This window comes from Homo sapiens, chromosome 10, assembly GCF_000001405.40.
Source record: "Homo sapiens chromosome 10, GRCh38.p14 Primary Assembly".
In the NCBI taxonomy this organism is placed as follows: domain Eukaryota; kingdom Metazoa; phylum Chordata; class Mammalia; order Primates; family Hominidae; genus Homo; species Homo sapiens.
The window spans coordinates 120408926-121457461 of record NC_000010.11 but is presented as its reverse complement, the minus strand read 5'-3'; the positions used below and the strand labels follow the sequence as shown (position 1 = coordinate 121457461).

At 42.2% G+C, this 1048536-nt stretch overlaps 2 protein-coding genes, 11 long non-coding RNA genes and 2 pseudogenes across 48 annotated transcripts, besides 31 other annotated features; 8 read left to right on the top strand and 7 right to left on the bottom strand.

The window, feature by feature from the left end:
• Positions 42320-42520: a silencer, noted in NCBI's record as "peak1118 fragment used in MPRA reporter construct". NCBI's record gives its function as "represses an SCP1 promoter by STARR-seq MPRAs in K562 erythroleukemia cells {active_cell/tissue: K562}" and the evidence as "EXISTENCE:reporter gene assay evidence [ECO:0000049][PMID:32103011]".
• On the bottom strand, positions 46262-46546 carry RN7SKP167 (RN7SK pseudogene 167; annotated as a pseudogene).
• Positions 74580-74780: a silencer, noted in NCBI's record as "peak1117 fragment used in MPRA reporter construct". NCBI's record gives its function as "represses an SCP1 promoter by STARR-seq MPRAs in K562 erythroleukemia cells {active_cell/tissue: K562}" and the evidence as "EXISTENCE:reporter gene assay evidence [ECO:0000049][PMID:32103011]".
• Positions 116956-117516: an enhancer, noted in NCBI's record as "NANOG-H3K27ac hESC enhancer chr10:123099460-123100020 (GRCh37/hg19 assembly coordinates)". NCBI's record gives its function as "activates a minimal SCP1, AML or CMV promoter by ChIP-STARR-seq in primed H9 embryonic stem cells {active_cell/tissue: H9 hESC(primed)}" and the evidence as "EXISTENCE:reporter gene assay evidence [ECO:0000049][PMID:30033119]".
• LOC105378523 (uncharacterized) lies at positions 134517-264103 on the top strand. Of its 3 annotated transcripts, XR_946380.3 has the most exons (3): positions 134517-134573; positions 144101-144246; positions 165771-169534. It is a non-coding gene; the product is annotated as an uncharacterized LOC105378523 (long non-coding RNA). The 3 variants fall into 3 exon arrangements; XR_007062321.1 differs by lacking the exons at positions 134517-134573; positions 165771-169534 and adding an exon at positions 263852-264103 and having other exon boundaries at positions 143732-144246; XR_007062320.1 differs by lacking the exon at positions 134517-134573 and having other exon boundaries at positions 143732-144246.
• Positions 153180-153380: a silencer, noted in NCBI's record as "peak1116 fragment used in MPRA reporter construct". NCBI's record gives its function as "represses an SCP1 promoter by STARR-seq MPRAs in K562 erythroleukemia cells {active_cell/tissue: K562}" and the evidence as "EXISTENCE:reporter gene assay evidence [ECO:0000049][PMID:32103011]".
• Positions 167310-168270: an enhancer, noted in NCBI's record as "OCT4-NANOG hESC enhancer chr10:123048706-123049666 (GRCh37/hg19 assembly coordinates)". NCBI's record gives its function as "activates a minimal SCP1, AML or CMV promoter by ChIP-STARR-seq in naive H9 embryonic stem cells {active_cell/tissue: H9 hESC(naive)}" and the evidence as "EXISTENCE:reporter gene assay evidence [ECO:0000049][PMID:30033119]".
• Positions 170019-170188: an enhancer, noted in NCBI's record as "experimental_10514 CRE fragment used in MPRA reporter constructs". NCBI's record gives its function as "activates a minimal promoter by MPRAs in K562 erythroleukemia cells, with activity observed for the introgressed 10:123046873 or rs10886894 variant allele {active_cell/tissue: K562}" and the evidence as "EXISTENCE:reporter gene assay evidence [ECO:0000049][PMID:34662402]".
• Position 170103: a transcriptional cis regulatory region, noted in NCBI's record as "Neanderthal adaptively introgressed variant 10:123046873 (GRCh37/hg19 assembly coordinates) or rs10886894 in the experimental_10514 CRE". NCBI's record gives its function as "modulates activity of the experimental_10514 enhancer by MPRAs in K562 erythroleukemia cells {active_cell/tissue: K562}" and the evidence as "EXISTENCE:reporter gene assay evidence [ECO:0000049][PMID:34662402]".
• Positions 264104-271495: 7392 nt separating the features above from the next.
• On the bottom strand, positions 271496-278925 carry LINC01153 (long intergenic non-protein coding RNA 1153). Its single transcript, XR_246197.3, has 2 exons — positions 278490-278925; positions 271496-274086 (listed from the first exon to the last, which is right to left on the bottom strand). It is a non-coding gene; the product is annotated as a long intergenic non-protein coding RNA 1153 (long non-coding RNA).
• On the top strand, positions 271918-338595 carry LOC124902515 (uncharacterized). 2 transcript variants are annotated; one of them, XR_007062318.1, is made up of 2 exons: positions 271918-272075; positions 338113-338595. It is a non-coding gene; the product is annotated as an uncharacterized LOC124902515 (long non-coding RNA). The 2 variants fall into 2 exon arrangements; XR_007062317.1 differs by having other exon boundaries at positions 271918-272084.
• Positions 297350-298549: an enhancer, noted in NCBI's record as "P300/CBP strongly-dependent group 1 enhancer chr10:122918427-122919626 (GRCh37/hg19 assembly coordinates)". NCBI's record gives its function as "activates an origin of replication core promoter dependent on BRD2, BRD4, P300/CBP, MED14 and CDK7 cofactors, with strong dependence on P300/CBP, by STARR-seq in HCT116 cells {active_cell/tissue: HCT116}" and the evidence as "EXISTENCE:reporter gene assay evidence [ECO:0000049][PMID:35650434]".
• LOC105378522 (uncharacterized) lies at positions 301566-327994 on the bottom strand. The gene is made up of 3 exons (XR_946379.3): positions 327639-327994; positions 305019-305414; positions 301566-301811 (listed from the first exon to the last, which is right to left on the bottom strand). It is a non-coding gene; the product is annotated as an uncharacterized LOC105378522 (long non-coding RNA).
• RPL19P16 (ribosomal protein L19 pseudogene 16) lies at positions 323708-324446 on the top strand (annotated as a pseudogene).
• Positions 343370-344569: an enhancer, noted in NCBI's record as "P300/CBP strongly-dependent group 1 enhancer chr10:122872407-122873606 (GRCh37/hg19 assembly coordinates)". NCBI's record gives its function as "activates an origin of replication core promoter dependent on BRD2, BRD4, P300/CBP, MED14 and CDK7 cofactors, with strong dependence on P300/CBP, by STARR-seq in HCT116 cells {active_cell/tissue: HCT116}" and the evidence as "EXISTENCE:reporter gene assay evidence [ECO:0000049][PMID:35650434]".
• On the top strand, positions 371655-373530 carry LOC124902516 (uncharacterized). The gene is made up of 2 exons (XR_007062319.1): positions 371655-371905; positions 372007-373530. It is a non-coding gene; the product is annotated as an uncharacterized LOC124902516 (long non-coding RNA).
• A 6455-nt stretch (positions 373531-379985) lies between these two features.
• On the top strand, positions 379986-458096 carry LOC105378521 (uncharacterized). 5 transcript variants are annotated; one of them, XR_001747611.2, is made up of 4 exons: positions 379986-380063; positions 381042-381156; positions 393294-393450; positions 457900-458096. It is a non-coding gene; the product is annotated as an uncharacterized LOC105378521 (long non-coding RNA). The 5 variants fall into 5 exon arrangements; XR_946376.3 differs by lacking the exon at positions 457900-458096 and adding an exon at positions 418503-418811; XR_946377.2 differs by lacking the exon at positions 457900-458096 and adding an exon at positions 394888-397089.
• Positions 431550-432050: an enhancer, noted in NCBI's record as "H3K27ac hESC enhancer chr10:122784925-122785425 (GRCh37/hg19 assembly coordinates)". NCBI's record gives its function as "activates a minimal SCP1, AML or CMV promoter by ChIP-STARR-seq in primed H9 embryonic stem cells {active_cell/tissue: H9 hESC(primed)}" and the evidence as "EXISTENCE:reporter gene assay evidence [ECO:0000049][PMID:30033119]".
• Positions 432051-432551: an enhancer, noted in NCBI's record as "H3K27ac hESC enhancer chr10:122784424-122784924 (GRCh37/hg19 assembly coordinates)". NCBI's record gives its function as "activates a minimal SCP1, AML or CMV promoter by ChIP-STARR-seq in primed H9 embryonic stem cells {active_cell/tissue: H9 hESC(primed)}" and the evidence as "EXISTENCE:reporter gene assay evidence [ECO:0000049][PMID:30033119]".
• A 1791-nt stretch (positions 458097-459887) lies between the features above and the next one.
• LOC105378520 (uncharacterized) lies at positions 459888-472500 on the top strand. 5 transcript variants are annotated; one of them, XR_007062316.1, is made up of 3 exons: positions 459888-460865; positions 465353-465504; positions 466636-467972. It is a non-coding gene; the product is annotated as an uncharacterized LOC105378520 (long non-coding RNA). The 5 variants fall into 5 exon arrangements; XR_946375.3 differs by adding an exon at positions 471887-472500 and having other exon boundaries at positions 459892-460865; positions 465353-466780; XR_946373.3 differs by adding an exon at positions 471838-472500 and having other exon boundaries at positions 459892-460865; positions 465353-466780.
• Positions 472501-475808: 3308 nt separating this feature from the next.
• Positions 475809-555612, top strand: LOC105378519 (uncharacterized). Of its 2 annotated transcripts, none has more exons than XR_001747609.2 (3): positions 475809-476243; positions 476706-476810; positions 555120-555612. It is a non-coding gene; the product is annotated as an uncharacterized LOC105378519 (long non-coding RNA). The 2 variants fall into 2 exon arrangements; XR_946372.3 differs by lacking the exon at positions 475809-476243 and adding an exon at positions 531022-531174 and having other exon boundaries at positions 476738-476810.
• Positions 492026-492195: an enhancer, noted in NCBI's record as "experimental_10489 CRE fragment used in MPRA reporter constructs". NCBI's record gives its function as "activates a minimal promoter by MPRAs in K562 erythroleukemia cells, with activity observed for both the introgressed and non-introgressed 10:122724865 or rs55853266 variant alleles {active_cell/tissue: K562}" and the evidence as "EXISTENCE:reporter gene assay evidence [ECO:0000049][PMID:34662402]".
• Position 492110: a transcriptional cis regulatory region, noted in NCBI's record as "Neanderthal adaptively introgressed variant 10:122724865 (GRCh37/hg19 assembly coordinates) or rs55853266 in the experimental_10489 CRE". NCBI's record gives its function as "modulates activity of the experimental_10489 enhancer by MPRAs in K562 erythroleukemia cells {active_cell/tissue: K562}" and the evidence as "EXISTENCE:reporter gene assay evidence [ECO:0000049][PMID:34662402]".
• Positions 514312-514606: an enhancer, noted in NCBI's record as "tiled region #5528; HepG2 Activating DNase unmatched - State 4:PromP, and K562 Activating DNase matched - State 12:CtcfO". NCBI's record gives its function as "activates a minimal TATA promoter and a strong SV40 promoter by Sharpr-MPRA in HepG2 and K562 cells {active_cell/tissue: HepG2 | K562}" and the evidence as "EXISTENCE:reporter gene assay evidence [ECO:0000049][PMID:27701403]".
• Positions 514338-514407: an enhancer, noted in NCBI's record as "active region_4139". NCBI's record gives its function as "activates an Ori minimal core promoter by ATAC-STARR-seq in GM12878 lymphoblastoid cells {active_cell/tissue: GM12878}" and the evidence as "EXISTENCE:reporter gene assay evidence [ECO:0000049][PMID:35858748]".
• Positions 545616-546170: an enhancer, noted in NCBI's record as "OCT4-H3K27ac-H3K4me1 hESC enhancer chr10:122670804-122671358 (GRCh37/hg19 assembly coordinates)". NCBI's record gives its function as "activates a minimal SCP1, AML or CMV promoter by ChIP-STARR-seq in naive H9 embryonic stem cells {active_cell/tissue: H9 hESC(naive)}" and the evidence as "EXISTENCE:reporter gene assay evidence [ECO:0000049][PMID:30033119]".
• Positions 545616-547307: a biological region, named in NCBI's record as "BRD4-independent group 4 enhancer GRCh37_chr10:122669667-122670866".
• Positions 546108-547307: an enhancer, noted in NCBI's record as "BRD4-independent group 4 enhancer chr10:122669667-122670866 (GRCh37/hg19 assembly coordinates)". NCBI's record gives its function as "activates an origin of replication core promoter dependent on BRD2, P300/CBP, MED14 and CDK7 cofactors, and independent of BRD4, by STARR-seq in HCT116 cells {active_cell/tissue: HCT116}" and the evidence as "EXISTENCE:reporter gene assay evidence [ECO:0000049][PMID:35650434]".
• On the bottom strand, positions 547938-606100 carry WDR11 (WD repeat domain 11). Of its 6 annotated transcripts, none has more exons than XM_005269963.3 (29): positions 605935-606100; positions 604827-604938; positions 598666-598819; positions 597180-597353; positions 594541-594727; positions 592250-592415; positions 591718-591832; positions 590698-590893; positions 590293-590396; positions 586116-586292; positions 583539-583623; positions 579003-579109; positions 576561-576636; positions 573574-573682; positions 571524-571648; positions 570626-570773; positions 568278-568384; positions 567453-567567; positions 566575-566746; positions 557325-557433; positions 556364-556426; positions 555140-555205; positions 554230-554407; positions 553320-553415; positions 552651-552816; positions 552046-552143; positions 551441-551586; positions 550607-550686; positions 547938-548906 (listed from the first exon to the last, which is right to left on the bottom strand). In XM_005269963.3, exons 6-29 carry the CDS (start codon positions 592349-592351, stop codon positions 548749-548751), a joined length of 2898 nt encoding a protein of 965 aa, XP_005270020.1. In that variant the 5' UTR covers positions 592352-592415; positions 594541-594727; positions 597180-597353; positions 598666-598819; positions 604827-604938; positions 605935-606100; the 3' UTR covers positions 547938-548748. The 6 variants fall into 6 exon arrangements, 4 of the variants coding, with proteins under 4 accessions (XP_005270020.1, NP_060587.8, XP_047281414.1 ...); NM_018117.12 differs by having other exon boundaries at positions 605956-606100; XM_047425458.1 differs by lacking the exon at positions 605935-606100 and adding an exon at positions 605461-605697.
• Positions 605370-605913: an enhancer, noted in NCBI's record as "H3K27ac hESC enhancer chr10:122611061-122611604 (GRCh37/hg19 assembly coordinates)". NCBI's record gives its function as "activates a minimal SCP1, AML or CMV promoter by ChIP-STARR-seq in primed H9 embryonic stem cells {active_cell/tissue: H9 hESC(primed)}" and the evidence as "EXISTENCE:reporter gene assay evidence [ECO:0000049][PMID:30033119]".
• Positions 605370-606458: a biological region, named in NCBI's record as "H3K27ac hESC enhancers GRCh37_chr10:122610516-122611060 and GRCh37_chr10:122611061-122611604".
• Positions 605616-605675: an enhancer, noted in NCBI's record as "active region_4138". NCBI's record gives its function as "activates an Ori minimal core promoter by ATAC-STARR-seq in GM12878 lymphoblastoid cells {active_cell/tissue: GM12878}" and the evidence as "EXISTENCE:reporter gene assay evidence [ECO:0000049][PMID:35858748]".
• Positions 605686-606155: an enhancer, noted in NCBI's record as "active region_4137". NCBI's record gives its function as "activates an Ori minimal core promoter by ATAC-STARR-seq in GM12878 lymphoblastoid cells {active_cell/tissue: GM12878}" and the evidence as "EXISTENCE:reporter gene assay evidence [ECO:0000049][PMID:35858748]".
• Positions 605914-606458: an enhancer, noted in NCBI's record as "H3K27ac hESC enhancer chr10:122610516-122611060 (GRCh37/hg19 assembly coordinates)". NCBI's record gives its function as "activates a minimal SCP1, AML or CMV promoter by ChIP-STARR-seq in primed H9 embryonic stem cells {active_cell/tissue: H9 hESC(primed)}" and the evidence as "EXISTENCE:reporter gene assay evidence [ECO:0000049][PMID:30033119]".
• Positions 606283-695650, top strand: WDR11-DT (WDR11 divergent transcript). Its single transcript, NR_033850.1, has 3 exons — positions 606283-606768; positions 680578-680727; positions 693787-695650. It is a non-coding gene; the product is annotated as a WDR11 divergent transcript (long non-coding RNA).
• Positions 606316-606435: an enhancer, noted in NCBI's record as "active region_4136". NCBI's record gives its function as "activates an Ori minimal core promoter by ATAC-STARR-seq in GM12878 lymphoblastoid cells {active_cell/tissue: GM12878}" and the evidence as "EXISTENCE:reporter gene assay evidence [ECO:0000049][PMID:35858748]".
• On the bottom strand, positions 632151-848880 carry LINC02930 (long intergenic non-protein coding RNA 2930). Of its 5 annotated transcripts, none has more exons than XR_002957103.2 (5): positions 848689-848880; positions 821313-821520; positions 645352-645431; positions 633022-633076; positions 632151-632697 (listed from the first exon to the last, which is right to left on the bottom strand). It is a non-coding gene; the product is annotated as a long intergenic non-protein coding RNA 2930 (long non-coding RNA). The 5 variants fall into 5 exon arrangements; XR_007062314.1 differs by lacking the exon at positions 848689-848880 and adding an exon at positions 821614-822515 and having other exon boundaries at positions 640060-645431; XR_946366.3 differs by lacking the exons at positions 645352-645431; positions 821313-821520; positions 848689-848880 and adding exons at positions 637634-638089; positions 638698-639637.
• Positions 658067-658735: an enhancer, noted in NCBI's record as "OCT4-NANOG-H3K27ac hESC enhancer chr10:122558239-122558907 (GRCh37/hg19 assembly coordinates)". NCBI's record gives its function as "activates a minimal SCP1, AML or CMV promoter by ChIP-STARR-seq in naive H9 embryonic stem cells {active_cell/tissue: H9 hESC(naive)}" and the evidence as "EXISTENCE:reporter gene assay evidence [ECO:0000049][PMID:30033119]".
• Positions 737876-738035: an enhancer, noted in NCBI's record as "active region_4135". NCBI's record gives its function as "activates an Ori minimal core promoter by ATAC-STARR-seq in GM12878 lymphoblastoid cells {active_cell/tissue: GM12878}" and the evidence as "EXISTENCE:reporter gene assay evidence [ECO:0000049][PMID:35858748]".
• Positions 811934-812727: an enhancer, noted in NCBI's record as "NANOG hESC enhancer chr10:122404247-122405040 (GRCh37/hg19 assembly coordinates)". NCBI's record gives its function as "activates a minimal SCP1, AML or CMV promoter by ChIP-STARR-seq in naive H9 embryonic stem cells {active_cell/tissue: H9 hESC(naive)}" and the evidence as "EXISTENCE:reporter gene assay evidence [ECO:0000049][PMID:30033119]".
• An 8458-nt stretch (positions 848881-857338) lies between the features above and the next one.
• Positions 857339-859513, bottom strand: LINC01561 (long intergenic non-protein coding RNA 1561). The gene has a single exon (NR_103717.1). It is a non-coding gene; the product is annotated as a long intergenic non-protein coding RNA 1561 (long non-coding RNA).
• Positions 859514-865396: 5883 nt separating this feature from the next.
• Positions 865397-1000508, bottom strand: PLPP4 (phospholipid phosphatase 4). Of its 15 annotated transcripts, XM_011539444.4 has the most exons (8): positions 1000101-1000235; positions 968311-968391; positions 953536-953644; positions 943461-943551; positions 938566-938629; positions 936367-936491; positions 882161-882331; positions 865397-868159 (listed from the first exon to the last, which is right to left on the bottom strand). In XM_011539444.4, exons 2-8 carry the CDS (start codon positions 968358-968360, stop codon positions 867960-867962), a joined length of 810 nt encoding a protein of 269 aa, XP_011537746.1. In that variant the 5' UTR covers positions 968361-968391; positions 1000101-1000235; the 3' UTR covers positions 865397-867959. The 15 variants fall into 15 exon arrangements, 14 of the variants coding, with proteins under 14 accessions (XP_011537746.1, NP_001025230.1, XP_047280665.1 ...); NM_001030059.3 differs by lacking the exon at positions 968311-968391; XM_047424709.1 differs by lacking the exon at positions 1000101-1000235 and having other exon boundaries at positions 968252-968328.
• Positions 881836-882335: an enhancer, noted in NCBI's record as "H3K4me1 hESC enhancer chr10:122334639-122335138 (GRCh37/hg19 assembly coordinates)". NCBI's record gives its function as "activates a minimal SCP1, AML or CMV promoter by ChIP-STARR-seq in naive H9 embryonic stem cells {active_cell/tissue: H9 hESC(naive)}" and the evidence as "EXISTENCE:reporter gene assay evidence [ECO:0000049][PMID:30033119]".
• Positions 900849-901583: an enhancer, noted in NCBI's record as "OCT4-NANOG hESC enhancer chr10:122315391-122316125 (GRCh37/hg19 assembly coordinates)". NCBI's record gives its function as "activates a minimal SCP1, AML or CMV promoter by ChIP-STARR-seq in primed H9 embryonic stem cells {active_cell/tissue: H9 hESC(primed)}" and the evidence as "EXISTENCE:reporter gene assay evidence [ECO:0000049][PMID:30033119]".
• Positions 952455-953654: an enhancer, noted in NCBI's record as "MED14-independent group 3 enhancer chr10:122263320-122264519 (GRCh37/hg19 assembly coordinates)". NCBI's record gives its function as "activates an origin of replication core promoter dependent on BRD2, BRD4, P300/CBP and CDK7 cofactors, and independent of MED14, by STARR-seq in HCT116 cells {active_cell/tissue: HCT116}" and the evidence as "EXISTENCE:reporter gene assay evidence [ECO:0000049][PMID:35650434]".
• Positions 952825-953054: an enhancer, noted in NCBI's record as "active region_4134". NCBI's record gives its function as "activates an Ori minimal core promoter by ATAC-STARR-seq in GM12878 lymphoblastoid cells {active_cell/tissue: GM12878}" and the evidence as "EXISTENCE:reporter gene assay evidence [ECO:0000049][PMID:35858748]".
• Positions 1000509-1048536: the final 48028 nt, after the last annotated feature.

The window sequence follows — 1048536 nt, the reverse complement described above, 5'->3', positions numbered from 1 at the left end:
GATGAGTGTCCACTCCAAACCTGATATTGAAATGTGATCCCCAGCATTGCAGGCGGGGCCTAATGGGAGGTGTTTGGGTCATGGGAACAGATCCCTCATGAATGGTGGCTTGGTGCCCTCCCTGTGGTTATGAGTTACCTTGAGATCTGGTTGTTAAAAAAAAGCCTGGCACCTCCTGATTCTCTCTCTCTCACTTTCTCTCTTGCCATGTGATGCGCCTACTCCCCCTTTGCCTTCTGCCATGATTGAAAGCTTCCTGAGGCCTTACAAGAAGCAGATGCTGGCACTGTGCTTCTTGTACAGCCTGTAGAACCATGAGCCAACATAAACCTTTCTTATCAATTACCCAGCCTCAGATATTCCTTAATAGCAACCCAAAAAGGCTAACCTAGGCAGCTCAGGTATTTGGCTTTGTATACAGTGAGGACCCAACAAGCTCTTGATAAAGGATGAATCTCCTCCCTCTCTCCACGGGAACTGTGGTGTTTGCCAACTTGTATTCTCTTTCTAGGATAACTCCCTGTCTTAGCCCATTTTCTGTTGCTATAACTGAATGTCTGAGACTGGGTAATTTGTAAAGAAACTTAGACATTTTCTAGAGGCTGGGAAGTCTAAGGTTTAGGGGCCACATTGGGTGAGAGCCTTCTTGCCACACATTACATGGCGGAAGGTATCACATGGTGAGACAGCAGGAGTGTGTGTATCAGCTCAGGTCCCTCTTCCTCTTCTCATAAAGCCATAGTCCCATGATGGGGGCTCTACCTTGATGAGCTTACCTAATCCCAAGTACCTCCCAGAGGTCCTACCTCCAATCAACATATGAATTTGGGAATTAAGTTTTCAACATGTAAAATCTGGGGGACACATTCAAACCAAAGCACCAAAACGGCAACTGTCCAGAAATGCTTTATACACTCGCTGAACAAGCATCTTGGCTCTATCCTAGAGTCATAAAATCATCAAAAATGGGAATTATGCTTCAGGCAAGTGGAATTTGGCAAGGACATAGCAGCAATAGCAACATGGTAGGTTTGAACTTGAAGTTCAGTCCTCAACTCTCCTATTTAAAGGCTGTGGGACATTGGACTAGCCACTGGACTTCTCTAAGCTTTAGTTGACTTGTCTGTAAAATGGATAGAACACTGATGCCTGCCTCTCCAGAAGGGGGTGAGAATCAAATCAAAGAGTGTATCTATAAAAGCACTGGCTGAGCCTCAAAGTAGTGGACAAATACTAGCTATTATGATTACATGGCCCCTTGATATGATCTATTTGCAAAAAATAGAATAATTCAGATCTTTATGCTTGGGCCTAATCTTTATGATAAAAAGAAAAAAAGGCCAGGCACGGTGGCTCACACTTATAATCCCAGCACTTTGGGAGGCTGAGGAGGGTGGATCAGCTAAGGTCAGGAGTTCGAGACCAGCCTGGCCAACATGGCGGAATCCCATCTCTACTAAAAATCTCTACAAAAAAATAGCCGGGTGGGGTGGCGGGTGCCTGTAATCTCAGCTACTCAGGAGGCTGAGGCAGGAGAATCACCTGAACCTGGGAGACGGAGGTTGCAGTGAACTGAGATGGCACCATTGCACTCTAGCCTGGGCAATGAGAGCAAAACTCCATCTCAAAAAAAAAAAAAAAAAAAAAAGAAAGGAAGAGAAATCTAGTAATCTGTAGTCCTGTGGTTTTCTCTTAAAAATGAGGTTCCAATTCAAGACGAAAGGCCTGGGGAACTTGAACTGATTAGATAATTCTCCTAGGGGATCTGCAGTCCCTTTCGAGGAGGGTTACTTATCGCAGGTCTCAAACAAAGCAAGTGTTGACCTTTCTAAGTGAGTGTTCCCCCACCCAGAGAAAAGCCTTTTTATGTCATAGCTGATGTGAGTGGTTGCTGGGCTGATGTTATCTTCAGAGTGTGCCTGCTGTTGGGGAGAGAAGCAGAGACACCATCCACATCCAGATCAGCAGAGGCAGAAACGGCTCAGGCAGACATGCGGAGGCTGGCCAGGATGTGCCAGGAACTTTGCCTGCCTCTAAAGAAACTTGCACATTCCAAGAGCAGGATGGGGCATTAAAAAAATTAGCCCTAGCCTGACTTTTCTACAGAGAATATGATAATGCTTTTCAAGTATGTGAAAGGGGAATGTCACAAAGAAAGGAACAGCCCAGTTCTCTATGGCCCAAGGACGGAGCAACCCTAGACCTGATGTGATGAGGTTGTGGTAGGCACAGCTGTCCTCAGGGAGAAAGGAGGTACCGACCCAGAGGCCACAAGGCCACCAGGAAGGAGAAGGGAGGATGGGAGCTGCAGAGAGTATTTCCCCATTAAATGAGAAGAAGGTGTGGGGTAGAAGGGCATTTAGACTTGGATTTTTCAGTGTCTTCAAGATTTGAGCTTTGGGGTTAAAATGCTAATAGCGCCTTATGCTCCACTGCCTTGTGGGACTTTGGATCTTAGTATCTCCATGTGCTCTGAGTTCCTCCCATACAGGTCTTGCACAATTATTAGTTGAAAGATCAATAAACGATTGGAGTCCGTCCCATGGTTATGCGTGTAAGATCTGTGGACAGAGAGCTTGGATTCAAATCATGGCCCTACCTCCTGCTACTTGTGTGACCTTGGGAAAATTATTAAATTAATTAAACTTCTCTGTGCCTTGTAGCTTTCATTTGTAAGGTGAGGATATAAATACACACTAAGTCATAGGTTGCTGTGGGGTTCAAATTAGGTGATACGTGCAAACTGCTTAGCGCAATGTCCCCTGTAGAGTAAGAACCCAAAGAAAGCAAGGAGATTGCGTCTTGGACTTTTGGCTAAGAGCAAGCAAAGGTTAGCATGGAGGCCATTAAGACATGGTACCTGGGACAACTGCACTTACCCACCCCTATGAAGTTCAGTAGGGCCTTATGACTTGCTCTCACCAATAAAATGTATGTAGCAGTCATATGTGGAGCTTTGTAGGTAAGAAGTTTGGCTTGCCTGTGTGTCCCCACCCTTCAGAGGTACCTGTGAAGGCACGGTTTGAGATGGCGCCTGGGTCCCTGAGTGACTATGAGCAGAGTCCCCTTGCACTGGAGATGTAATGGGAGCAAGAAATAAACTTCTTTGGAGGTTAGGCTCTAAAATGTTTGGTGTGTTTGTTACTGCATAATAGCCTAACTTCTCCTGGCTAATACAGGCACCCAAGGAGAATTCTTTTTATGCCAGACTCACATATCTTTTTTTTCTGGGAAGAGGCAGCATGATAAAATGGCCAAAGCCTAGGCTTTTGTACAATAGGCCTGGATTTGAATCCTGTCTGGCCACTTTACAGGCCACTTTACAGCTCAGCATTCATTATGGGTTTTTTTTGTTTGTTTTTGTTTTTGTTTTGTGGAGACAGCATCTCACTTTGCCACCCAGGCTAGAGTGCAGTGGTGTGATCTCAGCTCACTGCAACCTCCACCTCCTGGGTTTAAGCAATTCTCATGCCTCAGCCTCCCAAATAGCTGGGATTACAGGTGTGTACCACCATGCCCACTAATTTTTGTATTTTTAGTAGAGACGGGGTTTCTCCATGTTGGCCAGGCTGGTTTCAGACTCCTGACCTCAAGTGATCCTCCCATCTTGGCCTTCCAAAGTGCTGGGATTACAGGTGTCAGCCACCACACGTGGCCTTATCATTACCTGTTGACCAAAGGTCCCTGCTCCTCTCCAGTTGGCCCTACCACATGAGGCTCCTCTGAGGGCAGTAACTGCGCCCTCCTTCACTTCATCAGGCCTGGGGGTGGCAAAGGCTCTGCTGCTGTTAGCCCCGTGTTCCTGTACTGTCCTGCCTCACACTGCCCACAACCAACTTGGGTTATTCTATCTTCAATGTGCCATCTTGTTTCTGCTTGGGCCCAGTGACAATGCAGTCTTGCTTCCCTGGGCCATTAGCCTCCTCTGCTGATAGCAGAGTAGCTTGGTCACTTTTTCATGCCTCATCTTTCCAGTTGTGTTATAGGTAAGCTCTTAAAAGCAGGAACTCTCTGTTCTTTGCTGGGTGCCCAGAGTGGACTGGTGCGTTCTCCTCTGGTTGCACATCTGGAGCTGTTTACATTGCATACAGATGCCCAGGCTCTGATCTGTATCCAGATCTCTGGCTAGGGTGTAGGGTTGAGTGAGCAGAGAGGGTCGAAAAGCAGCAGAAAGATGGTTGGTAACAATGTGTTCATGAGGCTGTGAGGTACCACGGTCCTGTTAATTATATTATAATCACATGAGAAGCTTGATTTTGGATGTGATCACTTCCATGCATACATACTCAGTATGGACATGTGTGCATGACTGTGCACGTGTGTACAAGTGTTCACCTGAGCAGGCTGACTGGTCTGTTCCACAGAAAGACTCTGCTCCCTGCTTCTTCTGAGCCTTCATACTGATCTCTCAAACAGAAGAATAATACCCTCCCCTTCTGCCCTTGTAACTCTCCCCATCTCTCAGGGCTCACAATTTCAGCCCTAAACCATTGCGTGTAACACACAGAGAGGGATAAAGACACTTTGTTTCTTTTCTGTTGGTTCATGCACAACACTACAACCTTTTTCTCTAGATAGACATTTTGAGAGCTGGGACTACGTTTTAAGCTTCCTCTTTCTTCTTCTTTCTTCTCTTTTACTGTTTATCAATGGCTTCATCTAAACCAGGCATCTTGCAGGGTGCTTTTTTATATGTCAGGTCATTAATCTTTGCAACCACCCCATGAGATAAACAGTATTATCACCATTTTACAGATAAACAAGGCTCGGGGGAGGGAGGGTTAAACAACTAGTCCCAATGGTAGCCCTGGGTTTTCAAGGTAGGTCTGTCTAACTCCAAATCCTTTGCTATAAGTCGGTGATTTTCAAACTTTGGTGTCAGGACTCCTTTATACTCTTAAAAATTATTGGAGATTCCTAAAAGCTTTTGGAATGCGGGTTATATCTGTTAATATTTATTATATTGGGAATTAAAACTGAGGAAAACTTAAAAGTATTATTTCACATAAAATAGCAATAATGAGAACACATGGACACAGGGAGGGGAACATCACACACTGGGGCCTGTCGGTGGGTGGGGGTTAGGGGAGGGATAGCATTAAGAGAAACAGCTAATGTAGGTGACAGGTTGATGGGTGCAGCAAACCACCATGGCACATGTATACCTATGTAACAAAACTGCATGTTGTGCACACGTACCCCAGAACTTAAAGTATTATAAAAAATAGCAATAATCAACCCATAACATATTAACATATATAACTTTTAGAGTAAAAATTAAGTATATTTTCCCAAAGAAAAAAGTGGCATTTTTAATTTTTTTTACATATTGCAATATTCTTTATTGTCTGCCTTAATAGAAAACAGCTGGATTCTTATATCTGCTTATGCATTTGATCTCTTGTGGTACTACATATCATGTAGACTCTGGAAAACTCTACTGTACACTTTTGAGATAATGAGAGTTGAAAAAAGCGAAGAACTTAGTGTTGTTATAAAAATTGTTTTGTACTCATAAACTCCTGTAAAGGTTTCAGGGTCCTCCAGCTGTGCCCAGGCAATACTTTGGGAACCACTGCTGTATGTTTCTAAGCTCTGTCTTCTCTTTGCATTTTTCCCATTGTTTCCCAGTATTCTTTTTTTATTTATTTATTTTTATTTTTTGAGACAGAGCCTCGCTCTGTCACCCAGGCTGGAGTGCAGTGGCACGATAGTGGCTCACTGCAACCTCTGCCTCCTGGGTTCAAGTGATTCTCATGCCTCAGCCTCCTGAGTAGCTGGGGTTACAGGCATGCACAATCAGCCTGGCTAATTTTTTTTTTTTTTTTTTTTTTGTATTTTTAGTAGAGATGGAGTTTCATCATGTTGGTTAGGCTGGTCTCAAACTCCTGACCTCAAGTGATCTGCCCGTCTTGGCCTCCTAAAGTGCTGGGATTCCAGGCGTGAGCCACAGCACCCGTTTCCCAATATTCTTGTCTGTTCTCTTGGGTGCAGCCTGGACTTCATGTGTGCCTGTTCATTGGCTAATAGATGAGGATTCTATGGCTCTGCCACAGGATCCTGGAGGGAGGCTGCCTGATGTTCCAGTGAATATCCTATGTTTTCTATACTATTTAAGGGACATGGGTGTACTGGATGTTCCTAGCCTGGCCTCATGAGACTTTGCGAACTCAGCTTTGTGATGGACCAATGGTCCTAATAAGTCAACACCATTTATTTTTAGGGGAAAAAAGAGAAAACGATATAAATTTCTCTAGTAAATAGGAGATAAATACCCCTTCTGCTTTGGGGAGAGGGAGGGATGAGTAGGTGGAGCATGGGGGATTTTTAGGGCAGTGAAACTATTCGGTGTAATTCTGCAATGGCGGATACACATCATTAGATATTTGTTGAAACCCATAGAATGTGCCACATTCTATTAACATTTAGTTAATAGCAATGAAGCAATATTGGCATATCAGTTGTAAAAAATGTACCACACTAATGCAAGGTTTAATAATAGGGAGAAATGAGGGCGTGCAAGGGAGTGTATGGGAATTCTCTGTATTTTCCAATCATTTTTCTCCAAACCAAAGCAGCTCTTAAAAATCCCCAGAAATCACTGCGTCCAAAAAAAAAAAAAAAGTTCCCCTTGCCAATTTGGTCCTTAGCCAGAGACCTTTTGTGGTTTGGGCTGGTCCAGTGGAAACCTCTGAACTCTTATCCTACCTGAACAGCTCTACTGGGAGATCATATACACATGCACAGTCATTACCCCAGACAAGATGTTTTCTTGGGATTTTTCTCCCATCGACTTTAGCTCCCAAAAGTCTACAGCAGCACAAACTGGGATTTGGAGGGTGTAATTCTGTGGGGAGACTAGTAATTAGAGGATTGTTTAAAAGACTGCCAGCGTTGTTTAATGAGTTGAGAACTATCAGCCCATCATCACAGGGATAATGGGCCCTCTAACGCACAATGGAGCAGGAACAATGTGTGTCACTTTCTGCAGCTGGAGAATCTGCTGGAGTGAGAACTGGGAGGGGGCCCAGCCCTTCTGTCTAGACCACTGGGGACTTCCTTTGGCTGGGAACTCAAGAGGACAGTGTTTGGTGATGGTGGGTTGGGTGGGAAGATGTGGCAGGCTGCCGTATGTGGACTATTAGTTCATGGCCAACTCCCGCAGACAAGCTTCGGCTTGTGCTGTAATCCCTCCCCACCGACCAGTTGTATTTTAAATGCAGCCAAGCTAGAGGAATGGAACCTGTTATTGCTATGCTTGGGGAATTGTAAACCACAAGGCTGGGGCTAGGTGCAGCAAGAGAGGCACCTAGACCATCCATCTCAGGTACTTACACTCAGGCCCAGGCAAGTGCAGAATTTGCACCTGAGAATGGTAGCAGTTTGCAGTGGAGATGCCCCACTCCACCTAGCCATGGTCCTGTTGTCCAATATGCCTTACCTTAATACCTATTTTGTCACCCGTCTTCACCACACCTGGCTTATACACACTCTGAATAATTCCCAGCTTGGCTCCTGCATTTCTTTACCCAGTGCACAGCCTCTTCCTCAACCCCTTTGGGACTGGCAGGCTCAAGAAATGTGCTTGACTCTGGAAGGTTTCTCCACAGCCCAGTGAGCACACGGACTCTCAGATAAAAATGAGCTTAGGAGACAATAAGTAGTTGTTCTGAGACTGAAAGTGGAGACCCTAGTGACAAGGCGTGGGGGAGCTTTCCTTAGGTGCTTTCATGAGACTCCACATTCAGGTGGGGAGTGGCGGCAGTGCTATTTGTGAAGACAGGCATTGCGGTGACCCTCCTAAAGGATTTGTGTTTTTTTTACCCCCCTCTTTGCTCAAACTTAATTGGTAATATTATAACTTTCAATTTAATCATTGACCTAAATGAGTTGTATTTTTATCTCTGCAGGAGCCTGGCTGGGCTGCACAAAAGAGTGGTGGCAGCTGAGTGAGGGAGAAACTTACTAGAATATTTGGGCTGGCAAGTGACACCACTTCTGCTCCGAGATAAGATGGAGACTTTTTCAAGCTACGTTTTAAAATCGTAAAACCCAAGATCTCCTGCTGGAGATGAGCTGTAGGTGGGTCTGGAGCATCTGAGAGCTGTGAGGGAGGAGAGTCATACCAGAATTACTGAGATGATTGCTGAAACCAAGATTATAAGTCATTAAGGGTTTGAAAGTTTTCTGCAGGTGCACAATAGACTACTCAGTATCTTGGATTCTTGAGCTGGGGTCAGGTTAACTATTAAAAGAGGACAAAAGTCTTGCTAACAAAACCTGAAGTTTAAAACATACACTGTTCCCGCTGCCTTGGCCATTCTTGCTTAACTTAGCTCTCTTTTCCTAGCTTTCAGGATCCACTGTTGATTTACTTCCATGCCTAGATTAGTAGCAGTTTCCTTCATGGTGATATTAAATTAGCTGGCTCGTTTTCCACCATGAGAGTGGGTGTCCCTCACTGCAGTGTCCACTGTAATAAAAAAAAGACACAGCCATAGGATATGTGGGGGTGGACAATTGTTGCATTTCTTCTCCAGCTGGTGACTCCCTCTGCTAGAACTGAACGCCAGACTTGCACGGGAGATTCTTGCTCCCTTTCCTTCTCAGACAGAACAGGTTGCATTTTTCATTGTAGAACCACAGATGCCATAACCTTTATGTGCCTAAAATCTTCTTTATAAGCATCCAGTTTCAGTATCTTTGATCTGGAGGATGCAATCACATTTTCCTTGAAGATAGTAATCATCTAGAAAAACATAGAGGAGGAGAAAACACCCTTAAATAAATCCTCGAAACAAATTTAAAATCCACATTGGTTTGAATTATTCCATTATTCTCCCTCTCCTATCTTCCACTCTCATCTGGTCTTTGAATGGGAGGATTTGGAGCCATAAAGGGTCTTAGCATTATCTGGGCTGGCCACTCTGAGTCTCAGATGGGATACTTTCTTCGCAAAGGGAAACTTTCTTACAGTTAAATTGGTATGGGGTGACTTTTTCAGGATTAGAGGATTTAAATCTGCTTTTAGGTTTTGTTTGTTTTGCTTTTTTAAACCAGAAGAGACCAGGTGTGGTGGCTCATACCTGTAATCCCAGCACTTTGGGAGGCCAAGGTGGGTGGATCCTTGAGGTCAGGAGTTCAAGACCAGCCTGGTCAACATAGTGAAACCCTGACTCTACTCAAAATACAAAAATTAGCTGGGCGTGGTGGCGCATACCGGTAGTCCCAGCTGCTAGGGAGGCTGAGGCAAGAGAATAGCCTGAACCTGGGAGGCGGAGGTTGCAGTGAGCCGAGATCACACCACTGCACTTCAGACTGGGTGACAGAGTGAGACTCCGTCTTAAAAAAAAAAAAACAACCACAAGAAATCCTAGCAATCATTTAATCAAATTTCCACCATGGTAGTCAGGATTCCTTGTGTTGCAGGTGCCAGCAACTCTGCCCAAGAACAAGAGGGGCCTATGGAGGGGATGGAGGATGGGTCGGGGGTCCTGGGACTGAAGGGTGGACTCCTGGGGCCAAGCAGCTCCAGGATCATGGGAGCCTGTGCTGGAGCAGAGGCTCTGCTGACTCAAGCTGCCTATGGCCCCTCTTGGCAACCGTGGAAGCTTATCCACCTGGGATTGCCAGGGCTGCTGGTACCTTCAGGGTTACAACTTTGTAGCTAATAAAAAGAAAAGAAAAGAAAAGAAAAGAAATTTCTGGGGGAAGGATGTTGGTTTGCTCAATTTGGGTCATGGGCTCAACTCAGCACAGGACTGCTACTAGAGGAACTGGGGGGTGTCCTGCAAAACACCAGCCAGGGCACTCCCTTCTTCCGGATGAGAAACTGACATCCAAATTCATCTAAGTGATGATCCCTCAGGGGAGTGGCAGAGTCACCTTCATACCTCCCGATGCCCCAGGTGAGGGCATTTGCCCCATCATGCAGGGTTACTTCATCCTCTACGTGCCAAAATGCTCCCAGTCATTCTTTCTCTTAGAAGAAATGAGCTCAGACTCAAACAGTGAAGCCACGAGCAGCTGGGACCCTCAATTAACCAGAAATCTGTTTTTCATTCAACTTTGGAGGAAAATAGAAGAAAGTCTCCGGTTTATTCCATGGTCTTACTCTTAGGGTGTGTTTCAGGGGGCATATATAGATGGCTTAGTCTCCTGCTGTTTTCACATATCTTTTTTATGCTTTTAAAAATTGTGATAAAATACACACAATGTGAAATGTACCATTTTGACCATTTTAAAGCGTATGATTCAGTGACATTAGGTACATTCCCAACGTTGTATAACTTTCACCACGATTCATTTCCAGAACTTTTTCATCATCCGAAATAGAAACTCTACACCCATTGAATAATAATTTCCCATTCCCCCTCCCCCAGCCCCTAGTGACCACTATTTTTTTTTTTTTTTTTTTTTTTGAGACAGAGTCTTGCTCTGTCACCCAGGCTGGGGTGCAGTGGCATGGTCTCGGCTCACTGCAAGCTCCACCTCCCAGGTTCACGCGATTCTCCTGCCTCAGTCTCCCATGTAGCTGGGACTACAGGCGCCTGCCACCATGCCTGGCTAATTTTTTTTGTATTTTTAGTGGAGACGGGGTTTCACCGTGTTAGTCAGGATGGTCTCAATCTCCTGACCTGGTGATCTGCCTGCCTCGGCCTCCCAAAGTGCTGGGATTACAGGCGTGAGCCACCACACCCGGCCCACTATTCTTTCTATCTGTATGAATTTGCTTATTCTAGGTAGCTCCTATAAGTGGAATCATACAATATTTGTTCTTTTGTGTCTGGCTTATTTCACTTAGTATAATATTTTCCAGGTTCATCTATGTTGTAGCGTGCATCAGAATTTCATTCTTTTTTTCTGGGTGAATAATATTCCATTGTGTGGATATGCTACATTTTGTTTATCCATTTATCTGTTGACATGTACTTGAGTTATTTCCACATTTTGGCTCTTATAATAATGCAGCTATGAACATTGATGTGCACCAAATGTCTTTTGGCAGTGCTAAATATTCATCATCATAAAAATGATACTAAGGTTTCCCCATTGACCATACCAAAAAAAAATTAAGTTTCCCATCAAATGGAAGCTTTGTGGGATCATGGAGAAAGCATGGGCTCCAGAATTCTATAGCACATTCATTAATGCTGGGCATATCATGTCCTAGTTTGTGACATTGGGCAAATGAACCTCTCTGAGCTTTCATTTGCTCATCTCATCTAACAAATGGCTGACAAAAAAGGCTGAAGTTGATATTTCTGGGCTGCTTTGAAAATTTGGTGCTTCCCGGCTGGGCACAGTGGCTCATGCCTGTAATCCTAGCATTTTGGGAGGCCAAGGCAGGTGGATCACTTGAGGTCAAGAGTTCAAGACCAGCCTGGCCAATATGGTGAAACCCCATCTCTACTAAAAATACAAAAATTAGCCGGGCATGGTGGCAGGTGCCTGTAATCCCAGCTACTCGGGAGGCTGAGGCAGGAGAATTGCTTGAACCCAGGGGGTGGAGGTTGCAGCGAACCTAGATCGCTCCACTGAACTCCAGCCTGAACAACAGAGCGAGACTCTCTCAAAAAAAAAAAAAAAAGAAAAGAAAGAAAAAGAAAAAGAAATTGGTGCTTCCCAAATTCACTTAGTAATCAACAGTGCTTTGTGAGGCTTTAGGAAAACAGATTCCTGAGTCCCGCTCCACAACTCCTGATTTAGAATATATAGGAGTGAGGCCTGGAAATCTGCGTCTTTACCAAAACCTTCAGGAGATGCGGATGAAGCCAGTTTAAAACTCACTACTGAAATGAAACTTAAGAAGCCAAGTGCACACTCAGAACCTGCCTCACAGATGGAACTTGATGCTGGCTCTTCCCTCTTGCCCTTCTTCATGCTTTAGATATGAAGAAAGAGCAGAGGACAATTGCATTTTGAGGAAACACTTGCAGCAATGACCATGTCAGGTCACAGCAACAAAAATTCTAATAATGGATTGTTTTCCACTCTGAGCAACTAATCATTGGTAAATGATGTTGGCAGTTAAGGGTATAAAACCAGTCACTTTATTCATTTGCGGTTTTGATCATGCATTTGGCTATGATTGCACTGTGTGCAATACAAATCTGCCAATGAGGATGGTGGAGTAAAGGGGGGCTGGTGGAAGGCACCCTGTTATGTTATGTAGAAGAGAGAACTCCTTGGAGATAATCGTGCAAACCTGAGACTTCCATGCAGAGAAGGAATCAGTGAATTTATATCAAAGAAGCCAGATTGATATTCTTTTCTTCTTTTTTTTGGTTCCTTTCAAATTATAAAAGGAGTGGACAAAGGGAATGTTGTAGATGTAATTTGTTCCAGGCTCGAATAAAGCGTATTTGTGTCTTATGAAATTTTACGAGAAAAATGTAATTCAAATTGGCTTGGAGATGAGAGCTGTCAAATAGATTGAAAGCTGGATTATAAACCAAGACTAATGAGAGCCTGCAATGAGCACAAAGTTAGGGATGGAGTCCAAGAGAATCTCTGCAAGGTCTTACAGGGGAGGTAAACAGCCTATTAATTAAGGTAGCAGATGGTAGTAAATTGGGAGATGTTTTAGATTCCAAGGACAGAAAAAGAAATGAAAGCTTGGGATCTGTACTGGGTAGTTAGAAACCTCAGCACGAAGTCAATGACAGGAAAGTAATAAGAGCTGCAGGTAGTCTTGGAAGCCAGCAGGATTTGGAATACCAAGGGGTTAGAAAGAGACTAGAAATGTTAGTGGAATGGCTGAGAAGCTACTGGAGAAAGTGGTTCACGCTGCGAGGCAAAGTTTTAGGGACCCAGAGGGCCGGCTTGGGCATGTATGCTCAAGCTGAAAGAAACACATTTCTGGGTGGGTGTAGTCTTAAGATCTCCCCCAGCGGGTATTTGCAGATAAAGAAGCTGCTTGAGTAGAAGGGACTCAGTTGGATGTAAACTGAAGAAATAAATCAGCACAGGAGGGAAAAAGCAGGTGAGCTGAGATAATCAGTGTGATTTGGCTAGAGGTGGAAGACAGAGTGACGAGGTGGATAGAACGTGGGCTTTGGATCTCAGGTTTTTGGCCACCACTGCATCTTCCAGTTGACTGGGTGTTGACTATTAATATTTAGCCTTTCTGAGCCTCAGTTTCCCCACCTCCTATAAAATGAAGACACAATTTCTTACCTTTTATAAATATTATAAATTTGGATGAGATTTGCATATAGATTACTGGGACATGGTAAGTTTTCAACACGTGCTGACTTGTCCCGTGTACCTGTGTAACGAACGTGATCAGCACATACTTGCGGGAGGGGAAAGTGAGGGATGCTTGTGGGAACTTTGGGCAGCACCTACACAGCTATCCCCATTTCTTTTTGTTTGTTTTTGAGATGGAGTTTCACTCTTGTTCGATCTTGGCTCACTGCAACCTCTGCCTCCTGGGTTCAAGTGATCCTCCCGTCTCAGCCTCCTATGTAGTTGGGATTACAGGTGTCCACCACCAAGCCTGGCTAATTTTTTGTATTTTTAGTAGAGATGGGGTTTCACCATGTTGACCAGGCTGGTCTCAAACTCCTGACCTTAGGTGATCCGCCCGCCTCAGCCTCCCAAAGTGCTGGGATTACAGGCGTGAGCCACTGTGCCCCACCAACTGTCCATTTCTTGGTTCTCATTTCCTACACAAGGCAGTCAGCTATACCCTGTTTTTATTACAGTGGAGTCACATTTAACTCAGAGGCTAGAGTGTAAAGCCATCACATGAAGTGAGAGTCACATATGGTCAAAATTATCCTTAAAAATCCTTCAAAAATCACCCATAAAATACAGTACTATGTAGTCTCTCAAAAAGTTCTTTTCAGCCAGTTTTTCCTCTGGTGTTGGAACTGATCACAGTTTTATGTTTGTGTGTGTGTGTGTGTGTGTGTGTGTGTTGAGCACCAGGTGAAGTAGTTGGCTTAATTTATGGATCATGCTATATGAAAATGCTTATTATTATTATTATTATTATCATTTGAGACAGACTCTTGCTCTGTCACCCAGGCTGGAGTGCAGTGGCTTCATCTTGGTTCATTGCAACCTCCACCTCCTGGGTTCAAGCGATTCTTCTGCCTCAGCCTCCCGAGTAGCTGGGACTACAGGCATGAGCCACCAAGTCTGGCTAATTTTTGTATTTTTGGTAGAGACGGAGTGTCACCATATTGGTTAGGCTGGTCTCGAACTCCTAGACCTCGTGATCCGCCCACCTCAGCCTCCCAAAGTGCTGGGATTACAGGCGTGAGCCACTGCGCCTGGCCTATTACTATTATTTTTTTGAGACAGAGCCTTGCTGTGTTGCCTGGGCTGGAGTGCAGTGGTGCATCTCCACTCACTGCAACCTCCGCCTCCTGGGTTTAAGTGATTCTCATGCCCCAGCCTCCCGAGTAGCTGGGATTACAGGCCATCATCCCTGGCTAAGTTTTGTATTTTTAGTAGAGAAGGAGTTTCGCCGTGTTGGCCAGGCTGGTCTTAAACTCCTGGCCTCCCAAAGTGCTGGGATTACAGGTGTGAGTCACTGCACCTGGCCTGAAAATGCTTATTTTTTAACACTGAAATGGCAATTGGCATGGTGAGATGCTTACACCATAGGGGCATCCAGTTCAAGCTGACTCCATGCCTGTGCTGGGCAGGTAGAGCTGAGAATCTTTTTGTTATCTCTCTTCTTGGTCAGTTTGGGCTGCTATAACAAGATACCATAGATTGAGTGTCTTAAACGACAGAAATTTATTTTTCACTAGAGTCTAGAAGCCCATGATCAGGGTGCCAGCAGATTTGGTGTCTGTTGAGGGCTCTCTTCCTGGTTTGCAGACAGCTGCGTTCTGATTGTGTCCTCCTGCAAGAGAGAGCAAACTCTAGTCTCTTCCTTATCCCATTATTGGGGCTCCACCCTCATGACCTCATCTAAACCTAATTACCTCCCAAAGGCCCCACCTCCTAATATCACTGAGGGTTAGGGTTTCCCTATGTGAACTTCAGGGGATACTAACATGCCGTCCATAGCAGAATTGGATATGCAACTCCCTTGAACTGAAGCAACTGCCATGGATCAGACTGGCTGGCTGGGGGCCTGTGAGCTCAGCTTTGGTTGTGGGGAAAATGGACATAATAGGACTCCATACTGATCAGCTTCCCTGGGCCCCCTGCTCAGCTTGTTATGACAGGGCACAAAGGAGGTGGCTGTGCCAGAGGACGTGAGCCCTATCCAGAAGCTGCCTGCACTTGGCCCAGTATGAGCTGGGGTGAATGGGGGCAGCCTAACTGCTTTTGCACTCTGCATAAACAAGGCCTGATGGCAAGCACTTACTGAACAGCTACATGGCCTTCGGACAAGGGGGTGTTCATCCTCTGAGTCTAGAGATGACTTGGATATGATTTTGTTTCTCTGCTTTTCCTCCAGAGGGATACACTTTATTAAAACATGGTCAATTAATGCATTAAGAACTCTGTTGATGATAACATGTACACCCTTTGTTCTGTAGTGGTGTACTTGCTTTTTTTTTTTCTTAAAACTATATCCTGGGGATTATTCCTATTGGTACAGAGAACTTCCTGATCCTTTTTAAATTTAGGCAAAAGTTACTATAACATAAAATTCACAATTCTAACTATTTTAAAGTATACAATTCTGTGGCTTCCAGTACATTCAGTGTTGTGCAACCATTACCACTATCTAATTGCAGAACATTTCCATCATATCAAAAAGAAACTGTATCCACTAAGCAGTCAGTAGTTTTAATTTGCATTTCCCCAATGACTAATGATGTTGAGCATCTTTTCATATGTTTATTGGCTGTATCTTTTCTTTGGAGAAGTTGTCTATTCAGATTCTTTGCCCTTTTTTTAATTGAGTTTTTTGTTTTGTTTCTGTTGTTGTTGTTGAGTTGTAAGAGTTATTTACATATTGTAGATCCTAGACTATTATCAGATATATTATTTGCACATATTTTCCTCTCTTCTGTGGTCTGTCTTTTCACTTTCTTGACAGTATTCTTTGATGCACAAAAGTTTTTAATTTTGATGAAGTCCAATTGATCTTTTTTTAAAAATTTTGTTGCTTATGCTTTTGCTGTCATATCTAAGAATCCGTTGCCAAAACCAATATAATGCAAAATTACTCCTGTGTTTTCTTTTAAGAGATTTATATTTTTAGCTTTTAAATTCAGGCCTTTGATTCATTTTGAGATAATTTTTATATATAATATAAGGTAAGGGTCCAATTTAATTCTTTTGCACAAGTCATCTTTTTTTACATCCATGTAGCATTCTGTTCCATACTTTGTTTAACCAGCTTTTTGTTTTTGTTTTTTTGAGATGGAGTCTCACTCTGTTGCCCAGGCTGAAGTGCAGTGGTGTGATCTCAGCTCACTGCAACCTCTGCCTCCTGGGTTCAAGTGATTCTCCTGCCTTAGTCTCCCAAGTAGCTGGGACTACAGTCGTGTGCCACCATGCCTGACTAATTTATTTTGTATTTTAGTAGAGACGGGGTTTCACCATATTAGGCAGGATGGTCTCGATCTCCTGACCTCGTGATCCACCCACCTCGGCCTCTCAATGTGCTGGGATTACAGGTGTGAGCCACCGCGCCTGGCCCTAACCAGTTTTATACTCTATTCTATGACTTGGGTTACCACTAAACTTTCACTATTAAAACCAATGATACAATACATATTCTTGTATATAACCACTCCCTACATATCTGCACATATTTGTAGTCTGAATTCCTAAAAGTAGAATTGCATGATCAAATACTGATTGCCTAATTGCTGTCCCTGGAGGCTGAGTGGATGTGCATGACCTCCATCCACTGGTTGAGAATGTGTTTCCCCACACTCTTGCAGATCCTTGTAGGTTTTTGGCAACCAGATGGGGAGTTTTAATTTGGAACTTTCTTATTATGAGCAATGGTGTACACCTTTTAATATATTTTAAAAGACTGTCATAATTTCTTTGCTATGAGCTTTTCATAGCCTTCGCCTATATTTTCTGTTGGCCTTTGTTTTGTAGGAGATACTTATAAAGCAACTGATGTCTGTTTGTGATATGTTTATCATTTACCCGTTAGCTTTATTAATAGCATTGTTTTCCTTCCCAGGAAAAAAAAATAATGTGTTCAAGTGCTCCAGTTTTTCTTTCTAAGACTTTTAAGTTAAGTGATTACTTATAACAGTCTTCCCCATTCCAATATTATAATACTATTTTTCTTGTATTTTTATGATTTCAATGTATCATTTAATCTTTGATACAGATGGAATTTATTTGGCCATGTGGTGTGAGGTAGGGTTGCATTTTCTCCCCTAGATAATTGAGATATTAATAGTTACTTTTGAGGTCAGATATCCATTTCCCATAGAAAATAAAGCAATAAAAGTTCAATCCTAACATGAGGGAAGCCTAAACCCACTTCATTGCTTGGTCCAGGCTGGGAAGGCCATCTCTGCACTGGAACCAGAGGATGGCCTGTTCTTGGCCTTTCCCAGATGAGGAAGCGTAGAGCAGTGGTTAAGAGCAAGAGTCCAGAGGCAGGTGGACGGAGTGAAAGTGCTTCTCTCTCAATACCTAGTTGTATGACCCTGGTCAAATGTTCTCACCTCTTTAATGTGCTTTCTCCTCATCTGCAAAACAGGGATAATATCAGTACCTGCATCATAAAATGGTGGTGAGAAGTAAACAAAGTCCTGAATGTGAACTGCACTGCACAGTGCTTGGCAAGGGAACACAGGGGAGCTGCTGCCATTATCATTGTCACCATTACCCTCACCACCACTATTTGGACCCTTGGTGATGGCTCCAACCTCAGGCCTGCCATTTACTGATGTAGAAGTGACTGGAAAGTGCTGGCTTCCTTTCCTCTTTCCCAGGATAGAAAGCTGACCTGGGGCTCCTCCACCTGGCCTGGCTCCATCATTCAGACAGTCTTCTTCCAGGGCAGCAAATGACCTCAGATGTTTGCCCTGGGCCACCCAAGGGGAATTTTGGGCTTTCTTTGTGTTCCATCCATTTCTCAGTCTTTTCAATTAAGTGAAATCAAGTAAAAACACAAATCAAGTGATCCCTGAAGGGAGATGAGATCTCACCAGGGAGTACTAGAGAACTACAACCAAAGTAGCTTGGCATGTTGCAGGTGGTAAATGGAGGTTCAGAGTGTGAAAGTGAATATATAACCCCAAATTAATGATTTTATGGTAGACCAGGACCCCCTGGGCCCTGATTCTTTGAGCAGAGCTTCATCTTTGCAACCATGGCTCCCAGCCCCACTGTTTCTTCAGGTGGCAGTGTCAAGGGGAAAGGAGCCCTGGGTCCTTTTTTTTTATTTAAAAAAAATTTTTTTAGATGGCTCATAAAGCCACCTCCTTTTTTGAGGAAGGGGTATGAATCTCAGGGAGGGTTCCTGCTACAAGGCCACTTGGCATCACCCTTGGCTCTGCTTGGAGCAGCCTCCAGGCAGTGACATTTCAATTGCTGCAAGTCTGGAGCTGTATTATGCCATGTGTATCAGGAGAGTAATTGGATAAATTGGCCCTGGAGGGGTTTTGGTAACCATTACTTTCAGTTATTTTGTGATCCCCCCCACAGGGGAAGAGTGGGTCCTTTTCTTCAACTGCAGCATGAAGCAGGCTGTACGCAGCCCCATCACCTACCTCAGCTACAGAGCAGATCCGATGGCCTTAGGGGACCAAAAGCTGGGGAGCGGCTGGGTGTTGTACCTTTGCTTTCTCCTTTCTGCTGCAGGTGAACCCTGTACCACTTAAGCCTGATGTCCATGGCTGTTCTCAGCAACTTCCAAGCATTACTTTCAGTTATTTTGTGACCTTTGATGAGGCAGCTACTTCTTTCTCCTCCCAGCCTCAGATAAGGGATGACACAATTCAGAGAATGAGAGAGTCAAATTCTTGTGGTTTGGGCTTAAAAGGAGAACTAGATGAAGAGTTAGGTTATGGGGTCCCCATGCTCTCAGGACTGGGGAGATGCCCCAGAGAAGCAAGAGAGGTTGGGTTTAGCTGGGTCCTCCAGAGGGGACTGTGCATCCTGCCCAGGACCTGGGGAAATGGTGGTAAAACCAGAAACCCCAGGCAGGTGGCGGGGATCTGCGATCCAGGGCATCCACGCCTCCCATCGCCCGGGGTCTCTGGTTCTGGAGTAGAATGATCTGTCCAGTGATCTTAGGGAGGCTGACCTGAGGCTGCTTTACAGGAGGTCTCTGAATCCAGAGGTGAATTTAATTGTTAGATGACTTAAGGTTTAAACAATTTGAGACCCTCTTTAGAAAACAAAATTAGAAATGATAAATTTCAGATGAGATACAGGCAGTGTCTCTTTTGGGGGTGATGAAATGTTCTGGAATTTGTGTGATCATTGGACACGTCTGCAAATATACTACAAAACACCGAATTGTCCACTTTAAAAGGGTGAATTTTATGGCATGTGAATTAGTTATAATTAAAAAAATATATTGTTAAAAAAATCAAGTAAGGGTTCTAGAAGGGGCCCAACCTGAGAGGGCCTGCAGCAAAGCTTTGCCCACTTCACGGTGCAAACTCTGCAGTCCAGTATGGCTAAGAGTGGCGTGGGCAGAGGGCCAGAGGCAGGAGAGTCCTGCTAGTAGCTGCTGTGTGGACAGATGGCCCCCTTGAGGATCAGATCCTTCCCCTTCTCTGGCCTACCTCCCACAGCCAGGCCCGAGTGAGCCTCCAGGAACTTCCATGCAATCTTGGAGGAAACAGAGTGGGAATTAACGGGGATGAGGCTTCAGCTTTGTGGGATGGGACCAGGAAAACAAAGAAGCCACATGTCTTGTACTCCTGATTTTGACCCAGCCTGTGTATACAAGCTCTGGCTTTGAGGGGCTCAATGACCAGGCCTCTCTCCGGCCCTGCAGCCAGGAAGGCTGACCAGAGGAACCCTGCTTCTACCCCTGTGAGGTTTTTTTTTGTTTTGTTTTTTGGGTTTTTTTGGGGTTTTTTTTTTTTTTTTGGATGGAGAAAATGCCTGCAGTCTGGGCAAACAGACGAGGCTCTTTGGAGGCCAGGGATATGCCACTGTCATATTTATAATATAATGCTTGTTTATCTTGAATCGGACCCGGCTCTCTGCATAACTTCTGTTCCTCACATTTTGAAGATTTGGGCCCAAAACACATTTCAGGGAATAAGGAGAAAGCCCTTGTTTGAAAATGAACCAGCAAAATAAATCATTGTGTTTCTGAAACAATGCCCACTGCATACTTTTCAATTCTGAGCTTTGGCAGCAGCGTTTTTAAAAAGCACACACACAAAACCTATCACATAATTCTTTCTGAAAGGCTCATTCAGCAGGCCTGCCTTTCAGTTCCCAGCCCCCTCTTTCTTCTCTCTTTTTTTCATCTATTTTAAACCAGCCCTTCTGGTGAGAGGGCAAGTGTACATACAGCCTTCCATTGTGTTTGTAAAACAGAGCCATATCAGTTGAGAAGTAATGATAACATTTGTAGTTATGCAAGTGGAGATAACAGTAATCAGATCTCTGCTCTGGGCAAAAAATCCTAGTGGCCAGAACCTAACAATGGGTTAGGGTGTTATGTTGAAAGGTGAGGGAGTTGTGTTTGTGTGTTTTTGTTTTAGCAAAGCACCAAGCCCTTTGTTTTTCCTGCTGGAGGATCTCCTAGTTAAAGCCCTTCCGAAGCTGACCGGTTAAGGAGACCCTTTCCTAAATGGAGATCTGTGGTTCCTCTGCTCACTCGAGTTTTCCTGGCTATTTTTTCTGGCGTCAAGTGATTTAGGGTTTCCTCTGCTTTCCAGCAGGTAATGTGACCTCTCCAGATTAGAAGGAGCTGAGGCTAATGTATTCGCTCAAGCAGAGGCCAGTGGAATGATAGCATCAGTTTGCACTGCCATTTGGGTTTTTTAAAAAGAAAGGTGTTGTTCTGGAGTTGCCCTTATTCTTTCCAAATCTGATTCCCCTGTGGCGGTTTCTGTTGCATTTTTCCTCAAACAACATGCAAATATATTGATACCTGGGAGTTTAAACAACGGCAAGAACTGGAAGGTGCAATTTCCAAGAAATGCCAGGCCCAAAACAGCACCCAGCCGTGTCTGGATTTGACATAATGGAGACCAAGGTTCTCAAAATGTGAGCTGTATTTAGAGATCACGAAGTTAACTCCTGATTAGGTGTTGGATATCTGAGTTTCTCTGCTGGTTGGTTTCTCTGATTTCATTTTGGGGTTGCCATTTACTTATTTTGGTTGGGGGAAGTAGTAGCCTTGGGTTCTCCAGATGTAGCAAAGAATATCTTAGTGTAGACCAAGTGCCCCATCATAGAATGGCTGTCAAGAGACATATCCTGATTCTTATCCGACTTAGGCAGAACGTTGGATCCACAATAACCGTAATTCTCAATAAAATGGAGGCCCAGATATTTTTGTCTTCTGCTCTGAAGCGTTCCTAATTACATTAGAGATAAAATGCAGGTTTTTCTACTTTTCTTCTGGACACCTGAAGAAATGCTCCATTTTGCTCTCCTTTCCTACTCTTATTTACCCAGAAAAGAAACTGGAAAAAATATGAATGTAGACATGGAATTGCGAAAAGCAGCCACATAATCCATGAATTGCTTAGGGGTGGGGACTGGGGCGGCAGGAGGACTTGTATGAAGAAATCCAGTTCTGTTTTATTTTTCAAAGTTACATTTTCTTCCCTGTCTCCAGACATAAGTTTTTGAATTAAAAATTATACTTTGAATGATGTGCAGATGTTGGCATCTTAAAACCAAATACTGTTGTCCCGTGGGTTGCTAAGCAACCTGTGCAACCAAATCAGCTCGGGTTTGAAAATGGAAACAATTTCAAGAGATAAGAAAATGAAGCCCCATCCCTGAGTGTGAGGCGGAGGGCTGGGGTAGGATGGACTCTTCCCATTGCCTGCCCTGGTTAGAAGTGTGGCTCTTCTGGCTTTTGTGGCTTGAACATGCATTTTAATTTCATTGTGTCAATTCTCATTAACTGTCTATATGGAATCCCCTTTTTGGTTTTCAGAAATAATTAAGTAAAAAGCCCTTTCACTCACTGCATTTTTTGGCATTGATAAAGGCATTTGAGGCATTTCAGACAATGCGGGAGCGAGTATCAGAGCAAGTCTTTGAAGATGTTCTTTAAAGACGGCCCTGACAAACAGTGGCAAACAGACCAATTAACCCCAGAATCTAAGTCCTGGCTGCTTTAAACTCCCTTCAAAAGAAATTAGCTCTAATGTTAATAAAGTGGGTGTTAGACCATTTTGGAACATCAACTTCAACAGACTGAGTCAATTGGAATGGAATTATTACATCGTCTTGCCAAAAGAGGAGCCCAGGGCTGGTGTGAATTTTTGTTACAGTTACTGTCTGAAAATTAGAAAAAAATTCCAAACCTTAGTTGGAACAAAAACTCCCAAGTGGGATAACACAGGTTTATGTAATATTTTTTAAAATATTAGCTTTAAAAAACAAAAAGACTCAGGAAAGGTAGAAAAGAAAATGCCCAGAAGTGTGTCCTCGAATGTTGGGATTTGTGGTTAGAATGAGGATTGCATTCAGGCCCCGGCCCCGCAGTGACACGGCTCACTGCTACTTGGTCGCTTGCGCAGGAAGGCCTGGAGCTCAAGTTGTGACTCCTTGCTGATTTTTCAGATCCCAGGAGAGGAAGACCAAGAGCGGCAGGCTCCCCAGGCAGTGCCAACGAATGGCCGTGGCCTGGGTGCATATCGTCTTGCTTTGATGATTTCTTACAGAAGAAAAAGGAAACAAAAAAATTTTGCTGGGGGAATAGTTTTCATCCACTGGGACCCCATAGTTCGATTTTGCATCGTTTTGGTAAAATGTCCATTTCCAAGGGTTGTGTCTCACTCCTATAATCTCTTTCTTTGAGGAAAGACATAGATCTTTTAATCAATGCAATTGCTAAGAAAAGGTAAGATTTGTAGTGTTTGTCCTGCCAGCGTAACTGTTTGACAACAAAGGGTAGGAAGAAAAACGAGATCACGACTCTTGGGTGGCTGGGAAGTGTGGCAGAAGGGAATGGCATTCTGTGTGACAAGAAGCTCAGAGCACTGGCCTTATTGTCAGATGTGGGAGGAGGGATGTGTCTGGGACCACACAACAAACTCCTCTTCAGCTGTGGAGTGTGAGCCGCTGGGGCCTGGGTGTCAGAACTCAGCTTTAAGGAGCTACGTGGATAGTCTTCACTGATCCTTGTTGCTCTCTCACCACCTTCCCTAGCCAGAAGTGACCCAGGAGGGAAAACAAAGCTGGGAGGCGAAGTCACTTGCTGAGTCACGTGAATGATGTGTGCAGGATCCCAGTCCTCCTGCCTTAGCTGGTCCCATATTCTTCCTCCTGCACAGGGAGCGAGTGTCCCTGAGGTGTCGCCTGCTCAGGGCTTTGAAGCTGGCAATGGTGGGGTCAGGCTCTTGCATTTGTGAACAGGGCTTTTGCTCACCCTCTGCACAACACCCCGTTCTCAGGCTGGCTGTGGGTTAGAGGCTGGGGTCCCTCCTGGTTGGAGGCACTGGGTGGGAAGTAAGACTCTTGCCACTGTGGCTGAGGCCATCTTCCTCCATGCTCTCCACCTCTGCCTTGTCCAACCATGGTCTCTGACACCCAATAAATATGAAGCACTGACTTGGTAAGAAGAGGAAAAACCATCAATGCTAAAAGCATTGACTCTCCCTGTAGCTTTGAGAGGCTTTAAGGTAGTTTTTCTTTGTTTGGTTTTGTTTTTTGAGATGGAGTCTTGCTCTGTCACCAGGCTGGAGTGTAGTGGCGTGATCTCGGCTCACTGCAACCTCCGCCTCCTGGGTTCAAGCGATTACCTTACCTCAGCCTCCTGAGTCACTGGGACTACAGGCGCCTGCCATGACACCTGGCTAATTTTTTGTATTTTAATAGAGATGGGTTTCACCATGTTGGCCAGGATGGTCTTGATCTCCTGACCTCATGATCTGCCCACCTTGGCCTCCCAAAGTGCTGGGATTACAGGTGTGTGTCACCACGCCTGGCCCATTTTTCTTTTTTAATCTAGGAAAAATGAAGATCCTGGTTTGGATTCACTTGGGAGAACTGGGCCATCTTAGTCTCATTTTGGCATCCTTGCCCTTTCTTTGCCTGCTCTGTGGGGGATGCCCAGTCCTCTGTAGAGTGGTTCATCAATTCAGGTGTCCCAAAAGGTGGATTCCTTTATTTAGCTAAATTCTCAATTTAATGTCTATTTTGAACTTCAGGATGGCAGAAATCAATTCTTTGTCAATTGAGAGAAACGTTCCTCTGTTTCTGGGGTTGGGCCTGAAAATACAGGGGCTTATGAGGTCACGGGGCCAGGCCCTTAAGAGTGACCTATTCATGCTGATGTCTACTGAGTCGTCCATTGCCCCTTCTGGTCCATGAAGGTTGCAGCTCAGCTGGCCTCTTTCCCTTTCGTAAGTCTCCCCCAGGGGTAAAGGTTTTCTGTGCCATGTCATGGTGCCAAGGAAACATCTGCTGCCCTCACACCTATCTAAGGAGCCAGGGCTCTGTCTGCCTAGACAAAGTATAGTCATCTTTTTGAAGTTTGGCCACATTCTTGGGTGCTCCACCCAGGACACGGTGCATCGGTTCTTCCACCCAGGGTTCCAGTAATCATTCTTAGATTTTCTCATCTTTCCTCTACACTCATTTCTTAGAGTATGTGTGTATGGGAGTGTGGTTTGGGATTCCTCCTTAAGGACCCACAGTTGTCTCAGTTAACTTGCCTTCTAACTCCCTTTTGCCCAACGTGGGAATCCATCCAGTATCAAGGGCACTCAAACTCCTTGTTCATGCCCCAGTCTGGTCCTCTCAGATCTAAGCTTTTGAGGTTCCCTTTCCTTCTGCTTTCTGACCTAAAAAATTATTACACACACCAGATGCGGTGGCTCACGCCTGTAATCCCAGCACTTTGGGAGGCCGAGGCGGGTGGATCACCTGAGGTTAGGAGTTCGAGACCAGCCTGACCAACATGGTGAGAAACCCCATCTGTACTAAAAAATACAAAAATTAGCCGGGCATGGTGGCAGGTGCCTGTAATCCCAGGTACTTGGGAGGCTGAGGCAGGAGAATTGCTTGAATCCTGGAGGTGGAGGTTGCAGTGAGCCGAGATTGCGCCATTGCACTCCAGCCTGGGCAACAGAGCAAGACTCTGTCTCAGAGAAAAAGAAAAAAAATGGTCGTGTATGGTTGCTCACGCCTGTAATCCCAGCACTTTGGGAGGCCCAGGCCGGGGGATCATGAGGTCAGGAGATCGAGACCATCCTGGCTAACATGGTGAAACCCCCTCTTTACTAAAAGTACAAAAAAATCAGCCAGGCATGGTGGCGGGCACCATAGTCCCAGCTACTTGGGAGGCTGAGGCAGGAGAATGGCGTGAACCCGGGAGGTGGAGCTTGCAGTGAGCTGAGATCGCACCACTGCACTCCAGCCTGGGTGACAGAGCGAGTCTCCCAAGTGCCTCAAAAAAAAAAAAAGAAAAAAATTATACACACACACACTGTTACTAAGATATAGTTTACATATCAAATAATTCACCCATTGCAAATATACAGTTTGATGAGTATTCATAAATTTATAAGTTGTGCAGCCATTAGCACAATCCAGGTTTATAACATTCCCATAACCCTCAAAGTTTCCTGGGCCCATTCTCTGTCAATTCCACTCTCCTATGGCCCCAGGCAACCACTGATCTGCTTTTTGTTTCTATAATGTTGCCCTTTCTAGAAATTCCATGTAAATGGTATCATATATAATACGTAGTCTTAGGTATCAGGCTTCTTTCTCTTCTGCTTGGGAAACAAGAGTTCCCATTTAAGAAGTCTGGCTTGGCCGAGCGCAGTGGCTCATGCCTGTAATTCCAGCACTTTGGGAGGCCGAGGCGGGCGGATCACCTGAGGTCAGGAGTTTAAGACCAGCCTGACCAACATGGCAAAACCCTGTCTCTACTAAAAATACAAAAAAATTAGCTAGGCATGGTGGTGGGCACCTGTAATCCCAGCTACTTGGGAGGCTGAGGCAGGAGAATCGCTTGGACCCAGGAGGCAGAGGTTGCAGTGAGCCGAGATTGCGCCATTGCACTCCAGCCTGGGCGACAAGATCGAGACTCTGTCTTTAAAAAAAAAAAGAAGTCTGGCCATGAGGGAGGCTACAAATATGATGGTGGCTGGCAGTGGCAAGGGAGGGAGGGAAGAGTTTGTTTTAAGATATAAGATACTTGAGGGCTTAAATGCTGACAAAAAGAGTCATTAGAGAAAGGGAGGTTGAGTATCCAGGGTGAGGACGCAGATGCAGGTATAGGGTGATGAGCTGACAGCAAGGGGCTTCTAAGATGGGGAGGGGTTGGCTCTAGAACTTGGGTGAAGATGTTCCCCTTGGACAGGGGGACTGGGCCGTCTCTTTTGGTGGGAGGGAAGGGGTGAAGAATGGGCAGCTTTGGAGATGTGGTGGACATTTGGGACATTTCCCTCCAACAAAGGATACTCATTTCTCCGTTACCTGCTGAAAATGAGGAGGGTGGAGAGTAGGGAGGGTGTTTGAACACAATGCAAGTTAGAAATTATTATTATGGAGAATGGAAAGTTGAACTGACCAAGGAGATACATACAATTGGAGTGCCAGGCAGAATGAAAGGCCCAGATGGTGTTTGTGGATGTGACTGCAGGGTGACACTGATCTGTTTGAATGTGGTCTTTACTCAACAATACTGGGTGCACGTGGTGAAGATGAACCATTGAGTAGATGTGGTATTCAAGTTTCACCTAGTGACAGCCATGGAAGAATAATGGGCAAGGAATTTAGGATGTTGGTAGGAGAAAGTTTGAATAAACCCATGTTGAATATGGAAAGTAAAGATAGGGAGGGAGGGAGGGGGAGAGTGAACAGAAAACAGGACAAATAAGTGGAGTATTGGGAGTCACTGAAAGACCAAGCCAGAGGGAAGAGAGGCAGTGATCTGAAAGACAAATATCTGAATCTGTGATTTCAGAGGTGGGACACTCTGCAGTGAAGGCCACGGGATAGCTGAATGGGAGTGGAGAATCAGGTCAGTGGAAATGGGTGGTCAAGGATTGGAGCAAGCAGGTGTAGGAGTAGATGTTTGTCCCCTCCAAATCTCATCATGACATGTGATCCCCAATGTTGGAGGTGGGGCTTGGTGGGAGGTGCTTGGGTCATGGGGGTGGATCCCTCATGAATGGCTTGGTGCCATCCTTGTGGTAATGAGTGAGTTTATTAGTTCACATGAGAGCTGGTTGTTTAAAAGAGCCTGGCAGCTCTCTTGCTCCTCTCTCCATGTGATGTGCCTGCTCTCCCTTCCCCTTCTACCATGAGTAAAAAATTCCTGAGGCCTCATCAGAAGCTGAGCAGATGCTGGTACCATGCTTGTACAATTTGCAGAATTGTGAGCCCAATAAATATCTTTCCTTTGTAAGTTACCCAGCCTCAGGTATTCCTCTACAGCAACGCAAAACAGACTAACACAAGGAGGCTGGTCCCCATGCAGAGAAAGCTGCTTACAAGGTCATAGTGGGGCTGAGGGCAGACAGGAGGAGAGGTGGAATGACCTCATGGGCAGCTTGGGACAGAAAAAGGTGGGGTAAAGGGTGGAACAAACCCATTTACCCGACAGTGGGGGGGATGGTGGTCTGGAAATTTTGAGAGGGTCAAGATGTCCCTGAAAAAAGCTGCATAAGGTGCAGAAGGCACAGTTTTCATTTGACATGAAGCTATAATGAGGTTACAGGTGTCACTGGAGTCAGATTCCAGATAGGGCCAACAGATCAAAGCTGGGGATAAGTAGGAGCTTGCAGGCACCTCCTCCTGACTGGTTCAGGTAAACTGGGGTTGAAGAGCAAAAGTCAATCCCAGGTGTAAATTCCCTTCAAAAGGCTGGGCACGATATAATCCTAGCACTTTGGGAGGCCAGGGTGGATCGCCTGAGGTCAGGAGTTCGAGACCAGCCTGGCCAACATGGTGAAACCCCATCTCTACTAAAAGTACAAAAATTAGCTGAGCGTGGTGGTGGGCACCTGTAATCCCAGCTCTCGGGAGGCTGAGGCAGGAGAATCACTTGAACCCAGGAGGCAGAGGTTGCAGTGAGCTGAGATCACACCACTTCATTCCAGTCTGGGTGAAAAGAGTGAGACTCTGTATCAAAAAAAAAAAAAAAAAATCCCTTCAAAAACTTCTCTAAAATTGTCAGGTCAGCCACACTTTAGAGCCTGGGGGAGTTGCCTGGTTCTACAGCTGCTGTTCAGAAAAGAATCTTTGGTGTTGCTTTACTGCTCAGTTCTGCCTTCTGCTATTGAAACTTCTTCTTTGTTGCCCTGAATATCTGCAGTGGGTGCTGCTGCCTGGAGGACAGGCAGGTTTAGACAGGACTGCCTTCAGCCAGGCAAAATGGGCTTTTCATTGTCACAACTGTTTGTATAGAGTCATTGGCTGTGATGACTTGTTCTGACCGATGATACAAAATCACTATTGGAAATTCTTTATGAAAGACCAAACAATAAAAAAAACCTCTTTGTTTTGTGGAGGATAAATGCTCCATGGCATCCACCTAAATGATCTTTGCTTTTGAAGTTTTAGTGCTATTTAACACTTCTGTTTGTCCTTCTTACGTCAAAGAGCCTTAATCTTTTAAATATGTTTCATAACCTCCCAGCATCTGAAAACACCATATTATCTGCAACTTCTGGGCAAAGGAGAAAGGGCTATGTCTACCACCTTTTGTCCAATGGATCCATGTCCCAAAGTGACTTTGCAATGGAAGGTGAGAACCTGTTCGTCCCCACCTGGCTGCCATCCCTGCTCAGCTCTCTTAATGGGGCATCCCGTGCTGAGTGAGATGACAAGGCTTAGAGGTAGGTAGGTAGGTATTTGGACTAAATATGATGTTTATTTTATGCTCTGACTTTGAAACCCAAATATAATATGCAAATCCGTTCCAATTTTCCTGGAGTCACAGAGATTCCATTGAGTTCCTTCCCATTGTCTTATAGAGGTACACTAATGAGGCTGTTGTATGTTAAAGGAAAGAATATAGGACCCTTCATTGAGTCTCTACTCTGGGACCAAGGTGACATTGATGGGATTTTCTTCCTGATGTCCCTCTCCCTCATTATCCTGGGGACACCTCCCATCCCACATCGACATAGCTACTGCATGAGCTAACGTGTTCTTATGTAACCTGCACTGCTGGTCAGCTTGGTATTGGGTGGCCTCTGACCCAAGCTGGACCAATCAGTCCTTACCTTTGAATGTGAGAACACAGAAGGATGACCAACTTCTCCCAATTTGCGCACGACTGTCCCAATTTTAGCACTAAAAATTTCATGTCCTGGGAAACTCACCACTCCCTAGCAAAGGGAGGTCATTGGCTACTCTTGGCTGGAGAGAACATCAAAGCCAGTTTATTTCTGGTGATTGCAGCTCTGAGCTAGTTTGTAGTGAGGGAAAATGTGCTGATGTAGAAACCTTGGTAGAGACTGGAGACCAGGAGAGAGATTCTAGCTTCATCTCTGCACTTCCCGTGCTCCACGCATGACTCTTCAAAGTCCACCAATCAGTGCATTTCGCTTGTGGCCTGATTTACGTTAAATGGAGCTTCCTCACCTCAACCAAAAGAAGCCTGGTGACTGGAGCACTCTTCCTGGAGCTATGCTAAACCTTCCTTCTCATTTCATCTAACAGCCTGGGAGCTGGACAGCAGTGTGAAACTTTACAAAGAAATGAGGAATCAAATATTTTAAAGGACAGGGTCAAGGCCAGCATGCTACAAAGATAGAGAACTGGGAGTCACACCCAGGTCCAGAGACTCCATATGGTCTTATTGTCACACTGCAGCTGCCTCTGCAGTTGCTACCTGAATCTGTTAATATTGGCAAGGTATTGGTAAGTCTGGCATCTTATTCTAAAGACATCAGAAAAGGTCAGTAGACCACCTTATTGTCACTTCTTCAAGTCCTATTTCCTCCTTTTGCTGGGGGAAATTCTTAGCAAAAGCAAATGGTTCTCTCACATTTGCCATGGATCAGCGTCTTATGTATATGAACTTACTTAATCTTCACAGCAGTCCTACAGGGTATGGACTATTACAGCCTTACTTTACAGGCAAGAAAACCAAGGTCCAAAGAAGTTCAGCCATTTTCTAATAAGCAGCAGAGTTGGGGTTGTGAGTCCTGGCTCAGGTCCCTGCACTCCATCACTTCAGAACCTTTAATGATGTTCCCAGAACCAGGCTGGAAATCAAGATGCACCTCACTTTCTCCTGCACTAGCTACTGACTGCTGTGGGATTTCGGGAGGTTTTTCACCAATTTGACTTTCTCCTTTTTTCCCCCATCTGTGAGGATTAAACGAGAGTCATGTAGATTGCCAATTTGTGGTTCTGGCTCATGGTGAGTGCTCAATATATGGGGGTGGATCTAGTTCAGGCCTTCTCTAGATGTATCATTCAAGTTTCAGTTACAGAGAACAGAATCAACGCACATTGTTTAAGCAAGTAGGGTTTTATTTTGATTTTTTTTCCCCAAAGTGGCAAATGGCTTATAGAATTGTTTTGAGGCTAAAGAAAGAGACTCAGGCTGACCATTCAAGAAGAAATCTCAAATCTAGAGTGCAGAACTGACCACCCGGGAACATGCGGGCTCTTCTGCGACAAGGAAACCACTGGCTCCTGAAGTCCAGAAGGCACCCTGGGCAGGAGGCCACTGCTGCTTCCACCAGCTCCAGAACAAGCTCACATCCGCTATGATCCACACCAGCAAAATGGGTGCCCCTGCTCACTGACACTCACGAAGCCGGACACTAACACCTGCTGCCGAGAGGCTAAATGCTCCAAGCCAATTCTTATCAGTAGGGAGAGTCAACAGAATCATTACTTCAGCCTTACTTCCACTTTCCTCATCACACATGCTTGCATCTGATTGGCTGAGATGAAATCGCAGCCATACTGAGATGCAGGGGAGTCTGGGAAATGTAGTTTTTAGCTTTCTAGCCTCTGCAACTCACATAGGCATGCAAGAGACGGTAGAATTGTTGTTGGGTACCAACGGACATTGGGCACTAATCCATCAATCTAGGGTTGTCCCCTAGGACAGGCAATCTACAGGATGCTGAATGGTACTTCTGGATAGAACTGCTAATATTCCTGATGAGGCTATTGGGTGCTCGTGGGCATGGCAGGAAGCCAATCTCCATGATCCTCCTCTGCCTGCATGGAACTATGAGTATAGCTGCTGTGCAATGCACACCCCTGGGACACATCCTTCTCTGCACTTCACGTGACAGGTGGAGTGAGCAATATGTGTGGTGCGAGGTGCTCTGGACCAAGGTTTTGGTTGCCCTTGTTCACCAACAAGATGTGACATTGAGCATGCTTCCTCCTTTGTAAACCAGCGGGCTGGATGTGACTCCTCACCACACTTAGCAAGCTCTAAACTTATAAGAAACAGATTCATATGTGGTAACTTCATTCCAGAGGAACATTGAAGGAATAAGGTATTTCTTTTCAGTATCAACAATGTCAAAACCACAGTATCTGGGTCTGCGTGGTTTCTGGTAACACAGAGGCTGTTAAAACTCCGTCAGTGCAAATGTGGCCGTAAATAGATAATAAATCTTCATAGGTACATAGGACTGCTATATTTGGACTCAAACTTGTTAACCCTCACAAGATAAAATTCAGTTTGATGGCTCAGCTCTCCAAACTGGGCAAAGGTTCAGAAATGGAAGGTTTGTGGATTTCATTGCTAAGAAAACAGTAGAAGTAGCAATATAGAATGTCAATATTGAAGCTGAATTTTACTGCTGGAGCACAGGCCAAAGTTGGGCCCTTAGTTTTTGGCTCTGTGGAGATCAGACGTGAATTCCTGGATTCTGTTTGCCTGACATTTTAAGGGACTAGAGCCATTTCAAAATGCTGAATATGCGTGCAAAAACTGACATGTAAAAGCTAGCATTTAGACTCTGTTAAAAACTTCTAGGAGCCTGGGTGACCTTCCTAGGCAGAAGTCACCTGTGTAAGAAAGCCCAAATTCAGAAAAGCCTGATTGGTGGCCAATACAAGACTATTTCCCTGGCAAAATCCCAAGTATCTTAGCAGCTAGTTTCATCCTGAGTTTTACATAAATAAATCTCTTTTGGCTCTCTGGAAATTCATCCTTGATGGGGCGTGAAGCCCTCCATACCAGGGCAAAACTTTTCTCTAGGAATGTACATTTTCATGGTTGCCTGTGGCATTCATGGTTTTATTTTCTTAGGAGGGTTAAGAGGCCCTGAGGGCTAGAGAGACCTTTTAGTTCACTCAGCTTAGCTCCCCAGTTGCGGGGAGAGGTGAGGCATGAAGTCAGCGTGAGAAGGTCTAAGTCAGGGGGAGCGAGTCTCGACTGTCATCTCTCAGTCCTATTCGACCCCTCTCCTGTCCTCAGCTGACAGCGTGTCCAGCAGACATTGAGGTTCTGTGAGTCAGTCAACTTCTCCCAATTCCCATCTCACCCTCCATTTTTTTTCTTGCTTTCTTAAGCAATCTATGTTTTCTCATTTTTGTAGCTGGCAGAATTCTTTCAAGATTTACCCAGTGACAGTATCTTGGACATTTTACTCAATTGGCTTTGACATTGTCCAGCTTAGCTTCATTTCTGAGTCTGATCAGTTCCCAAATATTGATCCGTCAATGACCAAATCCCCTCCCCTCTTCCCTCTACCCTCCTTCCACACCAAATCACGAAAATGAATGACTCTTGGCTAGACTGGGGGGCCTGGGTTACTGTGAGTAGCTTCTCTCCAATAGCACCAAGTATGCCCATGGGAGCTAGTAGCGAGGGGGACAAAGCAGGAACCTGTAGATCCCCAAACCAAAGGAGCCGCCACCAGATATTTCAGGCAGGAGACTAGACAATGAGAATATAAGAGAGCAAACTTGAATGCATGAGTTAGGGGCTTGCCTACAACAGGATTGTTTTTTTGTGTTAACCAGAGTGAGTAATAGATGGTCAGCTTGGTTTACAGGCCAGCATCCACCATGATCTTAGCACTGTGTGTGTGTATGTATGTGCTTGTACAGTATGTGTGTGTATGTGTGTGCAGGAACCTATGAGCAATAGGAAGCATGAGATACAGTCCTTAGTGACGGTTTACAATCCATTTGAAAATATGCAACGGACCCATGCAACATAGCAGGCCATGGATTAACTGCTAAATAACAGTGGAAAGAGAACTAAACTGGTAATGAGGATGCCAATTCCAACCCTCTATCTGCTTTTTAAACTTGGCTGTGTGGGTCTCAGTTTGCCCTTTTGCAACGTGAACGTATCTTAGCTTGGGCTGCCGTAACAAAATACTACATACTGGGTGGCTTGGACAACAGAAATGTATTTTTTCACAGTTCTGTGGGCTGAAAAGTCCAAGATCAGGTCCAGCAAGATTTGGTTTCTGGTGAAGGCTCCTCTCTCTCTTCTTGGCTTGTAGACAGCTGCTTTGCCCTCACATAACATTTCCTTTGAGCATGCACACACCCAGAGAGAAAGCTCTCTGGCGTTTCTTCTTATAAGGGCACTAAGTCTGCAGGATCAGGGCTCTGCTCTCATTTAACCTTAATTACCTCCTAAATGCCTGCTGTGCTCCGAATGTTTGTGTCCCACCAAAATTCAAATGTTAAAACCAGATCCCCAATGCAATAGTATTCAAAAGTGGGGCCTTTAGAGAGGGCAGAGCCCTCATGAATTAGATTAGTGCCCTTATAAAAGAGGCCTAAGGGATCCTGTTTGTCTCTTCCACCCTGAGAGGATGCAGCCAGGTGCCATCTATGAAGCAGAGAGTAAGCCCTCCAGAGGCTGACTGCTGGTGCCTTGATCTTGAACTTCCCAGCCTCCAGAACCATGAGAAAATAAGTTTCTGTTGTTTATAAGTGACCTAGTATAAAGTATTTTGTTATAGGAGCCTGAATGGGCTAAAACAAAGCCCTATCTCTAAATACAATCACACTGGGCGTTAGGGCTTCAACTGATGCATTTTGGGGAGACACAATTCAATCCATAGCAGAAGGGATGGGACTAAACAATTCTTAAAAAAAAAAAAAACTTTAAAAAATAACATGGATACAGGAATGTGCACAGAGCATGCGATTCTCTACAAAGCAAACACTGGGGTCTGGGGTCTTTGGGTATCAATACCACCCACGTCGAGAAATAGAATGATGCCCGTACCCAGGAGCCCTTTGATTGCCCTCCTAATTGTCCTCCTTTTCTTTCCTGGGGACAACCAATGTGGTGTACATAGTTTTTGAAATCCCTTTCACATCTAGCATGGGTGACTCTAGACATAACCACCATGGACAGAAGATTCCCACAGCCCTGGGCCAGAGCTGTTAAAAAACTAAAACTCTATGTTATCTAAGCTCTGTAAATCATCTAACAACAGCAATGAGTACTTAGGGCCCAGATTGTTCTTTTGGCCTTCAGAACTCTAATATTTTTTAACAACTGAGGATGATCAACTGAGTTTCCATATCTTCTTTCTCTGCTGAGTACTTGGCATGGTGGTTCTGAGGTTGTTCTGTGGGTCAGAAAATTCCTGCTTTCATCCCAAAGCTCAGTGCCAAGCTACAGAGCTATTTTTTTCTGGTGGTGCAAAATTGAGCTGGGTGGGTACATCATGGTGCTAAGCTGTTTCTCAGGGCTGCCAAACTGGGACTTGGCTTGTGTACTTATGCCCCTAAAAGGTTGCCGCAAACATAGAAAAAGGCTAAGCATTGTGATTTCACACACACACACAGCACACACACACACACACACACACAGCACTGCCTCCAGACCCTGAACCACATAAGATGCACACGGTGCATCCATTCAAATGATGTTTGCAAAAGGAAATGGGTTTGAAAATTCTTTGAATGGAAAGAATGGGTCCTGGATACTGTTCAGAGACAAATGAGTACACGAGTTTTTACTAAAAAGCTGGTTTCCAGCAAGGCTTAGAATCATTTCGCTGTGGCTTTCACTGTATTAGAGGTTTCTAACCTTGTTCAGTTGGTGACGCAGTTGGAGGAACTTCTGGTGATTCACTGGGGGAGTGAATGACCTTTTCTTGTCTCTTTTCATCTGCCCATCAGCTCAGTCCTATTGGATCATGCCTGCCACATGCTCCCTGCCTAAGTGCCCAAGCACATTCACTCACGTATACACATGTGCATGCACGTACACACACTCCAGCTGCCCTTACCGTCTCTGCATCCCAGCTATTGCCCTTCTGCCTACCGGTTGGACATGAGGTCATAGCTGGCCTGATCCACAACTTGCAAGTTGGAAAAATGTTGAAGAAGATGGTCCTATGGATTTCCTCCTGACCCCTGAACCTGAAGGAATGGTGGCTCTGTTGAGCTAAGTGCCCACTCTGTTTCTTCCCCTCTAGGATTTAAATAATTCTCACCATGTGACATCTTCTGCTGGGCAGACCACACATGGAGCTGGAGCAGGTGTTCACTTAGGGTGCATGGGTTGAGGCATGGGGAAGTCCCCGGCTCCTCAATTTCCCTCTTTTTCTCCATTTCACCTGCCTGTCCAGTGACCAGAGTCCACCTGCTGAGACCCATTCCTGGGCTGTGGAGGCCTTTTGGTCATCAGGAGTTTCTCATTAAGAGGCATGAGCTCACGCCTTCATGGGCTAATACCTAGTAGAGATTAGATAACACCAGTGAGGAACATGTGGAGAGGGGTCACAGGGGGCAGAAAGCGGGAGAGGAGGGCCTTTGGGAGAGGGGCAGCAGAGAACCAAAGACCACTTTGCTTCTTAACAGCTATGGGGAAGACTAAACATCAGAACTTCAGCAGGCAAAAGGAGATATTCTGCTTTTAGATAAGCACTGGTCACATCAAAATGGCCCAACAGGCTGAGAGTTTGAGGATTCACTAGTAGAGAGGACTGAGGCCTCTGGTTACGTTAGGCACAAATGAAGTGTTAAGGACAATCAGGTTAGTAGCTAACTCAGCTCTGACCTCCTGCTTGTTAATTACTTGGTGCTTCTATTTCTTTGTGGTGAGAATGGACACCTGACATTCTGCATTGGCTTAGCCCCAGGTGTAGACTCCAAGTTTAGGAACACACGAAAGCTTGCTCAGTGCCCTTGATTTGCACAAAGGAGCATGCCTGCCTAATACCAAAACAGAGTCACAGAGGCCGGGAATTCATCACACAATGGAGCCTGATGTGCATGAGGCAAGCCCTTACAAAAACTTGGGACTGTTGTGGGGTGGGGGGAGGGGGGAGGGATAGCATTAGGAGATATACCTAATGCTAAATGACAAGTTAATGGGTGCGGCACATCAACATGGCACATGTATACATATGTAACAAACCTGCACGTTGTGCACATGTACCCTTAAAGTATAATAATAATAAAATTAAAAAAAAAACTTGGAGGTTTTTAAGAGACATAAAAGTAAAGTAGTTCTTGAATGTGAGTCAATGCAAGACTGCAAATGAAAACAGAGTGAAACTTGATCAAACCTGGTGTTCCCCTCACAGGCTACCTCTGGGCGAAGGAGATTGCTATAGACCGGAAAATGTAATTTCAAGGGGGCCTGGAGAGAGACAGCAATAAAGACCAGTTTTTTTTATTGCACATTTTGAGGCAAAAGGCTTAGGAAGTGCCTTAATGGATGAAATGAGAGATGGTTCTAGAAGACGGAGCTTGATAAAAGGTGGGTGGCCGAAACTCTCAACAGGAGAGATCATGCTTTTTTAATCTGTAGAAATTCATGGAAGTTTTACTGTACTTGCCACAAGGTAAAAATTATGGGCTGTTTGAGTTTCCATTTATCGTTGTTGATGAAGCAGAGGTGAAAAAAACCTGCAGCTAGTTGTTATCAAATAAACTGGTGTGCTGGTAAGTGCTAACAACAGGCTCTGGGGGTGGAGGAAGGGGTGGAGGTGGGGTAGGGTGGGAGAAATCCTGACCTGTTGTGCTTGCCGATTTCCATGGTGTAAATACTCCCACTGTGGCTAACTTCAAGCTATAAAAGAGATGTCAGTGAACACAGAGTTGGGAAGAAATCTGCACAGTGTGTGTTCTTGTGAGCTAGTGAGAGCCAGGTCCACACAGCCCTGCTTAAACAACCCAGCTAGTTGTTTCTTTGGCTTTGATGTGGGGAACAGTGGGAGGCGAGAGCAGCTGATCTGGTTGTCCTTCCTCAGATGAGACTTGACAGCCGGCTTCAGGATGGCAGGCCAAGCTGTTTTAGGTGGCACAAGACTGGGGCTGGGGGAGGAGAGCCAGATACAGGCCACTCTCTCCTGAAGCCGTTATTTGAAATTCTAATGTTTTAAAATTATTCCTGAGGAATCTGAAATGCTTCAGAGAAATTCCAGTAAGCCCAGAGGATTCTGAATAACATGATACTAATGGCAAAAGAATATTGGGTCTTTAGGGGAAAGTGCCCGTTATTTGAAACGGACTCTTTTTAATGATATGTGAGCTGACCTTGGGTAACAGGATCAACAGGGGTCGTGGGGTCATCCCTCTTGTAGCTGGTGAAGATTACTTAGAAGGGAATGGCTGCTACTTCCCTCGGAGCTCCTTACCCACGCTCCATGTGTTTAGCGTTTTTGAAAAGACCAGACCTGAATTAAAATATCACCTCTCAAAGTACAATCATATTTGCCAGACCAAGCGAACAATGCTTATTCCTGTAAGGATGGTCATCTCCCGAATGAGGCACCTTTTCTTTGAGTGTAGGGTTTCAATTCTTTGGCCTAAGAGTATTGAAGAGCAGTCCCTCTCCTCTTGCCAGAAGCCGCAGGGAAGGGGATGCCAAGGGAGTGTCCCTTGACCCCTCTGTAGAGCAGCCCTGCATTTTGGATGTCCGAGTTAGACTTTGACTGAAGAAAGGTTTCTGTAGCTAATGAACAAAACAAGTAGTTAAAAAACCAAAATGCAAATACCTACTCACCAAAACAAAACACAAAACTGTACAAGGAAAAATCTGCTGTTTAATGGCTTATTCCTGCTTGCTTTTTTTTTCTTTTTTTTTTTCCATTGAGCTTATCCCATGCTTACTAGATATTTATGTCTTTTACATTTAAAGACTGGAAAGCTAGGAAACCCATTATACAATTTGATCTATGAATATTTATTACTAAGTGCTAGAGAAATAAGTAAGACCTGGTTTCCCTCTACTCAAGACGCTTGTTATTTAATAAGGAACACAGTGACTTGTAGGAGTTAGAGCCTCATTTGGGAGGCTGTGGGAAGCCATGGTCAGCTTGTGACCAGGGCAGGATCCAGTCAGAGCTGTGTTTTTAGAAGGCAGTGTGGGAAAGGAGGGTTGGGAAGAGAGACCATGAGGAATGTACCATGGTCCATGCAGGTAGAGATAGTGGGAAGGGAAGAGGAGATGGGTGTGGGGTCACTAGTTTCAGGAAGAGAAGCACAAACATTAAGAGAAACTGTTATAAGGGCCAGACGGTGAGCCCATTTGAACTCTTAGGCTTGAGAGGAGACAGGAAGAAATTGATGTGTTCTCCATGGGTCACTGGTGTTGCTGCACATCTTGTGAGCAAAGGCACAGGTAGCCTTTGTTGTAGATTGCCTTTTCAAGGATGTTTGTCTAGTGAACACCCTTGGATGACAGTGTTTTTCCATGGGCTAGAAAGTAAGTTTGCATGTTGTCCCATAAAATAAATGTAATATCTCAAAGGTCACACAGGCTTATTTGGAGCCCACTATAAAAAGGAAGCTCATGCTGCCTGCTGTGCTGACAGCAATGAAATCTTTGGTCTCTGACCCATGAGTCTTGTGTCTTCTAACATTCATGAGACTGAGGTCAGGAATACAGGCCAGCAATGACAATGCCCTCATGTGAAAATGTATAGGAATTAACTTTTGGCTTTTGAGTAATAGTCAACGTGCACTGAGCTCTTACTGCTTGCCAGTGACTGTCCTAAGCATTGCATGTGTATTACCTCATATGAGGCTCCAATGACTCACCCAGGGGTAATCAGCTCATATTTGAAAGATTATTCCAAAGGGCACTCTTAAGAGGTAGCTACTGCAAGGCATTAACTATTTTTACAATCAAAACCAGAGATTTTTGCTAATAGCATAACAGATGGGAAAAATTTCTTTCTATTGATAAACTATATGTTTAATATGTGTGGGTTGGCCTGTGATATTATACAGGCATCTTTCTGCTGCATGAGCAGGTAGAAGAATCTATAGGGAGCCCAATAGTTCTACCCTTTGGAATGATGCCCCAGGCTTGATTCTGAACTGACTCAGTCTAGCTAATGTTTTGGAGGGTTCTTGCTGCCTGTGTCCAAAGCTTGAATATTTCGACATTGACCTTGAGTGAGTGACCTTTTCATGCAAGTGCAATTGAAGCATCTGAAAGGACAGCTAAGAGTTTGTCAAGTTTACAGAATAGGTTGTGTTTTTCTGCTAGCTTGTTAATAATGTGTATATCTGGGGTGGAATCTATCTAGAAGGGAGGTTTTGGGGAAGAGACTATAGCCCCATCTGCAACTAATTGTTGCAGACTACGAATATTTACTCAAAAGGACATACTAATTGAAAATAACCAAATTGACTTGTGTCAGGCTCCAACTGTCACATAGGTGAATATTATTAATATCTTCATATTACAGATGAGAAAACTGAGGCACAGGGAAGAAGACTGTCTCCCCAAGGCCACACAGCTAGGAAATGCTAGCTCCAAGATTCAAAATGTCACCTTTACTTGTTCTGCTAAAGCAAAATGTAGCTGTCATTCTTTCCTCATCATGAAAAATTAATTTGCAGCAAGGAAGAAGTGGAGATTATATATGTGAAGTTTGCTATTTAAAATAGATGACTGTCAGAGGTCTGTATTTTTAGAATTCATTGCCAGGGGCAGATAAAGTTGTGCATAGGCCAGGCCCAGCCTTCCAGCTTTTGCTTGTCTCTTCTAGCTCTAGGGGATCCAAATATAGTTTTTAACATGGGTGCCTTTCCCTCGGGCTCATTCTGATCTTATTTTAAGGGCAAAGAACGCTGAGCTTGGCTTGGGTAAAATTGGAATTCACCTGCCTGGTGCTTTTTCTTCTTATAAATGTCCTGCTTCCAAGAAGGTAGGTTAACAAGACTTCTGTGGGAGATGCCTTCCCAGAGCTATTCTCTCTTCTTCCTTGATAAGGTTTCAAACACTTAAGTTTGGTCTAAGCCAGCCATGGAAAGTCCATCCTTCTGTGCTGGTGAGTGGTTTATAAGGGACCCTATAACCCAGTCCTGGCCAATGATGGGGAGTAAGTGAGCAATTCTGGACATGACTTTCCTTCTGATAAAAGGTAGAGGGCATTATGAGGAGGAGCCCCTTTTGCTCCCACCCTCTTCCTTTCTGCTTGGGTGGGACACTGTCATGTGAGGACTCGATGTCCGGTGCTGCAGTAGTCATCTTGTGACCAAGAAGGGAGAGTCACCAACACATGACGGTGGCAGAGCAGAAGGACAAAAAGAGCCGAGGTCTTTGGTGGCATTGTTGAGCTGCCTACCAACCTCCAGATGGCCAACCTCCAGCTCAACTCTTATGGGAGACTAACAGTATAAGCTACCTTCAGTTGGGCATCCATTACTTGTAGCTGAAAGCATTCCTAACCAAATAAGTGTTAATTAGTAAATGGCTAACTCTCTGAAAAAAGAGTCCACTCTGATGTTCAAGAAACGTGTCCTGAGACCTTGATTAATCCCATAGTCATAAATCAATGATAAGCCCATAAAATGCAAGAAAGTGTTACTAAAAAAAAAAGGAAGAGACTTTTTGTTCTAATCAGGGACACTTTGGTTGTGAGTGAAAAATTAACAAAAGGAATGAAAGTATTAGCCTAGTAAGTGAAAGGTGGAAACATAAGCTTCAGATACAGCTTGATCCAGGACTCAAATTTTGTTATTAAGTCTTGATCCGTCTTGCATCACTTAGTTCTGATCTTCTTTGACTTGACTTCATGTTCCAGCTCTGAGTGGTAGCAAAAGGCTGCCATCAGCTTTGGGGCCACAGCCTTTATTGTCGAGTCCAGCAGTAAAAGAGCAAGTTCCCCTAAAGGTCCCAGCAAGACTCATTATTTCCATAGCTGTGCTTGGGCTCCATGTCCCCAGGGGAATGTGATGCTTTGATTCAGACCTTAGTCACCTGCCTTGCCTTGCCTTGGCACATGGTAGAGTCAACTTCACCTGAAAGTCCATAGACTGAGGACAGGGAAATAACTTCTTTTCTGGAAGAAATCAGGCACTGTTATTGGAAAGTGGATGAATGTTTGGTTGCAAAATTGGAGATGTTCACTCTGTTCCCTTAGAACAGACTTAAAAAGTCTGTTTTCTGCTTAAAAACCATCTCTTTATTCAAAATTCCTTTTTTTTTTTTTTTTTTTTTTTGATAGAGACAGGTTCTTGTTCTGTTGCCCAGGCTGGAGCACAGTGGCGTGATTATAGCTGACTACAGCCTCAAACTCCTGGGCTCAAGCGATCCTCCTGCCTCCAATCTGATGCCTTCCCACCTCTGCCATTACCACTTCCCACATCCCCTCCAGTGGCTGAGACTGTGGGCACACACCACCACACCGTGCTAACTTTTTGATTTTTAGTAGAGACAAGGTCTTACTGTGTTATCCAGGCTGGTCGCAAACTCCTGGGCTCAAGAGAACCTCCCATCTTGGCCTCCCAAAGCTCTGGGATTTCAAGCATGAGCCGCTGTGCCTGGCCTTTATTCAACATTCAACATCCATGCACACACCCATGTTTTTAACTTCCATCACAAGCATTAGCAATCAGCTGCCTTTTCAGAATCATTTTTCTAGGAGTTTTTACATACAATGCACAGAGAACACAAGCCACATAGTTATTAATGCAGAGATGTCTACCGAGACCCTTGCCAGACTTATAGTGTACATGATTTAAATTCATGCCTTGGAAACTTACAAATTGGTGCAGGGCATACAGCTTCTGGTTTTACTCTTGAGTGGCTGGAAGGACAAGTTGGTGACCTGGCAAAGAACTACAGTGATGAACATTTTATCAAGAGTGACAAAGGGCCTCAGCAGAGAAGAAAGCTGGTGGCCTGACCCCATTTGTGACTTCATTTGCCACTCATTCATTGCAGAAAACAAGGAATGCCTCTTTCCTTGACAGCTGTAACAAGGCATAGGGTGTGTCTGGGAGGGGCCACTCCCCATACACATTTGTCCTCAGGGAGTTGCCACTAAAGACCCTCCCACGAAGCACTGAAGGCAATGGTGTCATTACATACTGCAGTGTCTTCCAGAATGTGGGACTCACACCAGGGGAGAAATACTTTATGGCATTAGGGACAACACAGATAAGCACTTCTTCTCTTGAATAGCTATTCAAGAATTCCTTTGTTTAGATTTATAAGAACTCCACATGGCTAGCACCCTACACTCTGATTTTAGTGCTGTTGTTGCTGAAGGCAAGGCCAAAGCAAATAGCTTTCTGGTATCTGTCTTATGCAGACCTCATTAATCACTGGTGCAGTGCCCAGATAGAAGGTAGACACAGTGGAAGTTGCAAAGAAAGACTGCAAAAGGCAGAAGTTTGGGAAACATGACTCTTCAAAATGCTTTTACATTAAAAATGTTGTTTGCCTTTCTATTAGTTTTCTGCCACTGCATAACAAATGACTACAACTTTGGTAGCTTGAAACAATATACATTTGTTCTCTCACAGTTTTTCCATGGGTTAGGAACTAGACCTAGCTTTGCAAGTCCTCTGATCAGGCTCTCACAAGGCTGCAGTCCTGGTGCTGAGCAGCTGAGCAGGCTTATTTTCCTGAGCTCAGCATCCTCTTCCATGCTCATGTGGTTACTGGCAGAATTCAGCTCCTTGTGGTTGGAGGGCTGAGGTCACTGCTTTCTTGCTGGATGTCAGCTGGGGGCTAGTCCCAGATCCCAAAGGCCACCCACAGTGTTCGCCATGTGGCCCCTGCAGAGGTCCTCTTTCCAACATGGTGGCTAATTTCTTCAAGGCCAGCAAAGGAGTCTCCCTCCAGTCTGCTAAGATGAATCTTAAATAGACTAACATAATAGTAGGAGTGACTATCCCATCCTTTTTACTATGTAGTATAAGCTAATCAAGAGACTGACTCATCGCATTCACTGTTCTCACACTCAAGGGACAGGGCTATGCAGGGGATGTATGCCGGGGGTAGGAATCTGGGGCCATCTTGGAACTCTGTCTATCGCAGCATTTAATTTCTCCCTGTGATAGTTAATTTTATGTGCCAACTTGACTGGACCATGGGGTGCCCAGATATTTAGTTAAACATTACGTCTGAGAATGTTTGTGAAGCTGTCTCTGGATGAGATTAGCATTTGAATTGGTAGACTGAGTAAGCAGATTGCCCTCCTGAATGTATAGATGTGCCTCATCCTATCTGTTGAGAGCCTGAATCGAATAAAATGTTGAATAGGAAAGGATTCTTTCTGTCTGCCTGCCTGTCTTCAAGCTAAGGCATCGGCTTGAGTCTTTTCCTGTCTTTGGACTTGAACTGGGACTATACCATCAGCTCTCCTGGGTCTGGACTTGTCAGCCTCTGTAATCACATGAGTCAATTCCTTATAATAAATGGCTTTATATCTACCCACACACACACACATACACACACACACAGACAGGCCTGCACCATGCACACACGCCATGCATACACACACACTATGCACATACACACCATACACACACACACACACACACACACACACACACCACGCACACATCCTATTCTGTTTCTCTGGAGAACCCTAATACTCTCCTATTCCTTTTGTTCATTCACCAAATATCCCTTTAGTGTTGCATATGCCACACACCATGCTAGGTACTAGATATACAGTAGTGATAACAGAGACCTAGTTCCTACATTTATGAAGTTTACATTCAATCAGAAGATAGTCCCCAAGTGAGATTTGTATGCTGGGCCCTCCACACAGGGTCTGCAACAAAGAGGATGAGCCAACTCTCAGTGCTGACCCCCAAGCACCTTACTGTGTCTAACATGTAGGGTGGTAGTTGATGTGTGCTGTGGATGGGCTGTGTGTCCATCGTGTACGTGGAGAACTGGGTGCTGGAGGTAACTTTCTGTTGAGGTTATGGTGGGAAGGTTGGGGTTTGAGCTGGCAGACACGTCCAGTATGTCAATGCAGGAGGGCCTCAGGGTGGCAGTCTCAGTGAAAGGACCATGGGGACTAGTCTTGATGTATACCCAAAGCAATTTTATGTAGCACATGCATGAGAAGAGCATCGCTTGAGAAAAATGTCTGTTGTCTGTCTCAAAGCACGAGAGCTGAATGAGGAGAGGCTGGTCTGGGTACAGGTAGAGATGCTGGTGGGCAGGGGCCCCTGTGAGTGTCCTCATGGCCCTGCCATGGAGCTGGCTTTTAGAGGAGGTGGTAGTTTGATGGGGAGAGAGGTCAGGAGAGAGGCCTGAAGGAAAATGCAGTTCATCACTTTCCTAGTTTTCTACCTCTCCAAGTCATAATTTGTGTATTATAAAGTGAGACAAAGTCCATTTGGAGAATTTAAAATATACAAGTCATACATTGATGTCAGTTCAAATTTGAAAATGTTTATTCTTTGGAAAGGTATAAGGTTGTGACCAGAATGGTGGCATTGGTTTTGGGCCAAGGTAGGGAAAAAGAGGGGGCGGTAGAGGAGGGTGGCCCCCAGTCATCCTGGCTGGGAACGGTGGGGGTGAGTGGAGGGACGGACACAGCTTACTTCTCTCTGATCCCTGGAACCTGTCCTTCTTCCTGTGGTTCCTGCCTGGGCTGTCAGGGGCCTGCTGAGCCTGGGGGCCAGGCCCCTGATTATGTCCCTTCACCCCAGGCACCTTGCTGTCTCCTTCCCGGTGTTTGTCAGTAGAGTGCTCCAGCTCATTTCTTGATGACATTTAAAACCCAAGCAAGAGGGAGATGCACAGACCCTTCTTGTGTACTTGGCCCCAAAGGGAAGCCCGGCTGGGCAGTTGCCCCTCTGGGGGATTTGGAGCTTGAAGTTTGGGCACACCAGATAGCCAGTGGGGGTGACTGGAAGGAGAAAAGTTACTAGTGCCAGAGTGATCAGAATTCAAAATCCAGCTCTGTTACTTGCTAATGTCTTGGTAACCTTGGTAACCTTAGTTACCTGTGTTGAGCCTCTGAGTCTTCACCTGCCCAAAAGTGGTGGTTTTGAAGATTTGATGAGGCAGGGAACCCAATTGACCAGGGTATTGTCAGCTGCATTATATGTACTCGCTGAAAGTCAGTCCTCACTCCTTCTTCTCCACTGGGGTTAGGATATTTTAGATCTTCTAAGCAGTAGCATCCATACTGTACACTTAACTAACACCCTTCATGCAGCTACGAGTTATCATTTCATCTTAGGTTCAGAAAGTTCTTCAGCATCTTATAGTCTCTTTTGCTAGAGGTGGAGGCAGGAGGTCATTGGTGGGAGATGACGGGGAGTCCTGGCTAGTAGAACATAGAATACCTGAGAGCAGAGAGTCTGCAGTGCCTGGGACTTTGTGGCTTGAGTACATGTGGTTCTGTGGCTGTTTGTGACACATGTGCAAACCTGTGTGCAAGGCAAGTGATGTGGTCTGGCTGTGTCCCTCCCCCCCACATCTCACCTTGAATTGTAATAATCCCCATGTGTCAAGGGAAGGGCCAGGTGGAGATAATTGAATCATGGGGGTGAGTTTTTCCTGTGCTGTTCTCCTGATAGGGAATAAGTCTCAAGAGATCTGATGGTTCTTAAAGGGGAGTTCCCCTCCACATGCCCTCTTGCCCGCTGCCGTGTAAGACGTCTCTTTGCTCTTCCTTCGTCTTCCACCATGATTGTGAGACCTCCCCAGCCATGTGGAACTGTGAGTCCATTAAACCTCTTTCCTTTATAAATTATCCAGACTCGGGTCTGTCTTTATTAGCAGGGTGAGAACAGAAACAACAAGTGTTTCCCATTGGCGTGTGGGCTGTAGGCTGCCTCTCAATTGCTTAGCTCAGGACGGTTGGGGCAGAGCTGGTTTGAGGTCAGAGGTTTGCTCTGACTCTCTGTTGACTGTACCCATTTAATTTTACTCTTTATTTTACACCATAAAGTTTTTTCCTATTGCTTTCCTCTCCTGGTCCTTAAACATGAGATTTGGTTTTGCTTGTTTGCTGCCTCTGGGAGGTGGGGCTTCTGATTGAGCAGCAGCAGCTGGCAGGAAAAAGCTGTCTGGCCCTTGGCCTTTAGCCACTGGATTTATACCTGAGCCTTTTCTTGAGAGCTTGTTCGGAGGTTCTAGCAGGGGAGCATAGCTACTCCTATACCCTTGACTGAAGATTGGTCCTCCTCTATCAGGGATGGTCTTCCTCTTGGAGCACATAGCTTCGGGAGGGATGCACATAGAGCAGTGAGGGAGGAAGGGGACACCTGCCTATCCAGTTCGATTGGCTGAACCAACTCTGGAGATCAATGGGGTGACAGATGTTGCAGCCAGATCACTCTCACATTCCTTGAGCCTTTTCTTGAACTTGAAACTGTTGATCAAAATGTTTGGTCTCAAGAATAGCCCAGAGAATGTTGAAACAGGCAGGTCCAGAGATTTTTCTGTAAAAACTCTTGGGGTAGAAGCAGGAGATCAAATTATGCAGGTGTCAGGCAAATGGCACTTCATGCAGCACACTGGGCAGGATGGAAAGTGTAGAATCAGGCAGCTTCGCAGGCCTGTGACCTGTGCAGCTGCCTGGGGCCACAAGAAAAGTGAGGAAATGTGTAAAGTAGAATGAGTGTTTTTATCACCTGAAAGTTGAGCACCCGTCTATGATGGCAGAGACTCCTGGAGTGGTTTCGTGGGTTTGGGGTCTCATCATTGAGGTTTCCTGCCCAGGATTGCTAATTTTGGGTGAAGCAAAGGGAACTCACTATGTACCAAACGCTGTGCTGAGGATAAATAGATGAGTAGGACCAAGAAGTCCGTGGCCCAGTGGGGAATGCAGACTCCTAAAGAGAAGAGTATAATATAAAGCAATGTGTTGGGTCAGGCGCAGTGGCTCACACCTGTAATCCCAGCACTTTGGGAGTCTGAGGCAGGCGGATCACCTGAGGTCCGGAGTTTGAGACCAGCCTGACCAACATGGAGACAGCCTGTCTCTGCTAGAAATATAAAATTAGCCAGGCGTGGCGGTGCATGCCTGTAGTCCCAGCTACTGGGGAGGCTGAGGCAGGAGAACCCGGGAGGCGGAGGTTGCAGTGAGCCAAGATCGTGCCATTACACTCCAGCCTGGGCAACAAGAGCAAAACTCCATCCAAAAACAAAACAAAACAAAGCAATGTTTTGGGCACAGGAGTTATGGGGTAGCGCAGAGGTGATCTCCAACCTTCTAGGTAAGGGGGTGGAAGAGTAAAGTTACAGGGGACTTCTGGAGGAGTCGATGCCAGAACCAGGTCTTAAAGGACTGACAGAGGTTAGCCCAGCAAAGGGTAGTAATGTAGGTGACTCTGTGTGTGTGTGGGCGTGTGTGTTGGTGTGCATATGCTGTGGGTAGGGATAATATTCTAGGCAAATGTAACCATGTGAACAGAAGCATAGAGGTAAGAAAGCATGGTGCATGAGGGAATCTATAAGCGTTTTGTAACTGCTGTAGCAGAAAGAATTTGGTGGCAACTAATGCTGCTGGAAGGACTGATTATGGAGACCTTTGCAGCTCTGTTTTGTTGATTAGGGCATTGCTCTGTAGGTGGTAGGGAGTTGTCCACATTATATAGCAAGGGAGACTGACTCTCAGAGAGGTTTGCTGACCTGCCCAAGTATGCATAGCTAATTAGTAGTAGAATTGGAATGAAGTCCAGGCCTGGCTGCCTCCCAACCAGGGTTGCCAGATTTAGCAAATAAAAATACAGAATGCCAAGTTAAATTTGAATTTCAGACAAACAACAAATATATGTATTTTAAGCATAAGTATATGCCAAGCATTATTTGGGACATACTTATACTTTAGAAAATTATTTGTTGTAATCCCAGCTACTTAGGAGGCTGGATTGGAAGGATCACTTAAGGCCAGGAGTTCAAGGCTGCAGTGAGCTATGATCGTACCACTGCACTCCAGCCTGGGTGACAGACCCTATGTCTAAAAAGAAAATAAAGAAAATTATTTGTTGCATAGATAAAATTCAAATTTAACCGGGGACCCTGTGTGTTTGTTAAATCTGGCAACCCGTCTTCTAAATCCTTTTGCTCTTTCTTCTGTCCCACAATGGTCCTAATGCTCTCCATCCCAGGAAGGCTTCACAGAAAAGGTGAGGTTTGGCACAAACTGAGGGATGAAGGGGAAAGGAACGTCCAGAATATGCAGAGTTGCAATTTAAACAGATATTAAAAAATAAGTCTTTCATGGTTGCCTAAGTCAGTGAGATGGGATTTAATGTGACCAGTGCTATTGCTCCACTACCCATTGCCTCCCGAACACCAAGTGGAGGATTCTTCAATTTCACAAACAAATGAGGAGGCAAAGAAGTAGATTCTTTGACAACTGGGATTATTTTGTCTTTTCTCATTCATTATGTTTCAGGAGCTTTAAAATCTTTCAAGACAACTTTAGGGGCAAACGGGGATGTCACTTATACTTTTAAGTGTTTTCTATGGCGTGGGAGAAAAAGAGGAATTCCCAATATGGAAGAGTGTATTCTCCAGTGCTCTAGCCACTTTAAATACTCTTCAAAGATGTGCCAACAAGAACAAGAATGAATAGTTTTTAAGTCTCCCTCATTATGTTCTTGCCTTCTTAAGACCTTAACGTGCTTGTGTCGGATCCAAACAGCTTTTTACTATCATCTTGAAACAGAATCATGAGGCATTTACTCTAGAATGTGGACTCTTTTTTCTTTTTCTCTAAGTAGAAATAACACACTATGGTTAGCACATGTGTCTCTCCCTTTTATGTGCTCCTTTTGATTATGTGTCCTGTCTCTCCAGGTCTTTGCAGTTGAAAAGGTGAGGCTTTCCTTATAAACGCTGGAGTCCCGCAGAAATGGCTTGGAAGGCATTCCCCCAGAAGCGTGTCTGTGGCTCTGCCTGGCTTAGAGTGGTCAGTGCTGTGGCATCAGGGCAGGTGTCTCCAGCACTCTCACCTCCAGGCTGTGGCCCATCCATCCATCCCTGCTGTATTGCAGTGTGTCTTTTTCCTTTGTTTGGAATTGTTTTCTACTAGGGCCAGAAAGCAATGCCTCTGATTTTTGTTCCTGGTGGTGTCAACTTGAGTGACATTCTTGGCTATTTTCAGCCCACCTGTCCTCATCTGTAAGTCACGTGTATTACTACCTACCTCTCAGGGTGGTTGTGGGGCCTGAACTCCAAATGCATGTCCAGCTTGTATTCGTTTCCAGGGGCCTCCAGAACAGATTGCTACAAACTTGGCTTTGAACAACAAACATTTCTTCTCTCACAATTCCAGAGGCTAGAAGTCTAAAGTCAAGGTGTCGGCAGAGCCACGCTCCTCTGAATGCTCTAGGGAGGAATGCTTCCTTGCCTCTTTTAGCTTCTGCAAGCTCCAGGTGTTCCCTGGCTTGTGGCAGCCCCAGTTCCAGTGCCTCTGACTTTGCATGGCTTCTCTCTGTGTCTCTGGTGTCCTCTTTTGTCTCTTCTAAGGACAGACTCATTGGCTTTAGGAAGTACCCTAATCCAGTAGGATCTCATCTTGATCCTTAATTACCTCTGCAAAGACCCTACTTCCAAATAAGGCCACATTCTGAGTTTCTGGATGGACCACACAGGTCATAGTGCCGTGCTGGTCTTTCACATAATGAAGTTCCCTGTGCCACCTCCGCCATCCGGGTGCATGTTAACTTAGCCAGGATTTTATGTAACCGTCCCAATCCCCTCTAAAGAATAGGCTATTTACTCAAGGCCTCAGAAAATGTCTTGGAGACTCCCTTGCCAGGTGGTTCCTGCCAGGTGATCTGTGCCAGATGCTAGGAGCCAGGGGCTAGAAGACAGTAGTCCCAGCTCCGCAGGAGCCCATGGTCTAGTGGAGGAGAGTGACACGTAAACAAGTAATTACAATACCCCTATTTATTAGGCGGGTGTGCGCCCAGGACTCCATCCAGAACAGTGCTTCCAGCGTGGTTCAAGGAGCCAGTCCTGCCCTGGCAGTGGCTGCCTGCTTCTCGGGCCTCACCCTGCTGGCCTCGGCAGCCAGAGTTGGCAGGTAACTCACAGGTTAATCTCTATCATCACCCTCATCTCGATTCTTGTCTCCTCTGTTTCTGGCCTCTATCTTTATTGGAAGCATCTCAGCTGGCTAACTGCTACTTAACATTTTTTTCCCTGGTGATAGATTTCTACACCCCTTTTCAAAAGACAAAACAAATTGTTTGTTTAACCTCCCCAGGAATAAGTGGGGTAGAGGTGGCGTGGGAAGGGAAACACACTTATTATTCTTGTGGGCAGAACTTCCTGGGTATTTCCAAAGAGATTCCTGACTGACTCACCTTATTTTATTTCCCCCACGTATTGAAAAAGAACTTACCTCTCTAATTCTTCCTTATCCATCTCCCTTTCTTCTCTTTCTTATTTTCTGCATCCCCACACACTTTCATTATAGAATGCGGCCAACTTACGGATTTATATGGCTTATTTTTGTATTTTTAGAGAGATCGGTGCATGGGACACAGTAGGTGTGAAAGATGACATTTGTTGATCACTGAGTGAATGTCTTGTTGGTTGAATGGGTTCAAGGGCTATGTTAGAAGCTTGGGCCTGTTTGGCAAGGCTAGGAAGAACCAGTCTTAGAAACAAACTCCTAAGGTTTGCAAAACCAGTGAGTACCTTGGAATCACATGGGTGGAAGATACTTTCTAGAACTGGAAATGCTCAGTGCCTCCTGAAGCTTCTTATTCCTCAAGTCTTGGGGGAGGGCTCAGCAATGGTCCTTTTCAGAAGCTCCCCAAGTACCTGACACTTTAGCAGACTTGAAATTCTGATGCCCAGGCTATACCCCAGACCAATCCAATCAATCAATCAATTAAATCAGAATCTCTGGGGTGAGACACAGGTGTTATTGTTTGGGGTTTTAAATCTCTGCAGGCAAAACCAATGAGTAGTCAAGGGTGGGGAGACCACTGCCCATGTCCTGGCTCATCCCGACTCTGATTCAGCAGGTCTGCATTTGAGGTCTGAAAATGTACATTTCTAACAAGTGTCCAGATGCTGCTGCTGCTTGTCTGAGAGCACACTTTGGGATCCATGGCCTGTCAGCAGAGTGACTTTCCCCTAGGTAACTTGCGGCTCTCGTTTTCTCTGTCTACTCTTTCACTCTCACCACCCTCTCCCTTCACCTCAGTCCTTCCTCGTGAACCTGGGACCCTGGCATTTCTTCTCAGTCCCCTTGGCAAGAGTTTGTCCACTAGCCTTTCTGCCACCAGCTGGCATCTGAATCAAGGGGACGTGTAGCTGGATCTGCAGGGGAAGAGAGACCTGCGTTCACAGCTTGACTTGCGTTGGTTTTCTTTTTCTGACTATCACCCTGGGTACAGGTACGATGAGTTTCCATGGAGCCAAATCCCCCCTTCCCATGGACTCCTCCTTTCTCCTGGAGAAGGCTGGATGGGGCTGGCCTAAGCCCCTAGGCCCCAGTGAAGGTGCTGTTAGCACAGCTCAGAGGTCCAATGTGGACATGTGCCAGGAAGCACTCACTGAGCCTAGACAGCTGTGGAGTGCTGACTGCTGGGGAGCTGGGGTAGGTTGGCTCTGGGCTGCATATTCCACAAATCTGGGGCTTTAGGAAATCAGGAGCACAGGGGCCTACCACTTGTGGATGTTCTCCAGGTTTCAAGAGAGACATATGGTGATACAATCTGGAAAAGAGAAGGGGACATGGAGAAGGGCTCTCTGTCTCTCTTTTGTCTTTCTCCTCCCAGGGTTATGAGTTCACTCAGGGCAGACAATTTGCCATCCAAATCTGTGGCCCAGAAGCCACTTAGTTTAAAGGACGTGATCTTGTAGTAATCATAGAGGCTTCTTGTGTCCAACCCACTTTTAGCCTGTACAAAAGCAGTGAATGTCAAAGCCTGTGCTCCTGGTGGAGCATAAGGCCCTCTTTGTTAGGTGCCAGCTTATCTGGGAGCACTTTATAATCTGAGGCAACACGCCCACTGCTCCTGCCTGTTTTTCTTGGGCCAGGCAAGCCTCAGCCCTGGAACCCTCTGTTCAGGAGTTGGGCCCTGTTTGAGGGGACGCCAAGATGAGCTGCTCTCCCAAAGAGGTCAGAGAGGACACTTGGAATGTCTCAAGGCTCCCAGGCCATGGGATGTCTTGCTTAGGTATCTTTTCTTATGGGGTCTCGGTATCCCTTAAGGCCTCCACAACCAGCATATGGCACCCTTGTGTTGGCCTGCCCAGGGGATCTGGCTTTGCTGTAGCAGAGTCCATCTGTCCTGAAGAAGCAGTGAAGATAACTTTTCTGAAAACAGGCCTACCGTTTGTCCTCCAGGAGGGCTGGAACTCAGGCGAAATAGCTTCAAAGAGTGTACCATCTTTAAGAGAAGAGGGTTCTCCCCTCTTCAAAAACACTTCCCCAGCCAGTGAAGCAGACAAATGATTGAACTGCTGTGTGTTTCCTTCCAGTTACTCTGCAGATGCCCGCTGCAGAGCTGCTGTGCACTCAGTGTTGGGTTGCGTGCTGCTGATGCCAAGAAAGAAGAAAAGACAGGATCTCTATCCCCCAGGGCAGCAGTTCTCAAACTTTTTAGTTTGAAGACCCCTTTTTACTCTTAAAATTGAGGACTCCTAAGAGCTTTCATTTGAGGGTATTTATCAGTATTTATCACATTAGAAATAAAAACTGGGAAATGTTTACCACTATTTTTCTTTCTAAGCAGCTTTATTGTGTTATAATTGATATAACAAATTATCCACATTAAAAGTATATAATTTCACTTTGAGAGGCCAAGGCGGGCAGGTTGCCTGAGCTCAGGAGTTGAAGAGCAGCCTGGGCAACATGGTGAAACCCTGTCTCTACTAAAATAAAAAAAAATTAGCCGGGTATGGCGGCATGTGCCTGTAGTCCCAGCTACTCGGGAGGCTGAGGCAGGAGAATTGCTTGAAGCAGGGAGGTGGAGGTTGCAGTGAGCCAAGATTGCACCACTGCACTCCAGCCTGGGTGACAGAGTGAGACTCTGTCTCCAAAAAAATAAAAAATAAAAAAAGTATATACTTTGATGTCTAGTATGCATATATACCCTTAAAATCATCACAACAAATCCACTGCTTCAAGAAGTTTCCTAATGCCCCTTTGAACCCCTTCCTTCAGTCCCTCCATGCTCCCATACCACTACCAGTAACCATGGATCTACTTTCTGTTGCTATATTTGTATTTTATAAGGTTTTATATAAATGGAATCATGTAGCATGGTGACTTTTTGCTTCTTTCACTCAGTGTAATTATTTTAAGATTCACTAGTGTTTTTGTGTATATCAGTAATTAATTTGGTTCTATTGCTGAGTAGTCTTCCCTTCTATGGATGCACCAGAATTTGTTTATTCATTTATGTTCTGACAAACACTTAGGCTGTTCCCAATTTGGGGGTTTACAAACAAAGCTGTTGTAAATATTCATTACGAGTCTTCGTATAGACATAAACTTTTCTTTTTGGTAAAAATCTAGGAGCGGAATAGTTGATCACACAGTAGACATATGTTTAACTTTTTAGGAAACTGCCAAAATGTTTTCCAAAGTAGTTGTACCATTTTGCATTTCCATCCGTAGAATGTGTGAGTTCTAGTTCTTGCCTGTGCTTGCCAATACTTGGTATGGTCTGTGTTCGTATGTCCCAGCCATTCTAATAGGTAGTTGTTTCTTATTGTGGGTTTAAGTTGCAATTATCTAATAATATTGTGCATCTTTTATGTAGATTTCATGTATATCATCTTTAAAGTGTCTAAGTCTTTTGCTTTTTAAAAAAAATTTGGCTGCTTGTTTTCTTGAGTTTTGAGAGTTTGGGGGTTTTTAAGTATATATATATATATATATACACATATATATACACACACACATATTTTCTGGATACAAGTCCTTTATCACATATGTTTTGTACAGTTTTTCTCCCAGTTTGTGGCTTGCCTTTCATTCTATTAATAGTGTCTTGAAGCTGAAGTTTTATTTTTGACGAAGTCCAATATATATGTTTTGTTATTTTTTGGATTGTGCTTTTTGCTGTCCAAGTTTATAAATGTTTGCCTAATTCGAGGTGCAGTGGACTGAATGTTTGTTTATTCTGAGTTCACGTGTTGAAATCCTAACTGTTAAAGTGATGGTGTTAGGAGGGTGGGGCCTTTGGGAGGTGATTAGGTCATGGGGTGGAGCCCTCATAAATGGATTAATGCCCTCATAAAAGAAACCCCAGAGAGATCCCTCAGCCCTTCCTACTTGTGAGGTCACAGCGAGAAGATGGTTATTTAGGAAGAGGGTCCTCATCAGACATCGACTCTGCCAGTGCCTTGATCTAGGACTTTTCAGGCTCCAGAACTGTGAGAAATAAATTTCTGCTATTTATAAGTCACTCATTTTATGGTATTTTGTTATACTGAGTAGACTAAGAGACAAGATGACAAGATTTTCTTCTGTTTTATTTTGGAAGTTGTATTGTTTTAGGTTTTACATTTAGGCCTATGATCTATTTTTATTTAAGCTTTTAAGTTAAACTTTTTATTTTGAGATAATTGTAGGTTCATATACAATTGTAAGAAATAATGCAGAGAAATTCCTTATACCATTTACCCAATTTTCCTCAATGGTAACATCTTGCAAAACTAAGAATACCAGCTGAGTGTGGTGGCTAATACCTGTAATCCCAGCACTTTGGGAGGTTGAAGTGGGTGGATAACGAGATCAAGAGATCGAGACCATCTTGGCCAACATGGTGAAACCCTGTCTCTACTAAAAATACAAAAATTAGCTGGGTGTGATGGCACATGCCTGTAGTCACATCTACTCGGGAGGCTGAGCAGAAGAATCGCTTCAACTCAGGAGGCAGAGGTTGCAATGAGCCGAGATTGTGCCACTGCACTCCAACCTGGCAACAGAGTGAGACTCTGTCTCAAAATAAATAAACAAATAAATAAAAAATAATAATATCACATCAAAGATATTGACATTGATACAATCAAAATACATGTTAAAAGAAAAACTTTAGTTGAATTAAATTTAACAGAGTTTAACTGAGCAAAGAAAATTTGCAAATTGGGCAGCCTCCAGAGCCAGAGTAGACTCAGAGACTCCACTGAAGCCACGTGGTGCAAGAAGATTTATAATGAGAAAAAGGAAAGGTACAGAAAATGGCAATGAGGTACAGAAACAGCTGGATTGGTTACAGTTTGGCGTTTGCCTTATTTGAACATGGTTTGAACAGTTGGCCACCTTTGATTGGCCAAAACTTGGTAATTGGCACAAGAGTAGGCTACAGTCTGTTTACAACTCCATTTAGGTTATATTCACAATGTACAGAGAAACCTTTAGGCCGGACTTAAAATATGTAAGGAGGCTGCTTTAGGATAAACTTCATTCAACACACAGGACACTTCCATCACCACCAGGATCTGTCCTGTTCCCTTTTACAGCCACACCCATCTCCATCTCTCTGCCTCCCACCTTAAGACCACGAATGTGTTCTTCATTGGTATAATTTTGTCTTTGCAAGTATGTTACATAAATGGACTTATGCAGTATATAACCTTCAGGAACTGGGCTTTTCTTACATAGCATAATTCCCTAGAAATTCATTTAAGTCATTGTGTGGTGTATATCAATAGTTAGTCCCTTTTTCTTGCTGAGTAATATTCCATGGGATGGATGGATCACTATTCATCTGCTGAAGGATATCTGGGTCATTCCAGTTTATGTGAAAAAATGTTATAAATAATGCTGCTATGAACATTTATTTGGATGTAGGTTTTTATGTGAATGTGACTTTTTGTTTTTCTGGGATAGATGCCCAAGGGTGTAATTGCTAGGCCACATGGCAGTTGCATGTTTAGTTTTATAAAAACTGAAAACTGCTTTCCAGAGTGGCTCTACCCTTTTGTTTTCCTACCAGCAATGTATGTATGATCCAGTTTCTCCATGTCCTTTCCAGCATTTGGTGCTGTCACTATTTTAGCCATTCTGGTAGGTGTATACTGATATCTCATTCTATTTTAATTTGTCATAGATCCTAAAGATATTTTCCCTATGTTGTTTTCTAAAAGTTTTATAGTTTTGTTTTATCTTGAAGTTCATGTTCCATTTTGTGTTAATTTTTGGATGAGGTGTGAAGTTTAGGTTATTCACAGCTCATTTTTTTGGCCTATGTATGTCCAATTGCTCCAGCACCATTTGTTGTAAAGGTTATTCTTCCTCCATTGAATTACTTTTGACTTTGGTCAAAAATCAGGCAAACATGTCTCTATGGTTTATTTTTGGATTTTTCTATTCTGCTCCATTGATCTATATGTCTGTTGCCCACACTGTCTTGATTATTGTAGCTGTATAGTAGGATAAAGTGCTTCTTCCCACTTTCTTTTCTTTTTCAAGACTGTTTTTAGCAAATTTAGGATCTGTTACTCTTCATATAAATTTTAAAATAAGTTTGTCTGACAGACACATGAAAAAATGCTCATCATCACTGGTCATCAGAGAAATGGAAATCAAAACCACAATGCGATACCATCTCACACCGGTTAGAATGGCGATCATTAAAGTCAGGAATCAACAGGTGCTGGAGAGGATGTGGAGAAATAGGAACACTTTTACACTGTTGGTGGGACTGTAAACTAGTTCAACCATTGTGGAAGACAGTGTGGCGATTCCTCAGGGATCTAGAACTAGAAATACCATTTGACCCAGCCATCCCATTACTGGGTATATACCCAAAGGATTATAAATCATGCAGCTATAAAGACACATGCACACGTATGTTTATTGCGGCACTATTCACGATAGCAAAGACTTGGAACCAACCTAAACGTCCATCAATGACAGACTGGATTAAGAAAATGTGGCACATATACACCATGGAATGCTATGCAGCCATAAAAAAAGGGTGAGTTCGTGTCATTTGTAGGGACATGGATGAAGCTGGAAACCATCATTCTGAGCAAACTATCGCAAGAACAGAAAACCAAACACCGCATGTTCTCACTCATAGGTGGGAATTGAACAATGAGAACACTTGGACACAGGGTGGGGAACATCACACATCGGGACCTGTCGTGTGGTGGGGGGAGGGGGGAGGGATAGCATTAGGAGATATACCTAATGTAAATGAGGAGTTAATGGGTGCAGCACACCAACATGGCACATGTATACATATGTAACAAACCTGCACGTTTTGCACATGTACCCTAGAACTTAAAGTATAATAGAAAAAAAAAGTTTGTATCTACAAAAAACTTGCTAGGATTTTAATAGGAACCATACTAAACATATCAATCAACTTGGGGAAAATTGTCATCTTTACTATATTGAGTCTTCCAATCCATGAACACGTGGTATGTCTCTTCATGTGTTGATTTCTTTTGTCAGCATTTTAGACTTCCCTGCACACAGATCCTATACATGTTTTGTTAAGTTTATACTTAGTATTACATATTCTTTGGAGTTATTTTAAGTGGTATTGTTTTTAATTTTGGTGTCCACATGTTCATTGTTATATATAAAAATGCAGTTGATTTTTATGTGTTGATTTGTATCCTGCAATCTTGCTGAACTCTTGTATTAGTTCTAGTAGTCTTTTCTGTAGATTCTTTGGGATTATCTCCATAGATAATAACATCATGTGCAAAAGGACAGTTTTATTTCTTCCTTTCCAACCTGTATGCCTTTTATTTCCTTTTCTTGACTTACTGCTATGACTAGTAGTACTATGTTGAATAAATGTGGTAAGAGCCTACATCCTTGCATTGTTTCCAATTTTAGAGAGAAAGCACCTTTCACCATTAAGTATGATGTTAGCTGTAAGTTATTTTTGTAAATTCTCTTATGAAGTTGAGGGAGTTTCCCTCTATTTCTAGTTTGCTCAGAGTTTTTATCATAAATGGGTGTTGATTTTATCAAATTCTTTAATTGTATCAACAGATATAATCATATGGTTTTTCTTTTAGCCCACTGATAGGGTGAAATATATTGATTTTTTGTTTGAATGCTTAACTGGCCTTGCATACTTAAAATAAATCCCATTCAGTCCTAGTGTATAATTCTTTTTATACACTGCTAAATTTGATTTGTTAACATTTAGTTGATGATTTTTGCATCTAAGTTCATGAGAGAGATTAGTCTATAATTTTCTTTTTTTGTACTGTCTTTGTCTGGTTTTGGTATCAGGGTAATAATGAGGTCTCCTAAAATGAGGTATGTATTCCTTCCTCTTTTTCTTGGAAGAGTTAAATTGTATTAAATTGTTATTAATTTTAGAAAAATGCTTGGTACAATTATTCTCGAGTGAAATCATCTGGGCTTGTAGATTTCTTTTTTTGGAGCTTTGTTAAATTACAAATTCAATTTTAAAAATGGTTGTATGGGCCGGGCATGGTGGCTTACGCCTGTAATCCCAGCACTTTGGGAGGCAGAGGCGGGCAGATCCCGAGGTCAAGAGTTTGAGAGCAGTCTGGCCAACATAGTGAAAAGCCCCATCTCTACTAAAACTACAAAAAATTAGCTGGGTGCAGTGGTGTGTGCCTGTAATACCAGCTCCTTGGGAGGCTGAGGCAGGAGAATTGCATGAACCCGGGAGGTGGAGGTTGCAGTGAGCCGAGATAATGCCACTGCACTCCAGCCCGGGTGACAGTGCGACACTCCCTCTCAAAAAAAAAAAAAAAAAGAAAAAAAAAAGATTGTAGGACTATTCAGGTTGTCTATTTCATCCTGATTAACTTGTAGTTTGTGATTTTCAAGGAATTGCCCCATCTCTTCTAAGTTGTCAAATTTATAAAGTTTGTCTGTAGTTTTTCTTATTTTCCTTTTATTGAATCTGCAGTGATATCACCTGTTTTGTTTCAGATATGATCATTTGTATTTTCTGCCTTTTAATCTTTGTCAGTCTTGCTAGAGGTTAATCACTTTTTGTTGACTCTCTCTCTCTCTCTCTCTCTCTCTCTCTCTCTCTCTATTTTTTTAGACAGAGTCTCGCTCTGTCGCCCAGGCTGGAGTGTAGTGGTGCGATCTCGGCTCACTGCAAGCTCCACCTCCCAGTTTCACACCATTCTCCTGCCTCAGCCTCCCGAGTAGCTGGGACTACAGGCGCCTGCCACCACGCCCAGCTACTTTTTTGTATTTTTTAGTAGAGACGGGGTTTCACCGTGATAGCCAGGATGGTCTCGATCTCCTAACCTCGTGATCCACCTGCCTCGGCCTCCCAAAGCGCTGGGATTACAGGCGTGAGCTACCGCGCCCGGCCGACTATATTTTTAACAACTAGCTTTTTGTTCCATTGGCTTTCTATTTGGTTTTCTTATTTTCAATCTTATTGATTTCTGTACTTTGTTCTTTCCTTCCTAATGATTGCTTCGTGCTTGGTTTGCTCTTTTTCTTTCTAGTAAGAGTTATGAAAAGGATGTTTTACTTGTAAGAAAGAGGACCTGGGAGGAATGGGTATGTTCTATCTTGGTGGAACCAGAAGTCAGTTGTCTTTTAAAGGGATTTAAATAATAATAAAATCTTACATATTTATACATGTAATAACCATTTATGATCACCCAAATTCCTTCTGCCTAAAGACATCTTTTAGCTTATATTGTGGAGCTGTCAGTAATAAGTTCTTTCAGCTTTTGTAGATCTGACCATGTCTTTATTTTGCATTCATTTTATTTTTAATTTTAGAATAATTTTAGTCTTACAGGAAATGTGCAAAGAGTTATGGGGTTTTAGAGAGGAAAATCACACAGGTTAAGTGTCACTTTTATCACATTATATAAAAGTTTCTGATATGGTTTCACTCCATGTCCCCACCCAAATCGGGCTAAGTTTGAACTGTAATCTCCAGTGTTGAAGGCAGGGTCCGGTGGGAGGTATTTGGGTCATAGGGGTGGGTTTCTCATGAGTGGTTTAGCACCGTCTCCTTGGTGCTGTTTTTGTGATAGTGAGTGAGTTCTTGTGAGATCTGGTCATTTAAAAGTGTGTAGCACTTCTACCCGCCCCTTGTTCCTGCTCCTGCCATGTAAACCATGGCTGCCTCTCCTTTGTCTTCTGTGATGATTGCAAGCTTCCTGAGGCCTCCTCACCCATGCCTCCTGTACAGCCTGCAGGACCTTGAGCCAATTAAACCACTTTTCCTCATAAATTGCCCAGTCTCCGGCATTGCTTTACAGCAATGCAAGAACAGACTAACCGTTGCATACAATCCACATGACTTATTACTACTGATGCTGACCTTAATCACCTGCCTGAGGTAGTTTGTCAGGTTTCTCCATTGTAAAGTTGCTCCCCTCTTCCGTTTCCTTCCATACTGTGTCTTTGAAAGGAAATTTCTTTGTGAAGTTCACACGTAAGGGGTGGAGATTTATGTCTCATCTCCTCAAGGGAGCAGTCTTTACGTCTTTACACAAATTATTTGGAATTCTTCTGTTTGGGAGATTTGTCTATTATCCCTCATTTATTCAGTTATTTATACCAATATAGATTCATGGATTTTTTTATTTTTTATTTTTGAGATGGAGTCTTACTCTGTTACCCAGGCCGGAGTGCAATGGCGCAATCTTGGCTCACTGCAACCTCTGCCTCCCGGGTTCAAGCAATTCTCCTGCCTCAGCCTCCCGAGGAGCTGGAACTACAGGCGTGTGCCACCACACCTGACTAACTTTTTTGTATTTTTAGTAGAGACAGGGTTTCACCGTGTTAGCCAGGATGGTCTCGATCTCCTGACCTCATGATCCGCCCACCTTGGCCTCCCAAAGTGCTGGGGTTAAAGGCGTGAGCCACTGTACCCAGCTGGATATTTATTTTACGCTCTGATTTGTAGCCCAGTTCTATGTTATTTATTTTGTTGACACCTTCATTTTGAAAGACTTTTTGCCAAATATGGAATTCTGTATTGACATTTTCTTTTAGTACTTTAAGGATGTTGCTCTACCGTCTTCTGGCTTACACTGTTTCAAATGGTGAATCTTATGCCATTTTATTTTTTGTTCCTCTATACATAACATGTCTTTGTCTTTGGTTGTTTTTAAGCTTTTTCTCTTATTGGTTTTAATCAATTTGGTTGTGATACATGTTAGTGTAGTTTTCTTCATGTTTGAGATTTGTTGAGCTTCTTGGATTGTGGGTTCATAATGTTTATTAAGTTTGAAAAGTTTGTTATTCAAATATTTTTCTGTTACTCACTCTGTGTCGTCTCCTTTAGGGACTTATGTGGTATGAAATTGTCCCAGAGCATACTGATGTGCTTTGTAAAAAACAAACAAACAAACAAACAAAAAAATTCTTTTTTTTTTTTAACAACAGTGTTTCATTTTGGATGGTTTCTGTTGTTATACCTCCAAGTTTATTAATTTTTCATCTGCTGTGTCTAATCTACCATTAATCCCACTCAGTGTAATTTTCACCTTTTAAATGCTTAATTTGGGAACTTAAAAAATCTTGTATGTCTCCATTTTATTTCATATGCTTAAAAAGCTATAATAACTGATTTAATGTGCTTCTCTGATAATTCTAATATCGGTGTCAGTTTCAATTGATTGATTATTCTCTTCATTATGGATCATGTTTTCCTGCCTCTCTGCATGTGTGGTAATCTTTGGATGCTAGCCATTGTAAGTTTACCTTGTTGGGTGCTATTTTTGTGTTACTATAAATATTATTGAGTTTTGTTCTGGAATGCAGTTAACTTACTTAGAACATGTTTCATTTGTTTGAGTCCTATGTTTTTTATTTATTTATTTAATTTTTTTTGAGACAGAGTCTCACACTGTTGCCCAGGCTGGAATGCAGTGGCGCGATCTCGGCTCACTGTCAGCTCTGCCTCCTGGGTTCATGACATTCTCCTGCCTCAGCCTCCCGAGTATCTGGGACCACAGGTGCCCACTACCACGCCTGGCTAATTTTTTGCTTTTTTAGTAGAGATGGGGTTTCATCATGTTAGCCAGAATGGTCTCGATCTCCTGACCTTGTGATCAGCCTGCCTCGGCCTCCCAAAGTGCTGGGATTACTGGCGTGAGCCACTGCGCCTGGCCAAGTCTTATGTTTATGACTTGTTAGGTTGGTCCAGAGCTTGGCTCATTCCAGGGCTAATTATTCCTTACTACTGAGGCAAGACTTTCCAGAGTACTCTGCACAATGCCTCATGAATTGCGAGTTGTTTTCAATCTGACTGGAGGGAACTAGCACTATCCTTAGTCCTGTGTGAGTACCAGGCGTTGTTTTCTCTAATCCTTTTTATTGTGCTTTCCCTTGTCTTGCGTAGTTTTCTTACACCCATGCACTGATTAGTCCTCTGCTGAATCCTTGAGGACCCTCCACAGATCTCTGGGCTTTTCTTTCTATGCAGCTCACTTCTCTCTGTCCTGTGATCTCTAGCTGCCTTGGTCTTCCTGGGCTCTCAGCCTTGTATCCTCAGCTCAGGATTTCAACCTCATGATGGCTGACTAGGGATATCACATGTCAGTTCTCCTCAGAAGGAAGATCAAAGTTACTGATGAATGGCCAAATTTTGAGAGGAAAATGGAGGGAGGAGAGCCAGGACCTGTCACAGCATTCATGTGGAGAAGCTGGGGTACACAGAAAAACAAAGCAGGAAAAATCAGGCTGGGATTGACCATGAGGAGCTCAGAGCCCTGCAGAAAGGGCAGATGAGAGTGCTTCTCTGGGTCCTCACTCCTCTGGCAATCTGCTGAGTGTATCCTCAACTCAGGGAGTCTGTGAAGCTCTGCCTCAGTTTCCCTTCTTGGTGCCACATCCTGCGGATTCTCTCAAGGCAACTGCAGGGCTCTCCTTGTTTGTTTCCTGTCTCTCGGGGATCATGGGTTTCTATTGCCTCATGCCCGGTGTCATGAAAACTGTTATTTCCTGTATTTTTGCCTGGGTGTTTGTTTCAGATACGAGAGTAAATCCACTCCTGTTACTCTATCTTGATTGGAAAATCTGTAGAACTTTAATACACACACACACACACACACACACACACACACATGCATATATATGTATATGTATATATATGTGTGTGTGTATATATATACATATACACATATATATACATATATATACATATGTACACACATATACACATATATATACATATATACACACATATATACACATATATATACACACACACATATATACACACACACATATATACACACACACACATATATATATATACACATATATATATAGTCAGATCTCAGTCTTGGGGATTCTGAATCACTAGTAGCTCTGAGGTGAGTGGTGAATACACCCAAATTTCTGAGTTTAAAAAACAAAAAATCATAACAACAACAGTAACCAGCATTGGTGATTCTTATGCACTGGCCAGACTCCTCTGCCACAGCAACTGAGAACTCTGACTATAGCATGATAATAATTGTTATTACTTACTAGACATTTCCCATGCAGCACGCCCTGTGCTAGCTATTTTACATGATTTGTGTAATTTAATTTTTGTAACAAACCATTGGTCAAGCTATTCTTATCAGCGTATCGCAGAAGAGAAAACTGAGACAGAGGATACAGAAAACAACCAAAACAAAGATAGCCTTTAGTTACCTAGGGCCAGTTATTTTTAGTCTTGCTGAAGTGTCCAAAATATTACCCATCTGCAAAGCCCTCACTCTCTGATATTTGAACAAAGCAGGCAGCTGCTTTCAGAATTATTTTTATTCATTATAATAATTTACTGGGTTTTACTAACTCTGTCCTTGTGCAATTACTTTAGCATTTAGGGGTATCTTTGCCTTTCTTGATTATGATATTTTTGTTGTTTCAGTCCCTTTAAAGAAAAATTTAAAAATCAAATAGTAAACACAAAAGAACATTTGTTGCACGTGTAGGAAATAAAGACTGTCTGTGTAGGACACAGCGTAGGAAGTAAAGACTGTTGCACATGTAGGAAATAAAGACCCGCTAGCCAGCTTACAAAAGAGTTGAATGCCTTTTTACAGCCATTTCAGGTGAGACTGAGACTGAGGTACTTTGATTCAGTGCACAGACTTCAAACCACACCATCCCAGGCCTCCAGTTTTTCTCATCTTTATTCTGAGCAAGCTCTCCAAAATGTTTTATTTGATAAGGTTTGAAGATCAAGGCCCCTTGTGAACAGGGCATGCTACCTCACATATTCCAGGGACCAGATGCTCTCAGAGGAATCATTTAACTGTTTGCAAAAGAAGGGGGGCACTTCTGGCTGTCACATTGCAAGATGCATAGTTAATAAAAATGGAAGTATCTCTTCGGGAAGAATGGAGCATATGTTACAGTCTCATGGTAGGAATAACTCAGTTTCTAGACCAAAAATCAGAAACGGTTTTGGAATTGCATCAGGTACTTCGTTCCAGTGTTCTAGTCAAAAGCGAAACTGTCCTTGACCGCCACCTTGCTCACAGAAGGGAATGTGTGGCATGTTTTATTTTTCTCTCCAAAGAAAGTTACCTGCAGGCATCATAAGCAGAGCTACAGGTGTGTTAGGTTGAGGATGGCACCCTTTTCCCAAACTCAGCGGTGAATTTTCTACCTATGTGCAGTCACTGCACCATCCTAGAGATGGTGATGGAGAGTCTTGGGGTAAAAAGAATCTTTGAATTCATACACACACCAAACCCCTGCATACACAATACCACTAGTTGTTCACTATGTGTAGGTGCTTTCAGGATTGAAAGCGTGAATCAACACAGTTTCTGAATTAATAAGTATTATATATGTGTGTGTATGTGTGTATAATCTTTTTTTCAATTAAGAGATAAAATGCTATTATAGGCTGGGCGTGGTGGCTCATGCCTATAATCCCAGCACTTCAAGAGGCCAAGGCTGGCAGATCACTTGAGGTCAGGAGTTCAAGACCAGCCTGACCAACATGGTGAATCCCCGTCTCTACTAAAAATATAAAAATTAGCTGGGCATGGTGACGCACGCCTGTAATCCCAGCTACTCAGGAGGCTGAGGCAGGAGAATCACTTGAAGCCAGGAGGCAGAGGTTGCAGTGAGCTGAGATCGTGCCACTGCACTCCAGCCTGGGTGACAGAGCAAGACTCCATCTCAAAAAAAAAAAAAGAAAAAAAAAGCTACCATAAAGGGCGTTTGTGAGGTTTTCTGACATAACATGGTTCCTCCGCTTAGAGTTGAGAACCACTGACGATATCATCTAGTTTTGCTTCCTGCTTGAATTCTCATGATTCTGTGACTTTTGGGTAAGTCTACTGTATGTCCTGGGCTTTTCATGTTTTCAGTGCTAAGGAATCTATCTCGTGTAAAAATCTGTTGTTTTTTTATATTTTGAGAAGAGTATGTCCATGGATTGTAAGCAAAGGAGCTTTCTCGAAGCTCACAGTTGGTCTTTGTTGAAGCTCTCATGCCATTTTTGAACCCCCCTTGGGTATTTCTGTGCTCAATGCTCCACTCATTGCTTTCATAATCTCCTAATTCCCCGACTATAGGATTATATCCAGTCTGCTTCAGTTCATCCAATGATCTCTGAACCAAAATTATTACACTCATTTATTGTCTCATATTAAAACTCCTATGTCCTTAGTCCAAACAATTTCAATTAGCTAGGGCTTGGGGGAATGCAATCTGATTTAATTAAGTTATACAAATCCAGGAGTGACAGTGACATTTATGTTCTCCTCCCTTGGTTCACCCTCTCACCCCGACTCCCTCTCTTCTTGCGCTTCAAAACGCTGTAAGTTTTCACAGGTGCCAATATTTTTCACAGTGCGTAGTTTTCACAGTATGTAGCTCACAAATCAGGGAGCACAGAGGAAGAAGAGGAAAGCTGTAGGTTGTTGACACTAGCTGATTTTTTAATAAGATAATTTGCTTGTGAAAGTCTAGGATCCCTTATTGGGATGGGGAAGAATCACATTGATTATTTATAATCATATAAGTTAATATTGAAAGATGGCTATGGTTTATATTATTACATAATTGTGTTAATAATTATAATTGTATTAATTCAGGAGTTTTCTGGAGCTCTTTCCTACTCTATGAAAACAGTGAACCAGGTAGAATTGGTAACAGAGCCTGATTCCTAGATAGTGTTTATCTATCAGTTGGGGGGTTGCATGGCTAGAGTGGGAGGCAGTGGGGAGATGTGAGAGCTCCTCTGCAGCAGGGGGCCAATCAAGAGGCAGGGGTGCCCAACGTCTCAAATCCTTGCCTACAAAACAGGGTGCAGCTTCCACCTGAGGCATGAGGCCTGGATTCTAGTCCCTGGGCAGTGGATGGAGCATTGCAAGCTGATTCTTTGTATTAATAAAATATGGCTTAGAAAATTGGAGAAGCTTGGGCTAAGGAGCAAAGTCAAGGCTCTGTGATTAGGATGAAGCAGCTATGGAGGGGTTGGGGACAGGGACATTGGAAGCCCAAGCATTAGAACTGGAGTCCATATCCTGGGTCGGCCTAATGGGAAGCATGACCCCAATGCAAGCCCTTGTGCATGACTGGCTCGAAAACAAAGGTACGTTCTGTTGCAACTCAGGTGTGGTTTGATGAGACTCTTGGTCTCCTTGGAGCTTAGAAGTCTATTTGGGCAGCCAGCAGTGTAAACAGACATTCAGAATGCAACATGGTAAAAAGTGCTAGAGCGTCATTGCCAACTACATTTGGAAAGTGGTGGGAGACCAGGAAAGGATAAGGCTAACTCTGCCTAGAGGCTGTTGGGAGAGGTTTTCATGGGGAAAATACTCCAGGAATTGAAAGAACAAGAGAGCAGGTGAAGGAAAAGACATTTTAGATCAAGACAGGGGAAGAATGAGGAGCAAGTTTAGGAGCAGCCGGGTTTGACTATGGATGGGCTGAATTTCCTGGGGTGAAAAGTTATAGTTCTTTTATTGACTATATTGATTTAGGAATTTGTGTCCTACTCTATGGGAGACCATGAGGAGGATGAATTTAAGCAATAAAACATTGTTTGTACAGAAAACTCATGTTGGAAGCATCTTGACCAGCAAACAATATCAAAAAACTTTGATGTGAATAATTTTTAGTTATAAAAATTAAAGTGCAGGGTGTGCAGTGGTGCAAATGCAAACTCCTAGGCTCAAGCAATTCACCCGAGTAGCTGGAACTATGCCACCATGCGCCATTTGAGCTGCAATACCAAAATGCCTTAGACTGGGGAACTTATACACAATAGAAATTTATTTCTCACAGTTCTGGAGGCTGGGAAGTCCAAGATCAAGGCGCTGGCAGTGTCTGGCGAGGGCTCATTCCTCACAGATGGCACCTTTATACTGTTTGCTCCTATTGTGGAATGGGGTCATATAGTTCTCTGGGGTCTCTTTTATAAGGGCACTAATCCCTTTCATGAGGGAACAGACCTCATGACCTAATCACTTCCCCAAGGCCCCACCTTCTACTATCAGCTTGAGGATTAGGTTCCAATGTATGAATTTGGTGAGGGTTGGAGGGGGGCACAAACATTCAGATCATAGCATCTTATAAGTGGAATAATACAGTATTTATCCTTTTGTGACTGGCTTACTTTATTTAGCATAATGCCTTCAAATTCATCCGTGTAGCATGGGGCAGGATTTCCCTCTGCTTTAATCCTGAATTATATTCCATTTTCTGTATATACCACATTTTGTTTATCTATTCATCCACTGATGAAGACTTGGGTTGCTTCTACTTTTTGGCTATTGTGAATATACTGCCATGAACATGGGTGTACACATATCTGGTCAAGTCCCTGCTTTGGTTATATACTCAGAAGTGGAATTGCTGGATTATATGGTAATTCTATTTTTAGTTTTTTGAGGAACCACCATACCAAAAGCCCTATTCATTTTTAATGTAGGGTTTTGTTGTTGTTGTTGTTAAATTTTAAGATGTTGAACTAATTTTAGGCTTTCAGCAAAGTTGCAAAAATAGTACGGAGAGTTTTCATATACCTCTCACCCAGTTTTTCCTATTGTTAACATCTTACATAACCACAGTGCAATGAACGAAACCAGGAAATTAACATAAGAACAATGCAATAAACAGAACTGTAGACTTTATTGGAATTTTACATTTTTCCACTAATATCCTTTTCTGTTCCAGGATCCTATTCAGGATCTCACGTATTTATTTATTTTTTCTTCCAACTTTTATTTTAGGTTTAGGGAGTATATGTGCAGGTATGTTATATGGGTAAATTGTGTGTTGTGGGAATTTGGTGTACAAACGATTTTGTCACCCAGGTAGTGAGCATAGTACCCAATAGGTAGTTTTTCTGTCCTCATTTTCTGCCCACCTTCACGTAAGCCCCAGTGGCTATTGTTTCCCTCTTTGTGTCAGTGTGTACTCAATGTTTAGTTCCCGCTTCAAAGTGAGAACAGGTGGTATTTGGTTTTCTGTTCCTGCATTAATTCACTTAGGATAATGTTCTCTAGCTGCATTCATGTTGCTGCAAAGGACATGATTTCATTATTTTTTATACTTGCATAGTATTCCATGGACTATGTGTACCACATTTTATTATCCAGTCCACCATTGATGGGCATCTGGGTCGATTCCATGTCTTTTCTAATGTGAAAAGTGCTGCAATGAACATATATGTGCATGTATCTTTATGGTAGAATGATTTATATTTCTTTGAGTTTATACCCAGTAATGGGATTGCTGGGTTGAATGGTGGCAGTTCTGTTTTAAGTTCTTTGAGAAATTTCCCAAGCTGCTTTCCACAGAGGCCGAACTAATTTACATTCCCACCAGCAGCGTATAAGTGTTCCGTTTGCTCTGCAACCTTGGCAACATCTGTTATTTTTTTTACTTTTTAATAATAGCCATTCTGACTGGTATAAGATGGTATCTCATCGTGGTTTTGACATGCAATTCTCTAGTGATTAGTGATGTTGAGCATTTTTTCATATGCTTGTTGGCCACGTATTTGTCTTCTTTTGAGAAATGTCTATTTGTGTTATTTGCCCATTTTTTAAATGGAGTTGTTTGTGTTTTGCTTGTTGATTTGTTTTAGTTCTTCATAGATTCTGGATATTAGACTTTGGTTAAATGCATAGTTTGCAAATATTTTCTCCCATTCTGAAGGTTTACTCTGTTGATAGTTTCTTTTGCTGTGCAGAAGCTCTTTAATTAGGTCTCACTTGTCAATTTTTGTTGTTGTTGCAATTGCTTTTGAAATCTTTGCCAAGAGCCATGCCCATAATAGTATTTCCTAGGTTTTCTTCTATGGTGTTTATAGTTCCGGAGTTTGTTTAAATCTTTAATGCATCTTGAGTTGATATTTGTATATGGTAAAAGGAAAGGTTCCACTTTCAATCTTCATATGGCTAGCCAGTCATCCTAGCACTATTTATTGAATAAAGAATAGTTTTCCCATTGCTTGTTATTGTTGACTTTGTTGAAGATCAGATGGTTGTAGGCATGTGGCTTTATTTCTGAGTTCTCTAACCGGCTCCATTGGTCTATGTGTCTGTTTTGGTACCAGTAACATGTGTTTTGGCTATTGCAACCTTGTAGTATAGTTTGAAGTTGAGTAGTGTGATGCCTCTGGCTTTGTTCTTTTTGCTTAGGAATTCTTTGGCTATTCAGGCTCTTTTTGGTTCCATATGAATTTCAGAATAGTTTTTTTTTAATTCTGTGAAAAATGACATTAGTAGTTAGGAATAGCATTGAATTTATAAATCTCTTTGGGCAGTACAGCTATTTTAACAATATTGAGTCTTCCTATCCATGAGCATGGAATGTTTTTCCATTTGTTTGTGTCATCTTTGATTTCTTTCAGCAGTGTTTTGTAATTATAATTGTAGAGATCTTTAACCTCCCTAGTTAGCTGTATTCCTAGGGATTTTATTCTTTTTGTTGCAAATGGGATTGCATCCTTGATTTAGCTCTCATCTTGGACATTATTGATCCTACAAGTGTTATTGATTTTGTACATTGATTTTTGTATCCTGAAACTTTGCTAAAGTTGTTTATCAGATCAAGTCTCTGCTTTGGGGCAGAGACTATGGGGTTTTCTACACATAGAATTATATAATCTATGAAGAGAGTTAGTTTGACCTCCTCTCTTCCTATTTGAATGCTTTTACTTCTTCCTCTTGCCTGATTGCTCTGGCTAGATTTCCAGTAGTATGTTGAATAGGAGTGGTGAGAGTATGCACCCTTATATTGATTGTTCTCATTCTCAAGGGAGGATCGTATGTTTTATCCAGTTGTTATTTCTCTTAATCTCCAATCCATGACAGTGTCTCACTCTTTCCTTTCTGCCATGACCTTGATACTTTTGAAGAGTACTGGTCAGTTATTTTGTAGAAGGTGTCTTAATATGGGTTTGTCTGATATTTTGTAATAGTTACAAAGCTATGTATTTTTGGAGCACATACGACGGAGATGCTGCTGTGTCCTTCTAAGCACATCCTATCAACGCATCCTGAAATCAATATGTGTTGTTACTGGTCATACTAACTTTGATCACTTGGTGAAGGTGGTGTCTGCTAGGTTATTCCACTTTAAAGTTACCATCGTTTTTGTAGTTGGTAAGTATCTTGGAGTGATTCTTTGAGATGAGGCAAATATAGTTTTTCCTTAAACTTTCACTTCCTAATTTTAGCATTCATAAGTGCATCTTACCTGTCACAGTTTTTACTGTGATGTTTGTCTAATGGCAATTTTCTGTTTCCCTCTTTTCTTCTGTATTTATTAGAATTGTTCTGTAAGGAAGAGCTGTCCCTTCTCCTTCATTTATTTGATTACTAATATCACTATAGACACATGTATTATCTTATGGGTTAAAATCTAATACTGTGTTTTTTATTTTGCTCAAATTTTTCCAGCTTTGGCCATTAGGCCCTCTTTCAGGTTGTCTCTTGTTTTTTTTTTTTTTTTTTCTTGACAAGTCACTGTCTTTTTCTTTGAGTACATCCTTATTTTCTGATGTTCCAAGCTCATCTCATACATCACTTCCCTCAATCCTGGAATCAATTACTTCTCTAAGGAGCCCTGGTTTATTTCACTGGAAAATGATGTTTAGAAACCAATATCTGGGTGATAAGTGTGCTCATTGCTACTAAAGTGTCTTTGCTTCTGGCCTCTGAACAGAGCTGGGAAGTATATGTATGCTAACCTATGCATATACATGCATCTATTCTTCTGTATTTATCTGTGTCTTTGTATACATAAAATAGTCTCAGCTTACTAATACCTCTGATACCATTCTAACAACATGAGGTTTATTCTAACTTTTCATTTTTCCTTATTTGTAATTTTTTTCTCCAACAATGATAAACCTGCCTTTCATCTACTATATGCTTATTTGCTCAATTCTAACATACACATAAAACAATTTGAAATTGCTAACCCATGCCTCTCTGAGAAACACATTCACCAGCTAGACTGTAGTATTTCTGTACAGTTTTGTCTTTAGCCTTATAGTTTCTTTTTTTTTTTCCTTTTTTTTTTTTTTTTGATGGAGTCTCGCTCTGTCGCTCAGGCTGGAGTGCAGTGGTGCGATCTCGACTCACTGCAAGCTCTGCCTCCCAGGTTCACACCATTCTCCTTCCTCAGCCTCCCGAGTAGCTGGGACTACAGGCGCCTGCCACCATGCCCGGCTAATTTTTTGTATTTTTAGTAGAGATGGGGTTTCACTGTGTTAGCCAGGATGGTCTCAATCTCCTGACCTCATGATCCGCCCACCTCGGCCTCCCAAAGTGCTGGGATTACAGGCGTGAGCCACTGTGCCTGGCCTAGCCTTATAGTTTCTAATCAAGATACTGTTTTCCAAAGTTATTCAGGGTAATTTTCTTCTTGCCTAGCAGCATGGTTATGTAACACATATTTGTAATATAGCTAGGATCATTTGTTACTCTTTATATTCAGTTTTGGATTCCTTGTACATCTTGGCTGGTTTTAATTGTTTATTTTTTTCAGCAGGAGGAGGCCATTTGAAATAGTACTGTGGTTCTCAGATTAAGTGCTATATCAAAACAAAACAAAAACAAAATCCAGAAATTTCACTTCTTCCTCATTCCTGGCAAACCATCCCCTTGACCTCTTTTTTCCTACTCCTCTCTCATCGCTGGTTACCAGGCTCTTTGGCTTTTGGTTTCAACCCCTCTTGCTTACTATTACTTTTTTTTTTTTTTTTAAACAAATGAGCAGATAACATGAGCAGCTATTTTCTTACAGTCTCGTTTATGGGTTGAATTGTGTCTCCCTCCCCATTCATATTTTGAGCTCCTAGTCCCCAGTACCTTAGATTATGACCTTATTTGGAAATAGGGTCATTGCAGATGTAAGTAGTTAAGACACTAGAGTGGGCCTTAATCTAATATGACTAGTGTCCTCATAAAAAAAGGGGAAATTTGGGGCCGGGGTGTGGTGGCTCATGCCTGTAATCCCAGCACTTTGGGATGCTGAGGCGGGTGGATCACCTGAGGTCAAGAGTTCGAGACCAGCCTGACCAACATGGTGGAACCCCGTCTCTACTAAAAATACAAAAAATTAGCTGGGTGTGGTGGAGGACGCCTGTAATCCCAGCAACTCTGGAGGTTGGGGCAGGAGAATTGCTTGAACCTGGGAGGCAGAGGTTGCAGTGAGCTGAGATCACGCCATTGCATTTCAGCCTGGGTGACAAGAATAAGACTCCATCTCAAAAAAAAAGGTGGGGGGCGGGGAAATTTAGACACAGAGACATGCACACAGGAAGAACACCATGTGAAGATGAAGGCAAAATCCAGAAAGTTCACTTCTTCCTCATTCCTGGCAAACCATCCCCTCGACCTCTTTTCTCCTACCCCTCTCTCATCCCTGGTTACCCTGGTTTTGAGCTTGAAACTGACCCAATAGTCTTATAGACAGTACTTTGAGCTAAACATAGAAATTGACCCTTCTGTTTTTTTAAAGCTGGAAACTTACACTTGTTTTATTTGAGTTCCTTCCTTAGGAAAGGACCCTCAGGTCTCTCAAAAAGTATCGAAAAACTGAAACTCACCGGGTTACTGCATCCTGACTGTCAGACACCAGACTCCTCATTTTTGTCCTTTACCCCTCCCGAGTTCCTGTTTTCCCACACATTGTTGCATTTCTTCCCTGCTATAAACCCCTAATTTTAGCCTGTCAGGGAAATGGATTTGAGACAAATCTCCCATCTCTTTGGCTGCAGCACCTGATAAAGCCTTCTTCTTTGGCAAAAATCATTGTCTCGGTCATTGGCTTTCTGTGCAGTGAGCAGCAGGACCTAGACTGAACCCCTGAAACTTTGGTAACAAGATTAGAGTGACACCTCTGCAAGCCAAGGAATGCCACAGATTGCCAGTATGCCACCAGAAGTCAGGAGAAAGGCATGGAACAGGTTCTCTCTCACAGCCCTCAGAAGGAACCAACACCTTGATCTCTGACTACTGGCCTCCCAAACTGTGAGCCAGCAAAGCTTCATTTATATTTTACAGCCACTCCCCATCCCTCGCATTACTGCTTGAGCTCTGCTTCCTGTCAGATCAGTGGTGGCATTAGATTATTTATTTGTGATTTTGTTTGCAAATACAATTCTCACAGAAGCATTAGATACTCACAGGAGTGCAAACCCTATTGTGAATTTTGCCTGCAAGGGATCTAGGTTGTGTGCTCCTTAGGAGAATCTAATGCCTGATGATCTGTCACTGTCTCCCATGACCCCAGATGGGACTATGTAGTTGCAGGGAAATGATCTCAGGGCTCCCACTGATTCTACATTATGGTGAGTTGTATAATTATTTCATTATATATTGGAATGTAATAATAATAGAAATAAAATACACAATAAATGTAATGCGCTTGAATCATCCTGAAACCATCTTCCTTGCCCCCAGTCTGTGGAAAAGTGGTCTTCCACAAAACTGGTCCCTTGTGTCATAAAGGTTGGGGACTGCTGGTTTAAACCACCCAGTTTGCAATATTTTGTTATAGGAGTGTGTCCGGAATTGGTGGGTTCTTGGTCTCACTGACTTCAAGAATGAAGCCGTGGACCATCACAGTGAGTGTTAACAGTTCTTAAAGGTGGTGTGTCCGGAGTTTGTTCCTTCTGATGTTCAGATGTGTTCGGAGTTTCTTCCTTCTGGTGGGTTCGTGGTCTCGCCGGCTCAGGAGTGAAGCTGCGGACCTTCGCAGTGAGTGTTACAGCTCTTAAGGCGGCATGTCTGGAGTTGTTTGTTCCTCCCAGTGGGTTCGTGGTCTTGCTGGCTTCAGGAGTGAAGCTGCAGACCTTCGTGGTGAGTGTTACAGCTCATAAAGGCAATGTGGACCCAAAGAGTGGGCAGCAGCAAGATTTATTCCAAAGAGAGAAAGAACAAAGCTTCCACACCGTGGAAGGGGACCTGAGTGTTGCCACTGCTGGCTTGGGCAGCCTGCTTTTATTCTCTTATCTGGCCCCACCCACATCCTGCTGATTGGTAGAGCCCAGTGGTCTGTTTTGACAGGGCGCTGATTGGTGCGTTTACAATCCCTGAGCTAGACACAAAGGTTTTCAACCTCCCCACCAGATTAGCTAGATACAGGGTGTGGACACAAAGGTTCTCCAAGTTCCCTCCAGAGTAGCTAGATACAGAGTGTCAATTGGCGCATTCACAAACCCTGAGCTAGACACAGGGTGCTGATTGGTGTGTTTACAAACCTTGAGCTAGATACAGAGTGCCGATTGGTGTATTTACAATCCCTGAGCTAGACACAAAGGTTCTCCACCTCCCCACCAGACTCAGGAGCCCAGCTGGCCTCACCCAGTGGATCCCGCACTGGGGCTGCAGGTGGAGCTGCCTGCCAGTCCTGCGCTGTGCGCCCACACTCCTCAGCCCTTGGGTGGTCGATGGGACTGGGCACGGTGGAGCAGGGGGCGGTGTTCGTCTGGGAGGCTTCAGCCGCACAGGAGCCCACGGAGCCATGGGGACGCTCAGGCATGGCGGGCTGCAGGTCCCGAGCCCTGCCCCACGGGAAGGCAGCTAAGGCCCGGCGAGAAATTGAGCACAGCAGCTACTGGCCCAGGTGCTAAGCCCCTCACTGCCCGGGCCGGTGGGGCCTCCCCGCAGCTCCGAGTCCAGGGTCCGCTGAGCCCACACCCACCCGGAACTCGCGTTGGCCCGCAAGCACCGCGCACAGCCCCAGTTCCCGCCCACGCCTCTCCCTCCACACCTCCCCGCAAGCTGAGGGAGCCGGCTTTGGCCAGCCCAGAAAGGGGCTCCCACAGTGCAGCGGTGGGCTAAAGGGCTCTTCAAGTGCCGCCAAGTGGGAGCCCAGGCAGAGGAGGCGCCAGAGCGAACGAGGGCTGTGAGGACTGCCAGCAGGCTGTCACCTCTCAGTAGTTACAGCAAAAATTATACCTTCTCTCTCTCTCTCTTTTTTTTTGTATGATGGGTAACATGTTATGGGTACATTTTTGCTTTTTGCTTTTTTCTACTTGACAGTATGTCCTGGAAATCATTCTGTATATAGAGATCTTTAAAAAAAATAGCTGCATAGTACTCCACTGTATGGATGTACCGTGGTTTATCCAGCTACTCTTTTGTGTATAAACATTTAGGTTGTTCCCAATATTTTGTAATTACGAAACATGCTGCAATAAATGATCTCATGCATATGTACTTTCAGATTGTTGAAAGTATCTGTCTTTAAGGTAGCTTTCTAGAAGTGGGATTGCTGGGTAGAAAGGTAAATGTCTATGTTGCTTTAATAGGAATTGCCAAATTTCTCTCCAGGTGGGTTGTACGAATTTGTACTCCCACCAGAAATGTACAAGGAGGCCTCTTTCCCCACAGCCTGACCAAAAGGATATGTTGTCATAATTAGAAAGTTTTGTCAGTCTGATAAGTGAGAAATGGTGCCTAAGAATGTTTTAACTTGAATTTTTCTAATTATAGGTGAGTTTGAACATTTTAAAAATTTGTTCGAGGGTCAGTGTTAGAACTGTATGTGCCTGAATTGTCCATGGTTTTTCTTTCCCTTTTTTTTTTCCTATTGGATTCTAGACCTTTGCCCACAAATTCAAAGAGGTCTTCATATATGAGCAATATTAGTCCTTTGTCCATGGTATATTTTGTGAATATTTTCTCCCAGTTTGTCAGTTGACTTTACATAACAAACATACCCTAAACAATTTTTTAAACTTTTAGTATCCAACTCTGTGAAGCTTTTATTTTATTGCCTCTTGATTGGAAGCATAGGTAGAAAGCTTTTCCCCTTACCAAGATTAGCCCTGTTTAACCTCGGTTTAGATTTCCAGATAGGCCATCAACAGTCTGGATTAGGTCATTGACTAGGAAATGGATTGTACCTCTCACTGTTTCATGGGATTCATGCAGTGGTCTGGCCAGCCAGGTGAAGCACACACCCAGTTGTTTATAACCAAATTTTACGACAATCTCCTATTTGCATACCCAGTGCACAACTGCATATGATCCACAATTGCTCACTCAAGAGGCTCCAACACGTTGCATGACACCCCAAGGGAGCACAATTACTTGAATTAAAAGGCACCTTTGGATTTTGATGTTAGAACATGTTCCTAGAGAGTGGATAAATGTGTTCTCTTCCATGCAGATGAGAAACTGAGGCAAAGGGAAGATTAGTTGACTTGAAACGGAGAATACAAGGATTTTTTTTTTAAACTTTTAGTCTTTAAGTCTGGGTTCATAACTCTAAGAATATAGGTTGGGCTTTCCTTAATAAAAAAAAAAAAGGAATTTGATCTTGGCACTTGAAAGCCAGTGTTCTTTAAAGCCCGTTTCAATCCTCTAACCATTTTCTGCTTCCTCCTTCATCAAATTAGGGAACCCAGGCAGAGTTTCAGTGATTATATTGAGTGCATTAGGTCATTTGTGCAGTTCATTCAGCCATCCTTATCAGGACTCACTATCTTGCAGGCAATTTTGTTTTAAACTGATGCATGCGCCTCATTCTCATCCAGTAAAAATCTCTAGGGATGGAGCCCAGATATCAATATTAAACAACTGCCACCAAAACTTCCCAGATGATTCTCATGTTCCCAGATTCTAATATGCCTACAGATCACACAGGGATCCTGCCAACATGCAGATTAAACCTCGATAGGTCTAGGGAAAGACTTGAGATTCTGCTTGTCTAACAGGCTTTCAATGGAGGCAGGTGCTGCTGGTCCATATACTGCACTTTGAGCAGCAAGGCTAGACGTAGACCATACTGCAAAGCAAGTTCATGGATGTGTTTGTTGAATGGCTTCAGTTGTTAGGACTGACAGAGTGGTTGACTTGAGGTGAGAGGACCTGTTCCCTGGAGCCATGCCTTTTTCACTGTGTGTGTGTGTGTGTGTGTGTGTGTGTGTGTGTGTGTGTATGTGTTGAGACAGAGTCTCGCTTTGTTGCCCAGGCTGGAGTGCAATGGCGTGATTTCAGCTCACTGCAGCCTCTGCCTCCTGGGTTCAAGTGATTCTCTTGCCTCAGCCTCCTGAGTAGCTGGGATTACAGGTGTGCACCACCACACCTGGCTAATTTTTTTTGTATCTTTAATAGAGATGGGGTTTCACCATGTTGGCCAGGCTGATCTTGAACTCCTGACCTCATGATCTGCCCGCCTCGGCCTCCCAAAGTGCTTGGATTACAGGCATGAGCCACTGCGCCCAGCCTTTCACTGTGTTTTATTTTATTTTGTATTTCAAAAGCTGAGGAAGGCCTTGCCCATGAGGTCTGGTGCTATGGCACAAATCCTTGAAATCCAGCTCCATAGCAAGGTGTAGCTCAACTGTGTAATACACACTGGTGCTTCAGCATGTGCTTTTCAGGAATGATAGATACCCTGTTCCCTTTTGTCTCTCTCTGCAGAATGTGCCCTGTGATGAGCCATGTAATTGCAGTTGGAAGGTACCTTAAGTTATCCAGCCCACCGAACAGAGCACAAGCTTAGACCCTCTGCAACACCCTCCATCCCCCTCATCAGCAACAAAAACAATGGAGGTTTCAACATGAAACAAACCTGGGGCTGCCCTGTTTGATTTTTCAGGATAACCCAATGGCAGCCCCTTCAAACAGCCTGGGAGCTGTTCTGCTAGTTTTGATCCAAGGGGTGATTAGTGGTTAATGGGCCCTGAAAGACATCTTTCTTTATTACTGTTGCAGATCACTGTTGTCTTGATATTGATCTTTTCCAATTTTCTGTTTTATCCTTTGAAATGCTCAGAACACAGCCTGGCAACGCATCGCCTGCAGCATTCACTTTGTTTAAAACTCATTTCCTTTTGCAATTAATGCAGGGTATATTTCATTGTTGTTATTTCGTTTGCTTTTCTTTTAGGTCAGAGGCCTGAAATAAATGAGAACGTGTCATTTTAAAGGCAGGTGGCAGATAGATGAGAACTTAGTTTGAAAATAGGTTCAAAACTTCTTGATAAGATATCAGTACCAGGCTCAACCAGTATATTTACCAAGAAGTTGTCCTTCTTGATGTGGCAACACAGGAGAAAAAAAAAAGAAATGTCAGATTTGGGAGCTTTAGAAAGTTGATGTAACCAACCAGGTGAATGATAATTTTGTTGATGGGAATGTCTATAATCTAAAGTATATTTAGGAGGTCTGTATTTATGTTCAGACAGGATGAGGTAAGTAATGTCATAGTTTGTTCAATGGATAGTGTTCATACCTTTGATCGCTTTGCTTGCCTTGAGGCACCCACTGTTACTACTTATGCACTTTGAATGTGCTGGGAGCTGACAGAGGGGTGAATGAGAGGTCCCTGGGTTCTGGGGACGCAAGGTGTAGGGCAGGAGCCCCCTGGTTAAGAAAGGAAGCCACGTGTCAGAAGTGGGGGAGGTTCTGAGGTTAGATCACAGGCAGCTGCATAAAATCAAAACATGACAGAGCTCAATGTCTTTGCAACAGGACCTGCGCAGCCCATGATGACTCCGGCACCAGAATACATGGCCTGTCTTCCATTTATTTACACTCCAGCTAGAGAAGTTGTCTTGTGTTTGGGGCCATGCTGTTCCAAAGGTACATGTGTTGGAACTCTAGAATTATTCCCAGAGAGGGAAGGTGCCCACAGGACAAGGGTATGGGAGTGGCAGATGCGTGCGCGTCTCCCCTAATGCTCCCTCTGAGGCCTGTTTGCAGCAATTGAACTGGCAGGAGGAATTTCCTGCAATATTTCATTGTTCTTTTTCTCCTGAGTGAGTATACGTACATTTTGTTTGTTGCCCAGAGGGAGAGGTAAGTTATTTGACTTCTGTTGTGATTCTGCTGCAAAGCCAGGCAGGCTTTGTAGATACACAAAGAAAGGTGTACCCAAAGGGTTAGGAGAGTTTAGGGAAGGGGGAGGAGAGATTCAGCCCCACCAGAAGGGGTTGGGGCAAGTCTTTTTGAGACAGTGAGCATGGGGATTGGGCCTTGGAGGACAAGTATGGCTTGGACAGGTAGTGTGTGGGGAACTTGAGAACCAGGTGGAACAGCTTGAGAAGAGGCACCAAGGATGCTAAAGCTAGGCTCTGGGAAGTGGACACAGAAAGTATGGGTGCATGCAGAAGATGACACCGTGTGACTTTCCAAAGGCCTTTCTGCCATCTTGGGCAGTTTCCACTTTACTCCAGAGGCTGTATTAGAGTGAGGACACAGAATGATGGGATTCTGTTGGAGCGGGAGAGATGAGGTGGGCTGTGACTTGTGAGGCTGCCGTGGTGCACAATAGAATAGAATGGATACCGTGGGTGTTCAAAACAGTGTATTCAATATTATATCATTTGATATTTGAAAACCTCCCCCCAGAATAGATTATTTTAATTATATGAACAACAGGAAGTAAAATGCTTATGCCCTTTTGGGGCTGGGAGAGGGAAAGGGGGAGGAGCATGTCCTCCTGGCTGGGCAAAAAGGCTCTGCTGACGGAAGGGGGCTAAGTTTGAGATCAGAGAGAGGACCAGAGAGAAACACTGTGTGGCTGTACCAGAGACTCCAGTGGGGCTGAAGAAGAATGCAGAGAGATGGCCACTGCCTATGCAGCTGATGAGTTTGCACCCTAGTTCTGTTTGGTGGAGAGTTCTTAACCTGTATTTGTGTCATGGACCCCCTTAGCAGCCTCAGAATAATATTCTTAAGTGCATGAAATAAAGTGCATAAGGTGACATGAGAAACTGATTCTATCCAAACAAAATTACCGAAAAAAATTAAAAGCACAATATGTGGGGCCTGGCGCGGTGGCTCACGCCTGTAATCTCAGCACTTTGGGAGGCTGAGGTGGGCGGATTGCCTGAGGTCAGGAGTTCAAGACCAGCCTGGCCAACATGGTGAAACCCTGTCTCTGCTAAAAATATATAAAAAAATTAGCCGGGCGTGGTGGTACACGCCTGTAATCCCAGCTACTCGGGAGGCCGAGGCAGGAGAAATCACTTGAACCCGGGAAGCAGAGTTTGCAGTGAGCAGAGATCGGGCCACTCTGCATTCCAGCCTAGGCGGCAGAGTGAGACTTCATCTAAAAAAAACCAAACAAACCACAATATATGTCATTTTATTGAAGACATTAAATAAGAGCAACTCATTCATGTAATTTTGGAATAGTGATGAGTACAAATGAAATGTGGATATTTGCAACAACTATCATGTAATATGAAGTAATTTAGATAGCTAATCTTACTAATATTGTGGTTTGCTGCTTATTTTCATAATGCAGGAGATGCCAATTTTCTGTTAGGCATTAGGGAAGATACAGATGTAATATTTTTGTCATCCAAGTTCATGGACCCTCTGAATTCTGTGAACTCAGGTTAAGGTCCCCTGGAATCCCTTAGCCAATCCATGCCTTTTCCTAGACTTTGGAGGTTGGGAACAGGGACAGAAAAACAGAGTGGTCAGTCATCCCTGCTGACGGCATTACTCAGATAAATCAAGAACAGTACTCAGACTCTTCTGGTCCATTATAAATCATGGGAAGAAGGATTCAGCAGAAGTTTGTGTGGGAGTGAGGGGAGGACCTGAGGGAGAAAGCTCTAGGTGACAAAGGAACTAGAGTTTAGGTAACTCATGGCAACCCCGTAGACCCTAATGGCTGTGGGACAAGAAGATGAGTAGGTATGCCCTAATGCACGTAAAGCACGCTGTAAGGCATATGCATTTATTATAAAGCTTCTCATAACATTTGCTGTGGAGAAATAGTATTGGTGAAGCGTTGCATCTCTAGATTTTTGAGATGTCATTGAAATATCGTTCGATGACAATATTCTCATTTAGAACCTCACCCACAGTCTATTTTGGGTGAAAAAACATTGTCCACAGCTTGAATGTAGTTAAAGTTTCTCCCGCTTAATAACCTGGCACTTCATTAAGGATATGAGAATATGTCAAGAAGACACTAGTTTTAAAAGTGTTTAGACTATAAAACTGTAATCTCTGCTGTTATGACAGGCGACCGTGGTTACCAGAGCCCTTTTCTGTTGACACAGGATGGTCCTATGAGGCCTTATTCCAAGTGAGAATGATAATGGTCATTTCCTTGATAACCTGGGCACCAAACACAGTAGAGCCTGGGGCGACTTTAACTGTTTTCTTAGGAGAGAATTTCAAGTGGGCCACATGGTTGGGCCATGAAATCAGACTCATTTTACTTTGTTTTTTCTGACAGCTTGAAGCTCAGCACAAGGTAGTGACGTTTAAACGTGAATTTGCTGGAATTCAAAGGCTATCTGAAAGTATTGCGACTATGACTAAAGATGTCAGGATATAGTGTGAGGAAAATGTGTCACGGTGCTTACAAATAATTGTATTTACCCCCTTTTGGTCTGGAGAGGAGATGGCATGAAAGATCCATGTGCGTTGGTGCTGCATCTTAGCAGACAGCCTCATAAATCAGACTCTTCCTATGGCTGTTGTCTAGCCCTTGAAAACAGAGCCCCAAACGATACTAAATTGTAACTGTCTTGTGCAGAAATTGCAAGTTCTTTGTGAACCGCACCCTTTCTATTGTGTTCTCCCTCCTCTTTGAGAGTCTAAAGAGCAGAATTACTGGCATTCTTGTTAAGAACCAGCTGGGACCTAAATTGTTGAGCTGGATGCTGCTTTCAGTGGTTGTCTGCAGGATTTCGTGATGAAACTTTCAAAGTTCCTGCGCCCTGAGATAGTTGAGTATTTGCTTCCTGACGTGGCTGCAACAAATTTCCACAAACTTGGTGGCTTAACACAATATAATTTTATGTCTCACGGTTTTGGAAAAGACCAGAAGTCTGAAATTAGGGCGTTGGCAGGGTTGGTTCTTTCTGGAGGATCTGAGAGAGAATCCATTCCTGGCCTCCCTCGTGGGATTCTGGTGTTTTTTGGCTTGTGGCAACTTAACTCCAACCTCTGCGTCCACCATCATGTCATTCTTTACGTGGCCTTCTCCCCTGTGTCTGTGTGGGACAATCTCCCTCTCCTTTTACTTATAGGGACACTAGTGTCTGGATTTAGGACTCACCTAAATCTAGGATGATCTTATCTAGAGATCCTTAATTAGAGCTGTAAAGACTGATTTCCAAGTAATGTCATATTCATAGGTACCAGGGGTTACTAGGGGTTAGGTCTTGAACATATTTTGGTGTGGGGGGGATACCATTGAACCCACTTATAAGCATCCCACAAAGAAGAGGCAGTAAGGTATGGGGCAAGGAGCATGGATTTGGAATTAGAGCAACCGATTTGAATCCTAGCTCTGCCACTGTGAGGCTCTGTGAATTATTTACCCTTCCCAGCTACCGTGTTTTCATCTATGACTCTAAGATAGGAGGCTGAACCTATAGGTTTCTGTATGATTAAGGAAGAAGAGGTAAAGCATGCACCTAGTACAGAGCCTGGGACATAAGGGAGCCCAATAAATGGTAGCTAGTCTTACTGTTTTCAAGGCCAGATACAGTGTGGGGCAGCCAGGGTTTGGTCTTCTCTGTCCTCACGTGAAGGTTACTGTGTTTTGACTTGATATGGCTACGATTTGGGTGTGTCCAGTAGGTTATAAAATGGAACCACTTCGTGTCACCTGGATGAGGAGACTCCTCCCCTCTCTGTTATTGCTGTCCCTTCTGGTGCCTTAGGGGTGGAGTTGACCTCGATCCTGCTCTGTCCTCGGCCACAGCAGTGCCTGAGGCTTGTGCTGATCTAGACCTAAGTCTGGAGATGGTCAGACGCATGTGCGCGCGTGCACGCACACACACACACACACACACACACGCACGCAGAGAACATGTACTCTAAGTTACGGGCAGGAAGATACAGGTCAGTGTCAGTATGCTAAAACTCAAATCATCAGTTTTGGCCAACTTTCTATAGTACCCTCATGGTAAAATACTAAAGTTCCAGTCAACAGTTTAACCTATTTAATTATAGCTCAGGGTGGATGGAAGGGATGAGTGATTTTGTAGTTAACATCCTGAGAGGATCAATGAGATTTTGCCAGCATTACCAGCAGTGGCACCTGGACAAATGATTTAACTTCTCTATACCTCAGTTTCCCCATCCCTGATAGAGGGACAACCTTCCCCATCTGATATGTGGCTTACATGGTTAATGAAGGTAAAAAGCACTGGGTTAAGGCCTGGCACATAGCAAGGGCTCTCCATGTGCCAGTGAATGTTGTTAATGTTGCTGTTACCATGATTATTCTTCCGGGTGTCAGGACCATGGAGATCTTTGCATCTTTGGAGGGAGGATTTCTTTACTTTGGTTTTAAAAAGTGAAACCGAAAGGACATCTAGGTTTTGTGTTTTTTCAAATGCCTTTCCCATGAGCCACTTATTTTGTGGGCTGAGCATCTTCAGAATTGATGATGGGGCTTTCTAGATTAGATTCCAGGGAGAGGGGATAGACTGGGGTAAATAGGATAATTGTGAAATTTGGGGCTGAGGTGAGTAGGCAAGTAGAAATTATAATCAGTAGAGCTATTCCTTTTGCTTTAGAATGTAAGACAGCAGCATTTAACTTTTAAAACTGGGCTTTAGTTTAAGCTTTAAAACACACAAACTTTATTATTCTTTTCAACAGAAATAAGAGCACAGAAAACAACAAAACAGTCACCTACATACCAACATCAAAAGTAATCATGATCAACTTTGGGAGGCAGAGGCGGGTGGATCACCTGAGGTTAGGAGTTCGAGACCAGCCTGGCTAACATGACGAAACCCTGTCTCTACTAAAAATAAAAAAAATTAGCCGGGTGTGGTGGTGGGTGCCTGTAATCATAGCTACTTAGGGGGCTGAGGCAGGAGAATCACTTGAGCCCAGGAGGTGGAGGGTGCAGTGAGCCAAGATCACCAAGGTCACGCCACTGCACTCCAGCCTGGGCAACAAGAGTGAAACTCTATCTCAAAAAAGAAGAAAAAGGCCAGGCGTGGTGGCTCACACCCGTAATCCCAGCACTTTGGGAGGCCGAGGAAGGCGGATCATGAAATCAGGAGGTCGAGACCATCCAGGCTAAGACAGTGAAACCCCATCTCTACTAAAAATACAAAAAATTAGCCGGGTGTGGTGGCACGAGCCTGTAATCCCAGCTACTTGGGAGGCTGAGGCAGGAGAATCGCTTGAACCAGGGAGGCAGAGGTTGCAGTGAGCTGAGATTGTACCATTGCACTCCAGCCTGGGCGACAGAGCAAGATTCTGTCTCAAAAAAAAAAAAAAGAAAAAAAGTAATCATGATCAAATTAGTTTCTGATCCCATTAAAGGAAATAAACAACATACTACAGATATAGCTGAAGTTCAATCCTTTATCTACCCTTTCACAGTCAACATGCTATGTCAATACCAGGTAGTTCTTTAACTATTAATATTATCACTATTATTCACCTCCAGGCTACAGTTCTACCTCTTGGACTTGATATACATCATTCTTGTGTATGTTTCTAACTGTAAGTGTCTATGTATCCATAAGCAATAAGTATTCATGTGCTTTTCAACTTTACATGGATGATGTTGCTATATATAAGTCTAGTTCATTCATTTTACTTGCTAAATGGAATTCTATGATATGGCTAAAATATAGTGCATATTTACCCATATACCTCCTAAGCCCCGTAATCCAAAATCCAATTGGTATGACTTTTGAATGTTTTCTTATTTATTGCTAAGATGCTAAATACCCCCACATGCTTTGTTAAATTCTTCCAGTGTTTGAGGTACAGCTTGGTTTTGTTTTCCTTTGCTTAGAGCTGTGATGAGCAGCTTTGTACACTGCACGTGGTGGTGCATGTGTGTGAAAGTGTCTATAGAAGCGGGATACTTGGAGCGTGGGATGCACAAGGGAGAACATCTTCAACTTCATTAGGTGTTGACAAGTTGTCCTTTAAAGTAGTTTTGTCATGTTTCTGCCTTTAGACCAACAGTGTGGTGGCATTCAAAAACAACCTTACAACCTGGGCAATATAGTGAGACCCTGTCTCTAAAAAAATAAAAATTAAAAAAAAAAAAAATTAGCCAGGTTTAAGTAGTGCATGCCTGTAATGCCTGTAGTTCCAGCTGCTTGGGAGGCTGAGGCAGGAGAATCGCCTGAGCCTGGGAGGTAAAGGCTGCAGTGAACCATGATCGCACCACTGCACTCCAGCTTGGGTGACAGAGCGAGACCCTATGTCAAAAACCAAAAACAACCTTAAATATTTTTGTGAAATGAGTTGGTGAGACAAGCATTTAGCAAAATTTGAACAGAAACATTACAAATCTCACATTTTTGAATTTCAAATAACATCTGAACTTACTGCCAAATGTAATATATGCCCCTAGTTTTATACCATAGCTTTAATTTTGCTAGGCTTATAATAGAAACCTCCAAATTAGTATGAGTTTTTGAATGTGTTTTTCATTTCTTGCTAAAATGCTAAATACCCCACATACTTTATTAAATTCTTCCAGTGTTTGACTTCAAAGAGAGAAGTGCTTCGTATTAATAAAACAAATCCAGACTATTGCAAAGAGTTTAATCTTTTACAGCAAAGCTAGAGGAAGGGGAACAGTATATAGAGCCCAGCTAGGTGGAAGACATTTCAAAGATGGCCAGATATTGTTTCTCCTCTTCAGGAATTTATAATCTATTTGTGGGTAATAGACTATTTGACATAAAATGATTAAGCAACGGCTTCATAGCAATGTATTAACAAGTACATGGGGGGCATGTTTTCTATATTTTATGATGGAGGAAATAAGAAATAAGAAAGGTAGAGCAGAGTAGAGTTAGCTTGAAAGGATCTTGTGGGAAATTAATAGCCATAGAAGGAAACTCACATAGTGTAATAGGAAATGCCATTTATTATCTCCACCTGCATTGATTAATAGGTTCTGGTGATGTTGAATGATTCTAAACCTGTACATTCTTGAAGGAAGGAAATAGAGCATTGCTGGTGTTGACTACATTTCAGGGTGACTCTTACCTTCTTTCACTTAGTGGAACCAATGGGCTTTTTTTTTTTTTGAGACAGAGTCTAGCTCTGTCGCCCAGGCTGGAGTGCAGTGGTGTGGTCTCGGCTCACTGCAACCTCCGACTCCCAGGTTCAAGCGATTCTCCTGCCTCAGCCTCCCGAGTAGCTGGGATTACAGGTGTGTGCCACCACGTCCAGCTAATTTTTCTGTATTTTTAGTAGAGATGGGGTTTCACCATGTTAGCCAGGGTGGTCTTGATCTCCTGACCTCGTGATCTGCCTGCTTTGGCCTCCCAAAGTCCTGGGACTACAGGTGTGAGCCACTGTGCCTGGCCTATAGCCAGAACTTTTAACTCCCCTTTCCACCCTGGGGACCAAACTTCCTGCTAGTGAGTTACTGCTGGGGCATCTGAGCCCATCATCAAGCCCGTGTGCAAACCTGAAAGCGTATCCTGCGCTCATGTTTTCAACAGTCTTAGGCAGCCCATGGGGAGCTCAAATGTCACTTAGAATTGGGAAGCAAAGCCACCTTTGCCAGCGGAAGATGGCCAGTGGGCCAAGAAATAAAGTGAAGCCAAGTGGTCTATGGCTGTAGGAAGTTTGTGCTTTGGTGGTGCCTATACTCGGGGCATTTTGGAGGTGGAACTGTGGCCCTAAGATGTTTATAGGCTTTCTTCCAGAAGGAGAACAAGTGTTCTTGCCGGCAAGTTAATGTTTCAGGGTGATAAGTGATGAGTTTCACATCATATTTTGCTTTCCAGTATTTTTGCCACACCATGCCATTTCTGCAATTGAATCTCTTCATTGTTTTTCTAGTACTCGTAAAGCGTCAGCACTATTTGACATTTTCAGCCAGAGAATTCTTTGCCGGGGCGGGGGGCTATTCTGCACATTTTAGAATGTTTAGCAGTATCCCTGGTCTCTACCCAACTAGATGCCAGTGGCACCAACACCCCCCGATTATTATAACAGAAAATGTCTCCAGACATTGCCAAATGACTCCTGGGGGGCAAAATTGCTCCCTAGTGAGAACCACTGACTTAAGAGTAATTTCTGTAGTCCTTTCCACGGCCAGCAAAGCCTCTAGCTTCCTCTTTGACTTTTCTTCCAGCTGTCTCTCCTGGTTCATTACATCCCTCTGTTCTTTGAGCCAAGCTCATTCCCTTCTTAGTGTTTCTGCTCAAGGCAAACAGCTCAGCCTGGAAGGCACTTTGCTCAGATCTTTGCACGGCTGATGGTCTCCTCCTTATCCTTTAGGCTCATGCCAAAGACCTTCTCTGCTCTTGCTATTTAAAGCCACCTACCTTACTACTATAGTCTGTCTTTCTTTCTCTTTTCTTTTTTCTTTCTTTCTTTCTTTCTTTCTTTCTCTTTCTTTCTTTCTTTCTTTCTTTCTTTCTTTCTTTCTTTCTTTCTTTCTTTCTGGGTCCTCTTATTTATTTCCTTTATCATGCTTATTCTTACTGGAATTATCTAGTGTATTCCTTTGTTTTCTTGTTTATTTTCTGTCTCCTACTACAGTAAATTTAAGTAATTTCCCATATGGGAGTAAGCTTCTAAGAATAGAAACCATGTCTATTTTGCCTTTTACTATATCTGAAGTCTTACACCTTATTGGCACTCAATACATTTCAGTTGAATGGAATTATGAAAAAAAATGTTGGTTAAAGTAGACCACGTAACTACATCTTATACCAGGTTGAGACTTCACTGAAGGATGGTGCTGAAAATAGACCACTAATTGAATGGGGCAGACTCACCTGGATGATTTTTAGGTAGTGACTTGAAGATTTTACAAAGCCCTAAATTCCAGCATACCTTGTGTGTGTGTGTATGTGTGTTTGTGTGTAGTGCCATAGCTCATCAGTTTTTGTGACCATGCCAGCAGATCTCTAACATATTGTAGTCCTTCTGGGAGTCAGAGGTCACTCATGAAGCCCAACTCATAAACTCCACTGGTGAAAGATTTGCGTGGGGGGCAGGTTCCAATTCCTTCCCAAGCTCACCGTTCTCATTGATTCTTTTCTGCAGGTAATTCCCTAAATGAGCTTATAGCTTATAATGCAAAGAGCAACAGAGTTGTTGTTGTCTGCTGAGCTCTTAGCAGTTCCAACACAGTCAGCATTTAGAGGCTGTGGTGCAGGCTCTCATTGTCAGACAGAGAATGCTCATCAGTTTCAGGTTGAGGTGCAGAAGTGGGAAGGAGAGTCACATTAATAAAAGCAGCAAAAATGAAACTGCAGCATGGGGCGGTGAAAGAGTTGGATTTTATTTTGTTTTCACACATTAGGTTCTGCTTATAGCAGACAAGTACCAGTGAAAATGCTCTGAAAAGAGGCTTTGTGTAGGAGCTGGACGTTGCTCCATCAGATTTGTCATTTCAGGAATGTCGCCAGATGTATTGACTTACTAGCAATTGCTTTGGTGCCATCTGGCCTCAGGGAGGCTGTGTTCGCGATGGAAAAAGCTGAACAGAAGAAATGAAATTTGTTCATCATGCCATTACTCTTGCTGGTTGTTTAAAGAAGGGAAAAAATGTAACTTCTTGCTGGGGGGTTGGGATGCCATTTGAAAATATAAGGTTTTCAGGAGTAAGAGTTCCAGAACTCCGAAGTCAGTCGTGATGTTTACATAGAGACTTGAAGGCCAGCCCCCTGCTGTCATATTGTGTATATATATTTTGTTCAATGTAAAACTCTTTGAGACCCTACTGTTCTGCATGGAAAAAAGTTAACCCCTTGCGTCCTGGCCACTTGAATGACCTTCCTTTTAATGTCTCTTGGAATGTCACCAAACCCTAAGCTTATATTCCATGATAGGGATTTTTGCTTAACTCCAGCTTATAATAGTCCAGTTGTCACCTGGTACAAACTGTTTTCCTGCACAGAGGGGCATCTCCAGGAAAATCAGATTCAAATTGCTTTCTCTCCATGTCCTTAGGCCCTCCCCACTTCATGGTTATTTTTTCGTCTTTAAGCATTGCTTCAATCAGTTTACCCAATGTAGGGGGTGATGAGGCTGTATAAGTATCTCAAACATTTGAATTCATATGTTTTTCAGGCATAAGGGGAAAAAGCACTATCATATATTCAGAACCATCTACATAATTTGCAGAGCCTAGTATAAAATAAAAATGAAGGGCCTCTTGTTCAAAAAATATTAAGCATTTCAAGAAGGCGACAGCAGAAAATGAAGCCAAGCATGGTACCTTCTGAGCACAGAACTCTGTGTGACTGCATAGACCACACATTCATGAAGCCTGCCCTATGTATTTGTTCATTTTCCACCCTTACTCCTCTAGGAAGAAGCTTCCAGGACCCATCCCCGCTCCTATCCTTCTCAACCACCCTGCTGGTTGTGGCTCATTTAGCCTTCAGGACTCGGCCAAATTGCCCTTTTTCTCTGGATCCGTCACCCCCAGCCCTATGCTTCCCTCTTTCATTATACCTTTAATTGTCATTTTAAAAAATTACATTAATATAAAACTTTGCTACTATGTGCTGGGTACTGGGGGTTCAGAGGTGTTATTTTCTTCATTCATTTCCTCACTTATGCATTTTTCTCTTTCATTTCACTCCTGTCTTCCCAGTATCCCTCCTATACTGACTCAGCTAATGCTACCTGTCCAGGAGGGAGAACGTCTGAAAGCAGGGCCTGAGCCGAAATTACAAATAAATAGCTGAGAAAATAAAAGCAACTGTCAACATTCTGGAGTGATTTGTGTACGTACTGTTAGCTAACTAAGAACATAATCCGTTGAAGGGAATTGCAATGTATTCTAAATTTTGGATTTTCTAGTTCAATTGTTTTTTCTTCTTTCCTTCTTTCTTTCTTTTTTTTTTTTTGAGATGGAGTCTTGTTCTGTCGTCCAGGCTGGAGTGCAGTGGCTCAATCTTGGCTCACTGCAACCTCTGCTTCCCGGGTTCAAGCAATTCTCCTGCCTCAGCCTCCGGAGTAGATGGGATTACAGGTGCCCACCACCATGCTCAGCTAATATTTTTTGTATTTTTAGTAGAGATGGGATTTCACCATGTTGGCCAAGCTGGTTTCGAACACCTGACCTCATGTGATCTGCCCGCTTCAGCCCTCCAAAGTGCTGAGATTACAGATGTGAGCCACTGCGCCTGGCCTCAATTCTTAATAGTAATTATTATCATTTTATAAATGAGGGAACCAAATCTCAGAGAGGGAATTTGCTCTAGGTCATAGAACTACAAAATTCAGAGATAAGATTTGAATCCAGGTCAGATTGACTCTTAAACTCCTGCTCTGTTATCTGACCTAAATCCTACAATCTGAACATGTAAAAATGGATGGAGGGTGGAGGGTGTTCCAGGGGCAATTGTGTCCGGAACTGGTGGGTTCTTGGTCTCACTGACTTCAAGAATGAAGCCGTGGACCCTCACAGTGAGTGTTACAGTTCTTAAAGGCGGTGTGTCCGGAGTTTGTTCATTCTGATGTTCGGATGTGTTCGGAGTTTCTTCCTTCTGGTGGGTTCGTGGTCTCGCTGGCTTCAGGAGTGAAGGTGCAGACCTTTGCAGTGAGTGTTACAGCTCATAAAGGCACTGTGGACCCAAAGAGTGAGCAGCAGCAAGATTTGTTGCAAAGAGAGAAAGAACAAAGCTTCCACAGTGTGGAAGGGGACCCGACGGTTGCCACTGCTGGCTCGCGCAGCCTGCTTGTATTCTCTTATCTGGCCCCACCCACATCCTGCTGATTGGTAGAACCCAGTGGTCTGTTTTGACAGGGAGCTGATTGGTGCGTTTACAATCCCTGAGCTAGACACAATGGTTCTCCAGGTCCCCACCAAATTAGCTAGATACAGAGTGTTGATTGGTGCATTCACAAACCCTGAGCTAGACACAGGGTGCTGACTGGTGTGTTTACAAACCTTGAGCCAGATACAGAGTGCAGATTGGTGTATTTACAATCCCTGAGCTAGACATAAAAGTTCTCCACGTCCCCACCAGACTCAGAAGCCCAGCTGGCTTTACCCAGTGGATCCCGCACTGGGGCTGCAGGTGGAGCTGCCAGTCCCGCGCCATGCTCCCCAGTCCTCAGCCCTTGGGTCGTCGTTGGGACTGGGCGCCCTGGAGCAGAGGCGGCGCTCGTCGGGGAGGCTTGGGCCGCACAGGAGCCAAAGGAGCAGGGGGTGGGGAGGCTCAGGCACGGCGGGCTGCAGGTCCTGAGCCCTGCCTTGCGGGAAAGCAGCTAAGGCCCGGCGGGAAGTTGAGCACAGCAGCTGCTGGCCCAGGTGCTAAGCCCATCACTGCCGGGGCCGGCAGGCCCGCCGGCCGCTCCGAGCGTGGGGTCCCAGAGCCCACGCCCACCTGGAACTCGGGCTGGCCCACAAGCACCGCGCGCAGTCCCAGTTCCCACCCGCACCTCTCCCTCCACACCTCCCCGCAAGCTGAGGGAGCTGGCTGCGGCCTTGGCCAGCCCAGAAAGGGGCTCCCACAGTGCAGCGGTGGGCTGAAGGGCTCCTCAAGTGCCGCCAAAGTGGGAGCCCAGGCAGAGGAGGCGCCTAGAGCGAGCGAGGGCTGTGAGGACTGCCAGCACGCTGTCACCTCTCACAAGGACAGAGTGAGAAAAGCAGCTGGGGAGTCGGGTATAGGAAATGTTTCTTGCTTTGTACTTTATCTCACATTAAGTTATATTTATTATCTCTTGTTCTTTTTATCTCAATCCTTTGAGGTATGTAAGGAAGGCATAGTTTATTGTCTTATTCCTGCAGCATTAGTCCACATCCCAATTTATTTGGAAGAGTTCCAGTGTCAAATATTCTCCACTGCCTCCCCAGGCTCATCCATGCTTGCCAGACAGTGTGTCCCTGCTTTTGGTTCAGGAAATCGGTCATCCTAGGTACATAGGCAGGACATTTGGTGTCCGGGGCTCAGTCTCCTGTCCCTGTAAAATAAACCCTATGATCTCTCCTTTCAGCTCTCACATTCTAACCTTCTAGGGAATACAGGGATGGGCTATAGAAGTTAGAAATAAGAGAAGACAAGGAACTTTATCAAGTGTGTTGGTATTTTTATTTCTACAGGAGAAGAGAGTGAATGACTTGTGGTAGATAAGTGAGTGGTTTTCCTTCCTCCATAGTTTATTTGTAAAACTGTCCCTTGCATTTGATTTGAACCACAGATGTCTTCCAAACCTAGCTGGGCTGACTTCACCATGAAAGACAGGGACCAAGAGCCATCACTCTGGCAGAGGGGCTAGACTTCTTTATTTACTGCAGTGCCAACGGACAAAACCAGAACAAGCGGGTGGAAGCTACAGGGAGACGGTGTTCAACTTAATAAGGGATGAGAGGCCTCCCCACAGCAGCCTCTGATGGCGGAAGTCACCTTGTGTGAATGTATGTGGTGCTTCAAGCACCAGGTAAAGATCTGTTGTTAAGGATGTTAGAAGCTGTTTTTTTTTGTTTTGTTTTTTATTTTTGTTTTTTTTTTTTTTTGGAGAGGGAGCTTCAAGAAAGCTGTAGGGACAGGAAGATACCCCCTCACCCGTACTAGGAGTTCTAGAACTCTTCGTATGTTTAAAGGCTGACAAGTATTACAAACTTCTGTAACAAAGAGCCCTCAATAAGCCCCTGTATTAGTCTGTTTTCACACTGCTGATAAAGACATATCTGAGATTGGGTAATTTATAAAGAAAAAGAGGTTTAATGGACTCACAGTTCTACGTGGCTGGGGAGGCCTCACAATCATGGCGGAAGGCAAAAGACACACGTAGTAGCGGGCAAGAGAGAGTTGAGAATCAGTGAAAGGGATTTTCCCTTATAAAGTCATCGGATCTTGTGAGACTTATTCACTACCAGGAGAACAGTATGAGCGAAACTGCCCCCGTGATTCAACTATCTCCCACTGGGTTTCTCTCACAACACATGGTAATTATGGGAGCTACAATTCAAGATGAGATTTGGGTAAGGATTACAGCCCAACCATATCAGGCCCCCCACAACATGAACACCAACAAAAACAAATGCTGAAAAAGTCAGACGCTTGAAAATTTCGGATAAACTATAAAAACCTCCTTTCTGTTTAATTGTTCTAGATTTATGGTCCTGTCTCTCCCAATATCAGCCCCATTCCATCTTATGCTGTCTGGTCCATGGTGGGAACCATTTGGGAAGTGAAGAGAGAGGTTGTACTTCTTCCAAATCTTTTCCCACCCTACATCCTATTAGCTCCCGATATGTTTTTTGTCTCCTGATACTCTGTACCCATTTTAGGTTTCCTTTGGGAAGAAATTCATGCTCCTGGCTGGGATGTAGAGCCAGGTTTCCTTGGCTCTGCAGCCCAGTTCACAAAATGACAAGACATTGCACCCTTGATCATAGCAAAAAGCATGGTAGCTGAGACACTTGGGTCTCACATCTCAGGTTCAAAAAAACAGAAATCCTTTGTGTGTGTTTGTGTTCTGGATAATCACATTCAGATGCCTCTGCTGGCATATGCTGATGGTTAAAGTAAAAGTCCTTGTTTGGTGACAGAGGCCAGACCTCACTGGCTGATGTGTGAAGTCACGTGGACACGCCCAGTGCATTGTGAAGTGATCGCTGTGAAGGTCTTGGGGTAAGGGGGCGCTCAGTGATCTAGCCTTCTAGGGGTCAACCAGGAAGCCTTCAAAATTGTAATTCTTGTTGGAAAACTGTTCTACGATTGTCGAATCTTTCCTGATGGTACAGTGCTGCGTAATGAACATGATGAAACTTAAAAAATTGTGTTCCTCCTAGAACTTCTTGGGCATCAGTTTCTGTTGTCTTTAATGGTAAACAGTGCTCAGGATGTGAACTGAACAGACCTCGGCATGACTTTTTTGAATGAAACCTTGTCACCACTCCAGCATGGAGCTAAGTGGGCAATCTCTGGATAAATGGTTCTGAATCCTGGCTCCTCTACTAACACACTACATTTCTTTGGCAAATTACGTGTAAGCTCTTTCAGCTTCAGTTTCCTCATCTGTAAAATGGTACTAATAATTCTACCATCCTCACAGAGTGATGTGAGGACTTAATTGGGCACCTGGTACAGTGTTAGGTGAAGGTTCAGTGCTCAAAAGCCTTCATGATTTCATTATCGGCCTGTTGCTGTTGGTCACCCTCAATCGCCCCTGCCTTTTTAACATTTTTTTGAGATGGAATCTCACTCTATCACCAGGCTGGAGGGCAGTGGTGCAATCTCAGCTCACTGCAACCTCTGCCTCCCAGGTTCAAGCGATTCTCCTGACTCAGCCTCCTGAGTAGCTGGGATTACAGGTGCGTGTCACTGTACCTGGCTAATTTTTGTATTTTTAGTAGAGTTGAGGTTCCACCATGTTGGCCAGGATGGTCTCGAACTCCTGACCTCAAGTGATCCACCTGCCTCGGCCTCCCAAAGTGCTGGGATTACAGTCATGAGCCACCGCACCTGGCCAATCCCCTTTTAAATGAAGGCAGTGTACAGGTAAGAAATTATGTAAATCAAGAACTTGGGTTGTTGGGTTCTACGGAATCAACGTGGTGGTGAGGACCTTATTAAAGCCCTCTTGATGCCATTAGAAGAGAAGGGAGGAGAGAATTCAAGGCTGTGCCTGAAGAAGGCCTCTGGAGGTGGCACTGACAACCTCAGATAAATCTCCATTCTGCCAAACTGGGCTCCCAGGAGCGCCTCACACTTGAGCACATCACATGGCTTTTATCTAAACTCTTGGGTATGCAAATGGAGCTTTGATTTCACAAGAAGGCTTTCTGGAGCTTCCTGCTCCTGGTCTGGGCAGCAGCGTGAGAACAGGCCTCCCTGTGTATTTTGGCAGGGGTTGGCCGGAACAGGGAAACAGGGTGACATACAGAACTGAAGAATAATATCGAAAGAGTGAAGTGATACTTTCGGAATCTCAAATTTTTTTGTTTGGGTTCATTTCAAATTTTGGGCAAAGAAATGGTTATGCTTCTGCATGAAGGGAGAATTGTGGGGCATTATAGTTACACAACCCTCTCCTTCATGTGTTAGGTAAACTCTTCCATGCAATGGCTATTTCAAATTCGTTCTTTTTCTCAGTCTTTATCTGCACCCCCAAAATAAAATCCTGAGTACCAATTAGAGTTTCCTGTATATCCTAACCCTCTTAGGATTTCCAGTGAGGGTTTTCAAGGAGACCCATGTTTACTGAATGCAGATATAATTTTGGTCTTAGGAAGTGACTGACTCATATGATATACTTTCCCTTCATAGAGAGCCCAGCTGGGCTAGCATGAACTAGGGACAGGTGCTGACCTTTAGGATCAATACATTTGTGGTCTGGTGAGTTATTAATATTTTTAAATGAAATCAGCTGGATGAAACAAACTTTATTCCCTTTAGAGTGAAGCAAAGAGTGACTTTGTTCTTTGATTTCTCCCTGGAATGTTCTAACATTATTCCTGATAGGATGGCTATCCTCTGATACCTTTTGATTTTTTTTATTTTTGAGATGGAGTCTCGCACTGTCGCTCAGGCTGGAGTGCAGTGGTATGATCTCGGCTCACTGCAACCTCTGCCTCCCGGGTTCAAGTGACTCTCTTGCCTCAGCCTCCTGAGTAGCTGGAATTAACAGGCATCCACCACCATGGCTGGCTACTTTTTGTATTTTTAGAGACAGGGTTTCACCATGTTGGCCAGGCTGGTCTTGAGCTCCTAACCTCAAGTGATCCACCTGCCTCTGCCTTCCAAAGTGCTGGGATTACAGGCATGAGCCACCACACCCGGCCTGATACCCTTTTAAAAACAAAATTCCATCTACCAATTCTCCTAATCAAGTTTATCGGAAGGAAACTTTTTTTGGAAATCTAAAGATAATCATGTTTGGCCGGGCGCGGTGGCTCACGCCTGTAATCCCAGCACTTTGGGAGGCCGAGGCGGGCGGATCACGAGGTCAGGAGATCGAGACCATCCTGGCTAACACGGTGAAACCCCGTCTCTACTAAAAATAAAAAAAATTAGCCGGGCGTGGTAGCGGGCGCCTGTAGTCCCAGCTACTCGGGAGGCTGAGGCAGGAGAATGGCGTGAACCTGGGAGGCGGAGCTTGCAGTGAGCCGAGATCGCGCCACTGCAGTCCAGCCTGGGCGACAGAGCGAGACTCCGTCTCCAAAAAAAAAAAAAAAAAAAAAAAAGATAATCATGTTTTATCCTGGGGCCTTAGCTAAGTTTGTCAGATATAACAGTTGTGAAATGTTTTCTGGAGTCTGAAGACATGCTTTCACAGATATATTCAGCTTTAAAAAAGTATTTAATGAAACAATGAGAAAGTGGAGTCTAAATTAGGTTTCTTCTCCCTGTATATACCACTTTCAAAAGCTTTTTGGATAAAGTTTAAATGAATTCTTTTAAATATTGACTTATCCTTTTCAATGAATGTTCTATGTTCTGGATTTCCAAGGATTAGAATACTGGGGGCTTCTTTTGATGATAAGAGAAGAATGCGCCTTTTGATATTTACTGCACACGAGTGTGTTGAGCACCTACTGTGTACTAGGAAGAGTGCTTATTCTGTTTCCTCTATTGAGAATGTTTTCTTCCAACTTCTGCATTAAATGAATTTCTTTTTATCTTTTTTTTTTTTTTTTTTTTTTTTTTTTGAGACAGAGTCTCTGTCTGTTGCCCAGGCTGGAATGCAGTGGTGAGATCTCACTGCAACCTCTGCCTCCGGGTTCAAGTGATTCTCCTGCCTCAGCCTCCTGAGTAGCTGGGATTATAGGCATGCACAACCACGCTCAGCTAATTTTTGTATTTTCAGTAGAGATGGGGTTTTACCATGTTGGCCAGACTGGGCTCGACTTCCTGACCTCAAGTAATCCACCTGCCTCAGGCCTCTCAAAGTGCTGAGATTACAGGCGTGAGCCACCACACCTGGCCCGTTCTTCCTATCTCTTTAGAAGGGCACTTTCTCTGAGAAAGTGCCACACATCCCTTTCTTGCTTGTGTGTGTCTTTGAGACCCATTTGCACCTCAGGTTCTAGTGCCTGCAGGCTTCTTGTTAGTTTGGTGTTTCTGTTGTTCCCTAGGGCTGGGGACTTTTTAGAGCAGGAAGTTTATCTTTTCTCTGCTGCTGCTGCCGCCTATTTCTCTTCCTTGTTTTTTTCTTCTTGGTTCTCATGTTGTACTTCTTGGGTACTCAGAATATGTTTATTGAATGAATGTTGAATGATCTTCCAAACAGGCATTGAATAAATGGATTGTCACCTCTTAGGATGGAAGGATGCTCTTAACAGGTAAGAGGACGAAGGCTCACACTGGCCCAGGTGCTTTGGCTGCCTCTGGGGAGTGCCTGGGTCCACAGCCCTCCTGGGTCTGGCGAGGCGGCAGACCAGCAGCTCTGAGACTCGACACACACACTGCCTCTTGCAATGGAGGGTGGTCTGCCTACTGTTACTCTTGGTTTCATTCAGTGTGGCTGTGTGCTGAAAGAATTAGTAGTTGAGTTTATTTTCGTATTGGGTGGTCTGCAACATGGATCACCACAATCCATAAAGCCCCACCAATGAAATCAATGAACGCCCTGGCAGTGGTGTGAATTATGAACCTAGAAGCGATTCCTGCCTTGGCTTTGCATGTTCCCTTTCCAATGAAGGAGGCTCATGTTAATTTCAGTCCCATTTCTGTCTGAATTATCCTGGTTCTTAGTAAGCAGGATCTGAAGTAATGACATTTTACCATATGCAAAACAGATAAAATTGACAGTCAAGGGAGGAGGAAGAAAAAAAATGACCTTAAAAGGGAAAAAAACAGTTCCTCTTTTTTTTTTTTTGTATTTTAATTTTTAATTTATCAGGGCCTGTTGAGGGTGTGGGGAGAGGGAGGGCATCAGGATAAATAGCTAATGCGTCTAGGGCTTAATACATAAGTGATGGGTTGATAGGAGCAGCAAACCACCGTGGCACATGTTTATGTAACAAACCTGTGTGTTCTGCACATGTATCCTGGAACTTAAAATTAAAAAAAATTTTTTTAATTTAAAATTTTATTTGTATTTTTCTGTTTACATGACATTTACAAAAGGATGAGAAAAAAGGAATATATGGCTTCCTGAAGGTGCTGTGCTGTCTGCTTCTGAGATCAAAGTCCACTCCTCCCAACATCCCAGACCCATTTTTCGAAGCCTGCCAGGACATTCCTGAGACACCTACATGACCACTTGCCTGATCATGAAACTGTCCTGTCACTGTGGGTGACGGGCTGTTCCTAGATTCTACTCAGATGCCCACTGTGGTCAGTTGTGACCTCCATGGCGAGATTTTAGAAATGGGGGAAGTTCTCACCCTCCCAAGCAGCCATATTGGCCCATCAGCTTCCAGAACAGAAGCCACATCCTTCTTGTGGCATCTATGGGAAATCCAGAGCCATTCAAGGGCATCAGGCAAAGTGGTCATTCCCCTCGAAACATTCCTGAGCTGACCAGACCATTGCCCATGCACTGCGACCTGACTCCTGGCGTTGGCCCTGTGACCTCAAAGCTCTCAGGCTTGGTAGACAGTGGTCCAGGGTTTCCTCAGCCTCAGTCCAGAGCTGCCTGAGCAGTGACCATAACAGGAGGAGCTTTGCCTTCGTGTGACAAAGGAGAGTGAAGTCTCAGATGAAATGCTGTGTGTGTATTTATAATAGTTCTGATTTTAATCATTGTAAAGATCTTCGTTATATATGTATATATGCACACATTTTTAAAGTACAGATATATGGCTTCTGAGTGAGATTTTATTTAAAGAAAGACTTCCTCAGTTTTAACAAAGAAAAATTGAAAATCCCTGTTAATATTTAAAAGGGCTATTTATTAATCTATTTACTTTTTATTCATTCGTTTAACAAACAGTGGTAGCTGGGCTCTAAGGGTGTCACAAATATAAACTCATTTAATCTTCACAAACATCCCGAGAGGTGGGTACTCCTGTTATCTCCATTTTGCAAATGAGGAAACTGAGGCAAGAGAGGAAAATAGAGCTCTGGTTTGTGACTGAGCTGGCCCTCACCCTGTCTGGCTGAGACTGCACTTCCACCCCCCAGATGTCACAATGATTCCCCAGGTCAGACCTTCCTGGGCTGTCCTGGGACAAATGGCTTCATCCATCCTGTTTGCCACAGGAGTCGGCTCTACCCTGTGATCTCCAAGGTCCCAGTCAGCACTGATGTCTGTGACTCTTAATTCAAATGACTGGCTGCTTGACTTACTGTGCATTTGACACTGTGGCAGCCAGTGAGAAGGTCACGAGGGGAGAGATTCAAAGATTCAGAGAAGTGCAGCAGATGTGGGTGTCAGGCCTCAGGCTTGACTTGAGACAGCGCCTGACAAAGGCCAAGCGGCTATTAGATGGTAATGAACGTGGGCCACTGTGGACCACGAGCAACCTGAACCAGATGTGACACAGCTCTTAGAAACAGAACGTCTGCATTCCATTGCCTGTCAGCAGGGATGGGAGAGCCAGCAAGTTAGACTTTATCTGAACTGCAGCTTACCATGGTTATGCTTCCATTGGACTGTTACATTGAGCAACCCTTAGAAATAAGAAATGATTTACTAACTGCTAAGTAGTCAGTTGTAGTCATAAGCTGTCTGAGATTTTATTAAAAATTACAACAGATTTTATGAATATAATGAAATAGAGACTAAGTAGAGAATCAATAAATGTCTCAGCCATTTTTCCTGTGTAAGGGATCACTTACATTGTTACACTCAGGTGCCTTACTTATGGTTGGGGGGGAGGATTATCCTTTTAAGAGGCACAAAAAGCTTTCAAGTGACTATGTTTCTGAAGGCTATAATGAAAAGAAATATGTCTTAAAATGACTTCTACATATTCACATTTTTATGATGTTGCTTCAGTACAGAGTTACCCAGAGAATGGTTTTTAGTCTAGACAAGCATTGTACCATTTTCTGTGTGACTCCCAGAAAGTTTGAAGTTGAGCTCCAGCATAACTTGGGAAAGAGGGTTGCAGGGCTAGATATAAGGAAATTTGAGGAAAAGAGAAATTTAACATTTTCTCTTTAGGCTGAAATCTCTTCCATGGATGGCACTGTTGTCGTGCTGGGCCCGTTTTTACAGGAATCTGTCAGGTGGCACTTGTGATTTTACAGAGCCTCAGTGTGGCTCTAGGAGCCCAGGCTTGGAGCTAGCAGATGGGAAAGTGCCCTGCAGCAGCAGTCCCCAACCTTTTTGGCACCAGGGACCAGTTTCATGGAGGACAATTTTTTCACAGACCGGCAGTGGGGAGTGGGGGATGGTTTTGGGATGATTCAAGCGCATTACATTTAAGGTGTACTTTATTTCTATTATTATGACATTGTAATATATAATGAAATAATTCTACAACTCACCATCATGTAGAATCAGTGGGAGCCCTGAGCTTGTTTTCCTTCAACTAGATGGTCCCATCTAGGGATGATGGGAGACAGTGACAGATCACCAGGCATGAGATTCTCATAAGGAGCATGCAACCTAGATCCCTTGCATGTGCCTATCACAATAGGGTTTGCGATCTTATGAGAATTTAATGCTGCTGCTGATGTGTTGGGAGGCAGAGCTCAGGTGGTAATGTGAGCAGTAGGGAGTGGCTGTAAATACAGATGAAGTTTCCCTTGCTCACCCACACTCACCTCCTACTGTGCAGCCCCATTCCTAACAGGCCATGAACCAGGACCAGTCTGTGACCCAGGAGTTGGAGACCCCTGCTTTGCAGGGCTGACCTACACGAAACAGACTAGAGAGTTTGTGGATGGGCAGGGGATGGTGTGTGGACAAAGATTTCCATGTGGAGAGCAGGATTTGTGATGATATTACCGTCCAAAGGGGAGGTGCTCCACAGCCACTCAAGAGCTGAGCCTTGGGGCCAGATATTCAGTAAGGAGGCTAAAAATTAAAAAAAAAATAAAATGATTGTAGCAGAATATGAAAAGTGCCACACAGGAGTATAATGTGTGGAGGAGGGCCATGGCCAACCGGGATTTGGTGACCCAGGAAATTGTTCATAGGGCAAGGAACATTTGAGCTGGACATGAGGGGTGTGCAGTGGTTTGAAGCGTGACTGGGATAGTTAGTGAAAGGCATCCCACCTTCAAGTCTAAGCCCCAAGGATTTCTTTGTAAAGAAGTGAGGGAAAGGGCCATTTGATCCTTCAGGTAACTTCTGGGCATGGGAAATGGAGTCGGATGAAGGGAATTCCATGATTTCCCAATTATCCTCGTTCCTTCATCATTGTCTCTTTCCTCTCCTTTCTTATTTTTATTTTTATTTGTTTTTTGAGATGAGTTTTGCTCTTGTTGCCCAGGCTGGAGTGCAGTGGTGCAATCTCTGCTCACTGCAACCTCCATCTCCCAGGTTTAAGTGATTCATCCGCCTCAGCCTTCCGAGTAGCTGGGATTACAGATGCTTGCCACCACACTCTGCTAATTTTGCATTTTTAGTAGAGATGGGATATCATCATGTTGGCCAGTCTGGTATCAAACTTCTGACCTCAAGTGATCTGCCTGCCCCGGCCTCCCAAAGTGCTGGGATTACAGGCATGAGTCACTGCACGCAGTCTCTCCCCTCCTTTCTTACAAAAGTATTTATCGAGGGCTGCTGTGGACCACAGCTGTAGGCCAAATCCTCATCTCACGTGGTGGAGCAGTTGGCCCCCAATGCCCCTCCTCCTGTATTCACCACAACGTGTGGTCTCCTCTCACGCTGTACCAAGGCTGGTCTGTGGGACCAATACCACATGACAGAGGTGATAGAATGTCACTTCTGACATTAGGTTATAAAAAGACTGCAGTTCTGTCTTGGGTGTGCTCTTCCCCTCTCAAATCACTTGCTCTTGGGGGAGGCAGCTGCTGTGTCAAGAGAAGATTCAGGCAGTCTCTGCAATGGTCCACATGCAAGAAATGAAGATTTCCTGTCAAAATCTCGTGAGGAGCTGAGGCCTGCCCACAAGCCCATGAGTGATCCTGGAGGTGGAGTCTTCTTCCCTTCCCTTTTTGGGCCTTCAGTTGAGACTACAGCCCCGGCCATCGGCTTAACTGAAACCTCATGATAACTCTTGACCAGAATCACCCTGCTAAGCTGCTCCCAGATTCTTGACTGAGAGAAATCTGATATAATAAATGTTGATTGTTTTAATTTGATAAAATTTGGGATAATTTGCAATATAGCAATAGATAATGAATATAAAGTCTAACTTCTCTTATTGTCATTAACTTTCCTGTTCCTACTTTCTAAAGTCTACAGTGGCTAATCAGGTATTTGGTTGCTTAAAGTATTGGCCTTGAATTTGGGCAAGAGAAGTCTGGTCCCAGGCCCCAGGCCCCAGGCTTTTGTGAGCCTTACTCTGGCCTTTCTGCTGCCATGCCTCTTTCCAGGGACTGAGAATCTACAGGGCAAAGAGGACTGCAGCCTGTCCTGCCTGATGTATCCCATCTGCTAACCATTCAGGTACCTGGATTCTTTGCCCAAAGGCAGCCAAATCTGCTTCCTGGACCTGGTGGTGTCATCTCTTGGCTTGGCCTTCTGAGGATGAACTATGCTGCTGGTGGCAAACCCAGGTCTGTGGGTGGTAAAGGATGACTGTTACTGTAGATCTGGGCAGATCTGGGATGTGTGAGCTAGGGCATGCAGTGTGTGAGCACCATGGTGTGGACTGGTGATGCAGGGAGGAGAGAAGAGGGCAGGCTTCAGGTCTGGTTCCTCTTCTACATTCTGGCAAGAAGCTCAGAAATTTTTTTTTTTTTTAGACGGAGTCTTGCTCTGTTGCCAGACTGGAGTGTAGTAGCGCGATCTCGGCTCACTGCAAGCCCTGCCTCCCGGGTTCAAGCAATTCTCCTGCCTCAGCCTCCTGAGTAGCTGGGACTACAGGCTCACGCCACCATGCCCCAGCTAATTTTGTATTTTTAGTAGAGATGGGGTTTCAATATGTTGGCCAAGATGGTCTTGATCTCTTGACCTCGTGGTCCACGCGTCTCGGCCTCCCAAAGTGCTGGGATTACAAGTGAGCCACCCTGCCTGGCCAAAATTCAGAATCCTGAATTCAAACTGGGCCTTCTAATTCATTATGTAGGCATAGTTGTCAAGGGAGGAGAGAATGGATTTTATGTAACAATTTGTTACTATCGTTTATGACTTTTAAGTGTTTAGACTTCTGGAATTTGTACCTCCATTTTACTCTTGTTCTGAGCCCTATCACTGTTACAGTTGGTCATAGCCACTTGGTGTCAAAGGGGTTTGTAGAAAATAGTTCTTTGAAACTGGATCTAGTCAGTTTCCAGGTAAGAAACACATTTCTACTTCTCAGAATCTGAGAGAAAATGGAAATGAATCAAGCTTGCATTTTTGTCTTTAACTCTGTCTGCATCTGTCTACATAGCAGTTACTTCTCTATCTGTCCATTCCATCCACCTGTCTATTCATCCACCTACCTGCTTACCTACCTACCTATTTAAATGTACCTTTCTCTTTTAGGACAATTTTTTCTTCTAAGAAATTTTCTCTGCTGTGTACATACTTTTCATTTCCCTTATAGCCACCTCATCTATTTCCTTCAGGGCATTCTTCTTAGGGATTGCCTTTTAGTATTGGGCTGGCCAGCCAAAGCCGTTAGGCACATTGGTGACTATGTGGGATTATTGGATTTATGAACTCAGTATCTCTGCCATTTCCAATGAGAAGAAAACTTCTGACTTCTCCATCATTTTGTATGCTGGAAAAATGCTTCCTTCCTGACTTGATCATTTACTGTGTCCTGTTATATATAGACTCTATGTTCCTTCCATTCCAGGAGTTGACACATTTTAGTGGTCGAAGTGATGGGATCTATATTTCTGTTTATATTTTTTTTCACTTGTGAAGCTCTTTGTTTAAATTATTTGTATGTGGTATTCTAGCCACCAGGGAAAAGATAGAGGGAATTATTTTCCATTCCAACTGGAACTGGGATCTTAAACATAAACCATATTGCACTTAAAAATGGCCCCTCGAGCTTTATCATGCTCACAGGAATCTTATCGCATTCTTGTGTTCTAATGAAAGCCAAAAGACTGGCTGGCCATTAGTAAAATCAGTGACCATTAAACAATGCTCAGGTTACCCGACCCATATCTTTCCTTTCCTAAAGTATTTGATAGCACCATTTTAGTAAATATGATACAGGAGAGCAATTTTCAAGTTATTTCCTGATATCTAAAAGCATTTAATAATCTACAAGTTCAAGATTATTTTGTAGTTTTCTCAGTGTGTGTGTGTGTGTGTGTGTATGCATATACACACACAAATGTATTACTTTTCCTTTAAACTGATTTTTTTTTTCCTGAACTCGTCCCACATGCCTTCTGGCCAGGTCAGAATGGGCTTGTCTATGAGAAATGCTGGTTCTGCAGCAGTTGTGGCATCACAGTCAGCACAGAGGGAGTGTTCCAAGTTATCAGCATAACTCTAAAAGACACGTTTATTTAATCTTGACTCGTAGGACTTAGGCCATCAAGACCCTCCTTCTCCTTTGCCAGCAAAGTAATTGCTACCACATTTAACTCTAGGAACGTGGTACCATTTCCCTGCAATTGTGGTTAACTACGGAGAAATCCTGAGACACATAAACCTTGGTTTCTCTGAGACATATACGTATGTCATTGAAATATGAGCACTTGCCTTTACAATGGTATCCTTTTAGAGAGCCAGGATTGTCTGAGCCTCCTTGGAATGGTTCTTAAAAGACTTTGGCAGTGCTGCAAACTTTTTTTCTTTTTTTTTCCGGAGGAGTGGGGGTACAGATTAGGGAGGGAGAGAGGCGAACAGGTGGGGGTGGGGGGACGGGTTATTATTTTTTGTCAGGAATCTGGCATTATTCAGTGGAAACCATTTAGGCCCATTTTTAGGCAGGGGCCTTAGAGTCTGACCACAATTGAAACACTCACCCTGTACACGTTCCAATTTGTTGGATGGGTTTCCAGGGGGAATGTCTTCAAAGTGTGGCAACTGATGACAAATCACTGCATTGAGATCAAAGCTTCAATGCTCTATCTGTTGACACCTGAGAACATTATCAGAGGGAATATTGAACTGTCAGCAGCAGATGTAAAAGAATTATTTACTGGAGACCCAGTGAATTATAGGGAGCTAAAAATACAATCATCTGTAAAACCAGCTTCTAAACTTCTAATAGCTTCAGTCTGGCCTTCCTTGCAGCCACCATCTTGGATTTATAGTTACAATTAGGGCATTGATTTGTCTCTTTCGTGGCGCAGTTGCATGCGTTTCCTCTGGGGGATGCCAGTGGAGCCGCCATTTCCACATTCAATTCACTATTCATTTGAGTTTCCAAAAGAACCATAAAATTCAGGAAGTAAACAGACACTACGGAGAGTATTTCTGCTCCAACATACACATGTGTATGACACCACATCTGTCTGACCATATTTTTCTTTTGGAAATTTGGAAAGCACATTCATAATAACTCAGTTCTTCCGCATGTCTCAGAGTTTCCCGGTAAACAAGCACAAGTCTGTTCTGTGCCTACATAAGATGGGCTAAGTTTGTCCTCCTTTTAAATGTGCAGCGTAGGAAATTGAAATGGTCAGAAACTACCTGTTTGATAAAGTGGCAGAAGGTTAGAGCAAAGAGCAGGGTCTGAGTGCCTGAGTGCAGCTTTAGGAAGCTGTCATTGATTCTTCCATTCTACAAATGTTCATTGAGCACCTCTGTATTAGTCCATTTTTACACTGCTGCTAAAGACATACCTGAGACTAGGAAGAAAAAGAGGTTTAATGGACTTTACAGTTCCATGTGGCTAGCAAGGCCTCACAATCATCGTGGAAGGTAAAAGGCACGTCTCACATGGTGGCAGACAAGAGAAAGAGCTTGTGTGGGGAAACTCCCATTTTTAAAACCATCAGACCTCGTGAGACTTCTTCACTGTCATGAGAACAGCATGGGAAAAACCTGTCCCCATGATTCAGTAACCTCCCACGGGGTCCCTCCCACAACACATGGGAATTCAAGATGAGATTTTGATGGGGACACAGCTAAAGCATATCAACTTCCTATGCGCCAACTCCTGGGATGAACAAAATCAGCAGACTCCCAGATTTTGCAGACTTTACATTCTAGTAGGGGTGACAGACTTTAAATAAATAATCAGGCAAATGTGTAACTATAAACTGTGATAACTGCTATTAAAGTTAAGTACAGGATGCTCCATAAGAGCAAAACTGTGAAACCTTACTTAGATTCTCAGGATTTGGGTGAATTTAAGAACCACCCTTCCAAAAATGGCATTTAAATTGAGACCAGAATGTATAAGTGGCCAAGGAAGACAGGGAAGAACTTTCTAGGCCAAGGGAAGGGCATGTACACAGGCCATGTTGTAGGGATAAACTAGACCCGTCGAAGGTCTTAGCTGGATCCCAGAGTGAAAGATACAGAGAGTGAGGGGCTGGGCCAGGATAACAGGAGATTGGCTGTGAGCAACAAGTCTGTCCCAAGCAGAGACATTTCTCACCTGCTGCAAAGAAGAGGATGAGACCTCCTTTCAGTTTCTGTGAATCTTCTCACCCAGTTTTGGAAAATAAAATGCCCTTAACACAATTTAATACAAATATTTTTTTCTCTACTGAAACTGACTGGGAATACCCAACCCACTGCTGATAGAAACCACTTTGCAGTGTGTGTGTGGGGACTTCTGACTTATTGTTGCAGTTATTCTATGTCTGCTGTTGATTGTACTACAATAGTCCAAGAAGAAACAAGGCTCATGTTGGAGTTGATCTTCTGGGAAAATTTGCAACAGACCTCATTCAGTTTTGTTTAGATTTCTTCATGTCAATAAAATATAAAAATTCCTTCAGTTATTTTGAAATACACAGATTTCAGAAAAAAAAATGTTTTGCTCATATCCTAGGGGCCAATGCCATTCTCAAACTTTTCAGACAGAGGCTTTCACGGAGACCATTACCAAAGACATTCCAAGTAAGAAAATAGGAATAAAATGCAGCTCCACATATCTCTCTTCCACCATTGTGGTCAGTTCTCCAGGAGCTTGGCCAGATCACCTTGGAAGAAGAAATCACTGGGAGATTGTGAGTAAAGCAGCAATCTGACCTTGATTCTCTGAGTTGTCTACCATGTGAAGGGATAAAAGAAACTTTTACTCTGCCAAATGTCCTACCAAAATGCTGTTTAAAAGGGCACAACATTGGCCGTGAAGAACTCCTTTCTGTTTGTCTATTCAACAGGTATGTAGTGAAATTTGCCACGTGCCACATACACAGTTTTTAAGAAAAAATGAGTTCATAGTACGACAAAACTTTTATTTATTTATTTATTTATTTATTTATTTATTTATTTATTTATTCCCGAGACGGTGTCTTGCTCTGTTGCTCAGGCTAGAGTGCAGAGGCACTATCTCGGCTCACTGCAACCTCTGCGTCCTGGGTTCAAGCAATTCTCCTGCCTCAGCCTCCCAAGTAGCTGGGATTACAGGCATGCACCACCGCGCCTGGCTAGTTTTTGTATTACTAGAGGTGGGGTTTCACCATGTTGGCCAGGCTGGTCTCGAACTCTTGACCTCGTGATCCACCTGCCTCGGCCTCCCAAAGTGCTGGGATTACAGGCATGAGCCACCGCGCCTGGCCAAAGTACACGAAGTATTTCTGGCTTTTTTTTTTTTTTTTTTGTGAGACACAGTCTTGCTCTGTCGCCCAGGCTGGAGTGCAGTGGTGCGATTTTGGCTCACTGCAACCTCCACCTCTTGGGTTCAAGTGATTTCTCCTGCCTCAGCCTCCCTAATAGCTGGGATTGTATTTTTAGTAGAGACAGAGTTTCACCATATTACCCAGGGTGGTCTCGAACTCCTGAGCTCAGGCAGTCCACCGGCCTTGGCCTCCCAAAGTGCTAGAATTACTGACGTGAGCCCCCATGCCTGGCCAAAACTTTTTTATGTTTTATGTGTAGTTACATATTGTAAACACTGTTTCACAGCCTGAAATGGTCTCTGAGAATATCATTTTATTAGAGGCAGAGTGTTCTATTGAAAGGATGTGCCACAATGTCCTTTTCTAAGGGACCTCTCCTTCACTCCCCCAAGAAAAGATTCCACCCTGTGTCTACAGAGCTTACAATCAAATGAGGACATAAAACCCAGGTTCTTCCACCCAAAAGTTGGATGAGGTAAGCATCACATTGACAGTTCAGACAGAAAAGAACCAGAGTTCGCATATTCCCATATTGCATATGCATAACTTTTAGGATTAGGAAAAAGCCTGTAGAGGAGTGTAAAACCAACAAAGATACAACCCCTAAGGCACCCATCCCTCCTTCCCCATCCAGTCTGCGAGTTTCTCATCCACAACAGTCTGTTCATTGTATCTGTAGTAGTCAATCCCTCATTCTCAGAAAGTCATTTTCCAAATAAAATATGGGCTCAGATGTAGAGATGGGCGGTAGAGATGCAGTGGGCAAGGGGAAGAAAGGTGGGGCAAGGGGGAAGAGGGGAGAAAGGATCGGCCAGAAGGAATGTCAGGTGAGGGTTCATGGGCAGGCATGGAAGAGGGAGGAGAAGAAAGAGACCATGGTGGGGACAGGAACACAGCATGGTCAGGGGTCATGCGTCGGGAAAACCATGGTCTTATTTCATGAGGGTCATCTGAGCCCATATGTTATTTGGAAAACGACTTTTTGAGAATGAGGGATTGACTACTACAGATACAATGAACAGACTGTTGTAGATGAGAAACTTTCAGACTCTGGATGGGGAAGGAGAGATGGGTGCCTTAGGGATTGTGTCTTTGTTGATTTTTACACTAATCAGTGGGCTTTTTTCCTAATCCTAAAAGTCATGCATATGCAATATGGGAATAGAGAAAATACAGAAAATTATGAACAGGAAGAATAGCTCAAAATCCTGCTGTTATGGGATGACATCTGTGGACACTGCATTTGAGTATACTTATTGACACATGCATGTGGGTATTGACATATAGTCATGTACATCATTTTTAAGAAAAAATGAGTTCACAGTACTAAAACTTTTTGTTTTATGCTTAATTACATATCGTAAGCATTGTTTCATATTCTGAAATGGTCTCTGATAATATTTTAATAGCTGCGGAGTGTTCTATCAAAAGGACGTGCCACAATTTCTTTATTCATTCTCATTTTGTTAGGTATATATGTTTCCTTCAAACTTTTGCTAATATACATAACCATGAGATAAATACCCTGGAACATAATCCCTCACTGTTTCCTTAGAATGAATTTCTGGTTGTGTAATTACTAGCAGTATAAACATGTTCTAGGCTTTTGGTGCACTATATTAAATTGTTAGGGCCCGACTGTTGACCTGCTTGTTCTTGGATGGGAGTAAAAATTTCCTCATTTGGTAAGCTTATTTCTACCATAGGGATACTGTTTTTATGCTCTTCTCCCAATTTCCCAAACCAGGAATAAATTCCAATGCTCGAAAGTATGGTTGTCTTTGCACTTTTAACAGATCATATAGTAAATCTACCTGGCACGATGGATACACAAAATGTGGTACATCCACACAAGAGAATATTATTCATCCATAAAAAGGGATGAAGTTCTGATATGCTACTACGTGGATAAACTTGAAAACTTTATGCTAAGTGAAAGAAACTGGACACAAAGGTCATATATTATATGACTCTGTTTATATGAAATATCCAGAATAGGCAAATCTATAGAGACAGAAGGTAGATTAGTGGTTGCCAGGGGCTGCAGGGAGGACCTCCTGGGTAGAGGGAATGAGGAGTGACTGCTTGATGAGTATTGTGTTTCCTTTTGGGGTGAGGAAAATGTTTAGGGGCTAGGTAGGGGTGATGATGGCACAGCATTGGGAATGTGCTAAATGCCACCAAGTTCTGTGCTTTGAAATGGTTCTGATGGTAAATTTTATGTGATGTGAATTTTATCTCAGTGAAAAATCTGTTGTGTGTGTGATTGCTCAGGGAACCACAGCAGGGAACATACGAAGGATCGATCATAAAGGCCCTCTTTATCTGGCTACTACCATATCCAGTCCAGAGCCATGGAGAAGAAAAGTACATTCCTTTTGGAAACAGAAGAAACTAGATCAATACCTTTATTCCAGTAGAGGACAATTATTTTTCTAGTAATTCTCCAGGTAAATTTAAAGATAGCACATTTCTCATAGCATTTAATTTGTCTTCAAAGAGACTTTCTAATAGGACAAATCTAATTTTCTCAAAATGTTTTTTTTAAAGGCAGCCAGAAGGGCCAACATTTCAATATGGTGGTAGGATGCTGTTTATGTAAAGATTTCCCCAGAGTCCATGTTACTGACTTGCTTGTAGAAGTTCATCTTTGCAAAACCTCTCCCTGATCCTTTAATGGCCTATTTCATAAGGGAATGAGTTACTGACTATAAACTTGGCTAGAGAGAGTCTCTGGGAATTAAAACCTGAATGTAAATTAATAATTAGCTCACCTGGCCTCAATTTTCAGAAGCAAAATATGTTCGCACATCTCTGTAAGAGTTGCCAAATAGCTTGCTCATTGGAAATCTCCTAATTATAGGGAAATGGTATTAAATCTTTTTCTTTCACTATCTCTGAGATGTAAGGTTTTTTATGACAGTTTTGGCTTTGTTTATGCATTAGAATTAGTGTTTCTGAATGTTTAAAGTTGTTGACATAAAATAATAGTATTTTGTCTGAAAAAGTGAATAAAGAAAGAAAAATACCTCTAGAAAATTCCATTAGAAGGTAGTGATGGTGAAAACGAAATTTCCATTAGTCTTATTCACAAAACCTAGGGGACTTCTGAAAGGTGTTTTAATAGAAAAATCTAGCTCGAGAGACTTACAATTAAACCCTAAAGATGAAAAAAAATTAACTCCCTCATCTTTATAGTTACTAGATTTGTGATGAAGGAGAACCTGTGTGAAAGATGAGCCCTCCTCAAACAAGGACTGAGTCATTCGTTTGCACCTTCATTTATTCAATAAACATGTTCTGCACAGCATCCATCTGCCTTACATCATTCCAAGTTCCAATGATCCAAAGACTGAGAGAGAGTTTGATATCATGGTTCTTATTGAGAACTCAAGGGACATAGTAGTAGTGATACACAGCAGATAGAAATGTGCCCTATAATTAGCATAAGAAATCCTACATAAAGGGCAAATGTATTTACTGGTTGGGGAGATTGGAGAAGACTTCTTAGAGAAAATGACGATGGAGTTGTCCCTTGAAGGGTAGTTGGTCCTTTAGTAGGCAAAGATGAGGGAGAGTATTTTATGTGGGGAAAGTAGCAATGTATGCAAGTAATGACAGTAAGTGGCAGAGATTCTGGTCTGCTCGAGGCATGATGGCTACTGCCATCTGACTGACACGGAGCTCCTGGAAGGGCAGAGTGGAATATGAAACCAGATAGGTAGGGGGCAAAATGGGGCACAAAACGGAAAGCAGGGGTGGCTCTGGGTCATGAGGCAGAAATCAAGTTACGGGCATTGTTTTGGGAGGGGCTCATCAGATTGGCTTCTGGATGTTGCTTCTCCCGTGGGGCTGCTAAGGACACTCACTGTTCCCTTGGTCAAGCCACTTTGCTGTACTTGCTTCTCTTTCCCCTCTGACAAAAATCCCCTTACGTGGAGGAATAAATATGACATGTACGAAGAGCACTTGGAAGTCTTGAACTTAAAAGGCACTTCTTTTATTTAAAAATAAAACAAAGCACTTCTCATGTTATTTGGGGCTATGATTCTGTAGTGAGCTGAAAGAAGTAAACTATTCTCTGGCAGTGAATTCCCCTCCAGCATCTGATGATTTAAAGCCAAACAAGGGAGAGCTACATTGACACCGGGAAAATTTCATCCAAGCACCTTTATGTTTTTTGGAGCGGGGGTCATGTTATACATATTACTCAAACTGGACTGGGTGGTGAAGATGCACATTGGGTCTTAGAGAGGGTCCTGGCGTAAGAGGAAGAAGGCTTGAGCAAGGAGGGGCAGAGAGAAGCACCCGGAAGATATACCAAAGGCTAGTCAAGCCTGAGCAGGGAGGACGACTGGCCTCGGGGTGGCAGCAGGAAGAGCAGCAAAGCAGGTGCCACCAAGACTAGAGGACTTTCTTTACACTGTTGGTGGGACTGTAAACTAGTTCAACCATTGTGGAAGTCAGTGTGGCGTTTCCTCAGGGATCTAGAACTAGAAATACCATTTGACCCAGCCATCCCATTACTGGGTATATACCCAAAGGACTATAAATCATGCTGCTATAAAGACACATGCACACGTATGTTTATTGCGGCATTATTCACAATAGCAAAGACTTGGAACCAACCCAAATGTCCAACAATGACAGACTGGATTAAGAAAATGTGGCACATATACACCATGGAATACTATGCAGCCATAAAAAATGATGAGTTCATGTCCTTTATAGGGACATGGATGAAATTGGAAATCATCATTCTCAGTAAACTATCGCAAGAACAAAAAACCAAACACTGCATATTCTCACTTATAGGTGGGAATTGAACAATGAGATCACATGGACACAAGAAGGGGAATATCACACTCTGGGGACTGTGGTGGGGTGGGGGGAGGGGGGAGGGATAGCATTGGGAGATATACCTAATGCTAGATGACGAGTTAGTGGGTGCAGTGCACCAGCATGGCACATGTATACATATGTAACTAACCTGCACAATGTGCACATGTATCCTAAAACTTAAAGTATAAAAAAAATAAATAACATAATAAATTTATTGATTACTCTTCCAATATATATATAAAAAAAAAAGACTAGAGGACTTTCCTTTGTTTCCAGAAAGGCCTCTGTATGAACTAGGAGTCTTCAAAGATGGCAGTGTAAATTGTGTCAGTAATTGCCAATGAGTGGCTAGTGAAGATTCAGATTTGCAGTTTAGTTTTTCCTTGGTCCACATGGGATTACTGGTAGGTCTGTTTTTAACCACACTCAAAAATTCTCATTTGCCATCCACCTATCAATCCATTCATCTGTCTACCCATCCATCTCTGAACACTGTAGATAAAATGCTCTCTCCAAATGGAAGTGTCATTATATGCTTGCTTATTTATTGTCCTTACTCTCCCACGTGTGCCTTAGATGATAACTTCCATGAGAGTTCAGGCCCTATCTGTCGTATTCACTCCTGTGTCCTCAATACCGAGGAAACCACCTGGCACACAGTAGATGCTAAATAAATATTCCTCAAATAAAGGTACTATTAATAACTCATTATCATTTTGTAAGTCATTCACGAAACATTATATACCACTATGTCCTAGGCTTTGAGTTAAATTCTGGGCATGCAAAAATGAATGTGATGTCCTTTGCACTCAAGAAACTAACACAGTAACAAATATTTTCAATGGTAGTGATATAGATAGAAGGAAAGAAGAAATCACATTTATTAACTACCCCTATGCATTAGATACTGTGTTTGTTGTCTTCCATGTGGCGTATTCTTCTTGTACCACTTTTGTAAGGCATGAAAGGCATGATCCCCATTCTATAGGTGAGGAAACAGAGGCTCAGAGAGATAAAGTGACATCTCCATTGTTAACAAAAAGTGCTGTAAGAATACAGAAGATGATGTGGTTCATTATACTGGAGGAAGGGATATAGAACTAGTCAAGGAAAAACTTTCATAGGAGGTGACAATTGCACTGAGACTTGAAAGAGAAATAAGCAAGATGGCACCCAGAGGAGATGGAGGAGGAGATTCTCTGGCTCTTCATTCCAGCAGAAATACACAAAAGAGCAACACCAGTTTCAAAAAGGAAAATCGAGAGGGCCAGGTGGATAGATCACAAGGTCAGGAGATGAAGACCTGGCTAACACGATGAAACCCCATCTCTACTAAAAATACAAAAAATTAACCAGGCGTGGTGGCAGGTGCCTGTAGTCCCAGCTACTCGGGAGGCTGAGGCAGAATGGCATGAACCCAGGAGGCGGAGCTTGCAGTGAGCTGAGATCACACCACTGCACTCCAGCCTGGGTGACAGAGCGAGACTCTGTCTCAAAAAAAAAAAGGGAAAATCAGTGAAATATGTAGACCATCGGGAAGGAGGGGCCCTACCAGCTAGTGCACCTGAACATGAAAAACAAGATGCCTGTTCCCTACATATCTAACATTCTGTTTCCATGGTGGTGTCTTCCAAGAAATGACTTACTTTGCCACTGGACTTCTTTTTAAGGACAGTAGTGATCACGGGGAAGGGGAAGACCTGTTTGTCTTCCCAGAAATGGATTATGATCTTAAAATTAGCAGGCTGAGTCAACATTCTCAAGTGTTGATGCCTGCAATCAACAGATGAGATTTCCCTTAAAGAAATCATTATCTTTCAGAATAGAAGAAGGCACAAAACATTTTTAACTCATTAATTTCTGGTTGTTCCATTCTGCCTTGGACAGTAGTCTTTGTTGGGTATATAACCATAAAATATATATCCAAACAATCTCCCCCTCTTCCATCTCAAAATTATGTGGGTCATTGCCTTGCCCTTAACTCCAATTTGACAGCCCCACTTTGGTGTGAGAAGAAACTAACAGTATCAGGTTTCTTGGCCTTAAACAGTTAATTCATCTCACATGGTTGAGCTGCTCATTCCCAGGAAGTGCCTGCCCAGGCTCAGAACAGGGTCAGACCCAACTGTCACTGGGGGTGAGGGCTCTGGGCAGCAACAGATGCTCCCCCTTCCTGCCTCTTCCCCTCTAGAGAACACCAAATAGTCAGATAATTAAAAATGTTTCGTGTGTTCATCTTCCATAATCGAAATACCTGATATACCATAATGTTATTAATTTAAATATGTGGAGCTGATGTTAAGAATCTGGAGAAACTTCAAGAAGTCATATTTGGGGGATGATTTCCCCAGGTTTAAAAGAGATGAGTCAATCCAGAGGTTAAAAAACATGTATTGTCATTGGCAGATCGGAAACAGCTGGGCACGGCGGTTCACGCCTGTAATCCCAGCACTTTGGGAGGCCGAGGTGGGTGGATCCCGAGGTCAGGAGTTTGAGACCATCCTGACCAACATGGTGAAACCCTGTCTCTACTAAAAATACAAAAAATATCTGGGCATGGTGCCGTGTGCCTGCAATCCCAGCTACTCGGGAGGTTGAGGCAGGAGAATTGCTTGAACCTGGGAGGCGAAGGTTGTAGTAAGCTGAGATTGTGGCACTCCAGCCTAGGTGACAGAGTGAGACTCCGTCTCAAAAAAAACAAAAACAAAAACAAAAACAAAAACAAAAACAAAAAGCAAGCCCATCTTTACATCTCGCTCTTCAGATTCCAGCTCCAGGTATCAGTGTAGATCCTCACATATCTTTGTGTTCCCGGCAGTGGCTCAAATGTTACAATTGTTTTACTGAGGTGTCCATTGGTATTAAACCCTTCTGTATTTGATCGTTTTGATTGGCTTTCTCCTTCTGAACTGTGTTTCTGTAACCAATTTACAGGACTCCATATTCAATTGCAACTGCACCATGTTGTGGCCAGCAGAGCCCAGAGTTTGAGATCCGGTAGGGGCTTTCCCTTCACCATCAAGTTTGCTTTTGTGTCATCACCCTAGGAAGCCCCCTGGAGTCCACCTAGAGTCACTGTCTTGGGATCTGTCCCAAATAATGGGAAACAAGTTGGCAATACTTGAAGAATAGATCAGTCCTGCAATGAGCTCTCCCGTTGGCCTTCAATTTTCTGGGTAACCAGAAAAAGCAAATTGACTAGTTTTCTTTTAGTAGGAATTCTGTAACCTGTCAAAATGCACACATGTATGTATATACATGTATCTATGTGTACTATATGTATATATATCATTCGTCTAGGTATATATCTATATCTATTTTTTCCCTCTCTATTAAAGACATCTTTGCCAGAAGAGAAACTCTTGAGAAAATCAGTAATGCATTGATTCCTGGTTGACAATGGGGATTTAGAATGCTTTCAGAACCTATTGACTATTTCCAACTCTAAAATTTGTAAAAATCAACCCCACCAGCATCTGTCTTGAACCTAACATTAATCTTCAAAAAGCCTTTCCCAATAAGACCTCTAAAAGGGGTCATTTTATGACTTGCATCCTCAGCCTTCTGGCTTTGCAGTGATTTGTCTCCCTTTCCCATAGGCTGGTCTCACCCCATTCAAATTCTTCTCCCCCCACCTTTATAAACCCGCTGAATGACAATGGGAGACAAAGTGGACTTCTGCCCCCTCCTCCACTTGTCTTTTTCCACTCTCAGGATTTGTAACTCTGGGCAAGAGGGGAGGTAAAGTGCAGTAGCGTTTTGTGTCCCCTCCTCCCACCTCCAGGCTGCCGCCCAGGAGAGCATAATGCGGTAATAAAGACACCACTAAAGTTTAACCCGTTTGATTAAACAAGTGCAATGGGATGAAGACACCAGAGGACTTTATTTAAAAGTCTACCACTGGGACAGGGGCTTTGGGACAGGCTGGCCCTTTTCTTGTCTGATGCTCAGTCCTGGAGAGAGGGTGTTGAGCTGTTTGCAGCATTGTCTCAGTGAACCTAAATATTCCTCCTCCAGCATTATGTGAAGCGGATGCCTGAGCCTTTCAGAGACTGAGAGGCCACTGAGGGGGGTTGGGGGATTTGCCACTTCAGAGGAAGGGGAGGGAGTGAGCCGGCTCTGGGAACAATGGGGCTGGGGGCTTTGTAACTCAGAATCCTGTGCCCCTCTGAACTCTCCTCCTCTGACCTCCCCAAATTAGAGCAAACAATGGAATTGTGGGAATGCCAAAATCTAACAGCTTTGCCAGGGTTTTTGCATTTCTGCTTGAAGTCTTGTTTCCAGATGGAAGAAAGTCAATGAAAGGAGGGGGTCTTCGTGTAGGGTAATCCATGTTAGGCCACAAGAAATGGGGTGATGGCTCTGTCAGCAAGTGGTGGTCATGATCCTAAGAGTTTCTGATTTTCTTTTAGTCTTTTGAGATCACTGCCTATTCCTGATTCCACAACAGTCTAGGAAAGACATTGCTTTGAAGCAGAATTGAGTCTGCAGATCAAAAATGCTTTCAGTCATCATTCAATATTGGCAAAATTAAGGAGTGCTGGATAGCCCCTAAATCAGTCTTATTAAAGAGCTGACACTTAAACTTCTCCCAGCCAAAGTATTAGGGAGTGTGGGGGATGGGGGGATCCTACTTGGTTATCAGTGTTTGGATTTTCAGTGAGTTTAGCTTTACTCTCTTCACATCAATTTCTGATTGAAGAAATACAGAGAACTGAAGTTTCAGATTAACTCCTTTCATGCATTATAATGGTTAGTGGTGGAAGAGCTGCAGAAGTCTAGCTTTATTTGGAGAAGTAGACCCTGAGACTTTAAATGTTTCTGCCTGCATAAAAGTACCCAACCGCAGTGGAAATTGGGATGAAACCTATAGCTTTGCTTCTGATGTCTTTCCATAGCTGTGGGGTTTGAATTGAACAGAAAATCTAGAGCTGTCTTTTTAGAGGACATATACTTCCACTTTTCAGTTTTTTTCCAAGCTAGAGAAATGCCCACATTTTCCAACCTCAAAAGGATATTTTGATTCAGGTCTGCCCAAAGTTTGCTTGGGGATGATGAATTTCTTATCTTTGAGGGTTTTGCTACTTCTCGTGAATATACAAGTAGTTTATTGCAGAGCACTCCATGGTGATTATACTGATTGCGGGTGACTGATAGCAAACTGTTTAATCCCAGTTGACGTGGATTTTCTGCTTCTGGGCGGTATGTGTCTGTGAGTACATGCTCTGAGACTTGAGACAGAAATTTCTTTCTGATAGCCTAAACCAAGTGGGATTTAGAAGATAAGTCACGTTGAAAATAAACCACACAATACATTCTGTCCCCTCTGATCACTGATTTTTTTAAATCTATTTTTGATTTCTTTCTGTTCTAATTCTTCAGTTTTCTTAATTAAAATTTGATTTATAATTTCAGTTACACTTTCTGAAAAAGGTAGTTGTGTTTTGGGGGCAAGTTTGGAAACAAACCTAACTGGTTCTTTGGTTGAATATATTTGCTAAGGGTGAGGTGTAGTCACTGAAAACAACAAAAAAGAAAACTCCAAAAAGCCAGGAGAGGACTGGATCCTGGGGGGAGAGAATGTCTGCTCTGGGCTTGCCAGGCCCCATCTGGCTTAGCAGGTACCACGCTGGGAACTGCACTTAAAGAGGAGCTTTGCCAAGTCAGAGTTGGTGACAGAGAGGGGTTTCAGCCTCCTGGTGTTTTTGCTTGACCCGCAACAGGATTTACATATTGAATGTTTTTCACTGAGCTTGGACTCACAGAAGTCCACACTCCTCCCTGTTGCCTTACAGCCAGTGCTTGTCACTGATTGCTGTCACCTGCCTGACATCCAAAGGCATTTGAGATTCTGCTAGGCAGAGTTGCAGGCACTGGGGATATATAATTGTGGACAAGGCCCTTGGCCTTGAGGTGTTTGTTGCAGGATGCAAGACTGAAGCTGAACAACCGAGCAAATAGTTACCAGCATCACTTCTGATAGTGCTGTGTGCTCTCTAGAGACTAGTAGAGGGTGCCGTGGTAGAGGGTGATAGAGAAAGAACTTTGCGTGGCATGGTGAGGGAGGGTGACATTGAGCCAAGCCCCGTGACAGGGAATGGCAAGTGCAAAGTCAAGCAGCTGGAATGAGATTGCAGAAGTCCAGTGTGGCTGGAGCAGAGTGACAGGGAGAACAGAAGGGACGACAGTGACAGTGCAGCGGTGGTCCTTGAAGGCTGCAGTCAGGCTGTGGAAGCCGCAGGAGGAATCCTGAAGGGGGTTCTGGGCGTGGTACCCAAGGTTGGACCAGGTGCCTGTTGACATCCCTTCTAAATCTGATTCTGAAACTCTGACTGATGTTTGCGTGGCCCGTATGGAGACTGGTTGCCAAGCTTTCCATAAAACGAGAGCTTGAGTCTTGCAGAGTTCCTTGGAGAAACAATAATGATAATAGTAATAATGGTGGCAGGAGGAAACTTGAGAGGTGCTATGTTTATGGCCTTGATGGTGGTAATGGTTATCCCCAAACTCATCGAGCTACATAATTAAATATGCACAGCTTTTTACATGTCAGTTGTACCTCAACAAAATGGTTAAAATGAAAGAAGAAGAAGAAGTAATGTGGCTGCAAGCAAAAGCTCCAGCCCTGTTGTGCACACAGAGAACAAGTGTATGCAGAGGGTAAATGAATTGACTCAACTGGACAGTGGGCAGCACCTGAAATAAAGCCCCACTGTGCTGGCTCCTTGTGCTCCAAGTGCCGTACCACGTCTTCTCCCCTGTATTGCCTCATTATTATTCACTTAAGTGGGTGTGATCTGAAAGGGAGCATTGTTTCAGAATCAATAAGGGGCTGAATTCGTGTAGTACAGTGAATGTCTGCGCTTCAAGCACCTCCTTATCACCAGCACACAGTAGAGGACAGGTCCAAATAAAACACATTATCAGGCTTTGTTGACTTTCCAGGCCCAGCAGCTGTATTAATGGAGCTCTTTATATCCATTCTCTTTATGAACCGGGTTTTCTCACTTTCATTTCTCTGGGAACTTCTAAATAAAGCTCTTGCTGAAGAATGACAAGGGTGTTTGAGTGGAACAGTTGAACAGAAACCATTTGCTCGCTGGAGTTTTCATACTTGGAAAACGGGAAAAAAAATATATTACCAAAGACCACCCCCGTTCTAAGAAGGAAGGGAGGGGTTTAAATGTTTACTCTATGGCATTCTGTATCATGTTTAAATTGACCATGCTAGGCTGATGCACCGAACATTAACTTCATGAGAAGGTTTTCTCTAAATCTACATGTCTGAAATTAAAAACTTAAAAAAAAATTCACAGATGCTTTTGCACATGGAATTCTACTAATTGTCTATCAGATTTAGCCTGTGCATGGATATGGTGCTATAGTAATTTTGGAAAGAGGTAGATTATCAGCATGATGCTATTATGTAAAACTTTTAATGAAATTCTTACGCTTACCTACTTTCCGAGTAGGTTATTTTTATTACTGCCTGGTGGGTACTTTGAAGATGAATGTAGTTTCAAATAGTAACAATTCTATCAAATTCAAAATGAACCTGTTTAGAAACTTTTTTAAAATTCCGTTTTATGGACCCATAAGCCCGATCCTTGCCTTCTGTGTTTTGCTTGGCTTATATACCATTTAAATATTTTATGAGTCAGCTTAAAAAAGCAATTTTAAAAGTAAAAATCTGGGTTTCTAGCTTCCCTTGAAATATCAAAAGATCTAGCGACACTGGGTCTAGCCAGGCCCTGTGCTCTTTCTGAATCCACCATTTCCACCACTCCCTATTGTCTCCCTGACTCTGAGGCTGTCAGTTTGTAATTTATCATAACTCTTGTTTTTCTTAGAGAAATATTTCTCTTTCTTTACCAAAAGTGGAAATATAGAAAATTACCCAAATGAGCATATGCTTAACAAAATGTGGAGCGTGCTGTGTTTCATATGCCAATATCTGGTGGCCAGGTTCATTTGCAATGCTCCCTGGGTCCCTGAATTCATTTGTATTTGTCACCTTCATACCTGTGTCCCTCGTGCTTGAAGTACTTTCTCCTGCCTCTTCCTTGAGTTCTCGACTGAAATGTCATCTCCCACCCCCACCTTCCCTGATTCCTGTGAGAGATTAGTTGGCTCTGCACGTAGAGCCTACTACAAGGTGTTTGCCACGCCTTCTTGGAATTTCATGTTTACACGTCTGTCTTTGACTCTAAGTTCAGTGAAGTCAGGAACTTTCTTTTCGTTGTCATAACCGTGGTTCTAGGACATATTCGATATGCAATAAATACTTAAAAACAGCATTGAAAGATGTTACCCTAGTCTGGATTTTGAATAAAAATGTAATGTTATTTCATTTGAGTCCTTGTAACAACCTTTTAAATCAATTCATCATAATTTCAACACGAAGTGACTGCTTCTGGGAAGAAGACTTTTCCTTCTTTTAACTCGAGAGCAGAAATTGGTCTGAATAATTGTCGTAGGGATAATATCATTTGTGCAATAAATCAATGGGTGCTATTTACTTGCCAGGTGTTGATGTCAAGGCTACAGATTCTTGGTCTCATGAAACCTTTACTAGTGAGGTAGAAGGATGCAGACGACAGCATGTGAAAACAAACACGATGTGTTTAGGTATTGATAAACACTGAAATTTAAACAGGTAGGCAAACTAGAGAATGACTTGGGGCGTTGGCGGGGGAAGGTGGAGATGAGAGGCTTCTGTAGCTGATGCTGTCAAGGAGTGCCTTTTCCCTACTGCCTCCCACCCGCCTGCTATGAACTGAGATTCTAATGGTAAGAAAACACTGCTTGAGGAAGATCTGGGGGAAGCGTGGTCCAGGCTTAGCAAAGAACAAGTGCAAAGGCCCTGGGGTGGGAACACACTTTGTATATTTGAAGTAGCTTGAATTTAATGAACAAGGAACTTGGTGTGAGATGAGATTGGAGGAGGAGGTGGGGCTAAGGCAGGCAGGATCTTATGGGCCACATGGGAGCGTGGATTTTTTTTTTTTTTTTCCCTGTTCCAAGGGATGCTGGGCTTTTCCCAGACATGCAGGCTCCACATTCCTCTTGGAAGACCGAGTGGAGTCCCGGAGTTATTGTGGGCTTGAGAATTAAACAGACCTTGGCTTGAATCTCCTCTCCACCTTCTACCAAGCATGATCTTAAGCAAGTCTTTCATTTCTCTGAGCCTCAGATTCCAGCTGTAAAATAGGATTAATGCCTTCAATGGGATTTATTCATTCATCCCACAAATACTGATTGCATTTCTACTATGTATCCGGCCCTGGATATCTATCTGTGAACAGGACAGATGAGGCTTTCCCTGCATTTGTGGAGCTTACGGTCTACTTGGAAGTGATAGTCAGTTAATGAAAGCATTATGAATAAGATAACTTTAGGTAGTGATAAGTGCTATGGGGAAAAGACACAGAGCAATAGATAAATAGTGAGTGGGAAGGAGCTAGTTGACCTACTTAGTTGTCCCCATTTTACTTTTAAGGACACTAAGGATCAGAGAAGTTAAATGATTTGCTCAAGGTCACAGAGCACGTAAGAGGCAGAACTGGAAATCAAAACCTGTCTTCCTGGTTCCACAGTCCTTATTCTTTCCCAATATTACTTCATTGATGGTTTTACTCTCCATGAAGTAGAGTAATAAATTATCTACCTTGTTTGGATGACTTAGAGATTTGAGAATTAATGCCTAGACCATCCGGGGGGTATCTGCTTGATGCTGTATTCTACACTACATATGCTGACATAGGGCTTCAGTGTTTCTCTGGAATTATGTAGTCACTAACATGACTGGGACGGAGGAGTCAGTTTGCACTGATTTTCTGTTCCCAGCCTGAAGTCCAAGCATTGCCCTTGCCCCACAACTTGAAAACAATCACAGTGACTGACTTCTGTTGTAGCCTTCATGGTTTCCAGGGCACATTTATGACCAATACTCTGATACTCATGCCAACCCTCTGAAAAAACATTATTTATCCTGTTTTATAGACGGAGACCGTGCGGCTCTGAAGAGTAGTTAAATGACTGTTGGAGCTGCGTAGATATCAAGTGGCTAGGACAGGACTTGAATGTGGTCTTCATGGTCTAAATCCTGCTTATTCCACCCACTGTCTTTCTCTTAGTGTCCTTCCCACCTCCATCTACTCTTCTCCTTACACCCAGGCCCCTGGAAGAGTACTTTACAGTCCTTAATAACTGCAGTTTGATTTGATGGGTTTGTTAACTACAGGGTGGGATCTAATCTTGGAACTCGATGCCCCCCATGTGAGTTGAATCAATGCCTTACCTTTCTTGGGCATTGTGGACACTTTAAGCATCCTGTGGTAGGTGAGAAGGACTTTTTGATTCAGGGAACCTTTCCCTGAACTTCATCTAACAGCAGGTTGGTCCTGGTCTTAAGAAACTTGCCTCATTCAGAGCTGTTACTACTCTTGAAAGAGTTATTATTAGTAATTTTTTTTTCACAACATAAAACAAGTGAAGAGGATTCTCCAATGTGAAGGGTGGATTTGGGGATTGGGCTGGGTGCCCTTAGGATTCTAGGCTCAGACTCTCTCTGGGTTCCCTCCTTGCCATCTGCCTGGTCTCCCCTGGCTCTTGTGAGTTTAATCTACTCCCTGGCCAGGAGATGTCAAGTTTTGAAAGGCTGTGCCAGACTCTTTTTGTCTCCTTACTCCCTCTTCTTTCTTGTAGCATGTCATTCATAGCCACAGCTGCTGTTACCTCCTCTGAGCAGGGGAGTCACAAACTTAACTTCGTTCCATCAGAGTTTGCCCTTTGCCTGAATATCTGATCATCTACTTGATATTGTCTCTTTGATCTCTTGAAGGAAACTCACTCAACTTGTCCAAACAGATTTTTCACTCCCCAAACCTGTTATTCATCTAGTGTCTTCTATCTCAGTGAATATCACCACTATTCATCTCATTACATAAGCCAGGAGATGAGGAATTCACCGTTGACACCTTTCTCTTTTTTATCTATCCCTCATATTGAATCCAGCACCATTTTAGCTCCTAAAGAGCTCTGGCATGTGTGTGATTCTCTCTCTCTCTCTCCCCCACTACTACCCTGGTCCAAGCTGCTCTGGGAACAATCTTCCTTCTGTTCCCATCCACCACACAGCAGCCAGAGTGGTTCTTCCAGAGGATAGATTTGATCATGTGACTCCACGGCTTAAAACTCTCCAATTGTTTCTTATTTAGAACAAACATGGAATTTATTGACTTGGTCTACTGGGCCCTGTTGAGTCTGGCCACTTCTAGCCTCTGTAGCCTTGTCTTAAACCACTCTTCCCATGCCCTCTCAATTCTAGCCAAGCTGATCTTCTTTTCTACACCACAGGCTCCATGCACCCCGTTCCCCCTGTCTAGACTCCTCATTCGCTTGGGTGAGTCATACTCATCTTGTAGTTCTAATTCCTTATTACTGCCCAGGCATGCCTTTCCTGGCTGGGCTGAATCCTCTCTTACAGACTCTCATAACATTGCACTGCCACTTGGTAGTTCCTCTTAAAGTTACAACTGAGAAATTTTATGTATGTGATTATTAATCTCCCTCTTCCACTAGGCTGTGACCTCTGTGGGAACAAGAACCCTGCCTACTTTTGCCCCCACTGCCAGTATAGTAGTTGGCCTTGTAGATTGAGTAGAGGTCTCCTTATTGGGGGCAGTCAGGAGTTGCTAATTTCCTCTGCATGTTTTGGATGGTGTGGTAGACTCAATCCCAGATAACTCAGTAGGGGTAACTGGTCTGAACTACCACCACCATCATCACAACCATGGGCACCTTCACCAGTATCTCATCATCATAATCACTACCACTGACACCATCACTATCATCATCATCATCCTCCTCCTCCTTGTCATTACTACCACTGGCACTCCCACCACCACTATCATCATCATCCTCATCACCACCATCATCATATCATCATCATCATCATCATATCATCATCATCATCATCACCACTCCTTCATCATCACCACTCCTTCATCATCACCATCATGGTCATTTTAGCCCTTGTGTCACAGTAAGACAAGTTGGTATTTTTGCATTATGAAACGCAGCCAGTCATTTATTAATTTCTTGGGAATATCAGAGTTCTGATAAGGTTTATCTCAGATATTGATATTACAATATTTGTTGAATTTTTAACTAAAAAAAGTGCTTTTGTTTCCTGTCTCACAGAATTGGGTCTTCAGATTGGAAAACATACAAATCCTTCCATGATTAAGACTTGGGATCTCATTCATTCATTAAACAAACATTGACTGAATGTCTATTGTGAGCCAGGCACTGTTTTAGGTGCTGGGAATACAGTGCCCCCATGAAACTTATAGAAGGAAATGAGCAACAGACAAATCAGAAGACATGTTAGGCATGTAAATGTTACAATGAAAACAAAACAGAGTGATATAATAGAGCCTGAGGAGGGTTACTTACAATTGCATAGTATGTTAGCGTTTTTGCTATGTGACAAGTGACATTAAAAGCTCAGTGGCTTGTGGCAGCAAGGATTTTTTTGAGGGCTTCTTGTTTATTTATGGGCTCCTCATTCACCTTAGACAAATTGTGACTGGCAAGTATGTGAGCCTGTACTTCTCACTGTGGTTGTCAGCAGAGTAAGTGGTTGAGTAGAACCATTAACAGCTCTTAGGACCTCAGCTCAGACCTGAGCTGAGGCCCAGTGTCCCTTACGCCCATGTTCCTCTGGCCAAAGCAAATCACATGACTGACATTAACAGAGAGAAGAAGCTGCTCTGCTCAAGGGGACAGGCACTGCAAAGATATCTGGCAAGGATGTGGATGTCTTACTGGGGAACAAAGAATTGTGACCCATAATCTAGTGTATTTCAGAAGGCTTGGGAAGCCCTCAGAGTAGGTGGCATTCGAACTAACACCTGAACAAAGAGAAAGAATCAGCCCTGTGATGATCTTGAGGACTAGTTCCAAGCAGAGGACTCAGTTGGGAGAAGGTCCTATGGCAGGAACAGACTTGAAGGAGTGGATGAAACAAGAAGAATCAAGTATGACTGGATGGGACTGAGCAAGAGGAGGCTTGGAGAGGTAGGCAGGTGCCTGGTCATATGGTCACGGTGCTCAGGTCTTGTAGGTCACAATCTGGAGTTTGGGTTTTGCAATGGGAAGAATGGTGGTGGGGGGTGGGGTGACACATCTATTTGTATTTTCAAAACTCTGGCTGTGTTTGATGTCTGTTGCTAGCAGGTAAGGCAAACAGGGCAGGCCAGCTTTGAAAACCTACATGAAGAATGACCTTAAACCTCAACGGCTTGTCTTTCTGAAAGATTTAAAGATGATCTTAGTAAACTGCAAGACAGTCTAGCCCCGGCTTTAGTCCTTCTTCCTCTTGCTGAGTGTGGACTCTGTTTCTCAGGGCTGGCCCTCTCCATGGGCCACTTGACTTGTCCTGGAGAAAGAGTGAGTTCAGGGTGGGCCCCCGATATGCTGCACACCACTCTGACACGACCTCCTAATTCAGAGCAGAAGTCTCAATAAGGAATCACTTTAGAAGAAAGGCTGTGCTTTAATTTATTGTTTTTTCCCTAAAGTTTAAACATTCTCTGCACTTGAGTGGCTGTTGCTTATGCATCTGACTTATTTAGGCAATTTGCTATTGTGTGTGTGGTCCAGTCCAGCCTGTTTCAGTAAAGTGTATGTTAGATGCTTGGAAATTCTCCAGGGAGCATTTTTTGTGTGTGTATGTGTGTGTGTGTGTGTATGTGTGTGTGTGAGAGAGAGAAGAAGGAGGAGGAGGAGGAAGGGAGGGAGAGAAAATGGATGGAGGAAAAGAAAGAGGGTGAGAAGAAACAGGGAGAGGAAGTGAGGGGAGGGGGGAGAGGGAAAAGAGGGAGAGAGAAGGAGAGAGAAAGGGGGACAAGGAGGGAGAGAGAATTCTAACTAGCATCTCAAGCATGATGTTCACAGATGAATAGTACACATTTAATTTGAAGAAACGATTCCTTTTCTTACATTTTGGCTATTGTCAGTCATATTGCAAGCACACTGACATGGTTTAAATTAGCATTGTGGAAGCAATATACTGCAGAGGAGTGCGTGACTAAATTATTAAGAGCGATCTGTGAGGATCAAGCACGAAACCATCTCAGCAAATAGAAAAACTTTATATGGTGCTTTTTGCCAGCTGTGTCCCTGGTCATTGAGCACAACATGTAACAGTTTGCCCATGGACTATTTTGGGAAAAACAGTCGTTTCATCAAGGGTATGGCTTGGGTTTGAAATTTTGTTTGGATCACTTGCCAAGAAACTGGCTTCCAAAAATCAAATATGAAAAATGTTAAGAGAATTGGAAACTAAGGCAGGGAGCTCTGCTTGCCAAATTTTAACTATTACTAACCTGTTAGAAAATATGATCGCAGGCCAGGCGTAGTGGCTCACGCCTGTAACCCCAGCTACTCGGGAGGCTGAGACAGGAGAATCGCTTGAACCCAGGAGGCAGAGGTTGCAGTGAGCCGGGATTGCACCACTGTACTCCAGCCTGGGGGACAGAGCAAGACTCCATCTCAAAAAAAGAAAAAAAGAAAAAAAATACTATCACAGGTACAACATAATGTGTTCCTGGGCTACAATTTCTGTAATGCTCTTCTAGATGAGAAATATCAGAAGATTTAAAAGTAAAAGGGCTAAAATGAAGTCTTGGCTTTGTCACTTGTGAATGGTGTGGACTTGGGCAAGGCATCTCACCTCTTTATTCTTTAGTTTATTCTGTCAACTGAGAGTGGTAGTGTGTACTTCCCAGGTTTTTGAGGAAAATAAATGAGATCATCTTTGTGAAAGGCCTCCTTAAAGTTTCAGGTGTGTGCAGATATGTATGATAACTTTTCTTCATGATATCAGTGAGCAGAAGATCATCTCTGAGCACTGTAATTATAGAATTAGGAATTAGGAAATAAGAATTTCAACATTTTTGAAAATCCCTGGGATTATTTAATTGAATAATCAAAGAAAATAGCCAGGGCAAATGTGTCAACTCCAGCCCTTGGGGAGTGATGGGAAGATGATGGGAAACAGATTGTAACCAAAAAAAAAAAAAAAAAAAAAAAAAAAAGAGAATAAATCTGCATGAAGTTTAAATATGATGTTGTTTTCAGTCACGTAAACCAATAAAGCACTTTGAACCCTTATCTTATTTTCATTTCCACATATTATAGGTCCATCAGCTTGTGATGGAGAGCGAAACACCAGGTTAGGAGCAGCTACAGGTATGGGGCACTGGGAGGGTGCTTGCCACAGATGGGGGCGGACCTGAGGCAGGTGTGAGGCCTCAATGTCAGATATTCCCTGTATCTCAAACACGCAGGAGCCCGCCAAAGCTCCTGCCTCCCAGCACGACGTAATCACTCAGGATCTGTTTATTGCATTGATGAACAAATGAATTAATGGAGATGAAAGGAGGAATTGGGGATCTAGATCAAAATCTGCTCATCCCTCAAGTCCCAGTTGATGTCCCACCTCATTGGTGTGCCCATTCCACCTGGTTGGTGTCCTCTCCACCCTGATTCTCACAGCTTCTACCATTGGCAGAATCTCTTGGGCTATTCTTTACTTCATTCGGCTCATTTTTAAGAGAAGAGGTTTTGGGTATTTTTTCCCCTACGATGTCAGTTGCCCTTTGCACTGAAGACACAAAGGAGAAGGAGCGGCGTCCTCCACTGTCATTGAGCTCACAGCCTCGAGGGCACAGAGGGTATAAAGCTCAATAACCAACATGTTCCAGTGTTATACAAATGGCCAACAAGCCCATGAAAAGATGCTCAACATCTTTAGCCACTGACAAAAAGTAAATCAAAATCACAGTGAGGCCGGGCACGGTGGCTCACACCTGTAATCCCAGCACTTTGGGAGGCCGAGGTCAGGAGTTCGAAACCAACCTAGCCAACATAGTGAAACCCCATATTTACTAAAAACAAACAAACAAACAAACAAACATTAGCCGGCTGTGGTGGCATGCACCTGTAGTCCCAGCTACTCGGGAGGCTGGGGCAGGAGAATGGCTTGAACCTGGGAGGCAGAGGTTGCAGTGAGCCAAGATCGCACTACTGCACTCCAGCCTGGGCAACAGAGTTAGACTCTGTCTCAAAAATAAAACCACAATGAGGAACTACTTCATATCCACTAGGATGGCAATAATAATAATAATAATAATAATAATAATAATAATAAAAAAAGAAAAAAAGTGTTGGTGAGGATATGGAGAATTGGAACCCTCACACACTACTGCTGGGAATGTAAAATAGTGCAGCCACTATGGAGACAGTTTGGAGTTTCCTCAAACATTTAATCATAGAATTAGCCTATGATCCAGCAATTCTACTCCTAAGTATATACCCTAAAGAACTGAAAACAGCCATTAAAGAAATACATGAATGTTTACAGCAGACCTATTTACAATAGCCAAAAGATGTGGACATCTCAAATGTCTATCAACAAATGAATAAAAATGTGGCATAGCCATACAATGGAATAGTATTCAGCCATAAAAAGGAACAAAGTGCTGATACATGCTACGACATGGATGAACCTTGAAAATACTATGTTAGGTGAAAGAAGCCAGACACTAAGGGTTACATATTGAATGATTCAATTTACATGAAATATCAAAAATTGGTACATCCATAGAGACAGAAAGATTTGTGGTTGCCAGAACTGGGGGCAGGTGGGAATGGGGAGTGGCTGCTTAATGGCTACGGAATTTCCTTTCGAAGTGATGAAAATTCTTAGAATTAACGGTAATACATGCACAACATTGTGAATGTACTTAATGCCATTAAATTGTACTTTTTTTTTTTTTTTGAGATGGAGTCTCACTCTGTCACCCAGGCTGGAATGCAGTAGCGTGATCTCAGCTCACTGCAATCTCTGCTTCCTGGATTCAAGCGATTGTCCTGTCTCAGCCTCCTGAGTAGCTGGGACTACAGGCACGTGCCACCACATCCGGCTAATTTTTTGTATTTTTAATAGAGTTGGGGTTTCACCATGTCAGCCAGAGATGGTCTTGATCTCCTGACGTCGTCATCTGCCGGCCTCGGCCTCCCAAAGTGCTAGGATTACAGATGTGAGCCACCGCGCCCACCCTAAATTGTACATTTTAAGTGGTTTTATTTTATATCAATTTTACCCCAATATATTAGTGAAAAAAAATACGGACAACTACTTATGGTTTAATGAGGACTATATGAGAAGTGTGGTCCCAGCACTGTAGGGACATGGGCGGAGAGAGACTGCCCCTGTCTAGGGGTGTTGGAAAGGACAGGTTTGTGGAAGGAGATGACCTCATCTGTAAGGATCTTGAAAGAAGGGTGCTCCACGTAGAGGGAGGTATGAGTATGGAAATGTGAATAAGCATGATTTGCTTTTGAAACATGAGACCTCTTACCTCTTGCAAGGTTGGCAAGTAGAACAGGCTAAAAATGGCGTAATGAAATTAAAAGAGCAAACTAACATTTATTGGGCATCACTATGGGCCAGGCAGCATGTTAAGGACTTTGTGTCCATTAGGTTAATTCTCCCAACAATTCTAATTTCTTTTTTTCTTTTTGTTGAGACAGAGTCTTGTTCTGTTGCCCAACCTGGAGTGCAGTGGCATGATCTTGGCTCACTGCAACCTCCACCTCCCAGGTTCAAGTGATACACCTGCCTCAGCCTCCTGAGTAGCTGGGATTACAGGATGTGCCACCACACCTGGCTAACTTTTGTATTTTTTTTAGTAGAGACAGGGTTTCACCATGTTGGTCAGGCTGGTCTCAAAATCCTGACCTCGTGATCCGCCCTCCTTGGCCTCTCAAAATGCTGGGATTACAGACGTGAGCCACCGTGCCTGGCCAACTTTAATTTCTTTTTCCAGTTTTCATCACTGATGTAGCTGGTGTGAGAGAAGGCAATTTGTCCAACGTTGTGTGGAATCTTCATTTGCACAACTATATCTAAAGAGCACACACAGAGGTGGGTGTTTGTAAAAAGATGAGCATGAGGTGTCATCCCTCCTGCTTAATGCCCCTTTATAAATTCCAACCTGCATTCAGGGATGGCAGGAGAAGCTTAGTTCTTAGAACCAAATATAAATGTGTGTGTTATCGATCTCCTGTGTGTTAGGTTACAGGAGACAGTTGTGAGATGGTGCTACTTTTTATTACAGTAGTAAAAATAGTTAAAATATGTTTAAGCAGACCTAGACCAGACTTCGGTGGGTCACAGGTTCAACAGAACACAGTTTGGAAACCACTGCTCACATTGTTTTATCAGACACTATTCAGTCTTGTTCAATCATATCATGTAAGTTTGCGAGTAGATTACAATCTTACTGTGACTCACATATGAGTCATTTCTCAGCATGTTACCTGTAATATGTGTTCAAAAATTTATTGTTCAAACACAAGGTTATTCTTTTGTCCTCAGGACTCCTGAGAGTCAAACCTGATGAGTTGATCATTTCTCCAACTCATTGTATACTTCTGTAATGTCTCTTTATGAGCAATTTCCCTTTTGACCTTTGTAACTGCTGGAAGATTCTTTATAGTTCTCCTATATCCCTCATATCATCGTTAAAATATGTTTCATTTTAGAATGATTTTAGATTTACAAAAAAATTGCAAAGATAATAGAGTTCCTGTATACCTCACACCTAGTTTCCCCATTATTGACTTTTTTTTTTTGGTAGAGTCTTGCTCTGTCACCCAGGCTGGAGTGCAGTGGCATGACCTCAGCTCACTGCAATATCTGCCTCCCGGTATCAAGCAATTCTTCTGCCTCAGCCTCCAGAGTAGCTGGGATTACACACATGTGTCACCATGCCCAGCTAGTTTTTGTATTTTTAGTAGAGATGGGGTTTCACCATGTTGGCCGGGCTGGTCTCAAACTCCTGAACTCAAGTGATCTGCCTGCCTCAGCCTCCCAAAGTGCTGGAATTACAGGCATGAGCCACCATGCCTAGCCGACATGTTTTATTAGTGTGGTACATTTGTCATAACAAATGAATTAGTATTAGTATATTGTTATTATTAAGTGCATGTGCTATTCTGATTTCCGTAGCTTTCATCTAATCTCGTTTTTTGGTTTCAGGATCCTATCGAGGATCCCACCCAGGATCTCATATCATGTTTAGCTGTCATGTCTCCTAAGGTTCCCCTTGATAGTGACAGTTTCTCAGACTTCCCTTGTTTTCAATGACTTTCCTCATTTTGATCTGAAATACTGGTCAAGTATGTCATAAAATGTCCCTCAATTGGAATTTTTTTTTTCTGATTTTTTTTTTCATGCTCAGGGTAGGGTTATGGGTTTGGGGGAGGTAAGGTGCTATTCTCATCATACCGTGTCTAGGGTACATTCTATCAACATGACTCATGGCTGTTGATGTTGACATTAACTGCCTGCTGAGGAGTGTTTGCCAGGCCTCTCTGCTGCAAAGCAGGTTACTCCTTTCCCTGCTTACATACTGTGCTCCTGAGAAGGAAGCCACCGGGTAAGGTGCACACTGGAGTGGAATGTTATGTTCCACCTCCTTGAGCTTTAGACCAGGGGTCCCCCACCCCTGAGTCACAGACCAGTACTGGTCCGTGGTCTGTGAGGAACTGGGCGGCACAGCAGGAGGTGAATGGCAGGTAGGTGAGCATTACCACCTGAGCTCCGCCTCCTATCAGATCAGTGGCAGCATTAAATTCTCATAGGAGCGCGAGCCCTACTGTGAACTGTGCATGGGAGGGATCTAGGTTGCACACTCCTTATGAGAATTTAATACCTGTTGATCTAAGGTGGAACAGTTTCATCCTGAAACCATCTCCCCACCCTCCTGATCTGTGGAAAAATAGTCTTCCATGAAACCAGTCACTGGGGCCAAAAAGGTTGGGGACTTCCGCTTTAGACCATCAAAACATTTTCTCCTTTCTGTTCTCAATGAAGGAGGGCATTTGGCCAGTACAAAGGAGAAATGTCTACCTGGGAAGTGGGGGCTGCTGTTCACTGCATCACTGACCTCTATGTGCTACATACCATTAGTGCCCCCTGCCTTCAGATGGGACAAAAGTGCCCCAAGACGTTTCCAAATATCTCCTGGGGGGCAAGATTCTCCCATCTCTAGCCTCTGGTTGAGAACTACTGCCTTACAGTAAATCGTGGTACTGAGATGACACTGCAAAGAAAGATCTAAAAGTTACATGTATGTTAAAATAGAATATTTCTTCCCCAGGCACAAAACTGGGGAATGCCCCCATTCATGAGTTAAACTTGACAGAAAACTCAGGAAATATATATATTTATTTAGTTTCAAAGTACTGCCCAATTCCAGGGACATAGAACACAGAATGAATGGTTGTGTTTTCATGCATGCAATTCATAGGATACAGCATGAATGGTGCCACCTGAAATTGTGCAAGGCAATGGCCCTGAATTTTCAATCCTAAAGACATTTCTAGCATGCTTCTCCCTTTGTGTTAGTCAGGAGGGATAAGGTTATGCATGTTAACAAACATCCACCACATTTTAGTGACTTAAAATATCTAAGATTTCTCATTCAGGCTACATGTCCTATGAGGGTCACAGATGATTCTGCTCCTTACAGATATTCAGAAACCCAGGCTGTTGGAGGCTTTGTCTTTCATGTTATTCAACAATCTTTATAGCAGAGAAAAGTGAGTGCTGCAGTATCTTACACTCATGATTATATCTTTCTGGAAGGGACAGTCATCAGACTGCACACTTTTCATTGGTCAAACCAAGCCACAAGGCTATGCCTAACTTCAAGAGACCATGAAAAAACAATCTCACCATGTACCTGGAAGGAGGTGACTCAGGGTTCTTGTGAACAGCCCTAATAACCATCACAGCTTTGAAATTACAAAACATGGTACTATCATGACTAAGCTGTTATGGAAGAATCAATATATAAATAATTCATCGGATGCCATCCTGCCTTCATGACAAGACCTCAAAAATATTTGTGGAATAAAATGGGCATCTCAAAACATCCAGAATTTTTTCAGGGAGAGAAAAGTTACAAAAGGAGTCATCAGCATAGCAGATGTTTCAACCAAGTCTAAACCAAGATTTGGGGTTTGTTTGGGTTTACAACTGTGTCATGACTTAATATCCCATGGCTAAATATAATGTCTTAATATTTATCCCCATTGGAGAAAGTGGTGGAATCGGAGTTTGGTGTGAAGGTTTCTCTACGTGTGTCTTTGGGAGGAAGGTTGGAGATGGTAGTGACCCACCCCCTCCTTCCCAGCCTGCCTCCATGGACCATGAGGTCTGAGCCCTGGTGAGAGAGAAAGCTGCAAACGAAGAGCTGAAGGAGCTGTTTCAACAAAGCACTTGTAAGATTCTGAACATCAGTAGTGTGGCTTAGGTGCTTTGATGGTGATGGACCACTGTAGACTGCAGAAGAAGAGTCACCTCCTCCTCCCTCTGTAGATATGCAATTAGATCCCTCAGAGTGGGTGTGACATCACCCTGGCAGTGAAGGGGAAGGCATGACAGATGTGCCTTCCTTAGGGAGAAGTAGGAAGGCTGGAATGAGGAGGTAGGTGACATGCTCCTGTGGTCTCTTGGAAATAACTGCAGAAAACCAAGGCAGAGGGCTGATTTCTTGCAGAGAAGCAGGTGAAGTTTAAGAGTCAGCAGAATCTGGGCATTAATTTAATATAATCTCATTTATATCCAAAGACTTATGAAGCCTGGGGAAACTCCAGTTATGAGACAAAGACAGATTTTAAAGAGCACATGGAAGGAAGGGACCGGGCTAAAACGCTGGCTGATAGGAAGCTCTGTTAGTGGGAGCTCAGTAAAAGGGTTATTTAGGTGTTTTAGGTTTTGGTTCTCCTTGGGCTTAATAGCTTTTGCCTGCTATTGAATCCCAGTGCTTATGATAATATGGAACTTATGTTAAAAAAAAATGAGTCTAGGGGAGTTTAAGTACTGTATTGTCAAACTAAAGTATCGTTTAGAGACAGTATGTGTGTATATAAGTGTGTGTTTGTGTGTAGAAACACATATAACTACCACTGAGGTATGTTTGTACTGCAGTATATGTGTGTGAAATTATCACTATGGGCATGTCTTGGCTTATGCATATTTGCTTAATGTGTACCTTTCACTTACAACCCTTCATAAACATAGGTACCCTGCTGTTTAGAAGAGTGTGGTTTGGGACGTGGGGCAGCACCCTGGGCTATCATCCAGCAATGAAGTGAGATTGCTTGTCTCCTGGGAATGGTGAAACATTCCCTTCTCACCCACCAGGTTTCCAGGGCTAAAGTGTTGTTTGTGATGATTTGATGTTTATTCATGTGGTAAGGTTTATTTTTGTTAAGTGCCTGTGAGTCAACAGCTATACTATACTCTACCAGGAGAAAGCAGCCCACTCTCTAGCATACATCTTTCAAATTTACTTGGGTGAAGAAGGAAGACCCCAAAGAAATGTCTTTGAAGTCATCTGCCTCCAGAAGAAAGATTGATTGATGTTTGTCCTCAGAACTACCATTGTTGATGTGCACAACAACCCAAAATAAAATTTGCAACATAATGAACCTAGGTTGATGGGCTAGGAGAAGAAGGTGAGGATAGAGGCAGGTGGGGACAGGCACTTTTTTTGTTCAGTGAAAGATGTAAGTATTGTTAAGATGAAGAAATAGACGGGGAGAATGTAACTACGGATCTTAACAAGTTAGGAGCAACTACCAGAAAACAAAACTAGAATGTATAAGTTCCTCACAGGTGGAAAGTTTACCCAATGGAAAGCAAGAAACAAAAAGAAAAAAATACACAAAAGAAAGTGTAATAAATAGAGAAAAAAGTAAAATAAGATGGCAGAAGTAAATCCTAACATAACCATAATTGCAATACATATAAATTGACCCATCAAAAGACAGAAATACTCAGATTGGATACAATATTAAGATCCAGCAATATTTTGTCAGTAAGAGAGTAGTGATGGACGGCAATCTGGTTAGGGTAATAACAAAAGGATAAAAAAAATTACAGTTGACCCTTGAACAACATGGGTTCGAACTACATGGGTCCACTTATGCACTGAATTTTTAAAATAAAAGTTACACTGAATGTGCCTGCCTCTCCTGCCTCCCTTCCACCTTCTCCACCTCTTCTGCCCCGCTTCCACCTTCTCCACCTCTTCTGCCCCTTCTGCCCTTTCTGCCTCTGAGGGGCAGGACCAACCCCTCCACTACCTTCTTCTCCTCAGCCTATCTAACATAAAGATGATGAGGATGAAGACTTTTATGATGATCTACTTCCATTTAATGAATAGTAAATATATGTTCTCTTCATTTTCTTAATAACATTTTCTTTGTTCTAGCTTAAAGAATACAGTGTATAAAACATATACAAAATATACATATACAAAATATGTGTTAATAGCCTGTTTCTGTTATAGCTAAGGATTCCAGTCAACAGTAGGCTATTAGTAGTTAAGTTTTAGGGAAGTCAAAAGTTACATGTGGGTTTTTGACAGCGTAGGGGGTCAGTGCCCCTAATCCCTGGATAGTTAAAGGACCAACTGTAGTAGGGAAATGTGAACCACAAGAAAGCCATGATAGCAATATTTATATCTGATGAAATATGATTAAAAACAAAAATCATTTAAGGGCAAAGAAGGATGTGACATATTTATAAGTGTAGCAATAGAATAATATATAATCATAATGAACATAAATGTACCTGATAATATTGTCTTAAAAATATGTAAAATGTCAGTCAACTATGGGAAGAAACGGGTAAGTCAACAATTGTGGACAGAAATTTTAAAACAGCTTTCTCAAACTGATAGGTTAAGCAGACCAAAGACAAGCAAAGATATAAAAGATCCGAATAATACAATAAGTGGAGAAACCAGTAGATATGTATGGAATTCTATGCCCAACAAACAGTAAAGGTACATTTTATTTTGAGAATGGATTATTCATAAAACATTTACAATTTACTAGGCTACCAAGAAAAGTTCTATATTCCAAAAAGAATCCTGTTTAATATATCATATGTTCAATGATAAAGATGCAGTAAAATAAGGAATCAGTTGCAACAGAAAGCTAAAAAGTAACCCATGTACCTGAAACCCAAATAACTTGGTTAAACAATGATTAACAGAAATGATGAAATATTTAAAACTAAACACAATTTTTTTTTTTTTTTTTTTTTGAGATGGAGTCTCGCTCTGTCACCCAGGCTGGAGTGCAGTGGCGTGATCTTGGCTCACTGCAACCTCCATCTCCTGGTTTCAAGTGATTCTTCTGCCTCAACCTCCTGAGTAGCTGGGATTACAGGCACACGCCACTACGCCTGGCTAATTTTTGTATTTTTAGTAGAGACAGGGTTTCACCATGTTGGTCAGGCTGGTCTCAAACACTTGACCTCATGATCCTCCTGCCTTGGTCTCCCACAGTGCTGGGATTACAGGTATGAGCCACTGTGCCCGGCCCAGAAATGTTTTAAAAACTATCAAAATTTGTAAGACAGCTAAAATAGTAACCAGTGGAAAGATATAGCTTTAGACACATTTATTTGAAAGCAACAAAGACCAACAACAAATTATTTGTGTTCAAATGAAGAAGTTGGAAAAGGAACAAATTCCCCCCAAATTTTGTTCCCCAAAAAGAACAAAATTTATTATAGAGATATAATAAATTTATGATAAAATTTAAGGTACACTAAAAATAAGATTAATAAAACCAAAATCTAGTACTTTGAAAGCATCAATAAGAGAAGCACTTTCTGGCAGGACTGATCGAGAGAAAGAGAAAATAAGCAAAATTACAGAATGAAAAAGAGGGAAATAAAATAGACACAGCTGAGAAAAATATTATGGAAGAATATTATGAAAAACTATCCAATATATTTGAAATCTACATGAAATGGAAACTTTCAAGGAAAGTTTTCCATGAGAACTATATTTCTGGAAAAATACAAAATGCCAAAAATAGTGAAAAACTGGAAAAATTTAATAAACCAATAAACAATAATGAAATTAAAAATGGTGATAAAGCTCTTTATTCCACAAAAGCCCCAGATCCAGTGGTTTTATAAGTAAATTCCACCAGTGTTAGAAAATAAACAACTCTGGGAAATAGGAAAATGATGAAACATTAGAAATTATTTTATGAGATTATTGTATTTTTTATTGCAAATTCTGCCAAGGACAGTACAAAAGGCCAATGTGATTTTTGAACATATAGGTAAAAAATGCAAAATGAAATATTAGCTAATGAAATTTTAGAAAGTGAAAGTAACAAACAGATGATCATGGAGGGTTTAGCCAAGAAAAGCAAAGATGGTTCAACCTCAGAAAATGTATTGCTAAATTAATCCACAAAAGAAAAATATCTTGATCATCTTAATAGATACAGAAAAAGCATTTTTATAAAGTTGAACATACATTTATGTTAAAAGTCTCTTAGCACACCATGCCTAGAAAAGGACCTTTTTAATGTGGTAAAGATTTATGCCCCTAACCTACAGTAGACAACATACTTTAGACTTTGAAATCATCTCCTTTAAGATTAGAAACATATGCTGCTGCTACTTAATACAGTATCAAAAGCCCTGGACAATTCTAAGATAAAAACAAATAAAACAATGTCAGTCTAATGGTTGGGAGGAAGAGTATTAAATTGTCATTTGCTGATGATATCTCAATGGAAATCTGTCAAAATCAGGAAAATGATTAGGGAGCTCAGGAAATCTGCAAGACACAGATCAACTTGGAAGCATTAATTACATCTCTCCCTACCACCAGTAACCAGTAAATAAAAGACAAGATGCCTTCATAATGGCAACAAAAATTATAAAATATCTAGAAATTAACAAGGAATACATAGTATCTATGGACAATATTTTAAGAAAATGTGAATAAAAGGCAAACTGTACCATGTATATAAATGGGATGCTTTAAGATGATAAACATGCCAATTCTCTCTATACTAATGTACAGTTTCAGGGTGATCCAGAACAAAATTCCAGTGGATTTAGGAATGAATGTAAGAAAGCTATTCTGTATACAGAAGAGTATAGGTCCATGAATAGCTAAGTTACTTTGGAAAAGAAGCAAAAGAAGGCAAATTTCTGTGATCAGATATTAAGATAGAGTATGCAACTATAGAACTAAAAACTATGTGTTAGTGGTACAAGAACAGAGAAGTAGACCAATTGAACAGAAATAATTTATAACTGATACCTAGATACATGGCAGCTTGAGATGATAAAGGTCAATGGGCAACAGGACACATGATTTAATAGAAGGTGTTAAGAAAATTGGCTCACAATACAAAGAAAAACAAAGCTTAGAGCCCTACCTTACACCATATACAAAGTAGATTCTTGATGGATGGAAGACTTAAATGTGAAAAGTAAAACCAGAATGCTAATAGAAGAAAATATAGGACCTCCAGGAAAAGAAGAACTTTAACATGACCTGAATAGAACAAACCATTAGGTGAATAATTGATGATTCTGATTACACAAAGCGTAAAGACTTTTGTTTTAAAAAGACGATATAGAAAAAGCTAACAGACAGATGAGAGATTAGGAAAATGTATTTGCACTGCCCAGGACCAACGAGATAACAATATCTAGAATGTAAGGGACTCTGCTGATACACAAGAAAGAGAAAACTTTAAAAATTATGACCAAAGGATATGAACAACAGTTCCTAGAAAGGAAATGTGAATGGCTAAAAATATATATAAAGAGATGCTTAAACTCTCAGTAACACTCAGATAAATGCAAATTAAATTAAGAATGGGAAAACATATTCTACCTATTTTAATTGGTAAAAATTATATCCAATTTATATCCATGGGTTAGCAGTACATGGGATAAAAGAAACCTTTGTGTCCTACTGGTGGGAATGGGAACTGATCCGGTATCCTGGAGAGCAACTGAGGCAGGGCTTACTTAAATGGTTGTTTCTGCTAAGGACTCAGAATTCCACTTATGGGTAATCTCAGAAAAAAAAATCCTTGCATAAATCTAGAGGAAGACATGGATGCACATGTTTGCTGCTTACTGTTTGTGTCATAAAGGAAATAGAGTTAACCTGTGGTCCATTTGAAGGGAAATCATTCAGTAAAATGTAGTGGATGGGCGTCATGAAGTAAAACCCAGTAGATAATAGCAACAGGGACAGATCTCTCAAGCATACCACTGAATTTAAAAGGGGAAAAATGCGATCCTTAGTCCAATGCCATTTATATAAATTTAAAAATATATATACACACAAAACAATTCTACATTATATAGGGATACCTACAAATTTGAGGATACATATTAAATGCATTAGAACTGTTGCCTGTGTGGGGAGGAGATTGGGAGTAGTGGATTCGAAAAAAAAAAAAGTCAATACACAAGTAAAGTAAGAGAGCAAACTTCCCTGGACCAATGATGATACTAGGCCATAAACCCAGGCATAAGATAAACTCAGTCATCTGCATTTGACATCTAGAAAGCAATGACTCTACATTTGTACATTTCTGTCCATGTATATGTTCTTTCTTTTTTTTGCCACCAAACATGGACAACTTAAAATGAGAGGTTTTTAAACTTTGAAGTCATTATTGAAAGAACTAAATTTCTGGTGGTTGTAATTTGGAGGAAACTAGTGGTCTACATCCTTCATTTAGAGAGGTCAAGTCTAGTGCTCATCACCTGTTCCCAGCACCAGGTTTTACTTGGCCTCCCATTTTTCCTACAGAAAAATTCCGTGGAGACCTTCTGTTTTCAGAATCAAGGCTTTAGGGCCGGCACTCCCACCCCCACCTCACCTACACAGACTTTCTGACTTTGATTGATGCTTTTCCTCTCATCAAGCTGCATCAGTTATATTAGCAACTTTATGGGCTGATATCTGACCCCCTGGCAATCCCTCCCGACAAATGTATGTTGTCACAGGCAACCAGGTCCTCAGACAATGTCCAGGTTTCCCAGATAATAACTTCTGAAGATTTATTTTTTTTCATTAAGATTCTGTTAGTTTCCCTAAATTTTATTTGTAACATGGTAGAAAGCAGATTAATTGAAAGTCAGTGACTTTCTCTTCTGAGATGGCCTTTATCCCCTCCTAAAGTAAAAAAATAAGTACTTATGGGGCCTCTGATAGGCTAGCTCTTCTAACTCCTGCCTTAAGCTTAGGTTGCAATTATCCCAGTGTCCTATTTTCAGAAAACCCTTGGACCTAATATTTTCCCACCTCCATTTGGCCCCCTCATGAGGGTGCTTCCATTTTATAGTGACCCCACATCCTCTACCCTGCAGGTTTCAGCTTCGGTTATTATTTTGTTCTGTGAGGACACAGAGCATCTGGAAAAGCACCTTTGTTCAAACAAATGTTCATGGTCCTGAAGCCTACTAATAGTTCCCCAAGCAATCTTTATTTCTTTCCCTAATCAATTTCTGTTATATCAACTTTGCAAATCATGATACTACTGTGGAAGGTTGCAATTCTAGGTATTTAGCAGATTTCCTAATAACAACCCCATTCGTTACTGTGGGCACACATGGAGTTCGTCATCATATATACTGCATCTCAAGAACTCAATGTTTTTCTTATAGGTCTGGTGTTGACTTAGCCTCTGTCATTCAAGTAAGGTCAGTAGTAGGAGATGCTATTTCACAACAAATTGCCAATCTCCCGAGTAGTAGAAATGTGTCATTAAGGCAGAATACTCCATCTATTAAAGTATTAAACTTTGTTATTTCTCCCTATGTCAAGTTCAGGGGTTGTAGAGGTCAGAGCCTTTAGTGAACACACTTATGTCATATGGGCCTTGGGTAGAGTCATTGAGAATCTTGACAGTTTCCATTTCCATTTGTCATAAGCACATCTTTGTATCTAATTACATTTATAAAAATATATAGAGGAGAGGGTGTTTGAAAGGCACCCTCTCCTCTATTCAGTTGGGAGGCTTTGAATAAATTAATTCACCTCTCTAAAAAGACTTAGTTTCCTACCCTATGAGGTGAGGATTCCCTCATTCATTTAGCAAGCACTTATTAATAACTACTATGTGTGAGGCAGATGGTAGGTGCTTGGAATGGAATTGTTAACAAGAGAAGCAAGGTCACTTCTGTTGTGGAACTTATATTCTTGCTAAAATTTAAAGTAAAAACAAAACAGAAGGCTGGGCACGGTGGCTCACACCTGTAATCCCAGCACTTTGGGAGGCTGAGGCGGGCGGGTCATGAGGTCAGGAGATCGAGACCATCCTGGGTAACACGGTGAAACCCCGTCTCTACTAAAAAAATACAAAAAAATTAGGCAGGTGTGGTGGCAGGCGCCTGTAGTCCCAGCTACTCAGGAGGCTGAGGCAGGAGAATGGCGTGAACCTGGGAGGCGGAGCTTGCAGTGAGCCGAGAATGCACCATTGCACTCCACCTGGGCAACAGAGCAAGACTCTGTCTCAAAAAAAAAAAAAGTGATACAGTGCAAATATAATAATACTTATAGTGCAGTTATAAAACTTATCCAATGGAGATGTTGCAAGGGTCAGAGACATGCACCTCTGTAGTTCTTGGTACACAGTACGTGCTCAATAAATGGTAACTACTTGGGTTGAAAGAAGAACCATAGTTAAAGGCTGTCACTTTTTCCATCCTTGTTGAGATACCAGTGGGCATCACGGTGAGGATGCTGCCAACAACCTTAAAATGGTGCTGGCGTGCCCATTGAAACTTTTTCATGGTAAAGTGTTAGGAGAGAAGTTCTACTGCCCGTTGGCTTCCTAAGACAGAGTAAGAGTGAGTGGGGACAGGTATGGAGGTAGGTAAAACTCTACCAGTCTGTGTAGTAGATCCCACTTGGCACCTACCCTCTCACCCTACCTACTGCACTGTACCCAGAGGAGGCACTGGGATTATTTCCCAGCAAGTGTCAGAACAGTGCGTGGCCATGGTTTGAGGCTCGCTTATGATTAAATCGATGCATGCGTGCAGCAGGGTGGGCAGGAGGGAGAACAGGGAAGCATCCCCTGGGCCAGTGCCCTTCCTCTCAACTCGCTGAGAATCGTGGGCAATCCATTTCATCTGGCCCAGCCTCTGCTTCCTGGAGCTAATAGTAGGGAATCTTTTGGAACTCCTCCAGTTGAGACATTACAATTCTAAATTCAAGGAGATTCTCATCTTCATCCCTGTAGGACTCATGCTTTGGAAAGGAAAAAAGCTCCTCTGATGGTTGGGATTGAATGGGCCTCGCCATTCACCATGGCCTGGACCAGTCTGTCTAGAGCCTTGACTCTTCCTCTGTATTGTGCAGAAGCTTGGCTCAGGTTCTCTGCTTTATAAAACAACATCCTTTGTAGCCACTTGGTAGACTGAGTCTATCTCTGTTTGCCATGCTTTGTGGTCCTTTTGGAAGGGACTGTGAAATAGGATTGAAAGGCACGTAGAAGGAAGAAAAATAGAGGTGGTGTGGCTCCACAAGTCAGCAGAAATCAACTTTGAATTTCAGAACTACTCAGTGGAGCAAAAGCCAAGTAATTGGAAATAAATCAAGATGACTGAACACATTTCAATATTATCCTTATTTAAATATTTGTTACATTCATTACAGCACCGAGGCCTATTGACCTTTTCCTGGGGACGCTGATTCTTGGGTTGTTGGCTTTCGTTTCCCTAACATAACTAATCACTTGAACTCCCTGGCATTGCTCTTGGCCATAAAGCTCGCAGGGTAGATATGTGGGGGAGACTAATGCCTTCCCCGGCTGCTGATCTGTGCCTGAGCTGGCTAGGTCTGTGAGCCTCGAAGGTCCAGGAAGCCAACACAAACACGCTGATTCCCCTGAACTCATTAAAAAGAGTTTGGTTGGGTTAGAGAGAATTCCAATTATTGCTCCTGGAAAACACAGCCGGGTCTAACAGTTCAGATATGTGACAACAGACTGGAAGCGAGTGTTCCTTTTTCAGAGAAACAAAATGTTGACTCTTGTAGGAATCCTATGAGAGAGAGATTTTTAAATACTCAGCACAAAAGATCTTCAGGTTGGGTATTCTGACCGGTACCTGGGATGTGAAGAAGGTAAATTCATTAACCAGATTGTATTTCAGGCCAGAAGAGGAATGTCCTACGTGAACGTGATTTAACAGCTCCATCGCCTGGGGCCACGTGGAATTCTTGAAGCAGCTGTGTCAGACATCCGAGTCAAGTTGGGGCATGAGTGACCTCTCAACATCTAATGGAGCATTTACTCCTTGTAAGTTTATCCTCTAATTTTTAAAAAATAGTGTTTGCCGACATACAGCCTTCATTAAGCTGCCAGAGACTTAAGATAATCGCAGGAAGCTCTGCACAGATAAACCCAACATGGTAGTCAGGGAAGAATGGCACTTAGTCAATTAAATCATTAATGGATATTTGAAATGCCTTCATAATGGGGCGCCAATGCAGTCCACACATTAAAATAAAGGAGAAAACATCTTATCTCATTCCATGGTTCTTGTTGGGGCCAGAAGATTCTCCCTTGAACTTAACTCTGTTTATAGATGGCAAGGAGCGAGGTTTATTTGAACTGGTTTTGTTTTGAGTTTGTGTGGGTTTTTCCTCTCAGCTACAGAATGTGTTCTCTGAGTTTCTGCATCTCTGAGCCTGGTTTTTCCTTTCTGTAGCAGTGCCAGAGTTTATCACCGCTCACTTCTGGATCGTGTTAATGCTGCAGTCACTTCCTGTCTGCAAAACAATCATTACATTCACCAGAGTTCTGGGTGTTACAGGCCACGTGGGGGATTGTTACGCTGGGGGTTGTTACCTGAAATGGCTAAAAAAATGTTTGTAAAAACTTACAATAAGATGCTCACACTGTTTGGAGAGAAATATTGTTCTAAGTTAAAAACGTGCCCATCAAATAAATGGGAAGAATAAAGCAGACCTCTCAACACCAAATGGGGACGCTCGATTGTACCTAAGAGTGCAGTGTGGAGCCATCTCTCTCTGCCTCACTGCAGTGGGAATTAGCTTATAGATAGTGGGCGTGAAATAACAAAGTAAGTCAATTAACATAAAGCAATGGTTCTCATATTTTGGCAAACATCAGAATCACTGGGAGAATGTATTAAATCTTGCATTGAGCACCCAGTCTCCCCAGAGTTTCTGGTTCACTTGGGCATGGGTAGGATGGGCTCAGAGAATCTGCATGTCTAACAGCTTCCCAGGTGATGCTGCTGTCACTGCTGGTCCAGGGAGCACATTCTGAAAACCACTAATATTACATAAAAGGCACAAAGGGCCTTGTCAGTTGAGGTCAAAAGGGAAGGGGACTGAAATTCCATGCTGGACATAATCCTTCGATTCTCTTGTCCTGTTTGAAGGAGAAAATATCTTATGAAAGATAATTTTGTTGTTGTTTTAAACGTGAATGCAGACATTCCTGGCTTTGTGGAAGAGAACAAAGCGATCTCTATACAAATGAATCCTGTTTGCTTCCTGATCTTTGCTATACAGTCAGGGACGTATTCCCTTAAAGTGAAATTCCCTGGGAGAGCAAAACAGGAAAACTTAGGTAAGAAAGAGACTTAACGATGTTATGCTCATGGCAGTCTGGTGCAAGATCCCGGGGTTGGTGCATTATCTTCTTAATACTGTGACCTCTCCTTCCAGCCTCTTGATGCCTGTTTATTCTGCCTCAATGCTTGCCACTTCCCTTATCAATAGAAATTTCTCCTGTTTCTGTAGATTGATTCTTTATGACACATCATAGAATTTAACTCTTCACTTGTCTATGAGTTTGTGAATGCCTGACACTAGTAGACATTTAATGGATGACTTCATTTGTAGAAAGCAGCACCTCAGTCTTTTGCCACTCCTTGAGAATGCTTTAAATTTAAGTCCTCATATTATGTAAAGTAAATTAGTGCCCTGGGTTATCAATCCCCAAACATAAAATTGCCCAGAAAATGCATTTATGATCAAGGTGAAACTTGTGGCAATTTTCACTTGCCAGTGTTTTCAAGTAAGAACAAGTAAGAAAATCATGCAATGGTGAAACCAACAGATAATTGTACTGCTTAATTATCTTTTTTTTTTTGAGACGGAGTTTCGCTCTATCGCCCAGGCTGGAGTGCAGTGGCGTGATCTCAGCTCACCGCAACCTCTACCTCCCGGGTTCAAGTGATTCTCCTGCCTCAGCCTCCCGAGTAGCTGGGACTACAGGCGCGTGCCACCATGCCTGGCTAATTTTTTTTTTTTGTATTTTTAGTAGAGACGGGGTTTCGCCATGTTTGCCAGGATGGTCTCGATCTCCTGACCTCGTGATCTGCCCACCTCAACCTTCCAAAGTGCTGGGATTACAAGCATGAGCCACCACGCCTGGCCTTAATTATCTTTTTAAATTGATACTCAGGAGTTCTACTGGGAACAATTTGAAACAGGAGTTGTCTATGCTTCCAAAATTAAGTGGGGGGATGGGAGGGGAGGAGGGAGGGAGGGAGGGAGGGCACGCACTTATGAATTATTTCCTTGAAAAAGTTTGAAAGGAATTCGCAAAATATAAATGATTCATTATCTTAGTGATCCAAAACATGTCAGCAAGTGTGTCGGGAATACATATCATATTCTGAAGTTGTCATTAAATATTGGATTGAGCTATAGATAAAATCACGCGTCTCTGACTGAGGCTTAGCAATTGGAAAGGAGCAAGAGTCAGATATAGCTGAGGGTAACTTTTCCTGTGCAAGGCAGAAAAAAAAGGAAATTAAGTAAGGCTTTTCTGTCACTTCAGGGTTCCCTCTTTGGCCTGAAAGACTTATCAGCTGCTGGCACTTCTAAAGACTACAGCAATTGTCATTTTCCTCCCTCCGTTGTTATTTGCTTTTTTATCTCCTTTTCATCCCTGCCTCTTCTCTGCTCTGTCTCTTTTATAGAAGGGCTGCCATGAAGCTGGCCTCCTGGCTTTCCTCCCCTGTCCCTGCAGGGAGCCACATGTGACAATCCTCCCTCACTGCCCTATCCACCTGTTCTGAATAGTCTCACCCATAACGCCTTGGGCTCCCCGTGCTTCCTCGTAAATGTGCTCAAAAGGATAATTGTGGTTTCTCAGTTACAAGCTCGATATGAGGTGACAGTTTAGTGGTCAGTCCAGCTGTAATGGGAGTTAAAATTATCCACGCTTGTCTGCACTTGTGCTTACCCAACTGTACAGCTCTACCTTTTTCCGGCTGATTTAGCCTTCTGTCCCCTGTGGAGCGTACAGCCTGAATCCCTTGGCCTGCTCGGAAACTGGCTCCCTTTGCCTTTAGGAGTTTGTTAGGCCACAGGGATAATGAAGAGGTCTGGTGTGTTCAGATTTATGTCTTTGATGCATTGCAAGAAACCATTGTTTTTAATGTGACAAAATAACTACTTGTTCCCCTCGTAGGAGGAAAAGTATTTTTAAATTATATTCTCTTCTCTGAGTGAGTTCCTTCCCTATTTGACCTCCAAATTTTGCTCGAGGTAAAATTTCAATCTTTGAATAAACCTCGTTGTGTAATTATTATCTGGTTAAGAAGAACACAGGAAGAAATGGAAATATTATTAAGAGGTCTATGGATTCGTGAAGTTATTAGGAACTTTGTGGTTTCCAATACTGCCCTTCAGATTCCAAGAGTGATCATGCTTAGGCTCAAAGTACAGTACTGTCTCAAAGATTCTTCGAGGAGGAATATTTTCCTAAGTTAGAGAAGTGCAGACTTTAAGCAGCTTCAGTGTGTGCCGTCCAAATGGGTTCCCTTATCTTCCTCATTCATCTGTTCAACTGCACTTTTCTTCTGGAAATCCAATGTGAATTTTAATCAGGAAATGAGAAGCGGCACAGGGTGCAGTTTGTGGATTAAGCCACATTGACTCCCTGAGTAGGAGAAGCCTTAGTGATTTTGCAGAATGTATTTTCGCTATAGCTTTATTAGGGCTTTGTGTGTAATATCCTGGAATCTCTGGATGAACATAGCCCCGAATCCTTCCAAATGTTTTCCAAGGCAGCAATCCTCCAATATTTTCTCACTTTCTCAAGAAAAGAAGTCAAATTGCCTTGTGTGATATTCATTCAGTTAGTCATAAGACATACCATGTGTTCAACATTGTGCTAAGCAGTGAAGGTACAGGAATGAGTCAGACAGTTTCTACCTCCAAAAAATTTGCTTTCTAGTGTTCTGGGATGCAAGATGGAAGAGGATGTACAGGGAACGGTTGTCCCCTTCCAAAGAGGAAATGGACAAACCTAGTTTGAAATGGAAAAGTTGGGTTGGAAAATTTCCTAGAGAGGCTGATTATGTCATGAAAGATGAGACAAGGAGACAAGGAGTGGCTTGCCAGGTGAAGGGGCAGGATGAGCAAAAGCTTGGAGCCTGAAGTCACCTGGTGTGTGCAGGGAACAGCAGGGAACCTAAAATATTGGATCATGTGTCTATTTGGTGAAGGTGGCTGGAGAAGTAGTGGGGGGGTCAGAGAGTGGACAGCCTTGGATGCCATACTCATGAACATTTCTTACTCTGTAAGTTTGAGCTGCTGAAGTGGCAAACAATTATTTGTGCACTTAGTAGAAGAAGAAAGAAGATTTTCCTTTCAGTAGAGATCTTATATCCTCTTTCGCTCTAATGAAACACACAGTCTATTTTAGGTTAATCTATAAACTAGAGAAAACACAATCAAAGTCAGAATGCATTGCATCCCCCTCCTCCACACACACTGGAATTCCAAAAATAGAAGTTGCATTTCTGTCGGATTCTCTGTGCTTCCAACGCTGCCTGTGTCAGGAGTGAGAACTATGTAAAACTGAGAGCAGTGGCTGTAATTATAATGGAAGCTGATGCATCCTTCATGGGCTTGATCTCAACGTGCCTTGATGGGGCCGAAGCCAGTCTGTTTCTACGCATAGTTAGAGCCTGGCTCCAATTCTAGCAGATTTAATAGCTCTTCATTTATTTTTCCAGTCTTCAACAACATGCTTCTATATAATTGTCTTCACATCCCATTACCATTTTCTTGAATCTTCCCTGAAGAGGAAAACCAACACACCAACCCAACATTCTGGCTAAACATTGGCAGATGCCTTGTAAAGAAGTTTTATAAAACATACATTAAGCAATTCAGCTGAAAACCTGTTGTAACAAGCTATTTGATTTTAATGAACTATCCCCACTGAAGGGGTTTTGTCATATTTACACTAGGTCTTTCACTAACTAGTCTCTTTGTAAGTCCAAAAAAGAAAAAAAAAAGGCGAGTCACTGCCCAGGAGAAAGACAGAAACACAAAGGGCAACATTCCTTGCTTGAAGCTATGCACTGTATACACAGTAGATGAATGAAGAAAGGATATGTGAACCCTCAAGTCCAAACTCTCTGTCTGTCAAGAGTACTCTCATGTGGTTGAGGATTGGCCAGGCCATGGAACCCAACAAGAGATGCAACCACAAACAGCACTGATGCTTGCCTCATATTAGTGGTCTTTCGATATTGGTTTGATACTTTATCGTAATTCACTGTATATGAGAAAAATAGTCATTCAGAAGTTAAAAATCACGTTTTGAGTTTTTTCTTTGAGAAGGTAAGTGTCTCCCTGGAAGCAGTATTATTCCATCCATCACTCAGTTATTAGTCATTAGCAGCAGAATCAATGGTATAAACCTAGTGACTCAACACTCCTGGGGTTGAATTCAGCCCAGGGATGGGTTCATTACTTACATAAAAAGGCAATGGTTCTGGAATGGGCATTGGTCATGGTTCTTGTTATGTTTCCTATCAAGGTGTGTATCTTAGCAAGAGCTGACTCTCTTAGCAGGAGGCCATCAGTCTCTTTCTAGTTTATACAAGGAACAACATTCCAGGCACGCAGCCAGTTGAATAGGGGTCTGTGTTATACATGGTCTCAGCACCCAGGGAAGCATTTGTGTATGTAGATGTAAATTTCTGTACATATACACAAACTGTGCCTTGGCCTTAGTGCCCCTGAAAATAGACCCTTAGACAAAGATTTGTATGCAGATGGCTTATTGAAAAAGTGGTCCCAGGGAGCAGAAGGGAAGGATGGAGTGGAAAAGGGAAGGAGGGCAAGTCAGTAAAGAGATATATGTTACTGAGTTGATCACTGTGTAGTCAATGGTGACTGAGGCACCATCCTAAGGGGTTTCCTAAGGAGCCTTAGGAAGTGTGCTCAAAAATGTCTGCAGAAGCAATGTGGAGGGATGCATCGGCCTACCAGCTCCCCATCTGGCACTAGCCAAGGTGATCACATAGGCTGTAACTCACCTGCAGTTCCTGGATGTACATGCATGTGCTGGGTCCCACCCCAGGGCATCAGAGAAGGACCAAGGCAGAAAGAGGTATGAGGTTAGGGAATGATTAGGCACCATTAGGCTGCCCCTAAGTGCAAGTGGACTGCGCCTGCACTGAACTGATCATTGCAGAGGTACCTGGAGTAAGAGGTTGAACGAGAAGATTTCAAGAGGTTCGCACTCAGGAGGTGTCTGACACTTGCCGTAGTCTATCCAGTGCCTTCCAAGATGTGCAGTCACTGGGATTTGTGGTTGGTTAATGTCATCATTATATCCTGCCTTGGTCTAAGACTGCAAATTAATTGAAGAGAAACGCCCTGCCACCTCCCCTGGTCTGGGTGAGGCCTTTGTTTTCTGGCGAGATTCTGTTCTCTAAGGTTATAAGAGCTCTCTTAGAGATCTATCCGTAGTCTTGGCCTAAAATAGAAAAGATAATTTTTCCCCAATGCTTTTTAAAAATTGAAGTATAATTTACATTTAGTGAAATGCACAGATTCCAAGTATTTAGTTCTGTCCGTTTGGACAAATGCAGATACTCATGTAACCCACACCCCTGGTAAGATATAGAATATTTCCATCAGTCCAGGAAGTATCCCTGTACCTTTTCCCAGTCAACCCCACCACCCACTCTGGAAGCAGTCACTGCTTTGATTTCTATCATCATCTATTAATTTTCTCATGTGAAAAACTCCATATAGATGCAGCCATCTGGTATGGACTATTTTGTGTCTGGCTTCACTCAACATAATGTTTTCACTCAGTACTCAATATAATGTCTTGGGAATTCATCCATATTGCTGCATGTTTCTGCAATTTGAACCTTTTTATTGCCGTCTAGTATTCCATTGTATGAATCTACCACAATTTGTTTATCCTTTCTACTGTTAATTGACACTTGGGTGGCTTCCAGTTTGTAGCTGTATGAATAAAGTTGCTATGAACAAGTCTTTTTGTGGACGTGTGTTTTCATTTCTCTTGGATAAATACTTAGAAGACTTCTGGGTCATAGGATAGATGTCTATTTAACTATATAACAAAAGTGTTTGTAAGATTTGACACTCCTGCCAGCAACGAATGAGAGTTCTGATACCTCCCTATCTTTGCCAATATCTGGTATTACCAGTCTTTTCCATTTTAGCCATTACTGCTGATTGTGTAACAGTATGACATTGTCATTTTATTTTATATTTCCCTAATGACTAATGACAGTGAGTATTCCTTCATGTACTTATTGGCCATTTGAATATTTTCTTTGGTGAAAAACCTATTCAAATATTTTGCTTATTTTTTATCGGGCTGTTTGTCTTTTTATTACTGAGTTGTATGAATTCCTTACATATTCCAGAATCAAGTTCTTTATCAGATGTATATGTTGCAAATGTTCTCCTCCAGTCTGTGGCATGTCTATTCATTTTTTTAAAGCGGTGTTTATTGATAAGCAAAAATGTGAAATTTTGACTGTGTTCAATAATTGTGTTTTTCTCTGATGTGTATTGCTTTTCTGTGTCCTCTCTAAATGATATTTGCCTACTCCAGGGTCGTAAAGATGTATTCCTAATTTTTCTCGTAGGAGCTTTGTATTTTTATGAGGCATATGCTGGATTGTTTTAGATAGTCTATGCCAATTTATTTTATTTTATTTTTTTACCAAGAAAAGTTGGTAGTCACTACTTGTATTACTCATGAACACTGATGGAGACATTAACTCCCAGATTGATACATTATGGAGACCTCTGAAAATCCCAACTAAGTTCTTATATTTACATTAAGATCTGTCCCTGGATGGTGTATGAGTTGGCTTTAGGATGGGAGGGAAGGGATTCTGATATGTTCTTTGCATTTACATTTGGCGATGCTGTTTAATCCCAGTCCATATGTGCATGTCACCATATGTCGGGTCACTGTGCTGTGGAAACCTGACTTATGTTAAATGCCTGTGTTGACACTTCTTTTTCTAAATGAATGGGCTTTTTATTTAACTGGTGGTTGCTGACTTTGTGAGGGCTGCCAGGTCATTAAAATGATGTTTGTTTGAATTTGGCAGAATGAAAAATTGGAGTTATATTTACCTTTTTTGGTTCCCAAATCTGTTCTCACCACTCACCCTTAACAATACTCTTTTGATTTCATGAAGAAGCCTTTATACAAAAAAATGAAATGCAGCACAGGTTCGTGGTATGTTCTAGGCTTTGTTGGTGTGTTTGTCTCTCCATTCTCCAGCGCCTGCAAGTGAAGAAGGTAAAGAGGCCCTGGATTGAACAAAGAAATTAAGAACAAAAGTATGTTTTCTGGCATTGGGTATTAATTGTACAGATTGTCATTGAATACCAGCTGGTCATTAATTTATGCATGCAGGCAACAGCTTAACATTTGGGTCGTAAGGGAAAGATCACTTGAATCAAGAGGTTTGAGTTCTATTCTCAGTCCTGCCTCTTAATAGCACGATGATTTTTGGCACGTCATATGTCTTCTTTGAGTCTCAGTTTTCTTATCTGTGAGATGGAAACAATCATAGTAGTGTGATAGAGCAGGCTAAGCTATACCGCAGTAACCGATACAATTCCAGATCCTTGTGACTTAGTCACAAAGCGTCATCTTTTTTCCTTGAGAAAAATTTATTTATTTAATTCTTGAGCCACTCATGCTTGTGTTCTGCAAGATCCCTCTTCCATCTGGTGAGGACGATCAGAATCTAAGTCAGAGATCAAAGCTCTCTTTATCTTCTTGCCATCTCATCAAGGGGCTTCCAAAGTCACCCTAACAGAGAAACGGGAAGATAGAGGAAGTACGCTTCCAGTTATCTGCCTGGACTTGGAAGTGCCACTCACTATTGCTGTTCTTGTTCCGTATCCCGCAAGGGAGTCTGGGAAATGCAAGGGAGCCCGTGGGCTCTCTGGTGAGCACTTCCTGTCTCTGCCACGTGTGTCTCATGTATGTTCTGTGATACCCAAATGAGGTGACAGATTAGAGCACATTGTAAATAATTTATGAGAATTCTAACAGGATTATATTACTTTATATCCTATTCAAGATCTGAGCTCATTTAGATATGTTTGCTGGCATTTGTACACACTCACCATTTTTTATTGTTTCCCGGCTTTGAAGTAGAAGGAGCAACCTTTTTTTTCGGGGTCGGGGAGTACTGAGTCTTGCTCTGTCGCTCAGGCTGGAGTGCAGTGGCGCGATCTTGGCTCACTGCAACCTCCGCCTCCCGGGTTTACGCTATTCTCCCTCCTCAGCATCCCAAGTAACTGGGACTACAGGTGCCTGCCACCACGCCCGGCTAATTTTGTTTTTGTATTTTTAGTAGCGACGGGGTTTCACAGTGTTAGCCAGGATGGTCTCGATCTCCTGACCTTGTGATCCGCCAGCCTCGGCCTCCCAAAGTGCTGGGGAGCAGCCTTTTTTTAAGGCTCGGCAGATAGGTTCTTTACTCTTCATTCTTTTGCACCTAAACAGCATGTTAGACAACATTTGATTGGACCAACAGAGAACAAACAATTGGAACGAGTGGAAGATTTCAACACAAAAGAGTTTTAAAAGAAATGAAAGGGTCTATAGACATTTGAACTACTGCTAACAAGCCTTGCCAGTTCTGCTTTAAGGACGATTAAGATGCCTCCATAAGGAGCACTGTCGTTTGCATGTAAGCTGTGTGCTGAAGTCTCTCTTGAGTGGCTTAAGTGTGACTCCCAGCAATCTTGTTTGCATTATTGATTTGTTCAGTGAAACCACCACTCAAAGGGAGTACAAAGGTAGGCTTCAATGCAGCCCCAGCCAAATTATTATAATTCTGGAATGAATGGAATTTGAAATAATGAGGTTTAATTTTACTTTGCCCTGGAGGTTTCTATGTAGCATTGTGAGAGAAAAAAAAAATTTGTTTTATTTAAAAAACACACAACTTTCATTGTGTTCAAACGTGGAGTTCAAAAACAAGTCAATAAGACAGCCTCATGGTACAATGAGACTTGTTCTGTTGTTAATTTTACTGTTCAAGGCATTTAACGCAAAAGAGTTGGCTTTTTTTTCTCCCTCACTATTTGGCTCATTTAATTTTGAACTTGCTGCTTATAAACATAACCACAAAGTCACTGTCTTTGTTATTAATTTCTTGTTTGATTTTCTAAAGCTCTGAACCATGGAGTTTGTGTGCAGTGTGTATACTGGAAGTCTTTATGAGGCAGGGTGATTCATGTATTAGTGGGCATGAACATGTCCGTAACCCAGAGAAGCCTCCCTAGACCAGTTATAACTATTGCTCTTGTTTTCTTTTTACACCACATCTATACAAAACACGGCACACGGAACATGTGTTCCCAGATGTGGACAGTGAGGGGAATATGGGTGATCTTCCTGCCCCACTATCCATTTCTTCTTGGAGGTTAGGTGGCATCCTTCCTACCTTATGTATGGGCTTCGTGGGACTGTCAGTTGGGGGACCCTGCCCTCTCTTGGCCAAGATACGAGCACATAATAATTCTAACTCAGTCAGGATGATCTCTCCTGAGAATGTGCATATTGACTACAAGGTTGGAAGCTGTTTGAGTTGATTCTTTCTGACAGTTGCCCCCTAAAGAGGCAGTTGTTATTTTCTTCTACCTGGACTCCTGACGGTATTTTGATTCTTCCTTCTCGGATGCCTGGCATTTCACCCCTTTCTTCAATTCCATGTGTTCCCCCATATCTTCCCAATAACTTATCTTTTTGCTTAGATTACCTCTAGTTGGTCTCTATTACCTGTAAGCAAGAATCCTGTTTTAGTATATTTATTTGCATTTGCCTAAGAATTACAGAATTTCAGTTGGCTGGAAACTTAAACCCAAAATGCATTTGAAGTGAGATCTGACTGGTTGGTCAAGTTCTTTTACTGTATTATAATTTTGCATATTAAAAGTGGCCAAAAGAACCATTAACTGAAAATGGAAAATATTATCCCCCGGTTGTCATATTTAAAGTAGAAAGGATCCTCTTCATTGAAGATTTATGGACTCAACTACTTAATAGACATTGCCATGATCCTATCTCAGAGGCCTCAGACCCAAAATGCCCAAAACATGATTCTTAATTTTCCCCAAATTTGCTCCCTAGGGACTCAAACAGAGGCGAGTTCAGGGTAAGAAATAAGTCCTTGTTTTCAATCTGTTGCGACTTCTCACCTGGCATCCTTACAAGAAAGGTGACATCCAATAGAATAATTTAGGGCCATATTTTTTCTGAAAGCTTCTAAAAGTTTCTATCTATCAATAATTTTCTTCACTGTAATTGCATTATTAAATTTGGAAAAGAGGAAAAAATCATTCTTAATCCTAGCACCCAGAGATAGCTCCTGTTTTGGGGTGATTCCTTTCCATCCCAACTTTTCATTTTGCTTTTCACTTAACAGCGTAAACTAATCGGTCTCTGTTTGGCAATACAGTCTTCATAACCATCTTATAAAGAGCTGCATATTATTCTCTTAAGTGGCTGTTCTATATTTACTCAATCGTTTTTCTTCTGGACATTTAGACAGGTTTAGTAAATATAGAATACTCGGATTTTATACTTACACTTGCCCTGGTAGAAGAAAAATTTAGACAGAACTAAGACTTGCCATAGTGAGGGATTTACAAAGCATTTGCAGTTTGTTTTGGTTTTTTGGCTACTAGAGACAGGATTGCTCAGATACAAATGGTAATTACAAAATAAATATCTATACTCCCCAAATAGTGGGAAGCTTTTAAAATCCAAATTTGATGCTTACCCATGAACATTTGAAAAGATAATAGATTTCTTTGTGTGTGTTTCTCCTAGCCTCTAGGATTGGTAGGATTTTTATATCTTGTCTTTAATTTCTACCATTGGGTTTATTGGGTTTAAGTTTTGGATCTCAATCCCTTTGGATTTACTTCTGCTCCTTCCCCTCTATTTCAGCAGAAAGTGATTGTGTTTGGGTTTCCATTCTTGGAGGGCTATCCTTGGTCCGAACTGTTTTCATTTATTTTATTTAAAAATTACAAAGACATTTCTAGTTATATTTGGTTTTGCAATTCATTCCTCCCTCTGTTTTACAAAAACCATAAAACCCACATTGTCTAAAAATGCTGTGTTGAGCAAAATGGATTCAGTCGTCCTTGGAGAGCAGAAAAGGATGGAGCCAGTATGTGTTCTAAACATTTCCAGGGAGATTGTCTCTTTCCCAGAATTGGTTTTAGTCAAAGGCTGCTGACCAGTTGTGCGATTTCATTTGGGGTCGCTGACCCCGGGCCCTACTTGAACTTGACTCTGGATGTCATGCGGGCATCTGCCCTCCTCATGTCTGCACCCTCTCCCCTCTCAGCTCTGCACCCTCTACTCCTGCTGGTCTGGCCCCTGCTGTTATTTTTTAAGGACCCGAGCCATAAAAAAAACAACTCTTTGGATTTCTGAATGAACATTTTTAATGTTAAACTTGGTGGTTTCCTGTCACAAAAGCACAGACTCAGTGAATTCTGATTGCTCTGCAATGTGGATCTATCTTTTCCGGTTAGTTTAAACATCCTCATTCCCTTCTATTACAACATTTGATCTTCCATGTTCAGAATCTGCAAATTCTCCCAACAGTTTGTTTTCAGCAGATTATCACTGACTGGCCTTTTATTTTTCAATCTGAGGAAAACGAAGTGGAAAGTGTGGGTTTTCTGGGGGTTCCCCCCACGTCACCCATTTGCCTTCATATTTAATTGAGGACTGTTATAGACAGAGCTGAGTGAGACTTTCTCATGCAAGCTCTTGCTTCTGGTAGGCACTTGTGCTCTCAATGATGTTGGACAGAATCCTACTTTCACTGTGTTAAATTTACAGGTGTTACCATCTGGCCACAGGTCAATAGCAGTTGTAGTCCCAACCCAAGACTTAGGAGAGAATTTTTACAGAATTTGAGTCTTGCCCCCTCCACTTCACAATCCTCCTTGCTGTCTTCTACCTCACCTTCCCTGCCCAGAGTTAGGGATGGAGAAAGAGAAGGAGGAGAAACCTATAGGTGTATTGCTTACCACTGTGGTATTCATGGGTTGGAAACTATCCATGCCCAGCGGGCCCTTAGGTGACAATAGGGCATGCTACTCCTTTGGGAGACACTTTTGAAGACTGAGCACCAATTTTGTATCACCTGTAGTGCTTCTCACAGTGCTCTGGTGAATGTTTCCTAAGCCTGCCCTTTTCTGCTAACCCATGAACCAGTGGAGGATGGAGAGACATCTCTACCAGCAAATGTTTGCTGTGGGAATAAATATTTGTTGAGTCATCGCCGAGTATCTCCCACTCACCCTACACTAAAGAGGAAACGGGGCCTACCTGGTTTCCTTTGAGGAGCTTCCCGGACATTCCATGGGCCTTCCTTCCCAGCAGCCTCCAGTGTCATTTTCCTAGGGCGGCTGCAACACATCACACAAACTGGGTGGCTAAGACAATGGAAATTGATCCTTTCACAGTCCTGGAGGGCAGAAGTCTAACATGAAGGTGTTCTCAGGGCCACTCTCCTTGGGAAGGCTCTCAGGGAGTAGCCTCCCTTGCCTCTTTTGGCCTGTGGAGGCTCAAGTGTTCCTTGACTTGCACCTGCTTCACGCCAATCTCTGCCTCTGTCTTTACATGAACTTCTCCTCTTCTCTCCATTGTCTCCTCTTTTCTGTCTTATAAGGGCACCTGTCATTGGATTTAGGGCCCATCGGTATAATCCAGGATGATCTCATCTTGAAATTATTAACTTAATTATATCTGCAAAGACACTTTTCCCAATAGGGTCACATTTGCAGATTCTGGGGTTTGAGATGTGGATATATCTTTTTGGAGGCCACTATTCAGTCCTCTGCATCCCCCACGTGAGTTGTGCCGAGGGGCCTGAGTTTCAGAGGTTCACAGTCTCATCTGAAAGACCACACCCTTGGTTGGATTGGATTTGGGTTCCGCCAAGTAAACATTCAAGGACTAGGACTGTCTCATGATGCCTCCTCCAATTCCAACTACTCTTTCCTATTTGTGAAGAGGAGCTGTAAGACTTTGACTTTTCATCTGCCTTTGTTTCCAGTCAATGCCACTAGTTCTCATGTGGAGCCTCTTCCCCAAGAAACAGGGCCAACAAAGTCAAACATCTGAAGTAGCTGTTAATTACAAGTGAATATGCAACTGGAAAAAAATGCCTTCTTATTTAATAAGTCATTACTTAATAACGTGCTATTTATTTATGTATAGACGGTTTTGTAAAATCTCTTTTACTTTAGCCAGTATTTGAACTGGCCTAAACATTGATGCAAGAGTGTGATATCCTGCTCTTTTTCAAAGATAGTTTTTATATGTTTTATGTCAAATCAAGTCTCCTTCCGGAGTGAAATTCTAAATATACCACAGATACAAGGTGGGCAGTTTCTTTGGAGAAGCTATTATCTTTTGCTTATTTCCCTCATCACTTCAGTAATTTTTTTTGTTTGGCTTAAGTCAAGTCCCAGAAATACTGAATCAACCATTAAATGGGTTTTCAAGACTGGGTTCATGAAGAATTCCCTGGAGCTACCTGCTTCTTGCCCTAGAAATACATAAATTTGAGTCTACCATCTCATTCTCACTTAAAAATCTGGGCTTTTGTTCTTTAGACTGTAAAGGGAGAGGTGGAACTGATGAGAATTGTAGGATGGGGGTCCCAGCCTCTTTCCTCACTGACTAGTGACCTTAGATATGTCATTTCAACTGCTCTGGGCTTCAGCGTCCCCCTCTCGCATTGTTCTAAAACTGCCAACCTCCTCTAACTCTGAACAATCAAATGCTTCTTGTGACTCTAAGGTGCATTTCTAGCTCTAAAGCTGTTTCTATGATTGATATCTTGATCTCAACTGCTTACAAAACTAGTTTGGAGGTAGGAAATTGATAATCTGCAAAGTTACCCACCATTGTCCATGTATTCGGCCCTTCTCCAGAAGTGGAACTTGTTTTAGAGTGCAGTTTAGAGCTTCACGTGGCTTCAGTTGGGAAAAATCTTGGGTGTCCTTACCCAGATCTTAACTAATCTACTTCTTCATCTGGGTTTGTCATATATGAGATGGCTTCTCACAAACAGGAAGTTGTCTAAAACTTTAGTGGGAAGGCTGTATTAATCAGTATACTTCATGTTAGCTGCTTTGATAATAGTCCCCCAATTTAAGTGGTGTAACAATAACATTGTACAGCTTCCTCACACAAAGTCTAATGTAGATATTCCTGGTTGGTTGACTCTACTGGGGAGATTGCCTCTTTTCTGAGCTGTGCCCAGGCTTCCTCCATCCTTTGATTTCACCTCACAGCCCATGCCTATGGCCTGAAAGAGGGAAGTGGGGTGGGGAGTGAATAAAATGGCACTAAAATTCATGCGGTCTCAACCAAACTGCAAAGGATGTTGGGAATGCAGGCTTCCTGGGTGGCCAGGAAGAAGACGCAGGTTTGGTGAGCATGCCGTATTATCTCTGCCACAGAAACTCTGCCTCCTACTTTGAAGGCAGGAAGAGGTAGAGGCCAAATGATTATCTTTAGCCCTCGTGGTATAGCTGGATAGATTTCAGAATAAAATTTGTAATTTCCATAGTGCTCCTGAAGACATTGATCCAAGCTTGCCCTGTCATCATTCTATACCACAGTGACATTATTTAACCCAAGACTGTGGTTTTAGTCCTTAATTTGCATCAGGTGCTCCCAGTGCCTCATGGGAAATAAGTTGGGTGACTGACAGGCTCTGCTCACTGAGGGTTACACTTCCCTGTAAAGGGCAGCCAACCACATTGTAAGAGGACAGAAGGATAATAATTGTGAAAATGGTCAACAGCTATTAAGTGCCTACTATATACTTGGCACCACAGTAGGCATGCTTTAGACCAACCTTATTTAATCCTCTCATTTAGTCTTCAGGCTTCACTCTTACTGAGTAGCTTGGAAATGGACTATGCAGGCTGATTTCTAAGTGCTTTTGAGGAAAAGAGCAATTATAATTCCTTTAAATGCAATCTCTTTGAGAACAGCCATTATTTGGATGAATAAGTTCTGACAGGTTTGTGAAAACATTGCTCACATGATCATTGCATCCCATCTCAAGTGACTTGGTGGGGGCCGGGGGCTGGCCTGTCATCACTTCTGTGAGCAGATGGGACTGTCCATCTGCTCTACATTTTCATCGTTGCCTGCTCAGCTGGCAAGTTTGCAGGCAGAACATTGTGGGATGGCCCTGCCTACCTAAGTGGACAGAACTGCCTGTCAAAAATAGAGGATCTCAGGATTCTCTTGGGAGCTTCATATTTTAGGGAGCTGTGCTTTGGGGGACCCTGCAGTGGCTGGGAAGGGTGGTATTAATGGGCTGGATGCTTTCATAGATGAAATTAACACCTCTAAATACCTTTCCTTCTCCTAGAAGAAGGTCTGGCTGGGTCTGAAGCTTCTCCAACAACAATGTGGACTCCATGTTCATTTTATTCAGATTTATCCTACATAAATGTGTGTGGTTGGGAGAATGTCCTGAATCCTTCCTTCTGCCCTGCGCAGCTCTAGAAATGGCCCAGGGAATTTTGTGGGGCTGCAGTGGATTGGAGTTAGAGGGCATCAGCTGTTGGAATGGACACCTAGTCTTTAGATAATGGGCACCTCTAGTGCAAACAGTGTCCTTATTTGGGGTGAGCACTCAAAAATAATTTTAGAACAGCTCTCAACCAGAACTTTATGCCACCAAGATAAGGGGAGATATTTCCTCGTATCTGAGAGCCCTGCCTCCATGATAACAAAAGCCCTAGGATTTAGAGTTGAGGTCAGAATCTGGGCTAATAGCTTTATTAATTACAACTTCTCAGTAAGTCATTAGGATTTCAGATGAAAATGGGCTAAAGCAAAAAGTATTTAAGATGTACAGTCATGGCTTTTAGTTTCTGAAAAATAGATTAAAAATTTCTTGGTTCCATTCAGTTGTTCAAGGAGGGGAGGGGAAAGGCAGTATGGCAAATGCTTTCAGGTCTTTGTAGGAGGATACGCCAGATTTGAGCCCGTGCACCAGACTGCATGCGTACATATTCTCCCAGGGCTTTTTGCTCAGCTCCATGAATGTTACTACAGTGGCTTTATGGTTCAGCCTTGGAAATGGAGCTGCCAAAGGAGACAAACTCCATTTTCTATCCATTCACAAAGGAGCCAAGCTGCTGGGTTGGGTGTTTTGAGGAGCCAGTCAATCCCAACGAGACAAGATTAAAGAAACGCCATAGCAATTGACATTCACTCCTTCTTAAAGAAGGAAGTTGGTGGGCCACCGTTTTACTTTTTAGGGACATAAACTCTGTGAGAGTGACATAAACCCTTCTCTCTGTTTTCTGATCATCATCCAGGTTCTGTCCTTGGTCTTAGCCTCACATTCTTCTGCTCTGACACCACCAGGGCCAATTTCCCTGCCCCCAATATATGTTTTGGGCCTGATGTTTGTAGGATAATCAAATAGAGCCATGAAACAATAATAAAGCGTGTCAGTAAGGTTGTTTGACTTGAAAGTCTTTTGCTAAATAGCCATGGTAGCCATAAACTGCTGGAGGTAGGCTAATGAGGATCATAAAATTTATTATTGAAAGTATCTATTATCTTCCCAAGAAATGCCCTCTCTTTATCATGGTCGTGCTGATTACATTTCCATGGTTAAAATTTCATTATGGCCTGTGTTTTGCTCAAGGTCCCACAACTCGCCCAGAGCCGAAGCCTGTCAGCTGGGAGCTCCTTTAGGGAATTTGATTTTATTAATACTTTACGGGTAGTGGCCTTTAATTAATGTTAAATGAAAACGGGATTCTAAAAGCATCGCAGAGGACTTTTCACTTGGGTGTCAAAATAATTTACAGTGATTAACAAGCTTTAAATCACCATTACTAGAGATGGTTTGAATTCCATTTTGATCATGAGGCACTGACTACAATATGTTTACAATTTTTTAAGAAATGAGAAACGTAGCACTGTGCTGAACACCCTTGACTTAGAGACACTGTGAGGGGTGGCTGTTAGAACAAGAGCTGTGTTGGTGGCCGCGTCTGTGTCATTATGGGATGCCTGATTAGGCTTTATTTATCCATCCCTTTTTTCCTTCTATCCACCCTGTTCAACACACACACACACACACACACACACACACACACACACACACTACACACACCCCTACTCTGGAGAAAGGTGGAGTAGAAACAAACAAAAGCTATTTAGAGGCATCATCTCATCTAGTTCTCACAATAACTCTGTGATGTAGGTCTTATTATTCTCCTTTTATAGACAAGGAAAGTAAGGCTTACAGTGGTTAGTGACTTGCCCAAGATCCTCAGCTGGTAAGTGTCAGAGAGGAATTTAAACAGGGGCTTGCTAGTATCCAGACCCAGTGTCTTGTATTGTTTTTCATGGATTAGCAGATGAAATTTCAAAACCCTGCTTTCCTGATAACAAGGCTCACAGTGGCCTGAGATTCAAGGCAGGTCTCCACCTCCATGAGGAACTAGAGGCAGGTCAAGAGATTAGGGGAGACGTCCCGTGAAACGTATTGGGCAAGCCCAATGGAGAGAGAATCTACATCACCGTGGCCACTGTGGCACCCCAGCAGCCGGGCACCCCTCCCTCTCCAGTACCCACAGGCTATTGGCTCTAGGAGGCAATGCTAACTGTTGGTGGTGGACTTTTACAAATAAAGACAGAAGTCCTGATTCCACCAAGTCAGGACTGGATAATCTGTTGTAAAACGATGATTTCTTAACATTCTTCAGCATGGCCACTCTAATGTTCTCCTTTCTATATTGTCAGATAACACATTTTAAATTGCCCTAAAGTATCAGATAGAAGAGGAGACGCGAATCAGTTCTGGCTTATCCTTTCCTGGATGTGCCGTGCCAAATTTTCGCCCAGCCTGCTTGGCTCCTTGCCCTGACCCTCTCCCTGGGGTGTATGGTCCCCTCCAGCCTTCACTGCAATTCTTTTCTCTCTGAGGGATGTAGATCTCTTCACTGAAGACCTGAGCTCAAGCATAACTAGGACACTAAATAACAGGAAAGCAACACCAGCCACATTTTTTAGGCAGCTTCTAGGTGCCAGGCACACTGCTAAGTGCTGCAGGTTCATTACCTTACTTATTCTTCATGGTAGCCTGTTTCTCCTATGTCTGTTTCTCCTGCTAAAAGCATGCAAAGGCATCTATGGCTACAGCCCCCCTACCCTACTTAGGTGATCATGAGTTTTTAATGATCTTCGTTCCTTCTCTCCAAGATTCTAGAGCCTAGAGAGGTGGATGACAAGAACAATGAGGCTAACGTAACTGGGTTTCTCTGTGGGCCAGGTCTGTAGGTAGATGCGTCCTGTCCTTCCTACCTGGTCCCCAGCATCCCCACTGCTGCAGAAGACAGGGTGGTATACCAGAGAAATTGACATTGCCAGAGCAATTGATGGTGTTGCCCCATCTCACTCTGTGACGGAACTGGGGCTCTCATCACAGTTGTCATTTCACATCCCTTTGTGTGATTATTGGATGAATGTCTGCCTCCTCCCGCAACTGTGACTATAGGATCCAGAAGGACAGGGACCTTCCTCTTGGTTTGTGGATGTGCTCCCAGAGCCTGGGGACATCTGTGGCTTTTGGCTAGCCCTCAGGGGTAGCTTGCTGAGTGCATGCATGTGTGAGTGAAGGAGTGAACGATGGGGTGGTCCCTGGTGGTAGCTGTGGTTGGGCTCTGGGCGGATTCTTTCTGGGCACCTCTCGGGTGCTACATGAGGTCAGCTAATGTCATCTCATTCCCATGCCTGTTCTTTCTAAGACAACTCAGTTATCTGCAGAGAGTAATGCAAAGAGATTACGGGGCTTTGGGTTTGCGGCAGACTGACCACAACTTGCAGCCACAGCGTATCTCCCAGGACATAGGAGCTGCAGAACTCCAGAGCTGAGTAAAGTAAACGTCTCCATAGAAACTGTCTGCTTAATTGGTTGAACTTTATGATGGGTGCTCCTGGAGAGGCCTTGTGATCACAAACTGTATTCTCTCAGGTCCTGGGATCTGGGGGTCGGCCGTAATGGCTTGCTCTGTGATATTCCCAGCCCCTTGCCACGCAAAGCACACACCTCCCTCTGCCTGTTTGTGTGCAAGTGTGTGCATCAGTGGGCATGTGTGTGCATCTGTGTGTATGTCTGTGTGTGATTGAATATGAACCTGTGCCTATGTGTGTGAGCATGACTGGGGAAATGTATGTATCAGTGTGCACACAAGTGTCTGCGTGTGCATGTTTGGTGTGGCTATATGTGTCTTTATGGGTGGGTGAGTGTGTGTCTCTCTGCATGGGTGAATGTTTCTTTGTGGGTGTACACATAACTGTGCATGTGTATTTGTTGAAGTATATGTATCAGTGTGTGCACGTGTGTCTTTGTGTGCCTGTATATGTGTCTGGATGCGCATGGGTGAGTGTGTATGTTTGAGGGAGCCTGTACACGTGTGTGCCTGTGTATGTGAGCATGTGTGTTTGTGTGTGCTCGTGTGACCCTATCCCCTGCCCCCACCGCCGGGGAGGGGAGAGAGGCCAGTCTCTGCTCCCCATCTCTCCACATGTTGATATTATCGCCTCAGCTTCCCAAGTCTGGCAGGAGATGCAGAATTAAACACAGACGCTCTGGTGCCAAAACAAAATTGTGAAAGATTTGAAGCCCCCATTCCCTAAACTTGCAGCCTATCAAACTGGGAACAAGCCCGGCTTTGTTTTATTTCCTGCATGGAACGGGGGTAGCACAGTCTGGAGCCACATTGGTTCTGATAGAGGAGCTGACTCCAAGCCAGGGAATTTAAAATTGCTGAAACCCAAAGCAGAATGGAGACAGCAAGATGCGATGGACAGAGAAGAAAGCATCTGTGAGGGGGAGAAGAGACACCCGAGTTAGGAAGGAGGAGGAGGTGGCAGCCCAATTTCTGAGAAATAAAGGCGTACAAAGAAAACAAAAAAAAGGGGGTCCGAGGAAAGGAGCCAGGCAGAGGTGGACACTGACCCGAATGCAGAACCAGCTTGGTGGGTGGTGAGCACAAATGAACAGAGGTAGAGGAATGGGGTCGGATGAAAAGTGTTCTTATATCCAACCCTTAATTTCGTGGCTGGGGAAATGAAAACCAAGCCGGGAAGCCACTTCCCCAAATCACAGGGGGATCTGGGCCCAGCAGCCCCGTGCTTCAGTCTTGCACTGTCAGGCCAGTTCTCCCCTGCACATTGAAGCCACTTGCGGGAGGAGATGACTGGCTTCTCCTGGGTTTCCACGTGTGTCCTGGTGCCTTGCTGTCTCATTACTTCACCTTTTGCAAACAAGTTTTCCTCTTTTCTTTGGAGCCTCTGCTCTTGTATTGGCCTTCCCTGAGTTTTCTGGTTTCATTTTAATAGTAGTGTTGGGCATGGTGATGTCAACCAAGTTATGTATTCACTGATTTTGACTAGAGTTTCTTTTATTTTTTTCTCCCCGTTTGTCCACCCAGAGGCAGTTGATGACAATAGTTCTCCAAACCTGCTGATCCCAAGGTGGCAGGTTTCCCGGTCAGCTGTGGCTCTGAAGTAGGAGGGGTTTGCAGGAGTATCACACACAGCTGTAGAAGGAACAGAATCAGAGCTGGAGAGGGAGAATTGCTCCATGGCCATGAGTGGGTGTCCTCTCAAGCGGAGCCCCGAGTCCAGTAGAACTTGAGGCTTTTCGCCAACCCACGAAGTGCAGATGGTAACGCTTGCTGTTGTGTCCCTGAGACTATATAGGGCCTAGTGTCTGGTTTATGCCCTTGCACTGGGTCACTCTCACCCTGGAATCACCCGGCTGGGGACTGAACCTCTCCTGCCACCACTCCAACTCCTCCTGAGACACTCACCTCCTAAGACACTCACCTCCTGGAAAGGCCACATCTGTTTGCCAAGGACAGAGGCACCTTCTTTGGTCCAGAGAGCTGCAGGCTGTGGTTTATTTCGCTGGCGACCTCTTCATCACCAGGACTGTTCCATAGAGTGCTGTGGTACCCGTGAAAGCCAAACTTCTAAGCTTCTCAAGTTCAAATGATAACTTCTCTCTGTTACCTTTTGTCAAGAAAACTTTGGATTATGAATCTCCGTTATGGGGGCTCATAAAATGAATTGGGGTGCATTCATAGAGTTGGAACACTCTGGAGCCACTGAAAAGAATGCGGCAAAGCTGTAAAAAGGAAAGATGTCTGTGATATCATCTATATTCTTTTATGTTGTTAAGTGACAAAATCCAGCTGTAGAGGAGCATGAATTGTTTTATTCCATGTTTATTACATAATGAGTGTAGTGTCGGGAAAGCCATATACCAAATTGTTCACAATGGTTATCTTGGGGGAGTGGAGCTTGGGAACTTGTACTCTTTGCTTGATGCATCTCTGCTTTGTCTCTCTCTTGAATCAGCATGAATAATTTTTTAAAATTAGAAAACCTTCTTATTAATATGGAGGTAAATATTGGGGCAGTCCAAGATGGCAGCGGTCTCACGGTGAGGCCCTTGTTTTATGGGAAGAACATGAAGGTAGGAGTTTAAGAAACCCGATTTTTCTCTTAACCAGGGGTTTTTCCTAATTTTTTGTGCCATGATCCCTCAGGACAGTGTGATGAAGTTTTTGGCTCCCTTCTCAGAACAATGCCTTAGGGGCATAACGTGAAATACGTAGAATTACAAAAGAAGCCAAATATATTGAAATATAGTTATCAAAATACTTTTTAAAAATTTTATGATATAGTAATATATGTGTATTAAAATATAAGATCTGGCTGCAGGTCTAATAACGATTTAATTTAAAACTAGCCATGAGCATAAGTGATATTTTGAGAAATCTGCAACAGCTGAATATTGCATGAAAATGTCTGTGACTTCTGGTGACAAAGTCAGATGTGCTAGTGCTACTGTGGTTTGTCACCTTCTTCATAAATGAAGAAAATGCTAGATTGTAGTTAGAGGTAGTGAAAATAAAGACGTAATTTCCCATCCAATATCATAGATCCCTGTTTAAATTTCCCAGCCTAACATCTAATGTTCTTAACTGGCTGGGAAGTGTTGAATAATATTGTTCCCGCCCTCACAGTCTCAACTGTTTCATCAGTAAAATGAGGGGCTAAGTGATGGCAAATGTGTATGATCTTACATGTCAACTGTGATTGATTGGTAGTGACTTGGTGAGGCATTTTGAGATCACCTCTGAGTTCAATTGGAAAGGATGCCAATTGGAAAGGATGAATGATTGGTGATGTCTGCCATGGGTACTAGATGGGGGAGAGAGCAAAGCGTGCATGGCGTACATGTCCATTCCTTGACTAGATGAGCCTGTGGCCCCTTCCACCTCTGATATTCTACTATGTATGAAAGTAATTATTCTCTTCTGATTCTAATTTAACATATCTCCTGTCCAACAACAAGAGCAACAACACAAGCATTGGTTAGCCCTTCCTGGGGGCTTTGTGTGTGTGTGGCATTGGCACTACCAACTCTACCCCTGTGGACCAAGTCTTCTGATAGACTTTTTATTAAGTAAAATTGTAAGCATTACCTCCAGTTTCAATGATAGAATGGTTACTGGGAACAGATTGTCTAGGAAGAAAACACAAATTAGTAAACACAGTCTTACAAATGAGCCATCTGGAGATTTATTTACATAAGAAAAGAGGAAGGACTTGGTATTTTCATGCTGGGGTTTGTTTCTCTTGCAAGTAGCCACAGGGGTGTATTTATCACGAGCACACATTGAGCTTTTTAGTGAAGATCACTGAAAGCATGAAAAAAAAATGCGCATTTGGTTGGTTATTTGGGAAATGGGAAGGAAGAGAAGGGAGAGAGTAAGAGAGTCACACATACACATATGCACACAAAGTTTTTGAATGAATTTTAGCATATAAGATTTCAAAATAGTTACAATATTTCACACCGTGCTTTTGAAATTTTATATTATTCCCAAAGTGCTAAATGAGAAACATTTTTCTAAAACAATATCAAAGGTGGAGGCATTCAGCTATCACGCAAATATAGAGGGGCCACGAATAATGCTGAGGGGACCAAAACCTTGACACCAGTTGACCAGCAGTGGGAACAGTGATCCCTTGACCTCAGAGAGCTCCCTGGGTGTCAGACCAGCTCTGCAGAACCACTTAACCCCTCCTGCACCTTGTCCTTTTATCCACTAATACTAAATGCCAAAAACTAAAAAACCCAAATTTGTGATACAGTGATATATGTGCTCTTTCAATGCATTAAAATACAAGATCTAGCTGTAGGTCTGATAACTACTATCATTTAGAATTAGCAACGAGCCTAAGTGTTATTTTGAGAAATCTGCAACAACTGAATGTTACGTGAAAACATCTGTGGTTTCTACTGGTAATAGAGTCAGATATGCTACTGATGTGCACAGATATGCTATTGCACTGTGCACTTACTGTGGATCAGTGAAACAACATATCTGTAAGTGCACAGTGAAATAGTTCTCCCTTCTTAGGAATTTCGGCTACATAACCTCTCTGGCTTTACGCTCGTACCAAGCCACCAGGAGTATTCATCAGAGCAAAGAAAGGAAGATAGCACAGAGAAGATAAAAGAGGGACAAGGAGGATCCCATAGGTGAATGAACTCACCAAGCCCACTCTTTTCCCTCTACCCCTGCGTTAGATGAAACCACACAGGTTCAAGTTGCATTGCCTGCCGCACCTGCAAAGGGACAGCCTGGGTAAAAATAGCCCCACTATATCTGGGCAAGCACTCTTTGGCCAATAAAATACTAATAATAAGACAACAGTTGGACTGACTTTACAGAAAGATAGCTTTCTGCTTCTGGACTGGGCTGGGTTGTAAAGTATCTTACATGATTGCTCTGGAAATTGTATAGCTCAGGGCAGCAAATCTTTATAGGGGCAAGAAGAGGCAAGACAGAAAGGGCTGAGCAGGTCTACTGCCTCAGGGCTCCTGAAGTCAGAAACCGCTGCAAAGAGGACAGGAAGTGAAGTTGGAAGTTTGAAGAGTGAATGTAGCTGGAAGGCAGTCAGCAATTCAGAGCCATCAGCATGGAAGATAATTACCTGCTGACAGGTCTCTGATGTGTACCTGGATGGGTGTGTGTGTGTATGTGTGTGTGTGTGCATGCACACATGTGCAAGCTCTGGTTAACTGTGTCTCTGCAGGCAACTTAAGAGCATATTCCACACCCTGTATCTGGGCAAGAGGCAGGAGGGCTCATAAATAAAGATCCAGAACCCTAAATCATTGTATTGTGAACAAATCTTCAAAACTTGAAAATGTGGAAGAGTAAAAAAAAAAGGTGAAATATGGGAAATGTTTGGAACAGATAGAACCGGAGAAGTGCTCTGTGTCAGTGCCTGGTTTGGAGAGGTTTCTGAAATGGTCTCTGCAAGAGTGCATGATGAACAGATCAAATGATGAAAGGGAATTATATGAGAGGGAAAACAGGCAGTATAGATGGCAAATACTTGACCAGGCTCTGAGGCTTAGGCCCTCCATGGCTCTTTCACTGTAGAAACTCAATGGGGATCCATTTTTCAGGTAAGCAACCGGAGGCTGAGAGCAGGTCAATTGCCTAAGGCTGCACAGCTAGTGAGAGATAGACCTGGGATTTAAACCTACAGAGCGGGGCTCCAAGGTCTGCCTTCTTAGCTGTTACTTAAGCCAAGGTCATCTTGATCTTATGGAAATGACAAAGAAATGTGTGATAAAGTAGAAAGGGAACTGGAGGAGGAGAAGACCTCAGCTCTTGAACCTAAGGATCTCCATAGCATTGGGAAAGTCGTTATTTCTGTATGCTGTTCCTGACATTATCATCATTATGGTAATTGTCACCAAGCAATGGGTTCCCTGCTCAATGCACATAGAATCCAACACTATGGCACTGGCTTTTGACAAAAGAGAAAGCTTTCTTGCAAGGTTGACTATCAAGGAGACAGGAGGAAACCTCAAATCTGTCTCCCGGAGCTGGGGTCTGGGGACAGGTTTTATAGGCTGAGAGTAATTATAAGGGAGCTAAGGAAATGCAAGGAGGCATGACCTGATTTGGGCTATGCAGAGAGGTGGTGCTGGGTCCTTGACTTTTAAGTTCATACTGCAACAAAAGGGGGCACCCCTCACTTCTTAATTTGGTCCCCATTTCTGGGTTCGGTACTTACATTTCACATGTGCTTGAATTTTTCTTTCCAGCCTGCTCCAGGGTCACTAATCAGGCATGCTGGGTTCATCTGCACATGCTCAGGTTACTGTGACTTGTAACCTGGGGGGTCTGTTGCACTTACATCATTAGGAGGTATCAATACCAATATGTGGAACAAGAATAAGAAAACTGTGGCATTTTGTTTCTCAAACTCTCTAGAGGATATTTCTGGAGCCCTGAAAGTGACTTCAGACAATAATGAAATTTGATGGCCTCCTAGCTCGGTGAGTCCAAACATGGAGGAACTACTCATAATGTCACAAAGTTGTCCAGATGCTCATGGCCTGTGGTTGTATGTTCAGTATCCAATGTTGATGAAACCTATAATGTCAAAAAGCTACTCTAAATGAGGAAATGCTTTTAAATGAATTTGTCTGTTACTGTTAGGACGTCATCTATACATATTTGAACACAGTCATGTACACATGGAAGTGATGACATGATTTTTCAGATCATGGTCTCCTGCTTCCTGGGCAAGTGAACCCTAGAGGTTAGTAACCACCCTTCCAGGTATATTTCAATCTTAAAACAAGAGAGGAATGGATGCTTTTAAAGTAGGACAGGTGCTTGTCTCTTTAGCCTCAAAAGCACCTATTGACTTTCTGTATAATCCAACCTTTGACCATGCAACCAGTATGACTTGTTCAGGAATAAAAGTTGAGCCAGAGGAAATGGTGGTCTAATTTAACTATTAAGGATGTCAGGCCAAGAGTCTGGCTCTCAGGGGAGGTAACAGATACTACTTGTACCATTAAAGTCATTGCAGAAGACATGGTTTCTGAGTCAGGCAAGTGAAGACATCAGTTTGGGACCTCATTTTCCACTCGCAGTTCCTATTACTGAAAGCCTTCATTGGTTCTTTTATGATGGTAGTTAGGAGAAAAGTGATCTTTGGCAAAATGAAGTCTGCTGCTCTACGGAGGAGAGTTACATAAATGCATTCTTCCCCACCCTTCCACCTCCAAAAGCACGATTAGCTCTGCTTAATTCACCCTGCTCTTTCAGTCCTGATGCCAGGAGCAGCAAATTCCACAGGCACTTGGTAGGGTTTTATCTGATTGTCTCTCTTAGGGACTGACATAGTGTAACTCATTGCTGATGGAAATGAAAGGTAATGTAATACCGATATTATGCTACTTTTCCATGGGGGTCCATAAGCAAGAATCATGCTTATTATCCATTCATCTTTTTCTGAAATTTGCAAAATTTAACCAGCCAGAACACATTTGTGTACCCTGTCATCATTTTAGAACTGGCACTGGAATTTTCCAACATTCCTGGTATTTTCCATTTCAGTGCCAAATGTATTTCTTTTTCCTTAGAAATGAATTAGCTCTTCAATTTGCAGATATAAAGGCAGGCAATATTATGTCTTCCTATGTCTTGACATATGGAGCCTACCCATGGAAGGCAGGGATGTGGGTGGTTTTCTCTCACTTCTGCTATTATGTGAACTTGAATGAGACTATATTAAGAGTGGCAATTCTGTCCTCCTTCATAAGGACACTATTGTGCATTTTGCTAAGCTTTCAGAGACAGTGCAAGAGACGGATTCAACAATACTTGTGAGTAGAATCTAGTAGGTTTACAGTTCCAACTTGTTTTGGGGCTCAACTGCTGGAAGACAGCCTACAAAAATAGCAATTTACAGGAAAAAAAAGTGGGTCCTGAGGCATTTGGTCGGGGCAGACATTAGTTTCATTTAGGGCTTAAACCAGCCCACAGTTAATTGTAGGTCTCTTGCATTAGCTTGTAGGAGCAGTAAAAGCATGTAATTCGAGCTAATCTGATGGGCAAATGAACTAGGTGCTTGGTGCCAAGTGAGACCGTGAAACAAAAGGACACATGTGTTTTCAGGGGAAAAAAAAAAACAACCCAACACAACATAGTTTCAACTGTTGCACATGTGAAACTCTGGAAAATTCTTTGGGAGGTTTGTCGTTTTAGAAAAGTATCTTGAGAGAGCAGTGGCTGAACCTCTGGAGCCCAGACCCTCTCATTACCTGAGCAGTGAAGCATGTGGCCTGGAATAATTGGTGGGGGAGCTTTCAGAGGAGAAGGTTTATTTCATCTGATTCTAAAGGTCTGCTTTAGAAAGCCCGTCTGTCATGTGGGTCTTAGCATTTATTTTGCCTGATTCATTAGAATCAGCCCAGGTTCCATTCCTGTCAATTCTGATTTAACTGGTCTAGGGTGGGGCTCAGGAATAGTGCTTTGGGAAAGTCTCCCCAGATGATTGCAATTTGATGATGGTCGTTAGGATTAAGAAACCTCAATCTAGTAGCAGATATGGCTTAAGGAAGTGAGCTGATGGTTGATGTTAACAGACTTGATTAAAGTTACCTGAGAGGGAAATGGTGCAAGGACAACTGCAGGGATGTAAGTGGATATTTGGCACTTTGAAATGATGCCACCTTTGTGGGCCACATAGGATTTGCTTTCCTGGGGAATTAGTATACTGGTGGTTTTTCCAACGTCATTCGTGCATAGACTGACTTCCTCAAAGCATACATGTAACGTGACCTTCAACAAGACTGGCTCTCATTTATTCCATGCTGGAGCAAGTCCCTCAAAGGAGACTGACCCTTGACTCTTTTTTAAAGGTTGAATCTCAGAATAGTCTTCATTGAAGGGAAAGCAGGATGAAAAATGCAAAGAATGCAAATATTTTTTATTTCTCATTTTCTATGAAAATACTTAGACCCTGAGCCCTAGGTGGGGTCCTGTTGTCCTTTTCCTGGCGTGGCTTTCCTCCTGGGTGGCAAGGTGTGTGTTCCTGTTAGTAAACTGGTTTTAGGATAGTAAAACAACCAGGCAGTTTAATCATGTAAGTAAGAAATTATCCATTTCAGTAATATGTTAAATCAGTAAGTCAGTGTGCTTTGAATACACCTTGCTAATTTAAACCAGTTACGTAAAAGGTAGTGTTAAAATCAGACCTTTTGTTATTACCATTAAAAGAAAAACTTTATAAGGGCATTAAACAACTACCAAAAATGTGTAGCTTGGACTAAACTTTGGGATTAGAATCCTCAAAAATCAGGGGCAGAAAATTAAATAGTAACTCAATCATAAGCTGTTATACATTCTGAAATGTGAGAAGTCTTTAACGTATTACTGATTAATAGGGTACATCACAAAGGACTCTGAAAAGAGGGAGGTCTTGTCTATTGCAGACAAAATATTAATCCCATGTTAGAGAAACAATGAGTATATTGTCTTTATACTGTCGACATTATATGGAAGGTGGAAATTGGCGAACAGGACTAAGTCATAATTACTGTGACTTCATATTGAATTAGCAAGTCATTTGTAAATGTAAAAACTGATTCCACTGGAGACCATAACCAATGGCTTCAGTAGGGTTCTCAGGTGTGTGGTTAGGGATCTCAGATTCAGGTGAGCCAGGTATAGGAAATACAATGGTAAACGTGATTTCTTAACAAACGTTGAAAATATTAGCAAAGACACGCAGAGGCAGGCACGCAGAGGCAGGAGCTCTGTGAGTTATAACTTTAATAATTTTTTGCCAGTGTTTTAATTTACATGAGTTTCTCAGAGGGATATGGGCAACTGGCCTGAGAGCGCCCCCATTCCAGGACGCAAGAGCAGCTCTCTCCTCCCTTCCTCATTCAACAGATGTCCTCAGAACACCTCTGCACCAGGTGACAGCACAGGCAACAATTATGGAAGCAGAGCTCTATACTGGTCAGGGTTCTTCAGAGAAACTGCACTGATAGGCTGTGTTGCGTGTGTGTGTAGTATCATATATCTACGTACTATAGGTATATACGTACTCCATATATGTACTATATGTATATAGTTTCAAGTATGTGTGTGTGTGTGTATATATATATATGTATATATAGTCATGCATCAGTTAACAAAAGGGATATACTCTGAGAAATGCATCGTTAGTTGATTTTATTGTTGTGCAAACATCATAGAGTGTACTTACACAAACCTGCTACACACCTAGTCTATATCATATGACTTATTGCTCCCAGGCTATAAACCTATACAGCATGTTATGTACTAAATACCATAAAAATTATAACACAATGGTAAGTATTTGTGTATCTAAACATAGAGAAGGTACGGTAAAAATACAATGTAAGTGATTAAAAAAATGGTATACCTGGCCAGGTGCGGTGGCTCACGCCTGGTATCCCAGCACTTTGGGAGGCCGAGGTGGGCGGATCATGAGGTCAGGAGTTTGAGAGCAGCCTGGCCAACATGGTGAAACTGTCTCTACTAAAAATACAAAAATTAGCTGGGCGTGCCTGTAATCCCAGCTATTCCAGAGGCTGAGGCAGGAGAATTGCTTGAACCCGGGAGGTGGAGGTTGCAGTGAGCCAAGATGGCACAACTGCACTCCAGCCTGGGCGACAGAGTGAGATTCCATCTCAGAAAATAATAAAATAAAATAAAAATGGTGTACCTGCAGAGGGTGCTTACCATGAAGGGAACTTGCAGTACTAGAAACTGCTTGAGGTGAGTTGATGAGTGACTGATGAGTAAATGTGAACGCCTACAGCATTACTGTGTACTACTGTAGACTTTATAAACACTGTACACTTAGGCTACACTAAACTTATCAAAACATTTGTATTTCTTACAATAAGCTAAAGTTAATTTTTTACTTTTTAAACTTAATTTTTTTAAATTTTTTACTTTTTTGTTATGACACTTAGCTTAAAATATATGCATTGTGCCGCTGTACCAACATATACAGTATTCTTTATATTCTTATCCTATAAGGTTTTTTCTATTAATTTTTTTCACCTTTTGAACTTTTTTCTTAAAAACAAAGATACAAATGTACACCTTAGCTTAGGCCTACATAGGGTCAGGATCATCAGTATCACTCTCTTCCACCTCCATATCTCGTCCCATTGGAAAGCCTTCAGGTGGAGTAACACGCATGGAACTGTCGTCTCCTGTGATAACAATGCCTTTTCTCAAATACCTCCTGAAGGACCTGCCTGAGGCTGCTTTATAGGTAATTTTTTTTAAATGAGTAGAAAACCTATTCTAAAAAAGTATAGTAAATATATAAACCAGTAACATAGTTGTTCATTATCACTATCAGGTATTATGTACTGTATATAATCGTGTGTGCTATACTTTTATATGACTGGCAGTGCAGTCATATAATATGATGATGATTGCACCATCATCACCACAAATATGCAAGTAATGCCTTGTGTTATGACCTTGCAACAGCTATTATGTCACTAGGGACAGGAGTTTTTCAGCTCGATTATAATCTTAGGAGGCCACCATTGTATATGCAGTGTGTCATTGACTGAAATATCATGTAGCACATGACTTTCTCTCTATATATATTTATATGTATACAGTCTCTTTCTCTTCCTAGAGAGAGAGATTTAGTGTAAGGAATTGGCTCACACAATTGTGCAGGCTGGCAAGTCCAAAATCTGTGGGGTGGACCAGCAGGCTGGAGACCTAGGGGAGAGCCAAGTTTCAGTTCAAGTCAGAGAAGGCTGTAGGCTGGGAGAATCCTCTCTTGCTCAGGAAGGTCTGTCTTTTTTCCATTAAGGTCTTCAACTCTTTGGATGAGTCCTACCCACTGTAAAGCAGATTAAAGGATGATCTCCTTTACCTGAAGCTACTGATTTAAGTGTTAATCTCATGTAAAAAATACCTTCACAGAAACATCTAGAACAATGTCTGACCAGCTATCTGGGTACCATAACCCAGCCAAGTTAATACATGAAATTAACCCTCACAGACTTCTTGTTGCCTCCCGGGCAGAGTGCTGAGCCCCCTGGCCCACCTTGCCAGTCCATGCTTACCCCTCTTGCACACTGTTCCCAGGGAATGTTTGCTGAAGCTCCTTCAGGGCTGGTCAGACTAGTGAGTTACCAGGTGAGTCTCAGCAGACAAAAGAAGGGGCTTCTGATCTTTCACATGCAATTTCCTCCCAAGAGATGTAACGGAAATTTAAAAAGAAAAATCAGCAGTACGTATGTGGAGTTCGGAAAACAGAGCCTCTTCTGTTACTTCTATTGTCCAGAAAATTCTTCTCATGGCCAAGTCTGTCACAGAACCACAGCTTGACCCTCAGCTAAAGATCCATATTTCCTGTCCCTGTTTCTTGACTGGGGGTCTCTGATGGCCATTATTTTGACACAAATAGCACAAGTAAAGTATGGTTGGTAGTAAGCGTGCCACTTGATTAATGAAATAGTTTCTCATAAAATGTGTACGGTTGGCTTAATTTTTAAAAAGACTGTGGTAATATTTTAGCAATTTGAGAAAATGGAGAAAAAAATGAGTAGGCCCACCATGCTAGCACAATGATTTATACTTTTATATAGTCTCTTCTAATCCTTTTTCCATATAAATACATTTGCTTGCATAATTATTATAGTGTACATTTTTATATATTTATTATGACTATATTTTTATTCTTTCCCTATTAACCTTATATCATAAGTACATTTCCATGTCTTTTATACTTAGTCTTTTTGGAGACATAACATTTCATCAAAAGGATGTACCATAATTTAATTAACCAATTACTGTTGTTGCATGTTGATGCTGTTTCCAGTTGTTTTTTGTTTTTTTTTTCTATTATAAATCATGTCACAGTGGTTTGCTTTTCTTTAGGATAAATTCCTAAAAACAGGGATGACTGAGCCAAAGAACATGAACATTTTTTATGGCTCTTTTGGTGCATACTATTTTTATTGGATTTGATTGGATTGTGTGCATTTCAATAAGGGTTGTTGTTGTTGTTGTAGCTTTCTTTTTTGTTTCTTTGGTAAGGGTCTTGCATTCTCACCTCTCATTTCCAACACTGACCTCTGCAGCCAAGGCAACACATAGATGATGATTACAGCTCCCTGACTGCTTCCGTCATATCTTTCTGACAAAAATATTCTTCAAGGCTAAAAATGTTCATGCCCAGTCCTAGCTTGAGAGAGATTTATAGCATGGAAAATCTGAGTATAATTTCTGCAGCCATTTTTCAACCGAGAGTGGAAAAAAACCACATTTCACACTTAAAAGGCAATTTGGGATTTATTTTTGATTCTTTGATAACTCAGGGAGACTTTGAAATGCTTAATATCTCATTGTTTCTCAACATAATCGAAGAAGAGTCCCAAGTTGAGAAGTTTAAGAAATGGTAGTTAGAACAAACATTTAGAAGACAGAGGCTAACGGTACTATTATCTCTTTAAAAAGAGTTGATTTGTATTTTTGGTTGCAATATTTGGAATTTCCTATTGGATATCAATGTGGCATAGTGGTCTTTTGTTTGGTGGATTCTGTTAAATATGTTTTCAATTGTCATTTTGATACAAGCAAGTAATATATTTTAAGAAGTAAATTTAAAAATCGATGTTAGGTGTGGTTTTAATTAAACTTCAGTATAAGGTAGAGGAGTGAATTATATTTTAGGAAAATTATTTATACTTGAACCCATGTCTTTCTGGACAGCTCGTATAAATGGGACCATATAGTAGATGGCCTTTCTTAACTGACTTCTTTCACTTAATATTATGTCTTAGGGGTTCATCCATGGCCATAGCATGTATTAGGTCTTTGTTCCTTTTCATAGCTAACTAATATTCCATTGCACAGATGGAATATTAGCTATAGCACTGACTAATATGCCACATTGCATTTATTCATCAGTTGATGGACATTTGGACTTGCTTTCACGTATTGGCTGTTAGGAATAATGCCTCTGTGAACATTCATGTATAACTCTTGGATGGATATATGTTTTTATTTCTGTCGGATACATACCTAGGGGTAAAATTACTGGGTCATGTGGTAACCCTATGTTTAGCTTTCTAAAAAACTGCCCATATGCTTTTGCGGTTCACACATGGAGATGGATGAGAGACGATGCTTAGGGTCAGTGGGCAAAGGGAATAATCCAAGGTGGGGATAAGAAAGTCGGGTGGCAGAGGAGTTCTTCAGTCCAGAGAAGTTTTAATGTGGATGGGTTTTTTGGTTTTTTTCGTTTTTTAATTTTTTAAAACTTTAAGTTCTGGGACACATGAGCTGAATGTGCAGGTTTGTTACATGGGTATACATGTGCCATGGTGGTTTGCTGCACCTATCAACCCGTCATCTAGGTTTTAAGCCCTGCATGCATTAGGTATTTGTCCTAATGCTCTTTCTCTCCTTCCCCCCACCCCCTGACAGGCCCCGGTGTGTGTTGTTCCCCTATCTGTGTCCATGTGTTCTCACTGTTTAACTCCCACTTATGAGTGAGAACATGTGGTGTTTGGTTTTCTGTTCCTGTGTTACTTTGCTGAGGATGATGGTTTCCAGCTTCATCCATGTCCCTGCAAAGGACATGGACTCATTATTTTTCATGGCTGCATAGTATTCCATGGTGTATACATGAATGTGGATGGTTCTTTATAATAAACTGTTCACTGCAGTACTCTTCAGTTTTTAAGAGTATCTGTGAAATGTTAGAAGGGTGCTAATGTTCTGAAAGATTCGGCATGATCCGCATATGAATCTTCCTGTAATTCTAAGTGCCTAACTTGCTTGTTAGGAATTAGTTTTTGCAATGGACAGCAAATACCACAACCTCCCAAACTTTTTTTTTTTTTTTTTTGAGACGGAGTCTTGCTCCATCGCCCAGGCTGGAATGCAGTGGCGAAATCCCGGCTCACTGCAAGCTCCGCCTCCCAGGTTCACGCCATCCTCCTGCCTCAGCCTCTCCGAGTAGCTGGGACTACAGGCACCCACCACCACGCCCCGCTAATTTTTTGTATTTTTAGTAGAGACGGGGTTTCACCGTGGTCTCAATCTCCTGACCTCGTGATCCGCCCGCCTCGGCCTCCCAAAGTGCTGGGATTACAAGTGTGAGCCACCGCGCCCAGCCCGAAACTTTCTTAATAAGTACCCTCTTGAGCCTTCTAATAAAAACAATTTCTGTGCTTGCCTTTAGTTAAATATGTTATACTAATGTTGGTGTCTTGAGACCCAATAAGGAGCACCAGTGCTTCATCGAATGTTTGAACTCTCCCTAAATTCTGCTGCTGTGTGTGAGGGTCATAATACAATTGGTTTATTTTAAGCAAAATCCTTTTAATTATGTGGGAGGGAGTGTTTTGAGAACACTTCTGAAATGGACATTTAATAAACTGGATAAGATATACTATAAGCATGTTAATGTTACTATCAGATGAATAATTTTTTAATTTTAAACTTTTCAATAAGAATACCTTAGGAATTTGATTGTAGTCTTAGTATTAAACCTAAGATGGTTAATTCAAATGAATATTGCCCATGAGAATCTCTTTTCCTCTCCTCCAGTAGAAAGATGATATTAGCTTGTGTAATTATATCCCTAGGTGGCATTAACCACAGAATTGAAGGTTTGGTTTCCTTCTGGCAAACAAGCCTTGGTTTTTGACTTGATGCGTGTACAGCTCTGTTGTATAATCATGCTACATGTGAAGGGTGGAAATTAGAGTGTAGGATTGCTGATTTATATTCCATGAACTGAGTTTTCCTGTGCCAGCCCAGAAAAATCTAACCATTGCTGAAGTATTCAGTTTTTTCGTGGCTTCAACAGACCTTGTAAGTGATCCAGGAGGCAGATTTTGGTACATTCCAGCACAAGGTCTAATTATGGATGTAATGATTGGTGAACATTTAAAGCGAAAGCCTAAATACTAAACCTGGAACTTCTTTTTTTAAATTAAAAGGTCAGTAACCTGGTGTCAACATTTTTAGACAGTTTGGGTTATATCTCTAAGAAATAATCAAAGTCGGCCAGAAAAAAACAAATCCAGACCATTTCATTGCTTATAAGTGGAGAAATCCAGTTGTCTTACATGTTGTAACTGACACGACTTGACATGCTCATTTTTTTTAAGTCTTTGGGTTTTGAATAATTGCTTCTTGCAGAAAGCCTGTATTTTCTGTACTCTGTGGTTACCAAGCTGTACTTGACTTTTAAGAGAGTCAAAGGAACGTATCCTTGTGAGAAATTGCTGCTTTGTGGAGTACAAATGAGAGGTTTCATGATCTTTGAAGCTGGGAAGGCCAAATCTGGCTTAGAAAACCCATCGCCAGGCTGTGTTTTATATTCTTCATTGCTTTCCTAAATTGAACTGTCCTTGTGTTGGAGCTGAAAAAAGAAGATATAGGGGAGAGGCAGGGTTTGGTTAAGTGATTTTTCCCATCTGGTTCAGAAAGCAGATAATTTGCCTTGCATTTCGGTCTAGCTGGAGGGCAAAATGGCAGGCTGCCCCAGCATGCCCTAGACCAGGACTTCTCACCGGGGACAACTTTGCCCCCCTTGGGACACTGGACAATATCTGGAGATATTTTTGGTGTCACAACTGAAGGTGGGGGTGCTACTAGCATTTGCTAGGTGGAGGCCAGTGATGCTGCTGAACACCCTACAGGGCAGAGGACAGCCTCTCACAATAAATAGTGCTGAGGTCAGATGCCGACCTGAAGGCATTGCTTCTTAACACCAGGTGTGATGTTTCCTGCTCTGCTGTTCACAGAGGGACAGACAGCAGAAAGTGTCTTTCTTCCGACAAAATGCTCTTTATTTGGCACCTCATTTCTTGGCACCACTCTTAAACAGCCCATTGGAATAATAAGACACACGAAGCAAGCTCCTTACCTGCAGGAGAGGTGCAGAGCCCATGGAAAACACATGCACGCACGGACATGCACACGCACACACATGTGCACATGGACACAGGCACATGCATGCACACATGCACATGTGCACACGTGCACACCTGCACGCATGTGGCTGGTAGCTCATGACTTTATCTTCTTCCCTCACTGCTAAGCATGCTGCTGGCAAGATTCTTCAGGCCTGGATTTATTTTCTTCCTTTCTTTGTCTAATGTTTCATAAAATGTGTTTGATTTTCTTCCTCTTCTCCAGGTTCTTTCTTCTTCTTGGTTGTTAAAAAATATGTTTTTGGTGAGGAATTCTTCTTTAAGCCTTCACCTTTCTTGGAAGGAAAACACTTTGACAAACAGATTAGAAAGTTGTCCGAAGTCATCATAACCTCTAGTCTGTTTGGTACCTTGTGACGTGTGAGTATTTCGGTTTTCCTTAGCCGTGTCTGTGGGGAAATAGAATGACCCTCATCAGTTTTTTAGAGTCAATATGTCCATGCCTTCCGGGGGGTCAACTGTTATCCGTGAAGAAGTGTATAACCCAGACTGGTCATTCCCCTGCTTCTGAGCCCCTACTTGGCCAAATGAGCATCATTGATTCCTGGGGTTACTCTAGACAAGAACAAGGTGAATAAATGACATTCATACTAACAAGCTCTTGGCTCCAGCTGTTCTTCCTCTTCCACTTTTTAAATAAAAGCCCCAGAGAGAATGATACAGGCTAAAAGGATGATTGTCCACTGAGTTGTGTCAGGAACTGGTGGCTGATGGGGCAAGGAGAAGTTTTGGGACCTGAAAGTCTTCTTCATCCCCTTAATGAATTGGGCCAACCCTGTTCGTACTGTCATAATCAGCAATATCTATTGCCTACCCATCCTAATCACTATGAAGAATAGGAAAGTGAAGTAAGCATGTTTTCTGCCCTGTGCTTTGTACCAATTATCTTATTTAATTTTAAAATAACAACCCTATCAATGGAGAACGGTTATTATCATCTTGGTTTTGCATATGAGGAAACAGACTTAAGAAATCGAATCATCCATCAGATGTTATAGAACTACTAAGTAACTATGTGAAGATTTGAACTTGGGCAGACACTTCTATAGTTTCTGGATTCTGCCATACAGTAGGAGCTCAATGAATGTCCTCTGAGCTGAAATTTCATCCATGCACAAAGTGAAGGCATATTTATATGTACATTTAACTTACGATTTCATAGGCACACACTGGGCAAACTCCCAACTAAGTTTCAGGGATGTACGTCATGTGTGAAGTGGCTGAGGAGGCCCTACCCTTCCCCAGCGTGTTCAGTGGTGCCTCTAGGAAGTGACCGTGTTTTGCTCAATGAGCAACTCTGATACTTAAAGATAATTTTCCTTCTTGGGCCCTAAAGGTGAACCATCTGCTTCACTGTGGTGCTCAACTGAAGAAATGCACAACGGCTTCAACACTGGAGGAAATCTAGTTAGGTTGCCTTCATGGAGACCTGGCCTGCCACTCCCCTAGACACAAGAATGGTTTGGAGCCGCAGCATCCGGCGGCTACTGGGTGCTCAAAATGTGGCTAGTTAAGATGTGCAGTGTAAAATACACATTGGGTTTTGAAGACTTCATCAAAGAAAGGTGAAATATCTCATTAGTAATTTTTTATGTTGATTGCATGTTGAAATATTTTGGATATACTGGGTTTACATAAAATATATTATAAAAATTAATTTCACCTGTTTCTTATATTTCTAATGCATCAAGCAGAAAACTTAAAATTACATATGTGGCTCTCATTATGTTTCTATTGGACAGTGGTTGGCCATTTAGTGCATTTTCAAGGAAAATATGAGTATATACGTTAACTTTACAACCTAATTCCCCCACCCCAGCTGAAAATGCAACTCCATTATAAGGGTCAAAATAATTCCAGGGAGCAAGTGCTCATTTCTATTTACACAAATGAGAAGTATACTGTTTTAGTGAGATTCAATTATTATTATTATTATTATTATTTTTTGTGATGGAGTTTCACTCTTGTTGCCCAGGCTGGAGTACAATGGTGTAATCTCTGCTCACCGTAACCTCCGCCTCCTGGGTTCAAGCAATTCTCCTGCCTCAGCCTCCCGAGTAGCTGGGATTATAGGCATGCGCCACCATGCCCAGCTAATTTTGTATTTTTTAAGTAGAGACGGGGTTTCTCCATGTTGGTCAGGATGGTCTCGAACTCCCAACCTCAGGTGATCTGCCCGTCTCAGCCTCCCAAAGTGCTGGGGTTACAGGCATGAGCCATCACACCTGGCCATGAGATTCAATTATTAAGGTGAGTTCTTGTAACCAGCGATGATCAGACTGGGAATTGCATTCAGGTTTATCTGAATTCAACTCTGGGCTCGTTCCCTTGTGGTTAATGAGAAGGAAACCCAAAGAAATGTGGCCGCCCTTTTGGCTAAGTACACATCGAAGCCACAAGCCCACCAGATGAGAGTTTTCTTATCATTAATGTTTATTTAAACAACAGAGGTTGCAAAAATTCCAATGGAGTGAGGGTTCTGATTAGTTGGTTGTTATTTAATCCATGTTTCATGGAGTATATTAATTTTTAATTACTCGATTTTTAAATTACTTGTAAGGATTAGGGAACATAAGAGAAATAGCTATTTTAAAAAGGACAACTTTTTAAAACATTGTTGAATGAGCTTATGTTTGTAGTTTATCACCCTAGCATGGATTGTATTCTTTAGTCACCATCAGAGGGGACAATGTTTTGGGGGCGGTATGTCATTTTGGTTTTGTTCCATGGAAGGACAGAAGTTAAGAGGGTTTTCTTAGGTTAAGAGGGCTTTTTTAGCTGGCTTCTTTCCAGTCCCCCACTACAACCTGCCTAAGGTGTATGTCCACACAGCACGAAGTGTAGTTGACATTTGGCAGCTATTCACTGGCTATGCTATCCACCAAGTGGGTGGCCGTCGTTATTGTTTGTTTGCTTGTGTTTAATATCCAGCCAAATGTGAATAGAAAACAGCATGTGCTCCATAACATTTTGAACTGGGATCCTGACTACCACCCAGGGGATACTCAGCCACCAGGCTGCCGCCAATGCTCAATCTATTTTATTATCTCCTGCTCCGGCAGAGAATCCTGTATCTTATCTGAGTTATGCAAAGCACCAGGGCAAAAGAGCCAGAGGCCTTTTCCTTCTTCTTTCAGGATATTAATGGTTTTGATTTTGGAACAATCAAAAAGGCTGGAGAAGCCATTTGAACACGAAAAGCTCAAGTCTCAGTGTAACAGATCAGAGAAGGCCATAGAAGTAGCTGGTGGCAGACAGAATTAGAATCCAGGTTTTCCTACTCTCTACATTGCCAATGTCCATCCCATCTCCAGAGTGGTTGGTGCTGGGCTGGCTGGCACCCATGTCCAAAGTAGTGGCAGGGAAGTCATGCTGGACCCTTCTACACATGTCTCTTAGCAGCAAGTTATTAACTATCATTTGAAAAAGTGAAAATAAAATATCTGTATCTCCAGTCCTGCCTGACCTCCCCAGCCCCAGATGGACAGCTTCAGCCAACTGACTCCCATCTGATGGTGTGGTAACAAGAATAGCAGTGCCTGACCCAGCACTTAATACATGCCAGATATTGCTCTAAGTACCTCATGTGTATGAACTCATTTAATTCTTATATCAGCCCCATGAAACAGTCACTATCATTATTCCCATTTGACAGATAGGGAAACTGAGGCATGCAGGCCAAAGCGATAGAGCTAGGGAAAGATCAAAACAAGAATCATGAATGCAGGCAGAGGGCAGCTTTGGAGTCTTCTTTTAGCCACTAGGCTGTGCTGCCCACTCCAGGAAGCCCTCAAATGGATTGGGTCCAAAACCGAGCACCTGTCTTTGTCCTCAGCCAGCTCCTCCTCTTACAGCCCCATTTCTCTAAGTTGCCACTCTCTTTGTCTGGAGTGGAGGGTGGGGTAAAACCTCCTGTCACCTACAGATATTCAAAATGTTGCCAAGTTTCACAGATGCTCCCCAACCAGAACTTTCCAATTCTTCTTGCTCCTTTCCACCACCAGAAAACTCAGGTGCGGGTTACAGCTTTGGATAAGAGTATAGTGAGGGCATTCAGGTTGCCCTCAACCCCAGAGACAGCCTCCTGTCCGGCCTCCCGGCTGCCTGTCTCTCTCCATCCCACTCCTTCCTATTCCAGTCAGAGAACTGACCGCCTGAGAAGCAGCCCATAGCACTTCGGTAAATACACACTGTGGGTCCCACACCAGCTGTGCATAAGCAAAACCCTGCCATAACGAGGCTGTGAATCTCTATTTTTAACAAATTCGCCAGGTGTTCTGATGGGCAGCCCAGTTTGGGGGTCACTTCTCGTTTACGCTTCCTCAGTGTAGCTCCCGCAGGCCCTGTCTGTCCTGCAGGATGTGCGCAGTAGCTCTCTGCTCTGGAGTGATTAACATGCTCCTTTACTTGCCTGTCCTAAGCGCTCCACCTCATGACCAGGAAACTTTTCCAATGCTGTTTCTAGTGGTTCTTCTACTTGTACCTTGTACTCCAGCCACTCGAAATGGCACATTTGGGGTGGGGGGCGGTGGCGGGGAGCTGTACAAAAAACAAGAAGAGCTGTCATAGTCCGCATGGTTCAGCCACCGACTAGGGGTCTTCCCTGAGTACAGGAATTTCCACGCAGAGACCTCGTGAGGGAGTGTGGGGCTGCCTCCCTGGTGAGAATAAATGATGTCTGGGAGCTCTCTAGGACCTGGGAATGCTTGTGCCGAGTAGAACTCTTTCTCAAGTGGTGTTTAGACATTGGTGTTGATGACTTTCTATGTTGTTTTTGCTCAGGGCCCAACTCTAAGGGGGAATAAAAGTTTGTTTTAAATTATGTTATTGCAAGATTAAGGAGTGTTACGTTCCTAGGCTCAGGATCTCCAAGGGGCAGAATTCCCCTCTGTTAGGTCCTATTTCACACTCCTCCCGCTCTGGACTCACGTCTGCCTGCGACAGTTGCTGCCCCTGGTGATCTCCCTGTCCCCAAGGATGCAGGGGAGGCTCTGGTTCTTTGCTACTCCCCACAGCCCATTCTTCTGCCTCTGTTGTCATTTGTCAAGACATGGGCTCCATGGCACAGCTCTAAGACACCATCTGCAGCTGGGGAACGCACTGTCTCTCTACCTGATTTTTGGTCAGTCTATGAAGCAAGCTGTGACTGGCTTGTCGGAGGTGACACCTCCTCTCCCGTCTTCTTACCTGTTGCACTGTCAGAGGCAAACTCAGTCATAGAATCCCATCTCCCAGGTGCCCCTTTCTCTCTGCCTGGATACCTGAGCGCACAGGACATCAGCGCTCTGAGCGCCGCATTTACTTACCCATTTGTTCATTCATTCATTCATTCATTCACTCATTCATTCACTCATTGTGTACTGAATGCCCAGCTCTTCCTGCAGGCACAGTAATGACTTTCTTTCTGCCTCAAAGAGTTCCTGAGTGCAATAATTCCTCTGCCTTTTAAAATCCATGCCTACTTCATGCAGTAGAAACGCATGTCCTCTTTTATCATTGGTCAAAACAAAAAAACAAAACAAAACAAAAAAACAAAAAAAAACCAGCAAAAAACTATTGTGACTAAAAGCAAAGCAATGATAATTTTAGGCTGTGTTTCCAGCTTATGAGTTGCTTTCTGTTCCCCCTCTGACCTCCTCCACAGACTCTTCCAAATTCAAGAGCCTTCAGAGTATGACAACCTGGATTTGTTTCCTCTTCTCCAAAACATCTAGAACTAACTAGGAAATGTCAGGGCCAAGGTGACCCAGCACATGGCAGGCACTGGTTAGTGGCTGAGTAAGGACCACTTCATTTTCTAGCCTACCTGAGAAAATGAAGCCCAGTTCATTTTCTTTTTCTACCCAGATAGATACTGGATTGATAACAAGTACTTGGAATGCCTACGCCATGTCTATCCCCTCAGTATTTTTGGGTCTTTGTTAAACTCTTTTTGTGTGTTTCTTCCATCTCCTAACTAGATGAGAAGTCTCTTGAGTACAGGGCATGCCCTTTTTTTTCTCTCTGTCTTTTCCATGGAGCCTAGCACCATACCTTGCACTTACTAGATGCCCAATCCATATGCCATGATGATTAGGAAAATAAACACCCAAAAAATTGATGTTAAAATGCCTCAAAGATCCTCCCTTTGAAACAACAACAGAAAGCATACTATTTATTTTTCCCCCTGATATTCCTATTTTCTTAACTAGGAAAGGGTGCACAATGTCTTTGATGAGACAGGTTTGGCCCTGTGATGCCCGTGGATGTCTGCTCTCTTGCTGCTGTGATTTTGAAACTGGAGCCAAGGCTATTTCATTGGTCTTGGGGGGCTTGGCTGCTGGAAGCCTCCCCAGCTCCTTCAAAGGGAGCAGCATACTCCCTGGGATGTGGACAGTAGGCTTCCTCAGGTCCATCTGGGAGAAGAGCTTTGGCTGCAGAAGGAAGCAGGGTTGACCTCATCTCCTCCGGCAGCACTCAGCACATCCCTGTGGAGAGGCCAGCCTGTGACCTTGACCGTGACACCTGGCAAGACATCCTATCCTGTGCTTTTCATGACCCATCCATGCTCCAGGTGGCTTCCCAGGTGTGAGAGAGGGAGACAGGAGGATCCAGCCAGGGCTCTGGTAACTCATACAGGTTTTCCTTAGCTGCTATCCCCTGTCAGGTTTTATGGCAATAGAATGTCCCTCCTGGTCCATCTCATTTTTCTTTTATTGTCTCAGAGCCCTATACTGAATACTGTCTTTGGAACTTCAGGAAAACCTCACCAGCACCCAGGAACTAGACTGAGGATACTTATCTTAGCATCTGAGACTAATAATAGCTCACATTCATCGTAAGGAAAACATTCAGCCTGGGCTAGGCACCCATTGCTATATTATTTAATTTATTTTCAATAATCTTTTGGGACAGATAGGATTATACCCATTTTATCACGTAAGATATTTCTGATGACTCAAAAATTGAGCCATCCTCCCTGAGTCACATCGCTGGTGAGCAGCTAGGCTAGGATTTGAACCTATGTCAGTCTGACTCTACAGCTCTTGCTTTTTTCTGGATACTTGACTAAAAAGCAAATTAATACCGTAAATAATATTGCAAGGAGATTGCTTCATCTACTAAAGAAAGCAAATGCTTCCACAGCATAGAAACAAAATTTATTGCTAGCCAATTGATATATTAGTCACAAATCAGATTACATTTTTCCATAAAGCATTTACTAAAGGAGCTCTATGTGGCAGTGATGTTAGCAAAGTATGAATTATTTTACTACTTGAGAGTTATTAAACTACTTGTCGTTAAAAATAATTACTTATTCAGACTTTCTTCTCATTCAGACTGGCACTTTCCTGGAAGTACTTGGAGTTAACACTTACTATCATTTGCTAATTCATTGGGCCACAAAACAATCACTTTGGCTTGACAATATGCTAAGTTGGCCCTAGCTCTGTTTATAAAAAATTCTGATGGGTTTAGCTCCCCTGCCTGAGGATTAATCTCGACCCCTTCCAGCTTTATCTCATCCATTGGTTTGCTAAGCTTTTCTTCCAGGTTGTGTCTGGCACAGAATATGTGCTCAATGAACATTTGTTGAATAAATGAAGCAATGTCTTCATTTGTAACACTAATCAAAATGTTGAACAGGATAGGGCTGAGAATGCGCAGCTCAACCTCTTTGGTCTCTACCACCGCCCGGACACTAGCCTAAGACAGTCACTCGTGACTGCTGGACCCAAGCCAATGTCCTTGTTCAATTTTCTTGTTTCTCTTTCTGTTTACCTCCACACTTCTTCCTTGGTTAAGTTCCAGGACAACATTGTCACCTTTTATTTTTTTTAAACCACCCTTTCTCCTCTCGCAATCTTTTTTGCTCTCCTTCTCCTCTGATTAATCCATAAATACTGGGGTTCTTACTAGCTCTTCTCCTGGCCCCTTTATCTTGTATGTTCTGTCCCCGGGATGGGGTCTCGTCCACTTACATGAGTTTTGGGACCGCACCTAGGGTGATGGTTCCCCTCTATCTCTCTTGCAAGTTTCAGAAAAACATTTTCAGCTACTTACTATCTTCTAATTGCAAAGCCCTGGAAAAAAAAAAAAACAGTTTCCCAAACCAACTTGCCATTTCTGTCTCGTCACAAACTGGAGCTGCCTTTTGTATTTTCTAGCTTGGCCAGTGGCATCAGTAAATCTCCTAATCTAAAAACATAATTGGGTAGAATGCCTTTCTTTCCTTCTCTGCTCTCTGGTTACCATCTAGTTAGTCACGAACTCTTATTGATTTTTTCCAGAAATGTCCCACAAAGCCAGCCCTTCATCATCCTGCTTCTAGCAGTGGCTGCTCAAAGCGGTCCGTCTGTCTCAATTCTCTTTTCCATCAAGTTCATCCCCCACTGGCTGCCAGAAAAGAGGATCATGTGACAGTGCATGGGCCAATAGCAGTTGCCAGTCTCAGACTCCTCCCGACTGAAGGCAGCCAATGGTTGACTTTGTATCTCCTCTAGACTTGTTAGTGACCAATGAGGAAGTGACCTGGGACAGGCTTCCGGTATGGCAGACACCATAAAAGGAAGACACAGAAACAGGTTTGCATCCCTGGGCTGATCTCTCACCTGCCTTCCATGGTGTGGTCCTCAGGTCAGCATCCGACAAGCCGTGAAGACAGAGCAGGATGCTCAGGGGGGCTTGCAACCTGCTTCCTCGACCCGACTCCTTACTGACTGGTGCAAATGGTCTTCCAGATGGAACATTTGTTTTTCTTGGTTAAAGGAACTATATTGCCGCTGTGTGCATGTGTGTATAAATTAGTGTGTGAATGTGTGTGTATGTGAGCATGTGTGTGTGCATGTGAGTGTGTGTGTGAGAGTGTGCATGTGTGTGAGTGTGAAAGCATGTGTTTTAATCAGCAAATTCAGAATGAGGAAAACCCAACCCCCGTGGCCTAGAATAGACTAGGTCAAAGTGAGACCAAGATTTAATCCACGGGAAAAACCTAAGAGAGAATAGAGTGCTTCTAAATAGGAACCACTGGAAAGAGTCACTCCTCTACTTAAAAACCTTGGTTCTCTCCTTGTTGTCTATAGGATTGAGTCTGATCCTTTGTCCTGGGGTCAACGCCTCTAACACTGGACCTTGGCCCTTTCTCCAGCCTGACCTCTATCTATTCCACCCCCTGCAGCAACACCTGCTCTTTGGATTTTGTTTTGTGGCACGTCGCATGGTTTCCTTTAAACACTTTGCCCTCCTTTTCCACCAAGTACACACCCTCTTCTTGTTGAACTCAAATATCAGTCCTCTGTGAACTTGACAGAATATGTAAGGATGTCCAGTTAAATTCCAGTTTCAGATAAACAACAAATACTTTATTTAGTATATGTCCCAAATAAGTTATTCATTGTTTATCCAAAATTCAGAATTAACTGGGAGTGTCCTGTGTTTTTATTTGCTTTTTCTGACACCTTTACTTCTGACATTCCTTCTGCCTCAATGTTCCTAGGACACAGGGTGCACAAACTCCCCATAGCTCCTCTTCCATTGCGGTGGTTTATTATTTTGTCAACTGTCTTTCCTACCAGAATTCATATTCCTGAGGCAAGAATGCTGCCCAGTCACTCACCCACTCAACATTTCTCAATCAGGTGCTATCTGCCAAGTGCTGTGCTAGGTGTGAGGTACCAAGACAAATACGATCAGGTCCCTGATCTATAGCAGGGGTTGGCAACTTATGACCCTTGCCCAGATCCAGTCCACTGCATGGTTTGTGCTGGCCGGGGACACTGCCACGTTCATTGCTTTGCATACTGTGTGTGCTTGCTTCCATGCTACGGTAGCAGAGTATGTGGTCTCTTGGCCCACAAAGCCTAATATGTTTACTATCTGGCTCTTTATAGAAAATATTTGCCAACTCCTGGTCTAGAGAATCTTACAGTCTAGTGAAGGAAGGCAGACATAAACAAATAAAACTAAATTCATCTTTCATCTCCGAAGCCTCACATATATCAACGTGTCGTCTAGCGACCACCTATATGAGAACCACCTGGAGCCTCACCCAGCCAACTCTGATTTCTGAGCCTGGAGAATCTGCCCTTTTAACAAATCTTACAGGTGATTCTTCATGCTAAAGTCTGAGCTTTGCTGACTTCAGTGCCTACCACGTTGTCTGGTGTGTGGTCAGCCCTGATAAATGTTTGAATGAATGAATGGGCAGAAAGTGTCTATTAATTGATAGTATTTCAATTCTGTATAGAAACAACAGAACCACTGGCATTGTTCCATAAAGTTAGGATTTCAGCCTGTAATGTTGTAAGTGGACTTAGCAAAATTTACCACCAATCCAGGCATGATGCTGCTGAGCCTCCTGCGGAGAAAATGCACACAAGGCCATTCTCCCCAGTTGTCCTGTGCAATATCATCATCCTGACGGAGCAGGTGAGTGGCTGCCTCTGATTCTTGAGTGGCTGAGTAGAGCCATCCTTTAGTATGGACATCCAGCTCCTACCTCTGGGTCCATTTCCCAGAGCTGTCCTGCACTGCATCACTCACAGTCACATAATCAAAATAAGCGAACTGGTTCCTTCATGTCCCCAAGCTCAGAAAATGTTCTGTCTCCTTGTGGTGCAATGTGATGGGCCGACAGAAAATAAATAAAAACGTATTCAACCCATTAGTATTTGGAAGGCAAACATTTCCTAGTGAAAATAAAGTCTGCGACTACATGTTGAGACAGATGTTCACACTTGCTACTCTTGTTAGAGCACTTAAGAAAATAAATTCAAGATAAGAGAGGCATGGGCATTCCTGGGGCCTGTGTGTTCTCAGCTCTTCAAGTCCTTGCAAACAGTCTTCAGGGTACAAAGGGGATAAAATATAGAAATAATTTTCCCAACAATCCCACCTAAATTTTCTCAATTGAGCCAATAATTGGGGCAAATGGGATTTTAAAAAATTACATAATCTATATATAATTAATTACTTTAATGGCCTTCTTTGTTTTGCATACAAAGATTTAATGTTCTGCCAATGTGCTGGCATAGAAAGACGTGTTTGGAATACACCTTATATGGACAGCAATGAACTCAGCCAGTTTGCACTTGTTTCTCCCGTCTGGGTTTAGGCGCAGCCACACAAAGAAATTTAACTACAATCATCCCAAGATCATTGAAATATCTGGGCTTCATAACTGCTTGAAATTTTCCTGTGATAGAAATGAACTTTCCCAGTCCATTGTTTTCATTTGATGAATTTAGTGGTTGTGGATGTGTTTATTCAAGTATCATTGACATATTTTAAATAAAATGACATTTCATGAGTGATTCAGCTTGAAGTGTATTTAAGTAAATGAGAACTGCTTTCTCTCTGACAGGATTTAGAGAAAAAAATAAACTCCCAAATATTACTATATTTATAATCTTTGATTTTCTTTTATTTTTTCTTTTCTTTTCTTTATTTTTATTTTTATTTTTTATTTTTTTGAGACAGAGTCTCCCTCTGTCACCCAGGCTGGAGTACAGTGGCGCGATCTCGGCTCACTGCAAGCTCCGTCTCCCGGGTTCACGCTATTCTCCTGCCTCAGCCTCCCAAGTAGCTGGGACTACAGGCATCCACCACCATGCCCGGCTAATTTTTTGTATTTTTAGTAGAGATGTGGTTTCACCATGTTAGCCAGGATGGTCTCAATCTCCTGACCTCGTGATCTGCCCGCCTTGGCCTCCCAAAGTGCTTGGATTATAGGAGTGAGCCACTGTGCCCAGCTGTCTTTGATTTTCTTTTAAATCCCAAAAGCCTGTGCTTTATAACTTCTTTGATTCATATATTCCGTGTTTGTTGGATGTATTATATTCCAAGCAGTATATACTGCACCTTCCCATGCTTGATCTTATTTCATGTGAAAACTCTCCTCTGCCTACTTATTGTATTTTCATATTCATGAGCTCAACATAATTTTTTCTTTTAAATATATTTGTAATGAGTTCATGTTTCTATTTTTGTACTGCTGTCAATTATCAAAACACACCAAGGAGGGAAACCTGAATTAGGAATTGTCTTCTCACATTTATTTTAGAAAAGAGTCTTAGAATTGGTGACTAATTGTACCAGCATGGGGCTTATTAGCAGGTTAAAGCCCTGTGTAGGTGAATCTTTAAAGAAGGCCAAATGAATTTCTTGTGCAAATTTAAGGTTTACCAAGAAAAAAATAAACCCTTCTGTAATCATGCTGAGAAGAGATCAGGTGGTGGTGTACATGTAGGACACAAAATAAATACAAAAGGCAGGACCCCCTTTCCATTCAGCTGTGTTTTATTAATAAACCTCTAACCATCATAAGTTGCTGGGAAAGCTGTCCAGATGTTTGCAGCTCACCCCTCTTGTCGCCTGGGTCACTCCTGCAAGAGTTGCAATTTAGCTGATTTCAACACTACAGTAGCTTGATATAATTAAAGACTCAGTAGGGTGTGTTTTTAACACTATTAAGTCATGAAGGACTTTTCAGGAACCAGGAATGTTCCTTCATCGCAGTAAAGAGGGCAACATTGTCATAACACGAAGAAACCAGGGAGCTGCTTTTTAAAAAGAGTTAATGTACTCGGTGACGAATGCAATTCTGACATCAATTATGGAATCAATAAAAAAGACTGCCAGGTCCACGGAGCTTTCTTTGCCCTTTCTTGATAGAAGGTAAGACTGCAGCAGGGTCAACAAGACTGTGCTTGCTTAACCAAAGCAATAAATTGTCTCTGTCAGAATTGGATTTTAAAAGATGTTCTAAACAATCTTTTTTGGTGCTGAAATCTGTTTCTGAGCTCAATTTACCTAATTCCTGAGAACAACAAAGGCTCAAACGAGGATTTTTGTTCCACCTAAACTGCTTTTAAAATAACATATAGATATTGCTCCACAAATCTTTCAACAGCTCAGTCCTGTGAGTAAAATATGAGGCAATGGAGGAAGGCTGGGGCTGAAAGAGAATCTAGGAGCAACCGAGTTGCTGAGACAAAAATGAAGAACAGTATAGCGGCACCAGAAGGCATTTAAATAGATTGAATGGCTCAGAAGACGTTCTGAAGCTACTTTCCTGAGGCTAGGCCATGTTCAAGGTCCGTGTTCAAAACAAACCCGTGTCAAGGATGTGTTCTACCCTAGGGAGCTGGCCTGCTGTCATCCTGCAGACCTTCCCACCCAGCACCTTGAGTGGGCCTGGGCTCTCTTTAAGCTTTCAACAACCCCTCTGGGAGCACCAGGGGAGGGTGTGTGTGAAGACCTTCCACATGCTCTGTGATCGTTTATTTAAGCTTGGTTTTACTATCTAAGTACTACAGCAGTTAACGATCAGACTCAGAGACAAGTCTCATAAATCAAGACAGTGGCCTTTAAACTCCCCACTCCTTCTGTTCCGGTAACCAGGAGGGAATAGCATACCATAAGAATGGGTCGAGTGCCTCTCATGGAGCTGTGTGGGGAACCCCAAAGTTGCCATCGACATGTTACAGTGAAATGTTCACAGGAGGTGATGGGGGGTGTGTGGTCAGAAAGAATCAGGAGCCTTCTGTGTTGTGGTCACATGATGCCCACCTCGGGAGACCTAAACCGCTGTTTGCCCAGATCTGGAATGTTTCAGGCATTTTGAGGTAGCCCAGGGGGTGAAAAGGACCCAAAAGAGAGTCACAAAACTATGATTGAAGGTTTCAGGAGCAAGAGTAGTGTGCAAGTTCTAGGTCAAGGATGTGAAGTGTGGCCTGGTCAAAGGCTGACTTGTGATTATTGTCAGCAGAGAAATATTTGAAGGGCCCAGACAGCCAGGTGAGGACAACGTTGTTTTGTTTCTGCACTGCCTGGGAGGGGTGCAGACCATGAATTATGTCCATTAGGCCAGGGAGTGTTCAGTATGGCAATCCAGGCATGTGTCTGAATGAAAATCCAACTGGATCCTGGACTGGCTTTGGCAAATTAAGGACTTGTTTTCCCCTGGATGCCTGGCCTAAGACTAAATTCACCCCATGGGAATGCCTGTTTCGGGCTGTCATGAAGAGGAGCGCCCTGATCTAATTGAAACCTTGGTTCCTGACTCGATCCAATTAGCATGCCTGGTTAGTTGAGTTCCTTTGGGGACTAGAGGATTCAAGTGACCAGAGGCAATGGAAAGTTCCCATTTTGAGCTGGAAGTAAACCAGATGTTGAGAATGCGACTGGCTGTCAGTGTTGATCCTGGTTCACATGAGATGGCTCCTTGCAGATGCATGGGCTAATCAAAGCCAACTGGCTGTCTGGTTTTATATAGACCTGGTCCTCTTGTCTAATCGCCGCCCCTTACCAATAATGACTCAGCCTTTAAACAAGCTTAATTGTAATTCAGCTTGAGGATTCACTAATCTTTTACTGAGCACCTACTATGTGTCAGGCACCACGCATGAGACATTTGGGGTATGCATGAGATGCTCTCCATAGCAAGATCTTTAAGGCCACACACATGACCTGGCCTTGACCTAGCTCTTCAGCCACATCTTGTGCCACCTGATGCCTTTGGTGCTGCAATCACACTGGTCTCAGGGCCTTTGCATGTACTGCCTCTCTACTTGGAATGCACTTGCTCTTCCCACAGCTGCATGCATCCCATCTTTCAGGACACAAGTGCCTTCCCTGAAATACCCCTTCTAGAGTAGATTCCCCACCCAAGCGTCCAAGAGACAACAATAGTAATAGTAACTATTACATCCTAACCCTACTTATCCTATTTTCCCTTTGTATCCCTTATGATAATTTGCAATTCTTTTACGTTTCTTTGCCCAGTAAAGCATATTGGCTTAGAGTGTGAACTGTGGGGTCAGATTGCCTTGACTCAAATCTTGACTGCAATTCCCTGGCTCTGTGTCTGTCATTAAGAACCTCAGTGCCTCATTTCCTCATTTGTAAAACAGTATTGATAACAATAGTTTCCTTTTCATGTCACTTAAATCCATTAGTTTCTGTCTTATAGTCTAGATCATCTGCTTACCACAACATTAATTTATCTATGAATAGACAGAAAGTAACTCACAAGACAATCTCAAAAACTTGTATTCTTAAACTATGATTATTAAAATAACTATCTTTATCAAGTGGAGCAATTTACAACTACAAAATTGTTGTAAATTGTGCCACTATAAAATTGTGGTAAATTGCTCCACTTGAGATTTTGCTTGCCTGTAAAATATATAAAAATAATCCAAGAATTGGGAAAAGATGGTTAATTTCCAAGCTCACTAAGCACAGCCTGAGGTTATGCTTGGCCCATGGGTACAGATGCACAAAACATCTGAATTCAAATGTTTCAGCTTAATCCCGGAAAAAATCGGCCATTTTCTAGGATGTAATAATTTACTAGTTCAAGATAATTAGAAGAGACACGGTAGTTAACACTTCTAAAACATAACAGGTGTTAACAACACTAATGAACCATATCTTACTCTCATTATTAAAAACTGTAATGGGTAGTATGATGAGTAGCTTAAAACAGGAGTCAGTAATTTTAAAAAATTAGGGAGTGTTGCAAGAGAAGTATAAAAAGTTGCAGGCAATAGGTAATTGTTTTACAAGGGAAGGTATATATGTAGAATAGTTTTGAAAGGCAAATCTTGTGGTGAAAAGTGTTCATTTAGTTAAGAACTGAGGATTGATGTGGTTAGCATGTGATCATATGGTGGCTGTGGTCATGGGAATGACGTGACATATTTCTAATACTTTCACAAGCAATCTAGAACTTCCTTTATTCCTTAATGTAAACATCTTAAGTAATCTGTGTTGTGACTCAGATGATGCATATATCAACACAATATCAGATAATGGAGACTCTAGCTTTCTCTCTCTGCCATTAACCCTCAGGTAGCCAATGTGGTTGGCAGTTGGTGTTCTGCTGAATTAAAGAGTTCAGTTAATTAAGTTTCCATATGTGCCCTGTACAGATTCTGAATATGCAGGGTCTGCACTCAATAAAATTCACGGAACATTAATGTTCTGCCGAACAGAATTCCATTCTTAAATCGGGAATTGTTTTAGGTGCTTGTAATTTTTTACATTCATCATTGTGAGCACAAGCAATCATTCTGATATGGAACTGGTTAGTAGATATTTCGACTTGATATATTGGACAAACCTATTGTTGCTGAGATTGGATATAGGGTAAACGGTGATAGAATAGTTAATGCTTAGTGAGGTAAGAACTAGTATTAGTCTCAATACGCACATGAAGTAACAAGACCCAGAGTGGAGAAGTAACTTGCGCAATGACAATCTTTTTAAGTGGTAGTGCTGTGATTTGAACCCGGGCAATCCGGCTCCAGAATTCCCATCTTTAAACCACTGCACTATGCTGACTTTTGGTTTGGGTGGTCATTTTTGTGGTGGGTATATATGTAAGGGAATTGGATAAAAAATTACTTGAGTTAGCAAAATGTGATAATGATGTGTGTTGTCTATTTTTACATGATGTATACATGTATGTGTGTATATGTTTGTATGGGCCAGACTTTCACCTTCTCAAATGGGTGAGATTATATTTCTTATCTTCTGACTGGAAATCCACTATTAATTATTAAATATTTTGGAAAGGCTGGTTTGCAAATGTATGAGAAATTATTGAGGTAGAAGGCAGGGAAGAGGTGAAAGCACCTTTCCATAAGACACGCCTACTATTGTGCCGTGTCATTTTATCATTGCCATGGCAACACTTGGAAATCACTTCCTTTTCCAAGACAATAACCTGATGACCTGGAAGTTACTGTCCTTTTTCTAAAGATTTCTACATGCTCTGTCTCTTAATTTACATGTAATTAAAAATGGATATAAGTATGACTGCAGAACTGCTCCTGAGCTGCTACTCTGGGCATGCTGTCTATGGGGCAGCCCTGCTCCACAAGAAGCAATACCTCTGTTGCTATAACACTGCTGCTTCAATAAAAGTGCTGTCTAACGCCACCAGCTTGCCTTTGAATTCTTTCCTGGGCAAAGCTAAGAACCCTCCCAGGCTAAGCCCTAGTTTTGGAGCTCACCTGTCCAGCATTATTATGATGCATGCCAGTTGTCGTTACAGATTACAAGTTTTGTAAATTCGTAGAATGATGGCTACCTTCTTTATATTTCTTTGAGTGTTTTAAAGTAAACTTTAATTGAAGTGGAACATATATATAGAAAAGTGGACAAATCATAAGTGCATAGTTTGATCAACTTTTACAAAATGAGGACACTCATGCAATCAGAACAGCTGTAACCAGTACCCAGATCAAGAAAGAATATTAATGACCCTCTGGATAACCCCCTCTTCCCAGGCCGACTCTCCAAAGGTCAGTTACCCTGACTGGTATTGCCAACAATTAATTCGCTTGCTTTTGAACTTTCTATAATTGGATTCATACAGGATGTATTCTTTGTTGTATGCCTCATTCTGGTGGTGAAATTCATTCATGCAATTGTGTGTGGCAGTAACTTTTCACTGTAGTACAGGGTTGCATTTTGGAGTTTGGTGTTCTATTTATGTCAATTGATACATAGGTATTCTCCAGATCTCTATATCTATAGTCAAGTTAGTTAATTATTTTGTTAATATCTATGCCCTTACCCTTTTTTTTGGTGGGGGGTCTGGTTGTTCTATTACTGAGAAAGGTGTAATAACATCTCAATTATGGTCTCTTTTATAGTCTACTATGAGTATGAATTTGATATTCTCTTAATATCTTAGAAATGTCTGTTTTACATTCAGTTTTTTCATTCTTAATCTTTTTTATTGAGGTATAGATTACATACAATAAAGTGCACACATCTTAAGTTTATAGCTTTATTCATTTTTATATATGCACACACCTGTTTAATCAGATCAAAATATAGAACATTTCTAGCCTCCCAGCAGACTTTTCTGATGCTCCTCCAAGTCAATAACTACTTCCCCAGAGGTAACCAGACAGCCTGACCTCTAGATTGGTAGGTCAGACTAGTTTTACCTATTTAGAATTTTGTCATACAAATGGAGTCACACATTAGGTACTCTTGTTTGTCTCTTCTTTTGCTTAGCATTTAGTCTGTAAGCTTCATCTATGTTGTTGTATATAGCAGTATTTTCTATTTTTATTGCTTTATAGTATTCCATGGTCTGATACTACCATAATGCATCTGTTCCACTGTGGATGGTCACTTGGGTTGTTTATAGTTTTGGGGTATTGTGTATGGTACTTCTGTCAATATTTTCACTTATGTTTTTGGAGGACATAGTGTAATTCTTTTTTTTTTTTTTTTTGAGATGGAGTCTCACTCTGTCACCCTGGCTGGAGTGCAGTGGCACGATCTCGGCTCACTACAAGCTCCGCCTACTGGGTTCACGCCATTCTCCTGCCTCAGCCTCCCAAGTAGCTGGGACTACAGGCGTCCACCACCACGCCTGGCTAATATTTTGTATTTTTAGTAGAGACGGGGTTTCACCGTGTTAGCCAGGATGGTCTTGATCTCCTGACCTCGTGATCCACCTGCCTGGGCCTCCCAAAGTGCTGGGATTACAGGCGTGAGCCACTGCACCCGGCCAACATCGTGTATATGCCTGTAAATAAAATTGCTGAGTCATCAGGTAAATGTATCTTTGGCTTTAGTAGATACTGTGGGGAGTTTCCTTTACGGTAATACCATTTTATACTCACCAGCAGTGCCCCATATCTTCATAAGCACTTGGAATCGTTAGTCCATTACATTTCCCCATTCTGGTGGGTGTGTACTTTATTTCATTGTGGTTTTAACTTGGGTTTCTTCAAATTATGACCAATAATCTTAAGCAAATTTGCATATGCTTATCTTTTGTGAGTGCCTGTTGTATCCTTTGCCTGTTTAAGAAATTGGTTTGTAAGTCTGTCTTCTTGTTGCTTTCTTGGAGTTCTTCACATATTCTGGATACAGGTCCTTGTCAGATGTTTATATTGCAGATATCTTCTTCCAATATGTTGCCTTGGATATCTTCTTCCAATATGTTGCCTTTTTACTCTCTTCATATTTTATTTTGTTTGTTTTTTTGAGAAAGTTCTTGCTATATTGTCCAGGCTGGTCTTATCTCCTGGTCTCAAGCAATCCTCCTGCCTTAGCCTCCTCAGTACCTAGGATTACAGGTGTGAGCCACTACACCCAGACTTAATGTTGTATTTTGATGAAAGAAAGCGATTTATTTTAATGAAGTTCAATTAATGTTTCCTTCTATGGTAGTGCTTTTTATATCCTGTTTAAGAGATGTTTGCTTACCCCCAAATCATAAGATATTATACTATGTTTTCTTCCAGAAGCTTTGCTGTTTTATATTTCACATTAGATACAGGGCCTATCCTAAATTAATTTTTATATAGGATATGAAGTTAATTTTTCCAAATGAATATCCAAATTACTTAGAACAGTTTACTGAAAGCAATGCCCTTTTTCCATTGTACTTCAGTAGCCCTCCCATAAATCAAGTGATCATCTATGTGAGTGTCTGGTATGGTGCCTTATTCGATTCTGTTGTTTTATTTGGCTACTCTTGTACCAATATATCCTATCTTAAATACAGTAGCTTTATAATAAAACTTGATGTCTTCTAATGTAAGTTCTTCAATTCTATTCATCAAGATTGTCTCTAAGGCCTCAATTTATGTTGATTTTCATTTCAATATAAATTTAGAATCAGTTTATTAACTTCCACAAAAATACTTGCTGGGATTTATTTAGGATTGCATTAAATCTATTCGTTATTTTGGAGAGAACTTACATGTTAACTATATAAAAGTTTTCTAATTTAAGGACATGCAATCTATTTACTGAGGTTTTCTTTATTTTCCTTAGCAATGTTTTGTAGTTTTCACTGTAGAGTGCTTGGATAACTACTTGATTTATACCTAAGCATTTACTGTTTTTAGATGCTGTTGAAATGGTATAAAAATACTTTAATTTTTATTTTCTAATTGTTTAGCCTTTACTTTTGAAGGACTTTTTTCTTTTTTTTTTTTGTGCTGCATAAGAAATTCTAGTTTGACAATATTTTTTCCAAGATGTGGAAGATTTCATTTCATTTCATCTGGCTTCCTTTATTTGTCCTAGAAAGTCAGCTGTCTGTCTTATTGGTTTTTCTTTTTATTCCTTCAAAGATAATGTGTCTCCCTGCCACATCTTCATTATTTTTGATTTGTCATTTGTTTCAACTGATTTACTGTCATGGACCCAGATGTGATTATTTTCTTCTTTGCATCTATCCTCCTTCAAGCACTTCTTAGATTTATGGCTTGATGTTATTTTTGTTTGGAAAACTCTCAGCTGTTATCTCTTTACATATTACTTCTGACCCATTTCCCTTCTCCTCCCCTGCTGAAACATGAATTGCATGTATTTTTAGTCCTTTTCATCATGTCCTATATGCCTTTCACATTCTTTTCTTTTCTTTCTTTCTTTTTTTGAAATGGAGTCTTGCTCTGTTGCCCAGGCTGAAGTGCAGTGGTGTGATCTCAGCTCACTGCAACCTCTGCCTCCTGGGTTCAAGCAATCCTCCCACCTCAGCCTCCCAAGTAGCTGGGACTACAGGTACACACAACCATACCTGGCTAATTTTTGTATTTTTACTAGAGACTGGGTTTCACCATGTTTGCCAGGCTGGTCTTGAACTTCTGACCTCAAGTGATCTACCTGCCTTGGCCTCCCGAAGTGCTGGGATTACAGGTGTGACCCTTTCACAGTATTTTCTGTACTTTCCAACACCTTTCCCCACATTCTTTAGTTTTGACTGTTTTCATTTTTATCTCCAAGTAGTCTAATTCTCTCATCAGCTGTGTCTACTCTTCTGTTAGAGCTCTCTTTTGAGTTCTTAGTTTCAGTTGTTTTTCTAGAATTTCTATTTATTTCTGCTATAGAATTCCTACTTTTAAAACATTTTTTATTCTCTTAAACATATTAATTACAACTATTTTACAGTCTGTGACTAATAATTCTTATATCTGGGTAAGCTATAGTTCTGCTTTTATTGTGAATTTTTTGTCTTGATTGTTTCTTGGTATAATTAGGTAATGTTTAATTATATGCCAGGAATAATATTTCTGTATGAATTTTGCTGAAACTTTGCATAGTGTTATTTTCCTCCAGGGAGAGTACACCCTGTTCTTGGGCAAGCAGCAGAGGGGCAGATTACTTGTCTATTCAGGGACTAATCCTCCCCTGGTTTTTCCCATTTCTAGATTACCAGCCTCTGGAGTTCTCAAATAATGCCTGAGGTGTTTCCTAGAGCCCCCACTCTTTGTGGGTCTAAAATTCAATATCACTTTGATATAGTTCAAAATTCTACTCTGTTCTTAAGCTCCTCTCTGCCTGGCTTCCTAGCGTCTTTTTAGGTGCAACTTAACCAGAAGTTGCCTCTAGGGGAAATCACCAAGTTTGGGGCTTACTTCTCTATACCTTGCTTCTCTCTGGGATCTTGCTTCCCAAACTGGCTGCCTTGACAACCCTGAACTCCAAGTTCTGTCTTCTCAGTGTGGGATTGCCTCAACTCTGCAGTCTTCTGTACCTCTCAGTAGCCTGTTGCCTCTTTGCTTCTCAGCTTCTTGTCCCATGCCAAAAATTGGCCAGTGCTCCGAGGAGAAAGGAGGTGGGAAGAAATGTGGGGTCACATTAGTGCACGTCCCTTTTCTCTGGGGCATACCTTCTCAGATCCTGATTTTGGCAGTTCTCTGATTCCTTTAAATGTATCTTTTTTTTCTTTTTTCCTTTTTTTTTGTATCTTATCTAACCTTCTAGGGAGCACTCCTGCTAAGATCTACTACAGGTGATTCCATCAGAACCAGAAGCTTTTGCCATTATTATACTTTAATAAAAACATACCAAAGTCTGCAACCCAAAGTAAAAGAAAGCAACATTTAATAAAATAGAACAATATATGACTACCTTTATGTTTTTTTCCTCTATGTGTTGGGGTGCATAATAGGGTGCATAATGGGGATATTCTGGAATATCCTAATATAAAACCACCAATAGTGCAGATTTTTGTCTTGCTTATGTTAAGATAGAAAAAAGATTAAAATATTACTTAACTATTTGGATAAAAACCCCTTGGTATCTGGAAATGCTGACATTACTACAATGAGGTCACCAGTTGCTGGAAGGGATGGCACTGTAGACTGCCTCCGTTGCTTGGAGTAAGCATCATCCTTCTTTCTTTCTCTCTCTTTTTTTTTTTTTTTTTTTTTTTTTTGAGATGGAGTCTTGCTCTGTTGCCAGGCTGGAGTGCAGTGGCGCAATCTCGGCTCACTGCAACCTCTGCCTCCCAAGTTCAAGTGATTCTCCTGCCTCAGCCTCCTGAGTAGCTGGGACTACAGGCACACACCACCACGCCCAGCTAATATTTGTATTTTTAGTAAAGATGGGGTTTCACCATGTTGGCCAGGATGATCTTGATCCCTTGACCTTGTGATCCACCTGCCTCGGCCTCCCAAAGTGCTGGGATTACAAGCCTGAGACACTGTGCCCGACCCACGTCATCCTTCTTTCTGCAACAGAACATCTCAGTGGCTCAAGGGGTTCACAGCTGTCAATCACTTCTGCAGTCATCAGAAAGAAAAGCTCCATTTAAAATTGATGGCATTTTAAAAGCAGTCAACTAAAAGCCAGAAGGGTAGGAGGTGTGTCTGTCTTGTGCAGAGGGCACACCACCTTTAGAAAATGCCCACTTTGGATTTATCAAAGGAAGAAAGTGGCCATTTTCCCACTTTTCATTCTTTTGATAAATATTATGTAGTTAAACTATATGTGCTCAGGTGCTCTCAGTTATATAAGGAATCAAAACATTATCCATAGCAGCACTAGCAACTTAACACTCTAGGCAGTAGCTGAGACTTAGCTCACTGGTCAAAGCAGTTTGCTGTTAAGGGTGAAAATAATTATTGCAGGAGATAAATGCTAAGGGAGGTTTGCCAAGGGGGAGATCTGTGAGATGTGGAGGGATCTGAGAGGGCTTCCTGGGGGAAGCAGGTCTTGTATTGATGCCAGCTCTTAGCACTCATAGCCACTGCTTCCAGGGTTGAAATGGGGCCTCCTTCTGCTTCATATTTTCCATCGACTCTTTCTTCCTCCTTTGATTCTGTGGTCTGAACATTTGACAGCAAGTGCCACTTTAGCATTCTGTGGTTTATTCCTAGGCAAATCCATCTTCACTGCCAATGAGTGTTATGGGATGTCTCCCAAGCTTTCTTTTTCCTTAGATCAAGTATTTTTTCTCTCCAGAATGAGCATTCACCTGCACATATGCCCCTGTATCACACCTCCCTCCTCCATGGGAGTCAGCAATTACCAGAGGATGAATGAAAGGCAGGGGCAATCAGCGAGAGAATAGGGGTCCAAGCTGTTCAGGCGCCACTGCTTGGAGCTTTGAAGGGATTTCAATAAATTAGTGTTGTTGACAGAGATGTCTTTATAATCATTTCCTCCTTTTTTCTTGTTGGCTCCATGAATTTTTTCCAGAAGGCAATGGCTAAGATTTTATGGAAACCAAATGATCTGTTACATGAGAGAAATAAAAGATAATTGATTCAGAATATTAATTCATCTCCTCTCTATAGTTTAGTAGAGAGGTTTCCTCCTCTTGCCCTTGGGAGCCAAAGGGGGTTTGTTATTTAAGGCTGATGTTATTTTTCTTTTTCAAGCCATTTAGCCTCAGAAATAGTTCATCTAATAGGTTAAGATTCCAGCAAGGAGACAGCCTGTGTTTAACGGGACAGTGACAAGATGGGCATGAGGGAGGCAGAATTGTGGGCCTTCATGGAAGGCAGAGAACAGAAGGACTGCTTATTGTAGAGCCCGTTCTCCAAGGTCTAGCCTATTACTGAGTACGCAGCAAATGCTCACGTTATTCCATTGAACTGACTACAGGAACTTGCATTCTTGCACATGATGGTCCTGTACTGTTGCTTAAGTACTTCACCTGCCTGAGAGTGAATGTCTCCTGGACCTATTCCCTGCATTGGAGAGCAGATAGAATGAGGGCTGCAATACTCAGGAACCCATCATCCTCTCTACCTCCTGGGTTTCAACAACCTCTCGAGAAGTCTTTGGGGACATGATGGAGAAATGGGAGCTAAGAGTTGGGGACTACCCCAAGAGTTGGTCTTAGTGAGTTGAATCCAACTGGAAGAGGTCTCCAGAGTGTGCACACAGCTCAGACTTCAGCCCTTGCCCTCACTCTATTCAACATTTTAACTGATTGTTTAGAGGAGGCCATTATCTACTCATTTTGTGTGCAGGCTTATTCTCTGAAGGGCCACACAGTAAATATTTTAGGTTTTGCAAGCTGTATGATCTCTGTTACAACTGCTTTATTCTGCTACTATAGTTTGGAAGAGCCAATGGTTATACATAAACAAGTGTGGTTGTATTCCAATACAACCTTATTTTTGAAAACTAAAATTTGTCTATCATCTCATTTTTACTGATCATGAAAAGTGATTCTTCATTGGAGTTTCTCCTCCTGTGATTTAAAAATGTAAAAGTCTGCTGGGTCCAGTGGTTCACACCAGTAATCCCACCACTTTGGGAGGCTGGAGATGAGTGGACCGCTTGAGCCCAAGAGTTTGAGCTAGCTTGGGCAACATAGCGAGATCCTACCTCTACAAAAAATACAAATATTAGCGGAGTGTGGTGGCATATGACTATAGTCCTAGTTACTCAGGACACTGAGGTGGGGGGATTGCTTGAGCCCAGGAGGCGGAAGTTGCAGTGTGCAGAGATTGCATCACTGCACTTCAGCCTGGGTGACAGAGCAAGACTCTGTCTCAATCAATCAATTAAAAATAAAAATGTAAAAGTCATTCTTAGCTTGCAGGCTGTACAAAAGAAGGTGACAGTGTGGACCTGGCCTGCAGGGTTGGTGTGCAGACCCCTGGTGTAGACAGTAGGATGAGTTGCAAGATTCCTGTTACAGTTGACGATAGGCTCAAGATCCCCAAGAATCCTAAGCAACTTAAATAATGGACCAAATCTAATAAAATAAAGTGTGATGGGGCTCACTCATTCATTTAGAAAATATTCACTGAGCGTCTGCTGTGTAACATGCCCCATTCTCCAGTGCTGGCAACACAGTAGAAAACCATCTTGCCAAGGTCCTGCTCCCAGGAGCTTATGTTGCTGTGTACTCTTGAAGACAACTAGTCATCACAGCTCAGGCTGGGCCCCTAAGAGAGAAACACATTTTGCCTTTGGAGATGTAGATAAAATTCTGCTCTTAGGTTCAGAACTGAACCCACAAATATAGGATGAGGGTTGTCTTGTTTGGGGTCTCAGTGGACTCAGTATGAGTCAGGGGTGTGTTGTAGCTGAATTAAGGGTAACATGATCTGAAGCAGTGTTAATAGAAATCTAGAGTTTAAAACCAAGGTCATGATCTTCCATTTTTTTTCTTTGGGCTTATCAGAGCCTACCTTGAATGTTGATCTAGAAATGGCATGTTCCGTCTTTCAACAGCTGTTTATTGGGGGCTTACTTTGTGCCAGCTATGAGACTGGGCAACAATTTCTCAGGAATACTGTAGCAACTGGGGCTGGGTTATTGTCAAAGGCCTTCGTTTTATTTATGATGTGATGGTACATGTAGGAGAAAAAAGTGAATTCATAGGAGTCTGGAAAATTATGTGGGTTACAAAATCACAAATAGTTACCGAGAGTATCTAAGGCATGCTTCTGTGAAATGAAAGAGGTTGATACAAGGGCACAGCTGTGTCCTTCCACCATGAGTATCTCAGGGCTACCATGGTAACAGATTGTAGAGCTGGACAGGTCCTGGGTCAACCAATTTTGGCAATTCCTATTTTCCAATAACAACGTTTTAGAAGTAGAGAAGGCCCTAAAGTATTAGCTATTGGGATTATTTGTTATTTGAGACTTTCTCATTACCATTGCACAGTGGACAATAATGTTTACAGTTACAACCTTGAGATACTAAATATATCATTAAAGAGTCAATAGTGTTTAATATCATGTTGATATTAAACCAAAATGTTTAATTACCAAGTATTCGTTTAGTCGCCAACCAACTCAGGTCACAGATTGCTACTTTGCTTTTGCATGGCTGTAGAAAGGAGTTACTGGTAAGTAAGTAAGTAAATAAGCCTTCTCTTGCTCGGAAAGATCTGAAATACAACATTTTCAACCCAGGTATCTTCTGAAAGGACTGGTGAAGTGTGAGTGACTCTGAATATCAGTCATTTGAAAACCTAACATATTTCACCAATTCTGATATATGTATTTTTTCCACCTCAATATTCTTGAAATCATGATGCTTCTTATAGTCAGTGGTGTCTTAACCATTCATAATCTTCCTTCTTTCCTTTCTTCCTTCCCTCCTTCCTTCCTTCCCTCCTTTCTTCCTTTCTTCCTTCCTCTCTTTCTCTTTCTCTTTCTTTCTTTCTCTTTCTTTCTTCTTCTCTTTAACATAAAAATACATCTTTGAATTAATAGCATTTTATGTTTGATGAAATATGGTATTTTAAAATAAACTATTCTGCTCTTAAGGTGGTAACTTGGGGTAGCTTTGCAGGGGGGATTGATGGCCATATTCTCTATTACCCCTTCCCAAAGCTATCCCCAAGTAAAAATAAGAGTATTCCTTAACATGGAAAACTGATATTTTCTCTATTTTATGTAAAACATGAATAAAGCCATCTCTATTTTTACTTGCTAGTAACAAAATCTCTAACTTAAAAAGAACAGTATGTTTGCTGTGCAGATGCAACTTCAAGAAAAGTTTCCATGTCTTTGCTATCGTGAATAGTGCCGCAATAAACATACGTGTGCCTGTGTCTTTATAGCAGCATGATTTATAATCCTTTGGGTATATACCCAGTAATGGGATGGCTGGGTCAAATGGTATTTCTAGTTCTAGATCCCTGAGGAATCGCCACACTGACTTCCACAATGGTTGAACTAGTTTACAGTCCCACCAACAGTGTAAAAGTGTTCCTATTTCTCCACATCCTCTCCAGCACCTGTTGTTTCCTGACTTTTTAATGATCGCCATTCTAATGGGTGTGAGATGGTATCTCATTGTGGTTTTGATTTGCATTTCTCTGATGACCAGTGATGATGAGCATTTTTTCATGTGTTTTTTGGCTGCATAAATGTCTTCTAGCAAGGACAAAAAACCAAACACCGCATGTTCTCACTCATAGGTGGGAATTGAACAATGAGAACACATGGACACAGGAAGGGAACATCACACACCGGGGACTGTTTTGGGGTCGGGGGAGGGGGGAGGGATAGCATTAGGAGATATACCTAATGCTAAATGACGAGTTAATGGGTGCAGCACACCAACATGGCACATGTATACATATGTAACAAACCTGCACGTTGTGCACATGTACCCTAAAACTTAAAATATAATAATAATAAAATTTTTTAAAAAAAAAGAAAGAAAAGTTTCTGTCCTCATTTAAGACAGGCTGCTGACCCTATGGTTCTCCTATATTGGAAAATCCATGGTGCCACTCCAAAAGAGATGCAATTTCAGTTTGAGTATATCTTTGCATTTTTGAATGGAACAGCCTCTAAATCCCCTTTTCACCATCAGCATACTTCCTTGCAATGTATGAAAAAGGCTACATGCAAGTAATATTGTCATTTTTGATCAAGGCTGACTTCTCGTTCACCTGTTAACTCACAGACTTACTGGATGTGAGTTTCTAGCTAAGCTTTTCATCTAAATCAGGACAAGCAGGCTTACTGACTAATTGGCACAAGGAGTATTCTGCGCTTGGTCTAGAGGTAGGGAGACTCCATTCTCCTAGTTAGATGTTAGATCTCTAGACGTGAGCAGCGCGGTCATTGTGCCTGGGATTTAACTGCTTTCGACACATTTTCCTTCTGCTTTTCATTGTGGGTAGTTCCTTTCAAAGACTGTCTTTCAGGGCTGTAGAAACTGGGTGATATATGACTGTCTCTAAGTTTGCCCTACTTTCTGCTTTTAATAGTAATCAAACCTCATTCCTCAATTAATTTGGCTAAAGAGGGCTTGGATTCCCACTCTAAGCGATTTCTTGTGATGTCAGGGAACTGTAATGCTGTGTTTCTTTGCCTCCACGATGGAGGGAAGAAAGAAAGTTGACAGGCTTTTATAGAATAGATTGTTTTCTTTGTCTTTCGCTTTTGTTTTCTTTATATTTGAAGTTATTTTGTACAATTTAATAATTATCTGCTTTCTTTTCTGCATCTTTGGTCAAGAGCTTTGTGTAGGAATAAATGGAAAGTAAAAGACCCATGGAAGGGTCTGCTTAACCACATATTCTGCAACCTTCTATTACTTTGCCGTATAGCATTTCAATGTCTCGTCTGGAAAGAAAACCCAGCAAAATCTATAATTTGAACACTTCAGTCTGTCAGTTCTTTTAGCTGCAATTTGCTATTAGGCAGCTCTGCACAATTATGAATACAGCAAAAAGTATGCACTTAATTCAAATTAAGACACTAGCATTGTTTTTGGTATTGTAAGTGATACTAAACATTCCAGGTCATGGTTTTTCTCATGAGTGTTTAGTCAATATTTCTAAGGAGTTTTGGGGGATGTCTGTTTTGTTGTTGTTGTTGTTGTTGCTGTTGCTGTTTTTGTTTGTTTGTTTGAAAACCCAGAGAGGGACCACTCTGAACCCTTCCCAGAAGTATTCATGGTTACCTCAGTCTGTGAATATCTCCAGCCAGAGAAGCAGTTAGTAATCAGCTCAGGAAGCTTTGCTTTCATCATTGAAGGCCTTGCTTGCGTACATGGAAGCTATTCCTTCTTACAACTTTTTGCCTAGGAAAACATTTCTCTTTACTGGAAACTTTTTTTCTTTTTTTTTTTTTTTTTTTAATAGAGAATCATGTCACCTTTGCCTACTCTCTGCCACTCACTTTTTCTTTCTTCCTTTCTTTCATCTGGCACCAGGAGCATAGCAAAAAGATCATTTTTCCCAAGAACAGTTTCTCCAACCCTAATATATAGTTTATAAACTCCTTTTTTTTTAAATTTTTTTAAATTTTTTGAGACGGAGTCTTGCTCTGTCGCCCAGGCTGGAGTGCAGTGGCGCAATCTCGGCTCACTGCAACCTCTGCCTCTCGGGTTCAAGTGATTCTCCTGCCTCAGCCTCCCAAGTAGCTGGGACCACAGGCACCTGCCACCACGCCTGGCTAATTTTTGTATTTTAAGTAGAGACGGGGTTTCACCATGTTGGCCAGGATGGTCTCAATCTCCTGACTGGAAGTGATCTACCCACCTCAGCCTCCCAAAGTTGAATTCTTTTTTTAAATTCTTATTCTCAAAATAATCATTTTCTTCTCATAAAAGTAACATTTGTTGTAGAAATGGCTAAAAATCTTCCCCCAAAAGCACAATGAGAAAAATAAATATCACCCAAATTCCCACTTCTCAATTGCTAAAGCTAAATGGTATATACCATTTCCATTTGGTACCTTTTCCTTTGAAAAAAAGATTTTTGTTCAGTTGAAATTGATTGGTAATGTATTTTGTATTCTTCATTTTTCTCTTAAATAAATTTTGTCCTTCGCTATGCTATTAAAAGCATTCATGAATGTGACTTTCGACGGCTGCATACTATTCTACCATTTGTTAACCACATTTCCCCAGCCATTCCCCTACTGTTGGCTGTTTAGGATGAACCCAATTTTTACTTCAGTTTGTGAGTAAATATGTAATGACTACCCTGAGACTAAATGATTGTCAGCATTTTATCTCTTTATCTCTCCCTAGTGCAGGAGCCCACAAACGTTTTGGTAAAAGGTCCAGGTAGTAACCATTTCAGGCTGCATGGTCTCTTACAGCTACTTACCTGTTCCTTTGCAGAGTCAAAACAGCTGTAGACAATATGTAGATGAATGGACATAACTGGGTTTCAGTAAAGCTTTATTTACTCAGACAGAATTTGGTCTACAGCCATAGTGTGTCAACTCCTGTTTTAGTGTATTCAATTTGATGCTTATAGGTTTCAAAACTTTTTTGGAATTAGGAAGGTAATTAATGAGAAATCAATTGCAGTATTCTCTCCAAATGAGTCCTTTATAGGTAATAGGTCCAAACAGCCTCACTGGCAGCAGTTGCCAGCCAGCCTGGAGAACAGAGGATGGTTCCAAGCCTGTGGCTCTCTTGGTAGGGTCAGACAGGCCATCTCCCAGGCTGTAAAGCCCCAGGGAAACCATCACCTGGCCCTGAGCAAGTGCAACTGTGACATTATTTACCCACATGTCAGCTCTGTTTACCAAGAATAATTATAAAGAGCCTCACCCATGTTTGTACCTGTGTATGCCAGACCATCACTAGTTCTAGCCTCCAGCCAGCCAGGTAACAAGCCAGAAAAGCAGAGCAAGGGAAAAAATGTGGTGAAACGAGTCCAGCTGTCTTCACAGAGCTCAATCCTCCAGTTCTTAGTGGCTGGGTTCCACCTCCTCAAACCCAGTTCCTTTGAAAGTTTGAAGTAAAACAAGCTGATGATGAGAATCACTGAACCTCTGATTTTTTGATCATTTCAAACCCCTTTGTAGCTGTTGCGTGTGTACCTCAAAGGGAGAGGATGTTTGCGTGTTTCTAAGTAGTGCCAAAAATTCATGTTTGTGCATGTATATGCACACAGAATTGTGGGTGAATTCCCTCACTCTAGGAATAATCAAAAGGTAGCTTAGAAGTAAGGGTGTTCATATATTTTCATGGGTGTAAGAAGTGCAAATAGTTGGCATTAAAGCCCCCATCAGCCTGCCTCTTTCCAGGGCAGGGAGAACATTTTCAGATGGCCATGCTCTGAATTAGAGTAGCGTGAAATGTTTCCTAAAACACTAGGAGGTAGTTTCTGAACATGTACCGCCATTATGACAACTATAATATTGAGTAAAAAGCCAGACAGGCCTTTTATATTGTAACCTGAGATGTGATTTTTTTTTTTTTAAGGCTGTATCAGGGTTGTCTCAAGTTCTCTGGCTGTGAACTTCAACTTATTTATAATTTATTGCTCATGAGGAAGAGCTAATTTGGGGTTATTATATTTTGTCTTGAAGCTGATATTTGAGTGAGTAGCAGACTCATGGCCCACCCACTCTAGGGTTTGCCAACGATAGATTTGCTTCTTTATCCTTAAAGTCAGTTGAGGAATTTTAGAGGGGAGAAGACAAATGTTGGTAGAAAAATGTTAACTTAATAATATGGGCAAAGATCAGATTTCCCTCTTTCTGGCTGCCTCCTGCTTGGAATCCTTTTGTTGACTTCTTGAAACTTCCTGTGATTTATAGAACCCCTTTCCTGTAGGCCGAATGCCTTTTGATTAAGAAGCGAACCACAGCTCCGAAACCACAGAGACAGCTGGTGTTTGAATTACCCGGAACACTTACTGCTATTTTCCGCTTTGTTGTGCGAAGACACGTCATTTTCATGCCACAAGTTGCCCCAAACACAAGCTGGCACACCACTGCCCAAGACAACTGCTGCTCCATCTTCTGTGTGCCTTTGACCCTCAGAGTTCTTAAAGAAGACAGTCTTTGGACTTCTTAAATGGGTGGGTGGGTGGGAGAGTGTATTCTGGATTCTTTCCCACTCTAAAATTCAGTGATTATTTAAGACACTGGGATCCTGCCAATATCAACTATTTAGAATAGGGATTCCAAGGGAGCGTGGGGGGATCTGTGTCCCTAGAGGACCAAATCAGGGTGTGGGGTGGTTGGGGTTGGTGGTGGTGGTGGGAAATGGGGTGTGTGTGTTTAAAACAAATCAGGGATTACCCCTATTGGTCAGATTTTTGATGTAGTTTTTATTTCAAAGAACAGTAAAAGAGAACATGCTGTTTTCATTGGTCAAAGGGGAGCGTAGGTAAAGAAAGGTTGAGAAGCACTCATGTGGAATGACTAGACCAAGCTTACAAATGGGAAAACACATATTAATATATATTGGATGATCTCTGCTCTCAGGCCCTTCTAGGCCTCTGATGTGTCTAGAATCACCAGTATTGGAGCCCTTCCTGTGAGACAGATTGACCATCAGGACTCAGTAAATGTGTCTGTGGCACCTGGGAGGGAAAGCAGATTGAGGCATCATCACTCAGGAAGGTAAAAAGGGCCTCGTGTTATCACTGGGCTTGGAAAGCAGATCCCTATCAGCCTGGGACATGGGCAGGTGGGTTTTTGATACAGAGGGAGGTAATAGTCTAATGTAGGGGTTGGCAGACTACAGCCTATGGGCCAATCTGGCCCACTGCCAGCTTTTGTAAATAAAGTTTTATTGGAACACAGCCATGCCCATTTGTTTACATATTGTCTCTGGCTGCTTTTGCACTACAATGGCAGAGCTCAGTTGTTGAGACAGACTGTGTGACCTCCAAAATGAAAATACTTTCTGTCTAGTGTATTATAGAAAAAGTTTGTCAACCCCTGCTCCAGTGTATGGGTCAGAGGAGAATATTCTGGATGGTTGTCAAGAGGGAAGATGATGCATAGTGAGAGAGCACGTGAATGCACTATGCTGGGGTGAGGTAGGACAGGACAGGGGAAAGAAGAAGAGTATTACATGTGCCTGTTGCTCTTTATTCCTTGGAGTTTTTTCACTTGAGCTTTGATAGTTGTGTTTTGTCATGGCTTAGTGGTAAAGGGAAGTTGCCAGGGTGACTGTAAACAAATTCATCCCTCATTTATTTGCTGCTACCCACACATGTTTGGTCAAATGAAGAGGGAATCTAGTCTGGAACTTGTGCAGAACCCTGTGAGTAAAGTGACTGTAGTGAGGTGTACAGACATTTTCTCCAGTGATTCCTGTGCTGAGGTCATCATTTTACTTGAAAGCAAACAGAATGGAAGGCACACCTGAGCAGGGCTGTCCCCCACAGCTACTATCTGAGTGTCCCGGTCATCAGCCATGCACACGCTCTCAGCTGCTCGGCCTCTGCGACCCAGTGGGAACAGGTCAGTGCAAGGCGTGGAAATGTATTGCTCATCAGCCCTAGCCCAGGCTGTTCTGAGGCAGGTCCGACAGAGGAGCCTGTGGCCTGGAAGGGCATCACTCTGGCTGAAGGGAACATGTCCGTGAGTGTTCCCGGGTAACACCAGGCAGGGATCCCCATGTGCAGAGACTCATGTGTAGAGTCCTCAATGACTCCCTCCAATGACCCCAACAAGTGTGACCAGCTCTGAAGAGGCTCACTCCTGGGCTGAGCGGGTGCAGGGAGACTGTACAACCATCAGAAGCATGTTTTCCAGGCCCACAGCTTTTGTGTTGCCTCCCAGTTCCATCTCCTGAAACGTGGCAAAGTGCCATGAGAAGGAGGCAATCACCCCTTTCTGCTCCAGCAGTGGAAGTGGAGTTTCTTGGTTCTGCTGCGCCCACTGGGATGAGGCACAGGAAGCCTTGCAGTAGGTTCCTCCTTCCTGACTAAAAGGCTTGATGACCTGAGGGGTAGGGTGGGGATGTCATCCTGGCGTGATTCTTCTGTTTGCTGTTTTTGAATTATTTTTAGTTACATTTTAGAGCACTAGCCAGGGTAGAGCTAGCCAAAGGTTATTTTTTAGCCCAATAAAGGATTGTTGCAGAACTTCCAGACCTCAGTCTTTTAGTACTATCTACATAATCAGGGAAAAGTGATGGAAGTTGAGGGGTGGTATTTAAAGCTGAACAGTTTTGTCCATGGCCAGCCACCCTCAAGTCTACTGTGTGTAACTTGCTTTTTTCAGTAAAACAGAAGCTGGGGCCGGGCGTGGTGGCTCATGCCTGTAATCCCAGCACTTTGGGAGGCCGAGGTGGGCGGATCACAAGGTCAGGAGTTCGAGACTAGCCTGGACAACACAGTGAAATCTCGTCTTTACTAAAAATGCAAAAAAAAATTAGCTGCGCATGGTGGCGGGCACCTGTAATCCTAGCTACTCAGGAAGCTAAGGCAGGAGAATTGCTTGAATCCGGGAGGCAGAGGTTACAGTCAGCTGAGATCGTGCCATTGCACTCCAGCCCAGGTGACAGTGCAAGACTCTGTCTCAAAAACAAACAAACAAAAAACAGAAACTGGGCCCGGCGTGATGGCTCATGCCTGTAATCCCAGTACTTTGTTTGGGTGCCTGAGATAGGAGGATTGCTTGAGGCCAGGAATTTGAGATCAGCCTGGGCAACATGGGGAGACCCTGTTTCTACAAAAAAAAAAAAAAAAAAAAAGCTGGGTATGGTGGCACATGGCTGTGGTCCAGCTCCTCAGGAGGTTGAGGTGGGAGGATCGCTTGTGCCTTGGAGGTTGAGACTGCAGAGAGCTGTGATCGTACCACTGCACTCCAGCCTGAGTGACAGAGCAAGACCCTGTCTCCAAAGAAAACAAAACAAAAATCCAGAAGCTGTATACCCATCCATAGCATGCAGTTCATTGAAGTCACGTTGGAAAGTTTAGCAGCTATACCATCATCTTTCAGTATCATCTTGCCTGCTTCCTTTCTGGCAAATTCTCTTTTTGGGGGATGGGTAGTCCTGGGCCATTTTTTTTTTCCTGTTGGAGTTAGTGCTGTATCTAAGTTATCTATCTCACTTGGCCACAGTACAATTTTGGAGTAACTATATGCACCTGGGAATAGATCTCAGCCTGGTCCCTGGGCCATACTGGGAACATATCACCTAAAAATCAAATTCTGCCTGGTCCCGGCACATCTGACTTGATGCAGATCCTGGCAAGCCCTGCCTGCTGCTCCTTCTTCAGATGCTTCTATTGTGACAGACCCATTCACAGGTCCCTTGTGGTAGAATGCAGGTCTTCTGTCCCAATAGCTTTCAAGCCACGGCAGGTACCCACAAGTCCTCCCATGGGTCTGGCCTCTAGGCCAGTGTGGTAGAAGGGGAAATTCCTTTGTCTAAAGAATAACAACTACTGGCCAGGTGCGGTGGCTCACGCCTGTAATTCCAGCACTTTGGGAGACCGAGGTGGGCATATCACGAGGTCAAGAGATCGAGACCATCCTGGCCAACATGGTGGAACTTTGTCTCTACTAAAAATAAAAATAAAAATAAAAAAAGTAGCTGGGCGTGGTGGCACATGCCTGTAGTCCCAGCTACCCAGGAGGCTGAGGCAGGAGAATTGCTTGAACCCAGGAGGCGGAGGTTGCAGTGAGGCAAGATCATGCCATTGTACTCCCGCCCGGCAACAGAGCTAGACCCCGTCTCAAAAAAAAAAAAACAAACAAACAAACAAAAAAAAAAAACTACTTCCTGACATCCTTGTCTGCCCTTTATAATTTAAAATGAGTTGTGCTTTTCTTGTCTGCAAAATGGAGATTTGGATTCCTACACAGCTTTTTCCACAAGACTTTTGAGGCATTTACCTTCCTTATAAAGTGCATTGGTGAAGGAGAAAAATGAAGGGGAACACAGAAGGATGTGTAGAGAGCTTCCTGGTATTGATAAAGGAAGCTGGTAGGTGGCAAGCAACAGAAAAGGATCCATAAAGGCAGATAAGCGCCAAGGGCCAGATGCTGTCATATCTGGACAAGATGATCATTCCTTGAATGTGTGGGCAATATAGTTAAGCATGGTTGGGCAGGAAAGGTAACAGGTGCTCTTTGGTGCTTTTATTGTTTTGTTATGTGTGTCATACTCTTCAGCCAGAGCAAAACAAATACATATCCTGGTTATTTAATAACAAGGAAAAGGCCACACAGCAAATCAGGGTGAAAAGACAAACAGGAGAATAAATGCTGTCTTTTGACACGTGGCAGGTACCAGGAGGGGCAGGGTCTAGGAGGGGATTAAGGTGAGGGGTTTAGTTGCAATAAGGAACTTTCCAAAATTGAGGTCTAAATCCAAGGGTGTTGCTGGGTGCTGAACCCCTCCTACTTCCCATCTCGGTAGTGGTGGTTGGGGGCGAATGGGAGAAAGTCTACCTACAGGAAAGGGTATCCAGGATGACAGGCCTGACCGTGATTTGGGAAGAGTGGAGGTCCGGTCTCCTGAGCAGGGAGAGGTTCCAATGAGCTGCAGAATAAGAGGGGGTCAGAGGGCACCTCCCAGTCATGGGGTTCTGAGTTATGGAGGAGAGCTCTTTGCTCTAGGGAGTTGGGGTGAGTCAGAAGACACTGGGGTGGAGCTGGGAGAGAAGGCAGCCACAAAGAAGCCCGGCTGCCGCCTTGAGCCTCTGCCAGAGTTGTGACTTCCTTCTACAGGCCAGCTGGCCATGGGGCAAGGGTCACTAGGTAGAGTGTCAGGGGCTAGGGCCAGCAGACCCTGTATACTGAGAGCCCCTGCCTGAGGGTCAGTGACCACTGGCCCAAAAAGAAACTGCCTTCTCTGGGGAACTGTTTTTTTTTTTTTTCTTTCAAGTGGTTTGGTTAGGTTTTTTTTTTTTTTTCTTGTTCTGTGATTTGGATGAATTTGAAAATAGAAGAGTTATACTTCAACTGCCCCAAACTCCTACTAGTGGAGGATGGAGGAGACCCCAAGGATGTCTTCTTCCTTGTGCACTTATTTGTTAAGGACTTGATAAAATGATTTCCATTCATAGGCACAGCTCTTACTTTCATCTGGGCTTTATGCTTCTCTCACACAAATCTCCTTCAGAATGTCTTGCATTTGCTGTTTGAATCATTGTAGAACTGTCCTGGGAGGAATACAAGCTACTTTAGAAGTTTGCCTTGAAAGTTTGTCTTCAAAGCTAACCAGAAATGGTTTCCATGAGTAGAAAGACAGACATACAGAGAGAAAGGACAGGAGGGTGGTTCTGTGCCATTTCACGAATATATGGTGCCTCTTCCCAGGCCACAGGAGCATCTAGGAAACATTGAAACTGGTTCTGACCATGTGAGGCTCTTGCTTTTCCCACTGCACAGGAATAGTGGAAAAGTGAACCTGGTAAGAGAAAGAGCTGCCCCTGGTGACTACTCACAGACCAAGAAGGGCAGAGCCTTGGTGGCTGTAGGAACCCAATATTTATTGGCTTGAGTTTCACAGAAGATGAAAATGGAAGCAACCCAGAACCTCTGCATGATTTTATTACTAACAAAACCATTTCCAGTTGTTTTTCATTCTTCAGAGGACAGGCTCTGAGGGATCAGGTGATTTGGATTAGTTCTAATCATGCCTGGGCATAAAATCAGGGTCAGATTAAGCAGTCACTAAATTCATAGTTACAATGGGCAACAGTTAAGGATTAGTAAGATATTTACCAACTTGTACTCAAGGATCAGTCTTTCTTTAAAGATTCTTGCAGAATCACCTAGTGTGTTTGCTAAAATAGTTTAAATTCCAGATTCCATTTCAGACCTAGGGAATCAGTCTCCAGGGAGCACCCTAGAATTGGTACCTTCCTGAAAGCTTGAGATACAGTACTTTAACCTATACGTATATTCTTTAAAAATTGAAAATGTTCTTCTGTGTTGCATGCTTGATTCTTTGTGGCTATCATCAGGGATAGGGACACTTTAGTGTCCTCTCTCACCCTTGTCTATCTCTGCTTACCCTCTTGTAACTGAGTAGATACGCAGATTGTTTTCTTTCAACTTCATGTGGGCAGCTGGGCAGAGAATCTCTACCAATATCTCATCTCTAGATTTATTCTCTTCCTCCTTACTTTCTTCCATGTGGTTGGAAGAAGCTAACATCCTGGGGGTGAGAGACTGGGGAATAGGAATCTCATCTGGACTTCACCCTCAGCTGCCTGTTCCAGAGTTTCTTGTTCAGATTCTGCAAGGGGACTTTGCTGTGCCTGAGAGGTTCTGGGTCCTCATTCTGATATTGCTTCTTTTGCATATAGGATGCTCAGTGATCCTGCAAAAAGGGAGGTTGATGAGGAAGGAGAAGCATAAAGGAGATGGAGGAAGGGCGGCCGGACAGAAAGTAGGGCTGATGGTGTTGGGGAAGATTATAAGGGGAGACAGGTTGGCATTGGGATGGGGGCTGGTGAGGAAGGGAATGGATGAAGAGGAGGCCTCAGTAGGGGAGGAGGGCTCATGATGGTGGAGAAAGATAGGAAAGAAGGTGGGGGGATACTGGAGAGGAGGCCGATGAGCAGGGAGTCCGATGGGGGAGGGGGTGCAGTGGGTGTGGTGGGAGGGCCTTTGGGAGAGGATGGCTATGGAGAAATCAGGAGTGGGGCCAACAAGAGAGTGTAGGGGAGAGGGGACCCATGGGAAGGGGGATAACAAGATGGGGACAAGTGGGGAGGAAGGGTTATTGGAAGGGCAGGATCTAGTTATTTCCAGAACCCTAAACATAATAGCATCAAATTCTGTCAAAACCTTCCCCTTAGCCACGAGCTTATCTTTACATAAAAGATGATGTGAGTAATAAAATATTTCAATCTCCAAGAAGGCACATAAGTACCCTGTGTCCCTCCCACATAGCCTGTCTAAACTACGACCACCACACTGACACCTGATGGAGCTTGCTGTAATTACAGGCAAAGAACCCAAAGGAAACAAGTTCTTTGAAGACTGAAGTTTTAAAAACTGAAATACAAAGTAACAGCAGTGTGACACACTTGTGGAAAATGTATAAATTTTGAGCATAATACTAGATAAGAAAACTCTCAATTTTTCTCAACTACACATATTTTGAAATGTTTGCTTCTTTTTGTAAGAGTTTATAAAGAGTAGCAAGCAAGTCAGAATACTTTCTGATGCTATTTCTCATTTCTACTTTTTGGAAGTAGATTTCCGCCTGGAGTTTAACTTCCTGAAGCTCAAAGACACTGTAAACATGTTCTTTTATACTTTGAATAACTAAAGGAAGCTAATAGCTCATTAAAGATATTGAATTATTCTTTCTTAAGCACAAATGACAATAAAAATGAGAGCTTATAGATGAATATTCATTTATACAAAATATCTTCTGAAGTTAGTGAAAGAAGTTGGCAAATATATTTTTGGTCATAGAAATGAGTGATAATTTTATTTGTTAGTATTAGGTTGTTAACTGTCAATGGATTTTCTGGTTTGATGTAAGTTTTTGCATGGAGAATGTTTTCTGGAATTGTAATATTATGCCATCATTTTGGAGAAGCTCACATGTTTCCACCATGGAGAGATGCTTTGATTCCCATCCCCTGAGAACTGAGTTCGGGAAACTGGTCTTTTGAGTAAGTGCATGGTAGGAATCAAGGGAAGCTCTGGTCAGTTCTTCCTGATGTTGCATAATGCACAAGCAGAATCCATCCCCCAACCCCTCTCCCCAACCCCCACTTCCTCCTACATCCACAGTCCTCCCACTGCTCTGTGGTGGCCCAGACTCAAGGCCTGGCCTATTCCTCTGCTCTAGTACCCCCTTCTACCCACCCCTCCTGAGTATGAGAGCTTTCCTCTCCCAGGCCTTATGTTTTGGTTTTTATCACATCCCTGGCTTCCCACCCTTGCATGCCTTTTCTTTCTGCCATCTGCAGGTTCAGTGTCCTGCCAGGTTTTGAAAATCCTCCCCGCCGAGACGATCTTAATTGCCAGTATGACTAATATGAATTGTGGTTTTATCTAAAGAATTCCCTGTTCCCTAATCACCCCCTTGTGCCTCAGTTGGAATGGGCTTTGATCTTGTCTTCCCCTGTGAGGCATGGAGGACCGTGGAGAGAGTGGTTCAGGCTGGAGATTATGTGCCATGCTGAGGAGCCTGGAGTTGGCTTTCTGAAGGCACAGCAGTTGAGCTGCTCTGAGCAGAGGAGTGCCATAATAGAAGTGGTTGACCTGAGGAACTAAGGGCCAGTCCCTCAGGTGTTTCCATTTCCTTCCTGAGCTTTCTGTCCCTGCTACTGTCCAGCCCTCATGGCTGGTAGCCATTGACCTTGACCAGCAGATTCAGCGCAACACCAAGCCCTCAGAGCCAGTCCTTGCCCTGTATTTTGGTGAATGGGTGGATGTGGAGACAGGAGACCCATGCTCCTGTCTCACTTGGGATCTAGTTCTCCAGGAAGATATTTTCTCATTAGTTCCCAGTCTCATGGTAAGAACCTCCTATCTTTAAATTGAAATATTCTCAGGAAAAATTTCCCTGCCTGCTTTCACACCTGCTTGAACTACTGAGCCCCATGGACAGACCCTCTGAGGCAGAGTGTGGATGTGGGCTAGTAGTGTACTTCTGTCTGGTTCTTCTTATTTTTTCCTATATGGGTAGGTGAAGGCCTGGTGGGGAGTTCTGCCCTAGGGGCTGCTCCAGTATCCTAGGGAAAAGGCTGGACCAGGACAGACCATAACCAAGGGTGGCTGGACCCTGACTCTGAGGAGGGGACCCAAGGATGGTGGTGGAGGAAAGATATTTGACATTGGGCCAAGGGGAAAGTGTGAGGCTCAAGGCTGGAGCTGCAGTCAGAATTTAGGCACATGGGAAGCTGGGGGAGGGTAGTGTGAGGTGAAATGGCTTGGACTGTGGGCTGCAAAGAGAGGAATAAAGAGGATATGTGTTTATTGGGTGTTAACCGTAGGATGAAGGAGTGGCTGTTCATTTTAAAGGTGTGGTGCTGCGCTGCCTGGTTGATAATCATGTTTATCATTTTCTTCCTTGTAGATACATTTCTAAATTGACTTACCCTTTGACCCACAGCTAGTGCCCAGCATAGAGTCTAACACATAGATGGTATTTAGTATACTTCTAAGGATGTGAGATGAAGACTTTGGGAGCTTAGCCTCATAATATTGGACTCTGTCCTTCCCAGTGGTCTTCAAATGGGGAGGTGCTCCCAAATCAGGGGGTGGTTCTGTTTGTCACAGTGATGTGGGGGCACCACTGGCATTTTCTGGTGTTACTGGGGGCCTTAGTGATGTTAGGTGATCCTGATATCGATGGCCATCTAACCATGGAAAATTGGCCCACAACTTGCTGAACATCCACAGAGGTGAAAAACTTAGAAGTGGACTCTGTTTTCATGCACACGTATGTTTATTGTGGCACTATTCACAATAGCAAAGACTTAGAACCAACCCAAATGTCCAACAATGATAGACTGGATTAAGAAAATGTGGCACATATACACCATGGAATACTATGCAGCCATAAAAAAGGATGAGTTCATGTCCTTTGTAGGGACATGGATGAAGCTGGAAACCATCATTCTCAGCAAATTATCAAAAGGACAAAAAACCAAACACCGCATGTTCTCACTCATAGGTGGGAATTGAACAATGAGAACATCTGGACGCAGGAAGGGGAACATTACACACTGGGGCCTGTCGTGGGGTGGGGGGAGGGGGGAGGGATAGCATTGGGAGATATACCTAATGTAAATGATGAATTAATGGGTGCAGCACACCAACATGGCACATGTATACATATGTAACAAACCTGCACATTGTGGACATCTACCCTAGAACTTAAAGTATAATTTAAAAAAAATAAAAAAAAGAAGTGCACTCTGTATTTTACATATAGATACAAAGTATTTTGTGCGTTATTTTAATATATACCAAGATTTCAAGGAATGGAAGTAACCAAGTAAAATAAGGGACAATGGTACTTTGTTTTGTCCAGAACTCTCCCAAGAGTTGTTCAGCCTCTCTGAAAATCATGTCACCCATGGTTCTACTGTGTATGGCATTTGAGTCTCCAAAATAACAGCCTGCATAATTTTACATTTATAGCTGTTGCATTCACGCGATTCAATGTATACTTATAAATACACTTGAGCTCTTATTTTAAAATGTTGAATATAAAGGAAAAGTACCTACAATTACTGCTCTTACATCCCAGTGTATTTATAATGGATAGGTATCAACCTCTGGTTACTCATTACATCTTGAGAATAGATGTACCCAGCACTTACATATTGAAATATAGACTATTTTGTTATAAATTATTTAACTTTTAATTTATATTATAGTTAGAGCATTACAATGATTTGGCTTTTTGAAATTATGTGGTGGTTATGTTATATAAGCCAACCCTGGGTTGCAGACGAGTACCGGTCCGTGGCTTGTTAGGAACCGGGCTGCACAGCCTGAGGTGAGTGGGCGAGCGAGCATTATTGCCTGAGCTGATCAGCAGTGGCATTAGATTCTCATAGAAGCACAAACCCTATTGTGAACTGCGCGTGCAAAGGATCTAGATTGTGTGCTTCTTATGAGAATCTAACTAATGGCTGATGATCTGAGATGGGACAGTGTCATCCCAAAACCATCCCACTATGCACCCCTGCCCCCAACCTGATCCATGGAAGAATTGTCTTCCACAAAACCTGTCCCTGGTGCCCAAAACGCTGGGGACTGTTGATACAAGCTATGAAATTCATTTTATATTAATAAGTGGGGCATCATATTTATTTTTAAAGAGAGTGTTGGGTCCAAATTGGATTGGGGACCATTCTGTTCATAACCGTCATCTTTGCCTGGCCTTCCTCTGTTCCGTCTGCACATAGTAGGTGCGCAGCGCCCTTACCTGTAGCAACTGACATCTGACTGTTTTACCTCTCCAGTGATTCATGGTCTTAACTGAGAACTCATGGAGAAAATTGATGTAGAAAGTACAATTTTCTTCTGTTTTGTTTTTTTTTTTTAAATAAATCTTTTTCAAAAGCATGCATTCCTCTGCATATCACGAGTGTGAATTCTTTACTGAGCTACATGTTGACTCTTGACTTTTTACCATCCTGGAATAAGAAGCAATTTCTCCCAGACTGGTGTTTGCTGATAGCCCGGGAGCAGGGACTCCCTGAGGTCCCTTCTGTGGCCTGCTGGGCTAAGAGATTTCCCTTCAGGTTTTAAGCTGAGGAGCTCAAGTTCATCTGCCCTGCTCCTCGCCAGACTTGGACATTTTCTTAGGGTAGCACTGTGGGAACCAGGAGAAATCTCAGCTCCTCTGACACTGGGGAAAATAATGGAGCCCTTGATCATTGGGAAAATTCTGCAGATTTTCTCTTGCCAAAATCACTTCATGAAAGGCAACCCTTCCCCTGAAATATGTTGTTCCTCAGACCTGGGGCCCTCGTAACACTGCCTCCTTGCCCTTTGACCTCACAGTCCTGTGGCAGAGGCCACTGCTGGTACTTTTTTACCCCTGACCCTGAGTGATCATCTTTTCTTTTGCATCTTTAAAAAGCAGACCAATAAATAAGCAATTAAAATTATAGCAAATGATATGAGGGAAAATATAGGAAGCTGTGAAAAAGTGACAGGAAGTCTTCTTTAGACTGCACGGTCTGGACAGGCATCTGGGAAAATGCGACACTTAAACTGAGATCTAGTGATTAAGCATCCCTACAGGTGGGGGATTTGGGAGAACATTGCAGAGGAAACAATACGTGCAAAAGGCTTGAGGTGGACAGATGCCCGATGCGGCTGAACAGGAGGAGCGCCACTGGGTCTCCTGTTCAGCCTACTTTCTTAAGCTCTCCAACACTACCTTTATCCAAGAGAAAAGTGGTGTCCGGGAGCTTAGGAAGGTAGCCTGGGGTCAGGTCCTGTAAAGCCTGTGTGGTAATTTTTTATGTGTCCAGAAATTCTTTGGTACTCACCGCTTCAAAAAGCAAACTCTAATTCCCCTCCCCTTAAGTGTAGTTGGCACTTAATGACTAGAATGTGGTGGAAGTGACAGTGTGTGATGTTTGAAATTAGGACAAGACATGTACGGCAACCTTCTCCTCGCCCCCTGTCTGCTCTCGTGCTCTGGCGGCAGCCGGCCACCCTGGGGTGGGGATACTCAAGCAGCTCTGTGAAGAGGGCCATGTGGCTGAGGCTTCCCGCCAACAGCCAGGTGAGCAAGCCATTTTGGAAGCAGATCCTCCAGCATGTCATATCTCAGAACATCCTGACTGCAACCTCATGAGAGACCCTGGGCCAAAACCATCCGGCGATCCAGTCCTAAATTCGTGACCCACAGAAACTGTGAGATAATAAATGATAGTTGTTCGAAACTGCCAAGTTTTTCGAGTAATTTGCGATGCAGCAATAGATAACTGATACAGAGGCCACGTTGAAGAACTTCAAATTTTGTAAGTAACAAGGGAAATCACTGAAGAATTTTGAGCAGAGAGATTACATTATCAGATTTATTCCTTTGGAAGAATCACTCCGGTTGCTGCATGAAGAATGGTTTGGAGATGGCAGAAAGAAGAGATGAACACTTCTGAGGTTGAGTCAATCAAAATGCATTTGGCTGCAAGTGTCTGAAACATTTATTAACTCACCTTTTCTTTCTTTCTTTTTTATTTTTTGAGACGTAGTCTCACTCTGTCACCAGGCTGGAGGGCAGTGGCATGATCTTGGCTCACTGCAACCTCTGCCTCCCGAGTTCAAGCGATTCTCCTGCCTCAGCCTCCCGAGTAGCTGGGACTACAGGCACGTGCCACCACGCCCAGCTAATTTTTGTATTTTTAGTAGAGACGGGGTTTCACTGTGTTGGCCAGGATGGCCTCGATCTCCTGACCTCATGATCTGCCCGCCTCAGCCTCTCAAAGTGCTGGGATTACAGGTGTGAGTCACCACGCCCAGACTTTTAACTCACCTTTTAAGAAGCTCACGTGTAAAGTGGCTTTCAGGGTACTATAGTGCCCCCTTATGCATGGGGGATACATTCCAAGATCCCCAGTGGATGCCTGAAATCTTGGATAGTACCAAATCTTATAAATACTATGTTTTTTCCTATATATACATACTTATGATAAAGTCTAATTTATAAATCAGGCATAGTAAGAGATTAACAGCAATCACCATAATAGAAATATTAAATAAGTATATTATAATTAAAGTTACATGATGTGGCCTCTCTCTCTCTCTCAAAATGTGTTATTGTGCTGTGTGTGGATAACCAAAACTGCAGAAAGCAAAATCACTGATAAGGGTGGACTACTGTAATTAATTAAGTGATTTATCAACATCATTAGGACCCTAGCTTTTTTTTTTTTTTTTTTTGCTCCTGTTCTGCCCGTCTTGGAGTGTTGGCTTTGTCCCCGGACTAACTTCTCTCATGGGGACAAGATGGCTGTCATGATTCCAGATGTCACATCCAGAAATGACCAAGTCCAATTAAAGCAAAGGCCATCTCTCCCCAAGTTTCTTTTCTTAGGAGTGTGGGAGCCTCTCCCAGAAGCTCTCAGCAGGTTTCCTCTCACACATCATTGATCTGAATTGCATCACACACTCATGGCTAATCCATCTCTGGCAAAGGGAAAGGACCATCATGTTTGGCTCAGGCTAGACATGGTGGTGATCTGGAGTAGGACGGTATCAGTAAGAAGGAAAGAAATAGATGAATTTGAGATGTTTTGTAAAAACCAAGAGAAATGAAAGAACCGCGTATGGCTTTTAGATTTGTGGCATGAGCAAACAGAAGTTGTTATAATTTGGATGTGTCCCCAAAGTTCATGGGTTGGAAACTTGATCCCCAATGAGGCAGTGTTGGGAGGGAGGCCCCAATGGGAGGTATTTAGGTCATGAGACTCCGCCTTTGTGAATGGATCAATGCCTTTTTCATGTGGGTGGGTTCATTATTGCAGGAATGGGTTCCTTATAAAAGGACAAGTTCAACCTCCTCTCTCTCACTTTCTCTTTCTCTCTCTGTCTCTCCCTTCACCTGTCTTTTCCCTGTTCCATGGGATGACACAGCAAAAAGACCCCTGCCAGATGTTAGCCCCTTGATTTTGGACCTCTCAGCCTTCAGAACTGTGAGCCAGTGCATTTCTGTTTATTATAAATTGTCTAGTCTGTGGTATTCTATTATAGCATCACAAAATGGACTAAGATAGGGGTATAAAAGTATCATTCTTTAAGATGAAAAACCTGGGGGAGGCAGCTTTGTGCAATGGAGGAAATAAAGATATTGCTATTTCTATGGACAGGGCTTATCTGGTCTAATTAGCTAATTATCACCATACTCCTGAAGGATACAGCACCTTGGCTTCAAAGATGGAAGCACTGTGATACATGTCTAACACCATAGCAAACTGGCTAGAGGAGTATATTTAGTGAGGGAGACCTTTCTAACTCAATCACAAAGGCTGTAGCAGTGTTTTTTTACTAGTAAGGCTTGCTTTAATAATCATTGTTGGGGACATTAATTGACACTGTAAATTGTAACATGGATTTCGGTGGATGTCTTTGGACCATTTCATCTGAAGTGAACACTTTCATTAACTCTCTGGCATTCAGATGCATTGCCTTACAACTTCCATGAATAATAATGACAGGAACATTTACCTAGAGGTTATACTCTCTATTTTTAAAGCTCTTTGCCACATTAATGCATTGATCATAAATGTATGATAGCTACAGCCATGGTTTGAATGTCCCCTTCAAAATTCATGTGGAAATTTAATTGCCATTGTGATAGTATTAAGAAATGGGACCTTTAAGAGGTATTAGGTCCTAAGAGTTTTGCCCTCATGAATGGATTAATGCTGTCTTGTGGGAGTGGGTTGGTTATCTTAGGATTGGGCTCCTTATAAAAGGATTTTCTCTGTCTTGTGCATGCACTTCGTCACCCCATGATGTCTGCCCATCATGTTATAATGCAACAAGAAGGCCCTCATCAGATATCAGGACCATGCTCTTGGACCAACCTCCAGAACTGTGAACCAAGTAAACTTCTCTTCTTTATAATTTACCCAGTCTGTGATATTCTTTCACAGTTGCAGAAAACAGACTAAGAGAGAAAATTTATACTGAGAAATGGGCCTGTTGCTGTAACAAATACCTGAAAATGTGGAAGTGGCTTTAGAACCGGGCAATGTGTAGAGGCTAGAAGAATTTAGAGGAGCAAAACTAGAAAAAGAATAGATTGCCATAAATGGAACATTGGGGGCAATTTGGGTGAGGGATAAAAAGCAGACAAGAAAAGTAGGAAAAGTTTGGGATTTCTTGGAGTACTTAAGTGGTCATAATCAGAAAGTTGGTAGAAATCTGAATGGTAAAGGCCATACTGATGAAGTCTCAGACGGAAATGAGGAACAAGGTATTGTAAACTGGAGTAAAGGCCATCCTTGTTATAAAAGAGCAAAGACCTTGGCTGAATTGTGTCCATGTGTTAAGACTTTATAGAACACAGAACTTAAGCGTGATGAGCTAGGATGTCTGGCAGAAAAAATATCTTAGCAGCAAAACACTCAGGATGCTGCATGGCTACTTTTAACCGCACGCAGTGAAATGTGAGAAGAAAGAAATGACTTAAAGACATAAGGTATAATTAAAAGGGGAGAAGAATGAAAAATTTTGGAAAAATTTGCAGCCTGGCCATGTAAAGAGTAAAAAGATATCTTTAAGAAAGCAAACCAAGGATATGGCCAAGTGACCATTTGCCAAAGAGATGACCATGATAGGAGGGAATCAGGAGATATTCAAAAAGATTATAGGAGAAAGATCCTAAAGGCATTTCAAAGATCCTTGAGGCTGCACCTCCCATTACAGACACAGAGCTCCAGGAGGGAAGAATTGTTTTAGGGGATGGCCCTAAGGCACCCCTCATGGGATTGCTGCCCAGAGCCTCTTTGGGTCTTTGATCCTTGCATTCTGGCATAATGCTCCTTGGCAACCCCAGCCAAGTGGGCTCAGGTGTGGCTCACCGATGGCTCCAGAAAGATGAGTTGTAAACCTTGGTGCATCCATGTAGTGCTAATTCTGCAAGAACACAGAATCTAAGAGCTGTGGAGGAATGATCTCCTTCACCTAGATTTCAAGAGATGTTGCAGACATCTTGGGGGCCCAGGCAGAAACCTTCCACAGATGTGGAGCCTCCACAGAAAGTCCCCACTGGGGCAACGTGTAGTAGAGTCATGGAAGCGGGGCCACCCCCAAGTCCACAGAACTGCAGGGCCACCAGTGTGCAACTTTAACTTGGGAGAGCTGCAGGCACAAGACTCCAAACTGTGAGAGCTGCTGCATGGGCTGAGCCCAGCGAAGTTATGGGGTCAGGGCTGTCTGAGGCACTGGGGACCCAACTCTTATTACTCCTGTGTGCCCAAGATGTGGACATGCAGTCAAAGGAGATTATTCTCCAGCTTTAAGATTTAATGATGTCCACCCTGTTGGGCTTTCAACATACTTGGGACAAGTTACTCTTTTCTTCCTGCCTATTTCTTTCTTTTAGAATGGGAATGTCTATCCTATGCCTGGCCCACCATTGTATTTTGGAAGTAGATAACTTATTTAATTTCACAGATTCACAGCTGGAGTAAATTTGTCTCAGGATGAATCATGTCTTGAATCTCACCCATATCTGATTTAAATGAAACTCTGGACTTTGGATTTTTGAGTTGATGCTGGAACAAATTAAGAGTTTTGGGACTATTGAGATTCAATGAATATTTTTTGTATGTAAGAAGGACATGCACTTTTGGGGTGAGGGCAGGGTAGAATGGTATTGAAGATCCCCTCTGAAACTGACGTTGAAATTTACTTGTCATTGTGAGTGTATTGAGGTAGAACCTTAAGGATGTGATTAGGTCATGAGGGTTCTACTTTCATGAATGGATTAATGTCATTATCACATGAGTGGATTAGTTATTGTACAAGTGGGCTCCTGATAAATAGACATTTGGTCCCCATTTTCATTCTGCCTCCCTTGCACATATCCTCCCCATATGATGCCCTTCTGCCATATTGAGATGCTGCAAGAAGGCACCCGCCAGATACCAGCATCATGCTCTTGGACTTCCCACCCTTCAGAATTGTGAGCCAAATAAACGTTTTTCTTTATAAATTACCCACTCTGTAGTGTTCCATTATAGCAGCAGAAAACGGATTAAGACAGCTACCTAAAAGAAACAACCTCATCACGTTTTCCTACCCTATATTGTTTTAAATGAAGTTAAGACCAAAGCTCCATATGACAGGCTGGTTTGACAAACATATTGAATACCTACTCTGTGTCAGGGACTGTCCTAGGTGCTGAGAGTTTATTATGATAGTAAGTGCACAATCAGTATTGTTGACTATTGAGTGAATGAGCTTCAACTTATTTCACCAACAAGTTCATAAGAAAGGCTCACAATCCATGAAAAAGTGTTGGTTTCCCTCTTTGGCAGTTTCCTTTTTCCAGAATGGGCAAGGACTTCATGTCTAAAACACCAAAAGTAATGGCAACAAAAGCCAGAATTGACAATTGGGATCTAATTAAACTAAAGAGCTTCTGCACAGCAAAAGAAACTATCATCAGAGTGAACAGGCAACCTACAGAATGGGAGAAAATTTTTGCAATCTACCCATTTGACAAAGGGCTAATATCCAGAATCTACAAAGAACTTAAACAAATTTACAGGAAAAAAATCAAACAACCCCATCAAAAAGTGGGCCAAGCATATGAACAGACACTTCTCAAAAGAAGACGTTTATGCAGCCAACAGACACATGAAAAAATGCCCATCATCACTGGCCATCAGAGAAATGCAAGTCAAAACCACAATGAGATACCATCTCACACCAGTTAGAATGGCGATCATTAAAAAGTCAGGAAACAACAGGTGCTGGAGAGGATGTGGAGAAATAGGAACACTTTTACACTTTTGGTGGGACTGTAAACTAGTTCAACCATTGTGGAAGACAGTGTGGCGATTCCTCAAGGATCTAGAACTAGAAATACCATTTGACCCAGCCATCCCATTACTGGGTATATACCCAAAGGATTATAAATCATGCAGCTATAAAGACACATGCACACGTATGTTTATTGCGGCACTATTCACAATAGCAAAGACTTGGAACCAACCCAAATGTCCATCAATGATAGACTGGATTAAGAAAATGTGGCACATATACACCATGGAACACTATGCAGCCATAAAAAGGATGAGTTCATGTCCTTTGTAGGGACATGGATGAAACTGGAAGCCATCATTCTAGCAAACTGTTGCAAGGACAGAAAACCAAATACCACATGTTCTCACTCATAGGTGGGAATTGAACAATGAGAACACTTGGACACAGGATGGGGAACATCACACACTGGGGCCTGTTGTGGGGTGGGGGGAGGGGGTAGGGATAGCATTAGGAGATATACCTAATGTAAATGACGAATTAATGGGTGCAGCACACCAACATGGCATATGTATACATATGTAACAAACCTGCACGTTGTGGACATCTACCCTAGAACTTAAAGTATAATAATAAAATAAATAAATAAATAAATAGATTACGTTGGCTGTTGAGTCCTGAAATTTTATAAGAAAACTGACAGAGCTGAGACCTGATTGGATCTTACTGGGTGTGAGTTTTGCTTCTATGTAGGGTGAAATACAGTTTCTACAATGATGGAGAACTTTTAAGTCAATTCGAAATTTAAGGTCCTAAGAAGTAGTTCCAAAAGCTTGAACATAAATTGCAGCAATATTGGATTTGCTTCACTGGAATGACATGCGTAAGTCTGCAGATCAGCTGAATACACTTCACCAATCTTAATTTTTTAAATTTTACTTTAATTTTTCTTAATATATTTTTTCTATATGAAATAAACTTGATTATTTGTTTTGTTTTCATTATTTGTTTCCTAACACTTAGAGCACTTAGAGCAGTGCCTGGCACAGAGAATGAACATAACAAATATTTGTTGTCTAAATTGATGAAATCTCTCTTCCTGCTTAAAGGTTTTCTGCCTGTTTAGCTCTTCTTGCCCCAGATTCCATTTGCCCTAAATATGATATAATAAATTATTTGGTACTTAATTATTTAAAATTGAGTATTTAAATTCATCCCAGACTGTAATATCCTGGAGGCCAGGGACTAAATCTTGTACTTCTCTTAAAGCCAGCCTCCGTGCTTGGATAAAAGGAGTCTATTAGATACAGACTGGTCAAGATGTAAGGCAGGCAAATATTCAGGGAGGGTCATTCCTTTACTCATCAAGTCCCCAGGAATAGCAGAGGCCTGTGGTTTATGAGGAGAAATATAAGTCTAGTGTCCAAAATAAAACTCACTAGCTGCAGGAGTTTGATTCATTTATAGGCAGTGGCATTCAGCTTTGCAGCTATGTGGCTTTGTATGTGATTGAGTAGTGTCATAAAATTGTCAGTTTTGTTGTGTATGTGGCTTGGAACTGAAGTTTGCTGTCAGTTTACACTCTTGGGAAATGCACAATGGAGTTATATTTACGTGTTTTTAAGAAAAACCAGCTGGGTGTGGTAGCTCACACCTGCAATCCCAGAATTTTGGGAGGTTGAGGTGGGAGTGTTGCTTGAAGCCAGGGGTTTGAGACCAGCCTGGGCAACAAAGTAAGACCCCCCCCCCCATCTCTACAAAAAAAAAAAAAGAAAGAAAAGAATCAGCCAAGCATGGTGGCACATGGCTATGGTCCCTGCTACTCAGGAAACTGATGCAAGAGGATTCCTTGAGCCCGAGAGTTGGAGGCTGCAGTGAGCTATGGTCATGTCACTGCACTCCAGCCTAAGTGACAGAATGAGACATTGTCTCCAAAAAACAAAAAGAAAGAAACACCAACAGTCAAAAAAGATGCAGAAAATTTAAGTAATAACATGTACTCTCCACCCACTAAAGATGAGAACAGATACTGATGGCAAATAAGTTTCTGGGTGGACACAGTTGGAGGCAGGAGCTAAGGACAGAGTTTATTGCCACAGAATTCTGGTTGCTTTGCTCTTGAAGTTGTGTGAAATGAATCAGGATAAATGTGATCAAAATTAAGACACATTTGTTATTAAACATCTTTGGGACGGTTTGGCTCATTGTTTCTGTATTCAGTGTGAGAGAGTGCTTACATTGTCCTCAAAGAAGAATTAAGTTCATACAGGATTTGCAATTGATGGGTTGTCCAGAATACAGGACAGTTTCCAATAGCTGGATTGTCAGTGAACTGGCAGGGTCAAAATGTGGTTTTGGGGTCCCGTGGCTCTCACTCTCTAAAGAGCCACCCTTTGGAGAAAGAGCCACCCTTTGGAGCAAGAGCCAGGAGGGAGAATTACAGTTACTCTGGCTAGCTCAGTCAAGTTAACTTACTTTTTGAGGCACTCAGAAAACTGTCAAAATGGCTTCTGATAGGTTTAAAATTTTTTTGAACTAATTTAGGACTTTCATAAACGTTGCAAAGAGGGTGCAGAGTTTTAGTATATCCCTCATCCGGTTTCTCCTAAAGGTAGCATATTTTATAACTATAGTATAATTATTGGAACAAGGAAATTAGCACTGATTCTAGCCTATTAGTGAAACCAAAAACCTTATTTTAATTTAACTAGTTTTCCCACTGATGCCCCAGATCCCACTTTACATTTAGTTGTTGTTTCTTCTCTGTCTCCTCCAAGCTGTAATGGTTTTTTAGTCTTTTCTTCATGACCTTGACAGTTTTGAAGGTCACTGATCAACTATTTTGTAGATTACCCTCAGTTTGGGTTTATCTGATGTTTTCTCATGATTTCAATGAGGTTATGCATATTTGTCAAGAATACCCCATAAATGATGTTGTGTCCTCAGCGCTTTATACTGTAGGGTTCCTCATGTTGATATGTCTTCTAACTGATGATGTTGACCTTGATCATGTAGCTAAGGTGGTGTCTGCCAGTTTTCTTAACTGTAAAGTTATTATTTCCTTTATAGTTAATATCTTGGGGGAAACATTTTAGTGCTAAGAAAGTTCTGTTTCTCTTCTATCTTTCACCCACTAATCTTTGCATTATTAGGTGTCTTAGATCTGCAAAAGTTACTACTGCCGAGTTTGCCGATTATTACCATAAAGTTTCCTAGATCCCTCTTTCCTTCTCCATTTATTAGTTGGAATTCTACTCCAAGGAAAAGCAGTCTTTTCTTCACCATTATTGTTATATGTATTAATACAAAGAAGTCAGTATGGACTGAAGGATAGTCATTATTTGTTTTGTGGCTCAAATTGTTCCAGCTTGGGCCATTAGGAGCTCCTTCAGCCTGGTTCTTATGCTCTTTCAACAAGTCCTTATCATTTTCTGGGCACTCCCTGGTTTTCTGGCACCAAGAGATGTTCTCAGTTCATCTTGTACTCTCCCTGCCCCAGCCATGGAATCCCTGAGTAGCTTTCAAATGGGAATAACTATGGAGCACCAAGTCATCATTTTAGCCTTAGATTTCAGATACAGTTTATTTAGAAATTGATGAACCCATTGGAGACTAGACGACCTATCATATGGCACCTGAAATCTATCAAGGTGTTTCAAAAGATAATAATGTACGTGAAAACTTGAACTGAGTTACAAAGGCTGGAGATGTATTTCACAACAAAGATGACGGAGAGAGCTTGTAGCATAGAAAGACAGGAACAGAACATGAAGATGTGATTTGGGTCATATCTAGCACCTATTATCCTAGTGTCCTCACACAAGTCACATTGCAACTCCACATAGGGAACAAGTTTGACTGAGTATATGACTCACAGAGTGACTGTGGGGATCAAATGAGCTTTGCATGAAAAGGCTTTACAAATGGTAGAATGTTCTAGAAAGGTGAGGTGTTAGTTTTATGACTTCTGTAAGTACTTATTCCTCATAATCACGATGGAGTTAGAGCTCATCCCATTTAACAACTGTGTTTTATGGGAAGAGAAGCCATGTTAAATTATGTGCCCAAGTCTCTAGGGTGGTAAACTGACCAAAACCAGGGTCTAGTCTCTAGTCAGGTGTTCTCTGTATTACAGCATTCACTATTTAAGCAATTTTTTTCATCACCAAGCCTGGGAAGAGCCACCAGGATTTTAAAAAATACCTACTTCTGAAATGAAACTCAGGTAGGCAAGGAAAACCAAATGTCAGTTTTACCTTCAGAAATATTACATTTTTCCTGTGTTCATTTTCATTCTTACACTTAGCTCTCATATTGGGATAGGGCTAACTTGTTTCTTCAAGAAACAGCACCTGATAAGGTACTTCTGTTCTCAGAAAATTACAATCTGAACCTGGTTCTGAGGAGCAATTTTGTTTTGGCTGCTGAAGGAGGCTCCTGTATGCCGTGGCTTGAAGTTATGCTGGATGCCGGACATCTGGATATTTGGAAATATTTAGATCAGTGGTCCCCAACCTTTTTGGCACCTGTTTCATGGAAGACAATTTTTCCACGGATGTGGAGTGGGGGATGGTTTCGGGATGAAGCACATTACATTTGTCATTAGATTCTCATAAGAAGCATACGGCCTAGATCCCTTGCATGCACAGTTCACAATAGGGTTTATGCTCCTGTAAGAATCTAATGCCGCCACTGATCTGACAGGAGGGGGAGCTCAGCTTTGCTTGCTCACCCGCTGCTCACCTCCTGCTGTGCGGCCCGGTTCCTAACAGGCCATGGAAGAGAACTGGAGAAAGAATATTTTAAAATCATTGTATTTTCGTAGTATCCTAGATCAGGGCTTCCTTTGCCCCTCCCCCACTGGAATATTTGTTGGGAAGGGATGAGGAACTTCAGGAATACATGTTTCATAGGGTCCTGATTCTCAGATATTGGCCACCTATTGTAATTTGGTGTTCAGTACCACTCTTTCCATCAGGCAATTGCTTTCTCATCCCCTGTTGATCCCGGCAGTTGTCAGTTGTGATGCCCTGCCCACCCTCTGGTAGCAGATATGAATATATGACCACCAGATCTTGCTAATCTTTGAATCCCATCTCCATCATTGGTAATTGTACAGGACTGATCATAATATTTGTGTTTCTGGATCTAGCTATACCTGAGCTGGACCCTAGAACTTCATAATCAAGTGAAATGATAATTCCTCATTTGCTTAATTGAGTTTGGTTTCTTTCTCTTGTAACCACAAAAGTCCTGACTAATAATACCAGGGCCCTGTCTCAGGGGCTGTCCCACTTACCTGACTAAGGTGCACTGCTAGGCAATGAATGAATGCATATTGAAAGAATGAGTACATTGCGGGTAAATATAGTATGCGTTTTTTCAGTCCAACTATATGAGTCTGTAGTTTCAACTTTTTCTTTCAATGGTCATTTATCAAGGTACAAGAGACAAATAGGGGATAGAATGATTTATTTTTAATTATCAGTGAGCAGTGACATAACTCAAAGGATGAAAAGAAAGACAAGCAAAGTATCTGAATAATTCACAAACTGGATAATTAGCCGGAATGGTTAGCAATACTAGAAATTCCACTGTTCAGGATTCCTTTGTTCAGCCAATAGCTACAATCTGTCTCATTTCATTACATCAGATTGTTAATGAGAAGGGAAGGAGGGAAAAAAAGACACGCATTTGTTAGACTTCTACTGTGTGCCAGACTTTAGGTTGGGCAGCAGGGTGGCTTCATGAGTATGACCTGTGAAGTCCCACAGGGCCCCATGCTTAGAAGGGCCCTGCACTTCTAAGTTTAATGCTTTACTGTCACCGACTTGACATTCTTAGTGATTTTTGAACTAGGATCCTACATTTTCAGTTTTCACTGGGCCTTGCAAATTCTGTAACCAGTCCTGCTAAACGGTTTTTATGTTTTCTCTCTGTTAATCTTCTTTTCTGCCCAAGGACATTGTGGCATTACTCCATCTTTCCAGAAGGAGGACCTGGATGCATGACGATCCCAAGGAGATGTTGTAAAGTCAGGATTTGGGCTCAGGTCTGTCTGGCTTGAGAGCCTCTGGGCTTTGCTCTGCCTCCTCTGCTCACACACAGGTAATAAGAGCAAGTCTTGCATTTGTGGCCTATGTCTGATCCTAGGGAGATCAACACGGAAAGCAGGAGACACAGTGAATTTGAAGATTCTCTAAACACCAGATTTGTAACTGGACTAGAAACCTCTCAAGTGCTTTTTATTCATTCATCTGGCTGATATTTTTTGAGGGCCTAGTATCTTGTAAGTACTTTACATGCATGTATTCATTGAAGAATAGATATTCATTGAGCTCCTGCTCTGTCCGAAGCCTTGCTTGAGGCTCCAATAATATGGTAATAAGGTAGGCAAGATCTCAGTTTTCAGAGAGGTCACTGTCATGTACCTGCCTGTGTATGAGAGAGAGAGAGCTGGAGGGGAGGGGGAATTGACAATCCACAAGTTAACAGCAAACTGGATACTTTAGGATGTGATGATTGTCATGAAAAACATAACAGTTTTGGACAATGCGAGTTTCAGCAGCACAGGTCCACTTTTATGTAGATTTTTTTTTTCAACGAAATGCCAATTGAAAATACAGTATTCTCATCTCAGGATGCAAAACTTGGTATAAGGAGGGATAAGTTTTCATATACCTTGGTTCTGCAGGGCTGACTGTGGGACTTGAGTATGCAGGGATGTTGGAGTACTCAGGGATGCTGGAACCACTGCCTTCTGTATACCTAGGGACAACTGTATACATGTTTGATTGAGGTAGGGTGTACGGGAAATCCCTCATCCAAGGAGTGGATGTTGAAGAATCAGCTATTGGGAAAGGCAGCTGAAGTACCTTTTAGCCAGAAGCAAGGGTGAGTGCAAAAGTCTTCGGGGGCTGCAAATAACTGAGCACGTTGCACTGACCCTTACCATAGCTGTTTGAGACAGGTGTTGTATTGTCTCCATTTTGCAGATGAGGAAACTGAGACATGGGGAGGAAAAGCAATTTACCAGTGTCACAGTTACCAGGAGACTAAGAATTAAATTCTGTTTCCAGAGCTGGTGCAATTGATTGCTTCACTCTGCTCTCTCTGGAACAATAAGCTGATGAAGGAGTTTGTTCTAGATGGTGACAACCTTGGGAGGGACAGACACATAGACCTGAATTGAGACATCTCTGGCCACATAAATATTTATCACAAATTTGAATCACATTTTCCAGGGTACTGCTTTTTTTCTAGCGTAATTTGCAAGCCAGGGACCCCATGCATCCTAGTAGAAGGTGGCATTTGACTTGTGGGTGGGGTCAGGTATGAGATCAAGCATGTATCAAGCAGACTATTTTTCTGCCTCACCTGAGTTTACTTGCTCTTTTCTTTAAATTTGAGAGTTCCAGCACCCTGGGAGATGACGCTCTCAGCTCCAACAGGACAGCCATTGTCAGCCTGGAACCACATGCATCCAGTGGGATGCTTGTAGCACCCAGCACCGATGCAGGGGGTAGACCCACTGTCACCTCAGATTTAAACCAGGTCCTTAGAAAGCCCTTTCCCAGAAAGTAAGTGGATTAGGAAGTTCAGCTAGGCTGCTGATAGGTGTGACCTTGTTTTTACCTTTAACCAAAAACAAACAAAAGCAAACCAAAAAAATCAAACTGCTACCAGAATTCTAACTTGCTCTAAGTCTTGTAGAAGAATTGTAGAAGGAAGAAACCTTTGCATGCATTGCCTTGCCTGAAATTACTTTGGCTGGATTTTAAATTGAGTAATAATAATAATGAGTATTTAAATATAAGACATATTCACTTAAATGGTGAATATTAACAAGCATCACATGAGATATTAAGATGATTTAGACCTTCAAGCTATACTTGTGACATAGCTAAATGCACCAAAATTTGTATTGCTGCTTGTTTCAAACCAGGAATTTCAGTGCCTTATAGTTAATTATTGGGTCAGATCATTGCTTTATTGCTTTTTTCTGTAAGATTTACTAAAGAAAGCATGCATAAAATGTGATTTTTAAAGTAAGTTATAAAAATCCACATATTGTAAAGCTAGAGTGGATTTCAGTATGTAAAAATAGCTATTTTTGATAGTTTCAGGAAAGTCATCATATTTGGTATTTTAAATAATAATGCTGAGCTAATGACAATGGCCCAAAGAGCAGTCGCCTTTTGATGTAGTGCAAGGAAAGGAAGAAGCTCTAAAAGTTGTATACAAGACTGTGTCTAGTAGGAAGCAGTTTATCTTTTCTGGTATTTTTCTTGGGTGGGTATTAATTAAAATAGCCTTTAAAAAATGTCAAATACATGTGGTCCAGTTTGGATTTTCTGAAGGCAGAGAGGTATTTGTGTCTAGATAGATTTCCAGTTTGATTATGTTTTACTGGGGTTGAATCAATGATGTCTCTTTAGGAGTAAACTTTTCTTGAAGTTGTATTTTGGATGGGATCCTTTTAACATTTATAACTCTACTGTTGGGGTAGGTGGATGTCAAAAAGTATTTTTTACTAATGTGCTTCCTTTTATAATCTCCCCAACCCATCCACCAAGTACATCATCATCATCATTATTACTGTTATTAGAAGGTTTGCTTTGTGTGTGTGTGCCTGGTCAATGCTGAAGGGAGATTCTGCAAAATGCATCCCTCAGTGAAGGTATCTGGGCCCCTGCTATCAGTGTGATGCTGGCCAATTTAGGAGACATGCCTCCAGGCAGATGGCAAACTTGTTATTCCCCCCACCCCTCTCCGGTTTCCCTATCTCATTTGGTTTCTTCTCTAGCCCTAACAACTTTCTCTTCACCGTGTCCTATGTATTGAGGTGCAATCCTGCTCTTATTTTGCTGTGTGTTGATAATGACGCAGTGACCTTGCAAATTACCACCACCCACTTGAACTGAGTTTTGAGGAATTGGCTCTGATTACAAGCTCACATCAGACTTAACACATGCACAAGAGGTCTGAAACTGCTCAGATTCATGAGAAATGTCTAGTGGCTGTTTTTCACATGTGAGCTAAGGCTCACCCCCAGCCCCGACCCCAGCACACACCCCGATCTGATAAACAAAAGGAAATCTGAGAAAAGTGTCACCATCTCATCCCTCAGCAGAGGGAGTCTACAGAGGTGCTCCGAAACTGGCACCCTTGCAGAAACTGGAAAGTTCTGCTGAGCTTGCCTAATTAACCACTTTGGAAAGTAAGTTGGCAACGACAACAAATTGGGTCAAAAACAATTTTCCTGCATATTCCTTGAGTTGCTTTGTTTTGTTTCTCAGAGAAATGAGGGAAAACTTGCAATAAAAATGAGGGCTCTTCTTTTCATGAGCACTTAAAACACACCTGCTCTCTAATTGCACAGGCTGTGAAAACGCTGTGCTAGGCAAACTCGGTCACAATTCAGAAATACCTACGGGCTTCATGCCTTTCTAGACTGTCCCAATTCATTCTCTTCAGAGGATCACGAACTGAGTCTGAATTATGCCCAGAGTGATTCTTTCCCACGGATTCTGCTGTTTTTAGGAGAGCCCTGGCCCAGCCACGCAGCATCAGATAAAGGTCATCTTCTGTTGTTGGTATCCACATGTTGATAGTACTCACATGCTTTCTGCTCCAAAGACAATCGTTTTCTCTGATTAAATCATGTTTCTTTTGCTTTGCAAGTTAATGTTCAGGCCAGGACCTGGCAGGAGAAGCACCCTCCACTCCAGGAAATGTAGGGGTTTGTGTTTCTGGGTCAGCAGATGATGTCTTCCCTTTGCCATGCCTGGCACACAGCCTTTGGTGGAGGCTGTGTGAGCACTAACATGTTTAGTAACTTGAGGAAGAGATGGAGCAATCAGTTATCTGCTCCGATATCGCTTAGTAAACGGTGTGCCCAGAGTGGCCATCTTGAATTGATTGCCCCAGCGACACACATCAGCAGCGAGCTCCGTGCCAATCCTGCATGCCAGCAGATGGCTCCAAATGAGGTCATTGTTTTGACAGTTTCACAAAAGAACTCTAAACAGCCTGAACAAACCCTCACGCATGTTGGATCACCCAGAACAGTTATGAGATGAACAGTGAACTCAGACCAAAACTTTGGGAAACGTGAAACACCACTGAGGATTTCTCTCTGATGCCTCACATCCATGGGAATCCTGAGTGAGGCCACAGAGACTGGCCTGATGCCCCTCCCAGCCCCTCTTCTGCCCTGGGTGTTGGAACTGCTTGGGTGGCAGTGATTATCTGATTAGGGGGAAGACAATTATTTCAAACCTCAGTGATTGCAAGCTCCATTTAGAATCCTCTTGGCAGTCTGGATGCTGATATTTCTGGAACACTCTGTGTTTTTCACCAATTCCAAGAGTGTGTGTGTAGCAAGTCACGTGACCCCAAAGTAACACTGGAAATTCATAGAATTAGACTGTCCACTGAGACTACTTATCATTTGGGTTGGGAAATTGGACAGGCATATGTCTTTCTGGGCTCCTTGTGAGGATGACCACTGTGTCTTGGCTTCCAGAGTGTACACTGCTACACAACAGTCCCTCAATGGAAACACTCACGTCTTGAATATACTAATTTATCTTAACTGAGCCCTTTGAACTTGTACCCTGATGAAGGGATGTTTCCCTGATTTAGATTCTTGTGCTCCTCAGAACTGAGGTCAAAAGTGGTCACATTTTCTGCCTTCTTCCTGAAGTGGCAGAAATAGCCCTGGGTTAGAAGAATGTTTCCTACACTTAGGTTCTAATTCTGGAAACTCATGGAGGCAGAAAACCAGACTTGGGATTTATATTAGGAGTACCACAAACTGGGTGGCTTAAAACAACAGAAATGTATTCTGTCATAGTGCAGGAGGATAGAAGGCCAAGATCAAGGTGTAAGCCCAGTTGGTTCTTTCTTCAGGGCTCACGGGGAGGTCTGTTTCATGCCTACCTCTTTGCTTCAGTTTGTTGCCAGCAAGCCTTAGTGTTGCTTGGCCTATGGCGGCCTAACTCCAGTCTCTGTCTCTGTTTTCATATGACATTTTCCCTACATGTCTCTGTGTTCAAATTCCTCCCCTTTTACAAGGACGCTAGTCACTGGATTAGGGGCCACCCTACTCTACTATGACCTCATCTTAATTGATTATATCTGCAAAGACGCTATTTTCAAATAAGGTCCCATTCACAGGAACTGGGAATTAGGACTTGAACATATCTTCTTGGGAGATGTAATTCAACCCAGTCTCAAGTCCATCCTCAGCATCAGCCATCACTTGCTGTCTGTGGGCCGTTGGCAGATGGTGAAATTTCTAGACCTGATTTCCTCATGCATGGAATGAGAACACTGACTTAGAAGATCTCAGATATCATGCTCTTTGATTGGATGATCCTGTTCGGTGGTGTTTAAGGGTACATTCCTAGTGCACCTTTTTGGGTGTAGGGATGAAAATCAATACAGGAGGGCCTCGAATTTTAAAAATGGATTTCAAGTTCTTTCAACAGTTCACTTTCCAAACTCAACAATGCTGGTGAAGTGAGTCTTACACTGAAAACCATCAAAATAACCAGGTCCTCGGACCCATGTGCGAACTTTTACTGTAGGCATTCATAACCTAACTTTTTATGAGCTGGCACACAAGCGTTTTTCATTTCTCTCCTTAGAGCCTAGGACTTAAAGAAAAACTCCATGGTTTTAGAGAGACGTGCTAGGGTGAAAAATCACTCAGAGACATCTGGGCACAGGACTTGGCCTTATTGGCGATGCCCAGGGAGGAACTCAGAACTAAAAGTTACTGACTAAGGCTGATGAAAGCCCATGACACCATCGGTCTGGGTTCACCCAGGTGATTCTCTGCATTTTTGCCCTGTAGGGACATTGCTTGTATCAAGTTAGCTTTTCTCTTGTCTCCTTTCACAGCCCAGGGATTGTGAAGCCCCACCTGAAATGTCTTAAAATGACATCATGTCATGTAATCAGTTTCCACCCCTGCTCCTCTCACCAGCACATGACTTACCATGGTGCTTCATTATTCTAAGAACTATGACCCAGGTGTATATCAGCCAGGTCTGCAATTGTCAGGTGCCAGCCACACACAGATGGTGACCACATAGACCCTCTCCTCAAGGAGCTGCAAAGGTGTGACATCACTGCTCGATACTCCGCTTACAAGGATAGAGTCATGCCTAGGCAATTATGGGAGCACAGAAGACCAGGACACAGCCTAGCCTGTGCATCCAGGAAGCCTTCCAGGAGGAGGTGACAGATGATTTTAGGGGAAGGAGGAGTTGTCAATGGGTTGAGTAGACCCAGGAGGCATTCCATCTAGAGGAGAAATGAGAAAAAGCAAGGGCAGGAAGAGCAAGCTGAGTGTGTGTGTGGCTCGGAGTTGCTGGAGGTTAACTACTGTACTTTCATTCATGATTACTGAAAGCAGCGACAGCAGGCAAAATGTGCCTTCTTTGCATAGCACTTCCAAGAGATTAGACTTTGTGTTTTAGAGCTGATTGCAAAGGAGAGGCTAGGCTAGCACCCAGTCCTGCTGTGATTTACTCATAATCTCTCCAAAGCTTGGGTATAGCATGGAAGAGGTTAAAATATGTACAGCTCTCCATCTTTCTTGGTTTCAAGACACTTAAGGAAGAGTGTGGGTTTGGACATTACTTGGGAGAGATTGGTGGGGCAGGCCAAACCCAGGCCTGTGGAGCCTGCCACCCTGGTGGGTGTAATGACTACAAATAGGGACAGCCTGCAGTGGGGGTCTGGCAGCTCCATGTCACTGAATCTTGGGCAGACTGGGGACAGCCACATCCAGCTGAGGGTGTTTTGACATCCCTTGTGTACGGCTCTGGGGAGAGGTCTCCTTGAAGGGAGCCTGCTGGGGTGGGCCATGCCTGTGTCGCCTCTGGGCTTTGTCTGTAATATCGGCACGGGCAAAGCTGCACCAGGGAGAAGGGGAAACCTTGTAACCCTCAACTAATTAAAACTGCTGGCGGGCTTTGTCTGCTTGATCCAGCCAGGGGATCCCCAGCGGATGGGGATCATGTCTGTCCTTGACCCCCTCTCCCAGGCAGGTCATCCTGTCTTTCCAGAAGCCTCCTCGTCCATTGAAGAAATCTTAGCTGTTCTCCAAGGCCCTATCCCACCTATGCATCCTCGCTGAATTCCTCTACAATTCTTGGAGAAATTAATGGGCACACTCCATGTTTGGTATTCCCCCTAGTATTTTGTTAATAGTAATAATAATAAACACCTTATCATTGACAAGGTTGGTCAAACCTCGTGCTTGATATAACTGCTGAGTTTGCACATTTTCTCATAAAATCCACCTGTACTGGCTATGAATGTGAACCCCTAAGCTCTCCTTCTGCAAGGAGCGTAATTGTTGATGGCTTTAGCTGCTGTGCTCTGAATCTATCACCACACTGATGTGGCTGCTCCCAGCCAGAGAGTGAGTTTGGCAGGGATGTTAAGGCTGAGAAATGTGGGATGCCTCTGGTGGGCAGCTCTGACTCCAGGGTGCCCTATGGGCTTCCCAATACTTTCTTAGAACTGAGAAGCAGGCTAAGACTCCTGCAACCCAAACTGCCTTCCTTTTTCATTTCCTCCACAGGGAAAACCTGTATGGTATTAGAGGTCTTGTGGCCCCAGCACTGCTGCTTCTACCCAGCCATGCAGGCTCATCCCTCCGTTGGTACCTGTTCCTTGAGAGTTATTCCTGTGCCCGTCTGTTCTTACAGCAGACTCAGGGCCTTGTATGGTCTTTATCATCTTTGGAAACCCAGTTCTAGCTCAGTGTCCTACATAGAAGGTGCTAGATAATTGCTCTCCAAAGGAATGCATCCAAATACCTATTCACCAAGGTCTTTTTGGGCTCCAACTCCTTAAGAACGCCTTGTTTTCCACCCCCACCAGCTCACAGTGATTGCTCCATCTCTGACTATTGCACCTGCAATCCTCCTCTAATGGAGGACTTCATTGTTCGCTAACCAGCCTATGTGGTCTCTGCTTAGGTCTCCAAACGGAGTTGATTCGCTCTGTTCCAAAGTTAGGGATGGAGTCTATGTTCTTTGTAGTATTCACACACACCCAATGGAGTTGGGATGTCTAGTTGGCATTTGACCTTATGAATGATTGCAATTAATTCATTTTTAAACTTTGTTTGTCTCATGCTCCCTCTGTCTCCATCCATCTCAATTGGGCTTCATGGGACTTTCAGCTTCTGGGGTTTGTTCTGTTCTGGTGTATCTTTATGCTGCAGGACATGCATTTGCATTGGCGGCAATATTGCTCCAAAGGGGGAAACATTAGTTCTTAGAGGATGAAAAAAGTCTTTTTTTTTTTTTTTTTTGAGACACAGTCTTGCTCTGTCGCCCAGGCTGGAGTGCATTGGCGTGATCTCTGTTCACTGCAGACTCTGCCTCCCAGGTTCAAGCGATTCTCATGCCTCAGCCTCCCGAGTAGCTGGGATTACAGATGCGTGCAACCACACCTGGCTAATTTTTGTATTTTTGGTAAAGGCGGGGTTTCACCATGTTGGCCAGGCTGGTCTTGAACTCCCGACCTCAAGAGATCCACCCGCCTTGGCTTCCCAAAGTGCTGGGATTACAGGCATGAACCACCATGCTCGGCCTAAAGTCTTATTCTTTTAATGTGTAAATCACAGATATACATTCAAAACTTAAGCAGATATATAGTATATCTATGATATATACAATATATGCAGTATATACAGGTATGCAGTACATCATGGGTTAAGAAAAAAGATTCTTAAAAAGCTCTTTGTTGGGGGTAATAACGAAAAGAAGAGGCTGAAAACACAGCTCTAGGAGTGTGCCTGTGCCATGGAATGGGCACTGTGTCTCTCTTGTTCACTGGTGTGTCCCCTGCATGACCCAGGATACATTATGGCAAAGAGTCAATCAACAATCTTTATTAATTACTCTTTATTAGGTAACTAATTTACCAATTAATCTCTGTGGAGTACGCAAATGATTGTCAGAGCTGGGGAGGATTTTAAAAACTTGCTATAAACCACCATGGCACATATTTACCTTTGTAACAAACCCGCACGTCCTGCACATGTCCTAGAACTTAAAAGTTGAAGAAAGATAAATAAATAAAATAAAACAACAATAACAAAAAATTTGCTTTAAATAAATCGGCTACTGTAGTACCCAATCCTGAGCAAAATGCCCACTCAACATTTTTTTTTTCTCAGTGCCTATATTCATTTGATACCTAGTCATTCTCATGTTTGTCTCCTGGAATGGTTCAAATGGAAACATTAACCCAGATATTTAAAATCATTAACCTGCTGATTTTATTCAGAGGAAAGCATCAGAGTAGAGTTGTGGTAAAACATTGTCATGAAAAGAAATATTTTAGAGAGATGACTTGGATCACAAACGGATTTTCTTTTGGGAACTGGCAGCTTATAAAGGAGGGGCTGAGGGGTAGCATTCTGCTAGGAAGGGGCTAGGAGTTTCTAATTTTATTTCAACATCAAATTGTACCATTGAATTGGTTTCAACAGCAAGCTCATAGCTTTTACTTAGATTGTGCTTTTGGGTTGGAGGGTATAGCTTGTTAGGGAACAGTGAAGTCCCATCCCATCTTTCTATGCCTTGGAGCCATCACTGCTCATGGGAAGTTCCCTTACGGGTAAAGATAATTGTACCTACTTCATTTGTAATACTATCATCACAGATGAAAACTGAGGCTTACACATTTAAATGCAGGGGAGACATCTAGTAAATATCAAAGCTAGGATATTAACCTAGGCCTGTCTAACTGCAAAGTCCGAGCTCCTCTCACCATATGTTGCAAAATATGAATATTGATGGAATTTAAAGACAGCAGGGTTGTCACCTTATTAATTTCTTTAGAATTTCCTGCCTCCGCACCAAGTTATTTTCAGGCGGCAGCATTTTAGCGAAGAGGCCTGGAACATCACGGCTGAGACTCCAGTTAACTGAAGAGATGAATGATGAAGCCCCACCAGAAGAGCCCTGCTTTATGTTTTTCTTTATTCATCCTCACTTGGCACTTAAGCATGGGTAATAGTTTAAAGTTAATAAACATAAGCAATGACAAGTGTCTTAATTACTGTTAATTATTTCTGTCCACACTTGGAGTTCTATAGGCTATCTTAGCTCTTGGGTAGATGCTTTGAGTTAAATAAATTCAGCTTAAAAGACAAAAACTTTGCAGGAGACTTATCTTTTCCCATGTATGTGGGTGGTGGGAAATCCCACTACTGTTGGGGCGTGGAGCGGACCCAGTTCTTACTGATCCTGAATATGGCAACATCATTTGTAACTTAAAAAGTCAGCTTTCTAAATGAAGGCATTTATTGATGACTCGTCCAAGTTCAATAGGATGGAATGGAAAAAGTGGGCAAAATAAAAGTACATTTGTGAGTTTAAATTTTAGCCAGGACAACCACACACATTTGCTGGGTATTTACAGACTTCAGATCCTGATCTCTGGGCAGAATCCTTTTTACATGGGAATTCTGGATCAGTCTGGGTTTGGTCAAGACAATGGAGTCAATCTAAGTATTCTGGAAATGAAGGGGTTGTGTCTAGGACTTAAGGTTCATATGAGTATTGTAGGAGTTGGAGTTGTAGAGGCCAGGGGAGTCACTGCAGAAAACCAGGAACCTGCAACCAGAAAGTTATGGAAGTGGACGCTGAAGACCTCACACTTCTCAAAAAAGCTTCCAAGGAAACTGCTGTAGTTCTCACAAATTTCTGAACAAACTCCCTCCAACCAGTTTAGTCTGCAGTAGCAAAATGAGTGATCCCCAAGCACTGGCTGAGAAGCCGCCGTGGACTTCACATGTGCCCACCTTACAGATCTCATTGGCAAACTCTGACGTGGAACCACACAGGGAAAAAGATTCTGGGAATTGTAGTTTTCCAAACCTTAGAAAGTGTAGAGAATGATGGCCCAGCGCGGTGGCTCACGCCTGTAATCCCAGCACTTTGGGAGGCCGAGGCGCGTGGATCACAAGGCCAGGAAATCAAGACCATCCTGGCCAGCATGGTAAAACCCCGTCTCTACTAAAATACAAAAAATTAGCCTTGTGTGGTGGCAGGTACCTGTAGTCCCAGCTCCTCAGGAGGCTGAGGCAGGGGAATTGCTTGAACCCGGGAGGCAGAGGTTGTAGTGAGGTGAGATTGCGCCACTGCACTCCAGCATAGCGATAGAGCAAGACTCCATCTAAAAAAAAAAACAAAAAAAGAAATTGTAGAGTGTGATACCACGTTGACAAAAGACCATTCAGCAGTTGTCCCTCAAGTGTCTCCAGGGCGGTCCTCAGGTTGGCTTTTTATGCCATTACTCTTCTTAGTGTGACGAGTTCAGGCAAGCTTGATTGACAGGTCTAGGAGCATCTCTTTTACATCTTACTTTCCTGCCTCCAGCGCTGTGGTCTCTCCTGAAAACTCTCCTTGCCTCTTTTCCTTCTTAATCCTGCCCCCGGGAGGTCTGTATCTACTTGCCTTGGTTTTCACTTATCTCTTAGCTGTGGGCTGATTTGTTAAGTGTTACCCATAGGGTAGGGTCTCAGGGATCATTCTTTTCTTCTTAGAGGATGACCAATGCATTGTAGAGCACCACACTGGTCACATAGTAGGTCTTCAGTAAAGGTAAGTTCCTTTCATCCCTATGGCAGATGTTTGGTGTTTTTGTTCATCCATTATCCACTCACCCTCTACAAGTTATAGCAGCTCCCTGCACTTTGGGGGCCATCCCTCTCCCATTCCATATCCATCTGTCGGTAGTTTGGATCGGGTCTCTGCTGTTTTGCTCCCTTCCTACTCACCCCTTCCACCTGCTTCAGGGGTGGTCAAGAGACCTGGGCTTGTTTCCCATCCACTGGTCCTAGGGATTGGCTGAGAGATGAGCACATGGCTCAGATTTGTCCAATGAGAGTCACATCTGGAAGTTGTATGGTAACTGCGGGAAAGAGGAGCCCTTTTTTGGCTGGGATGATTAAGGTGCTGGAATATAAGCCCAGGGATACTGGAGGTCTCTTTGTCTCCAAGAGTCAAGAGCCTGCCTGAAATGAAAGCATTCCAGAGAAAGCAGAGTCCAGGAATGAAGAAAGAGTGCTGACAACTTTTTTTTTTGGGGGGGGGTCCCTCAATTCAGCGGAGTCTAAGGCTTCCAGACATTCATGCCCCAGGTAAAATCTCATTCTTGACTCTCAACTCACAGAGATTCTGGAAACAAAAACAAGACATTCTGAGAAGGCAAAAGAGAGGAGTTCCAATCAAGAGTAATGTAACCACCTGCTGCCTGAGGAAAAAGAGCAGGGGCATGTTTAGAAGTTGCTTTAGATCCAACTCACTAGCATCATGGGTCTCCCCTGCTCTCAAACCTTCCCAGAATCCTCCCAGGCTCTGTACCTAGAATCTGTAACCACCTCTTGCTCCTGTGTTAATAAGACTTGCTTTTTTTTTTTTTGACGGAGTTTCACTCTTGTTGCCCAGGCTGGAGTGCAATGGTGTGATCTCAGCTCACCTCAACCTCTTCCTCCTGGGTTTAAGCAATTATCCTGCCTCAGCCTCCTGGGTAGCTTGGATTACAGGCATGTGCCACCACACCTGGCTAAATTTGTATTTTTAGTAGAGATGGGATTTCTCCATGTTGGTCAGGCTGGTCTTGAACTCCCAACCTCAAGGACTTGCTTTTAAAATCATATTTTATTCAGTATTTTTGCTCTGATAATTAACAGTATAAGACCATGCCAGGAAATGACTCTACATTTGGTAAGACAGTGTTGAGTATTCTTTGTGTTTAAATGGCTTTTAGTTGCTTAAAACTATGAGTCCTTGCTAATGTTTTATATATTATTTCAAACAAAATGCATTTCAATTATGGGAGGGCTACAGTAGGTTTGATTAGACCCATGAGCAGCATCATTTATTGTTATGTTTCCATTAAACTTTTGATTTCAAATAACTGGCCTACAAATGAATTTTTAGAATACAGGCTTCTGGAATTTGGGCATTTCTTGCTTCTCTAGTTTAGCATTTGTTATCACAAAAGACTTGATCTATGTATGCTATGTACTAAAGAATTCAAGTTCACTGTTTAAATATAATGTGTATAAAAGCCAAAGTGAGCATGCTTTTGAGATGCAATCATAGAAATCCAGTGTCTGGCTCAAGAGAGGTGACCCTTTTGTGCTGGTCAGACCACACATCAGCACAGGGTGTGGTCAGTTGCATGCACAAACCACAGTGAGGGGCTCTGCTATGGAGCCAAACTCTAAGGACATTGATAAAGTAGAGCAGCCTAGAGAAGAGTAGTAGGATTTTGGGAAACTATGAATGATCATTGACGGACCCAGAAATATTTAGTCTGGAACCCAGAGGGCCAGAGGAGAACACATGGTCACGCAAGGGATGATGAGTCCCCTAAGTTTGTGTGGTTCTGAGGACAAGACAAAGCTGGAAGGGAAAGATGAATGGGGACAGAGTGTTGGAGCCCAGGGTGGTTGCAGTCGGAGGGGCCTGCCTGCCTTGGCCTCCAGGAGACTCAAGTGGCAGCACAGTTAAGAGGTCCAGCTCTAGGGTTAGTTACCTTGGTTAGGATCCTGCTTTGTAGTTGTGTGACCTTGGACAGATTCCTCATTTGTTAATTGGGATGGTGATAGTACCTACCACATAGGGATGGTTACAGGAATTAAATGAATGCAAAAGTTTCCAAGAGTATGGCATAAAATATGCACAGGGATCACACCTAACACAGTGCCAGGCATAGTAGGTATAGGTGCTCAGCTGTTTGTTGACTGACTGACTGAATGAATCAATGAATAAAAGAAATGAGTGGATCATCCCTAAGATCTTGTCCATCTTTGTAATTGATGTCTCATCAAAAATAGCAGTACTTGCTTTCTCTTTGATATACATCAACTCTATTTCTATGGGTTTTAAGAGTAGTGTGTGTGTATGTGTGTGTATATATATATATATATCTATCTTAAATATACTATTTAATATTTATACCGCTACATAAATATTAAAAAGTTGTAAAGTAAAGAAAATTAAGCAGCAGGAAAGAAAAAAACACACAGTTATCTCAACCACTAGAAATAACCACTACTAATGTTTCTTTCAAGCTCTTTCTCCATATATGGTTGACCCTTGAACAACACAGGTTTGAACTGTGCTGGTCTACTTACATATGGATTTTTTTCAATAAAAGTTATACCAAGCATGCCTGCCTTTTCTGCCTCCCCCCCAACCTCCCCCTCATCCACCTCTGAGACAGCAAAGACCAACCTCTCCTCTTCTTCCTCCTTCTCAGCCTATATGATGTGAAGACACAAGGATGAAGACCTTTATGATGACCCACTTCTGCTTAGTGAATAGTAAATTTATTTTCTCTTCCTTATGATTTTCTAATAACATTTTATTTTCTGTAGCTTATTTGTTGTAAGAATACAGTATATAATACATATACAAAACATATTAATTGACTATGTTATCAGTAAGCTTCCATTCAACAGTAGGCTATTAGTAGTTAAGTTTTGGGGGAGTCAAAAGTCATACACAGATGTTTGACTGCATGGGGGTCGGCACCTCTAACCCCTATGTTGTTCAGGGGTCAACTGTGTTTGTTTATATAGCTGGATCACACTGGGTACAGATTTTGTATCCCAAGTAAGTTTTGTTTTTTGGCTCAGCATTACATGATAATTGAGTTGTTTTTTTGAATTGCTTTTTAGCATTTACTTATTCCTTTTCTACTTCAGTCTCGAGCATCCGTTGAACATCTACACTGTGTTAAGGTCTAGAAACAGAGAGATGAATGAGAGGTTGTTCTTGTCCTCTATTTGTGAACACAGACGGTAGAGGCTGGGTTCCTAACGATGAGTAACTGGATGTTAAACAATTAAACACCCCTGTCTTTACCATCTTCTTTGAAACCCTGGCCCCAGACATGTATTATCAATAGTTAAAATGTGTCTCTTTTTACATATGGACTAGAAATCTTCCCCCAAAGAACCAGTTCCTCTGCCTCTGATGCTTGCCTCTCCCCCTGCAGCCACCCAGCTTGCTAGGAGCTGCCAGGGCACACACTGAGCTACTAGACATGTTCCCAGATGAGGGTTAATTAAATCCTTTAATTATTAACCACTCACCACATTTGCATCATTCCCTAGCACTTAGCCCCAGAATCACTTAGGGGAAGAAGCCAGCCTCCTATCTGCCCAAATTACTGCCTCAATTAGAGTTTTATCAGATTCAAAAAAGCTGGAATTCGGAAAACATTTTTTGAACTCACTAGCGCTAAGCTTTGTGTTAGACAAGTCTTTAAGCCTTGAAAATGCCCTTTTGTCCAAACTGACAAATTAAGCCTGGATGTCAGGTGGAATCCAAATATAGGATTAGCTTAATCAAACTCATTGATGAGAGTAGCATTATCAAAGGTAATTGGGAAGCATTGTTTTTATCACTTTATTTACAGACCCAAACTCTGTGGCACCACGAAACCCCATGCATATCTTCATGCTTGCATGGGACAGGGTGATTCAAGCAGAAAAGGCAGTTATGGAGGGAAAGGAGAATTGAAACACCTAGAACTGAATTTCTGCTTGGTCACAGGTTAGCCAATAACCTCCGTATTCCCCTTGTCTGGACTCAGCTTTTTCATCTCTAGAATTGACCTGCTTCCCTGGGGTGGTATGAGGACTAAATGGGGCGATAGAAGGGAAGGCACCAGTTAAGGTGTAAGAGCAATGGAAATGTGAGGACTGAACTGGCAAAAAGTGTGGAGGCCAGCAGGGGGACAAGAAACCCCCGTGTCTTGTGAAAGAGGAGACCACATTGGGTCTTATTTTTTAACCTATCTTTGAAATATACTTTATCTTTGGCAGACAGAGGTGGAGGTGGCAGGCAGGGATGATGTTGAAATTTTTTTTTTTTTCCTTTGAGATACAATCTCGCTCTGTCGCCAGGCTGGAGTGCAGTGGTGTGATCTCGGCTCACTGCAACCTCCACTTCCTGGGTTCAAGCGATTCTCCTGCCTCAGCCTCCCAAGTAGCTGGGATCACAGGCATATACTACCACGCCCAACTAATTTTTGTATTTTTAGTAGGGACAGGGTTTCACTATTTTGGTCAGGCTGGTCTTGAACTCCTGACATCAAGTGACCTGCCTCGGCCTCCCAAAGTGCTGGGATTACAGGCATGAGCCCCCGTGCCTGGCCTGAAATCTTTATTTCACAAACAAGGACACAACCTCAGAGTGCCCAAAGGGCCGTCACTGCTCCACCTCTCCCCGCCTGCCCCAGTAAAATGTTTCAAAACATAAAACAAGTGGGATCTGTCAGTCCCAGGGGTCCTGTCCTCTTTCTTCCCATAAGAAACCAGGAGACTGAGGCCTAGAGCCGGGGCTGCCTTACAGCCCTCCCTCCCCCTGGTTGGCTTCCTTAGCATCCTCTGGGGTCACACGATGGTTGCCTGTCTGACACCTCAGGGTGTGGCATTATGGGTGAAATAAAAGCTATTTCATGGGAGCAGAGAAAATATTTGGCAATGCCAAGCACATATACAGTGCTCAGAAATAGTTTTAAAATAATACATTTCATCCCATATTTGCCTCATTGGTGTTCTGGTCTTGGAAGCCTTCCCTGGCCATTGTGTCTAAAATGGCAAACTCCCTCCCTCCCCTAACCAATGTCTTGGCATGCTCCAGTCCCCCTGTCTGACTGAATTTTTTTCTCGTTGGTACCTGTTCCCCTCTTATATCTGAGAAGATTTTTGGTCTCTTTGCTTCATGTGTAACTCCTTCACCAGCCTTCTCCAGAACAGAAACTCAACAAGGCTGGCCGTGCCTGTGTCCTCTGCTGTTTCTCAGCTCTAACACAGCACCTGGGGCACAGTAGGTGCTCTGTAAGTATTTGTGGAATAAATAAATAAGTGTGAGAAACTTCTAGAATCTTCCAAAGTGTGTAGGTGATAGCGTCTGCCTTAAAGACCTTTATTTATATAAAAAACACTTGATTGGGGATAATTATTCTCTGGATATGATAATGAGAGGGCATTTGCCCAAGCTTGTTCTAAACTCTACTTAGAAAGATGGTTCGTTTAATTCTACAGACATTTTATGAGTGTTGTTTCTGTGTCAGGTATTGTGCTCGGTGGGCACTTGGAATTTAAAAACAAAGTAAATGGGATGTGCCTCTGCTCCCAGACTAATGGGTGGGACAGACATGTAAGTAGATCATTAGAGTAGAATGTGCGATGATTGAGGTTGTTCAGACAGCTGAGGGGGCCTGGAAAGGGAAGCAAATAACTTGATCTGGAGGCAGTGGGAGAGGGTTTTAGAGATGGGACAAAGAGGAGAACGGAAGACATATCAGGTAAAGGGAAGAATGTACAAAGGCAAGACATCGCTAAAGGGCAGGTGTGCTATGCATGGCCATGTAGGTTGTGCACTGCACAAGTTTAGGTATGTGTATGTATGTGGCAGGCGATTCACATGATAGTCTATATGTGGTGGCCCTGTGAGAGAACAAGGCAAGTTCAGAGAATAGAGAGAATTGCAGAGGGGCTGGAAGGGAGGGTGAATTTAGTGAAGCTGAGGGAACTGGCCAGAGCAGGTATGATGCAGGTGGGGATGTCAGAATAAGAAGAGTTTCATCAGCAAGGTAAGGAGTTTGAAGTTTACTCCTTCGGCCCCTGAAGTCTAATGAGACAAAAAGCAGAGACAAGGAGCCTCAAGGTAGACAAGGAGGGGGCTAAAGCCTGGGGAATTTTCCCAAGCTGAAGGAGCTTTTGTAGGGAAGTGGCAGCTTCAGACACAGGCGAGGGACACCTTTCAGGCACTTCAGAGCTGTACGTAGAGAAGATCGAGGTCAGGGCCTGTCGAAGCAAGGACTTCTAGGCAAGGAATAAGAGGAATCAAGACTCAGGATGGAGGCAGAATAAGAATTAGTGCAGAACAGTGCCCTCAAAGCAGTGTGAAGAGAGTTTCAGAAAGGCACTTTGCAGTCACAAAGTCCTGCAGAAAGATGAACCAGAATAAGGCCCGAGAATAGACCTTGGAATTGTCCATCTGGAAATTTCCTGGCTTACGCCTGTAATCACAGCACTTTGGGAGGTCAAGGAAGGTGGATCACCTGAGGTCAGGAGTTCGAGACCAGCCTGACCAACATGGTGAAACCCTGTCTCTACTAAAAATAAAAAAAATTAGCTGAGCGTGGCAGCATGTGCCTGTAATCCCAGCTACTCGAGAGGCTGAGGCAGGAGCATTGCTCGAACCCAGGAGGCGGAGGCTGCAGTGAGCTGAGATTGAGCCATTGCACTCCAGCCTGGACAACAAGAGCAAAACTCCATCTCCAAAAAAAAAAAAATTTCCTGGGGCCCCTCTGGGGAGCGGTGGGTAGCAGTCAGATTGGGAGGAGCTGAGCATTGAGGGGAGTTGAAGATACAGAGCAGAAGCAGGGGGGCATCTGAAAACTCAGGGTCTTCCTAGCCCAGCTGGGAAGGACACCTTGCTAGCTGGGGGCCAAGGGTCCCGACCTTCACTTCTCATCTCTCTTTGAGCTTTGAGATTTCTATGTGTGTGACTATATCAGCCATCGTTCATTTAACCACACATTCATCCACTCGCAAAATACATCACTGTTTCATGTCTGCCAGGCTATTCAAGGAAGAGACTGGACAATGAATCACTATTACTGGCACAGTCTCCCAAAGCTCATCCAAGGGTGATGAAAAGCTGAGGTGGGAGGATTGCTTGAGGCCAGGAGTTTGAGACCAACCTGGACAACATAAGGAGACCCTGTCTAAAACTATTTTTTTAAAAAATTGCCCAGCCGTGGTGGTGCACACGGGTACTTTCAGCTATTCAAGAGGCGGAGGCAGGAGGATCCCTTGAGTCCAGGAGTTTGAGGCTGCAGTGAGCTATCATTGCGCCATTGCACAGCCTGGGCTGAGTGAGACCCTCTCTCTAAAAACGACAACAAAAAAGAATAAATAAAAAATCATTCACTTAAACCTTTTGGATAGTGATGAGGGCTATGGAGACTATACAACAGGGTCATGGAGGCAAGAGTGACAGCTGTGACATGGGACAGAGAGTGACAGGTGTATGTCCAGGTAGGCAGCTCTGGGAAGGCCCCTGGTGGAGGTGGTATTTGCACTGAGACCTGAATGATGAGCAGGAGTCCGCCATGCAAAGGTCGAGGGAAGAATATTTCAGGTAGAAGAGACCGGACAAGTCCTAAAGGCAGAAACAAGCAACAGAAAGAAGGCCCGTGGCTACAGCTCAGCCAGAAAGGGGGACTGTGGGATAAGGTGATGATGGAGAGTTGGGACAAGGGCCTGGCAGATTATGTTAAGGGGGCTGGATTTATTTTTATTTTATTTATTTTATTTTGGTGGGGGGCTGGATTTATTTAAGTGCAATGGGAAGCAGTCGGAGAACTTAAAGTGGGAGTGGAAATTCTGCCTTGGAGTTAGTACCTTTCTTTGCCATTTTCACAAATGTCTTCGAATTATAACAGATTTGTTGAATTATCAGGATTGCTCTAAATGTTCTCTTCATGCTAGCCAAGAGATGTCTTCTTCCTTTTCCTCTTTGAAACAACCCATTTGGCCTTCACTGGGAGCTAGCTCCATGCCGTGTTATGTTGTGGGTGTGATAACAGGGTGGGATACAGGAATGACAAAGACTAAGTCTTGTTCTCAAGGTGTTTATGTGATCTCCTTGTGGAGACAGGACCTGTTTCCCCATCACAAGTGATTTTGAGATGAAGAAAAGCTACAGAGGTGTAGCTCTAGAGCTGAGGAGTTAGAAGTAGAGAAGGAAGCAGGAAGCTCAGTCCTACGGTGGCTCAGGCTATGGAGGATCTTCTTTCTCCCAGCCAATGAGGCCCCTGGAAGGGCAATGCTGGAGTGGTCCACAGGATACACAGTCATTCATGGTCCATGCCGTCAACCACGGAAGTCCACGGCCTGAGGTCAGGAGCCCCTTGGCCTGTGGGTCACGAAAGCAGACTCCTTGCTGGAAGCTGGACTAGCCCATCTTTGGGGTCTTCAGCTGCCCTGGGGATAAACTGAAACCTGAAAGCTGGAGGCAGAACCTCTGAGACCCTTGGGGACTGGTCAGCAGATTTCAGTATTGCAGCAGATTTCCCTGTCGCTTTTTTTTTATCATTGCCTTCTCGTCTTCTTCTCCCCCTGCCTTTTCTCCTCTCTGTTTTATCTCCTCCTCTTCCCTTTCCTTCCTCTCCCTTGATTTCTTTGCCTTTTCTTCCTCATCAGTATGTCACTGCATAGAATTGCAAAAGAATTGCATTTCTTTGATGTCTGCTATTCCTTGAAATCCCAGGCTCTCTTCTTACTTTCTTGGACCTTTAGCTCCTGGTTTCCTTCTCCCAAGTGGGGCTTCCATGTCTCTGGAACCTTCGCATGCCTAAGTGAATGGCCATCAGACCCCTTGGTCCAGAGGCTCTTGACTCCTCTCTAGGGACCTTTTCTCTCCTTCACTTCAAGAACCCTTTGCCAAGGACCTCATCTTTGCTTTGACCACTACTCCCATGGAAACGTTCAACTCAGGAGAACCACAACATTTTTATATGTAGGAAAAGATAACCCTAAGCTCTTATCTGGTTGTAAGGGATTTATTTTAAGATACAGGTCGAGAATCCTGAATCTGAAAATCCAAAATGCTCCAAACTGAAACTTTTTGAGCACCAACATCATGGTTAAAATAAATGCTCATTGGAGCACTTCGGATTTTGAGTTTTTGGATTTGGGATGCTCAATTGCTAAGCAGAATGCAATATTCTAAAATCTGAAAAAACCCAAAACCCAAAACACTTTTGGTGCCAGGCATTTCAGATAAGGGATAGTCAACCTGTAGTATTCACATAGCAAATGCAAATATGATAATTTTTTAAACCAAAAGTATAGTTTGTGTATATCTCAATAAATACTAATTTTTATGTATGTTAATTGTTGATTTGGTGAGGGAAATGATGGAGATTATAGGGCTGAAGCCCGTCTCTCCATGCCTTGGTTACCCTGTTGACTTAAACTCATTTATCTGACCTTCTGATCATGTCCTTAACTATCTAGATCTTACAGTCCTATTCTCATAATTCTTGTTCTTTTATTTTACCAAAACCTCTACTTCTTTCAACTTCCAATTTTATCAGTCTCACATCTCCATTCTGCCTTCTTTTCTTCCTTTAATTTTGGTATTCCATTCTTGATGTTCATCTCTTCTCATTTTCTTTCTTTTCCTGCCTGATCTCACCCCCTCCCACATGTTGTTCCTATATGAATGACTGCTACCATCCAGAGTGACACTGTCTCTGAGTTTCAGAGATATATATATCTCTGGGATTACAGACATGAACCACCATGCCTCGCCTCTACTCATTTTTGTAGGGCATATTTTTGGCAGTCCATTCAATCAAAATTAGATGAATAGATGTGTCATTTTCTTGTTTGAAAGCCAGATTTGTAGATTTAACTTGGGCAGATGATGCCCTGTCTCCCAACACCAGACTCCTTATGGAAATTGATTGAATTCAATAATCTTTCTCCTCTCTTCCAGCACTTGCTGTGTAGAAACTGATTCAATAGAGTTCTGTGTCAAGATAAAGAAATATTTGGCTTGCATGCTGCTTTTTTTCTTTTAAAGGCTTGGAATCTTCAGCTTGAGCTCTAATTTATATGTACTTAAACACCATGGCAGCTGGTAGTAAAAGGCAAAACCTTGATGAGGCAATGACTTGTTTTTTAATTAAAGTGTATCACATGACTCCATTCTTTCTAGTCCTTTATTCTCAAATCATCATTTATTAAGAGTTCTTGAAAATGGATATAGTTTTCTCTTGAAAGAAGAGGTGAGGGGGGAATGAGCAAATGAAAATGAATGACAGGTCCAGATCAGGCAGTCAGCCTTGACTGTATTTTTGAAGGTCACCTTGGCACCTTGGATTACTATTCCCCTTCCTCACCCTGGCCATAAGCTGGCAAAAATGAGGGCAGGGGTGGGGAGTGGTGTTGGGGCATGACCCCAGTGGCTGGCCAACATGGCACCTATGAAGGTTAACATCACACTAACCTTCCAAAGTGCCACCTGCTGCAACCCACAGCTGCAAGGGCCTGGCAAAGCTGATTCTCACCCTCCCTTTGCAGCAGCGTCATTCTCGTTCTTATTTCACAGGTGGGAGAAGAATGATGAGTACCAGGAGTACTCCTGGCAGTGATGGATGGTGTGTGGAGTTGTTTGTTACGCTGCAAGTGCCTTGAAGCATCTTAAAATGATTAACTTGAGAAGAAGTTTGACACCATTCTGAAAAGTTCCAAATAATGAACATTACTACTGTTCTCTTCCCAGCTCTCCTCCCAGACACATTCTGTGTTCTCAGTTCAGGTCTAGCCTCACAGTTTATTGCACCTTACTTATAGAATTTGTCTTTTCCTTCCTGACATGTTATCATGTTATGTACATTGGAGCCGCTGACATTAGCTTCTCATCACCCCGGGGTCCTGAAATCTAGAACTGGCTTCAGAAGCAGGGATGGTAAGTCACATGGTCATGCACCCTAGACTTTAAAGGCAGACAGCCCCCAAATTCATGAATTGCTTATTCCACAGAAAGCACCAGTCTGTGATAGTTGGGGACCATAATTCTCTTCCCACTGAAATAATTCATGTCTTTTTTTTTTTTTTTAGATGGAGTCTTGCTCTGTCGCCAGGCTGGAGTGCAATGGTGCAATCTTGGCTCACTGCAACCTCCGCCTCCCCAGTTCAAGCAATTCTTCTGCCTCAGCCTCCCGAGTAGCTGAGACTACAGGTGCGCGCCACCACACCCAGCTAATATTTGTATTTTTAGTAGAGATGGGGTTTCACCATGTTGGCCAGGATGGTCTCTATCTCCTGTCCTCGTGATCCACCCACCTCGGCCTACCAAAGTGCTGGGATTACAGATGTGAGCCACTGCACCTGGCCCATTTCCTCTTTATAACAAGTGAACAATTTGAAAAAAAAAATCTTTACTTGTACATGGTAGCATTGTATTCTTCAAAGATCATAAAAAATAATCATTTATTGAATATTTACAAGGTACAACCATGGGGGTTTCCGGAATTGAATTACAGTGGCTTTTTCCTTCCTGTTTTGTGGACTTCAGTAACAGCTGGATTGGGGCTGTTGTCTTGATGGACACACCATGCACTGGAGGAGGCAGGTGTTTGCAGATCCTCATTATCTGAGGATATTTGGTTCTAGAAAGGGTAAAACATCTTAACATCAAGACCAGAATTGCTGTTTTACATAGTGAAAAACCAATAAAAATGACGAAAGCAGGTTTATTTCAGAATAAGCAGAATATAGGTTATAGCGCAACAGTGTGCTGATGTTTTAGTCTGAACAGAGAATGAATCAAGTGTTGGGGCATTTGAGGCATCCTTTTTTTCTGACAGAATTGTTTTGTAGGGCCATTATCTTTCCCTTCATGTATGACTTTCAGAGCAATAGGTAATGAAGATCATTTTGGCAAAAATATCTGAGGCCATTTTCACTTCCTCCTGGGACCCTCTCATCCTTTGCTGCGGTCATCTCTGTTTCCAGCAAGCCTGTGTGTCAACCTTCTTGGTGCTTATTTCTTCCTTTCTTTAATTGCTAACTGGTCCTATTCTACCATTTTCTCACTTATCAGTGACTATGGCTCTGATTTGAACCGTTCTAATTGAATAATAATGTCATCATTATATATAAACGATAATGCAGTGATATATGTTTTCTAATTGTGTAGTCCATTTTGTGTGCTCATTTGTGAATATTTTTGTGTCCTGATAATTCTTCCTTACCCATAAAACCTCATAATAGAGAGAAACCAAATACCAAATATTCTCCCCCAAGAAGGAATGTAAATGCCAGTGTAAGTGGTTGGGCTCATCATGAAGTGGTACAGACGTTTGTCTCCTGGGTCTGAAGGAGAAGATGTGGTTGTTTGCATCTGTGTCACACTAGAGTCTCCAGAGCACTGTGATATTCCTTTTTCTTTCTTGGCCTCATAATTCCTTGCAAGGCCAGAGCTGATGGACCCATCTTATAGATGAGCCTCAGAGGGTGAAAGCAACTCCTCCAAAGGCATGTGCTGGCCAGTGCCACGGCTGGGATTCCAAGGTTTCCAATTTTTTTTTTTTTTTTTTTTTTTTTTGAGACCGAGTCTCGCATTGTTGCCCAGGCTGGAGTGCAGTGGTGTGATCTTGGCTCCCTGCAACCTCTGCCTCCTGGGTTCAAGCAATTCTCCTGCCTCAGCCTCCCGAGTATCTGGGATTACAGGCGTGTGCCACCACGCCTGTCTAATTTTTGTATTTTTAGTAGACAGGGTTTTACCATATTGGTCAGGGTGGTCTCGAACTCCTGACCTCGTGATCCACCTGCCTCAGCCTCCCAAAGTACTAGGATTACAGGTGTGAACCACAGCACTCAGCCAGGTCTCCTAATTTTTAAGAGTGTTGAGGGAACCTAGAAAGATGGAGGAAGCTTGGGTGAACAGAGAAAAGGGAGGAATCCTAGAAGAGTGCCTAAGGTGGATATGAACTTGGGATAAATTGAATAATGAGAAATTTAAACAAAATAATAGATGCAGAATATGTAAAAGAAATTCTGAACTTACGTCAGATGATTGGGCTTTTAGTATTTCCAAGAATCTGGGCAAACTGCTGAAACCCTTTGCTTTTATCTTGACTCCCTCAACCCTGGCTAGTTCTATTGTCCTTCAGCCTTTATCTCCTGCAACATAGGCTGGACCAACTCTTGAAGTTAAATGGAAAATAGTCTTTTTATCCTGCAGCAACCAGTCTGCCAGATAGCATCTAGATAAGGCGCCCTGCACCTTTCACAGTACTTTGCACACAGCAAATGGTTTTTGGCAATAAAAACCTTCAATGTAGAAAGAACTTAGAAAAAAATCTTTTGAATTGTTATTTTTCCCCAGGGTCTTAAACGAAGAAAGGAAGTTTACTTAAAGGGGAACACTTTTCCATAGACTCTAGGAGCGAGTAATTTGGCTTGTAAAACCATATTCCAATGACAACCTGCCCCAAACGTCTTGAAAATCACTTTTGACTGGGGAAACTGGCTCCAGGAAGCCACTGTTGATATATTTAAATGACTCCGGCTGGATTACTCTGATGTATTGATCTAGGGGATGTGGCCAGGAGTCCAGGGACAATACCTGAAGTCAATCCAACACATTGTAAGAGTTTATTTTATTGCCACTTTGGTGAAAAGCCCTAAGCCCAAGCCGCTGCGTGGGAGCACATAGATGCCTGGGCCAGGAGTCCTACTCCTCCTCACGCACTCCCAGGTGCCTGCTGCTCCTGCACGCTTCCCTTTCCACGACCTGGTCATAGCTCAAGCTCGTAATCATTTCCGATAACATCCTTACAAGTTTCTGGGTCTTGGAGAGCCCAGTGAAAGCCCACAGATGTCTCCTTTCTGCTTCCCCCAGAAGGCCAGACAGGACCACATCTCCTCCGTGGGCTGGTCTTACCTTCTGCCAACAGCCATCTCTCCCCTGGCCTCCCTCAACTGCCTGGGCTCAGCCCCAAGGCAGGCCTGTGCATGCTGGCGAGGCTTCCTGCAGGCGGCTGAATCTGATGCCCAGGGTGGGCAGCCTCTGTCTACCTGCCTGGGGCAGACAGCATGCCTGAGCCCAGTCCCATCCTCGTGGGCCGAATGGATTCTTGGGGGCCAGGGCTTCTCTGCTCTGTGGAGCAGTGTCACCAGCCTCCCTAGCAGTGTGCTATCAGGAATGATGGGGAGTCCAAAGGGCAAAACTTGTCTTCTCAATACGCCAAAAACCTCCCAATCAAACAAACAAAAAGGCCAAAACCAAAAACCCAGCCCACTTGAGACAGACCACAGAGGTGTGATGAATGTGAGGTTCTGCTGCCCAGGAGCCAAGAATGCGGGGAGGGAGAGTAGAACCACAAGTGAGGCAGGTAACTGACAAAGACAAAAGTGGTCTTTGTGTAGCCCTGTGGAAGCCAAGCTGGGAAACTGTTCCCGAGGCAATGCCCAGAGCAGGAGCACTGCCCAGACCCATTTGTCCAAACCCTACATTCTAGACTAATCCTTAGCAAAGGAAAGAGGCCACTGGGGCCCAGGAGGATTTTTTTAGGCATGGTCCCTTAAAGAAGCATGGAAGCCCACAGTTTCATGTCTTCTGACATCTGGGCTCTAATTCCAAGTGCTCTGTTATGAAAAGCCCAGTGTCACGCAGGGAAAATGGAGGAAGCTACCTTTAAAAATGACTGTTGTGGCCGGGCATGGTGGCTCATGCCTGTAATCCCAGCACTTTGGATGGCCAAGGCAGGAGGATCGCTTGAGGCCAGGAGTTCAAGATCAGCCTGTACAATATAGCGAGACTTTGTCTCTACAAAAACATAAAAAAATTAGCCGGGCATGGTGGCATGTACCTGTAGCTTTAACAACTCAGGAGGCTGAGGTGCGAGGATCGCTTGAACCCAGGAGGTTGAGGCTGCAGTGAGTCATGATTGTGCTACTGCACTCTAGCCTGAGCAACAAAGTGAGACCTTGTCCCCCCCATGCCCCAACTCCCCGTAAAAAAAAAAAAAAAAGCCTGTTGCAGCCCTTAAAAGCCCCCATCAAAACACAATGGAGCATAGAATATTACACTCCAGCCTTGACTTGGCCAGGCAAGTAAATCACACAGCCATTCAAGTAAGACTCAGGTGACAATTCTGTGATTGAGTTTGGTTAGACCTATTTTTATTGATGTGAACTTGATTTACAGAGATGTAGTAAACATAAGATCTATCCTGTTCTCTCAACCATTCATCATTGAATTTGGTGGCTGAAAAGAAATTTTAAGAGGTTATGTTGTCCACAGTCTTTTAGTCTAGACAGAAATTATTACTTTTTGGAAAAACATTTATTGTAGCTCAACCATGTGCCAAGAATTGTGCTAGATGCTGAAATGTTTGCTTTTTTCTTAGGACTACATGGTCTATTGAGGAAGACAGACGCATATACAAATAATTACTATGTTTTAAAATAAATGCTGTCATAGATCCACGGCCAGTCCAAGCAGATACCTGTCTCCTTATTTTTCACATTTTCTGGCCAATGAGATTACTATTATCTTCTTAGGAAAGCATGCAATCACAGTAGTAGGCCCAGTGGGCTTCATGTATACTGGACTCATTCCTAGGTCTCCTGTTTATGGCTGATGGGTTACTGGGTTGAAGCAGACTCCTTGCAAGGCCAACACGTATTCCAGGTCTCTTGTGAATTTATTTGTTACAGTGGACCAGAGGAGAAGATATGGATGAACTCCTTGGACCCACCCTGTTCCCAGCTCATCTGGGAGAATGAAGCTAATTGGTAAATCCACTGTTTGATGCTTGTAATGAAGACTCAAGGAGTTCTGTCTCTACCAAGTTCCTTGCCCTTAATGACTCAAGAATTAATTTTATCTTTTCCTCTCAAAACCTTGAAAGAAATGCTTGAGTCCTTGTAACCTGTAAAATAAATGTTGTTACTGAAGGGAAAAGCAAATTCCCTGGTTGCATTGACTGCATGGAATATTATGGTAAGATTTGCTACAATGCATTTCTCTCCTCTTTCTGCCATTTTGAAAGCAGCCCAACGTGAAAACTTGCTGAGATGCTAACCAATGTCTCTACCCTTGGCTGCAACAAGAAGATCACTGGCCAGGCACAGCCCCCTCTAGGAGATGGATCTTAGGCAAAACCGTGAATGGTGCTATCACAAAGCACAGCCCATCCTGATTCCTGTCTGCCTCTTCATGGCCATTTGTTGACATCTCCATAGTTGTGCTGGATTGGACCTGGAGTGATTCATCACCCTTTCTCTTCCCAAATTACCAAAGGTATTTATGATATTGCAGTAGAAGGAGGGAGAAATCGCATTTAACATTCCACAGAAAATCTTTTTTTTTTTTCCTGAGACAGAGTCTCGCTCTGTCGCCCACGCTGGAGTGCAGTGGCGCCATCTTGGCTCACTGCAACCTCCACCTCCTGGGTTCAAGCGATTCTCCTGCCTCAGCCTCTCGAGCAGCTGAGATTACAGGTGCGCACCAACACGCCCAGCTAATTTTTGAATTTTTAGTAGAGACGGGGTTTCACCATGTTGGTCAGGCTGTTCTGAAACTCCTGACCTTGTGATGCACCCGCCTCAGCCTCCCAAAGTGTTGGGATTACAGGTGTGAGCCACCGAGCCCGGCCCAGAAAACCTTTTAAAAATAAAGTCCAGAGCTTTGGTTTGTTCACTGAATTCCCAGAGGGTGCATCTTCAGTCATCTCCTAGTTAATCACGAACAATTCTAGATTGTACAGGTTACTAGTGAGGTCTTCAGATCCCTAATTTCCATTGAACCTCTTGGTTATCACTAAGGAGCTCCTCTTGGCCATCCCTTTCAGTGACCTGGTTATAACTCAAGCTTGTAATCATTTCCAAAGACATCCCTTACAGGCATGTTTTCCCCTAGAAACAATTTTGTCAGGGCTTTATTTGATTGTTTCCCTAACAAAAATCCTAAATGTTATTTCTGAAGAGAGTATGATATTATTGTGATTTCCCTGTGGCAATCTGAGAAGCCTGCCTTAATTGACACCAGCAAAATACTTGGCACAAGGGATTTGCAGCTTCAACTAGGAGCAAATGAAAGGCTCATCTCTGTTGTAAAAATTTCATTTTTGGTGAACGGTCCAATTCATAGGCAGAGCCAGAAGCTAGAATTCCAGGGGAATGGTTCCATCTTGGGTTTTAATTGATTGTCCTCTTTTTTTCTGCCTAAAAACGATTGATTCCCTGACCTCATGATCCACCTGCCGTCTCTACTAAAAATACAAAAATTAGCTGGGTGTGGTGGTGCGTGCCTGTAATCCCAGCTACTCAGGAGTCCGAGGCATGAGAATCATTTGAACCCAGGAGGCAGAGGTTGCAGTGAGCTGAGATCATGCCACTGCACTCCAGCCTGGTGACAGAGCACGACTCCATCTCAAAACAAACAAACAAAAAAAAACACTTTAAACTGTGAAACTTTATATGAGGGAAATAACACAGTGAGTTTTTCTAAATCAGTTTTTCTAAGGGGAAGTTTAAAGCTCCATGCAAGCATTTAAATGCTATAGCACTTTACGAGGTAGAACACTTTAGACCACTAATTATTACCAAGGCTAATGAGATATCATTGGGTCAACTATCAAGCAAGTTCAGAGGCTATCTTATTTACCAGGGAAACAAATCTTTGGCAAAATAAAGTGGTTTAAGTGGTTTGAAACAACGATTTGAAGGATATGTGTGGCCCCTATCCCTGACCAAAGCCAACTGGATCAAGCAATTTCACTTTTGTATGTGATCAATACTGGGGCTCCTCTAAGACTTAATTTTTTTTTTTTTTTTTTGAGATGGAGTCTCTCTTTCGCCAGGCTGGAGTGCAGTGGCATGATCCTGGCTCAAGGCAACCTCTGACTCCCTGGCTCAAGTGATTCTCCTGCCTCAGCCTCCCGAGTAGCTAGGATTACAGGCGCGTGCCATCATGCTCAGCTAATTTTTGTATTTTTAGTAGAAATGGGGTTTCACCATGTTGGCCAGGATAGTCTCCATCTCCTGACCTCGTGATCCACCCACCTCGGCCTCCCAAAGTGCTGAGATTACAGGCGTGAGCCACCGCACCCAGCAAGACTTAATTTTTAAAAAGGCTTCTGCTTAAAAATTTTTAGTAAACAATTCTCTTTACAATATTGTCTTCCTCCTTGTAAAATTTTTGTATTGCTTGGTTTTTCTTCTCAACCACATATATCAACTTTCAAAATATTCAATTGAATACACCCCCCACACATTCTTACACTTTCTGTAATACCCAGCCCTTTACCCAGGTCACATGGCTTGGGAAACATGGCCTGTTTTGGGCTGTGGATGGATGAAGCATGTAGACTGTGTAACTTGGTCAGCAAGAAGGCGGGATGCATGTTTGCTCTGTGTGTACGGACCATACTTTGCTAACAACAGTGCCATGAGTCAGGAAAAGAAAGAGGGAGAGTTTCCCTTTACAAAGAGAATACCATCACCTGATAGTTTTATTCATTGGTAAATTAGTGAGATATGACTCTAAAAGTATAAACCAAAGAATTTTGACCTCCTCCAAATTGTAACCTGTGACAAAGCCTCACTTATTCTATAGATGTAGCCCTTTCTTTTTGAGAATTATCCTCAGAATCTATGATGTTAAAACCAACCTTATTGGGAACACAGCACAGCTCTGTGATGGCGCATTGGATTTTGGGTGACCTACCAGAAATCACAAGGAACAAAACTGGGTGAATGAGGTGGTCATCAGCTTGGGTAATGAAGTTTTAAGTAAAAATAGATGGTGGCCAATTTTTTTCTCTGGGCCTCATGAACTGATTCTAAAGAGCTTATATTGAAAAAAATGAATTCATTCTTTCAATCACTGCTTGTTGAACTTCTTCCCCAGGTAGGCAGATTTTTTTCTTCATTTACTATCTCTTACTGTTCTTTAATTAAAAACATCTTGCCTTTTAGCCAATATTATCCATTGCTTTAGAATAGTTACTTCACGTCATTCATTCAAATGAAAATCCAATTGTTGCTTGAAGGGTCTCAAATACTTCTTTAAGCTGCCATCTTTAAAATTCAGGCTCTAGAAATTCTACTTGCATTCCATAATATTTGGGAGGTTGACCACAGTCTGCAGTTATTCCAAACTATTTTTAGAGTGTAAGTTATGCCAGTTCATTATTTACATTGGTCAAATTAGCTGGCTAATTGCCAGGTGGCCTCTTTGCTTTCGGATATGTTGACATCGCCTTCATTTTGTTGCTTCTAAAGAGGCATAGGCTTCTTGGGGCACACATGGTGTATAATTGCAAAAGAACAATAACTATTGGCGAGGCGCAGTGGCTCACGCCTGTAATCCCAGCACTTTGGGAGACCGAGGCAGGTGGATCACGAGGTCAGGAAATCAAGACCATCCTGCCTAACACGGTGAAACCCCGTCTCTACTAAAAAATACACAAAATTAGCCGGGCGTGGTGGCAGGTGCCTGTAGTTCTGGCTACTCGGGAGGCTGAGACAGGAGAATGGCATGAACCTGGGAGGCAGAGCTTGCAGTGAGCTGAGATTGCACCCAGAGTGAGACTCTGTCTCAAAAAAAAAAAAAAAAAAAAAAAAAAAAGAACAATAGCTATCTCAAGCATCTGCTTATGTAATCCATTCTTTTTTCTCAAAAAGAGCCCCAAATACAAACTGAATTTTTTAAATCCTTTTTTTATTCATGATATTAACCATGCTGCCAGACTCCTGGGGCGCCAAGCATATTCAGCTAACCAAAACACAGAACAAATTCTGGGAGACCAGTAAGGATGTCAAACACAGCACCATTCTCTTTGTTTCATAGAACTATGTTCTCATTGATGGTTTGCTTTAATTTTCTTTTTTGTAAAATAAGCTGGCAAGACAGGGGGCTGTTTGAAACCTAGGGAGGGAGGCAAGATTTCCAAACTCGTGGAATGAAATGAGATGGGAGATTGTGAAAGTGCAATGCACGGAGCGGTGAAATGGCTCTGTAGTGTGTTCTCGCTGACCAAGTGTTTTAAATATTAAACCGGGAATGTTATCCAAAGTTTCAACACATTTCAGTGTATTATATACTACATGCCATATTCGTCATTTCAGAACAGCTTGAAAAATTGCACAAAGTCCAGTGGGTGACCCAGTCACTTTAGAGTAATAATATAGCTTTAACAGTTCCTCCACGCCTCCCTCTTTCATGTGAGAACCTGATTTTACTTTGTAAATTTGACTTTGTTAATCCTCACAGCTTCACTGCCTGGTTGACACGTTTTCCAGTGTTTCAGATCTCTCTGTCTCTCTCTTTTTTTAAATTAGCTAAGTGTACAATATCAAGGCCTACATTTCAGATAATGGACGCAGTCTTTGACTTTTGTCCATTCTAATATGATCATTAAGTAACCCCGGAGGAAAATGGAAAACTTTGAACAGGCGATGTGAAGCAGATGCAGCTTCAGAAGTAACATTTTTAAAACGTGCATTGGATATGACATCTTTTCACATTTCAGAAATCGCCAGTACGGTGGATTGTTTAAAATATATGAAGTGAGATTTAGCAGCTGGGGAACACTCGTTTATCTGCTTCATAGCGTTAAATCCCCATAAATGTTTTGAACAATGAACTGGTATGTAACATTACCAAATAACTCTTCCTATTAAATGAAACCCGTTAGATCTCATGGCACAATCAAGTTTTGTAATATCAAAAGATTATGGGCCATATGTTAATTCGAGGTAACGTAATAATCACATAATTGTTATAGCTGTATTTCAGAAGTTGTTAACTTCAGTATGCAACTTTATTTTATACATTATGGTAAGACATACCCTAAGCCTGGAAGCAGGGCCCATCAGAGAGCCCCAGGTTATTGGTTAGAACTATGTGGTTTGATCAAATACATCAGTTGAGGGGAAAGAACCAGAAAGCCTAGTTGTTGTTTTGTAATCAGAATTACCTCTTTGGTTGACCAGATACTCATTCTTTATCTTGCTGGGAGGGCTTGTTAGGAGCTAGGCTTAGCGTAGTTATCTTGGATCTTAGTTCTACGAGAGACCATAAAAGGACTCAGTGGCTGCTGAGCTGATTTATTGCAGTTCAGCTGTGAGGCCCTCATGTGGCAGGAACAATTCCTCTTGTCCATTTTGTTTTCTCTGACTCTTCCACGACGATTATGTAAATCTCCTCTCTTGAGGCCTATTGCACAATGGAGGCATCATAACCCGAAAATTGTTGAGGAAAAAAAACAACCATAACACTGATAGCTCGAGCCTCAGGTATGAGGCTCAGGTCACAACACTGAGTGTGAGAGATACAGCTTCTTTACTTTTCCCTGTTCAGGTTCATCTAATTTACCCTGGAATTTGTCTAAGGAGCTGATGAGGGAGCACTAGCCCAGGGGGTGTAGGTGGGCATGTTCATTCCTTGATGCCATCTCTCCACACTAGTACCCGCTAATTCCTTCCTCATTTGGGCTGGCTCTTGGTCAACAGTCGTTGTAGCCTTAGCTCCTTTACCTGAATTCTCATCTGCAAGGCTACCTCAGGTCCAGGGGCTCTCTGCTGCTTTCATACTGCAAAGGGATCATTTTGTGGCTTGTAAGGCATTTGAAGAATAGAAAACTTATGAGGCTAAGTCCCTATCTACCTAGAAATTCCACACTTTTTTTTTTTCCTTTTGGAGCTAGTCCTAGAAAATGAGTCACAGGTGTCCCCTGCTGTTGGATCCCACAAGCTTAACTGGGAATTGATTCCTTCTTAGGACTTGATCAGGAGTCTAGGTTGGGGACTTTATCCTTGCATCCTGCTGACTTTTACCTGCTTATCTGGCCCCCCCTGGTCCTCAGGAGGTCCTATTCTATTCTTGAGGGAACATAATTCTATTCTATTCATGATATGTCCTCCTTAATCTTCTATCTGTATCATTATCCCCTTTCCTTCCTCAAATTATGTACGCTTTTGCAGGAAAGGCAAAGATTGAGGATAGGAGAAGGAAATTCTGGGAGAAAACATTGGTAACTTTCTAAACATTAAGTTATCACACATTTACAGATCACTTAAAGCCAGACAGTATGTTCACCAATATTATGTCTCATTTTTGTCTCATAAAGTGGAGATCTTTAGCTTTTTTTTTTCCTTTTAAATAAGGGGAAACCTAAGCTCAGAGGGGTTAAGTAACTTGTCTGAAAAACAGTAAGCAGGAAAATTAAGATAGGAACCAGACTTTTCTGACTCCAGAGCCCAGAACCTGTTCCCTAGGACAATGGAATCCCCAGAGATTTAGATGTGACTGGCCTGGATACGGCCTGGGCACTGGGATATTTTTTTCAGTTCCCCAGATGATTCTGCCACAGCCCAAAACTGTGCTGCCCACAAAACAAGCACTGTTGCGAGGCTTCTTGCCCGATGCCATCCATTGCAGATGGATCTTTGGTTTTCATTCCTTTTCTCTGAAAGGTAACTGAGCTTCTGAGAAGAAACTGTGGCTGGAGGAAGCATGTATGTTGTTAGGATTTTGAGTCACAGAATATACTGTTTACCCCATAGCTTTTTGTGTGCCGAACAACTCCCAGATGTTCACAGGTTAGGATGAACTTCTAGTCGTCTTGGAATCCAATGGGGGAAGAAAACCTTCAGAGAGTACACGTTCAGATTTTGATATAAGTTCCTTAAACAGAGAAGATGAGGAGCAGTGCTCAGTGCTGTTGCTTGGGAAATTTATTTGAAAAAACTTTCTTTAGAATGTTTTTTGAGGGAGTTGAGGAGTAAAGGAGCTTTTTTTTTTTTTTTTTTTTCCGCTTCCAATGAAACTCATAAATGATCTTCTTCCAAAAAGACTAATTTCATAGTAGGCTGGAGAAGTCAGTAAAGGCCTTAAATAGTTTGAACTTCTTTAGTTTTCACTTAAAGGCCACACTCAATTGTAGCCCTTGTTGAAAGTTAAGCCGGGAAATGTCTCTGAGGAGAAATTCAAGCTTTCCTTCCAGCTTGGACAGGTCATGAATGGTGATTATCTGACTGTAATTCAAATCATATGTATGGCCGTTGTTTTTTGTCCTACTCAAGATTATTTTTCCCCTTTTAAATCGAGCAAAATAGTCATTGGCTTAAAGACAGACCTGTTCACATAAAGACACGGTGCTGGAAACGCAATGGTGTTCCAAGACCTCAAACTACAAACCAGATTTCTAAATCTCCAGCAAAGATAAGGCTCAGTCCAAATGCATTCATAATGCATTCATAATCTCCAATTCAGCCTTCCCCCGCTGACCCAAGAATGAATACATTTCAAAACACAAAACTAACATTGTCAGAAAAATACAAATGTGGACAAAAGACAGTGAAGCCCTTTATTTGTGTCCTGTGTCAGGGACTCACTTTATTTACAGATGGGCCTAATTATGCCTTTGTCTCTAAACTGCTGAATGAAGAATGGACAACCTATGTGTGTCTAGGAATATTTCCTGGCCTCTCGACTCTGGATGTCATTTTGGACAATGCAAGTGGATATTTGGTTTTACTCGTGTGAGTGTTTTCCATACTGGCAACAGAGCTTTACACCACATGAGGTGGTATGGCCAGGTAGGGAGGGCTTGTCACTGAGAGTCACCAAGTGGGGTGGAGCTTCTGCTGTGTCCCTTACTGGTAGTGAGCTTAGGATACCTACCAGTAAGGTATCACTTACTGGTAGGTATCCAGGGGACACTTGAGTACCACTTGGGTCTCAGTTTCCTTCTCTGTAAAATGGGAGACAATAATCCTTACCTCACAGGGTCATTGTGAGGCTCAGATGAGGTCACGTGTGGAATTAGCAGAGCATCAGAGAAACGCTGGCCATTGCTGTTATCAGGGGTCATTCGGAGGGTGCCGAGGACTGCAAAGGAAATAAAACATGCCTGGAAAAGCACTGAGTGAGGTGAGTGAGGTGAGTAAGTGCTCCGCAGGTGCGCGGCCACCAGGAAACCTGTCAATTACTTGCCCCTTCCACCCTTTCCTTTACATTGGACTTTAGCATTTTCCTCGGTTTTCAAAATTATTTTCACTGATACAGACCAGATTTCCTTAGAATCCTTAATGTCCTAACACTTTTAAGACCCTGTTCTAAAAATATATTTTGTATCCTGTGTTGCTACAGGCAATTATTTCTTTTCACTGGCTTGCTCATGTAGTATCAACTGGACTTTCTAGAACTTGTCTGTAGTTTGTCTGTAGTGGTATTTTGCATGCTCTAACTGCTGGTTCAGCCCAAGGCCCCACATAGCTTCTGCGCCATGTCTCTGTTTAGCGTGTTCATGTGAGATATGTCTATTTGGATGTGTGCTCATGCTCCTCACAGGTTTATATGGTTACATCAACAAGGCAGGAGCTGTAGCATGTCTTTTGGAGAGGGCCTTATGCCGCTGTATTTTATAATGAAATATAATGGTCCAGGGTCACTTTTTAAATTCACCTACATAGCAAAGTATTCTTCTGACAAACAAAATGACAACAGCAACAACTAAAGTATCATGAGGCACAATTCAAGAATGTTAGAGCTGCCTGATTTCTGAATTTTTAGGTTTATCGGTTAAAGAATCAGGCCAAATTTGGTTATGGTTATGGTTTTTGGAAATAGGAGGGAAGGGAATTGATGGAGGGGAAGATAAAGGGAAGCAAAGGAGTAGGTTTTAGAGGGCAGCCTTAGAAATTATAAAGAGCCCTGGATGAAACCCTGTGCTTTGGGAGGTCTGCCCTCCCTACCTCTTGGAGAGGGGGTCCCAAGCCTAGAGTCAGGTCACAGGCCAAGGCTCCTGTGGACAGAGCTGGGGCTCCCTGCAAGCCTGTCTGTCCGGGAGAGGGGTGACAGCTTTTGAACATGAGCTCTTCCTGATCTCGGTAGGTTCAGTTAAGGTTTTATACTCAGAGATTTCCCCGAGGTAAGCATCAAGTTTCTCCTCCCCTTTGGAATCTTGATGGAACCAGGAAGTCAGAGTCAGCAACAATGGGGTAGAAGAAATCTCTCTAGTCCTTCCTGGGACACTTTCCATTAATGTTTTGACAGTGTTAATGCAATGTCAATTTGGGCTAGAACCTTGGGCATGCTGCTTCTTGTGCAGTTTTGAGAATGAGAAGAGGCACAGGGGTTAAAGAACCAGATTTTACAGAAAAGTGCTTCCTTGGGAGGTGTTTTACCTATTTTGGGTCACTGGGACACCTTATAAGATATGTTTTGTTTTTTTTTTCAAGTGTGTTAAGACAGAAGCCTGGGTGTTTCCTAAATTCTTTAACTTATCCCTGGAAGAAAGCCTGTGTGTAATCTCTAGGATTTTCCAAAATGAATCCCAGTGCCCTTTGGATAAGCAGAGAACCAGGGAGTCAGCAGAATACATTTAGCCTTTAATTCCCCTGTTGTAGAGTCAGCAATAGCCATGCACAACCTTGGGGCCAGTTGTGAGGGTATTCAAAAAATCTAATTTAGCACCATGGATACATTCCAAAGAAAGAGTGAACATGCCTGGGTCGTGTTTGTTTTTACAAAGAGAGCCCTGATTTTGTTAAAGAATGACAACTGAGGCATCTGCAACCTCCAAGGAATATTTTTGTGCCTTGTTCCAAGCAAAAATTTCCAGCAAATTTTAATATAATTTGCCCCCCTCCCATCCCAAATGAGAAAAACCTGCTTCCAGGATGAGAAGTCAAGTTTCAGCAAAGAATAATCTCTTTTTGCAACTCAATTATGAGTAATTGAGAAGTGGTTTTTGCATTGCCAATGCTCAGTGCGCTGCCATGTAGGGAACATTAGGCTTGGGAGGGGGAGTGTGGTCCTCAAGTACCTGCAGCTGCATCCTCTTCTGGAGACAGCTCCACAGGCAACGTCTCTGCATGCAAATGTCGGCTGGCATTCTGGTGTGGCTTCTCATGCATGTAGGTATCAGGATCCCAGCCATCTGCCAGGAAGAGAAAGCTTTCAGTCTCTTGGAACAGATGGATGGAGTACTGTAATGCATCATTGCCATTTGCAACTGGGCTTTTGCACACACACTTAGGTAAACTCATATCTTCTCAATTGAAAACACTATCGATTGTGACCATGGAGGAAAATGGAGAGGAGAGTTTACTCATCTCTTCAAAGCTTGAAATGAGACTAGATAATGCTTTAAGTTGGGGTAAAGATGGGCCCCATTTTCTCTTACAATAAAGAGCACTTTTGACAGAGTTCTGAAAGCTATATTATACTAAGGATAGTTAATGCTGGCTACTGTTCTGAGCACTTGTGTGCCTAATATTCTTTACTCCTTTTAATTTTATTATCTTGATTGAGTCTCAGATAGGCTCAAGTTTCTGCAGCTAGTAAACTGAGTCAGGGTTTCAATCTGGGTCTCCACTAAAAGCATTTTGCTAAGTCTGAATATACATTGGTGAGATGAGTACTAAGCACCCCCAGACCATCAGTGGACCTTTGACACATCTGCTGATCTCTGAGTCCTTCTGTTTTATGAGGAGGATTGCTCAGGGTCAAACCTAGGAGTCCGTCTATTGGTAAGATGCATATCCACAGAGGAGGCTTCCGAGACTTCTCGTTTCCATTTGGACCTTTAAGTGAGTCTGGATTTTCTTGGCTTCACTTGACACAGGTCCATTATCCAAACCCAGCACACCAGATTAGCCCAGTAGAACCAGGGCAGGTTACGCTTAACCAAGGCTGTGTTGGTTGACATGGGCTTCTCCAGTAGAAAAGTCACAACCTGGAAAATATGCTCCTTTGTGCCATGTTTTCTTTTCCCCATTTCCAACGTTTGAATCATTTATTAAAGAAAGGAGCTGTTCTTTCCCTTGTTTTCCTAGGACATTATGTTCTTAAAAAATACAAAACAATGCAAAAGCCAAGATACTGGGCCCAGACCTGGTCACCCACAGGCTAGCCCAGATAGAAGCCTGTGGTTCCCTCTTCACCAGATGCCAAGTGTCCCAAATGTCATATGCATAGAGTACACGAGAAAGAAATTTCCCACCTGAATTAACTGAGATGCAGTAACTTGGATTAATGAATGACATGAAATTTGTTGAGTGACTATGTAAACAATCCATGCATGTAACACACATTCAAAACATTTAAAAGAGCACTGAGTGAAAAGAGTCCCTCAAAGTCTAGTAAACTGCCTCATTGGAGGCACACCAATGTGAAGGGTATTATTTTTCTATTTTTAAAAAATTCTTAAGTATTATTAATCAGTCTTGTTTTCAGTTATACTGAAGTAATTGGGATTAAACTCTTTGTAGAATCATCATCTAGGATTAACATTTGCTGTGGGATGTTGAGATGGTATGCTAACCTCCAGCCAAAGATCTCCAGGCACTTCACGTCTATTGACATTTTTTGAACACCTACTATGTTCCAGGCTCTGTGACCAAGCAGCCAACTTGGGTCGTCAATGAAGTCGAACAGGTGTCAATTCGTTTTTGGAAAATTGAGCAATTGGCAAAAATTCCACTTGGAAGGCAGACAAATTTGTTTGGAAGAATGGATGAATAAAAAGCCAAGAAAACTCTGAAAAGAAAGTGCAATAAGAAAAAAAAGTCCCACCAGACATCCAAACATACTGGAAAACCTCTGTTATCAAAACAGGTTATACTGGCATGTGAATAGGCAGACTGACAAAGCAAAGTAGAAGACCCAGAAATAGCCCCACTTGCACGTGGAGACTTGTAGATGAGAAAGGTGGCATCGCAAATTGGTGGGAGAATGAACTTCTCTGCAAGGGGTGTTGGGATAAGTAGATAGCAACTGGAAAAAAAACAAAATCGGACCTGTTTCTCCATATACTGGGTTAAATTCCAAGTAGACAAGAGATTTAAATATAAAAACTGAAACTGTAAAAATAAGAAAATATTGGCAAATGGCTTTCTATCCTTGGAGATTGTGAAGCTTTCTGAATTACGGCTCAAATCCAGACATGGTAAGGGAAAAGATTGAAAAATTTGGTTGTATTGAAATAAAAAAAACTTCGTGTGACAAAAAAATCAACAACAACAAAAAAATAAAAACCACCATGAGTAAGATAAGACAAATGACAAACTAGGAAAAATAATATTCACAGCTTATATTAGAGACAAATTATTAATAGCCCTAATGTATTTGAAAAAGCTCCTTAAAATGGAGGAGAAAAACTACAACAATTCTGTAGAAAAATATACTAAGGATAGTATATTTATTGATGTTCAAATATTTGCCCCCTTAGGGCAAATCTTTCTGTAGAAAAATGGGTTAGAAATATAAGCAAATAATTGACAGAAAAAGAAATCCAAATATCTCTCTGTCGCTCTCTTTTTTTTTTTTTTTTTTTTTTTTTTTGAGATGGAGTCTCACTCTGTCACCCAGCCTAGAGTGCAATGGTGCGATCTTGGCTCACTGCAACCTCCACCTCCCAGGTTCAAGCAATTCTCCTGCCTCAGCCTCCCGAGTAGCTGGGCTTACAGGCACCCACCACCATGCCCAGCTAATTTTTGTATTTTTAGTAGAGATGGGCTTTCACCATGTTGGTCAGGCTGGTCTCGAATTCCTGACCTCAAGTGATTTGCCTGCCTCGGCCTCCCAAGGTGCTGGGATTACAGGTGTGAGCCACCATGCCCGGCCATCTCTCTTAACAGTATGAAAAGATAATCAACTTCATTAATAATAAGATAAATGTAAAATAAAAACTATACCAACGTACCATTTCTCACCTATCGGATGTCAAAACCCCAAAGGTTGACAACATGCTGTATTGGCAGACCTATGGGGAAACAGGCCCTCTCATTCAATTCTGGGAGGAATATGAAATGGGACAATCCCAGGGAGGAGACTGGCACTATCTAGCAAAACCACATGGGCATTTAGCCTATGACCCAGCAATGCCACTTCTAGGAATCGCCAAGATACCTTGGCAAAAATATGAAAAGACAGATACACAGGCTATTCATCACAGCACTTTTTATAAGAGCAGATGACTGAAAACAACCCAAATGTCCACCAGTAAGGAACAGGTTAAATAAACTATAGGACAGCTACATGATTGAGTATGTACTATGCAGCTATGAAAAGAAATGAGGATGAACCCTGTGATAGCTGTGGAGTGACTTCCAAGGCATGTTAAGTGAATCCAAGGCAGAAAAAAGAATAGTCTGCTGTTATTTATCAAAGAAAGGGAATATATATGTGTGTGTATCTGTGTGTATGATTATATATACATACATATAGGCACACATATATAATCATGTATATAATCACATATATGATATATATATTATGTACACACATAAATATATAATCACATATATGATTTGCTTGTATTAAAAAGGAAGAATAAAATGTATTTTTAAAATAAGTTATTTTTGAGGAAAAAAGGAATAGTGTGGAGAGTTCAGAGATGAAAGCTAGCCTTGTTACTTACATTTTGAGTTTCAAATTTGGTTTTGGAATCATACAAATGTTTTACATAATTGTGAAACCAAATTATAACACTAAAATTTAAAAAGCTAGTCTCTAAAAGCTGATGATAAAATGAAACAAATGAACCTAACTCTGGATTGAGCTGATGGCATAAGCAGAGACAGGAACTGCTCCAAGTGACTTTTAAATAAGATAACTTGACAGCATGTCCCTGGTGAGTATATACCCTAAGGATAAAAAGAACTTAAAAAAAAATTAAACTATTTTTAGTAATCATATTTTGGTGCTAATGCTTATATTATTATTCTGCTATTGTTCTAAGTATGGTGTGGGATAAAGCAAATGAATAATTATATTGGTGTCACTGAAAAATGGGATTTTTGTGGATGCAGATTAAGATCAAGGAATTTAGGTAAAATCTTACAGTCTTGATTTTGAATGAGGAGTATCAGTATGAACTTGATAGATTTTTCTCAAGGTCTGTCCGCTTAAAAGGCCTGGAAAGAATGACCAAACCAGTAGCAATGGGAACACCTATCACCCAGATTGTGGTTCTATTGGACAGAACCAAAGCTTCTTGGCAAGATGGAGGATTCCAGGTCTGGGAGGAAATAAACAAGGTGAGCCTGGAGCAATTGTCATAACTGAAAGCCAAAAAACTATCAAAGACTAGAAGAAACATGTCAAAAAGACTCAGGAGACAACTTGCAAAACCTCCCTCAGGGCAAATATTTCAACATCAATAAAGATAAAAACTAAGAGGGATTGAAACACATCGAATATGTTTTAATCCATGAGTTCCAAATGGTGCTAGGAAAATCATGGGTCACTCTTGCAGAATGCTAGGGTACAACTCATTAGTTTGAAAATTGGTAAATGAAAGAAAGAGGAAAGCTTATCTTGTTTCTATAAGAACCCTACCTTAGGAAACAAAGGAGCTGGTGAGAGGAGTTTCTCTTCAGAAATGTGTAATAGGTCACGAAGAGGAATGATGACAATAATGAAGCCAGCAAGAATACGTCCTCAGCTTCAGAGGTTCCTACCTGGGAGACAGAGTGGAGAAGAGAGGGTCCTTTTGCAGACCTTAATGAATTAATGGATCTAGGCAGTGATCATCAATGGCTGCAAACATCACAAACAGAGAAGCAACCTGACTGATGGAAGAACACAGCTCTACTCATGAGGTGGTCTTACAAAGCAATCAGACTTGAATCTGATCCAGAGCCTAGATCCAACTGCCAACTACGGGAAGTACAGGGTCCAGAGGAACAGGTTAATTCCTCAGGGATGGAATCAGCGAAGTGCAGACTATGGGAAATTCTACACGATAAGTGACCCAGTTTCTTCAACAAAAAAAGTTACGAAGATATAAAAAAGAGAGATAAGGAGGAGCATATATATTTTAAAAAGCCTTTACAGACTACCGACCAATTTAGTCTCATTGTATGGACCTAATTTGAAACCACCTTTGAACAAACAATTTAAAAATGTTTGAGATAATCAAGGAAATGTGAACACTGGAATATGGTCTAGATACTTGGCAATATTAAGATACTAATGAATTGTTAATTCTTAACCATATAAGAATTAGGTGTGGTAGTATTATTGAGGTATTTTTTAGTATCCTTATATTGTAGATATACATATTGGGATATTTATAGATAAATTGCTATATCTATATTTATAGATCTATAATTATATCTATAGATATATAAAAATATATATATTTATAAATTTATATCTATATTTATCTATAAATATCTATAAATATCTATATTTATCTATAATATCTATATATAAATATATATGAATATATAGATATTATCGATAATATCTATATATAAATATATAGATATTATCGATAATATCTATATATAAATATATAGATATTATCTATAAATCTATATAAAATATATATAAATATATAGATATTATCTATAAATCTATATAAAATATATATAAATATATAGATATTATCGATAATATCTATATATAAATATATATAAATATATAGATATTATCGATAATATCTATATAAAAATATATATAGAGAGATATTATCGATAATATCTATATATAAATATATATAAATATATAGATATTATCGATATCTATATATAAATATGTAGATATTATCTATATATAAATATGTAGATATTATCGATAATATCTACATATAAATATATAGATATTTATAGATAAATTGTTGTGCAGAATCCTTTTGCTGTTGTTGTTTTAGAGATAGAGTTTGCCCTTCAGGATGGAGTTCAGTGGTGTGATCATAGCTCACTGCATTCTTGACCTCCTGGGCTCAAGCGATCCTCCTGCTTCAGCCTCCTGGGTGGCTGGGACTACAGGCACATGCCACCATGCCCAGCTAATTTTTTAAAATTTTATTTTATTTATTTATTAGAGACAGGGTCTTACTATGTTGCCCAAACTGGTCTCAAACTCCTGGCCTGAAGTGATCCTTCTACCTCAGCCTACCAAGTAGCTGAGATTAGAGGCTTGAGCCACTGCACCTGGCTTATAGATGAATTGATATAATATCTGTGATTTACTTCAAAATATGAGTAGGGGAGAGAGCTATGTGGAGTATAGGTAAACAGGATTGGCTGTAAATTGATAATTTCTGAAGCTTGATACAGTACCTCCACGTTCACTAAGCTACTCTTCCTATTTTTGTAGACATTTAAATCTTCCATAATAAAAAGTTAAAAGTAGAGGGTAGGTTTTATCCAAGTATAATTCATCATCATCAAAAATACATTTGGACTTTCAAATTTCCTTGAAGGATAGCTGAACTTTGACTTAAAAAATATATATTCAAGGCTGGGTGCTGTGGCTCACATGTGCAATCCCAGCACTTTGGGAGGCTGAGGAGGATGGATCACTTTAGGTCAGGAGTTCAAGACCAGCCTGGACAACATGGCGAAACCTCGTCTCTACTAGAAATACAAAAATTAGCTGGGCGTGGTGGCAGGCACCTGTAATCCCAGCTACTTGGGAGGCTGAGGCAGGAGAATCACTTGAACACAGTAAGTGGAGGTTGCAGGGAACCGAGATTGCACCACTGCACTCCAGCCTGGGTGACAGAGCAAGACTCCGTCTCAAAAAAAAAAAAAAAAAAAAAGTTGTGTGTGTAAGTGTGTATATATATATATATTCAGGTATCTATAGTACAGCTCACCTTATTATCATCATAATTGTTTAAAAAAGTGAAATAAACACAACTTATCTGGGAGTTGATCCTGAAAGGGTGATTCTAGCAGATTTTGAAATTTACTTTTCATAAAAACTTCGAGTTGTCACTGATGAAAAGAGGCATCTAATCAACCATCTAAAAGATCCAGCTGTGACCATTAGAACCTCTCCCTTTTTCCTCCCCTTACCCCATCTGTTTTAGTTTTTGTGGGGAAGTATTATTCTTTTTATTTACAAATGGCCATAGATAAGATTGTAATAATTGTCAGTATCACAGTCTTGGGGGATGCACAGAATAATAATTTTAGCGATAGAATGCATCTTAGTGATTCCTAGGTTGAACTCATTTTAAAATTGAGGTTTAGGCTGGGTGCGGTGGCTCACACCTATAATCCCAGCTCTTTGGGAGGCCAAGGCAGGTGGATCACTTGAGGTCAAGAGTTCAAGACCAGTCTGGCCAATACGGCAAAACCCTGTCTTTACTAAAAATACAAAAATTAGCCGGGTATGGTGGTGCATGCCTGTCATTCCAGCTATTCTGGTGGATGAGGATTGAGAATCGCTTGAACCTGAGAAGTGGAGGATGCAGTAAGCCGAGATCATGCCACTGCACTCCAGTCTGGATGACAGAGTGAGACTTTGTCTCAGAAAAAAAAAAAAAAGATAAAATAAAATGGAGATTTACACATCAATTTCATCATCCTATACATAGAAGTGTGCATTATTTGTGGTAAACGGCCTAGAATTGTGACTTTTTAAAGCTGGTTGTTGTGGGGTTTGAATAGCCAAGTCCTGCCTGGCTTTCTTGGCAACTCCAAAGGCCAAGGTTGCCATGGGAGGTGGGAAGTGACAGTTTTCCCATGGAGGGGCTCCAATTATGGCCCCACCTGCAGTGTCTGATGCTGTCCTCATTGGCCTGGACCCTCAGATGGACTGTTGGGCGGGAGAGCTGACTCATATCATAAACTCCGTCAGGAAGGTGTTATGATGACAAGCTCAAGAGTGGAACATAAACTTTCAAATTCGCCTGCACAGTCTGAGGCTTTTACATAACATGGTTATTTAATTTTCATCAGTGATTTCCTGACCTACTTTACACTTTAAAGATAATAGTTTCAGAAACTACGGTGGTGGACGCCTATAATCCCAGCTACTCTGGAGGCTGAGGCAGGAGAATTGCTTGAACCCAGGAGACGGAGATTGCAGTGAGCTGACACGGTGCCACTGTACTCCAGCCTTAGCGACAGAGTGAGACTCTGTCTCAAAAAAAAAAATAAAAAAAAAGAAACTACATAAACCACCTGGGCTGTTACCAGCGATGGAAGGTTATTTGATGCTAAGGTGTTTTTCTGTTCATTTGCCAAACAAAGATTGATCAGCTGTTTACAAAACAATGAACTAAGTGCTGTGGGAAATGTATAAAAATAAAGTCTGTGATCTTAATGTGGTCGGCATTTAGTAGGAGGACTAAAGCAAGACAGCACTTTTAAATTTGTTTTCTAACTAAGTGTGGTTCAGAGAAAAGGATATGATATGTCAGATGAATTGATTTTCACAATTTCTGGTCTCAGTTGGGACAGATCGAGGGAGGATTCTAAGAAATGTGTTGGTAGGCAATTTGTGTGACCATCATAGAGTGTGCTTACACAAACTTAGATGGCATAGCCTACTATACACCTGGGCTACGTGGTAGAGCCTGTTACTCCTAGACTAGAAACCTGTACAGCATGTTACTGTACTAAATACTGTAGGCAATTGTAACACAATGGTGAGTATTTCTGTATCTAAACAGATCTAAACTTAGAAAAAGCACAGTAAAAATAACCATATTGTCATCTTAGGGGACCACCATTGTATAAATATATTTTGGTCCATTGTTGACCAAAATACAGTTGTGTGATCCGTGACTGTGTTTGAGATGGGCTTTGAAAGTCGGCAGGATTTGGGTGACTGAGTCGGAGTGTGTGTGTGTGTGTATGTTGGAGTGTGTGTGTCTGTGTATGTGCACACTCATGCGTGGGTACCTGCTTACGTGCAGTCGTCTGGGTGAGAGAGGGATGGGTCTGGGAGCGGTGTTTCTGGTGAGAACCAGCGTAAACAGAGGCCGGAAGTGGGAAACTGGGGCCAGTGTCTAGAGAAGAGAGAAAAGTTTGTTTGCACCTGGCTGTATCCATCCTTTGGATTTTTGAAACATTGTACCTGTCTACCAGGCCTGCACCATTTTTTCAAAAGAACTCACTAATTATTCATACCATAATGGAAAGTTTCCTTCAGGGTGTTCATGAGAATAACTTCTTCCAATTCTATAGTGATAGATAGTGAAATAATTAGATTGCAAGTGGGCGTGAAATATAATTTGTTTTTTTGAGTGTCTTGGCTGTTGGCTTCATTTTAGTGGTTATTATCAATTATAAATAATAATAATAATTATAATTATTATTTGAGACAGAGTCGTGCTCCGTCGCCCAGGCTGGAGTGCAGTGGCATGATCTCAGCTCACTGCAACTTCTGCCTCCTGGGTTCAAGCAATTCTCCTGCCTCAGCCTCCCAAGTAGTTGGGATTACAGGTGCCCGCCACCACACTTAACTAATTCTTGTGTGTGTGTGTGTGTGTGTGTGTGTGTGTGTGTGTGTGGTTAGTAGAGATGGGGTTTCACCATGTTGGCTGGCCTAAGGTGACCTAAGGTGATCCACCTGCCTTGGTCTCCCAAAGTGTTGGGATTACAGGTGTGAGTCACCATGCCCGGCCTAGGGGTGATTATTTTTTTTTAAAAAAAATTTATTTTAGGAGCTTAGAAAATGAATCTGTATTGAACTGATTTAATTACAAAGTATTTATTTACTTTACAAAAGAGATGCCTAAAGAAGATTCCTATAAATAGCCAGTTTCCCTCATTGTGTTTACAATATAGTTTCTTTTGCTAAAATTTGGTTTACACTAAATTTTCAGGTCCAAGTGCATGGAGTAAGGCACACTGTATGAGCAGCATGGAAATTAACAATACATTTTTTGTCTCCATTAATTTTTATGTTATACATTAACATGAGAGGGTCATTGTTCATGGTTGGGGAGCACATGCCAATCCCTTGGGAAAGGAAATGGTACAACTTCTATTTGCATTTGTTTTTATGAGAAAAAATAATCTTACTGATATTTAACATATGGGTTGATGGTAGTACATGTATATAATTTTAAAGTAAATATACATGTATCGGGGTTGTGTGTTCATAAGGTTGTTTTTGGCTGGCTTGTGTTTTGACTGATAAGCACCTGGGGAGTTATATTAATATATTTTGAACATCAGCCTCGGGTGTGGGCCAGCTTCAGCTTCTCGTCTTTAGATGAAGAGTTATGGGAGCCATTTAAGGATTTTAAGCAGCAGAGTGCTTGATCAGAGGTGCATTTTATTTTTATTTTTACGTTTTAAAATTTCAGATTCAGGGAGTACCTATGCAGGTTTGTTACATGGGTATTACATGATGCTGAGGTTTGGGCTTCTAATGACCCCATCACCCAGGTAGTGAACATAGCACCCAATAGGTAGTTTTTCAACCCTTGTCCCCTCCCTCCTTCCACCTTTTGGAATCCCCAGTGTTTATTGTTCCTGTCAGAGGTGGCATTTTAAAAAGATTACTTAGGTTACTGTGTGCAAGAAAGGAAGGCCAGTTAGGAGATGAGACCAGTACTCCAGGGACTCTACAATCATGAGAGAAAGTTGGGGCCACAGGTGGCAGAAGCTATGTTGACCTACTGGTGCTATCAGCTTGAGATCACATTTGGTACAATTGTTTTTCTTAACTATTTTCTGTGTTACATTTGCCCTGGGGCTTTATGGCATGTATCTGATTATCCAGCACTGTAAAGGGATGAGTGTTGAGATTAATGAAGACTTGCCTTAAATCAGTTTCTTTTCTGAGAATTCGAGTAGAGAGAAATCCGTCTAACAGTGAAATTTTACTTGTTTGCTGAAAGCAGAGGCTTGTGGAGCCCTTGTACGATGACTCCAGCTGAGACTCTGGCAAGTGTTGATTGAGCAGAGAACTTCCCTGACCACCCCACGAGAAAAAGCTCCCACCCTCCACACAGACATACAGGCTTTTGCTCTTACATCATCGCACTTGTCGCTGTCTGAAATGACTACGGATTTGTTTTCTTGCTTACCATGGGTCTTTCTTGCTTGGATGTAAGGGCAGAGACCATCAATCTCCAGCCCTGGAATAGAATCTGACATGTAGGAGGTACTCCATTTTTTTAAATGCTCGAATCTGGACTTGCCCACGAACAAACATCAATTATCCTCATATGGAGCATTGTGAGGGGACCTGCTGGTTAGATGGCAGAGTTTAGCATTCATGCCCCAGGCCCTGGAAAGTTTTGTGGAGCTTCTCATTTGCCAAAAAACTGTCATTTTTACAAATATTTTTCTGATCACGGAAGAAGAACAAAAGAGGAAATGAGAAATAGATGTGTGGTGCCCAGATGGCCACTGCTCTGAGCACAAGCAAGAGGCTGTCATGGCCCCTAGACAGGCTCAGTAAGGGCTGGAGGGGCAGCCTGTTAGTCAGGAAAGCTACAAGGAGGAAAGAGGTGGTTCTGGTTTTTTGATCATGCACCAATTATGCTTTTTGCTTCTAGTTGGTTTTTATTTAATTTTTTTTCTTTAGGGATAATTTGAGGACCAAGCACATAGCCTTTTTCTGTCCCTTCCCCATCTCCCTTCCCTTCCCCTCCCCTCCCTTCCCCTCCCTTCCCCTCCCTTCCCCTCCCTTCCCCTCCCTTCCCCTCCCTTCCCCTCCCTTCCCCTCCCTTCCCCTTCCCTTCCCTTTCCCCTTCCCCTTCTCCCTTCCCTTCCCCTTCTCCCTTCCCTTCCCCTTCTCCCTTCCCTTCCCCTTCTGCCTTCCCTTCCCCTTCTTCCTTCCCCTCCCTTCCCCCTAGTTCTATTCCCTCCTTCCTTTCCTTCCTCTTTCTTTCTCTTTTTTCCTTCTTTAGATAGAATGTTTTATTAATTTAGGTGGATTTTGGGTTAATAATTAAAATAATAAAATGTCTAAGATTTGTTGAGCTCTTAACACGAGCCAGGTGTTATTGTGCTACACACTTTAAAGAGGCTCAGCTCATTGAAAGCTAACAATAACTCCCTGTGTATTGCTACCATTAGCTCCATCTTACAGATGAGGAAACAGAGATTTTTAGAAGGTTCAAGTAAATGTGCTCAGTTGCACACAGCTGAGAAATCATAGGTCTGAGAATTAAACTCCGGTGAGCTCTCTCTAGAGTTCACAGACAAAACTAATACACTACACTACTTCCTCCTGTAATGTTATTTAACTTTCTCTTTCCTAGAGAAAGACATTGCTGCAGCACACTAAAACAAAATTTTAACATAGTCATCACACTATTCAGTGTACTAGCTACTGGCAGCTTCACGAGGACTCTGAGTTCTTGGAGAAAAGGGATTGTGCTGTGTCCATTGTTATGTCCTTAGTGACTCCAATATGATATGTACTTAATAAATATCTACTCAATGAAAAGTGAATGACCTCGTTTTTCTTTTCTCCCAGTCCTCATATCATAGGCAGTAGTAGCAGAAAGGATTTGAAATTTATTTTGGCTTTTAGGCAATGTCAAAGCTCCAAAGTGCATGGCAATATGTCTGCACTGTCTCCAAAAGCTACTTCAGGATCCTGCTGCATCTTTGGGTGCGTCTTAATAAAACGTTTTCAGAAGAGTAGTTCAAAAGGCACTTGCCAACAGGACCAAATTCTACTCTATGGTTAAAAGCATGAAAAGCAAGCCCCAATGAAACAACAAAGATTTTACTCGTTTTCATTGCAAGTGGCTTTTCCTGCTTGTTCTTCTTTCACCATCCCACCATTTGACCTCAAACTGGGGCATAAAAGCTGGTGGACATGGGCCATGGGGCATACATCCATAGCTGAGACTTGGCTCAGCTGACAGGTTCTAGTCAGCCATTGCTGCTGGATTTACCCTATAGGACAGAACAGTAGGGGTATCTACAGACCTCCTGCATCAAGATTGGTGGTGATACCTGCTTTTTAGTCTGAGCTCTTTATCTGGGATCCTACAAGCAGTGATTGGGCCCTGATGTGTCTGCTCATTAATTCTTTAATTTCTTAACTCATTCAATAGCTATTTTTACAGAGTGGTTGGATGGGTTAAAAACTATGTTAAGGAACTAATTGTGACATAGGACTTCTCCTAGGCCTCACTGCAACATGCAGCCAGTGTATTCCACCAGGATCCGATCTTTGGGACATCCATGTGGCAGAGAGCATTGGGCAAGAGAGATCCTGTTACAGCCCAAGAAATCTCGAGGGATAAAGATCCTAACATGGTGACAAAGGGTGCAAGCAATTGGATCCAAGGCACAATTTACATTGCATTATCAAGGGGAAGGGTTACATATTGGTTAAAAAAGAAAACCACTCCTCAATTACTTTTGGAACTGCTGCAGCATAGAGTGAAGAATAGTTGCTGGAGCAAGAATTAGAAAACTAGTCTTGACTCTGCCACTGACTTACGTTTTATGCCTTGTGCCTAGTAGACACTCAATAGACATTTGTTGAGTATTAAGGAAAAGCTTGGGCAAGGTACTTAACTTCTCTGGCTCTCATTTTCTGTAAAGAGTAAATGATTTTTAAATCGCATGATTTCAAAAGTCCATTGCAACATTAACAGTCTGTGACTGATTATAGGAAGACACATGGAGGAGAGAAGTATCATAGATGATATCTGGCAACAAAGGCATTCTTTTAATCAACAACTTTATAAGTGGTTGGATTAAAGGTGACTGAGGACTTTCAGAAACACCAAAATTCCCAGCAAAGATTCAAGGGTTGCCATGGCCAGAAGTTGGCTGTATTAATTTAGCCCAGTATGAGAAGCAGAAGTTCATAGCTCAGAGTGAGGATTAGACTCTGAGTTTAAATCCTGCCCTGCCACTTATTACTATGCCCTTGGGTAAGTGTCTTCCCGTAAGCCTCAGTTTATGTGACGTGGTGATAGCAACACACCTTTCCTCATACCGTCACTGGAAGTGTTGAGTGAAAATGGTGAAAAACACTTGGCACAGTGCCAAGCATGGAGTGGAGGCCAAGCACATGTTTGGGGGAACAGACAAAAACATATTTACTCTGTACCCAAAGTTTTCCAGAAGGCTTAGCCAAACAATTCAAGCCATAGTGCTCTAGAGTTCTCCAGCTATTCAAGAATGGGGAAGAATGCCTCAAAGTATCTTTTGTGAGGAATATGCATTAAGAATACCTGCATTCATTTGTTCTGACTCCACAGTTATCAAATTATAGTGTGGATTTTCTTGTTTCCGTGAGGGAATGCACTGACCTGCTGATGTGGCCATTCCAGTCTGCTAAGAGTTTGCCATTTCTCATTACAAACCCATGGATTGGCATCCTGGTTATTTATCAGTCTTTTGGGAGTTTAGCAAGAAAGAGCTTATTACACAGGATTTGCCTTACTCTGGGAAGGAACCAGACCTGCTGAAATGAAGTTCCTGGAGCAGCAAAGTAGGTGGGGGCACATTGTGGACTGAGGTCCTAACCCCGTTGGGATTGCCTGAAGGATACTCGTCTCTACTGGAAGACACTTGGACTAGGTGTGAGCCCTTTCACCCTCTACCTGCCTTTCCTAAAGCGAAGGGTGCCCCACTGAGGCCGCTTGAGTTATAAAGGCCCTAATAAACACAGCCTAGGTGTTGGGTCTTGTCACCACTGGCTCCAGCCTTCCAAATGCAAACTTAAGAATGTCCCATAAATGGAGCAGGAACTCTTATCTTGGACCATAGTTATAATCTCCTTGTATCAACTCTGTCAACTGGTTCTAAGCCAAAATAATTGCATTTTACTATAATTATGTAATGAATACAGAAAACACATGAAATATTAAGCAAGATTGTAAACTTAGGAAGGATTGCAAATTCTGGGGCAATGATTTGGAAGGCACTACTTGAAGTTCTCGCTCACATCCCTCATTTTATTTAATCCTCACAAGTCTGCCAGGAGGATTTTAAAGGAAAATATCCTCATTTTATAAACAAGGGATCTGAAGCTCAAAAAGGTTGGGAAATGCTCCCAAACTCTTTTTCTTATTAAAGGGCAGAACTGAAGGTCAGTCTCAGGTCTTCAACGTCAAGCTTGGCTCTCTTTGTCTTTGCACTATACTGTTGAGGCTCTCCTGTACAAGTGTGTTTTGAAATATGCTGGAGGCATGTTTGTGAGTTTTATGAAAGTGTCAGAGAAAGAATTAAGAAGATCCTTTTTGCTTCCATAAAAAGAGAGTGGAAGTAGAGTAGGCTGTAGTGGGGTAGTCAGGAAAAGGCACAATATGTCTTTTAGCATGTCCTCAGCAAGGTTGAGTTTATTGTAGTACCCAATATTGTGAGATGCCTTAAGGTTCATAAATGTCCTTCTCGTTTTGCTTAGTTCTTCAGGAAAAATTCATTCAGAAGGCAAATTAAAGAAGGCTTAACACATTCTTGCACATTGATTTTTATTACTTTTATGGGTTAGTATGAAACAGCAAATTGCCACTGTAGCTCCTCTTACACACCCTTCTCAATTAGCAGGTGACAACCCTATTCCAAGACAAGTTTCCAATTTCACCCACAAGAATCCTGCAAGCACACATTCTACAATAGCATGGTTTCATGTTTCATAAAACCAGTGATACACTCATGGTAGAACTGGTATGGGTTTACACACTAATTTCCCCTCCCACCCCTACTAATTGTGAAAATATGAATACATTTCAAATCGGGTGCTACCTCTACCAATGCAGACATGCACACCTGTGACCAGTACCGGTTCAAGGCTGGGCTATTCAAGCCCCATGTTTATCATTCCAGTCCCACAGATCGAGTGGATGGCAGGTGAGAGGAAGACGCGTCACACACGCTGGGAGAAGCCCGATAAGGACACCGCAACTGCCAGCCCCTGTGTGTATTCAGCACTGTCCATTGTAATTATGGGAGCGGATTCCAAATGCAAGCTTGGATCCAACAAACTGTGTAGGTGCAATTAAGGAAGTGTTAGCTCTCCAAACTCTGGTGTTGGCCTCTGGAGCCCTTGCTTGCCAGGATGGAATTTACAAAAAAATAGAGCACCTGCATATAATATAGCACAGTACAGCCTTTGCTCTGGGTTAGAAAAACCCCAGTAGGGAGTTGAATATTCTAGATTTGCTGGTGAGCAATGCATGTGGTCAGTGCTCTGGAAAACAGGCAGTTTTTTATGAGCGATCATTTTTTCCTCAGAAAAATTCCTGGAGGAGTGTTCTGCACCCGCAGGTCCCTCTGTGCCACTGCAAGGGTGTTTCACTGCTGTTGTGCGTAGAAGCCATGTATAGCTCGTCTTCTGGCTGGATCCTCGGGTGTCTCTATGTACTCCCCCTGATTCAAGTCAAGACTGTGCTTCTGTGGCAGACTGATCAATATTTAATGCATATTGAAGACTTGAAGGGAAGGTTTCTTGTCCTGTGGGCACAGAGCTGAATAATCTTCACTAACCATGATTTTTTTTTTTTTTTTTTTTGAGACAGAGTGTCACCCTGTCACCCAGGCTGGAGTGCAGTGCGATCTTGGTTCACTGTAACCTCCACCTCTTGGGTTCAGGCGATTCTCCTGCCTCAGCCTCCCTAGTAGCTGGGGTTACAGGTGCCTGCCACCACACCTGGCTAATTTTTGCATTTTTAGTAGAGACAGGATTTCGCCATGTTGGCCAGGCTGGTCCCAAACTCCTGACCTCAAGTGATCCGCCTGCCTTGGCCTCCCAAAGTGCTGGGATTACAGACATGAGCCACTGCGCCTGGCCCCATGTTTTCTTTTTGGTACTTCATCTGCATTTGTTTATTGAACCAATCAATATTTACTGAGCACTTGCTGTATGCAACAAGAAAAATAATAACAATAACAATAATCACAATAGTACAAAACTGTCCTGATCTTTAAATGCTTCCAATATTTCTGGAAGAGTGCTAAGTGCTGGACACACATTATGTCATTTAATTCATGTAGCAAAATGCTAATCTCCATTTCATAGACAAGGAAAGTGATGGTGAAGTGCAACCTTGGATGATATAGGAGCTACGCAACCAATTTAGACACAGATGTTGCCTTCAGGGAGACTCTTATTCCTCAAGTCTTTATTGAGCACCTATTATGTTCCAAGTGCTTGTCCAGTTACTGGAGGTACAGGGACTCCTATGAGACAACAAAGTCCCTGACCTCAAGGAATTTCCCTTTTAAGAGAATATGAAATGTGCAAAAGCAATCTGTTTCAGTCAGCTCAGGCTGCTATAACAAAATACTATTGGCTTGGGGCTTACACAAGGAAGATTTATTTCTCATAGTTCTGGAAGCTGGGAAATCCCACCATCTGGTTGTCAGTTGATTCAGTGCCTGGTAAGGGCTCTCTCCCTGGCTTGCAGATGGCTGCCTCCTTGCTGCATCCTCACATGGTGGAGAGAAAGAGCTCTGGTCCCTTCCTCTTCCTGTAAGGATACTAATCCCATCATGGGGTTCCTACCCTCATGACCTCATCTAAACCGACAGTAGGGAAGGCCAAATTTGACCTCTTTCCTCTTAGCATTTTTGGCTGGTCCTGAGAATTAAATTGAGAAAAATACAATTAACAGGAAAAAAGCATATATATTTATTTAAGTTTTATGTGACTCAGCCCTCATAAGGAACTGACAACCCAAAGAAGCAGTTAGAATTAAATACTTACATACTGAACTGGACAAAGAGTAGCAAATTATGGAAACATTACAGGACCAAGAGGCTTGGGCTAGGGCAGTTAATGGTGGAAAATTAACTCGGAGGGGTTATTTGCATAAGATTTGTACAGATTTCCTTCTGGTATAGGGAGGACATTTTTTCCCATGAGAGTTTTATCTTCTACTTTTAGGTAGAAAAAGGGGGAGGCCAGAGTGCCACGCTTCTTGCGTCTGCTGTTTTCTTAAGTGAATTTAGCTCAAAATAATCCTTTTACCAAGTGGCAGCATATTCTTGCACCCTTCACTGCTTATCTCCCAAAGTTCCCACCTCCTAATGCCATCATGCTGGGATTGGGCTTCAACATTTCAATTTTGAGCAGGACTCAGATATTCAATCCGTAAAACAATTCTGTTAAATGACTCTAAACCTAGTCATCTTGCATGCAAACCACATCTCAAACCGCATTTGTCAAAAATGGTATGCGTAATTCAGATGCCTGACTGTCTCCTGAGAGTAGTTTGGTAACTCTCCAGACCCTTCCCTCCTGCCCCTGTCTGTTGACTTTCTGTCCAGCCACTTTGAGATCCTAAATTTAGATCATTGTTACTTTCTTTCATTAATGCATTTTAAATTTTAGAGTATAACACTTACACATCTTTCGGTAAAGGTATTCCTAAGTATTTTATTCTTTCAGATGCTATTATAAGTGGAATTGTTTTCTTAATTTTATTTTCAGATTGTTCATTACCAGTGTATAGGACTACTTTTGTTTTTGTAGATTGGTCTTGTACAGAAAATCCTGGCCAGGCATGGGGGCTCACACCTGTAATCCCGCACTTTGGGAAGCTGAGGCAGGAGGATCACTTGAGTCCAGGAGTTCGAGACCAACCTGGGCAACATAGCAAGACCTCATCTCTACAAAAAATTTTAAAATTAGCTGGGCATGGTGGCACATGCCTGTAGTCCCAGCTCCTTGGGAGGCTGAGGTGGGAGGATTGCTTGAAACTGGGAGGTTGAGGCTTCAGTGAGCCATGATTGTGCCACACTGTACTCATCCCAGGCAACAGAGCAAGACCCTGTCTTCAAAAGAAAAGAAAAATATTCTATAAACTCAATGAAAACATTTATTAGTTTTAATAGATTTCAGTGGATTCCTTAGGATTTCCTATATACAGAGTCAGGTAATCTATGAATAAATATAGTTTTATTTCTTTCCAATATTGGTGCCTTTTATCATTTTATTGCCTAATATCTCTGGCTTGAATCTCCAATACAATGTTGAATTTAAGTGGTGGGAATAGACATCCTTGTCCAGTTCCTGACTTTAAAGGAAAAGCATCCAGTCTTGCACTATTAAGTATGATGTTAGCTGTGGACTTTTCATAGATGCCCTTTATCTGGATAAGGAAATCCCTTCCTATTCCAAGTTGCTCAAGTGTTTCTCCCATAAAAAGTACTGAATCTTGTCAAATTCTTTTTCTGTGTATATTGAGCTGGTCATGTGGTTTTGTTTTTTATTCTATTGATACAGTGCATTACATTCGTTCATTTTTGGATATTAAACCAACCTTGTATTCCCAGACTAAATTCCACTAGGTTATGGTGCATAACTCTTTTTTATGTGTTGCCAGATGCGGTTTACTATTATTTTGTTGAGGATTTTTGCATCCATATTCATAAGAGATATTCGTCTGTAGTTTTTTGTTTGTTTTTCTTGTGATGTCTTTGACTGATTTTGGTATCAGGATAATACTGGCCTCTTTACGGGATTATTGGCCTTCCTCCTTTATTTCTCTCCTTTCTAGCTTCCCTAGGTCTCCAGGAAACCTTAAATCCTTATTTGTGAATATCTGTGGGTGGTGTCTGATGCAAACATCACCCTTTGCAGGAGACCCATGTGTCAGTGCCCTAAAAGACAACCTGAAGTTGCTCTGTAGCCACTCTTGTAGCACTTTGTAGATTGATCTCAATAGAGGATGAGCTTTTGCTGATTTTCTCCTTCAAAGGGATATTTGGTCTTAAAACTAATCTGTGCATGAGAATTTCCTGGGAAGCTTTTAAAAAATAAAACACTTTTTCTGGACCTTCAGAATCTTTGGAAGTGGTGCTCAGGAATCTGTATTTTAAAAAATCTCCCCAGGTGATTCTGATGATTGTCTAGGTTTGCACTCACTGTTGTTGAACATGGAGTCAAAATCAGCACAGGTCTTCTCTGCTGGGCTCTGAACACAATGCATTATCAGTCACTGCCCTCATCTTCCTTGATCTGTGATTTACAAACTTTTTAAAACTTGATTCATAGTATGAGGTGCATTTTACATCCTGACTCAGGACACAATATGTATGTTTGTGTGTGTGTGTGTGTGTGTGTGTGTGTGTGTAAACTGAAACAAAAGTTTTATGCAGTAACACCTACCCTTATAGAAAATGCATTCAGATTTTTTCTTTGCTATTCTGTTCTATTCTCATTTGTTCATTAAAAAAATTGACCAAACCTACAAACTAATTTCACAACCCACTAATAGATGTTGACCCACAGTTTGAAAAGCGGTATCCTAGAATGCATCCCAGATGCCTTGGCATTTCCTTTAGTCACCTTGGTTCTGAAAGCCTCAGTTACCTCTTCTGTAAAATGAGGTGGTTATTAGGTCAGATGATCTCTAAGCTCTTGGATTCTGTACATTTGTTGAGTAGTAAGTGTCTCTTTAGTTGTTTCTTGCTGTTGTCTATTCTCTTACACTGGATTAATACGTTGTACTTTCCAGTATATCATTGGTTTAATCTCTGTACTCACTCCAAGTACCCTGTATCCCTCTTAAACTAGAAAGGCCAGAACTGGCTCCAATAGATGTAGCATGTAGCATGTACCAAATATAATTCAATAAAATCCATCATCATTTTTATCTGCTGTTTGCTGTGTTTGAAGCATTAATAACAAAAAAAGGGAAAGAAACAACTTATTAGTAATGTTCTCTTTATTCGATCATTCAGTAATTATGTATTGGGTCCCTGCTATATGTGTATGATCTATGTGTGTTGGGCAAATAGAGAAGTCTTGAATAATTCCTTTTATTGGTTAAGACTTTTTAAAAAATTCACACATAGAGATGGAAGAAAGAATGAAGGCAGGTAGAGGTTATCACATTGTGATTTCATTGTGTAATGAACTTTCAATCTTTGTGCCAAAATGGATGGTGGGGTGGGGATGAGGCTGTAAATTGTATAGTCTATCAGTGAGAAGGGGCCATCTCAAATTTTAGCTTGTCTCCCAGTAAAGACAGTCTCACAAACGTTCTTAGGCTCTAGTGTCGGGATTCTTTTAACTGCAAGTGGCTGAAATCTCAACTCGAACTGGCTTAAGCCATATATGGAGTTTTTTGATTCACATCCCAGAAAAGTTCAGGGTACCAGCTAAATTCAGGGTATGGTTGATGCTACAAGGACTTGGTGTCCTCCCATTTCTTTGTTCTGTCTTCCATGGAATTGACTTCATTCAATCTGGTTGTCCCCAGCAGCTACATGTTCTCAAGATGACAACTCTAGACCTAACAAGCTCTTGGCACTGAGGTGAAAAGTACGTGCTGCTCCCCTTGCATTTTCACTTAGAAGTGACACTGAATGTTGTTGATTGGTTCCTTTGCCTGTTCCTGAACCAATTATAATGGCCTGGAAAATGCAATGTGCTGATGGGCGTGCGCCTGGATCATGTATCACATCCAAAAGTAGATGTGGGATTCCCTCCAGACCACATGGCCTGATTGAATGGGCAATGGATGCCCAGTGAAAACTGGGAACTATTGCTGAAGAAGAAGATATGACTGCCAGGAAGGACAGATCCATCAAATCAGAGACATAGTGCTTTGGGACAAGAAGAAGCCTAGTGTAGTGCTCTCAATTTACAACACGGAAAACAGGACTTTAAAAGGAGAAGTGACTTACATAAGACCCTTCCCCTAATGATCTGCATGACTTTGACTTTGGGCCATTCATTCATTCATTTATTCGTTAAGAATATATTAAGTGCCAGATATTGTCCTAGGTGCTTGGGATCAATCAGTAATAAACACAAAGATTCTTGCCCTTGTGGTGCTCCCATTCTGGCTTAGGTAAGGAAGCTAGGGGGTGCTCAAGGAGATACAATTTTACATAGGGTGGTCTAGACAAGACTTGAGAAAATGATAGTTCAGCGAATACTTGAAAAAGAGAAGGGAAGTTGGCCAGGTAGGTACCTTGGGGAAGAGCATGGCAGGGACAGAAAATCACCATTCAAAGACCCAAAGGTGGGAGTGTGCCTGACTTAGTTGAGGAAAAGCAAATAAGCCAATGTGACTAGAGTGGAATGAGGAAGGGGGAAAGAGACAGAATATGGATGATGGAGAGGTAAGGGAGAGGGAAGATCATATAGGACTTTGAGTACTTTAGCTTTTACTCTGATAGAATTAGGGAACCATAGTAGGGTTTGAGTGGATGAGTGCCATCATCTGACATTTAACAACGCTGTTTGTTTTGATGAGAACTTGAGAGCAAATGTAGAAGTAGAGGGATGATATAGGGGTTATCACAATAATCAAGGCAAGAATCAAGGTTGGCTGAGACCAGCTTTAGTGCAGGCAGTGAGAAGTGGTCAGGTTCTGGATGTGCTTTTGAAGGGTGAGCCAAAAGGGAGGTTTCAGGACAGATTGGATGTAGAGTAGGAGAGGAAGGGAAGAGTCAAGGATGACATCAAAGCTTTGGGCCTGATCAAGTAGAAGGATGGAGTTGCCATCAACTGAAATGGGGAAGGTTGTGTGTGTGGGGCTGGTTTGGCAGAGATATCAAGGATTCGGTTTTGCACATGTTATGTTTGAGATGTTTATCAGACATCCAAGTGGAAGCATAAGAGGCAGTTGGAAAATGAAGTCTGGAGATTGGAAGATGAGTCTTGAGGAATATTATTGAATTTGTCCATAATATGTTCACGAAACTATCATTTAGTTTAGAACACCTGTCTAAAGTCCTGTCTTGACTACCCTATATAAAATTGTATCGCCTTAAGTATCTTCAAAACTCCAGACTTCATTTTCATGATTCTAAACGTCACATATGAAAGATATGAAAACATCATTCGTATGTGATATTTAGAACCATGAGGCTAGATGAGATTGCTGATACAGTCATAGGTAGAGCAGAAAAGCAGGCTAAAGACTGAGTCCATGGGCACACTAACATGAAAACAAAGGAGAAAAGGAAGAATCAGAAAAAGAGGCTGAGACGGGGAACAATGGGTCAGAAGAAAAACCAAGGCTTTATGGGGCCTGGATGCCAAGTGTGTCATGGAAGAAGGAGTGATCAGCTGGTTCAAATGATTTTTATAGGTCAAATAAAATGGGGACTGAGAATGGAACCATTGATTTAGCAATATATAGATGACCTTGGCAAGAGCATTTTGGTGGAGAGGTGGGGCAACATGATTGGAGAATTTAAGAAAGAATAGAAGGTTTGGAGATAACAAATTGGCTAAAATATTAATCATTTATTTGCTTATGGGCTTGCAGTTTGGCCAGAGCTCAGCAGGAACTACTGTTCTTGGTCCTTTGCAGAAAAAGTTAATGAACTCTTGCACTTTGAGTGTCTCATCATAGAAATTTGACTAAATAATATCACTCACCTACTCCCAATTAATTAGCAATTTGTTTTAATAAAGTGGAGATGGTTTCAGTGAATCCATTGTTGGTTGATGCCACTGAGCACTGCCAGGGAATTCTATGTCTCCATCCTGGATGAGGCTACCATCTTGGACCTTGATCTTCTGGGATACCGATGAGCTTTGAGCAGACCAAAGTGTCTGACTAAAGTGACAGATTAAGATATGTGAATGACCACCTTCTCCTAAAATGCACTGAATTTTAAAAAATTAGTTGTAAGTCTTTCTCCCTAAAATTTCTGTTAAGCCCCTGACACTTGGTATCTACTACTTGCCAGGGCATGTTCAGAGGACCAGGTAGCAGCAAACGAAGGCAGAGCTCTGGGGAGTGGCCCCTTCTGAGATGCCTGGGGCTTTGTGGTTGTGTTGCTCATGGTGGTTTTCATGATACCCACACAGTGGTATCATGGTTTCGGCTAGTCATTTTGCCCATGCCGTGTAAGTCGGGCTCTGCTCTGATCGATGTTTCTGAAACCCTGTCATGTGTTAGGTTTGAGCTTCACTGATGGCAAGATACAGAGAAAAAGAGTACAAATTTGAGGGTCAGAGAGACAGTTGTTCAAGCCCCCAGCTCACTCACTCACTAGACAATTGTGTTTCACAAGTTCTATAATCTTTCTGAGCCTTGGTGTCTGCATCTATAAAACAGGGTTAATAATACTACTTACCTCCAGATTGTCTTGTCAACCTTCTAAACTATCAAGCACTTGCCTGTGTTAACTGTTACTGTAGTATCCAATATAGGTGTGTCTCCTATTTCTATGGACTGTTTGAAAATATGCATGTGTGTGGGCACATGCACACCCACACACACACCCACACACACATACACACACATTCTGTCAATACTGGGAATGAACCAAAATAATTTTAGCTTTGAACTATTTCCTTCTCAGTTGAATGAGTCATTGCCCATTATCTTTATGATACAATAATGCAAAATGCCAGTGAAAGGAGCCGGTGTTTGTTTCAATGGACGATTAACCCTTCAGGTATGATTTTCCTTGTGTTGCTATTGAATTTTACATTAATTTTAAATTAAGGAAATACTTAAAAGGTAATAGCCAAGAGAACAAAAATGCTCTGTTAGTCCCATGGCAGTCATGAGAACTCCTGGCAGACCTGAATGGGATGACTGTGTAGTTACAAGCTGTGGGTTGCTGTTTGTGCAAGCACTTACCAGGTGCCTGTTTACATCTGACTGTGATGAAGGCCTGGCCCCTTCCCCAGAGGGTCATGGCCTGCAGGAGGAAGTCACACTGACATGGTTGCAGAGCTGAGTCCAGGTACAGAGTTCTGGATGCTGATTTTAAATACACCCTCTTTGTGTTTTCTTTCTTTTCTTCTTGGATTTCCTCTGTAGGGTTTTGATCACACCTTCTAGACATCATTAAAGGCAGTTCTTTTTCTCTCTACCTGAGATGCTTCCCCAGGCATATCATTAATGAGTGAGTTTAGTTTTAACTCCCATCTTTGAATCCACACAGCTTCAAGAGGGAATTTTCTAAAAAGACAAATCTGGTCATGGCTCTTGCCTGTTTAATATTTCTCCTGGCTACGGCAGTTTTATTTTGTAATTTAATTGTTATTTTAATTAAAGTTATACATTAACATAGGTTTTCTTTTTAAAAGGCAGAGTAGTACTAGTTTATAAAGAAAACAGCTGGCTCTTCCCTGTTCTTCCCAAACCCCAGGAGGAGCTATTTTTCACTTTTTCACAGTTTCTTCTCACACTTCCCAATATACACTTACACTCTGTGGTTGGCAGAATAGTTGTCCTTCCTAACCCAAAGGTGTCCATGTCCTAATTCCCACAACCTGTGAATATGTTAGTTTATATGGCAAAGGGGAATTAAGGCCACCAGTGGAATCACGGCTGCTAATCAGTTGACTTTAAAATAGGAAGATTATCCAGGATTCTCTGGATGGAGCCAATGTAATCATAAGGGACCTTAAAAGTGGAAGAAGAAAGCAGAAGTTAGAACTCAGACTTGATACATCATCACTGGCTCTTTGCCATGAGCCAAGTGATGTAAGCAGTCTCCAACAGTTCAAAGAGCAAAGAAACGGTTTCTCCTCAGAGTCTCCAGAAAGAAACAGAGCCCGGCTGACCCCTTGATTTTGCCTGGATGGTCACTCTAGTGAGACCTGTTTTAGACTTCTTCTTCTTCTTTTTTTTTTTTTGAGACGGAGTTTCCTTCTTGTTGCCCAGGCTAGAGTGCAATGGTGCGATCTCAGCTCACTGCAACCTCCACGTCCCGGGTTCAAGTGATTCTTCTGCCTCAGCCTCCTGAGTAGCTGGGATTACAGGTGCCCGCCACCACACCTGGCTAATTTTTGTATTTTTAGTAGAGACAGGGTTTCACCACATTGGCCAAGCTGGTCTCGAACTCCTGGCCTTAGGTGATCCACCCGCCTCGGCCTCCCAAAGTGCTGGGATTACCAGCGTGAGCCACTGCACCCGGCCTAGACTTCTAAACTGAAGAACACTAAGACAAATTTGTGTTGTTGTAAGCTACTAAATTATTGGTAATTTGTTATGGCAGTGATAGAAAGTTAACATACACTTCAATTCCATGATTTTTTCTTTTGAGTTCTAGAGATTGTCTGTTGACCTGTTGTTGAAGGCAAAGATGTAACTTACACATGCCCTCTTTCCACCCTTCCTCCATTTCTCTTCTTCCACCCTCCCTGGTAGTTATATTATATTTTAGAATATTTAATGTGTAATACTTTCTTTATGGTAGTACATATTTTGAGCTGAGTCACGTAGTGTACTATGATTATGTTTCTTTTCTTGTGCAGCTTTTTCTTTTCCCTGGAGCTAATAATTATCTTCTTTGTTTTCTTCATTTTCTAGTGCTTACCACTAGTATATGCTCAAACATTTCACTAGAAGTGTAAATATCCTCTCAATATATTAAAACTCATCAGCTAATCTCTCAGTTGTATCCTTTTTTTGTGGAGACATTTTTTTGTTGCTCTCCATTCTTAAATTCCAACCCTGAATGTCTGCTCTCTAGGTTTGCTATGTGGTGGCTAACCTGTATCTCCTTAATCAGCCATGCCAGGGATTCTCCTTCTTCTGTGTTAGGGCCCCTGCTTCTTGTATCCCATTTTTTTTCCTACTCCGTAACTGTATTGATTTTTTTCTTTTCTTTTTTTTTAATGGAGCACATGCTCTAAAGCTTCCTAAAGAAAAGGATTCAGGAGAGGTCTGTTTTAGGAATGAATGTTCTCAAAATATCTGTATTTTACCCTCAAACTTAGTTGATGGTCAAGCTGGAAATGGAATTCTAGGTTGGAAATCATCTTTCCTCAGAATTTTGAAAGTTTTGCCCCCATCCAGTAGTTTGAGAAGTCTGAGGCTTGAGTTTTTTAAAATAATTTTCTCTTTTCAGTCCTCTCTTCTGGAACACACCTATTTTCTAGGATGTTGGATCACCTAGTGTTATGCTGTCATTTTATTTCCTACCTTGCTAGTTCTTTCTTCTTCTTCTTAACTTTGTCTTCCAAAATTGTTATTCAATCTTTTATGTCTACTCTGCTTTTTAAGATATTTTAATTATTCTTGTTTTATGTCAACTCCTTTTATATAACTCTGATTCTTATTTCATGGGTAAAATAATTTCTCTTGCCTTTCTGAGGATAGCAATTGCAGTGTTCTTTTATTTAAAAACATTACTTTGATTTTTCACACGTTTATTTTTAAATTTTGTTTGCTTTGATTTCCTTAAGATATTCCTTAAATTTATTGTGCTCCTCGATTGTTTATATTTAAGATGGGTGTGTGTGTGTGTGTGTGTGAGTGTGTGTGTTGTCTATTTGTACATTCACTATAGGTTGATTCAGCTTCATCCTTTGGGAACCCTAAACCTTCAGCACTTCTGGATTTTTCTGTCAGAACGGCTGCTTTTCCAGAGAGGTGGCCTCCCATCTTCTACCTGGGAGGCAGGCACATTGCTGTCAGATGTTCTCATTGCTGAGTGAGGGAATGCAGCTGCAGTTCTCGCTGCTCACTATGTAACTGCCAGTTATTTTTTTTTTATAGCCAATGTGTGACTGCTCCATAAAGATCCCCCTTGGATCTTTTTTTTAACCATTTCTGTGCATCCCTTTCCAGGTATCAGATGCTTTTGCCTTCAGTGTGGGAACCTGTGTCCTTTTTTAATTTTAATTTTTTTAAATTTTTATTTAGAACTTCCCTTAGGATACCAGAGCACTTGCTGATATGTGCAGAGTTGCAATTCCTGGGAGTTTACATTGGCCCTCGCCCAACACCAGGCAGCCCTTGACCAACGACTCTCAGGGTGAGAATATGAAAGTCCAACAGCCTTCACTAGGGATGGGACAGCTCCGAAGCTTTGCTTAGCTCTAGGGTTTGGTGAGGCTTTGCCTGAAGTTGCCCCCTTGTTTGTCTTCCTCCTGTTTCCCTTCTCCTGCTTCCTGTACTTCATTACTTGTCTTCCCAGAAACCTTGATATATTCTTGTCTTTATCTCAGGCACTTTTCTGGAAAGCCAATCTGAGACATTCCATTTTCAGTATAGTACCCATCCTTGAAGTCACTATTCAGGAAGAAGTCTGATTCTTAATATCTGACAGCCTGTCAAGGGGAAGAAAAGTTACACTTAGAATATGTAGCTCCTGTAGATAGATCTTAGATCTTAGATAGAACTTACCAGGAGGCAGATTTCAGTCCATTAGAGGACCCCCATTGTAAGTAGTAAGTTCACAGTCCTTGGAGGAACACCAGCAGAAGCTATATGCTTGCTTGATAAGATGTTTGAAGATAGGGATTTGAACAATTCATGGGGAGGCTGACGTCAGATTTCATGGCATTTGTATCTTAACACAGGACCTCCTTAATGAAATCATAGTTATGTAGCAACAGAAAACCCTAATTGAGGGAGCAAAGTTTTAATTCTGAAGTTTTGTTTCAGTACCACGTGGTACTTTTGAGACTGTGAGCACAATTAGAGCCTGTAAGATTTTTAGAGAGGTGCCCATGTGTTAATTTCCAGCACCAATTATGGCTTGATTAAAAGAGTGCCTAAACAATTGCAGTACAAATGCACTGACAGCAAATGCTTTGTGTGTTCTTGGCATTTCTGTGCCTCACTTTCATTACCAAGAGTGCAAGTCAGAATTACACATTCACACGCCTCCAGAATCACGTGCCTGTTGCTCATTGTTCCTGGGATCTTTTTGTCAGCTCTCCACTGTCAGTGTACACACACCGAACACAGTTTGCTGATTCAGCCCCACTGTTCCATTTGTAGCTCTCTAACCCAACAATGGGCCGTTGTTTTCAACTATGAAGATGGCCAGGCTGGGCTGAAAGGCAGAGTGCTGGTGATTTTATTTTGTACAGTTGTGAAGACTAACGGCTTGCCTCTCTGTCAATAAAGATTGAGACTTGAAATTCAAGGTCAGGGGCAGGGATACTATTGTCTCCCTTACCCCAAGTTGTCCCCATGGGTGTTGAGACATTTAAGCAGGAGAAGTAATTCTGTCAGCACATGGAGGTATTTGGGCACTTGTTACTCAGGTTTTTGAAAACCCAGGCCAAGGAAACACAAATAACACAGCTCTTTTAACCTTTACATGAGAAGAGAGTTCTCTTTCAGAAAATAAATATTACTATCTCCGCCTCCCTTCTTTTTTTCCACTGCAAAACAGCATGGCAAAACCTCTAAATAAACAAGCAAGTAAACAGAGAGTGGAGAAGCTAAGGCTTCATCTGTATCGGCTGACTCAGGAGGCACCAGTGCCAGGAGCATTTGCCCCAGTCCCTGCACTAGATTCTGGCTCTGGACACCCACACTAAGGAAGTGTCTGTGATGGATAGATTCTAAGGTGATCTTAGTGATGCTACCTCCTGGTGTTCATTCCTTTGATATAATGCTTTCCTCTTGAGTGTGAGCAGCACCTTTGACTTGCTTGGATATGGCAAAGGTGACTGTGTGTCACTCCTGTGGGTGAGTTACATTGTGCAAAATTTGGGCACATGAGAGCTAGAGACTCCTGCTAGAGACAGAGGAATACCAAAAAGGCCATTGTAGCTGGGATAAGGCAAGCAAGGGGGGCGGGGAATGGTGAGGGATGAAGGCAGGTGGGACCTGATGCTAACAACTTTGGATTCAGGGAAGCCTATATCTCAAATGGTGGTGGCCCTGATGAAGTAAGTGACCTTGCTGAGGAGGCCCATTGGTAAGGGACTGCAGGCAGCCTCTAGGACCTGAGGATGGCTTCTAGCTAACATCCAGCAAAAAGTCAGGACACTCAGCCATAAGGAAATGAATTCTTCCAGCAACCTGAATAAACTGGGAAGCAGATTCTTCCCCAGGTGAGCTTTCAGATGAGAATATATCTCAGTCAACACCTCAATTGCAGCCTAATGAGACCCTGAGCAGAGAAGCTATGCCCAGACTCCTAACCCACAGAAACTGAGATAATAAATGAATATAAGATTATGGTAGTTTGTTATGCAGCAATAGAAAATGAATATGCCACCTTTGATTCTTCTGTCATTTGTGAAATGGTTTGTTTCCACATTTACCACTCTCTCTTCCTGCTCCCTCTTCATACTATTTCTTAGCAGAGGGATGTTGAGATCAGAGGAACGTGAGATCTGCTGGGAACTCCATTCACTTGTTTCCCAATAACCTCCAAATGTATTTGTGTGTCCTCCCATTCTTCTCATGTTTTCTCCAACCCTGGGCCAGCTCCTCCATGCCTTACTGGGCTCTACCCTCCAAGGCCACAGGACCTTGATATACCCTGGGGTCCTCGTATAGTCGGTTGCTACCTCTCTGCTTCTTTCCTCAGCCTCTCTAGAAAGCTCATTCCCCCTTCTCTTAAAATAATCAAATAACAAACCCATATGACAATTGATGAACAAAACAACTTCTCTTGACCTTGCCGTGCTGTCAAAGGGTAGTTTTTTTCTCATTCTCTTCACTACAAAGTTCTCTAAAAAGTAGATGCCATGTGTCAATTCTCCAACCTCATTTGTTTCATCTCTCCTGTGCTGTGACCTCCTTTTGTCTGTATTGCTTTGCAGAATGCTCTCAGTAAGGGCAAGCATAGGCCTCTAGTTGCTTAATTCTCATTTCAATCCTCACCTTGGGTGAGGGGTCTGAGTCATTGGAAGCTGCTTTCTTGAACACTCACTCCCCTAGCTCATGGGAAAGCCCTCTCAGGGGTGGCCCCTGTGTAAAATAAAAGTTTCTTTGTAATTAATTAAAGAACTCACACTCCTAAATTGTATCTACTGCATTTCTCTGGTATAGTTAATCCCTATGGAAGTTTTTATAGGCAATTCATTAATTCTTAATTATCTACTCTAAACTTTGTGCTGTTAATACGAGATTTTCCCCTAATATAGTGTCTATTTCATATCTCCTGCTATTAGGAAACTCTGTTAATTAAAAATTTTAAAAATTATGAAGGATTCTTCATAGTTTTCTGGTTCACAAGGGGAGAAGGAGTAATTCGCTGGGGAAGAGGAGGAGAAGGACAATGTATGAAAATAGACCAGAAAAGAAAGGATTACACTGACATTCAATTGTTGACAGATTGCTTATGTTTAATAGTGTCATTTTTTACAACTATCCTCTTGGTATAAAATTTTATTCTATAGTTTCAGGGTTATTTTGCTTAATTTTTTTATTTGTTTTTTCAATTTTCCTTTTTTTGTCATTTTGCTTAATATTTTAATATTTTGATATTTAAGAATTTATTTCAAGAGTTTAGGCCTATATATTTTTTTCAATATAAATTTATTAATAAGCAAATACTTATCACTTACTATATATGTGACATTCTGTACATCTTGTGGGTAGGTGTCATTAGTTCCAAGTTTTGAATGAAGAAAAAGATCCAAAGAGCTCCAAGCTAGCAGACAGAGGCAGAATTCCAATCCAGATGTAACTCTTGTGGCAGAGTCAAAGCTGCTGTGTGTTTGCTATAGGCTTTACTTTCCCCAGGTACAGTGGAAGCCTACATTTCCCAGCATTCCTGGCAGTGAGCTTCTATCTCTGTGACTGTGTTCAAAGAAATGTAGGTGAAGTGATGTAAGGCACTTTCAGGGGTGGTCTTTAGAAACATCCCGTGCAATCTCCCAGACTCTTCCCCTGCCCGCTTTTGAAGTGACATTGAGTGATGCAAATCCAGGATGGGACAGCTTGGATCCCTGAGTCACCACCTGGAGGAGATATGAACAGAAAAGCTTTCCAAATCTCACTGAATTTTGCATAAATGAGAAATAAACTCTTATCACGTTTTACTGCTAAACAAATAACATCATCCCAATTCTAGTACCAATTTCTTAACTAAAGTAAGCACTTCTAGATGTTATTTATTACATTAGTTGACTACAATTTCTGTCGCAGCATCTAGAATTAAGGAAACTGATACTATTCTCTTTGATGAGGTGACATTTGAGCAGAGACTTGAGTGAAGTGAGAATGTGAGCCATGCATGTATCATGGGGAGAAGTGTTCCCCGCAGAGGGGACAGGAAATGGGAGTGTGCTTCTAGTGACAGGAATAACAAGGAGGCAATTTTGGCTGGAACAGAGTAAACAAGGGGAGAATGGGGAGGGATGAAAGCAGTAGGACCTGATCCTTTGAGACCTTTCAGGCCCTGCTAACAACTTGGGATTTAAGGAAGGCTACATCTCTAATGGCTTGAGAAGAATCAAAGTGTCTGAATAGAAAAGATCAATAAAATTAGGAATTGGATTTTTAAGATAGACAAAATTGACAAAACTTTACCTAGTCTAATGAAGACAAAAGAAGACTCATAAATTGTAAGTGGAAGAGAGAGCATAATAACTGATATCACAGAAATACAAAGGATCATGAACAATTATATGCCAACAAATTGGATAACCTAGAAGAAGTGGGTAAATTCTTAGAAACACACAGCCTACCAAGACTAAATCATGAAGAAATAGAAAATTGAAACAGATCAATAGTGGATAAGGATTGACTCAGTAATAAAATATCTCCTAACAAAAAGCTCAGGCCCTGGTGGCTTCACTGGTGAATTCTACAACATTTGAGGAAGAATTAATGATAGTCCTTCTCAAACTCTTAAACAACAACAACAACAACAAAAAAAAAAAAAAAAAAAAAAAAAGAGAGAGAAAAAAAGAAAAGAAGGGAAAGAACACATTCAAACTTATTTTACAAAGTCAACATTATCTAGATACTACAGCCAGACAAGGACACTACAAAAGAAAAAAATCACAGGCCAATATCCTTGATGAACATAGATGCAATCATCCTCAACAAAATACTAGCAATTCAGTGGCATGTTAAAAGGATCATACACAATAATGAAGTGGGATTTATCCTTGGGATACAAGGATGGTTCAAGATATATGTCTTATTCTATTTTCTATTGTTTGCAATAGAAATCCTGAAACTGGGTAATTTATAAAGAAAATGAATTTATTTCTTACAGTTATGGAGGCTGAAAAGTCTAAGGTCAAGGAGCCACACCTGGTGAGGGCCTTCTTGCTGTTGGGGACTCACTGCAGAGTCTCAAGGAAGCATATGGTATCACATGGTGAGGAAGCTGAGCATGCTCATTCAGCTATCTTCCTCTTGTTATAAAGCCACCAGTCCCACTCCCATGACTCCCAGTAATCTATTAACTCTTTGATCCATTAATTCATGAATGAATTAATCCATTTATAAGGGCAGAACCATCATTCCCCAATCACCTATTAAAGGCTCCACCTCTCAATACAGCCACAATGGGGATTAAGTTCCAATATGAGTTTTGGAGGGATCAAATATTCAAACCATAGAAATACGGAAATCAACACATTTGATATACTGTACTAACAGAATAAAGATTATAAAAATCATGTGATCACTTCATTAGATGCAGAAAACCCATTTGACAAAATCTAGCAGATTTTTATGATATAAACTATCAACTAATTAGGTGTAGGATACATGTACCTCAACATAATAAAGGACATATAAAACAAGCCCACAGCTTATATTACATCAGCAGTAAAAAGCTGAAGGCTTGCCTCTAAGATCAGGAACAAGACAAGGATGTTCACTGTCACAATTGCTGTTCAACATAGTACTAGAAGTCCTGATCATAGCAATTAGACAATAGAAAGAAAAGGCATTTAAATTGGAAAAAAAGAAGTGAAATTGTTTCTGTTTGAAGATGACATGATCTTATATATAGAAAACCCTAAAAACTCCACCAAAAAGCTTTGAGAAGCAATAAGCAAATTCAGTAAAGTTGTAGGATATAAAATCAACATGCAAAAACCAGTAGCATTTCTATACCCTAGCAACAAAGTATCTGAAAAAGAAATCAAGAAAATTTCAACTTGAGGTTTGGAGAGGCAAACATCTAAACTATAGCAAGCATCAAAAAATAAAATATTTAGGAATAAATTTAACCAAGAAGGTGAAAGGTTTGTACACTGAAAACCGTAACACATTCATGAAAGAAACTGAAGAGGGTATACATAAATGGAAAGACACCCTGTGTTCATGCTTGTTCTTTTTTTCAGATGGGCATTTTCAACCAGTGGCCATCACTGTTTTGGTTTGTCCATAATAGCCACAGTAGTTATTGTTCATTGAGCACCTACTCTGTGCAGGATTTGGAGCCTCCTTCTAGAGCCTGTGTTCTTAACCATTGTGCTTACTGCCCTTGCCCCTGTCTGGCAGAGGTACTCAACAAATGATGGCTTGTAGTTTTGAGGTTCTATGGAATGGAAAATTATTTGGGGCCACCAAACAAGTGTGTGGGGTGAAATTTAAAGTCAATTATTTATTCTTGGAAGTTAAGCCTCCTGGAAGCAGATGGAGACACAGTTCCCATTGGCACCTACACAAGCCACGCTGTCCTCTCGGCTTCATCATGGCCAGGAGGGAGCTGGCCATTCTCAGCAATGCTGTGTTGTCTCCGATGATATCAACTGACCGCCCCAGGAACCCCACAGCCTCCCCGACTCCAACCTTATCTTTGAACAAAATACCTTCCTCTGCACATCATCGAGCTGCTTGTGAGGCTTGCTTTGCTCCTCAATCAGGCTCTATTCATCTGTGACCCTAGACGTGAGCAGAGGAGCACGGGGCAGGCCCTTCTTTCCACCTGAGTGGCTGCGATATGAAGACTTGCTTTGGAACACTGAGGTGCCCTGAGCATCTCTGTGCTCCCTGGGCCCTGCACCGCTGCATGAAAGACCCTTCTTGTTCTGTGAGCGGCCGACTGTGAGATAACCGCCAAGGTGCTTTTCATGTGGCCACATCCAGGCACTCCCGTCTGCCTTGTAATCGCCAAGTTAAAGGTAACTCGATAGGCAGATAGGGAAGGAGCCTGGAACTTGGGTCTATAGCCCTTTATCCCTACTTTTAAAAAATTAAGATGGAAATAGTTTTAATTGTTAAATTCCCCCTGCTTTCTTAAATATCTCAGTATGCAATTTGGCAAGCAGCTAAGTTCATTTCTTAGTTGGAGAGAAACTAAAGCCCCTGAAATTTTAGTCATTTGCTTATGTCCTATTATTCCAGAATCATTTGGTCGTACTCATGGCTTCACAGTTGATCCAATAAGGCATGGGGTGAAGATCACAGGATGCCTTGTTATTATCTCCTGTGCAGTTCCTGCCTTCTGCCATGCTCTATTCACTCCTAGAAACAGCCAGGAGCCAGTCAGAGATAAGTGGAGTGCATGAATTCCTGAAGAGACTGAAGGATATAGTAACATATACATTGCTTTTTACTTTACTTTGGATGTTGATGTTGCCAGCAGGAAATGGCTGTCATGGAAAAACTTTACTGGGTGAACAGGGAAGAGTCGTATGCCTCTCTAAGAGTCCATCCTCCAATCTGCAATGGTAAGGGTGTGATCAGAGATTCTCTACCACACTGAGAATGGAAAATTATCTGAGACCTATTTTCAATAGTCCTGCAGGACAGCTTCCGGAAAAGAACATGCATCCTTCAAAGGTCACATTGACACCTAGATTTGCTGATCATCCTGGCCTGCCTGGGAATGAAGGAATTCCTGGGATGCTAACCTCAAGACAGTCTTGGAAAAATCTAGAAACAAGAATTTTAATTATTATAAGCAATTTTACCCTACCTTTCTGAATACATTTATTAGTAAAAACTGCAGGATTTGTGTAACATGCAAACACCTGTGCTTTGTTAGTGGTTAGCATGTGTCTCTTTCAGACTGTGGGGCATTTTCAACAGAGATCAGAGTGGCTCCATTGTAAGATGCTAGAACTGTGGTTCTCACAGGGACTAGGAGTGAGTCAAGCATTACTATTTGGGGTCTAGGATGTCAAGTTCCTAAAATAAGAATTTCATCCAAAACACTGGTAGCAACCCTGCTGAGGAACACTGGCTCTAGCCATGTTTCTTCCCCTGCCCCTGGTCTTGATCCTAGATTAGTTGGTGGTCCAGCCCATTGAGCGAACATAACAATTGGTGGTGTAGGGGTGTGGAGGGGGTGGAAGCTGCTCTGTAAAGAGAGGTGGCACTTCTACATTTACTTGTTCATTTATTTTAGGAAATATGTATTGAGCACTTACTATGTACTCTGGGAATAAAGGGCAAATAAGGCATGGTTTCTTCCCCATGGAGCTTATACTCTAGCAAGAAATGCAGCAAAAAAAAAAAAAAAATTGCTGATGACTGCTAAGAAAGAAGAAATCAAGGATGATGAGGAGCCCAAAGCAGGGTAACTGACTGGGTGAGACCCTTCAACAGGGGTCACCAGAAACCTTTTACAGGGGCATTACTGCTGGCATCAGGTCGGTGCCCCTCTGGGACAGATCCCAGAGGAAGGAGCTGGCAGCTATCTTTGCTGTTTTGCTGCCTCCACTGGTGACACCTCCAGGTGTGGGAGGGACCCAGGGGCATAGGGTCTGGAGTGGACCCACAGCAAACAGCAGCAGCCCTATGAAATAGGGGCCTGACTATTAAAAGAAAAACAAACAGAAAGCAACAACAACAACAGCATCAACAAAAAATTGTCCCCCAAAATACCCCATCCAAAGGTCAGCAGCCTCAAAGATCGAAGCTAGATAAACTCACAACCATGAGAAAGAATCAATGAAAAAATGCTGAAAACTCAAAAAACCAGAGGGCATCTTGTCCTCCAAATGATTGCAACACTTTTCCAGCAAGGGCACAGAACTGGACAGAGGCTAAGATGGATGAATTGACAGAAGTAGGCTTCAGAAGGTGGGTAATAACAAACTTGGCTGAGCTAAAGGAGCATGTTCTAACCCAATGCAAAGAAGCTAAGAACCATGACAAAACATTACAGGAGCTGTTAACCAGAATAACAAGTTTACAGAGGAACATAAATGACCTGAGGGAGCTGAAAAACATAACACGAGAACTTCACAATGCAACCACAAGTATCAATAACTGAATAGAATAAGCAGAGGAAAGAATTTTAGAGCTTGAAGCCTATCTTTCTGAAATAAGACAGGCAGACAGCATTAGAGAAAAAAGAAATAAAGGAACAAACAAAACCTCTGAGAGCTGTGGGATTATGTAAAAAGACTGAACCTACAACTGATTGGGGTACCTGAAAAAGGTGGGGAGAATGGAACGAAGTTGGAAAATATACCTAAAGATATCATCCTGAAGAACTTCCCCAACCTAACAAGTCAGGCCAACATTCAAATTCAGGAAATTGAAAGAACCCCAGTAAGATACTCCATGAGAAGATCAACCCCAAGACACATAATCATCAGATGCTCCAAGTTGAAAATGAAGGAAAAAATATTTAGGGTAGCCAGAGAGAAAGACCAGGTCACCTACAAAGGGAAGCCCAACAGAGTAACAGTGGACCTCTCAGCAGAAACCCCACAAGCCAGAAGAGATTCAGGGCCAATATTCAATATTCTTAAAGCAAAGAATTTTCAACCCAGAATTTCATATGTGGTCATACATAAGTGAAGGAGAAATAAAATCCTTTTCAGACAAGCAAATGCTGAGGGAATTAGTCACTACCAGCCCTGCCTTGCAAGAGCTCCTGAAGGAAGCACTAAATGTGGAAATGAAAAACCGTTACCAGCCATTGCAAAAACACACTGAGGTACAAAGACCAATGACACTACGAAGCAACTACCTCAACAAGTCTGCAAAATAACCAGCTAGTATCAGAATGACAGGATCAAATTAACACATGACAATATTAGCCTTAAATGTAAATGGGCTAAATGCCCTAATTAAAAGACACAGAATGGCAAACTGGATAAAGAGTCAAGACCTATCAGTGTGCTGTATTCAAGAGACTCATCTCATGTGCAAAGACACACATAGGCTCAAAATAAAGGGATGTAGGAAAATTTATCAAGCAAATGGAAAGCAGAAAAAAGCAGGGATTACAATCCTAGTTTCTGACAAAACAGACTTTAAACCAACAAAAATTTTAAAGACAAGGGCATTACATAATGGCAAAGGGATCAATTCAACAAGAAGAGCTAACTATTCTAAATATATTTGCACCCAATACAGGAGCACCCAGGTTCACAAAACAAGTTCTTAGAAACATGCAAAGAGACTTAGACTCCTACACAATAATAGTGGGAGACTTTAATGCTCCACTGTCAGTATTAGATAATCAAGACAGAAAATTAAAAAGGATATTCAGGACTTGAACTCAGCTCTGGATCAAGTGGACCTGATAGATATCTACAGAACCCTCCACCCCCAAAACAACAGCATACACATTCTATTCAGTGCCACATGACACTTTCTCTAAAATGGATCACATAATTGGAAGTAAAACACTCCTCCCTTGGCAAATACAGAAGAAATGAAATCATAACAGTCTTTCAGACCACAGCACAATCAAATTAGAACTTGAGATGAAGAAACTCACTCAAAACCACAACTACATGGAAATTGAACAACCTGTCCTTGAATGGATCCTGGATAACTGATGAAGTTAATGCAGAAATCAAGAAGTTCTTTGAAACCAATGAAAACAAAGAGACAATGTACCTGATATGGTTTGGCTCTGTGTCCCTACTCAAATCTCACCTTGAATTGTAATAATCTCCACATGTCACAGGAGGGACCAGGTGGAGATAACTGAATCATGGCGGTGATTTCCCCCATACTGTTCTCTTGGTAGTGAATAAGTCTCATGAGATCTGACAGTTTTATAAATGGGAGTTCCCCTGCACAAGCCCTCTTGCTTGCCATCATGTAAGATGTGCCTTTACTTCTCCTTTGTCTTCCACCATGGTTGTGAGGCCTCCCCAGCCATGTGGAACTGTGAGTCCATTAAACTTCTTTCCTTTATACATTACCCAGTCCTGGGCATATCTTTATTAGCAGCATGAGACCAGACTAATACAGTAAATTGATACTGGTAGAGTTGGGAGCTGCTGTAAAGATACCAAAAAATGTGAAAGTGACTTTGGAACTGGGTAACAGGCAGAGGTTGGAACAGTTTGGAGGACTCAGAAGAAGACAGGAAGATGTGGGAAAGTTTGGAACTTCCTAGAGACTTGTTGAATGGCTTTGGCCAAAATGCTGATAGTGATATGAACAATGAAGTCCAGGTTGAGGTGGTCTCAAATGGAGATGAGGAACTTGTTGGGAACTGGAGCAAAAGTGACTCTTGTTATGCTTTAGCAAAGAGACTGGTGGCATTTTGCCCCCTGCCCTGGAGATTTGTGGAACTTTGAAGATGATTTATGGCATCTGGGGGAAGAAATTTCTAAGCAGCAAAGCATTTAAGAGATAACTTGAGTGCTATTAAAGGCATTCAGTTTTATGTATTCACAAAGATATGGTTTGGAATTGGAACTTATGTTTAAAAGGGAAGCAGAGCATAAAAGTTTGGAAAATTTGCAGACTGACAATACAATAGAAAAACCCATTTTCTGGGGAGAAATTCATGCCTGCTGCAGGCATTTATATAAGTAACGAGGAGCCAGGTGTTAATTTCCAAGACAATGGGGAAATGTCTCCAGGGCATGTCAGAGATTTTTGTGGCAGTCACTCCCATTACAGGTCGAGAGGCATAGGAGAAAAATAATGATTTCATGGGCCAGGCCCAGGGCCCTCCTGCTCTGTGCAACCTAGGGACTTGGTGCCCTGTGTCCCTAGCCTCTCTAGCCATGACTAAAAGGGGCCAAGGTACAGCTTGGGCCATGGCTTCAAAGGGTACAAGCCCCAAGCCTTGGCAGCTTTCACATGATGTTGAGCCTGTGGGTGCACAGAAGTCAAGAACTGAGGTTTGGGAACCTCCACCTAGATTTCAGAGGATGTATGGAAATGGCTGGATGTCCAGGCAGAAGTTTGCTAAAGGGGTGGGGCCCTCATGGCGAACCTCTGTTAGGGCAGTGCAGAAACGAAATGTTGGGTTGGAGCCCCCACACAGAGTCTCCAGTGAGGCACTGCCTAGTGGAGCTGTGAGAAGACAGTTACCATCCTTCAGACCCCAGAATGGCAGATCCACCAACAGCTTGTACCATGTACCTGGAAAAGCTGCAGACACTCAAGGCCAGTCTGCAAAAGTAGCTGGGAGGGAGGCTGTACCCTGCAAAGCCACAGAGGCGGAGCTTCCCAAGACCATGGGAACCCATCTCTTGCATCAGCATGACCTGGATGTGAGAAATGGAGTCAAAGGAGATCATTTTGGAGCTTTAGATTTGGCTGCCCTGCTGGATTTTGGACTTGCATGGGGCCTGTAGCCCCTTTGTTTTGGCTGATTTCTAAAATTTGGAATGGCTGTATTTACCACTCTCTGTGCCCCCATTGTATCTACGAAGTAACTAATTTGCTTTTGATTTTACAGGCTCATAAGCAGAAGGGACTTCCCTTTTCTCAGATGTCACTTTGGACTGTCATCTTTTGAGTTAATGCTGAAATGAATTAAGACTTTGGGGGACTGTTGGGAAGGCATGATTGGTTTGAAATGTGAGTACGTGAGATTTGGGAGGGGCCAGAGGTGGAATAATATGGTCTGGCTCTTTGTCCCTTCCCAAACTTCACCTTGAATTGTAATAATCCCCATGTAAAAAGTAAAAATGTCCACATCAAAAAGCTAGAAATATCATGAATTGACACCCTAACATCACAACTAAAAGAACTAGAGAACCAAGAGCAAGCAAACTCCAAAGCTAACAGAAGACAACATCAGAGCAGAACTAAAGGAGATAGAGACATGAAAAACCCTTCAAAAAATCAATGAATCCAGGAGCTGGTTTTTAGAAAAAATTAACAAATATACTGCTAGCTAGACTAATAAAGAAGAAAAGAGAGAAGAATCAAATAGACACAATAAAAAATGATAAAGGGGATATCACCACTGACCCACAGCAATACCAATTGCCATAAGAGAATAACATAAACACCTCTATTCAAATAAGCTAGAAAATCACACTGAATATGGCACTTTACCTTGAAAAAGACAAAGTTTTCCGGTGGAAGTGGGTATTGAAAGAAGCAAACAGGGTTAGCTTGTGAGTTATTGTGAAGTGGTAGAAGCCAGGTTATCTAAAATGGAAAATCCTAAAACCACTATAGATGGGTGTGGCTCATAGGTTTGAGCTGCTAGTGATGGCAGGAGTAGGTTTTGAATTCCAGCTGTATGTTAGAGTCTTTGTGCTCAACTTCCAGGGCCTTCTGCCACTCCTTTGCCCAGTGGCCTCTGGAGGCTTCTCCTTGCCCTCAAAACACAACACCCAAGTCCTCACCATGTCTTCAAAGGCCCTACTTTGAAGGGTTCCCCATCAGCTCTCTGACCTCATCCCCTCCTTCTCTTCTCCTTACCTCCTCTGTGCTCTACACTGATCCTCAATGTTTCTCCAATTCCCAAGTACACTTCTACCTCAGGACCTTTGTTAATGTGATTGCCTAGAATTCTTCCCCCAGATATTTGCTAGGCTCACATTCCCACTTCTTTTGGGTTTTTTCTAATCTCTGCTGAGCAGAGAAGCCTTCCCCAAGTGCCTTAAATAAAAAGATACCCTTCTCACTATCTCTGTTCTCAGTGTTTAATTTTTCTTTGCGTCACTTACTGACACATAGAGTATTTATCTTTTGTCTTTTTTTCATATACCATCCTTACACCTCTTATAGAATGTGAGCTCCATGTGAAATGGAGATTACCCTGTTTACTAGAGCAGACCATGGAATGTAGCAGGTGCTCAGTTGGCATCTGTTGAAGGAGTTAAATGGAAAGACAGGAGAGGAGGAGTTGTTCTAGGCAGTGAGAAGAGCACACCTGAACCCACATGTGCCTATACTTTGTGCATCTGAGAACTTCTGCCTTTGAGGACTCCAAGATCAACTCCTCAAATTGGGACTGGCCAGAAGCTTATAGACACCAACTGGCAGGTCATAGAGCTTGGATAGCAGAAACAAAGTCAGAGATGAGAAAAATACAAAGATGATACAAACCTTTCATCCCTTTCTTCCAGGAGCCCCAGAATTTTCAGCAAGGAGAACTTCCCAATTCAAGTTATGTATGTTAAAACCAGATGGTGCAGAAAGATTTCTGCATCAGGGCCAGGGGCTTTTGTGTACTTGACTCTGACTAGATGGGTTTGCAGTTGACTTCTTTATAAACTGATTTCTCAGAGAATTATCCCAAATGGGAAAATATTGTTTGCCATGATAAAAGTAATGATTTGTGCATGCATGATGCATGAATAGTCATCATGGACCAGAAATTGAGTTAAGTGTGTTACCTGGGTTTTCTTTTCAAATACCCAAAGTAGGATTAAAATAGCAGAGGCGGGTACCACAATTCTCATTGTTTTACAAGTGAAGAGAAAGAGTTACAGACCAGTTAACTACCGAAGCCAAGATCATGCAGTAGAGCAAGTATGTGAGCTTGGATGGTATAACTTCAAAGGCCACACGCTACATTGTCACATTGTCTAGAATGGACTTCTTGCAGACAGTGGAACACAACTTTAGAGCATGGAGATTTCAGAATCATCTGGATCATTAACTGTTGAAGAGAACGGGAGTGGCTTCCCCATGTCCACACCGCTATCGAAAGGCAATGTTTCTACGTCCAGACCCAGCATTTGAGGCCCTTCCCACTGTACTTGTAACCTGTGACTGCTGGGTAACCCTTAAATGGGCAACCATCTAAGATAAGTTAAGACAATCCTTTTATCTTCAAAGACTTTAAAATATGGGTCACTTTTTCAACAAGGAGAATGTTTCTTAGCATCCAACACATGTGGTAGCAATAATCTTGACTATCTGAACAAACTTGAAATTGTACAGATCTCTAGGTAATTACCCCATCATTTGGTAAACCAGTATTACCAACCAGTCTCTGAGGAGTACCTCAATGCCCATTGCTTGTCATAGCTCTGAAACTGCCCCCAGCTAAGCCAGGGGACAGGCCTGGCAGGGCACCTGCATCTGCCAACATCCTGCCTCACACAAGGCAGCCACAGCAGGGAATATGAATAAACCAACGTGTATGTCAGGGGAAGAGTGTTTCACTCAGTGGGTCATTGCCAGAAGGACTTGGCTTTGCAGATGGTCATTCCCTCCATGGAGAGCAGAGCACCTTCAGCAGTGGCACCTGCCTGACTGTACCCAGCTCATCTCCCACTGCCGTGGACAGTGATGGGAATGGCACGGGGAACATGCTTTGGGCTCCTGGAGCCAGTGGAACATGGCCGGAAGGGGTGGGTGTTGGAGTCAAATGGTGCCTAGCTCCCATCAGAGAGATTTTAGGCATATCCTTGTCCTTCTTTGAGTTCTGGTCTTCTTATCTGAATACAGGAAACAAATACAACCTCAGAAGTTATTGCAATAATTAATTGAGGCTATGTGGAGCAGGGGTTGGCAAATATTTTCTATGAAAGGCCAGATAGGCCTTGCAATCTGTCTGGTTTCTGTCACAACTACTCAATTCTATTGTTGCCAAAAGAAGTCATAGACAATATGTAAATAAATGGGCATGGTTGTGTTTCAAAAAAACTTTATTTATAAAATAGGTAGCAGGCTGGATTCGGTTTATGGGTTGTACTCCTGATGTAGAGCATCTGGATCAAAATCTGGCACATGCTAGGTACTAAGTAGAAGCCACTGTTATCATCATTATTATAATTAGTGCTTCTACTGTTACTACTCTGCTGATTCTACCATTTATGGCTGGGTGATTGTAAGCAACCACGATTGATTAATGGTGTAAAAATAATCAAAAGTAATAGAGTTATTCTTATTCTGACCAACACTTAGAGAAGGCTTACCATGTGCCAGTCTTCTAAGCACATTATACACATTAACTCTTTAGCCTTTTAAGCACATTACACATATTAACTGTTGAACCTCAGGTAGATTTTATTGTTATCCCCCTTCTGCAGGTGAGAAAACTGAAACAGAAAGATCTTAATAACTTGTCAAAGCATATAGCTAGGATTCAAACCTAGGCAACATGGCCTCAGAGCCCATAACTCATTTCTTTGCTTCCTCTTCAAGAGTGAGGCCTTCCTCAAGATTTGGGGACTGTGGCATTGCTCAGCCTGTTGAAGGGTTGGACCACGGGCCTGGTCATGTCCTCAGCTTGGGAAGATTCTTCTCCAATGGCGCATAGCTCCCTGTCCTTGACTGTAGTTGCTGGCCAATGTAGGAAATGTTTTGGGCACAGCTAATTACATCTGAGCACCTGGGCAGCTCTCATTTACTGGTGCTAATTAAATGACTTCAGTGCTAGTGGTACCCATTACCTAGCTGATTGCTTTTTCTCTGCTATTAACAGTGAAATTACTGAGCCTGGAAAAGGTCTGTTGGGAAAGAAATAACTCTTATTTGGGTGGGATGATTATTTCATTTTTACTATGTATTATGTCCTTTAAAACAAACAACCTTTAGACAGCATTTCATTTTGGAAACCTCTTTACCAATCCCCAAATCCAAAATTTGGCAGAATTTGGTGATGATAAAATTTCCACTTCAAGTAAAATTTTAATTTCTTATGGATTTATTGCCATTTTCCGTGGCTGGGCGTCGTATTTCCCTTTGAATTTAGAGCACTTCTCCTTCGAATGTCTCTCCAGAGCCCAGGATGTATGTGGATCTGAGAGGCCAGGGAATTGGCTTTGCTCTCTCCCCAGTGACCTCACAATGGCCAATTAAACCAGCAAAGTAAAACAATCAGTTCCTTGCTGGAGACATTGTAACATCAGCCCTGGGAAAGGAGAAACAGCCATGCCCTCCTGTTGGCAGCAAGTTGAGCAACATGATCTCATGGGTCTTTTCCATGTATGACATGTGATGCATACATATATATGAGTGCAGTTCTCAGTGAGCCAGGCCAATGGGGGAGAATAAACCTTGCTTTCTTTCCATTTGACTCCCATATTTATAGGCAGGCGTCTTTGGGCTCTCTACATTCTTTTCTTGAACACATTTGGAGAGATTATTTTTTCTGTGCATGGTGGGTATTCTCTTTGTGGTCACGCAGTCTGCTGTTTCAAAAACCAACCCTGGGCGATCTTCCTCTGCTGGGTTTATTTGGAAATATCTGCATCCTCAGTGCCACTCACCCTTCAAAGCTGGAGAAAGCTGCTAGCCAAAAGCCAGATGGCATTTCTCCCTGCACCAGGTGGCGGGGAGAAAGATGGAGGCAAGGTTTATGGAGGAGATCAACCCAGACAGGAGAAAAGGGAGTGCTCTGGATAAAAATAGCTCATGTATGAACTCTCGTCCCCCACTCCTTAATGATTTCTCTGCTGATGGTGTTTGGCTCTCAGAGGAGGAGTGGGCGCCGAGGATGGTTACTCAACTGGAGAGAAGCGGAGGGAACCCGCCTGCCAGGTGGGTTTTCCAAGCCTGTACGGCTCTAAACTTCTCCACATGTGAACAAGTGTTTACAGTTTTAAAGATGTGTTGAGTAATTGCACATGCGAGATAGCTCCCCTTTAATGCGCCCAGCATGTTCCAAGGCTTTCTACGAGAACACCCTGGTTGACAATGAAATTGTTTGCCTTCTCTGTGTTGAAACTTAAGGAGGTACTGGTTTGTGTTGAGATATAATTGGTAGCACTTGTGCCTTTGTAGTTTTTTTTTTAGCTACTGAAAATTACTGCCTTAATCCACTCTTTGCTTACCCGGATTACCATAGAAGCCCCACAGAGCCCCCTTCACATCAGAGAATAGAGAGGCAGTTCTTAAAACTTATTTTGATGCTCACATAACATTTCAAGATGCTGGGTAGAAAACAAAAGCAACAGCATTAATTCTCTTTTAATTTCTCTCAATTTTCAAAAAATTTGAATCACTGCAAAATCATATAATTGTTCTTTTGCTATTTAAAAGTCATCAAAAACCCTCCTGTGTTTACAGATGGGTTTCTCTTGTTCCCTCCCCCACCTTCACCCCTTCTCTTAATTATTCCTTGCTCTCTTTATTTTCATGGGAAAATAGCTGGTGTCACCTCAGGGAGACAGGCAGGGCATTCTGCTTTGCTTGTTATTTTTTATAGAGTTCTTTGTCTTCTCTCTGGCTTCCAGCAAAACACAGCCAAAATAGTTTGGCAGATCACTTTGCGTTAGTAAAACTCTGTGTCAGCCATAACCAAGGCCTGGAGTAAAGAACTAATGTCAACTTGCAAATATGTTGGAGAAATGTCTTGAGATCCACAAACATCTTCCCCTCAGCTCTCAGATGAGATTCCATGATCAAGCAAGACTGGTGGGTGGCTGAGATGTCACCTGCTTGCCAGTCCTTCACCTGCCCCAGGATCTCCCCATCTCAGTGGCAAATGATGGAACTTCACAACCTGGCTGCTTCCTATCAATTAATTCCAGGGCTGCATATTTCCAACTCGAAAATCTTTTTACTACTGTTTTGCAGTTTTCCCAACTGAGCACTTTGGCATCTGAGAAAGAGACTCTGAGAGGCATGGCCCCGTGAGAACTGAGCCCTCCCTCTTAGTTGGCCAGCTCTGCCCCTGCTCCAGACTCACTGTGGACACCACCTTCATTCCTCCTGCAGGCCTTCTGCAGGAAGTTAGACAGGGATATCCTCACCGGAGAGATGTGTGCTTATGTGGAGAAGACCTTACGATTTCCAAAGTCTTTTCAACATTTGAGTCTGAGCTTCTGTCTGGCTGGAATCAGACATTAATTACATTTAAATGAGAAGTAAAATCTTATTAACATTTCTTGCTTTCACCTAAACCTTTTCCATGAGGCTACACTGCCTCCCCTCCTCTTAAGCCAGGGTTAGGGCAGCCTATAGATGAGTTTTTCTGTTACTAGGATGGTCTGGTGGCAGCGACAACTGGAGAAGCCCCTGTCTTTTCCTCCCACTGCATCCCACTCTCATAGCTGTAGCAGTGGAATTGGGATGCTTATTATTCCAGGATAATTATTTGTTCCTTTGCAATTTTGTGGGATTCTTGAGGATAGTTTCTGTGGTTGCTCACTTTTGTGCAACTCTGATTTTTGTGTAGAGTAAGTGCTCAATAAATATTATTTGGCTAAATTCTATATTCTCTCTGAAGTGGTGCTTATTTCTGATTGGCATTAATCCTAGAACTGGCACTAAAGATAAAATTCCTGCAGCATGGCATAGAGGTGCAAGAGCTATGTTGGAAACAAGAAGTGTAGACATGGCCTTGGAGGGTCTGTAGTCAGTCGGCAGAGTAGTCGGCACCAGGGTGCTCCCACACGGAGGATGGCAGTGATGCATGGGCAAGCCTGGAAGGTCTAGAAAGGATATAGAAGAATGCAGGCATCCATTTATTCATCAGCGGGTGTAGGGTGTCTGGGGGAGGGGAGCAGATACTGGCTGGGGTCCTGCAGTCCCAACAGTGAACAGGAGAAAAGCAAACACTCTCCTTCTGTTGTGTACCGCTTACTAAGGGAGGCAGATGATAACATGTGTAATTAACAATTCCAAGAAGCGCTGCAAAAGAAAGGTGCTGCCTCCCCAGCAGGGGCTCAAGAGTAGTAGACCTGAATCCAGGGATCCTTGGACAAGAGAAAAGAAGGCGCAGATGATGAACACAGGGCCTTGGGCCCAGAGCATCAGAGCAGGTACTCAGGATCATGACAGGGGCCCAAGGCAGGGATGCAGTTGCAGCAAGGGAGGCTAGATACTAGATTCCAGAAATCCAGGTTGGAACCCCTTAAATCTCTCTTGCCTCAGGTAAGGGTTGGTCCTGAAGGAGACAGGGCTGAGCTTAAAGTTCCGAGCCAATTTCACTGCAGTCATTCATTCACGGAGCAGCCACCACATGACTGCTAATGTCATGGGCAAATAGCAAAATCAGTACAGTTCCTGTTCTTACAGAGTTTTCACTCCAATGGGAAAAATGATCAAGTAGTAATTACACAAATATATCTAATTACAGACTGCTGAAAGTGCTACGAGGGAAAGAAACAGGAGCCATAGTAACCAGAGGGTCTAATTTAAAGTAGATTTTTACTGAGGTCTCTCTGAGGACCCAAAGTTTGGCCTAAAGGAGTTAGGCTGATGAGAAGTGGGTGGAAGAGCACTTTAGGTAAAGCAAACAACATGTGCAAAGGGCCTGTGGTCTGCAGAAAAATGCCCCTCCCCCACCCCACACTCCGCCCACAGATGTTCACACCTGAATCCCTGGAGCCTGTGAATATCTTACCCAACATAGCAAAAGGAACTTTGCAGATTATGGTTATGGTCCTCGAGATGGGTTGATAGCCTGGATTATCAGGGGGCCCCAATCTAGTCACACGAAACATTAAAAGGAGAGAAGCTTTCCCAACTGCAGCCAGAGAATGATATACCAACAGAAGGGTCAGAAAGATGCCACATTTAAAGATGGGCTGTACACTGGAATGTAGGCAGCTTCTAGAAGTTTGGAAGGCAAGGAAACACATTCTCTCCCACAGCCTCCAGAAAGGAATGCATCCCAGCAGACACTGAGGCTTTAGCCCTGTGAGACCCATGTGGGCTTCCGACCTAGAGAACTGTAAGATAGGAAATGAATACAGTCTCGGTACATGCCAAACAGCTTGGTACATTCCAGAGACCAAAAGGTGGTGGCTGGTATGGCCACAGCATTGTATATAAGACAAACACACAAACCATTTAAGTGACTGAAACAGGGAAGGGACAGACATGATGATCTGATTTCTATTTTGCAATTCCACTTTAGATGTTAGGTGGAGAAAGGACTGGGCGGTAAGTGTAGAATGGAGAGACCAGTTAGGAGTCTATTTTAGGAGCCCTCACAAAAGGTGGTAGGAGCTCTGATGTGGGTGGTGTCAGAGAAGAGAGAGTAGTGTATGCAGTTGAGAGCTGTCTGGTGGTGGAATTAATCAGATGTGATGATTGACTGGATTCAGGGAGCAAAGGAACAGAGGAATCCAGGATGCCCCCTCTCCTCCCCAGGCTTTTGACTTGATCAGAGGGTGAGAGCAAAAGTCTAGAAAGCTGGGCAGAGGCAGGTTCACAACACCCAACCACTGCACAGATGGCTCCACCTGCCACCAGCAAAGCTAATCACTGAGAAGCATCTGTCATCTCAGAAATCCTCCAGAAAGCCAGGGAAATGCCTACTGCAAGATCCACTGGTTGGGACTCTTTTTGAAGGTACGAGTGATAGAAAAACCAATGTATCTTAAGCCCGAAGATAATTTATGCTTATTTTTAAGCTGGAAGTCCAGAGGTTACATCTGGCTTAGCCTGAGCTTGATTCAGGGTTCGGATGAAGTCACAGGGCTCATCCCTTGGCCCCACTTCCTTTAAGGGGCTTCGTTCTCCATCCCTGTGTGCTGACAGCCCCAAGTCCAGCAAAAGAGAGTGTCTTTATCCCAGAATACCCAGTAAAATTACTGAGATTCATTTTGATTGGACTAGCCTTTATCCATTCCCACCACCACCACTAAGGACACCTCAGGACGGGGAAGGGAAGGTGCTGGATGGTTTTGCCTGGGTTGGGAGTTCCACTCCTTAAGCTGTGGACAGAGAGAGAGAGGAAGGGGTGGAGGCCCAAAGAGAAGTCAGAAATGCTCCCTGCAGGAAACAGGCTGGATAGGCACAGAACAGCCAGCTCCTCAGTCCCCCACGCAAACATCCACAATCCCTGGCTACTTTACTGATTCATAGCAAAAGTGTGTGCAGACCCAAACATATGGCTTTTTGACTGAGAACCGCGTGTAAAACTAAAGCGAGCTGAGCTCATCGTCAGGGCTGTCGCTTCCATTGGCTGTTGTTTTTCACAGTCACAGTGTGAGCAGAACACAAGTGCCAGGTTGGAGGGGATGGGAAGGGTAGATCATGTGAAATGGCAGGTGGTGTCAGGGAAGAGGCTGGCTTGGGAACTACAGACGAAGGCAGTGGTCTGGGGCAACAGAACATTCTGGGGCATCGCTGGGCTGTCCATCTTAAGTGTTGGGCACATCTCTGAGGAAGGGTCTTTGTTTTGGTGGCCCCTTCCCATGGGAAAAGCAATGTCCCAATGGCCAAGGGTCCCCCCTGCCCAGGCATCTTGTCCCTTGCTCTTGTCCTGGCTCTTTCCTTTCGCTGCTGCAGCCACAACCATGAGTATGCTCAGTCTTCAGAAGAGGCTTGCCTCTAGTGTCCTCCGCTGTGGCAAGAAGAAGGTCTGGTTGGACCCCAAGGAGACCAGTGAAATCGCCAATGCCAACTCCCATCAGTGGATCCGAAAGCTGATCAAAGATGGGCTGATCATCCACAAGCCTGTGACTGTCCATTCCTGGCTTGATACCGGAAAACACCTTGGCCTGCCAGAAGGGCAGGCACATGGGCGTAGTTAAGTGAAAGGCTACAGCCAATGCCCGAATGCCAGAGAAGATCATGTGGATGAGGGGATGAGGATTCTATGCCAGCTTCTCAGAAGATACTGTGATTCTAAGAAGATTGATCACCACATGTATCACAGAAGATACCATGAATCTAAGAAGGTTGATCGCCACATGTATCACAGCCTGTACCTGAAGGTGAAGGGGAATGTGTTCAAAAACAAGCGGATCCTCATGGAACACATCCACAACCTGAAGGCAGACAAGGCCTGCAAGAAGCTCCTGGCTGACCAGGCTGAGACCCGCAGGTCTAAGACCAAGGAAGCACGCAAGCACCGTGAAGAGCACCTCCAGGCCAAGAAGGAGGAGATCATCAAGACTTTGGTCTAAGGAGGAAGAGACCAAGAAATAAAAGCTCCCCCTTTGTCTGTACATACTGGCCTCTGTGATTACACAGATCAGCCATTCAAATAAAACAAGCCTTAAAAAAATAAATAAATGGCATATAATTTCCGACTCTTCCCCGATTCAGGGAGGCCATGGGAGTTTCAATTAGCCTCAGGGGGCTGTGTGTCTTCAGCAGACATTATTTGAGGGACTAGGCAGGGCCTGGGGTCATAGGATCCACCTCTTGTCCCTACTGCCTTTGGGTGAGCTCAGTAACTGAGTAATTGAGAAAGGCATGGGTAATATTCTGAAGGCTCTCTAGAAGGCAGTGATGTGTGTGTCACATCTCAGAAAAGGTCCTAGAAAAAATAATGCTAAGACCTGGGCACATAGGCAAGGGACATTTTATTTGATATGGCCTGTGTGCAGTTCAGACCAGAGTAGATACTGTCAGGGCCCTGGCTATAGTACCCCAGCTCTCCTCATTGCTTTCTATGCTCATAGATTGCTATTGCAAGCAGCTAAGGCTCCCCCGCTGATGGCATTCTGTGGCTTTGAATGTGCTTGTCCCCATTCTAGGGCAGGCTGGATTGCTGGGTAGGTAACACCACCAGGAGCAGCTCTCACCAGTGGCTGATGGGGGCTGAGGATTGAATACTCAGGCTCCCCCAGTGCCATGTACTCTTAGGAAGACAATATCCTCTCTCAGAAACCCCAGTGAGCAGAGATGAGCAGGCAAACAAGCTCTTTGGTAGGAGAGAAAGTAGAATAAGGGTCTCAGTGATCCACCAAATCCCTCACTGCCAGCTAGGAGGGGTATTGCTATGTGTGACCCTCTCTGATTATACAGGCAGCCTTGCCCTTCACTACAGGGTTGTGGGTGCACCAGGGAGCAGCACCCCTCAGACCCTGACTCAGGAAGCCTGCCCACCTGCCATGGCAGCCCTGGCCTGCCGGAGAGGCTATTACAGCTGAGCTATGTCTTCCTGATCTCCAGGATGGTTAGGCTTCTGTCCAACCAGCTCGAGCTATCTCCGGCAGGCCCTTTTCTATTTGGCCCCAGCGCTGCAAGTCACGCTCTGAGACCCTTGGGTGATGGACTGAACAGATGGAGCAAATGGTTCTGAGTTCTCTTCTCCACTTTACCTTCCCCAGGGCATCTCACTTCTGGGCTGCCTTTATCTTCACACCAGAAGCGTGCTCTCTATGCTTTACTGTCAATAGGATTTTTAAAAATAGAGTTTCTATGGTGAAACAATGTCCCTTGTTTGGAAATACACAGAGCTTTATAAAATATGTTCCTGTGTTTTCCTGGATCAGGGCATATTGTAGAGTCTAGGGATTTATTTACAATGAAGAAATTGTTTTTGCAAATTGTGGTTAAACAAAGGGATTGTTTTTGGAGAGCTGAGTAAAGGAGACATTGTTTATAAGTTATTTGGGACACAAGCTGCAAAGGGATGATTTACAGGGAATCGGGGGGGAGGCAGTCAATAAGCACAGTTGTCCATTTCTTTGCAACAGGCAAACTGGGACTAAAACACTGTCACCTCTATCATTCTTCCCTTCTTTCTTCAAGCTTATTTCATCTTTTCTGCTTCAGTCCTTGCAAATGAGCATATATCAGCAGTTCTCCCAGCATGGTCCCCTTTACTCGGGGTTTGATCGCACTGGCTCCTCCAAAGCTCAGAAGTAGGAGATTTGCTGCAGGACCTCCCTTATCACACCACGAGTCTTTGCTTCCAAAGAGCTCTCAATGCTCTGGAGATAGAAAATCTTTTTTGCCTGCACAAAGTCCCCAAGCAGGGGGAAAATGGAGCGTGTCAGAGTTCATAAGATGAAAATACAGCCAAATCCAAACTCTTTACATTGTCACAGTCACATCTTAGGAGCTTTCCCAAGTGGCAAAACTAGGGCACAGAAGCGATAAGCCCTATTAACAAGACCTGCTTCTCTGGAGGATCCAGCGAGTGGCATATCTGCCATTGGGAAGATATGTCCTGACTTATTTAAGGCAAGTTGTCTTCTTCCAGGCCTGAGCTTTATGTATTTAGAATTTTACTTTTGGGGGAGCAGAACGAACTTCAGTGACTGGGCATGAGGTTGTGGGTGTGTGAGATGGGGCTTCTTTGCCTAAAATATTCACTCCACAAGTGACATTTTAGCACTGAAAGAGATATTGAAGAATGTACTTTCCTTCTGGATCCCTATTGGAGAGAAAATATCCCTAGAAGTGTGGGCTTCTGAGTGATGAACACCTGAACGGTCTGCAGCATCTGTGGTGGCGGGCTGACTGCTGTTGGGAAGTATGCAGGTGTGTGGATGGGAAGAGATAAGAGGGCTCACTGATGGAAACAGTATGTGGGCCCCACTCCACTTACCTGGCAATTTTTTCAAGGGCAGTGGACATCTTATTTAGTATCACTCATGGGTAGTTCAGACCCATAGCCCCTCAGCAATCCCCATTCCCTTACAAGCTAATGGGTTTCTGTGGCAAGCCACTGAGGCTTCCTTCCCCCGAGGGCATTCTGCGGCTGGGAGTATATGCATCCTCTTTTAGGGTGGCTGGAATCCTGAGTAGGTGACACCACAAGGAGTGGCTCTTACCAGTGACTGATGCGTGTTGGGGGAGAAATGCGCCAGCTCCCCAGTGCCCTGTGCTCTCAGGAGGATGACTCTGAGGACAGCATCATCTCTGAGGCCCTCGGCAGGTAGCAGGTACAGGTAAATGGGCTTTTGGGAGAGGATGGGCCCAGGTAAAGCCCCCATTTGTAGCATTTGCCAATTTCTGTGGTGTAAATACTCCCACTCTCACTGTAGATGAATTTAGGTTACCAACAGATGTCCCTGAACTTGGAGTGGGGGAATGATACACACCACTGGCCCTTGCAAGTCAGTTCCCACGGCTCTCACACGTCCCTGCCAGAGGGACTGAGGCCCTGTGGCCCCTGGTGGTAATATGCCGGTGCTGGCATCTTTCCTTTCCCCGTCTCCATGCCCCACTACCACATCAATGCTCCCTAGATCCCCTCCAAAATAAACAACTTGTACCCAAATACTCATTGCAGGATCTGCTTCTGGTGGCCTGCAAACTAGACCCCAATATGCTCAGAATCTGTTGTTCTTTGAACAAAGTGGGCAGAATGCTCCACTGAGTAAAGAAATGTGTGTCCTGCATGGGCCCCAGCCTCTCTTTCAGCCTCGCTCACACCCACAACCTAACAGCTTTCTCTGATGTCCTCCCCACACCACCGAGGTCTTGCTCCCCAGGGGTTCTACCCCCGGCCTCACCTCCAGTTGTGCCTCTCAGTCTTCCGCCACTTCTTCAGGCCAGATTCTCGTCCAGCCTCCACTCAAAGATCGCTCCTGGTCTGTCTGGGCAGAATGAACTACTTCCTTCCTGTTTCATTGAATTGTTTGAACCTTGATTACAGCATTTATCCACACTCGGCTTCTATTAGCTTTGCTTGGGTTTGTGACTCTCCCTCCTGGCTCCGGGAACCTGGAGGGCAAGGACCGTCTGAGCAGCATCCACCCAGGAGCTGGCTGGGTGGTTGTCAATAAATATTTGCTGAAATAAATGGACCTGACACTGGCCAGAGTTGTTCACCTCCCAACTCCTGCTTCAGTTTTCTCCAGCTCACCACTGAGAGCACTCCCGTCCTCAGAGCAGCCTGGTGCGGTCATGGCTCCATGCCCTAGGAGGGCAGTTCTAAGTGGGTGCTCATTGCTTCCATCCTAAAGGGGAAAGGATACCAGGCTCCAAGGAAAATTTTCCAGTTATACCGGGGATGTGTTCAATATAACAAGGAGAGGTGAGATAGAATCTAGTTTCCAAAATTTCCCTCTAATGAGAAAATAAGGTCGCCTGGCAGTCACCACAGTCTAGTGAACACTCTGATTGGCAAGATTGTCAGGGGGCACATTACTTTGTTCTTTCATCCATTTGTTTATCAAATATGTATCAAGAGCCTGGGAGTATTCAGGAATTAAGAGGCTTTGTCTGAATAGCCTGGCCCCAGACTTGGTACCCTCTCTGTCACAGGCTGGGAAACTTTGGAAAGTCATTTAACACCCTAGAGCTCAATCTCCACTTCTATAAAATGGGGATAATCCAGTACCTACCTCTTAAGAGTTTGGGGAATGTTTGAACGAGATGCTGAATATGAAATGTTTTGTGTTTACTACCTGGTACAGGTAAGCGTTCGATATATATAAGCTATTGTTAAAATAAAAATGTGGGTCAGGCTCTGTGCGAAGCTCAAGGAGTAATCATTTGAATAAGGTGCGGCCCCTGTCCTTGGGAAGTCCACAGTCCTGGGAGAGAAACAGACAACAGACCCAAGATCTCAGGGCAGGATGCAAGAGGTCTGAAAACAAGGTTTGCAGGGGTCTCGGGAGGGCTGGGGAGATTACATAGCAGTGCCCCTTCCCCCAGCCAGGAGCTATTTTGTAATTCCTCTGACTTCTGATAAAAATGCTCAGTTTAGCTAAAACTCTCACCTTTATATTTCTACTCTGACATAATGGAGGAGGCTAGCTGGGATAGAGCTGATATTGACGGAGCAAACAGGACAGCAGGGAAATTCCGGGGCCTCCCTTGCCATCTTCCACCATCACGACGTCCTCCTCCCATAAGACGGGAAGATGGAGGGAATGGGTCTCAGAGTCCCCCTGGCTGCTGATGTCTTCAATCCCCTGCAATTTCAAGGAGTAACTGCTGGCTCTTCCTCAGGAACACTTCTCGTTCAAATGAACTCTTGGGCTTTTTTCCAGCTACTTAAACTCTTTGATTTGTTTAATCCAGGAAATGAATTGTAAAATGGGAACTCTCTTACTCAACTTCTATTATCTCTTGGCTCTAAAAAAATTAGAAGTCATATTCCATATCACCCTTTTAGGTCTAAGGAAGCAGCGGTCTGCGAACGGGGGTGATTTGACTCTCGAGGGGGGCATCTGGCAACATCTGAAGATATTTTTGGTTGTCATGGCTTGGGGAGGGGGTGGTGGTGCCACTGGCATCTAGTGGGTTGAGGTCAGGGATGCTGCTCAGCAGCCTACAATGCACAGAACAGCCCCCACCGCAAAGAATTATCCAGTCTAAGATGCCAGTAACGCTGAGGTTGAGAAAGTCTGGTCTAAGAGAATGAAAATTAGGTGGTGTGTGTGTGTGTGTTTGTACATGTGTCTGTGTGCATGAAAGAGCAAGACCCATGGATTGCTGTGAAGGGGGATGCACTATTTTTCCAAGGTCATAGAAGGTCATGGAGCGGGATGCCACTTTAGACTTCACTATATCAGAATCAGATTTACTGGTCAATTCAACTCCCCAATACAAAGTCATGTTCAGTTTCTAATGAGAGTGGATGGGAAACAGACCTGTGAAATGAAGCCAGAAGTTGACTGAGTAGACGACATTTATGAGGCATCTGAAGCTCACACTTGTGTCCAGTGACGTAACTCTGATGATAGCTAGAGAAATCCAGACTTCCAAATTCCAAACAAAATAGGGAGTTGTGGCCGGGGTCAAGGGGGTGAAACGGAAAAGAGCCTGGTCATTATAATGTATCTCCTACCGTGAAACCAGCAATGAGCAAGCAGCGTTAAAAAATAAACAGGACGTTCTCCTTCCAGGAGTCACGATCAACACTAATTGGTTTGGCGATACCTTAGTGACCATCTGGGAGGGAGGCCCCTCGCCTGGCTCTGGATGTCAGGCAATCGAGGCTCTGCGGTGACTGTGGTAAAACATCTGCTTCTTGGACTTCATGGTCCCGGGCAGTCTGGGCCACTGCTTCCCCTGCAGCACTTGCAAAGCAAGTGGCCTGAAGGCCTTTGCCCCTTTTGCAGATATCTGGCAATTACTCTCCTTTTGAAGTGGCTGAGCATTCCAGGGTGTTGGATGCCGTGCAGACTTCTTGTCACAAAGGGTCTTGCTGGAGTCACTATTTATTTTAACCTCTCCTACTTGCGGACTCTGAATTTCAGTCTCCAGCTGTAGGGCATTTCCAGCATGGATTGTCCAGGCAGAATGCAGCCAGAGAGCCGATAACCCTTAATGTAGAACACGCTTCCAGAGTACTAAAGAGGCCGTAAAGTTGCTTAAGGAACCCAGCTCCAGACAAAGACACCATGGCACCCATGTATTTTGGAAGAGCCTAGGAAGAAAGCACAGGGCTCTATGGGACAGCCTCCATCTATATCCAGTCTGATCATTTACATGAGTGGAATTATCGCCATTTTTTGCATGATTGAATTAGTCATTGGAACATTTCTTGAGTGTCTGCCATGTTTTTGACAATGTCCTAGATACTGGAGACTCTTGGGAAGGTAGACATTGGGCAAAGGAGGGAGGATAGAAAGAGACTCACTAACCTCAAGGAGCCCAAGGGCTGAGTGTAGGACTAAGGCCCTGCTCTTTTGTGAAATGAAGTCTCTAGGGCGATGGAGGTGGGTGTAAGTAACTTGCCGGCAGTGAGGGGAGATGCCCAACCAGAGTTGGGCTCTGTGCTAATTTTCTTGGATTCCAACACACTGTGTGCAATTCAGGAGAAAATGGATGTGGAATCAGCAGTCCATGTAGAGAGGCCATAGGTAAGGCTTTTGATCCATTGGTAAAACTGGCTGGGGATATCCCCAAAGACTTGCCCAGTGGAGCCAGTTCAAGGCTTGTGTCCCAGGGAAGCTGTCAGGTCAGTTTCTTCTTGCAGGACCTTCCTAGGCCATTGGAACATCATTGAAAGAAAAGCTTTCAAGAAGTATCTAGACATGGCAGGGAAGTGTTCTGATTGATTATTGCTGTGTGCCGAAGTCCCAAGAGGGAGGAGGGTGAGAGCGTGCCGCATGCCTTCTCTTGGTAAAACTGCAACACTTCAAAGCAGCCCCTGGGTGCCTGCGTCTATTCTGTGGCCTGCTGAAGAGCTCTGGTGAGGTTTGTGCCCTCTTAAAATGACTCTTGCACACGAATCCACCACCACCAAGAAGGCTGTGGTGAAGCTCATGGCACGGAAGAGCTTGATTTTGGGAAAAGAGCTGCCGTTGTCACCACAAATACAGCACGTTGACTCTAAACCCAGGGCTGCTGTTACTTATTTCCTGCTTCATGGTAAGTGGTGCTATGGTTATTCCAGAACTCTGCAGACACTTTGCAGAGCTACTGAGACCACTCAACTCTTTAAAAAGTCCCCCAAGACTCTGATTTATACTTTACTGTTTGTCTGTCTTTTGTCTTATTCATTTTTCATATATAAATGGTGGCTGGAATAAGCCTATTTGATGTATCTAGAGGATCTAAAATAGCTTCCAGTGCTTTTGAAATGTGGTTAGAGAAATCTTACCTTGAGGAGGATTTTTAAACGGATTTATGAAAGGTTTCCGAATAACCTGCTGCAGAGTAATTTGTCACTCTCCGTGACTCCAGACCGATTCTCCCCTTTGTTTTAAAAGGCAATGGCTCTTATTTATTTTTCTAAATGTAAAAGCAAAATAATATGCATTATAAAACATTTGGAAAATATAAAAGAAATATACATAAAAAAACAAAAATCGACCGGGCGTGGTGGCTCACACCTGTAATCCCAGCACTTTGGGAGGCCAAGGCAGGCCGATCATGAGGTCAAGAGATCGAGACCATCCTGGCCAATGTGGTGAAACCCCATCTCTACTAAAAATACAAAAATTAGCTGGGCATGGTGGTGGGCGCCTGTAGTCCTAGCTATTTGGAGGCTGAGACAGGAGAATGGCTTGAACCTGGGAGGTGGAGGTTGCAGTGAGCCAAGATCGCCTCACTGCACTCCAGCCTGGCAACAGAGCAAGACTCGGTCTCAAAAAAAAAAAAAAAAAAAAAAAAATCACCCTTATTTCCTCCACTAGGGCAATAATCACTGTTGGCGTTTGGGTGTTTTTTTGTTTTTTGTTTTTTGTTTTTCCAGTGTTTATCTGTGCATGTATAATTGATATACATTAGGAAACAAAATATACACTGTATTTAATTTTATGTCATATTTTCCATATTGTATTGTAACAATTTTCCCCTCTAAAATCACTGGCCCACAAAATCAGGAGCAAAATAAAATGGCTTTTCTAAGCCATCAGATTTTGGGGTAATTTGTAACACAGTGATACTGACTGGAGCACATTCATATATTAATGCACATTTCTTTGATTAATGGTGAGGAACGTTTTTACGTTTAGTGGACATTTGAGATGCCTTTCTTTGATGGTCTATTTATATCACTTGCCAATCTTTAAATTTAGGGATCAGTGTTTTCCTTAGTGATTAAAGAAATATTTTTGGTTCATTAAAACTAATGAATCTACAATTCTGGTTGCAAATAGTTTTTTGAGTTGTGATTTGCCTTCGTTTTCTTCAAAATGCTATTTTGGAATTAGACAGTTTCTATGTTGTAGAATCTGTTAAGTGTTCTATTTGTCATCTCATTAATCATTTCTAAGTTAGAAAGTTCTCCTTCCAGAGCTCAGTGGTTCACCTGCATTTCTGGTTTTTTACTGTTATCTATTTAACATTTAACACATATCAGTCTGTAGCTATTTTGCGGTTTGATAATAATTTGGATTGACAGCTAAATTTCCCAATATTATTTCCTGAATAAACTATTTCTTCCTAATTATGTTATGCAGCTTATTTTATCATAAACATATATGAATATGTATTTGTATATACTAATAAATAATATATGTATAAATATATTAATAAATGGATTCATGCATTTATGTATATTATATATTTATAACATACACATTTATGTATATTATATATATAAATTTTCACACACACATACATATACATATGTTCTAAGTTCATTTTAGGGCTATCTGCTCTATTTCATTTGCTGTTGGTTCTTGTTCCAGTAAAAGATAGTTTTAAATTCTGATAGGGCAAGATCTGTATAGCTTATTTAAATTTTAAAATAATCTAAGCTATTCTTTTTTATTCTTCTAGAAAATCTTTAAAATTATCTTTTCATCTAAGTTCAGCATATACATTATTGGGAAAGAACTGATACCTTTATAGTACTTTGGTTTTCTGTCTTGAAACGAGATACCTTTCTCTGTTTACTCAGACCTTCTTTTTGTGTCTCCCACAAAGTTTTGTCGTTTTCATATAATTTTCTTATGGCATTATTCCTGTGTATTGTTATTATGAATTGGTTCTTCTATTATCTTTTTAATTAATTAGTTCTTGTATTTTAAAGAAATTATTATTTTTGTATGTTTATTTTATATCTGGCCACTTTAATGACACTTCTGTTATGAATGGATCTCTTGATTTTTCTAGATATATAATAATATTGTTTACTTAGGGAGTAATTTTACATCCTCCTTTCTAGTAGTTTAGTGTTCATTCCTTTTTCTTATGTTATTGCATTGCCTAGATCAGGGCCTAGCGAATTGCCTGGCACATAGTAGATGATCAATAAAACTGTTGTTGAGTAGGTCAATTGGTGGATTCTTACTGAAAGTATTTAATTTGTTATTAGATGGCCTATTTTAATCTTTAGTTAAATATGAGGTTCCAGTAGTCTCACCTAGTGCAACATGGATAAAGTTAAACAGGTTTAAAGATAAAGTACAGCATGTCTCTCCCATTCTTGCCCATGTCCTCTCCCCCACCTCTTCTCCATTGCTCTGGCAAGTGAATTTGTTGTTCCCCAATTATGGATGCCATTTCATTCAGCTGCTGTGTTGCCACTTCAGCTGGGTCCTGCCGCTCCCTTGGGGAACCTTAGCTGTCCCCTGCACCTTCACTGAGCAGCACCACAGCCCTGGCACCACGGCCCATCACAAGCTCTGCTGAGTAAAGCCGCATTTTCTGGGGCAGCTGCTGCCTCCTCCACTGAGTACCACTGGCCTGCCGGCCACTGTGGCCACTCCTTGACACCATGATTATTGATGTGGCCTTCACACCTTCCAGAAAGCAAGGACTTTATCTCCGAACTCTCTTGTGGTTACTAGAGTCTCTGTTGTATTCCATTTTTATAGTAACCTATATGTAGTGGTCAAGAGCAAGGTCTTCAGTATCCCATGCACCAAGGCTTGAGCTCTGTTTGCTAAGTATCAGGTAGAGAATCTTGAACAAATCACAACCTTTCTGGACCCCCATATTCTTCATGTGTAAAATGGAATAAAACTCCAAATATCATCATTATAATTATTTTTAAATGGTGATGAAGAGCTGAGTCCATGTTGTCAGTTATACCCATTATCTCTCACCCCTTCCTACCTTGTACTTCACACTCCAGCTATGCAAATACCTGCTTTTCCGTGCTGTTGCACACACCTGTGCTGTTGCTAATTCTCTCCCTTTTGGCCAGAAGTGCCTCCCATCACCTTTCTCTGGCCACACTCCTACAGATCCTCTAAGACCCAGCTCAGTTGCCACCTCCTCAGGAAGCTCTCCCTTATTGGCCTGCCTTCCTGCAGCACCCACAGCCCCTGAAGGTTGGGATAGGTACCTGATTGGTAAGTGCTCAAAAGGCACAGGGCAGACCTCATGCACTGATCACTTTGTTGTTGGGTTGTCTGTCGTCTCTGTTAGCTGATGAGCATCTCGGAGGCAGGTTCTATGTCTTATTCTCTTATATTCCTGGTACCAGCATCACACAGGGCCCTTAGAAAGCTCAGTTGCCATTTGCTGCACTTCAGTGACTTGTATGGCTTGGATTGAACAGTATTTCTCTCTTAGGGGATGGGGTCCTCTTTGAGTAGGGCACTAATGGGTTGGGATGAGAGAAGGGGAATAATGACCCTATCAGGCCAACCAGCGGAATCAACCCTAATGGATAAAGAGAAGACAGACGTGCTGGCCAGATGGCCTACACCTTTAAACTAGGGCCGCTGGCTTGGGGGCTTCTGAGCAGCTTTACTTTAAAATGGAAAAGGCTCAATGTTTCAGTATGGCCCTTACCTAAGAGCTGGCCCTGTCTCTTTCCTCTTGATGAGGACAGCCAAGTACAACATGCAGGAGGGATGGATGCAGAGACATGTGTCACCCAGCAGCTAAATGCTTTTTGCTCAAAATAAGGCCCAATGGAAGGGATCAAAGGCTGCACGTAGCCAGGCAGTGACAAATTTATGAAGTCCAGTCATCCTCATGAAAACATTGTGTATTTTAATCTGCCCAGTGGAAATAATTCAATCTTGAGTTTCTGTAGAAGGAATTGCGAGTCAGCTACACTTCTCCTTAAAGACGTAAGAGATCTGTTTAAAGTGACTTTTCCATCTTTCAAAGAATCAAGGTTTTCTTAGCAATAGAGGCACCTAAATGCACCTTTGTATTTCCTCGTGCTGAACATCTAGAGTTCCATGAGTACACAAGCTTTGTTATTACACTTAGATTTACAAACAAAATTGTTGGCACGGAAAAGTCCGTGGTAGGTGGAAGAGACCACCCATACGTGTGCAGATGAAAGCCCAGTTGGAAAATCTCCTTATGTCAGCCAAAAGTGTGACTGCGTTTCTAAAAACTTGGCTGTTCTCTTGGTGGTCGAAACAGTGAACCTTTTTGTTCATTGAATGCTGAAAAAACAAGTATGCCAAAGAGTGCCTTTTCCTAAAGGGTTTCAAAACTCTTAGCTATTTTTGACTCCTTTCTCTCAGGGCTTAAGAATATTCAACAAACGTGAATCAGAGATGTTTGATTGTTTCGTGTGTACATCGGAGATTTCAGGCCATGGCCAACAAGTGTTGGCCCATTTGCCTGCCTTGGGGCTTACAGTGAGGGCTCTTTATGCCCAGCTCCTCTGGCTGAAGTCAGAGATTGATGCTGAAAGTGTTCACTCGGTGGGGATGTGGGAGAGATGTTTGGGCATTGGATGACAGGGGAAAAAAACGTGATCTTTCTTCTTGGAAAGTCCACTGTGTAGGTGGCTGACCTAGGCTCCAAGCATAGTCTGTGGTTATGGAAGGGAGAGGCCGAGTCTCAAAACTGGGAGAGAACCAGTGACTGGAATTTCATGAGCTTTCAACTTTTAACCAGCTGGGCCAACAAATTATCCAACTGGTGTGTGTGTGTGTGTGTTTGTGTATACAAATATATATGTAATTGTATATGTGTATGTACATACACATACACATATATACGTAATGTAGTAGACATATATATATATGCAACATTGTGTAATGCTGTATATGTATGTGGGTATGTGATACACTATATAATAAAGTTGATGCAATTTCTCTGCAGTATTTTTATGTTTTTGTCATGACCTCTCATAAACCGAAAAAACTTTTTGAACTAGTTTTTTTAAAATAAAAAAGTAATATATGTACAAAGCAAAAAATTCAAAGAACACAATAAGCTCCTCAATTAAAAAAACTCTCCCTTTTATTCTGGGTCCCCAGGTCCCCTACCATGGCAACCAGTGTTAACAGTTGTTTTTAAAGCAATCCTTCCAGAGATGTTCTAAACTTGCATTTGCACAAACACATATACACCTTCTAACCACATAGTCAAACCAGATGGGAGCATATTATGTAGTTCTCTACATTTTCTTCCTAGTGATTTGTTCTGGAGATCCTGTTCTAACATGTTCATCTACCTTATTCTTTTTAGGGCTGGTGTAGTGTCCCATTTACTTAGATGTAGCCCAATTTAGCACACCATCCTTCACCAAAGGGCATGCAGGTCATTCCTAGCTTCCTGTTACAATAAACAGCACCGTAGTTAATCTTCCATGTGCAAACATAGCTCTAGGAGAACCTCCCAGAAATGAGTTATCAGTGTAAATGGGTATATGCGCTGCAAATTATGATTGTCATTGTTATTATATTTTTATAGATATCCACAGAGGTTGAGCCAATTTATTCACCCACCAGTAAGGCCAAGAGCATCTGTTTTGTTATCTCCTCATTAGCCCCATGTGTTTCAATCTTTGCCAATCTGATGATGAAAAATGCCACAATAAATGTGAAGGTTTATAAAAGCAGAGTTTAATTGCTTTCTTATAGATATTACAACATCACAATGCTTAAACATCCCTTAGCAAGCATTCCATCCAAATCCCTCACTTTACAGATGAGGAAGAAAGCTCAGGGCAGAAACAGCCCTGTAAAATCCATGCAGTATGCCCCCCTGCCTCCCTTCTTAGGTGCAGAGCCGCTGTTTCTTGCTAGCAATGTTGTATCAATTACTTGACTTCATCAATGGGCTAAAGTTGCAGTATAATAGTACTCCATCATCTACCATTTTTGGACATGTAGATCACATATAGGGAGAGTTGGTAGCAGAACATCCTTCTTGATCACTGGAGAAGATTTTTTAAAAGTTTTTCTCCTGGGGGAGGTGATGCAACACTTCATTGTCTGCAAGTGTGTGATTGTAAAGTAGGAATGATTGACAGCAGATCTTTCACAAGGGGAAGAGCTTTTGTTTGTGGGGTGAGAGGGAAGAAGGGCAGGTAGGGGAGGGTAAGAAGGGAAGGAGCCAGAGTCAGACTGGGTTCTAGTTCTGGTCCTCTCCTTTCTAGAGCTGTTACTTTGGGCAGGCTACCTCCAAGCATCAGTTTCCTCGTCTGTAAAATGGGGATAATTATAACATCTATCTCTTATGGTTTCCATCAGGATTAATAATATAATACCTGAAAAGCATTTGGCACGGTACCCAGCAGATTAAGCCCCAGTCTATACAATGTGTTAGCATCAATGTCATCTTTCATAGCTTTCATGAATTCATTTCTTCTAGCCTTCATCCCAGTGGCCTCTGCTCTTCACTTCCTTAACTTGCTTATCCATTTTTTTTCTTCAGATGATCATGTGAAATAAGAACATTATCAGAGACAGTGAATTTCTCATGGAAGAAACAATCAGCACTCCACAGGAAGGCAAATGCAGGGTCTTCCCCAGAAAGCCCAAGCCCTGTCTCAGTTGTGGCCAACTCTCAGAGATGTAGGTGGTGCAGGTGCTATTCGTAACCTCAGCCCATCCAAGAGCATCTGGAGAAGGGCTTCAGGGTTGATCTTGACTTCTGCAGAGTCAACCACCAGAGTCCTTCAGATCCATGCCTGGCACAGCATTCCTCTGACCCTGACTGACATTCCCCACTCATCTCTGATTTCAGAAGCCGGACACCCTTGGAGATAAAGACTCCATGGCAATGCAAAATGATCACCTGAAGGCCAATCAGGGTCAACACAGCTTTTCTAGACTGCAGAAATGCCAAATATCAACTGTTCTCCTCCAGTATTTTAAATTTAAAATAAAAATGTCAGTCAGCCCTTTTCCTCTTTCATCTAGGACTTGTGCAGTCTGTGATCTAACTCCTAAGTTTCTAAGGCTAGTGGTTGGTTGTATTTCTGGGCTTTAGGGTACAAAGACCCTGTGTGTTTGTTTCTTCTTCTTAGCATCCTTTTTACACCAGTAGGAGAACTAGTTTCTAGGGTATCTACTAGTTTCTAGGTCTGTAGAGGACATATTCTGTGTGACCAGGCTGCAGGTTAGTATCTCTATAACTGTGTATTGTTTGGCCTCCTCACAGAAATGTCAGGTCTTTTTGATAGAGCTGAAAAACGCTACATCCGCTCCTTTGCTAGAAAAGATTCAATGTAAAGATTAGTTATAGGAACAATAGCCCCTTTTTAACCTCATTTTTATGTTACACATTCCTCTGATTTTGCTAGCCCTGCCTCTCTCCAAACAATCAGGGCTCTGTCAGAAAGCTTTCAACCATGTTTCGAGCACCTTTGAAAAACAACACACACATGTGCATGCACACACACACACAAAGCACAATGTGTGCACTTCATAGTTAGCTTCATCCATAGGAAATATGTAGAAAAAATGGAATTAACTCTAAAGCATGAAGTTGGTGGGTAAGGGATCAGGGCTCTAGAGCTAGCAATGCCCCTGCCTCACTGCAGTGCCCTGTGACAGGTTGTTAGCCCTCTGGCCCTATTGACTCATCTGCATTACAGGACATTGGATTTGTTGATCTAGGTGGGAATGGAGCCCCTCCCTCTACAGTATATCTGTATCTCAACTTCAGGCTGGGATTTACTGATTCTTTGTGTTTCCCTCTTGTTTTCTTTTTTCTTTTTTCATTTTTAGAGATTTATAGAACAAAATTTAAAAAGAAAGTAACCTTTTATTTCTACTACCTCAAATTAGTAGATTGATATATAGTCCTCCCTTGCTATTAGTAGGGGATTGATTTCAGGACTCCGAGAGATACCAAACTCTGAGGATGCTCAAGTCCCTGATATAAAATGGCATAGTATTTGCATATAACTTACACATATCCTCCCATATACTTTAAATAATCTCTAGATTACTTATAATACCTAATACAATGTAAATGCTGTATAAATAATTGTTACACTGTATTTTTTCTTATCTGTACTGTTATTTTTCTGTGTTCCTTTCCTTCAATATTTTCAATCCATGGTGGGTTGAATCTGCAGATGCGGAAACCATGGATAAGGAGGGGTGACTGTATATACATCCAGAATCTCTTTCTCTTCTCTTGACCTCTTTTTTTTTAAATTGGAAACTTTTATTTTAGCTTCAGGGGTACATTTGTAGTTTGTTATATAGGTAAATTGCATATCACAGGGGCTTGGTGTACAGATTACTTCATCGCCCAGGTAACAAGCATAGTACCCAACAGGTAGTTTTTCAATCATCGCCCTTCTACCCTCTATCCTTAAGTAAGCCCCAGTGTCTGTTGTTCTCTTCTTTGCATCCACGTGTACTCAATGTTTAGCTCTCACTTATAAGTGAGAATATGCGGTGTTTGGTTTTCTGTTCCTGCATTAGTTTGCTTAGGATAATGGCTTCCAGCTCCCCACATGTTGCTGCAAAGGATATGATCTTGTTCTTTTTTATGACTGTGTAGTATTCCATGGTATATATGTACATTTATTTTATCCAGTCTACCACTGAAGGACATTTAGGTTGATTCCAAATCTTTGTTATTGTGAATAGTGCTGCAATGAACATATGTGTGCATGTGTCTTTATGGCAGAATGATTTATATTCCTTTGGGTATATACCAATTGTGGGATTGCTGGGTCAAACAGTAGTTCTGTTTTAATTTCTTTGAGAAACTGCCAAACTCCTTTCCACAATGGACGAACTAATTTACATTCCTACCAGCAGTGTATAAGCATTCCCTTTTCTCTGAGGCCTCGCCAGCATCTGTTATTTTTTGAATTTTTAGTAATAGGCATTCTGACTAGTGTGAGATGGTCTCACTGTAGTTTTGATTTGCATTTCACCAATGATTAGTGATGTTAAGCATTTTTTCATATGCTTGTTGGCCACGTGTATACTTTCTTTTGAAAAGTGTCTGTTCATATCCTTTGCCCACTTTTTAATTGAGTTGTTCATTTTTTTCCTTGTTAGTTTGTTTAAATTCCTTATAGATTCTGGATATTAGACTTTTAGGTCGGATGCATAGTTTGCAAATCTTTTCTCCCATTCTGCAGGTTGTCTGTTTACTCTGCTGATAGTTTCTTTTGCTGTGCAGAAGCTCTTTAGTTAAATTAGTTCCCATTTGTCAATTTTTGTTTTATTAAAATCTTTGTCTACTAATTCCAACATTTGTGTCATCTCGGTATCAGTTTCAATAACTACTTTCATCTTTGGATATGGGTCACATTTGCTTCTTTCTTTTCATATTTTGTTTTTAAATTGTCTCCCCTACATTGTGTAATATATGTTACAGATTCTCTGGATTCTGTTATTTTCCTTTGAAGAGTGTGAATTTTTTTTTCTAGCCAGGAGTTAAATTACTATCTAATCATCTTGAACCTGTGGAGGCTTGAGTTTATACTTTGTTAGGATGGGTTCATTTTGTTTTTTCCCTTTGTCTAAGGGCAAATTCTTAGTTCTAGGATATAGTCTTTATTTATCAGAATGACCCTTCTGAAATTTCAATGAAAAACCTCAGCTATTTATCAAGCACCTATAATCTGGCAGGATTCAGACTCAACACTAGTTTCCCTGCTAAGGCCAGCAGCTGAAATCTCTGCTCAGCCTTTTAATCCTTCTAGCTGTATCTTTCTGCTACAATCTCAGGAGTTCCCCTAACTATGCACAGATCAGAGATCAGCCAGGGACTTAAATAAAAGACATATGCATACTTGGGGGCTCTCAATGTCAACTTTCTGTGATTTCCTCCCTCATTTTTCACATGCTTCGGCTGTCCAAAACTTAATTTTCTAGTATCTCAAACCAACTACTCTGTGGTTTACTGCTTCAGTTTGAGCCACCCAACACTTTGTAGACTAAGGGGTTGCCCTCAAGGAAAAATCGTATAAACATAGATCTCACCCAATGTAACTGTAACTCCCATCTGCCAAGGGTTGAATCTCTTCCAGTACTGCCTGACTTTGATTGCTCTCTAGCATATTTAAATAGTTGTTTTAAAAAATATTTTGTCCAGAGTTAGCCCAATAGTAGCTGCTTCACCCTTATTGGAATTGAAACCCCATAGTAATTTGATTTTTAATAGTATGTATTCCGTACCATTATGTACAATAATAATGAGTTGTTGTTATCCTCATTTTGTTTCCTTAGACCTGGGTCTCCATTTTTATCTCACTTTGTTGATTTAACATCTTATCTTAGTGTTATTGCTTTAAAAAAAATAGAATTTTCATTTATTCAGTAGCACTGTGCACTGTCCAAAAGAGGATATGCCATGTTAAGATGTTGTTGATGGGAGAATAAGTCCTACCTGGCAATGTCATTGATTCATTTTCAGCTTTGTATTCACAATGTCATCTTGCTCAAAATTGTGTTGTCAGCAGTTCATATGTTTACATACAATTTTATGAATTAGGACTCCTTTTGTTGCAAATGACACAAATTCTGTCTCAAATTGGCTTAAGCATGAAAGAAAACTTATTAACATAAGTACAGGGATTTGTCATTTTGCATGCTTCTTGATCCAGGGGCTGAAATGATGTTCCTCGGTCTCAGTCTCCATCTCTCCACCTCTCTCCTACACCCTTTGTGGAGCATGAGCTCCATTCTCAGCCGACTCATCTCATGATGGCAAAATGGCCACTCAAGCTCACTCTGGGCCAGGTTCAAGTCCAATAGGAATAATCTCGTTCAGCAAGAGTCATTGATTCTCATTGGCTCTGACTGCAACATCACCTATCCCTGAACCAATCAGTGTGGAGGGAGAATGTGATCCTCTGATTGGCAGGCCTGAGTCAGTGGCCTCTTCCCAACACAGAGCTGGAGCCAGCTCCACTAAAGTGCAAGGGTTGATGGTAGAGGAAAAAGTAGTTTTCCAAAGAAATACTGTAGCAGGTTCAATAGAAGAAAAATCATAGGACTCTGGAAGGCCATGGAACAACACATTTGCTATAACAGAGTAGTGTATTGGTTGTGGGTTTGGTCCAGGTGTTATTTTAAAGCTGAATGGCTTGAGGAGTTTAAACTTTCTGCTCATCACTTAACCTTTGGGGTATGTTTCAGAGCCTATAGGAACTGCCCTGGAGGAATCCATGTGTATTTCTTAAGCAAATACTCTGAGATACTCTCAAGAAGCAGGGAGGTTCCTGTGGCCCAACTACCATTTATCAAACCACTCCAGGAATATTGGAGATAACATAAGTGTTTGAATTTTATAAAATTAAATAGAAAATTATTTCTTTAGGGTATTATTATCAAACATCCATTTACAAATATTTAATATTCTTAGCAAAAAATCCAATGATAGGGTCTGTAGAGGATACTAAAGGTTTGCTCAGATCTTGCCTTCTTATTTATCCCTGCTTAAAAAAAAAGTGAGACTCTATTCTGGGTACAGTCTGGTTTTGCAAAGCTTTAAATCTTCAGAGGAATATGTAGAAGAAAAGATCTGAGAACCCTATACGGAATTTGTTTTGAGTAAACCAGACAAAACTAGGAAGAACTAGATTGAGCTCTTTTGCTATGTAGCATGAAAAAGAATTATTCTGTGGGACAGACTAAAGCCACTTTGGGTGTATTTTTTCTCTAGGGCACTTAACTTTATTTATGGTCTCTGTTTCTTGTCACTTCTCAGGTTATCTGGGAACTTTCAAGGCATTTGCTGGCTGGTTAGTTTCTATTAATCAATGTAAGCATCGTCGCATCCTAAGCCTGGATTTTGCTGTCCTGGTAGATAAAGAGGTTATCATCATGTTATTCTCACATCTAACCTTTAGAAGTTAAAAAAATTAAAATTCCACTTCTGAGGATTTTCACAGATCTCTTATTCCAGTTTGATGTATGGAGGCGAGTGCTCAACTTGATACTCTTAGGATTAAGAGCAGGTTTGGGGCCCTTAGGGTTTTTATTTCTTAAATGTCTAACCCATTTCTGGGATATTTCCATAATATTCTTAACTAGCACAATATCCTCTACCCCAGAGGCTAAGAAGAAAACCAATGACTATTTCTTGCATTTGCAAGCCTTTGGGGCAAAGAGTCTTGTACTGTGGGTCTCTCAGAGCAGAGGGAGGCACAGATATTTTCAAGTACTGGTTGTATTCCATTTGATTAAAAGGTAAATACCTAGCATTTTTAAGAGATAAGTAAGTTGGAACTTAAAACACTTAAAAACAACCTATTGCAAGCTGCCCAGTATCTGATGACTCACAAGCCTTTCCAGGTGACCAGGGTTTGACTGAATGCCTGACTTGGCTGGGGATCCCAGGTGGCTGCTTGAACCTCTTGAGATGGTCTCTGACTAAGGACTGTGCCATTTGGGGGACATCTTTTCATATGATCCACTTGCTTCCTAGAATACGAGTGACGCCTCTCAGAGAGGGGCGAGGAGGCTGGCACGGAGGGACTTCGAGGAGATTGTAACTGGCAAATCTGCTTTGCCAAGGACCCTTCCAGCCTCCAGCCTGTGCCACCCCACTCTGATCAAACCTCTGAATCACAATTCATGTGATTTTGAAAAAGCACAACCCTGACCTTGTCACTACCCTGATGAAAACGCAAATGTCACCTTGTCACTGCAAGGTTACAACACTTTGGCGACCTCCTGCCACCCCCACTCCTTTCAGGATGAAGCCCAGATTCCTGTGTGTGCCCTGCAAAGCCCTGAAGGTCTGGCCCTGCTGCCCTCCAGCCTCAGCTTTGCTGCGCCCCCGCACTGGGAGCTGCAGACCTGGGAAAATGTTGCTTTCTCCCAGCCCTCTCCACTCTGCTGACTTCTCTGCCTGGCACCTTCACCTCCCTCTCTTTTTCTCAGCCTCTAGCTCAGATATCAACTTCCCCAGGGGGTCTCCCTAACACTCCCCTCCCTGAAATCTGAGCCACAGAGCCTCCACCTGCTCCCTCCTCTGGACTCTGGAACAAATCCATCCTCAGCATTGTGTCCTTGGGGCCCCAGCATGTGCCTGGCACGTTATGGATGTCCAGTAAATATTTGTTGAATTAATTTAAGCATAGTTTACAATTTTTTCCCTAGGTGGGGCTATGGGGCAGAAAAAAAAATGGTGGAGAGCCATTTGTTTTGCTTCCTCTTAATTTTTTTTTGAAAGTTATATCATTTGAGAATGTGTGTGTGTGTGTGTGTGTGTCTGTGTGTGTCTGCGTTTTAGTATCCTTCAGTATCTGCCATTTTGCAAAGGGCCTTTCTTGATCTATGGCTATCAGGACTGAATATCAGATAACCAAGAGCCTGGGGAGTGGTTTACTTGGATTTGGAGAGGTGAAACTGATGAATGGAGCCATTCCTTCATGATCTGAACTATACTTGTTTATAAATAATGAATAGTGATGAAGTATTTCCTCCTAGCTTTGTTTTGTTTTGTTTTGTTTTCCTTAAGACATCTTGCCTTGGGAAAGTGGGAGGAGAACTTGGAAAACTGTCCCTTGAAACATTCATTAACTGAAAAATGGGGAAAATATATGTCTCATGGAAATGCAGCTTAGCTATCATACATATGGAATGCATTTTATTCGAGTCAAAAAGTTTCTGAAGAAAAGAATCCCATAAATATACAAACTGCTTTATTTTGTTATTCAACTCAATTCAAAAAATGCTACAGGGAATTTAATATGAGAAACGTTGGCTTTTGAAGACCACACCTAAAATTTTATTATTGTTGGCATATTTATTGAAACATGTAGCATACATGATTGATTTATTTCCATGCTGTTTTGCTGAGCTCATGTTTATGTCTTGATTTCGGTTCAAGGCTGAGTTGTGTCTTTGGAATCTTATTTGAAAGGTTTTTTACAATGCGAGAATAGGTTCATTTTGATTTTTATTTCTGCAAGTAGCAGAACTGCTCTTGGAACTTCCTTTTTATGGAAAAAGTGTTAAATTAGATAGTGCTGATTAGGAGATTTTCTGGGAGACTTTCTCTCAGAAGTGTCTTCCAGATGCGTTCTCCTCACTGGCTCAGACCTTCATAGCAGGACTACCTGGGTCAGGGTTGAGAATGCACATCACTTTTTGATATGGCGTGCTGCTTATCCCAAACAGACAAATAGATCTTGTAGGATCTCAGTTTGGGTTGAGAATCATAGGCTTGTCTGAAATGTGCATGCAGCTTATGCTTTCTCCTGTTTCTTTGACAACACTGAAGTAAAATACATTTAAAGAGAAGATAAGACCCTGGCCAGTTGAATGGAAAATAATAAAATAAGTATCCTACCACTAAACACAGATTTCTTTTCACCAGCTCTGAGCCACCTCTGACATGATCAAGGGTCTTTGGGGAGATGCCCTGGACTTGCATCAAGTGAAGAAAATATTCCAGCAAAGTTCGATTATGAGAATTTCTCTTATTGAAAGATGCCCTTTGTGGAAATGAGGAGGGAAGAGTGAGGGGGACTTGGAGCTTGGCTGACAGACTGGAGAGGGCTGCCCCTCTCTTAGAAAACAATCCACCTGGGCTCCAGTATCCTGAGACCACTGCAATCCCAGCTCTTCTTGTTATAGATCCTCAAGAGTGGATCCTAAGTGCTGCATCTTCTGTTGAGTAATAAATGAAGTGTCAACTTGCCTTTAGGGGCCAAGTTAGAAAAAAATTCATACTAATTAAGAGAGTTGTTCACCCTGTGAAACCTTCAATAAGGAGGTAGGGAGGGGTGGGAAGGGAGGTATACCAGAGGGAAGACCAGATGGATACTCATCTCCCAGTTCACATTTACTCAGGCACTTGGTAATCAAAAAAGAATTGCCTTTACTATTTAAATTGTTATTCTTCCTTTCCCTTCCCTAACCCACCCAGCTTCACCCACACCCCTTTCATGCTTGCCAATAATTAAATGTGTATGTGATGTTATCCCATTATAAACCAACTAAGAGACTTCATGATGGTAGGGAGCCTGTCAGTTTCAATCATTCCTGTATTGCTGGTGCCTACAGTGTCTGCTGTTTTCTGTAAATGTTTGTTAAATGAAGTGAATTATTTAGGAAGGGAGGACAGGAGAAAAAGAAAACAATAGTAGATGTTCCAAGAGGTATGAAATGGGTGATATCAATTTTGAATCACAGCAGTAACTCCATCAGGTGAAACTGATCAAGGGCAGCTTCCTGAAGAGTTTGGGATTTGAGGTGGTCTCTGACAATGGAGTTCAATTAAATAGGAAGATGGCATCTGAAAGATACAAACACTGAATAAGGGGAGGCAGGAAGTTATAAGCTGTGATCCCAGAATTCTGGGTAGACCAGTTAGCTGAGCAGGTTAGTAGGACAAAAATAGAAAATGTGCATAATTAATCCAGAAGTTGGACTGATCTGAATTAGTAATTAAGTAAAATTTTATATTTCTAGAATTGTAAATTTTATATTTCTGCCTTTTCTCCCATCCATCCTCTCTGACTTCTCAATTTCCCAGTAGGCTTCTCTTTCCGGAACTTCCCTTGGATTGGAAGTCTATTGGTTAAATGTCCCTGAGTAGGACCTGAGGAGGTGCTCAGGTGTTACAATTCCTGAAATTGGGGTTCTCAGTGACTAACATGGACAAGTCCATAATCTCCATGAAATGTGATACAAATGGGTAAAATAAAAGTGCTTCAAAATATATGGTGCAAAATCAAGGTGAATGTGATTTCTATACATTTTTTTCAAATATGTATTTATAGGGAAAAAGGAAGTTTTTTAAGAAGGGAAATATACTGAATGACGGTTGTGGATTTGGGTAGATAGAATAATTCATACACTGAAGATGGCTTAGTTATCTAAAAAGTGTTAACCAGTGGGGAATGCAGACAAGTTCCAAACATTTCTCAGCGCTCTAATGATAGAGCAAATGCAATAATCAGCAGCACATTTCCTGCATTACTATGCAAATCATGCTACCACTAAATTAATAGTTGTCATTTGTTGTGTTTCCTGGTTTCTCTTATCCCTTTCATTTTGGTATCAGAGATTAAGATAAAAGGCATACTTCTATTATCAGTCAACTTTTGACTGCATGTATTTTTCACTCTTTTTGGCCAAGCTCTAGTTCACTGACACAGACTTAATGGAAAGAAATGATAGTACTATTAAAAAATAATTATGGACTTAAAATAGCAGGCACATTTTTAACCACCATGGTTATAACAGAGATGGGTTATGATTAGAACCTTAAGCATAACTGTGAATTATCTTCCTTCTGCTGTTGGGAGCACAGGGGGAGGGGTAAACATTGATTCTGAATGACATTTTTCCTTTTAGAAATTATTTGGATAGAGACATCATCTAGGGATAATTTTGCTGCAGCATGCTCCAATAAGCCAGTTTAATGGTGTATCAGTGATTCCCAAGGTGGGTGGGGAGGGTGAGCTGTGTATCAGCACCAGCAGGTGCATCTTCAATGTATGCCCTTCCTCTGGAGATTCTGACATGTAACTTAAGGGAGACCATTCTCCTTACTCCGTGCCACTATGAACAACTTCCATTTATGAGTTACAGAATGTTCTTTAGCTATATGCGGATAAAGAAGGGTTGAGAACCACTGGTCTGAATGCATTTTATCACTACGAGAATTAGGCCACTGTTGCTTAACTCTCATATATTATAGGATAAGGTTAGCTACCAATTCCTGAGTTACATGCTAGGTCTTTGCTACGTGCTTACATACATATGTCCAATCTAAATATTATTCTCACTTAGAGGTGAAGAAGTGAAGGCTTGGTATATGGATAGTCCAATAAAATGGATTGTCCAAGACTACCTGCTAGGTGGCATTGCAGGGATTTACATCCTAGCTTTTCTGGCTAAATTAACAAAGCCCCTATTGATTCAAATAACTGGGGCATGACCCTGTAAAGAACGTCTGTTTTTACCTGTCACCATCTCTTTCTGTCTTAGGGTAGCAGCACCCTGACTTTCTTTTAGGGATCATTCCTTGCTCACTCTTAGTTCACGTGGCTCTAGTACAGTCAATTCCCCCACTGACTCCTGGGATGGGCACTTTCCCTGGCATAGCCAGTCAATCAGCACATCCTGTAACTCCAGCCCCAGTGATTGGTCCAGGGATGGGCACATGACCCAAGCAGGGAAACCAGAACCGATTCTAGGATTTAGGCTGAAATTTGAGAAAGAATCCACCAGGATTGCTAAGACAGAGCATAAGCCTGGAGCTGCTTGAAGGTTCTGCCTGAATGTAGCCAACACTTTTTTATGAATCGGGCTTCTCCAGAAAAACCAAACCAATAGGCTGCATATATATATATATATATATATATATATATATATATATATATATATATATATATGTACACACACACACACACACACATACATACACAAGAGTCATGTGCTGCATAACAACATTTCTGTCAGTAATAGCCCATAAGATTATAATCCATAGTTTTACCATATCTTTATATGTTTAGATACACAAATGCTTACCATTGTGTTACAGCTGCCTACAGTGTTCAGTACACTAACATGCTACAGCATGTTACAGCTGCCTACGGTGTTCGGTACACTAACAGGTTTGCAGGCTAGGAGCAAAAGGCTTTACTATACAGCCTATGCATATAGTGGGCTATACCATCTAGGTTTGCATAAGTATGCTCTATGATGTTCACACAACACTGAAGGCTGAGAAGTGCCGAGATCTACAGTTGGTAAGCTGAAGACCCAGGAGAGCCAATGGTATAAGTTGCAGATTGAAAGGCAGGCAGTCTCAAGACCCAAGAAGAAAGGATGTTTTGGTTCCAGTCTGAAGATTGGAAAAGACATGTCTTCGATCAAGTCAGTCAGACAGAAGGAGTTTCCTCTTACTGAAGGGTCATCTTTTTGTTCTGTTCAGGTCTTCAAGGAATTAGATAAGGCCCATTTTCATGAGAAAGGGAAATTTGCTCTACTCAGTCTACCAATGCAAATGTTAATCTCATCCAAAAACACCTTCACAGACACACCCAGAATAATGTTTGACCAAGTATCTGGGCACCCCAAGACCTAGTCAAGTTGATGCATAAAATGAACCATTACAGCCTCGAAGAGCAGAGACGACTGATATAAGACTGTTGATTCACGTCCTTGGTGACCATGTCTCATTCTCTACCTCTTGTATTTTCAGTTACATGAGCCAATAAGCCCCCAGCTTTCTGCCCCCTTTTTCAGGGAAGCAGGGAAGTGTTCTTACTAATGCGAACCCCTTGCCACCCAGAATCTTCAATCTTCACACAGCCTTAATGAAACTGCTGTAAGTGGGAGAGCTGAGCACATGCCTACTGCACTCAAATGTATTGACAACATGTGACGGTGCAATTGCTGATGACTATGTGGCATGTTCCTGCTGAGGCTGGGATTGATGGCATGGCCCCCAAGGCAAACACCTTGTTTATGGGCTTCTCACACAACAGCACTAATGTGTATTGTGAAAGTGAAATGTTTTTGATAGATTTGCAATCTTTCAGTAATTTTAAATTTCTACATAGGTCTTATTTTTTAAATTTTTGTTTATTTTGATTTTTAGAAATTTCAAATAAAAGTACTTGATGAAGCAAAGTAGCCCTGTGATCTTGTGCACACCATTTAAAAGTTAGCTTGGTTTTTCTGCTGAGCTGTTTGGAATAAATTCTCAACAGCAAAAGTTAGGTCTTGAATGCTTCCTTATTTCTGGGGTCTTTTTTCTGGCTATTTCTACGTTCGTGAATCTATCTACGATCCTTGCACATGTAGTCTTTTGTGATATAGAGATGGGACTAAAAAAACATAAATTCTAATTACTTCCCAAAGTGCTTTGTGCTCTTTTAGATATGTCCATGAGTGCTGGTTCTGGATTCATGCAAAAATGCTTATTGCTTAAAAAAAAAAATAGGGAGCGGGGATATTCCCCAGGCAATTACTGCAGAAGCTGATCTCACAGTACAATAATACACGTGGTTTCTGGCCAAAGGCCTCTCTTTGTGCTACACAAAGCTGAGACTGCATTACTGCTTGTTCAGTAAGAACCGTGCTTGCTTAAACCAGTGTGTCCCTGTCACACCTGCCCTGCTGTTTATGCCTCTTTAGAACATAGAAACAATTTATCATTCATAAAACGGGACAGTTGATATTTTCTTGGTCTACTTCTTAGGGCAATTTTGAGAATAAACTAAAGTAAGGGTTATGAAAAAGTACACTAAAATACTCCCGGCCTGGTGCGGTGGTTCACGCCTGTAATCCTGGCACTTTGGGAGCCTGAGGCAGGCGGATCACGAGGTCAGGAGATCGAGACCATCCTGGCTAACACGGTGAAACCCCATCTCTACTAAAAATACAAAAAATTAGCCCGGCGTGGTGGCACATACCTGTAATCTCAGCTACTCGGGAAGTTGAAGCAGGAGAATTGCTTAAACCCAGGAGGTGGAGGTTGCAGTGAGCCAAGATTGTGCCACTGCACTCCAGCCTAGGCGACAAGAGCAAGACTCTGTCCAAAAAAAAAAAAAAAAAAAAAAAAACTCCCAAAAGTAGTTGCTACATATTATTCTTTGTAACATGGGATTGGGGGAGTTCTAATGGGGCTGAGTGATGAGTAGCTTTTTAAACTAAAACCATTTTAGGAAGTTGATAATCTGAAGTCTTCTAAAGGTGCTAGTGGAGGTCAGGGGTTGCCAGTCTTCCCCTGTCCCAGCATAGATCTCAATCACAATCCATGGGGAACACAGATTCCAAAAAACTCTGCACCGCAAATTTTCTGGGAAGTAGAGCCCTCCATGAATGTGTTGCCAAAGCTAGGATAGTACATGAACAATGGAGGCTCCCTCTGACCTGGGGTGTCTAGGACCGAAAAGGATGGAGAGGGTGATGGACCGCCCATCTCTACCTCCTTCTCCCTCAGAATAGCAGATGGGAAGACAAATGAGTGAAAACAGGTCATTAGCGGCCAGCCTGAAATCTGCTATAATTTTCTTTTGTCTTTTAAACTTTAATATCCTAGCTACTTAAAGTCTCACTAGCAAAAATTACTTGAACTGCAACTCACAAATGAAGCTGACCCACCAGTGGGTCATGATGCTATGGATGAGAATTGTTGGTATAGGGTGATAAGTAGAGCTATTTGGAAAGAAAGATTTTAGACATGGTCCACTAAGTCTAAAAAACACCTGGGAAACTACTCCTTTAAAAGAGCAAAGTATCCCTGGAATTTCAGAGTGAACTTCCATTTCTTTCCAGAAGACAGGCATAATATTAGTATTGGAGATAATATATGGGATCACATAGCTGCAGTTTCTCAATATATGTGAAAGCTTGTCCTACTTTCTGGTGCTATGCGCCTTCCCAGGGTGTTGTGCGGCAGGTGCAGATGAATTGGACATAATATGTGCTCTCCTGGAGCTCCCCACTCACAAGGAAGGCACACACATGCCTAAGCAATTCCACTGTGGCTGAATGTGGATAAAACCTATATGGAAGAGGCAGAGGGAGTTCTATGGGGGTGGAATTAGCAGGGTAGGGTAGTATGTGTTTGTACTGAGCCAGTGGATAATGTGCTTTGGAGCCCCCCTAAAAATAGGGCCTGCAATTTTACCTTAACACATTTTTACTGTGCAGAAAAAATCTTTTTTTCTTAAGTTTTTGTTTGTTTTATTTTGTTTTGTTTTGTTTTGTTTGTAAATCAGGTTAGTCTGATGGGAACACAAAACCATTGCTTGGTGCCTTCCAAGGGAGCACAAAGAAAATTACAAAGGTGTAAAATGCAGTGATTACAAAGGAGTTGAGACATGAGCTTCTATCAAATGCATGTGTTCCCTGGCTAGGTATAATCTGTTTCAGCCTTTATTATACAAATAAACACTACCAGGTGGTGGCCAGGTAGACAGAAGGGGCTTGCTAGTAGAAGCAGTGGGAGGGCTGCTAAGAGCACTCAGCTCTTTTCTTCCTTTGACAATTTTTGCCCTAAAGAAAATAACTAAATGCTTTCCTTCCTTATGACTGTAACAATGAAGTGAGTGACTAAAGGCCCCACCTCCTGGGTGTTGCCTGCCCACTGGAGGGTGGCATCATCTCACCTCTATTGTCTGGCTGGGCTTGGCCTGTGACCTGGGAGCCCAAGAGCTGGCCTGGAGCTCCAGCTAGTTGAGCAGCTGCTTCATGTGCGGGCTGAGTTCAGACTGAATCCAGCCTTTTGTCTTTCCCTGAAACTGCACAGTGTAGCCTCCTAGGCTGGAGAAGACCTTACTCCATCCAAGGCTTGCCCAGAGGAAAAAGCTGGAACAATGGCTTGCTTGGAACAATGATCTGTGGAGTGGTTGCCAGTGCCTGGTCTGGAGGTAATGAAAGTCATGACAGTGCGAGCCCTTCACTCAGGAGCTGCATGATTAATGCACCAATGCGAACACAATTGGACAGTCTCGGTTCTGAAACTGGGTCAGGGCAGGGCAGTCCCAAAGGTAGACAGGCATTGTTACAATATAGAGGCAAATAAAATCTCAGGCTTTTTAACAGTTCTGTGCCCTTCTTGGTGAAACACTACAGGAAAGGGGCTGGCGTTTGAGCTCTGAGTTTGATGGCAATATGCTAGTTGCTTTCTATAAGTTATCTGATCTGGACCCATAACAGTGTACAAAGTGGGAATATTATTTTAATTTTGCAGATGAAATGGACACTCAGAAATTAGGAAAGTTGCTTGAGACATTTGCATGAATAAGCCCAGTAGAAGAACCAGGCCCCAAATCCAGTCATGGCAGACTAACACCATTCTCTATGCTTCCTTCTACCATGACCCTCTGTGAGGGCAGAGACCAGGTCTGTTTCTGTTTTTTCTTCCATGCTTAGCCCAATATCAATTCTCCATATTTGTGGATGACCAAAGAGCTATGCTTGTGGGCATGATCTTGTGCCAAGCATAGTACAAACAGAGTATAAAATCCTATGGAGTGGAGATGCTAGAATCCAGTAGATGGGCTGTCCACAAACATGCATTGATTTTCTGCTGTCGGCAGGTACTATGCTGGGAGCCACAGTGCAAGATAGTCAGGGTCCCTCACTGCACAACCCAGGAGGCACTGCTCACAATGGAAGTGTGCAGAAAGGAGCTGGGAGAAGAGGAGTCCTCAGGTGTGGGTCTCTGAACTCCCTACTCTGTGACAGTCAGAGCATTGCTGCATTAAGCAATTTTCTCTGTTTCAGCTCCCAGTAAGATATCTTTTGAAGAGTAGATGCTGTGATTTCAAATATAATCAGCTTTCTTTTTTGTTTTGTTTTTTTGGTTTTTTTTGAGATGGAGTCTCGCTCTGTTGCCAGGCTGGAGTGCAGTGGCACGATCTTGACTCACCGCAACCTCCAACTCCCTGGTTCAAGCAATTCTCCTGCCACAGCCTCCCGAGTAGCTGGGATTACAGGAATGCACCACCATGCCTGGCTAATTTTTGTATTTTTAGTAGAGGCAGGGTTTCACCATGTGTGCCAGGATGGTCTCTATCTCCTGACCTTGTGATCCGCCCACCTCGGCCTCCCAAAGTGCTGGGATTACAGGTGTGAGCCACCACGCCTGGCCAGTCTTCTTGTTTTTTAATGCTGCTGGTTTTTTTTTTTTTTCTTTGGATGCAATTTAGATTTCTTGTTTCTTAGAAGCTGCGGTCCAGCTGATTTGCAGTGACCCATTCAAGATCACCCAGTGGTTTCTGGCAGATCTAGATCTACCCCTAGATGGTGGGGCAAAAGTCCAGGGTCTCCTGCATTCCGTCTTTTCCTTCCAAACACTGAATTGCAAGGTCTTCTCTTGGCAGGGCATGGTTACTGAAAGACCCTTTTGAGGCATCACGATGTTTGGTCTGTCTCATGAGAAAACCCAAGCTCGCTTGACAACAGTGGCAGTTTGCCAGTCCATTGAGGACTTACTATATGCCAGGACTGTTTAAGGTGCCTTCCAAGACTTATCTCATTCAGTTCCGGCAGAAACCCTATAGGAAAAGCAATATTCTTATCACCATTTTGCAAAAGAGGAAAATGAATGCTCAGTGACTTGCCCACAGTTGACCCAACTGAGACCCTGGGCAGTGAGACACTGGATCTCCCCAAGAGCTGTTTCTCCCTAAACATTGCACTAAATGCAACAATCATGCTGCCATCTTTTCTGTATACTATGTGTTTCTTCTGGGTACAGTATATATTTTTTAATCTAATGAGGCATGCTTGAAAAAGGATAGGCCTAGAGATCCTGTTTATTATTTAGGCAACAGTTTCAGTGATGACTTTCATATGAACCTTATCAGTGTCAAACCAGAGTTTACTAACACTTTGCTAACTTATAAACAGGCTCCCACACACTACTTTCATGCTTATACAAAGCAATACATGTAAACATTTCAAAACTTTTCTGGTGGGCAATTAATTTCGTTCCTTTGGGAAAATATTCGATTGATGATAATGATGCAATGCATATTTTGGAGATAAATAATATCAAAATGATAAATAATATTAAATTGCTGTATTTTAGGAATTTGTGGGTGCTTAGAAATTGACATTAAATTTTTGTTGACTTAGAGATCCATTTCTCAGCATGCTCCAAGGAGGGTTCTCAAGAATTTGAGATGGAAGAAGGGGGACCAGGCATGAGGCTTTTGGATTACTTTGAAATTCTGTGTCTTCAGGAGAACTAAAGACTTTTTTTCCAAATGTTCTTTGTTTGTTTCTAGAGTACTGTGCCACACTTTCAAGAACCCACTCTGCAGTTACTTCCAGATTTCTTTTTGGGGTTTCTATTTTCTTTTTCTTTTTTCCTCTCTATCTCTTTTACGAGCAGAAAAGATAGACTGGTAGAGGGATATGGGGAGTACATTTATCATGGCTTTACGACCCCAGTGCTTCCAAAAAAATAAGCATTCCCCTCTGAGCATCTTCCCTGGGTCTGCTGTCTGTCTGTGAAATCTTCAAAGATGCCTCTTCCAGGCATTATGACATTTTTTTTTCAGCTACATTAAGATAACGCCATTCCTCAGTTGAATACCAGACAACATTTTTGGCTAAGTTCTTCAAGGAATACACTAACAAAATTCACATCTGTGACCACTGACTTCAATGGAGCACACTGATTATCAATATCTCCCTGGATTCATGAGAGGGACTCTGGGAAAGCCATTAAGACATTTACTAATTCTTCTTTTTTCCCCCTTCCTGGTACATAGTAGAGTGGCACTTCTCTCCCGCCTTTGAAGTTAAGCGTGATCATGTGACTTGATTTGGCCCTTGAAATGTGAATGGCAGAGCCAAGAGCTAGAGCATAATTTACCACATTCTCTTTCCCTGTGCCATGGCAACCAGCAATATTTTAGAAGGTGAAGACTCCATTGGCTGGTGACGCCCTGATGATCCATGATGGATATTGATATTCACCATGGTATAAGTACTGGATGAGTGGGAGTCTAGGTCTGGATGTCTTTCCATGGGGAATTTCCCGACTTGAAGAGAGTTGGCATCTGAGGTTCCTTTCTAGTCTAAATTACCAATTACTATAAAATGTTAGTTGGAAGTTGACATTGGGGTCTTGCTGCATGGTGCCTCCTTAGTATGTTTTCTGTCTTATATTCAAAGATCTAGGTACAGATTTTGTCACTGCCTCTTATTAGCTAAGCAACCTTTATTAGCCAAACATGTAAACCCACGATTCTTGAACCCCAGTTCTGAAAATCTAAAAGGGAGGTGGCAATAAGCACAACCTATTTCATGGCAGTTTTGTGAAATCTTCAAGTCAAAGCAAGATGGTGCTTGTGGAAGTGCAGTCTAGCCCACTAGATGTGGAAAGCAGTCATTACTGTGGCATCATGCCTAGCTACAAGGGTACACATATGCCTACCAAGTCTTGGTTGCTGGGATGAACGTTAGTGTAGATGGTGCCCACGTTCTGTTTGGGTCAGAGTTTATAGTGCCTGACTGGATGGAAGAAACTTTTTCTGAACTTCGGGATTGGAGGATCCATGTCTATTCTGAATGGTGCTACTTGTAGTTGAGCTCTCTTTTCCAAACACAAGTTATGCATCTTGGCTCACCCATTTGTAAAGCACCCCAAATCTCTCCCTTCTCTGGCTGAAGCTTTATAAAGTGACGCCTTAAAATACACTGTAAGGGCAGAAGGGTTATACAAAGACTCCTGACAGTGGCACTGATCCTTTCTCCATCTGAGAGTGCTCAAGATCCCCTTCAGTCATTTGGTCCCATTATTTCCTGTCTGCGTGGTTTCCAATCCCAGGAATCAATCATTTCGGTGATTTCCAATCAGTGAGAGGCAAGGCAGAATTTACCAACTTCTGAGCTGTCTTTCTAGCAGAAAGATTCCATTTCTTGGACGAACCTCCACCAATTTCTATAAATTGATCTTTTGCTATGGAGAAATAAAAAAGCTATATGCATATATAGCTATATGCATACTGTAATAAATAGATATATATGCTTGCAATATATATATATTATAAATATATATATATATATATTGCTAAGTGGTACGATTCTATTTTCATAAACTTGGAATTGCACAGAGATCCCGAACAACTCAATTCTTCAAATCTTTCTTTCTTCTCTCCTTCTCTCCCTCCCACCCACACTTCCTTTCCTGAGACATTTTGATCAGTTATCTGCTGATCCTGGCTTTCTTTGGAGAAATAATCCACTGGACATCTTCCAAAGCAGCTCCTGAGAAGGGAATGGTGGTAACTCCCGTAGATATAATGGTCTTCTCTTCAAGACTCTTCCTTCCAACAAGCCCCCTTAGGACAGGTTGCCTTGCCATTCCGGAGTATGGTTAGAGCCTGGGCAGGGATGTCAGGCAGTAACTGAGTCATTCATAAGTCTGGCCACAGCACAAAAAGAGAAATCCTTTCTCTGCTCTGGACCCCCACCCCAGCCAAACAGTTACAGCTTATCTTTAAGAAGATTAGAGAACCTCTGGCTCAAGGCTGGCTTTCTTTCTATGCCAAAAGGCCTGGCAGATCAAAGTCAACATTACTTCACATAGCTGGTGGCTTATCTCCTGCCTGTCCTAAGACCACTGACCTCTCAATTAAGGCTTTAACAACAATTTCTCTTTGGAGAGGAAACCCTCATAGGCTGGAGGACAGTTTACACTACCAGACCTCTGGCTCTGACCCCACTGGCTGTGCAGTCTGTCATGACTGCTCACAATGCAATTAGGAGGTGGTTTTCAGTTCCCTTATAAAGAAAAAAATGTTATTTTTACTGAAAATATCTCCAAGTGTCCTAAAGCATTCTATTTTTCATATCTAATGAGGTGACAGTGGAATTTGTGAGATGACTATAACTTTATCAAGCTTTAATGCTAACACTCCTCTCAAATCCAGAGCTCTGTGGCGCGTTGAAGGAGACATTGATCATCCGAAGCACTGTATGATTAATTGATGCGTCTTTGCATATTCTTTTGCTTTCTCCAAGAAGTCTGCTCCTCACCTCCTGTATTGTTTCAGCCTCACTGGAGTTTCATTCCAAACATGGCTTGCTAGTTTGTGAGTTTTTAGCTGATTAAATTTAAATTGAACGCTAAAGAAAATTATTTTGTGCTCTGGCACTGAAAAACTCCCTGAAAGATGGGGACTTTTCAGACAGATATTCTAAGCCTCAGTGAATTATGAATATACAATTTTTTTTAAACTAGCAGATAAATTCCTTGTATTGAACGTCTGTACCAGTTACCCTGGAAGATACCATAGAAGAATATAGCATGTCTCTCCTCTTGAGAAGCTTACACTGTAATTAGGGAGATAGCAACACAAGGAGGGTGGTTGATTAAGTGTGAGACTATTGCAATAGATTAGAGCTCAGGGTCTGAGTCAGACAGATCTGGGTTTGAGTCTCAGCATTGCTCGTTATAATCTGTGCAGCCTTGGGAAAATTATTAAATGTTGTGAGCCTCAATTTCTTTGTCTATAAAACTTGGAAAAGCATCTGCAAACTATCTCACAGAGTTGTTGTAAGGATAAAATGACATAAAGCATGAAAGTATGTAGCCTAGTACATGGCATATGGTAAATAATAAGTGGTAACTGCTATTGTTTTACTATTATTTCCAGTAAATACTGGTAAATTCTGTAAAGTTGCTTATAAAAAATTTTACCGAGAGACTGGCAGATAGGAAGCCCTTTCCAGGGCACAGGCAGACAGGAACACCAGCTGAACATTGAGAGGACAACTGGTAAGCCCTCAGGAACCACTCGTTGGCAATTGATTTTATACACATTTTCCTAGTCATTCATATCTTATCTGCCTGCACTACTTGCTCAGAATTACTGAGGGAGCCACAAAGTTAGTTTGCTGTATTTGTTACAGATGAGGGTCAGTTGTCATTTCCATCATAAAATCCATGCTTCATGGATCTAAAGCTTGGAATTTAAAATGACACGGGGCTTAAACTCTACTTAACGCTTTTGATTTAAAACCTACTCAGAGAACAAGAGTTCTTAAGTCCACATGGCAGATAATACCACTGCTGCCTCTTTGGTATAAGTTACCTTTGAAAATGAATTCTATATCTGGCCTTGCACAGCCTTTTCAATGATAAATAGCTTTAAACAAAGAGTCATAAAAAATCAACACTTTCATAAAGCAAATAATCAACCACATTGGCTTTCTCTACGGGAGAATTAATGGTGTCTTGGGAAGGTTCCATTTTCATGCATTTTGATGATGACTTTTTAAAATGGCTACTTTAGAAAAGAATGCTTTAAGCAGAGGAAGGAGAAATATTTTTTACTATTTCCTTAGCCTCTAGAGGTATATATTTAATACATTTATATTTTTATATGAAATTTTATTTAAAGGTAAAAATGCATTACATGTTATATCAGTAAACATTTTTTCTTTTGGCTTATGAATCAAAGACATACTACAACTAAATGTACATCTGTTAGCAGACTGATCCTAAAGCATTTGACTTATAAATAATGAGATCAGTATTCCACAGGAAGTATCTGATAGCCCACATCAGCAAGGAATTTTAATTTTTTTGTTAAAAAAAAATTGCTCTGATTTCAACTTTGGAGATAAGAAAATGCTCAGAGAATTTCCCAAAGAAAGCTTGAGAAAGTTTGAAACACTTCCAGGAAATGCTCATGATCTAGTTGAAAATGTTAAGGCTCTATAGTGTCTAGTATCACCCTGTGACCCCTTATTTGTGGCATCCAGGTAAAGGGAACAGGATGGGGAAAGCTAACAGGGCTGCATCTTCATTTTCTTGTAAACACGGGTGTCTCCCATAGGCTTTTAGTTTCTACTTTCCAGGGCCCAGTGAACATATCTTCTTACCTCGGGCTGCCTTCAGAATTAGACCAAGATTCTAAGAAAAGCTATCAAAAGGCTTAGGCAAGGCTGATAAGAGAGCTTAGTTTCATAATTCAGCTAGTGAATTGGCTTTGACTGACTCATGCTGGTAGCAAGGGGCTGAAACTGCTCATGGAGTCTTGTGGATTTCTACGGAGATATGAAAGCTAAGGCATTCCAGTTTATTTCTGGGGGTAGATTGAAAAATAATGACGATGATATTGAGCAACTCCCTGTAGACTCGAGAGGTGGAGTCTACTGCCCACCCCTTGAACCTGGTCTGGCTTTGTGGCTTGTTTTGACCAGCAGAATGCAGCATAAGTTGTGTAAGTTCTGGAGCCTAGGCCTCAAGGGGCATGTAGGTTCTGCCTTTGTCCTCGTGGAATGTTTCAGCTACCATGTAAGGAAACCTAGGCAAGCTTACTGAATCATGAGAGACCACATGGAGAGATAAACCAAGCCGGCAGCCAGCATGAAGGCCCCAGGCATGTGTGTGATGTCACCTTCGACCCGCCAGCCCCAGCTGAGCTACCAGCTGACTGCAGCTGCCTGCAATAGTGAGCCTGACAAGACCAGCAGAATTTCCCAGTCAACCCACAGAGTCATGAGAAATAATAAACTATGGTTTTAAATCAGGGGTCTATGGGCCAAATCTGATCTGGCACATGTTTTGTAAATAAAGTTTTATTGGAACACCACCACCACACTTATCCACTGACATACTGTCTATGGCTACTCTTGTGGAGCTGCAACAGAGTTGAGAGTTGCCAAAGAGACCACATGGCCCACCAAGTCTAAAACATCACTCTTGCCCTTTACAAAAGTTTGTCTGCCCGTATTTTAAGCCACTAGGTTTTGGGGATGTTTTTGATATACAACAGTAAATAATATATAGAAGTTGGGTTATTAGTGATGGTCCTCCAGAGAAACAGAACCAATAGGATATATATTTATTTATGAAAAGATTTATTATATAGAATTCACTTACGTGATTATGGGGGCTCAGAATTCACAAGATCTGCAGTTGGCAGGCTGAAGACCCAGAAAAGCTGAGGGTGTAGTTTCAGTCTGAGTCCAAAAAGCCTGAGAATCATGAGAGTCGATGGTAGAGATTCTAAGCCAAAAGCAGGCAGGTTTGAGATCCAGGAAGAGCCAGTGATTCAGTTTGAGTCCAGAGGCAGGTAAAGTCCAATGTTTCAGCTGAAGGCAGTCAAGCAGAAGGAGTCAGGCAGGTGGAGTCAGCCCTTTTGCTCCATTCAGGCCTTAAAACTGGAGGAGACCTCAGTTTGAAGGAGGCCCACCCACACTGAGAGAGCCATCTGCTTCACTCAGTCTACTATTTCAAATATCAATGTCATCCAGAAATGCCCTCACAGACAAAGCCAGAATAATGTTTGCTCAAATATCTGGGCACCTCATAGCCCAGTCAGATTGACACATAAAATTAACCATTACATTTTGTATCTAAAAGTGAGGTGTTGCTTCACAGTCCCTTTCAGTATCTTCAGTGCTACTGCTACCTGACTCTGTCACATCCCTTCCTTGCCTGTGTGGTCCTGGCACCTTCACTTCTTGCTCAGAATGTCATCAGAGCCTCCCAATGCTTCCCCTACTTCTGCGTCTGCTCTTTCTAATAGCAACATAGCATGGGGAGGGAGCCTGTGAAATGTGAGTCAGCTCATACCACTTCTCTTGAATACCATGCTTCACATGGAAGGAGGCATCACTTCATAGCTCTATTGACCCCAGTGGTGGACATCTTAGAATAATGTAGTAGCTCTTAGTATTTCCCAGTGAATATTTGTTAATGGAATGAATAAATGAAAAAAATCGGAAACAAAGGGGCAAGACTGGTGACACCAGTCAAATAAAGCATGATGAGGAGTTCCATGTTACACGTACTTAGCACGATAATGTTGGATGTTGTAAGGACGATTGGCAGTGTAATGATAAATGAATTGTAAATATGAACATTTAAAACAACCGAAGCGGTAAGTACATAAATCATTAAAGCAAAGATAATTAAAATTGTAAAAAAAAAAAAAAGAGATAAAAGTGAGGCATTACAGGAACAAAAACACAAAATTGGTGGCATTGGCTCTGGACTAGAATGTGCACAGAAGGTGGGATGGACGCCATGGGTGGGGGCTGGAAAAAGGTGAGGAAACTGCTATTGAAGGTGGAGAAAAGTCAGCTAGGTTATGAAGTGGTGGATGATAGTCCAAACTATCATTCATGGTAACTTGGAACACAGAAAATTACCTACTGAATTCATAGATATGGCTAAGGAAGTCTCTAGACAGAATATTGTAAGTGCCACTTAGCTTCTTCTAACTGTGTATGATATGTACTGGGAGAGATGAGCTTTAGGCAGAGCTATTTAGTTTACAAGCAGAATTTAGAAAAAAATATAAAAGATCCAGGACATGGTTGATTAGAAAATAAGATGCTCTCATTTCCAACACACACACACTTCCCACCCCTGCCAGTAGAAAATTTTCAAGTGAAACAAAGTCTGAGGTTAAAAGTCCATCAAGTTTGTGGCTGCAAGATCCTTTATTAAGACCTCAGAAAACCTTAAGCTGGTGCCCAACATGCCTCTGAGCCAGACAAACAGGCTTTAAGAATCTTAAAGGAGTATCCCACAGCAGATTCACACTCAGCTCAAAATAGAGAGAGATCTGCCTCAAAATAGAATAAGGGATAGAATTTTGCAGGCATAGACTCAACCCCAATCAGAGTCAAGGGAAACATACAAAGTGTTAAAGATATTGCATTGTTAGGACTTGGAACCAATCCAAATGCCCATCAGTGATAGACTGGATAAAGAAAATGTGGCACATATATACCATGGACTGCTATGCAGCCGTAAAACCTAGATGACAGGTTGATAGGTGTAGCAAACCACCATGGCACATGTATACCTGTGTAACAAGCCTGCACATTCTGCACATGTATCCCAGAACTTAAAGTAAAATTTAAAAAATATATATTCAGGATCAAAAAAAAACAAAACAAAACAAAACCGCTATTGCATTGTTGAAATTACCCCCAACTTGGACAAAGACAGTTCAAAATGAAAAGAGTTTCTGGACCCTCAACTTTCTATAGGCAGAAGCAGGCAGAGAAAACAACTCAATTGCAAACACGTGCCATCTCTTATAGGAAAGGAAGGACAACTCAGGGGGCAGAGCCAAGATCCCTGAGAGTGGAGCCAAGAGCCAAGAACAATGGCTTATGGAACCACTCCAAAGGAGTAGAAGTGGATCCTAATCAAGGAGCATTCCATACTCCTAGAGTTGGGAAAGTGGCAATTGATGCCTGGCTGGATTTCAAAGTGCTATGGACCCGTAACCGCCATGTGCCTCCCCTTCCTCCTCTTTTTGAATGGAATTGTTTATGGTGATTATCCTGTCCCTGTTTCACCAGGTATGTTGCAAAGTAGGGGGCAGGTACCACGTCTCTTTAGTTTATAGGCCTCTGCTTCAAGGGGAGATGTGGCCATAGTGCTGCACCTGTAGAAAAGCAGCCAAGGCACCTCATCTGTATCTGCATTTAGAGGATTGAGATCCTTGACTTTGAGACCAAGACTGACACCATAATGGGATACAACCTTTGGGCAAGCAGTGAATATATTTTGTATGTGAAAACAAAGAAAATAGTTTTTGCAGCCCTTTCTATTAGAATATGGAATCTATTTCATCATGCCTTTATGCCTAGACTGGCCTCATGATTTCCTTTGGTCAATAGAATGTGGCAGAGGTGACATTAAGGAGCTCCAGAGTTTGGGCATAATGAAGCCCTGATACTGTTGCCACCATGTAAGAAAACCCGAGCTACTGAATGTTGAGGTATCACATGAAGAGAGAGGCCTGGCCAAGTACCATGGCGCCAGACAGGTAGGTAAATTAGGTCATTTTAGACCCCCCAGACCCGGCTGAGGGGCCAGCTGAATGAGGCCACACAAATGAGCCTCAGTTGAGCCTTTCAGTTGAGACTAGAAAAACAACCACCCCATCAACCCACAGAGCCATGAGAAGCAATACATGGTGGTTTTAAGCGACTATATTTTGGGTGGTTTTTCACACAGCAATAAATATCAATAAATAACTGATACACTTTCCAACTGATTATTTTTACGTTCACACCCAAGTGAAGGAAATTCAGGAAGAAAAGCATGTTCTTGCCACCTATGGGAAAGGAATTATTGCATACAGATTATAATGTAACTCCTTTCTCTCTGTTAAAGTCTACCATAGTCACAGGCACTATACCAATCTGAATGTAAATCCAGGATCATAAAAACCTATTTGGATCCAACAGCTGAACAGAAGAGTTCTAAACCCACAGATGATGTCATTTGTTTATTTTCTTTAATTAATATACACTTGTATATTTATTATTTTAAAATGAACCCAGGGACCTTTCTTCCAAATCAGGGGTAAGAGTTTCCTTCCCAGAACCTACCTGGGGAAACCTGGAGAGATGTATTTAACTCAGAAAATATTGGTTAGCCATGCCAACTGAGAAAAAAACATTAGTCAGCTGTAACAACATTGTCACTGCAATGAAGGCAAAGAGGAATTTGAGGTCATTGTTTAAGAGTGTGGCTGACTGCAATACTTGCTACTAGAAAATTAAAATACAGCTTGACGCTTGAATAAAAGTCTCCATGAGTGAACAGAGCTTTCTTCTTTTCATTGAAAAAACATATAATTCATATAAGCAGTGATGAATTTCCTGGTCACTACATTTTAACAGAATGAGGGCACATCGAAGCTATAGGAATGTTCAGCCAGCCGCTGGGGGTTTCATGTGTTTACTGGCTTCCTGCCCACAGCTGGAACTTAGGCAAGTCCTTTTGGTTTGTGCCTCTGTTTCTGTTTGTAAGAAGACACAACTTGTCCCCCAGGGCTTGGCCCATTTGAACCTGGATGTTCTTAGCATGGAAGAGCTTAACTGGTAACTCTAGGATTAAATGCCATTTCAAAGATTCCCTTGGCATTACTCATTCTTCCTTACTAGAGTTCAAGGTGCAACTCTGCCACTTGCTGTGAGACCTTGAGCAAGTTATATAACCTCTGAATCTCAGTGTCTTGTCAATGAAGAAAAATGATTCCTGTCCCCTTACCGGATGGATTGGAAGAATAGAGATAATATGGGTACAACCCCTTAAATGGTTCCTGGCATGTAATAGTACTTCTCTTATAGGGTTTTTATGAGAACTCAATAAGTTAATATTTGTAAAGCACTTAGAATACTGGCTTGCATATGGAAGAGTTTGTTAAATAAAATAAATAAAAATCTAGACTCTGTTGCAATCAATGGAGCCAGCCCTCAGGAGTTTGGCTTCCGTTGTCAAAATGAAGCACAGAGTCAAAAGCCTGATTACTTCAGATCAAGACCAGAAGTCAGAATACAAGTATTCCCAGGTATTCCATATAACCCATGCACATGGATGCCTGCTGTATGCACCAGCTGGGCACTCCAGGTTGCATCGGGGAGGATAGTAGCAGTTAAGACGAAGGAGAGATTAACAAACTGCTACTTGGGTGGCCTAAGATGGCCTCTGTTGTGGTCATTGGTGTTGCTGGCAGCACCCATTCCCCTTTCTTCCACTTACTTTAGGGAGCTACCCAGTTCCAAGGGACCCAGTGTTGGCAGAACTGCCCATCAAGGTGTGTCATCCTTTATCTGACCAAGAGCGAGCATGTGACCCACCTGGATCAATCAGAAGCTGTCTCTCCCTGGGCTCAGAATCTCCAGCTAGTGGTACTGAGACTCCTGGACACTGTGGTTCTGGCCACTCTCTGAAGCCGTTTAAAACCTCAGGGGATGGGACTTGAAAATTTGCACCTTTATCAAGGGCCCTGATGATTCTTAAGCTATGAGTTGGAAGACTGGCTTCTGGTAGCCACTGATAAAGTCCACGACCAGACTGAAGAATTACCAGAAAGTCACACCTTAAATCAACACTTTTTAAACTGCCAGCTGGTTAGTGAAATTGATCACTGGGTGGTATCCAGCACTTTTAAAATGAAACGAGTGGAATGGACTGCGGTAAAACGGGTGCAGATAATAAGATTTCATGAAACATTCACTTTTAAAAATGAAATAAGTATAATAGAGTGGAATGGACTGTGGCAAAATGGAGTACAGATAATAAGGTTCCATGAAACATTCTTTTTTTTGAGATGGAATTTCACTGTCACCCAGGTGGTAGTGCAGGGGCTCCATCTCAGCTCACTGCAACCTCCGCCTCTCAGGTTCAAGTGATTCTCCTGCCTCAGCCTCCTGAGTAGCTGGGACTACAGGCGTGCACCACCACACCCAGCTAATTTTTGTATTTTTAGTAGAGACAGGATTTCACCATGTGATCCACCCATCTCGGCCTCCCAAAGTGCTGGGATTACAGGCATGAGCCACCGTGCCCAGCCCCATGAAACATTCTTAATCAGCCAGCTATATGAGTACATCTTGATTTGCAACATAAAGTGTATTTATTAATGTATTTCTCATCTTGAGTCTTGACAACAAAAAAAAAATAGTGTGGAGGCCATGCCCTGAATTATATTTCCCAAATTTGCTTTAGGATAAGAATCCCCTAGGGAGCTTGTTAGGAATATAGATTTCTAGGCCCTCCCTCAGGCCATTCAGATTGGGTCTGTTTGGAGTGGGGTGGGATTTGCTCCTTTCTCCTCCTCTTTTTCTTTCTTTAAATAATAGGGACCCCCTGGTGATTCTTACCATTATCAAGTGGTATGTGGGGGTAGGGTGGCTGCCCTAAAAGCAGCTAGATCTACTTTTTTTCTTTCTCTTTCTTTTTTTTTTTTTTTTTTTTTTTTGAGACAGAGTCTCACTCTGTGGCCAGGCCGGACTGCAGTGGCCCGATCTCGGCTCACTGCAACCTCCGCCTCCCAGGTTCAAACAATTCTCCTGCCTCAGCCTCCCGAGTAGCTGGGACTACAGGTGTGTGCCACCATGCCCGGCTAATTTTTGTATTTTTAGAAGAGATGGGGTTTCATCATGTTGGCCAGGATGCTCTCAATCTCTTGACCTTGTGATCTCCCTGCCTCGGCCTCCCAAAGTGCTGGGATTACAGGTGTGAGCCACCATGCCCAGCCAGCTAGCTCTACTTCTGAGGGAAAAGGAAGCCATCAAGGAAGGCTGAATGCTCATTTAATTAGCAGTCGAAGTGGGAAAGCTGCAAAATCGAGATGCAGTAAAAACCAAGCCACAGAGGAGCGAGGAGTTGGAGAGCCTGTTAACCGTGACTATGACCTGAGATGACAGATCATTTCTGTCCCTTTCCTAGGAAAAAGGTACTCATTCCATCTTTCAACTCATATCTCCTCAAACTACCAAAGTGCCCTTTACGACCTACCTGTCTTAATTCCTACAAGCTCTTTAAGTACAGCTATGGAAACTGAGTCTTGCCTGGCTGGTGGAGGTTGAGGTGGGATTTGAACTGCACCAGTTTCCTGCGGTTATCATTTTTCCTCCTCTGGGATGCTGGCTGTCCCAGCAGACTTGCTCTGCTTTGTCTCCTCAGCTAGCAGCCTGGGTGTCCTTTCTACCTTTTCCAGCCTCTATCATTCTCCATGGTGACAGAGAATACTCCAGTGTGCCACCCCTCAGATAGCGGGAGAGAAGGAAGCCCATCTCTGGTCTTGGTAACCTGCTAGGAGATGGGCCTGTGGCCTGGCATGAGAGAGGCTGCTGGGGAGAGACACAGTTCCTCATCTCTGTTCAAGCTTTTATCAAAACACTGGGGAGGCAACCCAAGTCTACCAGGCCACGGTGCTTTGCCTTTGGGGCACAGCTGTTCCTCATCACCAGGGAGAACTAAGCCATGGCTTGACACAGCCCAGAAACCTGTCCAGTCTTCCTCTCCTGAAGGAGAAATCTTTGTCCCAACCCCATGGAGGCTCGAGTGGGAGGCAGGTGGCCTGGTCCTTGCTCTGCATCCTACCCAGAGGATCCAGATGCCCTTAGGGGGTAGGAGAGAGGGGAGGATTTAAGGAGTCCCCAGGCCCCCACCACATGCCCTGGCTCAGAGTTTGTCCCCTGGGACCTGACAGAAAGGATATTTGCTTCACTGTGGAAACAGCCACAGACCAGAGCCACCAAGGAGATGCCCCCTGGGTCGGGTGGGGACGGCTCAGGGCCCAGGCCAACCCTCTATAGTAAAGGAGTCTTCTTCTTTCCATCTGCCTGTTTGAAGCCTTTACATGAGACTACGTCTTGACTGAGTAGAAAGATAAATAGTATGTTTGGGGAAAATGTTAGATTAATGTTAAATTAAATATTAAAATTAAAAAATATTAAATTGAACCACTAACATGCACTGTGTGTGGGTGTGTGTTGTGAGAGAAAGGGGGAGATTGTTCTAGAAAAAGCAGCATGAAGAGACAGAAGGCGCTTTGATCTGAGAGGCAGAAGATGCCAGCCTGAGTCCTGGCTTTACTATTCCCATCCACCCTCTGCATCTCAATTTTCTTCTTATCTAAAGTGGGGGAAATAATAAAAGGCTATCTTGCATTCAACAATGGCTGGATAAATACCTACCATGTGCCAGACAACATGTGGGCACTTCGCACATACGTGAACTCAGTGCATCCTCACATACAGTTCTGTTGGGTGGAGATGATGCCCGTTTTACAGGTAAGTGTATGGAAGTTAGTTCTAGGGATTTTTGTGGAGTGTTGTAAGTAAGTAGCAGACTGGAACTCCTGGCTCATACCTCGCTGCTGCACCACGGTGGCCGAGTTTTGTACTGAAGATTGAGAAGGAAGGTTATTCACCATCTATTCATCCATTCCCTCACTGATTCAAGAGACACTTGCTGAGTGCTTACAACATTCCAGGCACTGTTCTAAGCTGGGCATATGTCAGTGAATGAAATAAATAAGCTCCTTGCTGTTGTCAAATTCCTCCCTTGTCTGGAGAAGGAGGCAGATGACAGACAATGAGGTATATAAGGTAATAAGTGCTGTGAATGAACTAAAACTGGGCAAAATGATGGGAGTAATTCAGGACCATTACTTTGCTGGGGCATGACCACTTTCAGAACAACACTGTCAAGACACAGACTGGATCCCACTGACGTAAGGAAGATGTATACTTTGCCAAGCACCTGAGTCCTCGGATGCAAAGTGTCCTGTGACTTGGGAAGTTTATCTCTATAAACACTCCAAGCTATTTGGTGCCTATCCTAGGGGTTTTTGTTTATGGTGATGAATGTGTGCCTTAATCTTCAAAAGAAGATCAGGTCATGAGATTAAGAGGGGCCAACGGACAGCACAAAATACATGGTCTTATGCCAATTTGAACTCAATTTAGAAAGTTATGCAAAGCACCATCTAAATAAACCATGCTTTTCCTCAAACAAATAGCTGTGTGTGGTGTGTATGTGCTGTGTGTGTGTGCGTGTGTGTGTGCACACATGTGTATGTATGTGCAGGGGTGTGTGTGTGCATGTGTGTATATGTGTATGCATAGGTGTGTGTATGTGTGTGCATACATGTATGTGTGTATGTGTGTGGTGTGCGGTATGTGTGTGGTGTCTGTATGTGTGTGCACACGTGTGCATGTGTGTGCACATGCATGTGTGCATGTGTGTATGTGTGTATCTATATGTGTGTATGTATGTGTGTTTGCGCATGTGTATGTGTGTATATGTATGTGTGTATATGTATGTGTGTATGTGTGTGCATGTGTGTGTGCACATGTTTGTATATATGCATATGTGTGTGGTATGTGTGTATGTGTAGGTATGTGTGTGTGTATGTGTGTTTGTGTGTGTGTGTGTGTGTGTGTGTGTGTGCTTTGTGTGCAGGTGAGTAGTCTTTCTTCCGGTTGGCAGAAGTTGCTTTGTGGCCAGAAGGCATCACTAAGCTTTGGATGTCACCCACGTTCCCACAGTGTCATGCCTACTGTCATTGAGATGTAGAAAGAACCACTCAAGAGCTGAAGATGGGGGACATTAGGATCTTGGGGAGCAGGGCTCAACTGGACTCTGGTGTCCACCAGCCCCAGCAGCAGGGCTGGCCTCCCCCCGCCTCACAGACCCTCGCCACAGTCGTCGGGCCTTGTCTGTATCACAGGAGCAGAGAACTCTTGGTTACATGCCAAACCCAGGTCTCATCATTCATTGTCTTTGGCCTTATTTATGGTTTCCTGTTATCTCTGTGGCCCTGGAAAATACCAAAGAAGAGTACGGGCAGCGTGGTTCTCATTTTCACTCAGCAGTTCGCATTTTCAGCGTCCACTGCTGATTATGCAAAAAGGGTTTTCACGCTAGGCAGGACCTGAGAAATCAGGTTGTTCAGCAGTTTTATTTAATTGATTTATGCATTTAACTATTTAATTACTTAATGTGTTTTTGGCCGCCAACCCGTTTGTTAAAGCAAAATTTCATGCAGAGCTCTAAGATATAAAACAGATACAAGTGGATCAGGGATCCATCCGGAGTCCCTCCTTATGCCCTTGACCCTCTAGGGGCAACCTCTAGGGAGGCCCTTGAAGTGCCCCAGCTCATCCCAGCCCGGTTTGGAATGTGCCCAACTCATTCAAACCCCCTCCTGTACAACAGGGCTGGCCTTGTTCACGTGGCAAGTTGGTAGAACAATTTCGTGCAAAAAATAAAACACAGGAAAGTAGTAGTAAAACTTGGAAATGGCTACCGAGGTGGTGGGGGGTCATGGCAGGACCCAGAGGTTGGCCTGGGAAATGTGATCACCTGGGTGAGAGGGAAGCAGCCGTCCCAACTGCCAAGGAGCTCCATGTGCACAGCACACGAGCTCCTGGAACTCTTGGAGTGAGAGCGTGATGACAGCTCAGTACTGCATTTATCCCCAGGTGCTCTTATGAATGTGATAGGTTTTGATACTTTTATTTAACTGGAAGCAGTCAGTCTGGTGCACATGAAGCAAGGATGATGGGTCAGCTGTCAGACCCCCAGGGCCACATCTCCTTTTCCCACCAAGAGCGCTCCTGGCCTCCCCAAGGTGTGGGGGCAGAGTGCCAGCCTCACTCTCAGGGCCCATCTCGAGATGCTCTGGGAGTCATCTGAGAGTAACAACTTTTTGGAAAGGTTTTAGTCACCCCAAAAGGCCAACTGGGAGAACGTGCTCTGGGCTGGGAGGCTGGGGGCAGAGAGGTGACAAACTGGGGTAGAACAGCTGTGTGCCCAGGGTCAGTTGCTTAACCTCTCTGGGTCTTAGTTTTCTCATTTGTAAAATGAAGTTGGCAGCAATAGGGTCTACCTTTCAGGGTCAATGTGAGGAATAGATGAGGCAAATCCTATAAAGTGCTTACGATAGTGGCCAGCCTGTGCATAGTAAGTCCCTACGTGCCAGTGGCTGTTACTGTCCCTGCCCTGTAGGCATCGTAACCCCAGACCTGGAGAGGCTCCTCCCCAACATCTCACTAAAGGAAGCCACATTGCACTAGCTGCATGGAGAGCATCTTCTGAAGACTTTCCACTAAGAAGCCTTGAATTCTTCCTAAGTGCCAGGCACTTTCTGCTGAACCTGCTGTCTGCATCTGTCACTGAATCTCACACAGTCTTGTGAGATGGGCACTGTTTTTGCCCTGTTGTTGATGAGAAACCCAAAGCTTGGGCAATTTTAGGAACTTGCCCAAGGCCACACAGCCAGTAAACAGGGGAGCCAGGACTAAAACCCCGGGATCTGATTCCTCTCTATTTTTGTTTGCTTGTTGTATTTGTTTTCTTTTGCTTCATTTTTTCAGATCCAGGACACAGGCACCAGTAGAGAACAGCGGATGCTGCTCAACATGAGATGCCAAAATGCAACATGGGGACAACCTGGCAGCCACAGAGGGGCATGCAATTCAGATGGGCAGAAGCCTGCATACACCCCCCAGGGGTACCAGGAACCACTCCAGTAGGCCTGAGTCCAGTGGCCGGAAGAAGGCCACAGCCACAATGGGCGGGGCTGGGGAACTTCTTTTTTCGGTGCAATTTACCAAACTCTTCCTCCTACAGATTCTGGCGTGGACACCCTGCTTCCTTGTGAACCAACAGCCCTCTTAACCTCTCTGCAATTTAGAATCGTCCTCTACAAAATGGGAATGCTACTTCCTGGCATACGGTTTTATGCCATCCAGAATTTAATGAGATGCCGAATGTCTGCTGCATGTTTTTGTAATGTACATGTAGTATACGTTCCGTGTGCCATACAGCACTATAAGGACTGCAAATACAATGACAGGGGAAGGCTACATTCTTACCATCTTAGCTGAACAGAGTTTTTGCTGTGTCGCCAGAGGAACTTGAGAAAAGATAGAAAACTCTCATTTGTTTTTTAGTAGAAATAATGATTGTGCTGAATGCTGATTCATAATGACCCTTTGGACAGAAGAGAGGGAAGCTCAGAGAGGTTAGGTGTCGTGCTGAGGGTCACTGGCTCTGCTTGTAAGTGACAGAGCTCAGATTTAGCCCAGATCTGCAGAGGAGCCTCCAGAAGACTCCACTACACCCCATGATCCCACGGAGCTCTGGATATTTACAAAAAGAAATAGCAAAGGTGATTGGATGGCTTGGTGCTTGTCCATCCTTTTCACCCTTGGATTGCCTTGGCTTATCAAGGTGCTTGGTGCGCAGTAGCCATGAAGAGGATCTGTTAACTGGTACCGAAGCATGAGACACCTCGGCCTGCCCATTGTTCTGTGCCCTCTGCCCTCCAACCAGGACTCACACCTCCGGAGTGGTTCCTGGGACTCCCCGAGGAGACAGTTGTCAGGTTCCTTCTGCTCAGCTGAACTGCATACCCATCTTTAGCAGCCAAGATGATGGTGACCTGGGAATCCTCCTGCTTACAGCGGCAGTGCCTGTGGAAAGTACTACAGAAAGGCATCTCTCTCCCTGGCTTAGCCCTGTGGATGGGCTCATTTTCCAGCTCTCTCTGCCAACGGGCTGACTCTATGGTTGATTAGGGTAATGAGGCTTATGCAGGCTTCCTCTGTCCCTCCCCATGTCCTTGGCTCTGAAAGTTAGCCCTCTGTCTATCAATACTGTCTGGCACCAGAAGAAAGCCCCTCTCCCTTCCTGTACCCAGCATCTGGTTGCCTGGAAACCAGGACAGAAGCCTAGAGCATCTTGGTTTTCTTTTTTATTTCCCTGCCAGGTCCCAAAAGCAAGCAGTATTTGTTTTAAGCAGAACCTTTGCACCACGGAGGCTTGACTTAACCTTGCCCAGAATGATTTCATCAACCTGCGTAAATGTGATGCGGAGAGACAAGGGACAGCCACTCCAGGCTCAGTGTCATTTGGTTATCAGTATGCAAAGTCGTAATTAACAGCAAAGGCTGAAGATGGATTGTTTCAGAGGGAGCCAGGACTAGAATCAACTTGTGTGTGCGTGAGTGTGCGTGTGTATGCATGTGTGTGTGCCCATGCACATGTGTTAAAATTGGCAGCTTTGTAAATTGAAGCTTGCTGTAGCCACATGCAGAAAGGACGAGAGATTTTTCTTTTTCCAAAAGAATAAAAGCCTGTCTTGAAAATAAATGTCCTTCTGACTTTGCTTGACAAAAGCCACACAATTCAGGGTAAAAGTGCTAAGACTCCGCTTGGCTTATTCCCTACTGTGCCTCAACAGGAAGGGTGATCATCTTCAGACAGACCCATAGAAGAAGCAAGGATTTTAAAAGTCACAGATAGGGAGGGAACTCCTCACCCCCGCCCGCATCCTTTGGCCTAACACTGAGAGGGTCAGCCAGATTTAGACCCAAACCACGCACCTGTTGCCTCCAATGTGTCCTTGCTCATGCCACTTGGCTGTTGTATGTTCCCAGACTGAAAGGCATTACATTTGTGGTGCATGGATTGGATTTTCTCTCTTTTCAAGATTCCCCAAATATAAAATCTTCTGAGAAGCTGTCAAATCAGGCCTCATAGAGAAAGCCACTTCCTAGGGTTTATGAGCTACACATCCAGCCCTTCACTGCACCTTGGTACCATAAGTGATCCCCCATTGTAAGGATGAGAATAGAGAGGCGCTGAGTGGCTGAGCATGTTGCCTGAGGCTGCACAGCTAGTGAACAGTGGAGCTAAAAACCTTAATTACATAGCTTACTCAGAAATCATTCTAAAAAATACTTTATCTGACTTCCCGCACCTAAAGATCTTTCCAGGAGATACTGACTTTTAGAGCTAACAGTCTGTTGGAAAATTCTTATCCCTCAGTGAATAGATTGCAATGGAGCTAATAATAGAGTGGTATGCAGCATATCTGAAAAGATCTGTTTGCTATGTCTTCTTGGTAGAGTTTTCTAAGAAGTACTTTGATGCACTTCTTATCAAGAAGCTGAAGTGCGGAATATTTTCTATATGGCCGAATCCTTGTTCCACATTCCATTACTTCCCTGGACCTCCTTTGCCTCTCTTTGTGCTTCTGGGAGTCTTGTGTGTTTAGTGGTATTTTCTTCAACAGTGGTTTTTCTCCTTGCCTGAAGGATACTTTAGAGAAAAAGCAACTTGAAGAGAAGGATTTGTATGTTTTCCTCTCATCAATGGAGGCAGAGTGGTTAAGCAGCAAGCAGCTAATATTCAGCCTTAGAACTCACACGCACACTGAGTTCAAATCCTGGCTCCGCCAATTTCTTGCCTATATGACTTGGAGCATATTAATCACCCATATGAGCCTCAGTTTTGAATCTGTGAAATGGGGATGAAAATGGTCTGGAGTTACTGTACAGAATAAAAGAATCAACATGTAAAGTGACGAGCACAGTGCTAATGAATAAGGGCTCAGAAAGGTGCAGCCATTATTAGGATTTTATTACCAATTTGGAGGTTCTAGGGTAGACTAAGGTTGTGGGATAGATCAAAACTAGGAATCAGAAATTCCCGAACCTGAGAGAGGTGCTAAGAAGAGGCTTTCCTAGTATAAAGATGACTTTTTTTCACTAGTCTTTGTCCCAAGCACCCTAAGTTTAAAAAAATTAAATCTTTAAAATAGCACTAGCCTGTAGGGAAATATTGATATACCCACATTAGTCATATAGGAAGACATTGTACACATAAAGTGATTCTTATTCTTTGCTTCAAGGCATGCTATTCTAGATTTCAGTGAAAGAACTGCAAGCTATGGTCTTAAAATAGAAATTCTGCCAGGACTTTTCTGCTATCCTACTTGTTCAAGACAGCAAGTAAAGAAGTGATTTTGTTAAGAACAGGGATGCCGTAACTGCTAAGGGAGACATACTTCTACTGTGTACAAAACAAACCTTTAACGTCCTTGACCATCTTTTTCATCTCTGTAGCTTTGACCATTCCCTGTGTGACCATTCACTGGGCCCCAGTGTGTTTAAGTCAGGGTGTGAAGCATCAAGGGACACAATGTGTGTAAGAAACAGACCCTTTTTCCCAAGTGTTAGTTTCTGGGTCTCATCACCCACGTGTGCATCTCCAAGAATTCTTCTAAGCCTCATCTGGACGAGTTCTCCGTAATCCCCCAGCCTGACACAGCAGAGACTGGAGTAGAATTTACACTTATGTGCTTTTGGCCAGGACAGGATCCTAAGGCTATGAAAAAAACCAGTTTTTCTGCCCCTTGCCTCTCTCCTCCAGTGTCCCCAGTCACCTTGTGAGACCCCACTATACCTATTGTTCATAGCCTTGGTTCATCACTGGGCTCAGTAGAAAAATAACTTTCTTTCTTCAGAGATATAACTCTTACCGCTGTCCTTTCAAATTCTCCCCTTTCTCACCCCAAATCAACCCAGCTCAGCAATTTGCTAAGTGGATAACTTAATGTGTTTCCTTTCTCAGGAAACTGATTTGCATTTTAATGCAAGCTTCCTGGCACCTTGAAGACCATTAGAGACACCTAAAGGATTGAATCTAATGGTGTGAACCCTAGGTGCCAAGACCTAACATCTGGGTTCATAATTTCAAACATATGGTCCATTTCAGATCATGCCATCCACCAGCTGGCTGGGTGGTTCCTGCCAGCCTTTAGGGCAGCCACACACTTAGCATCTTCATTGCATCAACTTATTATTCTTCAAACTAAAAGCAGTTGTCCTCACTGCCGAGTGGGGGAAGGAGCTTTAGATTAGCTGCTAATGGTAACAGCTGTGATTTTCCGAGTGTCACGTGCTGCCATGAGCATGTCATCATTTTGCCACCTCTGTTCCTCACAGCAAACCTGTTTACGGTGGCAGAGTTACTCCCATTTTACAGATGAGAGCAACGAAAGCTCAGAAGGATTATATACCGTGTCCGGAGTCACAAAACTAGAGGTGAAGCGAAATCCAAACTCAGTTTCCCAAGATTTTATCCATCACACTATATCCCCGACCTGGGCAGAAGGAGACTCTGAGATCTACTTCCAATGACTCAAAGTCATGACGATAAGTTCCAACCAACAATATTTACTAAGCAGTTACTATGAACCAGGCAATAGGCTTTTCATGCATTTGATCTCCCCAAGAACCTAACATGGAAGGTCCTAACCTTACGCTCATTATATGATGAAGAGACTGAGAACTATGTAACTTGCCCAAGCTCCAGAGCAATAGAGCTGGAGCTCAAGCCCAGCTGTGGTCTCAGCCACCACTTTTTATTGCATTGCGATTGATTCACTATGTGACTTTTGGCAAGTCCCTTAACCCCTAGGAGGGGGAGGGGGATTTTCTCATCTGACAAATGAAGTTGTTGGCCTGGAAAATCGCTAAGGTGCCTCCCAGGGTTTCCACACGGACTGCCCCCCGTGATGAGATCAAAAAGTGGAGCCAGCCTGGCTGGCCTCCCATCTGTAGTCCCAGGGTTTATTTACCCTTGGTGTCTCTGGCGATGCAACAGCTCAACCATATGGGCTGCCCCACCCTGGGACAGGCTCAGTGACAGGCTGGGGAGCCAAGGTTCTGGTGTCTCTGAAGGAGGGAATTAGCCCTGGGCCACCGAGGCCTGGCTGTTTGGTCCTCTGCCTTGCTAGTCTGCTGGAGGCCTGCAGTCCTTGGATGGACTCTGAGCAGGCACCCACAAGCAGCTGCTCTCACACAGACAACCCTGTGGAGCAGAGCCCTTACTGGCTGCCTCTGCTGCTTTTATTGCTTCATTATCTCTCAAGTCAGAAAACGTGAGGGCTGCAGCTTTGGCTGCAATCTGTTAGTTCCCCAGCTCTCAGGGGCCCAGCTCCTGCTGAATCCAGCATATTCTGCTGTTCCTTGCCTTTTTTTATCATCATCGTTTTGCACACACCCTGAGCTCCCCGATTACAGATGCCCTTCTCTTCTTTGTCCCCAGTTTCACAGTAGCACTGCTCTGTGGCATTGAGGTGGAAAGTTAGAAAAGAGTTTACAAACTTGAATGTGCTGTGCTCAGATTCATTGCTTTTTTCTTTCTGTTGTTGATCCTCAGGAGGAGATGCCCTCCTGGGTACCCCAAAGCTGGAAGCTTGCAACTTTAATCTGCAGTCCCCTTTCAGTCATACTTAACAGATTGCTTTTAGGCATGTGTTAGCTATCCCAGATCCCAAGTGAGAGGAAGTGGCCCTACTTTCTCAGTACTGTACATAGATAGAGCTGGTTTTTCTGTTGCAGCAAGTTCTGAGGGCATGATCATTTATAGGATGATGAAGCTTGCCTATTTTCCTGCACTGGGTTAAAGGGCTACTTCTTTATTTCCAAATCTTCCAGCAATACCTGGAAAAACTACTGGAAATTTGTTTCAAAGACTTGTGATTGTACCAATCCTTCTATTCTTTAAAAAACTGAAGATACTAGGAGAATTGTTATTTCTTTATGCAGAGGAGGCATTCCATCTTGTAATGATGATATCGAAAGACAGACAAGAAAGCGATATCCTTTCAAAGGTATCTGGTCTGAAGAGGTACCTAAACTAGACATTATCTGGGCCCTATTTCTCTCTCAGGGGAGAGGTGGCTCTCCTGCTCCCACAGGGTATGTGGCTTACCCCCAAGAGGCGCTGAGCAGCTGCGCCCAGGGCTCTTTCTGGACTTTATCAAGTACAAGGGGCAAAGTATGTAAACAGCACATGTAATTGCAACTGCGGTTATTACCCCAAGTCAACCTGATCTTGCAGCAACCTGATCACTGGAGCCTTCCTTCACACAATCCAGAGACTCGGTCACCCCATGTCACCTCAGGCTGTGGGCCTAGGCTTGATGATGATGATGAGATTAACGCCATTTGCTTAGTTTAACGTAGGATTTGTGCTGGCTCTTATTAGATCAGCACCACTTGATGGTTACAAGGCTTTTTTCCAATGATGATTCTTGGAAATCACTTGAAACGGCTGACTCCGAGGCTGTATGAGGCTGTATGAGGCTGGACCTGAGAGGGCAGTGAGGAGGAGAGAAGCAGGCAGCATCCTTCAAAGCAGCTGAACTAGCCTGCTCCCTGGGCAGGGTGTGAGGGGCCACGCCTAGACGGGACGGGGTGAATCAGCTTGCTGCTTCTCAAGCCTCAGAGGTCCTGGAGCAGGGCCAGCAAAAGGAATGAAAATGATGGAGAGGTTGTCAAGGTGTGGGGTGAGCACTGGCAGGCAAGACAGATCAGGTCTTTGCGTCTGGAATGATGAAGACCCAGGGAATGTGGATCTAAGCCCAGGAATGTGCGAAGGGGGCAGGTATGGCCCTGCTCAAATGCCAGAAAACTACTAGGAAGAAGGAGCAGCCTGTGAAACTGGAAAGAGTAAACTGTGAGATAGTTAACTCACATAGCTGCCTTCATGCCGGGCATGTGTCACATCTGGGAAATACCCGAAAGAAAGGCCGAGGTCCTCAATGCTGAGAGCCCTGAGCCCAAGACAAGGTGTGGTGCGTAAGATCCTACATAAGCAAAGAAGCTCATGAGTGACAGCTTCCTTCTTCCAGCATCTACGGAGCGCTCCTCCCACCTAGGTGCTGTGATCAGTGCTGGGGACAGACAGGTGAAAGGATTCAGTGCTATGATCAGTGCTGGGGACAGACAGGTGAAAGGATTCAGTCCACACCATCAAAGAGCTGGCAGATGATCAAAAAACATTATTATCCTTGCTACTGTGGAGTTGTGTATAAGATATAGTGGGAGTATAGGAGAATGAGCGTCTGAATGAATCCAGGGTAGAGAGAATCACAGGGGGTGCAGGAAAGCACCCGATTGAGATTTGCTAGATGGAGATTTGCCAGGTGAGTTTGGCTTATTCAGTAAACCAACATCATTTGCATTCCGTTCTCTGGCCCTGCTCCAGGACCTTTGAAGCTTCCCTGAGGAACATCAAGCTGATTCACCCCCTCCCCTCTAGGCATGGCCCCTCACACCCTGCCCGGGGAGCAGGCTGGTTCAGCTGCTTTGAAGGATGCTACCCGCTTCTCTCCTTCTCCTCGCCTCCCTCTCAGGTCCAGCCTCACACAGAACCTCAGATTTGGCCGTTTCAAGTGATTTCCAAGACGGCATCCTAAACTTATTCAATAATGGGAATAACTCTCATTTTTCTGTGTACTTACTAAGTGCCAGGCACAGTGCTGGGTAGTATAACAAAGGATAGAATAGAATGCTAATAGATAGTATAATAGGGGTGTAGTGTGGTGGATAGTATTAGATAGTACAATAGAGAGTGGTGTAGTGTAGCATAGCGTAGTGTAGTGTTGTGTCATATAGTATGCTATAGTATAATAGGAGGTTGGAGACAAGATTTGAGCCAGGACTTATCTGTTCTCAAAGCCTGACCCTTCACCACGATAGCACATGCCTTTTCTATGTATAGCATTAGTCCCAAAGACAGCAACAGGAGTTGAGCACGTGCTGGGACATTAGCAATGATTTCAGGACATCTGAGCGTTTTTCCCAGGGTTTGGGGCTGGCATCCTAAACTACAGCTGCGTCCTCCAATGAACTGTCTTCACTGCCATGGGTAAGAAAACCCAGCAGGGGTGTCTAGGCCCTGGCTACGCAGACCTCACATTCCAAACTTTACGAAACCTCCCCAGGCAGTTGGGCTTGTGCAATCCCCTTCTTCACATGCAATCAGCGTTGCTGAAAGCAGCTGTCCAGGTCTCTTGTCGCTTAAATTCCACTTCTCCTTGGAGCGGGGTGAGCAATTTTCTCCTTTCTCATCCTTAAACCCAAGTAGTGAATGGTGGGGTGGAGTTGGAGGTGGGGAGGGGTCCACCTCCACATCTTGCTTTCCTCCAATATCGAGACTTGGCCATTGAAACATTTTTGCTACTGGCTCCTCCAGGGATTTAGAAACTGGAGAAGATGAGGCTGTTAGAAAATGAAAAATGATGAGCAGAAGCAATTTTCCTCATGGGCTCTGGCCCCAAAAGGAGCATCAGTCTGTGCTTTGGATGCAGATCCTTGTCTGTTCTGTTCTTGATTTATTCCTGCAAATCTGCCCAAGTGCAGTTAAAGTTAATGAAAAAGAGGAGAGCAGAGAGCAGGGATCCACAGGGCTGAGACACTGACAGTGCGAGGCACTCAGGCTGGAGCTCCTGGGCAGCCTGGGCTGGAGGTCACAGTCTGCATAGAACATGCCATTCTTATTGGGAATACCATGTCTGTGCCAAGGCCCGTCACAAGGACCTGTCGGGTAAATAAAGCTGCACCTGCCCAGGCCTCAGGGAAAACTCTGTGAACTCTCTCTCCCTGACTTTATCATGGGTCATTCAAAATGGGAAGAGGATTTTGGAAACTGTGTCCAAGGTTGAAGGGGGAGGAGCAGCAGACAGCGATGTTCGTGTCTGCTGGAGAGGCAATCATGCCTCTCCAGTTATGTCCATCTTTGAACAGATTTGGATTTTCCCTTGAAGCTGGGCTGGATCCTGACTTCCTCATATTGCCAGAGTTAGACAAATAATGAGTGTGATTAGAGAAGACTGGAAGATTAGAGCTCGCACACCTGGGCTCTGACTGCAGGCCCTTTGCATCTCTCACCTGGTCTCCTTACTGCATCTCGGCCCCCCAGCTGCCTTCACTTGGGCTCCCTCAAAGCCACCACCTGAAGGCAGTAGCCAATGCAAGTACCCACGTGACTGTGTGGCTCAAAATCCTGTGCTCCTCATGCCACAGGATGAAGTCTGAGATCTCGAATGTGGCCTCTGAGGCCCCATAAGATCAGGCCCTGCTTTGTGTCCTGATGCCAAGGTCCTCAATGCTGAGAGCCCTGAGCCCAAGACAAGGTGTGGTGAGTAAGATCCTACATAAGCAAAGAAGCTCATGAGTGATGGCTTCCTTCTTCCAGCATCTACGGAGCGCTCCTCCCAGCTAGGTGTTGTGATCAGTGTGGGGGACAGTTGAGGCCTCTCTGTCACCTCCCTCCCACCTGGTCCTCCCTCCAGCCTAGCCCAAATGTTGGAGCTTCCTGCCTCTTCCCTCTGGCCATGTCTCTGGCTTCAGCCCATGCCTTCCCCTACACCTGAAGTGCTTCTTATACCTCTGCTCCTGCCCAGCCCTTCTTCATCCTTGCATATCTGGCTCCCAATGACTCTTCCCCTAAGAAGCCCTCTGAGTCTCTGCCCAGGCCTTCATCCTTGCATATCTGGCTCCCAATGACTCTTTCCCTAAGAAGCCCTCTGAGTCTCTGCCCAGGCCCCTCTTCTGTTCCCACAGGGCTCCTTCGTCTGTGCCTCCATAACGTGCTGTGCACAACTTTATAACAACTCAGCACAGTGAATTCAAACATCCCTTGATTACCTGCCCAGAACTGGCACTCTGCAAATGTTTATGAAAGGACTAAGGGAAGGAAGGGAGAGAAGGAAGGAGAGAAGAAGGGAGGAAGAGAGGGAGTAAAGGGGAGAGAGAAGGGAGAAAGGGAGAGAGGAACAGAGGCGGGAAGGAGAGGAAAAAGAGAGCGCCGTCTCTTCACTCTACCGTAACCTTATTTAAGACAGGGATTATTGCCATCCGTTTCTATATTCCCACAGTGGCCAGAGCAATCCTAATAAAACACGAGTCAAACCGGGTTGCTCAGAGTGAAGGGTCCTGGTGATAAGCTACAAGGCCCTGACTGGGCTGGGCTGGCCCTGGCCCTGGGATGTTTCTCCTCTGCAGCTCTGGCCTCCCTGCTTCAGCCTCACTGGCCTCCTGCTGAGCAGAAGTTCTGCCTTCTCAGTGGAGACCATGCCACTCCCAAGGGTACACAAGTTGGCTCTTGAGGGCAAAAAGTATCTTACTTTTTAACATTTATAAAGCACAGATATACACACAGTAAATGAACGGATATATGATGTATCTACGGCTTTAAAATGTCATGAGGGGGCAATTAGCGAAAATAAAAACGTGTAAAAGAACTCCATAAGAGGGCAATAAGAAAAAGATTGAGAAACATTGCTTAGGAATGCCGGAAACCAACTGACCTCAGGGTCTTTGCACTCGCGGCATCCTTGCTTAGATGTCTCTTTCTTCGAATCCTTGCCTGGCTCACTCTCTCACCTCCTTCACTCCCATTTACAAATAGGATTCTTGGCTGGGCGTGATGGCTCATGCCTGTAATTCCAGCACTTTGGGAGGCCAAGACGGGCGGATCACCTGAGGTCAGGAGTTCGAGACCAGCCTGGCCAACATGGCAAAAACCCCATCTCTACTAAAAATACAAAAATTAGCCAGATGTCATGGCGCATGCCTGTAATCCCAGCTACTTCGGAAGCTGAGGCAGGAGAATCACTTGAACCTGGGAAGTGGAGGTTGCAGCAACCCAAGATCGTGCCACTGCACTCCAGCCTGGGAGACAGAGCATGACTCCATCTCAAACCAAACAAAAAACCCAAATAGCATTCTTTGGCAAGGCCTTCCCTGGTCACTGTGTCTGAATAGCAACCTTTCAGATTTCTTGCCCCTATTGTCTCTACTTCATTTTCATTCTTAGCTCTAAACCATCTGGCATACTATATGCTTTATGTATTTTTCTTGTTTATTGTCTTCTTACTGTTTATTTTCTGGAAGGAAAACTTTGTTTTGTTCACTGCTATATCTTTAGTACCTAGAATAGGCTCCAGTGCAGAGCAGGTGCTCAATAAATACCGGTTAGATGCATGCTGAGGATGAAGCCAACACGTAAGAGGTTCTTAGTGTGCCAGGGACCAGAAAGCCCCGGACAGTGATCATCTCCCATTCTTGGCAGGAGCTTCAACTTTCTCCTCAGCCATGATGTGCGGAAATGCTAGGAGCCATCTCAGCTAACCAAAGATCGGGGAGAGGAAGGCAATCAGTGCCTGAAATCATAACTGGACTACACAGCCCTGGACAACTGAGAATTAACTGAGTGTGTTCTGTAGGATGTGTGTGCTGTTCTAAATGCCCCGTGCCATGGGTCTGTTTTGGAAAAGGCAAGAAGGGGTCAGAGAGGGAAGGAGTTCTGGGGACCCCCCCTGCCCGAACTGTGCCCTCCTCTGCCATCCTCTTCCCCAAAGCCCCAGCAAAAGCTGCAGAACCAGGGACTAGGACAATAGGCAGGTGACACCACCATCCTGATGACAGAGGCCACACTGGCCAGTGTCCCCAAGAAACACATTGCTTTAAGCTTCATTTGCTTGTAGGCCAGTAGCTGTCACCAGGAGCTGCATGTTTTTCTTTTCACGTTGAACACAGACAGTAATTTCTGAGTGGCCTGGAAAACTTCATGGGGAGAGTTTTATCCAACTTTGTCATCACATTTTAGTGAGCAGCAGTCCCCTAGGCAGACCCTTTTTAGCTAATAAATTGTGAAACTCGATACCGGGTTCTTAATTGATTGAACGGCTACCTTATGACCATTCAGTAAAATTATATAAATTCATTTCTACAGTATTATAAATTACTTATTATCCTCACAACCTAAAAAGTCAAGATTCATTATTATGTTAGTCTTTTGTTATGTATTTTTTTTTTTTCATATTTTATAAGCACTTTTTTTTTTATTATACTTTAAGTTTTAGGGTACATGTGCACATTGTGCAGGTTAGTTACATATGTATACATGTGCCGTGCTGGTGCGCTGCACCCACATGCACACGTATGTTTATGTTAGTCTTATAAAGGAAGGAAGCCACACTCTCCAAAGAAAATTTTGGCCTGAGGTTGTCCAGTCAATGTATATGTGCCAACAACTTATTTAAAAATTACTTAGACCTTCTAAATCTTTATTTTGTTTCCTTTTCTTCTTTTGTAACAGAATTTTTTTAACCCTAAATGAACTTTCTAAAACTGCTCTTAAATCTCATGGGCCCAGGTTACTTTTCTTTTCTGTTTCTTTCTCTCCCTTTTCTTTTCTGTTTGCACTTTACCTTCTCTTCCCCTCCCTGTCTCTCCCATTCTTTCCTTCCTCCTTTCCTTTTGCCTCTTTGTTACATTTACTATTATTAATATAAAAATTAGGCTGGGCACAGTGGCTCATAACTGTAATCCCAGTGCTTTGAGAGGATGAGGCTAGAGGATCTCTCGAGTCCAGGAGTTCAAGACCAGCCTGGGCAACATAGTGAGACCCTATTGCTAAAATTTTTTTTTTTACAAAAATTAGCCCGGTGTAGTGGTGAGTCCCTATAATCCCAGCTACTCAGGAGATTGAAGCAAGAGGATCACTTGAGCCCAGGAAGTCAAAGCTGCACTGAACCAAGACTATGCCACTGCATTCCAGCCTGGGTGATAGAGTGAAACTCTGTCTCAAAATAAATAAATAAGGAAATAAAATAAAAATTTTATATTACAAGTTGACGGGTGTTCATCGTAAGAAATTTGAAAAGTAATGTCAAAAATTTTATCACTTAGTGAAAAAACTATATATATTTTAAGAAACATTTTAATTATAGACTTCTCAGTCCCTCCCTCATTTCTTTTTCTTTTAATTTTTAAAAAATGAGAAAATGAGACTGACATCAGACTGATTTTTTATAACCTCTTTTTTCTTCCACTTAATATATTGTGGACATTTTTCTGTATCTTTGAATATTTTTTCAAAACATGTTTTGAATGGATGCTTAGTGTTCCCTTATAGCAATGAGCTATAATTTATTAAACCAATTCTGCATCATTGAGTCTTAAGGCAATCCTCCCAGCTCTTTTTATTGCTATAAAGAGCTTAAGGGACATTCTCAAACAAAATAAATCTTTGTGCAAACTCTGGCTTTTTCTCAACAAATTCCTAGAGGTGGGGTTGCTGGGTCAGAAGGTAAGAATGCTTCTCACTCTTCTTAGATTTGTCTGTTCGTGGGAGTCAGATGTACCCCCGACCAACCCCCATGTAGTCAAGAGAAGTTTTCCATGTCTCTTCTTAGCTTTCACATTTGCTACTAACCTTGGCCCTCAAGATCCCCTCTCCTACTTCCTTGGGGAAGCCATGCCAGGGAGCAGCTGTATATCTGTAAATCCACGTTCCTGCTCATTGTGACCTAGGGGTAGCAGGCTCCACAATCCACCAGAAAACCCTAGCAAGGCCAAGTCCTGGCTGGAGTTGTCATGGTGACAGACAAGGACAGCAACACTTTATCCACATCCCACCCAAAATCTTCAGAATTCAGAAGACACTGGGGAAAATGCCTGCTTTATAAGCTGGGACAGTTTAATCCTATCCTAAGCAGTGGGGATCCTATATGAGCAAAGGTGACAGCCAGCAAAATGTCACATAGATCTTATAAAAATACCACTTCCATGTTTTCCTTTTCACTGCTTTGTCTTTTTTTTTTCTTCCCTCTCTTCTGCTTTCAATAAATACCAAATAATCTTAGATTTCCAAAAGTCAATCTAAGCATGCACCCAGGGGACTTACGACACAAGGGTATTAACAATGAGAACACACAACAAATGCAAAAGACCCTTTGAGACAATCAGGGAAATCTGATAATGGGTTAGGTACTGGAGGTTGGAGGATGCCCAAAACAAAAACAAACAGAACATACCCAACTCATTAAGGTATGATACTGGCTTTATGGTTATATGAGAATATGTCCATAATTTTCATGGATTATACCAAGGTATGTGCAGATGAAATGACATGATGCCTTGGATTTGCTTCCAAATAGTTTAACCAAGAAAAAGAGCAAAAAGATCAACAAGGCAGATGTGGCAGAATTTTAATAATATTGTACCCAGATGAGAGGTTCAAAAATCCTACTCTTCTGAGTGTGTTTAAAAGTTTTCGTAACAAAAAAATTTAATGAGAACAATGTCATGTGCTTTACGTACATACTTTCTAACAAAGCATTGAAATGGGTGTTATAGAAAAACATCAGAGCTCTTACATTTATTTCGTGACTTAACATTTTCTTCTGAGTTACATGTGGGGTTGCACCAGCATTGTTTCAGGGCTAAGGGTCCCTAAAGGGATTAACTGAGGCCTGGTGCCCTGTGTTCCATTCCTGAAGCTACAGCGGAGACTCCCCCTCCCTCAATACCAGTCAGCAGGGACAAAGACCAAGGAGACCCCTGCCCCTCCCATTCAGGGTGGGGCCAGCTCTCTCTGTTGGGTCTCAGCCTTAGCATTCCTTACACCTTCTATAATTTAACGCTCAAAAATATATTATTCACACAGAGAAGACTTTTACTGCAGTTTATACACAAGGGCCTGCGAAAGTCAACCTTCTTCCTCCAGCCCTCCCTTGTTCTTGGTTGCTAGGCATTCTGTTGCTTATGAGTACAATATTTACTTTTATTTATTTTATTTGCCTTTGTATTTGAAGAGGTTGGGCAGCACCCAGGATGCTGGGGTTGGGGATTTTCTAGGGGATAAAATGCTCTGTGAAGCAGTTTGTCTCTGTCTGCATCTTGGTGATAGATTATTCCCACACAAGGTCAAGACCCTGAGGTGGTGCTTGGGTCTCTGCTTGAAGCCGTAACTATGGGTTTCCCACAGGAGAGACAGGAGCAAGAGGCTTTAGAACACTGCACGGAAGAGCTGGCCGATCCACCACTCCTCAGTTATTCACACTAAGGGTTTGCTTTGCAAGATAGAGATTTGTAAAATAAATGCTCATACAAGACTCGAATGATAGCATAGATGTAAAATGCAGAAGTCCTGCTTATTGCCCATACCCAGAGCCCTCTAGTGGTAACTACCATGTGCAGTCTGGCATGTTTGACAGTCCCTGCCCTTGTAGAGCTACAGGTCCTCAGCTGTTATTCTATGGACCTGTGGGTGGGGGGCAGTGCATATACAAGATAGAGAAGCCCTGATTCCTACCCTTAGGCATCAAAAAGATCTCTAAGAAGTCTCTAAGGAAAGTGCTAAGGGATTGGTTAGATGCAAAGTTATAGGTTATCATCCTAGCAGTTTAAGAAGTAAATGGTCAGTGAGAACTGAAGTCTTGGGAAACTCCAGGTAACATTTGAGAAATACTCTGAATGACCCAGGAGGTTTACATGATAGAGAAGGAAAGCTTGCCTGCTCAGGGGAGGGGAAAGGAGAGCAGGACCGCAATTGCCATGGTTATAGATGTGCAGAAGACCTGAGACTTTAGGAATCTTCTGAATGCCAATGATACTAATCCACATTGACTCAGGCAAAAGGAGGATTTATTCATGTAATTGAAAAGTTCAAGGGATAAATTGAGTTCAGGCATGGTTTGATCCAGGAGCTCCTAGAATGTCAATAACTTTATCCCTCAGCACCTTCATTCTCCTTCGTGTTGACTTCATTCTTGGACCACATATGGCAGATCAAGATGTGGCCAGCAGCTCCAGGGTCCAACGCTCTTCAGGATAGAGGCTGTGGAAAAAAGAATACATCTCCTTCTGTCAGCTTATAAATAAGTCCCAGGATTTATTCTAGTAGGACAAACTTGGGTTATGTGCCAATCCCTGAAGCAATAACTGTCACCAGAGATTGGAATTATGTCAATTGGCCGGCCTGAGTCAGCTCAGAGAGAAGGGGAGTAGTTGTTATTCAAAGGAGCTTGGAGTTCTGTTCCCAGAAGAGGATGCGCTGGTGTCCCAAGGCCGCCTGCAGAGCATGGCCTCATGGGGACTCTAAACATAATGCGATCTTGCATGCTCTACTTGTAAGAGCCTGTTCAGAAAGGAGCAAAAGCCTACAATAAAGAGGTTCAGTTGAGCAAAGGCTCTTCAACAAACCCGGAGGAGCCTATTGTGCTCCAAGAGTTCCAGGCCAGGATGGTGACTTAGGAGGGCCACACCTACTTCAGCCAGTGCTCCCAGAGCCTGCCGAGGAGAAGCTGGTTGCCTTGTGCACAAATTCAAGCCTGGGGCTTGAGATGACTCAATTGTTCATGCTCTGGAGATGATTAGTCATCCAGAGACACAGGATGTAGAAACCCAGAAAAGTGGTTATTAGAGTTTCTGCCTGGTGTCTGGGTGGGCCGGGAAGTGAAACTGGGGTCCTTGCCATTTGCCATGGCTGAGGCAGCCACAATCTGAGCAGTGGAGGACACAGAGAAAGAAGATGACATGCCTTGGAGGTCCCGAGACCCAAGGCCCAGCAAAGAGGCTGAGGCCCAGCAAAGAAGGAGGCAGCGCCTTCAGGGGCCGCTATGGGGCACATCCAGGAGTGGTCTGGGGGCCACAAGTCCTAGTCCTGGGTGATCCTGTCAGCTGCCAGCCTCCCTCATGGGAACTCCTTTAGTCCAGCAGGGACACGGGAGGAGAAGGGGATCAGGGAGGCTCATCCTCACTGCAGCTTCAATCTCCTGAAACACTGAAATCTCCTGAAACATCTTCAAATCTCCTGAAACACTGAAGCATTTTCATTCCTTTCGTTTTTCTGCTCTTCCCCATGGGCCAATTCCTGTATTCCACTGGAATTGAACAATGTGGAAATAAGAAGATAATGGAGGGAGACTTGCAATTAGTGGGGATAAAGGAAGAAGAACTAAAGGACTTGGAAGATAACCAGTTGCAGGCTTGAGAGGGACCTGTTTCCTCATCGGGTGATAAAAGGAATGTGTTGATTTTAACTGACATGGAGAAGGAAACAGAGCAAGCAGCGCAGGACTTCACTGGGGAACCGGGTGGGCAGGGGAGTTCACCTTTTGAGCAGTAATACTCTTCACTTTATTTAAACCACTTTTTTTTTTTTTTTTTTTTTTTTTTTTTGAGACGGAGTCCCGCTCTTTAGCCCAGGCCGGATTGCAGTGGCACAATCTCGGCTCACTGCAAGCTCCGCCTCCCAGGTTCACGCCATTCTCCTGCCTCAACCTCCTGAGTAGCTGGGACTACAGGCACCCGCCACCGCGCCCGGCTAATTTTTTGTATTTTTAGTAGAGACGGGGTTTCACCGTGTTAGCCAAGATGGTCTCAATCTCCTGACCTTGTGATCCGCCCGCCTCGGCCTCCCAAAGTGCTGGGATTACAGGCGTGAGCCACCGCGCCCAGCCTTAAACCACTTTTTAAACTTTTACTAGTTATTATAAGTAATATTTAAACCACTTTGGACAGAAATATTTCAAAGTGTTTTATATAGTGCTGTGCCTCCTGAAACTTGGGATATCACAGAATTTTTAGTCTTTGAGTTGTCACTGTGAGCATCAGATATGACAATACCTTCTTGAATGTACAAAACGAGACATTCAGACAGCTCTAAGCTGGAATTGAATGATATGGAAATAAGATAATGGAGGGGGACATAATTATGCCCTAAGCTGGGCATAATTTTTGTTTTTTAAAGAAACAGGGAACACTCAGAAAGTAGGAATAGGAGGGAACTTCCTCAACCTGAGAAAGGGTGCTGTGGTCTGAATGTGTCCCCCCGAAATTCATATGTTGAAATCCTAACCTGCAAGGGGATGGTGTTAGAAGGTGGACATTTGGGGGATGATTAGGCTGTGAGGGTGAAGCCCTCATGAATGGGATTAGTGCCCTTATGGAAGAGGCTCGAGAGATCTCCCTTACTCATTTCACCATGTGAGGACACAGAGAAAAGATCAATCAGAAGGTTGGCCCTCACCAGACACTGAATCCGCCAGCACCTTGATCTTGGACCTCCCAGTTTCCAGAATTGTGAAAAATACATGTCTATTGTTCATAAGCCACCCCGTTTATTATATTTTGTTACAGCAGCCTGAATGAACTAACACAAAGGGTATCTATAATAAGCCCATAGCCAAAAAGAGGTAAAAGACTGAATGCTTTCCCCCTAAAAATCAGGTACAAGAAAAAAATGTTCATTTTTGGCACTTCTAATCAATATTGCACTGGAGGTTTTAGCCAGGAAAATTAGCCAGGAAAAAGAAATAAAAATCATCCTGACTAGAAATGAAGACACAAAACTACTTCCATTTGCAGATGACATAATATTGTAGACTGTATAATCTTGTAGAAAATCCTAAGGAATCCACTAAAATATATTAGAACTACTAAATCAGTTCAGCAAGGTTGCAGAACACAAGATAAGTATATAAAATCAATTATATTTCTATACAATAGCAAAGAATGATCTGAAAATGAAATTGAGAAAACAATTCCATTTACAATAGTATAAAAAAGAATAAAATGCTTGGGAATCGATTTAAACAAAGTCGTATAAGATATACACACTGAAAACTATAAAACATTGTTGAAGAATTTCAAAAGATTAAATATAAAGAATTTATGAATTGGAAGACTTAATAGTGTTAAGATGGCAATACTTCCCCAAATGGTCTATGAATTCAATATTCAATACAAGTTCTATCAAAACTCCAGCTGCCTTTGTATATGTATGTGCATGTGTAAATTGACAAGTGATTCCAAAGTATTTATGGAAATTCAAAGGACCCAGAATAGCCAAAACAATCTTGAAAAATAAAAAGAATAAAGTTGGAGGATTCATGCAAAGATTTCAAAAACTACTATAAAACTACAGTAACCAAGACTGTGTGGTACTGGCATAAAGATAGACATATAGATTAATGGAACAGAATTGTGAGTCCAATAATACACCCATATATCTGTAGTCAATTGATTTTCAAGAAAAGTGCCAAGACCATTCAATGGGGGAAAGAACAGTCTTTTCAACAAATTATACTGAAACAACTATATATTCACATGCAAACAAATGAAGTTGGATCCCTGCCCCACACAGTATACAAAAATTAATTTAAAATAGATCATAGACCTAAATATAGAACTAAAACAACAAATCTTTTAGAAGGAAATATGTGTAAATCTTGATGACTTTAGGTTAGGCAATGACTTCTTAGATATGACACCTAAAGCACAAGGAACAAAAAATATCCAGATAATCAAATTTAATCAAAATTTAAAACGTTTGTGCTTCAAAGTATGCTATTACGAAAGTAAAAAGACAACCCACCCAATGGGAGAAAATATTTGCCAATCATATATCTGATAAGGAAATTATATCCAGAATATATAAAGAACTCTTACAACTCAACAACAAAAAGACAGACAAACCAATTTAAAAATAGGCAAACGGTCTGAATAGACATTTCTCTGATGAAGATATTCAAATAAATGATTAACACATGAAAGGATATTCAACATCATTGGTCATTAGGGAAGTGCAAGTCAAAACCACAATGAAATATCACTTCACACCCATTAGAATAGCTATAATCAAAAAGGCAGACAGTAACAAGTATTGACAAAGATGTGGAGGAACTGGACAACTCATAGATTGCTGGTGGGAATGTAATAGGGTGTCATGATCTTGGAAAGTTGTCTGGCAATTCCTTAAAAAGTTAAACATAGAGTTACCATATGATCCAGCAATTTTATGCCAGGTACAGTATGCCCATGATAGTTGAAAATATATGTCCATATGAAAATTCATACATGTCAATATTATATATAATAGCCCAAAAGTCTATCAGCTGATGAATGGATAAAGCATGGTATATCCATACAATGGAATAGTAGCCTTAACAAGGAATGAAGTACTGATACTGATAAACATGGATGAACCTTAAAAACTTTATGCTAACTGAAAGAAGCCAGACCCAAAGGCCACATATTGTATGATTCCATTTACATAAAATGTCTAGAATGGGTTAGTCTATAGAGACAGGAAGTAGATTAATGATTGCCTAGGGATGAGGGCTGTGGTAACATGGGGAGTGACTACCAATGCACATGAGCTTTCTTTTTAGGGTGATGAAAATGTTCTGGAGTTAGATAATGGGGATGGTTGCAAAATTTTGTAAATATACTGAACACTACTGCATTGTATACTTTAAAGTATGTGAATTATAAGGTATGTGAAATAGATCTCAATCAAGCCATTGAAGAAAAAGGTGGAAAAAATTAACTGAGGAAGTTGAAAATGTGGGCCACCAAGAGATATGGAGGCCAGTCAGAATTTTTCTGTTGTTCCTTTTTTCTCGATACAAAATGATATTACATTAAAAATGGTATTATACACTGGGTGCAGTGCCTCATGCCTGTAATTCCAGCACTTTGGGAGTCTGAGGCGGGCAGATCACCTGAGGTCAGGAGTTCGAGACCCGTCTGGCCAACAGGATGAAACCCTGTCTCTATTAGAAATACAAAAATTAACTGGGCATGGTAGCGCTTGCCTGTAATCCCAACTACTCAGGAGGCTGAGGCAGGGGAATCACTTGAACTCGGGAGGTGGAGGTTGCAATGAGCCAAGATCATGCCACTGCACTCCAGCCTGGGCAACAGAGTGACTTTGTCTTAAAAAAAAAAAAAAACAGATATTATACATTCTCTAAATGTTGCTACACTAGCTTTAGCCCTCTAACTGATAAGTGTATGGTGATCAGTTTCTGAATGGATCATGAATTATTTTTTCACATGTCTGACCAACACTGAACACTTCCCTCTACCCTTTCAATGTTTGGTTGGTTACTTCAGGAGGCTCCCAGGGAGAACTGTTTCTTGCCTTTTTCAGCTTCTAGCAGCCACCTGTATTCCTTGGCACATGACTCCTTCCTCCATCTTCAAAGCCAGTAGAAAAGCATCTTCCAACCTCCCACCATCTGTCCCAGAATTCTGCCACCATATTGCCTTTTCTTCTTCTATAGTCATCTCTCTTCCCCCTCCTCATATTTATAAGTATCTTATAAGGATCCTTGTGATTACATTTAGAGCCCACCTAGATAATCCAAGATAATCTCCCCATCTCAAAATCCTTACCTTAATCACATCTGCAAAACCCGTTTTGTAATGTAAGGTATTAATAACAACTACAAGTTGTTCCAGAGTATAACCCTGAAAATCTATGAGAGTCATTATTCAGGCACCCGCAGAGGTGATGACATCCAGTTGTAAGTCCAAAACCCCACTGGAGCCCTGTGGAATGAGTGAGTCCCTCTCTGAACTTTAGTTGCAATGCTACAACCAGCTGGCATTACCTCTGGACAAAAGTTTTCCTAGGAATTTTGCTTGCACTATTGTTCTGTTTGTTGCAATCACATGAAATTCATTTTTGTGTGGCAGGTGCACACAGACCTTGCCTGGATCTTTTCGAAACCAGTGGTGGATGGCCAAGATTCATTTCCACTTATTTCCCATGCAAAAGGCAAAGTTGTCAGCTGTTTGGTGAATATGTCAGAGCTCTGGCCTAGAAGAATCTCCTGGAACCCTGGCTGCCTGGGTAAGCCACAGTTGCGCTGCTTCTCCACCCAGTGACTCCAGCTGCTGCCCTTTGATCTCTGATGTTTACCCTGTGCTGATTTTCTCTTGCCTCACTCGCTTTCTGCTGTCCACACATCTCGATGAGCCGGCTGCGCCTGCCTCTGTGAGGTCCCCACGTTCCTCAGGTTTGCACCTTTTATTGTGCTTGTCAGGACAGGGAAGCAGCTTGTACCGCTGTGGGGAAAATAGAAACAGATAAGCCTTACTGAGGGCTCAGGGAAAGGGCCTCTCCTCTTCTCTCCTTGCATATTGTGAGTATACTTTGATATTTCTCTTTTGACACCTGAGATGTTTTGCAGACTTACTTCCACATTTTCTATAACATCCCGGATACACGAGGTTACCAGATTGCTGGATTCTGAATAACTGAAGCATCTCAGCATCAATCATCCTCTAAGTGAACCCAATGCCCCGAGGCCTGCTTCTGTTTTCAGCTTGTTCTGGCTACAGAGGTAGTAAGTCTCCTACTGCCTCTTCATTGTCAAGATCATTCTGAGCCAGGAAAAGAGAGACAAGAAGGGAATGGGAACAGTTCTGTAGAATTTGATCCTCACTTTTCTTGAGCTCTTTGCTCTGAACAAAACTAAAGCAGATGTTTTGCCATCTCTGTCATCTGTTGTGGCTCCAGGTGACACATCTCAGAGGTTCCTGTGACATTTTCATGTTTGCGGAGCTCCTGCCTCCCATTGCCTGTCAAGGTCCTTCCACAGCAACACCCCTGGGCAGCAGCACACACTTCTGCAACCACCATCCAAATTGGTGTGTCCAAGACTTCATGGTCGGAACGCATTGCTGCAAATTTCCAAACCCTTTTCACAGTAACTCTCATCATAACAGCTGCCATCTCTGTAGTGCCCAGCATTGGGCTGAGGGTTAACCACTTATTGTCTCTTCTACATGTGAAAATAACCTTATGAAGATGTTAGTAATATTCCCATTTTAAAGATCAAAAAACTGAGGCTCAGAGAGGTTACCTTGTCAAGAATCCTAGTTACTGAGTGGCAGAACTGGGATGTGAATACACCTCTGTCTGGTTTCAAAGCTCATGCTCTAATATAAGCTGTATATTTGGGTGAGACTGCTTCTTGGGACCAAGGGTAACTCTGGAGAGGCGTTCAGCAGAGGCTACAGTATTTACCTCTTGTAGCAGTTAGGGGAAGCAGCTATTACCTACTATTTCATGCCCAGCAGGTGTAATCCTGCCATTTGTATGGTGAGGTTTGCCATCCTAAATCTAGAACCCATGATTGCCTTCATTAGACTGCCTTTGCCAGCCCGGTATACCTACTCAGAAGACATATCTGAGCTGACTGTGAACTGAATTTTGTTCAGGACTTTATTTATTATCTGGGTCTTATGTTCACCCCCTCTAATGGAGTGTTCATTCTTGTTTCAGGTCCCCAGGTATCAATGTCAACAACAATCCGTGTCCAACATCTTCAAAATGTTTGGGCATTTACCCTCCCCAGAGTCCAGTTACCCAAGGAAATGGCTGCAGGTCCCTTTGGAGGAAGGTCTGGGAGATTAGCTTCTTCTTCAGTCCGTCTTGCCCTCAGCTTCCTGATGAGCCATCCTTGGTTTATTTTAGTTGTAGAGGTTGAGCAATAATACTTTGTTGGCTGCCTGTTTTTCCCCTCGAATGCAAATTTCTTTTTACCATTTCCGTAGCTCTTTGTGGGTTAGATCCCACTAGCTGTCACACCCACTTTGCTGCCCCTTATGATAATTACATTATGATGACTACAAACACCTTGCATTGGACAGTAAGTGCTACCTCTATCAGTCCCATTGTTACTAGGGAGCCCAGGCCTATATCATCTACCTTTGGATATCCTGTAATAGTCTTGACCTTCAGAGAAGAGCACCCACTGAGCTTCTTCATGACACTTGCCCTCTCACCGGCGTATTCTTCTTGCTTTGGCAAATACAGCATTCTTCTAGGCCCTCTTGTGAAAAAAAAACCTATCAGCTGTTCGGTTCTCTGGCCTTGTATGGTATATCCACTCTAGCTTGCCTATTTTCTGAGCCTTTCATCCCTTCCTTCCCCATCCTCCATGATCTGACATCTCCATTTGACTTGGCATCACATTTTCTAAGCGTCCAACTCCTGGGGTCCTTACCAGGATGTTAAATGTTGCATCAAAGGAGAGTGCTTCCATAGCAATACATTTTCCCCATCCAGCTTTGCATTTCATCCCACTTTGTCCAGCAGTCTCTCTATTCCCTCCTGCACATGTGCTTGTGGCACTTGTAGGACATATTGGCTGGGTCCCACAGCTCTCTGGGCTATAGTTCGTTTCTTCCCTTAGCACGTTTACACTTTTCTGGCTAGAATATGTTGTGGCTTGACCTTACCTATGGGTCTGGTGGCCAAGAGTAGATTTTTGAGGGGAGAAGGAGGGAGTTGTCATGCATTGTCTTGCAAAGCAGAACCTCATCATCATCTTCATGCAAAAGCAGGCATTAGCCTTTAAGGAGAAGAGTAGGATACTATTCCAGGCCTAGAGAATTCCAGAGGATCTGGGAACTTGAGAACTTGAGATGTTTTAATATATGAACCCAAATGTCCCCATCCCACTCTTTCCTAATCATAGAACTGACTTTGGCCTAGCCGACCTGCCAGGACTAAACTTCAGTGTTGCTTTCAGTATTTCTACTCTTATAATTAAACCTGGGGCCTGCTTCTCAGCTGTATCTGCCCTGCAGTTGCAGAGGATAATAGTCTTTTCATAGGCTTCATATAAAAGCCAAGAGGTCCTCTGGTATGTGTACCTTGCCTTATATTGGTGTTTAATCACTTAGTCTTTTATTAAATTTCTCCAATGAATTAACAGCTTCTAGCAACAACCATCTGATTCCATAGTTCTTATAATTACTATTTCCCCCAAAACTCTTAAACACCTGAGATCTCGCATCTGCCAGAGCAGTTTCTTCCCAAGTATCATGTCCTAGTTCACCACCAGTGAAAATTTTAACAAGTGAATCATAACTGCAAGTGCCTACCACCAGTGATGAGGTCTTCACTGAAGCAGCTAGCAGATGACAGCTCCAACATGCTGCTGGGACCAACGTTCATAGGTCAAGTTCCCCAGAAAACAGACTGTGTGCAGGAGGTTTCCTATGAGTGGTCTCAGGACCAGCCCCTGCGAGGGGTGAGGGAAGCAGAAGTGGGCAGGGGGAATAAACTATGATCCAGTTGCAACAGCAGACTCAGCCAATCCTGTGGGGAGCTCTGGAACTGGACTCTTTCCAGTTGAGGCAAGACGGCTGGAACCCTGTGCCCCTTCATCAGTGAGTAATAGGATGCAGGCTGCCTCCAGGTAAGGGATGTATCTTTGGGTGAGACTGCTTCTTAGGACCAATGGTAATTCTGGAGAGGGGCTCAGCAAGAGGCTACAATATCTACATCTTGCAGCAGCTAGGGGAAGTAGTGCTCCCATCCTGATGGCACATCTGGGCAGCATGTCCCTTCACTTTTTCTCTCCAATGAGAGAGAAGAAAAGAGATTAAAAATAAAATAGCCCCTTTGTTTTATATTTGAAATGATTGCTCTTGTGATTATAATTTGCAACCTTAATATAAAATGCACTGAATTAACCTTCTACCACGTCAGATACGAGGTTTGTTGTTGTTGTTGTTGTTGATGATGATGTTGTTTTTGAGACGGAGTCTCGCTCTGTCACCCAGGCTGCGGTGCAGTGGCATGATCTTGGCTCACTGCAAGCTCTGCCTCCTGGGTTCATGCCATTCACCTGCCTCAGCCTCCCGAGTAGCTGGGAATACAGGCATCTACCACCGCGCCCAGCTAATTTTTTTTTTTTTTTATTTTTAGTAGAGATGGGGTTTCACCGTGTTAGCCAGGATGGTCTCAATCTCCTGACCTCATGATCCACCCACCTTGGCCTCCCAAAATGCTGGGATTACAGGCATGAGCCACTGCATCTGGCCCAGATACAAGGTTTTAATGGTATATTCACATTTACCTGCTTCTCCATCTTTGGTGCTATGATGCCATATATTTTACTTCTACATATGTTATAAACCCCATAAATCCCATAGCATATTGCTATTATTTGTGCCTTGAACAATTACCTTTTAAAGCAATGATGAAAAGCAGCCTTTCATAGTGACTCGCATATTTGCCCTTTTGGGTGCTCTGCATTTCAGTATCAGTGGAGATACCTTGCTGATCTTGTCAGTATTTCAGGTAAGAAGGGGTTAAGCTGCGATTCCAGATGCCCTTGGTTCCTCGTGAGGTAAACTCTGGGCTTCTGAATCCAAGCACCACGGGGCATGTTTTCCAGTTTCTCTTCCACTGCCACCTCCTCAACAAAATTTGGGACTGGGTGTGGTCTAGGCAGGCTGAATTACTGGGCTGAGTGCTTTGTTTGGGGCTCCTCCAGATGCCATCCACCCTGCCAGCTGGCACAGTCAGGCTCAGCTGAGTTCTCCCCATCCCTGCAGAGTCTCCCTGGCTCCAGCAGGACCCTCCTCCATCTTGTAATTCAGGGATCTGACTCCCTCCCGCAGGTGTGGAAGCTGCTCACCATAAAGGTCTCACTTCTCTCTGGAGTTCAGGTCATCCAAGATTTCTTGCATCCCACTGCTCTTAACTAGCCTGGTAGAGAAGCACACTTTTTATTTTGTCCCAGCTTTTCTTGTAGTTCTCTCAGAAACAAAGGTCTTTCCCGTTCTCTTACGTTCTAACCAGAAGCAGAGGTCCTCTGCCTGCTTGCCTGGCCTTTGCTCTCTTTCCTCCTGCATCAGTGGATTGCTGTGAGGAGCTGATGTGGATCATATTATATTATGAGCCAGGAAGATCACAGGGCTCTGGTTTACCCAAAGCCAGTAGCTGGGCTGCTCGATGGGTCACTCCCACTTGGAATGATCACTGCATCTCCCTTTATCTCAAGGAAACACTAGTGGAATCACCAGAGCACATACAGCATTGCAGGTGAGGACAGCTGGGTCTTACCTGTATGTGTTGCTGTCAAACCACTGCAAGGTCTAGAGCTCATCACAGACTCTTTAGACTTCCATGTTCTCATTTGCAAAGTGAGGAGTTCTGCCTTGCTACCTTAGGAAAGAATTCAGCTGGAGAACTTTAGGATTCCAGTTCAGCTTTTGCATGAAAAAAAATGAAAAGGGGCCGGGCACAGTGGCTCACGCCTGTAATCTCAGCACTTTGGGAGGCCAAGGCAGACAGATCACTTGAGGTCAGGAGTTTGAGACCAGCCTGGCCAACATGGCGAAACCCTGTCTCTACTAAAAATACAAAAATTAGCTGGGGGTAGTGGTGCAAGCCTGTAGTCCCAGCTACTCAGGAGGCTGAGGCAGGAGAACCACTTGAACCCAGGAGGCAGAGGTTGCAATGAGCTGAGATCATGTCACTGTTCTCCAGCCTGGATGACAGAGAAATACTCTGTCTCAAAAAAAAAAAAAAAAAAAAAAAAGAAAAGAAAAAGAAAAAGAAAAAAGAAAAGGGCATTTGGTGATATCTGAATTCCGGTAACGTGAGCAGTTTCAGTCATGCTACGTCCCTCATTAACTTGTGATGAAAATGTACACACAAGGCACTAATTCTTTATTTTCACAAAATAAGATGGTGGCTAATTTGATTTGAATGCTCCAGTCTGTGAGAGCGCTTAGTGATTTTTAATCCAATTAGTGTTGGAGATACTTCTGATTCTAAGGGTATCCGGTTTCTGCTTATGGTATAAGTTCTATTTCCCAATGACTCATGTTTCAAGAAGGGAGAAGTTGGGGCCTCTAGTCAATAAAAGGGGTCTGTTTATGTGATTGCTTTGTTTTCTGTTATTAAACCCGAGTGGCAGAAATCATAGGTTTTGCTTTTAGTTCAGATTTCAATAAGCAGCAGAAAACCCACAGACAATTTCGACTTGAAAGTTTGCCATACAAATTAGCATCATTTCTCAACCGGCTCTCAAAACATCCTGCTTGAAGGTAAACAAAAACTGCCACCATGACCACCATGCTGGGGAACATTCTGGAAGTCTCAGTCCAGAGGTCAGCGGTCAATAAGCAGTGGGCCAGCTCTTGATTTGATCTGAGTTGTACAGCCAGATAAACTTCAGGGCCTGATTCACCCCATCCTTGCAGCTTTTCTCCTTCTGTTAGACTTCAAAGTTGGCCTGGACCACTCTCCAAATAAGTAATATTTTCACTGAGAAAATCATGCCCCAAATCAAATAGTCAGCTCTGTTTTAGTTGGCACTACGTCCATTTAATACTCTGAAACTTCTGAAAAGAAAATGTGTTTGTAGTAACATCGTGGTACAATTTTCACACTTAAATTTTTGTAATCAATAAAACTCTTCATCACTTTCAGGGTAATTTAGTAACAAGAAACTTTCTTCTGTCCTTGGCTGTTGTTGATAAAAGTCGCACGAAACCATCTTAGACATAACACAAGTTGTGCCCTATTGCCCCTGAGATAAATCAGCCTATGATCCAATTTTTATGTGACAGGAAAGTGAAAAGAAAACAGAGAAAAGTGAAAATGATCTATAGGAAAACACTTTGCAAGAGCCCATCTGTTTGAGGACATGTTTTTTTGAGCTGTGATCTGGCTCATATGATTGGGGAATAAAGTTTGTCATGAAGTGCAGTCTCGTTGAGCATTGTTCAGGGGAGGATGTCGCTAAATGCTTTTGGTGTTATGTCACAAGATGGAATTTAATATCTCTGCTGCGTAGGCTCTCAGGTGATCAGGAAAAAATTGGGAAGATGAATCTTTCATATTTCCAGCAGGAAAAAAATTCCTGGGATGTCTTTACTCACATTGCTCTCTATAATGAATCTGGCTATGTATGTTCAATTAATTATGAAACACACAAGAACCAATCATAATACTATACAGAAATTAAAAACAAATACTGTCCTATCAGTGAAGAGTTGTTGTGGAGCATGGACAACATACCTCTGTTAAGAATGTGGAAAACGGTGACAGGGAGTGGCCTTGAAATAATTTTTATTTTGGAAGGCTCTAGGAAAATAAAAAGAATATTGAACATTGGATCTGGGCTCATGACAAGGGGGTGCTGACAAGATTATGTCTTTTTGGTGCTTCCAGGAAAGGGAGTTAATTGGATCTGTGGTTTTTAGATTTAGTTGGTGCTTCTGGCATGGCTGCTGGATGGAGCGGGTTCTTGGGTTCATTTTCTTGCTGGGTCCTATGCCCGGTTCCACAGTATGAGAGGAAAAGATTCTGCAGTTCATCAGTGCCCAGCATGTTTTGACAGCCTGATGCAGTGAGACACACATTTATTTCAGCAACACAGAAAATGTAGATGCCACCAGGCACCAGGGGAAAGGTCCTTTGTGAAAACCCAGATTATCTATGCTATTATCTCAAGTCCAAAAGGCAAAGTGAGGAGGAGAGAAGATATGGTTAGAAAATGAAGAATACAGGCCGGGCACAGTGGCTCACGCCTGTAATCCCAGCACTGTGGGAGGCCGAGGTGGGCGGATTACCTGAGGTCAGGAGTTCAAGACCAGTCTGGCCAACAGGGTGAAACCCTGTCTCTACTAAAAATACAAAAATTAGCCGGGCGTGGTGGCACACACCTATAATCCCAGCTACTTGGGAGGCTGAGGCAGGAGAATTGCTTGAGTCCGGGAAGTGGAGGTTGCAGTGAGCTGAGATCGTGCCACTGCACTCCAGCCTGGCCCACAGAGTGAGACACTGTCTCAAAAAAAGAAAAAAAAAAGAAGAAGAAGAATATAAACTCCAACCACATAAGTCAGGTGATCCGGACTGGATCTTCATTTCCTTACTAATAAAGGGATCATCTCATCAGCTACAACAGATCATCTCAAAAATTACAATCTCCCCCTTCTACAAATCTCCTAGTCTAGAAATTGATGAAAAAAAAATTTTATTACAAAGTTAAAGTCCATGTTTATAAAATACCCTAATGTGCTAGCACACCTGTATTTATAAATTGTAGACTTTAATTTCCCTTTATAGGGCTAATGCAAAATTCATTATTCCAAAAAAAAATTTATAATCCATTGAAAATATAAATGCCTAATGGGCATCCTGATTGCATCCAAATTCTTGGGTTAGTCGGAGAAATGAGAAAATTCTATTCGTATTGCTAGTTTACAATTTGCACCATTAGTACACTCTCTCCTAGGTGTGAGTGACTAAGTTATCCAAACAGTTCAACCCTCTAAATTTCCAACACAAACCAAAGCAACCAAATATAAGAAAAGAAACAAACAAAAACAAGAAAGCAAAACAAGAGGGAAATAGAACTGAAATTCTTGCTTCTTACATCATCCTTAAACAAGAGTATGCCTTCAGCTGTTTCCTTTAAAAAACCAGACATTCCTAGTGTTTTGCATTTGATCACTCCAGACATTGGGGAAGAATGAGAATGGGAAAAATGGTTTCCCTCCAACTTACCTCTTTCAAGGGAGATTCCAGCAGGGCACCTAGTGGAGTTTCAGCAAGAAGCTGGCTTTCCATGACTCTTTCCCCTTTTTTTCCCTCCCATATCCTTGGCTTTACTGCAGAAAATATAGAGTATAGCATGATTTCTCTTTGAGGCAGCCATGAAGAAAATTTGGAGAAAATTGTAAGACTTCTGATCTAATTCCTGTAAGTTTGGAGTAGTCTTTGGTATATCTCTTCCCCTCATAAATAAAAATCTTTAGAGATAATTATGATTTGAAATAAATTGAGCTAGTTTAGAGTTAATTAAGAAAAAAACATATCGGCACTAAATATTTGCTAATTCCAAGATGACTGAGGTTTTAAATATTTAACTTGTAAATATAGTGATGCAGACAAACATAACTTTATTAACAAGGAAGTTTAGGAGATTAAAATCCAGGAACACCATGCTGCAGTTGGGTCACGTTATGCATTGTGCAACCTCGTGAACTCATATTCATTGTTTGGGACAAAAGATTCCAGTTAAGAATGCACGGCTTTGGATTGTGGTAGCCTGTTTCTTCAGATTGCCCTTCATTATTTTTCCTTCCTTTGCACTTTGAAAATTCTATACCTATCTTTGGAGAAGCTTCCCCAAATATCAACAAGTCCCTTGGTACCGCTTTCAACAGGATTTGGAATATTGATACAGATTCTTTAGTTACCTGAGTACCATGAGACTCACACATTAAGTACAACTGTGTGTCATCCTGTGCCAGTTATTCATGCCTCTCAGCTCCAGATTCACCCTTCGTTGCCTGCCCTTGGAGAATGGAGAGAGCCCTTTAAATATGTTGCCCTTTCCAGCTGGTATAATACCAGGCTGTGTTAGTGGAAGGTGCTGGAGAGATGCTGCAGGAGGAGGGGGTTTTTCTTACCGGTTCTGGGAGCTCACTTGTCTTGTGCACCTGGCAGGGCTTCTTTAGCACCAGGTTTCTGGTGGCCCCAAGGGCTTCAGCAGTGTCCAGCACCTGCAGTAATGGTGACTTTCCCAGCCCCAATCCCCTCAGGGTACATGGTCAGCAGTACCCAGTGGCCAGGAGCTTTGCCTTGTCTCCCCACAGGGCAATCTCATAGTCTAGTGCCTTGTGTCATAGAGACAACGCTCTGTGAACAGCTTTCCCTGGCACTCTCAAGGGCAGGTTTCCAGCAGGTTCTTCTTGTACAGCACCACAGCAGCTTCCCTGCCATCCAGTGAGCCATGGCCATGCCTTCTCCAACAAGGTCTGGAATTCAGCCCCGAGACTGAGGTGGATGGGGCGGAGGCTCTACCTCAGGCTCTCTCCATAAGCCTTAGGTGTGGTAACTGCTCCTTACACCTGCCATTCCTATATTTCTTAGAGTTCTGTTTATCCAGTAGTAGCCCATCCCCCATGACCCTAATCTGATTTTATAGTTAATAAATCTCTATGTTAAACTTTTCCTATTTAAATTACTGTGTGGTTTCTGTTTCCTGATTGGACCCTGACCAATAAACATCCCAAGGTGAAAATTGACTTGTATTTATGGGAAGATTGAAAGAGAGAAATATTTTAAATCATAACAAATATAGTTAAATTAATTGTTCATTTTTTAATGTTGGGTGGTTAGTTTTGGTGTAAGCTCTCTTCATCTTGTATTACTGTCAGTTAGTTTTCTAGGGCTGCCATAACAATAGACCACAGGCTGAAGGGCGGGAGTAGGGGGTGAGTAGGGGGACTTAAACAACAGAAATTTATTCTCTCACAGTTCTGGAAGCTAGAAGTCCAAGGTTAAGGTGTCAGGACGTTGAGTGTCTCCTGAGGCCCCTTTCCTTGGCTTGCAGATGTCTGCCTTCTTGATGTGTCCTCACATGACCTTCTCTGTGTGCACACATCCCTGGTGTCTTTCTGTGTATTCAAGTTTTCTTTTATAAGGACACCAATCAGATTGAGGGCGACTGTTTCAGCCTCATTTTAACTTAATCACATCTTTAAGGGCCCTGTCCAAATACAGTCATATTCTAAAGTACTAGGGGATTAGAGCTTCAACACACAAATGTTGGAGGGACACAATTCAGCCCATATTATACTTTTTTTTTTCTTTTCTAACTTCGGTATTAGATATCAATCATGTAGAAGTAACTCTGCAGTACTGAGAAGATCGTCAGACTTGGCCTTGGAAGACCTGATTTTGGGCCAAAGTTCCACTACACACCAGCTGGGCAAGTGGTTGAATCTCTTGAATCTCTGTTTTCTCATCAGTTAAAGAGGCTTAAAGGGGCATAACAGGGATTCAATGAGGTCATGCCAGTGAAAGTGTTTTAGAACCTACAGAGGACTTTATAAAATGCGAGGCATTCCTTGGTAGGTGTATGAAATCACACATTTTCTAAAAACTCTCCCATTACATTTCATACTTGATACTTATTAAAAGGCATCGCCAACCTATTAAACAAGTGTTAAGTATAAATGATTTGTATAGCCAAAACCTCTTTGGTTTAATGACCATAGGAAAAATTTCTTTGGTCTCACAGTTGTCTCTGTACATTCCAGGTCATCTTAATCAAACCCAAATTTTGAGTTAGTTATTGCATTATCTCTTGTTTTCTCATCTTTTGCAGAAGTAATAAGTAATACTTTTAAAGCCTCATGAACTTATTTAATAGACTTAGCCTTAGTTTTTGGAAAAGATAGAAACTACATGGTCTTTAGAATGACAGCCAGCAAAATTTTTGGCAATTACAATATTCACTATAAGCTGGTGCTCATTTTACCAAATATCATGGCATCCCCCTCACCAAGTAATTCAGTGCCTGCAGTCAGTCATCTTGCACAGCGAGAAACTGAGGCACCAAGTGTCATTGTCTTGTTCAGGTCCCAAAGAGAAGGAAAACTCTTATTTGTTGAGGAGTTTTATGTGCAAGGCACATTGCACAAATATATAATTTAATCCTTACAACAGCCCTAGGAAGCAAGTAGTAGTATTAAACCCATCTTACAGATAAGGAAACTGAGCTTCATAGAGAGTAAACAGTTTGTCCAGAGTCACATGGCTGATAAGTAATAAATCAGAGATTAGAGCTCAGACCTGCCTGACTCTGCTCTATTACTGCGGGTCTTATCTCTTCCTTCTTCCTTTGGTAGCCAGAAGTTATTTACAATGGTCTCAATTTAATAATATTATTAACGGTATAATTGTCACTGGATTCAAAGCAATTAGCAATTTTATCTAATTGAGTTTGAATTATACAATTCTCCAGTGATTAGCTTCATAAGCGTTCTCAGGCTACATCACAAATATTAAAAGTTAAGTGCTGAATCAAAAAAATTTTTGCAAATATTCAATCATGTGCTATAATAGCACTAATTGGCCATTTTCGTCTTGTACATACACAATCATTATCTACAGTGATATTTTTTCTGTTGCCTTTCCAGTTTTCCCTCTGCCATCTGTGTATGTGTTAACTTCATCTGTAGAGCAAGTTGTGTTCATATATTTACCTAGTAAAGGAAAAGGCACTTATGATAACTATTTGTTTTCCTTTTCAACTTTTACATCAGACTCAGCAGCTGAGAAATAGCATACTTTTGAAAAATTTAGTCTCTTTCAAGTTTGTGCTAGATCTTTAAAAGGCTTGACATTTAACCCTCCATAGCTTTACTTTGAAATCTTGTTGGAACAATCTGGAAGAGTGATCTAATTTCAAAAGGAAAACAGGAAAATAAAAGTCAAGTCAAACTTTACTGAAATTGCAGAGACAAGTCATGAGGCTCAAAGAGAAACTGAATGAGATTGTCGTTGCTTTAATAATGAGAGGGAGGAAATGATGTCAATTTAGTAGGACCATTCATGGGGAACCATTCTCCTTTGAGGTGTCTCTCTTGGAGTTCTTCCCTTACAGGGCTTTGCAGTTCAGTTATTTCAACCTTAACTTCACTCCCTGATAGATAGGTTCCTTAAGATCAGGAATTGTTTAACTCAACCGTATCTCCTATTCGTTATCTTGTCTCAATTGCCTTAATATGGGTAATCACTACCTCTAACTGGACTATTACAGTGGCTTCTAGAGGAGCTTCCTGCCTCCAGTCTCTTCAGCATGACCTCTTGTCAACACTGCAATATGATCCAGTCCTAAAACTGCCCCAGCTGATGCCAGATTTCTCCCCATATACCATCTGAACTCCATCACTGACGCTGAAGGCCTTATGAAATTTGGCCCAAACCAAATACTTTGTTAACCATGTTTCCCACCATTTCTACTCTTTTCCTGGTGCTGCCCCCTGCAACATGAGAAGTAAACAAACAAGAGGATGTGATATTGAGGAACATCCAATGGCCTGGTGGGAACTTCTCTGGGCTGAGTGCTCAGAAGAGACCTCTTTGAGGAGGTAGCATTTGTATTGAGATGTTTGGGAGCTAACAACATGCAGAAGTGGGTAAAGAACATAAATAGGCAGATGGAAGCTCAAATGCAGAGGCCATGTGAGAAGACAGAGTCTGGTCTTTTTATATGGACATGATGGAGACCAGTGCTCCTGGAGTATATTAAGAATAGGAGCTGCAGATTAGGCAGGAGGCAGGTTCTGGAGGAGATTTTTAGCCTTAAGGAAAGGACAATGGTGAGCCCTTGAAAGTGGGACAGTGAGATGACACAATCCACATTTAGAAAAGACCATCTTGGCTGCTGGGCAGAGTGAAACAGAGGGGACTCCAGTTCCAAACAACTATTTTCCCAAGTCACCTTCCTGAACATGATCGGTGTATACATGAGGGATTATTTCTTGTTAGTAAATTGTGAGGAGGATCACAATATCTTTCTTTGGGTCTGCATTTTGAAATTTCCATGGAGTAGGCAGGTGTCAAGGTACTTCTTCGAAACATTGTAGTTTTGCTAACATTTTACTTAATAAAGTCATAAAGCCATTTCTAGCACTTGCAATCCAGAATGAAACATGCAGTAAGTACCTACTGTGGACCAGACGTGGTGCTTGGAGGAGAGACAAAGAAAGACAGAGACAAAGAAAGGTGATTCTTATCCTAGAGAGTCTTAGAGTATAGTAGGTTAGCATTGTTCCCAGAGGTCCATGTTAAAAGTTCTGTTGATACCTCATCTTAAGACTCTTAATGAACCATGTATTTTAGCACTTTATAACATTATGACATTGTATTATTTATATCAGCTTATAATATACTATGACTACCAGGTGATATTTTCACAGCACAGTCACATATTTTTCTATATTTTCCAATCCAGTCTATGCAGTTGGTTTTTCCTTTCCCATACTTGGCCTCAATGACTCATTCTTCTTGGTTTTGGTGACATTTCTAAGGATATTCATAAAATTGAATCTTAGCTGAAAACAGCCTAGGATCACTTTAGAGAAGTCTTTCCCCACATAACAAAAAATGGTGTTGATTAAGTAGTTCCAGGAGTGGGGTTGACTGTGGTGTCTCCATAGTAGTATGATAGGTTTCTTCTCAGTCTTTGCAGAAACTATAGTTAGAAAGTGATCAACTTGAGTCTATTTCTTTGAAGTGGGACTGTAGTTGGGTTTGAGAACAGACTCGAGATTTGCAAGGACTTTGGAAATTCTGAGTTATGTGCCCCACAGTTAAAAAACCATACCTTAGATGAATCTTAAATTCAGCTGATTAAAGAAAAATAAATAAATAAAATTATACCTCAGACAAGTAGCCTATTTTTAAGGAGAACACTTAGCCTTCTATTCATAACCACATTTGTTGCATTTGGCTCTAGTAGGAAAAATTAAAATCTTGTGTTTGTCAGCAATGAGGCCAGGATGCCTATACCCCGAGTTTAAATATCCAGGAATCATCCAGTGGTTTGCTTTTATTGTTCATAAAGTCAGCAGAGACAAACCACCTGAGTAGTTCCAGATGTTGAATCAACAAGGCCCTACTTCACAGACCTACATGTAAAAAGTACATTTATAGGCCCAAGAAAAGGCTGGGAGGACTGTGCTGTTTAAGAATAGACAGACGCTTTCATTCTTAAAACAGATTAAATGGGGGATGTCTAGCCTTGCAGATGGCAGGGGTAGGTGACATTTACCTTTCTTTGGTCACTTGAGGCTTCATGTTGTAATCCACTCTCCTCTGCTCTGTTTGTTAAGGAGAAAGCCCAGCAATTGGTGGGTCAACTCCAGAGGACAGGGCTGTTTTAAGATAGCAAGGCTCTCTCAGATTTTAACAAGATTACTTGAGGGTAACAGGGCAAAGGGAAATATCTCCACATTGGCTCAAATGCTGGAGAATATAGAGACATAAATGTGGCTTACAGTTATTAAGGTCTTTTCCATTTCACTGATATTTTGGCATTGAAGCTAACATCATTCCAGGCACCTTGCTTTGTGAGTTGGCTACCGAGGGTAACATTATATAGAGGTAAGAAACATAGCTTGCATGGGCCTGGGGCCAGGAGGTTAGAATTTGATGCCATAAATCTTAAAACCACTGAAGGTATCTTAAATTTAGGTTTACCTGGCACAGCCAAAAAGTGAAAGTTCTGATATCCAGAGTTCCTACATGGCTATAACACATAACCTTACTGAGTGGCAAAGAATTTTTATGGCCACTGGCAAGAATCCAAACAAAGATTCAACTATCTCCCCACAAGATATTTCAGCGGAGTGACCTAAGTTAGTCAAGTAAGGTTCTGGCTCATAAATCTGAGGTTGGAATAATAACATTATTCTATGCCCTAAATATTACGTTACAATTAGCAGAAGATGGAAGCATCTATATTATTTGTACACAGTGTTACTCCATTGTCAATCGATGAGTTATCATGATGATCAGGTAATCTCATGTACTGTGCAGTAGCTAAAATCTAACGTTTCTTGAGAGGTGATTATGCATCAAGCATGGTGGTGAGTGAGCTTTAAACATTATCTTGTTTAAGCCTCCCAAGTCATATTATGAAGTAGGTGCTCTTGACAAATGAGGAACCTAAGGCATAGGCCAGTTTTAAGCAATTGCCCAGGGTAACAATGTGATGGAGTTCTCATTCAGGCCAGCCCCATGTTCTCAACCCACACACTGTATTCCACACTCAAGGCCTCTGTCAACAATGATAGCAATTAAAAAAAAACTTGAGCATTTAGAAATATTAAAGACATTTAAAGAATCTATCAAGAATAATGGAAGGCATCTCACATAGCCACCCTCCAAGGTTAAGAAATAAATATTGCCAGCACAGTTAAATCCATCATGTATACCTTCCTCAATCTCCTTCCCTGCCCTCCCCCTTTTCCAGAGGTAACTCTTAACCTGAACTGGATTCTTATCATTCTCATGCATTGCTTTCTACTTTCACTACATCAATGTATATCCTTACGCTATACATATAGTATGGTTTTATATGTTTGTATGAATGGTATATCATACCTTATGTGTTCTTTTACAACTTTTTTTGCCCAACGTTGTATGTGATAGTTAATTTTATGTGTCAACTTGACTGGATGAAGGATGCCCAGATGGCTGGTTAAACATTATTTCTGAGTGTGTCTGTGAGGATGTTTCCAGATGAGATGAGCATTTACATTGGGGGACTCAGTAAAACAGACTGCCCTCCCCAGAGCTGGTGGTCATCATCTAATCTGTTGAGAGCCTGGATAGAACAAAAGAAGGAGGAAAGAGAAATTTGCTCCTCCTTTTTTCCCCTGCCTCACTGCTTAAGCTAGGACATCTCATCTCATCTTCTGCTCTGGGAGTGGGGTTTACACCATCAGCTCCCCCAGTTCTCAGGCCTTCAGATTCAGACTGATATTATACCACTCTTTTTTTTTCCCCTGGGTCTCCAGCTTGCAGATGGTAGCTGTATTAGTCTGTTCTCATGCTGCTGATGAAGACATACCCAAGACTGGGTATTTATAAAGAAAAACGAGTTTACTGGACTCACAGTTCCACCTGGCTGGGGAGGCCTCACAATCATGACAGAAGGCAAAAGTCACATCTTACATGGTGGCAGGCAAGAGAGAATGAGAGCCAAGTGAAAGGGGAAACGCCTTATAAAACCATCAGATCTCATGAGACTTATTCACTACTATGAGAACAGTATTGGTGAAACCACCCCCATGATTCAGTTATCTCCCACTGGGTCTCACCCACAGCACATGGGAATTATGGTAGCTACAATTCAAGATGAGATTTGGGTGAGGACACAGCCAAACATATCAGTGGTTCATGGGACTTCTCAGCCTCCATAATTGTGTGAGTCAATTTCTCATAATACATTTTATACACACACACACAGACACACACATACACACACACACACTATATGAATATACATATGTAATACATGTATATTATATGTATGTGTGTATATGCTATGTAATATATATGTATGTAATGCATATATGTATTATGTAGGTATGTAATTATACATGTATATATTATATAATTATGTAATTATATATTACATAGCATATATATAATACAATATATGTATTAATAAAGAGAACAATATGTTATATATATGTAATATTACATATATAATACACATATGTAATATTACATACATATATATTATATACATATATGTAATATTACATCCATATATTATATATGTATATAACATATTGGTTCTCTTTCCTTGTTTCCATGGAGAAATCTGATTAATACATTGTATTATTTGTATTTGCAGGGTTTCTTCATGTTGATGTGTGTGGCTGTAGCTCTATTTACTTTCACTATATGAGGACACCCTATTTTTTTCATTTCTCCTATTATAAAAGACACCTTCCAATGAAGCAGGTCAGCGACCGTCACACCACCTTCTGTATTTACCGGGATTGATACCAGTGTCACTGTTTTATTGATAGAGAAACCAAGCTTAGTTCAGTGCCTTCTCCAAGGCTTCATAGCCAGAAAGTGGCAGGACCAACCCTTGAACTCAGTTCTCCATGGTCTGAGGCTTTCTCTTCCACTGAATGCCGACCTTCTCAGATGGTGCTCTAAAAGTCCACGCTAAAGCCCCTCTGCTAGGGCTTTTTCTGGCTGTCTTTGAGTGTATTTTTCTTTCTGAGGTTAGAACAACATAAGGAATCCCACTTGGGGCCCAGGTCCTCACAATGCCTCCTCTCCTATGCTCTTGAAGGATGCTGAAGGTAGAAGCAGCATGTATCTTATCCCGATCATTACACCTGAAGGTCTTAATAGCTGTGCGGCAGTAAAGACAACACCTTCCCACCTTCCCTCGGGTGGGTCTGCAGCAGGGCACTCCATTTGTATTTGTAAAAGATTCCCTTAAAAACATCCAAAAACTATATATATAGTTTATATATATATATATTTTTTTGTGTGTGTATATATATATATACAGTTTTTGTATATATATGTGTGTGTGTATATATATAGTTTTTGTATATATATGTATATATATACACACACATACACATATGGCTAGGACATCTCATTTATCTTCTGCTCTTGGTACTATAATACAATAGTACTAGTCTGAATCTGAAGGCCTGAAAAACAGGGGCACCGACGGTGTAAACCCAGTAAACACACACACACACACACATATATATATATATTGGCAGGGAAGTTCTGCAGAGTGCTTCCAGGAGGCTGTAGTGTCGGGGTGAGGGGTGTGGGGGTGAAGGTTGAGAAATTTGTTACCTTTGGTCCTAATGTTCAATACTTGAGCCTTTGAAGGACATGTAAACCGATCAAAACAACAACAACAACAAGAAGGCACTGACAGCCAGAAAATATCATGGGAGTCTTTGTTTTGAAGAGGGTAGAGACTGATTAATAAAACTACAAGCCAATTATTTCCACCGGTCACTTTCTTTTCTCGCAACGGGTAGCACCTTGGCAATGAGGATCATTTAGAAGCAGAAAGATCATCATTGTTTTGTTTTTCATGGTAAGCATTTCTACAAGAATAAAGTTGAATATTTTGGGAGAAATAAAATTTAAAATGTTTTATTATTTAAAACTTGAGCAAAGTAGTAAAGTCCAAATCAGATTGTAGTTTAATAGTATCATACCAATATCAGTTTTCTGGTTTTGATATTATACTATAGTTATGTAAGATGCTGTCACTGGGGGAAAGCAGGGTGAAGGTACTGTCTACTATGTTAGAAACTACATGTTTAGTTTAACATCATTTCAAAGTAAAAAAGAAAAGTTTTTTATTTTTCTCTTTTAAAAAGAGAAAACTTGAGCAGCCCTGTTTAGATTTTGGGCCAGGCAAGCCTCATCAATAAGGCATTTTATAGCAATGTGCTTAGGATAAATGGAGAGTCAGAATTTTGAAACAATGTTTAGCAGCCAGTAAATTGACTAGAAGGCAAGGTTAGTGTTTGCATAGCACCTTAAAAAGTTTACAGTCATCCAGCCTGTTAGAACATATGCTGTCCCAACCCCTCCTCCCAAATGTACTGTACCTTAGGGTTTCTGAAGCATGGTACTGTTGGCATTTTGGAATGAGCAATTCTTTGTTGAGGGGGGCTGTCCTGTGTATGGAAGGATACATACATAGATATTGGCATCATGATTTCTACCCTCTAGATGCCAATAGTACCCTGCTTCTCCAGTTGTAACAACCAAAAAATATCTCTAGGCATTGCTAAGTGTCCCCTGGGGGGCAAAATTGTCTCAGTTGAGAATCTCTGCTATACTCATAAAACAAATCTTTTATCTGCACTTTTAAAAGTAAATGAAGGCCGGGCATGATGGCTCACACCTGTAATCCCAGCACTTTGGGAGGCCGAGGCGGGTGGATCAAGAGGTCAGGAGTTTGAGACCAGCCTGACCAACATGGTGAAACCCTGTCTCTACTAAAAGTACAAAAATTAGCGGGGCATGGTGGCACATGCCTATAATCCCAGCTATTCAGGAGGCTGAGGTGGGAGAATCGCTTGAACCCGGGAAGCCGAGGTTGCAGTGAGCAGTGAGCTGAGATTGTGCCACTGCACTCCAGCCTGGGCGACAGAGAGACTCTGTCTCAAAAAAAAGAAAAGAAAAGAAAATGAAAACTTGGTGATTTTATAGGAGATTACAATGACAGCACCCTCCCACCCATCCTTCTGTTGGCCTTAAAGCACAAACTCCTTGAGTAGAGATTCTGAATATTTTGTTTTGTTTTGTTTTCCGAGATGTAGTCTTGCTCTGTCACTCAGGCTGGAGTGCATGGCACGATCTCGGCTCACTGCAATCTCGGCCTCCCGAGTTCAAGCAATTCTCCTGCCTCAGCCTCCCAAGTAGCTGGGATTATAGGCACCCATCACCATGCCCAGCTAATTTTGGTATTTTTAGTAGAGACGAGGTTTCACCATGTTGGCCAGGCTGGTCTCGAACTCCTGACCTTGTGATGCGCCCACCTCAGCCTCCCAAAGTGCTGGGATTATAGGCATGAGCCATAGCACCCGGCGGAGACTCTGAATTTCTTTAAATATACAATCTCACTCATTCTTTAGTGTCATGAACATGTATGGTGGTATTGAAATAGAAATATTTTCCGTTCTTAAAAAACTGAAACAGATATGTCAGGATAAATGTACATAAGATCCCAAAAGAACAGAGTGTGTACAATGTTGGCCTTATTGAGTATCATGTAGACTCGTAATTTCACATGTGAAGGTAACTTGTTACATTAAAACCTTCACAGGCTTTAGTTTATTTAAGCCTCTGGGGCTAACACAGCACATTTCTAAATATTATGAGTTTTGTAAAGGTGCATGGCGAACAAGCAGCCTGCCGGTGCACTGGAAAAGTGATAAAAATCTGCGCGGAGCTTAATCACAGCTTTCTCGGGAGTGTATATTTATGTGGTGATGTCAGCATGGTATCCTATAACTGGCTGAAGGTCATGTTCTGTGTTCATCTGCACGGGATTTAGAAACTCTCAAACAGACTTGCTGGAGAAAAATGGCCAGCTGAGTTGGAGCATGGCGGCCCCTTCCCAGTTTGTGTTCTCCTCGAGCAAAGGAAGTGAACAAAGAAATCCATCTTTAAATGAATTCAAAACCACAGAGGCTCCATCTTTTGCCACATGAATTATTTGAGTTATTGAGGCTGGCTCCAGTGTCAAGCCGTGTATGTTGCCTTAATGTATTTATTTAACCCAGGACTGCCGCGGAGAAGGCAGACCCACCTCAGCACGTGAAGGTCTGCGACAAAGGAAACATTCAGACCAGATCCTGTGTAACAAACACATCAGGAACTCTGGACGGGGAAAGATGTTGCAAGCCCAGCACAATGCTGGGCTTTATTCCCCTTGTGGAGTCAGGCTGTAGTCAGCCAAACTGTAAACTGCTGTTGACTGAGCCGACCCAGCCGGATGGCCGACCTGGAGGGAGAGGGGGCTCCAGCTCGGCTGCTCAGAGCCCTGATGGTGGTGCGGACAAGTCTGGGGCTGTCAGCGGCTTTGTATTTCCTGTCAGGGCTCCGTATTGGCTGCAGGCAGGGAGGTGGAGTCTGCACCGAAAGAATCTAGAAGCCCATTATCATCACACTCTGTTCCATAAACCCACACAGCAATCTGGCCCACTCGGCCAGGTCCTGGACTCAGGCAAACCTCGCTCTATATCTGGAAGGGGAGCACTAAGGTCCCCGAAGATTGCTGGCATGTACCACGTTCTGTGGTTATGGTGACTCTATAAATGACACACTCACCAGGCCAGTCACAGATTAGGGTAATTCCCGTGGAAGGTATTGGGTTTATTGTTTCTTGGTTGGTAGATTTGGCAATTGGGATGCAGTTCAGTGCCTTTGGGTGAAAGTAGGAGCCCAGCTCCCATGAGAGACAGCTTTGTCTTTCCATCAAATCCACCTGAGATGCCACCCACGAAATCCAATCTATTGACAGGGACACAATTCAAACTAATGTCAGCAAAAAATAATTACCACACATTTATTAATATATGCCAGGCACTGTTCTAAGTCCTTCCCAATATGAATATATTCGATCTTCACAACAGCTCTGAGAGGTAAGATTATCATTATCCCCATCTTATAGATGAAAAAACTGAGGCACAAAGAAATGAGGCAACTTGCCTCCAAGCCACACAGTTATTCAGCCACAGCTGGAATTTGTACCCAGGTAGACTGGCTGCAGCATTCACTCTTGAGTACCGCCTGATATAGCAAACAGGAAAAAGTACTAGCTCAGGGGCTGGTTTGGGTACTGGAGTGACCTGCAGACACACTGGAAGAGCTTCAGGGACTTTATAGCACCGGGCTCTTTCTTTCTGCATGTGTCTGATCCACCCCTCTCCTCTTCTTTTTGAATACCCATTCCCTCCTGCAGCAAGTAGTGAAAAACATGGCTCCCCGAAGTCTCAGTTGGGCAACCCAGTGGAAAGTGCACTTCCTCCCCACTTTCTAAGCCTAGATCACTGTCCCCTGTGATGAGTTGTGGCACTCACACTTCCCTTACCCACAGCCTTTTCCATGTGATTTTGCAATCCTCCCACAAATTCACCTCTCCACCTTTTCATTCTGAGTGTGGCTATGTGATTCATCTGGTCCATCAGACATTAATAGATATGACACAAACCGAGGTTGAAAAAGGCATCTTCATACCTCTGCTTCTACTCCCGGAGCTGTGCCATACCATGACAACATGCCAGGCCAGCATACTAAAGGCTGAGGGACCTGTGGGACAGGACCAAGATACCCAAATGCCCCTGCAATGGCCAGACAGCCCCTGGATTGGGAGAGAACCCAGCCAAGAATAGAACTGTGAGGCCAAGCTCAGACAGAATGATCTACCTGTAGATGCACGAGCTAAAGGACTGCCCTGTAGCCTCTGCATTTTGGTGTGGTTTGTTGTACAGCAGTATTCAAGGTGGAAGGAATAGGGCATGGTCATTGATATCCCTACCAGGACTATGAAGAGTCAGAGAGTTGGTCCTCGGAGGAAAAGGGGAGCTCTTACCAGACAAAGGGCCCTAGGAAAGCATTCTACATAGACGGCGTCAGAGCTTTGTTCTCCAAAACCCCTACTTTTTCTTTCATTTTAGGAATCTTGTTGAGATACTATCTGGAGTCCCTTCTGCAATAAACCTTATGAATTTCCCTTAGATTTAAAAGCCAAAAATCTTTTGATTTTCTTTTCTTTAACAATGTACATTTTAAAATTGATTACATTTTCCTTTTTGCTTTGACCTCTAAGAAGCTTAAGGCCAAAACAGTGGACCAAAATTAGTAGATTTTTGGACCTGAAGATATGCATTTTGTTTCACTAAACTTCCCTCTTACTTCATTTTACCATTTTGCCTCTACTTTCTGTTGTCTTGATTTTAAAAATGTTGTTTCTATCTCTCTCATTGTTTTGTGTGTTTATTAAGTTATCTCAAGTTCACTTTGAGATTGGCAGTGATATAAAAATGTAACTAATAACACTGTTATTTTTAACTTCTGGTGAACAGTAGTTCAGATAAACTCAAAATTTATGATCGCAGTTCCTTTGACATGACAGGAATTATGGTTTCTTAACATTAAACTGGACTATTAAGAAGTAAATAAGATCTCATAATAAGATAAAGGAACATGAAAATTGCAATGAGATTAGCATAGATCAAAAAAATTTGGTAAGTCAGTCGTCTTGACCATAGGAGAAAATTTCTGTCATGCATTGCTATAGGAGTGCAAATTAGCACAACTGCTGTGTAGAGCAATTAGGCTATGTCATTTACGTTAAATGCATCTTATTTATCTTAAAATGCATATATCCTTTGGCCAGCACTTCTGGGAATGTATTCAATTTTATTTATTATAATAATACATTTTAAATTTAAATTTTAAAAGTGAAATAAATTTATTTACATTTTGCATCTGGGAATTTATCTCACAGCTGTTAGAGTGCAAAATGATATATGGATAAGGAAATTTACTGTGGCTTTGTTAGTAATAAAACAAACATTTGGAAACAACCTGAATGTACCTTAATGAAGGAATGGATAAGATGGTACGATCCGTATAACAGTCATTTAAAAATGAGAATAATATCTATGTCATAACATGAAAAGGTCTTTAGGGCACAGCATTAAATGAACAAAGCAAAGTCTAGAACATTGTGCGAAGTATACCACCTTGTGTGGGGGGCAGTGTGTGCAGACATGCATAGAAGTACACATATTTATTCTTGTGTGCCTACAGAAGATCTCTGGAATAATATTCAAGAAATCTGGTAATAGCCGTGCATTCTAAGGATGAAAGCTGGGTGCCTAGGGCCAGAAGTGGGAGACTTATTTTTAATGTTATATCCTTTTGTAAGTTTTTAAAACTTTCTACCATATTTGTGTGTAATCCAGTTTAAAAAATTTTTTTAAATTAAATTAGTTCTTACTGGTTTATTACATAAGGAATTACTACAATTGCTTCTTAGTGTGAGGAAAGAAAATAAATCTAGCTCCTCTAGCAATTTTCTATATTAAGGCAGTTGTGTCATTTATTGAACGACAGCTCAATGATCTGAAAAAAATAATTAATATGCATGTCCCCAAAAGAATGCCTGTGGCTCATGGAACATAGCTTTATATATAACACTCATCATTACATTAGACACCATATCAATCCAATACAGCCAACACTTACTGAGGGCCTCTCATCAGCCAGGTCTTCTGTTGGGAGCTGGAAACAACCACAAAAATCATACAACTCTCTCTGTCCTTAAGGTAGTCACATAGGCGACTAATATACTGTGATGAATTCTAGTGTCCTTGAAGGCAGGAGCCGTTGGACTCATTTTTGTATCTCTAGCATCTAGCATATGGTAGATACTTCCAGAAAATTTGTGGAATGAATGAATGAATGAATGAATGAATGAATAGGTGCTGCATTGAATAGGCTGAAGGAGACAAACTCTAGAGAGGGAGGCAACTCAGAAGTAGCAAGTTGGGTCATGAAGAGTTGCCCAAGTCCACAGCTTCGTTATGCAGCACCAAGACCATTGCAGTTAAGTGTCCATGTAAAGGGTTAATCTTTATTGACATAATGAACTATATTTAGTGAGTTGGCAGGTGGATGACTTCATGGTTTTCTGGAAAAAGCATGAGCTTTGGGGCCAGAAAGACCTTTGTTAGGAACCAAACTACCATTTATCAGCTAAATGACTATGATAATCTTTCTGAGCCTTAGCCTTCTCATTTATAAATTGGAAATAATCATACCTAACTTCCAGGTTCATTGTGAGTGTTGGGAATCATTTCTTTATTGAAGAACTTCGCTTTAGTGAAGAACTTGTGTGTGCCCGACACCGTGCTAGCCACTGAGTAATGAACAAAATTGAACCCTGTGGTTAGCACCTAGCAGGTATTCATGCATGGAACCCCTTAAGATTACTAATTTTGTTTGGTGTGTGATTGGACAACGCTTCTTCCCTCCAATCAGGGAGAATTAAGAAAGAATGACTGGACACTTCCATTAGGGTGGCATGAATGGAAGGGGGCTTCACAAAGAAGATGAAGATGAGTAGAGGGATAAATCCATGTCTGGACCAATAAGTTCAGAATTACTCGGAGAGATTGTGACTCTCAAAGGATTCAACAGGGCTTCTTGGCAGAGATCTCATGCTCCTGGCGTAAGTTGTGTGTTTTTTTATTTTCCAGAGATAGTAAGAGGCACCAAAGGAAAAATCAGGAAAAGCACAACCAGGAGTAAATGATCATCTTCACCAGCCACACACAGCTTCCTGACCCAAAGCTCTCCCTTCCTTCACCTGGCTGAGGAGGGAAGGGCTTTCTTCACTCAACACTGATCCAGGGAGGCTGTGAGTGCCAAAAGGACAAGCCACTTGCTGACTTTTGCCTGAGGGTGAGAGTAGCCAGAATAAGAAGGGATGTGGGGACATTGTTAGAGGAAAAGAGTTAAACAGGCAGAAGTTCTGGAGGGGAGAAAGTGTAGAGAGGTGTTGGGGCGGGGGGTTCCCTACCAGTAGAGGGAAGGCCTCTGAGATGACATCTTGAAGGCTGGTTGATGATACCTTTCTCTGTGCTATAAATGGAGATAAGACAGACCAAACACCCAACCAGTAGTGTAGGTTTGGATGAATGACTGTAGTCATTAAATAACAATCTGTTTGAAATTTCTGTGTGGAAGCCTGCATGTGTGTGCATGTGCTTTGGAAAGTGTGAAACAGACAGTCATAACATGCAGGGGAAGAGTGTCCACATCCATAGAGACATCTTCAGAGAGTCTACAGCTATGAGGAGACACATGCACAGATGCCTCCCAGTGCTGAGATGCTCCCATGGACCAAAGGTGTGGGACTTATCACAGGGATAACACTATCATAAACCAGCATCGTGCCCTGGCCCCCACAGCCCCTGCAATACATCTCCTATCTCCTGTCTCACTCCTCCACCTTTGTACAGGCTGCTTCTTCTGTCTTAAACGTTTTGCTAACCCCATCGTGTCCTTCAAAGCTCAGATTGGGGTTTCTTCTTACAGGAAGCCATCTTTGGTCATCACTTCCTTCCCTACCCCCAGGCCTATCCCCCAGTGTCCTGAGCATAGCTGACCACATGGACTTCAAGTTATCTATTTCTCTTCCTCTTCTGCTAGACTGTCGACTTGAGTACAGGTATAGTAGTCCCTCTATCTGTGGTTTTGCTTTCCATGGTTTCAGTTACCTGCAGTCAACCATGGTCTGAAAATACTAAGTGGAAAATTCCAGAAATAAGCAATTCATAAGCTTTAAAGTGCATGCTGTTCTGACTCGGCTCACTGCAACCTCCACCTCCTGGGTTCCAGTGATTCTTCTGTCTCAGCATCCCAAGTAGCTGCAATTACAGGCACCAGCCACCACGCTTGGCTAATTTTTCTATTTTCAGAAGAGATGGGGTTTCACCATGTTGGCCAGGCTGGTCTCAAACTCCTGATCTCAGGTGATCCACCCACCTCGGCCTCCCAAAGTGCTGGGATTACAGGCATGAGCCACCACGCCCAGCCCTATCACTTTATCTTATCATGTAGGCTTTTTATCATCTCACAAGAGCAGTAGGTACATTACAATAAGATACTCTGAGAGGGAGAGAGACTACATTCACAGAGCATTTATTAAAGTGTACTTACAATTATTCTTATTATTGTTGCCAGTTTCTTACTTTGCCTAATTTATAAATTAAGCTATCATGAGTATGAATGTAGAGGAAGAATGTGGTGTATATATAAGATTCGGTGCTGTCTGTGATTTCAGGCATCCACCGGGGGTCTTGGCATGTATTCCTGAGGATGAGGGGGATGATTGTAATGGATCTTATATCTTCAACTCCTCACCCTACAGCAGCATTTGGCATATAGTAGGGACTCAAAAAATGGTTGATTAAATGAATAAACTAGCTATTGAATGAATTTAGAAAACTCAATTACTGTGGGAATGTTGACAATTTTAATAGGTTTTCTTTCTCTTTTTTTTTTTTTTCAAGTTTAAAATGTTCCAGTGAGGTGACAGTGTATCATCTATGCTTAACCTCTAGCAGGGTATAAACGAGGGCACAAAGGGATCCCTCCTGCTTTTCTGAGGAGCTCAGGGGTGTGAGAATGTACCTATCATCTAAAGCAAGGACAGAGCCAAAAGGAGTCCACGGAGTAATTGGTGGTTTTATGAATTGTTCCCTAGAGGTGATATTTTCATATGCCAGTTCCAGATTCTGGTATATCCTCTTTGGAATGCTTCTTGAAAAGCTTTCGTTCAATAAAAAAGAAGTTACCCCACTTAGAAACACAGGACTTCACTGACAGGAAGCGTTTTGTTCTTTTCTTCTCCACATTTAAAGAATAGAAAATTCAACTCCATTCATCTTGAAGATTTAAAAACAGATGTGGCTCTCATGGCTCATCCACAGCCGCTGAGCAAGAGCCAGCTTCTGAGTGGTTCACAAGGAGCAGCTTGTCTATCGGGAACCTACCCCCAGCCCCTCCTAGGGCAAGAGCCCAACCAGTTTTCCTACATGAGGTCATCACTTTACAATGGGGTTTAAAGCTATTTGTTTTTTTAAACAGCTGGTTCAAACCTTTCACTTGCATCAAAATGTAAAATTGCAAAGCAAGTACTAGCATTTCACATCGGATAAGTACAAACAATGGGGTCAGGCCACAGGCTCAGACATAGATTTGACTTGCCCTGGTCATCATCACTGCTGAACTGAGGGGTCAGACAAATACGGGGCAGAGAAGCTCTGATGGAGATTGGGGGGTTTGTTCTTGGAGTGGTTTTGCCCAGACCTCAAGAAAAGGATTCCCATGGATGGGTCTGGAAGGCTGCTGTAGAGTGATTATGCATGGAGAAGGCTGGATTCCTTCTGGTGACCAGTCACCTCAAGGATTCGGCTTGTAATGCCACTGAGGCTGCTTAATTTAGGAATAACAGATAAAAATAAAATCAGGCTAAATTTTTTCAAGATCAGGTTGACAAAATTACATTTTAGTCAGCTATTGATAATGAGGAGAAGAAACAAAGTATTTGGCATTGTCAGGCTTAGTTTCCAAACTCCAGTTCTATCACATAGAACTGTATGAACTGGGTAAATTACCTAACAAGACATAGCCTTAGTTTCCTCCCATTTAAAATGGTGACTATGAGACCTACCTTGGAGAGTTATTGTGAGGAGTCAAGATAATGTCCACAATGTACAGCAAGGATGGGGCTGTGCTATTACTGAGAGGTGACAGCGTGCTGGCAGTCCTCAGAGCCCTCGCTTGCTCTCGGCACCTCCCCTGCCTGGGCTCCCACTTTGGTGGCATTTGAGGAGCCCTTCAGCCCCCCCCCCACTGCACTGTGGGAGCCTTTTTCTGGGCTGGCCAAGGCTGGAGCCCACTCCCTCAGCTTGCAGGGAGGTGTGGAGGGAGAGGCGTGAGCGGGAACGGGGGCTGCCTGCGGCACTTGCGGGCCAGCTGGAGTTCCGGGTGCGCGTGGGCTTGGCAGGCCCCGCACTCGGAGCAGCCGGCCAGCCCTGCTGGCCCCGGGCAATGAGGGACTTAGCACCCGGGCCAGCGGCTGCGGAGGGTGTACTGGGTCCCCCAGCAGTGCCAGCCCATCGGCGCTGAGCTCGATTTCTCACCGAGCCTTAGCTGCCTTCCCGCGGGGCAGGGCTCGGGACCTGCAGCCCGCCATGCCTGAGTCTCCCACCCCCTCCATGGGCTCCTGTGCAGCCCGAGCCTCCCCAACGAGCACCACCCCCTGCTCCATGGTGCCCAGTCCCATCGATCACCCAAGGGCTGAGGAATGCGAGTGCACGGCACAGGACTGGCAGGCAGCTCTACCTGCAGCCCCAGTGTGGGATCCACTAGGTGAAGCCAGCTGGGCTCCTGAGTCTGGTGGGGACGTGGAGAGTCTTTATATCTAGCTCAGGGATTGTAAATACACCAATCAGCACCCTGTGTTTAGCTCAAGGTTTGTGAATGCACCAATCCACACTCTGTATCTAGCTGCTCTGGTGGGGATGTGGAGAACCTTTATGTCTAGCTCAGGGATTGTAAATACACCAATCGGCACTCTGTATCTAGCTCAAGGTTTGTAAACACACCAATCAGCACCCTGTGTTTAGCTCAAGGTTTGTGAGTGCACCAATCGACACTGTATCTAGCTGCTCTGGTGGGGCCTTGGAAAACCTTTATGTCTAGCTCAGGGATTGTAAATACACCAATCAGCACCCTGTGTTTAGCTCAAGGTTTGTGAGTGCACCAATCGACACTCTGTATCTAGCTGCTCTGGTGGGGACGTGGAGAACCTTTATGTCTAGCTCAGGGATTGTAAATACACCAATCGGCACTCTGTATCTAGCTCAAGGTTTGTAAACACACCAATCAGCACCCTGTGTTTAGCTCAAGGTTTGTGAATGCACCAATCGACACTCTGTATCTAGCTGCTCTGGTGGGGCCTTGGAGAACCTGTGTGTCAAAACTCTGTATCTAACTAATCTGATGGGGACTTGGAGAACCTTTGTATCTAGCTCAGGGATTGTAAACGCACCAGTCAGCGCCCTGACAAAACAGGCCACTGGGCTCTACCAATCAGCAGGATGTGGGTGGGGCCAGATAAGAGAATAAAAGCAGGCTGCCCAGGTCAGCATTGGCAATCAGCTCGGGTCCCCTTGCACACAGTGGAGGCTTTGTTCTTTCGCTCTTTGCAATAAATCTTGCTACTGCTCACTCTTTGGGTCCACGCTGCTTTTGTGAACTATAACACTCACTGCAAAGATCTGCAGCTTCACTCCTGAGCCCAGAGAGACCACGAGCCCACTGGGAGGAACGAACAACTCCAGATGCGCTGCCTTAAGAGCTGTAACACTCACTGCGAAGGTCTGCAGTTTCATTCCTGAGCCCAGCGAGACCACGAACCCACCAGAAGGAAGAAACTCCGAACACATCTGAACATCAGAAGGGACAGACTCAAGACGTGCCACCTTAAGAGCTGTAACAGTCACGGCGAGGGTCCGCGGCTTCATTCTTGAAGTCAGTGAGACCAAGAACCCACCAATTCCGGACACATTACTATTACTAATAGTGATATTAGTAATAGTAATGCAGTATTTTGCTTTGAAAAACAGTCTCTTTTCAGGTAACCCAGCAACCCCCTCCAAGTGTAAAGAGGCAGAGGCAAGATAAAAATACTGACAGGGCCGAGGTAATGAAATCCCATTTTATTAAAGAAATGACAAGGTGCAGATGGCCTGGTCTAGTGCCTTCTTCTATATGGGTTCCTGCCAGGATTATATACTTTTTCATGTGTTGGCTAAGGTGGGGCTAAAGGTCTGTCCATATTCATAGCCCAAGAAAACTGGATCATTTCACTGTCAGATGGAAGGACAGCCTACACAGAAGGGAGGTTTATTTGATCTATACTCCCTGAAGCTTCAACCTCCCAAGGGAATTCAATTCTATTCCCTTCGTCCCAGAGCATGGAGCTTGGTCCACACAATCAGTCTATCTTTTGGCACCTGAGAGATGCCTGAGCGGCAGGTGTATCTGCTTAGTATCCAACCTGTTTTTATTGCCAATCCCAATGACACAAGGGAGTTCAACTGGCCATGACTTTAGAGGAGTCAGAGGTTGTCATTGTTCCAAGAATACAGTTTCACAACAGCCATAAAATGAGGACTCTGTTTAGCCCAAGGATAATGAAATGGGCTGAGGATCTCCAGCTGTGAAACTAAAAACGATAAACTTTCCAGCAAATTGGCAAGAGTATTGTTATACTCATCTTTTGTCTTTGGGGAGGTCATAAAAGACATCACTGCACTTCAGTTACACAGAAAAGAAGATCTCCCATCCCCTAACCCCTGCCTCAGGGATGCCGTCTCTGTGCCTCCCAATACTCAGACTAATAGTCTCAGAAAGTTTAAAAAGGGCATTTTATAAAATCCTTTTGATGTGAAATGCTGAAAGCACAAACTGAAAGATGTTAACAGTAAGCCTGTGGTCCCAGTGTCCTGAGGACCAGTCATTTGCTGCCTGGTCAGGTCTTGGTTCAGCACAAACCAATACAGCCACCTCTACTGTGGGCGTGAAAACAAATACCCCTAAAACTACTTCAGGAGTGACATGGGTGCTGCAGAGATTCACCCAAAACGTCTGGCAGAGCTGTGGAGCCACCTCCCTTCAGGGACAAAGAGCATCTTTTGTTAATTGCCACCCAGTAGTTCCCATTAGGGAATCACTCTTTTACTTAATGTCACTCCACGTGGTTCTGGGGAAGCTGATTTCATCCTTGATTCTGAAGGTTGAGGGATCCAGGCTTAAACCACTCAACAAGTTGCATTTTCTCTGGCCACTTTGATTGGTTGAGACATGAGCATGTGACTCAACTAGAACCAATGAGATGAGATGAAATTTTCACTGGGGGGAATTCTGGCAAACTCTCACAGCTTGTGAAGCGGGAAGGACGTGAGTGAGGCCTGGGCTACTGCAGGGGGAAATCCAGATAGTGATCTGAGAGACAGAGGGAATGGGGCATGAGGCTCACCATTGGAGCCCTGCCCCAAGCTGAGCCTCGGGCCAGCCCTCTAGTAGTTTTGGCTGTGCAAGTCAATGACTTCTCTTTTCTCTTCCAGTCACTTTGGGTAGGAAATGTTGCCATTTAAACTCCTTTATTGCCCCATTGTGTCTTCTTTTGCTTCTCTGTCACTTCCTCTTTTACTATTTGTAGTTTTTTTATTAGTTTTTTTCTCATTCTAAAAACAATCCATCCTTAGTTTAGAAAATTTCATAAAGACAAAAAAGAAAGCAATGTGATTTTCCCAAGATCAAGCAGTTCTCAGGTGGCTGATGCCAGAGGCAGTGTTCCTGACCCTACAAGCTACTTTTAGCTTCTCACAGACCTTTTCAGCATTCTGATGTAAAGCTTTCAGTCTTTTCCCCCTGTGGCGTTTTTGTTTGTTTATTTGTTTTTTGATTTTTTTTTTTTTTTTTTTTTTAGATGGAGGCTTGCTCTGTTGTGCAGGCTGCAGTGAGTGGCACAGTCTCGGCTCACTGCAACGTCTGCCTCCTGGGTTCAAGCAATTCTCCTGTCTCAGCCTCCCAAGCAGCTGGGACTGCAGGCGCCCACCACCACGCCCGGCTAATTTTTGTATTTTTAGTAGAGACTGAATTTCACCACGTTGGCCAGGCTGGTCTCAAACTCCTGCCCGCCTTGGCCTCCCAAACTGTTGGGATTACAGGTGTGAGGCACGTGCTCGGCCCCTTTGAGTATTTTTTATGAACATATATTATTATTTAAATAATAATAGGCTGGGCGCGGTGTCTCACGCTGGTAATCCCAGCACTTTGGGAGTCCGAGGCGGGCGATCACAAGGTCAGGAGATCGAAACCATCCTGGCTAACACGGTGAAACCCCGTCTCTACTAAAAGTACAAAAAATTAGCCGGGTGTCAAGGCGGGTGCCTGTAGTCCCAGCTACTCGGGAGGCTGAGGTAGGAGAATGGCATGAACCCGGGAGGCGGAGCTTGCAGTGAGCCGAGATCGCGCCACTGCACTCCAGCCTGGGTGACAGAGTGAGACTCTATCTCAAAAATAAATAAATAAAATAAAATAAAATAAATAAATAATAATAAAGCTCAGATGATATTACAAATACAGTTTGTATTCTTTTTTTAAACTTAGTAATATATCATTGACATTTCCCCCAAGTCAATTAAATATTTTGCAGGAACATGATTTTTAATGGTTGCATAATATTTTAGTTGAATTAAATATATCATAGTTTATGTAAACATGCTCATATTGTTGGAACTTTCTATTTTTTTCTATTTAAAAAGACAAATAGTTGGAGCACAAGGGATTTTTAGGACACTATTCTGAATGATGCTGTCATGGTCTGTACATGTCACAGATTTGGGAAAACCCATAGAATGTACAACATAAACAGCGGGTCCTAATATAAACTATGGACTTTAGTTACTAATAATGTATTAAGATTGGGTCGTCAATTGTTACAAATATACCATACTAATACAAGATGTTAGTAATAAGGCAAATGTTGGGGAGGGAGGAGCATATGGGAACACTTTATTTTCTGCTCAATTTTTCCATAAACCGAAAGCTTTTCCAAAAATGTCTATTCATTAAAAACAAATAACAGAGTAAACAAAAAACAATGTAAGTATAATTTTTAAACCAATTCTGATTATTTCCTTAGAATGAATGTCTACAGGTGGAATTATTGAAGCAGAGGCAAAGATATTTTAGACGTATTGCCATAAGTTCTTTTCAGGAAAAAATGTATCACTTTACATTCTCACCACCACTGTATGAGAGTGTCTTGTTCGTTGTATTTTTGCCAACACTGAAAATTATTGAGTTTTTAAATCTTTGCAAATTTAATAGGAAAAACATAATACCGAATTCCAATTTGCCTGCCTTTGATTATTAACTATAAAAATTAAAACAGTGTGACACAGATTAATGGTACAGAATGAATAGTTTATAAAGAGAATTAAGTTATTGAAAAGGGGAGCATCACAAACAAGTGGGACGGGGGAGAGTAATTTTTCAGAACAAAGGAAGACAAAATGAGATCCACATCCCATGCCTTCTCCTAGTGTACTTGAATGTGAGTGTGCATTCTAATCACCCAGAGAGCTTCTGAAAACACAGACTGCTAGTGCCGGCCCCAGTTTCTAATTCACAGGACTGGGGTAGGGCCCAAGATTTTGCATTTCTAAGGAGGTGATGCTGTTGCTTGCTGGTCCAGGGACCACACTTTGAGAACCATTCCCTTGTACAACAAACTAGATCAATGAAAGGGGCAAGTGAGAAAAAGAAGCAAATTTGAACCTCTCTCAGTCCTTGACAGATGCTATATATGCATATTACATGTTACATTATCACATTAGAGAATGTATGTTCTTTTCAAGTACTTATGAAACAATTACAGATCTTAACTGTGTACTCAGCATAAAATCCATATCATTCCATGAAGGCAACCTCAACATAGCTTAAAATGTAGGAAGAGGAAAGATCACGTTTTCTGACCAAAATGCAATACAGCTAGAAATTAAGTAGAAACAAGCAAACGGTAACTTGCCAACCATTTGGGAAATATACCAGTCTCTTTAAAATACCTGTTTTGCTAAAACAACAATAACAAGACTACTGTACACTAAAATGTATGTGTTGAAGCTAAACTTGTCCTTAGGCAAAAACTTACATCTGTAAGTTCTGTCATTACTCAACAAAGAGTGAAATAGAATAAACACAAAACTCAATAATGTAGGAAAAGATTATCTAACCTAAAGCAAAAGGAAAGAATAAATATGAAATGTGAAATTGAGTTTAAACTGGAAAAGCCAAAAGCAATAGAATTGTTTAATTAATTCAAGATATTTAAAAAAATAAAATAAGAAAATAAATCATAACCTACCTTAGTCAAAAAAAGGAAAAAGGTGGGAAAATACAAATACCCAAAACTAGTCAAAAGAAAAGATAGATAACCACAGATGCAGGGAAAAGTTTTTAAAGTATTAAAGAAAACTTTGTAAAGCTGGGTATATACCCAAAGGATTATAAATCATGCTGCTATAAAGACACATGCACACGTATGTTTATTGAGGCACTATTCACAATAGCAAAGACTTGGAACCAAACCAAATGTCCAACAATGATAGACTGGATCAAGGAAATGTGGCACATATACACCATGAAATACTAGGCAGCCATAAAAAATGATGAGTTCATGTCCTTTGTAGGGACATGGATGAAGCTGGAAACCATCATTCTCAGCAAACTATCGCAAGGACAAAAAACCAAACACCGCGTGTTCTCACTCATAGGCGGGAATTGAACAATGAGAACACATGGACACTGGAAGGGAAACATCACACACCGGGGCCTGTTGTGGGGTGGGGGGAGGGGGGAGGGATAGCATTAGGAGATATACCTAATGTTAAATGACGAGTTAATGGGTGCAGCACACCAACATGGCACATGTATACATATGTAACTAACCTGCACATTGTTCACATGTACCCTAAAACTTAAAGTATATAAAGAAAAACTGTGCAAATAAATTTTAAAACTTGGGTGATATAGATAATTATTTTAGAAAAATAAGTTCTCTATATGAAGTAGAAATAGGAAACCTAAAATAGGCTATAAGATGATTGTGAAGAACCTTATCCTAAAAGTGGCCAGGCCCATATAGTCCACACAGATCAAACCATCAACGAATAGGTAACACAAGAATTATTTAAATTATTTTAGAACTCAGAGAAAAAAGAGCTACTCCTTTTTGCTTTTCTTGTTTTTATAAAGCCAGCAAAGTATTATAACAAAATCTATCAAAATTATACTAAAAAGAAAACTACAGCCATTTCATTTATAAACCCTAAACAAAATATTAGCAAATAGAACCAGCACTATCAGTGATCATTATAATCACGGTTACATAATGTCTGTCCAAGCCAGCACAATAAACCAAAATAAGTGGTGTAAATACTGGAAATGAGCAAACAAAATTGTCATTATTTGCAGATAAAATGATTATATGCCAGAGAAAATCCAAGACAATAAAACTGAGAAAGCTATTAGAAACTATATGAAACAGTGGTAATATGACTCTAGTTTCAAAATAAATGTACAAAGAAGCAATAACTTTCTTTCATACTAACAATAACCAGTAAGAAAATATAGTGAATAAAAATTCTACTCATAATAACAATTTATATATAGTAACCATAAGACGTGCTATATAGAGAAAACAACAAAATTCTATTCATGGGCAGAAAAAGAGTTTTGAGAAAATGGAGAGCTGTACCTTTTAGATATGCTCTCTTTACGAAGTGCAGGAAAATCATTGTTAGTTTTTGAACTACATTCTTTTATATTCTTCTATAGTCTAAAGGGAAGATAAGCTCTTTTTTTTTGCAGCCTGAGCTGGTTTTGTTTAGCCAAACAAATGATGAGCTGGTTAAGTATTGGAAAGATAAGTCCTCATGCCTTGGAAACTATAATGGACTAATTAAGAGAGTGAGATTTGACTAGAGTTGAAAAACAGGGAGGAGAAGGGACGAGATCAAAGTTAGGGGCCCAGCTGGGGCTTAAAGAGAGAGAGGGAACCTTCCTTTTGTAATAAGACAAGTAGAAGGAGTTTTAAGAATACACTTCCAATATTCAGTTTATAGTCATTTGTTGTGCTGTGTTTTTATGTAACCCATTTCCATAGCCTCCAAACCTTCGATGATAATTATAACAGCTCATATTTATTGAGCACCTACTTGCCAGACACTGCCCTGAGCACTTTAACTCTTTAACACTTTAACTTTCTACATTTAATTATCACAAAAATCCTATTTTCCTACCTTACAGATGAGGAATTAAGGCAGAGAGACATTAAGTAACTTGATCAAGTGCATAGCTTACAAGTGTGAAGTCAAGCTGTTGACCCAGACATTCTGACTCCAGGGCTCAGATTTGTAACACTACCCTGATGTTGCCTATCTACCATGCACATGGCCTTGAGTTAGTGCCAGTGAAAAGATCAGATGGTTTCCAGTGGAGTGTTGTGGACTGGAGAAAGGACAGATGTGCGGGGGTCAGAGCCAGACTGGAGATCAAGAATTCCATGGAAGCAGGAATATGGAACTGACTCCGGGAAAAATAAACACCAACCCCTTTGACTGCCGTGACACCCCAGAGAGCCTGGAAAGCGTGCTGAGACTTCTATCAGGTGTGACTTGGGATGTTGAAACAATTTTATTACATCTTAAAGTAAATGATTACTTCAACTGACTAGATAACTTAGATCCATCCCAGTAGTTGAAATATGGCTTTTAATGCATTAAAATGCTAATGCTCCCTAAATGAATAGAAAAGTAATGCAGGCATACCCAAATTCAAGTGAGATTTTTTTTGATTTGGCCAAACTTCAAAATTTTATTTAATGGAAAAAATTATACCAAGAAATAATTTTAAAAGACTTAAGAAGAACTTAACCTATGAAACAATAAAACCTATTATAAAGCTATACAAATTAACAAAGTGTGTATTTCAAATCAGAAAATTAGTCAATAGCTAATGTTTGAACAAAAAGCTAAACATTTGAAAAGAAATCTAAATTCCGGTATACAACTAACATCATATGGAATTTTAAATGAACCAAAGATGTAAATATTTTAAAAACCCACAAAAGTACTAGAAGAAAATATGGGTGAATAATCTTGGTGTGGCAAAGACCTTTCTAAGTTTTCCATAAACTCCACCTTGCCCTAACCACCAAAAAGGTGGAGGCTTAAATAGTTTAAACTTCAGAACTGGAGGAGAAGGCTGACTAAGCACTTGCAACTATCCCCAGTTCCACCAGAAATCTCATGAAATGTAGGAAAAAATATTTTAATAATAAAACTATAACTGGTATGAATAACAATGAGAAAAAGTGCCATCAGAGGACAAGAATTTTTTTTTAACTCCTGAAAGAATCGAAATGGATCAGATCAACACAGGGAAAAGAAAAAGCTTGCAGAAAACCCATGCCTCAGACATACGCAGGAGGAACATCTGTGGAAGGGGAAAGATTGGAAGATGCTGGGAGCCCAGAGGTCACAGATGTGAGAAGGGAAAGGGGAACCCCAGCTACTGCTTATGTGTGGTTAATTGAGGACTTAGTTTCAAGTATTTACATTCAGACAAAAGCAGTGAGTGGACAAGCGGTCCAGAGGAGCAGGGCAGTGTCCAGATGGCTATGGAACCTACCCAAAGGAGAGGGAGCGACTTCTCAGTAAAGATGGCAGATCAAACACCCACAGTTTCTTACTCTCCCTCCAAAACCCTTCTAAATGAACTGTAAAGAGATTTAATTTTTCTTAACACATAAACCCACAGGGACAAACAGACTGGGGAAAGGGCAACTGTAACAAAATTCTGGATTCTGGAAACAGATGGACCAATGGCAACTGACCCAAGAAAACTGACTCCTAAAGACGAAATGGGAAAAGGCAGGAAACAACCTGACTTACAGGGAAAAATGTGCCAGGCTTGGCAGTGTCAGGTACCTCTGGAAGGAGGGATGAAGGCAGCACAAAACACTGAGTATTTAAGAAGTGATTAGTTTCCTAGAGCCACTGCCACCATCGCTACGGCCATAGCAGAAATCTTGAGCTGTAGCTAGGATGGAATGTGGGGGAACACCAGAGAGAGTTGAGGGTTGGAGTGGCATTCCAGGAAGTTAAATAAACATTTACCTAAATGAATGAAAAATTGTAATCAGTCTCTAGAACTCTGGCGGGCAGAACTATTACCTCCAGGCAGAAGATGGAAGATCCTTCTCTAGAGAGTGTGAGTGGCCCAAGAGAAAAGACCTGAGCACCTTGCAAGAAACCTGTCACTTTCACACCTCATTCCCAGGCTCAGAGCTTCCAATCAACATCTTTTTCCTATTCCCAGAATAGTGCTCTATCTCTCCACTCCCTTCCTCCCCGGCAGCTCCCGGATGCCCCATCAGCTCCCTCCTTTGGAATCACGGACACTGGCCCAGGGGAACTGGCTTTTGGACCCCGAGAGCCTCCCTGCTCCCCTCCTTACACCCACTACCAGCTTGGCAGCAGGTAGCTGTGGGATTTACAGCTGTCTTTCCAGCCTTGGCTTCCGCCCTTGAAGGTGGGGGATGAGTCTGGCCCTGCTGCTGGCCAGTGCTGCTCCATGGGGAGTTCCCGCTGCCTCCCACTCTGCTGCTGAGCCACTTCCTAAAAACCCACAGAAGCTGAGGAGCTGCCAAGTCCTCCAGGAAAGGCTGAGGTACCTGGGCAGGCAGGGTGGCATGGTAGTTGTACACACACGCTTTCGGAGTCCTGGATCCAAATGTCAACATTGCCCTTCCAAGTCTCAGAACCTTGGACAAGTCACTCAGCGTCTCAGAGCCTCCGTTTCCCAGCTGTGAAACTGGGAAAATACTAGCACTGTCTCCCTGGGCTGATGACTGTGGAATGACATGATATTTGTCTGCAGCGCAGTGACTGGCCTATGTCAAGGCACTATAAATGTCTTCTTAAAATGATCAAAACCAAAATCTTAAGGCACACAATTAGACCAAAGCCACTGTTTAAATGGTATTGTGTGTGTGACTGTGGTTTTCAGTTGCTTTTCTCCAGTGACTAATGATCTCAGGGGCTTCCAGGGCCTTCTACTGAGTTTATGGGCTCTTTGTATATCTTCTTTTGAGCAGAGTCTGTTCAGGCCGTTGCTCAATTTTTTTTTCAAATTACTTACATTTCTCTTCATTAAGCATCTATGTCTCAAGTAGAATGTCATTGAGTAATGGTAGAATATATGAAATAAATAAAGTTGCTCAATTTCCATGCTACTGGGTTTCTGGACATCCAGAAAGTGTTATGAAAAAAGCAGAAGCAGTGGCAAGAACACATTATTCCATTTTTTAATTAGATTATTTGTCTTTTTATTACTGACTTGTAAGAATTCTTTATGTATTCTGGATCTAAATCCTTTGTCAGATATATTTATTGTGAATATTTTCTTCTAGTGTATATTTGCATTTTACTTATTAATGATGTTTTTCAAGGAGCTGAAGTTTTTTATTTTGAGGAAATTGATTTATTAACTTATTATGGTTTATGATTTTGGTGTCCTATTTAAGAAGTTTTTCCAAGATCAAAAAGATTTCCTTCTATGATTATAGCAGTTTTATTAAATAATTTTAGATTTTATTATTACATCGATGATCCACTTAAAGTTAGTTTTTGCATATGTGGGCAAGTAAAGGCTGAGGTTCATTCTGTTTTTCTGTATGGATATGTAGTTATTCCAGCATCTTTTTTTGCATAGACTATGCTTTCCCCCTTTGAATTACCTTGGCATTTTGTCAAAAATTAATTGACCCTGTATGTGTGGCTCAATTTCTGTATTAACTTTTTCATTTGTCAGTGTGTCTAACTAATACCACACTGTCTTAATTGCTGTGGCTTTATAGGAAGTTTTGAAATCAGGCTGTGTAGTCCTTCCAATTTGTTGCTCCGTTTCAAAGTTATGTTTTCCAATCAACTTTTTTTTTTTTTTTTTTTTTTGAGACAAAGTTTTGCTCTCATTGCCCAGGCTGGAGTGCAATGGCACAATCTCGGCTCACCGCAACCTCCGCCTCCCAGGTTCAAGCGATTCTCCTTCCTCAGCCTCCCAAGTAGCTGGGATTACAGGTGCATTCTACCACACCCAGCTAATTTTTGTATTTTTAGTAGAGACAGGGTTTTGCCATGTTGGCCAGGCTGGTCTCGAACTGCCGACCTCAGGTTATCCACCCACCTTTGCCTCCCAAAGCCAATCAACTTTTTTATGCCCCACTCTTAGTTATGGGAGGAAAACCAGGATCATCAGACATATAAGGAAAACCTGTAATGAAAAAGAAGTTGATCTCAAGAAGTAGAGAATAAAATGGTGGTTGTCAAAGGCTGGGGAAGGGAGGTAAGGGAGAATAAGGATGGGGAGAGGTTGGTAAACAGGTACAAAGTTACAGTCAGATAGCAGGAATAAGTTCTGGTGTTCTAGTGCAGTAGGGTGACTATGGTTAACAATATTGTACTGTATATTTCACAATAGCTAGAAGAGAGGATTTTGAATGTTCTCATCCCAAATAAATGATAAATCTATGAGGTGATGGATATGCTAAATATCCTGATTTGATTTTTACACAAGGTATACATGTATCAAAACATCACACTATATACTGCAAATATGTACAATTGTTATGTGCCAGTTTTCAAGTCAAAATAAAAAACAACAAAACAAATGAGAGGAAATAGAAAAAATTCAGGTAGAAGACTTCAAAAGTAACATTAATATCCCCAGAGACATGAGAAGATATTGAATCCATGAATGAAAAACAGGAAGAAATTTAAAAAGAATGTTCAGAAAATTAAAAGAGCTCTTGAATATTTACACACACACACACACACACACACACACAAATACACACACAAGGTTTCTGAAACCCAATAGAAAGGTTGGAAAATAAACTTGAGGAAATCTTCCAGAATGTAGAGCAAAAGGCAGGAGTATAGAAAATAGAAAAGAGATTAGAAAATTAAAGACTGGTTCAAAGAATTCATCATCCAAGTTTCAAAAACAGAAAATAAAAGCAAAGAAATTAAATATAAAATAATTCAAGGACATTCCTTATAATAAGGAATATAAATTTCTACATTGTCATGATTTCACAAGTCTCCAACACAATGGTTTAAAATAAGCCCAGACTGATTATTGTGAAATATCAGAACACAAAAAAAATATTCTCTAAGCTTTCAGAAGGGCAAGGAGAATGTTCCTGATAAAGGATCAGGAATCAGAATGGCTTCAGTCTTCCAAATAGCAACATTGGAAACAAGAAGGCAATGTAGCAACACCTTTAAAATCTTGAAGAAAAGCTATGTGCATCCTAAAATCCCATATTCAACCAAAATATCAAACAGATGTGATAATAGAATAAAGAGACTTTTGAGATCTCTGAGATTCCCCAACTATTGACCTGCCATGCATCCTTTCTCAGATACTTACTGGAAGATGTGCTTCACTAAAATGGAGAAGTAAACCAAAAAAAGAGGAATTTATGGGATACAGACAGTGGAATCCAACACAAGAAAGCAGCAAAGGGGATTTCGAGATACAGTTAGAGGGAGGTCCCAGTATGGCAACTGTGTACCGGACTGAAATGCAGCCAGTCCAGATTGGTATAGGTCAGGAGCTCTAGAGGAAATTTCTTCAAGATGAAATTGGTAAAATACCTGATGCATCCATTCATACTGAGGAGATCTTTAGATGGTAGGAAGTCTGGGGTCTGAATAATGATAACTTCTTAGAAGAGCAAACAGAGTATAAAAGAAAAAATTAACAGTAGTGGAAACAAAAGCCACAAAAGATAACAGCAATCATAGTGTACTACTGTTTATGGCTCAGTTGTGCATGGTATTTACACGGTCATAACAATGACAGCACCATATATTTAGCTAAGTAAAATGTAATGAAACCACATTTCAAACAGTGGGGAACAGAGAGGATGTGAGTATATTTGTTGTGTGCATTGTGTTGTGTGTAAATTATGGGACTATAGGTAGGGTGGGTTGAAAGAGAGATTAAGCCCTCATATTTTATAGTGTGAATTCTATAGGTACTGTAATGCCTGAAATTGTGGAGAAAATCAAGAAGTACCAATATAAGCAAGTTACGTAGAGATAAGGTGATAAATGCCGAAAGAATCATCTTAAAATAGTTGCCTCCTACTGGTCAAGAAGTCAAAGGGTGGGACACTGGGCACTGCTCTTTTTGTGACATGGCTTCTAGTCTTATTTGAGTCTTCAAACTATTATATAGATGTAATTTTGATAAAAGTTTAAACTCAAAAAGAACAGAGAACTTGTAAATTGAGATGAAAAGCTACTGGCAGCACATGTCCCTTAATACAATTTGCTCTTCAGTTGACCTGGCCTCCATCACCAGAGGCATGGTGCAGTTCGCAGAAAGAGCATGGAGAGACAGGGGCCTAGTGGATCACAGATACAAAACTTAAATTGCAACCAAGGAACCCATTGAAGAAAACCAATACCATGAAAGAGAAACCACAAACTCAATAACAAAAACGCTAAAAACTAAATAAATTGAGCTAATAGAACAAACAGAAGAAGACTTTTAAAAAATATGTAATATTCAGAGGAGTAAGAGAGGATATTACATCTCTAAAACAAGAACACACTATAGAATAAAACAATTGGAGCTCTTGGGAGTTAAACTATGATGATCATAATTAAAAGGTTTAACTGACATTTTAATCTTAAATAGTAAGCTGGAGGATCAAATGGAAGGACTTTTTTTTTTCAGAACACAGTTCAAAAGGACAAAGAGACAGAAGGCATGAGAAAGGAAAGAGTCTTTGAGGATAGATTCTTAAATCTCCAAAGGAGGTCCACTCTTTCTAATAAGAGACCCACAAAAGAGAGGACAAACTGAAAGGAGGAAATATTTTTATATTTCCCAGAGCTAGAGAAAGACATTAGTCTTCAGACTGAAAGGGCCCATTGATTTCTACTCATGCTATGGTTTCTCTAAAGATTTACATGGCACCTTAAACTCTTTGAAAGAATTGGCCCTATACCTACCCTATTTCTCCATATGTTTAAGTTGTAATTACTAAAATCTTTTATGAGTTCTCTTGTACATCTTCTGTCTCCTGGCCATCCTACTGTCCTCTCTTGTCTTGCTTCCTGACTTCATGTGTATAACTCTGAATTGCTGTGATTTGCCCCTTTGGCTTTGCCTTTCCAGTTACCACTACAGATTGAACAGCTGCAATTTCATGTCTTTGCATTTTAGTCTGTGCAAGGCACACTGATATGAGTTTGAGGAGAGACACATAACCAACAGGATGCTCTATCTAACTGTGTGCCTTTGCACTGGAATGTTCTTCTCGGATCTTAGAGTATCCATTACATGGATCATTTCTGCCAGTCTCTGATGTGCCTCATAGGAAATTATCATTGCCATCTCATGACTGTTGATTTGGCACATAGCAGGTAGGAGTTCATGTGAGTACATATGTACACACGCACCTCTGAAAAACAAGATGGTGTGAGTTGCATCTGCACAGTATACTCATTTCCAAATTCAAACCATACATTCAACTTCTTGCAGGATAGATTTGCTGTATGGGTTCAATACAGGTCCCAGAAGTGTGTTTGTTTGTTTGTTTGTTTATTTTTTTGGCCACCATAGCATTTTAAAAGGGTTTTAATTGGTTGTGGAAAACCAAGGCCAATTGCCTGTAAGACAATAGTAATGACTATTCCCTTTGATAGGGTATATGCTTATCCTAACCTTCATGCACCAACAGAAGTGGGAGCAAAGCAGTTCCAACTACATTTTCTTTATTGAGAATAGCAGCAAACTACCCCACACTCATCTACTCAAGATATTTATTAAGCATCTGCTATGCGTCAAGCACAATGCTTCTCAAAAGAGATGCAAAGATGGATAAGACCACAGGATATTTGAGCAGGAAGGAACTTAAGAGATCACCTTCATCTATTTCCTGATAGAGAAATCAAGGCTCAGAGCTGTCAAAAGCCCTACCCATGGTCAAATATCAAATTATGTTAATGCCAGAACGGAAAGCCAGTGCCCTTAACAGACTCAAATGTTGTTAAATGTGGTGTATTTCTTTGCACTTATTCTAGTCTTGTCTTTAAAAAGCACAGTGGGAAAAAAAGGCGAGCTGATATTATAAAGATAATGTAAAAAGTAAAAGTAAAAAGGTGGGGGCAATTTTTTAATAAATAGTACTTTGTATTACCTCAGTTCCTTGTAAAATGTCTTGTGGAGATTACTATTCTACTGCTGAAAAAGATATTCTATGTACATAGAGACTTGAGTATTTATTTCTTTCAAATTATAACTTTTTTAAAGGACAGGTGAAACTTTACAAACATCAAGGAACTCAATATCGAGGAAAAATTTGAATTCTTTATGGCCCCTTCTCACCACTTGGAAATAGAATACTCCTTCCAGTCCGAGGTTCCCTGGCTCAAGACACCTAGGGCCTCTGCCATGTGTCAAGTCCTTGATTCCTGAGCTCTCTCTTGAGTTACAGAAAACGAAGGAGTTTGTGGAGGTGGCAGCCACTCAAGGATCTAGGAGGTAAGGCTTCAGATTGTGGTAGAGCCCAGTCTACTAACTGGGTATTTGTGTTTCACAGGATAAAGAATTAATGTTAGTTTTCCTTATTCCTTTAACCATAACCTTTTCTTGCAGCCAGACCACTTTGCTCCTGTCCTTCAGAAACATCTTGTAAATCCTCACCTCCACCCCCAATCTTATTTCGCTGCTTCCCTTATTTCAGCCTCACTGGGTATTCATAGTTTCCTAAAGCCATCATGCACACTCATACCTTTCAGCCATTATGCATACTTATCCTTGCTAGTCTTCTTTGTTTGGTGTGGTGTCCCCTGACCCTCTACCTACAGGAAGACTTGATCTTTCCTCACTTTGTGCTTCCACAATGCAAGCTTCCTTCCAGATTACTTATAACACAGCATTCTGGAGTCTGCTGGTCTGTAACTATGCTGGTCTATAACTATAGACCAGAGTAGGAGCTTCTTGAAGCCAGGGACTATTTTATCAATTCTTTTGAATCTTCAGTACTGGCATATATAAAGTCTCATTTTTAAATAAATAAGAATATGATTAGCAAGAAATGAAAATATAGTCTAGAAGTTGTTCATAGGAATTTCCAGTTGACTTGTCTTCCAGTTGACTTCTTTTCTGAAAACTTTTCTGATTTCTAGGGGTCAATCATTAAATTTAAGAGGTATTTCTTACCCCAAATCATTGTCAATTTTCACAATTTCACTAATTTCCCATCATCAGAGCAAAAAGAGGAATTTACAGTTTTACTATCTAGCATCTGCCTCTCACTGGATTTTTTTTTGTTATGGCCTTTTAATTTTTATTCAACAACATTACTCAAGCAGTAGTAGGCAGAACATTGGAGAATATAAAACTAGCTTGAGAGAATGTTCAATTATGTTTTCATCTTGATTTTATTTCACATATGAATGTCTTTCAATATTGCTACTGGTCTCTGATTTAGGATTTCTGGTGGAATTCTAATGCATTCACTTTTAAAAAATACTGGTACATAGAATCACACAGTTTAAGACTTAGTGGGATATTTGAGTTTATCTAGTTCACAATCTTTATTTTGAAAGGAAACTGAGATGGAATGAGGTTAAGATTTGTCCAAAGTTATCTAGATAGTGAAATAACTAAATATAGAATCTGAACTTTGCAAATCACTATCCAGTTTCCTCCCTTTGGTTTTGGTCTTCTCTAGCTATTCTTTAATCAATGACATTTATTTTTAAGAGTAGTGTAAGTCCATAGCAAAACTGGGCAGAAAGTACAGAAGTTCCTATATATTCATTTCCCCCACACATGCATAACCTTCTCAGTATCAACATCCATACCACAGTGGTACATTTATACAATCAGTGAACCTACATTGACATGTCATTATCATCCAAAGTACATAGTTTATATTAGGGTTCACACTTAGTTTTGTACATTCTATGGGTTTTGACAAATGAATGGCATGTGTCCACCACTGTAGTGTCACACATATTAGTTTAACTGACCTAAAAACCTCTGTGCTCTGCCTATTCATCTTCCCTAACCACTGGCAACCACTCATCTTTTCACTGTCTCAATAGGTTTATCTGTTCTGTAATATCATATGGTTGGAATCATAGAGTATGTAGGCTTTCAGATTGGCTTCTTTCATTAGCAATATGCAATAATTATTACTTTGCATTATTGATTAAGTTTTCTCCATGTCTTTACATGGCTTGTTAGCTCATTCCTTTTTAGTGCAAAATAATATTTCATTGTTTAGATGTACCACAATTTACCCATTCACTTACTGAGGAACATTTTGGTTTTGACAGTTATGAATAAAGCTGCTATAAATATCCATGTGCAGGTTTTTGTGTGGGCATATGTTTTAAATTTACTTGGGAAAATACAAGGGAGTACAATCACTGGATTGTATGGTAAGAGTATTTTTAGTTTTCTTAGCAATTGCCAAGCTGTCTTCCAAAATGGCTATACCATTTATACATTCCAACCAACAGTGCATGAGAGTTCCTGTTGCTCCACATCCTCATCACATTTGGTGATGTCAATGTTCTGGATTTTGGCCATTCTAATCAATATGTAGTGGTATATCATTGTTGCTTTAATTTGCAATTCCCTGATGACATATGATGCTGAACAGCTTTTCATAAATTTACTTCCCATCTGAGTATCTTCTTTGGTAAGGTGTCTGTTCAGGTCTTTTGCCTATCATTTAATTGGTTTGTTCATTTTCTTCTTGGTAAGTTTTAGTTGTTCTTTGAATATTTTGGGTAGTATGCCTTTAACACATGTATCCTTTGCAAATATTTTGACCCTGTGGCTTGTCTTCTCATTCTCTTGACATTGTCTTTCACAGAAGTTTTTAATTTTAGTGAAGTCCAGCTTACCATGTATTTCTTTCAAGGATTGTGCCTTTGGTGTTGTGTCTAAAAAGTCATTGTCACACCCAAGGTCATCTAGATTTTCATCTATGTTATGTTTTAGGAGTTTCATAGTTTTGTTTTTAAATTTAGGCGTATATTTTATTTTGAGTTAATTTTTATAAGGGTGTAAGTTCTGTGTCTAGATTCATTATTTTTACATGTGGATATCCAATTGTTCTATCACGATTTGTTGAAAATTCTATCTTTGATCCATTGGTTTTCCTTTGCTTTTGGTCAACTGTATTTATATGGGCCTATTTCTGGATCATTTTTTTCTGCTTCATTGATTGTTTTGACTGTATTTATGTGGATCTATTTCCGGATCTTTTTTTATGTTTCATTGACTGGTTTACCTATTCTTTCACCAATAACACCCTGCCTTGACTACTAGTTTTACAAAAAGTCTTGAAGCCATGTAGTGTCAAAGCCATCTTTGTTCTCTTTCAATATTAAGTTGGCTATTCTGGGTCTTTTGCCTCTTCATATAAACTTTAGCACCAGTTTGTCAATATCCACAAAATAACTAGCTGCAATTTCAATTAGTATTGTGTTGAATCCACAGATAAAACTGGGAAGAACCAACATATCAAAAATATTAAGACTTCCTTTTCATGAACTGAACATCTCCCATTTATTTAATTCTTTGATATCTTTCATCAGAGTTTTGTGGTTTTCTTAATGTAGATCTTATACATATTTTGTTATATTTATACTTAAGTACTTTGCGGGATTGCTAATGTAAACAGTAATGTGTTTTTAATTTCAACTTCTACTTGTTCATTGCTGCTATATAGAAAAGTAATTGACTTTTGTACATTATCTTTGTACCCTGCAACCTTGCTATAACTACTTATTAGTTCCAGGAGTTTTTTTGTCCGTTCTTTTAAATTTTCTGCATAGATGATGATGTCATCTGCAAACAAAAATAGTTTTCTTTCTTCTTTCCTAATCTTTATACCTATTTCCTTTTCTTACCTTATTGCATTAGCTAGAATTTCCAGTATGATGTTGAAAAGCAGGGAAGAGGCAATATCCTTTTCTTGTTCCCGATCTTAGAGGGAAGTTTCTTGTCAGTGTTATTTATTAAGTTAAGGAAGGTTCCCTCTTCCTAGTTTGCTGAGGTTTTGTTTGTTTGTTTGTTTTGTTTTGTTTTGTTTTGTTTTGAGATGGAGTCTCGCTCTGGAGTCACTCCACCCAGGCTGGAGTGCAGTGGCGCAATCTCAACTCACTGCAAGCTCCACCTCCTGGGTTCACGCCATTCTCCTGCCTCAGCCTCCCAAGTAGCTGGGACTACAGGTGCCTGCCACCATGCCCGGCTAATTTTTTTGTATTTTTAGTAGAGACAGGGTTTCACTGTGTTAGCCAGGATGGTCTCTATCTCCTGACCTCATGATCTGCCCGCCTCGGCCTCCCAAAGTGCTGGGATTACAGGTGTGAGCCACCACACCCGGCCATGCTGAGTTTTTATTATAAATGGGTGTCAGGTTTTGTCAAATGCTTTTTCTGTATCTGTTGATATGATTGTGTGATTTTTTTCTTCTTCAGGATGTTCTGTGGTGAATTATGTTAATTGATTTTCAAATGTTGCACCAGCCTTGCATCTCTGAAATAAATCCCACTTGGTCATGGTGCACAATTCTTCGTATAAATATTTGGATTTGATTTTCTAATATTTTGTTAAAGGTTTTGCATCTGTGTTTTAGAGAGATACTGGTATGCAGTTTTCTTTTCTTGTAATGTCTTTGTCTGGTTTTGATATTAAGGTAATGCTGGGCTCACAGAATGAGTTAGGAAGTATTCTCTCTGCTTCCATCCTCTGAAAAATAATGTAGAGAATTAGTATAATTTCTTTCTTAAGTGTTTGGTAAAATTTACCAGTAACCCATCTGGGCCTGGTGCTTTATGTTTTAAAATGTTATTAATTATTGATTTAATTTATGTAACAGTAGCTCTAATCAGATTGTCTATTTTTCTTGTGTGAATTTTGTCAGATTTTGTCTTTCAAGGAATGCTGTGGTTTAGATTTTTGTACCCTTGTACTGTTGTATGAAATTTGATCTCCAGTATTGGAGGTAGGGCCTCATGGGAGGTGTTTGGATCATGGGGTTAGGTCCTTCATAAATAGATAAATGCCTTCCTTCAGGGGTGAGTGAGTTCTCCCTCTATTATTTCCTGTCAGATGGTTGTTAAAAAGAGCCTGGCAACTTTCCCCTCTCTCTTGCTTCCTCTTTCATCATGTGATCTCTGCATATGATCAATCTTGAACTTTCCAGCCATCAGAATGATAAGCCAAATAAATCTTTTCTTTTCTTTTTTTTAACAAATTACCAGTCTCTAGTATTCTGCTATAGCAACACAAAATAGACTGAGACAAAGGAATTACTTCATTTTACATAGGTTATCAAATTTGTGGATATAAAATTATTCATAATATTCCTTTATTATCCTATTAAGATCTATGAGATCTAAGGTGATGTCCCCTCTTTAATTTCTTTTGTATTTTATTATTATTTTTAAATTGTTATTTTATTTAAAGTTCCAGGATACATGTGAAGAATGTGCAGGTTTGTTACATAGGTAATGTTTATTATTATTATTATTTTTTTAGAGACAGGGTCTCACTCTGTTGCCAAGGCTGGAGTTCAATGGCATGATCATAGCTTACTGAAACTTGGAACTCCTGGGCTCAAGTGATCCTCCTGCCTCAGCCTCCCAAGTAGCTGGGACTACAGGCATGTGCCAGCATGCCCAACTTAATTTCTAATATGATTAATTTCTGTCTTCTTTATTTTATTCTTAGTTAGCTTAGCTAGAAATTTATTGATTTTATTGATCTTTTCAAAGAATGAGTTTTGGGTTTTGTTAACTTTCTCTGTTGATTTATTGTTTTCAATTTCATTGATTTCTGCTCTAGTTTTTAGTATTTCTTTTCTTCTGCTTATTGTGGATTTAATTTGTTCTTCATTTCATTTCCTAAGATGGAAGGTTAAATTATTATTAATCTCAGATTTTTCTTCTTTTCTGATATATACATTTAATGGCATTAATTTTCCTCTAAATGCTGCTTGTGGTACATCCCACAAGTTTTGCTAAGTTGTATTTTCTTTTTACTTACTTCAAAATGTTTTTTTAAATTTCTCATGCCATTTCTTCTTTGATCCATGTGTTATTTGAAAGTCTTGCTTCATCTCCAAGTATTTTGGGATTTTTTTAACTTTCCGTTATTGACTTGTAGTTTAATTCCACTGTTGACTGAAAGCAGAGATTGTATGATTTTTATTGCTTTATATACGTTAAGATGGGTTTTATGGCCCCAGAATGTGGTCTATCTCAGTGAAGGCCCCATGTGAGCTTAAGAAAATATATAATTTGCTGGTTTTAGATGAAGTAGTCTATAGCTTTCCATTATATCCAGTGTTTTGATGGTGGTATTATGTTTAGCTATGTCCTTACTGATTTTCTGCCTGCTGTATCTGTCCATTTCTGGTAGAGGAGTGTAGAAGTATGCAACTATAGTAATGGATTCATCTATTTCTCTTTATAGTTCAGTCATTTTTTGCCTCATGGAGTTTGACACTCTTTTTGTTAGGTACATACACATTAAAGATTGTTATGTCTTCCTGGAATATTGACCTTTTATCCCTATGTAATGCTCCTCTTTTTCCTGCTTGATTACTTTTCTTGTTCTAAAGTTGGGTCTGTCTGAAATTAATAAGCTGTTCTTACTTTCTTTTGATTAGTGTTAACATGGTATATCTTTTTCCATTCCTTTACTTTTAATATATATGTGTCTTCATAGCTAAAGTGGGTTTCTTGTAGACATGATATAGTTGAGTTTTGTTTTGGATTCACTCTGACAATCTCTGTCTTTTAATTGCTGTATTAGACACTGATATTTGAAATGATTATTGATATAGTTGAATTATCATCTACCATCTTTATTACTGTTTTCTATTTAGTGCCCTTTTTCTTCACTCCTTTTTTTGTCTTCTACACTTTTTTCTGCCTTTTGTAATTCTAATTGAACATTCCATATGATCCCATTTTCTTTCTTTTCTTAGTATGTCAGTTATGCTTCTTTTTTTTTTTTTTTATGGTTGCCCTAGAGTTTGCCCTATCCCTTTACAGCTAATCCAGGTCGACTTTCGAATAACACTATACCACTTCATAGGTAGTGTAAGTATCTTATAATAACAAAATATTCCTAATTCTTGCTTTCCATCTCTTGTATCATTGCTGTCATTCTTCTCACTTATACATAAGCATACATAGGAATATATATATTACATAACGTAAGCATACATAGGAATACATATTTATATAATGTAAGCATACATTATCGAGTAGATTGGTGATATTATTTTGAATAAACTGTTATCTGTTAGATCAATTAAGAATTAGAGGCTGAGATGGGAGGATCACCTGAGCTCAGGAGTTGGAGACCAGCCTGACCAATATGGAGAAACCCCATCTCTACTAAAAATACAAAATTAGCCAGGCATGGTGGCACATGCCTGTAATCCCAGCTACTTGGGAGGCTAAGGCAGGAGAATCACTTGAACCTGGGAGGCAGAGGTTGTGGTGAGCTGAGATTGCACCATTGCACTCCAGCCTGAGCAACAAGAGCAAAACTCCATCTCAAAAAAAAAAAAAAGAATTAGAAAAACAAAAGTTTTCATTTTACCTTCACTTAATTATTTTCTGATGCCCTTCCTTTATTCAGATCCCTGTTTCTGACTTATATCATTTCCCTTCTCTCTGAAGAATTCCTTTTAACATTTCCTGCAAGGCAGGTCTACTGGCAACAAATTCCCTCAATTTTTGTTTATCTAAGAAAGTCCTTATTTCTCCTTTACTATTGAATAATAATTTTGCAGGATGTAGAATTCTTAGTTGGTGAGTTTTTTCCTTCAACACTTTCAGTTACAATTAGGTTTTCCTATCCTTGCACTTGTTCACAGAGAAGTTTCTGCTTGTGGGTTTCTACTCTGATAAGTTGTGATTCTCTGTATCCACCTGCCTGTCTCTCCAATTTGGGCGACAGCTTTTTGCCCTGTGCACTTACTTTTCTGACAGATCTAAGATTCATTGACTTTTCTAGTTGTTTAGCTTTTTTACGTGTTAGTATCAGGTGGTTTATTCCAATCTCCTTACATGTTAGACTAGAAACCAGAAGTCTTTCATTGCATTTTCAGAGTAATAACTTTATTTAATTTAACCTTAATGACAATGGATTAAACGTGCAAATAGAAGAATACATGGAGTCTCTTATTTATCCTATGAGAAAGAGTGGTCATAATAATTCTCTTATTGTTACTGGGATCTGATTTTCTTTGCCATTTGGGCTACTAAGAACTTGTAAAGTAACAGAACTAAATATTGCTTCACTGAACTAGCTGGTTCAGTGAAGTACGCCAGGTTGTATAATCTATTTGTACTATTGCACAAAATCAGGCAATAATGAGGATATAATTTAGAACACAGCAAACCTCAGGCCAAAGTTATTAAGGTGAAGAGAGGCTATTCAGACTTTCCTCCCCACCACCATTCCTTTGCCCAACCAAGATAGTCCTATAATTGCCACCTCAGTGCAGGGCTGGTGTGAAGAAAAGCACAGAAGACCTATGGAGAGAGAGACGCTCCAGAAACCTAGCAGGTGGGTGGGTGCAGGGAGCTGGTGAGAGAAGAAATTGTTGCTGTAGACTGAATTTGGATCCCTGTCCCAGTTTTGAGGAGGCCTGGTAGGGTTTGGAATTCCTTTTTAATTACTTTTTTGGCCACAAGACTATGGCTTCTTGAATGCAATGCTGCCCTGACATTTAACTATGTGGGTCCTGGGATTTAGAAGGCTTGCAGAAACAACTCTGTTCTATAGCTGGGTTGGCTTGCACGGCTTATCTGCCTCAACATGCCTACTGAACGCTGTGCTAACATTTTCTTAAAGGAAGATAATTACTACAGGAATAAAAAAGAAAGTAGAAAATGACCTGTAATCTATAAAATAGTTTCTGAGGAGAAATATATTCCTGCCTGGCACAAATAAAAGGATTTTTATATTGTCGTGACTAGAAGAGAGTCAAGGCTACTTTTCAAAACTGTGAAAACCTCAAAGTTTTGCCTGGAGAAATTTCCTTTTGCAGGAGGATTTTGAAAACTTTGACTTTGATCTACTTTGTTTGATCCATGGGAAGTAATATTGGTAATATCTCAGGGTTCAGCAAAGTAACCCCATTAACTTGCCATGATCATGAAATGATTACTTCTGCTTAACAGAGGCATATTAAAAATAAGACAGAGCCTCCAGCTAAAGGCATTTCATGTGTCGTAAGTAGCCCCGTATGATGGACACATAACCATTCTCAATAAACCAAATAATCCGGCTTGTCTTTAGAAGTTCAAGCTGATAATAGTATGAGATGAGTCTTATACCATGCTTGGCAGGACTCTGGTGAGGGGTGCAGGCTCTAGGCCACCTCTACCCCCTCTTCCTCAACTGTACTTGCTCATTGCAGAACCTGTTTTATATCTTAGGTTAACATATAAGATGTCATTTGAACAAAGGATTCTGTGCACCCCCTGACCCTGCTGCAAGTGTTTGAAGGCCATGGAGTATTCATAGCTACAAATGGGCTTTGTTTTCAAACAACGTATAAGTCAGTTACTTGGAACTCAGAACACACTTCTACTCCAGTACAAATAATATTAAAGATTATAGGTAGGATCCTAAACTGGTCCACAGATGCCTGATTTGTAACCCAGTGTGTCCTGGAAAAGCAGGACAGCTACTGGAACTTCTACAGCGGGTGGGTATTTTAGAAGCAGGAGGTTCAGTATTGTTCTAATAAAGGTCAGAAAATATTAGTAATAACAAGGAAAATTACTTATTGAACACACCGTATGTGGCAGTCTCTCTTCTTTGTGGTTTATGAGTGCCATCTCATGTAGGATTAATTAAAGTTGACCCTACAGAACTGTGTGTCAGGCACTCTGCAGATTTTCTCGCTTAGACTTCTTAACAACCTATTTTACAAACAGAAAAACTAAGTCAGAGAAAATGATTAAGTTGCTTTCATTTGCTCACATTTTGATCAGATTTTCTGATATCTGGCAGAGTGATTTCTTTCAAGTCATTGGTCCCATCTGGTCCTGATACCTACAGAAGTGCACTTGTGGCCACAGTGGGAGAGGTCATAGGCCAGAGGGTGTGACAAACTGGGCAGCAAGTCAGCAGGACCAGGGGAGAGAACAAGTTTGTAACCTGAGTCTCCACTCATCACCTGTGGGACTCCAGCACATTGAGTTAACTCTCTCAGCCCTGTTGTCCTCATCTGTTTACAGGCATAGTCATAGGATCCACTTCATGGGGTTTCAGTAAGGATTAAGTGGGAACCCATTAAATGTCTGAGCAAAGTGTCAGGTGCCCAGTAGCTGTAACTCATATCTGTTCCATGTTCCCCTGAGTCACTGAACTAAAAGCCAAATGTCTTACTTCTGACTACCATGGACTCCTGACCCACATAAGACTTCAGGTATTTCTGGCAATGTCTAGGGAGACCCAATTATATAATCAAACATTACAATGAGAGAATCCTGTGGTACCCGGGATAATAAAAATGGTAGGTGGCAGACATCTTACCTCAGATTCAGCTCCGTGATAGTATTATTAGCCCTGTACACCTTGAACCTTCTCAGTCTTTTCTAGAAAGGTCTAGAAACTTCTGAAAGAAGTGAGCTGGACCTTGAAGCAAACAATACAGGAGAGGGACAGCCCCTCAGGCTTTCCCAGTGAAAAGTCTGAAAGAAGATGGCAGATGCAGAGGCCCAGGTATGGTGTCTGGGTCACAGTGCCAGTACTCCAGAATTCCCAGCCAATGTACTTCAGAGCCAGGGAAAAATGCTGGCCATGAAGGGCCTGCAGCCACGATGCTTCAGATTTGCTCTTGGCCATGGGGCTTCCCCATTATTTACCTATATTTTCCTTTATTTAAATGTTGTGAGTTTTAAATATTTTAAAAGTGGAGGAGAGGGAAGGCTTACCTTTAAAATGAAAACTGGTTTGTGAACCCATGAAGGAAAATGTTAGAAATGGATAGAGACCTGCCTGGGCAGAGAAGTAGCTCCTCAACATAATTGGGTGGAATTCTCCAAACACTTCAGGCTACAGGAGAGAAAACAGGGCAGAAGGGCTAAGGACAACCCAGTTTTTGAAAAAAGAAAGTATATGTACATATGAACATAAGTTTATCATAAATTGAACTGACATAAAGAATTACAGGCCAGGTGCCGTGGCTCACACCTGTAATCCCAGCACTTTGGGAGGCCGAGGTGGGTGGATCACTTGAGGCCAGGAGTTTGAGACCAGCCTTACCATCATGGCAAAACCCCATCTCTACTAAAAATACAAAAATTAGCTGGGCAGGAAAATCACTTGAACCTGGGAGGTGGAGGTTGCAGTGAGCCAAGATCATGCCACTGTACTCCAGCCTGGGTGAAAGAGCCAGACTCTGTCTCACAAAAAAAAAAAAAAAAAAAAAGAATTGCAGCACAGAATTTATAAACAATAAAAATATCCAATAATCTTAATTGAAAATTCTATATACCTATATAAAGTCATATCTTCAGTGTGACTTCCTATTTCATGGAAAATTTATGGTTTTTATAATTTGCAACTCCATACTGTGACAAAATCAGACTATGAATAAATGCCTGATGACTATTTTAATGAGCAAAATCAGTCACATCATTGAAAAATTCCAATGAATGTACAACTAATGAATGTTGATTGGTTGGTATTTTCATGAGACAAAAATGAAATAGTTAAGATATATGTTGAAACTTCACTCAGTGATGTGAGCAACTTCTTTGCTGAATCCGATAATAGTTGTCTAATGCTAGAAAACTGCTATATAGGACACACTTTTAAGTTTAATTATATAATTTAATTATATTATTAGATTTTTCTCAACACTTTGTTAAATTCAGACAATAAACAAAACAACTTACACCAATTCCTGTGGTATAAATACTCCCATCATGGCCATTTGTAACTATTAAGTTCATGTCACTGAATGCAGAATTGGGAAGAGATGCACAGTACCACTGTTACATATACCACTGTACATATACCATTGTTAAATACTATACAGATACAATAGATGTAAATTTCCTCCAGAACATAAATAATAGGAGTAAAATACTTAGGAAGTAATGAGTTTTGAGTATTTATGACCTTTGACTTTAATAAAATATAGTATGATTTATTTAATTGTATGTCTAACTTAATTTTTAATATAGCTTTGTTTAGCCAGCTCACAAAATCCTTGAAAGCTTAGCAATCAGTGACAAGGTAGTGGACCATGTTCCTGCTTGCTCAGGCTGTGGATCTGGGGTAGCCTCCTTACCCCCACCATGGAGACCTTGGTGCATTTCACCGGGAGCTCCCCCACCACCCCCATCAGGGCTAGTGCTTTTGCTCACCATTGGAGTATCCAAGTGGTAGGCTTGGCAGTCCAGCTCCACTCAGCTTTATTCCCCTCTCCCTGCATCTGGGGCTGAGCAGGCAATTCAGGCCACTTTACATTCCACAGATCAGCCCATTGCCTGAGGCAACAGAGAGACTTTCCCAGTAAACAAAATCAAGCATATACCATCTGCTTCTCTTGAAGCCAGCTCTTACCCACAAAATCTTACCACACACAGAAGCTGCTGACACGTGTGCACTGGAGAACAGGTATACTTCCTGAGACCTCTGCCACCCTGGCTCTGCAGGAGGCTGTGAGCCTGCTTACATGTCCAGTATATTACTACTACAACCAGAATATGAGAAAGCCACCACACAATGGCTATCTATAACCAAGGAACTCATATAGAGTCATGGCCAATGAAAGCACTCAGAACCAAAGCCAAACGACCCTACACAACATCAAGGAGGGAAAAATCCTATCCAGATGAAAGTAAATTAAAAAATAATAAAAAGAGATAGTTTATTCAGATGAGAAGGGCAGAGAAACAATTGTGAAAGTATGAAAAAACTGTTACAACACCCACAAAGGAACACACTGAGTCTTTAGCAATGGATCCTAACCAAAATGAAATATTTGAAATACCAAGTAAATAATTTAAAATACTGATTTTAAAGAAGCTCAGTGAGATCCAAGAGAAAGTTGAAAACAATATAAAGAAATCAGAAAAACAATTCAGAATATAAATGAAAAATTAACCAAAGTCATAGATATTTTAAAAGACAAAAACAAATAGAACTTCTGGAAATGAAAAATTCATTGAAGAAACTACAAAATACAGTTGAAAGCTTTAATAATAGACTAGACCAAGCAGAAAAAAGAATCTCCAAGCTTGAAAACAAGTCTTTTGAATTAACCCAGTCAGACAAAAATAAAAAGTTTTTTTAAAATGAACAAAGCCTTCAAGAAGTATGGGATTATGTAAAACGTCCAAACCTACAAGTCATAGGTATACTTGAGTCAGAAGAAAAAATGTTGGAAAAACCTATTCGAGGAAATAACTGAGGAACATTTCCCTAGTCTTGTTAGAGATTTAGTATCCTGATACAAGAGGCTCAGAAAACTCCAATAAAATACATTGCAAGATATACTTCACCAAGACATATAGTCATCACACTATCTGAAGCCAAAGTAAGGGAAAAATTCTAAAGTCACCAAGAGGAAAGTGTCTAATCACCTATAAAGGAAACTCCATGAGACAGCAGATTTCTCAGCAGAACCCTTACAAACCAGGGGAAATTGGGGTTCAATTTTCAGACTTAAAGGAAAAACTCTCAACCGTGAATTTTGTATTCTGCTAAATTAAGCTTCATAAATGAAGAAGAAATAAAGTATCTCCCAGACAAGCAAACACTAAGAGAATTTGTTATCACTAGACCAGTCCTTCAAGAAATGCTCAAGGAAGTTCTAAACATGTAAACAAAAGGTTGATACTTAACATTACAAAAACACATAAAAGTATAAAAATCACAGGTCTTATAAAACAATTACACAAATGAGACTACAACGCAGTTAGGTGACAACATTATGACGAGCAAATACTCATACATCAGTATTAACTTTGATTGTGAGTGGATCAAATGCACTTAAAATATATAGATTGTTGGAATTGATTTAAAAATATATCTAAACATATGCTGCTTACAAGAGACCCACATAACTGGTAAAGGCATATAGACTCAAAGTAAAGGGGTAGAAAAAGATATTCCATGCAAACAGAAACCAAAATCAATCAGGAGAAGCTATACTTACATCAGATAAAATAAAAATAAACCTTAAATCAACAACAGTAAGAAAAAAAAAAGACAGTCATTATATAATGATAAAAGAATGTATTCACCAGGAAGTTATAACAATCATAGATATATGTGAACCCAACACCAATGCAGCCAGATTCATAAAACAAATACTATTAAATATTAAACCTAAGAAAAGAGACAGACAGAAATACAATAATAGTGGGGCACTTCAACACCCCACTGACAACACTAGACAGATCAATGAGATAGAAATTCAACAAAGAAACACTGGACTTAATTAGGCATCTAGACCAAATAGACCTAGCAGACATTTACAGAACATTTTACCCAATGACTGCAGAATATACAGTGCATAGAACTGTATAGATAGAGCATATGTTAGGCCACAAAACAAGTCTCAATAAATTTCAAAAAATTGAAATCTTATCAAGTATCTTCTCAGACCACAGTGGAATAAAACTAGAAATCAATTCCCAGAGAAACTATGAAAACAATAAAAATACATGGAAATTAAACAACCTGCTCCTGAATGATCTTTGTGTTAACAATGAAATTAAGATGAAAATTTAAAAATTTTTGAAACAAATGGAAATGGAGACACGACATATCACAACCTCTGGGATACAACAAAGGCAGTGCTTAGGGGAAAGTTTATAGCGGTAAATGCCTACAGAACAAAAATAAAAAGAACACAAATTAACAGCCTAATGTCACACCACAAGGAACAAAAACAAACAAACAAACAAACCAAACACAATGCTAGCAGAAGGAAAGGAATTACAAAGAGAAGAAATAAATGAAATTGAGACAAAAAATACAAAGGATCAATGAAACAAAAAGTTGGTTATTTGAAAAAATAAACAAAATTGATAGACCACTAGCTAGACTAATCAGGAGGAGAGAAGATTCAAATAAGTAAAATCAGAGATGAAAAGGAGACATTACAACTGATACCACAGGAATACAAAAGAGCATCAGGGACTGTTACGAGCATCTCTATCTTCACAAACTGGAAAACTAGGGGAAATGGATAAACATCTACAAACACACAACCTCACAAGAACGAATCAGGAAGAAATAGAGAGCAAATAACAGGCCGATAACAAGTAGTCAGATTGAATCAGTAATAATAATAAAAAAATCCCTCAACCAAAAAAAAAAAAAAGGCCGAGGGCCAGATGGATTCACAGCTGAATTCTACCATGTATACAAAGAACTGATACCAATGCTACTGAAACTGTCCCAAAAAAATCAAGGAGGAGGGAATTATCTTTAACTCATTCTATGAAGCCAGTATCACCATGATACCTAAATGAGGCAAGGACACAACAAAAAAAGAAAACTACAGACCAATATCCCTGATTAACACAGATCCTCAAAAATACTCAACAAAACAACAACAACAACAAAAAACTAACAAACTGAATCCAACAGCACATCAAAAAGATAATAAGCCACAATCAAGTGGGTTTTATTTCAGGGATGCAAGGATGGTTCAACATACACAAATCAATACATGTGATTCATCACATAAACAGAATAAGAGGAAAAACCATATGATCATCTCAAAACATATGGAAAAAGCATTTGATGCAATTCTGCATCCCTTCATTATAAAAACTCAACAAAGTAGGCATCAAAGGAACATAACCTAAAATAAGCAAAGTCATATACAACAAACCCGTAGCCAACATCATACACACACACGCCACAAAATACTATGCAGCTATAAAAAGAATGAAATCATGTCTTTTGCAGCAATGTGGATGGAACTGGAGTCCATTATCTTAAGTGAAATAACTAAGAAACAGAAAGTAAAATACTGCATGTTCTCACCTATAAGTGGGAGCTAAACTGTGTACACATGGACATATAAAGTGGAATAATACACATTGGAAACTCAGAAAGGTGGGAGGTGGTGGGGAATGAGAAACTACCTAATAGCTACAATGTACACTATTTGGGTGATGGTTACACTAATAGCCCACACTTCATTCACTACACACTATCTCCATGTAACAAAACTGCACGTGTACTTTCGAACTCTATAAAAATAATTTTCACAAAAAAGAAAAAAAAGTTTAGAAATCAACTGCCTAGGCCGCTACAAGGGGGCTTCGGCAGACACTGGCTGAAGGCAGCTGGGAGAGGCAGCAGGAGGCCTGAGTGAAAAGTGCAGGGCTTGGCCATTATTGCTGGAGGAAAAACCCTGGTAATGCAGGAGAGTAGAAGCAGAGAGAAAGCAAAGCTTGACCATGGGTAATCGCCTGTGGAAAGCCATTTTGAGCAGGGGCAAGAAACACAAAAGCAAGCACCTTTTTGCTCTGGGATAGTTGTGATGTGAAGAGCGGTAGGTGGCTCCCCTAGCTTCAAGAACTGGCTAGCTCCTCATTGCTCAGCTCCCAGCCTACAGGGTGTGTCCTCAGGAAGGTTTGCTGTGACTGCCTGGCCTCATACTTCTTCCTTTCTGTATCACTCATCCCATTCGTAATTATTTCTTCAACACCCACTTTCCTTCCCCAGTAGATTGTAAGACATTCAAGGGCAGGGACTGCCTGGTTTCCTGCGTTATCCTTGGGGCCTGGCACAGAGCTTGGCACTTAGGAGGTGCTCAATAGATTACTTATGGCAACAAACTAATTCCAGCCTTGTAATGATTCCAGGCGTTGCCTTCCTCGATCTTATCTCAGCCTTGGCTTCCTGTTTGGATTCAGGTTGCTGATAACAGGTGCAGGTGAGCTGCATGGCCTTATCAACGGGGCAAATTTAGTGGAGTCACCTTTCAGATTAAAGAAACAGTGGGAGAGGAAGTTTGAGCATGAGGTCACAGAGGGAACCTCTTGGGCTACTTTCCATGATCTCAAAGCAGTTTTATTATTTCATTTTCTCATTCATTCACTCGTTCTTCATTCATCTAGCAGGTATGTTTTGAAAGCTGACTCTGTGCCCAGCCCTGTATAAAAGCATCCGGTAGCTGGTACCTTCTGAGTCATCAGTGGGGCAAGGCAGGTTGTGAAAGCTTCTGGAATCAGGCAGATGTAGCTTCAAATTCCAGGTCTTTACTGACAGTCCATGAAAACTTGGGTATGTCTCTTAACCTCCTTGGACTTTTGCTTCCTTCTTTTGTGAAAAGGGCAAATAAGGTGTCTGTTGCAAGGCTGTTGTAGGGCCCAAAGGTGATGAGATATCAAAAGTAACCAGCTCCTAGCCGGAGCTCCATGTATGTTAATTCCCGGCACCCTCCCACCCCCAGCATCCCTTCCCACCGCCACCACCTCTCTAAGTATATTTTCCACCTCCTTTTTCACTTAAAAAGTTTGCATTCATTCTGCAATGGTTTCATTCAGAGCTTCTCCAAGTGCAATGCCCAGACCACCAGCATCAGAATTCCCTGGGGAGCCTGTTAAGATGCAAATTCCTGGGCCCTGATATAGTTCCCAAGAATCACAACCTCTGGGGTTAGAGCTCAGCAGACATGATTGCAGACATGTTCCTGAGGCAAAGACATCACACTTGGTGCTTCCAGTCTCTGAGAAGCCCCCTGGCAGCAACGATTGGTGCCAGAGCCCTAAATTTGGCTTGAAGACAACCAGAATTGAGAGAGTATCTAGAAACATGTGTGTAATTAGCAAGGAGAACAGAAGGGAGGGAGGATATATGTGAATGATGTTGGCAGTAATGAGTGGGGGTGAGATGGGAATGAAGGAGATGTCAGCTAGCAATGTCCTGGCTGGGCAAAAGCTAGGAGATGCCACCTGAGCCTGATGGAGGAAATCTGCCCCACCCTGTAGATGGCTCGAGGTGCTGGCTGCTCCAGAAGTCACAGGGAGGTTCAGGACCTCCACCAATCCCTACAGGTGGCCTCCTGACACTGAAATTCTCCAGGTCAGTCCTGGTTTCAAATATTTTGTCGCCTTACTAGATTTTGTGTCCTGATGACATTAATAGCTGCTAGCATTGCAGACAGCTTCCTGTCAAATGCTTGGGAAAGAGAAGCAGTGTTAGGGTCAAAACTACTCAAATCCTGCCTCTGTCCCTGGTAAGGAGGATGGCATTGGGAAAGTCATGTGACTTCTTGGAGCATCTGCTTGTTCATCTGTAAAGTGGGGATAACAGAGTCTGCCTTTCAGGATGGTGGTGAGGGATCAACGACATAGATGATGTGTTTAAAGCTCGGAATGAAAAGGCACAGAATACACACTCATTCCCTTTTCCCCACCCATTGTCCCAGAGCAGGAGCCCAGGAGGGAGCCTGCTCCTCACCCGAGTGGAGGTTCACAGTCTCCACTGACTCAGGCAGCTCTGGCAGCCACACAGTTCTGAAGCCACCCACTGCGGTGATTCTTTTGTCTGTGAGTTGCACTTTGATTGACAGGCCTTTGCTCTACACAGAAGGTTTGCATTTTCCATGGAATGGGAAGAAGAGACAGGAAGTAGAGAGGCTTGGGAGGCGAATGATCTAGAGCTGATGGCCAGGAGGCCAGCCCAGAAATGTTCAAGCAGGGAGTCAGAAAACCCGAGTTGGAAGTGCAAGTTGCCAGTGAAGGACAAGGGGAACTTGTTTAAGACCAGCTCCTTGGCATTTCTCTTGGAACTAGCTAAACCTTCAGTCATTGCAAGCTATAAAAAGGGTTGTGTGGATGGGAAGGACCCTAGTGGGTTAAGCAGTGATATGTGAGTCCATGTAATTCCACACTCAGAGGAGGGTCTGCTACTCACAGAGTGGGGGCACATTACAGATTCCTGAAAGGGGCCAGCCTGAAGGCTGTGGGCTCTTCTCTAAGTGGATTCAGTGGCTCTATGGACAGCACTCCTTGTTGTCCCTGTCTCTGAACTCACTCCCCTTTCATCCCCTTTCCCTGCCTTTATCATCATCTTTGACACGAACAGCAGCAGAAGGCAGTGCAGGGGGAGTACAGGAGCTCTCCCCCATTCCGCTGGGCTTCCTAGAGGTGCTGGTGGGAACTGAAAGCTAACAAGGTTCAGCTTTCTGTGGGTCTTGCAGGGACTTGCTGTGGCCTCCAGTGGCAGGGAGGTGTGTGCTCTGCTGACAGTGAACACAAAGCCACTGGAGGGGAGACTGACTGGACCCCCAAAGGCACCGAGGGCATTTGGCCAGCGTCCTTCTCCTCTATGTTTCTGCTTTGGGTGATCAGAATCTGGGCCAAATTGGAACTCCAGAGTGGTAGAATGAAAGTCTATGGTGAAAATCTGTTTCTCCAATTTGTTTTAGAATTGCAGTAGCTTCAAGCACACGTTCCTTATGATGACCACTCCATGTCTCCATCCCTGCAGCCCCACTCCCTCCTGGATGATGGCACTACCCCGTTAATGAATGGACACGTGCTCTGACTTCCCGCTGTATCTCCTGTCTGCATGAACTGGCTCTTCTCTGTTGGCTTTAGGGTCTGGAAGATTCTCCTATCTCCTCTCTGGTGGGCCATGCCCCACTCTCCAAGTCCCCTCCCTGTTTCAGCTAACCCATGGCAGTGGCCTCCAAACTTGTCTCCTGGTCTCCAGTCTCTCCCCTGCTCTGTGCCAGGTTACACTTTGCATGACATAACTCTTCCCGTGCCTAGAAATTGCTGTTGCCTTCTCCCCCACCACCTCAGCCCAAATGTCAAATGCTTTCAGCAACGCATGTCTAGGCCTTTCTCTGAAGCCCTTTTGTCCTCTTTGCCCCCTAGTGGCATGTCAAGTATACCATAGAGAATAGGTACACCAGGCCCCTTTCTTCCAGAAGCTTCTATTCTAGAGAACAAAGGAGCAAATTGATACGTAATTACAAATGGTAATTTGCACCGTGGAAGAAACAGAGAGCACAGGTCATAGAGAAACCTGGCGCGGGGAGGCTTCTATAAGGAGGCAGCATTCAGTAGTGACTCAAAGAGTAAGGAGGCCATAGCCCTCTCAATCTTGGAGCCTCACAACTCCCGGACGTCCTGTTGGCCTCCTGTGCCAGCAGCACACTTTCTGTCACTCAGAATCATGTCTGTGGTGGAAGCAAATTGGCCAAGACCTGGGATGTGAAACCCCTGCAGCCTTCACCAGCTGTTCTCCCGCTCCATGATCACGGGATCCAGAGGGAGTTGTGCAGGGGGTCCCTCCCAGGGGCTTCATCCTAAGACCCTTGGGTGGTCCCTAAGAACCGAGGCTTCCTTTCTACCCTCGTTCTTTCTTGACCTTCAGGTTCCAGTCGAGAAGGCCAGTGTCTACTCACCACAAAAAATCACAGGAAAGAGGAAAAGAGCATCTCCCCCGGTGTGAAAGCCCAAACAGAGGAGTTGCCTTGTGGAGGGAAGCAGTTCTAATCACTCCGGTGCTCCAGAAAACACTTCATGCCCAGCAAGGCAGCCCCTGGGTTCCCCCCGCCATTTCAGCCATGTTTCCTCCCTTTACCCCCTGGAGTCCAACCGAATGGCAGCTCCAGCCACAGTGCACTCAATACCAATCTGGCTTCTGGCAAGTTGTTCCTAGGCACTCCACAGGCCAGCTGAGCCCCCAGCTACATCACTCAGATAAGAAGGTGCCATCGGGCCACCCTCAGCGCCCCTTTGCTCTGCACCGCTGCAGGGCTGAGCATCAGGGATCCCCCCACCCAAGGGAAACCCACTGCCAGGGCCTTTCTCTGTGCTGAGTGCACAGACTCCCTCTGCAGGGCCCGCCCAGGAGTGGGTATTTCCCCTCCTCCCCTCCCTGGGTCCTTTGGGACCTGCACCCTACATTTGCACCCCTTGCTCCTCCTGCAGGCCCAGGTAGCATCTCCTCCGGTCTGTTTACTGTCTCTCACCTTCCTGGGTCCCCAAGTCAAGCTGTAAAGGCGGCCACTTGTGATTCAGGAGATGCCCATTTTGTGCACTGTTTGCTTCTGGAACTTGATTGGCAGCTTTAGGCTAATAGCACATTCTTTTTTAAGAAGACATCTATTGTTCCTTGACATAGGCACTAGGCTGAGGGCAAATATCATGTAATTCCACAATCATCAGCCCAAAGGGAGAGCACTGGTATTTTCCCATTTTTATAGCTGGGAAACAGCGGCTCTGAGTGACTGAGTGACTTGTCCAAGGTTCTGGGACTTGGAAGGGCAATGCTGAAATTTGGATCCAAGACTCCAAAAGCACGTGTGTACAGCCACCATGCCACCCTGCCTGCCCAGGTACCACTTGCCTCAGCCTTTCCTGGAGGACTTGGCAGCTCCTCAGCCTCTGTGGGTTTTAGGAAGTGGCTCAGCAGCAAAGTGGGAGGCAGCAGGAACTCCCCATGGAGCAGCGCTGGCCAGCAGCAGGGCCAGGCTCATCCCCCACCTTCAAGGGCAGAGGCCAAGGCTGGACAGACAGTTGTAAATTCTACAGCTGCCTGCTGCCAAGCTGGGAGTCAGTGTGTGGAGGGGGCCAGAGAGGCTCTCGGGGCACAGAGGCCAGTCCCCCTGGGCCAGTGTCCACGACTCCAAAGCAGGGAACTGATGGGAGATCTGGGAGCTATGGTCAGTCGTTGGGGGAGGAGGGCAGTGGGGAGTTAGATCGTTGTTCTGGGAAAGTTCCAAGAGCCTTAGTCGGCCACTTCACAGGAGACCCGGGTCCTCCTAGGCACCAACCTGAGGTTGCATAGCCAGGGCAGGACTCACCCCCAAGACCTGGCCTTTAAATGGGAGCTTTTATTCACTGTGCCCTGGGGCCTCCAGAATGCCAGCCAGGGCATTGGCACAGTGGCTGTGGGAGCTTTAGAATACCACCAAGAATAATAATAGCTACCATTTATTTAACACTTTCTGTGTGCCAGGCACTTGCTGAATGCTCTGCACGTATGCATCACTTGACATAGTCACCACAAGAACCCTGGAGGCTGATGCCATGATTAGCTACATCTCACGGTTGAAGAAGCACAGCTGGGAAGGGGCAGAGCCTGCGCTGGACCCCAGGCTTGGGATGAAGCATGAGGCTTCAATGGCTGTGCTGGAGATGTTGTCATTGATATTTGCTCAACAAGCTTTAATGGAGAGTGTTCTGGGGACAGCACAGAGGGTAGAAGGAGAGTATAAATCTCTCCCTCTCTCTTCACACAAACACACACACACACACGCACACACACACACACAGTCTGGTCATGCCAAGCAGCCAGATGAACACACTGCTACACAGAGCAGCATACACCAGGGGCCACACCAGTGGGTGGTACAGAGAAATTTGTGTTGAGATTGGAGGTGAGAAGGTGCAGGGAAGAAGGATCTCCTCAAGGTGGTGTTGCATCCATCCCCTCTGCTGACAATGCCCTCAAGTTCCTCTGCTTGGCCAACTCTCCACTCTGCTCAGGTCTCTCCTCCTTCAGGAAACCTTCCCTGATTGCCTCCCTACTCTCCAGGCTGTTTATCAGGCTGTGTCCCATTGTTTGGGCTCTTAGTGCCTTGAATCATATTAGTCTGTATAAGTCCCTGACTTCTCCCTTGGAATGTGAGGTCTGGGGGTGCTGGCACTCCGTCTTCCTTATCTCAGGGTCCCCATTGCCCAGCATTGGACCAGGAAGACCACAGTGTCAGGGGGCCAGCAGGGGTTGTGGAACTGCACAGACAGGAAGGGGTCAGCAGAGCCAAAGGAAAGGGAGAAGGTCAGGCTTGTGGGTGGTGACAGGTGCCTGTCTGCTTGGAGGTTTGCTTTTAAACAGGTTTGCTTGGAGCTGAGGGTCCCTACAGGAGCAAGGTGGCAGGTGGCTCTGGAGAGGTGGCTTGTCCCCATCCCAGTCCTCACAGCCATGAATGCTGTGTTTGCAGGAACTCTGGGGAGAGTGCCGTGGCTTCTCCCACATTTCTTCAAATAAAATCTGGGCCCAAATGCCCCTAGGCAGCTCTTCTCTGCAGAATTGCCCTGTGTGTTTGTTTTGCCACCGTGGGCTGAGCTGACTGCAAGGGCTCAGAACACAGCCCAGGCAGACGCTGGGTGTGCAAGGGCAGGGCATGTTTGTGTATGGTTAGGGGACAAACACAACCTGATATCACGGTCAGAGCTGAGCTGTTGGCTTTAATTCTGCATTTCTTGCTCCTGAGGCTTTGAAAAACAAAGCACGCTTGGGGCGGGCTCACTTGGGGAAAAGACGGGAGCTCTGGTCTTATCCTGAAGCATCACAGTCTGCTCAGAGGAGAGTTATGGACTCTTCCAATGCTGGTGAGTTCTGGAGTTCGTGCTATCCTCCAAGCCTGGGAGGTGGCAGTGTTGTGGTCCTTAGCTTCTTAGCTCAGCTAGGTCCGAGGTCTTGTCTTAAAACCAGGAAGAATTAGGTGTGTGGACACCAGAGATTAAGTGGAGTAGAATTTATTAAGCAAAATGAAAGCTTTGAGCAAAGAAGGGATGGTGGGGCGGGGGTGGTTCCCCTACCTGAAGGTGGGAAAGTCCCCACCAAGTGGCTGGGTCTTGGGCCTTTTATGGACTCAGAATGGAGACTGCATGCTGATTGGTTTGTGAGTATGCAGAAAAGGTTAAAGTGAAGACACCACTCAAAGCTGGGTATGGCAGTGTAGAAAACCAGTTAGGAAAGAGCAGGTATACGTAAAATAGGTGAAGGGTGGGGATCAATCAGAGGAAAGCATGCCAAACAGGAAGACAAGTTCTCAATCTGATCTGAGGGGTTGACTTGTAGCTTGGCTTTCAGGCTTTAAACTGTCTTTGGCTTGGAGGTGGGGATTCACGGGGACCTGCACCTGTCGGCCTAGGCATTTGGCTGCCTCCTGCCACTCTTATGTCCCCCCTCTGAAGAGGTATATCTCACTGCCATTAGCATAGGGATGAAGACCAATCTTAACTGCTTCCTGCTGACAGGGGGCGATGTTTTGGGAAAACAGCAGTCAGATCTCCCTCAGAGGCTTATCTAAAGGAACTTGGTGAATGGGAGCCATTATCCAAGGCTCCAATTGCATGACCTTTTGGAGTCTGACAGCCTGAAGTCAAGAAGAGACAAACCGGGTTATTAGAAGAGATGTATCAAAATGAAACAAGGGGGTAAGGACAGCTTAAAAATCCTGAGGCTGCTGGAATGCCCAGATAACTGGTGGCTATAGTTTTGCTTGCTAAGAGTTGGGTTCATGGGGCTTGGCTTTGGTTAGCTCCACTGGCCTTATTTTCCCAAACAAAGAAACCTCCAGGTAATAGGCACCCTATTTACTCCTATCACCTGGCAGGATTTGCAGGATAATTGCTCAGAACTAGAATGTTGATCTAGATTTTTACATTACCCATCCCTTCTGTTTCTTCTAAGCTGCACCCAGAGACCACTGGTTAGTTCACAGGAATAAGCAGTCTTAGTCTAAAATGTAAGCAAAAACTTAAAAACAACTGAGATTAGAATTCAATGACAAATATAAGTTTTGAAACATAATTTTTTTTCTCTCCAATCCACATTTTTGTCAAAACAAATCATGATAGGACTGAGTTGTTTTCAAAATAAACTTTAGTCTTGGCTTGATCATTTGCATAAAGTGTAACAAGAATAATTATCTTTCATGTAGGCTTTTTAAATTGGCTTTGATGGAACTCCATTCCACAAGGAATCTCAGATAAGACCTTTTAAAGCCGAGCCTAGCCATGGGTTTGTACCCTCAAATACCTATGAGTTGGATAAATCCCTCTCTTCTTCAAGTCCCAAGACAACATGGGGCTCCTGGGCCTGTTAGAAATGACACTGTTTACTCACCACAGGTTAGGAACCCTGTATAGGAACTGTTTTGACAAGGTATGAGGCCAGTTTTCCCAAGGGGATTTTATTGGCTTTGCAAGTCAAGCTCAATTCCTTAAAGGGAAGCACACATTTCCAGTCAAAGACTTGGTAAAACAACCTGTTTCTCCAATTGCATCCTGTTGCAAAAGAAAATGGATTCTTATTGCATTGATCCAAATAACTGTATTCCCATAACTTAAGAATACTCACAGTTTCCAAATCTAGAGAAACCAAGCAGAGAGAAAAAAATATGCTCCAAATTTTGTTTATAAGAGTATACCTTACTCATGTTAGAAGCTGTAGATGCTCAAAAAAGTTTCCTTGGCTCTGAAAAAATAAAGGTCTGCAGTGTTTTCAGAAAAAGTTTAAAAAATTACTTCAATTTTCTGATACTTCAGTGTCTTCAGTTAACTCTTATTCTGCTTGATATTCATAAGCATTTCAGTTCTTCATGAGTCCTGTATGTTCCCCTCTATTCCAATGTCACAATCTCCAAAGCTATCAGAAACCTGCATTTGACAGCACCTGTCAAAGTCCTATAGCTTTTGCAAAGGATCAAAGCATGACAACAATCATCTGTGAATGACAAAATGTCCAGGGTAGTTACAGTCAAAAACATGATTGACAAAGAAATTTGGTTATTTCTATGGTTTAAAATAGCTTAACATAATAACCTTAATTATGATCAATGGCGTATACTCAGACATTAGATTTTTAGAAATCCCATACAATTTTGGAACATATATTAACATTATTCACTAAAATATAACCTGAAGAAGGTTAAACATTATTTTTATTTTGGCAATCCCACGTGACTAAACATGTCAAATAATCTTGTTTACCTCTCCTTCAGACGCTCCAGGGGCCCTCTGTAGCATCCAAAAGTTAGGGGTCAGGAAAGACAACCTTGAAACTCAAGTTTGATTTTGGGAAGACTGTTAAATATGTTAGAGGTTCAAAGCACTTGATATTGTGAAGTAGAATTCCAGATTACTGTAAGTCATTTTATTTAGTCAAAATGATGACTCAATAATTTTTTAAAAGACAAAAACCATTCATTATTGTTTACTATTTTTCTTAAAGAGCAAGTCAGTGCCTTAATAAAACCTTGTTGTGCTTTTATTTCAATGCTCAATTTATGGAAAATCCATATGATACCTTTTTGAGGTTAGTCAATATGTTCACACACAGAGTTTCTTTTTGCAAGATTTCCACCTTTTTTTAAACCTTCAGCATTATCTTTTTTTTTTTTTTTTTTTTTTTGAGATGGAGTCTCGCTCTGTCACCCAGGCTGGAGTGCAGTGGCGGGATCTCGGCTCACTGCAAGCTCCGCCTCCCGGGTTCACGCCATTCTCCTGCCTCAGCCTCCCAAGTAGCTGGGACTACAGGCGCCCGCCACTACGCCCGGCTAATTTTTTGTATTTTTAGTAGAGACGGGGTTTCACCGTTTTAGCCAGGATGGTCTCGATCTCCTGACCTCGTGATCCGCCCGCCTCGGCCTCCCAAAGTGCTGGGATTACAGGCGTGAGCCACAGCATTATCTTATCTAATTCAAAACAATCCTTTAACCCTCTAAACTAGGCAAAACTTTACACTCCCATGTCTTCTTATAATCTTTTACTCAAAACACATGTTACTTTCCTTGCACATTTTGCATGTAAATCTCTTTTCAGTAGTTTCAATTGCATGTTATAATGGCAACTCTTAGCAATTTTAAATTTTAATTTAAAACCTGGTGAGTTATTTTAATCATGTACTCAGTGCACATAAAATCTGACTCTTTCCAGCATAGTTAAGGGCGTGGTTAATTTCATATGTCCCCAAGCCTTACCAAATTATAAAACAGGCAAGTCAAACAGTTCTCAAAAGCCAAAGAAGAGGTTATAAGCTTAAAATACTTAGCAAACCTAGTATCTTATCCGCATAATTTAGGCCACATATTTACATTTTGAAGACATTTGTATTTTACCAATTATCTTTAAAACTGTTTTTATTTCTCAAAGATTAAAGTCTCATGAACTAAAAGGCATTACAGCTTTTATTTTTCCTTCAAAAAATATTTGATCTAAGCACTTCATTTTATTTAAGCCAATTTACTAGACCTCTTTTTAATATAACCATCACACACATAACACATACATGGTTACACAGATGGACAGAAGAAGATCCAGTAGTTGTAAGATTTTTCATTTGCCAATATCCTAATTGGATTACTGGCCTCAGGGTGGAGCCCTTCAAGAAACAGGGCTAGGAAAATATGCAGTTTCTAGGGCCTAATAACAAGCATAGCTGAAAGACAAAACCAGTTTTAAGAGGGATCTAGCTGCTTTTTAATTCCTGGGGTTCCAGAAGGAAAACAAAGGTTTTTTTCCCCAAAAAATGGGGTCTGTGGCAGCTTCTCTGTTTTTGCAAAGGAGTCCCATGCTCTCAGAAGTTATCTTAGGGCCTCTCACGCGTGTACTGAGAGTGGCAAGACAAAATGGAGAAAAGTAATTCAGTCGACTGAGAAAAAAAATCTTTTTCCAGAAAAACAAGATCCATGAAGAGAAAAACACAAAGGCCTTTTCAATATACCTACAGCTCAGATAGCCACTTTTAATTAAGCTGACTTTTAACGATAGTGCTCTTTAAGAAAATCCTTTTAAATTATTTGTTACCAGACTTTAGCCACACCAAGTGGCCAATATTTCTAGCCTTTGAACTTTACCAAAAGTACCTTCACAGTTGAAACCAAGAAGCCTCAACTAAGGTTATGACTTAACCATGAATGTACAAGGTATTTTTTATAAGGTAGTAAGTAGTTTTTACAAAATCTGGAATCTTTAAAGTAGCTCAGAGAAACCTCCGCCTCCCGAGTTCAAGCAATTCTCCTGCCTCAGCCTCCCGGGTAGCTGGGACTACAGGCGTGCACGACCACACCTGGCTATTTTTTATATTATAGGCTGGTCTTGAACTCCTGACCTCATGATCTGCCTGCCTCGACCTCCCAAAGTGCTGGGATTACAGGTGTTAGTCACCATGCCTGGCCGAGAAAAGAAGATTTAAGAAAGGAAGCTAGAAGTTGTTCATCGAAGGGAAGAGAATCAGGAAATGGTAAAAGTCACAGATATTAAGCAGAAAGTACTCATTCCCTAAAGCCAGGATTGAACCCTGGCCACCACTGTAAAATGGTGGAGACCAAAAGAAAGGACTGCCACGTGGTTACAAGGTCAAGCTGCCAAGGACATAAGACAAGATGGAGACCTGCAGCACAGTTCGTTACTGACCAGTTTGCGGGGCTGGCTTGAACAGTGGGCTCATGGGGTACTAGGCCATGCTCTATCCTCAGGTATTCCTCCTTATGACAGAACCATGCAGAAAGACACACAAAGTACACCAGATTGGCTGCAGCTTAAGATTAGCCTCACAAATCCTTTTTTTCCATGCATCAAAATCTTACAGAGGATATAAACAGTGATTTTCTCATTCATTCAACTGGTTTGCACAGGGAGAGGGAGACCAGAAGTCTGACTGGTAAGAAATCTTTACCCTTTTGCTGGCATTTCAGGCTTCTGAGTTCCCTTCACCCAAGCTCAATTTTAAGCCAAGCATTTTAAGGGTTGGGGAAATTAACTCTTCCCAGTTTGGGGGACACATCCAAGGGGAATGTCCTATGTTAGGTACAGGGACACAATTACCCATCCCCAAAGAGAGGACAGAGGAGGAAAAAGCAGAAAGAAGGCATTTTTTTTTTCCAAAAGAATCACAGTGATTCAGGAGGCATTTCAGAGAAGTACAGACTGAAGAAGATTGGTTACCCATCTCGAAAGAGGGGAAGAAAGTGTCCCTAGTTACTTTCTCTTCCCAGTGAATACTCAGGGTATGTGAGGGAGAGAAAGAAGAGGCATCTCCATTTGTTTTTTGGGTCCTTACATCCCTGAGTCCCAGTGACCTTGGCAGGGTGCTGCCCATGGGTGCCAATGAGGCTTTCACCCATGTTAACAGGGGGTGCCTAGGGGATGGGAATTATCTGCATTTGCCCACATGCTGCCTGTCCCCCATGCTATCAGTAACCTTTGGGTTCCCCAGACCTCATTTATGGCATGGATACTAGCATGACCTCTATCCTTGAAATAAGGGGGACTTAATCAGCAGGAATTAGTCAGTCACGCTCACCTGTGCTGTGCCCCTTGACTTCCATTGTCATCTGCCTCTGGATCCCTCAGATCCCGTTTTCCTTACTAGGGCTTCAGTCTGAAGCTTGGAATTGAGTTTGAGACAAAAAGCTGCCTCAGGAGGGTTTATGGACTCATCAAGTCCCAGGTGGTCCTCACCAGACTGCAGCCAGCAGCCAACAGCCAACAGGGTCGCTCCTCTGCTGCTTCCTTATGTAAGTCAAATGCTAAAGTAAAGCTGTAGAGCTGGGTCATCCTCAAACAAGGGAGAGAAAAGGGAGTTCTGTGATTTTGGGTCCTGGCCTAGTAAAATGCCTTTCAAAAGGAAAAAAAAAAAAAAAAAAAAAAAACCTCACATAGAAAAGCTTCCTGTATTCGCAGGGCTGTGTTAACTACCGACATGTTGGAGAAAAGAAAAAAAAAAAAACAGCTTAAGTGCAGGGCAGGGAAGGTGCCTGGGGGGAAAAAACTTCTTGCTCTATGCAAATGGGTTCCTCCAAAGGGGAGAGATTCTTAGTCACTGGACCCTCCTTCTCGTTCAGACTGAGCCATGAGAGGAAAGATTCAATGGGTGTGTGGTGGGAGGGGGCGGTGGGCAGAAAATGCTGACCAGCTGGCTGTGCAGGGCCCCTGGCACCTAAGATTTCCCTGGGTCCCAGGCAGCAGACACGGCTCACTCCTGCCCTGCGTGGCTGTTGGATGCAGCACAGGCATGCGTTGGACACAGCCACATGCCCCAGCCAGGAGGGGAGGGGGGAGCGGGTAGCTGCGGTGCACCCATTTGTCCACCATGTGTGCTTGTGGCTGTTGGGATGGGGGTAGGGGACGTGCCTCTAAGAACAGATGAAAATCACATTGTTCTGAATTGCATATCTGATGGCTAGGCCAAATGCTCATTCTACCTGGTAATATTTCTGCAGTTTGCAACAACACACTTAATGCTGTAAAAGAAGAGATAGGAGCCACTTCAAACCATGAAAGAAGAAAAGAAAAATACCATAGAAAAGTCTGCGGGTCTTGGCTGATGCCATAATGGGGTGGTCAGGGGTGGAGCCAAGTCTAGGGGCCTCCTGGCAATTAAGTCCTCGGCCAGATGCCTTCAGTTGCCCCAGGACCTTATTCTGGTTCCACGTGATGGCTAGACCTCCATGAAGGGAAACAAAGCCAACATCTCTTTGACCTGAAAGAGAGAGAGAGGTGGCAGGGTTGTATCCTGTCCTCTGTAACTGCGTCATTCATTCTTAATTGGCTCACCAGAGGTTTGGTGCTTCATCTGCCTTCAGAAAAAAGTCTGAGGATGAGAAGCCTCAGAAACAAAGGTGAAAGAGGGTTTGGGACCACATTTACTCACCCTCCAGGTATCCCCATATGAGCCACCAAAATGTTGCAGTCTTTCTGCTCCTCAGCTCAGCTAGGCCTGAGTTTTTGTCTCACAACCAGGAAGAATTAGGTGTGCAGCTACTGGAGAGTGAGTGGAGTGAATTCATTAAGCAAAAGGAAAGCTGTCAGCAAAGAGTGGACCCAGGGGTGGTTCCCCTATCCGAAGGTGGGAAAGGCCCCCCATGTGATTGGGTCTGGGGTCTTTTATGGACTCAGAATGGGAAGTGCATGCTGATTGGTTTGTGAGTAGGCAAAAAAGGTCAAAGTGAAGACACCACTCAAAGGTGGGCATGGCAGTGTAGAAAACCAATTAGGAAAGGGTAGGTCTATGTAAAATAGGTGAAGGGTGGGGATCAATCAGAGGAAAGTGCAACAAATGGGAAGACAAGTTTGCAAACTGGTCCGAGGATTTGACTTGTAGCTTTAGGCTTTAAACTGTCTTCGGCTTGAAGATGGGGTTTCACCAGTGACCTGCCCCTGTCTGCCTAGGCATTTGGCTGCCTTCTGCTGCTCTCAGCAGCAACCATGTGGGGATAGAGAGAGAGCCTTCCTTCTGTATGTGCAGGTCCCTGAGTGCAGAGACAGTGATGACTCCACACAGGCAAAGGCAGGAGATGCTGGCCTGGAAGTATCTGCAGAAGGCTCTCCCCTTGGCATCAGGGGGTGCAGAGACGTTGGCTGAACCAAGAGCTTGCTGAAGGAAGTTTTTTCTATATTCCAGACATCTGAGGGTTCATCACCAAGAGAGGAGGCCTTGTGAGCAGTGCTGATCTGGGAAGAAGGAAATATGGGCAGAGACAGAGAGGTCAGGGTGACAGCAGGAGCCCAGGGGACTGAGGGAAAAAAATCACATTATTTAGGAGAAGGCAGAGGAGTTGAAGAGATAGGTTTGGAGCTGACAACTTGGGTTGAATGCTGCAAGAAAGAGGACTGTTCATGTAATTCAGAGTCAAATACTTAGAGAGGACAGTGGACCAGCATGAAGGCAGTGGGCTCCCCGGGAGAGGTGTTCCTGCCTGGATTTAGAGCTTGTGGCTAAATGAATATGGTAGGCAAAATAAGGCCCCCAAAGATAGCCACATGCTAATTCCTCAAACCTGTGATCACGTAACCCTATGTGGCAAAGGGGATTTGGCATATGTGGTTCAATGAAGGACCTTGAGATGGGGAGATTATCCTAAAGTGTCCAGATGGGCCCAATCTAATCACATGAATTGTTTAAATCAGAGAAACTTTCCCAACTGTGGTCAGAGGGAGACGTGATCACACACACAAAAAAAGTCAGAGAGATGCTGGCTTTGAAGACGGAGGAAGGGGCCACAGGGAATGGAGTGTGGGCAGCCTCTAGAAGCTGAAAAAAAATCATGAGGAAATGGATTTTTCCCGAGAGCCTTCAGAAAGGGGTGCAGCCTGTGACACTTTGACTTTAGTCCAGTCAGACCTGGCTAAAACTCTGACCTACAGCACTGCAAGGAGTTGGTGGGGTTGGTTTTTTGTTGTTGTTGTTTGTTTTTTTCGTTTTTGTTTTTGAGACAGAGTCTCGCTCTGACACCCAAGCTGGAGTGCAGTGGTGCGATCTTGGCTCACTGCAACCTCTGCTTCCTGGGTTCAAGCAATTCTCCTGCCTCAGCCTCCTGAGCAGCCTCCTGAGCAGATTACAGGCATGTGCCACCGTGCCCAGCTAATTTTTTAGATACCCAGCTAACTTTAATAGATACCAGGTTTCACCATGTTGGCCAGGCTGTCCTTGAACTCCTGACCTCAAATGATTTGCCCACCTTGGCCTCCCAAATGATCTGCCCACCTTGGCCTCCCAAAGTGCTGAGATTACAGGCATGAGCCATTGTGCCTGGCCTGTGTTATTTTTAAGTCACCATCTTTGTAGTGATTCGTAACAGCAGCAACAGGAAACTCTTCTCTCCACCCACACCCTGCCCTGGCCACCAGCTCCGCCTCCCCAGTGTCTCTGTCCCCACTGCTTCTACCCAGACCAGCTCCTCCCTTCCTCTTTTCTGAACCACTGGCATACCTACAGCTGGGCCACCTGCTTAGTGCTGCTCCCCTTTAGTCCACTCTGCTAGGTGCTTGAGTTATCTTCCAAAAACCCAACTTAGATGAGGACAATTTCTACTGAATACTGGTTTTAGTTTCTGTTACTTAAGGAGGTGTGTCCAGATGTCCCAACTTGGCATTCAAGCCACAGCTTCCTTCTTGGTCTTCTCTGCCGCTCTCCTTCTTGCCATGTGCCAGGCAAACATGTCTCCACACCAGTTCTCTGTGTCCTCCCTCTCCTTCACCACCTCTCCAGCGTTTCCCATGTCGCCTGGACTGCCTTTCATCCTCCCTAGTCTAGACATGCTCAAGGGATATTGCTGCTCTTAAGTCACCCCTGCTGGGTAATAAGATCTAAAATTACCCTCTATAAGACTGCTCACAGCGTCAAGTGGCATTTTCTGGGGTGAGAAGACCTCATTCTATCTTGTTTGCTGACTGCTTTACCATCTGGCCTCCCCCAGTCCATGCTAACTCTTCAGGACAGGAATGGGTCTTGCTTTTCTACATATTTCCTTGAGAAATGCCAGTGGAGAGTGTGCCTTAGTCTGTTCCAGCTGCTGTAACAAATTGTGATAGACTGGGTGGCTTAAACAACACAAATGTATTTATCACATACTGAAGGCTAGAAGTCTGTGATCAGGGTGCCAGCATGGTCAGGTTCTGGTGAGATCCCTCTTCCTGGTTTGCAGATGGCTGTTTTCTTGCAGTGTTCTCACATGGGGGAGAGCAGAGACAGGAAGCTCTTGTATCTCTCTCTCTTTTATTTTTTTTCACCGAATCTCACTCAGTCACCCATGCTGGAGTGCAGTGGTGCGATCTCAGCCCAATGCAACCTCTGCCTCCTGGGTTCAAGTGATTCTCATGCCTCAGCCTCATGAGTAGCTGGGACTACAAGCATACACCACTGCATCCAACTAATTTTTGTATTTTTCCTAGAGACGGGGTTTCACCATGTTGGCCAGGCTTGTCTCGAACTCCTGACCTCAAGTGATCCACCTGCCTCAGCCTCCTAAAGTGCTGGGAATACAGGCATGAGCCACCGTGCCTAGCCTCTTGTATCTCTTCTAAGAGCACTAATCCCATTCATGAGGGCTTCACCTTCATGACCTAATTCACCTCCTAAAGACTTCACCTCGGCCGGGCACAGTGGCTCATGCCTGTAATCCCAGCACTTTGGGGGGCTGAAGTGGGTGGATCACGATGTCAGGAGTTCAAGACCAGCCTGGCCAACATGGCGAAACCCCGTCTCTACTAAAAATACACTAATTAGCCAGGCCACGCTACTTGGGAAGCTGAGGCAGGAGAATTGCTTGAAACCAGAAGGCAGAGGTTGCAGTGAGCCGAGATCACGCCACTGTGCTCCAGCCTAGGCAACAAGAGCAAAACTCCATCTCAAAAAAAAAAAAAAAAAAAAACTTCACCTCTTAACACCATCACATCAGGGGTTAGGATCTCAACATAAATTTGAGGGGAACAAACATTCATTCAGTAGGTAACAGAGGGTGAGCTTAAGTAGCTCATAGAAAGAGGCAGAGTGGTGGAGACATCTAAGACCTTTGGAAAATAATCCCAATGGCTACTTTCTACTGCACTTGACAGTTGTCTAATCATGTACAAATCTATGAGCACATTTGTGTCTCTCAAGCTGGTTTTACCAAGAATCTTTAAATCCAACTGCTGACATTTACTAAGCACTTGGACTTTAAAACAAACCCCAGGAGGCAGGGAAAATGCCAAAAGTTTCCCTACAGCTCACTAAAGGGAAGCAAAAATAAATTAGAAAAAAAAAATTAAAAAGGAAGTTGTCATTCAAAGTTGTCATTCTCACAAATGTCAGCTGGTGGAACTGCTACACACAAATTACACTGTTAACTCCTCACCGTCAGCCTCCGAGACCATGATCATTCTCCCTCCTGAAACAATGAAAGCATGGCTTTGAGAAGAGGCGTACCACCTGAGGTTCTGTGGCCAGGACATGGCAGACTGGGACTAGAGCTGGACATTTTGCCCCAAGGTGATGGATCCCATCCTGAGCCTTATACACTTGAGGAATTTTCTCTACCTTCCTCACACAGAAGCCACTTGCTCACTTGTGTTCCATCTTGTGTGCTTGAGCTGACATGTGCATACACCACCTGTTATGGGCTGAAGTGTGTCCCTGCCCCAAATTTAGATGTTGAAGTCCTCACTCTCAGCACCTTAGAACCTAACCATGTTTGAAGAAAAAATCTTCTGAGAGGTAATTAAGCTACAATGAAGGCTTCAGGGTGGGCCTTAATCCAATGTGACTGGTGTGCTTATAAGAAGAGGAAATTTGGACCCATGGAAAGACAACAGAAGCATACACAGACAGAGGGACACCGCGTGAAGACACTGTGAAAAGGTGGCCATCTGCAAGCCATGGGGAGAAGCCTTGAGAGAAACTAGCCCTGCCAATGCCTTGATTTTGGACTGCTAGCCTCTATAACTGTGAGAAAATAAATCTCTGTTGTTTAAGCCACTCTATCTGTGGTACTTCCTAATGACAGCTTGGTATAGTTTGGATTTGTGTCCCTGCCCAAATCTCATGTTGAATTGGAGGAGGGGCCAAGGGGGAGGTGATTGGATCATGGGGGCGGGTTTTTCTCATGCTATTCTCGTGATAGTGAATAAGTCTCACGAGATTTGATGGTTTTATAAAGGGGAGTTCCCCTGCACATGCCTTTTGCCTGCCACCATGTAAGACATGACTTTGCTCCTCATTCACCTTCCACCATGATTGTGAGGCCTCCCAAGCCATGTGGAACTGTGAGTTGATTACACCTTTTTCCTTTATAAATTACCCAGTCTCAGGTATGTCCTTATTAGCACTGTGAGAACAGACTAGTACAGAAACATAGAAACTGGGGGCTGGGGAGTTGCTCCCTGGGGTACCCTCCAATTGGTGGTCCCATGAGGCAGGGGCTGTGTCAGGGCTGCTGAGCACACAACAGTGCTCGGAGGTCATCGGCAGGTGCAGAGCTGAACAGTATGACTGGCTTGGACTCTTATGGACTTGGGCAGAAGAGGAGCCTGCAGCCCATAGGAATGGGTGGTTTTGCACAAAGGACACTTGTTAGCAGCCCTCAGCCTCAGCCCAGCATGGCCCAGCCTGGTGATGCCACACACGGTGCCACCATGGCCACAGAGCAGCAGAACGGGGTTGGATTTCATTAGCTGTGACCCCTGTGACCAGAGCTGCCCTCTGTCCCTCAGACACAAGTATTTTAAAAGGAAAGTTTTATTATTAATCAGGTACAGTGAGGCCAACAGATCAGGAGATGGATGCCATTGAAAAGGAATAGTGCTACACTCACAAATCCCAGGAGAAGGGGCAGGACACACTATGGGGCAGGGGGTATGGGGAGTGGGGGTGGGCACTCGGGGAAGCACCAGGGCCTGGCAGGAGGGGGAGGGGGAGGGGGAAATGGGCAGGAAACTTTATTGTGGTTTCCAAGGGAGCAAACAGGTAAGTCAGGCCCAGCAGGCGGAGGGCTGGCTGGTGTGCCTCATTCCAGTGGGCTCTGGGGTTGTAGGGCTGTCCCTAGTTGTCTGGTTCCTGGCCCTAAGGTAGCTAGGGCAAGAGAACAGTGGCCCAGAGTGTGAGAGCCCCATAGAGGAGGGGGTTGTGGGTGTGTGGTTGGGATTGGTTGGTTTGCTTGTGTGAGTTCTTGTGGGAAACTTGTTTGCTGTTTGGGGGAACTGGCTAACCCTGAGAGGGACTCAACCAGCAAAACCAGTAAGTACTCACTGTTCATCAAAAAAAAATGCTTCATCTCTTTGAGCTTCAGATGCCTCATTAAAACTAGGGAAATAATGCTGACAGCTGACTTCTCAAAAAGAACCTCAGGAAAGTATACTAGAAGGTAGGGTGCCCACTACCTGCACAGTCTCAGAAGGTAGGAGTAGAAAGAAGGGTATTGACAGGGCTTTCTCTTCTGAGCTGTGTGATTTTAAGGCAGCTCTTGAAAGACTGGACCTTTTGATCAGTGTGCACTGTCAGGCTAGGGTCTTAGAGTGAGTAATGATTAGCAAGCTTTTGGTCTTGATAAGAAAACAGGGCAGCAGCTTTGTTTTCCAGCAGGAAGTATTTCCTAGAGCAAGCAACTAAATTATTTTTCCTAGTTTCAGTATTGTTTAGCACAGAAACAGGAAGTATGCTAGTTTCAATAATAATAATAATAATAATAATAATAATAATATTTACTCATAGGATTATTAGGAAAGTCAGGTGAAATTATGTAGGAAATGTGCTTAGCAGAGTCTCTGCTTAATAAACGTAGCTATTAATTAGGGTGAGGCAGCAAATAACCAGAGCAGAATGTGATGAAGCCATTTGGGTAGGGTGATCCATTATCCTGGTTTATCTGAGATTGGAGGTGTTTTGGGATGGGGAATTTCAGTGCTAAAACCAGGAAAATCCCAGGCAAATGATGTCAAGTTGGTTAATCTCGGTTCAAGACAGGAAAACCCAATTGTTGCACATAAATTTTTTGGAATTTAACTTGGATTTTTTCTTTTAAGCATCAGAAATGTCTAATAATGTTTGTGAGTCCCAGAATAGAACATGTGGTCCTTAGGGAGTAGGGAGTAAGGTTTCCCAAGTAGCAGAGGCCCTATCCTGCGGCAGGTGTTTGCTAGAATCCTGCACTGGGGCCTTTGCTGAGGGTGCTGAGATATCCCTTTGGAAGCATCTCGAAGGCTGCATTGGAAATAAATAAGCCCCGGGAGGATCACACTGCAGGTGAAACCTGAGACCCTAAGCCAGCCAGAATCACCTTGGTATGACAAGCAGAGCTCTGCCTCTTTCTCTCATTTCTCTCTTCTGTTCAAAGAAAAAACTGAACTGGAATGAAGAAGCACCCAAAACTGGGGTTAAAAACTAGATATTTTGGGTTCAAAGTGAGGTTTTTCTGTCCCTCTTTTTGCACATATGGAGCCCAACACTGCTTAGTGAGCTGCTTCTTGCCAAATGCTTGGACAGCACCAGCCCATTTAGTTCTCACCAGTGCCCTGCAAGAAGTGTACTATTACCTTCACATTACACACCAGGAAATTAAGGTTGGGAGAGGTTAAGGGACTTGCAAAAGGTCACGGAGCTATGAAGGGATGGGGAGCTGGGATTCAAATTTGGGTTTGTAAGGAGAGAAGAGACGTCTTTCTTCTCAGCCTAGTAAGTGTGGGAGATCAACCGCAGGGTGATCGGATCTCCAAGATGAATGAGTCAACAGGACTTTCAAAGCACTATCTGAAGGTAAACAAGTCAGTATCATCTCTCCTTAGGGTCTGTGAGTTACTTTTGCTCTCTTGAGGGAGAAACTGAAATCTACACCGAATTGAGCGAATTGAGCCCAAAGCAGGGGCTCAAGTTTCTCTCAGCCTTCCTTTGCTTACAGCCCTGAGGGGATCCTGGCTGGGTGCTATTTCCAGGAGGGTCTCTCCCTCAGCAGGGAAAGGAGAGCAGGATTTGCAGAAGCTCCAGTTGGAGACAGAGCCCTGGGGGCGGGGGTTGGTGGATAGGGGTAGGCACTTGGCTTAAGCCAGATCTGAACTGTTTCCTTCTATCCTGCTCCTGGGGCAGGAGGCCCCCTGCAAGGCCCTAACTATACTGATCTTATCTCCTCCTGGGGAATTTTCCCACAGGGAGGCAGGAAAGGTCAGCAGTGTGTCCTGAGAGCCCTAAGGCAGGCCCACCCACTTCTACCACATGAGTGCTTTGGGAGAGGTACTGGAGGCCACACCTGTAAACCCAATAGGTCCTTTTAATACATACCAGGGAGCTGCAACTGGGGGATGCCACCGTGGTGCTGGGCCTGCAAGGGAGCCCCCAGGAGACTCTATTAAGCTCCCATTTGACAAGTTTTAAAACTGGCCCAACCCAGGCATGTGCACAGGATCAGAAGCCCCATCTCTCTAAATTACTAGGTTGAAATGCCACATCTTAACGACTCATGCACCGTCCACACTACTGCTGCGGTATCTGTGTCCCACCAGGGCTGTGTTTGATTTTTTAAATGAACTCGATTTGTTTTATTGTTTTGTAATTTGAACATGTAGAGATGGAGGTAAATAGAAAACCGGCATCTGTGTATTACACATAGAAAGTCACCATAAAAATAAACACAATGAATACTCTTCAGCAAAGGGAATGAAAAATCTACAACTACATACCACTGAACACAAATGGAAATCACCAACAGGTTGAGGGAGAGAAGCTGAGCCCAGGTGAGTCCATTTAAATGACTGATGGAAAACTAAACGCAGGCAAAATTATCTTCTGTTGGGAGTTAGGAGAGTGGCTGCCCTTCTGGAAGGAGGGATAGAGAGTGGAAAGGGATGGGGGAGGGGCTTCCCGGAGCCCAGAAAAATTCTGTTTTGTGAATTCAAAATTAGCAAATTCTGTTTCTCCATCTGGGTGCTGGTTTCACAGGTTGTTCAGTTTGTGATGATTCACTCCGTTTTACATCCAGTTAACATCACGGATGGTGCTAAACTTCAAAATAAAAAAAAATTAAAAGTTAAGTAGAAGGGAGTTAACACACTACGGTGCGTATTAAATTCTGGCCAGAAACCAGGGTCAGTTTAGGGCCTGAGGTCTGCTCTCCTCTTTTAAGAAAAGGCTGAACAGGTGCGCAGCAGGGGTCAAAGCCTGTGCTGGCCACGTTTTCTGCTCCTCCTCCTCCTCAGGTTTGGAGGGGCATTGGAAAGGAAATGACTTTCTCACTGTGCAATGCCAGGCTTTGTTCAAGCATTTGGGAAAACAATGAGGAGGCAGCTTATTCCCAGCTCCAGGTAAGTGATTAAAATGTGATAAGGGTGGGGAGCTGGGGCAGACAGAGGGGTGAGAGGTGGGCACCTGAGGGTGGGGGGCGTCAGCATATGTCAGAGTCTGGGGATGCCTCAGTGCTGGGGTTGAGTGGGGTGGGGAGGGGCGCTCCAAAGAGCCTGGGGATGCCCATGTCACAACCCTGGCAGAAGGAGGAAGCACTGCGGAGGCCCCACATTCGCAGGGGACCACAGGCCAGGTGCGCGTGGATTTGCGTGGTTTACTCGGATTTCAGGTCGGGCCTAGAAAGTAAACTAATGCTTTCACCTTCCCAGGGCAAGGGGAGCCTGTGGAAAGCACTCAGTTCCCCAGTTGGTGCCTCCTCGGTGACCACTCCCTCCTTTCTCACGCTCCCACCCTGAGCTTCAGCAGAAACCCCCTTCTGCAAGGATGGCCCGGAGCCCCAACTCCATAGCAACCCACGACAGCCCTGAACCCGTCCGACCCCCATAGGGCCCCTCAGCCCCCAAGGGCTGAGCCAGGGCCTCCCGGCGACCCTCTGCACCCCCCTCAGGCGGGCCTCCTCTGGGCGGGTTTAGTATTAAGCGTTAATGATTAAATGGGGGTTCTCCATTAACCCCGCAGCGGGCCTTTGTCTGTGGACTGCCTAGGCCTCCTCCTTTGAAATGCCACATAAAAATGATAGATGTCCTTCTCTCCCTCCCGGGATCAGCGGGCCCTGTTTCCCTTTAAAGTTGCAGTGGGCAACACAAGGGCGAGGCTTGTTTAAACACAGAAGCGCGAGGCCGACCCAGGGCTGCGCAGGAACGGCCGGGCGGGGCGGGGCGGGCGGGCAGGCAGAGTTAAGCGCGCGGCGGCAGCAGGGACGCGGGGAGCGGCTCGCGGTAGGGACACGTGGGACCGCGCCGGCTGCACCCGGGTGCGGGGCTGCGCGCTTAGGGCCTGAGAACATTCGGAGACCGGTAAGACCCGTCTCTTTGCCGAGGTTCGCGTCGATGGCGAATAATGACATCGACTCCGAGAGTGCTGAACCTGTCCACGCGGCGGAAGGAGTTGCAATGAGAAGTGAACGAGAAAGCGTGTAGAAAGGGTGTGGGCGTGGCTTGTGCGTTAGGCGAGCTGTTCACCTGCACTGCTCAACGCGCGGTCCAGGCGCCGGCAGCATCCGCACCTCCTGGCAGGCTGCTGCAAAGGCGGGTCTCAGGCGGCTGCATCAGGGCTGCACGTTAATTCGGTCCCTAGGCGACTTGTGTGCGCAGTAGTTTGAGAAGCCCGGTCTATGTAACCAGTGGCTCTAGTAACAATAGGAATAATACTGGCTAATATGTATCGAGTGCCTAGCGTGAGTCCAGCACTGTTTTAAGCACCTTACAAAACTGTCCTGTTTAATCCTTATGACATGACAGGTGCAGCATGTTGCTGACGAGAAGGTTGAGGTCCGCAGAGGTTTGGTGCTTTGTCAGAGATTACACAGCTGATGATTAGAAGCCCAGGCTACCATAGGCTCGCATACGAGCACGAGTGCAGAAGCCCCTTCTAGGTTAGCCCTGGTGTGTGTGTCACTTCAAGTTGGAAACTGTCCTTTGAAATAATCAGGGGCCAAATCTTGTCTGCTTAACGTGCACCCAGCTGAGATGGATCAGTAGGAAGCTCACTTGGCTCAAGAAGACGCACTCCTCCTGCCTCCCACCTCAGTCTGCTGGAGATAAACATGTGGCATGTCTCCTCTCCACCGTGCAGTGTTTAGAAAGGAACATCAGTGCTGATGGAACCCACCCCCACCGCACACATACCCTCAGGTCCGCCGTGGCCCCATGAAAGGGTTAACTTAGGGCTCCCTCACTACATAAATCTGTGTTTATCTGCTGCAAAGTAAGCTATTTAGGTTTCTGATTTACAATCCTTGGTTTTCATAAAAGTCAGTCATTCCCAGTAAAAGAATGTGGGTTAGATTTATAGGATCTGCGTTAATCTTTAAAGCCCAAAGCCGGTCTATGACTCACCCTCTGTAATGTTCTTGCTCTAGTCCGGAGATATTCATGTGTAAAGAGAAAGAGTCGGATCTCTGCCCTGAAAAATAAGACTTTTGGGGGGAACTAATTATAATGGCGTCAATTGTACTACGCTTGTAAATTTGCCGTCAGCGGGCCCCCCGGAGCCTGTATTCCAGGGGTTTTATTCCTCAGTAAAATGTGCTCTGGTTTGCAGTTTGGCATATAAGACCTCCACTGGTATGAGCCAATGTTTTTTTCTACCAAATTATTAGAAATAAACAGCCCACCAGTGGAAAGGCAGCAAAATTATAAGCAAGGAAAATAAATCTTGGAATGTTTGCATTTGGCGATTTTAATAAAGTCAGTCACTTAGCCCAGCAGCCCAACTGGCTAAATGGAGCTGTCCTGGTATTTTTACTTTAATTTGAGTTTGTGTTTTGCCAGTGTGAAATGGGGTCAAGGCAAGACACCATGGAAAAAGGCTTTGATGTCTCCTTGAAAAATATCTTGCACTGTGACTTCATGATACTTAGTGTCCTCTCCCCTTCCCCACCCTCAGCCTCCAGCTTGAAGAGCTGAACGTCTAACCCATGACCATCACACGTAATAAAATATCGCCGTCATCAACAATCCTCTTTCCAACTCCCTCCCCTTCCCCAGTGAAGTCAGAATTCAGGCCAGAATCTTACAATGTGAAATACAAATGCTGATCAAGATAACATAATATTATTAAAGGGGACGGAGGAGACCGGCCTTTTAAACTTTCTCCAAAGTAAAGCCAAGGTGAGAGGCCCAAGTGCGAGAGGAGAGAAGGGAAGGAAGGTTGTATGGATTGGGCTGATGGCCAGTCCAAATAGAACTGGTTTAGGAGGTGAAGATTTAGCGGTGGGTGGACAAATGGAGAGCAATGGATTGGGAAGGATGGCAGAGAGCAATGATCCCAGAATAAAAGCCAGTGCTCCCTCACCAAATGTATGAAAGAGAAAGATGTGATTATATTTGCAAGAGCCTTAATTTAGTCTTAACAAGGGTAATGTGAAAGACTTTGACATTTTCGCTCTTGGTTGGGGGTCAGGAAATGTTTACTACAGATCTACAAGGTGTAGCTCAAGGCCCCAGGACACATAGACTAACGTGACATACCTTAACTTTTTCCCAGACCAATGAGAAAGCAGATGAGTGGACAGAGGATTTTAGTACAAGTACGCAGTGCATACAGAATGCTTCAAATCTACCATGTGTAACCCATTAATATTTCAATGTAAACAATGAAATCCTGTTGGGCCTTTTTTTTTTTTTTTTTTTGAGACGGAGTCTTGCTGTGTTGCCAGGCTGGAGTGCAGTGGCACGATCTCGGCTCACTGCAACCTCCGCCTCCTTGGTTCAAGCAATTCTCCTGCTTCAGCCTCCCGAGTAGCTGGGACTACAGGGGTGCACCACCATGCCCAGCTAATTTTTGTATTTTTAGTAGAGACAGGGTTTCACCATGTTGGCCAGGATGGTCTCAATCCCTTGACCTCGTGATCCACCCACCTCGGCCTCCCAAAGTGCTGGGATTACAGGCGTAAGCCACTGTGCCTGGCCCTGTTGGGCTTTTAACTCACCTCCTCCTTCACCTCAGTGCAGGGCATTGTGGTAGGTAGGCCCTTTGGGAGCCCTCAAAGATGAGCAATGTGTGCCTGCCCTGACTGAGTTCAGTGGGACAAGGAAGATACATGCAATATACCATGTAGAAAATGATAAGGGCAATGCACGGAGAAATTATGTGTGAGTCTGGAGACCAGGGAAGGCTTCAGGGAAGAGGTAGTGTTTCTATGGCTCTCAAAGGCTCAGTAGGAGTTTGACATGTAAAGGTAAGGAGCAAGAATAACCCAGAGAAAGAAGAATGAATAACAACAGTTAGGAGTAGGAGGGTGCTGGCTTGTTTGGAAAGAGGCAGGAGGACCTCTTTGTGGGTGCTTCATGGACATGTGAGGAGTCTAGAGGCCAGATAAGGGAATCTAGGCCAGGTGTGGGTATGCTCGCACCCTTGCTGAGGAATCTAGACTTGATCTTGAGGGTACCTGGGGCTTTCCCTGACCTACTGAGTCTGGGGTTGGTACCTTATTTGTGGTCCCAGAGGATACTCACTTCCTCACTCTCTATTGCAGCCCTTTTCACCCTATAGTCCGAGGTCACACTTACTTTACCTATTGGATCGTGAGCCCCCTGAGAGTCTTGCTCACTCTTTTGATACCAGTCCCTAACACCATGCCCAGCACAAAATAGATATGCAAGAAACTTCTGATACAGAATGAGGGAAATGGAGTTTTCAACATTTCTATGATAATGAATTGAAGGCTTATAGCAGGGGACAGGTAGCTTGGAGCCAGGCCTTCAGAGAACTTGGACATTGGGTCCAATGGTAGACTGCCCCTTAGGGAGAGCCAGGAAGCAGAGATTCAATGGCTTTGGCAGGCAATACGGGTTGGGTATATGGTGTCAGATGCCTCACTTCCAATTTGCTAGGAAATGTGAAGGCTGAGTGTGACAGTCCTTGTGAAATGCTGAGCACAGTGCAGCTGTGAGGCTGTGGTCCCAGGAAACGGAAGGGATGTGGATGCCAGAGACTAGGAGGTTCAGAGCCAGGGTGAGGGGAAGTGGCAGTGCCAGCATGACAGATAGGGAGGCCAGGGTGCTGAGTAGTTTGGAGATGATGGTGACAAGAGGAGCACAGTGAATGAAGGAAGGAAAGAGGAGTTCAATTTGGAATATGCTGCCTTGGAGGTGTGCTATGACTCCCAGCAGAGGGTTTGTAGCTGGCAGATAGAAATATTTAGCACAGAAATGTCTAACAGTGAGTTCCAAAAGAGACAAGGCAAAGAGAAAGCCAAGGACAGAGCCTGGGAGGTTGCCTATTTTTAGGAGGTGGAGCATCAGACACTAAATCTGAATTTTCCTTTTTTATCATCTCCATCTTCTCTGTCTGTTTTAGTTGAAGTCACTTGGACTCACAGTGGGTCAGCCAATTTTCCTCTGACCTTGTTTTCTTCTTAAAGCCCCATAAATCAGGGGCCTCTCTAGGCATGTGAAGGGCAACCTCCACCCCCTCCAGCATACTGAGAAATAACCCAGCTGGCAGAAACCCTGAACTTTGTGTTACGCTGTGATTAGCACTCCTGGACAATGGTCAGCCCTCCCCTCCATAGGCTCCATGCATTGGCTTTTTGCAATGACACCCATTGTCTCCTGTGAGGGTCTAAAAGCAAATGTTTTCTGCTCATAAGTTGAGCTGACTGGGAGGATCCATGGGTGATGGAATGGAACATTCATGTACAAGTTTTTATTTGAACACCTGTTTTCAATTATTTGGGGTATATACCTAGGAGCGGAATTGCTGGATCACATGGTAATTCTACATTTAATTTACTGAGGAACTGCCAAACTGTTTTCCACAGCAGCCACACCATTCTACCTTCCCACCCGCAGTGTATGAAGGTTCCACTCTCCACATCCTCACCAACCCACTTGTTGTTTTGTTTTGATTATGGCCATCCTACAATGTGTGACGTAGTATCTCACTGTGTTTGGATTTGTATCTCCCTAATGACTAATGTTGGGAATATCTTTTCATGTGCTTGTTGGCCATGTGTCTCTCTTCTTTGGAGAAATGCCTATCCAAGGTCTTTGCTCATTTGTGAATTGGATTGTCTGTCTTTTTCTGTTGATTGGTAAGAGTTCTTTATATTCTAGATACTAGACCCTTGTCAGATCTGTCATTCTGTGGGTTGTCTTTTTCACTTTCTTGCTAGTGTTCTTTTATGAAAAAGTTTTTAATTTTGATGGAATTCAGTGTATCTATTTTTTCTTTTGTTGACTGGGGTTTTTTTGATCATATCTAAGAATCCATTGTTAAACCCGAATACTTATTGCTATGTTGTATTCTAAGTGTTTTATAGTTTTAGCTGTTACATTTATGCCAAACAGGGACTTTTACAGAGATGTGTACAGGGTTAAAGGAAACCAACAAGGAATGTTGCATTACCTTGGAGCTAGCCAGGCAGGGAAGCGGCTACCATCCCTAGGCCTGAGGGGCAAGAAATGGAAATAGAACAAGTGGAGCTGGAGCTGTGTGGAAAGGGTTGGCCACCAGGAGTGTGTCCTTTGATAGAGGGATGCATTCAATCCTCAGGCAGAGAATCAGGGACTCCTCTGTTCTCTGATCTTCACTGGTGCCCCCCGTTGGCTAAATCCTACCAGAAGCAAGAGGGCAAGAGAGCTGGTAAATGCAGTTCATTCAGCAGTCTCTTAGGGCACTGAACAGCAGGGAGGAAGTAAGGAGAATGGATCTAGAGATGCGGTCAGCTCAATAATGGCCACAAAGATGTGCAAGTCCTAATCTTCAAAATCTGTGAATATGCCACACTATAGAAAAGGGCACTTTGCAGATACAGACTTTGCAGATGGGGAAATTATCCTGTATTATCCAAGTGAGGCCAGAATAATCACAAGACTCCTTATAGAGGGGACCTGAGGGTCATTGTAAGAGAGTGAGAGATTTGAAGATGCTTATCTACTCGTTTTGATGATGGAGGAAGAGGCCACAAGCCAAAGAATGCAGGAAGCCTCTGGATGCTGGAAAAGACAAGGGAATGACTTCTTCCCTAGAGCCTACAGAAGGAATGTGGCCTTGACGACACCTTGATTTTGGCCCATGAGACCTATTTTGGATTAACAACCTGTAGAACTGACAGGTAATAAATTTGTGTTGTTTTAAGCCCCTAGGTTAGTGGTCATTTGTTATAGCAGTCATAGGAAACTTACACAGGAGGGTTTAGTGGAGGTTCACCTCTGCCTGGGGAGACCTGAGGTTACTGGTATGGGAAGAACTCCAGGTCACCATGCGTTTACTTTTGCTGGGGAGACCAACTTTCATCCCAGCCCCTGGTTTCTCTAGCTGGGGAGATGCCACAGCTGCCCTTGGTGATTGCATCTCACAGGTTCAATCAGAGAATCAGAATCACTCTGAATGATAGAGAATCAGACATTTCTCATAGGAATTGGGCTATACACAGTACAAAAAGCTGGTGGAAAAATCTATGCAAGGTGGTTGCCTCTGGTGTTAAGCCTGAAGTCGTTATAGGTCAGCTAGACCCAGCAGAGAGGAAAAAAAATTTGGATGTGAATAGAAGGGAGCATGGATAAGCTGGAATCCATAAGGACTAACTGGAACCCAAGCTTGTCTCCCATGTACCTTTAATAACACAGATGATCTGCTGAAGAAACTGTGCCCTTTGCCATGGAAGTGCACAGACACCTGGCCCAGGACTTACAGAAGTTGAAGGACCAGATCCAGTGGGAGCTGACAGAGCTGCAGGGGCACCTGCTGCCTCATGGCAACAAAGTGAGACAGCAGAGCAGCAGCAGCATGCACGAGCTGCCATGGTGCACTGTGCCAACCTTCAGAGCATGAAGTGGCTCCTGAGCCACCTGTGTCTTCCAGAGTTCCCACTAATATCTCCCCTGGCCAATCCTAACCCAGAGCCTTACGGGAAAGGGAATCTGGTTATCATGGCTCCAGACTGTCTACGTTGACATGTTTCAAATATCAGTGGTGTGGAAGGTTAACCTTCCTTAAGTGCCTACTGTGTGTCAGGTACTCCAACTTCATTGCCTCATTTAGTTTAATCACCTTGTCAATTACTCCAATTTATAGGCAAGGAAACTGAAGCTCAGAGGTGTTAAATGCCTTCCTAAATTAGGTACTCCAAAGAAGATATACAAAAGGCCAATCATTATAGGAGATGCTCAACATTATTATTTATTAGGGAAATGCAAATATAAGTCACAGTGAAATGCCTCTTTGCACTCAGTAGGGTGGCTATAATTTTAAAAAAAGATAGAAAATAAATGTGTTGGCAATGATATGGAGATACTGCAGCCTTTATAGACTGCTGGTAACAATGTAAAATTGTGCAGTCACTTTGCAAAACAACCTGGCAGTTCCTCAAAATGTTATATATAAAGTTACCATAAGACCTAGCAATTCCATGCCTAGCTCACACAAGAGAAATGAAAGCATGCCTCCATGCCAAAAGCTTGTACACAAATGTTCATAGCAACCTTATTTCCAATAGCCTCAAACTGGAAACAGCTCAAATGCCCATCAGTAGATGAATGGATAAATAAAAGCTGGCATATCCATGCAGTAGAATATTACTCAGCCACGAAAAGGAATAAGTACTGATTCATGGTACAACACGGATGAACTTTGAAAACATTATGCTAAATGGAAGAAGCCAGATACAAATAACCACATTTTGTAGGATTCCATTGATATGAAGTGTCTAGGATAGGCAAATCCATAGAGACAGAAATAAGATTAATGGTTGCTTAGGGCTGGGAGCCTAAGGGTAAATGGGGAGTGACTGCTAATAGACACAGGGTTTCTTTTGGGGGTGATAAAATTGTTCTACAATAGATTGTAGAGATGGTTGCACACCTCTGTGAATGTACTAGAAACCACTGATTCGTGCATGAGTGAATTTCATGGTATGTGTATTCTATCTTAATAAAGCTGTTTTTAAAATCATGCCACTAGCAAAGAGCGAAGCACAGAACCCAGCAAGGGTTTCTCTGACTCCAAAGCCAATATCCTCCCTCAGTACAGCAGATCCCCAACTTCCTTGGGCCAAAAATCACCTGGGGAGCTTGCTTAATATGCAGATTTCCTGGCTTACTTCCAGAGTCTAATTCAGTAGGGATGGATAGGGTTCGGGGAAGTTAGCTGCTTACCAAGGTCCCCGGGGGAGTTGAGAACAGGTGGTCTGAGACCACACCCAGGCACACACTGTCACCACTCTGGAGAGGACTTCTACATCTCAGAGCCAAAAATGGCATCTGGGAAGTCAATGAGACTGGAGAAAGTAGAGATTTTGGAGGCCAATTTTTCTATACAGGATGATTTTATTTTTCAGAGGAGGATGGAGAGAAAGAAAGAATTGAGAGAGAGAGAGAGAGAATGGAAGGCCATGAACTGTGAGTTGTATTGGACAGAGGTATGGGGGAGGCCAGGCGAGAGACCAGTTTGATGGAAGGTGCATTGAAGATAAGAGGAATGTAAAAAGTTTGTGGAAACCACTCAGAGAAAGCAAATTGTTCACTAGCCGAGTTCATTGCCTGCCTAGGGTTTCCAGGATGACTTGCTTCATAGTCAAGTGTAATCCTTGAGAGAAAGAGAATTTCAGTGAACTTGAGGTAACATCAGTTCTCTGGGGCTTTTTTTTTTGACGAACTAATCTGAACAAGCTTGGAAAGCACCCAGCGGTGGAGGTTAAATTTCAATCTTTTTGTGCTGTTACATCTTTGTTCCCTTTACCTTCTCCTTGAAATGGAAATGATTGATGCTTAAGTAACTCCAGCTATTGAGTAATGTTTATTCAGACTGCAGGGGAACAAGATAGGGCTTAAAAATAAGGTGGAAATTTTTCCTTTGAAAGGTACAAGTTGAGCCTTTGAGAGTCAAGTGTATTCCCAACTGCACAGTATAATAAAGATAAAGGAGCCAGCAGGCAAAAGGGCTCCCACAGATGATCAATGTACAGTAGTTAAGTGGAGCTCAAATAGTCTCATGAAGCCACCTGAGCTAAAGCCCTGGGTTATAAATATTGACTGGATCTTGGATTGTTTTGAGAACATCTTACGTCTTTCTGCAAGCCCTTTCAACCCAGGACCAGGAGGGCTTTGTAAATAAGCTTCTAAGGCTCTGAAGAAGTAGACAAATCATGTTCCCATATCCCAAGGTCTCTCGGGATAACACCAGCCAAACCCTCGGAGGTAAGTGGGGACTGGTGAGGAAAAGCAGACACTCCCCCACCCCACTGGTGATGACGGTCTCTGGAGGGGCCCCAAGGTGCTACCCGTCCACTCTCTTGTATGTGGGAGAGTTGTCCTATCAGCTCAAGTTGGTCATGTAATAGTGGCCAATAGGACTCCAACCAATCCAAAACACATGCAAAACTAAAATCATCCAAGCGAAAAACAGAGAAATTATTTCTATTTTGCTAGGATACTCTAACAATTGAGTTGGTGATCTTTGAAACTATAGATTGAAGATGGGAGTGAGGGGCTGAGAGTCTTCTGTGAAGCAAGAAGAAGTTATGATTTTCTGGGTGCTTTGCAGTGGGTCCATCGACAAGTGTTGGTGGAGCGCTGTAAGGAAATGACCCTTCCTTCTCTTGTAGGGGGAAGAATGGGGAATGGAAGGAATAACTGAGAGTCTTCATAAATGCCCCCCTCCCCCACTCACCAGTGCCTTGGTCCCTGGGTCTGTGGGGGAAGAAAATGGTGTTCTATATGGAGAGGACCACCAACCCATTGCCATCCATTTCCACTACACCATGACCAGTGAGGGCTCAGGCCCAGCATGAACGGGAAGGGAGAACGGAGGAAATTGTCCAGAGCTTCCACATGGGACTCCAGGGCCGGTTCCCCTAGACAGGGCTGAGGGGGTGGGAAGGACACAAGACCCAGAGTTGGCCTGAGCTTGTGGCTACTTCAGTGTACAGAATATGATCTCCAAAACACTTCCATCTTTTATGTGTTTATATTTTTATTCCCTATGTGTTTAATTTTTTTTTTTTGAGATAGGGTCTTGCTCTGTTGTCCAGGCTGGAATGCAGTGGCATGATCTTGGCTCACTACAACCTCCACCTCCTGGGTTCAAGTGATTCTCCTGCCTCAGCCTCCCAAGTAGCTGGGATTATAGGCATGCACCACCAGGCCCGGCTAATTTTTGTATTTTTAGTAGAGATGGGGTTTTGCCATGTTGGCCAGGCTGGTCTTGAAACCCTGACCTCAGGTGGTCCACCCGCCTCGGCTTCCCAAAGAGCTAGGATTACAGACATGAGCCATCGCACCCAGCCTCTTTTAAAATTTTTAATAAAATGGTCTTTGAAAACTCCTAACCATTTCCTCTGAGCAAAGCAACAAGAGACCTTTCCCCTTGCTGGAGCACGCGGCATCAAAAGAAAAGAAGAGAGATTTAGGAGGAGAACAAAGCAAGATAACACTGACAAGGCTGAGAAGAAGGGCTGGCGTGGCAATGCTCCTCCACCTGAGCCAGCAGCCCCTGGGACTCATCCCTCTGCGTCCTTCTGAGGTTGTTGGGTTTTTTTCAATATTAAGATATGATTCACACGCCACATGTTCCATACTTTTAAAGTACATGATTAAAAAAACGAAAGTGTACAATTGAGTGGTTTTTAGTATATTTACAAAGTTGTGCAATCATCACCACTATTTGACCACAAAACAGTTTCATTACCTCAGAAAGAAACCTCATACCCATTAGCCACCAACCCTCCCGCTCCCACTCAACTCCTCCATACTCTGCTGCCTCCCAGTAAATTAGATAACCACAGATCTACTTTCTATCCCCCTGGGCTTACCTATTCTGGGCATTTAATGTAAATAGGATCATACAGTGTTTGGCCACTTGTGACTGACTTCTTTCCTCTAGCATAATCTTTTCAAGGTTCATCTATGTTGTGGCATAAATCAGTACTTTATTCCTTTTTATGGCTAAATAATATTCCTTTCTGTTGTTTTTACTTTGGGGCTATTAGAAGTAATGCTGCTGTGAACATCTGTGTACATTTCTGTGCATTTTTTTTCCAGGAATTTTCACCCCCTCCCTCAAAGCACCCAAGTTTAGGGCATGCAAGATGCTAAAAAAGTACACTTGAAAAGATGAATCTGATCAAGTAGCTAAGGGAAAGGGGAGGACACCTAAATTTATTGAGTACATATTGTGAGCTAGGTGACATACCTCCACATTGTGTGATAACTGTCCCTTTTACAAATAAGACTTTTAGAAACAAAAAGAGAGATAAAAAAGTTTGCCCAAGAATACATAACTGTCATACTAAAAATTTGGGGCAACTTCCCTGGCACCATATACCATCTGCAGATAATTCATTAAGGACAGAAGTCAAGTGTCGAATAATAGGCTAGATCTCCAGAATCGCTGATTCTGAAGCCAGAAGAAGCTTTTATCTATTGGTATAAAAATCTGAAGCCAAAGATGTGAAGTGACTTTCTCAAAATCACACAGGTTGCAAGTGGTAGAGCCAGGGCTGTAACCTGGGTCACCACTGGGGAGGAAGGAAAGCTGGATATGCCCTGAGCTGTCCAGTGATGACTTCTGTATTTGTCAGAATTTGCTAAGTTATGCTGCAATAACGAAAACCTGCAAATCTTATTGGCTTACAGCAACAACAGCTTCAATCTCAGGCATATTGAGAGCTGCAAGGTGAACATGGTGGCTCCATTCCTTAATGTCTTCTCATTCTGGGACACATGCCAGAAAAGTATCTTATAGTTTGGATATTGTATTCTCTTGGGAAAGGGAAAAGAACAAGAGGCAGAGCAAAGCCATGGAACTGCTCTAAGAGCTGCGCAGACATGGCTTCTGTTATATTCACATTCACATTCCATTAGCCAAAGCAAGTCACATGACCAAGCCTGGCAGTGGGGCAGGAAGCAGCCCCCACAGTCACAGGCCAATGAATGGGACGCGTAATCTTCCTACAGGGAAGTGAGTAGATGGGAACACTAAAGCAATCAGCCACAGCTTCTACAAGGCAAAGGAGTAGTTGCTTGTCATCTGTAAGGCTTCGACTGCTGACAAACATTCATTCGTTTAACACATTTTTATTAAACATTCACATGTGCTCTACAAGGTGCTGGAGTGCAAAAGCAAGTATGTATTCTGTCCTCATGGAGTTTACCGTTGAAAGGGAAAGGCTGAGATTAATGACAGAGGTACATAAACAGTGGTAGAATCCTGACAAATGCCATGGAGGAGAGGCGTGTGGTAATCATTTGTGTGTAAAGGTGCATAGACCTAGTCGAGGAGATCAGAGTTGTCCAGAACCATGGGCACCAACCCAGAGAGAGAAACTGGCTTCCTGGGCCCATGGCGATGCACACCCAACCTGATGGCAGTAATTTTGTATCAGTAACTGGGTGCCCACGAACCTGTCCAACAAAAGTGTGTGGAAATAACCACCTCCACAGGAGGGCAGGGCAACAACTAGGTGGAGGATAACAAGCATATAGTTTCACCTTTGCTCTCTAAAACCTAGGTCTCTGGCTACATGTCAGTTTTGTCATTTGCCAAATGGGTATAATAACGCACAGCTGACTCACGTGGCTGTTGTCAGGGCATGGAGATGGAGTCATGGCTCCCCCAAAGAGGTCTATATCCTAATCCCCAGAACATGTGAATGTGACCTTCCATGGCAAAAGGGACTTTGTAGATATGACTAAGGGAAGGATCCTCAGATGGGAAGATTATCCTGGTGGGCATGATGTAAACACAAGGGTCCTTGGAAGACAGAGACAGGAGGGTCAGAGAAGGAGATGTGAGACAGAGTAGAGGTCAGAGTGATTTGAGGAAGGCAATCACCAGCAGAGGAACACAACAGCCTCTAGAAGACAGAGAAGTGAAGGAACCCAATTCTCCCCAAAAAGCTCCAGGAGGAATGCAACCTGCCGACACCTTGATTTTAGTGCCCTGGAACTATAAGGCAATTAAGTCTGTTGTCTCAAGCCATGACTTTTGCAGTAACTTGTTACATCAGCAATAGAAAACTAATACACAAGATAAAATAAGATCATTGGTGTACACGTTCTCTGAAAAATGAAAAGCGCACGCATCTTGGTGGAGATTTTAAGTGTCCATAGCAAGTATTCAGAGGCTAGCAGAGACAGGGGCAGCTGCTGCAGAATTGACTCCACAGCCCTGCAGACAGATTGGTCACACTCGCCGTCCCTATACACAGTTTGGTAAAATTCCCAAGGAGTTGAATGCTAGAAATCACCCCTCCTGCACCCACTGAGGCCTGTATGCCTGCCTAGTAGAGGGGAAGACCCACCCAGGAGCAGAAACATTAAGGGCCCACCTGCTGTCCTCGAGCCTGGAGCCTTTGGCCTCAGCCTATGATTCTTCATCCTGACATCACATTAAAATCACCAGGAGAGCTTTAAAAATCATTCAGTTACTGGGCTCCAACCCCAGTGGTTCAGATTTACTGTGTCTATGGTGTGGCCCAGTCATCAGCATTTTTTAAACGCTCTCCTAGGAGCATCCAATGTGCAACCAGAGCTGGGAGCGGCTGGCCGAGAGGGCCCACCACGCAGGTCTATGGGAGAGTCATCCCTCCTCACAGCCTTGCTGGTGTCCAATTTCTTCCAGCCCCTGCAGCCTGGCTGGCGTCAGCCTTGCCCACTAAGCCAGCTCCTCCCAGACAGGCAGACTCAACCATAAATTTTAATTCAAACTATTCCTTTTTATTATTTTCAAATGCTCAAGGCCCTAAACATGATGAGAAAGTTGTTCTCACGCTGTGACCCACAGATCGGCAAGGTAGAGAGCTTCTCTGCAAGTTCCCTTTAGGGTACATCATATCTCAGCAGCCCTGAGGTCTGACCCGCATGTCTCCTACACACACACACACACACACACACACACACACACACACACACACACACACACAGTTAGACTGGTTATTCTTTACATCTGTGGATACTGCTCTATCCAGGAGTAAGGCCAGTGACTTCGTTCTGCTGAACTCTTTGTGTGGCAGCTCCTTCTCTGGGGCCAAATGAAAAGAAAATCCGGATAATCATGGATAATGTAAGTGCTGACAGGCACGGGTGCGTGACTCCACCTGTACAGGCCTCCTCCTCTATAAAACACATGTAACTTGTTGCAGCATGAATTACTGCTGCTTGGCGGCATGAGCTCACCTGCATTCCTGGGTTGTTTTGCTTCTTGACGGTGTGTCTGATGCCCGTGTGCCTGAGACTGACTGAGCCCTTTCTGGCTGGCCTCCCACCTAGAATATCAAAAAACTGAAGCTGAAGCCTTGCTTAGAACCTGGAGGGAATTTCTGGTTTTGCTCCTGCCCTGTCCTCTGTGGCCTGAGCCTGGGAGCGGAAGGGTCCATCCTTCAGGTCACATTGCTCCAGGGAGTGGCCACTTTTGGTCCAGGAATGCTTAGGAAGTCACACATGGCTCTGGAGAGCTAGGGAAATCTGATGCAGTGGGTCTGGGTGGGGCCTGAGACTCTGCATTTCTCACAAGCTCCCAGGTGATGCTGATGATGTTGCTGTCCCCAGGCCACACTGTGAGGAGCAAGGCCTGGGGTTTCCAACTGGCCCTGGATCTAGATCCAAACCCATCTCTGGCCTTCATGAAAACACTGCTGGTTTTTAGATACAAAAGCTATAAAGAAAGCCAGGCGTACGTTGGAAGGGTGAAACAGCGGTGTGACCCCGTCATGGCTGTGACTGGTGCATAGCGATGATGTTGCTAAAAAGCAGTCAGTAGATGAGGCCTCTGTTTTCCTTCCTGTCCCTTCCATTTTCTACTCTGCAGCCTAGAAACACACAGATGTCTCCTAGTTGGGCTTTTTCAGTAGCTCCCATAGACTAGGAGGTGCTCTCCCAATTGCTCAGGGCAGTATGAGGGGTCTCTCCCTTGAATTACAATCCACTTCTCCAGCCTGGGTCCTGCCTAGCACCTCAGTCCCTCCCCACTAAGTCCACACCGTCTTTCAGGCCTGGCCCCAGGGACACCCTTGCCATCATCGGAGACGTGGCTTGGTGGTGGCCTGCTCTGTGAGGCCTCCCTACCTTCAGCTAGAATTAATCCTTCATTCTCCAGGCCTCTCCACACTCGGTGCCTTCCCCTGCTCTGGGGAATTTTGTACTGCCAGAATTATCTCCCTGCCAGCCTCTGAGCACCTCAAAAATAGCACCTGCTAGGCACATGGTAGGCATTCAGTCAATGCCTGTTTAAGATACAAATGTGGAAAGCGTCTTGTCTCTCTCGCTTCACCGTGTGCACGGAAGCCATGGTTTTCTAACAATATAACCACAATGCAGCACGGTTCAGAGCTCAGGGAAGCAGACAGGGCACTTCTCAGTAAAGGAGTGCAAGCAGAACAGAGAATTCTTGATCCAGGATAGGAGAAGATAGATGGAGTTCTCCTTCTCTCCCTCGAATGCTCCCACTTAATCATCCTTCCCAAAGAAGGAAAGCCAAAATCTGTGGCACCGGCCTCTCTGTGCATGGACCACATGGCTTCCTCGCCAGGTTCTGACCATGAACCTAGCAGGTGAGTGCAGTTTTGAGGGTGGGAGTGCTGAGGATCTCTTTGACAGAGAAGTTTTTTCCTGGAGCCATGTGGCTGGCCCCAGACCGGAGCTGTGGTCCCTGAGATGCCTCGGTGCTTTTGTGACTGAACAGATTCATGTTCCTTCCGTCTCTTTGCAGGTTTCTTTTGGGAGGGGTAGGTCTATGTGAAGAGGTTTACAGGCCTCAGGCACTTGCTTTTGGGGGAATGACTCCCTGTTATATGAAACAGATTAAAGTACATCCCTGGCTAACATTAGAACACAGTTTTATGTAATGATTGAAGTAGAGTGACCTCAACTTTCAGAGGTAATACTATGTTTTGGAGACATTCACTTTAACATTATTGCAGTTTTGTTTTTTCACTTCCTGTCTCTGAGGAAGGCTTAAACCCTTCTGTAGGGTCTTGGGTTCAATAAGCCTAGGCAGACCCCCCCGGCAGCCAGGTGACGTGAGGGTGGATCCTGCTTGGGAGCAGGCGGCCCTGCTATTTCCTCCCTTTGTCTTCTTGGACAGGTGTTATTTCCCAGCTAATGACCTTTCTTTTTGCCCTCAAGATTCTTCCTCTAAGCTTCCTCCTGTCCAGGAGAGAGAGAGTTTCCTCTAGGGTAGAGTCACACACTGCAAGCTGGAAACTCATTGACAGCCCAAGCCTTAAGCCACCAGGGAGTCATGAGGACCGAGAAATCAGCTTACAGGTTTGCGCTTTTCCTTGAGAGGAACCCTCAAGGTACAATTGTAGTTTCTTCCTTTTAATGTTGCACAAGCCCAAAGCCCTTTCTAGGGCCATGGCTGTGCTTAGAGGGAAGCTCCTGCTGCACAGGGTGACTTCTGCCCAGGGGCCATCCCAGCCCTTACCTCTCCCAATCCCCTCTCCCCCACCAGCTGGTATCAGACAGCACCCTTTAACTCCAGGTGCCTTCAATGACCGGTCCCTGCCCTGTCAGGTGCCCCTGGAAACACACCTGCAGCCCGCAGCCTTCTGACCTGGGCTGGGCCGAGCAGGTGCAAGTGGCTGCAGCCGCCGCCACTCCACATTCCATGGTGTACCTCACCCCCGGGCCGGTCCAGACAAGCACCAACCCCCAACCAGCTCCGGAGGCACATACAGAGGCAGCGAGAGCTGCTCAGGACTCTCTGTCGCCTCACCTGGGCCTAATTGCAGCCTAGATGTGAGTGTCAGGAGGAACCGAGGAGAGCATGTTAACAAGCCAAGAGGCTCCTGCTCTGAATTCTTTGGCAGTCAGGACTGAGCTGAGCGCTGAGCGGAGCGTGAGGCGAGCCATGGAGACAGTGCAGGGATGGGAGCTAATTAAGCTGTAAGCCATCCCCAGAGCCCCGGTTCATTTGTAATTATGCTCTCTGATCTCAGAATCGCCTCGGGCTCTCGGGAGAACTGGGCAGAAAAGGGGGAGCAGGTGATTGAAAAGTTGATCGGGGCTTTTAGAATGGATTTTCATGAAACTGACATTTACACCACTCTTAGAGAATTTGGCTGCTTGAAAAGAACCACAAACCATGGCTAATTCTGCCACGTGATCCCAGGAGCTCCAATCGGCCAGCCCCAGGGGGTAATGCCTTGTTCTGTGTAGGTCAGGAGACCCCTTGTGTGGTGTGATTTTTGGAAGGTCCCCCTGCTCCTGCCCACAGCAATGCCGCCCAGCTAAGCTCATTGATGCTGAAATTGAGTAGCCCATTTTGTTCTCTGATTGTACTTCAACATCACAAAATCCAAACACTGGGTTTTGCCATGACAGACACATGCCTCCGCAGGCAGGAGTATGATCCAATCTCCAGGATGGGACCTCATTGCTGTATGCCCAACCTGCATTTTTTTAAGTCGACAAATCAAAACATGACCTAATTTTTCGAACTGATTTTCCAAATGGGTAACCCAACGGCCAGAAAGGATGAGTGGCTTAGTCAAGGTCACACAGGCAGATGAGGCAGACTGGCACCTGCATCGAAGTCCTCTGGCCTCAAATCTAGTAGACTCTGCAGTTTTTAAGTAATGGAGTAAAACGAAAAAGCTGGAAAGTCGGGGATTCGTCAAATATCACACTAGAGAGACTGGTACTAGGGAAGGTGCCATGTGGAAAGGGTGGGAGCCCAAACTCGGTCCCCATTATCACCTTTGGTCATTTTTTGATTTGTTGACTGTTAGAAAAATATAAGTTGGGGATAGAGCAATGCTCCAAAGGATAAATTACAAGCAGAAACTCTCACGCTGATGGGCTGACATCTGTTAAGCTCATCTTCGTGCAGTAATGGGCCCTGCTGACAATTGAGTTGTTTCTGGGCAGAGTACCTTCTCTCCCAGAAACCCCGTTCCCCAGACAGTCCCACATAACTGGATAGCGGCAGCTCGTCTTTGCTCAGGCTTTGAAGAAAACCAGATAATACAAGGCTCAACCCAGTTTAGGCAGGGGCTATTTCTTTTAAAAATAGAGGAGACAGACAAAATTCCTGCCTGAATCTGTTAGTCCTGTCCCTGTGGCCAAGCCCCAGGAATTCTGCCCTGGCTGGAAAGACTCAGACCTCAGCACTTTTCTGAGCAGTGGGGACTTGGGCCAGAGTCTCCACCTCTGATTCCGGTTCCCAGAATGGCAGCAAGATGTGTCGGGGGGAGCTGGCCTTCGAGGGCCTTCCAAATCTGAGGAATGAGGCTAGGGAATCTTGAGGTTTTTTCTATTTTTATTATAAATAGTGAAATATAAATGATTGTTTCATACAATTTTAATAAAAATTCAAGAGTTAAGGAACTTAGCCCTATGCCTGGCAGAGAGTAAGAACCTTAAAAATCTTCATTGTGAAACAATACATTTCTAATTATAGAAGCAGTTCTTTCACTGTAAACAAATTTAGAAAACACGGAAAAGTACAAAGAACAAAACTAAATTGTTCTATAATCCCAACTCCCAGACATGGTACCTTAGTAATATATATAATTTCAGAATTTTTTCTACTCAGAAATTGAAAATATCTGGATTATAAACTAAATATATCTGTTTTAGACATCGTAAATAAAATATATTAATCACAAAAATGGGCCTATGATGTGTATATTGTTTGACTGTATTTTCATTTTGCATTTCATAAATTTTTCATGTTAATAAATATTCATCAATGCATTTTCATGATTGCATAGTGTTTCATTAAATTATAAATGAACATCCTTGTACACAATCATTCACTCATTTGCCTGATAATTTTCTCCAGATAAGTTTCCAAAGTTGGACTCCCAGCATCAAAGATTTTAGGTGCACACAACCGAACTCCCCTCCCAAACAAGTGTACGGGGTTCCATCGTGAGCTCTTCTCTGACACCAAAAATATATATAATTGATCCTCATTGTTCATAAATTCCATGTTGGCAAATTCTTCTACTTGATAAAATTAACTTGTAACCCCCAAATCAAGACTTGCAGCATGTTCACGGTCATTCACAGACAAGCGCAGAGTGATGAACACGTATGTGCATGTTCAGCTCTCACACTATGAGCAAATGTCCTTTCATGCTCTGTTTAGTGCAACATTTTTCTCATTTTTGTGCTTTTTTCTTGATGATTTCGCTGTTTAAAATGGCCCCTAGGCACAGTGCTGAAGTGCCGTCTGGTGTTCCTAAGCGCAAGAAGGGTCTTTCCTGCCTTATAGAGAGAGTTTATGCGTTAGATAAGCTTGTTCATGCATAAGTGATAGTGCCATGGGCACTGAGTTCAATATCAGTGAGTCAACAGTATACATTAAATAAGGGGTCTTTAAACAGAAACACACATAAAACACGGTTATGCATTGATCTGTTGACAAAAACAGTATGATCAGAGGCTCACAGGGACCAAACCTTGTATTTCCCCTGGGAGCAGTGGGTCAGGACGTGCTAATTCGGTGTTCAGAGTGCCTGTATTGAACATAACCACCACAGATGATGAGAATGACTGTATGTATCTTAGGTGTATGAATCTTTCAGACTGCAGAGGTCTTGCCTGTGGATTACAGACCTCCTCTATTCGTGGACATCCTTTCCCAAAAGCTTTCCAGAAAGTCTCTTTGGCAAATAGAATTCAAATTTTATCTTTTAACTCTTAATGCCTGGTACATAGTAAGCGCATAAATACAGTGTGTGTTGAATGAGTGGGAAAATAAATGTTAGAGGTTGTTATACACTTTGGATCCCAGTTCAGCATAATGAATTTCTCGGTTTCTTCTTTCATTAGCCCTGCCTTTGGCTGGGTTCCTCGTAGACATCTCTGAGGCATAAGCACCCAGCTCACATGTGCCTTCCCAGAGAAGCAAACTTCTGATGACTCCCTTGACCTTCACCACCCACTTAATCTAAAGGCCATTGATAGCATTGAGAAAAGCAGTGACGTGGCATGGATAATCACATTTCCCATGTCAAAAAGTAGAAAACAAGGATGTTATCTGATTTATAAATGTATTTATGTGGAAGAAGAAGAAGATTTGCAGAAGAATAACATTTTATGAAATTATGCAAAGTGAAAGTTATACAAAGTTCAAATTTCAGTGTTCATAAATAATTTTATTGGAACATGGCCACACCCACTTATTAGCGATCATCTGTGTCTGATTTGTCGATACTACAGTAGGGCTGAGTGGTCCCTACAGAGACTAGACAGCCCCAAAAAGCCTGAAACATTTGCTCTCTGGTCCTTTACAGAAAAAGTTTGCTACTCCTTGGTCTAGCGGTATGAGAAGATATTTGGTCACAATATACTTTTAAGTGTACATACGTGTGCATGCGCAGTAATGTGTACCTGCACACTAATGTGTATGAAAATTCTTTTGCTTAGAATAGTGGTTCTAAAACTATTTGGTCTCAGAGCCCCTTTTGAATCCTGAAGATCGCAGAGAACCCAAAAGAGCTTTTTTAAAATGGGGATTTTGTTTATTGCCATTTGCCATATTTAGAAATTAAAACTATGAACATTTTAAGTATTTACTTGAGGTTGAGCATGGTGGCTCACGCCTGTAATCCCAGTACTTTGGGAGGCCGAGGCGGGCGGATCACCTGAGGTCAGGAGTTCGAGACCAGCCTGACCAACATGGAGAAACCCCGTGTCTACTAAAAATACAAAATTAGCCAGGCATGGTGGTGCGTGCCTGTAATCCCAGCTACTTGGGAGGCTGAGGCAGGAGAATTGCTTGAACCCAGGAGGTGGAGGTTGCGGTGAGCCGAGATGGTGCCAATGCACTCCAGCCTGGGCAACAAGAGCAAAACTCTGTCTCAAAAAAAAAAAATTGATGGATCATTGGATGAGGGTCTAAAAAGTAAAATATTAATTTATTTACAATAACATAATAAACCTGTTATATGTTAATATAAATAATACATTTTTGTGAAAAACAACGATATTTTTCAAAACAAAAATATCAGCTGAGAAGAGTGGGATTGATTTATATATTTGCAAATTTCCTTAAAGTCTGGGTGAACAGAAGACAGGTGGATGTTCACTCTGTTGTGACATTACGTACACACAGCCACTACCGTACACTTAATGAGGAAATGAGGGTGAAAAAGACAAATAACATCTTAGTAATAATATGAAAATAGTTTTGATCTAGTAAACCCTCTGGAAGTTTCTTGGAGAACCCTAGAGTGTCCAGAGCCACACTTTGAGAACCACTGGTTTAGAAACACAGGATCCAAAACATTCATAGGGCTGGGCATGGTGGCTCATGCCTGTAATCCCAGCACTTTGGGAGGCCGAGGCAGGCGAATCACCTGAGTCAGGAGTTCAAGACCAGCCTGGCCAACATGGTGAGACCCTGTCTCTACTAAAAATGCAAAAATTAGCTGGGCGTGGTGGCAGGCACCTGTAATCCCAGCTACTTGGGAAGCTGAGGCAGGAGAATCACTTGAACCCGGGAGGTGGAGGTTGCAGTGAGCCAAGATCATGCCACTGCATTCCAGCCTGGGTGACAAGAGTGAAACTCTGTCTCAAAAAATAAATAAAAATAATAAATAAATAAAAATAAAACATTCATAGGGTGAAGCCTCTAAGAGATAGCTGACTAACCTGGGGCAAAGATGGCCTCTCCTGCCTCTGCTTCCAGGAAGATAACCAGAGAGTCAGAGATGGAAGAGGTTAGAACACCACAAGCCATTCCCTTATTTGTTGCGCAAACCTAGGGTAGGGCCAGTGGCTCCCCTGCAGTCTTGGCAACCAAAGGCTTTGGGGACAAGGTTAGGGAGTGGCAGTTTTTCCCAGATCCAAGGCTTTCTCCAAGTCTCATTTGTCTTCTATTTCCTCTTCTTCCCTCCGCCCTTGCCCATGAGCTTGGGAAGAGAAGCTACCATTGACATGTCACCTTATATGTCCTTGAGAAGAATCAGAGCAGTTCTCATTGGCATTGCATGTGGCCACATCTGTCTGAAACCCTCCCACTAGCTGGAGGAGCATGTCCCCTGTACCAACTGCTCCCCCAGGGCTCCCCTTGCAGCACAGTGTACCAATGCCCTTAGCATCATTCAGGTGCAGGTATGTTCTCTCCCAGGGAACCTAAGATTCAGTCTAACTATTCCTATGCCAGCTTTAGCTCTTTTTATGTTTTAATTGTTGTAGCTACTCCGTTAAAGCAGAAGGGCAGTCTGTTTACTCATCCTGAGCATGAAACTCAGCCAAAAAAGTGCTCTGAGCACGGTGATGAGGCCTATGACGTGCTTGAAGCATGACTAGCTCCATCCAATATGGCAGACTTCTGATAAGAGTTAATAGTTTATGTTCATTGTCTGCTCACTGAGTACCAGGCACTGTTTCAAGCAGACTACAAATTATATACTTTGATACCTGCTTTCCTGCTTTTCTTTAACTAAAGAACCCAAGGTTTTAAGCTAGGCATGTGGCTTCCCTGTATAGAGACCACATTTACAAGCCTACAAGCCTCTCTCATTTAGGGGCAGCCATGGGACCAAGTTCCAGTCAAGGAGACATACAGAATGAGCCCTTTGCCTTGTATTTCTCTCTTATTCCTTTGTGCTGGCTGGAGTGAAGATCTGATGGCTGGAACTCCAGTTGCCATCTTAGATCATTAAGTGGAAGAGACGTGTTGAAGATGGTGGAGCAGCAACAACTTAGAAGGAGCCTGGGTCTCTGACACCGTGGACCACATACTATTGCCTAGCTTTGGTCTTTCTTTGGGCGTAAGAGAAATAAATCTTTCTTTTTTTAAGCCACTGTATTATAGACTGAATGATTATGTCTCCCAAAATTCATATGTTAAAACCCTAAACCCCAACATGATGGTATTTGGAGGTGAGCTTTTGGAAGGTCATTGGGTTTGGATAAGGTCATAGAGTGGAGACCCCATCATGGGATTACTGTCCTCATAAGAAGAGGAAGAAAAATTAGAGTACTCTCTTTCCACCATGTGAGAAGTTTGCAAGCCAGGAAGAGGGTCCTCACCAGGAACTAAATCTGCTAGAAACTTGATCTTGTACTTCCCAGCCTCCAGAACTGTGAGAAATAAATATCGGTTGTTTAAACCACCCAGTCTATGATATTTTGTTATAGAAGCCCATGGTGACTCAGATACATTGTTATTTGAGGTATGCTATTACAACAGCCAAACGTAATCCTAATGCAGTTACTGCTTTTAATCGCCATAACAATAATATGACATCAATATTTTTCAAATGAGGAAACTGAGGCACATAGAGATTATATAACTAACCCAAGGTCATACATCTGAAGAGGGGTGCAACCAAGATTCTAACTCAGGCAGAGTTCAAAGAATATACTTTTTTTTTTTTTTTTTTGAACAGAGTCTCATTCCATCACCCAGGCTGAAGTGCAGTGGCATGATCCTGGCTCACTGCAACCTCTGCCTCCTGGGTTCAAGGAATTCTCATGTCTCAGCCTCCCAAGTAGCTGGGATGACAAGCATAAACCACCAAGCCTGGCTAATTTTTGTATTTTTTAGTAGAGATGGAGTTTCACCATGTTGGCCAGGCTGGTCTCGAACTCCTGACCTCAAGTGATCTGCTCACCTTGGCCCCCTAAAGTGCTGGGATTATAGGCATGAGCCACCGCACCTGGCCAAAATGCACTTTTAACAACTATATTTCACGGCCTAATATTTTAGTATATAACTGGCCTTCCTTTGGGGGCTGATTTTCTGGCCTCTGACTTAGTTTATGATAATCTCCTATTATTTGATATCAGCTTCTAGTGTAGAGCCATTGGGTTGCCAGCTACAAAATATGCAGATTAAAAACTCCCATTTATTATATTCTCAACTCATCTGAACTTTATAGATACGTGGACACACACACACACACACACACACACACACACACAAGTGATGTTTACATATTCTCAGAATGCCAAATGTTCACCTAGCTCATCAGACATTGGCTTTTAGACTCTCTACACATGGTCATAATCCTGAACCCACAAATATATCCCATAATAACAATAATGTCAAATGTCAAATATTTATTGTGTCCAAAGGAAATGTCCTTTATTGGCCATTGAGAGTCTCATTTTAAGTTTTCCTAAAACAAAAGTTAGGTGGAATTTTTCCCACTAGCCAAGTAGCTTCTCACACCTGGACCAGCTGAGTGGTGTGCTTTGTATATAGGACCACTCAGCTAGCCTCTCATGAGACCCTTGCCAACTCCTGCTCCTGCTCTTTAGTTGTGGACCATGTGTATTAGTCAGGCTAGCTGAGGCTATACTGCAAGAACTACTTACCCCTAAAACTTTAGTGTCTTAATGTAACCCAGTATGGGTTGGCCAGGGGCTGCGGGATATTCAAGGGAGCTAGTGCTCTACATAGCCACTTAAAGAGCCAGACTAATGGTGATTCCTGCATCTTGTGGCTACATTCTTGGGAACATATGACCTCTATGATTATCATGGAAGAAGAGAACCCTTGGATATCCCAACCCAACCTGGAATCATGCATCAACCTGGAAGTTTCTTGGAGAACCCTAGAGGTTCCATGTATCATTTTCTTTCTCAGCTCATTGGCCAGAACTAGTCACACAGCCCCACCTATCTGCAAGGAGGCTGGCGAATATGCTCGGGAAAGGGGATATGGTATTTGGTGAGCAGGAAACGTCTCCACCATCCCATCTAACCATCAATAAGTCTACAATCATGAGTCTTACTAAAAGATTGTTTTAGTTTTGGGGACACGGAGGGGAAATTCTGAGCTTTAATTAATGAGAAAGTACAGATACATAAGGACTTTTATGTGTATCTCTATCCTAGTGGCAGAATAGGTTAGGACCTTGGTAAATATTTGATGGTTGATTCATAATTGGTCAAGTGGGGTCTAAGAACTAAAAGAAGACGCTTAGTGGCTTGAGCAGAAATAAGCCAGTTAAGGTTTATCTGGGTCTACCTCAAGGCCATGAAGAAACCTGGAGTAGCATCCATTGTTCCCACCCCTCCCCTCTATGAGCCCTGTCAACAAGGATGGCAGGAAATAGATTTACGAAGTTTAGAAAGAGATAAACTAAGAAGTGTGTATCAAGAGAAATGTACATTTGTATTCATATCCCGAGTCCCCCAGTTTAAACACATTAGAATTTCTATAAGTGGTTTTGATGAGAAAGGGTCACCTTCTCTTTTGATAGTTGGCCAAGTCCAACTAATGCCTAAGGACCTAGTTGAACCAGGGACTGGCTTAGCTATATCAATCAGTCACTCAGATATTTACTTTGTTTCCATCATGTGCCTGATACAATGCAAAATATTTTGATGGTTACCAAAGAAAAGTGCAATGTGGCTACAAGGCAATGAGACAGGTTTCATAGTAAAACATGGCACTTTTGTAATATGTAGTCCAGAACACCTTGTCTTTCACAGTAGTCCCTTAGAAGGCTGTGCATTTATTTCTGAGATGTAGCTGAGAAGGGCTCCTCCATCCTCTTGGAAATGTCTCCGGGCCCCTGGTCAGGTCTCAGCTGGCTGTTACCATTGTAACATTTCCTATTCCGGATCCATTGTCATCCTGCAGAGTTATCTGCATTGTTTGCTGGAGTCGGCTTTCAATATCTTTTGTCTGTTCTCACAAATCAAATATATGCCCAACAGTGGAAAGGTAGCCACACCCACCAAATAGCTAGAAAAATGTCCAGTAGCCTTGAAAGGCAAATCCCAAAGTATACTTTTAAACTCTCTGGCAGATTATATTTTCCAAAACAATACTTCTCATCCTACATGCTTTTTGAGAAACTTACCATTCACCCATTGAGAGGTGGAGTGTAATTCCTCTCCCCTTAAAACAGGATGGGCTTCTGACTCACATGTACTCAATAGAATGCAGTGGAAGTAATGTTGTCAGACTTCAGTAGCCAGATCATAAAGCAATTCAGCTCTGCCATGGCAACAGAAAACTAACTGGAGCCCTGAGAATCACTCTGACTGTTCTGACTGCCATGTTGTGAGGAAGCCCAAGCTATCCTACATGCAGAAACCACGTGACAACAAAGGGTGAGAGATTCCCAGTCAACCCCCAGCTGCTCACCCTCCCCCTCTCCCAGCCCCAGCCACACTGTCTGACTGTAACTGCATAAGAGACCCAGGACCATTTAATCAAGCCCCTCTCAATTTCCTGTCCCACAGAAACTGGGAGAGACAATAAAATGTTGTTTTAAGCATAGCCATTGGTATGCTGTAGATTTTTCTCCATAAAAAAAAAAAAAAGCCACCCTGATTTGTAGCGTTCGGCTATTTCTGTGGTGTAAAACTCCTACAATGGCCAATCTTAAGCTACTAATGTGATAAACAACAGTTGGGAAGAGATGCACACAATTGGTTCTCACAAGTAGCATGCGCGGACTCCTGCACACCCCTGTATACAGCACTAGAGTAAATCTTTAAAAGGGACGGCTCTGAAGGCCAATTGTGCTCCTGAGCGTGTTTTAAAGTTCTTTTTCCAGTTTATGCGACAGAGTCCAGAGCTAGGAAGCATTGGGATTGGTGGAGTCTATCTGCGCCTATCTTTGGCCAAGACACAGAATCATGGTAGACAGAGCACAGAAACATCTACCCAACCCTAAGCCACCCCTAATTTGACAGTATCTTCCACAATACACAAAAAGGTAGGGGAGCAAGACCCGCACCTGCGGAGAGGTAGATACACAGATGGCTGTGGGCAAGAGAGGCCACAGCTCCTTGAGGGTTTTGAAAACTCTTCTTCCCTGACTGGGCTGCTCTGAGGGATTGGATGAGTGCAGAACAAACATTCAAGAAGCTCATGGGGTACCAGGCCCACTTCGTGAGAACGCAGCCATGTCTCCTGCTAAGCATATTTTCACCACCGCCTGGGAAAAACATCTGCCCCCACCAGCTGCCAACAGAGTCTGTGTGGGGAGATCAGACAGAGATGGTCAGGCTATTTTCAATAACTTGTTTTCTATCATAAATTTATATATTTTATTGTGGAAAAAATGAGCACATAAAAAGAGATAATTAAAATTATACACAATTCTCACTAACCCCACTGAAAACTTTTGGATTTTTTCTTTTAGTGTTTTGCTATATTCAATATGTACCTTTTGACATCCAAAGTCTTGCACTTAGCATGACATCGTGATCATGCCCCCACATCCTTAAATATTTAAAAAGTTAATGGCTGCGTATTATTCTAGCATTTGGATGATAGCCATTCTTGTTACTGGTTATATAGCTTATTTCTCAAAATGTTTAACTAATGCCCAAAGTGGACATCCCTGAAAATAAGTCTTTGTACTTTTATCTGATTGTAGAGCATTTGTAGAAATAGGAAAAAATTACAAAAGGATATGGCCACTTTTAAGGCCCTCAATCAATTACAGAAAGTTTCTGTCAGTGGAAAGTCACACCTGCAATGTGTAACGGTGCATGTCGTATAGGAATTTGACGGGCAAAATGAATTTTTATTTTGTTTTTGATATTTGAATATCTTGTTTATTGAATATTTGTATTTTTATTATTTACTTGTGTTCTTTGTCCAACTTAACTGTATTAGGATAGCACTTTTCTCATTGTTTTGCAATAAACTTTCACATAAAAATAAGATTCTTTCTGATATTTATCCAAACATCTTTCCAGTGTTACCGATATCTAGAAGTTTTAATGTTTCTGTCATCAAACTCAATAATCTTTTACTTTTTAACCTATTCCTAAGCTTTTATATCAACAAAGTCCTGCTCTCAAGATCTGAAGTTTACCTGTCTTTTATTTTTATGTTATTTTTGCATATAACTGTTAAATGCATGTGGAATTTATTTTGGTATAGGGATTACCTTTAATTTTTTCCATATGATTGGTCTTGACATCATTTATTGACTAATCTCTCTTTCCTCACAGATCTTTACCACATACTAATTTTTTTGTCTATATTACCTCTATTAAGGCCTGTGGTTGAGACATTCTGTTACATCGATTCTTCTGTTCACAGTTTAATTTGGCTATTGAAGCTTTAAAATACCATCCCCCCACCCTTTTCTCCCCATTGTGATAGAATACTTTTAATATACTTCTTTCTCAAAATATTCTGGGCTGAATTGTGCTACCAAAAATGTCTTAAAAGGCACAGTCCAGGCTACTGCAGACCTGGTGTGTATATAACTCTTGTTGACCTGAACAGCCAACATTGTCTCCCTCTATGAGGTCAAGTTTACAACTTTCTTCCAAAAAACTGATCTTTTGATTTTTCCCGGCTCACAGTGGCCTTTTGCTTTGGAATGGAGAAGCAAGAAGGACAGAGTGAAGGAACAGCTTGGGCCTTGCTGGGTCACGTTGACAGGAAATTAACATGTGTGGTCACCCTCTTTTTATTAAGAGGATCATGTGCTATTGGCCAGAAAGCAATAACTTGCACTTAGCTCTCTTCACCGCACCCTGGCAGAGGGGCACCCATAAATGAGACTGGTAGCTGCCAATTAAGGAACACTCAGCAAAGGGTAAAGTCTCTATCTGCAACCTTATCAACGAATTATCTTGGGTATGCTGCTATCACATGGCGGAATTCCACCATACCACCTGTGACATCCTTCCAGCTCTACGGTAGGGCCACTGGTTACAGGCAGCCCTATCCAAATCTTGCAATGAAATCCTCAAAGTGTCTGCCTTTGTTTCCTGAAACCAGCATTTGTCAGAACTCTTCAACAGCGCTGAATTTAGACATCTTTTTGTTTTCCTGAGCCTTCTTGCTTTGTGAATGATCCTTTCAAGATCCCAGGGATAAAAGTGTCCCCGAAGCATGAAACAGATAAAAAGCAATCGCTTTTATACGAGAAGAAGAAAGTTGAGTTTTCTTCCCTTCCTCTCATTAGTTTAAATTCTGACTGATTTAGACATTTGTTACACTTTCCCTGGAAATGTAAAAGTTTAATTTGGAATGCAGTCACGGAGCAAAAATTCTGCTGAGTATATAATGCAAAAATATGGTTGCTAATGAGTGGCACTGATTTAACAGGAAATAAGGAAGAAAAATACAAATTTTGGAAGAAAATAAGCAATTTTATAATGTTTCCACTTGTTCCAAATCCAACTTCATTGCTTCAAGGGGTAGCTTGGAAATTTTTCTCAAGAAAGCACAGTAAATATTCCTGAAGGCGATCTATTTTCTGGCCTGGAAGAAATGGGTAGAAATGACAAATTTCCTACAACAACCTCTGAGAAATTTGTGCTGATGACACCTCTGATGCTAAATTCTTCTTTCCACTAGCTATATACATATATATAGTGAAGAACAAAGAAGAGGGCAGCAAATTCCTGCTTTTTTTTTATTTAAAAAGAAAATCCTTTAAGTCCTTGTGGCTGCATTGTTTGTGTGTGAATGTTTGTGTGTGTGTTTTAAAGACATTTTGAGATAGTTTAGGGAGATGTCACAAAAACATCTTCCTCCCATTAGAAATTCTGATTTTACACCGTTAATTGGCATTTTCAAAACACCAAGCGCCCAGTTTGAAGTCTACAAATAAAACACAAACCCAGATGTTGCAGTTTACACTTGCATGCATTTAACACTTCATAAGTAGTTCATTAAACTGATAACACTTTAAACACTAACACTGGCTCTTTCAGACTCCCTCGGCTTGTAATTGTCCTGAGGCACCGAGTGAACCCTTCCTAGTCTGGGAACCACAGGAATTTACATTCTTGACGTGTGTCTCTTAATTATCGACACTCCGGGGTCCCTGGCTGACTCAGGGAGGGCCGGCTCGGGTCTGCACGCCCCAGTGACCGCGCAGAGGGACAAGCCGGAGGGCCGGTGGGCCAGGGACACCGAGCAGGGACACAGCCTTGGGACGCACGCAGGGCAGACGTCAGACACGGAACGGAGCGAGCTGGAGCCTCCCCACGTCCTCAAGCACCGCGGCTGGGTTTCCGCTGAGCCTCTTGGGTTTACTAAGCAGCTTCTTTCTGACTAGAACAGTTTTCCAGCAGTGCCTCTCCCCATGTTTAACGGCCTTGGAATGAATGTTCACCTCCCTCTTGCCTTTCCTTCCAAGGATGGCATTCCCGGCTGCCCAAGTTCTCTCTAGAAAATGGGAGACCTTGGCTTGGCGTGGGTCCCATCTCCAGGGAATAAGCCTCTAGGCCCTGGGGTGACTAGTATCGGACAGGCAGCGGAGGCCCTGGGTGTCCTCCTGTCCACTCACAGGACAGGCGCAGAACAAGGGAAGGGAAGGGTTGCTAACGGTGTGCCAGGCACCGTGCGCAGCTCCGCAAGCGTTTCGGTCAGTTCCACCACACGCAGATGCCGCAAGTACAGGGCGGACCTCGTCCCTGCTGCGGAGATGAGTCCAGGTCGCCTTGCCCGAGCTCACGCGGCTGCAGACGATGCGTCCCGCGGTGCCGACTGGGCGCGGGGCACTGTGCTTAGGAGCCCTGTGCTGCCCCATCTCCGTCAATCCTACCAACTGGTCGGGACCTTTATCATCCCCATTTTGCAAAAGAGAGAATGATGGTAGAAAGGAAGGAGGAATTGGGACTCAAGTCCGCCTGGCTGCCTTCTGACAGCGGGCTTGGCCTCTGAACTACAGCCTCCTCTGCAGACACAGGGTGTGCAAGGCGAGTTAGAGGGTCTCAAAGCCTGGGCCCAGAGATTTCACCCCAGGGGATGGAGAACCCGCTCTGTTCGCCCCTGTAGCCGGATCCGGACCCGGGGCGCCCTGCGCTCCCACGCCTCCCGCCCTAGGCATGATCCCCAGCCCCACGCAACTGATGCGGAAGGGATGGGTGACTGAGCGGCTGCTGATTGATTAACCTAGCTGGGCTGCAGCGAGGCCCGAGGAGGCCCGCAAGCTTCCTTCCCAGGCAGAGAGCCCCGCGGTCCCTCGGAGCCGGGAACCGTAGCCCGAACCCCTGCTCCGAGCCTGGAGTCCGGAGCTCGAGCCGAGAGCGCGAGCGGGAGCCGGACGTGCAGGGGCTCCGCGGCCGGGTGCACAGCGCCATCGCGTGGCCAGCTCGGGGCCGCGGCTCCCTCCCTGTAGAGGCGGCGATGGGCGGGACCACTGCGTCCCTTTAGGATCATCCCCTTATCTAATTAAACTAAAGAGCTGCACAGCAAAAGAAACTACCATCAGAGTGAACAGTCAACCTACAGAATGGGAGAAAATTTTTGCAACCTACTCATCTGACAAAGGGCTAATATCCAGAATCTACAATGAACAACAAATTTACAAGAAAAAAACAACCCCATCAAAAAGTGGGCGAAGGATATGAACAGACACTTCTCAAAAGAAGACATTTTTGCAGCCAGAAAACACATGAAAAAATGCTCATCATCACTGGTCATCAGAGAAATGCAAATCAAAACCACAGTGAGATACCATCTCACACCGGTTAGAATGGCGATCATTAAAAAGTCAGGAAACAACAGGTGCTGGAGAGGATGTGGAAAAATAGGAACACTTTTACACTGTTGGTGGGACTGTAAACTAGTTCAACCATTGTGGAAGTCAGTGTGGCGATTCCTCAGGGATCTAGAACTAGAAATACCATTTGACCCAGCCATCCCATTACTGGGTATATACCCAAAGGATTATAAATCATGCAGCTATAAAGACACATGCACACGTATATTTATAGCGGCACTATTCACAATAGCAAAGACTTGGAACCAACCTAAATGTCCAACAACGATAGGCTGGATTAAGAAAATGTGGCACATATACACCATGGAATACTATGCAGTCATAAAAAATGATGAGTTCATGTCCTTTGTAGGGACATGGATGAAACTGGAAACCATCATTCTCAGCAAAATATCACAAGGACGAAAAAACCAAACACCGCATGTTCTCACTCATAGGTGGGAATTGAACAATGAGAACACACGGACACAGGAAGGGGAACATTACACACTGGGGACTGTTGTGGGGTGGGGGGAGGGGGGAGGGATAGCATTAGGAGATATACCTAATGCTAAATGATGAGTTAATGGGTGCAGCACACCAACATGGCACATGTATACATATGTAACAAACCTGCACGTTGTGCACATGTACCCTAAAACTTCAAGTATAATATAAAAAAAAAAAAAGGATCATCCCCTTATCTCCAGCTCTGGTCTCCGGAGGCCCGTGTGGCTGGAGCAAAAAAGGCAATGGGCCGGTGGAGTCTTGTTTAGTGGGGACGCCGTGGTCAGCTCTGAGCTGTTCCTACTGTTCTTAGTGGAGGTAGCAAGACCCCCGTCTCTCCTGGTGGGTAGTGTGGATGTCGCACAGACAGAAGCTCAGGTGGCAAAGGGTCGTGGAAACTTCTGCACCTTCCAGAATACGTGGGTCCATGGACGTGGACCCACGGCCACGTTAAGGCTCATGTTCATTTGTTCAGTTCACTTATTTAATTCATTTGTTCAGTGGTTCCTTCATTAATTCAGTCAATAATATTGTCTTGAGCACTTACTGTGTGCCAGAACCCAAGGTCGGGGCTAAGGATAGAAAAGAGAACTCGGGAGGCTGAAGCAGGAGAATCGCTTGAACCCGGGAGGCGGAGGTTGCAGTGAGCCGAGATCACCACTGCACTCCAGCCTGGGTGACAGAGTGAGAGTCTCCGTCTCAAAAATAGAAAAAAAAAAGAAAGAAAGAAAGAAAGAAAAAGTAACAGAAAAGATGGCTTACAGTCTTTCTTGCCAGTCTCATGAGGCCAGAATATTTGAAAAAAGCATAAATTAAGATACACAGGATTATGAAACAAACCGATTATACTGTCATGCAGTTATCAAAATATTTTTAAGTGGTGCTATACTCGTATATGTTCTTCGTTGATAGAGGATGTAACAGGATCTACAGACCAATCTATTAACTACAGTCATTTCAAAATAGTGATTAGCCCAGCTGATATTTTGAGATAACTGCATCAACTACGACGTGATAGAAAAACAGCTGTGATTTCTGTTGGAGACAAAGTCACAGACACTGCTAATACACTGTGGCTTGTTGCCGATTTTCATAATTGAGTAAATTGTTAAATCTCAGACAGTGAAAATAATGATATAAATATTTTCCTGTCCAAGTTCATAGACCCCCCTCCTCCAGATTTTATTCACAGACTCCTCGATTAAAAAGCCAGATCGGTGAGCAGAAATAAACAGGGTGAGTGTGGACAGTGATGAGCACTTGGAGGAAATCAACAGGGAGAGAGACTAACGATAAAATCAGAAGGGAGGCCCTGTGTGGGATGCAATGGTCGGGAAACGCCTGGATGAGACCACAGTTCACTCTAAAAGCCCCATACAGAGGTCGGAAACAGCTACCAGGGACTCTGATTTAGCCTGTAAATCTGCACAGTCTTCTTGAACATTTAGATCTGGTGTTCAGGACTGGACTCGGCTTTTGACCACAAGGCCTCCCAATCCGGGAAGTCCAGGTCAGCCTCGTGGACATCCAGAGATTTCATCCCAGGGCACTGAAAGTGAAATCTCTGCCTGGGCCCTGAAGCCACTTGATTTTGCAACTTTACCACCTAAACTTTCCTGGGTCACTCTTGGGGCAACCCATCCAGGGCAAGGGTAGTTTGCATGGCAAATGGAACTTTCCAAAGTTTAACTTGAAAAAGATGGTCGGCATCGGTGTCCTATTTAGAAACCAGGCTCCTTCCAGCCTGGGGATCCCCTGAACCTTCCAGATCTTTATCCAACTTTCATTCAAGCTGTGATTCCCCGGTGCCCCTTCTAAGCCAGCAGCTGTGTGACATCTCTGTTCTCATCCACCCATTTCCAGGCAGCAGCGTGTTGGGGGTGGTTAGGGAGTGTAGTGCTGGGTCACAGGCAGCCTTTGTAACTGCATATGAACCAGTGTGGCAAGCTTGCAGGATGATGTCAGAGCTGGCACCGGCAAAGAACAACTTTGTTGACAAGAAGATTAATTAGACAAATGTAGTGCCCATCAGTTATTGCCACCGCCTCCTCGGGGGTCAGCTCTAGTCAGGCCTTTGCTAGAGATTTTTTTTTTCATCTTTTTAGAGAAAGCTTAATCTCCTAACAAGGCAGCCAAGAAACAGTTCATGGCGTGCCAGAAGAGCAAGTGCATACAAGCATGTTCTGAAGTGAGGGTGCCTGCACACCGCCAGGCTGCAGGGCTGGGGCTGGCCCAGGCTTGGAGCCAACTGGGCCTCTTCCTTCTACCTGTACAGACCCAGCCCCAGGAAGCGTGTTGAGCCCCGAATCCTTCCTCACAAGAGAAGACACCCATTTGTGAGCTCTCTTGGCCTCTCTTCCTCTCTTTCCTGGGAGAGCTGCCCCTTTCATGGAGGGGCGGGCAGACAGCCATGCAGGGTCTTCAGAGCTCGGAGGCTTCCGCCACCTACACCTTCCCTCTTTATCCAAAAGGCACCTGCCCCATTGTCCCATTGTGGGAAGAGGCAATGAATGAATTGCTGAGTGGTAGCGGCCTTATTCATCATTCATCAAATACTCAGTAGGTTTATGGGCATATTATATCCCAGCAACACTGCAGTAAAGGAATGATTCCCATGTATCAGGCCCTGGCCCTGGGGAAGGGGTTATATTCTAGAGGGGGAGGCATGGCAATGAGTAAAATAAATACTCCAAGAAGCTCATCTGCACCAGTGGTAAAGGCCAAGAAGGAGCTAGGAGAGGGGATGTGGTGTTGAGGGCCGGGAGATGGCAGCCATTTTGGAAAAGGTGCCCCTGAGGAGGTGAAATTGAATTGAAACTTGAGGAGGGAGAGAATCTGTGGGGAAGAGCTGACTTCCTGTTGGCTGCAGGGGACAGGAAACTGAGAGTGCCAAGGGAGGGGATGTTCTGTGGATATCTGTTGACTGCATGAATAAAACAAAATGTTTCCAAGCTGTGCTTCTCACACTTTAGTGTTGTGTTAGAATCCTTGGGAAGGAGGGTCTTGTTAAAACATAGATGTCCAGCTCCACTGATTCAGAAGGGCTGGTGCAGGGCCCAGAGAGCTGCATTTTAACAGCCCCCGCCTCCAGGCAGCCCTCCCAGTCCCTCCTGGAGCCCCATCTCCAGGCAGGCGCTCAGCCCTGGATTGCAGCCCTGTCTGTCTGTCAGGCCTACCTGAGGTTTCAGAAAGGCCTCACAGTCAGGCTCCCAGGGGCCCAAAGCCAGTGTGGCTTCAGTGGGACCAACCTGACAGCTCCTTATAACTCTAAGGCCTCCACCTCCCACTGGCCAGCAAGGAGCCCTGGTGGGCAGGGGTGGGGCCTGCTCTGTCTCATCAGGCTATGCCCTATCTAGGGCAAGGGGTCCCTGGGGCTGGGGATGGGCTTCCCCTGGATCCTGTACCCTGCCTTTTAGAGTCACGGATACCTGGAACCCTGAGCCAACCTCCAGGTTTGTGTGGGCCTCTCTCCCTGGGTCCATCATTCTTCTGTGGGTGATGGCTCAGCTGGAACTGGGTGGGGGCGTGGATATGTGGGGCTAGTGGGTATACACACCTGTACACACACACACACGTGTGTGCACTAAAAAGCCAAGTGGGGTGAGGCGTGAAGGGGGTAGGCTGCAGCCTGGCTCTCTGTGCTGCCTTTTTTCGAAAGTCAACTCCTCAGAATTCTAAATTCAAACCTTGCCTTCATGATGATGAAGATGTATTTACCAAGGTAGAAAAATTATGGGTTTTATCTTCTAACAACTGATTGGATTGGTAACCTTTTTTTTTTTTGAGACGGAGCCTTACTCTGTCACCCAAGCTGGAGTGCAATGGCGTGACCTTGGCTCACTGCAACCTCCACCTCCTGGGTTCAAGCGATTCTCCTGCCTCGGCCTCCCAAGTAGCAGGGATTACAGGTGCACGGCGCCGTGCACGGCGCCATGCCCGGCTAATTTTTTTTGTATTTTACTAGAGACGGGGTTTCACTGTGTTGCCCAGGCTGGTCTCGAACTCCTGAACTCAGGCAGTCCACCCGCCTCGGCCTCCCAAAGTGCTAGGATTACAGGCATGAGCCACTATGCCCGGCCCCGGATTGATAACTTTTTAATAATTGACACATGGTATGGGAACTTCGCTTTTATTCTCATCTTGGGCCCCCAGAATGTTAGGATGATTGGAGAGAGTTGCAGGGAAGGTACCAGAACCAAGGAATTTTCCCCGTGGATGAGAAGTATGATTCCAAGAACGGAGACTGTGAATTCCCAGTGTTGCCTGCCACCTATCTCTTCATCTTCACCACCCAGGCTTAACCTCCAGGCCAGAGATTGTCCAGGTCTGGTTGGGCAAACCACCCTCAGCGTCTGTTTAGCACGTGGATTCCAGGACCGCACCCAAACCTGATGAATGGGGTCCCTGGAGGTGGGGCTTGGGAGGCAGAATTTTCTGCCCCCTCCTGGTGACTTAGAGGCACCAGGAAATGTGAAATCCACGGTGGGGGAGAGGTGTGGGCCCTTCATTCTGATGGATCCACACTTGGAAACGAGGAGGGGGTTCTGAGCTTGAAGACCAGCTGGAGAGGTGCAGTCTGGGATTTATCTGCTGTCTCTGAATAGATGTTTGGGGACTCCAGGGTCACACATTTAAACGGAACTCCCTTTTCCAGCTCCATGTAGAGGGGGCTCTAAATGCAAGGGGCCCTACTTGGGAAACCTCTCATGTCCTTCCCACATCCATGAGTCCCTGGGGTTCCTCCTGCCCCCCAGCACCATGGAAGAAAGCTACCCTCATGTCCACTCGCCAATTCTCGTCTAGGAGGGAATGTAAAACTCAGCTTGGGACGGAGCGGAAAGGCCCATGCGTGTTCCTGAACTTACCACCAGCAGGAGGCCGCGGGCTTTTCCTCCCCTCTCTGGGCTGCAGTTTTCCTGGATGTAGAGGGGCTTTCAAGATGATACAAGTATCCAACTTTTAAGAAATACATTTCAGTGTAAGGCATCACTTCACTTTTCTTAGTCATTGGAGAGCAAAGGGATGAGGAAATGTCTTTCTTCTTTGGCTAATGGTTTCGGAGTGCTGAGCGACAGTTGAGAGAACTCATTTCAGCAGTGGGAGAAGCCGCCTGCCGGGACGCCATTTCCTGATCTCTGCTGCCCTCTGCTGCCCGGTGCCGGCTGAGACATGCCGATGCGACGCACAGGCCACAGCATCACAGAGCCGCGTCCTAAGACGCTGTTTACCAACAAGGAATCCGAGGCTCAGAATGGGCAGTGACTTCCTCCAGGCCACACAGCAGGTCACCAGAGCTCCTGCCTCCCTAGCAAGTCGGGGCAGAGTCCTCTGGCTCACGGAGTCTCCAAGCGTGGTCGCCAGACCAGCAGCATCAACCTCACCTGAGAATTTGTCTTTTGGGGTCCCACCTCAGACCTCCCGAATAATAAACTATGTGGGTGAGGAGCGCTCAGCATCCTAGTAAACTCTCCAAGTAACCTGAGAACCTTTGCTATCTCTTTGGAAATAGAAATCCAGAAGAGAAACAGACTTTCTTATCATATTGTCCATCTTTAAAACTGAAATAAGACATGGAAAAATGCAGGAGTCTGACTATTCGTTTTCATTTTCATGTTTAAAAAGGTCAGTGCTGTGTGAACATTCAGATGTCCACAGCTCACAGGTATCTTTTTTTTTTCTTTTTTCTTTTATTTATTTATTTATTTATTTATTTGAGATGGAGTCTCGCTCTGTCGCCCAGGCTGGAGTGCAGTGGCGCAATCTCGACTCACCGCAAGCTCTGCCTCCCGGGTTCACGCCATTCTCCTGCCTCAGCCTCCCGAGTAGCTGGGGCTACAGGCGCCGCCACCATGCCCGGCTAATTTTTTTGTATTTTTGGTAGAGACAGGGTTTCACCATGTTAGCCAGGATGGTCTCGATCTCCTGACCTCGTGATCCGCCCTCCTCGGCTTGCCAAAGTGCTGGGATTACAGGCGTGAGCCACCGCGCCCTGCCGCTCACAGGTATCTTAATCGGAACTTTGCAGCGGAGACTTCTCAGGAACAAATACTTAGAAAGTCTCCGTGGTCAGGTGATGTCTATGGAACTCCAGTGAGTGGTAACATGCCTCTGCTCTCGAGTAGGATTTCTGCATTTCGGGGACGCACATCTGATGGCAGACACAATCAAGGGCAGGGATTTCAACTTCGGAGACAATCCTGTTTTGCATTCATTCATTCATTTGTTCATTTAGCAACTGTTGATCGAGCATTAACTATGAATTATAAAGACTACGCTAGCAATTAGGGTAGATGATCCCTTGTTGAAATTACAGCCCGGGGAAGACAGCAGGCCAGAAATTGCACATAAAATGGATTAGCTCAAATTAATTAGTCACAATCATTAATGAGTGAAGGCTATGAAGAAGACATTCTGGGTGCTCCCATAGGCAGGAGGGCGCAGGGAGACGGAGGATTATGAAATGGTGATGACTCATCTTATGAAGGAGGCAGTCCCAGGTGCTATGGGACAGAGAAGGATGCCTCAAGCTTCACCTTCTCAGGTGTGTGGTGCAGATGGAGCTTAGAGGAAACACTTCACAGAGGCTGGGGATTTGTGGGCAGAGTCTTTTTACAATGAGAATTAAGCAAAATTTTTATTTTTTATTGCGGAATAATTGCTATTGTTACCATTTTTGAAAAATTGATTCAGTCTGGGCACTGTGACTCATACCTGTAATCCCAACACTTTGAGAGCTGAGGCGGGAGAATTGCTTGAGGCCAGGAGTTTGAGACTGGCCCGGGCAATATTGCAAGACCTCTGTCTCTACAAATAAATAAATACAATAAAAATAAAAATGTATTTAAAATCTGGAAAATATAGATAATACAGAGAAGGTGAACATTTGAAACCATCTATAATCCCACCATGTATACTTAACCACTGACAAGAGTTTGTGGAAGAGTCTTCTGGATTTTTTAATATTAATCCTTGTACTCTTGTATTATATTGGATTATACTATGCTATGTTATATATGCCATCATACTATTTTGTAGTTTGCTTTTTAAATTACAATGTAGCAGGGGCATTCTTACATGTTTATCGAGCACCTCCTCTGTGTGAGGCGTACAGAGTGTTCAGTGCTGGATGTACTCTGTCAACAAAGCCCATCAGGATGCTGTCCTTACAGATTTACTGGGTGTAATAAATGGAAAAGGGAAAACAGAAAGAACAAGGTACAGTGAGGAATAATAGCAGCAACCCCATTTGAACAGAAGGGTTAAGGGAAGCCTCTCTGAGAAATGAAGGATGTAGAGAAGTTACCCCGAGTGCCAGGAAGGGGAAGCCGACTGATGCAGGGACAGCATATCCAAAGTCCAGAGATGGGGCAGAGCTAGGCTTATCCCGAGGCGCTGATAGAAGGTGGGTGTGGCGGGAGGGAGGCACTGTTTGACAAGGGTGTGACAAGCTCAGGGCCCAGGCTGAGGCCGGTGTCCTCCTGTGGGACCCCCCAGGTAGACAAGCGCCTGGTTACAGAGCACGCAGGGCCTTGATGGTGCACAGCTTGGGGAGGGAATTCACATGCTCATCTCATTACAATGGAAATGCCTTATGGGGCTTTAAGCTGCCCGATGGCATGATTCAGGCTTTTAGTTCTCACCCAATACCAGGTGCAAATGATTTGGAAAGGAGCAAAGAGGGACACCTAGAGGCCTGTTAGGAGGCTTTGAGGAAGTCCAGGGCAGACGTGACGGTTCGAAAAACAAAATTTACATGTGCCTTAATGTTTTTAACGCCTAGGATTCCACTGTATAGATGCACTAGGATTGCTTTAAGCAACACTGGGGTGTTTCAAATTGCTACAAGTACATCTTTGCAGCTGAATTTTTGTGCCCATTCATGTTTGCCGGGCAAAATGTCTACAAGTGGAATTTCATAGCCACTTTAAAGACTTTATTTGTCTCACCAAATGATGCTATAAAAAATCTGTGTCAAATTGTACCCCCAGTAGGCGAGGGTCAAGGGCTTCCCTCACTGCTCAGGCCTCCTCTGGAAGAATGAGGAGTTCCTGGACCACCCAAGGTGCAGAGGGGCATCTGAGCAGCAGAAGCTGCTACCTGGGATGAATGGGGCCTGGAGTGGGGTGGGGTGGGGCTGGGAGGCTGAGCCCCGGGAAGCGTCTGGTGGGAGGGAGTGCCAGGCAAAGATGGGGGCATCATACTGAAGATGGCAGGGAGGCTTCGAAGGGCTGGGGCAGCAGATGGGGCAAGCTCTTATCTGTGATCAAGAGATACCCCCTGCCCACGCTGGAAGTGTGGAGGATGACTTCCAGGCACCTGGATTGGCTGGGTGGTGGGTGGAGTCATTAATTAGTCAGGGAAAGGGACAAGTAGGGAAAGGGGAGCTATAAAGGGATGTGCATCCAGAGCCCACGTTATTCTCATCCCCTCGGGGATGGTCCTCGGCCCCCAAGTGTACCCTGCACCATGTCCGATCACTGGGAGGGCCTTCTCTTCCTGAAAATATGGCTACTTAAGAAGACAGTGGCAGCGTTCTAGGGCTTCCTGTGTGAAAAAAAAAAAAAATCATGACAGAATGCAGAGATACTGATGGCCCAACAGCCAGGAGAGCATGCTATTGGAATCTGAGAGCTCAGGGAAGGAGGAAGGGAGGGGGGCAGTGAGTCTCTGCTCAGACGGAGCCTTAGAGGGGAGGCGCAGAGACAGGGTGGGGGCACGTGGGGCAAGCCAGAGTGGGCTGGAGCCTGGGAGGAGAGCAGAGGGGCAGAACTGAGGTGCTCATGGCCGACTCGCCTCTCTGAAGGGGCTGACGTCAGTAACAAGGGCCAAGGTCTCCTTTCCACAGTTGGAGCCGATAAGCATGGGAAGCCACGTTCCAGCCCTGTGTCCTGGACCAGGCATGGCCCCAGAGCTCAACCTCTGGGGGTGATAGGGCCCTTTGCAAAGGTTCTGGTGACACTGAGGCAGGAGGGCCTCCCTGAGGACAGTGGGTCCCATGGCAGGACCTGTGTGAAGCAGTGTGGGAGTGTTTCCTGGGAAAGCAGAGGAGGGGCCGAGGCTGGACACACACCAAGGTCTGGGGGTAGGGGACCTGAGAAAACTAGCACCCATGTGTGCACCGCACTCCACAGCTTGCTAGCTGCTCGCAGAATCTTCCATCTCACCAGCACCAGCATTACCATCTTGTTAAAAGTAGAAAAAATGGAGGTCAAATAGGCAAGTGCCCAATCCAGCCAGGAAGTGACAGAGGACACCACTCCAGGTATTTTGTTGCTAGATTTCATGCCCTTTCTCCTGTCCTGTGACAGGTCCGGAAAACGGGCCCAGATGTGTGTAGACATGTTGCTCGGAAATCGTCCTTTCTAAGCTATTGGGGACTTTGGCAAACGGGGTGGCCATCAGGGGCTTAGTCCCATCTTGGTCACCATCCCTCCACCAGGAGGACAGGGGAGTGCAGAGCGAAATGAACTCAGCTCTGGCTGTACATTAAATCACTTGGGCTGCTGTTCAAACCTCAGATGCTCAGGCCCCAGCTTTCAGAACTCCACCTGAATAAGGTGGTGTGGTCATACTGCTTTAAACAAAATTCGCACATACAACTCAGGTGATCGGGAATGAGGCAGAAACATCTGGGCCACTACTCAAGAAGCCCCAAGTGTGTCCAGGATGGGCCCTAAGTAGTACAGCAAGACCAAGATGCCCTAAAGTGTTGCTCATATGTCAATTTTCTTGGTGTCTTAAGATAGTGAATAAAAGATGCACCACAGGCCGGGTGCGGTGGTTCACGCCTGCAATCCCAGCACTTTGGGAGGCCAAGGTGGGGGTGGATCACAAGGTCAGGAGATCGAGACCATCCTGGCTAACACGGTGAAACCCCGTCTCTACTAAAAATACAAAAAAATTAGCTGGGTGTGGTGGCGGGCACCTGTAGTCCCAGCTACTCGGGAGGCTGAGGCAGGAGAATGGAGTGAACCCGGGAGGCGGAGGTTGCGGTGAGTCGAGATGGCGCCACTGCACTCCAGCCTGGGCGACAGAGCAAGACTCTGTCTCAAAAAAAAAAAAAAAAGAAAGGTGCACCACAATGCTATGCTTATTTTTATTATATCAAAGTCACAAACTGTCAATACAAGGGCTGATGTTGGTCCAGAGATATATTTTGTTTGGCTTACACTGGATTTTTTTTTTTAGTCAAGCCAAAAACTGGCTATTTCACCTAGTTATTTGAATTTCTGGCTTCTTTTGAAAGATCAAGGGATCTGACACTCTGGATCCCAATTTTTCTGTGCCAAGAGTCAGCTGGAGCTTCATGGCTGATCCTGGTCTTTGAGAACCTGCAGCCCTGGAACCCCCTCACACAGGGTGGGCATAAGTGCTACACTTTGACCATCCCCTCACACTCTGGTTGCTCCACCCCTACCAGCACTTGATTTTCTGACTTGCTCTAGATCCCGTGGATCACAGTCATCCATAAAAGAAAGAAGTTTGGGTTCATCTCAACCTAGCCCGTACTCCAATCCAGCTGCACAAATCAAGGAGCCCATTGGCTCTGTTTGTGTGACACCAGAAATGTGTAAACATTTCATTCAACCCCACAAACCAGCCAAATGACGCCAGCCAAGTAGCCAAAAAGACAGCAGCACTGCGTGTTTTTATTTTCTTAAATATTAGAACCACAAACACATCCAGAAAAAAAATAGCCCTTGACCTCAACATTACTGGTCACCTCCACACTTGCTGTTATGCACTGTGTTTCATCCTTTTGCTCATTAGCGGAAGATAAACATCATGAAAACCTGTGGAAGATTTGACAGAGACTTGCTTTCCTTTGGTGAGCTGGGGAGAGCATACCTTACTTGGCCATTATAGCAGGGCATGGTGCAGCCTGTAGGCCACATAGATAGGGCAACGGGGCCTCTGGAATCTTACCTCCATCTTCAAGAAGTGGCCAAAATGTTTTTTCCTGGGTTTACAAGAGGTGACTGAGAAGCTGAGAATCTAAGTGGAGCTTTTAGTAGACACAAGGAGTTTGGAGGGCTCTGTAAGGCTACACTCTAAAAAGTGCACCAGAAATAGGCCAAACCTCACAAAGGTCAATGCCTAGTTCTGAATCATCTCAGGTCCTATTGGATTTAAGTAACCTGGGGTTTCTAATGTTTAGCTGCCTGCAAAAAGCAAAAGTAAATCCTCTCTGGAGGAAGACAACATCATCCAAATTCTCAAATTAAATATAATTTTTAAAATGTTAGTATTTTAAAATACCTGGTGCAGTGGCTCATACCTGTAATTCTAGCACTTTGGGAGGCCCAGGTGGGCAGATCATGAGATCAGGAGTTTGAGGCCAGCCTGGCCAGCATGGTGAAACCCCCGTCTCTATTAAAATATATATATAAAAATCAGCCAGGCATGGTGGCACACACCTGTAGTCCCAGCTACTTGGGAGGTTGAGGCAGGATAATTGCTTGAACCTGGGAGGTGGAGGTTGCAGTGACCCAAGATTGCACCATTGCACTCCAGCCTGGGCAACAGAGCGAGACTCTGCCTCTCTCTCTCTATAGATAGATTAGATAGATAGATAGATAGATAGATAGATAGATAGATAGATAGATAGATGATAGATAGTGTCTGACAATCAAAAATGATCAGGCATACCCAAAGGAATGTCACTAAAACTGACAACTGACATTTCTATAGAAATAGCAGAAGCTAGAAGACAATGGAATAGCTCCAAAGTGTTGAGAGAAAATAATTCCCAACCCAGACTAGCCAGTGAAAACAGCCGTAAAGCAGGGGGGTGACAGATTGTTGTTTAAACTGCGTGATGTGTCCATAGAGGTATATTACATTATCTTCTCCATTTCTGTATGCTTGAGATTTTCCATAAAGGAAATGAAAGCAAAATGAAGCAAAATGAAGACAGCTAAGGCAAGCAAAAGCTGCAAGAATTTATTAACAGTACCAAAGGAAATACAGAAAAGTGTTCTTCAGGCAGAAGGGCACTAAGCTTCCAAATGGCAGCTGAGAGATGCAGGAAGGTCTGAGGAGAGATAATGTGGGCGAGCCTAAAGGGGTATTCACCAAATAGAATCATAATTATTATGTCTTGAGGGAGTTTTGGATGCATAAAGAATTAAAATACACAATAACAATTGCACCTAAACCAGAAGAGGGATAAACAAAACTAGAATGTTCTAAGGTCCTTTTCACTTGTCTGGAAAGTGGAAATACAGATTTACATTAGGCTTTAATAATAAGTCAAGGACAAATGATGTAATCCAACACATAATCACTAAGTATATAGAAAAGAATCTATAAGCAACAAGATAATAGAGTGGAAAATGGAATAATAAAAAAAAATACTAATCCAAAAGAAGACAGAAGGGAAAAGGAACATCAAACAGGTGAGAAAAATTGAAAGTAAATAATAAGATGATGGATTTAAACGGAACCACATTAGTAATACCATTGTATGTAAATTGTCTGATCTCCAGTTGGAAGACAGAGCAAATAAAAAACCAAGAACCCAGTTACTTGGTACTTAGAAGGGACACATTGTTAAGGATAGAGGAGGCTGAACATAAAACAATATAAGCACATGGGAAAAGAAAAATAAGTGTGGTTGTGCTAATGTCAAACAAAGTAGACATGAAGGCAAGGAGCAAAGACTGTAAATATGGGTGACTTACAGACCTGATGGTCTTGTCCTTACCCTCCAGTAAAAACATGGCTGGTGGGCTGGGCACAGTGGCTCACGCCTGTAATCCCAGGACTTTGGGAGGCCGAGGCAGGCAGATCACCCTAGGCCAGGAGTTTTGAGACCAGCCTGGCCAAAATGGTGAAACCCCATCTCTACTAAAAATATAAAAATTAACCTGGCGTGGTGGCATGCGCCTGTAATCTCAGGAGGCTGAGGCAGGAGAATCACTGGAACCCAGGAGGCAGAGGCTGCAGTGAGCTGAGATCGTGCCACTGCACTCCAGCCTGGGCGACACAGCAAGACTGTCTCAAAACAAACAAACAAACAACAACAAAAAACAAACAACAACAACAACAAAAACATGGCCAGTGAATGTCCAGGACCCCAATTTGTCAAATCACGAAGCAGGTGCATGGAGACCTGGAGTGTTCAACACTGTAGAAAATGCTGGAGATGGTGTGGTGGGCAAGACTTGTCCATAACTTACCATCCAGGTCATCACAGACAGGCCAATGAGTGGTACATTATCGTGATGGTAAATGTTAGGTGTCAAATGGATTGGACTGAGGGAGGCCTCGATGGCTGTGAAGCATTGTTCCTGGGTGTCTATGTGGGGGTTTACATAAGATTGTGATATGATTCAGTGGACTGAGGGAGGAAGACCTGCCTTCGATGTGGGGCCACCATGCAATCAGCTGGGGCCTGGCTGGGACAAAGCAGGCAGAGGGAGGGGGGTACCCAGCTGGCTCTCGTTCTTCTCTCTCTTTCTCTTCTAGAGTGGGATGCCATTTTCTCCTCTTGCTCTTGGACATCACTCTAGATCGTTCGGCCTTTGCTGGGCTTGCACTAGCAGTCTTCCGGGGCTCTCAGGCCTTCAGCCTCAGACTGGGGCTGCACTATCAGCTTCCCTTGCTCTGAGGCTTTTGGGCTTAGACTGAGCTGTGCTAACAGCTTCTCTGGTTTTCCAGCTTGCAGACTATAGTGAGACTTCACCTTGTGATCATGTGAGCCAGTTCCCCAGAATAAATCCCCTTTCATTCATATATACATACTATTGGTTCTGTCCCCCTGGAGAAATCTGGCTAATACAATTATTATGTAGAGAAGCAGATCTTGTGGTAAGCTCAGGGGTGTGGGGCTCAGAGGTGGGCTCCTGATCCAGATAAGGGGAGGCATTGGGGGGTGGGCACAAAGCCTCAAGGATGTGTCCTTGTTTGTCAGACAGATGAGCCAGGCAGCTGGTGTTTCAGACAGCAAGAGCAACACTGTGATTGTGCTGTGGGTTCAGAACCACGTGGGTTTCAGGCCCATTTCGAGGGGTACAGATGGTAGACACTGAGCAGGACAGGTTGCCTGGCTCTGGATTTTGGGCGGATCTTTTATGCCATTCAAAAGTGAATTCTGGCCATGGGGGCTCGAGACCTAGTGAAAAGTTCTGGACCAGGAAGCTGCATAGTTACATGGATTTATGGGAGAAACTGGAAGGGTAGAGTGGCTTCCTTAAAGCATGGAAGAGAAGCAAGGGAGGGATTTCTTCATTGCTGAAGTTCATAAAAGCACAGTCAGGCAGAGGCAGGCAGAACACAGAGGAAAACCTATGATTAACAGGCTTGAGAATCCCCAAATACCACATCCTTTACTTGGAGGGGTACAACTTGTATTTGGCATATTAAAGGCTCTGAGAAGTTCTGCAGTAAGAAAGCCATTTAATTATATTTATGTTGGCAGTTCCCAGACATATTTGATCATGATGCTTTAAAAATGTTTATTAATATTTTGCAGGGCATTACAGTTCCAAGGAGCACAGATTGGAATGTATTGGCAAAAGGGATTCTGGGCTCCAGAAAGTTAGAACGCTAAAGCCAAAGAGATTCCCTGACTCTGGAACCTTCCCCAAGCCACCATCATGGGTCCAATGTCTTTGACAAGCTGGACGTTCCCCAGGCTATGAGTTTGGGACTTGCTGGGTGTTCATAGTTCCCTCTGATCAGCAGCAGACAACAGAAAGAAATGCCACCAAGCCTGGGAGGGCTGCTGAACATGGTGATGGAGGCCGAAGGTACTGAGCCTGTGGTGTAAATCTGGCTGCAAATGGAATTTCTAAGTCCAAAGGTGCAACTGAAGGACATCCTTTTCTTTTTAGAAAGTGGGTCCTTACCTGACAAGGACTCCAAGTAAAACAAACACAAGCAAAAGGCCTCCTCCTAGCCACCCTCAGCCAGAAAGAAGGACAGGAGGGTAGAGTTAGAATTCTTAGTCTTTTGGGCAAAATGCAGGGGGATTATCTCTACAACTTGAAGAGGACCCAGAAGAATTCTGGGTCCTCATTTTTGTTCATTGGAGGTGGTTAGCTTCCTAGAGCTGCCGTAACAAATGACCACAAATGTGCTAGCTTAAAACAATAGAAAACTGTTCTCTAGCAGTTCTGGAGACCAGGTGTCTGAAATCAGGGTTGGTAGGACCAGGCTCTCTCTGCAGGTTCTAGTGGGGGGACCCTCCTTGCCTCTTCTTAGCCTCTGGAGGTGACTGGCAAAACTTGGGATTTCTTGGCTTATGGCAGCACAACTCCAATCTCTGTCCCACATTATCAAATGTCCTTCTTCCCTCTGTGTGAGTCTCTGTGTCCTCTTCTCTTCTTGTGAAGATAGGAGTCATTGCATTTCATCTCAAGATCTTTAACTAATTACATCTGCAGTGACCCTATTTTCATGTAAGGTCGCATTCTGAGGTTCCAGATGGAGGTGAATTTGGAAGGGATACTATTCACTCCACTACAGGAGAGTCAGGTGTTCCAGAGTCCTGATTGTCAGCTCAGGTGGACGCTCATGTCTGTGGCTCAGGGTGTGGGAGGATGGCCCTGGGAAGGTCCATCAGAGGCCGGGCCTGAGGCTCACCAAGCATCGCGATGACTTTATGAAAAGCCACTAGCCGCTCAGTTCTCAAACACAGCATTTCCATTCATAATCCCACTCATGTATACGAGTTAAGCTGCCTCAACCACTGATGGCTTAAAGCCTACTGACTCTAATGAACATAAGGGTCAATCTGATGACCGAAGGCCAAAAGTGCCATTTGCTTGACAGGCCCAGGCCACAAAGGGAGGTTTTCCCAGGAGTATATTCCATGTCATTGGTTCTCCAAGGCACAAGTGCCTCCCTGTGTGTTCAGATGGGAGCTGGGTCTTCACGAACTTTCAGATGAGCCTTTGCCCTCATTCTGGCAGCTGGACAGTGAGGTCAGGCCACTCTGTGTTAGTCGGGACTTGCTTCTCCACTTAACATTCTAATGACCTCAAGTGGTTTCACGTGGTCTAATTCACACCCAGCAAGACTCTCAGCCAGCCTCACTAGGAGTGGCCAACATCCAAGTTGGTCAGGGTAGGAAAGGAAAATGGGAAGGAGGAGATGAGAGTAGGGGTGGGCCAGGAAGCAAATGCAAGGAAACGGAGCAACCTCTCTGGAGCTTTCTTAAATTCTCATCCCCCTGCAAGTGCAGGCAACATCCTGACTGTTTATGGTATCTTAACAGTCACAATGCTTCCGCCTGCAAGCAGTGTTACAGCTTTATTTAAACCTCATTGGTGGTTTATTTAGTTTATTTATTGAATCTGATCTCACCAGGATTCCTGAGTAGATCAAACAGTGGAAGGTGGCCCTGAGCATGACAATCTCTGAGACCAGCGTTGGAATGAGTAGTGGCCACTGTGACCCTGTCCTCATGAAGAATGACCCTGGTGCCATTGTCAGGAGCGAGCACTGTCATTTGCTGGCCTTGTAATTAAAAACAGAGCCACCCCCAAGGTAGCAGGAAAAGAATCCTGGTTCTAAAGCCCAGATGCTGTAGACTGATGTTTTGGTTTTCAGCCAACATGTTCAGTTTCATTTCCCCTAAAGCATCTGCTATTCGTTCAAGAGAAAAATAAGGACAGAAGAAGCAGCAATGGCTTTCTTTGGTAGTTTTTGTATGAAAGGAAAGCACCCCAAACCAAAATGGTATAACTTGGTCCAGTGTTGCAAATAGATTTACTTGGAATGTCCAAAGTCCACGGCGCAAAAAAGTTTAAAAATGTTTTGAAAACTGCATTCTTTCCAACAGAGCATGGCTAAGAAGACAATCCTTTAATTCTGGCCCCTGCTGGTTTCTGGGCCTTCCTGTCTCATTTGCTGACCGAACTCAGCTTCCCCCTCCTGCAGGAAGAGAGCACTTGTGATTCCAGCATCACTGGGGATCAGATCCTTCTAAATTCTCCCTCCTCTGGAAAGCTGGTTAGAGTGGAAGTGGCTCAGACCAGGATGTCAGGCAGGGCTTTGACTTGCATCCCAAATTTGTCACTTAATTGCAGCACAACCAACTGTCCCAGTTTGCCAAGGACTGTCCTAGTTGAAAGTCTGGTGTCCTAGGAAACTCCTCCTTTTGGGGCAATCCAGAATGGTTGGTCATCCTGGTTTTCTCAACCTCTCTGAGCCTAGTTCACTCCTCTGTGAAGTGGGGTGATCGTGGCTACCCTGAAGCTCTGAGGATCATATGGCGCATGGTTTGGCAAGGGTGACTCAATGGAAGCTTCACTCCCTGAGAGTCTGAGGTTAGGGGGATGCCCAGCAGGACACCCACTCATGGGTGCTCTCCCATCCGGGTCACTTGGATGTTTTCCATCTGTGATGTATTTTGACCTGGCCCAATATCCTTTCCATCCCCCTGTCCCTCACCTACTCTCTAGCTGCTTCCAGTGGGGCACCTGTGTACATCCCCAGGAGAGAGACAGGCAGGGCACTGCCAGGAAACTGGGTCTGTGGACTGGGGGATGAAGCATCTCTGGGGACTAGGAGTGCCTCCAGATGTCCTCAGGGCCATCTCCAGCAAGAGGCAACAGGTTCCTGGTCCCAGGGTCCTGGGGAGTTCCACCTGGGACACTGCTTCTTTACCAGGTCCCAAGGCTTGAAAGCAGATGGTGAGTGAAGTTAAGAGACACCCCTTCATTATTGGCAGCCACATAGGTTCCAGCAGAAGGAGAAGAGGGTGATGAGCTACACAACCATTCACGTCCAAAGTCTCAGTGAATGAACCTCAGTGAATCAGAAAATGAGGCCAGGAGGCCATAATCTAAAGGGAGGATAGTTTGGATTGAGGACCTGAGCTTTCAGCACAAGAACTTACCACAGTGGATGGGCAGAGTAGCTCCCAGTGTCCTGGTCGTTCCCTGGCCTTTTCCTCCTGGTGCCATGGCTGTGCCTTTGGGACATGGCTGCCTGGTATAAGTCCAAAGGGCTGATGTCCAGGCTGGGTGCGCAGACCTGTATGTGCTTGATGGAGAATCTAGAAAAGACTGCGCTGCTGAATGTCCCAAGTCATCACAATTTAGAAAAGAATAGCATCAAACCCTTGCATAGCACTATGCGCCACACACTGATATGAGTGTTATCACTCAGCAACCCTATGGGATAAGTACAGTGTATGATCCCCCATTTTGCAGGTGAGTAAACTGAGGCACAGAGGAATGTGGCATGTTGCCTACTTGTACATAGCTCATAAATGGTGGAGCTGGGGTTCTAATCCAGGAGGCCTAATTCAGAATCCAGAGTTTCAATGCCTACACTAGACAACCAGTCTGATGTGGGGGATCTCTGGAGTCATCTTACTGTTACCTAAAGCACATTCTGGTGATGGAAGTTAAGAGTAATACAAGGGACAGCCTGGGAGGTAGTGAGCAGCCCATCATTGGAGGTGTGTAAGCAGAGACAGGATGCCACTTGGAAGGGACCATGGCAAAGCTGAGTCCTCTTACCCTGGGAATCCTAAGAAACAAAAAAGAAGGAAAGTTGTGGTTGCACGAATTATTCAGAAGCTTTTAAAGGCTCAGAAATCTCATTAGTGTGTTTCTGTTCTCAGGGTTGCTTTTGTTTTGGTTTGGTTTGATTTGGCTTACGTGTTTTTGTTGTTTTCTTCCCCATGAAACTTCTAGGCTTGGAAAAAAATTGTCTGATGGTCTCTCAGCTTCGTATATAGAAAAGATTTAGTTTCACTCTGGGAAAAGACATTAAATCCTTTAGCGTCAGCCAAGGTCAGATCAGTTGAAAGGGAGCCCTGAGGCTGTGCTCTGGAAAGAAACCATCTGTCTCCATGGTTGAGGTACTAGCCTCCTACAAGGCTTAGACCCCTGGATCCTCCCTGGTACTGCAGTGCTGGGCCTTCCAGAAATCCTATTGAGAGAGTGGCATCGTTGCTCTGTTGCCTGCTTAGAAAGGCTTTCTAGGCCGGGTGCGGTGGCTCACGACTGTAATCCCAGCACTTTGGGAGGCCGAGGTGGGCGGATGACGAAGTCAGGAGATCGAGACCATCCTGGTTAACACGATGAAAACCCGTCTCTACTAAAAATACAAAAAATTAGCTGGGTGTGGTGGCGGGCACCTGTAGTCCCAACTACTCGGGAGGCTGAGGCAGGAGAATGGAGTGAACCCAGGAGGCGGAGCTTGCAGTGAGCGGAGATCGCGCCACTGCACTCCAGCCTGGGTGACAGAGTGAGACTCCGTCTCAAAAAAAAAAAAAAAAAAAAAAAAAAAAAAAAAAAAAAAGAGAGAAAACAAAGGCTTTCTGTAGCACACCCAGCAAGTTCCTGTGCTTCTCGAGCAACTGTGCCCACTCCTAATCCAGCATGGATTCCATGGGGCATTCACAGCATGAACGGAAGGGAGGGAGAGAGGGAGGGAGAAGGGAAGGGAGGGAGGGAAAGCAAAGAGGGGAGAAGGAAATTCCTCAGCAAATGAGTTTAGCTAGTATTGGCTGAAACACATTTAAGCAGGTGTCTTTATGGTAGGACTTCTCAGAGCCTTTGAAGTGCAAGCGTGCACTGGGAATCTCTGAGGGGAGACATTGAATGCCCTGTTTTCCCAGCTCATTTGGTTCCTATCCCATTTGTTTTTTCTCAGGAATATCTTGTGGGACTAGTGTTTCACGGCATTTTCTTTTGAAATGCTGGGAAAATAATATGTTAACCTTAAACTGTCACCTCTGGATTCTGATCTTCCTTCTGCACAGATACTCACTCCCACAAACACTGAGCCCTTATTGTGAGCCTACCAGGGGCTGAATAGGGATCTAGGGAGATCTCAGAAGGGACCTGTTTCTCCCATTGGTTTACTGAGCTCCATTCGGCCAAGAGGTAGGGCTTTTACAGCACAAATAGTGACAGGCAACATTTTTCTGCCAAGCTGTATTCTAAGAGCTTTATGACTGCAAGAGGGAAGCACTGTCATTAAGCCAATTTTGCAGATGGGGAAACTGAGGCATGGCAATGGCAGAGCTGGGAATCACCTCTGGGGGTCTGGCTCCAGGGCCTAGCTCTTCACTGCCTGGGGAGCCACAGCTCAGGCACTCACAGGGCTGCCGAGGGGACACGCGTGGGCAGAGTGAGCAGACCAGGTAGTGGGTGAAGGACTCAGTTCATCCCTCTATTCTATACCCCACCCCAAACACACATACGTTCTAGAAACAGAAATACCAGCTTTTCAAGACAGAGATTGCTGCTCGGTTTCATACCTGCCTACAGATTTGAGAAAAGAAAACACAAAACAATGACACATCATTTTTCTTCCTTGAAAGTACTTTTTTCTGTATTCATCGCTTCAATAAATGTTGTCAGACTAATTAAACACTGCAGTTATTAAGTTTTCTGAGAATTGCACTTAAATCGAACACCGTGTGCGTTTGCTAAAGGAAATGGAATCTGATGAGAAGAGGGGAGAGGACTAGTCCTGTTATATGTGCCGGGAAAAAAAAAAACTTTTTTGAAATGTAATTAGCCTACACCTGTTGGTCACCTTTCTAGAACACCGCAGACAGTCAGGGCACTTGTCATGGCAGAGTCAGGTGGGAAGGCCTCTGGTGCCCGGGGGCTGAGGACTCAGGCTGGTGCTGGCTGGTCTCACCTGGTTCCGCTGAGCCCTCCAGAGGCCCCAGCTCTCAGCACAGATGCAGACAGACCCTTCCTGGGCCAGACCAGTGTGACCCTATCAGTGACCCTTTTGGGGACCTAAATGTGTGGCTGCTCACATCATCATGTGGGCTGAGGCTGTTTCAATCTTGATTCAACATTCAGTTCCCCTCTCTGGCTTTTCCCCCAAACCGAATCACATTAAGCATTTGGTGGATTTCAGAATTTCACTAAGGCTTTGTAAAGTCCCGAGGAGAGGCCTATGTCACAGTTTATGGCATTCCTGAGAAAGGTCCCCATTACCTGTGCATCTCCTTCCAAGGCAGCTCAGTGTCATCACAGCAACCGTGCTGATTGCCGACAGAGCAGGGCAAGCACCAAGCTCTGACAACACCCTGGAGGCTGTGGGCAGCTCCTCTCCAGTCTCCCACCCCAGCAGGCTGAGACGGTTCTAAACGAGCCCTGCAATCTGGAAACGGTGCTGCAGAACCACTTCCCTGCTGTAGCTGCTGCAGGACTCCCCTCAGTTCCGATCTTTTCTTTCCCCTCCCTGAGTTTCCCTCTGCCTGCCATGGCTTTGCCACCTTCTTGAGCTCCTGGGGCTCTTCGGACCACACTGAGGCTGGTTCCTCTGCAGGAGGGACCCTGGCTGGATCCCCTCGCTGAGCTCACACCGGGCCCTCAAGTGGCATGTGCCCTCCCGCCTGCTCACTTCTGCCCCACTGTCCATACTGCCTGCAGGGGTCTCCTCTCCTGCTGCCAGCCTCTGGCCGGCCCCCTACCTGCAGGGCTGCTCCCTGGCCCCCTTCACTTACCTACATCTCCTCCCACCTCCCCAGAACTGCTGCCCTCCCCACTCAGTTTCCATCCAAGCCCCAACTCTGGTATTCCCAATGACCCCAGCTGGCTGCTCTCCACTGCAACCCTGCATCCCCCGACAGGGGTGGTGAGTCCCTGGAAGAAGGTGGTGGCTCAATAAGTACTTGGAGCTTGGTGGTTCCCATGGATGGGATGGGGCTGGGGGTCCGGTCCGGGGGTGCAGGGATCAGGGGCATAAGGCAGCAAAAGGACTGGAGAGACTTTGTTTCCCAGGCAGGAGGAGACCTGCAGAGGGTGAGATTCTCAGGGGAGGAACTGCCAGAAGCCTAAGAGCCTTTTTCCAGAGCTGCCTCCAGGAGAGAAGGTGATCTACCTGGCTCCGGATCAAGTCCTTTCTGCTCAGAACAAGCTTTCTGCACTTGTAGGGTGGGTGATTTTAGAGATTTGGAGAGTCAATCTTTGCTTCTTTCCTTTTTTCTCTCTCTCCTTCCCAGTCCCACCCACTCTAATCCCAGCTCCTGTTTGTCCAAGCCCCTCAAGCAAGACTCTCTTTAGTGAGTGAAAGCTGACAATGTGAGTCTCAGCCTCCTTCCCAGGAGCAGCTAAGCTGACAGATCCTTGATCTTGAGAAGCCCTCGCAGCTCCCTTCTCTGACTCTCAGCCACCCCTGGAGGGAGACCCTATTATCGGGAGACCCTATTATCACCATTTTACAAGTGAGGCTCAGGTGATAACTTGTCCAAGGCCAGGCAGCCAGATTGCCGGGAAGCAGGTGTTCCCAGCGCCGCTGCTTTCACCCTGTTCCACATCTCTGGTCCTTGTGTTTAGAACCATTCTTGAGTGGGTTTGCCAAAGGCAAAAAGCAAAACCAAGGCTTGGCTGACAGTTACTGAGGCCCTCTGAAATGTGCATTGGCAATTCCAGAAACACAAGCTCAGATCAGATCCTTAGCATTTAAATGAACTTATGTCAGGTTTGCTACAATATGATCTGCTGGAACAGCTTTCTAACTCCTTAACGGGATGAGGTATATTTTCCTTGGCCTATTCTAGGCAAAGATCAGCAACTTCAAACAAGGAGCTGTTCTTCAAATAAATTCCTCATTGATACACATTTTTGAAGAACACTGGGAAGTAAAAACCTGGAGGACTGAATTGTGTTGTTGGGCAGATAGTTCTTAAGAAAATGATCTGCATCATGTCTGCACAAATCAGCCTTAAGAAATCTCTTGTTTCTTAGGATTCCCTCCTTTCCTTCCATAACGTACCTGTGCAAACATAGTGGTTTGCCAATTTCCTCCTTGAATTGTCTCCATTGGATTATATTGCAGACTTGTCCATTTTTCACTTCTAATTATTGTTCTACTTCCTGGCTCAGCTCTGTGGGATTATTTGAAGCCCCAGTCATTGGGCCCTGTAGGAGTCCCTGACCTGAGATGCACTTCCCAAGAGGGAGGTACGTGGGTCCCTGCACCCCATGGATTCTCTTCTACGACAGTAGTGCATGCCACTTATTTGGGACATAAATATTTTTTCATCTTCTAGCCTGCCTGAAGTATTTTGGCTTAAAAATGATGGTAGAATGCAAAAGATTGGAATAAAGTGAAGATCTCATAGCAGAACGTGTTCAGAAGTATCTGGAGTAAAATGGAGATTTGCTTAAAAATATTTGATAATGAAACGGCACTTGGAGTTAAACTTTTCAATCATCTGTTGATGCCTTTGACCTCAGATTTATCAACAATAATGTGTCCGGAATTGGTGGGTTCTTGGTCTCACTGACTTGAAGAATGAAGCTGCGGACCCTCGCCGTGAGTGTTACAGCTCTTAAGTTGGCGCGTCTGCAGTTTGTTCCTTCTGATGTTTGGATGTGTTCAGAGTTTCTTCCTTCTGGTGGGTTCGTGGTCTCCCTGGCTCAGGAGTGAAGCTGCAGACCTTCGCGGTGTGTGTTACAGCTCATAAAAGCAGAGTGGACCCAAAGAGTGAGCAGTAACAAGATTTATTGCAAAGAGCAAAAGAACAAAGCTTCCACAGTGTGGAAGGGGACCCCAGCGGGTTGCCACTGCTGGCTCGGGCAGCCTGCTTTTTATTCTCTTATCTGGCCCCACCCACATTTTGCTGATTGGTAGAGCCGAGTGGTCTATTTTGACTTGGCGCCGACTGGTGCGTTTACAATCCCTGAGCTAGACACAAAGGTTCTTCACGACCCCACTAGATTAACTAGATACAGAGTGTGGACACAAAGGTTGTCCAAGTCCCCACCAGAGTAGCTAGATACAGAGTGTCGATTGGTGCATTCACAAACCTGAGCTAGACACAGGGTGCTGATTGGTGTGTTTACAAACCTTGAGCTAGATAGAGTGCCTGCTGGTGTATTTACAATCCCTGGGCTAGACATAAAGGTTCTCCACGTCCCCACCAGACTCAGGAGCGCAGCTGGCTTCACCCAGTGGATCCCGCAAAGGGGCTGCAGGTGGAGCTGCCTGCCAGTCCCGTGCCGTGCGCCCGCACTCCTCAGCCCTTGGGTGGTCGATGGGACTGGGCGCCTTGGAGCAGGGGGCGGCGCTCATCTGGGAGGCTCCGGCCGCATAGGAGCCCATGGAGGGGGTGGGAGACTCAGGCATGGCCGGCTGCAGGTCCCGAGCCCTGCCCCGTGGGAAGGCAGCTAAGGCCTGGCGAGAAATCGAGCTCAGCGCCGATGGGCTGGCACTGCTGGGGGACCCAGTACACCCTCCGCAGCCGCTGGCCCGGGTGCTAAGCCCCTCATTGCCCGGGGCCGGCAGGGCCGGCCGGCTGCTCCAAGTGCGGGGCCCGCCAAGCCCACGCCCACCCGGAACTTCAGCTGGCCCGCAAGCGCCGCGCGCAGCCTCGGTTCCCGCTCGCGCCTCTCCCTCCACACCTCCCTGCAAGCTGAGGGAGCCGGCTCCGGCCTTGGCCAGCCAAGAAAGGGGCTCCCACAGTGCAGCGGTGGGCTGAAGGGCTCCTCAAGTGCCGCCAAAGTGGGAGCCCAGGCAGAGGAGGCGCCGAGAGCGAGCGAGGGCTCTGAGGACTGCCAGCACGATGTCACCTCTCAATAAGACTAAGGTCAGCCTGGCGGATAAACCTTGGAGTCTCCTGGGCCCATTCCCATGGCAACATGGGCCTATGAAGAAGCCAGATGGGACGGAGCTTATAACAACAACCTTCTAAGGAGGTAGGTTCTAATGCACCTAGCTGCAGAAAAATTACAAAGGACCTCATACCAGTCTGTAAACAATACGGCAGTTAGACAGCTGAGATTTCATCACCAGGAAGCATTTCGACCCTAGAGAAGGAGTTATTGAACTATTTTTCTGTAAAGGCCCAGAGAGTAAGTATTTTAGGCTTTTCAGGCCACTTGATTCCCTTCTAGCTTTTCAACCCTATCATTGAAAACAGTCAGACAATGAACAGGTGGGCACAGTTTTGTTGCAGTAACACCATATTTCTAGAAAGAGGCAGGGATTCGGGCTGCCGGCTGTGGTTTGCTGACCCTAAACCTGCAACATCACTGACCAGGAACAGGAACAGGAACAGCAGAGGCCGCATCGTGTGTAGCTTTTCTCGCTCTGCTTTCACGTCGGCTGCCTTGCTTCAAGTGGTGGCTCACGCCTGTAATCCCAGCGCTTTGGGAGGCCAAGGCGGGCAGATCACGAGGTCAAGAGATCGAGACCATCCTGGCCAACATGGTGAAACCCTGTCTCTACTGAAAATACAAAAAAATTAGCTGGGCATGGTGGCATGCCCCTGTAGTCCCAGCTACTCGGGAGGCTGAGGCAGGAGAATCTCTTGAACCTGGGAGGCAGAGGTTGCAGTGAGCCAAATAGCGCCACCGCACTCCAGCCTGGCTACAGAGCGAGAGCTCCGTCTGAAAACAAAAACAAAAACAAAACAAAACAAAAAATACCCTAACTGCAAAGCGAAAATTGACCCCTCTGGTTACATTTTGTTTTGGTTTTGGTTTTTGAGACAGAGTCTCGCTATGAGCCAGGCTGGACTGCAGTGGTACGATCTAGGCTCACTGCAACCTCTGCCTCCTGGGTTCAAGCGATTTTCCTGCCTCAGCCTCCCGAGTAGCTGGGACTGTAGGCACATGCCACCACACCCAGCGAAGTTTTTCTATTTTCAGTAGAGACAGGGTTTCACCATGTTGGCCAGGATGGTCTCGATCTCTTGACCTTGTGATCTGCCCGCCTCAGCCTCCCAAAATCTGGTTACATTTTTAAGGCAGTGATTACTGAGGATTGTCTTTTTATCTGTTCTTAAATTCTCAACGATTTGTTCAAATCCTGTCTTTCTGAAGCAGCCCATCAGAGCCTCTTTTTTTTTTTTAATTATACTTTAAGTTTTAGGGTACATGTGCAGATTGTGCAGGTTAGTTACATATGTATACATGTGCCATGCTGGTGCGCTGCACCCACTAACTCGTCATCTAGCATTAGGTATATCTCCCAATGCTATCCCTCCCCCCTCCCCCCACCCCACCACAGTCCCCAGAGTGTGATATTCCCCTTCTTGTGTCCATGTGATCTCATTGTTCAATTCCCACCTATGAGTGAGAATATGCGGTGTTTGGTTTTTTGTTCTTGCGATAGTTTACTGAGAATGATGATTTCCAATTTCATCCATGTCCCTACAAAGGACATGAACTCATCATTTTTTATGGCTGCATAGTATTGCATGGTGTATATGTGCCACATTTTCTTAATCCAGTCTATCATTGTTGGACATTTGGGTTGGTTCCAAGTCTTTGCTATTGTGAATAATGCCACAATAAACGTACGTGTGCATGTGTCTTTATAGCAGCATGATTTATAGTCCTTTGGGTATATACCCAGTAATGGGATGGCTGGGTCAAATGGTATTTCTAGTTCTAGATCCCTGAGGAATTGCCACACTGACTTCCACAATGGTTGAACTAGTTTACAGTCCCACCAACAGTGTAAAAGTGTTCCTATTTCTCCACATCCTCTCCAGCACCTGTTGTTTCCTGACTTTTTAATGATTGCCATTCTAACTGGTGTGAGATGGTATCTCATTGTGGTTTTGATTTGCATTTCTCTGATGGCCAGTGATGATGAGCATTTTTTCATGTGTTTTTTGGCTGCATAAATATCTTCTTTTGAGAAGTGTCTGTTCATGTCCTTCACCCACTTTTTGATGGGGTTGTTTGTTTTTTTCTTGTAAATTTGTTTGAGTTCATTGTAGATTCTGGATATTAGCCCTTTGTCAGATGAGTAGGTTGCAAAAATTTTCTCCCATTTTGTAGGTTGCCTGTTCACTCTGATGGTAGTTTCTTTTGCTGTGCAGAAGCTCTTTAGTTTAATTAGATCCCATTTGTCAATTTTGTCTTTTGTTGCCATTGCTTTTGGTGTTTTAGACATGAAGTCCTTGCCCATGCCTATGTCCTGAATGGTAATGCCTAGGTTTTCTTCTAGGGTTTTTATGGTTTTAGGTCTAACGTTTAAGTCTTTAATCCATCTTGAATTGATTTTTGTATAAGGTGTAAGGAAGGGATCCAGTTTCAGCTTTCTACATATGGCTAGCCAGTTTTCCCAGCACCATTTATTAAATAGGGAATCCTTTCCCCATTGCTTGTTTTTCTCAGGTTTGTCAAAGATCAGATAGTTGTAGATATGCGGCGTTATTTCTGAGGGCTCTGTTCTGTTCCATTGATCTATATCTCTGTTTTGGTACCAGTACCATGCTGTTTTGGTTACTGTAGCCTTGTAGTATAGTTTGAAGTCAGGTAGTGTGATGCCTCCAGCTTTGTTCTTTTGGCTTAGGATTGCCTTGGCGATGCAGGCTCTTTTTTGGTTCCATATGAACTTTAAAGTAGTTTTTTCCAATTCTGTGAAGAAAGGCATTGGTAGCTTGATGGGGATGGCATTGAATCTGTAAATTACCTTGGGCAGTATGGCCATTTTCAAGATATTGATTCTTCCTACCCATGAGCATGGAATGTTCTTCCATTTGTTTGTATCCTCTTTTATTTCCTTGAGCAGCGGTTTGTAGTTCTCCTTGAAGAGGTCCTTCACATCCCTTGTAAGTTGGATTCCTAGGTATTTTATTCTCTTTGACGCAATTGTGAATGGGAGTTCACTCATGATTTGGCTCTCTGTTTGTCTGTTGTTGGTGTATAGGAATGCTTGTGATTTTTGCACATTGATTTTGTATCCTGAGACTTTGCTGAAGTTGCTTATCAGCTTAAGGAGATTTTGGGCTGAGACAATGGGGTTTTCTAGATATACAATCATGTCGTCTGCAAACAGGGACAATTTGACTTCCTCTTTTCCTAATTGAATACCCTTTATTTCCTTCTCCTGCCTAATTGCCCTGGCCAGAACTTCCAACACTATGTTGAATAGGAGTGGTGAGAGAGGGCATCCCTGTCTTGTGCCAGTTTTCAAAGGGAATGCTTCCAGTTTTTGCCCATTCAGTATGATATTGGCTGTGGGTTTGTCATAGATAGCTCTTATTATTTTGAAATACATCCCATCAATACCTAATTTATTGAGAGTTTTTAGCATGAAGGGTTGTTGAATTTTGTGAAAGGCTTTTTCTGCATCTATTGAGATAATCATGTGGTTTTTGTTTTGGCTCTTGTTTATATGCTGGATTACATTTATTGATTTGCGTATATTGAACCAGCCTTGCATCCCAGGGATGAAGCCCACTTGATCATGGTGGATAAGCTTTTTGATGTGCTGCTGGATTCGTTTTGCCAGTATTTTATTGAGGATTTTTGCATCAATGTTCATCAAGGATATTGGTCTAAAATTCTCTTTTTTTGTTGTGTCTCTGCCTGGCTTTGGTATCAGAATGATGCTGGCCTCATAAAATGAGTTAGGGAGGATTCCCTCTTTTTCTGTTGATTGGAATAGTTTCAGAAGGAATGGTACCAGTTCCTCCTTGTACCTCTGATAGAATTCGGCTGTGAATCCATCTGGTCCTGGACTCTTTTTGGTTGGTAAACTATTGATTATTGCCACAATTTCAGCTCCTGTTATTGGTCTATTCAGAGATTCAACTTCTTCCTGGTTTAGTCTTGGGAAAGTGTATGTGTCAAGGAATTTATCCATTTCTTCTAGATTTTCTAGTTTATTTGCGTAGAGGTGTTTGTAGTATTCTCTGATGGTAGTTTGTATTTCTGTGGGATCGGTGGTGATATCCCCTTTATCATTTTTTATTGCGTCTATTTGATTCTTCTCTCTTTTTTTCTTTATTAGTCTTGCTAGCAGTCTATCAATTTTGTTGATCCTTTCAAAAAACCAGCTCCTGGATTCATTAATTTTTTGAAGTGATTTTGTGTCTCTATTGCCTCTTTTTTTTTTTTTCTTGAGATGGAGTTTTGCTCTTGTTGCCCAGGCTGGAGTGCAGTGGTGCAATCTCAGCTCACTGCAACCTCCTTTTCCCAGGTTCAAGAGATTCTGCCTCAGCTCACTGCAACCTCCTTTTCCCAGGTTCAAGCGGTTCTCTTGCCTCAGCCTCCCAAGCAGCTGGGAATACAAGTGCCCGCCACCACACCCGGCTAATTTGAGCATCTTTCTTTTTTCTTTTTTTTAAAGAGATGGAGTCTCGCTGTCGCCCAGGCTGGAGTGCAGTGGTCCCATCTCAGCTCACCTCAACCTCTGCCTTCCAGGTTCAAGCAATTCTCCTGCCTCAGCCTCCTGAGTAGCTGGGACTACAGGTGCACACCACCACACTCAGCTATTTTTTTTTTTTTTTTTTTTTGTATTTTAGTAGAGATGGGGTTTCACCATGTTGCTGAGGCTGGTCTCGAACTCCTGAGCTCTGGTAAGCTGCCTGCCTCGGCCTCCCAAAGTGCTAGGATTACAGGCGTGAGCCACTGCACCCGGCAATTTGAGCATCTTTAATTGTCCTTGGCTTTGCTCACTTTAAATATGGAAGACGGGAAAGCTAAAAATCATGCCAGGTCACCTGTGGAACCCAAAATGTCCTTCTTTCTCTTATACTTAGGACATATTTTATCTTAAGTCATATTTCTCAATGTTCTTGAAAAAAATAAGGTGAGGGTGGTTTTTATTTGGCATTTTTAGGCATGATGCCAAACACCAAAGAGAAAGGCCTGAAATTGTCCACAGGGACTCCTGTGAGAGCCTCAGTCGCTCATCATCTCTCAGCGGGAGAAAAGCGGGGCTTTCCCGGGTTATTTTGAATGTGTGCTGCGTGCTGACCAAACAGGCATGGAAGGAAAGAAAACATGCAGGACCCTTGCAGGAAAGGCAAGGCGAGGTGGCGGCTGTCTGCCCTTCTGATTTCCTCTTAGACCTGACATCTCATTGGATTCCAGCAGTTTTCAGAAGTGCCTTCCAAAAGCGCAGCTCCTCCTTCCTTCTTTTAAAGTGGCAGCAACATGTCCTTGATTAAAACTGCCATTACGTTTTAATTAAAAGGGTTCTTTCATTCACAAGTCATTTTGAGTCAGTCAAAATAATCTCATGCAGGCTCCCAGAGAAACGGCCCCGTTGCCTGGAACATTCTCCCTTGGGTGCCTTCCCTGCGTGGCCCTCTTTTATTTCAGCAGCACAGTTACAAGTTTGTGCCTGAATGCTTTACTTCAATCACATCCTGTTGCTGAGAATGGAATATCCTGGGTAGTCACAGAGCTCAGGATTCACTGAAACCTAACACCATCCTGAGGCAAGAGGAAGCCTCAGGAAACAAATAGATGAGAGAGAAATTGTTTTCTTATTTCATTGTGTCTACATGTTGAGACTTTCTGATCGGGTACCTGTGTGAGAGGGACATGAGGCTTGTATGAATCTGCTCTGTTATCTCTTTTGAAAGAACAAAATGTCCTGCTACTACGTCCAAAGCAATGATTAAACCTAGAGCAAGACCGTGGTGGGGCAGCCAGCCACATTTGGCAGAGCATTTCGTTAGCAACAGAGGAGGAAAAAGGTAACGGTGAGCAGTAGGAAATGGCTCAGAGACCAGTCAAGGGGAAGCACCTACCACCCACCACCTGGCCTTCTTCCTGAAGAAGCCCCACCTCCAGAGTGGCTCCTCCACCCCCACCCAGGCTTTGTGGCAAAGGGAAGGGCCCAGGCCTTGCCCAGCAGCTTCTGTGGGGGCTGGCACTGGGGCCAGGGTCTGCTGTCCTGAAGTAATTCTCAGTCTTATTCCCAATTTCAGCTGCTTGTTTCAGCTCGTGAAGCCACCTCATTAGTGTGTTGACAACACGTATTCTTAATGATCTTTCGTGAAAAGATATTCAGAAAGGCTAAATGTGAAAAACAATTCATACTTGTTCAGCTCTTGATTTCCAATGCTTGATGGAGGTGAGTATGGCAGTTTTCAGCAGTGTGGCTGTGAATATCACCAGAGATCACCTGTTCTGTTTGGAAGGGGATTTTCAGTGGTGTCTCGACCAGGCTTGGTCTCTGTGTCCCCGTGGGAGTCCTAACTGCTACACTAGCCAGCTGGACTGACACAAACCCAGGCTCTGGGCCTTGTCTGCTCACTGTGTTTATACCGAGCTGCCGTGCCTGGCCCTGCTTCACTCTCACCATCAGGCAATGCCTTAGTACCTATTTGTTGGCCTTAATCCAAAGCATTTTCATTTTTCAGAAAGCACGACTCTGGTATAAAGTTTCTTCTTTCTCTCTGCTTCGCAAGTCTCGTAATTCACATGTTGAAGCCTTACCGTCCAGTGTGATAGTATTTGAGGGTTCAGCCTTTTTTTTTCCTTATTTATTTATTATTATACTTTAAGTTTTAGGGTACATGTGCACATTGTGCAGGTTAGTTACATATGTATACATGTGCCATGCTGGTGTGCTGCACCCACTAACTCGTCATCTAGCATTAGGTATATCTCCCAATGCTATCCCTCCCCCCTCCCCCCACCCCACAACAGTCCCCAGAGTGTGATGTTCCCCTTCCTGTGTCCATGTGATCTCATTGTTCAATTCCCACCTATGAGTGAGAATATGCGGTGTTTGGTTTTTTGTTCTTGCGATAGTTTACTGAGAATGATGGTTTCCAATTTCATCCATGTCCCTACAAAGGGCATGAACTCATCATTTTTTATGGCTGCATAGTATTGCATGGTGTATATGTGCCACATTTTCTTAATCCAGTCTATCACTGTTGGACATTTGGGTTGGTTCCAAGTCTTTGCTATTGTGAATAATGCCGCAATAAACATACGTGTGCATGTGTCTTTATAGCAGCATGATTTATAGTCCTTTGGGTATATACCCAGTAATGGGATGGCTGGGTCAAATGGTATTTCTAGTTCTAGATCCCTGAGGAATCGCCACACTGACTTCCACAATGGTTGAACTAGTTTACAGTCCCACCAACAGTGTAAAAGTGTTCCTATTTCTCCACATCCTCTCCAGCACCTGTTGTTTCCTGACTTTTTAATGATCACCATTCTAACCGGTGTGAGATGGTATCTCATTGTGGTTTTGATTTGCATTTCTCTGATGGCCAGTGATGGTGAGCATTTTTTCATGTGTTTTTTGGCTGCATAAATGTCTTCTTTTGAGAAGTGTCTGTTCATGTCCTTCACCCACTTTTTGATGGGGTTGTTTGTTTTTTTCTTGTAAATTTGTTTGAGTTCATTGTAGATTCTGGATATTAGCCCTTTGTCAGATGAGTAGGTTGCAAAAATTTTCTCCCATTTTGTAGGTTGCCTGTTCACTCTGATAGTAGTTTCTTTTGCTGTGCAGAAGCTCTTTAGTTTAATTAGATCCCATTTGTCAATTTTGTCTTTTGTTGCTATTGCTTTTGGTGTTTTAGACATGAAGTCCTTGCCCATGCCTATGTCCTGAATGGTAATGCCTAGGTTTTCTTCTAGGGTTTTTATGGTTTTAGGTCTAACATTTAAGTATTTAATCCATCTTGAATTGATTTTTGTATAAGGTGTAAGGAAGGGATCCAGTTTCAGCTTTCTACATATGGCTAGCCAGTTTTCCCAGCACCATTTATTAAATAGGGAATCCTTTCCCCATTGCTTGTTTTTCTCAGGTTTGTCAAAGATCAGATAGTTGTAGATATGCGGCGTTATTTCTGAGGGCTCTGTTCTGTTCCATTGATCTATATCTCTGTTTTGGTACCAGTACCATGCTGTTTTGGTTACTGTAGCCTTGTAATATAGTTTGAAGTCAGGTAGTGTGATGCCTCCAGCTTTGTTCTTTTGGCTTAGGATTGCCTTGGCGATGCAGGCTCTTTTTTGGTTCCATATGAACTTTAAAGTAGTTTTTTCCAATTCTGTGAAGAAAGGCATTGGTAGCTTGATGGGGATGGCATTGAATCTGTAAATTACCTTGGGCAGTATGGCCATTTTCACAATATTGATTCTTCCTACCCATGAGCATGGAATGTTCTTCCATTTGTTTGTATCCTCTTTTATTTCCTTGAGCAGCGGTTTGTAGTTCTTGAAGAGGTCCTTCACATCCCTTGTAAGTTGGATTCCTAGGTATTTTATTCTCTTTGAAGCAATTGTGAATGGGAGTTCACTCATGATTTGGCTCTCTGTTTGTCTGTTGTTGGTGTATAGGAATGCTTGTGATTTTTGCACATTGATTTTGTATCCTGAGACTTTGCTGAAGTTGCTTATCAGCTTAAGGAGATTTTGGGCTGAGACAATGGGGTTTTCTAGATATACAATCATGTCGTCTGCAAACAGGGACAATTTGACTTCCTCTTTTCCTAATTGAATACCCTTTATTTCCTTCTCCTGCCTAATTGCCCTGGCCAGAACTTCCAACACTATGTTGAATAGGAGTGGTGAGAGAGGGCATCCCTGTCTTGTGCCAGTTTTCAAAGGGAATGCTTCCAGTTTTTGCCCATTCAGTATGATATTAGCTGTGGGTCTGTCATAGATAGCTCTTATTATTTTGAAATATGTCCCATCAATACCTAATTTATTGAGAGTTTTTAGCATGAAAGGTTGTTGAATTTTGTCAAAGGCCTTTTCTGCATCTATTGAGATAATCATGTGGTTTTTGTCTTTGGCTCTGTTTATATGCTGGATTACATTTATTGATTTGCGTATATTGAACCAGCCTTGCATCCCAGGGATGAAGCCCACTTGATCATGGTGGATAAGCTTTTTGATGTGCTGCTGGATTTGGTTTGCCAGTATTTTATTGAGGATTTTTGCATCAATGTTCATCAAGGATATTGGTCTAAAATTCTCTTTTTTGGTTGTGTCTCTGCCCGACTTTGGTATCAGAATGATGCTGGCCTCATAAAATGAGTTAGGGAGGATTCCCTCTTTTTCTGTTGATTGGAATAGTTTCAGAAGGAATGGTACCAGTTCCTTCTTGTACCTCTGGTAGAATTTGGCTGTGAATCCATCTGGTCCTGGACTCTTTTTGGTTGGTAAGCTATTGATTATTGCCACAATTTCAGCTCCTGTTATTGGTGTATTCAGAGATTCAACTTCTTCCTGGTTTAGTCTTGGGAGAGTTTATGTGTCAAGGAATTTATCCATTTCTTCTAGATTTTCTAGTTTATTTGCGTAGAGGTGTTTGTAGTATTCTCTGATGGTAGTTTGTATTTCTGTGGGATCGGTGGTGATATCCCCTTTATCATTTTTTATTGCGTCTATTTGATTCTTCTCTCTTTTTTTCTTTATTAGTCTTGCTAGCGGTCTATCAATTTTGTTGATCCTTTCAAAAAACCAGCTCCTGGATTCATTAATTTTTTGAAGGGTTTTTTGTGTCTCTATTTCCTTCAGTTCTGCTCTGATTTTAGTTATTTCTTGCCTTCTGCTAGCTTTTGAATGTGTTTGCTCTTGCTTTTCTAGTTCTTTTAATTGTGATGTTAGGGTGTCAATTTTGGATCTTTCCTGCTTTCTCTTGTGGGCATTTAGTGCTATAAATTTCCCTCTACACACTGCTTTGAATGCGTCCCAGAGATTCTGGTATGTTGTGTCTTTATTCTCGTTGGTTTCAAAGAACATCTTCATTTCTGCCTTCATTTCGTTATGTACCCAGTAGTCATTCAGGAGCAGGTTGTTCAGTTTCCATGTAGTTGAGCAGTTTTGAGTGAGATTCTTAATCCTGAGTTCTAGTTTGATTGCACTGTGGTCTGAGAGATAGTTTGTTATAATTTCTGTTCTTTTACATTTGCTGAGGAGAGCTTTACTTCCAAGTATGTGGTCAATTTTGGAATAGGTGTGGTGTAGTGCTGAAAAAAATGTATATTCTGTTGATTTGGGGTGGAGAGTTCTGTAGATGTCTATTAGGTCCACTTGGTGCAGAGCTGAGTTCAATTCCTGGGTATCCTTGTTGACTTTCTGTCTCGTTGATCTGTCTAATGTTGACAGTGGGATGTTAAAGTCTCCCATTATTAATGTGTGGGAGTCTAAGTCTCTTTGTAGGTCACTCAGGACTTGCTTTATGAATCTGGGTGCTCCTGTATTGGGTGCATATATATTTAGGATAGTTAGCTCTTCTTGTTGAATTGATCCCTTTACCATTATGTAATGCTTTGTCTCTTTTGATCTTTGTTGGTTTAAAGTCTGTTTTATCAGAGACTAGGATTGCAACCCCTGCCTTTTTTTGTTTTCCATTTGCTTGGTAGATCTTCCTCCATCCTTTTATTTTGAGCCTATGTGTGTCTCTGCACGTGAGATGGGATTCCTGAATACAGCACACTGATGGGTCTTGACTCTTTATCCAATTTGCCAGTCTGTGTCTTTTAATTGGAGCATTTAGTCCATTTACATTTAAAGTTAATAGTGTTATGTGTGAATTTGACCCTGTCATTATGATGTTAGCTGGTTATTTTGCTCGTTAGTTGATGCAGTTTCTTCCTAGTCCCGATGGTCTTTACATTTTGGCATGATTTTGCAGCGGTTGGTACCAGTTGTTCCTTTCCATGTTTAGCGCTTCCTTCAGGAGCTCTTTTAGGGCAGGCCTGGTGTGACAAAATCTCTCAGCATTTGCTTGTCTGTAAAGTATTTTATTTCTCCTTCACTTATGAAGCTTAGTTTGGCTGGATATGAAATTCTGGGTTGAAAATTCTTTTCTTTAAGAATGTTGAATATTGGCCCCCACTCTCTTCTGGCTTGTAGGGTTTCTGCCGAGAGATCCGCTGTTAGTCTGATGGGCTTCCCTTTGAGGGTAACCCGACCTTTCTCTCTGCCTGCCCTTAACATTTTTTCCTTCATTTCAACTTCGGTGAATCTGACAATTATGTGTCTTGGAGTTGCTCTTCTCGAGGAGTATCTTTGTGGCGTTCTCTGTATTTCCTGAATCTGAACGTTGGCCTCCCTTGCTAGATTGGGGAAATTCTCCTGGATAATATCCTGCAGAGTGTTTTCCAACTTGGTTCCACTCTCCCCATCACTTTCAGGTACACCAATCAGACGTAGATTTGGTCTTTTCACATAGTCCCATATTTCTTGGAGGCTTTGCTCATTTCTTTTTATTCTTTTTTCTCTAAACTTTCCTTCTCACTTCATTTCATTCATTTCATCTTCCATTGCTGATACCCTTTCTTCCAGTTGATCGCATCGGCTCCTGAGGCTTCTGCATTCTTCACGTAGTTCTCGAGCCTTGGTTTTCAGCTCCATCAGCTCCTTTAAGCACTTCTCTGTATTGGTTATTCTAGTTATACATTCTTCTAAATTTTTTTTCAAAGTTTTCAACTTCTTTGCCTTTGGTTTGAGTGTCCTCCCGTAGCTCAGAGTAATTTGATCGTCTGAAGCCTTCTTCTCTCAGCTCGTCAAAGTCATTCTCCGTCCACCTTTGTTCCGTTGCTGGTGAGGAGCTGCGTTCCTTTGGAGGAGGAGAGGTGCTCTGATTTTTAGAGTTTCCAGTTTTTCTGTTCTGTTTTTTCCCCATCTTTGTGGTTTTATCTACTTTTGGTCTTTGATGATGGTGATGTACAGATGGGTTTTTGGTGTGGATGTCCTTTCTGTTTGTTAGTTTTCCTTCTAACAGACAGGACCCTCAGCTGCAGGTCTGTTGGAGTACCCTGCAGTGTGAGGTGTCAGTGTGCCCCTGCTGGAGGGTGCCTCCCAGTTAGGCTGCTCGGGGGTCAGGGGTCAGGGACCCACTTGAGGAGGCAGTCTGCCTGTTCTCAGATCTCCAGCTGCGTACTGGGAGAACCACTGCTCTCTTCAAAGCTGTCAGACAGGGACATTTAAGTCTGCAGAGGTTACTGCTGTCTTTTAGTTTGTCTGTGCCCTGCCCCCAGAGGTGGAGCCTACAGAGGCAGGCAGGCCTCCTTGAGCTGTGGTGGGCTCCACCCAGTTCGAGCTTCCCGGCTGCTTTGTTTACCTAAGCAAGCCTGGGCAATGGCGGGCGCCCCTCCCCCAGCCTCGCTGCCGCCTTGCAGTTTGATCTCAGACTGCTGTGCTAGCAATCAGGGAGACTCCGTGGGGTAGGACCCTCCGAGCCAGGTGCGGGATATAATCTCGTGGTGCGCCATTTTTTAAGCCCGTCGGAAAAGCGCAGTATTCGGGTGGGAGTGACCCGATTTTCCAGGTGCTGTCCGTCACCCCTTTCTTTGACTCAGAAAGGGAACTCCCTGACCCCTTGCGCTTCCCAGGTGAGGCAATGCCTCGCCCTGCTTCGGCTCGCGCACGGTGCACGCACCCACTGACCTGCGCCGACTGTCTGGCACTCCCTAGTGAGATGAACCTGGTACCTCAGATGGAAATGCAGAAATCACCCGTCTTCTGCGTCACTCAGGCTGGGAGCTGTAGACCGGAGCTGTTCCTATTCCGCCATCTTGGCTCCTCCCTCGAGGGTTCAGCCTTTTGGAGGTAATTAGGCTGAGGTTGACCCCATGATGGGATTAGGGCCTATATAAGGGGAAGACAGACAGCCTGCTTGCTTCACGTGCATACACAGAGGAAAGGCCACATGAGTACGTAGCGAGAAGGCGGCGCTCTACAAGCCAGGAAGTTCCTCACCAGGAACAAATCTGCTGGCATCTTGGTCTCGGACCGCCAGCCTCTAGAATTATGAGAGATAAATGTCTGTTGTTTAAGCTACTCAATCTCTGTATTTGGTTATAGCAGCCAAAGCTAAGAGAATGGTTGAATAAAGAAATCTGGACAAATAATAAACAATGTAAAGAAAGTGGCGTTTGCATGTGGCCTTTAGAAAGTCTACTGCTGTGTGTCTAGGCAAAGAAAGGACAGGAAACACGAGCCAGGTATGGGACCAATAATGGATCCTGAATTTCTTCTAGAACTGAGAGGTGAAGCCAGCTGGACTTCCTGGGTTGAGTGGGGACTTGGAGAACGTTTCTGTCTAGCTAAAGGATTGTAAATGCACCAATCAGCATTCTGTGTCCAGCTAAAGGATTGTAAATGCACCAATCAGCACTCCGTAAAAATGCACCAGTCAGTGCTCTGTGTCTAGCCAAAGGATTGTAAATGCACCAATCAGCACTCCGTAAAAAAACACACCAATCAGTGCTCTGTGTCTAGCTAAAGGATTGTGAACGCACCAATCAGCACTCTGTAAAATGGACCAATCAGCAGGATGTGGTCAGGGGCAAATAAGGGAATAAAAGCTGGCCATCCCAGCCAGCAGTGGCAACCTGCTTGGGTCCCCTTCCATGCTGTGGAAGCTTTGTTCTTTCGCTCTTCACAATAAATCTTGCTGCTGCTCACTCTTTGGGTCCGTGCCACCTTTAAGAGCTGTAACACTCACCGTGAAGGTCTGTGGCTTCATTCTTGAAGTCAGCGAGACCAAGAACCCACCGGAAGGAACCAACTCCAGACACAGAACTGCTCGCCAAAGCACCGAGCTACGGACAAATATTCCTGGGACAGGCCTTCCTTTCCATGGAGCTCAGTTCCTTGGCAGAGGGTGTCAGACTGGTTGGTCTAACGGTAGAAAGAGGCTATGCTTCTCTTTAAAAATTGTACCTCTTAGTGGGTATGATGTGTCACCCAGCAGGCTCAGGAGGGAAAAGATGGAAGTGCTCACCCCCTCATCTCCAAAAGCTGTGCACTAAGCCACATTCCCACTCGGGAACTCAGAGGTAGACTTGCCCGGGGTGTGGGTGTCATTCCTGCCCTGTACCGCACCCATGGGATTCCCACATACAGGTTTCTCTGGATACAGCAGGAGCAGCCAGGCTTTAGAGGCTGGGCGACCAGATGACTCCTAAGGAGCCACCTCATGACCTGGCCTCATGCACAGCAATGCAGAGAACACAAAGGCCTGGATGGAATTTTTAATTTATTTATCATGTTTGTAAGTTACAGACATTTATGTTTTCAGCAACAGTTTATAATAGTTACATCTCATACTTCAACTATTAGAACAGAGAGAACATTAAAGTACAAAGAAAGACTTCAAAAATGAGGTTACTGTGATGTATCATAAAAGGAGTTAAAATTCAAAATATCAAAGACCTCACCTATCGGACTAAACATAAATCTTAAAACCTCCTATGGTCCTCTGAGCCTAAAATTACAAAACTTAGCAACTGCTTAAACCAAGGAATTAACGGTTCTGTGTTTTCAAGGTAAGAAAACAAAAAATGCTTTGGTAAACTACCTTTAATACTAGTTTAAATGTTTCTGCCTTGTTTGTATCTCTCTTGAAAGACTGTATATAAGTACAGGCACAGCATATATTTGAGAAAACATCTCACAAATTTCATTTACTATAGGTTTCTCAATAATCTTTACATTTAATCAATGAGAAAAGTGATTCAGTCTCTTGAATTTTAAGTTAAAAAAATTAAAAAGTATTTCCAGGGACTCTTAAAGCTCTCTCCCAAAGTATAAAATATTATGTACTTTCAAAATCTTAAGCATTCACGTTCTTTCTGAGACCAACGCAGGATACAAACTTACTCTCAACATAGATGCTTATGTGCTTTTGGGCACACATAGTCTTAGAACAGTGGTCAAACAGCTCACAGGACCCTGTACTCCTCTTCATCCTGGACTGTGACGGTGGCCACAGCCAGACCAGCCCCCTCCCATCTGCCTTCCAGGTCAGATTCCCTGGCATTTATTAAGCTGTCACTCTTCAATGGGTTCTTCCTTGGGGGACTCAAGCTCATTCAATAAGTCTTTGCCAGCTGCTCCGGCTTTTGAAGCAAAGAGAACTGCTCCCTGCTTAAAACCGAGGTTCTTCAAACTCCGGGCATAATCTGCATATATAGCAGTGATGAGTTTCTGTAAACCATAGTTAAGGAAAAGAAGAGTAAAAAGGGCTGTGATGAGACTCTTCACAGGCTCCCAGAAGCAGGAAGGGTGAGTCGCGTCTGCTCTGCTGGCTGCTCGGAAGGGACCTGGTGTCCACAGCGGGCAGCACAGGATGAACACAGGAGACTTTTCGCGGGCAGAGGGTGATTCCCGGCCATAGTAGGCCATGTCTCAGTCTGTACCATCATTACCTTTCGTACCAGCTGAGTCCAAAGCTTCTCCTTCCAGAAGACCCAACCAACATCCTCCCATAACCTACACTCAACTGAAGATTGGAAGATGAATGATAAGAGAGGAGAAACTTAACCTGCATATCCTCATTCCATTTGAAAGTCTGAGAGGCTGGCAGTTTGGGGGCAGATATTTATTTCTGAATGTTCCCTATATCTGGTTGTTGGGTTTTTAGAAAGCCCTGTCCTATTGGTTTTTTTTTATTTATTTTTATTTTTTTAAACAGCCTATTGGGTACTCTGTGCTGATGCTTTGATCCTCAAAATGCATACACTGAACCAGTCACCTTCCCAGTGACTAGGTACATGATCTTGAGTAGGCTCAGCCTTCAGTTTAATTTTAAAAAACTTTCAGTGCAGGGCTGGGTGGCTCATGCCTGTAATCTCAGCACTTTGGGAGGCCAAGGTGAGAGGACTGCTTGAACTAGGAGTTCAAGACCAGCCTGGGCAACATAGTGAGACCCGGGTTACTACCAAAAAAAAAAAAAAGCCAGGCACAATGGTGTGGACCTATGGTCCCAGCTACTGGGGAGGATGAGGTGGGAGGACTGCTTGAGCCCAGGAAGTCAAGGCTGTAGTGAGCCATGATCGTGCCACTCACTCCAGTCTGGGCAGAAGAGTGAGACCTTACCTCAAAAAAAGGAAAAAAAAAATTTTTAGTTTAGTTTTAATTCTCTGTTAAAAAAAAAAAAAAATTATAAACACACACAGAGAAAGAGGGAGAAAGAGAGAGAGAACCAAGTACCTGCCATGTAGAAATGAGAGCAAATGTAAGAATTTGAAGCAAAGTGCAGTGAGCAGCAGCAGGACCATGCAAGCACTGGCCCAGTTTCATTCTTTTCTGGTCCTGGGAGTTGCATTCTCAAGTTCATTCTTTTCAAAGAAACCAATGTTGCTCAAGTGCCATTTAGAAGAAATAAAATGTTCTGGCTGATGGGTGGATTATAGTGGCTGGCCTGAGCAACACCTCTCTTTAAGTGCTGTATTTTGTCCCATATCATATTGTCACTAGAGGTGATCGTGAGACTTTTTTAGTTATTCCAGTATATTTTTTCTAGATAAATATATAAAATTTATTCCATGGAATGTCTGGTCTTGAAAAAGTACTATTTCAAAGTACCAGGTCCTTCTACCTGTTTCCCAAATCATTCCTTCATCTTCTTTTTAAGTTCAGACAAGACTTGGGGGCCCTGTCCTCTATAGTCCTTCCTGCCTCCCTCCATCCTAGTCAAAGCTGACACCCATGGTGCAGCCACCTTCTTATCTGATTCTTTGTCCTCTAATTTCTCCCTCTTTCCTGGCTTTGGTGAATCAGAAAATCAGAACATGGATCTTTCACAATATAATATAGTTCCTGTCCAGGCAGCACAACTAAGGGAAATTCCAAAACCCATGCATGTCACTTTCTTCCTCGTCACTACAAACAACCTTGCAAAGGATATCTGTGTCCTCAGTGACTTCAAATGCTCCATACTTGAGGCAAGCTTCCACAAATAAGGCTGCTCTATCAAAGTATCTCATGCTGCTCAACAGAACAAAACAAGAGTTATGCTTTGTGATTTACATCACTGGTGGGCAGCAGCATCGAAGGGTATAAAGACATTTACACATTTTCCCTGGAAACCTGCATACTGCATTAAGATACAAGCACTTTTCTAAGCCCTAGTTTGTTGAAAAAAGGAGGGAAGAATACTCACATCTCCAAACACAAGCTTTTTAAAATTAATACTTTAAAAAATTGTGAAATAGTTTAAATACACAAAAATCTACAGAGATATGACAAGTGCCCATGTACCCCTGTCCAGAGTTGACAAGTAATCTTTTGTCATATTTCCGTAATCTACCTCCCTTAGTTTTGAATAAATGAAATGCTCCACAATTAGTGATGGTTGTTCCTCTTCCAGATTTTCAGACGGGATGTCTCCACCTCACCATGCCTTCTGTCGCCTCTCCCCCTGCTCTCTGGGCCTCCTCTCAGTTGCTCTAGTCAAAGCTGAATGGACCCCAATTCTCTGAAGACTTTTAAATTCCCTTTTACTAGGTGCCTGTTAAGTCTGATCAGCATATTAGTAGGAAACTAGCATAGCTCCTAGACCGAATGAAGATGTAATGAATACGGACAGTTCCATTCTCCTTTGGGTTTTTTGACAAACCTGAAATGTATACTTCTCCTTTCACTTTACACATCGAGTACCATGACCTGCTAGAACCGCGAGAGAACATGAAGTGACTGCTCACGGGCAGGCCTGAGCAGCCCATGTGAACTCTCGGTTTACCTGTGAAGCGTCTCTGCCACGCTAAAAAAGCAGCCCAGAGAGAGGAGAACCAGGAGAGCCTTTGATTTCTGATTGACTTGTGGAGAACAAAGGTGGTCAACCCACCGCCTTAAAACATCGGCACACTCCTCAGGATTCAAACGGACCTGAGAAAGACGCCTGTGTTAACAACAAAAACATCCTGCACTCTATAAAGAAAAAATAATAATTCAGTTAAAGTGAGATCTGTTTCTATGAAATACAGGCTATGCTCTGCTTGACTAGCACACTGCCCTGAAGCTGCTGCATACTCTGAATAATGATAACGGTCTGTGCCTACGGGACCCAGGGCCTGGCTATACCTCTGGACTGTAGTTTCGGCTCAGACTCTGGGAGAAAGAGGAGGCAGCTGCTTTTACTTAATTGCTACCAATGCAAGATCCATTTTTAAATAAGTAATGCAATTTACACTCATAAAGAATAGGAAAAGGATAAAGGTTCCAAGACAGTATTTGCAAAGCAGCTTTGCAGGCCAAAAAATGTTTCTAAGTCATAAGTCCAAAGTTCAGGACTGAGCTTTCTATCCCGAATGTTGAGGGCACCTATTGAAACTTGGAACCACCTACTTTTGCCAGCCATGCAGCCCGATTCCACTCGCCGTATGTCTGCAGGTAGCGGCAGGCGTCTGCAGCCTTATCTATCAGGCAGAGCAACTGAACGCCCTCTGAAAGACAAAAGCGCATCCCCTTAAGTGACACTGCAGCTCCTTCTTTGAGAAGTCATTAAAAAGTTAAATCCCCATTTGACCTTATCTAGTCGTGCCCATTTTATACCTACTGAAGACATTCTTGATTTAAATTCTGAAACATAATATTAAGAGTTTTACTGTTATTACTCAAGTAACCAGGGTAGGAAGCACAATACAGTCTGGAGAATAAGTAGGGAGAGCATAGTTCTCTCACAGGTTTTATTGTTCTGATTTGCCTAGGATTGTTGGATTTATGCCTATTATCTCAGCAATTATTAACAGTGCCCCCTTTCACTCTGAAAAGTGTAAACAATTAATTCTGGTTTAGACAATTATATTCATCTGATTTATAGGTAGCAATAATTTTTCTATTTTTCTTCAGCATATGTAAAAGAGAAAGAAATGTCCCTACTAATCAGATACTTTGCTGGGAACAAGGTCTCATTTTTCAGAGAGATGACAAACATATCAAGTGTGCCTTACCTGCCAATTTGCCATTGGCAATCATATTCGTTGCCACCAACTTAATGGTGCTCTGAGAGGGGCCTGACGAGGTGACAGTAGTGACTAAACAGGCTTTCAGTGAATCACAGTAATAATGCTGGTTATCTGCACTTGTTTCCAACAGCAACTGCACAGCTCTGTCTGTCTAGTAAGAGAAACGGTTTTTCTAATTATGAGAACATTTTCCTCCAACATAACTTTTTAAAATTCATAAGGTAGAAAACTAAAGGAAAACACTCATTTTCAAAAAATGCAATTGAATATTTTGTTTACAAATACAAACATTAAACAGAGGTGCTACACTACTTTTTTGAGACAAACATAAAGCCAGAGGCTGGTGTATCTAGGTGCTCGAGTAATTGCCTATTTTAGCTTTGTACCAGTCAATTCAGACACAAAAACAAAACAAAACAAATAGCTGGGCTCCACTGGGCATTATGGAAGTCTAAATTACAAGCTGGTTAACCATATGTTTTTTCTCATGAGGTTTATTGGTATTATTTTGAAAGAAAGCCTAAACTGTCTACAGGGAAGGAGGTACATACAAGGGGAAAATATTATGAAATATATACATACAGATATATTGCTCTGAAATACGAATTAACTAGCAATTTAATGAAGCATGTAGAGTTATAAAAACTGACATACTTGACCCAAGAGCAGTAGCTGGTCTGTACATTTCCTTGTATGATCATAAGTTGACCGTTTCACTTCCTGCAGATTAACCCTTTCTAGCTGAAATTTCTAGAATTGGAAAAAAAAGAAAAATTAAGCCTGGATTATAAGAGTTTGGAATTATTTAAATTTTACTGTACTTAATAAGATCATTTTAATAAACTACTTTGACTTTTCAGGTTACTAGATAATCAACTTTACAGCACCCCAAACATTTAATAAGAATTTGAACAGCAAAAATGTTGATAGATATTATCACTTGGATGCATACCTGCCTGCCTACAGAAACTGACACTTAAGTAGAGCCGGATGAAAAACCTATGTGCACTGAAGGATTCTGCAGGAGGTTAAAGAAATTATCATGTGAACAGCAAATTCAAACCAAGTGTATAAAGTATTTGTTATTTATAGGAAATTAATGACAGAATTAAAATGAAGCCAAGTTAAAAATGTAAGACAAATTAAACAAGCCTGTTTAATAATAAAATTTTAATGTTTAGTAAACAACGCAGTAACTGTCTATGAGCTTTTCAAATCTTGATCAGGCTTTTTTTTTAATGCAAATGTACCGAGGGCTTCTTTCTTTTCTTTCTTTTTTTTTTTTTGGAGACAGAGTCTTGCTCTGTTGCCCAGGCTGGAATGCAGTGGCGTGATCTCAGCTCACTGCAACCTCCGCCTCCTGGGTTCAAGTGATTCTCCTCCCTCAGCCTCCTGAGTAGCTGGGACTACAGGCACGTGCCACCACACCCAGCTAATTTTCAAGGGCTTATTTCTATTACTGAACAGTAACTTAGTTTGAAAGTTTCCCAAGTTTAAGATATTGACAAAGATATAAGTAATCAAGATGACAGCTCTAAAGGTTTTGCTGTGTGAAGCAGACTACCTGAAAGTAGGCATTTTCACAGAGCACGTCATAGCATATATCCAGTGGGTTGCTCAGTTTGTCTCGAGGAGCAGCTTCTTTAGGAGCTGTTGTGCTGGCTGACTTTTCCTGGGATAAGCTGTGCAGGTAGTGGGCAGCGACAGTCCAGAAGTGCAGCTCCGATTCATCACCATAGAGCCTGGCAAGGATGAAGCAAAGTTTTGACTGCACTCAGCACACCTGGCCTGGATGGCTTCCTAGAGTAGACTGAGGGACTGGAAGGGAGTGTTGTCACATATCCACTGGGATACTGGCATGGGGCCTGACAGGGTGAAAGGGGGAGGCAGCAAGTTCTCCTGCCCTGCTACTGGGCCTTCAACAATACGGGGGCCTGACTGCACAGGACCCCTTCAGACTCCAGCATCTTTCTGTTCTGTGTTAAGAACAATTATTTACCTGGTTTGCCATTAGCACACCTTTCAATGTGGGCCATTGATTCACATTAGGAAGAAGTTCCTCTGGGATAACTGGCTAGATAAGGTATGAAAGTAATGTGCTATTTATTCTGTGGGGAGAGGAGTCTTTTTTATAAGTGACAAACTCTACTGTAAGTCAGGATATAGAGGTTATCGCTTCTAAATATAATTTATTGGTATATTTAAATATACCTGTATCTGATATTTTAAAACACATATTTTAAAAAGCTGTAGGAGGAAGTGCTTTCCAGAGAGAAGGCCTAGATCTCACATTTAAAATGCAATTTGATTTTTCCCTATTTGTTATTACTACTGTCAAAATTATTTTAAGTTAAATCTAAAGGATGAACTGATACATTTTTCTAAAATCTAAGTGTTTCTAACTAAAAACCCTTAAAAGAAATGAGTTAACTTGAAATCCTGTCTCTTATACAGAATACATCAAACAATATTACCTTGAAACAAGCAGGCACCTCTGCAAGAGAGTGAATTCTGGATCAAGCAACAGTTTCTTTATGTCACTGTGGAAGAAATCCGGACAAAAGTGAGACAAAAGTTTTCAATCAAACAATAAAGCATGGGGGTTGATCAATATACTCTTGAAATGAAAAATTCCAGTCAAATAACATGTTTAGAATTTACACAAGACAAGGTACTTTACCATGACCCTGAAATTATAAAAGTTGAAGGGGGCTGAGAGTGTTCTCAAGGCTTGGAGAAGCAGCAGCTTTCAGCCACCACAGGGAGCTGCAGCGCTCTCATTTCTGGTTTATAGGCTTACAACAGTTTTTGAAAGTATTAGCTGCCTAACTACTGGAACAAGAATGCCATTGTTGAAAAAATCATCAAGAACAGTAAATACTTTAAAGAAGATGACATTCGTAATTTATTCTGAAACTATTCCAAAAATAAAGTATCTAAGGAAGAATGGCTTGTGCTTTTATAAGTTCGTATTTCTAAAATAGTAAAATACTGAATATTCACAAATCAGAAAGGAAGACATTCTTTAAATCTATAGTTTCCCATTTAAACATAAATGTTAATCTTTGCATAGAAAAAACTAATTATTTTGAATTTTCCGTCAATAAAATATCATGCTTAATTTGTTAAATACTATAATTATATGTAACAGATTCTAGATTGCAAAAATGTGTTACGCTTTCCCCAAGAACTCCTTGTAGACCCATATTTTTTCCTTTCTTATTCCCAGTACATTCTGTTAAATGCCCTTGGCTCTAGGGAGCACATTAATTTCTTAGCCAGACCTGTGCACACCAGCACCTGACACAGAGAACTCATTTTAGAAGCGGGAAGCAGACCCAGAATCACCCTGCGATTCGTCTCCCGCTGTGAGGCTTCATGGAGGTTTGTAGTAGAGGCAAGCTGAGCTACAAGGATGCTCCCACTATGCATCTAGTCCTGCCTTGATGTGAGATCAGAGCAGCTGGTGCTCATGAACTTGGTGAAGACAGATGCTCTGTCACTGTAACTACTGAATAAGTACTTTTTCTGCAAAACACAGACTCTAACGGGAAGCAAACCTCTAAACAGAATGGTCTCTTCTTGGGCCACTAATATTTTCTAAAACGTAACTTATTTTAATTTTGAATTGCATTTAAAGTTGAATTGCATTTTTCTTTCTCATATTCCTATCTTCTAATGAAACATGGAGTGCTTACTTAGACAATGAATTCAACTGTTCTTGGAGGAGATTCTTTATTTCTTCATTTTCTGGATAGTCACTGTAAAGAAAAAATTTTGAATGAGTTCATTATCTCTTCACTTAAAACCACGTATTTCTTCACCTGAAAAAAGTTGTGTTAATATAGAGATAACCTTCTTCGTAGTTCTTGGTTAGAAACCTGGTTATAGACCAAAATAACAACAATCTACTCAGGACCCCACCAATCAACTTTAATATCTGCTTTTATCTTATTGAGTCAAAAACAAGAAAATGAGTAAAGAAAGTCTCCTTGGCTTTCAAGAAACCAGGAAATTTATAAGCAGGCTTTAAAATCTATCAGGTTTAGATTCCTTTTAATGAAGAACTTAACAATGTTACTAAAGGAATCTGCTCATTTAGAGCTCTGCAGAATGAATATTCTGAGGAGACAGTGCTTGGAGAACAGACACTTCCTGGCATTATTTTTAAATCCTCCATCCGTGCTGCACATGGCAGGAGTTCAGTAATATTTGTGAATTTAATTAATAAACACTAATAGTTTCTGTGAATATTTTTTTGCAATGAGGCAAATATTGAGATTTTTAAGACACAGTATATCCCTGAAGCTAATGATGCTGCTTTTAAAAAGAACGTGCCCGGCTCCAAATTCTCCTGCCTTCCATTGCCCTCTTCACACGCATCCTTTTCATCATCACGACACATCCATGTTCAGACCATAAGACAAGCACACAGCCACCTGAGAGCAATACACGCCCTCACAGCTCCTCACTGACCCACACTTCCACAAAGGCCCGAGAACCCAGAGGCAGCCTGGCAATTCTGTAGTGTCTCTGCCTTCTCTCGGCTTTAAAGGCTCCATTCCCTTTAAATGCTGGAGTACAGGCCATGGCTGACTTTCATGGGTGTCTTTCAACCCCAAGTAAATTATGAAAGAAAAAGAAAAGTGAAAAACTTACACATGAGAAATGTCCAAAGAATACTGTCCATTCCAAGGCTGGTGTAATAAGAAGGCTTTCAAGGCAAGAGAGGCCCTTGGAACAAGGAGATAGGGGCACCACACAGGCTCTAGACAACAAAGAAAGGTTTTTAAAAATAAAATGAAGTTTTATACTACAGTGAAGCTTCAGCTATAAACCATTTACAGAGCAGTCAGCAGAGAGCAACAGGTAAATCTGGAACAACTGAGAGTATATTCAATGTAGTCACCGCTTAGGAAACACAAGCCAAGAGCAGAGAGAGTCTCTGCATTCAAATCTGATTAACATATTTTTCTTTTCCCCCTTTTTTGATTTTTTATTTTATTTTTTTTTTGAGACAAAGCCTCGCTCTGTCACCTAGGCTGGAGTGCGGTGGTGCGATCTCGGCTCACAGCAACCTCCGCCTCCCGGGTTCAAGCGATTCTCCTGCCTCAGCCTCCGAAGTAACTGGGATTACAAGCACCTGCCACCATGCCTGGCTAATTTTTGCATTTTTAGTAGAGATGGGGTTTCACCATGTTGGCCAGACTGGTCTCAAACTCCTGACCTCAGGTGATCTGCCCACCTTGGCCTCCCAAAGTCCTGGGATTATAGGCATGAGCTACCACACCCGGCCTTCTTTTCCCCTTTAAAATTTAAGTATCCTGTGTGGTATACAACTCTGGTACTACTTGAATAAAGGATTCAATGCAATGATTCAACAAATAGCAACAAAGTTCATTATTTTTAAATATTAAAAATAAATATATTTACCTGTATGTACTTTTGTTTTTCCGAGACTATTCAACTAACATGGCCTATCAACCTTGAGTATGTCACTGAAGGGATCATGCCACCTGTGATCACTAGCATTCCCAGGTCTCACTTATAAAGGTAGCTGTTGAACACAGGGGCTATCTTCTTAGACTCTAGGCCCTAGCATCCCCCACATCCAGCAGCTGGCTTACTTAGAACACTAACAAGCAAGATTTGCCTAGTTGTCAACATGTTTCAGTGCAAAGAAGCAGAAGACCTAAAGGCTGCAATGCCCAGCAGCTCTGCTCTGACCACCCTACACTCTATCGGACTCGACCTTAGCTCCAAATTTCTAGGGGTGCCCTGGCTTTTACAACTTGGCCTTACTACCAACTCCCCTCCAGAATCCTGAAGAGGCTTTATCCATGGATCCCTTGAATAGACACAATTATGTAAAATGACACAAACTTATACATGGTGTTGGCTTATTTAAGTGACTGTATTTGTCTGTTTTCATGCTGCTGTAAAGAACTACCTGAGACAGGGTAATTTATAAAGAGAAGAGGTTTAATTGACTCAACAGTTCCGTATGGCTGGGGAGGCAAACTTACAATCATGGCAGAAGGTGAAGGGGAAGCAAGGCACATCTTACATGGCAGCAGGAGAGAGCCAGCGAGGGGGCAAGTGCCACACTTTTAAGCCATCAGATCTCCTAAGAACTCACTTACTATCGTGAGAACAGTAAGGGGGAAATCTGCCCCCATGATCCAATCACCCCCTACCAGCTGCCTCCCCTGACCTGTGGAGATTACAATTTGACATGAGATTTGGGTGGAGACACAGAGCCAAATCGTATCAGTGATCCACATCAACTCTGGACTGTGCAATTATCCAGTATGATATCCAATATGATAGTCACTTAACATATGGCTAGTATAATGAAGGAAATGAATGTTTGTCTAATTTAAACTTAAAAAGTGATTATTGATTCAGTCATTGGATAACTTTTAAATATGTTTGAAACAACTTGAATACATGCCTACTTTTTCAACTGAAAATTTTATAAAATCTAAATAGAGCTTAACTGTTTGTGCTGAAAATTTGTCCTATAAATTTTGAGGGCAATTCATTTTACAATAAATGTAAAATACTGACAGAATTTTGAAGAATGAATAATTTTAAAAAAGTAAAATGTCTCACTAGTAACTTTTAATACTGATTATATGTTGAAATAAAACTTTGGATATATTGGCTTAAATAAAATTTTAATTAAAATCAATTTCATCTCTTTTTACTTTTTAAAATGTGGATACTAGAATTTAAGCTTACCTATGTGGCTCACATTATGTTTCTATTGGAAAACTCTGCTTTAGAAAACTTTATTCTATGTAGTTAAATAAAAATTAAATTATACACAAAATATTTTATGTGGATTTTTCAATTTAAAAGCCAGAAAGTGATTGGAAATATTTTTAATAATACTTTTTTTTTACACCCAAGAATTTTAATATTGATTCAGTAAAATCACTTAAAATGCAGTCCAAATTCAAAAGTCCCTTGTTATTCCCCAAATGTCCTGGCAGCTGTATTATTTTTAAAAATCGGGTCCAGTCAAGGCTGGTACACTGCATTGTCATGTCTCTTTAGTCTATTCCAATCTAGAATGGTCCTCTTCCTTTTTGGTTTTGGCCTTATGTGACCTTTTCATTTTTGAAGAGTCCTGGTCAGCTGCTGTGGAGAATGCCCTACGTTCTAACTTGTCTGTTTTCTGATTATCAGATTCGGGTTAAACATTTTTGACAGAGTCTGAACAAAGGATGCTGTGTACTTTTCACTGCATTGCATCAGAAGGAACATGTTAGCTGTCTGGTTACAGGAAACACTAAATCTGATCATCTAGATAAGGGGTATTCACCAGAGCTCTTATCAGGGCACCTTCTCCACTGTATAATTAATTAGTAAGTAATATGTGGAGGAAATATTGTCAGATTGAATTTCCTATTCTCAAACATCCTTTTACTCAGTGATTTGACATCCACAAGTGATCCTTGCTTGTGTATACAATTAATTATTGTATCGGGGCTGCAAAGTGGTGATTTTCTAATCTTATTCTTTCCGCATTTGTCAGCTGGCATTCTTCTGTCCACCTGAGCTTTTGCTTCTTGCCCACTTCCCGTTTCCTTACTGTGACTATTACTATGGAGTGAGGGTTTCTTTGGTATTCTGCACTTACATCAATACCACCATTAGTTTTCGTGATGCTCAGACTACCCCCAGTTTGACAGGAGAAGCCTCTTATGTCAGGTCCTCCTTGGTTTTTCAATTCCTTACTTGAATTCTGGCACCACAAGATGCCCCAGACCCATCTTGCACCTTTTGTGCCTCTGTCCTGAAATAAACTTTTTGTCCAAAGAGCTCTGGCTCCTTTTAGCCTGGAAATGGAACTTGCAAAGTAAAATCTGGGTGCTATGTGCGCTCACTGCCATTGAGTGTCATTGCAAGAAAACTCTCTGTGAGCAGAGCCAGGGAACATACATGTTCAAGAAGTCATGATTTTTTACCAACCCAAATCCACCCCTGGAATGTTTCTTCCCACCACCGCCATTTCCCATCCATATCTCCCTTTCTATCAGCACAGATCTTGGCTCCCCAAAACTGCAATTTGGTTACTAATGTGTTCCAGACTACAACATGCACAAAACAGCTTCAGAATTACTAGTGTCACCATCAACTACCCCGGTAAAGTTCAACATTCCTTAGCAATTCTGTCCTTAGAATATAAACCACTAAAGGTGTGCAGTGAATGGGAAGTTCTGTGTTTTAGTTATTTGAACTGTTTTTGTGTGTGTGTGTGGTTATGTTACCAATATTGTTGTTACACAGTTTGGTTCAACTGTGTCTTGCATTCAATTTTAGGGTTTGCTTTTTCTTCACTCTTGTTTTCACTGTGTATTTTTAATATATAAAATATATAAATGGTTCAAAACTTGAAACTGTATAACAAAGATAGAGAAGTTTCACTGCTATCCCCATACTCTCCATTTTTCCATCTACATCTTCTAACTATTCTCATTGGTTTCTGGATTATTCTGTGTATGTGTGGTGTGTGTTTTAGTAAGCAAACGTGTGCATGAACCTATGTATAAAATCCGCCTTTGTACACAAGCAGGCTATACGTGCTCTTTTACACTTGCATTTTTCACTTACACATATCCTGGATATCACTCTACATCAGGTCACAGAGCTATTCCTCACTATTTTACAGCTGCATAGATTACTCCATTCTGCAGATGTCCCCAGATTTATTCAACCAATCTCCTACGGCTAAGCAGTTCGGCTTTTTTCAAAATTTTGCTATGAATAACTTTGTGTGCATTTTGGTCACAGGGTATGAATGTACATCTTAAGATAAATTCTTAGCGCTGGGATTGCTGGGTAAAAAGGTAAATGTGCATGTAGCTCTGTTAGATATTGCCAAATTCCTTCCTATAGGGATCTTACTGTTAGCAATGGATGAGAGTGCTTGTTTCCTCATAGCCTTGCCAACAGAGTATATTTTCAAGCTTTTGAATCTGATAGGTAAGAAACAATTTTAATTTGTATTTTTCTCTTTTTAAAAATTTACTTTTTAAAATTATTTTCTTCTTTTATCCTTACCAGTAGGAGGTCAAATATTTTTCTTATTATAAATAAAGTTGAGTATCATTTCATATGTTGAAGCATCATTTGTTTATCTGTTTTGCCCCTCTGTAGACAGTCTGTGACTTGTGAATTACTTTCCTCCAGGTAATCATTTGTATTTGGCTTTGCTTATTGAACACTTTCGTTTATTCTTATTAAAGATTTTCTTTTGCTTTGAATTTTTTTTTTTAATTTCCACTTAGTCATCTTTTCTTTTACATCTGGGCTATAAAGGAAGGATTGCATCTTGGAAAAATGAGGCTTATCTAACTACCTACAGAAGCACTGAACACTTAACACTGAAAGGGATGCAGGTGGCTAGCTTACTTAACTTTCTTTCTATTCATCCTTCATAGACGACAATCTATATAATTCTCAAGTCAGCCCCATTCATATTTTAGATAGCATATGTATATGTTTTAGGTAGATTCATGTAGATAGTTGTTGGTATTATATCACAGTATGTTTGGAAATGGTAAATGTCAGGGAAAAAAATTAACTATACATAATAATCTTGGAATGGTTCAGGGAAAGTTCTCATGCTGTGTGGTAATTTCTTAATCAATGAACAAACGAAAAGATACAAGAGAATCCACGTAGAAGGCAGCATCGAGTGTTTACATCATGCAAGCAAGACAACATTTACCAAGTCTGAATAAAAGGAGGGAAATACCTTATTTTTTAAAACAAATATGTTATTTCTCCAAAAGCAAAATATTGTTGACAGCATCCCAATGAGCATGAACAAACTGAAAGTGACCCTTAACTACTTCCCTCCCTCAAATGAATTGAAATCTTTCTTCTGAAAGGTAAAGATCAGCCATGAAAAAGTAATAGGAGATCATCTCACATCTGGAGAAACTCACATGCAAGAGCTCATTCACCTCTGAAAATTACACAATTAGAATGCAAAAGCAGTTAGCATCATTGCTGTTTGTCACGGATTCTGCTCCATCTGGGCTAAAGTTATGTGAGGTATGAATCATAACACCCAGGTTTTTAGCTACCTACATGACAGGAATGCAGAAAATCAGTAAGCAAAGAGCCAAGAAGAAAATCAGTAGAAAAAAGTTATTCCTCCACCACTTGGAAATGGCAACATTAAGGTGAGCTGGAAGTCTGGGAAGGAAAGGACCATATTTTGTGATTTTGTTCAGTGTGATTCAATGAACGGTGAAAAAGAGAGCTAAGGAACACTACTGGCGTTTGGGGCAGGACAATTCTTCATTGCGCCAGATCGTTCCAGGTTGTTTAGCATCCCCAGACCTCCCCACATCGGCAAGTCATTGTGAGACATTTCTGAATGCCCCAAGATTACCGAAAATGACTGTGGAAAGCTGTGGCAGATGAAGAGGAAAGGTTTGTGCAGAAATCTGATTTCAGAAAGCTTCTTTCTATATATGCTTACTTAGGAAAAATGTGCTTAGCAGTGGCCTTTAACACTGGGGAGGGGAAAACTGGCTAGCCATATGTAGAAAGCTGAAACTGGATCCCTTCCTTACACCTTATACAAAAATTCATTCAAGATGGATTAAAGACTTACATGTTAGACCTAAAACCATAAAAACCCTAGAAGAAAACCTAGGCAATACCATTCAGGACATAGGCATGGGCAAGGACTTCATGTCTAAAACACCAAAAGCAATGGCAACAAAAGCCAAAATTGACAAATGGGATCTAATTAAACTAAAGAGCTTCTGCACAGCAAAAGAAACTACCATCAGAGTGAACAGGCAACCTACAGAATGGGAGAAAAATTTTGCAACCTACTCATCTGACGAAGGGCTAATATCCAGAATCTACAATGAACTCAAACAAATTTACAAGAAAAAAACAAACAACCCCATCAAAAAGTGGGCGAAGGATATGAACAGACACTTCTCAAAAGAAGACATTTATGCAGCCAAAAAACACATGAAAAAATGCTCATCATCACTGGCCATCAGAGAAATGCAACTCAAAACCACAGTGAGATACCATCTCACACCAGTTAGAATGGCAATCATTAAAAAGTCAGGAAACAACAGGTGCTGGAGAGGATGTGGAGAAATAGGAACACTTTTACACTGTTGGTGGGACTGTAAACTAGTTCAACCATTGTGGAAGTCAGTGTGGCGATTCCTCAGGGATCTAGAACTAGAAATACCATTTGACCCAGCCATCCCATTACTGGGTATATACCCAAAGGATTATAAATCATGCTACTATAAAGACACATGCACATGTATGTTTATTACGGCACTATTCACAATAGCAAAGACTTGGAACCAACCTAAATGTCCAACAATCATAGACTGGATTAAGAAAATGTGGCACATATACACCATGGAATACTATGCAGCCATAAAGAATGATGAGTTCATGTCATTTGTAGGGACATGGATGAAGCTGGAAATCATCATTCTCAGCAAACTATCAAAAGGACAAAAAACCAAACACCGCATGTTCTCACTCACAGATGGGAATTGAACAATGAGAACACATGGACACAGGAAGGGGAACATCACACACCTGGGACTGTTGTGGGGTGGAGGGAGGGGGGAGGGATAGCATTAGGAGATATACCTAATGCTAAATGATGAGTTAATGGGTGCAGCACACCAACATGGCACATGTATACATATGTAACAAACCTGCACGTTGTGCACATGTACCCTAAAACTTAAAGTATAATAATAATAAAATTAAAAAAAAAAAACACTGGGGAGGAAATTAGGTTGAACAGTCCCTGATATCAAGTCAATACTATTTAAAGGGTGTGGAAACTGCATGATACCAGAATGCTATTAAACAGTCTCATATTCTTGCATTCCTTTTAGATGCTGCTAAAAAGACTATTAAGATTTATTTTGATGGCTCTTTGTGTCCCTGACATATTAGGCAGCCGATAAGAAAGGTTCTCCAACTCAAAAACAGGAATTCTAATCTTCTAATTTGTCTGACTGCCCCCTCTTTATTGGAGGAAGAAGTGGCCTATCTAAGCTGCTCTAAGAAAATGTACAGATGTGAATCAATATTTTACGTTCTCTACTTGTTTTCAAGGAGAATTGAAGAAAACATAGGAAACACCAATGTTAGGACCTATTTTATTTTTATCCCATGTCAGTAAGCCCCAAATATACTTCTAATTCCTCAGAATAGAAATATACTACCTCAAACTTTTTTTCCTCAAGACCAAATCGGCCATGAATCTGGAGGTGAACACACAGATGTCTTTTTCCTCACTCCACATTTACACTACCATAGTTTTCATTCTTTAACATTTATTAAGGGTTGTTCTGAATTTGAAGTTCAATTTGTGGAATGAATACACAATTGCATGACCTTTCCCAATTGCTATTTAGTTTTCTCTTTCTGGCTGAGGCTGTAACATTAGAGATTGAAAAGAATATAAAAAAAAATCAGAAAAATTTTAAAAGAAACATGTGATCTAAAATCTGGCCACAGGCCAGATGTTCAAGTATGGTATTGAACATGGGTTAATACAATGGACTCCATTTCTGTAGTCAGTTTAATTTAAGAACAAGCTACACCTTGACTTTGGAGCTTTTTAGATTCAAATTTTATATTAAAAGTGAAGGAAAAGCTCTTCAAACATTTAGATAGCAGTTCCACACTTCTTTATCTAGAATTAGTAACCAATTTTTTCAAAAACCACCCTTGAAGTTCCTTCAATGTCCTCAATACCTTTAGGTTTAAAATGAATACCAATGCTTGCCCTTTCCTAGGAGGCCATCCTGGTGCTTCCCCAGAGCTGGCAAACGACACAAGGACAGACATGGGAATGTAGGTCTTGAATTCTGGCTTCACCTGATGGCAGTCAGTTACATAGTAAGAAGTGGTGGTGCCCAAATGCAGTGGGCAGGGGTGGGCAGTGACAAAAACCAAAGCATACCTAACTAAGTTAAAGGCAGCCCTGCTAACATTAGCAGCAACTCAGTAGTGCCTCAAGCATGAACACAAAGTGAAAAACCAGGTTTTTAAAACCTTACTGTGTCTGAAGTGCCAAATATTGACTCTACAAAGGTTCAGAAAAGTCTCATGAAATTTTCTACATATCAGCCTAGAGTGTGCACCAAAGTTTTGCTGGGAGAATACTCAGGCAAGAAGTTCCCTCCTCCACTCCAAGTAGGATCAAGTATCTTCCAAGGATGAACACTGTATTGCATCAGCCAAAAGCTGCCTTTTAAACTGATAAATGGATGCATTCACAATTGTCCCATTCTTTTTTTTTTTAGAAGTCATATATGGAGTATATTCTACTAAAATGCTTTTTATTCTGGTAAAAAGCAATGTCAAAACAACCATACAAAACAGAGCAAGATACTGCAATCTGCTAATTTGCTTGACTGGTCATTTTACTAGTCACAGATTGGCATCAAAATTCATAATACTCAGAACACTTTCTAAAGTGACTTTTCAATGATATATGGTTGCAAAAGACATAAGGCCATTATTAAAAAGCCAGCAGCCTTATCACTAGATTTATGTCCTCTGATGAGTTTGCCTAAATTCTGAGTAAGCCATTTTTATAAACATAAACATCTTTTATCTTGTTAACAAACCAAAGAAAAGAGTCAAAAGGGGCACTTAAAAAACCTGAATTGAGAATGATTGACATCTATAGTTACAAAGATTGCAGCATCTCAGCAGTAAAAACACTCAAGCTTCAAGTTAATATATTTTCTTAAACTCAGATTCTAAGAAAATAAGACTGAAATGAAACAGAAGCAGCAGCTCTCTCCCCAAAATACAAGAGCTTGTGGCAAAGTAAAGACAGGTTTCAAAGCCCCCTATCATTAGGATTCCATACCGGTTAACTCTTGTTCATCCATTCTAAAGCACGCAGACTTCATAGACATCTCTAGGACTCTGATGCACCCATCATCTGAGGCCAAGATCACTTTATCTGACGTACACCAGTCCACATCCAATATACGAAAGGTCACATTTCTGCCACTTCTTAAACTGCTCACCATCTGAACCTTCAAGAGTGAATTTGGGCATCACTTCCAGACAGAAAAGGAAGATCTTTATTATTCTAGATTAAATGGTCAAGGAAGACAGTCTGTGGCAAAGGCCCAGTTCAAGTTTAGAACTGAACAGCCTCTGGCAATCTATCTTCCACAAATAGGCAGCATTTTAAAGGTCTCAGAGACAGTGATAATATTAAAAAATAAATAAATCGGCTGGGCGCGGTGGCTGACGCCTATAATCCCAGGACTTTAGGAGGCTGAGGCGGGCAGATCACCTCAGGTCAGGAGTTTGAGACCAGCCTGCCCAACATGGCGAAACCCTGTCTCTACTAAAAATACAAAACATTAGCCGGGCGTGGTGGCACATGCCTATAATCCCAGCTACTAGGGAGGCTGAGGCAGGAGAGTCACTTGAACCCAGGAGGTGGAGGCTGCAATAAGTCGAGATCGCGCCATTGCACTCCAGCCTGGGCGACAAGAGTGAAACTCCATATCAAAATAAAAAATAAAAATAAATAAATAAATAAATAAATAAATCTTGAGTTGTTACCTTTAGAACACAAATACTGTAAAGTAAAGAAAATAATTTGTTATGGGAAACTTGACGAACTCATTAAGTACTTTTCATTTCTAAATCAGAAAGAAGTTTTTTAACAAAGCACAGTTCCTATGGCTAACAATTTATTTACGTTTTATCCTCATGGAGAGGGCCTACCTCTTTAGTATCCCACACTTCAGCTCCATCATTGTACATTGCTATTAATTTTTGATTTCCTTTACCAGGAGCAAAACGAATCTTCCTCACCCAACTTCGGTGTGTGGGTATTCCTCTGAAGACAAAGAAACAAAAACATCAATACAATGTAGAGTGAGATCTGGTCACCAGAAGCTATGTCTAACATCTCTCACTATTTCCATTTCTAACAGGTCTGATGATGGGAGAACCCTTTACTTGCTGGGACTGGGGGCCACATCTGACAGAAAGGGCCTGCCCTTTAAGGTCAGCTAAGACTTCTGCAGGGGCCACTTGCAGATAACTATCTCCTAAGAATGCTTGGCTCAAGGCCCATCCTCCCAAGTTTAGGTGAAGGGACCCAAGGGTCCAAGCTACACCTCCACGAGTTTACTGATCCTTCTTGCCAAGTCACAAGCCTCTAATGGAACCATATCAAGATGTCATTTTTTGGCCGGGTGTGCTGGCTCCTGCCTGTAATCCCAGCACTTTGGGAGGCCGAGGTGGGCGGATCACGAGGTCAGGAGATCGAGACCATCCTGGCTAACATGGTGAAATCCCGTCTCTACTAAAAAAATACAAAAAAATTAGCCGGGCGTGGTGGTGGGTGCCTGTAGTCCCAGCTACTCGGGTGGCTGAGGCAGGAGAATGGCATGAACCCGGGAGTCAGAGCTTGCAGTGAGCCGAGATTGCACCACTGCACTCCAGCCTGGGCGACAGAGCAAGACACCATCTCAACAAAACAAAACAAAAAGATTTCATTTCTTTTTTTTAATGAAATAACAAGATTTCATTCTTGGCTTATACCTGGATACTCTGCCTTTCAAGTCCCAGAAATTTAAATTTCCATCCATATCTCCAAGCACTAATGTATCACCTTTCCAAGCGATGCAGGTAATACTACCCATACTTCCCTAGAAAACAACAGCAACAAACAAATATAAATTTCACTATGCTGTATAAGACATTATAATAAATATTTTAATAAAACTTAATTTAAAGGGCTGTGCTTTAGTATGCTTTTAGTCATCAAATCCTAAAACAGACTTTAGACACTAACAAAGAGCTACATTGCCTATCAATTTCAACTATGAAGAAATAGGAGATTTCAACTTCATAGACATTAAGTAGTTACTGGAACTAGATTTAAAGAGAGGGGATGTCTTTTGAGGAACAAATACCTCAAAAAAAAAAGGGGGAAATTAAAGTAAGAAAAACAGAGAAGTAAAGGGAAGGTTTTCCAGAGAGCCAACTCAAACTTATCTCTCACTGCAAAAGGATAACTAAATCCATTCCAAGGGAAACTTAAAGCTCTTTTATAACTAATTGTGCCGTGATTTTTCTATTGAAAAAAGGATCCAGAGCTTCACTGACACGTTTTGGAACATTGTGGAATCATGAAGGTGAAGAGATGCTGTTTACTAAAGGCATATGCAGTTTAAATTCACAGAAAGCTTTGCTCAGAAGTTACATATAGAAGCACAACATAAGAATGAAATGCTGCTGTAGTCAATCTAACTTGGAGGAAGAAAGGAACTTGCAGTTCTAATAGATGCTCAGAGGTGGTATCATGGAGGGCTCAGCAGCCTGGGCTCTGCAGTCACACTGCCTGGGCTTGAATCCCAGCTTGAAACTGGTATGTGATTTGAGGCATGTTTACTTAACCTTTCTGTCTTGGATTTATTGTCCATAAAGTAGGGTAAGTTCATGAAACTTGAGTTGTTGCTAGTATTAATAAATTTATAAAGGCAAAGGCCTTAAAGCAATGCCTGCCATGCAGTAAATAGTCAATACATGTTAGCTATTAAATAATATTACTGCTCAATTACTTCTCTATTTATTAAAAGAAATTTTATTTTTGCATTTATTGTACAACATAAAAATTCAAATGGTATCCATGGTAAAAAGTAAGAAAACTCTAGTGGTTTGAATAATTGACCATTAGTGGACTAGCACACACACTGAATACCGTAAAAACTCTGGTAATAGTCAAGAAACAAAACAAAAACTGGATTTAAAAATCAATATTATAATAAAGTCCATTAATAAAAAAAAATATTAAAGAAATGAAATTCTGTATATAATATGAAGCAACATTTTAAGATATCTACTTTCCTAGCCATAAAATAGAATGTTTAATTAAGAAGTTGCCTTTGAAGAGACTTCTGAAACCAGGTCATAATAGACTCTGCAACTTCCTTCTTGCTTTATCAGATCACTTACTCTAGGGGAGGCCAGTTGTCATGTCGTGAGGACACTCAAGCAGCCTTATGGAAAGATCGACATGAAGAACTAAGGTCCCTCGTCAACAGCCAGCATTAATGTGCAATAGCCTGTGAGGCAGCCAACTTGGAAATAGATCCTTCTGTCCCATTACACTTCAAAAGACTGTAGCCACAGCCAACATCTAGATTGTAACTTTATGAGACCCCAAAGCCACCTATAAAATTATGGGGGTTGGCATTCTACTAGAGCATTCCATTTTTAGATAGCAATTTAAAATAAATATACCTATTTTAAAAAATCCCCTCATGCCTTCATTTAACCATTATAATAGCCTGCATTAATTAACATAAACATTTTCATGATCCATCTATTAAAAACTATCTATGAGATGCATGCTGACACAAATGATTAATGGCAAAACTTTAGTTACAGATTCCACAAGGCCATAAGAATATATGTAAGTTAGTAAATGTTAATAATACTATTACACTTACAACCTGATTACTATTATCCAAAAATAATACTAGATTGTAAGTCAAATCCTTCAGGGTAATGCCTGAAATGGAAAGAAGACAGATACTGAAGTCAGACAGGCCTGAGTTTAAAACACTGCTCTGCCATATGAGTAAGCTGGATAACTTTGGGAAAGTTACTTATTCTCCCACAGTTTTGTTATGGGTAAAATGGAGATAACTCCTCATGGATTATTACAGGGATAAAAATGAGTAGCACACAGTAAACATTTAATCAAAATAGTTACAGCGTTATTCTCTAGCAGTATGGAACAAGTTTAATCGATAATATCTCCTTAAATAAAGTTTATTTACATTAGGCTTTTCTGAAGTTTCCAACTTAACTATGCCTTCACTGGATATGGAACCAACAAAACAAAATCTTCTTGATGAAGATTTAATCAAGGTTGTACTCACATCTGGTGGAATCCGAGCACTGTCTTTTACTGAGTTTCCTTCAACAGTGAGATGATACACTTGGCCATCAATATCGGTAAATACAAAATGTTCCCGGGCAGAGATGTTCTGACTAAGTTCAGATTTACTTTCTGCCTCCTGCAGCAAGCTTTGGGATAGTGAAACATATGATAAAGATGTTTTTTTTTCCCCTAGAGTGATACTCATAATTAATTAACTTGCCCAAAGTACAGACGCATTAAGAGGAGGTCCAAAACTATTTTTTTAAAAGTCTGAAACTAATATTTGCCCAGCTAATTATGGGTAAACATGAATCACTCCTTAACAGCCACAACATCAGAGGAAGTTTACCCTGCACAGAGAGAAATGGTGATCTAAACTTAACACAAGAAAAATAAAATTCATAGAGATTTTGGCTATAGAACTGTGCTCAACAGAAGGGAGGCTGTACAGTGACCCAACATTATCTCTGAAGCCTTTTATCTGTAAGATTGGTATGGATGGGGATGATACACAAATTTAGGATTCCCAACACATTTTCTTTGGTGTGTATAAATGATAATATGATCTATCTGTATGTCTATGCTATGTTCATTTGAATTTCAGAAGCTGAAGTGTATGGAGTAGAAGGGCACTCGGAATGAGCACATTTACTACTAGATGCTGATGGGTGAATATTACTGCATATGTTATTAGTTATAACAAACAGTATAGTACAATACTAAAAATGATAAAATTATCTTTTTAGTAATCTGGGTATGTACTGAAAGATGAAACTAAGTATGTTCAAAAGCAGAGTCCAACTTGCTACCATAGACACCTTCCGATGATACTTGTCAACTTCCCAGACATGATGCTAATGGCACAAATGACAGTGTCAAGAAACACTGTACTGTACCTGATCACAGATGATTCAACAATACTCAGCTCTGTGTCTGAGACTACGGTCTGGCGGGCCATGGCCTCTCGAGTTGCAAGTTGCTTCTTTCTCAGGCTCTTCAAGTTGTGAGATGGTGACCACTCCTGTAAAGCAAATGCAGACAAACCTAGAAGTGCTAGGTTTCCTTCTGTCAAAGAATCGTCCAGAAGAGCTGGGCACACACACCACTGCCCAGTATCATTTATTATTACTACACATGAATCCACATTTGTTCTTTAGATTTTACCTACTTAGAGAAAGGCTAAATGAATGCATTTTAATTGGAGCTTTTATGGCAAACTTCCAAAAGGTCTGACCTTTTGATGTTTTTATAAAATACTTACAAAATGAAAATAATGAATTCAATGATAGTATTGCCTATTCCTCGTCTCCTCCCCCATCTCTTATGTGCACACGATAAGACAATCACAGTTCTCGAACCAGGGTCCTTTATCATCCATAGATTCCTCCAAAATCACTTGTTTTATTTATATATTCTTTTATATTCCACCTATTGTAAAGCCTTTTAGTCCAATATCCTCGCATATGTATAAGTTCTTAACATGTAGTTATTATCTAATTTACCTAAATAGTATTGTGTTTATATGTGTGTGTGTGTGTGTGTGTGTGTATATATATATATATACTTCATCCTGTTTCTTACTCTTTCCACTGTATTTAAGTCCTCTTCCTCCTGTTTCTGCATGCTACGTAATACTCCATGGGTGCATCAGCCAATTGTTAATCTGTCTCCTCTCTCAGTAAAAACACACAGATGGTCTCCAAACTCACATCATGACAAAACACACCAGTCAATATCCTTGCAAAAGTTCATTTACGACCAAGAGCTCAGCGGACACAGAAGATGTCTGTGTTTGCCCAAGTGCTGCCAGCGTGCTTTACAGAATGGCTGCATTGGTCTACATTCCTACCAGCAATGCACAAGGATTCCCATACCCTATGTTCCACCCGTACTTAACACTATATGGCTGTCCAGTTTTTGTTAGTCTAAACGGTAGATCCATATCATGGTTTGAACATCTCTGAAAACTGATGAGTTTGAACATTCCTTTATATGGCTTGTTGGCCTTTTAGGTTTCTCTGCCTCTCATTAGCTCTTCACAGACTTTGTTCATTTTCTCACTAGGGTTCCCGCTTTTTTTCACTGTTGACTTGCAGGAGTTTCTAGTTAAATTTAGACACTGGAAAATTTGTTTTCCCAAAATGTCTTCTGTATTTAACTTTGACATCTTCATCAAACAAAAAGCATTAATCTTGATTAATTAAATGCATTGTTTCTTTTTTTTTTTTGCCTTTTGGTTTGAGCTTCTGATGTCTCCTCCTGCCTCTAGGTCACAGCAATATTTTGTATTTTGTTATATTCAATTTTATAGCTTTACATTTTTACATTTAGGTCTTTAGTCCTGTGACACTCACTTCTCTATACGGTATTAAGTAGAGATCAAGTATTTTTCTCCATAAAGTGAGACAGTTTTCCCAACACCGTCTACTACACAGTCTGTCCATCCTCTTTGATTTGTGCTACTTTACTGTATATTAAGTCCCCAAATATTCATGGGTCTGTTCCTGAGCTCTTTATTAGGTTGACTCACTTTCTATTCTTGTGCCAATACAATACTGATTTTATTTCCATGGTTTTGTAAGATGTACTAATATCAGGTAGGAAGGGCCAACCCCACCCACACCTCCCACATTTACTCCTCTTTATTCAAGGATGACTTAGCTATTTAGGACCTTTATTCTTTCATAAACATTTTTGAATATGTTTACCATATTCCTCAAAATATCCAAATGAAACTTGAATTGGAATTGCACTAATATGATATTAGGTTGATTTATCCAAGAAAATAAGAATTATCTCCATTTATTTAGATCATCTTCTCTGAACACACATTTTTAACCAAAAAAATGACATTGGCAGTAATGATTTTGATTCAAGCTTAAGCAAAACATTCACCACATACATATATACCTAAATAAGCTATTAAATTCTTAAATTGTAACTTACCAAAGCAGTTATTGTAGGGAAGTTTTTGGACATCTCTCTAAGAAGGGTACAAGTCCTAACATCCCATAGCTCCAGGGGTTTATCTCTGAATACGACTGCCAAATACTGCCTAAAATAAACAAAATTACTAAATAAGCCCCTTTTTGCAAAAATTTCACCATGAATTAGAGCAAATAAAAAGTTCAGTAAATTGAAAAACTCAGCTGACGCATTCTAAATATAGACAATTTAAACTACCATTTAGCACCATGATTAACAGTCATAAGAAGGTAAAGCTCTAAGTGACCTGTAAGAGAACATACAGTCTCACACAATTAGGCAAGGAGTCCAACTTGGAAGAAAGAGTGGCATAGATTCAAACCCTGATGCCACAACTTATGTTAACCCTCCTGAGGCTCAACTTCTCACACATGACAGGAGAATCTCATCATGTACCTCAATTAATTGATATACAGATTATGGTAAACATTCAATGAAAAAGTATGTAAAGTTTCTATCATTCTACTACAGTTGGTATTCAACAAATGCCACTTTATTCACTTTCTGTTAAGCCTGAAAGAAGTACTGAATGACATCAACGAGTGCAATTCAACAAATATAATTTGAGCACTGATTACTCAATAAGCATTATGAGGAACTAAAATATTATCAGCAAATGATGGCTGACATAGAGGAAATGTGACAGAGTAGGAAGATCCCTGTACTCCCTGTATCAAAGGACTGAGATTCTTCCACTCAGGACCATGTGTGACCCCAACAGAAAGTAGAAATTTACAGAAAGATACCTGGCAAAACACCCAAATAGTTTGAAGTTAAAAAATATACCTCTGAATAACACCCCATGGAAATTTTTAAAGATTATAATGTGAATTAAAATGAAAACATATAACCATAACAAAAATTGTAGGATACAGGAAAACTGGTGCTCATATAGCATTAACTGTTTACATTACATTTTAGAGAATCAACTTAATTCAATTATCTAAGTTTCTATTTTAGAAAACTATGTAAAAAAAGGAGAGCATATTTAAAAAGTAAGCAGAAGAACAAAAGATAAGCATGACAGACAATGAAATTGAAAATGGAAAAATCATAGAGAAGAATCAAATGAATCAAAAGTAGTTTCTTGGAAAAGATCAATAAATAAAATTGGTTGATATAATTTACTGATATTAGGAGTGGGAAAGATAATCACTGATCATAGATCCATGATGAACAAGCTTATTTCAATAAATTAATAAACTCAGCAACTTCAACAAAATGGACAGATTACTTGGAAGACACCAATTACCAAAGCTCAAAAAAAGAGAATCTAAATAGTCCTATATTTATGAAAAAAAAAAACAAAACTGAATTTGTATTTAAAAACTTTGCCACAAAGAAAATTTTAGGTTCAGATGGGTTTCCTAATAAATTTTTCCCATTTAGTAAGAATAATATCAATTCTACACAAACTCATTCAAAAAAAAAGGAGAGAGAATACTTTACAACACGTTCTGCAAGGTCAGTATTACCCTGATACCAAAACAAAGGATATTACATAAAAACGACACCAATATCCTTCATGAACATAGATATAAAAACTCTTAATAATATATCATAAAACTCTTAATAATATATCAATAAATCAAATCCAGCAATATGTCAAAACAGTAATACATCACGACCAACTAGAGTTTATTCCGGGAATGTCATGTTGGCTTAACATCTGAAAATCAATCAATGTAATTCACCATATTAGTGAACTTCAAAAAGAAAAACAAAATAACACACACACACCATATGATGATATCAATGAATACAGAAAAAGCATTTGATAAATTCAACACCTACTCATAATACAAAGGCTCAGCAAACTAGGAATAAAACTTTTTCAACTTGATAAAGGAAATATACAAAAAATCTACAGCTAGTATCATACTTAATGTTGAAAGACTGAATGCTTTCTCCATAAGGTCCAGGATCAGAGCAAAGATGTCAGCTCGTAGCTGACATCTCAGTTCTAATCAACACTATACAGGAGGTCCTAATTAGTGCAAGCAAAAAGAAGGCCTATAGATCGAAAAGATGTAAAGATGTCTTTACTAGCAAACGAGACTGTCTCTATAGAAAATCCTAAAGAATTAACAAAAGCACCTATACTAGAAGTAATAACTAAGCTTAGCATGGTCACAAGGCACAAGGTCAATATCAGAAAATTAACTGTATTTTAATATACAAATAATAAATAATTGAAATTTAAAAATGTCATTTATAAAAGCATCAAAGAAAACACAAAATAAACAAATAATATGTAAGACTTACACACTGAAAACTACAAAATATTGCTGAAATTTTAAAAGACCTAAATAAGTGGAGAGACATACCATGTTCATGAGTTACAAAACTTGTTAAGATACCAATTCTTCCCCTCACTGATTGATGGGTTCAATGCAATCCCAATCAAAATCTCAGGAAGATTTTTTGATAAAACTGATAGTCTGATTCTAAAATTTATATGGAAATGCAAAGATCTTAGAAAAGCCAAAACAAGTTTGAAAACTACTTTAGAAAGCTTACTCTTTCTTTGTAATTTTGATTGATTTTCATTCAGTTTCTATTTTTAATAATACTGCTTTACATGTTATTTTCCCCTGAAACAAAAAAACTCAATTTCTGGAAGCAAAATGAGTTTAAATTATACATAAAGAAAATGAGTTCTTTCACTCAGTAACTCCATGCTTAGATAGAAGTACATAAGAACTTTATCCGAAAGTAAATAACGATTCATGCAAAAGTTACTTCATCTTTTTAGAAGTAGAGAATTAAAAGTGATAGCAACTTAATTTTGTAATCAAAATATTTTCTTTGGGCTGCATATCACCATTTGCTATCACTAAAAAGATTCCATATGCATTCCAGCACATTCCCATTTTCTTAAAGATTAAAAAAATCCACGAGATTTCATTGTGATAACACCATAGATTTTTTTTTAGGTTGACACTTACTTCAAATGAGATACTTTAATCATTTCGATGGCAGATTCATCATTGCCTCTTTCACCACGAAAAGCAATGCTCCTACCTTTAATTGCAAATATTTAAAAAAGTGAGAACAGTGCATAAAACATGTATGAAAAACAAGAAGCCACGCCAATGTAATTTGATCAGTCCTACCCATCCTACCCTCTGTTCTCCTATTCATTCTTCCATTTGCTTCTAATCTGTTTCTGTTTTTTCGGGTTTTTTTTTTTGAGATGGTCTCACTTTGTTACCCAGGCTGGAGTGCAATGGCGCAATCTTGGCTCACTGCAACCTCCGCCTCCCAGGTTCAAGTGATTTTCTTGCCTTAGCATCCCGAGTAGCTGGGATTACAGGCGCTCGCCACCACGCCAGCTCATTTTTGTACTCCTAGTAGAGATGGGGTTTCACCATGTTGGCCAGGCTGGTCTCGATCTCCTAACCTCTAGTGATCCATCTGCCTCAGCCTCCCAAAGCACTGGGATTACAGGTGTGAGCCACGGCGCCCAGTTCCTTCTAAGCTGTTTCTAATAATGTAAGTTCAAAGAATATTCTTAAAAGTGTTACAAACTAATGATCAATAATATATCACATATTCAGATATTTATTTTGTAAAAAGGCATTTTCATTTGTCACACAGTTTCTTGAATTCTATAATTCAATTTTAGAAATTTAAAAAAACAATGTTAAGTTTTAAGATATTTATGGTACAGCAATTGTCTGGTGCGAAAACTACTTATTTAAAGTAATATTTAATACAAACATTCCCATGTTTCCAAATACTAACTAGTGGGGGAAAAACTCTTGAAACATGTATTTAAGATCTTCTTGTCCCATGTGCAAAATACTAGTTAAATATTTTGAACATGTTCCTCTCAAAACATCTTTATAAACTGGAAACTAGGGAATAACTACGGTGTTCATGTATGCTGTGAAAGAATGAGTTACCCGCAAAGGAAGTTACATGATTTTCTGTGAATAAAAAAAGTATAAATTCTACCTTGTATGTTTTAGTATCTTGTGTTAGATTTTTATCTACATTAAACAAAAGAGAGAACATACTCAATTCAAGGACAACTGAAGGCCTAAACGCCTTCCTACTCTTTGTTGAGATTCCATCATGTGGAATCTCACTATACTCACTATTATTATACCCCAAACAGCCCATGTCCTGTCCTGACTGCACTAGTCTGCTGCCCTCCTTAGAAGCCCAGGCTATAAAAGTCTACCATCTATGAACTCAAATATCCCACTTAAGGAAATCTGTAACTGTTACTGTAGATGTTTGTTCCTTAAAAATACATCTGTGCAAAGCAGATTTTAAGTTATCTAACAGTCCTGAACTTGAGCTGACCAAAACAAATAAAACAGGGATTTTTTTTCTTTTTTTTAAGTCAATGATACTAGACAACAGCATTTTATCCCTGGGATCACTAGACACAGGGCCAGTACCATTCTGCTGGCAAATTAGGAACTTGGGGATGAGAGTCAGTGGACAGGTCACTTCCAATGAGACTAGAGCAGCAACACTGGACTAAAGACGGGAATGATTCCTGGAAGTTCAGCAACATACCCTGAGAAGTAAGAACAACTGGATCTTTGAGAGCTTGAAAATACATATGGAGAACATAAAAAAGCAACCATGTACTTCATTTATTTACAACTTACTTGATTTACAACCATTTATTTGATTTAATTCATTTTACACATACATACACATGCTCTCATTGGTTAAGATCATCTACATATGATTCGTGTTGCTATACCATTTTAAAGAAACTCATCACAATTTTATTTTTAAAAAAACCTCTTTGAAACTACTGCATACACCAGAAAATAATTTGAAACTCTTTCCTTATTATATTTTCAAATTCTTTATTTTGAAATTCACTGGGTTTAGGCTTTCAATTCTGAAAAAGTTACCTTATTGGGACGTTTCCTACTGTAGAATCTTCAAAATCCCAAATTAAGTTTCTCTATTCATTCAGCCAGAGACTATTACAAGTTTTAAATTTGAGCATTTAAAAACAATCCTTAACCTATAAATTTTCTAAGTGTTTCCTATAAAAGCCAAAATTTCCAGCACAGACTCTAATAAAGTCCATTGACAGAGTTATTTTTAAATCGATCTTTTAAAGTTGGTTACATATAACAATGCACTTAAAAGTAGAACCGGTATCCTATTTTTTAATGAATCTGTCTGTTCAGGCTAATGGTCCTCCATTTTACCATGTATTTGTGCCAACAACATTTCCATGTAAACAATGATGAGGCCTTTCTAGGGCAATTATTAGAGAATAAAAGAATAAATATATAAGCATGAAATATAAAAAAAAATTCCAAGGTGAAAGAAGTACTTTCAAACATGTTTTATAAATGGCAACATGTTTATTCAATATGACAAACCTATTTGGATCTTTAAAAACAAACCTGTTGGAAGATCAACCAGTTGAAGTTCATTTCTCACTAATCCCATATTGTTTGGTGTTGAGGTAGCAAAAGAAAGAAAACTAGTCAAACTTGTCCATTCAATACCCCTATAATAGGAAATGAGATAAAGGTTAAACTAATTCTCTTTTTTATTTGAAAGGTTCATTTATTTGAAAAATAAGTTTTCCAAAGACCTAAATTTTATTACACAAATTAATTAAAAAGTAAGCATGACCTTTTATCTTAACATGACCTTTTATTTGAGACTGTATTACCATACCTAACACATACAAAATCATTTCTAACCAAAACTTTATCTACAAATGTAATGACAAGATAGTTTAATTATCAGGATTCACATCAGTATTAGTATGACTATTAAAATCTGGCCAGGGAGAGAGTCATATGACAGTAGTTTCAGCCTACCAGACAAAGACACAAACTAATGACCTAAGAAAATCTACATATACCTCTCTATTTTGTTTACTTCTAAGTATCTTCCATTGCATTATAAGCTTCAAAGGCTTTCTCTGTTTATAAGCATAGAGAAGATATTCAACAGATATTCATAAAGCATCACAAGTTAAAACATCATGGTTTTAAAAACACACACACTTTGTGCTATCTGCTGTCATGAGTCCCCGGCACAGTATATACAACCTTCAAGTGCTTTAGATTATGATTTTTTAAAAACACACTTAATAAAAGGTAGAAAAACAACTTTCTAAAAGTTAACCTTATTTGGACATGAAAATCTAAAATGTTTTGAGTTTACTGCTAATAAATTCAGACATTTTTATAATACATCGTGAAAGTTTTGTTTTGTTTTGTTTTGTGTTTTTTGAGACAGGGTCTCACTGTCACCCAAGCTGGAGTGCAGTGACACAATCTCAACTTACTGCAACCTCTGCCTCCCAGGTTCAAGAGATCCTCCCACCTCAGGCTCCCAAATGGCTGAGCCTACAGGTGTATGCTACCACGCCCAGCTAATTTTTGTATTTCTGTGAAATTTTCTTAATGGCTTTTGATTATAATACTAAAATTGCATTAACTGAAACACAAAGCAGGATTTTAGTGTTCTCTTGGGCAGTATCTCTGAATATAAAATACAAATTATTTTCAAAATGGCAATGAAGAGGAAAAATTCATATAAAAATGGAGTATCTTTGTATGATCATTCACATTTATCTGATAAGTAGTATATCCCTCAGAGTTAGTATCCCAAGTAACACTTATAATCAATTTCAATGTTACTCAACCATAAATATTATCTTAACATGTATAAGTCAAGTATTTAGTGACATCTATAACCTGACTAATCCAGGATAATAAACCTTACTTAAAATTAATACCTCTCTGATTAATTAGCTATTAAAACTTTCTGTGTTTGAAAAGACAACATGTTTGATTTTTCAGAAGCATGTGTGAAATTCTTAGCACAAATCTTGGCTCAGCCAACATTTTAATTTTACTGCCAACATGATTCCTACTAACCTATGTGCGTATTTTAGCAGGAGATGCAGCACATGCACTGTAAGTATAAGTGAAGAGTTCAGGTTCTGAGGCTTCAAAGGCCCAGAGTGAATTCCATCTAGCTCCTTCACAGATTACTCTGTAATTTTCAGTTTCTTACTCTGTAGACTGGAAATACAATACCTGCCCCATACGATTGTAGTGGGGATTCAATGAAATGATACGTGTGAAGTATTAATAGTTAACATAATCCCTAGAATAAGTAGTGATTAAATGGAGAGTTTCGATTGGTTAGTGCTGACCATAAAAGGAAACACCAGACACACAAGGCAGGGTGAAAGGAAATGTCGAGAGAAGAGGAGATGGGAAAGAGAGAGAGAGAAGATTCAGCAGTGTAAGCAGAGACTACTAGAAGTGCCAGAATGGCAAGCTACAGACACTGCAACAGAAGAGAAGAGATGAATAACAGCCTGAAAGAGTCCAAACAGATACCTGTGTCACTGCACCTCAAAAGCCCAAAGCTTTTAAAGACATTATTATTCCACGTAAATGTATCTGGGGAGATGCTGTATAGGAACAGCGTAAGGTGGCAATAAACAGTCACCTGGGCTGCACCACACAACAATGCACTTGAAACAGTAAGACAATGCAAACTTTTCAGAGATTTCCATCACAATCAGAAGCTGTGATACTTAAAAGGTTAACCTGGCCTGGCGCGGTGGCTCACGCCTGTAATCCCAGCACTTTGGGAGGCAGAGGCAGGTAGATCATCTGAGGTCAGGAATTCAAGACCGGCCTGACCAACATGGTGAAATCTTGTCTCTACTAAAAAATACAAAAATTAGCTGGGCGTGGTGGCATACACCTGTAATCCCAGCTACTTGGGAGGATGAGGCAGGAGAATTGCTTGAACCCGGGAGACAGAGGTTGCAGTGAGCTAAGATAGCGCCATTCCACTCTAGCCTGGGCAACAAGAGCGAAACTCCAACTCAAAAAAAAAAAAAAAAAGAAAAAAAAGGTTAACCCTTCTCCATTAAGAAAATGCATGTACTCAGGATAATGTGTTTGCTAAGGGTTCACTGAGAATTTTTATACACAAGACCTACAATTATTTAATGTACAGAAAACAGAAAATGACTTCTTATGCTTTCACTGAAAGATCATAAAAAAAAACTGGAAACTGGCTGGGGGTGGTGGCTCATGCCTGTAATCCCAGCACTTTGGGAGGCTGAGGTGGATGGATCACTTGAGGTGAGGAGTTCAACATCAGCCTGGCCAACATGGTGAAACCCCGTCTCTACTAAAAATACAAAATTTAGCTGGGCATGGTGGCACGTGCCTGTAGTCCTAGCTACTCAAGAGGCTGAGGCATAAGAATCACCTGAAACCAGGAGGCGGAGATTGTAGTGAGCTGAGATCGCGCCATTGCACTCTAGCCTGGGTGACAGAGTAAGACTGTATCAAAAAACAAACAAAAAAGTGGAAATTCATATTTTATATATGTAACTCTACGATCTATCACTGATAGGACACAAAAGGAAAATAGCCTTGCATTCAGCGAAATAATGCTATGGACAGCACAGGTAGGCATTTTGGAACAGAAAGCAAGAAGCACTTTTCCGTCAATTTAGCTTTCCCTCGGACAGCTCTGCATACACAGAACTCATAAGCAGATCATGTCCTAAAAATCAAATAAATGCTATGCAGCGTTCTGATGATGTTTAAACAAAGAATAAATAAGACAAATTAACAATTAAAATGACTTTATTTGAATTTGTCATAAGCAGTCCTACTGATGGATCGTTATAGAAATGAAAAATACGCAGCCATAAAAAAGAATGAGTTCATGTCCTTTGCAGGGACATGGATGAAACTGGAAGCCATCATTCTCAGCAGACTAACAGAGGAACAGAAAACCAAACACTGCATGTTCTCACTCATAAGTGGGAGTTGAACGATGAGAACACATAGACACAGCGAGAGGAACATCACACACTGGGGCCTATCGGGGATTGAGGGGCAAGGGGAGGGAGAGCATTAGGAGAAATACCTAATGCATGTGGGGCTTAAAACCTAGATGACGGGTTGACAGGTGCAGCAAACCACCAAGGCACATGTATATCTATGTAACAAACCTGCACATTCTGCACATGTATCCCAGAACTTAAAGTAAAATTAAAGAAAAAAAAAGAAAGAGGAAATGTGGTACATACACACCATGGAATACTATGCAGTCATAAAAAGGGAGATCATGTCCTTTGCAGGGATATGGATGGAGCTGGAAGCCATCATCCTCAGCAAACTAACACAGGAACAGAAAAACCAAACACTGTATGTTCTCACTCATAAGTGGGAGTTGAACAATGAGAACACATGGACACAGGGAGGGGAACAACACACACTAGGGCCTGTTGGCGGGGGCATGTGAGGGGAGGGAGAGCATCAGGACAAATAGCTAATGCATGTGGAGCTTAAAACCTAGGTGATGGGTTGACAGGTGCAGCAAACCACCAAGGCACATGTATAACTATGTAACAAATGCACGCATTCTGCACATGTATCCAGGAACTTAAAGTAAAAAAAATTTTAAAATAATAAAAAATAATAATTTTGAGCAAAATAAATAAATAAAATAAACCTGAACAAGGCAACGTAAGGATATCCAGTGAGAAAACAGCCTGGCCCTTAGGAGAAATAAATGAGGTGCAACAATATTAGTTGGTACAAAAATAGCTGTGTTTTTTGCCATTTAAAAAAAACAAAACAAAACAAAACAAACAACAACAACAACAACAAAAAAAAAAAAAAAACTGCAAAAACCGCAATTACTTTTGCACCAACCTAATAAAAGAGAAAACATTCTCTACTGCTTATGTTCTTTACACAGCAAAGAATTAGTTATCATCCTTGATTAACATAGCCATTAGTTGGACATGAATATTATTCAAACTTTTCAAATAATCACCACTGCAGATATTACAGAGTACTCAATGTAGAAAAGTCTATGAGAATTTTTTTTCTGATATGATGTTTGTGATGTCATCATCACAATGACATACTTACTTGACTTCACATGAGTGGATGCTTAACTCTTTGTGTAGCAGACCACTGGTGAGATGGTACACCAGGACAGAACCATTACTTGTACCTTTCAAAATGACATCATGGAAGAGCATTAATTCAGTGGGAGTTCCAGCACTTTGCAAGAAAAGTCTTTTCTCAAGACTTTAATCACTTAACACATTTATCTTTTATAAAAGAAACCCAAACTATGTGTTTAAACAAACACACAAAGAAGAATGAATTTCTCTGGTCCACTTCCTTATAAAAAAAATGGGCCTAACCTCACGTGCTCAAAAGCCTTGCCTAATTCCAGGAATAGATTTTTCACAGAAAGACCTTAAAACTTACATTAATACACATACAATTTGAAGAAACACTTTCCTAAGCTTTTATACACATGGGAATTTATACTTTTTGAGACTCAGAAGGTTTATTATAGCTGGTCCTCAAATAAGCAATCTAGCAGAGCTCACTAACCAGGGTTATCCATTTTTCTTTCCAAAGTTTTCTTTTTGTTTTGTCTCTTTTATTAAATAAATCCTGACAAGAGAGTAAAGTATAATGGTTAACTGTGGTTTCTGCAATTAAAGAAACCTGGGCTTAAGCCCTGGCTCTTCCTTATACTCTTGGATGAATTACTTGCCCACACTAAATCTGTGTTTTCATCTCTTTAAAATGGGAAGAGTAGAAAATCTAGTTGTTGGAGATTAAATGGGGAAACATAAAGCACTAAGCACAGTAATTGGCACAAAGTAAGCACTTGGTTAACTATTAGTATTCTGTCATCACTATAATTAATAGTTTACAGGTATTATTCTAAAGCTTTTCATGGTCTCAGGTAGTATGTCTAAAGTTTAAATGTAAAGGACACGGACATACATGAGAAAGTAAAGCTTCAGTCTCTATAGTGTTTTTATAAGTTAAGCAAGAAAAGTGAACAGTCTATATGGACAATCACTTTTGCACTGCACATGATTTAAAGATTAATGAATTCATGCAAAGCAACAGAGTGGAAGTAAAAATGCTGGGCAAATTCCAATATTATCTTATTTGCTGAATAAAACTCCAGAAATCTTTTGCAAAACTATTCTAGAAAAACACATTGTACAGTTGTTTACATTTATCATCTATTTCATAATAATACCTTTTGGCACTGAGAAAATAACTAAATTACTAAAATTTTTCAATTAACAGAACTTCATAATAATCCAATGATTTCTGCAATCTGAAAGTTTTAACAATGCTGAACCTATGATCTAATGCACTAGGGGCACCACAAGGAGAATTAATTCCATAGCTGAACTCTTATTTATCTTTCTTAGTGACACCTCTAGACAAACTTTTAGGTACTTATATTTTTACTTTGTTATACTAAATTCAGTAAATGATATTCACTACATACCAATACAGCTTATTCTACAATGGAAAGCTCAGACCTTGCCATAGCTCTTATTACATAGCTATCCCAAGAAGTAGTTTTCCCCAAGAAATTGACAAAATCCTAACTGACAAATCAGGAACACTGACATAATACATACATGCACATATGAAGCACACTGATGAATCCTAATTAAAATCTATTAGTGGTGAAATATTAATCAACAGTTTCTAAAGCAAAAATTAAACATTTATCTGCATTATATAAATCGGGACACATATATAGACAATTGAATCATAAAAATCAAATCGCTTTCAAAAGATAGGCACAGAAAAAAACAGAAGGGTACTACCAAACAGTAATACCCAAATGAGTCTTTAACACTGAGAAGTCAGCCATGTTGGCCACAGAATAAATATGGTGAGGTTTTCACCACAAATCACATGTTAATAGACTGGGGGAGAAAGCCAGAAGCCAGCCGATAGCATCTTAAGAAGAAATGTTGAGTTTCAAACAAATACACTGTTTTTCAGAAGTTTTGGAGAAATGTATTTTAATAATGTGTACTTAATAGCAAACTAAATTTTGTTTTTTTCTCTATGCTGTAAAGAAAATTAGGTTCATCACATTACTATGAAATCAATGTGACAGCAAGTTGGAACCCAGATAAATTTTTCTACCTATAACATACAAATACACAATTTCACACCAAAAGGCAAATCTTAATTTATAGGGACCATAGCCACTTTAAATAATATTTAATATATAACTCTTGGCAAAAGAAGAACCCTGCTATTATTAAGCTATTAACCCTGACTATATTTTTAGTCAATAAAGACCCAACGAAAACTGACATGACATAAAGACTGGGGTGGTCCAATTACAGACAAGGAGCCTGGGATTCAGCACTGCAGGGATGAGCCTCCTGGTATTTCCGAGATGAATGGACAGCGTCAGAGACTCGACTGTCCAGTCTCAGGTGGATGAAGACTCAGCATTCCAATTCAATATAAGACAGTTGGAATAAAAGGACAGAAATTTTTTTTTTTTTAAGTTCCAGGATGAGTATTTACAGTTTCACTTAGTCTCTATCTCCTTTTAAAGCATCCTCAAAAAGAATAAAGGATCTTCTAGAAACTAGAAAACCTAAACATCTTATAAAGTGAGTTAAAAAAAAAAAGACCAGGTCAAATACTCACCAACAGCCAGCAGTGGCTGATACATCTTGATGTTTTTTGTGGTCAACGGTGGACACATACGAATAGCAAACTGTGGTGCGGGCAGTCCTGAAAGCAGTCCCGTCAGCAGGAACTTGAGGTGCACTTCCCGCAGAATTGAACCTCTGGGATGTTCTTCCCCAGCAATTGCACTTTGCCCTGATTTGTAATAAAAATAACAAATATATTAACTACAGTGTATGCTGATCTTAAAAAGCTAAAGAAAATTTTCAGTAGAAATGCTCTTCAGGTCTAAAAGTATAATGTAGTTAATGTAGTACTTTAGTGGCTGTAGTTATTAAGGACACAATGACTCTGTACCTGGCTATAGGACTTAAATTGCATCAACTAACACCTCAAAGGATAGATTACTCCCGAGTCCTGCTATCCAGAATGCAGGGACCTATGTCTTCTAAGAAACACTGTTTCAGTCAATGTTCCTGGTATTAAAGCACTACACAGGCTTCAGAACAAAGCAAGAGAACTTGCATTAGAGAACAGTTTCTGCAGAGTGAACTACTGTACCACATTTTTCTCATTTTACTGCCTTTTGAAAGGGTTACTTTTCAATCTGATGTACTCTGTAAAGTACATACAAAATTGGTATTCATGAAAAACAGATTTAAATAACTTATTCATAATTTCTAATAAGAAACCTTAATGTGTCAGTGTAATTACAAAATGTTTTATAAGTAAATATAAAACAAATACAAATATATATATTCATAAATCACGTGTATAATATATACACCATCACTGTCAATAGTTAAGACTTCAATGGCATTATTTTCACATATACCATTCGTACTTAGGTTAGCAAGTCTCAAACTAAAAAGATGACTCCAATAAAAATCATTCTAACAAAAGCTAAATCTAAACAGTACAATGAAATCAAGACTGTTCATTAAAAAGGTATACAAATTTCCTTCCTATAAACCACTACAGAATATTGGGATTAACTTGCCAAAAATAGAAAGAATATGCATGAGTATATACATACATGTCTACACACACATAAACACAAACATGTATATAGTGTGAAAGGAAAAGTATAAATAATTACTAAGAGTGGGTGATAAATACAACCTTTTGAAGCTGTAAAGTTGTTTTAATAATGTTATTTTAAAATCCACAAAATATATAGAAAAAATAGCATTTTAATCCTATTAAAATGATCCCTTAGGATTAGCCACATACTCAATATCAATCTCTCTACATAACTTTGGTTAAAAAAAGATGGAGGCCGAGTGTGGTGGCTCACGCCTGTAATCCCAGAACTTTGGGAGGCCGAGGCAACCGGATCACGAGGTCAGAAGATTGAGACCATCCTGGTCAACATGGTGAAACCCTGTCTCTACTAAAAATACAAAAATTAGCTGGGTGTGGTGGCGCACACCTGTAATCCCAGCTACTCATGGGGCTGAGGCAGGAGAATCGCTTGAACTCGGGAGGTGGAGGTTGCAATGAGCCGAGATTGCGCCACCGCACTCCAGCCTGGTGACAGAGCGAGACTCCATCTCAAAAAAAATAAAATAAAATAAAAAAGATGAAATATGAAGGAATGGGAAGCTTAACATGTAAGTGCCACACATACATATGTTGGCTTTGAGTTGACATCCAGGGAATGCCACATTTTTCTTCAAGTATTTTTCATAAGAGGCAATTCACAATGTAGGGCAAATTAGGCCTTAATAAGTATCAGCATTTATCCAGTGAATATAAATCAGCCTCTTTATTTACCTGAATTGCTTTGAATTTTCACTAAGAACACAGTGAATTTCAAATTAAAAGTTTAATTAAAAGTTTAAATTAAAATGTTTTCAAGTACGAAGCTTTATTTAACACTTTAAAATCAACTACATTGTCAAGAACTGCTATACAATCCGTATCCATTTGTCTCTTAAAAACTGTAATTTGGCCGGGCGCGGTGGCTCACGCCTGTAATCCCAGCACTTTGGGAGGCCGAGGCGGGCGGATCACGAGGTCAGGAGATCGAGACCATCCTGGCTAACACAGTGAAACCCCGTCTCTACTAAAAAAACACAAAAAAATTAGCCGGGCGTGGTGGCGGGCGCCTGTAGTCCCAGCTACGCGGGAGGCTGAGGCAGGAGAATGGCGTGAACCCGGGAGGCGGAGCTTGCAGTGAGCCGAGATCGCGCCACTGCATTCCAGCCTGGGCGACAGAGCAAGACTCCGTCTCAAAAAAAAAAAAAAAAAAAAAACCTGTAATTTATATCACTTAGATACCTAAACAGCATAAAATTTCAAACTCCTATGGGCTCCATATAACTGATTAGTGCTGTTCTTGTGTGTGTTTATAATTCTTTTCACTTTAAGTTTTCATATTAAGAGTAGACAAGGTGAATTAACTCAAAAAATTGTGTTACTGATAAAATAAATTTTGCAAAACATGTGTCCAGGCTTCCTCATATGGATTTATGTCTGGTAGAATAGATAGTGGAGAGAAATAATTTTAGATATAATAGTAAGTATCACTGAACAAAAGGATTTCATAACTGGCAGAAATCGTGAAAAAACTGAGGCCTAGAGATGAATGATGGTCTTACCCAAGATGACAGTGGAGCTGTCAGGACTGGAGGCCATTGCTAAGGAGCAGGCTCTGGAGCCAGGATTACCCGGGTCACACTTGGGCTCTTCCATTGTGTGACTGTGTGACTGTGTGGTTTAAAGTTTTAATCTCTCTGGGCCTCAGTTCTCATATGTATCAAATGGAGATAATATTACTTACATTGCAAAGCTGTACCAAGGTAATATGTAGAATATTTAGCACAGCACTTAACACAGTATGAAGTACCCAATAAATGTGATCTAATTAATGTAATTAATAATGTAATGCTTTTTTTTTGTTTTTGAGATCGAGTCTCGCTCTGTTGCCCAGGTTGGAGTGCAGTGGTGCAATCTCGGCTCACTGCAACCTCCACCGCCTCCCAGGTTCAAGCGATTCTCCTGCCTCAGCCCCCTAAGTAGCTGGGACCACAAGCACATGCCACTGCACCTGGCTAATTCTTATATTTTTAGTAGAGACAGGGTTTCACTATGTTGGCCAGGCTGGTCTCGAACTCCTGACCTCAAGTGATCCTCCCGCCTCGGCCTCCAAAAGTGTTGGGATTACAGGCGTGAGTCACTGCGCCTGGCCAATGCTCTTTCTAGTGCATCACTTATTTAGCGTTTCAACAACAACAAAAAAACCCTCCTAAATAATATCGTTTTCAATTATATTATGGTAGAATAAATAATAAAACAGAAAATCCTTTATAAACCATAGCCACAACTGTAAAAAAATTAGATGTCCAAATTGCTTGGCATATTTACAAAGCCTTATAATTTCAAGTAGCATAAAATTTGAAATCACAAACTCTCATTCTTCCTTTAATACATACTGGCCTCATAATTAAATAACTTTGAACACTTTATCTCCAAAAATGATTTTTTGAAAGAATCCCCAACATAAAAATAATTCATGTCAAAAAGTTAAAATAATCTTTTCTAATACTGCTCAGTTACTTTATTCCTTCAGTAAATATTTACTACAAAACAGGCATGCACAAGGTACTGTGCTGAGTGCTGGGAAAGACAAAATAGAATCAAACACTGTACCACCCTTGTGATGCTTACAATTGATGAGATGAAACAGAAGAAAAAAACCCACAATTAAAATATGCTGATAACTGTTAGGAAAAACAAAAGAAGAGCATTTAAATTAGACTTGGGAGATTAAAGAAAACAACATCTGAGTTGAATTTTGAATTAGGAGTAGCAGACAGAAAGGAAGCATGTACTTCATTCCAAGCTGAGGAACCAGCAAACAGCAAGGCCCTGAGTTGGCATGGCATAGCTCAGCATCGGCTCTAGGTCCAAAATCCAGATGCCTAATGTCATTGCTTTCATTTACATCAGTCTCTCACGAATGAACGTTTTCTATTTCTAACAACTATAATGCAAACCCGTGCTACTTCAGGCACTTTTCTACCTAAGTATTTTAAACCCCTCTGATTTATTTAGGAAAGAATGATTCCATGTTCTAGTTTTCTCAAGTATTAACTTTTTTGACTTTAAAATAATTACAAGTGAGTGATTCTATTAATTTTGCCCTTCAGAAAGAATACTTAACATGGAGTTAGAGGGGAAAAAAGCTTACCAATCATGTTATCTAAGGAAAGGTCTGGGAGTTTATTCTGTAGCACTCCTACAGGAATTCCACAGAAAGACACTGGTGAATATAAAGGTGACACACCAGAACTACTGCAAAGACATAATAATTAGAAGGTTTTACATACTTAAAATCTGCATTACGTATTAGGAATTCAAAGTATTAAGTCCAGATTATGGCATTCTATCTATTTTTATATTATTCATTCATCTTACCCATAGGTGAAATAGCTCTAGCAGATTTACATAATTCCCTAATAATCTAAAGCCTTAATTATTACCTTAAAAATATTTTTATAGAAAACCAGCCCTCCTATTTTTATGATTATGGAAATTTTTTATAAAAGGAAACAGGAAACAAAAAACAAAACCATGATCCTGTTGATTCATTTACCTGTTCCGTGAATTTCGATTACAAACTGCAGACTTGAGTTCCCATATCATGACCCTGCCATCACTCACTACGAGGGCGGCTGCATTCTCATTGACAGGACAGCACACCATACTGAAGGGACGGACGGTTTTTGTCACCCTGATTGCATCACACTGGCTTCGTAAATCATAGGTAAGCTCCTGAACTGGATCTGGATCTTCACATAAAATTGTTTTAAATATCAGAAAGCAGCCATATCGATACCACTACTGTTTGTTTCAATTTAAATAAAACCTCAACTAAATTTGGGCATCACTCCTTCATGAATGCAATGTCAAGCATGGCTTCACTTTTTACAATTACTACTAAATTTTTTCCAAATATAATTTACTTAATGACTGTACTAAGTTTAATTTCCAAAATAACAACTATAATCAAGATATCTTTTTTCAATATTTTAAAATAAAGACGATACTTTGAAAAAGGATCAACAGTGATATATAATTAATGAATAAATTTCCATCATAATTTGTAGTAGTCTATAAGCCTGAAAATAACTGTACTTTCCAAAAGATGTGAAAATCACTTTGATCTTTACACAGTATATAATTTCACAAAAACATTATTTCCATTCTCCAAGATAAGACTGACTTGACAACTGAGACTTAATAACCTCTGTCACTTTACAATGGAAGTTCTTACAGCCAACAAGTCAAGGGGGTATAATAATAAAGGCACACAAGGTTGGACTTGTACTGAAAAAAAAAAAAAATTCCAAAAAATAATATCTACTTGGCTCATGGATATGATCAAGAAACACAAAATTTTACTCTCTTTGATGTATACAGGAGGTGCACTGTTTTAACATCAAGAGATTAATCTTGGGCTTATACTTTTTATGCCTCTTATTATAACCATATTTTAAACTTCCTCAAAGCAAGGAGTATCATTAACTATATACCTTGGCTGGTATTTGCCACATCAAGCTTTATAAAATAATTTTGAAGAAAAATATAACATTATTGTGAGACAGAAACTCACCTGGTTCCTCATTTGAAGTGGTAAAAATGTTATTATAAGATCTTCGAACACGTAAAGTTATACAACCATTTTCATGTAGACAAAATAAACCATCACGCTGAAAGCAGGGTATTACCTTTAAATAGATGATATATTTATTTTTTAAAACACAATAGATTAATAAAGTATATACTGTGAAACTCAAACTCATATTTAGATAATATGGGCAAAAGAAAAAAAAATAGACAAATCCCAAACTTTAAAACTAAATGTACATTTAAAATATCCATTTATAATCCTAAAATAATTTGTCTTTACCCATGTGACTTAAATAGTTCAATAAATATCTCAGGATCAGTCACAATTTCTAGGGTAAATCAAACCAATCAAAAGTGCAGACAAAAAAAACAATCTAAAATAGTGTTGCTAGTCTTTTGATAAATTGAAAAGAGAAAGTGGAGAACTGAAGACAAGACTTATGCAAGATTATGGCCTTCTTTTAATATAACATTCTTAATAATTTTGGGGAATATAATTTATGAATTGTAGATACCTGTAAAAATGGAACTCCTGTGCGTTCTATTGCAATCACACCCACCGTCTGATTCACCTCAAGGTCAAGGATTAAAATCTCTCGAGGATAGAGCAACAACATGTGATTCCTTTTTGAAGGCAGGTATGCCAACTGAAGGCAATCATTGAGAGTTATGAATTCAGCACTGAAAAAAGTAAACATTCACTTGGGTCAAAGACTTCATTTATATCAGACCTAATAAAAGATTTAATTTTGTACTTTACACATAAAAATTGACAATAAAAATGTACAACTATTCCCTGAAGTGACCAACATGGGTTGGCATCCAAAACTTAGATCTCTACTATGTACCAAAATCCAAATGCTAATAATATTGTATAGGATGGGTAGAAATGTCAGTGTTTCTAAGTTTTTGAAATATTAAGTAGTAGAATATTAAGTTATTAATATTACACAAGACATGGTAAATGATAATATAATAATAGCTGGCATGCATAAGACAGTTTTATTTTACTTTTACTTTGTCATTAAAAGTACTAGGCAAACTGTTAAAATCAAGACTCAGGATGAAAAACATCAACATTTAGGGTAATTAGGGCCCCTGGACCAGGAGTTACTGGACTATCTGTATGGCTTTGGGCAAGTAACTTCCCCTTGGCTGCCTTCATTCACTTTTAAGCTGTCTTAAATCTTTTTTGAAACAAAGTTTCACTTATATTGCAGCATTTTCTTGTGTGTAAATAAAACAGGTGAAACTATAAGGATTTTAAGAGATTGTTAGGGTCTGAAAAATCATTTTAATAATTTGTGATTGTTGCATACATTCAATGACCTTTTCTATATTAAATATATTTCAATAGGAATAGACATACAATTATGTACTATTTTCATTTTACATTTCATTTTACAAACATAATTTTATTAAAAGGCTTTGAAATTTAAAATAAAGTTAGTTCACAAGACTAGAAAGAGGAATTTTTATTGCATTAAAATCCCGACTGCCATGTCCTAGTTGGGTGAGCTTGAGTAACTTTATTTAAATTGGTGTGGGACTCAGTTTTCCTTATTTGTAAAATGGGAATATTACTACTGCCAGAATTGTAGTAAGAGTCCAGGAATTAATAGATGTGAAAGCACCCAGAGCGGTTCTACTTGAAGAAATAATGTATTTCCCCAATACTCAAGATATACATATAATTCATATGAGAGAAAACTTAAGAAATATAAAACATAACTTATAAAACTATTCAGACTGCCAAATAATTTCTTGTTTATGAGAGGGAATACATAAAAAATAGAAAGTTCTCTTAAGATACTTAAGAAGTAATCTTAAGTCATTTTGGCACAGGGTGAGAGATAAATTAACTAGTGAACTTAACCAGCCTATGGCTTAATATATAGAAGTGATACTTACACACAAGTGCAAAATGTATTTGTAGAGCAATTTATATTTTTACCACATATTTTTCAAGTAGTTACTCACCAAGCCTAGAGAGAGTAATCTTGGCATATTAAAAATAAAGGCTATCTGAAAATGAATGCCAAAACAAACAAAAAAGCCTGCCAAAGCAATAATATACAGATTATTGCTATAGGAAAAAGAAAGAAACCTATTTTGAATACATCAAATTACTTAAAATAAACTTTTATTCAGTTGTAATTTCTTAATAACAGCCGACATCTTCTAAATAAATTACTATGTATCAATGACATTACATGCTTTACTTACATTATTGGATCTATTGATCTTTAAAACAACCCTATGAAATACTTTAAAGCCTTATTTTAGAGACTGGGAGAGAGAAATTTGAGTAAGATTAAAGAAGTTTCTCAGTCTCATAGCTAAAGCTTCCCCCGGAGCCTTGGCTCTTAACCAGGATGGGAGACATCTTCACCTGCATAAGAAAAACACTCCGATTTTACTGCTGAATGAGAATGCACAGCACCTAAGTCAGGAAAATGTATTTAAAATGAGTATCCAGCTTTTGTGCCCAAATTTTTAATGCATTCAATTGCCTGAACTTTAGGATCATTGCGATTTTCACAAGTAAAAATCAGAATTCAAAAATTTTAATCTATAAAAGTCAGTGGGGAAGTTTAGCACAGCTAGTGGAAACAAAGGCAATGTTAAATGCTGAATCTCCTCTTAGGGCAGGGGACAAAAATAAATATTTTTTTCCTCTAATAAATTCAAAATTAGAAATGAGAAAAAGTGAGATGAAGAAAAACATCAGTCTTTGTACATCTCCAAAAATGATGCTTTCATACCAGATAAGTAGATGAATGTTAATTTTACACTTGTAACTTACCTAGGTTTCTCTTGAGTGATTAAAATTTTTACTTTATTTAGAGCTTTCTTGGCACCTGTGGCTGTGGCCAGCTTGTTATGAGCTGGGCTAGAGTGTGGGCTGGATATGTAAACTTTTTTCCCAGGGCCTGAGGGAGGCTTGGATGGGGAGAAGTCTGAGATGAAAACAATACCCTCGCTGGTAAGCACTATATTGAGAAAAGCAAAACTCTGATTAAAGTTTAATGAAGTTTAGCATACAGTTTTATTCCAATACAATTTTGAGAGCAATATAGTGATAATTTTAATAATATATAACTGGCAATGTTATGCATTCATAACATAATGGGAATGTTCTCTAAGTTGAAGAGAAACAGGTGGTCCATTACAATTCATCAGAGGCCTCCAAGCTTGGCATTCTATATTATGTCTTATATTAAAAAGATAACATAAGGTTATTGGCAGAAAGAACAAGTGTTTGTTCTTCTAAATAAATTCAGGGCACGGACTTTCATTAAAAATCTTTCCTTATTATCCCAGCACTTTGGGAGGCAGAGGCAGGCAGATCATGAAGTCAGGAGTTCGAGACCAGCCTGATCAACATGGTGAAACCCCGTCTCTACCAAAAATACAAAAATTAGCCAGGCGTGGTGGCACACACCTGTAATCCCAGCAACTCAGGAGAGTGAGGCAGGAGAATCGCTTGAACTGGGAGGTGGAGGTTGCAGTGAGCCGAGATAGTGCCACTGCACTCCAACCCGGGTGACAGAGCAAGATTCCATCTCAAAAAAAAAAAACAAAAACAAAAACAAAAAACAAACAAACAAAAAAACTTTAACATATCCCATAACTTAAAAAAACAAAAAACCATACTTAAGAGGCTCTGCATATCACAATTAGCTAAGTTCATATATTTTATTTGATGATACCAAATTTTTATCCTGAGCTACTCAGTCTAAATATATTCCCTTTTTCTTCTCAAGCATCAGATCGAACCTTAAGATGATTAAGGAATATTCTTTTCCCTTAATATTTAGAAAACAGTAGTGGGCCCACAGTGACTTACTAAGTGTACATGAAACAAAAATAGTCAAGGAGGGAGCACCATATTTAGCAATACAAATTATGCCTTTTTATGACTGAAAAAATAATCTCCCTCAACAATGGGCCTAATACTGGAAGACATGAGCAGAAAAACCTTACTACCCTGGGTCCCAGCCCTTAGCAAGGCTGCTCTAAACACAGGGAAAAAGGATGCATTCAAGAGTTATGACAACCCTAGCACATTCAATATGAGTAAATCAAAGATGTTAGGTCAACTGACACTCTGGAACACACAATGCTTTCATCAACCAAATTACAGAGATGTAAAGAGCTGATGCAATCAAGTTAGCTGAAAGCCTTGTTGCCTTTTCAGGTTCCAGAACTCATCCTTCAAGGTCCCCTTTGCTTCCTTCTTTTGTGATGCCCTCCTTCCCTGACTCTGCCAACTGGGCCAGCCCTCCTAGGTGTTTCCCCAGCACTGCACCTATGTGAGTAAGTAAACTGGTGACCAAGTGAGTGTATGTATGCACACGTCCATATACAAACATTTACATACATAAAAGCCTAAGCACCCTGTAGTGTATTTACACAGCCACATTTCCCATGTTATTATAATTTCAATTTTGTCTGCCTTTCTCTTCCTCCTTTAACACGTGCAGACACACACACACCCCTCAATAAAAGTTGATGGGTAAAACAATTTTGAGTCATTCAAATCCAGGAAAAACATTCCTTACCATAGCTAATTCCCTTACCTCCTTCACATTTCTGATCATTATCAAAGTGAAGCCTACTTTGACCACTTTATCTCATACAACTTGCATGCCCTCATCCCCCATTCTTCTGCATCCCCTTTATCCTGCCTTTATATCACCTGTCACCTCTTACTACACTAGAATTTATTAATTCATTGTGGTCACAGTTTATGATATGACTTCTTCTCACTAGAATGCAAACTCTGTGAAGGCTCCTGCCTTTTGGGTTCTGAGACATCTTGGTTCCCAGAAGAGTAGCAATAGCTCAAGAAATATCTGTTGGATGATTAAATAGTTTCTAAACAATTTAGCCACAAAAATACCTAAAGCACATCTCATTTTTAGATCATTAGCTCAGGAAAACATTAAAAGCATATTAGCAAAAACTATCTCTGCAAGAAAAAACTTGCTTAGGCTTATTTCTTCTTTACATGCATCTGTTTATGGCACTCAAAATGAATGGCGTGAATTAGGACAATTTATTAAAAAGCAAGAACTTAACTTGGCCACAGACTGAATGAAACCCTTGATTCAAGTTATTTAAATGTTCTTAGAAGAACTAATTAAGTCTGGAGTGTCAAAGTAACTCTCTGTCCCTGGCTAGTCTAATACTATTCACAAATTCAACACAGTGAAGGTGTAGCTTGCTGATTTAATTTTTTATCATATTTGCAATGATATGAACTTATGATTGAGTATGTGTATTAGGAGCTGCAGATATATGGACTAGACATGCTTCTCCACTTCGCTCAGTCATTTTAACATTATAGATGTATAATGTGTGTGTATATCTCATGCACATAGCATTACTATATTATAAATATCTCACTTAACTCATTTTCCACAAGCAACTGTTACTCACAAGTTAAATGTGAGGGATCAAAAGGGTCAAAAGAAAAAGAAAGAATGTTATCTGCATAGCTCTTCTTCCATAGTTTGGTGCCAGTGTCGGCATTCCAGAGCACAATGTAATTTGGCGGGTGGATAGCAAGCAGTAAATCGCGGGAAGCATCTTGATTCCACAACCACTGAACATCTGGAAAGACCCGATAAAGAAAGGCAAAATTCAGAAACCACACTCTCCAAAGTCCTTGGCTAACTTGTCCTTGATATTTAGTTTTTAAAATATAATCTTTAAAAACTTAACCACCAGCCCCAAATGTGACGTGTGTGTGTGTGTGTGTGTGTGTATCAATATTCCAGAGAAAAAACTAATTCTATATAAAAATAAGTTGTCTGGTTAAACTCTCAAGGTAAAAATTTTGAAGTAATCTGAAATATTACTTCAAAGAAAATAAAAGGCAATTTGCCCTAATCATTACTTAAAACTATAAAATCAATATGAAACTCTCTTAGCCACAACCAAGATGTCAGACTTTCCTAATGTTTCTGTGGAATTACTTAATGGAACTTTACAGTTCTTCATGGTTTTTCAAAAAATAAACAGAATATGCAAAGATCTAGTTCAGTACCTAGTACACAGTAAGTATTTAATAAATATTTTTTAAATAGTCATTTAAAAAATTCATTCAGTCAAGAGAGCCACTGGAGGACTTAAGTCTAAAGAATACTGTACTGGGCAGGGCGCAGTGGTTCACGCCTGTAATCCCAGCACTTTGGGAGGACGAGGCAGGTGGATCACGAAGTCAGGAGATCGAGACCATCCTGGCTAACATGGTAAAACCCCGTCTCTACTAAAAATACAAAAAATTAGCTGGGTGTGGTGGTGTGTGCCTGTGGTCCCAGCTACTCGGGAGGCTGAGGCAGGAGAATGGCGTGAACCCAGGAGGCAGAGTTTGCAGTGAGCCGAGATAGCGCCACTGTACTCCAGCCTGGGCAACAGAGCGACACTCCATCTCAAAAAAAAAAAAAGAAAAAAAAAAAGAATACCGTACTGGTTTTAGGTCAGTAACATGAAACGAACAAACAAGCAATCTATATGAAAATGAGAATAAAATTTTGTTCATCTCTGATAATGAACAAATTACTTAATGTAGAGTAAGCACTGATGGCTAGTTCCTAACAGCAGTGGCCAATTTTCCTTATATTGTAGCTTAGATTACAAGATTGTACCACTTACTTTTTCTTATCATGCTTGAATGAGGCTGATATTGCAATTAATGAGTTTTACCAAAGCACAAATCAGTTGAGATTTGAAGAAATATGCCTAGAAGTGTATTAGTAAGGACAGAAAGCCAGATTTAGATCAGCAGAATAGGCAAAACACAATCAAGAGCTAACTTGGAATTGATAAAATTAAATGAATGGGGGAAAACCCCCAAAACCAAAAAACCACTCCAAGAGTAAGTGTATCAATATACACACTTAGCTGAGCAGACTTTCCTCACCCTGGATAGGCTTGGCATGCTCTTGGATCTCACACTGAGCTACTCCTGCTGCTACATCCCAGACGATGATCTTCCCATTGACATCAGCAGAAGCTAACCGTAAGCAATATGGTGAGCCAATGTTATGGTGATAGTTTTCCCTGGCCCATTTAACCTGTATCAAGAAGAAATCAGATCAAGTAAATACTTGCGCTGGATGAAACAGAACATAATTTTCACAAAACATCAACCAGAACCCATACTACATTTATATTACATAAACATTTAGCAAGAATAAACAGAAAACTGGTTTTCATTTTGAAGGCAGCATTTGTGTTACTTTGGTAGATATCTTTAACTGCAGTTACAAAATTGTTTTCTTTGACACATCACAAAGATCCTGTGATGAAAAATGATTCACAGCCTTAATATTTTGGGAAATTTAGGTTAAAACCCCAGGATGCCTTGAAAATCAGTTTTCCTAAGATCTAATTTATGACAAAATACCTAAAATCATATTTAGCAGAATGTTTTTCTGTATTCTAGTCTCCTAACTAAAAGAAGACAACTTAGAAACACAAAAACCTTGCAGAGGGAAAGTCAGGAGAAGGCAAAGTCAAACAAAAAACTCTAGCTGTCTCTCTCTTTCACAAAACATTAAGTTTTTCTCTAAAAAAAAAAAAATGCTTCATGCCTATAGCAACATGATTAACAATAGAATTTTTAAAATAAAAAACACATGAACTCCAGGGCAAATCTGATTAAATTCTTGAACAATGAATACTGACAGAATAAGGGAAAAATTTCATAGTCCTCACTAGGAGTCAGGCCTTCCCTGGTCACTACCACCCCTCTCTTCTCAGTATCCTGCTTATTTTCTTCAAAGCATTTACTACTACACAATTTGTACTTATTTTATTTACATTCTTTTTGCCTATTCATGAGTCCATCAACTGTAAGTTCCATAGGGCACACCATGTGGTCTTTGTTTGCATTTCTATTCTCAGACTTAGTACAGTGTCCAAGGTCTGTTTAATAAGTAGATTTAAATACCACAAATCTATAAATACATATAAATGTATATACCTATATATGTGTACAGATATAAATACACTCATATATAATGCTAAGGTAGGAAAGTAAGCCAACCAATTGCAGTAGTATTCATGAAAAAGATGGAAACAACGTTTTCTGAAAATGAGCGTGAACAGGCCTTAAGGTTTTCCTGTAATAGATCTTTTGCTCAGGCAAAAATTTTTAAATGAGGTATGTGTATATATGCATATGTATGTGTGTATGCATATTTGTATGTGTATATGTTTAAGTTCATAGGTATAGAATGTGTATGAATAGAATATGTATAGTGTATATATGTGTACACAGTCCATTCTAGTTATTTATAGATTCTGTATTTGTCAATTTACCTACTCACTATAATTTGCAACCTCAAAATCAATACTTGCAGTGCTTTTGTGGACAAGTGCAGAATGGTGAAAAAAATGTCACCGAACATACATGTGTGTTCCCAGCTGAAGTCAAACAAGAATTCTTGCTTTAGCTTTTCCAATGGCAAAACAAGTGTTCATCTCATGATTTATTTAGTACCACATTTTTCACATTTTTGTTCCTTTTGCTGGTGACTTCACTGTTTAAATAGGTCCCCAAGCATACTGCCTACCGTTTCTAAGTATGAGAAGTTGTGATGTGTCTTGCAAAAAATACATACATATATATATATGTGATAATCTTTGCTCAGGCATGTGTTGTTGGCTATGAGTTCAATGTTAATAGATCAACTGACATATTAATATGTCTTTAAACGGAAACACATATAAAGCAAGGTTATCTATTGATCAGTTGATGAAAATGTTGTGACCAGAGCCTCACAAGAACCTAACCCCTAGGAGCAAACAAAGTTTCAGTATTCACTAATTCAGTGTATACAACAACTTTACAGAATATAGCTACCACAAATAACAAGAATTGACTGTCTCTATGTGTATATATATGTTTGTATATGTGTATATATTTGTATATGTATATGTTGAATTCCATTTAGGTAAACTCCAAGCCATATATATATATATTTTAATAATCAAACTATTGAAAACCAAGGTTAAGGAAATCTTGAAGATAATCGGAGGAAAAAAGATATAATGCAGAGAAACAAAAACAAAAATTTTTCATCAGAAACTATGTAAGCTTGAAGATAGTGGAGGGATTTTTTTTTTTTTTTTTTTTTGGAGACAGAGTCTTATTCTGTTGCCGAGGCTGGAGTGCAGTGGCACTATCTCAGCTCACTGCAACCTCCACCTCCCAGGTTTAAGCTGTTCTCCTGCCTCAGCCTCCCAAGTAGCTGGGATTACAGGTGTGTACCACCACGCCTGGCTAATTTTTGTATTTTTAGTAGAGATGAGGTTTTGCCTTGTTGGCCAGGCTAGTCTCAAACTCCTGACCCCAGGTGATCCATCCACCTCGGCCTCCCAGAGTGTTGGGATTACAGGTGTGAGCCACCATGCCTGGCCAATGGAATGATATTTGTAAAGTACTACTAGAAAAAAAAATTATAAACCCAGAATTCTATATCCTTTGAAAATTATCTTTCGAAAACAAAGGTGAAATACTTTCTCAGAGAAATAAAAGCTAAGAGAATCAACCAATATTAGACAGGCACTTTAAGAACTTACAGTAAATTCTTCAGTCGATGGGAATATAATACCAGACTGAAACTTGGACCTACATAAAGAAATAAAAGCTCCAGAAATGCCAAGGGGCAGTGTAGGGGAAAGGAAACAGAGAGGGAAAGAGAAGGTAAATATATTTTTCCCAAAACACCCTATACCTTACATCAGACTTGATGAAAGACTGAATACTTTCCCCCTAAGCTCAGGAACAGGACAAGAGTATCCTCTCACTACTCTCCCATTCATTGTAGTAGAGGTCCTAGCCAATGCAACATGGCAAGAAAAATAGAAGACACACAGATTATCAATGAAAACATTAAACTGCAGTCACTTGCAGTGACATGACTGTCTACTTAAAAAAAATTTACCCAAAATTACTATTAAATAGATCTACTAAGTGAAGTTAGCTAGATTACAGGATATGATCAATAAACAAAAATTAATAGTATTTTTCCCTATTTCACATCATATATAAAAATTAACTCAAAATGGATTAAAAGCTAAAGCTCTAAAATTCTAAGAAAAAAACAAAGGTATATATCTTCTTGATATTGGAGAAAGCAATGGTTTCTTGGATATGGCACAAAAAGTACAAGCAACAACAATACAAAATAATAAATTGGACTACATCAAAATGAAAAAGTTTTGTTCTTCAAAAGACACCACCAAGAAAGTAAAAAGACAACCCACAAATTGAGAGAAAATATTTGCAAATCATGTATCAATCCAAACATATGACACAAAAAAGTCTAAAAATAAACAATTCATAAATTATGCGCTTTTCTGAATAGCATGATGAAATCTCCCACTGTCCTGTTCCATCCTGCCTTAATCATAAATCATCCCTTTGTCCAGAACATCCATGCTGTATACACCACCTGCCCTCAGTAGCCATACTGATTATCAGATCAACTGTTGTGATATCTCAGTGCTATGTTCAAGTAACCCTTATTTTACTTTATAATGCCCCCAAAGTGCAAGAGTAGTAATGCTGATGTATTGTTATAATTGTTCTCCTTTATTATTATTAGTTATTGTTGTTAATCTCTTATTATGCCTAATTTATAAACTTGATCATAGGTAAGTATGTATGAGACAAAACAGTATATACAGGGTTTGGTTTATAAACTTTATCATAAGTAAGTATGTATGAGAAAAAGCACAATATATATAGGGTTCAGTACTATCCAGGGTTTCAGGCTTCCACTGGGGTCTTGGAACATTTCCCTTCTGGATAAGGGAGGACTACTGTATACAAAGAAATCTTACGACTCAATTATAAAAAGATAAATAATACAATTTTAAAATGGGCAAAGGACCTGCATAGACATTTCTCCAAAGAAGATATACAAATGGCCAATAAGCACATGAAAAGATACTCCACACCTTTAGCCATCAGGGAAATGCAAACCAAAGCCACAATGAGAATCAATTCATACCCATTAGGATGGTTATAATCAAAAGAACAGAGAACAGCAAGCGTTGGTGAGGATTTGGACAAATTAGACTCCTCATACACTACTAATGAGAATGTTAATTTGGAAAACAGTCCAGCAGTTCCTCAAAAAGTTAAACAGAGTTACCATATGAGTCAGTAATTCCACCCCTAGAAACATACTCAAGGGAAATGAAAACACAGGTTCACACAAAACTTGCACATGAATGTGCAAAGCAGCATTATTCGTAACAGGCAAAAAGTACAAAATATCCAAATGTCCATCAATAAAATAAATGTGATACATCCTTACAGTGGAATATTATTCATCAGTAACAGAGTATTGATATATGCTACAACGCAGATGAACCATGAAAACATTATCCTAAGTGAAAGAAGTCATGCACAAAAGACCACAAATTATATGATTCAATTTATATAAAATCCCCAGAATGGGCCAGTCTACAGACACAGAAAGTAGGTCAGTGGTTGCCAAAGGATGAGGGAAATGGGGGAAATGGAATATGACTGCTAGTGGATATAGGGTTTCTTTTTGAGGTAAAAAAGTTCATTGTAATTGTGGCTGCATTAACTGTGGATATACTAAAAGCCACAGAATTGTGCATTTTAAGTCAGTACATTTTATGGTATGAGTATCTCAATAAAGCTATTATTTAAAAAAGAAAAAGACTCCAAATCTCTATCTCTAATCCTGACCTATCTCCTAAAGCCCGGATCACTATAATGCAATATATTACAGGCATCTCAGATTTTGCATGTTGAAAACTTAAAAATTCACTGACTTCACAGATGCTTACCTCTGATAACTGGAAACACTGTCATTCAATTACACCAAAAGAAACCTTGGAGTCACTCTATTCTCTTACTCTCCTTTATACTGATCACTATAAAGGCTATCAGGTTTACCTCTTTGCTGCTCTTAAACATGACTTCTCCATGCCCCAGCTTTATTTTAGGCCCTTAGAATTTCCCACCAAAATTACTGCAGAAATCTCCTAAATGATCTTACTGCCTCCAGTCTTGCATTTCTTCAGCAGATCCTCCACTGCTGCCAGAGTTTTTCTAAGACGCGAATATGGTCACATCAATCTCCTACTCAAAAATCCAAATTCCTGCTGGGCGCGGTGACTCACACCTGTAATCCCAGCACTTTGGGAGGCCAAGGCGGGTGGATCACGAGGTCAGGAGCTCGAGACCATCCTGGCTAACATGGTGAAACCCGGTCTCTACTAAAAATACAAAAAATTAGCTGGGCATGGTGGTGGGTGCCTGTAGTCCCAGCTACTCAGGAGGCTGAGGCAGGAGAATGGCGTGAACCCAGGATGTGGAGCTTACAGTGAGCCGAGATCATGCCACTGCACTCCAGCCTGGGCGACAGAGTGAGATTCTGTCTAAAAAAAAAAAAAATCCAAACTCCTTCGTAATCTTACAAAACTTCAGGACAGACAGCTGAATCTCTCTGGCTGCCTCTTATTTCATCACTCCTACAAGTGTCCCATCTTTAGCCATCTTTATGGCACGCTACTTACTTCTGTGTATATTCTTGCTTTTCCCTGCAATGCTCCTTGTCAATTTTTTACTTGGCTAACTACTGTCTACTAGTCTTGAAACTGTAGACTTCTGTGACTCTCCTCACAACCAGGCAATATGCAGCTCCTCTGTTTTCTCACAGCGTGTTACGCAAGTCTCACTTATCACACTATCACGCTGTGAGTCTTCCTTATAAGATGGAGAATTATCTGAGGGCTTTCATCTCCATATCCATAGCATATGGTAAGTGCTCAAAACTAAGGAATGACTGAGTGGTCTTGTAAATGGTAGAACTTTCATCTGCCTTAAAATGATCTAACAACTAGCATTTAATAACTCACCCTGTATTGACATTAAGTCATATATATGAAAATTCTAGGCTACCCCAAATAGGTTGTTATATTTAAAAGCTATTCAACACTTACACGTAAGACTTAATGAGAGCTTAGTGATACACAGTATTAAACTTTAGACTAGACAACATGTTAGCGTCAAAGTGGGATTTTACTTACCTTTACAACATCAGCTTTATGCTTTTCTAAAACTTGAAGAGTTTGGGCAGTAATGGAATCAATCACTACCACAAGTGAATGACATCCATAAGCAATTAAACCTTGCCAGCCCCTAGCAAAACAGTAATGTTAAAGTTTAAGTACAGAACAAAGCAGGACGACTTCTTTCTTGCCAAGCCTAAATAAATGATAAGTCTAATTCATATGTACCACCATTAATAAAATCATTTAAACCCAAAGGCCAGTATTTATCATTATCCCACTTAAATAAAAGATCTGGCTAAGCTTAAAATGCTTGTTGAAATTCACTTTTCATTCGGATAAAAAAAGTTCTAAAAGATATGAAAATAGAGACCCGAGGACATAAAAAGGAACTTGTGCCCTCTGACTGTTCTTGTAGGCATACGTCTTTCGCTTATCCGATTTCTAATCCTTAGTATCCACAATGTGCCTGGGGATACTGCGACTAATCCTAGTCCTTCCAACTAAATAAAACGACAAACACTGCACAAGACGTTTCAGTCCTCCTAACAACATCCCACAGCCACAGAATTTTGCTTTACATTTGTCTAATGAGTAGTTTTCAGAGCTGCAGTAGTAATTTATAGTGAAAGGAGAGAGTAATAAAGACGACCTGTTGAAGGCAGGAATGTTCTACACAGGAGGAGCCCGAAAAGAGGTGAAAAGGACAGGTGAAAGAACAGGCGCCTAGCACAGGGTCTGGCACATTGTTGAAAGACAACAGGAATACAAGACAACGAAAAAGAAAAGACAGGATGGGAAAGAGAAAGTGCACAGGGAATTAATGGTGGAGAGAGAGAAGCCTGGAAGCTGGAGGAGAGGAAAAGAGAGAGGAATGGAACGGCAAAAGGGCGAGGTGCAGAGAAAACAGCAGAGAAATACGCGAGAAAGAGGGGAAATGTATTTGCATGGGGGAATTTCCCACACGGGGCTATTATCACTTTTGTAACAACAAAAATCCACCAACTGAAAGCAAGCTCATTGCGTGAGGGCGGCTCCCTGCCTTAGCGAGGCCAAACTAACCAGGGGGTGAAACCTCTTGTCCTTCCCCCTTCCCCCTCACACATTCCTGGCCGATCCTGGCGACCTGGAAGCTCGGCGTCCTCACCAGTCCACCGCCGCCTTGTTGTGGGCGTTGAGGGCCCCCGTGAGGGTGCGCGCCGACACCTTGAAGTTCACTGTGTAGGGCAACATCCCGGCGGCCAGCCCAGGACCTGGGCGCTGACCCGCAACCAGGAAGCGGCGGACACTGTGCTTCCGTTCCAAACAGAGTCCGGGTGGCCCCCTCGGCGCCGCTGTCAGGTTCCTCTAGATTCAAGTTCTACAGGCTCCGGGTTCCACCGCTCCCGGATTCCATCGCCCCCAGGTTCCGTTGCCTTCAGTTTCCTAGGATCCTAGGTTCCGCACTCTCCAGAGTTCCGCCGCTTAGGCGGTTGTGCTAATCTGCGTCAGCTGGGGCTGTATTTGGAAGAAGAGGCGCTGCCTCCAGTCAAGTCTGTTTTTTTCAGGTGGGGACTGTAGGCCTTTGTGCCCTGCTGGAAATCGTGAAAAGCAAGAGAGAAGAGTCCCAGTTATTCTTGCTGCCTTTGATAAGTGAATTTAGGGCAACTACTAGTGCCAGTAGGCATGGGGGATCTACCGATGAAGAAGACACAAAGTCTCCGCTCTCGTGGAGTTTACAGAGAATAATGAATGAGATTAATTAAGAAATGAATGAGATTAATTGAATGAAATTGCCAGACTGAATGAAGTGAATGGCCTGAATATAAACAATTTCCAAATACAGATAACACTGCATATCTGGTGTTTGCAATACTCCCTTCGCACTTGAGGAAGAAGCACTATGTCTGGGGCCAAGTGTGACCCTTTGTCTGTTGCTGGGTACCTTTCATTTCGCACTTTCTCCTCTGCTGCTCTCCAGGTCAGACCCAGTCCTTCCCTCCTTTGTGTTCAGTGTTGGGTTTATACGCTTTAACTATAGCACTTAATGCAATGATTTCTTTTCAGCAATGATATTTGCAGATGTGTGTTTCTCTCCCCAATACATTGTTAGTTTCATGCGCGTCCGTGTGAAGAGACCACCAAACAGGCTTTATGTGAGCAATAAAGCTGTTTATTTCACATGGGTGCAGGTGGGCTAAGTCCGAAAAGAGTCAGCGAAGGGAGATAGGGGTGGGGCTGTTTTATAGGATTTGGGAAGGTAATGGAAAATTAGTCAAAGGGGGTTGTTCTCTGGTGGGCAGGGGTGGATCTCACAAAGTACATTCTCAAGGGTGGGGAGAATTACAAAGAACCTTCTTAAGGGTGGGGGAGATTACAAAGTACATTGATCAGTTAGGGTGGGGCAGGAACAAATCACAGTGGTTGAATGTCATCAGTTAAGGCTGTTTGTACTTCTTTTGTGGATCTTCAGTTACTTTAGGCCATCTGGATGTATACATGCAAGTCACGGGATGCGATGGCCTGGCCTGGGCTCAGAGGCGTGACATTCCTGCCTTCTTATATTAATAAGACAAAACAAAATAGTGTTGAAGTGTTGAGGCGGCGAAAATTTTTGGGGGGTGGTATGGAGAGAGAATGGGTGATGTTTCTCAGGGCTGCTTCAAGTGGGATTAGGGGTGGCGTGGGAACCTACAGTGGGAGAGATTAAGCTGAAGGGAGGTCTTGTGGTAAGGGGTGATATTGTGGGGATGTAAGAAGAAACATTTGTCGTATAGAATGATTGGTGACGGCCTGGATACGGTTTTGGATGAATTGAGAAACTAAATGGAATAAGAGAAGGAGAAAAACAGGTATAAAAGGTCTAAGAATTGGGAGGACATAGGACATCTGATTAGAGAGTGCCTAAGGAGATTCAGCATAGTCCTGCCAGCAAAGATTATTTATTTACTTCAAGAGTTTAGAGTGGCAGTTTGGGGATAGCACCAGGAGATATCAGCTGTGATGGCTTGGAGAAACAGTGTAAACCGGCAGTGTAAACAAGAGCAGGGCATGTATGAGTAGTTGAGAATGGTGAATAGGAGTATGACTACAAAAGATAGGGATGACAAGTTTTTTGGGGCACAGTCTAAGTTGGTCTGGTGTCAAATGAGACTGGGGCCTAATAAAAAGGAGCGTCTATACAGGAGCTTAAATGGGATGTACCTTGTAGCATTCTGAGGACAGGCCTGAATTCTGAGAAGCGAAAGTGGTAAAAGTATTGTCCAGTCCTTTTTAAGTTGGTGGCTGAGCTTGGTGAGCTGTCTTTTTAAAAGACCTTTAGTCCGTTCTACTTTTCTTGAAGACGGAGGCCTGTAAGGGATATAAAGGTTTCACTGACACCTACTAAGAGCCTGAAAAACTGCTTGGCTGATTTGACTAATAAAGGCTGGTCTGTTATCAGACTGTATAGAGGTGGAAGGCTAAACTGAGGAATTATGTCTGACAGAAGGAAAGAAATGACTGTGGTGGCCTTCTCAGACGCTGTAGGAAAGGCCTTTACTTATTCAGTGGAAGTGTCTATTTGGACTAAGAGGTATTTTAGTTTCCTGACTCGGGCATGTTGAGTAAAGCTAATTTGCCAGTCCTGGGTGGGGGCAAATCCTCGAGCTTGATGTGTAGGGAAGGGAGGGGGCCTGAATAATCCTTGAGGAGTAGTAGAATAGCAGATGGAACACTGAGAAGTTATTTCCTTGAGGACAGATTTCCACGATGGAAAGGAAATGAGAGGTTCTGAGAGGCGGGCTAGTGGCTTGTACTATAGCATAGCCTGCCTTTGCTGGTATGTGGCGATTAGGCCTGGTGGAACTGCCATCAATAAATCAAGCGTGATCAGGGTGAGGAACAGTAAAGAAGGAAATATGGGGAAATGGGGTGAATATCAGGTAGATCAGAGAGATACAGTCATGGGGGTCAGGTGCGGTATCAGGAATAATGTGGGAGGCCAGATTGAAGTCCGGGCCAGGAACAATGGTAATTGTGGGACTTAAAGAGTGAGTACAGCTGAAGGAGCCGGGGAGCAGAAAGTATATGTGTCAGGTATGAGGAAGAAAATAGATTTTGGAAGTTATGAGAAATGTAGAGAGTGAGTTGAGCATAGTTTGTGATTTTTAGGGCCTCTAAAAGTATTAAAGCAGCGGCAGCCGCTGCACGCAGACATGAGGGCTAGGCTAAAACAGTAAGGTCAAGTTGTTTGGACAGAAAGGCTACAGGGTGCGGTCCTGGCTGTTGTGTAAGAATTCTGACCGCACTAACCATGCCTAGGAAGGAAAGGAGTTGTTGTTTTGTAAGGGATTGAGGTTTGGGAGATTAATCGGACACGATCAGCAGGGAAAGCACGTGTGTTTTTATGAGAATTATGCCGAGATAGGTAACAGATGAGGATGAAATTTGGGCTTGACTGAAGTAATGGGGGCTGTCTGTGAAGCCTTGTGGCAGTACAGCCCAGGTAATTTGCTGAGCCTAATGGGTGTCAGGGTCAGTCTAAGTGAAAGCAAAGAGAGGCTGGGATGACGGGTGCAAAGGAATAGTAAAGAAAGCATGTTTGAGATCTAGAACAGAATAACGGGTAGTAGAGGGAGGTATTGAGGATAGGAGAGTATATGGGTTTGGCACCATGGGGTGGATAGGCAAAACAATTTGGTTGATAAGGCGCAGATCCTGAACTAACCTGTAAGTCTTGTCTGGTTTTAGGACAGGTAAAATGGGGGAATGGTAAGGAGAGTTTATAGGCTTTGAAAGACCATGCTGTAGCAGGCGAGTGATAACAGGCTTTAATCCTTTTAAAGCGTGCTGTGCGATGGGATCTTGACATTGAGCGGGGTAAGGGTGATTAGGTTTTAATGAGATGGAAAGGGGTGCATGATCGGTCGCCAAGGAGGGAGTAGAGGTATCTTATACTTGTGGGTTAAGGTGGGGGGATATAAGAGGAGGACGCAAAGGAGGCTTTGGATTGGGAAGAAGGGCGGCAATGAGATGTAGCTGTAGTCCAGGAATAGTCAGGGAAGCAGATAATTTAGTTAAAGTGTCTCAGCCTAATAAGGGAACTGGGCAGGTGGGGATAACTAAAAAGGAGTGCTTAAAGGAGTATTGTCTAAGTTGGCACCAGAGTTGGGGAGTTTTAAGAGGTTTAGAAGCCTGGCTGTCAATACCCCCAACAGTTATGGAGGCAAGGGAAACAGGCCCTTGAATAGAAGGTAATGTGGAGTGGGTAGCCTCCATATTGATTAAGAAGGGGACGGACTTACCTTCCACTGTGAGAGTTACCCAAACCTCGGCGTCCGTGATGGTCTACGGGGCTTCCGAGGCGATCGGGCAGCATCAGTCTTCAGCCGCTAAGCCGAGAAGGAGTCAGTCAGAGAGCCTTGGGCCAGAGTTCCAGGGGCTCTGGGAGTGGCTGCCAGGTGAGTTGAACAGTCCAATTTCCAGTGGGGTCCCGCACAGATGGGACACGGCTTAGGAGGAATCCTGGGCTGCAGGCATTCCTTGGCCTGGTGGTCAGATTTCTGGCACTTGTAGCAAGCTCCTGGGGGAGGAGGTTCTGGAGGAATGCCTGGCCACTGCAGTTCAGGCGTTTGGAAGTTCTGTGTGCTGGAGATGCGGCTGGGGTTTGTCTCACAGTGGAGGCAAGGAATTGCAACTTTTTTCTATTATTGTACACCTTGAAGCCGAGGTTAATTAAATCCTGTTGTGGGGTTTGAGGGCCGGAATTTAATTTTTGGAGTTTTATTTAATGTCGGGAGCAGATTGGGTAATAAAATGTATATTGAGAATAAGATGGCCTTTTGACCTTTTAGGGTCTAGGGCTGTAAAGCGTCTCAGGGTTGCTGCTGAACGAGCCATGAACTGGGCTGGGTTTTTATATTTGATGAAAAAGCCTAAACGCTGTCTGATTTGGGATAAAGAAAAAGGAGCATTAACCTTGACTATGCCTTTAGCTCCAGCCACGTTTTTAAGAATAAATTGCTGGGCAGGTGGGGGAGGGCTAGTCACAGAATGAAACTGTAAGCCGGACCAGGTGTGAGGAGGGGAGGCGATAAAAAGATTACAGGGTGGAGGAGTGGAGGCTGAGGAAGAATTGGGACCTAGCTTGGGCTGGCGAGGAGGGGAGAGGTCAGATGGGTCTGTAGAAAAGGAGGATTAGAAAGACTCAGCGACGCTTGGGGTTGGGACTGAGGGGACAGGCTGGAGGGAAAGAAGGAAGATTTGGGACGAGTTGCACTGGGCACAGAGACTAGGAAGGGACTGATGTGTAAAAGAATGCCTGGACGTCAGGCACCTCAGACCATTTGCCCATTTTACGACAAGAATTATTTAGATCTTGTAGGATGGAAAAATTGAAAGTGCCATTTTCCGGCTATTTGGAACTACTGTCGAGTTTGTATTGGGGTCAAGCGGCATTGTAGAAGAAAATAAAGCATTTAGGTTTTAGGTCAGGTGTGAGTTGAAGAGGTTTTAAGTTTTTGAGAACACAGGCTAAGGGACAAGAAGGAGGAATGGAAGGTGGAAGCTTACCCATAGTGAAGGAGGCAAGCCCAGAAAAAAGAGTAGAGACACGGAGAAGGGGTGGGGAGTTCTTGCCCTCCAGAAAAGCAGAGAAGGGGTTGGGGCACAGAAATAAGAGGTCAGGGTGCGGAAATAAGGGATTGGGGCGCAGAGATAAGAGGTTGGGGTGCAGAAATAAGCAATTGGGGGGTTCTTGCCCCCTAGGAAAGCGGGACTTGCCGCTAAGGGTGAAGGAGAAGGGGTTGAGGGGTACTTGCCCCTGCCCCAGGAAAGCGGGACTTGCCGCTAAGGGTGAAGGACCAAGGCAGGCGTCCCTGCATTGTCTGACACCCTTGAAACGTGGGTATGTAATCAGAGAGGCGTCCCTGCAATGATTAAACACCAAGGGAAGGCTGCCTTCCCAGTCTGTGACTGGCGCCGGAGTTTTGGGTCCACGGATAAAACGTGTCTCTTTTGTCTCTATCAGAAAATGAATTGAAATTAAGAGAAGGGAGAGATTGAAGTGTAGCGCCAAGATTGAAAGGAGAAAGCGGTTGAGGGATAGTGAGGGAGGTTGGAGAAGAGAGTAAAAAGATGCTGCTTACTGGATTTGAAATTGGTGAGATGTTTCTTGGGCTGGTCGGTCTGAGGACCTGAGGTTGTAGGTGGATCTTTCTCACGGAGCAAAGAGCAGGAGGACGGGATTGATCTCCCAAGGGAGGTCCCCCGATCCGAGTCATGGCACCAAATTCCATGTGCGTCGGTGTGAAGAGACCACCAAACAGGCTTTGTGTGAGCAATAAAGCTGTTTATTTCACATGGGTGCAGGTGGGCTAAGTCCGAAAAGAGAGTCAGCGAAGGGAGATAGGGGTGGGGCCGTTTTATAGGATTTGGGAAGGTAATGGAAAATTACAGTCAAAGGGGGTTGTTCTCTGGTGGGTAGGGGTGGATCTCACAAAGTACATTCTCAAGGGTGGGGAGAATTACAAAGAACCTTCTTAAGGGTGGGGGAGACTACAAAGTACCTTCTTAAGGGTGGGGGAGATTACAAAGTACATTGATCAGTTAGAGTGGGGCAGGAACAAATCACAATGGTGGAATGTCATCAGTTAAGGCTGTTTTTACTTCTTTTGTGGATCTTCAGTTACTTTAGGCCATCTGGATGTATACGTGCAAGTCACAGGGGATGCGATGGCCTGGCCTGGGCTCAGAGGCCTGACAGTTAGCTCCTTGATCAACAAAAGGGACAACATATTGGTGATTTTTCATCACAGGTTTTTGTGTCTAGCTTACCATTCTTGTAAAACAGCTTTCTCAAAGGTCACCTCATATCCTCTTAGTTGTTCAAACCAATGATCATGTTTTGGCTTTTAGTTGATCATGTTTTGCTGCAGCTTCCCTCCCCTTCCCTTGTTGTCTTACCTTTCCTTACCCCACACCCTAACCTACTGATGCTTTGGGGGCCACCAGATGTGCCCAAAACCACACATCTAAATTTATCACTCTCTTATTAAAAATCTTTGATGCCTCCCATGAGAAGATTGCTAATTGACTCCCCAAATTCATTCTCTCCTTTTTTTCTTAGGGATAGAACTTGAGTTTATATCTAGGCACCTTGTCCCTCCATTAAATGAGTACATTCCCCCAACTCCCTTTACAACTAGACCCAGCCATGAGACTAAATTTCTGGCCAATAAATGAAAATGGAAGTGTTGCATAGTGACCTCTGAGAAGTCACTTTGCTGTTCTGAGCAATTTCAATAGTTACACCTTACATTATTATTATCTTCAGATATATCTGTCTCAAAGGGGAGGCCAACACATTTTTAAGTAATCATAATATAGGAAAAATTATATATACCATAGTAGACTTAGAGTTCCTCTCATAAAGGAACAAAATCCTAGTCTTCCTTTTGCCCCAATGTCTGGCACCTTTCCTGGCATACAGTTGGTCTTCAACAAATGATTGATGGTGCAGGAGTTCCAAATGCCCACTGAGCATAAGGTCAAACAGGCACAAGGTGACAATCAGGCATCAGCGCAGTAGCTCACAGATGGGGGCAGGCAGCAGGTAACCAGCCCTCTCATCCCCCTGGTAAGAAAAAGCCTCTTGGAGAAAAAGAGATTAATTAGTTTAAATCTGTAAGCTACCTTGAAGATAATGGATGTTGGATATTTAGGCAAGGACAGGCTGGGTTTGGGACAGTAATGTATCTCCCATAATACAAGAGTGTGTAATTAAGTATGTTAATGGATTTTATGTCCTTCTCTGAAGCATCTGTCTTGGCCAGAGTGGAAGACAGAATATTGGACACACTGGACAATTGATCTCTTTAATAGGACAGAACTTATGCTCCTCTTTTATGCCTCAAAAGCTACCATTTCGCCCCATGCCTGATGACATAAACTCCAAAGCCTGGTAATGCGCACTCAGGGCATCCTGCCACTGCTAAATCATTTGCATCCCTAAACTAGGACAACTTTTTTACCCTCTTCTTTTGAAGTCAGTAGAGATAAATGCATGCGAACTTCTGATTCCTATTTTGATTTGGTGGTGGAAACACAAGAAATGGAAGAAGACAGAAATAATATGTAACAGAATAAATGACTTACTTCATAAGTAAACTTTCCAAGTTCACGTAGGTGATGAAGTCAGTAGCTTCCTTTTAAGCACTTGCAAGTTGAATACTGTGATAAACCTTTTACCTGCATCATCTCATTTCATCTGCACAAAGTCACAAAGACTATATTATGACAAATATTTTCACAAGTTCACAGAGTTGCCCAAGTTTATACAGACAATAAAAGGCAGAGCCAGCGTTGGAACCCAGGGGAGTCTGATTCTGAAACGCATGCCTTTAACCACATTGCCTTCCATGTCATGTACTCCACAGCCCAGTTAGAAGAAACTCCAGCTGCCTGGGAAGCGTGAGATTTAAAAAAAAACAACAGCTTCACTAAGACATAATTCACATACCATACAATTCATCCATCTAATATGTATAATTTGCTGTGTTTTGGTATATTCACAGAGTTTAGCAACCATCACCATAATCAATTTCAGGACATTTTATCACTTCTAAAAGAAACCCTGTACCCATTAGCAGTTGCTCACCATTTCCCCTACTTGCCATCCCTCAACTCTAGCAACTGCTCATCTACTTTCTGTCCATATACATTTGCCTGTTCTGGACAGTTCATATGAAGGGAACCATAAAGCATGTAGTATTTTATGCCTGGCTTCTTCCGCTTACCATAACATTTTCAAAATTTGTCCATGTTGTATCATCTATCAGTACTTTATTCCTTTTCACTGCTGAGTAATATTTCATTATATGGATATACCATCTTTTATTTATTCAGTCATCAGCTGATAGGCATTTGGTTTGTTTCTGCTTTCTAGCTATTTCAAATGTGTTGCTATGGACATTCCTGTACATATTTTTTGTGTGAATATATGTTTTCAATTCTCTTGGGTATATACCTAGTAGTACAATTGCTGGCTCATATAAAAACTCTATATTTAACTTTTTGAGGAAACTGCCAGACTGTTTTCCAGAGACTGCACCGTATTGCATTTCTGTTAGCAGTGTGTAAGTATTCCAATCTCTCCAAATCCTGGCCAACACTCATTATTATCTGTCTTCTTTATAATAGCCATCCTGGTGGGTGTGAAGTAGTTCTCGTTGTAGTTTTGATATGCATTCTTCTGATGGCTAATGATGCTGAGCATCTTTTCAAGTGCTTATTGGCCATTTATATCTTCTTTGAATAAATATTCAGATCCTTTGCTTATTTTTATATTGAGGTATCTGTCTTTTCACTATTGAGTTATAAGAGTTCTTCATATATTCTAGAAACAGTCTCTTTTTTTCTTTTTCTTTCTTTTTTTTTTTTTTTAAGACAAGGTCTCACTGTCACCCAGGCTGGAGTGCAGTGGTGTGATCATAGCTCACTGTAGCCTCACACTCCTGGGCTCAAAGGATCCTTCTGCCTCAGCATCCTGAGTAGCTGGGATTACAGGCAGGAGCCATAGTGCCTGTTTGAGTCTCTTGTCAGATATATAATTTGCCAAAATGTTCTCACATTCTGTAGGTGGCAGCATGGACTTTGAGCCACTTAGCTGAGCAACACATTCCCAGTGAGGCAAAGGGCTGTGGTCAAGGTCTTATTTCCAAAACCAAGCACTGGCCTGGATGTGGTCTGATTGTGGTCTGATTGTGGAAAGCAAAGGGAAAACAACTCTGACAATGAGAATTGTGTATCTAAGCACAAGGTGCATTACTCCCAGGAAAAATTGGATGAGTCAAAGGGAAAATTTTCTTTTATATATGTTTCATTATTTGTGTAGCTTTTATTTGCATTTCTGTTTTATTTTATGTGAAATGGCAAGATAATGAGCAACTTGAGGCACACTGGTGACAGTCCTACATGGTATCTTCTAGCACCACGGGCTTCTCTGTGCACAAGTCCATAAAATCCATGCATTCTGTGTGTTTCTTTAAAGGCTTTCAAATGCCCTTCTATTGCTAATGCCAGATATCATTTGTTGAGCATTTAACCATGTGCTAGGAGATGAGCTAAGGACTTTCTATGTGAGCTAAGCCTGTTTCACTTCTTAACCCCTCACACTGGATTTTATTCTAGCGCTGGAGAGTCATGGAAGGTTAGCATTAGTAACAGGAGGGTGTTTGTTGGGACTTTGGGCAGATTACTTGACCTCATTAAGCCTCCTTTTCTCCTTCTGTTATTTGTGGGGAGGAGAGTAACTATTCCTGGATGATGAAAAACACTAAATTAGATAACATATTAAAAGAGCTCAAAACAGCACCTAGCTTCCTATAGTACCTTATTATTTGCTGACAGTGCTGGAGCATGAATCTAGCCTCCTATTTTCTTTCTTTCTTTTTTGAGACAGGGTCTCACTCTGTCACCCAGGCTGGAGTGCATTGGCATGGTCTTGGCTCACTACAACCTCTGCCTCCTGGGTTCAAGTGATTCTCGTGTCTCAGCCTCCTGAGTAGCTGGGATTACAGGCATGAGCCACGAAGCCTATTTTTTCGTATTTTTGGTAGAGACAGGTTTCACCATGTTGGCCAGGCCAGTCTCAATCTCCTGGCCTCAAGTGATCAGCCCGCCTCGGCCTCTCAAAGTGCTAGAATTACAGGTGTGAGCCACTCTGCCCGGCTGAGGCCTCCTATTTTCAATAACAACACTAACCCATCTAAGCTATACCATCTTGAATCTGAAGAGCGATATTTATATTTTCTCTTTAAGGAGTGGCTTGCAGGAGAAGAAATAATAAGGATTTGGGTAAAGATGGAGTTGAATTTGCTGCATGAGTCACCAGGACACCACAACTGCAGCCAGTTTTCTCTTTTTAAAAAAAGTTGCTGTATTATTCTTTATGTTTCCAAAGAGTAGGATGAGATTGTCCTGAGGCACTTTCAGGATAGGTGAGGGCTCTATGAACCCCTGCTTTGGCTGTTGCTGGTACCCAGGCCTCTCAATTCAGTCGGTCCACACTCAAGGCTGTTTTAGGGCAGACTTTGTTTTTTTTTGTTGTTGTTGTTGTTTTTCTGAGATGGAGTCTCGCTCTGTCGCCCAGGCTGGAGTGTGGTGGCGTGAACTCTGCTCACTGCAAGCTCCACCTCCCGGGTTCGCGCCATTCTCCTGCCTCAGCCTCCCGAGTAGCTGGGACTACAGGTGCCCACCACCACGCCCGGCTAATTTTTTGTATTTTTAGTAGAGACTGGGTTTCACCGTGTTAGTTAGGATGGTCTCCATCTCCTGACCTCGTGATCCGCCCGCCTTGGCCTCCCAAAGTGCTGGGATTACAGATGTGAGCCACCGCGCCCGAGGGCAGACTTTGATTTACAGGTTGGTCTTACTCTAAGTGAAAATGCAAGTATGACACACAGAGATTCAAAAAACCAGTGGTAAATAGTCTTAGACTAGCTCTAGAACTAAAACAAGAGCTTTAGGGGGTCATAACATGAATGCATCATGCAGCATTTGGAAAATTACTGCTGAGATTGACCTAGAGGAGGGGTTAACTCCACTCTTTTTAAAGGATCAGGCTGTCTTCACACTCAGTGAAAGACTCAGCTGTTTGAGCTGCCAGGCGTGCCCCACCCAGTGCTCTCCAAGAGCTGTGGGCCAGGACGACCACTCTGCAAGTCACAGACGCTTACTTAGGCAGATGCTGCTCAGGGCTTGCCTCTGGTGACTGCAGGAGTTAAGTTTTAAAGGAGGGGGGCTACAACTTGTGTACCTTTCAGTATGATGTTGCCTCCAGTTTCCTCCTGGTTTGACCTGCACCGAGCCTCCCTTTCCAGTCCTGGTCTCGACTCAGAACTCTTTCCTAGTGCTTGGCTGTTCCAACTCCCACCAACTCTAGCATCAAAATGTGCCAAGACCTTTACTGCATTTGTTAGATTATTTTCCTTATAACATTGGTACTTTAAATCAGCTAATCCTGTATTATTTAACCCAAAGCATTTGAATTTCCAGCGAACCTTATTTTGTCAGCCTTATTTTGGGTATCACCAACCCCATTTTGTAAATGAAGGAACTCAGCCTTAGAAAGATTAAGTGACTTGCTCACGATCACATAGCTAGCTGAGGACAGAAACGAACCTTGGCCAGGTTTTCTCACTTCCAAGCCAGGGCTCTGTCCAGGATATAAAGCTGCTTCATGTGAGATTTAGGAGTGTTTGTGACGTTCTCATGGGGGTTGAATAGGGACCAGGAGTGCATACTTTGCACAGCAAGACATTTTAAAGAAACATCACCCAGTAACATGGAAGACAAAGTCACCAGCAGAGTGGGTGACTGGCTGAGTAGGGAGAGCACTAAACTGACAGCTCAGATCCGGCATCGACTTTTCTCCTTAAACACGTTCCACTCACTCCTTACTTTGTTGTGGATAATCATCAGTCCTATGTATTATTTGACTACCTTCATTATTAATCTCTTTTTATGTCTCTACATATTATGGGTGATAATCACAGTACAATGGATTAGTCACTGCACTTTATGACATGGTGATTAAGGTTTTTTAGACTGTAGCATGTTTCTGAGAAGAGCAGTCATGATAAAATGCATTTATCCTGAGCAGGCTGTGTTGGGGATATGCTCTTCTAACACCCTTGGTACAAGGAGAGGCAGCTGGGTATTGCTGGAAACAGTGAGGGCTTTGCAGTTTTAGGCAGATAGACAGACAGGAGTCCTACCCTATCTCTGCCACCTCCTAGCTCTGTAACTTTAGGAAAGTTTAGAGGATAAAAATAATACATAATGGTACTTCATAATCATTAAATGAAGTCATATAGGTAAGGTACCAAGATTAAGTCACTAATTGTTACATTGTAGTTAATATAATGTAGAGGGAGAAACACCAGGTGAGGCGCTAGGTGATTTGGGTGCCAGACCCAGGGGGTCCATCACTTGCTGTGTGCTCTTAGAAAAGCAACCTTGCCTTGCTGAGCTTCAATTTCCTCACCTGAACAATGGAGCTAATAGTAACCCACCTGGGAAAGTTGTTGTGATGATTAAATGAGGTCACATATGTAACAGAGGCAGGGGGCAGGCGCTCAGTCAGTGCTTTTACTGTGGTCATGAGGACAGAGCCCAGCCCTGAACTCCAGGTCATTTTGCTAAACCTCTGGCCTGCTCTCTGTATGAGGCCTGAGCCCTGCTCCCTCAGCCATGAGTGGATCCCAGCATGTCTCATTCCTGGGACTACATAGATTCTGTCAATGTGTGTTTTTCCAGTGATTGGCTGTTTTTAAAGAAAAAATGAGCTACAGGACTTTCTTATTTGATTTCTTCATCAGAGTTTTGTTAGTCCAAATAAACAATGTCTGAACATTGTGCTCATGGAAGAGCATTTCATACATTACATTAAACTAACAAGGTTGTGTCTGGTGTGTGATCATGATTTCTGGAGGAAAAAATAATTCTATTGATTTATCATTCTTAACAAGCTGAACCTTGGTGGAAATAGTTTGTGAGATGCTTTAACAAGTTTAAGGATTTCATAATTTTAGCTGGTCTTTCTCAGAATCCTCCAATTGTTGCAATTAAAAATAAATGCCAGTTTACCACTGTTTCTTTGGATCTCTGAGTATCATACTTGTGTTTCTACTCAGGATAATATTAACTTGTAAATCAGAGTCTTCTCTAAAACAGCCTTGAGTGTTGATGTGGTTTGGGTGTTTGTCCCCTCCAAATCTCTTGTTGAAATGTGATCCTCAGTGTTGGGGGAGAGGCCAGGTGGGAAGTGTTTGGATCGTGGGGGTGGATCCTTTGTGAATGGCTTGGTGCTCTCCCGGTGGTCATGAGTTCTCCTTCTATTAGTTCAGGGGAGAGCTGGTTGTTTAAAAATCCTGCCACCTCCTCCCTTTTGTCTCTTACTCCCCTTCTCTTACTCCCCCTCTCGCCATGTGACACACTGCTCTCCTTCACCTTCTGCCATGATTGTAAGTTCCTGAGGCTCTCACCAAAAGCCAAGCAGACATTGGTGCCATGCTTGTATATGGCACTGCAGAACTACGAGCCAAAAGACACCTCTTTGTAAATTACCCAGTCTCAGGTATTCCTTTGTGGCAACACAAATGGACTGATACAAGTGTGGACAGACTGAACTGAGAAGCCTGGATGCCAGCACTGGACAGAGCAAGGGCTCATGGCATTCTAACCTATAATGGAAGTGCCTCAGGACAATCTCATCCTACTCTTTTGAAACATAAACAATAATATAATAACTTTTTTTAAAAAAAGAGAAAAATGCATCCATAATCTTCATTTGCTAATGTGATTATTTTTATATTTACACATTTCCCCCTAGTTCTTGTCCAAATGATAAATTTTACATATTTACATAATATGCACATATCTTGTTAATTTTTTTCTTCGAACAGTCTATCATAATCATATTTATAATCTTTATGTAATCATCATAATTACCATTTGAATGATTTTATCATATTTGTTAGAGTGCATATACAATACTCATTTAGGTCTTCCACTATGACCTAACATTTAAGTTACTTCCAATTTTATAATAATAAAGTTAGAGTAGGCATCTGTATACTTCTGGTTGGTTTAATTATTTCCTCAAGATAATTCGCAGAAGTAAGTAGAACTATTTTTTTACTTTTAAAAATGTCTATATTTAAGAATAAATACTTGTTGAAAATACAGGTCTCAGAAATGCATAAACACAAAAATTAATTATATTATCACTAGCAAGAATGTCTTCTTTTGACCGTCTTCCTTTAAAATGTATGTATGTATTATTTTTATGAAATTGAGGTCATTATATAAAGTACTATTTTTACTCTTCTCTTTCCATTCAATAATTGGATACAAGCATTTGCAATATTTTCCTAATTTATCATGTCTTTTATTTTCTGAATTTTTTGACATACAGAAATTTAACATTTTTAATGGAATTAAGTATACTGACCTTTCATTTAGCGTGTCCTTCATTGCCTGAATGCCAGACTGTCCTTTAACAATATAGTGTTCTATATTTGCAATAACACGTCTGACTATAGGCCAAAATAAATAAATAAATAAACTTTATCTGAAGTTTCAGGTGTTTCCAAATCTGGAGCCAGGTTTGGAAGGTGCTGAAGGCATTATCCCTCTTTCCCCCTCACCCTGCTCCACTCTCTGGCCTGCAGGGAGCCTGGGCTTCCCAGCCTTACCTTGCCTTCACTGGTCCCTGGGTACCATGACGTAGCTCAGCAGGTGGGAGGCTGGGTGCAGGTGGCTGGAGACAGCGACCAGACCCACATATCTTTCTCAAGATAAACATAGCTGGGTGGTTGCAGAACAAGCCAATTACTGAGAATTTGGCTCCTACCTTTGAAGGATGGTCTTTTGAGGAGGACCTGTAATACCCAGGGGTTTCCAGTCAAATTAATTAGATAAGTCATAGCTGGCTTTGCTTTGTGCCAAGTTCCTCACATTTTTTTTTCATTTGCATGGATAGTTTCAATAGAAAGTAGAGAAGGAAAACAGTAATTAACCCTCCTCATGGCAGAATATAGTGGTTATAAAAATTAATTCTCTGTAGGAATCAGGCTTAAATTTCACTTACATTTTTAAAAGGGAAAAACCACTAGAATTCTTGCATAATTGTAGAAAGGGACATCCTATTCTTCTAAAACACAGAGCTGGGTGCAGTAAAATTTTCTTTCATTTCTAAAAGTCACAAGGGCTCCCAATGGCCTCGTGGGAAATGGTGCTCTACCCCTACCCCATCCATCTTCATTCAAGTTTGCACATATTCATGGGGCATCTGTTAAGTCTAGCACTGCAGGCCCAACTGTAGTACATGTACTAATCAACAGTTGGCGGGGATATGGCAGTGCAGTCAGCACATGTGGAGACAGGCTTCAGGGGGCTCACATTCAACCAGCACAATGCTGCTTTTCTCCCATTGCTGGGTCCCTGTTGATACTGCTTCTTTTGCCTGGAACATCCTTTTGTCTTTCTTTGACACTTTTCCTCCATGAAAACCCAGAGGTCTTTCTAGAATCTCCAGATTTTGAGGCTTAATACCACTAGTTTTAATGCTGTCATATTCTTTCTTTTAAAAAAGTACATTTTCCTTATTTTTCTGACTTTAGTATGTATTCATGAATGAAATGTTGGTAAATTTTCAAAAATGTATCATGGAGCAGGATGCAGTGGCTCACGCCTGTAATCCCAACAATTTGGGAGGATGAGGTTGGGAGGATTGCTTGAGCTCAGTAGTTTGAGACGAGCCTAGGCAACATAGCAAGACTTAATCTCTACTAAAAAGAAAAAAAAAAAAAACATTGCCAGGCATGGTGGTAAGCACCTGTAGTCCTAGCTACTCAGGAGGCTGAGGCGGGAGGATCACCTGAGCTCAGGAGTTCGAGGACTGCAGTGAGCTATGATTGTGCCACTGCACTCCAGCCTGTGTGACAAAGGGAACTCTATCTCAAAAAAAAAGAAAAAGTACCATTGAAATATTAGTAACAACAAAAATGTATAGAAGAAAAAAATAACTATTAATCTTATCTAAAGGTAACTATTATATTTCTATCATTTTAAATGTATCTTTTCATCTGCCTGTTCCCTTCTTTAGACCTCCTGGGGACACATATTCATGTCTTATTTATCTTGTGCCCTCTGGCTCTGTGACTGTCTTACATAGTAGGCACACTATACATGTTTGTTGAACTGAACCAGATTAATTAACTTAAATGCTTTTATTGCTACAAAAGAAGAAAGAGAAAAAAATCACCATATTAATAATTTTAGTGGGATGTTAGAAAAGAAACAAATTTCTCCTGCCAAGTAGAGGGATGTAATGAAGGCAAAAGAAGTTGAGTATAAAAAGAAAGTATAGTTAATAAATCAAATCACTCTGTTGAAAACTGCTACAATAAATTGATTACCCTTTGGCAAATCTTTTTAAAAAACAGTTAAATAAATGAACATTATTAGAAATATGAAGATGTTACAGCAATGAAAACACAAAATTTTTAAAGTACCATGCATACTTGTATATTATAAATTTGAAAGTCTAAATAAAATGAGTGATTTTTCCAACAAATACAAATTGCTATCACAATAATTTTTTTAAAAACATATGAAAAAACCAATAACTAAAGAGGAGTGAATAAAAGGAATACACCTGCCCTCCTCCTCGTTGCCCACTGTTTACTTGGTTTACTTTACAGGTGCATTCTTTTACTGTCAAGAAACTGATTAGGGCCAGGTGCGGTGGCTCGCGCCTATAATCTCAGCACTTTGGGAGGCCAAAGCGGGTGGATCACTTGAGGTCAGAAGTTCGAGACCAGCCTGGCCAACATGGCAAAACACCGTCTCTACTAATAATACAAAAATTAGCCGGGCACAGTGGTACACACCTATAATCCCAGCTAATCGGGAGGCTGAGGCAGGAGAATCGCTTGAACCCAGGAGGCAGATGTTGCAGTGAGCCAACATTGCACCACTGCACTCCAGCCTGGGTGAGAAGGCAAGATTCTGTCTAAAAAAAAGAAAAAAGAAAAGAAAAAAAATCTGATTAAATACCATTATCTAGAAAGCAGTGTAAAACCTCTGGCCAAAAGATAGTGTATTTATAAATGTTTTGAGTTACAAACAACAGAAACTACTCTGGTTAATATAACCAGAAAAAAAGATTCATTGTAAGAGGGTTTAGAAGCTAGTACACTCAATGGGAAGACTGGAAAACTAGGTTTGAGCAGGAGTGAAAAGGAGGTGAGGCATGACCGATTGAAACTGCACTGGGAATATGCTCAAGATCCCACTGCTCCCAGCTGGACACTCACTGCTGCTGGCCTTGCTGCCCCTGAACATCCTGCTCCTCCCTCCTGTAAGACTCACCCCTGCATCACTGAACTCTTTAATCCACAGCAGCCAACACACACACACACACACACACACACACACACGCACGCACACGCCTCTGACTGCCTCACTCCTTTGAGTTCAAAGTCCCAGACAGAAGCATCTGCTTGGCTGTGCTAGGTCATGAGCTTGACATTCTCACAACATAGAAAATATGTCTGGATTCTCTGTGTGAAAAATGAGAAATATCTACCATGGTCTGTTCATTTGGGGGCTCATGTATGCTTCTTCCTATATTTATGCTTCTAAATATCACTCCTGCCTAGCAGTTTTATTACCTCTCATGACTCAAGATGCAGTAGTCTGCTCTCCTAGGAGAGCCTCACCGAAACCCCACTAGTTATTGGATTGAGTCATATGAAATTGTCATTTTTATAGGTCAGAAAATGGTTGAATATCATCATTTTCATATGGTTCAACCTAACAGTACACCTTGCTCCAATTTATTTAATCTAGCAAAACGCAAGGTTGTGGATGGGATAATGGGGCTCCTTAGCCCAGTGCCTCCTAGGGACACTTTTTTCACAATGAAGGAAGTTTCTAGAACAGAAGGGATGCTGTGTGGGCTACCATGATGTATCCAGTAAGTCATGGAGGATGGTGCTGGCAAAAGCGTCATGGGCAGAAGCAACACATCTAAGTCCAGGTAAGAGGGCCTATTCCAGTGAGGGAAAAGCTCTGCCCTTCCATGGTGAAAAGCACCTGGTATGACCAAGCTACTGCCAGATTATTACACCATATTGGGGTTTTAGGTTTGGTTGTCGCTGCCATCAAATTGTACAGTCCCATGGCACTGCCAAGGCGATCTTTAGAGAGAAGTCCATGTTGTGGAGCCCACGCACAGCCTCTGCTTCATGAGCAAGCTCTGCGCTGGCCAAGGAAGAGGGCTGACTGACATCTGCACAGTGGCTACCTTTTGAGGGGAAATCTCATGAGTCACAAATATTCTCAAAGTCTGAGTCCAGGCACAGAGATCTATCCATGTATCTCTCCCCTGAGCCTCCTTGTGATACCATCTCAATATCCATTAACAGAATGAGTAAACTACATTTTCTCCTGTACGCTAGCAAGAAACAGCCTTCAACACAGAACAAGGGAGCCCCAGATGAAAGTGGAATTGAACTTTTATTAACTAGCACATGCTATGTCTCCTTCTCTCATTCTTCTGCCTAATTCTCCTATCAGTCTTTCAGAACTTGCCTGAAGAAACATTTCCTCCAGGAAGTTTTCTTTGATGCCTGTTGTAGGTTGTGTTTCTCTGAGGCAGGTGCTAAGATGGGGTTTGGTATGCCAAGTACCAAAAGGCTGGTCTCACTCCCACTGTGCCCCTGCAACAGCACCGAGTTTATTTCCGGGCAGCCAGTGAACAGGGCTGAAAACTTGCCGCGGGCTATAAGCCTCCCAGCTGAGACGGCAAGCCCACTCACAGTTCCTCAGCTGTCCCGTGGAGCCTGCAGCAGCATTCCACCTCCCTCAAAGCATTTGTGGATTCTCTCAGCTTTCCTGGTATGTTCCTGCGGTAGTTCTTGGAGCAAAAGTTCACGATGTGAGTCTCCACATGCTGCTCTGTCCGTCTCAGTGAGAGCTGCAAGTTAGTCCTGCCTCCTATCTGCCATTTTGACCCCCCCCCAGTTGACTTTTATCTATAGGCTTTGACAACATTAAGGACACACTTGCTCAAAGAGGTCTCCCATCGTTTGGAAGTCAAGCCCCCTCACCTGCCATTTTCTCTCCGTAACTCATCACTACTGGCACTTTAGTGTAAGTTTGTTTATCTCTTCATCATGCACCTCTTTGCTGAGTGTCTCTCCACTTCAATTATAAGAGAACCTGTCTCTTGTATTCATGGATATTCTCCAGGGACTAGGTCAGTGATAGGCACATTATAGGTGTTCAACAAATGTTTGTTAAATGGATGAATAAATGAAATTCTAAGCTCCTTGCAAACAGAAACCTGTCTCAGGCATCTTTGTATCTCTAATCTCCAGTAGGCAACCATGATTTTGTTGAATTCATTATATGAGCATTTGTCTCTACTATTATGTTACCCTTGAAATTCAGCTTCTGTTGCAACAAGCTCTTACCTCAGGGAAAAACAGGGAGTTCCTAAGTGCTACTGTCCATATATACATTTTTTTCAAATATTCATTTAATTTTTTTTGTTTCTGAGATGGAGTCTCACTCTGTCTCCTAGGCTGGAGGCAGTGGCATAATCTAGGCTCACTGCAGGCTCTGCCTCCCGGGTTCAAGTGATTCTCCTACCTCAGCCTCCCGAGTAGCTGGGATTACAGGCAAACACCACCATGCCCAGCTAATTTTGGTATTTTTATTAGAGACAGGTTTCACCATGTTGGCCAGGCTAGCCTCAAACTCCTGACCTCAAGTGATCTGCCCTCCTCAGCCTCCCAAAGTGCTGGGATTACAGGCATGAGCCACCGTGCCTGACCATATTCGTGTAATTTTATTAAACTATGAGGAGACCACATAGCTGATTTGAAGTACTATGAGTCAGTGTTGAACATGGTATCCTGCTCCTGAGTCTGGCCTGCATGTAGTGTGACAATCTGCATCCTTTGTATGTTGTGTGGTTTCATGGTCCACTGTGGAGCTCAGAGTATAGAGTTCTTCAGTATATCTCTTAAAATCTATCGTTTGAATAACACTTTGTTGAGATATAATTCACATATAAAATTTTTGAAGTGATTGAATATACTTACAATATGAGGAGCAGACAATGTAGGTGTCCTGCCCATACCTCCTATCCGACACCTTTACCATTTTTGTGGACAATGGCTCCTGATAAAGGCTTTCTACTCCCAGCTGCTAGAACCCTGCAGTGATTAACCAATGACTGAAGTTTACAGGGTGAGGTGGAGTATAACTATTCCAGCTCCCTTCTCTGCTGACTGGAACAACACTGTCCTCCACTGTTTCCAGAGCTTCTCTGTGGAACCAAGCCATAGGTTCACCTCCATGGGACTTCACTAATATTGCAGCCTGACTTGTCTTCCTTCCCTTTCCGGTCCCATTTTCCATTTCCTAACTGTTTTTCCGGAACACTTTCTAGTTAATCACTGTCATGAAAGACCCTTGTCTCTGGGCATGCTTGTGGGGAGTCCAACCTACTACGACACATGGCTCATGGCCATTGTTTCTCTGTGTGATCCAAAGAAAACCCGCATCCCAATCTCACGCTGGATTTGTTCAATACGGATTCCTGAGTCTCATCCAAACCCAATGAGTCAGAATGTCTAGGATTGGGGCACAGAGATCTGCATTTTGAACAAAGCTGATCCCCCATCCCAAGATTCTTCTGCACCCTGGAGTGTGGGAACTGTGGTTCTAGTCAGTACACTTGATGTCAAGATGTTGCAAATGCCCTTGTCTAGATGAAGACTTTACCGTACTACATTAAGGGTCTGCAAGAGAAAACCCAGCCAAGGATTCTCAGAACAACCCGAGCAACTTTCCTATCCTGTCTCTCCTGATGAAGGCTCCTGCTGCTTCTTATGAGGTGAGGAATATGGAGGTGGGAGTTGAAGAACTGTATTGCAAAGTGTATTTGTGTAGAAGCTGCAACCTAAATAGGTAAGTGGGCTATTCAGACTTTAAGCTAGTTAGTATGATTGGATGCCTGTCTAGCCATGTATTTCCCATCTCGTGTCTAATAGAAACCAGACTTGATTCTGCTATCTACCCTTTCCCAAATAATCCACATACCTCCCTTGGCTCCCTAGAGCCTGACTGATTATTCCTGATGGGTCCAAGGGGTATTCCTCCTTCTTTATCAGGGGTTGGTTCAGGAATTGGCATGTGATATGCAGCTCGTTGATGAGACATGAGAAGCATTTTGCTGGAAATTTCTGGAAACATACTTATTTGCCTCCCTGAAAGTTTTCCATAAGAAACTCACCCTTTCTCCTATTGGATGTGAACAAGGGAATAGGCCTGGTTGCTGCTAGAAGCCACTCTATGACCAAGAGGATGCTTTAGGATGCAGTTGAGGCTGGATAGCAGAGGAGAGTCCTGGAAAGAACCTCGGTCTTGATTATATCATGAGCCTGATTCTGCCAATTAAACCAAAGCTAACCCTATCTTTTGATGTCCTCTTTGTTAAGCAATGGATCCCCAAATTGTTTAATCAATTTGAGTTGGTTTTCTGTTACTGCAGCTTAAAGCATCCAGATTGACCTACTTTGACACTGAAAACAATACACCCTTCAAAAGTTGAACTGTGGTGTAAAATATTGGTATAAGCAGTGTCTGAGGCATTCTTTAATAAGAGCCAGTGAACAGTCCACACTCCTTGTCAGTGGATGGCATCAGATGCAAAAGGCACATCTGCCTCCTATCAGGATGCATCGGGCTCCTCTGAAAGCAGGAAGCATCCAGCTCCTGCGAAGTCAGGAGGCATTGCCTGTGAAGGCAAGCTCCCATGTGTTCCTGCAGCATCAGAGCTTGGCAGGCCCTGTTTTTGACCAGCATTGCAGCCGCCCAGCTATAGTCTGGACACTCAGCCTTGAGTTGCTCCACTGCTTTTCTTAGGACCTCACTCTGTTCTTGATTTCTCCATTGCTATCCCAACAGGCAGGGCAGGGCCGCAGTCACCGACTTGAGTAGTGCTTTTATTTATACTCATGATTAATTTGTGGAGGCCCAGGGGGAAGACAGCAAGTGAAAAGCTGTTGCCTGGGAAATAAGATTCTTTTCAGAACTTTCTGAGAAACATTGAGTTTTTGATGTTTCACACAAAAAAACAGAGCTTCATGTAAGAGCTGAGCCACCAGGGAAACCCTCCTGTGTCAGGCTAGAATGCAGGACTTCAGAGCCTAAAGTCTTTTTTGACTTTTTACTCTGCCTAAATGTTTTAAAACTGGCTTGAGAGAAAATTTGCACTCTCCTCTGAAAGTTAGATCCACTCTTAATAAACTCCACACTGACAGAAAATTCTAACAGCAGCAGATTCAGGGGGACCCCAGCCAGCTCTGCCTCTCCATCCTCCCTGGCTGGTGTTGGCTTACTCTGTGGCATGTTCCTCTTTTTTGGGCCCTCACAGAGAGGATATCTGTGGGACCTGGAGAGGACAGGATTATATACCATGGAGGAACTCCCTGTTTTCCCTTGCGATAAAAGCTTGTTGCAACAGAAGCTGAATTTCAAGGGTAGCATAACAGTAGGTTTAATAAAATATTAAAAACCATGCCATCTTAGATGAGTATAGGGATGCTTAGATCACATAAAAAGATGCTCCAAATCAGAATTTTTGGTTGCAGGGGACAGAGAACGAACTCAAAGTAGCTTTAACAAAAAGAGAATTCTTTGGCTCACAGAATCCAAGAAAGGAAAACTTCAGAAAGGAGAGGGGCACAGGTGAGACAATCAGAACTAGGGAGTCAAGTACAGACTAGACTCTCCCTGCATCTCTCCTTTCTGCTTCTCTCTCAGTGTTGGCTTTTTTCTCTCTTGCTGCAGACTATTTTTCACCAGATGGCTGGCAAGGTGACTGTCAGCAGGTTTTCAGCTATATCTCATTGCTTCCTATAGCTCTTTCTCAATTCCAGAACAACTCATGAAGAAGAACTTGAACTCACTCATTTGGATCAGATACTTGGAAGAACCCTGTTTGGCCAGGGAAAGCCAGAGATCTCATATAGCCATGTGGATGGGGAAATGTTTCTGGAGGAAGGAAAGGGTTCACAGACAATCCCTGAAAGGCTCACTCTACAGAGCCTTGACTATGTAGGAGAATCAGTCAGCAAACATCACAGCTAGAATTCACTGTGAAGATCACCTTGTCCAGGTAACCAGGAATCAGACTGATCAAGGGAATATCAATGGTCACACAACACATTACAGGGAGAGGAGAGACTACTACCGAGGTCTCTTGGAGTTGTATTTTTTGCTTTTCTCTATATATACTAGAAATACAGTAAAAAAAATTGAGTGTGTTTGTCCTCGAAAGAAATGTACTTCTCAATTTCTTATGAATCCCGTGACATACAGAAATTTGTAGACTGTGGTGGCCTGTTATTGTTATTGCTGTTGAAAGAGGAATTGAGAATCTCTACCTTCTCCTATGTTAGAAAGGAGGAGGGGTAAGGGACACTCCCATAAGCCAGGTGCTGTGCTCAGGGCTTCACATTTGTCATCCCATTTAATTCTCACAGCCCACTATGCGCAGGAATCCGCATTTTACAGATGAGGAAACTGAGACTTGGTAAAATAAGGTAACTTGCCTAACATCTCCTAGTGAGTAATGCTAGGGCTTGCTGGCAGGCAGCAGGTTAGAGATCCTCTCCATGGACCCCCCATGTGTGTGGGGTGGGGGTGCAGGTAGTTGGCTGAGAATCTGCTCAGTTCTGATGGACTCTGCCATCCCTGCTATAGACTCCTAATGAATCTCTGAGGGATGTTTACTATTAAGAGTTGCCTGTCCTCTATTCTCCCTGTCCCAGCAGGAAAGACAGCAGCCCTGGGAAGAGACAGATACCTGAGTCCAGGTAACTAGAAGCCACCTTCAGTCTAGGCTCTAAATCGGCCTGAGGAGACCCTTACCACACCCACCTCATTGCCTGGGCCTTGAGCTCAGCAGCACCGATACAAACCATTGTTTGGAATGTTATCTATATCTTCTCTCTAAACAAGGAGTAGGCCAAACCTTTTTTTTTCTTCTTCTTCAAAATTCAGATATTTGACTTTCAAATATCTTTCATAAGCACATCATAATGAAAGTGGTGGGTTATCCAGATGGGGCCTTTTTGCAGTTTTGCCAATTAGATTACAATATGTATTTATTCCCTTAATGGTCTACAAAGAGGCTAAATTCTTTCATAATGTCACCTTGTGACAAAGCTGACAATGCTAATGAAGTAACTCCTCTCCCTATTGCCCCCTCCCTCAGAGCAGTCATATCTTACCATTTCATCTCAGAAACTCTTCACACAAAATCACTTGAAGTGCTTTGGGGGACTGTATTGTAAGGATGAATTTGTGCCATGAGTGTGAAATTCAATTTATATATTTTCACCTGGTTGTCCAAGTATAAGAAGGCTTTTCCAGTGCTTAATGGAGCTGTTTATCTGTAAATATAAGCACTAATGCAATGTGATTTGCATGGATCTGGAAGCTGCCTTTTTTCTCTGGCATGAGTACCCAGTAAACAAATAAAAGGGCTCTGGAATCAGGCAGAATTGCAAATGGCCTCTTTTCTCATGGAGAGGGTGAATCTCCAAGGAACCATAGAAATGAGCCAGACTGTACAATCTCATTGTCAAGGCACTTTGATTCCTAATCTAGAACATTCTCTTCTGAATTTTGATTCAGTGCTTCTGAATTCTGGTAATAGAAGCCCTTTAAGATCAAGAATGTCTGGAATTTAGACATAGAAGCAAGCCTGGCCACGATGATAGCTCTATCTCAGTAATCCTATAGAAATTACTGCTGCTGCTGTTATTATTGCATCAATTTCTTATGTAGAAATTTGCAAACTGTTTTAGAATCATTTCTTGCAAAAAAACAAGTGCTGACTATTGTTAAAGAGGGTTCAAAAATTGCTGACAACTAAAGAAAGACTCTGATGAGGAAGTAAATAACCGAAATAATAACCAAGGCTAATTATAGAAATCTGAGAAGAGATGATGTTGCATATAATAATGACGGTAGTAGCTCACACTACATAGTGTATGCTGTGTACTAAGTGGTTTACATCATTGAACTGATTTAAGTGTTAACCACCTGAAGAGGCAGGTATTACTGTTATTTTATAGATGAGGAAACTGAGGTTCAAAAAAATCAAGTAACTTGCACAAGCTTATACAGTTACAAAGTGACAGGGCCACATTCAAACCTAAACCTGTCTGACTCTAAATCTTGAGCTCATCACCACCAGCTCATTCTTTCAAATGCTAAAGGTAAGCGTTTCTCACTCCCTGATTTTGGGTGCTATTCCAGGTACCATCACTGTCCGAGGTAGAATCGACTCAGGTTTGTACACTGAATCCTACTTGTACAAAGCACTAAAATGGTGGTTCTCATACAGGGATGGTTTTGCCTCCTAAAGACATTTGACAATGTCTGGAAACGTATTTGGTTGTCACAAATTGGGAGAGAGTGGGGAGGTGTTGCTGGCATCTAGCAAGTGGAGGCCAGAGGTGCTGCTAAACATCTTGCAAAGCACAGGACTCCCGCCCTCGCCCCTCCCCCACAACCACCAAAGAATTATCCAGCTCCAACGTCAATAGTGCTGAGGTTGAGAACCCCTGTATTCCATAAATTACCACTTGGATTCTAAGTAAAAATAGAGCAATCATACTCTTTTGCCCCCTTTTGATGTAGTGTGGCATTTGCCAAGGAAGCAAATTACAGTCTTGGAACCAGCCACAGATGCTGACTCTAAAATGAATGGATTCTCAAAGATCCCACTGGGTGGGTGGACCAGATATTTTATTCTACAAACCAGGACACTGTGAACGGAGACATGAATTATAATTACTCCATGACAACAGGCATGAACCTGGAAGAATGCTCTCCCCGCAACCTGAGTTTCACTGGTGAAAGCATGTTAATTGCAGAAGCCAGTGCGGCAGAAAAGATCAAATGCTGCAGCACGTGTCTTGGCAACGTCTTCAAACTCCCCCAACTTAAAGGTGCATTTTCCCACCAAGAACTCAAAACCAGATTAGATTTCCAAAGGCCCTTCCGAGGTCCCTCTGCTCTCCACAAGGGTGACACTTAGCGCCATCTGTTGGTGTTGTGCAGAGCTGAAAAGCTTTTGCTCTGCAGCCAGTTTCGCTATTTTTGAAAGTTCATCATTTGAACGTTGGCAAGTCAAGGATCTTCTATAGTTCAGTTTGTCTTGGCCAACACCCCGCCAGAGAAGTCATGTGTCATGGTTGTTTTGGATAGTAAAGCAAGTGGGCAGGTCTGGAATCTGAGTCTCTAGGTGCATTACTGAGCCCAGTTATTCTTTCTGTCAAAAGAAGAGGCAAGTGGTATCACGTGTTAAATACATCCCCATGGGTATAACTAGATTTCAAGAAAAGCTTGAAATTTTTTTATTACAGCCATATTTAACAACCATAATTTGGTAGTTAGGTGACTGAGGTGTGTGCCAACTGTACTCCATCCCCTTCTTCCACTCAAGAGGGCATATCCAAATGGAAATGAGTAGATGTAATTTTATTATAAGGATACTCTTGGATACTCCCTACTTTATTATAAAGAGATTTATTCACAGATTTTAATTCACGATAGCAATTGTCTGTGACCTGCCTCATAATCTGCCAAGACTCACCAGTGTATTGGACACCATGCTTGGGAATGGGGCTCCCTTCCGTAGTGCTCTGTCTCTGGGGAAATAAACACAAACAGCAAGAAGTAAAATAGAGCACTCCCTGTACTTCTGGTCTTCTAATTGTTTTACTTATTTTGAATTCAAAGTCCAATTTCCTGGTTAAAGCTCATGAGTTTTAGGAAGATAACAGTAGATACATTGGGCAGTAGGGAGGTCTGAAGTGGCCGTGTGCAAACCAATCATGGAAAGACGGACTAGTGGACAGGACACACACGTGAAGGATAAAGAGGCCACAACGGGGTGAAGTTTTTTGATAAGGAGCGGGTTGGGCCAGGTGCGGTGGCTCACGTATGTAACCCCAGCACTTTGGGAGGCCAAGGCAGGTGGATCACCTGAGGTCAGGAGTTCGAGACCAGCCTGATCAACATGGAGAAACCCCATTTCTAATAAAAATACAAAATTAGCTGGGTGTGGTGGTGCATGCATGTAATCCCAGCTACTCGGGAGGCTGAGGCAGGAGAATCACTTGAACTCGGGAGGCGGAGGTTGCAGTGAGCCGAGCTCGCACCATTGCACTCTAGCCTGGGCAACAAGACCGAAACTCTGTCTCAAAAAAAAAGAAAAAAGAAAAAAAAGAAGAGAAGAAAAGAAAAAAGAAAAGAAAAGGATTGGGCTCCCACTCCCATCTCCCATCTAGAGGACAGGATACTGATAAAGTAAAAGGTTAGGTTGAGAGGTTGACGCAGGGCTTTATCAACGATCTGTCTGATTCTACAACTAGCAGAGGCAAATAAGCATGCTGTGTTTCTTTCCTTTAGAGAGATGGTGGCAGCTGTAGGCAGAGAGTGGCCCACTGACAACCAGAAGAGGAAGACGAATGATCCTGGCTCCTCAGAGAATTTCTAATGGAGTTTTCTCCTCTACTGCATTCCATTTTTCCTTGCCACAAATCCTGAGTTCCCTCTCTTGCTGGCTGAAATACATTCCTTTCTGTTGGCAGACACAAATTTGACAGTGCAGCAAGCTGTGGGCTATGATTCAAACTAATACACACCCAGGGTTCTAAATGAAAGCCAGGAATCGCTGGGGCAGGAATGCAAACCATGGAGCTGAGGGGGCCTCCTGGAGTTCTAGAGGGGCCCAGAGGCCTCTGCAGGGCTGGACTGTACATTGTCTGTCTTCCTCTTGTCTCCCATCCATTTGGGCTTCTCTGTTTTCTTTTCATCCCATTCCCATCCCTGCTTCACCTCTCCCCAACCATTCACAGCACAGAAGGTTTCTCTGTTTCCTTTTTATCCCACTCCCATCTCTGCCTAATCTCCCGCCACCCTTCACAGCACGGCTATAGCACTTCAGGAATCTCCTCAATTGACTTTCTGATTGGGGTTGGGGAAGACGTGTCTCTCTCTGTAGCAACTGCTGCTCAGCTAAGGCAGGGAAGCTTGGACAAGAAATGAGCCTAGAGACATCAGCCTGTTGGACCTCAGCTTGCAGAGTTAAAAGCATATCTTGTCTGAATCAATGAATGGGTAGTGGGTATGAGTCTTACCCTACATCTGTGCACATGAAAAATGTCAGAGTGTTTTTATTTTTCTAAATCAACTTTAATCTGTTCTGAGCTCCCACCAACCAGACTCACTGGAAACTTCGTCTTGGTCATAAGCTAGGGGTTTTCCTTCTCTGCTTCTGAGTTGTATGCAAGCCTAGAAAATATGGCAGAGTCGGCCGGGTGCGGTGGCTCACGCCTGTAATTCCAGCACTTTGGGAGGCCGGGGCGGGTGGATCACAAGGTCAGGAGATCGAGACCATCCTGGCTAACACGGTGAAACCCCGTCTTTACTAAAAAATACAAAAAATTAGCCGGGCGTGGTGGCGGGTGCCTGTAGTCCCAGCTACTAGGGAGGCTGAGGCAGGAGAATGGCATGAACCCAGGAGGCGGAGCTTGCAGTGAGCCGAGATTGGGCCACTGCACTCCAGCCTGGGTGACAGAGCGAGACTCTGTCTCAAAAAAAAAAAAAACAAAAAGAAAAGAAAGAAAAGAAAATATGGCAGAGTCCAGGACATTTACAGAAGGCTCCTCTAGTCTGTGGCTCATATTCTTTATTTAAGAAGTACAGCTCAGTGCCCTGAGGGCGGATAGTGGCAGGGACTCCTTGGCAGGCTTCATGTGGGGTCTTTTCTGGGCCTAGGAGGCTTACTCCTAACTCATTTCATAGGAAGTCCTACCAAGGTCCCATCCACAGTCCCAATCCCAGTGTGCTTCCTGGGAATGAGACATGGGTTCCTACTATCCATGCAAGGCCTCTTGAAGCCTGGGAAAGCTTTAAGTGACCTCGTTCCCTCTCCGTGGTTTCAGCATCACCTTACTCCTCAAATTTTACCCGAACCCTTCCCATATCTGTGACCTTCCAACATAATTGTTATATGAGTCCAGATTTTTGCTAAAGACCAAGCTGTCAGCAAAGTTAGTTCCTTCTGAGGGCTGTGAGGGAGAATCTGCCCATGCTTGTCCCCGGGCCTCTGGTGGTCTGCCAGCAATCGCTGGTGCTCCTTAACTGGTGCTGCATAACCCTGACCTCCGCCTTCATCTTCATGTAGCCTTCTCCCCATGTGCTTGTCTGCATCCAAATCTCACCTTTTTATAAGGACACCAGTCATCTTGGATGAGGGGCCCACCCTACTCTAGTATGACCCCATCTTAACAAATTACATCTGCAGTGACCCTATTTCCAAATAAAGTCTTAGGTATTGGGAGTTGGGGCTTCAGCATATGAATTTTGAGGTGGGGGTGGACACAGAATTGAATCCGCAACAGTGATCAATTTTCCCCAATTTGCCTGAGACTGTCTTGGTTTTCAAGCTGAAAGTCCCATGTCCCTGGAAACTTCCTCAGTCCCAAGCTGACCAGGACAACTTAGTTGGAGACAATGCCAAAATAGTAACCCAAAAATGTCTAATTCTTGGTGACTTTCTGCTGTATGGGTTTCTCAGGAACTTCAAAGGAAAGGCTGGCCAGGGACACATAAATTTGGCTGTTCCTGGGTTCTTAGATGAATGTCACTTTTTAAACTTCTGACACCCTGCAGATGTTCACTAAGCATTGATGGAAATGGAGAGAAGTTTCAAAGAGAAGAGAGCTCAGATTTGGGCTATGGGACAAATGTGGAAGGAGGAAGAAGGAAATGAAAGGTGGAGTGTGGACAGAGTGGTGACTCTTGGAAAGGAAGACCTGAGGGAGGTAAGGTGAGGTGTCTACCTGAGATATCAGAGTGCAGAGGGGATGGCCTGTGGGGCACTTGTACCTGAGGCCCCCTTCTCCATGGGTGGCAAATCCTCACCTATCGAGTGAGCCATCATGCCCTGGAAGTCCAGCATCCAGTGGTTCCAATCTCTCTGCCATAACTACTGCCAAAACTAAAAAACTACTATGTTTTTTAGTTGCTACCACTTCAAAAGAGTGAAGAGTCATTTCAACTCTTTAATTCTCCCATAAATTAAAGATAATGACCATAGTGTGCTTGGAAAACTATGTTTAGGCCGGGTGCAGTGGCTCACGTCTGTAGTCCCAGCACTTTGGGAGGCTGAAGTGGGAGGATCGCTTGAGCCCAGGAGTTCAAGACCAGCCTGGTCAACATAGCAAGACCCTTCATCTACAAAAAAATAAAAAAATTAGCCAGGCTTGGTGGCATGTGCCTGTGGTCCCAGCTACTCAGAAGGCTAAGGTGGGAAGATTGCTTGAGCCCAGGAGGTCAAGGCTGCCGTGAGCTGTGATCATGCCACTGCGCTCCAGCCTGGGAAACAGAGCGAGACTCTGTCTCTAAAAAAAGAAAAGAAAAGTTATGTTTAAATCATGCTTAAAACACACATATATTGCAGTTTTGGTATAAGTCTCCAACCAGGACTGATTAATTATGGTCCGAACTTTGAGTAGGAAACCTATTTTAGAAGTACAAAACCTTATCATAAGAGAATGGTCCCGCCACATCCACTGTGTTTGACTGTTGCTGCTGTTTAAAAGTTAGGTTTTAGAAAGCTTATGTAGATGACTCCCAAGGGGTCCCTGTGTGATATGACATGATCTGGAAACAATTCCCTCAAAGCAAGTTTTCTGATTACTGATCCAGCTAATAGAATAATCAAAATAAACTCTTTCACAAAAGTCACTACCATTTGTGAGCAGGGGAATAATTTCAGAAAAAGGTATGATTTTGAAAAATTACAGCAGCTGCTCTTATTAAATAAACATTCTCTTTTCATAAGGCCAAAGATGTATCACAGCTCAGATGAGACACAGTTGATTAAAAAGCATATTGTTTGCGGTCTATTGGTAATACTATTTCTCAAGCAACAATTGTATATAGAGTAAGATTTATAGGAACTCCAAATACTTGAACTAGAATAGATTTTCTCTCCATTACCCAGAAATTTGTGCTCCTTTCCGTATTGCTAGCAGCCCAATCCTAAAAGACAGTTTTCCTAGTTTTAATTAAAACATCAGAAAAGTTGGTGTATGGCAACCAAGATACCTATTCTACAGACAGAAAAATGGAGATGCTTAGTGCCTTGTAGAAATGTGATTAAGGAGTTGGACAGAAGCAGAGTCATCTCTGACCTCAGCTTCAGAGTTCCAGGGAGTCCAGCTGCACCTTCCCATCAGTGCTTCAAGAGGTATCTGACTTGATATTTTCTGTGGGTCCTGGACATTCACCCCTGCAGCCAAGGGCTTTCATTTTCAGGAGTGTTCAACGTGTGCCATCTGTTCTCCTTGATGAGTGATTATTAGTGAATATTTGGCTTTGCACTCCTTAGTTTTGAAGTCATTACAGTGTTCGCTCTTTCCTAATGAGTAACCACCACCTGCGGTTGGAAGTCAACCCAAAGGATCTGGCTGGGTTTTATCACCGCTCTATGTTCTGTTTCATGCAATGAAGCAGAAACACCTTCATCATGTAAAGAGCTCTCAACTTGACACATTCATCTGTCTTTCATTTTCACTTGTCTCTCCTCCATGCAGGGATAGAGTCACAGGGAATCAACTGAGAGAGGCAGGAAGCGAGGTGGCCAAGAGCTGCGTGGTGAGAAGGAGCACATTAGGCTTGGAGGGCGCTGGCTGCTCTTTGGTTCTGCTGCATTGAATGAAAGCCACTCAAGGAGTGGGCTTTTATCTATCTATCTACTTATTTTATTTGTATTGAAATATAATTCACATACCTTAAAAGTCACCCCTTCAAAATGTACAATTTAGTGGGTTTTTAGTATTTTCACAGAGTTGTGCAACCATCACTGTTTAATTCTGGAACATGTTCACAGCCCCCAAAAGAAACCCTCTACCTCTTAGCAGTCACTCCTCATTTTCCCCCGGCTCCCTTCCAGCCCGTCCCTGGCAATCACCAACCTACTTTCTGTCTCTATGGATTTGGGCATTTTGGCTTAAAGCTCCACTCATGGGGTCCATTGCCATCTGTTTATGAATAGCCAAGAAAGAGGGAGAAATTACAGCCCAGGGAAAAGGAGGGAAAATCAATCTCTTGACACTCCCCATTGCCTTCTGTGAAGTGACAATGCCCCAATCTCTCTTCTGTAACTGTACTTCATGTCTTTCTTTTATATACAATGTGCATCCCTGCTTGAGTAATCCGTTCATGGCTCCTGGAACTCTTCCCCTTCCCCACTCACTCTTATGGCTTTAGCTCTCCTGGCAGTGGCCACACGACTCCTGGGCCTGCACCCTCCTTTGAAGCTTTGGTTATATCAGATACAGTGCTTGGTGCTCAAATTAGTTTCCTGTTGCTGCTGGAACAAATGACCACAAACTTTAAGGTTTAAAATAGCACAATATATTCTCTTATAGTTCTGGAGGTCCGAAGTCTGAAATGGTGCATCCGGGCTGAACCTACGGTGCTGGCAGGGCTGCGCTCCCTCCAGAGGCTCTAGGGGAGAACTGTGGCCTTTCCAGCTGCTAGAGCTGCATTCCTTGGATTCTCTGGCTCTGGCCCCTTTCAAAGCCAGCAAAGTAGCATCTTCAAACCCCTCTTGGCTTGTTGTCATATTGTCTTCCTTGACTCTGACACCTTCTGAGTCCCTCTTTATCATATCTGCAAAGTAAGTGCCCTTTGCCATGTAAGGTAACATATTCACAGGTTCCAGGTATTACAACATGGACCTTTGGTGGGGGGGGCACTATTTAGTCTACTATAGTATTCAAAATACTATGTTCATTGAGAGGAAGAAAGGAAGGGAGAGAGGGAGGGAGGGAGAAAGAAAGAAAAAAGAAAGAATGAAAGAGAGAGAGAGAAGAGAAGAAGAAGGAAGGAAGGAAGGAAGGAAGGAAGGAAGGAAGGAAGGAAAGAAAGAAGGGGCCAGGTGCTGTGGCTCATGCCTGTAATCCCAGCACTTTGCAAGGTGGAGACAGGCAGATCACTTGTGGTCAGTAGTTCAAGACCAGCCTGGCCAACATCTACTGTCTCTACTAAAAATACAAAAATTAGCTGGGCATGGTGGTGCACACTCGTAATTCCAGCTATGCGGGAGGCTGAGGCAGGAGAATCGCTTGAAACCAGGAGGCAGAGGCTGCAATAGCCAAGATCGTGCCACTGCACTCCAGCCTGGGTGACAGGGCGAGACTCTGTCTTAAAAAAAAAAAAAAAAAAAGAAGAAGAAGAAAGGGAGAAAAGAAAGGGAAGGGAAAAGAAAGGGGAGAGGAGGGGACGGAAAGAAAGGGAAGGGATGGGAGGGAGGAAGGTGAGGAGGGAGGGAAGAGGGAAAGAGGAAGAAAAAGTATATCATTATGCTTCCAAGATCTCTGTTCTGCTGATTGTTCTGATGGACAAGGAGAGAGGACTCTGGGAAAGGCAGGCTGTTTGGAAGTGCCCTCAGTCCTACGGACTGAAGATGCCAGGGAGGTGGAAGTAGGGCATCTCTATGCTTCTTTTGACCACCTCAACTCTCCTTTCACCTGCTTCCAGCTTTGGCCAGGCTTAGGGTGCAGGACCTGAGGCAGAGAGAGAATGCTGGACAATGATAGTAAGTCGCACACACCTAGGGGCCCCATGGAGCTGTGAACCACTGCCCCAGCAGGACAACTCTGTTCTCCCCGCTGTTTAACTACAACTGGAAGGGCAGGAAAAGAAAGCAATTGGAAGAGAATTAATAAAAACAGTGCATAGTAAGGCTTTCTTCTCTGCTTGCTCAATAGTCCCTAAAGTAAGAATATCTGAAATGTGAAGGTTGTGTATGGTCCAACAGTAGAAGCCACCCCAAACATTTGACAATTTAGCACATTATTTTCACGTGAGTTTCTGCAGATGCAGCAATCATGACTAATGCATAAGTGAATAAATAAGCTAAAAAGTTCCCCCCACATCAAAGCTTGAAGTCAGATTTGGGCTTGCATATATGTAGCTATATTTAAATAGCTTTTTGTTATTTTTACAAATTATTTTTAAAAATTACTGCTTAAAGCAAAAATAATAATATATTGTGTGGTTTATAACATAGGTGGAAGTATAACATACGATTACAATCGCTTGAAGGCTGGAAGGTAAGAAGTAGTATTAGGCTTGAAGATAGGTGGGATGAGTTTAATATGTCACTCAACAGACAGACTCCATTTCATTTTGTTCTGGAGAATATGATACTTTTCATACAAAAATATGTTACTTAACATGGATTGAGTTTATTATTGTTGTATTAAAATGAATCAATATTTTACAATATCAGCTTTAATTTGTAACATGATAAACATTGATAGATACATAATCCACAAGAACAAAAGCTCTTTGTAATCTTCAATCTTAAGACTGTAAGAAGTGCTGACACCAACAAGTGTGAGAACTGCATGCCCTTGAAAAGAATCTGTCAGGAACACATATACACTGTTGGTGTGAGTGTAAATTAGTTTAACCATAGTGGAAAACCGTGTGGCACTTCCTCAAAGACCTAATGTCAGCAATAACATTTGACCCAGCAATCCCATTGCTGGGTATATACCCCAAAGAATGTAAATTGTTCTATCATAAAGACACATGCATGTGTATGTTCATTGCAGCACTATTCATAACAACAAAGTCATGAAATCAACCTAAATGCCCATCAATGACAGAATGGATAAAGGAAATGTGGTACATATACATCATGGAATACTATGAAGCCATAAAAAATGAGATCATGTCCTTTGCAGGAACATAGGTGGAGCTGGAGGCCATTATCCTTAGCAAACTAATATAGGAACAGAAAACCAAACACTGCATGTTCTCACTTACAAGTGGGAACCAAATGATGAGAACTCATGTACACATAGAGGGGAACAACACACACTGGGGCTTGTTGGAGGGTAGAGGATGGGAGGAGGGAGAGGATGAGGAAAAACAATGAGTACCAGGCTTAATACCTGGGTGACAAAATAATCTGTACAACAAACCCCCATGACACAACTTTACCTATGTAAAAAACCTGCACTTGTACCCCTGAGCTTAAAATAAAAGTTAAAAGAAGAAAAAAGAAAATAACATGTCATCCACTGTTCATTAAGGTCCAGGCATTGACTCCAGAGTTTATTCTCTAAGGACGCTACTGCTCTGCATCTCAAATGTAAAAGGAAAAAAAAAAAGTTGTTTTTTTCCCCAAAATTCAACATCCATTCATTAAAAGAACAGCAATCTAAAAATAGAAAAGAACAGCATTACCTGATGAAGAGTCTCTGCTAAAATGTACAGAAATATCATACCTGAAGAGTGCAACATTGCATATATTCCCTCTGAAGTTAGGAATAAAATTTTCCTTGCTTTCATCACTGCTTCTATTCAACATTGAAAAAAAAAGATTTTAAATCAGTGCAGTAAAATAAGAAAAATAAATAAAATGTATAAGACTTAAAAAGACAGAAACAAAATTGCTGTTATTTTATTTTGCTGTTATTATAGACAAAATTTTGTTGACACAAAAATTTCCAGTGGAGCTACAGAAAAGCTACTGAGAAATAGGACAGTTCTAATGGTGACTGCATAGATCAATATAAAAATGAATACTGTTCTTATTTCCTAGGAACTATTAATTATAAAATGTAATTTTAAAAAACACTAAACTTGATATTTGTAACAGACATTTGCAGATACAACAAAATTTAAAAAAAAAAACTTTACTGAAATATTTAGAAAGATATATAAAAACCAGTTCATTGGCAGGAAGATTTAATATTATAAAGAAGACATATCACTTCTGCACTTTCATTGTTAGTCTAATAAAAGTCCTAACAAGACTTTTTTCAGAATTGGACAAGCTGATCCTAAAGCCATATGTAAGAGTAAAGAGTGAAAAAATTCCCAGACAAATTTAAAGGAAGTGGCCATATGTGTGGTAAGGGAGAAAGCTGGGATGGGGAACAAAATTTTTCTTATTAGATAGCAAAGCTTACTGTGTTAGTTCATTTTCACACTGGTATAAAGACTGCCAGAGACTGGGTAATTTATAAAGGAAAATGGTTTAATTAACTCACAGTTCAGCATGTCTGAGGAAGCCTCAGGAAACTTACAATCATGGCAGAGGGTGAAGGGGAAGCAAGGCACCTTCTTCACAAGACAGCAGGAAGGAGAATGAATGCAGGAGGAACTACCAAACACTTACAAAAACCATCAGATTTCATGAGAACTCATTGAATATCATGACAACAGCTTGGGAGAAACTGCCCCCATGAGCCAATTACCTCCATCTTGTCTCTCCCTTGACACATGGGGATTATGGGGATTATAATTCAAGATGAGATTTGGGTGGTGACACATAGCCTAACCATATCACTTACCATGGAGCTGTAGAGAGTAAATCAGTGCAGCATTGTCCTGGGATGTCAGGCAGCCTGGACACTGAGCCACATATAGATGCAAGCTTGGTATATGACAGAGGCAGCTTTAAAATTAGCAGAAGGTAATAGACCAAACAAGTAATTCTAGCACATTTTCAGAAGAAGATAACATTTGATCATTATCTGCCATCATATTAAAAATAATTCTATAATGTAAAAATATGAATGTCAAAAACAAAACTATAGAACTGTTAGAAGAAAACATGGGCAAATATCTTTATGAGAACAGAATAGGAACCGATTTGAAGAAAACCTTTTTTCATGATAGGAAAAGTACAAGTCACAAATAAAAAGTGTGATAAAGTTTTCTAATTAACAGTATAAACTCACTTGCCAAGAAGCAGGAAAAAACATGAAAAGATAAGAACAGATTTTACAATCCATGTAATTAACAAAATATCAGTAACCAGAATGTAAAAAGAATCCCTATTTAAAAGACAAACTCAATAGAAAGATGGGGAAAATAATATAAATAGGAAATTCCTTGAGGGGGAATATTTCATGATCCGTCAACATGAAAATATTCTCAACCTCTCACACAAATAAGCACATTTCAAAATGAAACAGCAGTGACATACACACACATCACTTACGTCAGCTTAGGACCATTAATAAGCATGCTCATACCTAGTGTTGGTGAGGACGTAGAGGAATGGGCACGCTGTACCATCACTGGAGATGCTAATTGGTCCAAGTGGCCACTTCAGAGAGTGATGTAGCATCTCTCAGTACATTCTCCTTTAGAGAAATCCACATTTGCACAAAAGGGACATATCCACGGGTGTCAGTGCAGCTCTGTTATTTCATAGCATGTAAGTGGAAACTACCCATCAGTAGAAAAATAGATAAATAATCTGAGGTCTCTGAATAAAGTGGAGGCTGGAAGTAGATCAGTATGGTACCAACGTAGGTACATTTCCAAAACATAAAAGCAAACAGCAAAAGAAATGAACAGTATTTCACCATTTATCTAAATTTAAAAAACACACAATAGTGTATATACTATTGTTGTAGTATCAGGGCCAAGGGAAAATTCTCCTTTACCTTCTAAAGGTTTACTGAAAATCACTGACAAGAGGGAGATTAATAAGAGAATGGACATACATATTTATTTAGTGTATTATTTAGTGTATACACGGGAGCCTTCAGAACAGAGACTCAAAGCTACAGGGGAAATTGTCCATTTTTATGCTTAAGTTCAACAACCATGTAGAAATATGATTGGACAGAAAAGGTATGATCTAATGCTAATAGCTGACTGAGTGAGGAAATCCAGCAAGGCCCGTCTGTCTAGATTCTTCTCAGCCTCTCAGAGCATGCACTCCTTCCTTCTGGGCGTGGGGCAGAACCCTCTCTCGAATGGGGCTCTTAAGACCTACAGTCAAATAACGTAGGTCAGATAATTTCTTCATGGTCCGTTTTTACACAGACAGGTGGAGGAAAAGTTAAAGTAACATTTTTAAGTTTTATGGCTGGCTTTGGGAAGAGGGGTTCTGGTTTCTATGACCTGCCTTGGGGAAGAGAGATTCTAATTTCTCTGCCTAGCCTCAGGGGAGAATGGAACTGAGAGACAGGAGAGCAGGAGAAGGTCGGAGAAAAACTTTTGCCTCTGAAGCTGCTTCTGAGGTCTGCATTTCAGGGTATTGTTTTCTGAGTCCTAGCAGTAGAAATGGTAAAAATACATTCATCACAATAATTCCCATTAGCCTTAATAGTGGATACTGTTGAGGAAAGGTAAGAAGGAAGGAAATGAGAAATGAGTTGGGGATTTAGCTGTATTTGCAACGTTTTATTTCCAAAAGTTGTGAGCCAAACATATATGACAAATGTTAGCTGTTTGCTTTTGGTGAAAGACATCATTTTTTGTACTTCCTCTGTATGTTGTAAACATTTGCATAATTAATCAAATCTTTTTTTAAAGATTATGTAAATGGCAAAAAGTTTTTACCTGTAGAATAATCTGCCTCCCCCAAAGTTATCCGTGCCCTAATCCCCAAAACCTATCAATATATATTTCTTTTCATGGCAAAAGAGACTTTGCAGATGTCATTGAATTAAGGATCTTGAGATGAGGAGATTTTCCTAGATTATCTGAGTAGGCTCAACATAATTACGAGGAATTACAGGAATACAGGCAGCCTCTCGGAGCTGGAAAAGGCAAGGAAACAGAGTCTCCTCCAGAGCCTCCAGGACAAAATGAAGCCAGATGAGACCCTGATTTTAGCCTCGTTTGACCCATATCAAACTCTGATCTCCAGAACTGTAAGATAATAAATTCGGGTTGTTTTAAGCTATCAAAGTTATGGTAATTTGTTAGAGCAGTCAGAGGAAATTAATATATTAGCTCATCCTAATTTCTGTTTTTAAAATTAAAATGAGGTCTGTAATCTGCCAGGTCTCTTAGTTCATTTGTGCTGCTACAACAGCATTCCATGGACTGAGTAATTTATAAACAATAGAAATGTATTTCTCACCGTTCTGGAAGCTAGGAAGTCCAAGATGACGGCATCCGCATTCAGCATCTGGCGAGGGCCTTTGCCGCATCCTTACATGTCTGGAGGCAGAAAGGCAAAAAGGACCTAGATGGTTCCCTGGGGCCCTTTTATAAGGTACTGGTCTCATTCATGAGGGATGGCTTCATTGCCTTCTAAAGGCCCCACTTCTTAATACTCACACATTGGGTCTTAGATTCCAACATATGAATTTTAGGGTGACATACATTCGAACCATAATACCAGGGAAATGTTCTAAGGTTTATTCACTCAACAAGTACTTATTGAACATGAGTGCTGCTATGCCCCAGACACTCTGCTGTGGACTTAAGATAGAAAAGTGAGATAAATTTGACAAAAGTGCCTGCTCTTTGGGGAAAGAGTGGGTGGAGACAAGAAATAAGAAAAAAATAAAGTTAGAATATAAATAGAATATTAGTACAGTGGTGAATGCTACAGAGACAAGAAACATAACAGGTATGGGGCTTGGGAGTATGGAGGGTGTGCTTGGGTGAGAAGTGATTACAATTTTCAGAACGGTGCCCCAGTCAGGAAGGCGACACATGAGCCAACTCTTGGAAGAGATAAAGGGAATCTGGTCATATGGATGTGCAAAGGAAGAGTGTTCTAGCAGAGGGAACAGTCACTGCAAAGCCCTAGGCTCAAGTATGCTCAGTGCATTTGTGGGACACAAAGAGGCCAATGGGGCTGGCACAGAGAGAGCAAAGGGGAGGGTTACAAGAGCTACCCCAGAGAGGAAGGAGAGAGGTGGGTTGTCAAGATGTTCCCGAAGTTAGTGGCTGCGTTTGATGTAAATATAATCCTAAAAAGCCACCATGAGTCTAAGACTGCTTTTCCATGCTAGGAATATTTATACAGTGGCAGCCATGAATGCTACGGCCTGTCACCCTGTTACTCTGCATAGCAGTGTGTGGGCAGCCCAGGCATCGGCTTGGTGTGAGGGAATCTATTTCCGATAGGGGACCCAGGGCGTTTGGGGCTGGGGCAGTGGCTATCAGCTTGCCCAGAATTATCCAGTGGCCTGAGGCAATGCTCCAGGAGTGCTTAAAGCAACTGGCCTCCTTGGCTCCCACTAAGTAATGCTGAGGTCTGTCAGTGGAATTCATTTTTCTAGCATTCGCACCAAAAGTGTCCAGGCAGCCTACAGTAAGCAACACATCACTGGTGGGGTGCCCCAGGCAGATTGGAGAAGCTGTGGCCACATAGAGTGGGGGAAAGAGCAGGGGACCTCCCTGAGCCTCAGTTTTCTCCTCTGTAAGTGGAGTGTGCTGACTCCCCAGGATTATGCAAGAGTTGGAAGAGCAAGGATGTTGGGGAAATGCTGGGCAAGCAAGCAGCAAGTGCTCAAAGGATGCTGAAGCCAGGGCTTCCCTCCCTTCTTTCCTTCTTCCTCTCCTGCTTAGCATGGTGTTGGGTCCAGGAACAAAATAATCTAGAATACAAAAAGTGTGATAGGTGAGCTGTTGGGAAGGGCTGCAGGATGGGCTGCTGGCAGCCTTCCAGCTGGGGAAGTCAGGGAGGCTTCCTGGAGGGGTGGCGGCTGAGCTGGCTAGGATCCAAATGTGAGTATTCCTCCTGGGGAAAAGCAGCAGCAAAAGCAGCCTTGGAAAGAGGAAAGCAGGGGATCCAGGGCCCTAATTCAGGGAGGGAGTTGTGCATAATAGCAGGTGTGACAGCCAACAGAGGGAATGGGAGGGAAACTGGCAGGAGGAGGGTCTGAACTTACACTCTTTACAGAGCCTCAGCTGGCTTTTGAGTTTGCACGGAGTGTAGGAAGTGAGCAAATCAATGTATGCTTTGAGAAAATTAATTTGGTATAAGTTCCTCCTGAATTTCATTGTGTTTGATATGAAAATTTAGCCTTGGGCCAGCACTGCATGGAATTTTTAAAGTGCATCACTTCACAGATTAAAAGGGGGCCCTCTGCTCCTGATACCCTTATATAGAGAGTTCTACTTAATTTTACAGAAGGGTACAGTTTAACCTGCTCTTGTTCCATGCAACTCGGAAAAATAAATTATTTAACCAAGGATATGCTTTAGGGCATTATGTTTGCCTTTTTTATTTTAAAAATTGTTTGTCCTTCTATTTTCACGCCTTTAGTTATTCAATACAGCCTTCCTTTTACTAAAATCATGTGCCTGTCCTCTTGAAACTGAAAAACTTGTCTAATGTCATAAAACCATAAGGGAAGAGTGTTCTCTGCCCCAGATTTTGGCCTATATGCCTCTTTTTTCTGTTTAGTCTTAATTGAAAGATTGTTTTATACATTGTTCTTTTTCCCCATATCTATTTTTGTTTTTTCTAGTCTCATTTCAGAACTCACTCAACCATTTCTGCTTCTCAAAGAGATGCTATTCTGTTGATAATAGAGAAATCTCCAGGTGCACTGCCATTATCTAATTCTGGGATATTATTAAGAGCATTTAATTCAAACAATCATGTTTTATTAGAAAAGAATGACTAAGTCTTTGATTGAATTGACTAGGGCATAACTATTTTAGGGTTTGTTATTAGAATTTAGAATTATCAGGCAATTTCTATGGCTGTTTGAGGTGTCTGTTTTTACTTGTAATAACGATTCTTCTAATAAAACCTTCTGTAGGATAGTGTTTTCTTCTTATTAAGGGGCTGATATGCTTTATTTAATATAATCATCTTAATGCCTCAGGAAGTTTTCTATTACTTTCATTATAAGATTAGGGAAACCCAGGCATGGGACTTATATGACTTACCCAAGCAGGTGACACCTTCACTTGAACCTTCGTTTGCATTCAGGTTTTTTTTTGTTTTTGTTTTTTTTTTTTTGAGACGGAGTCTCATTCTGTCACCCAGGCTGGAGTGCAGTAGTGCGATCTCAGCTCACTGCAGCCAGCCTCCGTCTCCTGGGTTCCAGCAATTCTCCTGCCTCAGCCTCCTGGGTAGCTGGGATTACAGGTATGCGCCACCACGCTGGGTAATTTTTGTATTTTTAGAAGAGACAAGGTTTCACCATATTAGCCAGGCTGGTCTTGAACTCCTGATCTCAGGTGATCTGCTTGCCTTGTCCTCCCAAAGTGCTAGGATCACAGGTGTGAGCCACCGTGCTGAGCCTGTCTTCAGGTTTATAAGCCAATTCTCCTTCTGTAGTTATGTTAATGCTAAGCCCATGTGTTACATGTTATCCCTGAATTTGTGAATCCCAGAAAAACTGGCTGTTGTGGAACAATTTCTACAGAAAAAGAGGGCTAGAAATGTTTTCATTGGATACTGATAACTCTGCTTCAGTGTGACCTTTAACTAAATTATAACCATTATCATTCATTTTAATAGAGTTGATGTGATGGTGGGGACCAATGTCAATCTATTATTATGAATCATTTTCTGTATCGTGAAATCAATACCTTTTCTCTCATTACTATTTGTATTATTTTGGTATTGTTATAGATAAGTGTTCCTCAGCCTCCACTCTATTAACATTTTGAGCCAGATAATTCTTTCTGTGGGGAGCTGTCCTGAGCACTGTAAATGTTTAGGAGAAGCTGTGGCCTCTACTCAGTAGATGCCAGTAGCACCTCTCACCCCAGTTGTGACAACCAAAAAGTCTCTAGGTGTTGCCAAATATCCCCTGGGGGACAAAGTCGTCCTTTGTTGCAAATAACTGCTGTTGATGATATAGGAATTAAAATATTTTATTCTCTTAAGCTATTGAATTCTCTAACCTAAACATGCATTATTAATTACTTTGAAGCACACTTACCCATTGATCCTCCTATCATCAATAAGAATCCGTTGAGAACATCTTCCAGTACAGAGAGGAACCAACATCTGGTTAATTCAAACACAACCCCTGGGATCAGGTAATTAAACATGTTCTTAACTAGCTGTCTTACCAAAATCAACACAAACTGCAGTTTCATCCATCTTAACTACAGAGCATGTGTTTTTCTAGTAATGTTCCTTGTCAAGCTTTTAGAGCTGAGAATTGAGAAAACAAGCCAGAATCGGCATCTTTGGTTGCATAATAAATGTGTTTGACACACATCAACCTGAGTACTCTGCAAATTTGATAATCATTTCACCAATTTTTGTGTTAGATCATTTCAAATGAAGCAACCATTTATGATGGGGTAGGAGGAAAGGAGGTAAGGGTCTAGGGAAAGAGACATACACGAGAAAGGGAGGACAAAGAATTCTGGAGGGTGCCTACATGAGGCATGTATTTCTGGATTCCAGGTTGATAGACAAGAATCAATAGGCTGTGGTTGTTAAATATACAGTCCGTAGACTAGACCATCCAGTTCACATCTCAGTCCTTCTACTTATTAACGATGAACTTGAGCAAGACATTTACATTTTCCCTGCCTCACATCTTATGGTGTTGCTATCAGGATTAGTGAGTTGAAAGAAATAAGGCACATAGAAGAGGAGCCAGCAGATAGTTGCTTAATGTTACTTGTTATCCTTAAAACAATATAGATAGCTTTGCATATAGAACTACCCGTCGACACAGAGCTGGAGAGAGGCAGTGTGTGGTCTGGTGGCTTGGGTTTGGAGCTGAGCCCTGCCATTCATTGCTGGGTGACGTCTGGACCTTGGTTTTGTCGGCATAAGTTGGTTGTAAAGATTAAATGAGAAAAGGCAGGTAAAGCCCCTGGCGAGGGGTCTGGTACAAAAAGCAATAAATGCCAGTTTCTTTCCCCAGGCTTGAAGACTGATGCCTAATTCTGGCTGGTTATGAGACCCAGGAAGATTACTTAAAATCTCAGATCCTCAGTTTTCACATCCATGGACTTACCAGATCGATCTTTCCATCTGTCCATTCAATAAATTTCATTCAATCATCACTAAGTTGGCCCAGACTAAGTCCTGGAAATCTTTAAATCCCTCATTTAAAAAATATGGAGAATTTCAAATGTCTGAAAAACAGATTATGCATAACCAACCCCCATTTACCCACCACTCAATTCGAGTAAGCCACCTTTCAGCTTTAGACTTCAGAGGGCCCTTGAGTTAGGATGGCATGGAGGGTGGAATAAAAATATCAGGGGGTTTCTGTTAACTCCAAGTTTAATACGAGTTACCAGTATAATGTGGCTATAGCCCAAACTAATAACTCCCCTTAGCCTACGTTAAAACAAGCATCACATTTAGAATAAAGGCGATGATGCTCTTCTCTTACAAGCTGCTCAGGCCTGTCCTGGAGTTTTCCGTTCTGTTTCCTCATCACATTCAAGAGGCCCCTACATCAATAAGAAAAGGTCAAGAGGAGAAACAGCAGGATTGTTACACAGCTGGAAGCCATGAGTACTGATTATCATTGTCACTTATTAAGCTCCTGCTGTTTGCAAGCTGTATGGCAAGTGCTTTCTATAAATTATTGAATTCTCATAAACACAAAAAAGTAGATGTTATTGCTTTCACACCATTTTATGGATGAGACAGAGTATAAGATGAAACTGAGTAAAAGAAAATTTGAAATTCATCTCGTTCACCCAGTAGGTCACTGAGCAGAGACTTGAACCCCAGCAGTCTGGTTCCAGGACCCACATCCTGAGCCCTACACCCCAGCCCCAGGAGGCTTAACCTAGAGAAGAGAAATTGAGCTCCACAATCTTTCTTCAAATTCCTTGGAAGGCTGTCTTGTGGAAGCCCTCTTTGATGGACTTTGTGTGGCTCCAAAGGGCAGATGCAGGTTCTAGGTGTAGCAGTAACAGGCAGTGGGTTTCATTTCAACACAAAGTGCTTTTTATTCCTTAGCGCTATTCAGCACACATGTGGCTTGGGAGGCAGTGAGTTCCCTGTCACTGGAGATGTGCAAACAGTGGGGTAGTGTGGGAAGCAGGAAGAGAACAATCAGGCAGATCTGATTTGCAACCTGATTCTGTCACTTACTAGCTTGGCGGCTTGGACATAATACTACTTCTCTGAACCTCAGTTTCCTATCTGTAAAATGAAAATACTTAACTTAAAAGGTTGTTTTGAGAATTAGAGATGCTATTTACAGAGGTCCTGGCTCATGATAAATACCTAATAAATGGCAGCCTTGTTTCAAATTTCTGCATAAACTCATGCATCTGCTGGGGGGTTGGACTGCTTCCCCTCTAGGTTCTGTGCATCGCTCCATCCTGACTGACACCCAGGAGTCTTGGCTTTTTAGGATTGACTCCAAAATGGCTTTATCCATCACTGCAAAGTGAACATTTTGCAATCCTCATTAGATGCATATTCTTATTAACTTTTCTCTGAAATCATCCTTTACTGTGTCATGAACTGAGAAAAAGAAGGAGCAAAAAGAATAATGGTTAAGGTCTCCATCTGCTGCATCTTGGTTTACAGCAAAAAAGGCCGTGCATTACCCAACCTTGGGAGTATCTATTTTTAAGCAAGCTAAATTTGCTTACATTATGCAGGATTGCATGGAAATGTGGACTTGAATGTCTGAAGTTTGAATGTTGAAGTATCTGGGGGCTGTGCTACGCTGGCTTGGCTTCCCCAGGCACTTGATGTTGGGTGGAGGAGTGTGCAGAACTGCAGGAGAGGAGCAAGCATCATCTGTAACAGTACAGTGTTGGCCAACCCAGCTTTTACTTCGTCATTCATCAAAACGTTCGCTGTTTCAAACTATTTGAGTCCCAAAGAGAATACGTCATCAGCATTGCCCTCTAGCATGCTACAGCAGGTCATAGGCCAGTGGGTTTCCTTATTTTTAAGGCTGTAGAGCCCTTTTCTTCTGTAGAGCTCTTTTCTTTCATGGATTGTCCCAAGGGACACTGGTAGGTAAGACAGGTGAAAGGGATACCCTTTGGGTTGAAGTTGGGGTGGGGAACTGGAGGTTGCAGTCTGTTGGCCCCTTGACCACCCTCAACAGCTCCTCCTAGTGGTCTGGAGGCATCACCTTGAACCTCTAGGGCCCCTGGAATCCAGATTGACAACCAGTTGGACACAGCCATTTCAAATCCCTTTCTTGTTTTAAGAGGCTTCTTTGACTGCCACCTTTTACACACAGCAGGTTTGCAAGCCCTTCTAGCACCCACAGATGGTAAGAAATTGGAGGGACTTCCCTGCTGACTTGGTCGTCAGAGTCAGCTGAGTATAACACAGACCCTATTTTGAACCCAGTCTTTTAATGTTGTTTAATGAAACAGAATAATTTTACTTTGTTTTGCTTTCTAAGCTTTTTACTGAATTGCCATTATTTTCAAAATGGATGTTAGTGGAGGAGGTGGTAATACAATAGCTACCAGCATTTATTGAAGGAAAATAAGGAAATAATTGTTCACTTGACATTGCCATGATTTTAACGGTTTGGGGAAAGGCCACCAGAAACAGAGTTTTGAGTGTGCTAATGATTCTGCCATGCCTGGGAAGCTGGAGGAAGCTCTTATGGACACTTGAATGATCCTGCTTAGACCCCAAAGCATCTAGACCAGGGCCTGGCATACAGTGGGTGCTCAATATGCATTGACTGGATGAGAATGAACCCAGGGTACCAGACACATTGTAGCTTCATGGCGCTGTCCCGCACATTGCAAAAATGTAACTCCAGTTTGTGCCTCTTAGGATTTCACTGATCAGTTATTTCCCCCTCTCTTCTGGCAGAAAAGGAAGAGGCAATATAAGATAGGATACATTTACATTTTTAATTTTCTTTTAGTAAAACAGCTTCTTTTAAGCAAAGACAGTTTGGTGGTAGCACAAGTAGATGCTGCAACCAATTAGTGAGATGACATGAAGTAAGATAGAAAAAATGTAGATTTAATTGAAGAAAGTTGCAATATAAAATCAAGCTGCCAGCCTTTAAAATTGTAATTAATTTTAGGGGAAGAAAAAGCTCATCGAATCGCTCTCACTGCTTTCTCACTCAAGTGTTTGCGCAACCGACTGTCTCATTTAACTCTTCCTTCCTGCAAGCTGCTCTTCCAGACAGCTTCTGATCCATGAGAAATACTCCTCTCTAGGAGACGGTTTTATGACTCAGTGGATTCACAGAAGCTCTTTCCTCTGAAGATGTTTTTAGTGACCTCCAAAGGATGCTACATCATAAATTCTGACAGAAGACATGAAATGTGACAGTGGACATGATCAGGCTGGTAACTAGCATCCCAGGTCTATCTGGGGTCATAAACAATGGCGCTGTTGGAAATGATGAAAAAGGAAACTGTCGGCTAATGAGATCAAACATCCAGTCAAGGCAGGCATTAACCCACCTGCTTATGAGGTAGTTGGCACTTTCTAGATTTCCACGAAACAATGAAGGAAGCAGAGAGAGGGAGAAAGGATTCAAGCAGAGTCTAAAAATTCCTCCCATAGTAGCCAAATCTCTTCTAACTCAGCCTCACCAGTGCTTGATATCCCACCATTATAAATCCATATTGTAGTTGATTTCTCCAGGTATCTTTTTGTATTTTTATTTTTTGAGACAGAGTCTTGCTCTGTCGCCCAGGCTAGAGTGCAGTGGCACGATCTTGGCTCACTGCAACCTCTACCTCCCAGGTTCAAACGATTCTCCTGCCTCAGCCTCCCAAGTAGCTGGGATTACAGATGCCTGCCACTGTGCCTGGCTAATTTTTGTATTTTTAGTAGAGACCGCGTTTCACCATGTTGGCCAGGCTGGTCTTGAACTCCTGACCTCATGATCCACCCACCTTGGCCTCACAAAGTGCTGGGATTACAGGCATGAACCACCATGCTCGGCTCCAGATATCTTTTTAGAAATACTCTGATCTGAAAAGGCACCTCTGTATGCTAGTGTGAGTTAATTGATCAGATACATTTCCTCATTGGCAATAGAGATAGAGGCAAAGGGGAGCTTTGAGTAACAGGACCTCGATCAAACCTCTGTGTGCCCACCTTGTGATTGTCTTCCAGTGTGTGCTGAGTTGTATGACAAATAATGAGACAATGGGAAAGCTACTCTAGAAGGCTCTGTTCTCTTTGTATGGGCAAATAAAGCAGAAACCTAACTCACAGGCTCCTTTCTCATGATCACTATTTGCACAACGCTCTGCATAGTGAGGGATGTTATGTCCTTTAATCCTGACTACAAAAGGCAAAGAATCTGTATTGTAAGGAAACAAGGGAGCTGGAGCATGTGCAAAGAATGTTCACTTCCGGCAATAAGTGGGTCTTAAGATTGTGTTTAATTCTGCTTGAAAGTATTGTGGGCATATAATTTTCATTTCTGAAATGTTGTCCTCATTTCTCACCAATCTTTAATGCGCAGAGGCTAATGATTTTAAATTTCACCGTTCTTGCCCTTGAGCTTGTCAGTGAAATAACCTACCATGAAACTTGTCCATGTTCTGCTGCCTGAAGAATCCTTTAGCAAAGTACATCCTAATACTCTAATTGATCGATTGTTTAAATTTTTGCTTTAATACATAGGCATATTTAACTCAGCAAGGAAACAAGAAGGATAGGTAATTGGATGTCTTTTTCTTTTTTAATGTAAACTTTCTTTCTCCCAGGAGCACACACAACCAGGAAATTCTGAAGGTGAGCAATGAATGAGCCAGGGCTTGTTTTTCATAAATGTTTATAAAATCTATAGTGATATCACCTCTTTCAATCCTGATTTTGGTAATTTGTATTTTCTTTGTTTTCTCAATCAGTGTGGATAGGTATTGTGTCAACATGCTAAAGCAAAAACTACCTTTCTCAGAATTCCCTTCTCTGTTTGGTTCTGAGTCAGGGTTGTCCCCAAGAGAAATTTATGTGAGATGTGCAAGACAGTGTGAAAGGAAAATATCTTGGGGCCCCCAAATCACTAAGTTGAAGGGAAAAATCAAGCTGAGAACTGCTTAGGGCAATCCTGCCTCCCATTCTATTCAAAGTCACCCCTCTGCTCACTGAGATAAATATGTATCTGATTGCCTCCTTTGGAGAGGCTAATCAGAAACTCAAAAGATTGCAACCATTTCTTTCTTATTGACCTATGGCCTAGAAACCCCCTCTCCACTTGGACTTGTCCCACCTTTCCAGACAGAACCAATGTTCATCTTACATATGTTGATTGATGTCTCATGTCTCCCTAAAATGTATAAAACCAAACTGTGCTCTGACCACCTTGGGCACATGTTGTCAGGACCTCCTGAGGCTGTGTCATGGGCATGTGTCCTCAACCTTGGCAAAATAAACTTTCAAAATTAACTGAGACCTCTTTCAGATATTTGGGGTTCACAGTAGAATAAAGTGGCAGCCAGTGGATGTATGGGAAGGCGTGGCTGAGCTCCTGCACATTGCTGGTTCTTTGGTGGTTCATCATATATGTGGGGGCAAGAGCCAGGTCTACAGCTCCCCTCATTTCTGGGCTTCTGCCTCCAGCTTTTCTCAACCCTGGTTGAGCCACCTATGCAGCTGTACAACAAGAGCACCAGCAGCTCACTTGAGACATTGAAGTTGGACGCTCAGAGGCAGTGAAAGGCCTATGCACGTTCCAGCTTGTGCCCCTGAATCCTAGTGGGTCCTCCGAGGCTCCAGTTTATCCTGGATTTCTCCCACTTCTAGTCCAGGTTTTGTTCCTGACTGGTGGCTCTATAGGCTTTGGACACCAAAGCACTTGTTTCACATAGACTGTTTAACCAGTTACCCCTGTCAACGTAGGAGTCAAATGCTATAAACTATTTAAGGAGGTTTATTCTGAGCCAAATATGAGTGACCAAGGCTTGTGACACAGCCCCAGGAGGTCCTGAAAACATGTCCCCAAAGTGGTTGTTTTACAGTTTGATTTTAAACATTTTAGAGGGACAGAAGTTACAGACAGACATCAATCAATACATATAAGGTGTTCATTAGTTTGGAAAGGCAGGCAACTCAAAGTGGGAGGGCTTTCGGGTCATAGGTGGATTCAAAGATTTTCTGATTGGCAATTGGTTATCTGAAGACCTGGAATCAATAGAAAGGAGTGTTTGGGTTAAGATAAAGGACTGTGGAAAACAGGGTTCTTATGTAGATGAAGTCTCCTAGGTGGCCGCCCTTAGAGGCAATAGATGGCAAGTGTTTTCTATTCAGACCCTCAAAAGGTGCTAGACTCTCAGCCAACCTCTTCAGGATCAGAAAAAGACCTGGAAAGAACAGGGGATTCTCTATAGAATGTAAATTTCCCCCACAAGAGACAGCTTTGCAAGACCATTTCAAAATATATCAAATAAGTATATTTTGGGACAAAAGACTGATTTCTTTCAGGGCCTGCTACTTGTCATGCAATACTATACTAGAGTCAGGTTGGAATTTGGTATCTTATTGCTACAAACAGTTTGTTCTCTCAGTCTTAGAATCTCTGTTTTAATGTTAATGCTGATCAGTTGTGCCTGAATTCCACAGGGAAGAGGTTACAATGAGGCATGTCTGACCCCCACTCCTTTCCATCCTTGCATTAAATAGTTTTTCGGGTTTGCTTTGGAATGCCCTTGGCCAAGAGGAACATCCATCAGTTGGCTGAGAGGCTTAGAGTTTTATTTCTGGTTTACAGCACAATTGCATGAGGTCAGATTCCTACCATATTCTGTATCACTCATATTGGCTCAGATTCTCTGATCAACCCTCAGGTGAAGTCTTGTTGTGGGGTTATCAATGTTACCATTTTATTCACAAAAGTAACTATTGTCCTTGCTAATTTTCTCTTATTTATCTGTTTTCTACTTCTTTGATTTCTGCTGATCTTTCTTTCTTCCCTTAAACTTATTTTGAGTTTAATTCACCCATGTTTTCTTAGTTTCATAATGTGAAAACATATTTTAAAAGAAGAAATATTTCAAGTCAGTGATTTCAGATTTAAATCTGTAACTGCCCGATGGGTTCTTCTTGCACAAACAAAATCAGTTCACGGAGACTCAAGGCATTGCCATAAAAAAAGAGTTTAATTAACATGAGACTAGCCACACCAGGTGAGAGACGAAGTTATTACTCAAATCAATCTCACTGAAGGCTTGGAGGTTAGGGGTTCTTCAAAGATAGTTTGGTGGGCAGGGGGCTAGGCTATAGGTGCTGCTAATTGGTTGGGGATGCAATGATGGTGGTATGAAATATGGTCCTCATGAGCTGAGTTGGCTTCTAGGTGGGGCCACAGAACTGGTTAAGTCACAGGTCCAAATGGGGCCATCTGGTTGTTAGAAGTGCAAAACCCTGAAAAGACACTTCAAAAAGCCAAACTTGGGTTCTACAATAGTAATGTTATCTGCAGGAGTAATTGGGGAAGTTGCAAATCTTGTGACCTCCGGGAAAATGGCTGTAATTGTTTACCTACTTTACATTGTAGCAGAATTCCAGCCCCTCTCATTCTCCTAACCTGATGACCTTTCATTAGTTTTACAAGGTCAGTTTAGTTTTAGGGAAGGGCTATTGTTATTTAAAATATAAACCAAATTTCTCCCAAAGTTAGCTTGGCCCATGCCCAGGAATTAGCAAAAACAGCTAGCCTGTGAGGTTAGAAGTGAGATGGAATCAGCCATGTCAGATTTTTCTTTCTATCATAATTTTGCAAAGGTGGTTTCGAAGCTATACATCTCTCTTAAGTCAGTGCTTTAGCAGAATCTCTGAATTTTTGATATGTGTTTTAAAATCACTTTTCTGTATAAAATATTTTCTTAATGCTTATAATTTCCTCTTTGACCTGTGCATTTTTTACAAGGGGGTAGTTTAATTTTTAAGCCTTTGGAGACTTCCTAGATACTTTATTGTTATTGATTTCTAATTTAATTTTATGGTTCTAAATAAGCTTTTAAAGATTTCAATATTTTGAAATTATTTTTATTTTTATTTTTTTATTTTTTTAGTATTTATTGATCATTCTTGGGTGTTTCTCAGAGAGGGGGATTTGGCAGGGTCATAGGACAATAGTGGAGGGAAGGTCAGCAGATAAACATGTGAACAAAGGTCTCTGGTTTTCCTAGGCAGAGGGCCCTGCTGCCTTCCGCAGTGTTTGTGTCCCTGGGTCCTTGAGATTAGGGAGTGGTGATGACTCTTAACGAGCAAGCTGCCTTCAAGCATCTGTTTAACAAAGCACATCTTGCACCGCCCTTAATCCATTTAACCCTTAGTGGACACAGCACATGTTTCAGAGAGCACGGGGTTGGGGGTAAGGTTATAGATTAACAGCATCCCAAGGCAGAAGAATTTTTCTTAGTACAGAACAAAATGGAGTCTCCTATGTCTACTTCTTTCTACACAGACATAGTAACAATCCTGATCTCTCTTTCTTTTCCCCACATTTCCCCCTTTTCTATTCGACAAAACCACCATCGTCATGTCATCATGGCCCGTTCTCAATGAGCTATTGGGTACACCTCCCAGACGGGGTGGCCGGGCAGAGGCGCCCCCCAACCTCCCAGACGGGGCGGCTGGCCGGGCGGGGGCTGCCCCCCCCACCTCCCGGACGGGGCGGCTGCCGGGCGGAGGGGCTCCTCACTTCTCAGACGGGGCGGCTGGTCACAGACGCTCCTCACCTCCCAGACGGCGTGGCGGCGGGGCAGAGACACTCCTCAGTTCTCAGACGGGGTCGCGGCTGGACAGAGGCGCTCTTCACATCTCAGACGGGGCGGCGGGGCAGAGGCGCTCCCCACATCCCAGACGATGGGCTGCCGGGCAGAGACGCTCCTCACTTCCTAGACGGGATGACGGCCAGGAAGAGGCGCTCCTCACTTCCCAGACTGGGCGGCCGGGCAGAGGGGCTCCTCACATCCCAGACAATGGGCAGCCAGGCAGAGACGCTCCTCACTTCCTAGATGGGGTGGTGGCCGGGCAGAGGCTGCCATCTCGGCGCTTTGGGAGGCCAAGGCAGGCGGCTGGGAGGTGGAGGTTGTAGCGAGCCGAGATCACGCCACTGCACTCCAGCCTGGGCACCACTGAGCACTGAGTGAGTGAGACTCCGTCTGCAATCCCAGCACCTCAGGAGGCCAAGGCTGGCAGATCACTCGCGGTCAGGAGCTGGAGACCAGCCGGGCCAGCACTGCGAAACCCCGTCTCCACCAAAAAAATACGAAAACCAGTCAGGCGTGGCGGTGCGCGCTTGCAATCCCAGGCACTCGGCAGGCTGAGGCAGGAGAATCAGGCAGGGGGGGTTGCAGTGAGTCCAGATGGCGGCAGTACAGTCCAGCCTCGGCTGGGCATCAGAGGGAAACCATGCAAAGAGGGGGAGGGGGAGAGGGAGCCAATATTTTGAAATTTATTGAGACATTTTAGAACCTAGTATATAGCCTCTTGGTGAATGTTCTGTGTGTTCTTAAAAAGTGAATGTGTATTCTACCACTGTTCAGTAAATGCCAATTGGGTCAAGTTTGTTGATAGTCAAATCTATATCCTTACCCATCTTTTTGTCCCATTTTTTCTGTCAGTTATTGAACAAGAGGTGTTAAAATCTCCAATTACTTCTATTTCTCTAACACTGCCATTTTTTTCTTTGTGGATTTTGAATTTCTCTATATATTTTGTATATTTTGAAGGTCACATACATCTTTTGTCGTCATGTATTCTGATGAATTGACCCTTTTGTCATTATTAAATGTGCTTTATCTCTATTCATAGTCCTTGCCTTGAAATTTATTTTGACTGGTATTAATATAGCCACACCACATCGTGTTTATTAAGCTCACATTTTGCATGGTATATGTTTTTCTATACTTTTCCTTTCAGTCTATATCTTTATATTTAAAGTGCATTTGTCTTAGACATCCTTTTTTTTGGCCACAGGATAAGAAGAAAACCATAAAAATTACTAGATGCCCTATGATGAAAGAAAAGGTTTCTAAATGGCGTTATATCTGGATAACTATAAACCACATTCCATGACTTTAGGCAAGTGATTGATTAAAAATATAATTTTCCTGTAATTTGTCAGTTGCTTAGCTCACACAGATCCTTTTGACAGCTGTTTCTTAAACAAGAAAAATATGAGACTGTCAGAGACAGTTTAGGTTGCTGGTGTTACATCTTGCAATAAAAACATCATTTGAATGAAATGAGATTATAAGAGTTTGCTGCTAACTCTGAACAAACACCATCTTCTTGCAGCATAGCAGTGGATCTGGCAATGGCAGTTTGATGACTCTAATCAAAGCACTTATCATATGAATTGAAGTGAAAAGAACGAGAAAAGAGAACAAAGAAATTATTTTACTCTAAACAACAGGTGCCTTGAAATTAAACCATCTTTAGTGGTTAAATGACCTTATACTCACTCTCTTTTCCTATCTATCCATCGCCAACTCATATATTCTAATCTTTCTTTCAAATTGCTAGACTGAATTAAAAATAATTGTTTTCTATACAGGGTCAGGAAAATATGAAAATATAGCCATGTTATAATTATTATAATCCATATTTATCATTATCTATATTTTACACCTAACATTTACACTTGTTTTGCACAGGAATATTTGGACCAATTTCTAGAAATATTTGGACCAAATCTAGAAATGTTTTTGAAAGACTTATTTCTTACTTTTATGCTAAAGTCTCATAAACAATATTTAAAAGCAGCTAGCAAATATGTGCTGAGTGAGACCAGGAACACTTTGTAATATTCTTGCTGAAAGTGCAAAACCTGATTCTGATCCTAAAGGAATCCAGATAAACTATACTAAAGAACATTCTACAAAATAATGGGTTGCATTCTTTAAAAATATCAGAGTCAAGCAGCACACCAAGCTGAGGAACTGTTCTAGATTAAAGGAGATTAAGGAGACGTGACAACTAAATCTAATGCATTATCCTGGACTGGACTCTGAACCAATGGGGGAAAGTAGCTGAAAAGGACATTACTGGGACAACTGATGAAATCTGAATATGGACTATCATTGGGAAATGGTATTATATCACTGTTAAAATTCCTAATTTTGAACATTGGATTGTGACTAAATAAGAGAATGTCTTTGTTCTAAGGAAGCACACACACATCAGTACTTGGAGTATATGGACCTGATGTCTGCAACTTACTCCCAAATGGTTTGAGGGGAAAAATCCTCTTTTTCTCTCTCTCTATCCCTAGCCTATAGACAGATGGTGAGTCTGGACCATGTACATGTGAGTTCCTTGTACTATTCTTACAATTTTTCTCTAAATTTGAAATCCTATCAAAATATACAGTTACCAAAACAAACAGACTGCTAACAAATTGTCTTTCCCATTAACCTATATGTCTATTAGAGATTAGGAAATCCTTCATTTGCTTTAGCAAAAAGCATCACAGCACAGACTTTTGAGCCAAAGACTGATTTGAATTAAGACTCCTTGTGTGAACATGGATAAGTTACTTAACTTCTCTGACCTTCAGTTTTCTCCTTTATAACACAGGGATAACGAGTCCTATCAAAAAGTTGAAAGGATTAAATAAAATTATATACATAAATAGTTTCATTTGGTGTTGGACACATAGTAAAACCTAATAAATGTAGCTCCTGTTGTTTAAATTGATTAAGAGGTGTCCAATAGTATCTAGTATTGTGCTATCCAATAGAAACAGAATGTAAGTCACACATGCAATTTAAAATGTAAATTTTAAAATTTAAAAAGTAAAAAGCAAGTGAAATTAAATGATTTAGTTTTATTTTATCCAAAATAGCAAAAATATATTTCAAAATGTAATCATTATAAAACTTACTGAGATATTTTACATTTTTTTAATTTACTAAACAAACACTCGAGATGCGGTGTGTATATTATAGCACCTCTCAATGTGTTCTAGTCACATTTCGGTTGTTTAACAGCCACATGTGAGTGGCTGCCATACTGGACTGTACAGGTGTAGACATTAAGAATCAGACTTTTTCCAATTTCAACACTTGTCATTTTCTATTCCTATGAACTATTATCATAGGATTGTGAACTATTATACAATATTCTTTATTTAATGCCGATCTATCATTTCCCTTATTATATTTCCAAAGAAGCTCCAAGAGGGTTGTATTTCAGCTATGACCAAACACTTCATCAATCCACATTCCTCCACTGGTAGGGTAGTCAGGGACTTGCAGTGAGTAGAAGGGCTTTTTACGTGACCCTACATGATGAGGAAGCATTAGAGTAACCAAAGGCTAGTTGCCCAGGAATGCTCTGGTTTTGCTGCCTAATTCAAAGAGGTGACTGGTGCTTGTAATCCCAGCACTTTGGGAGGCCGAGGTGGGGGATCACCTGAGGTCAGGAGTTCAAGACCAGCCTGGCCAACGTGGTGAAACCCCGTCTCTAATAAAAATACAAAAAATTAGCTGGGCATGGTTGTGGGTGCCTGTAATCCTAGCTACCTGGGAGGCTGAGGCAGGAGAATCACTTGAACCTGGGAGGTGGAGGTTGCAGTGAGCCGAGATCATGCCATTGCACTCCAGCCTGGGCAACAAGAGCGAAATTCCGTCTCAAAAAAAAAAAAAAGTGACTGGTATTTTGGAACAAGATCGGGGAGGGAAACACACATTGGGCAGATGCTAGGTGCCTTATTGCTGGAAACTGACCCCCTCTGAGAGTCTCCAGCTGCTTCCCAGAGGTCCCTAGGGAGCTGCTTTCTCATCCATGTGCAGGAAGCTGAGTTCCAGCCCAGTGGTGTCCTGGAACTGGTTGTACCAACCCCATGGTGTATATTTCTCCCAAGTCTGTGTTCAGCGTCACCTAGTTTGTAGCTTGAAATTGGCCACAATGAGAGTATTTATACCATGGAAATTAGCAAATGCTGCAAAGCAGGGCTTTTCCCCTCCCCAGAGGACTGGCTTATTCACACACCACTTGTTCCAGCCTCTATTTTGCTCCCACACAAAACACTTTCTGCTGCCCATAACTGCTCTGGGGCCTTGGCTCTGCTGTCTCAGCTGCTTCCATGAAGGGCAGCCTCACTGGCATTGCACAGACCCAGCAGAGGAGAGGGACCTGCTCTCCCCACACCTCCTCCACTCTTTCATCTGCCTACCACAAAACAACCTCGGTTGTAACGTTAGCCAATAAAATAGTGGTGTGAAGATCCAGAGTTTTTCCTAATAAAGGTTTCAAAGTGGCCCAAGATCTAAGTTTGAAACAAACAACTCAAATATCCATCAATTAATGAATGAGTAAATAAATTGTGGTCTCTCCACACAAGGGAATATTATTTAGCCATAAAAAGGAATGAAGTACTCATACATGCTCCAATGTGGATGAACCTCAAGTATATTAACCTAAGTGAAACACGCCGGACACCAAAGGCCACTTATCCTAGGATTCCATTAGTATGAAATGTCCAGAATAGGCAAACCCTTAGAGACAGAAAGTAGGTTAGTGATTGCCAAGGCCTGGAGAGATCAGGAGATGGGAAGCGAGTGTTAATGGCTTTGGGGTTTCTTTCTGGGGTGATGAAAATGTTCTGAAATCAGATGGTTGTGATGGTTGCACGACCTTGTGAATGTCCTAAAACCCACTGAACTGTACACTTAAAAATCATGGATCTTATGGAACGTGAATTATACCTCAATAGAAAAATAACCAACAGCAAAATTAGTGAGCTGTGGGCAGTTCAGCTCCCTTTGGAGCTTATGGGGAGGTGGCTTTTCAGTAGCATGCCCTCTGTCTCCAAGGATGCCTGGAGCAAGGGGGTGCAGCTTCCTCTGCTTTGTGGAGAGGATAAGGAGGGCCTCGCTTGGCTTCCTGCTGCTCCCCTGATTAGAAGCCCTTCTAAGGGGATCAAGGCTGTGACTGGCTATGAGAAGAGAAAACTAATGCTCCATTTCCCACTCAGTCCCTGGGCTGCTGAACTCTTCCCCACCACTTGAGGAGGAGCTACGCTGGGAAGAGATGAGCTGATGCCCAGCTCAGTATGTGTGGGGGAGGGGGGTGAGCTGATGTCCAGCCCAGTGTGTGTGTGGGGGGGAGGGGGATGAGCTGATGTCCAGCCCAGTGTGTGTGGGGGCAGGGCAATGAGCTGATGTCCATTCCAGTGTGTGTGTTGTGGGAGGGGGGTGAGCTGATGTCCAGTCCAGTGTGTGTTGTGTGAGGGAGGGGGGTGAGCTGATGTCCAGTCCAGTGTGTGTGGAGGGAGGGGATGAGCCGATGTCCAGCCCAGTGTGTTAGGGAGGGGGGTGATCTGATGTCCAGTCCAGTGTGTGTGGGGGGAGGGGGTGAGCTGATGCCCAGCCCAGTGTGTGTGGGGGGAGGGGGTGAGCTGATGTCCAGCCCAGTGTGTGTGTTGTGGGAGGGGGGTGAGCTGATGTCCAGCCCAGTGTGTGTGTGGGGGGGGGGGGGATGAACTGATGTCCAGACCAGTATGTGTGTGTCGGGGGGATGAGCTGATGCACAGTCCAGTGTGTGTGTGTGGGGTGGGGGATGAGCCGATGTCCAGCCCTGTGTGTTGGGGAGGGATATGAGCTGATGTCCAGCCCAGTGTTGGGGGGAGGGGGGTAAACTGATGTTCGGCCCAGTATAGGGGGCAGGGGCTGCCCCATTGAAGTGCGAGTTTCTGAGAGATGGGCATGACTGGTCACTGCTGACTTGCAGGAGACCCCACTCCAACATCAGAGGAGAGTGGGTGTGCGGCCACCAGCAGCTGGGCGAAGATGAGGCCAAGTCACATAGGAAGGACCCAGGTCTGGGAGAGCAACTAGAAACTGAGACCCTCTAGTGGGGCCTAGAAAATAAGCTAAACCACCAGAGATGCCTCCCAGGAGAGAGCAGCCACAGCAGGGCAGTCACCAGAGACAAGTCTGTTCTCCAGCCCCTCACCCAGCTCTCCTACCCAACCAACCCTAGGGCCAGGAGGAGGGGCCCATGCATAAAGAAGTAATCTGTGGCTCCTCCCCTCCTCCCAGACCTGGCTGGACTTGGGGCAGTTTTCACTTAAGTCTGAGCCTGACCTTCAAAAATGGGCAGGACCACATCTTATTACCCAGATGAAGTGACTTCAAGGAAAGTGTCTGACATTTAGGAGGTCTCTACAAAGCCAGGAAGGAGGGCTCTATGAGGCATAGCAGGAATAGTCATCGGGGAAAATTGTTTCCTGTTGTCCCTCACAGTTACACTCCTCAGTTAAACCAGGCAAGAGACATCACTGAAGGATTTGAGAAAAGAAAGGGAATTAGAGCAACCCAGCCTGCCTCTCCAGGGAATTCCCTGGTGCCCCGGCCACCTGGAAGTTCCTGGATATGTGCAAGAGACCTTGGGTTGATGGAGAGGGTGAAGGTGGTGGTTTTCATTTCCTTCTTTTCATCCCCATCAAAGGCTGCTCTTCTGAGTCTTCAATTTCCAGACCAACCTCCCTTAAGGTGACTGACAGTGGGGACCTCAACCTCACCTACAGGGATGTGGACTGATCCCATGGTCTCAGTGAGAGACCCAGGCAATATTTCTACATGAAGCATGTTGGATTTCTGAATTATCCAGCCTCAAATGACACCGGGATGGGACAGTGTTAACCCAGGTGAGGTGAGACTAAGCCAAGTTCAGTCCAGCTTCTTTTCAGGCTGTTCCCATAAAGCTTTAAATACTTTATTCTTTATTCTCTCCGATGTCACCTTGTTTCAGTGGACACTGTCATGCCCATTTTACAGATAAGAAAACTGAGGCTCTGAGAAGTTGAGGGACTTGGTCAAGGCCACATGTCAGTGAGTGCCAGAAGTTTCTGCTACTCCTACAAAATCAGAAGTTCCCCAAATCCAAACCATCTCGACCTACCCCTGTGACCCGCCAAAAGAAGCTGGCCTTCCCCATCCTCCTGTCTCCGCAGTGCCATTTGCCTTTCAGTCTCCTAAAAAGAAGCACTTACTCTCTTCCCCAAATCGCAGAGGGAAGCTTCAAATACACTTCTAATCATCCTCAGTACCCAGCAGTATATGTAAGTTATATTTAATAGCATTAACCTAATTTATAAAGACTTTTTGGAAGTCAGGAACATATCCATAAAGACTAATTCCTTTCTAACAGATTTTGAAGAAAACACCACTAAATAGAAGACAATACTTCAAAAGCAGTTTAGACAATGCAGAAAAATAAATGTCTCCCAGATGAAGTGGGGGTGGGAACGGGAGAGAAAAAGATTAGAAGTGTTTGCTGTGCATAATTCTTGGTAATACACATTGCAACTATGTCATAAAACATACCTCAAAGCAAAATAGCCATATCAACACAGCTGTGTCAAAATGTCCTGCTTTGGATCAGGGATTCTTCAGAAAGTGGAGGGTGAGAGGGCCCAAGAGGATTGAGTTGGGATAGAAAGGGAGGTGATGCTCTGGGCTTGTTCTAATTGAGTGCTAGCTCATCCTCAGCCTGGGGCTACTGGCTGGGCACGTGGCTAGTGGGTCAGAACAACGTGCCTATCTTTCTTCCATGTTGTTCATAGTACTGAGTGCAGGACACGTAGCAGGTTCACAGTAAATGCTAATCACTTGATTGGATTTTAGTCATCTAATAGGTAGGCAGAAGGATGTTTATGTCAATTACAACAGCAACTAAAATCTCCACCCTCGAATTCCTGGTCTAAGCTAAGATCAATAGGAGTATTAATAGCCAGTAATAAGCACAGAGAGTATATAAACATGAACATGATGGGTTAGGGATACATTAGATTTAATTTTCTTTAATTATATATGCTTATGGGATATGTAATTCATTTCTTTAGAGGGAGGGAAGGAGAGGAAGAAGGAGAATATGAATTATTAGGGTTGGCCTGTCTTGCAATTCCCCACAACATTTTTCAGCAAGGAGGAGATGGGCAGAAGCACTGCAAAGCAGCAGGAGTGGGGATATAAGGGGCTGACAGTCTTGTCTCTACTCTGAGGAAGGTCTCAAACCATCTCATCAGCTCCAAGGAAGATACAACTACCAGCCCTGAGGGTGGGAAAAGATTAGGCCCTATTCCATCCCCTCAGGGCTGAAAGCAGGTCCAGCACACAGAGGTGGTACCCAAGGCCAAACATAATCAATGATGGATGCCTTCTCGCTCCAGAGTGGGAGTCCTGAGTGCAGGAACCAAGTGCTGCTCATTAATCTATCTTCACACCTTGCACAGTGCCTGACACAAGAAGCCCATGAGCATTTGTTGAACGAATAGGCGAGTGAGTGAATGAATGAACTGTTTCTTCTATTTATGTCTGTGGCTGGAAGAAATTCCCCTTTTTACTTTTGAAATACTTCTCTTTTTGTTTCTTTGAATCATTTCCTCTGTTTTGTGACAATGCAATGCACCACTTCCCTCGCATCCTATATTCCAACTCAGCTTGGAACCCTTGTGCTGTGCACAAACACAGAAACATTTTAAGAAACGCACCAACCCTAGACCAACCTAAGTTCATCCATCTTAGTATGGCTGGAATGTATCTGAAAGGGGACCAATGTTCATTTATGTGCACACAATGTAATATATCAAAGCTTGTTTATCCTCAAGAGTTCCTGGCTAAACTCTGTCTTTCAAGATATTCTCAGCCACAGAAATTTCCTCTTAACATGTGAGGCAGCTTGCTCTCTGCATCACAAGACACCATTAACCCCAAGCAAGAGTTTTGAAGCCCTGCCCTAACAAGCTTTAAGGATTTAACAACCTTATAGTCAGAGCATAGAAAGCATTTCTGCAGTACAGCCAGTAAGGCATAGCAGGTCTGGATCACTCTAATATGCAGAGAAAGCCAGTGATGAAGCCAACCAGAGGGTGTGCTGTGGCTGAATAATGACCTTTGGGGCCAGAAGGCCAGGAACGGGCCAGCCTCAGCCCTACTGAACAGCATAACAAGAGGAATAAGACTTGAATTTTTCTAGCCCTCTCTTTCTATTGCTATATAATAATTGTACACATTTATGGGGTACATGTGATATTTTAAAACATGCATACAATGTGTAATGATGAACTCAGGGTAATCGTGAGATCCATCACCTCAAACATGTATTATTTTTGTGTGTGTTGGGAACATTCCAAATCTTCTAGGTATTTTGAAATATACAATAAACTATTGTTAACCGTAGTCGCCCTATTGTGCTGTCAAACACCAGCACTTAATCCTTCTATCTAACGGTATTTTTGCACCCATTGGAGAGTGATGATAGGAGCCACCAGTTTATTCACTATGAAGGCAACATAAAGGGTCTGCTGGCCAGATTTTACTTGTTAAATCCATTAGCCTCATCTCCCGGAACACTGACCACATGCCAGAAGCTGTTCTAAATGCTTTGCATGGATGAACACACTAGCTCATTTAATCCTCAGGATCCCATGGGCTCATTCCCATCATCATTCTCATGTTACCAAGGAAGACAACTGAGACCCAGAGCAGTCTATGGCTTGTAGGTAGCAGGGCCAGAAGGGGAACAGTCGGTGGGATGGCAAGGTCATAGTGCCTCTCGTCATCGTGCTGGCAGTGTTGTCTTTCAGTTATGGCTTTTGGGCATGAGATTTCACCTATCTGATATGCGTTACTTCTGCTAAGTGGGGTATAATTGTGTAGTAATATCCACTTCATTAGGGTGTGCTGAAGATGAAAATTAATAGCATCTAGTGATGTGTTTGGCCCATAGTATCTGTTCGATAAATGGAGTAATTTCCATTATACTTAAGGTTGGAAATGGGAAAACATGAATCCAACTTATATTAAGTTCAATTTCCTTTGTATAGAAATCTAGGTTGGGCTAATTAATAATAGAAATCTGCCTATGTTGATTTAACTTTAAGAAATAATTTTTATAATGTAAATGTCACAGGGCTACTTCCTGTGATGCATAGTTCCTGGGACAGCTTTGGGTTCCAGTAACTATTAATTCAGTGTATTAATACATCTATCCCACAGGCGTGGAAGGTTGGTGCTAAACTTGGTAGTCAGGTCTCTTTCTTTGCTTTACATTGAAAAAAAAAATTACATTTTTTTTTCCTTCCTCCATCCCAGCAAGAGAATCTTCATTCATTGATTATCTAACCTGTCCCAGGCCAGCTCTGCATCCATAGCATTTCATGTGGTCCCATCCCAGCTTTGCAAAGACGGAGCCTGAGTTTCCATGAAGTTCTGCCACCTGCTTAAGGTCCCACAGCCATAACGATAGTGTGGGGGCCCAGCTCCCTCTAGCTCCCCAACCTGTGCTCACTCAGATGCACTTCTTGTAGCAGGCCGGCCTTAGAAATCTTCAGGCTTCAAAAAAATTGCAAAGACTTTAGCATTAAAACCATTTTTTGGGGTGAGAGATTAGGAAAATTAAGAATCACCCATTTTTGAGGGGAACAACACACATGGGACCTGTTGTGGGGTGTGGGGGGGATGGGGAGGGAGCCTAGATGATGGGTTAATAGGTGCAGAAAACCACCATGGCACACGTATACCTATGTAACAAACCTGCACATTCTGCACATGTATCCCAGAACTTAAAGTAAAATAAGATAAAATAAAATAAAAAGAATTACCCATTTTCTTATCCCCTAATAGTAAATGGGATGAACACTAACAATCTCTTCACTGACCAACCTCATCATTAAGAACTTTCATTGACCAGGTGTGGTGGCTCACGCCTGTAATCCCAGCACTTTGGGAGGCTGAGGTGGGCAGATCATGAAGTCAGGAGATCGAGACCATCCTGGCCAACATGGTGAAACCCCGTCTCTACTAAAATACAAAAAATTAGCCAGACATGGTGGTGCACGCCTGTAGTCCCAGCTACTTGGGAGGCTGAGGCAGGGGAATTGCTTGAACCTGGGAGGTGGATATTGCAGTGAGCTGAGATCGCACCACGGCACTCCAGCCTGGTGACAGAGAGAGACTCCTTCAAAAAAAGAAAAAAAAAAAACCTTCATCACCTCATCATATTTCACCATGTGGAGTTGGGGAAACACCTTCTACATACAAATCCTCCATTACTATGGTTTGTTTTTGTCTTAATATTTACCAATTTTCTTCTCTGAATTATTATGAAGTAAATTACAGACAACATATCATCCCTAAAATTTCAGTATGTACCTCTAAAAAATAAGGACATTTTTCTATCTAATCAATGCCACCGTGATCACACCTGAATGAATATCATCTAATTGTCCATATATATATTCGAGTTTCCCCAATTGCCCAGAAGTGTCCTTTATAGCTGCCAAAATTGTCTTTTGAAATTTTTACCTATGGCTGAAAATAGCTGAAAATGTCTGTAAAACGGCACTTGAAGGTATGTCCCCATGCAGGGCATCAGAGGAGTCTTGGGTGACTCTAATATAAATTCATTGCCAAAACACAACAAAACAAAACCATATATGTGACACTTCTATAATCAGGCAGTAGCTTTCGCAGATAGGAGTTACAAGTCAAATTTAATATTGAGGTCTGGGTGGCAGGTTTTCCCCTGGTTGTTTTTTTGTTTTTTTTGTTTTTTTTGTTTTTTTTACCTATCTCATCTGGTGCTAACATGCCTAACTCCTCTTACTGCTGGAGACATATCTTATCTTCCCCTTGGGTGGATGTCCTAGGTCACAGTGAAGTGGCAGCTAGGAATGTGGACAGCCCTCACCCCAGGTGAGTTTGAGGGTCTCCCAGTTTTGAATCTCAGTGATTTAGGTGGGAGGCAGAGATGCTGTAGGAACCTCACTTCTTCTTCCAGTAGGATGACCAACCACTCTGATTTGCCTGGGACTTTCAGTTTTAAAATCAGGGTAAGTTGGTCACTCTACTCCCCCAGGGTGTTCGGCTTGCCCATCGTGGCAAAGCTCTGCTCTTATTTGAGCTGACATGTCCATTAACCCGCAGTATTTACTCAGTTTCTATTATGTGCCTAGTAGATAACTAGGGGGGCTACAAAAGAAGGGGGATAGGAACTGATATTGATGACCTACTGTGTGGCTCTCACTTCACAGAACCAACCAATTCACTCCCCAGGTGTAATCACCATGAGGGCTGGGATTCTCTCCAGCTCTCTCCCTGTCTGTATGTTAGAACCACCTGGGCAGCTCCTCCAGGAGTTTCTAGTTCAATCAGTCTGGGCTGGGGGGGCCTAAGCACTCTTATTTTTAAAAAGTGCTTCTCAGTGATTCTGGATAACCCTTTTCCTGCATCTCAGACTGTAAGTTTCTCAATGCAAACCTCTATGTGACTGATCATAGTTGGCATGTGAGAGAAAACTGATTTGTTCATCTGACACTAACGGTGGGTCCCTCCATATACAGCAAGAGTGACAGCAGCTTTGCCCTTGAGGGACATGCTCACCCACTCGGGCCCTGGCAGTCTGGGTTTAGAGGCTGGCTGTTTACAGGCTGTTCAACCTCCTATGCTCTATTGGGGAAGAGGGGAGCCCCTGGTCATCCAGATCCTTGTCCAGGTAACCTCAGGTGATCTCCTATTGGGATCAATTGAACCAGCTTATCTCCACACACTGACCTCTACAAAGCAACCTCCTTCTAACAAATGAAAGCCACAGAAGGTGACCTCCCAGAATATCTGTCACATAATACTGACATCCATTTATTGAATAGAAGTTGGTAAGACATGACAAATGTGCATGAGAACATAAGGTCAGTTTATACCAAGTACCAAATGAAGAATTTCATCAATAAGCAATGTAGGAGTGAAGGAGCCCTTTGGATGGTGTGCTAGTATATTTTCATGCTCCCTGAGACTGGGCAATTTACAAAAGAAAGGGGTTTAATGGACTTACAGTTCCACATGGCTGGGGAGGCCTCATAATCATGGTGGAAGGCAAGAAGAGCAAGTCACATCTTAGGTGGATGGCGGCAGGCAAAGAGAGAGCTTGTGCAGGGAAACTCCCATTTTTAAAACCATCAGATCTTGTGAGACTTACTATCATGAGAACAGCACAGGAAAGACCTACTCCCATGATTCAATTACATCCCACCATGTTCTTCACACAACACTTGGGAATTGTGGGAGTTACAATTCAAGATGAGATTTTGGTGGGGACACAGCCAAACCACATCAGATAGGGTAGGGCCAGAAGGCTTCCTGCAGGAGGTGGATAAACTCTGGAAGGTGGGCAAGATAGAAGAGTAGAGAGAAAGCAGACCCTGCTCACAAAAGAATGTGGTCCCCTATCATCATAGTCACTTGTTTGGAGGAAAAAATAAGGCTATCACTTCATTTTCAAATGCTTGCATTGTAAGGCCACTAACATCACCAGTGAATATAGCTTAGAGGTTAAAACCATAAGCTCCAGACACGAGTTACCTGGGTCCAAGTTGGGCTTCCTAGTTATGTAACCATGGGCAAGATAGAATCCTTTTTCTGTAAAGCTGGATTAACAATGATATCAGCCTAATATGATTGCAAGGATGATGACCAGATAACACACATAGAATGTGCAGTACAGAGCCTGGCACATCATAAGCATCCAATAAATGCTGGTGATGATTGTTGCTAGCATTATTAACTGAAGACTTGGTCATTTACTATAATCACATGGGTCAGACATCTCTCAAAATTTTAAGTTCTTGGTGAAATCGTTACTCACAGAAGATGGCTCTCCTTTACTGGAATGGGAGCAAAGCTGACATTAAACCTCCAAGGCTTGCCATGTTTTGAGAATCATCAGCATAATGCTAGATCTATCTTTGCCCAATGAATAAGCAAGCAGATGTCTTACTTTGCTAGGGTAGCCATAAAGTGCCACAGACTGGGTGACTTGAACAACAAAAATTAACTTTCTCATCACTCTGGAGGCTAGAAGTCCAAGATCAAGGTGTTGGCAGGGTTGGTTTCCTCCGAGGCCCCTCTCCGTGGCTTGTAGACAGCCGCCTTTTTGCTGTGTCCTCACATGGTTGTTGCCCTGTGTACACAAATCCTTCATACCTCCTTTTGTGTCCAAATTTCATCTTCTCATAAGGACACAAGTCTGAGTGGATCAGAGCTCACCCTAAAGTCCTCATTTTAACTTAATCGCCTCTTTAAAGACACTATCACCAAATACAGTTACATTTCAAGGTCCTGGGCATTAGGGCTCCCACATATGAATTCTTGGGGGACACAGTTTGACCCGTAACAGCTGGGTTCTGCTTTCCACTATACTTCTGTTGATACAGAGGAGAGGGAAGTTCCCATGGCTGTTGTTGTCTGCATAGGGAGGAAACCTGGAGTGTTTCAAGTGTGCATAGCACGTGGTTCCTGTGCTCGCTCAGCCTGGCGAAGCTGCCTGAAGCAGTCACAGGAGGTGCAAACCATCCACAGTGCTCAGCATGAACAAAACACTTACTTCCAAAGTGCTTCTGAGAAGTGAAAATGAGATTTTAAATATAAATCATTCGTCCAACACAACCACTAATATGTGCGGCCAATATTTCTCACTAATGGATGGGTTAGAAAATAAATGTATAGCCAATCTCTCATAATGAAATATGTGTACTCTTTATAATTGCTAATGATTTAGAGTACATCGCTCTCTCGCTTAGTAAATGGAGTTTTCACATCTTTTGTCTTAGTTAAGTAAAATGCGGTCATGTTGATGTTGTTTAATCAGAAGGAAAGACAGAATAAGGTGGCTGTTTTTAAAGGTTTTAAGTGCTCATGTGTGTTTTGTGACATGCTTTCTCAACTTTTATACTGAGGACCACCTAGAAAGTTTTATGATAAATAATTGGCTTGTGGTGCTCAAATGCAGAAGGAATAGGAATTCCTAGTCAAACTATTGAGTTACAAAAGGTTCGGTCTCATAGGCTCCTTTAAAGTTGTTTTATTGTATTTTTCTAAGTAAGCACTTGGATCCTCAAAATGTTTCATTTACATGGGTCTTTTCTGTAAGGCAGCGCACAAAAGAAAATTAAATTTATTTGAAAATTGTCTCTGCACTAACAGCCTGGAGTATCCTCTTTACTGTCCCCAACACACACACACATACACACACACACACAGGCACACTCACGCAGGCACACACAGGCGCACACACACAGGCACACACATGTAGGCACACACAGGCACATACACACAGGCACACACACTCGTGCACACAGCCCTCCCCTTAAAAGTAGTTCAAACCTATAAAGTTCAGTTTGATTCCAGGGTTATTTCTAAAATTCTCACATGTTCTTTTGCAAGCTTAGAACGCTGCCCTAACAAACACTAAGGTAGTACATATTAGGCCTTCAGGTGTCTTGTTTTACTTATTAAAAGTATTCACAATTGATTTTTCAATTCTTGAATCAAATTTCCCTTTCTGGGAAGGTCTATGACTTGAGTTTTAACTGTCCTCTTAGCCAGAATCCAATTCTATAGTCTATGGCCAGCCATGAAGGTTGGTATCAGGAAAAAAAGCCTTGTGATGTAGGCTTAATTCACATGGCTTTATTGACTTAGAAGCTATAGATTAACCCTTAAGCATAATTCTTGCCAGTGATGGGATGCCATAAGGAATCGCTGTGTTCAGAAGAGTAGTGATGTTCCCTTTCATTTATATGATGCAAATCATTTATGCTATAATACCACAGAATACGCACACATTCTCTCTAACTACACTCACACACCCTATAACACACATACACACACACACACACTCTAAGTAAAGTGTTGTTGGGATATTAATTAGGAATGTCCCTGTTTTATTGGGCAAGTGTAATGCCAGTCTGCTGTATACCATAGAAACAGGAGGGCAGAGCCAGCAGCAGTGTGAGCTTGGCCCTGGACCCACTTCACTGCTAGACAGATGCTCTCATGCTGCACCATTGCAAGTCATCGTTGAGTCACCCTGGCTTCCATGAACTTGCTGACCTTTAATGGGTCTGCAACTGCCCTTTCAAATCACCTGAAAAATAACGGAGCCTATTAATTAGCCACCTTCCTAAAAGCAACATGTCAGGGGAAAGACACTGTGAGGATGAGTGGAGCGCAAGGTGGAGCTTCCCAGGGCCAGTTCAGAGGACATGGGACAGCACCGTGGTCTAAAGCCCAGGTCCTGGACTCCACCAGACACATATTTGAGTCCTGGCTCTGTTACTTATCAGCTTCAAGGGAATAAGTAACTTGCCAATGCTACACAGAAAGTAAATTCCTGGCCAGGCACGGTGGCTCATGCCTGTAATCCCAGCACTCTGGGAGGCTGAGGTGGGTGGATCACTTCAGGTCAGGAGTTCGAAACCAGCCTGGCCAACATGATGAAACCCCGTCTCTACTAAAAATACAAAAAAATTAGCCAGGCACGGTCGTGGGCACCTGTAATCCCAGCTACTCTGGAGGCTGAGGCAGGATAATTGCTTGAACTTGGGAGGCGGAGGTTGAAGTGAGCTAAGATCGTGCCACCGCACTCCAGCCTGGGCAACAGAGCGAGACTCTGTCTCAAAAAAAAAAAAAAAAGGAAATTCTTATTGCATAGGGTCATGAGGATTAAACGGCGACAAGCACATGAGCCTGGTGTCTGGCACATCCCATCATATTTGCTGTTATGATTATTACTGCAATGCTTACATGGGCACAGCTCTGGGGAAACTTAGCCATGGTTTGATATTAGTGACGTCAATAGACAAGTTAGTGATATCAGCTGGTTGTCACCAACTCGACCATCTCTTGCTACATTTCCACTTCATTTTGTGCTGTGTCAGTACACTTGAGCACAAAGAATTGGAGAAACTGGAATTTATTGAAGGCTTGTGAGCCATTCCAAGCTTTTCAGAAAACTCGAGATTGCCAATGTTTATAAACAAAGCATCCTGCTCTGCTGCCCAAAGTTTGAAGAGCTTCATGTCTTAGTGAAAGTAGCCAGTCTGTGATTTACCTGCATGGGACTTGCCTGCTGATCTCTGCAGGCATAAGCATCTTTGCCCAGGTGGCATCTACTGCTTGCCATCTGAAGGTGGGACTAGAACTTTAGGTCCTTCACAGTTGGATCAACTCTAGATTTGCGGGCTTCACTCTCTAGAGACAGTCTCCTGGTGAGGGGAAGCTATTTTCCGTCTACAGTGAGGGGTGAATATAACAGAGAAATATGTTCCTTCTCTACTGCACAGATGTCAAGGGTGAATCACGAGAGGAGGATGCAGAGAGCTGGGGACATTTGAGCAGCAAGGTGCCTCAGCTGGCAACTCAGCAGTTCCTTAGTAGCCCAGTCCTTCGTAGAACCCTTGCCAGTGTTTCCACAGTGCCCTACAGAGCATCATTAATCAAGGCAGAGGCTGTAGAATTGCTTCTCCCTGCTGCAGGGACTCCCTGAAACTTCCGCCATCTCTCTGCAGCCCTGTGGATGGCAATTGCCAATGGCATTTCTCTCAGCCACCATCTCTTAGGATTCAGACAATTGGACAACTCAGCCTTAGCCTGTAAAGGTCACCTCTGGAACTAGAGGGGCTGCAGCTCACAGCCCGTGGTTCCTGCTGGGGTCAGGGGCAGCTCATGTGCCCTGCGGCTCCTCCAGGGCATGTGATAGCTGCCTAGGCCACTTCAGTGTCACCAACCCACCTGTGCCTGCCCCTCCTTCCCGCTCTGCCCTTTTCAGTCCCTTTCCCTGAGGCTCCTAAGGGAATTTGATTTCAGGGTCTCACGTCTCTCATCAGGACATGTGGGAGCAGTGCATTCAAAGGGATTGAGAAAAGGCCAACTTTGTGTCATTTTTTTTCTGGCAGTATGCTTGGGTGTGCCAGAGATCACACCAGGATAAAAGCAAGAGGTAGGCAGGCTCAGAGCCAGAGTGGAACAGTGGGAGAGGCAGTCGGAGGGATGTTTTCAACTGCAAGGAGTAGAGTACCCAAAAGCAGGCTAAAAGCAGTTTAAGCAATAAGGACTATTTTTCCTTCCAAATAATAAGTTCAGAAGCAGTTGATTATTGGGGTTGGTTCAGTAACTCAGTTATGTCTGGATACCAGGTTATTGCCTCTGCTATTTTCTGAGTTTTCCAAAGGTCCAAAAGCAAGATGGGGTAGAGCTCTAGCCCATATCTCTCCAGGAGGAAAATCTTTCCAAGAAGATCCCCCAAGGTATTTCCACCAATGTCTCTGGATAAAACTAGGTGTCATGGCTGCCAGTGGCTCAAGAGCAACTGGAAAGTGAGTTTCTAACCTTTTGAGCTTCTGTTTGTCATTGATCCAGGTTCCCCCAGCAGGGGAGTATAGGCGGGGGACAGCTGCTGGAGAGGCAACAAGCAGTGATGGCGACAGATGCTATCATTTATGAAGATCTGAGTGCTAGCACTGCATTTTTACTGTAGAATTTTACAAATATATCTTTTGTTTTTCCTATCCCCACAATAAAACAATATGTATTAAATTATGCCGCATAGTCTCGCATGTGCATCTATAAAATTCCAGTCTCAAAAGTGGGTTATTGGCCGGGCACAGTGTCTCACACCTGTAATCCCGGCACTTTGGGAGGCTGAGGCAGGTGGATCACTTGAGGTCAGGGGTTCGTGACCAGCCTGGCCAACATGGTGAAACCCCATCTCTACTAAAAATACAAAAATTAGTCAGGCGTGATGGTGTGCACCTGTAATCCCAGCTACTGGGGAGGCTGAGGCAGAAGAATCGCTTCAACCCGGGAGGCGGAGGTTGCAGTGAGCCAAGATTGTACCACTGCACTCCAGCCTGGGTGACAAAGCAAGACTCATCAAAAAATAAAAATTAAAAAAGTAGATTATTTATGCACATAAGAAATAGCTTCATTTTCAAGAAGCAACAAGACAACAGCATACATAGCTGGTGGTACAATAGACATGCCTTTATCCCTTTATGGAACTGGAGGATTAGGACCTGGGATCTGCTATTAATTTAATGCTTTAGCAAATTAGTAATCACAATGATAAGAAACTGTAGCCTTTCTTCCCAATTCCTTTCATCAATAGGCAAGGAGGGCACAGTGAGATGGAGATGTATTGCTATCACACGTACCAAGAAACTTTGAAAGGAAATGTGGATCTGTATAAAATATTTCCAACATTTTATAAACTATACCACAGAATTAAAGATAACTCAGGTTATCCAAGGAAGGAGAAAGGAACCTACCACATGCCCATGCTACCAATGAAGTGACTGAAACTCAGAGGTGCTAAATACTTAGCATCAAACCTAGAAAGTTAGTCTGTCTGGCACCAAATATTGGATTTTTATCACTGTGTCACCCAGCAAAAATCCAACATTTTAAATACTCGTATAGATTTTTCTTAAAATTCTTCCTTTCCAATGTGTAGTTAATACTCTATTTTATTTAAATTATACTTTAAAATTAGACCCAGTAGTGTTTGCATTCATGAATTTCTTTTAATTTTATATTTTGCATATGAGATGTAGCTTGATTTTAAGGAGGATGCAAATTTCAAAGGCACTGCTATGCATATCCACCACATTCTTGTCTACCTAATGGCTTATCGGGCTGGGCAGTCAACTCAGGCAATGGTAGCTGCCCTGGGTCAGGTGAGCACTCAGGTTGTGTATGCTGCGAATGGCGGTGAAGCTTATGCACTACAAAAGGGATGGACTCAAAGGGCACTAACTCGTCTGAGACTTGCCAGTTTTCACTGGGTAAACCAGGTGTAAATGTGATGTATAACACCCATCCTCTCATGGCCAAAGTCACAGTGTCATAGCCCTTGTATTATATTAGTCAAAGATTTCCGAAATGCAAAATGTCTATCATTCTTGTATTATTTGCTCTTGTATTAGTGAAAAATTTCTGAGACGTAAAACGTCTGTCATTCTTGTATTTATTGTTTCTGAGGCAAGATGCATATAATCGTTAACAAAAGATGTGTTTTTCCTACGGAAAAATAATCTACTGTGAAGCTGAAAGATTTTTGAATGGGGTGACATCTATTGCATGTAAGTGAAATTTTCACACAATAGAGTTGTTATAAGAAAGGTCCTTATGTAGCATCTATTTGAATCCCCTTGCTGTGAAGATGAAGAAACTGAAGTAGTGAAAGGTGAAATAATTAACCTAAGAACATACATAAAGCTACCCGTTAAATTGTGCTTAGTATTATTATAACACGATTGTTATTTTTAAGGTATTATAGCATTATTGTAGAGAATTTTCAACACGGAAGAAAAATAAGCTGTCCTGAATTCCTCCACTCTTATTTTGGAATATTTTTCTTTCAATTTTTTTTCTACTTTAGTGTCAGATTTTCTAAGACTCCCATTTCCTATGATATATTCTTATTCAGATACCAAGCTCATTAAATGAAAGGATATTTGAAATAGCTACTAAAAAGTTCTACGAATGAAATAATTTTGATTGGAAAAGTGTTGGTTTTCCAAGGTTCTCTATCCACCTGGTGTAGATAGTCTTTTGAACATGCTTTCTCATTGTTAATTGAGCACAGCTGGGTATTAGCATGTCACCAGAGCTTTAAAACCAAAACTCCAGTAGATCACTTATTTTATGGATGTTTCCACACTGGACCTCACTAAACTGACCAGATATTTGGTCAACATGTAGACTCAATCCAGGCCACTGAGTCAGGAGGCCGTACTCACGATGATTAGAATCTGCATTGTTCTTTCTGGAGCATATCTGCATCCATTCTGTTCTTTATTCCCCTCATTGACATTCTAGAAAGGGACTGTTGTGACTCTTTTCCAGGTGACAGACCTAACACTCAGGGAACAGGAGTTTAACCATTGTAAATGTCTGGAAACCACACCTACACTGCCTCTACATTGGACCTGAAATTCATATTATTGGAATCCTTTAACCAGAGACGAGGCAAGGGAGCACTAGGAAGTTTCCTGAATTAGATATGAGGCTAGAGTCGATTATCTCTAATGTGACTTCATCCTTTGAAAGCCTGTAATTCTACATTGTTGCCCCTTCACATTAGTCCTGGTGCTTGGATGGTAGATGGGCACAGAGTGGCCAAGAAACAAAATATCCTGCCCGTAAAGCTAAGACCCAGTGGGCCAGTTTCAGAAGAGTATCACATTTGAAGAACTGCAACCCATGAAGGGGATTTAATTTTACTTAGGTCTTTCTCAAAAATTCATGGGGGATCCAAGAGCAAAATCTACACCAAATCTTTATAACTTCTCTTGTTCTGTTCTCTGCCACCCCCAATTAGTCAGAGATTTCTCACTCCTACGCCATGAGTATACTCTCTCTCATCCAGATGGTCCTGTCCCTGCCACCTGAGTGTCTTGTTTTCCTATCATGACCCATTTGACCAGTTTCATCCTCCTGCTCCCCATGAAGCTGCCTGGGAAATACATTCTTCTCTCCCATCTCTTTTCTCATCAGGCTTTGCATAAGCTTTTGCCCTTTCTGCCCTCAAAAATAAGGAAAAGAGGGGGAAGTACAGGAAAAGCAAAGCTGGCAATTCTGAAATTGTTATATGCAGGCAGTGGATAAAGTCTGAACTCTTTACACATTAAAAATATTGTTTCTTCTCATACAGAGGAAGTTATTGTCCCAAAGTTGTGTGTCATGCCCGAAGTGTCTGGGATCCCCGAGTGCCTGTGGTGCCCAAGAGCTATGAATCTGCTATCATCAACACAGAGGGTACCTTCTGAATGGGCTATGTCTACAGTGATGCTGCAAATGGAAGGTAATGGGGGAGAGAAATCCATCTGGATGAAATGGAAGCTGCTTTGTACCCTTAGGCTGGCATATGCAGCCCAACTTAGGGTTAGCACTGGTGAGATTTTGATGTGTGGAAGACAACCCATGTGCAGTGCAGCTGCATCTGTACCCACAGGGTGGAGGATGCAATCTAACTTCTCAGCTACTGTAGCCATGTGAATGGGCTCTGAAAATTTTCATTAACTGATGCATTAAGATAATGGAAAAATAATGATACACACAGGACAATTGCTTTCATTATAATGTAGGAATTAAATCGGAACATCTTTTCTTCCACTCCCCTCTGTGTAGTTCAGAAAAGACTCTTAGGGGTTTTAAGCTCTCTCTCAGGTGGAAGAATATTTAAATAAATTATATAACTTTAGTTCGTTATCTCCTGACGCTTAGAGCTTTATACTTGTGATGAGATGGGTTTGTTTTCCGTTTTTTCTCCCTTTCCCCCTACCTCCATCACTCCAGGCAGAGCTCCTGGGAATGTTTGGCAAGGTTAATAAAAAGATGGAAAAAAAAATCTTTGGTAGGTTGGCATAAAAGCATATGAGTTAAAGCTGGCAAATTTAGCTAGAGGAGGGGCTGTTTGTCCTCTTAAAGCTCAAGTCTGAAAAATCCGAAGGAAGTGAGGCTTTCTTCAGCTAAGTGCCTGCCACTTCCTCTCCAGAACTGAGCCTACAGTGATGCTCAGAACCTGAAGATGCCACACACACTTCTGGGATGCAGCCAGGAGCCCTAGGGTGAAAAAAGAGCTCAAATAATCATGATTGTGAGGTCAGGGAAGGTGACTGGAAAGAAAGGGAATGCCCATGTGTGTGCCCAGGTTGGAGTCTCTATGGAAGGATCAGGAAACTGGAACACATTTGCGCTATCCTTTGGACTCTATAACGTAAGGCCTCTTTTCATATGACGCACCATACCTAGTGCCCCAAATGGCATTACAACTAAATATAAGGCATTTACAAGTGCTCAGTTGCAGAAGCCTGTACTACATCAAAATGTTAAACTAGAGGTACAATTGTTTTCCTTAAAAGTGTCAGGGGGCCGGGAGCAGTGGCTCATGCCTGTAATCGCAGCACTTTGGGAGGTTGAGGCCGGTGGACCATGAGGTCAGGAGTTCAAGACCAGCCTGGCCAACATGTTGAAACCCCGTCTCTCCTAAAAATACAAAAATTAGCTGGACGTGGTGGTGTGTGCCTGTAGTCCCAGCTACTAGGGAGGCTGAGGCAGGAGAATTGCTTGAATCCAGGAGGCAGAGGTTGTACTGAGCTGAGACAGTGCCACTGCACTCCAGCCTGGGTGACAGAGTGAGATTCTATCTCAAAAAAAAAAAAGGGGGCAGTTGGATTAACATTTTAGAAGTCAGTGTTGGTGGTCACACCACCTGTGACACACACACCTGTGATGTGGAGGCAACTGCGAGCGCTCTCAAATGGCTGTGCCACTCTGACACCTGTGAATGACAGAAGGACAGAAGAGGGGTTGGGCAGGAGTCTCAGGCTGCACTGCAGTTCCAAGCAAGTTTTAGGAAGACCAAGAGGGAGACCTTGAGCAAAAGACTTGCATAAGAGGGTTCTTGTGTCTTGGAGGAATGGCTGTCACCAAAAAAATGCAGTCCTAAGGGAGGCCTGGCAGTTTCCCCATCTACAGGTAAATCTGAAGAAATTTGCACTGAAGAATGACAGTTTCACCTCTCCCTCCCTCATTAGAGATTCAGGTGGAAATAAATTTGGTGGTTGGACTCTACACTGCTGTGCTTAGAATAAACTCAGCAGTTTTGCTGATTTTCTTTCTTTGATGAACATTTAAAAAGAAGATCCCAACTGAGTTGCTTCCTTTTTTCTTTCTGATAATAGGCTTGAACAGTGGGAAGGAAAAGGCTGCAGATGCCTGCGTGGAGAACTAATTGAAAGTAGCCACTGAAACTAATGGTACTAATGGGGATGGAATACAAAACTCAGAATTCTAAGGAGTTTGGCCAAACTTTTGAAACGAGTAGTGCCACCTGCATCTGCTTTCTTCCACCCACCCACTTGCCCGCTCCTTGTAGTCTGTTTTGATCTCTGTCCCTCTGCTGAAATTAGTCCCTGGGAGGTCACCGAAGCCATCCTGCACACTATGTTCACCAGCCTTTCCTTGTCCATCCTGGGTCTCCACCTCTCTGCCAGGTGCCACTGCAGATGGTCACCTCCCTCCCTTCCACTGCTGTCTCCATGGATGTGATTTTCTGTTTGTTTGCTACTCTTCATAGCTCCTTTGTCTCCACTCACTTCTGATCTTCCTCTTATTCCCAAATAGATTCTCCATGCTCTGCCCTCAGCCTTGAGTGCTTCACAAGTGGTAGCTATTATAATTATTCTTTAAAATTCAAAAGCTTAGATTTTCTTAAAACCAGTCCTAGTACATCCTAGTACATGGGATAAGTACTTGGCCACAACTGGTTGGGTCTATGAGTAGGTACAGCCCCTTTAGAGCATGACATCTCCATTTTGCCATGGATTCTACCACCTACTTTACTCACTTGTGTGGCTGCCTGGTCCATTGAGCCATGGAATTTCTAACCACAGCCTTATAATCATTTTCTATTTGTTTCTCTGTCTGTCTATTTGTCTCTCTCTCTCTCTCTCATGCCTCATCTCCCCTTGATAACCAAAATATCCTTCTCTGACCTGAGCACATCTTTCTGTGGGAGAGAAGGTAGGGGCTGGCAGCTCCTCTCTGCAGGTTCCTTCCAGTTCTGTGCCTTTGTCCTAAAGGCATCATCAGCAGTCTCTTCCTTTTTGATTAGGGGTGTCAGAGGCATTTGAACCAGAGTGACTCCATCTTGAATGAGGGCTAGGAAAATGAGGCTGGGATTTGCTGGGCTGCCTTCTCAGAAACTGAGGTATTTCTAGCCTCTAGATGTTTACGGTTAGGGGAATAGATTGACAATGTTTGCTAAACACACCCAGACTTGGAAGTGTCCTGATATCCCAATATCTTGAGAACAAACGCATTTCTAGTTTTGCTTTAAAGATAGTATTGATTCTTGCGAAATACAGTAATTAAGAAAATTAGTCCTTTATCACAAACCCTTATAACAGAGCAGATCTCCCTATTATTATTATTATTATTATTATTATTATTATTATTTGAGATGAAGTCTCGCTCTGTCACACAGGCTGGAGTGCAGTGGCGCCATCTCGGCTCACTGCAGCCTCTGCCTCCTGGGTTCAAGCAATTCTCCTGCCTCAGCCTCCCAAGTAGCTGGGGCCATAGGTGCCTACCACCATGCCTGGCTAATATTTTGTATTTTTAGTAGAGACAAGGTTTCACCATGATGGCCAGAATGGTCTTGATCTCCTGACCTCATGATCCACCAGCCCCGGCCTCCCAAAGTGCTGAGATTACAGGCGTGAGCCACTGCACCCGGCCCAATCTTTTTTATCCTGTATATAAACAAGCACTGTAACTAGGGTGGACACATTCCCCCTCTTACTTTAGGGAACACCCTGCTTTGTCCATCGAGTAGCTGTCCTTTCACCACTTTACTTTCTTAATAAACTTGCTTTCGCTTTGCACTGTGGACTCTCCGTAAATTCTTAGGCAAGATCCAAGAACCCTCTCTTGGGGTCTGGATTGGGACCCCTTTCCTGTAACAGGGGCAGACTTTCCTTTTTTCTCTTCTGATGTTTTATAGCTCAATGTTAGAATTGCTGCCCCAGCTGTGAAGGACACTGAGCATTAAATAATGCAGGGACTCCCATCCTTCACATAAAAAGATGAAAAGAAGTATCAAGGAAGAAGAGAAGGAATAGATTCTGGAGCTAATGCAGGAGATCAAATTCAAATGAGAGTTTACGATTCAGTGCATAGATTCTGGATTGAAGAACCCAGGCTCCTGCTAAAGCTGTAATTCCTCCTCGAACTTCCAGAGAGCCAGTCTCTGGGAGCCAATGCCAGACACAGAAAGCATCATGCAGTGAGGGAACGCAGGGCTTCTGTGTATTGCACAGGTTTTGCACTCTTAGGTGGATGGTTCATTTGCACATAGGTGCATTCAGCTCCAAACTCTCTGGGATGACTGAAAGAGCTAGCTGATGTGCTGCTGGATTCGGTTTGCCAGTATTTTATTGAGGATTTTTCGCATTGATGGTCATCAGGGATATTGGTCTAAAATTCTTTTTGTTGTGTGTCTGCCAGGCTTTGGTATCAGGATGATGCTGGCCTCATAAAATGAGTTAGGGAGGATTCCCTCTTTTTCTATTGATTGGAATAGTTTCAGAAGAAATGGTACCAGCTCATCTTTGTACCTCTGATAGAATTCACCTGTGAATATGTAAATGACGAGTTAATGGGTGCAGCAAACCAACACGGCACATGTACACATATGTAACTAACCTGCACATTGTGCACATGTACCCTAGAACTTAAAGTATAATTTAAAAGAAAGAGATTTTTCTTTTTTTTAAAAGAAAAGAGAAAGAGCTGGCTGAGTCAGACTACAGTTTTCATTCTAGTCCTAGTTTTGTGATCTTGGGACATCCTTCAACTTTTCCAACTCATTATTTCTTTAGTGACAAGTGGGGATAATCCCACCTCCCAGGGCTTTTAGGAGTGCAATTTGATGTGATAATAGGAAGATCTAGCACAGTACTATAAACATAGTGTTACTGGCAGCAAATCTGTATGGGTCTGCAGCAACCTGTTCTTCCCTCTTCAGAAGAAAGAATTCAGCTGAAGGGGCATGAGGCAGAGTGAGAGAACGAGGCAAGTTTTACAGCAGGAGTGAAAGTTTATTAAAAAGCTTTAGAGCAGGAATGAAAGGAAGGAAAATACACTTGCAAGAGGGCCAAGCAGCCAACTTGAGAGATCAAGTGTCCAGTTTGACCTTTGACTCAGGGTTTTATAATATTGGCATACTTCTTGGAGCTTGCCTCTCTTCTCCCCTGATTTTTCCCTTGATGTGGGATACCTGCATGCACAGTGGCCTGCTAGCACTTGGGAGGAGCCGCTACAACCATTTCCTGGAGTTGTGTGATGCTCACCTGAGGCATTCCTCCCTCACCAGATGAATGCTCTGAGAAGGTCATATACCAGTTAAACTCCGCCATTTTGCCTCTTAGTGTACATGCTTGAGCCCACTCACCCAACTCCTGAGATCTTATCGGGAAACTGCTGATCACCAGTTTCAGGTTTTTTTCTGTCTATTGGGAGACTGCCTTTCCCTAGTGCTGGCTGCGACCAATTACCATTTTAGAGAAACAGTGTAACAACCGCCTGACCATATTGCCTGATGGTCGCCTGACCTTCCTGATGCAGTGGGAGGGAACCCCATCCTGCCCTTTTCATGCAAAACTAGCTACCTGCTATAACAACAGGAGGCAAACAACAGCCAGGATCATCCTGTACAGCTGCATAGGTTGTGCACTGTGCAATGCCAAGGGTGTCATTCACATAGTCTCTCCATAATCATATGCAGCAGCCCCACCTGCAAATGTCGGTTCCCTTCATCTCCTTTCCCCAATGAGAGTAGTGAAAAGATTAGAGAGAACAGCAAGGGGCATTTGATAACTACACGACTGACACAGATATATTAACATAATGTGACCAACTTCTGCTTCCTCTACTTGACAAAAGGGGACCCCTCAACATGTAATGAACGCTAATGTACTAGGCACTCTAGGCCCTCAGTAGGCATTTCTGTCCCATTTCTGTAGAGCACAGTTCTTTATAGCCCGTGGTCCAGTTGTCTTCGCCCCTGAGTGAAAGTAAAAAGCTGTTTCCATCCAAGAGCATATTACTGGCTTCAAGCCACCTCTTCTTAAACTCTTAGCCCGTGCCTTTTCCCCACATCTCACACCAAGCCCAGCATCACTGTAAAGTCAAACTAAGATCTGGTCTGAGAAAGCCTCTGTACTCTCATACTTGAGTTCTTATGGAGGAACTGTAACCTAACATAGTAGGCAGGCAAACCGAAAACTAACGCAGGAGTATGCTTCTGTAAGCTAGCAGAGTCTCAGCCAATCCCAGCAGCCATGCTTGAGCCACTCACAGGCAGCCAACTGTTCAAACCATGTGCAAAGGAGGCTAACGCAGAGCCATAACCAATCCAGCTGTTTCTGGACCTCACTGTTGTTTTCTGCAGGCTCCTTTTTTTCCCCTCTGTCCATAAATTTGCTCTGACCATGTGGCAAGTGCTAGAATCTCTCTGAATCTGCTGTGATTCTGATGGCTGCCTGATTCGTGAATCTTTTTCTTTTTCTTGCTCAGTTAAACTCTGTTATATTTAATTTATTTAAAGTTTTTATTTTAACACTGTGTATCTGGTCCATCAGTCCTCAGGGGACAGTCCTTTGGTATTTAGTGATAAGAGAGTTTTAGGGGTCATGAGGGTAGCCCCAGCTATGGAATCTCAGCATCAGGGCGGCCTTCAGAACTCAGCACTGCCTCCTCACCTGTCCACCCCTCTCATGAGCCTCACCCTCTGCACTTTGCTCACATTTCCCCCTAAAGTTTTCCTTGTGGCAGGAGATGCTTGACGTCAAGACCTTCCTTCTGAACATCAGTCAGTAGTGTGAAAACTGAAAATAGATAATATATTTTAGAAGAAGACTTCTGATCTCTGAGAGACAAATTATGAAAATTCTAACTAGCCCTATCTTTAAGGCATAGAAAAATTATGTTGTCAATATATTGCCTTCTGTTTGGTGCATGTTCTTCAAAATCAAAGACTGTTAACGTGCTATTGCTTTTCATCTTTGCCTCAATTGAATGCATTTATAAGGCCACTAATTCTTACCATTAATATCAGACCTTCAGTTTTCATTTTTACTGATTTTTATATAACAATTTTAAAATGCAATAAACTGCATAAGTACACACTGATGTTGAAAGACAGCACCCGAATCCAACTGGTAGCTGGCAGGTAGTGCCACCATCCAATTACCCAAAATGTTTCCTAGCCAGCTGATGTACAAGAGTCCCAACTGGGGTTTGAATGTCAAATATCTAAAAGATAAGGGCTGAGCACACTGATAACTAAATATCAAACTGGAAAAGTGACAGGGTCAACAGCTGTCTCGAACTCCAAGTCCATTAGATGGGGTGAGCCGCAGACACTAAGGGCCTTGTCGGGGGAAAGCAAATAACTGCTTTGGTCTATTCCATGCATCTATGTTCTCTGGGTTGACCCTGCAGAAATCTATAAGGCTGAGGTCCTGCCGTCAAGGTAGGACCAGTACTCTGGGCCTGGCCCCGCTGGGTTTTGTCATCCACTTCTAGACAACTCTGCAGGGCAAGGCTGTTTTCTGCCAGGTACCATTACTGGAGGGCTCTAGACCTCGAGAAATGTGTAATTAAGAAGCTCATCCTACCTCTCATAATCATCCTACCCCTTCCTTGCTGCTCTCACCCCCAAAGATTCCTGCTGAGGGGTCAGTAGGTCACTCAGAAGACAATGGAGAGCCACTGACAGGGTTTAAGGCAGGGAACCACAAGCCTAGACTTGCATTTTGAAAAGATAATTCAGGGAACATCATACATCTATGCGGTCCTTGGGGGCAAATGCTAGAGCTGAGAATGGATTCCATATTAGATCAGCACAATGTTTCCTCTCATCCTGCCAAGAACTGAACTTTGTCTCTCCATGCATCAAACTCTTCGATAGGATGCCCCAGTGGTGGACACACACAGCATATTTGCTGTTGTTGAGTTAGCCACTTAGAGGATTGAATCAGTAACATCATTTTCTCTTTTTAGCAACTCGTTTTCATTGATGTTACCTTGCACTCTATTCCTCCCTAACCCATGTAGCTCTGTCCACCCTAATTTTCCCCAAGATGTCCTGACCAAGTGGGAACAAAAGAGATCAACAGTAGCGCTTTAATTATATCCTCTCACAAAAGTCTGCACCTGCAGTCACTTTCAATCTCTCTTGGATGAGAGAGAGTAGAAGGTAGTAGAGTGGAGTGGGAAGAACTCTGAACATGAAGTCCAAATACCTGAGTTTTCCCCTGTTCTGCCCCTTACTTTTCATGTGACCTGGGGTCATGCCTCCACTCGCTTACCTGTAAAGGAGGACCAGGTCACCTTGCACATCCTAAAGCACGGAGTCTATGATTCTGCAGTTGGTTCACTGTGCTACTTGGAGGGATATGGCAGGAACAAGAATGATAATCCTTGCTTTCATGCTGAGCTGGCTTCTTCTGAATTGATTTGACTTGGTTATTCAAATGAGTTTCAGCTGCCTCTGCAAGAAAACAAGCATCTTCCCAAAATGTATTGGCCCTTCTCCAGAAGTTATGCAAATGGCAGAGATGCTGGTTTATTAGAAGCAAAGAAAGAGGCTCTCTTCCCTGAGCAGCCTTCGATGGTGGGAATCCCCAGTGCCTCTGCTAGCTGGGCATTCTGCTACTGTAAAGGAGCCCATGAATGCAGAGAACTCGGTCACAGGGTTTGAACCAAGGTAAAAATACTCACTGTGGCACATCAGGGGTGACCTGGGGTAGGGCAGGAAGCTTTGCCCTCACTGAGCTCTAGCAAGGAAGGGTGGGGCCTAAACCATGGCTCTGCTTAGCCTCCTACCTGGTAATTTATCAAGCAGCAGATGATGCAATATTATATAGCTATTAAAAATAATAAAGAGATGTGCATCTATTTATATAGAAAAATCTTCACAATATGCCAGTAAATAAAAAGTGAACCATAGGCCGGGCGCGGTGGCTCACATCTGTAATCCCAGCACTTTGGGAGGCCGAGACAGGCGGATCACAAGGTCAGTAGATTGAGACCATCCTGGCTAACACGGTGAAACCCCGTCTCTACTAAAAATACCAAAAAATTAGTCGGGTGTGTCGGGTGTGGTGGTGGGTGCCTGTAGTCCCAGCTACTCGGGAGGCTGAGGCAGGAGAATGGTGTGAACCCCGGAGGCGGAGCTTGCAGTGAGCAAAGATTGTGCCACTGCACTCCAGCCTGGGCGACAGAGTGAGACTCGTCTCAAAAAAAAAAAAAAAAAAAAAGTGAACTATAAAAACAGAACATACAATAAAATCCCATTTTCATTATACACTGTCTATATAAGATATATAAAATAGCTAATATTTATTGAAGACTTACCAAATACCAGCCATTGATTTAAGACTTTACACATACTATCTCATTTGATCATCCCAAAATGCTGTACAGAAGGTACAATTTAAAATCCCAATTGTACAGATAAGAAAATGGAATCAAACGAAGTTCAAGTGAATTTTCAAGATCAGAGTCAATAAGTGATAAAACTAGGCTATAAATCCAGTCACTCGGACTCTGGCCCCTAGGCTTTTGGCTATCTGGCTGTACTATACAGGCCTCTGGAAAGTTTAGAGCAAAGAATTGATATTGGTTATTTCTTGAAATGGGTCATTTTCTTCTTTTAGCTTATCTGTAATACAAGTATTATGAAGATAATATGCATATATTTATGCAGTAGATATCTTACATTGGAAAAAACAATCTCAATTAGAAAAACCACAATTAAAAAGGTAATTAGAAAGAACACAATAGGAAAAAGGACTTCTGTAAATCTTTATTTCTGTCTATGGAGTTCTTGAATGTATTTCACAGGCCAGTTTGCAGTACTATTTGTCTGCCTGTAATCTTTTTAAATACTCCAAGGTCTAATTGTCTAGTTGCTTAATAAAACTGATTCCCTTTGAGGTTCCCTAACAAGCTAAATAATGCCTTTCAAAAAAGAGCTGAGTAACCAGTTAAATGGAATTACATAGGCACGACTATTTGCTGCTTAAGTCAACTGTGATATTCTCAGACTTCATAATTGGTTATGTATTTGCTAACTCTGCGGCAAATGAACATCTCATACTTCCTAGTTTGCCAGTATAAAAGAAAATCATTTAAAACTTTACTTTCTGATATGTATTTTATGGTAAGATGTTGAAAAAATATACATTTTCAAATGCTGAACACACTTCTATAAAAGGTCATGCTGACCATTGGAAAATTAGCTGGTATATATAACTTCATCATTTTAGCAGTTCAATTAATCTCAGTTTCACAGCATAGAGTGGGGTGGAGAGGAGGAAAATCAAAACGATGCCTAGGGCACAGTCTCTGAATTTGAAGCAGCATGGACTTCCTCCAGATCAGAGGTAGATGCCTAGTGAATGCATCAGTGCTATGACTCCCCAGAACGTTATCATTTGGGGAGTTTCTGTTCAGCCCTCCAGATCTCCAGGGCCATTAACCAACAGCTGTTTGCCTGTGTTCAGGCCTATGGCTTAGATCTAAGGGTAACAGCGTCATCCTTGGGCGTGTACAGTCAAAGATGGAGAGTTTTTATTCCTTGGTGGCTCTGGCTCATTTATCTTTAGAGTTTATTGCCAGTGATAAAGAACTCTTATACATCCTTAAATATGATGTTGTAACATGAAAACATGAGATTCTCAATATTAATGGTCTCTGGCACAGCAATTGCCTTATTAATGCTGGTGGAGATCTGGTTTCCCCAAGGGAGAAGATGGCCCAATAATGATACAGTCATCCCCAATACTCATGGGGGATTGGTTTCAGGACTCCCCACCATCAGACACCAAAATCCATGGATGCTCAAGTCTCTGATACAAAGTGGCATAGTATTTAGATAGAATCTACACACTTCCTTCTGTATACTTTAAATCATCTCTAGATTACTTACAATACCTAAATACTACGTAAATAGTTGTTATACTGGGTTTTCTTATATGTATTTTTGTTGTATTGCTACTTTTATTTTTTTCTAATATTTTTGATCTGTAGTTGGTTGAATCCACATGTGTGGGACCCAGGGATATGGGTGTGGGCTATAGTTACAATCACAGCTTCATTGTAGCAGGCATCACAGCCTACCTCACATTAGCCATTAGCCGGGTGTACATGTGGGCCACAGCTTTGATAACAGTCATAGAGCAACAGTAATGAATTCCTGCTGTGGCCACACACTCATAAGCTCTTGACATGCACTATTTCACTAAATCCATCCCTATCATCCTAGGAGGCAGATCCTCTTATCCCCATTTACACATGAGGAAATGGAGGCTCTGAGAGGCAAAGTCACTTGCTCAACATTACAAAAGCTGCTGTAGAGGGGCAGTGCTGAGGCTTATAGCTATGCCTGCCTAACCCCAAAACCCCTGTGGGTTGAATCTCTGTGCCATGTTATCTCAACACAGCACAATTTTCAATGTGGAAGATACCCAGATAGGGAGTCCTGCATCCTGGCTGATGAGGGGGTGGGGGAAGGAGGCCTCAGTCAGAGCAGCAAACCGGGGAAGTTTATTTCTCTTGTATTGCACCCCACCCCCACCAGCCAGTACAGTGCTGGGGAGAAGCCATGTGCAGACTGTCACCCTTGACTTTGAAAGGCCCAGCTGCCATCTATAGAAGAGGAACTCCAAGCAAAATGACAACTGTCTTTCCAATTCTACCACAGATGCCATTTCACTCTTGCAGAAAACTGTGTTTATTTTCAGAGATACCTTTGAAACTTCAAATAGACAATGACGCTTGCTCAGTCAACCTGTGGCTGCCTCTTCATCTCCTAATGGTGAATTCCAAAAGCAGCCGACAACCCCAGGTCTGGTTAGAGGAGAATGAGACCAGCGGGAGAGCTCGGCCAGGCTGAAAGGATAAAGTGATTGGAACTAAAAGGGCTAAAGACAGGCCAGGGGGAGGAGGGACTCCAGAGAGAAGGGAGAAGCTAGGGAACATCAGGATGAACCCCAAACCTGCTAATGCCCCTTCTATGCTCAAATCCTCTCTCCTCAAACACAACCTTCCAATAGCACAGCTAGTCCCCAGCTCTACCAGCGCTGGGCCCTGCCCCTTCAAGACCAGACTGTACAAGGCCCAGGATTCAGGCCGAATTAGCTCTGACTCTGATAGTGCCCCATCCCTCATGTACCTTGACTGTCACTTGCTCTGGCACCCACCATTAGATCTGATTATCCAAGACTGTGGATTCAGTTCCTCTTGATGCCCCCTTGCTGCAATTCATTTGATGTGACTCTCCAGACATTTTATTCTAACTTGCTATGAGCTAGGCTTTGTGCTGCATCCTGCAAAGGATCAAAGGAGTTGAATCTTGGCTCTGCTACTGGAGAGCCCTGAGCAAGTTCCCTAACAACTCCCCTCCTTTTCTGTAAAATGAGTATACTATACCCACCCTGCTGGCTCTTGGGATGTCATCATCATTAAATATATTAAGGCACCAAGCTCAGCTTGGAGGTAGCTGGGACTTTGCTAGGTGGTATGAGATGGAGGCAAACGGCCCCAGTTAAAAGCTCACCTGCAACCAAGGCACAGCTGCAGGTGTGTGGGGTGTATGTCTGGAGAATGTGCAGCAGCAGGCAATAGTGTGTGGGCAGAGGTTGGAGGAAATGTGAGAGAATAGGATAAAAAGGTAAGTGTGGGGCAATGGCTCCACCATGGTGCCCTGGTGACTTGCACCTAACCAGAGAAGCTACCTCTTGAATGGCTTGGCACAATGCCTGTGCTCCTCCAAGGACATGAGGCTTGTAGGAGCTGCTGTGAAGCCATCTCCCACTCATCTCCCTCTCTCCTTGAGAGGTTGTCATGAATCAGTTTCTCAAGGTCTCCAGGGTGCTGACAAGGTTTGGCGCTTTCTGCCCTGTTTCCCCCACTCCAAAAGTAGAGCTGCAGAACACGAAACTGTTCAGCCAAAATCTGCAAGTGCCCCAGCTCATGGTGTAGTCATCTGATCCCTTCCATTTCAGGGTTGCTCAGTTTGGTGTTTGGGAAAGATCATGGGGAACTGGCCCCCCTCTTCACTGTCTATATAAAAATAATAACTGTCTAAACCTATAAGTGGTTCACTGTCTATTACCAGCTGAATTAGCCAGGCTTTGGCCTTGGCTTTGTTTTGTCTCATGTGCATGCACTTGGCAACAACTAAACGTGAAATTGTAGAGGTGGAATATTAGGGTGAGAACGTATTTGTGAGGTTTTTGAGCTATATCATCCTTTTGGATTTCTGACCTTTTGCCTTCTATTTTCACAGCTAACCCTAGGATGACTGGCCTCTGACACTTGAGCCATCCCATCATCTGTCATGGGTTGACCCATCCATCCCCTCAATGAGCCTGACCTTCAGGACCACTGACAGAGGAGCAGTCAATAGAAATTAATTGTTAAATACCCAGAAAATCTGAAATGGTATTTAATATGCAGTTCATCAAGAGCAAAAGTTCCTTAAATCTTCATCTAGAAAAGTTATTTATAAGGGATGAATATGTTGTATGAATATGTTGTATGCAAATATTATATTCAAGGGCAAGACCATGAAAACAGTTTAAGAATCCGACAGGGAATTAGATAAAGACATCGGAGTGCACTTGTCAAAATACAGCTATCAAGAATGATGATGTTGAAAAATAGTTTAGCAATATAATTGTCTAGAACCACAGGGAGTCTGAGATTTTACCCAACTTGTGAGTTAACAACTCTGCTATAGCTTCATGAAAGAAGACACAAGACTCCTGGGTCAGGAACAAAGGTCTCTAATACTCACAGCAATATCAGGAGCCAGAATTTCAGGATCCTTTTTCCTGCCAGTTTCTCAAGTCCTAATTACCACCGAGTTACAGGAAAGGGCCAGGTAACACTAGCACTGCCATCAGTGGCTGTATTACAGAACAGGAACTCCAAGCTTAGGAAACCCAAATCTTTTATAGTTAACAATGAACACATCTGCCATTGTTCTGAAGGGAGACGCTACCCCAATCTTCCACACCTGTTCACTATATAAATATCTGTGAAAAGATAGACAGAAAAATAGGTGGAGAATGCCTCTGCTCACAAGATGTGCAGAAACGTGAGAGGCTCATGGAGAACTGTTTCCCTACAATGACAAAATGCTGACGATATATTGTTATGTAAAATAAAGCAGGCATTTTTCACCTCATTTTCATGAAATATAGTGTGTTTATATAGATATTTAGAAAAGTATGAAAGGACATTCATCCAGATATCAATAGAAGAGTTTATTATTTTTGCTAGTTGTAAGTTCAAACTTTTCTAGTAAAAATAGATTACTTGTGAAATTATTTTTAATCTTTTTTTTTTTTTGAGATGGAGTCTTGCTCTGTCGCCCAGGCTCGAGTGCAGTGGCATGATCTCAGCTCACTGCAACATCCACCTCCTGGGTTCAAGCAATTCTCCTGCCTCAGCCTCCTGAGTAGCTGGGATTATAGGTGCATGCCACCATGCCCAGCTAATTTTTGTATTTTTAGTAGAGACGGGATTTCACCATGTTGGTCAGGCTGGTCTCGAACTCCTGACCTCGTGATCTGCCCACCTCGGCCTCCCAAAGTGCTAGAATTACAGGTGTGAGCCACTGCACCCCTCCTAAATGTCAATTTAATAACTGAGGGAGCCCTTAAAATACCCCGCTGACTTCCACACGGGTGTGTAAAATAGAATCTGCTCACGTCTTAGAGGAGATAAGTACATGCTTAATGTTCTTAGGAGAGACCTGCCTTTTGACATGGAAGCTGTGGTATTGTTGACAAGAGCATACCTCCTTAAACCATGCAAACCACGTTCACATCAAAGCTGCCTACGAATGATTATTTTCCATGATGCTATGCTCCCTCCTGCCTGCCTCAGTGGCAAGTGTGACTCAGCAAGTGTATCCAGGGCATCCCTCACTCTTACTTATTTTTGCCAAATGCAGTGGAAATGTATAGACTTTTTTTCATATTTATGTTGGCTGCAGAGCATAAATCTGAATAGGTTCTCCAAAGTAAGCTTTTTCTGCATGCATTTGCTCCCAATGATGATAGGTATTATGAATTGCTTTATAGTAATCATTATCCTTTTCCATATGTTTTACGGTTAGTCTGTGCTATAAACTTGTTTGATTTAATGATTTGGGTTCTCTCTCTCTCTCTCTTCTCTCCTCTTCTCTCTCTCTCTCTCTCTCTCTCTCTCACACACACACACACACTATACAACATACAGTTTCTTGTCTTTAAACAGGGATAGTGATTACCTTATAGATTGTGATTAGGATCAGATAAACTATAAGTAAAGCCCTGTGGTATAATGTGTGGGACAAAACTAACACAATTTCAAATTTTCTGCAACAAGTAAACAGTATTTTATAATTGACAAAACTAAAAACGAACTTTAAACTTAAAATTTCATATTACACAATTGACAATTCAATTAACTTTCCAATATTAGTGTCTCTGCGTATATATGTGTACAGAGACATATGTAACTTATTTAACTTTAAAGTATATTTTCTAATAGCTATTTAAGAGCCATCAAACTTTCCAAAAAAAGAGATAGCTTTTAAAAATAAGTGTTTCAACTTGTGATAGTTACTTGCATAAATTGATAATTTAACCAGCTAATTATTAAATCTATAATAGACAGGATGAAGCAGCATTAGGAGAGGGTATTTATCAGTTGCCTGGGGGCTGTCTCATAGCTTAGTTGAAATTCTTTTGGTTGCAAATGTCACAAACCCACTTCAAATTAGCTTAAGCTCAGGCAAAATTTGCTGGAAGGATCCTGAGGCAGTAGCTCCAAAAGTCAAAGAAAAAGCCAAATAACCCAGTGATCAGGAAAAAGGAAGAATGAAGTAGGAACCTCTAGGGCCCAAGGTTGTGGATTTTTCTTCTAGAGACTTGACATCCACATTACTCAGCAATATTTTCCCATTTGCTTTTTCTCTTGACTTTAATTCTGGAGAGAGAGGAATTGAGTGGTGCAGCTTGGGTCAGGTGTCCACATGTCCACACCTGTTGTAAGCACCTATGGCTGAGAGGTCAGGGTCACATAACAGAAGTATGGCTGCTGGGGCCCAAGCCCATGCGTGTGCATGTGTTGTGTATATGCATTTCTGTGTGTGTGGCAGGGAGTGCAAAGGTGGAGGGGGTGACACTCAGGGATCTGTGGCTGGACTGGCATCCCTGAAGTTCTTCTCCACACATGTTTTTGCTTCAGAGGGATAGAAATTTCCATTCCTCTTACATTTTTATAACATTGTTAGATGACTTCCTCACTCTGGATTTTGGTGTTCTAACCAGAAGTTCATAGGCAATACCTAAATGCTCTTTGAGCTTCCGCAGTGCACATTAATACTTCATCCAGCAACTTGGAGAGTCCATCTCAGTAGAAAATTCAGCTGGTTTCACGTGGAAACACCCACTGCCCTTAGTAATGGAGCTGCCAAGAATGAATCATGCTCAAATTTGTCCTTTTAGCAGAATAATGCTGCCCTCTGACAGCAACTGAATAGGCTTTTATCTTTTGGGGAAGTAAATTTTCTTCCTCCATACAGTTTCATTAATATTTGTGAACTGAGCCACCATGCTTGCCTGCATGCCTGTGCCAGGCCCTCTTGCGGCAGCCCACTCCCACTCCCCTTAATTCACTAATCATCTGCACACAACGGGCTGGAGGAAGATGGAACTTAGCCCTGGCTGGGGGCAGGGACCTGGTTGTGAACCCTTGGCCTAATGGAGACTTGGTCAAGCAGTATCAACTGTCAGGACTTTTATTTCCTGATCTGTAAACTGGGATCAGAATCTCCCCCTTTTTTTTTTTTTTTTTCATGATGGAATCTCGCTCTGTCGCCCAGGCTGGAGTGCAGTGGCACGATCTCGGCTCACTGCAAGCTCTGCCTCCCAGGTTCACGCCATTCTCCTGCCTCAGCCTCCCAAGTAGCTGGGACTACAGGTACCAGCCACCACGCCAGCTAATTTCTTTTTGCATTTTCAGTAGAGATGGGGTTTCACTGTGTTAGCCAGGATGGTCTCGATCTCCTGACCTTGTGATCTTCCTGTCTCGGCCTTCCAAAGTACTGGGATTACAGGCATGAGCCACCGTGCCCGGCCCAGAATCCCCATTTTATCCAAAGAGCTGAAAGAAGGCAGTGGGGATAATAAGTGTGAATGTAGTTTGGATGCTGTAAATTTCTATGTAAATGTTAAGTATATTCTCCATTAAAAAATTCACCAACCTCATTCTCTTGGGTGTGTTAAATCACATGCATTCATGTTTCCAGTCAACCAGAGACCCCACTTTTTCCAAACTATGTGGCAGAGGAATAACATCTGTAACTATTTTGTTTGAGCTACTTCTTTCATTTTAGAAACTGTGAAATCATCAGAGAAAATAAATACTCTGTGATATTCACACATACTTCTACGAGAGTAATTAGGAGACTCTTTGGCAAAGTTACATATAAAATATCCCCGGGAGATTCATTTTCTACCAAACCATTCAATAAAAATGAAAAACACTCCTCCCAACTCTACTCCCACCTAATTCCCTCAAGACCCCATATCCTTGTAGTTTCATCAGGGTTACTTATATTTTGTTGCAAATACAATTATTACCTTGTTACCTAGACCCTCAAGATGTAAGAGTTTTATGCACATAGGGTCACCACACATGATTCTGCATTATTCAGAAGAGGTAAATCATTTGTTCTCCTGCAAAAATAGCCCTGTATCTATAAAATATCCTTCCCATCCTGAAGATAATTTATGCCTCCTGACCCTCAAAGAAAATGAGAATTTCTGGCCACGGGCTTGGGGTGCATCCATTAGTGGCTCACCCATGTGTTCACAACTGCATTATCTAACAGCACATCTGACTGACCGCACAAATTTGCATAGTAAGCCACGTTGGCCAGCAGGTGAAATTCAAAGGCAGGATTATCAATAGCATCAACAGCTACAGAGGGGTCAAGGAAAAGAATTATAAAGGTCATTTGTTCAGAGAGAAGGTGGCCACTGGTGACTTTGGAGAGGTCACTCTAACAATGGCAGAATGGCAGAATGAAGAAGTCAGAATGCAAAGATATAAGGCAGGTTTTGATGCTGAGAAAATAGGAACATAGGTAGTTATTTGCTTGACAAGTAAACTAACAACTAAAAGGAGGGATAGAACTATGCCTCAAGAGAGGCAATTCATTTATTTTCTTAGTTGAATAGCCAAAACATGTTCATGTTTGAAGGCCAAGGGGAAGGAGCTAATGAAATCTACTGGTTATAAGCTGTGCAACCTTTGACAAGTTACTTGATTTCTCTAAACCTTAAAAGCATCTCTTGTAAAACAGGGGTAGTAATACTATATATTTCATTGGGATATTGTGACCTTTAAGTGAGGTAATTTATGAAATACTTAGCTTCACACAGTGCTAAGTACCCATTAAGTGATCAATAGATAAAATACTGATTTACAAAGAGAAATAGGAGGAGGAAAAGTAAGAAAGAGGCATCCAAGGCAGCAACAGAAGAGAGAAGAAGAGGAGGAGATGGCAATGAAGGAGCTAGAAAGGAACCCCTGCAGCTGTAGGGAGAAAGGATGGTTGAATGTGCAGAGAAGAATTTTCCATCGTAAAGAGGAGGATAAGATAAAGCTTCTGGTGGACATTTCCAAATTTCTCAACAAAGGCGACAGTTTTGTTGAGACAATAGCAGGAAGGGGGTGGTTAGAAGACAGGGAAAAGAGCCCAGGATTGCCATTGTGAAATACACATTAAGACTTCACAGAGGTGAACATGGAGATTATAGAGTAGCCACAAGAGCCCATTTGAAATAAAAAGAGAAGTCCAGGGCCAGGCACCCAGGGGCAGAACAGCAGGTTAGGACAGAGCAGAAACTCAAGGGAAAGAAGACAACTGAGAAGAGGTGAGGGCAGGCTGTCTTCCTTTTGTGTGTTTTTCCTTCCCTTTCTTTCCTTCTCTCTGATTTCCTTTCCTTTTCTCCTTCTCTCTTTTCCTTTCTGATTTCTTCTTTAAGAAGTAATAAATAGTAGAAAGAGTGGTTAATCATTCGTTCTTCAGTGTTTTCCACCTTCTCATGAGACTCAAAGAATTGATGTCTGTTCTGTAGGCTCTTGTAAAACATATTCAGTTCGTCTGAAGAAGGAGCTGTATAGATGAAAATAACAGCACTAATAAATGCTGAAAGTCTCACAGTATTAACATGATTATATGCAGCCTGAAAATGGATTTCAAAGCCAGAGAAGCTTAGGTATCAGAAAGAAAAATGTCAATGTAATTGGAAATCTATCCTAGCCTTGTATCTGCCTGCACTATTTACTCTGTTTTGGGGCTTTCTTTGTGATTAAGCTATTAAAATGCAATCACTCTCCCTTTTTAGGCCAGCCAAAACAATGTAATTTTTTTCAAGCAAAGTATAACTATAAAAAGTTAAAATACAGAACATGACATTACATATCATCTAAAATATCTTTGAATAAATTTACCAGTTTATTGAAGCAGTGTTTAGTGAGAACCTACTATGTGCTAGGCATTGTGCATTTAATGGGGCTATAGGCCTCATGGTTCCCATAATCATCAACACTCACAATCTTTAGAAAAAATTTCAATTCTGGACAACATGGAAAATTAACATAAGCCATTGCCTCCCTTCCTCAAATCCAACTTAGGAGATTTTAGGGAAAGAAACAGAAGACATGTGGATGGATCCCCGCACTTAACACCAAAACCATGAAAAACCCATGGGAAGATGAAAGATAGTTAAATTCCTGTGTGATAGGAAGATGATAGCCTATATCAGGAGAAGCCCAGGGCCATAGATGGGATACGTGCTTGGAATGCTGGCTGAGTGTACCTTTTATCTCTCTTACCCTGACCTCAGTGGGCTATTGATCTCCTATTGTTTGAGTGGCAAAGCACCTCCCCAAATCAGAATGTATCAGAGCAGTTAGCCAACATCGGCACAGAGCTGGAGACCCTCTGGAGTGAGAATAAGTGTGGGGAAGCTGGCCAGCCCCTGAAAATTTCCTCCTTACCTCTCCAACCCCAAAGCAGAGAGGAGCAGTTGGAAGAGAGAAGTTACCGGGGCTCTCTGAGGGTGAGGTCTCAGGAGGTACAGGGTAGGGAGAGGTAGGAGAAAGCAAACTGGAAGTGGTTGATTCCTGATAGAAACATCTGAAGCTGTGCAGCTTAAAGCATACTCCCCACCCCTAAACTCACAGTCTAAGATTTTGATTCTCCTTCAGGTATACATTACTCTCCGTGTCAACTGAAATTCCCAAGGGACATGCAAGGTTTGGGGGTGCGGATTTAGGAGTTGTTTAATAAGACTTCTTTGGAGCACACACACCCTGAAAGGCAGTATATCAAGAAATATCTACTAGAGACACTTAAAATAAGCCTAGTAAATATCTTTTAAAAGGGAAGGAGTGATATTTGAACACGAAGTAAGAACAAGTAGTTACAGATAAGAAACAATGGGAGATCCTGGGCATGAAAAATATAAGTATAGAAATGAAAAACTCAGTAGATGTGTTGAAAAACTGAATGGATACTTCCAAAGACTAAACTAGTAACCTGGAATTTCAAGTTGAGGAATTGTCCCAGAGAGTACCAGGAAGGGTTAATGAGATGAAGAGAATAAAATTAACATTGAGAGACATGGAAGACAGAAAAGTATCAGCATTGATTCAATGCATGTTCCAGGAAGAAATAGAACAGTAATGCTTTATGCAAGAAGACAGTGAAATAATATTTTTTCAATGCTGAACATAGACATTTTTGAACCTAGAACTTTGTAACCAGTTAAGTTTTTATTTAAATATGATTGTGAGATAAAGATATTTTCAGGTTGACAGGGCCTAAAAATTGTTTCCTACTTCAAGAACATATTTGAAAGAAATACTCTAGCAAAGAGAAGAGATTAATTCAGGAGAGAAAAATGAGGTATAGGAAGTATGGGTGAGTAGATAAGTTTTATTGTTGCTTAGATGTGCAATGACCTCCTGTACTTCCTTCTTACAAAAACCAAAGCATAGCCATGACAATACAAAGTAAACACTCTCAATGAGTATAAATTTAGTTATTATAAAAATTACAAATTAATGTTACAACTTAATGGGAATTTTATAAGGAGAAACCATTAAATGAATAGAAATAAGAAGTTAACTGTTCAAGAAGAACACATGATTTATTCAGTGGGAGACAAGAAAGAGGGAAAAGGAACTGCTTAAGTGCTGTTGGATTTTAAAAAGTGAGATTTAAAAATATGTTGCTCCCAGGAGATATATATAACAAAAATACAGAAAAATTGAAAGTATAGCTTGTACAGATATTAACAACAAACTCTTGTATAACAATGTTCACATTAGACAAAATTAAATTAAAAGGGGAAAACATCACGTGAGTTAAAGAGGAAAGTTATACATTGTGAAAGGAGCTAGGAGAGATTATAATTGTGAATCAAAATGCACCTTAAAATATGCAACTGAATAAAGCAACAGAGAGCATGTATAGATCAGCAACTAGAGCTGGAGATTATAAGACAACATTTTTAATAAGTGACAGATCATGCAGAAAATATAAACAAAGAGATAAATCTGAATTAATATGATAAATAATCTGGACTGTGTATAAAAAGCTATATTCTTAGCATTCTTGGAAAAATAACAAATAGTATCATGTAAAACACAAAAGAAGCCTTAATAAGTTCCAAAGAATCAAAAACCAATATTATATTTTCTTATAATGCAACAAAATTAGAAATGAATAACTTGTATAACTAAAAAATTTGTCCTATGTTGAGGGAAGGGGTGAGATAAGCATTCATTGGTTAAGGAAGAAATCATCAGACAAATTGCATTCACTTAAAGGTGAGTGATAATGAAGGTGCCACATTTTAAATTTGTGAGATGCAGCTAAAGCGATATTTAGAGGGAAATTTAAACCTTTCATTACATATAACAGAGAGCAACAACAAAAAGGTTACTACAAAAAAGTTTAGCATTCAACTCTAAAGGGTAGATAAAAAGCAGCAAAGTCAATAAAAAGAAACAAGAAGGAATGTAACAATAAGGATAAGGACAGAAATTAATGAGAACAGAAAGAAGCAATTTAGGTAATTAATAAAGTTGGTTCTTTGAAGACTAATAAGACAAATTTCTGGCTATATTAATCAAGGAAAAAGGGGAGAAGATGCAAAGTAAGCATCCAACAGAATTTGAAGGTGAAAATATCTACCAATATAACTGTAAGATTTGAACAAAAACACAGCACTCAAAATATAAAATAAATAAACACCAGTCCATATTGATATAAATAAGTGGAGGAGAATAGACAAATCTCCCATGCAGAAGAATTCCAAATAATGTATGTAGATACTCTGTCCTTGAGGTGGAATACTCCTCACTTCCAAAAAGTGCACACTATGGAAAGGGGGATAAAAAGCATCACTTCACAGTAGAGACAGCTGGGCAACCCACCCTCAGTCAGTGATCAAGGTCAACCTCAACAGTGATGAGTGATGTTGGTATTGTGTACACTTTATATGATATGATGAAAATGGCACTTTATCTGTGCATTTGTGAGATGCAGCTTTCCCCAAATACATAATTCCTGTCTAATGATGAGAAAAACATCAGACAGATCCAACTGAATGACATTCTATAAAAACTTAACAAGCAGGGAGAATCACTTGAATCCGTGAGGCAGAGGTTGCAGTGAGCCGAGATCGCACCATTGCACTCCAGCCTGGGCGACAGGGTGAGATTCTGTCTCAGAAAAAAAACAAACAACAACAACAACAAAAAAAACCCCAAAAAACTGTCTAAGTCATCCAAAACAAGGCAAATATGAGAACCTGTCCCTGCTAAGAAGAGCCTAAGAAGACATAACTAAATGTACTATGGGATCATGGGATCCTAGAACAGAAAAAAGTGTATTAGATGAAAACCAAGAAAGTCAGAATAAACTGTAGACTCTAAAATAATGTATTAACATTGGTTCATTAATGTAGCAAATGTACCACACTAATGGAAGATTTACTACTAGGGGAAACTGGGAATGGGCTTTATGGGAGCTCTCTGTACTATCTTTGTAAATTTTTGTAATTTCGAAACTGTCCTAAAAGAAATATTTGATTTCAAAAAAATACTATGAACAAAAGCAGTGATAAATTTGAAAATCTAGAAGGCATAGGCCGGGTGCAGTGGCTCACGCCTGTAATCCCAGCACTTTGGGAGGCCGAGGCGGGCAGATCACGAGGTCAGGAGATCGAGACCATGGTGAAACCCCATCTCTATTAAAAGTACAAAAAATTAGCCGGGCGCAGTGGCAGGCGCCTGTAGTCCCAGCTACTCGGAAGGCTGAGGCAGGAGAATGGCGTGAACCCAGGAGGCAGAGCCTGCAGTGAGCCGAGATTGTGCCACTGCACTCCAGCCTGGGCGACAGAGCGAGACTCCATCTCAAAAAAAAAAAAAAAAAAAAAAAAAAGAAAATCTAGAAGGCATGGACACGTTTCTGAAAACAGGGGAAAAAAAATCCAACAAAGATCAGAGTTTGGTGCGTGGTGAGGGTTTGGTCTCTACTTCCAAGATGGCACTGTGGAGGCTTTGTCCTCACATGCTTGGAGGTCAAAGGCAGAAAGGGGCCAAATGCTGTGTCTGGCCTCTTTTATAAGATACTAAATCTCATTCACAAGGGAAGAGCCCTCATGACCTAGTCACCTCCTAAAGGCCTCTCCTCTTAATACTTTGCATTAGAGATTATGTTTCAACATGAATTTTGAAGGGGCATAAATGTTCCCATCATAGCAGAGGTATAACGATCAGAAGGTGTGCAGGTGTTAAGGGGATAATAAATAACACCATCTTTATACCACATCAAGTCAGAAAAAAACAGACAAAGACATGTGAGTAAGGTAGATGGAAATAAAACATTACCTTATAACTGATGAAGCTGATATTGAAGAATGGGCTTGGATCAGCCAGTCTGGTGGATTTGCAGTCATTTTACCTCTGAATTTTAGAGATTTACCCTGCTGTTGGCACAGACAGACAATTAGGCTGACCTCACTGCATAGCTGATGGTGTGAAGGAGTTCTTGGGCAGGTGAGCTCCCAAATGGGATACACAGAAAGGACTGAGCTACATATGCCTAGTTTCTTCTAAACTCATCAGTTAAATCATTTTTACAAAATGAAGAGTAAATAAGGATATAGAATTAGACCAGAAGTGAGGAAAAGAGGAAAACTTTAAAGGTCACTAATTTTTGACTTTTAAAAAAATAATAGATGCTGGCGAGGTTGTGGAGAAAAAGGAACACTTACACACTAATGGTGAGAGTGTAAATTAGTTCGACCATTGTGGAAGACAACATGGAGATTCTTCAAAGACCTAAAGTCAGAAATACCATTTGACCCAGTAATCCTACTACGGGGGACATACCATACCCAAAGGAATATAAATCATTCTGTTATAAAGACACATGCATGTGTATGTTCATTGCAGCGCTATTCACAATAGCAAAGACATGGAATCAACCTAAAAGCCCACCAATGATAGACTGGATAAAGAAAAAGATAGGGCGTACATATATACCATGGAATTCTATGCAGTCACAAAAAATAATGAGGTCATGTCCTTTGCAGGAGTGTGGATGGAGCTGGAGGCCATTATCCTTAGCAAAACAACACAGGACCAGAAAACCAAATACCACATGTTTTTACTTATAAGTGGGAGCTAAATGATGAGAACACATGGACACATAGAAGGAAACAACACACGCTGGTGCCTTTCAATGGGTGGAGGCTGGGAGGAGGGAGAAGATCAGGAAAAATAACTGTGTACTCGGCTTAATACCCGAGTGATGAAATAATCTGCACAACAAACCCCCATGACACAACTTTACCTATGTAACAAACCTGCATTTGTACCCCTGAACTTAAAATAAAAGTTAGAAGAAAATAAAAAACAAAAGTCATTATTTATAGATGACTTGCTCATCCATAAAGCTTATTCACATTTGAGTCCTATCCAAATCAATAGAATAAACTGGTAATTAGTAAGAGTTTAGTGAAGTTTCCAATTAAAAAATATCAACATACATAAATCAATAACATTTGTTTAAATAGTCATCAATTAGAAAATATAATAGAAAATAAGACATCACCTATAATAGCTCCAATGCTAAAGTATCCAGTAATTAATAAATAATATACAAGGTCCTTCATGAGAAAAATATCAGAACTCTATTAAGGTATATTAAAGGAGAGCTAAATAAGTGGGAATATATACTATGATCACGAATTGCATAACCTATCAAAAGTATCAGTTCTTTCCGAGTTAATCTGTGAATTCAGTACAATTCCAAGCAAAATCCTGGTGGTCATTTGATAGAACTTGACAAACTGACGCCAACATTTAAATTGAGGAATAAAACCTCACAAATGGACAAGATCATTTTGAAACAGAAAAACAAAGTGGAAGAAATTACCTTACCAACTATCACACATATTGCAATGCTACAGTAATAAAGAATGAATACTAAAGCACAGTAATAGACAACAGAATAGCCTTGAGAGAAATCCATGAATCCATGCAGACTTGCTATGTAATGAAAACGATTCCACGCATGTATGGGGAAAGAATGGATTATGTAGCTAATGATGTTGAGAAATCTGGTTCATTTTATGGAGATTTGTGTGTGTGTGTGTGTGTGTGTGTGTATGTATATATATAAAATATATATTTTTATATACATATATACACACAATATATACATTTATATGTATATATACAACTATATAAAATATAAAACTATATTATATATAATATATAAATATATAAATATAAAATATAAAAAATTACAAATGGATGAAAATATAAGTATAAAAGGTAAGTGTTTAAAGCTGACAAGAGAAAAGGTAAGAAGTATTTTTGTAACCTTGTTCTGAAGCAAGATCATAAAACAAGGCTGTAATGAGAATGATGGACTGCACATCAAAATGAAAGTCTTCTGCTTAAGGGACATCATAGCAAAGCTAAGAGGTGGTGAGAGATAACACGTTTTCAATGCCTAAAATGCTTAAGAGGTTACAATCGAGAACATACTAGATATTCATGCAATTCAGCAAATAAAAGGCCATATGATAGAACTTGAAGCAGCAATCAGAAGTAATGAACTAAATTTACATAACTACAAGACTAAATCTCAACAACACATTGTGGAATGAAAAAAAGCAAGAAACAAAATTTATAGCACCATATATTTATGTAAATTGCAGCATATAAAAATCTATCCAATATGCTTTTTAATAATATACATACACATAGAGATTGAGTAGACTGAGCACCTATTCAGTAAAGGAGAGGGAGTGTGTGGTTTAAAGGAGTCAACTCAGAGAAAATGTTACAAGAAATAAAGGCTCCGCATCACTTGACGATGATCATATGCTGGAAACTAAGAAGCATGTTGAATTCTTTCGTGTGGATTTATTACGGTTGAAGGAAGAAAGAGGAAGTGAGGAGGCAGGGGAGAAGGGGGAAGAGTGTAACAGAGAAAGGGTCAATCGGAAAAATAGAGAAGCAGAGATGTCCTAAGTGGTTTTCATTGCCCACTTCCTAATGCCTCATGGCTGTAGTTCTCTTTTGGTCTTACTGGCGCATAGGGAGAGTAGGTTCAGAAGGATAGCGTGTATTTTGACAAGAGGAAAGGGGTTGTATTATCTGTTTTCATACAGCTATATAGAACTTCCTAAGAGTGAATGATTTATAAAGGAAAGAGGTTTAATTGACTCACAGTTCAGCATGGCTGGGGAAGGCTCTGGGAAATTTACAATCATGGCAGAAGGCAAATGGGAAGCAACGTGCTTTCTTCACAAGGTGGCAGGAAGAAGAAGTGCTGAGCAGAGCTGGGGAAGAGCCCCTTATAAAACCATCAGATCTCGTGAGAGCTCACTATCACGAGAACAGCATGGGAGAAACTGCCCCCATGATTCAATTACCTCCACCTGGTCTCTCCCATGACATGTGGGGATTATGGGGACTACATTTCAAGATGAGATTCGGGTGGGGGCACAAAGCCTAGCCATATCAGGGGTTATAAGAATAAGCTGGGAGGAGGGTGTTGCCTTACTTGTCTTTGAAATAAAAAGTGTATTCTCAAATACGTATAGGAAGTGTAATCACTTAGATTATATCCCTTTGGATCAAATAAGCCCCCTCTGGGACTGAAATCTATCTTCAATTTAAAGTCTTGTTTCCAATGGCTCCCAAAGAAAATCTAACTATTCTATACTCAACTCACACTTAAGGGGTTGCTGAGGAGAAAATATAAAGACATTATTGGGATATGGCTTCCACTACTTTTTTTCCCCCCTGAGCATTAGATTTCAGATTACTGTCAAAAGACAAAAAATTACAACTTTAAAGATCTTAGTTGGCTTTTATTCATGATTCAAGAATTGGGCAGCCCTCAGAACTACAGCAGGTTCAAAAAACTCCAGCCAGCAAAGTGATTAGACAGTATTTACTGACAGAAAATGGAAGTGAGATATAGAGACAGCTTAATTGGTTACAGCTCGGCATCTTGCCTTATTTGAATCAGCTGGCTGCCTGCAATTGACTGACTGAAGCTCAGCTGCTGTAACCAACTAAAGCCCAGCTGTTTACCCAAGTGCACTCCTAAGTTAATTAGTTTCATTTAGCATGAGTGACTCCATATTGGTTTGGTCTGTTGGGCCCAGTGCAGCAGCCTAGTCCAAATCAATAGGCGCCTACAAATTTTATTATTTAACATTTTAAATGAAATGGAATAATATTTAAATAAAATGTTCCCACTACTTATTTTTCTCTTCTGGATGTTAGATTTTGGATTACAAACCCATCTCAGGGAAGTTTCCACGCCTCTGGTGTTTGAGCCTGGATCACTGAATAAGTGGATGATTTGTTAACCAGAATGGTATAACTTCCACTCTCCACTGTCATTTCCTTCCATCTATCCAGTTGCCTGCCCTTTTCTCTAAATGGCTTTTATTTGCAGCATTTCATCTGAATTAAATTCATTGGTCTTCCTCTAATTAGCCAAAAGTATCTCATTATCAGCCCATGACTGGTTAATTATATGATTACCTGCAGTATCAATCAACAAGTCATCTCCTCTGATTTAATTTGTAAGCTCACAGCACTGAGACGTCATGAGTTCCTTTCCTGTCAGACATTTATTAAGGGGAGAGGATTTATTGCCCTCCCAGCAGATATTTCTTTCATTGTTGTCAGCTTCTCATTACAGTTGGTTAAGCCTCCATTGTGATACCCCCTCTAGTCTGGACTTAAACTTCAAAAGCTGTTTTGTACTCTGGGGGGACTCAGTAGTATCATGAGCTTCCAAACAATAACTTTCGGAATCACACAGAAAAGCTCTTACTAGAACATATTGGGAAAAGGCAGTGGGAGGCTTTGAATCTCGTTTATGCCTTTGCTTAACAGAATTTAATAACTGATATTTCAAAGGGCCATCATTAGGTCTTGAATTAATGTTTCTTTACAAAAATAACCTGGCCTGATTTCTTGAGACCTACAACATTTTTTTTTCATGTGAGGCGGTAATTGGATGGGATTGAGTCTTAGAGGACAAGATTTTTAACAAAATATGTTTCTTGATTTTGGTAAAGTTTCCTCATCTCAAGTGTACAAGAACTCCATCTATTCAAATGTTTTTGAGCTCCTGTTATTGTCAAGGCTTATGCTAGGTATTGGGGACACTGAGGTGAAGGTGAGACAATTAGTAGATAAGTACTGCTTTGTTTGTAAGGCTGAAAAAAGTAATGAAATGAAAACTCTTCTAACGTGTAAGACCTTTGGTTCTGATGATGTTTTGTAAAAAGGGTCAAAACAAAGCTATTCCTTCTCTTGGAAAAATTCCCTGAATAGACTAATGCTGAATTTCTTAGGATATACTCTTTTGTTTTTTTTTTGTTTTTTTTGTTTTTTGCTTATGTTACCCTATTACAACTAGAGAACACCAACAGATGTTTAATTCAGACCCTGAATAGCATATATTGTTTAAAACCTTTGTTTTTCAGCAGACGTATATGGAGCAAATCAATTGAGCTCAAAAGAGAAGCTACGGTATTATTTTAGGCATTCAATTTTCTATTGACCTTCTTGTTACAAATATACTTCTGTATGTACAACTTTAGAAGGAAAAGCATCTATATGTTATTAAATTGCCCTCTGCCTTTCCAGGTTAGCTGAGTGATACTTTGACTAACAAATAATATGTGATGTTCTTCCATCCTCGGAGAGGGAAACGGTTAAAATCTAAAAGCAAGAGACAAAATGCCACGTTTCATGTATGAGGCAAGCTCCAAGGACTTGCATGAGCTCCCTGTTTGAGGCAAGCTCCAAGGACTTGCAGGAGCTCCCTGTTTGCAGCCAGTGCGAGTTACCTTGGGATCCTGCAGTTAGAATTGTAGGGTGCCTTTATATGTCTGCAAACTCCTAATGGTGGGACTATGATTAGGTATGTCCAATTTGGAAAAGAATTTGGCATTTCTATTCAATTTGAGGATATGCAGACCTTACCTATTGACTCAGGACCTCTATCTCCAGACAAATACCTTACCACAGAAACTTATACATAAATATACCAGGATAATGATTCCAGAGCAAAATGCAAACAACTTGAATGTCCATCAACCCGTAGAGGGTAGAATGGATAAGCGGTCATATTTACATAGTGTAACAGTACAGCAATCAGAAGAGTACACTACAATTATACACAGCTACATGAATGAATTTCACAAAGATGATGTCAAGTGGAAGACATGTCAAAAAATGATAATGGTAGGACTCCATATCAAGTTCTAAAACAACCAAATTAGCAAATTTGTTTAGAGATGCATGGGAAGGTGTTAAAATTATAAAGAAGGCCAATAAAATGGTTACCATGATAATCAACAAATTGGATACGACTAGGAAATAGCACACAAATGTTGAGGGGACGGCAGGCAATACTGTTTTGCAGGGGGCATTGCAGAAAATATCTCTGTAGTTGCAAATATTGTTTTGCAGGGGGCATTGCAGAAAATATTATCTCTGTAGTTGCAAAGTGTAGTTGCAAAGGCATTTTATTTGTGACGAGTGAACTGTGCATATGTTTCTAGGCACTGTTCTGCATGTCTATTACATTTCAAATAAAAAAAAAGTCTCCCTTTCTTGGAAATACGATCTAGTGCTTTTGACTCAAGCCTGTCAGGAACACTCTAGACAGGCTTCCCTCTACTCTAGATGCTTGGGGCTCATTCACGCTGTCATTCCGGATCTGCTCCTGCATTTCTCCATGCCCCAGAGGGTAGAAGCAATTAGCTGATGATGCCCTCCCTGCAGAGCACAGTCTTTCCCAGCGTCAGCCCCTGCCAGCTGTATCTACACAATCTGCATCTCTTTGGGGGATCACTCTGTAAGCACAGACTGCAGCCCACTGACAGCTTCCAGGGGATTGCTGACAACAGCTACAGCAGGGCTCAGAGCTGCACTTCTGGGTCAACATGAGTTGGAAACTGTGGCAAGATTCTCATTTAACTGTGGACTCTGATTTCAAACCTTTGGAGGGTAGACACTGGGTAGGGAGGATTAGGGTTTGATTGAAAGAGAAGAGAGACTAGGGGAGGAAGCTGCTGATGCCAGAGGAGACACACTTCCTCTGATGAAGCCTTTTCTGCATATGTATGATCCTTGTATTACCAAATACTCCAGGGTGAGGAAACACATAGGAACTGACATGTTGGTGTGGTTAAGTGAATTTATTCATTCATTCAACAAGCATGGCTGACTAACTTCTGGGGCTCAGATAAGATGGGACCTACAGTGAAGAAATTTTAAAACACAGATCATACCCTTGGGAAGCTCAAAGACAAAATACATGACAGGTATGTAGGTAACTGCAGGTACATCTTCTGATGTGTATAATGGGAGATACAAGCATAGGTGCACAGAGGAGGGGTGTACCTAACATAAGGGAGGGGAAGGGGGAAGGGGCATAGCTACTTGGTTGGTATTCACTGAAGTCACTGTGACCGAACCTAAAATCACCATCTTCTTCCCCAAACCCTTTCCTCCCCCTGTATCTCCAATCCAGAGTAATGACTTCCCATCTTTCCCCAGGAAAACTGAGGAGAGGGAAAAACCCAAACAGCAAGAAATGGGGAGTCATATTTAGGTCTGGTCTCTCATTGACCACCTCTTTTATTCATTGCTAGTTCTGGGTTCTTCAAGGACTGCCACCCAATGGCACTCTTCCAGATCACAGGTCGGAGAAAATTGAGAAAGAAACAAAAAGCAGGAGATGACATCAAAATGTTACCTTTTCTCCCTAGAGAGGCTCAGTAGAAGACATGGCTTTAGATCTGTGGACCAAGAAGGCTTGCAAATACTGAGCCTCAAAATTTGTTAGGGTCATCCATGCAATCGCAGCAGCACGACAGGGCATCCCAAGTGGATTGGCTGTCCAGGTAAGATTTAGGGCATGAAGAAATGGAGTACTTGTATTCTTGTAGACAGGCTCGCTCCCAAGGGAAAATGGCTAAGCTGAGCTGAACTGAGCATGCCCAGTTATTCTTTCCAAATTCACCAATTCAATGTCACTCCACCTCCCTCAAGAAGGAAGAGAATGCAAACGGTGTAAGAGTCCAGGTGTGTGCTTAAGAAAAAATCCTTCCTTATGGAAACCCAGAGTGTACAAAAGCCTAGGCCTATTTGGTAAATAGCTCATGATTTTGTCTGCTCATCTCCAAACCCATTGTTATAACTACCGTCTTTGTCCAGACCTTCTCCAGTTAATTGCCTAAATTGCTCCTTCCTACCCAAGTTGACTCCCGAATCTATGTCTCAGGCTGAATAACCTTTGTATAAACCAACACAGTCTCATATTTTTCACCTTAAAATACTTCCTTGGCTCACCTTTGTTTCCATGATCAAGCTCCGAGTCATTTGCTTAAGACACAAGATCTTTAATCGACTGTATTTTGCCAACCTGTCTTGATTTATTATTTGGACACTTTGTCATGTTTACCTCATTCCAGCTAGTCCAAATTACTGGCAGTTCCTTTAACAAACCAAGATTTTTTATACCTTCCTCACTCCTCCATCCTTCTGCCTGAAATGTCTTCTTTTCTTTCTCTGCCCGGGCAACTCTTACTCGGTCTTCAAAACAGTCCCATTCCCACTGACTTTCCATCCAGAAACCCCCTACCCATCTGACTTAAACATCCCTTTTCTCTGCTCTACAGCATCTCATGTATGGCTCTGTCATAGTAGATGCCCCACTGTCTTCCATTTTTTTGCTCGTTATCTCCTAGAAAACTGAATTCCTTGAGGGCAATGACACTTATTTCTTGTCTAACCAGTGCTGAGTCCTAAGTCTGACACAGAATGGATGCGCAGAAATTGTGTGTTGAACAGATGAATGATCAGACAATCTCTACGGGTCATTCTTGTTTTGATATGCCATTATTTAATGGACCTAACGCATCACAGTAAAAGGAATAGAAGCAGCTGGGGAAAACATAAAAATTGACATCTGGACACCCCTTCATAGTTTACAGAGCCTTTTTATTTACTCATCTGCCTGTTCCCACCGGGCATTCCTGACCTTGACTCTGGAGCCTACGCATTGCTGACAAAGCCACCAATAGACTGAGCTCGCTATTTTCTGGCGAGAGCTCCTTCCATGCATGAGGGCAACTAACAGGACAGGTGGGGCAAGGTGGTTTTGTGAATGTTATCTACACTGCACATAATACAACAGCAGGAGAAAGAACCTTGCCCTAGACAGTCTTAGGGTGGCCCTTCTGTTAACTGTAAAATACCCTTTCCCATGTGATCCCAGCCAAGGACCTCTCCTCAAATCCCTCCCAATTTTCATTCATCTTTTTCTCAACATGGAGCTCTCACACCACGTGTGGGATGCTCGGACCCTGATTACTATGTACCTCATTTTGTGTGTGTGTGTGTGTGTGTGTGTGTGTGTGTGTGTGTGTGTTTCTCATAATGACATTAGAAGCGGATCGCCATAACAGGGGTAACCAGGAGTGGTAGCTGAGAAGTCTAGTTTTAGTAGAACCTTCTGATCCTCATGGTTGGCTTCCACCATCTTGTGCCCACCCCCCAGCCTCTGCCTCCTTATCATGTCTGTGTCTCCCAATGTCATGGTGGATGTGATATGCTCCTTTACACATCTTATTTCTACCAGTGGAAGATAAAGTACAAAATGCTCTCAATACATCTACCTCTAGAAGATCTCTAACCAAATGCATTATATACACTTAATTCTTAACCTATAAATTCCCATAATTTACTACAACAAATACTCTTCTCACCAATATTATGTATAATTTTTGTACACACTATTTTATCTAATTTTCCTAAAAATCCAACTTTGTTGGTCTAACTATTCTCCTCATTTATAAATTTTAAAAGCTCAGGCTCTGAGAGAGAAATGGATTTATTTAAAGACTCCATGCTGATAAGGGATCAAAATAAAATGAAAACAGCAACAACCCAAACAACTATGTACTGAATACCTTCTACGAGCCAGGCATTCTTCTAGGTACTTGAGATATGAACAAAACAGATAGTGCATCTTATTGATGAGAGGAGAACTTATCGTATCAAAATATTAAAATTTATAGATTAAGAACTAAGTATATATATTGCTTTTGGTAAGAGATTTTATAGATCCCATTCTAGAGAGGGCGATAGACAACACAGAGAAATAAATTGCAGAGAGATTTTGAAGATAATAAGTAGAACGTGATACGAGGTCCGAATATGGAAGGTAGAGGCAGAGAAATACTTTAATCAGGGTGGTCAGGGAGCTCTCATTGAGAAGGTGACGTTGGAGCAAAACATCAGGTATCTGAAGGAAGGGTATTCTAGACCAGTGGTCCCCAACCTTTTTGGCACCAGGGACTGGTTTCATGGAAGACAACTTTTCCATGGACCGGGGTTGACAGAGGGCATGGTTTTGGGATGATTCAAGTGCACTATATTTATTGTGTACTTTATTTCTATTATTATTACATTGTAATATATAATGAAGTAATTATACAACTCACTATAATGCAGAATCAGTGGGAGCTCTGAGCTTGTTTTCCTGCAACTAGACGGTCCCATCTGGGGGTGATGGGAGACAGCGACAGATCACCAGGCATTAGATTCTCAAAAGGAGCATGCAACCTAGATCTCTTGCATGTGCAGTTCACATTAGGGTGCTACTCCTATGAGAATCTAATGCTGCCACTAATCTGACAGGAGGCAGAGTTCAGGTGGTAATGCAAGTGATAGGGAGTGGCTGGAAATGTAGACGAAGCTTCCCTTGCTCTCTTGTTGCTCACCTCCTGGTGCAGCCTGGTTCCTAACAGGCCACGGACTGGTACTGGTCCATGGCCTGGGGGTTGGGGACCCCTGTTCTAGGTAGGGGGGCCAGTGTGGAGGGAGGAGACCCAGGGGCTGGTGCAGGGTGTGTGGAGACAGAGTTGCAGGAGGTGATGTTGCAGAGGTAAGATGGGGGTGATAGTCACACGAGGACTTATACCCAGGCCTTCTGACTCCATGTCCAGAATTATTTTTACTGTGTAGCCCAGAAGAAACCATAAGGAATGCTATGCAGCAAGAAATAGTTATTAGAGCTAAAAATAGACTAAGTCAAAGGTATACCCTGGGCCATCTATTCATCAACATGAGAAAGTTGTGATGCTATTTCAATTGTCATGATTTTCACATCCCATCAGGTTAAAGAGATCTGTGCACTGTGGACAAGACACAGATTGCTCTGGGTAACTTTTCATGAGCATAACCTGGACTCAGCATGTATATTCCCCTGTAGTGAAAAATCAGGTTCAATCTTAAGAGAAACGTTGGAAATATTTTGAAATTTCCCCATCAGTCATTTGAATACCATTATTGAGACCTTCCATTTCTACCCTGTGCATTACTGCTCTGAACGAATTCTTCTCTACTGCGGAAGACAGAGGGAACCATAGTTTAATGAGAGCCCCAAATTTTGATATCAGTAACCCTTCTTTGAGTCTCATTTCCCTTAGGGAAAGAGTCTGAAGGTACAGAACTTGCTTTTTGATAATGATAACAAGTTGGGAGGAAGATTCTAGCTCAAAATGACAGGATGATGTGCATGTTTGCTGGAGAGAAATGCCTTTATGCACAGCCCCTGAAGGGAGGGACAGACAGGCAGGCTCACTCAGGAGCTGATACCTGGTGTGATCACTGCCTCCGTGCTGATTCCCCCTGCTGCCTGAGCAGGCTGGGTCCTGCCACCGCACAGCATGTCTTTAAACAAACATTTGCACACGGCGCCATTGCCCTCAGAATCGACTTGGAAATTCATGAGAGTCCTAAGTGCCAACTGTGGCACACAAACTCCAAGCTGCTTTGTTGGAAAGGGAAGTTCATAGAACAAGATAAAAACAGAATGGGGATAATTTTTAAACTTCTTTCTCATCTACAGAAAACTTACAACCTTCACAATGATGTAAAAGTGTAATTTTTTCTTTGGGAGACATGGACTTTGAACATGGGTTTGAATCCTGGCTCTTCCTTTATTAGCTTATGACCTTGGACACATTTCTAACTTCTCTGTGGGTCTGTTTCCTCATCTTTACCTTGTAGGACTTTTGTGAAAATTAAATGGGATAAAGTTCACAATATGCCTAGCCAGGAGTCTGGCACAGAGAAGGTGATCAATGACCATTATTACTATAGGCCCTTAAAAATCAGTTATATTAAAATGAATAACTTGAATAACTTCTTGGCCCATAAGTGCTAACTATAAAAATGGTAATTTTTCCCCTTAAGCTTTCGTTTCTACCTGCCAGAATCTAGACCAGAGCATCAGGAAGAGGTAGTGGCTATGACGTAAAGTAAGTGTCTTATATTATGTTGAAATACTAATATAAACCATGTGCCCTTACTTTCCCACAAAAGGGCAAACTTCTCATTTATAGTCCAACAAGATAATTTAGTATCTGGCAGCAAGAGGCACATTCCACCCCTGAACATGATGGTTTGCCTTTACAAACATGATCTGATTTCCAAATTGGGGCAGAGGGAGCAAGACATGATAGCAGCTTTCAATTTTAAATAATACTTCTTTCTCTAAAAAATTTTTTTGTAAAGTTGGTTCTATGTTTCCCAGGTTGATCTCAAATTCTCAGCATCAAGCTATCCTCCTATCTCAGCCTCCCAAAGTTCTGGGATTACAGGCATGAGCCACCATGTATGGCCTTAAATAATATTTCCTAGCTAATAGGAAATTTTTTAGTGTATATAAAAGTTCCTAGGAATCATAAAAAAAGGACAAAACACCAAATTTAAAAATGGGCCAAAGACTTTCACAAGTATCTCATGAAAGAAGATATCAGATGGCTAAAAAGCATATAAACATGCTCAATAGCATTACTTAATAGGAAAAATAAATTAAAATCTCAACCAGATAGAACTACACACCCACCAGAATGGTTAAGCTTACAAAGACAATATCAGATGCTGACAAGGATGTGGACCAACTGGAACATTTGCACACATTGCTGACGGGAGTGTAATTTGGTCTGATCACTGTAGAAAATTGTTTGACGTTTGACACTAAAGCTAAACATTACTTATTACTCAGCTATCCCATTCCTAAGTATAGGCCTACGAGAAGTGAATGTATATGATGACAAACATCAGTTCACGGAATCATGCACATGCTAAAAGTCATTGAGTTGTACACTTAAGAAAGCACGATGGCTCACATCTGTAATCCTAGCACTTTGGGAGGCTGAGGCGGGCGGATCACTTGAGGTCAGGAATTTGAAACCAGCCTGGCCAACAAACCCTGTCTCTACGAAAAATACAAAAAGTTAGCCAGGCATGGTGGGAGGTGCCTGTAATCCCAGCTACTTGGGAGGCTAAGGCAGGAGAATTGCTTGAACCCAGCAGGCAGAGGTTGCAGTGAGCCAAGATTGCACCACTGCACTCCAGCCTGGGCTACAGAGCGAGACTCTGTCTCAAAACAAACAAACAAACAAACAAACAAAACAAACAAAAAGAATGGTATAACTTACTTCATGTAGGTTATACCCTGCCTGATTAAAATAAAAAGAGGTGAAGGGAGGTGTCTTTCCATGAGGAAAGACGGAATGACATGGAAAATGTTCAGGCAGAGTATGGGTAACTATCAGGAATGGTTCACAGAAGACTGCATTAGGATGAAAGGATCCACATTGGGCTCCTCACCTTGGTAAAATCTGTAGAGATCATTTAGATTAGAAATGTGCTTCCATGCTGGGCAGTTTGTAATACAGAACTCTAGAGAGAGGAAAATGGAGTCAGAGATTTCTGTCTTGTAATGGTCTAAAACAGGACTTTTTAACAAGGCACTAGATTTTAAATCTGTTTTCACACTCATTGCTTTTACCTCAGTGGAAGGTGCTTATATGAGGGGACCCCTTTGGCACCTGTCATGATCCCATGAGTCCTGCCTACAGGGATGTTATTTCTGCATCCCAGTTGAGACTGTCCAACCTCTCCAAATAAGGAGCAGGACAGTATGGTGGTTACGAGCAGGGCGGGTTGTGATCTTGAACAGAAGCATAGTTGTTAAGAGGGCAGAGCTGACATTGACTCCCTGGGTTGAAATCCTCTTTGTCCTAGAACAAGTTATTCAACCCTTCTAAGTTTTATATGTCAAATGGGAATAGTGGATTACATGAAATAATACACACCAGGGCCAGGCATACAGTAAGTACCTAGGGGCAACATCACTCCCCCAGGGGATAAAAATTGTTTCTTGGGGGTGAAAATCTTAGAGATTACAATAGTTTGTGGCCCTCTAAAAGGCCACAGCACATAGAGAGCTCTATGGTGTATCTGTGGTATCACAAGGAGGGGTGGTTAGATAAACAATGTCTTAAGAGACTCCATAGGGAGGTGATAATGGAATAAGGGTTGGTCATCACTGGATCGGAGCCTCCCGACTAAGGTGTAGCTTCATTCCCTGTCTGACTCAGAGCCCTCGTCCTGCTCCCATTCCTCCTGCAGGCAAGGCTATAGGCAGCTTGATGGCTAATGAGTTTGCTGGGTCAGTCTCCAGGTTTTACATCTCTCTTTGTTTCTTCTTTCATGAGCCAGTGATCCATGAGCCACTAGAAAATGCACTTACTTCAAACCTGATGAATTGTAGCTTTCCTAGGATTTATTTCTAGTCCTTCCCCCACATCCTTCACTTTCTCTTGTATTAAGTTCTTTAGCTTGTACCTTTTCAATTTGTTTTTTCCCCTCTCCAGAACCTTCTGTTTGATTGTTCTTAAAATTGGCCTTAACAACAAAACAAATGGAGAGAGGCCCCCAGACCAGAGCTCTGTGAAGTCTAGGAAGTTCTTCAACTCTTACTTCTCCAGGATGCTACAGGAATCAGCAAGAGGAGATCAAGTGAATTTAGAGATACAAGCTTTTCCCAAAGCATGGCCCCCGGGAAGACCACCTTGAGTCAGAAAAATGGAAATCAAACAGTACCTGGAAGTCCTGAAGGGTAGAGATCTTACTGGACAAAACCCTCTGCCCTTTCTTAGGTAGGAAAACATAGGTTTTGTATAGAGTTACAAACCTGCTATCCACCAGAGCACTCAGGACTGTGGCTCGCAATTTACGTGCTGGCTTGCAGCTTCATTGCCCTATGTGTTGCCTTCTGTAATGTATTTTTCCTGGTTACCTAATAACTCACATTTATCTAAACACCATAGCATCTCTGAGGCTCTGACTCATCTCCTTATTTGGAAGATGCTAGCTATCTCCCCATACTGGTATTTTAAAATCCAGCATTAATTACAGTAATTCCTTCTACTCATCCATACAGGCACATGCAGAAAGAAGTGAAAAGTTATTTGTTTCTTTTTTCCTTCATAAAGAGCCTAAAGAAATGTGTTAATTAACTACAAAGTTAGCCAAGATTGGATTTCATTTTTTTGATTTTATAGATGGCCTCAGTGCAAAAATATCCGGCTACCGAGAATAGTGAATAAATAAAACGAAATGTGGCATGCCTAAATATTCAGAGTGGGAGAGTTCTCCTTCTCATTGTGTGTGTGTGTGAGTCAAAAACCCAAAAAAGGTGGGAGAAGTGGCAGAACTAGAACCATCATCCATTAGTTCTTAGTCTCAAAGATTCAAGTGGCAGGGCAACAGCTAAATTCTGGAATGATGCAGTGAGTTCTTTGTAGGCCATATATGAAGTGTGCACAGAAATACTCATTTCTGCAGAAAGTAATAGCTACCATCAACTTAGCACCAGCAATGCGCTAGGCTCGTGGCCAGGCACTTTGTATGAACTACCCCACCGAATTGCAACTACATTGCATGGGGGATAGGTTATGTTCTGATCCCTGCTTCTCAGGTGAGGAAACTGAGGCTGAGAGAGGTTAAGGATGGCCCCACGGGCAGCAGAGGTGGGATGGGTCTTAACCACAAAGCTACCAAGCCTCACGGAGCTAGACTGCAGTTAACAGTTGATGATCCAAGGACAGGGCTGATGGACATGACAGTATTGTCTTCTCCCTCTCTGGCCTTGCACAAACTTTATCCTGTCCCTCTGCTCTGGCACAGGGAGAATGGCACAACCTTGCTGAATAGATGCCCACATCGCTGGTGGTTTTTAGCCCAAGCAGTGCTTCAGTACAATTTGAGATACTTTTGATTTTCTTCTTATTCCCTTCCTTTCTGTCTCCAAGCCCCTGACGGTGTGCCACTCCACTCCTCCTGGGCAGATCCTTTTCTCATTAAGAAAACAGAGCTAGCCAGGCATGGTGGCTCACACCTGTAATCCCAGCACTTTGGGAGGCTGAGGCTGGTGGATCATTTGAGGTCAGGAGTTCGAGACCAGTATGGCCAACATGGTGAAACCCTGTCTCTACTAAAAATACAAAAAAAATTATCTGGGCATGGTGGTGGGCACCTGTACTCCCAGCTTCTCGGGAGGCTGAGACAGGAGAATCACGACCTGGGAGGTAGAGGTTGCAGTGAGCTGAGATTGCACCACTGCACTCCAGCCTGGGCAACAGGGTGAGACTCCAAAAAAAAAAGAAAGAAAGAAGGAAGGAATGAAAGAAAGAAAGGAAGGAAGGAAGGGAGGAAGAAAGGAAGGGAGGGAGGAAGGAAGGGAGGGAGGTAGGGAGGAAAGGAGGGAGGGAGGAGCTGATCAGGCAGGGGCTCAGGGGCTCTCCCTCCTGGCTGCTCCACACCTGCCATGTGCCGGGTGTCAGGATGCAGTGGTGCCAGACTGGCCTGCAGACTGCCTGTAGCCATGTCCCACTTCCCACGGGTCATGTTGCTGCATCCCCCAGCCCTCCCCATCACCAACTCTGTGTCTGATTCAGGCCATGTCTGTGTCTTGGCTGGGCCACCGTCACACCCATCATCCAGGTGTCCTGCCTCTGGCCTCACATTGCTCGACACCAAGCTACCTTTTTGCATCTCAGCCCTGACCCATCACTTTACTGCTGACATTCCAGTGTCCCCTAAATGCCAAACCTCAAACATTTTAGCTGTGACAACGACAAGTGTCACAATCTGGCCAAGCCACCTTTTCTGTCCCTTTGCCCACACCTGTCCTTTTGCCCACACCTGTTGGTATGTTCTGGCTCCTCCCCTGAGACCCAGTTTAAATTGTCTTTAGCAAATAGAGAGTATCTTATTTTATAGAAGAGGATGAGATGGAAACTAGCTTTACACAGACGAAAGGATTTCAAAAAAGCTTCAGACTTACATTACCAAAAATGATGAATTATTTCCCTGGAGGAAGAAACATAGTGGATACTTACCGTGAAATAATCAGTACTCAGAATATTGCAAGTGTCTCTGAGTACTAGAGCGACTTTAATAATCTGAAAATGCTCCTTCTGACCACTAGATGGCACATCTAAAATACCAGGCAAATGGCACACCTCCTTAATTCAAAGCAGGTATTATTACTACAATTACTACCACAGTTTATTTATAATGGTTGTAGTATTTGTCCACACACCACTTACTATAATGCAAACACTACTCATGGTTATGAATATTCAGAGGATGAAGTTTGTTATGCAATCGGATGTCAGGTATCCCCAGGCATCTGCAGTGGTCCCAAAACGCTTTGGGATCAGTTTCATGGAAGATAATTTTTCCATGGATGACGGGGAATGCTTTTGGGATGAAACTGTTCCACCTCCGATCATCAGGCATTAGATTATCATAAGAAGCGTGCAACTTAGATCCCTAGCATGTGCAGTTCACAATAGGGTTCCCGCTCTTAGGAGAATCTAATGCTGCTGCTGATTGACAGGAGGCAGAGCTCAGGCAGTAATGCTCACTGGCCTACTGCTGACCTTCTGCTGTGTGGCCAGGTCCCTAGCAGGCCACGGACTGGTATGGGTCCTTGGCCTGGTGTTGGGGACCCCTGATCTATAGGATCAATATTAAGCTCTGAGCCCAAAGTACATCCACCCTCTCCACTGAACCCATCCCAATACCTTTGGTCCTGAAAGATACTTTTTTCTAGTTCACATAAACAAATAGCTCTCAACCTGCAAATGCCCAGAGTTTAACCAACTTTTCTAACTAGGCCCAAACAAGCAACTTGGAACCAAAAATGTCTCTGTTTCCTACCACTTAGGAGCAAATGACTGATTTTGACATTCCTTGGGTCTCTTCTCTGACCCTGTTCTCCTCCCGCCTCTGTCCCAATTAGTACCTCAAGGCCTTTGCTTTTAGGGAAGCCAATAAACACTCAAACTGGTGCATGCAAAATTATTTTTACTGCATGTTAAAGAGTAATTATGAAACAATACGCACATGATGTTCCCACATAAAAATCTTTTAAAGCGATAATGAGACTATTTCTTTGTAGGTGGAGATGTATATTTGACTCACTTCCATGAATTCTGGTCTAATCGTATCTTATTTCCTTCATTTTGTTTTAGTGCTTGGAAGAGCTCCATCGAAATTCACTCTTATCTTCAGCCTCAGCACTGAGCTGCATTACATAAACATGAGTTGCTTCTTTATGACCATTTGAGAAGAGTAAAGAATCATTTCCTTTTTTAAGGCAAACACGGTCCATTGTAGAAACTTCATACATTAAATAAGCCAGGTTTGCAAACATCTGCCCAAAGACACCCAATAGAGAAGCCCTATGCATATAGCAGATTATTGAAGGACATTCTCAGCCAAGTCATCAAGTTTCTTCAGTCATTTCAGACCTGAAATTCACAGTGAAGTCCATCCATCACCACCAAGTCTTGCCATCTGCCCTTGGAGGGTCACAAAGGAGATCCATGTATTTAGCTGCTAATAACTTATTTTTTTTCTTCAAGACTCAATTTAGATGTCACTTCTTCCGGGAAGTCTTCTATGAATTTCCTTCCCAGATCAATTACCTAGCACTACGTTTAACGCAATGGATTATAATGATGTGTTTATGAGGCTGCTTAACCTACTAAGGGCAAGGATTGTACGTTATTCATTCTATTACCCATCATAATGCCTGGCACATAGAAAAAAGAAAAGTGAATGAATGAATGAATGGATGAATGAATCAATCAAAGTATGAATCAAAGCATGAATGTAAACTGTACATTTCCTGGGAGAAAGAGAGAAAGGGTCTCCATTTTTATGAGTTAGGACATTTCCCAACGTTGTATTGGTCAGGGTTCTCTAAGGGGACAGAACAGAACTAATAGGATATCTATCTATCTATCTATTTATCTATCTATCTGAAGGAGAGTAGTAGTATATTATATATATATATATTTATATATATTTATATACATATTTATATATTTATATATATTTTTATATATATTTATATATTTATATATATTTATATATATATTTATATATTTATATATATATTTATATATTTATATATATTTATATATATATTTATATATTTATATATATTTATATATATATTTATATATTTATATATATTTATATATATATTTATATATTTATATATATTTATATATATATTTATATATTTATATATATTTATATATATATTTATATATTTATATTTATATATATTTATATATTTATATATATTTATATATATTTATATATTTATATATATTTATATATATTTATATATTTATATATATTTATATATATTTATATATTTATATATATTTATATATATTTATATATTTATATATATTTATATATATTTATATATATTTATATATATTTATATATTTTTATATATTTATATATATTTATATATATATTTATATATTTATATATATTTATATATATTTATATATATATTTATATATTTTTATATTTATATATGTATAATTTATATATATTTTTATATATTTATATATTTATATATATTTATATATATTTATATATTTATATATTGGTATATATATTTATATATATTTATATATTTATATATTTATATATATTTATATATTTATATATATTTATATATATTTATATATATATTTATATATACTTATATATATTTATATATATTTATATATATTTATATATATTTATATATATTTATACATATTTATATATATTTATATATATTTTTATATATATTTATATATATGAAGGGAAGTAATAGAATATATATATATATATATACACACATACACACACACACACACACACATATATATATAAAGGGTAGTTTATTAGGAGAGTTGACTCACATGATCACAAGGTGAGATCCCACAATAGGGCATCTGCAAGCTGAGGAGCAAGGAATCCAGACTGAGTCTCAAAACCTCTAACATAGGGAAGCTGATGGTGCAGCCTTCAGTCTGGCTGAAAGCCCGAGAGCCCCTAGCAAATCACTGGTGTAAGTCCAAGAATCCAAAAGCTGAAGAACTTAAGAGTATCCAACATGGAGGAAAGATGAAGGGCAGAAGACACGGCAAATCTCTCTCCTTCCACTTTCTTCTGCCTACTTTATTTTAGCCACGCTGGCAGCTGATTAGATGGTGCCCACTCAGCTTGGGGGTGGGTCTGCCTCTCCCAGTCCACTGACTCAAATGTTAATCTCCTTTGTCAGCACCCTCACAGACACACCCAGGAACAAATACTTTGCATCCTTCAATCCAATCAAGTTGACACTCAATATTAATCATCGTGCTTGTTTTCAAGGCTGATTCATGTACTTGTAGGTTAAAAAAACTGTTGGATTCCACATATATTACAAGCAATAACCAAGTGATTTGGTCATTTTAATTAACAACTGTGTAAAACAAGTAAAAATCATTTTGTAAAATATCAAACATTAATAAATGGCACAATTTATGGCAGTTTGATTTACAAAATTCTCTCAAATATGATATTTCTTTGCTTCTCTGAACACCCATCTTGAATGGGTTAGATTGGGAATCATTTTATAGATGAAATAATAGAAACTTGGAGAAGTCAACTGACTTGAGTTAGTGAAGGCTGATTCAGGACAAGATTTTCTGATTCCAAAGCCACTGTCCATCCTATAACACCATCAAGCTCATTCCCCTCACCTCTATATCATAAACCTGCTGGCTGTTTGACTAGTTTGGCCAGTGGATTGGATGATTTAATCAATTAACGTGTTAGTCATAGACAAAGAAACCTGTTCCTCTCCAAGCTCAGCCATTTACTAGCTGTTTGACATCTGACTTTGAATGAGTCATGGAAATATTGTCCAAGCCTTCAGTTTCCTGAAGTTGGGGTTAAAGAATAAAGTCAATAAAAGAAAATATACTTTTTAACTCTCAGTTGGTTAGAGTTCAGCATCCTCCTCCTTATCATTATTATAACAACAATAACTACCCTTTCTTCTGTTCTGATTGCATACCTATACTGTTCTTAGTACTGGACATTAAGAACTCATTCACTTCCGTAACACCTAAAGTAGGTACTCTCCTTATTCTCATTTTACAGATGCAGAAACTGAGGCATAACAAAGTTAAGCAACTCAATATGGTTAAATATCTAGTCAGTAGATGGGGAAGGATTCAAATTAAGGTAGTTTTGCATCAGAGTCCGTGCATTATTACATAGAAAGCACCTAGCCCAGTGCTTGGCACAGCAAAGCTCAGTAAACATAGTTTTTATTGTTAAATATTGCTAAATGCAAATCCTACCAGTTTATTGGGGGAGGGCCTATACCATTCTCATACTCAATGCAAAGGAGGCATCAAGTTCATCTATCTGGAAAGATGAGAACTGTGGGGATCTCCTGGTGGCTGAGCCCTCATCCAAGTATGCCCAAGCCAAAAGCCACAGTGTACATTTAATGTAATAATTCCTGCCACCATGTGCAAAGCCTTGAAAGCAATTAGTTCATACCCAGCTATTATTAAGAAGTTATTTTTGTAATAAAAATATGTCTTCCTTTAATTTCTACATAAATGCAAGGGTGCCAATACAAGTATAGTTTATTTAAAGATGTTCTTGCAGGAATTTAATTTATCCTTTTGAAGAAGCTGCAGAGGAAAGGTACAGAGATGAGCAAGACAATTTGGAAGTGTCCTGAGCTACAGATAAAGAAAGGGTAGCTTCTTTCTCACTGGAACTCAATATCAAACTCTCAGCTTGATCAAGGACAGAGTACATAAGTCTTTGGCGACCAGTGGCCCTTGGAGGTAATATCCCAGCTACTAGTTTGTATGAGTTAGAGTTATCATAGAGTAAATCTCAGCACACAATAGAATGGGTTACTTTGAAACAGTACAACAGGGACTGCAAACACAGTGCATGCCAGGGTTTTAGAGTGCTTTCGAGTGGGGCTTGTTAAAACTACAGGGTAAAAAACAAATACCCAAGCACAATATTTTCAGAAGCAACAAAGTATAGAAGAAAGAACATGTCAGGAGATCGAGACCATCCTGGCTAACACGGTGAAACCCCGTCTCTACTAAAAATACAAAAATTAGCCGGGCGTGGTGGCGCGCGCCTGTAGTCCCAGCTACACGGGAGGCTGAGGCAGGAGAATGGCGTGAACCCGGGAGGCGGAGCTTGCAGTGAGTCGAGATCGCGCCACTGCACTCCAGCCTGGGCGACAGAGCGAGACTCCCTCTCAAAAAAAAAAAAAAAAAAAAAAAAAAAAAGAAGAAAGAACATTGCACTTGGCACAAAACCTAAGCCTGAGCCCAGCTCTGTCCTTATAGATTGTATCCCATAGACAAGTCACTAACTGGCTTGATCCTCAGATTCTTCTAGACAATGGAAATAACATAAACTATTTCCTACAGTTCCTATTCATTTTGAAAAATCTTGAAACAAAGAACATGAAAGCACTTGGAAAACTATCAAATTTGAACTGCAAGCCATTTTAAATTCATTATTAATAACAAAAAAAGAGAGCCACCTAATATGAATGTCAAAATACATGGAAGAATCAGTACATTAGCAATTATATGAATCGTGCTGTCCTTTAGGCAGGTATAATCTAATTCTCATTATATTTATTGTACCAAATTATTTGAAATTACATTCAAGTTATGCCATGCAAATTATAGTCAGTGATGAATATGTTGAGCAGAAAACTATGTGATTTAATATTTACCATGTAACAGATCTAAATTGGCAAATACCTTAAGGCAGTGATTTAGGCTATTATTAAATAATGATGAAAAATCATTTACTCCCAATGTAGTTCTAGAATAAAAAGACAAACTTCTGAGGTTGGGGGGAATATTGGAGTTTCATAATGGCTTTGGATTAAGGCCTCGTCACTATTGACTGACTTGGTTGAAAACTGCTGGCTTCTTAAAGGTCAAGCATTATTATTCACCAACTTTTATAGTCATTTGTAATATGGGATGATATGCAGAATCAGGATCTCCCTGGATTCTCTTCTGAATACCTAAGGAGTCAGAGTTTATCAAGAGCAGGCGGGTACAGTATATTATTGATTCCTTCTTATGAACTTGCAGAGTTTTTGTAGAAGATCAGCTGCACCCTAGCTGAAATACACATGGATTCTGAAAATAAACATACATATGGGAAAACATAATCCACTGCGGATGAAAGATTTATCAGCCTGCCTCTTGTGACCCATATGGCAGCAAAATTAATGGCTGTTTGGAAGCTATAAATTTAGAAAAACCCTTTGTACATGGGAACTCATGTTTACCCATGCTGTATGTTAAGTAGCCTATGAAACAGCTGAACCATTGAGAAGCATCCTTCCTGAACTCTAATTTGTACACAATGGCCCTATTTACTTGGAAAGCCTCTTTATTTTCTAAGGAACAGAGCATCCAGTGCAAAAACTCTAATAAACAAACAAACAAAAAATAATACTAAGGCCCTACAGGATAAACCAAATTCCACAAGCCAGTTTCTGAGAAAAGTTATAAGGAAAGGGATTTGTATGCCGTGTTGTGGAACTGAAAAGACAGTTTTGTCAAACTTATCTCCCTTTTCAAATAAATTTGATGCAATGGATTTTTTTAATCTTAGGTAAATAATAAGAATCTTAGGTACTATTACGGGAACGATTTTGGAAAAGACCAGTGAGAGCATTTTTTAGATTTGCCCCTCTGCAATAGGGCAAGAGGGTGACAACAGTTAATCTCAGAGGTTCTTCCCTTCTCTGACATCCTATGATCTTATGATTTCCTAATATTTAGGTCTACCTGTCAGGTATACAGCCTCCTAAGCCTATGGGATTTAGGACAAGGATCACAAACTTAAATATCTTAGTGGGCCAGGAATGAATACTCTATCAAATGGCAATTGTGGGGAATGAGGGAATGCATGTCCCTTCTAAAAGGGGTGTTAAGGATTGAATTGTGTCAATTCAAATTTATATGTTGAAGTTCTCATTCCCAATACCTAAGAATGTGGCTTTATTTGAAAATAGGGTTGTTGCACCCCATCAAAAAGTGGGCAAAGGATATGAACAGACACTTCTCAAAAGAAGACATTTATGCAGCCAAAAAAACACATGAAAAAATGCTCCTCATCACTGGCCATCAGAGAAATGCAAATCAAAACCACAGTGAGATACCATCTCACACCAGTTAGAATGGCGATCATTAAAAAGTCAGGAAACAACAGGTGCTAGAGAGGATGTGGAGAAATAGGAACACTTTTACACTGTTGGTGGGACTGTAAACTAGTTCAACCATTGTGGAAATCAGTGTGGCGATTCCTCAGGGATCTAGAACTAGAAATACCATTTGACCCAGCCATCCCATTACTGGGTATATACCCAAAGGATTATAAATCATGCTGCTGTAAAGACACATGCACACGTATGTTTATTGCGGCACTATTCACAATAGCAAAGACTTGCAACCAACCCAAATGTCCAACAACGATAGACTGGATTAAGAAAATGTGGCACATATACACCATGGAATACTATGCAGCCATAAAAAATGAAGAGTTCATGTCCTTTGCAGGGACATGGATGAAACTGGAAACCATCATTCTCAGCAAACTATCGCAAGGACAAAAAACCAAACACCGCATGTTCTCACTCATAGGTGGGAATTGAACAATGAGAAGATATGGACACAGGAAGGGGAACATCACACACCGGGGACTGTTGTGGGGTGGGGGGAGGGGGGAGGGATAGCATTAGGAGATATACCTAATGCTAAATGACGAGTTAATGGGTGCAGCACACCAACATGGCACATGTATACATATGTAACAAACTTGCACATTGTGCACATGTACCCTAAAACTTAAAGTATAATAATAAAAAATAAAAATAAAAAATAAAAAAATAAAAAAAAAGAAAATAGGGTTGTTGCAAATGTAATTACTTATGATGAGGTCATGGTAGAGGGGGGTGGACTCCTTAGCCAATATGACTGGTGTCCTTATAAAAAGGGGAAATGTAGGCCAGGCAAGGTGGTTCACGCCTCTAATTCCCGCACTTTGGGAGGCCAAAGCAGGCAGATCACTTGAAGTCAGGAGTCCGAGACCAGCCTGGCCAACATGGGGAAACCCTGTCTCTACTAAGAATACAAAAATTAGCCAGGCATGGTGGCACATGCCTACAATCCCACCTACTCAGGAGGTTGAGGCAGAAGAATCACTTGAACCCAGGAGGTGGAGGGTGCAGTGAGCCGAGACTGCACCGATGCACTCCAGCCTGGACAACAGAGTGAGACTCCATCTCAAAAATAAATAAAAAATAAAATAAAAGGGGGAAATGTGGACACAGGCATGCACACAGGGATAATGCCAGGTGAACCATGAATGCAAAGGTTGACGGGATGCAACTACAAGCCAAGGAATTCCAAGGATTGCCAGGAAAGCATCAGAAGCTAGGAGAGAGGCATAGACCAGATTCTCCCTCACAGCCAGCGGGAGGAACCAGCTCTGCCAACATGTTGATCTGGGACTTCTAGCCTCCAGAGCTGAGATGATACATTTCTGTTATTTAAACCACCCAGTTTGTGGTACTTTGCTATGGCAGCCCTAAGACCCAATACAGAGGACAACATCTACTAAGCTTCAACCCAGTATTGCTATGTGAGATATGCTGGCTCACTTCTGCCCGTGTTCTAAGAGAAGGCAGAAATGTAGATTTTGTTCCATATAAAACATCCCAATTTAAACATGCTGGCAACAAACACAGGAAGACTTAACACAATGTAAAGGCAAAGTGTATCTGACCCACAAGTTACTCTGCTTTAAGGATTGCTGAATACACCCCAAATTATCTTGAAATTCGTATCCATGTTTGTTTTGGGTTAAGGCCCAGGAAGGCTTACAATACAGTGTTCATGGGTTATTTGGAGTGCTAACATATGAAATCAACATCATTTTTTTTCTTTAGCTCAAGTTAGTTGGTTAGATTCATCTATTCATTTGCATACTTTTGAGCATGTAAATCCTATTTTCAAAATTAATCTCCTGAAACTCAAAAACTAAAGTGGAGTTTTTTGGCACATGTTTATGTATTAAAGTAACATAATTAGTATGCAATATTTAATGTATAATGTATAATGCATAACATCATTTATTATAAGGGTGATCAATGGAACAAAAAAGATCATTTGATTAATAGAAATATCTGAAATTAGGATTTGTACAAGCCTATCAGAATTTTTATAATTTCTATTCAATTATTTTCTATATTGTGCTTTAGTTTCCTGTTCTGGAAAATCTTTGATATATACAGATTATGCAGTTGTAAAAGACAACAAAAGTTCTAATAAAACTTTACTTATAAGCAATGACGTTTGAATTTAATTAAATTTTCAGATGCCATGAGATATTCTTATAGGCCATACAAGAACAGGTGATGGGCTGAATTTGTCCCACGGTCTGTAATTCTAGGATATACATTAAAAGAATTGTTTAAAGGTGTGTAATATGGAAGCTAAAAAGGGGGAAGATGGAATAATAAAAATTCCCAATTAATCTAAAAGAAAGTGAGAAAGGAGAGAAAAGAGAACATAAAACAGACAGGACAAATAGCATTGAATAAGATGGTAGGGTTAAACCTAAATATATTTTATATAAATGGGTAAATGACCCGATTAAAAGAAAAATACTGTCAGAATAGGAAAGGAGAAAAGCTCAGTAATGGGTAAGCAAATGAAATATAAAAATGTGTGAACAAATAAAATATAAGTTGACGAAAAGAATGAAAATAAAAGATATGCAATTCAAACACTATAAAAAGAAAACTATATTCATATCAGATAAGGCAAACTTTAAGACCAAAAAGCATTACAAATGACAAAAAAGACATTTTGTAATATTATGCTTCAATTCATCAGGAAGCTATAACTATTCACAATTTGCATATACCTAATAGCACAGTCTCACAAAATATAATGCAAAACTTGACAGAGCCACAGAGAAAAAGACAAGCCCACCCTTACAAGAGAGAAATTAATATAACTGTTGATAACAAATAGAACAAGCAGATAAAAATTCAGTAAGAATTTAGAATATTTCAATAACATCTTTGGAAAACAAGATTAATATGCACACATAGAACACTGCATTGAAGAACCACAGAATGCATATTTGTTTTCAAGCACACACAAAATGTTTACCAAAATTGACAATAAGTTGTATCATAAAGCAAATATCTAACAATTTCAAATGATTGCAATCATTGAGTATGTTCTCTGAGTATAATACAATTTAATACAATTAAGCTATAAAACTATAAATTAATTATAAAATACATAACTATAAAAGCTGCATACATTAGAAAATTGAAAAATGTAATTCTAAATAGCCCATGGGTCACAGAAGAAATCACAATAAAAATTATAAAGTATTTTGTATGGTATAGTAATTAAACATGCATATAAAATGTGTAGGATACAGCTAATGGTATGCTTAGAGATTTCATAACCCTTAATACAGACATTAAAAAGATAAAGTTTTAAAATCAAGAATTTAAACATCCATTTCAGCAAGTTATTTTTTAAAACCAAACAATTAAAACTAAAGAAGCATTACATAGAAATATTATAGATACTATATGTATATACTCATGGGTTACATACATGTAGATGTTTCCCTGCTCTGTTAGCTGACAGAGTCTAGAAGCAATGATACCTCAGTAGCAACAAGCATGTTGTATTAGTCCGTTCTCACGTTGCTAATAAAAACACACCAAGACTGGGTAATTTATAAAGGAAAGAGGTTTAATTGACTCCCAGTTCCACATGGCTGGGGAGGCCTCACAATCATGGTGGAAGGTGAATAGGAGCAAGTTACATCTTACAGGGCAGAAAGCAAGAGAGAGCTTGTGCAGGAGACCTCCCCTTTATCAAACCATCAGATCTTGTGAGACTTATTCACTATCACAAGACAGCACGGGAAAAACTGGCCCCATGATTCAGTTACCTCCCACCAGGTCCCTCCCATGACACGTGGGGATTATCACAATTGAAGGTGAGATTTGGGTGGGGATACAGAGCCAAACCCCATATCACATACCTAACTCCAGATCTTGGATTCTTTTTTTTTTTTTTGAAACGAAATCTCGCTCTGTCGCCCAGGCTGGAGTGCAGTGGCGCGATCTCGGCTCACTGCAAGCTCCACCTCCCGGGTTCACGCCATTCTCCTGCCTCAGCCTCCGGAGTAGCTGGGACTACAGGCGCCCGCCATCACGCCCGGCTAATTTTTTGTATTTTTAGTAGAAACGGGGTTTCACCGTGTTAGCCAGGATGGTCTCGATCTCCTGACCTTGTGATCTGCCGGCCTCGACCTCCCAAAGTGCTGAGATTTACAGGCATGAGCCACCGCGCCTGGCCAGATCTTGGATTCTAAAACTATTCTTCAATTAAAGGAACCAGGGCTCCATGGAGAAATGCTGATGGTAGGACTGAGGCAGTAAATAGACGAGATGAGCCTGGAACATCTCTTATCATGCCAAAATGTAGGGAAAAGCTCAAAAACAAACAAAACACCCCACAATTAAGGGGTATGTCAAAGGGACACAGAAGCCAACTGAAAGAGCTCTCAATGGCTAAAGCTAAGAATTTTAGCAAAACTAGCTACATAAATAAGACAGTATTAGATTATAGCCCAAAGTATTACATAAATATTCACAAGTCTATACTGACACAAATAAATGATCGAATTAATAAATAATTGAGGGAGAAGAGAGAAATTTCCCATGAAGAAGAACTCCAAGTAATTTATGTGGTTGCTCCACCTTTGAGAAATAAAACTGCTCAGTCCTTAATTGTGGACGGAATCTAGTGATTTCCTTTCAAAGCACAGAACATGGAAAGGGAGGGAGAAAAACAGTAACCTAAGTAACTCAACTGTTGAGGAACCTGATAAACATTTCTCAGCCAGGCAAACCACATCAACATCTACAGTGAGAAGTCATGTTGATAGATTGAACCCTAATGGCACTTTATCTCTGTGGTCTTCACTTACGCAGAACTTCCAGAGCACCTCAGGAAGAGAGGGCACGGAGACTCATGCTCTTCAATGCCTCAGATCGGAAGTAACACCTGCCATTTCCTGTGAGAGCCCATTGGCTGACACTGGTTCCAAGGTCCCAAACTAACTACATGGGAAGCAGGAAGCACCAAGAAGCTGATGGAGAATCGGGTTTTGGAAGCAATAGTGAATTTTGTGTGACCATTTTGTAAAACCAGCACATTTGAGCCAAATACGAGAAGCTTAAATAGTTAGGGCTTCTGATCTCTCTTGAGCACAGCATTACGTCAGCCTGATAGATTTCTTTAATCCACTGGGCTGCAAAATATTTGCCTTTTCTTCACTTCATAATCTCCTGTCAGTGATGTATGTCTTGCCACCAATTAATGGTGGCCTGCAGGGTTACACTACTAATGATGTCATTTAGAGCTCAAATTTGTATTCAGATTCTTACATATCTAGGCTCTGGTATTTTTTGGACAGGTCATGATAATTTTGAAACAGGATTTATTTTCTCTAAAACAAAACTCCAGCTTTAAAACTGACTGCTCTGCCCTAAAATAAATAATGTATAATGTCAATCAGCAGATAGCAAGCACCACTGTCATATTTCTTAACTTAAAAATGTTCGGGAGCCACAGATAGCTGAATTTTTGGCTGACTGATTGGCTTTCTTGCCTCTCTCCCTCCCTCCCTCCCTCCCTTCATTCTTTCCTTCCAGAATAATTCAGTCCAAAAGGGAATGAGGTTGGGAGCCCACATAAGGAAAACATCCCTGGAAATAACTACTATTTTACTAATTTCCAGTGGGGCGGGGGGTGGGGGGACCATGTGACAAAGGTGAGCTGAGCGAAGGTGGGAGTTCCTTGGAGGGAGGGAGGTTGTCCAAGGCCGAGAACCCCAGCCCTGTCCTCACCGGCTGCATGGCCATGGATGAGAAACTTTGTCTGAGTTTCAGCTTCCCTGCCAAAATGAGTGACTGGCCTAGAGCAGCAATGGTCACACTATGGTGGCCCCTTGGGAGCCATGGAGGGTGTGAGAGGCAAGATGAGGACTATTCCCACCCTTCAACCCTGTCCCAATTTTCTCTATTGTAATGGGCCCCTGATGCAATGGGCCCCTCCTCTCTCCAAATACCTGCAAACTCTCAGAGACTTGTGCCTCATAGGCAAAGAGGTGATACTGTCTTCTGTTCTGTGATCCTGACAGGCCCCAACAGATGAATTTGTTTGTCTGAAGGTTCCTGTACTAAAAAATAAATTACATTAAATTAAACTGGAAAACCTACATTTTAAAAACTAGTTGGCCTGGTCATTTTATCTCTTTTGCTTAAAAGAGGCTTTTGCTCTGACATTTCACTGAAATATGTGTAGACACTTTGTGGACAATGTTGGGATGTAAATAAGAAAAATAGAAGCTTCTCACACACTAAGCACACTGGGAAAATCATAGAGAACTTCACTATAGATCCACATTAATAGTGGATATGGTTATGTAACACACCCATATCTATTCATCACCATAAGCAAAGGAGCCAGAAGAAAGCAAATCAACTTAGCTGAAGGCTTTGGCTGGAAGAAGGAAAATCAAATGCACCGTTCAGAACACCATAGACACTTCCGGCCTCCTAAGGCCATCACATACACACATAGGCAAAGACACACACACACACACACACACACACACACACACACACACACACACACTCATGCACACACCACCACACAGAGAACAGTTAAACAGCAGCAGAACTTATTGATATGACTCTAGGTGAAAGATTCGGACCAAAACTGCTGTTAGAGTTCAGGGTATTACTGGTCAGAAAACTCCAGTCAATCCCAACGTTACAGCTGTCAGAACTGAAAGAAAAGACTCAAGATTTTCTTTAAGGTATTATTACTGCTGAGGTCCCGGATGCCTTGGGACTTGCCCACAGCCACACAGTTTCTTGTAATTGGTGGATGTGGGAACACAGACCAGGTGTCCTGCCTTCCAGCTCCATGCTCTCTTGACTTTGCCACCGCTAACCTCAGGGGGCTCTTGGATTAGGATCAAAGGCTCATTTCAGGAACCCAGGGGGAGAAAGATTGCACTGACTTAACTAACTCAAAATCATTAGGGAAACAATGACCCATGCACAAGTTTCCCTTTATTTCTCTTGCTGTGAAAAAAAAAAAATCCGGATCTGTATAAGGAGAAACTTTATTGGAAGGATTACAGCAAAGGGCATAACAGGAGGATCAGGGGACCATTGCAATAGAGAAAATGCTCTGACCACGACATCTACAAGCATCTCCAAGGTCAGCCAGTAAAGGGCTTTCCTTTCCTAGGGAGGAGTAAGCAAATCTGGAAAGAGCCAAGTGTGGGAAGGGGGATGTAAGGCTGACATAATTGGTCAGTGGATCACAGAATGTCTTACCCAGAGGTCAGTCTATTCCTTGGGAGAGTCCATTAGTGGGGAGATGTGTGCTGGCTCAGGCTAAGAGGAGGTCAAAATTCAGGGATCTGGGGCAAGGAGAGAATCTTCACCAAAGATTGGTTTGCAAAGATTTTGTCTGGATTGATCACAGACAGTTCAGCTAATCATTTACGGGGCCAAAGAATGAAAATCTGCAGGGTGTCTGCCTGGCTTTGCCATGGGTGAACAAGGGGGTCATCCATGATTTTTGCCTAAGTCATATGGGGAAGGATGGTTCCCTGCAGTAGGCCAGTTCCAGAGCATAAGGGAATTGGGCAGGGGGAGTAGCTTTCTTAATTGTCACCATTTTCCAGGATAACAAGCTCAGTTGAAGTTCAACATCGCCAGAGTAAAATGAGGCCTTTAGTGTTATCATTTCGACAATCAACCCCTCATTTCCCTACCCCACAACCTTCTCTGTGAAAAGTGCTTTATTTTAAGAAGGAAAATTAATTTTGTAAGATTTCTTGGATTGAACCAAGTCTAAAAATTGGCTAGGTGACTGCAATATCCCTTCTGATAATTGAGATGGGATATTGATTTTGAAATATTTTGTAATATTGAGACTCAAGCTACACTGTCCACTACAAAGTCCATTCTTTCAAATGACTACTTAAAGTCCATGTTTTCATGCTACCTCTTTTCTGACTTACAGATAAAAGACTCTAAACTGTGATGAAGCTAGAGGCAGAATTGCCTATATTCTGCCACACAGAGGGCCATTTCTGTGGGATCTTAGCAGATATTACCTAGATACCGCAGATGCTTTCCTCCTTCTCAGATATTTCTTTTACTTATTAAAGGTTTAAGCCTTCAATATCACAAATCACATGAGCCCTAATACCTCCTCTCTCTCAATTTCTGCAAACTCTCAGGGACTTTTGCCTCATAGACATTTGTTCCTCTCTACACCAATCTGGTCTCAAAACTCTGTGCTTTCAAGCTTTCCATGTGACTCACTAGCAAAAGGTGTGTGTCAGTCTAGTAATTTTTAGGAAGATTGAAGGGCACAGCAGAGATCACACAGCTGTCTCCCCACCTGCTGTTTCTCACCCAGGGAAAACAGTTTGGCTCACACTCAGATTTATCTTTATTTCTTACTTTTCACCCATAAGCATTTTAAATTGTTTTCCAAACACCCTGTGGCCATACCAGCTCTACTGGGAGTTATGTTAAGCAAAGCCAACTAATTGTATACCTTTCCACATAGACAACTAAATCTTTGCTACTCGGTATGGTCCAGACCAGAAGCACTGGCATCCTGAGAACCTGTAGAAGTGCAGATTGTCAGCTACCTCCCAGAGCTGCTGAATCCCCAGATGATCACATGCACCTTCAAATTTGAGACCCCTGGAGTGTAATGTAGTTTGGATCAATTCCTTTCACCTTGGAGTTAATTGGTATGGTGGATTGAATAATATCCCCTCAACCATCCAAATTCATGGAATTTCGAATTATGATCTTATTCTGAAAAAGGGTCTTTGCAGATATAATTAAAATAAGGATCTCAAAATGAGATCATCTTAGATTTCGGGTGGGCCTTGAACCCAATGCCTGGCATCCTTATAAGAGATGGGAGAGGAATATTTGCAATACAGAGGGACAGAGAAGAGGACCATATGAAGATAAAGGCAGAGATTAGGGAGGTACATTTGTAAAGGAAAGAACGCCAAAGATTGCTGACAGCCTTCAGACGTTAGGAGAGAGGTATGGAATGGATTCCACCTCCAAATGGAACCAAGGTTACCAATACATTGATTTGGGACTTCTGGCCTCCAGAACTAGGACAGAATATATTTCTGTTGTCTTAAACCAGTTTGTGGTCATTTGTTACAATAGTCACAGGAAGCCAATATACCTGGTGACACTTGGGTTTAGGTGTCAGTCTGGGTTTTTTTTCCACTGGGTCATACCACTCCTTTATTTTCCTCATCAATCCTGAGCTGGTGAAGGCTTTGAAGTTTCTTGTAAATGTGGTCAGACTGTGGTCTCATGCTCCCTGCCTAACTTTGACCATGACTAGCCTTTTCTCTCTTAGAACCTCTTTCACCTTCTGACACTTTCACTTTCTCTGCTTTCTCCTTAGCTCTAAGGTTCCATCTCTCTCTTCTGCTTCTGCATTCTCTGTCCTGAGCTCTCACTTGTCCTGCCTGTGTGGGTCTATTAGAATCTCCTCCTGGGCTGCATTCTTTTCTACCTTAGCTACTCTGGGTTTTGTTGTTGTTCTAGAAAACTTCATTAACTTTCTTTTTTTGAGAAAAATGTCTATTAATCCTCCATAAAATCATATAAATTAGGCTGGAAAATATCAGATTTGAGCAATCCCCTAAGTGCATTCTGCTTATTCTCATCTTCCATGTTTGGATTAGGGAGAGGGAATTCTTTCTCTCTGATATTTTCTGCCTCTTTAAGTATCTCTAGACTGCAGGGAGAACCCATCTCCTCTACCACACACAGAGACTAAATCAAAGTCTTCCTTCTGAGATGAGCAATAGTTCATTCATTTCAATTATTTACTTCTCTATGTAAACCAAAAAGTGTCTGAGACAGATCTCAATCAATTTAGAAGTTTATTTTGCCAAGGTTATGGATCACAACCTGTAACACAGCCTCAGCCTCAGGAGGTCCTGAGAACATGTGCCAAAGGCAATTGTGTTATAGCCTTATTTTATATATTTTAGAGAAACCTAAGACATCAATCAATACAAATGAGGTGGGACAACTCAAAGCGGGGGTTGGGGGGAGGTTACAGGTCATAGGCAGATTCAAAGATTTTCTGATTGGCAATTGGTCAAAAGAGTTATTATCTAAAGACCTGGAATCAATAGAAAGAAGTGTCTGGGTTAAAATAAGGAGTTGTGGAGATCAGGGTTCTTATTATGTAGATGAATTCTCAAAGGTGGCCACGCCCAGAGGCAATAGATAGCAAGTGTTTCCTATTCAGACCTTTAAAAAGTGCTAGGCTCTCAGCTAATCTCCTCAGGATTAGAAAAGGGCCTGGTAAGGAACGGGGATTCTCTACAGAATGTAAATTTCCTCCACAAGAAACAGCTTGGCAGGGCCATTTCAAAATATGTCAAAGAAATATATTTTGGAGTAAAATACTTTGGTTTCTTTCAAGGTCCCACTATCATGTGATGCTATACTAGAGTCAGGTTGGAATTTGGTATCTTATTGTTACAAAAAGTCTGTTCTGTCAGTTTTAGGACCTGTGTTTTAATGTTAATGCTGGTCAGTTGTGTGTCTTAACCACAAGGGAAGAGAGTAATTGAGGTATGTCTGACCACTCTTCTTCCTGGCATGATCTGAACTAGTTTTCCAGGTTTAGTTGGGTCCTCTGGCTAAAAGGGGGGGGTCCACTCAGTTGGTCGTGGGACTTAAAATTTTATTTTTGGTTTATATCTATCATAGGGGTCACATTCAGAGTGAAATGAACTAAAAAACATTCTTTGCTTATTTATACTCTTTTGTTGAAAGAATTCCTTGTTACCAAGACAATATGTCGTCTAGTCATATAAGAATTACAGACAGTGCAAATTCACTTTCAAGATTAAGCAATTGAATATATATTCGTTCTAATGCATTGTGCTTAAAAATGCTGTTTGCTTTGGAATTCACTGAAGAGTTCCCACTCAGTCATCTTGCTTCAGTGAGAGCTTTCATTTGATCTTGAAGAGTTGATTCTCTTAGCAGTAAGAAATGTTCTTCTTTATGTCTGCCAATACTGTTTTTTTAAAGTCTACTTTATATGATATTAATATAGCCACACCAGCTTTCTAATGCTTAGTGTTTGCGTAACATATTTTCAAACTTAGACGTAATTGAAATATGTTTCTTGTCATCAACATGTAATTTATTTTTTTAAATCCACTTGATGATCTCTGCTTTTTAACTAGAATGCTTAGCCATTTGCATTTAATATAATTTTTGATATGACTGTCTTTAAGTCTTCTATCTTGGTATTTGTTTTAATATTTATATAATTTGTAGATGGAATTTAAAACATATTCGCTTTCATTAAACATCACTGTAAACTTCACATTAATTATCAGGCCTTGAACAACCATAAAATCCCAGAGTTATAAGGAACCTTAAAGGCCTTCTAGTGTTACTCCGGTTGGGAGAAGAGTCTTACAGAGACATATTAAAATCTACAATTGAAATAAATCATTATCTGACCAACTGTCATTAGAAATCATGACACATCACTCAATCCTTCTTTAGACACTTCCTAGAGACTTGAAGTTTTCCACATATAACACGTTATCTCATGGCTTTTCACTATGTACCTAGTATGGATAACAGACAACTATTTTCTCTACAGGCTTTCATCCCTTTCCCCAGACATTTCCTATTATTAAAACCGAACCAAACCACACCAAACCACACCAAACCAAACTAAACCAAACCAAACCAAACCAAACAAAAAAACCCCTCAATGCATTCTGCATCTTCTATGTGCAGACACTATGATGGAGCAAAGGGGAGGAGGTTCAAGGGTGTTAAGGCCCTGACCCAGGCCTTTGGAAATCCCAGCCTAAAGAAGCTTTGAATTTTTATCTCTTGTATCAGGCACTTGATAAAATCAGAGCTGACTTCCTTCCCGGAGGTGAGTTTACTTTTTTTCTTTTCTTTTTAAACATGCAAGGAGAAGGAAGTTCCATGGCACTAGGAAACCTAGAGAACTGGCAAAGGATTATTCTGCTGCTCTTTGTTTTTTAAATAAACACTATATAATTGAACTTCTAGAGACAGTTGCAAAGGTTCCAGCCCTTTGCTAGTCAGGTCAATTTTTTTACATGGCCCAGAAGAATTGGGCTGATTCACCTTTTTAGAGAATGGACAAAGGGTTATGGTGCTCCTGGCCAGCATGACGTAAAGACAACTTCATTACTTCATTGAAGGCACTTAAAAGAAAAGTCCTGCTCTATTTTTCCTGGCAAACAACTGGCTCAATTTAGGGGCAAAGATTTCTCATAGAAACGTCACAAGTCTTTGGTAGAATAATGAGAAATTTATACTTCAGAGAAAGGTATTCACAGGTCCTGGCGAGACTTACTTAAGATCTAGACAATGGTCACAATTTACTATTTCAATTTGTCTCTCATAGAAGGGAAAACTCACCAATCTTGTGATGAGTGCTAAGAGGCCTATCAAGGGGATTGACTGCAGGTCTCCTGGACCACCTGTGATTCACCTTGTTTTAACAAAAACAGGAGCTCCCAACGTCGTTCACTCATTTCTGATGCTAAATTCCCATTATCTTTTTCACTGACATTGGCTTTCAGGCTCTAGGAATAGTTGGAAGAGTACACAGACCTTACAGCTCAGAGGGCAAAAGCCAAAGTTAAAAGAATAAATAAGTCCTTTCCATCTTGACAGGTGATTACAGTTTCAGACCAACCATCCGATTCTGTGTGGTGATTGCACAGACCTTTTGCTACATAAGGGAACATTTCACTGAGGGCTGCTGGGTGCAGTACCTTGAATGTCTGAGCTCTTAACAATGGGATCTGTCTGCACATCACTTTGCACATCACTCTTGCAACAATAACAGCCTATTCTTTGCTTTCTGTTGGTCGACATTCGTTATTTCACTCTCTATTACTATTGGATTTGGATTGCCATTTCTTCCCCTTTTTGCAAGTTCTAGATTTCCAATTTCTTAAGGACTAAACATCTGAACTAATGAATTCCAAATTGCCTAGAGTGTTTTACCATAGAATCATAAGGGAGTTTTACTTCCCCAGGGACTTTTAGGAGCTGGGATCTTTAAGATCATGTAGATTTAAGCCCGGTAAGTGCAGAGAGAGGGTCTAACTTGTTTATGCATCCTTCATAACCTCCTTTGTATAAGGTCGATGCTCACAACAGGTTTTCTGAATCAAATCGTCCAACACTCTCCACCTTATAAATGAGGATATTGAGGCTCAGGAGATGGATAAACGTTATTTATCAAATGAGTGACTGAAGATCACATTCAACATTCTCCTTTGTAAAACTTACTATTATTTCAAGATTCAGCTGAGATTCCACAGCTGCTGAGGTATCTCTACAGTACTTCATGCCTACAACTTCCCCCTTTGATGAACTTTGCAGCTTCTCCTAGAAGAAATATTTTTAGCCCTAAAATGCAGAACTTGCTACGCTGACTGTAACTTCTTTCTTTTGAAATAGTCTCCTCTTCTTCCTGCGAATGCATCAGATACTCTATTAAAAGGGAATATCCACTCTCTGCCCCCATTTTGGCTTTTTGACATCTCACCCCCTTCCACTTTGTGCCACATGCCAATGATTGTTCCCCCAGCTCAGGGAATGCTGTGCCCTCCGGCTCAGAGGGCCTTCTTGGCCACAATAAGCTCCCTGTGCACATCTATTCCTCTGAAGCTGGCATCTCTCTTAAGTAATGTTGGTGCCTTCTCACTCCCTGCTGGCTGGCTTGGCTTGTCACACCTGTCAGCTGAAGGGCTCTTATTGATCTTCGTGTTTGTTTTTCCCCACAACATTGTTCTTGGCTCTTACTCTGTCACAGCACAGTGAACCAGGCTGCTCTCAGGTGAGGTTTGATCCTCCTGTGCTCTGCTTCTTTGTGAGGCCGGTGACTGGAATAAAAAACTTCATGTTTTAAGATAGGGTTTCTTCATCTTGGCACTATTGACACTTTGGACTGGATAACTCCATGTTGTGGGGGTGCCCTTTGCAAAGTAGGTTGTTTAGCAGCACCCCTAGCCTCTGCCCACTCCATGCCAGTAGCACCCCCACCCCCAAGCTGTGGCCATGAAAGATGTCTCCAGATCTTGCTGTGTCCCCGTGGACAAATTTGTTCCTGGTTGAAAACCGCTGCTATACGCGGACACAGTCACCTGCTCATGAAACCCAAAGACGGAGGCCAGTGCTCTGTGATTTTCTACCCGTGTGGGAGTGACTTGGAATTAACCACTAGAGTCATGTCAGAGTGAAGTTCTGTGTTCAGGAAACAAACACACAAATATAAACTGCCTGTGCAGAAACGCCAGTGTACTTTCTTGAAAAACATAAAAACCTTTTGCTTGTTTCTTAGTATACACCGAAGCACGTTGAAGAAGAAGGCATGCCTCTGGCTTAGTAAGATGCCTTCACATTCTAATGGTGTTTTAGAGTTTAATAAAGCATTCTGCATGTATTAGCTCATTTAGGTCCTCAAGGTACTAAGTGGACTATTATTATTATTATTGTTGTTGCTTTGTTAAAATCACCCTCTGGAAACTGATTTCAGAAAGTTTAAAAAATTTCTGTACTGGATTTATTTTCTTGCTAGACACATTAAGGACATATATATTTTTTCCTTTGGTCATAAACTGCAAAATAGAAACAATTTTATGAAAAAAGTCAAATAGGTTCTATCTGATTGTTTCTCATTCTCTCTCCTTTGTCCTACCCCAAATGGAAACATTAATTCAATTGCCTCTAATAGGCGAAAAAAAAATCCCCTTAGTGGTATATGACCAGGAAGGGGCTTTTGCTATTTCAGAAGTTGCTTGGTAGGCATTCTGCATCACTAATGCCTCTGAGTAATCAGTTTGCAAAACAGCAAGTGTCCCCAGCCAGCCCATCATTGCCAGCACTCCCTTCTCATTGTCCTAGGTTTCTTGACCTTTACAAGCTCATCACTGAATGCCTGTTTTAATGTGTTCTCTTCCCCACTGCTTTGTCCTGCCTTCATCAGACTAAGTGATAGGTTTGATTTGAGGCTTGTCACCCACGAGAGGATGTTTACCACAAATGTCACTAAAATGATCTTATCTGTGGCTCAGTAGAGTGATCTGCTACCAACAGCCCATAATATTAAGATGATGGCTAAGCCCTTCCCAGGCAGCTGTGTGCCACCATTCCCTCTGATTGTACAAGGAGTGCTTTGGTGAAAATGACTTGATCTGTAATATGAGTTGGTGTAGCCACAAGCAGAATCATAATGGGCTCTGGCAGGCCCAAAGCTATGTTAGAAAATAAGCTGTTTTAAATTTACCACGTGATTTTCAATGGGCACAGGTTGAGCACCTGAAATTTGGAACTTAACAAATCAAGTTCCAAGAAAAGATGCTAAATGTATGGTGGGACGTATGAAGAATGTGAGAGCCTGGAATTTGCCCAAGATGGGGGCCCTTGTTCTGAACACATGAAGACACCTGAATGCTTTCTTTACCTATATAGCCAGACCTAGTGTGACTGCAGTAAAAATGTAGTCTGGTGATGCTCAGTTTATTCTCACAGATTCTAGCTGCTCCAGGGAGTCCTGTCAAAAACTGGTGGGGCAGAAGATCGTATCTGGACCATCTCATACACAGAACTGTAGACACCATGCTTACTTACCCAGGGTGAACTCAGAGTGATGTATAAAGTGGAGCCCATGATATAACTATCAGAACTTCCTTTGAAAATCTGCAGAAATTCTCAATCTTAAACATTCCAGAAGTAATTGTTAAATTCCCGGCTGACTGAGGAATCCATTATGAATCCACTTCTTTCTTTTTAACAACTGAATTTGCTGAGACCAGCTGCCCTACTATGGAGTTAATTTTCATTTCCGTTTTTGCATTCTTAACAAAGACCTTAAAGCTACAATGATTCCTAGACTCTAACCCATGGTTATTATACAGTGGGCAACCATATCACACACTGTGCAGATTTCTGCTTGAAAATGACTCATTAGGCATAGGACAGGATTTAAAGTAAAAGGAATCAATGCTGAGAGATCACAGATGTCCTAAACTATAAACACAAACTACAAGTGAGCTGCTGCCCTCTTTGCACTTTTCTCCAAGATAAAGGCTGCAGAGGCCCCGACATTTCTGGGTGAAATATTTCCCATCAGAACTTCCCACGGGCCATGATGTCTGTGGTCAGAGGCCAGGGTGCAGCACAGCAGCACAACATTCAACTGAAACACAGAGAATCTTGGAAATTGGTAATGCACCCCCTGAATGATGGATGTCAACCACAATCTTCTCTCACATTTACAAAGCCTGGTTCAGTTTGCAGAGAGCACTCTGAAATGCTCCATCATTTGAAATGTAATCTGGGGAGCTGAATTTGATGGAGCTGCAGGCAAATGAGTGGACGTCCAAAGAGAGGGACTGCGTGGGCTTTGTCTCCTGAGGGGGGCATTGCAGATAGCTAAGGCGTCTGGAAGGTGGATGGATTCCACTCATTCGTAGCTCCTGCTCCAAGGCACAGCATAAGAAAGATTTGCCTATGATTTCCAGCGCTCATTTTGTTTTTAGCAGAAAAAAGGGTGTTTGCTGGGCAGGAGCTGGTGCTTCCCTGCGTAGCTTTTTGAGATCACCAGGTGAAGTGGAGGAGTAGCTGTGTAGCAGGCTTCCTGCTGCAAGCCCCAAGCAAGCTCACTGCCCAGGTGGCAAAGGCTAGCCACAGGCTGATTTTAAACATGCATGAAGCCAAATGCTGGCTGCCACACATTTATTTTTTACAATTCAGCTGACTCAGCGCATAAGTCCTCACCACTGGGGGAGACGGAGTCTACTCCCACTCACACCCCACCGGGCCTTGTGCACAGGGAAAACCTCACTGCAGAGTCTCAGGGGTGCAGAGATGTTTTCCAAAGTAGGCAGAAATCATCTATGCAAGTGCCCAGAGCCTTGGTGGGCCCACAGGACATAGGTCCGTTGGGGACAGCCATTCTGCCAGCCAGGCCCAGCCTCCTGCATCTTTTCCTAAAAAGACTGTGTGGGGGGCACAGAAGAAAGAGACTGAATATCGTAAGGCTATTTTCTCTTTGATCCCTAATATATCTGTCTAGCTGTTCTCATTTGTTCTGTTTGCTCACACAACTAAAGCAGGTTCACTATGGAAAAGTTAAAAAAAAACACACACACAGATACATCAAAAAGGAAGATGAATCTGTTCTCCTATTACTTATAGAAAATGAGTGGTTTTCCTCCCTATCATTTCTGTCTGCATATATTTATAGATATCAGAAATGCCCTCATGGTCCATATACTCATTTGACCTGCTCTTTACAGTTTATAAATCGTGAACATCTTCCCGTGTTATTAGCTTTAATGACCATCTGCTATTATATGGACCATAATGCACACAGCTGGAGAATATTTGAAAAGATTAATATAGATTCCTTCTCCCTTATTTACCCGTTCTTTCCTCCCACCCCTGACCCCAACCCTTTTAAGCAGATGATAAACTCTGTGTTTCTTGACCCATCTATGGCCAGAGAGAAAAAAGCTGCCAACAAAACATTTTCTGTCCTGGGTGTTGTTTCTAGAGGTCCAAGACCACTGAAGGGGTTAGGTGGGGCAACTCTGAAGGCGACACCAGGTGGAAGGAAGTCTTGAAGGATAAAGGCAGAAAGGGATTGATATTAAGAGGCCTTTCAGTCAGGTGCAGCAGCTCACACCTGTAATCACACCGCTTTGGGAGGCCAAGGTAGGAGGATCACTTGACCCCAGGAATTTGAGACCAGTCTAGGCAACATAGTGAGACCCTGTCTCTACAGATAATTTAAAAATTAGCCAGGCATGGTGGGGTGTGCCTTTAGTCTTAGCTACTTGGGAGGCTGAGGGGGGAGGATCATTTAACCCCAGGAGGTTTTGAGGCTGCAGTGAGCTGTGATCACATCACTGCACTCTAGTCTAGGTGACAGAGCAAGGCCTTGTCTATGAAAAAGAAAGAAAGAAAGAAACCTCTGGGTCCTGTAAAAGCAGGGCCCACAGGGGCAGTGGGAGCTGAGGGGAATGGTCTGAAGGTGTCCAGATAGACAGGATCCAAGGACAGGGCTCCCAGCTTCAACAAAGAGACCCTTATCCCACAGTGGCCCAGGGTCAGTAGAGAGCCCTACAACTGAAGGGGGCCACTGTAAAAAGAAAATTATAATGACTACCCCTCCCACCTTACTCCCCTTATCCCCGTCCGTGGCATTGAAGACAGTCCCAGAGCCTTGTCAGGACCTGGAGGCAGAGTGGGTTGAGTCTTCAAAATAACCAAGATCGCCTTTCGCACCAGCCTAGAAGTTTGTAGGACATGAATCCTGAATTAGATCAAGTCAGAGTCAGTGAAGGAAATGAGAGCTCTCGTGGGGCCAGGCTTGTGAATGAACAGTCAATGAACTTGTATTGAGCCCATCTCATAGTGTTCAACATAAAAAGTAGTTTCAATTTTTCCACCATTTGGTCATCTTAGCCTTAACTTTTATTTTGTCACATGATTAAATTCTTTTTTCTCTCTTTTTTTTTTTTGAGAGGAAGTCTTGCTTTGTCATCTAGGCTGGAGTGCAGCAGCACGATCTTGACTCACCACAACTTCCATCTCCCAGGTTCAATCAATTCTCCTGCCTCAGCCCCCTGAGCAGCTGGGATTACAGGCACTCACCACCAAGCCTGGCTAATCTTTTTTTTTTGTATTTTTAGTTGAGATGGGGTTTCACCATGTTGGCCAGGCTGTTCTTGAACTCTTGACCTCAAGTGATCTGCCCGCCTTGGCCTCCGAAAGTGCTGGGATTACAGGTGTGAGCCACTGCGCCCGGCCTGATTAATTTCATTATACAATTTTACTCACCATTTTATCTTTCTAACTTTTTTGCCTAACTTAAAAAAAGTATACATGTGTATCTAATTTTATATGATCTATCTCTCCCTATATAATTTTTATATTATCTATTTTAAAATATAGACAGGGTCTCACTCTATTACCCAGGCTGGTCTCAAACTCCTGGCCTCAAGCAGTTCTCCTGCCTTGGCCTCCCGAAGTGCTGGGACTACAGGCATAAGCCACTGTGACTGGCCAACTTTATATGTTTACTCTTAACATTTCATATTTGCATCCAGCCTTTGTACACAGCAAGTGGAAAGTACAAGCACCAGCAGCTGTAGTGAGGTGGACGTAAGCCCCAAGCAGGAGAGTGGGTCTCATCCTCCCTCCAGCTGATCCCGCAGGGACCATGCCAGCCTCCTGGAATAGGCCCATGTTCTTTTCAGGGAGAGACAGAGAGGGAAGGCCACCTAGGTGTAAGCAAAGCACAGACCAGAGCTCCCCCTCCAAGTTATCAACAGGTCCAGCCCTCCTCACAAGCATCTGAGCTGCTGGAGCAGTGGGGCTTCCTCCCATTACAGGCTATCTGGCCCTTTTATGAGGAAACATGTAGCCCAAGATACCCTTGGTATTATTGCTGTCTATCTCCTGTGCTTGGGCTTGGCAGGGCAAAAGGGTGGCTGCCCCCTGAAGTTGGTCTTCAGAAGTCTCAGGCAGAAACAAGACCTCGTCTTGTGGGGTAGTCTCAAGAGCCACCTGTTATGGAGACCTGATCTGGTGGGGGCAGAAGTCAGACTGTCGTGTGCTGAGGAGCAGGCAGAGGCTGAAGAAGTAAAGACTCCTCTTTGGGGAGGTGAAAGAGACAGATTGGACGGTAACTACAGCAGATATAGTTCAAGAGATTTATTTGGGGCCAGACGTGGTAGGTCACGCCTGTAATCCCAGCACTTAGGGAGGCCAAGGCAGGTGGATCACCTGAGGTCAGGAGTTTGAGACCAGCCTGGCCAACACGGTGAAACCCCGTCTCTACTAAAAATACAAAAATTAGCCAGGTGTGGTGGTGCGTGCCTATAATCCCAGCTACTCAGGAGGCTGAGGCAGGTGAATCACTTGAACCTGGGAGGCGGAAGCTGCAGTGAGCTGAGATGGCACCACTGCCCTCTAGCCTGGGCAACAGAGTTAAGACTCTGTCACTCACACACACACACACACACACACACACACATACACACACACACACACACACACACAAAGAGAGAGATTTATTTGGAACAAGAGAGTAATATATTTCTAGGCAGAGAGGAAGCAATGTAAAAAGAGAGAAAGGTTGAAACTATGAGCCCCAGGGAGGGTCTGGAGCAACAAGGTGCTGGAGATGGGTGGAAATGAATCTAGGGACTCATTTTTCAGATTTACTCTTGTCTTCCTTATTCTAGACACTGCTGTCTTCTTGTATCACTTTCTCTTATTTATCACATATTAAGAACATCATAATAAAGCAAGCAAAATAAAATTTTTGAGTCACAATAAAATAAGAACCTACCCACCCACCCTGTACATTAGTAAGTACAATAGTCCTGCAACAGTGGAAGCTCGGCAGAAGGGCAGAGAGAAATCTGAGGTGCAGAAAGCCAGAGGTGGCGCTGAAAAGCAAAGACGTCGAATGCTCAGCAACGTCAAAAGCAGCAAAGGAATCTCTGAAAGCTCCAACATCTGGCAGCTTCATGGGAAACCATAAAGGGGATCCCTAGAATCTCCCCAGCATTAGAACCTCCGTCCTGGAGGAAGAGAAAGTCCTGATTGTGCCCTCCAAACATTTGAAACCAGTTGTGAACTGAATCAAATTAAAGTTGCCGCCTAGCCCGGACCCAGCTCAACTGTGGATTAGTCTGACTTAGCATCCAACAAGGGGCCTGACAGAGATAGAAGCTCTTCTCTGTGGGTGAATATTCTTTACTTCATTCTCTATTGTTCTTCTACAAAAACGTTCAGCACACAATAAAAAGTTATGAGAAACACACACACACAAAAGAAAATATGACACGTGGTCAGCGGAGAAACAGAGTAAACACAGAGATGACCTAGATGTTGGGATTCTCAGGGAAAGACTTTAAAATAACTGGCCAGGCACAGTGGCTCATGCCTGTAATCCCAGCACTTTGGGAGGCTGAGGCAGGCAGATCACTTCAGGCCAGGAGTCCGAGACCAGCCTGACTAACGTGGTGAAACCCCATCTCTACTAAAAATACAAAAATTAGCCAGGCGTGGTGGTGCACACCTGTGGTCCCCGCTACTTGGCGGGGCTAAGGCATAAGAATCGCTTGAGCCTGGGAGGCGGATGCTGCAATTAGCGGAGATTGCGCCACTGCACTCCAGCCTGGGTGACAGAGTGAGACTCCATCTCAGAAAAAAATAATTAATTAATAAAATAAAATAACAATGACAAATATGTAAACCTCCATCAGTTCACTCAGGTGTTTACCTTTTCCTCTAAATATAAACAGAGAGATGAAAACTATTTTAAAAATGGAAATACTAGAAAGGAAAAAACATACTCTTTTTTTTTTTTTTTTTTTTTTTTTGAGACGGAGTCTAGCTCTGTCGCCCAGGCTGTAGTGCAGTGGCAGGATCTCGGCTCATTGCAAGCTCCGCCTCCCGGGTTCATGCCATTCTCCTGCCTCGGCCTCCCGAGTAGCTGGGACTACAGGCGCCCGCCACTATGCCTGGCTAATTTTTTGTACTTTTAGTAGAGACGGGGTTTCACCGTATTAGCCAGGATGGTCTCAAGGAAAAAACATACTCTTATCAGAAATGACAAATTCAGTCAATAGGTTTGACAGTAGTGAGCACATCGGAGGATTAGTGAAACTCAAGATAGGTCCATAGAAATGGTCTAAAATGAAACACAAAGAGAAAAGGAAAGGAAAAATAAAACACCTGAAAGGGAGCATCCCGTGTCTGTGGAATAATATTAAATAGTCCAACAGAGATCTCATGGCAGGATCAGAAAGAGAGAGAGAGAATAGGCCAGAAAATTTTGCAGATAGATAGATAGATAGACAGACAGACAGACAGACAGACAGACAGACAGACGGATGATAGATAAATAGACAATTGATAATTTTCCAAAATTGATGGAAGGTATGAACCAATTAATTTAAAAACCTGCACATCGTGTACATGTACCCTAAAACTTAAAGTATAATAATAAAAAAAAAGCTTACCAACTCAAGAAAGATAAATAAATACAAAGCAAACTACATCTAGGCACATTATGATCAAACTTCTAAAAAGTAAGATAAAAAGAAAGTTAAAAGCAGCTAGAAAAAAACAGAAGGAGCATTACATGCAGGGGAACAGCAATACAAATGGGAGCTGTGTTGTTTCTGCTTTTTCATTAGAAACAGTAGAGGTCAGAACAAAGAATAAGATCTTTAAAGCTCTGGTTTTAAGAAGCAAAGGAAAACAAAACAACAAAGAAAAATTGTCCATATATAAGGATAAGAATTCTTATCCAGCAAAACTATTTGTCAAAAATGATTATGAAATAAAGACATTTTCAAACAAATAAAGACTGAGAGGTCTCCAACAAACCTAAACTACAAGAATTTCTTCAGCTTGATAGGAAATGATACACATAGAAGCTCCTGTCAGCACACAGAAATGAAGAGAGCTTCAGAGAGCATAAACATCTGATATTTATTTTTAAAACTTTAAAAAATTTTTAAGATATATACCCAGACATACATATTTATTTTTAAAAAAAGACCATCAACTGTTTAAAGCAAAATAATAACAATGTATTGTGGCAGTGAAAGCATGTGGAAATAAAGTGTATGACAAGAGGGACACATAATACAAGAAGGAATAAGTGAAATGATATCCTTATAAAGTCTTACATTGTGAATTCGTATATTATCATTTGAAGATAGACTGTAATAAGTTAGAGATGCACATTGAAAAAACATACAAAAAGGTATAGCTAGTAAGTCAATATAAAAGATAAAGTAAAATAATAAAAATATTTGATTAATACAAAAGAAAGAGAAAAAAAAAAAAAGATAAGAACAGCTTGGCCCACTAGAATGTCTTGGGAAAAAGCTAAGGCTGTCAAGACCAAGGAAGCAACTGTCACACACATTCCTGGTGGAAATATAAAATGGTATGTGTGCTTTGTATAACGACTTGGATGTTTCTTAAAATGGTTCAATATGTATCTATGTTATTACTCAAAACTTTCCTCTTGGGTATTTACTCAAGAGAAATGAATACATTTGAACACAGTGAGACTTGTACAAATACATTCATAATAGTCAAAGTCGGGAAATAAATCAAATGTCCATTAATAGGAGAATCAATAAACAAATTGTTTCATATCCCCGACAATTGGACACAACTCAGCAACAACAACAACAACACAAATGAACTGCTGACACATACATCCACAACATGGGTTAATCTCAAACGTGTTGCAGGAAAGAATCCAGACAATAAAAGAGTGCATATTATATGAAGTTCAAGAACAGTCAAAACTAATCAATAAAAGTACAAATCAGAAATTTGTTACCTTTGGGAGAAAATTAACTGGAAAGAGGTACGATAGAATTCTCTAGGATGATAGAAATGTCCTATATCTTTTTTGGATTGTGGTTACACAGATTTATGTAATTGTCAAAACTCATTGAACTGATGTACTTAGAGTTGGTACATTTTATTGTATTTGTATTTCAGTGTGAAAAATAATAAACCTACCTTTCCCCAGGACTACAATACTGTTAATAGGAAGTTCTATGGACAAAGATGTTTGCAGAATTTTAGAGCAGTCAGAATTAAAGCTTTGAAAGCAGTAGCGGTAAAATGTCTTTATTTCTCAAGTCTGATTCTGAAAATACATATAGGAACTTGAAAATCACCATTAATGCTGTCCTTGTTGGTGCCCGTTGGATGGAATCTCTCAGTGCATGCATCAGGCTGAATCAATGTATAGTTTGCATTTTGTGATCAATAATACTGATTATAATGATGGTTAGCATTATTTCCCATTTTATGAGCATTATCTCATTTCATCCTTACTAGGGCCTCCTAAAGTGATGGAATTTTTCTTCCCATTTTCTCAATAAGGAGCCTGAAGCTCAGCATGGCTGTATTATTTGCCTGGGGAAAATAGCAGATACAAAATTCAAATCCAGCCCGGCCTGTGTCCACAGCTGAGTTCTTAATCACTATGGAGCACTGAAATAAAAAGTATTTGAAATTTTATTTTAAATGTAACTGAGTTAGGGAGGGATACATGATATTTAAAGAAACCAAATGAGTAGTATTTTGGGTAAAATGAGACAACTTTGTAATGTGATGAATCAGATTATCTGTTGCATAAATTAATATTTTCAATTCCATTTCTCATGTTGGAACATGCCTATGCGGCCATGGCTGGGAGGGAGAAATAGCATCTATCCTTGCCCAGGGTCCCTTCCTTAATTAGGCTGAGTAGCAAATACTCAAGAGAGGCAGGTCTAGAAACTTGACTAGAAAATATACTCAATAACTCTGGCTTATGTCCCATCAGTTAGAACTGTGGCATGTGGCAGGCGAAGTAGGGAAATGTCACTTTCGGGGAGCATATTGTTACTCCCAATTAAATCAGGGTGGTGACTGAGGCAGAAGGATACTGAGTGGCTAGCTAGAAACCCCTGCCAGAGAGAAAGAGAGAGGCACAATGGATGAAAGATGGAAGTCTGGGTTTAGTAAAAAGCACAGGGCCAAGGTGTGAAGCAGGGAAGTCTTGGTGACAAGGCAGGAAGAACTCCTCTGCCATCTCAACTGGACACCAGTGCTGGAACGGAGGGTCTTGGCTGGTTCTTTCTGTCCTCGCATTACTCAGCTCAAGATGTAGAGGCCTAGGGAAGGGAGTCCAAGTGGCCACATTTGGATGAAGAGGCTGCACTGAGGTTACAGAAATGGTGCCTTCATGGTCCCATCAAAGTAGGTCGTACAGGTGTGGAGAGCGCAGCCTTCCTATCCCCAAAACTCCATGTCACTGTTAGGAAAGGAGAATGATGCCAAGTAGCCACAAATCACAAGTATTCACAGCTCTCATGCTGGTGCATGAGTTGGAGTATATGTGCTTGAGCCCTGACTATTGCATGAGTGAGTGTGTTGGGGTGGGGGAGAGAGGCTAGATCCTCTCTTTTGAGGAGGTTGACAGAGTAGTAGGCCTGCCCTCTGGTGCTGCTGTAAATGTGGATTGAATCAAATCAAATAAAATTGAATTAACTTCAGGATTATTGGTTTCAAAAAGGGACAAGCAAATATACTGTAGTATTTATTTATCAAAGTGTGGCCAATGGACAAATTGCATCAGAATTACCTGGAAAGCTTGTTTAAAAAAAGTCATTTATTTGTTCATCCATTGGGCAAATAACATATTGATTCCTTCTACATGATAGGCATAGTCTAAAGAGCTAAGAGGAAAAGAGTAACCAAGGCAGACATCATTGCTAGCCTCTTGGAAACTTCAGTATCATGAGGAAAACAGTCAAAACTTAAAATTCGAATGAAGTAAAATAGTCACACTTTGTGATGTTGCTATGAAAGAAGCAAATCGGTTGCTAAGAAAGAGATCAACAGTAAGGGGCTTATGGGGAAGACACCCTTTAAATGGAGTATCCAGCAAACACCTTCCCGATGAGACATTTAAATGCCTGAGCTTTATCCCAGATCCACAGAATTAAGCCATGTCAATTAGTAGAAGGAGATCACTTCCTTTCCTAAACAGTATATAAGTTAAATAGTTCTCTTGGAAGAAACAAAAGAAATATTTGCTATTGAAGGGATTCCAATCTCATAAGATATAACACTTGAAAAATTGGGGGAATCTTTTCATTGGGAGATTACACTGCATTTGAATCTTCTAGAGTTTGCTTCCACCTGATTCTTCTCTCTTTCCTGGGAACATGAAAAGGATATGCCCAAGCCAAGTGAATGCTTCCAGCCAATGGGCTGTGATGAGAAGTTGCAGGTGTCTTCTCTGGCTTGAGGCACCTAAGACTGTGAGATCTCCAGCACCTTATTTGTCCTTCCTCAGAGACCCTAGAAGCCATTGTCAGCTGGCAATGTCACAAGGTGGTGGAGCCTCTGTCAACCTGAGTCTCTGAGAAACTCAGGGGAGCCTTTACACTTCCTACCAGCCCACGCTTGGCAGGTATGAGTGAGAAATGAAATTGGCTTAAGCCACTGATATCATTTGTTACAGCCACATACCTGAGCATTGTCTTGACTAATAAGAGTATGAACTGTGCCTCCTTCCCCAGAACCCACTGGTTATAGAAAACAAAATAAAACAAAAACCAAACCAATCAATCAAACAAAAACCACCTAGAGAGCTACTGAGATATATACTATATTGTGTTCATAACAATCGCTAAACCTTATTGATCATTAAATATATGCCTGACTCTGTGTTAAATAAATTGCCTGTGTAGCGGATTAATTTAATTAGCCAGACTTGGTTAAAAACAAGCCAAAAGCAACTTTATTCTTTAGTCTACTTACTACCTCTGAGTACTGTGGTAGGATTCATTTCTTCCCACTTTGTGGATGGCATTGTAGCTTGGGAAGGACCCACAGCTTTTCTGATTACCAACAGGTAATAAAAAGTTGAACTTCTTCCAATATAAATATTCCAGAACCTCACCCAATTTAAAATGTCCTCCAATTCTGGCTTAGGTTGCCCTAGACTTAGAAAGTGGGTAGAAGATGTATGAGTTTGGCTTCTTCACAATTTTAGTTTACATTTGAGTACGTAGTTAAATTCCTGACTAAAATATCATCCAAATGCCCTCTGGGCTTAAATATTTGAGAAGTGTCATCACTTAAGAAAGACAGATGATATTCAATTTGTATTCAATATCTTTAAGCAGTAATCAGAAAAAGTCAAATTTTATTTTATTGTAGTCACAACTTGCAGGGGTCAGAGAAATATTGACTGCCAACTACTTTCCTGAGTTTAATTTTGTTACTCTTACGAAACAATTCGCCAACTGTATGACAACTATGAAATGGAGATTTTATATTTTTCCCCTAACTAATTTTATTTTACCATTTATGTAAAATTTTTCTATTCATGATTCTGTTTGTAATTCAAAAGGTCTCAAAAACTGAATCAACCTATACTATTTTCTGTCCTTATTATTTTAAGAAACAAGAGTATATACTTGACTTATGTTTCATTTTGTTAATTTTTTGTCATGAAAATGCCAGATAATTAGAAGGAGGGCACATTTAACATTAAGATTTAGTAAACTCATTTTCATGAGAAAGTTTATAATAGAAAGAGGAAACAGAATAAAAGATTTCTCTGAGACCATGAATCATCTGATGCTAACTCCTTCCCCTGGTTGGTTTACTATTGCAGTTGTCAGTCTAGATGCCATGGTCAGAAGGATCTTTTTGTAATTTAAACACATCCTCTGTTCTCGGAACTGAGATAACCAATTTTACATCTTCTATTTCACAAGCAAAGTGGAAGAGGCTCGTGATGGAAATGAAATGAATGTTTAGTCTAGGCAAATATATAATTGCTCTGTTAGAAACACCTCCATCCAGAAAGATAAATTAATGTAACACATTTTGGCAGCATTTGCTTGAATAAAATACATTTTGAAGTAGGAATTGAATAGGATATAAGCTCTGAAATTAAAATGCAGAGATATATGTGTATCAAAATTTCTTCTTCATCCCGCTAAAGCAGATAATTGCTGCACAGATATGACCAGAGAACCTTTACCCTCAGAAGGTGATGCCAGTAAAAATATTCAGCACTTTGGCACTGGGAGCAGCACTTTGGCGCTGGGCTCATGCCTGTAATCCCAGCACTTTGGGAGGCTGACATAGGCGGATCACTTGGGGTCAGGAGTTCAAGACCAGCTTGGCCAACATGGTGAAACCCTGTCTCTACAAAAAAAAAAAAAAAAAAAAATTAGCCAGGCGTGCTGGCAGGTGTCTGTAAATCCCAGCTACTCAGGAGGCTGAGGCAGGAGAATCACTTGAACCAGGGCGGCAAAGGTTGCAGTGAGCCAAGATCATACCATTGCACTACAGCCTGGGTGACAGAGCAAGACTCTGTCTTAAAAAAAAAAAAATCGGCACCTTGGGAATGATATCAGCATGATGGCAGAATGGAAAGTATCGGGCTCCACTCCTCCTCCACAGAAAGTTCAACTAGCAACTATCCACAGATGAGAATATCCTTTTGAAAACTTCAACAAACCTCTTCCACTTTTCTTGTGAAATAGAAGATATAAAACTGGTTATCTCAGCTCTGAGAACAGAGGACATGTTGAAATTGCATAAAGATCCTTCTGACCAAGGCATCTAGATTGACAACTGCAATAGTAAACCAACCACAGGAAGGAGTTAGCATCAGATCGTTCATCCTCTTAGAGTAAATTTTATTCTATTTTCTCTTCCTTTTGAAAACCTCAACCTCAATCTGGAAAAAAGCCTGAGACATCCACATCATAGGCAGAATTGAGCAAATTCAAATTAGAAGGGTGAGTTCACTGTGACCATGCCACTCCTGCCCCCTCCCTAAAGTCAGCACAATGCCAGATGGAGAGAATTTCCCTGGGCTCATAATTTCTACAAAGGGAAAGGAGAACCAGAGGCAGTCATCTAGCCTCCCTAGAATTCTGAGGCACTTCCCAGGAAGTCCACTGTCCTCTCACCTCATGGGAAACACTAGGGAAAGCATGGCTTGATTGCTCAGGGGTCAGGTAGAAACAATGAAAGTGACCAGCACATGGATCTTGGTGGTACCTCTGTGTTTCTGCCAGATGTAGCACTTGATAAAAGGTATCAGCCCACCTCACAGTGTACCCCATAGAGCTGAGCAACTTGTCTGCAGAAGCATGGTAGGAAGCACAATCCTGCTGGAGCCCCTACTCTGCTAGTTTTCCCACTCAGCCTCATAACCCACCCCAGTGACCCCATCCACGTAGGGAGATTCCCAACTTCATGGATTTCAGAGAAGCAGAGAGCCTAGAATGGCTTGACCTGGAAAGATAAGCAGTGGCTCAACACAGCCAAAAACCTGGCTCAACAACCTGATGTAGATAGGGAAATTCCTACTTCCATGCATTTTTAAGAAATGTAGAGGCCAGTCATGCTTGATCCAGGAGGTCAAACAGCTACTCAACTCAGTCAAAAGCCCACCCCACAGCTCCACATAGACAAAGACACAATCCTCAACTGCATATCTCAAAGAAACATAACCCCAGGTTCTGCCTGTCCAGAGAAGTGATCCTTTCTAAGCCTGAAGCCCAACCTCCAGCCCTGTCCAACTGAAGATCCCAAATACTGGAATTGCTGAGCCAGGAAATACATCTTGTGACAGGCCTGGCTAGAGGCCATCACGGTACCCAGCCAGCAGCTCTGCCTGATAGTAGAGCCAGTGGGTGGTCTCACTGGTCATTGGAACCCAGCCAGTAGCTCCATTTGACATCAGAGCAAAGGCAGTGGCCCAGCCATCTAGAGAACCCACAACAAGTTCTGCCTGTCTGGGGTCATCATCAGCAGGCCCTTCCAATAATCACAGGCTAGACTAAGTAGGGAAGCTCTATCCTGGCCAAAGGACATCTGTAAATGTCAGAAGAGGGGCCTGTTTCCTCAAATGCACAGACAATAACACAAGGGCACAAGGATTACAAAGAATCAGAGAATCATGCCACCTCCAAAAGAAACTTAAAAAGCTGCAATAATGGATGCTTCCCCAAATAAAGATCTATGAAATGACTGACAAAGAATTCAGAATAATATTCATAAAGAAGTTCAGTAAACTACAAGAATATACAGAAAGAAGAGTTAGTGAGATTTGGAAAATAATATGCAAAAGAGTGGGAAGATTCACAAAGAAATAGGAACAATAAAAAAGAACCAGGTAGAAATCCTGGAGATAAGGAAAACAATGACTGAACTGAAAAATTTAATAGAAAACTTCTACAGTAGACTCAATCTAGCAGAAGAAAGAATTTGCGAGCAGTGAAACAGAACATTTGAAATTATCCAGTCGGAGGAGCAAACAGACAAAAGAATGAGTAAAGCCTATGGAAATTATGGGACAACATCAAGAGACCAAACCTGTGTGTAATAGGAGTTTCAGAAAGAGAAGAAAGAGGAAAATTGCCATAAAGCATATTTAGAGAAATAATGGATGGAAATTTCCATAATTGAGGGATAGATGCCAATGCCCAGAAATGAGAAGCAGAAGTCTCCAATCAAATTCAACCAAAAGACCAGTGTACCAAGACATACAATAAAAAAAATAAAAATTAAAAAAATCAAAGCCAGGGCTGGGTGCCGTGGCTTATGACTATAATCCTATTACTTTGGGAGGCCAAAGCAGGAGGAATATTTGAGCCCAGGAATTCAAGACCAGACTGAGCAACATAGTGAGACTCTATCTCTACAAAAAATAAAAATAAAAATATTACCTGGGCATGGTGGCACACATCTGTAGTCTCAGCTATTTGGGAGGCTGAGGTGGGAGGATTGCTTGAGCCCAGGAGGTTGAGGCTGCAGTGAGCCATGATCACACCACTGCATGCCCTGTCTCAAAAAAAAGAAAAATCAAACTCAAAGAAAAAAATCTGATATGTTCTGAAAGCAGCAACAGAGAAGAAGCGTATCATATACAAAAGAGTATCAATGTGACTATCAGCAAATTTCTTAGCAGAAATATTACAGGCCAGGAGAAAATAGAATAATATTTTCAAAGTGCTGAAGACAAAATAAAAAAGCAAAACTTCAAACCAAGAATACTTTATCCATCAAAGCTGTTCTTCAGAAATGAAGGAGAAAGAAAGATTTTTCCCAGACAAGCAAAATCTGAGTAAGTTCATCACCACAGGATGTGTCTTGCAAGAAATGTTAAAGGGAGTTCTTCAAGCTGAAAGAAAAGCATACTAATGCATAATACAAAAAACATTTGAAAGTATAAAACTAACTGGTACCTATAATTATATGGTCAAATTTAGAATACTCTAATACTGTAACAATGATGTTTAAATTACTTATACCTTTAGTATGAAGGTTAAAAGATATAAATATTTTTAAAACTAAAATGATTTGTTAAGTGGTATACAGTATAAAGAGATGGAAATTGTGTCAGTAAAAGATCAAAATGCAGTGGGTGGGGTTAAACGTAGACTTTTTTATGGCACTCAAAGTTAATTTCATATCAGCTTACAATAACCTGTTATATCTATATGAGGGTTTTTGTAAGCCTCATTATAACCACAAAAGAAAAACCTACAATAGATAAACTAAAAGTAAAAGGTAAGAAATCAAAACATGATAATAGAGAAAATCACTTAACCACAAAGGAGAATAGTAAGAGAGGAAGAAAGAAAAGATTTACAAGACAACTAGAAAGCAATGAACAAAATGATACTAGTAAGTCCTTACATAACAATAATTACTTTGAATATAAATGGATTAAATTCTCCAAATAAAAGACATAAAGTGGCTAATGGATAAACAAACAAGACCCAAATATATGCTGCCTACAAGAGACTTACTTCACCTGTCGGAACACACAGACTGAAAGTGAAGAGATGGAAAAAGATCTTCCATGCAAATGAAAACCAAAAAAGAGCAGAAGTAGCTATATTTACATCAGATAAAATAGAATTCAAATTAAAAACTGTAAAAAGAGATAAAGAAGGTCATCGCATAATAATAAAAGGAGTCATTTCAGCAAGAGAATATACTAATTGTAAATATATGTCTATCCAACATCAGAGGACCTAAATACAAATGCTTCTCAGCTTACAATGGGGTTACAATAAAACCATCATACACTGGAAATACTGTAAGCTGAAAGTGTGTTTTTTACTTACAATACTTTCCATCATTAGTCAAGGAGTGTACTGAATGTGAATCACTTTCACACCATCATAATGTCAAAAAATTGTTAAGTCATATCATCGTAGATCAGGAACAGTCTATATATAAAGCAAATACTAACAGATTTGAAAGGATAGGCTGATTGAAATATAACAATAGCAGTAGACATCAACACCCCACTTGCAGCAATGGATTGATCATCCAGACAGAAAATTAACAAAAAAACATTGGATTTAAACTGCAATCTAGACGCAATGGACTTAACAGATATTTATAGAGCATTCTATTCAACAGCTGCAGAATATACATTTTTCCCAACTGCACGTGGAACATTATCCAGCATAGATTATATGTTAGGCCACAAAACAAGTCTTAACAAATTTAAGAAGACTGAAATCATATCATTTATTTTCTTTTTGTCCACAATAGTATAAAACTAGAAATTAATAACAGGGGAGAACTTTAGAAATGTTATGAATACAAGAAAATTAAACAATATGCTCTTGAGCAGCCAATGGGACAATGAAGAAATTAAAAGGGAAATTTAAAAATGTCTTCAAACAAATGAAAATGGAAACACAACATACCAAAACCTGTAAGATACAGTAAAAGCAGTTCTAGGAGGGAAGCTTATAGCAATAAATGCCGATATCAATAAAAAAAAGAGATTTCAAATAAACAACCTAACATTGTACTTCAAAAAGCTAGAAAAAACTAAACCCAAAATTAAGAGAAAAAGTGAAAAAATGAAGATATGAGCAGATATAAATAAAACAGATGAAAAACTACACAAAAGATAAATGAAATGAAGAATTTGTTATTTGCAAATACAAAATTGGCAAACTTTAGTCTAAATAACTAAGAAAAAAGAGAGAAGTCTCAAATAAATAAAATCAGAGATAAAAAGGAAACATTACAACTAATACCATAGCAATTCAAAGGATAATAAGAGACTATTATGAACAATTATATACCAACAAATTGGATAACCTAGGAGTGGATAAACTTTTGGACCCATGCAACCTCCCAAGATTGAATCATGAAGAAATAGAAAGTCTGAATAGGCTAACAATGCATAATGAGACTGAATCAGTGATAAAAAGTCTTCCATCAAAGAAAGGCCCAGGACCTGATAGAATTCTGAATTCACTGCTGAAGTCTATAAAACGTTTCAAGTAAAACTAATACAATTCTTCTCACACTATTTCAGAAGATTAAAGATGAATGAATACTTTCAAACTCATTCTATGAGGCCAGCATTACCTCGATACTAAAACCTAACAAGGACACAATAATACAAGAAAACTATTGGCCAATATCCCTGATGAACATAAATGCAAACATTTTCAACAAAATACAGTCATGCATCCCTTAAGAACAAGGACATATTCTAAGAAATATGTAGTTCGATGATTTCATTGTCATGCGAACATCATAGAGTGTACTTAAACACACCTAGATGGTATAACTCACTACATATTTAGGCTACACGATATAGTCCACTGCACCTAGGTGACAAATATGCAAAGAATGTTGCTGTCATAAACACTGTAGGTAACTGTAACACAATGGTATGTATTTGTGTATCCAAACATAAAAAGGTACAGTAAAAATATGGTATTATAATCTTATGGGACCACTGTCATATTTGTAGTCTATCACGAACTGGAACATTATTATGCAATGCATGACTCTACAAGCAAACCAAATCCCAAAGCACATTAAAAAGATCATTTTCCATGACCAAATAGGATTCATCCAATGGATGCAAAGCTATTTCAACATATGCAAATCTATAAATGATACACCACATTAAGAGAATGAAGAAGAAAAACCATATGATTATTTCAATAGATGCAGAAAGAGCATTTGGCAAAACTCAACATCCTTCATGATAAAAACTCTAATCAAATTAGATATAGAAAGAATGTACCTCAATACAATAAAGATCATAAATGGCAACCCCACAGCCAATATCATACTGAATGGAGACAAGCTATAAGCTTTTCCTCTAAGATCTAGAACAAAACAAGAATGTCTACTTTTATCACTTCTATTTAACATAGTACTGGAAGTCTTAGCCAGAGCAAGAGAAATGCCTTTTATTTCTTTCTCTTAGGTATGAGAGATGGAAAGGCATGAGAGATTGGAAAGGATGAAGTTAATTTTCCATGTTTGCAGATGACATAATCTTATATATAGAAAACCCTAAAGACTCCACTGAAAACCTACTAGCACTAATGAACAAATTTAGTAAAGTTACAGGATACAAAATTAACATACAAATTCAGTAGCATTTCTATACACTAATAGCATACAATCTAAAAAAGAAATCAAGAAAGCAATTTTATTTATAATAGCTACCAAAAAATGCTTAGGAATAAGTTTATCCAACGAGGTGAAAGATCTCTACACTCAAAACTATTAAACATTGAAGAAAGAAAGTGAAGAAGACAAATAAATGGAAAGATGTGTCAAGTTTACAGATTAGGTAAGTCAATATTGTTAAAATATCCATGGTGCTCCCCAAAACCTCCAGATTCAATGCAATTCCTATTAAAATACCAATAACTTTCTTCACAGAAATAGAAAAAATAATCCAAAACTTTGTGGAACCTCAAAATGTCCTGAAAAGTCAAAGTCAAAGAAATTTTGAAAGAACAAAACTGTAGGCATCAAACTACTTGACTTCAAAATATACTACAAAGCTATAGTAATCCAAATAGCATGGTAGTGGCATTTAAACAGACAAATAGACCAATGGACTTGAATAGAAGACCCAGAAATAAACCTATGCATCTACAGCCAACTGATTTTTGACAAAGGTGCCAAGAACACACAACAGAGAAAGGAAAGTTTTTGATAAATTGTAATGGAAATATTGGATATCCACATGTAGAAGAATGAAATCAGACCCTTATATTTTACTCTATTAATTAAGGAGTTAAATGTAAGATACTAAACTATGAAACTTCTAGAAGAAAACAGGGAAAAATCTCCATGACATAGGTCTGGGCAAAGACTTTTTGGGTAAGACCTCGAAAGCACAGGCAACAAAACCAAAAATAGACAAATGGGGATACAACAAACTAAAAAGCTTCTGCACAGAAAAGGATACAATCAACAGAGTGAAGAGACAATCCACAGAATGGGAGAAGGTATTTGCAAATTATTCTCTGGACAAGAAGCTAATACCTGAAATGTACAAGGAACTTAAACTACTCAATAACAAGAAAACAAAACTAGATGCCCATCAACAGTAGATTAGATAAAGAAAATGTGGTACATATGTACCACGGAATACCATACAGCCATAGAAAGAATAAAATCATGTTCTATGCAGCACCATGGATGCAGCTGGTGGCCATTATTTCAAGTGAATTAATGCAGAAACAGAAAATCAAATATCACTTATTCTTACTTACAAGTGGGAGCTAAACAATGGGCACACACGGACATAAAAATGGAAACAATAAACACTGGGGACTCCAAAAGGGTGGGGAAAGAGTTGGAAAACTACCTGTTAGGCTCTGCATTGACTAACTCTCAAACTCCAGCATTATGCAATATATTCATGTAACAAATCTGTACATGTACCCTCAAATGTAAATTTTTTTAATGAGCAAAGGACTTGAGTAGACATTTCTCAAAAGAATGGACAACAGATATACAAAAAAAAATGCTCAACATCATTTATCATAAGAGAATTGCAAATTAAAACCATAATAAGATTTTACATAATATCTGTTAGATTGGCTATTATCAAAAAGATGAAAGATAACAAGTGTTGAGAATGTGAAGAAAAGGAGACACTTACACATTGTTGGTTTTCTTATAAATTCAGGCCGGGCACGGTGGTTCACGCCTGTAATCCCAGCACTTTGGGAGGCCGAGGCGGGCGGACCATGAGGTCAGGAGATCGAGACCATCCTGGCTAACACGGTAAAACCCCGTTTGTACTAAAAATACAAAAAATTAGCCGGGTGCGGCGGCGGGCGCCTGTAGTCCCAGCTACTTGGGAGCCTGAGGCGGGAGAATGGCGTGAACCCGGGAGGCGGAGCTTGCAGTGAGCCGATATCGCGCCACTGCACTCCAGCCTGGGTGACAGAGCGAGACTCTGTCTCTAAATAAACAAATAAATAAATAAATTCTTAGGAGATTTTGGAAAATAGTATGGGGAGTTCTTAAAATACTAAAAATAGAATTACCATGTGATCCAGCAATCACTCTTCTGGGTATACATGCAAAGGAATTGAAATCATTCTGCATAAGAGATGTCTGCACTCTAATGCATTATTAACAATAGCCAAGATTCAACCATTTTTGATCTATTCATCTGTTGATGGACACTTAGGAAACAAAGGATGAACGGATTTAAAAATCTGGTATATAAACACAATGGAATACTACTCAGTCACAAAAATGAATAAAATCCTGTAACTTGCTAAAACTTGAATGAACCTAGAGGACATTATGTTAAGTGACATAAACTAGGCACAGAGAGACAAATACCACATGATCTCACTTAAACATGGAATCTAAAAAAGTTGATCTTGTAGAAAGAGAGGAGTACAATGGTGCTTACCAGAGGATGGAGATGGAGGTGGAGGGAGAGAAGGAAGATGTTAGTTAACAGATACAAAGTTACAGTTGGATGGGAGGAAGAATTCTAGTGTTCTATTGCACAGTAAAGGGACTACAGTTAATGATAATATAGTGTATAATTCAAAAGAGCTAGAAAAGAGGACTTTGAACATTCTTGCCACAAAGCAATGATAAATGTTTGAGGGGACAAATATGTTAATTACCCAGATTGATCATTACAAAATGTACACATGTATTGAAACATCACATTGTACCCACATAAATATGTACGATTGTTATTTATGAATTAAAATTTAAATAAAACTTAAGAAAAACTCAACACTTCACATTGGTATGCTGTGGCCAACTCCTTCTAAAAGAGAAGAAAAATCCACATTATATCTTAGACTTACCTACAAGAGGATCGTTCCAGGTAATCATTTTATTGTTACATCTTTTGGGCTTTAGTTATCATTTTTGACTACTTTTTCCCCTGTGGAAGGGAATTCCTTAATTAAAAGTTCTAATGAACTAAAGTTTTAATAGAACTAAAATAAAACTTTTTATTTAAGATTATTTTGTTTGATGAAACTAAAAGTGAAACTAAAAGTTTTAGTGAAAATAATAACTGAAAGACAATTGGGAGGACATTTCTCAAAGGCAGGGGGACCCATCGACAGTACGTACATCTTTTGGCAAAGTTTGAATGACCTCATACCCTCATATAAACTCAGTGAAAATGGAAGTGAGAATTTTTTGATTGTCATTATTGTATTTTCAGCAGAGTAAAATGAGTTGCTGGATTTGTGCTTGTGTAATTAAAGAGATATTCGCCAGCTGACAAGTATTAAAGCTGAATGTAGCAATCTTAGCTTTGTTAAATTTTGCTTTGATATTCACTGCTGAAAATAATTGACTTTTAAAAATACTACATCAAAGTTGAATGAACACATTCATCAGTATTTCCAACAGGCATGTGGTTGATAGCTTTCCTTCTGGGAAGATCTTGCCCCTGAGCTCCAGAAGGGACACTATCTCCTGTGACAAATCAAGGCAGAGTGTAACACTACACTGTGTCTCACAGCCTCGGCTGCCTAAGCACGAATATCACGTGGGGAAAGGTGTGCAGCATGCCCAAGGGACCCAGGATGAGCAGACAGTCTGCAAAGGGGCAGGAAGGCAGGCTGAGGACAGGGACTCAGTCAGATGTATGCCTCATGACAGAAATTCCCACTGGCCATTGTGTTCCTGCTAGTGACCTCTAACCTAGGTTGAGGGAGAGACTTACCCCTGCCCCCAACCCTATGTGTCGACATTTCCTGCTCCCCTTCCCTCCCTAAAGCCTGTGGTCCAGAGCACATACCTTGTGCTCAGAGACCTGGGCTGTGCTCAGACACCTGGGCTCTGCTCAGGCTCTGTAATCCCAGCACTTTGGGAGGCCGAGGCGGGCGGATCACGAAGTCTACAGCTGTTGCATCCCCAGCAGGTGACATCAGGTCTCTTGGCCCTTCTTTCCTAACTTGTATCACAGAAAGAATGATGCCAATATCTACTGCTTAGGGTCATGATGAAAATCAAGGAGGAGGTGTGCTTAATATGCACATCATCAGCACTGGGCCTGGCATAGACTATGTGAGGAGTGGTAATTACTAACTGTTGGTTTAGCTATAGGTGCTTTAAATATTTGTTGACCTCCAGGCCAGGCGCAGTGGCTCACGCCCGTAATCCCAGCACTTTGGGAGGCCGAGGTGGGCGGATCACGAGGTCAGGAGATCAAGACCATCCTGGCTAACACGGTGAAACCCCATCTCTACTAAAAATACAAAAAAAAAAAAAAAAAAATTAGCCTGGCGTGGTGGCGGGTGCCTGTAGTCCCAGCTACTCGGGAGGTTGAGGCAGGAGAATGGCGTGAACCTGGGAAGTGGAGCTTGCAGTGAGCCCAGATGGCGCCACTGTACTCCAGCCTGGGCAACAGAGTAAGATTCTGTCTCAAAAAAAAAAAAAAAAAAAAAAAAATGATTGACCTACTATGTGGTGGGGCTAGGGGACACAGATGAACCAGACAATGCTATCATGTCAGGGAGACCACAGTTTGTGAGTAGGAGCCATGTCTAATACAAATCCTCTCACTATTCGGGAGCAACATCAGACACCATTTCAGGGCATGCATATCATTTCCTCTCTCAGTCCTCCACCCACCCTCTGTGTCCCACCCAGGATGTCACAGCTGCTTGTCTCTAAAAATGCAATTTTCACTTTCAGAGAGAAAATCTTGTATCCATAGGCTTTCTCCCCTCTCAGAGTTCTATGGGAATTATGATAAGTAGCTATTGGAATTGCATACAGTGGGAGAGGGACAAATTAGCAGGGATCCACTTCAATAAGTGCCTGACCAATGCTTGTTGATTGGATTTAACAAATAGCTCTCACAGAGGAAGTTTTGCTTCTGACTAACAGCATTTATCCCATGCCAAAAATCATCAGGAACCAGTGACACAGTCAGCAATCAAACAGCAAGTAAATGTCCAGCCTCAACCAGCGCCCCTGCCACACATGCTAAAGGCACAAAAGAATGCTTTCTGAGCATGCCTCCAGCTGAATGCAAGTGGACAGTAACCTTTGGAATTTGCTGCCTGCTGACAAAACTTTTAAATTAATCCTGGCTCTGGAAAGTGGAAGTCCTCAGAGTCCTCATTACTTCATGCTACAAAAATACAAATGCCCACAGAACCAGAAATGAGCAAAGAGGCAGTTTGGCAGTGAGAAGGACATGGGTGTGGAGGTGAATATAAGTAAGTAGCTAATATCATCTCACCAGTGGGAGCCCAGTATGTTTGGAAGCCGGAACACCCACGTGCTCAGATCTCTTCTTGGGATACAGGGGCAGATGTGCACACCAGAATGACGGAAGCTTCCTTTAGCCTTTGAGAGGAGCTTGGTCTCCAGGAGACAGTATGTGGTTTTCTCTCCTGATCTTCATCCTCAGTGACTCCACCAAGAGCCATCTCACTGCACTGACAAGAGTCATCAAGGGCTCTCAGCAAGCCTGCGGGGAGTCAGCTGCCCCATCCTGCATGCTGAGATTTGCCTGATTACAATATCTTTCATTTTTTTAAAGGAAGTGTATCCAGTATATCAGCATCCTAGAGGGAAAATGAGCATATTAAGGGCTATTTTTAAAGTCCAGTAAAAAGAAGCCTTTTAACATAGTGTTTTTCAATGTATTTGAGCATAGAACCTCATTTAAGTGTGTATAAACATCCATTAACACCTCACCTCTAGAACATACTTTATGGAAAAATCCTGGCCTAGATGATCTGTAGCCTTCAGGGCTTCCATGATGCTCTCTGCCTAGAAGAAACAGCCAGGGGAGGGAACTGTCCATGGTCCCACCATGTGTGAGTTTGAGCTTGCTATTGGTCACCATTACACTCACCTGTCTAACTCATCCATCACCTACTTCTGAAGGTTCATCTTGAGCATCACTCACCATAGCCCGGCCTAGCATAGAATCCTCTACAATCTAGAATTCTAGTCCTAAAGTGGTCCTTAGCACCTGTTTGATATAACCTTCTTATTGTATAGATGAGCAAACATCCAGAAAAGTGAAGTAAATTGGTGGCTAAGACAGAAATGAAACTTGGGTTTCCTGACTTTCATTCAAGTGTTACTCTGATTATTCTATTCTTTCACTTGTTATCTCCCTCTTGTCTACCTTGTTTGGAGACTAGAAGTCCTGGTTACACAGATAAACTGACATCACCAGATTAAGTCTTACGTGTACCTTGTCATTTCTCCTCCAAAGCCAGCTCCATTTCAATTCCAGTCCCAGATTCTACTTCCCAGTAAATAGCACCACCATTTTTCCCATTACACATATTTAGAACATAAGAGCCCTCTGGGACCCCTCTCATCCATAATCTCTACTTAATCACTTCTTCATTGGAAAATATATATTGAGTGCCCCTTATGCAGTGGGCCTGGGCCAGGTACTGGGAATGCAATGGTCAGTAGAAATGACTCAGTTCCTGCTGTCACAGAGCTTGCAGCCTGACAGACAACGGAGACCTTCCCTGTCCTTCAGCTCTGCACCTGCAGCTCATCACCAAGTCCTGCTGTGCCTCCTGTGAAACCCATTTCTCTTATAGACCTGAGTCCTCCTCTCATCACTGGGAAGGGCCCTCGTCACATCAAGTCTATAGTGGTGGTTGTGGTGGAAGGATATTCTTTTTTTCTTTTCTTTTCTTTTTTTTTTTTGAGACAGAGGAGTCTCACTCTGTCACCCAGGCTGGAGTGCAGTGGCACGATCTTGGCTCACTGCAACCTCTACCTCCTGGATTCAAGTGATTCTCCTGCCTCAGCCTCCTGAGTAGCTGGGATTACAAGCATATGCCACCACGCCTGGCTAATTTTTATATTTTTAGTAGAGACAGGGTTTCACCATGTTGGCCAGGCTGGTCTTGAACTCCTGACCTCAAGTGGTCTGCCTGCCTCAGCCTCCCAAAGTACTGGGATTACAGGCATGAGCCACCATGCCAAGCCAATGAAAGGGAATTCTAACTGGTCATTCTGCCCTGTCCTGTGAAAACAGCATCAAAGTTGTCAGGAGACCAAATTCACGTACCATGTGATTAGTCAATGAGTTACCTCTACTGCTTAGGAAGAGCATCAACAATGAGGCACTCATTCCAATGCATCATTTTTGTGTGTCTGCAATGCAGTGTACCAAGTCTGTGCTTAAAAATCATGTTTTTAAAAGTTGTCATTCTTGTCTCACTTGTAAGACCTTTGCAAATGTGTTCAATAATTGGTCATTTTTTTCTTTTTCTTATAGATCTCTGGTTGAGAAATTACTTAGAAATTAGTTAGCTTCCACTCCTGGGCAGTCCAATATTTGATGGTAAAGCTATCTCAGTATTTCTCACATTCTTTGCAACAGTGGGCATGGCATTGACTCTGAATAGATGCTCAACTACTCACCCTCTGGCTGATGTGCTTTGTTAAGACATTGACACTGATGTGATAAGATGTAAAAATACTCAAAAGCCAAAATATACAATAGGGAGGCTGAATTTCAAGCAGAAGAAACGACACTTGCAAAAGTCTTACAAGTGAGACAAGAATGACAACTTTAAGAAAGAAAAGAGTGACAACTTTTAAAAACATGATTTTAAAGCACAGACTTGGTACACTGCATTGCAGACATACAAAAATGATGCATTGGAATGAGTGTGTCATTGTTGATGCTGTCCCTAAACAGTAGAGATAACTCATTGACTGATCACATGTTACATGAATTTGGTCTCCTGACAACTTTGATGCTGTCTCCACAGGAGAGGGTAGAATTATTTCCAGTGTCCTTCTTTCACTCTGGGAGAAACATACATCCAAGGTAGAAAAGTGGAAGTAAATGTTGCTCTGATCTAAGAAGATGTGGAAGGAAACTCACCAATCTTAAGAGGTTTAAATCTTGGGTTCTAAGGCTTCTCCTGTTCATAGAAGTTGCGTGACATTCAGCAAAACCCCTGGTCTGCTGGTTGTGGGTTAGTAGACTAGAAATCATAGCATTTTCTTTGCCCACCTCAGGAAGCTTTTTTTTGTTTTTTGTTTTTTTTTGGAGATAGAGTCTTGCTTTGTTGCCCAAGCTGGAGTGTAGTGGCGTGACCTCGGTTCACTGCAACCTCTGCCTCCTGGGTTCAAGCAATTCTCCTGCCTCATCCTCCTGAGTAGCTAGGATTACAGGCACCCACCACCATGCCCAGCTAATTTTTGTATTTTTAGTAGAGATGGGGTTTCACTATATTAGCCAGGCTGGTCTCAAATTCCTGACCTCAGGTGATCTGCCCACCTCAGCCTCCCAAAGTGCAGGGATTACAGGCGTGAGCCACCATGCCCAGCCAGGAAGCTATTTTTGACATATTTATATATTAATTCATGCACCCTTTTGTTCAATAAGTATATATTAAGCACCAACTGTGTACCTGGCACTGTAATTGCCCAACAGGTTCTTCCTGCCTGCCGCACAGAAAAAACTGATTCACTGTATTGTAGTAGAGAGCTGTATTAACACGAGGCGGGCCATACAGGAGACAGAGTTATTGCATGTTGGGAAGTCACCCTGGCTGCAATGAGAAAATGGATGGAGTTGGGGAAGGAGGTCACAACTGTAAGAACAGTTGGAGAGAAATGGGCCTGGCCTAGGAAAGGAGGGGAAGAGCCAGCGGTGGAGCTAGAGGTATGAGGAAGTAGGTAGCAACAGACTTGTTTATGGAATCAGTTCATAGAATGAGCATGGCAATATTTTGGAAACTATAAGCCGTGAATTTTATTGTGCTGTTAATATAAAGATGGTTCAAACATACACTCTTCCCTCTGCTCTTGTCAGGACAGATAACAGCATTTTTATGAATCCTACCTAGAAAAATAACACAAATAATAACACAATAATAGGTGTTTAGTAAAAGCTCAGCAATATGCTATTAAAAGGGTCATCTTATTCCTAAAGTCTTCTAATATTGAGCTTTAATTTCTCTTATTTTTAGATGTAGCTTGCTATTAATTAAGTCTCTAAGTACATAAGGTTTGTATTGAGAGGGTGAAAATGACAAGGATGGACACACCACTGCGTGTAAAATATGAGCAGAACAGAATTTAAAATTCTGTATTAAGCCTTTCCCAAAGGAAACCAATAATGAGGAAAACAAGCCCTTATCTGTATGCAGGTTAGACTGTTCTGGGAAAACCCAGGCTATTTACTAAAGTTTGTAATGGTGGAAAGAAAATATTTTGATGTGTGGGCAGGGAAGAGGTAGAGGGTATTCTAGGCCAAGACAACAAGTGAAGGTGTCTCTCCACCCTACTCAAAACGGAAGTTGAAAAGTAAGGTTGTGCTTAGCTGCTGAGTTTTACTGTAGTTTAAGGCGATGTATAAAGGAACATTGGGAGTTAAGGCCAGAAGGAAGTGTGGAGTCATGCTGAGAAGGGCCCTAACGGCTGGACCTGGCACCCAGACACATTCCCTCCCATTCTGACTTGACTGTAGCTTCTGAACTGTCTGAGAGATTAATGTCTGAAAGTCTGAGCAGAACTGGGAGCCAACCCATTTCCACTGCAGAACATCATGCACCTTAGGGCAGAATCAACATCCAAAGGAGGTGTTACAAACATTGCCAGGAGACCCTCCCGCTCCTGCTGTGGCGTCCACAGGGAGCTCTGCAGGATTACTCCTTTGATCCCATTAGGAAATCAGCCAGAGTGTCTGCAGACTCCATTTCCAGATCCATTGAGGGTAAAAATGGGAGAGGATAATTGCCAAATGAAGTATACTCCCATGTGGCATCAACAAGTCTCTCTCTTTCAGTCTTGGGGGTCGTGTGCCCTCTCGTATTCTGAAATGTCTTATCTTTAGTTGGAGAGAGGGCTGCTCATGGTTTCTGTTTTGATATCTGAGGAAATCGATCTTTAGAGCAAAACTATTTTGGAGAACCCTGCGTTATTCATCAGACAAAATGCCAAGCCAGCTCCAGGATTTGGGGCAGGGGAGACTGCGCATCTGTGGAGCTAGGATGCAGGTTGCTTTTCCCTCTGGAGGCTCCTCCCAGACCTCTGCATCCTCTTGCACTCTGATTCCTCCCACACATCGGATGTGCCTTCTTCATGGGCTCTAGAGACTCCTTCAAATGTGGCTAGAAGAAACATAGGAGCAGGTGCCAGCACAGAACAGGTCTTTCCCTGCAAATGGGATTCTGCAAAATCCTTTACTTTCCTTTAAAACATTTCTTTGTAATGGTCACTACAATACAAGGCCCACTAGGCATGTGTATGCCTCCTTCTGGACCTTCCTGGGCTGGGCTCAGATGAGGAATGTGTGTGTGTGTGTGTGTGTGTGTGTGTGTGTGTGTGTGTGTGTGTGAGACAGAGAGAGAGAGAGAGAGAGAGAGAGAGAGTCAGGAAGTGGGGCGGGGGGCGGGGGGCAGGGGTTATCTAATAAAATGAGCCAAGCAAGTTTTGTGCGTAGCTTGAGCTTCTGTCCTCCTCCCAGATAACAGACAAGCTTCCTCCCAGCTGCACTTTGTGGGTAACGCTTGTTTTGTGTCTGCCTTGGGGCCTGAATCAAACAGAGTTTGTTTATGCAGGATGTACAAGGTGTCAAACCCAAGCCTTGGTTGTGAGGAAGACGGCCTTCCTGACTGGGCCAGCTATCTCCAATGACTTGAATAATTGTCCACAGGCTGAGCAGGGCAGACACTTCTGAAGATATATATGGTCCAGACTTTTGTAAGATTCATTAATGTCTCTTGGCAACTGGCAGGGGAAAGTATAGAAAAATACATCTGAGCAAGATGATGGTGAAAGCTCACCCGGTTTGCTGTGTTCACTGAGCCATCAGCTGAGGGATAAATTCCTTCCAACCCAAGCAATAAAACTCCCTTTCTTTATTTTGATTCTGTTATACAAGGTTTTTAAAACATATGTCTAAGATGAAAACTAGTTGAATTGCTTTCCCTAGCCAATCATTCATTCAATGGATAATCGTTGTGTGCCTACTATGTGTCAGGCCATGTACTGTGCGGGGGATACCAGGTGAGTAGACAAGACAGGACAGGCCTTGTCTGTAGAACACCAGCCCTATATAGCTCTCTGTTTTAGGAAAAATTAAGAAACGCAGTAAGACCCAACAATTTTTTTAAGCTATAAAATGAGTAAGAAGAAAAATCATTCTGAAAGCCCAAAGGAAATGCATCACTCTGATTCACTCCAGATATCAAAACACCTTTTTAGAAATTTATCAGACATATTTAATGATTTATAAAATTACTTGGCCTTTTGAAACAGAAATAGAATGCCGCAGGGAAGGATAAGCGCAGGAGGCAAGGGAATCAGATAAACTAAGAAGGAAATGGAAGGGTCTAATTAAAACCTGAACTGGAGGCAAGAAAGAACAAAATTTACATAAAAACTAAATCAAGGATATTCAGGAAGAAAGTGAGTTGCTCTTCCAGAAAGCATAGGAAAAGGCAAAGACACCAAAATAATAAAAGGAAAGATACAAGATGCAGAAGATAACGAAGAAGACTGAACTAAAGTGTTACAGGTTTTCCAAAGGAAGAAAAAAAACCTAAAACTAAAATAATAAAGACATAAAAAGAAATAAACTTTCCTGAGGTGCAAGACAATATATACTTATATACAGAAGATTTGCCATGTAACAGGTAATGTTAATAAAATTAGACTCATGTCTAAAAATACCCTGGCCCTTTATTGAATTGCAAGAACAAATGTAAAATTGTACAAGTGTTTAAAACAAGAAAACAAATCAAATTAGAAATAAAAGCAAAAAGAAAAATAGATTATCTATAAGTGATTAAAAACTGGTATGATTTTTTTCCCTCTATAATGCTAAAGACTAAAACACAAAGAAGTAACAGCTAAGGAGACACGAGGACAAAGGACTGGTTCCCAGGGATTTTCCAAGGCCAAGTTGCTGGTTATGTGAAAAACTAGAAGAAAGACATTACCACAAAGACAAGAATTCAGAAAAAAATATATCTTTACTTATTTGGTGAAAAAAGAACACTTGAATATGTACATCAATTTTAAGCATGATAAGAATAAAAGCTAAGTACTTAAAATGGGAAAATCCTGGTATAAATGTGTCTATAGTAAATCCTAAAATTAGCTTAAAAGTTAAATTCAAAAGAAAATCTGATTACAAAAATAAAATTTTCAAATATATTTACTGGAAGGAAAGATAAAACAATAATTTTATAATGGAATCTATGTACACAATCACAACTTATATTAACAGAGGACAATAGAGAGAAGGAATAAGTGTAGCAAAAAGGAAACAAAAGGTAGTGCTTCATTTTTGCCTTTGATCATTACAGGACCATAACTTAAAGAAAGTCTGAAAAAACTTGATGGTAGCTACAAAGACAATTAAAGTCAGGATGTATACCTGTCAGATGATTACAGCTGAGAAAGAAAAATAAGCATGCTCATTCTCTCTTCCAGTACCCTATTTTATTTTTCTGAATATATTTATTTTTGCCTACCTTCCTCCATTCGAATGTGAGCTCCTTTAGAAGAGTGAATTTGTTTTATCTACTGCTCATCCACCATACATACAGAAGCAAAAAATATATACGCATTTGTTTCTTTTAACTTACTTTTTTTTTTTTTGTTTTTGAGACAGAGTCTCGCTCTGTCACCTAGGCTGAAGTGCAGTGGTGCAATCTCGGCTCACTGCAGCCTCTGCCTTTCGAGTTCCAGTGATTCTATTGCCTCAGCCTACCAGGTAGCTGGGATTGCAGGCACATGCCACCAGATCCAGCTTATTTCTGTGTTTTTAGTAGAGATGGGGTTTCACCATGTTGGCCAGGCTGGTCTTGAACTCCTGACCTCAGGTGATCCTCCCACTCGGCCTCCCAAAGTGCTAGGACTATAGGCGTGAGCCACTGCGCCTGGCCTAAGTTACATATTTTTATGGAGGCAAATGTATCACTTTTCCCTCATTTCTTTCATTGCTTTAATAATCTTTTTAAACTCTAAGAACAATTAGTCACTAAGGTTCTATTCCAGTATTTTCATGATTTCAATTTTAAGATCTAACTCATTATTCCATGTAGAATTTATTCTGCTGATGTAGTATGAGGTTAGGCTTTCCCAGCAATGTTTGTTCAATAATCACTCCCCCACTGATTTGTGATTTTTTAAAAATTTTACTGGCTTTAACTCTTAACCTTGATGTGATACATTTTTTTTTTATCATTCAATACATGGTATATATTAGGATCTTTTCCTTGGCTGTCTTTTCTGTTTCCTTACTCTGTTGGCTTATTTTTGCATCAAGTCACACTGTTACTACTTTTCATATTTAAAATATGTGCCACTGTTAGAAATAACAATAACTAATCTGTTTCATTTTTATTTATAATATTAAATAAAACATAGCAGTGTTTATTTGTACAGAAACAGATGAAGGAATCTAAGCAACTAATGATAGAGAGAAATGATTAATAAAAATACAGTATAGTTATGCAATGGACTATAGGCTGAGCATCCCAAATCTGAAAATTCAAAATTGTGACATGCTTAAAAATCTGAAACTTTTTGAGCACTGACGTAATGCTCCAGAGGCCGTTTTGGATTTTTCAGTTAGGGATGTTGACCCAGTAAATATAATGCAAATATTCCAAAATAAAAAAATCCAAAATTTCAAATACTTCTGTTCATAAGCATTTCAGGTAAGGGATATCCGACTCATACTATGCATCAAACAAGTCAAAGCTAATGGCCACAGTTTCATTAACATCTGTGCGTATGAACATGCGTAAAATGGACATCGTTTCCCTGGTTTGGAAATAGTCTTGTCCTAAGAACAATGCTTTCATAATCCACACTGGCAGCCAACCATGGGACAGCCTATGATACATTAAAAATGTTATTTCTTAAAAATGTTTAATGACTTAGAAAAATGTCCATGACATAATGATAAGTAAAAAATCAAAACAGAAAACCAAAAATGCAAACTGAGTCCAGTTTTATTTTAAAATCTCTGCATATTTTAAAGGCTAAATAGAAAAGAGAACAAAATGCTGAAAGGCTTATAATGTAATGCAAATAATTTTTTTTTTTACTTTTCTATAGTTTTAAAATTTTCCTCCATATATTATACTTTCATATTAATAACTGTTAAACTACCATATCAAAATAAAACACCACAGGGAGAAGAGGTCAAGGTGCTTATTTTGAGACATATAACAAACTAGGCCACAGCCTGAGAGCCACAAAACGGCTCAGGATGCTCCACGTGGCCAGTGCTAGCCTCACTCTGGGTTAACCCCAGACAAACGTCATTGGTCTTTGATGATCAAGGATGCCTGAATCCTCTGACCTGTGCACACTCTTTCTTGCCAGGGTCTCAGCCATGCTCACGCTGTGGCCTCACAATCTGTGGCCTTTGCCCCACACATAGAAGAATGTGCTATGTGGAATGGCCCTGTTAGTGTCCCCATGAATAGATTTTAAGGGAAATGTTTTGCTGATGTTTTCACTTCACTGCCAACCCTACTGCTGTCATGAAGTGAAGCCACGGTTTGCCCATGAAGACTTGACCGTGTATGTTCTATTACACAGCCTTTAAATCCATAAATCTCACCACACACAGGAGAGAGTTGGGAAGGAGGAGGGTATTTCGATTCTCAGGGTCTTTCCCAATTGTTTTCTGTGATTTGGGAAAAGAGCCAGGTAAATAATTCCAAATTCATTCTCTTTTCCTTCCTGACTGCTGTTTACCCTGTTCTTTTACTTCATGGACTATTGTTGGTTTGGTTTTTTTTTTTTTTTTTTGAGACAGAGTTTTGCTCTTTTTGCCCAGACTGGAGTGCAATGGCACAATCTCAGCTCACTGCAGCCTCTGCTTCCCCGGTTCAAGCAATTCTTCTGCCTCAGCCTCCCGAGTAGCTGGAATTACAGGCATGCGCCACCACATCCAACAAATTTTTGTATTTTCAGTAGAGATGGGGTTTCACCATGTTGACCGGGCTGGTCTCGAACTCCTGACCTCAGGTGATCCACCCACCTCAGCCTCCCAAAGTGCTGGGATTATAGGATGAGCCACCATGCCTGGCCTGGTGTTTTTTTTTTTTTTTTTTTTTAATTGAGATTTGGTTGCCAGTTTCCATTGTCTTTACAGAGATTATAAATCCACATTCATGATGTAGACTGTGGGCTACTTGCTCCTTGGATAAATGAGAGCAGGCCGTCTGGGAATATTCCCTTCTCTATGGAAGTGGACAAAGCAAGGCATTGGTAGTGTGTAAGAACTAGGTAATCCAGCACAGCTGTAGAACACCAAGAAATATTCCTCTGAATGTGGCTCTATCTGACTCTTACAAGGGCCCTGTGGGACATCATCTCCATTTTGAAGGCAAAGAAACCAAGCTCAAATTTGCTTGCAGTTACAGGACGGGTAAAGGACAGGGCCAGGGCCAGAGCTGGAGGTCTTCTCAATCCCCTTTCCACTATTAAATTATATTTTTGGCAACAAGTAGCTATTTCTGGGTTAAATTTATTTATAAGGGGCCACCTTATAAATCCTAGAATGAATGTTCACTCAAGATTGATCCATATTTTCAAGGCCGTGGTATCAGAGTTGGCTATGGAGAAGTTATAAATGCTTCTCATCAGAGTCCAGGCTGAAAGAAAGAAAATTCCAAATTGGCAGAGTTTTAAATGAATATGAATCTAAATTTTGAGTTTGTTCCAGGGTTGCTGGAACATTGCTATAGCAAATATCCAATGTAATCATGGGTAGATTTCATCTACAGAATTGTATAGATCATAAAGAGGCTATTAAGGATCAAAACCTAAACCAAATAGGAACACAGACACCTTTGATTCATTATTAAAATAAGAATTTTAAAAAGAAAGGATTCAAATAGATACTTGGCATATCTTATGGGCAGATGGTGATGGGGAGATGAAGTTGGTAGTGAGATTCTTCTTAAAGGCAATTAACACTAAATGACCTCATAAGTAGGCTTGTAGTAGGCTATCTTAAGCAGTGTAATTTAATATTTCACATTTTCTACCAATCCTGACATACACATGTACATACAAATTATACATTTGCAGTCCTTATGAATTATATTCATAATTACTCATTAATAGCAAATATACTGAGGAATCAAACAGTACTTAATTTTATACTGTATCATGTCTGTTCAGGTTTATTTAACATCAAACAAATCAAAGCTAATAGCTATAGCTAAATTAACATCCATACACATGAACATATTTAAAATGAACACCATCTCCCTGGTTTGGAAACAGCCCTGCTCACAGAATATTCCTCTCACAATCCACCTGGTTGTCATGGCAAGAACGTCTTGTGAGGCAGTATCCTAGTCTGTTTTCTGTTGCTATAACAGAATACCATGAACTGAGTAATCTATAAAGAATAGAGGTTTATTTAGCTCATGGTTCTGGAGGCTGGACAGTCCAAGACTGAGCAGCTGCATCTGTGGAGGGCCTTCTTGCTCATCATCCCATGGTGGAAGGGTGGGAGGGCAAGAGAGCACATGCAAAAGAGAGAGACATTAGGGGTCACACTTGCTTCATAACAACGCACTCTCGTGATGACTAACTTACTCTCGCAATAATGACACCTTGCATTAGGCCTCCCAAAGCTGTTGCATTGCAGACTGTTTCCAACACATTAACTTTTAGGGGACACATTCGAACCATAGCAGGCAGAAACAGCACAGCTTGAATATCAGGTCACCAAATGGCAAGCCTGAGTCATGCTCCTCAGTCCTTCTTTCTCATTGGTAGAATGGGGAGAAATATAGCTGTCTTATGTATTTCACTGTTTATGTGACAAAGGCTCTATGGGGTCAGGGACTATGCCTATGTATTTGCTACTGTGTACCCACCACATCATAGTGTTCAGTAAACATCTGTCAATAATTACACAAGACAATGTACAGAAAGGCTCTTGATACATAATAAAGCATGATTCAATAATAAGAGCTAGTCTGACTATAATAGCTACGATTTATGCAAATAGGCCACGAATTAGGTTAAAGGATTTACACATATCATCTCATTTGACACTCACGACAATCCTCTAGTCTGGGTATTAAGTTATTATCCATATTTTACAGATGAGGTGACTGACATTGCCTGAGGTCACAGAGCTGGCCAGTGGCAGAGCTGGAACATGAGCCCAGAAGTGTGCATCTCCTGTGCCTATGCACTTAGGCCCTTCTCCTCCTTGCTCTGAGCTTTTCAGGGTTTTAAAAGATATTTATACCTTGCATTTTCCAAAATAACTGGTGGGTCTTTATTAGTTTATTTATTCATTAACTCAAGTAAATTGGTTGCCTTGCATATGGACAAAGCAATATGCTAGGCACTATGGGAAAGCAAAGACTCGTAATAGACAATCCTTCCCCAAGAAACTTAGAGTCTATGTGGAGAGACAAAAAATCCACACAGAGATAAGAAGTTAAATAATAATTTAGTGGTTAATAACTACGAGTAATGTTGGAAATCGTAGGCCCATCATAATTGCCTCCTCTAATATAGACAGGTGTTATGAAATCTAGAGAAGGGCATGGTCACTCAGGCTGGAGCATTGAGAAAAGTTCCTAGAAAGAATATGGATGCAAGCTAGCCCTTACTCTTTTTTTGAAATTTAATTTAATTTAATTTTAAGTTTCAGGATACACATGCAGGACATGCAGGTTTGTCACATACGTAAATGTGTGCCTTGGCAGTTTGCTGGACCTATCAACCCATCACCTAGGTATTAAGCCCCACATGCATTAGCTTTTTATCCTGATGCTTTCTCCCAATGTCCCCATGACATGCCCCACTATGTGTTGTTCCCCTCCTTGTGTCCATGTGTTCTCATTGTTTGGCTCCCACTTGTAAGTGAGAACATGCAGTGTTCGGTTTTCTGTTCCTGTGTTAGTTTGCTGAGGATGATGGCTTCCAGCTCCATCCATGTCCCTGCAAAGGACATAATCTCGTTCCTTTTTATGGCTGCATAGTATTTCATGGTGTATATGTACCACATTTTCTTTATTCAGTCTATTATTGATGGCCATTTGAGTTGATTCCATATTTTTGCTATTGTGAATAGTGCTGCAATGAACATATGTGTGCATGTATGTTTATAATAGAATGATTTTTTATTCCTCTGGGCATATATACTCAGTAATGGGATTGCTAGGTCAAATGGTATTTCTGGTTCTAGGTCTTTGAGGAATCACCACACTATCCTCCACAATAGTTGAACTAATTACATTCCCAACAACAATATGAAAGTGTTCCTATTTCTCCACAGCCTCACCAGCATCTGTTGTTTCTTGACTTTTTAACAATTGCCATTCTGATGGGCATGACATGGTATCTCACTGTGGTTTTGGTTTGCATTTCTCTAATGAGCAGTGACGTTGAACTTTTTTTCATGTCTGTTGGCTGCATAAATGTCTTCTTTTGAGAAGTGCCTGTTCATGTCCTTTGCCGACTTTTTAATGAGTTTTTTTTTCTTGTAAATTTAAGTTCCTTGTAGATTCTGGATATTAGACTTTTGTCAGATAGATAGATTGCAAAACTTTTATCTCATTCTGTAGGTTGTCTGTTCACTCTGACGATAGTTCCTTTTGCTGTGCAGAAGCTCTTTTTTATTTAATTAGATCTCATTTGTCAATTTTTCTTTTGTTGCAATTGCTTTTCATGTTTTTGTCATAAAATCTTTGCCCATGCCTATGTCCTAAATGGTATTGCCTAGATTTTCTTCTAGGGTTTTTATAGTTTTGGGTTTTATGTTTAAGTCTTTAATCCATCTTTAATTTTTGTATAAGGTGTAAGAAAGGGGTCCAGTTTCAATTTTCTGCATATAGCTAGCCAGTTTTCCCAGAGCCACTTATTACATAGAGAATCCTTTCCCTATTGCTTGTGTTTCTTAGGTTTGTCAAAGATCAGATGGTTGTAGATGTGTAGTCTTATTTCTGAGATCTCTATTCTGTTCCATTGGTCTATGTGTCTGTTTTTGTACCAGTAGCATGCTGTTTTGGTTACTGTAGCCTTGTGGTATAGTTTGAAGTCGGGTAGCGTGATGCCTCTAGCTTTGTTCTTTTTGCTTAAGATTGTCTTGACTATACAGGCTCTTTTTTGGTTCCATATGAATTTTGAAATAGTTTTTTCTAATTCTGTGAAGAATGTCAATGGTAGTTTAATGGAAATAGTATTGAATCTATAAATAACTTTGGGACTTTTGGTAGTATGGACATTTTCATGATATTGATTCTTGCTATCCATGAGCATAGAATGTTTTTCTATTTATTGGTATCTTCTCTTATTTCCTTCTGCCATGGTTTGTAGTTCTCCTTGAAGATATCCTTTACTTCCCTTGTTAGCTGTATTTGTAGGTATTATTCTCTTTGCAGCAATTGTGAATGGGAGTTCATTCATGATTTGGCTCTCTGCTTGTCTATTGTTGGTGTATAGGAATGCCTGTGATTTTTGCATTAATTTTGTATCCTGAGACTTTGCTGAAGCTGCTTATCAGCTTAAGGAGTTTTGGGGCTGAGACGATGGGGTTTTCCAAATATACAATTATGTCATCTGCAAACAGAGACAATTTGACTTCCTCTCTTCCTATTTGAATACTCGTTATTTCTTTCTCTTGCCTGATTGCCCTGGCCAGAACTTCCAATACTATGTTGAATAGGAGTCATGGGAGAGGGCATCCTCGTCTTGTGCCAATTTTCAAGGGGAATGCTTGTAATTTATTGAGCGTTTTTAACATGAAGGGATGTTGAATTTTATCAAAGGTCTTTACTGTGTCTATTGAGATAATCATGTGGTTTTTGTCTTTAGTTCTGTTTATGTGATGAATTACATTTATTGATTTGGATATGTTGAACCAGCCTTGCATCCTGGGGATGAAGGTGACTTGATCATGGTGGATAAGCTTTTTGATATGTTGCTGGTTTTTGTTTGCCAGTATTTTATTGAGAATTTTTGCATCAAAGTTCATCAGGGATATTGGTCTGAAGTTTTCTCTTTTTGTGGTATCTCTGCCAGGTTTTGGTATCAGGATAATGCTGGCCTCATAAAGTGAGCTAGGGAGAAGTTCCTTCTTTTTAACTGTTTGAAATAGTTTTGGAAGAAATGGCACCAGCTCCTCTTTGTACCTCTGGTAGAATTTGGCTATAAATCTGTCCGGTCCTGGGCTTTTTTGTTGTTGTTGTTGGTAGGCTATTTATTACTTCCTCAATTTCAGAACTTGTTATTGGTCTATTTGGGGATTCAAGGTCTTCCTGGTTCAGTCTTAGGAGGGTGTATGCGTCCAGGAATTTATCCATTTTTTCTAGATTTTCTAGTTTATTTGCATAGAGGTGTTTATAGTATTCTTGATGGTTGTTTGTATTTCTGTGACATCAGTGGTAATATCCCCATTATCATTTTTTACTGTGCCTATTGGATTCTTTCATCTTTTTTTATTTGTTAGTCTAGCTAGTGGTCTACTTTATTAATATTTTCAAGAAACCAGCTCCTGGATTCATTTATTTTTTGAAGGGTTTTTTGAGTCTCTACCTCCTTCAGTTCCACACTGATCTTGGTTATTTCTTGTCTTCTGTTAGCTTTGGGGTTTGTTTGCTCTTGGTTCTCTAGTTATTTTAGTTGTGATGTTAAGGTGTTGATTTTAGATCTTTCTAGCTTTTTGATGCGGGCATTTTAGTGCTATAAATTTCCCTCTTAACACTGCTTTAGTTGCATCCCAGAGATTCTGGTCTGTTGTCTCTTTGTTCTCATTGCTTTCAAAGAACTTCTTGATTTCTGTCTTAAATTCATTATTTACCCATAAGTCATTCAGTAGCAGGTTGTTCAATTTCCATGCAGTTGTGTGGTTTTGAGTCAGTTTCTTAATCTTGAGTTCTAATTTGATTGTGCTGTGGTCTGAGAGATACTTATTGTTATTTCAGTTGTACTGCATTACTGAGGAGTGTTTTACTTCCAATTATGTGATCAGTTTTAGAGTAAGTGCCATGTGGTGCTGAGAAGAATGTATATTCTGTTGCTTGTTAGTGGAGAATTCTGTAGATATCTATCAGTTCCACTTGATCTGGAGGTGAGTTCAAGTCTTGAATATCCTTGTTAATTTTCTGTCTCAATGATCTGTCTAATATTGACAGTGGAGCATTAGTTTCCCACTATTATTTTGTGGGTGTCTAAGTCTCTTTGTAGGTTCTAAGAACTTGTTTTATGAATATGGGTACTACTGTATTGGAGTATATGTTTAGGATAGTTAGGTCTTCTTGTTGAATTGATCCCTTTACCATTTTATAATGCCCTTCTTTGTCTTTTTTTGATCTTTGTTGGCTTAAAGTCTGTTTTGTCAGAAACTAGGATTGCATCTCTGCTTTTTTTCTGCTTTCCATTTGTTTGGTAAATTTTCCTCCATCTCTTTATTGTGAGCCTATGCATGTCTTTGCACATGAGATAGGTCTCTTGACTATAGCACACTGATGGGTTTTGACTCTGTATCAAGCTTGCTATTCTGTGTCTTTTAATTGGGCCATTTAGTCCATTTACATTTAAGGTCAATATTGTTATGTGTGAATTTGATCCTGGCATTATTATGCTATCTGGTTATTTTGCAGATTTGTTGATGTAGCCATTTCATACTGTCATTGGTCTTTGTACTTCAGTGTGTTTTTGCAGTGGCTGGTATTGGTTTTTCCTTTCCATATTTAGTGCTTCCTTCAGGAGCTCTTGAAAAGCAGGCCCGGTGGTGACAAATTCCCTCAGCATTTGCCTGTTGAAAAGGATTTTACTTCTCCTTCACTTATGAAGCTTAGTTTGGCTGGATATGAAATTCTGGGTTGGAAACTCTTTTCTTTATGAATGTTGAATATTGGCCCCCAGTCTTTTCTGGCTTGTAGGGTTTCTATTGAGAGGTCTGCTGTTAGTCTCATGGACTTTGCTTTGTAGGTGATCCGGCCTTTCTTGCTGACTGGCCACCCTTAACATTTTTTCCTCTTTTTGACCTTGGAGAATCTGATGATTATGTGTCTTGGGGTTGATCTTCTCATGGAGTATCTTACTGGGGTTCTCTGGATTTCCTGAATTTGAATGTTGGCCTGTCTTGTTAGGTTGGGGAAGTTCTCCTGGATGACATCCTGAAGTATGTTTTCCAGCTTGGTTTCATTCTCCCCATCTCTTTCGGTTACCCCAATCAGTCATAAGTTCAGTCTTTTTACATAATCCCATAGTTCTTGGAGGTTTTGTTCATTCCTTTTCATTATTTTTTCTCTAACCTTGTCTGCCTGTCTTATTTCAGCAAAATAAACTTCAAGCTCTGAAATTCTTTCTCTGCTTGGTCTATTTGGTTATTGATAATTGTGATTGCATTGTAAAGTTCTTGGGTTGTGTTTTTCAGCTCCATCAGATAATTTATGTTTCTCTCTAAACTGGCTATATTGGTAAACAGCTCCCGTATTGCTCTATAGCAGTTCTTAGCTTCTTTGCATTGGGTTAGAACCTGCTCCTTTAGCTCAGTGAAGGTCATTGTTACTCACCTTCTGAAGCCTACTTCTGTCAATTCATCCATCTCAGCCTCCACCCAGTTTTGTGTCCTTGCTGGAGAGGTGTTGCAACTATCTAGAGGAGAAGAGGCACTCTGGCTTTTTGAGTTTTCAGTGTTTTTGTTGTTGATTCTTTCTCATCTTCATGAGTTTATGTAGCTTCAATCTTTGAGGCTGCTGACCTTTGGATGGGATTTTTGTGGGGACGTTTTTGTTGATGCTGTTGTTGTTGCTTTCTGTTTGTTTTTCTTTTAACAGTCAGGCCCTTCTTCCATAGGGCTGCTGCGGTTGGCTGTGGGTCCATTCCAGACCCTAGTTTCCTGAGTCCCTCCTGCACCTGGAAGTGTCACCAGTAGAGGCTAAAGAACAGCAAAGATCACTGCTTGCTCCTTCCTCTGGGATCTCTGTCCCAGAGGGGCACCAACCTGATGCCAGCAGGAATGCTCCTGTATAAGGTGCCTGGCAACCCCTATTGGGGGGTCTCACCCAGTCAGGGGGCATGGGATCCAGGACCCACTTAATGGAGCACTCTGGCTTCCCCTTGGTGGAGGGAGTGTGTTGTACTAGAGGGAATCCCACTCATCCAGACTGCTGAGATTCCTCAGAGCCCGCAGGAGGAAAAACTAAGTCTGCTATCTATGGAGACTGAATCCACCCCTCCCTCCAGGGGCTCAGTCCCAGGGAGATCAAAGTTCTGTCCCTAAATCCCTGGCTGGAGTTGCTGAAATTCCTGCAGGGAGGCCCCACCCAGTGAGGTGGGATTGGTCAGGCTCTGGACTAAAGAGGCAGTTTGGCCACCATCTGCCACAGCCACTGTGCTGCGCTGTGGGGAATTCCTCCTGGGTCCAAACCATCCAATCTCCCTGGCACCAGCAGGGAAAAAATGGCAGATTGCAGTTGCAGTGATGGCTGCTGCCCCTCTCCCTGGGAGCTTGGTTGTCTTAGGCAGCAGGCAACCTCAGTGATGGAGGTTGACCCTCCATCACTGGATAAGAACTGGGTAGTCTTAAGCAGTCTCCAGCCAAGTGGCTGCTGAGAATCTGCATAGGCCTGTGCTTGGGACCCAAGGCCCTGGTGGCATGGGCTCATGAGGGGGTTCTCCTGACCCACGGGTTGCACAGATCTGTGGGAAAAGCATGGTTTCCCAGGCAGGGTAGCACAATCACACACTGCCTCCCTTGGCTGGGGGATGGGAGCTCCCCTTGCTCCCTGTGGCTCCCAGGCGGGCCATCACCACCCTGATTTTCCTTGCTTTTCTTGGGTTGCACCAACTGCCTAGTTAGTCCAAATGAGAGAACCTGGATACCTCAGTTGCTGGTGCAGGATTCACTCACTATTTTCATTCTTCTTAGTGGGAGCCTCTGACCACAGCTGTTTCTAGTCAGCCATTCTTGGCCCCTCCCCCGGCCGTTACTCTTTAGTCAAGGCATAAACTTGCTTTTGAATGTGGGAGTCAAAAGGGTGCCATGCTGTGCTGTAGAGGCAGAAATCAGGGGTGCTACTGGTATGATTTGGACCAGCTCTTAACTCCTCATCCTTCATCTACAGAACAGAGATAACGATCATACCTCTCTCTTGAATTGTGATGTGGATTAAATGAGATGCCCAACATGCAAACTGATGAGCTCCATACCAGCTGTAGAAACCACTTAATAAATGGTAGTGATGCTGATTCATCTTACTTTTCAACACTTAGAGACAGAAGAAAGATTGTTTATGTGCTAAGTCAAATTCTCAAATTCTTCAATGGAAAAATTTAAAATTTTTGAGAAACATAAAAGGGAAAGTCCTCTGTAGCTTCTACTTTTTTCCTAAAAAGAAGTTATATCCATTAAACCAACAGAACAAATAAGAAAGTTTGAATTTCAAATGCTGACTTCAACTGTTTCCAAGCCCGAGAGTAAAACTTTAAGTGCTTTTTTATATGTCATTTAAATATCATTTGTTTTAGAAGACAAATGGACACTTTTTATAAATCAAAGCTTTGCTTTTGGCACAGTATTTTCTGTTAGCATTTTCTGTAATAATCAAAATGACTTAATAAAAGAAAATAGAGAAGCCATATTTAGCAAAAAAGTAACAGATTTTTAAGAGGACATGTTAATGACAAATTAGGATATACTCAGCAGAGAGATCTAGAATTCATGGCATAAGAAATAGTTTATAAGTCCACGCATCTAGTATTAAAGAAAGGTATCTTGGCCAGGCACGGTGGCTCACACCTGTAATCCCAGCACTTTGGGAGGCCGACGTGGGCAGATCACAACGTCAGGAGTTCGAGACCAGCCTGGCCAATACGGTGAAGCCCCATCTCTACTAAAAATACAAAAAAATTAGCCAGGTGTGGTGGCACATGCCTGTAATCCCAGCTACTCGGGAGGCTGAGGCAGGAGAATTGCTTGAACCTGGGAGGCGGAGGTTGCAGTGAGCTGAGATCGCACCACTGCACTCCAGCCTGGGTGACAGAGAAAGACTCTGTCTAAAAAAAAAAAAAAAAAAGATATCTTTAGGGCACCACAATCATCATCTTCCATTATTGATAGGCTGCCATGTAGAAAGGGGAGAAAACTCATTCTGCCTTGTCCCAAGGAGCAGAAATTAGACCAATTTGTTTCCGTTTTAAGAAACCAGATTGGGCTTATTTTTAAAATAAAAGGAGAAAAAGAAAAAAAAAAAGCAAAATTACCTCTTTGGAGTGTCTAACAGTTCTAGACAAACTGATGGCTGCCATGATAGACAATGAAACGCCCTTGCAGAGCCTGGTAAACCAGGGGCTGAGGACACTGCACTACTCTGCTCACTAGAGTCCCGTCCCATCTACCCTGCCCTGTCTATCCATTCTCCACACCACAGCCAGACTGATCTTTCAAAGTGGAAATCAGTTGATATATATGCATGTAAAACGTTTTAATCCAGTGGCTCTCAAGCCATTGATCACACAGCTAGGGAGTAGCCAATTCCTGACTGAGACCCAGGTGGGTCTGACTCCCAGAGGCTGAGCTCATAAACCCTTTGGCAGTTTGGGTTATAGATGGAGCGGGAGAGGCTAGAGAACTGCAGGTACTGCCTCATAGAGGGTATGGCAGAACTGAATTAGAACTGAAGATTCACAAACAGCATTTTTCAAAAATATTATGCCATGTTAAACTATGCAGAAATTACATCCATGCTACTCATTCACTGATTCATTCACTCATTCATTTATCCATCCATCTTTACATTGGAATCACCTGAGCATCTTTTAAAATCCTGATACCCAGGCAGCTCCCACACCAATTAAAATCAGAATCTCTGGGGGCAGGGCCCAGGACTCAGGATTTTTAAAGCTTGCGAGGTGACACCAATGTGCACCTAGGTTGAGAATAATGCTTTAATCCAAAGACCCAGATTCTTACATGGTTACAAGACCCTCATAGAATAACCCCCACCTGCCTTCCAGACTCCTCTCCCATCCCAGTCTTCCCTATCTCTGTCCTTGCATTCAAGCTTTCTTTACGTTTCTCAATTACTGTTAGCCCTCTCATCACAGGGCACTGGCACACATGGTTCCACCTGCAAGGAACATCCTTCTCTCTCCACCTGACCAAGCCACCTTTCAGCTACTTCCCACTCTTTAGATCTTTCTCAGTCCTCCTGGTCTAGATTGAATTCCTCCCACTTTCCTCACATGCACTTAAAGCTCAGAAAAACTTGACATGACAGTACAATTCATGGTTACTTATATAAACCTTATTTGTGTAATTACTGGATCAACAATTGAATCCTCCATTAGATTATTCTTCATACTGAGTCTCCAGCACTAGCACAGTGCCTGGCATATGGTAGATTAGATGGTTAGATGAATAAATGAATGAATAAATGAGCAGTATAGATGTAATTTCTGCATAGTTTAACATGGCATAATTGTTTTCTGTGATCTGGGAAAAACAGCCAGTCTAATAACCTCAAATTCATTCCTTTTTCCTTCCTGACTGCTGTTTACCCTGTTCTTTTACTTCATGGGCTATTGTTTGGGTTTTTGTCTTGTTTTTTTCAATTAGGCATTTGGTTGCCAGTTTCCATTGTCTTTGCAGAGGCTATAAATTCACATCTGTGATGTAGGCTATGGGCTACTCACTCCATGGATAAATGAGGGCAGGCCATCTGGGAATCTTCCCTTCTCTGTGGAAGTGGACAAAGCAAGGCACTGATAATGTATAAGAATTAGGTGACCTGGCACAGCTGTAGAAGACCAAGAAATATGTCCATGAATGTGACTTTACCTGACCTTCACAAGGGCCCTCATCTCCATTTTGAAGGTAAAAAAAAAAAAAAAAACAAGCTCAAAGAGTTTCAAATTTGCTTGCAGATACAGGACTGCAAAAGCCCCAGGCCTTTTGAATCCCCTTTTCACTACTAAATTATAATTTTGGCAGCAAGTAGCTCTCTCTGGGTTAAATTTATTTATAAGGGGCCACCTTATAAAGCCTAGAATGAAGATTGATCCATATTTTCAAGGCTCTGGTATCGGAGTTGGCTATGGAGAAGTTTAGATGCCGCTCATCAGCGTCTAGGCAGAAAGAAAGAAAATTCCAAATTGGCAGAGTTTGAAATGAATATGAATCTAAATTTTGAGTTTGTTCCAGGGTTGCTGGAACATTGCTATAGCAAATATCCAATGTAATCATGGGTAGATTTCATCTACAGAATTGTTTTGATCCTAAAGAGGCAATTAAAGACCAAAACTCAAACAAAATAGGAACACAGACACATGTACTTTTTATTGAAAAATGCTATATTCAGGCATCTTCAGTTCTACCATATCCCCCTCTGGAGCAGTTCCTGCAGCCTCTCCCCCTCCATCTATAATCCAAACTTCCAAAGAGTTTCTGAGCTCAGCCTCCAGGAGTCAGACCCACCTCAGTCTCAGTCAGGAGCTGGCTACTTCCTACTGTGTGATCCTAGGCCAGCTGCTTCCCTTTTCTGAAATTATTTCCTCATGTGTAGAATGAAGAGACCAATGTTTATTTCATAGTTATTTTAAGATTCAACGGAATCCCTGAGTACAGTGTTTAGCACACACTAGATGTAAATAGTAATAATAACGCTGAGATAACTATTAATTCTACGCTCTTCTCTCGATCAGAATTTTTCAAAGGCTCTCTCCTCGCAAGCTGGATTAAACCTTAACTCCGACTCAGCTCCAGACCTGCTCAGCCATTGTCTTTACTGGTCTCCACCTTACAGTGACAATGGAGAATACACAGCCAGCGGGTTATATGCGGCTCCACGTCTCCAAACCTTTGCCAAGCCTGACCCTTCTGTTTGGAGCAACTTCCCACTAGCTGTCTGCCTGTTCCCCTCCCCCTCCAAAAAAATCCCTCATTCTTCACACTTCAACTCAAAGTCTAATTTCTCTGTGAAGCCTGCTCTGGTTCCTCAGAGAAAGGATCCTTCTCCTACATTCTTTCTGAGCTAAGGCATGCGTCACCACTGACTACTCATCACTCTGTACTGTCCTTGTTCACCATCTGTCTGTCTATTCCCTAGACTGCAAGATACCTGTGGCCACAAACCGTCTCTGTCTATCTTTATATTCACAGATGCTAGTGGAATCTTAGCACTCCAGGCCATTGTGTCCCTGTATCAGGGATCAAAAAACAAAAGTGTGGGTGTTTCTGAAGAAAGTCACTTTTCTCCCAGATTTTGTTTATGATCCTTTCTGGAATGGGCACCCAGGGCCTTTAGGTGCTGTTAAGAAGTCACTGGCACCAAATGGAGCTTTGGAACCTGCAGCCTGGGTGTGCTCTGACTCAGGCTACAGCTAGGGAAAGAGAGCTGCAACTCAGAAGAGTTCTTGCCTCCTGATGGATGAATGTAAATCTCTCTCTGTCCTGGAGAAACAGCATAAACCTGTGCCCGCCTGGTGCACGGTCAACAGAGCATGTCTAATCGTCACTAGTGAACCACTACCGAGAGCCAAGGCCATCCAGGAGGAATAATTCTACTTTTCCCCTGACATCACTTCTAAAATATCTCCCTTTGCAAATAATCATATAGAATGAAGTTTCCCAGTTTTAGAGCCATGTATGTCTTCCAAAAGGTACTTTGAGAACAGCAATTTTTAGACTTTTAACATATTGCTCAGATGAAGGTTGCAGAAAACCTGCCCCAGAATTTACAAATAAGAAAGAAATGGCTTTCTTGGATGAGTCCCTAAGCTTGTGGGGAATGTATTTCCACTGTGCTTACCTCCTGACAGGCCGAGAGATGGCTGTGCTCTAAGAACTCAAATAAACACACACAGATTCATGGTTTTTTTTTTTCTTTCTTGTTGCTGCTATTGTTGAGTGGCTCTAAAAGGATAATTTCTGCATATTAAATTTACACAGAGAGTTCAGCAGTGTTACCATCAAGATTTGTTAAGGTTTGACAATGGAACCAGCTTACAGTTGAAGATATGCCTGCTCTAAAGTAATAATCGTGATCTCCGTATATTGCATTACCAGAGCTGAGAGGACCTATCAGACTGTCAAAATTTGAAAAATAGTCCAAACATGAATTTGCATTTCCTCTGGTAGTTACTGTCCAGGGAAAGAAGATGAGGGGCCCTCTCTGTATAGATGAATTCAGTCTAAAATTATGGCCACTCCTAGCACTTTCTAGAGCCTTTGCTCTTTTCATCCGCACACGGGTTTGAGCCTTTGACAAACTGGAGAAAGTGGCTCTGTTTGGGGTAGTGCAGAGGGTTTCAAACTAGAGCTTGCCTCAGCATCACTGGGAGGGTTTGCTGAAATACAAATGGTTGGGCCCCAGAGTTTCTGATTCAGTAGACAAAGTGGAGTGTGAGAATTTACATTTCTAGCAAGTTCTCAGGTAAGGAAAATACATTTTTTTACAGTCGTCCCAGCTGATTTTGAAGCTGCTGGTCCAATGCTTCAAGAACTACCATGTGGCTAGTGCTTCTTAACAAGGACTGTGCATTAGAATCTTTGGGGGATCTTTTAAGACATAGTAAACCTGAGCGCCTCCCCTAGTGTCTGTTTTAACTGGGACTAAATAAGACAGTGTACCCTGTCCTGACATCAGCTAAACCAGCCTCTCTGAACTAAATTCTGTCAACACCTTAAAAAAATCAAAACAGATACAGAAAAATACATAAAACAAATATGCAATTCAATGAGTTTTTCTTTTTTCTTCCTTATGATCTTTTCTTTTTAAAATTTTACTTAAGCTCTGAGATACATGTGCAGAATGTGCAGATTTGTTACACAGATATACATGTGCCATGTAACAGGTATACATGTGCCACGGTGGTTTGCTGCACCTATCAATCCATCAGCTAGATTTTAGACCGTGCATGCATTAGGTATTTGTCCTAATGCTCTCCTTCCCCTTGCCTCCCACTTCCTGACAGGCCCTGGTGTGTGACGTTCCCCTCCATGTATCCATGTGTTCTCATTGTTTAACAACTCCTACTTTTGAGTGAGAACATGCGGTATTTGGTTTTCTGTTCCTGTGACAGTTTGCTGAGAATGACGGCTTCCAGCTTCATCCATGTCCCTGCAAAGGACATGGACTCATTCTTTGTTATGGCTGCATAGTATTCCATGGTGGGTATGTGCCACATTTTCTTTATCCAGTCTATCATTAATGGGCATTTGGGTTGGTTCCAAGTCTTTGCTATTGTAAACAGTGCTGCGGTAAACATAGGTGTGCATGTGTCTTTACAGTAGAATGATTTATAATCCTTTGGGCATATACCCAGTAATGGGATTGCTGGGTCTAGAATCAATGCATTTTTCTATGGTGAGTATCCTGTAACCGCCAAGTCAAGAAATCAAACTTGGTCAGCTATCCCAGAGCTCCTCCTTGAGCCCCTTCCCAATTATACCTCCCTCCATTCTGACTTTTATAGTAGTCACTTCCTTGGGTTTCTTTTTAGATTTTTCACCCCAGTGTGTATCCCTAGACACTAGTTTCATCTTCCCATTTAAAAAATTATTTGTCATTTAAATGTCTTTTAATATCCAGGATTACCCCCATCCCTTTCTTTTCCTTACATTTATGTGTTGAAAAACACAGGCCACGTAACCTATAGTTTCCAGCAGCCTAAATCTTGTTGACTGAATACTCGTTGTGCAGTGCCATATGTCCCTCTTTCCTAAATATTTCAGTCAAACTGCAGCGGGATCCAAAGGCTTGATCAGACTCAAGTTTGATCCCATTGATAAGACTAAAGGTATGTTGTGTTCTGTCATTGGGAGGCAAACAATATCTAGTTGTCTCTTTTTGTGATGTTAGTGGCTATTAATTCATAATGCCTAGATCTGTTGAGTGGGGATTTTTAAATGGTGTTTTTCTAATTTCATCTTTTTTTTTCTTTTAATTGGAGTGTTTTTATACAGAGATGCTTTCCCTCACCTACTATTTGGTTACCCAGTAGTATGGTTCTTACAGAAAAAAAAAAAAGCACCATTCTTTCCCTTTATTTTTCAATTTGCAAGATAATGAAAATCTGTGAAGTGAACCAATTAGTTTTTTTAAAACTATTATTATAAACTTATGAACTCAAATATTTAATGAGTTTTAATCCATTGCAATTATTATCCTCATTGGAGTAATAACTGTACTATCTCTAGCAAGTGGGAACCCAGTCAAGTTGACTTTTGATATGATGCTAGTGGTCTTCGATAACTTTCTTGCCATCTGCTGTGTCAATAAGTTCCAGGACATTGCCCTTTTTCTACCCCAGACCTGGGATCAGCCATGATTTCTTTTGATAGAAAATGGTATTTTAAAACTATCAGCAGATAGGACATTGTTTCTAGGCTTTTAAGTGCAAAGAGCTGGGATATATGTATGCGTATATTTCTATGTTCCTGCTTATATGTATGTATTTAAGTTTTATTAATACAAATCTCATGAGTTAATAAGATATTTTTAATTTAAATGCAGGGCTATAGGGTCCTTTTGTATATCACATCTGTATCTCTTCTTTTCCACCCTTGAGAATCCTGATGAAATTCTCAAAACCAAGGGATGACTTATTTGCTTCATTTTACAATATATTGCCTAATAGCTTCAGAATAACAATGATAATACAAATATTACAACTGTAATATGTTTATTAAAATTATTAAAGAATTTCCTACATATGCTCTCTTTATTCTCTCCCTTTAAAAAATAGTTGTATCATATCTACATTGCCATAGCATATATATATATATATATATATATACACACAAACACTTTATATATGTACAGATACAGATAGCTATGCACACTATACTCTCTCTTTTTTAACTTTATGTAGTTTTATAGTTCCACAAACTACTATATACTTACTGCTCACCACCAGTCTTCGGTAAATGATTGGAAGTAAAATTTAAAAATCTATTTTTAAAATGAAGACTAAAATTATTAAGAAATACAAAACTGAGTGATTTTAAAAACCAAAAACAGACAAGGAGGGAAATCAAGGGAATTCAAATGAAGGTAACAAATATTGAAGATGGGCAAAGAATATCCAATATGCAGATACCAATATGTTGGTCTGAAGTTCACATTCTACTTTATATTTTTCAGGAAGAATCACATAAACTGAATTCTTTCTTGTTGATAATACATTGCACGTTTCATACTTTGAAGTCAGTTTTGCTGGATATAACACCTGGCTCACATTTTCTTTGAGCATATTGTCCATTTTCTTCTGACATAAAGCATTGCTGTCAAAAGTATGATAATCACTTCATTTTCTTTCTCTAAATTACTTATTCATTTTTCTCTCTAAATCACTTATTCATTTTGTCTAGATGCCCAAAGTTTTATTTTTTTCTTAAAAGTCTAGTCATTTCATTATTGTATACTTTGACACTGATCATTCTGTGTTGATATTATCACATAGGTGGGGTTTTACAAAACTATGTAGCTTTAGATATTTAATTCAGTAAATGATTTCCAAATTTTGTTTGCTATTTGTTTTGCTCTCTTGCTTTCTTTTCTAAGCAGCCTGTTGTCTGCATATTGGATATTCTTTGCCCATCTTCAATATCTGCGACCTTCACTTGAATTCTCTTGATTTCTTTCTTTGTTTCTTTTTGGTTTTAAAAACCACTCAGTTTTGTATTCCTTAACCCATTTATGCTGGAGGTTGCAAATTTTTTGTGTGAAAAATCAGAACTTGGCGATGACCTTGAGCAGTAGGATATAAATAACTACTACAAACTTAGCGTTCCAACAGGAACACTAGCCATCGATGGGTTAAAAAGTTTAGTCTTCATTTTTAAAGTATATTTTAAAATTTTACTTCTAATTCTTTATGGAGTTTGGTGTATCCACTCTGAGTTTTTGTGATTTTAATTTATATTGTTTCTTCATGTTAGGTATCATTTTTCAAATGTCTTTTTGTTCATTTTGAAAGTAGGTTAGTTTTCTGGGCTTGGTTTTTCAGCATGCTTTCACTGTCTTATGGATATTATTCATCTCTTTATTCTCATTTTTTTCTTATTATAACTCTGACCTGGAATTAGATTTGCTGCTTATTTTTATATGAGTTTATTTTATCCTGAAGGAGGCAATGTTCAGAATAACTTTTCTAGCTCCTCAGAGTTTCCTCTTCTGGGCTTTTGTTGATGCTGTTCTTGTTGTTGTTTTCAAGTGTGCAAAAATATGATAGCTCACTCTCTAAATTTTTTCTGGTGTTGTTTCCTACCTTACTTTAGCTGAGAATGATTCCATTCTGAGATATTTGTCCTTGGTATGAATTTCTGTCCCAGAAAGGAGCCCTGGCCAGTTAGTTTCAAATTCAAATTTATGTGGACTGCCTCATCCCCTTTCAGAACTCGCTAAGGAATTCTTCCATTCACTTACTCCCAGTTTTATTCATTGTTCAAAAATTAGTAAGATTGTTTTGCTGTGAATATCTTCTGGGTATTTGGGTTCCTCATTCATGGCTTCTAATGCCCCATTACTTCCCTCCACTTCTTTCCACATAGAGGTTCCCTGGCTGTTGGAGGTTTGTCCCCACCTATTTGTATCTTGGATTTTGTGAGGGATACCTAATCATTTAATGTTTTTGTAAATATTGACTATGAGTTTCTCAATTATTGTTGAGTTACTTTTATCTCTTTTTATGTGGGAATTCAGGGAGGTTCAATGACTATCACACAATGCTGCTGCCATCCGATAGTACAACCACCTTCATTCTTGTACTCCAAAATACCTCTTCACCATTTGCCAAGGGAGGATGAGATTACAGAACTCATAGTTTCACAATGAATTTGCTTGGGTGCAACAGCAGAGGGAAGAAAAGTATCCCTATGTTCTAAAGCATCTCTGCCCAAGGGAACAATCTATGATAGTGGAAACATGCATCTGCACTGTCCAATGCATGCAGTTATTGCGTACTTGAATGTGGCTAATGCAAAAAGAAAATAAATTTTAAACGCAATTACATTTAATTTAAATCTAAATTTAAATAGACACCACAAGAAGTGGCTACCATATTAGACAGTGCAGTTCTAAGGAACTCTGAGTGCTTTTACACATAACCTTTTTCCACTGGGCTGACCTGTGCTCACAGCAGAGATACAGATCAAGTACAATGTTCTACTCTCAAGGAGCTTACCATCTTTAGTGTGAATTTATTGAGGGAAATTAAGTCCCTGCATTTCACAGACTGAGAAATGGCTTCTGTTCCTGCCACATGGGGCTATAAGCCAACTCGAGACAAATATTCCTCAGCTTTTAGCGATACTCAGACATAACTGTACAGAACTGCCTATGGTCAAGATTTTTGGAGGCATTGCCTGGGACATGATTAAGTAAATGCAAGCTGTCCTTTCTCCCAAACTTGAAAATGTCCTTGTTTTCAATATTTCCAAATAGTTTTCTCTTCCATAAGCAATGTAAGGGCAAGTATTATGTCTGTTTTTCTCACTGTACATAGTAGATGTTCAAAAAAAAAATTGGCCTAATGAATTAGTACATGAGTCAGCAAATGGACCCATGGGCCAAATCTGACTTGCTGTCTGTTTTTTGTGTCATTCCTGAGCAAAACATGGTTGCTATATTTTCGTATGGTTGATTAAAAAAAAGCAAAATAATACTAATGACATGTACAAGTTATTTGAAATTCAAATGTCAACGTCCATAAGTAAAGTATTTTTTGGAACACAGCCATCCTCAGTTAGTATTATATACCTGCTTTCACACTACACAGGTAGAGAAGAGACTTACAACAGAGACCATATAATCTGTAAAACCTAAAATATTTACTATCTGGCCCTTTACAGAAAAAGTCTGCAGACTCTTGAATTAGTCAATAAATGCTCATTATTTTCCCAGGAGAAACTTGATTGTGTTTCACATTTTAGAAGAAATTGAACATTTTAAGAAGCTTCCTTCTAGCTGTAGCCAGAGAAAATTACATTCCACACCCAAATATACACAGCTGGGGATCAGAAAGAAAGCAGGAGCCTTAATGGAGTTATTAAAGTTGCAGCACAAGAAATAAAATTCTCCACAGAAATTTTTTTAAGCTCATGCAACTTGAGGGAAACAGAATTTAAAACCCTGTTTACTATTTGATTTCACAAAAATGTCTGGCATGAAAGCAATTACCCATTCTAAATGCTTCAGCAGAGAAAATATTCACTTACTTCTCTCAGATTTGGGGGAGGGGAAGGTGGACATCAGCCAGTAGTATCATAAGTCTTTAAGGAATCAAAACAAGCATCTTTTTTAACATTTTAGGACTTAATGAGAGCTGAACATCAGCCTGGAAGAAATGAATTGGGGAGCAGTTTCATCTTTTGCAAATCTTGGTTACCATCTGGAGTCTTTCTTGCAGGGGGGAGATAAACATCATTCTTCTAAAGAGCAGGCAAGATCTTAATTTTATGTTTGACCGTTACACAGCTTTTCCCCAGGAGCAAAATTTAATGTGTCCTGTTTGAATATTGATAGCATACTCATGAATATTCCTCATAATGTAAAATGAGGGGAGACGCCTGAACACATCTCAAATAATTGTGGTCTCTCTTCAGAGAGAGAACATATTGTGTTATAGCCAATACCAAGCTGTGTCCCTAAAATGATACTAAAATTTTAAAAGCGATATCAGTAAAGATAATGGCAAACAATTAAATAGAGCTATTTACAACACAAATCAAGATGGAAAGGAAAGCTTTGGCATTTGATATTATTTTGAAAAAATTATAACATAGTGAGGACACTATAATATTTTGAATTGGCTAAACACCCAGAGACTGTGCTAGAAATTGCTGAAGATGGTAGTCACTTAGAATTTACATCTCCTGCAGATTATTGTCAGAGTCTTAGAAAGCAGCTTTGGGTATTTCTTTTCTTTTTGTTTACTTCTTTGAACCTTGGGAAAAGACTATCATGTGATTTGCAAAATCTTTCTAGGAGAATTACGGTCCTTAGAAAATCAGTGCTTAGGGCAGAGAAGCAAGAACTAGAGAAGCCAGTTGAAGCCACGTGTAATAAATTTGCCGTGAATGATTATCATAGCCAGCTGGAGAGAGACATTTGGCTTATTAGGATGTAACAGATCTATAAAGGAATCATCAGAAAACTATGAGAGGTACCCTGGCATGATGCTTCAAGACTGTGCTTTGGAGCAAGATGGACTTGGATAGAATTGTTCTGCCTCTAACCAGTTGTATCATGTTGGGCAAGTAACTTAACCTCATCCATGATATTTGGATAATGATAGCATCTGTCTCTTAGGGTTGCATGAGAATTGAAAAAAATAATGCTCATAGATACTTAGCACCAGGCCTGTCACTCAATAAACATTTATGGTAACCAGGATGATGCCAGTGGTACACACTGCTGTCACAGAATAGTGTTGAATGCAAGTCAGTAGGTGAGCTAGTCTTATTTGGAAAGTGGAGCTAGGATCCATTGCTCTTTTTCTCCACATAGCAGACAGGTTTGGAGTGTCCACTATGTGCTCTTCCCCTTTCTTCGAGGACATGCAAAGGTGGTCCCTGTGGTCATATTTGTGCCACACCTCCCTGCTCCTCCTGGCTACTCAATGAGACTAGTGACAGACCCCAAGCCCACACTAGGCCAACCTGATCCTCTTTTTAGGAAAAATTTGTCTCATGACTGGATGCGATATTGTCTCAAGCCATCTCACAACACGTATCAGTAAGTTCCAAATAAAATTAATTTAGACTTCTAACTTTAACAAGTACTTGCAGTAGAATATTCTTAGGGATGACAAAGAGATTGCAACATTAAATCAGTGATAAAGGGTCCTAAATATAGAAAGCCAATAAAATCAGTGTTGTCATTGACATTCAGGTGGTACAAGAGATAAGACAATATAGGGCTAGGGGGAGCAGAGAAGGTACAACGCAAGGGATTGTCAAGACTAAACTGCCTGGTACAAAGAAAAGGTGAGGGCTGATAATTCTGCAGAGAAGTGTTTTAATTTCCCTGATTGCTGAGAACCTTTGCTTAGCTTCATGAGGTAGCTGGGAATGGCTCTTGGCAATATTCAATGTCTTCACTTTTCCTGCAAATATCACCAAGGGACATTCACTTAATGTTTATTTTTCTTTTAATCTGTTTGGCCACAACTAAGGCATTATTTTAAATATTTGAGGAAATGAGAAAAGGAATTTTCATTTTGACCAAGGAATAATCAACTATGAAGATTAAGTAGAAACATAAAACCAGTAAACTAAAGAGTGTGCTTTCTGCTATATTTTGTTTTTTCTCTTTCTTAGTTGTAGAAACTCATATTGGAGCAAAGGAACACCCAGGGTGCCAAGCAATCTGGTTCCTTGTTTCAGACTCAAAAAGCAAAGTCATCCCACCCTGCTCCCTCTCATAAGCAGCCAAGGCCCTACACCACGGAGTTGCTGAGCCACTTTGCAAGACAGCAGTGTGGGCCTGGAGGCTTCTGGCAGGATGAGCCATATCTGCATCCGTTTTCTTTTTCCCTGACTTAGGACTCAAGTATTCTATTCCTCACTCCCTTCAGCTCTGTCTTGGGGCCAGCGATCTTGTTATGTAACCACACAGCAAATGACACAAAAGCAAGATTTCACCTTTATCTTTGTGCAAGCTAAAGAAAAAGGCTCTGAACATTTCACTTGTAGAGGAACTCATTCCTTGGGAAAGGTTGGCACAAGTGGAATGTGAGGGGTAGGATTGGGGCTGGGAAAGATTAGGCATTTATTAAACACCCATAAATTCACTGAGCTGAAAATGGCCCAGTTCAGGGAAATATTCAGGCATATCCATATCCAAACAGAGATTATTAGCCTACAGAAGAGGCAGAGAGTAGCCAAATATCAGATTATTACTCAAGTGACTGTCAGATTCACACAAAAACTAGATCCACTGGAAAGATATGTATTAGGCTTTGGGAATTGTATAATAATCAGTATTCTCGAGAAAAGGCACTCACGTAGTTGAGATTTTGCTTCCCACTTACACAAACTCATAATATTTGTAATATTAGTCATGTTTATCAGCCACTAGAATGCAAATTAAATCATAATGAAATACCATGACATGCTATTAGAATGGCTAAAATTAAATAGACTGACCATACCAATTAGTGACAAGGATGTGGAAAAACTGGAACACTCATCCACTGCTTTTGGGGGTGCAAAACAGTAAAAAGCACCTTGAAAAACAATTTCTTAAAAAGTTAAACATACATATATAATGTAATCCAGCCATTCTACTCCTAGGCATTTACCCAAGAAAAATGGAAGAATATATTTATATAAAGATTTGCACATGAATATTCATGGAAGCTTTAATTAAAATAGCCAAAAACTAAAGACAATCTACATGTCCATCAAGGTGAAGGAACAAAAATCTGTAGTATACCCATACAATGAAATACTACTCAGCAATTAAAAGGAATGAATTTTTGATATATTCAACAACAGTGGTGAAGCTCAAAATAACTATGCTGAGTAAAAGAAGCCAGACAACAGGAGGGCATATTCTCTGATTCTATTTACAGAAAATCCTTAAAAATGCAAACTAGTCTATAGTGACCAAAAGTGGATCAGTGGTTACCTGAGAATGGGGAAGTGGAGACAAGTGGGTGGAAAAGATTACAAACGGACAAGAGGAAGCCTTTGGAGGTGATGGATATGTTCACTATCTTAATTGTGGTGATGGTGTCACAAGTGTATCTTCCTGTCAAATTTCATCACAATGAGCACCTTAAATATGTGCAACTTATTATATGTCAGTTATGTCTCAATGAGGCTGTTTATTAAAAATTATTTAGCGTCTCTCTCTCTCAGAAACATAAGGTCTTTAGGGATTGGGGTAATCTTGTTCACTGAAAGATGTGCAGCATCTCATCTAGTGTCTGGCACACAGTAGGCATGCAATAATTATTAGCTGAATGAATTAATAGATGAACTAGTCCCTAGTCAGGTAAGGTTTTGATCTTTATTACTTCTTATATGGTCAAATCAAAGTCAATGGCCCTAATAATTTTTAAAGAATCCTGTTGGTTATTCGCAGTTGGGCATTAAAAGATGGGCAACCTTCCAACTCATAACAAATGTCTTATAGGTTTGAAATCAGGGATCCTGATTTGTAAATAATGATTATTTCTGTTTCTAAGTATAACATGTTTATCACAGAAAAATTGGGAATACAGACTAATAAAGGAGCATTTTTTGAACTGATAAGTCCTGGTTTATTTTTGGAAAATATCTTCTCTACAACGAACAGGGGAAATCCTGATATAAACAATTTACTTGTCCATAAATCTGGCTTTATGCTGCTGGTTTCATCATTGTCCCCAGGCATCCAGGGCCCTTGGTTGTCTCACACAGCATAGGACACCTCAGTAGGAGTTGTGCTTATCTGACACCTTCATCATATGGCACTTACCTTTCTTGTTTAGACTAGAGAGAACCAAGGTACTGAAGAACCTGATAAGAGGAGAAGACTCTTCTTTTCTTTTACCTTTTCTAAACTTTTATAGAACAAAAACTATTCTTTCATGTTAGTTTGCACACTTAAGAAGAGCATCTGATGATTGGGTCAATTAGAACTCATGCTGAGAGTCCAAGGAAGTCTGGTCACAGAGCACAGTTCCCTAGTGTCTTACAGGAAATCAGAAGCAGGTAACCCTTTCTAGAGCTTAGAGAGGATGGTAGCCTTTGATAAGTCAATGGGTAACACCACCGTGCATGGAATATTTATACTTTAGGTTTTCCTCTCATCTCAATAAACAGCTATTTATTGAACATCTTCTGTTTACAAGAGCTTTGCTAGATGCTGTAGGGAGGGCAGGGGTGAGCAGAATATTTATCTGTTCTCAAAGAGTTGACCATTGGGTAAGAGACAAAGTCAGTGAAAGGTACCATTTGCAATCGGATAATAGAACAGAGATATCAATGAAGAGAGTCAGAATTACCCAAATCACTTTTAAAAATCCACAGATGCCCAGACTCCGCTCTAGACCTACTGGATCCAACTCTGATAAAAGTCACCAATAGACTTGGTGGGGGGGAAAAATGAGGTAAAAAAAAAAATCTAACACAAATTCAATAAGTATTATCTCTAGATATTTGATCCTATAAAGATTTTAAAATAATTTTAATTGTAGTAAAATAGACATAACATATAATGTACCATTTTAACCATTTCTGAGTATACAGTTCAGTGGTATTAAGTATATTCACATTATTGTGCTATCATCACCACTATCCATGCACATAACTCTTTGCATCTTGCTAAATTGCACCCATTAAACAACTCCCCTTCTCTTCTCCCCCAGCTTCTGGCACCCCCATTCTACTTTATGTCTCTATGAATTTGACTACTCTAAATACTCACGTAAGTTGGATCCCAAAACTTTAAGTGCCACATTTATTGTGACTATACTTTTTAAAGAGTCCTTTAAAAAGCAGGACAATACCCATTTCCCTGGGGGAGACCACGAACATACAGCTACAGGATGAATACAGAAAATGACAATCCTGATTATGATGCCACCGAGTTCTTGGAGCTGAGAAAGAGATTTCTAGAAACCTAGATTTTAAAAGTGCTTTATCTCAGGCCCTTAGATAGAAGCAAAGATGATGAACTCTGGAAAACTCAGACAAGTGGCTCAAGTAATTATGAAAACAACTTTTCTCAAAGAATGAATGTGAGAAGTTTGAATACAAATATCCTTCAAAACAGGAGTTTTAATCTCTACGCTATATTCCCAAAACCTAAATGGAGTGAGAAAATGCATCTTTAATTTTTCTTTTATATTAGATTAAGTCAGAAGGCACGATTTCACTCTTGACTTTGATAATTACAGAAATTGTAGTTTCAATATTCTTTAAAAATACCTAAAATCAGGTTTATAACTTTCATTTGCCCTAGAAAATGAAGGCAAACAAACCACCATGATATTCATGCTGGAAATGAGAAAACCAAGGTCATAGCAAGGAAGTAAAACCAAACAGAATCTCTCCCCATCGAAAAATAACCCCGAAAGCTAGAATGAAAGATGACAAAATTATGACCAAACACACAAAAAATACTTCAGTAATCATAAATTTGAAAAGAAAAAATATAAACGATGGGAAAGCTAGCTTGGGCCCACATGCCTAACACCTCCTCTGCCGCACCCTCCTTTGCAATTGAGATGACCAGCGACAGCAGAACCTGGGGGTTCCAGGTAGGCTCGAGGCATAGGAAATGCAGAAAGTAGGAAGTTCCCAGAGGCCTCCTTGCTGCTGGTGAGTCTGCCTGAACAGCCCTGAGATTGCACAAATTCCAGACAGTGCAAGGCAATCCCCTTCATGAAGAGCAAATTTCTTCTAGCGAGCACCTCATAAATTCTGGAGATAGTAAACAAAGTTGTGTTAAAAAATTAATAATCTTGTAATGCACTATTTGGAAACGTAGGAACAGAGTGTGCAGTCAACTCAGCCAGCAGTGTTTGAATTAGCCTCAGAGACAGAGGCTTGTCTGTAAATATGAAATCAAATGGAGAATTGCAGGTGAGTGTTAGCAAGTGTGTTTTTTCCAGGGGCAGTCTCCACAACTGTGATCAGCTCTGGTGTGGCACAGCCCTGCTATCAACAATATGTACTTTATATTCAGAGTTCCTAGATTACAAGCAGTACAAGTTTCATGGGGTCAAAAGCTCATATAATCTTTGAGATTCCTTCAAGAAAAAAAGAACAAAAAATGTGACTATAAAGCTTATTTAGAATGCAAAAAGGAGCTACAGTAAATTTCAAATTTTATAAATTTGACAAATATTGCAGTCAAGATCTCCATAAAATAATACGATAATTTTATTAATCACTGTCTGGTTTCTATATTTTTTCTATAATTTTTTTGTTTACTTACTCTCTGATTTCCTTTTTAACATTTTTGGATGAAGTAAAATAGGAAGCTAATTGAGCCTTTCCTCTAACATGATTGACCAATATTTGTTTTATATTTGTTGATAACTTAGAAACATTTGTGTTCACAACTTGTCATCGGTAATGCCATACAAGTTTTAGGATTGTTGTTAAATTTGGGAAAAGTCCATCATATTCTTTTTGTATTTGAGATGTAACTTTTGGAAGAATTCTCCACAGATCGACCTCATAGCTTCATACAGGTAAAGCTTCATTTCTTCTCTTCTTTATTCCTGGTGTAAAATACCAGATATAACCTGTCCTGATTTGAGGTGAGTTGGCACAGTTAGTGGTAGGAATGTTCCTGGAAGTCATGCTTACATCTCGAGAACAAACAATAACCTGATACAGAAGTGGTTGCAAACCATGAACAAATCTTCCACTAACTAAACCAAATGCTACCCAATTCATCATCCCCTTAGTTAGACCCCAGACATACCAACAGCCACTGCAAAGTCAAACCAGTAAGAAAGAGTGAAGCAGATGGAGGGGAACCTGGAGTGGAAAGAGACAGTAATCTTAACTGATTGCAGACAAGATACTTTACTTGTGCAAATTTTACAAAAATGTATGACCACATTAACATGGTCCAGAGTTTTGGAAGTAGTATAAGCAAGGGACCCTGAAGCTGAAGCTTCACTAGTTTCATGGTGAATTCACTTTTGCCTACATTCAAACCCTGCTTCTGCCTCTCTGCCTCTCACTAGGGACTCAGGCAAGTTGCTTTCCCACTTCGTCATCTTATCTGTAAAATGGGGAGGAAACACCTTCCTAGAAAAAGGCTTATTGTGAAGACTAAGTGTGATAGCATGCATGAAGTGTTAACATGAGGTGCCGTAACAAACAAACTCCAACATGTTACTGTCCAAAGAGCGAAAGTTTATGGCTCACACATCACCCCGATGTGGGAGTGTGTGGTCAGTAGGCGGCATTGCTCCAGGTGACAATGAAGTTCCCAGTCTCTTTCTGAGCTATGATCCTGCCATTCCTTAGGAGCTAGGGAGTCGGTACTTAAACCTTGTAAGGAGAAAGAAATAGTGGGCCAGGAACACTCACTTAAAACCCTGGTCCTGGAAGTGGCACATAAGACCCAGCTCATTGTATTGACGAGACTGAGCTCATGAGCACACCTGCATGTAAGAAAGGCTGGGAAATGCATTCCAGGTCAGCTGCCTCCCAGGATGGAGAGAGGAGTGTACATTTTTGACGACAGCTAGTTGTCTTTGCCACAGTGCTTAGCCCAAGGCCAGGCATGCAGGAGCAGATCAGGTGGCAATCAAAAAGATCAAGGGGACCCATGGCCCCCAAAAAGCCATCCATCTAAGCTAGGGGTAGCACACTCAAATGCCTTTAAGAACCAATCAGTTTGCATAAATGAATGAGGCAGGCCAAGAGAAAGGAGAACAGCTCTGTAAGTGTGAGGACAGGCAACACGTGACACCAAGGAGACCACAGGGTGGGGCTAGACCACCTGGAGACTGTAGACCTCATCTACAGATGACCAGTGATACTTGGGTCCAGGAAATTGTAGCCCTGTGGAAATAGTGGTTCATTTGGCCAAAGCATCTGAATTTTCAACAGAAGCTGGAAATTTGGATTTTTAGGTAAATTTTTTCAATCAATAAATGGAGTCAGTTATCTATTGCATGGTTAAACAAACACACAAGTAATGCCCCAAACACTCATACCGTTACTCATGATTCTGTGGGTGAGGAACTTGAGCAGGTATGATAGGGATGACCTGTGTCATGTGGTATTGCCTGGAGGATGACCTGGGGTGGCCTCCTGCACGGGGCTGAGGACTAGCTGGGCACCAGAAATCAATCTTGGCACCACTATTTACTATGCATTCTTTTACAATGACTAACTCTATTTTACTTGACTTCTATTTTGTTATACAGCATAGAAAATTAACCTGATGTGAAACTTCGAAGGTTTTGTGTCTCTAAAGAACATGCCACTGATAATCCGACATTCCCTTCCTAGTCTTCTCCCTTCCTAGACTCTCGTCTTCCAGGTCAGGGGTGGCCTATGGGAGCCAAATCCTCTGGCTGCCTCTTTTTGTGAATAATGTTTAAGTGGAACACAGCCACACCCACCTGTTTGCATATTGTCTGTGGCTGCCTTCTCTACAAGGGAGAGTTGAGTGGTCATGACAAAGGTGGTATAATCTGCAAAGTCTAAAACGTTTACTATCCGGCCTTTTTCAGAAAAAGCTTACCAGTCCCTGATCTTTCAATTACAATTGGAATTACCAATCATTGAGCAGGGACTTTGTGCCTGCCTTAATATCCATATATCCATGATCACATTTAATTTTCTTTTTTTTTTTTGAGACGGAGTCTCGCTCTGTCGCCCAGGCCGGACTGCGGACTGCAGTGGCGCAATCTCGGCTCACTGCAAGCTCCGCTTCCCGGGTTCACGCCATTCTCCTGCCTCAGCCTCCCGAGTAGCTGGGACTACAGGCGCCCGCCACCGCGCCCGGCTAATTTTTTGTATTTTTAGTAGAGACGGGGTTTCACCTTGTTAGCCAGGATGGTCTCGATCTCCTGACCTCATGATCCACCCGCCTCGGCCTCCCAAAGTGCTGGGATTACAGGCGTGAGCCACCGCACCCGGCCCACATTTAATTTTCACAACACTGCAAGGCACATATGTTGCTCCTACTTTGTAGAGGAAGAAACTGAGGTTCAAGGAGAGCTGGTGACTTGCCTGAGGTTCCACAGGCAGTGAGTAGAGAATATGGAACTCCAAATCTGATGATCCCTCTAGCAGGCCACACTGCCACCTGGAGTGGACCACATTGCACTGGCTGTGGTTGAGAGGGTGGGAAGAAGAAAAGGTATCCTGATGTCAATTGTGCCCCCTGTGTAGACACCTCTGGGTAGAGGATGTCCATGGCTAGAAAGGAATATTGGAAATAATGGAATATTATTTCCATTAATGGAATATAATAATAATGAAAAACGGCCAATAATGGAAAGGGCCTTGCTGGGTAGGAGTGGCCTCTCCTAAATCTTGCCTGCCTCCCTATCAGCAGGCTGGATCACCCTAAACAAATGGCTTTATTTAAAGGGAGGTTTCAAATGGTGTCCAGGCAGGAATCTAGTATTCAAGTGTAAAGAGTTTCATTTTCAGCGCTTCTTGATGATTTCAGTCTTTAAGCATTTGTGTTGGTTGTAGAAGGTTATACTTTGTGAAAAGTAAAAGTAATTTATTTCTTTTTTAAGCCTGGGTTCCTCTGCATTTCCTAAAAGGAAAAAAAGCCCCACAGAAAGAAGCCACATTGGGGTGACCAGATGTGGTCACACCACAGCTCTTAAAGGAGGACTTCCAGCACCTGCCCCAGAGAGAAAGTCATGCTGCCCCTAAGCCAGCAGAGGGTAATGGGAGCGCCTCAGATTTCCTGCTCCTTTACTGCCTAGGGAATCCCACCTTCCAAGGGGCTGGCTCACCTCCCTTCCTCTTCCTCCCTCCAACCTTCTGTGGCCAGTTTAGAGATCCGAGGGACCACAGTCAACTGAAGGGTGTGCAGCTTCTCACCTCATCACCAGGCATTTCTTCACCATAATCACATCTGTTTTTATGGGCAGTCATTGAGAAGAACAGTAAACCATTAGCTGCAGGCAGGTGGACAGGCCCAAATCCTCTGGCAAAAGCTTGCTCTGGAACCCATCTTAAACCATCTCTCTGCCTTGGGTGGGCTCAGGGAGAGCAGCCCAGAAGCGCTTTTTCTGGGGCATAGGGGAGGTGAAGGAGGTTTCTTTTGTTTTGAGTTTGGGACCAACGTTTGGGGCACTATCTGTGTCACTATCTGTACCACATATGGTCTGGTTGTCAGTGGCATGTTCTTCAGAGACACAAAATCTTTGAAGTTTCACATCAGGTTAATTTTCTATGCTGTATAACAAAATAGAAGTCGAGTAAAATACAGGTAGTCACTGTAAAACAATGCATCATAAATAGTGGTGCCAAGATTGATTTCAGGTGCCCAGGATCACTAAACTCCCCAGGGGCTTTAGCAGATTCAGGAAGGAATGGGAATGAGACCTTGCCTGGGTGGCGAGATTTCTCTCATAGTGAAGGTATCAGAGCCCCATTCAGGACCTTTCCCATGTGCAACACCCTGCTATTCTTGGGCACAAAACGGAGGACTTGTTCTTTTTTTTTTTTTTTTTTTTTTTGAGATGGAGTCTCGCTCTGTCACCCAGGCTGAAGTGCAATGGTGCAATCTTGGCTTACTGCAACCTCCGCCTCCTGGGTTCAAGCCATTCTCCTGCCTCAGCCTCCTGAGTAGTTGGGATTACAGGCGCCTGCCAACACGCCCGGCTAATTTTTGCATTTTTAGTAGAGACGGGGTTTCACCATGTTGGTCAGGCTGGTCTCGAACTGCTGACCTCAAGTCATGCTCCTGCCTCAGCCTCCCAAAGTGCTGGGATTACAGGCGTGAGCTGCCATGCCCGGCTGAGGACTTGTTCTCGTTTTCTTCCTTTGCCTTCCTCCCCAAAGCATGTCCCCACTGAGCTAGAGCACTCAGACAGGCCTGCGTAGAGAAAGACATTCCAGCCCCATCTCTTCTTTGTCTGTCTCTTTTTTTTGAAGGACTAGCACAGAGACTGCTGGAGCTTTCCTGCATGCTGTGTGATAAACCCGCATGCTAGCTCAGGAGAGAAATACATCTCTATGAGGATGTCAGGAAAGCAGCTCACACAAACTCAGCCTAGTGTCTTGCTAGCTAGTTTTAAACGGCATATGTGCCTAAAAATGTCTTGTTGGGATCCAGAAGCAGATAGAAAGGCATTGATGAAATTTAAGAAACCTGAGGCTGAAGTTCTTTTTATCCCGTGCTGCTGTTTAGGGAACTCAGTTTTACAAAGTAAGCCTTCATGTAGAGTACTGTCGACTTCCCTACTATCATTTATAACCTGCATCTAGTTTTGTAATGTTACCCTCCTTCCCACTCCCTCCCACCACTGTTCCACTCTTGCATCTCTGGCTCTTTGTCACTATTTGTTCACAATAATGACACCTGAGGTAATAAAAGAATGTTCCTGCAGTCTTTCTTCTGGGCAGACTGGTGAAGTGTAAAGGGCTCTGGATGAGTGTCAGAAATCTGAATTCAGAGCCCTGCAACCTTCAGTCATTCATTTAACCTCTCTGGGATTCAACTAACTTGTGTCAATAAAACAGTGGATTATCTCTAAAATCACTTGCAGCCCCCAGCCCCCAACAAAACACACCAAATTAAGTAGGAGAATGAGAAATGTCTTCAAACAATAATGATAGGTAAAACCAAAATCAATTAATATGAAGAACTGAATGAAGCACTCAGACACCAGGGATCACAAAGGAGGAAATATTTGTCCACTATGGCATTCTATGAGCTGTGCGAATCCGATATTGATGGTCTCCAAGGGCAAGTTCACACTACCATTCACCACCAGTACAATTAAGCCAATTTAGGAACATACAAAGCTACTAGGTCAGTCTAACTTTGGTGGAGAACAAGAAGTGAGGTGCTACATGCCCTCCACCCCAGAGAATGAACCAGATCCTACTGTGAATGAATCCATTAATATTACTTTTTATGGGGGCAGAGGGAAGAGGCTTGCTCCTAAGATATTACAACTGTGCCTTGTTTCCTGATGAAGGCATGCGTGGAAAGCTAATTAGTTCAGATCCATTCTCTAGGACTTCATGCTTGGCTTCTTTTTGCCTCAGCTACTCTTCTAAGAGATTGAGATGAGGCTGTTGTATCTGCAGATCTATGGAGAAGAACAGCACTAATCCATATGGACTATCAGAACAGCAAGACTGCAGCTGCGCAGCTGTTTCCACTGATCAATGGTGGGTTGCAAAGATGTCTATCACGTTTACACAGCGACTGAACATTACACTTGAAGAATTAAATAAATATCATAATAGATATCAAAGAACTTTGCAATCTCAAAATAGCGTAAAGATGTTGGTCATTATTTGGAGCTATACAGTTAACACCCCTCACTTTACAGACAAAGAAACTGAAACCCAGGGAAGGGAGTGATGTGCCTGAAGTCACCAGCAGGAGAGTGGCAAGAGCCACCCTGAGGGTTAGGGCTCAGGAGAGTGGCCAGAAAAACAGACCAAGCTCTGACTAGGAGAGTACAATTTGCCTTTTTATTACCTTAAACATTTTGACTTAGAAGAATCTTAAAATGCTTTATTTGTGGCCCTGAGTGTGCTTGGAAGCTACAATTAAACTCTAAAAATTAAAACAAGCTAGAAAAGTAAAAATTCCTGATTGGCCAGAAATCATATGGAATGAGGAGTTCGGCCTAATTGAGGCCAAACTCAGTGGATGATTTTTATCTTATGATTAAAAGCTTTCATTTTCGAATGTCTGTTTTATGCCAGGAACTAGAGCAGGCATTTTACATGCATGGTCTTCACGTAATTTTCACACTAACCCTCAGGGTGGCCATGGGCTAGGAACTCCTAGCCCATTTCTTCTTTCATGTTAATTTATTTAAATTGGTTTCTCTTACATATAAGCAAAGATTACAAACTATATATCCTATTGTTACCCTGTGGGATGGCTAGCATTTTCATCTCACAGGAAGACAAAAACCACATACCCATAGCCACCCAGTGCAGATCTAGGTTTTGCACCCAGGGCAATAGGACCATAGCTCCCCCGCCTTGCAACACACACCCTCACACTTCCTCCGGGCTCTCCATTGGGAGGACGGCTTCCTGACATGGGCCCAGGGAACTGTCAACCACAATGGCCTCTTCCATGGGCAAAGAGAGGGACATCCAACCTAAGCCAAGCCACCAGCTCTGTCCTGACTTTGGGGCAAAACCCCACAAGGAGGACAGCAGTTGGGGCTGAGTCATTCTGATGAACAGACCCTCAAAAGACCACCCCTGGATTCCTACTCCCAGACCCTTGAGCTATGCCCTTTGTCCCTCTGAAGGCTGTTTGTTCCACTGTCCTTCAATGCCCTCCTTCCAGTGTATAGAAGTATAGAAGCTCCTAACCCATTCCTTCTTTCATATTATTTAATTTTTTTTTTAACTTAGAAGCAAATAATCCAAACTATGCATCATATCGTTACACAGGAATCCATTGTTTCGTTTTTAACTATCAACCATTAAAAATAATTTCTAAAACCTTTAGCATCCACATATCGGCTTCGTTACATACAATACTCTGAATATGTCAATATATTACTTAATGAGAAAATCTGGGGTGCCTCAAAGTGAATACAGAAGGCACAGTAAATTGGCCTGCATCTTTACTGAGCCCAAGACACAAAGTGGAAGATACTTTGGGAGAAAGAGCATGTGATTCTTTTTCTTTTCTGCTAAATCCCTAACAGGAAACTTTGTGTTTTGCCACATGCTTTAAAATGTACAAATCCTTAATCAGGTATAGTAAGATATGCAGACATGGAAATGACAATTGTGAAAAAAGTTTTTATTCTCACGGATCCCTAGAAACAGGGGCATCCCGTACCATACAGGCCATGTAGGGAGGCACCAGGGTGTGTCTGGAGGCAGAAGGAACAAAATGGTATAAGCATGGCTTTTATTGTGGTTTCCGTGGAAAACCAAGGTGGGGTAAACAACTCAGGTTTGTCCAATTTGAATAATGTTGGCAGGCTCAGGGATATAGGGGTGGTCTCTAGTTATCCAGTACCAGGCTCTAGGGTGATTTAGGGCCATGGGAATATCAGCTTTGTGTGTGAGTTAGATAAAGGAGCTGGTTGGGGGTTTGAGCTCTAGATTGGTTGATTTTCATAACAAAGATGTGCTCACAGGTAAGTCATTTGTTATCTCTAGGAATTAGCTAACCCTGGGAGGGGCAGTCCCTCCTCAGGTCTGCAAGGCCCCAAGATGTTAAAGCAACACAAAATACAGAAAATAAAAAACATGATTCTATACCTCAACCTGTGAAATCTCCTTGGTAACCTAAGCAGTCCTGCTATCACTCCCTAGGCGGGCCTTCCCCCAGTCCCCAGGGCTCTCCCCTACTGTCCTCTTGCTTTTCTCTAGCTGGTGCCAAGAATGAGCTGCTGCCTTCTATCCACAAGGTCTCCATTGTTTTTACTTCTCACCATCCTCATTAATCTCCTGCAACTCAGGAGCCTGTTGAGGGTGGGGGAAGCACACAGTTCATGCAAGGCTATTTTTGTGTTAGGGAAGGGAGTTAGAGTATCAAACAAGAGGGCAGTTAGAGGATCCTGCAGTCTCCTGCACCATCCCTGGTGTCACTGCATTGTATGTGGTGCTTGGTCCTGCTATGCCCAGCAGGCTGAACCTATTCCATGCATGGCTGAACCTATTCACTCACTGGTCTTTCTACTCCTTTCCAGACAGGACTTTGCAGGCTGAGTTATCTCAGGTCTGCAGAGCATTTGAGATTTTCCTAGACATGTGTGCACATTCTCTTTCACCTATTCCTCCAGGTGGGCTGGAATGTAATTCTTGAATTTAAAAAGAAGAACTGGTTCTTTATTCTCCAGGATTCCTTTGGTGGGTTTGACCACTTAACAGTACCTATAGCTGCTCCACACCCCTCCCCTTCATGAGGGACATCCAGATGAGCTCCACATGCCACAGACATTCGGTGAACACCTGTGCTCTGTGCTATGTACTGTACTAAGTACTGAGGACATAGAGTTTGATAAAAACAGTCTCTGTCCTCAAGAACTCCAATACCAGGAGGGAAGCCAGGAAAGTAATCATTGTATTACTGTGGGCCACGTACCATATGAGAGATGTAGGGGGAAGAACTGACACACAGGCTGCAGAGAGGGAAACTCTGGAAGCCCCCAAGAATCCCTTCTCTTCTGCTACACAGTGTGCCCAATGAGCTTGGTAAGGGTTGGCCAACTAAGGGGAGAGTTGCAATCCATCACTGATTCCTCACATTGTTATGAGTTCATGCAAAATTCATACAAGGACCTCAGCTCACTGCCATTATTATTGATCAGCCAATGCATATGTATCAGTCACATCAACATCACTCATTCCCCCTCCAACAGGAACTATGTAATGAGAGGCCTCATTTAGCTAATGGGAACATGAGCTTGGCTCTCATCGTGAAGCATCCACAGGCATTCTAAAGAAATCACTGGACCCCATGGGGAATTAATGTGAGAACACCACTAACTGATTTATTTTTCCAACTGGTTCCCTTAAATGCACGAGGGTAACATCGACTGCTTGCCCTTCAGTGATTTTATTTTCCAGCTCCTTTGAGGAGGCGTGCATGGAGAGCTGTCATGCAGATTCCTTGGTTAATTCACAATCTAAGGTTGGAACTGCCTCAAAATAAGTGGGCTGGCAGCTGCCTCTGAAACTACATGGTCTGTGCCTAAAAGTACATTGGACAACCAGGCAGGGCCCCAGAGAGGTCCCGGGCAGGCAACAGTTTAGATTGCTCTTGATTCCTCTTCTCTGTTTTAAAGTTCAGAATCATTCTGGCTTGCATCATGCTTCTGCTTTCTTTTCCCACACCCTAAAGAAAGAAGCTCCTTTGCTTGCTCACTCACTCTTGCAGTTTTCTTCCTCCAGTCCTCTTAGTCCATTTTCTGCTGCTTAAAAACAGAATGCCTCAAACTGGGCAATTTATAAAGAAAAAGAACTTATTTCATACTGTTATGGAGGCTGAGAAGTCCAAGGTCAAGGGGCTGCACGAGGCGAGAAGCTTCTTGCTAGTGGGGTCTGCCTGTAGAGTCCTGAATTGGTGCAGGGCATCACAGAATGAAGGGGCTGAGCCTGCTAGCTCTGATCTCTCTTCCTTTTCTTATAAAACCAACAGTCCCTTTTCCATAATAACACATTAATCCATTAACCCATTGATCCATGCATGAATCCACAAATGGACTAATCCATTCATGAGGGCAAAATCTTCATGACCCAATCACCTCTTAAAGGCCCCATCTCTCAATACTGTCACATTGAGGATTAAACATCCACATGAGTTTTGGAGGGGACAGATACTTGAATCGTAGCAAAACCTTTGTAAAATTGCCTATGGTCAGCTTCCCACAGCAAAATACAAGCTCCACAAGAGATTCATCTGCTTTGCAGGATCCCCAGCACTTTTGGAAGTGGCTGGCGCACAATAGATATTTGCTAAATAATATGTGAATGAATAAATGAATGAATCTTCTTCACTCTTCAACTTCAGCTTGTCTCCATGGGGATAACTAGTTGCAAATCTTCTCCAAAATAAAATTCCATCTCCAGTTGCCTGTTTTCATTTTCCTCTGCTGCCTGCTTACACCAACATGCTCACAACAGAAGTCTTCTTTCTCTTTAGACCAGCATCCCCACCAGACCTTCCTATTTTTACCAGCAACACCATCACTCCTCCAATGGCTCCCATGCAAAACCTCTTCCTTCTGCCAACCATAGCTTGCTATAGAGCCTGCTTAGTTGTTCATTGCAACGTTTCCGGCTACCTTCCTTTAAAAAAAGAAACAAAAAACCAATGCCAATCCCATGGTCTAATTCAGAATCTCATTCCCTTGGACTTACCTGTTACATCAGCCTCATAACTGGTCTCATTGCTTTTCTAATTCATTGAACACTTCTCCAAATTAGCATTCCCAAAATTCTATGTTCATCTGCCTCTTCTCTAACCAAATCAAAAATCATCAACCACTCCCTACTGCCTACTGGTCTTAATCTTGGCATCCAGGGTCTCCCAAGTTCACCCCCTAATCATTTTATACAGTTTCACCTTGAATAATTCAAAGATAAGGACTTTACCTCTATCTAGCCTTCTTCTTGAATGTGGCTTACATCCTCCCCCATCAGGACTTAGGTTCTCTCCTACCCCCTGCCCCAGGAGTGTCTCTTCTCAACTCTGTCTAGTAAAATCTCACCCAGCCTTCAAGCCCAGCCCAGATCACACCTTCTCCATGAAGCTTTCCCTGACCAGTTGAGCCCATAGCTCTCCCTGCCCCCCATCTGAATTCCTATAGCTTGTGTTGCTTATACCTCTCACTTGATCATAGCCTGAAGTCCTTATTAATTTTTTCATGTGTTTTAGTCTTATCTCCTCAGCCAGCTGGTAAATTTCTTTTGAACAGGGCTCATGGCTCATGTTTTCTTATATTCCCTACAGCAGTTCAGCTTCCTGTTCCCCAACCCAGGCCTTGCAGACAGGAAGAACTCAGTGGATATCGGTTGATTCTGAAGTAAGATAAGACTGAAATAAATGAACATCATGACAGGAATCACACTATGCATATTAGGGAATGGCATTTCCTTGGAGTATTTTTAAAGCATTCTCCCTCATTAAAATTGTATATTTTGAATGGTACCAATGTCACATATTAGGTGTGAAATACATTAGCTCACCTTAGGACTTACTTCACTGTTACTAATAAACAGAAGAAAGAAAATTAGAGAACCTATTAAATTCTAGTAATGAAAGTAGGCCATCTGGAAATCGATCTTAACTTTTCATATTTAATGCACTTCATTTCAGCAATAAGTCCATGGATTTGGCAATAAAAGGCTCACAGAGTAACTCTTTTGCAGTATTTGTTTTCAAATCAACACAAAGGCATTATTTATTCTGTTCTTATTCAAATAGGTTAAAATGCATTCACTTTGGATTTCAGGAACAGTCCAATGTGACTCTGGACTCGAAAGCCCAGATTTGGCCCTTGCGCACTCCCTCCCTCATCACCTTCCCCTCTTTCCAAGCCTGTCCCAAAGGCTGGCTCGTCTGCGCAGGTCTGGGGAGTCTTCTGACAAATACAGTTTCCTGGATCCAGTCACAGACCTACGGCTCATGATCTCTCAGACTGAGGCTCGAGACTATGTTAAAAAGGCTCCCCTGGTGATTCTGATGAGGAATCAGCTTAAGGAATCCCTTTAGGCGTGAAGAGGCCAACTGGCCTCTAAGACCCACGGAGTGGCCAAAGAGTCTCTGTTGACCTCAGCTCACAAGCACAGTCTCATTTCAGACTACTCCACTCTCTAAGCATACGCATGTGCTCACACACACACACATACACACGCTTGCACACAGCGCCTTTTCACACTTACACAGCTACTCTACCTGCCTGGGTGTGCCCCTCCCCACCTTACCAGTTCACCCAGTCCTCCTGCAAAACCACCAGACTGCCCTCAGGTTGATCTGAGCCCTTGCTCCCTGCATCACCGCTGCCTGTGCGGCTCTCTAGTTGGACATCTTCCCTTCTTTCCTTTACTGCATTCAATGAACATCAGTGCAGCACCCCTTGTGTGCCAGGCCCTGGGACTGTGGGCACTCGGCACATGGAGCTGCATTGGCCAAGTCCCTGGGTCCCTGAGTTCAAGGAGCTTAGAATCTAACTGGAGAAACCAACCAGAAAACCCAAGATGAGCTTTACACTTTCAATGTCCCTCACACGGGGCAGGCACAAGAAAATAGCATGTAAGTCAGACTCTGGAAGCAGAGCTTCCTGAAAGCTGGTTCTTCAGCTGAGGTTCTCTTCTGTATTGTATTGTAGGTTTGGGTTGTTTGCATGGAGGCAAACGCACAGTGTAAAGAGCCAAACTGTTCAAGATTTGTTGTAGAAAGCCTTTCATCCCTGTTTTTCTACTATTTCTTGTTCATCTGGGCAAGCCACGTTGACCCCCTTCTGCTCAGTGTTTTCATTTTCATCTTCATGTCTTTATATAGCAGATTTGAATTAACCTCTTTTTTTTCAGTTTAAGGAATTTTTGAGATGGAGTTTTGCTCTTGTTGCCCAGGCTGGAGTGCAATGGTGCGATCTCGGCTCACCGCAACGTCCGCCTCCCGGGTTCAAGCGATTCTCCTGCCTCAGCCTCCCGAGTAGCTGGGATTACAGGCATGAGCCACCACATCCAACTAATTTTGTATTTTTTGTAGAGACGGGGTTTCTCCATGTTGGTCAGGCTGGTCTCAAACTCCCGACCTCAGGTGATCTGCCCTACCTCAGCCTCCCAAAGTGCTGGGATTACAGGCATGAGCCACCGTGCCCAACCAGTTTAAGGCATTTTTAATTGATTTTACACTAGGGAAGATAGGACTTTAGTCCCTGCCCATGTGCGTCCTTCTACTTCCCATTCTCCCAGTAGAGCCATATTGTTATTTTAATTGGATCAATATTCAGCGTTTACAATATTATGACATCGTAACATAACTAAGTTGTTTATTCCCTGGAGTTGCTTTTTAAAAATTTGCATAGTACACTATGTTCTTATTAGTAATCTAAGATCAAACTCATAAACAATTGTCTGAATATCCTCACAAAAAGTTTAGATGCATTTGGTACTCTTTCAAGTTCATCTTCCTGAGGAAGCTCTTTCCCAGAACCTTCAGCTGTGCTCCAGGCTGGACCAGTGGCCCTGTGCACCCAGTACCCAGCTGTCGCCCTGGCGTCTCCTTTTACCATCATTTTCATGAATCCCCTCACCTCTGTCCTGCAGTGGATACTTCTTCCTATAGCCATGATTTATGGCCCCATTTTTGTATAGCACATTCTCTGATATTTTCCCAGAAAGGGTGTCTGGAATGTAAACTTCGAAACTTTGCATGTTTGGATATGTCTTTGTTCTAACCTGACACTTGATAGTTCAGCAGGTGTTTTAATTTGGGTTTCCTCAGGAACAGATCCCAAGACAAGGAAGTTAGGGTAATTATTGTATTTGGGAGGTGATCCTGGGAGCATCAAGAGGAGAATGAGGAATTGAGACAGGGACAGGAAGGAACAGGTTACCATTGTGGGCAACTGGGCCTCAGTCTTGCTGGGGAACTCTGGGAGACTGCATAGAGCACACCTCAGAGATGCCTCACCTGAAGGGCAAGAGAGCCCATCCTCAGTTGAAGACTGTGGCTACTCCTGCTCCTGGGGCATTCACTTTCCTTCAGAGTGTCCCAAGAAAGTCCTCAGCCCAGAGTTATAGATGCTTGTCCTGGAAGCCATCAAGTCATCGTGCACAGATTCAGGGAGTATTGGGAATACAAGTGGACACTGACAGCATCTATTAGGGAGACCATTTCCCTATGGGATTGTTAAAGGTCCTTCCATTACTTTCTAACTTTGAGTGATGCTTTAGAGAGGCTAGAGCCCTTCTGGTTCCTGACCCTTCACATATGAACGGCCTTTACTCTCTGGAAGTTGTAAGATCTTTTTGTTCCTACTTTTCTGAAATGTTTACCATTATGTACAGTAGTGAGTGTCTATTTTCATCCATGGTGCTGAGCACTCAGTGGGCCCCTTCAGGTTCTGCTACATTTTCTTGAATAATTTCATAAAAAGATGGTTGCCTCCTGTTTTCTTCCTTTTCTCTTCCTAGACCTGTTATTGAGATGTTGCACCTCTAGGTTGGTCCTTGGGGTCTTATCCCTTCTTCCTTATTTTTGTTTGTCTTTTTACACTCTACTTTCTGAGGTTTTCATCTTCCACGTGTTATAGTACATTTTATTTTTCTTACGTTTTAAATATCTAATGGTTTTGTTGTTGCACTGTTATTGTTGACAGAATATTCCTTCTAATGACATCTTGTTCTTATTTCACTGTTACAATGTCTTCTTTTGTATCTCTGAGGATACCTAGTACAGATTTTCTGAAATTTCCTTTTCCCTTCGTAGCTTGTTTCTTCAAAGTTTGTTTTGTTTGTAATTCCATCTTCCATGTTAGAGGATTTCCTCAGCTGCCTGGCCATCCCTAGTTGTCTGTTTATATTTAAAAGTGGGGGACTGGAGCCTCTGAGCATGTGTGTGGAGCTGGTTGATTGCAGACTTCAAAGCTGTGAACTGGTGGGATCTTTTATTTGTAGAATGTCTGATGAACGGATATTTAGGTCTCTCCTCATTTTCTGCTTTGTTGTGAGGATTGCGGGGAGGCAGGTTCCTAATCACCAGCATTGTGAGGTCAACTTGGGGAAGAGGGCTGGACGCTTGGCATTCAGCATTCAGTGCTTATTTTTTCTATTTTGGGTATGGCACTCCTGTGCCAAACCATTCGTGAAATCCTGTTTTATCCTCTCCAGAGGGAGGGAAAACTAGTCTTCCAGAAGGGAGAGGAGAAACCTGGGAACCAATCACTTCTGATGCCACTTTTTCCTCGTTCTTATTTTAGTTCCTTCCCTTAACGTCCACTTACAGATATACCATTGCAGTAATTCCAGGTCCTTTAGGGTATTCTGGAAAGCAAGTTGGCTTCAGCCTTTCCATTGCAGGTTTAGGATCCAGATTAGTGTTTTTACCCTTGTCTGTCTGCTTCCCAGCTTCCAAATTGTTATTGCTATTTTCATCTCTCTCATCCTCCCTGTCCTTGAGGGTTTATATTTTCAAAATATCCCTTTTCTGTCATTTTAGTGTTGTTTCAAGAGGGAATAGTCATAGATGCATGTTAAAAACTCACCAAATTTACCCAGAAGCTTAATCTGAATTACAGTATAAGAGGAATGAGTCTCATTCATTTTTATTCCCAATTCCTCTGTCAGGGGCTCAATAATGTTCCTAAAATAATAATACAATGCTTGTTTATAGAGGAAATGAAGAAACAAATGAATAAATGAGGCATGGCTCAGCTGCTTCCTTGTGTCGTGGATCCTAGGGCTCCTTAGAGGCCCCTCAATGAGGCTGATGAGAGCTCCAGAGTGCAAGGACCATCTCTTCCCCTTGTTCTTCACACCTCCTCTGGACAATGACTTGTTATGTGTTGGTTGTGTGAACATGAGTGTCTTCACCTTGGTGTTGTCATTATTTATTGAAAGATCTGTCAAATGGCACAAATGTCTTTGAAACATTCACTTAAAAAAGAAACAAAATGAATTATTCCCTAACATGAGGAGACCAAGCATTTTCTGGTGTAAACATCCCTCTCTTGCCCTGAGTCAGGGCAAGTACCAGCTAAGGTCATGGGGTCAGTCAACAAGTGGTTCTCAGGGATGCCAAAGTTGCTACCCATCCCCAGACCCCTCTTCCTTGATTTGCCACAGTGCCTCGATGTGCCTCATGAAAACCACTTCTCTCCATTGTTGCATGCCTAGAAGTTACCTGTGAGCAATCAATGATTCCATCTTCTCTGGGATGACCCATTAAGAAACTGGCCTCCACCAACATAGCAACACAACCACTATTGTACCAATTATCTCAATACCTATGGACATGTGTGTCTCAGGCTAGCTCAGTGTTCTCAAAATCTGGTTCCTAGATCAGCAGCATCAGCATCACCTGGGGAGTTGTTAGAAATGCAAATGATCAGACCTGACTCCCTGTCAATTGAATCAAAAACTGTGGAGTCCAAGAGTTTGTGTTTGAACAAATCCTCCAGGTAATTCAGATGTACACTTAGTGAGAATCACTGGTCTGCAGCATTAGTCTCTGCAAGGCAAGGACCACATTTTATTTCTTTGTGTCCTTCAATATGTCTAGCACTACAGGTGTTCATATGTTTGCACAATGAAATTGTATGAGTAAGATTAACATATTAAGTATTAATCAAATGGAACCCTGAAAGGGTGAGTCATAAAACCCAGGTGACTATTGATGTAAGCAAAGCAGGGAAGTAAGAATTGAGACACATTCTTCAGAAAGAGGGTATTGACAGGTATGGATTGGGGGGCAGGAAATGACAAGGGGAGTGGAGGATGACAATGGCAAGAACAAAGTTAGCCTGTTAACAGTTTCACCTGAGATGTCCCAGAACATCTGTATGATTTTGGTTTGACCTTGTTAATAAAGTATGACACAGACGGAGAGAAGAGAAAAAAAAAAGAAACTATGCACCATGCATTTCCTATTTTCTCCTTGCTATTTCAGGAAGGAAGGAAATAGACTCATTTGTGCTATAACAAGTACATAAAGATGAAGCAGCCGTGCACTCACCTGGGCTCCCTGACAACTGCTGTCTGTGGAGTTGAGTCCATTTCTTGCCAGGTTGCAGGTTGATCATGGTGGCCTCTGGGCTCAGCTTTTTATACAGTCTACACCCAGTGGCTGATGAGTGCTCTGATCCATCACCATCTGTCTTTAATGTCCTTCAGCTGTCTGTGGACATTTATTATTGATGGCCCTGGGCAGGCAGTAGGTTGAGCTACAGAGAAACAAGTAGAGGATATGGCAAAGGACCTACAAAGGGGTTCAGGCTTGTAAAGGGTGTGATCAAATATCAGAGCTGATTATTCACCTGCTGTAGTCATCAGAGAAGTGTTTGCAACTCAGTTCCTTCATGGTTTATTTCAATTCTCATTTAGACATCACATCTGAAAGCTGGGAACAAACAACCCATTGCTCCTTTACTGTACCCATTAAGTATACAAAGAAAGAGGAATCAGCATTTCAAAGCTAATAATAATTGTAATTTTAATCCTAGCTGAAATTCAGGTGAACAGCTACTAAGCACCAACCACAGCTGTTTTACATCCCTTTCCTCACTTCACCTTCACAAAATGACAAGATTGTCTTCAGTTGAAGACCCTTGCCACAGTCACAGGGGTAGAAAGTGGAAAAAAACATATTGGATTTATTGATGGAATCCCAACAGTCATTTCCCGAGCATGTGCTATTTGGGGAAAATCATAGGGTGGTAGTTAAAGAGCCTGAGCTCTGAAGCTCTGGGCTCTGAAGGGTTCAAATTCTAGCTCTACCTCTTAGCCACTCTATGCCTTGGTTTTCTTGCGAGTGAAGTACATATCTCATATGGAAATTGCTAGGATTAAGTGAGTTATATCAAAAGCACATGGAAAGCACTCAGTAAATAGCAGCTATTGTTATGTGCACTGAGATCTTGAATTCACTATCTTCTTAATCTCCACAATAACTTTATGATGCAGGTAATTTATTATCCCCATTTTTCTGATAAAGAAGCTGAGGTCTAACTAGGGAGCAAGGCTAAATGTCAAGACCACGTAGCTGGGAGGAGCCAGAGCCAAGCCCCAGCTCCTAATGAAGCTTTTTCCATCTCACATCACCAGCCTCCCTCATAAAGAACCTCATGCACAATCAAATGCAAACAAAGATACTTTCAGAAAGTTCATTGTTGTGTTAATTCAGGTCCTCCGAGGAGCAGGTATCAACATAGGATGGATGTGGAAGAGATTTATTGCGGGGGAAATGGGAGGCGGAGGCGGGAAGCCGGAGGAGTCTAGCAGAGCTGAGGGATCAGATGCAGGTCTGGTTTGAGTGGAGGATGCAGGGAAGGACCGAGGCAGGCTGGGGAGAGCCTTAGAGGGCAGAGTCCTTCTAAGACATTGGCAAAGCCCAGGGGGCGCCCTCGAGCCCAAGTCTGTTTTCGGAGGATTCTTGTTTCTCCCGAATGAACTTTCCTTAGAATTCCTACCAAGCCCAGTCATTGGCAGTGAGCAGCGTGTGGAGCGTGATGCTAATGGAGGGATGGGCCTCAGCTGAGACCGGCACCAGCTATGCTCCTAGAAATTGGGGATCTGAGAGGAGCACTGTCAAGGCCGTCATAATTACCAACTAGAATACCTGGCAAAATATTCTGTGGGAAGACATTCAATTCTAAGGAATATTTTGGTGTCATGCTTTATAAATCAAGAGGTCAGTTCTTTAGTAAAAGAAAAGGCTACTTTTTATATTTTCGTGTGTACGTGTGTGTGACGGAGTTTCAAAAAAACTCCTCTGTCTCCCAGGCTGGAGTGCAATGGTGTGATCTTGGCTCACTGCAACCTTTGTCTCCCGGGTTCAAGCAATTCTCCTGCCTCAGCCTCCAGAGTAGCTGGGATTACAGGCGCACGCCACCACGTCTGGCTAATTTTTTGTATTTTTAGTAGAGACAGGGTTTCACCATGTTGATCAGGCTGGTCTTGAACTCCTGACCTCAGGTGATCCGCCCGCCTCGGCCTCCCAGAGTGCTGGGATTACAGGCGTGAGCCACCGTGCCTGGCAGAGAAAAGGCTACTTTTTACACAACAAAGACATCTTCCTCCAGGTTGGCCTCCTAAGAAATGCAGGCCAAGGCAGGTGCCTCTGAGTTGCTGGCATCTGGCTGGCCTCCGGCCCTGTCCTGCAGTTGCTCATTTCTGCCTGTACTAGTCTCGCCTCCTTCTCTGACTTCAATAACCCCTTTTCTCCTCCTTCTTTGAAATTCTTTGGTGCTTTCTGACTATTCCAAGGTTGTTTTAAGCTTCTAAGAAAAATGTCCTGATTCCCAAGGTGACCTAAAGATCTACAGGAGTTTTCTGGATTCCTTGAGGGTGTTCCCTGGGAAAGTTAAATATCAGGTGTTTTGTGATGTTACCGAATATTTTATTTTCAAATGTGTGGGAGTGCATCATTTCTAAATCCATTCCTTCCCTTCAAATCACACCTTCCTCCTCACCCTCAGGCAGTGCAACTGTTCCGAAGTACAGTCCAGGAATGAAAAGTGGAGTCAAATGAATACTGTGGGTGGGGAGATGATTCCATTTGTTCTACCCTAAGGTGGCTAAAGAAGAACATACAACAGAAGTATAAATTGTATTACAAAGCCAGAGTATCTAATCTGACCCATGCTTATTACCTTAATTTTTACTTAGAAATTATTATTTTGGGTGGACTTTAACCTGGATCATGGCTGCAAAAAGGTATAAATTGCGCTTTGTTATCATTCATCACTCATGTCATTGAAACTTTTCTTCTTGATTTGGTTCAGTTCTTTATGTTCTTTTAATGCAAGTTTTCATGACTTCATGGGAGAAACAAGTTCCTGTGCTCGGTCAGTTATTGGATACAAACACTGAATTTCTTCTTGCTGACCTCTAAACACTGCAACAGGTCTCCTCATCGACACTGTAGGTCACTTAGCATAATGACTGGCATATGGTAAGTGTTTTAATAATCCTTTGTTGGAATGAAACAATATTCCTCTTCCAGGGACGGAGGCCCATGGTTTTCAGTGAGTCACCAAGCCTTGTCCTCATGGAGGTCAACCCTTTCCTGGACAAAGAGAGGCCAATAAGCCAGCAGTTTCAGTTAAGATAGTTAAGTACAACCAGAGAAGTACCCTCTGGGTGCTAACTCAAATGAGTCCCCTATGAATGGATGCTGGGAGGTGGGAGACTTCACAGAGGCTTCCAGGAGTAAGCCACCCTGTGCTAAACACAAACACAAACAGGCAGGAGAAGGGATTGTCCCTGTGTGTTTGGCCTGCCTCTGTTAAGCTTGTGAAGATACCAAGCTAATCCTCTGCTTCGTTCTTTCCTGTTCTCCCCTTTCCAAAGAGCTCTTCTGCCCATCCACTGAGCCAGTCCCAGCCATCCTGCAAAGCCCAATTCTTGTCCACTTTGTTATTTATAATAGTAATAAAATAGCAAGTTTCTATGTGTTAGCCACTATACTCAGTGTCCTCCATGCACAATTGTCATTTCAGCCTAAGAGCAGGTTTCTTATTTTCCCCTTTTTGCGGATGATAAAACGGAGGCTCGGATTGATCCAGTAACTTTCCCAAGGTCATGCAGCTGGTCAGTTATGGAACCTGGCCTTGAACCAAAGGGTGTCTCACAGGTGCCCCTCAGCCCATCCATCCCATCCTCTGTCCAGGAAGAACTTCTCCCACACTCCTGCTCTCACCAATTCTTATTCTTTCTGAACAGTTATGGTTCTCACAGTCTGTGTGCAACAATACGAATTTTACATTTGCTTGTGGTTTTTGCTGCTGCTTAAAATTTCATATCCCTAGTGGAGCAGCAAACTCTCACACACTGCTAGTGGGATGTAAATTGTTATGACCACTTTTATAAACACTTTGGCAGCATCCATATACCTTATGACTCAGCAATTCAACCCATAGGTATTAATCTAAGGGGAAAAAAAAATTTGCCTACACAATGCCTGGTAAAAGGCTATTCATAGTTTATTCATGATAACCCTAAGCTGGAAACAACCCAAATGCCTGTCAACAAGAAAATACAGTACTATACCAATAATGAGCACAAATAAACTATAACCACACACAGCAATATGAATGAACCCCACAAACATGCTGAGGAAAAAAAGCCAGACAGAAAATAGTACCAATGTATGATTCCATTTTCATATGAGCAAAACGGCAAAAGTAATCTATGCTAATTAATATAGGGATAATGGCTAGCTTTGGAAGAAGATAGAGACTTCAAGGGAATATGAGGGAGAATTCAAAGAAGCTGGTGTTATATTCCTTGATTTTGGAACTTGTTGCAAAAGTGTTTTCAGTTTGAAAGTTATGTAAGCTGCACACTTAGGATATGTGTATGTAAAGTATAGGTTACAGATACATATCCTATGTGTATGTATGTAAATTATAGGTTAATAAAAAGTTAAAGCAAAATCAAAGGAAATTTTATACCCTTTTCTGGACAACTGGCTTAATGACTGGGACCACAGGTTACACTTTTCTATCTCTCTTTTTCTTTTTTGAATGTATAAGTTGGAGGTGTCCCAAACCTATCAATGATCACCTCTGTCTATATTTGAAATCATTTGTTTTTCACAAAAATGAATGAATATTTCTACAATTTTGTAGAAATAATTGCTTATTTTTAAGTTGGGTGTGCGTATGTTGACAAAAATAGTCAAAGCCTGTAAAATATTTTAAGATATTTATTCTAAGCCAAATATGAGTGACCAATGGCCTGTGACACAGTCCCAGGATATCCTGAAAACATATGCCCAAGGTGATTAAGCTACAGCTCAGTTTTATATATTTTAGGGAGACAAAAGACATCAATCAATACCCAGAAGATGTACATTGGTTTGTTCCAGAAAGGCAGAACAACTGGAAGTGGGGGCTTCCGGGTCATAGGTGGAGTCACAGATTTTCTGATTGGCAGTTGTTTGAAAGAATTATTATATAAAGACCTATAATCAATATAAAGGAGTGTCTGGGTTAAGATAAGGGGTTTTGGGCCAGGTATGGTGGCTCATGCCTGTAATCCCAGCACGTTGGATGGCTGAAGCAGGTGGATCGCTCGAGCTCAGTAGTTCAAGACCAGCCTAGACAACATAGCAAAACCCACCTTTACAAAAAATTCAAAAATTAGCTGGGCATGGTGGTGTGCACCTGTAGTTCCAGCTACTTAGGAGGCTGAGTAGGGAGGATGGCTTGAGCCCAGGAGGTGGAGGTTGCAGTGAGCAGAGATTGTGCCACTGCATTCCAGCCTGGAGAGTAGAACCAGAGTTTGTCAAAAAAAAAAAAAAAAAAAAAATTAGGGGTTTCAGAGACTAAGGTTTTATCATATAGATGGAGCCTTCAGGTAGTAGGCTTCAGAGCTCTTTTCAGACCTAAAAAGGGGCCAGAGTCTTAGTTAATTCCCTCTTGGATCAGGGAAATGACCTGGAAAGAAATGGGGATTCTCTACAGAATGTAGATTTTCCCCCACAAGAGTCATCTTTGCAAGGCCATTTCAAAATATGTCAAAGAATATAATTTGGGGTAAAATAGTTTGATTTATTTTCAGGGCCTGCTATCTGTGATGTAATGCTATACTAGAGTCAGGCTGGAATTTGGTATCTTATTGCTACAAAAAAAGTCGTTTTGCTAGTCTTAAGATCTCTATTTTAATGTTAATACTGGTCAACTGTGCCTGAATTCCAAAGGGAGGAAGGTATAATGAAGAATGTTCAACCCCCACTTCTCATCATGGCCTGAATTAGCTTTTCAGGTTAACTTTAGAATGCCCTGGGCCAAGGAGAGGGTCCATCAGTTGGTTGAAGGGCTTAGAATTTTATTTTTGGTTTACACATATATTAAAAGTTGGTTCTTTCTTCCTATAAAATTATGGAGCCAATTCAATTCCATTTGTGATTCTATCGGATTCTGACTGTCCTGAGTGTTATGCCTCAGAGATCTCCACTCTCATTAGTGTCCATTCAGGTTATGAAAGTTCCCTCCCATTGCTACAATAGAATCTTAGTTCTAATTACAAGGCTTATTTAGAACTATAATTACTTTTAATATCTCAAATCCTTTGGAGATACAAAATTATTTGTTGTCAGCTGAACTCTAAGACTCTAATATATATATAATTATCCTTATGTCATAAGACTATTTCAGTGAAGCTCCAATTCCCTTAAAGAATCTATATGCAGATGTCCCCATGGATTAAAAAAACTTATTGACTCTCTTCATTTTTGATATCATGTGTTTTTTTCTAGCACTTCCATTTAACTCTATCATTTTTCATCCCTCTGCTGAAATTCTCCATCTGTTCATGCATGATATCTACCTTTTCTATTACTCTTTTAACTTATTAATCATAATTCTTATGGTCTCTATCTCAAAGTCTCAACATCTGAGTCATCCCTGAGTCTGTTTCTGTTGATCGCCTTTGTCTCTTTACAATTTTTTCCCTTGCTTTTTTGTATATCTCATAATTTGTGACTGTATAGGACAGCAGAGATGAAGGTAAATATTATTTATTCTATAAATCATCCCAATATCTTGTTCTGTGAGAGCATTAGTGTCAGAGTTTGAGGTTATCTAGTCAGTAGTTGAGGTGGGTATGGGTTTTATTGTTGCCACTGTTACCTTCAATAGACCACAGGCTTCAAATTCCTCTAGAGGTGGGAATCGTGTTATCTTGTGCTTAGTGTGAGGGCCAAGGTGCTAGACTCTTTCCCAGGTTTCCTGCTTGCCCCTCAGCTTTCTGTTGTAGAGGGGAAGAGAATTTTTCCTCCCTCTCTGAAGGGTCAAGAATGTTGAAATGAACTATCAATAGACAGATTAACAGGAGACAAGGCATACAAATTCATTAATATGCAAGTATGCATGGGAGCCATACAAAATATGAGATTCAAGGACAGGCCAGATGGCTGAAGCTTAAATACTGTCATCTTCATAGGGGGAGGAAGATGGGGGAATGTAGGCAATTTTGAGGGGTAGTGAATTATTTTTAGGGAAAACCAACGAGCGCAAAGAATAGACAATGGCCTGGGACAAAGTTCCTCTGAGCTGTGGGGAAGGTGGCAACACGTATTGGGAAATTGAGGGGTGGGACTTCCCTGTGAACAAAGGTTGTCTTATTATGCAGATAACATCTTCCAGGTAATATCTCAGAGCTGCCCTCAGAAGAATAGATGAAAAATCTGCCTGGATGTGGTGATGACTTTTAGTCTTTTCTCTTCTCTAGTAGTTCATCTTTCCTGGTGATTTGATGAGATTTCTAGGGGGGGAGTTTTAAGACAATTGCATTTCTTTTGGAATAATTTTTTCTCATTCAGATGAGGAAACTTCTAGAGAATGTCCCTTACTGTGCTTGGGGTTTCAGGGTGGAGGGAAGAAACAGGAGAAGGTTAGAAGGTCTTTGGTTCTGAGGCAGATTCTAAGACCTTCCAATTCCCTTTAATGAAAAAGTACTCAGCATGCCAAAGAATCGTACTTTAGGGTATCATTCTCTGAGCCCCAACACAGCCAGCCTGGCTTACACATGCCACAGAGAATCCTCTGTCCACGCTTTTAGCTCCCCTATCCCAGTGGCAGATGACTCTGGCCTATTATTCAGTGCTGGGCCTATTTTGGGATACAGGGGCAAGGGAAGAGAGGTGGTTCTCAGTTCTTTTGGTTTAGCCTTAGTCTTAGGCAGGCACCATGTGCCTGGGCCTGGGGGTGAGGCTTTCTCAGCATTCTCATCCCTCCTCCCCATGGCAGCCAAACACTGCTTTGGATCTGAGCTTGGACTTGGGCCAGAGTTTCCTGCCCCTCCCTGGCAGTAAGATATCCTGGGCCCAGCACAGCTTCCTGCCCTTTCACTGGGGGTTGGAGATTTTTCTTTGACCCTCCCTAGCACACCAGTCTTTTGCCTGTGCCTTTGGGGAAAGACAGTCTGCTGCCTCTCCCCCGACAGTTCAAGGCTTCTCTCCTAGGAGGGAAGGGTTGGGGAGAGGATCGTGTTTATTCTCCCTACAACTACAGAGAGCTCCCCAACACCTACCCCACCAAGGGGGGCTTGCTCCAGGCTCCTGCCCTACATCTTTCTCTCAGTAACTGGTGGAGCCATGTGGAGAAGAGCATGTGTCTCTGACTTCCTTTGTGTCTGGGCCCCCAGTTATTCCAAACTGACATTCTAGCCCACATGTGGCTTTGTCAACCTAAAATAATCAAAAGGGTCATAATCTAGTTTAAAGAGAGTTTACACAAGCACAAAGTTTAAGGACAGCCAGCTACAAAGCAGAGATTCCAAAGAATGGAAGTCAGTGTTCCAAAATGTAGAAGTTTGGGATCATTTACATAAACAAAGTTTAGGAAAGCTTAACAGAATTTCAACATCATTCTATGTAAGGCTTAATGCATAGTTATGATCTAATCAGTCAAGGTGATTTTTTTCTTTAAGAAAAGGTATATTTGACATTCCACACCAAAGATCTAACAGTCCTGGAGTCTTTTGCCCCATCTGGTCTGAGTTGGGTAAGGACAAAAAAAGCAGGCAGTGAATCTTTAACAAAGATAGATGATTAGGAGGTGAGGGGTCTGTCCTCTGGTTTCTCCTAGTCATTTACAGAACAAGAACAATGAGGAAGAGAAATAGTCCATAATCTAAGAAGAAGAATAGCAAACATGCTATGTGACTCAGTCTCCAGAGCTTAACATCCCCCCTTGGCATAATAAATTTAGAGAGCCCTGAAATTGTATTTTCTTTTATAGCCTTTAATAGTTTTAACATCTTTTAACTGATTTCTTTTTACACATCTGTATGGCAGCCACCTCTCTCTCCCATGTTCTGTGTAAGGTGAATGTTTTTATGTCTCCTCAGCCCTTAATAGAGCCTGTCCCTCTTAGGAATTTGGTTTGTTTGATTGCCTGGATTTCAGCCCTCTGATGGGCTCAAGAAAACTTAACAATTGCTATAGATTTTTCTGCCTTTTTCTCATTGTTATATGTAGGTTTCCACATCCTAAACGAAAACTGATTCTTAATTTTCTTTCAAGTTAAGACCAACAGCAGCAAAACTAGTGTGCAGTTAACCTGCTTTCCATTTTACAATTGGAATTTCTATTTAATATATATTTCTGTTTATGTAAATATGTAATTTCAATAATAAAATACCACATACTGCCTCTTTAGTATCTTCTGAAGGTCAATAACTTTTGCATCACTGTTTAAAGCTAAAGACATAATAAAGATTTTAAATAACATTTTACCTAGTACTTTTGTGTAGAATAAACATTCAAATTGTAGACTCAGTTGTAGATTAATTTATAGTTAAGTTCACTGCATGAAAATTTAAATTTTTCTTTGTAATTCGAACCTGCAATTTAGCAAGGGGTTTCTATAAGCTTGGAAAGGTACAACAAAGTACTGAAGGAACCACCCTTAGGGGCTATAAGCTTCAGGCTTTTTCTTTATTTCTCAAATGAGAATTCAGTATTCTTGCCAAAGGTGGAGCTACTGCAGTAAGCAGACATGTAGTTCAAACAGGCATAAAAAGAGACAGATTCAAAACCATTATTCAGAAATATCTGTTAAAGTTGCTCCGAATTTAAACTTTTCCTCCTACTTCCCGCTTAAGTTTTTATTTTTGTTTGTGCAATGTCTAATTATTATCATGGCTAGTACTTTCATCCAGGGTTTTTAAACCTCGGCACTGTTGATATTTAGGGTTGGAAAATTATTTATTTTTAGGTGGGGCTGTGCTGTGCATTACAGAATGTTTAGCAGCGGCTCTAACCACTAGGTGCCATTAGCACCCCTGCCACCCCATCCCTTCATTTTCTCAACCAAAAATGTCTTCAGAGTTTGCCAAATGTCCCCTGGAGAAAGGGGCCAAAATCACCCCTGCTTGAGAACCACTGTTCTGAATATAGACTATGACTATTGTCTACTTGTTTTTAGCAATTGTATATCCTCCTGATACTTGGAAAACAAGGCTGATGTATATGTGACATGGTTTGGCTGTGTCCCCATCCAAAGCCCATCTTGAATTGTAGTTCCTATAATCCCCACGTGTTGTGGGAGGGACCCGTTGGGAGGTAATTTAATCATCGGGGTGGTTACTTTCATGCTGTTCTCATGATAGTGAGTGAGTTCTCATGAGATCTGATGGTTTTATAAGGGGCATATCCCCCTTTGCTCTGCGCTTATCCTTGCTGCCACCATGTGAAGAAGGACGTATTTGCTTCCCCTTCTGCCATGATTGTAAGTTTCCTGAGGCCTCCCCAGGCATGCTGAACTGTGAATAAATTAAACCTCTTTCCTTTATAAGTCATCCAGTCTCGGGTATGTCTTTATTAGCAGCTTGAGAACAGACTCATACAGTATGGTTGTGCAGGTTATTCACTACACAAGGGTACCTGGCCAAAAGCGTAAGGAGAGGCTGAATCTAGCCATTGCTCTGCTCACCAAGCCATGGTCCTGGAATAGTCTCTGTCTTGGAGGAAGATGCTTTTAATTAAAACTTGCATAAATGTGCTTTGTGGACTAGCACTTATTAACAAAGTGTAAAATGTGATAAAATGTCTAGAATATCTGAAATTCATCTAGCCTCATTCCTTCTGTTTTACAGATTAGAAAATGGAGGTCCAAGGAACTCTGGAAATGTAACTATGAGGGGTTCAACATCTAATGTAGACAGAAAACTTGGGATGGAAAGGGAGAATTTATTACACTTCAAGGAGAGCTTGACCACTAAACAGGGAACACATTCTAAGTCACATTTGGGAGAGGGGCTCTTCTGTGAGTTGGGGAAGGAAGTCCAGCCCAGTGTATAGACAGGTACAAAACAGAGATGAGATAAACCCCTCGTATGGAAGAGAAACTGAGCATGAGGAACAGAATGCCCTCAGCCACATAGGGGTTGTCCCTGAAGAACCTGCTGATGCCCACAACTAGGCTGGGATAGCCACAGGCAGTGTCTAATTCACCTTTATAGTCTCTGAGCTTGTGCTCAAAGCAGAAGCAAAGAAAAATCCAATCCTGGGCAAAACATTGTTGACTGTGGAAACCAGAGACAGGCAGAAACAGGAAGTCCTCCTTATGGAAAGGGTAGGCTGTTCAGTGGAGAGAGCATTCCAAATAGCTACTGCTTCAGTCCCTGCGACCGTCAGAGAATTTGCCTCTTTATAAGAAAGCATGGCTAATACGACACCTGCCCTCTTCCCGATGAGCCACACAGCAAAGGAGATAAGCACAAGTTGTATTTTGCCACTCTCTGCCCTGGTGTGTCCGGCTGTACCCACTGACCCCTGGACTCACCAGCAGGAACACATCCCTTCCCAGGACAAGCAGGGCTGTGGGGCTGTGAGCCCAGTGACATCCTGGCACCTCAGCACACAGACATCTATCACAAATGCACACTGTTCTCCTTGCTCCTGCAGGTTGACTTTGCCTTGGCCAAGGGCTCAGCCCTCTCACAGCTCCCAGCAAGAATCTTGTTCAAGCAGGATGGGTTTAACAGAAGCTGTATCAAATGGCACGCAAGCTCAGAAACCGCCATCAACATGTTGTTCCTCCCCACAGCTCTATGCTGGAACCCCGTGGTAATTCTCCTTCTTGCCTCCTGCCCAGGGAACCTCAAGTTTCATTGGTTCCTGTTTCTCTTGTTCCTCGAGGGTGATATTAAAATATTTAGGAAGCAACTACAGAGCACCAACTAGTCTAACAGGTGCCCTCCAGAACACATGATCAGGGTCCCCAAGGACCCCTACTGGGTCAGAGGTCCAGCCACTAGTGGCTGAATGATATGCAGGCGGTGAGTTCTGGGGACTGTTTACTGGCATCCCACTGGTACAGGAGTATTCAGTGTTCTAACCCTGGTAGGGTCTTACCAATGGATTGTCAGTCCCAAATCTTTCTCTCCTTCTTGGGAGTACAGTTTGGCTCCTGCAAACTCAGACTCCTGTAGCCTTCAGGAGTAGAGCTGCCCTCCTCAGGAGGTGACGAAGGGTCTAGAGATAACCCTATAACAATATCCACTTGCAATTTTCCTTCCCACAGAACACAGCCATGACACCTTTAAGGGAACAGCTTCACTATGCAGCCCAGGCCGCTGAGTCCCTCTCTGTTCTGCCACCGAACTTAGACGTTTCTGTAGGGCCTGACTTCATAGCAATCTATAAGGCACTGACTCCAGCTATAGTTAAACTGGAAGAATCAATCCAGCAGCAGCACGCAGCTGGGGAGGGATATATTTCCTACAACATCCCCAGTGGGCCACAACCCTCCTCTGGCTGCCATGGCATGTGGCAGAGAGCATTCTGTCAACAGCACAGACAGCCAGGGTACACTCTGGCTGTGACTTCCATGCAGGGATTTGGAAATTAGTCATTGGAGCTGCAGTAACAGTGGCATGGAAAAATACAGATACACCTTGGAATGATTGCAGATCCAGTTCCAGACAGCTGCAATACAGCAAATATTGCAATAAAGAAAGTCACACATTTTTTTTGGTTTCCTAGTGCATATTAAAGTTACGTTTACACTATAGTCTATTAAGTGTGCAATAGTATTGTATCTGAAGAAAACAATCTGCATGCCTTAATTTAAAAATATTTTATTGTTAAAAGATGCTAACAATCATCTGAGCCTTCAGTGAGTCATAATCTTTTTGCAGGTGGATGATCTTGCCTTAATGTTGATGGCTGCTGACTGATGAGGGTTCTGGTTGCTGAAGGTTTGGGTGGCCCTGTCAATTTCTTAAAATAATACAACAGTGAAGTTTGCTATATCAATTGATTCCTCTTTTCATGAAAGATTTCTCTGCAGATGCAATGCTGTTTGATAGCATTTTACCTATAGTATTAGAAATTCTATTAGAAATTGGAGTCAGTCCTCTCAAACCGTGCCACTGCTTTATTAACTAAGTAGATGTATTACTCTAAATCCTTTGTTGTTATTTCAACAGTCCATAGCCTCTTCACTAGGAGTAGACTGCATTTCAATAAACCATGTTCTTTGCTCCTCCATAAGAAGCAACTCCATACCCCATTAAAGTTTTCTCGTGAGATTGCAACAATTCAGTCACATCTTCAGGCCCCACTTCTAATTCCGGTTCTCTTGCTATTTCTACCATATCTGCAGTGACTTCCTCCACTGAAGGCTTGGGCCCCTCAAAGTCATCCATGAGTGTTGGAATCAACTTTTCCCAAACTCCTGTTCATGTTGATATTTTTACCTCCTTGCATGAATCATGAATCTTCTTAATGGCACCTACAATGGTGAATCATTTCCAGAGGCTTTCAATTTACTTTGCCTGGATCTAACAGAATAATCACTATCCACTGAAAGCTACAGCCTTACAAAATGTCTTTCTTAAATAATAGGACTTGAAAATAAAAATAACTCCTTGATCCACAGGCTATAGAATGGATGCTGTGTTAACAGGCATGAAAACATTAATCTCCTTGTACATCTCCATCAGAGTTGATTTCTCATGCTGATTTTTCTTTACATGGTGTAGTGAGATAAACGCTCCTTTCTTCAAAGGACATGTCTATCTGGATCCAATGACTGTGGCCTTATTTGGGGGAAGGGTCTTTCAAGAGTGATTAAGTTAAGGATTTGGAGATAAGATTATCTCAGATTAGGATGAGTCCTAAATCCAATGACAAGTATACTAGTCCAGTTTCATGCTGCTGATAAACACATACCTGAGACTGGGTAATTTACAAAGAAAAAGAGGTTTAATGGACTCACAGTTCCATGTGGCTGGGGAGGCCTCAGAATCATGGCAGAAGCTGAAAGGTACATCTTACATGGTGGCAGGCAGGAGAGAAGGAGAGCCAAGTGAAAGGGGAAATCCCTTATGAAACCATCAGATCTCGTGAGACTTATTCACCACCACGAGAACAGTATGGGGAAACCATACTCAATACAGAAGAGAATTGGAGAAAAAAAAAAAAACAGAGGAGAGGATGATGTGAAGACAGAGCTAGAAGTTTGAGTGATGAGTGGACAAGGCAAGGAATACCAAGGATTGCCAGCAGCCACCAGAAGCTAGGAGAGGGGCATGGAACAGATTTTCCCTTAGAACCAGTCCTACTGACACTTTGACTTTGGACTTCTGGCCTCCAAGACTTTGAGACAATAAGTTCCTATTATTTTAAGTTGCCCAGTTTGTGGAAATTTGTTATGGCAGCCAAAGAAAATAAATACGCAGGCTAACTGGTGACATGGTTTGGGGAGTGGCATTGAATGCTGGCTTTGACATCAGAGTAACCTGGATTTGGATTTGAATTGTACCTCTGCCATCTTCTATTTGTACACCTTAGACAGGTGAGTTTTCAATGTTCTGTTCTGTACAATGGGGATAGTAATAATATTTATTTTGTGAGGTTATGAAAACAAAATGAGAGATGCTTGCAGAGCACGTGGCACATAGTGGGTATTAATGAAGTTCAGGTTATTAGCAGGAGCTGCTATCAGAAGTTGGTTGAACACTGAGGTTAATGACTAGTTACAGGGGAGATAAGAAGTGACATAAGCTCCTTTAGAAGGAGGCATTCCAGAGGGACACAGTGGCTCCTCTTCTGAGAAATAGGGACTGAAGACATTTGGAAGAAAAACTGAAGAGTCTATTGGCTGTATTTAGAAGAGGAGATGGGAGGAGAAGAGAGAGAAAGAGTAGGCTGAGGAAGACATGGGGGAGGACAAGTTTTAAAAAAACAAAACAAGTATTGCTATTTTGGAAGATGAATGGAGGGCTGTTGCTCTGTGTTTCAGACAAGGATGGAAATGAGGAAACTATTATTTTAGGGGATAGAAGGAGAAAGGCTATAATTATAAAGGGGGTGTACCTATCACTTCCTGCTGGGTGATCAAACGAACAGGCTCTGGGGAGGAAGTGGAAAGGAGAGGCCCAGGGAAGGATGAATTTTCTAAGCAGCATGCCTCTAGCTATCAAAATGGGCACCTGCCCATCTCCTGGGGCTGGCAGTAACAATAGGTCACAGAGAAATTTCTAGGTAATGGTTCAGCATGAAGAAAACACCACAGGCTTAAGGCATATTCAGCAGAAACTTAAAACTACGAAAAAAGGGTACAAAATGTATTTCTCAGTTCTCATCAATATTGAGCTAGTCCTTGAGGTGTGATTTTGACAGCTGAGAGGGTAGAGTGTGCTCTAGAGGAAAAAAAAAAAGCTTGGGCAAAGATAGTAGGTTCATCAAGGGGGTTTGGGAGGAGATGGGTGCAGGTTTGTGCAAGGCAGAGGTAGAAGAGACAGAGGAGAAGGTGGGCATTGATTACTCCTGAGCAAGAGAGTGCAGTGAGCAGCACTCAGGAAGGGCATGTGGGAAGCTCTGCATAGAATAAACAGTATAGGGAGGATACAGGCAGCAAAGAGGCCATTTAGGAAACACAAAACCCAGGTTAGAGGCAGGAGTCGAGGGAAGGCAGGGGAGGATAAGGGTGGATAGAGTGACCCTATGGAAGTAGAACTGACAAATGAGGTAAGGGGTTAAACTTGGGCTGCCATGTGAAGGGGCTAGGGCTGGGAGTGAGAGACAAGCAAGAGCCTAAACAGGTCCCAGGTTTCAACCAGAGAGGCCTGGGGTTTGCGCCATCACAGAAACAAGGAGCTCCTGGGAGGAAGGGGAGCAGAGGATGGAAGGAACTCTTTAGTTCAGTTTGGACATCCTTGATGATCTCTAAATGTTCTTCTATCACTAGAGTTCAGAATTTATTAGGTTGGTGCAAAAGTAATTGCTGTTTCAGACCATGAATTTTTAAATCATTGTAACTAGGCTCAAACACATTTTTATTAATCAAAATAGAAACCATTACAATCAACACATTTTTGCCAATGAGAAATAAGCTTGTTTATTCCTGTAGTGTAAAAAATCTTGCTTTGGGATTTGACAGACTCTTGGAAAGCATTTTGTGCATCCTGCTGACCATGAAGCATTTTCCCTAGAAAAAAGTTGTAGAGATGCTTTAAGAAGTGATATTTGGTTGGCGAGAGGTCAGGTGAATATGGCAGATGAGGCGAAACTTCATAGCCCAATTCGTTCAACTTTTGAAGTGTTGGTTGTGCTATGTGTGTTCGGGCATTGCCTTGGAGAAGAACTGGGCCCTTTCTGTTGACCAATGCTGGCTGCAGGCATTGCAGTTTTCAGTGCATCTCGTGGATTTGCTGAACATACTTCTCAGATGTAATGGTTCCGCTGGGATCCAAAAAGCTGTATGGATCAGACCAGCAACAGACCACCAAATAGTGACCATGACCTTTTTTTTGGGTGCAAGTTTGGCTTTGGGAAGTGCTTTGGAGCTTTTTCTCAGTCCGATCGTTGAGCTGGTCATTGCCAGTTGTCATTTAAAATCCACTTTTTGTCACACGTAACAATTCAATTGAGAAACGGTTCGTTATTGTGTAGAATAAGAGAAGACGACGCTTCAAAACAATGATTTTTTTTTTTAAATTTTTGCTCAGCTCATGAGGCACTCACTTATGGAACCTTTTCATCTTTGCAATTTGTTTCAAATGCCAAATGACCATAGAAGGGTCAACGTTGACTTCTTCAGCAACTTCTTGTGTAGTTGTAAGGATGATCAGCTTCGATGATTGCTCTCAATTGGTCATTGTCAACTTCCAATGGCAAGCTACTGTGCTCCTCATCTTCAAGGCTCTTGTCTCCTTGGCAAAACTTCTTGAACCACCACTGCACTGTACGTTCATTAGCAGTTCCTGAGCCAAATGCATTGTTGTTGTTCCAAGTTGTCTCTGCTGCTTTACAACCCATTTTGAACTCAAATAAGAAAATTGCTTGAATTTGCTTTTTGTCTAACATCATTTCCATAGTTTAAAATAAACAGCAAGTAATAAGTCATTAGCAAAAAAAAATAGAGAAATGCCCATTAAAATGATGTATAACTTAACCACATTGATTTAAGAATGTATTCCAATATCAAACAGCAAATTCCAACAATGGGAAAATCACAATTACTTTTGCACTCACTTTAATAGAACAGCTAGTTTCTTGTCATTTAGAATGTGGCCCTGGACCCAGCAGCATCAGCATCACCTGGGAACTTGTAAGAAATACAGATTCCCAGGCCCTACCCTACCCTCCAGCTACTGATTCAGAATCTGCATTTTAATGAGATTCCCCGGGGGATCTGTGTGCACATGAAATTTAGAGAAGCACAGATGTAATCTGTTCTTTCTTTCCTTCCTTCTTTGGTGTTTCTTTCAAAGAAAGGGAAACACCTCTCTCCCCACTGCTTTAAATACAGGTGGCAATTAGTCACATATTCTTCCCAGCAACATTATGCATTGTGGATTTGTGATGTTACCCTGAGCCTTCTTCAGTTGGTCATCATTCATCTGCTAAGTTCTCTATTCCCCCCTTGTAGCTAAGAGGAAAACTGTGCTATCACCTTTCCTTTCTCGCCTGACAAGGGTGACTCCAACCAAAGGAGTAAAGGAGTATCTCCCAGAGATGCTAAGTCTTTTTTTTTTTCCACTAATAAGATTAGCCACATAGTTTTCTGCTTTGAAGTCTTTTAAGAAATTCTCTCTCTCTCACACACACACACATACACACACACACAGTTTTCTTTTTTCATTCCAACATAAATATTAATCCCAACCTATTGATGTCCATATAGTACTTTGGAATTATTACTCAAAAGAACTTAGAAGATAAGAAAAACACTTTCGTTCTGGTTATTGGAATATCCTTTAAAACACACTAAGTGTAAACCCAAGACTATGGACTGCCCATCATGAGCTAAAGCCAGCCATCAAATGTATTTTATTTAGCCCCTACAGTGTTTCCTTAAAAAGTTTAAGAGTCAATACCTAAGAATTGAGAGTACTTAAAAGCCAGATTACTGGCATCTCTTGAAAACTCAGAAGCTCTGGTGATGCTGGGTGCACATTTCAGTGTGGCCTCAGGGAGTCTGAGGCAAGGGGCTGCTGACGCTTTAGAAGATTCATCACTCATTGTCACGGCCCACCTTACCTACCACTGTACTCATTTACATGACCTGCTTGGGCCTGGCAAGCCAGACACAGCAAAGTAGATGGCACCAATGGGCAATACAATATGTTCCTGACCTCTCTCCCTGCAGGCCCTAGTGCTGAAATGCATCTTGGAACTGCTCTGTTGAATAGCACTTGGGGGACATTCCACTCCCTCTCTCCCTGTACACAGCCAGACCCTGTGTATTGTTGTTCTCCATTCCTGTTGTTCCCCTTCAGTCAATCTTGCATCAATAACCTTATTTTTACAAATGAAGAAACTGAAGTTTTCTGGATCTTCAGGAATAGTACATAAGATTACTGTCAGATGAGCCTGTCTTTGAATCTCAATGCTACCATCTGCTAGCTCTGTGATCTCAGAGGGGCTTCTAAACCATATGAGATACTATTTCCTTTAAAAGGAGGATGTTAAATGTACCTACCTCATGGAGTTGTTATAAGAATTAAATGAGTTAATACATATAAGGTGCATACCATCAATAAGTACTCAATAAATGTAGCTATTGTTATAGCTCAGAGAAATTAAATGGCTTGTCCAAGGTCATGCAATTATTAAATGAGGGAGCTGATATTTAAACTCTAGACTGCCCATACTCTTTAACTTATGTTCATTCTACTAAGCCACACTGTTTTAACCCTATATTAGAAAGTAGAAGGCTTTATTCCAACTGGAAAAAAATACTTACAAGGCACCTAGTATGTGCAAGGCCTTATAGACATAGATGAACCTTTAAAAATTATTTAAAATCTTACTAATAAGTTAGTATTTTATCCTTATCATTACATTTCTTCTACTTATTTTTGGCTCTTGGTTCTGTATCTTAAGTTGAAAACAAATAATTGATTTTATATCTTTCTTCTTTTTAAATGTAAATATTTAAAACTATAAATTTCCCTCTAAATATTGCTTTAGCTTTCTACTAAAAATTTTGATATGATGTGTTTTTACTTTCATTCATTTTAAAGTGTTTCTATTTTTCTTATGATTTCTTCTGTGACTCATGGGTTATGTAGAGGTGTATTTCTAAATTTGCAAATATTTGAAAAATGTTTAGATATGTTTTATTAGTAATCTCTAAGTTAATTATATTTTGGTCAGAGAACATACTCCATGATTTTGATTATTTTAGACTTATTAAGATTTCTTTTATGGCCCAGCATATAGTCTATCTTGGCAAATGTCCCATGTGCACTTGAAAAGGATGTGTATTATACTATTGTTGGGTTGAGTATTTTATAAATGTCAATTGAGTCAGTTGATTGACAGTGTTATTCAAATCTCCTTTATCCAATATTCATACCTAATTTTGTTTTCGGTCAATTTGTTCTATAAATTATTTAAAGAGGAGTGTTAAAATCTCCAGTTATAGTTGTGGCTCTATTTCTCCATTCAGTTCTATCGCCTTTGCTTAATGTGTTTTAAACTTGTTGTTAGGTGCATATATATTTAAGATTGGCATGTCTTTCTAGTGAATTAACTCTTTCATCATTGGTCTATTTAACATGACCACTTCGGTTTTCTCATGATTAATATTTACATATATATTTTACAGACCTTATTATTAACCTATCTGCCTTTATATTTAAAGTGAATTTCTTAAAGGCAGCATATAGTTGAGTTTTATATTTTCATCCACTCTGACAATCTCTGCCTTTTAGTTGGAATATTTAGGCCATTTACATTTAATGTAATTATTGACATGGTTGGGTTTAAATATACCATCTTGTTTTTCTTTTTTGTCCTTTTTTCTACCCACTTTTGGATTGAGTATTTTTAGCATTTCATTTTACCTCCTCTATTAGTTTATTATCTTTAGCCCTTTTCTAAGGTGATTGCTCTAAGATGTATAATATATGTCTTTAACTCATCACAGGATGCTCAACATTACACTACTTCAAGTATAACCTAAGAACTGTGTATTCTTATACCCCAATTCCAGTATTGTTGTTTTATCATTTCTCCTATGTCATAAAGCCACAATATATATGTTTATACACAATATATAATATATATCTATACACAAAGCAACTTAAAATGGGCCATATATTTAAATGCAAAAGCAAAAACCAAAACTTCTAAGGAAAAACAACATATAATAAAGAGTATGTTAGGAAAGACAATTTTTTTTTGACAAAACACAAAAAACACTAACCATAAAGGACAAAAAAATGAAAAGCTGCACTTTATCAAAATTAAAAATGTCTGTTTTTTGAAGGAAACTGTTAAGAAAATGAAAAGTCAAATGACAGACTGGGAAAGAGTATTTGCAATACCTATTTATGAAATAGGACATGTAACCAAAATATATAGAGAACTCCTACAATTCAATAATAAGAAAAGAAACAACACAACTAAAAACTGGTAAAATATTGAAAACACCCACACACAGAAGAATGGCCAGTAGACATATGAGAATACAGTCAATATAACTGGTCATCGGGGAAGTACAAATTAACAACACAATGATATACCAATACCTACCCACTAGGAGAACTAAAATTTAAAAAGACTGTCAAGATAAAGTGTTGCTAAGGATGTGCGGCAACTTGAATTCTCATACGTTGCTAGTAGGAATGTGAAATGATACAGTTTGCAAACTGTTTGGAAGTTTTTTCCTTTTTATAAGGCCAACACTATACTTCTGCTATGACCAACAATTCTACTCTATTTTTCAAAGAGAAATAAAAACATACTTCAACAAAAATCTTAAAAACAAACATTCATAGTAGCTTCATTTATAGTAGCCAAAACCTAGAAACTTCTCAATGTCCACAAACAGGCGAAGGAGAACTGTTTATATATTCATACAATGGAATACACTCAACCATAAAAAGTAATAGCAATAAAATAACTGATAATATACACAACAACCAAGATCATCCTAGTAGACATGTTGAGCAAAAGAAGTCACACATAAAAGAATGTATGCCTTTAATTGTATTTATATGAAATTCTAGAACCAGCAAAACTTATGATGGTGATAGAAATTGGATCATTGGTTGGCTGTGGGACACAGATTAACTCTGAAGGAGTGCATGTGACTTTCTGAAGAGATAAAAATGTTCTATGTTGGAGTAGCAGTTAGACAGCTGTATATATTTGTCAAGACTCATCAAATTGTATACTTAAAATCTGTGCATTTCATTGGTATAAATTATACTTCAATAAAGTTGATTTAATAAATTCTCCTCCCATTGGGACAGCCTAGAGCAAGAATATAACTGCCAAAGAAAAGACAGATGCAAATGAGTCATGCTGAAAAAGCATACAGCCCCAGCAGCCTCAGCCAGCCCCTTCCAGCAAGCAGCTAGCATCCTGCAGGGCATATTAGAACAGGGCAACATCTTTCAAAGAAATAAAGTGACTGAAAACTCATGGTGTTAGAGGATATACTTTGAGCAATAGAGTAAGTGCAAAGGCAACATCTCAACCCTCAGTCACAAGGGCCCTGAGAAACAAAGTGGGTATTTCACAGAGGCAGTGTGGATGGCTGATGATGGATTAGGGGCATACAGGTGTCTCCATTGTTCTGGGGAAAAAGAAGAGTCCAGCAAGACCAAACTATTCCTTTAGCTACAAAAGTTGAGAATTTTGTTGTTGTTGTTGTTGGTGGTGGTGGTGGTGTGTGACATGTGTGTGAATGTGTGCATGTGCATTTTAACCAACTTCTTAGGATGGAAAATCTGGAGTCAGAAATTAGAATCACGCAGAGCCTTCATAGCCAGTTAACCTGCGTCTAGTTTTCCTTCAAGAGTTCAGGTTCAGACATTCTCCTGGTATCTCTATGATGTCTTTAGTCAAGAGCAAACATGTAGATACAGCATTTGGGTGGACCCTATGAGGCTTATTAAATCAAAATTCTGAAAGTCAGAATTGCTAAAATCAAATTAACTGCTACAGATGTTATCTTCATAAGGTTTCTTTCTGGGTGGAATACAAAATATTAAGCAAAATTCTGGGATCTTTTCTGTTTCTTCTGTGGTTTCAAACTCAGGACAGTTATATTTTTGAACCACATTAGCTGAGTATCAGACCTTGTGAAAATACAGGCATTATCCCCATGAACAGGGAAAAGCTTTGGCAAGCTTTCTTAATGTGAAGATGCTATAACGTTCTTTAATCAGCCTTGAGAATTGCAAATACAACCTAGAGATGGAACCAGGACTTACCTTCCTCAGAAAGATCAAAGGAATCCAGCATTTGTAGCTGAAACTGCAAACAACTAATAGTCATCATACAATTCCATTTGACTGTAATTAATATTTATTACTTTTACTGCTTCATGACTTTTCCTCAGGCTTGTTTTAATCCTTTCAGCAAACTTCCCTTTATTCTCCTCCATCAAACAATTTTCAAGTTCCTGCCCCAGCTTACATAGAGAGAATGACACTTCAGTGGCCCACCCACTTAAGAATAAGCCTCAAGAACAAAATATATGCTGGCAAGAAGCCATACATCCAAGTAAGCATCCTGGCACACATGATATAACAAGCCTAGAGGGGAGATAGGCTGGAGCTGAGCTTGAAGGCTAAAAAAGCTGATGGAGAAGTCAAGTAGGATCTTCCTGAATGGGGGACTGGGGAAGGAGTTAGCTAAGAAAAGCAATGGAGCTAGGGTTGAGGGTGTTCACTAGCCATAGACAATTGCTTGCTTGGCATAATTTGACAAGTCTCATCTAACACCAGTCATTCCTATTGTCCTTCCCTGCTGCATAAAGATATCATTATTCATTTGAATCATGTCTAGGCTAAGGATCCAGGATCTTGGGAGGAAATTACACAGTCCATATTCATTTACTAGATCAAGATTAGCAACTGTCGTCATCCCTCAAAAAAAGGAGGAGGGAGAGGGTCAGGAAAAATAACTAATGGGTACTAGGCTTAATACCTGGGTGATGAAACAACCTGTCCAACAAACCTCCACGACACAAGTTTACCTATATAACAAACCTGCACGTGTAGCCTGAACTTAAAATAAAAGTTTAAAATAAAAAAGAATAAAAGACTGCTTCAAAACAACAAATAAACAAAAGTAAGTCTGGGTCAAGGATGAGTCAGTATTGATAATGGGAAAGGGAAGAAGTGTTTAAGCCCAGCTTAGAGGGTTATCGGTGTGAGAGTCCTAGACAGGGAAAGCCAGGCCATGCCCAGACTACACGTCTCTATTATTCTTCCCCATGGTGGACTTATTTATATGAATGTCTTGCCACTGAGTTACAATCTCCTCTCCAACCCCAACCTCCAGGTCCTGTTTCTATTCAACTATGTAATGTTTGATGAATTGTTGGCAGCAGAAACAGTGCAACATGTGTATGCAAAGACTAGGAAATGAAGAACTTCCATTTCTGGCCATGACAGAGTAGCTGGAAGCTGATATATTTTCCCATCATAAATTACTAGAAAACTAAATAGAATATATAAAACTGCTTTCAGGCATTGGACAACAGGTAGCATTAAGAACATAGTCCCTGAGAGAAGATAAATAACAAGGTGAGCCCCACAACCACTCCAGATTTCTGCCTGGAGGCACCTTCCAGACCTCAGTGCCCAAAGCGATGCCAAGGAGAACACAGCAGTCTTTGTGAATTGACAAGACAGGGATCATAGTTTAGAGAGACTGAGGCAGCTTTGTGAGGTAGTATACTGGAGAGGAAAAAAACGTACAAAGAAAAAGCTCCAGAAATCTGCATGGGTGTCTCTATGGGTCTCTGACTGAAAACTGAGCTGTGTATTTTCAGAGTAAAACTCCATAGAACTGGTCAAAGAACTGCTACCTGTAAGCTGTGAGCTGAGCAATTCCCAGAGCTCACGCAGGGATGCAAGATAGTTTAGCTCCAACCAGCCAGAGTAGAGAGACCTGGTTAAAATCCCAGAGCATTTAGTAGAGACTTCATGAGGGCCATGCCATTGTACTAGCCCTACAGACTACTTTAGGACCACTCTAATAAAGCTTAAAAACAAACCTCAAAAACAAAACAAAACAAAAACAATTTGATGCTCAAATAACAACTTTCTGCCAGAGCAAAGTCTAACTCTCTTTAAAGGATGACAACAAAATCCAAATACTCAACAAAGTAAAATTTACAGTGTTCAGCACCCAGATAAAAATTACTGTACAGGCCAAGAAACAAGAAATGATAGTCTATACAACCAGGAGAAAAATTAGGCTATAGAAACAGAGACTCAAAACCAAAATCCTTAGGTATATTTTTGTCTCTTTTTCAAATTCTTCTTCTCAATTAGCAATTGATTTTACCCCTGTCAAACTCTATAAATATGAAGTCACTCATGTTTATTTCTCACTTAATGTGCTTAACAGCTAATTAACAAGATGTTTACAGAAAGTCCTTAGAGACCAGTAGACGGTCTCTGCCTTGGAAAAACCAAAGGCTGGGCTTGCTTGGATGAGAGGAGAAAAGCTTCTCACCCATGACACATGAAAATAACTAATACTTGATGAATTCCTCCCAGGGACTTAAGGTGCCCATCTCCTTTCCAGCCCGTATGAACTTTTTGAAAGTGTATCTCATCCTCACTTCCCCAACCCACACCTATAGTGATTTCAAAGTAAAAAAGTAAGAAAACCAAATAGCAAATATTGACAAGCTCCCAGAAGAAAGTAGAGAAATGCAAAATTGAGACTCTTACTTGGATCATGCCTTGGTTTTCTCTAGTATGCCTGGGGAGTTATGCCAAATTATTTCCTTGGCTTTAATAAGCACATTAAAAAGTGACCCAACATTCTATAACTATGATTTTATAAATAGCTACCTAGGACAACCTGAAGAAAGTGGCCGTCACCATGTCCATAGAATATATTGCCCCAAGAACAGGTGGAAGGAGAAAATGTTTTCCATCAGAACCTTTAAACAGTAGCTTAGATTTTGCTTAGCTTCCTAATAAATGTGATTAATGCAAATGTAAGCCTTTATTTTAAATGTAATCATCTCTGCCCCTGCACACAAGGCTCTTTACATGGAGAGTTAGGTGCCAAAGCAACTCTAACCATAAGAAGGAAGCTTGTTCATTCTCAGAATATGCTGAAGCTCACTGAATTGCAGAACTATACAATAGCTCCAAATGTTATTATGCCCATATGTCCAGGAGTTTAAGTGGCTTCTGCAGTGCCTCTTACTCATGTCATTGTGTGGGTGGCAGTGTTCTGGCCAACAATGACCATGGGATTGAGCATCTTGTATAATCATCTTACTAGGTTCTGAGAGTTATCCAGAACTGACAGCACAGGGCTGCTTACAGATGCTAATTAGAAGGGCAGCTCAAGTTATTTCCTAGATAATGAGGGGAAGTGTTTGTGATTTAACTTCTACCTACTATTGTTCCCTGTGGAGTTTTTGGAGGGAAGTAATTGCCTCATTGCTGCAAAGTGTTAACTTGGTTTGTGCTTTGTTCTTGCTGCCATAGCTTTTTCCTCCTCTGAACTCTGCATGAGTCTAAGGGTTATTTGTTCCCAGTGGCTTCAGATTCTTCCAGGTATTCTATTAAGATGACTGCTTAATTTCCAAGAGTCGAATGTGAAACATAGAATCTCAGTAGTTAGTCTAACATTTTCCTCAATGTTTAAATTCCCTTGTCAACGTACCCTATATGTGTTTGGTCTCTGCTGGAAAGTCTCCAGACAAGAAACTCACTACTCACTGGCAAGCCCATTTCTCTATTAAGAAAGTTCTTAAAACTGAACCAAAGTCTCTTTCCTACTCATTGGTTCTAATCCTTCCTCTGCCATGCAAGAAATAAGCCTACTCAGTTTCGTATATCATAGCTCTTGATGTGTTATACTCTGCTCAAACCCAGCAGCCACTCCCAACGACCTGTCAAATCCCGAGTGTCCTTTTCTCTAGCCAACGATGCTGCAATAGAATTCTGACTCTCTGGGTTTCTTTTTCTTTTTTGCTCTCATTATTTCTCTGATTAAGAGAAATTTTCCTCCATTCTTCCTTCCTTCCTCTTATTTTCTTCTTTCCTTCCTCCCGCCTCCCTTTCCCTATCTCTCTCTTCCTGTTACAAAACATATACAATTTAAAAACATTGTTCAGAAACACCATCACATGCCTCCACAAGTCTCTGCAGTCTCTTTGGTAGTACTAGACCCAGATCTGGTCCTCATAAGCATTGCTTTCTTGCTCCATAAAAAGAAAATCTCAGGTCCTATTTGTCTGTGAAATCATGGTAAAAAGTTATCTTTGGGGTCTTATTTTTCCCAGAATGCCAATACTGGTCTACTGAACCTAGACCTCATCTTTCCATTTCGTGACACAACTGCTTTCTTCTGAGCACAAAATGGAGCTGAGAGTCAAGACAATTACGCGATTACATTCAGATGACAAACTTTTTGGTCTTAGCATTTGATAGAAGAAAAAATATTTTATTAACATAAAACTTGCTGATGGGTATCCAAAGCCTCCACTTCATCACACACAGTGCAGACATGGCCTTTGAGTGCACACCAAGCTTAGTAACCTCCTTGCTCACTAAACTGTGGTGCTTCTCTTTTCACAAACATAAGCTGGGATCTTAGCAATTCCCCATCTGTCCACAGGTGAATATGTTATTTGAGAGAGGAGGCAGCTGCTACAACTCTTCATGGAAAACCAACATTGTAATTGCAAAAATAATTTGCAAATGATATTTCATGTGTTGCATTATTGCTTGTGATACTGATGGTTTATTAACCTACTTTCTTCTTATTTCTATGGGAAAACACAAAGACCTCATTTTTCCCTCAGATCACGTCAAAGTTAGGATGGATTTAAATGTACATTTATTTATTTATATACAGATATTCAGATAAGTTGGACAGCCACATCCCTACATTTTCTAAAATGACATAATGGGCATCAATAACAGGGTAAAATTGTGGCTCTGAGCCATCAGACAGAAACTGACGTTGCAGCCCAGCTGTGTGTACACAAACACTCAGGCTGATGAAGGAAGGCCACGGAATTCAAACCAGCACATCTTGCTGCTTTGCATTCAGCCTGCATCACCCGGGACAGAAAAACAGTGTGCTAATGAGAGAAAAAGTTGAACAACATAGAGTTCCTCTTTACAGGTTCCTAACATTATCTGGACAAACTGAGTGTTAGAGCTGGCCCGAGGGCTGATGGTGAGCAAGGGAACCGTCCAGGAGCAAATGAAACTGTCACGAAGGAAATGCCAGGCTCAGATAGACCCCACTCAGGAGGAAGGAAACCAGTGAGAAGGGAGGAAGGGGACCCCATCTCTGTTTCAGGACTTGGACTCATGGTTACTGTCCCTTGCTAAGAGCAATGTCCATTCTGTTCAGTCACGTGGGATGCAAACTCTAAACAAACCTTGATGAAGAGGAAAAGAGAATGCATTGGCTCAAGTACCTGAAAAGCCCAGGGCAGGGCTGGTTTCGGGCTTGGCTGGATTCAGAACCCAAGTGATTTCAGGAGTTCACTCCCTCCATGTTTTGCCTCTGATTCCTCTGCCTGGGATCCACCCAGAAGCACCTTCTGCAGTAAGATTGCTGGAGCTGTCCAGGTTCCCCATTCCATCCTCACAGCAACTCTAGCCAAAAGAGAGTTTCTCTTTTTCAGTGGTTTCCATTGAAACCATAGAACTGAGTCTCAGTAGCTCTGATTGGTCAGCTGTGGGCCACATGTTCATCCCTTAACCAATCACTATGGTCAGAGAGATATGGTATTCTCATTGGCCAGGCAGGGTCACATGCTCATCTCTGAAGCTGAGGTGGGGTCAGCCCCACATTGATCACTTGAACAGGGGAAGACTGAATCGTTATCAAAGAAGAGTTGAATTCTATCAAGGGGCCAGGAGTGTAGGACAGCAAACAAAAACAGGTAACCACCTCAGGTTAAAAAACTGCCTGAAGGGAGGGGTCACGGTTTACAGATGGCAAGGAAATCCTAGATACAATGCTAAATAGTGGCTTCATTAGTCATCATCCCACTTGTATCCATGCAGGCTAACAGATTCTGTCATGGATTAGGGCTCTGCTCTTACCAGCCATCATTCTGACCATGCCCACTGTTGAGGACTATGGCTCCCAAGTTGGTCTTGCCATGAGATTTTAAAAGCATGAAATTATCAAGGACAATTAGAATGAATTTGTCTTCATCATCAGCCAGTCAGAAGTTTTGAGAACTAATAATGCTTAAAATCTATAGTGATCGCCTTTAATTATTCTTTCAGCCTGTAAGTTTTCACGTTTTCTTGGCTGACTTTTAATAATGAAACCTGCTGACTTTTAATAGTGAAACCACTGTTCTGACTCATTATTTATATCAGGTGTGTTTCCAATGTGAACTTATAAAGTGGTAGACATTTCTTGGTTATTTTATGTTTTGTTAAAAGTATCAGGGATCATTATGTCTAAGTTTGTTAATTACGTTGATACTTCTCCCAAGGGTTCCATTACTCTCAATGTCAGACAACTGGGAGAAGTTGTTCTGAAAGTCATAGACAGCAGACAAGAGCCTTTTAACTGATGTATTCATTTCTTTAAGAGGCCATGAACTGGCAGTGTCTTCTCTCTGGAATCTCTGTTAGTCATTCCTACTGACTCATAGCAATTCGCTCTCTGAGCAGAAGTTCCCATGAGAGAAGACCCCACTAGATGGTGATGTCAACTGATGGAAGAATTTTGGATGATGTTTACAAAGCAAGGAGGTCTTGTGAGTCTCACCAGCAGGCCAGTGTCAAGTGGAAGAGGCCAGGCCTGGCTGTTGGCCATAGGCTTGGCTGGAATTGGCAAAGGTGCCATTTTAACTTCCACACCCTGCTCATGGCTACCCACTCTACTCCTAACCAAGCTATTTATACCACAAATGCCTGACTACAGATATGGGGACATAAGTGAATGAGAGAGAAAAAGAACGAGAATGGGAAGCATTTTCCCACTTGTGCCATTACAACTGGTCAGGTCCCCAAGCATTCACTTGTTGTCTTCTCTGAGTCTGACAGCCACTCTATGAGTTAGATAGGGCAGGTATTGCTGCCATTTTACAGATGAGGCTTGTCCAGGATCACACAGCCATCTTGGATCCACTACCCAGTAGAGCCTGTGGAATCCATCTCAAAGGGATTAAAAGGATTGAAAATCTGCCCTGCAGATACTGATCAGTCAAGACTTTCTGCATGTTCAGGACAGCTACTGTTCTTTCCTCTCACTATTTCAAATAGCTCAGTCTCAAACTCTAGGCTGATTTGAAGCCCTTGCCTCTTCTCTCTCCCAAAGAGTCAAAAGATATAGTAGCCAGGGAGCCCTTGAACATGCTCCTCCCAACAGCAGCCCGGAGTTCATGCAAGTGAAAGGCTTTGTGAAGACATCAGCCACCCTCTAGCAGATTATTTTATAAATCAGATAAGCCAATTTTTTTGTTTCAATGTCTTCACTTTTTTCTTCTCTTGTTTATTTGTCCAGTTAGTCACTCTCTCGGAGGTAAATTGCATTCCCTCCTGGGGCCACTAGTGTCCCAAAGGAAGAAGAGTTTGTGAACTGTGCTAATAATGCTACGGTATACCTAACCCAAACCCTGCCCTACGTGCTCTTTGCCACATGACTCAGATCATTGGTTGGTCTTCTGTGAGCCCTAGATCTTTCTTTTTAAAGTGTTAAGCCACTGTATTTTCAGTCCAATTTCTAATCATGGCTTTTACCCATTGTTAGTCAAAAGTAGAGAAGAGTATAAGGCCTTATGAGAAACCCGTGTCCATGGTGTTTAGAGAAGTATAGAACTTCAGAAGTCATCCAGTTCAAAGCTTTACGGTGGGTAATCACTAACAATTTCCTTCTCCAAGATTAGTCAGTAAGTAATAGTGAAAATAAGAGCCAGCTTCTCAGGTACTTGCCAGGGGCCAAGCACTTTTTCTAGATATTTTAAATGAATTGATTCATTTCATTTTCATAGTAACTTCCTCATTATCACCATGTTACAGATGAACAAACTGAAGGTAAGAGAATCTAGGTAACTCACCCAAAGCCACATAGTACAGCTGGGATGTAAATCTGTGGGTATGAACCTGTGTTTGAGCTATGATTTGCATAATTCTGGAGCTATTACTCTCACCCACTCAGCTATACTTTTTCAACCAAAAGAAGAGATTAAGCTTATGTATTTCTGTGTGTGTGTGTGTGTGTGTGTGTGTGTGTGTGTGTGTGTGTATAAAAGCATGTATAATAGGCCCTCCCTGCCTCCTTGCCCAGCTGAGGGCCTGGGGGAGGGAGAGACCCAGAGCACAGGACAGCAAAGCTTCTCATTCTTTTTGATTCTCTTTCAGCAGCAAAGATAGAACCTGAATTAATATCTCAATAAATGATCCTTCCCTCCATGGACCAGCCAACGAGCACTCAGCGCTATTCACTCATCTTTTAGCTGGTGTAGGGGACAAGGAGATATGAGTGTGAAGATAATTGTAAAAATTTCAAAGGTTTTTGTTTCTTACTGAAATGACAAAGCTTGAGAGGTTCCTCCCTCCAGTCTCAGGATAATGAGACAGCATTTGCACACTTAAAGAGATTTTTCTCTCTTCTGAATGCTATTGTGTTCCACAAAAAAGCTCTGCTCTCAGTGTAGGGGAGGCTGATGAAGTTTTACTGTAGCCAAACAGGCAGCCTGATAATATGACAGGACGACAGAGAGAGACAACAGTGACAGACAAACAGAGAGGCAGAGAGGTGCTGGTAGAAGAATGAGCAGAGAAGTCAGAAACACACTGTGATGTATAGAGACAGAGAAAAGACACCCCAAGGACATAGAGACCAAGGCAAAACCACAAAAGAGAACATAGCCAGAGTTAGAATGCACCAGTGCCCAGCTGTACATTAAATATGCTATCATTCCCCAAACTTAACTCATTTCAAATTAAAGAATAGCTATACTACTTAGGCCCCTTGGGGAAAAAAAAATTAATTGAGTGGGCTATCATATTGCAAACCTGCTTCCAGGTAGGTATCTGGCCACTCAAAGCAGTAATATATTTACTATCTGTTGCCCACCCTCCATCCCCAAACACCCCTCTGCATGCATTTGGTCTCTCAGAACCTGTCTGGTGTTGGTTTAAAAGCTGCCATGGCCTCTTTTTTTCTGGCCATTCTGGCAAATGTCTCTTAGTTTGCAAGTGTGTTTTAATCAATGGGCCTACAGCTCCAAGTGTGCAACTGACAGCTTCTTGAAAGATCTTTGCAAATCACATTGGAGTAAATAATCATATGAGAATGGATTGGGGTGTCTGCTTTATAAATGAGTATGATAGCCAATACTTAGGTTAAAAAAAATAAAGAAGGTTTTTGTTTGGTTTGTTGGTTTGCTTTGTTTACTGGAAAAATGTCATTCAAGGTATCTGGGTTTGGTTGATTTGTTGTTGTTGTTTTTGCTTCTCTCCCCACAGCCCAAATGAGACAGCTTTGAACTTCCTGAAACACTTTTAGAAGAACAAGTCTTCTGTATCCTATAAGAAGGAAAAGACAGTAGAATTTGTTTCCAGATTTTATCTAACATAAGAAGGCCCTCAGGGAACTGTAGCATAATTGGAATGATGCGGCCCCAGGTATCAAGAGTTCTCTCTTTTAGCCATCAACTTGGGTAAGGAGCCTAAACTTGGCAAGCCAACCTTATAGGGATAATGGCAACAACAAAATAACATGATGTACCCATTCATTAATGCGGAAATATTAATATATTGAAGGCCCCCTCTGGGGACAGGGCTATGAATGAGACAGAGGGGATCCCTGCTCCCAAGAAGCCTGCACTCTAGAGAGGGCAGAAAGGAAATATATATATATGTATTAGTACAGTAGGGCTGCCGTAACAAAGTGCCAAAAACTAGGTGGCTTAAACAACAGAAAAGTACTGTCTTGCCATTCTGGAGCTGGAAGTTCAAGATCAAGGTGTTAGCAGGGTTGGTTCCTTCTGAGGGCTGTGAGGAGAATGAATCTGTCCCAGGTCTCACTCCTTGGCTTGTAGATGGCTGTCTTCACATCGCCATGCTTCTGTGCAGATCTGTGTCTAAACCTCCTCTTCTGAATAATGATGCCAGTCATGTTGGGTGAGGGCCTGCCCTAATGACCTCATGTTCACTTGATTACCTCTGTAAAGGCCTTGTCTCCAAATAAGGTCGCATTCTGAGGTACTGAAGGTTAGGACTTCAACATACAAATTTTTGGGACAGGGACAATTTGACCCATAAGAATATATGAATAATATAACTGTGACATGAAGGAACTTAGGAAAATACAATAAAAACTAATTGTGTGTGTTGGGGGAGGGGGGAGCCGTCACAGTGACGGCAGGGCTCAGGAGGTGGCATTGAGGCTGAGGCCTGAAGGAGGAGAAAGAACTAGGTGAGGGAGAGCCATCCAGGCAGAGGCACAGCAGCATGGTCAGAAACCGCTCAGCTGGTTTTGAAACCGTTCCCCAAAAAACTTTATAAAACTGATTAAAGGAAAAAAGAAAAAATTCAACTAGACTAGCAACACAATCAGCAGAAATCACTAAGCCAGCTTGCCCTTTGGCCCACTTCCTTGTAGCCGGTCGCTGCTCACAACCCCAGAATAAGGTAGCCCTCCTCACAAGGCTCTTTGTTCTACGGATAAAATCTAAGCGTTTCCCCTTTAGATTCTGCAAACTGACAAAACTATCCATCCCCCTCCTCTGAAGGGCCCACTAAGCAGCTGACTCCTGGAAGACACAGTTTCCACATCCTGATAATTTCACTCCTTTACCGGACCAATCGATGACCCCGTATTTACCCCGTATTTTCCAGCCCCTCATCCTCCACAATCCCCTTAAAAACTCTTGCCCAGAACTCCTCAGCAAACAGATTTGAAGCTGGGAATTCCTCCCGTTTTCTTGTTCAGCGGCCTTGCAATTATTAAACTCTTTCTCTGCCGCAAACCCTGCTGTCTGAGTATTGGCCTATTGCTGCACAGTGGGCTGGTGAACCCGGCAGTTTAGCAACAGTTTGATGTGCAAAAGAGAGAGAGTCCAGATGAAAATATACAGTGATGTGGATGGATGAATCTTAAATGAGAAAAAAATCCAAACCCAAGGACAACATCTTGTATGATTGTATTTATATGACATCCTAGAAAAGGCAAAAATCAGACAGCAGAAAGCAGACCTAGGGCTGCCTGGGGCCAGGGATGAAGAGCAAAGAAGCAAAAGCAGCTTTGAGGATGAGGGAAGTGCCTTCTATCTTGGTGGTTACACAGTTATGTATTAGTCAGCGTTCTTTAGAGGGACAGAAGCTGAGGGGCAAGGAAAACCAATCCAAGTCCCAAAACTGAAGAACCTGGAGTCTGATGTTCGAGGGCAGGAGGCACCCAGCACAGGAGAAAGATGCAGGCTGGGAGGCTAGGCCAGTCTTGCCTTTTCATGTTTTTCTGCCTGCTTTATATTTGCTGGCAGCTGATTAGATGCTGCCCACCCAGATTAAGGGTGGGTCTGCCTTTCCCAGCCAACTGACTCAAATGTTAAACTCCTTTGGCAACACCCTCATAGACACGCCCAGGATCAATACTTTGCATCCTTCAATCCAATCAAGTTGGCACTCAGTATTAACCATCGCATATGTCATCCTAGAAAAGGCAAAAATCAGACAGCAGAAAACAGATCTAGGGCTGCCTGGGTCCAGGGATGGAGAGCAAAGGAGCAAAAGGCAGCTTTGAGGATGAGGGAACTGCCTTCGGTCTTGGTGGTTACATAGTTATTATGTACAAGGATCACAATTCAAACACCGTACACTTAAAACAAGTGAAAACTGTTCTCTGAAAACAGTGCCTTAATAAAAAAGGAACACACACATACACACTTGGGCTGCAGTGGAAAATGGATTTGGGGGAAGTGAATGTGGCACTGATGGGTGGGAGACATCCCAGCAGCTCAGGTGAGCAGGGGTGACAACAGGGGTGGACTACGGTGGCCACAGTGAGCTGGGGGGTGTGGTTAGGTGTGGAGTCCACTTTGAAGGTAGGAGCCAGAGGGGTTGCTGATGGATTAGAAGAAGAGAATCAAGAAAAGGACCAATCAAGGCAGGTCCCTAGGGTTGAGGTTTAAGCAGGTGAGTTGATAGTGGTCCCAGAATGCACAATACACTGTGAAATACCAACCAAACATAAAGAAATGTCATCATTTCCCGAGATCCCTCTTTCCAGGATAGAGCATACCCCAAGAACAGCCTGGTAAAACTGTCTCTTCTACATTGTGTCCAGCAGGCAGAACAGAGGGCAGAAGCTCCCACACCAGGTGAGCCTGAGATCCATGTGGGTGAGTGCTCATTACAGAGTCCCAGTTCTGATCCCCAGAGTCTAACTCAGTAGCTCTGGGGTGGTATCTGGGTCTCGATAATCCCATGAATGAGGACACCATGGCACCTGTGCGCGAGCAACCTGAGAACTCAACTTTGAGAACACAGCCTCTGGAAGAAAGGGAATAACACGCCCCTGCCACCCGCCACACACAGCCCACAGTTGGCCCTGGGTCAGACACAGGTTATGTCTTAACCTTGTATAGAGAAAAAACCTTAGACAAATTCAATTTAACAGAGTTTAACCGAGCAAAGAATGATTTGTGAATCAGGCAGCCCCAAGAATCACAGCAGATGCACAGACGCTCTAACGCAGCCACGTGATGGTAGAAGACTTATGGACAAAAATACGAAAGTGACGTCCAGAAAAGGGAAGTGGGGTACAGAAACAGCCGATTAGTTACAGCTCTCGGTGTTTGCCTTATTTGAACGTGGTTTGAACAGTTGGCTGCCTGTGATTGGCTGAACTCTGATTGGCAAAAGAGCAGGTGATAGTCTGCTTACGCATTCAGTTAGGTTACAGTTCACTATGCATGTAGAAACTTTTAGGCTGAACTTAAAATATGTATGGAGGCAGCTTTAGGCTAAATGTAATTTAACAACCTGAAGCCACTGGGTGGGGATGCTTTGGATCCTGATGCCACTTGGCAGCGGCCTAGTTTGCTGAGTCACTTCCCCCAACTAGCAGCTCAGGTCACTGCTGAGGACACAGGCTCACCTATCCATCAAGAGATGGGCTCCCACCCAAGGGGGCCACCAGGGGGTGGTCCTGAGCTGAGGCTGCAGCCAAGCCCTCCCAGTCCAGCCTATACTTCAGGCTCCCAGAAAATCCCACTCTAGGCTGGGAGTGTGCAGAGGTTGGAAATGGGGTTGGGGAGTCCAGGCTGGCAGGGTGGTCAGGAGAGTGAAGTGGACCCCTCAGGGTGCCCCGAGGCAGGATCTCAGCCTCTTCCTTGGGGGACTGCTGAGATGGCAGTTGTGCTGGGGTTGGGAGGGAGTGCCACCTCTGTGGGCACCAGCACAGAGCAGGGGGAGAAGGGAGCTGGCTGCACAGCAGGCTCACAGAGGAAACGCATGCTGCAAGTCCCGGACTGCAGAAACTCTCATCATCCAGAGTCCCTAAGTCCTTCCATCCTCTCTGTTTCCTGAAATTCAGGGGTTCTGGGCAGAGGAAGCAGAAGCAAGCCGGCCTTCAGTCTCCATCTCTGAGTGCCCTCCTGAGCCTTCACCTATGGCAGCTGCCTCCCCCTCTTCCCAGAGCCGGCCTCGGGCTGGCCTCAGGCTTCTGCAGCATCCTAGGGCTTCCCTCTGCCCCCATGGATCCCACATTCACTGGCCACCTGTGCACCTCGATGTCCACTAGGGCCCAGCACCTATGCTCCCACCTGCTCCCACCTCCCCACAAGGTTGGTGACCTGGAGGCTGGGAGGCCCATAGACAGGGTGCTCAGCTGCAGCCTAGAAAGCTCTCAGCTGGCTCTCCTGACCCCCAGCTTAGATCTTCAGCTTGGGCTGCTGCTCTCCCAGCTCCCACTTCTCCCCAAATCTCCATCCCCCTTGTGACTTTCCAGGTTCAAGCTTCCCGTTTACGTTCCCAGTTCCATTCTGCCTGCACATGCCTGTCCTTGGAACATGTTTCTGGAACAATAATCTAGTAATGAGATTCCAACAGACTACAAAACATGAAGAAGGAGACACAAGGAAGGAACAAGGCTCTTTTCTGTTTCTTAATGTTCATTTATTCAACAAATACTAATTGAGCCTCTATTGTGTGCCAGGTTCCATTCTAATGCTGGAGACACAGACAACACAAAACAGATGTCCCCTACTCAAGGGGCACATGGCACACAGGGAATAGATGCCTCATTACATCTGTTTAAGAAACAACATAGCCACTGCAGAGATTCACAGCAGGCTGAACACGTGTTTATCTCCACTCCTCTTGCATCCACTAAAATGATAGTAAAGTTGTAGACCACCCATAAGGACAAAGGAAATCGGAGACGGTAGAAGAGAGATTGATTTCAGCAATGTTTTGAAGATAAAAATCTAGATGGACAACAACTTCAGCCATCTTTCTCTGCTCTGACAAGGGCCTGCACGGGGAGCACGCAGCTTTGGGCTGCAGAAGTCCATCTGGAAAGGCTTGGAAACTGACCACCCCAGGCAGGAAGAACAACCAAATTCACTGCAGGCCAGAACTGTGTGTGGTATTAAATGCGCAGGCTCTGCAGAGAGATTGCAGGATTCAAATTCCGGTCGTCTGCTCACTGGCTGTGTGATATAGGTCAAGGTTCTAAACCTCTCTGTCCCTCTTTGTCCTCATCTGTACACAAGGGGCAGCAAAAGTGCCTTTCTCACAGTGCTGTTCTAAGTGCGCCTGAGAACCCGCTGCAAGCACTCGGTGTAGCCCCGGACACAGAGTGAGCACTCAGTAAGGGGCAGCTATTAGCATAGCTATTTCTTCTCTCTCAGCTCAGAGCGTCTCCCAGAGCAGCCAGTCCTCACACCCTGCCCCCAGAATGGAAGAACAGGTGGAAGCTAATACCATCACTGCACAGTATCGTTGGGAAGTTGTATGGCATCCCTTTGTTTGAGTTAATAAAGCTCTTTCCCTCCTTTAGATTAAAAAAAGAAAGAAATGGAATGAACAGCGCTCTGCCTGGCTTCTCCTCCACATCTCTGAGGCGGGTTTCCCCATAGACCTGCAAATCACTCAGCCTCATGCGACCATCATGCCAGGAGGGGCATGAGGTGGCAGCAGTCCAGCCTCTGCATGTCACTGCACAAAGTTGACTCCACAGAGGGGAGTGACACCCACAAGGCCACACGCTGGTGACTTTTGGGGATGGGAATGCAGAGCCCTGAGGCCTCACCTGCAGTCTCCCTGTCCCTCGACGTTGCTTCCCATGTGAAACTGGCCACAATTCAAGGAGACAGGCAGAGCAAAGGGGGTTTTATAACACGTGAGCCTCAGGCCCTATTTTGTCCCAAACCACACTTGTGTCTCCCACTCCTACCCCTCCCCCTCTTGTCACATGGCTCCTTGTCTCGTGGCACCAGGCTCTCCAGAACCCCAGTGTCGGAAGGTGTCCCTCTGAGCATGGAAGATTTTCCACCACGATGGAGCAGCCGGATTCTCAATGGCCAGAGGTGCAGGGAGAGCAGTCAGGCTTGTCCTGAGGAGCAGTGACAAGGCAGATGGCACCACCTTGTGAGAGAGGAGAGCAGCAGGATGCCCCAGTCACAGCGGCATGCAGGTGGCCCCAGCCAGATGGCTTTTCCCAAGTCCAGATTTTCAGGCTGATCTGGACACTCAAGATTCCCAGCTTCTGTGCTGAGGAGTCCTGGCCTGCTCCTGAGCTGGTGAGACCCCAGTTCCCCTGAGAGCCTGCTTCCCAGCTGCTGTCTGGTTTAGGGCCCACAGTTGACCCCTCTGGGAGTCTGTTTGGCAACTCAGAGGATGCTCTGAGCACCTGGGGGAAGAAAGTACTTGCTGGCCTCACCCCTGGGACTCTCCAGGCCATCTGTGCTTTCTCTGCTCCTCCTGGAATCTGAGGGGTTCTGGTCCCAGGAGCTCAGCCTGTCCTCCTGACATTGACACAGGAGACAGCAAAGCTACACCACAGATATACCACAATACAAGCTTCCGCAGAGCCAAAGAAGCAATGGCTCTGCTATTACATAGGCCTCGATGCTGTTGTCTTGCTCTCACAAGCTGTGTGACCTTGGGGAGGTGGCTTGCCTTCTCTGATCCCCAGTTCATCTGTAAAGTGGTGGAAATTGGATGAACGAACCCATTGCACAGAATATCCAGTGCTACTCAAAATCCTGGCACTGAGTTCTTAGGAAGAAGCCTCTGGACAAGGAAGGCCAGGGAGTGTAGAATTCATCTATCAAATATTTTAAACAAAATGGTCAGCATGTGAGAGAGGCTCAAGACACGACTCTTCTGGGAAATGCATTCATGTAGAACAGCCCGTGCCTCACAACACAGTGACAGCTCACATTGACCAATCACAAGAGCTAACATTTATTGAGCACTTACCGTGTACCAAGCCCTGTACTAAGCACTTTCTATACATGCTTTCTTCATTTAATCCTCACAAAAAAACCCATCTTACACATGAGGACACTGAATCTTTGAAAGGTTCGTAATTTGCTCAAGAAAGTATCTGAGCTGGATTTGATCCCAAGCATGGCTGAGTTTGCTCTTGTCCATTATGAGGGTGGAAAATCACTCTATTTTGATGATATTCATCAGATCAACCCCAAAAGGCAGCCCCTGCTTTGCCTTGGGGGTTCACCCTCAAGTTATCAGCAGTGAGTGTGACTTCAAAGATCATTCTTTTCTATTTGTTTTTAGAGACAGGGTCCCTCTCTGTCGCCTAGGGCTCAAGTGTGGTGACATGATCATAGCTCACTGCAGCCTCAAGCTTCTGATCTCAAGTGATCCTCAGAGGTAGCTGGGATTACAGGTGTGCACCACCATGCTCAGCTATTTTTTTTTTAAATTTGTTGTAGAGATGGGGCCTCACTATGTTGTCCAGGCTGGTCTTGAACTCCTGGCCTCAAGTGATCCTCGTGCCTCCACCTCCTAAAGTGCTAGGATTACAATGTGAACCACTGTGCCAGGAAGGGATCTTTCTAGAGCTCCAGGGTGTAGATATGGGGCTGACTGGGAGTCCAGGATAACCAGCTGAAGATTGGAATGTTCTGCAAAGTCTGCTTCAGTCAATGGCAAGTCCAAGTGAAACACAGTTTATATGATCCAGGGAGAGCTATATAAACTACCCACCTTTAGACAATCTCTATTGTGTGTGTGTCTGCATGTGTGTACACACATGTGTGCACATGCGTGCAAGGAGGTATCTGACTCCTCTTTTTAAGGAAGGCTGGGTCCATCATTTCCTGAAACTCCCCTTTCACTGAAGCTCTCTTTGCATACACACTATCCTTGCTGGCTCCTGGAATACAGGTATGAGCACTTTTTGTGCAATTGGTTTCCATGTGAACGAAAACATTCTGCAATCCCTAAGAGGCTCACAAGCCTCTGGGTCTTTTCATGGGTTTTTCTAATTTCACACTTTTCTCCAATAATTCAAGTATCCATCAGCTTAGCTCACCCCCTTCCTTGGATAGATGCAGGTTCTCCCTGCCCCTCTCCTGCTCCCCTTCTTTCAGGAGGCCTCCTAAGGAGTGAGCCCTGGTGTATGGAGGCTTCTCACTCCTTAGCACCCCTAAAGCTGCTTGTCTTGTCCTGGCTTTGGCTCAGATGGGCCTTTTTCTCCCAAATAGCTGGTGCCTGGAGCAACATCTGACTTAGGTTGAATACCCCTCAGACATATTAATGTTTCTAAAAATCAACATAGTGAATTTTGCTGTATTATTAATTCAACCTTCTTATAGGGGGAATCTGGTTCCCTAAGAGGATAAATTGTATCATTACCTACTGGTGGCAGCAGCGATTAGAGGGATTATAATTCAATTAGGGTTTTAATACCTGATTACCATAACAGTGTTGCCAGTGAAATTCTCCTGCTTGTATCAGAATTGCTATTTACTCTTCAGAGATGCTACAGACTGAGTGTTTATGTCTCCTCCCAAATTCATATGTCAAAATCCCAACTTCCAATGTTATGGTATTAAGAGGTGGGGGCCTTTGGGAGGGCATTAGGTCATAAGGGTAGGACTCTAATTAATGGGATTAGTATTCGTATATGAGGGACCCCAAAGAGTTCCCTTGCCCCTGCCACCATGTGAGGACACAGTAAAAAGACAGGGGTCTATGAACCCTGAAGCACACCCTCACCAGACACTAAATCAGCAGGTGCCTTGGTTTTGGACTTCCCAGTCTCCAGAAATGTAAGAAATAAGTTTTTGTTGTTTATAAGCCACCAGTCTATGATAGTCTATTGTAGCAGCCTGAACAGACTAAGACAAGAGAGTTTTAGTGCCAGGTGCTTACTTTATTCATGTCTCAGATACCCCAGGAGCTCTGCAATAATCACAACTATCATGGTCTGATATCTTATTATGTTGTCGCAAAGGTACTTGCTGTTTTGATCATTACTTTTAATGGCAAAACTACAATTACTTTTGCACCAACCTAATACATTCTAAATCACTAAACCATTGTAAAAGGTCCTATAAGGTTGGTGTTATTCCTGTTTTGCAGATGCAGACACTGAGGCTCACGAGTGTGAAGCAGTTTGCTCAAGGTTAAGTGGCAGAGATGTTGGCAGGGCTGCCTGGCCCCATTCTAAGTGGTTCTTTCCTCCGTGCTATCCTTGAAGAGCACTCTGTATGTGGATGAAAGCAGGTGTTTAGCATCACAGTGTATGATGTCCCCAGGGCATCTGTGACTGTGTTCTATGTCAGTCTGGGGATCTTTCCAGGGCAAAAAAAGAAGAGACACCACATAGCAAGAAGAGACGCCACCCATCACACAGCATATTTTGTGTTAAGATGTTACTCTCATTGTCTGTCACTGAGAGCATTATTATTCCTGATCATTTACAGAATCCACTGGCAAGCAGTCATGGCAGCACCACTGCAAGCACTGGGATGAAAAGATGTCATCAAAGAATAAAAAGGGGCACCGGGTGCAGTGGCTCACGCCTGTAATCCTAGCACTTTGGGAGGATCACAAGGTCAGGAGATTGAGATCATCCTGGCTAACACGGTGAAACCCCGTCTCTACCAAAAATACAAAAAAATTAGTCGGGTGTGGTGGCGGGCACCTGTAGTCCCAGCTACTCAGGAGATTGAGGCAGGAGAATGGGGTGAACCCGGGAGGTGGAGCTTGCAGTGAGCCGAGATCGCACCACTGCACTCCAGCCTTGGTGACAGAGTGAGACTCTGTCTCAAAAAAAAAAAAAAAAAAAAAAAGAATAAAAAGGGGCATGTTTCTTCACGGCAGTACTTTTCAGAGCCTTTAATATGCTATTTTAAATTTGGATCTGTAAGAGGATAATTTAGAATCTATTAATCACATCTGTATTGTATTGTATTTTCACAAAGCTGGACCAGTTCTGTGAAATTCCCTTTGAGAAACACTGGTGTGAGGCCATCTCTTCTTTTCCTCTGCCTTCACACAAACAAAAACTGCTTCTAGATTTCTAGTTCTTCATTTCCTCTACTCCCAGACAGCAGCAATGGTGCAAATTACATTAAAGTATTTATCCTAATTGACACTGAACTCCTTTGGCCTGGGATGGTTATAGCCAGGGGCTATCAAAGCCATTTTCTAATATATTAACAGTTCTTCTTGACCAAAGCAGGTACACATGTCCCCAAGCACGTGACGTGCTGAGAAGAGATAGGACATGCCCATCAAAGTTCTAAAGGCATAAACACAAACACACGTGCAAGGGAAAAAATACTCCCCAAAGAAGCACACATCTTTAAAATTCATGGTAAATTTTACACTGAAATTGGCATTTTACTTTTTAAAACTTAGGAAAATGGTTTTGCTTTGTTGTTGTTACTGTTGTTGTTTTGCTTTTATTTGTTTTGAAGTGGGGACAGACAGAAAGATCCAAGCACTGTGTCAGGCTTCCCTCGAAATGCTACTGTAGCTGGATGTTTCGTGTGTGTGCCAGAGTGCCAGAGTTTGGAATCACTAAATGCTGAAGACTTGGGGAACATGCCAGTTTAGATTAACTACCTGCCAGGCATTCTCTGAAATTTCCACCTGGGGTTGCACGGTGGATGAACCAACCTTTGGAAAGTTCGGTTTTGACAGGTGGGAGTGGAATTTTGAAGCCCGGTGTCATCAACGCAGTGCTCTGCACACCTCTTGGAAATAACTCTTCCACATATGGAGAGCTGGGACAGATGAAATTAAAGCTCTTCTTTAGAAGATGTTTCAGTTGTAAGAAACAGAAAGCAGCTCTAGTTGGGGGAAAAAATGCTTGCATTGGCAGGCTCTGGGTGGCTCACAGTACTGAAAGAAGAGCTGAGCAACCATTTCAGGCAGGCAGGAAATGGGGCACTCTGGGGCATCTGGAAGTAGGGGCTTATGTTTTTCTTCTCTAAGAGGCTGCCATTAAGGTGGCTCAGCTCTGTTCTAGCTCCTAGGAGTGAGATGAGATTGGCTCACCTAGGCTGGGGGTCTCCCTTTTGAGTGGGGAGGGGGAAGGGAAGTTTGCCAGTCATCATTTCTGGAACCCTAGTCCTGTGTGTGAGGATTTTTTCTAAGGAAAGAAGAACCTTCCCAAGTGGGGTCAACTCCAGATGTGAAGAGGAAGCAGATAACTATGAATGTGACCCCCATTTGTTCTGAACCGGAAAGAATGGGACATATCTTAAGTGATAAGTCATGGGAGGTGAGAAAACGGTGAGTTTAAGGAAAAGAACAGTATCTTCAAAATGGTAAAGCTGAGGGGAACGTGCCAGAAGCTTCAGGAAGATGGAGTATGCCCAGACAACAAGGACCATGGCTTTAGCTAGAAAAGCTCTTTAGGAGAAGGGCAATTCAATAGGGCTAAATAGATTGACTAAAGAGCTGGCTCTTCTGCTCAAATTCTAACCCACTAAGAAGACATGTGAGCCCTAAAGGAGACTGCAAACAGCCTGCTCTACATTTTTATGTGACTGATGTGCCATTTTTGTGTTTTAATTAAACAAGTTTGGTGCTGTCACAGATGCTGTTCATTGTCAACCCAATGGCCATTGTTTAACCCTTTTCCCAAGCAGGTAGAATCTTTCTCCTGCAAAGAGACTGAAAATGCTGGATATTCACTCTTCCAAGCCCCCATGACTTCTGGGGGTGGCCATCCAACATCATTCTAGCCAATGCAAGTAAAGGGGATATTTCTCAGGGGTGCTGGGAAACATTTTCTTCCCTGATAAACAGACCGACAAGTAGAGTTATCTTGTCACATGACTGGGCTCCTTTCTTTCTTCGTTTGAGCATGATGGGATGAGGATGTGATTCTTGGAGATGCTGCAGCCACCTTGTGATCATGAGGGAGAATCACTGGCATACTGAAGATGGTGGAGCAAGAGCATGGGAAAGCCTGGGGGCTTTGAGACCACCAACCTCTCAATTTCTTATTATTTTTAATCTTAATAAACCCCTACTGATTAAGCTTCTTTCACTGGGGTGTATTGTTGGTTGCATTCTAATGTATCTCAATGGAAACAGTTGCCCAAGGTAAAATCAAACAATCTCATATAAAATGAAGATTCTTGACTTCTCTTGGGGGAATATGTGTTTGGGCTGGGCGCTGTGGCTCACACCTGTAATCCAGGCACTTTGGGAGGCCGAGGCAGGCGGATCATGAGGTCAGGAGATCAAGACCATCCTGGCTAACACAGTGAAACCCTGTCTCTACTAAAAAATACAAAAAATTAGCCGGGCATGGCAGTGGGTGCCTGTAGTCCCAGCTACTCAGGAGGCTGAGGCAGGAGAATGGCGTGAACCCAGGAGGCCGAGCTTGCAGTGAGCAGGGATCGCGCCACTGCACTCCAGCACCACTTCCCTGGGGTGTGTGCTTTTAGTCTTCCACAGTCTCCACTATTCCTTAATGACCCCACTTGCCTCATTCACTGTATTCTCTTCCTAGTACCTCAAGGTATCTGAGCTTGTGGCTGCCGATCTCTAACATGGACTCTGAGTAAGTTTACTCAAAGAGGAAGAAATTCCGACATCCCACAGCTCCCAGGGTGGGCTCGGACTCTTCACACTGTGTGTAACCTGCTTTTCCAAAGAGACTGAATTAGGAACCCCACATCCAAAAAAAAATCAGGGGTTGAGGAATAAACGTTCTCATTATGGCCATTTAATTGGTACACTGTGATGTTATATTTACTTCACGTGAATAGAGCATGAAATTGAAACATAAGGATCTGTAAAAATGCCTGCCTTTTGTGAACTGGCTTACACTGTTCATTATGGCTCCTGAGGATCCTACCACCAGCTTCATGTTATTACATCATCTGTAATTTGAATTATATTTTAATCAAAGCTTTTACATGGCCAGTATTAGGATTTTCCATGTAATTATCAGCATTAGTAATACTCTGTTGTTACTTTGCAGAGTACTTCCTGGCCATTTATCTTTAAATAAAATTATTTATATTAAATTTACACTTGATGGTCCAGAATTTTAAGTCTTTATTAACTGAAGTACAACCCTTTTCCTTTCCTCTTGCTCAGATAAAACTAGAATCAAATAAGAATGTGGGCCACATCAGGATGGGGTTTTTTTTTTTAACAGTAGCAAAGGATCTTTTTCCTACATTTCTATTTTGGGCTTTATTTTTGAAAATTATAGAGTTTTTAGTTAAATTAGAGTATTGTTTAATTTTCTAATTTTAAATGAATTTTAGCTCAGAATTTAAAATTATGTCTTTTCAATTGCTATGATTTATCTCTTAAAATATCTCACATTCATCTTCAAAGTTGCTTGCCAATGTAACTGCTATAATTTTTAAAAAATCAATGGCTTGACTTTGGATGAAAGTCAATTCAAGCCTCCCCCTCTCCCACTCCATCCAGGGGACAATCACATGACCGTGCCAAAGCCAGTTTGGAAGGACCAGGGCTGGAGAGGGCTGCACTGGGGCTCATGGAGCATAGTCAGTGGTACATGCACTCCAAGCTTAAGCCCATGGAGCTTAACAGAAATGGCTGATCAAAGATATTCTGATGCTTCTAACTTGCACACGCAGCCCAGGGCTGATAAGCTGACCATTTAGGCAGCCACCTGAGTCTCTCAAAATGCAGTCTGTTATGCTAACTGCCCAAAAGCAACACTCTTGGCCAGGTGCAGTGGCTCACGCTTATAATCCCAGCACTTTGGGAGGCCGAGGTGGGCAGATCACTTGAGGCTAGGAGTCCGAGACCAGCCTGGCCAACGTGGTGAAACCCCGTGTCTACTAAAAATACAAAAATTAGCCAGGTGTGGTGGCGGGCACCTGTAGTCCTAGCTACTTGGGAGGCTGAGGCACGAGAATAGCTTGAACCCAGAGGCAAAGGTTGCAGTGAGCCAAGATCACGCCACTGCACTCCAGTGCAGTCTCGACACAGCGAGACTCCATCTCAAAAAAAAAAAAAAAAAAGTGACACTCTGGATAGCAAAGATGCATCACCTCGTAGCACCCAGGCCCAGGAATCTGAACAACCACATGGTACATCCAATCAGAATTGGATGAAGGGGATGCTCCTTGCCTTGAAAAAACTAGCTGGCCAAGGAGCAGCGTGCTCTATACTCAGACTGAAAAAGGTTCATATTGACTGGCTGTATTCAACAATGCAAAGAGCTGAGCGAGAGACACAGCACATTCCTGATTCTGTTCTTGTACCTTCTACCAGAGTCCTATCATGCTGAAATATTGCCAGCTAGATAGGAACAGGAACACACCACCACTTGGAGAATCCTTAGAGCAGAGCTCTGCAAAACTCAGATCCTAAAGGGGAAAAATTCTCAGCCTGAAGTTGCTTCTTATCCCCAATGGCCACTCAGCCACTCCCTTGAGATGAGCCCCAGGCATGCGGTTTCTGATCTGTGAGATCGGTCACATCACTTCTTGCAGAAGAGCCAAGTAAAGCCCCCGTGCCCCAAAAATTCACTGTATGAGGCAGAGCTACAGAAGTGGCTCCATAAACTTAGACTGGAAGATGGGAAGGATATTGTGCCCATGAACCCTCAGGCAACTGCTGTGACCTCATCCCCCACACATGCACTCATGCATCTTCATGCTCATTGTGTTTGGTGGAAGTCTGTGCATGAAGTTATTAATTTTATTTGCTTCCAGATTCAATGATTCAAAAGCCCTGGAAATGCTCAAGCTGTCACTCCAAGTTTCAAATCTATTTTAGAGACGTGGGCTATGAGAAGCTGATGGCTCAGAAAGGTTCTGAGCCTTTGCTTCCAAGCTCAGCACCTGGAATGACCTACAGACAGAGCTGGCTTTGGGTCTCTGAGAAACCTGCTGCATCTCCAAATGACTTGTTGCGCTGGGTGGCCAACACCAAGTCTTCCACGTGGGAGGTTTTATTATGTTTTACAACCATGAAAACATAGGAAGGTGGCTGTTACAGCAAACATTTCAGATAGACGAATCGGCCAAGCTCCCCAAACCCCACCTTCACAGCCTCTTCCACACGTCTCTCAGAGATTGTTGTCCTTCACTTGCAAATTCAAGGATGTTGGAAGTAGACATTTAAAGTAGCAGGAACACCATCAGTGAAACAGAAGCAGAAGTACGATGACTTTGAGAAACAACTGATGAAAAATACACTACAGAAAACCATTTCTATTGTGTTATGATGTCAGGGTGGCAGATGTGCCCAGGGCTTAGTGTCCATCCTCCCAGGACACTGGTCATACCGGGCCTTCGGTGATCCCCTCCAGAGGCAAGCTGGGTGCGCTGTCAGCTGTGGGCCTCTCCTCTTTCTTCAGTGAGGCTGGGACTCGCAGACTAACGTAGGGTTTATGGCAAGCTGTGTTGGCCAGAGGAGGATAGTGCTGTCTGTAGCAAATGTATGCAAAAATGAGGCCGATGACTCCACCCACAAAGGAATCTAGGCAGGAAACAGCAGAGCAGGAAAAATGGGTTACCATTTGTTCAAATGTGGCCAATTATATTTTCCAGAAAGCACTTTTCCTTCCTGTTCTAGGACCTGGTTTGCTTACAGGACCCCCTGAAAGACTAAAGGAAAGAAACCACAGTGGTGGCCTCTGCAAACTGCCAGCATTTCTGGTACTGAAATACTTAAAAATGAGTACTTGATTCTTTCTTCCCGGTTTTTTGTTTTGTTTTGGGTTGTTGTTGTTGTTTTTGATGGAATCTTGCTCTGTTGCCCAGGCTGGAGTGCAGTGCTGCAATCTCGCCTCACTGCAGCCTCTGCCTCCCTGGTTCAAGTGATTCTCCTGCCTCAGCCTCCCAAGTAGCTGGGATTACAGGCACATGCCACCACTCTCAGCTAATTTTTGTATTTTTAGTAGAGGCAGGGTTTCACCCTGTTGGCCAGGCTGGTCTCGAACTCCTGACCTCATGTGATCTGCACACCTCGGCCTCCCAAAGCGCTGGGATTACAGGCATGAGCCTCCACACCCAGCCCTTCCCTGTATTTCTTTAACTCACACCTGAGCATTGCATAAACTCAGATTTGTATTTCTGATTTTTGAAATCAATTCTAAATTCTGGAAGAAGAATTCAAGCCATCTCTGTAGGATCTAAATATCTTGGGAGCTGTAATTTTTTTTTTCTTTAGTAAGTTCCCATCAGAGTCCTGTAGTATTGCTGGTGTGCTGCAGAAAAGCCAGCAGATGCCAGGGTCTCTGCCTCATGGTAAGTGGTTTCCCAGGGATGAAATGAACCTTCTGAGTCACAGACAAAGTGAATAAAACATTTTAAGATATGCCTGTGTTGGCAAACTCAGCAGACCTCTGGCGGGAAGGACTCAATTCTCTAACAGATACAGATCTTACCAGCTGGGAGGCAAGAGGGGAGCAGGTGAGGCAGGGGGGTGCATCTGCAGGGAATACCAGCCCTCCGCCCCAAGGGCAGCCCCCTGCCAAAGAGAACATTCAGGTAGTTCTCAATAGAGACCTCATAAAAGCAGCTCACATAAACAACTCTCGCTTAGTATCTGTGTGTGTGTTCACTTTAACTGTCTATGGGTTATTTTTGCTGAAAAGATTCTAGTCCAGTGGAAAATCTCCCCTAACAAAAAAATTTGAAACTCTTGTTGAACCGTACAGACTTCCCATAGGCAGGCAGGATCAGCCCCATTTTCCCCAAAAGAATTGGGCTTGAACCCTGGAGTCCTGATCCTGCAGTTGCACTGGTCCGTGATGCTGTGTCCACACCCTGGCGGGTTCATTCCAGGCTTGATAACCACATGACTGTCTGAGGTCCCAGCCTTCAGGATGCAGCAGGCCCCACGGGCTGAAGGGTATGTCCATCTGCATTCAGGTAGGAGGCAATGGTTTTCCTGAAGGATCAGTGCTCAGGGTGGCAAGTTTCCCAACGCTTCCCAGTAAGCAACGCACTATATAAAGACTTCAGTTTAAGTCACAAACTAATGTCCCTGCATCTCCTGTAGGTGACATTTTGAGTGGTCATTAAAGAAATGTATCTTTCAAGAAAACAAGCTGCTCAATGCTTAGAAACGTGCATTGCACCTATCAGTCTTTTTGTGATCCTGTTATAGGTATCCTGGTTCTATCTAGATCTAACGGGATAATTTTTGAGGACGGGGACAATATTTTCATATTTCAGTATCTTTCATAGAATTGCTTCTACTTTCAGTTTCTATGAAGCTAATAGTTAAACATGAAAAGTTCTATAATGAATAGCTTTATCTTCTTTAAAACAAATTTAGTAATTTCATGCATGTAATTTTATTAATCCACAATAGCAAAGCAGGAAAAGAAGTACAAATAAAAGAAAAGCTCTTTTATTTTAGACATGTCCGTGATGGCAGCATAAGTTTCAGTGCATGTAGACCAGGGGCCCAGTACGCTGCTCTGGAACTGGACTTGGGACACAGCAGCTGGTGATGTTCTCTCAAGAGCAAATAGGCGCAGCCATTCTCCTGCTTGGCTGACTCCTTCCCACTGCTGTAACAGAACAGCCAAGCCCCTGTGTCATTCAAGGCTGCATCCCTGGCCCTGCCAACCATCCCAGCCATTTCCCCTTCACTCCTCCTACCGAAGCCATGGTCTTCCCTTTAGTTCCTCAAATACATGTGCTGCTTCTCCTCTTGGGGCTCCACATGTGCTGTTCCGATCCTGGATTCCCAGGAATCCCTTCTCCTCATGCCTTCCCCTAATCAATTTCTATTAATATTTCAGGGCTCGATATCATTTCTAGTCATATTTCAGGGCTCAATGTCATTTCTATTCATATTTCAGAGCTCAATGTCATTTCTATTCATATTTCTGAGCTCAATGTCATTTCTATTCATATTTCAGAGCTCAACATCATTGTGCAACATAGCCTCATCTGACCTCCAGACTAGACCAAGTCTCCCAGTTACACATGTTAATAGTCCCTCCCCACTCCCTGTGCAATTAGAGTGGCGAACAATGACAAATTGTGCGATTGTTTAATGTTTAATGCTGGACTCAAAACTCTATTAGGGTTGGCTGTTGATTCCTTCAGCACCTTGGCCAACATCTTGCTCACAGCATAATTATGTTTGTTGAGGGAAATGGATACATAGTAACTCAGGGTTAGGTCGGGTTGCTGTCCTGTGTGTTTTTGGGCATGCCCCTTTCCCATTCTGGTCCTCCTGATGACCTCATCAGTAACATATTAGCATGGAACCACAAGTACAAGGTGGCTAAGAGGCCTTGTTATGTAAGTGTTCCAGGAATGTGATCCTGAGTCAGCCTACTGAGGCCACACATTGAGATTATTTGGAGACTCTACCAAGGTGCATTTAGAAAATAGGTCATATCCCCTAGCACTTTGTGAGACCAAGGAGGGCGAACTGACTGAGCTCAGGAGTTTGAGACCAGCCTGGGCAACACGGTGAAACCCTGTCTCTACTAAAACTACAAAAAAAAAAAAAAAATAGCCAGGTGTGTTGGCATGTGCCTTAATCTCAGCTACTCTGGAGGCTGAGGAAGGAGAATTGCTTGAACCCGGGAGGTGGAGGTTGCAGTGAGCCAAGATCGTACCACTGCGCTCCAGCCCAGGCAACAGAGCAAGTCTCCATCTCTTTAAAAAAAAAAAAAAGAAAAAAAGAAAAAGAAAAGAGAAAAAAATAGGTCATATCTTCTCTTTGGTTCAGATAAAATATCAGTTAGAAACAAAAGTCATTCTAACTAGTCAATGGGAGAGACCAAATAATTGTCACTGCTTTCTCCCCATACGAGTTCAAACTTCAACAACTGATGAATACAGTGTGACTGAGCAGTAGCTGTCTGGGAGAAAGGCAAGGAATACAGGTTCGTGTCTGCTCAGACTTGGTGAGCAGCCATCAGGGTAGCGGGGGGATTGGAGGACAGCAGGGAAAGCAAGAGGCATTCCCAAGAATGAAGAAGAAAAGGAGGCAGCAGATCCATTCCCAAGAGAAGAACTGTTGGCCATTTGGAGGCTCCTGGGGCTGCAGTAAGGTAACCACCACTTATCCTCACCCCCGATCCAAGAATCTTCCACGCTGAGAAATCCTAAGGCTAAGACATTGCAGGCCCTACCAGGGCAAGTTGCTTTGCCTCTCTGAGTTTCCTTCTCTCTCAAATGTGGATCTCAGTATCCGCCTCATTAAGTTGTGATGATAATTTAATAATATATTACTTCTAATGATTATTTCATGGAGCATGCCAAAATAGGACATAAAAATAGTATCCATCCTTGTTATCCTTTTGCCATTCCTCTCACATTCCACTTCAGAGCTGCCGGAGGCTTTCTCATTCTGCCCCATCCTTCTCCTCACACAGCAACTCAGAAGCTTACAGATCTCACCTCTCTGGCATGGCTACATTTTCATAGCATCGTAAATAAACTTCTAAGGAACTTAAAAACACGTTTGTCACCCAAGAAATTGTAAAGCAATATGTACCGTGAATTCTGGAGCAGGGCCACAGGGTGTAATTAACGTGATTAAATGAAGTTGCTTAAATGAAGAATCTCTTCACTAGCTTATGGCCACCAGCCTATAAAATGTGTCAGGCCTTTTACTAGTTCAAGGTCTTAGAGTTGCACTATTGTTTTGTTTTTCCTCTAACCCCAGGAAACAGTCCCATGAGGTATTTCTATTAGCATCTAAAACGATCCACAACATCTGCAGTTGAGCCACTGACTAAACAGACCAAAGAGCAAAACCTACAAATAACACCATTCAACATTCTATTTTCTGAAGCAGCATTTCATTAGGTGGATCATTGACCAAAAGACATCAAACCATTCCAAGAATGTTTCCCAGATTTACTGACATAGCAGCATGCATGGAAATGACAATTCCTGCCAATTCTGTTTCCCATTTAATGGAATGAGTGAAAAGTGATATCACAGGTGCTATGGGAGTCTATGAGAAGTAACAAGGGCAATGAAAGGTCTATCCAAGCTGCTTCTCAGCAAAGTCATTTTGGGGCTGTGTTTATTACAAAGGTGGCGAACAAGATCCAAACAATAACTTACTTTATGAAGGAGCTTGTCATCAATTGCCTCAAGTGGGCTATTGCTATTTTGATAAAATCACATTTGTATCCTCTTGATAGACAGGCAAGCAGGGGACAAGAAAGCCCTTATTGGGGGAAAAACACTTGGGATTAACTTTGCCCCAAATCAACTAGAAGTCTCAAAAGGGAAATAAATGGATCTCAGTGTCTTTGGAATACAAAATACTTCTGTCTCCTTACGTAGCACTGATGCCATTCATTCATACACATGCACTGCATACGTATCAGGGGTCGGGCATGATGGCCAAGCCTAGGACACAGGCTGAACGAATGGGACATGTCCCTGCTGTCCCAGAGTTTCCAGCAAAGGGGCAAGACAGACACTAAACAATGACAGCCGTATCAGCAATTTGCAGCTATGGTAAGCACCATGAAGGAAACGTGTGAGGGTCTGTGAGCTCGCCCAGCACAGAGATCTGGGCTATTCTGGAGCAGAGGTTTTGCTGAGGACATGACCCTCAGGCTAAGACCTGAAGGATGAGCAAGAGTTAACCGGGAGAGGTTGAGAAGTAGAGGAAAAGAGGGCACTGGTGGTTTTCCAGGCAGAGAGAAGGGTATGTGAGAAGGTGCTGATGACAAAGGAGGCTTGGTAAATCTGAGAAACTGAAGATAGACCCATCTTTTAAGAAAGGGGTAGTGTCTTTGTAAGACTACAGGACACAAATTGACCAGTCATCTGGTATGGGCTGGAGCAGAATGTTTTCCATGTCCCTTTGTGGCTCTGTGGAGCCCTCAGCATGGACCAGGGGACCTGCTCTCTCTCTGGCCTGCCATCTATGCACTCTGTGGCCTCACACCTACCACCAGTGGTGTTTCCTGTTTCTGAATCTATCTCCCCAACTACATGTCATTACCTAGGACTCTGGGATGTTTCATTCCTATTTATTTCCCAGAGCTCAGCCGACTTTTATTCAGTAAATGGGGAACTGACATGAGCTGAACAACATCTACAAGAGGCACTAAAGAATCAACATCACCAGCCACAAATGGCCACACATTGTATGGTTCTATTTATATGCAATGTGCAGAATAGGCAAACCCATAGAGATAAAAAGTAGATCAGTGGTTGCCAGAGCCTGAGGCACAGAGAAATGAGAAGCGATTGCTGAGAGATAAGGGTTTCTTTGGGGTGATGAAAATGTTCTAGAATTAGATAGTGGTAATGGTTGCACAACTCTGGATATATAAAAATGTTTCTGTACTTTAAAAGGGAGAATTTTATAATTGAGAATTATAAAGAAAGCTGTTCTTTAAAAAGAGAGGAGAGAATTGACACCAGATGAGCCAGATAAACTCCAATGGTAGTGGAAAGAGTGACTTTCAATCAGGCAGCCTGGATCTGAATCCTTACCTATAACATTGGCAAAACCCTGCCCTCTTGCCATGAGGTCAAAGGACAGGAAGGACCTTATGAGTTCTGCCATACTGAGGTGCCAGGCTGCCCTCATCTGTTGTGGCACAAACAAGCAGAAAGGCTTCTGAAGATGTGCTGTCAGGTCCTCCAGAAGATCATCCCTTCTGTCACCAAGGCAGCCTCCAACATCACTAAGCTAGCTTGACTTGGGACCTTGTATGCCTTGGGCTCCATGACCCAAGGTACTAGGGCAAAAGTCAGCTCTGGCAAACTCAACAAGTGCATGTGATTTTTTTGTTGTTCTTTTTATTCTTTCCAGTGATTCTGCTACTTGTGAAGCTTCATGTTTCTGTGACTTTGAGTTTCTACAAAAGAGCTTACCTAGCAGGAAGTATGCAAAATAGCCCTGGTACAGTATAAGCTGAGAGGACAGCAGCTATGTCCATCTTACTCAGTACTGAGCCCAGTGGAGAACACGCCGGGTACACAGACACAATGACAAGAAGAAAGGAGAGAAGGAAGGAAGGAAGGAAGGGAGGGAGGGAGGGAGGGAGGGAGGGAGGAAGGGAGGGAGGGAGGGAGGGAATATTTACAGTATAACCTTTTGTTTATTTTTAAAAGGAAAGAACTTGTAGAGAATAAGTTACTAGTAAAACCAGCCCAAAGAAAAAATGATATTAGTAAGAAAGGAACATGATTAAGTCAAACTCATTTATTTATTCAGCACATATGTATTGAAGACTGTTATAAATTTAATTGTGTCCTTTTGAAAGATATGCTGAAGTCCTAGTCCCTAGGACCTCAGAATGTGACCTTATTTAGAAATAGGGTTTTACAGGAGTAATCAAGTTAAAATATGATAATCAGGGTGGGCCCTAATGCAATATGACTGGTGTCCTTATAAAGAGGGGAAATTTGGACACAGAGACAGACACCCAAAGAGGGAAGCTGATGTGAGGACACACAGAGAAAACACCATGGGAAGAGAGAGGCAGAGACTGGAATTATGCTGCCATCAGCAAAGGCACATCTGGGGCTACTAGAAGCTGGAAGAGGCAGAGAAGGATCCTCCCCTTACTGATTTCAGAGAGAGGGTGGCTTTGCCAACACTTTGATTTCAGACTTCCAGCCTCCAGAACGGTGAGACAATATCTTTCTGTTGTTCTAAGCCACCCAGTTTTTGGTACTTTGCTATGGCAGCCGTAGGACCCTGATACAAGTACCTACTATGTGCCATGCCAACAACAGAGACCTAAATCCCTGCTCACGTGGATATTATATTCTAGTGCAGACGCCAGCAAACTAAGTGAACACGTTCCTTTACATATTGTCTATAGCCACTTCTGTGCACTACGGCCAAACTGAATAGGTGCAACAAAGATCTCATGGCCACATACAGCCTAAGATATTGATATCTGACCCTTTACAAAGTTTGCCAACCCCTGTTCTGGTGGTTAGAGACAGATAATAATCAATACATAATAAATGACTTCATTTGTCAGAAGGTGGTAAATGCGCAAGGGGAGAGGGACATGGCATGTGGGGAAGGGGCTGCAATTCAAGTGGAGTGGGCATCACGAGACGGAGAAGGTGACACTTGAGCCCAGTTTAGGAGGGAGAGGAGAACAAGCCACGCCCACATCTGAAGAAGAGCATTCCAGGCACAAGGTGGAGCCTGTGGAAAGGCTCTGAGGTGGGATGGGACGGGCCTGTTCAAGGAGTAGCAAGAAGCTCAAGCGATGCAATCATGTGAACGAGGAGGACAAGTAGCTTGAACATAGCATCAAAGAAGTACGGAGGGAGCAGATCTTATGGACCATGGCAGGACACAGGCTGTGATGCTGAGTGAAATGAGAATCACTGGAGGATTTTTGCAAAAGTGACATGTGCTAACGCAGGCTCTAAAGGCACATTCCAAATGCAGTTGAGGGCCAAAGAAGGAAGGAGGGAGCCAGGCTGAGAGGCTTCTGCAATGATTCAGGCAACAACTGAGGATCACTAGACCAGAGTGGGAAGGAAAAGTTGGAGTCTATAAATATGCTGAGCAGGAGGAACCACAGAACACCACAGAAAGCTGAGAAGAGACAGGTTCCCTTGAGTAAAACAAAGGAAGGATGCCAGTGAGACTTGGGAGCAATCAACGTCCATCTTCCCTGGGAATTACATCACGGGGAAACACCAGGGCTATCCTGGAGGCAGGAAGAGGGCAGAAGTCCTGACTGAGAATGCCTCTCTTGAGGCTGAAAGCAGGATATGCAGTGGACTTTGACCGGAGGGAGGGGTGAGCCAGGGGCTGAGGCTTCTTACGCTCTCCTAGGCACCAACACAGAGGCGGGTGGACTTAGATGGGCAGTCAAGGTTCAGAGGTTCCCAGACAGAGGCGGGGGTTGGCAGCCGATGGTAAATGTGACTGTGGGCCCTGCCATACACAGCAGCCAACTGTGGAGGGAAAATGAGGTGACATCAATTCACTTGGGCTGAGGATATTAGAGGGAGAATTTCAGTGTTTTTGTTCTACCCAGGGCTGGCAGGTTTTTGGCAGAAACAATCATATTGTTCCAAGGGATCTTTTTCAAGTCACTTCATTTAGAAAATCTACAGATTGCTTCTGACAGCACAAGGGAGGCCTGCTTATAACAGTGTATGTCCCTCAGCCGTGTGTGTGTGTGTGTGTGTGTGTGTGTGTGTGTGTGTAAGAGACAGAGGCAGACAGAGAGATGGAGACAGAGACAGAGGGGAGGGAAGGGGAAGGTGTTACTCAGCGTAAGGCTTACATGACATAGCTGGATTTACACCCCTCCCTGTTTATCTTTAAGAAATGAGACCCCTGTGGTAAAAAGTTCCCTTTGTAACTGGACTACCTGAAACTGGTTAAAACCAAGACAGCTGACAGAACAACTTCAAGAAGACCTCAGGCTTCATTATCATCTAATTTCCATGCTAAATGACACTCTCACTAGCACCATGACAGTTGACAATTGCCATGACAACAATTGGAAGAAGCCATAAAAGGAAGGCAGCACTCTGGTTCCCAGGAGTTCACCATCCATTTCCAGAAAAAGATCCGATTATTCCTCCCCTAGATTTTACTACCTGACCTCTTCATTAGAGAAACCCTATATTTTAATCCCTTCACTGCTCACTAGCTGAGAAGTTCATCTGAGAGCTGTGTTCCCACTTCTCCATTCTTTCTTTCCTTTTTTTTTTTTTTTTTTTTTTTTGAGAGTCTCGCTCTGTCGCGCAGGCTGGAGTGCAGTGGCATGATCTCGGCTCGCTGCAAGCTCTGCCTCCCAGGTTCACGCCATTCTCCTGCCTCAGCCTCCCGAGTAGCTGGGACTACAGGTGCCCATCACCAAGTCTGGCTAATTTTTTTGTATTTTTTTTTTTTTTTTTAGTAGAGACGGGGTTTCACCATGTTAGCCAGGATGGTCTCTATCTCCTGACCTCGTGATCTGCCCGCCTCGGCCTCCCAAAGTGCTGGGATTACAGGCATGAGCCACCGCGCCCGGCCCCAACTTCTCCATTCTTTGGCCATGGAATAAAGCTTACTCTGCTTGATGCTCACTTTTGATTTCATGTAATGGCTCTGTCACATGGAACAGGGAAGGATCCCATCTTTGGGACTACTGGGTTTATCAGTAACAAAAGGAAGGAGAACTCAAGAGAGTCCTGTGAGTTGTAGAATGCCATCAGGCTTTGAAAAAAGGGTTTCTCCAAAGGGAATAGCTTCTGCCTGGGCTTCTTGAGGCCAGAAGTATTTTGTGGCACATGAAATAGTCCAGCACAATATCCAACTACCAAAACACCTGCATTTGCAGGGTCAGTAATCTCCTGAAGCTTGGTAACTATATTTAGTTCATTTCAAATCACAGACCCTTCACAGCCCAGTCTGGGAAAGCAGGCGAACGCAATAATGGCCATCTTGAAAACTTCAGCCCGGTTAGACAACTGTGTCTGTGAATGACCGAGACGCTTTCCAACCTTAGTCTGGGTGGGAACAAATGAATGTTTCATTCTTTGAGACCTGTTTCCCTAGATTACATCCAGAGGGGGATGTTCTTTCTTATAATGAAACACCACGCAGGCACCCAGGGCTGCTTAAAATGACCTATGATTAGAGGAACAAGTGTTTAAAATGTTACCTCCAAACCTAAAGTCACAAGAGGAGAGGCTGGTTTCAGGTGCAGGGACTTGAGGGGTCAGGGGAGCTCATTATTAAGTCCAGTGATGGAGCAAACACCACATTCCTGCCACTAGTAGTTGTAACCCTCCATTGACAAGAAATCGTAATCACATAAGAGCGTGAATAGAGGCAGGAGTCAGTTTAATGACATGCTCTGCTCTTTCTCTGCATTTATTTTCTCTAGTATGGGGATTCCACAAGTTTGAGCGCTGCTAAACACATTGTTAATCACAAAGATAAGCCTGTTTGAGAGGGCACTGGGCTTTGTAGTTAGCATCATCTGTGAAACTCTCCAGCTTCCAGTTGACCTGCAAGCCAGAATGTCACAAGGACACAGGCCACATCAGCCACACAGAGATTTAGTATTGATCCCACCGGTTTTGTGTCTGGGGAAGTTCTGCTAAATGTTTCATGTCTCCTTCCCTATGCCATGGCCTGTGCCTCTGTATTTTCGTCACTTAATAAAACAATAGATTTGTATATTTGGAGTGGGCTGGGGAGGCAGAAAAGACCAGGGAGTGTCAATAGCAGAAAATAACCATGATAATGGAGAGAGAGAGTCATTAGAGATTATAGACTATTTATTGGATATGAATGTGTAATCGAGTAATTGGATGTATTTCCACATTAGGCACAGTTGCTTAAATCAAAATTGAAATGGAGTCATAAAATCTCACAACATGAATGCTGTTAACTAAAGTCTATAATGAGGGGGACTTGAGTTTTGCTGATGCTAATGGGGCTCCATGTGAATTCTCACCATGATGGATGGCCCCCGCCCACAGTCACTGGGCAGCTCAGTTCACCAAAGGAAAACAAGTTATTTATCTTAATCAGGCATCCTGCCTGAAACATCCACCTACACTGCAGTTGAAGACCTCACTCTGCATCCCTCCTCCCAGTGGGAAACCTTTGAGGTCTCCTTGATTTCTCCCTTAATAATTGAGTATTGAATGAACAAAACTTCCCACTCCCAGAACATTGCTGCTTCTTAACGTGTAACATGGAAAAGAAATATGGAGCTGGGGTATGATGTAGAACAGGGGTTCTCAACCTGGGCAGTATTGACATTTGGGGCTGCATAACTCCTTGTTAGTGGGCGAGGGGTCTTGTGATTGTAGGACATTTAGTAGCATCCCTAGTCTCTAACCCTCCACCCATTGGATGGCAGTAGTAGCACCTACCCCTCAAAGTTGTGACAACCAAGAAGATGTCTAGAGACATTGCTAAATGTCCCCTGAGAGATTGAAAACAACTGGTGTGGACAGCGGCAGATAGCCTCATGAAGGGGAACTCAGGTAAAATGAGCCTGACTCAGAGCCCTTTAGAGCATCCAAGGGAAGTTGTGTTCCTCTCCTGGCTGACTCCAAGGGTATAAGTTGAACACATAATGGCAGAGCTGAACTGGTCCTTAGGCTATATCAATAACCTGTACCAAGAGATGCACATTCAGTTTGGGCTGCAGAAGTCTACCATGACGCAGTTTTTGTTTGATTCCCAAATATGGTTCTAACCATCACTGAACATAAATTCTCTTGCTTTGCTTTCCCAACAGCCCACACAGGATGAATATTCTCCCTTGACTGCTCATAGTTCCTTTCTGTGCCTGTTGGATAGTACGGTTTCAAAGCCCCAGTTGCCAACAGGCCTTGGGTACACCAGCTGCAGCATAAATTCACCATTCCCTAAAGACAAGAGCTGTGATTCCACATTCCTTTACTCTGGCCATGTTACACTACCACAGCTAGGAAATGAGGAACAAAACAGGGTAGGGCCAGAGAGTGCTGAAGACAGGCCAGCCTCACATCCTAGGTTGTTAGTACTATGCAAAGGCTCTTATTGACTCCAAGATAAAGGAAAAATTGATTCAATTCTGAAACCCCCAATCATTCCCCGAATCCAAAGTGGTTGAATAAAAGTGAAAACCTGGCATTCATAGCTTACAAATAAATCATGTTCCAAAAAAAAAGTCTGTCTCCAAGTCAGTTGTTTGGGAAACACAATGCATCCTTCCTTAGAAAAAATGTACTAAGCAACAATGATACCACTTTGCATGTGTGTAGTAAATTTCCATTTACAAAGAACATTTGGATCCATTATTTCATTCAATCTATGAAAAGCTCTGTGAAATATTAGGGATAGTTCCTGTGCTCAAAGAGGAAACTGGCTCACAAGGGATCAATGAGAAGCAGTCCATAAAAGGCCATTTGGCCCGTAATATTCTTCATGGGGAAATGCCCTAACTCACATAGGTGGGAAACAATTCTGCGGGAACATATTCCCAGTTCCAATGGGGGGCTGTGCCTCTGTTTTTGTTGGCCCAGTGACTCTGTCCATCCTTCCATCTCATGATGCGGCTTCTTATCATCCAGAATTTCATCCAAGTCATTGATAAAAACAGAACAAGGGCAGGTTCAGACCTGTGACCCTCTTCTGACCTCCCCCATCAGGAGGGCCTCAGACCTTAGTAGCACTTGATGCTTGCTGCATCCACCTGTCCAAACCATGTCAGCATCTCTTTCCCTATACCCTTCATCCTCCAGCCCAAAGCTCCTGCTGGGGTCACAGGACACCCAGAGCATGAGCTCCAGGAGGATACGGGGTAGGGATGAGACCAGGAAGGAACAGGAGAAGCTGTGTAGTGCTAGAAGGAGCACAAGGTCTCCAGAGAAGATGAGGAAGGAGGGGCTCTCAGCTAGGAGTTCCCCTCAACCCTGTCCCCATCCATTGCCTCATTACCACTGCAACAAACCCCCGGAAAAGGTAGGAAGAGGGCAGTCCTGCAAGGCAGCTGGCTGCAAAGACAGAGAGAGGAAGGAGGTGAACAATGCCCAGCAACAGTCGGAAAACAAGAAAGGGAGAGGAGGTTTGGGTCACAGACCTATCATGGAAGCCCATTCATTCAAAGAAGCTGGATTCAGGCACACTTTCTTTCCTTTGTTTGGTTAAAATTGACACATATGGTGGAGCTCTTTACCAGTGTTTCTTAGACTTCATCAGCAATGACAGGCTTGCTTATTATCCAGGAAGATTCTAGGCCACTGCTCCAGATGCACCCCTAGAGAGTCCAATTTCTAGCTCAGGGCAGCTTGATCAAGGTGATCCAAGGATTGCCCTTGGGAAACCCTTCCCTAGACCCCATGCTTCCTGGAGGCCACACCTCCCATGGACATCACCTCCGTCTCAGCTCTCTGTGTGCTCTGGCAGGTGGTGGTTGTCTTTCAGACAGACTGTGAGCTGCAGTTTGTCTGCAGAAGGACATGGCATGGTTTAGTTATATTTCAGGAACAAGCCCCTCCCTTGTTTTGTGTTATTTTGATTTTTAACAAATACCCCAGGACTGATATATGTATATATATAGGCAAACCTCACCCCAGGCTTGCAGCTGCTGCTTGGAGCATTACTGGAATGAATCCCTGGCTAGATATACCTTTCGGAAGAGCATCCATGGTGACAAATACGTCCTTGTAGGCTGGATTTGATAAGCAAAGGAAGCCAAAAACCACTTGGCACCAACTCTGAGGACTGAGGCAAGTGATCCAGCAGGAAAATCACATTTGGGTCTCAGGCCAAGGGTGACACTAAACCAAAGGGCCTGACATTCTGGCAGGACTCAAGCAGTCTCCTGGAGCATGAAGGAGGAAGAAGAGCTCCAATTCTTTCCCCAGGAAGGCCAGACCTCACTTGAACCAGCATATTTGCTTCAAAATTTTATCCGCTCTGTCATTTCAGCCTCCTCTGGTTTTGGACAATGGGCACTTAGCTCCCCACAATTGGTGCATTTCTACACCCATCCCTGGAGGAGAGGGGCAACCACAGTGAGGACTAGTCAGGCCCTGGGCAGGGACTCACCTTGCCAGTGATGCTTGTAGTCGCACATGCGGGACAGGGCAATCATCATGGCGCAGTACAAGGGCAGGATGGCAGCACAGAGCCGCCAGCTCTTTCCCCGCCCACTCTCGGTGAAGCAGTGCAGCTTGCCCGCCAAGTAGAACGTCGTGAAGCCAAGGCCCGAAAAGGCAACTGCCAAACAGAAACAGCAGGTGTTACTCTAGCAGGTGGTGAGTGGCAGGGACTCAGTGCGTGCTGGGCATTCCGTCTGCCGTCTTGCACACCCCCAAGGCCAAGGCCATGTTGGCACCAGGCACTATCTAGGCAATCTGTGCTCCTGCTAGCACCATGCTGCTATGAAACTTTCAACCATAAGAATAATCTTCCAGGGTTATATGTGATCAAAACCTATTTTATTTCATCCATTCATTCAATAGTTACTTCAGGAGTCTCCACTCTGTGCTAGACAGGCACTGCACTAGATGTGGGGAATAAAAAGATGCATCAGATACTATCTCTGGAGTCAAGAGGCTCATGGTCTAGTTGAAGGACATACCATGCTAAGAGATAATTTTAATATAATGTGATACATTCTATAAGAAACAAGTACATACAGAGCAAAGGACTGTGAGAACTGCTTAGATCTGAAGGGCATGGGAAAGTAAAGGGGCTAGGATCAGCCCCAGGTTTTTGGCTTGGGAGACTGAGTGTACAATGGTGGCATTCAGTAAGATGGGACCAGCAAATGCTACAAAAGAGTGAGTTTGATGGAGAAGTCAGCGATGACAAATACCTTGTTTTCTGTCCGAAATAATGGTTATTGTTTTTTCTGAATTGCAAAGACAACTCATGGCTGTGCTAAATCCATTGTCGAAAGTGTAGAGGTCTGAGTGTAGCATGTATAAGCCCCAAGCTTTACATCCAAGCAGGTATAAAACATAGTTGGGAGCTCAGTGAGATTTAAGTTGGGAAGCGCTTACAACAATGGTCCTCAACCCTGGCTATACAGAGTCACCTCTAATACCTGGGAAGCTTTAAAAAATACTGATACCCAGGTTCCATTGCCAGCCATTCTGTTTGTAGTGGTCTGGAGGGAGCTGAGAGAGAGAGAGAGAGAGAGAGAGAGAGAGAGAGAGAGAGAGAGAGAGAGAGAGTGTGTGTGTGTGTGTGTGTGTGTGTGTGTGTGTGTGTGTACTCCCCAGATGATTCTAATGGTGGCCACAACTAAGCTTAGAGGCTTTTATTGAAGGCAGGTGTTACAGCTCCCCATCCCTCTGGACACCAGTCTAATCCAAACTTTCTTCTTGATTAGAAAGTACTTCTGAGGGGATGGAGCTCCTAGGTAACCAGCCCACACAGTGACTTGGCAAAACGAGTATTATAAATACTCTCAATGCCAATACACCAGCAACTTTAAGAGACTGCCCAAAGCCCTGAGCCACGGTCTGGGCATCATGCAGGCATTTGTGACAAATGCAGATCCTCAGGTCCAACCCACACCTGCTGAGTTAGAATCTGTATTTCACAACATCCACCAGCGATCTGTGCACACACTGCACTTGGAGAAGCCTTGGCCTAAAATACATTCATTGTCTTTATAAGAGACCTTGGAAAGTCCATCTTAAGAAAATAATATAAAATGTAAGGGAAATCTAGAAGATTTTCTGCTCAAAGTTATTGATAAATATTGAAAAACTGAAAATGATCAGTACAGAAGAATAGATAACCAAGCTGTGACATTTCCTTGTAATGGACTATGATGCAACCATGAAAACCACATGATTATGTAACAATATAGACAATACTTAGGATGCATGCTAAGTGAAACAAGTAGGACCCTAAACTGTAAGTTCAAGATAATCATTACTATAGTACCAAACAGTGAACAACCTGCAGCTTTTCCAAATTATCTCTGATAAGAATGTGCCTTCTTAAAAGCGATCTCGGTTACAAACACAAGATTATACCAAAGTAGAACTTTTTTCAGCAACCAAATTAAACAAAGTTACAGTGGTTTAAAAAAAAATTTTAATGGAATATTAAACCAGGTTTATCGTAGGTATAAAGATGCAGCAAAAGAAAGTAAATCTAAATGTGAGTGGTGTGTGCATTGAAACACTTCTGCGTAATGATTAGCACCCTCCCCCTCCTCACAGTGTGTAAAATGCTTGTTTTCTTTGAGAAGAGAGTAGCAAGTTCTATGGCTAGAGTCAGAAAACATGTCTTGGACAGCCTTCCTGGTTTTTTGTTGTTGTTTTTTCTCCTCCCCGTTGAACTTGAACCTGAGCCTTGATGATTTAGAGTCCTAGGATTTCAGAGTTAGGTCTGATGAATAACATCAGAGCCGTGCCAATAGATATTAAGTATTCTGCTTAAAGTAAAAATATGTGAGAAGAAACTGCATGGCCCAGCCCTGCTCTAGATACTGTGGTGGGAGGTTATTAAGTGGTTTACATGATGTTCCAAAGTGGCCCTATCTGGCCACCAACGTAGCAAGCACAACGACTTCTTAAATTCTATCCTCATCCCCTTTGCTCTGTTCCTTCTATTCATTTACATTCTTCCTTGAGGTATTCCAGTGGGAGAGGAGGCTGGAGAGTTGGATCCCATTGGTATTGATCCCATCCTGAGCTCCTTCAGGAGGAATAATGGACTTTATTCAAATCAGGTGGCTTTGCAAGTTTATCCACCTAATTACACTAAATGCAGGGAAACACAAAAAAAACTGCCCTGGGGCTTTGTATGGTTTTGGATGAAAGTCTCCAAGATCTGAATCAGGGGAGAGGCAGCCTTGGGTGTTGCCAAACTGGCATCTCTTAGGGAAACAAACAAACAAACAAATCAATGAACATAGGGCAGCTGTTGAGCAGGAATTTTTATGTGTCCCCATAAAAAATGACTTGGAGACTTTAAGACATATAAGTCATCAGCCCAAGCAACCAATACTGCCTACAGCACCTCCGGGCACATCCAGGGCATGGAGAAGGGGAAGGGCTGTGGAAACCCTCCACTGTTGGGCAAATGGTTCGAGGTGAGATCCTCAGCATCCGCCTGATTTCTCTGTCTCAGGAACTTGTATTTGGCCAGCATTGGCACCCCAGGCTCTAACTCATTCTTTGAAGGGTAGGTAAAATGTATTCTCTCCCACACGGCGGGAGCCAGGACCACCACTGTGACCCCTCCAAAATGTTGAAGCCTCTGCCTCTTTGAAAAAGAGGATGAATTCCAAGTCATCTTTATAGGCAATGTGCAAGGGCCTAGATCCTGTGGGCACCCAGCAGCAGCCAGTCTTCCTGCCCACACGCTACTGGGCCTTTGAATATTTTTTTTAAACTTCACTGTGTGCCCTTACTTTCCTAAGTTACACAATGAGGCTCCAATTTCATGCTAAACCTTATGCTTGTCACTTTCTTACTGATATTTATACTGTTATTGAACTAACATAATATCCTTTGACAAAGGACTTTTGAGGCCATTCCCTCTGGCCCAAGGGCATGTCTGAGCTATGGGAAGCCTTGGTTCTCTGCACTCCTGTTTTTCCAGTAACTACCTGAGGAAGAATGAGACTCTACCAACCCATACTGAATTAGTATGATTTCATAATTTTTCTGACACTCTTCCTGGCAGCTAAGGGGTTTGGGATCAAGGTGCAATCTCTCCCATGAGCCATCTCCCACCCAACTCTGAAATCCTAGGACTCTAAATCATCAAGGCTCAGATTCAAGTTCAACTGGGAGGAAAAAACAACAACAACAAAAAACCAGGAAGGCTGTCCAAGACATGTTTTCTGACTCTAGCCATAGGACTTGCTACTCTCTTCTCAAAGAAAACAAGCATTTTACACACTGTGAGGAGGGGGAGGGTGCTAGCATGGAACAAGTTAAATGACCTGCATTCCAAGTGAGTGTCTGTCCCCCACCCTACCTCCATCCTCCCTTTAAGCACAGTCCTAGCTTTCTGCTTGATTAAGAACTAAAACTGAGACAAGAGCATTCAAAGACTTAGGGCATTAAACATTTTTAAACATGGGGATTATAAGACAGGACAAATGTGCTCATATCCTGCTAACATTACCAACAACAGAAATATAAGTAGAAAACTCCTGAGCCAGTGGGATGAGAGGATATTCAGAGTCTACTTGTCCTGGACAAACTTGTTCATTTGCTCTCCAGAGTTGGAGACACACAGACCACACACACACACACACACACACACACACACACACACACGCCCCTTTACTACTGATGGGAAGGAAGTAAGCATAGTGACCTGTGGGAAGAGCATATGTCCCTCGCTTTCAAAGCCTTGTAGTAGGTTTTCTTTATTTGTAGCAGCTGATTGTTAATATTTATGTGTTGATCTGTCTGTGAGTAGGAAAGATGGTCTAAACTAGGAAGAAGACGAAAGATAATGACTTTTCACCCTGTTTCTGACACTTGGTGATGCTCACTGGCTGTTACGAATGAGGGTAGATAGGCAAAGCATTACAATAAAAGGAGCTGACATAGGCGGTAACACCAGGTCCATCCCATGAACAGGGCTATCTGCCTGCCTGGTGACACTGAAAAGGAATCACTAATTCTTCTCTCCAGCAACCCAGATGAGTTCAAAACTCTCCCTTTGTAAAGAAAGGTCTAGTCATTGCACTAGCTTAGGTGCAATGTTATAGTTTAACTTCATCCCCAGTTGACTCTTAAACCAAGCGGAAAATCTTTGGACCCTACTGATTACAAGAAACACAAAACTGGCACCAAAAAAGAAAACTCTTAAAAAACAAATGAGATAAGAATCAGGAAGACAGGTCCTGCTTTTTATGTTGTATTTTTTTACTTTTGCTAATTATATTTTTCCACACAAGCTGATAATTTCTGGCACTGAACACACAATTGTGCTCTGATGAGTCAATCTATACAAACTTTCCATTTTGGGATGTTCAGAGAGTTGGTATGATCTTCTCTGAGGGAGAAAGGCAACGTTGGGTAGTTTAATAAACCTTAGTGTGGAAGGGTGTTTTGCAGAGGATATAAGTGCATCTCCAGAAGACCATTTGAAAAAAAGGATGTGGGAAACAAGCCTGCCTGGTCAATGCCTGCCCACCCTCATCAGCAGGAGGAAACCATGCCAAGCAGAGCAGGCAGAGGAGCATTCCATCAGAAGGACAGCCAGGTGATCAGAGGTTGAGTACCTCCCATGGGCCAGGCACTGTGCTGGAAGCTTTTCATTAGGTTGCCTCATTTCATCCCCAGAACAACACAATGATGTAGTCATTAGGCCATTCTATGAATGAGAAATGGAGGCTCAGAAAGTACAAATCATTTATATAGGTGTGATGCAGCTCTTTAGAAACTATGTGTTCTCTTTAAATAGAGCAAAAATCACAGATGTTCTTAGCATTATTGCAGTTAGAGCAATGCTAACTGCCTGTTTGTTTTCACACCCCCAATTAGGGACATGCCCATCAGGGTCACTGTTGAAGCTCTAGGACCGAACACACTGCCTGACAATAGGAGGCACCCGATATGTAATGCCCAAATGAAAATATAAATGGTAGAGACCATGTATTCATTTTACAAATATACCTGGACCCTATTAAGGATTCTGGCAAGAGGCCAAGGTCCTTGGGGACAGAAAGACATGAAAGGTCATGTCCTTTATCCCCTGTTTCTAGGCAGGGTGATACCTGAGCTACCTGAGCCATGTGAGATTTTCATCTCATGATGGAAAGGGTTGCACAGTCTTGTTTGAAAATGAGCAATGGGGAAAAGGAAAAGGAACTCCAAAACTCCTAATTAGTCTGAAAGCAAATGTCAGAGGCAGGAAATGCAAACAGAAAAAAGCAGACTATAAACTCCTTTTCTTACCTCATGTTGCATTTTCAAAGAAGATTTTGTTCTGAGAAAAAGAATCAACTCAGGCTCAACGCACAAGAAGTGCAGAGGAAGAACAGTGGTGGGAAGAAAAATGATAGCGGGAGGAAGGTGGCTGTCCTTTTGTCAACTGGCTGGAGGCACTGATCCTGGGAATGGGCAGATACAAGGAGGGAAAGTAGCAGCAGAGGAGGATTAAGAATTTTTTTTTTTTTTTGAGATGGAGTCTCACTCTTTACCCCAGGCTGCAGTGCAGTGGTGTGATCTCAGCTCACTACAACCTCCGCCTCCCGGATTCAAGTGATTCTCCTGCCTCAGCCTCCTGAGTAGCTGGGATTGCAGGTGCCCATCACCACGCCCAGCTAGTTTTTGTATTTTTGGCAGAGTTGGGGTTTCACCATGTTGGCTAGGCTGGTCTTGAACTCCTGACCTCAAGTGATCCACCCACCTTGGCCTCCCAAAGTGCTAGGATTACAGTCGTGAGCCACCGCACCTGGTTGGGGATTAAGGATTTTTGAATGACAGAAGGTGCTTTGGCTCCACTGTCCACCCCACACTCCTTGATGAAAAATGCTTATGAAAACTCATAAATGTTACTCCTTGCACTGGAGAAAACTACTGACAGTCACAAGGATGGGAAGTGGTTTTGCATATCTGAGCATCTTAATCTACAGAAGGTCTAAATCCCCAGGATAACTTTTCCTTTGATTATATGCCACAATGATCTGAAACATAAATATAAAAATAAGCCATCAAAAGAAAGAAATTGCCTTTTTCCATAATGACATTAGAGGAGCTGATATGAGCATGAGCAGGTTTGAAATAAAGATGATATTTTAATGAGAAATGATTTTTTAGTTTACCTTCAAAGGACTTAACAGAGCATAAATTTGATGAAGATATTTGAATAGTAATGCACATTTAAGAAACCACCAACAAGGAGTAGTCATTGATTTGCCCAGTGTGCTCATCTGATCATCCTCTAATTGGGGTGCATGGACTTCAGGAGAAGCCCTTAGGTTGTAATGATTGTTACTGCCTTGCTCTCTTCTAAACGAGTAGCCTCAACTCCTCCTGCCTTTTACGAGATGTCATACAACCTGTCTCAGGGTTTGCTAGAGAAGAAGAACCCTTCTAACCTGCTGCTGGCAGCCTTGCATGAGGGTCTCAGCCAGCACAGGAAGGGAATATAAATGGCCTTTGCATTAAGAAGATCTGTTACCCCTGAAATGTTTGGCTTAAATGCTGACCAATAGGGACAGTCTGTGATGGGTGCTGGCCACATGGCCCAATCAGATATTAAATATTGTATGAGTGGAAAAAGGCAAGCAGATTGACTTCAAGCTACTGTCCCGAGCTAAGCCAGGTCCTTATTTTTGTAACTCAAGAAGATTGTAGCACAACCGTATGAGAAGCCCCAAGTGATTGTATCAATGATGAGGTGGCTTTCCAAGATTTCCTCATGTTCTAGTTTTTCTTGCAATAAATTCCCTATCATGAAAGACCATTCCATGCTCATCTCACACACCACAAAGGAAGCTGACCATAAATAGAACTAGTAGCCTCATTATTTGAAATAAGCAAAGTCTGTCTTTCCATTACTTATGCCATCTGAATTTAGAAAGATATATTTTATGTTTATATGAGAACTGTGAATTTTTTAAAGTCAGGAAGGCCATTTTAAATCTGGGAAAGCAAATAAGTTGCATTTTTCATCTCTTGTAACTTTTGCAGACACTGCTAACTGGATCAATGAACTCTTTATCAAAAAAACAAACAAACAAACAGCAACAACATGAAGAAAACCCAGCTTTGGGCTCCGGATCTCCCTCAAGATAGTGTCCAAGCAGTGACTTGCCCCAGACAACAAATTGAGATCCACTTGCTAACTTCTTTGAAATAATTTAATCCAAGATGGCATTGAAACAAAAATAGAACTCTTCTAGGTATTAAGACTTGGGTTCCAAATCAGTGTGGTGTCCCCCTCAACAATCTCATCTATTCACTCAACAGGCATAACAACATCTGCTTCAGCCAACTCTCCAAAGACTTGATATGTGTGAAAGGACTTTGTAAACAGAAATTCAACATACAAATAAAAGGTGTTATTATCAGAAAAGCTGAGGAAACAAATATCTGGAAATATTGAATACAGAATCTGGTCTCACACCCAGACATGTCTATTTCTTAGCCAAAGTTTAGTTCCCCTTTTCAAATACAAGAATACCTAATAATTCCCAAACCTAGGGCTTCTATTTCTAGCAGTGTAGCAGACTATATATTTTGTTTGAAATAATTAAATGTTAGACGAAATATTAAAACAATCTTTTAAACATGCCGCTATGTTGACACAGAGAAAAATTAATAAAAACAAGGTTCCCAAAAATGAAGGGAGAGAAAAAACCTAGGGTGCAAGGACACAGGAAAGCCAGAGATCCACACTTGGCCCCGAGCATGTCTGTGGGGAACTGCAGACCTTGAGCTTCCAGTTTGAGGACGAAGAAACAAAGTCTCAGGACTACCTGTGGTGGAAAATGTCACAGAAGATCCCTGAGTAAATCTTGCACCCCAAAGACTAAATAACCTGCTTAAGTAGGAAAAGGCCAGGTGCCGTGGCTCACGCCTGTAATCCCAGCACTTTGGGAGGCTGGGGCAGGTGGATCACCTGAGGTCAGGAGTTCGGGACCAGCCTGGCTAACATAGTGAAACCCCATCTCTACTAAAAATACAAAAATTAGCCGGGCGTGGTGGCAGGCACCTGTAATCCTAGCTACTCAGGAGGCTGAGGTGGGATAATTGCTTGAACTCGGGAGGTGGAGGTGGAGGTGGAGGTTACAGTGGGCTGAGACTGCACCATTGCACTCCAGCCTGGGTGACAGGGTGAGACTCCGTCTGACAAAAAAAAAAAAAAAGAATAAGTAGGAAAAGAAGTCTGCCCTTCAGAAGGAAACGGCAAGGACACCTGCCTGTCTCCATCTTTGTGCTATGTGGAGAGATTTTAGAACTACAAGCCAACTCTCGTAGGTTTTTGCTATCCAATTCATGCTTCTCATATGGTCTCCAAAAAACCTTAAGTGGGGAGTTAATTTTGAGTGGTCCTGGGGTAGTTAGTGCTGTCAGGCAATTGGCAAAATATCTCTCTAGAGGAATTCAACTTCAACCCAGACATCAAAGTATTTCCAAAAAATAAACTTCTAGGAAAAATTAAAAGCCCAGAGTAAGAAAACTGAAACACAAAGATTTAGGACATCATAAATGAGAACCTATAAGAAAAACTGGCTAATAACAAGTTTAGATAGTATAGTTACAAGACATGAATATAAAATAACTATTTGCAATATGCTTGAAGAAATTTGAGAGAAGCTTAAAACTAAGGACAGAAAACAAACATTATAAAAGAATAATAAAATAGAGTTTTAAAAAGACCAAATAGAATTTCTATAAATGAAAAATATAGTAATTAAACTTTAAAACTCAGTAGACGGATTAAATAGCAAGTAAAACAAACCTAAGTAGAGAATTAGCAAATTGAAAGATAGATTCAAATTTTATCCAGAATGTAGTTAAAAATTTAAAAAGACATATGAAAAATAATGAAGGAAAGATAAGTGACATGGATGATGTGGTGAGAAGGCCTTAACAAATATCTAAGTGAAATTCTAAATTAGAGGAGGAAGTAATAGAGAAAATGGAGAAGAAGAAATATTCAAGTAGATAATGGCAGAGGGTATCTCAGGATATTGAAAGACACAAACTTGAGATTTATAAAGCCCAATGAATCCCAAACAAGATACATAAAAGGAACTCCACACCTAGACACAGTATTAATAAAACTTTACAACACAAAAAGAGAAGCAAGTTGTTAAAGACATGCAGAAAGGAAGAAAAGAATACCTACAAAGGAGCAGCAGTTTAAGACTCACAGATGACTTCAAAAGATCCAAAAAATCAAAGCTAGAAGCCAGTGAAATAATATCATCAAAGTTCAGAAAGAAAGAGTAACTGTCAAACTAGAATTCCATATTGAATAAGGCCATCTTCCAAGAATGAAATCAAAGACAATTTAGGAAATTCAAAAACACAGAGCATACAGCACACACACACACACACACACACACACACACACACACACACACACACCACACAAACAAATCAAAGGAAATGTAAGGGATATGTTTTAGGCAGAAAGTTGTAAGGCTGATACACGAGGGAATGCTAAGCAAAGATACTGGCATATCTGTGGGTTAAAGTATGCAGAGGTTGGTGGTTTGTTGGGAGGAAGGAGAAAGAATCAAGCTAGAATTAAAATACCAGATAACATTGTCAAATAGGTTAGAACATATTATCGATCAGAGTTAAAGCATTTAATGTTCTTACATTGCTCAGAAGGAAGAAAAGGTATTAACTTGAGACTTCGTTAACTATGTGTGTTAAACTAGAGGTTTGATAGAACTTTCAAACTAAAAGAGGAAAATAATGAATTCAGACATAAAAACAGTATAAGAAAGGACAAAGAAGTATATAAAGAATATACGAATAAGGCTTTAAATATGTGAGTAATTATAAGAAATAGAATAGAAATTTGCTCCCTATTTAAAAATTTTTTAAATACATACATAAAATATAGGGCACACACAAAAAAGAAAGAAAAATGAGACAAATATTAATGAATACAATTCTGTATAAATATTAATGTTTGATTGTCTTTATGGTAAGAAGCAATATTAGAGATAAAGATGATCATGACTTACACAGGTAGTAGAAGGTATAATAGGAAGTATTACAATTCTAAACTGTTTACACATCACTCCAAATATATGAATCAAAAATTGATGAAATTACAAATACCCTAGAACTACAACATTTGCCATAATAGTGGAAAATTTTAATTCACATCTTTGCTATTGACAAATTAAGAATAAACAGAAAACAGAAATATTAGATAGGACATATAAGATCTGAACACCAAATTAACAATCTTGTTCTAATAGACATATAACAACTTTGTGTCCAACAATTTTAAAATTCACGTTCTTTTAAAGTCATATAGAATATTTATAAAAACTGACCTTATGCTAATTCTCAAAGCTAATCAAAGATCTAAGGACTGGTTATCTGTATAGATCTCTATCTGACCATAATGCAATTGAATTATAAACTATTTTGAAGATATAACAAGAAAAATATCTTACTTTTGGGATTTTTTTTAAAGCTCTACTAAACAACTGTGGGTCACAGAAGAAAACAATGAAAATTAGAAATATCCAGAATTAAAATTAATGAAAATAATATGTATTAAAACTTATAGAATATAGCTAATGCAACATTTAAAGGAAAATTTATAGCTAAATTGTTTTTGTTAGAAAAACAAGATGAGCATTATTGCACTGCATTTAAATTAACAATAAGTTTAAAAGAACAGCAGAATACATTCAAAATTGAAAGAGAAAAATAATAAAGAAAATAATGAAAAGCAAAACAAACATACAGTAAAGAGGCTCAAAGCAAAAATACCAGTTCTTTGAAAAGACCAATGAAATAAATTGAAATGACTAAGTTCTAAAAACAAATAAAAATTACTAAAATATCTCAAGACAAAAATATTTTAAAATTCAAGATTTTTTTTTTTTTTTTTTTTTTTTTTTTTTTGAGACGGAGTCTCGCTCTGTCGCCCAGGCCGGACTGCGGACTGCAGTGGCGCAATCTCGGCTCACTGCAAGCTCCGCTTCCTGGGTTCACGCCATTCTCCTGCCTCAGCCTCCCGAGTAGCTGGGACTACAGGCGCCCGCCACCGCGCCCGGCTAATTTTTTGTATTTTTAGTAGAGACGGGGTTTCACCTTGTTAGCCAGGATGGTCTCGATCTCCTGACCTCATGATCCACCCGCCTCGGCCTCCCAAAGTGCTGGGATTACAGGCGTGAGCCACCGCGCCCGGCCTAAAATTCAAGATTTTTATAACTCTAGGTAAACTGATTCTATATTTTGAAATCTAGGACCACATTTTCATGGACATATTTTCCAGGCATCCCTCCAAAAAATAAATCAACTCACATAGACTCTTTACAAAGAATTAAAAATGAGGGGATATTTATTCTATGAAGCTTGTTAACTATGATATTCAAGTCTTATATATTTTCCAATTTATGTTTGATCTATCATTCACTGAAATGTATCTTTACATCTTTTTTGTTTGTTTGTTTGTTTGGTTTGGTTTTTGAGATGGGGTTTCGCTCTTGTTACCCAGGCTGGAGTGCAGTGGCGCGATCTCCGCACACCGCGACCTCTGCCTCCTGGCTTCAAGCGATTCTCCTGACTCAGCCTCTCAACTAGCTGGGATTATAGGTATCTGCCAACATGCCTGGCTAATTTTTGTATTTTTAGTAGAAGTGGGGTTTCTCCATTTGGCCAGGCTGGTCTCAAACTCCTGACCTCAGGTGATCCACCCGCCTTGGCTTCCCAAACTGCTAGGATTACAGGCGTGAGTCACCATGCCCAGCCTGAAATGTATATTTATATCTTAAACAATTTTCATGGATTTTGTAGGTCTCATATTTCTATTTTGTACATCTGTCTTATTTTAGTAACAGTGATTCCAAAACCATACAGGTATGGTACAAGAAATGAGAATTACCAACCAATATTACTCAAAACATATTTACAAAAGTCTTAAACAGAATATTATCAACCAAATCTAGCATTGAGTAAAAGGGGAATACATCTTAGCCAAGGTAGGTTAATTCCAGGAATTAAAGCAGGTTTAAAATTTTTTAAATTGATTACTATAAATGACCGCATTAACACATCAAAGGGAAAGTATCACTTTTTTTTGATGTACAAAATTCGAAGTTCATTCTTAGCAAACTAGAAATGGAAGGAACCTGATAAAGAATATCTAGCAAAAAAGTCCTACTTATTGGTCAGACGTTTAAAGCATTCCCTTAAGATCAGTAACAAGACACAAATGTTTGCTATCCCCACTTCTAGAACATTGCACAAGAAGCCCTAGTTAGAGAAGACAAGAGAACTCAATAAAAAGGGTTAGGAATTAGAAACGAAAAAAATGAAACTGTACTTATTTGCAGGTGGTATGATTTTCTATGTAGAAAACTCAAAATAATTTATGGATAAGTAATTAGAATTACTAGGAGAGTTTTTCAAAATTTCTGCATTAATAAAATTAATATACCAAAGTCACCAGCATTTCTGGACACCAGAAAATAATTAGCTAGGAAATGTAATTTAAAAAATAAAATTTATAATAGCAATAAGAATATAAAACACCAAAGAATTAGTCTTATAAATGATGTGCAAATCCTTTAAAGAGAGAAGGATAAAACCACTAAAAGACATTAAGACCTAAATAAATAGACAAATATACCATATGCTTAGAAAGGAAGATATCACTTCTCCCCAAATTGAACCCTAGATTTACTAAAATCCCAATCAAAATCTTAGTAAGGGTTTTCATGGAACTTGACAAAATGGGTCTCAAGGCTGAGAATAGCTAAGACACTTCCGAAGAAAAGCAATGGGAGAGATGTGGTAGAATCCTCTGCTTCCAGTTATGCAAGGATTACACTCCCTTGCACCCTTGAAATCAGGTGTGGTCATGGGAGTAGCTCTGCCAATGAAATGTAAATATAACTGGCATGTGTCACTTCTGGGAGAAAGCATTACAAGTTGACAAGTGATTCTCCATGCTCTCTTCTCTCATGTGGAAGAACATATTGAGATAGTAACACAGCCTCTGTTTGCCTGGGACCCTGAATGACCACAACTGTATGCATAGCATGAGCAAGAAAGAAGCCCTTTGAGTTTTAAGCCACTGAAATTTGTACCCAAAGACAGCCCAACCTATCCTAATCTATCCAAGGAGATTTGTCTTATTTAAACCTTATTATAAAATTTATTATGTCAAGACATATTATAAAGGTAAAATGATTAGGACACTGCAGCATTGGTATAGGAATAAGCAAACAGACCCATGAATCAGAATTTTAAAAGCCAAGAAAAAGACCCATCCTTACATGAACATGAAATATGGCAGGGGTCATGATATGTTGTAGGTCAGTGAATATCAATAAATGGTGCCGGTATCCATATGGAAAAAAAATTGGACTGCTACTATACCCAGAAATCAATTCTGGATTATGAATTTAGAGGAGAAAGCAAAACTATAGGACTGTTAGAAGATAATACAGTCTTGGGATTGAAAGACATGTGTTTAAAAAGATATAAAAAATACTAATCACAAAGCAAAGGACTGATAAAACTGACTTTAACATTGAGAACTTGGTTCATCCAAATACATAATAAGTCCTAGACTGGATACTTGTTTGACCAAAGCGCTAAAGGACTGCTGGTCAACTGGGAAAATTTGAAGATGGTTTACCTATATGGTGAGAGGAAATCTACTCAAATGAAAACTTGGAGGTTGGTGACTGAAAATTTGTTTTGATTACATATACAGTTGACCCTTGAATAATGTGGGGGATAGGGGCACCGACACCCCATGCAATTGAAAATCTGAGTATAACTTTCGACTCCCCCCAAAATTTTACTACTAGCCTACTTGTTGACCAGAAGGCTTGCTGATAACACAAATGGTCAATTAACCCATATTTTGTACAGGTTGGTGCAAAAATAATTTCAGTTTTTACCATTAAAATTAATACCACTATTTTTTTATTTTTGTTTTTTTGAGACAGAGTCTCACTCCGCCACCCAGGTTGGAGTGCAGTGGTGCAATCTCAGCTCACTGCAACCTCTGCCTCATGGGTTCAAATGATTCTCCTGCCTCAGCCTCCTGAGTAGCTGGGATTACAGGTGCACACCACGGTATCCAGCTAATTTTTGTATTTTTAGGAGAGATGGGGTTTCACTATGTTGGCCAGTCTGGTCTCAAACTCCTGACTTTAGGTGATGTGCCTGCCTCGGCCTCCCAAAGTGCTGGGATTACAGGCGTGAGCCACTGCGCCCAGTCTGCCATTATTTTTAATGTCAAAAACCACAACTTATTTTGCACTAACCTAATATTTCAGAAAATGTATAAGGTGTTCACATCTGCTGGTGCAGCTGCAGTGACAGCTTCACAAATGATTTTTTTCTTTCTTTTTTTTTTTTTTTGCAATGGTCCTTAGGCTCGATTCATTCATCTTGAAATGGTGGGCAACCACAGTTACAGACCTCAACCTATAGTGCATAGTCAGTACAGTTTGACTTTTCCTTGTAATGTCATGACTTTTCTCCACTTCTCGGGAGCACTTCCAGCATCACTAGTGACACTTCATAAGTCCCATGGTGTTATTCAAGGTTTACAACATTGCACCAAACACAATGGGAAATATGCGACAACTGTGAGAAATCACTTTCACTGTGGCCCACCGCCAATTTCGTGGAGACACGAACTGCTCACGTGAAGGTGATCAGCGCCACACGGTGTTTTAGGTAGATATTCAAAACACTTGAGCTCACACAATAGCAATGGGAGGTGGCTATAAAATTACCACAGAAGTGCAGCGCATTCTACAGTTAATCTTACGCAGCTGTGATTTAATACTGCAGCTTCAAGTTTATTGACTGCGAATGATGCCACGTACCACCTATGTTTGTATGTGTAAGGTCTGATAAATTTTAACTTTTCATAATAGATTTGTGTATATTTTATGATAGTAAATGATACATGTAGATGTAGTATCTACATATATTTTATGCATTCATGACATAGCTTTTTAAATTTTTCTTTTAGATTTCTAGGCTTTGTGATTCCTCTATGAGTTTTTTCAAATTTTCACAAATCCCCCCAAAATTTTCAATATATTCATTGAAAAAAAAAATCCACATATAAGTGCACCCTCACAGTTCAAACCTGTGTTGTTCAAGGGTCAACTGTACATACATACACATACAGGTATGAAATTCAGAATATGAAATCCTGCATAAGATGCTAATTCTGGTGACTTCAGGGCAGTAGGAATGTAAAGTTCTTTTTAAAAAGTTTGCTTCTCTGTATATTTTAACTTTCTACAATGTGTATGTACTCTTTCTTTAATAAGGATTATAAAATAAAAGAATTAATAAATCCACGAAAGAAAAATAAATAATAAATACACAAACATCTCCCTTTTTTGTGGAAGGCAAAAAAAAAAATGAACATGAAAAGACAAGCAAGGAAAGGGAGATATTTGCCACAAGTATGACCAACAAAGAACTAATATCCATAATATTTTTAAAACCCTAATAATTAATGAGAAAAAAGTGACAACCTAATTGAAAAAAATGGTCAAAAGGCATGAACAGGTATGTTATATAAGAGAAAAGCTAAGATCCATTAAACTAATGAATGATCTAGCTCAGTAGTCATCAGGAAAATACATATCACAACTACCAGGAGCTACCAATACATCTTTCAGACAAGCAAAAACTAAATTCTGACCATGTTAGGTGCCGACAAGACTGTGGGGCAATGGGAATTTTCATAACTTGCTGGTGAGAGTGTAAAAACAGTTTGTCATTAGTTATTAAAGCTGAAGATAAGCAAATGACCCAAAAATTTTACTGCAAGTAATTTATCTGAGAGTTATATTTGGAAGAAGCACAAAAAGAATTCATGCTGACACTTTATAATAGGTCCATACTAGAGATGACTCAAATGTCCATGAGCATTAGAATGATTTTTTTTAAATTGAGGTATAGTCATGGCTTAAAGTGGCAGATAAAAATGAAAGTGAATAAACTTAGCCTGGGCGTGGTGGCTCACACCTATAATCCCAGCACTTTGGGAGGCCAAGGTGGGCGGATCACTTTAAGGTGAGGACTTCGAGACCAGCCTGGCCAACATGGTGCAACCTCGTCTTTACTAAAAATACAAACATTGGCCAGGTGTGGTGGTGGGCACCTGTAATCCCAGCTACTCAGGAGGCTCAGGCAGGAGAATAGCTTGAACCTGGGAGGTGGAGGTTGCAGGTCGCAGTGACCTGAGATTGTACCACTGCACTCCAGTCTGAGTGACAGAGCAAAATTCCGTCTCAAAAAAAAAAAAAAAGAAAGAAAGAAAAGAAAATGAATAAACTCCTGCTACATACATCAATAAATAGAAGAATCTCAAAAAATAATAATGAGCAAAATTAGCAAATCACAAAACATATGCTGTGTGACTCCCTTTATGTAAAGTTCAAAAACAGGAAAAACTAAGCAATAATTTGCTTAGGAATGTATACATGTGTATGTGTGCACATGTAAAACTATCTAGAAAAGCAAAGAAATAATTTTGAAAATCTCAAGATAATGGCCACAGTAAGAGAGAGAAGGATCAGCCACCAGGAGGGTAATGTAGGATTTCTAAGGGTATAGTTAAATTCAACCTCTTAAACCAAGTGCTGGGTACATGGAGGTCTGTTTTTTTATTATTACTTAATATTTATTAATATTATTATTTAATAGTAAATATAATATTTAAGCCAATGATTATTTTTCTATATGATTTTGTACATACATTTCACTGTTAACCAATTATCCCTGTTAAACAACTGTGGTATGGCAAGAAAATTATATAGTGCAGAGCAAATGCAGAAAGAGCTAGTGACCACACTGTTTGCTCTATAACAAGAGTTATGCAGCCATTCATTTGGTCATCAGGCAAGTCAGACCATTTTAAAAAGGAACAAATTCAACTCCTTCAGCCCTTTTCTCATTGTCAAAGCTTAATTGTAAAATTCCATAATCACAGGGCATACGCTACACATGCCAGGGCTATGCATGCCGACTGCAGCAACACACTAATGACCATAAAGTATTGAATTTGGTTTTTGGAGATGCTAACTATTATAATTAGGGAGGCTTTACATAGCATTTTTTTGTGACAACTGTGATTCAGCTAACCAGAAAAACAGAAGCTGTGCTCCTCAAGAAAAAAACAACAAAGGAAACCTACCCAAACATCACCTCATTATTCAAGTGCAATGAACTCCAACTAATACTTAATTACAAGAGGCGTTTGGAGGTTCAGAGTAGAATAAGACATGGCATTCTCCGGAGGCACTTGATTGATTTCTCAGATTACAAAATTCAAGCCACTGAGAATTCTGAAAACATCGATTTAGCAAGAGAGAGCCCAGGGAGCATTCAAGGCTTGTAATGGGAATAAATTCAGAATAAATGAAACTGGCCAGGTTACCTGTTACAGATCTTACACCAAAACATATTTCAAGCTTCATTGCTATTTTATTTTTCTAATGCAGCTATTTCTTGAGGGTGAAAAGTCAGATTTCATTCCTATTTTTCCTGTTCATTACAACACACACCTGAGACTGGCCATTTGTTACGATGGTCAGCATGATTCCCACAGGCTCAGAAAAATGCTAAGCCAGGACTTGGATTATTTATTTTCCTTGAGAATTATTAGCAATGAAACATGCCCCACAAACATTAGAATGAAATAAAATACTTTTGTTACAAAGTTTTGAGGAGGAAAACAGCCGCATGAATCATCAGTTGGAGATCTCTTCACTGACTGCAACATCTTAACCTAAGTATTAGGTTGGTGCAAAAGTAATTGTGGTTTTTGCCATTAAAATTGCAAAATCTGCAATAACTTTTGCACCAACCTAAATATAAGATAGGTAGATGTGGATACAAAGTAACATCTAGTGCCGAGGTTTGAATCTTAGCTTCACTACTTGCTGTGTGACCTCAAGCAAGATACTTAACTCTCTGCTTCTCACCTGCAAATGGGATCAATACGAATATCCATCTTATAGGGTTTTCCTAAGGACTAAGTAAAACAGCCCTTGTAGAACATTTGGTGCATGCCTAGCATCCAGTAAGTACTCAATAAATGCTAGCTGTATTTTGGAACTATAGTTAGCAGAAAGCCTCTACGCTTAGTTTACTACACTCAACAGGAGACTGGACTTTTTTCTGCATTTCTTCTATCATGAATGACAAACTTGAATTTTATACTCTTGTCCACACCATGTGGCCTACTGCCCAAGAAATCTGAACACTCCCTGCATTCACAAACAGACATGTGGGCCAGAAATAGTTTAAGTTAAACATAACTGTTCCACTCCCGCTGTGATTTCTAACATGACAAAGGAGAACAAACATCAGAAAAATCAAGAACAATGTAAGCCACCTGTCAGCTTTAAGAGAGACAAAAAATACAGGACTAGAAGAATTACCCCCCAGGGCACTAAGAGACTCTCCCCAGTGTGATCAAAAGTTACTTCCAGGAGTCTTTGCAACACGTGAACAGCAGGAAAGCTACCAGAAGCCTGACAACAGGAAAATATCCTGATTTGTTAAAATACACATACATATACATTTAAAGTAAAACTTGGAATTCCAGAAGGTAAAGACCAAAGCTTTTGATACAGGTCTCTGGCAATAGTCACAGAATGGAGTGTGTGATCTAACAGGCCTTACCACTTTAGCTAAGACAGAAAGCAGAGGGGGGCAGTCCTGCAAGCCACAAGCCACCAGTCTGAGAAAACAAGAGATAAAGGGAGTGAGCACACCTATAATTTGCTCCTCAGTATACAGAGCCAGTTACTCTCTTGGAAGGATCCCTCCTTACCAGACTGGAATTTCTTAAGAACAGATGCTGTCTTTTTCACCTTGTGATCCTCATAACTTAATTTTGTGCCTGGCACCCAGGAGGCAATCAATAAATATCTGTTGGGTGAATGAATGAGATGCAAAGAAACCTGCTGAAGGTCAAGGCTGGCAGGTGATAGATACAAGACTTGAAATTACATTCATTCATGCATTCATTCATTCAAACAGGCAGGCACTACGCCAGGCAGACCCGTGCTCTTTCTGTCTCTGCACCCAGTGTGTGTTGATACAGTAAGGTGTTTGCCAAGGCCACAGTTTAGAAGCAAAACAGGCTGAGCAGCAGAGAGCTATTTTGGAGTTTCAGTAGCTGACCGAACAACTAAACTAAAAAGTATGGATGCTGACCTCTTCAGAGACCCCGGTCTCATTTCTGTTCAGTCTTTCCAGATGAGTTGGGTGAAAGACTGAAAACTGTGGTACCAAATAAAGTCCTTTTTATCTAAACTGTCTCACATGGCCCAGGCACAATGCAAGGAAAATACAAAATGTGATTTAAACACTAGAAAAAAGCCAGTTGGGGACAGCCTACCATTTGTAAGCTTGTACATTATGCAGACCAACCATAGGACAAACACGATCTTTTTTCAGTCTAGCTTTGGGAGTAAAAGTTCTACCATGGAGCCATATTTTTCATTTTCCTTTCTAGAGGTAAAAGTAAGTATTTTGCTATGTAGGTTCTGCTTGGTTTCAGTATTTTTAGTTTATTCTCCTTTACCTGTATTTTCCCCACTCTCTTCCACCCCCACCCCCCACATTTGCCACTCGCTGTAATCTGACAGCCACTGGGAGATTATCAGCATTCCCAAAATTTCTCAAACGTGGGTTTGGGGCAGGTAAGGCAGACATATGATACCTGTCCCAAGTGGCAGACAGAGCCAGCTGGTTGCTGGACGTATGCAGGGTGATATGGTTTGGATTTGTGTTCCCACCCAAATCTCATGTCAAACTGTAATCCCCAATGTTGGAGGAGGGGCCTGGTGGGAGGTGATTTGGTCATGGGGGCAGATTTCCCCCTTGCTGTTCTCATGATAGTGAGTTCCCATGAGGTCTGGTTGTTTAAAAGCGGGTAGCACCTCCACCTTCACTCTCTTCCTCCTACTCCAGCCACGTAAGACATGCCTGCTTCCCCTTCACCTTCTGCCATGATTGTAAGTTTCCTGAGACCTCCCCGTCATGCTCCCTGTACAGCCTGCAGAACTGTGAGCTAATTAGATCTCTTTTCTTTATAAAGTACCCAGTCTCAGGTAGTTCTTTACTGCAGTTTGAGAATGAACTAAGACAGAAAATTGGTACCAGAGAAGTGGGGCATTGCTATAAAGATACCTGAAAATGTGGAAGTGTCTTTGGAACTGGGTAACAGGCAGAGGTTGGAACAGTTTGGAGGGCTCAGCCAAAGACAGGAAGATGATGGAGAGTTTGGAACTTCCTAGAGACTTGTTAAATTGTTGTGACCAAAATGCTGATAGTTATATGGATAATAAAGTCCAGGCTGAGGTGGTCTCAGACGGAGATGAGGAACTTTTTGAAAATTAGAATAAAGGTCCTCTTGCTAAGCTTTAGCAAAGAGACTGGCAGACTTGTGCCCCTGCTCTAGGGATCTGCGGAACTTTGAACTTGAGAGTGATCATTTACAGTATCTGGCAGAAGAAATTTCTAAGCAGCAAAACATTCAAGGGGTAACCTGGCTGCTGCTAACAGCATATGGTCATATGCATGAGCAAAGAGATAATCTGAAACTGAAACTTATATTTAAAAGGAAAGCAGAACATAAAAATTTAGAAAGTTGGCAGCCTGACTATGCGGTAGGAAACAAAAAACAAAAACATTTTCTGCAGAGGAATTCAAACCAGCCACAGAATTTGCATACTGGGAGCTGAATGTTAATAGCCAAGACTTTGGGGAAAATGCCTCAAAGGCATTTTAGAGACCTTCATGGCAGCTCCTACATCAAGGTCTAGATCCCTAGGAGAGAAGAATAGTTTCTCGTGGGCCAGGCCCAGGGCCTCACTGCCCTGAGTAACCTGGGGACATGGCACTCAGCCTCATGGCCACTCCAGCTCCAGCCATGGCTTAAAGTGGCCAAGGTATAGCTCAGGCTATTCCTTGAGAGGGTGCAAGCTATAGGCCTTGGCAGCTTCCACATGGTGTTAAGTCTGTGGGTATGCAGAGGGCAAGAGTTGAGGCTTGGAAGCCTCCTGCCTCTTTCTCAAGATATGTACTTTGCCATCAAATTGGTGTGATTTGCATTGTGCTATTTGTTGTTTTAATCCATTGGGACTGCTATAACAAATACCATACACTGGGTACTTTATAAACAACAAAAATTTATTTCTCCCAGTTCTGGAGGCTTGGAAGTCCATGATTAAGGCAGATTTGATGTCTAGTGAAGCCTGTTTCCTGGTTCAAAGGTGGTACCTTCTTACTGTGTCATCACATGGTGGAAGGGGCAAGAGAGCTTTCTGGAGCTTCTTTTAGGAGGGCACTAATCCCATTCATAAGGACCCTATGACCCTATGACCTATCATTAGGCCCTATGACTTAATCACCTCTCAAATGCCCCAGCCCCTAAAACCATGACATTGGTGATTACTTTTCAACATATGAATTTTGGGGAACACATTCACATCATGACAACTGTCATATTAAAATGACCAATAACCAATGGTAACTGAGAAAGAGTAAGAGGCTCCCACCAGGATTTGGCCGAAATAGGTGTTTGAAAGCATCTCTTGGAAGTGCTCAATTCATTACTACATATTTTCTTTCATATCATGCTGCTTTTGGCTTCCCCATGCAATCTCATAACTACAAAGAATCAGAAGAATCAGATAATAGTAACTCGAATGTTGAGAACTCTAATGTCCATGCCCCTCTCAAGCACAGCAGAAGTGCTACCTATGGTGTGTCAGTCAGCAGCAGAGTCTCAGCTTTCTTGGATCCTCCAAAGGCCTTCTCCTGCATCAATTCCATCAACTGCAGTCTTGTCACTCAGTTCTTTGAAGAGTTGTGTAAATCAGCATAGCCTATATGCCTGTCTCTAATCACTGATACAAGTCTATAGCTTGCAAGAAATGAGGCTCAGTGGTGAAAGTTAGTTTGTGTTCTGTAGGGCCAAAGTAGGTCATAGATTCAGTAAAGTTCAGTTAAAACAAAAAACAAACAAAAAAAGCAGCAGCCAAACCGCTTGTCAAGACAGTCAAAATGGTGCTTCTCACCCACCAGCCAGATTGCTTTCCTGGGAATGAGCACAAAAGTATGTGCATGTGAAACACAGGAAATATGCACATTGAATTCAAATAAAGTTCTGGAGACTTCCCAAGACATTATTTTTTGATGGCCAATGGTGATAGAATGAGAATGGATAATGTCAAAAAGAATTAGAATCAAATCAGATTCCAACTTTACCCATTGGAGGGATGATGATATACCACCCTGATTTTGGCTTCAATGTTTCATCCGTTAGATAAAGAAGCTGTGATTCAGTGAAAGGTCATCTCACTATAGGCAGCCAAATACCTGAGTTTAGAGAAAGATGCCTTATTCTCTCTGGTGATACAAGCTTTTTTCAATGAATAAGAATCTGGCCTGCCAGGATTTAGAGAAATGTGTGGACTTCACAAAACATAACATCACACACACACACACACACACACACACACACACACACACACACCCCACCACCACTAACAACACAATCACCATCATTATCACCACCTGGGGCAACAGAATTGAGCATTTTATAAGGAAGCTACTAATTCAACAGATATTTACTCAGTTCCTGCTACAAGTCTGGCCAGGTATTATGCTCAGTTCTGGGGGGCAAATAAGACACACTTGGGTTTTGGCCTTATGGAATTTACAGAGAAATAATTACAAATTGTAAAAAAAAGTTAGGAAAGCAACAAATAGGCTTATGAAAAACAGAATGGTTGATGACAGGAGAGGAGACTCCACTTTATATAAACCTGAAAGATGAGAAGGAGCAACTTATGCAAAGAGCATTAAAAGGAGTGTCCAAGGTGCATAAGTCTTAAGTTCCCCAAAACATAGACACTCATGTAAGCAAGACCTCAATAAACATAGAGAACATTTCCATCACCTCAGAATAATCCGTTACAGCTCTTGCCAGCCAGTTCCCTCCCTTGCCAATGACCTCCCCACTTAGGACAACTACTCTAATTTCTACACCATAGACTAGTTTTGATTGTGCTTGGACTGCATATAAACAGAATATTATAGCTTATACTCTTTTCTGTCTGACTTCCTTTTCTCAACATAATGTTTTCTAGATTCATCCATGTTGCAATATTTGTTAGTAGTTTGTTCCTTTTAATTGCTATCCATTCTCCTATTGATTAACTTTGGGTTGTTTCTAGTTTGGGATCATTAGGAATAAAACTGCTATTAATATTTTGTACAAGACCTTTTATGAATGTATGTTTTTATTTCTCTTGGGCAAATACCTAGAAATGCATCTGCTAGGTAGTAGGATAAGTATATGATTACTTTATAAGAAACTGACAACCAATTCACAAAGTGGCAGTAACAATTTATACATCACCAGCAACATTTGAGAATTACACTTAAATCCATACCCATCAACATTTTGGCATTGCTGATCTTTTTGAATTTAGCTATTCTAATTGTCATGAAGTGATTTTAATTTGTATTTCCCTAATGAGGAATAATGGAGCACCTTTTCATGTGCTTACTGATCATACATACAGTTCCCTTTATGTAGTCTCTGTTCAAGTCTTTTGCCTACATTTGTATTGGGCTTTTTTTATTGCTGATCTGTACATACTCTTTATATATTGTGGATATGAATGCACAAGTCCTTTTGAGACATATGAACTGTAAATATTTTCTTTCAGCCTGTGACTTGCCATTTTATTTCTAGAATATCTTTTGAAAAGCAGACATTTTTAATTTTGCTTGAGTTCAATTTATCTTTTATTTTCTATTATTGGTGCTGTTGTGTTTCTCCTAAAGAAATCTTTGTCTATCCCAAAGTACCAAAGATATTATTCTATATTATCTTCTATATGATTTATAGATGAACTTTTTAGTATGTGATTAATTTTGAAATAAGTTTTATATATAGCATGAGGTAGGGGTCAAGCTTACTTTTTTCCCACACTTTTATTCAGAATTTCTAATATCATTGATTTTAATCTTTCCATTTGCCACTAGATTACCTTGACACCTTTTTTGAAAGGTGTGGGTCAATTTCTTGACTCTATTCTGTTTTATTGATCTATTTATCTGTCCTTAACCACATTGGCTTGATCACTATAACTTTATAAGAACTCTTGAAATTGGGTACTGTCAGTACTTCAAATGTATCCCCCTTTCTGAAAATTGTTCGGCTATCCTAGGTCCTTTGGATTTTCATATAAATTTTATAATCAGCTTTCCAAGTTCTACATACAGAATCTAAATAGGATTTTGTTGAATCTATACTTAAATTTAGGGATAATCAATATCTTAACAATATTGGATAATTCAACTCATGAATATGGTATACTTTCCACTTATTTAAGTCTTATTTAGCTTTTTAGCAATGTTTTGCAGTTTGAAAAATATAGGTTTCACAGTTTTTGTTTATTAATTCCTAAGTACCTATAAATGGTACTTTAAAAGTCTCTATTTTCTAATTGCATATTGACATTGTATAAATATTCAATTGATTTTCTATATTGACCTTGTATCCTATGATCTTGCAAAATTCACTTATTCTAATACATTTTGTAGATCTTAGGACTTTATAAACAAATAATCGTGTTATCTGCAAATAAAACTAATTTTACTTCTTCCTTGCCTTTTATTTTATTTTATTGTCTAATTGTACTGACTAGGACCACCACTAAAATTGTGAATAGAAACAGTAGAAATAGACATCTCTTTATGATGTCTGCAATCAAACAGGAAAAGCATTCAATCTTTCACCACTAAGTATGAAGTTAGCATCAAGCTTTTCATAGATGCCCTTTATCAGACTGGGAAGTTTCTTTCTATTCCTAGGTTAATGACAGATTTTTTGTCATGCATAAGTGTTGCTTTTTCCACATCTATTGAGATGATTATATGATTTTTCTTCTTTATTTTGTTAATGTGCTTACTTGCAATGGCTGATTTTCAACTTTTAAATCAACTGCATTTCTGGAATTAGTTCAAATTCTTTTTTATGTATTGTTGGACTTATCTTGATAATTTGAGAATTCTGTATCTACATTTATGAGGAATATTGGCCTATAGTTTTCTTCTCTGCAATATCTTTATCAGATTTTGTTATCAGGATTATCCTATTACCTTATCTGTATAGCCTTACAGAGCCAGTTGGGAAATGTTCCCTGTTCTTCTGGCTTTTTTGAAAGTTTTAGGTAAGGTTAACATTTGTTCTTCCTTAAATGTATGATTAAAGACACCAGTGAAACCACCTGGGCCTGGAGCTTTCTTGCTGAAAAGGTTTTAAATTAAAAATTAGATTTCGCCTTCATCTAGTATCCATTTTGGTTAGCAGTGGTTTACAAGGAAATTAATCATTTTACTTAGTTTTTAAATTTGTTGGCATGAAACCGCTCACAAGATTATCTTTTCTTTAAGTATTTAGGATTTTTGGAAATATTTAATAGCTTTTCTTTCTTTCCTGATATTGCTAATTTGTGTGGGTTCTCTATTTTCCCTGGATCAGTCTTGTTAGGAGTTTATTGATTTCATTAATATTAAATAACAATAATAATAATAATAATAATGGCAAGTTCAGTACCAGTTTCTCCCTCATGTCTAGAATCAGAAGTACTTTATCTAAAAATTTTGGAATTTTGAGAAAATATTTACAAACTATGCATCTGACAAAGGTCTAATATCTATAATCCATAAGGAACTTAAACGAATTTATAAGCAAAAACCAAACAACCCCATCAAAAGTTGGGCAAAGGACATGAACAGACACTTTTGAAAAGAAGACATTCATGTTGCCAAAAAGCATATGAAAAAATGCTCAACATCACTAATGATTAGAGAAATGCAAATCAAAGCCACCAAGAGATACCATTTCATGACAGTCAGAGTGGTTACTATTAAAAAGTAAAAAAATAACAGATGTTGGCGAGGTTGTGGAAACAGAATGCTTATACACTGCTAGTGGGAATATAAATTAGTTCAGCCATTGTGGAAAGCAGTTTGGCAATTTCTCAAAGAACTTAAAACAGAATTACTATTTGACCCAGCAATCCCATTATTGGATGTATACCCACAGGAATATAAATTGTTCTACCATAAAGACATAGCATGGGTATGTTCATCGCAGCACTATTCACAATAGCAAAGTCATTAAATTAACCTAAATGTTCATCAGTGGTAGACTGGATAAAGAAAATGTGGTACATACACAGCATGGAATACTATGCAGCCATGAAAAAGAATGAGATCATGTCCTTTGCAGCAACGTAGATGGAGGTGGAGACCTTTATCCTAAGCAAACTAATGCAGAAATAGAAAACCACGTACCATTTGTTCTCACTTATAACTGGGAGCCAAACACTGAGTATATATGAACACAAAGACGAGAATGACAAAAACTGAGGCCTATTTGAGGGTGAAGGGTGGGAGGAGGGTGAGGATCAAAAAAACACCTATTGAGTACTATGCTTATTACCTGGGTGACCAAATAATTTGTACACCAAAACTCCACAACACACAATTTACCTATATAGCAAACCTACACATATACCCCTAAATCTAAAAGTTAAAAAAAAAGTTTGGCAATTTTAAACAATTGCCATCTACATTAATTCCCCAAATCTAACACCAATCATCATGGTCCACATGTGTTCATTATTCTTAAGAAATTCAATAGCATGTGACTAAAACAAATCAGCATATTTGGAAAGTTTCATGATATAACCCTCATAATAATATTATGAACTATTATTATATCCATTTCAAAAATAGAAAATCAAAGCTTAGAGAAATTAAGCAATTATCAAAGTCACAAAAGCTATTTTGGATTCAACTCATGTCTCTCTGTTCCAGTGCCTAGGAACTTCCCACTATTCCAATGCCTATGAACTAAACCATGACGTTTTCATGAACAAACAATTGAAGGTCCTATAACCAACACTGGAGCAGTCAACCTTTGGAAAGGTATGGTGCCTCATGAAACTGCGATAAATACAGATGGAAAAAGGGAATCTATGATAAAAAGGGATGTCTCTCAGTTTTTCACATGGGTCAAGAAGTTTCACATTGTACTGAATAAAATACTATTGTTGATGGAAACAACGGAAAGCAACACTTTGATGAATGCAGCTCTAGAGGAATGTAGCTCTTTCTTGACTTATTAATAATCAATCATTCTCCTACTGGGTTTCTCCTCCAAAATATCAATTTTTAAAACACATACACAATTTTCAACGTCCACTTCAAAAATGTGATTAATGAGGATGGGAAGCATCGCTTGCAAGTTTATAATATGCTGTGTTGATCAAATCATGCCATTTCTTTTTATTAAATAATAGGTTCTCATAGGGTTATGATTTGCCCTCTAATTTCTAGAGATTTCTTTGAAATAAATGCCTTTCTTTGAAAGGCATTTATTTCTTCTTAATCAAGAAATATTAGGGTTTAACTAAACATTTATTTCAGGACTTGTTCTTATTGAATGCCTTATTTTAGAAAATGAAGAAAAATAACTTTCATTTCCATTATCTATGTTCATCATTCTTAAAGATTAAAAAAAAAGACAACTATTTCAGGAACATCTATTTTTTAAAAAAGAACATGCTACCTAGGGTCCCTGAACTCTAGTAAAACATTGAACATACATGTTAGACCTACACCTGTGAACATCTATTATTCATTTCACCTGTGAATCAATACACATAACAAATTATCCAGTGCTGAAAACAATCATAGAACTGTGCTTTTAATTCTTCTTTACATTCAGGTTTACAGTGGGAAACACTCTCTCATGTATTCTCTAGCATTATCCTAACAACCACTTTGCAAGGGAGACAAGATAGATGATATGGAGAAGCAAATGTGGATCTTGATAATCAAAGGTTTCTAGGAAGTTTGGAAACATGAATCCAGACCTGACAGATGGGTAGGCAGGATGTGGATGCATTTTCTCAACATCTACTGTGCCAGGCAGGGTAGGCTATAGGGAAGAGCCAGGAGGGCACTGCGTTGGGGGAAGGAGCAGGAGCCACAGACCAGGGCAAGGACTGTGAGGACTTGGGACTGACTGGTTTGAAGAGTACATGCTGGAGGAGAGAGAATGTGCTCTTCTCAAATGGGTAGGAGAGAAAATGCAAACTGGTTCAAGCATGCTTTGGGAAAATCTCCAGGTTAGAATTCCCCAGCGAGTTATTAAAGGAATTGATGAGTGATTCTGAGTGATGCAGATCCCTAGGTTTTCAAGGCTGGTGCCACAGAGAAGAGATGAGGACTTCTGGTGCCACTGTGTGAGAGAACTGAACAGGAAGGCTCTATAGCAGGTTGGGGGACAGGGGAGGTATAGAATGCAGGTCCATTTTCCATTCTCAAGAAGGAGTTTGTGTGAGTCAGGGTTCTCTAGAGGGACAGGACTAATAGGATAGACGTATATATGAAAGGGATTTTACTAAGGAGTATTGACTCACACGAACCCAAGGTGATGTCCCACAAAAGGCCATCTGCAAGCTGAGGAGCAAGAAAGCCGTCCAAGTCCCAAAACCTCAAAAATAGGGAAGCCCACAGTGCAGCCTTCAGTCTGTGGCTGTAGGCCCGAGAGCCCCTGGCAAACCATTGGTTAAGTCCAAGATTCCAAAAGCTGAAGAATTTGGAGTCCAATGTTCAAGGGCAGGAAGCATCTAGCACAGGAGAAAGATAAAGGCTGGAAGACTCAACAAGTCAAATCCTTCCACGTTCATCTGCCTGCTTTATTCTAGCCGCGCTGGCAGCTGATTAGATGGTGCCCACCCAGATTGAGGGTGGGTCTGCCTCTCCCAGTCCACTGACTCAAATGTGAATCTCCTTGGGCAACACCCTCACAGATAAACCCAGGAACAATACTTTGCATCCTTCAACCCAATCAAGTTGACACTCAATATTAACCATTATAGATTTAAATAAAAAACTGGAAGGCAGCCAAACCCCTATCCAACCTTCCTTTAAGCTGCATTGCCACTTCCAGGGCAGAGTGAGACGAGACAACATTCAGGACCCCACTTCTGCTGAGCATGGGTTACCAGCAGAAGAGGACAAGTGAGGTCTCTGAGCCTCCCTTCCAGGGCAGAAGCATCACCCTAGCTTCCCAAATGCTGGAGGGACACAAAGAGAAGGAGAAAGAGCCAAAGCCCTTTTCTGGGCCTGCTATGAGAAGGTAAAAGTGAGCAGAGGCCAGAAAAACTATCAGGGCAATGAAAGGAAAGAATGTCCATGAGTAAAGGCAGAATATCATACTCGTCCCTTGGCTTTGTGTGGCCAAATCTCTGGCCCTGAAAATCACAATGATGTAGTAGAAAGACAAAGATGGGAAAAAAACAAAAATCATTCTTATCCTATTAAATTGCTTTCGTAAATAAAGAGGAAGCCTTGGGCCTCCACCCAGGACTTAGTTTCCTGAAGGACCAGGAAAGGGTAAGAGCAAATGGATTTGGAATTGGGCAATGGCAGGTGCTGGCTAAGTGGCTGGCTCTCCAGTTTGCCTCCTTGTGTCTGCCACAGTGCCATGCAGGCAAACTGGCAGCCCTATAAAGATCCTCACCTTCAGAGACCTACAGATGGTGCCAGAACTCTGATCAGCAATGCCTTCTCAAAGCAGAAGTGACGCCATCAACCAAGCACATGTCACTCCTCAGCCAAAACCAAACGCTCAGGGAGAATCCCTGGCCCTGACAATGACCCTTCTCTTCTTCTGGCATAGACTTCCCTAGCAAATGTCTGAGTGGAGATGGCCTGGGCATCATCCTATTCCCTGGTTGACACTCTGGTCCCCTGGCTCTGCTCAGATGGGCTACACAAAGCCTCAAACCAATGGGCCCTCCTGCCAGTCTGATTCAAAAGTTTCCCTAGGTTTTCTGGTTTCTTTCTCTGTGGAAGTTCAACAACTCAGCCTGTGCTGTTCACCAAACCTATAACACATACAACGTGCTGGGCTGGGCCCAAAGAGATGGGGAGATGAGCAGGCAGGCCTGCTTTCCGGGGGCTTGTAGTCTAGAAGGGAGGACAGGCTCACACTCCAACCTCCACTGGCTGGAGGTGGAAGAGGGAAGAGTGAGGCCCGGGGAGCAGGAGAGTCTGTGTATGGGAGGGGAAGTTTCCTAGAAGGTGGGGGTGTGAGCTGGGCCTTGAATGAGAGCCTTGACCAGGGCTCTGTGTTGCGGGGCAGGAAGGGCAGTGAGGAGCTTAGCAGCAGGAATGGGCAACTTGCTTTTGGGAGGATCGAGAGAATGTGGAAACTCAGTTACTACATCTTCATTTTACTTTGACTCTAGTCTCCCAGGCAGAGAAGATGACACATCCCCCCAGGGGCTCTGTCAAAATCTCAGGGAGTCCACTATAAAAAAAATTAAAACCGAAAATAACAAGTATTGGCAAGGACGTTGGATATGTACTGTTCGTGGAAATGTAAAATGATGCAGCTGCGGTGGAAAGCAGTATAGTGGTTCCTCAAAACATTAAAAACAGAATTACCATATGATCCAGCAATTCCACCTCTGGGTTTATACCCAGAAAGAATGGAAATCAGAGGCTCAAAGAGGTATCTGTACCCCTGTGTCTGTAGCAGCATTATTCGCAATAGCTAAAACATGAGAGCAACCCAAGTGTACACTGCTGGATGAATGGACAAACAAAATGTCACGTACACATAAAGTGGAATAATATTCAGTCTTAAAAAGGGAGGAAATTCTGAGATATGCTACAACATGGATGCATCCTGAGGATACGTATGCTAAGTGAAAGAAAACAGTCACAACAAGACGAATACGGTATGATTCCATTTATATGAGGGACCTAGAGTTATTGAAATCACAGGCGGAAAACAGAGTGGTGGTTGCCAGGGGCTTGGCGAAGGGGAATGGGGAGTCAGTGTTTAACGGGTACAGAGTTTTAGTTCTGCAAGATGAAAGGAGTTCTGTGGATAGATGGTGGTGATGGCTGCACAACGCTGTGAATGTACTTAACGTCACTGCACACTTAAAAATGGCTAAGATGGTAAATTTTCTGTTATGTATATTTCACAACACCCAAAAAATCTACACCTTCAGAAATGTTCTCTCCTCTGTCCCTCATGGACAAGGCTGCAGAGATTAGTCAGGGCCAAATGACAAGCTGAGTGTGTTTTTTTTTTAATTGCATTGAGCATCTGCCAATCTGGACTTGATGCCAAAGGCTAGTAATGCTTACACCCTCATCTGAGCACCAAGGGCTTCACAAGCTCCAGCTCTTCCCACCATAGGAGCTATCAGGGGTAACAGGCCAACCATAACAGCAGGGAACCCTGAGACAGGCAGCTGCAAGGTGCCTGGGCTCTGTCCCTCCTCTGCCTCTACCATCCACAGGCAACATCCCCCGCTAGACAATGCCAGCTTGAGGAGGAAGGACTGAAAAGGTGCCTGTGCTAAAGACACTGACTCTAGTCCCCTGGGTGTCCCTGGGACCCCCGGCTCTATCCCCTGTGATGTTACTCACTTAGCTGTGGCAGGCAGGTCTCAAGTGCTGGCAGAGCCTGGTGACCCTTCCCTACTGCTCATCTCTACCAAGGTGGCCCAGTCCTGCCACCCACACCCACACTCACCCACCGTCCTGGGGATGGGTGTCAGGCTACACACATTACCACGTTCTTCATAATCTCCTTCTACATGCACATGGTCCCTATGACACATTTCTTGGAGCAGCGTCTCTGTCTCTCAAGAATAAAGGACACGAACTGCCTCTGGGAGAAGCAAACCTCATCCCACTACATGTTGCAAATGCACAGAATAATTTTGGAAGATGACGCCATCTTTTGCCCCACAATCAGGGGTCTAACTGATCCAAATGCCCACAATGAAGCATCATCGACAGTCACTCTGCAGTGGGTTTAGAGATTGTTACTGCATGAAAAAGCTTTTACCACGTAATTACTCAGCAGCGCCTGCGGAATTGAGAATGTAGGCTGAGTGCAAGAAAAGAACTGAACATACTTTTACAAAGTCACTTTTTTGCTGAGGTTTACACATGTGGGGCAAAAGTCTTCTAATAGCACCTTTTCTGGGGGAGGCAGCCAGCTCGTCTGCAATGAGAATGCATGGCCAAGCCTGTGCAATTCCAAATCCCATCTTTCATAAACATTTTGGAGGAGACCCAGGAAACAGTGGTCCCCAGGTTGCCTCTAACTTTTTAGGACAACTATCCTAGTTGTACCCAGAGGCTTCCTTTGTGTCTCTAACAATTGCTTCCATAAATTATGTGATTCACTATTAATTCTGTTCTTCCACTTTAGCCACCATCCAATAAACAATACAATGAAGAAAACAGCAGGTAATGACCTTCTGTCCCCACTGTTTAAAGTCAGGCTATGACTCTGGTCATTTGCATCTGAGCCCATGCTGGCTGACACACTGGCTGACCTCACCCTGGGTGTTCCTGCCTCGGTGACCTCTGTCGGTATGGGTGCAACCACTAACCAATATTCCTGGAAATGAACCTCCAGCAGTCTTCCTCACCTCCAAGCTGGAGGCTAGCAGGCAACAGCGCCTTGCTGTGCTCATTACATGTGGCCACCTCCAGAGGCCTAACTCAAGGGAGGGCTCTTTGAAGTACACACTGACTTTCAAGAATGACTTAATGAATCACGAGGTCAGGAGTTTGAGACCAGCCTGGCCAACATGGTGAAATCCCATTTCTACTAAAAATACAAAAAATTAGCTGAGCATGGTGGCGGTCGCCTGTAATCTCTCAGCTACTCGGGAGGCTGAGGCAAGAGAATTGCTTGAACCCAGGAGACAAAGGTTGCAGTGAGCTGAGACTGTGCCACTGCATTCCAGCCCCAGCAACAGTGCGAGACTCCATCTCAAAAAAAAAAAAGAATGACTTAAATGGCACTTCATGCTTCTTGAATGCACAGCAGGCCATGACCAGAGAAACAGTCAATTTTTTATTTTTGCTTTGAACAACTACAAGACATGGAGTTTCTGAAGCAGGTGGATCTGTACTCAGAATCAAATTAATACCATAAGTGGAGACATGAGAACCACTCCAAAAGGAACGTGTTGAGTAAATATATGTCCCCCCTCACAGCAAAACACATGCCATGGAGGACATCATTAAGAATGCAATAATCGAACAAGTACCTTTCAGTGGGGAAATAAACTGGACTGAAGGATTTGTAGCTTCCTCTAGTGTTGCATTAGACAAAAGTGCATTCCAGTAGGTACCTGTCAGGACAGTCGCTGGCTCTCCCATCATCTGGGGACAGAGATCAGTTTCTGACTTCTCCAGAATCACAGTTCCATAGGGAATGGCACTGCATTATCCCATTTAATCTTCCCTCACACCCTGAAAGGTAAGGACTGAAACTCCCATTCTAGAAATCAATAAACTGAGGCAAAAAGTGAAGCAATTTGCCCAATATTGCATTATTACTAAGTCATGGAACCAGGTCAAACTCAGGTCTGTCTGAAAATAATTCTACTCTCATCAATATAGAAACATACTTAAATACGAAGTAACTCAATTTATTTATGTAGAACAATGATTATAAAAGCAAATATATCATTTTTAGCCCCAGGTAAAGTCCTAAAAAGGCATTCTTTTGACACGCAATAATATCTGGTTACGAATATACAGAAAAATAATTTTAAAATGAATGGTCATGGTATTTAGACCAGAAACTCTAAAGTTAAAATGCTCTACATGGTCTGCTCCTTCTCCACCACAGGTTAACTCACCTCCCTCTCCTGCACATGTGCCATGATGACAGGCAAGTGCACTGGAGGGTGTTCCGCTCAGAAATGCTCTCACTTCTCATGGCCTGTTCTCACCTCATTCTTCCTTCAGAAGTAATTGTCCCAGATTTCTCTATGCTAGAGACACCATTATTATGCATTATATAGTTTTCATACTAGTGCATAACAGGATTGTAATTAAGTGGCCATTTCTGTAATTATTTGTTTAATGTCCATTGCTGTCCATCAGGGCTGCCAAGAATAGTTATTCAGGATGTGCAGGGCCCAAGGGTGCCCAGCAGAGGAGCAAGGCCTCTTCTCTTCTCACTTTGCCCTGTACCTTGGGTTGCACCTGCCAGGAGGATGCGATGCCTCTTCCTAATTGGCATAAGGCATTGTATGGGCTCACAGCGGTCCTGCCCTGTAAGCTCTGCTAGGGTGGGGATTGTGTCTGTCTACTTCCTCCTGCACCAAACATAAACCTAGTAGGTATCCAGTAAATATGTGTGGAACAAATTATTAAGTGACTAAATAAATGAGAATGAATACTTTTTAAAGAGTTTACAGAGTATTGAGAGTTTTACCAAAGATATTGTGACAAAGGCCAAATTGTGAAGCATAGCAACATCATGTCACTTGTTCTAGCAGTTAAAACCTTAGCCACAGGAGGACACAAGACCCAGGTTCACAGGACAGGCCCTGGGGAGAGCTGGGCAGCTGTGCATTTGGCTCCCTTGCTCTCTCCAGAGTCAGCAAATGTAGTCATTTTTCTTCTTTTTTGGAAGAAAATAGTTTTGATAGAAAATAATTAGAATCTTATTTATAAAGTATGGGAAATAATCCCTAGGACAAAATATTTGAAGATTTGACCAAAAGACCATATTAGTAAAGGGCAAAAATTGAGCCTTTTTTTTTTTTTTTACAAGTTTACTAATCACCTTGGGATCTGTGGAGGGAGGCTCAGCTGGTGGCACTCAAAAATACCAAGTGTTTTCCCTAGCATCTGTTATTAGGTAGGCACAAAAGTAATTATTGTTTTTGCAATTACTTTTGCACCAACCTAATAGTAAATAAATGTATATAAGGAAAGCAAAGGTCCTTCCTCCCTCACTCCTCCCAAAATTATATAGAGTTCCTCATGACCCAGAAAACTGAGGGAGAGCCCATGAAAGAGAACAACTTGTGGCCTGAAATGGAATCCATTTATTGGTAGAAATAAGCAGAAAGAGGCTCTCAAATAACTTTTACCTTCTGAAAATGTCTGCTTATTAAAAATAAATAATAAAAGGCTTGAGGTATGTCCAGGCTCTGGAGTAAAAGTGATCATTTATCTCTGCCCCGCCCCAAGTCCCCAGTTCTCCAGGTCCACCTCAAGCTTCCAGGTAGCAAGGGCCCTAACTCACAGGTGTTCATGTTAGTCTTTCAAATCCTTAGTTCTGCTGGGAAGGCAGAGAGGGAATCCAGCAGTTACAAGGGGCCCACTGTGTGCTGGGCACAGTGCAATGTATTCACACCTCTTATCCCTTTCAATTATCACCAGACCTTCTTTGACAGGCATTTTAAGCCCTCTTATAAAGCTGATTAGACCGAGGCTGAAAGAGACCACAGAATTTCCTAACTCCAAGTGACCTGACCTGTGACCATATCCTGACCCCTTCTGCCTCTAACAGCAGTGGCTCTAGGGGACGGGTTAAGCATCTGCTCCCTGCACTTCCAGTTCCCCACAAGCACAGGCAGCATGGGTTCTGGCAGCCAGCAGAAGCCCTCAGAGAGGAAGGTTCAGCTGCCACTAGTTGGAAATCAGACAGGTGTGCAGGGACGTAGTAAGGGCTGAAGGAATTAGTATGTATGGGCTTCTGACAGCACGTGGGAAATACGGGAGAAGGGCAAGTGCAAAAGCCAAGGAAGGAAAGAGAAGCAATATCTCCTGTGGAGTCTGCTGGCAAGAGCTGAGCTCTGAAATCAAGGGTTTGGGTTCTGATGTCAGATGATCTGGGTATAAATGCCAGCTCTGTGACATGCTGGCTGTTGAGATTGAGACAAACTATTGCCCTCTCTCAGTTTCCTCAACTGGACAATAGGGCTAGTAATAGTAAAGACCTCAGAGATTTTGAGGATTAAATAAAATAAAGGCTTTAAGGCCCTTAACACAAAACCTGACACATTTCACACACTTAATAAATGATAGCCATTTGCATTATCATGAAAAGGACAGGGTGGCTAGAATGTAATGTATAAGGAGGAGGGGAGAAGGACATGAGGTTGAAGAGACAGCAGGAGCCAGATCCTGGAAGGGCCTGAAGACCATGTGAAAGGGCCTGGGTTTTCTCTCAGGTGCAATGGAAGACACTGCAGAGTTCAAGCTGAGGAGTGACCTGACGTGATCATTCTAGAATGTCATTCTCCAAAAACGTGAAACGCCTTTTCTATGTCTATATCTCCAGCACTAAATCTGCTGCTGGCATAGAGGGAAGGTGCTATTTAGCACTAATTAGCAGACTCCGAAGGCTGATGAAAGGAAAGAAGCATTGGTCTGAATCATCCAAAGATGGCACAGACTTGGCTATAGAATGATCTGTTTCATTTTCCTTTGGCAGAGTTAACTCCCTAATTATGATGGTTCTGGCTAATGTTCAAATGAGTTTGCATTTTCCAAGGAGATGCCAAGAGAGGCAGCCCAGCCTCACCGGGAGGCATAAAGAAGCAAGCCTGGAAGGAAATGTTTGCTGTGGAGGCCCCCATGGGAATGACTTATCCAGACTTATGAGTTCTATCCAAAAGGGAAAAGAAAATATTCTGGTTCTAAGGAAATGCATACTAGATATGAATCTGAAAACACACACACACACACACACACACACACACACAGAGAGAGAGAGAGAGAGAGAGAGAGAGAGAGAGAGAGAGAGAGAGAGAGAGAGAGAGAGAAAGGGCCTGGTGGTTCTGAACCCAAAACAGAAGGTTTCTGTGGCAGGGCCCTGGCTGAGGATGGACACCCAGCTCAGGATTGGGACAATTTCCAGAAAAAGGGAATGCGGAACAGTGCTCGCTCATGGTATTTAGATCTTTAATTGTTTTCAGCTTTATTGAGCTATAATTGACAAATAATAATTGTATATATTCAAAGCATACGATGTGATATTTTGATATATGTATTTATTGTGAAAAGATTCCCATGAGCAAGCTGATGTACATATCCATCACCTCACATAGTTACCTTTGGGGGAGGGGTGAGAATGCTTAAGAGCTATGCTCTTTGCAAATTTCAAGTATACAATACATTACTAATTATACTCACTTCCTGTACATTAGGTTTTCAGAATTTATTCATCTTATAAGTTTGTACACTTTGACCAACATCTCCCCATTTTCCCCAACCCCACAGCTCCTGGCAATCAACTTTCTAATCTCTGCTTTGATGAGTTCAACTTTTTTAGATTTCACATCTATGTATGTAAGATCATGCAGTAGTTGTCTTTCTGTGTCTGGCTTATTTCGCTTAGCGTAATGTCCTCTAGGTTCATCCATGTTGTTACAAATAGAAGAATTTCCTTTTCTTTTTTTGAAGCTGAATAATATTCAATTGTTTATCTATATCTATCACATTTTCTTTATTCATTCATCCATTGACAGGGTGTTTCCATATCTTGGCTATTGTGAATAATGCTGCAATGAATTTGGTGGTACAGATATCTCTTTGACATACTGATTTCATTTCCTTTGGATATGGACTCAGAAGTGAGATTGCTTGATCATACGGTAGTTACATTTTTAATTTCTTTAGGAAGCTCTATGCTCTTTTTCATAAGGGCTATACCAATTTACATCCCCACCAACAGTGTACAAGGGTTCTCTTTTCTCCACAACTTCGCCAACATTTATTATCTCTTGTCTATTTGATAATAGCCATCCTAACAGATGTGTGATGACACCTCATTATAGTTCTGAATGGCATTTCCCTCATAATTAGTGCTGTTAATATATCTGTTGGAGATTTGTAGCTTTCTTTAGGACAATGTCTATTCAGGTCTTTTGCTCGCTTTTTAATTGGGTTATTTGTCTTTTTGCTATTTAATTGTATGAGTTCTTCATATATTTTTGAGGTTAACCTCTTATTTGATATACAGTTTGCAAGTATTGCCTCCCATTTCAAGGTTGTCTTTTCATTTTGTTTATTGTTTCCTTTACTGTGCAAAAACATCAGTTTTTTTGTAATCCTACTTGTTTATTTTTGCCTTTTTTTTTTTTTGCCTGTGCTTTAGGTATCATATGCTAAAAAACCATTGCCAAGAAGACCAAAGTTGAGGATCTTATTTCCCTATGTTTTCTTCTAGGTGTTTGATGGTTTCAGGTTTTATGTTTAAATCCTTAATTCATTTTGAATTGATTTTTGTGTATGATATAAGATAAGGACCCAATTTCACTTGTTTTTGCACGTGGATATCCAATTTTCCCAATACCATTTATTGAACAGAGTACCTTTTCCCTCTGGTGTGTTGTTGGAGTCTTTGTCAAAAATTAGTTGACCCTATATGCATCAGTTTCCTTCTGGGCTTTCTATTCTATTCCATTGGTCTGTTTTTATGCCAGTATTATACTGTTTTTATTATTACAGTTTTATAATATAATTTGAAATCAGGAAGTGTTATGCCTCTAGCTTTCTTCTTCTTGCTCAAGATTGATTTACCTATCTGGGGTCTTCTGTCTTTTCATGCAAAACTTAGGATTTTTTTTCTATTTCTGTGAAAAATGCCTAAATGCCTTTGGAATTTTGATAGAGATTGTATTGAACCTCTAGATTGCTTTGGATAATATAAACATCTTGACAATATTGATTCTTCACAAGCATGAACTATCTTTCCATTTATTTGTGTCTTTAATTTCTTTCATCAATATTTTATAGATGTCCATTTCCCAAAAGATGTCCATTACAAAGGACACATGGTAATTTTGAATTTCTATTTTTGAAATGTCTTGAATGATCTCTAAACTCAAATTTGGAAGACTGTTACAAGTCAGTAATTTGAAACAGTAATAAAAGAAAACCACACAAAATAGCTGCTATCCAATCCCTTTATAATTTAAGTCCATTCCATCACCAAGGGTTAAGAACAAGAACTCTGTTATTAAAAGGTTTCACAATTGATGATCCCAGGGGGGTTTGCATCCACATGAAGTCACATCATGAAACAGGAAGAGATAAAATAAAAAACGAGGACATTTAATATTGGAAAAAAAGGCTCAAAATATCAAGAAGACATGCTAATCATAAATATGAATGTGCCTATGAACAGAGTTCCAAAATATATGAAGCAAACCCTCACAGAACTAAAAGGAGAAACAGACAAATCTACAATCATAGTTGAAGACTATCAAACTCTACTCTCAGTGACCGATAGAATAAGACACACACACAAAAAACAAGGACCAAAAATCTCTGAACAACATCATCTTAAGTAATTGACACATGGAATGCAACACCCAACAGATGGAGAATAAATTTTCAGGTGTGCATAGAACATCCACCAAGATAAACTATACATTGAGCAATAAAACAAACCTCAATAAATGTCAAGAGAGTAAAATTTCATATGTTTTCTATTCACAATAAAACTAAAAATTTATAACATTAAGTAGGGAAGTCTTAAAAATTTGGAAAGTAAACAATCAACTCCTAAATAGCCCACAGATAAAGGAAATCACAAAGGAATGTAGAAAATGCTTGGACATAATAATAATACCACCACCACAGGTCTCATATTGTGGGGAAAATAGACTTCGCTAAAATAATCCAGCCATTCATTGCAAATGACAATAATAAGCTTTAGAATGCAAGGTGACTAGTACTGAGAATTTCTCTATTACCTAAATTCGCTGGTCTCCAACAACAACAAAAAAATGAGACATGCAAAGAAACAGGAAAGTCTGATCACACACCAGGAGAAAAAGGAGGCAACAGAAACTGCCTGTGAGGGCCACCAGATGCCAGATTTAACAAAGACTTCAAAGTAGCCATTATAATTCTCTTCAGAGAACTAAAGGAAAGCACGCCTCAGGAAGGGATGGAAGGGATGATGACAATGTCTCATCAAATTAAGAATATCAATAAAGACACAAATTATAAAAGAGAACCAAATAGAAAGTCTGGAATTGAAAAGTACATTAACTGAAGGGAAAAATTTACTAGAGGGCCTTAGCAGTAGATTGGAAACAAAGAATTAAGAATAGGCAAATTTAAGATAGTCCGATAGCGATTTTCCAATCCAATAAACAGAAGGAAAAAAGAAGAGAAATAAACAGTCTTACAGAAATATAGGACACATTTAAGCATACCAATGTAGATGTAATGGAAGTACCTGAAGAAGTAATAAGAGAGGAGGGGGAGCAGAAAAAAAATACGCAAAGAAATAATGGCTGAAAACATCCTAAATTCGATGATAAACATTAATGTATACATCCTAGGAGCTCAGTGAACTCCAAGTAGATAAACACAAAAAGATCCACATACAGATAAGTCACAATAAAAATGAGGAATGCCAAAGAAGGAAAAAATATTTAAAGCAACAAGAGGAAAAATGATTTGTCACTTACAAGGGAACCCTAATAAGATGAACAGCTCACTTCCCAATAGAAACAACTCCAGAAGAAAACAGAACAATAGACTCAAGGAAAAAAAAAAGTCAATCAAGACAAAATCATTGTTCAAATATGTAGGCAAAATAAAGATGTTCCCAGAGAAACAAAAACTAAAAGTGAGAGAATTCATTGCTAGCAGACCCCCCTCACAAAAAATACTAAAGTCTTTAGACCACAAACAAGTGATCCCAGATAGTAATTTGAAATCGTACACAAAAAACAAAGAACACCAATAAAGTTAATTATGTAATTATAAAAGACAGTATAAATGCATCTTTCTTCTCCTTTCTTAACTGATTTAAAAAGCAGTAATAAAGAATGATACATATGTAATTGCATTGTTGTTCCTACAACATATGGAAAGATAATATATTTGCTAATAGCAGCACAAAAGAACTGGGTGGGAGCAAAGTCGGATTGGACTAAGGAAATGAAACCAGATGGTAACTCGAATCCACAGGAACAAATGAAAAGAACCAAATATGGTAAGAAGGTAAATATAACAAATTCTAGGAATATATATTTGCTCTCCCTTTTTCCCTCAGCTTCTTTAAAAGACATAAAGTTAAATAATAATTGTAACAACATATTATTGGGTTTGTAATATATAAAGATACAATATGTACAGTAATAACAGCATGAAAATAGGGAGGAGGCAAGAGAGCTATATAGGAAAAATGTGACCTTGGGTTAGGAAATTGTTTCTTAGATATTATGACAAAAGCACAGATAACAAAGGGGAAAAATAGATAAATTTGACTACATCAAAATGTAAAGCTTTTTGCTGTAAACAATACTATCATGAGAGTAAAAATACAACCCACAGAATAGGAGAAGATATTTGCAAGTCATATATTTGAGAATGGTCTTGTATCTACAATATGTAAAACCACACTTAAACTTCAATGATAAAAAGACACAAAACCGGATTTAAAAATGGGCAAAGGATTTGCATAGAAAATTTTGCAGATAAGATATACAAACGGCCAATAAGCAAATGAAAAGGTATTCAACCTCATTAGTCATTAGGGAAACATAAATCAAAATCATAATCAGATACCATTTCACACCAATTAGCATGGCTATAATAAAAAAGATGGAATATAACAAATGATGTCAAGGTTGTGGAAATATCAGATGTCAGTCTGTTGGTCAGAATATAAAATGGGCAGTTGTAATGGAGCAGGTTGGCAGTTCCTCAAATTTATACCCAGAGTTACCATATGCCCATCAATTCCATTCTTAGTTGTTATTACCTTCAGTGGCAAAAACCACAATTACTTTCGCACCTATCTAATATATACCCAAAAGAAAACATATATCCACACAAAAACTTGTATACTATTTTTATGGCAGCACTATTCATAATATCCAAAAGCTGGAAACAACCCAAATGTCCATCAAATGACTTAGATTCATGGATAAATAAAATGTGACCTATATCCACATAATAAAAGATTACTGAGCAATAAAAAATAAAGTACTAATATATGCTACATCATGAATCTTGAAAACATTATGCCAAGTGAAAGAAATCAGTCACGAATGACTATATATTGTATTATTTCATTTATATGAAATGTCCAGAATAGGCAAATTATAGAGACAGTAAGTAAATCAATGTTTGTTTAGGTCTGGGGATAGAGAAGGGTGGGGAGAGGTGGAGGGAGAGAGCTAATGGATTCAGGTTTTATTTTATGAGAGACAAAAATGTGAAATTAGATTGTGGTGATTGTGCAAATGCTGTGAATATACAATAGACAATATACTAAAAACATATACCATAAACCATTTTAAATGGGTGAATTGAATCATATGTGAAATTTATTTCAAATGAATTTATTTAAATAAAGATCTTGTCTGATGTCAAGATCTAATATAATGCTATACTAATCAATATAGTGTGGTTCCATATGTTTATTGCAGCACTATTCACAATAGCAAAGACTTGGAACCAACCCAAATGCCCATCAATGATAGAATGGATAAACAAAATGTGGTACATATACACCATGGAATACTATGCAGCCACAAAAAAAGATGAGTTCATGTCCTTTGCAGGGACATGGATGAAGCTGGAAACCATCATTCTTAGTAAACTAACACAGGAACAGAAAACCAAACACCGCATGTTCCCACTCATAAGTGGGAGTTGAACAATGAGAACACATGGACACAGGGAGGGGAACATCACACACCAGGGCCTGTTGGGGGCGTAGGGGCTAGGGGAGGGATAGCATTAGGAGAAATACCTAATGTAGACGATGGGTTGATGGGTGCAGCAAACCACCATGGCACATGTATACCTATGTAACAAAACTGCATGTTCTGCACATGTATCCCAGAACTTAAAAGTATAAAATATGTATGTGTGTATATATATATATATGTGTGTGTGTGTGTGTGTGTGTAGTGTGTGTAGTGTGTGTACACACATATATATGTGTAGTGTGTGTACATATATATATATGTACTGTGGTTCTTGATTAAGGATAGGAACACAGATTAATGAATTGTATGCAGAGTACAGAAGTAGATCCAAATTTATACAGTCTATTAATTTTTGCAAAGGCACCAAAGTAATTTGATAGTGAAAGGAAAGTCATCTCAACAAATGGTGCTGAATACATGAATACTGATATGAAAAAAATGAACTTCAAACTCTACCTCATACTATAAACAAAAATTAGAGAAAAGCCTAAATATAAAAGCCATAATGTTTTAAAGAAAACATATGGAGACAGATTTGTAACTTGAGGGCAGGAAAAGGTTTCTTAGGACACAGAGTGCAATAGCCATAAAAGAAGAAAGTAGTAAATTAGATTTAATCAAAATTAAAAGATGCTGCTCATCAAAAGACATCATTAAGAAAATAAAAGGCTGCCAGGCACGGTGGCTCACGTCTGTAATCCCAGCACTTTAGGAGGCTGAGGCGGTCGGATCATGAGGTCAAGAGATCGAGACTATCCTGGCCAACACGGTGAATCCCCGTCTCTACTAAAAATACAAAAATTAGCTGGGCGTGGTGGCACGTGCCTGTAGTCCCAGCTACTTGGGAGGCTGAGGCAGAAGAATCACTTGAACCCAGGAGGTGGAGATTGTAGTGAGCCAGAGGTTGCAGCGAGCCGAGATGGTGCCACTGCACTTCAGCCTGGTGACAAAGCAAGACTCCGTCTCAAAAAAAAAAAAAAAAAAAAGAAAATGACAGGCATACATTTCTTCTTCTTTCTTTCTTCTATTCTTTCTTCTATTGATAGAAGAAAATAGGCATGAAAAATTATCTGACAGAAGGCTTGCAAACAGGATATGGAGAAACTCCACCAATTAATGTAGTAAGATAAGTGAACAGCCTGTATGCAAATGACAAGGTGCACAGCAACATTAGTCATCAGGGAAATGCAAATTACAACTACAGAGATACCACTATGCACCCACCAAAATGACTAAAATTGAAAAGAGTGATGACACCAAATGTCGGTGAGGACATGGAGTACTGGAATTTTCATAGATTGCCCATGAGAATGCCAACTGACACAAGCATTTAGTAAAAAGGCTGGATGGTTTCTTCCAATGTTAAACACAGACCTCACTTTTAACCAAGCAATGCCACTCATAGATACTTAGCCAAGATAAGTGACAACATATGTCCACTAAACAATTGCACACAAATGTTCAGGGCAGCTTTATTCACAACTGAACAAACTAGAACAACCTAAATGTTTAGCAAAGATAAGACGGATAAAGAACGTGTGTGATACTCATTATAGTGAAATACATTTCAACAATAAAAAAGAATACGTTACTGATACTTAACATATATGGATTTCAAGACATACTGAGCCAAAGCTGTCAGACATAAAAGAGCACATACTATATGACTCCATTTCTAAGAAGTTCTAAAATAGGCAAAACTAATCTAAAGTTTAAAAAAGACAAAAAAACAAAAAACAAACAAAAAAAAACCCTGAACAGTGGCTGCCTCATGGGGATGAAGATTGACTGGACATGGACATAAGAGAGATTTCGGTGTTATGGAAATATTCTGTATTGTGATAGGAATATGGGTTATACAGTATGTCCATTTGTAAAAACTGAATGGTTATGATTTATGCATTTTGATGCTAATTTTACCTTAAAATGCTAAAATAACTTTAAGAATCATCATCATTGAATGGTGGTGAGAAATGGGTAGAGAAGGACAGGATACAAGAAGGGCAGAATGCTGTACCCGCGGGGGATGAGGATTCACTAGACATTGCTGTCTTTCATATGCCTGAAATGTTGTATAATAAAAAGTTGAAAGAAAGAGGCATTGGATTTTTGTTTGTTTGTTTGAGACAGGTCTTGGTCTGTTGCCCAGGCTGGAGTGCAGAGATGGAATCATAGCTCACTTGAGCCTCAAACTCACAGGTTCATGTGATCTACCCACCTCCTAATAGCTAGGGTTACAGGTGTGTGCCACAATCCCTGGCTTCTTTTTAAAACATTTTTTTGTTTCTTTTATTATTTTTTGTTTTTTCTTTTTTACAAACCCTTGTGTTGAGGGCTTTCAATAGATCTCAGCGAAGGAGCTGCTCTGCTGCATACCAAAAAAATATTTTCTAGAGACATGGTCTTACTATGTTGTCAAGGCTGGTCTCGAACTCCTGGCCTAAAGTGGTCCTCCTACCTCAGCCTCCCATGGCACTGAGATTACAGACATGAGCCACTATTTCTGGCTTTGCACTGGGTTTTCATTATAACCTTTAATCTGACTCTGATCTTTTTTTCATAGAAATCAAATAGTGAGCTATTTCTTTGAGAAAGAGTATTTTGAATTAATTAAACAGTATCCATTGCTAAAAATATTCTACTTATTCAGACCAGGAACTTGGAGAGTGGACGAATTTAACACAGTGATCAATTTCTTCCATATATTTGCCTAATTACCCTAGAACAGGCTTCCTCAGCCTGGACACTATTCACATTTGAGGCCAGATAATTCTTTGCCACAGGGGCTGTCCTGTGCCCTGCAGGATATTCAGCAGCATCCTTGACCTCTGTTCTCGAGATGCCAATAGCACCCCCTGTTACACATGCACGCACACACACACACACACGCACACTTGTGACAACCAAAAATGTCTCCAGACATTGCTAAATGTCCCCTGGGGGGTGCAAAACTGCCCAGTGGAGAACCACTGCCCTAGAACATGCATTCTCATATGCCCCCTGAGGAGATGAAAATTGGTAATTGGTTCCTGGGGAGATCTTAAAATCTTAGAAATGACAGTTATTTAGGGAAAAAATCATTAGGGAAAAAAAAAAAACATGAGGGGCTCTTGCCTAGTATGCTGATGTCCCTTAACATGACTGTGAACCTAGATGCTTATATTTTTAAGACATAAACAGATATACAATATATCTGCAGCATTAACATTTTATGGTGGGGAATTATTTTTTAAAAATCTAAAAAGGCTCCATGGGGAGGAGGGAGTGATAAAAAAACAAAACAAAACAAAAAAACAACAAGTTGAGAAACATTGCCCTCCAAAGAGGTCTGATTCAGCTTTAAACAACCATTCCCTCCAGGGACTTGGCATGCCCAAAGCAAGCCTCCCAGGATCTAGGGGGAGTCTTCCTTTATTTGGCAAAACAACTGTTGTTACTTCCCAGAACCTCCGCAATTGTCTTGGAAGCTTGAGATGTAGGGTTATAAAAATTCAGGGAAAAAACCATGAGGGGATCTTGCCAAGTTCGCTGATACCCCTTGACATATCAGTGAATCTGGGAGCTTTCATTTGTAAGTTATAAGAGAAACCATACAAGTTGAGGTGACCTCAGACACATGGCCACCAATGTGTCCTGTTGGAACAAATGACCTAAGCAGCCCATGCCATTTTATACAATTCTTAAAAGAAAGGAGAGTGGCGGCCGGGCGTGGTGGCTCACGTCTGTAATCCCAGCACTTTGGGAGGCCGAGGCGGACGGATCACGAGGTCAGGAGATGGAGACCATCCTGGCTAACACGGTGAAACCCCGTCTCTACTAAAAATACAAAAAATTAGCCGAGCATGGTGGCAGGCGCCTGTAGTCCCAGCTACTTGGGAGGCGGAGGCAGGAGAATGGCGTGAACCCGGCAGGCGGAGCTTGCAGTGAGCCGAGATCGCGCCGCTGCACTCCAGCCTGGGCGACAGAGTGAGACTCCGCCTCAAAAAAAAAAAAAAAAAAAAAAACGGAGAGTGGTATTTTTCAAATTTCCCATCTACCAGCAAAACCCCTTGACAGCAATTTCATTCCATTAAATGAAGCAAAACAAACAAATCTTGCAATTTCCTCTACTTTCCTGTTTCCTCTTTCTTTATGCAAAGGCCTGCCCAACCACTCTAAGAACCAGCTGGTTTATAATAATGAATATTCATGCTCGATGGCATTAAACCTGGCATAGATGCATGCTATCATGTGATAATTTCTCAATTCATAGTTAAAACCTACTTAGATTCCTTCAGCAAAAGCAAACTCCCAGACACGCAGCTGGTAAAAGACCCTATAGTCTGTATCCTCCACCCTCAAGGACTCTGCTATCAACAGTAATAACACTGAGGCAAAGCAAGAACTCTCTAAAAAATGATTCCTCTACAACGAATGCATTAGACCATCATGATGGTATTTGTGACTTTAAAATGATGCAGGAAGAAAGGAAAAACAGTGTGATCGGTAACCTTATGTGTCAACTTGGCTAGACTATGGTGGCCAGTTGTTCAGTCAAACACACACCAGCCTAGATGTTACCGTAAAGGTATTTTTAGCAGTGAGGAACGTTTGCAATCAATTGAGTTTAAGTAAGAAATTATGGAGGGTATTATTTATTACCCTTTATATAATGTGAGGGGCCTCATCCAATCAGTTGAAGGCCTTAAGAGTAAAGATTGAGGTTTCCCAGATAAGAAGGAGTTCTACGTCAAGACTGCAGCGTAGAAATCCTATCTGAGTTCCAGCCTGCTGGTCCGCATATTTGGGGGGTCAACAATGTAACATCAATTCTTACCTGAATTTCCAGCCTGCCACCCTGCCCTATAGATTTCAGACTTGCCAGCCACTACAATTTCATGAACCAATTCCCTAAAATAAATCAATCAATTGATTGATTGCTAAGATAGATACATGACTGATGATTGATTGATAGATAGGTAGACAGACAAATAGACAGATAGGTAGACAGACAGACAGACATCCTACTGGTTTTGTTTCTCCAGAGAGCCCTCACTAATACAAACAAGAACACACATTCCATCTCGGAGCACCTGAACACCACATCACTCTATGAAGATGGGAAGCAGGTGGCAAAGTAGATACTGACTTGCAGAGCTGAAGACAGCTCAATCTACACACCTGCAGAGGGTGGTGCTGATGAGAGGCAGCCCATTCACCAGGCAGGGCCCTGCAGAGCTTTGAAACTAAAGGCACCAGGTACTGCAGAAGGCAGGGGGTGAACTATGGGGCTAGAAACAGGCAAATAGGTGGAAAGTGCCGATAAAGAGAAGCTAAACTCTCCAGGTTTCCACCCCTCCTTCAAAGCCAGGAAACCATCCCCTTTCCAACTTTTGAGGAAGACAGAAGTTTTAACTATCTGAGGCTCTGGTTTTGGAAAAACAGATGAGTAGAGGGCATGCCTGAACAAACAGATGGAAAATAGGGAGATGATGTGAAAGACTAAGAACTGACCTGTGAGCACCTACGCCCTTCTGCACAGCTTCCAGAATGCCAGGTTCACATACACCAGGCAGGAGTATGAAGAGCCTCCTCTAGGGAATCAAACAGCCTCAAAGTAAAGGCCAGACGCTAGCTAACACTGGAGGTCAACCAATGAAAACCCAGCTCACACCAGTCACCCTCAGTGAAGCCCAATTAACAAGCCCTGCCCAATTAGCTTTATGACTCAACCTTAAATCACAACACACAGCAAAGGTACCAGATATTTAAGGAAAGCTAGATACAAAAACACACAAATAAAGGGAAGGCAGGGCACACATGAAACCGGCAAACAAAGCGGGGTAAGAGATGATGTATCCATGAAAAGACAAAAAAAGGATGTTAATGATTTTTCTAATCAGAGTTCAAGAAAGAGCTCTTGGAAATTAAAAATATAAAAATCATAATAAAAATTCTATAGAAGCTTTAGTAGATAAAAATTTTAAAGTCTCCCTGATGGATGAACAAAAAAGACAAAGAGCTAGACAGTAGGAAAGAAGAGATACTAAAAAGATAAGATCAGTCCAGGAGACTCAACATCTGCCTAATACAGTTCCAAGGAGAAGAAACGGGGAATACAAAGGTGAGGCACATGAAGTTCCAGATTAAAAAGACCTACAGAGTTAGCAGAACGATAAATACCAAAAACAAATCCCGGTAAGGTACATCATTGTGGACTTTAGATGGTGAGACACAGAGAAAGGACCATAAAAGGTTCCAAAGAAAGAAAGAAAAACAAAGCAAAGGAAAGGAATGCAGTCAGACTTCTCAAGCACAGTGTGAACTGGAATCCTGCATGGAAATGATTTTCCTCCTAGAATTCTACATGCAGCTAAAGAATAGTAAACATCTCAAAACATGTAACTTGTATGTACTCATTTATGGGAAACTACAAGATAAAGGGCTTTTCCTCCCTGGAGGCTTTCCCTGTCCCCTGATTGGAATTCTCAGCTCCCCAATCCCAGAGTGTGGTGTTCAACAACTTAGTGTTTGCCTTCATCCTGGAGGAAAACGTGGGCCATGTCTGATCACCCTGTACTCTCCCCAAGGGCTCATCCTGGTACATACCTAACGGAAAGAACTCAAGAATCATCTGTTGAATCTTCATCAGCCAGGCATACCTTTTAGGCTTTCTCCGTCATTTAAAAAATGTATTCCACAAGCAACAACTGCCCCTTTTTATACTGTAATAGAGTTTTAAAATGTTTAAAATTGAAACATTCATGTGCACAATTTGAGTGCACTGGTCTTGCTTTAGTAAAGCTTTTTAATACTATCTGTTTGGAGCATGGGCGACTGCAAGGTTAGTAAATTTTCTCTGTAAAGGGCCAGATAATAAATATTTTCAGTTTTGTGGGCCATGTTTCTCTTCTACAACTCCTCAACATGGCCATTGTAAAGTGAAAGAGGCCATAGACAACATGGAAATGAACAGGCATCTCTGTGTTCCCGTAAAACTCTACCTACAAAAGCTAGCAGCCACTGGACTTGGTCCACATGCTGTCATTCGCTGACACCTGGATGAGAGTATTGCTTTATTTATTCCCACCATTTTCACAGGAAAGAAGTTTCTTAATACCTCGACTTAGCATTAATAATTTGTTTTTTCTATTTTTCTCTCATATCTATCCTCTCTCTGGAAGTTGAATCAGTACTCAATAAAAAATCGGGATTACGCTCTGAGAGACAAATTCTCTTTTCAGAATATCCCTGCTTTAAGCACTATGGGAAGGTACACTGCCTTTCTCCACTTTAAAGCCTAAGCTTCTTTTAGGTTGGATGAAAATCACTTGCTCTTTGAAATTGTGGTCTCTGCTTTTCCAATCAAGGGTGGCTTAGGCTGCCTTACAGAGCAAGCCCCATAAAAACGCTGCCATGGGGAAATGCTGTTTGCTGAGAGTTTGACACAAAAGCCCTTCAGACAAGTGTTGTTTGGCTGCTTATGGTAGATTAAGAACAAGATCCTTTGTTTCCAAAAGAAATCAATGTTTGTTCTTAAGTTCAAAGAAAACCAGCTGTTCTAAGGACGATATGAGGACCTGGACTTCATTCCAGCCGCCAATTATCTGCAAACACAGCAGAAGCAAAACCCATGTCTACCTAGCATGGAGAATTAGTCTTAGGAGATCCCTCAGTCCAGAACTCCCCTACCCAGTCACTCAAGTCCAGCCTATGAAATTGATTTTTTAAGGAAAAAAAAGAGTGTTTATATCAAAATGGGAGTCCACTTAGGTCACCCCCTCTGAGGAGCAGTCACATCAACTACTAGGCTTCTTATTAGCTACTAAGAAATCCAGAAAACAGCATCGGTGTTTTTTCTAAGTGGTTATGGCACTCCCTTCAAGCCAATCACTAACCTGTCATTTAAAAAAAGGAGAAAATAAATGAAAATACCACCATCAAAGCCTACAGACTGGGTAGAATTCCATGTCTGCCAGGTAGTAAAAATGGGTAACATTTTAAGCAGCATCATAAGCAAAGGATATAATTGCCTCTGTCAAAAAGCTTGTCTAGCACAGATCAGATGTCAGCCACCATTTGACAAGGCAGCCGAAAGCCAGCCATGTCGGAAAATGCTTCCTGCTGGTTGGAGGGGAGGGTGCGCATCTGAAATCAACATCTTTTTTGGGGTCCAGCTTCTAACCTCTGAGGTCCAGTAGTCTGACAGCTTGAGATATTCACATGACAGCTATTTCGTTCCCAAGTTCAAATGCAACAGTAGACAGTAAATTGTGCTACAGTCCCCTACCAACCATTCTGGAAGCCCGTATTAAGGTATTCCTTAGAATTTCACTTCTTAGGTGCTTTTAATTTCTGAAGCCCCTTAAGATTCAGCACCAAGTCTTTGGGAGGACAGAAAGTGACAGGAGGGAGAAGGGAGGAATGAAAGAAGGAAGAGAAGAAAAGGAGAAGAGAACAAAGGGAGAAAAAATCTAAGAGAACTTGAGTGACCCTACCAGGAGACAGATGGAGAGCAGATGGGAGCTGATCCCAGGTGAATACTATTCCAGGTACCTCTAAACAATGCCAGCATGGGACTCCCTGGAAACAAGGAGACAAAAAATCAATACAGAAGGAATTCCTCCAGCTGGTAACTACAAGGCCTCCAAAACAGGTGCTCACTTAAAATGGGACTGCATAGAGGAAAAAAACATGTTTAGAGAGGAAGCAACTCCAAACGGGTGTTCTGCCGTAAGTCACAGGAATGGCTAGAGCCTACAAGAATTTTGAGCTTTTTTTTTTTTCTTTTCTTGAGATGGAGTCTCACTCTGTTGCCAGGCTGGAGTACACTGGCACAATCTTAGGTCACTGTAACCTCTGACCCCCTGGTTCAAGCTGTTTTCCTGCCTCAGCCTCCTGAGTAGCTGGGATTACAGGCATGCGCCACCAAGTCCAGCTAATTTTTTTGTGTGTGTTTTTAGTAGAGGTGGGGTTTCACCATGTTGGCCAGGATGGTCTTCATCTCCTGACCTCGTGATCCACCCGCCTTGGGCTCCCAAAGTGCTGGGATTACAGGCGTGAGCCACTGCACCTGGCCGATCCTTTCTTTTATAAGGACACCTGCCACTGGGCTTAGGGCTCACCCTAAATCCAGAATGATCTCATCTCCAGATCTGAACTTAATTGCATCTGCCAAGATCCTTTTACTTTTCCTTTTTCTTTTTTGGCATGTAAAACAGTGTTCATTCTTTCAAATAAAAATACACATAGCGAAAGGATTACGACAGTCAAACAAGTTACCATATCCATCTCATCACATGGTTACTTTATTTTTTTGTGATGACAGCACCTGAAATCTACTCTCTTAGCAAATTTCTAGTCTACGATGTCATATTATTATCAACCAAGACACTTTTTCCAAATAAGGTTCACACTCACACGTTCCAGGGGCTGGGACTTAAACGTATCTGTTTGGAGGCAACTACTCAACTCACCACCGTTTCCAACAAACTAGAGAAGAAAATTTGTTATTTACTTAAATAAACATGGACTGTAAATGTTTTGTTGTATTTGATCATTGAAAGTCCCAAGACAGCAGGAATTCCTCCAGCTGGTACCTACAGCTATTCCTGTCAGAGCTGGTGTCCTTAGACAAGTTACCAAGCCTGCCTGATCCTCAGTGCCCTTATGTGTAAAACTGGGACAATCCCCCACCTGGTAGGTTGTTGTGCAAGTTGACAGTGATTCATTTAGAGTGTCTGCCCCCAGCTAATGTCTCGTTGACAGGCCCTATTCTTCAACGGCTCTGAGCAACATGTTCAACAGACAGTCCCCAGGAAACAGCGTTCAGTTATTTCTTGATTCAGCCATTAGTAGGATGTGTCTCGGGTATTTAGGGAAAAAAGAAACTAAAATAGCAGGCTTGCTAAAGGTAAATAATAATCAGACTCGTGGGAGAATTAAGGACTTGGCATCATGAGAAGAGCCTGTCCTATTCAAGATGGTCACCTGTGACCATAGTTCTCCAATTATCCCAGGAATCATCAACTTAAATACACCATCTGTCACTACCTGGGCACTCCCCAGGACACAAGCTGCATCTTATTTATCTTTGCATCCCCCATGCAATATGAACTGATGAATGGATGATGGCACAAGCCAGAATACTCAGGAAACTTCAGCTCTGATAATCAATAATCATGTAGATAACTACTGTTTATTGAAAGTCACAATACTAAGCGCTTTACATATACTGCATGGATTAAATAAGATAATTTATGTTGCCATTTTGGCATAGCTGCTGCTCCAGAAATGTGAGCGATCATCACCACTTATTTTAATCCTCATTCCAACCAATAATGGAGGCATTCTTATTCCCATGTTACACAGCAGGAACTGAGGCACAGGGAGGTGAAGTCACAGAGCTAATACCTGGCAGAGCCAGGGTTTGTTAGACTTCAGAGACCTGTCTCCTTTTCAGCTACATTGCACGGCTTCTGATTCACAGTATTAAGTCTTTGTTTTAAGGTGTTCACACATCTATAGTCAGACTATAAACTGGAGGCATGGGGGAAAGTATATGTATATACATGTAACATATGTATGTATATGTATATATGTATACATATGTGCTATATATTTGTGTACACACACACGCAACACCTGAATTGAAGAAATAAACTAGAGAGAACAATGACCTAAACAATGGAGGCTCCCAGGGAGCGTAGAGAATTCCCTTGTCCTAAATCGTACTGTGCAGGGGTAAAGTATCACATGTTATGCTCTGCCAAGCTCATGAAAGCAACACATGCAATGTTTTATAAGCTCCAGAGCCTCATCCTGGGCATATTACTTCCTGTTGAATAATCTTGTTTCTAAGTCAAACGCCGTAAAGTGAAGAAAAATGAACTGCGCTTAACATTCCTGTACCAGTGCTTTTCTCTGCACCTAAATTCCCAAAGACAGTGAGCAGGAAACATGACTGGGGGCATTAAGAGAATCCCAGCCATGAACTTACAGGAGGAATGGATGCTGGGGAAGCTTTTGCGGCCCTCGGACACCAGATCGGGGTCACCTGTGCAATGCATTTCCGAGTTCATCACTCCATCTGGAAAGCAGCGGTAAAAGAAATCGGGGCGAGGTCTACAAAAGACACCATGGACATTTTCAATATAAAATGCTGCCATCACAAATGACCCCAAGCTGACCCCCCCAACTCCCCACTGCCCCCAGCTCTTTCCTCAGCCCCCTTGGCTGTCAACACTGGAGCTCCTCACAGAATACTCTAGACACAGCCGTTTGGGAAAAAGCTCAGGTTTTGGTGTCAGAGAAATCTGAGTTGGCGCTCCCATGTACCACTTACTCACTTTATGACCTTGGGAAGGTCAGTTGGTCTCCCCCAGCTTCAGTTTCCACATCTGTAGAAGGGGGAAATCAATACTGACCCAAAGCTGAGGTCCTGTGGATAGAGTGACATGACTTACAGGAGGCACCTAAGCAGTGTCCTCTGGCCCAAGTTCCTTGTTTGACAGGTGTGAAAAGGAAGGCTTCATGCCATCTGTGGACTAGAAGTTACTTCCTGTCTTGATCTACCGCTCTATTGTTGGATATTGGCATGCATTGCTCAAATGCCAATCCATAGGTCTCAGCCTGAAGAGAACGATAAATAAGTAATCCTATTAATCTACCACTCTACCGCTTGATCTATTTCAGAGGTTGCCTCTGGGATCCAAGACTCCAGGCTCCTCGTGTCCGTATATCCTGAATTTGGGTGGCCACTTGCCCTTCCTGAAATGGCAGGCCTCACCTGGCCTCACTGAGAGACCTTGAACACTCAGCTCCATGATGCAGAAGACACAGTGCCCCAGGTTGGCCTCTCTGGTCTAGGACATGGGAAAGAGATCTCTAGAGGCACATAGGGGTGGCCCTGGGCCTGAAGTCGAGCCTCCTGCAGCAATCACAGCTGCAGGAAGTCCTGAGTGCTTACTAGGCTTCAGACACAGTGCTAAGCTCCACACACCTGCTGTGCCATATAATCCTTAGGAGAACCCTGAGGCAGAGCCTGGAGCTGTCTGTATTTTACAGGTGCAAAAATGAAGGCTCTTCATTGCTCAAGGTCACACACATCCCGTAAGTGGCAAGGACAAGCTTTGAACACCAGCGCCTGGATCTTCATGCTGACACATTTCACCCCATGCTTTACTGCCTCACTTGAATGAGGGTCCTCACACAGGTGGGTGATGGCCTATCACCTCACATTCATACTCAACTAATATTCGCTGAGCACCTACCACGGGTGAAGTTTAGCTAATGTTGGAAACATAGCGCTTGCTTTCTGAGCACTCCAGGTCACAGTCCTGGTCACTGGTCCTTCAGCTCTGCAACTCCAGTAGGGCCTAAGCAGTCTACCAGAACAGCTGGGGTACTGTCTCTCTGGTACTCAGCCACTGTTTCTCCAAGTATGGATGTCCACCTAATGCACCAGAACCTCAGAGGGGTGAGGCCTGAGAGTAAGCACTGGTCAGGGCACACAAAGTTAAGGGAACACAGCAGCAACAGGCCATGTACTGCCTGATTTTTATCTATCTCCTGCCCCCTCAGTCCCTGGCCTGCATCCAGTAGATAAAATAAATCCTAACGTTCTGAGAGGGGATCTAGTGTGTCCCAGGCCAACAGCCAGCTAGAGTTAGTTAGGTCTTGAATTCAGATGTTTTGACTGCTCATGTCTGTAGAGACCAGCTCTTCACCAGAGCAGTCAGAAGAGAAGGAAAGATAAATGGAAAACAGAAATCATTTCTCAGGGGCATTAAGAGAAATGTGCCATAAGCCAAGGCTCAAATGCCAATCCATATGTCTCATCCTGAAGAGAATGACAGGTAAGTAATCCTACTTATTAGAGGCCAAAACTGACAAGTGAGTGGGTGTCAGGGGAGGCCCTGGGCTGGCAGGGGAAGAATCTGAAAATGCCAGCAGTAAGCTTTGTCCCACAAGAAAGTGCAGTCAGTGGGCACTTCCTTGCTAGTGATCTGCTTTCTAAAATAGTGAGTTTGTAATTCAAAGGAAAGATCTGTGCTAAGGATGGAAATCTCAGAAGGACAACAATTTAAGGGAGAACTAGATGAGCTCAAATCTGTCCCATCCAGTGTCCTCTGGCCCAGCTTCCTATATAGATGACCTTGATAGTCTAAGTCACCATTTCATTCTTCTTGGAACTTACCTTCCCACTATTAATTTAATAGTGTTTGTGCAGACTCCATTCAAAGCAAGAGCCAAGGACACCGCTACAAAACAAAACCAACAGACAGAAAAATAGCAAGCTGGCTCTTAAATCAAAATCATCATCATCATTATCATCATCATCACTGTTACATTATAATACTATTTAATGACCAGAGAAATATGAACGAATACTTTGAAAACAGAGATACGTTTGGGTTGCTAGAGAGCAAAATATAATTATGCCAGGACTTTGGAGAGTGACTCATAAAATTCTAGGCCCCTGTGACATGAAATTTATCTCTCCTCCTTGACTGAAATTTTCACAATCACAGAGGAGCTTATCTATCATTTTCTGGCCTGATATGAACAGATTTAATACCACAGCATGTAGAATTTCTTTTACTGGTAACAAGAAACATAACTTTTTTTATTTCCTCCTGGCAACCTTCTCAGACATAATTCTAATCAGAGCAGCTGCTGGAATCCTACTGCAGAAAAGGACATTCCCACTCGGCAATTATCTCATTATTGACCCATCACCGGCCGACAGCTGTCCATTTGTTATCAAACAAATCACTGTTTCTGCCAAGGTGCAGAGTCCAAAAGCCTCACTGGGTTTGGAGAAGGTCTGCCCGGGCGGTGCTTTTTGCCATCTAAAACAGCAAGAACTTCTGGGATACATTATTTGACCATACAGAGCACAGGGACTTTCTCCAAACAGTCTGGGAAGACTTTGCCAGATGCAGCACAGATTGTCCCGAAGGCGGCAGGTAACATGAGTCACAGAGCTTTCACTGCAAAATGTTGTACCTCTCTCCTGTGGTTTATCGAGAGTGCGTAAAAGGCAGAGTCATCACCATCAATGTGATAGAAGGTCAAATGCCTCACAGAAGCAGTACAAACCTATTGATGCCCCATCCACTGCTTTGTTGAATAATAAAGCATGTGAGCTACCATTTCCCTTTGGCAAATATTAACTGTTCAACACTAGCTGAGATTTATATAAGAATATAGCAGTGAATGGGGGCATTTTCGGGAAGGAGCTGCCTAGGGCAATTCATGGCCCATCGAGAGAGACAAACGTGTTGTTCTATGAGCAGAAAGTACTGTGGAATGGCCAACATGGTCACTAAGAGTACAAGCCACAGAGATGGGAACACAACCCACCTGCTTTTAACAAGTTATCCGAAGCAGAAAGAATGGGAGGGACACATTCAAATGAACATCTTTGTCAAAGGGAAACAAATCACCTAAGTGTGAGATGGGGGCAACTGGCCATATCTGAGTGTGGCAGAAAGGAGGGACAGGCCACAGACTTGGAGGGCAGAGTGTGAATCAGCCGCACAGCACTGCCATTAAAACACTGAGCATGCAATGGGGGTGCAGAAATTGGAACTGAATATGAGGGAACTTGGAAAGATCCACTGATTGCATTCTGAACACACAGATCCTTCCTTCCTCAAATGCCAGCTTCCCTTCTCTCTGGCAAGCTCAGAGCACTGTGGAGAGGCCTGTCTCCAAAAGGCGAGAGCAAATTCTCTGGGATATCTTTGCCATATTCTCTCCACAAACCCTGATAATTAACAGGTTGTGAGATTGCCGCAAAATTACTGTGGTCTTTTCTCTGTTAGGGCTGGCCTGCCACGCTCACGGCTGTGTTTTCCCAGTGGGGCTGAACTCATTATCATCCTGGTCCTAGCATGGCCTCTCTGGGAACAAGCATCCCTAGCCAATTCCCTATCGCCCCATGTAAATCTTGGTGAACTTCATACACAGCCACATGGATCACTTCCCCAGCCTCTGAGCCTGGTGGGCTTATCGCAGCACAGAGCAGTTCTTTAAAAAGTCTGAAATAGCTGAGCTGGAAAATGTATGGATATGATATAACCACCTACAGTTGGCAACTTCCCTGTCTAATCCAAACACCTGAAGGAAACAGAAAGGTAGGAAGCTGGTGATGATATTTAACATGGAGGTCATTTCAGCATTCTAGAAGGAAACCAAACTGCTTAATATTTTTACTGGAATAGCACAACCCTCCGGGGATCAATGCAGGAGCCCCTCATTGATACCAGAGAAGGCTGTGCTGGGATCAGACCCATGAAAGGCTGGACAAACAGGAAAATAAATGGCCCCTATCAGGAATACTTGTTCATTAGCAATAACCCAGTGGGTCTGATTCATAAGGGCTGTTCTCTTTTTACAGCATCCCACAGCACTGTGGGTTTCAGAGAAGAGTCAAAAAGACAAACCATACTGTGTCTGATAAAAAATCTCAAAGCAACATGTCCCGTGAGTCGGCTTGTAAGCAGCCTGTACTCAGGACGCTACTGGTTATAAGCATTCCAGGAGATTAGAGGGCTTTTGTTGTTACTTTTGTTGTAGGAAATTCAGCACTATCGTGCTTTTATAAGAGGGTTCTCTATTATACAGACCTGACTGTTCTGCAGCCTGAATTCCTAAAAGCCCAATGCTGCATGGGGCAAACCTCACTCCTCTCATCCAATGCCAGATGCACAAACATGGCCACTGTTTACCTGGAGATGAGGGCAGCACTTGGGATCCAGGTTTGGAAGCCTGGGTTAAAGTCTGCTGAAGACATCTGAGTAAAGAAGCATGCTAAGAACTAAACCTCCTGGTCGATAGAGTCCTGAATTCCAGACAACACTGGAAAATCTACACCCTGTTTTCTGTCCTTGGCTTTTAAGGATCACCCACTCCCACCCGCTACTTCCGAGGCTTCCTAAAAATAGTGATTGAAAAAAAAACCTCTACACACAATGGGAGGCTGTTCATCATTTTTATATGGCAGGCTCTCATTTATTTAGGCAAACAGAACATCCAATAATTCCACCTTCTCTGTTAACGTATAGGAGACAGAGTATGATGTTCAATTTTGAAATGTCACCCTAAGGGAGATTTAGCTGAGAATGAAAAGTCTGGAGAAGGCAACTGTGAGCTACTTACTGCTGTGACAGCAGCCCCACTCCAAAAGCCAGCCGTCAGTGAGAACCATAACCATGAAAGACAGTTCTCACCCACAGTCACTTATCTTGAGACTCCATGCCAGGGGAGCCACTAGAATAAAGAATGAACTAAAGGGATTTCCAAATGAACTGAGGGGGCTCCCAACAGCACTTTTTGGAGACTATGGTGATATCCATCCAAACACTGCCCGGCCACTCAAGCCATGTGTGGAGGCACACCTACCTGAATCCTTGGAGAATGTGACCTTTTTCCACCTCAGCTGAGGAGACTGAAACCTGTGACCAAAAGTCCAAGCCACACAAGGGCAGCCTGCGGTACACACCTGACCTGAGGGAGGGCATCGACAGGCTGGCCAGGGACTCATGGCTTTTGTGTCCAGGCTGGAGAAATGAGCTGAGCCAGAGACTCTGTCTAGGAAGTCTGGACCAAGAAACACAGTGAAGCTTGGTGGGTGGGCACCGAAGTTGAACAGGCAGACAGATTTGTGGCAGAAATCACCACCACTGCAAGCCCAAGCCTCACATAAACCAGACATGGGGCAGCAGAAACAAAGTTGAGGCAGAAGAATCAGGCTGGGAGTGTGAGGAGAAGAGGCAAGGCACATTGCAGTGGTCATGAGCCAAGAGGGAGGTCTCCCCTCCTGATGGCCCAGCTCCCCATTCCAGTCCCTGTGAGGTGCCTCTGAACCTTTCCCCCTTTTTCTTGGATGTCTGTGAGATTGCTTATCAGAGCCCTGTAATTAAACCCCTAATTTATTTGAGCTAATTTGAGAGGGATTCTGTTCGTTTCAAGTAGATAAGGCCTAACAGGAGCCTGGTTATATAGGAAGCGTTCTCTGTGCTGCTTTAGGGCAGGAGCTGCTGCTTGTCCCACACTCCCTAGATGCAGCTCTCACACTCACTCCCTTACCATGGAAAAGGGAGGATCATATTTTGCTACATTTTCATTTCCCCAAAGCCCAATAATTAACAAACAAACATACCCTTAAGTGAAGGCTCTCATTTTCCAGACTTACTAGCCCATTGAATGGTAAGTCCATATAACACACCAAAAACAAAATTTGGGCTGAGGATTTGGGTAACTTTTAGGTGACGTGTCAAAAAAAGAAAAAATCAACCTGATTTGGTTTTTCTCACGGTCAAAAAGCTGAAAACCTGGCTACAGGTTAGTTTATTTTGTTTGCTAAACAAGCCAAGTCGTTTTGGCTATCTCTTAATGCTGTCATTTACTCAGGATTTGATTATCATGAAGACCAGAAAAACGCATTTAATCCTGAAATGTCAAACTCTTGTCCCATGCAGACATGGCTCGTCTTGGGAAGACTTTATAACAATGATGTTATAATCAATGACAAAGATCATAGCACTCTTCACATAATAATGAACACTTAACTACCAAAATATCTTCAAACTTAAGATGAGTTATAGAGCTTGTTTGTAATATCTATTTTATTTTACTCCCGCATTTGCCTATTATTGCTTCTAGCCAACAGTGTTTGGTCGAGGAGTCTGTGGTTGATTGCTGAATTGCCCATAATGTGGGTCTATTAGCCAAAAATGTGAGAGTGGACAGTCAGAGGCAACAAAGTTTTAGATTTACTTTGCCTTACTGCCAAGAGCTACCCGGAGTCTGCGCCTGAGCAGCACAGCTCTCTGGTGTGTACAGGGTGTTACGAGCATTCAGCACAACGGACAGCGACAGTGGGCGGTGTCTGAACATCCTTCATTTAGGACCGCACGTTGGCTCTTCTTTGGGCTTAAAGTTTATCTTTATCTTATCTTGTTCCTCCCCAGCTTAATTTGACCAAAAGAAAAAAATCAGTTGGGTGTAACTGAGATTTCTTAAATGTGATCATCTAATTAAGGTCAGCCCCATTCCCTAAAGCAGGAACTGTGAATACTCTACCTAAGAAGGCTTCCTTAATTTCAGTCTTGTCTGTTCGCCGGATAATTTTCACCACACAAATAACAGCCAGGGGTGTGAGGAAAGAAATTGCCTGGAAGAAATAACAAACAATCCCTTATGAGGACATCAGTTTGCTATCAGAAGGGCTGATTGATAATTAGTTCCCGTTAGTTTCATTTAGACTCCCTGGTTGAATAATCTTACTGAACTCCTGACCTCAAACAAACAAAAAAAAAAGGATGATGTATGTCTGTGTTTAGAGACTACACAGACTTTAAAAATGGAAGATCTGATTGTAGGTTATAATTGATTTGTAATTGCTGAGAGCCATGTTTAAAGCAGTGACTTTTTAAATGGAAAAGAATAGTCTATAATTACGATGAATCATGTCTGCCAGTAATTCCCCTCATGCTCTCCTCTGTGGAAGGGTGAAGAACCCTTGGCCTCCAACTCCTATCTCTCTGGAAACACGAGTGCATTTGAGACTCACTTAGAGTCAATCAATTCATTTTCTTTTGGTGTTCTTTTGTTGAATATTTATCTCTTCTGCAAAGCAGAGTTTAGTCCGTTTGTTTAAAGACTCTACTCTTCCTTCCTCTATACCCTTTCCTCCACATAGATGCTCAACTCAGACTTAATGAGTTAAACTGGTGGGATTCAGATGCAGCCAACACTCATTACAGAACCTACTGTGAGGTGGAAACCATGGTACTGGTGGTACCATCAAGTCCAGGAGCCTCTTACATCCTCATGATAACTCTGTGACTGCCTCCTCCAGGCTTGAGGACTAGGTGATGTGCCTGGGAACATACAACTGGAGAGGGGCGAGGCTAGGATTTGGGGACAAGGTTTCCATTCCCATATTGAGTCTTTATTCCAGCTTCCGTAATTAGTAAATTGTTTTTAAACCTTCCACCAACCATATAAAAGGCATTTTTTGTTGCTTCTTCATGACTATAACATCTCAGGATAACAATATCAGAAGAGACTGAACATCTCACAAATCCAGAATTGGCCTAGCAGTCAGTGGTGGGAGGGCTGGGGTGTAACTGTTGACGAATAGTGTTCATAATTCTGGAAATCTCTCTCTCTGCTCTAGTAAGACATCACTTTTTGGAGAGGGGTTTCCTGATGGAACTAAGGCATGGCTGGAATATGCTCTTCTTTTTTAAATGTATTTTTTATTTTTTTAGATAGAGTCTCACTCTGTCACCAGGCTGGAGTGCAGTGGAGTGATCTCCGCTCACTGCAACCTCCACCTCCCGGGTTCAAGCAATTCTCCTGCCTCAGCCTCCTGAGTAGCTGGGACTACAGGTGCACACCACCACGCCCAGCTAATTTTTGTATTTTTAGCAGAGATGGGGTCTCACCATGTTGGCCAAGAGCTCTTCTTTTATAAAAACAGAATTCAACCAAATGAATGCAGGCTTAGATGCTCCACACCCTTACTACAACCAGACTGCTAGAGCTCAAATTATCTCGGGGACTCCTCTTTGGGAACTGTCTTCAGAGGCCATTTGTATGAGACATGAAAAAAGCCCTCTCCTTACCTGCTACCATTTATTTCTGACCAGAAGTGGTAGTAACCAGTTTGATGATTCAGCTGTGGCCCTGAATGACTTGGATTGTTTAAAAGTCAAATAAGCAAGTCTTGCCACCATGGAGGGTATTCAGGTGCTAAAGGGCTGATGCACTAGAGGAGATTCAGAACTGCTACAGAGAAAACAGAGGATTCCCCTGGGGGCTATTCAGAAGGGCAACACTCCTGAGTTAAGAGGTCCAGTAAGTCTGTGCCATAAATTATTGGGCAGCTCTCACACCTAAATAACTACACGGCTTGTTGAAGTACTGATTTCCTCAAACATGCTTATACAGCTGGTCTGGAAATGTACATTTTGTTTTTTTTTTGAGACGGAGTCTCACTCTGTCACCCAGGCTGGAGTGCAGTGGTGCGATCTCGGCTCACTGCAAGCTCTGCCTCCTGGGTTCACGCCATTCTCCTGCCTCAGCCTCCCAAATAGCTGGGACTACAGGCGCCCGCCACCACGCCCGGCTAAGTTTTTGTACTTTTTTAGTAGAGATGGGGTTTCACCGTGTTAGCCAGGATGGTCTCTATCTCCTGACCTCATGATCCGCCACCTCGGCCTCCCAAAGTGCTGGGATTACAGGTGTGAGCCACCGCACCTGGCCCGGAAATGTACATTTTTAACAATATCTCAAATGGTACTGATGCTGATGATTGAGAATTATGCCTTAGACTTTTGTCTCATGCATTTAGTGCTTAAAGAACAAGAATTGAAGCACCACTTACTAAAGTCCAATGTTATGGTCAAGGTCAAAGAAGTCCTTGTTTCTCCAAATCCAAACATGAAGGCTACCAGCTTACCTTCCTGTTTTCTGTCCCTTTAAGCACTGCATACAGACCAGGCAATGTGCTCCCAAATAGGAGAAAGCAACTCACTAAATAGTGGACGACCCAGTAATGATACTACCAAGTCAGTGTTTATATAGGAGAACAACATGGTTTTGAAGGAAACATTTCAAGGCAATCCCAGCTGGTATAATCTAAGGTTAGGCAACAATGAAACCCCAGAAAAAAGTATGAGTTGGGATGACTTTCCCAATGAGGCTTCCAAAGGAAATTCCAGAGCAGAAAGTCACTGCCCACATAGGAGATGTGGGTGCCAGGTGGGAGGCGCTCAGGATCAAGGCCAGGTGTGCAGGCTGAAGAATTCATTAGAGCTGCCCAATGACTCCAAGCTCATGGCCTGATGGCCCAGTGGTCTCCTTTAGAACTGCGCCCTGCCTCAACTTGCCTCTTCCTAATTGGACCCTCACCCCCACTTCCCCAACAAGGCTGGACTTAATTTAACTCATGCTGCAAATTTCCTAGGTAGATGCATATTGGTATCTTTTCTAGGACCACTATCAACTGCTCTTGAGCCAATGCTAAGCACCTAGGAGGGCCCAAGGCTCCCCATATCAAGGGCTTCCCAGGCAAGGGAATGCAGCCTTCAAAATGCCATGGTTCCCACCCCAGAGTTGCTGCAGCAGAGGTGTCTGTGTGATTGCAAGATGTGGCTTGTTTCCTCCTCTCATCCTAAAAGCAATGGGCCCTAGTGTCTCATTCTTCTCCTGGAAATGTATCTGCCATATCCTTGGGCAGCACAGTCCGTGAATCAGGATGGATAGAGACATAGTTACATGTATCATTCACCCCCTTGTACACAAACATTTTTAAATGAAAGTTGGAATTAAGAGGTGAACTTCAGAAGCCAACACATTAGGAAAACGACTTCCTCCTAGGGCAAAACACCTCTGAACTGGGTAAAGGAGGAATGAGGCGAGTAAGCACCCCACCACCTCACTTTCACTCAGCAAAGCAGACTGAATTGAAACCAGTGCATAAGCATTCCACTCTTTCGACAAAGGCCATTGGTAGCTGCAGTTCTGCTGCCCGAGCCAGGGGAGCAGATGAAGATGTACAGAGGGACGTAAGGTGGGGATGCTCCCTTGTACCTCCACACATGGGCAGAGGTGGAGGAAAAACATGAGCAAGCAAAGTCTCCCTTGGTATTGTTTTCTCTTCTGTTAATGTTTCCATGGCTAATTTTAAAAGAATCAAATCCTAGGAAATCCTAGGATGAGCCCAGGGTAGGAAGATGGGGAGTGGTCAGAGCTTATTAACTGAGACCTGAGAGAAAACAAAGAATTCCAGCCGAACACTGCTGCAGGATTCAGAGAACATATTGAACCCTTCTTGGACTTGAGTTCTGCTCACTTGTTATGAGTATGGGGCTGCTGAATGTACATACCTAGGTTACAATAACAAAGGCTAACGTGTACTGAGAACTTACTAAGGACTATAGTCTATTCTAGGCACCCCATGCAAATTAACTCATTCACTTCTCACAGCAATCCTACATGGAAAAGGCTTCTTACTTAATGCATAGGAAAATAAAGCACAGAGAGGTTCAGCAACCTGCTGGAAGTCACACAACTAATCAAGTGGTAAAATGAGGAGTTGCACCCAGACCATCTAAATTAGGCTCTGCACTTTTGACCACAATGTTAGAGCAGTTCCTACCCTAGAAAGTAAACATTAAATAAAACATAGTGCATGCTTTTTTTCCAAGTTAAAAAAGAAAGGTAAGGAGGCTTGTTTCCAGGTCATAGATAAGTCATAGAAATTTCAGTGACAGCTGTCATATCTTAAGCACCTACTACGTGTTATGGACTTTCCTCACACTTTCCAATCTTCTAACTATTCTGCTATGGAAAATATTATTCCCATTGTACAAATAACCAAACTAAAACTCAGAGAGATGAGTGAACACACAAATGCACACAGCTAGTAGGACCAAGACTCCCAGACTGGGTTGCCATGCTCCTGGGTTGGAGTCCTGAATCTCGGTGATTCCCTTAGCCCAAAAGCTTTAGTTTACAGATGGGGAAACTGAGGCTGGCAGAGATTATATATTGAACACCATCTTTAAAGTTACTAATTGTACTGCACAGTGCCCACATAAAGAGATAGTGTATGTATCATTAAGCAGGATCTGGAATGTGGCTAGTTTTGTATGTATTCCACAGGCTGGGAAGCCAGAGCTCTGTACAAAAAAAAATGTGCGGAATGGACTCAGATTGAGGAGAGGTGAGTTCAGCCCTAGCTCCTGACACTTATCCATTCTTTGTCCTTGAGCAAATCATGTAACCTCTTTGATTCTCAGTTTCCTTATCTATAAATGGGTATGACGATAATAATATCCATGGCAAGTATTATTGGCAGGATTTCAATTCACTAATAGTTATGGAATGCTGATTAGGTGCCACACACTAAGTGAAGTGCCAAAGGTCTGTCACCCCCATCTGATGCTCTCTAGAGCTTGATGGGACATGTTCTTAAAGACACCTTTCACAGATAAAGAAAGTAAGGTGCTAAGAGGGGAGGTGATCTTCCAAATTTGCATAGCTAGTGAATGGCAAAGCTGGGAGTTGACCCCTTGTAGGCCACTGTGGAGCCCAAACCAACTGCCCACCAACAGGATCCAACAGAGAGCTAGCATCCGGCAAATGCTGGTTGTTGACTAGTATTTCATTATTTTCTAGAAAAGACTGTTAAAAGGGTATCAAGATCTTGTCACCAGACACATAGGATTGATGCATTTTCAATTCAAGCCCACCTGCACCCTTAGATCTAAGTAGTGTGCACCTTTGAGTAGCAGGAGGAGGTTGGGGAGAGAAGAGGGAGCCTAACTCTCCCAGGCACCCTGACCATACCCTAAACGACAAACTAAGTTATGGAGCATCCACCCATGAATCAACACAGGAAGGGGCGTCAATCCCTGGCCAGTGCTGCACCCAGAAAGTGAGTCATCCCCACCTGCTGATGTAAGGCACCATGCACCACACTGCCGGGGCGCTTCTGGGAAACCACAAAATGTGAAGCAGTGTGTTTGATGGGGGAGGGCATGAGGATGCCAAGGACTTCTAACAACCAGAAGGGATCGAAGCCAGAGCAGCCTCGATGCGAGGGTGTTAGCCAGAGAGGAGCTTGTCACTGGGGTTTATTCACAACAGACAAAACAAAACAATGGGCCCAAAGTGCCTTCATTTCTGGCTTTTGACAGAAAGGTGTGCTGCAGGGTGATTATAAAGACAACTTTAAGACACTCAGACACTTGGAAAAGGCCCTGCTCTGGGTAAACAATTACATCCCATCACAGATAAAAGAGCTGTCTAAGACTCTTAAAAAGAGCCTAAAAATTAAATTGTCTATCATGATCCAGCCTTGTCTCTTTTTCTTCCTTCTTCCTCCCCAAAATGACTTTATTTCTGCCTTCCTTAGAAGCATCCTATCCCAGAATAGAAAACCCTGGTATCAAATCAACACAGTATCTATCAGTAATAGTCTATGAGAATGTATCTTCTGGACATATCACGGTCGAAGCAAAAAGAGAAGAGGGCAAAGAATAGGCCTTGGGTGGATTTCTTTTGGAAGCCAAGGAAAAAATTTGCAAAACCTATCATTCCTTAAACTTCTTACTGAGTCTTACCTATTCCTCAAGGCTTTTTAGTGATGCTGAACTGTTCACCTTGTGTTCATGTCTGTGCCCCTCCCTAGACTAGAAACCATATCTTATTCATCTTTCCTCATGGCAAGTGTTTCATAACCATCCACTGAATTAGCTTGTAATTAACCAATCTAAAGCTACCCCCAGTCTAGCTCTATCCCTGCCCCCTTTCTTAGCCCTTACGCATAGATACTCCAAACAAACTCCTATTGACAGGACCCACACAGGCTCACTCTCCATTTCTCTGCCTTTACACGCCTCTCCACCTAACCAATCACCAAGGAAGCATCACAGCGGAGTGCCTCCAAGTGAGAGTTTGCACTCACAGCCAGTGCTCAGATCCTGGTTCAGCCACTGACAGTTGTATAATCTCGGACAAGCTGTATAATTTCCTCAGTTTTGTTTTCTCCACTGACATGAGATTAACAAAAGTGCTGACCTCAAAGGATTCTGAAGATTAACTGAGATGTTCTTTATAAAGTGATAAGCACAGCCCCTGAATTCAAGAAATGTTTACTGTTGTTGATGATGATGATGATAATGATGATGATGATGATGATGATGATAATGATGATGATGATGAAGAACTTCCCTAGAAGTTTACCTGAGCCTCTCCTCTGGCCCTTTTCAGATTCCATTTTGTATTAGAGTACCATCCTAATGTACCAGGGATCCTGGAAGGTCCCTGAGGGTACCTCCCAAGTCTCATTGGACTTCTCATCCCCTATAGCCCCTATGGTTTTCTTTACCCACAGCAGGCTCCCTGAAAATGTCCCCTGAATGTACAAAGACACAACTACTATAGACAACAAAAAGTATACCAAAGAGCAACAACTAATACCGATTAAGTTGTCCTACACAAAAAGTAGGTTTTAAAAAATATTCTGATAAACCTCTCACACTCAGCAGGAAACCGGTACCTCTTTTGAATGAGGAAACAGCCTTCCATAAAGGCCTTGGGCATATCCCAGAAATGTTAAGCAAGACTTTTGAGTGCATCTGAAAAGAATTCTCAGCCAGTCTCTCTGGTCAACAGGAACACTGGGTTGTCAAGGGAAACAAGCTCTTGGAATCAAACAGTTCCAACTACACCCAACTTTCAGAGTGACAGACATCACCTGAGCTAATGGTGCCACAGACAGCGAAAGTGCAAGTTAGGAGGCTTCCAGTGACATTATTACCATTTACTCTGCACTTAATCCCCTAGCCATCATTCTGTTAATTTTCTTGTTACATTTGCCGAATTGGCTCCTCTAAATTGCACACAGATGACTCTAGAAGCATTCATTATCCAATAAAAGAAAATCCAAGTCAATGCCAGCTACCTTTAAAAAACACCTTGGTAAGAAAGAAAGTTCATCTTTAGATTAAAACATTCCAACCAAAATTAAAGGAGACCCCAAGAATTTTTTTATGTAGTAAATGAAAAAATGTGAGCTTTCAAAGAAAATCAAGCCATTTTATACATCAGTGAAAATGGATGTTCTATTACCAATTCTTCTACTAACATCTGAAGGTTTTAAAAGACCAAAATAATATAATGCCTTATATTAAATTCTTAAAACCCAGGAGAACAAATCTTTTTTATGGGGTGACAAAATATTTTTCATCTTTGTGTTATAGGTATTATAAATGTATCTACTGCTTTCCTTATGTTATTATGGAATTGTACTAAATCGTGTGACCAAATGAATGAAATTTATCAACTGCTATTAATGAAATAAAAGGTTGAACTTATTTCATTAGAATAGAGGGTATGAATCAGTATGTGTAGCTGAATATCCTTCTGTTCTCTGAGAACCCCAGCACTGAATAAGCCCTCTACTGACTAATTTCTACCACCGCCAGCATGCAAATTGCTCCATCGTATTTACGTCTGTAGCCAGAATATTTGTGGCATTTGTATCTAGACTTCAAAACAATCCATTGTTCATAAATCTAGGACACAGCCACAGATTTCTCACAACATCCCATATGAACATTCATCTCCAAATTGTGTTTTTACAACACATGAAATGTAAAATGTTATGAAAAATAGGAGTAACTGATAAATAGAAGCTTCTCCCTATTAAAGCCATTGAGTAAACTCATTACACACACACTGCTTCCTTTATATCTAGGATTTATAGAATATTTGAGTTACAGCAGAAATGAAAAAAGGCTGATTTTAGTAGTCATGTGTTAGTAATTCCCTACTCACAACCACCCTAATTTGTCAATTTCCCTAAGATTTATAAAAATCCAGTTTACTTTCCAGTAGAAAAGTAATTATTAAGAAGCAATTAAAATAATACTTTAATGCTCGCTGGCATTATGGGCATTTCCAAGAGTTTGCAAAAACACAGATCTTTCCAATCATCACTAATTAACAAAATTTCCTCTGTAAAATCAGAGGGATTTCTTTCAAAATACAAAAATGTTCCCGGTGTGTCTATGAAGTTTCTGGAGCAGTTCCCAGAGAGGCACAAGACACCATGGCAGGTCAACAGGAATAACCTTCAAACTGCTGGGAGGCTGCCCATCCAAAAGTGACATTATCGTTCCATAACAAAGAGGAGCTTAAATATTTCCTCTGTTCTAGAAAGGTTTGATGGTAATCCTCCAATTCTCCAGGGCTTCATTAGCATCAGCAAGGAGTCCCAGACACTCTGCCCCCAACCCTCAGGGCAGCCTCTTGGCTGAGAGCTGAGCTCCAAGAGCTGGCCGCTAGAACCTGGTGCTGTGCTCACTAGCTGTGTGACCTTGGGCAAGTTCCCTCATCTCTCTTGGAATGCAGTTTTGCATCTGTGAAATGTGGACAATAATGACATCTTCCTCACTGGGATGCTGGGTGGAATTAAATTAGACCACCATTTCTTAAGCTCTCCGCAAAAAGCCTGGCATATAGGCAGTGAAATGTAAAAGGTTACAACTGCCATGTGGCAATTGCCATGTGGCATTGAGGGTGGGAGAGGTAAAATTTATCTCAATATATTCACCAGCTCTATGGGTGCTTGCCCATTTATTCTAGAAGGAGAGAGACACAAGACACTCTCAAGAGGTTGAAGCACAGGGTAGTCTTATTAGTGGCCAAAAACTGACCAGCTAAAACCAGAACAGAGGTTTAAACAGAGCTATCTGGGTACCTTCATTTGGCAGAATCAAGGCTTATCCTAAAAAGAGAGGGGACAGAAAATTCTCATCACTGGCTTCTAGTCTTCCTTTACTGTAACTCAGCATAGCCCAGACAAACAAGTCCTCTCTCATTCCACAATACTGGGCAATGACTTGTAGAAAGTAGAAAAGTTCCTCTTCAAAGCTCGTCTTAGTTTAAAAATAAAATAGGCACTAGGAATAATAGCTTCTTACTCTAAAGCCTCCTATCAACTGTTAGTTCTTACACTTTAGCCCAGTTAGTTGCTTTGGCTTACTCAGGCATGTCTAGACAGGCCGAGGCAAATCTTAGCTTATAGCTTATGCCCCTTCCTTATTTGGAAATGTTATTGCTTCTTTAAATCTTTCATAAGCAACTTCCTCTTTTCCTTTGTTCTCCCTTGCCTTTACCTATTTAAGAAAGTTTTCAGCTGTTAGCCAATCGGGTATTAGTTTAGACTGTGAGGTCTGGCTCCAGCCAATGGAGACGGGACACAGTAGCAGGGACAAGCTGCATAAGGGATAAAAATTGCCTCCCTCCTTTGTTCAAGCATGTTCCCGCCATTGTTCCATCTGCGATGAGCACCCTTTCTCCAGAAAGTAAAAATGGCCTTGCTGAGAGAATTAAATTTATGTTTGAGTGCTATTTCTTTGTGGTACCAGGGAATGAGCATTTCTAACAGACTACTTCTCACATGACCAAGCAGTTCTTATCATGACATGGAACTGGATTTTAATTTGATGGGCTGCTCTCCTTCTCTTTCTCTCAGGCCACCCACTGTCTTCAGGGTTAGAAAAACAAAGATGAAAACCCATTTGGTTCATCTTTGAGAGAGCAGTCAAATAAGGAATGAAATCATGGTACTTACAAACATGAGGCGGGTAGGTATGTTATCTGATTGCACCAAAGGATTTTTATAGAGCCAGATCTCTTCTGGCTGGATGACTCTCTGGAACGGATCCAAAAACTCTGTAAAACTGAAACATAAAAAGAAAAGTACATGAAGGTTGAGCGTTCTGTTGCTGTGGGAAGTTCCCAAGGAGGCCCCCCTTCTATGCACCCTCAGGGTGGGAATCCAGCCTGCTGGGGAAGGGGAAAGAGACAGGCCCTGCTGTCAGTTCTCAGCTGGTTCAAAGGCTTGGGAAGGACTGAAAGAATCACTGAGACTTTGCAGACTCTTCCATCACTACCTGCCAGAAGGACCAATTCCATGCATAAGGGAGTAGCTTTGTGTGTACAAAGACTCCAAGGACTTGGGGTTCCAAAGTAAACTGGAAACTGAAGTCAGAATAGGGCAAGGCCAGGGCAGCAGCATGGTCTCTTGAAAACAAAATGGGTTTGAGGTGGAACATAAGGGAGGGAGTAACTGGCACAGCTGCCCGTGTGCTGTCTTCATCGGTTGGTCAATGAAAAGCAGTCACTGCCAAGAGAAAAACTGGGGGGAAGAAAGGGGCAGAGATGCAGGGGTTTGCTTTTTCAGATCTCAGCCATCAGGCCACCTCCCAGCTCTCCAGCCAATCTTTACCTGAGGAACTAAGTTCAGCACCACTTCAGATGCAGTTGGAGAGGGCAAAAGAAGCCAAGTCATTTGGGGCTGTGAGTGCCAGGCTAGAGGACTTTGATTTTGAGCCAAGGAGAGGTTTGGCAGAGGAGCATGGAATGAGAATTCCAATTCAAAATGGCGGCCCTGGCCATGGTGAGGATGGGACTCAGAGGAGAGAAGAGAAGGCAAAGTGGGAGGTGCTGGGGTTGCGGCAGCTGTCCCTACAAGAGAGACTAGCAGATTGGGGAGGAAATGGATGGCATGGAGAACCTGTGGGCAGGAGTGGCTGAAGCTGATTCCTAGGCTTCTGGTTTGGGCTTCTGGGAAAAGGAGTTCCATGATCCAAGATGAGGAGCGCAGGGGAGCGGGAGAGGAGGAGAAAGCTGAGCTTCTCCTAGGAAACCCTCTAAGGTGGCCAGCTGTCTTGGTTTGTCCATAACTTTTCCAGTTTTAGCACCAAAAGTCCTATATCCCAGGAAACCCCTCAGTCTTGAGCAAACCAGAACAGTTGGTCACCCTAAAGCCGTCCCAGTCTCCAGACAGAATCAGGAGTCCCACAGCCCCGCTTTCTATCCCAGATTTGGGACGTTGTATGAGCATGTGCTGTTTGCAGCTTCAGCTCCCCTGTGAGGGTGTGAGGGCAGGAGCCACTCCAGGGCTGTCACTGTAGAGTGTCACTCTGGAGGGCAGGAGACACTCCAGAGCCCAGTAGCACTGCTGGGCCACTGTAGGCACTCAGAGACCACAGAAGTTAACATCTATTTGGGACTTTGAACAGGTGACACTGAAACTATTCTCACTTTGATCAGCCTGACTCTCAATTCTATTGCATATCTAAGAGACCTAAAATCCACCCATCTGCTGTGTCTCTCTCCCTGTCTCTCCCTCCCTCCTTCTCTTCCCCCTTCTCTCCCTGCCTCCCCTAACTCTGAGGTTTTAAGTCCTAAAAGTCTGTGTATTTATGTAATTTCAAAAAGCAGTGGTACCCATGACTGTTCTGCTCAGCACTGGGCCCCCAGCGCCTCTGCCTGGTACACAGGCATCGCTTGTAGCTATTTGCCAGATGACTGAATGGACTCCTGCAGTGCCATCATCACAGAACCCAGTCAACCCTTCACCAGCCCTAAATCTGGAGCACTTCTATTACAGAATCCCTATTGCATCCCCTCACTGGGGTGCAAGTCACTTCTGCTATCAGCCCTCCAAAATTCCTCTAGAGCAGCATGGAGGAGCACCCTCTCTGGGCATCAGCTCTCTGCCCTGGTCTCTGCCCCAGCTGCTCTCTGCCCCTCTGCTCTCTGCCCCAGCTCACCAACTGAGCTACTCCATGCTGTGGAGCAAGCTGCTTCCCCACCCAGGGCCTCTGCAATGGGGGAGGCTGAACTAAATCAGAGACTTCAATTTGAGAAGGGTCAGAACCTTCTAGAAAACACCCTACCACAGACCTAAGACTCCAAGTGAACATTGTCTGGTAATGTGGATTTTAAAACACTCCCCTAGGTGGCCCTGATGGGCCAGGAGTCCCCAGCATTGAACTAAATGATACCTAAGGGTCCCAAACCCTTGGATCCAAGGACAGGACATCCTGTAATTTAACTCTTCTCATTAACAACTCTTCCAGCCACTGCAGGACAGGCTCTAGAGTCAGGTCCAGCAACGTTCAAATCCAAGCTCTGGCTATGTGGCACATAATGAGTCATTTAACATTTTCTGAGCCTCAGTTTCTTCATCTCTAAAATAGACACACCTTACAGAGTTGGAATGAAAGTTAAACAATGAAATATATATGTAGGGCCTGACAGAAGAGAAACAAAAATTAGAATTGTATTACTATTATCATTTTACTCTAGCCTAAAGCTGCATATTTTTACTAGACAGTTTTCGGTCTTTGTTTGATTTTGTGACAACCTACTCCCTGCTCCCAAGTGTTTTTAAGACATGAAATGAAATGAAATAAATTTTGCTTGAAGGATGTTTTTAAGAATATGTAGTGTATCTCTGATAACTAAAGCTTCAGAATACTCCAGTTTCTGTAGCTACGTAACAAATTACTTCAAAACATTTTATTTTGCTCATGAATTTGTGGATCAGGAAATTGAGAGGGGCTCATCGCCTAGGTAGTTCCTACTTAGAATCTCTCATGTGGGCACAGTCAATGGCTGTCCACTGACCAGGCTGTTAGCTGGAACCCTGGCAGGAGCTGGAACCCCTGCTATTATTTTTCTTATAACAGGACACAGTCTCTCCCCTCTTACCTCAACTTCCTATTCTGGGGGTGGGGGGAATCAGTGATACTGGAGATGACTAGTTGCTGTGTTATGGATTTGATTTGCATTTGGCTATAAAACAATCTTGTTGGGAAAAGTGTGGGGGAGAGAACCTCTTCCCACACACACATTGAGACAGATCCTAACTGGTCAATGATCTTGTTTGTAAGAAAGAGATTCGGTTGGTTGAGTGCCCAAAGAGAAAGGTGGATTGCCTTCGGATTATACCAGCTTAGCTAGCATTGCTAACCAACTGTTGCAAGCTCTGAAAATAAAGGATCTGGAACCCCACCCCACCCCCCCACCCCCAGAAAAACCCTTCCTCTCTAGCACTGTGGGCTCAGGGTGGTCAGAATTATTCATAGCTACTGGCTTCCCCCACAGCAGGTATCCCAGAACAAGGCAGAAGCTCAGTGGCTTTTTCCAACCTAGTCTCAGAAGTTGTGGGGTGTCATCTCCAGTTAGAAGTGAGTCCTAAGCTCAGTCTAGATTCCAGGGAGGGGAAATGACTCCACCCATTGACTGGGTAGTGGCAAGTTCTTACTATAGAAAAGCAGGTGGATGAGGGATATGGCTGCAGCCACCTCTGAAATATATTCTGCCACCCACAGGGTGCGATTGACACTGTGATGGCCACACACCCCCACTCTGTGAGACCCCAGAACCTTGACTCCTATTTCTTCTCACACAACCGGCCACAGGGCAATGGGACCAGGTACACCACAGAGCACCTTCCTTCCTCGTCTTGTTTGTCTTTCAGGTTTTATTATCCTCGTGGCAATTTTTCTAAAGACTGGTGCACCCAGGCTTTTGCACAATCCCTCACTCTACCCTGAGTAGCTGCAGCCAGAACACATCTATCAAGCAAATTATATCCTCTGGGAGTAGCAGTACTAAGAAAGATTGATGTCCCTTCTCCAGCCATGCTCCAGCCACTGGCGTCTGTCTCAAAGCATGCAGACAGTGGAGCTAATATGCAGAGGACCAAGGTCTTAATAAAGCTTAAGGATCTTAACAGGGACAGAGGTGGGCACATAGTGGAATGGAAAGTCCTGGAGACATTAAAGGTGTTCCCAAGAGAGGACATGCCCAGGCCTGGAAACATCCTCCCACAAGCTCTTTGGAAGTGGTTTGGAAGTGGTTTGGAATCCAAGAAATGGGAACCCTGCTTCTAGGGAAGGTGTGAAGGTGTGGTCTCCAGCAGTGTGTTAGGTCGGCGGTTCCCAAACTTTAATATGTCCAGGGATCACTTGGGAGTGTTGTGACTGCAGATACAGAGACAGCAGGTTCAGAAAAGACCTTAGAGCTAGCATTTCCAGCAAGCTTCCTGGGGGGCCCACGCTGCCGATCTGTAGATCAAACCTTGAGTCACAAGGGGCCAGGGCAGCAGCATCATGTGGGATCTTGTTAAAAATGGAGAATCTCCAGCCCCACCCCAGACCTAGTGGATCAGAGTCTGCATTTAACATGATCCCCAGGGGATCTTCTCCATGACTGTGGTAGAAGGTGGGTCACATCCATGTATTACATTGGTGCAAAAGTAATTGTGGTTGTTGCCATTTAAAAAAAAAAAAAAGCATGGCAAAAACCCCAATTACCTTTGCACCAACCCAATACAATCTGAATCTAAACTCACCTCACAAAGCCATTAAAATCATCTCAAGCACCACTTGTGTCATGGGGGAGAAAAAAATATAGAAAACAAAATGAAAAGGCACAGCAACCTGAAGCCATTCAGCGTAGAGGACTATAGCCCTGCCAGCCTTAGTAGCTTGCAAGTGTCAGTATATTCCTGGCCAGCATAATGACAGACGTCCTTGAGTTTTTCAAGAAAAGGCTAAAGAAATTGCAGCAACTCTTTAACCAGTAGAAGGTGGGTAAAACCATTTAGTTTACTTTTACTTCCAATAAAAACAGAACGGCTAAAAACATCTTAATGTCCAGAAGGCTCAGACAGATCCAAGGATGCAGAGTGCCTTTGGGGATGAGGGTCAGGCCTGTTGTTCTCACTGTGACAGCCTTTCCCCATCTCTGCAAAGCCTTCATTAAGAATAGAAGTGATTTTGGGAGGCCAAGGCAGGTGGATCACATGAGGCAAGGAGTTTGAGACCAGCCTGGCCAACATGGCGAAACCCCTTCTGTACTAAAAACAAAAAATTAGCTGGGTGTGGTGGTGCGTGCCTGCAATCCCAGCTACTTGGAAGACTGAGGTACGAGAATTGCTTGAACCCAGGAGGTGGAGGTTGCAGTGAGCTGAGATCATACCACTGCACTCCAGCCTGGGTGACAGAGTGAGACTCCATCTCAAAAAAAAAAGAAAAAAAAAAAAAGAATAGAAGAGCTGGTGTGTCTATGTACATAACTCAGGGCCCTCTGTACTGAAATCATGTGGATAATACCACTAGTTATCCATTGTATCATTGCATCTCACAATTTATTTAAGAGTAGAGTAAGACTCCTAAAACTTCATTAGGTTTGATGACCAAAAATAAACCGCCTTACATGAGTAGGAGGCATGGAACTCTAACAGATTACAAGGTATCATTTATGAATCATTTCAAAGGAAAAAATGCTATTTAATGACACTGTATAGGTGTGAATGCAATATTTTCTTCATTGTTATCAATAAACTCTAATTCAGCAGCAGTGCCAGTCTCACCTCAAAATCATGGACTTCCCCCATTACAAGCATTCATGAATTGTTAACTATGATCAACATCATTTCACTTAATAGGGATTCAAACTAAAAATAAAATGTCTAGACTGCGTAGGTCAAATGTTACTACATTGAAAAGCAAAGTTACTACTACAGTAAACGTATTATTTTCTTTAATGATAATTTTAACTGCCCAAAGTCAGATAAATTGTTGTTGGATTTTAATCCAAGACATACTACTATTTCTTTCCTGTTTAAATTGGACAGTTATCTTTTTTTTTTCTTTTTTGAGACAGAGTCTCGCTCTGTCACCCAGGCTGGAGTGCAGTGGTGCGATCTCTGCTCACTGCAAGCTCCGCCTCCCAGGTTCACGCCATTCTCCTGCCTCAGGCTCCCGAGTAGCTGAGACTACAGGCGCTGGCCACCACGCCTGGCTAATTTTTTGTATTTTTAGTAGAGACGGGGTTTCACCATGTTAGCCAGGATGGTCTCGATCCCCTGACCTCGTGATCTGCCTGCCTCAGCCTCCCAAAGTGCTGGGATTACAGGTGTGAGCCGCCGCCCCTGGCCGGACAGTTATCTTGATATATTTGTATCTTAATTTCTCCTGGGCAAAGTGGGGGCAGTTATATATATTTTCTCCTTAATTTTCTCATGATATAGTTTGAAGACCTTAAAACACATTCACTCAGCACCATAAGACAGGGCAAGAAAAAAAAATTCATGAAGAAAATTCAAAGATGTAATTCTAACTTTATGCCAAGCAATTTTCTCTTTAGTTTGTGCATTGTTCATGTGTGGTTCAGATGTTTAAATCTTCCTTAAAGCTTATAATTATATATACATACACACAAAATGCACACACACACCCCACACACATAAACACACACTTGTGTGTGCACACACATACACACTGCCTGAAATTAAGTGAGTGGAAGGCAAGCAAAAGGATGTAATTATTTAAGATGCAGGGATAATCCACTCAAATTAACCAAAATGGAAAAGAGGTAAAGGAGAATCTGATATTGACTAAGAATGAAAAGCAGGAAGAAAACTAAAGTTGGAGTGATCTGAAAGCGAAATATAACAGAAAACCACACACCCCTCCCCTTTAGGCAAACCGTGGCTGCCAGTGGCTCTTTCACTGCTAAATCACAAAAGCACCACCGACTACCTTTTTTTGGTCACCTGAATCTTCACCTACAAGCAGCAGATGCAATTCCAGAGGCACACGTGGCATCACTGGGGGCTCTCCAGGCCTTTAACCGCCTTGGCATCAAATTAAAATATGGTCCTACCCCCTAGGAGGATCCCCAGACTAGGGCTAGATGGGGCAGCATCTAGACTCATGACAGATAAAAACTACACTCACATATGCTCACCTGCACATACACACACACACACACACACACACACTCACACATTCTCTCTCTCTCTCTCCCTATTCCTTTCTCTCTCTCTCTCTCTCACTCCCATGCTCTTGTTGGTTAATTCTGTTTCCATAGCTCAACATGACTTAAAGACCCCAGGATATGTGTCTTGTTATATAGAAAGGACACAGGAGGGGACAGAGAGTGGACTATCATCTTTGCCAAATTTTTCTTCATTCAACAAATATTTACTGAGTGTCCATGATGTGCCAGGTACTGTCCTATAACACTGGTGAATACAAATATGGTCCCAACTCTTATGGAGATTACAGATTGTATAATCTGGGTCACAACAGATCGTGGAATTGGGTGTTGAGGTTTTTGCTTGTACGCATCAGAACACATGAGCTTGCCACTGCACTCTGCTTTAAGAAGATGTCTAGATTGGAGTGCCCCAGTAGTTGGTCTCATGAAATAGCCTCCCACCCAGAGCCACCTGTGAGGACCCTGGTCCTCTAGGGATGTTCCAAGGTATGTATCTATCACAGTTCATATGCCAAATGTGGCAACAGGTGCAGCCCAAAGTTGGGAATCCAAAGGAATGGCTGATATTGACATCACACCAGCAGAAACAGCAAGTCCATGACAAGGGACAGTGATGCCACTCTCCCCCTGGCTCTCTTCTAATTCAAAGTCAAGTGCCCAAAGCCCCAGAGGATCCCTATAAGCTTCTAAAAGATTTCATGGATTTGCCAATGCCCTTAGCCCATGTGCCTGGATGACAGGCCTTTTTCAAGATAGGTTAAGACTCCAGGGGGCTTTAAAGTCAAGTACTAGGATGACAGACTTCATCATCCTTTTTCCCAACTATAAATAACAAAAGATTATACTGAAATATAAACCAGATCAGATCATTAGACTTAGTCCAAATCCCTGCTTTGGTGTTTGCTGGCAGGGTAGCTTGAAAAAAGTCACTTGACCTCTCTGAGGCTACATATCTTCCTCCCGTCCCCCAGGATGCTGCCATACCTTCCAAGGCCATTGTGAATATTCTGTTCAGTAATAAGTTAGGGTCCAGCATAGCACCTGGGGCACTGAAGGCCTCCACAAACAGTGGCTGTTTATCTTACAAATGTGAATATGCTGGGTCTGAGAAGGCTGCCCCACCTTCTTTAAGCCCCACCCGAGGGTAGTGAGGTTGTGTGTTGGGAAAAGGGAGCAGATAGAAGAATGGCAACAAAACTCTGCATCATTTGGTTATTCTGTGAACAAACAATGGCCCAGAAAGTCACTTTCAACCCCTGAGATCTGAAGAAAAAAAAATAGTAACACTTGAAGACACATGATAAACAAAAAACATTTTCCAGGTGAGAGCCGAAAGGAAAGCATATTTCCTCACTGCACTATTGATTTTTCCTCCCTAGTCAGCCTCTCTCTCGGGCAATGGGGAAAAGCTCTTATAAACAGGCATCCGATGTGGTCAGCAGAAAAGGCAGGCCACTCCACTCTTGGCAGGAAGGAGGCCTATCAGATTATTCATTAGTCCTGGGAACAAGGGGTGGGTGTGGTTATAGGGAGAACATGTTGATGGATTATCTCTGTAAGCCTGTGGGCCAGCAAACTGCCCTCAGACAGGTCTTTACTCTGAATTGGAGTAGTTGGCTATCCCCCAAAACAAAGCTAACAATTAGAATAATAATCATAGTTAGTTATGATATTGCAGACATCTCATGCCAAGCCCTTCACTTGCTGCTTTCCAACAGGACTTCACCCTCATAAGAACACTATGAGGCAGGAATTACCATTATTCCTATTTTAGAAATGAGTGCACTGAAGCTACAAGATGTCAGATGTCTTGCCTAAGTCTATACGGCACGGAGTGCACTCTTCCTCCGTACATGCACTGGACTTTTAAGGAAGTCAAGCAACACAGCCATACACAATACACACATACAACACACACATACATGCTTTCCCCACCAGCTCAATGGCATCTGCAATTATTTTAATAAGACACAGATTTTTCCCCAATTAGAGATACAGAGATATGACCTTACTTGGGAAATGCAACATGTCGATCTCCAGTCTCACTCAGTGTGGACAACTGAGATCAGATTTTTGCAGAGCAAAGTTTGATGTTTGTTGGAAAGAGGGGAAAGAAAGAATGCACAGGGAAGGAGGTGGAAAAAGAAATGAAGACCCCAAGAAGTTGCTCCTACCAACTCTCTTGTACCTATCATCCAAAGAGGGGCTTCCTTTGCAGCAGCTGATTTAATCAAATAATCCACCCCTCACCTGGATAAGGAAGACTGGCATGTAGAGACCAGCCCAGGACTGGACCAGGAACAGCTCCCGGAATTACCACCCCCTCTTGGGGATGGTTCTTCTTGCTCTGTGATAAGCCTCCCAACTCAGATGCAAAGACTGAGGCTTAGCAAGCATAAATGCCCAACCAAGGCAGAGCCGGGAGTCATGTCCTCGTGCCCTCACTCTAAATCTCATGCCCTTTTCAACTGTGGGGGCACAGATTCTGCGGGCAGCTCTCCTGGGTTGGATTTTTATTCTTTCCTTACCAGCCACGTGACCTTGGGCAAGGTGCTTGACTTGTCAGGCCTCAGTTGCCTCATCTCTGAAGTGACGCTGATAATAGCGCCTACCTCAGAGGGTTGGTGTAAGGATTAAATGAATTAATTCATATGAAGTGCTTATGAGGATGAGTACACATAGTGAATGAATAATAAGGGTGTTAAATTTGAGCAGTGTAAAGTCTAAAATTGAGGCCCAATGTTATGTCTTGTTTTGACATCTGAAACCAAAATGCATTCAAATGTCCTAACCACAAGTTCCCCTCCCTACTCTGCTTTCACAAATAAGGTCCTGTAGCCAAACAACATTTCTTATTGATATGACCAGGCACAGTTTCTGCTTATCTCAGAATAGTGAGTCTCAGCTTCCTGCTAGCTCGTGGAATTATTCAATAAGTCAATTACATCCTCCTGCCACTACCAGGGACCACCCCACCCTCCTGATACACTACAAAGCCTGCCTCCCATAGTCCCTGGCTGTTCACTCTGTTCCTTGTGTCCCTGCATGGCGTGCAGTGTACTCCTCCCCTGGGCTGTGAGTATATGTGGGGAGTAAGCTGCCGTTGATCTCATCTGCCCAGTGTTGAGTGTCATGTATGACCATCCTCATAACCCTAGGGCAGGAATCCCTCCCTCGACGAGAACGTGTATAAGAGACAATGAAAACACGTACTCTACTGCTGTACCCTCCTAAACACACTGGGGTAGGATGGGGGGGGATTGGTGAGTGGACAGTGTGGAAATGTGTGGCCCAAGCCTGGAGATGTCATCCATCTATCCAGCTCCCAGGGCATGGAAGGCAGCGGGACTGGCAGAGAGAGGACCAGAACAGGCCGTGCGGGTAAAGCAAAGCTCCCAATGCAAAGCCTCTGCCTGCTCATGCTGACTCTTCTTCAGCTTTTAGAAAAATGACCCTAACTTGCATTCTTTACCTGTGGCCCCTGACACTGGAACCACAGACCCTTTCTCCTGTGCCCTCAACACAAGGAGACAGGACGGCCATGGCATCCCACTGAGCATTCTTCCCAAACATGCATACTCCGGATCTCATCAAACCCTTAGACCCAACAGGGGAAGAGGAACAAGTCAAACACCCTCAATGAACAATTAGGTGAACCCACGAATAAAGTTAGAATAAAGCTAAATGTTCCAGATTACAAGAGCCCGAAGAGACAAAACAATCAAAAATGAAACATATGTGCTCTGACCAGGTCTTGGGTCAAAACAAACCAAAAGCTATTAAAAAGAAACACTGAGGATGATTGGGGAAATTGTGGGATTAGAGAATGAATTAGATTTTAGGTGACAGTAAGGAAGTATACTAATTTTCTTCAGTGCAGTAATGACATGGATATGTAGAAGAATGCCCTCTTTGTAGGAGAAGCAGCTGAAACATTTAGGGGGGTTTAGGAACCTCAGGTATCAGTAAGTTACTTTCAGGTAGTTCAGAAAAATACATATATGAACAATAAACAGAGATATCCAACCAATATGATTACATGTTAACAATTGCTATATCTAGGTAGAGCATATAGGGGATCATTCTACTCTTTCAACCTTTCTAAATATTTGGAATTTTTCAGGATAAAATGTTGGCATAGAAAGGTCCAGAAGCAGGACCTTAAAAGTGGGGAAATAGCAAGGAAGATAGTGTTGCTCTGAAAGTACAAGGGCTGGCAGCCAGAGCTGTGGAGTTGAAACCCCTGCATCCTGCCTTTGCCTCTTACTCATGGTGTGATTTGGGCAAGGCATATGTCCCCTCCGAGCCCTCTTCTGTAAATGGAGATAACTGCCACTATCTCAGCAGCTGTGGGGAGGAATAAACAGTGAGGTAATGCAGAATGGACGTAAAGAGCCAGGCTGTTCTGTGCTTCCCTTCCTGCAGGAGTTGTCTTCAGCAGCAACAGGATATTGAAAACCACTTCTGCCTCATAATAAAAATAGCAAAACACATTCAAACATGGCTGCTATGGGGCATGGTGTAAACGTAAGCATATTTGGCAGCAACACAATGTGCAGAAACCACATGCATCACCCCAGAAGTCCAAATGTTTAGTGCAACTATTTTCAAACCTTTCTACAGAAGGTGCCTTTCCTTTGGGAGTAAACAACAGAAGACTGAAAATATTTTCATTGTCTGAACACAAACAGAAAATCCTGGTCTACGTAAACCTGGGTGCAGCAGCTGACAGAGCAGGATCCAGTCGAGGCCTCATAACCTGGGTCAAGCAGTTAAGTTGCCCTGCTCATCTATAAAATGGGCAGAGCACTCTGTTAGGAGGTGGTGAAGATTTGAGATAATTGTCAAGATCTCACAAGAGGCACTCAGCAACTGGCATTAATAGTAGTACTAATTACCAAAGAATTCTAAATGAAAAACAAATTATTTCCAAAAATTTGTATACCAAATATGTGTGGACCTTATTTGGATCCTGATTCAAAGAAATTATTATTAATTTCATCAGGTATTACAATAGTAATGGGAGATCACTTGGGTTTTTTTGTTTGCTTGTATGTTTGTTGTTGGGTTTTGTTGTTGTTGGGTTTTGTTGTTGTTGTTCTTAGAGATTAAAATTCCATATCAAAGTATATACAGACATGATGCCATATCTAGGATCTGCTTTAAAAGACTTCACCAAAAAAGGGAGAGAGGGAAGCAGATGAAATAAAAGTGCTGATAATTGGTGGAGGGTATTTAAAAATTTTCACATCAAGAAGTTCTGTAAAACAACTTTGCCCATTGGCCATTGAGATGCTACAAAATTAGGTGTTTTACCAACTAAAGAAACAGCCTATTATTGGGAAATATTTAGCTTCATCTAGATTTCAGTGAAGACAATGGGAAGAATAATGAGAAAAATTAGAAAGTAAAAGGAAGGGCAGGATAGGAAATATCAGAAAGAGAAAGAAAGAGAACTGGAAAGAGGTTGGGTCAGTCACAAAATGAGTCACCTTCAAAATGCTCAGGTTAAAGGTGCTGGTGCCCTGGAGCCTGGGGCACTGAGGAGCCCTCTCCCTGGCTCGGATGTGGCCCTGAATGCCTCCAAAAGCAGCTGCTTAATAACTTTGAGTGATGAGGTACTGGCGAAAGTGAACATCACAGTGGCAGGTGACTTGGGGCAGAACGAGGCCAGTAAGCTTGTGACCCAGGGAAATCTGCAGAATTCACCTCCTACTGGCTTCCTGGGCAACCCAGAGCTCAGATGCACCTTAGCACAAGCCAGGTCCCCTCACCCAGCAGGGCCAGCAGCCCAGAGACCTCCAGAACTCGGCTCCTGTCTTGGCCAAATAAATTTCCCAATGGGAAAGCAGTCTGGGACAGTCTGTATACCCCGCACCAGGACACAGCAAGACTCTAGGACATAACCCTGAGCAGAGATAGGGGCTCGAGGACAGGAAAGAATGCTACTCATCACTCAGGGGAAAACACAGTGAAAAACAGAACTTAGTTTGAAGGTGCTTTTGAGCTGCCATTTTCATTAAAACACAATATACAGAGAGCGTGTTTTCCTAAATAGGGGACTGTGAGGTGTCTTTGAGATTTTCCTTCCTTGTAATGTCATCTGAGTTCCCCTGGCTCCAGTGAGCAGCAGCACAGGTGGCATCAGGCCTTTCTGCTGCTCCCTCGAGATCTCACCCCAGTCCTTGGCAGAAATCAGCACAGTCCTGACCTGACACCCATGACCATTTCTCTGACCTACTGTTCCCCCATGGAGGAACAAGGCTGTGTTCTAGAATGGTCTGGCAGGTGAGAGGAATCAGATGTGTAAGATGAAACAGCCACAAATACAGCCCATGATTAGAAGAGAGGCTGAGGGCAGGCATCCAGGACAGGGCTGCAAACATGTGAGCATTCAATGAGGCTCTGGAATGCAGCTTCCCACAGCATGTCTATCTGCTCAGTGGCTGAGCTCTGGAGAACTCGGGGGCTTCCTCCCACCCTAAGGAATGGCAGGGGCTGTTTTTTAAGCAGATAAGGAGCCCTCATTTTTGTCCCAAAAGTTTTTGCTCACAGTGGATATCAATAAATGTTTTCATGGCCACCTGTACTGCAAACTCTGAACTTCTCAATTCAAATGCAAATGGAGGCATCTCAAGCACGTGGCCTATAGAACTGGTCTTGACTTTGGACAGCTGGAGACATCCCCAAGGTGGGGTCTCTGTCCCCACCAGTGGCCATCACCTGAGTCAAGGACCAGGAATGGTTGCCTGTTTGGTACAACCGGACTTTATGACTGAGGTTGAGCTGCTCACTTTAAGTCTCCCTAAGAAGAGGAGAGGGAATAACCAGGTCATCATCATCATTACTACTGCAAAGATTCAGTGGCCTCAGGCAGAATGGAGGGGTCACAGCAGAACACCAGCTCCACAAGGGCAGCAGGCATTCTTGTCTGCTTGTGGTCTGAGCTGTATCCCCAGCACTTAGAATAGTGCCTGGCATGCAGTAGGTGCTCAATAAATATTTGTTGAATCAATGACTGAACAAATAAATCCATGTCAGCTGTTCCAATGAAGACCCAAGCCTCTGCCACCTGGAATCTTTAATCGGAAGCTGGCAGCTGGCAACCTGAACTAATTGCAGCCTGCTGCATATTTGGTTTGAGCTGCTCCATGTTAAAATTTTTTTTTTTAAATGTAACTCATGGCCAATATTTTAAAAACAGGAGCTCTTACATTAACATCTGAATTTCTGGCTTCTGATGAAGCATTTGATCTGGCAACCTTGAGTCTGCATCTCCCCACGGCAGCACTCAGTCCAAAAAACTAAGAAGCAGCTGCCCACTTTGGACAAGGCAAATGCCCACCCCAAGGTCTTCCCCATCCAGACCGCCACACCCATGTGTTGGTGGCCCACTCCTACCGCAGTTGTGCAGTGTGACACTGTGTTCACACCACCTCTCATGGCTGCTCAAACTGGCTGCTAGCTCGTCTGGGGAGTAGCGGGTATTTAACGGTCACCAGGGCCCCTTGGTCCCACTCTCTGAAGTCTGCTCCCCTGTGAACAAATGCATGTCTATTCTCAGGGAGCCTGGACTTTGCTGGGTACTCATTCGCCAAGTGGTTCATTAAGACGAACTGGTCCACAGCATCTGTGTGGTCAATGTGTCCCTGTCCACCACCGCTATCACCACCAATTCTCCAACGAAAGATCAACTTGCAAACCTTGCGTTCTTCATCATCTATCCCAACTGATGGAGCTATATCAGCCCTGCTGCACTCACTGAGAATTGGATTTGATATATGACAGCTGCCTGAACCGCTCCTTATTCATGCAGTAAATGAGACGTCATCTTCAGAGGCACCTGGAGGGACAAAAGGAAGTAGGGAGGGAGGGAAGGATCAGCTGATCAATTTACTGAGTGCTTCTTACCTGCCAAGAAGCTGCTAGACACTTCTTACATCTTATCTCAAACCTTACAAGTGAAAAGTAGGCACTGTTATCTCCAATTTCCAGAGAGGGAAGCTGAGTCTCAAAGAGGTTTCTTGCCCTGCCCAAAGTCATTCAGCTAACAAGCATCAAAACTGGAACTTAAACTTCTAACCATAATCCTGGGCTATTTCCATTATGACTATTTTTGAAAATGTGGGGCAAGAGCACACTGAGGTGAGGGTGGGACAATGGGTGGGCTGAAGACAACAGCTTGACTCGGTATGTGGTGGGAGGACCCAGAGCCTGCCCAAGTAGTGTGGGATACAAGCTGGAGCTAGTTAGCAGCATGTTGGACTAGAGATCAAAAGAGCTAACTAGCAGTGACTTGACCACTGATTACTTTACAACTGTAGGAGCCTCTTGCCCTTCAATGTTGCTACTTCCTTGTTGGTAAAATGGAAATCCATCCACCTACTTTTCTTTCATGCACTTGCAGTATGGCAAGATAGTTAAATGAAAAGCACGAATTCTGAAATATCCTTCCTAGGGTTTGACCTTGGCCAATCACTTTACTTCTGTGTGCCTCAGTTCCCTCATCTGTAAAAGGCTTATTTTAAATGCAATGACTGGCATATAGTAAGCAGGTTTAATAAATGTTAGCTTTCAGTCATCATTCATTCATTCACTCACTCATTCATTCAGCACATATTGACATTCCACCCACATGGCAGAACTGTTTTAAGGCTTCAAATAAGATAATAAATGTGAAAATGCTTTATAAACCACTCAAGGGGGGCTGGCATTGACTCTGGGCTCCTGACACTGCCCTTCTGTTCTTTGATCACTCTCCCTGATCATTCTTTTCCCCAAGCTCCTCTTCCCTCCATCCAGGCCCTTCCTGAATAATGTCACCCCACAAGGCCATCTTGGGACATGGTCCTTCTCCAGTGGGGACCACATCTGCTCCCAGAGAGCCCCTGACTTCTGGAGCCTTTTCTCATCATGGTCTCCATCCCTTAGTTCCCCTGCCCTCTCCTGTCTTGGATTTCCAGGTGCCTCTGGGTTGAGAGCTTTGGGTTTCCTGCTGGCATGGGAAACAGTCAAGGACCAGGTAAAAAGTAGCCACCAACTCTGGAAGCCAGGACATTCACGTTCTATCCTTGGCTTAGCTGCTAAAGCAATCTGAGTAAATCATTTACAGTTCTCTCTCTTTCTGTGTTCCTCATTTTTCTCACTAAGGAACTGGACTGGATGACTTTAGAGTTTTTTTCTGTCCAAATGCTATGAATCTCCCCTCCCAAACAATGGAGAAGCCAAAAGTTTCAGCACCCCTTCTACATTCCAGGTGCTGAATTATACACTTAACATACATTATTTCATTCACACTTACCATGACCCTATAAGGTTATCTTGTCTATTAAAAAACTGATTTAAAGGTCAAGTAATATTGATAAAAGGAAGCTAATAGTAAGCTGAGAAATAAATCAAATGTTGCTTCTCTGACTTAAATGATTTCCCAAAGTCCTTTAACTTGTGATTTTGTAAGTGACATCAACATGTCTTAAAATGAATCAGTTCTCTGTGCAATTGACAATGTTACCAATCAGAACGATCCCGCTTTAAAATACCAAAGGTTCACCTAAATCACTACACACCACATCAGCGGAAGAGTTGCCTTCCCATCTCAATGTGTAATAGCTTTGTTTAAAAGCGTAACAATAAAACTCCCTGTTCTCACCGAAATACAAAAATCCAAAGCAGAAGAGTTACTCTCACCACGCTCAATCTGTTGGCAGATCTGCTAGACTTATAAGGGAGACTTCTCTGGAACCTGCAGTTGTGATTGTAAGGTCTTAATTGGCTTTTGAGATTTCGCACAGCACAGCAAGTGTGGATAACAAGTTTGGGAAAAAGTGTAATCAAGTTAGTTTAGTTTATCCACTATCATCTGCCCCATCTTCCTCCTCGTTATCTCATTCTGCAATTACTTGCATGGAAAATGTTTCTGTAATGGAGACAGTGAAGGAGAAGGCAGCAAACCCCTTCTGAATCCCACAATAAGCAAGGGCTCATGTCTGTCCATACACCTGGGACCCCTGCAGGAGGCAGCCCGGGTGGGCTGACCTTAAGGCAGGCAAAGTAGATAAGAGGTAAAAGCCCAGGGAGCCTCTGCTCCAAGGCTAACAAGCTCGTCACACCATTCCCTTGGAAGCTCACTGTTACCAGTCCCCAAGAGAGGACTTGTGCCTGTCTGGTCAAGGAGTGGACACCACTGACCAATGCCACATACATTCCAAAGGAAGCCAATAAGCAATGGCAAAAACGTCTGTCGATGTTCCTTACTGGCTCTGACACCTGAAACCACATTCTCCTCCCTATATCAGTAGTAATTTAAAACAATAATATAACGTGTAACAGCTGGCATTTATGTGTCACACGCAGTTCTGAGCACTTTAAATGTATTCCATGTCTTTTCAACCTCACAACCACTATGAATGATGTACTAGTATTAAGCCCATTTTACAGCTGGTCAAACTGAGGCTTTCAGGGACCACACAGTATTAGTGCAGCCAAATTTCAGAGCCACACCTGAGTGACTCCAGAGCCCATGTTCATACTAGCTAATTGGTATTGCCTCATCTAGGGGACAGTAGACATGGAGGCGGAGGCAGGGCGAGTCCATGTCTCCCATCAAAAGCAGATCTTTCAAAGGAGCATTTGAGGAGGAAAAAAAAAAAAACTTAAATGAAATGGGAGGAAAGCCTCTCACAGATGGAGGTTGACGGGGCTGCCCGAATTTAAGACTATTGGCAACACTAGTAAGATAGAGGGTGGGCGTGAAAAATCCACAGAAGCAGGCCCTGGCCTCAACCCGGACACCAAGTGTGACATTACATGACTGTGAGGTTGGCATCTGTGTTTCTAAACCTCGGTTTCTCCATTTATAAGATGAGAGGGCTGCTTGGCTGGTTTTCAAGCAGCATCCTTTACAGAGTTTTAGGGTTTGGGAGCTTCTAACTTGAGACCAGAGCAGACCAAGAATATCGTGCAGCAGTTGGTGTCCCCACCGGCTGCTTACTAGGCTCCATCGTTGAGCTTTTAAAAATATCACTGTCCCTGCCTCACCCTAGGCCAACTAATACAAATCTCAGGGCAGCCAGGGTGGGGCAGGCCCACTGTGCAGTCACCTTACAAGGAGAGATGGGCAAGCAGCAACTCAGGAGGTGAACAGCTCACATCGCTGTATTCTTTTTGCTTTTCTTGTTCTTTTCTTTTATTTCAATTTTCTTTTTGATTTTTGTCTTTACCTCATTTATTTCCCTAATGAATGAATCAATAATGGTCCTTTTGTAAAAATATGGCAAGAAATTCACAGTATCCAGCATCAAAAACCATGTGCATGTTTTGAGTTCCACTTATGAACCCTTCTACTTAACAGGAATTCCCCTTCTGAAGGAGGTGCTATTTGGTGTGAGTTAAGCCAGCAGGCAGTGTTCTCTCTGTACCACTTGCCCTCACTTTAGGCTGGCCTGGGCTGGAAGTAGGTCTGTAGGCCTTGGAGGCCACTCCTAGTGGGCCACATCAAGACTAGGGTTTGGGTATGGAAAAGAGAGACAAAGGGGTCCCCTCCAGTCCTAATGCAGAGGCTCAGCTCCTGAGCAGGTGAAAAGAGTTTAGCAAATGTTTATTGAGCTTAAAGCCTGTGCCAGGCACTTGGACCCAGAGTGAATAAGGCACAGTCCCTGCCTTCAGGGAGCTCTAGGGGGAAGGCACAGGTTTAGAAACAGATGGTATAAGTTTCCTACTGCAGCTGTAACAAATGACTACAAACATAGTGGCTTTAAGTAACACAAGTTCTGGAAGTCAAAAGTCTGATGCAGATCTCCCTGGGCTAAAGGCAAAGTGCTAGCAAAGCTGCATTCCTTTCTGGAAGCTCTAGAATAGAATCTACTTCCTTGCCTTTTCCAGCATCTAGAGGCTGCCCTCATTCCTTGCTTTGTGGTCCCTTCATCTTCAAAGCTAGCAATGGCAGGTTGAGTCCTGTACACATTGCATCTCTCTGACCTCCTCTTCTGCCTCTTCTTTTCCACTTTTAAGGACTCATGTGATTACACTGGGCCCACCAGCTAATCCAGAATAATCTCTCCATCTCAGGGTCATCTGAATAGAACCTTAATTACATTTGTAACCTTAATTCCCTTGGCCATGTAAGGTTATACGTTCACAGGCTCCAGGAATGAGGATGTGGACATCCCTGGGGGAACATTATTCTTCCATTTTTATGGTTCGAATGTGTCCCCCAAAGTTCATGTGTTGGTCCCCAATGCAACAGTATTAAGAGGTGATCCCCAATGCAACAAACTTGATCCCTAATGCAGCATATTAAGACATGGGAACTTTAAGAGGTAATTAGGCCATAAGGGCTTTGCCCCGTTGAATGAATTAATGCCATTATTGCAGGAATGGGTTCCTTATAAAAGCACAAATTCACCCCCCTTTTGCCCTCTCTCACCTTCTCTTGCCCTCTCACCTTCTGCCATGGGATGGTGCAGCAGGAAGGCCCTCACCAGATGCTGGCACCTCGATCTTGGACTTCCTAATCTCCAGAAACATGCACCAATACATTTCTGTTTATTATGAATTATCCAATTTCAGGTATTCTGTTATAGCAGCATAAAACAGACTAAGACAGCCATACACTGACCATTTATGGTGATTGACTATTTGCAATGATATACTGTTAGGTAAAAGGGAAGAATATAGCAGATCCTGTGCTCTCCCTTTTGCTAATATTGTTATTGTTTATAGAACATGCACATATGCATAGAAAAAAAGAGACAAAAAGAAAATCCCCAAAATGTTAACAATGGTAACATCTGCTCACTTACTAGCACATCACATTTGAAATTTCCTGTAGCACTTATACAGATACTTGCTCATTGCTGGTCATCTCCACCAGCCTGGAAGCTCCATGACTGCAGAGCCCTCATTTGTCTCTCTCTCCCTCTGTCTTAGTCCATTTTGTGTTGCTATAGAGAAATACCTGAGACTGGGTAATTTATAAAGATAAAAGGTTTATTTTGCTCAGAATTCTAATGGCTGGAATGTTTAAGATTGGGCATCTGCATCTGCTGAGGGCCTCAGGCTGCTTAACTCCTGGCAGAAGGCCCGGGGAGCTCCACGTGCAGAGATCACATGGCCAGAAAAAAAGTAAGAGACAGTGGGGAGGGGTCAGGCTCTTTTTAACAACTAGCTGTCATGGGAATTAATAGAGTGAGAACTCACCCCATCCCCAAGGAGGGCACTGATCTACTCTTAAGGGATCCAATCCCTTGACCCAAACACCTTCCATTAGGCTCTGCCTCCAACATCGGTGATCAAATTTCAACATGAAGTTTGGAGGAGTCAAATATTCAAATCACAGAATCTTCTATTCCAGGGCCCCATCACTGCAGGGATTCAAGGCCCATGGTGGTGACCACAGTGGAATGCCCAAAGACTCAGTGTATGCCTGGGACATTCTAAGTGCTTTACACTCATTAACTTCATTAATTCACTCAGTCCTCACAAGACCCCTAAGAGAATGTATTAATCAGGGTTCTCTAGAGGAACAGAACTAATAGGATAGACGTATATATGAATGGGGAGTTTATTCAGGAGAACTGACTCATACCATCACAAGGTAAAGGCCCATGATAGGCTGTCTGCAAGCTGAGGAGCAAGGAAGCCAGTGGTGGATCAGCAGGAGTCTCAAAACCTCAAAAGTAAGGAAGCCGAGAGGCAGCCTTCAGTCTGTGGCCAAATGTCTGAGAGCCCCTGGCAAACCACTGGTGTAAGTCCAAGAGGCCAAAATCTGAAGAACTTGCAGTCTGATGTTCGAGGGCAGGCAGCATTCAGCATGGGAGAAAGATGAAGGCTGAAAGACTCATCAAGTCAAGTCCTTCCACTTTCTTCTGTCTGCTTTATTCTAGCCACACTAGCAGCTGATTAGATGATGCCCACCCAGATTGAGGGTGGGTCTGCCCTTCCCAGTCCACTGACTCAAATGCTAATCTTCTTTGGCAACACCCTCACAGACACACCCAGGAATAATACAGAGTCTCACTCTGTCACCCAGGCTGGAGTGCAGTGGTGCGATCTCGGCTCACAGCAAGCTCCGCCTTCCAGATTCACACCATTCTCCTGCCTCAGCCTCCCAAGTAGCTGGGACTACAGGCACCCGCCACCATGCCTGGCTAAGTTTTTTTTTTTTTGTATTTTCAGTAGAGACAGGGTTTCACCCTGTTCGCCAGGATGGTCTCGATCTCCTGACCTCGTGATCTGCCCGCCTCAGCCTCCCAAAATGCTGGGATTACAGGTGTGAGCCACTGCGCCTGGCGACAGGATTTTTCTTTTCAATTGCATTGTCAGGCTGCAAATTTTCCAAACTTTCATGCTCTGCTTCCCTTATAGAACTGAATGCCTTTAACAGCACCCAAGTCACCTCTTGAATGTTTTGCTGCTTAGGAATTTCTTCCACCATGTACTCTAAAATCATCTCCTTCAAGTTCTAAGTTCCACAAATCTCTAGGGCAGGGGCAAAATGCCTCCAGTCTCTTTGCTAAAATATAACAAGAGTCATCTTTGCTCCAGTTCCCCACAAGTTTCTCATCTCCATCTGAGACCACCTCAGCCTGAATTTTATTGTCAATATCATTATCAGCATTTTGGTCAAAACGATACAACAAGACTCTAGGGAGTTCCAAACTTTCCCACATTTTCCTGTCTTCTTCTGAGCCCTCCAAACTGTTCCAACCTCTGCCTGTTACCCAGTTCCAAAGTCGCTTCCACATTTTTGGGTGTCTTTTCAGCAGCACCTCACTCTGCTGGTACCAATTTACTGTATTAGTCCGTTTTCACACTGCTGACAAAGACAAACCCAAGAAAAATTTACAAAAGAAAGAAGTTGTATGGGCTTACAGTTCCACGTGGCTGGGAAGGCCTCACAATCATGGTGGAAGGCAAGGAGAAGCAAGTCATGTCTTACATGGATGGTAGCAGGCAAAGAGAGAGCTTGTGTGGGAAACCCCCCCTTATAGAACCATCAGATCTTGTGAGACTTATTCACTATCATGAGAAGGGCAGAAGAAAGACCTGCCCCCATGATTCAATTACCTCCCACTGGGTCTCTCCCACAACACATGGGAATTCAAGATGAGATTTGGGTGGGGACACAGTCAAACCGTATCAGTTGCTAAATGGCAGCACAGTAGAATCTCAGCATCAGATGCCCTCAGAGTGGGATCAAGCTTCAGTTATCAGCTCCTTACTGGCCATAAAACTTTGATCATGGTCTTTGTTTCCTTGTCTGCTCCACTGAGGTCACAGAGCACCAGACACCTTTCAGGGAGGCTGTAAGGACCCAGTTGTATAAAGCACCTGATGCCCAGGGAACTTCCAGGAAGAGTTAGCTGTTGATATTGTGGTTGCCATTATCATTATCTTTCAACTCTTCCACTTCCAATTTAAAAATCCTCTCCACAATTCAACATTTGCAGTGAATGGACAACTCCTACCAAGCAAGCAGTACATAGATGGTTGGAGCTACAATGGTTTTAAACCCTTTCCATTCTAGGAACTGAGTTATCCCTTCTCCCTGATGTCCCCTGGGCTGCCCTGAAGCCCCTCAAAATAGTCCACACCCTCCATCCATGACAGCCTGCACATGGTACAGTCCTCACCACATCCTTTTGTATTCTGGTTAGGTATCTGCAGTTCCACCATGTGCTTTCCATAGCACAAGGGCTAGAAAGCTGCCACTCCTGGATGGCCTACAGGGGTACAAGATCCAACAGTGTGGGACCCAGACTCCACCCCATGCTCCAGGAATGTATGCCACCAACCAAAGTGTCCACTGGGATCTGTTTGTGCCAGTCACTGTGTCATAGCTCAGGGTGGAGCGTCTCACAGGCAGACACAGGCCCTGCCCACCAGGAGTCCTTAATCCAAAGGGAAGATGTACAATCAGACAGACACTGGTCACATGGTTTGGTGAGCACCCTAATGGGGAAGAAGGGGTACTGTTAGAGTGCTTGGAAGAAGAGCCTAACTTGCTGTGCCTTGAGACTTAGGGAAAGCTCCTCAGATAAAGTAGAGCCCAACTTGGGCCTGAAAATCAAATGGGTTGGGTGAGGGAGCAGAGGACAGTGGGGAAAGTGTTGTTGTAGCAAGAAAGGAAAGACAAGGGGGCAGGAGCAGTGTTGGGGGCAGATTAGCACCCTTTAGGTCTGGATGCCTTACTGCTGTTAATAGTATAGAAGGAAGAATTACTTTTAAAAATAAACATTTAGGAAACCCAGGACCTTACTAATTCCACAAACTGCCTTCAAGCCAGTCCTCTCCCGTCATTGGTGGCTGCTGCCAGCTCTGCTGAAGTGAGCTGCCGACTGCATGTGTAATCCTGTTAGGATTTACCTTGTTAGTTTCAGATGCATCCTCTCTGTCAAGATTTTTATGAATCCTGATTCTATTATTCAATATATTAGCTTTCCATCTCGGTCTTCTGTCATTCGCAAATTTGATAAGGCTGGCTTCTATGTCTTTATCCAAGTTGCTGATCAAAACCTTGGACAAAGGAGGTCAGATTCAGGGTCCTGAGGCATGGCCCTGGACAGCCTCCCCAGCCTGCACCAGATGCACATCCACAGCCAATAATCCTTGGATGCACTCCTTATTCAACCTGTAACTACTGGATTAGTCAGAAGATGTTCTGCTATTGTACTCAAGGGGGCAACACACTCAGTAACAAGAATGGTAAAACCTCATGCACCAGGTACTCAACCGTCAAAACTGTCCCTCTCTAAGAACCAGCCAGTAATCAAAAAGGTCTAGGCAGGTAGAAACCTCCAGCACCTGAACCCTGCAGCTGTCCAGACACTCAGGCTAAACCTAAATATTAAATAAGAGTGATCTTACTTTACATACAATTTTAACAAGGTGACTATCTCCTTTCAAGGCCTTATCGGATTATCAGCTGCAAATCAGAAACAGAAACTAACTTGCTTTAGAGAGCATACCATCCATAGCCTTTCAATAATAGAGAAAACATTTTAAACTATAAGAAACAAACCAAAATAATTACAACCTCCAGTTATTTCATGGAAAAGGACCTCATACCTCATCAGAACAAGAAGGAATTACATGACTACCTGAGGGCCATCTGTCACCATTTCATCTCCAGCCATCGGTTAAATTAAATTTGGCAGCATTTGTTTTAGAATGAAGGCAACGATTTTTATTAAAAAATGCATGATAATATGAGTATCATTAATGGTGTGGGTAAACATTCATTCATCCAGCAAACACTTCCTGCACACCATGGTGAGCCAGATCCTGGGGAATGGTGGGAAGGCAGTGCAGGACAGCAATGATCCCGACAGGCAAGGTCTCTGCACCCACAGAACATACAGCCTGCTGAGCAGAGGCAGATGATAAACAGGGACACCAATAAATAACGGACAGCATCATTTCAGATCGCAATAAATGCCATAAGAAAAACAAAACAGAGGAATGTGATAATGTGACAGAGAAGGGTGTGGAACATGGGACAGATGCTCAGTGATAGTTTTTCTAGCAAGGAACATTTGAGCAGGTCCCATGAGGACACCGGCCAGATCAGGCACTGCTGGGAGGAATGTAAATCAGAAAATTATTTCTGGAGGACGATTTGGCAAAACTGGTGGCAGTAGGGGGGATGGGAAGGTTTTTTTTTGGTTTGTTTTTGTTTTGTTTTGTTTTGAGATGGAGTCTCGCTCTGTGGCCCAGGCTGGAGTGCACTGGCACAGTCTCGGCTCACTGCAAGCTCTACCTCCCGGGTTCACGCCATTCTCCTGCCTCAGCCTCCCAAGTAGCTGGGACTACAGGCGCCCACCACCATGCCCGGCTAATTTTTTGTATTTTTAGTAGAGATGGGGTTTCACCATGTTAGCCAGGATGGTCTCGATCTCCTGACCTCATGATCTGCCCACCTTGGCCTCCCAAAGTGCTGGGATTACAGGCGTGAGCCACTGCGCCCAGCCAGTTTTTTGACTCAGAATTTCCTTATCCAGGAATTAAGCCTAAGAACATACAGAGGTATGCACAGCAATGAATGTTCCAGGTTGTTCATCATGGTGTTAACTACATCAACTAAAAACTGGGTGTCCAACACCAGCAGACTGGCTGTATTAAATTATTTGCTTTCATTTAATGGAGTGTGTTGCAGCTTTTTAAAAAACAAGTCAAGAAAGAATATTTGGCATAGGAAAATGCTGAAGGCATAAAACCAAGGGAAAAAGGCAGGCTACAAAATGTTATTCCAGATGAGACATACCTCTTGTGTAAAGAAAGTATGCATTATCATGGGAGCAGGCTTAAGACTAAAAGACCACCCACAAGAATGTTAACTGTGGTTTTCTCTGGGTAGTAGGATCATAAATAATCTTATTTTCTATCCATTTTCTCTGTGTATCATATAAGTTTCCTACATCAAGCCTATGCTTGTTTCATAATTTTACCAAATAGTTGACTTAAAAGAAAAAGAAAAAATTCCAGCAAAGATAAGTTGTTTAAAAGCTGTGGTTTTGGAAGAGGTGAGCTTCAGCTATGAGGGTAAAGCAGGCACCCTGAACACCTCCCTTCCTGGAAGATGTGCCAAGTATCTGGGCCTGGAAGCTGCACCTGGGGAAACAGGCCAGACTCCACCAAGGACCCCTCACAAGAAGGTGGGACAGTCAGCCCTAGGCATGGGTCACTATGAGAAATGAAAACGTGGAAAACCTTGGTATGTGTCCTGACATTTAGCCAAATGAGCACAAACCCACACAAGCCCACTGTCACCTTTGCCATCTCCCTCCTTGGTCCAACCCTGCACAGCCTCTAAGTGGCAAAGGGCAATGCGGGAGGGCCAGGGGCCACCCATTCCAGGGATCTGGTGGGGTGGCAGACCCAAAGGACATCTCAGTGAAACTCCTGACCCCTTCCTTGTTGTGTGTCTTCCTGGAGAAGAAACTTGTCCTTGAGTGACTCATGCCCTCCTCAACTTGTCCTCTAAGATTCTCTGCATGTCGGCCAGACAAGCCATGGCCCCTGTCTGCTGTACTCAGGCCCAGGAGATTCCCATGGGGACAGCCCGTTCCTCCAGTAGGCAGAAGTGTGATCTGAAATCCCCTCACTGCAGTCAATTCATTCACTTGGTATTTCCTGAGTATCTACTATGTGCCAGGCATATATCAGGGGTGACAGAGACAAGGTGAACACAATAGCCAAGGCCCCTCCTCCCAAGGGGCTCACTGTAGAGAGGGGCAAATGCTTTCCTAGCTCAAGGCCACGCCAGGAAATGACACCCAGACTTCTTTCTCTCTGACACTGATTCTTATATAGAACCTGACTCTGTTCAATATGGCATCAGACCCAGCTCAGTCCAGACCAAGAGCTGCTTTCTGATTTCCCATCAGAGGCAAGAGTTTGTGATTTCCAGCTCAGCGAGCAGAAAAATGGGAGGTGATTTTCAAAGCATCTTGCTCAGAAACAAACAAACAAAAAAACTGACGATGGGAACACTTCTTTCTGGAGCACAACTTTCACAAAGTTCTTTTCTTCTGTTTTTTTTTTTTTTTAACTTGAAATAATTACAATTATTCGACATACCTTTAGATTCTCTGAGAAGGAAAAAGAAAAGCCTCAGGCAGTAATTCCAAATGCTGACATAGCAGTAGAGAAGGTTTTTTTTCTTTTCTTTTTGAACCGTTCTGGATTAATTCAAAGCAGGCAGCTCACATTCTTGAGAGGAAAATGAAGACCATGATTCACTCTTTCGGCATAAAGTACACAGATAATTAATCAAGCTTCGTCCGAGCCTCTTGATGTTTTTTACATTGGTTATTCTAAGGCAGACACTGTTTTCCAACAAGTCTGCTGACATCCAGGGAGAGACTGGATTTAAGAAAGAAGCCAAGATTATGGCGAACTAAGATAATTCTTATAAACAAGTGGCTCTCACAGGCAAGACAAGGTCAGGGTGACAAGAAGACCATTGGGAGAGGGAACAGAAAAACACAGTGCTCTAAAGACAGGGGCAAGAAGAAGGGTAAGGAAAGCTTTAGCCAAGCACCTATGAAGGCAATGTAAGGGCTTACATTTGTGGTGTTCTCCCTGCGTGCCAGGTACTACTCTGCTAGCATTTGTGCCCTGAGAACCCCATCCAGTAGGCACTATTTCTACTATCCTCTTCAGATTAGTAAACTGAGGGAGGAGAGATTAGAGTAATACAAGTAGAGGTAGAGGCAGCATTTAGTCCCACACATTCTGGCTCCTGATGCTCGGATCATCACCACTAGACTGGATTGCATCTGAGTGTGGGTTTGTTATGACCCGCAGTGGGCGGGCCAGTATGTGGGAAGCTGGGGACAAAGTATCACCCCACCCAACTGCAGCAACAGAGCAATGGGAACAAGGAAGTTGAAAGTCAGCCTGGACTCTAATTCCATCTGTGCCACCTGTTGGCAAATGACTATGGGCAAATGACTTCCTTCCCCGAGCATCAGTTTCGCCATTTATAAAGTGAGAAAAATGACAGCATCTACATCATGGTGGTGTTGTAAGGTTTAGATGAGATAATTGCACATACAGCATAAAAACGTTACCTGGCACAGAGTAAGCACTCAACAACAACAACAAAAAAAAGAGAAGAAGCAGTTGTTATAACTTATGGAAAAGAGTCCAAAGAGCTGGCCCTGGGGCTGGAGAGCTGGAGGCAAGGCCTGCACAGGGGGCACAGCTGGCCCCAGGCAAAACGTGTCCCTGATGTCCTCCACTCCCTTTTTGCTCTTAGCTCTGAGAGCCACCATTCTTCCCACCCAAGTCCCAGCTCCACTGCAGCCCAGATCTCCAAGGCCCCTGCTGTCCATGTGGACAGTGGTGATGCAGGCACATGCCATTATTCGTCTCCATGTTCCCTGGGCCTGGCACAGTGCCTGGCACAGTAGGACCCAATCAATGCATGTCCGAGCCTGCAGGAGTGGAGGAATGGAAGTGATTTCAGACATTATCTTAAGTGAGATTAGTGGACACTGGTGCCCCCCGCCCACATCATGCCAGGATAACAACCTGGAACAAAGAAGGTGAGTGTTACCATCTGCAGATATTTTTCCCAAAGTGCAGCTATTCCCATTGTGACATGTGGTGCCCTCTGGGTTTTCAAGCTGGTCTTCATAGAAAAAACACCTCCAGGAACACCCACCCCTGAACTTCAGGTTCCATCCCTTTTCCCGATACTTAGAATAAAATCTACAGGAAACCTCAGGCCAGGGAGACCATTGCAGGAGAATACACCGCCCAAAGGCCGGGCTCACTCATCATCTCGTGTTGTTCTCTGGACCTGTGAACATGTCTGTCTCATGCATCCCACAGAAGTATGATAAATACACAGAAGGGAACTGCCAGGACTTCCTTTAGAGCAAGAGTTTGTTGTAATGAAGAGCAGCTCTCCCAAGTAGCTGCCCCACAAAGCCTGTCTAGAAACATAGCTGCATTCATATAACCCCCAATGAATGGGAAAAGGACAAGGCCAAATGTGCAGAACCCACCCATTATTACGAAGGGAGGAAGTTCCATGCTAACGCAGGCCTGTGGGCCAAAAGTCAAGACATTGAGGTGCTGGGCCCAGCTCTGCCACTGAGCAACAAGGAGGCTCTGAGTAAGGCCCTTGGTTAAGAGGGAAAAAAAGAAAAATCTTCTTAAAAAAAAAAAAAAGAAGGGAATGGATATAATAATCCCTAAGGATTCTCCCAGGGAGCTGCTGGGTATAACATCATTCATGCTGGGGGCCATCTGGTGAATGTCAAAGCCCCACTTGCTCGGGAATTGTCAATCCCCTTTGTATCCATGATTTCACTGAAGTCATTAGGGTCATTTAATTATAAGAAAGCCTCACTACCAGCCCCTTTCTTCCCCCTCCCCATCCAAATCTGGTGTAAATTGTTTCAACACATAAAATACTCAATTTAAAATTTTCACTCAAAACACTGTCATCTTATTTATTAACAATGTGACGCTGGGTGAAATCTTTAACCTCTCTAAGCTTTGAATTTCTCATCCAAAAAAATGAAAGCATTATAAAATTCCTACCTTATAGAGTTGTTTGAATAGTCAAGGAGTAAATTGCCTTAACTATGCCTCTGCCTGGCATATAGAAAATACTCAATAAATATTAGTTATTACTATCATTGTTCTCATCATTATCATATCATCATCTCTAAAGCCAAACAACCCCAGTTTGCTTTTAATGAACAATATGATTTTTTTTGTGTCAGGAGAAACAAAAGCAAAGCATCAATGTTTCACATGGGTTTTCATAAATAAAGCATTAATATTTAAAAGTCTAATTTAATATGTTCTCATTATATGACTGAAGATTTTTTATTGGTCCACAAGAATGAATGAAAACATAATATATCCAGGAACCAAGTATTTCTATAATCAAAAAATAAATAAAAATAAATGTGGGACTTCCATATAACTGTCATCAGTATTATGTACATTAATTCAGGGCTGATATTTCAAACAACACATCACAGAAAAGTAAATTCTGAGCTGAATTTTGTAAAACAGGTAGATTTTAGATAGACAAAGTGAGGTCATTTGAAGGATAACTCAGAGAACCATAAAAATAGTCATGGTAAAAGTAAAAATGGATAAATGATAAATTTTTTTAAAATATAAATTTGTATCTAAAAAATGTAAACCTGTGTCAAAGAAAAACTTTTAGATCTCTTTAAAGAGACATCTAGGTCAAGATGGCTGATTGAACTCATATATTTTGTCTCTCTACCCTCCTGAAACACTACTGAAAAGAATAAAAACATAAACATAAATCCATATACAGGTTGAAGAGCTTCAAAGAGTACCAATCAGCAAAGCAGAAGAGAAAAAAATAATTATGCAAAAGATAAACCAGATAGAAATAAAAAAATACATAATACAACAAAGAAGAAACCTCCATGTAAAGGAGGTTAGCCTCTATATCAGTTCGTTCTCACATTGCTATAAAAAACTACCTAAGACTGGGTAATTTATAAAGAAAAGAGGTTTAACTAGCTCATGGTTCCACTGTACAGGGAGCATGGCTGGGGAGGCTCCTGGAAACTTACAGTCATAGCAGAAGGGCAAAGGGGAAGCGAGCACATCGTCACCTGGCAGCAGGGGAGAGAGAGAGTGAAGGGGGAAGTGCCACTCACTTTCAAACAACCAGATCTCATGAGAACTGTATCACAAGAATAACGAGGGGGAAGTCTCACCCCATGATTCAGTTACCTCCAACCATGCCCCTCCTTCAGTATGTGGGGATTACAATTCAACATGAGATTTGGGTGGGGATGCAGAGCCAAACCATATCAGCCTCAGAAGGGGAACCCAAGTTCTGTGTATAAATTTCCTTCAAATTATTTGGCTAACTCAGAAATTGCAATGTGCAGAAAAAGACTACAAGAACCCCAGTGGAAAGTAACAGTCACAGTCTAAAGAGCCAAGCAGAGATTTCAGCACCCAGCCAGTGCTAGGAGATACAGTCTGGGGTTGAAATTTATCCAACTTAGGCTTTCTACTGAAACCTCAGAAGGGCAAAACCATAGGAGTAAAAACCATGTCCCAGATTAAGGAATACAATCTTGGAAAAAAAAAACAAGATAGATTTGCCCAACAATAGCCTAGAATTAAAGTTCTGAAGACTAAAATGACCCAAAAGTAAATTAACTGCATGCCAAAACAAAATTCAATACTCTTAGGGAAAAATAACAATCCAGAATCTCTACAATGTATGTTTCACAGTGTCCAATATATAATAGTTACTAGACATGCAAAGGAAGAGAGATAATGTGACCCACAATCAACAGAGAAAGTCAAAGGTATAGATCATCTTGATGTGGGAATTGGTGGAAAGGGATTTTCCATTATGAATATGTTAAAAGATGATAGGGAAAGATGAACACAATGGATAATAGACGGAAAACTTCAACAGAGAAACTAAATCTCTAAAAACCAAATGAAAATTCCAGATCTGAACTCATGAATATCTGAAATAAAACATTTATTGCATGAACATACCAGCAGAATAGACACAATAGAATCAGTAGCATAAAGAATTAGTGAATTTGAAGACAAGTCAATAGAAATTATCTTAAACTGAGCCACAGAGAGGGAAAATACTTTAAAAATAGAATAGAGCATCCAAGATCTGTAGGACATTATCAAACTGTCTAATATATATGTATATGTACCTGAAGAACCAAAAATACAGGAGCAACAGAATTGGGTAGAAGAAATATTGGATAAAATAAAGTCTTAGGACTATTTAATTGATGAAAGACAACAAACCATATCTCCAATAATCTCAATGAAAAGAAATGGGAAAAATACTAATGAGACCAACCTAGACACATCACAATCAAATTGCTGAAAGTAAAACATAAACAGAAAGTTTTAAAAACAATCAAGAGCAAAAACACATTACATTCATAAAAGCAACAATAACAGTAGAAGCTGACTTATCATCAGAAACAATGGAATCCACAAGATAATGCAAAGACATATTTAAAGTGTTGAATGACGACTGTCAACCGAAAATTCTACATCCAACCAAAAAAATCTTTCAAAAATAAAGGCAAAATAAAGATATTAATAATTTCAAGAAAACAAAAGCCAGGAGAATTTATTTCCAGCAATCTGCATTATAAGAAATGCTAAAGGAAGTTATTCAGGCTAAAAGGATATAATCCCAAAGGGAAAAACCAAATCTAACCGAACTGATAAAGAACATTGAGAATGATAAATATGTTGGTAAATTTTTTAAAATCTTAATTTCTGTGAAAGTATATTGATTGCTTAAAGTAAAAATAATTTAAATGTTTTATGAGATTTATATATAGAAGTAAAATCTATAACAATATACCAAAGGCATGAGAGAAGAAATGAAAGTATGCTGTCATATGATTTTTACATTGTACATGAAATGGTATAATAAATGACACAGGGAAGATGATGGTAATAAGTAAAAAGTGCATATTATAATTGTGAAATAAACTACTAAAATTTTTAAAGAGATATAGCTAACAATTCAATATAGGAGGTAAAATGGAATACAAACAAGTATCTAACTAATCTAAAAGAAGACAGAAAAAGAGAGACAAAGAACACATGCAACAAATAGTAAAAGGTGATAGATTTAAATTCAACCATATTAATAATTGTATTAACTGTAAATGGCTTAACCACTCCAATTAAATGGCAGAGATTGGCTAGACAGATAAAGTTAAAAGATATAACTAAATGCTATTTACGAGAGCCATATGTTAAAAATAAAGATACAGATAAGTTGAAAGTAAAAGGATGGAAAAAGATAACCTGTGCAGACTTCAATCTCAATAAATATAATGTAGTAACATATTAATGTTAGATAAAGTAGACCTTAAGATAATAATATTAATACAAAGACAAATAGAAATTTTATAATAATAAAAGCTCAAGCATCAGAAGGAGATACAATTTAAGAATACTAATTAGAAATATAGAGATAGAAATTATGACATCCAAATTACTAAAGTAAAAAAGAAGGGTAGCAAAGAACACTTGAGCTAGTCAGCTAAAGAAAGAAACAAAGGGGATAAAACATAAAAATAAAGCACCACAAAAAGAAAACACATAATAAGTTGGTTTTAATAACACAAAATATTAGTTACTTCCAAAAAACAATGTGAAGGCTTTAATTATTCTTGTTTGACAGAGATAGCATACCTTCAAATTAAAAAGACAAAATTAAAAGAATAAGACTACAGAAAATTTTAATAGCATGGCTAACTTCTTTTAATATATTTAGAACTTTGCACTCACCAAACAGAAACTATTCATTATGTTCAAGCTATGTAAATTTACAGCCAAAAAAATTACTATGTATGTGGCCACACAGAAAATCATAACCAGTTATAAAACACAGAAATCATACAAGCCACAATCTCTGGTCTCAATACAATAAAACTATTTTAGCACTATCATTATCTGGCTTAAAGGTTAGGAAATTAAAGCACAGAGACATGAAGCAACCTACCCAAATTATAACCAGTAAGTAGCAGATTTGTGTTTAGGTATCCTGGCACTAGAGCCTGAAGCCTTAACCACTGTACTCTACTCCTTCCCAGTGGGTGGAGTGGGGTGAGTACGGGGGGGCAAATTTTCCCTACAGATATCTAAAAATACTATGAAATTACAATAATTAAAATATTAATTGAGACAATACCAGGCAAATAGATATTCAGAATAGAATTTAGTTGCAATCCCATAAGATGCAAGAAAATAATGGACTATTCCATAACCGACAAACCATTTGAGGGGGACAAGTAACAGATAAAGAACCAAAACATTAGCAAATTAAAATTAAAGAACAAAAGTGTAAAATACTCGATAATACAGAAGAATATTTATGTTTTGGGTGGGAAACGACTTTCTAAATAGGACTGAAACTGAAACCACAAGGAAAGACTCACAGATTTAACTACATAAAATTAAAACTTGTATACAATAATAGAAATTACAAAGAAACTTAAAAATCAACCATAGACATGGAAGAATATTTGCAATACATGAAAGAGAAGATTAGTATTTATAAGGCATAAAGCACACCTATACATCAGTAAGAATAATTCAGAGATCCAATAGAAACACAGATAAAGGAAAAGACAGCTATTTCACTGAAGAAATACAAATTGCCAATACGCTTGTGAAACGATGCTCAACACTAAACATAGAGAAATGCAAAGTGAAGCAAATGTTACATTCCAGGCCATGGCAGAAATACAAAACATCCAACATCGGCAAGGATGCATAATGATGGACACCTTCACACAACTGTGGTGAAATGTAAATATGTGTAGCTCTTTGGGTGGACAATTTGGCAGTATTCATCTGAATTTAAAATGTACGTGGTCTTGACCCAGAAAATTCATTTGTAAGAGTTTATCATGCAGCAATACTTGAACAGGTGCACTACAATGTACACAACAACTGCAATATTGTTTTTCATAGCAAAAAATGAAAATACCCTAAGATTCCATGAATAGGTTAATACAATGGAACACCACACACCCAGTAAAAAACAATGAAGCATGTGTTTATATATATAATATCTTAAAGAGATAATGAGTTTAAAAATTAAGCTATAAATAAAATGTGTTTCCAGTAGTTTTGTTAATTATATACAAATGTGTATAAAAAGTGAAGAGAATGGAATAGGCAGAGAAAGTTGAAGTGGTTCCAGGAGCCTTATACTTTTTGTATTGCTTTAATTTTCACAAGTATTTTATAATCCTGAAATAAATGTAAGTGAGGAGAAATACATTCATTTCCATCACATTCATTGTGGTGTAATTCTTCCTAGTATTGGCCCAAATCAGACATACTTCAAATAGTTGCGGCCGGGCACGGTGTGTCATGCCTGTAATCCCAGCACTTTAGGAGCCCCAGGTGGGCGGATCACGAGGTCAGGAGATCAAGACCATCCTGGCTAACACGGTGAAACCCTGTCTCTACTAAAAATACAAAAAATTAGCCGGGCATGGTGGCGGGCGCCTGTAGTCCCAGCTACCTGGGAGGCTGAGGCAGGAGAATGGTGTGAACCTGGGAGGTGGAGCTTGCAGTGAGCTGAGATGGTGCCACTGCACTCCAGCCTGGGTGACAGAGCAAGACTCTGTCTCAAAAAAAAAAAAAAAAAAGTTGCAGTTCCGAGGTATATTTTTGTATAGTGCTTTTCCTTAACTATTACATCATAAAATTTCACCACGTTTCTTCATGATTTTCAAAATGATTCTTTCAATAACTAGATAATATTCTGTGTGTTCACAATCTACCAAATCATCTTCAAATGTTGACCATTTGAGTTTTAATAATTTTTATTTGACAAATATATTTACTTTGTTTTGTATGGAACACAGCAAAAAAATCTTTGTATGTGAGGATTTTGGTGTCTCTTCCATTAGTGCCTCCATGTATTTTTTACCAAGAATTCTAAGTCAAAGGGCAGGAATAATTTTATGGCTGTTTATGTACTGCAATATTGCTCTTCAAAACAGTTGTACCCATTTACTATTCCACCTGAGCAGCCGATCACATTTGAAAACACAAACTTATACATTCTGGATAGTAATCTTTACTCTCTGATTTTTCTTAAGTATTTTAGTTGATAAAAAATGTAGAAAGGTTGATATTTTGACACATTGTCACTTTAAATATTTCTAAAGCAAACACAAAAAAATCATTCAGTGCCCTATCCTGGAATATTTCATTGGCCTCTCCTTTGTTCTGTAACAGAAAACATCTATATTGATTTTTTTGATTGTGCATGAAAATAATAAATGCTTACTATAAAATAATTTAGACATAAACATTTAAAAAGCAAATATTACATAATCCCATCAGCACAAAATAACCACCGTTAAAACTGTATTATGTATCTTTATAGAGATATAGGCACAATTGATTTTATTACATTACCACATTAAAATAGCATCACGCACACTTTTCTAATCTGCTTTTATCACTTAACAATTGTTATAAATGTCTTCTCAAGTAAACAAATAACTACCTACTATAGAACTAACTTCAATAGCTGCACATTCTTTCATTGTAGCACATAAAAAGCTTCTACTAATGTATACTCATTGTTATTTTGTCGTTTTCAGATCCATATCTTGCATTGCTATGGAATCACATATTTACATTCTATAATAAAGACACGTACACACTATGTTCATTGCAGCACTATTCACAATAGCAAAGACATGGAATCAACCTAAATGCCCGTCAGTGGTAGACCGGATAAAGAAAATGTGGTACATACACACCATGAACTACTATGCGGCCACAACAAAGAATGAGATCATGTCCTTTGCAGGAACATGGATGGGGCTGGAGGTCATTATCCTTAGCAAGATAATGCAGGAACAGAAAACCAAGTACCACATGTTCTCACTTATAAGTGGAAAGATAAGAACACATGAACACATAGAGGAGAACAACAGACACTGAGGCCTACTAGAAGCGGGTGAGTGGGTGGGAGGAGGAAAAGGATCAGGAAAAGTGACTAACAGGTACTAGTCTTGATACCTGGGTGACAAAATAATCAGTACAACAAACTCCCATAATATGAGTTTACCTCTGTAACAAACCTGCATATGTACCCCTGAACTTAAAATAAAAGTTAACATAAAAATATCACGGATTTAAAGTGTGTCAGTTTATGAACTTTTGTTAGTTTTCTGCTCGTATCTGTTGCCTATTTTTCTGTTGATGAGCTCTTCTCTTTTCTTTTTAATTGGTAAGAGCTCTCTGAATGAGGGAGCATTAACCCTTAACTCTGTAAATGAGGACAACGCTACCTCCTGAGAGGTGTCATAATTAAAGCCTATGACTGTGACAAGTGCCTAGTACAAAGGTGGCACATGGTAGGCATTGAAGTGTTCTTCCTTAGTAGCTAGTAGGTGTCTCCTTCTCCACCTCCCTGCCTTCCTATAACCAAGGTGATGATAGATGTCAATTAAAATATACCTACACAGGCCGGGCGCGGTGGCTCACGCCTGTAATCCCAGCACTTTGGGAGGCTGAGGCGGGCAGATCACGAGGTAAGAGGATTGAGACCATGCTGGCTAACATGGTGAAACCCCATCTCTACTTAAAAAAAAATAAAATTACAAAAAAATTAGCCAGGCATGGTGGCGGGTGCCTGTAGTCCCAGGTACTCGGGAGGCTGAGGCAGGAGAATGGCGTGAACCTGGGAGGCGGAGCTTGCAGTGAGCCGAGATTGTGCCACTGCAGTCCAGCCTGGGCGACAGAGCAAGACTCCGTCTCAAAAAAAAAACAAACCTACACATACTTATATACTGGCAATTTCTTTTTCTTGGATTATGATTCAGATGTCTCCTAGGAAATTTCTAAATCCTAGTTGAAGGCTCAGCTCTTTGCTGCACTTTTGAGAACTACACTATTTCATTGTCATTATTATTACACTGTGATGTCAGGCATCTTTTCATTGACCTGTATCTCCACCTCAGTTCTAGGAAGGAGGGAGGTGGAGGAAGGAAAAGAGACTGGCTTTAGCACCTAACACATGCCATCTTTGTGCAAGGTACCTGGCACAGCTTACATCACCTCATCTTTACAAGCTCCCTAGGAGGTGAGAGAGTGTACCCGTTTAACAGACGAGGAGGCTCAGGTGCGTCTCTAAAATCAGCAAAGTCAGGGTGTCACTTCTTCAGCATGATTTGAGTGTTTTGACCTATAAAACTGGGAATGTCATTCAGTTCAACCTAAAAATAGCATACACAAAGAAATGTGCACTGTTCATAATTATACAGCTGCCCAGAAAACTCCCCAGTCTGCCAAGCCCCCTTCCACCACCCTGACTTCTAACATCACTGAACTCTAGAGAAATGGAGCCGTAAAGCGTGTGCTCTTTCACGTGACTTTTTTTGTTGAATACGTTTTTGAGATTTATCTCTGTTGTTGTGGGTAGCAGCAGTTGGTTCATTCTCGTGTGCTCCAATTTATTTATTCATTTTACCCATGGATATATGGGATATTTATCACTTTTGGCTATTAAGTGCAATGCTGCTATTGGTTTTTGGTGAACCTATTTGTAATTTCTTGTACATATATACGTAGGGGTGCAACTGCTGGGTTTTTCATCAGAAGTGGGCCATGCTGCCCATCTGCCTGCAGAATGGGACCCATTTGCCAGGCCCTGTCACTTGCCAGGCCCATTACATGCTTTCTACAAGGTAGCTGCTCAGCAGATGGAGATTACAGCATCATACAGGCTAAATATTGCTTTTAGAGGTATAGCTGGACAGAGAGGCCAAATCCTTCCTTAAGAACTTCTGATGAAGAACCCAGCAGTTCCACCCGTATGTATATACCTACAAGAAATTATAAGATGTTCACCAAAAACCAATAGCAGCATTGCACTTAATAGCCAAAAATGATAAATATCCCATATATCCGTGGGTAAAATGAATAAATGAATTGGAGCACACGAGAACGAACAAACTGCCGCTACCCACAACAAAAGAGATAAATCTCAAAAACACATTCAACAAAAAAGTCACACAAAAGAACACAAACTTTATGGTTCCATTTCTATAGAATTCAAATGATGTTAGAAGTCAGGGTGGTGGAAGGGGGCTTGGTAGATCGGGTAGTTTTCTGGACAGCTGTACAATTATGAATAGTGCACATTTCTTTGTGTATGTTATTTTAGGTTGAACTGAATGAAATTCCCAGTTTTATAGGTCAAAACACTCAAATATCAGCAATTTCATATGGTTCAAACTAATACTTCAATAAAATATGTTTTTAAAAACCCTCTGGTAAAGAAGAAAGAAACATCTAGCTTTGACTGGCAGACTGCTACCTTTCTAGAAACCAACCTAAATGCTCCTGCCTCCTCTGGCCCTGTTTTTCTGCTGCTTTGTCTTTAGTGGAGATAGAATAACAACTAGTTCCTCCTTTCTGTGGGATAATGTTTCACATTCACATATTGAGAGACTGTGATGAAGCTGCCCCTGGGTTCTGCAGCCCCAGGTCCTCTCAGCCTCCTCTCACTCGCCCCAGGCATCCCAAACCTTGCTCTTAACACCTCTGAAGCTTCTGGTTGAATGACGACAAGGGCCCACTGGCAGGCAGCAGTCTTGTCTGAAGGAGCTTCCTCACTGTAAAAACAGTGTTTCTAATTCATCCACATAGAACAGCAAGATAATATTTTTTAAAGAAGCACTATTACCAAGATAATGTTTCTATTTACAAATGCTATCATTGAAAAATAGAGGTAGTGAGCTTTTATGAGCCTTGCATGTGTCACAAAAGGCATATTCTTTACAACTAATTGAGATACCTTTATCCACAAGTTATGAAACCATATGCTTCTTTTGCAGTGCCGGGAGCATTTATCTCCCTGTGGGAAAACATCCATTCTCAGAATTCTGGGTACAGCCAACTCATTTTACAGTGGCAAGTAGTATTTCAAACAGAAGGATGCCCCATTTATCAAACAAGGCAGACGCCTTCCCAGGGAGGGGAGAAGAAACACTCGGGCCCCATTGCACAGCATGCACAGATGGGCTGAGAGGGTGCCTGATGAAAAGCACTCCCTGGATGTGGCTTCTAATTGAGCCCTGTGTGCAAAGTTCACAACGGGGACATAGCATTTTCCTTATGTTATGTTATCTAAGAACACAACATAGCATTTTCTAGTATGTTATCTAATGCAGCTATGCTGAGAGCGCTTCAATTCGATGTCCTGGAACCACTGTTGCAAAGGGCCAGCAATTTAAGCCACTGCTGAGAAACTGCAAGGCTGAGACCAGCCCACCCCATCAGACAGCAAGATCTGGGGTTCCGACTCATCGGACAAACTCATGGCAAGGTACATCCCTCACTTTTGAGGCCTAAAAGGAATCATTAGAAATACACTTCCAGGAGTTTATTCTTGTCTAGAAATCCTGTGGTAAATCATTTGTAATAAGAACATCATTAGACACCTATGGTGTTTCTCTTTAGTGTATATTATGGATTCATTTCAACAAAAGGATAATAATAATAACATCACCATTTGCTGAGCACCTACAATGAGCTGGATACTGTCCCATTTAATACTCACAATACTTCAACAAAATATGCTTAATATGGTTCAAACTTATACTTCAATACAATATGTTTTTAACATATTCTTACATTCATGAATATGACGGACATTCCCATTGAACAGAAGGAGGAACAATGACTGAAGATGGATAAATACTTTCTCCCAAAACTCACACAGCAGGTAAGTTGCAAACCAGGATTTGGTTAGGCACAATGGTTCACACCTATAATCCCAGCACTCTGGGAGGCCAAAGTGGGAGGATCTTGTGAGCCCAGCAGTTCAAGACCAGCATAGGCAATGTAGACCCCATCTCTTCAAAAAATAAAATAGCTGGCTGCGATGGCACACCTATTGTCCCAGCTACTCGAGAGGCTGAGGTGGGAGGATTGCTTGAGCCTGGGAGGTTGAGGCTGCAGTAAGTGGTGATCATGCCACTGCACTCCAGCCTGGGCGACAGAGCAAGACTCTATCTATATATACAAAAAAAAAGAATCCTCTGGGGCCTGTAAGAGCAGGGCCCAAGGAGATGGCTGGAGCTGAGGAGAATAGCTATGGTTGTGCCACTGCACTCCAGCCTGGGCAACAGAGAGAGACTCTGTCTTCAAAATAAAACAAAACAAAATAGGATTTAAGCCCTGGTAACCTGACGCCAAAGGCCACAGTTGTAACCACTGTGCTGTGCTGCCATTCTTAGACACTACATGTATGCAATAGGGATTAACAAGGGTGGCGAGAAGTTACCAATTTTTGTTATATGTACCACAGGCACTTAAAGTACCTTATCTAATCTTATCTAATAAAATCCAGTGAAGTAAGTATTAGCTCCATTTCCTACATGAAGAAACTGAGGTTCAGAGATTGAAGGCAATTGTTAGTTAGTGGCAGAGCTGAAACCCAAACACAGACCTGTCTGGCTCCAAAGCCCGAGGTCTTTTGTTATAGCTCTTTGCTTCAAACAACTCATTTGAAACTTGTTTCTAGGCCGGGCACGGTGGCTCACGCCTGTAATCCCAGCACTTTGGGAGGCCAAGGTGGGCAGATCACGAGGTCAGGAGATCGAGACCATCCTGGCTAACATGGTGAAACTACGTCTCTACTAAAAATACAAAAAATTAGCCAGGCGTGGTGGCGGGCACCTGTAGTCCCAGCTACTGGGAGGCTGAGGCAGGAGAATGGCATGAACCCAGGAGGCGGAGCTTGCAGTGAGCCGAGATCGCACCATTGCACTCATTCCAGGCTGGGTGACAGAGTGAGACTCCGTCTCAAAAAAAAAAAAAAAAAAAAAAGAAAGAAACTTGTTTCTAGAGAGCAAGCAGAATGATTCTGAATGTATTCATTACATAGAAAGGACTGATGGTAGAGTAGCCAATCAACCCCAAAACTTCACTTAACACAAAAAGTCCCCCTCCCTCTTACAAAGGCCACTCTAGTGACAGGGTTCTACAGGGCCACCGCCTGCTGCCTCCACCCTGCGGTGCTGCCATCCATTCGCTAGACTGCACATAAGTATTTCCCAAAGGCAGCGGATGGAAGGAGCCCCTGTTCAAAATGCAGATTCTGCGGGCCTCGATCTCTATTTTAATTCAGTTAGCCTGACCTGGGCCCCGTGTAATCCTGACGCAGGTGTTCAGCAGGCCGTCCGCCCCTTCAGTAGCTTTGCTTTGGACTGATGCAGAATGCTTAGGTCTGTAAAAATGATCCTGGGAAACTGAGTCAGGAGGCACCGACCATGCTTGTGCCAAGGCTAGGCTGGGAGCAGGGGAAAGCAAAGAAGTTAAAGATGCAGATGGCTGACCACAACGCAGTGCAGACAGTACTTGTCCTGGGGAGCTGTGAAGCAGGGCTGCGGCCACGAAGCAGTGTGCAGTCACACATCACAGTCTGCAGGGCCTGTGTGTCTGGCCAAATGGTTCCTTTCCACCCCTGGGCAAACATCTGAGCATGGTACAGTTTTGTTTCAAACCTCCAGGCCCCCCCAGTTTTGCCTCTGTGGGAATGACCCCTGCCCTGCAGGGCCCTGAGGCCACTTGCGTTCTCCTTCCAGGCTCCCTTCCTGCCACTCCCACACCCACCCACCCCAAAGCCCACACTGAGGCCACACTTGGTGACCTCATCTCCACCCAAAATATGCCTCCACACCTCCAGGCCTTTGCCCTGCAGGAATGTCCTTGGGCCTAGGACCTGTACACCTGGCATTCGGTGCTCAGCCCTGGGCAGCCTTCCCTGGCACATGCATCCTCCTTCTCAGTGAAACCTAGCACCTTGCTCCAACTGTCCCCAGCATGGAGTCTTACACTGGGCTCTTAGAGGTAGTAAAGATGAGTCTGTTTTTGTCGATATTTCAAAAATCTACCTGACATCCAGTGCCCTCAAGCAAGTCACCTGGACCAGGTAAAGCACCAAGTTTCCCTCTGTCTTGCTGGAATTACACCAATCAAAGCGTACCAATGAAGGGAAAAGGAAATGACTATCACAAATGCTTGCACCTAGAAGGTGCCAAATATCCATCAAGTGGATGAACAATGAAAGAGAAATGTTTGGAGGCAAAATTTTCAAAGCCAGTAATTGCATTGGAGACAATAACAAATGGTGGCCCACTGTGTACTTTCCCTACTGGACTGTAAGGTACTGGGGGCCACCTGGCCTTCTCTCCTCTCATCCCCTGTGCCTGGCAAAGGCCTCTTGCATCCTAAGAGCTCAAAGAAGGATGCTGGATTATCTAAGGGGAGGTAAACACCATTACCTGTGCACCCTGGCATCCTAAGCAGCTCCTAGGGGGACCCTGCAGACAGAGAGCCACCAGAAATGACAGGGAGGGATAGGGAGAAGGGCAGATGGAAGGAAGGAAAGAGGAAGATAAGACGCCAAGGAACTCAAGCCTACAAGTGAAACAGACAGACCATCTTTCCCCCCGTCCAGCACATGAGATCGTCATCATCTTTCTAGGGTCCTTTCTGCAATCTTGTAAATACAGAGTGCTTGAACTAACAGATGTCCTGGGAGATGACAGCCAAAAACGGTGGAAGAAAGCAGTGTATTCCTAGTTTCTTACTACTACAATTGATGTTCTCACCGGCAATTTACTCACCACATCGTACTCTTAAAATCTATGCCATGATCAAATCCCATCTTTTAGGAAGTGTGAACCACTGCTGCCATCCCTCCACCTTTGAGGTGTCATCCTAGCATGAGATTTTAGAGCTACAGTGACAGCTTCCCACACATCACTCCAGGCAATGTGTACTTGCTCTTCTGGAGATAAGGAGTCATGGAAGGAATTGCTCACAGGATGTGGTCAGTTTAGCACCAGTCTGGAAGCCTGGGGCTGGATGTCTTCTGTCTCAGAGGCTGACCACTCAGGGACATGGGGTCAGCTGCCTGTTTGAATCAGGGTTATACCTCCTGCTAGCTGAGTGACTTCAGGCAACTTACTCAACCTTTCTAAACCTTGGTTTCTTTGTTTGTAAAGTGGGAATAATGAACAGAATCCAGTGAGATGAGGCTTAAAAGAGAAATCACATGGAATACCTTTTGCATGAAGTTAGCCCTGGACTGACCAAAACTGGCTGCTATTTTTTATGAAGCAAAGTGATTGAGAGTCCAGACCTTGCAGATGGAGCATCTAGATTTAGATCTCAGAGCTGCCCTTGTTAGCCCTGTTACTTGGGAAGTTCCTTAATTTTACTGTGCTTCAGTTTCTTCATCTATGACAAAGAAATATCAATATACCCCCTTCATCAGGCTAAATGGCATACGGGATAGTCTTCATTGGTGCCTGACACACAGTAAGATCTCAGTAAATGATTGCTATTGTACTGGTGATAGTGGTCAAAGTGAGTAGCATGCTTCTAGTAGTGCACCATTGGTCTGCTGGGTGTTAACCAGCCATCTCATTTCTACACTATGTGCTTGCTGAGTAAGGTCTGTTGCTAGCCTTGGCATTTGCAGAAATACTCAAAAGAATCTCTCCTGGAGTCTTGGGTAGCAGCAGGACAGAAGAAGCCCAAAAGTGCTTCTCCTTCCTGCTCTGCCCACAATCCATGAGTAAGAGCAATAGGACCTCAAGGCCTACACACTTCATGGTACTAAACACAGCCTCAAAGCTTCACATTTTACTTTTATTTTTCCTAAACACTGGGTTCCTGTAACCAATTTATCTTCTGTTATGTTAAACTTTATATGCCAGCCTTGATTTGCATTACTCTACTAATTTCCTTCCCAGCGATTTGAAGTCCTTAGGCAGGACTGAGCATCTACGGGTTGGTTGCGGGAGCGGGGGTGCCTGGAGAGCAACCTCTCAGAATTCTGAATGCACAAAACCTCAGCACTGTGCCTAGTCTAGAAACAGAAAAAGGGATCTTTAAGAGTCAGTAAGGAAAAGCTTGCATCCCTACTACCCGTGGGCCCAAAATGCATTTTCTTAGCTCTCACTTGGAATCTTTGAGGAGCATATGGGCTACGGGTAACAGGATCCCTGCTCTCATGCAGAGCAAATGTAGTCAGAGAACAGGCACATCTACAGGTGATGTTTCTCCGGGGGCATAAGTTTGCAAAGAAGCAAGATACCCCCTCTCCCCGCAGATAATTCTTTCATCCTGAGCAATAGGGTAGAAATACCAAGCAAAACTAGCTGCTGAGCTACACTGGCTGAAGCAGGGAAATCGGATTCAGCCTGCCCAGGGGCACTTTCTAAACCCCTGTGCTGCTAAGACCACCATCTTCGTGAGCAGAGGTAGGTACAACCCAATATTGCCATCATTTCCAGTACTGGCAAAAGGAAGAATTAAACTTCCCCCAAAAGTCAGCCTCTGTCAAGGTGCCAGACGCTTATCTGAGAAAACAAAGGGTCATCTGTTTCTGCATGCTCCCAGCCGTCCTCCCAGAAGTCGGTACATGCCTGATACTAACAGCATCTGAACATCCAAGATCTGCCCCCTAGGGAGGCTCGCATCAATACCAAAGCTGGTTTTTGCAGGTAAAAGAGCCACAAGTTGGACACACTGTTAACAACTTGATAAGAAACCTGGGAGTCATCCAAAAATGCTATCAATGTCCATGTGTGACAACAGATCCCCTATTAAGTAACACAAGAGGGAACTTCAGAGAACAGAACATAAACTGCCTGTCCAGCTTTTACATGACACCCTTAGAAAAAGCAAGACGCGCATAAGCAATAATTACCAAGTTTTCAAATTTACTGCATAGACCATTGTATATCTGTAAACATCTCATAAATATTTGGGGGGGATATTGGAAGGGACACCTGAAAACTATAAATATTTTTACATATTGTTGGACCCTTTTTTATCTGAGCACCCCCAGCAGCAGTCAAACCAGATAGTGAGATAGTGTAAGAGCCTATCTCACTTTATCTCAGCATTCTTCCTACATTCACCCAACAAATGTTAAATTCTACTGTGCACTGAAAACTAGTTTATCATTTCTATCACATAATAATTTAATGAGGTTTTAGCCCATCTGCCAATTAGAAACTGTCCCCATCTGATCACACAGCAATCATTAGTTTTAACGTACATTCCAAAGGTAGAAAATAGAGTAGGAGAAGGGAAGAGTGTTTTGTTTTTCCAAATGCATCAAAATCCAACTGAAGTTCTCGTTCCTTCTTCCCAGTGAATAACACCAGTGTTCGGGCAGAAGGCGGGAGAGGGGGGCTTGCTTGCATCTGGGGGAGCTCATGGCCTTTTCTGATGGTGTGAATAAATACTCTGGATGAATTTAATCCCTGCTAAAGAAAAACATGCAAGAAAGGGCATTTCTTTCCATGTGTATCCCCTGGGCTGCCCAGAACAGAAGTCATCTTTGACACAGCACACCTGCCATGGATGACTCCAGATTGAGGCAGAAATTCAAAGAGGGCCTCCTGTTTGGCTCGGGAGGGCTTTTCCAGAAACGAAAACAAAAACAAACAAATAAATAAATGCATGGCAAATCCAAAAAGTTCATGTAACTTTAATACTTAGAATGTGGCAGAAAACATCCATGGGCAGAGAGGGGGAGAGAATTTGGCTCACTGATGGAGGGACCAGTGCAGGTGTGGGTGCCTAGGTGACAGCAGCTCACGGGAGGCTGCGGGGTGGCTCTGAGCTGGTGTTCTGGGCTCAGGTCTGAAAGAGAGATGTGACAGCTCCCTGCAGCTTGGGCCCTGGAAGTCAATGAGCGGTGGGTCCCTGGGCGCACGGAGGAGGCTCAGGCATCTCTGAAAGAACCTGCGCCACCACCCCTTCTTCTTTTCGGGATCGCTGTTCTCAGTGCCAGCCGCTCAAAGCCACCCTGGGCATTTCACGGCTACCCCTGGAGGGCCTCCGCCCCCAAAGCGGACATCGACCGGGCACAGAGCTCCAGGGTGTGTGTATCCCACCCCGGCCTGCAGCCCCTTGACTTCTCAAGCCTCCACAGCAACAGTTTCTCAGTAGGAGAAGCGCCGCAAACGCCCGCTGGGAAAACGCTCGCCAGGACCGCGGGCGCTAAAGCCAGGGACACGGAAGGAGTCTGGCCCTGGGCACAGCGGGGAGGAATCGGAGACGGGGCCAGGGGTAAAGACTTCCAACGTGGGCCTCAAAGATCACACAGAAGGAGAAACTTCCCGAGGGCACGGGCCAGGGTGCGCGTCCCTGTTTAGAGGTGCAGCCCTGGATCCCCCGGGCAGGTGGTGCGGGGCTGGCGACAGGCGCGGGCCCGGTGAGACCCGGGAGCAGGTCTCAGCCTCGGCGCGCGGTGGTCGCTCCGCGCCTAGGGTCCCAGGAAGGAGAGAGGAAGGGTCTCTCTTGGTCCCGTAGGACACGTTGCGGGCACTTGGCGGGGAAGGGACCTCGAACCCAGGCCCCAGTGGGAAGCGGCTGCGCAAACTAAGTTAGGGCACAGAGAGGCTTGGTCGGTTGTTCCCCCGCGTCAGTGCGCCCTGCCCGCGGTGCGCCACTACTTACACGAAGACTCCGAAGAGCAGGGCTCGCACCCCGATCTCAATGGCCAGCTCCCGCATGGTGCGGCCGGAGCAGCTCCCGCGGCGTCAGCTGGTGCTCTCCGCGGCTCCCGCAGCTCGGCCGGCGCCGGCTCGCCAGACCCTGGGAGGCGAGGGAGGCGCGCTCCAGGCCGCGGGCGGGGGCGGAGGCGGGCGCCGGGCGGGGGCAGGCGCCGGGGAGGGCTCAGCCTAAACCTCGCGCCTCGGGCTCCGGGGCTCCGGGAAGCCGCGCCGGCCGCTGGCGATACTGCGGACCCCGCCTCCTAGTGCGGAGCCGGGGCCGCCTCAGGGACTCCCGGATCCCTCTCCCCAGGAGCCGCCTCCGCCTCCTGGGCCCGCGCCGGGCACCCGCGGACCGGGGAGGGGAAGCCCGGGGAAGCCCCACCGCCGCCGCCGCCTCCCTGCGCGCTCCCCGCCTCCCCCGCCAGTGGGCGGCCCCTGGGCTCCGCGCCAGGGCAGCGCGCTCGCTGGGGCTCTGCCCGCGGCCCCTCTGCAGCTCCTGGTCCTGCCTCCGACTCCCGCTGTCCGGGCTCTCGCTCCCTGGCACACGCACGCACGTGGGCATGTAGTGGACGATCGCTCTGGGGATTCTCCAGGGCTCAGGGCAGCCCTGGCCAACCTTGCTCCCGTGTTCGGCCCTCCCTACACCGTTCGAACCTGAAATTCTTTCTTTTTTCTAGGAAGTTCCCCAGAGATCACTCGCGGGCTTCGCTTTGCTCTCAGGAGATGCCAGCCAGGGTCCAGGGCTCCGGCACAGAGAGAGGGCAAAGGCAAGCCTGGCTCCCCGCCATGCCACCAGCGCCAGGTGGCCCCTGGGGACCGAATCCTCTCTCCCCCACCACCTGTCCTCCGCCCCCAGCAGCTTGGGGCTGCTGAACTGTGGAATATGAAAAAGCTCCTGCCACCGTCCCTGGCCTGGCCGGTGTGTGGGAAGTCAGGGTCGCTCGTCGCTGACACAGCATTCAACCAGCCGTCAGCCAGGCAGCAGGTAGAACCCAGAGCCTCATCCTCAGGTTAAGAGCCAAAAGCCCAACCCTCGCAGCCTAGGGGTCACGACCTCCAGCTGGAGCCCAGCAGGAGCTTGGATTTGCTTTTCCCAAACCGGTCAGAATTTTATTTACTTTTCTTAGAATTTTGACTTCTTGGCTTCACTAATTTAAACCAAGCAGACATTTAAAATGCAAAACACACAGTGATTATAACCATTAGGTTGTTCCTGGGGAGCCCAGGCCTCTCTTGGATTTTAGGAGAGACCCAGCCAAAATTGTGTGAGCAGAGGACACGGATTAGAAGGTGGTTCCTGGGACTAAGGAGCTATGGCTCAGTCCTGGATAAAAGGGGGAGCAGGTAGAAAGAACTTAGGAGGAAGCCCTTGGCATCAGCAAAGGGCAAACAGACCCTACCTCCAAAGGAAACACGTGCAGATCAGAGATACCTGAGCCCAGATATCTCAGGGTCTAGAGAGAGAGAGGCAGAGGGAGTAGGAACAACCCAGGCTCTGTGTGGGAGGGACTCCAGCCCTGAGGCACCACAGGCAGGAGCTGTATCTGCATTCCTCATCACTCTATGCCCAGTGCCCGGCACACTGTGGATACCTGGTTGGTACTTAGTAAATGAATAAATATTTATTCATACATATATATATATATATATGGCTATATATATGATATATTCATTCATATATATTATATATGGCTATATATATGATATATATATACACGTATATATCATCAGGCACATGGGGTGTCAGGTGCAGGTAAGGTAGGAAGGTCTTGGAGGGAGGAGGTATGCTTCTGTCTCCTCTGTATCTTGGGCCCAGCAACTACCTTGGACATAACAACTCCCACGGATTGGCAAAGTGCTGTAGGAGAGCCCATAGGCAGCCTAGTGAACACTGATGATCTCGGTCTGAGATTGTCAGGTGGCCATATTCCAGCAGGGCATTCTGACAATAGCCCCTGACATTGGGGCACCACTTACCTATAAGCATCTGCTGAGTTTGAGTACAGCCTGTGCAAAGTTGTGTGCTGGGTGAGACGATTCATAATCTGTCTCTGCCTTCAAGAAGATGGGGAGCTGATAGACCACAAGGAGACATCAGGGAAGTATGCAAAGCAGTATTAATAAGTCACAAACACATGCTTCAGAAATCTGGATCGCTCAGAGGTCAGAAGTTGGAACCACATCATCAGTCTGAGATAGCCTGAGGACACAGCCTCACGGAAAGGAGCTGGCTTTTGGACCAGGCGCGATGGCTCATGTCTGTAATCCCAGCACTTTGGGAGCCCGAGGCAGGAGGATCATGAGGTCAAGAGATCGACACCATCCTGGCCAACAGGGTGAAACCCCATCTCTACTCAAGATACAAAAATTAGCTGGGCATGGTGGCGCATGCCTGTAGTCCTGGCTACTCAGGAGGATGAGGCAGGAGAATCGCTTGAACCCGGGAGGTGGAGGTTGCAGTGAGCCCGAGATCACGCCACTGCACTCCAGCCTGGGCGACAAAGTGAGACTCCATCTGAAAAAAAAAGAAAAAAAAGAAAAGGAAAAAAAAATGAGCTGGCTTTTGTAAGGCAAAGAAAGAAAAAAATAAGGGGGAGAAATTCTTGGTAGGGGCAAGAAAGTAGGTGCAAGGAGCAGAAGGTGGAAGTGGTTTTGGAGGGCAAAAGGAGTTACCCTGTCTGACAGAGCAGAGAAACCACCCGAGGTTAGGTTGGTGGAGGAGACGTAGTCGTGACAATCCTGCCCACCAGGGTCTGTTACCAGGGTCACAGAGAGAATATTCAGTTTATCACTTCGTATTTGTATAGAGATACCCAGAGAGGGAGTCAGAAGGGGCATGTAACTTCACTTCATGGTCATTAAGAGACTCTGAAACACATAGATCGAAAGAAGTGCCCAATAAAACCCCCCATTTTGCTGGAATTTATTCTCCATTATCTCCCCCAAGTGCTCATCCAGTGCAGGGTGCAAATCCTGCCACTGAAAAGGCATTCACCCTTGAGGGAGCATGTACCCTCTTCAGATGGCTCTTTCAAAAGCATTTCCTTACAGGGAATTGCTACACACCACCTTGCAACTTACATCATTGCATCAGTCCTGTCCCACCAGCTACTCGGAACTATCACAGTCAACGCTTCTATGGTGACAAACAACAGATGGCTCAACCTAAACTTATTTAAGAAAAGACAACTGAAAAGTCCAATGGAAGGTCAGCCTTCACACATGACTGAATTCTGAGTGCAAGCAATGTCATCAGTACCTGGTTCTTTCCAACTCTCTGCTCTGTCTGCACTGCATTGACTTCAGTCTCAGGCTCCTGGTAGTTTCAAGATGGCTGCAGGCATTCCAGCTTTACACCCTCTCAAGTTCAAGTCTGACTAGAAAGACCTCTGCCTAGGTCCCAGCACTCCCAGCAAAAGTGTCGTAGAATGTCATTGTTGCTGCCAACCCTGAACCAATCACTGCAGTCAGGGAACCATGATGAATTGATTGTCTCAAGCCTGGTCACATGCTTCATCCCTACCCAAAGCTTCCGAGACTGGGGAGAGGTGACCCTACATATACAGGGCTGATGCTTTGGAGCAGGGAGAATGTTTGATGGGAAAGTAAACAACCAGGGGCCATCCTGTTCCATGCTGCATGGTGGGGTCATCCCCAACCATTCTTGTCCAACCCCACGATCATTAACCAGTAAAAGGGAGTTATTCTGGGTGCTCCATGATAAGGCTGCCCAATTTCTACAACTGTCAATACAGATTTGCAATTTGTTGTAAGTTTGTGTTCTCTGAAGGTGGCTTTAAACAAAGCTATGATGTCATCCTTGATGCTTGTCTTCAGCTGCCCAGTCTCTTCTTTCTCCAGTCCCTTTGGCAACCCTGTCATCTCCTCTAATGATCCCTTTTTCCATTTACCAAAGCCTGTTGTCAAGGGAAAGCTCTAGCCTTATTCATTATATAAACCTGGATCAGGATGTCTCTGGGGGCTCTCTCACACAGAAGGATCTATAATTTAATCCAGATCCTTCTTGAAGGGCAGATAGGCTCTGATACCTCTGAAAAGTACTGCAGATGGCATCTTCAGTGCCCCAAATCACAAAAAGCAGGAAGCAACACCCACCCCCCTACCCCCCACCACCCGCCACCCCACCCCGCCACCTGCCACCCGCCACATTCCTTCCATGTGTTTGGAGGTAGCTGGCTCTCGCAGCTGTTCAGCTATGAGCATATGCCAAGCAGGTAGAGCCCTCCTGAAATGTCATGTTGCTGCACCAGCAGACAAATGAGCTTACAGGGAGTCAAGAAACAGAGCCAGGTTAGATAACATGATCCAGCCACAGCACCTAGGTGCCAGGCTTGGCAGCCCCTGCTGGGTCTTTTTAAGATCCCCATGGAATGTGATGAGTCCTCTGGTGACGGAACCATGGGTCAGAGCTTCAGCAGCCTCAGAAATGCTTTATCATAAGAAAGAGAATAAACATGGCAATCCCCCTACCAAGACATGATGAACAACATAGCTGTAAAGTGCGAGACTGATCTTTGAAAAATCACTTTGAAAAATCTAGACACTCATTGAGTGTAGCTTTCTCCAATGCTTTTGTGGCTGCACACATTTTCAAAGTGCCACTTTGGGGAAATCTCCCATTTCCCCATATTTCATATTGAGCTTCATATTTCATATTCCCCAATATTTCATATTGAGCTTATGGGCATGCCAAGAAAATAAATTCCATCCCTCTGTAGTTATGCTTATGTTGTTAGAGTTTTTTTTAAACCCCCAAACAGTATTGTCCAGCATGCTGACCCCAAATTGACCAGACTTTTGACTGTTTCCAAAACCCAAAGCCACCTCAGAGAGAACACAAACTTGCAACAATTTCTTATCATCTCATTTCCAGAAGTTATACTCTGTATCTGAGTGCTACCTACCCAGTTGCACTAAGAGCTGTCCTGGTAACAGGCAGCCAGCACAGCGACCCTTATCCACAAAGATGCACATATCCAAACTTTCCTCTGTAGCTGCCTGGCATGAACTTGATGATGTAGCTGCGATCCAAGAGGGATTTTAGAAGGTTACCAACTTCAAACTGGTCCATGAATATCTTCCATAATGGTCTCAATAAATATCTGCTTGACACCTCCAGGGATGTAGAAATCACTCATCACTCATTCCATTTCCAGGGAGAGTAGAAACAGATTTTTGAGTAGAAACAGATGTTTGAGTAGAAGCAGATGTTTGAGTAGAAAGAGATTTGCCTCTAGCCTACATCGATGGGCCCAAATTGTTTTTTGGGGGCCACATAGAATAAATGTAATGTCTATTCTTCTACAATATAGCCCTTTAATTATCCTACAACTACAAAAGAAGATAGGGATAGATATGTAGAGCGAGAGGGAGGAAGACAGAGTCTTCTCTTTACCAATCTAAATATTCCTTCATTTCACCTTCTTTCAAGCAGCAATATTTATAAGACCTCTGAGAATATGGCACTAGACCTGATGCGGAACTGCATTAGGCCAAATTCCACATAATAAAAAGTAATTTTCTGGCCAGGCACGGTGGCTCACACCTTTAATCCCAGCACTTTGGGAGGCTGAGGCAGGCAGATCACTGGAGGTCAGGAGTTCGAGACCAGCCTGGTCAACATGGTGAAACCCTGTCTCTACTAATAACACAAAAATTAGCCAAATGTGGTGGTGGGTGCCTGTAGTCCCAGCTAGTCGGGAGGCTGAGGCAAGAGAATTGTTTGAACCAGAGGAGAAGGTTGCAGTGAGCTGAGATCGTGCCACTGCACTCCAGCCTGGATGACAGACTAAAACTGTGTCTCAAATAATAATAATAACAATAAAATAAAAGGTCATTTTCCTACTTCCAGGGAAGAAGTAAAGCACAGTAAAATAAATTAACCATTTCATATCTTTTGTTTTGTAATAGTTTAAATTTATATTAAAGCATAAAATATTATGTCTCCAAATTCCAGAATTACTCTCTTTAAAGCTCGTTAATAGAAATTATTGGTTGTCCATTCAAATTTAGATATTTGACAGCAAAGGTAAACATTTGCACTTACTTTTTTTGTTGTTAATAATGCCTTTAGCATAGTCAATTTCTTTTTTTATATTTTTTTTATTATACTTTAAGTTCTAAGGTACATATGCCCAACATGCAGGTTTGTTACATATGTATACATGTGCCATGTTGGTGTGCTGCACCCATTAACTTGTCATTTACATTAGGTATATCTCCTAATGCTATCCCTCCCCACTCCCCCCATCCCACAATGGGCCCTGGTGTGTGATGTTCCCATTACTGTGTCCAAGTGTTCTCATTGTTCAATTCCCACTTATGAGTGAGAACATGTGGTGTTTGGTTTTTTGTCCTTTTGATAGTTTGCTGAGAATGATGGTTTCCAGCTTCATCCATGTCCCTACAAAGGACATGAACTCATCATTTTTTATGGCTGCATAGTATTCCATGGTGTATATGTGCCACATTTTCTTAATCCAGTCTATCATTGATGGACATTTGGGTTGGTTCCAAGTCTTTGCTATTGTGAGTAGTGCCACAATAAACACGTATGCATGTGTCTTTATTGCAGCATGATTTATATTCCTTTGGGTATATACCCAGTAATAGGATGGCTGGGTCAAATGGTATTTCTAGTTCTAGATCCCTGAGGAATCGCCACACTGTCTTCCACAATGGTTGAACTAGTTTACAGTCCCATCAACAGCGTAAAATTGTTCCTATTTCTCCACATCCTCTCCAGCACCTGTTGATTCCTGACTTTTTAATGATCGCCATTCTAACTGGTGTGAGATGATATCTCATTGTGGTTTTGATTTGCATTTCTCTGATGGACAGTGATGATGAGCATTTTTTCATGTTTTTTGGCTGCATAAATGTCTTCTTTTGAGAAGTGTCTGTTCATATCCTTTGCCCAATTTTTGATGGGGTTGTTTTTTTTTTTCTTGTAAATTTGTTTGAGTTCTTTGTAGATTCTGGATATTAGCCCTTTGTCAGATGAGTAGATTGCAAAAATTTTCTCCCATTCTGTAGGTTGCCTGTTCACTCTGGTGGTAGTTTCTTTTGCTGTGCAGAAGCTCTTTAGTTTAATTAGATCCTATTTATCAATTTTGGCTTTTGTTGCCATTGCTTTTGGTGTTTTAGACATGAAGTCCTTGCCCATGCCTATGTCCTGAATGGTATTGCCTAGGTTTTCTTCTAGGGTTTTTATGGTTTTCTTCTAGGGTTTTTATGGTTTTAGGTCTAACATATAAGTCTTTAATCCATCTTGAATGAATTTTTGTATAAGGTGTAAGGAAGGGATCCAGTTTCAGCTTTCTACATATGGCTAGCCAGGTTTCACAGCACCATTTGTTAAATAGGGAATCCTTTCCCCATTTCTTGTTTTTGCCAGGTTTGTCAAAGATCAGATAGTTGTAGATGTGTGGTATTATTTCTGAGGGCTCTGTTCTGTTCCATTGGTCTATATGTCTGTTTTGGTACCAGTACCATGCTGTTTTGGTTACTGTAGCCTTGTAGTATAGTTTGAAGTCAGGTAGCATGATGCCTCCAGCTTTGTTCTTTTGGCTTAGGATTGACTTGGCAATGTGGGCTCTTTTTTGGTTCCATATGAACTTTAAAGTAGTTTTTTCCAATTCTGTGAAGAAAGTCATTGGTAGCTTGATGGGGATGGCATTGAGTCTGTAAATTACCTTGGGCAGTATGGCCATTTTCACGATATTGATTCTTCTTCTCCATGAGCATGGAATGTTCTTCCATTTGTTTGTGTCCTCTTTTATTTCATTGAGCAGTGGTTTGTAGTTCTCCTTGAAGAGGTCCTTCACATCCCTTGTAAGTTGGATTCCTAGGTATTTTATTCCCTTTGAGGCAATTGTGAATGGGAGTTCACTCATGATTTGGCTCTCTGTTTGTCTGTTATTGGTGTATAAGAATGCTTGTGATTTTTGCACATTGATTTTGTATCCTGAGACTTTGCTGAAGTTGCTTATCAGCTTAAGGAGATTAAGGGCTGAGACGATGGGATTTTCTAGATATACAATCATGTCATCTGCAAACAGGGACAATTTGACTTCCTCTTTTCCTAATTGAATACCCTTTATTTCTTTCTCCTGCCTGATTGCCCTGGCCAGAACTTCCATTACTATGTTGAATAGGAGTGGTGAGAGAGGGCATCCCTGTCTTGTGCCAGTTTTCAAAGGGAATGCTTCCAGTTTTTGCCCATTCAGTATGATATTGACTGTGTGTTTGTCATAAATAGCTCTTATTATTTTGAGATATGTCCCATCAATACCTAATTTATTGAGAGTTTTTAGCATGAGGGGCTGTTGAATTTTGTCAAAGGCCTTTTGTGCATCTATCGAGATAATCATGTGGTTTTTGTCTTTGGTTCTGTTTATATGCTGGATTACATTTATTGATTTGTGTATGTTGAACCCAGGGATGAAGCCCACTTGATCATGGTGGATAAGCTTTTTGATGTGCTGCTGGATTCAATTTGCCAGTATTTTATTGAGGATTTTTGCATCAATGTTCATCAGGGATATTGGTCTAAAATTCTCTTTTTTTGTTGTGTCTCTGCCAGGCTTTGGTATCAGGATGATGGTGGCCTCATAACATGAGTTAGGGAGGATTCCCTCTTTTTCTGTTGATTGGAATAGTTTCAGAAGGAATGGTACCAGCTCCTCCTGTACCTCTGGTAGAATTCGGTTGTGAATCCATCTGGTCCTGGACTTTTTTTGGTTGGTAAGCTATTAATTATTGCCTCAATTTCAGAGCCTGTTATTGGTCTATTCAGAGACTCAACTGCTTCCTGGTTTAGTCTTGGGAGGGTGTATGTGTCGAGGAATTTATTCATTTCTTCTAGATTTTCTGTAGAGGTGTTTACAGTATTCTCTGATGGTAGTTTGTATTTCTGTGGGATCAGTGGTGATATCCCCTTTATCACTTTTATTTTGTCTATTTAATTCTTCTCTCTTTTCTTCTTTATTAGTCTTGCTAGTGGTCTATCAATTTTGTTGATCTTTTCAAAAAACCAGATCCTGGATTCATTGATTTTTTTGAAGAGTTTTTTGTGTCTGTATCTCCTTCAGTTCTGCTCTGATCTTAGTTATTTCTTGCCTTCTGCTAGCTTTTGAATGTGTTTGCTCTTGCTTCTCTAGCTCTTTTAATTATGATGTTAGGGTGTCAATTTTAGATCTTTCCTGCTTTATCTTGTGGGCATTTAGTGCTATAAATTTCCCTCTACACACTGCTTTAAATGTGTCCCAGAGATTCTGGTATGTTGTGTCTTTGTTCTCATTGGTTTCAAAGAACATCTTTATTTCTGCCTTCATTTTGTTATGTACCCAGTAGTCATTCAGGAGCAGGTTGTTCAGTTTCCATGTAGTTGAGTGGTTTTGAGTGTGTTTCTTAATCCTGAGTTCTAGTTTGATTGCACTGTGGTCTGAGAGACAGTTTGTTATAATTTCTGTTCTTTTACATTTGCTGAGAAGTGCTTTTCTTCCAACTATGTGGTCAATTTTGGAATAGGTGTGGTGTGGTGCTGAGAAGAATGTATATTCTGTTGATTTGGGGTGGAGAGTTCTGTATATGTCTGTTAGATCCGCTTGGTGCAGAGCTGAATTCAATTCCTGGATATCCTTGTTAACTTTCTGTCTCATTGATCTGTCTAATGTCGACAGTGGGGTGTTAAAGTCTCCCATTATTATTGTGTAGGAGTCTAAGTCTCTTTGTAGGTCTCTAAGGACTTGCTTTATGAATCTGGATACTCCTGTATTGGGTGCATATATATTTAGGATAGTTAGCTCTTCTTGTTGAATTGATCCCTTTACCATTACGTAATGGCTTTCTTTGTCTCTTTTGATCTTTGTTGGTTTAAAATCTGTTTTATCAGAGACTAGGATTGCAACCCCTGCCTTTTTTTGTTTTCCATTTGCTTGGTAGATCTTCCTCCATCCCTTTATTTTGAGCCTATGTGTGTCTCTGCACATGAGATGGGTTTCCTGAATACAGCACACTGATGGGTCTTGACTCTTTATCCAATTTGCCAGTCTGTGTCTTTTAATTGGAGCATTTAGTCCATTTACAATTTAAAGTTAATATTGTTATGTGTGAAATTGATCCTGTCATTATGATGTTAGCTGGTTATTTTGCTTGTTAGTTGATGCAGTTTCTTCCTAGTCTCGATGGTCTTTACATTTTGGCATGATTTTGCAGCGGCTGGTACCAGCTGTTCCTTTCCATGTTTAGCGCTTCCTTCAGGAGCTCTTTTAGGGCGGGCCTGGTGGTGACAAAATCTCTCAGCATTTGCTTGTCTGAAAAGTATTTTATTTCTCCTTCACTTATGAAGCTTAGTTTGGCTGGATATGAAATTCTGGGTTGAAAATTCTTTTCTTTAAGAATGTTGCATATTGGCCCCCACTCTCTTCTGGCTTGCAGAGTTTCTGCTGAGAGATCAGCTATTAGTCTGATGGGCTTCCCTTTGTGGGTAACCCGACCTTTCTCTCTGGCTGCCCTTAACATTTTTTCCTTCATTTCAACTTTGGTGAATCTGACAACTACGTGTCTTGGAGTTGCTCTTCTTGAGGAGTATCTTTGTGGCATTCTCTGTATTTCCTGAATTTGAATGTTGGCCTGCCTTGCTAGATTGGGGAAGTTCTCCTGGATAATATCCTGGAGCGTGTTTTCCAACTTGCTTCCATTCTCCCCGCCACTTTCAGGTACACCAATCAGATGTAGATTTGGTCTTTTCACATAGTCCCATATTTCTTGGAGGGTTTGTTCATTTCTTTTTATTCTTTTTTCTCTAAACTTCTCGCTTCATTTCATTCATTTGATCTTCAATCACTGATACCCTTTCTTCCAGTTGATCAAATTGGCTACTGAAGCTTGTGCATTCATCACGTAGTTCTCGTGCCATGGTTTTCAGCTCCATCAGGTCCTTTAAGGACTTCTCTGCATTGGTTATTCTAGTTAGCCATACATCTAATCTTTTTTCAACGTTTTTAACTTATTTGTGATGGGTTTGAACTTCCTCCTTTACCTCAGAGAAGTTTGATCATCTGAAGCCTTCTTCTCTCAACTCGTCAAAGTCATTCTCCGTCCAGCTTTGTTCCATTGCTGGTGAGGAGCTGCGTTCCTTTGGAGGAGGACAGGCACTCTGATTTTTAGAATTTTCAGTTTTTCTGTTCTGTTTTTTCCCCATCTTTGTGGTTTTATCTACCTTTGGTCTTTGATGATGGTGATGTACAGATGGGGTTTTGGTGTGGATGTCCTTTCTGTTTGTTAGTTTTCCTTCTAACAGTCAGGACCCTCAGCTGCAGGTCTGTTGGAGTTTGCTGGAGGTCCACTCCAGATCCTGCTTGCCTGTGTATCAGCAGTAGAGGCTGCAGAACAGCGAATATTGGTGAACAGCAAATGTTGCTGTCTGATCTTTCCACTGGAGGTTTCATCTCAGAGGAGTACCTGGCCGTGTGAGGTGTCAGTCTGCCCCTACTGAGGTGTGCCTCCCAGATAGGCTACTCAGGGGTCAGGAACCCACTTGAGGAGGCAGTCTGTCCGTTCTCAGATCTCAAACTCCATGCTGGGAGAACCACTACTCTCTTCAAAGCTGTCAGACAGGGACATTTAAGTCTGCAGAGGTTTCTGCTGCCTTTTGTTCGGCTATGCCCTGCCCCCAGAGGTGGAGTCTGCAGAGGCAAGCAGGCCTCCTTGAGCTGCTGTGGGCTCCACCCAGTTCGAGCTTTCCGGCTGCTTTGTTTACCTACTCAAGCCTCAGCAATGGCGGGCGCCCCTCCCCCAGCCTTGCTGCCACCTTGCAGTTTGATCTCAGACTGCTGTGCTAGCAATGAGCGAGGCTCCGTGTGCGTGGGACCCTCTAAGCCAGGCGCGGGATATAATCTCCTGGTATGCAATTTGCTAAGACCATTGAAAAAGCGCAGTATTAGGGTGGGAGTGACCCGATTTGACAGGTGCCGTCTGTCACAGCTTTGCTTGGCTATGAAAGGGAATTCCCTGACCCCTTGTGCTTCCCAGGTGGGGCGATGCCTTGCTTTCCTTTGGCTCACGCTCAGTGCGCTGCACCCACTGTCCTGCACCAACTGTCCAACAAGCCCCAGTGAGATGAACCTGGTACCTCAGTTGGAAATGCAGAAATCACCCGTCTTCTGCGTTGCTTATGCTGGGAGCTGTAGACTGGAGCTGTTCCTATTTGGCCATCTTGGAACCACCCCCATTTCATTTCTTTAGAGTAGATGCCGTTCTATCAAAGGAGAACATATATGAATTAATAACATCTTCAGAAAAAACATGGTACTTTATTTCTTTTTTCTTTTCTTTTTCTTTTTTTTTTTTTTTTTTTTGAGATGGAGTCTCGCTGTCACCCAGGCTAGAGTGCAGTGGCGTGATCTTGGCTCACTGCAAGGTCCGCCTCCCAGGTTCACGCCTTTCTCCTGCCTCAGCTCCCTGAGTAGCTGGAACTACAGGCACCTGCCACCACACCAGCTAATTTTTTGTATTTTTAGTAGAGATGGGGTTTCACCATGTTAGCCAGGATGATCTCGATCTCCTAATCTCATGATCCGCCTGCCTTGGCCTCCCAAAGTGCTGGGATTACAGGCATGAGCCACCGCTCCTGGCTGGTACTTCATTTCTTAGAAAAGTTTAAGTGAGGAACTATGTGTATTATTTTCAAATTCATCATGTGAAAAGTCAGAGTATCATTTCCCTTACTTCATCCAGAAAGAATCGTGTGGGAGCCTCCAATAGGATTCTCATTGCCATAGATCAGCAGTCCCTAACCTTTTTGGCACCAGGGACCGGTTTCATCAAAGACAATTTTTCCATGGACTGGAGTGGTGGGGATGGTTTCAGGGTGATTCAGGTGTATTACATTTATTGTCCACTTTGTTTCTGTTATTATTATATTGCAATATATAATGACATAATTATACAACTCACCATAATGTAGAATCAGTGGGATCCCTGAGCCTGTTTTCCAGCAACTAGACAGTCTCATCTGGGGGTGGTGGGAGACAGTGACAGATCACCAGGCAGTAGATTCTCATAAGGAGCATGCAACCTAGATTCCTCACATGTGCAGTTCACAATGGAGTTTGTGCTCCTGTGAGAATCTAATGTCACCACTGATCTGATAGGAGGTGGAGCTCAGGCAGTAATGCCAGCGATGGGGAGTGGCTGTAAATACAGATAAAGCTTCACTCTCTGGCTCACTCCCCACACACCACTCATCACTCACCTCCTGCTGTACAGCCCAGTTTCTAAGGGGTTGTGGCCCGGGGGTTGAGGACCCCTCCCATAGATGCTGTGGCAGTAACTAGAATCCAGCAATATTAGGGCAAGAACAACATAAAAAATAAAGACATCTTTGTACTTCATGTACAGCTAGTTCTGTTCCTTCATTTGTTGGAAGTCCAGAGCCTTGCCAAGATGCCCGATGGAGGGAGGGACAGGATCTGGGGCAGAACCGGAACCCAGATTCCCTCTCTTGCACTCCTGTGCTCTTTTATGGCACCAGCTGCATCTTGGGTGACATCTGGTTTTGACTTTTGACATTGTAGTTTTGATTTACATTTCCTTCATGGATGATGAGGTTGAGCATATTTTCTTTTTATTTTTTTATTTTTATTTTACTTTAAGTTCCAGGATACATGTGCAGAACATGCAGGTTTGTTACATAGGTATACATGTGTCATGGTGGTTTGCTGCACTTATCAACCTATCACCTAGGTTTTAAGCCCCACATGCATTAGCTATTTGTCCTGATGCTCTCCCTCCCCTTGCTCCCCAACCCCCACAGACCCCCATGTGTGTTTCCCCTCCCTGTGTCCATGTGCCCTGTTGAGCATCTTTTCTTGTGTGTTTTGGCCGTTCTCATTTTCATAAAGCACCTATGCATATATTTGGCCTATTTTAAAAATTGGATTGTTGCTTTTTATTATTGATTTTAAAGAATGTACAATATATTCTGAACAGTAGTCCTTTGTTAGTTACACATATTATGAATTTCTTCTCTTCATCTGTGGCTTAACTTTTCATTTTCCTACCAGTATCTTTCAACATGAACATGTTTTTAATTTTGATGAGGCCCAATTCATCAATTTCCTCTTTTATGTTTGTACCTTTTGTGTCCTAAGAAATCTTTCCCTACTCCACATTTGTAGATTTTCTCCTATGTTTTCTTCTAAAAGCTTTACGATATTAGCTTTCATATTTAAGTCTGTGTTATATCTCAAATTAATTTTGCATGTGGCACGCAATAGAGATGAGATTTTTTTTTCGTAAGGATATTCAGGTTTTGCAGTATTGTTAGTTGAAAAGATTGTCTTTTCATATTGAATTGCCTTGACACATTGGCAAAAACTGATCATTTGTGCGGGTCCACTCAATTCTTTTTATTTTTTCCACTCATCTCTTTTGGGTCCTGATCTGTGATAGCCAACACCAAGGGACTTGCAGAAAATATTTATAGTGCTTTATTAATAATAATCAAATATTGGAAACAACTCAAATGCTCATTAACATAAGAATGAAAAATAGTGGCATATTCATACAATGAAATACTACTCAATAGTATAAAGAGTTACTGATATATGCAAAACACATGAATAAATCTCAAAAGCATTGTTTTAAGCAAAAAACCACACATAAAAGAAGTTCTACCCTATAGTTTCATTTATATGAGGTTCTAGAACAGGCAAAACTGAGCTGTGGTGAGAGAAAGCAAGATGGCAGTTACCTCTGGATGGAGACAAGAAAGGGGCATGGGGAACTTTGGAGGTGTTAGAAATATTCTGTACCTACTGAAGATGTAGGTGACATAGATGCATATATTTGTCAACATCCATCTAACTCGATACTTAAAATTTGTGATTTTATTATGTGTAAATTATACCTCATTTTTTTTAAAAAGAGGAAGAACAAAGGGAAAACAAAGTAAGTCACAGGATATGGAGGTAAATTCTCAGTGGCATCCCTCAAGAAAACCACACCAGCTTCTCAATTTGTCCAAGCATTCTATTTGCCATGAGATTAGATTTCTCCACAAATAATGCTATGTTTGTCTCACAGAGACCCCAACTAAAAGATTGCTTCCAGGAAATATTTGGAAACTACTCAAATGCTCCTTGCAAGGAGACACTCAGGTAATAGTGTAAATTACTTCCCCAGAAACATACACACTCTGAAAGAAAAGCTTACCCTCAAAAGCGTGAGTCAAAATATAGCATTATGTTTCTTGCTGCAACTGGTTAGAGGGATCAAGAAACATAAGACAATCTATGTTGTCTTTCCCACTGCATGCATGCTAAATGCTGAAGGTATGCAGGAGCTTCACATCTTTGAGTTGGAGAGAACCAGTATATCATCCACCCAACATCTCTTCAAACCAGAGTCCCTTCTCCAGCATTCCCACTGAACAGGAATCTGGCCACTGACCTGATCCCACTTGTGAGCTCAATACTTCCCAGCCCATTCTTCTGGAATGACTTTTTGTTTGCTTTCAAGTTCTTAGCCATCTTTTTTGTTTAATTTTTAATTTTTTATTTATTATTATTATACTTTAAGTTTTAGGGTACATGTGCACAATGTGCAGGTTAGTTACATATGTATACGTGTGCCATGCTGGTGCGCTGCACCCACTAACTCATCATCTAGCATTAGGTATATCTCCCAATGCTATCCCTCCCCCCGCCCCCAAACCCACAACAGGCCCCAGAGTGTGATGTTCCCCTTCCTGTGTCCATGCGTTCTCATTGTTCAATTCCCACCTATGAGTGAGAATATGCGGTGTTTGGTTTTTTGTTCTTGCGATAGTTTACTGAGAATGATGATTTCCAATTTCATCCATGTCCCTACAAAGGACATGAACTCATCATTTTTTATGGCTGCATAGTATTCCATGGTGTATATGTGCCACATTTTCTTAATCCAGTCTATGATTGTTGGACATTTGGGTTGGTTCCAAGTCTTTGCTATTGTGAATAATGCCACAATAAACATACGTGTGCATGTGTCTTTATAGCAGCATGATTTATAGTCCTTTGGGTATATACCCAGTAATGGGATGGCTGGGTCAAATGGTATTTCTAGTTCTAGATCCCTGAGGAATCGCCACACTGACTTCCACAATGGTTGAAGTAGTTTACAGTCCCACCAACAGTGTAAAAGTGTTCCTATTTCTCCACATCCTCTCCAGCACCTGTTGTTTCCTGACTTTTTAATGATTGCCATTCTAACTGGTGTGAGAAAGGATTCCCTATTTAATAAATGGTGCTGGGAAAACTGGCTAGCCATATGTAGAAAGCTGAAACTGGATCCCTTCCTTACACCTTATACAAAAATCAATTCAAGATGGATTAAAGACTTAAACGTTCGACCTAAAACCATAAAAACCCTAGAAGAAAACCTAGGCAATACCATTCAGAACATAGGCATGGGCAAGGACTTCATGTCTAAAACACCAAAAGCAATGGCAACAAAAGACAAAATTGACAAATGGGATCTAATTAAACTAAAGAGCTTCTGCACAGCAAAAGAAACTACCATCAGAGTGAACAGGCAACCTACAAAATGGGAGAAAATTTTCGCAACCTACTCATCTGACAAAGGGCTAATATCCGGAATCTACAATGAACTCAAACAAATTTACAAGAAAAAAACAAACGACCCCATCAAAAAGTGGGCAAAGGACATGAACAGACACTTCTCAAAAGAAGACATTTATGCAGCCAAAAAACACATGAAAAAATGCTCACCATCACTGGCCATCAGAGAAATGCAAATCAAAACCACAATGAGATACCATCTTAGCCATAATTAACTAGCAATTTTCTTCCTAGTATCTTTAACCTGTCAGTCACTTTCTTACCTTCAGAAAAAGGAAAGGACAGCTCCACACAGCTCCCTACCTGCACTCTTCTTCGAGTCAAGGGAGGCCAGGCTGTTCATTTGATCCATCCTTTTTCAACACCACTTCTTGCCTTATGAGTGCTGCAGAAATATCGACCAATGAAAAGAAAAATATCCTCATTTATGAAACAGGAACCTCCAGGTCTTAACTACTATCCTTGGAATGAAGTCAGCTGCAAAGCCAAGGAATAACTGGACAGTGAAAAAGGACCTTTTAACCTCAAAATATCAACCCTTGCTAAGGCTTTTCTTTCACGGCGATAACTTCATCCGTATAAGGAATCAAGGGGCTTCCCTCTTCAAAGACCCCCTTTTAACGTGTGGAATTTCCCAAGTAAAGTCATATATTCATCTGTTTTTTAACATCTTATTTTTCATGTTAATTTGCTGTTCATAACACACTTCCATGTGTTACCTGATTTGACCCTCAACCAGGAGCTCATACAGAAGAGAAAGTATTATTATTGTTATTATTATTATTACTACTACTACTTCCACCTATCTTTTTGGAAGATAAATCTCAAGCAGTTATATGGCTCACCCAGACCACCAAGATGGGCAGTTTCAGAGCGGGAACTAAAGGACAAGTCTTCCCATAGCAGGTTGTGTGCTCTTCCCATATGCCAAGGCACCTGGCCCTCACTATTCAAGTGGAGATTGCTTTCTGTGACAGCAGAAATAGAATGCAGGACCAGTGCCTGGGAAAGGCAAGAAGAGTGCATGGGCTGTTGTGTTAGGGGTAAGGAGAAGGGGCTTATGACACGAGGGAAGGGAGGACCAGGCCCACCTTCACTTGCACAAGTTTTGCCAAGCATATCTGTCCTCTGAGAAACTTGCATACACTAGATGTATAGAATGTGATTGTAGCCACAACTACTTCACCAAGTCTTCCAGGCCGGCAGGTGAGTCAATTGATTCCTCTAGTACCAACTGATAAAAACCCAACTCAAATTGCCCTGGAGAGCAATGTCCAGAGGGGCCCAAACAACGTTACAAAGCCTCGGTGCTTTTGCCAATGTCACTCAATCCTCCTCTGTTGTCTCCATACTCAAGATTTTGTCTCCTTTTGCAGCAAGTAGCTCCAACTTAAAGCCTCTCAGGTTCAAGTTCAGCAGAGAAAAAAAATAAAAAGAAATAAGAATGTATATATACATATATTCATACACACACACACACACATTTTTTTCCAATAACTTCTTCAAAAAAATCCCTAGATTTTTCCTAATTAGACCAGCTTGGGTCCTGTGGCTATCGCAGCTGGAGTTTGCAGTGCAATTATGCTGATTGGATTAACTCTGGGTCAGAGATCCATCCCTCAAACCAAGAGAATTAAGAGTGAAGAAGGGGTATATCTTTAACGTCATGTGCTGTTACCAGAAGGGAAAAGGGATGTTTGGAAGACAAGTTTCAGCTACCCACCACATGGCTCTCCCTAGAAGATAATCACCATTACAACAGGACCTTTGTCATGTTCACTGCTATGTCCCCTAGAAAAATACCTGGCACAGAGTAAGAATTCAGCAAATATTAATATTTGTTGTATGAATAAATAAATGAATGAGCTTCAAGCACTGAGGGAATCTGCCAAATAGGGCGTTATGTAATTTTGTTTTGCTCCTCTCTTCCCTTGTCCAAACAAGGAAGAGGTGGGTCCCCAGTACCTCCAGTGGCTATCCTAGGTCATGTTAAACTCACCTGTCTGAAAGTCTGTTTGCCGGTTGAACTTAAATCAGACAGCCCATATTATTTTCTATCATGGTGCAGGTAACATTGATGAATTTCACAAGTTAATATATATATGAAGACTGCATCTTAGAGCCCAACTTCTAAAAAAAGTCATTTTTACTCTTTATTCCCCTCCAAAGATACTAAAAGTCTGCTGCTGGGTAGCAACATGCTTACAGCAGTGACGGATGGATATACATATATGTTGACACAGTGATCCCAGACAGCACTGCCAATGACTGATAGCACAGGCCACCTGGATTTCCAAAGGTTTTGCCCTGTGGATGTAGAGTCTTTGCAGACCTAGAACATAAAGCTGCCTCCCTCCTGGGAATAAAGCTTGCCTTAGCTGACCTGATACTAATCAATTTCTCCAAATATGACTCTCAAAGCTATGGGGTTCACGAATCATGATGTATGTACAATGCTGGGATTTTAGGGGCTACATGAAGCCCCAAGAAATTGCTTGTAAAGTTTGGGGTATTTGTTTATATTTCTCGTAAGTCCATAGTTTTTCATGTTATTCTCAGAAAGCTTCATAGAAAAAAAAAAGTCAAGAATCTCTGCTTTTATAATTATCACATCAAATTACCTATGACCCCCTTAAAACTTCATCAGCAGCAATTCCAGGACTGCCCCAGCTGCATTAGATGACACTTTTTAAAACAGTTCCAATTGAATAATAGAGATTTCCTACCATGATCAGACTTGGAATCAGGTCCAGCCAGGTATCTGAACCCTGTCTATCAAAATATTCAACCTAGCAAGGGCCTCTGAACATGATGAAAGAGGAAGGACGTGGCCTTGAGCAGGGCAGTGGGCCCATCCAGGGTGCCCCTGAAGTCTGGCATTTCAAAATACTGTCTGTAATGAAGTCTCTCTCCACAAAAAAAAAAAAAATGACTCATCTCCCCAGGATAGATATCCTCAAGGCTTTTCCTGTGCCATCCGCATTTACTTGCCTCATCTCCTCTATTAGGACCCTAGAGACATTTATGTGAGATTCTGAAGACTGGGTGAGCATAAGAATGATCAGTCCAGACAAAGAGATGGCATTTGATGACCAGCTGCCAGTGACCCCTTTCTTGAGGTTTCTTGATTCAAGGATAGTGGACACATATTACTCCTCCAGTGAGCTCAGCATCCATTTGCCCTTCCTATGCTAATAGTTCCTAATTTTCTTCTGGGGACCACTGCAGTGTAAGACTTAAAATTAAGGTCCAATGTTGTTTTGCCTTGACATCTGGTGAAACTGGGAGGGGCTTGAATGGCCTAACTACAAGTTTCCCTCTCAACTCTGCTCCCATGGATAAGGTCCCCTAGCCAAACGGCCCTCCTTACAAATGGGACAAGAAGCAGTTTCTACTTATCCCAAGTGTCAGGTTTCCGTTCCCGACCAGCCTGAGAGTTACTCAAACAGGCCAATCACGTCCTCCCCCAAGAAACCAGGGGTCACCCCATGCCCTTGATACTACAAAGCCTGCCTCTCACAGACCCTAATTGTTCACTGTTCTCAAGTGTAGCCTCCATGTCACCCTGCATAGCATGCAGCATCCTCCTCCCCCAGGCAATAAACTGGTGTTCATTTCACGTGTCCGGTATCAGGACTCATGTGCCAGCCATTCCATAACAGCCCTCCCTTGCCAATGAGGTGAATAGGAGGTGACTAAGACAACAACCCCTCCATGACTCTCAGATCCGATGCTTCTAGTGAAGCTGACCTCACTTCTGGCTTCAGGGATGTGTATCTGCCTTGGGCCTAGCCAATTAGAGTGGACATTCAACCAGCCACAGTGATTGGTTCAGGGATGGACACATGACCCACTTAGAGCCAATGAGATGCAAGACAATTCCTCCTACTGCTGAGAAAGGCCCTCTTTCTTCTCCTTTGGACTTAGACCCTAGAGGATGTGGGACTACAGCAGGAATCTTGTCACCACGTAGATCCTGAGAATTAAGTTAATATGGAGGAGAGCAGACATAAGACTTGGAGAGATTAGGCTCTACTGACACCATATGGGGCCCCGAGGCAAGCTGTGCGTAAAGCCACTAATACTTGGACTTACAGTTATATGAGCCACTGCCTTCCTGATTTTGTGTAAGACGGGTTGATCTGGGTTGTTTTTTTTTTTTTTCTGTCATTGAGACCTGAGTGAATCATTAAAATGTATTGTATCAACCACAGAGTACTTGCCAAATATCTACCATGTGGCAAGCACCGTTGAGGGATATGTGGGGGACACGGGAGGTATAGAGGCTACAAGGGCTTAGTTAGGAGAGCAAGATCAGTATCCACAAAGCAAGAGGCTCATGACTAAGTGCCACCTTAAAGGGCACAGATACTGGCAAGAGGAAGGAGAGAGTGGTGGCTTTGGAGATGTCCTTCGTCGGCTGAAGAATAAAGTTCCATTCTGGAGTGACTCACTCTCTCCTTTGCCCTGTAGTGATCCATGTGCATGATGAGGTATTGCCAGCAGAGAAAAGAAGGGAAGAGTGATGTCAGGACAAAGCTGACCCCTTCCCATCTTACCTGAAGTTCATCTCCTTATTCAATTCACAGGTCTGTTTTAGAACTTTCCAGGATGGAAGATGTTCTGACACTTGAGTAATAAGTGATATTCACAAGACGTTTTCCCCTATTCCATGCATAGGGTGCTAATGAGAACAGGTGCCATAGCTCTTCTCCTCCCAACCTTTGTCAAAGTCGTACGGTAACAGTCCTCCCCCTTTCAAGTTTCATATCATCATTAGGTCTAATGTTATGCTTTGGTCTAATGTTATGTTTTTCCTTGTGTAGATTAAAGACCAACAATGTCTTTAATCTACACAAGGAAAAAGCCAGAATGGAGATGTGGTAACTCAGACCATACCAATAACCTAGAAGTTTTGCTTTAGTTGTGTCTGCTGAGTTGAAGCAGAAGTTTAATAAATAGGCCAAGGTCACAGTTGGCCCATCAGGAAGGACAGCCAGCTATCCCTTTAATCGCCAACAGCTGTCTCCAAAGCAGGACCCTCCCCCAATCCCACCCCCTGAAACCAGGTTAGGGAGGGAGGATGTTGAGTGGATCAGCCACTGGTCATTGACTGAAACACAGGGTAGGAGCACATCCCACAGGGGATGGGTCTGCACTAGCATTGGAAATAGAATTCAAATCATGTAGATCTGTTTTTTCCTGATTTTTTTCATTTTCAAATATGTTAAATTTACAGAATAGCACAGTGAACATCCATACCTAGATGCACCAAGTATTAACACTTTTGCCACATTCTCCTCTTTCTTTCTTCTTTCTCTCTCTCTCACTATATATATACACACACACACACACACACCTGTGCATGTATGTGTGTGTATCTATGTCCATATATATTTCTTTCCTGAATCATTTGAAAATATATTGACAACATTATGACATTTTAACCCCCAAAACTTCAGCATGAATCTCCTAAGGATTTTTTCCTACATAACAACAATACCACTATTAAACCTAAGAAAAATCAACAATAATCCCATAACATTATCCAATATCCAGTCTATACTTAAACGTCTCCAAAATACATTTGATTATTCATAAAAAATTTGACTCAGCCTATGTCATTTAGTTACTATGTCTCTTTGGCCTCTTTTAATCCCACCTCCCATTTTATTTCGTGATGTTGAAATCTTGAAGAACTCAGGCCACTTGTCTTGGGGAATGCCAAGACTGTCAGAACCACATTCTGGATTTATCTGATTGCTTCCTCCTGGGGGCATTTAGCTTGTTCCTTTACCTCCACCCCTGGGCAATCCCATCGAGCTGGGAGTTTAGTCCACAGACTTGGTTGGATTCAGGTTAAGCATCCTAGGCAATAAAACTTCATGGGACATCTGAGCATCTTATGTTGCATCACATCAGGTGCTCATAATGCCAGGCTGGTCCAACAGCCACCCACCCACCCCAAGTTGTCCCCCATCTCCATGACAGCCACATACAACACCCAGAGGTCTTGCAGCCAGGAGTCTGCCTAACCTGGGTTCCAACCCCACTCTGACACCACAGGACCTTGGGGACAGGACTCAATCTCTCTGAGCCTCAGTTTCTCTACTTAGCATCTCTTAGCTAGTACTGTACTTTTGGTCTTAGTTTCAAATCCAGACCCTGAGGAGACTCCTTTGTTCCAGGGAATCCACTGGAAACATCAGAGAGAAATCCAGCTGTTCCCTATTTGACTCTAAAGCAAGTAAATTAAAAATAAATAACCCAACTAGTTGCATATCTGTCTGTAAACGTCAGTTCCCGCCCATCAGGTTATTTTTGTAGTGGCTTTTTTTTTTTTTTTTTTTCCTGAGAAGGAGTCTTGCTCTGTCACCCAGGCTGGAGTGCAGTAGTACCATCTCGGCTCACTGCAACCTCCACCTCTGGGGTTCAAGAGATTCTCCTGCCTCAGCCTCCCAAGTAATTGGGATTACAGGTGCACACCACCATGCCCAGCTAATTTTTGTATTTTTAGTAGAGATGGGGTTTCATCATGTAGACAGGCTGGTCTCGAACTCCTGACCTCAGGTGATCCACCCACCTCTGCCTCCCAACGTGCTGGGATCACAGGCATCAGCCACTGCACCCAGCCTTTTGTGGTCTTTACTGTAAACACAATTCCAAAAAAATTACTAGTAAAGAGAACAATTTGGGGATGTTGAACTTCTATCAGAAATAGATACTGCATATTCTGCTCATTGAATGACCTGTTTTAAACATAGGGAACATGATTGTACACAATTCATCAGTTTTTTAGTTGAATCCTATGAGCATCATGTAGACAAAAAGATAAATGAGCATCATGTAGACAAAAACTTTCCCAGAGGGGAAAGTTTCTCATTTTCAGTGTTTCCTCATCTGTGCCATTAACAACAGCTAATAAATTTGTGTAGTGGAGCAGGAAGTGTGCACATTTTGCAATTAGACCCATCAGAAACGAGGTCTTGATGTAGCCTTTGGAGTCTGACAGACCTGGTTCGAAGCCCAGCTCTGCCACTCCATCACTGGGTGGCCTCAGGCAAGTGACCTAATCTCTCCGTATTCCAGTTTCTATAAAATGGTGATAAAAATTACACCTGCCTCGCAGAGTTTTGGGGCATGCAGCAAGATGAAGCACGTAAGCACTGAGCACAGGGCATGGCACATGGCCTGTGCTCAGCAAACAGAGCAGCAGGTATTATTTTGGGGATGATTTTATTGCCAGGAGCAGAGTGGATAGGCAGAAAGGTTCATTCCACTAAGCCACCTTGGTGATTCTCAGCCAGTCTCTTCCGCAGTTTGGCTTTGCCTCTGTGTCCATCTGTCTCCTCTGGAGCTGTTCAACTGAAGGAGGAAGGAAGGGGCTGTCATTTCTGCAGGCTGCATGCTAGAATGAGAGGGTTTTAAACCTGGTTCAAGGGCCTCTAGTCAAGCAGGTGGTGTTGTAAAATATATTTTAACCACTTCAAAAACTGTAATAAAAAAGAACATATGCCTCCTTGAGCGGCATGCTAAATTTTAACAGACTTAGAGCTTGACAGTGCATGAACTGGTGCAGCCACATAAACTCATTTTTGTACAAACTTTGGGGGAAAAAAAACCCACCTTCCATCTCTATGTAAGTCTGGCCTTCATATAAAGGTACTGGTAAGTGGGAGTGTGGCAAGCCGCACTGGTGATTTTGAAATTTCTGGCCTCTGCACATCTCCTTGCATCAAATGCACAAGTGAGCGCAGCATTCACTTCCCAGTGTTTGCCCTTGTCACCGTGAAACAGTCAGTTGTGCAGTGACAGGTGAATGTACAAACATTCATGCCATGCAAACTGTGCAGCTGTCCCACTAGGTTAACATCGGATGCTGGAGGCAGGTTGTGCTTCTCTCCAAAGGTTCTACCGCTTCTTGCTTAAGATTTGAAGAGTGGAAACGGTTATTAGATTCTGTTAATGGTCCAATTCTGAAAACAATGACTATCCATCTCTCATGCTTCTGGAACATTTTTACTGAAGAATATATACTGTGATTGCAAAGCAAGATCTCAAATATGTATTGTTAGTATTTGTAACTATCTGTGTGAAAATGGAATTTTTTTTTCTCTTCCATACAATCCAAATCACATACAGAAGGGAATGGGAAGGAAGAGTGAGAGGAAAATAAGGTAACATCTAGCAGGCATAATAATGTCTTAGCTTGGGTTCCTCTAGAGGCCATTCCTAAGCAAGGGCACAAGTGCTTGGAGCTTATTTGGGCAGCGATCCAGGGAGCCCAGAGGGCAAGTGAGGAAATAACACATGGAAGGGAGAAAAGGCAATACAAGGCGCATTGCAAGCAGGTGACCCCTGTGGGCAGATGAGACTTATTCCTGCTGGGGAAACACAGCAGTGTCTCAGAATCATCCCCTAGCCCCAGCCCCACCTGGAGCCATGGTTTTCATTCACCAACTTCTGTCGGTTTGTAGAGAGCCACTTCTGGGGATCCAAGAAGATAGCTCCTGGCACATATAGCCTTCCCTGAACTCCAGCCAAGCAGAGGACAACAGCCAGAGAAAGCCCTTAAAAAAAGTTACAGGTGCTTGCAGCTGGCAGCTGAGACTGGCATGGAAGAGGTGGTGAATACTGAGGGGTAGGGATAGGGCAGGGTGGTATTGGCAAGGCATGAATATTATCTGTCACTCTCCCCTCTCTCCCGTCTCCTCCACTTTTAGTGACAGCTAGCAATGCTGTGTGCCAGGCGCCTTATCTATATTACCTCACGTGATCCTCGCACCAATCCATGAAAAAGGTGCTATTTCTATTCCCATTTTACAGATGAGGAAACTGAGGCTTGGAGAGGTTAAATAATTAGCCCCTGATGCCATCTTATAAACTATAGCTTCAGCATCAAACCTGGAGCCATCTGACCTCAGAATCCTTGCTGTTTCATCACTCCACCATCAGTTTTATTTGTTCTCATGTGTAATGCTAACTAATTGGTTATTCCATCTTTCTCTCCCATGCAGATTGAAACAAAAAATGCCAGACAGACATGCGGCAGCTGTGTCTCAGCACGCAGGGACGACGGGCAATCTCACTGCAATGCTGCATGGCCTAATGATGAGTACGCAATGCAAGTGATCGTGCAAAGGTTAAGTAGTGTTCAACACCTCCTCTTTTAAAAGGAACAGGATATGATGTGGTTTCTGAAAGAGTTCCCACAAGAATCATAAGAGACGTTCAGGTTTGTGCTTCGGAAGAGTCTATTTCAATGATCTGGATTATCCATTTCTTGGCAGTGCTGGGCAAATGAAGTGTTACCTTCCTCATTACAGAAGCTCTAAGCCAGCTGGACTGGTTTCAGAACTAGAGAGCAGATGTGGCTGAAGGGCCTGCAGAGGGGATCCTTGTGGTGCATTGGCAAAGTCCCACTCCAGGAGGAGGGCTGAAGCCCGTACTGCAGGTTTCTCCGGCCCCACAGTTCCTAGAATCGCTGTCATGGGAGGGAAGGCTGGTTTTAGGGGGAGGCTGCAAGACCAGATTAAATTAAGGGGGGAAGTGGCATGAACAGAACACACCTCCTTTTATCTTCAAAGCCGTTTTCAAAAACTGAATTCAGAAACAGCCTAGCCTCCTGGGAGGCACTCCATGGGAGGGCTTCTGCAGGCCAGTTTTAAAGAGAGGAGTGAGGTTCAGACACCTGCGGGGGTCAGAACCAGAAGGAAAAAATGTCTCCTCTGAAGCAGGTGCTCTGTTCTGACTACCCGCCACTCTTCCAGAGAGTTCTACAACTTTGCAAGCCCACCCTTCAAAGGGAGCAGATCAACAATGATTCCTTTGAGACACAGCCTTGAAAATGGGATGTATACAATACTACCGTTCTCATCTGACTTCTTGTTCCTACAGATTAAGTGGCATGGGGCAGGGGTGGAATTTCTATGAATTGCTCAATAACAAGCCCTGCCTCTAGGGTGCAGGTCATCACTACCTAGTGACTCTCATATCCATAGCATTATAAATCGGTCAAATGATAAGCCTGCACCCTATGCCTCTTACTTGAACATCAAACAGGATTCACCAGGAGGTCTCTTCCACTCTACCTTGGTTTAGCCGACCCTAAGATTACTCACTGGAAACAAAGCAATTGGAACACACAGGGAGCAACATTTAATGCAAAAGCCTGAAGCTGACAATAATATTACCCTCTCCAATCCCATCAGCATCAACAGAATCATCCTCTTCTGTGGTTTCAAATCATCCAATGGAATTTTTAGGTCTCAATCAACTGAAATTTGAAAAAAAAATCACCTACAGGATGTGTTAAACTTCTACTTGTAAGAGTCCATGTGAGGACTTATAAATCAATGAACTACATGAGAAAATTCCAGAAATGTTAAGAGCTTAGCCAGTGATTCTGGGAGTTTAACCATTCGCTCAGCTCGTCTCCTGCTGAGTGTCACTCAAGCAACCCAACAGCCACTTGCCAGCTCTAGAATATCAGAACAGACTGGGAAGGGGGAGGTGAGAAAGAAGTTTTATGTATATATATATACACACACACACACACACACATATATATATATATACATACACACACACACACACACACACACATACAATGAAATATCAATCAACCTTAAAAAGGAAGGAAATCCTGACATATGCAGCAACGTGGGCGAACTTTGAAGACATTATGGTAAGTGAAAGAAGCCAAATCACAAAAGGATAAGTATTGCATGATTCCATATATATGAGGTACCTAGACTAGTCAAATTCATAGACACAGGGAGTAGAATGATGGCTACCAGGGGAGAGGAGATGGGAGAATGAGGAGTTAGTGTTTAATGGGTCTGGAGTTTCAGACTGGGAGATGGATGGTGGAAAGTTACACACTACGGATGTGATTACTCCCATAAAACTGTACATTTAGAAATTGTTAAAATGATAAATGTTATTTTATATGTATCACCACAATACAAAAAAATCCCTACTGGAGGGATTTCCCATCTTGATGTCTTTACATTGACCAAGGCTCCAAGCACAGCAATGATCCACAGCAACCCTCAGAGCTCACATTGTTGACTATTGTAATCATACCCTGCTTTCCCGCTTGCATTTTTCACCTTCTCGTTTTCTCTGGCTGACAACGCGTTATTTCTTGGCAACTGACTATTCTATGTCAGAAGCCCCATGGAGTAGACATTCCACTGGATGTAAGAAGTTGGGAGAAAAAAATTTTTTTAAAAGACCAGTTTATAATAGCATAATACTCTAGGCTTCCTATTTTAAAGAATCTGGCAAAGAAACTCATATTGGGTTCTTTTTTTAATATAGAAAACTAAAAGTTCTGATTCATTTTAGCCAAAGATTTTAGGCACATATAATATTATGCTCATAACTTAAGAACAATTTATATAATTTTTCATAATGTGCAAAGAATGAAAAAGATCAAACAGGGAAAGTGACTTAATGTCTTTGAAGCTCTCTGTATTATAAATTCATCCTTCTTTGCAACACCATCACTCATCTCGATCTGGCAGCATTTTTCACTTTCTTCCTGTCAAAAGAGACTGTTGCTGCAGCAAAGAGTTACACAGATGATACTAAAGCAGTAAAAACAAAGGAACATTCTCCTTTAAAAAGAAACGGAAGCAGGATTCCCGAAAGTGTATCCCGTGAACTATCAGCATCAGAATCACTAATGTGCTTAATAAAAATGCAGACATCCTGCTGAATCAGAATCTCTGGGAATGCAGGCCTGGGTCTGCTTTTTATTAAATAAGGTCCCCAGTAACTACGGGAAGGCCTGACTGAGGCAAGCTCATGGAGAAAACTAAGTTCATTTTTGAGTCTTGAATCAAAGGCTGGCTTGTGAGGAGCAGAGACATGGGGCTCAGTGCCTGTCTGACTGCATAGCCCCCCCGTCCCCATCATGGATGCCGCATCCATTCTCCCTCATGACCCCAATATCCTCATTTCCAATATCCTTCCCATATCCTTAGACTCAACATTGGTTGGCTTTGAAGGGGAGAGCGGATCACTGTTCCCCTAAGGACACTGAGTGGATGAAGACAATCTGGTCATGGTCATGAAGACAATCGGCCATTGGATGATAGCCAATCTGGTGCTGGAACCTCAGTGGTACTCTCTGATGGGTCTCACCACTGTGGGGGTTGCCCTGCCTGGAGCCATCAAGGTCCATCCCTCACTCAACCACAGCCCCTGCCCCAGATGCCCTGGGTAGCCAAACCAGTGTCTGTAAACTGTAAACAGATCTTGGTCTTAAGTAACTTTTAACCATTGCTTGTGGCTACCTGGAGGGCTGTGGCCAGTGACTTCTGACAGCTGAATCAGAAACTTGCCTTCATGGATTTGCAATGTCTGAATGGGCTGGGGTGGGGCAAGGACAGCCTCAGATTGCCAGAACACCATCTCTGCTCTTTCATTGCTTTTAAGACAGTATTTTTCATACTTCAGTGAATTATTTACTTATATAAAAATACATGTACTTGTATTTATTTACAAGTACTTATGTAGTACTTTCTATATTCCAGACAGTCTTCTAGGGGTCTTATAAATATTAACTCTTTTAATCTTTATAACAATATTGAAGCAGAGGTTGTTTTTATCTTCATTTTTTAAGTGAGGCAACTGAAACACAGAGAGGTTGAGAACTTTGCCCACAGTTGCACAGCTGGTAAATGGCAGAGCCAAGGCAGTCTGTCTTCCTAATTTGTGTCAAGCTGTTTATATGGGGTATATATAAGTTAATGGCAAAATAAAGCATATCAATAAAAACAAACAATGTATTAAATTCTGGTTACTGTTGCCTATCCTGAGTCTTACTTTCTGTTTGTTGAAGGGGAGATTAAGGAGTGTTTTTAGAGGCATTAAAGGAAATAGCACAAAACTGATGCCTTCTCATTGACATAATTGGAACTGAAAGAGAACTGCAAAGTGAGTAACTTTCTTATTTTGTGGGTCAATGTTATTTAACACCACAACAGAGCACAATTTATGGTACCTGTTAGGGAGAAAATGTGCTGATAAATTATCACTTTTGTGCCATAAGTGTCAGAGGGCAGTTTGTTTTCTCATAGTTTCAACCTCTTCTTGATAACCCTGTGTGCTGATGCTTTGTTGGAAAGATCTTATCTTTTTTTGCACAAACTGTCTTAGCCCTAGTCACGTGATTAGAAAATCCCTATAAGTTGGGTCTAAATTAACCAAGCCTTTATGGTTGAATATTTCCAATCAACACACGATCAGCAGTTAATAGGGATCTAGGATGGTGGTTCTTAACTTGAGGTCTCTGGACCAGTAGGATGGGCATCACCCAAGAACTCTTTAGAAATCCATATTCTCTGAGCCACCCTAGGCCTACTAAATTAGAAACTGTGAAATAGGGCCCAGCAATCTGTGTTTGAATAAAGACCTTCAAGTTCAAAAAATCTGGTCTTTAAAAAATAGGCAAACCTAGTACACAACCATAGTAAAAATTTCATGGAAATTTCTTGTCATGAGTTAGATTTTTAAGAGCTTATATGGAATCAAATCCTGCCTCTACAATTTACTGCTTATGTGACCTTCGGCAAGTCATTTAACCTCTGTAAATCTCAGTTTCCTTTTCTGCAAAATAGGAACGATAAGACCTGATATATAGGGTGTTACCCAGTAAATTAATAATGCATGCAAAGGCTGAACAGTGCATAGTATATGACAAACACTCAAGATATGTTTGTCACTGGTATCATTACTCTTACCATCATTATTGGTGCAACAGCACTTGATGAGAAGTATTTTAAAAGGAAAAGGAGGCCAAGCATGGTGGCTCATGCCTGTAATCGCAGCACTTCGGGAGGCTGAGGCGGGTGGATCGCTGGGGGTCAGGAGTTCAAGACCAGCCTGGCCAATATGATGAAACTCCATCTCTACTAAAAAAAATACAAAAATTAGCTGGGCCTGGTGGGTCACACCTGCAATCCCAGCTACTTGGGAGGCTGAGGCAGTAGAATCACTTGAACTCAGGAGGTGGAGTTGCAGTGAGCCGAGATCACACCACTGCACTCCAGCCTGGGTGACAGAACAAGACTCTGTCTCAAAAAAAAACAAAAAACGGAAAAAGATTGTCAGTGAGTCACAGATGAGAATTCTAAGACAGGAAGAGGTATTCCAGCTCGGCAGCTCAGAGGGTAACTAGGCAAGGATTGTAGACTGAATCCATCTTGTTCAAAATATGTGACTGCCTACTCAAACTCTTCCTCCCACTAGCCTACTACTAACTAGAAACATCTACATTCCTCTCTCTGAAGATCCCTAGAATGCAGAAATGGTCCTTTCACTAGGTATTTCCAGCCAGATTCTTCTCAACTAAGGAAAGATAGGAAGAGAAAGAGTTGGGGAGGGAAACGGGGTGGCAAGGAGAACAGGCAGGATAGGGGCAGGGAAGAGTAAGAAGGGTGGACCACTCCTAGGCAGATCTCAGCTCTTCTTCCACCCCACCCCCTCTCCAAGGCCCCTCACCTCTTGCAGCCCCCATGCCCTGCCTTTAAAATGTGTAACTCTCGTTTCCTTAATGTTCCCCCATGCAGGCTGGAGTTTTGTAATCCAAGCTTTACTAAAACCAAAGGAGAGGAAAAAGAAAAAAGAAAAAGAAGCCTGAAGAAATAAAAGAAACAAACAAAATCCAGAAAACAAGTGGTGCACTCTGAGGACTGGGGTTTGATCCTACAATAGTAGCACAACAAGGACCTGCTAATTGATTTTCTCCATTAAAATGTAATCAGAGGGCTATCCAAATAGAAATGCCATCATCCCAGGGGAGCCCAAGTTGATAGGCAGATTTTTTTCTCTCTCTCACCTGAAATTCTACCCCCAGATCACATATCTTTAATCTTACTCCTACTTGCTCCTTTGGGCTAAGTCAACCAAAGGCAGGTAAGATCAGGACACCTGGCACAGAGGTGACTTGAGAAGATGTGAAAGATGAGAAAGAGTCCATCTGATAGAAGATGAGACAAAAATGAACAACAACTGAGTACCTAATATGTGCCAGGAATCTTAATTAATCCACATAACAAGTCAACAAGGCATTAATAAAAATAGCTATTGTTATTGAGTACTCACTATGTGTCAAGCATTGTCCTCAGCACTTCACGTAGCTTCATGAATTTAACCCTTATCACGACTTCATGAACTACATATTATTATGATGCCCCTTTTTCAGATGAGGAATTTGAGGCATGAAGAAATTAAGAATCGGGTCCTAAGTCATACAGAAGCAAACAGCAGAGCCTGGAGTTGAACCCAGGCACTCTGACTTGAAAATCCACCCTTTTAAGCAATGTCCTTGTAGGAAGAAAGACCAACAATACTACAAAGGTACAGAGGCCTGAGGATGAACAGATATCCAGAAAGAGTCAGGAATTAGTCAGGAAAGTTCCTCAAATGTTGAGAAAATGTTATGGTTTCAGGTTCAGGAGATTGTTTGCATGAGATAAAGAGGATGGAGCTGCCCTGAGGCTTGAGGCAGGTGCAGAAAAAGAAAACTCAATTACAAAGGGGGAAAAAAAATTGAGACCTGAAGAAGATGAGCTGCTATAGCAAGAGCTACATCAGGAGTCTTGGTTGTAAGGAAGAGAAGCCAGATCTAACTACCTTAAGTAGACAAGCAGTTTTTTGGATGGATTTCTATCAGTGATAGAAAAGAAAAAGAACCAGACTTAAAAAGCAAAAGCAGGCAAGAACAAGTGAGATCAAAGCAGCAGAAATTGCATCATGGTCACACCCAAAAAACAGTTCAGTTAGGACACTATCCCTGTGCACTTAACTGTGACCTGTCCCTGATTCTGCTACCATGGCTTTGAGTGACTGCTCAGTATACCCTCATTGGTATGCCACACCCCCAGGTGGGGCATCAGATTGAGCCAGGGTCCATGTCCCATTGAGCTTCTAGAATCTCTGGCAGAATCCTTTCTGCCATCAAGAGTCACACAACACAAGATTAATTATCCTATCCCTTCTCCTCCAGAACCCACAGCATCCATGGCAGCTTGAACAAAGATGCTCCTGTGCAAGTTTAGCTGAGATCCTGATGACCAGCTAGCCTGCATGCCATAGTACACAAACAGCTAGAAAGGTGTCCAAGAGAGAAGGGAACCAACATGCCTTCCGTCTCATTAGATATTTTAGCTTTAAAGACTTTTTCCTTGGGAGTTGTCATCAGCCTTGTGACAAATTCTCCTTCACTCAGAAAGACTCCAAAACCTTGAGGTCCAATGTCATCCAGATGACAAGGTTCTTATTATAAGTGATAGATGAGCAGTGGTCGACAAGGATGACCAAATGCTCCTGGAGTCAGCAGGCTGCAAACACCTCTGCCTCGTGACCCCTGTGAGCACATTGCTCTTTGAGTGACACGCGGAGGAACTGTAATAGGGGAAGGTGCTGGAGAGTAGGGGAAATTCATGCCTGTCTGCTGATCTCATATCCACAGAAGAAGTCCCCGAGACTGTAATACTTTCTTTTTCATCTGAGCGAGGGTTGGACCTGCATCCAAATTTCCTTGTCTACACTTGTGATGACCTGAAGATCACGGTGTAAACACTATGGCAGTGATCCACTTTGCCAAGCTCCCAAAGCTCTCCTATGTTGCAGGTTCATCTTTTTGCTTATTTCCAATTTGTCACTGGAAGGTCAGACAATGAGTCACTAAGCAGGATGCTATGAACATACTGAGTGCTTAAAGAATCTGGCAGCTGAAACCAAGGCAGAATGTGCACATTACGGAGAGAGCACAATTAGCACTGTGACTAAGAACCAAGCGGCTGACCAAGGGTGACAACAAAGGGAAACTTTTAATGATGAGATTTAATTTCCAAGGAAAAACCTCTAGAAAATTATAAACGCAGTAATTTGATTTAATCATCTGCATTTGAATAGCTCTGCATGAGCAACACATTTAAACATTTATAAAATTAAGATGCTAAAATTAATGTTGAGCTATTATAGAAGTGCTCATAATTGTCCAATGATCGTGCATAATTAAATAGCAATCTCCAACATTGCAGGATGGGGCCCCATTCAATGAAACTGTCAAGAGCCAACCTGGAAGATTTATTGGATGCAAAGTCTATGAGCCGTGAGCCCTCTTGTGGCCACAAAGCACAGTGCAGTCTAGGCCCTCCCTCTACCCTTGAGTCCTGGAGGAGTTTAGGGGGCCAAGAATCTAAGCATGAGGACAGGACCCCTGATTCTAAGAAAACTTCTGGGCAGTAAGCACACCCTCTCCTTCTGGATGCCAACAGAGATGCCAGGACAGAGCCCAAACCTTTCCAAGCCTCCAAGGAGGTGTTATCCAAGAACAACTCCTCCCATTTATATAGCTTCAAGTTGCTTTGATGTACAGTAGCCTTTGATCTGTAAGAAAAGCACTGTTGTCCCCATCTAAAGATGTTGAAACTGAGGCTCCAGAGGATGATGTGGCTTGCCCAAGGTCTTTCGTCCTTCAGTCTGATTTTAAATGCTGCCTCCCAAAAGAGGCCTTCCCTGACCATCCTGTATAAAGTTATGCCAGCACCCACCCACCCACACTAGGTCCTGTCAAGCACTAGAACCTCTTTATCCTATTCACTTGCTGACCACATGTTAGCTACATGTCTCCCACACTAGAATAGAAACTCTAGTGGGTCCAGATCTGTCTCACTCACACATGTGCCCCTGACCAAAACACTCAGGTATTAGCTGGGTGTGAGTGCCTAGACACCCTGCTTGGGTTGACCACAGGCCCCTCACACTCTGTGTCCAAAGCTCAACTCTTGAGCTGTCTTGTCCCACAGACACATTCCTCCTCCTGTCATTCATCATCTCAGTTTGGAGGCACCATTTCCTACCTAGTCGCATAAGCCAGAAATCAGAGTGTCTCTTGACTCCTCGGCATTTGAAGAGCCGGCCCCACATCTCCCATCCATAAGTAGCAGACACTGCCTTCTGCAAATCCTACATTCCAGTCGCTTGACTGTGCCCACCGCTCTCCATTTCCAGCCACGCTTTCTTTACAGAGGTCATGATCATGACTCATTTGCATTACGGCAAAAGCCTGCTGGCTGTCCTCCCCAGTTCCAGGCTATAGCCAGAGGGTACTTCCAGAAAGACAAAGCTCCCTTCCCTCTGTCACTTGGAACCCTCTAGGAGCTCCTAAAAGCTCCCTAGTGCTTTTAGGAGAAAGTCCAAAATAGCAAGCATGCCCAACATGGCCTGCATGATCCGGCCCCTGCTGCTCCTCCACCCTCCCCTCCTACACCCCATTCTACACTAACCCCTTTCATGGACATCATCTTACTGAATTCTCACAATAACCGTGCAAGGGAGACATTACCATTCCCATTTTATAAAATGAAGCAAGTTTGGAGAGGCAAAAGTAACTTGCCTGGGGTCCTGAAGCCTCCTGGTTTAAAACCCATTGCTTTTTGTACCTCCATCTGCTGTTCCCTACTGTCATCCTTGGCATTGGTAATGTTTGTTGAGCACCTCCTGTGTATAAGACACCATGCAAGACAGACTCTAGGACACCTTTTCTCTCCCTCCATCAGAAATGCACTAAGCAAGTTATAAAAAGCATTCTTGTTCACACACAGTTAGCAAGATACTAACTGGAGACCATCTGACTCCAGCGCCTTATATTCCAACATCTAGAACTGTGGCCCATCACAGGTACTCAATAAATAATTGTGAAGTGAATGATTGTCCATGCCCCTTCCTCCACTCCCTACCACCTTTTGGGAAGAACACTTGTCTGTAGTGTTATTAGAGCAGTCCATCTTATAAAAGGTAATGCCTAAGAAAACATGAGCCTCACTGATATTCGTCTCTGCTTCTTCAGGGTCCTATGAGTCTAGAAAACTTTTTTGTTTCGCCCCTCCATGAAGATGATAATTCTACCATCATACACGCCTCCCATTCCATTGACACATCCTATGGTGATGCTGATAAATAGCTGTTGTAAAGATGCTGGAAGACACCAGCCACACGTGGACTGTGTCCTGAAATTGCAATATGTCAGGGGCTTCAGATATGACCTGTATTGAGGTTAGAGTATAGACCCAAGTTCTTGCAAAGCCCTACTAAGGCAATGGCTGCAGGGAGGCAGAGGCAGTCCCAAGTCAGAAACGTGTTCCAGGCAACTGCTGATGACACGAGAGTTGTCCATTTACACTAGTTGCCATGGCAACCTTACCATCAAATTTGGAAAGTCTCATGAACAAGACAACCCTAGTGTTAGAGATTTCATGAGAAACACAGACAGATCCAGCCCCAGGGGATGGGTTTTCTTTTGAGGACTTCTCCATAAAGCCAGCCACAGGGTAGAAAGACTGTAAAGGCTGATAAGTGTGAACAGGAAAGCAATGAAAGCCTCTTGAATTTTCAGCCCACTAACTCAGGCTTTGTAAATATCAAAAACAGGTTGTTTTTTAATCTTTGCCCTGGCATGCAATTGTTTCAAAAACTATTTTTTGAATACACTAATGAAGAAAGGAATATATTTTTATAAAATTGGATTTTCTTATAAACTGAAACATAGAAATATATATATTATATAATTTTTCCATAAAACTACCTAGAAAACTAAAGTGGCTCTGAAGATTGGTTGTTCCAATGCACTGTAATTTGTGATTAGAACATCAACATTGACTAGTAGGAAAAACCAGGGATGTTAACCTAGGATCTTATGCTACTAGTAAGCTATTTGTCTCCTTTGAGGCTGGACATGATAATAAATAATATAGTACATGGTTGAAAACAGTTTGGAAAAGCTAAAATGCTAATCCAATATTAATAATGTTTGTTTAATCTCATCTCACCAGCCTTGGGGACTTGTTTCTGCTCACTTGGACCTTACTTCCTTTTTTCTGTGGGTATTAAATATTCCTATTCTGTTGTCTTTGGCCATCACATGGAACCTGAGGTCAGGCTGTGAGGACGTTGTGAAGTGAGTGTGTTTATGGGCACATGGCCACTTATCTTCGTGCACGGGTGGACACATAACATTGAGTGGAAACCTCTGGCCATCCTGACGTGACAAGCAAAAGCCTGGTGATTGGACTCTGACTCTTCTAAGCTTGGTTCAGGGCAAATGATTTCACTAAATTTGGTGGTTGGAATGTCCATTGTCACCTTTTCTGGGCACATGGTCCATAAGGATCCCTTCTTTTATTGGATGACAGCCCTGCCCTGCCCTGCCCACCGCTGTCCCACCCCATTCCATAACCATGACCAAGGCAGCCTCCAGCATGCATGTTGTAGGCTTCAGCTCTTGGGCTACATGAGGATCCTGTTTTGCTTTTGTTGAGACTTAATATATAAACCCCAACATAATTTGAGAAGAAAAAGAAAACACATTTTTATGAAATCTAGTACACAGCAATACCTGTGGTTCTTCACAAAGCTGCGCTTTATTATTTAAAATGCATAACTAGGACAGGCACAGTTGCTCACCCCTGTAATCCCAGCACTTTGGGAGGCCTAGATGGGCAGATCACTTGAGGTCAGGAGTTCAAGACCAGCCTGGCCAATATGATAAAACCCCATCTCTACTAAAAATATAAAAATTAGCCTTACCATAGGTGCCACATGTGATTTGAGGGGTCTTCAATACCCCTCACTGGATCAAAATGTCCACTCATCTCTACGCCTACCAGCTTATTCTCCAGAAGACTAGAGTGAATGAAAATAGACAGATGCTGCCTGAGAGCAGAAGAAAGCCTTTAACCATTCAGATCATCCCTTCCTTTCCCCACTCATTCTTTCATCCACTTCTCAATCATTTATTCTAAGAACTTGCTGAGCACCTACACAGTGCTATGCCCTGTACTAAGCACCGGGGACCATGGTGAAGAGGACCCAGACCTGATCTCTCCCCTTTCTCCCCATTCTCCCTTCACATAGGCTTTGCTCTTACCCTAGGACAATTGCACTTGGTGTTTCCTTAGCTAAAGTGTTCTTCTCACAACTCTTCAGCAAGCTCACACCTCCCCTATCCTTCTGGCATCAGCTCACAGGTCACCTTTACAGAGAAGTCTTCCCTGGCTACACTATAAAGGAGTCTCCATACTCTGCATTTATTTTTCTTTTTTTTTTTTCTTTTCTCTTTTTTTTTTTTTTTCATTTTTTTTGAGACAGAGTTTCACTCTTGTTGCCCAGGCTAGAGTGCAGTTGCACGATCTCGGCTCACTGCAACCTCCGCCTCCCGGGTTCAAGCGATTCTCCGGCCTCAGCCTCCCGAGTAGCTGGGATTACAGGCATGCGCCACCACGCCCGGCTAATTTTGTATTTTTAGTAGAGATGGGGTTTCTTCATGTTAGTCAGGCTGGTCTCAAACTCCCGACCTCAGGTGATCGGCCTGCCTCGGCCTCCCAAAGTGCTGGGATTACAGGTGTGAGCCACCGCACTCAACCGCATTTATTTTTCTTATAGCTGGTATACTTTTTTTTTGAAGTTCTTGGTTTATATTCTTCCTCCAGATCCTCTGCACCTGGCACATAATAAGGCATCATAGAATTTTTTTAGCACTTACTGTATGTCAGTTGCCCTTTTGAGTGATTTTTGTGCATGCTGCAATTTAATAATCACCCCAAGCCTATGAGGAAAATACTAACAGAGGCGGACAGAAGCAATATAACTTGCAGTTAATAAGGGGTGAAGCTAGATTTTGAACCAAAGAAGTTTCTTTTAGTGTCCCGTCTCCCAACCTCTACATTACATCAGCACTCAATTTGTCAGTCAGTATTTTGAAGAAATGAATGAAAAAACAAATATGAGAATGAATGAATGAGTGAAACTAAGAGTCTAGGGTAGAGGAGAAATATTAAAAAATTATTCAATCCCTACATAACTGCAAATAAATGTAGGCTGCAGTGCAGCCTACAGAGATGAAACCTAGTTCAAGGGATCAGAAAAGACCTGCCTAGAAAGTGATAATCTATTTAAGTGACAATGTAGAGGGTGCGTGACAGTTAGTGGGAGAAGAGGGTTATTCATCACATGGTTTATTGGTGACATTCGAAACATGGAAGGCAGATTGAACACTAGAATCAGACCTCACATTACAAAGAATATCTCCTGGTGATGATGTGGAGAAACAGGCAGGAATACATGGAGAATCCATGCTTTCTATAAGCACCTTGAAAAATTTAAAAGATACTCACTTTCAGGGCCGGGTGCAGTGGCTAATGCCTGTAATCCAGGCATTTTGGGAGGCTAAGGCGGCAGGATGCCTTGATGTCAGGAGTTTGAGACCAGCCTGACCAACATGGTAAAACCCCATCTCTACTAAAAATATAAAAATTAGCCAGGTATGGCAGTGGGCACCTGTAATCCCAGCTACTCTGGAGGCTGAGGCAGGAGAATCACTTGAACCTAGGAGGCAGAAGTTGCAGTGAGGCAAGATCACGCCATTGCACTCCAGCCTGGGCGACAGAGCCAGACTCCATCTCAAAAAATAAAAATAAAATAAAATAAAATAAAATAAATCCACTTTCTAACCCACCAATTTCACTTTTAACTGTCTATCTCATCAATATACTTGCACTTCTGTAAGTAAATATCTGCATTAAAAAGTTAACTATTGAAATAACCCAAAATTGAATGAAAAACAAATATTAATAAGGAAATTGATTTGGGCATTAATGAGGAATTAATTAATTTGGAAATTAATTATGCATTTTGGTACCACCATATTGTGTAAACTATTCTGCAACAATTTAAAAAATTTTGATCAAGACATTATACAATGGCATGTTAAGATCTGCAAGACATAGTGCTAAGTAGAAAAAGTCAGATAGCATTTTAGTATGGACTGAATGATGTCATATCTATATGTTTAAAGGAAAAGAAACTAGACCTGTAAGTGTGTGCACACAACACACACACACACACACACACAGATGTAAATGCATGTTCTGAAATATTTGGGATGTTTTGTAAGAACATTTAGCAAATTCTTATCTGTGATTTCCCAGGAAGAAAAGAAGGAGAAAACTGACTGACTTTTAAAATAATTCTGAAATGTTTTAATTTTTACAATGAAACTGTAGTCATATATTGCTGTGATTTTTAAAAAAACATGAAAAATCTCATATCGAAAGAAAAAGGTAAAAGAGCACTGCGATATCACTTCACACGGAGGTCCCCCTGGTTGGGTTATTTTCTTGCTATTGCATTGTTTGAATTCTTTATACATTTTGGATTTTAACCCCTTATCAGATATATGATTTACAAATATTTTCTCCCAGTCTGTGGGTTGTCTCTTCACTCTATGTATTGTTTCTCCTGCTGTGCAAAGCTTTTTAGTTTGGTGCAATCCTATTTATTTATTGCTGCTTTTGTTGCCTGTGCTTTTGAATTCATATCCAAGAAACCTTTGCTGAACCAACGTTGTGGAACTTTCCCCTTATGTTTTCTTCTAGTATATTTACAGTTTCAAGTTACATTAAAGTCTTTGATCTATTTTCAGTTAATTTTTGTGTATGATGTTAGATAGGGGTCCAATTTCATTCATCTGCTTGTGGCTATTCAGTTATTCTAGCATCATTTATTGAAGACACTGTCCTTTCTTCAATGTATGTTCTTGGCGACTTTGCCAAAATTCAATTAATTTTAAATGCATAGGTTTATTTCTAGAATCTCTATCCTGTTGCATTGGTCAATGTGTCTGTTTTTATGCTGGTACCATGCTGTTTAGATTACTACAAAATTGTCATAGATTTTGAAATCAGGTAGCCACCAATTTCGTTCTTTTTGGTCAAGATTGCTTTGGCTTTTCAAGGTCTTTCATTTAGACAGGAGCAATAAACTTTAGTCATCTATTGGACAGAATGGTGACTATATAATAAGTAATGCAAGGTGAATTTCAAAATTACTGAAAGAGTAGATTTTAAATGTTTTACCACAAGAAAGGTAAGTATGTGAGTTGATTAATTTGCTGATTAGCTTGCTTTAATCATTCCACAACATAAATATGCATGTCAAAACATCATATTATATCCTATACATATATACAATTATTATTTCTCAATTAAAGATAAAAGTAAAGAAAAGGAAGAGGTTCCCCTGGGAGCTATCCCATAAGGTTTCACAGGAGGCCCCTCTCAGCTAAAAACCCTGCTGGGCACATGGCTTGATCCAGGCCATCTTAGCATTTCTAGCTTGCCCTGATTGCATCCTTATTCACCTGGCCAGTTGTTTGTGGATTCAGACTCCTGACTTATTCGTGGCTGAGCATGTAAGCACCATCCAAGGTTTAGGACGTCTGTTATGTGTGCCCTCCACCATTTGGCTTTGAGCCTGCTTTGGGTCAATGCATGTCTTTTCCTTTCCTTGTCGACTATTCCTTACCCTCCCCAGGAAGTAAAAGAAAATGTGTTCTTCAATCCTTAGTCTCACAGCTCATGAGAAAAGAAACTCAGCATTTCTATAAATAAGGGCAAATTCATAGCATTACCCGGTGATAAGGGGAAGAGTAAGCTCCATTGGAATTTTTCCTTCTCTGCTGTGGATAATGAATCACCCATGTGGTTTTTGGTTTTCTTTTGAAGATTCTGAAATAGATTAGCTCAACATAGGGGAAGGCTAAACCATTTTTGGTTCGTTGAATTTTAGTCACATCAATACAATAATGTCTTGATTAACTGAAGTGCTTGGGCACTTCAGCTGTGACTGGGTTCTCATCAGATTCACATTTTCCTGGGTGGCCTGGCTTCTATCTCATTCCTGCCCTCCTTACCAGTCCCAGCAGCAACTGTGACCTGTCCAGGCACTGTGTGCCCAGCACACACTGACTGCAGGAGAGAGGAAGAGAGCACAGAATGTGGTCTTGAGAAGGGAAGCGTTTCCCATTTCAATTCAGTAAGCATTTTGAGCCGCTAAGAAGAGTTATCCCCTGTGTTAAGGCCTGGATGATGAAGGCCAATAAGAGATAGACCACAAGGTCTTCTTGGAGCTTCTCATCCAGTTTAAGAGACTGCCACATGCACACATAATATCAGTCTCATCTGGTGACTGATAAAAATAGTGCCATAGGCCAGGCGCGGTGGCTCACACCTGTAATCCCAGCTCTTTGGGAGGCCGAGGCAGGTGGATCACGAGGTCAGGAGTTTGAGACCAGCCTGGCCAGCTTGGTAAAACCCCATCTCTACTAAAAATACAAAAATTAGCCAGACATGGTGGCACGCGCCTATAATCCCAGGTACTCAGGAGGCTGAGGCAGGAGAATCACTTGAACCTGGGAGACGGAGGCTGCAGTGAGCAGAGATCGTGCCACCACACTCCAGCCTGGGTTGGAGTGAGACTCCATCTCAAAAAAAAAAAAAAATTTGTGCCATAAACAGAGACTTATGAGTTCAAAAATTAGGGGTCTTTTGCTTAGCCAGAAGAGTCTAGGAAGGATTTCTGGAGAGATAGATGATAACAAGTAGGAGTATTTCAGCAAAGAAAGATGAGAAAGGCATTCCAAGCAATGATAAAGGCATGAGTGAGTGCATGAAGATTCGAGACAAGCAGATTGGCATTGCTCAAGCATGAAGGATGATTGATGTGGGCACTGGGAGGAGATGACACAGGAGAGGCAGACAGGGCCCAGGCAGTGGGGGTCCTCAAACACCAACTTAGACAATTTCGACTGCATCAGAACATGCCAAAACTGGCGTTTCAGTGTTGACTCTTCAAAGCAGTGACTCTTTTTTTTTTAATTTATTAGAAATTTATTATTTATTATTTATTTTTATTTTTATTTTTTTATTATTATTATACTTTAAGTTTTAGGGTACATGTGCACAATGTGCAGGTTAGTTACATATGTATACATGTGCCATGCTGGTGTGCTGCACCCACTAACTCGTCATTTAGCATTAGGTATATCTCCCAATGCTATCCCTCCCCCCTCCCCCCACCCCACAACAGTCCCCAGAGTGTGATGTTCCCCTTTCTGTGTCCATGTGTTCTCATTGTTCAATTCCCACCTATGAGTGAGAATATGTGGTGTTTGGTTTTTTGTTAGACTGGATTAAGAAAATGTGGCTCATATACACCATGGAATACTATGCAGCCATAAAAAATGATGAGTTCATGTCCTTTGTAGGGACATGGATGAAATTGGAAATCATCATTCTCAGTAAACTATCGCAAGAGCAGTGACTCTTATACAGAAATTTCAACACTCCTGTAGTGAGCCCATGGTGTATTAAATAGGTTGAGGGAAAGGTATGTTAAATACTGGTTAAAACTTGATCTTAACTCTTGTTGCCATTCTTTTCTAAAATAAAATGGTCCATTCTTAGAAAGTTCTAGATAATGAACACCAGGATGATTGCTTTTCAGGGAGGTGAACGCAGAGCTTGGCTGATGGTGCAAGTCCTGGGATGTGTCCTGAAGCGTTTCCATCTATGCTGCTGAATTGTCTATGGAAATGGAATGTGTTTGTGCAGAGGTGATCGGCTTCTCTCCTCAAATTAGAGAACAGCCAGGTGTTCCACGATATTGGAATTTTGCAGTACAGCCTGGATATTGGCATCACAGTCCTCCAATGGAGACGGAAATGATAGATGACCTCCTAATTTATTGTAATACCTCCAAGTGCCTATAGCACTTGAGAACCAAATGATTCAGCGCAATATTCTATTCAAACAGGCATTTTTTTCTTTTTTTTTTATTAAGCAAATGCAGATAATTTAATATTAGGCCAGCCAGAAAACTTGTTGGGTTTACTTAAGAGTAGATTTTCTTTTTTTTAAATTTGCCTGGAAGTTTTGTGATACATGTGCAGAATGTGCAGGTTTGTTACACAGGTATACATTTACCATAGTGGGTTCTGTGTGCTGTGTTCATCATGATTACCTCAGCCTTCTATTCCAGCTCTCTTAACTTGTTTTTAGCCAAGTCTATTCTCTTTCTTACAACTTCATTAATTTTTTTAAAGTTCTGTTTCTTTCTTATCTAAGACCTGATATCTGTTAATATTTTAATCTCTTCTTTAAGCTCTTGCTTTACTGAATTTAAATTCTTCCATACAGCAAAGCACTTGTTGGAATTAACCTTTCACTCATTTCTCTGACTTCTTTCCCTGTTGTGTCCTTCCCTTCGTGATCTCTAATGTTTTTACACAGTTTCATGTTGTTTTCTATTCATGGTACTCACTATGATTAAGATCTTCCATTTCAACATAGTGCAAGTGAATCATCCACAAATTTATTTTCTCATCTTTCTTGAAATTTGCTTATTTTCCTCTTAGAGCTTCTCTTCCTTTGCACTTTCATTAAAAGCACTGCCCTTGGGCTCCTGATTCTTTTTTTTTTTTTTTTTTTTTTTTTTGAGAGAGAGCGAATCTTGCTCTGTCATCAGGCTGGAGTGCTGTGGTGCAATCTTGGCTCTCTGCAACCTCTGACTCCTTGGTTCAAGCAATTCTCCTGACTCAGCCTCCTGAGTAGCTGGGATTACAGGCATGTGCCACCACACTCAGCTAATTTTTTTATTTTTAGTAGAGATGGAGCTTCACCATGTTGGCCAGGATGGTCTTGATCTCCTGACCTCGTGATCTGCCCGCCTCGGCCTCCCAAAGTGCTGGGATTGCAAGTGTGAGCCACCATACCCAGCCAGGCTCCTGCTTCTAAAGTGGTAGCTACTGCATGCCATGGGGAGGGCCATCTGCCTTCAGGGTACATTTCCTAATTCAGAATGGAGCCCTTGGCTTCCAGTGGAGACAACCAACCCCAGTGTCCACTTTCCACATTACTCCTGGCTTGTCCCATGGCCCATTTCCACTTCAATCTTAGGACTGGGGGTGGGTGGGGGGTGGAATTAGACACAAATGTTGAGGTTGGCCATGGCATTAGTCCACTGGGCAGGAGGGACTCCATCTTTCCTCTCCCTAAAGGTCTCTGCCATTTTGGCCCTGAGGATTTCTCCTCTGGGCTCCCACATTGAGAACCGAGGGAAGTTGTTCTTCCTTCGTCTCTCTGGAGCTCCTGGTGCTCTGGCTCCTGCAGTCGCCTTACCCACGCTCCCTGTCCAGGAGGGTAACCTGAAGCATGATAGCAGTTGGCTAAGGCAGCGTCTGCCCTGTGTGGACACCTGGTTTCTTTATCCTTCCTTCTGAGTGTCAGCTGGGCTTGGTTTCAGCAGTGGCCACTGTGGTAGTCAGCCCCTCTCAGCTTCTGCCTCTAGGAACTAATGGCAGAGGTCTCTCCAAATAACCCCCACAGTTCTCTGCTGACTGCCTAACCTCACACAAGCTTTCGTTTATGGAATGGGAGACACTCAAATTCTCAGCTTACTTCCCAAGCAGAGAGGAGAGACATGATTATTCACAAAGATGCCAGAGCAAATTGCTTAAAATATAAATCAGTTCATGTCATTTTCTTGCCTAAAACTCTTCAACAGCCTCTCTCATTGCATTTTGAATAAAATCCTAAGACCTCATCATGGCCCACAGCCCTCCATGGAAGAGCCTCTTCTCTCTTCCCCCATCAACTGTGCCTCTTGATGGGGATCAGGATATGCCACCCTCCAAATACGTCACTTTGGTATGAGGCTCATTGTGAGCTGAAGGCATTTGAGAATCAACAGTGGCAAGAATTCTCTTGCCTCCCGTTTGCTGCCGAAAAGCAGGATACAAATTTCCCTTTGTGAAGGTGTCCCCTTCACCCTACCAGGAACAGGAGAATAACCTTCATCACTAGAGAGAGAGTCGGCGCCAAGAAAAGTTGCCATGAGCAAACCTTACTAAAATAGCCCTTCTCTTCCATTACTTTCTCCCATATATTTTCTAGTCACTTTTCCACAACTTATTGTGCCTTGAAACCCAACCCCACCTTACTTTGCTAAAATGGTATCATATATATGCTGCTGAGTTGAACTGCTTCTTTGAGTTTCACTTCCTTTCTGTAAACTCCTATCCACATAAAATATTAATAAAATTTATATTACTTTTCTCCTGTTAATCTGTCTTTTTTCCATTAAATTTGCAAGCCCTGGCTGCTGAACTTAAGACAAAAGAGAAAGTTTTTCCTCTTCGACAGTCGTTTTTTGTTGTTGTTGTTGTTTTTTTTTGAGACAGAGTTTTACTCTTGTCGCCCAGGCTGGAGTGCAATGGCACGATCTCGGCTGTCTGCAACCTCCACCTCCCGGGTTCAAGTGATTCTCCTGCCTCAGCCTCCCGAGTAGCTGGGATTACAGGCATGCACCACCACGCCCAGCTAATTTTTGTATTTTTAGTAGAGACAGGGTTTCGCCAGGTTGGCCAGGCCAGTCTCAAACTCCTGACCTCAGGTGATCCGCCCCCTTGGCCTCCCAAAGTGCTGGGATTACAGGTGTGAGCCACCACGCCCAGCACCCCCCTTGACACTCTTTCCTCCTTCCCCCAGCAACCCAGCCATACCTGCCTTCCCCAATTCTTGAAATGCACTGACCTCTTCTCAGCTCTTCCACAAGCCCTTGCCTCCCCTAGAAATGCTCCCCTACCACTTCCCATCTCATCTCCAGGTTTCAGCTTAAATGCAATAAGAAGGTCTTGTCTGCTAATCTCCCTCAAGCACAGGTTATTTCATAGGCACTTCTGAAGGCGTGTGTTTGTGCTCAGCTATTGTCTCATTAGAATGCAGGCCTCAAAAGGCAAGGACCAGGTCTGATATGCTGACCACCAGATCACCCCAGCACCCAGCACAGCATCCATACACAGCAGGGGCTCAGAAACATTTGTTTATGAATGAATGCCTTGCCCTAAATAAATGATTAGGGTCAGGACAGGCACCATACCCACTCCCCAGTGTTCCTCTGGATAACTTCCAGTTCCCCATGAACTAAAGACCCAGACTTCCAAGACTAAGCCCGCAGTTTCACAGACTCTAAGCTTCTTCACCAGTCTGTAAGTCAGGAGATATTTCTCCCAAGAAAAGGAGAAGAGGGCAATCTTCTCCCTCCTCCTTGATATAGCCCAGCCCCAGGGCCCAGGGTTTGTCCATACAGTCCCCAAGACAACGTTCACCTCATTGGGATGGCCGGGGTAAAATGTTTTAGAGAAGCTGAACATCACCTAAAATGCTTCCTTGTGTAACTTTCCTGAGAAACTCAGAAACAAATGTTACAATATTTTTAAGAGATTTGGCATTTGGTGCCATACGAGGATATATAAAATGAATTAATTATTTAGCTCTTTCTGTAAAGTAGCTCCATAATACCTTTGAGGGCTCTGTGTTTAATTCTACTAAAGGATTACAGTCAACCTAATTTCTCCCTTTCTTATTTTACTAGCTTTTAAGTCTATAGCAGCATAAAAGATGAAAGGATGCATTCGATTGTTTTAAAAAGCTAATTTCACCAAGGCTTTGGTGGCTGTTCAAGGTGATTTCTCCTCTAATGAGGAAATGACTTAGTGAATCTGACTCCCCATGTAAACTGTTGGGTGTTCTGTTCACAGCCTCACTAATTTGGGCATTAATTTGATCAAGAGTAGTTTACATTGCAAACCTACAAAACCCGTATTTCCTTCACTATTGGCAACAACAAGGAACCAGCTCCATGTATATAAATCAAGCGTTTGCTCTATTTTGGAAGGCAGAGTGGTAATAATCATAAAGTAATGCAAACCACACACTAGTAGCAATTCCACATGCACAGAAGCTATGAGGAAGTAGAAGTTCACAGTAGTGGCTAAAATAGGCAGAACGTATTGCTTCCATGACAGCTGAACTCCAGGACAGGGAGCAATGAATGGCTGCTGCAACTGGGAGATGCAATAATGTGGCCTCCAGAATGGTGGCGGAACCCAAATGTCCTCCCAGTTCTCTTATGAGGCCCAGCTCTACCACTGATCTCTGTCCTCCTAATTTGGGGAGTATACTTACATCTCACTATTGGGGTAATCTAAATGGGTCCTGGCAAGCAACAGTCTCAAGGCAGTGCCACTGGTCCTACAAGGGGACCAGGAGGCAGGCATGTCTGGCTCAATGCAAACATACCAATGCTAGAAAGAAAATCAAGTCAAATGCAGGCACTGCCGAGGGAGGGACCGCAGTGCGTAGACAAATGAAAGAATATATCTATGGTCATGTTGGAGAACAGTCTTCATCACACGCTCAACCATGTGAGCAGCAATGTGCCTGGCACATGATAGCCAGAGCCAGACATATGTGCACACGGACTGTGCAAAGCTGCAGCCACAGGTCCAGCTGGGAGTACAGTGGTGACCAACACAGAGTCCCTGCCCTCAGGGAGCTAATGCTTTAATGGGGGTCACAGGTAATAAACAAGTAAACAAATAGCTCAGTCCTGTTTGGCATTTTCAAGAGGAAAGACTCATGTGAATGGAGGTTGGGTGAGAGGGAGAGGGTATGAAATGCAGCCAGAGAGGGGGAAGGGGCGGTGGTGAGTTGCTTGGATTTTACGCCACATTTGGTAGGAAATTATCCAAAGATTTTAAGCAGAGCAATCACATGATTTGATTTCTGCATTTCAAAGATCAAGCTCACTCTGGTTGTTCTGTGTAATTAGACTACCTTGGAGCAAAAGTGGAAGCAGACGGAAAGGAAGTGAGAAGCTATCACAATATTGCAGGTGGGAAGTGAAGGTAGCTTGGAGTGGGCACTGGTGAAGGTAGCAAGAACAAGATGAGTTTGGAGTGCAGTTTGAAGACTGGGAAGACCCTGAGCAAAGATTTGGGTGATATAGTCCCAAGAAATCAGTGTGGGCATGAGAAAGTAAAGCAAGGGAGGGAAG

Coding starts and splice junctions, on each gene's coding strand:
- WDR11 (NM_018117.12), bottom strand. CDS start 606,041: ATGTTGCCCTACACAGTGAACTTCAAGGTGTCGGCGCGCACCCTCACG. Junction 573,683..576,560: donor ATTAAAGTATCTCATTTGAA/GTAAGTGTCAAC, acceptor TGTTTATTTTAG/GCAGTATTTGGCAGTCGTAT. Junction 551,587..552,045: donor GGGCTGCATGGCTGGCAAAA/GTAGGTGGTTCC, acceptor CGTCTTTCTCAG/GTCCGTTTGAATCCTGAGGA.
- PLPP4 (NM_001030059.3), bottom strand. CDS start 1,000,156: ATGCGGGAGCTGGCCATTGAGATCGGGGTGCGAGCCCTGCTCTTCGGA. Junction 936,492..938,565: donor ATTAAATTAATAGTGGGAAG/GTAAGTTCCAAG, acceptor TGTCTTTTGTAG/ACCTCGCCCCGATTTCTTTT. Junction 882,332..936,366: donor CCCCAGCATCCATTCCTCCT/GTAAGTTCATGG, acceptor TCTGTTTGGCAG/TTGCCTTTTCGGGCCTTGGC.